The sequence below is a fragment of the Chiloscyllium punctatum genome, chromosome 19 (assembly GCF_047496795.1).
Source record: "Chiloscyllium punctatum isolate Juve2018m chromosome 19, sChiPun1.3, whole genome shotgun sequence".
NCBI classification, from domain to species: Eukaryota; Metazoa; Chordata; class Chondrichthyes; order Orectolobiformes; family Hemiscylliidae; genus Chiloscyllium; species Chiloscyllium punctatum.
In genome coordinates, this window is record NC_092757.1 from 87472993 (window position 1) to 88377992 (window position 905000).

Consider the following 905000-nt stretch of genomic DNA (forward strand, 5'->3'; position numbering starts at 1 on the left):
ATGCAGATTTGCTCGCTGAGCTGGAAGGTTCATTTCCAGACGTTTTGTTACCTTACTAGGTAACATCTTCAGTGGACCTCACGCGAAGCAATGCTGAAAATTCTGGCTTTCTATTTATATGTTTGGGTTTCTTTGGGTTAGCGATGTCACTTCCTGTGGTGAAGTCACTTTCTGTTCCTTTTCTCAGGGGGTGGTAGATGGGGTCTAACTCCATGTGTTTGTTGATAGAGTTCCGGTTGGAATGCCATGCTCCTAGGAATTCTCGTGCGTATCTTTGGAAGGGCACCACTTCGACTGGGACAATACATCCATTCTCGGACAAGCCAAACCAGGGATGGGCAGTAAATGCTGGTCCAGCCATTGAGACCCATGTTCATGAGTGAATAAAAACAAGAAAAAGCTCTCTCTCTCTCTCTCTCCCCTCCCCACCACACTCTCTCCCCCTCCCTTTCTATCTCTCTCCCCCTTCCTTCCACTCCCCCTCCCCTTCCCTCCCTCTCCCCCCCCTCCCCTTCCCTTCTTTCTCTCCTCCCCTCCCCTTCTCTCTCTCCCCCTCCCCTTCTCTCTCCCCTCTCCTTCTCTCTCTCCAACCCCTCCCCTTCTCTCTCTCTGACCCCTCCCCTCCTCACTCTCCGACCCTTCCCCTACTCTCTCCCCTCCCCTTCTCTCTATTCCCCCTCACTCTCCCTCCCCTTCTCTCTATTCCCCCCTCACTCTCCCTCCCCTCCCCTTCTCTCTCCCTCCCCTCCCCTTCTCTCTCTCCCTCCCCTCCCCTTCTCTCTCTCCCTCCCCTCCCCTTCTCTCTCTCCCTCCTCCCCTCCCCTTCTCTCTCTCCCTCCCCTCCCCTTCTCTCTCTCCCTCCCCTCCCCTTCTCTCTCTCCCTCCTCCCCTCCCCTTCTCTCTCTCCCTCCTCCCCTTCTCTCTCTCCAACACTCCCCTTCTCTCTCTCTCCTCCCCTTCCCTTCTCTCTCTCCTCCCCTTCCCTTCTCTCTCTCCTCCCCTCCCGTTCTCTCTCTCCTCCCCCTCTCCTTCTCTCTCTCCTCCCCCTCTCCTTCTCTCTCTCCTCCCCCTCTCCTTCTCTCTCTCCTCCCCCTCTCCTTCTCTCTCTCCTCCCCTTCCCTTCTCCCCTTCTCTCTCCACCCCTCCCTTCACTCTCTCCAACACTCTCCTTCTCTCTATCCACCACTCCCCTTCTCTCTCTCCCTCTCCCCTTCCCTCCCCTTTTCTCTCTCCCCTCCTTTTGTCTCTCTCCTCACCTCCCCTTCTCTCTCCCCTCCCCCCTCCCCTTCTCTCTCTCCTCCCTTTCCTCTTCTCTCTCTCCTCCCCCCTCCCCTTCTCTCTCTCCTCCACTCCACTTCTCTCTCCCCTCCCTTTCTGTCTCTCTCCTCACCTCCCCTTCTCTCTCTCTCCCCTCCCTTCTCTCTCTCTCCTCTTCGCTCTCTCCCCTCCCCTTCTCTCTCTCCCCTCCCCTTCCCCTTCTCTCTCTCCTCCCCTCCACTTCTCTCTCCCCTCCCTTTCTGTCTCTCTCCTCACCTCCCCTTCTCTCTCTCTCCCCTCCCTTCTCTCTCCCCTCCCCTTCTCTCTCTCTCCTCTTTGCTCTCTCCCCTCCCCTTCCCCTTCTCTCTCTCTTCCCCTCCACTTCTCTCTCTCTCTCTCCCTCCCCTTCTCTCTCTCGCTCTCCCCCTCCCCTTCTCTCTCTCTCCCCCTCCCCTTGAGAATTTCAATTATGTTTGTATTAAATGAAATTAATCTTGAATTTGTCAACTGTTGTGAACTGCTTGGCATTTACTATCCCCTTTTAAGAAGGACGGCACGGTGGCACAGTGGTTAGCACTGCTGCCTCACAGCGCCAGAGACCCGGGTTCAGTTCCTGCCTCAGGGCGACTGACTGTGTGGAGTTTGCACGTTCTCCCCGTGTCTGTGTGGGTTTCCTCCGGGTGCTCCAGTTTCCTCACACAGTCCAAAAATGTGCAGGTCAGGTGAATTGGCTGTGCTAAATTGTCCGTAGTGTGGGTAGGGGTAGGGGTAGGGGTATGGGTGGGTGGAGCGGTGTGGACTTGGTGGGCCGAAGGGCCTGTTTCCACACTGTAAGTAATCTAATCTTCTCTCTCTCTATCCCTCCTTTCCCCCCTTCTCTCTCTCTCTATCCCCCACTTCCTTTCTCTCTATCTCTATCCCTATCCCCTCCCCTTCTCTCTTTCCCTCCCTGCTCCGCTTCTTTCTATCCCTCCCCCCTTCCCTTCTATCTATCTCTCCCCCTCCCCTTCTCTCTATCCCACCCCCTCCCCTTCTCACTATCCCACCCCCCTCCCCTTCTCACTATCCCACCCCCCTCCCCTTCTCACTATCCCTCCCCTTCTCTCTATCCCTCCCTCCTCCGCTTCTTTCTATCCCTACTCCCCTCCCTTTCTCTCTATCCCTACTCCCCTCCCCTTCTCTCTATCCCTACTCCCCTCCCCTTCTCTCTATCCCTACTCCCCTCCCCCTTCTCTCTATCTTTCCCCCCTCTCCTTCTCACTATCCTTCCCCCCTCCCCTCCATCCCTCCCCCCTCCCTTTCTCTCTATCCCTACCCCCTCCCCTTCCCTCTATAGCTCCCCCTCACCTTCCCTCTATCCCTTTCCCCTCCACTTCTATCGCTCCCCCTCCCCTTCTCTCTATCCCCACCCCCTCCCCTTCTCTCTATCCCCACCCCTCCCCCTCTCTCTATCCCCACCCCCTCCCCTTCTCTCTATCCCCACCCCTCCCCCTCCCCCCTCCCCTTCACTCTATCCCCACCCCTCCCCCTCCCCTTCACTCTATCCCCACCCCTCCCCCTCCCCCTCCCCTTCACTCTATCCCCACCCCTCCCCCTCCCCTTCTCTCTATCCCCACCCCTCCCCCTCCCCTTCTCTCTATCCCCACCCCTCCCCCTCCCCTTCTCTCTATCCCCACCCCTCCCCTTCTCTCTATCCCCACCCCTCCCCTTCTCTCTATCCCCACCCCTCCCCCTCCCCTTCTCTCTATCCCTCCCCCCTCGCCTTCTCTCTATCCCTCCCCCCTCCCCTTCTCACTATCCCTCCCCCTCCCCTTCTCACTATCCCTCCCCCTCCCCTTCTCTCTATCCCCGCCTATCCTTCTCTATATCCCCACCCCCCCTCCCCTTCTCTCTATCCCCGCCTATCCTTCTCTATATCCCCACCCCCCCTACCCTTCTCTCTATCCCCGTCTATCCTTCTCTATATCCCCACCCCGCTCCCCTTCTCTCTATCCCCCTCCCCTTCTCTCTTTCCCTCCTCCCCTTCTCTCTATCCCTCACGCCCTCCCTGCTCCGCTTCTATCTCTCCCCCTCCCCTTCTCTCTATCTCTCCCCCTCCCCTTCTCTCTATCTCTCCCCCTCCCCTCTCTCTATCTCTCCCCCTCCCCTTCTCTCTATCTCTCCCCCTCCCCTTCTCTCTATCTCTCCCCCTCCCCTTCTCTCTATCTCTCCCCCTCCCCTTCTCTCTATCTCTCCCCCTCCCCTTCTCTCTATCTCTCCCCCTCCCCTTCTCTCTATCTCTCCCCCCTCCCCTTCTCTCTATCTCTGCCCCTCCCCTTCTCTCTATCTCTGCCCCTCCCCTACTCTCTATTCCTCACCCCTCCCCTACTCTCTATTCCTCACCCCTCCCCTACTCTCTATTCCTCACCCCTCCCCTACTCTCTATTCCTCACCCCTCCCCTACTCTCTATTCCTCACCCCTCCCCTACTCTCTATCCCTCCCCCTCCCCTACTCTCTATCCCTCCCCCTCCCCTACTCTCTATCCCTCCCCTACTCTCTATCCCTCCCCTACTCTCTATCCCTCCCCCTCCCCTACTCTCTATCCCTCCCCTACTCTCTATCCCTCCCCCTCCCCTACTCTCTATCCCTCCCCCACTCTCTATCCCTCCCCCTCCCCTACTCTCTATCGCTCCCCACTCCCCTACTCTCTATCGCTCCCCACTCCCCTTCTCTCTATCCCTCCCCCCTCCCCTTCTCACTATCCCCGCCTATCCTTCTCTATATCCCCACCCCCCTCCCCTTCTCTCTTTCCCTCCTCCCCTTCTATCCCTCCCTGCTCCGCTTTTTTCTATCCCTCCCCCTTCCCTTCTATCTATCCCTCCCCCTCCCCTACTCTCTATCCCTCCCCCTCCCCTACTCTCTATCCCTCCCCTCCCCTACTCTCTATCCCTCACCCTCCCCACTTTCTATCGCTCCCCACTCCCCTTCTCTCTATCCCCACCCCCTCCCCTTCTCTCTATCCCTCCCCATCACTCTATCCCTCCCCTTCTCTCTATCCCTCCCTCCTCCGCTTCTTTCTATCCCTCTCCCCTCCCCCTCCCCTTCTCTCTATCCCTACTCCCCTCCCCTTCTCTCTATCCCTACTCCCCTCCCCTTCTCTCTATCCCTACTCCCCTCCCCTTCTCTCTATCCCTACTCCCCTCCCTTCTCTCTATCCCTACTCCCCTCCCCTTCTCTCTATCCCTACTCCCCTCCCCTTCTCTCTATCTCTCCCCCTCCCCTTCTCTCTATCTCTCCCCACACTTCTCTCTATCCCTCCCCCTCACCTTCTTTCTATCCCTCCCCATCACTCTATCCCTCCCCTTCTCTCTATCCCTCCCTCCTCCGCTTCTTTCTATCCCTCTCCCCTCCCCTCCCCTTCTCTCTATCCCTACTCCCCTCCCCTTCTCTCTATCCCTCCCCCACTCTCTATCCCTCCCCCTCCCCTACTCTCTATCGCTCCCCACTTCCCCTACTCTCTATCGCTCCCCACTCCCCTTCTCTCTATCCCACCCCCCTCCCCTTCTCTCTATCCCTCCCCATCACTCTATCCCTCCCCTTCTCTCTATCCCTCCCTCCTCCGCTTCTTTCTATCCCTCTCCCCTCCCCTCCCCTCCCCTTCTCTCTATCCCTACTCCCCTCCCCTTCTCTCTATCCCTACTCCCCTCCCCCTTCTCTCTATCCCTACTCCCCTCCCCTTCTCTCTATCCCTAAACCCCCTCCCCTTTTCTCTATCCCCACCCCCTCCCCTACTCTCTGTCCCCACCCCTCCCCCTCCCCTTCTCTCTATTCCCCACCCCTCCCCCTCCCCTCTATCCCCACCCCTCCCCCTCCCCTTCCCTCTATCCCCACCCCTCCCCCTCCCCTTCCCTCTATCCCTCCCCCTCCCCTCTATCCCTCCCCTTCCCCTTCTCTCTATCCCTCCCCACCCCTTCTCACTATCCCTCCCCCTCCCCTTCTCACTATCCCTCCCCCACCCCTTCTCACTATCCCTCCCCCTTCTCACTATCGCCGCCTATCCTTCTCTATATCCCCACCCCCCCCTCCCCCTTCTCTCTTTCCCTCCTCCCCTTCTCTCTATCCCTCACGCCCTCCCCTTCTCTCTACTCCTCCCTGCTCCGCTTTTTTTCTATCCCTCCCCCCTCCCCTTCTATCTATCCCTCCCCCTCCCCTACTCTCTATCCCTCCCCCTCCCCTACTCTCTATCCCTCCCCCTCCCCTACTCTCTATCCCTCCCCCTCCCCTACTCTCTATCGCTCCCCACTCCCCTTCTCTCTATCCCTCCCCTTCTCTCTATCCCTCCCTCCTGCGTTTCTTTCTATCTCCCTCCTCTCCCCTTCTCTCTATCCCTACCCCCTCCGCTTCTCTCTATCCCTACCCCCTCCCCTTCTCTCTATCCCTACTCCCCTCCCCTTCTCTCTATCCCTACTCCCCTCCCCTTCTCTCTATCCCTACTCCCCTCCCCTTCTCTCTATCCTTCCCCCTCCCCTTCTCTCTATCCTTCCCCCTCCCCTTCTCTCTATCCTTCCCCCCTCTTCTTCTCACTATCCCCCCCTTCCCCCCTCTTCTTCTCACTATCCCCCCCTTCCCCTCCATCCCTCCCCCCTCCCTTTCTCTCTATCCCTTCCTGCCTCCCCTTCTCTCTATCCGTACCCCCTCCCCTTTGCTCTATCCCTACCCCCTCCCCTTCTCTCTATCCCTACCCCCTCCACTTCTCCCTATCCCTACCCCCTCCCCTTCTCCCTATCCCTACCCCCTCCCTTCATCCCTCCCCCTCCCTTTCTCTCTATCCCTACTCCCCTCCCCTTCTCTCTATCCCTACTCCCCTCCCCCTCTCTCTATCCCTACTCCCCTCCCCCTCTCTCTATCCCTACTTCCCTCCCCCTCTCTCTATCTTTCCCCCCTCTCCTTCTCACTATCCTTCCCCCTCCCCTCCATCCCACCCCCCTCCCTTTCTCTCTATCCCTCCCCCCTCATCTTCACTCTATCCCTTTCCCCTCCACTTCTATCGCTCCCCTTCCCCTTCTCTCTATCCCTCCCCCCGCTTCTCTCTATCCCTCCCCCACCCCTTCTCACTATCCCTCCCCCTCCCCTTCTCACTATCCCTCCCCCACCCCTTCTCACTATCCCTCCCCTTCTCACTATCGCCGCCTATCCTTCTCTATATCCCCACCCCCCCTCCCCTTCTCTCTTTCCCTCCTCCCCTTCTCTCTATCCCTCACGCCCTCCCCTTCTCTCTACTCCTCCCTGCTCCGCTTTTTTCCATCCTTCCCCCCTCCCCTTCTATCTATCCCTCCCCCTCCCCTACTCTCTACCCCTCCCCCTCCCCTACTCTCTATCCCTCCCCCTCCCCTACTCTCTATCCCTCCCCCTCCCCTACTCTCTATCCCTCCCCCTCCCCTACTCTCTATCCCTCCCCCTCCCCTACTCTCTATCGCTCCCCACTCCCTTTCTCTCTATCCCTCCCCTTCTCTCTATCCCTCCCTCCTGCGTTTCTTTCTATCTCCCTCCTCTCCCCTTCTCTCTATCCCTACCCCCTCCGCTTCTCTCTATCCCTACCCCCTCCCCTTCTCTCTATCCCTACTCCCCTCCCCTTCTCTCTATCCCTACTCCCCTCCCCTTCTCTCTATCCCTACTCCCCTCCCCTTCTCTCTATCCCTACTCCCCTCCCCTTCTCTCTATCCTTCCCCCTCCCCTTCTCTCTATCCTTCCCCCTCCCCTTCTCTCTATCCTTCCCCCCTCTTCTTCTCACTATCCCCCCCTTCCCCTCCATCCCTCCCCCCTCCCTTTCTCTCTATCCCTTCCCGCCTCCCCTTCTCTCTATCCGTACCCCCTCCCCTTTGCTCTACCCCTACCCCCTCCCCTTCTCTCTATCCCTACCCCCTCCACTTCTCCCTATCCCTACCCCCTCCACTTCTCCCTATCCCTACCCACTCCCCTTCTCCCTATCCCTACCCCCTCCCTTCATCCCTCCCCCTCCCTTTCTCTCTATCCCTACTCCCCTCCCCTTCTCTCTATCCCTACTCCCCTCCCCCTCTCTCTATCCCTACTTCCCTCCCCCTCTCTCTATCTTCCCCCCTCTCCTTCTCACTATCCTTCCCCCTCCCCTCCATCCCACCCCCCTCCCTTTCTCTCTATCCCTCCCCCCTCATCTTCACTCTATCCCTTTCCCCTCCACTTCTATCGCTCCCCTTCCCCTTCTCTCTATCCCTCCCCCCGCTTCTCTCTATCCCTCCCCCTCACCTTCTCTCTATCCCTAAATCCCTCCCCTTTTTCTATCCCCACACCCCTCCCCTTTTATCTATCCCCACCCCCTCACCTTTTCTCTTTCCCCACCCCTCCCCCTCCCCTTCTCTCTATCCCCACCCCTCCCCCCCTTCTCTCTATCCCCACCCCTCCCCCCCCTTCTCTCTATCCCCACCCCTCCCCCCTTCTCTCTATCCCCACCCCTCCCCCTTCTCTCTATCCCCCCTCCACTTCTCTCTATCCCTCCCCCCTCCCCCTCTCTCTATCCCTCCCCCCTCCCCTTCTCTCTATCCCTCCCCCCTCCCCTTCTCTCTATCCCTCCCCCCTCCCCTTCTTCTATCCCTCCCCCCTCCCTTTCTCTCTATCCTTCCCCCCTCTTCTTCTCCCTATCCCACCCCTTCCCCTCCATCCCTCCCCCCTCCCCTTCTCTCTATCCCTTCCCGCCTCCCCTTCTCTCTATCCCTACCCCCTCCCCTTCTCTCTATCCCTACCCCCCTCCCCTTCTCTCTATCCCTACTCCCCTCCCCTTCTCTCTATCCCTACTCCCCTCCCCTTCTCTCTATCCCTACTCCCCTCCCCTTCTATCTTTCCCCCCTCCCTTCCATCCCTCTCCCCTCCCTTTCTCCCCTCCCCCCTCCCTTTCTCTCTATCCCTACCCCCTCCCCTTCTCTCTATCCCTACCCCCTCCCCTTCTCTCTATCCTTCCCCCTCCCCTTCTCTCTATCCCTACTCCCCTCCCATTCTCTCTATCCCTACTCCCCTCCCCTTCTCTCTATCACTACTCCCCTCCCCTTCTCTCTATCTTTCCCCCTCTCCTTCTCACTATTCTTCACCCCTACCCCCTCCCTTTCTCTCTATCGCTACCCCCTCCCCTTCTCTCTATCCCTACTCCCCTCCCCTTCTCTCTATCCCTACTCCCCTCACCTTCTCTCTATCTTTCCCCCTCTCCTTCTCACTATTCTTCACCCCTACCCCCTCCCTTTCTCTCTATCCCTACCCCCTCCCCTTCTCTCTATCCCTACCCCCTCCCCTTCTCTCTATCCCTACCCCCTCCCCTTCTCTCTATCCCTACCCCCTCCCCTTCTCTCTATCCCTACCCCCTCCCCTTCTCTCTATCCCTACCCCCTCCCCTTCTCTCTATCCTCCCTCCTCCCCTTCTCTCTATCCTTCCCCCTCTCCTTCTCTCTATCCTTCCCCCTCCCCTTCTCTCTATCCTTCCCCCCTCTTCTTCTCACTATCCCCACCTTCCCCTCCATCCCTCCCCCCTCCCTTTCTCTCTATCCCTTCCCGCCTCCCCTACTCTCTATCCGTACCCCCTCCCCTTTGCTCTATCCCTACCCCCTCCCCTTCTCTCTATCCCTACCCCCTCCACTTCTCCCTATCCCTACCCCCTTCCCTTCTCCCTATCCCTACCCCCTCCCCTTCTCCCTATCCCTACCCCCTCCCCTTCTCCCTATCCCTACCCCCTCCCTTCATCCCTCCCCCTCCCTTTCTCTCTATCCCTACTTCCCTCCCCCTCTCTCTATCTTTCCCCCCTCTCCTTCTCACTATCCTTCCCCCCTCCCCTCCATCCCACCCCCTCCCTTTCTCTCTATCCCTACACCCTCCCCTTGCCTCTATCCCTCCCCCCTCATCTTCACTCTATCCCTTTCCCCTCCACTTCTATCGCTCCCCTTCCCCTTCTCTCTATCCCTCCCCCCGCTTCTCTCTATCCCTCCCCCTCACCTTCTCTCTATCCCTAAATCCCTCCCCTTTTCTCTATCCCCACACCCCTCCCCTTTTCTCTATCCCCACCCCCTCCCCTTTTCTCTATCCCCACCCCCTCCCCTTCTCTCTATCCCCACCACTCCCCCTCCCCTTCTCTCTATCCCCACCCCTCCCCCCCTTCTCTCTATCCCCCCTCCACTTCTCTCTATCCCTCCCCCCTCCCCTTCTCTCTATCCCTCCCCCCTCCCCTTCTCTCTATCCCTCCCCCCCCTTCTCTCTATCCCTCCCCCCCTTCTCTCTATCCCTCCCCCCCCTTCTCTCTACCCCTCCCCCCTCTTCTTCTCCCTATCCCTCCCCATCCCCTCCATCCCTCCCCACTCCCTTTCTCTCTATCCTTCCCCCCTCTTCTTCTCTCTATCCCTCTCCTTCCCCTCCATCCCTCCCCCCCTCCCTTTCTCTCTATCCCTTCCCACCTCCCCTTCTCTCTATCCCTACCCCCTCCCCTTCTCTCTATCCCTACCCCCCTCCCCTTCTCTCTATCCCTACTCCCCTCCCCTTCTCTCTATCCCTACTCCCCTCCCCTTCTCTCTATCCCTACTCCCCTCCCCTTCTCTCTATCCCTACTCCCCTCCCCTTCTCACTATCCTTCCCCCCTCCCTTCCATCCCTCTCCCCTCCCTTTCTCCCCTCCCCACTCCCTTTCTCTCTATCCTTCCCCCCTCTTCTTCTCCCTATCCCTCCCCTTCCCCTCCATCCCTCCCCCCTCCCTTTCTCTCTATCCCTTCCCGCCTCCCCTTCTCTCTATCCCTACCCCCTCCCCTTCTCTCTATCCCTACTCCCCTCCCCTTCTCTCTATCCCTACTCCCCTCCCCTTCTCTCTATCCCTACTCCCCTCCCCTTCTCTCTATCCCTACTCCCCTCCCCTTCTCACTATCCTTCCCCCCTCCCTTCCATCCCTCCCCCCTCCCTTTCTCTCTATCCTTCCCCCCTCTTCTTCTCCCTATCCCTCCCCTTCCCCTCCATCCCTCCCCCCTCCCTTTCTCTCTATCCCTTCCCGCCTCCCCTTCTCTCTATCCCTACCCCCTCCCCTTCTCTCTATCCCTACCCCCCCTCCCCTTCTCTCTATCCCCACCCCTCCCTCTCCCCCTCCCCTTCTCTCTATCCCCACCCCTCGCCCCCTTCACTCTATCCCCACCCCTCCCCCGCTTCACTCTATCCCCACCCCTCCCCTCCCCCCTTCTCTCTATCCCCACCCCTCCCCCTTCTCTCTATCCCCACCCCTCCCCCTTCTCTCTATCCCCGCTCCACTTCTCTCTATCCCTCCCCCTCCCTTTCTCTGTATCCCTCCCCCCTCCCCTTCTCTCTATCCCTCCCCCCTCCCCTTCTTCTATCCCTCCCCCTCCCCTTCTCTCTATCCCTCCCCCCTCCCCTTCTTCTATCCCTCCCCCCTCCCCTTCTCTCTATCCCTCCCCCCTCCCCTTCTCTCTATCCCTCCCCCTCCCCTTCTCTCTATCCCTCCCCCTCCCCTTCTCTCTATCCCTCCCCCCTCCCCTTCTCTCTATCCCTCCCCCCTCCCCTTCTCTCTATCCCGCCCCCCTCTTCTTCTCCCTATCCCTCCCCCTCCCCTCCATCCCTCCCCACTCCCTTAATCTCTATCCTTCCCCCCTCTTCTTCTCCCTATCCCTCCCCTTCCCCTCCATCCTTCCCCACTCCCTTTCTCTCTATCCTTCCCCCCTCTTCTTCTCCCTATCCCTCCCCTTCCCCTCCATCCCTCCCCCCTCCCTTTCTCTCTATCCCTTCCTGCCTCCCCTTCTCTCTATCCCTACCCCCTCCCCTTCTCTCTATCCCTACCCCCCTCCCCTTCTCTCTATCCCTACTCCCCTCCCCTTCTCTCTATCCCTACTCCCCTCCCCTTCTCTCTATCCCTACTCCCCTCCCCTTCTCTCTATCCCTACTCCCCTTCCCTTCTCTCTATCCCTACTCCCCTCCCCTTCTCACTATCCTTCCCCCCTCCCTTCCATCCCTCTCCCCTCCCTTTCTCCCCTCCCCCTCCCTTTCTCTCTATCCTTCCCCCCTCTTCTTCTCCCTATCCCTCCCCCCTCTTCTTCTCCCTATCCCTCCCCTTCCCCTCCATCCCTCCCCCCTCCCCTCCATCCCTCCCCTCCATCCCTCCCCCCCTCCCCTTCATCCCTCCCCCCCTCCCCTTCATCCCTCCCCCCTCCCCTTCTCTCTATCCCTACCCCCTCCCCCTCCCCTTCTCTCTATCCCTACCCCCCTCCCCTTCTCTCTATCCCTACTCCCCTCCCCTTCTCTCTATCCCTACTCCCCTCCCCTTCTCTCTATCCCTACTCCCCTCCCCTCTATCCCTACTCCCCTCCCCTTCTCTCTATCCCTACTCCCCTCCCCTTCTCACTATCCTTTCCCCCTCCCTTCCATCCCTCTCCCCTCCCTTTCTCCCCTCCCCCCTCCCCTTCTCTCTATCCCTACCCCCTCCCCTTCTCTCTATCCCTACCCCCTCCCCTTCTCTCTATCCTTCCCCTCTTCTTCTCCCTATCCCTCCCCTCTTCTTCTCCCTATCCCTCCCCTCTTCTTCTCCCTATCCCTCCCCTCTTCTTCTCCCTATCCCTCCCCTCTTCTTCTCCCTATCCCTCCCCTCTTCTTCTCCCTATCCCTCCCCTCTTCTTCTCCCTATCCCTCCCCTCCCCTTTTCTCTATCCCTCCCCCCCTCCCCTTTTCTCTATCCCTCCCCCCCTCCCCTTTTCTCTATCCCTCCCCCCTCCCCTTTTCTCTATCCCTCCCCCCTCCCCTTCTCTCTATCCCCACCCGCCCCCCCCCTCCCTCTCCCCCCTCCCTCTCCCCTTCTCTCTATCCCCACCCGCCCCCTCCCCTTCTCTCTATCCCCACCCGCCCCCTCCCCTTCTCTCTATCCCCACCCGCCCCCTCCCCTTCTCTATTCCTCCCCCCCCCTCCCCTTCTCTATTCCTCCCCCCCTTCCCCTTCTCTATTCCTCCCCCCCCCTCCCCTTCTCTATTCCTCCCCCCCCTCCCCTTCTCTATTCCTCCCCCCTTCTCTCCATCCATCCCCCCCTTCTCTCTATCCCCACCCGCCCCCTCCCCTTCTCTCCATCCTTCCCTCCCCTTCTCTCCATCCTTCCCTCCCTCTCTCCCTCTCCCCCCGCTCGCTGTCTCTGGGTGTGATTGTTCGCCCTAGATCGGTTTCTCGGTGAGTGATTGGCGCTCCGCTCGCGCTGCCCACGTGGTCTGTTGTTGTTGGGGAATGGCCGAGCGGAGCGGGATGACGGGCCCTGGGCTCACTCTGACTGAGGCAGTGAGGGCCGCCGGGGAGCACGGCCAGGAGCTGGCGGTACCGAGAGGTGGTCAACCCGGGAGGAGAACCAGAGGTGAGGGAGAGCGGGGACAGAGGAGGAGAGGGGATGGCGAGCCTCTAAACCTTAACCTCTCACCCCACCTCCTAACCTCTAACCCTTAACCCTAGATCCTGCCTATACTAACACTAACCCCTACCCCCAACCCTAACTTCAATCCTACCCTACAATGCTGAGTATCACCCTGCGCTGGGTATCACCCTGCGCTGGGTATCACCCTGCTCTGGGTATCACCCTGCTCTGGGTATCACCCTGCGCTGGGTATCACCCTGCGCTGGGTATCACCCTGCGCTGAGTATCACCCTGCGCTGGGTATCACCCTGCGCTGGGTATCACCCTGCTCTGGGTATCACCCTGCTCTGGGTATCACCCTGCTCTGAGTATCACCCTGCTCTGAGTATCACCCTGCTCTGAGTATCACCCTGCTCTGGGTATCACCCTGCTCTGGGTATCACCCTGCTCTGGGTATCACCCTGCTCTGGGTATCACCCTGCTCTGGGTGTCACCCTGCGCTGGGTTACCCTGCTCTGAGTATCATCTTCCGCTGAGTATCGCCCAGCGCTGGGTGTCACCCTAGGCTGGGTATCATCCTGTGCTGCGTTATCGCCCTGCGCTTCGAATCTCCCTGTGCTCCTTCCCTCTGTCTCGTCCATGCATCCATTCCTCAGTCTCACCCTGTACCCATTTCATCAGGATCAAAGGATACTGATTTGCTGGAAGTGTAGAATTGCAGACATTTCACCCTTGTTCAAAAAGAAAAAAAAAGTCAATAGTTACTGATCAGAGAATTTAAGTTGGCAAAATTTAAAGAAATAGTAACTTTGGAATAGAATTAATAGTTATTTGGTCAATGTGGTTCAATTAGGGAGAGCCAACATGGATTTCTCAAGGGAAAGTTGTGTTTAATATCTTGGAATTCTTCTGGGAGTTTGGAGAGAATTGAATTGAATTAAATTTATTGTCATGTGTACCGAGGCACAGTGAAAAACTTTGTCTTGCGAGCAATACAGGCAGGTCACAGAGTTAAGTAGCAGAGATAAGTAAATAATAGGTAAACAGCAGCAAAAACAAAAACAAGCACAGGTGAATGTTCAGAGTTTGTAAGTCCATTCAGTATTCTAACGACAACAGTAGGGTAGAAACTGTTGCGAAACCAGCTGGTGTGTGTTCAGGCTTCTGTACCTTCTCCCCGATGATAGAGGTTGTAGAAAAACATTGCCGGGGTGGGATGGATCTTTGAGAATGCTGGGGCCTTTCCTTGACAGTGGGCCTGGTAGATGGATTCTGGAGATGGGAGGTTGGCCTTTGTGATTGTCCGGGCCGAGTTCACCACTCTCTGTAACCCGTCTCCGACCTTGAATGGTACAGTTGCCATACCAGGTAGTGATACATACAGACAGAATGCTCTTGATGGCGCACCGATAAAAGTTGACAAGGGTATTCGCTGCCATGCCAAATTTCCTCAGCTGCCTGGGCCTTTGTAACCAGTGCTTGCACATGAAGAATCCAAGAAAACTTGTGGATGACAACTCCCAGGAGCTTGACACTGTCCACTCGTTCCACCTCTGTGCTGTTAATGTGTAGGGAGGGCATGAGTAACATCCCACCCTAAGTCAATAATGAGTTCCTTGGTTTTGCTGGCATTGAGAGCGAGGTGGCTGTCAGTGCACCATTTTTTCAAGTCTTCCACCTCCCATCTGTAGTCTGTTTTGTCACCATTGGAGATTTGCCCGACTATGGTGGTATCATCAGCGAACTTGTAAATGGCCTGGTACGCCATCTGGTCCCATCCAGAGAGGATTGATGGGGGGAATGTTGTGTACATGGACTTCCAAAAGGCATTTGATATAGTGTGTAACCAAAGACTTGTGAGCAAAGTTAAAGCTCATGGAATATATGGACAGCAGCAACATGGATACAGAATTGATTAGGAGATAGGAAGCGGAGAGTATTGGTGAATGGATATTTTTCAGGCAGGAGGAAGGTCTGTATTGGAATTCCCTGGAGCTAACATGGCCTAGTGGTATTATCACTGGACTGTTAATCCAGAGACCCAGGTAGTGTTCTGGGGACCTGGGTTCGAATCCCACTATGGCAGGTGGTAGAATTTGAATTCAATTTTAAAATAAGTCTGGAATTAAAAGTCCAATGACAACTATGAATCCATTGTCCATAGTTGGAAAAACCCATCTGGCTCACTAATGTCCTTTAGGGAAGTAAATGCCATCCTTACCTGGCCTGGCTTACATGTGACTCCAGACCCAGAACAATATGGTTGGTTCTTAACTGTCCTCTGGGTAATTAGGAATGGGCAATATGTGCCAGTGATACCCTCACCCCGCAGAGTCATGCAGTACGGAAATAGACCCTTTGCCTGAACTCAACCATGCTGATCAAGTTTCCTAAACTGAGCTAGTTCCTTTTGCCTGAGTTTGACCTCTGTCACTCTAAACCTTTCCTGATTTGGAGATGCCGGTGTTGGACTGTGATGTACAAAGTTAAAAATCACACAACACCAGGTTATAGTCCAACAGGTTTAATTGGAAGCACACTAGCTTTCCGAGCGACGCTCCTTCGTCAGGTGGTAGTGCTACCACCTGATGAAGGAGCATTACTTCAAAAGCTAGTGTGCTTCCAATTAAACCTGTTGGACTATAACCTGGTGTTGTGTGATTTTTAACTTTAAACCTTTCCTGTCAATGTACCTGTCCAAATGTCACTTAAATATTGTAATTGTATTTGCCTCTATCATTTCCTGTAGCAGCTCATTCTGTATATGCACTACCCTCTGCGTGAAAAAGTTTCCTGTCAGGGCTGTTGTAAACCTTTCCCCTCTCACCTTAAACCCATGCCTCTAGTTTAGGAGACCCCTACCCTGGGAAAAAGACCTTGGTTATTCACCTTACCTATGAACCTCATGATTTTAAAAACCTCTGTAAGCTCACCTCTCAACCTCCTATGCTCAAGGGAAAAAGCGTTTGAGCCTATCCAGCCTCTCCTTATAACTCAAACTCTCCAGTCTTGGGTAACATCCTTGTAAATCTTGTTTGTCTCTTTTACAGTTCAATAACATCCTTCCTATCGGAGGGCAACCAGAATTGTGTGCAGTACTCCAAATGTAGCCTTACCAATATCTTGTAACCACTGTCAATTGTCGTTAAAACCCACCTGTCATCCTCACCTGGTCTGGTCATCAGACTCACAACTTTTAACTGCCCTCTGACATGACCAGGGCAAGTGGAAATAGGAAATAAAATACTGACGTAGTGAGTGATGTTCAAATTCTGGGAACAGATATTTAAAACAAAGTCTAATCTCTACACTGCTGTGAATCTGGCCTCTTATTATGTTCCAGCATTGGCAGCTGTGCCTTCAGCTCCCTGGACTCTAAACTTGAGAATGCCAATCAGAAACCATTCTCTCTCCACTTCTTAAACCTGACCTCTTTGACCAGGCCACACTGCCCTAATATCTTTTTGAATGTTTCAATGTGAAATTTTTGGTAATTCTCCTGCAAGGTGCTTTAAAATGTTTATTTATGTTAGGAACATAGGAACAGCAGTAGGCCATTCAGCCCCTCGAGCCTGTTGCGGCATTCAGAGAGATCGTGGCTGGTCTGTGGCCTAACTGCATATGCCTGCCTTTGGCCCACATTCCTTAATACCTTTGACAAAAATTATCTCAGATTTAAAATTAACAATTGATCCAGCATCCATACCATTTGCGGAAGAGAGTTCCAAACCTCTCCCACGCATCGTGTGTAGAATTGCTTTGTAACATCTCTCCTGGAGGTCTGTCCCTAACTCTCAGACTATGCCTTTTAGTTCTAACATCCCCAATCAGTGGAAATAGTTTATTTTTATCTATCCTATCTTTTCCTGTTAATATCTGGAAGACATGAATCAAATCACCTCTTAACCTTCTAAATTCTAGGGAAAGCAGATCTAATTGGATAATCTTTCGTCATAACTTAACCTCTGAAGTCCAGGTATCATTCATCTCGACCTACGTTGTACTCCCTCCAAGGCCAATCTATCCTTCTTAAGGTGTAGTACCCAGATAGAAATGAATAAGAACAGCAGTAAAGAAAGTCTTGCCATTATCCAGTATCTTTCACGACTGCCAGACTTCTCAAAGTGCTTTAAATCAAGCATATATTTCTCTAGTGTAGTCTCCTGTAATAATGTGAGAATGAGTCATGTAATGAGGTGTTGATGGGCTTTCTAAATATCACTTGTTGTTGTAATCTGCATTACTGAGTGATGAGGGAACTGGGAAGAAGTCCCTGACCCATTCAGAATCATTATGTCTAACTAAGAAACCTGACCGAGTCTTTGTCAAAAGATAGTTCCTCAGTGCTAAATGAGACACCTTCTGTTTTAAGAAAAATAGTTTGCATTTTTCTCATGTTTTATTACCTCTCTCAAAGTTCCCGGAGCACTTAATGGAATTAATTTGAAGTAACTTTTTATGTTTAGATTAGATTAGATTAAATTCCCTATAGTGTGGAAACAGGCCCTTCAGCCCAACAAGTCCACACCGACCCTCCGAAGAGTAACCCACCCAGTCCCATTTCCCTCTGAATGATGCACCTAACACTACGGACAATTTAGCATGGCTAATTCACCTAACCTGCACATCTTTGGACTGTGGGAGGAAACCGGAGCACCCGGAGGAAACCCACGCAGACACGAGGAGAATGTGCAAACTCCACACAGCCTGAGGTGGGAATTGAACCCGGGTCTCTGGTGCTGTGAGGCAGCAGTGCTAACCACTGAGCCAGCGTGCCGCCCACATTTGTGCTTTCAGTAAGATGGAGATCCACAGTCCCTCCACTAACTGGGTAAAGACCCTTTTTTATGATGGTCTTCTATTCAGAACTCTAGTCCAGCTTCCCCCACGTGTGTAAGTATTTTCTCTGTATCTACCCAGTCAAACTCTTTCATTATCTTAAAGCTCCACAACTGGCTTCCCCCATTTTATTGAGGAAAGGAATTTTGGTCTGTTTAGTTTTTCCCAATGAGTACCTTCTCTCAGTTCTGGTACTGCTCTTGTGAGTCTTTGCACCTTGTCCCTCTCCCCCATTTTATGTGGAGTAGAAGTGTGCGCACTCCTGTACAAGTTTAAGATGAATTATGGTGCATGGTTAGCTGTTTAATGTGTTAGTAACTAATCTTTGCAGTCTCCTCTCCTTGAACCCTGAAGGGTCTGTCCCTAGCTCTCAGACAGTACCTCTTAGCTCGAGCATCTCCTGACAGTCATTGGTTCTGTTCGTTGAGCTGGGAATTTGTGTTGTGTTCCCCTGTCTAGGTGACATCTTCAGTGCTTGGGAGCCTCCTGTGAAGCGCTTCTGTGATCTTTCCTCCGGCATTTATAGTGATTTGTATCTGCCGCTTCTGATTGTCAGTTCCAGCTGTCCACTGCAGTACACCAGAACTGCAAAAAGAGGAAGAAGAACACCTATACAATGTATTCACCAAAAACCGATACCCCCGCAATTTCATCAACAGATGCCTAAGGGAAAGACAACGGAACGAGGACATGCCACAACCCAAAGGACTAGCCACACTACCATACATCAAGAGCATTTCCGAACTGACAGCCAGACTACTGCGATCACTAGGACTCATAACAGCGCACAAACCAACAGCCACTCTCAGACAACAACTCACCAGGACGAAGGACCCGATACCCAGCATGAGCAAAACCAATGTAGTGTACAAAATCCCATGCAAGGACTGTACAAAACACTACATAGGACAAACAGGAAGACAGCTAACGATCCACATTCATGAACACCAACTAGCCACGAAACGACACGACCAGCTATCCTTAGTAGCCACACACTCAGATGACAAGCAACATGAGTTCAACTGGGACAACATTACTATTATAGGACAAGCCAAACAGAGAACAGCCAGGGAATTCCTAGAGGCATGGCATTCATCCACAGATTCAATCAATAAGCACATTGACCTGGACCCAATATGCCGACCACTGCAACGGACAGCTGGAACTGACAACCAGAAGCAGCAGAGACAAACCACTATAAATGCCGGAGGAAGCGTCACAGAAGCGCTTCACAGGAGGCTCCCAAGCACTGAGGATGTCACCTAGACAGGGGACGAAACATCTGCAACACACATTCCCAGCTCAGCGAACAGAACCACATCAATGAGCACCCAAGCTGCAAATCTTCTCACAAACTTTGAGTCATTGGCACACTGACCTCGGAAATAGTGTATGTGTTGCATCAGATCTGACTGTGGGACATGAGCGTTCAGGGCTGAGGGAGTGCTACTTTGCTGGTGCTGGAGGAGCTTATAGGCTGTGGCACTGTTTGTCATTTACCCCATCAGGGTCAAGGGAGAAGCTGAATGCTTCTGTTTGCCATCTACCTAGAGCACTGTGACCATTTCTGATCCCCTTATCTAAAGAGCCATATACTGGCATTGCAGGCAGATCAGAGAGGGCTCGCTGGGCAGAAACCAGGAATGGAAGGGCTGTCTTATCAGAAGTTAATAAGGTTGGAATACAGAAAAATGAGAGGCGATCTTATTGAATCAGCAATGTTTAGGGCACTTGACATGGTAGAAGGGGAAATGTTGTTTCCCCTCGTGGGAGAGTCTAGGGCTAAAGGGCACAACCTTAGAATAGGGGATCACACGTTTAAGACAGAAATGAGGAGGAATTTCTTCTGTCAGAGGCTTGTCAATCTGTGGAATGCTTTACCGCAAAAGGTTGTCAAGGCTGGCTCATTAGATACATTCATGGCTGAGATAAACAGAATTTTAGTCAGTAAAAGAATCAAGGCTTATGGGGAGAAGACAGAAAACTGGAGTTGAGAAATATAATATCAGCCAAGATCTCAACCCTTTGCAGACTGAATGGCCTACATCTGCTTCTGTTTCTTATGGTCTTATCTACTTGAGTGGAGAGGCTCTTCCAGCCTTAGACTTATTCTTAACAATGTGCCCCTGAGTTTTATGTTCCCTTTGATTTTGATGTTATGCATGAATCTCCTCTTATCATCAACCATTTACATGGAGCCCTTCTTTATGAGCCAGGAGCTCATACATTCAGCTTCTCCCTTGACCTTGATGGGGTAAATGCCAAATAGTTGTTTCTACTGGTCAGGGAACCTAAAACCCGGGTGCAATCTCAGACGCAGAGGTTGATTGTTTAGGATGGAGATGTGGAGAAATTTCTTCACACATGGCAGAGGAAGTGGTGGAGGCTGGTACAATTACAACATTTAAAAGTGTTGGTGGTAGCCATGATGTGGAGGAGCTGGTGTTGGACAAATCACACAACACCAGGTTTATTTGGAAACACTAGCTTTCGGAATGCTGCTCCTTCATCAGGTGGTTGTGGAGTAGAAGATCATAAGACACAGAATTTATAGCAAAAGGTTACAGTTTCATATAGTGATATATTCAACAAACCTGGATTGTTAAGATTCGATTAGATTTCCTACAGTGTGGAAACAGGCCCTTTGGCCCAACAAGTCAACACCGACCCTCTGAAGAGTAACCCACCCGGACCCATTTCCCTCTGACTAATGCACCTGGCACAATGGGCAATTTAGCATGGCCAACTCACCTACCTGCACATCTTTAGACTGTAGGAGGAACCTGGAGCACCCGGAGAAAACCCACGCGGACACGGGGCGAATGTGTAAACTCCACACAGACTGTTGCCCGAGGCTAGAATCGAACCCGGTACCCTGGTGCTGTGAAGTGGCAGTGCTAACCACTGAGTCACTGTGCCATCCAAGTCTTTCATCTTTTAGAATGCTGGTTTCAGTTCATTTAATATATAAATCCCAGAATTTCTTTTAAGCCCCTTCTCGAAATAACTTCAGGTTTTATAACAAAGGGTGACATTTCAGCTCAGACAATGCATTAAAGTTGGCAGATCAGAGTCTGTCTGTATCCCAGTCTTGAGTCAAACTCGTTCTATTTCCAAAGTGGAATTTACAAAATATTACATGTATTGACTAACATTTAAAAGGCATGTGGATAGGTACATGAATAGGAAGGGTTAAGAGGCATATAGGCCAAATGCTGGCAAATGGGACTATATTAATTTAGTATATTTGGTCAGCATGCTCAAGTTGGACTGAAGGGTCAATTTCCATGCTGTACATCTCCATGTCTCTGTGACTGTAAATGGCATGATGGCTCAGTGGTTAGCACTGCTGTCTTACTGTCCATGGTCCTGGGTTCAATTCCAGCCTCGGGTGACTGTGTGGAGTTTGCACATTCTCCCTGTACCTGCATGAGTTTCCTCTGGGTACTCCTGTTTCCTTCCACAGTCCAAAGATGTGCAGGTTAGGTGGATGGGCCATGCTAAATTGCTCTGTGGTGTCCAGGGATGTGCAGAGTTACAGGGATAGTATAAGGGCTAGGTCTGGATGGGGTGCTCTTTCGAGGGTTGGTGAGGATTTGATAGGCCGAATGGCCTGCTTCCACACTGTAGGGATTCAGTGATTCTAAGTGGATGTGACTGTGGGGGATTCTCTATGCAGAAGGTAGTGGTTGCTCCACTGTTGAATATGTTGAAGACTGGGATAGACAGATTTTTGATCTATCCGGGGGTCATGTGATCTTGGAAGTGGTTGGGAAAATGGAGTTGAAGATCAAGGTCAGCCATGATTGTATAGAATGGCCAGACAGGCTTAATGGGCTGAATGGTCTACTGTTACTTTCTGTGCCTGTTAAGGAGGGTGTAACAGATTGCGTGGCCCTGTTTGCAAAAACAAAAGTGGGGAATTCTTTCTGATTTCTACCTCGTTGTGGGAGCTCACTGTGTCATAGTCATAGAGATGTACAGTATGGAAACAGACCCTTTGGTCCAACCCATCCATGCCAACCAGATATCCCAACCCAATCTAGTCCCACCTACCAGCACCCGGCTCGTATCCCTCCAAACTCTTCCTATTCATATACCCATCCAAAGGCCTCTTAAATGTTGCAATTGTACCAGCCTCCATCACTTTCTCTGGCAGCTTATTCCATACACACACCACCCTCTGTATGAAAAAGTTGCTCCCTAGCTCTCTTTTATATCTTTCCCCTCTCGCCCTAAACCTATGCCTTCTAGTTCTGGACTCCTCGACCCCAGCGAAAAGACCTTGTCTATTTACCCTATCCATGCCCCTCATAATTTTGTAAGCCTCTATAATGTCACCCCTCAGCCTCCGATGCTCCAGGGAAAACAGCCTCTCCTTATAGCTCAAATCCTCCAACACTGGCAACATCCTTGTAAATCTTTTCTGAACCCTTTCACATTTCACAACATCTTTTCAATAGGAAGGAGCCCAGAATTGCATGCAATATTCCAACAGTGGTCTAACCAATGTCCTGTACAGCTGCAACATGACCTCCCAACTCCTGTACTCAATACTCTAACTGATAAAGGAAAGCATACCAAACGCCTTCTTCACTATCCTATCTACCTGCGACTCCACTTTCAAGGAGCTATGAACCTGCACTCCAAGGTCTCTTTGTTCAGCAACACTCTCTAGGACCTTACCATTGAGTGTATAAGTCCTGCTAAGATTTGCTTTCCCAAACAGCACCTTGCATTTATCTGAATTAAACTTCATCTGCCTCTTCTCAGCCCATTGGCCCATCTGGTCAAGATCCTGTTGTAATCTGAGGTAACCTACTTTGCTGTCCACTGCACCTCCAATTTTGGTGTCATCTGCAAACTTACTGAATATACTGCTTATGCTCCCATCCAAATCATTTATATAAATGATGAAATGTAGTGGAGACAGCACTGAACCTTGTAGCACTCCACTGGTCACTGGCCTCCAGTCTGAAAAACAACCCTCCACCACCACCCTCTGTCTTCTACCTTTGAGCCAGTTCTATATTCAAATGGCTAGTTCTCTCTGTATTCCATGAGATCTAACCCTGCTCACCAGTCTCCCATGGGGAACCTTGTCGAACGCCTTACTGAAATCCATATAGATCACATCTACCGTTCTGCCCTCATCAATCTTCTTTGTTACTTCTTCAAAAAACTCAATCGAGTTTGTGAGTCATGATTTCCCATGTTGACTATCCCTAATCAGTCCTTTCCAAATACATGTACATCCTGTCCCTCAAGATTCCCTCCAACAAGTTGCCCACCACCGACGTCAGGCTCACTAGTCTATAGTTCCCTGGCTTGTCCTTGCCACCCTTCTTAAACAGTGGCAACATGTTAGCCAACCTCCAGTCTTCCGGCACTTCACCTGTGACTATCGATGATCTGAGCAAGAGGCCCAGCAGTCACTTCCCTAGCTTCCCACAGAATTCTAGGGTGCAGCTGATCAGGTCCTGGGGATTTATCCACTTTTATATGTTTTGAGACATCCAGCACTTCCTCCTCTGTAATATGGGCATTTTTCAAGATGTCACCATCTATTTCCCTACATTCTATAACTTCCATGTCCTTTTCCACAGTAAATACTGATGCAAAATACTCGTTTAGTATCTCCCCCATTTTCTGCGGCTCCACACAAAGGCCGCCTTGCTGATCTTTGAGGGGCCCTATTCTCTCCCTAGTTACCCTTTTGTCCTTAATGTACTTGTAACAACCCTTGAATTCTCCTTAATCCTATTTGCCAAAGCTATCTCATGTCCCCTTTTTGCCCTCCTGATTTCCCTCTTAAGTATACTCCGACTGCCTTTATACTCTTCTAAGGATTCACTCGATCTATCCTGTCTATACCTGACATATGCTTCTTTTTCTTAACCAAACCCTCAATTTCTTTAAAAATCACACACTAGGCTATAGTCCAACAGGTTTAACTGGAAGCACACTAGCTTTCCATGAGATCTAACCCTGCTCACCAGTCTCCCATGGAGAACCTTGTCGAACGCCTTACTGAAGTCCATATAGATCACATCTACCGTTCTGCCCTCATCAATCCTCTTTGTTTTTTTTCGGTATGTGAAAGGTGAAAAAATGGTTAAGACTAAAATTGGGCCCTTGAAGACAGAAACCGGGGAATATATTACGGGAAACAAAGAAATGGCAGAAGAATTGAATTGATACTTCAGATCTATGTTCACTGGGGAAGACACAAGCAATCTCCTTGAGGTAACAGTGGCTGAAGGACCTGAACTTAAGGGAATTTATATTTGCCAGAAATTGGTGTTGGAGAGACTGTTAGGTCTGAAGGTTGATAAGTCTCCGGGACCTGATGGTCTACATCCCAGGGTACTGAAGGAGATGGCTCGAGAAATCGTGGATGCGTTGGTGATTATTTTCCAGAGTTTGATAAATTCGGGATCAGTTCCTGTGGATTGGAGGGTGGCTAATGTTGTACCACTTTTTAAGAAAGGTGGGAGAGAGAAAGCAGGAAATTATAGACCAGTTAGTCTGACTTCAGTGGTGGGAAAGATGCTGGAGTCTATTATAAAGGATGAAATTACGACACATCTGGATAGTAGTAACAGGATAGGTCAGAGTCAGCATGGATTTATGAAGGGGAATTCATGCTTAACTAATCTTCTGGATTGTTTTGAGGATGTAACTCTGAAGATGGACGAGGGAGATCCAGTAGATGTAGTGTACCTGTACTTTCAGAAAGCTTTTGATAAAGTCCCACATAGGAGGTTAGTGAGCAAAATTAGGGCGCATGGTATTGGGAACAAAGTACTAACTTGGATTGAAAGTTGTTTGGCTGATACGAAACAAAGAGTAGTGATAAACGGCTCCATTTCGGAATGGCAGGCCGTGACCAGTGGGGTACCGCAGGGATCAGTACTCGGACCGCAGCTTTTTACAGTATATGTTAATGACATAGAAGATGGTATTAGTAATAACATTAGCACATTTGCTGATGATACTAAGCTGGGTGGCAGGGTGAAATGTTATGAGGATGTTAGGAGATCACAGGGTGACCTGGACAACTTAGGTGAGTGGTCAGATGCATGGCAGATGCAGTTTAATGTGGATAAATGTATGGTTATCCACTTTGGTGGCAAGAACAGGAAGGCCGATTACTACCTCAATGGAATCAATTTAGGTAAAGGGGCAGTACATGAAGGTAAGCATTCAGGTACAGCAGGTAGTGGAGAATAGCATGCTGGCCTTCATAACAAGAGGGATTGAGTATAGAAGCAAAGAGGTTCTTTTGCAGGGCCCTGGTGAGACCACACCTGGAGTACTGTGTGCAGTTCTGGTCTCCAAATTTGAAGAAAGACATTCTGGCTATTGAGAGAGTGCAGGGTAGGTTCACGAGGTCAATTCCTGGATTGGCGGGATTACCTTACACTGAAAGACTGGAGCGACTGGGCTTGTATACCCTTGAGTTTATTCTGGATTAGTGGTGCTGGAAGAGCACAGCAGTTCAGGCAGCATCCAAGTAGCTTCGAAATCGATGTTTCGGGCAAAAGCCCTTCATCAAGGGCTTTTGCCTGAAACGTCGATTTTGAAGCTACTTGGATGCTGCCTGAACTGCTGTGCTCTTCCAACACCACTAATCCAGAATCTGGTTTCCAGCATCTGCAGTCATTGTTTTTACCCTTGAGTTTAGAAGACTGAGAGGGGATCTGATTGAGACATTTAAGATTATTAAAGGATTAGACACTCTGGAGGCAGGAAACGTGTTTCCGCTGATGGGTGAGTGCCGAACCAGAGGACACAGCTTAAAAATACGGGGTAGTCCATTTAGGACAGAGATGAGGAGAAACTTCTTCACCCAGAGAGTGGTGGCTGTGTGGAATGCTCTGCCCCAGAGGGCAGTAGAGGCCCAGTCTCTGGATTCATTTAAGAAAGAGTTGGATAGAGCTCTCAAGGATTGTGGAATCAAGGGTTATGGAGATAAGGCAGGAACAGGATACTGATTAAGGATGATTAGCCATGATCATATTGAATGGTGGTACAGGCTCAAAGGGCAGAATGGCCTACTCCTACACCTATTGTCTATGGTCTTTCGGAGCGTTGCCTATCAACTGTTTCGGACTATGACTTGATGAAGGAGCGATGCTTCGAAAGCTAGTATGCTTCTAATTAAACCTGTTGGACTCTAACCTGGTGTTGTGTGATTTTTAATTTTGTACACCCCACTCCAACACCGGCATTTCCAAATCATCTCAATTTCTTTAGTCATCCAGCATTCCCTATCCCTACCATGCTTTCCTTTCACCCTAACAGGAATATACTTTCTCTGGATTCACATTATCTAATTTCTGAAGGCTTCCCATTTTCCAGCTGTACCTTTCCCTGCGAAGAGTTGTCCCTGTCGTGATCTTGTTTTCCTGGGTTATTCTGAGAGTCCATAACTGATTCATTGGTTGTGACATCCTTTTGTGGAGCTTTTGATGTTATGGCCACGCTGCAGTAAAACAGTTGAAGAAGAAGGTTGTAAATGGTATTAATTCTCAATGTGCCTGTTACAGTGGGACAAAGCTGAGCCAACCACAGCTGCAGTGGCTCTCCTCTGTCATTTCTCTGTCACTTCTCGATATCTGTTCAAAATCTTCAGCCCCTCAAGCTGGGTGATCCACCAAGACAGCAAAAAGGAAGCTGCACTTCCTTTAACTTTCAAAAGCAGGGAGAAAGAAAGAATTTGAAAAACAAATGATTTTATAAGAACACTGTTTTATTTATGATCCTGTGGATTGGAGGCTGTGCAGAATCTTGGTGTCTCTCGACAGTGAAGGTGTTAAATTGATGTGTTGTGATAAACAATGGCAGGATTTGCATCGGTGAATGTGCACAGTGAGAAAGGGATAAAAATCGGATGGCTGAAAGTCTGTTGTGTACATGAGGTGTAAAAACTGTACTCGGTAAATGACTGTACAGCTTACTGTGCATGTGCTGGAGTTAACTTGTAGTAGAGTCTTCCAAATCTCTCTTTGGTGTGCTCTTGTCCTACTTGCATTTTTTAAAAATCCAGATTATTAGTTAATCCAAGTTTCTGTTTTGAGGGTAATTAAAAAGCAGTCTGCAGGGATTTCCCCATTGGGTTACGGCTCTTGTTCCGATCTTCAAGCCTGTTGTATCATCGCACTTTCTGACTACACGAAGCAGGATGTGGCAGGCTGTTTTCACAGGAATGTGTGTAGGAAGCTGCATTCGCACTGCTGTGCAGTTGAAACTAGAGCTTGGCCTTTCTGATAATGCAGTTCCCTCTCACTCAGACTTTGAATGGATGTCCTCGCTGCATGTTTTACTGGATTACATGAATATTGAAAATCCTCTGGCGCTGGTCAAAGGCAGCACCTAGGGACTCGGCTTTGGTTCCAGCCTTGGGTGAATGTATGGAGTTTGCACGTTCTTCCTGTGTCTGCGTGGGTTTCCTCTGGGTGATCCAGTTTCCTCCCAAAGATGTACAGGTTAGGTAGATGGGCCATGCTAAATTGCCCCGTGGTGTCCGGGGATGTGCAGGGACCTCAGTCCGCTGATTGCCATCCTGGTCACACTCTTGGCTTCAAGTGAATAGGTTGATGTTGTGGGTCTAGGTGGGATGCTCTTTGGAAGGATGGCCTGGACTTGATGGGCCGAATGGTCTGCTCCCACACTGTAGGAATGCTATGAAACTATTTTATGAAAAATAGTGACTAGAAGAAGAGAATTTCATCACCACTGAGGACACCTCTGTACTCTCAGGTGGGCAGAAAAGATCCCATGGGACTGTGTTGAAGAAGAAAAGGGAATTCTTCAAGTTCCTTTGCTGATGTTTATCCCTGAATTCACATCTCAAAATCAGGTCATCTGATTTTCTTACATTGCTGTTTGTGGGACCTTAAGTGTGAAAATTGGTTGCCATGCACACTACATTGCAACAGTGACTACGCTTCAAAATGTAATGTATGGGCTTTGCAAAGAGCTTTTATAAAGGCAAGGTTTTTTTTGTGTTGTCTCCATAATTAATTGCACTATTGAGTAGTCGCTTGTAAAGGAAGAATAAATATTGCTGAGAAAAGACAGTTTCTTGAGGCTTTTTCCCTCCCACTCATTAGGACAGTTTGCAAGAAATTTTTAAAAAGTGCAGGGAAAACAACACTTGGAATATATGAGGGAGAGTGCTGATTGGTTGTCATGTAAACCCCTCTACCAATCACCATCCACTTGCCAAACAATTTCGATATGTTGGGAAACATGGCAGGCAGTCTATTCACAGCAAACTCCCACAAACAGCATGATATAATGACCAGATATTTGTTTTAAGTCATGTTGGTTGAACGATAATTATTGGCCAGCAGACCAGCTTGTTCATCTTCACCTGAGAGGGCAGGCAGGATCTAAGCTTAAGGTCTCACCGAGAAGATGGCACTTCCAGCATTCATTCCTTCAGTGTGTTACCCGCAAGCTGGATTACGTACTCTGGGATCTGGAGTGTGATGTGAACTCACAACCTTCTGACTCAGAGGGAGAGCGCTACCCACTGAGCTAAAACTGGCACTTAAGTGAAGCATAGTGGGAGGTTTCTGAGGGGATGGAATGCAGTGTTATTGTGTGTCAGTCAGTCAGTCAGCAGAACTTGGTTTGCTGCTGTAGTGCAGGGCTTGCTTTACAGAGCGCCAGGAACTTGTTAGCTGGGGTGACAGTGATTGCTGGCCTCAGATACTCTGTGACTTCTGCTGAAGCACTCTGGGACCAAGAGGATCTTGATTCTGCTTTGGTTATTTTTTGATGTTAGGTCATCTTTCAGTAAAACACCACCAACTTGCATGCATTTTCCTATGGGTCATAGGGGCAGATGACTCATGGTACAACATGGGTACAAGGCTGGTTTATAAACGTTTTATAGTAAATGCTTGGGCCTTACAATTGGTTGGTCATCCACAGTCTCAGGCAGGGATAGTGAAAGACACAAAGAAGAATTAAGGACAAGAGAAAGAAACATAGATGTGTTGAGCATTCAATGGGGTACAGACTAAACCTTGACGTTATTGGTCTACATCATTGTTGTGAAACCGTTACAGCATAAAGGATGACTGTGCAAACTGGATTTCATTAATACATGACAAACACTGAGTAATGATTCAGTAGGGGTGATGGGAAGGGCTCATCAACACAATGGTAACTGTCTGTGTTTTTCCTCCTCTCCCACTTTGGGATTAGGTCCTCGTCGTCGGGTGGCAAATCAGATTCCTGAAGAAATCCTAAATAACAGAGAGCTCCAGGAGGCTGCGCAGGTGCTGCCCAGTAACTACAACTTTGAGATCCACAAGACTGTCTGGAGAATAAAGCAAGCAGATGCTAAAAGAGGTACTAGTCCCCCTCACCCTGTTATCGCAGGAAGACGCGTAGACTAGTCTCACCATAAGAAAAGTTACAAAGATGTTAAGTTGGGTCCCTAGCTTGTATTGGATTGTGGGACTCCATTTGGAGTGGAGACAGAGGCCCCAGACCTGGCCTCAGCACCAGGTTTAGAGTGAACCAAGATTCCGGGCACAAGTGGGGATGATGTATGGTTTGGAATCCATCTGTTTGCCGAATGAAGCCTTCCAGTGAGACATCGCTAGAGGACTGAGGCCAGTGACAGGTCAGAAGCCCCCCTTGATCCAAGAGGAGCAAATTAGCTAGAAAGGTGACTGTGGGACTTGGTGGGTGATTGCTATTCCAACATGCTCTACCACTCAGTGCTAGAGTGGGAGTGTGAAGTCGTGCAGTCAGAGGCATTAGTTGTGTGCCTTACGATGGCAAGCTACTGCTCCACAAGTACATGTGGAGCTGATGAGCTTTATATGTAGCTGTTTATTTACTGCTTGTTCATTTTGAACCATGTTGGTGTTGGTGCAGTCATGAAGCTAACTGCAACTAAAGAGAATCTAACTTTCCCTTGATATTCAGTGGCATAACCATCGCTGAGTCCCACATGATCTACATTCTGAGAGTTACCATTAACCAGAAACTAATTATGGGCCAGTCTGATAAATGCCGTGGCATCAACAGCAACCACAGCCTGGAAATATTGTGGCTAGTCATTCACCACCTGACTGTCCAAAGCCTGTCCTTCATCTGTCACACACAAGTCAGGAGCATTATTGCCTGGAAGTGTGCAGCTCCACCAAGACCCAAACTCAACACCATCCAGGCCAAAATAGCTCATTTGATTGGCATCACATTCACCACCTGCAACATTGGCTGTCTTTACCATCAAAGCCTCATTGGCAGCAGTGTGTACCATCTACAAGGTGAGTTGGAACTGTATCACCATTCCTTCACCACGAGAGGGTCAAAATTCTCGACCTTTCTTCCTAACAGCTGTGTGGGTGATCCTACGCACATCAGTGGTTCTTAAAGGCAGCCCACCACTACTTTCTCAAAAGCAACTTGGAATGGACAGCCTTTGATTGTTTCTCTTGATCACATATGAAATAAGACAAGCGTGCATTTGTATAGTAATTCTCCAGTCCTCCAGGATGTCAACCATGTTCAAGGATGCTGCAAAGATATCTGCTAGGGCCCAGCTGTTTCCTTTCTTGCTTTCCTCAATAAACTGGGATAGATCCCATCCGAACCTGGGGACTTGTCCATCTTAATGCTTTCTAGAATACCCAACATTTCCTCCCTCCTTATGCTGACTTGACCTGGAGTAATCAAATATCTATCCCTAACTTCGGTGAGGAAACAGACCCTTCGGTCCAACTTGTCCATATCAACCAAGTTTCCCAAACTAAACGAGTCCCATTTGCCTGCGCTTGGCCCTTATCCCTTTAAACCTTTCCTATTCATGTACCTGTCCAAGTTATTTCTAAATATTATAACTGTACCTGCAACTACCACTTCCTCTGGCAGCTCATCCACATACAAACCACCCCCTGTGTGGAAAAAGTTGCCCCTCAGGTACCTTTCAAATATTTCTCCTCACATCTTAAAAATATGCCTCTAGTTTTGAACTTCCCCACCCTAGGGAAAAGATCTTTGCTTTTCACCTTGCCTATGCACCTCATGATTTTATACACCCCTGAACTATCTCCATCTCAAAACCAACCAGATAATTAGTCATCTTTTAAGAATGCATTAGCACACGTACCCTCATTTTCCCTTGCTGATAATCCATTCCCACATTCCTGGCTCAGTGAGAAATGCAGTGCAAAAAGAAACTAGGCTGGGCAAATATAATTATTGCTGCTGTAGATTGAGCTGATCCCGGTCATCAGGCCTTTCTTTACAGGTTTAATGTGATATATGTAGACATAATAAACACTGTCCCTGGGGTGGGGGAGTCCAGGACCTCAGAACATAGTTTTAGGGTGAGAGGGGAAAGATATAAAAGAGACGTAAGGGGCAACTCTTTCACGCAAAGGGTGGGTGCGTGTATGGAATGAGCTGCCAGAGGAAGTGGTGGAGGCTGGTACAACTGCAACATTTAAAAGGCATCTAGATGGGTATATAAATAGGAAGGATTTGGAGGGATATGGGCCAGGCGCTGGCAAATGGGACTAAATTAGGTTAGGATGTCTGGTCTGCATGGACGAGTGGGACGGAAGGGTCTATTTCCATGCTGTACATCTCTATGCCTCTGACTCTAAACCAACCAAGAAGAAAAGCACATGGCATTTACAGTAACAAGCATTTTCTGCTGGAAGTGGCTTAGGAAGGTTTCTTAAAAACCACAATCTGATAACATGTCCCAGGTCTTCCAATGAGCTGTTGTTCAACCGGTTAGTGTAGATAATGGGTTTGATATCCTTGTTCTTGCACAGGTTTGATCAGATCAGCTAAAATAAATCCAAGTTCACACAACGGGATAAATGACCACTCAATGTACATCAATTTAAATTAAAACCATCGTAGCACTTTAACATATAAAATATTTAAGTATAAAATGATATTAAAAACAGCAAGGACTGACTAAAGGATTAGTAAGAAGGAGAAAATTAGAGCACGAGGGAAAACCAGCTGGAAATATGAAGAAAGAAAGTTTCTGCAACTGTTTGAAAAAGAAGACAGTTACCAACATCACTGAGTATAGTCAAACCTGCAATCCGTAGGCTTTTGGATTCTAGGAGAATCTAGAGGGATTGAGTGGGAAATGGCAGAGAGGTGGAAGATGAGCCATGACCTTATTGAGAGATAGGACAGGCTCATGAGTTCCTATGGCCGATTGCTGTTCCTACCTTGTGTGTACCAAGTCTTTAAATCAAATTCTGTGTTGGAGGCCTGAGTCAAATCAATCATTGTACCAGTTTTCCCCTTGTTTACCCATTGTCCTGGAACTTAAAATATGCTCTCCCGTCTCGACCCGATTATTGTCTTAGAATCATGGAATCCCCACAGTCTAGAAGCTGGCCATTCAGCCCATTGAGTCTACGCTGCCCCTCCAAAGTGCATCTCAGCCACACCCACCCCATCTCTGTAAAGCTACATTTCCCATGACTAACCCAGGAGCCTGTCCATCCCTAGACACAATGGGCAGTTTATCATGCCACATCTTTAGTCTGTGGGAGGAAACCGGAGCACCCGAAGGAAACCCACCCAAATACGGTGAGAATGTGCAAACACCACGAGGATGGAATTGAACCCAGGTCCCTGGTGCTGTGAAGCAGCAGTGCTAAACACTGAACCACCGTGCCTAGATGTACTTATTTGCTTGGATGGTCATTGCTGACCTGGATTGTTTGGCTCAAGATGGCTGACAACTCCTCAGTTAGTGTGACTGGGCCACTGACCATGCTGCACCCCCTCAGTATTGGAATCTATATTTCTGATGCTAGGAATTGAATTCACAACCTTCTGACTCAGAGTTGAGGGCACTACCCAGTAAGCCATCATGTCACAAGACAAATAAATTTACAATTTTTTTTTGGTTTTTATTGCGGGGTTTATGTCAAGGGATTTTGGTTCTCTGACATGACAAGTCTCTCTGTTTTCTTTCCTAATATCCATACGATCAGATAGCCATCTTATGTGTCAACTGTCTGACAAATTTAATGGATTTATCGAGAGCTGTCTGTCTGAAGTGCACAGGTGGGTTGTGTTTGCTGAAGTGATTTTTTTTTTCACACCACAACAAGCTTCAGGGATGGTGGTTCTGATGCATTTTTATTTCTCTACGTGATTACGATAGTTAGGAGAGGAGAAAATTATATCTTTTTTCTTACCAAAGATCAATAGTCGCAATATTTTAGAGTTCCATTAGTTTCTTTATTCTTCATCCATGGTTTAACTGGATTGTTTCTGAGTGAACAAATTGTATCCTATGTTTTTATTAATATCTTTGCTTCTTTTTTCATCCTGTGGAAGGAAGACTTGCATTTATTTAGTGCCATTCATGATTACAGAAGCTCCACAGCCTATTGTGGGTGTCTTGATAATATAGGAAGCGTGTCAGCTGATTGGTGCACAGCAAGCCTCGTGAAATGGTCACATGGCAATAACCAATCTATTTGATGTTGATTTGAGAGATCAGTATTGGGCAGAGCGCCAAGCATAACTTGTCTGTTCTTCTCTGACTTAGTGCGATGGGGTTTTGGTGTCCCCCAGCGAAGGTAGGTGGGGCCTCTGTTTGCTGTGTCATCTCCCAGGCAGCCCCTCCAACTGTGCTGCACTCCTTCAGAGCTGCTGTGTGGTGTCTGTCTTGATTTTCCGATACAAATCTCACATTAGACTTGAATCCACAACAGTGTAACTCAGGCCAGTGTTAGCAGTAGAGGTCTGGCTGACTGTGACTGTGACAGCAGAGAGAGAGAGATCACTGACCTGAAAGTCTGTTTCACTCTTCAAAGATGCTGCCAGACTGACTGAGCATTTCTGACATTTTCTGTTTTGATTAAATTTATTTTTAAGGCAAATCTATTTGCCAGATTGGGGGGGATGGTGGAGTCAGGTGTGGTTGCCTATGTTGCAAGGGACAGAAGAATTCTCAACTTCTTGTCATTCCTTAGTATTCCCAGCTCAAATGTAACACAGAGTGTGGCTCTTTCAGCAATGAACATACCTGTGATTAACAATGGACAGGGTTACGGGGAGAATGCCTGCAATTAAGGTCCAGGCAGCTGAAGGAAGGATAAACATTGGAGATATACACAGGGTTAGAATTGGAGAGAAGTGGGATAGCGGTGTAGCTGGAGATGTTTACAGAGATCGGGAGGGGTTATGCGAGGACATTATTTTACAAGAGAGCCAGTGTGGCTAAAGTACCACATCTTTGAGGCTCACAGAGCAGATTGAGTTGAGTTTTTCTGACATAAATGGAGCTTTTAAAATGTTAAATGCTGGGGATTAATTAATTTAAGGCAATTTCACGAGGTGTGAACATTTTATCAAAGCTGCTTGAAGACTTGCCTGTTACAAATAACCAGAGTTTTTTTTAAAATGGAAGTAAAAGATGCCTTTGTAATTAACATTTGAAATACGAAGCTATTCAGTCTGTCAAGCCCAGAATTCAGTCAGATCATGGCTGATCATCTCCTTAATGCCATTTTCCCACACCATTCCCATATCCTATAAGACTATAAATTGTGAAAGAAAGGCTGGATAGACTGGGATTTTTTTTCCACTGGAGTGTAAGAGGTTGAGAGGTGACTTTATAGAGGTTTTGTAAAATAATGAGGGGTATGGATAGACTTAAAGGTAGGTGTCCTTTTCCTAGGATAGGGGATTTCTAGACTAGGGCCACATTTTTAAGGTGAGAGGAGGAAGATTTTAAAAAGTTAGAAATTTTTACACAGATGATGGTTCGTGTGTGGCATGAACTTCTTGAGGAAGTGGTGGAAATGGTTACAGTTATTACATTTGGATAAGTACATGAATAAGAAAAGTTTTTAGAGGTAAGGGCCAGGAGCAGACAGGTCGGGCTAGTTTAGTTTGGGATTATGTTTGGCATGGACTGGTTGGACAAGTCAGTTTCAGTGCAGTATGATTGTATGACTATGGTGACTTTAATTTCTTTTCACATCCTGCGATTTCTTCCTAAACCTTCCTGTGTATCTCTCTCTCTCTCTCTTTTAAGATCATCCTTAAGACCCAGCCCTTTGACCAAGACCTTGGTGACTTGTGTTCCGTCATGTGGCTCGGTGCCAAACTTTGTCTGATAATAGTTCCTGTCAAGTGCCTTGGGATGTTTAATTGTGTTAAAATGTGTTATCAGAATGCAAGATGATATGAGAGGCAAGACCATGAATGTCAGTGAGCCCATTCTGGGCATTGAGAGGGAAAGTTATTGCTGTCTGATCATTCTATTCCTTGTGTGCCCCTGGGGACAAGCCAACCAGGCATGCAGCTCCACTGCGGCTTAGCTTTAGATTCAGGCCTTTGTAAATACAAGAAAGGAACATTGATTGGCAGGAGAGTGTACTGTATTGCAGATTGTTACACACACATCCTTTGTTCCTTGTGTCTGTATTGCCACAATTTACCCTCTCTGTATCTGTCCTCCCATAATATACCCTCTCTGTATCTGTCCTCCCATAGTATTCCCTTCTCAATTTGTGCTCCCATCTACATGCCCTCTCTCTGTAATTCGGCACTGTGTCTTCTTTATGTATTGTCTCTGTATATTAAGTAATAATGTGTTGAATGCCCTCTGCATACTGTGTTAAACCTCAGCATACAATACACATGTCTGCTCCCTTGCAGGATGCAATTAAAAATCACACAACACCCCCCAGGTTATAGTCCAACAGGTTTATTTGGAAGCACAAGCTTTTGGAGTGCACCTCCTTCATCAGGTAACTAGTGAGGCAGGATCCTGCCCCACTAGCTACCTGACGAATGAATAGTGTTCTGAAAGCATGTACTTCCAAATAAACCTGTTGGACTATAACCTGGAGCTTGTGATTTTGAACTTTGTCCATCCCAGTCCAACACCAGCACCTCCACACCCTTGCAGGCTGGCAGAGGATTGTATCCAGTGTTCTTGCAGGGTTGTATGCTCACTTCTAGTCTGCACTCCAGTTTTCAAAGGCAGGTTCCTGTAGGTGGTTCTGTGTGCTGTGCAGTATTCCTGGTTGCTGGCTGCCAGCATGTCGCACTTGCCAGTCACAGCTGTGACCATTGTCTCTCAATTGGCACTTCTGGGAAGAGAATTAAATTCCAGTCCAGGCATGGGGATGTGAAATCTCAGTGATTGCACAGAGATGGGAAGTAACAGTGAAAAGCCTATAAATAGGTTTGCAGTACCCTATGGATATTTTGTTCAAGCCTTCTAGGTTTATGTAGGTTTATTCCAGTAATAGAGTTAATGCCATTGCTCCAACCTCTTTACCCACTGGATATGTGACCCAGGAGCTAATGCTGACTGAACCAGTGTGTGAATATGTGCCACCAAACCTTTTATTGATATGTTCACAGGATGTGTGTTGGCACTGACGAGGCCAGAATTTATTGCTTAGCCTTGAATGGTTTTGCAAGATGCTGCTGGGCTTTCCCCTGGAGACTGCAGTCATTGTTGTGCATTCAGTGTAAAACAAAGTCCCCAAAATGCTTCACGATCGTGATGCATGTAGGAAGATCTTTGAGCATCTGATCTCTGGGTTAACAAGGTGGAGTTCAGCATGAGAAATGAAGAGGAGGGAGGTGTGTAGGGTGAAAGGGAAAGGCTGAGGTTGGGCAGGCAGGGTGGAGCGTGGCCCGAGCCATATTGCTGTTGCAGAGAGCTGGCATGGATATATTGGGGTGAAGTGACCTCCTCCCCTGTTATGATTGCTCAAGGAGAAGTCAATCAGGGAGAGTTTTGGAGGGAATGCCAGAGCTTAGGGTCTCAGATGGCAGAAGGGTGGTGGTGATGGAGCGATGGAAATCTGGGTGAATTGAGGGCAGCAGAGATCTCACAAAGGGAGAAGAGAATGGCCACTGCCAGTGCTCCTGAGCTTCAGCCACATCCCAATATATCCTAAACCAAACTGTTAATTTTCTGTGGCTTTGCCTTCAGCTGCCCAGACTCTGCAGTCCAGAACCATCTGCCTGAACCTCCCACGGTCCAGAACCATCCTCCTGAAACTCCCGCGGTCCGGAATCCTCCGCCTGAACCTCCCACGGTCCAGAACCATCTGCCTGAACCTCCCACGGTCCAGAACCCTCCGCCTGAACCTCCCGCGGTCCAGAACCATCTGCCTGAACCTCCCACGGTCCAGAACCATCCTCCTGAACCTCCCACGGTCCAGAACCATCCTCCTGCACCTCCCACGGTCCAGAACCATCCTCCTGAACCTCCCGCGGTCCGGAACCATCCACCTGAACCTCCCACGGTCCGGAACCCTCCGCCTGAACCTCCCACGGTCTGGAACCCTCCGCCTGAACCTCCCGCAGTCCAGAACCATCCGCCGGAACCCTCCGCCTGAACCTCCCGCAGTCCAGAACCATCCTCCTGAACCTCCCGCGGTCTGGAACCATGCACCTGAACCTCCCGCAGTCCAGAACCATCCTCCTGAACCTCCCACGGTCCAGAACCATCCACCTGAACCTCCCACGGTCCAGAACCATCCTCCTGAACCTCCCGCAGTCCAGAACCATCCGCCTGAACCTCCCGCAGTCCAGAACCATCCGCCTGAACCTCCCACGGTCCAGAACCATCCTCCTGAACCTCCCACGGTCCAGAACCATGCACCTGAACCTCCCGCAGTCCAGAACCATCCTCCTGAACCTCCCACGGTCCAGAACCATCCACCTGAACCTCCCGCGGTCCAGAACCATCCTCCTGAACCTCCCGCGGTCCGGAACCATGCATCTGAACCTCCCGCAGTCCAGAACCATCCGCCTGAACCTCCCACGGTCCAGAACCCTCCGCCTGAACCTCCCACGGTCTGGAACCCTCCGCCTGAACCTCCCGCAGTCCAGAACCATCCGCCGGAACCCTCCGCCTGAACCTCCCGCAGTCCAGAACCATCCTCCTGAACCTCCCGCGGTCCGGAACCATGCACCTGAACCTCCCGCAGTCCAGAACCATCCGCCTGAACCTCCCACGGTCCAGAACCATCCTCCTGAACCTCCCACGGTCCAGAACCATGCACCTGAACCTCCCGCAGTCCAGAACCATCCTCCTGAACCTCCCACGGTCCAGAACCATCCACCTGAACCTCCCGCAGTCCAGAACCATCCTCCTGAACCTCCCGCGGTCCGGAACCATGCACCTGAACCTCCCGCAGTCCAGAACCATCCGCCTGAACCTCCCACGGTCCAGAACCATCCTCCTGAACCTCCCACGGTCCAGAACCATCCACCTGAACCTCCTGCGGTCCAGAACCATCCTCCTGAACCTCCCACGGTCCAGAACCATCCACCTGAACCTCCCGCAGTCCAGAACCATCCACCTGAACCTCCCGCAGTCCAGAACCATCCGCCTGAACCTCCCGCAGTCCAGAACCATCCTCCTGAACCTCCCACGGTCCAGAACCATCCGCCTGAACCTCCCACGGTCCAGAACCATCTGCCTGAACCTCCCACAGTCCAGAACCATCCGCCTGAACCTCCCGCAGTCCAGAACCATCCTCCTGAACCTCCCACGGCCCGGAACCCTCCGCCTGAACCTCCCACAGTCCAGAACCCTCCTCCTGAACCTCCCACGGCCCGGAACCATCCTCATGGACCTCCCTCAGTCTGGGACCATCCGCCTGAACCTCCCGGGGTCCGGGACGATCCGCCTGAGCCTCCCGGGGTCCGGGACGATCCGCCTGAACCTCCCGGGGTCCGGGACGATCCGCCTGAACCTCCCGGGGTCCGGGACGATCCGCCTGAACCTCCCGGGGTCCGGGACGATCCGCCTGAACCTCCCGGGGTCCGGGACGATCCGCCTGAACCTCCCGGGGTCCGGGACGATCCGCCTGAACCTCCCGGGGTCCGGGACGATCCGCCTGAACCTCCCGGGGTCCGGGACGATCCGCCTGAACCTCCCGGGGTCCGGGACGATCCGCCTGAACCTCCCGGGGTCCGGGACGATCCGCCTGAACCTCCCGGGGTCCGGGACGATCCGCCTGAACCTCCCGGGGTCCGGGACGATCCGCCTGAACCTCCCGGGGTCCGGGACGATCCGCCTGAACCTCCCGGGGTCCGGGACGATCCGCCTGAACCTCCCGGGGTCCGGGACGATCCGCCTGAACCTCCCGGGGTCCGGGACGATCCGCCTGAACCTCCCGGGGTCCGGGACGATCCGCCTGAACCTCCCGGGGTCCGGGACGATCCGCCTGAACCTCCCGGGGTCCGGGACGATCCGCCTGAACCTCCCGGGGTCCGGGACGATCCGCCTGAACCTCCCGGGGTCCGGGACGATCCGCCTGAACCTCCCGGGGTCCGGGACGATCCGCCTGAACCTCCCGGGGTCCGGGACGATCCGCCTGAACCTCCCGGGGTCCGGGACGATCCGCCTGAACCTCCCGGGGTCCGGGACGATCCGCCTGAACCTCCCGGGGTCCGGGACGATCCGCCTGAACCTCCCGGGGTCCGGGACGATCCGCCTGAACCTCCCGGGGTCCGGGACGATCCGCCTGAACCTCCCGGGGTCCGGGACGATCCGCCTGAACCTCCCGGGGTCCGGGACGATCCGCCTGAACCTCCCGGGGTCCGGGACGATCCGCCTGAACCTCCCGGGGTCCGGGACGATCCGCCTGAACCTCCCGGGGTCCGGGACGATCCGCCTGAACCTCCCGGGGTCCGGGACGATCCGCCTGAACCTCCCGGGGTCCGGGACGATCCGCCTGAACCTCCCGGGGTCCGGGACGATCCGCCTGAACCTCCCGGGGTCCGGGACGATCCGCCTGAACCTCCCGGGGTCCGGGACGATCCGCCTGTACCTCCCGGGGTCCGGGACCCTCCGCCTGTACCTCCCGGGGTCTTTATTTGAACTTGAATTCATTGTTTTCTGAGGAAGCTTTGATTGATTGATGTTTGGGAATTGTTACAGTCATTTAATAATGGGCAGAATGGTCTAAATATACAACCAAATGAATTTGGATCACCACAGTTGTGTGGCTTTAAACCTACTGGCCGCAGGGTTGGTGGCAAGGACAAACACTGTCTTCCTGCCAATTGCCCACAAGCCAAACTGGTACAGATATAGATCTCAATAGTCAAATGACTTTGCAGCATTTGTAATCTTGGTTCCGCTTGTTGGGAGGGGGAGCTGAAGGCATAGTGGTTATGTTACAGGACCGGTGTTGCAGATAGCAAAGTTAATGCTCAGGGAACATGGGTTCAAATTCCGCCACTGTAACTGTTGGAAATAGAATTCAAATAATTAATAATTTCAAATTGGTAATCTGGAATTGATGGCTAGTCTCAAAATGGTGACTGTAAAGCTATCATCAGTTGTTGTCAAAGCCTGTCTGGTTCACTGACTTCCTTCAGGGAAGGAAATCCACTGTCCTTACCTGGACTGACCCACGTGTGATTCCAGACTCTCAACAATGTGATCAACTGTTAAACTAGCTAGTGGGAAACTAGCCAGTGATGTCTACATCCGATTGAATGAATATTAAAAAATCCTATGGGAAAAGTAAAAATAACTTCCTCCTCAACTACTTCTGTCTCTGCTGTTTTAAACCCTCTGAAGTTGCCTCTGATGTTGTTGTCAACACCATCTCATATCTCCTTTGAGTTGATGTCCATATTTGATCAAACATCTTGCAATGTTGTTCCATGTTAAATCTGCTACATTAAAGTGTGTTATTGGTTGAGGTGGAAAGAGGAATTGCAGTCCCACAGTTAAACGGGTTGGTGATTGACAAGACAGTGAGTAAAGGTATATTATCATTGCAACCTGTTATCTTTGTCATTGCTTTGTAAACATTGTAACTCAGGTGAGGAATCTTTGCCTCCCCTATAATCTGTGTCATCTCGGCAAATTGAAATTTCAGTGTGAGTGACATATTTTCTCTCTTTGCGATCAATGATGGCAGCATATTATCCCAGATGAATATGGCATAGGTCAGTTGGGCTAACCTTTGAGGAGCTGCATGAGCACTAGTGAGTGTCATGCGAGGATCTTGGAAGGAAAGAGCAATCTTTTGTTCATGCATTGTGTATATTGCAGGTGAGGTCAATATTTATTGCCCCTCCCTAATTGCCTGGGAGAAAGTGGTAGTCAGCTCCCTTTTTGAACCTTAGAAGTGTCGGTAGACCAACAATGCTGTAACAGAGGGGATGAATTCTGAGATTTTAACCGAGCCATGGTAAAGAAATAGCAATTATACCTGCATTCAGGATGGTGTGTGGCTTCCAGAGGAATGTGGAGAGGCGTTGGTGTTCCATATATCTGCTACCCTTGTCCTTCTCACTGGAAGAGTAAACAATTGTTGCTGAAGTGAGACTTGGCAAATTACTGCAGTGCATTTTATAAATGGTACACATTGCTACCACTGAGCACCACTGTTGAAGAGAGTGAATGTTGAAGGTGGGGCAGCCAATCCATATGGAGGCTGCAGCCATGAGGTGTACCAGGAGCCAGTAGGTGTCACGATCTAGGACAGTAATGTGAACTGAGAGAGGAGTCGTCAGTCTGGTTGGACACATTCTAACCCCATCTCCGTGGCATGGACCCTACCATTGTATCACAAGACCTGCAGTTAGTTTGAGTGCAGTGACAATGTGGTGAGGAAGAATCGAGCATTTTCAGCTGGGCCTGTTGCAGACATGTAGCGCACATCGGAAACACAAATAGAAACCCGCAAAACCAAACAGTGGTGTTTTCATCAATATCTCTTTTCCATGTCTTACATAGTTGCCCTGCAGATGCCTGAAGGACTCCTTATGTTTGCCTGCACAATTGCTGATATCATCGAAAGGTAAGACAACAACTCATTAAATTGACAACTTTGAGCACCAAATCCATAGGACCAGCCTGGACTTGTAAGTAATTAGGGGAGATCCGAGTAGACGCAGCACTTGTGTAGAGTATAGGACGTCGGTTGCTTGGTTTTGTGGGTTGTCGATGCTGATGTATTTGGTTGGATGTTTTTTTTCCATCAAATTTGCAGAACAATGGTGGGTCAAGATGTTACAATTCACAGCTTTGTCAATGACTCAATTTGGTTCCTAATTAGCTGAAGGAATTAAAGAGAAGATAATGGGCTACATGTTCAGTGTCATAAACTGCAAGAAAGAAGCTTTGAATGGTTTATATTTGTCATAACAGAACCCTAGGGGACAGATCAGCTTCCTTCAGTTCACTCAGAGGGCACTTAAGTGAACTGCCATTTACAATTGCTTTTGTTGCTGCTGTGCTGTCCTCCTGTTTGATGTGGGGACTTTCCGATGTTGTTTGAAGGCTGGAGCTGTGCTATGTAGGAATGGGCACAGTGGGTCTTTGCTGTCAGTGTCAAGAATTGCAGAATGTTGTCCCTCGAACAACAGAGATGTGCGAGTCTTCAAAGCCAAATTTGACTTGTGGATAACTGAAATTAAAAGTGGAGCACTTGTGGACCTTTGAGCAATATCACTGCACCATGCTTCGTTTGCACAGAAAAATCCAGAATCATAGAAATGTTTTTCATAAGAACATTGGGGGAAAATCCTGAATACCATATAGTTAACAAAAATTAATTTTACTTCTTTTGAACAAACCATTGGCTATATCGGATCACATGACAGTCTCCCTGTATAATGTAGATTATTTTTTCATAACACAGCCTCTAATAAACCAGAGGACACAATATTAATTTCCAAAAGAGCCAGAGGAGACTTCAGGGAAACTGCAAATAGTTGTGATCTGGAATGCTCTGCCTGAAAGGGCGATGGAAGCAGATTCAATAGGAACTTTCAATAGTTAACCGGGTAGCTACTTGAATGGTTTAAAAACAAAATGCAGGCCTGTGGGTTAAGGGCAAGAGAGTGGGACTAACTGGATAACTCTGCCAGAGAGCTAGAATGTGTGTGCTGGGCAGAATGTCCTCCATTTCTGCGGTCTCACTCTGCTAGCATGAGGCCCAAGGTACAGTACAGCCAACACAGTGGAAAGAGAACAGGAGAGGTCACCAGAAGATGCCAGGGCGCAATAACTTAGGGTTTTCATAGGAGTTAAGAAATGTAAAGTGACAGTTAAGAAATGTAAAGTGTTTCAACATGCTGGAATAGGGCTTGGTAACCAATGTCTGATTTCAAAATCAGAGGACAAAAGCTTCATCTCACTTATGAATACTGGAGGATTGTGTCAAATGGTGTGGGAGATTCAAAGGAAAATCACAGAACACTTAGAACACAGAAAGAGGCCATTCCACCCATTATGCCTGCACTACCTCCAAATGAGCAACTCCCATTGTGTCCTTCTCCTGGGAAGCATGCAGAGTATTCCTTTCCAAGTAACAGTCCAATTCTCGTCAGAAAGCCTTGATTAAGCCTGCCTTCACCACACTTTCAGGCAGTGCATTCCAGATCTGCCCCACCCACTGGATGAAAAAGATTTTCCTCATGTCACTTTTATTTCTTTTGTCAGTGGGATGGCTCAGTTGTTAGCAATGCTGCCTTACAGCATCGGGGACCTGTTTTCGATTCCAGCTTCGAGCGACTGTCTGTGTGGAGTTTGCACATCCTCCCCCTGTCTACGTGGGTTTCCTCTGGGGTGCTCTGGTTTCCTCCCACAATCTAAAGATGTGTGGGTTACGTGGATTGGCCATGGGAAATGCAGGTTATGGGATAGGGTGGGATGGGGTTGGTAGAGTTGGTGTGGACATGGTAGACCAAATGGCCTGCATCCATACTATAGGGATTTAATGATACTGTGACTTTCAGTCTGTGCCCTCTTGTTTTCAATCCTTTCATGAGTGGGAACAATTTTTCCTTAACTGCTCTGTTCAGAACTCCCCCTACCCCTGGGATCCCCCCATCGGATCTTCCCTCTGGCTTCTGTTCTCCAAGAAAAGCAGTCCTCACTTCTCCAACCTGTTTTTAATAAATATGTCAATTTCCTCCGTATTGGAAGTATTTTTGTGAATCAGTGACTGATTACAGAGGAGCAGCCTGATACAGTAGCTTAGTAGTTTCCTAGCAGGTATAAAGAAGTTTAAACACATTGTAAGATGTAATAGAGGAGTCTATTCAGCCCCACAAGGCTGTTCCACCATTCAAGCAGATGAAAGCTCATTTGCACCTTAACTTCATCTTCCTTCTTCGGTGTCTAACTCTTAATTAGAGAGAAAAAAAGTCTCACTTTTCAAGTTTTGGAGTGGGAAATTCAGATGCTTGGCTTGGTAATCTTTTGAGGATCAAGCTGAATGGGTGAAATGTGATTGAACTGAGGAGTTTAAGATAATTAATGTCTTTTTAATAGGTTCAGTACAAGTTGGGAGGATCCAGAACAAAAGAACAGAGCCTGAAAATTAGAGTCATTAGCTTCTCTTCACAAACCCTGTCCTCATACCATTGGAAAAAGACTTCTGTTAGACGAGGGAATTTCTAAACTGCGACTTTTTTTTCGGCAAGGTGTGCAACAGGATACAGAATCCAAGTGGGAAAATGCAGTCAAGTCACTGATCCAGCCCTGGCAGGCTTGAGTTGCAGTCAACTCTCAAGGGACAGAATGGCCACCTGTTAGTTTTAATGCCTGAAATACCATGCTGCAACTCTGCTTGCCAGTTAGTCCCTTGTTGGTTTGTAAGATGCACACACTGCAATCTGTCAACAAAATTAAAATGCACCTTTTTCACATCTCTCACCCCTTTGCTGCCATTAGCATTGCCTTTGTCTTTTGCTCTGGCATCCTCACAATCTGTTCCACTCGCTCTTCCTCCCACCTGTCAACAGCATTAAAACCACCAATTCCCTGCCCTTTCTCAGCTCTGAAGAAGCGCCTTATCCGATTCAAAACATTAATGCTGTTTCTGTCTCCACTGATGATGCCAGACCTGCTGAGTTCCTTCAGAATTTTCTGTTTTATCAAACAGGGCTTGGTTGGCTTGCTGTAATGTCAATTTCATAACTTAGAATGTGTTTTCCTGTTTAAAATGAGCTCACTGAGAAGTTAATCAATCCCTGGCGAGCAATTGATGATTAGACCGTAATCATTAACATGATGCAGCACAGAGAATGTGAGCTAGAATGTAAGAGTGTGGGCTGGAATATAGTGTGATTGCTTAACATTTTTTAAAGCAGTCACAACTTTATCTGGAGATCTTAGATTTGGATGGTCAGCATCTGGGATTGCAAAACAATTTTGAATATCATGCAAGTATTCTGTGAGTCAAGCTGTGCAGGTTTATGATAAGACTTTTTGCAGATTGCAGTGATTCTGATAAAGCAAGAAAATGCTGGGGCTGATCAGCAGATCAAGCAGCTTCTGTGGAGAGAGAAAAACACATCCCAGTGAAAGCTCATGGACCTGAAACGTTAATTCTGTTTCTATCTCCCCACTGCTGCCTGGCCTGCTGATGATTTCCGGTTGCCTGCTGTTTGCATTTCAGATCTCAGTATCTACAGCTTCTTGCCTTTGCAGCAACCCCCTTGTTGATTGGATTTGATGCAGCGAAATAACGTACCTTGTGATTTGCTGTAATTGATTACTCCACTGCTTATGGTTCCTCCAAGCGTGCTACCCTGTTTAGCAGGGGTAGCTGAGATAAAGTGTGATTGAGATATCGGTGAACTTTATGATCAAATAGCTGCTGGATGGAAACTGATCCCCGGAGTCATTTTTAAGTGTAGTCATTGTTGTATCCGGAAAAGGTGACAGCTGATTTGTGCAGAGCAACACCCCCACCCCCCAAGCAGCAATAGGATAATGCCTGGATGATCTGTTTTTGTGTTGTTGATTTAGGGCTAAATGCTAAACAGGACACCTGGGATAAAACCCCTGTTCTTTCTTAAAATAGTGCCACAAGATCTTTTACATTCACCTGAGAAAGCAAACAGTGATCTTGGTTGAACAACCCATTTGGAAGGTGGCCCATTTGAGTGCAGTGTTCCTTCAGCACTGGATCAGGAGTGTCAGGGTCAGGTTTCACTCTCCAGCTTCTTGTATGGGACTTGAACCTGTACCCTTCTGATGGAGTGCTGTCTACTGAACTGTGGCAGCCCCTGGGCTGAAAGCTGAAGTTTGTTCAATCTTGTCTCCTGGCTGAGCCATTTTCTCACTTTAAATTGATGTTGTTGCTTTTCTGTGATCAACCTTAAATGTTTCCCTGCTGTCCCCATGTCCAATCCTGGGCCCATTCTGCATGGTATGTCTGGTTGAAAGATTCAATTTTGCTTCTGTTCTCCTGAGAGTTAGTGGACTGTTCCATGGTTTTAACATACTGTGACTTTTCTTTTGTGAAGTAGTTGAATTGCAGGTGAGCAAAACGGCACAGTGCAATCCCACAAGCAGCAACAAGGCAAATAACCAGCACCAATTGTTCTGGATGCATTTCTGAGGGAGGAGTATTGACCTGAAAAGAAAACTCTGTTCCTGCTTGAATGGTGCTTTCGTGTCACCCTGTCTAGATAGAAAGAATATGAGTGCAATGACCCAATCGAACAAGTCAGCACTCCTTCAGCTCCTGCACTGAGTCCTCGGCCTGGAATCTCGACTTGGATCAATATTGAGAATTGAACTGACGGCCTGCTGACTTTGAGGCAACCTGAATATCACTTCGCAAACCGTTGGAATCCAGTCCGATTCCTATCCATATGCTGTGGTATCTTTTCTCTAATACCCTTTAATCTTAATATTTATATAGATGAAGAAGCATTGCAAAAGGCAGGGAGGGAGGATCACTTCCCCACCTCAGCCACCTTGACAACAACCTCCTGAGACTTTGGGTGTGCAGGAAGATCTAACTTTCTCTCCACCAGTCCAATCAAACTTTGGCACGTGTTCAACAATTCTGACGAGGAGACTTGGCACCAGATGCCTTCGGCACTCTGCTCAGGGAGCCATCTGACAGGATCTCCGTTCTCCTGTGGTCTGATCAGATACAACATCTTTATTGTACTTGCTAATGAGCCATGGTTTAATTTTCTTAACTCCTTTCAGAAATAGAATTGGACATGTATTTCAAAAGGTGCAAAAGTATTGTCCAACTGTGGACGAAGAGCAGGGGAGTGGGAATAACTGGGTGGTTCTTTCAAAGAGACATCTTTGATGTGATGGGCTAGATGATGACCTCCTATGCTGCTGCTGTTCTGGTAATCAGTCGATGACAATTTGCATGTCTGGGTCCTTAAATGAGAAGGGAGAGGATCATAAATCCTGTTCTTCGGTGAAGACAAATCTGAAAATGCTGCAAGTCTGGGCCCAAAACAGCAAACAGTACAAAGGAAATTCCATTTGTGCCTCAAAGGAAGTAAAAGACCCTCCAGTTAACCACGAGGATTCTATAAATATCCGATGATAGACTGAATTCAAATACTCAAACTGTTGTGAATTTGGCTTCTGTAGATTGCTAACATGTTCACATAGCAAATACGCTGCTGTATTTGTTTCTGTCAAGCCAGGCTGATTGAGATGTGTCTTTTTTTAGTCTCCAATTTCCTTTCAAATGAAAATTAATTTCACAGATGTTGAAGGCATGAAGTGATCTGTCGTTGTAGGGTGAAGCATGTCTCATCAAAGAGCAGGAGTGCTGTGCTCTGCTTGGTCCTCAGCTTGGAAACCAGGATTTCATGAAACTGCCAGCTGCTTCTCACTTGGGATTTTTCTTGTGAGACTAGAGACAAATCAGAATACATTAGCCAAGGGATCAAAGGCCTTCAGCATTGAGAGGTTTTAAACTTGGACTGAATCAAGGCTTTGTCCATCGTGGGAATTTCTCAAGTGGGAATCACTGCCTCCCCTCCTCCTGCCAGGAGAAAGAAAATAAACCTTTTAGCCTAGATGTTTTTAAGGTCTGCCCAAGGAAAGCTGTCGTAACATGGGAAAAAAAATGGCATCTGATTTATGCATAGCAATCTCCCAGAAGCAGTGAGGTGATAATGGCCAGACAATCTGATTTTGTGTTGTTGTTGAGCGATAAATGTTGGCATGGTCACTGGGGAGCAGCTCCTCATCTCATCTCGGAAATGGAATCTGTTTTGCCCATTCAAAAGGGCAGATGGCATTTCGGTTTAAGTGTCTCATCTGAAAGACAGCAGCCTCGACTCTGTAGAATTCATGCACATGTTGCTTTGGAGGTTTATTGTATCTAATACAAAGACATTAATGGAATATAATGGGATATAAGTCATAATTTGACAATATCTGGCACTGCCAGGGTTTTAAGTGCTGACACCTGATATCGTAGGCAGATGATTCTTCCAATTATTCCTGTGGGGATTGCAATGTCATTTCCATCTTGTAATTTGACAGGTTACACGAAGTTAAGCGGTTTTTATTGGTTTCCATTGTAAGCTATTTTGTTTCCTCTCTCTCCCCAAAGAACAGATCTTTCAACTCCAGATATGATTCAGCTTCACTCAGTTCGTTGCATTGTTGTCTCTCAGTCAGAAATTGTCAGTTCACGACCCAATCTAGGACTTGAGCAAGCAATCTCAGTTGTCATTGAATAATTGCTGTATGGCGCTGCCGATAAGAAGTTAATCTACGGCTCCATCTGTCTTTTCAGATGGACCAGGTGGATTAAAAGATGCCCTTTTAGTAGTTCAGAGAATAGGCATTTTTTTTAGAAAGTTTTTTTTGTCTTGCACATTGACCATTCACAAGAATACCAGTGTGAAGGGGAACAACATTTTTATGTTGCCCAAGTCGAGAGTGCAGATTTGTTTGCAAATAGACTCTGATTGGTAGGGGCGTAGACATCAAGAATGCATCAGTTAGATGATGACTGACAGTTAATTGCCAAGGTTTATTAAAATGTTCTTAAGAGTCTATGCTGGAATGTTTTTTGCCAAATATCTTTTTTTCTGCAGTATTCAAGAAGTTTCATTGCTTGTGAAGAGCTGTCTTCCTTAAATGTTACCACTAAAATAAATGGATTAAGCGGTTACTCATGCCAGTTTTCTTTATGGGACCTTATTGTGCATGAAGTAACAGTTTCTTTGACTACATAAGAATATTGACTGCATTCCAAAACTGTTCGATGTGCACAGCATTTTGTGATACACATGAGGAAACTGATGAGGAACTTGTTGCAATTTCAATCTCGTCTAAAAATATTTAGTTAAGCAATGTTGATCACCCAAGGCAAATAGTGAGAAATATATCCCACACTCCCTTATAGAAAGCTCACCTAAACCATATTGCCACACTGAACTTGAACAAAAATCTGTTGACCCAAAGTACCCACCATATCGTTGTTCCTGTTCTCTGTGGAGGAGAACATCACAGTTGAGCTCTGAAGCTCTCCAGCAGCAATACACCCAGGTTTCTTCAACGGTACCTTCCAAACTATGACCTCTGAATGAACTTCTCAAATTTTATGTTGATCTTGCTCTTTGTGCACCTTCTCGGCAGCCGTACCATTGTATTCCTTGTCCTGTTTTATTATCCTAATGCACTTTTTATGGTATGATCTGCCTGTACTGCACACATAACAAAACCTCTCACTGCATCTACCGCCTAGGAGGACATGAGCAGCAGATACATGGAACCACTACCACGTAGAGGTTCACTGCAATCCACACGCACCATCTTGACTTGAAACTAAATTGCAGTCTCTTAGCTGTCATTGGGTCAAAGTCCTCGGACACTCTTCTCAGTATCACTGAGGCTGTCCCTAAACTCTGAGGACGAGAGCGGTTGAAAGGGCAGCTAACCACCACCTTCGTGCAGTTAGGGATGGAGAATAAATGTTGGCTTGTCCAGTGGCACCCACATCCTATTAATGAATACAGTGAGAAAAAAGGCTTTGCAATGCATGGTGAATCTGCAAACTATTCTATTCTATTTTATTTTATTTTAATCCCAGATTTGGTATAATTTGATGCTCAGAGTGGATGCTACCTTCCTCTGGTATGCTTTGTAGGGGAGTTTGGATAAGGGTAATATGGCATCATAAGGATAGGAGGCAAAGACCCAGGAAAATAGGTTTTCAGTCACTCTGTGGTAAATAAATACCTTTCTTGGTCAAGGTCTAGAGGAAAATATTATAAGTTTTGAGAAATATTTGGAAAGCGTCGAATTTTCCTTCATAACTATAACCATTTAAACTTTGAATATTCTCATTTGGGTAAAGAAACTGAACAGGTCTACATGATACAAGGATGGTGGTGGGAAGAGGATAATCTCATTTGTGTGGAATGTAAAAAATCAACGTGAACCTGGGCTGAATGGCCTTTGCCTCTCAAATTCTTTTCAAGATAAGTCTGATCAGGACATCCATCAAAATGTGGAGTTATCCCCAATCCCTGAGTCCACTCTTTCTTAATCGCCCACCCCCTGACCCCCACATTGCTCCCTCTATGATAATTCCAGTCCACATTCTCACCACTGCCTGTTTGCGGACCATTCAAGGCATGGCTAGATTCACAAGACTGATTCATGGCAGTATCCTGCGAGGGAGAATTTAAGGAAACTGGGCCCATGTTCTTTGGAGTTTAGAAAAATGAGAGTTGATCTCATTGAAACGTGAAATTTTCATGAGTGCTTGGTAGGGTAGTTGCTAAGAGGCTATTTCTCTTGGAACAAAGGGACACTGTCTCAGAATAAGACTGAGATGTTTCCTTACTGAGAGGGATGTGAATCTTAGAATTTCTTGACACACAGTTGCTGAGTATATTAAAGAGAGAGTTGATAGAAATTCTTGTAATCAAAGGGAATTGAGGGGACATAGGGAAAGGACAAGAAAGTGGAGTTGAAGTATAGAATTATCATCTTGAAGAATGGCGCAGCAGTTTCAAGGGGCCGAGTACTCTATTCCTGCGCCTATGTTTTCATGTGCAAATTGCTCAATGCTTGAGCAATCTAAGCAGTGCCTACCTTCTACCAGTTTGTCTCTTCTTCTTTAATTTCAAATGGTGGCTAGGAATAACTTTACTATGTAACTCTGTTCTGTGGCAGGAAAATAGTTAATCTCACCCCTTCTTCACCCTTCCCCAAGGCTGAAGACGGTACCTCGGATCAGGATGAGGCCATTCGCCCCTTCAAGTCTGATTCACCTTAGAGTTAGATCACAACCTTAAATCCATGTACCTGCTGTGGATTGTAATCCTTAACATCTTTGCTTAAAAAAATGCATACCTCTTCATTCTCTCTGGGAATGTTCAATTGTTACTCCCCACCCCCAGCGCAGCCTCGGTATGCCTTCCCAGCCCAATCAACAATGCAAGAAAGGCACAGTCTGTTGCAAAGATAAAATTAAAGGTAGCAATACATAAGTAGCATCCACTAATTTACTGACTCCCCAGAGGTCTAAAGGTAAATCGTTGCAGAAAACATAATTAGCGCAATATTCTTATACACAGCTGTTAATTAGAAATATTCCAGAAACAGACTTTGTTGCTTTATAACAATGGTCTTCATTGTGAGAATCTTTAATTCCTCATAGTCATTATTCTCTGTTGGGATGTAACTCCAAGAGGCAGAGCTTGTTGTGGAGGGAACATAATTGGAACAGATGTAGCTGTGCAATATGAGAATGAAGATCTGAGAGTTTCGTTTGATCTTGGAATGTGAGGGCAACACTGAGTGAAGCTACAATTGATGCACAGTCAATAGTGACCTTCAAAGTGAGGTTGACTACTTGAAAACATGGATTTGTTAAGGGAACATCATGTCTGATTAACCTGATGGAGTTTTTTCGAGATGTAAGAGAGAGAGGCTATTGATGTGGTATATATTGACTTCTGAAAGGCATTTGATACAGTACCACACATTAGACTCATAGAGTCTCTACAGTGTGGAAACAGGCCAATCGGCCCAACGAGTCCACAACGACCCTCCAAAGAGTTACCCACCCAGACCCATTTCTCTACCCTATTATTCTACATTTCCCCTGACTAGTGTACCTAACCTACACATCCCTGAACACTATGGGCAATTTAGCATGGCCAATTCACCTAACCTGCACATCTTTGGACTGTGGGAGGAAACCGGAGCACCCGGAGGAAACCCACACAGACACGGGGCGAATGTGCAAACACCACAGAGACAGTCACCCGAGGCTGGAATTGAACCTGGATCACTGGCGCAGTGAGGCAGCAGGGCTAACCACTGAGCACCATGACTCGAGGAAAGTTGCATGCCATTTAATAAAAGGGACAGTGGCAATGTAGATGCAAAACTGGTTGAGTAATAGGAAACCGAGGATGACAATTGACAGATTTGTTTTTGGTTGGAGGAAGGTTTGTAGTGGAGTTCCCCTTGGGTTGGTGTGGGACACATGCTTTTGCTGTGATAACTGACCCAGATTATGGTATGCAGGAATAATCTCTAAAGTTTATGGACAAGGTACAATTTTGGAAGTATTGTAAACTGAACAGAACAGTGTAAAATGATATTGATATGTTGGCGGAGCGGGTGGTTAGATAGCTGATGATGTTCAAAGTGGAGAATTGGGGAGTAATAACATTTTGGTACAAAGAATGTGGAGAGCAGTATAAAATAAAGGGAAATATTGCAGGACCAGAGAATCTGGTTTGTATGTGTACTTAATTTATGAAATGTGGCAGGACAGGTAAAGAGAGCTGTTAATAAAGCATTTCTGAAGGTAGTGGTTATCCCGTTCACTTCACATGCCAAAACATTTTGAAACGAGTTGCAGCATTTGTGAGAGATATTGTGGTGGTGTCCTTACCTCAGGGCTAGAAGGCCCAAATTCAGATCCCACCTTCTCCAGACGTGTGGTAATGCGTCTGAGTAGGTTGGTTAAAAATATAAGTACTTTAGATTTAACAAGTAGGGATATAGGGTTTGGCTAAAGTAGGAATGATGTTTCAAAGAGAGTATAGAATCAGTGGGTAGAATGGCCTTATTCTATGCTTGTTTTCAAATGAGAAAATAGTTTTTTTTCCAGGAAAATCATAATTGCATGTTCTTGGTGAAGACTTTATCATGTTTCTTTGGTGTTGACAAGTGAGCTTAATGCTTGGGAAATTCGACTTCCCAACTCTGGGCATGGAGATGTTATTGCTCAACGGGTAGTATGCCTGCCTTTGTGGTGGAAGCTCTGGGTTCGATTGGGAGCATTGGAGGATTATTTGGATAGATTTAATGTACAAGGTTATGGGCGTAAAGCAGGAGATTGGTATGAGGTAATGATGTTCACTTAACGGTGGGCCAAATGGCCTCCTTCTGCACTGTAACAATCCTGAGATTCTGTGATGGGAAAGGTTTGTTCACAGTGAGGACAAACCGGGTTGATTATCAATTCATAAATCCTTATAATGCACTCATGTGGGCTGTCAGAGTGACTGTGTCGCCTGGTCAGTCAATGTTCAATGTGCTATGGTCCTCTGGCAAGAAACTGATGACTGGTCCACAACAAATGAATAATGGAACCAGCACACGTTTTGTCATGCCACTAAGTGTGGGAAAAGAAACTAAGTTAATAACATTCAGAAACTCAAGTTGGTACACCTATTATTTTAACTTGAATAAAATAACCTGGTTGATACCTTTCATTGAAATGGCAGGTGAAGGGATTTACAAGAGTGAATTTATGTCACTGCAGAACATTTGAAGAAACCTAACTGCACAATTCCAGTTTTGAGGTGAGGTACCTCAGTCTTTTGGCTTTTCAAGTGCCATGGAGCCCACTGTTGGTTTTTGGTTGTTGATGGGATTTTAGCCATCATTTGCGAGAGGACAGTTGACCAGGAGTTGCCTGGAATTTATTATGAATTGGATGCCTTCTCAGGTGGGTGCTCAAGGCAGGTCAGACAGTAATACAGAAAGATTTAGAAGGACATGAGAGGCAACCTTTTCACACAGCAGGTGGTTTGTATGTGGAACAAGCTGCCAGAGGAGGTGGTAAATGTAGATACGGTTACAACATTTAAAAGTCATTTAGACAGGTACACGAATAGGAAAGTTTTAGTGGGATATGGGCCTAATGCAGGCAAGTTGGGATTAGTTCAGTTTAGGAAACCTGGTAGGCATGGACAAATTGGACCAAAGGGCTTGTTCCGTGCTGTTTGATTAGTTGTCCAAGCCTTTCACGACGTGTTCTGAAGAAGGGCCACTGGACCTGAAACGTTAATTTGGTTTTCTCTCCACGGATGCTGTGAGACCTGTTGAGGTGTTCCAGCACTTTGTTTCTGTTTAACTTAATGACATCAGTGATCTTGAGGTCGTAGCTGGCCGCTTGCAGTGAAATGATTCTTGGGAAGTGTATCCATGTGGAGTCGAGATGAATGACCCGGAATGTGAGGAGTTGAGTTGCAATCTGTGTGTGCTGAGTGTGAGAGAGGGAAGATTCCGTCATTAAGGAGCTACAGGTATGGTCCTTTTGCTTGGCTTGACTGGGAGGTGGAACAACTCCAGTGGCAGCCGGATATTCCTGCTTGCTGGTCTGGAAGGAATGCTGCTTTGCATCTTACTCCACTGGCCCCTGCTGGAAACTAGCCAAGAGGCTGTGACAGTAACCATGGCAACATCTCCAGTGTGGGCAGAGTTTGAATTTCTGCTTCGACAGAGGAGTCTGAAGGCTAGTGGGTAAGTGGATTCAAGGGTTGAGGGGGGGAAATAAATCAGAAGGACCCCATTTTCTGGGGAGCATCCTGGCTTCAGAGTTCTTTTACGCTGTGGGCTATTGCTTTATTGTCTCTGTGATTTGATGTGTGTTCTTCTGATGATGACAGAATAATAACAATTCTCTGATTTTCGTCTTTGCACTGCAATATCCAGGACTCTCAAAACACTGAAGCACAGCAGAACTACTAATGTGTTCAAGAAAGCAAGATTTGCACTTGTGTAGTGCCCATTTGTATAGTGTCAGCTATCCTGAAGTATTTGGTCACCCATGAAGCACTGTTTTAAAGTGCGATCATATTTGCAGGGAATGTGCAAACCAGTTAATGGATAGAAAACTTCCACAATCAGCAATGTAATCTTTGCTAGATGGTCTGCATTTTAATAATGTTGGCCGAGGAATAGATAATTGCAAGGGAGTTATAGCATCATACAGCATAGAAACAGACCCTTCGGTCCAACCAGTCCATGCTGACCATAATCCCAAACTGAACGAGTCCCACCTGCCTGGGTTTAGCCCATATCTGTCCAAATATTTCCTATTCATGTACTTATCCAATGTCTTTTAAACGTTGTAAGTGTACCTTCCTCTCGAAGTTCATTCTACACATGAGCCATTATATTTGAAAAAAATTGCCCCCATGATTTGTAAAAAAAATTTCTCCGCTCACCTTAACAATTTGCTCTGTAGTCTTGAAATCCCCCACCGTGGGGAGAATTCCCCTTCACTTGTGTGACGTAATGCCACGTGATGTTATAGCTTTCAGCTGAGAGGACAGAGGGGGTTTCTGTTCACCTTCTCATCAGAACACAGCAGCTCTGGCTGTGCAGCACTCCCTCAGCAGCTCTCCAGGAGTACCTCGCAATTTGTACTAATGTTGTTGTTATACAGTTAAATAATTTACTCTGAGGTTTTCGTTTGTCGAATAAACTTTCAACTTTAGCTGTTTGTTATATGACTGCAGCTGAATGCAGGCTGCAGATTGTGATGGGTAAAGCTGCTGCTATGGAGAATGCAAGAAGATTGACAGTTAACTGTCAGGCTTTGTTTAAATTTTAAACAGGCTGGTTGGTGCTAACTGATTAAGGCATTGCACTGAGAAATGAACTAGCAAATGGCTCTCAACTGTTTTGTTGAGTTGAAACAAGTGCAGTGTGTATCCGTGCTCCCTTTTCTGTCTTATTGTCATCTCACCCCAGTTTCCTTTGTGACCAAAAATGTATCCATCTCTGTTTTGAGTTCTGTGGTCTGTAGGAGAGGGCATTCTGAAGAATCACAACCCTCTGAGTATGCAATATCTCCTCCTCGCAATCCAAATGCATGTTTATTAGAGCCACCTCATTCTTCTGAAATCCAATTAACGTGGACCCATTCAACTCAGTCTCTCCCGTAAAAGAGGCATGTCACTAATGCTTACAATCATACAATAGTTATAGCATCAAAAGGGGCCACTTGGTCCCAATATATGTGTGCTCAGGAGAAGATATGGGGCCTCTCCAGTCTGTCTAACCTCCCTGCCCCATCTTGAGACTTCACATAGCCAGCATAATCTTCCAGCAGCTCCCAACTTCTTTCATCAACTCCCAGGTTCCACCTGCCTCTTGTCTGTCTTCCAGACCTTGCGGCTTTGGTTAAGTTGGAACCTCACCAAACAGGCCCACGCTTCTTCAAGTAAGACCACTGTCCAGACTTTCAGAGAGGAATGAGATGAAGCAAATCCGAGTGGATAGTGTGCTGTCAGGTTTGGGTGTTAAATCCAAATTGGATTTTTTTTGGGGGTGGGGGGTGTGGGCAGGTGTTTGAGGCAGCGCTCCGAAAGCTAGTGCTTCCAAATAAACCTGCTCAATTATAACCTGGTGTTGTGATTTTTAAGTTTGATTTTGTTCATAAGTCATGCTCACAGCTCTCCAGGGTCATAATGGCTGGAAATCAGGATACTGCGTTGCCATGGCAAATGCAATAAAACTCTCCTACTTCTCTAAGCAGAACTTACTGAAAGTCAAGTGCTTTGGCCAGTAATCCTTCTCCTGTCTAGACTGAAAGGAAAGCTCAAGTGGTTTATTGTCCTGCAAACACTTGGATGAGATTATTTTCATTGTGATCTTTCTCGCCCGCCCATTTTTTTTATATAATAGACATATATCCACAGGAATGCCATTTATAACAATTAAGGCTGACTTCTTGTTACCCAGTGCTAGCTGAAAGGCAATTTCACCTCCCTGACTCTCAGCCAGCGGGTGTGGAGTGTTGACAACGCATTGCATTCAATTGATATGTGATGACTGAAGGATTCAATTTGTGATGTAATCGCTACAAGATTGCTGGAATCCAATCTTCCGTGAATTACAGGGAGTTAACTCATACACTGGAGAGAGGGTCCTGAAGACATTCAAAACTGCGCAACCAAAGCTCAAGTGGTTTACAGCTGCCTTTGCACTCCTAGATTAGATTATTGTATTGAAATCCCTCTAGGGTTATCTCAATTCTTCCTCCCCGCTCTGTAATTCAAGTTTGGAAGTCTGTTTTCATGCCTTGAATATCTTTGTCACTACTGGTGGTGACAGTCTTAGGGGTTTTGTGCCATCGATGTTCACTGACGTATACACTAACCAGTTGTACAGCTCTATCCCATTTTGCTTCATGCGAGGATGTGTCCCCAAGGTTATCGGGCCAGCTAGTTGTTCTGGACTGTGAAAAAGCAGAATCTCATGAAATCAGCGGTGGGGACTGTGGAGATGAATGGGATAACAGAAAACAATTTCACGGCCCTTGCAGTTCCTGAAAACATTTAGCAAACCACAGTGAAAAGTTGATTTATTTTAAAAAATATTTTTGCACATACTTATTTTTACCTTTCTGGAGAATAATAGGTGGAAGGATTCTTGGGTTCATTGTCGACCTGTTGATCAACATTGTGAGCACTCCTTCCATGATGACGTGAGACTCGAACCCAGCTCAGAGGTAGGGATGCTATCCCCTGCAGCTGAAGATCTTCATCCCTGTTGCTTTAGCAAAGGTGGAATAATCCTCTTTGACATTTTCGTGAAAGTGATTATGTTCTGTGTCATCATCCCTTCTGGTCTCTTAACCTCTGCTGAGCCTCTGCTGTCTCAGCTCTCTTCCAGTTCTGCTCTCTTGCACCACCTCTATTTCCATCATGGTGGCTGTCCTTAGCTCTGGAATTCCCACTCAGTCTCTCTACTGATCTCCCCTTCTTTACGACAACCCTTAAAATGTAACTTTTGAACTCCACAATTTTTTTTTGTCCCCCCCCTGTTGTGGCCCAGTTCACATTTTGTTTGTTAACGTTCCTCGGGATGTTTTATTTCATTCAAGGTGTATTAAAGGAGAAGCTTATTATGTGGAGGGCCATTAAAGGTGAGTCGGGTTTCAGTGGTACCATTTTGAGTTCAATCATCTTGTAAGTGTTGTTTTATTTTCTTTTATTATGATGTTAGAAATCTTTACTCCAGCAATAAGTGCCCGGTTTAAGGGTGAAATTGGGCGGCAGCATAAGAAAAGAAAGCAGAGCAGTACAGATGGTGGAGATAATAAATAAATCAACAAATAAATAAAAACAGAGTGCTGGAGACACTCAGCAGGTCTGGCACCATCTATGGAGAAAGAAAAATGGTTAACATTTTAAGTCTAATGTGACTCTTCTTCAGAACTCTGCTTCTTGATCTGTCCATGGATGCTGAGTTCCTCCATTGCCTTTTCCTAAAAAATACATTTGAAACAATTTTGTTTGTTCTTCATCTATTGTTGAGGTTTTCCTGACTGCTTAGTCCTCATTTTTATCATTTTAAAATTGTATCAATCAAATTAATATTGTTTATCTGCTCATTCTGCTTTTTTCATTATTTATAAAACATAAAAATTTGACCAGATGTTGATTAGATAATCTCCTGGAGGTTTTGTCACATGATTTTCTTCTGATTGCCCTACCTCCACACTTTGCTACATCAACACATCACTTTTGGAGCACTTGGAGTCATTAATAGGAATAGGCCATTAGAGCCATTAAGCCTGCTTCACCATTCAGCATGATCATGGCCGATCCTCTGTTTCAACGCCATACTCCTGCTCTCTCCCTATACCTCTTGACACTTTGAGTTTTTGGACTTCTATCTATTTTGGTTCTTCAATACATTCAGTGACCTCACTTCCATAGACTTCCATGATGGTGAATTCTGCAGGCTCACCTCTCTCTGCATGAAGAAATTTCTCTGTCTCCTCCTCAATCTGAAATGGTCTGCCCCCATCCCCTCACTGCCCCAGCCAAGGGAAAATCATCCCTACGCCCAGTCTGTCCAGGTCCTGCCAGAATTACATTTGTTTCAATGAGATCCCCTCCCATTCTTCTCAACTTCAGTGGATACAGTCTGTCTGCCTTACGACAAACCAGTCACCTCAGGAATCAGTCTGGTGAGCCTTCACTCACTCCCTCTGTGGCAATTGCATCTTTTATTTGGTACGGAAAAGAAAACTGAATACAGTGCTTCAGCTCTGGTCTCGTCCTAGGCTCTATACAGCAGCAGTAAGTCTTCCTTGCTCCTTTACTGAATCTTCTTGCTATGAAGACCGACATACCATTGAGCTTTCTATCTGTGTGCTGCCCCTGCGTACTTGTTTTCAGTGACTGGTGTACAAGGACTCGAAGATCCCTTTGTACATCAACATTTCCCAACCTATCATTGTTTCAATAATACCATGTCATTTTGTTTTTTCCTACTCAAGTGGGCAACATCACAGTTATCCACATTATACTGCATCTACCATGTATTGGCCCATTAAATCAACTTGTCTAAATTGTCCTAAGGCCTTTCTATGTTCTCACCATTCACAGTCCCAACCTATTCTTGAGTCATCTGCAAACTTTGAAATATGACATATGATCATCTTGTCTGTTGGTATGAATTGTGAATAGGTTTTGCACAAGCAGCTCCCTGTGGAGGAGGCCATTCACCTGCTTGGGTTCATGCCAACTCCTACTTCCATTCTCTAAGCTCCAACCCCATAGCTTTCATGTCTCTCATAGCCTGCATTCCCTTGTCTCCAATATTTTTAGAATGCAAGTGAAAAGTAACATTTGTACCATGCAAGTGTCAGGCAGTGTCCATTTCCAACATGAGAGAATCTAACCTTGACATTCAATGGCATTACCATCACTGAATCCCCCACTATCAACATTCCGGGAGTTACCATTGACCTGAAACTGAACTGGACTAGCAATATAAATACTGTTCTTCTGAGAGAAGATCAGAGGCCAGGGATTCTGAAGTGAGCAATTCAACTTCTGACTTTCCAAAGCTTGACCTACTATCTACGCGGCACATGTCAGGAGAATGATGGAATAGTTTCCATTTGTTTGGATGGTTGTAACTCCAACAACACATGATGTTTGACATGAACCAGGACAAAGTAATCTGGCTTAATTGGCACCGCATCCATCACCTTCACTCTGTTTACCACCAACACTCTCTGTAGCAGTGGTGTACTCCATCTTCAAGATATACGGCAGTTACTCACCAAGGCTCCTTCAACGACACCTTCCAAACTTGTAACTTGTAAACTAGAAGGGCAAGAGCAGTAGATACATGCAAACACCCACAAGTTCCCTTCCAGGTTACTCACCATCCTGAGATGGGAATATATTGCTGTTCCTTCATTGCCTTCCTAATAACACAGCAAAAATATTTCACAAAAATTGAAATAAAACTTTAAATCTTCTATGATTGTTCCCCCTGGTTTTCTGGCAGGAGTGCCTTTGGAAATTAATCTTTAATTACTGTAAACTCCACTCTCTTTGGGTGTTTGCAGACTGTGTGTGATGTGCATTTTCACAGTTATTCCAGGCAAAATGATTGCTTGTTGCAAGAACCCTTTTTATCCTGGAAGTATTCTCTTCCTGACATCCCCATGGTATTCCTCAAGTGCGCAATGGATGTAAGGAGGTAATATAGAAATGGATGGGATATGGTCGGGCACATCTCCAAATCAATAATTGTAAGAATTCACTTCTGAGATGGTAAAGTATTTGTAAATCAATTTCTTGGAAATAAGGAATGTTTCCCTTATTCGCTTCAGGTAAAGAAATCAATCATAGCATGCGTAGGAGGGATGAGTTGTATTTCTTGTCCATATGGTTAGGATGCGGATTTTGATAGCGAACATTAATAAATAAATAGAAGTTCAAATGAATCTAATTTCTGTTTTCGTTTTAATAAAATTCTGTGCAAATGTACTTGCTATCATCAAAATATTCCATCTAAACAAATATATGTATTTTTGTATTGCTGAAGAGAGGGATGTGTTGTCAAAACCTTTTGTTTTGCACTCATCAGGACAGAATCACAGGAATACTGATTCCAAAGGCAACAACATTTATGTTAAAAATCACTCAACACCAGGTTATAGTCCAACAGGTTTATTTGGAAGCAGTAGCTTTCAGAGCGCTGCTCCTTCATCAAGTGGTTGTGGAGTATACTTATACTTAAGAATATAAGTATACTCCACAACTCCCTGATGAAGGAGCAGCACTCTGAAAGCTACTGCTTCCAAATAAACCTGTTGGACTATAACCTGGTGTTGTGTGATTTTTAACTTTGTACACCCAGTCCAGCATCGGCATCTCCAAAACATTTATGTTGCTTGAGAAGAGGGTATTTGTTGGGTTGGTAAGTAGACTATGAATAGAGAAGCTGTGTTTCTTCCAAACTCTCTCATTTATATTCTAGCACACTCCTCGAAGTATCTCACCTTTTGAGACTGATGATTCCATCTCTCCTCTTGGACTCTTCCACATGACTGATGTCACTGTTACGTGATGAAATGCGTCACTATCTCCATTACCATAAGCATTAACCCATTATTCTACCTTTGACTTCTCATGTTGGTTGATCTGTGTAGGGTATTGCAGGTGTTACAATAGATAAGGTTGCTGTTTTGCATTGCTTACTGCTTCCTCTCTTTGTATGGGAACTGGCCTGCATGTTGTGCCTTTTAAACCCATTGTCATTCTTTCTGAAGCAATAGCTTCGAAGTAATCAATGTTGTATTTCTTTCTTATTACACTGGTCAGAATTTTTATTCCACCTGGATCACAAATAAGATGCAGCAAAGAAAGCTGATGATTATTATTTTGGGATGCTTCTATTTTTCTTACCTCTGATAGTTTGGCTTTGGTGAATATGAATAGGAAAGGTTTAGAGGGCTGTGGGCCAAGTGCTGGCAAATGGAACTAGATTAGGTTTGGATATCTGGTTAGCGTCAATGATTTGGACCGAAGGGTCTCTTTCCATGCTGTACATCTCTCTGACTCTATAGTGATTCAGTTGCCTCTGGGTGGGATGCTCTTTGGAGGATTGGTGTGGACTCGATGGGTTGAATGGTCTGCTTCCATTCTAGGGATTCATAGGGATTCAGTTGGTGAGGTGTTAGCTTATTACAGCATCTCTAGAGCATTACCGCTAGCTGCTGACGTCTTGCTGTGATTTTGTGATGTGTCCAGGATAGCAAAGAGAAAAGCTTACTTTAAACTTTTCCTTGGTCACTGCATGTATCCTGTGTCTCCACAGGATAGTTCTCACACTTCTGAAATGTGCGAAGCATCACAGCTGACCTAGTTTCTGATATTAATGTAAAATTTATTGAACATTAGATGGCAGGTGAATAATTGTAATTGATTTTGAACACTTGTCTTTCTAGTAGATTTAGAGCAGTTTTCACAAGCAGCAAGTCCTGTTGCAGACAGAGAATGGCCATGTCTATTCATCCTTGTTATGTGTCTTAATTATGTTGTGAATGTGGTCTCCAATAATAAGCCCTCAATGGAGGGCAGAGAAAAGACTTTAAAAAATACCTTGAACAATTTGATTTGTTTGCCTTCCCACTTGTGGCTGAGTTTTATTTTCAGTTTGTCAATAGATAATGCAAATATACATGTGTCGTGAATGGGTGAAATCATTCTTTGAAGAAAGCTAATGTCTTTACTGTTACTTGGACATTTGATCCTTTTATGGCCATAGCTTTGCTTTTCCCTATCTTCCCCAAGAGCCCTCCAGGCAAACAAGCCTTCGGGAATGCTAAATTAAACCATCTCACTCACTCATTCTCAATTTCCATCCTACCTTCATTGCTGCTCTGGAATTGCCCACCTACTCTTCTACCTCTCTTTAGGATGCTCGCTAAAACCTATCTTTTCATTACTGTTGGCAACTGTAATTTAATGTATTCCTGAATCCCAAGGGCAGCACAGTGGTTTAGTGGTTAGCACTACTCTCTCGGTGCCAGGGACCCAGGTTCAATTCTAGCTTTGGAGTACTGCCTGCGTAGTTTTTCCTCCAGGTGCTCTGGATTCCTCCCACAGTCCAAAGATGTCTAGTCTAGATGGATTGGCCATGAGAAATGCAGGGTTATCCACAGGGATAGGGTGGGGATGGGTCTGGGTGGGATGCTCTTTGGAGGATTGGTGTGGACTCGATGGGTTGAATGGTCTGCTTCCATTCTAGGGATTCTATCATTCTCTAAAGGTTTCCTCACATGACTTGCTCCCACTCTGTAGCCACACATCCATCCTTGTGATCCACCCATTGAAAAGCAAAGAAACTCGTCGCCCGAAAGGATGATATGAGACCGTCAGCCAAACAGGTGTTCTTTGATCCCCATTTACAACGTTTTAAAATCCAGTAAAGAGAAATGTTCAAATAATCTGATTCATTGGATCTTTTCTACTGTCTCTGTGACTTTTCTTCACTTTGTACATGTTGTGCTGGAGCCTGATCTGATATTGTAATGTTGATAACCAGTTAGGTGTTAGGGTAATCTGTTATGACTTTACTATGCAGTAAGCAGCCATTGTTACTCTTCTGCTGAATCTTCGTGTGGTTACCCTTCTCTACTTAATATTATGAACTCCCTAGACTAGTACTAATGAGAAATTGGGGACAGCACATCTACCTGAAGGATGTATCATACTAAGGTGCATCCTCTACAACAACTTGATTCCTTCCACTAGACTTCACCCACCAAGATAGCCACCATGATGCCCACCACTCTATCTCTCTTTCTCTCCTTTCTAAGTTGCTGCTTAAAATCTTAACTGTTTGTCCAACCTTTTGGTCACCTGGCTTACTGTATCCTGTCTTGGCTCAGTGTTAGTTTGTATGCAATACTTGGGGCTGGTTTCTTTTTAACTGTATCAAAGGCCCCACACAAATGCATGTTGTTGCATCAAACTTGTCTTTGGGTCAATGAGTTCTTGACTTCAACGCTGTCTGTGTAGGATGAGGCATGAGAAATCATGTTTAAAAAAAAACAGCTTTAAACATTCTGCTGTCGGCCATCCAGCCTTTTCGAGAATTACTCCCTGCTCTTTTTGCTTTCATTGTCTGGGCCAGTGTTCGTTTACTGTCACCATTCACTCTTTTTGTGTCAGTGACTCCTGAACTTTGAGCCAGTGGCCCCTGCAGCCTTTTGTCTAACTGTCGGTCTCTGCGGGGAGCCTGGTGATTGTTGCCCCAAGTCGATTGCGTGTTTGTCCATGACATCGTTGTTATTTAAATAGTGTAACTGATGTAATTGTCGGGAGAAAGGGACTTCACAGAGCAACTGCGAACCCGTGATTACATCATTTAACTGATGATAATTAGCAGAAAATGATGCCATGGCAACCAAAGTGGCCTAAATTAGTGAGTGCTGTACACTTGCACCAGAGCAATAAAGACAGATTAAAAAGGTGCACACAGTAATCAACAGTAGACAAGGAGACATAATATGATTAAACGGTTGCACACTGGATAACTTACTTCTATTGTTCCACTATTCCATTTCCTTCTCCCCATAAACGGGGAAGTGGTGGGAAATGTGGGAACACAGCCCTTACTTCTATGTTGCTGTGCCTGGTTATAGCATGGTCCCACTCCATATGGAGACACTGTTGAAATAATCAGTTCCCTCCCTCCCTCCCTCTGTCTCATGTGCCAATTAAATCACAATCACTCGTTCACACGTACAGGTGAAATCTCACTTCCCCATGTTAACGAGGAAAATTGCAGCATGTCAGCAGATGTTACCAGTGAAGTCAGGCTCTTAAAAACCACTCGTATGAGTAAAAATGGGCATGAGTGTAATCATAAGAATCAAACTGCACAGACGGAGGCCACTTGGCCTGTATCTTTTATACTGGCTCCGACTATCCATTCAATTCCACTTACCCCAAGCTGTCACAGTAGTCTTGCAAAGTTGTTTTTTTCTTTATCATGTACATCTCTGACTACCGCAATCGTACAGTACTGAAAAGGCCCTTCGGTCCATCAAGTCTGTACCATCAGAGTTATACTGCTACCTACACTCGTCCCACTTTCCCGCACTAGGCCCATAGCTTTGAATGTTATGACAAAATTTTTCAGGTAGAAGCGTAAACTGGCCACAGTCTCCACTGCCTCCCCCCCCCACCCCATCCCATCCCACCCCACCCACTCTGGTTATTGAGGCTGACAGTGGAAGATGGTGATGTGGTGGTGATGATGCTCTGGAAGTGTGGTGGGAGCATGGGTTCAAATCCCACCACAGCAGCTGGTGGAATTTACATTCATAAGACCTTAAGAAATGGGAGCAGGAGGAGGCCGTTCAGCTCCTTGGGCCTGCTCCACTATTCAATAGGATCATGGCTGATCCAGTATTCCTCGTGTCCACTTTTCTGCATTTTCCCAAGCCTTGATTAGAAATTTGTCTTAGCCTTAAACGTACACAAGGACTCTGCCCCCACAACTCTCTGTGGCCAGGAGTTCCAAACACACTCTTGAGAAAAGGAATTCCTCCTAATCTGAGTCTTAAATTGGCATCCCTTTGATCTGAGACTATGCCCTCTGGTCCTAGATTCTTCCATAAGGAGAAACCTCTCTCACAGCATTTACTCTGTCAGATACCGTAAGAATCTGGAATGTTTCAATGAGATCACCTCTCATTCTTTTAAGCTCCAGTGAGTAGAATCCCACCCTTTTTAGCCTTTGCTCATACGATAATCCCACCATACTAAGGTCACACAAGTGGAATTTCTCTGAACTGCCTCTAGTGAAATGATACCTTTCCTTAAATAAGGGAACCAAATTGCTCGTAGTACTCCACATGTGATCTCACCAGCTCCTTGTACAGTTGCAGGAAGACTTCTACTCTAATCCCCTTGAAACAAGGGCCCACATTCCATCAGCCTTCCTGATTACCTGCTGCATCTGTGTGCTGGCTTTCTATGTTTTGCGCACAAGTACCACGAAGTCCCTTTGTATTGCAACTTTTTGCAGATTTTCCCCATTTAAATAATAATCTGTTCTCCCTTCCAAAAAAACCAGCATTTTCCCACATTATGCACTATTTGCCAATTTTTTGCCCACTTACTTAACCTGTCGATATCTCTCTGTAAACTGTTTGTATCTCTCTGGCAACCTGCCTTTCCATTTCTTTTTGTGTCATCTGCAAATCTGGCTACAGTATATTCACTTCCTTCCTCCAACACATTAATATATGTTGTGAACAGTTGTGGTCCCAGCACTGATCCTTGTGGGACCCCACTGGTTACAGGTTGCCAATCTGAAAAATAAATCACTCACTGTTTCCTGTCCATGAGGCGATTTTCTATTCATCTCTATCCATTCAATTAGTATTAAAATCTAGAATTCAAAAACTGGTCTCAGGGAAAGTAACCATGAGACCATCACTAGCAATGTGGTTTGATGTTAGGTGCCCTTTTGTAATTTCAGGTGGACAGTAAATGCACAGCCAGGCCGGCAAATCCCACATCCCAGAGTGAATAACATAAAATCTTTGATTGTCATTGGTTCACCGATGTCTCTTAGGGAAGGAAAATTGCTGTCCTTCCCCACCTGGCCTACCCATGACTCCAGATCCTCTTGAACTCTTCCCCCTGAAATGGCTGAGTAAGCCGTTCCATTCAAGGCAACCAATGCTGACCCTGCCAGCAACACACACATCCTGTCCCAGTAAAAGGTCAACTGTAACTATAAGACCAGGGAGGTGATGGCCCAGTGTTGTCTTCGCTATACTATTAATCCAGACACCCTGGTAATATTCTGGGGACTGGGTTCAAATCCTGCCATGGCAGACTGTGAAATTTGAATCTGGATTTGGGAATCTAATGATGACCATGAACTCATTGTCAGTTGTCAGAAAAAAGCCAACTTTCATTAATGTTCTTCAGGGAACGAAACTGCAGTCCTTACAACATCTGGTCTACATGTGACTCCAGACTTGAGCAATGTGGTTGACACTTAACGTAATTAGGGTTAGGTAATAAATGTTGGCCTGGCCAATAACACTCTCATCCTTTGAATGAATTTAAAAAAAAACTAATATCTGTATAATGGTGAAGGGCAAGTCTAGGATTTCAGGGGGGTCCCTTCTCCCCTATAGCTTAACACCTAAACTCTTCCCCGCAAGAAAACTCCTTTCTGTTACCGAAGAGCAGTGGAATTAACAGTGCAGCCATGAATCTCAATGTATGTTAATGCAGTGTTAAACCTCAAGTACACCTTGGATTTTAGTTTGTGCTGAAGGGACTGGGTGACATTCTGATAATGTCAAGGACAGCTACTCCTGCAGCTCTTGAGCTGAAGTGTGAGCCTGCTGCTGTGGTTGAAGGGAGCCATTGTTTGCTCAGACCTGGTTTTTCAAAGAGCAAAGAAATTATTTTCCCACCGAAGTGATTTGTTTTCCCCAGTACATTTTGCTGCTTACAACAAAATAACATTTAAGAAGAAATAAATGTATTTTCTCCACATTCCTCCAAACGGGTGATTGGCAACACCGAAAGTGGGCACAATTCCACCACATTGCCTAAGAATGCACAATAATGCCAGCCCTGCCCACAGTCCCAAGGAAGAGTTATAAAGTTGTACAGCATCAAAACAGACCCTTTGGTCCAACCAGTCCATGCTGAGCATAATCCCAAACTAGGCGAAAGGAGATTAGAGTCAAGAGTGTGGTGCTGGAAAAGCACAGCAGGTCAGGCAGCTCGTGCTCCTCGGGTGCTGCCTGATCTGTGCTTTTCCAGCATCATAATCCCAAAATAAACTAGTCCCACCTACCTGCTCCTGGCCCAGATCTCTCCAAACCTTTCCTTTTCATGTACTTATCCAAATGTCTTTTAAATGTTGTGATTGTGCCCATATCCACCACTTCCTCAGGAAGCTCATTCCACATATGAACCACCCTCTGTGTAAACAAACCAAAAATTGCCCCTCCTGTCTTTTTAAAATCACTCTCCTCTCACTTTAAAAATATGCCCCCTAGTCTTGAAATACCCCATCCTAGGAAAAAGACACCTACCGTTAACTCTATCTATACCTGTCATGGTTGTCTCTCAACCTCCTAACCTCCAGTGAAAAAAAAGTCCCAGCCAATCCATCCCTTCTTTATTACTCAAATCTTGCATACATGGGAACATCCTGGTAAATCTCTTCTGAATCCTCTCCAGCTTAATACTATCCTTCCTATAACTGGGTAAAAGGGGTTTATATGTGGTTATTTTGTGAAGTCTTTGGGCCTACTCTAGGCCTCTGCTAAGCCTGTGTTTCAGCCAACTTATGGAAGATGTGTAGGAGAGGTATGGCCTATTGTGATCCTTCTGTCATTTTTTAAATCATTTGTCTGCCTCGCAAAAATTGAGATTGGAAATTTGCTGCAAAGGGCCATTGAGTGGCAAACTTTGGCTTTAACTTTTTTTTGTTAATGGCACTTAGCTTCAAATCCCTGAGTATACAGCTCTTGCTACCTATTACAGCAGTGCCTTGGCTATAGGTATCCAGACACTCGCAGGCGCTTTGTCTGAATGACCGGCCACGTTACTTTGACAACTTTCATGTGTGATTGATTGTTCGGCACTCACTGTCCGTGGATGCACGACTCGGAGAAATGTTATTGATGACCTTTTTTTTACTTTATATTTCTTTAGTCATTAAGCATTTATTTGTGTCTGGCCTAGACATTCCCTTCAGATGCTGAACCGCCAACCTTGAAATATTATCAGAACTGATGACCCTGTCAATGGCTGAATGTTAAGTGCGGAATGGTGAAAGGTCAGTTGGCCATTGAAACTTATTTCTCCTCCTCCGTGGTCTTGTGAACAATTTATGCTGTAAATGAAATAAAGTGTGGGAAGTGTGTAGAAGGTCAACCAACATTTTGAGTGGAGTGGTCAGTAAAGGGTTGTACTTGAAATGTCTTTTATTTTAATTGTTGGCTGACCTGTGCATTTTTGGAATCTTCCATGTGTATTTTTTTGTGCTTTCAGCTGTGGTTGCTCCCCACCCCACGCTCAGACACTTTTACACTGATGAATTTTGCAATTTAGTTCCATTTCCGAAGGAAGCAATTACTACAGATTATCAAATCTCAATGAAAATGCTACAAACTTTCTCCCTGACTTCTGTCTCCAAATGATATTTGATTGAAAACTGCAGGAAATCCGTAAAACATTTCAATTTTTCCATTAAACCCCTGGCCAATTACATTTTGTAGACCACCTGGATTCTGTAGATGATATTCATTGTTTGAATAACAATCCATCCCTTCCACACTCACATTTTCATTAACTTCCATCAATGTAATTTTGCTGATATTTGAGGTGTTTAGAATATCACCTCCTTTTATCCCTCTTTAGTATTCTGCACTGCACAAATCCTCCTCCTCGTTCAAGTGGAACAGTCTTGTGTGATCAAATGACCTACCTTGTTCCTATATTCCACCTAAGTCCTCAGTTGTCCTTTTAGTTCATTCATGGGATGTGGGTGTCATTGGCTAAGCCTGCGTTTATTGCCCTGGAGCGGGTTATGATATGCTGCCACCTTGATCTGCTGGAGTCCATGTGGTGTAGGTACACCCGGTGCTGTTGGGAAGGCAGTTGAGATCATAAGATGTCGAAGCAGAAGCAGCCCATTCATCCCCTCAAGTCTGCTTCTCCAATGAGGTCAATATCGATCTGATAATCCTCAACTCCTCCCTTTTCCCCAGAACCCTCGATTCTCTTTACTGATTAAAAACCTGTCTGTCTCAACCTTGAATATACTTGACAACCCAGCCTCCACAGCAGTAAAAAGAATTCCACAGATTCTGAGAGAAGAAATTGCTCCTCATCTCTGACTTATTCTGAGATGAAAACCTCTGCTCCGAGACTGTGTCCCACAAGGGGAAACAGCCTTTCCACATCTACCTTGTCAAGTCCACTAAGAACTTTGTATGCTTCAATAAGGTCGCTTCTCATTCTTCTATATTCCAATGAGTACTGGCTCAATCAAATCAACCTTTCCCAAGAAGACAGTCCCTCCATACCTAACAGCTAGTGAGTTCCTGGATTGAACAATAATAAAGAAACAGCAGTTTATTTCCAAGACAGGGTGGTGTGTTGTTGGGAGGGAATCATGCAGGTGTGTGATATACTCATGTGTCTACTGTCCTTGTCCTTCTCTATGGTAGAGTTTGCAGATTTGGAAGGTGTTGTCGAAGGAGCTTTAGTGAGGCAGTGCAGCTTGAACCTGATAAATACTGCTACCACCATGTTCCTCTGGTGGATGTGGTGATAATCAAGTGGGTTACTTTGTCCTGGATGGTACTAAGTGTCGTTCGAGCCCCACCCAGCGAGCAAGTAGAGAGTATTCATCATATTCCTGACTTGTAAATGGTGGATGGCTTTGAGGAGGCTGGAGGTGAGTTATTCACCACAGACCTTCTAGCCTCTTTCAGTCACACAGTTTGTTTTATGGTTGTTCACAGGATGAAGGCATCACTGGCTAGACCAGCATTTACTGTTCATCCCTAATTGCCCAGAGAGCAGTTAATCATCCTAGAATCAGAGTTAACTACATTGCTCTAAGTCTGGGGTTGCATGTACATAAGACCAGGAAAAGATGGCAGATTTCATTCTCTAAAGGACATTAGTGGACCAGATGAATTTTTACAATGATGGCTACACAGTTATCTGCTAAGCTTTTATTGAATTCAAATTTGGCCATCTGTCGTGGTGGGATTCGACCCCATGTCCCCAGAACATTAACCTGGGGCTATGGATTACTAGGTCAGTGACACTAACACTGCTCCTGCTTACCCTGAGGGGAGCCTGGGTCTGTTCAGTTTCTCAGAGAAAGTGAGGACTGCAGATGCTGGAGATCACAGTTGAAGAGTGGTGCTGGAAAAGCACAGCCGGTCAGGCAGCATCCGAGGAGCAGGAGAGTCGACGTTTTGATCATAAGCCCTTCATCAGGAATGAGGGGTGGCCTAAAGGGGACTGAGAGATAAATGGAAGGGGGCAGGGGCTGGGGGATGGTAGCTAGGAATGCGGTAGGTAGATGAAGGTGGGAGTGAAGGTGATAGGTCGGGGGGGGCGGGGTGGGAAAGAAGATGGGTGGGCAAGACAGTTCAAGAGGGCGGTACCGAGTTGGAAGGTTGGAACTGGGATAAGGTAGGGCGAGGGGAAATGAGGAAACTGGTGATTCTCCTACTCCTCAGATGTTGCCTGACTGGCTGTGCTTTTCCAGCACCACACTCTTCAACCCAGTTCAGTTTCTAGTCAGTAGGTGTTGGTAATGGGTTCCTGTAGGGTGGAAGGTAAGGAGAAAGATTTGTTTTCATCCCCCTCCTTTGTTTTTCTCATTAACCTTTCACAATTCTGGTTTCTCCAGATAGTAAATTCATGCCCAGTCCAGGAGCTAACCTGCCTGGGCAAGTCAGCGCTTGTTGTGAGTTGGTGATATCTAATGCCCACAGTAATCTAGGACAGTGTGCACTGGGAATATGTTGGTCTTGTTTATTGCCTGTCAGATTTATAGGTATATTTTTATCACATCCTTACCTAACCATAGAAGACAATAGCAAACTTGAAAGACTGCTTACAACTGAATGCACTGCAGCAAGCTCCTTAGTCCAAAGTCCTCAAAAGGCAAGGGCAGCATGTACGTGGATACACCACTCAAATTGCCCCTGCAAGGTGCAATCCATTCTGACTTCGACATGTAGTGGCCTATTTTTCAATGTTAAAAACAAAATCAGAGGTCACTGGATCCAAAATGTTAACTCTGCTTTCTCTCCACAGATGCTGCCAGACCTGCTGAGTTTCTTCAGCAATTTCTGATTTCATTTCTGATTTACAGCAGCTGTAGTTCTTTGGGTTTTTGCCCCTTTCAGTGTCGCTGTGTTAAAATCCTGGGGCTTCCTACCTGGAATTGTTGTGGAAGTCAGAGAATCATAGAGATATACAGCACAGAAACTGAGCTTTTGGTCTAATCTGTCCGTGCCAACCAGATTTCCTAAATTAATCTAGTCCCATTAGCCAGCACTTGACCCATATCCCGCTAAACCTTTCCTATTCATGTTCCTATCCAGATATCTTTTAAATGTTGCAATTGTACCAGCTTCCAACACTTCATTCCATACATGCACCACCTTTTGCAAGAAAAAGTTGTTCCTCTCACCTTAAACCATGCCCTCTAGTTCTGGATTTCCCCACCTCAGAGAAAAGACCTTGACTGTTTACCCTATCCATGCCCATTATGATTTTATAAACCTCTATCAGGCCATCCTTCAGCCCCTGGGAAAAGAGCCCCAGTCTTTTCAGCCTCTCCCTATAACCCAAAACCTCTAACCCTGGCAGCATCTTTGTAAGTCTTTTCTGAACCCTACCTTCACCAACGCAACGTGCAGCACCCCAACAACTTTTTGAGAGCAACTGGGGGCAAGCAGTTAATCTCTGTGCCACCCCCTTTCCTTAAAATTAACTTTTTAAAAGGTGGGTAACAGATTGTTAGAAACAAATTGATTCACAGACAAAACTGGCTTCAGCAAGTGGCTAACAGCAAGTCAATGACATTAGTTGAGGTGAGACAGCTCACATGCACATCAAAAGCTGGACGTGTGTCTAGTGTCCATTCAATCTCTCAATTAATGGCACAGAATCAGGCCATTCAGTCCCACCAGTCCATCCCAGTCTTTGTGCTCCAACCTAGCTACCTCCCATTCTTCTATGTCTGACTATCATCGTAACGCTCAATTCCCTTCTCTCACTCTTTTTCTCTCTCTCTCTCTCTCTCTCTCTCTCTGTCTCTCTCCCTCTTCCCCCCCCTTCCCCTCTACCCCAACCACTCTCCTTCACCCCCCCCCGCCTCTCTCTCTCGCTTGCTCGCTCATGGTTATTTAGCCTCCCCTCAAAAACCTCTATGCTCCTTGTGTTACGCCATGGAGCAGTAATTCCCACGTTCCTGGCATAAAATGTTTCTTTTGAGTTCCTGAGTTGATTTCTTGCTGATAGTTTTGTGACCTTTAATTTTACCCTTATTGCAAATCCTCACTCTCTGTGGATCTATAATTTTGATGGCCTCTCTTTTCAAGAGGAAGGGACCCAGTCTGGTTACCATTTCCTGATCTGTGCATTCTTTGAGGATCTTCCTGGGGGGAAAAAATGATGGGTGCATGTTTCTCGTGAGTGGAGTAGTCACCCAGTCGTTACACACTGGGCCTTTCTCAGAATTACATAGGTGCTGTTCCCACCCACAAAGCTGTTTATATGATCCCGTGTTTGTGATGACTCAGTCAAAGCCAGAACCAAACAGTGTGTTAAAAGCATCTGACTAGTGTGTGTGTAGCAGCAGGTATACATGGACACCCCACTCACAGCCAGGCTCCCTGTGCTTTCTGACCAACATCAGCTCCTGGTCCAGCAAAGCCTCTCTTAAAAGCCTGACCTTTGTTTTCCACCTCCCTCAGCCACACAGCCCTCTGACATCACTGCACTCCTCCAAATCTCATTTCTTGTGAAACCCCACCTTCCAGGATCTTGCTACCATTGCTGGCCATGTCTTCAGCTAATTTCGACTCTAAACTGTGAAATTCCCTCCCTCCACCTTTCCTCCCCATGCTCACTCACTCTCTGACCTGCCTCCTCACCACCTGTCCAGTAAAGAATAATTAACTCTTTCCCCCCCATCATGTTACAACTAATATTTTGCTATGCGATTCAGGTGTGAAAATTTGTTTTGAGTCACTTTACCACATCTAAGGTGCTGTGTAAATCAAATTATATCACACATTGCTGCTGGTTAGATTATGTCATTGAATAATAACCTAGTGATCCGTGTTTTTCTATCACCAGCACTGTGGTGTGCTTGCTTACTGTTCATTAGGCTGTTTGTCCCAACACAAACTGAAAAAGGATGAGAAGCCATTCAGAGTGTGGAAAGTCCATGTTTCTTACTAATGAGTCTGAACTTGGAGTCCATTCTGCAGGAGAATTCACAGGTATCTGATTTGGTATCCAGTCATTGAATTTATTTCTTATCCTTGGAAGAGATAGCTGGGAGACTGGATGTATTTATAGTTAAATCCTTTAAAGTTACAATTGTTACAGTGCAGGAGGAGGCCATTCAGCCCACCATTCTCTGCTAGCTCTCCAATTGATCATCTCACTAGAGTCATCCTTCTACCTTCTCTCTGTGACCCAGCACATCGTTCCTGTTTAAGTAACAGTTTAATTTGGTTTTGCAAGTCTTGGTTGAGCCTGCCTCCAGGCAGTGCATTCCAGACCCTAACCATTTACAGTGTGAACAAGCTTTCTCCTTGTGTCACTTTTACTGCTTTTGCCAATTGCTTCAAACCTCATTTTCAATCCTTTTACAAGTTGGAGCACTTTCTCTATGAACTTTGTCCCTCGTGATTTTGAAGGTGTCTATAAAATCTCCTGACAGCTTTCACTTGGTTCAGGGATTGAGCCCATAACTCTCCAATTTGTCTTTATAACTGAAGTTTCTCACCCCTGGAGCCACTCTCATGAATCTTTCTCGCATTCTCTCTGATGTCTTCATATCCTTTTAAACTGCACTGCCTGGAACTGGACACAGTGCACAACTGTGAGGCCGAAATAGTGTCTTGTACAAGTTCAATGCAATCTCTTTGGTATGAAACTTTGGTATTGCTGGAAAAACTCAGTAGGTCTGGCAGCATCTGTGGAGAGAATGCAGAGTTAGTGTTAATGCTCTGAGTCTAGTGACCCTTTTTCAGAATTGGCAGTTTTTGTTTCTGATTTCCAGCATTCGCAGTTCTTTGGTTTTTGTTTCATAATCTCTTTGGTCTTGTACTCTATGCCTCTATTAATAAAGCTGAGGATGTTATGCGCTTTATTTAACACACTCTCCACCTGTCCTGCTATCTTCAAAGACTTATGCACATATACACCCAGGCAAGAAGCATCTCCAGAAGGTCTGCAGTTATAAGCAGTTTCACTGTACAGTGTCTAACAATGCTGCCACTTCTTGAAGGGAATATATTGCATGTCTTACGGAGGCTGAAGCCTCTGAATTGCCAGTTCTTTAGAGAGAATGCAGAAGGCATTTCCAATAATGGTGCCAGAGGGGCGAGGGACCTCTGTTACATATAGGAGCTGGGATTGTTCTCCTTGGAACAGGAAAGCGTTAGGGGAGATTTCGAAGAGATGTTCAAACTCAGGAAGGGTTTTGATCAGAGTAAATTGAAAAGAGACTTTTCCAGTGGCAGATGGTTCAAGAATTGGATTTATGGTAATCGCCAAAAGAATTGGAGGCATGTCCATAAGCCCTTAAGAAATAGGAACAGGCGTCAGCCATTTGGCCGCTTGAGCTTGCTCTGCCATTCAGTAGAATCATGGCTGATCTGACATTCCTCATATCCACTTTCATACCCTTTCTGTGTAACCCTTGATTCCCGACTGCTTGAGAATCTTGACTATCTCAGCCTTAAGTTTAAACAAGAACTGTGCCCTCACAGCTGTCTGTGGCAAGGAGTTCCAAAGACTTTTAACCCTCTGAGAGAAGCAATTCCTCTTCATCTCAGTCTTAAATTGGTGCCCCTTAATTCTGAGACTATGACTGGGAGAATTTAAACAACATGCAAGTTGTGATCTGGAACGCATTGTCTGAAAGGGGAGTGGAAGCAGTTTCAATCATAATTTTGAGGTGGGTGTCAGATAAATACCTGAATGCTGTCTGTGGGGAAAGTGGAGTGAGATTATTTAGATTAGAGTGGTGCTGTAAAAGCTCAGCAGGTCAGGCAGCATCTGAGGAGCAGGGAAATCGACGTTTCGGGCCAAAGCCCTGATGAAGGGTTTTTGCCCGAAACGTTGATTTTCCTGCTCCTCGGATGCTGCCTGACCCGCTGTGCTTTTCCAGTACCGCTCTAATCTAGACTCTGGTTTCCAGCATCTGCAGCCCTTGTTTCTACCTGAGATTATTTAGATATTTGCTCAAACAATGTAGGTACAGTGAGCCAAATGGCCACCACTTTATCTTTCAATGATTCGACCCGAACAAAAGTCGGAGCAATACAACCTGCTTGTCTTGTCATTTTACCTCCTTTCCTCTTTCTCTGAGAGTTCTGGTCATTATCAATCATATTGCTTACTAAGACAAATGACCCTGCACCCCATCTCAGAATAACTTAGCTTGCAGCTGTGATTTTGGCACGGTAAGGATGGCCCTAACAGCTGAGTATCAATCATTTGATGTGATGCACTTGCCTGTGGGACCCTGTCCTGCCCGATGTCCCTGTGTAGCCAATGTGTACCCAGCCTCTAGTAGAGTGTCACGCAACAGGGCACGTGCAGTATTGTTAATAGATTCTCTGATAGGAACAGAAACGTTAAGGGCCAAGAGAAGCAGGTGAGCGGAAGGAAACAGAGTGCAGTTTGTTAATTTTAAAATCTGGAAGACGTATTTGGCACGGTGCAGATTCACCAGAATTACGACAGAGCTCCAGAGGAGCTAACATATGAGGACAGGTGGCATAAACTTGGCGTGTGTTTTCCTTGCATTTAAAAGGCTGTGGGAATTAAAAACGATCAAAGTATTTGATAAGGTAAATGTTGAGAAGCAGTTTTGAAATCCAGATGAAGGTATACAGTTATGAATGAAAGACACCTCATAGGAGCTAAATCAGGATGGACTTCTTACAAAGTGGAAATGTGCAACACTCGGCCCTTTGCCCTCATCACACCCTCAGCGAAAGGTTGGGGGTCATTTGCAACCTTTCAGGCTCAGTTTGTTCACTGGGAGTTTTGAGGGGAATGAATGGTTGGGGTCATGGTGCCGACCCACCATGATCTAATTGAACACCAGAATGACTTTGACAGGCCGAATGGCTTCCTAATGTTCAGCGATGTTTTTGTTTTAGCTGTGAATATGAAGATATTCATGAAGTCAGTCAGACCTTGCAGCAGGATGGTGTGTGGCAAAGCCAGGATCAGATGTTTAATATGCAGGAATGTAGTTAAGAGTTATTTTGTTTAAATTAAGTGAGACAGCCTGCTCATCTAAGGAAGCGTAGCATGTTCATTATTTTGTGTTACTTGGAGACAACTTGATTGAATTAAATGAGCCCAATCCTTGTGTGTGCTGTGTACGTTCACTGGCAGGGTGTGAAATAAAGTAATATTTCGTTTCATGCCTGCCCTTACTCTGTCAACTGTCATTCCTCATCTGGCAATGTTGAAGAATCACATGTGAGGGTACATGTTCAGTTATCTTTGCTTTATTTTTGCTTTTGACATGGATACTGCTGGTAAGGTGAGCATTTGTTATGTGACGATGCTGTCACTTTAAAAAGCTTATTTTGTCCTTGTTTTTTTTTAAGAGAGGTTGTAAAGGCAGAGGTGCAGAAGAGGCTAGTTTAACTGTGGAAGGGGAGTGGCCAGTTCTCCAAGTTCAGATTTTTTTCCTAGTTCTTGTGATTGCTACAGCTAAAGCGTGTGATTCCAGGAGGGTTGCAAGCTTCAGGAAAGATATCCTCTGTCTTTTCCCTGAAATCTCTGGATGCCAGTCCCTCCTGCCTGGGAGAATTTGTGTTTAAATTTAGCTTTTATCCAAGGGATGTGTTTATGGGATGTTACTGTATTGGAACAGTTAATTAGTAATAATTGCTGTATTGGGTCGGTTAAGTTTTCCAATAGTTAAGTTACTCTAAATTCTGCTTGCTTTTGTTCACGTTTCAACTGTAGTGTTTAATTACATTCTGTTTTGCTTAAAGCTGAGTGGTTTGACCAGCTGCATCACACCTGGAATACCCACTTCACATCGGCTTTTTAAATAAGAAAAAGCTAGGGTCTAGGCTACCTTCTTAAAATATTTTGAGGGGGTCTGGCCTGGTCCATAACAGTTGCCCATTCCTAATTGCTGTTGCACAAGTGGTTTGCCCAGCCATTTTGGAGGACAGTTAAAAGTCATCCACATTTCTGTGGGTCTGGAGTCACACAGACTGGGCAAAAATGGCTGATTTCCCTCCCAGAAGGACATCAGTGAGCCATGTGGGATTTTACAAAAAAAAGGATGGTTAGTCTGAACACTGTGACTGAGACTAATGTTTCTCCAGCTGCTGTTTGGGATTTGACCCCCCCCTCCAGATGTTTAGACTGGGCAAATGGATGTTACTTGTCGGAAAAGTCCTAGCTCCGGATCTGCTCCTGTAGCCACAATCTGAATGTGGCCGGTCCAGTTCAGTTTCTGATTAATGGGAACATTTTGAGTAACTGGCTGAGATGTTAATACTATTGGATTTATGACTGGCAGAGTAGAGACATCAATACAGTTAGTTTATGCCTTCAGGAACAAAAGGTTCAGACTTTTAGTTCAGTAGAACTCAAAGCTCAGTTCAGATGATAGCAGGAGAATTGAGTCTTTAGTTATCTGATTTAGTGTGAAGTTTCCAAGCCAGGAGTGTTTGGGTAGAAGTCTTCAAGCTGTTAGAACCAAAAAAAGGTTTAGCCTGTCAGAACTGAAAGATTGATACTAACACATTTGAAAATGAAAAGACAGCCTAAACAGACTAAGAGGAAAAAACTGGGAAGTGTTAGGCAAAAATTTATAAATCAGAAATCAGAATGACGTTGATTTAGGATTGAATCTCTAACAGATGGTTTTGAGAAACAGTTAAAAAGCCTTTTGATTTTTGTATTAAGACCTTTCTACCTGTGGTATGTGCAAGATCTTTGTTTTTTTCTTCTTTTGTGTAATAAACTTATTCTGTTATTAAAGAGCATCTGCAGCCTTGTAGGAAAATGCTTGTGACTAACTGCCATGGTAACCAACTCTAAAAATTAAATATATGATCTGTCAAGCCAGCTTTGCTTCTGGGATTACCAACATTACTATCAGTAAGACTTGTAACTACAGTTGATTCCACATCCATGTTGCAGACTCAATTGCATATCCTGGAGTGTATGTTGACAGCACTTTGTCAGTCGCTGGAGCTGTACTGTGGCCATTGACTGGGGAATTGATCAATCCTCTCTGTTCCAGCCAGGAGTAATAGTGTCACTTTAACAACCTCTCACTCTAGGGAATTGAAGTGTTTGTGACTTCTGATCAAATGATATGGAGGTGCTGATGTTGGACTGGGTTGGACAAAGGAGAAAGTGAGGACTGCAGATGCTGGAGGTCAGAGCTGAAAAATGAGTTGTTGGAAAAGCGCAGCAGGTCAGGCAGCATCCAAGGAGCAGGTTACAGTCCAACAGGTTTATTTGAAATTACAAGCTTTCAGAGCGCTGCTGCTTCATCAGGTGAAGTGACTTCTGAGGAAGAGTGACTGGGCCTGAAACATTAATGCTGATTTCTCTTCACAGGTAGTGCCAAGCCTGCTGAACTTTCCCAGCAATTTCTGTTGGTCTCTAACCTGAGGTCATGTGACTTCTGACTCTGATCAAATGCAGCTTACACTTTGTGAAGTTTCTATGCAAAATAAGTTTGGACAAGATTTTTTCAGAAGTTCTCTCAACACTGTTGCTCTAAATTGCTAAAACTACAGTTGAAGACATTTGCGAGGCTATATAATGCTATAATACAATTCTCGACAATAGGATCAGGGATACTTTGTAAGTGAACTAGGTTCATTCCTTGTAAGGTGTCTTGGGTTTGTTTCAAGAATGGGGGCATGGCATTAAGTTTGAGGTACTCTGAACCTCAGAACAGCACTCCTCTATATATAAAATTATTGCCACTTCACCCATCTTTGAGCCATACAGAAGAGTTATTTGGACCCTTGCAGTCAGCAGGCAGATTGAGCTCGGTTGAATTTAAATTTTAAGTTCCTGAAAGTGTGTTCCCCAGATCCCCTGTGGCTGCTGCTGAATTTTCAACTGGTGTGAAATCTGCCTTCGTACAAATATGCTATTTTTTCTTGTATGATTGCCAAAGATGTGGGCGGTTGAGTTTTATACTGTCGTTTATAATTAAAATGGAATAATCAGTAGATTCAGGATCTAAAACTCTGTTGCCCTATTCTGACTTGGACCAAGTCCCCTTCACCCATCTGCCTTCAGCTCGTTTAACTACACTGGCTCAAAGTCTGATCCTCATGCATGAACCCTTCCATTACCTGACCCCACCTAACCTTGTCACATCTCTGCCTCCACTTTTGGTCCCTTGCATTTCAAAATTTCAATCAGTCTCCCACTGGGCACTTGCACCTTCAGCTGCTTAGGCCCTAATTCCTGAATTTCTCTCCTTAAACTGTTTGGGTCTTTCTACCTCCCCTTCCCTTTCTCAGACTCTTAATGTCATAGAGATGTTCAGCACGGAAACAGACCCTTCGATCCAAATCCTCCATGCCGACCAGATAGCCTAACCTAACCTGGTCCCATTTGCCAGCACTTGGCTGATATCCCTTGAAACCCTTCCTAGTTATATACCCATCCAGATACCTTTTAAATGTTGTAATTGTACCAGCCTCCACCACTTCCTCTGACAGCTCATTCTATACATGCATCACCCTCTGCGTAAAAAGGTTGCCCCTAGGTTCCTTTTAATTTTTTCCCTTCTCATCCTTAACCCATGCCCTCTAGTTCTGGACTCCCCCAGCCCAGAGAAAAGACTTTGTCTGTTTACCCTATCCATGCCTCTCATGATTTTATAAACCTCTGTAAGCTCACCCCTCAGCCTCCGACATTCCAGGAAAAACAGCCCCAGCCTGTTCAGCCTCTCCCTGTAGCTCAAATCCTCCAACCCTGGCAACATCCTTGTAAATCTTTCATAGAGGTCTCCAGCATGGAAACAGAACCTTTGACCTATCTTGTCTGTGTCTGCTTCTGAAAACCTGCATCTTCAGCTAAGCTGCTGGTTATCCAGTTTTAATACCTCAGTGCCAAAGATTGTCTGGAAAATCTTCCTGTGCAGCCTCAGGTGTTTCATCATGGAGAGTACCAAAATAGGACTCCTTTTGTGACTCAGGTGAAGTCATTACATATGAAAGCATGTAGTCATACCAGCCGATCTGGGGAACTGTGCCCTGTTGAGAAAATGGTGGGGAAGGTGAAAAAGTCTCATAAACATCTGACCCTTGGCTCCTAATGTTTAAGGGCTGCAGGACCCAGGAGCAACCTTGAGATGTCATGAAGCTACATATCACTATGCATAAACAGTACAATGTGGACAGAGTTAGATGAGACTGCAATATGTGAGCCTAGACCACACCACATGGTACTACACAAAACTGCATTATAAACTAAACTGCACCACACTTAAACTAAACTACAGTAAACTAAACTAAACTTGAGAGTTTTAAGAGAAAATAGACATAAACTTACAGAGTGAATTGATTAGTGCCTATAAAGTGCAAAAATAAGACCAGAACCTGGTGTATTTACAATTACCATGTTTATTATTAATGTGTAATACATAATGCTATTTTGAAGTCAAAGCTTCAAGACTGTTGGAGAGACTAATGACTGTCTGGGAGGAATAAATGTTCTGCTCAAGTCTACACTTTGTTCTTGTGACACATATGTGGGTTGTGGGCTGGATTATCTTATCCAAAGGTGCATAGTTTGAAAGAGTGAAGAACTCTGGGCGTTTTGACTGGGAAAATCCACATGTACCCTGCTGTGATGACCCCCTTCACCCCCTGTCAAACTGTGCTGCTATTCTAAACAAATCAGGCCCTTCAGTAATTCTTGCTGTAATTCTTTTTGTGTGTGTCTGTGGCCTGTTCATTTCAATGCCTGGTACCTTTAATGCTTTTTGGTTGACATTGTAAACAAGGGCAGCCCATGTGACATCTTCCAGGTTGTTGCTGGTCCCTGTACATATGTAGTTAAGTGCGGATGCTGCTTGTAACCTGACCTATTGAAAGGCTTGATTCCTGAACTTATCATTTATTTTCTTGATGCCTGTGGATGCAGATGCAGTTTGACGGGCTACTTGCATCTTCATCTTCTACTGTGACAAAAACTCAAAGGTGGGAAATGCTCGGCAGATTAAGGGAAGACAGTGACAGAGTTCAGTGAACTTTTCACCACACGTTGAATGGCAGGAAAATGGGGCATCCTTGGGTGGAGCTGGCTACGGGTTCCTCAGGCAGGCGTGGGTTGTACAAAACAGACAGCATTGACACCATGTGACAGGTCTCCTAGCTCTTGCTTGTGCTTTCACGCTCTCTCACACTCTGTTTCTCACTCACGTGCTGACACTCCTCTGTGACCCTTCCCCTTCTCTCTACATGCCCAGCTTCTTGCAGGGTTCTGACCTCGTTCACTTGCAAACTCTTGACATCTCCCACTTCTGATAGTACATTGTTGACCTGAGGTGCTAGCTTTCTCTGTCTCTCTCTGCAGATGTTACCTGACCCGCTGAGTATTTCCAGCCATTTCCTTCTGTTGTTTCCACTATCCACAATGCTTCCTATTTATTATTCTCTTCTTTCTGTTTCCCCAAATCTCACTATAGAAGAGTGAGTGAGTGTGTGTTTGTGTGTGTGTGTGTGTGAGAGAGAGAGTGAGCGAGCGAGTGTGTGTGTGTGAGAGCGCGAGTGAGTGAGTGTGTGTGTGAGCGAGCAAGGAAGAGGCAGGAGACTTGTCATCATGATGTGCATGCAATCTGTTTTGTGCCACCCTCTTAAATTCACTGTAGCCCACCTGTGACCTCCACATAGTTTTTTGCAGTGTTGGTGAATTCAACCAAATGGCAGTGTTTCTGAAGCTGAAATACTGGAAGGCATAGTCATTTCTCAGAGCTTAGGCTACACGGTGTTAACCTCCTCCTTAATTAATGAGGGATCAATTTTATATCTGTGTGTTCCATTTGACAGTTTACTTTGTATTTGTTGATGAACTGAGTGCAATTTGATGTTAGATACTTGACTGAGGGAATTGAACCTTGAAAGGGCTCGCTCACTCTGACTACAGCTCTCTCAGCCCTACATTTAAGGGTACTGTACTTTATCCCATCCTGGATTGAGGGCAAGGCCTGCAGGTGCTGATTGCTGGTAAAAGTCCAAATAAGAAACTGTCCAAATAAAAGCACCTTCACAGCAGGAGACATGAGGTGACATTTTTGGTTATTATTACGTTGATAATGTATTTATGTGGTGCTTTTCACTACCACTCAAATGAAAGTGCTCTTTGGAATGTAGTTGCAGTTGTAGTCAATTTGTGCACAGCAAGAATCCACAAATAACAGTAATCTGTTTTTTTTGTGATGCTAGTTGAGGGTTTAAGGTTGGCCCAGGATTACTCCTCTGCTCTGCTTTGAAACTGTGCCACGAGATCTTTTATATCTACTTGGGCAGGAACATTCGCCTCATCTGAAAGACAGCACCTCTGACAGTGCAGCACACCTTCAGTGCTACACTGGAGTAGCAGCTTGGATTGTTGTGCTTGAGTCCTGGTATGGGAGTTGAACCTGGAACCCTGTGACTGGGAGGCAAGAGTGCCATCATTGTTTGTCTAATAAATGTCCTAATTCAACAGGCCTGATAAAAATGGAGGCCGATATCTAATCAGGTGGCAATAAGGTTGAGGTAGGTTTAAGTGCCCCCCGTGGACAGACTAGTGCTCCCTCCAAGGATCACTGCATTTGGGATGAGGATGGAAATCTTGGAAAATGTTGGCAGCAGCTGTGAAGATGAATGATTTTTTACTTGTCCTTGTTTTTGTCGTATTACTGGAACCTTATTCAAAAAAAAACCTGATGTCTTCACTATCACCTTGTTGGTTGTGGAAGCTTGCTGTGTACAAATTGGCCACTTTGTTTCCTATATCACAATAATGACAACTGAATGAGCCTCATCTTTTACCGTGTGATTTGATGCTACACTGAGTTTGCGTTTGAAACAGATTGTTAAGGAGAAAGTAAAGAACTGTCTTCAGGCTTGAATTTCAAGCTAACATTCTTTATTCATGTTAGATAGTGCTGGACATGGTGATCGTAGACATAGCACGCTCTGACTTCCAAGTTGCATTAGGGAAGGACGTCTGTGCTTATTCACTTTCATGCGCTCCTGTGAAAGTTCCAGGCTAAGCTAGGGTGGGGCAGTGTACAGGGGGCTGGTTTAATTCCATCCATACTGTGCTGTTAATTCTCAGCTCGGTGACATCATTGCTCTTGAAGCCATTACTAATCTAGAAAACACTTAGGGGTGCCCAGAAGTCATAAGAAGTGCTGTGTAATTTTTTTTGTGCTTCATGTGTTTGATCTGCTTTCCCTGTTGTTGCGCAAGGGTTTCAGAATCCTGGATCAACCTAATGGTGACATCTTGGCCATCACTGGGCCTAAATAACACCTTGTGGGCAGGGTTAAAATAATCTTGGGTGGAAAGATTGAGGGAGCACGAATGCACGCAATGGATAGATTACTCCTAATGCAACTATGAGATCAGAGTCTATTAAATCTGATTATTATGTACAGCAGTATTTCATATTTATGAATAATAAATCATGTTACTTTGAAATCTGGTCAGTTCTTGACTTTGCCTTCTCCTTGACCAGTCTATCTCGAATCCAAACTCAGTGTGGCATCAAGCCACATGATAAAAGGCCGACAAGTGTTGTGTCAGCTTCTTTATTACCATGTCTTTCCAAGCTTCATGCTCACTGTGCGCACTCAAAAACAATAATGGTAACGTTCAGCCACTGTCCGCCAAATACCGACCTTCTCCCATATCTCACTTCAGGCCCAAGGGAAGGGACTGCAGAAGGTGCTATTCACTGGGACCTCAGCTGCAAAGCCCTGTCAGTCAAAACAGACCGAATCCTTAGCAGCCAACCTGGTGTGCTGACCACCCTGTTTTGAACGACTATATTCTTCAGCTTTGTAGGAGATACCAGATTACCCAATCATTCCTTTCTTCCATGCCTCATGCCCTGTGGTGTTTCTCATTGTCGCGTGCTACTGTCTTCACTCTTCACACCTGGCTAGAACACAGGTTGAGAGTGAGGCACCTTGTGCCCCCATATTTACTTTGGTCCCTTGGTCCTTGGCTTCCTCCCTCCTTGCCTCCCTCTGCCAATGGTGTCCGTGATCCTTTTCCTTTCCTCTTCCCCTTCCGGACCTCACCTTGGTCTCACAATGATGCTGCGTCCCTGGCTGTGATGGTGTGCTGATATTGAAAGTTTGAGTTTGCATAACCTACAAATGCCCAGAGGGCAGCAGAGAGAACATCAGGACTTTTGATTATCAATGATGCTTGGAGAGTAATGAAATCTTGCTGCAAGGCTTTAGTAAGACCACACAAGGAGGGCAGAGGGTAACTGATTTTATTTCTGGGAGGATAAGGTTTAACTACCCCAAGAGTGTAGGATAAGCCTTATGGCCTCCCGAGTTTGGAACAACAAAGAGGTGATCAGATGGAAACAAAAAATTCTGAGAGAAGTTGACAGGGAAGACACTCAATGTTCTTTCCTCTTTTGGAGGGGGTGGGTGGGCCTTCATTGTCCTCTAATAAGGGGTTTGTGGGGGGGTTTAGAAATTTCTTCAATCGGCGTGTCAAGCTGTGGAATTCTCTCTTCTAGAGGGCTGTTCTTTAATGATGTTCAAGAGTGACGTGGTCAGTATTTTGGACACTGAAAGGATTGGGGGTAAGGGCATGGTGAGGGTGGGGTTGAATTTGAAGATCAACAGTGATTCTATTGAAGGAGAGAGCAGGCTCAAGGGACTGAGTAGCCTACTCCTGGTCCTATTATGTTCTCAATGCTGCGGTTCTCATGGTTGGCTGAAGAAGGGAGAAATCTACGACCTTTGTGCCTTACGTGTCGCAGAAGCCACTGTGTTTTGTGAGATTGAATGCAGATCGAGAGCCTGTTGGCTGTTCAGCCAATCTGCCTGATCTTGATTGTTTGTGCAGCAGTCAATTAGCTGCCTGTGGTAAAAGACATGTCCAGAGCAGTGTTGAGGGTATTGGAGTCCTTCTGTTTGTGCCATGAATCAAACCTTTGAATTTCTAACACCTGCACTGGCCCACACTCCTCCTCCATCAATTCCCAACCACTGGGACCAAGAGTCACAACAGTTTAATCCCGCCTGAATCAGATAGCAGCAAAGCATAAGGAGGCTTAAAGGAGCAGGATTCCACATTTGTGAGCTAAAGCATCTCATTGCTGGGATTGTCACTGTGCTCGCTTGAGTCAGACTAGGCTGGAGTTGTCCGCTCCTCCTTTCAAGGCAGTGCACTGGGTTTGGGAAGCTGCACAATTGAACAGGGTGAAGGTGAGGAGGTTGGAGGGGGGTTTATTTTACCCTTGTTGAAGTGGGGCACATCTCGGTGAGTTGATCAGAAAGCAAACCCATCTGTCCAGAAATCTCATGCCATAACATTTGAAAAAAAGCAATAATCGTGTGCTGCTCTTCGCCTGTTGATGAAGTGGCTTCGGCAGAGAAGTGGAATGTGTCAGCTGTGGCTCAGTGGGAGGCACACACTTGTTGTTGAGTCAGAAGGTTGTAGCTTGTTGTACCCCAGCCAACATTCATCTCTCAGCCAGCCTTGTTAGAAACGAATTCATTGCCTATTCGTAATGTTTTGTGGGATCTTGCTGTGTGCATAAAATTGCACTGACTCACTTGTAAGTGGTAGCCAGGTGTTTGGAAACGACGAGAGGGGTCCCAAAGGGCAGGATAATTGCAAGACTTTCCTCCTCAGATAGCAGGTCTCCTAGAACATGATAACGACCAGCAAGACTGGCACTTGGTTACAGTGTTGAGCGAGTCCTGTTATCGGGATAAGACATTGTCTTCTGTTTTGGTTGATTGAAAAGATCCCATGACATATTTGAAGAAGAACAAGGGAGACCCAGCCAAGGTAAATCCCTGAATCAACATCACAAAAATATCTGTGTCTTGCAGTGGTCACTACGACCTCATTAGCTGTAGGGTACTGTGAGCTATCCAGTGCTCATGAAAAACACTTTATACATGCAAATCTTTATTTTCTATTTTGCTATTTTTGTTCAGATTTACTCTCTATGTGAGATTGGTTGAGAGATAAGTGTTGACTGGGGGAACCATGAAGAAATCCCCTTTTGTTCTTTAACTTGAAAGAACAATAAGACCATTGCATTGAAAAGAGAGCACCCCAACAGTGTAGCACTCCCTCCGTACTGCACTGGGAGTACCAGCCTTGAGGGAATGTCAATCTAGAACCGTTGCAGTTGATGTAATTACAGACCTATGGACCAAGAGCTGGGATACACTGGACAGCTCTTTTTTTCCCTGGTTGGATGGACAGAATGCCTTCCCGTGCTCAACATTTTAATCACCTCCACCTGAAATGAGAAGGCCAGTCACTGAGCCAGACAGACAGTGATAGTCCTTGCCCTCTTGCCATCCACTGTCTGCATATGGTCTAACTCTGCATCAAGCTTGGGATCTTCCTGTTCCATATGGCTCAGTGCCACGAGAAAAGAGAATGGGATGGGAAAGGAGGAAGATTTCCATGGGAGCAGCTTTGATGTGTAGGCTGGGTGTTTGGAGCCTCTTGCATGCTGTGCCATAAGAGTAGGTTGAACATGGCTTCATGCCCAGTTTTTGTCTCTGTTTTGTTACCAGCCTCTGCGTTGTAGTTGAGCAGCCAGCAGATGCCAGCAGAGAGTCATCCAGGGGTGGGACTCCCACATGATCTGCTCTCGCCAGGTAGATGTTATTGATCCTATAGCCCCATTACATAGAAGGCTGCAGGAGAGCTCCCCATTGTCCTGGATAGCATGAAACCCATCAACCAACACTATCTTAACAAAAGGCACATCATCTGGTCATAATCACTGACTTGCTGGATCTTGCTGTGCATGCAAGTTTATCTTTGATGTTTGTCATGTTGCAATGATGGTAACACTTCCCAAAGCACTTCATTCGCCATTGGGAAAGCACTTTGGGAACTCTTGAGGCTATGAAATAGGCAGAGTGACATCGGAGGAGGTCACAATTAGAACCTTTGAGCATAACATCATTCAGCCCTGGGGTCTGACTTTTTGAAGATCTGCTATCTGTGGGCAGGGGTGAAAATGGAGGAGAACCAATTAGGAGACAGCGTGCAAGGGATTTATTTAACCTTCCTAACTCTTCCCTCCCTCCCTCCTTCACCAATCCAAACCATAAGGCTTCGACACATTAATGTCCTTCATTAACCAGTGATAATTAAGTGCATTGTTACAGCTGAATCAATGAATAAAGTGGAGTTGTGAAACTTGTCACATTTGCTTGTTTGATATTTACCAGATTGGTTACTGGCTGCACATGAATCCTGTGCACTCCATTATAGCCTTTCCTAATTGCTACCACATCCTGCACCTTGACATTTCAGTTCTTCCTCATGAACGTTGTGAACCTTTAAATGCTGAAGCCCCTCTTTCTTTCATACTCTGCTGTAAAGGCTGTCATTTTTCCAGTAATTGATTTTGATTCACCTCCCAACATTGAAGGAAGGTTTTCTGTGTTGCACTATAACCCCCAAATAGTTGGAACAATGGGAAACCTCTGTTTCCTCTCTCGCATGATCTGTACCTTAGTCACTGCTGACTTCACTAAGTTCTCATTCTCTCCCAAGTGCAGTGTGAAATCCATATTAAACAGTTGTTTGACAGCCCTCTGTGATGGGTTAAGCAGTCAATGCTCCTGAATTCCAAGTAAGTAACCTTTCATATTGGATGTAAGAATTTAATCTTTTGTAAGATCAGTATGATGGGGATGGGTGTTAAGTACCAACTGGGCAGAGGGCCGTAGGTTCAGGCATCACTCCACAGCCTAGGCAAATAATCCAAGCTGACACTTCAGGGCAATGCTGAGAATTGAAGTACATAAGATAGATGCCTTTAAAGAAATGCTAGGTAAGTACGTGAGGAAGAATGTAATGGAAGAGCATACAAGTGGAGGGGAGAGCTTTTGTGAGCCAAAATGCCAACAGGTTTGTTGGGCTGAATGGCCAGCTTCTATGCTGTTATTTCTATGTAATTAAGCTACGTGGTAAGATAGAAACTCCAAATTGCATCGCTATTCTTTGTGCAATCAGTTTACTGACGTACTCAATTCTACAGTTCTCACCCAACAACTCCTGTGCCCAAGTTGGTAAATCATTTTGTTACACGCACGCAACCAAATCTGTTCCTCTGAACCTTATCCATGATGTTAACAAGCCATAGCAATGTGATTGGCAAATCAGCAGCAAGAAGATGTGTCTTCTCAGCGAGCCATTGCACGCTTGCCTGTTTCACAGGCACTGTAAAGATCCCACAGCGCAGCTTAAAGATCAAGGCGTTCTGCACACTATCTCCATCAGCCAATGTCACCAAAAGGCACCTTGTCTCATTGTCACTCATCAGATTGCTCCTTGTGAGTTTCTGCCTTCCCCACATAACTGACTGGTGCAAGACATCCTCGGACATTTTGAGATGTTGTCAGGTGCTATTTAATGGAAGTTTGTCTTTAAGCATTGACATATGATAACACTCCCATCATTTGAAGTGCATCTGTGTTAGGTTCCAGAGGAATGAAATTTGAACCATTGAGACATTACTGAGAGAAGCTGATCCGATTTGCTGGTCACTATGGAATGATCAAAGAGAATTGAACCTCAGAATGGAGCTTAGGTTTCCCATAGGCAGTGGTGAAATAGAGAGAGTACAGCCCTGGCATCAACACCACCCCCACCCTCTGTCCGAAAACCCTGTCTACGCTGAATTCAACACCTCACTGGGAGCTGGTGCCACTGATGGCAAGCTCCATTTCTTGTGGTGACGCCCAAGGAGCTGTTTGTGCCCCTCTCTGCTAAGTGTAGGATGGGAGGTCATGGTGTTGATCAACCATGTGAAGAGGGTGGCAGGGGCTAGTCTGTCATGGTCACAGCAATGGAGATTGGCATTTGTAACTAGTTTGAGCCATTTTGGTTTTGTGACAGTGAATGAAGTACTAACTGGAATGACTCAAACATGGAATTGAAAGGACTTGGGAGATGGCATGACATTCAAGGATCCTGGAGTTTGATGATGGGGCACCAGTTTGCAAAGGCCCAAGGAATTCAAGGAGGAGTTTGTTGTTGGCTGTGAGACGGTTGTGAGGTTGGCTAACCATTTATAATGGGCTTTGACTGGGAAAGTGGGTAGGCAACACCTGAGAGGGAAACAGGAGCCCAGCAAGTTGGGTGTCTAGCTTTGGAGCGGTGGTGAGAAGGGTGAAACTGGACTGTGTTCATGTTGGGGCTTATGGACATGGACAGCAGCAAGCTGTAGCCTAGAGAGCTCCTTCCCCTTGTGGCTGTGGAGAAAGGGGTTTGGGGGGAATTGGGAAAGCAGTGGGAGAGGGGTCTGCGGGGACGGTTGGCAGCAGAGGAAAGCAGCCTAGAAAACGTGTTTTCGTATTTATGAAGATTTCCTGCACTTGGATCTGGTGCAAATCTCAGGGAGCAGCTGCTCCCTAATTATAGCAGAAACATTCTCCCAGTCTTCTTTTCACTGGCATGGTTGCAGCCAGGGGTACGTCATTGTTAACTGGCTGACGGCTGACTCTTTCTGGTTTCTGAGAGGAGCTTTTGGCTTTTCTGTTTACTCTCCTCAACAGTGGCAATGACCTGGTGTCCCTACTGTGCAAGACAGTCAGGGGTCCACCTCCCAACCAGATGGCCTGTTGGATGCAATGCTAGGGCTGCCAGTCACCTCGAACCTGCCGCCCACTGCCAACAATCAATTACGTCAATCCTCAGACCGGTTAGGGGGCACATCGCGGTGAGACACCCACTTTCCCTTGTCTAAGGCTGGATAGTGAGGGAGGTGGGGGTGGTATGGAAGTTGTGACTCTAACTACTTCAGCTAACTCTGGGGAATTACTGACTACCTTCTCCAATCACCTTGCTCTTGAGCTTTCTGGACAGTGAGGGTCATCATCAGGTATTCCAGTCAGCACTATACCTGTGCATGTGGAATGGACAGAGCCCATTGCCTGCTGTCTTCTGAAGAATACTGCACAGTTCCATCTCACCCTCCTCTCTAGCCTTGCCACACATATGCAGAGCTAGTGAGGTTGATATTTGTTAACCCCACCCACTTCTCCTGCTTCCAGGCACAGATAAAGTTACACAGCACAGAAACAGACCCTTCAGCACAATTTATTTGTACTGCATTGGAGACTTGTTTCCCGTAACAACTTGCACTTAAATGGCACTTTTAACGTAATAAAATGCCCCAAAACGCATCACAGGAGTGCAACTAGGCAAAAACTGACATTGGTTTTCTGTTAAGCCGGCAAAACCTCAGTCACAGAGGCAGGACTTTCTTCTTTTCAAATTCTCTGCTGGAACACAGGTCTGACCTATAGCATTGTGATCTCCACCATGGGTTGGGGAGGTCAACAATTATTTTCTTTTGTTAGTTTTTGTTAAATTTGCTCCATTGAAACCAGTGTTCCAGATTTAAAAGAGAGTCTGTTTGCCTACTGGTTAATGTTTTCGAGGAGAAAGTGAGGACTGCAGATGCTGGAGATCAGAGCTGAAAATGTGTTGCTGGAAAAGCGCAGCAGGTCAGGCAGCATCCAAGGAACAGGAGAATCGACGTTTCGGGTATCAGCCCTTCTTCAGGAATGAGGAAAGTGTGTCCAGCAGGCTAAGGTAAAAGGTAGGGAGGAGGGACTTGGGGTCTGCCTGGGAGGCAACACGACGGTTGGAGGAAGAGCGCCTCATCTTCCGCCTGGGAACCCTCCAACCACAAGGGATGAACTCAGATTTCTCCAGTTTCCTCATTTCCCCTCCCCCCACCTTGTCTCAGTCAAATCCCTCAAACTCAGCACCGCCTTCCTAACCTGCAATCTTCTTCCTGACCTCTCCGCCCCCACCCCACTCCAGCCTATCACCCTCACCTTGACCTCCCTCCACCTATCACATTCCCAACACCCCTCCCCTAAGTCCCTCCTCCCTACCTTTTATCTTAGCCTGCTGGACGCACTTTCCTCATTCCTGAAGAAGGGTTGATACCCGAAACGTCGATTCTCCTGTTCCTTGGATGCTGCCTGACCTGCTGCGCTTTTCCAGCAACACATTTTCAGTACTGGTTAATGTTACCAACTCCAACTGTAGTTGGGAATCTTTTGTCTTTCTTTAAACAAATGACAATCCCCTTGCTAATGCCAGGCACCTCCATGGGATCTTCTTTCTGTGCTGTCAGGAGCAGTTGAGGCAAGGCTTTGGTGCCCGGTTCTGTTGATGGCTGTGATGACCTTCCCAAAATGCGGTGCCTCAAAGTACAGGTGATGATTCAGCTGGGACTGAGCTAAAGATTTACTAAAGATTTTGCAGCAATCCTGTTTAGAAGGATGCCAAGAGAGTGACCTTTGAAAAGGGACGTTTGTGAGAGATTTTGAGGATTTTAATTTAATGAAATGGTTTATTTAACAAAATACGTGCAAATGGAGTTGAGCATAGCGGATGGAATGCCTGCGGGTCTGTGTCTTGGGTCCATGCTGCCGAGCTGCTCTTTATTCATGTTAATTCTAAGCACTCGTCTTTATGGCACTGACTACATTTGCTTTCATTCACTCCCAGGGAAATCTAATACAAGCATAAAATCCCAAAAAGCAGGACATCAGCAGAAATAAGCCAGTCACGGTCCATTTTTTTTTAACCAGAAGCGAACAATGTGTGCTCAGACTGAGGCAATTTCATTAAAGTCTCTCGAATGGAGAAAATAACTTTAGTGTTTGCCTTTATTGTCTTATTTTGATGGGAGGAAGGCATCTTGGCTTCTTTGATAGACGCTTAGAAAGTACATTCAGCAATGTGCTTTGCACTTAGCCATTCGGTCATGCATATTTTCTTTATTTTATAATGAATTATGTTGCACTATTACTTAAGATAGGTAATAAATTCATATGTGGCACATGTATCAACAACACACTCTGCGCATGTTGCATACACACTGCAAAACAAATACACAATACCCTTCATTCTCACTCACTCTCTCAATTTCACACACTCACTCATTCCCTCACACTTGCGCACACACTCATACTTTTACTCACACTCACTTTCACTCATACTCACTTTCTCACACACACACACACAATCTCTCACACATATGCACACACTCGCTCTCTCACTCATGCACACTCTCACTCAGGCACACATATCCATTTACCATGGGGTCACTAACCTGAAGGAACAGACGTATGCGATGGGCAAAAGAGCCAGCGATAACATGAGGACAAAATATTCTACGTAACAAGGATTTGAAATTCACTGCCCCATAAGGTAGTGAATTCACCATTATCTTCATTGAATAAATTGAAAGAAAACTATTGCAGAAAGCAACCAGGCGATAGGCTTTTATTCTTTCGAGGGATATTGGCATCTCTGGCAAGACCAACATTTGATGCCCATGCTAATTGCATTAACAGTAATGAATTGAGCAGCTTGCTAACTCACTCCAGAGGTCATCTAAGAGGCTGTGACTCTGGAGTCATGCGAAGGCCAGACTAGATAAAGATGGCAGGTTTTCTTTGCTAACGGGCATTACTGGACCAGAAAGGTTTTTATGATGATCAGTGGTCGTTGTCTTGGTCACTAGTACAGAGATCTATTTCAGTTCCAGAATTATCAACTCTTGTATTTAAATTCCTTCAGCAGCTGTGGTGTGATTTGAACCTCTGTCTCTGGAGCCTTTGCCTGCGCCTCTGGATTACTAGTCCAGAGCTACTGTCTACCACAACCTAACTGATCTTCGATAGAGCTGCCACAGTTCTCCTTTACAGTACTATTCTGTGATCTTGGAATGGTGGTGGCATCAAACATCTCTGTTTAAGTGGTGTAGAGTAGTTGGTGGCTTCACAGTAATGTCACTGCGCTGTGGTTCAAAGACCCAGGCTGATGAATACTCTTCAAATAAAGCCATGGATTGTTTGCTTCTACTGCCCAGTGTAGGAGAGGGATGAGGAGTGACCTGAATGGAATTACAGAATGTAGGAATGTCTCCTATATTCATGGATCACTTGGCCTGATGGATGTATGAAGACATTAAAGCTCTCCCTGTCCCCCCCCCTTCAGCTTGTGCCATTGGCATTATGTTATTTCTCAGTCTATTCTGCAGATCTCTGAAAATTCAGCCCAGCTGTGGACCGCATCAACCTTCACAGTTCTGCCTCATTTTTGAGGCGAGTGATGTCAGCGGAGTTAAGATGTTTCACTGAGTGTGAATTAAGGCACTGTTGATCAGACACGATTGTATTGAAGAATAGAGCAGCCCTGAGGTGTCACGTGGCCTGTTCTTGCTTCTTAGCACCAGAAATGTTTTAAAGTTGTGAAAGGCTGGTTCAGAATCAATAGCAGCAGGCTTTTTCCAATTCTTGAGTTAAAGATTATCTAAGATTACAAAGAGGTCTTGATCAATTGGATCAACGGGCTGAAGAGTAGCAGATGAAATTTAATTTCGATAAATGCGAGTGTTGCATTTCAGTAAAACAAACAGTCCATTCAGTCCATTGAGCCTGGAACCATACCAGAATTGAATGAATTTTGGAGAATTAATCTGCCAACACATCAAGTACCTCATTAGCTACCTCTTTTAAGATGCGAAGATGAAGTCCATTAGGACCTGGAGACTTGTCAACCCAGAGCTCCCTTAGTTTTCTTAGAACTACATCCTTCCTGATTGGAGTTTTGTTAAGTTCTTCTTGCCCTTCCACCTCCTGATTTACAGTTACTACTGGAAGGTCCCTAATGTCATCAGTCTCTATTAGCTACTGATTTCTCTTTTGAACTTGCTCCGTGATTGAGCTATCACAGCTGTCTGAGGTAGAGAATTCCCAGCCACTGAGTGAAGAAATTCCTCCTTATCTTGGTTCTAAATGGCCTACACCCTATTTTGAGACTGTCCCTTCATGAACCAGCGAAATGTCAGACTGCATCCACCCTGCATCCACTCTGTCACACCCTGTACATTTTAACGAGATTGGGCCTCTCATTCTTCAAAACTCTGGAGAATATAGTCCCAATCTCCTCATTAAATAATACAGTAGTCCCTGCAATGAATCTGATGTAGCTCCATTGTACTCCCTTTATGGCAAGATATCCTTTCTGAGACCAAAACTGTAAACTAAGCCATACACATCTATGCACAGTGTTGTGGAGATCATATTGAGGTCAGTGATTGAGTCACAGAAGTGTTATGGTGTAGAAGGAGGCCATTTGACCCATCACGTTTGCACCAGCTCTTCAAATGAGCATCATTTCTAAGTGCCAGCTCATGCTTTTTCCCCATATCCTCTCACATTATTTTTATCCAAATAATCATCCAATTTCCTTGTGAATGCTTCAGTTGAACCTGCTTCTACCACACCTGGTGGGAGGTGATAGCCTAATGATATTACCGCTGGACTGTTAATCCAGAGACCCAGGTAATGTTCTGGGGACCTGGGTTCAAATCCCATCATTGCAGATGGTGGAATTTGAATTCAATAAAAAAAATTCTTGAGTTGGGTTCTGACCATGAATCCATTGCTGATTGTCAGAGAAACCTTTAGGCAAGGAGTTGCCGTCCTTACCTGGTCTGGCCTACATGTGACTCCAGATCCCCAACAATGTGTTTGAATCGTAACTGCCCGCTGGGCAATTAGAGATGGGCAATAAATGCCAGCACCACCCTTATCCCATCAATGAATTTTAAAAAAACTTTCAGGCAGTATATTCCATGATCAGTCTGTATGTGAATGCTCAAAGATCGAATTGGATATTGGAATCCAAGAAAAGAACTGAAGGGATATATGACCAGAGTGGGTAAATACAATTCAATAGATTTCTAGAGTGGCAGTTATCCAAGGAGAAGAAATTAAATAGGATGGGTCTGTATTCACTGGATCTCAGAAGAAAGACATATAAAAAATATATAAAAGATATATTATTGAAATATATAAAATTGTCAGCAGTTTTGACAGAGTAGATAGTGAGAGCCTGTCTACCCAAAGCTGAAAAGTCTAGAATTAGGGAGAGATTGTAGTCTCAGAACAAGGGGTTGACTATTTGAGGCTGAGATGAAAAGCATTGTGAATCTTTGAGGATCTTTATTGCAGAGATCTTGGTGGCTCAGTTGTTAAGTGTATTTAAGACTGTGATTGATAGATGTTTGGGTGCTAAGAGATGTGGGGTTCCAAGCAGGACGATGAAGCTAAGATCGAAGCTGGGCGTGATCTGATTGAATAGTAGAGGCAGCTGTATGGCTAAACTCTGCATATTGACAATTCACCTCTAAATGGAACAACGACACAAGTTTGCAGTACCCTATGAATGTGTGCAGTCCTTTTGCGTACTTTGTGTTCTATCGAAAGAGAGAGTATCTCTTAATTCCCCTGCTGCCTCACACCTGACATTTTCTTCCATTTCCTTATTGACATTGGAAGAGAGAAGAAAAAACATCAATTAGCAGCTCGAAAATGGGAACAAACAAACTGCAGAGTTCGATAAAAATCAACCATTTTGAAGAGAGGGCAAATCTATTTTGTAGTGCTGAATGCAGTCGCTGTGACACCAGTCACATCATCAAAGCAAACTTCTTGAAATAGCAGAAGAAAATTAAATTTTATCAGTGAGGAATATTTTCTCTGAAATTGTTTTTGTTCTCATTATTAGTGAAGCTCCTCTGAAGAAGTTGATTGCAAGCAGTGGGGTACGTGTGTCAGAAAAAAATTTATTATCGGAGTCCACACAATGAATAGAGAATCCCATGGAGATCAAATTTACCATGGGTATTGGCTCCCACATGGTCCTAAAGATCTCCACTGCAAAAGGCTTTGATGTATAGAACACTGAAACTGAGTGGTTTTTTTAACTGCTTACTTACGCACATTTGAGAGGAATTAGTCTCAATAGATGTGGCCGTTGTCATAGAAACGCAAGCTTCACGATCCATGGAAGTTGCAAAATATTTTGGCCCATGGTCTCTCTGATGGTTCAACCAGCAAGCAGCACCAATTTGTATTTGTGTAGAGGCTGCCTTTATTGTTGTAAAACCTAAGACACTGTGCAAACATTAGCAAACAGAATTTGACAATGCCACAAAATTGGGACCGAGAGCTCACTCGAAGGGATAGGCTGAATGAAAGAGAGTGAAGGATTTTTGAGAAATTAGGGCCCAGGCAGCTGAAGGCAGCACTGACCATGGTGGAGTATTACATTTAGGGATGCTGAAGAGGCCAGAATTGGAGGAGAGCAGGTATCTTGGAGGTATGCAGGTCTTGGTGGAAATTAGTGAGGTAGAGAGGGCATGCAGAAAACAAGGGTGAAAGTCAACATTGAGGCATTGCCCACCAGAAAGTCACTCTAGGTCAGCGGGCACGGTACTGCTGGATGAATAGCACTGGATTTGGGTGAGGATGTGGTCAGAAGAGTTTTGGATAAACAAAACATGAGGTTCAAACTTGCTGGATGACAATGACTGGTTGTTTCAGCCTGTCAAGGTGGGTTGTGCAGCTGGACCACCCCTCACCTATCCTAGAACCCTCCTTGCCAATCACTCGCACACACCCCTGGGAAAGGTAAATAAAAGGAAGAATTGGACTGATTTAGTGGGGAAAGAAACACCTGATAGTGATTGTTAGGGTCTCACATATTTACCATGAAGCCATGGAATTTTGCTATGCTGAAGGAGTCCCATTGCCTGTGCTGGATCTCTTAAAAGTTTTATGCAAATCCCCTACCCCTTGCCCTGGTGGTCCCCAGGGCACTGTGCTTCTCTGTCCTTCACTATTAATCAAAGTTCCTTGTCCCATTACCTTTAAATCTGTCTCCTCCATCCAGTGGCTATAGTTTATGAGCTACTCTTCAAAATAGTGAATGGATTCAAACAAGGCATGTCCATTCTCCTGAGAACAGTCTGTTTCTCGATAACATGTTACAATCCTGGAATCGGCCACCAGCTTTGTGGTGCTCTGGTATTGACTAGTAATGTTTATTTTTAAAAGTTGACAAAGAGTAAAATCCTGAGAGAATAAACCACAAGATTCCATGGTTGAACAAACAACAAATAACTTTATAATACAACTTTAGCACAGTAATATAATATGATAGATGTAGAATTTATATTCTGACACCTAGAATTAACGTGAGGTAAGTGTGGGCAATAGACTGTGATCAGCCACATCACAGTGCATGTCAAGTAGCACATGTGATTGAGACAGATCCCTTGAGTTTCTCAGCGTCTTCCCCCCCCCCCCCCCCCCCCCAAAATGTTAATGACACAGTGAGTAATTTCATTAATCTTCTCGAGGGATTACAATTCCTAACTTTTGCTGAACCTTTCTCCAACCTTTGCATCATGGATTGCTTCAATGACTGTTCCCATTCGGGTAAATCACTCTCTTCTTCCTGGGTTTATGTTACCCTGGAATCAGAAATTGCACTCCGGTATTTGTTCACAAGTATAACTCCACTGACAGCTAGCTTCACCAAGCTAGCCCTACCATGGGCACATCTTCAGGCTCCAGTCTTGTTCAGTTGCATCAAACACTGCCTGTGAGCTTACTAACCCCACTCTCACAGCTACAATGAAATATTCTTCACACGGACATTTTCTAAGCTCTTCATGACCCTACCCCATCAAACATCTTTTTCAACTCCCCGGTACGACCTCTCATTCTTGACTCCAACACTTACTAATTCCTGGAACTTGTTCCTGAGTTCTGACAGCACACAGCCTTCCAACTGCTCTTGGCTTCTCACTGAGTCCCCTACTCAGAACCCATGTCGTACAGCCACCTGCCCAGTAATGTAGCTTAACATCTGGAGAAAGTGAGGACTGCAGATGCTGGAGATCAGAGCCGAAAAATGTGTTGCTGGAAAAGCGCAGCAGGTCAGGCAGCATCCAAGGAACCGGAGAATCGACGTTTTGGGCATGAGCCCTTCTTCAGGAAATGAAGCCTAACATTGGGCCTACCTCTCTCTGTCTGTCTCATCATCTTGCTTTTTACCTCTGAATTCCTCTCCAATGACCACAATACTGTCTTGAGCAATATAGTGGAAACCCTGGTCAAAATTGAATGTTTCCACCAAGTAACTTTTGTTTGGGAGTGGACTGTATTTTGAAGATCACTTTCTCAAAGAATACTGAAAACAGATTTCGTCGTAAGCTTCTCTGCTCACCTGAAGTCCTTCATCTCGGGCAGCATTCTGTTAAATCCCCTCTGCACTTTCTTCGATGTCCAGGTGCCTTTGATCGAGGGTAATGCCTGAAACTGGGCACTGAACTCTAGTTGAGGCCAAAACAGTGCTTCATAACTGTTTAACTGACATAACTCCTGTGCTTTTATGCTCTTTCCCTTGAGCTTTTTTAAAGCAGTTTTTTTCAACTAGCTCTTCCACCTTTAAAGATTTAAGTGGGTACAGTGTTAGATTTGTTCTGCTTGGCCTCCTTAACGTTGTACCATTTGGTTCATGTTCCTGAAAATTGTTGGAGGAATGAGGAGGTCAGGGAAAGTGGGCAGGAGACCTGGTAGAAGTATACAAAATCTCGAGGTGTCTGGACAGAATGGCAAGGGGAGAGACTGTTCCCACTGGTGGAGGGATTGAGAACAAAAGGCACAGATGTAAGATGATTGGCACAAGAAGCAATGTGGGTAGGAGGAGAGACTTTTTGATGCTGTGAGTGGTTGGGATCTGAATGCACTGCCTGAGTGTGCAGCAAAGGCAGATTCAATCAGGCTATCTAATGGGGATGCCAGAAAATTTGCTGCTTTGTCTCTTTTCCATTATTCAGTGGTCTGCATTAATGTTTCCCATTAATCACTCAAAGCTGATATGTGTTCGAGCCAGCATGCCCTTGCATTCGTGTTAATGAACAGACATCTGGAGGGGAACAAAACCCTTTGTTCCTGTTCCATCTTTCCTGTCTCCTTGTGCTTCTCAGGCACAAGGTTCCCCGCCCGGTTTTGGATCATATCGCTCAGCGTATGGTTACAATAGTTGCATGTTTCAAGCTCGACTTTTCATCATGTCCAACTGTTGCTGCTGTTCGAGAATGAAAAGTCATGTAGGAATCCTGTTTCTTGTGATTAAATGTCTTCAACCAATATCTGACTCTGGGACCAGCATTGCGGTGTAGTATTCCAGATCGGGTCTAACCATGGTTTTAGAGCAAAGGTAGGATTATCATGGAAATACATCCGAAAACACTCATCACTTTTGCAAAGCCTTGCTTCGCAATCCAAAACATACATTCTGTTCGAAAACTGCTGCATGGTGGCAACATGCAGCTCTTACTGGAGTTTCCATTGTGTTGCTCAGGACAGTTTTGGGATCACTGAAGAGGAGTTCAGAGGTCAAAGGCAGAGTGATGAGACAGACAGAGAGAGGTAGGCCACATTACTGGGCAGGTGACTGAATGACATGGGTTCTGAGTAGGGGAACTCGTCAAATTGACGCGAGAATTCTGAGAGAAAAATGGGATCAGTTCAACCCATTCAGCATACTTTGTCATTCAGTAAAATTGTGGCTAATCTTCATTTTCTCACCCACTCCCACCGTCCCTTAATTCACCAAGAGTATTTCACCAGCTTCTTCAATTGGTTAAGTGTTAAATTCATAATCTTGCAAGCCTAGAGCTTAATCCTATAGTACACTTCGAGAGTAATTCACGGTATATTCGATTCCAGCCTCAGGTGACTGTCTGTGTGGAGTTTGTATGTTCTCCCCATGTCTGCATTTCTCTGGAGTTCCGGTTTCCTCCCACAGTTCAGGTGTGTCCAGAGATGTGTAGACTAGGTGGATTGGCCCTGGGAAATGCAGGGTTACAGTGACAGGGTAGAAGGGGTGGGTCTGGGTGGGATGCTCTTTGGAGGGGTAGTGTAGACCCGATGGGCTGAATGGCCTGCGTCCACTCTGTAGGGATTCTATGATTCCAAATTGTCTTCCTGACCTGTCTCCTGATCAAAGTATGTCACTGTTGCAGGGTGTTGGATCGGTTTGGTCATGTTCTTGGGGAGGCTGTTTTGGAAGCTTCAGTAAATTGGAAATGATGGGACCTGGGGAATGGCTGTGTTGTACCACAGCAGAGAGGAGGAGGAGGAGGAGGAGGAGAAAAGGAAAGGTGAAGAAGCTGGGACTTGGTTCCTGAAGGGATTGAGTCTGAAGCACAGGTATTGGGATTAGAGACTGTGGCTCATTGGATCGAATCCTAGAGCACAGGCTTGATGGACTGAAGAATCTGTCTCTCTCCAGGCAGCTCAGAAGTGGGTATTGGGCGATGTCAGGAGTTAGATGGGCTGTTAAACTCCTGACCACATATTATGAGGAATGATTGTCGTCCATTGTAACATTGAGGTACATCAATAGCATCTGCATTTTTATCACAGCTTCATTGTGGTTAAATGCTCCATTATTAAGCATTGTCAAGCTTAAGGGACAGATGACCGAAAGCTTGATGCACCTTAAGGGAGGCATGAGAGAGAGAGGGAACAGGTGAGGTTTAGGGAGAGAATTCCAGAGCTTGGAGCATCAGCAATTGATGGTGTGATTTTCAAGGCTGGATGACTGGGGATGTTCAAAAGGCTGGAATTAGAGGAGCACAGTGATCTTGGAGGGTTACAAACCTGGATGAGGTTGCAGAGATGTGTCAGAGGGATGGTGGATGGACTTGAATACAAGGCTGAGAATTTTAAAATCAATGTCTTGCCAGTGCAAGAGCCAACATTAGCCAAAAACACTCGTTTTATTTGTTTTGTGCCCTTTAGGGCTGTAGAGCTGTTATGATTGTTTTTAGTTTACTTTATTTGACAGTCTCTAAGCTCAAATCTGCTATGATTTGGATTTCATAATTCTTCAGTCACTCCTCACCAAAGGGTGTTTAAAAAATGTTCACAAGATGTTGTTCACAAAATATTATTCATAAAGATGGTGACTGGGGGGCTTGAATTTTGAGAGATGGGCAGGTGTTTGAGTCTACAAGCATATGAATTGGGGCTGGAGGGAGGCCATTTGAAAATTCCACAGACTCCGCACTCTCTGGTTGAAGACATTTCTCCTCATCTCAGTCCTAAATGGTCTACCCCATATCGTTAGAACCATAGGTTCTGGACTCCCTCCCTGACTCGGGAACACCCTTCCTGCATTTACACTGTTTAGTCCTGTTAGAATTTTATAGGGATTCTATGGTTGATACTGCTCATACTCCAGATCTCCACGTGATGGGCTGAATGGCCACCTCCTGCTCTGGTACAGTTATGTAATGTTGTTGGTATTTGGTTCCTGGACCAGTTTTATGTTTATAATTTTCTGGTAGCTGGCATTGTGTGAAGCTTTGGTCTGTGCTGTGTCGGATGCAGGCAATGCAGCATTGCATTAGAATGGTAAACCCAGAGAATGGAGCTTTGCACCTCTGGTATTCTGTGGAGCTGGGACCAGCGCAGGATGGAGGATTGCAAGTAGATCTCCCTCTAGTGTTGGCCAACAAAACTGCTCCATTTCAGCACATTCAGTATCAGACTTCCCACCTGAAAACATGCCCCATTATTGGGCCTCTCCTAGAGCATTTCCCTTGCCCAAATTTCATTCAGACATCATGCTGCGGAAAGGCTGGCAACATCATCAAAGACCCTTCTCACCCCGGTAATGATCTCCTACAACTTCTTCCCTTCTGTCAGGCCGAAGATACAGAAGCCTAAACGCACGCACCAGCAGGTCAGGAACAGCTGCTTCCCCTGGCCATCTCGAGCCCCAGATAATGCTGATCTTGCTAACGTTGATCTCTCTTGTACACCCTGTGCAATGTTACCCGTATGTCTCTGTCTAAATCTTCTGTTCTGTACGTCCTTGCTTGCTATGATCTGCCTGTACTGCTCATAAAGAAAGCTTTTCACTGTACTTCGGTACGTGTGACAATAAATCAATCAATCAATGTCTGGCTCAAACTTGAGAGCCATTTGATGCGTAGGCTGTCAGTGATGACCTGCATATAGATAGCACCTTTACCAGTAGTCCAAAGTCCCAAGGTGTGCAATGGTCAGTCAAGCTGTAACTCTGAGCCACCTAAAAGGATGTTAGGACAGGCAGTCAAAGGCCCTGAACAAGGAGGCTTGCAGCCTGATGTCTATGTGACAACTGAAGCTAAACCTGACAACCTTTGACCCCAAGGTGAGCATCTGGCTAGTTATCCACACTGTAAGACCTTAGCCCTACTCTGTAACAGCACCCCTGTCTGTACCTGCCCTGGCTCACCTGTCGCTAAAACCCTCCTTTGTACCTGTGTTATCGCTACATTTGACTGTTCCAACACACTCCTGGTCAACCTCGCACTACATCAGTAAACCGGAGGTCACCCAAAACTCTGCTGTCTATGCCTCACTCAGGCCGACAAAGGTGGAGAGATTTGGTGAGGGTATTTCAAGAGGATGAAACTGTGATTAGAGTCAGTGGCTGTTGCACTGCCTATACTTCCTTTCATCCTTTTTGTGCTGTTAATGACTCAATTTTTTATCCGGTGAGAGCAAAACGTCAGAATCCTGTTTGGGCGAGACTTTAAGCGAGGATGAGCTTTGATCAAATGAAAGAATGAAATGTCAGAGAATCTGAGCTGGTGGAAAGAGTTGATCAGTATTACCTGCTAATAGACCTGGTTATTCCATTGTTTTGACATGTTAGAACCTGGGATTAAAATTGCTAGAATGCAAACAGAAAGTGCTAGAGAAACTCAGCAGGTCTGGCAGCTTCTGTGCAGAGATACAGAGTTAATGTTTCCGTTCAAAGACCTTTCATCAGTCTAAAATGTTAACCCTGTTTCCCCAGCACTTTCTATTTTTATTCCAGATCTCTGGCATGTGCAGTATTTTGCTTTTGGATCAGAGTTTGATGTTGCTGGGATTTGTTCACACAAATGTTCACACTTACTCACACTTAAGCATGTACACTCACACAGGTGCACGTGTTTATGTGCTCACATGTCCATGCACACTCCCATAGACAGATACACATGCTTTTACACATGCGCGCACACGCACACACACATGCAGACCCATTATGCACAGACATGTAGCTGCTCCGAGGTTCCTCTGATGTTCTCTGGTGCACCAATCAGTGTGACTGGTGTCCTGACACATTGGCTTCTAGTTTTAGGAATCACTGCCGCACACAGACTTCAGAGGCCTGCACACTGAGAGAGAAAAATTCTACAGAGTATTGATGCAATGACGTGTACACACACATAGATATATCTTCATTTCCCTTTTGAGAAATCTCGATGAAATGCCAAGGCTCTCAGTGAAGGGCACAATCAAGATTTAAACGGGTGAATGAGATGAGTTATATCGGGAAACATTGGTGGCAGGCTTGCTATTTAATCAACTCTGAAGATTTTCGAAAGGAGCAAAGGCTGAGGGTTCCACTGTTTTCAGGCTCCAGGAAAGATTGTGTTGGAGGTTGAGACAATGTGATGGTCTCTGTGCAGGAAGGAAGAGGAAGATGTAGCAGGAGGTATTTCAAAATAGGGGGCAACTCTGGTGATGGCTTTACTTTCCAAGAATCTGACACAAGCAAATATCTGCAACATCCCAACCCTCCGAGCTCTCCCAGTCTTGTACATATGTGGCACATTGTGCATCTTTTCTGTTTGCTTTGTTTTCATAGAATTGCCTATGTTATTTGTTGTGTTCCTGGTATATATATATATATACACACACCGGTATCATTTTATGTTTAAAGATTATGTGAAATTTTATGCTTATTTCACTGTTTTCTGCTGCTGTGTACTTGCTGTATCAACCTATCACTGTATATGTTTTAACGACCTAAGCTCCGATGCCTGTCCTTGTACAGTATGTGATTTGGGCTTGGTCTGTACTATTTTGTGAGCAGGAAGGTGTAGGAGGAGACTGTGATGGTAGGGTGCAAGCTCTGTTTAACGAATTTCTATTATCATGATCAGGCAATGACTGAATCCCCCACTATCAACATCCTTGGGGTTGCCCTTGAGAAATGTTTGGGGGCTCTGGCCCAGTAATAAATAGGTTTAATTTGTGGGTTGTGTGTTTTGCCATCATGTTCCATTTGAGAAGATAGCTTCTGGAGTGCAAGTTAGTGCCCTGCCTGACTATTTCAGAGGATAGTTAAGAGTCACTTCACTTTATTGAAGGCCAGCTAGCCAAACCCGGTTATGATAGCAGATCCCCTTCCCTTAAGAGTACAAGTGAATGCAGTGGGTGTTTTTAATGACCTGGCAATTTAATGATCACCGTTAGATCTTCTTATAAAATTACAAATATGCTTAATTAAAATCAAGTTCCACAGCTGGTGTGGTGGGATTTGAACTTCTGCCCAGCTCAGAATTCTGTCTTACTGGTCAAGTAACGTGACCACAGGCAATTCCCGATTTTTCAGTGTCTGATGTACAAACACAAACCCATGCAGGGGCATATTGACATTAATTTTAAAGATCTGATATGCAAATATTTCCACATATTTATGAACAGCTATTTTATATTGTCCTATATTGCATTCCAACTTGCATTCTAATCAAATGTACTCAAGAACAGAACCTATTTGTACTCTGAGGGTTGCCTGTGTGTGAGACCACACCTTGTACAGAAAAGGGTAAAGTGAGCGAGAGATGACATTCTGAGTATAAATGCTGGTCAGTTTTAGTGATGTGCAAGTTCCCTTTGATGTTGAGAGCCTGTTGAGAGCAAAAGGTTAACAGGAGCCTTTAGTTGTGGAGTGGAGCAAGCAATAAATGTCAAGGGTTTGTTGGAATGGCAGCAATCTATGACTTTGTAAATTGTGTTGTTTAATCTGAGTCAATTGACAATTGAGTAATATTCAGATGCCATGAAAACATCAAATACTACAGCATCCTGGCTAATTATGATTTCAATTTCATCAGCATGGTATTGTCATAAGGATTATACTGCACAATGCTCCCATACATCACAGGAAAATCCTTATCCACACCAGTCCAGTCAAACTGGCCAGTACTTTTGTTTTGTGAGACTCCTGACAGACCAGATGGTTATAGTCTGTAGTTTTTTTTTGTTTTGCAAGGTTTGGTATGGGTTATTGGAAATACGGAACAAATTGGGGCATTGTCATATATTCACACCCTGATTCAGACCCTCTCCAGAGATCTGAGCACAAAAGCCTGGGTTAACAACCTAATGCAGTACTGAGGGAGTCTATACTGCCAGAAACTCACCACTGGGGGAGTATCACGGGGTCAGTACTGATGGAGTGCCACACTTCAGGAGGGCCACTACTGAGGCAGTGCGGCACTATCAGGATCAATGCCCATTGAGAGTGCCCATATTGTCAGAGGGTCAGTACTGAGGGAGTGCTGCACTGTTGGAGGGTCAGTACTTAGGGAATACTGCACTGTTGGACGGTCAGTGCTGAGGGAGTGCCGCACTGTCGAAGGGTCAGTGCTGATGGAGTGCTGTACTGTTGGAAGGTCAGTGCTGAGGGAGTGCCGCACTGTTGGAGGGTCGGTGCTGAGGGAGTGCCGCACTGTCGGAGGGTCGGTGCTGAGTGAGTGCCGCACTGTCGGAGGGTCAGTGCTGAGTGAGTGCCGCACTGTCGGAGGGTCGGTGCTGAGGGAGTGCCGCACTGTTGGAAGGTCAGTGCTGAGGGAGTGTTGTACTGTTGGAAGGTCAGTGCTGAGGGAGTGGGCACTATAGGAGGATCAGTGCTGAGGGAATGCCGCACTGTTGGAGGATCAGTGCTGAGGGAGTGCCGTACTGTTGGAGGGTCGGTGCTGAGGGAGTGCTGCACTGTCGGAGGGTCGGTGCTGAGGGAGTGCCACACTGTCGGAGGGTCGGTGCTGAGGGAGTGCCGCACTGTCGGAGGGTCGGTGCTGAGGGAGTGCCGCACTGTCGGAGGGTCGGTGCTGAGGGAGTGCCGCACTGTTGGAAGGTCAGTGCTGAGGGAGTGTTGTACTGTTGGAAGGTCAGTGCTGAGGGAGTGCCACACAGTCGGAGGGTCAGTGCTGAGGGAGTGCTGCACTGTCGGAGGGTCAGTGCTGAGGGAGTGTTGTACTGTTGGAAGGTCAGTGCTGAGGGAGTGGGCACTATAGGAGGATCAGTGCTGAGGGAATGCCGCACTGTCGGAGGATCAGTGCTGAGGGAGTGCCGCACTGTCGGAGGGTCGGTGCTGAGGGAGTGCCGCACTGTCGGAGGGTCGGTGCTGAGTGAGTGCCGCACTGTCGGAGGGTCAGTGCTGAGTGAGTGCCGCACTGTCGGAGGGTCGGTGCTGAGGGAGTGCCGCACTGTTGGAAGGTCAGTGCTGAGGGAGTGTTGTACTGTTGGAAGGTCAGTGCTGAGGGAGTGGGCACTGTAGGAGGATCAGTGCTGAGGGAATGCCGCACTGTTGGAGGATCAGTGCTGAGGGAGTGCCGTACTGTTGGAGGGTCGGTGCTGAGGGAGTGCTGCACTGTCGGAGGGTCGGTGCTGAGGGAGTGCCACACTGTCGGAGGGTCGGTGCTGAGGGAGTGCCGCACTGTCGGAGGGTCGGTGCTGAGGGAGTGCCGCACTGTCGGAGGGTCGGTGCTGAGGGAGTGCCGCACTGTTGGAAGGTCAGTGCTGAGGGAGTGTTGTACTGTTGGAAGGTCAGTGCTGAGGGAGTGCCACACAGTCGGAGGGTCAGTGCTGAGGGAGTGCTGCACTGTCGGAGGGTCAGTGCTGAGGGAGTGTTGTACTGTTGGAAGGTCAGTGCTGAGGGAGTGGGCACTATAGGAGGATCAGTGCTGAGGGAATGCCGCACTGTCGGAGGATCAGTGCTGAGGGAATGCCGCACTGTCGGAGGGTCAGTGCTGAGTGAGCGACACACTGTTGGAAGGTCAGTGCTGAGGGAGTGGGCACTATAGGAGGATCAGTGTTGAGGGAGTGCTGCACTCTCAGAGGGTCAGTGTGAGGGTGTGCCACACTGTCGGAGGGTCAGTGCTGAGTGAGCGCCACACTGTCGGAGGATTGTGCTGAGGGAGTGGTGCACTATCAGAGGGTCAGTATTGAGGGAGCTTTTTTTAACATTATAAGTGAAAACAAAATGCTGGACAAACTCCACAGAACTGTTTTGCTCTATGCATGGATTCTGACAGATGTACTGAATTTCTCTAGCAGTTTCTGTTTTTATTTCTGATTTCCATTGTCCTTAGTTCTTTGTTTTCATGTTTATGTTTTATTTTGGAGAGATGGGGCCATCGATGGCCGGGCCAATGTTTAATGTCTGTTCCTAATGGCGGTGGAGAAGGTGGGATAGCAACTACAGTATTTGGTTGAATGCGATTCTGCTGATATCCTGTACTGCCTGATGAATGGCCATTTTTGAGTTACTAGATTAGTTTGAAGTCATTTCTGATTTCGCACTATCAGAGTGGTTGCATCTGAGGGAGTGCTGTCTCATATGTCATGCTTTGGGACAAAACATTCAATGTAAGGTGAAGCCCCAGTAACTGAGCACTTTGGAAAACATTGGTCAACAGTCTCTGTACCTTTTGTTTTATTCATTCGCGGGATGAGGATGTCACGGGCCAGGCCAGCATTTATTATCCATCCCTAATTTCCCAGAGGGCAGGTAAGAGTCAGCCATATTGCTGTGGGTCTGGAGTCATATGATAGTCCAGACCAGATTAGGATGGCAGTTTCCTTCCCTAAAGGGCATTAATGACCCAGATGGGTTTTTCTGTCAATCGGCAATGGTTTCAGGATCATCATTAGACTCTTAATTCCAGATTTTTATTGAATTCACATTCCATCATCTGCTGTGGCAGGATTTGAAACTCAATCCCCAAAATATTCCCTGGGTCCCTGGATTAACAATCTAACGATAATACCACGAGGCTTTCGCCTCCCCCCAGCCAACTGCCTAGTTTTCCTTTTGAAGGTGTCTTGGTCATGTTCTAAGGGTCCTGAGGCAAAAAACTGGAATCTGCAACTTGCTCAAGATTTAAAAGTTAGAATGTCAGGATCTCCTTGCAGCGAGGAGCTATCCGCAGTGCTTGGGCCCAAGAGGAACATTTGTCAGAATTAGTAATTTTAGCATCTAAAATGTGTCGAGTGTAGCACAAACTTCCTGTGAGTGTCTCATTTATTGCACGCCTGTCACACCTTGATGATTGAACATGAATCCTCCAGCTTGCCATCAGCAAAGCCACATTACCAGGGAATTATCTTCAAATGCCACATGAAATGATCCAATTACATTTTCTCCCTGCGTGTTCTCAGCTGTCCAGCCCATAAATCAGGAACCAAATAATAACTCGGAGGGTTTGTTTTCTGTTAACTGTGATGATCTGTGCAGTCGGTGGTGAAATGGAATCTAAGGGATTGACTCAAACATTTCCAGTCGCCATAGGCAAGAATTGATCAATTATTCAACTTTCTACCACTTGACCACATCGTTGGTGACCCCGAAGGAGTGGGCATCTCACTGAGGTATTTTCTTGTCTCACTGTCCAGTCACACATTTCGAGGCTATCACTGGCCTTGATGGTGTGCTCCAGGAACTTTACCCAAAGGATCTGATTTTGGCATGTTTGGAAGGGGCAGAAGTGTTTGGTGGATAAGGCTTTGCAAATGTCTCAGTGCTCCGTGTCTCTCCATCAGAAGTGGTGTTGATTCACAAGTTGAAGCCTTCACTGATTTGTATTTTTCCCCAGCTGGAACTGAATTATTAATTGCCCATTGATGTTTCTTGAATAGTATTCACAGGATGGGTCCCATTCCTAAAAAGGGTTTCATTTGGAAATTGATGACTTTGGGCAAACAGAGAACAACAAATGTTAGGATGTAAGGTTGTGTAATAGAAACCTCACAAAACGGGAGCTCCATCCACAAACACGCTTCCCGGTGAGAACAGTCAAAGGCTATCACTGATTCCCACACACTGACTCCCAGATGGAGTGTAGCGGCTACACTCTGTGCCCCCAGGATTCAGTCCTGCATCAGTTGAAAGAATCGAGGTCAGTGCCTCTAGGCTTTGTCTGTTTGGTGTTTTGTCGGAGATGGTTGGATAAAATTCAGCCAGGGGGAATGAGGAGGGTTAGTGGCACACAGGGCACTGGCTGTCAAACCAGCCCCAGGAATGCCCAGAATATTAAAGCGAGGCACTGGTGTCTGATGACCCCATCTAACATGGGAAAAGCTAAAGGAGGAAGGCAATAGGGAGGAAATCTGCTGACTAGCTCCCTGCCCTCCTGTGCTCCCTGCCCTCCTGTGCTCCCTGCCCTCCTGTGCCCCCAGTCCTCCTGTGCCCCCAGTCCTCCTGTGCCCCCAGTCCTCCTGTGCCCCCAGTCCTCCTGTGCCCCCAGTCCTCCTGTGCCCCCAGTCCTCCTGTGCCCCCTGACCTCCTGTGCCCCCTGACCTCCTGTGCCCCCAGTCCTCCTGTGCTCCCTGTGCTCCCCGCCCTCCTGTGCCCCCTGACCTCCTGTGCCCCCAGTCCTCCTGCGCTCCCTGCGCTCCCTGCCCTCCTGTGCCCCCTGACCTTCTGTGCTCCCTGCGCTCCCTGCCCTCCTGTGCCCCCAGTCCTCCTGTGCTCCCTCCGCTCCCTGTGCTCCCCGCCCTCCTGTGCTCCCCGCCCTCCTGTGCCCCCAGTCCTCCTGTGCCCCCAGTCCTCCTGTGCCCCCAGCCCTCCTGTGCCCCCTGCCCACCCTGCCCTCCTGTGCCCCCTGCCCTCCTGTGCCCCCTGCCCTCCTGTGCCCCCTGCCCTCCTGTGCCCCCTGCCCTCCTGTGCCCCCGGCCCTCCTGTGCCCCCGGCCCTCCTGTGCCCCCTGCCCTCCTGTGCCCCCTGCCCTCCTGTGCCCCCTGTGCCCCCTGTGCCCCTTGTGCCCCCTGTCCACCTGTGCTCCCTGTCCACCTGTGCTCCCTGTCGAATTGTGCCCCCTTCCCTCCTGCGCCCCCTTCCCTCCTGCGCCCCCTTCCCTCCTGCGCCCCCTTCCCTCCTGCGCCCCCTTCCCTCCTGCGCCCCCTTCCCTCCTGCGCTCCCTTCCCTCCTGCGCTCCCTTCCCTCCTGCGCTCCCTTCCCTCCTGCGCTCCCTTCCCTCCTGCGCTCCTTTCCCTCCGCCGCTCCCTTCCCTCCTGCGCTCCCTTCCCTCCTGCGCTCCCTTCCCTCCTGCGCTCCCTTCCCTCCTGCGCTCCCTTCCCTCCTGCGCTCCCTTCCCTCCTGCGCTCCCTTCCCTCCTGCGCTCCTTTCCCTCCGCCGCTCCCTGCCCTCCTGCGCTCCTTGCCCTCCTGCGCTCCCTTCCCTCCGCTGCTCCCTGCCCTCCTGCGCTCCTTGCCCTCCTGCGCTCCCTGCCCACCTGTGCCCCCTGCCCTCCTGTGCTGCTTGTGCCCCCTGCCCTCCTGTGCCCCCTGCCCTCCTGTGCCCCCTGCCCTCCTGTGCCCCCTGCCCTCCTGTGCCCCCTGCCCTCCTGTGCCCCCTGCCCTCCTGTGCCCCATGCCCTTCTGTGCCCCATGCCCTCCTGTGCTTCCTGCCCTTCTGTGCCCCATGCCCTCCTGTGCTTCCTGCCCTTCTGTGCTTCCTGCCCTCCAGCACTCCTTGCCCTCCTGTGCTCCTTGTGCCCCCTTCCCTCCTGTGTTCCCTTCCCTCCTGTGTTCCCTTCCCTCCTGTGTTCCCTTCCCTCCTGTGTTCCCTTCCCTCCTGTGTTCCCTTCCCTCCTGTGTTCCCTTCCCTCCTGTGTTCCCTTCCCTCCTGTGTTCCCTGTCCACCAGCGCCCCCTGTCCACCAGCGCCCCCTGTCCACCAGCGCCCCCTGTCCACCAGCGCCCCCTGTCCACCAGCGCCCCCTGTCCACCAGCGCCCCCTGTCCACCAGCGCCCCCTGTCCACCAGCGCCCCCTGTCCTCCTGTGCCTCCCCGCCCTCCTGTGCCTCCCCGCCCTCCTGTGCCTCCCCGCCCTCCTGTGCCTCCCCGCCCTCCTGTGCCTCCCCGCCCTCCTGTGCCTCCCTGCCCTCCTGTGCCCGCTGCCCTCCTGTGCCCGCTGCCCTCCTGTGTTCCCTTCCCTCCTGTGTTCCCTGTCCACCAGCGCCCCCTGTCCTCCTGTGCCCCCCCGCCCTCCTGTGCCTCCCCGCCCTCCTGTGCCTCCCCGCCCTCCTGTGCCTCCCCGCCCTCCTGTGCCCCCTGCCCTCCTGTGCCCCCTGCCCTCCTGTGCCCCCTGCCCTCCTGTGCCCCCTGCCCTCCTGTGCCCCCTGCCCTCCAGCACTCCTTGCCCTCCTGTGCCCCCTTCCCTCCTGTGCCCCCTTCCCTCCTGTGCCCCCTTCCCTCCTGTGCCCCCTGCCCTGCTGTGCTCCCTGCCCTGCTGTGCTCCCTGCCCTCCTGTGCCCCCCTCCCTCCTGCGCCTCCTTCCCTCCTGCGCCCCCTTCCCTCCTGTGCCCCATGCCCTCTGTGCTCCTTGTGCCTCCTGCCCTCCTGTGTTCCCTTCCCTCCTGTGTTCCCTTGCCTCCTGTGTTCCCTTGCCTCCTGTGTTCCCTTGCCTCCTGTGTTCCCTTGCCTCCTGTGTTCCCTTGCCTCCTGTGTTCCCTTGCCTCCTGTGTTCCCTTCCCTCCTGTGCTCCCCGCCCTCCTGCGCCCCCTTCCCTCCTGCGCCCCCTTCCCTCCTGCGCTCCTTGCCCTCCTGCGCTCCTTGCCCTCCTCCGCTCCTTGCCCTCCTCCGCTCCTTGCCCTCCTGCGCTCCCTGCCCACCTGCGCCCCCTGCCCACCTGTGCCCCCTGCCCTCCTGTGCTGCTTGTGCCCACTCCCCTCCTGTCTTCCCTGCCCTCCTGTGCCCCCTGCCCTCCTGTGCCCCCTGCCCTCCTGTGCCCCCTGCCCTCCCCGCCCTCCTGTGCCCCCCGCCCTCCTGTGCCCCCCGCCCTCCTGTGCCCCCCGCCCTCCTGTGCCCCCCGCCCTCCTGTGCCCCCCGCCCTCCTGTGCCCCCCGCCCTCCTGTGCCCCCCGCCCCCTGTTCTCCCTTCCTCCAGCGCTCCCTTCCCTCCTGTGCCCCCTTTCCCTCCTGTGCCCCCTTTCCCTCCTGTGCCCCCTTTCCCTCCTGTGCCCCCTTTCCCTCCTGTGCCCCCTTTCCCTCCTGTGCCCCCTTTCCCTTCTGTGCCCCCTTTCCCTCCTGTGCCCCCCCGCCCTCCTGTGCCCCCCCGCCCTCCTGTGCCCCCCCGCCCTCCTGTGCCCCCCGCCCTCCTGTGCCCCCGCCCTCCTGTGCCCCCCGCCCTCCTGTGCCCCCCGCCCTCCTGTGCCCCCCGCCCTCCTGTGCCCCCTGCCCCCTGTTCTCCCTTCCCTCCTGTGCCCCCTTCCCTCCTGTGCCCCCTTCCCTCCTGTGCCTCCTTTCCCTCCTGTGCCCCCTTCCCTCTTGTGCCCCTGCCCTCCTGTGCCCCCTGTGCCCACTGGCCTCCTGTGCCCCCTGCCCTCCCTCCTGTGCTCCCTGCCCTGCTGTGCTCCCTGCCCTCCTGTTCTCCCCCGCCCACCTGTTCTCCCCCGCCCACCTGTTCTCCCCCGCCCACCTGTTCTCCCCCGCCCACCTGTTCTCCCCCGCCCACCTGTTCTCCCCCGCCCACCTGTTCTCCCCCGCCCTCCTGTGCCCCATGCCCTCCTGTGCCCCATGCCCTCCTTCCTGTGCTCCCTACCCTCCTGTGCTCCCTACCCTCCTGTGCTCCCTACCCTCCTGTGCTCCCTTCCCTCCTGTGTTCCCTTCCCTCCTGTGTTCCCTTCCCTCCTGTGTTCCCTTCCCTCCTGTGTTCCCTTCCCTCCTGTGTTCCCTTCCCTCCTGTGTTCCCTTCCCTCCTTTGCCCCCTGCCCTCCTTTGCCCCCTGCCCTCCATTGCCCCCTGCCCTCCTTTGCCCCTGCCCTTCTTTGCCCCTGCCCTCCTTTGCCCCCTGCCCTCCTTTGCCCCCTGCCCTCCTTTGCCCCCTGCCCTCGTGCCCCCTGCCCTCCTGTGCCCCCTGCCCTCCTGTGCCCCCTGCCCTCCTGTGCCCCCTGCCCTCCTGTGCCCCCTGCCCTCCTGTGCCCCCTGCCCTCCTGTGCCCCCTGCCCTCCTGTGCCCCCTGCCCTCCTGTGCCCCCTGCCCTCCTGTGCCCCCTGCCCTCCTGTGCCCCCTGCCCTCCTGTGCCCCCTGCCCTCCTGTGCTCCCTTCCCTCCTGCGTTCCCTTCCCTCCTGCGTTCCCTTCCCTCCTGCGCTCCCTTCCCTCCTGCGCTCCCTTCCCTCCTGCGCTCCCTTCCCTCCTGCGCTCCCTTCCCTCCTGCGCTCCCTTCCCTCCTGCGCTCCCTTCCCACCTGCGCTCCCTTCCCACCTGCGCTCCCTTCCCACCTGCGCTCCCTGCCCACCTGCGCTCCCTTCCCACCTGCGCTCCCTGCCCACCTGCGCTCCCTGCCCACCTGCGCTCCCTGCGCTCCCCGCCCTCGTGCTCTCCCCGCCCTCGTGCGCTCCCCGCCCTCGTGCGCTCCCCGCCCTCGTGCGCTCCCCGCCCTCGTGCGCTCCCCGCCCTCGTGCGCTCCCCGCCCTCCTGTGCCCCGTGCCCTCCTGTGCCCCATGCCCACCTGTGCACCCTGCCCAGCTGCGCTCCATCCCTCCTGTGCTCCTTGTGCCCCCTTCCCACCTGTGCTTCCTGCCATCCTGTGCCCCATGCCCACCTGTGCCCCATGCCCACCTGTGCACCCTGCCCAGCTGCGCTCCATCCCTCCTGTGCTCCTTGTGCCCCCTTCCCACCTGTGCTTCCTGCCATCCTGTGCTCCATGCCCACCTGTGCCCCGTGCCCACCTGTGCTCCCTGCCCTGCTGTGCTTCATGCCCTCGTATGCTTCATGCCTACCTGCGCTCCCTGTCCTCCTGCGCTCCCTGTCCTCCTGCGCTCCGTTGTCCACCTGTGCCCCATGCCCTCCTGTGCCCCCTGCCCTCCTGTTCCCTGTGCTCCCTGTGCTCCATGCCCTCCAGTGCTGCTTGCCCACCTGCCCTCCCTGCCCTCCCTGCCCTCCCGCCTTCCGCCTCCTGTGCTCCTTGCCCACCTGCACTCTATGCCTCCTGCTCTCCCGGCCCACTTGCGCTCCCTCCCCTCTTGCGCTCCCTGCCCACCTGTGCTCATCGCCCACCTGTGTTCCCTGCCTACCTGGTTCCTTAGTTCCTTAACAAACTGGCTGCCCAACCCCACATAGACCTGCATACCTACATTTTCCCATGAGCTGTTAAAGTATCTGACTGTGCTGCTAGACAGTTAAATCTCAGCTGCAGCGTAATGCTATGGAATGGGTCTGGATTGACTTTCCTGAACTGTCCTGCACTCTGGTGGGACTGTTTGATTTGTGCTGTGGCCTGTGTTTCCAAAGGATTGGAATTGCTGGCCAGAAATGTGTGCTTGGTTCTGACAGGAGAAACAGGAGAGGAGTTGCGAATTGCAATGTCTAGGGCACTCTTCTCTCAAGAAATAGTTTGAATTCTTCATCCTAGAAACCATCAAGGTTGAGGAGAAGAGAAAGATGAGGTAAAGAGTAGGGATAGCTGTCAGTCAGACTGTTTCACTGGTGTAATGGTCCATTGAAAAACATGACACATTTCCAGTTGTACCTTCCTTACCTAACCCTCGCATAGCCACTTACTGCCTTGGCCTTTCTTAATTTGATTAGCCCGAAGATGAAGGTCCTGAATAACAGTTAGTACACTGGTCTTTGTCTGGAAGGCATTTTAATGGTCGCAAACAACGAGGCATTTTATCTTGAGCATCAAATGCTGAACGTAATATACTCAACTCTGAACAGTTCAATATTCTCAACTGGATTATTACCCTGTAAATCACCGATGGATGTCCAGTATCGATATAATGTTTTCAAGAATGATAACTGATAGTGTAATTTGAACAGAGTCTCTGATTTCCTGTTAAAGCTGTAAAATCGCAATGTTAATTTTTTGATTTATTTGATAGTACCATCTCAAATCTCCAAGTGGAGAAGCTGGTTTTCCATTCTAAGCTTTCCTTCTACTTGTGTTTCATAAAAAGATAGATATGAACAGATTTGTGCTTTTCAACACTGTCACTGCATGAACGTTATTAAAGTGAGGTGGCGGTCAGAGGGCAGGATCCATGGTAGCCAATACTACACAGCCAGATCCCGCCAAAAATAAAACCATGTGGTCACGATCAGATAGTTTATTTTGAAGATGTCGCCTGAGGGATAAATATTTGCCAGGACCTGGGATAACTCCACCTGAGCGAATGGACAGTGACACGTGGAAACAAAAAAAAGTTGCTGGAAAAACTCAGCAGGTCTGGCATATGTGCAGAGAAAGCAGAACTAATGTATTGGGTCCAGTAACCGTTTTTCAGTTTCTTCTATTCTGAAGAGGGATCACTGGAACCGAAACATTAACTCTGATTTCTCTCCACAGATGCTGCCAGACCTGCTGAGTGTTTCCAGCAATTTCTGTTTTAGTTTCTGATTGCCAGCACCTGCAGTCCTTTGGCCTTTTTTTTATGTTTAGTAATCAACTGGGACCTGTTTCCAGAAATAGCTGAAATCCACTTCACTCAGAGGCCGTTAGACCCATGGCTGAGAGGGTTAGATTTACCAGAATGATCCTTGATTGCACAAACAGCTTAAAGGCTTATTTGCTTGATATTTTCAAGAAATTAAGGGAAGCAGATAGGATAGATTAGGGGATACTATTTTTTAGATTAGATTACTTACAGTGTGGAAACAGGCCCTTCAACCCAACAAGTCCACACCAACCCGCCGAAGCACAACCCACCCATACCCCTAGATTTACCCCTTCACCTAACACTATGGGCAATTTAGCATGGCCAGTTCACCTACCCTGCACATCTTTGGACTGTGGGAGGAAACCGGAGCACCCAGAGGAAACCCATGCAGACACAGGGAGAATGTGCAAACTCCACACAGTCAGTCGCCTGCGGTGGGAATTGAACCCTGGTCTCTGGCGCTGTGAGGCAGCAGTGCTAACCACTGTGCCACCGTGCCGCCCATCGATCTTGCGGATTGGTTGAAATAAAGACTTGGGCCTGCAGTCAAATGATAAAAGCCAAACTAAGGAACAAAATGAGGAACAACTTCTTCACACAAGTGAGAGATATTTTGGAACTCTGGGCCACAAATGGCAGCTGATACCAGACTGGTTTTATTCTGGCATATTCAGTACATATGCAGAGTCCCAGCAAATAAACCTGTGGAAATTCTGTGTCAGAGAAAGAGACTGAGGCCTAATATTGAATGTTTTCAAGAAGGAGACTAATATAACTATTGGGGCTAAAGGGATCATAGGATATGGGGAGAAAGTGGGAACATAATTTGGATGATTGGCCATGATTATATTAAATAGTGGAGCAGGCTTGAAGGACTGAATGGTCTACTTCTGTTCCTGTTTTCTGTGTTTCCGTGTTTCTGTGGCATGAAGGGATATGGGACAAAGGCAGGTGTTGGGTCACACATTGGCTGTGACCTCAGTGAAGATGGTACAGGCTCAACGGATTAAATTTTCTTCAGTTTCTGTGCATCCAGCTTTGTGAAAGGTACCAGTGTTTTACAAGGAAGAGAGGAGATTGTAAGACAGAATCAATTGGGCCTTTAGACTACTGGTTTTCTGCTCGGTTTTCAGAATTCTGCTGGCAGAATATGCGAGAGACCATTCCGAATAGGCTATTTGGTCCCTCAAGCCTTCTCTGCCGTTTCATCAGACAATAGTTGATCCCCAATCCACACTCCCACCTATCCCCAGTAACCTTTCACCCCCTTGTTTAACAAGAATCTATCCTAAGATTATTCAGGCTCTGCTTCCATGCAACTTTTAAGAAGGCAGTTCCAAAGACGTGTTACCCTTTGTAAGAAGAAGTTTGCCTCATTTCTGTTGTAAATGGGCAAGCCCTGATCTTTAAACAGTGACCCTTTGATCTCGAATGTATGCCTTAAATCATCTTTAATGGCCGAGTAAATATTCAGGCAAACCGTTTAACTAATTGTACTTCTTCGTTAGTGTTTATTTATTTTGCTCCAATACTATGTGCCCTTTAATTTTGAAGCATGGAGGAGAAAAGGATTTTAAAAACCTGGTAGAAAACTTTAGGAAAAAGCTGAAAGGCTGTGTACTGCTACCTGGCAGAGCTGATTTAGATTAGGTGTGTGTTTATACCTTTGACACTGCAGTTAGATTTTATTTCTAAGTGATGTTTCAGTTGTAGTGAGGCTGTAAATTTTCTCGATTGTTCTTGGGAAATGATTGCTATTGGTAGGACCAGCACTTATTGTCCATCACTGGTTACCATTGAGAAGATGGCAGTGACCCATTGCCTTAAACCACTGCAAGGCGAAAGTGAGGACTGCAGATGTTGGAGATCACAGTCAAGGTTAGAGTAGCGCTGGAAAAGCACAGCAGGTCAGGCAGCATCCGAGGAGCAGGAGAATTGACGTTTCGGGCAAAAGCCCTTCATCAAGAAGCTTTTCCAGCACGACTGTAATCTTGACTTAAACCACTGCAGTCTGTCCAGTGTTGGGGCTGGCAATTAATATAAGCTTGGCACCATCCATGACGAAGGTGCACAATTGATTGGCATCCCAACCACTATCTACAACATTCAGTCTTTGACCATGTGGTTTGATGCCAAACTGAGTTTATTGAGACAGACTGATCAAGGAGAAAGCAAGGACAGTCTTTAGGCCCAGATGTGAGAGTGATTCTTTTCTTATACTTCCATACAAAATATTGCTATAGAGTCACAGAGATGTATAGGATGGAAACAGACCCTTCGGTCCAACCTGTCCATGCCGACTAGATATCCCAACCCAATCTAGTACCACCTGCCAGCACCCGGCCCATATCCCTCCAAACCCTTCCTATTCATATACCCATCCAAATGCCTTTTAAATGCTGTAATTGTACCAGCCATTTCCTCTGGCAGCTCATTCTATACATGTACCACCCTCTGCGTGAAAAGGTTGTCCCTTAGGTCTTTTTTATATCTTTCCCCTCTCACCCTAAACTATGCCCTCTAGTTCTGGACTTCCCAACCCCAGGGAAAAGACTTTGCCTATTTATCCTATCCATGCCCCTCATGATTTTATAAACCTTTATTAGGTCACCCCTCAGCCTCCGACGCTCCAGGGAAATCAGCCCCAGCCTGTTCAGCCTCTCCCTATAGCTCAAATCCTCCAACCCTGGCAACATTCTTGTAAATAATTTCTGAACCCTTTCAGGTTTCACAACTTCTTTCCGATAGGAAGACCAGAATTGCAATATTCCAACAGTGGCCTAGCCAATGTCCTGTACAGCCGCAACATGACCTCCCAACTCCTGTACTCAATACTCTGACCAACAAAGGGAAGCATACCAAACGCCTTCTTCACTATCTTATCTGCCTGTGATTCCACTTTCAAGGAACTATGAACCTGCACTCCAAGGTCTCTTTGTTCAGCAACACTCCTTAGGACCTTACCATTAAGTGTATAAGTCCTGCTAAGATTTGCTTTCCCAAAATGCAGCACCTCGCATTTATCTAAATTAAACCCCATCTGCCACCCCTCAGCCCATTGGCCCATCTGATCACGATTCTATTGTAATCCGAGGTAACCGTCTTCGCTGTCCACTCCACCTCCAATTTTGATGTCATCTGCAAACTTACTAAGTATACCTCTTAAGCTCAGATCGAAATCATTTATATAAATAACAAAAAGTAGAGGGCCCAGCACGATCCTTGTAGCACTCCACTGGTCACAGGCCTCCAGTCTGAAAACAACCCTCCACCACCACCTTCTGTCTTCTACCTTTGAGCCAGATCTGTATCCAAATTGTTAGTTATGCCTGTATTCCATGAGATCTCACCTTACTAACCAGCCTTTCATGGGAAACCTTGTTGAACGCTTTACTTAAGCCCATATAGATTGTGTCTGATGCTCTGCCCTCTTCAACCCTCTTTGTTACTTCTTCAAAAAACTCAATCAAGTTTGTGAATCATGATTTCCCACGCATAAAGCCATGTTGACTATCCCTCATCAGTCCTTGTTTTTCCAAATACATGTACATCCTGTCCCTCAGGATTCCCTCCAACAACTTGCCCACCACTGACATCAGGCTCACTGGTCTATAGTTCACTGGCTTGTCCTTACCACCCTTCTTAAACAGTGGCACCACGTTAGCCAACCTCCAGTTTTCTGGCACCTTACCTGTGACTATCGATGATACAAATATCTCAGCAAGAGGCCCAGCAATCACTTCTCTAGCTTCCCACAGAGTTCTAGGGCACACCTGATCAGGTCCTGATCAGGATTTATCCACTTTTATGTGTTTCAAGACATCCAGCACTTCCTCCTCTGTAATATGGACATTTTTCAAGATGTCACCATCTATTTCCCTAAATTTTTAAGTCTTCCGTGTCCTTTTCCACAGTAAACACTGATGCAAAATATTCGTTTAGTATCTTCCCCCATCTCCTGTGGCTTCACACAAAGGCCACCTTGCTGATATTTGAGGGGCCCTATTCTCTCCCTAGTTACCCTTTTGTCCTTAGCATATTGTAAAAACTCTTTGGATCCTCCTTAACTCTATTTGCTAAAGCTATCTCATGTCTCCTATACATGGCTTTACTGAAATACCAGGCTCTGACTTGTATTTGTTGCAGGCTAATCTGTTGTCTTCATGTATTCGTGCTCAAGGAAGTCTTAGAGTACAAAGTGTTCTAACTCCGCCCTCACTGTACTATTTATACGTGGTGTTGTGCAGCTGCATGACATCATTGCAAGGTCACTCCATGTTCCTGAAGCCCATATACCACATTCAATATCATTGTCCTTGGTGCATAGTGGTGCCAGTGTGTAACATGTATGTGATATGCTGCAGCAATGCCAAGGACTTACATATGTGGTACAGAGATACTTCAGTATTGATGGTTGATTGAAAAAGTGGGCAATCTGAGCACAATTCCTGATGGAGACTCAGTCACCACTGGTATGGAATGGTGGAGGGAGCTGGGTGCATTGCAGAGACCGAGCATGTGTTGGGCAGGGTTCACAGTGAGAGAGCAAGAATTACGGCCTTCATCCTATTAAAATATGGACTGGACCTGCATGGTCTCTGAAATATTTCCAATCCCGGATCTTCAAGAGAAGGATTCGTTCCATCGAGTTCCCCTCTGGGAAACCGGGAGAGAGGCTGCAGCCAACTTCTTCATCTCTTGCTGCACCAGGCTGAGTGGTTAAAAGCAGCACTTATACATTTTTTATGCAGTTCCCAGTTCCTTATTTCCTTGCTCATTAGAGAAATTCAGAAGCCGGTATTCCCTGGATGCAGATTTTAATGAGTAATTTCAGAAAATGAGAAGTAAATTACTCGAACATTGGTGCATTTGCAGTCCCTGCCTACTACCCAGCACTCGATTCTTTCCAAAACAACAATTAAGGCCGACAAAGCGTGACCTTACTAAGAACTCTGATATCGCACTAAGTTCTTTCAATTTGAATTGCTGTTGCCCTTTGAGAACCATACTGGTGGTTTGGTTCCCGATAATGGTCCGAACTCTGACAAGCTGCTGCATAATTCCCAACTGGAGTGGGACGTTTATATTGATGCATTTCCTATTTCAGCTGAAGATAGAAGCATATGTCGGATGTCCAATCGCTTCATAATATATTTAATCCCCTTCAGCTGTTGAGCTGGTTTCTGTTAGTGAATATTTGCGCCCTCAAGCTGGTGTTTCACTATTTCCCAAAACCTCTTGTGTCCAATCTATCCCCAACCGCCTCATGTCATTTCCAACAATAAAGATCTAGCCATCTTCCCTTGCTATTCAATGTATTACCAATGTTGAAATACCCTATCAATGTCTAGGGGGGTTTACTACTGACCAGAGACTGAATTGGCCTGTACTTACCCTGGGTACAAGGGGCAGAGATGGGAATTTGTGGGAAGTAACTCTCATCCCTTCTCCCCAAAGCCTGTCCACCATCTACAAGGCACCAGTCAGGAGTGTACTGGAATGTTCTCTCGCTGCCTGGATGACTGCACTCAAGAAGCTCAACACCATCCAAGACAATGCAGCCGTCTTGATTGACACCCCAGTCACCACTGTCCCTCCATCACCAATGCACAGTGACACCAGTGTGTACTAGCAACAACTCACTAAAGGTCCTTTAGCAGCCTCTTCCAAATGTGTGAACATCCATCACCAAGAAAGACAAGGTCAGCAAAACTCTCTACTTATCTGTTCCCCCAAAGCACGTGGGATGGTCTGGGTGCACCCTTCGGAGGTGGAGTTTAGTCTTGGTTGACATGTCTGAAGGTGCAGCTAGCTAGCGCTCTCCTAGTTAATATGAACTTACAAATTATGAGCACGTGTAGGCCATTCAGCCCTTTGAATCTGCTTTGTCATTTGATAAGATCATGATGGATCTGATTAACTCGACTTCCTGTCTACCCCCATACCTTTTGACAGCCTCACTAGTCAAAAATCTAATTCACCCTCAAAATATTCCATGATACAGCTTGGGTCTATGGAGAAGGCCATTTGCTAGTCTCACGGCCCTGTGAAAAACACAAAACTTTCCCAATTTTTGTCTAAAGTGGGAGACCACTTATTTTTAAACTATGGCCCCTGATTCCAGTCTCTCCTATCATGGGAAACAACTTGGCAACAGCCACTTTCTCAAACACTCGCAGGATCTTATATTGCCTTGTGTTAATATTTGTCCTTCGGAATTTGAGACACGATTGTGAACAAACACAGCTGCACTGACCTCCCTTGTCTTCCTCCCCCTGTTGCCCCTTTCCAGAAGAGGTTCCAAAGATATCTCGTACCACCACCTATCCCGTTTGAGGTTATGGTGAGACGTAAGTGCATCATCGTGATGATCTGTCTCAGAAAGTGTTGTCTGCTCATTTCTCTATGTCACACAATCTTTCACTTTCCTCTTTGGTTGCTTATAAAAGCCTCCCATTTTCAGCTTCAAGCAACAATCAAGAAAAAGAATATGCAAGATAGTTTCCCTCCTTTGTGTGATTTAAAGAAGCGCAAGTCCTTTTCCTGAAGGATCCTCTGCCTGTTAGCAGCTAGTGTCCCTCAGGAGGCTCCAGCTCTTCTGCCATCACTAGCAAAGCTTTTGCTGGTTCAGTCCTTGGCTATAGTTTATAACTTTGAGCATGAACGTGTACCTTTGTCCAGGGATACTCAAGGTCTCAAGTGATTCTGTTACCTGTGCAATTCATAGCTGCCATGTTTGTTTTCGAACTTTGTACCAGCAGTGATGAATTCATTGCAGCAGTCCTTGATATCTTCAGTGAGCCAGAAACTCTGTCTTATTAATCTTACGATGCACGTTCGGCTCCCATCGCACACAATCAGGAAAGTCTGGAGACAAGAGCGTGGTGAAGTGATTTGAGTGTGACCAGGATTTTGTCGCCAATATAAATTTTGCAAAAATTATCACTGGTTAGCCCTTAGCTGGGGAATTATGTTCAGTTGTGGATGCCACACTTCGGAAGGTTATCAGATTCTTAGAGAAAGGGCGCAAAGGAGAATTATCAGCACAAATCAGAGACTTCAGTTTTTCCGAGAGACTGAACAAAAAAGCTTAAAAAGAGATTTGATGGAGGTGTTCAGATCATGAAGGATTTTGTTAGAGCAAATACAGAAATAAGTGTTTCTAGTGGTGGAGGGACTCATTCAGTGTGATTGCCAAAAGAATCAGAGGTTACATGCAGAGCATTTGTTTAAAGCTGCATTTTGTCATGGTCTGAAAAGCTGGTGAAAGCAGTTCCTAAAAGATAAAGCCGGAGCCAATCATGATAAATCATTATTAGCATTTATTTGCAGAGTAGTACATTATAAGCATCCATCTCTTAATAATGAATACCATTGTTTCTGTTTATGTCAATAAGTAATAGCACAGGTGAATCCCCAGTTAATGGCCACCACCTTTGTACAAATAACCACAATATGCATCTTAACAAAAGTAGATTCAAACAGGCTTTCTAAAGCAGATTGGATATGTTCTTGGAACATGCACAGACCTGTGAGGTGAGTGCGAGAATCAAAATAATTAAGCAGTTCCACCAAAGAGCCAGTAAATGAATGAGAGGTTGAATGGCCTCTTTCTGTACTGGATCATGCTATGATTTTAAACTGTTTGACTATAGCGGCACCACAGGCCAGTTTGAAATTCTCTGTACCTGATGAGACCAGAGTTACAAACTAGATTCACAGGACAATAATCGAGAGAGGGAGATCTGATTGACTTTTGTTTGTCTCTTTGCTTCACCAAAACTAGCCTGTCACCGTTTAGCTAAGGCCAGAGCAGAGACTATAGTTCCTAATTCGTTTAGTTCCACACCACGCTGAGCAGCTCCTGCTCCCAAATGATGTGGGAGTTAGGTGACAGATCAACCATGATCTCACTGAATGATGAAACAGGTTTGAAGGGCTCAATGTCTTACTCCTGTAATATGTTGATGGCATAGTTGTAATGTCGCTCAGCTAGTACCAGAGGTCACGACTTATGCTGTAAAGGACACTAATTCAAATCCTACCTTGGTGGCTGGTGGAATTTGAATTCAGTTACTAAAAGCTGAATTGAAAGCTAGTCTCATTGACAGTAATATGCAATTGTAATCAATTATTGTAAAAACCCATCTTCCATCCTGAAGGAAGGGCAATCTCCTGTTCTTGCCTGGTCTGGTCTATGTGTGATGTGGGAGCTCAATAATATGGTTGGCTTTTAACTGCCCTTTGAAATGGCACAATCTGGAAGAGTACAGCAAGCCAGGTAGCATCAGGAGGTGGCAAAGTCCAACTTTTGGGTATATTTGAAATGGCGCAGCAAGCCATTCAGTTTCAGGGCATTTAGGGATGGGGCAATATATGTTGGCTCTGCCCAGGAAAGAATAGAAAATAAAACTAACCTTGCTGTCCCCTCGGGGTATGTGGAGTGATGTTCGGAAGTTTGGAAATCTGGGTGCTGACAGTCTCGGGGCGATAACTTACAGAATATCGACAGTCAAATGCTGATTGGATTAGCTGCACCTCCTCTGAATGATTAATGGGTCGCTGGACCATTGCAATGATGTCTCTGAACACATACCTCTCTCGCGTTCTCTCTGTGCAATTCACAGCTGCCACTTTTCTCATGACTTTGTACCAGAAGTGATGGTTTCATTGCACCAGTCCTTGATATCTGCAGTGAGCCAGAAATTCTGTCTTATTAATCTTACAAAGCATGGTTCAGTGCAGCTCCCATCACGCACAATCAGGAGAGCCTTGAGTTGAGAGGGTGGTGAAATGATTTGAGCGTGACCAGAATGCTGTTGCTTAGCGTATTTGGTTAGGTCCTCAAGAGACTTACCGTCTAAAAGAAAGAGATTCAAACCTTTGAACTTATATAGTGCCCAGCACAACCGCTGACTGGACCATTCCAAGGTGTCTTATAGCCAGCAGAATACTCTTTGAAATGTCACCGTTCTTGTCTTGGTCAGAAAAACAGCAGTCAGTTTAAGAACAGAAAGATCCAGTAGCTGGGAGTGAAATAATCAGGCAGGTCATCTGTTGTCAGCGCTGGTTGATGATTGGGCAAGGAGAATGCCCCAGTTCTTTGTTGAATAGTGCTGTGGAATCTGAAGGCCTTGGTTTGATGCTACCACTACTGGTAATCCCTCAGTACTCAACTGGATTGTCAGCCCTAGATTTTGCGCTGTGTTCTCTGGATTGGAACTTGAACCCATAACCATCTGTCTACATTGCACATGTTTAGAGAGCCATTGGAAATGACATGGAAATATAGAAAATACGAGCAGGAGTAGGCCATTCGGCCCCTCAAGTCTGTTCCACTATTCAATATGATCGTGGCTGATCATCCTGTTCCTATTTCTGCTTTCTCCCTATACTCTTTGGTCTCTTTAGCCTTAAGAACCTTTTCCAACTCCATGAAAATGTTCTGCATTTTGCCCTGAACTGCTTTCTGTGGCAGAGAATTCCACAGGCTCACCATTTCTCCTCATGTCAGTCCTAAATGGCCCACCCAGTATCCTGAGACTGTGACCCCTGGTTCTGGACTCCCCAGTCAGTCCAGAACCAGTCCAGTCTTTGGGAACATTCCAATGTGATGTCCCAATGTGATAGACATTGCCAAAACGTTTTGGGGCTTTTATGAATGGCTTGACAATAAGTGCTGTCACCATGAGTTTAGCAAAAATGACCTGCTGGGGATTTTGTTCCCAGTCAATTCTAGTTTGTTTCTGTGTTAATGGGCACATGGGAACAAACTGAAGATGCTAGCAAAAACAGAAATTGCTCGTAAAGTTCAGCAGGCCTGGCAGCATTTGTGGGAAAGAAATCAGGGTTAACGTTTCAGGTCCAGGGATCCTTCCTTAGAACAACAGTTCCCATTCAGAGTTCTGAGGAAGGGTCACTTGACTTGAGCTTTTCCAGCAATTTTTGTTTTTGTTTCTGATTTGCAGCATCAAGAGTTCTTTCAGTTTTTATGAAGATTGCTCACTCTGGTTCATATGTTCCTGACAGGTTGATCCCATCTCCTGTCATAACTTACCCAATTGGTTAGTGCACTCTATATGCCTGCAGCCGATGGGAAAGCTGTAAGACCTCCTAGTCACCTTATTCGATGATCTTAGACAGTCAGTTCAACAGCTTCGACAGCCATCTCTACTATGCAAACACAAATGGCACAATTATTTTTGATGTCCTCATACATTTTATCTTCTGCTATTCCCAGCAGTTGTTCTGCAGATTAATCTTCAGTCCTAGAGAATTGGCAACTCCAAGGCATGGCAGAAATCTAACCACGTTTGTATCAGCCGCATGTAGGCTGGGAGCAAGCAGAAAAATACAACAAGAATTGAAGATAAACTGTATTCTCATCTCCAAACTGCACGGGGGGTTGTTCAGGCAGGGGCGTTGGCCATTATTAAGGAGATCCGCACAATGTTTGAATGTTCTGTGATTTCACAGTAAATTAAGCTTCAGGTAATGTAACCAGTTCCAGACAAAGCAGCCTGCACGACAACAGACAAAAAAATGTTACGTTAAGAAAAGGGGCCCTTGCAAATCCTTACAGATTAATACTTTCTCAAGATTTATCTTCACTTTGCTTGCAGAGAAGGTGGGGGAAACACAAAACTGTCGAGTGCAAATGCTTAAAATATGTTTTTGATCAGAACTTTGTAATCAGAGGTCTGAGTGATATTGGTCCTATTCATGACTTGGAAGTGCCGATGTTGGACTGGGGTCTACAAAGTTAAAAATCACACAACACCAGGTTTTGGTTCAACTGATTTATTTGGAAGCACTAGCTTTCTGAGCGCTGCTTCTTCATTGGGGAGCATTCACCAAAACTAATGTTTCCATATAAATCTGTTTGACTATAACCTGTTGAATAATTTTATCTTGGTCTTATTTAAGCAGCCTGGTTTTTGTCTTGAAGTTTCCCAGGGAAAATACTGCTGAGTAATGCTGTCCCCAACAATGTACCAATTCCTGATCTCAGAGGAGTGCTACATTCTGCCTTACGGCAATCTAGTTTTACTCCAAACCAGCCATCGTATTGTCTGGGGGAATGAGAGCAAGTTCAGCACCATTAGTTATCTAGTGTATGTCCAATATAGATTTGAGTCTTACTGTCACACAATATTGAGCCACTGTATTGGAAATCACTGCCAGCTGTCTGTTGACCTGGATGTACTCTGCTGTTGAACCAAAAGATTGTTCGCAGGTCAACATAACCCATGCTGATCAAAGCTGGAGTCTTCATGCTGGCCCTGGAATGCACCAGTTTTGCTAGCCTGTCTCTTGTGGAGGTTTTAGGCATTGATGAATGGTTGCTGGTGCTGCTCAAGCCTTCTGCCATTGTGGTGCTATTTGGAGGCTTAAAAATTGTCACAGTTCCATGGGTGGACATTTTGGAGCATGGAAGGGGGTGACCAGAATGGGGAAGTTTTCTGTGAAAGTGGAGGGGGAAAAGTGCCACGTGCTAGAGTGGAGCACATCAATTTTACTTCAGTCTGCATGCCACAACAGCCATTACTGCCTTGGAACCTGTGACCCCAAAAGTCTAGCGCATGACCCTACTTGTGTCTCAACCAATCAGGAAAATAGTGTCTTGCTGGTTAGGCCTACGTCTATTGACCATCACTTAATTGTCCATGAAAAGGTCTTGATGAGCTGCCTTCTTGAACTGCTATAATCCATAGCATGTAGCTGCTCCCATAATGATGTTAGGAAGGGTGTTCCAGAATTTTGATTCAGTGACAGTGATTTCTCAATACAACATTATCGCTAGGCATCTCTCTTTATACTCACGTTGAATCCATCAGTTGAATGCTTCCCCTGTAGGAGAGTACCTATGCTACTGTGACCACGGTTGAGTTTATGGTGGAAGAGTAAGACTTCCAATTCGATTAAAAGACGGAAAGGAGCTCCAAGTAGAAGGTCTGTGAGAACCAGCCTCAAAATGTAGAAGCCATTAATACAGGGGCTCATTAAACATGTGAGGTGCCAGATCCATGTACCTGGATCTGAATGTACTATGAGATTTGAACACACAGATGGCCCAAGGATCATGAAGTATGATTAATGATGATGCCAGTGGAATAAATAATCTTAATTGCTGTCCATTTTTTTTTGCAAAGAAGTCAAGACTTATATGGAATTAGCCTGTGGTTTATATTTGTTTGAGGAGATCCTTTATCTATTTGGTCTTTCTGTCCATGAGTCCTCTACCCTCAAAGACACCCTCTCCTCCAGAGAGGGTCTATTTGATTACTCTAGCCTGCCTACTTCGTGCTGTCCCTCACTGTCGCCACCTGCTGCTGAGGTCTTGTTCTGTTAAAAAAAAGGCCCCTTGCGAATCCTTACAGATTAATATTTTCTCAAAATTTACCTCCACTCTGTGTGGGACATAAGTGGGTAATAGAAATAAGTTGCTGAAGTTACATTTGAGGGAAATGGAGACTGTACTTTCGGGTGGTTTGGAAACCTTTAGATTGACTGTAGAAAGATTTAACAGAAGAGTTCCAGGGATATAAGACGTCAATTGAATTGGAGAAGCTGGGTTTTCTGTTAGAGAAAAACAAAGTTGAGAAGAATGTAACGATACTTCAAGATCAAGTTTCCACCAGTAACACAAGAACACAACACTAGGGATGCTGAAAATCTGAAATGAAAACAGAACATTCTGGAAAGTTCTGATGACAGATCATTGACTTGAACCATTTGCTATCTCACTGGAAGCTGCCAGCTGTGCTGAGTATTTCCAGCATTTTCTGCTTTTATTTAATTTGGTAAACTGATGATTGAAAGAACTGTTGTTATTAACCTTTCTCTAACAAAGGGCACATTGTCCATTTACAAAGTTTGCAACTTGTGGAGGACAATGTCTGTCTGCTGTGAATCCATTTCATTTTTAAAAAAATACCTCATTAGTAAGAAGAGTTCAGATCAAGCGAAAGAGTCTCTGATAAATGAAATAAAAATCAATTTCTGTTTGACAAATTCCCTTGATATTCTGTGCTATGAGTTCAGCCTGAGTATGTTCTGGGCTGTGTCTTGAGCAGTTGCCCTGTTTCTCATCTTTATTAAGTGTTGAGTTTGCACACTTTTTGCAGTATTTAGGAGTGTTTAATGTGAATATACAGTTAACAAAGGGAAAAGCAGATAAGCCACATGTCACAGTCTCTTCCACCCGTTGTGTATCCTGGCCCCATCAGATCCAGCCTGAATATTTATGAAATGGGGCACTACTGGTTTACGGTATGTCATAGAATCATAGAATCCCTACACTGTGGAAACAGGCCATTTGGCACAAGTCCACACTGATCCTCCGAGGGAGCATCCCACCCAGAATAACCCCCCCACCCTATTACTCAACATTTCCCCTGACTAATGCACTTAACCTGCTCATCCCTGAATACTATGGGCAATTTAGCATGGCCAATTCACTTAATCTGCACATATTTGGACTGTGGGAGGAAACCGGAGCGCTTGGAGGAAACCCACACAGACACGGGAAGAATGTGCAAACTCCTCATAGACAGTTACCCGACGATGGAGTCGTACCCGGGTCCCTGGCGCTGTGAGGCAGCAGTGCTGACCACTGAGCCAATGCCATCATGTCCTACATGATGGGTTTCCAAATTCCCTCCTGCTGAAGTTAGTGAGTGCTCACCAAGTGAACGGAATCCACTTCAGCCCTGTCTTCATGCTGCACTGGCTACGTCTCAGCCCTGTCATCGTACTGCACTGGCTGCATCTCAGCCCTGTCTTCAAGCTGCACTGGCTGCATCTCAGCCCTGTCTTCAAGCTGCACTGGCTGCATCTCAGCCCTGTCTTCAAGCTGCACTGGCTGCATCTCAGCCCTGTCTTCAAGCTGCACTGGCTGCATCTCAGCCCTGTCTTCAAGCTGCACTGGCTGCATCTCAGCCCTGTCTTCAAGCTGCACTGGCTGCATCTCAGCCCTGTCTTCAAGCTGCACTGGCTGCATCTCAGCCCTGTCTTCAAGCTGCACTGGCTATGTCTGAACCCTGTCTTCATGCTGCACTGGCTATGTCTCAGCCCTGTCTTCAAGCTGCACTGGCTACGTCTCAGCCCTGTCTTCAAGCTGCACTAGCTATGTCTGAACCCTGTCATCGTGCTGCACCGGCTACGTCTCAGCCCTGTCTTCATGCTGCACTGGCTACGTCTCAGCCCTGTCATCGTGCTGCACTGGCTGCATCTCAACCCAGTCTTCAAGCTCCACTGGCTATGTCTTAGCCCTGTCTTCATGCTGCACTGGCTATGTCTCAGCCCTGTCTTCGTGCTGCACTGGCTACGTCTCAGCCCCGTCTTCAAGCTCCACTGGCTACGTCTCAACCCTGTCTTCAAGCTCCACTGGCTACGTCTCAACCCTGTCTTCAAGCTCCACTGGCTACGTCTCAACCCTGTCTTCAAGCTTCACTGGCTACGTCTCAGCCCCGTCTTCGTGCTGCACTGGCTACGTCTCAGCCCCGTCTTCGTGCTGCACTGGCTACGTCTCAGCCCCGTCTTCGTGCTGCACTGGCTACGTCTCAGCCCCGTCTTAGTGCTGCACTGGCTACGTCTCAGCCCCGTCTTCGTGCTGCACTGGCTACGTCTCAGCCCCGTCTTCGTGCTGCACTGGCTACGTCTCAGCCCCGTCTTCGTGCTGCACTGGCTACGTCTCAGCCCCGTCATCGTGCTGCACTGGCTACGTCTCAGCCCTGTCTTCGTGCTGCACTGGCTACGTCTCAGGCACATTGACTGTGAACCCATTTGAACACTGATCTCCAGTCCACCCTCAGCTTGATATTTAAGATTTCTTGGAGTGGAATGTACCTCAACATCCTGGCCCAGCATGCAGCTGTTAATCCCCATTGTTAAAATCCCAGGCCGTGACTGAGTTGCCATAGAGCATGAGTTGATGACAAAGCCAATCTGTAACTCCTCTTAACGTGCCTGCGGCAGCTGGTAAGAGCATGGGGTCTTCTGGTCACCCAAAAACATGCGGTAACTACCACACAACAGCTTCCTTGTATAGACCTTTGCTCCCTTGAGTCTGTGCTACTATGAATCTAGAGTTTAGATTAGAGTGGTGCTGGAAAAATACAGCAGGTCAGGCAGCATCCGAGGAGCAGGAAAATCGACGTTTCGGGCAAAAGCCCTTCTTCAGGATGAAGGGCTTTTGCCTGAAACGTTGATTTTCCTGCTCCTCGGATGCTGCCTGACCTGCTGTGCTTTTCCAGCACCACTCTAATCTAAACTCTGGTTTCCCCCATCTGCAGTTGTCAGTTTTGCCTACTCTATTCTGGTCTCACTCTTCAGCACTTGGCCCACAGCTGTGAGTGTAATGAGATTTCAAGTGCTCATCCACATACTTTTCAAAGGTTGTGAGGATCCCCACTTTAAAAGTCATTAAATACTCCCTGCAGATGTTCTTGCTTTGGGCTGTGTGCTGTCCATCGTCTGAGGGACTACTGGAGAGAAATGGATCTTCTTCATTTTTCATTTTTCTTTCTCCTACCTGTCCACCCACTTTTCATGACCATCAACCCATCCCATCATTTGTTTCCATTTTCTCTTGTACCCAGTCACTCATGATCCTGACTTGGAAATATATTGTTGGTTCCTTCAGTATTTCAGGCTCAAAATCCTGAAACTCCCTCCCTAACAATACAGTGGGTCCACCTACACCAAATGGACTGTGCCAGTTCACAAAGGTAGCTCACTGCTGCCTCCTCCAGGGTGATTAGGAACAAGCAATAAATGCTGGTCCAGCCAGTGATGCAAACATCTCATGAGACTGACTAAAACAAAACACACTTTCCAGACAAAGCCTTTCACCTGTGTTCAACCCGAGTTATTATTCCAGCATCTGGTTTTGAGGAGGACCCTGTGGTGAGATTGAATACGGACAAAAGAGCAATGATTGATTTTTCCCAGAGAAGCATGTGTCTGTATAGAAAACTGTATGCCACACAGTTCCACTCACCCTTAATCAATCTCCAGTCTGAGAGAGCTTGCTGCTGAAGTGCCTCTTAGTTCTTTGAACACAATCTTTCCTAACTGTTCTGTCAGAGAATGATCTTTTTGGATATGTGGGAATGGGGTCGTGAAGCAGGCCTCTCCAATCTTTCTGGTATTATTGATAAACTGAAGCAGGCAGCAGGGAAGAAGTTACTCCCCTTGCTTTCCACTCACTGGATCAAAAACCTGGACATGTCATGGCATTGCTTGTGCAGTATGGAAATAGGCTATTCAGCCCAACTGAACCTTGCTCTACAATAGTCTCTTGCCCCTCCCTTTATCCTGCCCTATCAACAGGTTCTTTTCTCTTTCACATTTGTGTATCTTCCCCAATTTGTGCTGTTTACTTTCGGCATCCCTGTGGAATCTGGTGTGTCCCCTAATGCCTTGTGGTTGTTTATATCTTGGGCCTTTCCAGTGTTTAAGGGAAAAGGATACCCTAGTATAGAATACCATAACAAGATAGCAAGAATGGTTAGTGCATAATAGCAGCACGAATGGGCGGCACGGTGGCACAGTGGTTAGCACTGCTGCCTCACAGCGCCAGAGACCCGGGTTCAATTCCCACCTCAGGCGACTCTCTGTGTGGAGTTTGCACATTCTCCCCGTGTCTGCGTGGGTTTCCTCCGGGTGCTCCGGTTTCCTCCCACACTCCAAATATGTGCAGGTCAGGTGAATTGGACATGCTAAATTGCCCGTAGTGTTAGGTAAGGGGTAGATGTAAGGGTATGGGTGGGTTGCGCTTCGGCGGGGTGGTGTGGACTTGTTGGGCCGAAGGGCCTGTTTCCACACTGTAAGTAATCTAATCTAATCTAATCTAGCAGCAGGTTAACTACACTTGTTTAGGCATGTCTAGGAGCTGGGACACATCTCTCTGAAGCTAGAGTAGACCTCCTCGTCTCTACCACAGACTCTGTATGACATCAGTAGAGTGAGTGAATCCAGTGCAATGTAAATGTTATCCCGATCAGAACCACTACTTTATACAACTATGACTCTGAGTAAAATCTCTCTTGAATTTCAGATTGTGACTACCATACATTTATGACCTCAAATTTAGGTCTCCCTCACATTATCTCTCTGTCTGAGCTATCAGACTCCTTTCATGATTTTCAAGATCTCTATCAGGTTGCTCTTGAGCTGACTTGCTCTGAGAGAAAAGAGTATTGGTGTAATCACTGATATAACCTCGCAGTTTGATAACATTCTGGTAAAGTCTTATCTTGCATCTTCTCCAATAACCATTTTTGTATAGCGAGTTTTGAGAAGATTTGTAGCTCAGGTCGAGGTTCTGGATGTAGGTTTGCTCGTTGAGCTGGAAGGTTTGTTTTCAGATGTTTCGTCACCACACCAGATAACATAATCAATGAGCCTCCAGATGAAGCACTGGTCGTATGGCCCACTTTCTATTTATGTGTTTAGGTTTCCTTGGGTTGGCGGTGTCATTTCCTGTGCTGATGCCGTTTCTTGTTCTTTTTCTCAGGGGGTGGTAAATGGATCCAAGTCAATGTGTTTGTTGATAAGGGTTCCGGTTGGAATGCCATGCTTCTAGGAATTCTTGCACGTGTCTCTGTGTGGCTTGGAAACACATTAACTTAGATCCCATTTACAACCACGTTCCTTAGATGAATGTTTAGTATACTTCATTTTTGAGTGCTTTGTTTTTCAGTAACAACTACAAAGCAGGTTTCCCAGTAAGGTTTAAATTAGAAGAAAGAATGATGTTTGTTTACACAGGCATACACACACACAAGTGGCTTCTAGAAACAAGCACAGATTTAAGTTTTTGCTTTATTTATTCATTGACTGTGGTCTTTGCTGGTTAGGCCAACATTTATTACCTGTCCTTCGTTGCCCTTGAGAAGGTGGTGGTGAGCTGCCTTCTTGAATCGCTGCAGTCCATGTGCTGTAGGTTGACCCATAATGCTCTTATGGATGGATTTCCAGGATTTTGACCCAGTGACACTGAAGGAGCGGCAATGTATTTCCAAGTCATGATGGTTAATGGAGGAGGGAAATTTGCAGGGGGTGATATTCCCATGCATGCTGCCTTTGTCCTTCAAGATGGAAATGGCCATGGTTTGGCAGGTGCTGTCTGAGGATCTTTTGTGAATTTCTGCACTGCATTTTGTAGACGGTACACACTGCTACTACTGGGTGCTGGTGGTGGAGGGAGTGGATGTTTGTGGGTGTGGTGCTGATCAAGTGTGGGCTGCTTTGTTCTGGATGATGCCGAGCTGCACCCATCCAAGGAGGTTATTAGCAGAAATACAAATAGTTTTTGAAGTATTAGTTTTCAGTCGTGCACACACTGGTAGACCTGGCTGATATTCCCTCTCCTCACTCCTTGGAGAGGATTGGAAGTTTGGAAGTCTCTGGATTTCCAAGCTATATTATGGCTGGGTTTCTGTCAGGATGAATCTTTTGAATGAAAATGATTTAGTCCCCCTAGCCAGGGTTCTGTTCTTGTGACTGGAGAAATCGTCCCTTTAGTCCTGTTCAGACTGACTGGTTTCTGCTAACTGAAACAACAGAAATTGCTGGAGAAACTCAGTAGATCTGGTGGCATCTGTGGGGAGAGAAACACAATTAATGTTTTGAATTCAGTGACCCTTTGTTAGACCTGCTGAAGCAATTTCTGTTATTGCTTTAGATCTCCAGCATCTGCAGTTGTTATATTTGTCTGCTGTCTGATTTGTTATCAATGTTTCATTTCAGTCAAACAATCAAATCTACAATAATCCATTAGAAATTTTAAATTTAAAGTTATTAATAAACAACAGAGAATGGATGGGGATTCTTCACACTTATGATTTGACGGCTCTTTTGTTAAGCTTCAAACTTGGGAGAAGGTCATTGAGCTTTGGTTAAGTCCACAAATAGAAGGTGCAAGTTCCACAGGTGATTTTCAACGTGGCTCCTTTGTTCAAGGAAGGGTGCCCCACCGTTTACGTTTCTAGATCTTTTCAAAGGCTTGGTCAAACCAGAACTGTTTGTCTCTACTTAAGAAAAAGTGACAGAGGCTCTCATTTCCTTCGGCTATCTTGGATCAGGGTATAATGTTCATGTTCTTTTATTCTTAATGTCAGAAAGGGTCATTGTTTTTATTCACTTGCACATGACCTGAGTGTGACAGAGGTTACTAAACAGAGAAATGCATTGTTATTGTTGAATTTTATTGTTGAAAACTTCACTTTGTTCAGTACACTTTTTGTGGTAATATAATGTGGGAAAGCATGCAAATAAGGTATAATATTGAAAAGACACTTGGTTAGACAGGGATGGTATGGTCAAACATTGACTGGAGATGGTTAGGGTGAGGGAAGGGTTAGCTGGTTAAGAACCAGAATAAAAGGGACCCTGATTTGGTGTGGTAGAGGGATCTGAAGACTAGAGACGAGATTTGTCAAAAGAAGAAGCAACATGCAGAGATAGGCTTGAAGGCCAAAAGATCAAAGATGTGAGAGAAGCCATTTGTGTGCTTGAACATCCTGATCTCGCTGCCTGTACTAAAATCCACATTAAACTGCAGATTGTCATGCAAACAGACATACCAATGTACCGATCAGGAGCAGGGGTAGGCCCCTTGAGCCTGGTCTATCATTCAATAAGATCATTGCTAATCTGATTGTGGCTTTAACCCTTTTTCCTGCATTCCCCCATATTCTCCGATGCCTTTCATGCAAGCATCTATCTGCCTCTGCTTTAGCAATATTCAATGGCCCCAACTTCACCACTATGAGGAAAAGAGTTTCATAGACACACCACCCTGAACTCCACCTTAAATGGGAGACCCTTTATTTCTAAAGCGTGCCCTTTTAGTTCTTACCTCTTTTTACAAAGGGAAACATTCTTTCAGCATCCACCATATTACGTTTTCTTAAAATCTTATTTTTTAGTAAGATGATCTATTGTTTTTCTAAACTCCACTAGATATAAGCCCAGCAAACATTCCTCAGAACACAACCCCTTCATCCCCATGAGTGAAGCTCCTCTGAATTGTTTCTAATGCTGCTATGTCCTTTCTTAAATAAGGAGATCAGAACTGTATGTTGTACTGTGGATAGTGTTCTCACCTATACTCTGTAAACTATAGCAAAACATCGTGACGTTCATATTCTGTTCCCTTTACAATAAACAATGATTCTACATTGGTTAGCAATTTTTTAGAAGATTTGTAGCTCAAGTTGATGATAAGTCTGTAAGTTAGCTCACTGAGTTGGAAGGTTCATTTTCAGATGTTTTGTCACCATGACTAGGTAACATCATTAGTGAGAGTCTTCAGTAAAGCCCTGGTGATGTGTCCTACCTCTCTCTTTATAGGTCTTGTTTTCTTAAGGTTGGTGATGTCATTTTAGGTTCTGTTTTTCAAGGGAAGGTAGATGGGATCTAAATCAATGTGTTTATTGATGGAGTTCTGGTTAGAATGTCATGCCTCTAGGAATCCTCGTGTGTGTCTTTGTTTCGCTTGTCCTAGAATTTGTGTGTTGTCCCAGTCAAAGTGGTGTCCTTCTTTGTCTTTATGTAAGGGAACTAGTGATAGTGGATCATGTCTTTTGGTAGCTAGCTGGTATTCATGTATCCTGGTAGCAAGTTTCTGCTTGTTTGTTCAATGAAGTGTTTTTTTACAGTTCTTGCATGGTATCTTGTAAATGACGTTCATTTTGCTGATAGAATGAGCTACATCACACTGCAGCACCCTAGAACTACAAACAGCAGAAGAAAAATATTTGTACAAGATTTTCCAGAAAAACGGGTATCCAATAAACACAATCCACTGCTTCCTAAGAAATAAACCCAAACAAGCAGACACAATGCGAACAAAACCTACAACCACATTACCTTACATCAAAGACATATCAGAAATGACTTCCAGACTACTCAGACCCCTTGGCAGCGTGCTAGCCCACAAACCTACTAACGTACTTAAACAGCGATCAATGAACCTAAAGAATCCAATAGATACTACCAGCAAAGTGAAATCATTTTCAAGATACCGTGCAAGAACTGTAAAAAACACGACATCGGACAAACAAGCAGGAAACTTGCCACCAGGATACATGAACACCAACTGGCCACCAAAAGACATGACCCACTATCATTAGTTTCCATACATACAAACAAAGAAGGACACCACTTTGACTGGGACAACACATGCATCCTAGGACAAGAGTAACAAAGACATGCACAAGGATTCCTAGCGGCACGGCACTCTAACCAGAACATATCGATTTAGACCCCATCTACCTGCCCTTGAAAAATAGAACTGGAAATGACATCACCCACCTTAAGAAACCAAGACCTATAAATAGAGACATACCACCAGCTCTTCACCAGAAACTCTGACTGATGACGTTACCTAGTCATGGTGATGAAATGTCTGAAAACAAACCTTCCAGCTCAGCGAGCAAACTTACGTACATACTACATGGGGTGGCATGGTGGCTCACAGCGCCAGAGGCCCGGATTCAATTCCCACTCAGGCGACTGACTGTGTGGAATTTGCACCTTCTCCCCGTATCTGCGTGGGTTTCCTCTGGGTGCTCCGGTTTCCTCCCACAGTCCAAAAATAAATGTGCAGGTTAGGTAAAATGGCCATGCTAAAATTGCCCGTAATGTTAGGTGAAGGGGTAAATGTAGGGGAATGGGTCTGGCTGGGTTGCGCTTCGGCGGGTCAGTGTGGACTTTTTGGGCCGAAGGGCCTGTTTCCACACTGTAAGTAAGTAATCTAATCAAAGTAAGTAAAGTACACTAGTCTTCCTGAGCACTTGCTGTATCTGCCAACTAATGTTTTGTGATTCATACACTGGGACACCCAGATCCCTCTGCACTCCAGAGTTCTGCAGACCATTTCCATTTCAATCATATGCTGTTTTTCTATTCTTCCTGCTAAAGCAGACAAGTTCATGTTTTCCTGTATTGGACTCCATCTGCTAGATTTTGTCCGCTGTCTAACCCCTCTGTATTGCTTTGCAATCTCCTTATGTCCACTTACCTATCTATCTTTGTCTCATTGGGAAACTCAGCAACATGCATTCAGACCATTCATGAAGTTTGTTAATATAGATTGTAAATAATTCAGGCTCTAGCACTCCTCTTGTTACTACAGTTTATGGAAATCGTAACAAACCTTTCCTGACTTTGTCTCAATAAAATTGATTCACAACTGAGCTTTGCTGCTAAGTCTGTTCCTGCTCAGGAAGGAAGAAGCCCAAATTCTGACATGCTTTTAGAATCATGTTCTCTATTTTCATGGATCTTCACTTTATTTTAAATTCATTTTATTTTGCTGTATTTTAAATGCATAGTCGATCAGAACCCAAATGTCTATGACTGTGTACAAGGAAAGCTAGCAGACTGCATCGTAGAAAATTTGGTGAGGAACATGGAAGCGTGTTCCAACTCTAACTTGTCAGCTGTGTCCCACTGGGTAGTCCTTCTGGATCTGAAGGTTGTGGGTTTAAGTGTCATTCTAGGCACTTGAACAAAATATTCCACTCATCCGCTCCCAGTTTAGCACCAAGGGAATGCCACACTGTTGGAGATGTCATTTAGAATCATTGAGTCATAAAGCACAGAAACAGACTCTTTGGTCCAATTGCCCATACTGGCCAGATATCCCAAACCAATCTAGCCCCATTTCATGGATGAGGCCTTAAAATGAAGCCTCACATAGACATGAAAGATCCTGGGACACACTTTTGACAATACATTGGAGAACACTCCCTGATCAATAACCACTCCTCAACCAACATCACCTTTTTCTCAATTAGAAAAAAAACATATTATCTCTTATTTTATAGTACGCCTTGTTCCAAAATAGAACTGGTGAACTTCACACATTTACTTTTCTCCATGGATGCTGCTGGACCTGCTGAGTTTTTCCAGCACTTTGTTTTTAATTCAGATCTCCAGCATCTGCAGTATTTTGCTTTTGTTTCAGATTTTCTTCTTTCTGTTTGTGGAATCTTGCTGTGTGGACACCATATCCTGAGGTTGTGAGAAATGCTATCTGAATGAAAGTCTTTATTGCGCACCTTGAAGGCAGTATTCTTGATGAAAGTAGGCGGGTGAGGGAATTTAATTAGATGGAGCAGTTGTCTTGTGAGGAAAGGCTGAGCAGGTTGGGCCTATACCCAGTGAAGTTCAGAAGAATAAGAGATCTTATTGTGGCATCTGAGATCCTGAGGGGACATAACAGGACAGATGCTGAGGGAGTGCGAAACCTTACCACTTGGGGAGTCTCAAAGTAGGCATTACAGTTTAAGAACAAGGGATCTCTCATTTGAAGGGAGGAGATGAGAAGTTTCTTGTCTCAGAGGGTCACTCGTCTTTGGTATTTTGTCCGTGAGAGAGCAACGGAGGTTGTGTCATTAAATGTATCCAGGGTTTAGACAGGGAGTTGGAGGCTCGTGGAGGGAGAAAGCAAGAAGGCAGCGTTAGGATCACACTGAGCCAATTCATGAACTTACTGAATGTTGAGGCAGGCCTGATGGGCTGAATGGCTTCCTCCTGCTCCTATTTCTTCTGAGATCTCATTCAACAGAGGTAATGTTTCTGTGACTGATTGAGATGAATTGAAGTTTGATGCTGTTAATTTATTATAAAGTGGTGGGTTCAGCTGCACATCTTTCCTGATCTGGGCATTCTATTCTTTTCCATGCTTGAAATTTCAAGTTTTATTACTGTGTCTTCAGCTTTCTAACATAAAACAAAGCACATTTACCCTAATATGTACAAACCGCATAGCTTTATGAGCTCTGGAAAGCTTAGCGTATTATTAGCATGAAATAAAGAGGCTAAAGTGAAAGATGCTGATTTCAAATTAAAGATAGAAACAAAAGATGTTCTTCACATGTAAACATGTAGCCCACCACACCTGTGTTGTTTATGTTCCACACAAGGCTCTCCCTTTATCTGAACCCATCGAGGTAGCTTTCTGTTCTTTTCTGTCCGGTCTGTCTGTCCAACGTCCTTCTGAAAGCACCAGTGTTGTAGTGATTGGAATCAGGACCAGGTAGACCTCATTGACTATGAGATGCCTGATTGGGATTGTTAACCTAGGCCAATCAGGGAGCCCTGGCTGACACACAAACAGGAGACAAGGTGGGTTGGTCAGTCCACACGGTGGTCAGAGACTGGGAGGCCGATGACTGTTCTGCAGGAAGGCTAGCCAAGGATGGTCTGATCAGTATGTGGTGGGGACTGGTGTCAGGTGTCTTTTTTATAAGCCACGTTGGGTCTGTGTTCTATGCACTGTTTCTCATTTGATTGCACTGGCTTGTCTGTGTTTGTTGCTGTTATCTTTGTGCTGACTGAAAGTGGGATTTTAGGTTTGTCCTTTTCTCCCTGAAAACTGGTTTGGCTTTGCTGCCCTTTCCCCTGTATATAGTGGGGTTTTTTTGTGAACTGCTGCTTTCTGTTTATTATTAATTGTATTTTTTACTGTTTAATAAAAAAAAATGAACAGGGGATTCAGAAGGTCTCCTCAGTGATTTGAGCTGACTGGTCACAGCCCATGTATTGTGCCTGTGTAAATAAAGAGTGACTTGGTGACAGAATACCCAGCCTCTCTGCAGTTATTTCAGACGTTATTTGTCTTGAGTACCACTTGTGATAGTGAGTTCCACATCTTCACCACTCTCTGGGTAAAGAGATTTCTTCTGCATTTATTAGCAGCTAATTTTTTAAAAATATAAACGACCCCTTGAATTTGATGTCCCCAGAAGTGGAAGCATCTGCTTTACACTCCCAGACATCGCTTCACTCCTTTTTCTCCCACCCATTGGCTCGGCTCAGTGAACAAACCCCTTGTGATTCGGGGTCAGGGACTTGGTGTCCCCTCTCTTGGCTGGTATGTGGGTGTCACACCTGGGTGTGGCCTTTCTTTGTGTGTTCTGTTGGATGTGGCATGTCTCCATGGAGTAACCTAAAGAGCGAAGGAAGTTTTGTGTCCATGTTAACATTCTTCACACCCTGAACCACTTCCCATCCAGTGCCCCTGAAAATAGACTCCCCGGTTTCCCGACTCCTTGAGTGACCTCATATGGTTTGGCCAGTAACCTCTGGTTGGTCACCTTACTGTAACTAGCTTCCCTTTATTTACTCTTATGTAAACCCTTCATGATCTTGAAAATGTCTGTCAAATCTCCCCTTGAAGGAGAATAAACCCAGCTTCTACAGTAGCAGTACATTAACAGCCTGTTCCCATTCCAGTAAATCTCCTCTGCCCTTGTGCTAAGGTCTTTACATTGTGCCTAAAGTGTGACTGTGCATTGAGCAGGACCACTGCCTAATAGTGACATTAGAAGGCAGTGGGTAATGTTGCACCATTGGGATGGAGTAAGAGGGGGGCACTGTGACATTTTTAGTTTTTCAATTGGAGGCTGACAGCTGGTGCTTTGCAAAGGGTCTTGCCTTCACTGCTTCGTTGCCAGGAGTATATTGTTGTTGTGCTTACAAAGTGGGCTTTCAGACTCTTGTGTTCTGAATAGGCCAGAGTTTGCTTCGCTGCCAGATTCATCTCAGTAAAGAGTCACGGGCCTCTCAGCCAGCTGTCATTTGGTGAGATGAGCCACAAGGTGCATTTAGTTCAGAATTGTCTTTTCATCAATGGGTTTATTGGATCGAAGTTAGTATCTATTCAGCTTCCCCTCCACTCTCAACATTGAACCAATGTCCTGCTCTCTGTGTGCTGTTTTTAATTGACTCCTCTTCTCCTACCTGTCTTGCATCCCCTTGCCCACACATTCCCTCACGCTCACGTTCCCTCACACCCCTTCGTCCTGACACCCCATCATACCCTCTCATTCTCACTCCCTATCACCTACACACCTCACCCTCACTCCCCTCACCCTCACTCACCCTCACCCTTAATCACCCTCACCCTTACATTCCCTTGCACCCCCTCGCCCCTACTCCCCTCACACCCCATCACCCTCACTCCCTGTTATACTTACACCACCTCGCCCTCATACTCCCTCGCCCACACACCTTCCACCCTCTCAATCCCTCATCCTCAGACCCCTCACTCTCACTCCCCAACACCCACACACCCGACCGTCACTCACCCTAACCCTCCTTCCCCCCGTCCTCACTCAACCCCCCCCACCCTCAATCATCCTCACTCCACCTCACCTTTGCACCCATCAACCTCACTCCCTGTTACCCTTACACCCCCTTGCTCTCACTCCCTCTCACACTCTGTCATCCTTACTCCCCTCGCCGTCACACCCCCCACCCTCTCACACCCCCCCACTCTCTCACACCCCCCCCACACGCTCACACCCCTCTCGCACACCCCCATCTTCTTACACCCCTGCCCTCTCACACCCCTCTTACAACCCCCTGCCCTCTTACACCCTCCCGCCCTCTTACACCCTCCCGCCCTCTCTCACTCCCCGCCCTCTCTCACTCCCCGCCCTCTCACACCCCCGCCCTCTCACACCCCCGCCCTCTCACACCCCCGCCCTCTCACAACCCCCCGCCCTCAACGAACCCCCTGTCCTCTACACACCCTCTGCCCTTTCTCACCCCCCTGCCCTTTCTCACCCCCCCGCCCTTTCTCACCCCCCCGCCCTTTCTCACCCCCCCGCCCTTTCTCACCCCCCCGCCCTTTCTCACCCCCCCGCCCTTTCTCACCCCCCCGCCCTTTCTCACCCCCCCGCCCTTTCTCACCCCCCCGCCCTTTCTCACCCCCCCGCCCTTTCTCACCCCCCCGCCCTTTCTCACCCCCCCGCCCTTTCTCACCCCCCCGCCCTTTCTCACCCCCCCGCCCTTTCTCACCCCCCGCCCTTTCTCACCCCCCGCCCTTTCTCACCCCTCCGCCCTTTCTCACCCCTCCGCCCTTTCTCACCCCTCCGCCCTTTCTCACCCCTCCGCCCTTTCTCACCCCTCCGCCCTTTCTCACCCCTCCGCCCTTTCTCACCCCTCCGCCCTTTCTCACCCCTCCGCCCTTTCTCACCCCCCGCCCTTTCTCACCCCCCGCCCTTTCTCACCCCCCGCCCTTTCTCCACCCCCCGCCCTCTCTCCACCCCCCGCCCTCTCTCCACCCCCCGCCCTCTCTCCACCCCCCGCCCTCTCTCCACCCCCCGCCCTCTCTCCACCCCCCGCCCTCTCTCCACCCCCCGCCCTCTCTCCACCCCCCGCCCTCTCTCCACCCCCCGCCCTCTCTCCACCCCCCGCCCTCTCTCCACCCCCCGCCCTCTCTCCACCCCCCGCCCTCTCTCCACCCCCCGCCCTCTCTCCACCCCCCGCCCTCTCTCCACCCCCCGCCCTCTCTCCACCCCCCGCCCTCTCTCCACCCCCCGCCCTCTCTCCACCCCCCGCCCTCTCTCCACCCCCCGCCCCCTCTCCACCCCCCGCCCCCTCTCCACCCCCCGCCCCTTTCTCACCCCCCGCCCCTTTCTCACCCCCCGCCCCTTTCTCACCCCCCGCCCCTTTCTCACCCCCCGCCCCTCTCTCACCCCCCCCGCCCTCTCTCACCCCCCCCCGCCCTCTCTCACCCCCCCGCCCTCTCTCACCCCCCCGCCCTCTCTCACCCCCCCGCCCTCTCTCACCCCCCCCGCCCTCTCTCACCCCCCCCGCCCTCTCTCACCCCCCCCCCGCCCTCTCTCACCCCTCGCACTCTCACACCCCCTTGCCCTCAGGCCCTTGTTCCCCCCCATTTCCCTCATTCCCTCCTTGCCGTCGTTCCCCCCTTGCCCTCGTCTCCCACTCGCCTTTAAACCCTCTTACCCTCACACACCATTGCTCTTTCGTGGGTCGATGTAGACTCAGTGAGCCAAGTGGCCTGCTTCCACACTATAGTGAATCTATGCTTCTTTGGATGTGGGGCAAGCGACCTGATATAGTTGGGAAACTGGAGAATTTGAGAGAAGTGGGGCGGAGGTCAAGTGGGTGTTGGAAGCGACCATGAGGTATTGATGGACGGAAGTTGTGTGCTGGCTGAGCCTCTTCCTTAGTGATTCTGCTCAGTTTCCATTGACACTCTGGTAGCCTTTGCAGTTAAGGAAGAATTACAGTGCAAGAGGCAAAGTACCAACAGAGAGAGGTGAAGAAATAAGATCCAATAGATTAGAGTGTGAGTTGTAGTAATTAGGGTTTCTAACTGCCTGCTTAACATCCAGCTTTGGACATTAACTGTGGCCTTACCGTTCTGTAGCACCGACGTTTAGGGAGATGGCTTTCTCAGTGTAGATTTCTGTTTTGACTAATTTGCAAAACATCTTCTGTTAGCTTCTGCCTGCTATCTTGTACCAATTTTTAAATACGATGGTGTTGAGGAAATGTTTCCCTTATGTTTTGTAGCCTTAAATATAAAGTTGTGATGATTACTGAGGATATTGATGAATTTTTCAATGAGAGTCCAAATATCTCATACCTCAACACAAATGCAGCAGGTATTGTTACTCCATGACTTTCTCACCAATTAAAGATTAGATTAGATGACTTACAATGTGGAAACAGGCCCTTTGGCCCAACAAGTCCACACCGACCCAACGAAGCGCAACCCACGCAGACCCATTCCCCTACATTTAACCCTTCATCTAACACTACGGGCAATTTAGCATGGCCACTCCACCTAACCTGCATATCTTTGGACTATGGGAGGAAACCGGAGCACCCGGAGGAAACCCACGCAGACACGGGGAGATTGCGCAAACTCCACACAGACAGTCGCCCAAGGCTGGAATTGAACCTGGAACCCTGGTGCTGTGAGGCAGCAGTGCTAACCACTGTGCCACCGTGTCAGTGAGAATGAAAAAATCGAAATACTGTGCTCCAGAAAAGCTCTAGAGAAAGAAAAAAGTGATTGTGACCCATGTCTCCAGGAGTGAAGTACATTCTCAGGACAGCTGTGGAATGCCTTCCTGGATGTTTCTGCTCACATCAATTCATTTGTAGTGTTGCGATCCAGGCAAGCATTTATTGGCTGTCCCAAGTTGCCTTTGAGAATGTGGTGGTGAGCTGCCTCTTAATCTGCTGCAGTTCACCTGCAGAACCAAAAACCCTCCACACACAAACTGGAGTGGCACCCACTGATCCACAACTTACCCTCCATCCTCCTATCTCCCCCCGAGGTGGAGAGAGTTTGTTCACAGTTGAGGGGCAGACTGCTAGAGCTGTACAGGATTTTCTCCTGTCATTTCTCTCTCTCTCTCTCTCTCTCTCTCTCTCTCTCTCTCTCGGTGCTATGTCACTTGCTGTGTCCCTTAACCCCTTCCTCAAAGAGAGTGTGGGCAATGGACAGCTGTATTTCTCATCAAAACACAACCCCCGCATGGTCCACCACACAATGGGGTTTGTTCAATTCTTTAACTTGTGACCCCGCTTTTAATTCTGTCTTAGGTAAAAATATTATACAAGCCATTCCCATTGGTGCTGCTGTCAGATTTGTGTTAGATTATAAAGCTAAAATAATGCAGTGCATCTCATTTTTTTATTTCATATCAACACATGAGCCCCCCTCCCACTGCCCCTTGGGATGTATTTAATAATCATCTGCCTATATAGCTCTTTGTTCTATTCAGCTCAGCATCACCGATTTACTAATCTGGCTTGCATTTGTATTCTGCTGTTGCAGAGTCTTCTTAAAAGGTCCCTCTCTATCCATCTGTCAGCTCTGAGCTCCCAGCGTTTTGTCTCCCCCTGACCCCACGGTGACCCGCCTGTTATTTTGGCTTCTGGTCCACCACCAGTTTAAATTCAGTCGGTTGGTGATGACTTGTGGCAGCAGATGTGCTCCGAGTGGGGGTGAGTGTGAGACACACATTTAATGGTGATGATAGGTTGGCAATTCCTGGGTCTAAACCCAACACCTGAGGGAAAAAAAGGGCACCTTGCATTTCCGTGGCGCCTGTTTTAATCTCACTCCACAGTGCTTTACAACCGGTGAAGTGTGTTGTTGCAACGCTGTTGGCCGTCTTATAGTGCTGCACTGTCAGAGGGGCCGTCTTTCAATGAAACAGGAAAACGAGAGCACACTTAATGCCCCAGTGAATGCAAGAGGTCCAATGGCACCATTCTGGAAGAAGGGTGGGGACTAAACCTCCGTGTCCTGGCCAGTGCTTTTATTCCCCAATCAGCATTGCAAAAACAGTCTATTTGGTCTCGATTAGTGGAGTGCCACAAGGATCGGTGCTGGGTCCTCTACTTTTTATCATTTATATAAATGATTTGGATGCGAGCATAAGAGGTACAGTTAGTAAGTTTGCAGATGACACCAAAATTGGAGGTGTAGTGGACAGTGAAGAGGGTTACCTCAGATTACATCAGGATCTTGACAAGATGGGCCAGTGGGCTGAGAAGTGGCAGATGGAGTTTAATTCAGATAAATGCGAGGTGCTGCATTTTGGGAAAGCAAATCTTAGCAGGACTTATACACTTAATGGTAAGGTCCGAGGGAGTATGGCTGAACAAAGAGAGTTTGGAGTGCGGGTCCATAGCTCCTTGAAAGTGGAGTCGCAGGTAGATAGGATAGCATACCAAAGCCTTCGTCACTTTCTTTTGTTGTTCAGAGTATTGAGTACAGGAGTTGGGAGGTCATGTTGCGGCTGTACAGGACATTGGTTAGGCCACTGTTGGAATATTGCGTGAACTTCCTATTGGAAAGATGTTGTGAAACTTGAAAGGGTTCGGAAAAGATTTACAAGGATGTTGCCAGGGTTGGAGGATTTGAGCTACAGGGAGAGGCTGGACAGTCTGGGGCTGTTTTCTCTGGAGCGTCGGAGGCTGAGGGGTGACCTTATAGAGGTTTACAAAATTATGAGCGGCATGGATAGGATAAATAGGCAAAGTCTTTTCCCTGGGGTGGGGTTGTCCAGAACTAGAGGGCATAGTTTAGGGTGAGAGGGGAAAGATATAAAAGAGACTTATGGGGCAACTTTTTCAAGCAGAGAGTGGTACGTGTATGGAATGAGCTGCCAGAGGAAGTGGTGGATGCTGATCCAATTGCAACATTTAAGAGGCATTTGGATGGGTATATGAATAGGAATGGTTTGGAGGGATTATGGGCCGGGTGCTGGCTGGTGGGACTAGATTGGGTTGGGATATCTGGTCGGCATGGATGGGTTGGACCAAAGGGTCTGTTTCCATGCTGTACATCTCCATGACTCTAGATTGCTGTTCGTGAGGTCTTCCTGTGAGCGACATGACTCCCGCATTTCCTGCATTACAGCAGTGACTCCACTTTTAAAAAAGCCCTCATTGGATATAATGGGCTTTTGGCGGTCTGTGAAGAAGAGTCAGGGACTCTGAGGTTGTGTAAATGCTATATAAATGCATGTAATACCAATAGGCCTTTGGCTTCCCATCACTTACTGATATTACAACAGTGACTGCATCTCTGAAAAAAAATTGTTTTGCTGTGACCCTCTTCAGGCCTTCCTGAGTTGGTAGGAATTGTGAAACAATGATTAAATAATCATAATTCATTATTCTTTTGAAGCACTTGGAGGTGAGGTTAATTGGCCGACTAGCCTTTAGCCCTGAGTGGAGTGATTGCTCTCGTTATTGTTCCTGGGCTCCACCATTTTGCTGCTTTCCTGATGGCTGCTGGGAGGCGCTGCTGAGCAGAGACTGAACACTCCCCAGGGAGGAAGCAGAAGTGGCATCCCCTTACCAGAACCTGTCCATGAGAGAATCAGCTGGAGGACTCCGAGAAGGCAACTTGCTTGTGTTTCGTTTGAAACCCACAGATCAGGAAAATAACAAAAGGGAGGAAGTGAGAGTTATCTGAGGGGCGTGATGTTTGAAAGATGCATTTTTTTTCTCAGAAATGAACTTTGTACTATCATTGTATCTGTTTATATTGTCTAATGGGGCAGAAGAGAGAAAGAAAGGGTAGGAAAAGTGGGGGACGAGTATAGGGGAGGGGGGGAATGTGACTAGGAGTGGGGGATGGGAGAGGGAAGATGGAAGAAGAAAGGTATGTAGGTGGGAGAGGAATAGGCTGGAGGGAAGGAGAGTAGACAGTAGGGGAGAGGGGTTTGGACAAAAGGAGGAGGGATAATTGTTAGGAAAGATTGGGTGGACTGGGGAGAGGGAAACCAAGGTGGGAGTGTGGCGAGATGTCTGTGAACTGGAAAGGAACATGTGAATGTGTGTAAGGTCTTTTGTCCCTTGAGCCTGTTTCACCATTCAAGTAGAACATGGTTATCTATATCGTACACCATTTAACAACCTTTGATTCAAATTCCCTTTCCTGGAAAAATGTATTTATCCTGTAACCCACTGCTTCAGAAGATTATTAACAGTGAGAGAGCCATTGGAATAGAATGACGGAGTGGGACTGATTAAAATGCTGTGTGGAGAGCCAGCAAGATATTGATGGAGTGAATGGCCTCCTGACATATCTCTGGATTTACAGATGTCAGCTTTGAAAGCTTCAATTGTTTCAGTATCCAGAGCCTTTTGGGAGAGGGAACTTTTACAGCCTTTTATATGAAAAAGTGCTGATTCCCCTGAGTGATCTGGCTGTAATTTGAAGATTATTTTCCCTTTACTTGACTCCTGCTGCAGAGAAAATGGTTTCTACCCTGTCAAATCCTTTAAACGTTTTAAGCACCTTGATGGGACCCGCCCTCTCAATCTTCCGCACTCAAACACTTACTCTTGGATTAATGTTTATTTTTATTTTGATGATTTAAAATTCTTTGTATTTATGTAGCACCTTCTCCATCACACAAACGTATCAAACTGCTTGACAGACTAAATTACTTGTGGAGTGAGGTGACTGTGATGTTGTTGTTTGGGACTTGGTGTGCATGAGCAGCAGTTACCATGGATACTGCCATTTGTTCAGATTGCTTTAATCTTCAGGATTGAAGCAGTGGCCCCTTAACCTACAAGTAACAAGGATCGTGCCACGGGGGAGAGGCCGTCATCTTGAGGTGACCATTCGGCCCCTCAAGCCTGTTCTTCTGTTCCTCGAGATTGTGATGATTGTCTGTCTCAGCTTAGGCCTGTCTTCTCTACCCTTAGAAAATATCTTTTTTAGTAAGTTTGTTTTGTTTTTGGAAGACAGGTGCACTATGGCATGTACGTCGGCACATGTTGAGCTAGAGGTAAGAGAAGGGTCAGTCCCTTTTACCTTCAGATTTCACTGACACCAAAGCTCCCAGCATTGTCTGTTCAGTCATTGTCTGCAAGCTGCTCTGGAGAAATCCCTTGGTCTTGAAAGACACAATACAACTGGAGGGCTTCCTGTCGCCCTTCCCACCCCTCCCACCCAAATGTTGGCGCTAAGAGGTGAAGGATGGGTGGTGGCAGAAGACAGGGTGCTGCATATCACCACCACCCAGTGGGTGAAAGAGCATGAGGAGCTGGGCAAATCCTCCCCTTTGTGTTGGATTGATTCCCAGCGCCTGAGATGAGGAGGTGCAAAGACCTCGCTTGAAATACAGTCATTCCACTCTCTCCCAAAGCGTATGTTACTGCATGTAGTTGATTAGGAGGGTTAAACAATATTTTTGATCAGCTCGAAATTAAATAACCAAGCAATCACAGTGTCAAACAGGCAGCTGGTGCAGGCACAGAATGGTCATGATTACACATCCTTGCTGTGAGAGACAGTTGACACTGCCTCCTGATGAAACAAATACAGATATCTCCTTTTATTAGCTGGGCAAGTGACATATGCATTGACTCGATGGTTCACTCACCACCAGATGGCACCGGCTCTCGGTGATGCCAAAGTGTTGGTTGGCCAACCTCTTAAGTGGCCCACTCGACCAGGAAGGCTGTGTGTTCCTGATGACTGGTACAGCTAAACAGCATTCCTGTATGTGGCTGGACAGACCCCATCAGGGGCAGGTTGGCTTTTGATAGCCCCTCGAAATGTGGGTAGGCCTTGTTGAAATTAAGGTTTGTTCACTTGGAAGTTTTTGAGGTCTTGAGTGTGATTCCTCGCTGTTACTTGCAGGATGTAGAGTGCAGAAGGACAAACTGGTTTGGTTCTCTCCTGCTCTGGGGCAGTTTACCAACTGTCTGTTGGTCCCATGCATGTTTTTTGCAGATGATTACTCAAGATTCCATTCTGTTTCACCCCCTCTCACCTGTCACCCCACCCACTTGTCACCCATCACCCCGCCCTCTGTCACCCGTCACCCCGCCTTCTTGTCACCCGTCACCCCACCCACTTGTCACCTGTCACCCCACCGTCTTGTCACCTGTCACCCCGCCCTCTGTCACCCGTCACCCCGCCCTCTTGTCACCCGTCACCCTGCCCTTTGTCACCTGTCACCCCGCCCTCTTGTCACCCGTCACCCCGCCCTCTTGTCACCCGTCACCCCGCCCTCTTGTCACCCGTCACCCCGCCCTCTTGTCACCCGTCACCCTGCCCTTTGTCACCCGTCACCCTGCCCTTTGTCACCCGTCACCCTGCCCTGTTTCAATTGTCACCCCGACCTCTCTATCACCCATCACCTTATCCTCCCACACCCATCCACACACACTCTCTCACCCAATATCCCAGCCTCCCTCACCCATCACCCCACCCTCTCACCCATTACCACACCCATCACCCTGATCTCTCTCATCCGTTACCCCACCCTCCCCCATCCATCACCCCACCCTCTTTCACACGTCACCCCTCCCTCTCTCACCCATCACCCCACCCTCTTTTACCCATCACCCCTCTCTCTCACCCATCACCCCACTCATCACCCCACCCTCTCACCCATCACCCCACCCTCTCACCTATCACCCCGCCCTCTCCAGCCATCACTCCATCCCCTACAGCCCATTCCCTCTCTCCTCACATCCATTTACCCCATATCCTCCCACCTGTTACCCTTACCTTTCCCACCCGTTCCCCTCACCCCTCCCACCCATTGTCCTGCCTCTTCCCATTCATTTAGCTCATCCCCTCTCACCAATTCCCTGCTCTCCTCACACCTATTTACCCCATACTCTCCCACCCATTCCCCTCTCCCCTCCCACCCATTCCCATCTCTCCTCCCCTGGCTCTCATGTCACCAGTCAGAGGAGACTTTCTATTGTCACAACTCACTGGGGTAAACATATACACAAATAAAAGAAAAGGTGTTATGGGTGGAGTGGATAACTGGGAAAAACCGTTCAATGTCCCCTGTCCACAGGGTTCACTGAGATGATCCTTTAGCTTATCAGAACCTGCTGTTTGTTGATCTCTCTTCTCCAGATGCTTTTCACTTCCTTAAGGAGGCACAGAACAACTGGTTTACAAATTATGAAGTCTCTTAATTGCCGGTTAAAAGTCACAGCTTACAGCAACTGGTGAGGGAAAAATAAACTGGATTTCTTCAGGCTTTTGATGTTTTTCACTGCAGAAAGAAAGAGACCACCTTCTCTATCGGGGTCTGACAACAGCTTGCTATATTGTAAACACCCATAAGCTGTTCAGTTGTCCCGCAGCCAATCATGCAGTTGTTGGAAGGCAAAAGGTCTTTGTCAATGACAGCTGGTCACCTCTGCACAGACCAATTGCCTACTTGTTTCTGGCTGAATCTCACCTTGGATACGCACTTCCAGCTGTCTACAGTAACATTCCCCCATTGCTTTAACAAGCACCAGTGTAAACAGTGCTTAGAGTGAGTGTCAGTAATGCACTTTTTAAAAGGGCAGCAATCCCTTCCATAATTCTTGGTTCTTAAAACAGCCCCTTTCACATTTTAATCCACAAACAAAATGTAACACTCTGAATACTGATGCCAGTATTCACTCTGTCATACGCTACAATTATTTTGTGCATTTCAGTGAAATTGCTTCTTACTTTTTGACTCTCGAGGGAATGCAGGCCCAGTTTCCTCAGTCTTTCCTTGTAGGACAGTCTGATTAGGGATTAGTCTGGTGAACCATCACTGTATGTCCTCTGTGGTGAGTATCACCCCCTTCAGGTAAAGAGATCATAACTGTGCATAATACTCCAGATGAGATCTCAGCAAAGCTCTGAATCGCCTACTCTCGCTCCTAATTTGTCCTTTTGTAATGGGCGACTGCAGTGCACTCCATGAAAAAATAAAAATATTTCTAAACCTCATTGAAAACGTTGGCCTTACATATTGCTCATTATGCAATCCCAAGCATTAGCCATGTCTCATTAGGTAGATTTCTTTCTCTGGCATGGTGACCAGCAATAGTTGTAACATTGGGAAAATCCTGAACTCTGTGTAATAAAAAAAGATTTGTCTTCCTGACTACAAACCTGTGGCAGTTTTGGATCACATGACAATCTCCCCTAGACAAAACACTTCTTTTAATAAGACAAAATCTAGCAAGCGATGATGTTTGTTTCCCGGGACAGGTGGTTTGTTAACCAGAGGGCACAGATTTAAGGTAATTGGTTCAGAGCCAGAGGTGACTTTAGGGAGAACAGTTTTACACAGCGAGTTGTTATGACCTGGAACATGCTGTCGGAGAGGTTGGTTGTAGGGGAGTCATTGAATCCCCACAGTGTGGATGCAGCCCATTTGGCCCATCATGTTCACACTGACGCTATGAAAAGCAGGAGGGGTTTACAAAAATTCAACATCAAGACCTACAAGATAAAGCAGAAGAAGGGATGAAATATTTGGTCAAAAATATTAAGGAGTGTCTTATAGGAAGAGGGAAAGAGGAGAAGAAGTGGAGAATTTTAGGGAGGGGATTAGATCTTAGTGGCCCATCATCTGAAGGTACAGTAATACCAGAGTGATGGAAATCATGGGCATCAAGGAGCCAGAATTGGAGGAACGTGAATCAAAGAACCCCTACAGTGTGGAATAAGACCATTCCCTCCATCGAGTCCACGCTGATCCTCCAAAGAGCATCCCACCCAGACCCTGTAACCCTGCATTTCCCATGGCTAATCCACCTAGCCTGCACATCCCTGGATCTATGGACTGTTTAGCATAGCCAATTCACCTAACCTGCACATCTTTGGACTATGAAAACCCATGCATACACGGGACAATGTGAGGCAGCAGTGCTAACCACTGAGCTGCCGTACCAGAACTTTGAAAATGAAATTATATAAATATTTGAAGAGTAAAATTTACACAGTGTAGGGCATGGGACTGGGTCTGTGCTAAAAAGCTGACAGAGAAGCAATGGGCTAAAGGCCTCTTCTGTAACTCTCTGCATGGTTGTTGTCCCCACAGCTCAGAACAAAAACCTGCCCTCTTTAGAATGGACAATGCACAAGATTCTCTGGGAAGATTTTGTTCAGTTTTCAACTGAGTTTCAGTGGGTCACACTCTCTCACTGGAATGTGTCACAGGAGATAAAAACAGCCCTTCTCAAATCAAGACATTGAAATAATGCCACAGAGGCCAGTATCCCATCACCAAGATATCTTTTATTTACACACTGAGAGCCCCTGACATTAATTCAACTCCCTCAGATCCAGCTCTCAGGGTGAACAGAGCCCCTGATACTTCTCTTTCTATCTGTCAGCCAGGGCTTCCTGATTGGACCAGGTTAACGGCCTCAATCGGGGAACTCCTATTCTATGAGGTCCACCTGGCTGACCTCATTACAATCAGTACAGAGCTAAAGGCTCGGGGGACTTGAACACCAGCTTGGCTGTGGGAGGCACTCCCATAGACCGTGGCTGATCAAGCAGAAGGTCCTAGCGATGCCTTTCTCCAGCATATTGCTGGCTTCACCCGCTGCACCCACGTCCTGAAGGTGAACACAAAAGAGAAATTATTGATAGGTTTCTCACATTCTGAACATTCATCTTTCATGCGCTGTTCCCAATTCAACAAAAAAAATCTCCTTTCATAAGTGAGCAAACTACACCCGAGCAGCATCTAATGTCTTGTCTATCTTTATGTCTCTGCATGATGCGTTAGATATTATCAGTTCATGGTCCATTGAGAGCATCTTTCTCTTTTTTTTCCCTTTCCCCAAAAACATTTGCGCAGCAGAAATCAGAGGTTGCCATGTTTTCCTTATATTGTCTATCCTAGGGGCACTTTGGAAGATTGATATGATTCCCAGCGGAGTCTTCATAGATGAGTGTGTGCACAAGCATGCAATCTGTCTCTGTCATTCTCAGATACACAGGTACACGCGCGCGCACACACACGTGTGTGTGTATATGTGTATATATATATATATTATATATGTATATACAAACACAGAAGCACATACACGGACAAATGCACATATACACAAAATGAACTTTTTGTATTAGCAGTGTCATTGAGATTAATAAAGTTGTACCGCACGGTCCAATGTGGCCATGCCAAACAGAAAACCTAAACTGATCTCAAATCCCATTTGCATTTGGCCCACATCCCTCTAAACCTTTCCAATTCATATACCCATCTAGATGCCTTTTAAATGTCGTGATTGTATCAATCTCCATCACTTCCTCTGGCAGCTCATTCCTTACATCACCAGCCTCTGAATGAAAATGTTGCCCCTTAAGTCTCTTAAATCTTTCCTCTCTCATCTTAAACCTATACCCTCTACTTTTAGACCCCCCCCCCCACCCTGTGAAAGAGATCTTGGCTGTTTGCCTTATTCATGCCCTTCATGATTTAATAAACCTCTATAAGGTCACCCCTCAGCCTCTAATGCTCCAGCAAAAATAGCTGTAGGCTATTCAGCCTCTCCCTATAGCTCAAACCCTCCAACCCTGTTAGCATTCTTGTAAGTATTTTCTGAACCCTTTCAAGTTTCACAACATCTTTCCTATAGCAGGGAGATCAGAACTGGATGCAGTATTCCAAAAGTGGCCTCACCAGTGCCCTGTACAGACTTCCCAATTTCTGTGCTCATCACACTGACTAATAAAGACAAGTGTTTTGAGGAAATAAATCCTGAACGGTGGACTAGGATAGGGGAAGTGGGGGTGCAAAGGTGAAGGGAAGGGGATGGTTATTCAGCACTGTTTCATGGTGGGGGTAGATTTGTGTGTTTGAAGAGAGATCTTGCTGGATTGAAAATTCCTTTAATGAGGGAAGAGGAGCCATCAAATTCAAGTTCCCAATTTTTTTATTTCTTGGAAAACAAATTCTATTTCTTCTGCTGTTGTGCTTTCCCCTAGTGGCTATGATCTGAGATTTGCTTTCAGCAGCACCTACCAGTCTTGCTGTTTACTCTTTTTCAGCATTTCATCACATAAAGGATTTAAATGTTTTTAAAAAGAAAGGCAATGTATTCTTGTCATTCCCGTGGAGAAAAGGTGCTTAATGTGACAAGTTAAGGTGCTTTCTCTGCAAACTGAATGGTCAGAAATACGTTAGCATGCCTGGGTAATCAAAAACCACTTCACACCCATTATGTTGAAAAGTCCTGTGATTTCTATCTTTCTAGTGAACAGAGAAAGCTGAAAAGAGTAGAGGCTGTGCCAGCTTTTGAAACTGCAAGGGGGCTGATTCTTGAACAGCGAGTTGTTAAAATTTTCAGTTAGAAGTCATGGGGGATGGTTAGAAAGCATCTTTAAGATAAGTCGGATAACTCATTGAAATGAGGAAGTGTGGTATACTACACAGTGTTTGTAATGTGTTAACTTACAGATTTGTTGAGCCATCTGCATTTTTTAAAAAATGATTATTTGTGTAAATTTGAGATTTTATAACATTGTGGGTGTTTTCATATGTTTTTTGGTGCCTATTGAGAGACTGCCAGATTTACTATGGTGAGGTTTGAACTCTGAACCTCAAAGATGATAACTGCATCCGTTGGATTTTACCCCTCCTTTGTCTAACTTACCATTTTATTCTCTCATTCCTGTTTCTTTGTCTCTGTCTGCCACTTCCTCCTTGTTTATCTTCATCTCTTCCCATCTTTATTTTCATCTGTTCCCCACCTTCCCTGTTGGTGTCAGAGGTTTGTGAGCTGCTGGGTTAATGGAAGCGATCTTGAGGAACTGCAGCTGCTTTAATGCTGAGATTTTCATTAGTGCATGAGGTACATAACAGAAATTAATTTTATTTAAAAAACTAAATGAGGAAAATGAGATGAGAGCTATAATGAATTGACAATTAATTTCTTCGTATTACGGAAACCAGGAAGATGCTCATCGTGTTCTCCTAAGCAACAGGCAATTTAAAGGCTGAGTTGTTTTAAGTTTAATTAATTCCAGTTACCATCACTGTCTGAAAGTGGGATCTCCATGGCTTACAAAGCTTGTCCACATTAATGTTCTTAATTTGGACTAATATAGTTATCACCATTAGTGCTGTTTAAAAGAGTCGTCGGTTAAGCATGTGGACATTTTGTACCATTATAAAGTAGGAATTTAAAGTTGCAAATGCTAGTCATCTCCCTGTTGCCTATAAGCATTGAATCAGACCCACCTCAGCTCATCTGCTGCTGCAGACTGGATCCTAGTTTTGTTCTCTGGATTTGGCAACTTCACCGGACTGCCTCCCCTATTCTCCTCATAGTCCTACCCTCCCCACTCCTCTTTCTTACCCCTCAGCCCGCCTACCTTACTCTGTCCCCCTCCCCAGCCTCCTCCACACTTTTCCACTCCCCTTCTCCTGTTTCCCAGGTGATGCCAGGGGCATATTAACTGTTCTCCCCAACTCATCAAAAAAAAACTGCCACTTTACAAATGGATTTGTAGGCTCTTGTTCAGGTTATTTTTAGTTTTATTCCTTTCTTTAATGTGCAATAAATTCACCTCTATCTCCATTCTAATTTTATCTCCATCCTCATTTTTGTGCTAAGATGTATCAACATTGTGTGACTTGTATTTAGCTCAGAAATTGTTGTTCTGAAGTCCCATCAGCAGTGAGAATGATCAGGTAATTTATGCAATTATTCTATTGTTAATTTTTCTGATGGGCCATTACCTCATTTGCCTTCTCAGCTGAGTAAAAACGTAGTTGCAATACTGGCAGTATCGACTGTGTGAAAAATTGCCCAGGTATATCCTATCCTGGGTCAATCTAACCTGGACCAAACCTATCAGTCCACTTTTGATCATCAGTAAAATGATGGAAGGGTTTGTCAACGGTGCTATCAAACACCTTCTCATCAATAGTAACCTACTCACGTGACCCCCAGTTTGGATTCTGCTGGGTCCATTCAGTTCCTGACCTCGTTACCTTAGCCCAGTCCAACACGAAAACCAGCCTTTCATCAATTGACTCCCTCTATACTTCGTGCTGCCTCAGGAAAACAAAAAGACCCCTCCCATCCTGATTATTCTCTCTTACACCCCTTTCCATTGGGCAGAAGATACAAGCACTTGAAAACACATACCAAAAGATTTAAGAACTGCTTCTTCCCCCCCCCCGCCCCCCCCCCCCCCCCAAGTATCAGACTTATGAACGGACGTCTCATATATCAGACTTGATCTTTCTCTGCCCCTTCTCAGTGGCTGTAACACTGTATTCTGCTTCCTGTTCTATTACCCTGATTTGTAAGGTATGATTTGTCTGGATAGCATGCAATACAGAATTTTTTACTGTGTCTCAGTACATGTGACAATAATAAATCAAATGAACTCAAAGATATTTGTATCACATGCGCTGGGCATTGACCATCTCCAAAAGAAAGAAACCAAAAGTCATCCCTTGACATTCAATGGCATTGCCTCCATTGCCCCACTGTCAACATCCTGGGGATTAACATTGACCAGAAACTGTACTAGACTAACCACATACATACAGTGGCTATAAGAGCAGGTTGGAGGCTAAGAATTATGCAATGAGTAATTTACCTCCTGACTGCCTGAAGCCTGTCCACCATCTACAAGGCACAAGTCAGGAGTGTGATAGAATACTCCCCACTTGCCTGGATGGATGCAGCCCCAAAAACACTCAAGTTCAACACCATCCAGGCCAAAGCAGCCCGCTTGATTAGTACCATATCCCAACTTTCATTATTCACTCCCTCCATCACTGACAGACAGAGACAGCAGGATTTATCATCTACAAAATGTACTGCAACAACTCACCAAGGCTCTTTTGACAGCACATTCTAAACCTGTAACCTTACCATACAGAAGGACAAGGGCAGCTCATGGGATACATCAGAGGTATCATCACCTGCAAGTTTCCCCTTCAAGCTACTCACCATCCTGATTGAGAAATATATCACCGTTCCTTCAGTGTCACTGGGTTAACATCCTGGAATTCTCTCCCTCAGGGCATTGTGGGTGAACCTACAGCAGGTGGGCTGCAGCAGTTCAAAAGGCAGCTCAGCACCTTCTTAAGGGCAACTAGGGGCAGATAATAAATGCTGGCCAGCCAGCGACACCCACATCCCACAAGTGAATAGTGCAAATGAATTTAAAATAACAATCTAGGAGTGGCTACCTGTTTCATATTTGTAGTAATCAGCAGTATTGATTGAGATTTGGAAAGTCTGTGTATCAAAGTGACTTTGGTTGCTCTGCAGTAGCAAGGCATTCAACTACCCGATTCTGTCATGATATGAAGCATTGACTTGTCTGAGCTTTGTGATCTCAGCATGTGATCCATAGCACTGAAATTATTGAATTCAAGGAAGTTTTTTGTTTTAGTTTGTTAAGCTAGATGGTTGACATGTTTGTAATGTGAAGGGGCTGTCTCTGGAATGGAAACATCGTTTCATTAAATTTGACATCACATGAGGAGGCCATTTGGTCCATTTTGCCTGTTCTGGCTATTGAGTTAATTCCATATCCTCTTCTGCTTTGCTCACGGCGCTGCAGATATTTTCCTTTACAAATGCTTACTCAATTCCCTTTCTCTAAGTTGCTGTCAAACCTGCTTCCATCATCTTTGCAGGCAATGCAGTCCAGATTGTTGTAACTCACTGTGCAAAAGCATTTATCCCCTCCTGTCTGGCTTTCCCTGCACGCATGTTAAATCTGTGTTTGTTGGCTTCTGGACCTTACTGCTATTGAAAAATGTTTCTGTCTTATTGAAAGCCCTCCTACAAATGTGAACACTTCCAGTAAATCTCACCAAACCTTCTGTGCTCTAAGATGGACAATCCCAACTTCTCCTGTCTCCAGATATAACTGAAGTCCCTCACCTCTGATACCTTTCCTGTAAATCTCCTCCACACTTTCTCCAAGACCTTGTCATTCTTTCTGAAATGAGGTGCCTGAATTTTAAAAAAATTCATGGGAAGTAGGTCTCGCTAGCAAAGTCAACATTTTGTGGCCATCCACTTTAGATGGACTTGCCATGCTAAATTGCCCGTAGTATCCATGGATGTGCAGGCGAGGTGGATTAGCCAGGAAATGCAGGGATAGGGTAGGGGATGGGTCAGGTGGGATGCTCTTCAGAGGGTCGGTGTAGACTCATGGCCTGCTTCCATGCTGTAGAGATTCTATGATTCATCCCTAATTACCCTGCAGGAGGGGGTAGTGAGCTGCCTTCTTCAGCGGTTGCAGTCCTTGAAGTGTAGAGAGATCCACAGTGCTGTTAGGAAGAGAGCTCCAGGATCTTGGTCCATTGATGGTGAAGGAAATCCACAGTGATAGATTTCCAAGTCTGGGTGGTGGCTGGCCTGGAAGGGAACTTGATCATGGTAGTCTTCTCATGTTGCTCTTCTAGGTGCAAGTTTGGAAGTTACTGTCAAAGGAGCCTGGTTGAGTTACTGCAATGTATTTTGTAGGTGGTGCACATTGCTGCTACTGTGGTGGAGGGACTGAACATTGAAAGTGATGTAGGGGGTGTTAATCAAAGTGGGCTTCTTTGTCCTGGATGGTGTCAAGCACACTCCTGACTTATGCCTTGTAGGTGGTGGTGCAGGACTCCTACTATCTGACCTGCTGTTGCAGGATGTGGTTGCTCCAGTTTCTGGTCAGTAATAACCCTCAGGATGATATTAGTGAGGGATTCAATGATGGCAGTGGCATTAAATGTGAAGAGGCGATGGTTGAATTCCCACTTGTTGAAGATACTCATTGCCTGCCACTCATGTGGAACGATTATTACTTTGCCATTTGTCAGCCCAATATCTAGCTATACATGATGCCAAGCTATACTCCAGCAGCTTTGTTTTAAATCACAAGCTTTCAGAGCACTGCTCTTCAGGAGAACTTCACCTGATGAAGGAGCAATGCTCCGAAAGCTGATGAGTTCAAATAAACCTGTTTGACTACAACCTGGTGTTGTGTGATTTCTGACTTTGTTACCCCCTCCCGCAAGTCCAGCGCTAGCACCTCCACAACAAAGCAATGATCCAATCAGGTGTAACTTCCTTGACTTTTTTGAACACTCTACTTCCATTTACAGGAACACAGGAGCACGAAGAGGCCATTCAACCTCTGGAGCCTGATCAATTACTCATAAGATCACGGCTGATCATCAACCTCAATGCCATTTTCTTTGTTATTCCCATATCCCATAATATCTTAAAATCTAGAAATGCATTTCCATGTTTGGCAAACTCAGTGAATTGAGACTATGCACCCCTCTGAGGTAGAAAATTCCAAAGCTTAAGTAATTTCCAAGTGAAGAAATTCCTCCTCATCTCAGGCCTAAATGGCTAGACCCTTGTTCTGAATCTGCGTCCCCTGGTTCCTGCTGGGGTAAACGCCTGTCCTATCATGTCCGTGCCAGTCATGTTTCCCATCTGGGAGTTCCACATATGACCAAGCTACAAACGGAACTTGACACCCATGCGAGTGTGCGTCACTGAGGGCGGCAGTGTTTTTTTACAAGTGGGGAGGAGAAGCAGAAGCTGCTGCCAATAATGCTGGAAAGAGACATGAGGCAAGAATTGAAAACAGCACGAATCTAGGGCACCAGTCAGCAGAAGCTTTTCATGTTTAAGTAAATGTGTCTTTTATTGCAAAATGGCTGGAGTTTTTCACTGAAATACAAAATAAAAAGGTCCATGCAAAGATTTACCTGCTATGTGAGAAAAGAATGTGTATTTCTCTGCACGTTTGTGTATACATGCACGTGCGCACATATATATATATATGTGTGTGTGTTTCTTTGACAGCTTTCCATATTGTGAAACAATGACCCGTGCTGTGATGACCCTTTCGACCTTAAATGCTGCCTCGTGTCTCAAGAGTCAAAGGATGTAGGAGTAGACATTGGCCATTCAGCCCATCAAGTTTGCTGTGTCATTCACCAAGATCATGGTTGAGTTGATCATCTTCAATCCCTGCCCCTCCCAATCCCTGGCTTCCTTGACCTCCTTATTGATTAAAGCTCTGTCTATCTCAGCTTTGATTATACTGAAGGACCCAGGCTCTACAGATTCACTACCTTCTTCTGCTGTCCCTCCAAATGAGAGCATGCCCATCAGGGACTGTGTTCTGATTGTCTCTTTTACATACCCTCCCTCAACAACATTTCCAAAGCAGATTAACTAATCAGCCCATTTACGGTTTCTGGAATCTTCTGCAATTGCTGACAGAACAACTGTGACATGAGAACATCAAATAAACAGGAGGAGGCCATTTTACCCCTCACACCTGCCCTGCCATTTAGTAAGAAGTTCGTTGATCTGATCCTGGTTCACCTTAACTTTCCTGTCTGTCATTTTAACTTTTGATTCCTTGCAATACAAAAATTTGTCAAATTCAGCTTCTAACATATTCAATGTCCCAGCCTCCACATCTCTACAGTGTAGGATTCCAAAGATAAATGACCAAGCAAAGAAATTTCTCCTTATCGTTGTCTTAAATTTGAGACAGCTGTATTCTAAAATGATCACTCCCTAGTTCCAGCATGTTCCCTCAGCATTCAGTCTCCCTCAGAATGTTGCACATCTCAAGTGACTGCATTTATTTTTTGACCCTGTGGCACGTGTGAGGTATACATATGCACATGCCTGATTCCTGGCTGATCCTGTCCTCTAGTCCATTACATTTTGAAACAGTGAAAACAGGGAAAGACAATCAATCATATCATAGCAGTTTCTTGTCATCTGGGAATCTGTAACTTCACCTCAGAAATCAAAGTCAGCTTGCCTTGTTTGAATTTAATAATTTGACTGTGACAAGTAACAGTTCCTCACCAAACATAGTCCAACCAATCAGCATGTTCTGCTCAGCTGTGTACACATTATTGTTTAAAAATGTGTTGCTGGAAAAGCGCAGCAGGTCAGGCAGCATACACATTATTGTTACCCTTCTAAAGTTGGTCTTCTTGTGTTTCAGTCCTGATGAATGCCAGACAGAAACCTTCAACATCATGTTTTTTTAAAGGAATTTTTATATTTTAATTAACCTGGAATTAACTTCAGAGTAAGTACAGCAGGAGGCCGTTCATCCCCTCGAGCCTATTCTGCAATTTAGCAAAGTCACAGCTGATCTGTATCTAAACTCTATCCACCTTGAGAGCCTTTAAAGCCTTCACTGGCAAAAATCTATCGACCTGGCTAGATATACAGTTTGGCCTTTACAGGCTTTATGGGGTCAGGCTTAGCTGCAAACATTGTTCCAGTTTGTCCGCAGAATAATACGCTCTGCAATAAATACTGCAACCTACTGAACTTTGGGTATTTGCTGATATCACAGATTTCCAATGAGCTTAGCCTGTGTGAAAAGAGGGACAACGTAGTATTATTCTAAATTTATTGAACTACCTGTTTCCATCTGGCCATGTGCATTGAGGTCCTGTCTGCTTGTATTTAGTGTGAGTCAAGCAGTCACTGCATGGCTTGGGGAACGATTCCTTCCTTGCATATGCTGAAACTATTGCCTTTGATTGTTATAAATACCATCCTGGATGGACCTGTCAGGAAGTCATTTTTAAAACACAGATCGAGCAGCCAGCACCCTTTTAAAGCAAATGGATCTGGAATAAATTCATTCATAAATAAATGATTACCTGACTGAGAGTCGCAAGCAGGTTTCTCTGTACTCCACTCTCCCCAAGGTAGTGACTGCAATCTTTCTGCGGTTTGAATGAGATAAAGAGTGAGCTTCTCTAGAAAGCAAATGTTGGTTTAGGTTAATTGCGGAAAGTAGGGATGATGCTCTGGGATTGTTCCCATGTCTGATAAATGTCTTAAAAGAATTGCCTCCGAATTTACTTATCGCTTTCCTTGTTTCAACCTATTTCCCTGTTGATTGGTGGACGGGTTGACATTGGGTTAGAGTCGTGTAGGAAAATGAGTTGGGGAAACCAAAACTAGAGCTGCTAACGTAGAAACGTAGAAGCATAGCAAATCGAAACAGGAAACGGCCGTTCAGCCCTTTGAGCCTGCTCAGCCATTCAATATGATCATGGCTCATCATCCAATTCTGTTCTGTGGTCCCTATTTCTCCCTTATCCTTGAATCCCTTTAGTCCAAAAAATTATATCTAACTCCTTGAAAACATTCAATGTTTTGGCCTCAACCGCTTTCAGTGGCAGAGAATTCCACAGGCTTCGCACTCTCTGGGTGAGGACATTTCTCCTCACCTCCGTCTGAAGTGGTTTACCCTGTATCCTTAAACTGAAGTATTATGGTCACTAAATAAATTGAATAAGGAGCAGGAGAAACATTTTTACCTGTCCAGTGATGAGAATGTGGAACCTGTTACTACATGGAGTACTTGAGGTATCTTTGTTATCCTGTCATCGGAGGCGGATGTCACTGGCAAACTAAGCATTTGTTGCCCGTCCCTAATTGCCCCTTGAACTGCTCAGCCATTTTAGAGGCCAACTGAGAGTCAATCATGTTGTTGTGGGTCTGGAGTCACATGTAGGCTAGACTGGGTAAGGATAATAGATTTCCTTCCCTGAAGGGTATGAGTGAATTAGACGGGAGCAATGGCTGATAGCTTCCTGGTCACGGTTACTGAGACTAGCATTCAATTTCAGGCTTTCTCATTGTGTTTAAATTCCAACAGGTGCTATGGTGGGATTTGAACCCGTGCCTGTGTAGCAATAGCCTGAGCCTTTGATTCACTTTAGGCCAGTGACGTTATCACGACATTATCCCACCCACCATCTTTTCGATGAGACATCAAAACAAGGTTCTATCTATCCTCTCAGGTGGACATTAACTAAAAACTCCCATGAGACTCCAAAGCAATTGACTCTTAATTACCCTCTGAAATGGCCATAATGAGGCACTCAGTTCAAGGGGCAATTATGAGTGTGTCAAGCTTGCCAATGAGATCCCATAAAAGAATAAAGAAATTGAATTCCACTTCAGTGCCTTGGACTAGGAAACTGAGCCGACCAGTTCTGGTTCCTTCTCCCAGTTTCTGCCCAGTGCCATTGAGATTCTGCTTGAGGTGTGTGTGTGTGTGTGGGCATCTAGCATAAGCATTGTCAAACCTACCTCCCCCTCTTAGTGCAGTCATGTGCTTTATGCCAAGTTGAGCTTTCACACTTGTAGGAGCTGCTGGGTGGCAGCTGCCAAATGTGGAGCATCACTGACAGAGGAGGCTTCTGGAGGAGGCTGAAGGTGGAGGAGTATTTCACCAGTTCACTGTGGGCAATGAGTAGTATTTTCACTTCCAGCAGCAAGTTAAAGTGATTGTATTACATGTAAATGGCTAACTAATTTGAGGTTTGCTGAAATAAAACGAGGTATTTTGTTTAAGCTTTTTATCTTGTACTGATCAGGACAATTCGCAAAATCTCCAAAGTGAAAGGGCGTTTATACAACATGAGAGAAAATGTGGATTGGTTGATGAGTGGACTCTGGTAATCAGAGAACACTTGCCAACCAATCAGCACTTTGCTTTCATGCAGTGTAAGTGTCATTTTCCCTTTACATCTGCTTTTCTTGCGAATTGTCCTGATGAGTGCAAGACGAAAAGCTTCAAGTAAATGTGTGCTTTTCCTCCGCACGGTCTGTCCTGCCAAATTACTTTTTATAATTAGAGGTTATAATTGTTCTGCATTGATTTAGAGCTTAGGAGTGCAATTTTTACGCAACTGAATGCTGTCTGTGAACAGTTACTGGATTGATGTTATTGTGCAAAGGTGCAGGTTGTGAGCACCAATATTACACGCTGCCAGGAAATTACCGGGATAATTATACACAGGAGAAGTGAAACAGAATAACAAGTAATGAGAGACATTACCCTGGGGAAGCGAAAGCACTTAATGATTACATTGCATGCTTACGGAGCAAGACTCTTCAGTCATTGTTGGAATGACACAGTTTGGTTGGTTCACTCTTCACTCTCAAAAGGAGTTAACTGAAGGCACTTCATATAAGGTGCTTGGAAAGGGAAGGGTCAGCTCTAGATCAGTGATAACACCCTTGCCCTCTTAATTTGTGGGCTCAAGTGTCACCTCCAGCCAGAGATCTTGGCAGATGTTCAGTGCAGTGGTTAGGGAGTGCTACATAGGCACTGGCTGAGGCATTAAACAGAGGCCATGCCCACTCTGCCATCATTATTTGAAGATTTTGAAGAAGAACAGGCAGGTTCTGCTGGTGACAGTAAAACTATTTTCCCCTCCTGCCAAAAGTACGAAGACAGACCAGAAGTCAACTTTCTAATTGTTGTTGATGGGATCTTGCAGTTTTCATTTTGACTGCCATGTTTCCCATGATTGAATTTGGAAAAGTATCTTATTGGCTGTAAAGAGCTTTGAGCCAGAGGTGCCACCTGAATGCAATTCTTTATTTATTTTCTTCCCTCTCTCTTGACAAGTTTGCCTCAAGCTTTAAATTGGTGAAGGACAGATTTGGACCAATGTCAGGAAATCTATCTCAGCACAGGTCTTTTTCATGAACTAGCAATCTGAAGGCTTTGAAGACACAGGTTCAAATCCCAGTCTGGTAGCTGCGGTGGAGTTTAAATTCAATTAATAAAAATCTTGGATTCAAAAGCTAGTGTTCATAACATTAACCATAATGTAATCATTTATTGGTGTAAAAATCCATCTGCTTCACACTTGTCCTTCAGGGAACAAGATCTGCGGTCCTCACCCAGTCTGCCTGTACATGACTCCATACTGACAGCAATGTGGTTGACTTTTAATACCCCATGGAAATCTCTGAGCAGAGCATTCCATTCATGGGCAATTAAGGATGGGGAAAAATGCTTGGTAGCCAGTGACACACACATCTCATTGAAAGAATGAAGAAAACTCATTGCCTGGAGTCAGGATATTAAAAAGGAGAGACTAGGGAATGGGACGATGTGACATGACTATACAGTCTGCCTAAGCTGTACTTTTGTGTGCTCAACACCTAATGCTGAGCAAGAGCAGTTTGTTTTGTTTTATTGTCAAAATATTAATTTGTATTTTCTGTCAGTGTTGACTTTTGTAAACAGGATTTGTTAGGCATGATGGGAAGTAATGGTTAGTCGAGGTATAGTCAGACATTTGAGGAGAATTAGTGAGTGTGTGTGTTTGTAGCCTCGATTCCTCACTGCCTGATGCTGACAAAGTATACCAATATGAGCAAGGAAAAGGGGCAAGAAGCAGAAAAGATTGTTTGGTCTGTTTTACTGCTGCTCCTTTGACTCTCCCATTCCAATCTGTTATCCTCACTGTTCTATCAAATCCTATCCCTCTTGTTCCATCGCTCCCACCTCAGTCATACTCTCCTCAACTCCCTGTCACCCTTTCTGCCTTGAAATCCATAACTCATCCTCCTTGAACTCCACCATCCCTCCAGTAGCCTTATCCTCTCACAGAAGTCATTCTCCCTGTAATACACTAACTCTTCCATGGAAGTTTCTCCTCTCTCTAATTCTACTAGCCTAACTATTCTTTGATATATTTATTATGCAGCCTGGAACCTTAATTTAAACCTTATCTAGAGCAGCTTTTATCGACACGGAACAACAAGACATGAATAAGTGCATTTTTGAGCAAAATGGTCTTTCTTCTGTATTATTGTCTTGACTCAGGCCTTCAGAAACATAATCTTGGCTCATTCTTCAGCTGCCGTACTGAGGTGAGTGCGTTTGGGGTGAGGAAGTGGAGTTATCGCTTGTGTCCTGGCCAACGTTTATCTCTCAATCAACGTCACCAAAACAGACGATGTGATCATTAGTTTCTGGGTATTGAGTGACTCCTGGGGAAATGTCTCAATTTTCAACAAAAATCCTGCAAATATTCAACATGTGAAGAAGCATCTATGGAGAGAAAAACAAAGGTGATGTTTACCATTTAAAAAAAAACATGCTCTTCAAAATGCTTGGTTCCTTTATGATGCAGATGTGCAGTGGAGGAACAACCCAATGTCCATTGAGGAGCAACCCAAAACACGGACATCAACAACTTCTAAAAACAAAGCCTGTCCAGAAGTGATTGGGCTACAAAACCTGGTTTATATTTATCCCCAAACCAGTTCTAAAACTGGTCATTTACACATGGCTGATTGTGGGAATTTGTGGCGCGCTCTTAAATTGTTGCATTTCCTACTTGATCAGTAATTTTACTTGGATATAAAATGCTTTAGGACGTCCAAAGGTCAAAAAAAGCTGCCATGAATTTTTCACTTAACTTTCTTTGTGACAAAGTCACCATGGAGTGGAGCAGTTAAGGTCTGAATTAAATCTGAATTGTTCTGTGGCATTTACCCAGCGCTCATTACACCTTAAAAGTCTTCTTTCTAATTCAATTCAAATTAAAAAATGGTTTAAGAACAAGTAGACTCTTCTAGTAATGGCATTCTTCCCAGCAGCTGTCTATATTTGCTTTTGAAATGTAAAATCCCCCTGTGTCTATTCCCAGCACTGACCTGTAATAATTACAGGTTTAATTAGGAAGGAACTTAGAAATGGCTACAGTTACTGATACTCCCCGGTGAGCTTTTCGAGAACTTTCCCCATCTATTTTGTGTTAAGAGCTGAGGCCATCTTTTTCCACCACCCACATTTGATGATCCTTTCCCTAATAAATTCTGTTTTTCAACCTGGAGTTTTAATATTCTTGGTTTGTGGCACCTGAAGGAAACAAGATATAAAATCTTAGTGCAAAATAGAAAGACAAATATAAACTATTTCAAATTGCAAATGCTTCAAATGCTGTGTCAAGTGACTTCTGTAGCACGGTCTTGACTCAGGCCTTCAGAACAATAATCTTGGCTCATTCCCCAGCTGCTGTACTGAGGGGAGTGCGTTTGGAATGAGGAAGTGGAGTTATCACTTGTGGCCTGGCTAACGTTTATGTCTCAAATGACGTCACCAAAACAGACAAGGTGGTCATTAACAAATTGGGAGCTTGCCGTAGACAAATTGGTTTGTCACCCTTCTTACACTAAAATACTGACTACATTTCAAAAATGGTGGATTGGCTCCAAAGCAATTTAGGTTATCCATTGGTTGTGAAAGGTGCTGCATAAATCCAAATGGCCTCTTCTGGTGTGCTGTAGGGTCCCTACCTCTAACCCAGGAGGCCCGAGTTTAAGTGCCACCTGTTCCAGAGGTGTGTAACAAATCTCTGAACAAGTTGGTTAGAATATATCCACAAATCCAACTCTCCCTGTGGGGACTCTTAGGAGAATTAGAAATGCCAGATTCATGCAATAAGAGGCATCTTTTTGAGTTTGCAAATGAGGCAGTTTGATACATTTGACCTCAGTGTGCATATTGTTGTCACCTACAGTTAGAACACGTACTGAGCGATTATTGGTGAGAAATACACTTTTGATTATCGATGAAATTCCTGCACCTGCTTTTGAAAATGGAGGTGTTAGCATGTTCAAAAGAGGTAGCACCTTTGCTGAAAAGGAGACTTTGCAGGGTAATGGGTGGGCAGGGGGAGAGTGGGTGCAGAGGAAATTTGCAAGGATGTTACCAAGATGACCCAATTCAGCAATGAGGAAAGGTCAGATAGACTGGAGTTAAGGCAGAGAAGCTGAGGGGAGATTTGCTTAAGTTGCACAAAATTGTTAGGGACCTGGACAGAGTGGATGGGAAGTTATTGTAGCAGAGAGTTGAGTGGCTAGGGACGGTGTTTAAAGGTGATTAGTAGAAGAGTTTAGAGGAGAGGTGAGGAAAAGTACTTTCATCCAGTGGGTGGTAGGGGCTACAACACACTGACTGAACTGGAGGCTGAAACTTCCAACTTGTTTAAAAGGTATCTGGACATAGACCAAGGTCTATAACCTATAGGGCTGTGAGCCAGATGCCTGCAATTGGGATTAGGCTGGCCTGCTGCCTCAGTTTTCAAATGGTATAGACATGATGTGCTGTGTGGCCTCTTACTATGCTGCAAGATTCTGTCAAATAAGGACAAGAAGACTCTACACAGACATCTATGATCTCTCAGATGAGCCTTTACTATCACAGCGCACAAAGATGAATGGTGATCCATTTTGGTCGGCTCCCCCGTGAAATAACATTGGCATTATTTGCACCAATGTCAAATTCTCATGTTGTCTGCAGAATGCCCTTGCTTGGAAATGAGAAGGGGCCCTGGGCAAGACTGCACTGCTGTGAGTCGAGAGTGTGTTGCTGGGAAAGCACAGCAGGTCAGGCAGCATCTGAGCAGCCGGAGATTCTCCTGCTCCTTGGATGCTGCCTGACCTGCTGTGCTTTCCCAGCAACATACTCTCGACTCTGATCTCCAGCATCTGCAGTCCTCACTTCCTTCTGCACTGCTGTGAGAACAAGGTCACCGTACACCATTATTGAGCTTCACCCGTCGTGGTAATGATTCTTCCCAGCTGCTGGTGGTAGGTATTGTCACTAAATGAATGTCTTGCCTAATCCTAATGCAATACGTATTAATGACATGGATGACAGAAGTGAACATACTGTAGCCAAATTTGTGAATGACACAAAAATAGGTGGGAAGGATGGTGATAATGAATAGAGATAGAGGGATATAGGCAGGTTAATGAGTGGTCACAAACTTAGCCAAAGGAATATCGTGGGAAAATGTGAGGTCATGCACTCTTTCTGGAAGAACAGAGCAGCAGAATATTATTAACGTGCAGAAAGAGGGCAGTGGGGGCCCTTGCCCTTAAGTCACAAAAAGCTAACATCCAAGTTCAGCAGGTAATAGCAAAGGCAAATGGGTTTTTTACCTTTAATTTGAAAGTAATTGAGTATAAAAATGGGAAAGTCTCACTAAAACGATGCAAGGCACAAATCAGCCCTCACCGAGAATATTGTGAACAGTTTTGGGTGCCTTATATAAAGAGAAAAGTAATGGCATTAGAGGCCGTCTAATGGACATTGTCTGGGTTAATCTTGGTTGCGGAGGGATTGTCTTTATAGGAGAGATTGAGTAGGTTGAGACTGCATTTATTGAAGTTCAGAAGGATAGGAAGTGGCCTTATTGAAACATACTGCATACTTAGGTACTTATTAAAGGCAGACACAGAGAGGCTGTCTCCCTTTGTGGGAGAGTCTAGGACCAGAGTCATATAGATGTACAGACCAACTCATCTATGCCAATCAGATATCCTAAATTAATCTAGTCCCATTTCCCAGCACTTGGCCCATATCCCCCTCAACCCTTCCTATTCATATACCAGACGCCTTTTAAATGTTGAACTTGTGCCAGCCTCCTCCACATCCTCTGGCAGCTCATGTTGACCTTTGGATCTCTTTTCAATCTTTCCCATCTCACCCTAAACCTATGCCCTCTAGTTCTGGATTCCGGAGAGCACTTCTTAGAGTAAAGGGTTAACTATTTCAAACAGAGGTGAGGAATGTTTTTTCTCTTTCAGTGTACTGAATCTGTGGAATTCTTTACCACAGTGAGCTTCGAGGCTGGCTATTTAAATATTGTCAAGGATGAGACAGATTTTTAATTTGTAAGGGAATCAAGAGTTATCGCACAAAGAGTGGAGTAGAGGTTTGTCATTGTCTCCTTGAATGATTGGCTGAATGGTCTATTTCTGTTTCTATGTCATATAGTCTTACCTTAATTCAGATATTATAAAGGGACATCTGCCTTTACACGGACTTCCTATCAACATCCCAAGGAGCACCATTGACCAGAAACTGACCCGGACTAGCCATATAAATATTGTGGCTGCAAGAGCAGATTAGAGGTTAGGAACCCTTCTTTGAATAACTCACCTTTTCATTCCTCAAAACCTGTCCAAATTCTCCAAGGTTCAAGTCAGGAGTATGATGTGAAGTCTCCACTTGCTTGGATGTATGCAGCTACCACAACTCTTGAGAAGCTCAACAAAATCTGGGACAAAGTAGCTGCTTGATCGCCACCCCCTTTATCATGTTCGCTCTATTTACCGCTGACACACACAGTGTGTACCATCTACAAGATGCAGTAACTCATCCAGGCTCCTCTGCCAGTATCTTCCAAGCCTGCAACCTCTACCACTTAGAAAAGCAAGAGCAACAGATACATGGGAACACCATTACCTGCAAGTTCCCCTCCACCAGTCACCATCTTGACTTAGAAATATATCAGTGTCGCTGGGCAAAAGTCCTGGAATACTCTCCCTAACAACATTGTAGATGTACCTACAGCACAAGGACTGCAACAGTTTAAGAAGGGAGCTCACCACCACCTTCTCCAGTCCAATCAGGGATGGGCCAGCGATGTCCATATCCTGTGAACTAGTAAAAATAAGCACATGCTGGAACTTTGTGTAATCTAGGTGAGCTAATAGTCACAGGCTCCCACCTCTAACTGACATTAATCAACAACTTTTGTGGCTAAATCCAGCTGAGCTGTGAGTTGCTTTCCATGATAGAATTTGAACTTGTGGGTCTTGCTGGTGAGGTACTAAAACCACCCGATTATTGTAACACTGTAGGGGTCAGTTAGCTACAAGGCTAGAGCATGATGCAGAATGACTAAAATGGCTTGGTTCAACCCATATACTAGCTGTGGTAGTTTATGGATGTCCTACCTCCCCATATTGACTCACTCTTACATGGGATGTGGTTTGCTCTCATGATAATCGTATGTCTCTCTCAGGTGGAATGCAGTGTCTATGGACCTTCATAGTCTATAGTTAATTATCTTAATACATCTTGTATTGCTGTGCACTGTGTGAGACATGAGTACACAGGCTGTTTTGATGCCAAGCCAGTCAGGGAATTATAATACTAGACTTCATACTTTTCTCTTGATACTGAGTTTGTTTGCAGAATGTTGTGTTACATATGTATGTTCCAATCTACAAATCCCAATGTCTCACAGTATTTTTAAAATTTTTTTTGATAAAGTTGAATAAAGAAATAAACCAACTGACAGCCTTTCAAAGGGCAGCATAATCGCAAGATTACATACTCAATTCATGACCAGGACTTGGAAACCTGACCTTCTATTACAGGGACAAGATCACTAACTAATGAGCCACAACTTCCATCCAATATTAATTCACGTTCCACCAAGTGCCGTAATGAGATTCAAATCTGAGTGTTAAGGATACTGGCTTAATGCTCTGGCGAACTGTTCCACTAACTTTACTGTGATGCACCGTCTTTCTCTATTCTCTCTCTCTCTACATTTTTCGAGAAGGATTGGCCAACTTTTTTTAGCTCTTTGTTATCGTTGGCAGGGTCATTATTTGTTCCCAAATCCTGTATTGTCCTTGAACTGAGTGGCTTGCTATGCCATTTCACAGGGCAGTTCTTTTATTCATTTGTGGGATGTGAGTGTTGCTGGCTGGGTCAGCATTTATTGCCCGTCTCCAGTTGCCCTTGAGAAGGTGGTAGTGAGCTGCCTTCTTGATGTTGTGTCTGCCTGTTTGGAGTTGGCAATACCTAAAATGGACAGCAGTGAGCCACATGGCTTTTACAAATAATGGTAGTTGTCACGGTAACATTAAGCAAAGAACTGCAGATGCTGGAGATCTGAAACAGAAAGAGAAATTGCTGGAGAAACTCAGCAGGTCTGGCAGCATCTGTGGGGAGCAAGCAGAGTCAATGTTTTGAGTCTGGTGACTGTTCCATTAGGTTTGGGATGCTGCCAGCCCTGCTGACTGTCCCCAGCAATTTCTGTTTTTGTGCTGGTTGCCACAGTCACAACTTTTAATTCCAGTGAATTTAAATTTCACAAGCAGCTGTAATGGGATTTGAGCCCAGGTTTGAGACTCTAGATCACCAGCCCAGCATCACCATTGCCTCTGCTAGTCTCTATTTACAGTTGTTTCACGTATTCTTAATTAAACTATTCAGACTTGCGATGGCACACATGATGGCAGGTGGGATTTGAACACTCCTGGCCCCGAGTAGGAGCACTACCGCTGTGCTACCTCTTTTCCATTAGAGCAGTTGTTTTAGTCAGCCCTGGTCAGAGATTTCTGGAGCAGGTGGGACAAGAACCCAGATCTCCTGGCACAGAGGTAGGGACACTGCACCACAAGAGCACAAAGTTAAAATTAAACAATGCCCTTCATGTGTATCTTAATTGTATCATTAGCATGCCATTAACACAGGCCTCCAAATGTTGGATTAGGAGGACATAAGCTGTCTTATATTTGCTGGAATCCCAAAGGCAAGGCTGATTTAATTGAGTTTGTGTGAACGTTGATTGGGTATGTGGCTAGAAACATTTTTGCCCTGGGGGTTTCAGTAGTTGCGGACAAGGGGACATAATCTTAGAATCAAGTCCGACCATTCCAGTTGAGAATTTGAGAAAGAGCTGTAAAGGCACAAGATGTGAGAAGTTGGAGACATTCCGCTTGCACAATTCCCCGTCAATAATTTTAACCCAGAGATGGACAGATGTTTGCTGGGCTCTGCTATTTAGAGATTTGTGGGCAAGGCTCCTCGATCAGCATTAAGGGCAGAACAAGCTCAAAGTGCTGAATATCCTAATGCAGCTCCTCCCAGGGAAAGGGGAAAGCAGGAGTGGGGCAAGTGGAAAAGCAGCGAGGTTCTCAGAAGGTTTCTCTAGGGCAGTTTCTTTGTAATTGGAAACTGTTTAGTGAGCGCAGTTCTCTATGTTGATGTCAGGTTGTTTAATGGAAGTATTGAAAGCTATGATCCCACTGATTTGTGCTGATAGCTGGATAGTGTTTTGCTGAATTAAAATTGACTTTGTTTTTAAAGTTAAAAATCACAATATTAGGTTATAGTCCAAAAGGTTTATTTGGAAGCACTAGCTTTCAGAGTGCTGCTCCTTCATAATAAAGGGTGGCACAGTGGCACAGTGGTTAGCACTGCTGCCTCACAGCACCAGAGACCCGGGTTCAATTCCCACCTCGGGCGACTGTCTGTGTGGAGTTTGCATGTTCTCCCTGTGTCTGCGTGGGTTTCCTCCAGGTGCTCCGGTTTCCTCCCACAGTCCAAAGATGTGCAGGTCAGGTGAATTGGCCATGCGAAATTGCCCGTAGTGTTAGGTAAGGGGTAAATGTAGGGGTATGGGTGGGTTGCGCTTCGGCAGGGCGGTGTGGACTTGTTGGGCCGAAGGGCCTGTTTCCACACTGTAAGTAATCTAATCTTAACCTACAATGTGGTTGTGGAGAAAAAGATCATGATCACAGAATTTATAGCCAAAGGAGTCCAGTGTGATGGAGATGTGATTTTTTTTTGTTTTTAAAGAGCAGGTTGCCATTAAGTAGATCAGTCACATGGTATTCAGTCAGATCACATGAGGTAAACCTGAGATGAAGGATGAATTAACAAGATTGGCTTTGAATCCTTCAAGACCCCAATAAACAATGTTTGGTATCCACTCTTTAATTAATACAGTTGAGCATTGATTAAGGATAGGTCATTAAACCTTGCTAGTCACAGAGCAGTTACAGTCTGCTCTGGCTTCTATTCCCAGGTTTCCAGCTTCTGAGGTGTGGCCTTTCTCACTTTTCCTGACAAAATTGCTCCTGCAGCTCCACAATCCCAGACCGATCTGTGCTCCATTGTGTAGCTTCCCAGGTATGGGAGTCTACCATTAATCTGAAGCCACCAACCTGAACCCCTTACGGGGGAAGATTGAGCAGGTTGGGTCTGCACTCATGAGAGTTGAGAAGAATCAAATGTTATTTGCAACAGGAGATTCTGTGGGTGCTTGATTGGGTGGGTTCTGAGAGGAGGTTGGGGAAATGTAGAACAAAGGCTTCTGTTTAAACTCCACTGGAGTCTCCCAGTTTAGGTGGGGGAGACTGAGGAGGAATTTCCCCTCTGAGGTGAGAGCCTTGGAAATCTCTTGCACAGAAAATAGTGGATCTTTTAGCATATTAAAGTTTGAGTTCGGTTGATTTCTAATCAACAAGGGAGTAGAGATTATAAGTGGGGGGGCAATGGGTGAAGTGCTGGTGGGAGTGTGTATAGGCAAGTGTCAGATGGCGTTTAATTTAGCTCAATGTGAGATGCTGCATTTTGGAAAGGCAAATCAGGGCAGGACTTATACATTTAATGATAATGCCCCAGGGAGCGTTGCTGAACAAAGAGACCTTGGAATGCAGCTTCAAAGTTCCTTGAAAGTGGAGTCCCAAGTTGACAGGATGATGAAGAAGATGTTTGCTACGCTTGTTTTTATTGTTTAGTGCACTGATTATAGGAGTTAGGAGGTAAGGTTGCAGCTATACTGGATATTGGTTCAGCCACTTTTGGAATACTGCATGCAATTTTGATCTCCCTGGTTGAGGAAGGATATTGTGAAACTTGAAAGGGTTCAGGAAAGATTTAAAGGATGTTGCCAGGATTGGAGGGTTTGAGCTACAGGGAGAAGCTGAATCGACTGGGGCTGTTTTCCGTGGAGCGTTACGGGCTGAGGAGTGACCTTATAGAGGTTTATAAAATCTTGAGGGGCATTGATAGGGTGAATACCTAAGACCCTTTCCCTGGATTTGGGGATTGCTGAACTAGAGAGCATAGGTTTTGGGTGAGAGGGGAAAATTTTAAAGGGGACCTGAGGGGCAGCTTTTTCACGCAGAGTGGGTGCGTGTATGGAATGAGCTGCCAGAGAAAGTAGTGGAGGCTGGTACAATTACAGCATTTAAAGGCATCTGGATGGGTATATGAATAACTGCCTAGTGCTGGCAAATGGGACTAGATTAATTTAGAATATCTGGTCAGTATGGATGAGTTGGACCGAAGGATCTGTTTCTGTGCTGTACATCTCTATGACTCTTAAGTGGATCAGCCATGGTCTCATTGAATAGTGGAACAGGCTTGATGGGCTGAATGGCCTATTCTAGCTCCTATTTTATATGTTCAAAAGGGAGGTGGCTGGATGAATAATATGTGCTGCCTAGGTGGCTGCTGTGTCTCTGAAGGATGGGTGCTGGAAGTGTGTTGTTGGGAGGGTTCGCTCTTGGTGTGACCTGGATGAACACTAGGCCTGAGCCCAAGACCTAGTTACTTTAAGTAAACAAATAATTAAAAAATGAAAATGATGAGCTAGAATTTGAAATCCGCCAAAACCAAACTGACGTAAACCTTGTTTGTGGCAGTTACAGGCCACCCACATGAAAGCGTTTGTGTTGCTTCAGTCCAGGTCCTAATAGGCCTGAATACAGTGCACAAAATTGCCCATAACTCGGCACTAATTGACACTAAATTGTCCATCAGAGTCAATGGGATCATGGGTACAGCTGGCATGGGAAAAGGAATGTCATTATATTATGGAACATCAGAGCAGCAGGTTATAAACCATGTCAGGAATGCGGTCTAAGATATAACAAGCTCAGCATTTGATGACTCTTTATGCTATTGTTTGATGCCCCTGGGTCTGATATTCTTGACTCTTTGGCAAACAACTAATCTTTGCTACAATATCCGCGAGCATCTTGTAACCTTGGTAAACGAAGTTGTCTGTCTTACTTGTGACACTTCCTACTAAGGTGTGAAGACCATACAAACTTAGAGTGAAACTCCTAGTCACCTTGTGATGCTGATGACAGAACATGGTTAGCTCCATGTCTCCACCAGGAAGGAAGAAAAACATACTTTGCATTGATATAGTACCTTTCACAAACCCCAGGATATTTTATAGCATTGTACAGCTAACAACGTATTTTTGAAGCATAACCAGTTTAGCATTGAAGCCAATTTGTACACAGCAAGCTCCCACAAACAGCAACAAGGTAAAGACTAGATATCCTGCATGGATTTGTTATTGTTAATTGAGGGATAAATATTGACCAGGACACAGGGGAACATAGCCCAGCTGCTTGTGAAAATGCATGGTGGTGCCTTGAATGCCCAGTTGAGAAGGGGGTTGGTTTTGCTCCATTGGCTGCGTTGTTGGTTTGTGAGACCAAATGACACCAACAGTGTGGGTTCAATTCCAATCCTGGCTGCATTTACCATGCCTCAACTTCACCCCTTGTCTGAGGTGTGGTGACCCTCAGGTTAAACCATCACCAGTCATCTCTCTCTTAATGAGAGAGTGACTGTATGGTCCAGTTAGATTATGGAAACTTTACGTAACTTGAGAGGGACCTCAATTTCCCCTTACTGGCTGCCCCTTCGAATCCCTCAGCACCTACACTGGGGGTGTCAGCCTCAGGTTATATTTTCAAGACTCTGAAATGATCCTACAGTCTCCCATTCAGAGGCAAATGTGTAATCACAGAGATCCAGAAAGTGATTTTGAGTCCTTGACAGTGATGATGTGTGTAATTTTTCGAATGGGGAGTTCCTCAGCTTGATGCTCTGGCCTTGTGGGGTGTGTTTCAAGAAAGTTGGACCCTAGCAGCTAGGACTAAAAGGCGATTCACTCTCAGGAGGAGTGTTAGGTTTTTCTGTGTGCACTTATTCAATATTCACTGTGTTTGATTGGTTAAGGCTGGATGTGGATCCAGAGCAAAGTAAACAAGCTTTAGAAATTGCTGTAAGGTCAGAACAAGATCTTTAAAATAAAAGCTCCTTAAATCAAGGCCTTCATATATACCGACTGACATACTGCTTCTGAATTCCAGAATGTACAACATTGGACTAACTCTGCACATACTCCAGGCAGTCTGGTAAAGATGGGTGTGCGAGCAGCAGGGTAAAGATCTGGTGTCCTGGTAATAAAATGGTGTGTGCTGATCCGCATATTGTTACTGAGAATCCTGGCATAAGAATGAGAGGGCTGTCCGGAGGCTCACTGTATGGTGATGAAATGTCTAAAAATGAATGTCTGAAACCTACGTCCAGAACCTCAACCTGAGCTACAATTCTTCTCAAACTTGATTCATTCTGAAATGCTTTTAAAATGTTTCAGTGTGCAAGTTTTGTTAGAAAGATCCGAGGAAATATTAGTGGATCTCTCTTCCTGACCGTTTACTTCTCTCTTTGCTTCTTTTGGTCACCCACTCTGGATATTTGCCCCCTCTCTGGTTATTCCCCCTGAGTATTTGCCCCTCTCTGGGTATTTCCCACCCTCTCTGGGTGTCTCACTGGTTGTGTCTCACCCTGTCATGCTTTTCTCCTGGATTTCTCTCATTTTGTTCTCAGTTTTTCTGTGCCTTCTTCTACTTACAGTTTCTCCTCAGCCTACTGTACATTTCACTCTTGACTTGATCTCTGTTTCTTTCATACTTTTCTGACTGTTTGTCCCGGTCTCTGTACTTTTCTTGCTCTCTTTGGCTTTCTAGTGTTATGATCCAAAACTGGAACCTGTCTTGATAGGTCACATTTTGTTTTGTATTGGTTTTAACAAGGAGGTTTCTCATTGAAATAAGCGTGCGATGCTACAGATTTTCTCTTAACAATAATGTCTCTCTTCTCTGTCTGTTATCACGGTGTAAATTTTCTTGCTTTGTTTTGCTGAATTCAGTTTGTATGGCTTTTTGAGGCTATGGCCATTAATAAATCTCAAATGACTGGATAGAGTGGAGGGGATTTTCATGTTGTAATTAAATATGTGGAAGGGTTCCGGGGATATCTGAAACTACTGAAGTGTAGTTCAAGTGATATTGTGAGCTCAAGGTTAAAGTACAACTTTTTACTTAACTTGGAGAGTTTGACTTAAAGAACGTGTGGCTTAGTGGTTAGCACTGCTACCTCACAGCGTCAGGGACCCAGGTTCGATTCCACTCAACTGTGTGGAGTTTGCACTTTCTCCCCATGTCTATTTGGCTTTGCTCTTGGTGCTCCAGTTTCCTCCCACAGTCCAAAGATGTGCAGGCTGGGTGGATTAGCCATGCTAAACTGACCACAGTGTCCAGAGTATCTAAGTGGATTAGCCATGGGGAATGCAGGGATAGTGTTGGTTCTGGGTGCAAAGCTCTTTGGAGAGTCATTATGGACCTATTGGGTTAAAGAGCCTGCTTCCAAACTGTCGGGATTCTATGATTCGATGAAGAGAGGGGCTTTATATCTGAAAATTAGTCGCTTGTCCGTCCTGATAAAACTGCTGAGGGGATGGCTCAGAATATATATATAAAACAGCAAAACAAGGAGAGAGGGTCCTCCAGAATGAGGAAGAGGCTACCAGCAGTCTGCTGCATGTCTCTCTCGGGCATTGGGGGAGTGGGCGAGCATAGTGATAGCCTGAACCCTTTGAGACAGCGCTAATGCTTTAAACAATCAGATTGGTCTTATTGATGTATTGTCATGAGCACCATCTGATCAGGGACAATGTTGTTATGGTTGTTCCTTCTGGGCTGAGAATGTAGGAAGAGAGTGCATTGTAGATAAGCTCGCCCCTGACGTTATCTGCGTGTGTGCGCACACAGGAACCTATTTATAAAGCAACTGCTATGCAGTCGAACGTCCCAAGGCACTTTGGAGAAATGTTACCAAGCAAAATTTAACATTACGCCTCATCGAGAGGTAGTGGTCAGATGAAGAAAAGTTTGGCGAAACAGCAAGATTTTAAGGAACGTCTTAAAAGGTAGACACACACTGACTACCTGTGTGCATGTACATACACGTGCACAGATTATATTATGCATGTACACATGTGCACAGAGTATGTGAATATGTACAAACACAGGTATATTATTTGCATATACACTCTCATACACTATGTGTATGCCTATACAGGTACACTGTGTGTGCATATACACACATGTGCAAACACTAGACACTGTATAAGGTGCACATGATGAACGGAGGAGCCACCTCATTATGTCCTCGTGTGTTTGGCTCTGTTGCTGGTGGTGAGTGTGCTCCTCCGACTGGATCAGTGCCGGGGTGAGCAGAGGTCTTGGTACACCATTGGAGCACAAGTGCACATGCTCACATACACACACTCACAGAGAGAGAGAGAGAGAGAGAGACGCACGTGTATACACACGCGCACACACACACGCGCGCGCACACTCTCACTGACTCACTCACTCTCTCTCATACACACAGATAGACGTGCACACACAAAGACAGGCACATGCACACAGACACTGCACGACATGAACACGAACTGTTTCCTCTGAAGCATATGAACTGACTTTGCACACACACACACTGCACAACATATACATTAACTGCTCGCACATTAATGATGCACAGTGTGCACATCACAAGAGTGCATGTGAGGACCATCCACACAATTAGCACTTGCAATCAAAGTGGAGCCAAAGCTCCCTGACCTAGGCACTCCCCATTCAGCCCTGAGGCAACCAGCCCAAACCAGGTTCTTGGCTAGTGCACCTCAGTAGCAAGGCCTTCTTGCTGTTAGTGTGATAGGGAAATGACCAGCCAGGGCTAACACTACCTCCCCCCTTCACAATGCAGTGTTTAGAAATAAATCTTTCATTAAGGGCTTACCCCAGCTCTCTCAGCTCAGTAAAACCACACGAGTTGCAATAGTATTCTGGTGCACTGCCTCTCCGGCTCTTTTTCCCCTTTGATCTCGGGAAACCTGCCCTTCTTGGTGATGCTGAGTGCTTATTAAAACAGCACTGTCTGCTGCCTCTCGATGCAGCACAGTTGCTTACTGGGGGAGCCTGTCAGTTTAGATAAATAACGGGCCCAGCAACCCAAAGCAAACCGTCAGTAGTTCCATGTTACGCTACCAATTATTTATATAAACTGACAGGTGGATGTGCCATTGCAAGTACTTCATTCAAACACAGAATGACTTGACTGAAGAAATATAGAATTCCCTCCATGTCAGTGAATGGAGGGTTGGCTACAGTAGCCGATGTCATCTATTCCCTCCAAATATTGGCCCAGCTTTTCATTTTCCTTACAGTTCTCCATCTTCTTCACCACCAGCTCCTCACTCCATCATTTCCCAGCATCCCTCCCTCATCTCCCCATCCATCCATTTCCATCCTTCCCTCCATCATATCCTCCCCCTCCTGCATCACACCCCTCGTCCTCCGTCTCTCCTTCCCTCCATCACATCAATCACATCCTCCAACTCTCCTTCCTGCCAACGTATCCCCACCCCCGTCTCTCTCCCTCCCCTCCACAACATTTCCTCATTACTCCCTCCCGCATATTCCCCCTCCTCCCTGCCAGACCCCTCCCTCCATCTGTCAGCCAGGCTGTCTGTCTGCAGCATTGTGGCTGTATGCAGTCCCTGTTGGTCCCTTTCCTTCCTCTTCCTGTATCACACACACTGTGCTTTGTTCTACTTGCAAACAATTCTGAGGCCTGACCCTTTCGTTAGGGAGCCAGGACAGTGTGTAACATGGAGTGACATTGGACTAGCATTCAATCTTGTGCGCATACACACTTGTCTGTGGCATGTGTACATTGTGGAGTGTGAGTACTGTGTGTAAGTACATGCACTGGTTTGTTTCCTCTAAATACATAGGAGCATAAGAAATAGAAGGAAGAGGAGGCTATTCAGCTCTTCAAGCCTGATTCACTATTCATTAAGATCACATCTGACCATCCAGTTCAGTCCCCTGTTCCCACTTTCCCCTAACCCTTTAGCCCTAAGAACTATATCTAACCCCTTTTTGAAAGCACTCAGTGTTTTTGCCTCAAATACTTTAATTGGCCGAGAATTCCTCAGGTTTACCACTCTCTGGGTCAAGAAATTTCTGCTCATCTCAGTCCTCCAAGACCTACATCATATCCTTAGACAGTGAACCCTGGTTCTGCACTCCCCTTGTCATCAGGAACATCCTTCCTGCATTTACCCTGTCTAAGCCTGTTCGAATTTTATTGGTTGCTATGAGATCACTCCTTATTCTTCCAAACTTCAGTGGATATAGTTCTAACCAATCCAGTCTCTCTTCATGCGTCAGTGCTGCAATTCCAGGAATCAACCTGGTAAACCTTCAAGTGTACTTCTTCCATCACCAGGACATCCTTTTTCAGATAAGGAAACTGTTACTGCACACAATATTCCAGATGTGGTCTCACCAAGACTCTGTACAATCGCAGCAAGATATCACAGCTCCTATACTCAAACCCTCTTGCTATTAAAGTCAACATGCCATTTGCCTTGTTCAGGATCTGCCCCACTTGCATCCTTATCTTCAGTGAGTGCTGTACAGGGACACCCAGGTCTCGTTGCACCTGTTCCTTTCCCAACCCTCTGTTATTCAATCTGCCTTCCTGATTTTGGTACCAAAGTAGAATACCTCTCACATGGCACTCACAGCATGCTTCATCTGCCATGCTTTTACCCACTTACTCAACTTGTCCAAATCACACTGAAGTATCTCAACCACTTCATAGTTCAGCCTCCCACCCAGATTTGTGTTACCTCTAGTCCCTGTACCTAAATCATGCGTATATATTGGGAATAGCTGGGATCCAAGCACTGATCCCAGTGGTACCACACTGCTCAGTGGCTGCTGCTATTTATTCCAACTCTATCTCCTGTCTGCCAACCAATTCTCTATCCATGTTAGTACACTTGTCCAAAATCCCATGTGCTTTAATTTGTGCACGTGCAGGTTCTAATGTTTGTGTGTGCCTCTTTGTTTTCTTTACATGCGCAGTAAATGGGTGCTGCTGACGAGGTCAGCAGTTACTTACCCAGAGGATAGTTAAGAATCACCCACATGGATTTTTTTACACCAATTGGCAATGTTAACATGAAGCCGTTAATCCACCCCATCACACTACGACGTTAGCCTGGGCATTCTGAATGGCTTGTCCGGTGACATTACTACTACTACTACACCAGTGACACTCTGTGAGCTCTGTATCTTGTGAGCATTTGTCCTTCACTCCCCTGCATTTCCTGAGGGCTGAGAATGAGACTCTATCTTCACTCATAATTGTTATTGAAACAGGTTGGCATAGTCCTTTCAAATAATGTCTAAATGTCAGATGTAACAAGGGGAAAAGATAGCTGCTTAATGGCTTTGAAAAAACGATTTTGGCTTTTAGAAGAATAAATTTTATGCATCTCCATTTAAAATCAGCCTGCTTTTTCAGAGCCGCAGGTAAGGGACTTCTCCCTCCATTTACTCTTCTCTTTTCCTGCTATTCCTTCTCTTTGTCAGTACTTGGATTCTTTCTGCTGTTCCTTTTGCTCATGTTGTTTGGCCATTTCTCTTTCCCTTTCTCTTACTCTCTCTCTCTCTGTCTGTCTTCAACGTCTCTTTTGGCCCTCATTGCCATTTTTTAATTCGATGAGGAAAGATCAGAGGAGCTCAGGCTCAAGTCTAGGGAGGATCAAGCACTAAACCCCAAAGGCACTTAGGATTAAGCCAGAGAGCAGGCCCAGAGGATGGCAATGTGTGCTGATAGACAGTACATTTGGAATTAGAATAAGGAAGGATTTCACTCACAAAGACGGAGAAAAGACTGGGAACAGTTGTCAGACACAGGGAATGCAACAAAAGTCAAGGGTGTTCAAGGATGCTAGAGTTTATGTTCAAAGGAGGAAGCTAAATTGGAATGTTGTGGTACCATGGCAGTGAGAGAGGTTTCTGTGGTTTACAGGTGGGTCAGTCAGGAAGGGTCCAAAACTAGAGGAGCGGGTCAGCGAGGGAGGGCGGGGCCTGGAGGAGCAGGTCAGCGAGGGAGGGCGGGGCCTGGAGGAGCAGGTCAGCGAGGGAGGGCGGGGACTGGAGGAGCACGTCGGGGACTGGAGGAGCAGGTCAGCGAGGGAAGGCGGGGCCTGGAGGAGCAGGTCAGCGAGGGAGGGCGGGGCCTGGAGGAGCAGGTCAGCGAGGGAGGGCAGGGACTGGAGGAGTACGTCGGGGACTGGAGGAGCAGGTCAGCGAGGGAGGGCGGGGACTGGAGGAGTATGTCGGGGACTGGAGGAGCAGGTCAGCGAGGGAGGGCGGGGCCTGGAGGAGCAGGTCAGCGAGGGAGAGCGGGGCCTGGAGGAGCAGGTCAGCGAGGGAGGGCGGGGACTGGAGGAGCAGGTCAGCGAGGGAGGGCGGGGACTGGAGGAGCAGGTCAGCGAGGGAGGGCGGGGCCTGGAGGAGCAGGTCAGCGAGGGAGGGCAGGGACTGGAGGAGCAGGTCAGCGAGGGAGGGCAGGGACTGGAGGAGTACGTCGGGGACTGGAGGAGCAGGTCAGCGAGGGAGGGCGGGGCCTGGAGGAGCAGGTCAGCGAGGGAGAGCGGGGCCTGGAGGAGCAGGTCAGCGAGGGAGGGCGGGGCCTGGAGGAGCAGGTCAGCGAGGGAGGGCGGGGACTGGAGGAGCGGGGTCAGTGAGGGAGGGTGGGGCCTGGAGGAGCGGGTCAGCGAGGGAGGGCGGGGACAGTGGAGCGGGTCAGCGAGGGAGGGCGGGGACAGAGGAGCGGGTCAGCGAGGGAGGGCGGGGACACAGGAGCGGGTCAGCGAGGGAGGGTGGGGTCTGGAGGAGCGGGTCAGCGAGGGAGGGTGGGGATAGAGGAGCCGGTCAGCTAGGGAGGGTGGGGACGGGTGGAGCGGGTCAGCAAGGGAGGGTGGGGTCTGGAGGAGCAGGTCAGTGAGTGAGGGCGGGGATAGAGGAGCGGGTCAGCGAGGGAGGGTGGGGTCTGGAGGAGCGGGTCAGCGAGGGAGGGCGGGGCCTGGAGGAGCGGGTCAGCGAGGGAGGGCGGGGCCTGGAGGAGCAGGTCAGCGAGGGAGGGTGGGGTCTGGAGGAGCGGGTCAGCGAGGGAGGGCGGGGACAGTGGAGCAGGTCAGCGAGGGAGGGCGGGGACAGAGGAGCGGGTCAGCGAGGGAGGGCGGGGACACAGGAGCGGGTCAGCGAGGGAGGGTGGGGTCTGGAGGAGCGGGTCAGCGAGGGAGGGTGGGGATAGAGGAGCCGGTCAGCTAGGGAGGGTGGGGACGGGTGGAGCGGGTCAGCAAGGGAGGGTGGGGACGGGTGGAGCGGGTCAGCAAGGGAGGGTGGGGTCTGGAGGAGCGGGTCAGCGAGGGAGGGCGGGGCCTGGAGGAGCGGGTCAGCGAGGGAGGGCGGGGCCTGGAGGAGCGGGTCAGCGAGGGAGGGTGGGGTCTGGAGGAGCGGGTCAGCGAGGGAGGGCGGGGCCTGGAGGAGCGGGTCAGCGAGGGAGGGTGGGGCCTGGAGGAGCAGGTCAGCGAGGGAGGGCGGGGACTGGAGGAGTACGTCGGGGACTGGAGGAGCAGGTCAGCGAGGGAGGGCGGGGCCTGGAGGAGCAGGTCAGCGAGGGAGGGCGGGGCCTGGAGGAGCAGGTCAGCGAGGGAGGGCGGGGACTGGAGGAGCGGGTCAGCGAGGGAGGGTGGGGATAGAGGAGCGGGTCAGTGAGTGAAGGCGGGGATGGAGGAGCGGGTCAGCGAGGGAGGGTGGGGTCTGGAGGAGCGGGTCAGTGAGTGAGGGCGGGGATAGAGGAGCCGGTCAGCGAGGGAGGGCGGGGACAGAGGAGCGGGTCAGCGAGGGAGGGTGGGGTCTGGAGGAGCGGGTCAGCAAGGGAGGGTGGGGACAGAGGAGCGGGTCAGCGAGGGAGGGTGGGGTCTGGAGGAGCGGGTCAGCGAGGGAGGGTGGGGATAGAGGAGCGGGTCAGCGAGGGAGGGTGGGGTCTGGAGGAGCGGGTCAGCGAGGGAGGGTGGGGATAGAGGAGCGGGTCAGCGAGGGAGGGTGGGGTCTGGAGGAGCGGGTCAGCGAGTGAGAGCGGGGACTGGAGGAGCAGGTCAGTGAGTGAGGGCGGGGATAGAGGAGCGGGTCAGCGAGGGAAGGCGGGGACACAGGAGCCGGTCAGCGAGGGAGGGTGGGGACGGGTGGAGCGGGTCAGCGATGGAGGGTGGGGTCTGGAGGAGCGGGTCAGCGAGTGAGGGCGGGGATAGAGGAGCGGGTCAGCGAGGGAGGGTGGGGCCTGGAGCAGCCGGTCAGCGAGGGAGGGTGGGGATAGAGGAGCCGGTCAGCGAGGGAGGACGGGGTTACAGGAGCAGGTCAGCAAGGGCGGGCGGGGACTGGAGGAGTGAGTTCCTGTGGGAGAAGTCTCTGAGGATTGGAGTGAGTTTTGAACGTTGAGTTATGAGTGAAAGATGTTGATAGGAAAATTAAGGTGCTGAGCACTTCGAAAGATTATTTAATCTGATGGAGTCAGTGACTGGGGAGTCTTTAATTAAAAATTATCATTGGCCATGTGGGAGAATCCTGTTTGAGCAGGGGATGCTTTAGACCTCAGAAAGCAATTGAGTGGGGGACAATTATCCTGTCTGGATATTGAAAATGAATTAGGTTCTTCAATCATGTTTTGCAGTTCTTCAACCTGTTGTGGATGGCGATGCACAATCTTACATTTAATGCTTGATGAAAAGGACACTGTATATTTGTGAGTCTTGGAGCTCCCAAATATCCAGTTTAGGGTGGCTCGGTGGTTAGCACTGCAGCCTCACAGCACCAGGACCTGGGTTTGATTCCAGCCTTGGGCGACTGTATGGAGTTTGCAAGTCCTCCCCATGTCTGTGTGGATTTCCTCCAGGTGCTCTGGTTTCCTCCTACAATCCAAAGATGTCTAGATCAGCTGGATTGGCCATGAGAAATTACCTACAGTGTTAGGTGCATTAGGCAGGGGGAAATGGGTCTGGGTGGCTTACTCTTCAGAGGGTCAGTATGCACCTGTTAGACCAAATGGCCTGTTTCCACATGTAGGGAATCTAATCTAATCTAACACACTTTTGAAGGTGAACATGAATAAGCAGTTGTTTCTAATTGCTGTCCTGAGGGGCAGTGACAGAATCGATGGACCAAATTGCCTGTTGTAATTAAATGGAGAGAGAGGCTTTCTGATTCTGTACATTTTATTTCAGCCCAAGCCGAAATAACTCGGCTGATGAGAAACTCCAGGAGTTGTGTGGGAGATGTACAATAATGTTGAATCTTTCAGTGCAGGCTCAGGTTGCTTTGGCTTTGGGTGGGTGGGCAGGGCAGACATTAAGCTGGAAGCTGAGGCTTGTTTCAGGCCAGCCTGAGGATGTCTTCCCTGGAACAGAACATCTCCTGGCATCTCTCCCTGGGCAAGATTCCTTCCAAATCTCAAATGGCTGAAGTTAACCCCTGCCTTCAGACTGGGCTAGGCTGCAAACTGCTTGATTCAGACCATGGAAAGGCACAAAGAGAACGATATTTATTTCACAGGGGACAGTTGAGAATCAGTCACTTTGCTGCGGGTCTGGAGTCACATGTAGGCCAAACCAGGTAAGGATAGACAAAGAAAACTGCAGATGCTGGAATCCAAAGTAGGCAGGCAGGAGGTTGGATGAACACAGCAAGCCAGGCAGCAACAGGAGGTGAAGAAGTCGATGTTTCGGGTGTATCCTTTGTTCAGGACCTGAAGAAGGGTTATACCCAAAACATTAACGTCTCCACCTCCTGATGCTGCCTGGCTTGCTGTGTTCTTCCAGTCTCCGCCAGACCAGGTAAGGATGGTAGATCCTGTTCCCTGAAGGCCATTGGTGAACTAGATGGGTTTTTAGAAAAAACGTCAGCAGTTATATGGTTGTTGCTGGAATATTTCTATTTTAGATGTTTTCTCCCCAGCATTGATTTCATATTTGATCTTCTGCGGTAGTGAGAATTGAACCCAAGGTCTCTGGGTCCAGCAAGGTCTCTGACGTCACTATCCTACTGTTTCTCCTTCCCAGTGACTGAAATTGTCATCCCTGGAATGGATTTGCAAATCTTTTCAACACCTTTGTCAAGGTCTTCACATCCTTTCAGTTTTCCCACGTGAGGGACTACCAGCTTTCTGCTGGTTGAAGAGACCAGAACCAGAAATGTTGCCTAAAATTGGTGCCAGATCTTGCAGGGGTCAAACTAAAAACACATCTAAGTGAATAAGTGTGGTCAAAGTAATCTGTTATATTGTCCAGAACGCCAGGGTGCACCCTCTTCAAAACAGTGCCCATGGGATCTTTTATGTCAGTCTGCAAGAGAAGGCAGGGCCTTGATTTAATGTATTATCTGAAGGTAATTTCAATGACAATGCAGCCCTCCTACAGTACTGCCCTGGCAGTGCCAGCCAAGCTTTGTGGCCAGGGTTCTGGAGTGAACACTCCTGTTTTTGACTCTGAGGTGAGGATACTGTGCACCAAGCAACAGATAAAATCTTTTTTCTCCACTCTATTGATATCTCTCATCCTTTGATCATGATTTGGAGATGCTGGTGTTGGACTGGGGTGTGCAAAGCTACAAATCACACAACGCCAGGTTCTAGTCCAACAAGTTTAATTGGAAGCACTAACTTTCGACAACCACCTGATGAAGAAGCTCCGAGAGGTCGTGCTTCCAATTAAACCTGTTGGACTATAACCTGGTGTTGTGTGTTATGTAACTTCATCCTTTGGGAAATTTGGAGTGTCTCATTGCCAACAGTGGGTGCTGTAAAACCACTTCTCTAATCACACCTGGACATCGTCTTGAGAAAAATAGCCAAGTCTAGAGAAGTCACAGGCCTGACCGTGTTGTAGGTGAAAGGTTCGTTTTGCAGCGGATGCACACAACCTCAGTGATCGGGAACTGTGGGAGTGTAGTTGTCATGGTTGCTGGGAGTTCGACACTTAACTCTTGGTACAAATCTATAGGTGGCTACTCTCAAAATTGAGTGTGAAAAGAGCAAAGTTGAACTTAATATGAAGCTTGCTTTTGAACACCCCAGGAATGAAGTGGTAGCCTTTGGATTTCAATTCAGCAATTGGATAAAAATGTCAAAGCATTTACTGATTTGCTTATAGCTATCCTTAAGAATATGTGCTTCACCATTTTCACTCCTTTGTCATCTCCAACCCATAGCCTATCATCAGTAGGAGAGAGTGCGATCAATACTCTTGATTCTTTATTCATTCAGGGGATGAGGGCCTCACTGGCTTCCTGATTTTAGGGCTGTTGTGACACAGTGGTAGTGTCCATACCTCTGGTCAGAAGGTCCGAGTTCGAATCCCACCTGCCCCAGTGGTGTGTTGTAACATACAAAATCAAAATACTGCGGATGCTGGGAAGCTGAAACAAACAGTGAGAATTCTGGAGAAACTCAGCAGGTCTGGCAGCATCTGAAGAAGAAAGTGAGGACTGCAGATGCTGAAGATCAGAGTTGAGAGTGAGCTGCTGGAAAAGCACAGCAGGTCAGGCAGCATCTAATGTCATCTACCATATCCGTTGCACCCGATGTGGTCTCCTCTACATCGGGGAGACAAAACGCCTACTTGCGGATCGTTTCAGAGAACATCTCTGGGACACCCGCACCCACCAATCTCACTGCCCCGTGGCTGAACACTTCAACTCCCCCTCCCAATCCACCAAGGACATGGAGGCCCTGGGCCGCCTCCATCGCCAAACCCTAACCAACTGATGCTGGGAGGAAGAACGCCTCATATTTTGCTTTGGGACCCTGCAACCACACGGGATCAACGTGGATTTCAACAGTTTCCTCATTTTCCTTCCCCTTCACGTTATTCCCAATTCCAAGCCTCCAACTCGGCACCGCCCTCTTGATCTGTCCATCACCTTTCCCATCTGTCTGCTCCACCTTCCTCTCTGACCTATCACCTTCTCCTCCACCTTCATCCATTTATCGCACTCTCAGCTGCCTGCACTCTCAGCTGCCTGCCTTCCCCACCCCCCCCCCCCCCAAACCTCCCTCCCGTTTATCTCGCAGTTCTCTTGGCCTACAAGCCTCAATCCTGATGAAGGGCTTATCCCTGAAACGTTGTTTCTTCTGCTCCTCAGATGCTGCCTGACCTGCTGTGCTTTCCCAGCACCACACTCTCAACAGCATCTGAAGAAGAGTCATACTAAATACTGGGCCAGAAATGTTAACTCAGTTTCTGTCTCCACAGATGCCACCAGACCTGCTGAGTTTCTGCAGCATATGTCATAGCGTGGTTAAATTGGCTGATTAAAAATATTGACAATGGAAGGATAATTGATAGTGCACATGTGAGCACCGCTGGCAGAATAAGGGCTCAGACACATTTCACCCAACACGAAGATAACATCACCTCCAAGTTCATCAGAAGCAGGACTCCCTTCTCTGTGTCCTGTTTATCCACTAACCATCTCCCTGTCTCCGAAAGGGTGCCCTGTGGCAATGGCATGGGTTCACTGTAGCCTCAGCTCTTCCTGTGTCGGTGGGAAGATTGAATTCCAGCAATTCGGAAAGAAGGGAGGGAAGCTGGTGGAACAGAATATCATAAACCAATGTACCTCCTTGGAACTGCATTGGTTTATGATGTTATACTGTTCCACCAGCTTCCCCCCTTTCTTTCCAAGGCTGCAGTGAACCCATGCCATTGCCTCAGGTCACCCTTTAGGAGACGGGGAGATGACCAATGTGACCCTGTATTCACAAGTAGTTGCCAGTTGAAATAAGAGGCTGTGTTTGGTGTTAGCCATGGGTTAGTGGGCAGATCTCTGAATTAGAACATCATGGATTCATATTTCCTCCCAAAGACTGGAGCGCAGATCATAGAATCGCTACAGTGTGGAAACAGGCCATTTGACCCTCCGAAGAGCATCCTACCCGACACACCCACCCCCAAACCTGTCGCCATAACCTTGCATTTCCCATAGCTAATCCATTTAGCCTGTATATTTTTGGCCTCCAAGGCAGATATACCAATGTACTGATTAGGATTTAAATGAAGCTCTCAGGCCATTGAGCCTGCAATGTTGTTTGATAAGATCCTGATTGATGTGCCTGTGACTTCATACCCTCAACAGCGGTTGACTCCATTATTAGTCAAGAATCTATCTACCTCTACCTGAAAAGATATTCATTGGTCCAGCCGCTGCTGCTCTGTGTTGGAGAGATTTCCACAGACGTGCAACCCTCTGAGAGAAAGACAGTTTGCCTCGTCTATGTTTTAAATGGGAGACCATTTTAAATGCTGCCCCCTAGTTCCAGTACCTATGTCCCACCGCCACCACTACCACCACCAGGGGAAGCATCCTCTCATCGTCACCCGGTCAAGGCCTCTCACAATTTTGTATGGTTCAAAAATCACCTCTCCTTCTAAGCTCCAGCAAATCCCAGGTCCTGCCTTTTCTCGAGAGGTAACCCCAGTGCTCTGGGTATTGGGAGGGGGTGAACAGTTGATAGTGCTGCACTGTCAGAGGGGCAGGCTTTTAGATGAGATCATAGAATCGCAGGATCCCTTCAGTGTAGATAGAGACCACTCAGCCCATTGAGACTGTACTGACCCTCTAAAGTGCATTCCACTCAGACTCACCTCCCTGACCCTATCACTGTAACCCAGTATTTCCCATGGCTAATGTACCTCGCTTGCATCTCCCTGGACACTATCGGCAATTTAACACGGCCAGTCCACCTGACCTGCACATCTTTGGACTGTAGGAGGAACCTGGAGCAGTTGGAGGAAGCTCACACAGACATGGGGAGAATGTGCAAACTCCACACAGACCGTCGCCTGAGGCTGGAATCGAACCCAGGTCCCTGACGTTTTGAGGCAGCAGTGTTAACCATTGTTAAAGATATTAAAGCATAGTCCTGTTTGCTTCTTCAGGGTGCTGCTTCAGAATGGGGTTGCATGATTCTGACCAATATTTGTCCGTCAGCCGATGTTGGCAGCTGTGATACACTTCACACATTGGCAGTGAAGATTCCTGGGGTGCCTGAGATGGTAAAGGGTTCAGTATATAAAAGCCGAATCTTGTTTCTTTATTGCCTTTTGTGAGCAGAACCGAGGCCACTTGTTTCTGCTGTAGTCTTCAGCAGGGTCGACCCCGAGTGATGCAGTCATCAGTTTACCCAGTGGGCCAGAAGTGAGTTGCAATGAGCAACAACACAAGTTCTGTTTGATGTTTAAAGTCTCCTCACCTTGCTTTACTTTGCAGAGGTCACTCTCCTTAATGAGATATAGTTTGAAGTGTAATCGGCTACTGGATTGCAGACTTTCGAATCAATATTATTAATGTGAATATGAACTCCTGATGCCAAGAATTCCTGACAACATCAAGGGATGTTTTCTGTTTCTCTCGCTTGCTCGCTCTCTCTCTCTCTCTCTCTCTCACACACACACACACACACACACACACACACACACACTTTCTCATAGAAAATACCAGTAGAAGTAGGCTATTCAGCCCATACAAGCCTGCTTCACTGTTCGATGGCTGATCATCTAACGCAGTCCTCGGCTCCTGCTTTCTCCTCATACCCTTTAATCCTTCATAATATTAAGGGTATTGGTCTCCATCACTTTCTGTGCAGAAAAGTCCACAGGCTCATCACTCTCTGGGTGAAGAGGTTTCTCTTTGTCTTAGAGCCCTAAATGGCCGACTCTGCATCCTTAAATTGTGACCCCTGATTCCGATTCCCCCCGCCACACTCTCTCTTGCTTCCTTTTTGTCTCTCTGTCTGTCTCCCCTTTCCCCTCCTTCTCCCTCTCTCTTTCTCACCATAAGACATAAAGACATAGGAGCAGAAATTAGGCCATTCAGCCCATTGAGACTGCTCCGCCATTCAATCATGGCTGATAAGTTTCTCAACCCCATTCTCTTTCTTTTTGCCCCTAACTCTTGATACTCAAGAACCTATCTATCTCAGTCTTAAATATACTCAATGACCTGGCCTCCACAGCCTTCTGTGGCAATGAATTTCATAGATTCACCACTCAGATTGAAGAACCATGGTTACCAAGGGAATCATGGGACATGGGCACAGGCTGGGTAAATGGAGACGGTGTGATTATCAGCCATGGATCTTAGAGAATAGCAGAGCAGACTCGAGGGGCTGAATGGCAAGCTGCTCCTGATGTTTCTTATTGGATGCAAATCGTGACAGCAGCATTTCATTTCTTGGAGCTGTAGGCCAGCATTTGTTGCCAATCCCTAACTGCTCTTGAATTGTGCGGCTTATTGGATCACTCAAGAGGGCAGTTAAGAAAGGGCTCTGGTGTCAGGTGTAGGCCAGACCCAGTAAAGATTGCAGATTTCCTTCCCTAAAAACACATTAGACAACCAGATGGGTTTTCTTATGATAATCACTAATAGTTTCATTGTCACCATTACGAGGAGTTGCTTCCAGTCCAAATGTTATCAAATGTATTTCAATTTAGATTCGAACCCATATCTTAAGTGAATTTGCCTGCACCTATGGATTCCTAATCCAGAGACATGATCATTACCCACTGTCTGCCTTTGAAATAACTGTGGCGGCAGGGTGGCTTAGTGGTTAGCACTGCTGCCTCACAGCGCCAGGGACCTGGGTTTGAATCCACCTTTGGGTGACTGCCTCTGTAGAGTTTGCACATTCTCCCCATGTCTGCGTGGTTTTCCTCCAGGTGATCCGGTTTCCTCCCATAGTCCAAAGATGTGCAGTTTAGGTGGAATACCCATGCTAAATTGCTCAAGTGTCCAGGAATGTGCCAGCCTGGTGGGTTAGTCATTGGGAAATGCAAGGGTCAGGGATTGGGTGGCTCTGGGTGGGATGCTCTTTGGAGGGGCAGTACAGACTCGATGGGCCAAATGGCCTGCTTCCACACTGAAGTACAATGGAGCAACCACCGCAGTCATTCATGGAGAAGTCAAAGAGGAGAGTTGATTCAAGGCTTTGGAAATTATAACTGGTTTTGATGAGGTGAATAATGTACATAAGAGTTCATTTATCGCCTGTTGCTTGTCAATGGTGAGACAACCTTCGATTAAAATCCTTGCTCAGAGTGAGGGGATATTCTGTTGCACTGAGAGTGATTGGAGCTTTGGAAACCTCTCCACAAGAAGTAGCTGAGCAAGACAACAGGTCATCTTTAGATGCAAAATTTGTGTGAATATTCAAAGAGGGGGGCATTAGTTTTATAGTCTAGAAAAAAGTTGAAATAACCAATGGCTTCTTTCACAGCTTTAAATGTTGATGGTTCTCCTACAGCTTTTGAGTGAGTTGTTAAAACTGAGACCCTGTCTCTCCCTCTGAAGGAGAAAACCGAACCTGTGGCAATCATTAAAAAAAACATTGGGCAGTGGAAGAAAGTTATGTCTCAGTCCAAGAAGAATATCTAGTCATTAGCAAATTTCTGTTTGGGGGATTTGTGTTTGAGGAGATTGGCTACCGCATTTCCAACATTACAGCAGTGACTGCACTTCAGAATGCCCTTGGCTAGCCTTTAAAGTGCTTTGGAATATCTTGAAGCGGCAAAAGGATTCACGGAAATCCAAATTCTTCCTTTACAATCTATCAGGGGTTTAAATCACCGAATGGCAGCTGGTGGAATTGAAGTTCATTTGTTGCAAATCTAGGATTGAAGCAGGTCTGGGTGACGGTGATGGTGAAACCATTGTCAGTTATCATTAAAAACCCATCTGGTTCATTGATTTCCTCCAGGGGAGGAGATCTACTCTACTCATGCACCCTGGCCAGCCTGTCGGGAGATTTTGTCATTGCTTGCCTTCACGTTAACTATCCATTATCACTCCCACCCCCACTTGTAAAATTTTTACAACAAGAAAAGAGAAATGTTCAAAGGAAACATGAAAAAACTCCCATCTTTTTAAAAGCTCTTGTGGTTTTTCTCCACGGTTGCACATAACAATGTCCTGGAAATTCATCTGGCTCAGTGGATAGCACTGCTGCCTCAGGGCCAGGGAGCCAGGTTGATTCCGGCCTCGGGCTGTGTGGAGTTTGATCATTTTCCCGTGTCTGCGTGGGTTTCCTCCTGGTGCTCCAGTTTCCTCCTACAGCCCAAGGATGTGCAGGTTAGATGGATTGGCCGTGCTAAATTGCTCAGAGTGTCCAGGGATGTGCAGACTTGGTGAATTAACCTTGATTAAAAACAAAACCCATGCGGGGTTACAGTTTGGGTGGATCTGGGTGGGATGCTCTTCAGAGGGTCGGTGCAAATTTGATAGGCTGAATGGCCTCTTTCTGCACTGCAGGGATTCCATAATCGTCTACTCGGAAAGAGTGCAGATCAACCCTGGAGGGTGGGCCTGTCCTATGAACAGAGACGGGACCTGTATTCTCTCAAGTTTTGAAGAATGAGAGATCATCTTATTGCTACTTACAGCATACTTCTAGGAATAGAGAGGGGAGATCAAGGTAAACACCTCCTCTGGCTGGGGAGTCTAGGACCAGTGGCCACAATTTAACAATAAGGGCAATGTCACTAAGATCCGAGATAGGGAGAAATTATTTTATTTGGACGATGGTGAACCTCTTGACCCCAGATGGCTGTGGCTGCTCAGTCTTTGAGCGTGTTTAAGGTAGAGATTGATCGATTTCTGATTACCACTGCAAGGTTATGGGGATGGAATGGGTAAATGGTGTTGAATTGTTCAATCTGCCGTACTAGTATTGAATAGCACAATGGACTGAATGGTTTCCTCCTGTTGCTGCGGTGAGCTGGAATTCCTACTGCAGTCCAAAAGCAATGTGGTTATTTCTTCAATTACCCTCTGAAATAACGGAGCCACTCAATTCAAAGTTAATACGGGACTGGCAACAAATCCTGGCACGCGCATCCTCTAAAAAGAACACACTTGTTTATTAAAAAAAAGATTAAATAAATAGGTGAGGGGAGGCATGATTCTGAGAGAGTCTGCTTTTCAGCAGTAAAATGGACCAGTTCCTACTCTTCCAGTCCCAAGCTCTCTGTTTAGCTCATTCCCCTGGTGACACTAGACAGCACACACTGTGTTTGTGTTGTTCTTGTTGTGCTGTGGATCTTTGGCTGAAGGCAATGTGCTGTACATGAGAGAAATGAGAGTTAGTGCCACTCGAGTGTGTTTCATTTCGGGGGCTGTGAAGTGTTTGAATGCTTCACGGATCCCATGGGGTTGTAGGGTTTTGGCGGGAGGGGAGGTTGTTGGGAAGCAGGTTTGAAAGTATCGTTTTGTTCTGCAATGAATAAAGAACATTCAGCATCATCGCCGTCTGTGTTGTTCACAGCCTGTATCTGTCTGTCCAATCTAGTTGGCCCTTGGGGGGGAGAACAAGAGCTGGACGAAGATATAAACAACATACGCAATCTCTCCTTGTTGGAGCAAAAGAAAAGATTGATTTGCAGTCGGCGAAGGCTTAAAAATAGCTCTGAAAATTCTCTTTGTTGGCAGGATTTGGAAAACTGGATTTGTCTTTTTCTCTGCGGGGAGTTTTGAGATGGTTTCACCCGGTTTCTTTTTATAGCAGTCGGCTGTGACCCATTTCCAGTGTAATAACTTGCATTGTTTCTATAAGGGGCAATTATTTTTGCTGTTCAACTCTCTCGGCATCTTACCCCAAGAGACCTCTTGCTGCTACACCTGTGTAATCAGTCACTGATGTATAAGTGAGAGACCCTGAGCCTCACATTTTCACTGTGAAGGCAATGTGTACCAACTCCCCAGGGCATAGGACTGGGATCTTGGTCTCAGCACGTTGTTGATGGTGGACAGGGCCTGGAGTGCTGTACCATAGAATCGTGGAATTGTACAGCATGGAAACAGACCCTTTAGTCCAACCTGTCCATTCTTACCTGATATTTTAAATTAATCGAGTCCAGTTTGGCCTATGTCCCGCTAAACCCTTCATTCATACACCTGTCCAGATGCCTTCTAAATGTTGTAATTGTACCAGCTTCCACCACTTGTATCTGGCAGTTCATTGCACGCACACCTGCTGCGCATTTCTGACAGAAACCACTTTGACTATGCATTTATGTAGCACCCTTGATGTAGTAAATGTGCTCCAAGATGTTTGACAGCTGCATTATCGATTAAGCTGACCTTTCACTGTTTTGTGATCTATAAAATTTGACAGAGACCTACATCAGGAGGGTTCAGGATAGGAGATCAAGAACCAGGTCAAAGAGGTAGGTTTTAAGAAGGACCTTAAAGTAGGAGAGGGAGTGGTTTTGAGAAGGATTACCGGAACGTTAAATCTTGGTAGCAGGAGGCACTGTGGTCAGTTGGGGAATGATTAGAAAATTGAGGCTGTTAATTGATAATATCCTGATGGACCTGGTCATGAACTGAACTTCACCTTGGTGACTGCCTCACCTGAAACCTTCGACTCCCTGGTTCATCTAAATTCTGTCCAACTCCATCCTGAGAATATTTAACGACAATTTTAAGTTACAAGTACAGTTTTGTCATTTAAGAAACATCTGGAGAGGTACGTGGATGGGATAGGTCTGGAGGGATGCGGACTAAGCACAGGCAAATGGGACTAGATTAATTGTGAGAACTGAGTGGCATGGACAAGTTGGGCTGAAGGGTCTGTTTCTGTGCTGGACACCTCTATGACTATATGAGCTAGTCTTCATATATCTATGGGGAAGAGACTTCAAGAGACTATATGACCCATGCATCCTCCTCCATTCAGTCTTAAATGGTATTTTTTTAAAACTACGCCCTATGGACAAGGATAGTAAAATACAGATAAGAATTTCAAACTGGACGTTTCATAAGACTACGGGGAGGATGAGGGATAATAACCTCAGTTCTGTCCCCCATCACCTCTTCCATCCATCCCTCCCTCCTTTTCATCTGAAGCATTAATGAGCTTTTATTTATAGTATTTATTCATAAGCCTTAAAGCCTTGGCAGTGACAACAGGACAATCAGTTTCTTCTTTCTCGTTCTTGGTTCTGACTCTGAAATGTTTAACCTGTGACTGCAGATGTTGCCCAAATTACAATGCCGCCTAATGATGTGGCAGCATTCGCTGGAGAGGACCACAGCTAATACCACGCCACAGTTTATTTAGAAATAATATCTGTCAAAGAATAATGAATTGACTGAGTTTTGGAATTTTAATCTAGAAACTGTTTTTTTCTAAATTGAGTCGCAAGGCTTGAATAATTTATCGCCTCAAATATTATTAATATTCATGCAGAGATGTTGGGAGATGTGTTTGTAGATCCAGGGAAGAGAGTGGGGTTTTTTTATTGTTGCTTCACCCTCAGCTCAAACGGCAAACTTAGCTCTTACACTGTTTGGGCAGTTTCTGCCCGGTGAGGTAATAAGGAAACATTTGCCTGTGTTCAGAGTTTCCCGCCACCTGAAGCATCCTCCTGAAGCCCGGTGGGCGATTGATTGTCCTTTGAGAACTTTGACAGAGCGAAGTGGCTGCCAAGTATGTACACAGCAGGATCCCATGCACAGCCGTTAAGAGTTTTGAGGGATTGAGGTACATGCAGTTTGTATCAGGAATGATCGGGAGTGGGTGAGGTGATAGTGACATCGTCAAGCTTCCCAAGCAGGGAGCTGGTGGTATAGTGGGAATGTCGTTGGACTAGCAATCCTGGGAAACTCAGACCAGTGTTTTGGGGACATGGGTTCAAATCCCACCAGAGCGGATGGTGAAATTTGAATTTAGTAAATATCTGTCGTTAAAAAGCTGGCCGACTGGCAACCCATGTAACCGCTGTCAATTCATTATGGTTCACTAATGTCCTTTAGAGAAGGAAATCTGCCATTCTTACCCGGTCTGGCCTATTTGTGACTCCAGAGCCACGGCAAGGTGGTTTACTTTTAATTGTCCTCTGGGCAATTAGGGATGGGCAATAAATACTGGCTGAGCCAGTGATGCCCACATCTCGTGAACGAATTAAAAAAGAACACTTGGGTTAAGTAATGTAGATTCTTGGCTGTTCCACAGACTGGAACAGACTGCATGTCAGATGCGGCTGTTCTGGTAATGTGACAGGTCTGGGCATTTCGTTGAGAGGTTTGAACGTGGGACACCTGATGGGATGGCAGAGTATGGTCAGAGACTGGATACCAGGCCGCACAGATAGAAATGGGTCATGTTTGTTGTTGTAAAGGAGGGCCTGGTCCTGTTGCTGAAACCATTTAAACTGTCAGGCAGTGAGGAAGGAGAGGTGGCCAATCAGTGTTTAAGTGTGAATGGAGTCAAATCCTCCAGAAGGTGGCTGTCTTTTGCATCCCCTTGATGATGTAGGGGCTTTAAAACTCTCATACTAATTTTAAACCTCTCATAGCATCACCATTCCCTGTCTCTTTAAACTCCTCTAGCCCCACAATCCTCCAAGATATCAGGCAGCTCAGTGGTTAGCACTGCTGCCTTATAGCACCAGGGACCCAGGTTTAATTCTACCCTCAGGCAGCTGTCTGTGTGGAGTTTGCACATTCTCCCTGTGTCTCTGTGGGTTTCCTCCGTGTTTTCCGGTTTCCTCCCACGGTCCAAAGATGTGCAGGTTAGGGTGGATTGGCCATGGGAAATTACCCATCGTGTCCAGGGATGTACAGACTAGGTGGATTAGGCATGGGAAATGCAAGACTATAGGAATAGGGTAGCAGAGTGGGTCTGGGTGGGATGCTCTTCATAGGGTTGGTTTGGACTCAATGGGCCGGATGGTCTGTGTCCACACTGTGCAAATTCTGTCTTACTGTAATCCATATTCCTCCAATTCTGGCTCCTTGCATGTCGCGAACTCCTATCCCTCCGTCTTTAATTCCTGTACCTTCAGATGACGGGCCATTAAGCTCTATAATACCTTCCCTAAAGCTCTCCACTTCTCCTCCTTTCCCATAAGTCGCTCCTTAATACCAACCTCTTTCACCAAGTGTTTGATCGCCTCTCTTGCTTTACTTTGTGTGAGTTTGTTGTTGAATTTTTGTAATCTTTTCCTGTGAAGTACCTTTAACGACTTTAAGTTGCTATGAAAATGCAAGTTGTTGTGAGATTTGGATGATCCAGTGAGTGCGGAGAAAGAACTGTTGCAGAACTGTGTAAGAAATTGCTGTAAATCGGTGACCTTTAATGTAGCGATCCTAGCAGCACTGAGAGTAGAGTACACTGTCACCGTGCCCTTTATTCTGTTAAGATGCACCATAAGGAGTATTTGCAGCTCCTTATTTCTTGAAGCAACACTGGAGAAGAAAAGTGAGTATTTATAGACTGCTGTCTGTGTAAGCAGAACAGCTGCAACAACAAACAAGTGGACAAAAGCCTTTGGCAGCAGGCTCCTCCACTGAATCCCCTACAGAAGTGAATGTGTAGGATTTACTTTAGCTGTTTCACTGAAAGACTTGATAGAGATTGGGAGATAAGGATAATTTTTTTTCCACACAGTATGTTTTGCTGTGATCTGGCATAAGCTGTGACAGGGCGGAGGATGTAGATTCAATAGTAAGTTAGATAAAGAATCATAGAGTGGGTAGAGCATGGAAGGCGATCTTTCAACCCATCATGTCTCTGCCAGCTTTCTGCAAGAATGACTCAGGTAGTCCTGCTGCCTCACCTCATCTTCATGGAATTGATGTTTTTTTTTTCCTATCCTGTTGCTTATCCCAACTCTCTTTTGAAAGCCATCACTGAATCTGTCTCCTGTCAGGCTGCACATACCAGACCTCTACCATCCATGGTGTGAAGGGGTTTACCTATCACCTCATGGAGTCACTGAGATCTCACAGCCCAGATCGAGGCCTTTCAGCCCATCATGGCTGCACCAGTCACCAACCCTCCATCTACTCTAATCCCATTTGCCAGTACTTGGCTGGTAACCTTGCATGCTGTAGCGTTTCAAGTGTTCATTCAAATAATTCCTCAATGTCTTGAGGGTTCCCACCTCATTCTTCAAGGGGCAACTTTGCAGGGGCATGGGGCAAGAGTGGGAATACCCGAATGAGGGGTTGCTGCGTTGGGGAGCTGATGTGACAGATATGGAAGTAGAAGCTATGATTGGTTCCTTTCCTCCTTTGAACCTTCAATTAAATCATGCCTCATCTGTATCGAAACTCCTTGGTTCCACATCCCACAATACCCAGGATGTGGAGGTGCAAGTGTTGGACCGGTGTGGACAAAGTCAGAGGTTGAACCTGGTGTCATGTGACCTCTGACATAATCTCCCAATGAGGCTGAATATCTTTTTGTGTGGTGCATGTTTCTGTGAGTGGACCGGATATATTGCTTTGCAGCACTTTCCATCTTGTTCATTACTCCTAGTTCCCACTTCCTCTACATTCAGCCCCTGCTCTGCAGCAGAAGGTCACCCTCCAGGGACCTCGCTGCACTCCTGTCATTGGTCTCTGACCCCTGGTCAGAGTTGGTAGATGGGGCCATACCCAGATAAAGGACATGGCCCATCCTGTAGCTTGGCACTTCTGAGCAATGATCCACATGTCTCTTGGCTGCAGGATGAACTGTGATGGTGGCTGGAACAGTTTCAGATTCCCACCATCATCAAGAAGTCCAACAGAATTCAGGAGAAACCTCTCCCAGAGAACAACTTATATTTATAGAGAAACATAGAGTGTAGGAGCAGGAGTAGGCCATTCAGCCCCTCTAAGCTTGCTCTGCCATTCAGTATGATCATGGCTGATCATGCAGTCTGTTCCCTATTCACGCTTTCTCCCCATCTCCTTCGATCCCTTTAGCTCTAAGAACTATATCTAGCTCTTTGAAAACATTTAATGTTTTGGCCTCAACTGCTTTCTATGGTAGAAATTCCACAGGCTTCCCATTCTCTGGGGGGAAGACATTTCTCCTCATCTCAGTCCTAAACGACTCTCCAAATATCCTTAGACTGTTGACCCCAGGTTCTGGACTCCTTGATCATCAGGAACATCCTTCCTGCGTGTACCCTGCCTGGGCCTGTTAGAATTTTATAGGTTTCTGTGAGATTCCCCTCATTCTTCTAAATTCCAGTGAGGATTATCTTAACCAAACCAGTCACTCCTCATATGTCAACCCAGCATCTGTGCTGTTACAGAGAATCTTTTAACACAATGAAACAGGCCGAGGTGTTTTACAAGAATATAATAAAACCAACTGTGACAGTCATTTACTTGGTGAGATGATAAGAATCTCCAAGTTAGGAACAGGAGTAGGGTGTTTTGTCTCTTGGGCCACCTCCACCATTCAGTCAGAACATGACTGAGTATTTACTTCAATGCCAGTTTCCAACATTATCCCAATATCTCTCAACATCTTTAATATCTAGGGATATTGGTCAGATGACTGAAAGCTTTGTCAGACTTAGGGGTTTTTATGTATTGTCTGAAAGGAGGAGAGCACAGTGGGCAATGTAGGGAGGGAATTTCACTTCCATTTAATTGAATCCATCTTGGCTTTCAATTGAACAGTGTTGAAGGACTTGGTCAAAATACGTCCTGCAGATGTTTGTGATCTGAAATAAAAACAATCTCAGCCGGTATGTTCTAACACTGTTCCAACAACGCTGAAGTCAAATCATTAATAAAAACCAAAAGAACTGCGGAATTTGAAAATCAGAAATAGAAATTGCTGGAAAGGCTCCTGAAATATTAACTCTGATTTCTCTCCAAAGATGCTGCCAGAGCTACTGAGCTTTTCCAGCAATTTCTGTTCCTGTTTTGAATCATGAATTCTACTGCTCCCTCCAAAGATGCTGTCAGACCCGCTGAGTTTCTGCAGCCCTTTCTGCTTTTATATCGAAGTACACTGTCCTCTCGGTGGGTTTTGGTTTTGAAACAACGATGAAAATAAGCGTGCGACTTGCTCAACGTGGCTCGGGAATTTGACAGTGTAATCTGAGGTGAGAGGGAGCAGTTCATAAAGTCTCATTAAACTGTGGCTAATTATCAGTCGAACGAGGCAAAGTTGATGTGGTCTGGTAGTGAATGCCCTGAGCCGATAGAGCTCGTTTCCAGTGTGCCTGCTGTCAGCTGGCATTAACCTGGAGCTCATTTTCAACTGATAGAAATCTCTGCTGTCTCCAGGCTCCTGGCTGCAGTTTAGTTTGGAAGAGGAGAGTTAGAGAAATTGTATAAGTTCCAAATGCAATAAAACAAATACTTGGGGTCTCATGATTGTCTGTCGTTCCTAAACAACATGAGACTCCTACTTCTTTTTGTGGTCCTAACTTATTCTGTCTCTGTAAATTGAAAACAAGAAGCAATTCCCTACTTGCCTGTTGGTACCTGGTTCTCCGGCAATGAGCTGGATTGTTTTCCTGCCCTTGGGGTTTCACACAGGACTGAGGGAACCTCGCAGGACCTGGGGCTGACTCCTGAGGAGTACGGAGAGCTGTGTGACCTGTGGAGTGGTTTCAGCAGGTAGCTTGGGGTGGAAGGGGGGGCGGGGTGATGCTCAGCTCGCCCCTTATCCCCGTAGTCAGGATCTCATAAAAATAGTGTTTTCAGGAGGTGGGGGGAGGGTTACTGAGAGTAGATGTGAATGTGCGCTGTTAGCATCAACCATGATCTTGTTCAGTGATGGAACATGATCAAGTGGCCTATTTCGAGTTATAGAGCTATGTAACATGGAAACAGACCCTTCGATCCAACTCGTCCATGCTGACCAGATATCCTAAATTAATCTAGTCCCATTTCCCAGCATTTATCCCATATTCCTCTAAACCCTGTCTTTTCATATACCCATCCAGATGCCTCTTAAATGTTGCAATTGTATCAGCCTCCACCACTTCCTCTGGCAGCTCGTTCCATACATGCACCACCCTCTGCGTGAAGAAGTTGCCCCTTAGGTCCATTTTAAATCTATCCCCTCTCTCCTTAAGCAAATGCTGTCTAGTTTTGGACTCCCCTACCCTGGGGAAAAGACCTTGGCTATTCACCCTATATGTGCCCCTCATGATTTTATAAACTTCTATAAGGTCACTTCTTAGCCTCTGATGTTCCAAGGAAAATGCCCCCTGCCTATTCAGCATCTCCCAAAAGCTCAAATCATCCAACCGTGGCAACATCTTTGTAAATCTTGTCTGAACCCTTTCAAATTTCACAACATCCTTGAGATAGAAAGGAGACTAGAAATGAATGGAGTAGGTTGTGGTTCTGTTCGCCGAGCTGGGAATTTGTGTTGCAGACATTTCGTCCCCTGTCTAGGTGACATCCTCAGTGCTTGGGAGCCTCCTGTGAAGCGCTTCTGTGATCTTTCCTCCGGCATTTGTAGTGATTTGAATCTGCCGTTTCTGGTTGTCAGTTCCAGCTGTCCGCTGCAGTGGTCGGTATATTGGGTCCAGGTCGATGTACTTATTGATTGAGTGCCATGCCGCTAGGAATTCCCTGGCTGTTCTCTGTTTGGCATGTCCTATAATAGTAGTGTTGCCCCAGTCGAATTCATGTTGCTTGTCATCTCTGTGTGTGGCTACTAAGGATAGCTGGTCGTGTCGTTGGTGTTCATGGATACGGATCGTTAGCTATCTTCCTATTTGTCCTATGTAGTGTTTTGTGCAGTCCCTGCATGGGATTTGGTACACTACGTTGGTTTTGCTCATGCTGGGTATTGGGTCCTTCGTCCTGGTGAGTTGTTGTCTGAGAGTGGCTGTTGGTCTGAGAGTGACAACTGGAAGCAGCAGCTTCAAACCACTATAAATGCCGGAGGAAAGATCACAGGAGGCTCCCAAGCACTGAGGATGTCACCTAGACAGGGGACGAAATGTCTGCAAAACAAATTCCTAGCTCGGCGAACAGAACCACAACAATGAGCACCCGAGCTACAAATCTTCTCACAAACTTTGAAATGAATGGAGTATTCCAAAAGTTGACTAACCAATGTCCTGTACTCTGTTCCTACTTTCAATTTTCATGTATCCAATATGTTTGTTTTTCTTCTAATTCTTGCAAGTACTGTGCCTGTCTCTGGACCAGCCAGTCCCTAATTCCCATTACCCTTGCCTTGCTGTGTCATTTCGGAGGGTACTTGAGGGTCACTTACACTCCCGTGGGTCTGGAGTCACCTGTGGGCCAGACCAAATAAGGATGGCAGATTTCTGGACTTTATTCTGGACAGAGCACATCAGATAGTGTGTAGAGACTAGTTTTATATTCCAGATTTATTCATCGAATTTAAATTCCAGTCACTGTCTTGATGGAGTTTAAACCAGGAGCATAAGGCTGGGCCTTTCCATTACTGTTTTAGTGATGTTCCCACTACAGCATCTCCCTCTGAGTTAATGTGTTCAACGGTCTCAACTAAGTCCAGTGTTTCGTAGAATCACACCAAGTAACGTTACAGAAGGAGGCCATTCCATCCATTATGTCTGTGCGGTGTCTTTGATAAGTTCTTAATTCTCACCCTACATTTCGTGTCCCTATCCTCACAAATTCCTCATTCTTATGTTCTGGTCCAACTCCCTTTTAAATTTCATACGGAATCAACATGCACCACCCTTTCAAGTGAAGAGAACGGGGGTTAGAGGCGAAAGGAAATTGGGCAGTTTTCCTGTTCATGGCTGCTACCTTTTATTTAATTGAAACATACAAGATCCTGAGGAGAAACAGGAATTGATGGAAAAACTCAGCAGGTCTGGCAGCATCTGTAGAGAGAGAAAGCAAAGTTAACGTTTTGAGACTAGTGACACTTACCCAAAATGCCGGACCCGAAAAGTTAATTCTGCTTTCTTTCTCCACAGATGCTACTCAAACTGCTGAGTTTCTCCAGCAATTTCAGATTTTTGTTTCAGATCTTCTGTACCTACAGTGCATTGTTTTATTTTGATTCCTGAGGAACTTTGACTGGGTGGATGTATCAACAATGTATCCTCTTGTGCGAGAATCTGAAACAAGGGGTCGCGGTTTAAATAGAAGGCATTGCACGTATAAGACAGAGATGAGAAGTGATAAGTTTTTCTCTGAGGGTGAATAGTCTTTCGAAGTCTCTTTCTCAAAAGACAGTGGAAGCAGACTTTGAGTATTTTAAGGTTGCCTTTATTGGTCAGTGCACTGGCGTATAGGAATCCAGGAGGTCATGATGTGGCTGTACACGACATTGGTTAGACCACTTTTGGAATTCTCAATTCAGTTCTGGTCTCCCTGCTATAGGAAGGATGTTGTGAAATTTGAAAGGGTTCAGAAAAGATTTGCAAGAATGGTGGCAGGGTTGGAGGATTTGATCTACAGGGGGAGGCAGGGCTGTTTTCCCTGGACCATCAGAGGCTGAGGGGTGACCTAGATTAGATTCCCTACAGTGTGGAAACAGGCCCTTCGGCCCAACCAGTCCACACCGACCCTCCGAAGGGTAACCCACCCAGACCCATTTCCCTCTGACTAATACACCTAACTTTATGGGTGTTTATAAAATCATAAGGGTCAGTATTCAGGGTTTTTGCCACTGGATAGGGGAGTTCAAAACTAGAGGGCATAAATTTAAGGGGAGAGGGGAAAGATTTAAAAGGTACCTAAGGGGCAACTTTATCTCACAAGAGGGTGATGTGTGAATGGAATGAGCTGCCAGAAGAGGTGGTGGAGGCTGGTACAATTACAGCATTTAAAAGACACTTGGATGGGTACATGAATACGAAAAGTTTAGAGGGACATGGGCCAAGTGCTGACAAATGGGATTAGATTAATTTCGGATATCTGGTTGGAATAGACGTGTTAGACTGAAAGGATGGTTTCTATACTATGTGACTCTAAGGGAACTGTGGATAGATTCTTGATAAGCAAAGGGGTGAAAGGTCATCAGTATAGGTAGGAATGTGGAGTAATTGGTTCTGTTATGATTTTATTTATGGTCTAGCAGACTGGAGGGGCTGAGTGGCATCCTGCTCCTGATTTTGTGTTCTCAGTATAAAGCGTGCTGTACAGGTGGTTCAGGGCAGAGTTAAACTGTGGCCCGTGAATCTCAGCCACCTAGGTCCATATATGGAGTATGGACACTTGGATGATGTAGTGAGCTGTGTCCTGGGGAACTTATGTGAGTTGTACCCCAGATTGTGTTTGCATCTGTGAGACAACCATAACCTGATCAGTGTGTGAGAGTGAGAACTGTACCCCAGTTACTGCATGGTGTGTATCTGTGCCTTTCCCCAGAGAGAAATAGACAGCATAAAGAGAATTCTGATTGTTCAGCACCAGAGTTACTGTTCATCCATTGAGAGCAATTATTTACCTTCATTTTGAACCAGTGTCCAATCCCTCGACAGACATAAGCACCCAATGTTACATAGCAAGATCGCCATGATTTATTTGGAGTTTTCTATTGCCAAGCGAGCCCACTCCCCAAAGCTAAGGATGATCAGGCAGACCCTGTAGAGTCATCTTTGACTTGTTAAAACCGGGAGACACTTGAGTGACATTTTGTGGAGTACTGAAGGATTGGTTTAAAATCCGATTGAGTTATCTGTGCAGTAGGTCATTTTTCACTGTCCAAAGATGATATGAGTTTGATGATTTATTTCTCAATAACCTGGAATGTCATTTTTTTTTCCCCCGATGGATTTTTTTTATATCCGGTTACTAAATGTTTTGGGGGAGAGGATTTGATCATCTTTCCATGAAGATAAGCTGTATAGAATTTGTGCTCTTTTGTTGACCTTGCCTGCATCACCTACACTTTTCATGGACTGTAAACAATTCAACCTTGGAAATCCTGCCCTAATGTCTCCTGGAGGCTTAAACTTGCTGCTTTGACTTAGCCAGTAACATACTCACTCCCCCTGGCACTTCCCCAAAGGTGTGAGTTCAAATCCCCCTCAGAGGACCAAATCCAGGATAACTGCTCCCAGTGCAATACTAAGGGAGTGCTACATTTATGGAAGTGCTGTCTTCTGGATAAGATGCCAAACCCCTGGCCCTGCGTGTCCCCTCAGGTAGATGTAAATGATCCCATAGCCATTGTTACAAAAAAAAACTTGCATTTATATAGCATCTTTAATGCAGCAGAACTTCCTGTTGCACTTCACAAGAGCATTATTAACCAAAATTTGACGTTAAAGAGGCTATTATCAGGAAAAATATTTGATCAAAGGGGAATGCCTTATAGGAGAACAGAGAGGTGCTGAGATGGAATTCATGTGAAAGAGAGCAGGTGAACTCTCCCCAGTATCCTAGCTGATACTCAGTCCTGAAGCAACATCTCAAACACAGATTATCTGCCCGTCAACAGGTTGCCGTTTGGGGCATCTTGCTACGCAAATTTTTTCAATGGGTTTCTTGCATATATAGCGATTGTTTATTCAGCTCCCATTTGAAAATCAGTATTCAGGCTGTTTCTACTGCTGCTTCTTCAGGCAGGACCTTCTGGATCATTATAATAACTCCCTGGGTAAAAGCAACTCACTAAGGCTCCTTTCACAACATCTCCTGGACCTATTCTACCCTCTTGTAGGACAAGGGCAGCAGATATACTGCAACACCACCACTTGCAAGTTGCCCTCCAAGTCACTCACTATCTTGACTTGGCAACATATTGTTGTTCCTTCACTGTAGCTGTCCAAACTCCTGGACCTCCTTCCCTAACAGCATTCCGGGTCTACTTACACCCCCACGGACTGCAGTGGTTCAAGAATGCAGCTCACCATCGCCTCCTTCAGGGCAATAAGGGATGGGCAGTAAATAGAACATAGAACATAGAAGAATACAGCGCAGTACAGGCCCTTCAGCCCTCGATGTTGCGCCGATCAAAGCCCACCTAACCTACACTAACCCACTATCCTCCATATACCTATCCAATGCCCGCTTAAATACCCATAAAGAGGGAGAGTCCACTACTGCTACTGGCAGGGCATTCCATGAACTTACGACTCGCTGAGTGAAGAACCTACCCCTAACATCAGTCCTATATCTACCCCCCCTTAATTTAAAGCTATGCCCCCTTGTAATAGCTGACTCCATACGTGGAAAAAGGTTCTCACTGTCAACCCTATCTAACCCCCTAATCATCTTGTACACCTCTATCAAATCACCCCTAAACCTTCTTTTCTCCAATGAAAACAACCCCAAGTGCCTCAGCCTTTCCTCATAGGATTTTCCTACCATACCAGGCAACATCCTGGTAAACTTCCTCTGCACCCGTTCCAGTGCCTCCACATCCCTCCTATAGTAGGGCGACCAAAACTGCACACAATATTCCAGATGCGGCCGCACCAGATCATCTTGTTGGCCTTGCCTCTGAAGCTCAGATCCTCACCTCTAATGAACCAGTAAAAATAGTTATTCTTGTTGCAGTGTCAGAGCGTGAGTTTGATTAAACCTTGGTTTAAACTTTTAACCCTCTGTTGTGATTAATTTCTCTGTGTGGTGGTGGGTTTGACTCTGCTGGCTTTGTTGCCACTTTAAGTGAAGGTTGTGAATGTGAGACTAGCTCCACAACACGAGCTGAAGCTAATGTGTGCACCAATCCCTGGTTCCTACTTTCCCTATAAGGTGAAGTATGGGATTTGATTTGGTCAGGCCTCATCCAGTTTCGTGTCAATTTCAGCGGAAGGTGGACTAAGCAGCCCCAGCTCTTGGCTGTGATTTAGAGGCACTGGGCCAGTGCCCATGGGCTGCTCTCTATCACTGCTTGAACTGAATACCACGCAACCATCAGTGGCTGGTTTTGAAGACGGGTTTGCAAATGCAGATTGCGTGTGAAGTTGATCCTGTGCTTTTACTGCTGACCTACTTTACACTGACAGCAGTTGATCCCTCAGCTGCCTGGCACAGTCCCCCAGCCACACACTCCCTGTAATGAGCCTGCTAGAACAACACAAAATCCACTCGATCACACTTCCCCAAAAAAGCCAGAGCATGTCCCATTATACGCACACTCCCCACCACTCACCCTCCCCCACCTTTCTCTGTCTGACCTCACAAAGCAGAGAAAGGCATTGTTACAGAAATTGACGCTGATTAAATTCCAGCCAGGATAAATATTCCAAATTTAATGAATACACAACAAATCCCCATTTAAAGCATTGATTAAAGCAAGATGAAAGACCTACCTTTGTACAAACCCTTTCACAACCTCAGCATGTCCCAAAACATAGCCAATTAAGAGTCTTTTGAAGTGTAACGTAGGAGATATGACCAACAATTTGTACACAGCAAGCTCCTGCAACCAACAGTATGATAATAAAGTCATAGTCATTATGGCACTGATGGAGGCCATTCAACCCACTGAGACTGTGCTACTCTTCCATTCCCTTGTTCTATCCACATAACTCTACAGGTTTATTTTCAAGTGCCTGTCCAATTTGCTTCTGAAATCATTAATCGACACCCTTTTCACCATCCTCCTGGACAGCAAGCTCCATAGAATTTCTATCCACAGCATTAGAAAACTCTTTCTCCCCCACCCCCCCATCCTGCCCTGTCCCGCCCCACCCCACCCTGCCAATCCACTCTATCTCTTTGTCCAATATATTAGGTCTGTGGTTCCCAGTCCTTGTAAAATCAACCAAGGTGAACCCAAGTCATCTGCTTTTGTGATGTTGGTGAGAGATGTAGATTGGCTGGGACACCAAAGAACTGAAATAATGTTGTGGAATCTTTCATACCCAGACCTCAGATCTTTCTTGTTGACATAGCTGCATTTGCGAATTATTTTCTACTTCTGACTTTAGAATGAATAAATGTCCAAATCACCAGTTATCCATTGTTCAGTCTGCAAACCTGTAACCTGCAGTGGTTGAGGATGCAATGGTTTAACCCTCATGCATGAATAATCCTGTAGCAATCTGAAATCTGATGGCAGCCACTTGCATTTGTATAGCATCCTTACCATAGTGAAGTGTCCCATTGCGTTTTCCTAAAACATAATCAAACATGGGGGCAGCACGATGGCTCAGTGGTTAACTCAGTGCTGCATCACAGTGCTAGGGATTTGGGTTCGATTCCACCCTCGGGTGACTGACTGTGTGGAGTTAACATGTTGTCCCTGTGTCTACATGGGTTCCTCCAAGGGCTACAGTTTCCTCCCACAGTCCAAAGAGGTGCAGGTTAAGCGAATTGGCCTTGCTAAGTTGCCCTGTGTTGTCCAGGTATGTGCAGGCTAGGTGGCTGGGCTCTGCTAAGTTGCCCCGTGTTTTCCGTTCATGTGCAGGCTGGGTGGGTTAGGCATGGGAAGGGCCACGTTATGGGGCAGGGGATTGGATCTGGATAGGGTGCTCTTCAGATGATTGGTTTGGCCTTGATGAGGTAACAAGTAGGTTAGACCAGGGGAACCCAGTGGATGTGGTCTATCTGGACTTTCAAAAGGCCTTTGATAAGGTGCCACACGGGAGACTGCTGAGCAAGGTGAGGGCCCATGGTGTTCGAGGTGAGCTGCTGGGATGGATTGAGGATTGGCTATCTAACAGAAGGCAGAGAGTTGGGATAAAAGGTTCTTTTTCAGAATGGCAGCCGGTGACGAGCGGTGTCCCGCAGGGTTCGGTGCTGGGGCCACAGCTGTTCGCATTATATATTAATGATTTGGATGAGGGAACCGGGGGCATTCTAGCGAAGTTTGCCGATGATACAAAGTTAGGTAGACAGGCAGGTAGTACTGAGGAAGTGGGGAGGCTACAGAAGGATCTAGACAGGTTGGGAGAGTGGTCCAGGAAATGGCTGATGGAATTTAACGTGAGCAAGTGCGAGGTCTTGCACTTTGGCAGAAAGAATATAGGAATGGACTACTTTCTAAATGGTGAGAAACTTAATAAAGCCAAAGCACAAAGGGATCTGGGAGTGCTAGTCGAGGATTCTCTAAAGGTAAACATGCAGGTTGAGTCTGTGATTAAGAAAGCGAATGCAATGTTGTCTCTTATCTCAAGAGGGTTGGAATATAAAAGCAGAGATGTACTACTAAGACTTTATAAAGCTCTGGTTAGGCCCCATTTGGAGTACTGTGTCCAGTTTTGGTCCCCACACCTCAGGAAGGACATACTGGCACTGGAACGTGTCCAGCGGAGATTCACACGGATGATCCCTGGAATGACAGGTCTAGCATATGAGGAACGGCTGAGGATACTGGGATTGTATTCGTTGGAGTTTAGAAGATTAAGGGGAGATCTAATAGAGACGTACAAAATAATACATGGCTTTGAAAAGGTGGATGCTAGAAAATTGTTTCTGTTAGGCGAGGAGACTAGGACCCGTGGACACAGCCTTAGAATTAGAGGGGGTCATTTCAGAACGGAAATGCGGAGACATTTCTTCAGCCAGAGAGTGGTGGGCCTGTAGAATTCATTGCCACGGAGTGCAGTGGAAGCCGGGACGCTAAATGTCTTCAAGGCCGAGATTGATAGGTTCTTGTTGTCTAGAGGAATTAAGGGCTACGGGGAGAACGCTGGCAAGTGGAGCTGAAATGCGCATCAGCCATGATTGAATGGCGGAGTGGACTCGATGGGCCGAATGGCCTTACTTCCACTCCTATGTCTTATGGTCTTATGGTCTTATGATGGGCCGAATGGCCTGCTTCCATGTCATAGGGATTCTACGACTCTAAGTGATACAAATTAAATGTTTGGTGAAGACAGGATTTTGAGGGAACATCTTGCACGCGGAGTGAGGGAGAGATTGAGAGAGGGAATCCCAGAGCCCTGAGCCCAGATAGCTGAAGGAACAGTTGCCAATGGTGGTGCAGTGAATGTTGGGCAAGACCAAAGTGACCAAACTGGGGGAGCATGGATATCTCAGTGAGGCTGGAGATGATTACAGAGGTCTGGGCAGGCAAGGCCAAGGAAGGATTTGAAGATAAGGATAAGAGGCTTCGAGTTGGGGCTGCTTAATGCAGGAAGAGAACAAATATAGGCCAAGGTCTGGAGGGGGGAATGTGACTTGGTACAAGTTGCTGCACTTGGAGTATGGTGTTCAATTTCGGTCACCTTGCTAGAAGGATGTTATTGAACTGGAAAGAGTGCAGAACCAATTTACAAGGATGTTGCCAGACTGAAGGGTCTGAGTATTAAGGAGAGATTGGACAGGCTAGGACCTTTTGCTTTAGAGTGTATGAGACAGAGGGGTGATCTTATAGAAGTGTATAAGATCATAAGAGCGTGGATTGGGTGAATGCACTCAGTCTTTTTCCCAGGGTTGAGGAATCATGGACTAGAAGGCATCAATTTAAGGCTAGAAGGGAAAGAATAAAAGGGAACCAGCAGGGCAACTTTTTTGCACAGAGGGTGGTGAGCACATGGAATGAGCTGCCAGTGGAAGCGGTTGAGGCGGGTACATTAACAATATTTAGGCATTTTGGACAAATATATGGATAGGGAAGGTTATGAAGGATATGGGCTAAGTGCAGGGAAATGGGTTAGTGTGGTTGGAAATTTTAGTCGGCATGGATCAGTTTGAGCTGAAGGGCCTGTCTCCTTGCTGTAGGACTCTATGGCTCTTAATTAAACAGTGTTTTGCATGAACGGGTCTTTGTGCTGGTGCATGATGGGAGGTTGAATGGAGAGGCTCTGGGACACCGAATCAATGGAGGACGATTTGGAGATGAAGCAGACTTCTGATTTGCACCTTGCACCTGATAGGCTGACGAGATTTTTTATGAATAATTTCCTATTATCAGTTTGCCTGAATGTCACTTGTCAGTGCTTTTTCTGATGTTGAACTAAATTGTGGGTGAGCCCAGCAGGTGGATATAAAAAACATCCCATGTCACCAATTTCAAAGGTGACTTGTTCCTTGACTGAAATCACAAAGGACAAATGAGCTCGTCATTCTCACAGTGCTTTTTGAGGGAGCTTGCTGTGAGCAAATTTGCTGCTGTGTGTCTTGGGTCACGAGAGCAACTATGTGTCTGAGGAGTATCGACACACAGAGTCAGAGTCAGAGTCATACAGCATGGAAACAGACTCTTTGGTCCAACCAGTCCATGCTGAACATAATCCCAAACTAAAGTAGCCCTATCTACCTACTACTGGCCCAGATTCCTCCTAACCTTTCCTAATCAGAGTTAAAAATCACACAACACCAGGTTATAGTCCAACAGGTTTAATTGGAAGCACACTAGCTTTTGGAGCAACGCTCCTTCATCAGGTGATGATTGACAATCACCTGATGAAGGAGCATTGCTCCAAAAGTTAGTGTGCTTCCAATTAAACCTGTTGGACTATAACCTGGTGTTGTGTGACCTTTTAACTTTGTACACCCCAGTCCAACACCGGCGGCATCTCCAAATCATTTCCTAATCATGTACTTATCCAAATGTCTTTTCAACATTCTAATTTTACCGTAGTGGTAGTGAATGGTGCTATGTAAATGCAAGTTTGGTGTTTGCACCTGTCTGTGAGTTGTATTGTCAATGATGTGAGAGAATGGTCAGGGCTGCTTGAAAGCTGCTGCAGAACCCAAATTTAAAAATAGACGCGTTCCATTTTTTTTCATAAGAGCAAACCAGACTGATTCGGGTCATGGGTGCGGAAGGGAATGCCAAAAATATAGAAGGGCACTGTGTGTCATTCATTGGTGGTTAGTTTGCATCTCCCTCCCTGACCCTGCAGTCTAAGTGATGGATGTCCTGGGAACTCACCTGAATGTGGCTGAGAGCCTTATTATGCTGCCCTCCCTCAAACAGCAGGAGGAGAGAGATACTCTGCCTCAGCAGATAGCACTTGGCCGGATTATAGCTTGACTTAGTCAGAGTGGGCTGGGGACAACTAAGCCAACCAGGAATTTATAGATGTGACTCTGGCCCCTTGCTGGGTAAGTGAGGAGTTGGAGGACATGAGGTTGGATGAGATTCTCAGTCTTGGGGAGAAATCATGAGGATTTCTAAATGCTTGTGTTCTGGGAGTTGGAGGACCAGTGGAGACCCTGGCTGAAGGTGTGAACATTTTTTATTAATTAGGTTGTAAATGTAGGAGGTCGATGAGAGGTTCTGCCAGAGAGAAAGGTAAGGGCAGAGAGAGTCGACTCTTGGGTCAAGCATTAATTTTGGGGAGTTAGTTGAGAAAGCGACCCTGGGTCAGGAGTGCTCTAAACAGATTGACAGCATCTTGGTTTAACCAAGACAACACTTCTCTTAATAGCTCCCAGAAGTTGCAGACCCTGCCTCAGGGTGGCACTGCCTCAGGACTGCACTCCCTTGGGAGTGTATTGGATGTGTCGGTCTGTTTTATCTTTCAGCAGGACTTTAAGCAACATTCAACTGACTAGGGCTGGAATAATGCAAACTAAACAAAGACGGAGCCCAGTTTAACATCTGTGTCAAAATAGAGAGGGTTTGTTGGACTGTGCCATCATTCTGATGCTTAATCACACCCTGAGACCACATAGTGATATTGTTGGTTGAGATGATGAGGGAATAAGTGGACAGTAAACTGACTTTGTTGATGTGACCTTTCAAAACACCGAGTTTGGACCACCTCGATCGCTGTGCTTGGTTCCTGCTATCCATCAATCAGAAGTTTTATCAGTTGTTGTGTTTTTAACAATGCCTTGGGAAACCAGGAGGATTTCCAGCTGTTGCAGTAATGAGAGCTAATCTTTGTGAAAACACTTTGATGCCTTGTTTCCTGGTTTGAAGCTTATTCCCTTCTGGCTGGGCGCAGACTCGGCTGCCTTTCCCTGAGCTTGAATTCCCCACCCACCCACCCACTCTCATGTCTAGTCTCTCTCTGTCCCCCCCTGTCCCCCGCCGTGCTGATAGCTGTGATGAGTGCGTCCAGGTACCTTCCTTTCATCTCAGCTCTGAACGTGCCGTGAGCGTGGCTCCCTATCACTGTGTGAAACCAGGATGTCTCTTTAATTACCACCTTAATTAGAACTCAAGCATTGCCATTGGGATTTCAGTGAAGTACAGATTCTGGGTATATAAAATTTTCATACAATGTCCACTTTTGAAAAAAAAACCAGCAATAAAAATGTAGAGAAATTGTCTTTCCGCAATGGACTTATCTCTGGAGGGACCATTCTGGGCTCTCTAAACACCTGAGTATAACACCATCAGTTACAGCTTGGTCTCTGGCAAGGGAGTATTTGGGAGGTCGTGAATTAATAATGTAGCATATAAAGCTTGATTGTAAATACCCCTCTAGCCTACAGTCTGTTGTCACAGCACCCCTGCCACATTGAGCCTGAGCTCATGTTTTTCAGAGTCTGGAATACCAACTTCTGTAATAATTTGGTGTTGCACTGGGGTGTTCAAAGTTAAAAAAATCTATATGATTCCACTTTCCAAGCTGGTGCTTCTAAATAAACCTGTTGGATTATAACCTGGTGTTGTGTGATTTTTATTTCTTTTATGGCATAGATTCCAGATCACATGGGCTTGCACCTTTAAGACAGTCAGGTGGCATGATGATGTGATGTGTACTCAACTTCAGTCATGCTCCATGAAATGGAGTCAGTACAGCATCTTCAGTCCGTCATGATTTGGGGGAGTCGGTCTTGGACTGGGGTGGACAAAGTTTAAAATCACACAGCACCGGGTTATAGTCCAACAGGTTTATTTGGAAGAACTAGCTTTCGGAGCACCGCTCCTTCAGGTGGTTGTCAACCCCCTGATGAAAAAGCAGTGCTCCGAAAGTTAGTGCTTCCAAATAAGCCTGTTGGACTATAACCTGGTGTTGTGTGATTTTTAACTTCAGTCAGTCAGCTATGTGTGTACATCAGTAAGCACAGAAATGAGTCTGTGTATGCAGGTCTGTGATATTGTAGCTGTCTAAATGGTGTTGCAAATAAACATCAGGACATCTGTCTTAATAAGTACCAGGCTCTTTGTGGTATTGTTATGCAGGCCAACAAATACCAAACCACAAAGCACACCGTTAAAAATCACACAACACCAGGTTATAGTCCAACAGGTTTAATTGGAAGCACACTAGCTTTCAGAGTGACGCAATCACCTGATGAAGGAGCGTTGCTCCGAAAGCTAGTGAGCTTCCAATTAAACCTGTTGGACTATAATCTGGTGTTGTGTGATTTTTAACTTTGTACACCCCAGTCCAACACCGGCATCTCCAAACAAAGCATACCATTAGGGGTAGTGTTAAAAACTAGTGGTTCCAGCTAGTTGGTGGCAGTAAGTCACGTCAATTTCCTGTTGTGACTCCGAAGGGATGAGTGTACAGGTGATCAGGCCCTACCACTCCAAAGGCAATTCCAAACTGTTTTATTTAAACACCAAAATGGTCAATTTCTTCTATTACTGTTATCCAGAATGCAAGAGACTTTCTTAAAACTTAAAAAATATCTGGATGGGTACATGATAGGAAGGGTTTAGAGGAAAAGGGTCAAGTGCTGGTAAATGGGACTACATTAATTTTGGGTGGATATTTGGTCAGCATGGACACATTGAACCAAAGGTTCTGTTTCTGTGCTGTACAACTCTATGATTCTAAACAAAAGAACTATAGATTCTGGAAGTTTGAAACAAAAACAGAAATTATTGGAGACACTCAGCAGATCTGGCAGCACCTGTGGGAAGAAAACAGGGTTAACACTGAGTCCAGTGACTCTTCATCAGGAACCCTGATATTTAAAAGGTTATCAGGTTTCAGTTGTAATTCACTGAGAGATTGCTGGCTTTGTTTTACTGTTTATCTATTACTAACTCGAAGAGAGCTGTTTTCTGCTATAAGTTTCTTTGATAACTTATATCTCAGGTTTGTGAAAATATGTAGCAAATAACTCCAGAGGCTGTTGCTAGGTAACAAACAGCACATTTCCAAGGTTTTTCCAACTCTGTTTCTTCTGCAATCATTTCTTCTTAAAAATCTTTATTGGATTGTTTCTCCCAAACTTGTTTGCTTTTCTAACAGATTGCACTGTCTTCTTTGACCTCTGATTTGATACTTTCAAATTTGACAAAGCCTATTCAGACCAGAAATGTCTAAACAGTTCTATATTATAGTTTCTCACAGTCCATAAATATATATTAATTCCCATCAAACACCCATCAACCTGTCTAGGCTCAAAACTGAAGTCTATTACCACAATTAAACTAAAAGGCACAAACCTATACTAATGCAGAACAAGAAATGTATCTATCTTTTTATAAAAACAATAGTTAAACAAGTCCCAGGACAACTCTAATGTAAAAAAATAGAAACTGGTTAAAAGTTTTGAAGGACAGCTCCATTTCACAAAACAAATCTAAATCAAAATATGACTTCCTACATGAAAAGGATATTGTTTTTTTAATAAAGAGGCCTTATCTGTGTCCAAAGTCCATTTTGTTTTTTTCCTGAAACAGCACAAGACTAATAAACAAAGTGCTCATGAGACCTCACTTTTATATTTTTGGTGCAAATGGCACCTAAAGGTGCATGCATGCAATTTTTACAGGGAGAATAACGTAATAATGGAGTCAAGAGAAGCTAACAACAGTTTTTCAAAAACTGTTCTTTAGGAGAACATATTGCTACGCAAGGAAGTTGGAAATACATAAACTCGCACTGGAAGTAGATCATTTTGTCCCTTCAAACCTGCTCCACCATTCAATATACAAACAGCTCACCACAGATTGGCAAATGATTGACATGCTGTGAGAATTTTAGTTTGTTAAAGAAAGAATCTACCTTTACATGCACTATACATTTAAGACAGTTACATGATATTTCAGCATGTGATATTCTAGTGAAGAGGTACTTGCCTCCAGTCACTTTCTCTGTGTAATGGAGTCAGTGTAGCGGCTGCCGTCAGCTACATGAATGACATCAGCAAACACAGAACTCTGATTGTACAAGTCTGAGATATTGCAACCATGTAAGTAGGTAGTGTTGTAAATGAACTTTAAGGCATTTGTCTCAACATGAACCCACTCTCTGCAGTGTATGTTATACAGAGTAACACATAGAAAGTCACAAAGTGCATCACTTATTAACAGCAAGCTCCTGAGCTGAAGGGAAGGCATCAAGGCCTTATCCAACATCCAGAGGATATTGACTAGAACTGGACTGGTGTGTGATACAACACAGGGTTGATCTCTTTGGAGGGGAGGTGAGGTATTTGAAACTGGGAGGAATTTTGATCCATGCAGAAAGAGGGAAACTAATTCCATTGGCTGATGGATCAATAACCAGAGGATGCAGATTTGTGAAAATCTTGTGGAAATAAACAAATGAGATGAGGATTCTTCATGCGCAGCAAGTTCTGGAATACACTGCCTGAACAAAGTGGTGTTGGTTGATTCAGAAATAATGTTTGCGAAAGACCTGAAGGGCAAAATAAATGGAAAAGAGTGGGGATTGGTGGAGTGGGACAAAATGGACACCTGTTTCAGAGATATTGGACAGGCGTGATGGATCAAGTGGCCTTATTCTATGATTCTGTGCCGGGAGCTGTTAATATGCAACACGTTATTCTGCAAGTTAAAGCTCCATCATAGCCATGAACTCCCTCATCTTTCACAAGTCTGTCTAACTCAGCCCTGAATATGTCAGTGGCCTCCCTTCCTCTGCTCCCTAGGGAATTGAGCTCCTTAGACTAACCTCACCAACATGGTGGATTCTTAAAGGCCCAATAACTTTCCTTCACGAAGAGTAATCACCTGTGGCTTAGTGAGTAGTGCTGTTGCCTCAGTGCAGACATGAGGGGCCGAATGGCCTCTTTCTGTGCTGGAATGATTCTGTGAAGTGATTGAGTAAAACTGCTGAGTCTTGCTGAATGAATGGTCCAGCACCTCCTTCCCCGGGCAGCTCGGAGTGCACAATAAAGACTAGCCTTGCCCTCAACGCCCTTGAGTCTGTGAGAAATGAACAGCACTGCTCACAAATTGTGGCTTACAGTGGCTGCACAGTTGGAGGAATGGCTGGATTGTTTCAGGTTCCCAGCAAGGTTTCGGAGCATGTTTTTTGGAAAGGACTTGTGGTAGTCGAAAGGGTTAATCCGCACTGTTTCACTTCAGTGGCCAAACATTTGCTTTGGGTGTCGGTCTTTTTATTGCTGCATCCTGCCATGTCTGTAAATCTCGTCCCTCAATTACTTTCACCTCAGAATATGAAGCGTGCAGTAATTGCAAGTCGTCAAGTCGTTGTGGAAAGCTGGTCATCTCAAATTAAATCTCTGGCCCCCTGAACAGCCTTAGGCGGATGAAATGGTGGAATTCAAAGATGTGTCAGCAGTCACAGAACAGAGTGGCCAGCGCAGCAGGGCAGAACTCCTTTGTATCATGGCTGTGGGATCTTTTATACCTGTCTCAGAGGGAAGAGAGAGCAGCACTGTCTCTGGGCGTCACCGTCCAGTCACTGGACTGGGAGTTGACGCTCGTGTCCTCCTTAGTCAGGGGGAAGTCCATGGTGCTATCAGCTGCTTTCTACCTCATTCATACTAGGGAAAGGCAGGGCTGCAGTTCACAGGGTTCTGTGATTTGATTGGGCTGACAGTCTCGTGAATACCATCCCCTGCAGGTTTTCCCCTTTATGGTGCTGTGCGATCTTTGGTGCTTTCTACCAATGTGGAATTTCGCAAAAGAGGAAAGTGCTGATCTTTTATACACACACACTCATCCTCACACCCACACATGTGTACACACACATCCACACACATGCACACGCACTCACCCTCACACCCACACATAGTCATCCACACACACCCACACGCACTCACCCTCACACCCACACATAGTCATCCACACACATGCACACGCACTCACCCTCACACCCACACATAGTCATCCACACACACCCACACGCACTCACCCTCACATCCACACGTGCACACAGTCATCCACACACACCCACACCCACATGCAATCACCCTCACATATGCACGCACTCATCCACACTCCCACACACACTTACCCTCACATCCACATGTGTGACACACTCATCCACACGCACCCACACACACTCACCCTCATGCCCACATGTGACACACTCATCCACACACCCACATGCACTTACCCTCACAGCCACATGTGTGCACGCACTCATCCACACACCCACACACATCCATACGCACTCATCCTCACACCCACGTGCAGACACACACCCATGTGAACATGAACTCAATCATACATCCACAACCCCACACGCACACCCACACATACACACATATACAGATACGCACTGACATACCCACATGAATGCACACACAGACACACTTGCCTAACGTGCACACGCACAAGTACACATCCATATGCACAGATGTATATGCATGCACACATACACCCTTTACAGCTTGACAGCTTTCACAGAATTATACCCGAGATACGGCAGTGAGTAGCACAGAAAAAGGACATTCAGCCCAACCAGTCTGTGCTAGTGTTTGTGGTCCACTAGATGCTTCTTCCATTTATCCTTATCTCAATCTGCCATTGTAATCCTCTCTTCCCTACTCCATAAGCTGCTTATCTAACTTCCCCTTAAATACTATCATTAATAATATGGAGACATATAAAATTCACCCCAAATGCTCTCTGTGATAGTGAGTTCCACATTCCCACCACTCTTTGGGTGAACTAGTATTTTTTCTGGAATCCTTGATTTCTTGGTGACTGTATTACATTGACAGCCTCTGGTTATAGTCTTCCTCACAAGAGGAAGCATTCTGTCTGTATCCGTCCTATCATCCTGGGTTCTGAGGAAGAGTCACCAGACCGGAAACATTATCTCTGACTTCTCTTCTCAGGTGCTGCCAGATCTGCTGAGATTTTCCAGCAACTTCTGATTTTGTTTCTGTCAAAATATGTCATTATTTTAAAGTTTTCTATTCGGTCACCCCTCTGCCTTCTTTTCCCACCCAACCTGTGAATCCTTTCCTGATGTGCAAACTCACATGTTTCTAGAGTCTCCGTGTGAGTCTCCTCTGCATCCCTGTTAGTGCCTGTACATCCTTTTTATAATACAGTGACCAGGTCTGCACATAGTATCTGAAGTGTAGTTTAACTGCTGTTCAATATGCAGTTAGCTTAACTTCTCTGTTTTCAACTGTATTCCTCTAAAAATAAACCTGACTGCTTACTTTTCCATTTTAAGACATTGCTAATCCATGAGACAACTTTTAGTGATTGTGTTAATCTGAATTTCTTTTTGTTTTTCTGTCCCCAGCGAGACTTAGCCCATCCAAGTTACACGTGACCCTTCCTGTTGTCAGTGATAGCTTGAAGGACAAGTGTTGATCGGGACATTCGGGTGTAAAAATGAAAGGTTTGCATTCATATAGCTCCTTTTATGACTGCTGGACATTGCAAAGTGCTTCACGACCAATGAAGTGTTTGACATTGCTCCTGCGATGTAGGAAAAGCAGCGGTCAGTTTGTGCACAGCAAGCTAACACAACCAGCAATGAGGATAGTGACCCAGATCATCAGATTTATTGACGTTGATCAAGGGGTAAATGTTGACCAGAATTCTGCTGCCCTTTTGCAAAAGAGGACCAAAAGGGATGGTTACATTGCCCCTGAGAGGACAGCATTCTGCCCAAAGGTCCGTGCCCAGCGATTGGTGTGCCGTCGCGGTGCTCCGGTTTCTCCCGTCATTACTGCACACAGACCTCGGCAGCCGGAGCGATTGGAGGGAACGTTGCAGACAGGCCCTCATGTCTTATGCAAGACTCCTTCTGTCCTGCCCTGGAGTGGCAACTTTGAGCTCTGTTCTCAGGTTTCTGGGATGAGAACTGAACCCAGAAGAGAAGCTGTTAAACTAATCAGATTTTTTTTAAAAATTATTCATTTGTGAAGTGCAGTTATCACTGTCTGGGCCAACATGTATTGCCTGTCCCTAGTTACCCTTGAGAAGGTGGTGGAGAGCTGCCTTCTTTAACTGCTGCAGTCTATGTGTTGCAGGTAGACCCACAATGACATTAAAGAAGGAATTCCAGGACTTTGACCCATATAATCCCACAGAGGGGAACCTGATCCATGCTTTGGTAGGAGGGGATAAGTGTGCGGAGTTGCTCTCACCCCAGATAAATATATCAGTTGTAGGTCTGTTGGATATCTCCGATACATGGCTAGCCTTTCATGATCGTTATCTCACTTGCTGCCATCTTGGCAAAATGGCCACCGTGTGGGAGGGTTCCTCTCCAAAATGTGGTAACTTCTCCCTGGAACTGTCCTCTGTCCAGGGATCCTGCGTCACGGCCCAACACATACAGCAGCATTTTCAGAGAGAGTTCAATAAAGTTTCTGCTTTTGTTGCCTCCATTATAAATCTTGTCAATGTGCTCTCATCGTCAGCGTGGATTAAGACGATAAACACGTTTCTAGCTTCTATTGAAAGATTAGTTCAAGCTGCACACAAAATAATACCCATCGCACGAATGAAAGAGAGACATTTTGCTTCAAGCTGTAAGTAGATGCAGACTTCCCTCATGGTTTCTCATCTGCAATTCTCACTCACTCTCACCTGCACTCACTCAATTTCTTTTCATTATATCCGCTTGTACTCTTTCTTTTAAAAATTCGATTCCCTCTCTTATTTGCACATACAGTCACACACGTTTTTCCTCAAACTCACTCACTTCCTCATTGATTTTACTTTTCCACATTTTCTTGCAACACATTGTGCACCGGAACAAGCTAACATTGAGAAATAAACTGATTTCTCTCTGTGCCCTTCCCCTATCTGGCCTGTTGCACTTACCCTCGCCTCTTTGCACTCACTGTCCATCGCTGTCACTCTCTCTTCCATGTTCTGCCTTGTTCTCCTTTATGCTTTTCCTTCCTCTCTATCCCTCCCTATCTCGGTGTCCCACACTCTCCCAATGTTCTCTCACTCTCTGTCCGCACTTCTCTCTCCCTTTCTTACTCTCTCTTGCATTCTTGCTCCATTTCTCCTTCTGGCTCTGCTCTTTCTCTCTGGCTCCCTCTGGTCTTCCCTTCCTCCCCCCCATTATTTTCTCTCTTTTTCTCCCCATCCCCTTGTCCCTCCCTCACTCAGTCTCTCCCTCCATCCCACTCTCCCTTTGTCCCTCCAACCATTCTCCCTCTCTCTGACGCACCCTCCCCCTCTCTCTCACTCCATTTCTCTCCCTCTCTGACTCCCTTTACCACCCTCCCCCAAACACACTCTGACCTTGCTCTCTGTGCCTCTCTTTGAGTTGGGTCTATAAGGGACTGTTCATTTAATCAGATATTTTCACTGAATCGTCGTGAGGAGGAGACTGTTTGATGCCTGTGCTGTCTGTGTGGTTGTCCCAAAAGGAGCAGCTCCAGAAACTGAAGTGAGCCTCACCCAGCGGTCTCCAGGATCACAAACATAGAATGATCCACCTCTGTAGGAGGTCATTTGGCACATGGAGCCTGTGTCAGCCATTTGGAGGAATATTTCCTATTGATCCCATTTCCCAGATCCTTCTGTTTTCTCTGTCTAGGTCGATGTGTTTTAAGCTGCTGTAAAATCTGTCTGAGCAGCAGCTGGAAGCAGTGCGCTCCAGACTGTAAAACCCACAGTCTGTTTTCTGTTTGAGGCCAGGGTCAGCCCGATTAAATTCAAACACGTAATCAACGCCATGGGGAATGACAGAGAGTGGGGATTATCGTTTTAGAGAGAAGTGTTCGGGTTGGGGAATGAGAGTGTGGAGTTAGGAAGCTGGGTTGATTATTTTTGGCTTTTAGATTTTGTTGTGTTGCCTCTACATTACCAAATAGCATCTGGTGGACTAAATATCCTCCAATCCTGGAATTACATGCGATTACATCCCATTAGTGCAATTGGAGCAACTCCCGCAGCTTTATCCACAGAACAATCAAACCCCCTTCAACTGCTTGTGGTGTCTCAGCCCGGAACTGAAAGTTTCTCTGTTATTTGAAGTGTTTGATCAATCAAGGATTATAGGTTCCTACATAACCCAAGTTGCTAATCTTTGTGGGGTTCACTCTAACCAGCCGTGCTGGCCCCTCTCTGAATTTAAATAACTCTGACGTTGTTAGTTTGTCTAATATAGTTTGAACTTTAAAGAGATTCAGAACGCAGGATTACAGTACCATTCTCTAACTGTGATCAGACTGATCAATGTGAAGAGAGGGAGCTTTTTCTTTTCAGAGGACATGGTGAAGCTAAAATATCAATTCCTGTGCTGTTTTGGCTTTGGGTTGGATATATTACAGAATTGATGATTTTTAATAAGCTTTCAAAATTCAGGAGCTTTTCTTTCTCAGATGCCCATTTTAGGTATAGCCCTCACTCTCATCTGTCCCTGGGTGTACCTCACTCTCACCTCTCTCTGGGTGTACCTCACTCTCACCTGTCCCTGGACATACCTCACTCTCACCCGTCCCTGGGTGTATCTCAGTCTCACCCATCCTTGAGTGTACCTCAGTCTCACCTATCCCTGGGCGTACCTCACTCACACCTGTCCCTGGGTGTATCTCACTCTCACCTGTCCCTGGGTGTATCTCACTCTCACCTGTCCCTGGGTGTATCTCAGTCTCACCCATCCCTGAGTGTACCTCACTCTCACCTGTCCCTGGGCGTACCTCACTCACACCTGTCCCTGGGTGTATCTCAGTCTCACCTATCCCTGGGCGTACTTCACTCACACCTGTCCCTGGGCGTACCTCACTCACACCTGTCCCTGGGCGTACCTCACTCACACCTGTCCCTGGGTGTACCTCACTCACACCTGTCCCTGGGTGTACCTCACTCTCACCCGTCCATGGGTGTACCTCACTCTCACCCGTCCATGGGTGTACCTCACTGTCACCTATCCCTGAGTGTACCTCACTCCCACCTGTCCCTGGCTGTACCTCACTCTCACCCGTCCATGGGTGTACCTCACTGTCACCTATCCCTGAGTGTACCTCACTCACACCTGTCCCTGGGCGTACCTCACTCACACCTGTCCCTGGGCGTACCTCACTCACACCTGTCCCTGGGTGTACCTCACTCACACCTGTCCCTGGGTGTACCTCACTCTCACCCGTCCATGGGTGTACCTCACTGTCACCTATCCCTGAGTGTACCTCACTCCCACCTGTCCCTGGCTGTACCTCACTCTCACCTGTCCATGGGTGTACCTCACTCTCACCTGTCTCTGGGTGTACCTCACTCTCACCTGTCTCTGGGTGTACCTCACTCTCACCTGTCTCTGGGTGTACCTCACTCTCACCTATCCCTGGGTGTACCTCAGTCTCACCTGTCTCTGGGCGTGCCTCACTGTCAACTATCCCTGGGCGTACCTCACTCTCACCTGTCCCTGGGCGTACCTCACTCTCACCTGTCTCTGGGCGTGCCTCACTGTCAACTATCCCTGGGCGTACCTCGCTCTCACCTGTCCCTGGGCGTACCTCGCTCTCACCTGTCCCTGGGCGTGCCTCACTCTCACCTGTCCCTGAGTGTACCTCACTCTCTCCTGCTCCTCTCCCGTGTACCTCACTCTCTCCTGCTCCTTCTGGGGGTACCTCACTCTCTCCTGCTCCTCTCCCGTGTACCTCACTCTCTCCTGCTCCTCTCCCGTGTACCTCACTCTCTCCTGCTCCCTCTGGGGTACCTCACTCTCTCCTGCTCCCTCTGGGGGTACCTCTCTCTCTCCTGCTCCCTCTGGGGTACCTCATTCTCTCCTGCTCCCTCTGGGGTACCTCACTCTCTCCTGCTCCTCTCTAGGGGTACCTCACTCTCTCCTGCTCCCTCTGCGGTACTTCACTCTCTCCTGCTCCTCTCTCGTGTGCCTTACTCTCTCCTGCTCCCCTCTGGGGTACCTCACTCTCTCCTGCTCCCTCTGGGGGTACCTCATTCTCTCCTCTCCTTCTGGCGGTACCTCACTCTCTCCTGCTCCCTCTGGGGGTACCTCACTCTCTCTTGCTCCCTCTGATGTACCTCACCCTCTCGTGGCTCCCTCTGGCGGTGCCTCACTCTCTCCTGCTCCCTCTGGGGGTACCTCACTCTCTCCTGCTCCCTCTGATGTACCTCACCCTCTCGTGGCTCCCTCTGGCGGTACCTCACTCTCTCCTGCTCCCTCTGGGGGTACCTCACTCTCTCCTGCTCCCTCTGATGTACCTCACCCTCTCCTGCTCCCTCTGGCGGTACCTCACTCTCTCCTGCTCCTCTCCCGTGTACCTCACTCTCTCCTGCTCCTCTCCCGTATACCTCACTCTCTCCTGCTCCTTCTGGGGTACCTCACTGTCTCCTGCTCCCTCTGGGGGTACCTCACTCTCTCCTGCTCCTCTCTGAGGGTAACTCACTCACCTGCTCCCTCTCGGGATACCTCACTCTCTCCTCCTCCCTCTGGAGTACCTCACTCTCTCCTGCTCCCTCTGGGGTTCCTCACTCCCTCCTGCTCCCTCTGGGGTACCTCATTCTCTCCTGTTCCTCTCTGGGGGTACCTCACTCTCTCCTGCTCCCTCTGCGGTACCTCACTCTCTCCTGCTCCTCTCTCGTGTACCTCACTCTCTCCTGCTCCCTCTGGGGTACCTCATTCTCTCCTGTTCCTCTCTGGGGGTACCTCACTCTCTCCTGCTCCCTCTGCGGTACCTCACTCTCTCCTGCTCCTCTCTCGTGTACCTCACTCCCTCCTGCTCCCTCTGGGGTACCTCATTCTCTCCTGTTCCTCTCTGGGGGTACCTCACTCTCTCCTGCTCCCTCTGCGGTACCTCACTCTCTCCTGCTCCTCTCTCGTGTACCTCACTCTCTCCTGCTCCCCTCTGGGGTACCTCACTCTCTCCTACTCCCTCTGGGGGGAACTCACTCTCTCCTACTACCTCTGGGGGTACCTCACTCTCTCCTGCTACTCTCTCGTGTACCTCACTTTCTCCTGTTCCTCTCCTGTGTACCTCTCTCTCCTGCTCCCTCTGGGCGTGCCTCACTCTCCTGCCTTCACGTATGCTCTGCTGTTGCTAGCTCTCCTCAGGAGTCCTGCTCTTACTGTCTGATTGTGGGTCTCTCTGGGTGTGCCATGGTTGGTGTGGGTCACTGCTGTAATACTCCAATGCCCACCTCACCTGCTGAGAGAAAGACCTGGGCTCCCTTGCATACCCAGTACCCGATGGCAGTTCACTGTATGTGGTCAAGGTGCCTCGTGGTGTTTAGTTCTCCTGCCAGGTACCTTACCTGCTGTCGATTCTTTCCCTGTCGGAACAAGCTGGACGCTTCAGGGTTTACCCACACGCCTTAAGATGGGCTCCCTGCTGCAGGGAGCAACTCACAGATTGTATAGAGACTGGTGAGCTGTAAGGTGGCTCCTGCAACTCAGCACCACCACAGGAGAAACTGGTGTTGATGACTTTGCTTTGGTGTAAATCACAGTCTGAATCCCTGGGATTCTTTCAATATAATGTGCCTGTGCCCAGTCACCAAAGGGAAAGATTAATCCACAGCATCAGTACCTGTGTCTGTGTCTGTCTGCTTATCATTATCTGTGTCTGTGTCCATGTCTGTGTGCGTGTGTGTGTGTATATATATATCTGTCTTTGTCACTGTTATCACAAGACTCAAGTTTATCAAGAAATAGTTTGTTAAAATAGTGTTCCAATTTCTTTCTTCAACTTCCTTTCAAAAGTAAAATCAGGCATTCATAGTCCTTCAAATTCAAGTCTATCCGAAATTGTTAATCATAAGGGCTCCACAGTAGCAGAAATATTCATAATTGAAACATTCATAATTGATCATTGTGAATTCTGTTATTATTTTATACTTTATTTTTATTTCAACGCTCGGCTATAATTATTTTATGAATTATGATAATTTGTTTTATTTGTGGCATCATTATAATTTGGCATTTGTTGCCCTGATGAATTTTCAATAAACTGTTGATCTAAAACCAATTATCAGTGTGCATGCCTTTCTATCTGTCTGCATGCCTCCATCCTTACACACACAGTCAAAGAGTCATTCAGTACAGAATCAGACCCTTTGGTCCATCTCATCCATGCTGACCAAGTTTCCCATACTCAATAGAGTCATAGAGATGTACAGCACGGAAACAGACCCTTCGGTCCAACCCGTCCATGCCGACCAGATATCCCAACCCAATCTAGTCCCACCTGCCAGCATCCGCCCATATCTCTCCAAATCCTTCCTATTCATATACCCATCCAAATGCCTCTTAAATGTCGCAATTATACTAGCCTCCACCACTTCCTCTGGCAGCTCATTCCATACACTTACCACCCTCTGTGTGAAAATGTTGTCCCTTAGGTCCTTTTTATATATTTCCTTCTCTCACCCTAAACCTATGCCCTCTAGTTCTGGACTCCCCTACCCCAGGGAAAAGACTTTGCCTATTTACCCTATCCATGCCCCTCATAATTTTGTAAACCTCTATAAGTTCACCCCTCAACCTCCGACACTCCAGGGAAAACAGCCCCAGCCTGTTCAGCCTCTCCCTATAGCTCAAATCCTCCAACCCTGGCAACATCCTTGTGAATCTTTTCTGAACCCTTTCAAGTTTCACAACATCTTTCAATCGGAAGGAGACCAGAATTGCACGCAATATTCCAACAGTGGCCTAACCAATGTCCTGTACAGCCGCAACATGACCTTCCAACTCCTGTACTCAATACTCTGACTAATAAAGGAAAGCATACCAAACGCCTTCTTCGCTATCCTATCTACCTGCAACTCCACTTTCAAGGAGCTATGAACCTGCACTCCAAGGTCTCTTTGTTCAGCAACACTCCCTAAGACCTTACCATGAAGTGTATAAGTCCTGCTAAGATTTGCTTTCCCAAAGTGCAGCACCTCGCATTTATCTGAACGAAACTCCACCTGCCACTTTTCAGCCCATTGGCCCATCTGGTCCAGATCCTGTTGTAATCTGAGGTAACCCTCTTCGCTGTCCACTACACCTCCAATTTTGGTGTCATCTGCAAACTTACTAACTGTACTTCTTATGCTTGCATCCAAATCATTTATGTAAATGACAAAAAATAGAGGGCCCAGCACCAATCCTTGTAGCACTCCACTGGTCATAGGCCTCCAGTCTGAAAAACAACCCTCCACCACCACCTTTTACCTTCTACCTTTTAGCCAGTTCCAGTTCTGTATCCAAATGGCTAGTTCTCCCTGTATTCTGTGGGATCCAACCTTGCTAATCAGTCTCCCATGGGGAAACTTGTCAAACGCCTTACTGAAGTCAATATAGATCACATCTACTGCTCTGCCCTCATCAATCCTCTTTGTTACTTCCTCAAAAAACTCAATCAAGTTTGTGAGACATGATTTCCCACACACAAACCCATGTTGACTATCCATAATCAGTCCTTGCCTTTCCAAATATAATGAGTTCTATTTGCCCGCAATTACCCCATATCCCCCTAAACCTTTCCTATTCATGTACCTGTGCAAATGTCTTTCAAATGTTATAACCGTACCTTCACCTACCACTTCCTCTGTCAAGTCATTCCACATCTGAACCACCCTCTTGCCTTAAAATGATTGCCTGTGTCTCTCAGTGCACATTCTACCCTTGTGCACGTTTGTTTTTTTTATTCACTCAAGGGATATGGACATTGCTTGGTGGATGTCCATCCTAAATTGCCATTGTCTGAATGCATGGCTGGAATTTCCCCAAATCAGGGCAGCTTTGGGATTGCCCACCGCCCTCCCTTCCCATTTCCACTTATCGCAGTCCTTACCTTGTTAGCTCCATTGCTGAAGTGGACAGTTTAGCTACCCCACTCATAACTGTCATGGAAACCCCTTCTGTAAGGAAGCCTTTCAGTGAAACTGTGAACCACGAGGGAGCCCTGTCACAAGTAGAGGGAATTACTTTATTCACAAAAACAACAAAAAAAAAATTGCTTGTGAACACTTGGCTGAGTTTCAAAAAGTCAAGAAACACTTAGCTCTGCTAGGGTTGTGTTCACTTATGATGGACAGTTTTGTTTGACTTTTAACCAATTGCATTTCAGTGTGTTTGATGAAAGAGATGTTTAATTTTGAAACTGATTGATCACTCAAGGATTTGCATTTATTATATCAGTTTAATGATTGAGATTTTCAATGTCTGGTGTATTTTAGTAGGAGTTCCGTGAGATAGTTAGAAGTTTGTTTTTCAGCTCCATTTCAAAGACTTAGCACCTGAGGTCTTTGGTAGTGATGCCAAGTAGATGGTTATCAAGGAACAGGTAGAAAACCAGGGGCCTGATCTTCAAGGGTTTAGATGGATATGGGGCAAATGCTGTCAAATGGGACTAAATTAGTTTGGGATATCTAGTTGGCATGGACGAGTTGGACTGGAGCATCTGATTCCGTGCTGTAGAACTGTTTGACTTTATGATTCAACATTTCAATGTGTTTTTGTTAGCATGCGCGTGTCTGTCTCACTGTCTCTTTGTCTCCTGTCAAGTTGGTGCACATACTGATGTGTGTATCCGTGTCTGCGTCTCTCTCTGGTTGTTTCTGCCTCCTTGTCTTTCTGTGTGTTAGTGTCTCCCTGCCTCTACATATTCCAGTTTGTACCTTGTCTCTCTGGCTCTCTCTCTCTCCCTCTCTCTAACTCTCTGTGTATGTCTCTCTCTCTCTCTCTCTCTCTCTCTGTCTCTCTCTCTCCTTCTCTTTCTTCCTATTTCAGTCTAACTGCTTTTGTCTAGTTTTCATTATTTTCAGTTTTACTTTTTAAATCTTATCCTTTCTTTGTTTATGTATTTTGGTTCAATCCAACTAACCTGATTAAAATCACTGTGATTTTGTTGTTCAGTAATACATGGTGTGAATTTTAACTAGTTTCAGATTGCACAGATTATAGCAGGATTTATCCATAATGGTGATCTGATTGATAGAGAGGCAGTGTTGCTTGTGACTGCTCCTTGGGAGGGAGTGAGGGTTGTGGATGGACAGCCGGGGTACTGAATCTAAAGTACAGTTCAGTGTTCCAGCTGCCTCTCGTGAAATGAGTCCTTTGCTAATGAATATGTTCTTGGACTATGCGCATCTCTGGTGAGGCGGTATTGATTATCCAGCTGAAGTGAGGCTGTTGGCCCAGCGCCTTAATGCTTTTGAGTTGCTAGCTAGGTCACTTCCCAAGCTGGTAAAGAACGAACCATGTTGGAATAGGATTGTCTTATGAGCAAAGCTTAAGCAGGTTGGGACTCCTAGAGTTGTACAGCATGGAAACAGACCCTTCCGTCCAGCTAGTCCACACTGACCATGATCACAAACCAAACTAGTCCCACCTATCTGAGCTTGGCCCAAATCCCTCTAAATCTTTTCTGTTCATGTATGTGTCCATATTTCTTTTTAATATTGTAACTGTATATGCATCCACCACTTCCTCTGCGAATTCATTCCATACTTGAACCACACTCTGTGTCAAAAAACCATTGTCCCTGATGTCCTTTTTAAATTTTTCCCCTCGCACCTTAAAAATATGCCCCCTAGCTTTGGACTCCCCCACCCCAGGGAAAATACTCTTGCTATTCACTCTATCTGTGTCCCTCATGATTTTATAAACCTCTCTAAGGTCGCCCCTCAGCCTCCTACACTTCAGTGAAAAAGATCGCTTTATCTTTATAACTCAAACCTTTCATTCCTGGCAACATCCTGGTAAATCTTTTCTGAATCCTGTCCTTGAAGAATGAGAGGTCACGTCACTGAAACATATAGGATTCCTAAGGGACTAAGCTAGATGCTGAGAGACTGTTTCCCATCATGGAGGAGCCTAGGGCCATAGTGTTAGATTAAAGAGGCACAAGTTTAAAACTGAGATGAGAAGGAATTCTTCTAGTGAAGGTTGAGAGTCTTTGAAACTCCTGTGCTTTTTTTAAGGCTGAGATGGATTCTTGATCCGTGGTGGAATCAAGGCTATGGGGAAAGGACAGAAAAGTGGACACAAGGAATGTTGGATCAGCCATGTTCCCATGGAATGGCAAAGCAGGCTTGAGGGGCTGAATGGCCTATGCCTGTTCCTAGTTCTTATGATCCTATGGAGCAGAGCTATAGATACTCATGTTGTAAGAGATGCCCACATCTAGCAGCTGATTCCACTGTGAATTTGCTGCTTGTAAAATTATTTTACAGGCTTACTCTTATTCACTGACGAAGGATTAACCACTAATAGATCATTGACGGAAGAGCTATGTACTTAAGTAACAAGAAGTCATTAATTAGATAGTAGTAAGATATGGGTTATATTAGAATACATTGTTATCTCCTGAGAGATAGCAGCAAGGTCAATGCGACATGGCTATAGAATGTAGCATTACAACTGACCAGCTCTTCCCAGAGACAGCCCTTTATGTATCAGTGATTGGAGCTATTCCAGATCTTCCCACTGCCTTGCATATCGCAATCTGTATTCCATGATCAAGAAAGGTGTGTGGAGATTTACCAGAATGGCCCCAGCGATTAGTTTGGAGCAGAGATCTTTGAGGGGGAGCTGTTCTATGTGTACAACTAATGACAGGTTCACACAAGGGAGTCTGAGGACCAGCAGCAACACATTCAGGGGAAGACGAGAAGGGGGTGTGTGTGAATAGTATTGGGGGTTGGGGTGAAGAATGTGTGGGGAGTGTGAGAAGAATGTGGGAGGAGTGTGGTATGTAAAGAATGCAGGTGGGGAGTGTGAATGTGGGTGGGGGGGATGATTGTGGAGAGTGTGAATGTGGGTAAAGGGGTGTGTGGGGGGGGAGTGTGAATGTGGGTAAGGGGGTGTGTGGAGGATGTGGTGGGGGGGGAGTGTGAATGTGAGTGTGGGGGGGTCGAGATTGTGGAGAGTATGAATGTGGGTAAGGGTGTGTGTGGGGGGGGGGAGTGTGAATGTGGGTAAGGGTGTGTGTGGGGGGGGGGAGTGTGAATGTGGGTAAGGGTGTGTGTGGGGAATGTGGGTGGGGGGGAGTGTGAATGTGGGTAAGGGGGAATGTGGGTGGGGGGGAGTGTGAATGTGGGTAAGGGGGAATGTGGGTGGGGGGGGGAGTGTGAATGTGGGTAAGGGGGGTTGTGGGGGGAGGGAGTGTGGATGTGGGTAAGGGGGTGTGTGTGAATGTGGGTAAGGGGGTGTGTGGGGGAGGGAGTGTGAATGTGGGTAAGGGTGTGTGTGTGGGGGGGGAGTGTGAATGTGGGTAAGGGTGTGTGTGGGGGGGGGGAGTGTGAATGTGGGTAAGGGGGTGTGTGGGGGAGGGAGTGTGAATGTGGGTAAGGGGGTGTGTGGGGGAGGGAGTGTGAATGTGGGTAAGGGTGTGTGTGTGGAGGGGGGGGAGTGTGAATGTGGGTAAGGGTGTGTGTGGGGGGAGTTTGAATGTGCGTAAGGGGGTGTGTGGGGAAGAGAGTGTGAAAGTGGGTAAGGGTGTGTGTGTGGGGAAGAGAGTTGTGATGTGTGTTTGGGAGTGTAATGTGGGTAGATGAGTGAGTGGGTGTTGGAGTGTAGGGTGAGTGTGTGATGTTGGCGTGAGTGTGTGTGAGGGAAGTTTGTGTTTATTGGCGTTTGAGTTGTAGTAGTGATATGTGGGTAGGATGCTGTGGAGTAGGAATTGTGATGGGTGGAGGTATGTGGGTGGGGGTATGGGGAGTGTGATGTGGTGAAGTGGTGATGTGTGGGTGGGTGGAGTGTTATGTGGGTGGGGTATGGGTGAGTATGTATGTGTGGTGTGGTGTGAAGTGTGATGGTTGTTGTTGGTCGGATTGTATGGTGGGGTGGTATTGGTGTGGTAAGGGTGGGGTGTGGGTTGTGGATGTGGAGTGGGGGTGGTGGAGTGTGTGGGGTGGGTGTTGGGTGGGGTATGGGTGGAGGATGTGTGGGGGGGGGAGTGTGAATGTGGGTGGGGGTATGGGTGGAGGATGTGTGGGTGGGGGAGTGTGAATGTGGGTGGGGGTATGGGTGGAGGATGTGTGGGTGGGGAGTGTGAATGTGGGTGGGGGTATGGGTGGAGGATGTGTGGGGGGGAGTGTGAATGTGGGTGGGGGTATGGGTGGAGGATGTGTGGGTGGGGGAGTGTGAATGTGGGTGGGTGGTTGGGTGGAGGATGAGTGGGGGGGGGAGTGTGAATGTGGGTGGGGGAATGGGTCGAGGATGTCTGTGGGGGAGAGTGAATGTGGGTGGAGTATGTTGGGGGGAAGTGTGAATGTGGATAAGGGGGTACGTGTGGGGGGGGAGTGTGAATGTGGGTAAGGGTGTGTGTGTGGGGGGGGAGTGTGAATGTGGGTAAGGGGATGCGTGTGAGGGTGGAGTATGAATGTGGGTAAGGGGGTGGGTGGAGATTGTTGGGGGGAGTGTGAATGTGGGTAAGGGAATGCATGTGAGGGGGGAGTATGAATGTGGGGAAGGGGGTTGGTGGAGAATCTGTGGGAGAGTGTGTATATGGGTAGGGGGTTTGCGAAAGAGCCTTTCTAACATAGCGAGGGGGCATGATCTGGCCACGTGGCTGGGGGTAGAGACAATCTACAAAATCAAAAGGAAATTGGAGGGGCAAACGAATTAGACTTGAAGGACGATGTGGGTGGGGTAAAAGATTGTATTTCTCCACATGGTGCCAGCATGGGCTGAGTGGGCTGAATGGCCTCCTCCTGTGCTGTGCTGAGCACCTCACTTGAGGGCCTGAGGTTTTCAGTATTAATGAACCCGATGCTGTGGTGGTTGTCCAAGAATTGACCCAGTGCTCCGTGTCTAAGCCCCTCCTTAATGTTCTCTGTGAAACGGACTGAGCCACTATATGCCTCTGATTCATACTGTTTCTCACGTGGAAGCCCAGCATTTGTGGTTTGATTTTTTAACTGAGAGTATACATGAGCTGTGTAGTATTTGTGTGTTATATAGGTGTGTGATAGGGCACAGTTTGGAAATGAGAAAGCACCAAGGTGGTATTGATTGAGTGTGAAATTACTCTGAAGCCAGTTGGTACTTTGAATACTCTAAACAATCAGCTAATCACAGCAGCTCCTACCATAATACTGCATTCTGCTGATTATAGCCATCTTGCCTTTGCTGCCCCAGTGTGTTGCTGAGCTGTGATGTCAGTTCACATCAAATTGAGAAACATCTCTGGTGACAGCAGACCCAGCTTTCTGTGGCTGTGGCTGTGGGTGAACCAGGTGCTAAGCTCTCAGAACCAGGTTCCTGAGATTCTTCAGCACTGTCAATGTGTTCCTGAGTGCAGGCAGGTGGTATGACCTGTTCTTAGGGGGTTACCAGCCAGAGTGAACACTGTCACCGACATAGTAACATTGAAAGGGGGTAAATACTTTGGAGATGTGGAGTAATGGGTTGCATATTAGAGGTTTCACAGTTTACTCAGTCCCCATCTCACACACTGTGAGATGTTGCTTTCCGAAGCCTCTGGGCTGTCTGTGTTCCCGTTCAATTTGATTGGTTCTCAGTGTTTGTGTTGCTCATATCTTTTGCTTATTCTATTTCATTTTGTACTTTTCTGTCTCGATTGATCTTTTTGATTTCTCCCTCCTTCTATAACTCTTTAAATTTATTTTTATTTCTAGTTTTCTGTATTTGCTTGTCTCTATAGCTCTCTCTCCCCCTCTCTCTCTCTCCCTCTCCCCCTCTCTCTCTCTCTCTCCCCCTCTCTTTCTCTCCCCCTCTCTTTCTCTCCCCCTCTCTTTCTCTCCCCCTCTCTTTCTCTCCCCCTCTCTTTCTCTCCCTTTCTCTTTCTCTCCCTTTCTCTGCCTGTATTGCTCGCAAGACAAAGATTTTCACTGTGCCTCAGTACAGGTGACAATAAATTCACCTCCATTCAATTCTCTCCCTCTTTCTCTTCCCTTCTCTTTCCTTCCTTAGGTTCCACGATCTCTTAATTTTCCAATGTGATCTCTCCCTTCGTCCACCTGTCAGTCTTTCTTTGTCTGTATCTCCCATTTCTTTGTCTGTATTTCTTTGTCTGTATGTTCCATTTCACAAGGATCCATGCTGGGACCTTTGTTGTTTGTGATGTATATAAATGATTTGGATGAAAATGTAGGTGGTCTGATTTGCAGAGGAAATAGAAATTGGTTGCATTGTGGATAGTGAGGAAGGTTATCAAAGGATAGCATTCAGTTGGAAAGTTGGGCAGAGAAATGGAAGATGGAGTTTAATCCAGTCAAGTGTAAGATTGGGAGGTCAAATGCAAGAGGAAAATACACAGTAAATGGCAGGACCTTTAGGAGCATTGATATACAGAAGGACCTTGGGTTTTAAATTCATAACTTCCTGAAAGTGGCAACACAAGTGAATAAGGTGGTAAAGAAGGCATATGGCATGCTTGCTTGGTTGGAGCATTGAGTAGAAAATGTTGCAGCTGTATAAAGCTTTAGTTAGACTATGTTTAGAGTATTGTATATACTTCTGGTCACCACACTACAGGAAGGATGTGGAGGCTTTGGAGAGGGTACAGGAGAAATTTACCTGGATGTTGCTTGTTTGGCGTGGATTAGTGGTAAGGAAAGGTTGGACAAACTTGGATTGTTTTCACTAGAGCATCAGAGGCAAAGGGGCGACCTGAGAGAAGTATATAACGTTATGAGAGGCTTGAATACCATATGTAGTCAGAGTCTGTTTCCCAGGGTGGAAGTGTGAAATACTAGGGGCATAAGTTTACAGCAAGAGAGGGAACGCTAAAAGGAGATGTGTGAGGAAAGTTTTTTATACACAAAGTGTGGTAGGTGCCTGGAACAACCTGCTGAGGAGGTGATAGAAGCAGATACAATATCAACATCTAAGAGTCATTTAGATAGAAACATGAACAGGCAGGGTATAGAGGGATACAGACCATGTACAGACACATGGGATTAATTTGGAATGGATGATGGTCAGCACAGACATGGTGGGCTGAAGGGCCTGTTCCTGAGCTCAATTGTTCCTCTGTACTGTCTTGTGTCTTTATTTCTCCCTCTCCTTTTCTCCATCCTTCCTTTCTTTCCATCTTTTTCTTCCCATGTGTGTTTCTCTCAGTCATCTGTATCTGCATCTTTATCATACACTTTTCAGCTTTTCTTTTTCTTTTTGTTCACCTCTCTGCCTTTCCATCACTGTCTCACTTTCCTCTAGCTCACTCCCTGTCTGTTTATATCTGTTTCCATATCTCGGTTTCGGTGCCTCTTCTTCCTCTTCGTATCTGCCTCTATTTTTTTTCTCATTGTGTCCTTTCTCACTCTTTGCTGGTCTCCTCATCTCTTCCTCTCTGGTTCTGCCAGTGCTTTTCTCTTCTTCCAACACTGAATTGCTGTGAGGCACTTCTGAAACAGAAAGTTAGCAGCTAGTATGTCTGCCTCAGTTCAGCATTACTGGAGTGGAAAGCTCCTTCAGGCTGTTGGATAATTGTAATCTAACAGCCATTCCAGACACACACACATACACAACCTAGAAAATGCTGCCTATTTGCACTGTAAATGTTTAGCTGGAAAATGCAGAGTTTTGGTAAATACTTTGAAGCGAAGCTGAAAGCAGTTTGCTTTAGGAATTATAACAGGAGTCAGTAATCCGTGCTTAGCAAGGATGAACAAATCTGCTACTCTGGTAAACATTAATATTGAGATCCAGGATGTAGGGCCCGAGGGACATCTCAGATGTAACATGCGGCCCTACAATGGGCAAGGGCGTGAAGGTGAAAGACTCCCATCCAGTCTTGAGTTCTTTCCCCATGCTGCAGTGTTGAGTGGCTGCCACTAGTGGCCCACAGTGAGCTCAGACTTGAGATGGAGAGAAAGCTGGTTTTGTAACAATCACAGGACCAGGAAAAGGCCAGTCAGCCAAAGAGTCTGACAGCTCATTCCATACATGTACCCTTTGAGCTTTTTCCACCATTCATTTAAAATATAGCTGACCTGTTGTTAACTCCATGTATCCATCTTTGTTCTGTAATCCATGGTGTAGTGATAATATCACTAGACGAGTAATCCAGAGACCAGGCTAATCTCTGGAGCACAGGTTCAAGATGGCGAAATTTGAAATTAATAAAGGCCTGGAATTATAGGTTAGTGTAACAGCAACCATGTAATCATTTTTGATTGTCCTGGGGAAAAAAATTCTTTATTTATTAGTGTCCTTTAGGGAGGGAAATACATTGTCCCTACTGGCTGGTATTGATCAGACCAAACCCCCTTCAAACATAACAATAAGTTAGCCTGTTACCCAACTATTTCTTATTTAGAGGCAAGTATAAAGTGCTGTGTTCCAGATGTAATTCAATGGTTTATGCTCCACGGCTTTAAGCAAAACACACTTTATTATCACTCGGCAGTTAAAATACAAAGGAAAGAAAGAAGAATTGTCTAACTTTAAGTTTGTTGTAAAATTTAACAGGATAATAGATTATTTAACTACAAAACAGCAGCAGTTCCAATATAGTAACACCCTTGGCAAAGGCAAATTCAATAAAATAGATTGTATCACATGCAATTCTCCAGTCCAGGAGGAAAGAACATTAAGAGAAAATTCTGGCAGAGGGGGAGAGCTCAAGTGTTTTACTGAAGTAGGAGAGGTGTGTAGCAGCTTTAAAACCCCAAGAACTGCTGAAAACTAAACTAAAACCCTGGTTCAGTGGGAGCCTGACTCCATCCATTCATGCTGCTTCTATTGTTCTGACTTTCAAAAAATAACTCCAAGGTCTGACAAGCTGTTTACTTTGTTGACTTGGAATAGACTGTTCTACACCTCTATCTCAATCTGTCCTCAGAAATAAAAGAACAAAATACACCTCTAAAAGCCATAGTATCATCTCACTGCTCTGGCCTACTTGTGACTCCGGACCTACTCTTAATTGCCCTCTGAAATGGCCCTACTAAACTACTCCGTACAAGAGGCAGTTAGGAACAGGCAATAATAAATGCTTGCCAAACCAGCGACTTCCACATCCCATAGACAAATAAAAGGCTGGGCCTTACCTAATAAAGATACAGACAGTGGGCCAAGAGAAGGCTGGTCCAGTTTGATAATGGGCAGTGGAGTTTTTAGCTGGTTGACCCACTGACCAATACCAGATACCTTTTTATTCAGTATACTAGACCTGAGGTGGAAGATTAATTTAAAGAGGAATGTACAGCGCCAGGGTCCCAGGTTTGATTCCAGCCTCAGGCAACTGTCTATGTGGAGTTTGCACATTCTCCCTGTGTCTGCGTGGGTTTCCTCTCACAGTCCAAAGATGTGTAGGTCAGGTGAATTGGCCATGCTAAACTGCACATAATGTTAGGTGCATTAGTCAGAGGAAAATGAACCTGGGTAGGTTACTCTTCGGAGGGTCGGTGTGGACTGGTTGGGCCAAAGGGCCTGTTTCCACGCTGTAGGGAATCTAATCATAATCAACAGTAATTTTGTAAAATACAGGTGTGTAAAGACAATGATTAACCAAGAATGCAACATGATTTGGTTTGCTGTTCTCATCAATGTTTCAACATACTCTCAAGCACAAATGATTTGGGCCCATTTTTATTTGTAGGTTTGTAGACTGGGGTGGTCTATGTTGATGACAGCATGGAAATAGGTCCTTCAACCCATCGTGTCTGCAGTGATCATCAAGCTTCCATGTATTCTAATCCTATTGTCCGGTACTTGGCCCGTAGCCTTGTGTGCTGTAGACATATACAACATAGTGTACGATAATGTCATCCCTGTGCATGGTGGTGTTACACCCACACTTTGTAGCCACATGCATGCCGGTCAGGTGCCAGGAATTCCTTGCCGACAGTAGTGACCACCGTACGCTCAACGACTTTGAGTGATTGTCTTTTTGGGGCCAGTTTGTGGTGAATGCCAAACCTGCAGGACGTTGCCTTAAATGTCATGAAATGGCCTGACAAGAGCATTGTCAAGTGAAATCTGATGTTGAGCATGATCTGGGAGGTATGTTTCAAACAATGTCGTAAAGGAAGCAGGAGGAGGCGTAGAAAGGAATTGGAGAAGTGAGAGTCCAGTCAGCTAAAGGCACAACCGCCACTCTTAAAATCTGTGATGTGCAAGAGGCCTGAAATATAGAGCAGAACCAATATATCAGAATTTGTGGAGCTGGATGGGATGACAGAGAGAGATAGAGATGTGAGGCTAGGGAACAGGGATGAGGATTACAAACTCCTAGATCTATACCAGTGTCTGATTTTCTTTCCCACCATATATTTCTAAATGGGTCTTCGTGTTTAAAAGTGCACCGATGGAAGAGTCAGCTATTGAAAAAGTGTTCAAAACTTGAAACTGGGTGAAGGAGCTTTTGCTTTATGGATGCAGAGCCTGGTCAGGAGGACACCCTCCCAAGGAACCCATGTTTGAATCAGGCCTAGGCTCCTCTCTCAGGGGAGTGCACCCCTGTGGTTCAGGAAGGGGCATGTTTCGCTGAGGTTATTGAAGGGATGTCTGTTGGAGTTGGGTGGGGTTTCACTCCAGGATTTGTCTGCCACACGTTGGCTGGGCAATGCTCAATGGCCATCCTCAGGATAAACAATGTGCTTCTTTAGCCAGTAGTATCATCCCTTAACAAATACATGGACAAGCAATGCAGCTTCAGAAAGACAGCTCTAACTATTATTTCTGAATTCAGGGCAAGGTCCAGCTGCTAATTAGCTCAATTACCATATGTAAATCACACTCCGCATATTTGGTGTGACCTTCTCAGCATAATAATGACTGTAGCATTTAAACATGGTCAATGTGAAGTAGTTCAGAGTGACCTTGTCTTGCAGCCTCTGTCCTCTCCCAAATTGTTGAGAAAGAAGCTTTTAGAGAGCAATTTGCACTGTCATTCCTGAGCTCCCTTTGCACAATCTCTGGAATGAAAGGCTGAAGAGATCTTGCTGCAGTTGTATCGAGCTTTGGTGGGATTGTCTCGGGAGTATCCCTGATTTTGGGCTCCTGCCCAAAATGTTGATTTTCCTAGTCCTCGGATGCTGCCTGACCTGCTGTGCTTTTCCAACACCACTCTAATCTTGACTCTGATCTCAGCATCTGCAGCCCTCACTTTCACCTCGGGAGTATTGTGTCCAGTTTTCTTGCCTATGGAATGGTGTATTAGCCACAGAAGGGCCCCCCAGACTAAACTCCAGCAGGCTGAGATTATCCTGTGAGGACAGATTGAGGAGACCAAGAGTTCAGAAGAATATATGGTGACCACATGCACAATCATTCTAGAGCTTGACGCAGGAGAGGCAGGAAATCGGGGTGGTGGGTGGAAGGGGAAGGGGCTTTCGTAGATCCAGGGGACACAGTCTCAGTATGAGAGGTAGGAGTTCAGGACTGAGGTGAGAAAGGATTTCTTCGTTCAGGGATTGGGGTGAACTCTGTCACTGGGGTCCATGGAAGCTCAGTTATTGAATAGATTCAAGATGGAGATCTGTGAATTTCTAAGCATTAAAGAGTTTAAGAATATGGGGATAGTATGGAATATTGGCTTGCAATAAATCATCAGCCATGATTTAGTTGAATGGTTGGGGGGGGTGGTTAGTGGGATTGAATGGCGTCTTTGTGCTCCTATATTCCAACGGGTCCTGCTGACTATCCAAGGTCCTACGTCCATATCAACCGATATGGGGTGGTTATCACAAATTTCTAGCAAATATTGATTTGCATCTCAACTTTGTCTTATTTTTGCAGAAAAGAGTAGACCAAAGTTTGGTAGAAGATTTGTAGCTCGGGTGTTTTTAAAGAGGAGGCGTTTTTAAGAGTTCACATGGTGTGACCTTAAAGCTGAACTTGGGAAAGAACCCTTTGATCTGGTTGCAGCCTGTAAATCACACTTGTGTGTTCATTACGTGAAGACAGTCAACCAGTATTCCACCTCATAACACCACCCAATCCATAATACCAATATACCAGAGTTCTGAGGAAGGGTCACTTGACTCAAAACATTAACTCTGATTTCTCTCCACAGATATTGCCAGACCTGCTGAGCTTCTCCAGCAATTTCTGTTTTATTTCTGACTTACAGCATCTGTGGTTCTTTCAGGTTTTCTTTTCCCACAACACCTCTCATCTCTTTGCTGACCTCTGTTGCACCTGCCCTCCGACAATCCCAATTACCTTCAAAATTCTTGCCCTTGTGCACAAGTTGCTGCCTAGTCTGTCCCGTCCCTATATATTTGCTGGAGTATCAGAGCGATACTGGAATATTGAATCAGGGGTGATTCGATTGTGATTTTTAGGATTTTGAAAGTCCTTGGTAGGGTGGATGGAGAGGAACACTTTCCCCTGGTGGAGGAGATGTGGAACAGGGGTGACAGAACTTTAAAATCAGAGTTGTTCGTTCAGGAGAGAAGTTAGCAAACACTTCTTCATGTGAAGGCTGGTTAAGACCATAAGATGTGGGAATGGAAGAAGCAGGCCATTCAGCCCATTGAGTCTGCTCCACCATTTAATGACAGCTTGGCTGATCTGATAATCCTTAACTCCACTTTCCTGCTTTTTCCTTCAAGTGTCAAGCTTTCCCCTACAAGACACAATGGGATGCTGGCTAAATTAATCATTTTAAATCTGTAACCAGTAGCTTTTTGTGGGTCACAATTGCTAACAAAGTCAAGTGGATGGAATTAAGATACAGGTTGGTCATGATTAAATTGAATGGTGGGAGAACATTGAGGTGCTGAATTCCCTCCTCCTGTTCCTCAGACTCTGGGACACTTCAGTTCCACTTCTTACCCCTACATCTCCAACCCTTCATCCAGGTAATACTGTACAGTTGTCTGACTCTAATGCATGCTCTCTCCACACCTCCCTCCTGCTTGTGGCTGTCTGTACCGGTGGTCAACACTCCCCACTCTATTTTAAAACTGTTCCATGATTCACTTCGTGAGTCATCTCCCACCATCAAAGCCCAGTCTCCTGTAATCCTCAAGTTAAAGCTAAACCAGTCGGAGGTGAAGTCAGGAAGTGCTTCTTTACACTTTGGATAGTTGAAATCTCAAACTTCCTTGACCCATAATGAGTCTATGGATGAATAGGAGCCAGCTGTAATCTTAAAGATTCAGATTGGTAATGTTTTGTTGGTTAAGGGAGTTGATGGTTAAGGTGGGAAAATTGAGATTGATGTGCAGATTGGTCATGACCTGCCAATTCAATGACAGAACAGAATTGAGAGGCTGAATGGTCTCTTGACTTGTTCCTGAACTGAATGACCCTGATACTTTGCTCTGAATTAAAACTGCCACATCGGTTCTTGTCCATGATGAAGTATCAGGGATTGAAGCAGTTCCCTGTTGATAAGGATTATAGGGACTTTGAGCAGAAGCTCAGAGAAGTGGCAGTGTGACGTGTAACTCTCTGGCTTGTTTTGCAGGTTCACAGGAGCTGACACCCTGATAATGGGTGATGTAACCTATGGAGCATGCTGCGTGGATGATTTCACAGCCAGAGCCCTTGGAGCTGACTTCCTGGTGCATTATGGCCACAGCTGTCTCGGTCTGTATCTCTTCCTTCTATTTGCCTAGTCACAAGTCATCTCTCAATATGAGTATTGTCCCAGTGTCTTGGTCAACCCCGATCATCCTAAACAGATACCATTAAAAACAAAGGATCTGGTCATTTATCTCATTGCTGCCTGTGGGATCTTGCTGTGTGCTACGTGGTTGCTGTGTGAGCTTACATGGATGTGTCTCAGAAAATGGCTTTAGGGTATCCAGGGAATGAGAAAAATACAATGGATATTTACTTACATATATTGTCTCTCCCTCTCCCTCTCTCTCTCTCTCTCTCTCCCCCCCCCCCCGCCTCTCTCTCTCTCTCTCCCCCCCCCCGCCTCTCTCTCTCTCTCTCTCACTCACGCACACACACTCAATCTCTCTCTTTCTGTCTCTCACTCTCACTGTCTCTCTCTCTCACACACACATTCTCTCTCTCTCTCTCTCTCTCTCTCTCTCTCTCAATAGTGGAATCTTTATAAAATATGCAAGCTCTTTAATTTTCCAGTAGGCACATTGTTGTTTTGGTTCCAATTGATATTTCAATGGGGCTCTACGTGCCGCACAGAAATGCCTTGGGATTCAGAAAGTGCGATCCGCAGTTGGTACGCAGATGTTCTTGCCGGGAAATGTTCAACTTGGTCAAGAATTCATTCCCCCTGACAGAAACAGCCAATTTACAAAGCTTTGCCTCCAAGCTCATTTAATAATTTAGTTAGCAAATTAAACGGAGCACATGTAGCGTGACTGTGTGGTCTTCCCCACCCCATCTAGCAGAAAATGATCTGATTGGTGTTGTGGATCTGCGAGGGATGTGCAGTTGCTCATAGTAACACCTGACGGTGTTGTGGCAAAGTGGAATCTGGGACCAATAACAATTGCACGAGCAACCCAATGCGGTAATATTGCATTGAATAATCCATCCAAATTGGAATTGGAAAGTCATTTAAAGCCAACAGGGATGTAGCTTCTGAGATACTTGCCAATGATTAGTTGGACAGCGCACACAATTGATCAAGAAGTTTTGACGAAAGCGGCACACTGAAGGAACGTTTGCAGGTGCCCACCAAGAGTCAACTATAGTTCTTTAGGCACATGCTTAGGAGAGAGAAGCCAGCGCATCTTGTCGTGTTGGGTAAAATTAAGTTGGTGAGGTAGGGCAAGAAGAAGACAAAGGAGAAACACAATAATGTTTTAAGAAGCAGAGTAGATGCATTCAGCTGCGATCAAGGGCTGTGAAAGTTGAATCATGATGGTTGATGCCACTGGAAGTCATCTTTTCCTCTGTGTGTAAGAGTTGGCAGTCACTGGTTCTGAATAAAAAGATGGTTAGTTTATCAGGTACTCTCTTCATTATCATCATCTGCTTTCAGCTTCATGACAGTGCCTATCTCTGCCACTGTCTCAGCCCAGGTACTGCTAAAACGCTCACCTTCTATACTTTTGTTACTACCAGACTTTGCTATTCCAACGTTCCCCAGGCCATCTTCCATTGTCTGTAAACTTAAGCTCATCTAAACTCCTCTTGCCTGTCTTCTAACCGGGGTCAAGTCCCGATCACCCATCACCCCTCTGCTCATTGCCCTACATTAACTCCTTGTTAAGGATCACTGATGATAAAATCAAATCCATACGTTCAAATTGCTCAATCACCATATGACTCCCCCATCGCTGTAACTTCTTCCATCACCACATCCCTTTGAGGCAGCCTGACCTCTTGTGCATCTGCAAAACTTAATCACTTCACCATTAGTGGCCACACCTTCAGCTGCCTGGACTCTGAGTTCTAAAGTACCATTAACCTTTCTAATGTCTCCTTCTGTGGCTCAGTACTACGTTTTGACAGAAGACACTTCCTTGAAGAGCTCTGGGACATTTTCAAATGTTAATGGCGCTATACAAAGACAAGCTTTGTTATGTACGACACTAGAGACTTCTTTTCTTCTCACTTTCTCAGAAATGTAACAGGCGGCTGATTAGATTTTGGCCGGAGGTTAGGAATGCCAAGTTGCAGATCCTGACTGGACACAGCACCTTCCTGCAGGATCTGGCTCAAGACTGAGGGGTCCCTCAAGCAATGGCTGGGAGAACTGCTCCCCATCCTTTGATCACTATTTACTCATCCTCCTGCTCCCTCCTGTTGTGTCATTGTCAGTAATTCCCAGGTTCCAGGAAGGACAGCAAAACCGTTCGAGGAAATAGTTTTATCCAGAGGATTGTCAGAGCACAGATGAGTAGCCAGAAACTGCTGGAGCACAATCTCTAAAAGCTTTAAGTAGATAAAGTGAAAAGGTTATGGGGAAAGGGCAGCAGTTTGAGACTAAGTGGATGGCTCTTTCAGAGAGAGGTTACACAGATCCGATATGTAATGTATGTGCTGTCTCACTGCACATATCTACTGCAGACATTTTAATCATGGGAATGAGAACAATCTGTGAGATTTTAGGCAAAGGGCAGCAAAGAGTTCGATTAGAGTAGGTCATTCGAGTGGGAGTGGTGGCAAGATGGAACTTAGTGAATCTCTTTGTACTTTTTATGCAAAGTTATAATTTAGATATCTCATATATAGCCAGCCAGGGATATGGAATCGTAAATGATGTTGGGATGCATCAGTCTGTGTGCGTACATCAGTCTGTGTGTGTACGTCGGTCTGTGTGTGTGCACATCAGTCTGTGTGTGTGCACATCAGTCTGTGTGTGTGCATCGGTCTGTGTGTGCACACGAGTCTGTGTGTGTGTGTACATCAGTCTGTGTGTGTACATCAGTCTGTGTGTGTGCACGTCAGTCTTGTGTGTGTGTACATCAGTCTGTGTGTGTGCACATCAGTCTGTGTGTGTGCATCAGTCTGTGTGTGTGTGTACATCAGTCTGTGTGTGTGTACATCAGTGTGTGTACATCAGTCTGTGTGTGTACATCAGTCTGTGTGTGTACATCAGTGTGTGTACATCAGTCTGTGTGTGTACATCAGTCTGTGTGTGCACATCAGTCTCTGTGTGTGTACGTTAGTCTGTGTGTGTGTACGTCAGTCTGTGTGTGTGTGTACGTCAGTCGATGTGTGTGTGTACGTCAGTCGGTGTGTGTGTGTACATCAGTCTGTGTGTGTGTACATCAGTCTGTGTGTGCGCACATCAGTCTGTGTGTGCGCACATCAGTCTGTGTGTGTACATCAGTCTGTTTGTGTGTGTACATCAGTCTGTTTGTGTGTGTACATCAGTCTGTGTGTGTGTACATCAGTCTGTGTGTGTGCACGTCAGTCTGTGTGTGCGTACGTCAGTCTGTGTGTGTACATCAGTCTGTGTGTGTACATCAGTCTGTGTGTGTGTGTACATCAGTCTGTGTGTGTGTACATCAGTCTGTGTGTGTACATCAGTCTGTGTGTGTGTGTACATCAGTCTGTGTGTGTGCACATCAGTCTGTGTGTGTACATCAGTCTCTGTGTGTACATCAGTCTGTGTGTGTGTACATCAGTCTGTGTGTGTGTACATCAGTCTGTGTGTGTGTACATCAGTCTCTGTGTGTGTACATCAGTCTGTTTGTGTGTGTACATCAGTCTGTGTGTGTGTACATCAGTCTGTGTGTACATCAGTCTGTGTGTGTACATCAGTCTGTGTGTGTGTACATCAGTCTGTGTGTGTGTACATCAGTCTGTGTGTGTGTACATCAGTCTGTGTGTGCGCACATCAGTCTGTGTGCGCACATCAGTCTGTGTGTGCACATCAGTCTGTGTGTGTGTACATCAGTCTGTGTGTGTACATCAGTGTGTGTACATCAGTCTGTGTGTGTACATAAGTGTGTGTACATGTGTGTGTGTACATCAGTCTGTGTGTGTGTACATCAGTCTGTGTGTGTACATCAGTCTGTTTGTGTGTGTACATCAGTCTGTTTGTGTGTGTACATCAGTCTGTGTGTGCGCACATCAGTCTGTGTGTGCGCACATCAGTCTGTGTGTGCGCACATCAGTCTGTGTGTGCGCACATCAGTCTGTGTGTGCGCACATCAGTCTGTGTGTGTACATCAGTCTGTGTGTGTGTGTACATCAGTCTCTGTGTGTGTACATCAGTCTCTGTGTGTGTACATCAGTCTGTTTGTGTGTGTGTACATCAGTCTGTGTGTGCGTACATCAGTCTGTGTGTGCGCACATCAGTCTGTGTGTGCACATCAGTCTGTGTGTGTGTACATCAGTCTGTGTGTGTACATCAGTGTGTGTACATCAGTCTGTGTGTGTACATCAGCCTGTGTGTGTACATCTGTGTGTGTACATCAGTCTGTGTGTGTGTACATCAGTCTGTGTGTGTGTACATCAGTCTGTGTGTGTGTACATCAGTCTGTTTGTGTGTGTACATCAGTCTGTGTGTGTGCACATCAGTCTGTGTGTGTACATCAGTCTGTGTCGGTACATCAGTCTGTGTACATCAGTCTGTGTGTGTACATCGGTCTGTCTGTGTGTACATCAGTGTGTGTACATCAGTCTGTGTGTGTACATCAGACTGTGTGTGTGCACATCAGTCTGTGTGTGTACATCGGTCTGTGTGTGTACATCAGTGTGTGTGTGTGTGTGTACATCAGTGTCTGTGTGTGTACATCAGTGTCTGTGTGTGTACATCAGTCTGTGTGTGTACATCAGTCTGTGTGTGTGTACATCAGTCTGTGTGTGTGTACATCGGTCTGTGTGTGTGCACATCAGTCTGTGTGTGTGTACATCAGTCAGTGTGTGTACATCAGTCAGTGTGTGTACATCAGTCTGTGTGTGCACAGCAGTGTGTGTGTGTGTACATCAGTCTGTGTGTGCACAGCAGTGTGTGTGTGTGTACATCAGTCTGTGTGTGTACATCAGTCTGTGTGTGCACAGCAGTGTGTGTGTGTGTACATCAGTCTGTGTGTGCACAGCAGTGTGTGTGTGTGTACATCAGTCTGTGTGTGCACAGCAGTGTGTGTGTGTGTACATCAGTCTGTGTGTGCACAGCAGTGTGTGTGTGTGTACATCAGTCTGTGTGTGTACATCAGTCTGTGTGTGCACAGCAGTGTGTGTGTGTGTACATCAGTCTGTGTGTGCACAGCAGTGTGTGTGTGTGTACATCAGTCTGTGTGTGCACAGCAGTGTGTGTGTGTACATCAGTCTGTGTGTGCACAGCAGTGTGTGTGTGTGTACATCAGTCTGTGTGTGCACAGCAGTGTGTGTGTGTGTACATCAGTCTGTGTGTGCACAGCAGTGTGTGTGTGTGTACATCAGTCTGTGTGTGCACAGCAGTGTGTGTGTACATCAGTCTGTGTGTGCACAGCAGTGTGTGTGTGTGTACATCAGTCTGTGTGTGCACAGCAGTGTGTGTGTGTGTACATCAGTGTGTGTGTGTACATCAGTGTGTGTGTGTACATCAGTCTGTGTGTGCACAGCAGTGTGTGTGTGTGTACATCAGTCTGTGTGTGCACAGCAGTGTGTGTGTGTGTACATCAGTCTTGTACATCAGTCTGTGTGTGCACAGCAGTGTGTGTGTGTGTACATCAGTCTGTGTGTGCACAGCAGTGTGTGTGTGTGTACATCAGTCTGTGTGTGCACAGCAGTGTGTGTGTGTGTACATCAGTCTGTGTGTGCACAGCAGTGTGTGTGTGTGTACATCAGTCTGTGTGTGCACAGCAGTGTGTGTGTGTGTACATCAGTCTGTGTGTGCACAGCAGTGTGTGTGTGTGTACATCAGTCTGTGTGTGCACAGCAGTGTGTGTGTGTGTACATCAGTCTGTGTGTGCACAGCAGTGTGTGTGTGTGTACATCAGTCTGTGTGTGCACAGCAGTGTGTGTGTGTGTACATCAGTCTGTCTGTGCACAGCAGTGTGTGTGTGTGTACATCAGTCTGTGTGTGCACAGCAGTGTGTGTGTGTGTACATCAGTCTGTGTGTGCACAGCAGTGTGTGTGTGTGTACATCAGTCTGTGTGTGCACAGCAGTGTGTGTGTGTGTACATCAGTCTGTGTGTGCACAGCAGTGTGTGTGTGTGTACATCGGTCTGTGTGTGCACAGCAGTGTGTGTGTGTGTACATCGGTCTGTGTGTGCACATCAGTGTGTGTGTGTGTACATCAGTCTGTGTGCACAGCAGTGTGTGTGTGTACATCAGTCTGTGTGTGCACAGCAGTGTGTGTGTGTGTACATCAGTCTGTGTGTGCACAGCAGTGTGTGTGTGTACATCAGTCTGTGTGTGCACAGCAGTGTGTGTGTGTGTACATCAGTCTGTGTGTGCACAGCAGTGTGTGTGTGTGTACATCAGTCTGTGTGTGCACAGCAGTGTGTGTGTGTACATCAGTCTGTGTGTGCACAGCAGTGTGTGTGTGTGTACATCAGTCTGTGTGTGCACAGCAGTGTGTGTGTGTATACATCAGTCTGTGTGTGCACAGCAGTGTGTGTGTACATCAGTCTGTGTGTGCACAGCAGTGTGTGTGTGTGTACATCAGTCTGTGTGTGCACAGCAGTGTGTGTGTGTGCACATCAGTCTGTGTGTGCACAGCAGTGTGTGTGTGTGTACATCAGTCTGTGTGTGCACAGCAGTGTGTGTGTGTGTACATCAGTCTGTGTGTGCACAGCAGTGTGTGTGTGTGTACATCAGTGTGTGTGTGCACATCAGTGTGTGTGTGTACATCAGTCTGTGTGTGCACAGCAGTGTGTGTGTGTGTACATCAGTCTGTGTGTGCACAGCAGTGTGTGTGTGTGTACATCAGTCTGTGTGTGCACATCAGTGTGTGTGTGTGTACATCAGTCTGTGTGTGTACAGCAGTGTGTGTGTGTGTACATCAGTCTGTGTGTGCACAGCAGTGTGTGTGTGTGTACATCAGTCTGTGTGTGCACATCAGTGTGTGTGTGTGTACATCAGTCTGTGTGTGTACAGCAGTGTGTGTGTGTGTACATCAGTCTGTGTGTGCACAGCAGTGTGTGTGTGTGTACATCAGTCTGTGTGTGCACAGCAGTGTGTGTGTGTGTACATCAGTCTGTGTGTGCACAGCAGTGTGTGTGTGTGTACATCAGTCTGTGTGTGCACAGCAGTGTGTGTGTACCAGTGTGTGTGTACATCAGTCTGTGTGTGCACAGCAGTGTGTGTGTGTGTACATCAGTCTGTGTGTGCCACAGCTGTGTGTGCTCAGCTGTGTGTGACATCAGTAGTTGGTGCACAGCAGTGTGGACAGCAGTGTGTGTACATCAGTCTGTGTGTGCACAGCAGTGTGTGTGTGTGTACATCAGTCTGTGTGTGCACAGCAGTGTGTGTGTGTGTACATCAGTCTGTGTGTGCACAGCAGTGTGTGTGTGTGTACATCAGTCTGTGTGTGCACAGCAGTGTGTGTGTGTGTACATCAGTCTGTGTGTGCACAGCAGTGTGTGTGTGTGTACATCAGTCTGTGTGTGCACAGCAGTGTGTGTGTGTGTACATCAGTGTGTGTGTGCACATCAGTGTGTGTGTGTGTACATCAGTCTGTGTGTGCACAGCAGTGTGTGTGTGTACAGCAGTGTGTGTGTGTGTACATCAGTCTGTGTGTGTACAGCAGTGTGTGTGTGTGTACATCAGTCTGTGTGTGCACAGCAGTGTGTGTACATCAGTCTGTGTGTGTACAGCAGTGTGTGTGTACATCAGTCTGTGTGTGTACAGCAGTGTGTGTGTGTGTACATCAGTCTGTGTGTGCACAGCAGTGTGTGTGTGTGTACATCAGTCTGTGTGTGCACAGCAGTGTGTGTGTGTGTACATCAGTCTGTGTGTGCACAGCAGTGTGTGTGTGTGTACATCAGTCTGCGTGTGCACAGCAGTGTGTGTGTGTACATCAGTCTGTGTGTGCACAGCAGTGTGTGTGTGTGTACATCAGTCTGTGTGTGCACAGCAGTGTGTGTGTGTGTACATCAGTCTGTGTGTGCACATCAGTGTGTGTGTGTGTACATCAGTCTGTGTGTGTACAGCAGTGTGTGTGTGTGTACATCAGTCTGTGTGTGCACAGCAGTGTGTGTGTGTGTACATCAGTCTGTGTGTGTGTACAGCAGTGTGTGTGTGTGTACATCAGTCTGTGTGTGTGTACAGCAGTGTGTGTGTGTGTACATCAGTCTGTGTGTGCACAGCAGTGTGTGTGTGTGTACATCAGTCTGTGTGTGCACAGCAGTGTGTGTGTGTGTACATCAGTCTGTGTGTGTGTACAGCAGTGTGTGTGTGTGTACATCAGTCTGTGTGTGCACAGCAGTGTGTGTGTGTGTACATCAGTCTGTGTGTGTGTACAGCAGTGTGTGTGTGTGTACATCAGTCTGTGTGTGTGTACAGCAGTGTGTGTGTGTGTACATCAGTCTGTGTGTGCACAGCAGTGTGTGTGTGTGTACATCAGTCTTTGTGTGTGTACAGCAGTCTGTGTGTGTGTACATCAGTCTGTGTGTGTGTACAGCAGTGTGTGTGTGTGTACATCAGTCTGTGTGTGCACAGCAGTGTGTGTGTGTGTACATCAGTCTGTGTGTGTGTACAGCAGTGTGTGTGTGTGTACATCTGTGTGTGTGTACAGCAGTGTGTGTGTGTGTACATCAGTCTGTGTGTGCACAGCAGTGTGTGTGTGTACATCAGTCTGTGTGTGTGTACAGCAGTGTGTGTGTGTGTACATCAGTCTGTGTGTGTGTACAGCAGTGTGTGTGTGTGTACATCAGTCTGTGTGTGTGTACAGCAGTGTGTGTGTGTGTACATCAGTCTGTGTGTGTGTACAGCAGTGTGTGTGTGTGTACATCAGTCTGTGTGTGTGTACAGCAGTGTGTGTGTGTGTACATCAGTCTGTGTGTGTGTACAGCAGTGTGTGTGTGTGTACATCAGTCTGTGTGTGTGTACAGCAGTGTGTGTGTGTGTACATCAGTCTGTGTGTGTGTACAGCAGTGTGTGTGTGTGTACATCAGTCTGTGTGTGTGTACAGCAGTGTGTGTGTGTGTACATCAGTCTGTGTGTGTGTACATCAGCAGTGTGTGTGTGTGTACATCAGTCTGTGTGTGTGTACAGCAGTGTGTGTGTGTGTACATCAGTCTGTGTGTGTGTACAGCAGTGTGTGTGTGTGTACATCAGTCTGTGTGTGTGTACAGCAGTGTGTGTGTGTGTACATCAGTCTGTGTGTGTGTACAGCAGTGTGTGTGTGTGTACATCAGTGTGTGTGTGTGTACAGCAGTGTGTGTGTGTGTGTACATCAGTCTGTGTGTGTGTACAGCAGTGTGTGTGTGTGCACATCAGTCTGTGTGTGTGTACAGCAGTGTGTGTGTGTGTACATCAGTCTGTGTGTGTGTACAGCAGTGTGTGTGTGTGTACATCAGTCTGTGTGTGTGTACAGCAGTGTGTGTGTGTGTACATCAGTCTGTGTGTGTGTACAGCAGTGTGTGTGTGTGTACATCAGTCTGTGTGTGTGTACAGCAGTGTGTGTGTGTGTACATCAGTCTGTGTGTGTGTACAGCAGTGTGTGTGTGTGCACATCAGTCTGTGTGTGTGTACAGCAGTGTGTGTGTGTGTACATCAGTCTGTGTGTGCACAGCAGTGTGTGTGTGTGTACATCAGTCTGTGTGTGCACAGCAGTGTGTGTGTGTGTACATCAGTCTGTGTGTGCACAGCAGTGTGTGTGTGTGTACATCAGTCTGTGTGTGCACAGCAGTGTGTGTGTGTGTACATCAGTCTGTGTGTGCACAGCAGTGTGTGTACATCAGTCTGTGTGTGCACAGCAGTGTGTGTGTGTGTACATCAGTCTGTGTGTGCACATCAGTGTGTGTGTGTGTACATCAGTCTGTGTGCACAGCAGTCTGTGTGTGTGTACATCAGTCTGTGTGTGTGTACAGCAGTGTGTGTGTGTGTACATCAGTCTGTGTGTGTGTACAGCAGTGTGTGTGTGTGTACGTCAGTCTGTGTGTGCACAGCAGTGTGTGTGTGTGTACAGCAGTGTGTGTGTGTGTACATCAGTCTGTGTGTGTGTACAGCAGTGTGTGTGTGTGTGTGTACATCAGTCTGTGTGTGTGTACAGCAGTGTGTGTGTGTGTACATCAGTCTGTGTGTGCACAGCAGTGTGTGTGTGTGTACATCAGTCTGTGTGTGTGTACAGCAGTGTGTGTGTGTGTACATCAGTCTGTGTGTGTGTACAGCAGTGTGTGTGTGTGTACATCAGTCTGTGTGTGCACAGCAGTGTGTGTGTGTGTACATCAGTCTGTGTGTGTGTACATCAGTCTGTGTGTGTGTACAGCAGTCTGTGTGTGTGTACATCAGTCTGTGTGTGTGTACAGCAGTGTGTGTGTGTGTACATCAGTCTGTGTGTGTGTACAGCAGTGTGTGTGTGTGTACATCAGTCTGTGTGTGTGTACAGCAGTGTGTGTGTGTGTACATCAGTTTGTGTGTGTGTACAGCAGTGTGTGTGTGTGTACATCAGTCTGTGTGTGTGTACAGCAGTGTGTGTGTGTGTACATCAGTCTGTGTGTGTGTACAGCAGTGTGTGTGTGTACATCAGTCTGTGTGTGTGTACATCAGCAGTGTGTGTGTGTACATCAGTCTGTGTGTGTGTACAGCAGTGTGTGTGTGTGTACATCAGTCTGTGTGTGTGTACAGCAGTGTGTGTGTGTGTACATCAGTCTGTGTGTGTGTACAGCAGTGTGTGTGTGTGTACATCAGTCTGTGTGTGTGTACAGCAGTGTGTGTGTGTGTACATCAGTCTGTGTGTGTGTACAGCAGTGTGTGTGTGTGGACAGCAGTGTGTGTGTGTGTACATCAGTCTGTGTGTGCACAGCGGTGTGTGTGTGTGTACATCAGTCTGTGTGTGTGTACAGCAGTGTGTGTGTGTGTACATCAGTCTGTGTGTGCACAGCAGTGTGTGTGTGTGTACATCAGTCTGTGTGTGTGTACAGCAGTGTGTGTGTGTGTACATCAGTCTGTGTGTTTGTACAGCAGTGTGTGTGTGTGTACATCAGTCTGTGTGTGTGTACAGCAGTGTGTGTGTGTGTACATCAGTCTGTGTGTGTGTACAGCAGTGTGTGTGTGTGTACATCAGTCTGTGTGTGTGTACATCAGCAGTGTGTGTGTGTGTACATCAGTCTGTGTGTGTGTACAGCAGTGTGTGTGTGTGTACATCAGTCTGTGTGTGTGTACAGCAGTGTGTGTGTGTGTACATCAGTCTGTGTGTGTGTACAGCAGTGTGTGTGTGTGTACATCAGTCTGTGTGTGTGTACAGCAGTGTGTGTGTGTGTACATCAGTCTGTGTGTGTGTACAGCAGTGTGTGTGTGTGTACATCAGTCTGTGTGTGCACAGCAGTGTGTGTGTGTGTACATCAGTCTGTGTGTGTGTACAGCAGTGTGTGTGTGTGTACATCAGTCTGTGTGTGTGTACAGCAGTGTGTGTGTGTGTACATCAGTCTGTGTGTGTGTACATCAGTCTGTGTGTGTGTACAGCAGTGTGTGTGTGTGTACATCAGTCTGTGTGTGCACAGCAGTGTGTGTGTGTGTACATCAGTCTGTGTGTGTGTACAGCAGTGTGTGTGTGTGTACATCAGTCTGTGTGTGTGTACAGCAGTGTGTGTGTGTGTACATCAGTCTGTGTGTGCACAGCAGTGTGTGTGTGTGTACATCAGTCTGTGTGTGTGTACAGCAGTGTGTGTGTGTGTACAGCAGTCTGTGTGTGTGTACAGCAGTGTGTGTGTGTGTACATCAGTCTGTGTGTGTGTACAGCAGTGTGTGTGTGTGTACATCAGTCTGTGTGTGTGTACATCAGTCTGTGTGTGTGTACAGCAGTCTGTGTGTGTGTACAGCAGTGTGTGTGTGTGTACATCAGTCTGTGTGTGTGTACATCAGTCTGTGTGTGTGTACAGCAGTGTGTGTGTGTGTACATCAGTCTGTGTGTGTGTACAGCAGTGTGTGTGTGTGCACATCAGTCTGTGTGTGTGCACATCAGTCTGTGTGTGTGTACATCAGTCTGTGTGTGTGTACAGCAGTGTGTGTGTGTGTACATCAGTCTGTGTGTGTGTACAGCAGTGTGTGTGTGTGTACATCAGTCTGTGTGTGTGTACAGCAGTGTGTGTGTGTGTACATCAGTCTGTGTGTGTGTACAGCAGTGTGTGTGTGTGCACATCAGTCTGTGTGTGTGTACAGCAGTGTGTGTGTGTGTGTGTACATCAGTCTGTGTGTGCACAGCAGTGTGTGTGTGTGTACATCAGTCTGTGTGCACAGGTGTGTTTGTGTGTACATCAGTCTGTGTGTGCACAGCAGTGTGTGTGTGTGTACATCAGTCTGTGTGTGCACAGCAGTGTGTGTGTGTGTACATCAGTCTGTGTGTGCACAGCAGTGTGTGTGTGTGTACATCAGTCTGTGTGTGCACAGCAGTGTGTGTGTGTGTACATCAGTCTGTGTGTGCACAGCAGTGTGTGTGTGTACATCAGTCTGTGTGTGCACAGCAGTGTGTGTGTGTGTACATCAGTCTGTGTGTGCACAGCAGTGTGTGTGTGTGTACATCAGTCTGTGTGTGCACATCACTGTGTGTGTGTGTACATCAGTCTGTGTGTGCACAGCAGTCTGTGTGTGTGTACATCAGTCTGTGTGTGTGTACAGCAGTGTGTGTGTGTGTACATCAGTCTGTGTGTGTGTGCAGCAGTGTGTGTGTGTGTACATCAGTCTGTGTGTGCACAGCAGTGTGTGTGTGTGTACATCAGTCTGTGTGTGTGTACAGCAGTGTGTGTGTGTGTACATCAGTCTGTGTGTGTGTACAGCAGTGTGTGTGTGTGTGTACATCAGTCTGTGTGTGTGTACAGCAGTGTGTGTGTGTGTACATCAGTCTGTGTGTGCACAGCGGTGTGTGTGTGTGTGTACATCAGTCTGTGTGTGTGTACAGCAGTGTGTGTGTGTGTACATCAGTCTGTGTGTGCACAGCAGTGTGTGTGTGTGTACATCAGTCTGTGTGTGTGTACAGCAGTGTGTGTGTGTGTACATCAGTCTGTGTGTTTGTACAGCAGTGTGTGTGTGTGTACATCAGTCTGTGTGTGCACAGCAGTGTGTGTGTGTGTACATCAGTGTGTGTGTGTGTACATCAGTCTGTGTGTGCACAGCAGTGTGTGTGTGTGTACATCAGTCTGTGTGTGTGTACAGCAGTGTGTGTGTGTGTACATCAGTCTGTGTGTGTGTACAGCAGTGTGTGTGTGTGTACATCAGTCTGTGTGTGTACAGCAGTGTGTGTGTGTGTACAGCAGTGTGTGTGTGTGTACATCAGTCTGTGTGTGTGTACAGCAGTGTGTGTGTGTGTACATCAGTCTGTGTGTGTGTACAGCAGTGTGTGTGTGTGTACATCAGTCTGTGTGTGCACAGCAGTGTGTGTGTGTGTACATCAGTCTGTGTGTGTGTACAGCAGTGTGTGTGTGTGTACATCAGTCTGTGTGTGTGTACAGCAGTCAGTGTGTGTGTACATCAGTCTGTGTGTGCACAGCAGTCTGTGTGTGTGTACATCAGTCTGTGTGTGTGTACAGCAGTGTGTGTGTGTGTACAGCAGTGTGTGTGTGTGTACATCAGTCTGTGTGTGTGTACAGCAGTGTGTGTGTGTGTACATCAGTGTGTGTGTGTGTACAGCAGTGTGTGTGTGTACATCAGTCTGTGTGTGTGTACAGCAGTGTGTGTGTGTGTACATCAGTCTGTGTGTGTGTACAGCAGTGTGTGTGTGTGTACATCAGTCTGTGTGTGTGTACAGCAGTGTGTGTGTGTGTACATCAGTCTGTGTGTGTGTGTGTACAGCAGTCTGTGTGTGTGTACAGCAGTGTGTGTGTGTGTACATCAGTCTGTGTGTGTGTACATCAGCAGTGTGTGTGTGTGTACAGCAGTGTGTGTGTGTGTACATCAGTCTGTGTGTGTGTACAGCAGTGTGTGTGTGTGTACATCAGTCTGTGTGTGTGTACAGCAGTGTGTGTGTGTGTGTACATCAGTCTGTGTGTGTGTACAGCAGTGTGTGTGTGTGTACATCAGTCTGTGTGTGTGTACAGCAGTGTGTGTGTGTGTACATCAGTCTGTGTGTGTGTACAGCAGTGTGTGTGTGTGTACATCAGTCTGTGTGTGTGTACAGCAGTGTGTGTGTGTGTACATCAGTCTGTGTGTGTGTACAGCAGTGTGTGTGTGTGTACATCAGTCTGTGTGTGTGTACAGCAGTGTGTGTGTGTGCACATCAGTCTGTGTGTGTGTACAGCAGTGTGTGTGTGTGTACATCAGTCTGTGTGTGTGTACAGCAGTGTGTGTGTGTGTACATCAAGTCTGTGTGTGTGTACATCAGTCTGTGTGTGTGTACATCAGTCTGTGTGTGTGTATAGCAGTGTGTGTGTGTGTACATCAGTCTGTGTGTGTGTACAGCAGTGTGTGTGTGTGTACATCAGTCTGTGTGTGTGTACATCAGTCTGTGTGTGTGTACAGCAGTGTGTGTGTGTGCACATCAGTCTGTGTGTGTGTACAGCAGTGTGTGTGTGTGTACATCAGTCTGTGTGTGTGTACAGCAGTGTGTGTGTGTGTGTACATCAGTCTGTGTGTGCACAGCAGTGTGTGTGTGTACATCAGTCTGTGTGTGCACAGCAGTGTGTGTGTGTGTACATCAGTCTGTGTGTGCACAGCAGTGTGTGTGTGTGTACATCAGTCTGTGTGTGCACAGCAGTGTGTGTGTGTGTACATCAGTCTGTGTGTGCACAGCAGTGTGTGTGTGTGTACATCAGTCTGTGTGTGCACAGCAGTGTGTGTGTGTGTACATCAGTCTGTGTGTGCACAGCAGTGTGTGTGTGTGTACATCAGTCTGTGTGTGTGTACAGCAGTGTGTGTGTGTGTACATTAGTCTGTGTGTGTGTACAGCAGTGTGTGTGTGTGTACATCAGTCTGTGTGTGCACAGCAGTGTGTGTGTGTGTACATCAGTCTGTGTGTGCACAGCAGTGTGTGTGTGTGTACATCAGTCTGTGTGTGTGTACAGCAGTGTGTGTGTGTGTACATCAGTCTGTGTGTGCACAGCAGTGTGTGTGTGTGTACATCAGTCTGTGTGTGTGTACAGCAGTCTGTGTGTGTGTACAGCAGTGTGTGTGTGTGTACATCAGTCTGTGTGTGCACAGCAGTGTGTGTGTGTGTACATCAGTGTGTGTGTGTACATCACTGTGTGTGTGTGTACAGCAGTGTGTGTGTGTGTACATCAGTCTGTGTGTGTGTACAGCAGTGTGTGTGTGTGTACATCAGTCTGTGTGTGCACAGCAGTGTGTGTGTGTGTACATCAGTCTGTGTGTGTGTACAGCAGTGTGTGTGTGTGTACATCAGTCTGTGTGTGTGTACAGCAGTGTGTGTGTGTGTACATCAGTCTGTGTGTGCACAGCAGTGTGTGTGTGTGTACATCAGTCTGTGTGTGTGTACAGCAGTGTGTGTGTGTGTACATCAGTCTGTGTGTGTACAGCAGTGTGTGTGTGTGTACATCAGTCTGTGTGTGTGTACAGCAGTGTGTGTGTGTGTACATCAGTCTGTGTGTGTGTACATCAGTGTGTGTGTGTGCACAGCAGTGTGTGTGTGTGTACATCAGTGTGTGTGTGTGCACAGCAGTGTGTGTGTGTGTACATCAGTGTGTGTGTGTGTACATCAGTCTGTGTGTGTGTACAGCAGTCTGTGTGTGTGTACATCAGTGTGTGTGTGTGCACAGCAGTGTGTGTGTGTGTACATCAGTGTGTGTGTGTGCACAGCAGTGTGTGTGTGTGTACATCAGTGTGTGTGTGTGCACATCAGTGTGTGTGTGTGTACATCAGTGTGTGTGTGCACATCAGTGTGTGTGTGTGTACATCAGTGTGTGTGTGTGTACATCAGTGTGTGTGTGCACATCAGTGTGTGTGTGTGTACATCAGTGTGTGTGTGTGTACATCAGTGTGTGTGTGTGTACATCAGTGTGTGTGTGCACATCAGTGTGTGTGTGTGCACATCAGTCTGTGTGTGTGTACAGCAGTGTGTGTGTGTGTACATCAGTCTGTGTGTGTGTACATCAGTCTGTGTGTGTGTACAGCAGTGTGTGTGTGTGTACATCAGTGTGTGTGTGTACAGCAGTGTGTGTGTGTGTACATCAGTCTGTGTGTGTGTACAGCAGTGTGTGTGTGTACATCAGTCTGTGTGTGTGTACATCAGTCTGTGTGTGTGTACAGCAGTGTGTGTGTGTGCACAGCAGTGTGTGTGTGTGTACATCAGTCTGTGTGTGTGTACAGCAGTGTGTGTGTGTGTACATCAGTGTGTGTGTGTGCACAGCAGTGTGTGTGTGTGTACATCAGTGTGTGTGTGTGCACAGCAGTGTGTGTGTGTTTACATCAGTGTGTGTGTGTGCACAGCAGTGTGTGTGTGTGTACATCAGTGTGTGTGTGTGTACATCAGTCTGTGTGTGTGTACAGCAGTCTGTGTGTGTGCACAGCAGTGTGTGTGTGTGTACATCAGTGTGTGTGTGTGTACATCAGTGTGTGTGTGTGCACAGCAGTGTGTGTGTGTGTACATCAGTGTGTGTGTGTGCACATCAGTGTGTGTGTGTGTACATCAGTGTGTGTGTGCACATCAGTGTGTGTGTGTGTACATCAGTGTGTGTGTGTGTACATCAGTGTGTGTGTGTACATCAGTGTGTGTGTGCACATCAGTGTGTGTGTGTGTACATCAGTGTGTGTGTGTGTACATCAGTGTGTGTGTGTGTACATCAGTGTGTGTGTGCACATCAGTGTGTGTGTGTGTACATCAGTCTGTGTGTGTGTACAGCAGTGTGTGTGTGTGTACATCAGTCTGTGTGTGTGTACATCAGTCTGTGTGTGTGTACAGCAGTGTGTGTGTGTGTACATCAGTGTGTGTGTGTGTGTACATCAGTGTGTGTGTGTGTACATCAGTGTGTGTGTGCACATCAGTGTGTGTGTGTGTACATCAGTGTGTGTGTGTGTACATCAGTGTGTGTGTGTGTACATCAGTGTGTGTGTGCACATCAGTGTGTGTGTGTGTACATCAGTGTGTGTGTGTGTACATCAGTGTGTGTGTGTGTACATCAGTGTGTGTGTGTGTACATCAGTGTGTGTGTGTGTACATCAGTCTGTGTGTACATCAGTCTGTGTGTGTGTACATCAGTCTCTGTGTGTGTGTACATCAGTGTGTGTGTGTGTACATCAGTCTGTGTGTGTGTACAGCAGTGTGTGTGTGTACAGCAGTGTGTGTGTACAGCAGTGTGTGTGTGTGTACATCAGTCTGTGTGTGTGTACATCAGTCTCTGTGTGTGTGTACATCAGTGTGTGTGTGTGTACATCAGTCTGTGTGTGTGTACATCAGTGTGTGTGTGTGTGTGTGTGTGTGTGTGTACAGCAGTGTGTGTGTGTACAGCAGTGTGTGTGTGTGTGTACAGCAGTGTGTGTGTGTGTACATCAGTCTGTGTGTGTGTACATCAGTCTGTGTGTGTGTACAGCAGTGTGTGTGTGTGTACAGCAGTGTGTGTGTGTACAGCAGTGTGTGTGTGTGTGTGTACAGCAGTGTGTGTGTGTGTACAGCAGTGTGTGTGTGTGTACAGCAGTGTGTGTGTGTACAGCAGTGTGTGTGTGTGTACATCAGTCTGTGTGTGTACATCAGTCTGTGTGTGTACAGCAGTGTGTGTGTGTGTACATCAGTCTGTGTGTGTACAGCAGTGTGTGTGTGTGTACATCAGTCTGTGTGTGTACAGCAGTGTGTGTGTACATCAGTCTGTGTGTGTACAGCAGTGTGTGTGTGTGTACAGCAGTGTGTGTGTGTGTGTACAGCAGTGTGTGTGTGTGTACAGCAGTGTGTGTGTGTGTACAGCAGTGTGTGTGTGTGTACAGCAGTGTGTGTGTGTGTACATCAGTCTGTGTGTGTACAGCAGTGTGTGTGTGTGTACATAACAGTGTATGGGTGCACATCCATCAATGAGTGTGGATGCACATGAGTGTGTGCTTCTGTCGGTGTGTCCAACACATGTTACTCTATGTAGCCCTCGCTGTGTATACGTGCACAAGGCAATTTCCCTGTGCATGTCAATATGTGTTAGCCTATAGATCTGCACTCACACACCAGCATATGTACATGCATTAATGTATGTCTGAGTATACATTAATTAGTGTGCCACTTTGTGTTAATATATATGTCGTTGGCAGTGTGTGTGGATGTTAGTATGTTTTTTTGCATTTGTTCGTGTGTCTGTGTATGTCAGTTTCAATCCATGCGTATATGTCAATGTGTGTGAATATCGGTGTGTAGGTCAGTATGTTGTATGCATTTTTCAGCATGTCAGTGTGTGTCTGTATGTGTGTGTTAGTGTGTTTATGTCAGTGTGTGTTAGTGTGTTAGTGTGTTTATGTCAGTGTGTGTTAGTGTGTGTGTGTTTATGTTAGTGTGTGTATGTCAGTGTGTCTGAATGTGTGTTAGTGTGTTTATGTCAGTGTGTGTTAGTGTGTGTGTGTTTATGTTAGTGTGTGTATGTCAGTGTGTCTGAATGTGTGTTAGTGTGTTTATGTCAATGTGTGTTAGTGTATGTGAATGTCTGTTAGTGTGTGTATGTCAGTGTGTGTATGTGTATGTCAGTGTGTCTGCATGTCAGTGTATGTCTGAGTGTGTGTATGTCAGTGTGTCTGAATGTCTGTGTTAGTGTGTGTATATCAGTGTGTGTGAGTGTGTGAATGTCAGTGTGTCTGAATGTCTGTGTTAGTGCGTGCATGTCAGTGTATGTATGTCAGTGTGTCTGAATGTTAGTGTGTGTATGTCAGTGTGTGTTTGTGTCTGAATGTTAGTGTGTGTATCAGTGTGTGTTAGTGTGTGTATATCAGTGTGGCTGAATGTCTGTGTATGACACTTTGTTAGTGTGTGTATGTCTGTGTGTGTTAGTGTGTTTATGTCAGTGTGTCTGAATGTCTGCGTATGTCAGTGTGTCTGAATGTCTGTATGTGTGTGTGAATGTTTGTGAGTGTGTTAGTGTGTGTATGTCAGTATCACTGTGTGTATATATCAGTCTATGTGGATACACAGGGCATGTAAGTGTGCATTTGCTTTTATAGCAGCTCATCTTATATAAGCCTCAATTGCCTCTGCAAAGCCTCTTTGAATTACCCAGACAGCTATCTGCAGCGTTGAGTACAATATGATCTCTCAAAAATAAATTCCATGTGGTTACAATTGCCAGAATTATTGGGTGAAACATGCTACAGTGACTTTGGCAATACTACACTGCATTAGTTGGCTGGCTCTGAGAGTATTAGACATATGGGCGAGTTAACCTACGAAACAAATTAGCTTTTCACTAGCTTGATTAGCCTCAGCATGAGAACTGTCACAGAAATGTAATCTTTGTATCGGTGAAGTTGTGTAAAGAGCCTTGACAATCCTGTGTATTCTTCATGTGCCTGCATCTTTAGATTTTCTTAGTGCTCCCCACTGCTCATGAATTTACATCGACTCCACTGACAAGTAGCTACTGCTTTGATGGTTATACCAGAAACAAATCAAAAATGAAGGGGAATTAGAGTACGGATCAGACAGTAGACAGTCTAATAACAAAAGGAAAAGCTCTGCATCTGCAATAAAAAAAGAACATTCTGGAAATATACAGCAAAAGTCCCTTGGCATCTGAAAAGAGTGAGGATGATTTAACCGTTCTGGCAAACAGAGCTTCACTGTCGCTGGGTCAAAATCTGAAAAGTTCCTCTGTCAGCACTGTGGGTGTACTTACAGCATCCACACTGTAACAGTTCCAAAAGACAGTTCACCACCAAAAGACAGTTCTCGAAGGCAACTAGGGATGAGTAATGAATGCTGGGCCCAGTCAGCGACACCCACATCCCGCGAATGAAGGAGAGCCTTCATTACCCTGCCCCAGCAGGAGAGCGCAGCCCAAAGTCCCAGGCCCACGATCTAGCTCTCACCCATGATTACAGCTGCCATGTTATTTTGCTGGGGGATCTTCCCATGCATAAATTGATCATGGGTTTTTTTGCTTGCATTGTGACAGTGACCATAGTTCAGAAAGGACCTTGTTAGTTGGAAAAGCCCTGCAGCGAGACACTTTCTTCCTGTCTGCTTTGCTCGGGTGCCTCCGGACTGTTCTAGAACATTCTGCTGTTCTGTTCTGCAATCAGAAACTGGTCCCCAACCTCTCACGCCAAGGTGTATTCCCTTTTCTCTCGATGGATTGAAGTGTAAGCCTGATTGTAACTTCTGGCCTGCTGGGTGAGATTGACTCTGAAGAAGAGGCAGAATGGAAGAGGTACATTCAGATTGAAACAGAGTGTGCAGGTCAGGCAGTCTGTGCAGAGAGTGAGCTAGAGGTAGTCAAGTGGATTTTCGCATGTCTGCGGGGCTGGGACCTGAAGTGGTCTGTTTCGGATTGTGAAAAAGCTGGTGGGTGAAGGGACTCCACTTATTGGCCCATTCAGCTACTTTTAGAGCTTGGTACATTTGGCATCGTGATGTCTAAATCTTGCTTCGGTGAATCCGTCAAGTCCACTGTCCAACTGTTGGATTCACCAAGCTGCCAAAAGGACGGTGCTTTCCTGTGACAGAGAAAGTTATCGGGCTGTTGAGTGACCTGAGCCGGGCTGCACTCACGCCTTAGCCTTGTCAATCATTAATCCTGTGGGGAGCTTCCTGCTTACCCTTTGGAAAGGCAGTGGCAGCAGCTCTCAGCATGGCCGTTGTCTGCCTTTGCCCCATTACAGCAGAGACACTGGTGCCACTCATTAACACAGAACGGGATTCCCGCTCAAGCAGGGGGATAAGTAATGTTGTGAGGATGTGGAGCTTTTTTAAAATTCATTCATGGGATGTGAACGTCAGTGGCCAGTCCAGTATTTATTGCCCATCGCTACTTGCCCAGAGCACATTTGAGAGTCAACCACGTTGCTATAAGGTCTGGAGTCACACGTTGGGCAGTCCAGGTAAGGATGGCAGTTTCTTTCCCGAAAGGACATAATGATTTTTTTCTGACAATCGACAGCAGTTTCATGATCATCGTTAGACAATCCCAGAGTTTTAAAAAATTGGATTCACATTCCACCATCTTCCAAAGCAGGATTTGACCCTGGGTTCCCAGAACATTACCTGGGTCTCTGGATTAATATTTTAGTGATAATACCACTAGGCCATCGCCTCCCCTGGAATTCACCTGGGTTTCAGGGTCCAATCCCCTCTTTGAAAGTCCAGCCTAGTGTTATTGACCTTTTGTCAGTGGAACACTGTTGCCTATACTGGAGCAAGTCCTTTAGTCAACCCACACAGGAAACTATTCACATCAAGCATACATTGATTTAATCGCTCCATTTTATTAAGATCCAGGAATGAATCTGCTCTGTCTCAGTGATTAACATTACGGCAGCGGTTACTTTTCTGCTTCCTGTGTCTCCCTCCCCCACTCTCATCTCTTTTCGAATCCAACTTGAAAAAGTGCATGAGGATGTGAAGGAATAGCAAGTAGTGCCTAAAAACAAGAAAGTTGAAATAAAAATGTTTGGAATAACTGACATTTAAAGGAAAATCCAAACCAGCCAAAAGGTTGCAGATGTAGGAACTGCCTCTCAATTTGAGTGAGGCCCTTCTCATTAAAGATGATAATCAACATCCTGAGGATGCTGAAACAAAAATGGACGGTGCTGGAGAAGCTCAGCAGGTCTGGCAGCATCTGTGGAGAGAGGGACAGAGTTAATGTTCCGAGCCCGGTGTGACTGCACTTCAGAATCTCACCAAACTTGTTTCTCTTTGTTTTGTTCGGTCTCATTGTTGCTGTTAGTGCTCCCTTTCTCTTAACTGTCTTTCTCTTTGTGTATCTCTACATTCTGTACGTTGTGTGTACAACTTGACTGCTATCCTATTACCTCAGTATGAACAAAGGGCCTGGCTGAATTTACTCCATTTTTATCATTTCCAAATGAACTGGGGTGCTCCAGATATTGGATTCTCTGGATCTTGCTTATCCAGAGGCTCCAGATTTTCCATCACCTACTTGTTTTCATCCAGTCCACCTCTCTCTCTGTCGCTCAAGTCATCAGCTGAACCAAAGGTCATGATGTCATATGTAGCCTTGAAACAAGGTCATGAGCAAATATCTATGTCATCATTGAGACCCACCCCCCACCCCACCTCCAGTTCCACAATGCCTGCCTGTGTCTGCCGCATCTCAACTGCTGAAACCCTTGTCCATGGCCTTGTTACCACTAGACTGAACTATTGCACACAGTCTGTGGCAACTTGTTATGGTACAGCCTCCAGAAATCTAAGACCATCCAAAACTATTGCCATGTGCTTGTTAGCCTACATCAGCAGTCCTCAATTTGAAAGTTCTTTTCCTTATAGTCAAATCCCTCCATGACCCCCTATCTTTGGAATCGCTTCCAGACCTTTGAAATATCTGTATTCTGTCAATTCTGGTCTTTTGAACATTCCTGGTTTGCTCTATCATTGGTGATTGTGCCTTCAGCTCCTTGAACCTTGAGTTCTGGAACTCTTTCCCTAAGCCCCACTGCCTTGCTGTCCTCTTAAGATGCTCCTTCAACCCTTGCTCAATGACCAAGTTTTAGCTGATCTGTCCTGATGCCTTCCCCTCAGGTTGGAGTGAGATATCAATCATGTCCACCATCTACAAGGCGCAAGTCAGGACTGTGATGGAATAGTCCTCACTTGCCTGGATGGGTGCAGCTCCAACAATACTCAAAACGCTTGACACCATCCAGGACAAAATTGTTACAACCACAGTGATCCACTCCCTCCACCACCGACACTCAGTAGCAGCAATGTGTCAAAGTGTGGAAAAGCACAGCTGGTCAGGCAGCATCCGAAGAGTGGGAGAGTTGACGTTTTGGGCATAAGCTCTTCATCATCCCTTCATTCCTGATGAAGAGCTTATATTCAAAACTTCAACTCTCCTGCTCCTTGGATGTTACCTAAATGACTGTGCTTTTCCAGCACTACACATTTTGACTCTGATCTCCAGCATCTCCAGTCCGCACTTTCTCCTAGTAGCAGTGTGTACTATCTACAAGATACATCGCAGAAATTCACCAAAGATCCTCAGACAGCACCTTCCAAACCCATGACCACATCCGTCCAGAAGGATAAGAGCAGTAGATACACCACTTGTAGGTTCCTCTCCAAGCCACTCACTATCCTAACTTGGGAGTATATCGCGATTCCTTCACTATCGCTGGGTCAAAATCTTGGAATTCCCTCTCTAACAGCATTGTGGGTGTCCCTACATCACGTGGTCTGCAGACGTTCAGCAAGGCAGCTCACCACCACCTCCTCCAGGACAGTTAGAAATCAGCAACAATGCTGGCCCAGCCAGTGATTCTCTCAGTCCATGATTACATTTAAATAGGCATCTTGAGCGCTGTGGCTATAGTAAAGATACTACATACATGCACATTGTTGTTGTATGTCTGTGGACTGGTTCCCAAAAGGTCGGCTTACCTTTTCCAGTCTCAAAATGTGCTGAAGCCCTCTCAGCCTTCTTTCCAGGAACTTCTGTATGAACATTGTTTATCGCTTAAGCCGCATTCGTTTTGTATCATTCTTAATTCATTACTTCCTGTATATTCCCGTGTGTTCCTCAACTGACCTTTGTCTTCTGTCACGTTTCTGCCCTCTCTCTGACTGCACTGCACTGGAGAGTCTAGAACCAGGAGACATTAGCTAAAAAATCACAAGCAGGCCTTTTAGGAATGAAGTTAGCATGCAAACATCCAAATTAAGACAGAAGTAGGCCATTCAGCCCTTCAAGCCTGCTCTACAAAAGAACACCTCCACTTGCAAAAGATATTAGAAGTTTGGAACATTCTTCCATGATGATCAATTGAGGCAAGATCAATTATTAATTTTAAACCTAATGTTGATCGATTTCTGCTAACTGAAGGTATTAAGGAATACGGGGCATAGGTGGGGAAATGGATTTAAGTCACGGCTGAGTCATGATTTCATTGAAGAACAGAATAGGCTTAAAGGGCTAACTGGTCTCTTCCTATTCCTATAATCTGCATATTTTCTCAATGCTTTCCCAAATAACACGACCTTTGTCTTTATGTTAATGCATAATACAAATCTTCTGCTTTCCACTTCTGCTTTGTCAGTTTGTCTCTGCTAATCTGATTTAGATGTTGCTATAAGGTCAACCTGAGATTGCTTTAAACCTTCCACATAACGAGAGCCCTCCAATATCATAAAACTATATAGAATTTATAACTTGGACTTAGGACTTTCAGTGTTCCAGGCCAACATTGGTCTTTAAGCTTCACGTGAGTCGCTCTCATTCTATTCACTGTCAGTAATTCTGTCCATTCTTTTCCTTCTCATTTACTTGTCAAACTTGTCCTGAAATCTTTCCCTCAACATTTTACTGCGAGATTTGTCACTGCTTAAGTCATTTGCAGGTTGAGGGTGTAGGGAGGTTAATTTGGCTTTTGCTTGAGCAGATACAAAGAGAACATGGAAACTGGGCTGAACTAGAAAAAGTATGACTGTACTGTTTGACTCAAAATCAATGTTCGATTGAATAAAGATTGGCTCCTAATTGTCACCACTGGCTTTCTGGAATGTAGACATTTTATGATTACCCTGTTCAGACATGTTATGAGACATGTACAGAGTTAATAGGACTTGAACCTGGATCTTCTGACCCAGAGGTAGGGACACTACCACTGCGCCACAGGAGTTCTAAACTATTAACTGTCAACATCCCCTTCACTTTGGTCCTGTCACTTTTTCTGTGTGTGTGCGTCACTATATCCATTTTCCTTTTTGTAGTGTCTGTAGGTACTGCTGTCTCTCTCTCTCTCTCTCTCTCTCTCTCTCTCTCTCTCTCTGTCACGGATGGTGTGTGTCTGCTGGGGCTTTATACAATATGTATCTCTCTCTCTCTCTCTCTCTTTCTATATATATATATATCATATATATAATCTTGCTCTCTCTCACCATCTTGCTCGGTTTACGAATGTGCGTTTCTTGTGTGTGCTCGCTCACTCCCTCTATTTATCCGTAAGCATTTCTCTCTCCCTCTCTTGTCAATCCCTCTCTCCCACTTAGTGAAGGTCTTCCTTGATCAGACGTTAAACGATTGAATGCAGCATACACAAAAGAGAAAGAAAAGGTACCGCCTCTCTTTATGAATTTCTTGTGAAATTACAATCCACTTCAGTAAAAAAGACTGAACACTTTGGTCGCCTTGTAGCTCGTCAAGACAATTTTCCTGGGTGATATTTGGCAGCATTAGTGTAAATGCTGTGATTTAAAGTTAATGGCAGGGGTTTGACAGCATGAATGAAGAGGCTTTCTCTGTCTCTTTGAACAGGAATGGAGAATTACCAACCTGTTCCTGCTCTTCGAATCATTTCAGAACAACGACAGCTTTCAACTTGCAGCCTTTTATCAGACGTCTCTGGAAGTATTTTAAAAATTAATAAACAGTGGTCAGGCTCTGATGTGCTATGGAGCAGAATTTTGGAGGAATGGAGTGGAAGGAAGTTGTGCACCAAGTAGTGACGATGGAGCAGATAAAAAGATGTCCAAGTGTGAAAGTGCAGAGACATAGAAACACACGGCATGGAAACAGACCCTTCGGCCCAACTTGTCCGTGCCGACCAGGTTTCCCAAACTGAAATGGTATCCTTTGCCTGCATTTGGCCCATATCCCTCTAAACCATTCCTATTCATTGACCTGTCCAATGACTTTTAAATGTTGTAACTGTATCCCGCCTCCACCACTTCCTCTGGCAGTTTGTTCCATACATACACCACCCTCTAAATGAAAAGTTGCCCCTCAGGTCCCCTTTAACTCTTTTCCCCTCTCACCTTAAATCTATACTGTCTAATTGTGAACTCCCCTACCGTAGGAAAAAGACCTAGCTCTTCACCTTTTCTATGCCCCTCATGATTTCATAAACCTCAGCCTACTATGCTCCAGGGAAAAATATCCCAGCCTGTCCAGCCTCTCATTATAACTCAAGCCCTCCAGTCTTAGTAATATCCTTGTGGACCGTTTTTGCACCATTTCAAGTTTGATAGCAGCCTTCCCATAGCAATGTCTTCAACAGCCGTAACATGGCATTCTAATTCATATGCTCAATGCTCTAACCGATGAAGTTAGGCGTACCAGATGCCTTCTTCACCACCCTGTCTACCTGTGATGCCACTGTCAAGTGTGTGTACCTTGAAAAACTAGGCCACTGTTTTACATAGAACATAGAACACTACAGCGCAGTACAGGCCCTTCGGCCCTCGATGTTGCGCTGCCCTGTCATATTAATCTGAAGCCCATTCCACCTACACTATTCCATGTACGTCCATATGCTTGTCCAATGACAACTTAAATGCACTTAAACTTGGCGAATCTACTACCGTTGCAGGCAAAGCATTCCATACCCTTACTACTCTCTGAGTAAAGAAAATACCTCTGACATCTGTCTTATACCTATCTCCCCTCACTTTAAGCTTGTGCCCCCTTGTGTTTGCCGTCCCCATACTTGGAAAAAGGGGTCTCCCTGTCCACCCTATCTAACCCTCTGATTATCTTTTATGTCTCTATTAAGTCACCTCTCAACCTTCTTCTCTCTAACGAGAACAGCCTCAAGGCCCTCAGCCTTTCCTCGTAAGTCATTCCTTCTATACCACACAACATCCTAGTAAATCTCCTCTGCACCCTTTCCAAAGCTTCCACATCCTCCTTATAATGCAGTGACCAGAACTGTACACAATACTCCAAGTGTGGCTGTACCAGAGCTTTGTACATCAGCAGCATAACCTTCTGGTTCCGGAACTCAATCCCTCTATTAATAAAGGCCATGACACTGAATGCCTTCTTAACAACCCTGTCAACTTGGGTGGCAACTGTCAGGGATCTGTGTACATGGACACCGAGATCGCTCTGCTCATCTGCACTCCCAAGAATCTTACCATTAGCCCAGTACTTTGCATTCTGATTACTCCATCCAAGTGCATCACCTCACATTTGTCCACATTAAACTCCATTTACCACCTCTCAGCCTAGCTCTGCAGCTTATCTATGTCTCTCTGCAACCTACTACATCCTTCGTCACTATCCACAACTCCACTGACCTTAGTGTCATCTGCAAATTTACTAACCCACCCTTCTAAGCCTTTATCCAGGTCATTTATAAAATTGATGAACAGCAGTGGACCCAACACCGACTCTTGCGGTAAGCCGCTAGTAACTGGACACCAAGATGAACATGATTCATCAACTACAACCCTCTGTTTTCTTTCAGCAAGCCAATTACTGATCCATGTGAATATTCTGTTTCCCATAAACTTTGAGGAGCGTGCTTTCTTCCTGGCAACCTGTGAATGCCCTGGAAAGGCACAGACTATTGCTGAGATGTTCTCTCGGTTGACTGGATACCTCATGGTGCTGTGTCCATCTTCCTCCAGCTCTATAGCCTCCAGGACCTAAGCACTCCTTCACTGCTCACCTGTACAGTGTCCCTGACTATGATAATTTCACCAATGATGGCCTCCCCCCCCCTTCACCTACACCCTCCCTAATCCTCACCATCTCTCCAATTCACTTTCCTTCTTTGAGGCAGTCTTTAAAAACTGACCTCTTGGAGCAAAAAGTCTAAAAAACTCACTTCCATATTTTGTTTGGTAATTGCTCTTACGAAGTGTCATGAGAGATTTAATGTATTGAAGATGCTAACTAAATGCAACTTGTTGTTAGAGGCAAGCACTGCTTCTTTGGCAAACCAAATTGTAGGGAGGATTCAGTGAGCCAGTTTGATTCCATTCTTTATGAGAATGCTTTCGGCCTGCCCTGTGTTAGGAGCTCCAGCCTCTGGTGCAAACCTGAGCACATAATTACAAACAGTACCTCAATGAGTGGGTGTCACTGTTTCGATTGAAAGGCTGTGGATGACAATGCCTTTCTGCCCTCTGGAATGGTGCTTCAGGTCTGGCTATGTTTTTTATTCATTCATGGGATGAGGCCTTCGCTGGCTGGGCTGATATTTATTGCCCATTCCTAATTGCCCAGAGGGCATTTAAAAGTCAACTGCATTGCTGTGGGTCTGGAGTCACATGTAAACCAGACCAGGTAAAGATGACAGTTTTGTTCCCTAAAGGACATTAGTGAACCAGGTCTGCCGACAATGGTTTCATGGTTAACATTCGACTCTTAATTCCATATTTTTTATTGACTTCAAATCCTACCATCTGCATCGCAGGATTTGACTCCCAAGTCCCCAGAACATTACTTGGGTCTTTGGATTAACAGTCCAACATAATGCTATAATACCATTAGGCCATCACTTCCTTCAAATATAACAGAACCCTCATTTGTGTCTAACATAGCAATAGGACAAATTTATTACAGTTCTTTCAGAAGGTAACAAGTCAGATAAATAAAAGGGAACTGGTAGGTATAATGTATTTGGATTTCCAAAAGGCATTCAAAAACATATTGTATGTAAGGCTATTTAATAAGATACCAGGCCACATTTTTGGGTGTAGTATATTAGCACAGATAGAGGATTAGCTAAGTAATGTAAGCAGAAGGTTGGAATAAGGTGGGCACTTTCAGGACGGCAATCTATAACTAGTGGAGAGCCACAGGGATCAGTGCTAAGACCACAATTACTGACTACATCTATTGATGATTTAGATGATAGAAGTGATTGTACAATCACCAAGTTTAAGGATGACACTAAAATAGATGGGAAGGCAGTTAGTGAGAATGTTCCAAAGGTCCGTACAGAGGTATAGACTGGTGAAGTGAGTTGGCAAAAATTTGGTAGGTAGAATATGAGAAAAGGTGAGGTTATGCACTTTGGCAGGAAAAGAAACAGAGAAGGTGAATATTATTTAAGTGGAGAAAGACCACAGAAAGCTGCAGTACAGAGTGATTTGGGAGTCCCCATCCATGAATCGCAAAAAGCTGAACTCCAAGTTCAGCAGGTAATAAGAAAGGCAAATAGGGAGATCTTGCTATAAACTATATGAGGAATTATTCTGACCACAGCTGGAATTCAGTGAACATTTTTGGTCCCCTTGTGTCAGGGTAGATGCAGAAAGATTGTTTCCCCTTGTTACAAAGTCTAGGACCAGCGGACATAATCTCAGTAATGGGCACAACTTAAGACAGAGATGAGTAGGAATCTCTTCCACCAGAAGGTAGTGAATCTTTGTTGGCTGAGCCATTGAGTATATTCAAGGCTGAGATAGACAGATTTTTAATCAATAGAGGAATCAAGAGGAATAGGGAAAAGACAGGCAAGTGGAGTTGAGGATTATGAGATGAGCTATGATTTCATCGAATGGCAGAACAGTTTCGATTGGCTGAATTGCCAACTTCTACTCCTGTGACTTATGGACTTTATATAAAGGGAAAGGTAAATTTGCAATCATTTTACTAAACCATAGGGCTGCTCTGAATAGAGGCATGACTGGTGGTGGTTTAACCTGAGACTCAGCATGTCTGAGGTGAGAGGAAAGGTTGAGAAGGAGAGTCCTTCATGATAACCTCAGCTGCTGTGGGAATTGAACCCACGCTGTTGACCTGACTCTGCATTGCAATCAAGCTGTTCCAGCCCAACTGAGCTAACCAGCCCCACTGGTCTTTCTGTTATACAGGGTTAACTGTTCTGAGAAATTGTGATTTGTGACATACGTTCCCAAGTGTTGATGGCCTTGATAGATAGAGCTAAGCAAATCACAACAAACTGATGAGAACAAAGCTGTGTAGTCCTGCCACATCCAGTCTTGAATGGGCAGTGGGCAATTTAACAATTAACAAGAGGAGAGGCTCCACAAACATCTCCATCTTCAATGATGCAGGGTTCAGCACATCAATGCACAAGGCAAGGCTGAAGCATTTGTAATTGTCTTAAATCAGAAATACTGAACAGATGATCCATCGTAGCCTCCTCCTGAAGTCCCCAGTATCTCATAGGTGCCAGTCTCAATTCACTTTCATTCATTTTACATGATATCAAGAAATGGCTGAAGACACTGAATCCTGCAAAGGCTATGGGCCCTGACAATACTGTGGCAATGGTACTGGAACTCCAGAACTAGTGACAACTCAAACCAAGCTGTTACAGAGGCATCTACTGGCAATGTGGAAAAATGGCTCAAATATGTCCTGTCTACAAAAAGCAGGAAGAATCCAACTCAACTAGTTATTGCTGTTTCGGTCCACTCTCAGTCATCGATAATGTGACAAAAGGGGTCATCGATAGTGCTATCAAGTGACACTTGCACAGCAATAACCTGCTCATTGACACACACTTTGTGTTCTACCAGCAGCACTCAGCTCCTGACCTCATAACCTTAGTCCAGACCTGGAAAAGAGAGGTGAACTTCAGTGGGATGGTGACTAATACAGCCCATAATGTCAACGCAGTAATGACCAAATGGAGCATCAAGGACGTATCATAGAATTGGAGTCGATGGGAATTGGGGCAAACTCTCTGCTGGTAGAAGTCAGACCTGGCATATAGGAAGATGGTCATGGTTTTTGGAGGTCAGTCATCTCAGCTCCAGGACATCTCAACAGGAGTACCTCAGGGTAGTGTCCTAGGCCTAACCAACTTCAACTGCACCATCAATGACCTTCCCTCCATTATAAGGTCAGAAGTGAGGATGTTTGCTGATAATTATACATGTTCAGCACAATTTATAACTCCTCAGATACAGAATTGTTCTGTGTCCATATGTAGCATTTAGGGTTTGGGCTGCTAAGTGGTAATATTCATGCTACTCAAGTGCCAGGCAATGACCATTTCTAACAAGAGAGAATCTTCTCTTGATGTTTAATGGCATTACCGTCTGTGAATCACCCACTATCGACAATGGATGTTACCATTGACCAGAAATTGGACTGGACTAGACATATAAGAGTAAATCAAAAGCTAGGAATTCTGCAGCGAATAATTTGCTTCCTGTCTATCCAAAACCATTTACAAATCCCAAATCATGAGTGTGGTGAAACATTTTTTGTGTGTCTGGATAAATGCAGATCTGACAACACTCGAGAAGCATGACACTATCTGGACATGAAGGCCTGTTTAATTTCCAACCCCTTCCACTATTGGTGCCAAGTGGTAACAGTATGTAGCAGGAACATGGCTTCAAGGCATTAGCTCACCATGTCATTCTCCAGAGCAGTGAGGGATGGGCAAGGAACACCTGCATCACATTGCTCAGAGATAAAAACGTTAACAGTTTTGAGATCAATATGTTTTTCAGATTGAATTTTTTTACTACTCATTCACAGGATATTGGGTCATTACTGACAAAACCAATATTTTACTGCTCTCCAGAAGGTGATGTTGTGCTCTCTCTCTCTCTCTCTCTCTCACACTCACACACACACACACACACACACACACACACACACACACACACACACACACGTACGTGCATATGCGTATATGCACACACACACATGCAGGCACACATATATAGACACACTCACTGACGTGCCCAAAGGGTACGCTTGTGCTTGTATTCATTAAAAAAAAAGCTGTTTTTTACCCTTTGGGAGGGCGGGAGCTTGTGTAGATGCTGCTGCCAGAGGAAGGGTAGTTTATTGGAAATCTGGGTTGCTTGTTTGGTTGTGTGTATTTTCTGGCATCTTGTGTCAAATGAGCAAATTTGGAGTGGACTGTGAATAGTATTAGTGAGCACCACTTAATGCAATTACAGGCAGATGAATAAATACACTGGGGAGCACTTGTCTTCAGACAGCGGACAGAGAAATCTCATATAAGTGAATTAAGCACTCATCTGCTACACTTCAGCAGCATCTCTCAGCTTTTGTTACTCACCTCCTGTGTCCTCCTGCAGCCAGGAAATGGGCAGTGATGGGCCGAGGGAACATGGCGAGCCTTAAAGTGGCCAGGGAGGCAAATAAATATTTCAGGTTAAGGTAAAAACAAACTCCCAACTGGATCAATCATGGATCTTTCCTGGAAAGCGTGAAGGTTTACATTGCTCGTAAATAGCTTTGGATTTTTCTGGTCGACAATGATTAACCTTTAATGCTTCATGTGTCTGACAGGGAAATCAGGTGACATGCTATCATTCAGCATTGCATTAGGAAGTGTCCCTGCTGTGCGATTGCTCCCTACAAATATCCCAAATGGAAAATATTAATTTTTAAGTATCTGGAGTCTATTAAAATGTATGGAGGATGGACTGAAAAGCCACCTGGTTGTGGTGATGTTGCGAATGTTTGTGAAGAGGGGAGGAATTGGCTCCCTGTAGGATTGTGCTGGGGGGCTGTACATGTTGGCTATTAGGTTCTCAATTCTGGTCAGATGTATTCTTGGAGGATTTGTCACATGACCACTTGTTTCCCAACTAGCCCCATCCAGCCAAAAGCCTTTTGTTCACCCATATCCACTCCAGTGTTTGTTACTTCAGAGATCAGTTAACTCAGTTGGCTGGGTGACCATTTTATGATGTAGAGTGACGGCAATAGCGTTGTTCAGTTCTCGCACCAGATGAGATTACCATGAAGGACTCTCCTTCCCAACCTCTCCCCTCACCTGAGGCGTGGTGATCCTCAGGTTGAACCACCACCAGTTGTCTGTCTAATGAGAGAGCACACCTATGATCTGGTAGGACTATGGCAAGGAAAAAGAAATGTGATACCGTTGCAACAAAAGTGTTCAAAGAAAGATGATTTTGGGCTAATGTTACTGTGATTTTTCTCCAGGATGTTGTTTGCAGATTCCAGGCAGACCTGGAGGATTGGTAACTATGGGGACAGAAGGGGGCAGCAGGAAGTGAAGCTGCCCTCTGCACACCAAGGTCCAGGTCATTAATATATCAACATCACAAAAACAGATTAACTGGTCATAATCACATTGCTATTCATAGGAGCTTGCTGTGTGCAAATTTGCTACTGTATTTCGTAGCCTATAACAGTGACTTCACTTCAAAAATACTTCATTGGTCTGGATGTAGGTTTGCTCGCTGAGCTGGAAGATTCATTTCCAGACGTTTCTTCACCCTACTAGATAACATCTTCAGTGGGCCTCCAGGCGAAGCACTGTTGATAATTCCTGCTTTCTATTTATATGTTTGGGTTTCTTTGGGTTGGTGATGTCATTTCCTGTGGTAATGTCATTTCCTGTTCTTTTTCTCAGGGGATGGCAGATGGGGTCTAACTCGATGTGTTTGTTGCTAGAGTTCTGGTTAGAATGCCATGCTTCTAGGAATTCTCATGTGTGTCTCTGTTTGGCCAAAAGACATCACCACAGGAAATGACATCATCAACCCAAAGAAACCCAAACATATAAATAGAAAGCAGGAATTATCAACAGTGCTTTGCCTGGAGGCCCACTGAAGATGTTACCTAGTAGGGTGACGAAACGTCTGGAAATGAACCTTTCAGCTCAGCGAGCAAACCTACATCCAGAACCTCAAACTGAGCTACAAATCTTCTCAAAATTCACTTCACTGGTCTCAAAACACTTTGGGAACACCCAGGGTATACTTGTGAAATGTGCTTTTTAACTGAAATAATGTTGTGTACCATCCACATACTGTACATAAGAGAGTTTTTTTTACACTGTAGGTGTGGTTAAGGTTATTGAAACTATTGCTCAGACTTGGTGAGTGTGGTAATCTGCACTATATCTTGAGTTTTGTGCATAGCTAGTTGAATGTGATGATGCTAGGGTGAACGACACCTAGTGAAATGAGATTTTGGTCATGATGTCTCAGAGACATGTGAGATATGCTGGCCATTAACTGCTTGCTTCTTTGTGTTCTGTTGCTGAGACCATGGTCAGCTTGCTACTGGTCAGTTATCGGTGGTGGGAATGTCCATCAACAAGTAGTTCCATCTCATTTCACTAACTGGCTTATAACAAGAAGAGTTCTGAACTACCTCAGGTCTATTATGTGGGTTAGTGACTATGTGTAGATACTGGTCATATGTTAACCAGGCGAAAGTGGGTACTGCAGATGTTGGAGATTAGAATCAAGATTCGGTTCTGTCAGCAGGCACTGAGGAAGGAGATGTGACTGTAGTAAAGAGTCTGTTTCAGGACGTGTTTGAAGACCTTCAAGGCAGAGAAGAGGAGAGAGACTCGCTGAGATCCTTGTAGAGAGAGGAGGAGAACTTCTTCAAGGTAGACATCCTTGGAAGAGGATGATGAAGGGCTTTTGCCAGAAACATCGAATTTCCTGCTTCTCGGATGCTGCCTGACCTAGTATGCTATTCCAGCGCCACTCTAATCTTGACTCTGATGTTAACCAGAGTCAGGTAGTCTCTCACTTCTCTGCTTCTCTTTTGAGGTGAAAGCGATGGTTTTCATCATCTAGAGATTTGGTAGGGCTATGATGAGTACTCTCTATAGGTGATCCAGGTCGGCAAAGTTCATACGGCTGTGAGGCAATAAAAAGGGGAGATGGACCTTGACACAGATTTTGCCAAACATGCCACATTACGTGGATTTCATGATATTTGCTAAATCGTGTTTATAAAGAGGCTTTAAAGACATTTCACAGGAGTGTGTTGAGACACCATTTGACACTGAATCATGTAAACAGATCCAATGATTGGTGTAGGAAGTTGCATTTTCAGGGAGAAGATTCCTTCCTGAAGCCAATGGTTCAGGAAGGGATTTTCAAGCTGACCACCTCAACAGCTGAAGATATGGAGTGGTGGACATAGGGGATGTGCAGAAACCTCAATCTGAAGGACTGTTGAAATTTCTGAGGGTTATCAGGTTGGAACAGGTTACAGAGGGAGTGTCAAGACCAAAGAAGTATTGAAACAGATGGACAACAATTTAAAATTTGCAGCATCGTTGGATTCAGAGGCTGTACAGGTCAGTGAGCTCAGGCGAGATAGGAGAGCAGGGCTCGATGTGAGCTGAGGTACCAGCAGCAAAGATTTGGATCGGTTTGAATTTTAAGGTGGGTTGAAAATAGGACATAGACACAAGGTCCACTGCTCACAGGTTTGATTTGTACTCAGATGCATATTGTACATTACAGCAACTTTTATAAGAGTGGGAACTGCTGAAAGCAGAAACCCAACTTTGTTGTATGCAGAAATATCACTGTACACGGGATTGGGGGTCTTGCCGTATGTGAAAACATATTTATTCGGTTTGGATGTCTTTCATGTTATTAGTCAATGTTGGTTACTTGTCAGTCACATGGTTGTTTAAGTTCAGTAACAAACACTGGGTCAATCCAACTAACAAAACATTCTGACACTGAATTTGATCAGGTGGGAGTGGATGGCTGTCTTGTCGATAGTGACAGCTCCATGATCATTTCATATTGTGTCTGCTTTCAATAATATCACCAAGTCCACGGATTAGTGAGGACTAATGTCAGTGTGAGAAAGTGCACGTTTGAAGACATGTCAAATATCTTGTTCTTCATTATTTTATCTCCTGTAAAATGCACTGAATCTTTCCTGAGAGAGAAAGTGTTACACACTCCAGGATCACAGTATGCATTACAGACAGTTGTCTTTGTAATCTTCTAACTTGATGAATTTACACCATATTCCATCTTGCTCTGATATTAGTTTGACTGTAACTCTTTCAAGCTGACATTGAATCTGTATTCTGTCAATTCAGTTTGTGTCCACTGGGGAATGTTTACAGTTCAGGAGACAGGAACACATTTGTCTTTCAGAATGGCTTTAATATAAAGCATAGACTTAGCCTGGGAGACAGTGCTAAGGTGACCACCAATCACTCTGTTGAGAATGTCAGTCTCAGGAATCAGGATGTCCTTCAAAAAGCTGCTGTTTTTTAAATATGTTTGTCCTATTCAAAATTTCAGGCGAATCTTAACCCAGTGAAAATAGTTGGTCTTTCACTGTCCCTTCAGCCAGAGCAACCCTGGGTGTAATATTAAAGCAAAATGCTGCAGAAAATGAAATCTGGAATCAAAACAGAAAGTGCTGGAAATACTGTGCAGGTCCAGCAGCACCAGTGCAGAGACAAACCAGATCAACAAGTTGACCTGATCTCTGACCAAACTGTCTTGGCATAGATATTCTTCCATGAGTCCGATGCAGAAAATCATAAGAATCCTGGCTTCCTCAACCTGACTTTCCAAACTCTGCCTGGACAGCAGATTATTGGTGCAGGTGGGACGTAGGAATCGACCCCAGCCAACCCTGGAAGAGAACGGAGGATTCCAGGTCTAAAGGCAGGCTGGCCAGAAGGCCTTGCTTAGTACACAGGTGTGGAGGGGAGGGAGGGGGGATATTATCCAAAAAAATTCCCTCCAACACTCACACCTTCTCAGCTGCATCCATTCTCTATCTCCACACCCCTACATGACACTTCTTGCTAAGCTATGTCTCTCTATCCACCAAACATAGTCACTTACTCATCATGCAAACTTTATCATAGAATCCCTCCAGTGTAGAAGCAGGCCATTCAGCCCATCGAGTCCACACCCACTCTCTGCAGTGCGTCCCACCAGACTGACTCCCCTACCCCATTCCCTGTATCCCTACACTTGCCATGGCTAACCCATCTAGCCTACACATCCCTGAACACTATGGGCAGTTTAGCATGGCCAATCCATCTAAGCTGCATTTCTTAAGACTGTGAGAGGAAACCAGAGCACCTGAAGGAAACCCACACAGATGCAGGGAGAATGTGCAAACTCCATACAGACAGTCACCCAAGACTGGATTTGAACCCAGGTCCCTGGTGCTGTGAGGCAGCAGTGCTAACCACCGAGCCACTGTCCCACCCCACTTATGCTCCTCTAGTTGCCCATCCTTCACAGCTTCCATGCTGGCCTATGACCCTGTACCAACTCCCCAATCCTCAGGATGCCTTCAGAGATGAAATTGAATAAGTTTTATTAAATAATGGTCTAACTGTGTATTGTTAACCTCTCTATATTTGAAAAGCACTCTCATTGATAAAGCACGTTTACTACATTTGCACGCCTTTAACCACATAGTGCCTTAGAAGAATAAACTGTTCATTCCAGTACACAATTCCTTATCGCAGCAAGTATTGGCATTCATTTATAGCACCACCCCAATAGACCTACCACCAGTTGGAGCTCTCATTCAAACTGTGAAATTTGCAGGTGCTGCACTGTGATAATGGATGGTTCTGAAATCAGTCACATGGCAGTAATCCAGTGATGGAAATTTAAAAGCTCATATCAGCAAACAGAGTAAAATAACACGCAGTGTTGATTTTAAACATGTCAGCTGTTTTTTTTAAAATAACTTTAAAGATCAGAACTTTTAAATGTCTTGACAATTCACTGTATAAGTTGATGTTGACATATCCTCTTCATACTTTTGAGAATTTTTGAAAGCTGGTTTTGACAGGTCTATTGACTATTCCAGTGAGTTTGTCAGTTAATGGGTTAATGCAAGTTTTATGCACATTTATAACTATTTTAACCATTCCAAACTTACTTCTAGCAAAGACTCCTTGACCAGCCTCAAAGATGTCTTACCTGTCCAAAATTGTACCTCGACTGTCCAAAAAATGCACAATGTGCCGGCCGGCTCTTCCCACACTCAAGGTTTCATACCTCAAGCTGATATAAATCATATAGGATTGAAAGTCATGGCGATTTAAATGGTCAGCTCTCCCCATGGACAGCACATGCACAAAGCCCCAGCCAAAATTCACAATCCTGCCCACAAAAATGAGAAGAGTCATAGTCAAGGCGGGCTTGGGAATTTCTGGGTTCATCTGCCATTTGCTCCCTCATGGACAGTCTCTCTGTCTTGCAAAGAAAAACAGCATCAGTGATGCACAGCTACTCTCCTGTGTGTGTGTGAATTTTTATTCTTTCATATTGCCTGCATTGCTCAGTCCTTTGAGTATAGGCGTTGGGACATCATGTTGAGGTTGTACAGGTGAGGCTTCTTCTGGAATACTATGTCCAGTTCTGGTCGCCCAGTTATTGGAAGAACATTATTCAGGTAGAGAGTGTTCAGAAGAGATTTACAAGGGTGTTACCGAGTATGGAAGCTTTGTGTTATGAAGAAAGGCTGGATAGAGTCATAGAGATGTACAGCATCGTACACACCCTTTGGTCCAACTCGCCCCTGCTGACCAGATATCCTGAATTAATCTAGCTCTATTTGCCAGCACCTGGCCCATATTCCTCTAAACCGTTCCTATTCGTGCAGCCATCTAGATGCCTTTGGAAAATGTATAATGTAACATTTTGTCCAACTGAGACAAAAAACAAATTCAAATTTAGCCAATCAGTGAATTTGGTATTTTGACAATATTAACACTAATGAAACGATTCGATGCTTTGGGGTTTAAATATTAAACAAATTGAACAGTTGGCAAAGAATTGCCAAAAGACCAGCAGATGTAGGCTGCTTGTCAGAAATCTCTGAGAGGCGCCTGCCTAGCAAAGGAGTTTGCACAGAGGAAAAAACATTAACAACGACCTGGAGAGCAAATCTACAAAGGAAGGTACAAAGGGAAGATTCGGCAGCTGGCTGGTTTTGAAATTTAAATTTTTTTGGTAAATCTTAATCTGAGTTTTTATCGGACAAGTATTACAGATGGGGAAGTAAAAGATAGGTTAGAGAAAGGAATTGTAAATAGTTATTTATTCTCTGTTAGACTTTTAAACAAGAATAAAGTTGTTAATCTTTACTTTAAATAGTGACTTTTGGGAAACTTCTTGGCCTCTTGAAATTTCACAGATTACCGCACAGGGTAAATCTTTTCTGTGTTGCTGGTTTAAATTAGCGGGGGGGGGGAGGGGTTTACCCCATGTCGTAACACAGCTCATTCCGCCCTCTGTGTGAAAACGTTGCCCCTTTGATCCCTTTTATATCCTTCCCCTCTTATCTTAAATTTATGCCCTCTAGTTTTGGATACCCACACCCTGGGGAAAAGACCTTGCCTATTTACCCCATGATTTACCCCTCATGATTTTATAAACCTCTATAAAGGTCATCCATCAGCCTCTGATACTCCAGGGAAAATAGCCCCAGCCTAATCAGCCTCTCCCTCTAGCTCAAACCCTCCAGCCCCTAGGAGGAATGCTTAGTAAGTTTGCAGATGACATCAAAATTGGTGGTTTAACGGACAATGAAGAGGATTATCTCAGAGTACAACAGGACCTTGATCGGAAGGGCTGCTGAGCCAAGGAGTGGCAGGTGGAGTTTGATATAGATGAATGTGAGGCTTTGCATTTTGGTAAGGCAAATCTGGGCAGGACTTATACAATTAACAGTAGGGGCCTGGGGAATGCTGCCAAATGTAAAGACCTTGGAGTGCAGGTTCATAGTTCCTCGAAGGTGGATTCATGGGTGGTTAGGGTGGTGAAGAAGGTGTTTGGTATTCTTGCCTTTATTGTTAGTTTGGGACTTTTTTCACTGGAGTGTAGGAGGTTTAGAGGTGGCCTTTGTAGAGGTTTATAAAATCATGAGAGTTGTAGATAAAGTTAATGGCAGATGTCTTTTCCCTTGGATGGGGGATTTCAAGGCTAGGAGGCACATTTTTAAGGTGAAGGAGGAAGATTTAAAAACACACGAGAGGCAAGTATTTTATACAGAGGGTGGTTCATGTGTGGAATGAACTTCCTGAGGAAGTTATGGATGCAGGTTTTAACATTTAGAAGACATTTGAATAAGTTTACGAATAGGAAAGGTTCAGAGGGATATGGGCCAGGAGCAGGCAGATGGGACTAGTTTAGTTTGGGATTAGGGTTGGCATGGACTGGTTGGACCCAAGGGTATGTTCCGTGCTGTGTGACTCCATGACTGTATGAGAGATGGGCATTGCTGGCTGGGCCAGCGTTTATTATCTTCCCTCTGCCACCCAGAATGTGATGAAAAGCTGCCGTCTGAACCTGCTGCAGTCTTTGGGCCTGTTAGGAAGGGAACATCACTCTGTGAATTGCTTGTGTGCACAGTACTCTTCTGGCCTAATCTCATTTGCTCGCCTTAACTTGTATCCTTTGGAGAGGATGCCTTTGTATGTAATGTTATAATGTCTACCTTGAAATCTCCATGTTAGTGCCCCCCCTCCTCCTGGCTGTGTCACTGAAGGCTCACTGTGTTATAAGTGCCACTTTCATGGATTGCTTCAGGGAAGCAGAGAGAGAGGCTGTAAGTCCTAGGTGGTAAGGACAGTCTTTGATCGCTGTGTAAATTGTATTTCGTATAAAACCCTCCTGATTTAATATAATTTAATTGAGTTACTGCATTGCCAAATCCCAGTGTAGCCTCTCCTATAGTACCTGTAGTGACAGCTTAACTCCAGTGCTAAGGCTATGTTTATGATTTATATTCAACCTTTACAGCCTGCCTGCTGTGACTGACGGTCAAATGAGTAGGTTTTGTTTTCACTGTGCATTCATTCCAGTTCTGCTGAAGAGCTCCTCCTGTCTGTTTCTCTATCCCTTTCCCCACTTCTCTGCTGGAGATGCTGAATTCATCATTGTGAACCAAAATCCAGGAAATCTCTTTTTGTTTTCTTTATTCTTTTATGGGATCTAGGCGTCGCTGGCAAGGCCAGCATCGGTTACACATCCCTGATTGCCCTTGAACTGAGTGGCTTGCTCGACCATCTTGAAGGGCAGTTAAGAGTCAAACACATTGCTCTGGGTCTGGAGTTACATGTAGACAGGAGCAGATATGGACAACAGATTTCATTCCCTAAAGGACATGAGTGAACCTGGTGGGTTTTTACCATAATCGCTGATGGTTTAGGTTCACCATTACTGAGGCAGGCACAGAGAATGCTGGAGAAATTCAGCAGGTCTGGCAGCATCCATGGAGAAAGAAATACCGGTAAACATTTCCAGTCTGGTATAACTCTAGACAAAAAAAACCAGAAGAACTCTGGATGCTGGAGTTTTGAAGAAGGGTCACTGGACCTGAAATGTTGACTCTGGTTTCTTTCCACAGATGCTGCCAGATCTGCTGAGATTTTCCAGCAATTTCTGTTTTCCTTTCTGGTATCATTCTATTTCTGTTTTGAAGAACAGTCATACCAGAGTGGAAATGTTTAACTTTCTTTCTGTCTCTCCACAGATGCTGTCAGACCTGCTGAGTTTCTCTAGCATTCTCTGTGTTTGTTTGAGATTTCCAGCATCTGCAGCATTTTGCCTTTATCACAATCACTGAGACTAGCTTTCAATGCCACATTTTTATCAGTTGATTTTATATCAATTTCTTATGAATTTGAGATGTTTGGAGGGGTACGATTGGACAGAAGGGTCTGTTTCCATGCTGTATGATTCTATGACTCTATGAATTTAAATTGCACCAGCTGCCATAGAACATAGAAAGGTACAGCATAGAACAGGCCCTTTGGCTCACGATGTTGTGCCGAGATTTAATCCTAATGAAAATATAGTAACTTAACCTATGCACCCCTCAACTCACTGCTCTCCATCTGCATGTCCAGCAGTCGCTTAAATGTCCCCAATGACTCTGCTTCCACCATCACAGCTGGCAACACATTCCATGCATTCACAACTCTCTGCATAAAGAACCTACCTCTGATGTCTCCTTTATACCTTCCTCCTAATATCTTCAAACTATGACTTCTTGTACCAGTCAGTCCTGCCCTGGGGAAAAGTCTCTGGCTATTGACTCTCTCTATTCCTCTCATTACTTTGTACACCTCGATCAGGTCTCCTCTCTTCCTCCTTCTCTCCAGAGAGAAAAGTCCAAGCTTATTCAACCTTTCTTCATAAGGCAAGCCCTCCAGTCCAGGCAGTATCCTGGTAAACCTTCTTTGCACCCTCTCCAAAGCCTCTGTATCTTTCCTATAGTAGGGCAACCAGAACTGGACACAATATTCCAAGTGTGGTCTCACCAGGGACTTGTAGAGCTGCAGCAAAACCTCGTGGCTCTTAAACTCAATCACCCTGTTAATGAAAGCCAAAATACCATATGCTTTCTTAACAACCCTATCCACTTGGGTGGCAACTTTGAGGGATCTAAGTACTTGCACACCCAGATCCCTCTGTTCCTCCACACTACCAAGAATCTGTCTTTAATCCTCTATTTAGCATTTGAGTTTGACCTTCCAAAATGCATCAAATACAAATACAAAATACAATCAAATTCAGAGGAGAATGTCGTGCCCTGCCCAGCAGAGCTGCTTCTGAATGCCGTGATACAACCTAACCACATTGCAGGAACATCTTTACTTCAGGCTGCAGTGGAAAAGCCAACACAGCCCCACCTCCGCCACCCCCCTCCCTCCCCTGTCTTCTCAAGGGAAACTAGGATTGGCCAATAAAAGCAGGATTTGGCAGAAATGAATAGCGATAGGGATCCAATCTGCAAGGTCAAGTCAGGCATTAACTTCAGCTCCATCTCAGCTGTTGCTAACTTGCAGATTGACCCTACGTGGTGGAGTATTATATTAACCCAAGGTTATGTGAAATTATTATATCCTCAATGTAAATGGTCTGATTCTCTCAGGACTGAACAGTGTGGCCTATGGCCCACTTTGGACACATTCAAAATTCAGAGCTGGGTGAAAGAATCATCAGTGTGTCTAGAGCTCCCAGGATCAAATTCCAGTCTCTAGGCTGACCCTCCCCTTGCATCACCAAACAAGTGCTATATATCCAGAGGTGTATCTCTTAAAGATGTTTTCCCTCATGCCCTTTTTTTTTCCTGTTCTCTTAACTCTATATTGTGTGTTTACTGATCCTCCTCCCAGTATCAGAATTTATCTGTATTTATTCCCTGATGACCCTTCACAATTTTGAAAATCTCTATTAAATCCTCTGTAGTGTTCAGTTGTTCTGTGTTTGTTTATGAGAGTTAGTTCATTGTTGAGGGAAACTGTGCTTGATTAGTAAAGCCTGGATGTGGACCCAAAGAAAAGTAAACAAATCTATATAAAGGGATGGAAGCCAGTGCAGATGCATGGAGCAGTCATCTTAAAGCTGTATGAATAAGCCATGCGTAGAAATTGGTGTCATTGCTGCATAGATCCATGATGTAAAATGTACAGCATAATCTTCCCTACTCAAAGGAAAACATGAAAGCTCCAATTTCTTGACATTCCATTATACCTACTTTGGTGGTGTAGCAATAAAACCACAACTGAGCTGAAAAATGTGTTGCTGGAAAAGCACAGCAGTTCAGCCAGCATCAAAGGAGTAGGAGAATCGACGTTTTGGGCATAAGCCCTTCTTCAGGAATGAGGAGGGTGTGCCAAACAGGCAAAGATAAAAGGTAGGGAGGAGGGACTTGGGGGAGGGGCATTGGGAATGCGATAGGTGGAAGGAGGTTAAGGTGAGGGTGATAGGCCGGAGAGGGGGTGGGGACGGAGAGGTCGGGAAGAAGATTGCAGATCAAGAAGGCGGTGCTGAGTCTGAGGGTTGGGACTGAGATAAGGTGGGGGGAGGGGAAATGAGAAAGCTGGAGAAATCTGCATTCATCCCTTGTGGTTGGAGGGTTCCTAGGCGGAAGATGAGGTGCTCTTCCACCAGGCGTCATATTGCCATGATCTGGCGATGGAGGAGGCCAAGGACCTGCATGTCCTTGGCAGAGTGGGAGGGGGAATTAAAGTGTTCAGCCACGGGGCGTTTGGGTTAGTTTGTGTGGGTGTCCCAGAGGTGTTCTCTGAAATGTTCCGCAAGTTGGCGGCATGTCTCCTCAATGTATAGGAGGCCACATCGAGTGCAGCGGATGCACTAAATGATGTGTGTGGAGGTGCAGGTGAATTTGTGACGGATATGGAAGGATCCCTTGGGGCCTTGGAGGGAAGTAAGGGGGGAGGTGTGGGCGCAAGTTTTGCATTTCTTGCGGTTGCAGGGGAAGGTGCCGGGAGAGGAGGTTAGGTTGGTGGGGGGTGTGGACCTGACGAGGGAGTCGCAGAAGGAGTGGTCTTTCCGGAACGCTGATAGGGGAAGGGAGGGAAATATATCCTTGGTGGTGGGGTCTGTTTGGAGGTGGCGGAAATGACAGAGGATGATACGGTGTATCTGGAGGTTTGTGGGTGGTAGGTGAGGACCAGTGGGGTTCTGTCCTGGTGGTGATTGGAGGGGCGGGGGTTCAAGGGCGGAGGAGCAGGAAGTTGAAAAGATGCGGTAGAGAGCATCGTCGACCACGTTTGAGGGGAAATTGCGGTCTTTGAAGAAGGAGGCCATCTGGGTTGTTCAGTATTGGAATTGGTCCTCCTGGGAGCAGATGCAGCGGAGGTGAAGGAATTGGGAATATGGGATGGCATTTTTACAGGGGTCAGGGTGGGAGGATGTGTAATCTAGGTAGCTTTGGGAGTAGTTGGTTTGTAGTAAATGTCCGTGTTGAATCGGTCAGTTTGTAGTAAACGTCCATGTTGAGTCAGTCGGCTGGAGTAAACGTCCATGACAAGTCTAGAGGACCACTTTATTGGGATATTAGTTCAAATTTGACCATGATGAATTCAAATACAAGTAACAAGCAAAGTCTGGAATTTGAAGCACGTCTTCGTAATGGTGACTGTAAGATCATGATTAACTGTTGTAAAACATCAATCTGGTTCACTAACACCCTGGAGGGAAGGAAAGCTATGAAATTTTCTTGGGAAATCTAGCTTACATATGTGGCCCAGGCTTCAGTTATTAGAGGAGGTTATGAAGGAGAAAATGCACTGAACCAAAAGAAGACTAAAACGTTGTTAGAATGAGAAGAATCCAGGGCGTCAACTGCGAAGCTTCAAAATGCACTGGAAGCCTTTAAAGGACAATAGAATAAATGCCAAGAAAATTTGAACCACTCAAAACAGCTTGAAATATGAGATTAGTCAATAATTAATTTGGTGCAAAACCTCACTAATGTGTCAAGATTAGCAATTTCTGGAAAGCAACTTCATTCTGTGAAAGGAAACTTTAACAGTACAAACAAAAACAGGTAATATCAGCGAGGACTGTGAAAATCAACAGCACCTCCAGACAAAACCTTCAGTATAAAACCTGGCCATATGAACAAATTACCTAAATTTCTTTTCAAGACTCTCAGGCTGACTTGTTATAATAAGTGGTTAAACTTTCATTCAGAGTGGACGGTGATGTGGTATGTGCATCTTACCTTTAAGAGCTTTCACCTTTAACAGTGACTTGTTTTGCTGCCTGTATACAATGCTGCGATTCTGTCTGGCTGTTAATCTGCACACTACACACAGAAATCAGTCCCTTTGCTGTAACTTCTGCTTTATAACTTGTGATGTGTTTTACTGTGTTGAATAAATAACCAGAAATTAATCAAACCCCATTGAGTGATAGATTATTAGACCATTATCATTAACATGATATCTGTCCATTTTACCAGCCTGTTAATATTGTCCTCTAGCCTGATATTATTCTCACCTCTGTTCGCTACATTTCTGTGTTTAGTGTCATTTACAAATCATGCCCCAAAATGCACAAATCTGCCACTTTAATAGCTTGAAAAGAGCAGTGGGTCTCAATACTGAACCCCAGGGACACCATTGTGTACTTCCTTTCCATCTGAAAAGCAATCGCTCAATCTAGCTCTCTCTGCTTTCTGTCTCTTAGCCAATTTTGTTTCCAATTGGCTTATTTGCATATTATTCTTACTTGGCAGATTTAATATAATGGAATCAGTGCAGCTATCTCAAGGGGACCGTTGCAATTCTCCTTCAATTATTTAATGCATTTTGTTATAAACAGTGCAGTACGTGAGTTACCACTTACAAGAGTCAGAGAGCTGCATAACTGCATTTAGTCTGGCATGAGTATGTGTGTGTGTGTGTGAGCTAAAGGTTAAGCAGAATTGTTACAGTGCAGAAAGTGGCCACTCAGTCCATCATAGCTGCTCTCTGAATAAGCAAGTCACCGATGGCCTATTCCCCCACCTTCTCTGAACAGTGCCTGTCCTTTATCAGTGAATGAGATAAATAGGTCTGCAATTGGCAGGCTAGATCAAAGATATGTATGGGCCCTGGCTTGGGGTAAGACTGTTGCCCATGTCACTTGGTTCTGGGTTCAGGTCCTTTCCCAGAGCATCGAATCCAGGCTGACACTCCAGTGCAGGGCTGAGGGAGCACTGCTCTGACTGAGGTGCCATCTCACCGTCAGACTGTGACTCTGTCTGCGCTCGCTGGTGAATGTGAAATACCCCCATTCCCCAACATTATTTCGAAAGTTGAAGGATACGAGGGCCTGGTGTCCAGGTTAATGTCAATCTTCATCCAACCTCAGTAACAGCAGATGAGCTGGTCATTGTCACATGACCATGGTAGCTTGCTGGGCACAAAATGCCTGCTGTGCTTCTTGTATGATGAAAATGACATCACTCCACTTACTCCATTGGCTTCACAGCATGTTGTAATATATATAGAGGCTGTGAAAAGTGCTATATAAATGCAGGTCTTTTACCGATCTTTAGAATTACAATTGCCATCTTAAATTCACAGTTGAGCTTTACAGCAGTGCTGGGTTGCTGAGATACAAATCCAAATTTGGCTGGATCCACAGGACTGCTGAGCTTTCCAGACATAGATTCAGAGGGAGCTGATGTAATCGGGGGCCAAGATGAGCTGTGAGTGTGCGGTAGAAAGAGCTGATAAACAGAGGCATACTTATCTACAGGTTCACTTGGCCAAGTGAGGCTAAAAATGATTCTCACCAAAAAGCACAGGATGCGTGTGCATGCACCTCCCTTGTTTGGCTTTCTGATGGAAGAATTCAAACTCACATGTCTATTCCCTGAAATAAAGGTACCTTTGTCATTCCCAAAGCACTCTGCCATTGGAGGATTTGCTCACCTTATGTCTAACTCTGTTGTAGACAGGTTGATAGAGATTGGTTGCTGTCAATATGACAATGCCAACATTGACAAGCTGCATTGAAGCAGTTGGTGTGATTTCAGCATCTTGGGACAAATGTTTTGTGCCCAAGTTGAGATAATCCACTGAAAAACGTCAAAACGTGCAAAAGCTAATTTACCCTTGGGAAATCCTCATCCACATGGTTTGTATTGCCTTGGACTTTCTCTTTTGCAAACACTGTGTCTACATTTAACCAGTGATATGGTGTTGCAGAACAATCGTTATTGACAAAGTACACCGAACATTGACCCCACACCAAGCTCACTCCCACTGACACACCTGACCCCACACCGAGCTCACTCCCACTGACACACCTGACCCCACACCGAGCTCACTCCCACTGACACACCTGACCCCACACCGAGCTCACTCCCACTAACACACCTGACCCCACACCGAGCTCACTCCCACTGACACACCTGACCCCACACCGAACTCACTCCCACTGACACACCTGACCCTACTCTGAGCTCACTCCCACTGACACATCTCACTCCCACTGACACACCTCACTCCCACTGACACACCTGACCTCACTCCCACTGATACACCTCACTCCCACTGACACACCTGACCCTATTCCGAACTCACTCTTCCTGACACACCTGACCCCACTCTGAGCTCACTCCCACTGACACACCTGACCCTATTCCGAACTCACTCTTACTGACACACCTGACCCCACTCTGAGCTCACTCCCACTGACACACCTGACCCTACTCTGAGCTCATTCCCACTGACACACCTGACCCTACTCTGAGGTCACTCCCAAAGACACACCTGACCCTACTCCGAGCTCACTCCCACTGACACACCTGACCCTACTCTGAGCTCATTCCCACTGACACACCTGACCCTACTCTGAGGTCACTCCCAAAGACACACCTGACCCTACTCTGAGCTCATTCCCACTGACACACCTGACCCTACTCTGAGGTCACTCCCAAAGACACACCTGACCCTACTCCGAGCTCACTCCCACTGATACACCTCACTCCCACTGACACATCTGACCCTATTCCGAACTCACTCTTACTGACACACCTGACCCTGCTCTGAGCTCATTCCCACTGACACACCTGACCCTACTCTGAGGTCACTCCCAAAGACACACCTGACCCTACTCCGAGCTCACTCCAACTGACGCACCCGACCCCACTCCCACTGACACACAAGGGCTTATTCTGATATCTCCAGATCACGGTGTGGATGCCAGCTCTACTGTGCTCCTGAGCCAATCACCCTTGATCTAACAGGGGACCATATTAGGAATGAGTATGTTGTGTCAATCAATGTGGTCTAATTATTAACATCACACTGTGCATTGACACCTACAGCTAATACTCACATCCTCCAGTTGGCCACATCGTATTTGCTGATCACTGCATTTTGGAGTGTCACCAGTTAATTGTGTTTTGTGGCCAGTTTATTGCAGAACTAATAAAGGTTACTCTTTTTATTTATTTCACCAACGCCCTTCTCTCTCTTCCTCTTAATAAACCTCTCCTTGAAAATGCCAGGAAAGCATTTTGGGGAAAGTGCACTTGGCTGTTACCCTCCGGCTACAGATTAACGCACAGTCTGAGTCCATGAATGTTTCATGTGATCACTGCTGCGTGTGATGGTACTCCCGATGTGAAGCAGTCACACGGAGCTGACGGGAGCAGGTGACTCGGAGTTCATGTATTATTCAGTTCAAGCTGGTACTCTTGATTCTTCTTTTATTTTCCTGTTTCTTGAGGTGGGGGTGGGGCGTGCGTTGATTTGACTGACTCAGGTAAAGACAGGCAATTCCTCCCCCCTTCTTCACAGTTTCTCTTGATGATCGATGTGGTGATAATGCTGAGTCAGCGAGGACAGGTGAACTCAGGTCAGGCCCATGTTTGCCTTTGTGCCCCCTCAGTGTGATCCCTCACAGTTTCTATGACACACAGATAGACCTCTGAGTCTAACAGATCCATGTGGACGCTTGCATAACCCTCTTCCAGCTCACTCCAATGACATCTCTTCCTATTCCACCTCCCATCCCATGTGTTTATCCAGCTTCCCCATGAATCCAGCTCTGTTATTCGGACCCGAACGCACCCTCCTCTCTGGGCTCCAGGGGGTTCTTTTGAACTTTTTTTATGTTTTAATGGCATTTGTTATTTTTGCTGATAGGATTGGACAGCATTCTTGTTGGTCGGAACTGCTTCTGAAACAGATTGCTCTCTTCCCAAGACTCTGTGTTGTGAGTGCTTCAGTAACTATGGCAACTAAACCTCCTGTCCTCTGCTCTCAGTCACATTTAAGGTTCATTTCTAGTCACAGCAAATCTAGAGTTGGGGAGAGGGTGAGATTTTTAAAACTTTTTGTGCAGTACTGGCTTCACTTTGGATATTTTAGTTTGGCTGGAGCCCCTCCCCCTCTCATACCAACCTGTTCGAGAATGGAGTACAATGTTGGGCTGGATCAAGGAGGTAGTGAGTTTTGCGATGATTTGTAGCTCAGGTTGAGGTTCTGGATGTAGGTTTGCTCACTGAGCTGCAAGGTTCATTTCCAGACATTTCGTAACTCTACTAGGTAACATCTACCACCCCTTGAGAAAAAGAACGGGAAATGATGTCACCACAGGAAATGACATCACCAATCCAAAGAAACCCAAACATATAATTAGAAATCAGGAATTATCAGCATTGCTTCGCCCGGAGGCCCACTGAAGATGTTACCTAGTAGGGTGACGAAATATCTGAAAATGAACCATCCAGCTCAGCGAGCAAACCTACATCCTGGGTCGAGGAACTGACTCCTGATGTTGGAGAGACCAATGCAGAGTCTTTTGATGCGTTGACTTTGTTTCCCAGCGCTTGATGCAGTTTTGACAAAACCATGAACCCTGAATAAGAGCTGATAGTAAGCAGAATCTTGTTGAGGTGTTGGAGTTCTCACCAGCTGGAGAGCTGATGGGAGACCAAGTCTGCCTCAGTCTACCAGACTGATTCCAGCACTGCGAAGAGACACTGGATCGGTTGGACTATAGAAGAATGAGAGGGGGTCTTACAGAAGCTTGTGAAATTCTAACGGGAAGGATGTTCCCAATGACTGGGGAGTCCAGAGCCGGGGTCATGGTTTAGGGATACAGAGTAGGTCATTTTGGACTGAGATGAGGAGAAATGTCTTCACCCAGAGAGTGGTGAACCTGTGGAATTCTCTGCCCCAGAAAATGGTTGAGGCCAGAATTTTGATTGTTTCAAAATGGTATGGTTCTTAGGTCTAAAGGGATCCAAGGCAATGAGGAGAGAATGGGAACAAGGACTGAGTTAGATGATCAAATTGAATGGTCTACACCTCTTGCAATGGCAACTGGAATATTGGGCTTTATTTCAAAGGGAATGGAATATACAAGTCAGGAGGTTTTGTTATAACTATACAGTTCACTACAGCTGCAATACTGTGAACAGTTGTATCTATAGCAAGGTATATTGGCATTGGAGGCAGACCAGAGGTTCACTGAGTTGATACCAGGTGTGTTGGAACTGCCTGATGAAGAGAGGTTGAGTAGATTGGGCCTGCACTGGATGGAGTAGAGAAGAAAGAGAGATGACCTTAATGAACCAGATAAGACTCTTAGAGGACTTGACAGGGCAGTTGCAGAGAGATTGGTGAAAGAGTCATGGATCAGTGGGCAAAGTCTCAGGATAAGGGATTGAGACATTTAAGACAGATGTGAGGAAGCATTTCTTCACTCCAAGGTTGTGAATCTGTGGAATTTGTCAGGCCTTTGAATGTAGGAGTTGGGAAGTCATGTTGACGTTGTACAGGACATTGGTGAGGCCGCTTCTGGAATATTGTGTCCAGGTCTGGGGGCCCAGTTATAGGAAGGATACTATTCAGCTGGAGAGGGATCAGGGGAATTTTACCAGGATGTTGCCGGATATGGAGGTTTAAGTTATGAAGAAAGGCTGGATAGGCTGGGACTTTTTTTCACTGTAGCGTAGGAGATTGAGAGGCGACTCTATAGAAGTTTATAAAATAATGAGGGGTATAGATAGAGTTAATGGATGTTGTCTTTTCCCTAGGGTAGGGGATTTCAAGACTAGGGGGCACATTTTTAAGGTGAGAGGAGAGAGATTTATAATTTGGGGCAAGGTTTTTACAAAGAGGATGGTTCGTGTGTAGAATGAACTTCCTGAGGAAGTGGTGGGTGCAGGTACAATTACAGCATTTAAAAGACATTTGGATAGATACATGTTTAGGACAGGTTAGGAGGGATATGGGCCAGGGACTGGTTTAGTTTGGGATTATATTTGGCATGAACTGGTTGGACAGAAGATTTCCATGCTGTGTGACTCTATGACTGTCAAGGCTGTATATTCAAGACTGAGGTAGACAGATTTTAATCAGGAAGGGAATCGAGGTTATAGAGAAAAGGCAGGAAAGTGGAGTTGAGGGTTATCAGATCAGCCATGATCTGATTGAATGGTGGAGCAGACACATTGGCCTGAATGACCTACTTGTGCTTTAATGTCTTATCTGAAAAATGTGTTGCTGGAAAAGCGCAGCAGTTCAGGCAGCATCCAAGGAGCAGGAGAATCAACGTTTCGGCCATAAGCCCTTCTTCAGGAATGAGGGGGTGTGCCAAGCAGGCTAAGATAAAAGGCAGGGAGGAGGGACTTGGGGGAGAGGCGTTGGGGATGCGATAGGTAGAAGGAGGTTAAGGTGAGGGTGATAGGCCGGAGAGGGGGTGGGGGCGGAGAGGTTGGGAAGAAGATTGCAGATCAAGAAGGCGGTGCTGAGTCCGAGGTTGGGGCTGAGATGAGGTGGGGGGAGGGGAAATGAGAAAGCTAGAGAAATCTGCATTTAATGTCTTATACAAAGGACAAAGAAAATCTACAGCCCAGGAACAGGCCCTTCGGCCCTTCAAGCCTGAACTGATCCAAATGTACTGATGCCCTGTCCCTCAGTCAGGCACCAGCTGCCTTTGATAGAAAGACCCATCCTACCCACCCCTGTGGTGACACACTGGCTGTGTGTTTTCAGCATTAACATCTCAATCATCATGATTTAAGAGGAGGTGGTGGAGTAGTAGTAGTAATGTCATTGGACAGTAGTCCAAAGCGCCAGGTTAATGTTCTGAAGAAATGAGTTTGAATCCCATCATGGCTGATGGTGAAATCTGAATTAGTAAAAAGTGAGTTTAATGGTGAATTATGTATTACTGCTGATTTTTGTAAAAACTCGTATCGTTCACTAACATTTTTTAAGGAAGGAAATCTGCCATCCTTATCCAGTGTGGCCTGCGTATGATTCTACAGCAATGTGGTTTACTGTTACTGCCCTCTGGACAATTAGCAATGGGCCATAAATGCTGGTCTAGCCAGTAATATCCCAGGAATAAAAATGTTTAAAATGTTGCTGTGAATGGTGATAGGCCCAGATTGCAGCTCAGTTAGTCTCCTCGGTGGAGGGAAGAAACCCTTGAGTAGTCATTCCTTGGCCAATTAAAGGCCTCCATTTCAAGGTCAACCATTGGTCTTCCCATTCACAAGGTAATTCTCGTATAGACAGGAAGCTGGTGGAGTTCAGGTTAAGGCACCACCCTTCCTTAATTAAAGCCCATCCCATCTCCAAGCTCACCATCATGCAGAGCAGAATATTCTGTCCAATATCCAGAGGACCCACTGCAAGCAAGGTAAAGAGCAAATACATGCTAATGTGTAATGCAGCTCACATTCAGAGGTCAGCCTGGCCCTTCGTTCTTTATCAGTGTATGAGAGCAGCCTCACATTCTGTGCATTGCCAGAGTGCTCTCTGCTTCCTACATCCTGATGTACAATAAGGAGCACTTTCTATGTTGTGATTCTCTGTCATTAAGGTGATGGCCCTTGCTATGCAGACTCAAGTGCATTATTCAGTCTGATCTCAGCACTGGGAGTTTAACCTGCTCACTTGTCCTGATCTCTATGAATCTCTTGACCAACTCATGAAGGTGGACCATTTGGTCAGTTGATCTTTGTCGGAGCTTACTGTGCATAAATTGGCTGACACATTTCCCAGACTGACTATGACTCAAAATGTACTTTCTTCGCTTTAAAGGGCTTTAGGAGGTCTTGACTGAGTACGAAAGAGGTGACACAGAGGTCACAATCTGACAGCGATTCCATCTGGGGTGACAAGGCTAGCATGGTGGCTCAGTGATTGGCACCGCTGCCTCTCTACTCCAGGAACCCAGGTTCGATTCCAGCTTTGGGTGACTGTGTGGAGTTTGCACATTCTACCCTTGTGTGTTTGGATTTCCTTTGGATGCTGCTGTTTTGTCCCACAGTTAAAAGATGTACAGGTCCATGCTTATTTGCCCACAGTGTCCTGGAATGTGTAGATGAGGTGGATTCACCATGGGAAATGCAAGGTTACAGGGATAGGGTGGGTTGGTAGCCTGGGTGGAATGCTATTCGATACAGACTCGATGGCCTCTGCACTGTAAGGATTCTGTGATCTAAGATGCAGTGGTGGTGGACTTGACGTACTGTAATGTAAAAACAAACCATGCGTAATGGGGTACTGAAAGATTCAACAAACACTCATTTCGCTTATTGCTGGTATCCACACACGTTTATAGTGACAGTCATGGTCATTGCCATGTCTAGATTAGCCGTGAACAATGTGGTTGGAGCATGTCATGTTCCAAGTAGCCCAGTAGGATGGAGCCTGAGACCTTTATACCATCAGGTAATATGACTTGGCACAGTGCACTATCATGAGTACCTCTTAAAGGTACAATGCATACCTGCTGTGCGATTTAACACAACAGGTGGCATTTAGCAAAGCTAACTGGAATATATTATAATGCAAGCAATGTGAAGAATAGGATAGTTGAGAGGATTTAATTTAATTTGTTTGATTTATTATTGTTACATGTAATGAGATAGTGAAAAGTATTATTTTATGTGCTATCCAGACAACTCATTTTTTTTTCGAAGGATGAGAGGGGATCTGATTGAGACATATAAAATTATTAATGGATTGGACAATCTGGAGGCAGGAAGCATGTTTCCACTGATAGGTGAGTCCAGAACCAGAGGACACAGTTTAAAAATAAGGGGTAGGCCATTTAAAACAGAGTTGAGGAGAAACTTCTTCACCCACAGAGTGGTGGATAGATGGAATGCTCTGCCCCAGAAGTCAGTGGAGGCCAGCTCTCTGGATACTTTCAAGAAGGAGATGGATAGAGCTCTTAGAGGTAGTGGAATCAAGGCTTATGGGGTTAAGGCAGAAACAGGATACTGATTGTGGCTGATCGGCCATGATCAAAATGAATGGTGTTGCTGGCTCGAAGGGCCAACTGGCCTACTCCTGCACCTATTGTCTATTGTTTACACAGTACATGTGACAATACTTGGGGGCGGCACGATGGCTTAGTAGTTAGTACCGCTGCCCCACCAGGGTTCGGTTCTAGCCTTGGGGACTGTCTGTGTGGCATTTGCAGATTCTCACCATGTCTGCGTGGGTTTCCTCCGGTACTCTGAGTTCCACCCACAATTCAAAGATGTGCAGTTTAGGTGAATTGGCTGTGTTAAATTGCCCATTTAATGTTCAGAGATGTGTAGGTTAGGTGCATTTGTCAGGGGTAAATGTAGAGTAATAGGGTAGAGGAAATTATAGTCTAAGCTCAGTGCTAGGGAAGTTATTTAAAATTGTGGGGGATAAAATATATCTGCACTTGGAGAGACGTGGATTAATCAGAGAGTGAGCATGAGTTTGTTGAGGGGAGGTTGTGTTTGACAGATTTGAACAATTTTCTTGAGGAGCTGATCGGGTGTGGTCTATGTGGACTTTTGATAAGGTCCGTCATGGCAGACTGGTCAAGGAGATGACAGTCCATCAGATCCAGGGCAAAGTGATACACTGGATCCACAGAGCAGGAAGCAGAGGCTGGCGGTAGGGGGATGTGCCTGTGACTGAAAATCTGTTTTCAGTGAGGTTTCAGAGGGCCTAGTGCTATTTGTGATGTACATTAATGATTGGATTTAAACGTAGCGGTTTGCAGATGAAACAGAAAGTGGTAAATAATAAACTATCAATTGGCTGGTCAGCAAATGGAATTCAACCTGGAGAGGGGAGAGGTAAAGCACTTAGAGAGAGATACTGGATTAGTGGTGCTGGAAGAGCACAGCAGTTCAGGCAGCATCCAACGAGCAGCGAAATCGACGTTTCGGGCAAAAACCATTCATCAGGAATCCTTTTGCCCGAAACGTCGATTTCGCTGCTCGTTGGATGCTGCCTGAACTGCTGTGCTCTTCCAGCACCACTAATCCAGTATTTGCTTTCCAGCATCTGCAGTCATTGTTTTTACCTCACTTAGAGAGAGAGCTAACCAAGCAAGGGATTACACTGTGAATGGTACGACCCTGGAAAGTATTGAAGATCAGAGGAACCTTAATGTGCATATCCACAGATCCCTGGAGGAAGATCAGGTGATTAAGAAGGCATTTCAGATATTTGCCTTTATTAGCTGAGGCACAGAATACAAGAGCAAGAAGGTTCTGCTGGAACTGTTATAAAATACTGGTTAAGGTGCAACTGGAGAACTGTGTGTAGCTCTGGTTGTCTTTCGAAGAATACTGTTGCTTATAGAGATGGTGCAGAGGGGGTTTCCTAGGATGTTCACTGGGCTGGATGAATGGTTGGATAGGCTAGGGTGGTCTTCCTTAGATCAGCAGAGATTTAGAGGGACCTGATGGAAGTGTATAAGATTTTGAAGCATAGGTAGGTTGGATAGAGAGGCACTTTTTCCGGGAGTAGAGGGGCCAGTAACCAGGGGGCATAGATATAAGGGAGGAAGTGGAAGGCTAAGAGAAGTGTTGAGCATTTTTTTTACTCCGGGAGAGCAGGGAGGTAAGACTAAAAAAATCACTGGCTGAAAGGCTGATCCAGTCAGAAACTCTTGTCACATTTCAGCCGAATTTACATATTCACTTGTGTTGCCAATATCCTCCAGGGCTATAAGCCAAAAAGCTGGAAAATGGGATTAGCATAGTCAGATCTTTGTTAATCAGTGCAGACGCAATGAGCTGAATGGCCTCCTTGTGTGTTGTCAATGCTGTTGTGTGTCTGTGTTTGTTGTATTGCTTTGTGTTCTTCACGATCTTTGCTCACATCAGCTCCGTGTCGGTTCAATCTCAGCTTCTCATTAAGTTGGCCTGGGTGTGCAGCTGACAACACATACACAGGAATCATTTCAGACTGATGGAGCTACACAGGCAGGTAGTGGGGTACAGACCCTGTGTCCTGGCATCACCCCCCCCCCCCCACCATCCGAGATTGTCACCATCCCCTCCCCTCCCCCAGGCCACCTTAACCACGTAGTGTTCTGAATTTCAGATAAGGCTGGGATTTTAGATTCAGGTTTTCCCCATGTGCACTCTGCCGCATCACCCTCTTTGAATATTTTAATAAAATTATCATAATGATCCAAAACATTGTTCACTGAAATGTTTTCATTGGTGACTCTTGCCCATCCCCCCCTTTCCAGTAAAAGACCATCATCTCTCCACTGACCTCCCCACAGCCAACACCATCTGACACCCTTCCCTCGTGTCGAAGGGATTTCTCTGTCAACTTGAAACTGTCCAAACAATACTTCAACATACACAGTGCAGCAGTCAGGAAATCGCACGCAGCCAATAGGCAGATTCTAATTGTGAAACAGTGAGTGCCATTGTGCTGTGTTATGTTAATAATTAGGCCAATGCTGATGCATTATTGATGGGGGTCCATATAATTGGCACAATATGCTAATGCTGTTCATTACACTGCACAGAGGGAGCCTCATTCAATCAGAGCTTAGAAATCGTAGTCAGCTGATGGAGCTTATGCTGCTAATATGGAACCTGCTGCTTTGTAACTGCCTCTCCAGTCAGCCAGTAGCTGAAGTGTATTTACATCTGCTCATCAGGCCAATGGGTCAGTGTTAGACTTGATGCTACAGCTAAATTACCTTAATGTGATCAAAACGCTGGTGCCATCCAATCTTGCTGCACAGGAAAAGCATTTTCTTCCATCCAACAATCACATGTTTCTATTGTTTGCACCTTCCTCAAAATGTTTGAATATCGGAGAAGGTAAAACTCATTTAAGTGTTGTGATGTGATGCAACATCAGTCTGATACAGACTTGGCAATAGTCTCACTGACTGATTGACTGACCTGTGGGATTAGCTCTTTCCTTTTCACTGTAGGATCAATCGAGCTACTCAAGGAAATAAATTACTTTTTTATTCTTTCCATGCGTATCAGTGTTGCTGGCTGGGCCAGCTTTTGTTTCCAGTCCCTAGTTCCCCTCAGAAGCTGGTGGTGGATAGCTTCCTTGAACCACTGCAATCCACGTGTTATAGGTAGATCCAAGATGCCATTACAGAGGGAGTTTCAGGATTTTGACCCAGTGACACTGAAAGAATGGTGATGTATTTCCCAGTCAGGATGGTGAGTTTACTGGAGGAGAACATGCAAGGGGTTGTGTTCCCATGTATCTGCTGCCTTTGTCCTTCTGGATGGTACAGGCTAGTGGAAGTTGACGTTGAATTTGACTTGATGAGTTCCTGCAGTGCACCTTGTGGATGGTACACATCGCTGCTCCAATGTGCCAGTGTAGCATAGTCTGAGAATTAGGGCCAGACTCTTTAGAAGGGATGTTAGGAAGCACTTTTACACAAAAAGTGATAGAGGTGTGGAATTCTCTCTACAAGCTTGATCAGTTGTTAGTTTTAAATCTGAGAGAGATTTAAGCAAAGGTATTAAGGGATATAGGCCAAAAGCAGTTACATGGAGTTGGGCCACAAATCAGCCATGGTGTCATTAAATGGCAGAGCAGGCTTGCTGAGTGGCCTACTTCTCTTCCTATGTTCCTAGGAGAGTAAGTGATAAAGATGGTGGATGGAGTGTCAATCAAGAAGCTGCTTTGTCTCGGATGGTGTTGAGCATCTAGACTTGTCATTGAAGCTGCACTCCATCCATCACTCTCCTGACTTGTAGGTTGTAGATGGTGGACAGGCAGTGGAAAAACAATAGATGAGTTATTCACCGTAGAATTCCCAACCTCTGAACTGAAATTGTAACCACAATATTTGCATGGCTGGTCCAGTTTGGTTTCTGGTCAATGGTAATACTGTAGATGTTGATAGTGGGGGATTCAGTGAAGGTAATGTTGTTGAATCTTAAGGGGTGATGGTTAGCTTCTCTCTTATTGGAGAGGGTCTTGCATTCCATTCCCACTCTCTTTGACCCTGCACCATGGAACTTCTGATTTCCATCTTCTCCCATTCACAGCTCTTTCATTCTGTTTCTCTGACCACAGAGGCTGTGAGAACTCAGGAGGAGTTTTGGCACTTCCTGTTTCTTTTTCCTTGATTAGTTAAAATTCTTATTTTCAATCTCCCCCCCAGCCCCCCACCTCCGCAGATGACTTCAGAACTCTCCCCATCTCAAACTGCTTCTAGCCCTGTAACCCTCTGGGGTATCTGGGCCTGCCCAATTGTTCCACCATTGGCGGCCTTGCTTTCAGTTGCCTGGTCCCCTGCCTCTGGGATAAAGTTCCCTACAATTCACCACCCCCACCCCCTCCCCCCAACCCCACCCCAACCGCACTCTCCTCCTTTGAGACACATTTTAAGAGCCAAGCCTTCAACCAAGTTTTTTGTTATCGGTCCAAATATCCCCTTATACGACTCATTCATCATGTTTATTACTATATTGGAACTGCTACATAAATGTAGGTGGTTGTTGTAGAGATCAGGAGCTGGGAAATACTCTGTTATGAAGTTATATAAACGTCCTGGGTTCTTCTGTTCTGTTGATTGGGAAGGGCTGTCCCAATTTTCTTTCTATCAAGGAACGAGACCATTCCACCCATCGAGCCTGTGCTTGCTTTTTGGAAAAACTACCCAATTAGTTCCCCAGTCAAGGGATGGTTTGGCTTCATACCTCCCATGTTAATTATTGTAAACAAAAGCAAAATGGACTCTCTGCGCCATGGACAGACTGAGGACCAGACATGAAGGGAAAGACGATGAATGCAGGATGAGGTTTAAACGCTTCCTGAGGCTGGTGGATCTGCCCAGGCCCTTCTCCAAGGTTTCCTGCAGTCAACCAAAATACCTCATATGACCCAACTGTCCTGTTGGTAAGACAATACATAGGGAGCAAAATGACAAAAAAAACCTTCTTTAAATAATCTCTGTCTGCCCTCTGACATCTTTCTGGGGTGAGAAGGGGGCAAGATGCTTGTTGAGGTGAGTTATTGTGGAAGGTGAAGCTCATCATGTAGTTCATTCCAGTTTATAAAGGTGGTTCTTCCCTCCATACCTCCCTCTAAATGTAACTCAATCTGTGAAAGATATATTCCCTGTGCCCCTTGTAGCTGGCACCTTGTGAGATGGTGGATTGCCAGCTCATCATTAAGAAATGCCTCCCCCCCCCCCACTTTAATCATCACAGCTGTTAATTATCTGTAATAAGGAGTTTGCATAGTATTCATTGCACTGTCCTGTGCTGAACAGGTTGTCAGTCTGATTATAGCCATGAGTAAATTGAAAGCTGATTTATTGATATGGTCACTGTTTCTGTGCAGGAGAAACTGAACAAAGTCCAGCTATGAAGAGCAATTGGCTAATTCCCTTATGCTGCTCCTTTCTCTGGAAAACCCTCTTGAAAATACTCAAAACTTGCTGCTGATGCTGCAGCGAGGAACCTGCAGTCATTAATTTTGAAATTTGCAATTATATAGTGTTTGAAAGCACTTCGGAATATCCTGAGATGGGTGAAAGGCTCTAAATAAAGCGCAGTCCTTTGTTTACCTTGAACCACTGCATTGCAAGTAGTGAGCATGCAGTTCTGGTACAGTTAAGAACTTGCATTGAACCAGTTCCTTTCATAGTTCACATTATGGGAGCTTGCTGTGTATAAATTGGCTGCTGTATGTCCAATATTACAGCAGTGACTACACTTCAACAAGTGTTTCAATGGTTATGAAGCACATTGGGGTGTCTGATGGTGCTACACAAATACAAATCTTTTCTTTCAAGGGTACAATTGTCCTTCCTTGTTTGTCAATATGTCTTTACTGAGCTGCCAATCAAATAACAAAACAGCCAGTGGTGTAGGAGGAGATGAGACACAGGATACAGGAGAGATGTATAATAGGCCTACAAGTATCTGAAAGGCTTGGTTTGTGTTTTAGCGTCACTCCCTGCTAATAAATTGATCTCCTTTTCAGATTGCACACACCTGCTGTGTGTTTCTGAGTTCCTGGTGGTTTGATTCTGTTGCAGTGTTGCTTTGGAGGATAAAGGATTCAGTGCATGGGAAGGAAGAAATCGAATCATCAGAACAGGTGACAATTGATTTCCATCCAGGGACACATGTCCCTTCGCTGGACAAAGGACTTTCCTCAAAGGGATTGTCAGACGCATTGATATGAGAGAAACCAGTGCTCACTCCAGTGCTACCTGTGATCTGCTAAACAAAGATATGGCACACCCCTCATATCAAACAACAAGTCTGTCACCTCACTTACCATACCCGTGCTATCTCAACATTGACCTTTTCCATCGCCTGGCTTCACCCATGCCTTAAGACTCGACAAATCCCACGTATTTCTGGCAAGATTCACACGTACCGCCCCCCCGTGAACTAAAGACCTTCCAAAACTCTGCTCTCTGGTCCTGTTCCTCTCTCTTACCTGTGTTCGTCGACCTAATTTGGCTCCTGATCAAGCAACCTCTTGATTTTAAAATCTTGCTCTTTGTTTTCAAATCACCCAAGTCCTTGCCCCTTACTGTCTCTATAATTTCTTCCAGCCCCCACATAACCCTTAAGATCTCTGCTCACTGTTAGTTCTGGCCTCCTAAGTATCCCCAATTGTAACTGCTCCACTAATGGTTGTCCCACAGTTAACCAGGCCCCAGTCCCTGGTCTTCCCTCTGTGTATCTCTCTTTCCTCCTTAAAGACACTTTTTATACCTACCTCTTTGGCCAGGCTTTTGGTTATCATCTCTAATATCTCATTCATGAAAACAAAATGCTGCAGATGATAGCAGTAAGGAGGTTGCACTGCATTCATGTAGACACTTGCTGCGAGCACACCTGCAGTACTGCTGCGAGCACACCTGCAGTACTGTATACTCTAACCTATGGAAAGATATACTCACCAAAGAAGGGATATAACACAGATACACCAACTAATTCCTGGAACAGAGTGATTGTCCTGGAAAGTTGGGCAATCATTGTTTAATGTTCCCTTCCTTGAGAGTGCCATTCAACCCTTTCAGCTTTGAAAGCCTTTCGACATGTACCAAGAGATTTATACACATGACCAATCCAAAGATCATGATGTAGGATTCTGTATTCCACTAGCATCAGATCATTACAAATATCAAACAAAATTATGTTATGTAAGGAGGGCATTGTATTAACATGGGATTAGGCCTGTAGTTTATATCTGGCTGAGGCAATCTTTGCCATGTGATCCTTCTGCCTGTAAGGCCTCTTTCCTCCAAGAGACTCTTTCCTCCAGATAGGTTCTGTTTGACTATTCCAATGGCTCTCCTCAGTGTCCTCCCTCACCATTGCCATCTGCTGCTGGAGATCCTGACACAACTGCTCCAGCAGCCATGCTCTGTGAAGCCCATTGCTGCTGCTACCTGCTGGTGCTGCTGGAGGTCCACTTCCTTCAGGATGCAGATGGCTACAGAGAGTGAGTCTGCGTTTCACTCCCCTTCGCAGGTCTCTAACAGAGACGAGTACAGAGATTGGCTGCAGCATGACCTACAGATTCCAGGTCACAGTGCGACCCTTAGAGGGCACTCATCCGAGAGTTCACCAGACCCTGATGATTGATCCAGTCCACTTAAGACTGTGCAGTGAGCATATTGTAAGCAAAATTAATGCATTTTATCTATATTTTTCTATTGACAGCAGAAATAAAACTCTCTGTTCATCATATTTATAATTAGGTTGTGTTTGTTTTGCCCAAATGATGGATGATGGTAGTGTGTTTTGTCAAATCCCACTCACAGCTCAATTCTGAGGGCATTGTGCTCTCTCAGAGACAGAGGATATGGAGTTGGCCGTGGGGAGAACGTGTTGCTTCTGTCTCTCTCTTCATCTTGTGGTGCAGTAGTGGTGTCCCTGCGTCTGAGCTAGGAGGCCTGGGTTCAAGTCCTACCTACCCCAGAGGTGTATAATAACATCTCTGAACAGGTAGATTAGAAAATATCTGTCTCTCCTAATTTTGCATTAGGCAAGCTCAGATTGGTAGCTGGGGGAAAGGCTGGCGGAAGCTGAGGGAGGGAGACATGGTTGAACATAGGGAAAAGGCACAGACTATTTGGCCCCTCCAGCTTCTTCTAGCTGTCAAGTAGATAGACAGGAGGCTAGAAGAACACAATAAACCAAGCAGCATCAGAAGGTGGAGAAGTCCACATTTGGGGTATAACCCTCCTTCAGTAAGATTGTGTCTTATCTACCATGAGTCTGATACCCATAATGCACTTAACAAATAAATGTCCATCACATTTTCATTAAAACTTCTTTACCATGTCCATCTAAATTTCAACAGCCTTTTAGGGAGAGAGTTCAAGATTTCTGCTGTATTTGGTGTGAACATTTAAAATAATTAGTTGAAGCAACAACAACCAAATGAGAAAAAACATTTCAGTTTTTTAAATCCAGTCACAGAATGCAGACATTATTAGCCAGGCCAGCATTTATTGCTCATCGTTAGTTGTCCTGGAGAAGGGGATGGTGAGCCGCTGCATTCCGTGTTCTGAAGTTAGACCCACAAAGCCATTAGGGAGGAAATTCCAGGATTTTGACTCATGACAGTGAAGGAGCGCTGATGTGTTTCAAAGTCATGATGGTGAATGGCTTAGAGGGAAACTAGCATGTGGTGTGTTCCCATGTATCTGCTGCCCTGGTCCTTTTAGATGGAAGTGGTTGTGGGTTTGGAAGGTGCTGTCTGAGGATCTTTGGTGAATTTCTGCAGTGCATCTTGTAGATGGTACACACTGCTGCTACTGAGTGCCGGTGGCAAAGGGAACAAACATTTAATGTGGTACCAATCAAGCGGGCTGCTTTGTCTTGGATGGTGTCAAGCTTCTTGAGTGTTGTTGGAGTTGCACCCATCCAGGGAAGTGGGGAGTATTCCATCTGAGTTGTGCCTTGTAGATGGCGGGCTGGCTCTGGGGAAACAGGAAGTGAGTTACTTGACACAGAATTTCCAGCCTCTAACCTGTTTGCATCCACTGCAGGGAGTAAAATGTAGTGAGGTAAGGTTCCATCAAGGCCTTCAGAAGGAACGCTGGGTTTTTGGGAGAAAATGGTCGTGGGAGTGGGTGTGCTTGGTGACACAAAGCAAATTGTCACTTGGAGGGTTCATGCAGGAATGATGGGCTGAATGGTCCGCTTCTGTGCCACATTGATTCTGTGATATACTACCTGACCCTAGACAGATGTATCTCATGTCAAGATTCTGCACTCCTTTTGCTTAAGGTGAGGGAAGGAGGGAGGTAGATGTTAATATGATGGTAATAGTATGAATCTGGTTTGTAATTGGCATCCTGTTTAACTCATGATGCAGCATGCCTCAGCCTGACTTCTTGTTTTGCTAAGCTGCCCCTCCCTCAGTCAAATTGTCAAATTGTGGGGTGGCACGGTGGTTCAGTGGTTAGCAATGCTACCTCACAGGACCTGGGACCCAGGTTCCATTCCAGCCTCTGGCGACTGTATGGAGTTTGCACATTCTCCCTGTATCTGCGTGAGTTTCCTCCGGGTGCTCCGGTTTCCTCCGACAATGCAGGTTAGGTGAATTGGCCATATTAAATTGCCCATAGCAGGAATGTGTAGGCTTGGTGCATTAGTAAGGAATAAATCTAGAGCAATAGGGTAGTGGAAGGGGTCTGGGTGGGTTGGTGTGGGGCCAAATGGTCTGTTTCTATACTGTAGGGATTCTATGAAATTAGTGTCAATTCTGCAGCATCAGAGAGTGGTTCAGTTCAATCAATTCCTATCTGCTTGCAACTTCCTGCTCCCAGACTCCTTGTGCCCATTCAGTATCACCAGTCCTGAGCTGCTGTCACCAGGCAGAGCTTTCAAGCGCATGGGCTCAGTCTGAGTTGTAAACCAGCCGCACTCCAGAAGGCTGATGCTAACAAACTACTGAGGCATTCATTGCGGAGGCAGCTTCAAGAGGACCATTTAACCCAAACTTGTGCAGTAAGCTGCAGGTCATTAAGCTGGAATTGTAGCAGTAATGACAGCTCAGTGAATGCAGTGTAGTTGTAACAACAAGCATTAGGTGCCTAGGAACCAACAACTAGTGCCCTTTGGTTGGGGCAGAGTGTTGGCCTCAATCCTCCTCCCTGTCCTCATCTGAAGGGCTGTTCACTGGGCTGTGCTGGAGGATGGACAGCTCTCGGCACAAGAGGCTTTTGTCATTGATAATGAGATGCGGCTTATTTTTTGCTTTTATTTTCATCTAGAGATGCTAGAACACACATCCGAACTTTTTCTTCACCACTAGCAAATCAGCTATGTTTCTGGCTAAAAGTGCAGCCCATCACTGGCTGAGATGTGATTGAGATATTTTCTAATTAACCCCTTCAGAGATGTTATTACATAGCTCTCGCGGAGGTGGGACTTGAACCCAAGCCTCCTAGCCCAGATGTGAGGACACTACCATTGCACCACAAATACACTCTTGAAGTGTAGTTTATATTTTTCTAATCAATCTGTTTAGAGATGTTATTACACACCTCTGGGGCAGGTGGGACTTGAACCTGGGTCTCTTGGCTCAAAGGTAAGGACATAGCCACTGTCCCATAATGGCCCTTTGCGGTATAGTTTAGATATTTTCTAATCAACCTGTTCAAAGGTGGAATGATGACTGAAGCAGGTGGAACTTGAGCCCAGGCCTCCTGGCTTAGAGGTAGAGACACCACCACTCACTGTTATAGCCCTTTAAGATGCAAGTTAACCTGTTTTTCTAAAGATGTGGTTAATTACCTGACAGTAATGATATACAGTGACACTAGCTCATCGACTTGTTAAGTATTTACTAACACGTGGTCAGTGAGACACTTGAGGCTGCATCAGGACGCTGGGTTAAAGACCAACTAATTCCCAAACTGCCAAGTCTCTGCTGAGTGGCTGTGTTATATATATCAGACAGGGTGGAGCTTCATAGGGTAGCCCATAAGATTAACTCCTTCATGACCAATACCTTATATAACACTGGTGTCAATGCCTTCCACTCCCTACTTTCACCAACAAGTTTCATATGAAGTTGTCCTTTACTTTGTTCTTCCAGATCAATAATATAGTACAGACAGAGAATGGTGTTTCTATAGTCCCTTTCATGACATCCCAAAGGGACTCACAGCTAACACAGTACTTTTGAAGAGTAGTTGCTGTTGTAGAAACACGGCAGCCAAATCTGATACAGCATGCTCCCACAAACTGGAACGTGACCGTGAATGTTTCGGAGTGTCAGTTTGCATTTTTGTGCTGTCAGTTCTTTTGAGTGGGGCTTGAACCCACACCTTCCAACTGATAGGTGAGAGTATAAGCCATTGAGCTACAGCTTACCCCTAGCTGAGATGTGTAATGATTGGATCAAGTATTTGTTGGCTGAGGGGGGTGAGTTGCAGTTGGTAGCTTTTGCAAGTAAGTCAAGCAGTGGTTCTCTGAGTATACCTTACCATCGACTGCTTTTTAATAGGCAGCCAACTGTGGAATTAGGTAGCAAGCAGTAAGAACTTGGACTGGGCCATTCTGGTCAGGTAGTTTTACTTTCAAAAAGGGATTATTTTCTTCAGCAATCCTCAGCTGTTCGATTTGCACTTTGTCTCTCACTGTTAAGCTTAATATTCCTTTTGGCCACATCAATTTATCATCAACTTATATATGAATATATGCTTTAGGAGTAGGAGCTAGTCACTCACCCCACCCTGGAACCTGATCCATCATTCGATAAGATCATGCCAGGTCTGATTTTTTTTCAATACATCTTTGGGGTGAGAGCATCACTTCCTTGGCCAACATATATTGTCCATCTCTAATTGCCCTTGAGAAGTGGTGGTTAAGTGCCATCTTGAACTATGGTATAGTCCATACGCTGGAGGGACACCCATACAGTGCTGCTAGTGAGACAATTCCAGGATTTTGATCCAGTGACACTAAAGGAATAATAATGTAGTTTCAAATCAGGCAGGCGTGGAATTTTCAGCTGTTGTGTTCTAGGAATCTGCTGCCCTTGTCCTTCTAGGTGTTAGAAGTTGCACATTTTGGAAGGAGCTTTGGTGAGTTGTAGATCGTATAAACTGCTGCTGCTTTGCATCGATGGTGAAGGGAATGAATGATGAAGGTGCTGGATGGGTGTAACTCTTTCCTGCCAAATCATGCTACCTTTCGAATCACTTATTGGTCCAGAATCTATTCAACTCTGACTTAAGACAGTATTCAATGACCCCTGACTCTACCGCTCCAGGAAGAAAATCCAGAGAGTGATGATCCTTCGGAAAAAAAACTACCTATCTTTTTATTAAATGGGATATCCCTATATTAAACTGTCTCCCCTAAATTTTAGTCTCTCTTACAAAGGGAAACATCCTTTCAGCATCCATCCTGTTAACTGTAGAGCCATAGAAAAGTTACAGCACAGCAAGAGGGCCATTCTAATCATTCCAAGTCCATCACCTCGTTCTTAGCCTCCTGGTTATTCCATTTCAGGGCCAGATCCTGGCGTCAGGGTTTCACTCTCAACCACACAGCTGAGCAGGGAGTAAGTGAGGACTGCAGATGCTGGAGATCAGAGTGGGGTGCTGGAAAAGCACAACATCCGAGGAGCAGGAGAATCGACGTTTTGGGCAAGAGACTGAAACCTGATGAAGGGCTTATGCCTGAAATGTCAATTCTCCTGCCCCTCGGATGCTGCCTGACCAGCTGTGCTTTTCCAGCACCCCACTCTCGACACCAAACTGAGCAGTGAATTCCAGACATCCACCACCTGTTCCAGGGAAGGGTTTCTGCCCATTTTCCACTAATCCTTCTCCCAATTGCCTTCCAAGTGTCATCTCTCCATTAGGGGCAACAGCTCTTTTCATCCTAGCCCCTTGTTATTCTGTACACCTCAATTAAATCATTCTTCAGCATCCTCTGTTCTAAGGAAAAAAAAGACCCTGGCCTTTCCACCTTTGAAATTGTGGCAGCACTTTTGCAAGCCTCCTATATGTATCTCTGGAAGAATGATGTCCTTCTTTCACATGGTGACCAGAACTTATACAAAACTCCAGTTGAGACTTAACCAGTGTCTTATAAAGTTCCAGTATCACACCCCTACTCTTGTATTCAATACCTCACCAATGAAATAAAGTATCCCAGATGTCTTTGTTTTAACCTATCTTGCCACCTTCAGGAACCTGAACTCCAAAGTTTCTCACTTGCTCTACCCCTTTCAGTTTGCTCCCATTTATTCTGTACTCCCTTGTTTTGTTTGCCCTCCCCAAATGCATAACCTCTCACTTTTCCAGATTGCATTCCATTTTCCACCTATCCACCCACTCAGCCAAACTGTTGATATCATCCTGCAGTCAACAGCCATCCTCTTCACTATCAACCACCCAGCCAATGTTTATGTGATCTGCAAATCTTCCAAACATACCCCCTACATGTAATTCTACCACAATAGATCACTAGCATATACCACAAACAGCAAGAAGGCCATCTGACTCCTATGCAACACGGCTGGAAACTACAAAAATATTAATTGACCATTACCTTTTGTTTCCTGTCACTGAGCCAATTGTAGATCAAATGCTCGACATTCCACTTACCTACCACCCATGAGCTTTAAATTTTCTTTACAATGCACCATCTGGGGATCTCGTTAAATGCATTACTAAAATCCAGGTAGACAATATCCTCTGCACAACCTTCATGAATCTTTCTTATACTTCCTCAAAATATTCAATGAAGTTAACATGTTTAGTGACCTTCCCTTCACAAAATCAGGCTGACTATTTCTGATAAATCTGTGCTTTTCCAAGGAACAGTTAATCAAGTCCCCTCAGGACCTTGTATGTTTCAAGTTTGTGTCTACGTTATGTTTTTAATGCACAATGAGATTCCTGAGGGCTTTTCATCGACAGCTCTTTCCTGATATTCTCATCAACAGTTCAGAGATATTATTACAAAGCTCTGGAGCAGATGGAAGTTGAACCCAGTTCTCTTATCTCAGAGGGAAGGACATTACCACTGCACCACAAGAACCCTTGTAAGAAAGTCAGTGGAACAAATATTAATTTCTGCAGAATAATTTGTATTTCTTGGTTGGTATGCACAGGAATGAAACTATACCACGTGGATCAGATCCTGTTCCACACATGCCATTGCCCCCTGCTGACTTCGCCCATCGTGAGCAGCAATTTACTGACATACAGGTTAAGATTCCAGAGAATTCTCTACGTGGTTAGGCTGTCCCTCTATTGGTGAATTTGAATGGTCTCTCCAGCTGGGCTCAGTGGAAAGTAGGAGGACTGATTGACTGGCCTCAGACCAATTCCAACAGTACATCCTTAATTATATGTGAGGTAATACACGTAGGAAAGACTAATTCTGGAGTGAATTATACAATGAACAGAAGAGCCTTGGAAAAAGTTGATGGGCAGAGAGATCTGGGAGTGCAGATCCATTGTACCCTGAAGATTGCTGCACAGGTGGATAGAATGGTCAAGAAGGCATATAATACGCTTGCCTTCATTGGATGGGGTATTGAGCATAAGAGCTGGCAAGTCATGTTAAAATTGTACAAGACATTCGTTCGGCCGCATATAGAATGCTGTGTACAGTTCTGGTCGCCACGTTACCAAAAGGATGTGGATGTTTTGGAGAGGGTGCAGAGAAGGTTTACCATGATGTTGCCTGGTATGGAAGGTGCTAGCTATGATGAGAGATTGAGTAGGTTAGGTTTATTTTCATTAGAAAAAAGGAGATTGAGGAGGGACCTGATTGAGGTTTACAGAATCATGAAGGGTATAGACAGGGTAGATAGAGATAAGCTTTTTCCCCAGGTGAAGAATTCAATAACGAGAGGTCATGCTTTCAGGGTGAGAGGTGGAAAGTTTAAGGGGGATACACGTGGCAAGTACTTCCCACAGAGGGTGGGGGGTGTCTGGAACATGTTGCCAGCAGAGGTGGTAGAGGCAGGTATGGTCGATTCATTTAAGATGCATCTGGACAGATGCATGACTAGGTGGGGAGCAGAGGGATACAAATGCTTAGGAATCGGGCAGCAGGTTTAGACAGTAGATTTGGATTGACTGAGGCTTGGAGGGCCGAAGGGCCTGTTTCTGGGCTGTAAATTTTCTTTGTTCTTTGTTCTATATGATGTGCCATCTAGATGGCCAAATGTCTGATTTCCCCAGTGTATTTCTAAGAAGAAACATGGAGTGCAGAAGTACCTTTGTTTGTATAGAACTTGAAGTAAGGGAAATGTTGTTGAAGGTTTTTGTTTTGCGTTCATCAGGACCAATACAAGAATGCCAAATTTCCACCAATCACAACATGTGTGCGACAGATGAAAATGGTGCTGATTGGTTGGCAGGTCAGCTCTAATTGACCTAGGTGTTGCCATTGTGAAAGCAGAGCACCTTTTAGTGCACTCAAAATTGTTTAGCAAATGGTGCTCAATCACAGAATCAACCTAACAGCAGATGTTTTATTATGGTTTTATGAACTTTGGTCTGTTTATTATGGTCTGAACTCTACCTGTTGCTCACAACTGAAAGAAGATGCTGGTGGATTTGATTAGCCAGTTGTTGAATCTTCGAGCCTATGGTCTGCCTACCACAAGGATGTATGTGACTTTCAGTGCCAATGTGATGCCAGGTACATTTGTGATTAAGCCAACTCCTCGCTTTCTGTCTAGATTGCACAGAATTTCCAGTAAGCACTTGTATTTAAGTGGTGCCTTTCATCAGCTCAGAACTTGAAAGCACTTTAGAATTAAGGGAGTTCCTTTGTTGAATGTTAGTCTTTGTTTTTTTTTATTACATCACTTCAAAAAGTGCTTGAATGACTAAAGCTCTTTGTGACGTTCTAAGGTTGTGAAATGGAGAATTAATATCCAGATCCAAATAAATAAATCAAATGATATCTAATTCAAGTTCATTCATGTCAAAACAGTAGGTAACCTGCATACAGTGAGATTCCACAAAGAGCAATCTGATTCATTGACTTACAGTCACAGAGGTTTACAGCATGGAAACAGGCCCTTCGGCCCAACTTGTCCATGCTGCCCAGTTTTCACAATTAAATTAGGCCCATTTGCCTGAGTTTGTAGTGATGCTGATTGTTGGTCAAATATTAATGGACATGTGGGAATCACTCGTCTTGTGCCTGTGATCCTTATGCCCTTGAACCTGTCACATCCACCTGAGGAAGCAGATGGTTTCAAGTTTTCTAAGGGACACCTTCTGATGACTGTGTAGCACTCCTTCAATACTGCAAGACTTGCTTTTAACTCCAAAAGATTGCTCAGGAAGCTCTCACATACCATAAGTAAAAAGGTTGGACCTGCTCCTTGGGCTTTTGCCGTTTCCTCGCCTTCTGGAACAGAATTTGTGAAGATGGATTGAATTTGAGCTGTTTAACAGGCAACCTCCGGCAGCAGCCACTTTGTGTGGCCACAATACCTCATATTTTATGATTACCAGACTAATGACAGAAACAGATGATTCCGTTATCCCAGCCTGGACACTGTACTTAATCACAATTATTATTTCATTACCGCCTCAGTAATTCAGTGGGTTTGGCTCACCTGCCCCTATTTGTAGTGAAGCTGATTGGACTTGCTGTCTGTTATGTCGGTGTGCTTGTGTCTGCTCTCTCTCTCTCTCTCTCTCTCTGTAACATTGATGAGCCTGCAGGTGGCATGGCAGTCACTGACCAGAATTGGTCTCTGCGATTATACTGTCACCCTCGATCAGGGGCTTGTGGGCTGAAACTCTTCCCTGCCCACATCATCCCCCTCTCAACCAACCATCCCCACCTCATCCCACATATGGTCCAGGTGACGCTGTGGTACTAAGGGAAACATTGCTTTGTTACATAGCTACAGGAGTCATTAATCCAAGCTGAGTGCTATTAGATCAAAGGACACATCGTGAGGGAGAAAGCTTATTTCCACCCTTTCAACTACTATCCAGGCCAACATTCATCCCTCAGTTACATGGGTCATCTTTCTCATTGCTGCCTGTGAGACTGTGCTTTATGTAAATTGTCTACTCTGTTTGCCCAGAGCGACTATACAGCAAATTAATATTATGCATGACCTTGGAGGACATGCAAGAGATGCTAAGAAACAATAGATTGTTTCTATTAGAAATTAGACTGGTTCCTGTGAGGAGAGGGTGTCCTTTGAAGTGGGACTGAGGAGGATAGGCTGAAGTTCTGTAGATATTTAAAGAATGAGAGATGACCTCAGAGAAACACCAGAGCACATGACAGGGAGGTGCTGAGCAGGTTTGCGCCCCCATCTTTGGTGTCAAGAACATAGGAACAGGAGGAGGCCATTCAACCCCTCAAGGCCTGTTCTGCCATTCAGTGAGACCATGATTTCAAGAATGAGGTGTTCTTGATACAGCTTCAACCCTTTAATACTTAGATGGGGAGAAATGTCGTAGTTCAGGCGTGAACTTGTGGAATTCTCTTGCCCAAAGGTATGTTCAGACGACATTGTGTTCAAGACTGAAATCCTGTTTGACCACAAACAGAACTGAGGGATTTAGAGATAGGGCAAGAGGGTGGAATTAAGGGACAAGATCACCCGCGATCTCATTGAATGGCAAAGCAGCCATCTCCTCCTCTTATCATTTACAGAGCACTCAATGATTGGAGAGCTGTAGGAAGTGCTTATATTTTAAAAATAACAAAGAACGGCAGTTGCTGAAGATCTGAAACAAACACAGAAGTTGCTGGAGACACTCAGCAGGTCTGGCAGCATCTGTGGGGAAAAAAGCAGAGTTAATATTTCGAATTCAGTAACTCCTGATCAGACTCTTCAGTTTTTCCTCTGTGTTGGCCTGTTCTCTATATTCTCCTTGTATACTTATGTCTTTCATCTCCCCCGCCACCTCTCAAACTTCCCTCCTGGCTCCCCCACTTCGGCTTCACCATAAATACCAGCTTTTATTAGCTCCTAACAGTTATGATGAAGAGTCACTGGAATCAAAATGTCAACTCTGCTGTCTCCACACAGATGCTGCCAGACCAGCTGAATTTCTCCAGCATTTCCTGCTTTTGCTTATATTTTATTCTTCTATGTGGGTGTTGGTGGCAAGGCCAGCATTTGTTGCTCATCCCTCATTCCCCATAAACTGATTGGCTAGCTGGCTTATTAGAAGGGGCAGTTGAGACAATATGGTGTTCCATGTAGGCCAGACTGGGTAAAGATAGCAGAAATTCTTGAAGATTCATTTAATTTACTGAAGTTCTTTCCACAGCTGCCACGGTGAGGTTTGAATCCATTTTGCAGGCCTGTGGATGACTAACCCTGTAACATAACCATATTGTTGGGAATGCCACAAGCAATGCTCTGCATATTGCTGTCAGTGGCTCAGTGATTAGCACTGCTGCCTCACAGCACCAGGGTACCAGGTTTGATTCCAGCCTTGGGTGGCTGTGTGGAATTTGCACATTCTCCCTGTGTCTGCGTGGGTTTCCTCCGGGTGCTCTGGTTTCCTCCCACAGACCAAAAGATGTGAAGATCAGGTGAATTGGCCATGCTAACTTCCCCATAGTGTTAGGTCAATTAGTCAGAGGGAAATGGGTCTGGGTGGGTTACTCTTCGGAGGGTCGGTGTGGACTGGTTGGGCCGAAGGGCCTGTTTCCACACTGTAGGGTATCTAATCTATAGGGGTCTGAGAATGTATTTGTCTATAAATGACCCGGTCCTGTTTTGGTTTTTGATGATGTTGGGATGTTTGGTGAGGGATGAATGTGGGCCAAAACAACAGCTTTGTCACCACATCCACCATAGCCTTCCACCTCTTTGCCACTTGTTCTGTTACAGGCTGTTCTGCTGTAACACACATGTCATTAATGCAAATTCACTGTAATGCAAGTGACAAATTGAGGAAGCTGATTCTAAAATTCGAACTTTTAAGACATGTGTTGGCTGTAATGCGATTACATCACCAACACTTTAATCGCTGTTTCTAAAGCACAATTTTTCTATCACATGGGGTTGCACAAGAACATAACCATCATGTTAGAGAAGAACTGACTGTACTTGCTTCAATTCAATTCAATTCAATTCCCGCCTCAGGCAACTGACTGTGTGGAGTTTGCACATTCTCCCCGTGTCTGCGTGGGTTTCCTCCAGGTGCTCCAGTTTCCTCCCACAGTCCAAAGATGTGCAGGTCAGGTGAATTGGCCATGCTAAATTGCCCGTAGTGTTAGGTAAGGGGTAGATGTAGGGGTATGGGTGGGTTGCGCTTCGGCGGGGCGGTGTAGACTTGTTGGGCCGAAGGGCCTGTTTCCACACTGTAAGTAATCGAATCCAAAAATGTGCATGTTACGTGAATTGGCCATGGGAAATTGCCCGTAGTGTTAGGTGAAGGGGTAAATGTAGGGGTATGGGTTTGGGTGGGTTGCGCTTCAGCAGGTCGGTGTGGACTTGTTGGGCCAAAGGGCCTGTTTCCTCACTGTAAATAATCTAATCTAATCTAATCTAATAAATTTCCACTTTAGAATTAGTGTCCTCAATTCGTCAATCGCGTTACAGCGAATTTGCGTTCACAGAATGTGTTAAAGCAGAATGACCTGTAATAGAACAAGTGGCAAAGAGATGGAAATTACCCCTTAGGTGCCTTTTAAATTTTTCCCCTCTCACCCTAAATCTATGCCCCCTAGTATTGGACTCCACCAAGCCAGCGAAAAGACCTTGGATATCCATGCCCCTCATGATTTTATAAACCTCTATGAGGTCACACCTCAGCCTCCAATGCTCCAGGGAAACAGCCCCAGCCTATTCAGCCTCATCCTATTGCTCAAACCCTCCAATCCTGGCAACATCCTTGTAAATCTTTTCTGAGCCCTTTCAAGTTTCACAACATCTTCTGTTTGGAAGAAGACCAGAATTGCACGCATTGTTCCAGAAGTGGCCTAACCAATGTCCTGTACAGCCTCAATATGATGTCCCAACTCTTTTACTCAATGACTAATAATCTTCAATATCAATCTGTAGCTTCAACATACTCAACAACTGAACATCCACAGTCCTCTGGAGTAGAGAATTTGAAAGGTTTGTCACTCTCTGAGCAAAGAAATTCCCACTTCAATCCTAAATGGCTGACCTAAATGGGGAACATCTTCTCTGCACCTACTGTCTCCAGTAACATTATCCTGACACTTGCAACAATTACTTGCCCAATAGCTTGTCTTCCCTTGTCTGTTATAACAACTTGCAGTCACAAAGCACTCTCAATATATCCATAAACTTTGTCAGACAAGATTTGGCACCGTGCCACATAAGAAGGTATAGGACAGGTGACCAAAGAGAGTGTTTTAAATCATGGGGAGGATTATGAAGGGAAGTGTAGAGCTTAGGGTCCAGGCCAGCAATAGATCAAGCAGAACGGGAGGATGTTGCAGAGATAGCAATAGTGATTCATTGCCGTTTAGCACAGAGGTCTTTGTTTTGTATTTTTGTTGCTTATACTTGGGCACTGAGTTTGTTTGCAGTGGAACTATATCAGTCGATATCAATTGCCATTTATCAGTCCAGTGCTCTATTTTAAGCACCACCATCACCACTGCAGCTGGTTGACAGCAGGACGGTCAGCTACAGTCCAGGGACACTGTTGTGGTGCGGTTACCTCTGGGGTTAGAAACCCACATTCATGTCCCACCTAGTTCAGAAGTGTGTCATAACATCTCTGAGCAGGTTTATTAGAAAATATCTAGTTCAGAGCACTCATTAAGAGAGGGACAGTGGAGGTGGTATGTAGGAAGCAGACAGAAGGAATGCTGTATTCTGTGAATGAACCCATTACCAGCTGCCATCTATTGAGAGCCCTTCAAGGGCAGGTACATCCTACTTCTAGACTTTGGCCAATGACTCTTTTATTCAGTCACAGGATGTAGGTGTCACTGGCTACGCTATGATTTTGTAGCCCTTCCCTACTTACCCTTGAGAAAGAAGAAAAACACATGCATTTATATAGAACCATTTACTATCTCTGATAGTCACATTCTGCTTTATTTTTAGTGTAAAACATATGAGGTGTAGTCACCATTGTAACGTGACAGCCAATTTGCACACAGCATGATCCCACAAAGAACAATGAAATAATCTCTTTCACTGATGTTGGTTCAGGGTCAAATGTTGACCAAGAGCACATGGGATAGGTGCCCTGTTGTCTTTAGAAAGAGCACTGTGTGACCTTTTAAGTCCACCTGAAAGGATGCATTTTACTTGAAACATGCCAGCTATGTCAGTGCAGCAATCCCTTCATGCTGCACTGTGAATGTCAGCTTAGATTGTGTGCTCACCTCTCTGGAGTGGGCTTGAACCCACTGCCTTCTGACTCAGTTATTGAGACATAATCATAAGCAACCACCTTGATGGTGCGGGGATTCAGAGGGCAAAGTGGGATGAGGTGAGGATCTGAGGCTTTTTCTTCGAGAAATCCTGTTTGTTCTGCTATAACGTGCGTTTTGTCAGTTTGAATTAGCTGTAATGTGATTGATGAATTGTGGACATTTGGATGACGCAAGCTTTGCACTGATTGGGTATAGCAACTTTCTATTAGTGATGTTCTATAGCGCAAGGTTGCAGAGAAACACAACTGTCGCGTTATAGCAGAACGACCTGTAGAGAGAATTTTAACTCAGAGTACATTCTTGATAAAATCAAATGGCAGATTCCCTTGGTTGTTTGTGATAAACAGAGTACAGACCCCATACTTCCAAAACCCAAAACATAGTATCTGCTGTTCGATGCGGTTCTGTGATTGGGCAGGACTTGTTGAACAATTCTCAGCACAATAATGGTGCATTACTAACCAATGTAAGATGGTAATTTGAACTCTATATGGAACAAGTATGTTTGCTAGAAATGATAGAAATCCTGTTGCAGAAAACTGCTCTCTGCAAACAAAAGCAATAAACCCGAGCCTTGTACCTTTATAGAATAACCCAGGAGTTTGGGATCCCGACAGTTCCCCATTACTTCCCCCATGCCAGTGCCTCAGCTGTTCAGAGTCAGAATGCCTTTTTCTTCTGTAGTATAAATGATTAGGGATTGTTTGAAACTTGGCATTCCTCCATTTGTCCAACGAGTGCAAGATGAGAAGCTTTGGCAACAAGTCTCTCTTTTCAGCAAAATTAAATCACAAATATTTTGTATAAACATAAACGTTGAGAGTATGGCAGAGGCTATCACTGCTGAAAGGGGAGTGAGTACATCAGTGTTAAAGATGGCAGAAGTCTAAACCCAGAAGTGGTTGGGCGTGATACTCCATCCCACACAACCATTGGCTGCCTAAAACATCCATCTTATGTGATGCCCTGCATTCCTTCAGCCAGTTAGAAGAGTGACAGAATCCTCCTGACCTGATTGTCAGTCAGCCACCCACTTCAGAAAGTGCCCAGAATTTTAATAAAAGGTACAACACCTTCTATTGCCTCCCACTCTACCCCCTTCGAATCGTATTCCCTTAAATTTGCTCAAAGTAGTCTGCTGTTAGTGAGTTTTGTGAAAGTTTGTAGCTCAGGTTGAGGTTCTGGATGTAGGTTTGCTCGCTGAGCTGGAAGGTTAGTTTCACACATTTCATCACCATACTAGGTAATATTAGTTAGCCTCAATATGGCCCGCTTTCCATTTATGAATTTTTTCCAAAACCCAAGGAAACCCAAACATAAATAGAAAGCGGGCTACACCACCAGTGCATCATCCAGACGCTCACTGATGATGTTACCTAATATGGTGATGAAACGTCTGAAAATGAACTTAGCGAGCAAACCTACATCCAGTCTGCTGTGTTAATGGTATGATGTTAAGAAACACAGGTGTAGGGCATTGTTAGTTTCAGTACTGCAAGCATCTACATAGGGCTCTGGTGACACGGTGGTAGTATCCCTACCTTTGAGCCAGCAGATCTGTGTGCACATCCCAGTTGTTACAGAGGTCTGTCACTACATTTGTAAGCAGGTTGATTCAGAAATGTCTAAAGCATTTATGAAGAGTTCTTGTCGTGAACGGGTAGTGTCCCCACCTCTGACCCAGGAGGCCCAGGTTCAATTTTCACTTGTTCTAGAGGTGTATAATAAGATGATTGAGCAGATTAATTAGGAATGAGTGCTTAGGAACTCTTGTGGCACAGTGATAATGTCCCTTCCTCTCAACCAGGAGGCCTAAGTACAAGTCCCGGCTGGAGTTCACCTTTGAACACGTACAAAGGGAAACTAAAAATGCTGTCACATCTCAAAGTCAGAAGTCGCACACACCAAGTTCTAATCCAACAGGTTTATTTAAAATCACAAGCTTTTGGCGTTGTGTGACTTCTGACCTTGTCCACCCCAGTCCAAGCCTGGCACCTCCACATCACATCTCAATTTGGTATTGATTTAAAAAAGCAAAACGAGCTTTTGTAGCACACTGGTAATGTCCCTAGCTCTGGGCCAGAAGGTGTGGTTTGAAGGCCCACTTATTTCAGAGGTGTCTGAACAGGTTGATTTAAAAAAAACACTCTAGAAGAGAGTTGACTGCCTTTCTAATTGGCTGTCATCTGATTTGATTTGGATTATTCGTACTCGAAAGGGTATAAAGAGAGACTGCTGGGACACTGGGGTTGATCGCTGGGAAGCAGACATGTATAATGCTGCGGTAAAAACAATGACTGCAGATGCTGGAAACTAGATTCTGGGATTAGTGGTGCTGGAAGAGCACAGCAGTTCAGGCAGCATCCGAGGAGCAGTAAGATCGATGTTTTGGACAAAAGCCCTTCATCAGGAATAAAGGCAGAGAGCCTGAAGTGTGGAGAGATAAGCTAGAGGAGGGTGGGGGTGGGGAGAAAGTAACATAGAGTACAATAGTTGAGTGGGGGAGGGGATGAAGGTGATAGGTCGGGGGCGGGGGGAGGGGATGAAGGAGATAGGTGGAAAAGAAGATCAGCACGTAGGACAAGTCATGGGGACAGTGATGAGCTGGAAGTTTGGAACTAGGGTGAGGTGGGGGAAGGGGAAATGAGGAAACTGTTGAAGTCCACATTGATGCCCTGGGGTTGAAGTGTTCTGAGGCGGAAGATGAGGCGTGCTTCCTCCAGGCGTCTGGTGGTGAGGGAGCGGCGGTGAAGGAGGCCCAGGACCTCCATGTCCTTGACAGAGTGGGAGGGGGAGTTGAAATGTTGGGCCACAGGGCAGTGTGGTTGATTGGTGCAGGTGTCTCTGAGATGTTCCCTAAAGTGCTCTGCTAGGAGGCGCCCAGTCTCCCCAATGTAGAGGAGACCGCATCGGGTGCAACAGATACAATAAATGATATTAGTGGATGTGCAGGTAAAACTTTGATGGATTTGGAAGGCTCCTTTAGGGCCTTGGATGGAGGTGAGGGAGGAGGTGTGGGTACAGGTTTTGCAGTTCCTGCGGTGGCAGGGGAAGGTGCCAGGATGGGAGGGTGGGTTGTAGGGGGGGCGTGGACCTGACCAGGTAGTCACAGAGGGAACGGTCTTTGCGGAAGCGGAAAGGGGTGGGGAGGGAAATATATCCCTGGTGGTGGGGTCTGTTTGGAGGTGGCAGAAATGTCGTTGGATGATTTGGTTTATGTGAAGGTTGGTAGGGTGGAAGGTGAGCACCAGGGCCGTTCTGTCGTTGTTACGGTTGGAGGGGTGGGGTCTGAGGGCGGAGGTGCGGCTTGTTACAGTTGGAGGGGTGGGGTCCTTGTTACGGTTGGAGGGGTGGGATGTATAATGCTGCATTGTGTGAATAAACCTTGTATCAAGAAAAGTATTAGTGTCTAGCTTTGTACTTCACCACTGTCTTGGGATCGATATAACATACTAGAGATTCCATTTGAAGTTGTGGAAGCTTTAGGCCAGTCCCAGAGGATTGGCAACCTTACAGTGGATGGTAAAATTCTAAATGGTGTGTGTTTTCATCAAAAAGAAGAGTGACTGAATATTAAATACTTCTAACTGGGATGAGTTTAAAAAAAAACAAATCTCCTCCATGGTTAATCCCATTGAAAAGACGTTACATTCCTCAGATACTGTGTGCATCACCAGTTCATTATTTGCCTATGACTTTGAAGCTTGGCAGTGAAATTACTGATGCAGTTTGATGTTGCTGGTAATTTCTGCAAAGTCCTGCGAAATGACAAAGCTTGTTTGATAACTGAGATATTTCTGCCCTTTTCATGTGAGACATTGTTCTTGCAGTTGACGGCTGAGAGGTGAAAGTGGAAGGAGTATTAGATACAAAGAAATTGCCAATCCATAGACACAACTCGCCTCCTTTAATTATTCATCAAATTCCAGTCACAGAGCACTTCTTTCTCAGAGATAATTTTTTTTTATTTGCTGACTGGCTTTGACCTGGAGGCTGAAGACGATTTATTGTTGCTTTGCGGGGATGTCTTATGCATGTTTTAGTTTGTCTTTTTTTTTCATTTTCTCACTGCTTGCTACAAGAGGGCTGCATCTGTGCGGGCTGGATAGTCCAGGTTGTGTAGAAGGAGGTTATCAAACACTTCATGCTTGTTCCAGCTCCCTTTAAGATCCATTCAATTGGTTGCATCCCTACACACCCACTCTTTCCTCATAAATTTTTTATTTTAGTTTTGACTTTTTACCCAATTCCCTGTTGAAAAGTGCTGCTGAATCTGTTTTCTGTTTCAGTTCAGGCAGAGCACTGATTCCAGATCATAGCAAAATCTCTGTGCTTGTTTTAAAGATAGGGTCTTCCTGATTCCCCTGGGGGTTTTTTGCCAGTTATCTTTCAGCGTCGGTGGCCATGCATTGATCTGTCTCGACTCTTAGCTCTGGAACTGTCTTCACTGTCATGATCTGCAAGTGCCCCCCACCTCTCCCACCCCCTCCAAAAGGTTTGGATTCCTCAGCCCCCCCAGCTTCTGTAAAGAGATCAATTGGGCATCAAGGGAATCAGGGGATATGGAGATCAGATTGGAAAGTGGAGCTGAAATAGATGATTGCCTTTGATGTTATTGGATAGCAGAGCAGGCATAGAGATGCCCAGTGACTTGTTCCTGTTTCATGTTTCATCCTCTTCATTCCATACCGGGGTGATGTGGAGATGCCGGACTGGGGTGGACAAAGTCAGAAGTCACACGACACCAGGTTATAATCCAACAGGTTTATTTGAAATCACAAGCTTTCAGAGCACTGCTGCTTCATCAGAAGTGACTTCACCTGAGAAAGGAGCAGTGCTCCGAAAGCTTGTGATTTCAAATAAATCTGTTGAACTGTATCCAGTGACTTCTGACTTGGTTGATACCTCTTTGACCAAGCACACAGTCCCAGGTTTAGTATCTTTATTTGTCTCAAAGGAGTGTTGAGATCTATCCTTAGATATGAGTTGAATGGAGTAAGTCTCGAATCACTGTTGATGAGCCCTGTACCATTAGGCATTGCTGTTTCTGCTTTAATATTGCTCCAGCAAGTGTAGGCAACATTTTTCAGGCATTTGTTGGATTCTTCAGATACCATATTGAGGTGGGCAGGTTGCATTAGTAATGTGGCAACATAGTGAGAGCAAAGTGTGAAAATACAGTCACTGGAAATGTATTTTTAATAGGGAACAAATGTTTTGTATCAAATTTTTGAATATCTGTGGGTTCTGGGATGATTTTCAAGTATTCATTTGCAACAGCAATTTTCAAATAAAGGTCTTCAGTATTTGCAAAACAGAGTGAGGCATAAAGTGCAGGTTCAAATGTCGGGAGGCATTTGGAGTTCCTGCAGAACTTTCTCTAAACATTACAGAGCCACCCTCTCAACCTCATTCTTGGCAAACAGCGAATGCTGCGTGTAGAGTGTACACACACACACACACACACACACACACACACACACACACACACACACACACACACACACACACACACACGGCTATGGTTCCTGACAAACACTTGGCTTTCATTTTTATGCCAATGATTTAAACATTTCAGCACTGTTCTTTTCCCTCCCCTTCATGCATCCTACGCCCACAACCCCTCCCTGAATGCCCATTGGTTACAGTTTAGAAAGGATCAGAAGAAGAGGTCATTCAGCCCCTCAAGTCTAATCTATACCAGAACTTGGTCAGTCTGCCTGTGTTCTGTATCCATTTATACAGTCATACAGCATGGAAACAGATCCTTCATCCAACCAGTCCATACTGACTATAATCCCTAACTAAACTAGTCCCACCTGCCTGTGCAAAGCCCATATCCCTCTAAGGGTTTACTAATGAAATGTAATAACTGTAAGAAATGTAGAAATAAATCTAGAAATAAGCCTCAATCTCAAGAGCAGCTGCATGATCCACACTACTCTCAGTCCACCATTTTAGAATTTATGCTCATACCACAAAAACCTATCAATCTCCCCTCTTAATTCTAAATTGCGTAGGTATCGCCTGCTTTTCGTGGAAAAGATGACTCGCCTTTCACCAGCTTTTGCAGAAAGAAATGTTTTCTTTTCTGCCTTTTCCCCTGAATGGCCTGGTGCTGCTTTGATGTTGGTTCGTCACCATGTACCCCATTAGTCACCAACACTATCAATTCTGTTCAAGATCCTTAAAACCCTTCATTAGATCACTCTTTAACCTTCTGTAGTTCCTGAACACGCAAGTGCAGTTTATGACAGTGCTTCCCATAACTTAACCCTTAGAGTTTTTGTAACATTCTGCTGAGTTACCCCCAGACACCTCTTCAGTGGCTGGGGGTGCCTTGATGATGAGTGCTGCTGGCTCATTAGACAGATTGGTAGAGAATGGGGCATTGACCATTAAAGGTCGAACCTGATCCAACCCTCGTGTCAGGGAAGGGGCACTGTGGCTGGCTGTCAGAGAAGCCTGATGCTGGCTTCTCTCATAGTTAAAACAGATCATTCTGTTTTAACACAACAGTTGCGTTCCTCTACAACCTCAAGCTACACAAAATTGTGCTATGGGAAGCCACTGTAGAAAATCGCGCTGTAGAAGATTGCTATACAAAATCGTGCTGTGGGAAACCACTGTCGAAGATTGCTATCGGAAATCGCTATACCTGTTCAGTCAGTAGAAAGTTCGCGTTAATCCCAACAGCATCTACAATTCATCAGTCGAGTTACAGCCAATTTGTATTGATGAAACACGCGTTATATCAGAACGCACTGTATTGGCGTTTCCACCACTCCCGCTGTGCTCTCCCACTGTGAAATTGGTGATTAGGAATCAGTTGTGGCTGTGCTGGAGACTTTGCGGTTTCACCTATCACCAGGTAAATTAGCTAAGCCATTGGCAGATGTTGCATTTTATTGGAAATTTTCTTCCTTCCCCCAAGATTCTCAACCTAGAAGGATTACTGTGAAAGTGAGGCTCAAATTAACATAGAGATGGCATGAGCAGGAGCTGCACAGTCTGATTGTAAATCGTAGTACTGCTTCAATTCCAGTCTCTTGGCTATCCCCCCATATTCATAACAGCCTAGAGTTTTAAATCTAGACTTCCCTGCCTGAACCCACAGGCATGTGAATAAGGGGACCCCTCATTTTAAAACAGCGAAGTCTAGTTCTGGAGGGAACATCCTTTCCACATCCACCCTGCCACCAGCCCTCAGGACCTTATCTGTTTCAGTCAAGTTGCCTCTTACTCTTCTGAACTCCAGTGGAGACAAGTTCAACCCATCCAACCTCTCCTCCCTCCATTCCAGGTATTAGTCCACTTGTTTGAGTGGTTGCAACACACTTGCATTCTTTCTTCAGTAAGCAAACTTATACTGTGTGCAGTAATCCTGATAATGATCCCACCAATGCCCTGTACAACACAAGCATAGTCTCCCTGCTTTAGTATTTACCTCCCCTTGTGATAAATAAAGGTAATCCATTAGTTCCTTCCTCTCTCTATTTCAATCCCATTGCTTTTACCTTGGTCAATTGTCTGAATATCTCCTCATGTGCTGGGATGTTGAATCTGTCTGGTTACACTGTCACAAAGCACATTAAGGGCATCTCACTCCATTATTCTTCTTTCTTATTCTTCTCATGCTTAGGTCTGTTTCCATCGCTAGATCTTCCTGGAGAGGATCATCAGCCTGTTATGCATAAGCCTGAGGGGCATCATTCCACATTGAGCATGACTGGCCAGGAGATTCTCTCATGCTGACCACTAGCTGTGGGTGGAGATGATGGCATAGTGGCAATCCCACTGAACGGGTAATTCAGGTGGTACTGTGAGGGCATGGCTTCAAATCCTGTCACAATAGCTGATGAAATTTAAAATAAATCTTAAAACTTAATATAAAATCTGAAATTGAAAGCTAAGCTTATTGTTTCTGACAACCGTCATCAGTTGATATGAAGACGCAACTGTTTCACTAATCCCATTATAGGGTCATAGTCATACAGTATGGGAAATGAGAGCCTTCGGACCAACCAGTCTATGCCAACCATAATCCCAAACCAAACTAGTCCCGCCTACCTGTTTTTGGCCCATATCCCTCCAAACATTTATTATTTATGTACTTATCCAAATGTCCTTGAAAAAGAGACCTGTTGTTCACGTTATCCATAGCCATCATTATTTTATAGACCTCTATAAGGTCACCTCTCAACCTCCTACACTCTTGTATAAAGAGTCCCAGCCTATCAAGCCTCTCTTTATAACTTGAACCCTCCATACCCAGCAACATCCTGGTAAATCTCTTTTAAACCCCCTCTAGCTTAATAATATCCTCCCCATAACAGGGAGACCTGAACTATGCACTGTCCTCCATAACAGGCCTCATCAACGTCCTGTATAATCTCAATATAATGTCCCAACTCTTATTCTCAAAGGCCTGAGTAATGAAGGGAAGACCTTACCTGGTCTGTCCTACATGTGACTCCAGACCCACAGCAATATGGTTGATTCTTGTCTGTCCTCTGGGCAATTAGGCATGAGCAATAAATGCTGGTCATTCCAGCAATGTTTACATCCCATGAAAGAATAAAGAAATGTTAGGCTTATCAGAAGGGTAGACATGTTGTGACACACATTTCATTATATTAATGGCAGCTCCAGTTTCCTCCCACAATCCAAAGCTGTGCAGGTTAGGTGAATTGTTCATGCTAAAATTGCCCATAGTGCTCAGTGATGTGTAGGTTAGGTCATTACTTAGCAGTAAATGTGGGGGAATGGGTCTGGGTGGGTGACTCTTTGGAGAATCAGTGTGTAGGGCTGAATGGCCTGTTTCCACACTAAGGATTCTGTGTTCTATGATAAATGCAAACTACAGGCTGCTTTAATTTCTTGATGTTACCCCTGGTGGACAAGCACTTTACAAGGGCTCGTGTACTGCCCTGTTAGTTTGATCAGTGGCATTTTAAGTTTTACACATCTGGTTAACTAAAAGCAGCAAAATACATGTCACCGCAGCAGTAATGATGTCACCGCATGAGCGATCGTGCTGTTTTACGTCAGCACCACCAAGTGTCTTGTTTCCATGCCAACACCCCATCTTTTGAGGAAAGATGGAGCATCAGGTTTTTGCACAATGCGCAGTTGCCTCACACAAAGGTGACGCACTGGAGCTGACATTTATAGTTACAGTTGCAGCTTTAAAAATTGAGTGTGTTTTGTTTATCTTATCAAATGGTACAAGAGAGGGTTAAGGGAGGTATTTATCAGAGACTTTCCGATTCAGAGGCAGTGAAATCTTGTTTCCGCTTGTTGGCAAATTGACACCAAGTTACGACACAGTCTGAAAATTCTCACTGAAAGAATTAAAGCGGAAGTTAGAAGATTTTTTTTTCACTGGTAGAATTATGAGAGCATGAAATTTCAAATTCCCACCTTGTTTCCAAATGCCTCCCTGGCCTTGCCCCTCCCTATTCCCTTCCAGATCTCTATTTCCCCCTACCGCCCCCCACACCCCAATGCCGGTCTCTTGCAATCTCCTTCAATTATTGTGGATTCCCAATTTTAATCTCTCCACCACTAACTGGAATTCCCTCCCTAAGCCTTCCAGCGTTCTGTCCTCATTTAAAACCCTAACCCAAAACCTAACATTTTGACCATCTGACCTTTTATCTCCATCTGACTTTAATTTTATTCTTTCATGGGATATGGGCATTGCGAGCAAGACCAACATTTGTTGCCCATCCCTAATTGCCCCTCAGGCAAAGCAGTTTTATCAGGAGATGGGTTACGCGTTGCTGTGGATCTGAAGTCACATGTAGATCAGGCCAGGAAAGGACAAATTTCCTTCCCTGATGGGTGAAAGGGCTTTCGTGAACCAACTGGGTTTTTTATGATAATCATTGACACAACTACCATCACTGAGGCTAGCCTTTTGTTATGAAGTGAATTTAAGTTCTATCACAGTCACACATTAAGATTTGAAGCCACGATCTCACAGCAATAAAAACAGATGGTAGAAAGGAAAACAGAGTTGTTGTTTCGAGTCCTGTGACCCTTCACCAGAACTGAATGTCAGAACTATTCCAACGAAGGCTTACTGGACTCAAAACTCTGTTTCTCTCTCCACAGATGCTGCCAAAACTGCTGAGTTTCTCCAGCAATTTCTGTGTTTGTTTCAGATCTCCAGCATCCACAATTACAGAGTCGTAGAGTCATACTGTACGGAAATAGACCCTTCAGTGCAACCAGTCCACTCTGACCGTGTTCCCAAACTAAACCAGTCCCACCTGCCTGTATTTAGCCCATATCCCTCCAAACCTTTCCTATTCATGTACTTAGTCGAGAGTGTGGTGCTGGAAAAGCACAGCCAGTCAGGCAGCATCCAAGGAGCAGGAGAATTGATGTTTCAAGCATAAACCCTTCATCAGGAATGGCTCATTCCTAATGACGGGCTTATGCCTTAAACGTTGATTCTCCTGCTCCTCAGATGCTGCCTGACCTGCTGTGCTTTTCCAGCACCACACTCTCGACTCTGATCTCTAGCATCTGCAGTCCTCACTTTCTCCTATTCATGTACTTTTCCAAATGTCATTTAAATGTTGTAACAGTACCTGCATCCATACTTCCTTTGGCAGTTCATTCCACACAATAACTACTCTCTGTAAAAAAAAAAGTTGCCTTTCATGTCCTTTTTTATAATAAAATTCTCCTCTCAGTTTTAAAATATGGCTTGTTATTTTGAACTCCCACTCTAGAGAAAGGACCTTTTGGTATTCACCTTATCCATGACCATCATGATTGTAAAAACCTCTATAAGGTCACCCCTCAGCTTCCCCCACTCCAGGGAAAACAGTGCCAGGCTATTTTTATAACTCAAATCCTCCATTCCTGGCAACATCTTGGTAAATCTTTTTTGAACCCTTTCCACTTTAACGATATCCTTCCTGTAGCAGGGTGACCAGAACTGCTGCCTTGTCTTATTTCCTCAAAGCAATATTCCTGAGCCTGTGGATTACTAGTCCAGTGACATTACCATTAAGCCACACCATTGCTCCCCTTGGTATAGCATTTTCTTTAGTAATGCCCCTATGAAACGCCTGGAGACAAATGATTATGTTTAAGGTGTTTTTGAGGTGTAAGTTATTGTTGCCATGGGGATTATTTGCCACAAGTGCCGATTGAGGCAGAAAGCAAACAACCGATCAAATGGACAAGTGTTTACAAAGGAAGAGTGCAGGAAGGTCCCTGGGAATGCAATTTCAAGTAGGTAACTTCGGTTGAGGAGCTGGCACTGATTGTAATTTTCAAGATTCCTTGGGGGACACAGGACCTTTGAGAGGAATATTTTCTCATAGACAGTCGCAATTTTCTTGTCCAGCAGTCTTTGTCTCTCGCAGGATTTCTGTTTTAATTCCTGTCATAAATCAGCAGAAACATAAGGGGCAGAAAGTGGGATGGGACGGGGGGGAGGGGGGGGGATGAGGAGCTGGCTGCGGGGGAGGGGAGGGACCCCTGTGGCCTGTTAGCTGCTTTTTGTGGTGTCCTTCAGTTCAGCTCAGACAGTTTCCAAGAGTGTTTCTTTAGCTGGCGCCGGCAGGCTGGCAGAGGTGACCAGCTGCCTTGCAATGCTACTGACCTCGTCCAGCCTGCATTCCTGAACTTCATCTCGTTTACACTGGAACACACAGTTTGAAGCTCTTCCTTTTTCTTTCTAACTTAAAATATAAATACGTTGGGGATCTGGGGATGTTCGACTAACTTAGAGTGACCGCTGCTGTATTAGCTTCAGAGTGAGTGCAGGCTGAGGTGGTCAGTGGGGTGGATTATGAATCCTTGTCTCTCTCTCTTGAGCTTTCTCAGCAGCCAAGGTGAAGATGTGTTCAGACAGGGTTTCTGCATATCCTGTTGGAGTTGGGTCCCACAGTGCAAGTGAGTGTCTCAAATCTGACACTCCCTCCCATTGTTGTTCTCCTCCCCGCTCCCGCCGCCTCCCCCAGACTAAACCCTCGAAGCATGAGCAGTTGTCAGGAGCCAGCAGTGCATTTATATAGTGCCTTGCACTACCCTCCTGACAAGCAAACAGTGCATTACAATCAGTTAATTAACTTTGAAACTATAGTCACTGTGCAGTGGCAAGAAGGGCAGCAGCTAATTGATGTGCACCACCATCTCAGTAGCAGTACCAGGGTTTTTCTAAGTGGTGTTGGTTGAGAGATAAATAGCCGCAAGACACTGCGAATACTCTTCTTTGAACTCATGGAGCTGTGTGATCTATGACCTGCAGCTGAGATGAGGTTTAATGTTTCATGTGAAAGTGGCACCTCTGGCAGTGCAGCACCCTCTCTGTACTGCACGTGGACTTGTCAGCCTGGTTGATGTGCTTCGGTTCCTGGAGTAGGATTTGAATCCAAAGCCATACTAATAGCCACTGAGGACACATGATCCTCTGATAATCTTCTCCTCCCCTCCCCCAGTCCGTGGCTACATGGTGTGGGACATGGAGGATACCACAAAACTGAAATGAAGTGGACCAGTCATACCTGTGTAATGTTTTGTATGTACTGTATACTGTGGCTTCAAGAGCTGCAAGTAACTCCCTCCAAAGCCTCTGTGTCATCCACAAGTCAGGAGTGTGATTGATTACTCTCCACATGTCATGATGTTCTCAGCTCCAATGTCTCCAACATGTGAACAGCTTGACATCCAAATCAAAAGCAGTCCCATGCCTGATCAGCACCCCATCGACCAGTTAAATAACCATTCCTTCCTCCATCAGCGCAGAGTGGCAGCACTGTGTACCATCAACAAGATACTGTGCACGACCTCACCAAGGACCCTTCCACAGCACCTGGCAAGCTCATAACCTCTGCCACCTAGAAGGACAAAGGCAGCAAATATGTGGAAACCTGTGAGTTCCCCTCCAAGTCCACATCATTGGGACTTGGAAATTTACCATCATGCCTTCACTGTTGCCAGGTCAAAATCTTGGAATGCCCTTCCTGACAGCCCTGTGAGGGTCTCTATACCACATGGAGTGCAGTGGTTCAGGAAAGCAGCTCACCACCATCTTCTGCAGGGCAATTAGAGATGGGCAGTAAATGCTAATGCAGCCACTGATGCCCACATCCCATGAAAGAACTTTGTTTTAAAAATGCCACTTGGTATACCTCCAACACAAGCTCACAATCCAAATACTCTGGAGCTTCACTGCTGCCAGCGTTAGAATGCATCATCCTTCCATATGAGGTACTTCCAACTCCAAACATTTCTTCAGGCTCATCTCTTTCAACTCTGTACTCGACTTGGGCTCGGCATTGATTTGTATCCTGGCACTATCATGTTGGTTTACTAATGTAGCACTGAGGAGTTAATGGGACCCATGACGTTTTCCAGCATTGATTAGCTGAACCATTAAGTCCCTACATGCAGTTAGAGTTACTTTTCAGCAATGTGTGTACTGTATTAGACCTTGGAGCAAGTCTCACTCACCAGATCGCTCTCCTGCGATGAATGATGTAGCTAAAACCCAGCCCTCTGCAAGATTCATTACCTCGATGAGCTGTTGGGTGACCTTAGTTGAATGTCCAAAGTTTTATTGAGCTGCAATGCTGTGAGCCTGGTTCTGTTCCTGCATCTTGTCCCCTCGCAGTCCCTGGGAGCTATCCTTCCATTGACCAGATCACAGCCAGGGTCGGGGTCCTGGGCCAACTTTTTGGGCCATCAGTTAGGGTCACTGTGGGGAAATATAATCTCGCTTTAGCACAGTACCTTGAGAGCCTTGGCAGCAAGTCGCACAGTGTTCCTAGACATCAGATGACAATGGAATTAAGCTCAGTCTCTCTTTTAAAAGTTACCTGAGCCTTTGGTCACTCATCCTAATAGCCTCTTGTCAAACTACTGATTAGAATATTCCCTTACAATGCTCATGTGAAATGCATTAGGATGGTTAATACATTGAAGGTGTTACATAAAGGCAAGTCTTTGTTGTTTACTCTCTCTCTCCCTCCCTCTGAAGATGTCGACTTTGTTTCCAACTTTTCTTTTCACATGTGCACACCAACATTCCCGCTCATTCTTTAGTTTGTTTCAGGAGTGTGTGATACCCTTTACTTTGTTGGCACAGAAGTTTAACTTGCTCTTGGCTGGTGGCTGAGGACTTTTAGCAGCCCCACAACATACCCAATGTTCTTCACTCTGTATTTGCAGTCATGTTTTCAGCAATTGCCCTCCTCAATCTCTCTGCCTCTTTCTCTCCTCTTTACAAAGGATTCTTTTTTGACCATGTCTTTGTTCACCTGTCCTAACATGTCTTCCTGTGTCTCAGAACAAAATCTATTTTCCAAGGATATGTGTGTGTGTGTGTGTGTGTGTGTGTGTGTGTGAGAGAGAGAGAGTGTGTGTGTGTGTGTTTAATTCTTCATGAATTATGCTACTCGTTCTGTGTGCCTTCAACCAATGGATGCACTTGGCTGAAGTTGTCATTTTTTAAGGTGAATCGAAAACGATTTGTTGGAGTATTTTTTTTGTTCACACTCCATTAGTGTGAAACTTATTGAATTGCAAAGGTCAAATCGACCTAATGTTTATTTAGCCAGAGGATTGAATAATGCTGACTCCTGAGCTGCACTCAGTTTCTGCTCCTGTGACATCTTTGGGCTTCTCCTTAGTTTACAGAATGTTATTAAAGCCCACTCCATCACCAAATTTACACCCCCTCCTCTCATGTAGACGCTAGGGTTCAAGAAAAGCAGGTCAGAGGCTGGGGACCATGCAGCAAATAATTCACTTCCCAACTCCCTGGGGCCTGTTCATAAGGCACAAGTCAGGAGTGTGATGGAATACTCTCCACTTGCCTGGATGGGTGCAGCTCCAACAACATTCAAGAAGCTTGACACCATCCAGGGCAAAAACAGTCTGATTGGCTAGCCCCCTAGTCCACCATCTTTGACGTTGACTCTCTCCACCCACCGGTGCTTAGTAGCAGCAGTCTGTACCATCTACAAGATGCACTGCATCAACTCAACCAGCCTCCTTCGGCAGCACCTTTCAAACCCATAACCACTTCCACCTGGAAGGATAAGGGCAGCAGATATATTGGAACACCACCACCTTCAAGTTCCCTTCCAAGCTACTCACCATCCTGATTTGGAAATGTATCACTTATCCTTCAGTGTTACCGGGTAAAATTCCCAGAATTCCTTCCAGGATATTGTGGGTGTACATACATCAAATGGTCCACAGTGGTCCAAAAAAGGCAGCTCAACACCACCATGTTCAGAACATTCAGGGATGAGCAGGGAATGCTGCTCCAGCAATACTGTGGGATCTTGCTTGGATGGTGTAATATAACACAATGGCAATAGCGTGAGAGGGAGACCGGGTTTGCTGGGAGGTCCTGTGCAGTGTGGGGCAGTAAGTATGGACTGGCAACATAAGGGGGAGAGGAAACCAGTAAACCAAAGGAGAGGGAATGTAGGAGCTGGAGGAGGCCATTCAGCCCCACTGGCCAATTCCTCCATTCATTTGTTCATTTATGTTTAACACCGAGCAACAATCCAGCCATCTCTGGTCTGAAAGTTCCATCTGAGCTAGCTTGAACCTCCTTCTGGGGAGATCTTTAGGGGGTTTCCACTCCCCTCTGTGCACCGTGATTTCAGGCTCCTGTTCCCTCCTCTGAACTCTCCCCAACAGCAGATCTGGTTTCTGTCTCCCACCTCCACCCAACAATGATTAAAGGAATTGACAGCAGTTCAGGCTGGCCATCCTTGTGCCGATCGGAATTGCGACATTCCCTCACTGAGAAGGTGAGGGATGCGTGCTTGTTTGAGTCACTTTGAGCAAGGAGGAAAGGGGGGGCAGCGCTGGTTCCTACCTCAGCTTCCCTGTCACACTGCCTCTGGCAGCAAAGCCTTTGAAGGTAGGCCGGACCTTAAAACAAAGAGCAACAAACCTTGAGTGATGGCCTCTGTGATGGTGCATGTGGCCATCGATTTTTCTTCCAACCTTTCCCACTGGGCTCATCTGTCTTTGTTCTTCTTGCTTTCAGTACCGATTGACTCCACAGCAGGAATAAAGATGCTCTACGTGTTTGTCGATATCAAAATTGACAGTGCGCATTTTGTTGACACAGTTCGATTCAACTTTCCCAAGGGCTCGGCCCTAGCTCTGGTCAGCACCATCCAGTTTGTGGCTGCGCTGCAGGTAAGGAGACAGTGTTGTCACACCACTGTACATGAATTGTTATACCACACCCTGGCTCCCTTAATTTCATCATTTCCAAATGTAATTCCATGACTATGCCACCCTAACCTCATCACAAAACCATCCTAACATCATTGCTGTCCCACTTTAACATCTCAATTGTAACTACATCTTCATTACTGCACAGTAACTCCTGGGTATTAAACAATATCCCTGGCATTGCCTGGTCACTGACCCCCAAGTAAACCAACATTATGCGACTGTGCCCAACCATCGTCTCAACTCCATACCCAGAACACAGATGAGAGCGTGGGAATTAACTGTTAAAGCAGGAGGTCAGCCCCCTACACACACACATTCCCCACCCCCCGCACCAGTGACATTTACACAGCAGCTTTGGCACTAGGCAAAGCTTCCCCCCAGAGCCTGAGCAACAGTCCAGCACTGTCACCTCCAGCCTCAGCTAGAACAAAAAGTCCCTCCAGCTCTAAAATAAATTCAAGTGTCAACATCAATGAGCAAAAGAATTTGTTCTATTTATTGGCTAGGAATCTGACAGCACCTTGTACATCCCACAGGGGAATACAGCTGGAGATGAGTTGATTGAAAGTGTTGAATCCTGGGGTTTCCTCACAGGATTCCAGGTCTCATCTGTTAAGCAAGTTTTGAGTGTCTAAATACTCGATCAGATCTTTGGATAATTGACAGACAGAGTAAATGATTTTCCAGAGCAGTTCTGATGGCTCCCCAACTCCAGCTTGCTGTGCTGCTGTTATATTCAGCCTCTGAAGGTCTCCTGTACTCTGAGCTATCCATTTCATGTGAACACCCTGATTACTACCCACAGTTAGTATCTTCATTGTGTTTTTGGGTTGCTCAGTCAATGACTCTCAAAGACTGCTAACCACAAAGCACTCATGTTTAGCAGAGATCTGAACAAGAGTCACATCAGACTCGAAACATTAACTCTGTTTCTATGCAGATTCTGCCAGACCTGCTGAGTTTCTCCAGCACTTTGTTTGTATTGGATTCATTCATAGAATCCTACAGTGTAGAAAGAGGACATTTGGCCCAACAAGTCCACACCGACCCTCTGAAGAGTATCCCACCCAGACCCATTTCCCATTCCTTTTACTTTACATTTCCCCTGACTAATGCACCTAATCTACACATCCCTGGACAATATGGGCGATTTAGCATGGCCAATTCACCTAACCTGCACACCTTTGGACTGTGGGAGAAAACCCACGCAGACACGGGGAGAATGTGCAAACTCCACACAGACAGTTGCCCAAGGCTGGAATTGAACCTGGGACCCTGGTGCTGTGAGGCGGCAGTGCTAATCACTGAGCCAGTGTGCCGCACTTTTGCTTGATTTTAGTTTGGCAAAGATCGTAATGGTTATAGAACCAGGAAGGGTGGATAGAGTTAGGATTAAATGGTTGAATTGTTTACATATACCCAAATTAGGGGAGGTGCTGGCCTAATGGTATTATCACTGAACTGTTAATCCAAAGACCTGAGTTCGAATCCTGTCATGGCAGATGGTGGAATTTACATTCAATAAAAATCTGGAAATATGAGTCTGATGATGACTATAAATCCATTGTCGATTGTTGGGAAAATTGCATCTGGTTGATGAATGTCCTTTTGGGAAGTAAAGGGCTGTCCTTCCCTGCCATGTAAATGCAGGCCTCGCCAGCAAGTAAATGAAGAAGAAAACCCTTGCCTCTGTTACATTCCCTCCTGCCACACTCCATTGCCAGTGGTTCTGCTTTCCGATGTCTCGGGGGCCCACACTTTGGAATTCCCACCCAAACACCTTGCAACTTTCCACCACCTCCATCTCCTCTGCTTCCTTTAGGGCTCAATTACAATCCAACTCTTTAATTAGGATTTTGGTGCTTTACCCCTTCCCCTCCCTGTCTTTACTTGCTAGTAACATGTCTGTTAAGACTCACTTGAAGGGCTTTGGGTGTTTTGCAATGATGAAGGAGCGGTTTAAAGGCAGGATATTCCTCTCACTGAATTCGACACAGTACGTTTTGGAAGTCTCCTGATACTGGGCCAGCTGTTTCCAGTCAATGGGCAGAATCTGCCCAGTCCCTGAGCAGTGGTGAGAAAGTTGGGAAAACCAGTTGATGTGGCCAGCAAGGAGCTCCGTCACATTGATAACAAAATGGCCCATTCTCCAGCCGAGGGTTGAGCAGTGAGATGGGATTCTCACCAGTGAGCAGTGAGAGGGCCATTATCATGAGTCAACATCGTTATTATGTCACTGGCCTTACTGATGTGGAGCTTCCCATTCTCCCACCCTCCGGGTAGAAGCCAGACAGCAATAATTCCCACCATGAGGGGCACAGCGGCTATCTGGTACCTCCAGCCTACTGCATAGAACATAGAACATTACAGCGCAGTACAGGCCCTTCGGCCCTCAATGTTGCTGCAGCCTGTGAAACCAATCTGAAGCCCATCGAACCTACACTATTCCATTATCATCCATATGTTTATCCACTGCATACTCCTCTGGCCCTCCATCCATCACCAACATTCCAGGACAGGTTCCACGCTGTCCTGAAGGCATCTCACCACCAGCTTCTCAGGAGCAATTAGGGGTGGGCCTGGCACTCTCAATTAGACAATACATTGCAACCAATCAGCATATCCTATAGTGTTCTCACTCAGTTTATCTAGCTTTTCCTTAACTACTGCTTAGTTAATAATCCATAACCATTCCTTGTGATAGCAAGTTCTGCATTTTCATGATTCTCTAGCTAAATGAGTTTCTCCTGAATTCTTCCTTTGATTTATTAGACTGCCTTATACTGAAGGCCTGTAGTTTTGATCCACCCCCATGACTGGAACTACCTTCTCTACATCAGCCCTGTCAACTCTCACTGTATTGTATTAAGATCGCTATCGGGTTCCCTCGTGGTCTTTTTCAGTCATGGAGAATGGAACTCTGCCGTGTTCAGCTTCTTTGACAGTTGTCGCTTTTTTTTCTCTCTCTTGTTTCTCCTACTTATTCCCACTCACTTTTCAGCAGTGTTTCCATCAGGCAAAACTGGGCAACCAATAAAGTGTTCACACTCTGGAATGCATTGCAGGCCAGTTGATAAATCCAGGCTTAAATCTGCTTTCAGAATTGTTAGCAGCGGAGGCACCTGCCTTTGATGAGAAAGCAGTGGCAGTGTGGCAGTGCTATGTGCAATAAAGGTGATCAATTCTCATTCCCCTCGCTCCTGAACTCCTGTGTAAACTTGCAGTGGCAGTCTGACAAGACGACGTCGGCTATGTTATTTGATGCAGCTTTTTTACCTGAATCCAACACTTCACAGAATGACATCCTGATAGATTGCCTTGACTGCTTTCAGCTGACCTTATTGAAAGGAAAGTGGGAGAGATGAATGAATATTTCTCGAAGCTCTTCTGGTGATTTGGGGCATTTATCAGCTTTCTGACTCCAAACTTGATGAAGTCCATTATCGCTGCACATCATTTGACAGGTGATAATTTGGACGTTATTCCCTGATGAAAGGTAGCGCCCAGATTATCAGACAGAATGATTGCTGTGAGCAGAGAGGTTTAGAGAGAGGTTGGTGGGTGCAGGTTCATTTCTGTTCCTATCACCCCCACAATCCATTCTCCTCTGAATGTGGTGGTCTCAGTGTTAGCGGGCAGGTGTAAGGAAGAGGAAGCAACTCTCCGTTTCTCTGAGCACAGTGGGCATGGAGCCCTTTGCAGAAAGGAGTGGGAGACTGCTTAACAGAAATAGTTACCAAGATAGTGTGGATGCTGGAAACCTGAAAAAGATAAACCTCAGATCATCGTGCAGCACCTGCACAAAGAGGAATGAGGTAAACATTTCATCAGAACGAAAGAGCAAATCTGATTGTGTCCTCAATCACAGCCAGATGTAAACAACCTGGTGGGTATGCCCCTCATGCTGCCGCACAGGCACAGCCACACACCCAGCACAGACACCCCAACACACCCAGCACAGACACCCCAACACACCCAGCACAGACACCCCCACATCTCCACACCCAGCACAGACACCCCAACACACCCAGCACAGACACCCCCACATCTCCACACCCAGCACAGACACCCCCACATCTCCACATCCAGCACAGGCACACCCACACCCCAACACACCCAGCACAGACACCCCCACATCTCCACACCCAGCACAGGCACACCCACACCCAGCACAGACACCCCAACACACCCAGCACAGACACCCCAACACACCCAGCACAGACACCCCAACACACCCAGCACAGACACCCCCACATCTCCACATCCAGCACAGACACCCCCACACCCAGCACAGACACCCCCACATCTCCACACCCAGCACAGACACCCCAACACACCCATACCCAGCACAGACACCCCCACATCTCCACATCCAGCACAGACAACCCAACACACCCAGCACAGACACCCCAACACACCCAGCACAGACACCCCAACACACCCAGCACAGACACCCCAACACACCCAGCACAGACACCCCAACACACCCAGCACAGACACCCCCACATCTCCACATCCAGCACAGACACCCCCACACCCAGCACAGACACCCCAACACACCCACACCCAGCACAGACACCCCAACACACCCAGCACAGATATCCCCACACCCAGCACAGACACCCCAACACACCCACACCCAGCACAGACACCCCCACATCTCCACATCCAGCACAGACACCCCCACACCCAGCACAGACACCCCCACATCTCCACACCCAGCACAGACACCCCCACATCTCCACACCCAGCACAGACACCCCCACATCTCCACATCCAGCACAGACACCCCCACACCCAGCACAGACACCCCCACATCTCCACATCCAGCACAGACACCCCCACACCCAGCACAGACACCCCCACATCTCCACATCCAGCACAGGCACACCCACACCCCAACACACCCAGCACAGACACCCCAACACACCCAGCACAGACACCCCAACACACCCAGCACAGACACCCCAACACACCCAGCACAGACACCCCAACACACCCAGCACAGATATCCCCACACCCAGCACAGACACCCCCACACACCCAGCACAGACACCCCCACACACCCACACCCAGCACAGACACCCCAACACGCCCACACCCAGCACAGACACCCCAACACGCCCACACCCAGCACAGACACCCCAACACCCAGCACAGACACCCCAACACCCAGCACAGACACCCCAACACCCAGCAAAGACACCCCAACACCCAGCAAAGACACCCCAACACCCCCACACCCAGCACAGACACCCCCACACCCAGCACAGACAACCCCACACCAAGCACAGACACCCCCACATCTCCACACCCAGCACAGACACACCAATACCCCCACACCCAGCACAGACACTCCAACACCCCCACACCCAGCACAGACACCCCCACATCTCCACACCCAGCACACACCCCCACATCTCCACACCCAGCACAGACACCCCCACATCTCCACACCCAGCACAGACACCCCCACACCCAGCACAGACACCCCCACACCCAGCACAGACACCCCCACACCCAGCACAGACACCCCCACATCTCCACATCCAGCACAGGCACACCCACACCCAGCACAGACAGCCCCACACCCAGCACAGACACCCCCACATCTCCACATCCAGCACAGGCACACCCACACCCCAACACAGCCAGCACAGACACCCCAACACACCCAGCACAGACACCCCAACACACCCAGCACAGACACCCCAACACACCCAGCACAGACACCCCAACACACCCACACCCAGCACAGACACCCCAACACACCCAGCACAGATATCCCCACACCCAGCACAGACACCCCAACACACCCACACCCAGCACAGACACCCCCACATCTCCACACCCAGCACAGACACCCCCACACACCCAGCACAGACACCCCCACACACTCACACCCAGCACAGACACCCCAACACGCCCACACCCAGCACAGACACCCCAACACCCAGCACAGACACCCCAACACCCCTACACCCAGCTCAGACACCCCAACACCCCCACACCCAGCACAGACACCCCCACACCCAGCACAGACAACCCCACACCAAGCACAGACACCCCCACATCTCCACACCTAGCACAGACACCCCAATACCCCCACACCCAGCACAGACACCCCAACACACCCAGCACAGATACCCCCACACCCAGCACAGACACCCCAACACACCCACACCCAGCACAGACACCCCCACATCTCCACACCCAGCACAGACACCCCAACACACCCAGCACAGACACCCCCACACACTCACACCCAGCACAGACACCCCAACACGCCCACACCCAGCACAGACACCCCAACACCCAGCACAGACACCCCAACACCCCCACACCCAGCACAGACACCCCCACACCCAGCACAGACAACCCCACACTAAGCACAGACACCCCCACATCTCCACACCTAGCACAGACACCCCCACATCTCCACATCCAGCACAGGCACAGCCACACCCCCACACCCAGCACTGACACCCCCACACCCAACACAGACACCTCCACACCCAGCACAGGCACCTGCACCACCCAGCACAGACACCTGCACCCCCCGACACCCAGCACAGGCACACCGACACCCCCACACCCAGCACTGACACCCCTACACCCAACACAGGCACCTTCACACCCAGCACAGACACCTGCACCCCCCGACACCCAGCACAGGCACACCGACACCCCCACACCCAGCACTGACACCCCTACACCCAACACAGGCACCTTCACACCCAGCACAGACACCTGCACCCCCCCACACCCAGCACAGGCACACCAACACCCCCACACCCAGCACTGACACCCCTACACCCAACACAGGCACCTTCACACCCAGCACAGGCACCTGCCCTCCCCCCCCCACACACAGCACAGGCACCTGCACCCCCCGACACCCAGCACAGGCACACCGACACCCCCACACCCAGCACTGACACCCCTACACCCAACACAGGCACCTTCACACCCAGCACAGACACCTGCACCCCCCCACACCCAGCACAGGCACACCGACACCCCCACACCCAGCACTGACACCCCTACACCCAACACAGGCACCTTCACACCCAGCACAGACACCTGCAACCCCCGACACCCAGCACAGGCACACCGACACCCCCACACCCAGCACTGACACCCCTACACCCAACACAGGCACCTTCACACCCAGCACAGACACCTGCACCCCCCCACACCCAGCACAGGCACACCAACACCCCCACACCCAGCACTGACACCCCTACACCCAACACAGGCACCTTCACACCCAGCACAGATGCCTCCACACTCCCAAACCCAGCACAGACACTCCCAAACCCCCACACCCAGCACAGGTACCCCCACACCCAGCACTGACACCCCACACCCAGCACAGGTACCCCCACATCCAGCACAGACACCTCTACACCCGCACACCCAGCACAGACACCCCTACAGCCCATACCCAGCACAGGTACCCCCACACCCAGCACAGGTATGCCCACACCCAGCACAGACACCCCTACATCTGCACACCCAGCACAGACACCTCTACACTCCCACACCCAGCACTGACGCCCCCACACTCCCACACCCAGCACAGACACCTCCACATCCCCCCACCCAGCACAGACCCCTCCACACCCCGACACAGGCACAGCCTCACATGCAGCACAGATAACCCCACACACACCCACACAGCCCCATGTGTATGCGCAGACCTGCTTCTCTGCACACCTACTTCCTTGTATGCACACCTCCTTGCACACAGACATGCTTCTACATCCACCACCTTGCATGAACACATCCTTGCATATTCACCTGTTTGCATGCACACGTATTTCAATGCACACACATTTTCGCGCACACAGAACCTTGCAAACACATACACACATCCATGGTTGCATACTTTCTTGTGTGCACACCTACTTACACAGACATCCTTGCACAAGCATCTCTGTCTGCATGCCTCCATGTGCACACATGCTTCATCACAAGGTATTGATCTTGTTTGAGGATAACCTTTAGGATGTTGTGGTTTAGAGTGGGAATGGGCAATTGCTTCTCAGTCTTAGAAAGGCAGGCAGGCAGGTAGTGCAGGAGTTTCTGAAATCCAACTCACCTAATGGCTGGTTTTCTTTTTGGATACAGGTGAGGGCAATGGTTTGTCAGAGAAATGTGGCGAGAGCTAAGCTTGTGGCACCACAAGTGGTTTAATGCCAAGTTGAGGCAGGAGAAGAATAAAAGGGCACTTGTGATCAATGATTCAGTAGATGTGCAAACGGGCAGGGACAGGCATTTCTGAGGCTATAGACATGGCTCCAGTATGTTACCTTCCTGGTCTACAGGCACAGAGTGATAACAGGACAGTTCTTTGAGGCTGGGTAAAGAAGGATTGTGGCCCATGGTGACATCAAAGGTATAGGTAGAAACAGAGATGAGATCCTGAAAGTAAAAATTAGGGAGCTAGGTGGGAGACTGAAATGTAGGCCTCTCAAGGAGAAACCTCAGGATCACTCTTAGTCCCACAGGCTGCTGAGTATAGAAACAGGAAGAATGAGAGAGTGGTCACGTGACTGGATAAATGACTCAGGGGAGAGGGATTTTGATTTCTGGATGGAGCTAAGAAAAAATTCTAGTCAACGACCAACTCTGAAGTTCAGCCTGGAGGTACAGCAAGGAGAAGGTGAGGACTGCAGATGTTGGAGATCCTGGTGGTGATGAAATCAAATGGAATGTTGGCCTTCATAGCGAGAGGATTTGAGTTGTCACAGAGCTAGTCCTTTATTTTTCTAAAAGCTGTTCCTTGGCTCAGGGAGACTCTGTCCTTGATTTTTTTCAGAGGGGTAATAAACCTGGCTGGGCTCCGATCAGACTGATTTGGTACAGAGATGAAAAGGATTTTGAGAGGCCTTTTGTTTATATGTAAACAGATAAGACTTCAGGCCAAAGCGGTCATGTTTTAGAAGTGACCTGTAGAATGAAAGGGAAGTGGTCAGCTCTCTAGCTGAGCAGTTTAATTCAGTCCAGAGAGAGTTGGGAAGTTCAGCAGTGGACTGTGTGAACAGGCTTTTTCTCTTACTGTCCTTCTAACTTCAACCTGTAAGCATCAGTCCCATTTTTTATACTGTTCTTCAAAAGGGTTTACTTATTGGGACTGTTGTGTATATTCGGAACAGCATAATTAGGTCTAGTTTAGATTGGAGAAAGTGAGGACTGCAGATGCTGGAGATCAGAGCTTAAAAATGTTTTGCTGGAACAGGGCAGCGGGTCAGGCAGCATCAAAGAATGGCTTATGCCCGAAACGTCGATTCTCCTGTTCCTTTGATGCTGCCTGACCTGCTGCGCTTTTCCAGCAACACATTTTTAAGCTCTAGTTTAGATAGACTGAGTTCTGTAGGGATTCTTTATTCTGTTCTTTGTGTTTCATTGTGTAATTTTGTGAATAAATTTCTGTCTGTTTTAAAACCTAGTAGCGAACCTAGCTAGCTTACTCCAGTTAATTTTCACTGTTCACTGACCGAAACAATTGCAAAGTTATGGTCTGGGTTGCTTGCTCAGGAATGGTTTGAGTGGTCTGGCCTTGTCCATAACAGAGTACATGAGCAAGAGCGTCTTGCTGCAATTGTACAGGCCTTGGTGAAACCACACCTGGAGTTATTGTGTATAGTTGTAATTTCCTTATGCAAGGAAGGATGTTCTGGCAATGGCGGGAGTGTATTGAAGGTTTTCCATACTGATTCCTGGGTTGGCAGGACTGATGTATGAAGAAAGACTGGATCAGTTCGGTTTATGTTCACTAGTCTTCCAAAGAATGGAAACTCTTCGGAGGGTCACTGTGGACTTCTTGGGCTAAAGGGCCTGATTCCATACTGTAGTGAATCTAAAAATCCAAAATCATATGCCAATTTGCATGTGGCTCAGATAATCATTCAGCACTACTTAATTTTGTGGTTCTGCCTTTTCATTTAGCTCCAACCTGCTCTTAATCCCTCAACAGAATCTCTTTTCTAGCCCTACCTTTGTCATTGGTACCTACGTGTACCACAATAACTGGATCCTTCTCCTCCATTCAAATTCCACTCCAGCCCAGACGTAGTGTCCTTAACTCTGGCACCAGATAGGTAACACAGCCTGTAGGACTCTGTCTTTGCTGCAGAGAACAGAATCAATTTCCATTCCCTGTCACTACGACATTTCTGTCTGCCAACTGAAATGCACTCAGTATCAAGTGCTTCAGTGAATTTGCTTATCCACCCTGCCACTATGTCCTCATTCATAAGCAAGATTCTCGTCCCTCTTAGACAAGGGATTTGGCTGTGGCTCCTCCTCAGCTAAATTCTGGACCTGCCTCACACACAGCCACACCCTCCTGTCCCTGATCATGGATCACATTTGATGTAATTACCCTAAAGGGTGTGTGTGTGACTACCTGCTGAAACACAGTGCCCAGGTATCTCCCCATCTCCTTGATGTGTTGCAGTATCCACAGCTCGGAGACCAGTTCATCAACTCAGAGCCAAACGTTCTTTGAGCAGCCAGCACTTGCTGCAAGACATGGTAGGTCACTGTGGATCACACATGCTTCTATACGCTCCCACAGACTTTAGCTGCAATACATCATTGCCCACCCAACTCTGTTCTGTTTAATTAATTCATTTTGATGTTAAGTATTTTAAAAGTGAATTTCTTAACTGTACTCTTCAGCTATAATAATACCTCCTGTCTAAGCCATTCAGCCAATCGAAAGAGATACAGAAGAGATACCTACGTGTATCTGTTTAACTGTATTATCACACTTAGTTTGTGACGGGTAAAAACAGTTTGAAGGAGCTCCCTGGTTTTTATCTCACACCACTGTTGCCTTTTTCATACAGCTTCACTTTCCTGGTCTGCTTCACAATGATGCTGACCTACTGCACACTCCTCCTAGTTTGGCCACAGTGTTCTGGCCTGTACTGAGGATTGGTTCACACACAGAAAACAGAGAGTCAGGATTAATTAGAACTATTTTTCAGGTTGGAAAGATGTAACCAGTAGAGTGTCACAATGGTGATTGCTGGGGACCCAATTATTTACTATCTGTGACTTGGAGGTGGGGGCAGAATATAATGTATCCACATTTTCTGATGATACAGAAGTGGGTGGCAAAGGGCATGTTGTGTTGAGGTCACAACAATGGGATGTGGATAAATTGAGTGAGTGGGCAAAAAGTTAGGAGATGGAGTTTAAAATGAAGGAAAGTGTAAGGCAGGAAGAATCAAAAGGCAAAGTATTATGTAAATTGGAAAAGACTCCAGAAAAGGTGCAGAACACTGGGACCTGAGTGTTCTTGTGAATAGAACACAAAAGGTTAACATGTGGACGCAACAAGCAGTTCAGCAGGCAACTGAAATTTTGGCCTTTATTGTGAGGGGATGGAGTTTTAAAAACGGAAGGTTTGTAACAACTGTGTTAGTGACGCTATACCTGATGTGCTTTGTACACTTTTGGTCCCTGCATTTAAGAAAAGATGCACTAGTATTGGGGGCAGATCAAGATTCATTCGGCTGACTCCTGGGATGAAGAGATTCACTAATCAAGAGCAGCAAAACATGTTAGGCCTTTATTTAGTAGAGACTAGGAGAACGAGGATGATCTTATTGAAAGAAAATTTTGAGAGGACTGACAGGGTAGATGTTGAGAGGATGTTTCCAACTAGGGGACATAGTTACAGAATAAGGGAACACTCATTTAAAACTGTGATATGAAGGAATTTCTTCTCCCTGAGAGTAGTAAATGTCTGGAATTCTCTACCTAGGGTGGTAATGCAGGTTAAATCACTGAAAGTAGTGAAAAAGGAAATAGATTTCTGAAATATTGGGGAGTTAAAGCTATGATGGGCTAGCACGAAAGAAGAAGCCTGAAGCAGATCAGCCATAATCTTATAGAATGGTGGGGCAGGCTTAAGGGGCTGAATGGCCTATTACCACTCCTATTTCTTATACTCTTATGTCAGTTGTTGTAAAGACCTATCAGGTTCACCAGTGTAGTTCCAGGAAGGGTTTCTGCAGTCCTTACCCAATCTGGCCAACATGTGACTCCAGATCCATAGCAATGTGGTTGACTCTTAAAAATAAACCCAAAAGAGACTGAGTCAGAGCCAGGGTCTTGACCCCATTAGAATCTTGAGCAAGACACAGGATACTCAGCTAAGATTATGTGAGATTGATGGAAGTTTAATGCAATCTCCAACACTGACCGTTCCAGAACCGTTACCATCTCCAACCTTACCAGGCTATTGAAATGATCCAAACACACTGTTTTCCCAAGGGCCACAGGTCTGCATTGCCTCCCTGCTCCAGCCAATAGTTGATTTAATGTGCATACAACAGTTAATGTTTTGGGGTCATGAATCACCATCACTGCAGCTAGTGGAATTTAAATTTGGTTAATACAATCTAGAATTTGAAAGCCTGAATTTAACCCCTTAATCCTCTTTTTCAGATGAGACTCAGGTTTCTTTATTTAAATATTTATTCATTTATGCAAACCTTACAATAAAATAACTTTTTATGCTATTTCTAGAGATAACAAGTTTTCAATCGAAAGGTTACACATTTATTCACCAATATCTCTATCCATCTGTATTCACATTGTCTACATTTCAGGCTAGTAAGCATGATTATAATATCCAATCATATAACATGTTCACATCTTCTACCTGTAAGTGTGTACTTATGATTATTAGAAATCATATATTGTCCCTTGTCCCCCTGTCAAATTGAAAACTAATCTCAGAATTGTGACTTTGAAACTATCATTGATTAGAATAGAATAATATTTTAATGTCACTTGTATTTAGGAAAATGTAGTGAAAAGTGTATAAGTCTCCATACTCTGACATCATTTTAATTACAGAAAATATGTAAAGAAATAATTAAGACAAAGTTCATCAGAAGGCCAACTATTCAAAAATTCAGCAGGAGCTGGGGAGTGTAGATTGGGAACAGCTGTTTGAAGGGAAATCCGTATTCGATATGTGGGAGGCTTTGAAAGAGAGGTTGATTAGAGTTCAGGAGAGTATGTTTTTGTGAAAATGAGAGATAGAAATGGCAAGATTCGGGAACCATGGGTGACAGGTGAAATTGTGAGATTAGCTAAGACTAAAAAGGATGTGTATATAAGGTCTAGGCGACTAAAGACAAACAAAGCTTTGGAAGAATGTCAGGAATGTAGGACCAATCTGAAATGAGGAATTAAAAGGGCTAAAAGGGGTCATGAGATATCCTTCGCGAACAGGGTTAAGGAAAACCCCAAAATCTTTTATACATACACAAGGAACAAGAGGGTAAGAAGGGAAAGGGTTGGCCCACTCAAGGACAAAGGAGAAAAGGTGTGCATGGAGTCAGAGAAAATGGGCGAGATTCTTAATGAGTACTTTACATCGGTATTCACCGAGCAGAGAGACGTGGCCGATATTAAGGTAAGGGATAGATCTTTAATTACTGTAGGTCAAGGCGGCATAAGGAGGGAGGAAGTGTTGTGTATTCTAAAAGGCATGAAGGTGGACAAGTCGCCACGTCTGGATGGGACCTATCCCAAGTTACTGAGGGAAGCGAGAGAGGACATAGTTGGGGCTTTAACAGATATCTTTGAAGCATCCTTGAACACGGGGAATGACCCAGAGGACTGGAGAATTGCTGATGTTGTCCCCTTGTTTAAGAAGGGTAGCAGGGATAATCCAGGTAATTACAGACCTGTGAACCTGACGTCAATGGTAGGGAGGCTACTGGAGAAGATACTAAGGGATAGGATATATACCCATTTGGAAGAAAATGGGCTTATCATGGTTTTGGCAGTATGGTTTTGTTTTACAAACCAATAGAATTCTTTGAAGAGGTGACAAAGTTGATTGCTGAGGGAAGGGATGTAGATGTTATATACATGGACTTTAGTAAGGCATTTGATGAAGTTCCCCATGGTAGGCTGATGAAGAAGGTGAAGTTACATGGGGTCTAAGGTGTTCTAGCTAGATGGATAGAGAACTGACTGATCAACAGGAGACAGAGAGTAGAAGTGGAAGGGAACTTCTCAAAATGGAGACCTGTGACTAGTGGTGTCCCGCAGGGATCCGTGCCTGGGACCACTATTGTTTGTGATATATATAATTGATTTGGAGGAAGGTGTAGGTTGTCTCATTAATAAGTTTGCAGATGTCACTAAAACACTAAGGCGTAGCAGATCATGAAGGGGACTGTCAGAGAATACAGCAGAATATAGATAAATTGGAGAGTTGGACAGAAAAATGGCAGGTGGAGTTCAATCTGGGCAAATGCAAGGTGATGCATTTTGGAAGATGCACTTCAAGAGTGAACTACACAGTAAATGGAAATGTCCTGGAGAAAATTGATGTACAGAGAGATCTGGGTGTTCAGGTCCATTGTTCCCTGAATGTGGCATCGCAGGTCAGTAGAGTGGTCAAGAAGGCATACGGCACGCTTGACTTCATTGGAAAAGTTATCCAGTACAAGAGTTGGCGGGTCATGTTGCAGTTGTATAGGCCTTTGGTTGGGCCACATTTCGAATACTGCGTACATTTCTCGTCACCACATTGTCCAAAGGACGTGGATGCTTTGGAGACTGTGCAGAGGAGGTTCACCAGGATGTTGCCTGGAATGGAGGGTGCTGCCTATGAGGAGAGGGTGCGAAGATTAGGATTATTTTCATTGGAAAGAACGTGGTTGAGGAGGGACCTGATTGAAGCTTGCAAAATCATGAGAGGTATAGACAGGGTAGATAGCAAGAAACTTTTTCCCAGAGTGTGGGACTCAATTACTAGGGGTCATGAGTTCAAAGTGAGAGGGGAAAAGTTCAGGGGAGATATATGTGGAAAGTTCTTCATGCAGACGGTGTAGAGTGCCTGGAGTGAGTTACCAGTGGAGGTGGTAGGGGCCGGAATGATAGCATCATTTAAGATGTATCTAGACAGATACATATCCTTAGAAAATAGGCAGCAGGTTTAGATTAGATTCCCTACAGTGTGGAAACAGGCCCTTCAGCCCAACCAGTCCACACCGACCCTCTGAAGAGTAACCCACCCAGGCTCATTTCCCTCTGACTAACACACGTAACACTATGGACAATTTAGCATGGCTAATTCACCTGATCTGCACATCTTTGGACTGTGGGAGGAAACCGGAGCACCCGGAGGAAACCCACACAGACAGAGGGAGAATGTGCAAACTCCACACAGACAGTCGCCCGAGGCTGGAATTGAACCCTGATGCTGTGAGGCTGCAGGGCGAATCACTGAGCTACTGAGCCACCCCCAAATAGATAGAGGATCTGGATCTGGATCAGCACAGGCTTGGAGGGCCGAAGGGCCTGTTCCTGTGCTGTAAGATACTTTGTTCTTTTGTATGTTCCCTTTATGTCACCTGGGTTTCTGAGGGGACTCTGGGACGCTGCTGCCAAAGCCATTACTGAGGCTGCCATGGCAAGGCGGAACAGACCAAATCAACAATGGCTCCACCTCATCACAGCCACAAGGATTTGTGGGCTGGACCCCGCAGACTACCATCACCAAGCTACCACATTGTCGCCATAATGAGAAGGAACGGACTGGACCCACCAAATCACCATCGCTGAAACCATCACATTGTCACCATAGCGGGGAGGAATGGACTGAATCCATCACACCGCTGCTGTTGCAACAGCCTGCCACAACCGCCTTCATCCACCGTAACCATAGAAAGAAGTTAAGATGAAGTTTGATATGAAACATAAATGAAGAAATAAAACAAAAGAAAGAAGGCTGCAGCTGCCCTGGTGATCGGGAGCAGAGAGGCTCAGAAACCCGAACACTCCTGACCTGCCATTGCAATCTTCAACTCGTCATCATAACCCATCCCTAATTTAGGAAAGGAATCTTCAGGGGAGGAAATCTGCCATCTTTACCTGCTCTGGTCTTTATGTGATTCCAGACTCAACAATGTGATTGACTTTTAACCATCCCCTGAAATGGCCTGACCAAGCTACTCCGTTCAAGGGCGATTAGAGAAGGGCAATAAAAGAAAATCTAAAGTTTTTTTTAGCCCTGTCTGCTGATAGCACCTTAAATATAAAGACATCGTAAAAATGCCCTGCGTCGCTATCAACAGCAGTTTTATTGAAGAAGAATCCTCTCGCACTTTAATGATCATTAAGTGAGGCGTTACTGAAGGGTGACGAGAAAAATAAAGAATTGCTTCCTAATTAGCTGTAAAATTTAGGGAATAACAAGTGCAATGCTGGAAGCAGTCCCTGGGTGTTATGGCAATTGGCATTGATGACCCATTTTCAGCTACTCCCAGCAGGAAAGGGCTAATGAGGTTTGACTGTAACTTGTCTCTCGTTCGATGGCTAATCCCTCACTAGCTCTCAAATCCTGTTTGCCTTCCACTGTCTTTTTTAATGTCTGCCTGACTCTCTCCCTTCTTTCTGTAGTGCACCAGCCAGGAGCTGCGATCGGAATACGATGTCTGTGTCCCACAATGTAAGCCGCTGTCGCCGGGTGAAATTCTGGGATGTACTTCACCACACATTGAGAAGTCCGTCAGGGCCATCATGTGAGTACTGTCTGCGCTGCTTCTGTACCAGGTGTGCAGCAACTTCTAACAGTAAATGTTCACAAGGAGCCAATTTTCAGTTCCTTCAGGTTTCTTCCAGCCCTTATGTGGAAGTGCTAGGAGAGGCTAGGATTGCTCACCTTCTGGGTGAGAAGGTGAATGAGGGGTTTAATCAAGATTCTCAATATGATAAAGGTTTGGATGGTGTAAAGAGGGAGACACTCTTCCTAGCAGAGGGAGAGTCTATAAGCAGTTGATGGAGATTTAAGATGATGTTTCATTTCTGTTTGCGATAGTGTGGCTAGGCCAGCATTTATTGCCCATCTCTAATTTCTCTGGAGGAGGTGTTGTTGAGCTGCCTTATTGAACTGAGCACTCGCACCAGAACAGACCAGGTTCTGAGGAAGAGTCGCTGGACCCGAAATGTTAACTCTGATTTCTCGCCACAGATGCTGCCAGACCTCCTGAGCTTTTCCAGCAATTTCTGTTTGTGTTACAGAATAGACCAGTTGGGCTGAATGGCCTATTTCTGTGTGGAAAAGGCTTTGTGATATCGTGCTAATGACTAGTCTTGGATTTCTTTGGGGAAAGGGTTAAACACACCCATGGAATCAAATGAACGGACGGTGTGTCTGCTGTTGAACATCTCCTCAGTAGCATGAGGGTCATTAAATGATACAATATACAATAATTAATCTTGCTGTCAGTTAGCATAATATTACACGGTGTTTGGCTCTTCAATTATAACCCACAGAGGCTCTTGTACCACAGTACAGAATTCGAACGTTGCAAGGTTTGCTATTTCATTTGATTAATTGTCTGATACTCGATGAGTTTGACTTATTTCTGCTGTTGGTCTCTGAGGATTAATATCAGGCGCCACTGGGAAGATGTGCAAGTATTAATTGGGCATTGTCATCTGTGCGACCAATTTCTGGTCTCGCCACATAAAGTATCAGCAATAGATACTGGAGCATTATTCATTAAGTTTTGGATTCCTCCCTTTGCTAAACCACACTTGTTTGGTCACATTATCCTCGTCAGTGTTGACCACACACCTGCTTTGGCAGTGCTTTGTTATTTCTTCATGAATGTGAGTGTTTTTGGCCAGGCTGGCAGTTTTTTTATTCCCTGACCCTGATGCCCCTTGAGAAGGGTGACCGAGCTTTGTGTCAACTGATTGCCTTCCTTCAGAGAGTAGGAAAGAGACAGTCTTTTGATTTGGTTGGCAGATTCTTTTCTTTAAAGGATATATGATAGTAAGATATAGGAGTAGAATTCGGTCCATCGATTTCACTCTGCCTTTCGATCGTGGCCTATACATTTCTCAACCCCATTCTCCTGACTTCTCCCCATGACCTTTAATCCACTTACCAATTATGAATCTATCTTTCTCTGTCTTAAATACACTCAATGACTTGGCCTCCACAGCCCTATTTGGCAATGAGTTCCACAGAGTCACTATCCTGTGGCTGAAGTAATTCCTCTTCATCTCAGTTCTAAAGAATCATCCTTTCATCAGTGAACTGAATGGGATCCTCCTGCAATTCTGTGATTATAGGGTCACTGCTAGATTTTTGTTCCGGATATATTTCACTTCCTTTGTGGCCATGGTGGGCCCCGAACTCCTGGATTGACTCTCGCCCACTTAGCCATCCCCTGGGAGCAGATAGGATGACTGGTGTGGTGCAGAATTGGGTACCATGCATATTCACTGCTGTCGATTGTATTCAGTAGTGATGAGAAGTGGTGAGCTCGTGGACCAATTGCAGCACCGATTGATGGCTACTTAGCAGCCAGCTCCCACTACTCCTGGGTTTGTACCCGTGGTAGAGAGGGGATTGGGGTGTGAGTGTGTCAACACAGGACGGTGGTGTAGAGGGTGGTTGTGTATCTTCTCTTTCAGTACCCTGTGTCCATCTGCACTCTCTGGCCCCAAGTTAATCCCCAGTCCCCTTGCCTTTTCATTCACCCCGTGCCCCAACATCCCTGTTGTTTCCAGACTTGCGCCCCCCCCTCCCCCCATGAGACCCTAAGTTAACCTTTAGCCCAATTCCTGGCACGTCGTCTTCAAGGACTGGCTGCAGTCCCAGTGGTGGCTACTGCTTCTGGTGGTGCTGCTAGGTCAAGAGCTGTTTTCCTGACCAAAGATAGGCTGTCCCCTCCAATGGGGGCAGAAGACCCATCTTTAGCCAATGAATACTCAAAGGCTGTCTAATGACAATAGGGGTAAGTCAGTCAAGTGTAGGGGAATTGCCCCATACTTCACTCCCTGAATATACCTGTATTTCTCAACCTTGAAAGCAAACAATTAACAGATGATCCTATTCATAATTGTTATAGTTTTTCGAAAACAACAATGGCAGTATATTTAAAATGGCCAAATTGTAATTTAAGATTAATCCCCATGGCATTTTTCACACATGATTAGACCGTGGTAGTGAAATTCAAACCCACTAGATCACAGAAACTGCACAACAAAAGGATCCCACTGGGCCCATCACTGATGTTATAGTGCTAGACATTTCAACTGGACTTGCAAAACCCAAATCAAAACATCTACTTTTAAATGTGATTCCACAGCTTGTCAGCATTTGATGAACAATCAGATTGTGCTAATATTGGCACTAACAACCAACTTAAAATATTCAATTTAGCTTATAAAATTGTTCATTTAAACTTGCTAGCAGCGCCTATATTCATTCACAGGTGCCTGTTCTCTGCAAACAAACAAATAATGATCAAGCCTTGGGTCTTTTGAATTAACTAGGAGCTTAGTGAGGCCCTTTGTTTCCTGTTGTTTTCTCTGTGGCAAAACGTGAACCAATTAGTGTCAGCGTGCGAGTGATTGATATCCTTTTCTTCAATGATATAAATTGTTATGATTGTTTGAAATTTGCCATTCTTGCATTTGTCCTGATGATTGCAAGACGAAAGGTTTTGATAACATGCCTTTGCTTTCGAAAATATTCAGTATTTCGCCTATCAAGCGACTGTTCAACCATTGTAATCTTCAGCACAGACTGATCTGAAGTTTTGGTTACAGTTTGTAATGCTTTTTATCGTGGAGACAGCAAACAGATAGACTGACCTTGAAATCTTTGCTCCATTTTGATTCTCACATCTCTGTATTCGTGAATTGGATTTTCAGGCCATGTTTGGAATGGGCCAAACTATGTCGTATAGAAACCATTCCATGACTCTGGATTTCTGGTGAAACCTCATTGTTTACTGGTGGTTCATTAAAAGTCTAATGTAATTGTGTAACATCCGGCCATGACCCTGAGATTGTGTAAGAAAGAGGAACTTTGTAGGGGAGCTGTTGTTGTGTGGGTTGGTTTGGAAGAATCAGCTTGGATTTGTTGAGGGACAATCAAGTCTCACTAACTGACTGGAGCTTTCTGAAGAGGTAGCAGGGAGGAGAAGGCTTGCATGGACTTCAAAAAGTGCCACACAACAAACCTTTCAGGGTAGGTATAGATCATGATCGAAAGGAATGGTGGCAGTATAAATACTTACAAAAGGAAAGAGCTGTGCATTTTTGAGAAGAGATTGCAATCAGAGCTGCTTCAGAAAAGTAGAGCAGTTCTCCAGTTGTGACAATGAGCAGGGTAAAGAGGGCTATTCCCAGCAGCTGGAAAAGTGGGCTCAGGAGTAGAGTGAGAGATGGAAATGTCAGAAATGGAGAGGGGAGGAGGAATTGAGTCCCGGTAAGTGTCAGGGTCTGGGGAAGTTTAGATAGGGGTGTGTGAGTAATATGTAGGGTCTGTTATTCAGGAATTGGACCATGGATTTTATCATTTAGCATTTCCTAAGTAATAATTTATTTAATTTCATCAGAACTGTCTGAATTTTTTTATTTTAATGGAAATGTTCAGTGTATTCTGGGTGAATGGAGAATAGCCTTGTGGAATCTTCAGTTTCCTGGACAATTCCTTCAGGGCCTGTTGCAATGGTGATTCCACAATGTTCCAAAACACAGCTCCCAGCCACACTGCAATTAAGAGTCGCCATTGTCAAATCTGACTGTGGGATAATCCAGTTAATGAGTCATTTTCAGATTGGAAGAAACTTTTTTATGAAGTTCCCCAGGTGTCGATCAAATCTTTCTTTTCGTGATGTAGATCTTGTTGAGAAGGGGACAATTTTAAAATTTGAGTTTGACACAAAACTTGGGCGAGTTGTAAACCGTGAGGAAAACAGAGTGGAACGCCAAAGGAGATGACAGGTGGGCGGATAGATGGCAGATGAAGTTCAATGTGGAGAAGAATTAGGTGGGGTTTTAGTACAGAGTGCCAGGAGTGTCAGAACAAACTTAATGCTACCATTCTAAATGGTGTGTAGGAGAAGACAGGTCTGGCTGTTTGTGTACATAAGTCATCAAAGCTGATAGGACAGGTAGAAGGAACTGTTAACACAGTATTCTAGCTTCATAAATAGGGTTGTAGAGTACAAGAGCAGAGCAGTTACGATGCACTTGTATAAGACACGGGTTAGACCGTAGCTGGGGCATTGTGTACAGTTTTGGACACCGCACTATAGGAAGGATGTGAGTGTATTGGAGGGAATTCATGAGAGGTTTCTGAGCCTGGTCCCAGGGATGAGGATCGATTGGAGAAGGGGTGATTGTTCTCCTAGGAGAGGAGAAGGCCATGAGAAGATTTGATGGAAATAATAAAATTTTTGAGGGTCTGCACGGAATTGAGAGGAAGAAGCTGTTCCCACTTAGAAAGGGATTTTGGAACATAGGGCACAATTTTAAAGCATTTTGCAAATGAGGCAAATGTGAAGAGAGAAAACACTTTGTCACTCAGTGAGTGTTTAGGATGTGGAATGCACTGCCTGGAATTGTGGTGGAGGCATGTTCCATTGAGGCATTCAGGAGGGCATTAGACAACTATTTAATCAGACTCCGTGTGCTGGGTACAGGAGAATGATACAAAGCTAAAATGCTTAGAAAGCTGGTGCAAACAAGTTGGACCGAGTGGCCTTATTCTCTAATGGTTCTGTGAATCAGAGGGTGGCAAATCTATAGCATTCTGTACCCCAGAAGGCAGTAGAGACTCTGTCATCGAGTATGTTCAAGACAGATATTTATATCTAGAAATTTATCAAAGACATCAAGAGCTAAGGGGATAATGCAGGAAAATGGTATTGAGATAGAAGTTTAACTACAGTCTAATTAAATAGCAGAGCAACCTGGAGGGACTGAATGGCCTGATCCTGCTCCTTATTCTGATGTTCCTTAAGAATGGAGCAGCTATTACTGTTGAGACCACCCGCAGTCTCCCTGTGAATGATTCTGGTTATTTGTGAAAATGCACCATCCCTGTTACTGTACAATAAACTCATTAGAACATTGATTCTTAACGAACCAAAGCCCCTCAGCACCCACACCCATTCACTCCTTGTATAGTATCTCAATGACCAGCTCTCTGTCTGGAATCTCAATGGACTAGACCTGATCCTGTTCATTCCCTAGAAAGAATGCCAATGAATCCATTCACTTCCAATGTGGAGATAGTCGATGCACAAACTCTTTTCCTGTAGAATGTTACCCCGTTTATTTCCAAATGAGCTCCTCCCAACCTGTGTTGTCGAATCCTGTCGACACCATCCTCATCCTTTCTACTTAAATGCATTGGCATTGTTCGCTTCACCGATTTCACTTTATAGTGAGTCCTGGGTGGTGTTGGTGGTGGTGTCGTGGTAAGGCCGGTCATCCAGAGGCTTGGGCTAATGCTCAATGACATTGGTTCAATACCCAACTGGGCCTTAAAATCAGTTAATACATCTGAAACGAAAAGCTGGTCTGAGTAACAGTGACCATGATGTGATCGTTGATTGTGCAAACCCATCTGATTCATTAATATCCTTACCTATCCTGTTCCTCATGACTCCGGACCCACAGCTATGTGCTTGAGTCTTAACTACCCTCAGAAATAGTCTGAATTTAAAGATGGGCGGCACATGATAATGTTGCCAGTGATACCAACATCCCATAAAATTAACATTTTAACCACTTTCTGGGCAAAGAGTTTACTCCCAAATCTCTTGTTAGATTTATTCATAACTGCCTTGAATTTATGCCTTTGCTTTCCTCCAAATACTCTCTTTGAGGCACATCAAGCCTTTTCATTACCTTCAAGGCTGCTGTTCAGTTATGTCTTTCTGTTATTGCAACTTACAGTCACTGTATAGAATTCCAGCTGACAAATCTTGTTCCACCATAAAGAATTCCGATACAGTGCATTCCTTTGGATTCGGACAAAAATGCTAAATGCAGAATGTGATCAGATGATTTATTCTGGCTCCTGTTGCTCAGCACATTATAGATAGTTGATTCATCTCATCAGTCACTTTCTTTGTCACTATCTACTTGTTTTGAGACACACTCCTGCTGCTTTTCGTGTAAGTTGTGCTGTAGTTTGAATGAGTTGCGAACGATATGAAGTAGGTCACTTTATTTTGTCCTCATGCAGTTGACAGAAAATGCGGAGTCGGGTTTAACATTTGTGCTGTGGTCCTGGTAGGTTCCTCATTATCGAAGGGAGGGGATCCAGGAGCAAGTCCCCATGTGCGAGGGATATGGAACATTCCTCGTTGTTGTGCATCAGAAGGGGGAATGTGTGGCGCCAAGTAGAATATATTTCATTTTAATTAACTGGCATGAACAATTTACGAGGCTTCTAATTTAAAAACTGAGCTCATAGTGAATATTACTCCTTTTGTATCACAGGAGCAGTTGGTTTGAATAGCGGCAAATTACATGAATACGAGACCCAAGTGAACATTTCCCAATTCACCACGGACATCCCAACTGGAAAAGAGCTCACTAAAAACTGCTTTCAGCGGATGATGTGCTATTTGTATTTAAATTGCATCCACTCTTGGGCATTATCAACTGTCCCGGTTTCCTCTGTTTGTGAGTTATTGTTTGACTGCTTCAGACAGAAGTGAGAAGAATTTGCTGTCAGAGCATTGAGAGTCTGTAGAACTTTCTTCCTGAAAAGACAGAGGAAACAAAGTCTTTGAATATTTTCAAGGCAGAGGTAGATAGATTCATGGTAATTGATGGGGTAAAAGGTTATCGGAGGGAAGTAGAAATGTGGGGCAGTCTGATCAGTGGTGGAGCAGTGCTCAAGGAGCTGAGTAGTCCTCTCCTGCTCATACTTCACACGCCTGTTTGCTTTTTATTCTGCTTTGAAAGTGCCTCAGTTTGCAGCTCTCTCACTGCTCAGTCAGAAGATAACAGATTCAAAACCCACATCCCAGAACTTGATGACATGATCAGACAATTTCAATATGATATTGAGGGAGTGCTGCATTGCTGGAGGTGCTGCATTTCAAACGAGATCTTAAACCAAGGTCTCTGTTTATACGTTCAAAGACTGCAAGAAATCTTTCAAACAACTGTGGGAAATTTTCAGAGAGTCCTGGACAATATTTACTCTACACTCACCAACATCAAATTCTAAACATCTATTCCGTTGCTATTTACTTGCTTTGCACAGATTCCCACAGAACACTATGCTACACAGATATTTTACCACCATTGCGCAGCAGCAGCCACAGGATGTACTGCCTCAACTCGCCTTGTAAACTCGCGATCCCTACATCTTGGAAGGACAAGAACAGCAGACAGAACATAAGAACTAGGAGCAGGAGTAGGCCATCTGGCCCCATGAGCCTGCTCCACCATTCAATAAAATCATGGCTGATCTTTTTGTGGCCTCAACTCCACTTACTTGCCCTCTCACCATAACCTTAATTCCTTTATTGTTTAAAAAAAAATCTATTTTATCTTTAAAAACATTTACTGAAATAACTTAAACTACTTCACTGGGCAGGGAATTCCATAGTTCCTTCTCTATTCCATCCTAAATCTGCTCCCCCTCATTTTCAGGCTGTGCCCTCTTGTCCCAGTTTCACCTGCCAGTGGAAGCATCCTCTCTATGTCTTTCTTATCTATTCCCTTCATAATTTGATCTGTTCCTTTAAGATCCCCCCTCATTCTTCTAAATTCCAATGACTATCAACCCAGTCTACTCTGTCACTCTTCATAAGCCAACCTCCCTCAACTCTGGAACCTAGTGGACCTCCTCTGCACCCCCTCATGTGCCATACATCCTTTCTCAAATAAGGAGACCAAAACTGTACGCAGTACTCCAAGTGTGGCCTCGCCAGCACCCAATACAGCTGCAGCATAACCTCCCTGCTTTTAAACTCAATCCCTTTACCAATGAAGGACAAAATTCCATTTGCCTTCTTCATTACCCGTTATACCTGCAGACCAACCTTAATGAACAAGGACACGACTATCTCATAGTTTTTGAAGTTATTTGCTACATCCTGAGAATAACAACAACTCAATATCCTCTGTTCTTACTAAATTGTTCAAGTTTAAATTACTCTTAAATCGATACATTTATCTGTGTAGTGCAGTGTTATCCAGGAAATTCAGGTTTTTCTTGGAAAATTATCCATTTGTGTGTTTTTCCAGCATCTCTCCGTCAAATAGCCCATTGAGGGAAATGTCGTCAGTTGTTGAAAAAGGATTTACATTTGAAAGAGACACATCATAAGTTTTGTTCTCTCAGAGGGTTATAAGTCTTTGGAACTGTTTGTCTCAAAAGTGGTTGGAAGCAGAGTTTTGAATATTTTGAATATGTTCTTGCTAAGAAAGGGGGTGAAAGGTTACTGAGCATAAGTGAGTATGGGAACTTGGGATTAGTCGGAATAGCTGATTTTATGAAAAGGCAGGGGAGGCACAAGGGGTCCAATGGCCTATTCATGCTCCTAACCCATATGGACAATGTATATTACACTTTTCGCATTGTTGAAGCAATCCAAAGAGTTTTCCAGAGAATTCCATTGCTTTGAAACACAATTTCTGTTTTACTTTGGGAAGTTCATTAATTGTCGTGCGCCAGTAACACAGTGGAAACCAACTGAATTGAGAAGCCAATTCTTCTGTGGTGTTGACAGAGACATAAAATTGGGCCAGAGTACGTGGCACGACGTTCATCAATGTCTTTGTATTAGTTACCCTCGCTATGGGCAGTGTCCAGCACCTCCAACGCCATGGTACTGCTGACTGTACAGCACTCCCTCAGGATTACACTGAAGTGCCAGGCTAGATTTTGTTGCCAGCTGTTTCCTGGTGCACTTTTCCTTATTTTCCCCTAATTCTGTTAATATTTCCTTTCAGGTTTCCTTCCATTACCACAGTCAGTCTTCCCAATTAAAGGCACATTAATAAGTCTTACACAAACTTGCTTTTATATAGCACCTTTCATCATCTCAGGATGTCCCATGAAATAGCCCATGTAATAACTTTGAAATGTAGTCACTGTTGTAATGTAGAACACACGCCAGCTGTTTCCAGACAGCTCCCACAAATAGCATAGAGGCATACAGGATGGAAAAAGACCCTTCAGTCCAACTTGTCCATGCCGACCAGGTTTCCTGAACTGAACCGGTCCCATTTGGGCAGCCTGATGGCTCAGTGGTTAGCACTGCTGCCTCACAGTATCAGGGACAGGTGTTCAATTCCACGTTCGGGCAACTGTCTGTGTAGAATTTGCACATTCTCCATGTGTCCGTGTGGGTTTCCTCCAAGTGCTTCGGTTTCCTCCCACAGTGCAAAGATGTGCAGGTTAGGTGGGTCAGCCATGCTAAATTGCCGTCTAGTGTCTGGATTAGTCACGGGAAACGCAGGGGTGTGTGTGTGTGTGTGTGTGTGTGTGCGCGCGCACGGGCTGCTGTTTGAAGGGTCAGAGTGGACTTGATGGGCCAAATGGCCTGCTTTCACCCTGTGGCGATTCTATAAAATCCCCTCCTGTGCTCTTCCCTGTGGAAACACTGAGTGATCCAAGTCTCAGTCAAAAAGCAGCATCTCCAAAAGTGCAGCACTCTCTCACTGCTGTGCTAGGAATGTTATCCACGTTCATGCACTCAATGTTATAGAGTCATAGAGGTTTACAGCCTAGAAAAATGCCCTTCAGCCCATCAAATCATGACAAACAAGCACCTAACTATTTAAATCCCAATTTCTAGCCCTTTGCCTATAGCCTTATGAGGCTTGGCATATCAAATGCACATTTAGAGAGTCATAGAGGTATACAGCGTGGAACAGACCCTTCGGTCCAACCATTCCATGCCGACCAGATATCCCAACCCAATCTAGTCCCACCTGACAGCACCCGGCCCATAACCCTCCAAACCCTTCCTATTCATATACCCATCCAAATGCCTCTTAAATGTTGCAGTTGTACCAGCTTCTACCACATCCTCTGGCAGCTCATTCCATACACATACCACCCTCTGCGTGAAAAAGTTGCCCCTTAGGTCTCTTTTATATCTTTCCCCTCTCACCCTAAACCTATGCCGTCTATAAGACCATAAGACAATAGGAGTGGAAGTAAGGCCATTCGGCCCATCGAGTCCACTCTGCCATTCGATCATGGCTGCTGGGCACTTCAACTCCACTTACCCGCATTCTCCCTGTAGCCCTTAATTCCCCGAGATAACAAGAATCTATCAATTTCTGCCTTGAAGACATTTAGCGTCCCGGCCTCCACTGCACTCTGCGGCAATGAATTCCACAGGCCCACCACTCTCTGGCTGAAGAAATGTCTCTGCATTTCTGTTCTGAATTTACCCCCTCTAATTCTAAGGCTGTGTCCACGGGTCCTAGTCTCCTCGTCTAATGGAAACAATTTGCTAGCGTCCACCCTTTCCAAGCCATGTATTATCTTGTATGTCTCTATTAAGTCTCCCCTTAATCTTCTAAACTCCAATGAATACAATCCCAGGATCCTCAGCCATTCCTCATATGTTAGGCCTACTATTCCAGGGATCATCTGTGTGAATCTCCGCTGAACACGTTCCAGTGCCAGTATGTCCTTCCTGAGGTGTGGGGGCCAAAACTGGACACAGTACTCCAAATGGGGCCTAACCAGAGCTTTATAAAGTCTAGTTCTGGACTCCCTGACCCCAGGGAAAAGACTTTGCCAATTTATCCTATCCATGCCCCTCATAATTTTGTAAATCTCTATAAGGCCACCCCTCAGCCTCTGACGCTCCAGGGAATTTAGATTAGAATAGATTCCCTAGTGTGTGGAAACAGGCCCTTCGGCCCAACAAGTCCACACTGACCCTCTTAAGAGTAACCCACCCAGACCCATTTCCCTCTGACTAATGCATTTAATTCTATGGGCAATTTAGCACGGCCAATTCACCTGACCTGCACGTTTTTGGGAGGAAACCCATGCAGACACAGGGAGAATATGCAAACTCTACACAGACAGTCGCCCAAGGCAGGAATCGAATCTGGGTCCCTGGTGCTGTGAGGCAGCAGTGCTAACCACTGAGGCACCATGCTGCCCTTAACATCTAAATGCTCATTTAAAGTAAAGCTCCATAAAATCACGTAGAATCGGGCCCAGTGTCCAAGATAGTATCGTCACTGCCTGTCTTACAGTCGCACTTGCGGTTCATCAGAGTTTTCTGCCTTATGGCTAGAAGAATAAATGGTGAAGAATAACTCTCCAAAGATGTGATCCTGGCCCTGTTAACTGGTGACTGTACCAAACAGCCAACTGTACAGTTACCTTAGATTCTGTACAGGAGTTAAGCATTTGGACTCACTTCAAAGAAGATCTAATTATACATAAGCAATCATGGCAAATATGATAACCTTGATTTTGCAGCATGAGTTCCAGGTTCCATAAGTAAAGGCACAGAATCCAAAAGTAAAGATAGTGAATGAACTGATTTTGCATCAGCTGGAGCACTGTGCCCAGACCTGAATTCCAAATGGATGTGAAGACATTGGACAAACTGTAGGGAAGATTCATGAGGATGGGTACAAAGATGAGGGACTTTAATAATGAGGAGAGGTTCAGCAACGCGAGTCTGTTCTGGGTAACAAGGACACTTGTGTCAGACTTCTATTTATTGACTTTAGCTTTGATTCAACACCATAATTCCAACCAAACTCAGCTTCAGACTCCGAGACATAGTATTCACCTCTCCCCTAGCAATTGGATCTTCGACCTCCTGACCCGTAGACTGCAATCGGTCAGGGATAGGCAACTGCACCTTCTCCACAATAATCCTCAATACCAGCACCCTGCAAGGCTGCGTACCCAGCCCCTTACTACGTCTAACACACTCACGACTGTGTAGCCAATTTCAGCTCCATGTCCATTTACAGGTTTGCTGATGACACCACCGTAGTGGGTCAGATCTCAAACAACAATGAGACAGTGTACAGGAAGGAAATAGAGAGTTTACTGGCATGGTGTAAAGACAACAGTCTCTCCCTCGATGTCAGCCAAACAAAGGAGCTGGCCACTGACTTCAGGAAGCGAGTGGAGGGCACGCCCCTGTCTGTATCAATGGGGCTGATGTGGAGATGGGTGAGAGCTTCAAGTTCCCAGGAGTAAATCTCACCAACGATCTGTCCTTGTCCAACCATGTTGACGCTAGAAAACACACCAACGCCTCTACTTACCCCGAAAGCTAAGAACATTCAGCATGTCACAACAACTCTTACCAACTAGAAAGCATCCTACCTGGGCACATCACAGATTGGTATGGCTACTGCTCTACCCAAGACTGCAAGAAATTGCCTGGAGTTGTGAACGCAGCCCAGTCCATCACAGAAACCAGCCTCCCATCCATTAACTCCATCTGTACTTCCTGCTGCCTTGGGAAAGTAACGACCATAAATATACTCTCTTCTACCCTCCTTCATCAGGCAGAAGATAGAAAACTGTATCAACAGATTCAAGAATACCTTCTTCCCCATTATTATCAGACTTTTGAATGGACCTGTCATATCTTAGAGTTGATCTTTCTCTGCACCTTCCTTGTTGCTGAAACACTATATTCTGCATTCTTTTCTATTACCCTGATGTCCAGAAGGCACCAATTGAAGGTTGTTGATGAAAGACATGACAGTGACACTAGGCAGACCTGTTTGTGCAGTTGGTGGCTGCAACCTGTAATGTGCTGCCTGAATGTGTGATGGAGACCCATTGAACTATGATTTTCACAAAGGGCTTCAGTCATTATCTGAGGAAAAACACTTTGTAGGGCTACAGGAAAAAGTCAGGGGAGTAGGGCAAGATGAGTTGTTCTCACAGAGGCGGACAAAAATAATGTCTCTTTCTGTGCAGTATTTTAATAGGCTTTACTATTATCATTCCAGTTGGCAAACAGAGGCCAGTGACTGATCTGGAAGTGACAGTGATGACTGCAGCAAGGCTGAACCCTCATTCCTCAATCAGCAGCTTCAGTGATTGTGTTAGCCCATTTATCTTAAGCAGATTCGTGTCTCATTCATTTACAGAGAATTAAATGTGATGGAGTGACATTCAGGTGCTAATTTTGCGACTCTGGTTTCGCAGTTAGCTGCCAATTAAGTTTGGCAGTTAACAGAGAGAAGGAAGAGCATGACAAACATGCATGCCAAGGCCTTTGTCCACCTTCACTTTTGTACAGGATGGGCATTCAGTGAGCCTCTAATGGTCGGCCTGGTCTTTCCCTGCCTGTTATTGCTGGATGCCTGTGCAATTGTTCCCTTGGCACAGCCCATTCCTCCCTTAATATACCGCTGTGTCTTTAGCCTGTGTGAGATTGTGCTCAGGATCCAAGCCCATGTGGTTTCATTGCAAGCCACTGAACTATACAATGTCTTAAGTTGGTAAAATCAGAAAGGTGTGGGCCAAATTAATAACCCTAATAATTTGATATGTGTTTTTGCTTGATTAAGTATTGATGAAATAAGTGAGAAATTGCCTGGATGGAAGTGAAAACCTCACAGTTTAAAAAATTGTTACAACTACAGGCTGCAGCTAAAATCTCTAAACAGATACAGAGCTCTGCTTGAGATCAGACAGTTTTGGAGAGCAGAAATTTTGTAAAAAGGACTGATATAAAAAATTTATCCACAGATAAAGAATGAGAAATATTACAGCAGACATGAATCCATATTCAGGTGGCTTGCTCTCAAATTTGATTTTCAGATGCTCTTTCGAAATGCCTCAGAGTGTTTTACAATACTAAAGGTGCAATATCAAGGCACATATTTGATATTATGCGCACATTGTCAAACTCTGAAGAGTTCCAAAGACGAGTCATATACGACTTCATTTCTTTCTTCATAGCTGCTGCCAGATCTGATGGGCTTTTCCAGCATTTTCTGTTCTTAGTTCAGATTTCTGGCATCTGCAGTGTTTTGCTTTCAATTTAGTGTCCAACCTTGAAGAATTGGAAGGCCTTACTGGGCACTATTATGACTAAAATAGGACACCAGCCCATAGTAAACAGGTTCCTGCTAGAGGCAGGTCTTCCTGTTCCTTTGGTAGCAGCAAGTCTGATCCAGTGTGCATTACTGCATCTTGATTGCTGGCTCCTGCATTGACATCAATGGATCACTCCATGGGCTCACTGGCAAAGCCAATGTCTGTTGCCTGATCCTAAATGCCTTTGAAGTCAGACCATTTCAAAGGGCAGTTAAAAGTCAACCACATTACTGTGGGTCTGGAGTCTGGTCTAGGCCAAACCAGGTCAGGACAGCAGATTTCTTCCCTGTAAATCATTTGTGAGTCTTTCTAATATGATCATAGAGCTGTACAGCATGGAAACATGGTCCAACACGTCCATGCAGACCAGATATCCTAAATTAATCCAGTCCTATTTGCCAGAGTTTGGCCCATATCCCTCTAAATCCTTCCTATTTTTATACGCATCCAGATGCCTTTTAAATGTTGTGATTGTACCAGCCCCCACCACTTCCTCTATCAGCTCATTCCATACAGGCACCACCCTCTCTGCTAAAAAGTTGCCCTTCAGGTCCCTTTTAAATCTTTCCCCTCTCACCTTAAACCTATGCCCTCTAGTTTTGGGCTCCACTACATTGGGAATAATACCTTGGCTATTTTTCCTATCCATGCCCCTCATGATTTTATAAACCTCAATTAGGTCACCCCTCAGCCTCTGATGCAGCAGGGAAAACAGCCCCAGCCTATTCAGCCTCTCCCTGACGCTGGCAACATCCTTGTAAACCTGTTCTGAACCTTTCAAGTTTAACAGCCTCCTTCCTAAAGCAGGGAGACCAGAATTGCACACAGTATTCTAAAAGTGGCCTCACCAATGTCCTGTACAGCCACAACATGACATCCCAACTCCTATACTTAATGAACTGACCAAGTAAGGCAAGCATGTCAAATACCTTCTTCACCCTGTCTACCTGTAACTCCACTTTCAAGGGACTATGAACCTGCACCTAGACCAGGTCACTTTGTTTGGCAACACTCCCCAGAGCCTTACCAAAATGCAACACTTCACAGTTATGTAAATTAAACTTCATCTGCCACTCCTCGGCCCATTGGTGCATCTGGTCAATTGTACTCTGAGGTTACCTTCACTATCCACTGCATTACCAATTTTGATGTCATCTGAAAATCTACTAACCATACCTCGTTTATTCACATCCAAATCATTTATATAAATAAATGATTGGTGACAATTTCTAGGTCGCCATTTTGGGTACTAACTTTTAATTGCCGTGGTAAGATTTGAACTCATGTGCCCATAGCATTACCCTGGTCCTCTGGGCCAGTAGGCCAAAAGCATTCCCACTGCCCCACCATTTCTCACTGTGAGTTGAATGGAGTGGTGACTGGAATTACAAGAGTTGAGGTGGGACCCTTTGGGGACTTTGGGTTCAAAGTCATCTGCACAGCCAGTGATCAGGAAGGCAAATGGAGTGTTGGCCTTAAAGAGGGATATATTTCTGTTCAAGGATTTTCTGATAGGGTTCTCCAAGGTGATTCTTGCAATGAAGGGTTGTCTCCTGAGGAAAGATTGAGCAGTTTGGACCTGTATGCGCTGGAGTTCTGAAGGATGTGTGGTGAACAAATTGGAAGTATACAAGATCATGAGGAGGCTGTAGGTAGATGCTGACAATATCTTTCCCCTAAATGGGTGAATCCGTAACTAAAGGACACAATTTCAGAATATGAAGATTCCCATTTAAGTCTGGGGTGAGGAGAACTTTTTCTCTCAGTAGAGCAATAGTCTGTTCAATTGTGTTCCCTGCAGAGCAATGGCGGCTGGGTCATTGAATATATTCACTGCGAGATTAGACTGATTATTGATGGACGAGAGAATCCAGAAGTATGGGGGGGATAGACAGAAAAGTGGAGTTAAGGCACATCTCATCAGCCCATGATCTTACTGAATAGCAGAACAGGCTTGATTGGCTGAATGGCCTATTCCTCCTATTTCTTGATATTGTGTATCCCCAAGCTTTCCACATTTAAAATATATTGACTTATATTTCCACCCATAATCCAGTGGATTGCACTACAGCACAGACCAGCTACACAGGAAGAGTTCAGTTGCTTACAGTCCAAGTTATCAGTGCAGTTTAACTTGTTACCACATGTCATTTCCTTGGCAGCTTTCAGACTGGGGATGTGTGGGAGGGAGTCACCGCTCCTGGGAAGATCTCCCTGATAAGTGGCAGAGGAGCATTGAATGTTAAGCAGCACAATGCCAACTATTACCGAGCGCAGTGCAATCGCACAAGAAAGAACACTCGCAATTCTGTGCACGGCTTTTAGTTCACTGTCTCCTTTGAAAGCCTGGTGTGAGCACTTTACAAATTATCTCACCTCCTGACAATGAGTCTTAATTAAACTGAGCTGTTGAAGCAGCAGATTTATGCTTCATTGTGTATTGAAGTCATTGAAACTCGACTAACTGTTGGGGAGTTGAAGTGGTGGCTTTGAATAGTTTTCTTTGTAGCAATGGTGGCTAATGCAGCCTCCAGGCATGACCATGAGGTGCATAGAGACACAAAGGGCTTAGCATTTAAGGAGAGACTCTTCCATGAGCAGAAGCCTTGGTTACCAGGTCATGCAGATTTATGCTCATCGATGTAACAAGCAGAGGTGAGTTAAGGACACTTCAACACAGCGAGTTGCTACAATCTGGATTTCACTGCCTGAAAGGGCAGGAAGAAATAGATTCAATAGCAAGTTTCAAAAGGAGAGTACTTGGACAGACTTTTGAATATTTCAGGAAAAACTGAGTTTGGAGCAGGGGTTTGAGGCTTGGGAATGTTGTGAGTGTTAGCCTTGAGGTAGCAGTAGCGTTACTGCCTCAGGGTACAAAGTTCTGGGTTCAGATTCCACTCCAGGGAGCTTGAGATCAGATGTCTACACTAGCACTGCAGTAGATATTGAACAGTGGCTCCCATCCACCTGCTTTGGAGGATGTAAAGGATCCACTGGAACTGCTTTGAAGATGAGCTGGGAGAACTCCCTAACTAGTGTCTATTCTTCAGTCAACTGCAGAGAAAAAAATCATCTGGTCATTATCGTGTTTGTATTTGTGGGATCTTGCTGTGTGCAAATTGGCTGCAGTGTTTCTACATTGCAGCAGTGACTGTACACAGAGTCATAGTGATGTTCAGTGCACGAACAACCCTTCAGTCCAACTTGTCCATGCCGACCAGATATCCTAAGTTAGTTTAATCCTATCTGCCAGCATTTGGTCTACATCCCTTCCTATTCATATACCCATCCAGATGCCTTTTAAATGTTGTAATTATACCCGCCTCCACTACTTCCTCTGGCAGCTCATCCCATACACACGCACCACCCTCTGGCAGCTCATCCCATACACACACACACCACCCTCTGGCAGCTCATTCCATACACGCACCACCCTCTGGCAGCTCATCCCATACACACACACCACCCTCTGGCAGCTCATCCCATACACGCACCACCCTCTGGCAGCTCATTCCATACACGCACCACCTTTTGCCAGCTCATCCCATACACACACTACCCTCTGGCAGCTCATTCCATACACGCACCACCCTCTGGCAGCTCATTCCATACACATACCACCCTCTGGCAGCTCATTCCATACACACACCACCCTCTGGCAGCTCATTCCATACACACACACCACCCTCTGGCAGCTCATTCCATACACACACCACCCTCTGGCAGCTCATTCCATACACACACACCACCCTCTGGCAGCTCATTCCATACACACACCACCCTCTGGCAGCTCATTCCATACACACACCACCCTCTGGCAGCTCATTCCATACACAAACACCACCCTCTGGCAGCTCATTCCATACACACACACACCACCCTCTGGCAGCTCATTCCAGAGGACGCGATGGAGGCGGGTAAAATTACAACCATCCAATAAAAAAAATCTCACTGGCTGTAAAAGGGCTTTGAGACAACTGGTGATCACAAAGGGTGCTACAGATTGCAAGCTTTTCAATCTGCTAACACTTTCAGAGAGCTGGCAAGGGGATGATGGGCCGGATGGCAGCCCTTCTGTTTAGTAAAATCCTACAAATACTCTCTCGATCCATCCCACACGGTGGCTCAGTCAGTCAATACGTTCAGTAAAGCGACTCTGAGCCTTCAAGACAATAAGCATATTGCAATAAAAGTGGACGATAGAATTTGAACCTAGTCTTTGCAAACTTTTATTTTCAGAGGCAAACATGCAACTCCAAGTTCAATCGCCAAGGCTTCAGGTTGTTTTAATCAAATGTGTTGGAGGAAGAAGGAGGCTTACATAAGGTTGAGGAAACAGGGTTCAGACAGAGCAGTGGAGGGATACAGGATAGCCAGAAGGGACCTGAAGAAAGGGATCAGGAGAGCTAAGAGAGGGCATGAAAAATCCTTGGCGGATAGGATCAAGGATAACCCCAAGGCATTTTATGCGTATGTGAGAAACCTGAGAATGACGAGAACGAGGGTAGGTCCGATCAAGGACAGTAGTGGGAGACTGTGTATTGAGTCGGAAGAGATAGGAGAGGTCTTGAACAAGTACTTCTCTTCAGTATTTACGAACGAGAGGGACTGTATTGTTGAAGAGGAGAGTGTGAAACGGACTGTTAAGCTAGAAGAGATACCTGTTAGGAAGGAAGATGTGTTGGACATTTTGAACAACTTGAGGATAGACAAGTCCCCCGGGCCTGACGGGATATATCCTAGGATTATGTGGGAAGCAAGAGAGGAAATTGCAGTACCGTTGGCAATGATCTTCTCGTCTTCACTGGCAACGGGGGTGGTACCAGGGGACTGGAGAGTAGCGAATGTTGTGCCCCTGTTCAAAAAAGGGAATAGGGATAACCCCGGGAATTACAGGCCAATTAGTCTTACTTCTGTGGTAGGCAAAGTAATGGAAAGGGTACTGAGGGATAGGATTTACGAGTATCTGGAAAGACACTGCTTGATTAGGGACAGCCAGCACGGATTTGTGAAGGGTAGGTCTTGCCTTACAAGTCTTATTGAATTCTTCGAGGAGGTGACCAAGCATGTGGATGAGGGTAGAGCAGTGGATGTAGTGTACATGGATTTTAGTAAGGCATTTGATAAGGTTCCCCATGGTAGGCTTATGCGGAAAGTCAGGAGGCATGGGATAGAGGGAAATTTGGCCAATTGGATAGAAAACTGGCTAACCGGTCGAAGGCAGAGAGTGGTGGTAGATGGTAAATATTCAGCCTGCAGCCCAGTTACAAGTGGAGTTCCGCAGGGATCAGTTCTGGGTCCTCTGCTGTTTGTAATTTTTATTAATGACTTAGATGAGGGAGTCGAAGGGTGGGTCAGTAAATTTGCAGATGATACGAAGATAGGTGGAGTTGTGGACAGTGAGGAGGGCTGTTGTCGGCTGCAGAGGGACTTAGATATGATGCAGAGCTGGGCTGAGGAGTGGCAGATGGAGTTCAACCCTGCCAAGTGTGAGGTTGTCCATTTTGGAAGAACAAATAAGAATGCGGAATACAGGGTTAATGGTAGGGTTCTTAGTCAGGTGGAGGAACAGAGGGATCTTGGGGTCTATGTACATAGATCTTTGAAGGTTGCCACTCAGGTGGATAGAGTTTGTAAGAAGGCCTATGGAGTATTATCGTTCATTAGCAGAGGGATTGAATTCAAGAGTCGTGAAGTGATGTTGCAGCTGTACAGGACTTTGGTTAGGCCACAGTTGGAGTACTGTGTGCAGTTCTGGTCGCCTCACTTTAGGAAAGATGTGGAAGCTTTGGAGAGGGTGCAGAGAAGATTTACCAGGATGTTGCCTGGAATGGAGAGTAGGTCGTACGAGGATAGGTTGAGAGTTCTCGGCCTTTTCTCGTTGGAACGGCGAAGGATGAGGGGTGACTTGATAGAGGTTTATAAGATGATCAGAGGAATAGATAGAGTAGACAGTCAGAAACTTTTTCCCCGGGTACAACAGAGTGTTACAAGGGGACATAAATTTAAGGTGAAGGGTGGAAGGTATAGGGGAGATGTCAGGGGTGGGTTCTTTACCCAGAGAGTGGTGGGGGCATGGAATGCGCTGCCCGTGGGAGTGGTAGAGTCAGAATCATTGGCGACCTTTAAGCGGCATTTGGATAGGTACATGGATGGGTGCTTAATCTAGGTTAGAAGTTCGGCACAACATCGTGGGCCGAAGGGCCTGTTCTGTGCTGTATTGTTCTATGTTCTATGTTATGACTGAACTCAATGGTCATTACATCCTGAGGTGGGACTTGAACTCCGACCTTCTGGTCCAGAGATACAAACACTGGTACCTCCTCACAAGACCACCTTCTGATTCACTCTTAAAAGATGAAGTTTAACTAACCTATCCAAACCTGTTAATGATATACCTCCAAGGGAGTTGAACCAACATGACCTAGCCATGAGGAAGGGACACTACTGCAGTTCCTCAAGGCCCTCTCCAGTTTGGTCCTAAAAATATTTTTAATCAAACTGTTTGGAAGTGTTGTGGCACACCTCTGGGGCAGTTGGTGGACTTGAATCCAGACACCTTCTTGACCAAGGGTCACTGCCCCTGGGCCATTAGAGCCTTCAAGAATATGGAAGGCTTCACAAATGTGCGTGTCACCCTTACTCACGACCGATGTCTGTCTTCTATGTATCATTCCAGTTTCAGCCCAAAATGAACATAACATCTGCAGCACAATGCCAGGCTGCAGGGCAACAAGGGGCTGTTAATATGTGAAATAATCACTGAGCCAAAGGCAATGCCAATCCTGTTTGCTCCTGTGTGAAGACGGGTGAATCCTGGTTAATGCCCACCACCTGAATGCAATTAAACTCCCAATTAATACGCAATTAATCAAGAATGCCAGTTCCCAGCTCAGTTTAACTGAGACTGTAGCTCTTGGCCTTAGCACTCTCCACTAGGAGGATGGGAAGCCATTCCTGATCTGATTGCAGTGATGTGACCTTCCCCCTCCCCCACACCTGTATGGTCTCAATAGCCTCCTCCTGCACTGTGCCAGCCCATGGTTGGCAGCTTCCTGCAGCTGTTGCAAATATTCACTGGCCCCACAGTTTTACAGAGCCTTCTCCTTAATGTTCAAAAGAGGTATCTGCTTCAGAACTGAGCCACTCAAAGCTTCTGTCGCTATGAGGTTTTAGGACTGACAGGCTGCAAATGGTCACCAAGGACAGGGCCAAGTCACTTGCTGCTTTCTATAATAGCCAGTGTTCATCTGCAGTGGGAAGATTTTAGTTAGAATTCACCTGGTATTTAGAACCTGGTGTAGATATTATGAACCTCTTTTTACAATCTGCCCCTGTGTTCACTTTTTCTTAATGGATCAATGATACAAAGTCAATTTTATGTCACAAATGAATGATTCAAAATTCCCTCATTAACTTTTGGCCTTAAAGATTTTTTTCCCTTAGTGCATTGCTAAACAAAAACATCAAATTGCTGAATTAGTTTTCAGAGTTATTTATGAAATCTCTGCATTCCTTCAATTCTCAGCTCTCCTTCATCTCCAAGTTCCTCCTCCCCCCCACCTCACCATGAGCAATTGTGACTTGTGTCCCTGCTATAAGTAAGATGTTGTTAAGCTCAAAAGGATTCAGAAAAGATGTTGCCAGGGTTGGGGCAGTTTAGTGATTGGGAGAGGCTGAATAGGCTGGGGCTAATTTCCCTGGAGCGTCAGAGGCTGAGGGTGACCTTACAGAAGTTTATAAAATCGGTGAGGGCATGGATAGGGTGAATAGACAAGGTCTTTTCCCTGGGTTGGGGGAATCCAGAACTAAAGGGCATAGATTTAAAGTTAGAGGGGAAAGATATAAAATAGCTTTATGGGACAACTCTCTTTCATGCAGACAGTAATGCATGTATGGAATGAGCTGCCAGAGGAAGTAGTGGAGGCTGGACCAACTACAACATTTAATAGACATCTGGATGGGTATATGAATAGGAAGGGTTTAGAGGGATATGGGCTAAGTGCTGGCAATTGGGACTAGGTTAATTTAGAATATCTGGTCAGACTGGACTGAATAGTCTGTTTCTGTGCTGTGCTTCTCAATGACTTTAGCCATCAGAGCCTCCACTCTGGCATTTCCCTCCTTTCTCTCCTGTTCCTTTTTTTCCTTTCTTTTCCTTTTTTATTTCCTTGAAACGTCGTCTTAAATCCAAGCATTTGATCACCTGTCTGACCATTAGTTTCTGTGACTCAGTGCTGGACATTGTGTCAAATACACTCTTACAAGGAATGTTTCAGTGCATTAACAGCATGGCTGTGTAAATGCAAATTGTTGTTGTTTATTCACTGGGGAGACACCAGCCTTATACTGCGAGGTATCCAGAAAGCCCAGGCAAATCTATTATCCACAACTGATGTTTGCATTTGTTAGTTCAATATAAACTTCAGTCTGCTCTCTCTCCCCATCCTATCCAGTAGCCCCCATGAGGCAAACCAACCCTTGACCTTTTCCAATTACTCTGTTCAAAAACATTAGTATGCACATCTGGAGCAGATGTGAGCATCTGCTGCTGGGTCTGTTATCTCTAGAACTTGAACTGGTTCATTCCAGAGTGCTTCCAATGCAGTGATAGTGACCCTCTGTCTGGACCTAGAAGGCTTCACATCCCCAATGTTGCAGAAGAGTGTAATAACATGGGCTGAACAGATTCATTAAAATATCCTGGTTTATTCTGGGTCTGTTGTGGTGCAGTGCTAGCATCCCCATCTCTGGGTCAGGAGGTTTGGGTCAGGTTCCACATACTCTAGATATATGTCTGAGCAGGTTACTTAAAAATATCGAGGTAAAAATAATGACTGCAGATGCTGAAAACCAAATACTGGATTAGTGGTGCTGGAAGAGCACAGCAGTTCAGGCAACATCCAACGAGCAGCGAAATCGACGTTTCGGGCAAAAGCCCTTCATCAGGAATAAAATGATGAAGGGCTTTTGCCCGAAACATCGATTTCGCTGCTCGTTGGATGCTGCCTGAACTGCTGTGCTCTTCCAGCACCACTAATCCAGTATATACTTAAAAATATCGCCTGGTTCATTCTCAAAGAGACCATCATTCGCAACATTGTCAACCAGTGCAGTGAGCTCTGTCCTGCTGCCAGTCCTTGTAACCTCAGGCCTGTGTTTGATCCATGGTGAACTATGTAACATAGCAGCTATCTAACCGGGTTAGTAAGCCAGACCTGCGTGCAGCTGGGCAATTAAAACTTGAATAATTCAATAAATGTGGGATAAAAAGCTAGTCACAGTAACAGTGACCGTGAAACTACCAGACTGCCAGACCCCATCTGGTTCACTAATGTCCTTACCCAGACTGGCCCAGACCCACAGCAATGTGGCTTACTGTTAACTGCCACCTGAAGTGGCTCTGGTAAGCCACCCAGTTTTACCCATTACTGCCTGCACAGATGTGTGTTTTGACTGTAGGTTGTCGACCAGGTTCTTGGGAGTTCCTTGGGAGTCAACCTGCTACTGTGCTTGATCCCAAGTGGTGACCAATGGTTTTATTTTTACAATTAATTTAACCAACTGCATCCCACACGTTATTGTGTGACAAGTTTGAGAAATGAATCCTTCTGCCAGCATAGGAAACTGTTCACCCTCTCTCTGTCTGACATTTCCGTCAGCGTCCGTCCACTCTGTTTCAACATTTGCTCTCTGCAGCAGCCCCACTACAATTGGGTTTCTCCTTTTGTCTTTCCCTTGCTCCCTCTTTGTGCTCGGTGAATGTTTGGTATGCATATCTGCTGCAGTTGGGGTCCCTTTCGTGTCATCCCACCTCTCTGACTCAACTACAAGCTTTCTGATCAGTGAGGATCCGGATCAGGGCAAAAAATGCTCACCACAAAATGTGATCAGATTATTTATTCTGTTTCCTAATGCTCAGCAAATTGCAGATAGTCGATTCACCGCATCATTCACTTTATTAGCCACTATCAACTTGTTTTGAAAGTCTCTCCTGATGTGCAATGAGCTGCTTTTAATTTACATTCCACTGCAGCTTGAGTGAGGTTCACGTATGACGAAATGGGTCACTTTAATTTGTCGTTCCAGGCAGTTTATAGATAATCCCACGACAGGCATAACATTTGTGCTGAGGTGCTGATGAGTTCCTCAGTGTAGAGGTGCACAGGGAGCAGATCGCAGCTAGTGACGTGAGCAGGATCTGGAAAGTTGCTCCTGTACTTCATGGGGAGGTGGCGTGTGTCAGGAACTAGCTGGGTGTCTTTCATTTTGATCAACTCATCAATATCCGATCTTCCTCATTGTCAAACACTGTATCTCCCACCCCGAAGCCGCACCCAAAAATTCAATATGAGAACAAATCACCCAGTTTACAGCTTAGATTTATTATTGTCAAATGTACCAAGATATAGTGAAAAGTATTGTTTTGCCAATACTTAAGCCGTTTAAAATGACTAAACTGCGTTGGCAATCACAAACGGTTGTGTTTTTAGTGTGGTCAGTCAGCAGCATTGTAGGACATGCCATGCGACCTGGACAATAATCACTCATCTGTCACTGTTGCTGGGTTGAATGTGTGCATTTCCTTACCCTCTGATCTCATAGCTGCTGATTGCAGGTGTTCTGTTTAATAATTGGTTTGTTCTTTGTTAGTTCAGGTGAAGAATCTGTTACTCCGGATTGTAATTGTGACCGGCTGTGCTACAGATCATATCAATTTCCTGAATCCCACGCGCAAATGTTCAACTCATGACACAATGGAGTTACCAATTGCAAACTCAAGTACATTTTTAAAAAAGCTTCATTTTACCTTTGCACTTTTTGGAAGTTATTGCATGAAGGATCTATGTCGTGTCACTGGGTGCAGGGTTTCACTGTCAGTATGTGTTCTGACAGAGGATGCCCCGCTGTCTGTACTGTGCCCGGGTTGCAGTTACTGGTGGGGAAGGGGCTGTGGAATTGGGGAATATGCTGTCTGTGCAATGTGGTTACCTGCATTGTTGGGGATTTCAGTGTCAATGGGTACAGTGTCATTCTGTGCACTGTGTTCGTGCATGAATCCAGTCAGACCACAAGACACCACTGTATAAGACTGCATTTTCCAATCACTGTAAATTCTAGCCAATCATTGTCAGATTGACCTTCACTGTTACTCTTTCTCCATTAAGAAAGAGCTTGGCTATTTTGGCAGGTGATTCTGATCCGGGCTCCTTCAGAAATGAGGAACCAACAGTAAACCTGACAGGTCCCTGTACCACAAGCCACTTCCCATTTTCACAGCAGGAGCTGCCATGTTCTGAGATTGCAGTGTCTAACAGTACAGCCAGTGTGACAGCTCCCGGAACAGCTAAGGGGGTGAGGTAGGGTGACAACTGTGCTAGGAAATAATGGACTGTGTAGGGTCAGTCCAGGAGGGTAGGGATGTTAGTGTTCAGCGGGGGAGAAGTGGAGTGGGGTCTTCCCAGCAAGGGGAATGGAGAATTCCTATCCAGTGGGAAGGGAGGCAGGGTGGTATCAGATCCTGGGGAGGAGGTCAGCTCCCAAGAGAATGGGAGCTGACAGATCCTGGGGAGGTGAGGGGAGGGTGTTGTCAGATCTGTGGTAGGGGGTGGTGTCGGATCCGGGGGATTAGGGTGGTGTCGGACCCAAGGGGAGGGGGAGGTGGGTGGGATCCGTAGGAGGGTGCTGGGGTCAGATCCAGGGGAGGTGGTGGAACCAGGGGGAGGAGGGCTGGTGTCGGACCCGGTGAGGGGGGTTTGGTGTCAGACCCGGGGGAGGGGGCTGGTGTCGGACCCCAGGGAGGGGGGGGTGTTGTCGGACCCGGGGAAGGGGGGGCTGGTGTCGGACCCCGGGGGGAGAATGGTGGTGTCGGACTCCAGAGGAGGGGTTGATTTCGGACCCGGGGGAGGGGGTGGTGTCTGACCCAGTGAGGGGTGATGGTGTCAGACCCGGGGGGGGGGAGGAGGAGGCTGGTGTCGGACCCAGCGGAAGGGGGGTGGTGTCGGACCCCAGGGGGGAGGGGGCTGGTGTCGGACTCCGGGGGTAAAGAGCTGGTGTCGGACCCGGCTGGTGTCGGATTCAGGGGGTGGTGGGGGTTGTGTCGGACGTGTGGGGGGGTGGGGGTGTTGGACCCGGTGGAGGGGGCTGGAATCAAACCCCGGGGTGGGGGGTTGTTGTTGGACCCCCAGGGGGAGGGGCTGGTGTCAGACCCGGGTGGAGGGGGGTGGTGTCAGACCCCGGGAAGGTAGGGTGGTGTCGGAACCAGTTTGGGGTGGGGGGGGGGGGTGTTGTCGGACTCGGGGAGGGGATGGTGTCGAAACCGGTGGGGCAGGGATGGTGTCAGACCTGGGGGAGAGGGTCATGTCGGACCTGGGGAAGGGGGTTAGTGCCAGATACTGGAGAGGGGATGGCGTTGGACCCCAGGGCGGGGGTTATCAGGTCCTAGAGAGGTGGTTGATGTGTCAGGTCCTGGGGAAAGAGGGTTGGGGAGGGAGGGAATGTCGGATCCTTTGTGAGGGGGAGAGTGTCATATCCCAGGGTGGAGGGGGTATTGGGTCCAGGTGAGGGAGTGTGTATTGTGTCTTTGTGGAGGAGGGGGTTGGCGAGTCCCAGTCCATTGGGTCTTGGGTTAAGGAACGTAAAGGGTCTGAGGGAGGTCTAGTTGGAGCAGAATTAAGTTGTGGGGTCAGTTTAATATTTATTTTGTCTCAACTGTTAATTGTGTAAATTTTCCTGGGCTAACTATTGACTGCAGAGCAAGTTTTTGAATGCTTGATTTAAATTGATAGTATGGGAGTGTTCCAGGTGTGCCCATTGGAATCATAATTTCCTGGGAAATCCCATCAATTCCCCTTACGAGCTGCAGGAGCTGCTGTCTGGGCTAGTTTTCATAATGACTAGTCGGATGGGAATTGCTAACAGACACAAGAATAAAAAGGTGAGGATTCCTGTTGGTAAACATCCAGTCTGTGCATTGTTACTCAGTCTGTAATGAAGAGGCAGGAATCAGTGTCGGGGAGTATGAGGATTAAAGTGAATGAGCAGGAAGATTGAGACTGGTCACTAACTCATTCAAACATACGGAACAGTCCTTTCTTATCCGTGGTAAGTTATGTTGTATTAATTCGACTTACATTTTTAAGCCTGACCTGTGAGATCCGATAGGTTAGACAGAAACTTAATCTTCTTGTTCTTAATTGAGTCAAAATAACAACCCAGGTTTCAATTCACTGAAATCGTTATCCAACTCTATGCATTGGCTGAAATAAGGAGGTCTAATACATTCTCTGTGAAGTCAGGATTAAAATAGCAATTAAGCGGCTTTACCATAGATGAGGTAAATTAATTTCGGTGGCTAGGAAGGAGAGTCAGATTGCCCTTTCAACAAGCTGTTACAGACACACTGGGCCAAATGGAATCCTCCCATGCTATATGACTCTAGTTTGATTCCATTTCTCCATGCTGCATTTTCAATGAGTGTTAACCAAGACTCTTTTGGTAACACACTCTCCTCAGAATGAGAGGACCTGAGTTCAAGTCCTATTCCAGGGCCTGAGTACAAAACCCTACGCTGTCAATCCCAGTGCAATGCTGTGGGAATGTTGTCGGCAACACTGTCTCTTGTTGAACCAAGGCTTCATCTACCTGCTCAAGTCAATGTAAACCATCTCATGGAACTTGGGCAGAAAAGAGAAGGGGTGTTTTTCCCTGATGTCCATCTGGTCATTATCATGCAGCTAGTAGTTTAGAACCAGGACATGTAGTTTCAGAATAAGGGGAAGACCATTTAAGACTGAGATGCCGAAGAACATCTTCATTCAGAAACTCGCAGATGGCTGTGGCTGGTTCACAACAGAAACCTATCGTTATCTGGGGACGTTTGATGTCAAGGGACCAGGAGGCAACGCAGGGAAGGGGGCCGAGGTAAATGGTCAGCCACAATCTAGATGGGTCATATAGCCTACTCCTGTTTCTGTACTTGTGAGGGCTTCCTGTGTGCAAATTGGCTGCTGAAGCTCCTACATCACAATCGTCACACTACATCAAAAAGTAAGGCATTGGCTGATATTAAAGACATCAAGGGAGGTAAGGATGGTGTGGGAGCATGGAAGTGAAGTGGAAGATTAGCTGTGTTCTACTTGAATGGTAGAGAAAGCTCAAGGGGCTGAATGTCCTACTCCTGCTTTTATTTCCAGTTAAACATTTGGGATGTCTGGTGCATTGCATAAATGGAAATCATTTCGTCTATGGATTGTGATTGAAAAGGAGAGCTTGTTGTCTATATGCATAGTCTAACAGTTTACAGGGGATCCATGTGAGTCAGTGTTAAAGACTTTGCTTTCATCTCAGGATCTCTCGGTCAAGAGCAGGCCATATTGATAGAGCAGGTCCTTTCTCTTCTGTAGGCAATACAAAGCTCTGTGTACAATAGATCCAGAGGATCAAACACTGTTCTGGCCACTGCACCTTCAAAACAATAAATTGACCTTGAATGGATTTCAATGCAGGCTCGTTAAAATGGTCCCAGGTCTTCAAAGGCTAGAACTGAAGGAGAGATGACATAAGCTAGCTTTGTATTACCTAGTATTCAGAAGGTTACAGGGTGAGGTTTGGGGATTCTCAAAGACATCGGTAACATTGATCGAGAGAACTTTTCTGTGAAAATAAGGGAACTTAGGACAAAGGAGACATAACCTCAAAACCCAGAACCTGGCTCCTCAGGAGAAAGTTTGGGAAACACGTTTTCACTCAAAGGGTGGGATTGTGGAACTGTCCCTCGAAACGTGCTAGATCTTATCTCACATAATAATTTTAAATCTGAGGGTACCAGACAAGGGTATTTGAGGAAATGGTGGCAAAACAGAGGGGCTCTGCTGAAGTCCTGGTCTCTCTGGATGACTCGAGGCTGAATGGTCCTGCTTCTGGTCTTGTATCTCTGGGTTTCTCTGTTCAGGTTCCTGAATGAAATGGGAAAGCACCAAAGGCCAAGGGTACAGCAAGGAGGAAGTGTCTGCTGGTTACTATAGCACTACAGAGACAGTTGGCACAAATGAGTAGTCTAATTCGGGAAGGTAAGGGACTACTGTGGTGGGTATAGGTATTTCCAAGCTCCAGTGAGGGCTTCTCATCTGGCATTAGTGACAGAAATTTAAGGAGATTGGTTGTTGGAGTAAAGGGAGCATTACTGAGCAACCGGTATTATTGAGAATTGGCTGGGCCAGCATTTATTGCCAAGTCCTAATTGCCTTGGATAAGGTGGGGGTGAGCCGCAGTCTTAAACTGCTGCAGGCCATGTGAAATAGGTTGACCTTCAAGAAAGTTCTAGAATTTTGACTCAACGATGGTGAAGGAACAGCAATATATTTCCAAATCAGGATGGCGAATAGCTCGGGAGGAATTTGTAAGTGATGGTGTTTTCATGTATCTTCTGCCCTTGTCCTTCAAGGTGACCTAGGTTACAGTTTTGGAAGGTGCTTCAATGAAGGCCTGATGAGTTACTGGAGATGGTACACCCTGCTGCTACTACTAAACATCAGTGGTGGAGGGAGTGGACGTGGTGCCAATCAAGTGGGCTGCTTTCTCTTGGATGGTGTCAAGGTTCTTGAGTGTTGGTGGAGCTGGACCTATCCAGGCAAGTGTGGAGTATTCTATCAGATTCCTGACTTGCGCCTTGTAGATGATGGAGAGGCTTTGGGGAGTAGGGAAGTGAGTTACTTGCTGAATGTTCCCTAAATGCTGATTTGCTCTTGTAGCCACAATATTTATATCGCTCATCCAATTCAGTTTGTGCACAGCACGATCCTGCATAGATCAATGAAAAAAATAACCACGGCAATATGTTTGAGTTGCTCATTGAGGGATCATCATTCATATTTTTGTGCATTGCCCCTCATCCTAGAGATCAGTCGAATAATAGGTTTGGACAGGAACTCTGTCCAACGGCATCAGATCCATGTTCTTTACAAATGCTTAATTAAATCTGGTCACATCAGGGTTATTCTACCTGTTGTGTTCCGGGCCATTTTACCTGTTGTGTTCAGGGCCATTTTACCTGTTGTGATCGGGGCCATTCTACACTGTTATGTTTGGGTTCATTCTGCCTGTTGTGATCGAGGCCATTCTGCCTGTTGTGTTCAGGGCCATTCTGCCTGTTGTGATCGAGGCCATTCTGTCTGTTGTGATCGAGGCCATTCTGCCTGTTGTGTTCAGAGCCATTCTACCTGTTGTGTTCAGGGCCATTCTGTCTGTTGTGATCGAGGCCATTCTGCCTATTGTGTTCGGGGCTATTCTACCTGTTGTGATCAGGGCGATTATACCTGTTGTGTTCAGGGGTCATTCTACCTGTTGTAATCGGGGCGATTATGCCTGTTGTGTTCGGGGCTGTTCTACCTGTTGTGTTCAGGGTGAATCTACCTGTTGTGTTCAGGGGCCATTCTACTTGTGTTTGGGGCCATTCTACCTGTTCTCTCTAACGAATGGCGTAAATGGGTAGAATGGCCCCTCTTCACAACACTAACGAATTGCCTAACTCTTGCTCCCATGTTCTTGTGGTCTAAGGTTTGTACGGATGGTTTCAGTGGGAATGTGCAGTCCCAGGCTTAATGAGCAACTGTGCCCCTGGAAGCAAAGTTCTGTTCGGGGCAGTTCTGCCTGTTGTGTTCAGGGCCATTCTACCTGTTGTGTGTTCAGGGCCATTCTACCTGTTGTGTGTTCAGGGCCATTCTACCTGCTGTGATATGGGCCAACTCTACCTGTTGTGATTGGGGCCATTCTGCCTGTTGTGTTCAGGGCCATTCTACCCATTGTGTTCAGGACCATTCTGCCTGTTGTGTTCAGGGCCATTCTACCCATTGTGTTCAGGACCATTTTGCCTGTTGTGATCAGGGCCAATCTACCTGTTGTGATCATGGCCATTCTACCTGTTGTGTTTGGGTTCATTCTGCCTGTTGTGATTGGGGCCATTCTGCCTGTTGTGATTGAGGCCATTCTGCCTGTTGTGATTGAGGCCATTCTGCCTGTTGTGATTGAGGCCATTCTACCTGTTGTGATCAGGACCATTCTACCTGTTGTGATCAGGGCGATTATACCTGTTTTGTTCAGGGGCCATTCTACCTGTTGTAATCGGGGCGATTATGCCTGTTGTGTCGGGACCGTTCTACCTGTTGTGTTCAGGGGCCATTCTACTTGTTGTGTTTGGGGCCATTCTACCTGTTCTCTCTAACAAATAGTGCAAATGGGCTGAATGGCCTAACTCTTGCTCCCATGTTCTTGTGGTCTGAGGTTTGTAGGGATGGTTTCAGTGGGAATGTGCAGTCCCAGGCTCAATGAGCAACTGTGCCCACTGGAAGCAAAGTCTGTTCGTGGCAGTTCTGCCTGTTGTGATCAGGGCCGTTCTGCCTGTTGTGTGTTCAGGGCCATTCTACCTGCTGTAATATGGGCCAATTCTACCTGTTGTGATCGGGGCAATTCTGCCTGTTGTGTTCAGGGCCATTCTGCCTGTTGTGTTCAGGGCTATTCTACCCATTGTGTTCAGGACCATTCTGCCTGTTGTGATCAGGGCCAATCTACCTGTCGTGATCATGGCCATTATACCTGTTGTGTTTGGGTTCATTCTGCCTGTTGTGATCGGGGCCGTTCTACCTGTTGTGTTCAGGGCCATTCTGCCTGTTGTGTGTTCAGGGCCATTCTGCCTGTTGTGTGTTCAGGGCCATTCTACCTGCTGTGATGTGGGCCAATTCTACCTGTTGTGTTCGGGGCCTTTCTGCCTGTTGTGTTCGGGGCCATTCTGCCTGTTGTGTTCGGGGCCATTCTGACTGTTGTGAATGGGGTCATTCTGCCTGTTGTGTTCGGGGCCATTCTGCCTGTTGTGTGTGGGGCCATTCTGCCTGTTGTGATCATGGCCATTCTGCCTGTCGTGATCATGGCCATTATACATGTTGTGTTTGGGTTCATTCTGCCTGTTGTGATCGGGGCAATTCTGCCTGTTGTGTTCGGGGCCGTTCTACCTGTTGTGTTCAGGGCCATTCTGCCTGTTGTGTGTTCAGGGCCATTCTACCTGCTGTGATGTGAGCCAATTCTACCTGTTGTGTTCTGGGCCGTTCTGCCTGTTGTGTTCGGGGCTATTCTGCCTGTTGTGAATGGGGCCATTCTGCCTGTTGTGTGCGGGACCATTCTGCCTGTTGTGTGCGGGGCCATTCTGCCTGTTGTGTTTGGGGCCATTCTACCTGTTGTGATCAGAGCCATTCTGCCTGTTGTGATCGTGGTCATTCTGCCTGTTATGTTTGGGACCATTCTGCCTGTTGTGATCGGGACCAATCTACTGGTTGTGTTCAGGACCATTCTGCCTGTTGTGTTTCGGGGCTATTCTGCCTGTTCTGTTTGGGACCATTCTGCCTGTTGTAATCGGGCTATTCTACCTGTTATGTTTGGGACCATTCTGCCTGTTGTGATCGGGACCAGTCTACCGATTGTGTTCTGGACTATTCTACCTGTTGTGTTCAGGCCATTCTACCTGTTGTGTTTGGGTTCATTCTACCTGTTGTGTTCAGGGCCATTCTGCCTGTTGTATTCAGGGGCCATTCTACCTGTTGTAATCGGGGCGATTATGCCTGTTGTGTCGGGGCCATTCTATCTGTTGTGTTCAGGGACCATTCTACTTGTTGTGTTTGGGGCCATTCTACCTGTTCTCTCTAACAAATAGTGCAAATGGGCTGAATGGCCTAACTCTTGCTCCCATGTTCTTGTGGTCTGAGGTTTGTAGGGATGGTTTCAGTGGGAATGTGCAGTCCCAGGCTCAATGAGCAACTGTGCCCACTGGAAGCAAAGTCTGTTCGGGGCAGTTCTGCCTGTTGTGTTCAGGGCCATTCTACCTGCTGTGATATGGGCCAATTCTACCTGTTGTGATCGGGGCAATTCTGCCTGTTGTGTTCAGTGCTATTCTACCCATTGTGTTCAGGACCATTCTGCCAGTTGAGATCAGGGCCAATCTACCTGTTGTGATCATGGCCATTATACCTGTTGTGTTCAGGTTCATTCTGCCTGTTGTGATCGGGGCCATTCTGCCTGTTGTGTTCGGGGCCGTTCTACCTGTTGTGTTCAGGGCCATTCTGCCTGTTGTGTGTTCAGGGCCATTCTACCTGTTGTGATGTGAGCCAATTCTACCTGTTGTGTTCGGGGCCTTTCTGCCTGTTGTGTTCGGGGCCATTCCGCCTGTTGTGAATGGGGCCGTTCTGCCTGTTGTGTGCGGGGCCATTCTGCCTGTTGTGATCGGGGCTGTTCTGCCTGTTGTGTTCGGGGCCATTCTGCCTGTTGTGTTCGGGGCCGTTCTACCTGTTGTGTTCAGGGCCATTCTGCCTGTTGTGTGTTCAGGGCCATTCTACCTGTTGTGATGTGAGCCAATTCTACCTGTTGTGTTCGGGGCCTTTCTGCCTGTTGTGTTCGGGGCCATTCCGCCTGTTGTGAATGGGGCTGTTCTGCCTGTTGTGTTCGGGGCCGTTCTACCTGTTGTGTTCAGGGCCATTCTACCTGCTGTGATGTGAGCCAATTCTACCTGTTGTGTTCCGGGCCTTTATGCCTGTTGTGTTCGGGGCCATTCTGCCTGTTGTGTGCGGGGCCATTCTGCCTGTTGTGTGCGGGGCCATTCTGCCTGTTGTGTGCGGGGCCATCCTGCCTGTTGCGTGCGGGGCCATTCTGTCTGTTGCGTGCGGGGTCATCCTGCCTGTTGCGTGCGGGGCCATCCTGCCTGTTGCGTGCGGGGCCATCCTGCCTGTTGCGTGCGGGGCCATCCTGCCTGTTGCGTGCGGGGCCATCCTGCCTGTTGCGTGCGGGGCCATCCTGCCTGTTGCGTGCGGGGCCATCCTGCCTGTTGCGTGCGGGGCCATCCTGCCTGTTGCGTGCGGGGCCATTCTGCCTCTTGTGTTTGGGGCCATTCTGCCTGTTGTGATCGGAGCCATTCTGCCTGTTGTGATCGTGGTCATTCTACCTGTTATGTTTGGGACCATTCTGCCTGTTGTGATCGTGACCAATCTACTGGTTTTGTTCAGGACCATTCTGCCTGTTGTGTTTCGGGGCTATTCTGCCTGTTCTGTTTGGGACCATTCTGCCTGTTGTAATCGGGGTATTCTACCTGTTATGTTTGGGACCATTCTACCTGTTGTGATCGGGACCAGTCTACCTGTTGTGTTCAGGGCCATTTACCTGTTGTGATCGGGGCCATTCTACCTGTTGTGATTGAGGCAGTTCTGTCTGTTGTGATCAGGGCCATCCTAACCTATTGTGTTCGAGACCATTCTACCTGTTGTGTTCAGGACCATTCTACCTGGTGTGATCGTGGCCATTCTACCTGTTGTGTACTGGTTCATTCTACCTGTTGTGTTTGGGGCTATTCTACCTGTTGTGATTTTGGCCATTCTGCCTGTTGTGTTCGGGGCCATTCTACCTGTTGGGTTTGGGTTCATTCTGCCTGTTGTGATCGGGGCCATTCTGCCTGTTGTGATCGGGGCCATTCTGCCTGTTGTGTTCAGGACCATTCTACCTGTTGTGTTCAGAGCCATTCTGTCTGTTGTGATCGGGACCAGTCTACTGGTTGTGTTCTGAACCATTCTACCTGTTGTGTTCCAGGCCATTCTACCTGTTGTGATCAGGGCAGTTCTGTCTGTTGTGATCGGGGCCATCCTACCTGTTGTGTTCAGGGCAATTCTACCTGTTGTGATTGTGGTCATTCTCCCTGTTGTGATCGGGGCCATTCTATCTGTTGTGTTCAGGACTATTCTACCTGGTGTGATTGTGGCCATTCTACCTGTTGTGTACTGGTTCATCCTACCTGTTGTGTTTGGGGCTATTCTACCTGTTGTGATCGTGGCCATTCTACCTGTTGTGTTTGGGGCCATACTACCTGTTGTGTTCAGGTTCATTCTACCTGTTGTGATTGTGGACATTCTGCCTGTTGTGTTCAGGGCCATTCTGCCTGCTGTGATCGGGGCCATTCTATCTGTTGTGTTTGGGGCCATTCTGCCAGTTGTGATCGGGGCCATTCTGCCAGTTGTGATCGGGGCCATTCTGCCAGTTGTGATCGGGGCCATTCTGCCAGTTGTGATCGGGGCCTTTCTGCCAGTTGTGATCGGGGCCATTCTGCCAGTTGTGATCGGGGCCATTCTGCCAGTTGTGATCGGGGCCATTCTACCTGTTGTGATTGTGGCCATTCTGCCAGTTGTGATCGGGCTGTTGTGTTTGGGACCAATCTACCTGTTGTGATTGTGGCCATTCTACCTGTTGTGATTGTGGCCATTCTGCCAGTTGTGATCGGGCTGTTGTGTTTGGGACCAATCTACCTGTTGTGATTGTGGCCATTCTACCTGTTGTGATTGTGGCCATTCTACCTGTTGTGTTTGGGGCCATTCTACCTGTTGTGTTCGGGTTCATTCTACCTGTTGTGTTCGGGTTCATTCTACCTGTTGTGTTTGGGTTCATTCTGCCTGTTGTGATCGGTGCCATTCTGCCTGTTGTGTTCAGGACCATTCTGCCTGTTGTAATTGGGACCAGTCTACCGGTTCTGTTCTGGACCATTCTGCCTGTTGTGTTCAGAGCCATTCTGCCAGTTGTGATCGGGGCCATTCTACCTGTTGTGTTTGGGATAAGGAGCTTACTTTTTGTTTTTGTGTGAGGGAAGTGTTGAATATGGGAGGGGATGAATGGGCTAGTGTGTAGGGTGAGGTCGGTTGGAGAGAGGCATTGTGTGTTGTGGGAATGGGCCAGACAGTATCTTGTGGTGTGGTGTGGTGTGGGGTAATGGGGAAGTATGGGGGAGGTTTGTGGGCACTTGGAGTAGGTTTATAGTACACAGGGTCCAGGGTCTGATTGTGAGAGGGGCATGGGATGTGAAGTATCTGAAGGGGTACAGGACATGATATGCTTTCAATGAAGGGGCTGGTGCCCTGGGGTGGCAGTGCCATGTGAAGAGGCTGGAACTAGAACACTCTACCCCCTCTGTCTGCATCACCGCATCAAGGAGAGGTTTGTCTACCCCATCACGAAAACATCAAGGCCTTGGATCAGCCACATCGAACACTGCCAACCAACAGCCCCCACTACCTCACAGGCATATGTACAGTATTTTTCCAGCCGCTGTGTGCATTGACAATATTAAATATTTTCGTGAAGCTGTTCCCTCTCGGATATATTTAGCCAAATCGTAAGAACAGAAAATGTTTTATCACTTTGTGCTGCAAGTCACAGAACAGTTTGTCACAACATATTCCAATTGCTGCCATAATCCAACTCTGCAACACTTAGTCTGGGGCAAGAATTCTTCCTTAAAATACCTCCTAGACCCTCTGCTCCAGCACGCAGCATCTCCAATAGTATTAGAAAAATTCACTTACCTTTTCCCAACCTCTTAACAGCTTCCAAGGAGCCTTCAGTCTGTCACTGTGACATTGCAGTGTCTCTCTGGAGCACACTGGCTACCTTGCCCTGGCTCCCCTTGTGATCAGCTCCTGAGATGGTTTCTCAGCCAGCAGTCCAGTATTACCGCCTCTGAGGTCATGCTGCAATCATCCTTTATGGTCTGGGTCTTGTTATTGCCAGAAGGTGCGTGCTGTCCACACAAAGTTTGCTTAATGCACGGCCAAAGACAGACTGCAACCCTGGAAGCAATTCTTAAATGAGTTCTGGCGTGCCAGACAATTGCTGCTGTCAGTTTAGATGAACACTGCTCGAATGGCTTGTTCTTATATTTACTTCAGACAAATGGAGATTTTAAGCTTGGATCCTGCATCTCCCTGCATGGTATTTGTCATATGCTATTGCACTTGTCTAAACTTAAAAAGGTTTGTTTTTGTTTCTGTGCAAGAGCTCAGGAGGGATCTCCTCTTGTCATTGCATTGGATGGTGATAAACCACGAGTTGGCTTTTCCTCTCCTCTCTTGGGTCTCAGAATCACTTGTCCACCTTATCGCACTGAGCAGAGGGTGCACCAATGACTCAGTTTGAGAATTTTTCTTTTAAACATCGTTAATCTTTGACTCCCTGTGTTATCTCAGTTAAAGTATTCTCTTGTCGAGCACAGGATAGTAGTCAGCCAATCTATTGCTTTAAACATTGAAAACTGCTTGTGGAGGGAATAGTTTTTAGATTTGCTACCCTTGAGTAGAAGCAGAATTGTGCCACATGAAATAGGAAAGAGTGGTGAGCCCCCAGACTCTCCCCTATTTTGCATGTCAGCCTTCCTGCAAAGCTTTGATTGGAGGAAAAATGAGGGCGGGTCTAAGTTCCTTGCAATGCTGTCAGGAAAGATTCCACATTGATCCATGCCTTTATTATTTCTCGACGTGCCTTTCCAGCAGGCCTCACCCATTTTACCTCCTGGAAACTCAAGGTTGCTGCTGTTTGTGCCCTAACTCAGCAAATCCCATTCACTCATCACTCCGTGTTCACTCACTGAGATTTATTCCCTTTCAAACCACACACCTCGAAGTTCAGATTCTCGTCCTTGGTTTCAGGTTCTTCCATAGCTTCATCCTCCAAATTCTTTTCTTCTCCACTCCCCGGATCACTGAATTCTGACAGTTCTGGCCTCTTGTGTGTTCCTGGTTTTAATTACTGTCAATGATGGCCGTGCCTTCAACAGCTAAAGCTGGAAAGTCTGGAATTCTCTTCCTGACTTGCTCAGTCTCTCCAGATCTACCTCTTCCTTTAAGATAATCCTTAAAACTTTCATTTTTGACCAAACATTTAGACACCTGCCTCAAACACCTCTTTATATGGCTCATTGTCAAATTTAATTCCCCACGTGAAGCACCTTCTGATGTTTTACCTTTTTAATAATGCAGTGTCAACAGAAGTTGTTCTGGAGTTGAGTTAGTGGACCTGGATTGGGTCAGCACTAGGTGCAGCCACCAATGTTTCCCTGAGCTAGGGAGATTAAGGGAAATAAAAACCTGGAATTTCCCAAACCTGCCTGGTGTCCAGGAATATTCCAATCTGGGAGGAGAGTTACTCAAAAACACGTCAGTGCAATGACACCGAATAAAGAACATGAGACACCCTCAGGTGCAAAAACGGACACAATGGACCTGGTGCTTAGCATCTCTGGGGTTTTGAGAAAGGAAGGCACAATGAGGTGTAAAATTAGAATTAAACTCCTCAGAAATCAGCAGAGTCCTGCCTAAAAGAAGCCCTTGGGAGCATTGGTGAAATTTAAATACAGTGAATAAATCTGGGTATAAAATCTGATCTAACAGTTCCCATGTAACCACTGCTGATTGTTGTATAAACCAATCTGGTTCATGAATGTCCTTTAGGGAGGGAAACCTGCTGTCCTTATCCAGTCTGACCAGACAGAACATGAGGCTCCAAACCCACAGAAATGTGGTTAAATCTTAACTGTCCTCTGAAATGGCTGGACATGTCCGCTAGCTCATGGGCAGTTATGGATGAACAAGTGCTGATCTTGTCAGCAATGTCACATGGCAGTAAAGAATTAAATAGACAGAAACACATACAGAAAGTGCTGTAGAAAAGCAGCAAACCTGGCAGCCTCTGTGGAGAGTGAAACAGAGTTAGCGTTTCAAGTCCGATGTGGAAGTATTTTGCTCTTAATTTTTTAAAAAAGCCAAAATAAAAGACTGAACCTTTCACACTGATTACAGACTCAGTGAAGTGTTTGAGAAGAGAATAGAATCAAGGTGGGTGGTTGTAGATAAAATGGAGCTCAGTTATGGTCGAGTTAAATGGTGGAATATTGCCGAGAAGCTGAATGGCCTACTCTTGTTCCTGCATTACTATCCCTTGGTTAAATAAAGTAAAGGGAATACATGTGGATCTGGACAGAATGGAAATGAAAATAGCTTCAAGGTGGGTCCATTAAGATGAGTTATTGATGAGATGAGACATGATCATGACCTTATCACACTCCAGTCACCTCTTCTCATTTGTTCTCACAAAGGTTTAGAACACACTAATGGAAGTGAGCACCTCAGACATTTCAAGAAGATTCTCAGTCCTGTAATGAAGAAAACTAAGGCTTTGCTTCTAACACAAAAACAAGATCCTGGGGATTCTAGGAATCCAGGCATTACACTGTGCTGTGACAGTATAGTCAGAGGCCATTTAGACCAGTCTGTCAAATGTAAAGTGAAAATGTTGGAAATACTCATCAAGTCTGTGCTGAGAAGCAGCCGGTATTTTGTCTGAACTGGAGAAAGCTAAACATTTCCTAGGTTTTAAGAAGCAGGGAAGCTGTAAAACATAGAGGGCAGTTGAGAATAAAAGGGCCATTATAGGGAATGGGTCAAAGTGAATAAATGATGATTGTACAGATGGTGAAAAGAGATGGTAATAAGAAAAGTAAGGAAACAAATGGTTCACCTGGAGGAAGGCAGAATGGGAAACTTCCTTTAAGGGCAGGCAAGGTGAGAAGAGTTGAGTGAAACTAAAACAGAAATTGCTGGAGAAAGCTCAGCAGTTCTGGCAGAATCTGTGAAGAGAAGGCAGAGTTAACGTTTTGAGTCCAGTGACCCTTCCTCAGGCCTTGCTCCTCATCCCTTGCTGTCCTATCCTGTATAATGCAGCTGCAGATGAGCGTGAAGGTTATGGGTCAGGCGTGCCAATTAGAGATCTCCCACCACTGTCCTGTGGTCACTTTCTCCCAAAGGCCTTAGGGACCTGTGCAATGAACTGGAATTGTGTTTGTCTGAATCACTTTTGCTTGACTGACCACAGGCAACATAATCAACTCGGCGAAAGTGAGGACTGCAGATGCTGGAGATCAGAGCTTAAAAATGTGCTGCTGGAAAAGCGCAGCAGGTCAGGCAGCATCAAAGGAACAGGAGAACAGGAGTCCTGAAGAAGGGCTTATGCCCAAAACGTCGATTCTCCTGTTTCTTTGATGCTTCCTGACCTGCTGCGCTTTTCCAGCAACACATTTTTAAGCACAAGCAACATAATCCCCCTGGAATCCAGATGACCACTTCAATGCAACTTTTAAATAAAAATTTCTTCATGAGTCACGAATGTCACTGACTGGGCCAACAATTCTTGCCCATCCCTAATTACCCTGATAAAGTGATGATGAGTGCTCTTGAATGCTGCAGTATCTGTTCAATAGAGGCACCCAGAGGGAGGGAATTCCATGATTTTGACCCAGTGATAGTGAAGAAATGGCAGTATATTTCCAAACCAGGATGGTGAGTAGTTTGGAGGGGAAGTTGCAGCTGGTAGTGTTCCCATGTATCTGACTACCTTCGTCGTTTGAGATGGAAGTGGTCTTGGGTTTGGAAGGTGTTGTCTAAGGAGCCTTGATGAATTTCTGCAGTGCATCTTGTTGGTAGTACACATTGTTGGTGAGCATTGATTGTAAGTGGGCTGCTTTGTCCTGGATGGTGTCAAGCATGGAGCAATTTCCCACAAATTCACATATGGTGCAACAGTTTCATGGCTCCCAAAAGACTCAAATGTTTATTTAAATTGTCACTTTGTTAGTATAAAATGGTACTTGTTTTGTACTGTTATCCAGCTCTAGCAGGGTCTGATTGGATGGCAATCACACTTTTTGGCCCCTAATATCCACATGGAAGCAAATTCCCAAAGTAGCTTTGTCTCATTTCGACACATCCCACTAGTCACAGAGTCACGGAGATTACAGCACAGAAACAGACCTTTTGGTCCAACTTGTCCATGCCGACCAGATATCCTAGCCTAATCTAGTCTCATTTGCTGGCACTTGGCCCGTATCCCTCTAAACCCTTCCTACTCATATACCCATCCAGATGCCCTTTAAATGTTGCAATTGTACCAGCTTCGTTCCAAACACATACCACCCTCTGCATGAAAAAGTTGTCCCATAGGTCCCTTTTATATCTTTGTCCTCTTACCTTTAACCTATGCCCTCTAGTTTTGGAGGAGAAAGTGAGGACTGCAGATGCTGGAGATCAGAGGTGAAAATGTGTTGCTGGAAAAGCGCAGCAGGTCAGGCAGCATCCAAGGAGCAGAAGAATCGACGTTTCGGGCATGAGCCTGAAGAAGGGCTCATGCCCGAAACGTCAATTCTCCTGCTCCTTGGATGCTGCCTGACCTGCTGCGCTTTTCCAGCAACACATTTTCACCTCTAGTTTTGGACTCATCCACCCTGGGAAAAAGACCTGGGTTACTCACCCTATCCATGCCCTTCATGATTTTATAAACCTCAATAAGTCACCCCTCAGCTTCTGACACTTGAAGGAAAACAGACCCAGCCTATTCAGCCTCTCCCTGTAGTTCAAAACCTGCAAACCTGGCAACGTCCTTGTAAAGCTTCACCGAACCCTTTCAATTTTTACAACATCCTTCCTATAGCAGGGAGACCAGAATTATACACAGTATTCCAACAGTGGCCTAACTAATGTCCTTTGCAGCTGCAAATGACCTCCCAACTCTCATACTCAGTGCACTGACCAATAAACGTAAGCCTACCAAAAGCCGCCTTCACTATCCTGTTTATCTGGGACTCTACTTTCAAGGAACTATGAACATGCACTCCAAGGTCTTTTTTTTCACCAACAGTCCCCAGGACCTTACCATTAAATGTATAGGTCCTGCCCTGGTTTGCCTTTCCAAAATGCAGCACCTTGCATTTCTCTAAATTAAACTCCATCTGCCACTCCTGAGCCCATTGGCCCATCTGATCAAGATTCCATTGTACTCTGAGATAAGCTTCTTTGCTGTAACATATCAATCATCTGGCAACTTACTCACCATATCTCTCACATTCTCATCCAAATCATTGGTATAAATGATGAAAAGCAGTGGACCCAGCACCAATTCTTGTGGCACACTGCTGGTCACAGTCTGAAAAGCACCATCCTCTATCTTCTACCTTCAAGCCAGTTCTGTACCCAAATGGCTAGTTCTCCCTGTATTCCATGTGATCTAATCTTACTAACCAGTCTACCAAGAGGAACCTTATGGAACACCTTTCTGAAGTTCATATAGATCATGTCCACTACTCTGCCGTCATCAATCCTCTTTGTTACTTCAAAAAAATTCACTCAAGTTAGTGAGACCTGATCAGATTAGCGAGGTAAAAACAATGACTGCAGATGCTGGAAACCAAATTCTGGATTAGTGGTGCTGGAAGAGCACAGCAGTTCAGGCAGCATCCAACGAGCAGCGAAATCAACGTTTCGGGCAAAAGCCCTTCATCAGGAATAAAGCCTGATCAGATTAGCCCCCATTCAAGGTTATGCTGGCAGTCAGTAACGAAATGTTGCATTTATGTCACACTTTTCCTTTTGTTAAGTGTCCCAAGGCGCTTGCCAAGTCTGAACAAGGTTTGTTAGTGAGTCACAAATGGAAACATGAGGACAGAGAGCCAAAAACAATGAGTCAAAGAGCTCACTTTCAAGGAGAGACTTAACGTGGAGTGGGGAATGGTGCAGAAGAGGCTTAGGGAGCAGTCCAGAGGTTGGGTCTCAGGCAGTAGAAGACACGGCCACCATTGGTGGAGTGATTAAAACCAGAGAATCTCAAGACCAGAAAATGCAGAAATGCCGAGGTTTTCTGGAGCTGGTGGAGATTACAGAGATGAGAACTGACAGGCTATGGGGGATTTTGTAGACAAAGGTAGGAATTTTAAACTCTAAGCTTTTGCAAGACTTGGATCCAGCATTCGGTCACAGAGAGTAGAAATTTACTCTGTGAGGCTCCGAGAGCTGCAGTTGAACACCAGGATTTATTAGACCAAGCACCTTAGGGGAAAGCGTGTCTTGAGATTTAGTTTCTCCATTATTAAGGCAGCTATAAAATGTGGCTTCTATCAGAGGTCACAGTGAAGGGACTGCTTTATATCGTTTCTGTGTAAAGGGTTTGTGTAAATCACTGGTATGGCTCCCACCCAGGGATGTGTGATTTCACTTTTCTTGCTGATAGACGCATCTGGAAACTGAAAATAAAGTGTTTGTCCCCTATGGGCACCCGTACCTTGGCTTATACAGGCTGATCATTTTCATATTTCACATAACCTGATGGATATTCCTATTAGACTGCTTGTTTGATCCTGGTATCACTTGCTTATTTTAGCTTTTATCTTTCTTTATCTCTGCTTTATCTTTTGGGACTGTCTCTGCATTTCAGCCCATGCCCCATGTAGAAACAAACACACTCATTGTGTGTGTGTCTCTCTCTCTCTCTCTCTCTCTCTCTTAGATAATGTTTCTGAACAACCATCTGACTCCTCAGCCAAGATTGAGAGCTCTCACACAAGAAGTTCCTGAGATGAATCTTTCATCTCCCATATAGGGTGCAAGAACAATTTCTAAGAGGTTTCAGGGTTCAATGACCTCAGTTATTTGGAAATATTGAAGACCGAGGAAGTGTTCTCCCTGCAGAAGAGATGGTTTAAAGAAGGTCTTCAAACTGATGAGGGTTCTGACCCAGTAGACAGGAAGAAACCATTCCCATTGCTGGTCAGGGAGAGAACCAGAGGACAAAAGATTTAAGGTATTTGGCAGAAAAGTGATGACTGGAGGAAAAACCCCTTCATGCAGTGAATGGTTCTGATCTGGAATGCACTACCTGCAAATGTGGACGAGGTAAATTAAATGATGACGTTTAGAAGGGAGTTGGAGAACTATCTGAAGAGAAGAATTTGTAGGGCTGTGTGGGGAAAAGGCAGAATGAGTTGGACTATCTGAGGTGCTCTTGCAGAGATCCAGCCTAAACTTAACAAATTGAATGGCCTCCCTCTATGTTGTAACCACCATTCTAAATCTTTCAACAACAACTTGCACTGGTGCATAAGACAGTGACCCTGGGAGGAAGTGACTGGGATAATGTGCCCCATCTCCCTAGGGCATGGGACAGTGATCAGAATCTCAGCAGGTTCTCGATTGTGTACAAGGCCCAGAATCCTGTGTCAGACCCCATTCCTTTCCTCCTCACTAATTCAAAATCTTACCTGGAGCTTCACCTTCTGGCTGCCTTTGTCATTCTGTCACCAAGATTTTGTTACAATATTGTGCCACACCATTCCCCATGTACTTATAATGGCAAACAACAAAAAGAACATATAATACCCTTATTATTGAGAAACGTCCATTGCAGTTCATTGGAGCAATTATCAAAAGCCAGTTTGACCATAGAACACTTTCCAGCAGTGGGGACCAATACTTGCTGTGATTTTGATATAGAGGTGCCGGTGTTAGATTAGAGTGGACAAAGTCAGAGGCACTCTGAAAGCTTGTGATTTCAAATAAACCTGCTGGATTATAACCTCGTGTCATGTGACCTCTGACTTTTGTGATTTTATCATCATGCACGTCCTATTTATTGCACTGTTTAATCCTGTTTAGATAGCAACACATGTAAAAGGTTTCATTGGTTGTGCATAACCTGCTGATTTCACCATGGATGACATCTTTGCACTCAGACATGTAAAGACTGTATCTTTTTTGTTTATCGGTGTCTTTAATTGTGGATTTAGAAGGGACAAAGTTGGTTTAAAAGGCAAGTGTTGTTGAAGAATTGCTGCACATTCTAAAAGCAAGTTACCTGATACTTATTGTATGTGGTGTTTCCACAGCTGCTTGTTCAAGCATTAGTGGAAGCCTAGTTTGCAGACTAGCTGGAGCTAGAGTCTGAATATGAATAGAGCTTTCGCTGGCAACAATTAGCTGATTAGTCTGTGGACTAGTGACCAGTTAGCTAAGTAAAGAGACCTTGAAGTGCAGGTGCATAGTTCCTTGAAAGTGGAGTCGCAGGTAGATAGGATAGTGAAGAAGGCATTTGGTATGCTTTCCTTTATTGGTCAGTACATTGAGAAAAGGAGTTGAGACATCATGTTGCAGCTTTACAGGACATTGGTTAGGCCACTTGGAATATTGCATGCAATTCTGGTCTCCCTGCTATCGGAAGGATGCTGTGAAACCTGAAAGAGTTCATACAAGATTTACAAGGATGTTGCCAGGGTTGAAGGGTTTGAGCGATAGGGAGCGGTTTATTAGGCAAGGGCAATTTTCCCCAGAGCATCAGAGGCTAAGAGATTACCTTATAGAGGTTTATTAAATCACAAGGGGTGTGGATAGGGTGAATAATCAAGGTATTTTCCCCAGGATAGGGGAGTCCAAAAGGCATAGGTTTAGGGTGAGAGGGGAATGATATGAAAAGTACCTAAGAGGCAACTTTTTCACACAGAGGGTGTTGTGTGTCTGGGATGAGCTGCCAGAGGAAGTGATGGAGGCTGGTACAATTCCAATATTTGAAAGACATCTGGATGGGTATATGAATGGGAAGGGTTTAGAGGGATATGGGCCAAATGCTAGCACATGGGACGAGATTAATTTAGAATAACTGGTCAGCCTGGAGGAGTTGGACTGAAGGCTATATTTCCGTGCTGTACATCTCGATGACTCTAAATGTGATTGGCTTCCAGGTAGCTGAACAGCTTAGGAGTGTGACTATTTGGGAGAAGCCCTTGGATCCGGTTAAGGTTAAACCTGAAGAAAGCTGGTTTATGTTTTCCTCAGTAATTGCTGTAAGCTTTGGCTTTCACCCACTAAACCAGATGCAATCCTGTACCTTATGCAGGCAAGTGAAAGTATTTGGAGAGGGAGAATCAAAGGACAGCACAACGTGACAAGAGCCATCTCAATGAACCCCAGTTACCATCAACCTGTCTCTGCAGTCTCTACCTCTATCAATAACATACATGTTTGTTCAGTATTTGTGTGTAGGGGAGGGTTTTAACGCGGGTTAGAGTTTTAACTAGTTAGGGTATGTATTGACAGTTCACAATTGTTCACCTGTAGTTAATATCTATTCATTTATCATGAACAGTAATTCATATTAAGTACAGGAACTTTCAACATGGGTCTAAAGGGCAGGTAAATGTATACAACCTTTAACACTTGTGGCTGAAATGGTGGAGCATTACTCCAGTGAGGAACAACAGAGGGAACTTGGGTGACCATCCCAGTTCTTACCCCCAATCCAATCTTCCACCTTGTTTGAAGTCATGGTTAAGTCAGTGCAGACTGGAGATTAAACACAGGGCCAACATTTGTATCTCTTTTCCAAAGGCTCAGTGTAGAATACAGTTCCCTGCCCAAAGCATACAGAATTAGTTCAGCTCTTGTTAGCTGCATAATTCGGTGTATAACTTGCCTCAGATGTGTTATAGATTGGTTTGAGCAGAGTGCCTCTGAAATGATATTAACCTGTGATTGCAATAGATTGGAGCCTCTGTATTCCGTCTCTCTCCCAGCATCTTTCTCACATATTGTTTTTTATGGAGAAGATTTTCTCATGATTGATGAATGTAATATGTTTCAAGGCACACTTTATCATCTTTAACTCATAACCTGAAAGTGGGAGAGATAGCAAGGGGTGGATCATTCAGGATATCCCAGGAATCCAACTGATGGGTTGTGAGGCTTACTGGAAGGCTGGCAGAACAGACACATTGTTAATGAGAACTTAACCATTGCGTAAAGACATTATGTGACATGTCCATTACATACCATTACATCTTGATATACAGTGTACAGTCAGGTCAGTTCAAGTTGGTCAAGAAACTGCTGCCCAGAGCTGCTATTGATTGTTGTCAAAATTCTTTAAGGTCCAAGGATAGTGAGGTACTGTTAATGCATACTGCAAAGTTATGGAGTTACAGAGCATAGCACAGTCCAAGCCTGCTCTCTTAAGGAGGTCTCAGAATTACTTAATGTCTCTGTTATAGATTGAAACCATCATAATTTTTTAATTTCCGGAACATCAAGGAGTTTCCATCGGCTGCACTATTGCCCTTGGGTGTTGAGATTCTGAATTTTTTTTTTATTCATTCACAAGACATGGACATTGCTGGCCAAGCTATCATTAACAGCACAGAGACAGTTGAGAGTGAACCACATTACTGTGGGTATGGAATCACATGTAGGCCAGACTGGTTAAGGATGGCAGATTTTCTTCCCTAAAGAGACTTTGGTGAACCAGGTAGGTTTTTCCTGACAGTCAGCAACACTTTCATGGTCATCAACAGACTCGTAATCCTGGATTTTTATTGAATTCCAGTTCCAATTCCACCATCTGCCATTGGTGGGATTTGAATCCAGATCCACAAGACATTACCTGGGTCTCGAGATTAATAGTCCAGTGATAATAGCACTAAGCCATCAATTCCCTTTCGAACACTTCGGCAAGGTGTTTTCCTAGGGCAATTATTTTTAAGAGTATGATGGGTACTTAATTATTTTGCGTTACACTAAACTTTGTGTAGAGGGTAGATCATATAATGGCAACATAGCCATTGTACGCACTGGGATGTCCCAATGTTCTTTACAGCCAACTTAGTTTCTTTTGTAAAAAAGCAAATTACTGCGGATGCTGGAATCTGAAACCAAAAGAGAAAATGCTGGAAAATCTCAGCAGGTCTGGCAGCATCTGTAAGGAGAGTAAAGAACTGACTTTTTGAGTCTAACTGACCCTTTGTCAAAGCTGACAAAGAGTCACTTAGACTCGAAACGTCAGCTCTTTTCTCTCCTTACAGATGCTGCCAGACCTGCTGAGATTTTCCGGCATTTTCTCTTTTAATTCCTTTTGTACTTTAGTTGATTTTTTTTTGTCGGTAGTAATCTCTAAGAGACTTTCCAAACCAGTGACCCTGATTGTAACCACTGGCTGGTTATTAATAGCTGACTAACCTTTTTGGGTGAAACAGGTTAAGGCCTGGAGAACACACCCTGTTATTTATTTGCTTATAAGGTGTGGGTGTCTCTGACTGGGCAAGCATCTATTTATTGCCCATCGCTAATTCCCCTGGAAAAGGTGGTGTTGAGCTGCCTTCTTGAGCTGCTGCAGTCAGTGTAGATGGGACACATCAAAGGTTTTTGTTTGCAGTGGTTTGATGTGACTGAGTGGCTCACTGGGTCACGTTGGAAGGCAGACAGAAGCCAGCTATGTTATGTGGGCCTGGAGTCAGGTGTAGCCCAGACCAGGTAAAAATGGTAAATATCCTTCTGCCAAGGGATATTACTGAACCATATTGTTATTAGAATGACAGAGTCATTTCATAATCATTATTAAGAAAATTAGTGTTTCTTCCAGATTTATTAAGTTGGTGTGGTGAAACTTTAACTTGAATCTCAAGACGATCAGTCCAGATCTCTGAATTACTAACAAATCCAGAAATTTCTGGAAAAGCTCAGTGGATCTGGAAGCATCTCTGGAGAGAAATCAGAGTTAACTTTTTGGGTCGATTGACCCTTCGTCAGAATTCTGAGTTTTGAGGAAGGGTCACTTGATCTAAAACGTTAACTCTGATTTCTCTCCAAAGATGCTGCCAGACCTGTTGAGCTTTGCCAGCAATTTCTGTTTATGTTTCTGATTTACAGTATCCACAGTTCTTTCGGTTTCTCTGAATTACTAGTTTAGCAATATCACCACTCCTCACTGAAGTGCTATTAAGGAGAGAGTTCCAGGATTTTGACCCTGAAACAATGATTTATTTCCATGTCAGGATTGTTGGAGAGTTACTTGCAGGTGATGATGTTCCGATCTGCTCTACAAAGTCTGAGAAAAGGCATCAGTTGCATGCCCCAACATTAAAAACACACACAAAGAGTGAAATGAATGCAGTCCGTGAAGAATTACAATGGCTTAATTAAATATAAGTGGGACAACGCCCTCAGCAAACATTCGCTTCTGAATTCAGCTGCTGTTCAGAGTATTTCCCAGTAATCTGGTTGAAAAAGACTTCTGACCTTCTCCACAGAAATGTAACATGAAAAGTTTTGAGTTTTATGGGGTCTAGGTTGATAACTCCCTCCTTTTACAGTGGCAGTCATTCTACTGTTGTAGACTGTGAGACAAACAGAAAACCAGCTCTATTCCAGCTACGTTCCATTAACTGAAGAGTTATTACCTGTTGGGGATCAGAGGTTAGTGGGATGGTCGACTGGAGCAGGTTTGAATTTGCATGCATTACTCTTTAATGAGGTCCCAATGGCATCAAGGGTGCACATCTACACAGAGACAGCTGCACAGTCACAGAGAGCTGGATGGGCCAGTAAATGAGCACAGATGCTCGAATGTATCTCCTGTGATACAGGGCACTTTGATCAAGCCGCTAGTGTTTGGTGAACTTGTGACCCTCAGCAATGTACGGAGTATAGTTAAAAAAAATAAGTTAAAGAATGGAAGAAGTTACGGTGGTGGGATGAAAGCAGTAACTGCAGCTACAGCTAGATTGCAAAGTGCCTGAGTGAGAGTCGTTCAGTGAGAGCCACTGTGTGCACCAATAACATCCTGCCTCCAAATCTGCCATCACTTCCAGCACAGCACTGAGGGAGTGCTGCACTGTCAGAAGCGCTGTCTTTCAGCTTCACCATTAAACCAGGGCCCTATGGCCAGCTTGCTTAGGTGAATATAAACAATTTCATGGGCCTATTTCAACAAAAAGCAGGGCAGTTATCCCTGGTGACTTCATCATTGTTTGACCTTTGATCAATTTCAAAAAAACAGATTATCTAGACATTATCACATCGCGAGGGAAAAATATAGAATCATAGGATGCCTACAGTGTGGAAACATGCCATTTGGCCCATTGAGTCCACACCAACCCTATGAAGAGCAGCCCACCCACTTTCACCCCCTACCCTATCCCTGTAACCCTGCATTTCCCATGGCTAAGCCACCTAGACAGCACACCCCCAGACACTATGAGCAATTCCCTATGGCTAATCCACCTAGCCTGCATATCTTTGGACTGGAGGAGGAAACCGGAGCACCTGAAGGCAACCCACACAGACACAGGGCGAACATGCAGACTTCACAAAGACAGTCGCCCAAGGCCACTGAACCACTGTGCCAGCCACGTTGTGGAATTTTAAAGCCCTGGAAGGGGCCATTCAGCCCCTAGTAAGACTGCAGTTATATGCCCCTTTGCGCTATACCGACACCTCGTTTTCACCATTGTGTGAAAGCAGCCACCTAGTTACCAACAATTACCAAAACCGGCATATGTAGGGTCTTGGGGAATGGTGGATTTAACTTCAATGATTCACAATGTCAGGATAATTTCATGAGTGGAGGCCACATCGATAGTTTTAGTTTCTCTTTGTGAGGGAAAATTGGCAAAATTTCCAATGCTCCAGGGTTGTGCTGCAGCCTCTAGGATGAGGACGCTGTGACAAGCAAGACCCAAGAGCGTATAACAAGGAATGTTAAAATCAACATTGTGTTTTTTTCTCATCATTTTTGAAGATTTTCATTCATCACATACAAAAACATTGATTGCAAGTTGACAGTCAACAGTTTGACTAACAATTTAATATTAATCCAATTGTGTAAGAAAAATTTTTATCTCTTACCAGTTACCTGTGTAAAGGTGTTGTGCCAAGGGTTTGACCAATAGAAGGGAGGCACTTCATGACTGGAACTTTCATGGTGAATCTCCAGGAATGCGCACAGGCAGAGCGAGCAATCTGAACTGACCAAGAATACCACAGTCTGCTTCCACTGGCTGGTTATGGCACAAGTCAAAATAGCAGCTTTAATTTCTGCTCCCACAACCCATATATTAATTTTTAAAAAAGGACCCTTTCCAGTTTGTCATAATGTTGCTGTGTAGGTAGTCTGCTGACATGGAGGCAGTGTCGTAATGGGAATATCGGGTATTGGTAATCCAGAACTCCAGGGTAATACCTTAGTTCAAATCCCACCACTGCAGCTGGGGGACTTTGATGTGCAGATCTGGAATTGAAAGCTAGTCTCATGGTGACCACCAAAACCCCGCCAATTGTTGTAAAAACCCGTCTGGTTCACTGATATCTGTGAGGGAAGGAAAGCCGTGTTTCTTAACTCGTCAGGCTTACATGTGGCTCTCGACTCTCAGCAATGTGGTCAATTCTTAACTTCCCTTTGAAAAGCCCTGGCAAGCCATGCAGTTGGTGCGAAATGGGATTGGCCAGCCTTGGACATCCCATGAAAGAATAGAGAAAAATGATCTTTTCAGTATCTTCAGTGTCCCCATATATAAAGCCATTAAATCCAAACAATCTGTTTTCTAAGCTTGAATTGCTTATGCAGTTTGTAATTTAAGGTCAAACATATTACCAGAGTTCAATTCATCTATTTCTTCAAAATGGCCTTTTTTAAATTATCTATATATCTATCTCAGCAAGTAAGGCCAGAGGAGAGCCCATTTTGCATCAGTACGCTCATTGTCACACATCAGCAGGGATTTCATCCCCAGCATAATCCTTCAATGTCATTGAAGACCTCTTCTTCAGCATAGCCACCCCAGCCCTCCCCAACAGGCTTCAACAACAGCGCTCTCTACCTTGTACTTATACAGGATCCTTAATGTCACAAAATTTCCCAAGATGTCTCTGAGCAGTGTAGTAAAGCAGAAGTTGAAACTGAACCACCTAATGTGATTTTACTTTTTAAAGAGTGCTCTAAAGGAGGGAAATAGAGACGCTGAGTGATGGAGAGTGAGGACAGTGAGTGCAGGGGTGATCGAACTTGACTCGTGATGTTAGGTTCACTGTGAACAAATGGCTGGGGCTTTTTAAAAAAATATTCCCTGCAAACAGGCAGAAGAACCAGTTCAAAGTCAGCACTTTCTATCCAAAACTCTTAAGTTGCTTGCTGAACCACTAGGACAGCAAGAAGGCAGCTGAGAACAGAGCAATTTAGGACATTTCATTCACTTCCCAGAATTCCCACAGGGGTTATGGTCCATGGTGGTGGGCTTGATTGCTTTGTGAACTGGGTGCCACTTTCAAACAAAATGGAATATCCAGTTTAGACGAGATTTCCAGTTGCTAATGGTTTCTGAGGGAAGGTATTATAGGAGAATGCTGTTCCTCCAGTAGCTGGTTTTATTCTATTTTGAAGTGGGCACGGGAGCCCTGATCGCGTGGGACCCACCTCCTGAGCAGCTCCGAGTGACCTTGTACATGTTGTCTCAGGGACCCCTTCGCTGGCCTCAGTTACAAACCACTGCATTGGTCAATAACACATTAATTCATATCTACAGCAAGAAATAGCAATGTTGCTCAAGAGCAATAAATCTCCGCGCCACCAGCAACACCGATAAAACAAATTGCATATTGAATATTTTATAATATGATCCAATTTAGATGAGGGCATTGTGTTCTGCTGGAGCATAAAAGGCAACAGGGAAGGTTCCTGTGGAGAGTGGGGGATGGAAGATACGCTAGACAACAGAACCCCTGACTGTTTTCTCTCTCTATTTTTAACCTTCTCATGTTCTGCTTGCATCGAGCACCCGTATGATCAGAGGATCGTAGCCCTGACTCCTCCACTGGCTGCCTTGATCTAACCCTGAGTCAGGATGTTAGGATTTCCAGTACCCCGCCCCTCACCTCCTTCAGCACATGATCCAGGCGGATATTCCTAGGGCTAAGAGCAGAGAGCATACGAGTCCATTTGGTGGAGGGTAACACTATCACTCAGAGGAGACGCTGACCCCAGGTCACTCCTACCCTATCATGTTGGATGCAACTAAACACATTCCATGGTACAAACTTTGTAGAAGAGCTCAATGGATCTCCCTCCCTCCTACTGTCCTGGCCAAAATTTATCACTCAATCTGCTGCTTGTGAGAACCTGCTGTGCTCCAACTGGCTGCGTTGTTTCCCTCACTGCTAATAACTTCAAAAGATGTGTAATGGCCATAAAGGTTGCGAAAGCTGCTATATAAATGCAAGTCTTCCTCTGTCTCTCTTTCAGCTACCCGAATGTGAGACTAGGTGAGCTGTCTGAGGTAGCTCTCTCACTGTGACCTGCTGTGACTCCCCTGGGGCAGAATGCAACCTCTGCCCATTCTCACTGCTGCCACCCACCAAACATTATTTCCCTCTGCTCCCAAAGAGAGAGCTGTTCAACTCCTCTGCTTTTATTTTACCAAGACTTCCCAGAGCTGAGTGTCTCAGATTAGCATCACTTTACTCCCTGAATGTTGACTTACCTTTTCCTCTCTTCAGTATTCTGCTGGGTGATTGTCGCAATGGCTCTAGACTTGATTAGTCCAGCCCTCTCTTGACTGCTATAGGGAGACAGTGACATAGTGGTTTTACCACTGGATCAGTAATCCGAAGACCAGGCTAATGTCATGGTGAAGTATAGGCTGGGTTCAAGTTCCAGCCAGTGGAATCTGAATTCAATTAATAATCTGGAATTTATAAACCTAATCTCAATTGTTATGAAAATCCATCTGATTCACTAACGTCCTTTAGGAAAGGAAATCTGTCATCTGTTCTGACATCCATGTTATCACATTGAGGGGGTTGACTCTTAACTTGCAAATCACTCACTTAGGGATGGGCAATCAATACTGATCTTACGAGCGAAGCCCATAAAAGAATAACAACAAGATAATGCTACCCTGAAAAATCCATAACTCTGCTGTCCACGCTTTAACGCACAACAAACTGTGTTCCTGTTTCCATCTAAAAGTATGGAACAGTCTCACTCTTCATTGTAAACTGTGTATCTCTGGCTGGTTAAGTGATGTTTCCTGCCAATCTAGAACTGATAGATTCCCCCATGACAGGGAATTAACAGACAGAAGTTAGTTCTACCGGATGGAATTACTCAGGTAGAAGTAAGAGTTGAAATTTACTCCTGTCAGTTCCTCGATCCTGAAGTTTTGCCAGTTCTTGACTCTCATGCAGCTCACTTGCTAATCTCCTCCTTCCTTCTCCCCGGCTCTGTCCCCCTGAGATAGTTCGCTCATAGACATTCTCAATCCCTTGCTCACTCCACCTCCTCGCCCCTTACTCTCAGCAAGAGTTTGGAAAGATCACCAGGAAGCACGAGGGTAATAGGATGCAAAAACATAATGAACAGGATTAAAAGTAGGCCATTCAGCCCCTCAAGCTTGCTTCGCCATTCGTTAAGATCATAGCCTCAACTGCAGCTCCTTGCCTACCCCAATAATCTTTAATTCCCTTGTTGATCTAAAATCTGTTTAACTCAGCCTTGAATATATTCAATGGCCCGATGATTACTTTCTGGAGTAATTACTCCAAATACAAACAACCCTCTGAGAAAAAAAATTCATCCCTCTCCCTTATTTAGAGTCTGTGTCCCCTAGGTTCTAGATTCATCCACTCCGAAGCCCCCAGAAGTCTTCTGTTTCAATAAAATCTCCACTAATTCTTCTAAACCCCAATGTGTTTGTCCTCAAACTCTTCAACCTTTTCTCCTAAGGCAGTCTGTTCATCCCGGAAATCAACCTCGTGAACTTTCACAGAACCGTGTCCAATACACACAGCTCTCTCTCCCTGACCCTCCTGATCGTTGCCTCTCTCCAACTTGCCACTAACTCTAGAGCACCCTGCCTCTCTCCCTCTCATACCAGCCACATCCCATCTTACTTACCCACAGGTAGGGCGAGTAACTAGGAAGGCAAACTAAATGTTGGCCTTTATTGAACGGAAGCATGGAGTATAAAAATACGGAAGAATTGTTACAATTGTACTGAGCTTTGGTGAGACCAGACTAGACTACTATGTACAGTTCAGGTCAGCTTACTTAAGGAGGGATCATTAAGTCACCACAGTCCTAGGAGACCATAGTGCTGCTCTCTTTGGAGAGAGAGAGGGAGAGAGACAACTGATACTGAGTTTAACTTGAGGGTCATCACACCTCGGCAAGGGCAGAGGTTGAGAAGGAGAGTTCTTTATCGTAACCCCAGCCAGTTCCTCTTCAAGGGCTTAGATCACAGCTAAAGTCAATCAGTGGTCACGTTTGGAATCACCAGTGATAATCCAGGAGGCTGTATGTAGCATTGTGGCTTTAGTAATTGGTAGCTGCATAATGTTTTCACACAGAGCCTGGCTTTCAGCATTTACACTGCCTCTGTGTCATTGTAATCATAATGGGTTCCAATAATATTATGATGTCTAATTACGCTATTAGCAGCATCTGTTAAAGAGCAAAGTTTACCATCAATATGCAAAATAAAAATGTAAGTTTCTTGTCACTTTTCTATTTGGTTTCTTTGTTTCCCTCTCCTAGTGTTGTCTTTGCTTTTTGCATTGTTAATGAGACCATTGGGGTAGAAAATGGCTGGGAGGAGATCCTTGTCGAGTCACTGTAAGGGACCGAACTACTGCGAACATATCAGAAGTGACATGATTGCTGAGTTAGTGGCCACATTTACTGTGACTAATTCAGTTACCTCGGGCTCATTGACATTCTCATATTAATTCAAGGAGCTCTTATGGTAAAGTGGCAGTGTCCCTATCTCTGAGCTTCAAAGCCCTGGATTCAAATCCTAGCTGCAACAGAGGTGTATCTGAGCAGGTTATTTGTAAGCGCTGTTGTGGCACTGTGGTAGTACACCTTTCTCTAAGCCAGGAGATCTGGGTTCAAGTCCCATCTAAACTGTGCAGTCACTGTCCGGGACTGGGCATGAGGCGCCTGAAGGCAGGTCCATGCAGCAGATTAAAAAACAGGGGAATGCTGTTGACGTGAAGTAATGTCATGACTGTGTGTTTTCTGACAATAGTTACAGGGTAATTTTATGTGCAATTTATGCAATCAATAACCATTACAACAGAGTGGGCTAGCTCATTACAGTTTCTGATATTATTTACTGATTTATACCTTGTGTATAGACATGTGGATATATAAATTTGCAAGACTATTACAGAAACAGGATGAAGAATTTGTGAAATTTTGGGAAAGACTGCCATTCTGTCTGTATGGTATAAAGAATGTAGTCAGCAATCTAGGTTTGGGGGTATCTAAATCTATGATTTGCAGAGATGGGCAAAATGGTCTCCTATACCATAATGACTTGGCGCTCTGCATGAAGGTATTTTATTTTTGCCTCCCATTTAATCCTGTCACTCTGTGTGATTGGGGTTTAATAAACATTACACAGTGGACAATTCAGGCTACAAGTTCAGACAGAGAATGGTCATTAAGAGCTAATAAAAGGAGAAGCTGCCCTCTGTATTTGTCTGCATTTGAAGAGAGCTTTTAGCAGAGTGCCTGACTCTGCCTGCAGCAAAGGTCCTTAATTGGAGGTCAGTCATCACTGGATGAACATTGCTTCACCATTTCTGCACCTCATCGCTAGAGATTTATTTTTTAATTATTCATCTCCAGTACCCGCTGCTTGCCATTTTTCTGAAGGGACTCTGTGCCCATGTGCTGCCCTCAGCCATCTGTGACTCATCATGTGTTGATGTGCCAGCTTTAGTAACATTCACAAAGAATTACTTGAGGCGTGCAACTCCATCTAACTGGTCTCTGCCGGCCTTCATACTCCACACATCTCTTACATTTACTTTGTGCCTTCAATGTCATAAAATGGTCAAAAGCGCTCTGCTGGTGTGTTATGAGACAGACTTTGACATCAAGATGCCAAGTCTGGTGACCAATTGCTTGATCAAAGAGGACTACTTTGAAGAATATCTGAAAGGAGGAGAGAGGGTGGTGGAGACATTTGGGGAAGATCTTCCAGATCTTGAGGTTTTGGTCAGTGATTAAAGAGGCCAGAAATGGAGGAGTGCAAAGATCCCATCAAACTTAATATCTCCCTCTCAGTACGTCCTTCCATCCTCTCCTATCCAAACATCAGCTGCGATCGTAAAGCTCCATCTCAGTAATGGTGACCAGGGCACCTATCATCAATTGTAAAACTCCAGCTCATGTCTTTTAGGGAAGGAAATCAGCCGTCTTCACCTGATCTGGCCAGTCCCAAACCCACCGCAGTTTTGTCTTTATTCCTTCATCGAATGTCGGCATCACTGCTAAGAGCAGTGTGTATTGTACATCCCTGAAATACAGGCTTACTGATCCATTTCAGAGGCAGCCACAGTTCTGTGGGTCTGGCATGTAGGCCAGACCAGGTAAGGACGGCAGATTGTCTTTGTGACGTTAGTGAACCAGGTGGGATTTTACAACCGCCCCCCATATTGATGACTGTTTTTCAGTAACGTCAGTGAGACTAGGCTTCAGTTCCAGATTTATTTCACCAGCTGCCACAGTTGACTCTTAACTGCCCCCTGAAATGCTAAGCAAACCACTCACTTCAAGGGCAATTAGGAATGGGCTTGCCAGCAATGTCCACTGTTCCCTGGATGAATAAAAATCACATCTTTCCTTCTTGGCTTAATAAATGCTGTCCTTGGGAGGATAGTCCAAAACCGAGGTGCCACCATTTGCAAAGTCATTGATAGATCCAATCAGAAATCCTGTAAAAACGTGTTTGCCTAAACTGTGATGAGAATGTTGAATTTGTTACCACATCAAGAGGCTGTGGTGAAGGGCATCGATGTATTGAAAGGCATCCTGGATACTGACATGGGAGAGAAAGGAACTGAGGGAGACCCAACCAGAATTAGGTGAAGTAGATGCAAACTTGTGTGGACCATGAAAAGTGGTATAGAATTGTGGGGCTGAATGGCCTGCTTCAGTTCCACATTCTCACCAAGTGAAGATGTTAGGAGTTTCTCCTGAATTCCTGATGAGATCCATTGGTAGCAATCTCCTGTTTATAGCCCCTAGTTCCCACATTAGCTGAGGTTACTGTAAAGGTTCCACTTTCTCAAACTTGTCCCTTGTTTGAGACGTGCTGACCCTTAGGTTAAACTCACCCACCAAATCATCTCCAATGAGAGAGCAGTCCTGTAGGCCTCTGAAATTATGGCAACTTTGCCTTTCGCACCTAGTTTTGGACTCCAGGATCAAGTGGGTAGATCTAATTGAATAGCAGAGAGGGCTTGAGGAGCTGAATGGTCTAATTTGGTCCTTTCCCTATGTTCATACATAAATCTCTTCATAATTTTATAAAGCTCCTTTACATTAATATAAATTCTTCTCTTTTCTAAAGAAGTAGACCTAGTCTGTTTTAACTTTCATTAGTAATAGAACTTCTCAAACCAGTTACCGTTCTTGTTGATTGCCCTAACATCATCCCAAGTATCTTTGTATCATTCTTTTCTGCATTGGAGTCTAAGAATGCACACTTTTCTTCAAACATAGCAGACCCCAGGGAGAGAGGGATAAGAGCTGTGTGCAGACCTCCATAAAGACTGTGGGTCTACTACAGTATGGACTGCAGCAGTTCAAGAAGGTAGTTCAGCACCACCTCCTCATGGGTAACTCGTGGCCGGCAGTAATGACTGGCCTGGCCAGTGACACCCACATCCCAAGAGAACATTTTTAAAACCTGATTGTGTGATCAACAGAGTTTAGTTCCAGTTTTTGGGAACACTGATAGTAATCAGTGAGTTGGAAAACTCAACATGGAGGGAGAAAATTAACACAGATCGCTTACCTTGTGAGACCTTGCTTTCTAGTGTGGGGAGCACAGCAGCCAATTTACAGACAGGAACATATGCAGCAACATGATGAAGAACAGATTATATACATTTATTTTGGTAATTTTAGTTGTGGGACAACTATTGGCCAGGCCAGCTCTCTCACTCATTGAAATGATGCCATGAAATCCACTTCATCCACCTGCAAGAACAGAAAGAAAGGACTTCTATCTGTGACTCTCCCCAGTTACTGCACTGAAGCAGCAGGCTGGATTCTATACTCAGGTCTCTGGAGTGCAGTTTGTGGTGCGGACAGTCTTCTAACTCAGGTGAGAGTGTTACCCACCAAGCCATAGCTGATACCGTTATAATGGACCCCACTTGGAAGCTGGTTCAGGAGTGTCACCAGCACTTATCACGCTCAACAGGAACAAGAAATGTTAAAACAAATGCCCAATATTGCAGATGCTGGAGATGATGTGAATATTGCCATTCCTAGAAGGTCAGGATTGGAAGGATAAATAAATAAGAGAAAAGGAAATGAAAAAGACATCTTCCCATGTGTTTGCATTACAGCTGGGTAGACTAGACATGTTTATAAAATGGGTGTGAACCTGAAAGAGCACAGCAGGTGAGACAGCTTCCGAGGAGCAGGAAAGTCAACGGATGAAGGATTTCGGCCTGAAACATTGGCTTTTCTGCTCCACGGATGCTGTCTGACCTGCTGTGCTCTTCCAGCTTCACATTTATTGATTGTGGCTTCCAGCATCTGCAGTCCTTATTGTACCCATGTTTATAAAGTGTCCTGGTGATGCACTTGCTACTAATAGCGAGTAGAATCCTCAGGGCTGTGTTGGGATGTGAGAGAACTGCAAAAGCCTCATTTCAGCGATTTGCTTGTGAGTTTCAGGTCCATTTCACAAATTCCAACTCTGTCTTCTCCAGATCGGGGCTGATTTCAAAGAGCTGTGATAAATTGATTGCAGCAATACAAACCAGAAAGAATTTCACATTTCTTTTCTTTTCTCTTTCGACCAGATTTCCACCCCCTCCTCCCTCTTTTCTGTTCCTCCATCCCACTCTCTTCAACCCCCTCCCTTTTGTTTCTTTGGCTTTCTTCACCTCTCCTCCCCCATAACCTCCCAACCATTTCTGGAAGGATTGACCCTGGAGGGGGAGGTTTCCTGGCTGTCCCCTCCTAACCTGCTTCTTCCTTGTGTTTGAGGCTAAACAAAGGGCTTATTCTCTCTTTTCTGGAGAGAAAGGGGAACAGGGCGTTATAGGTGACCCTGATTCCAGTTATGCATTCATGCGACAGCAGGGCTCACTACAGAACAGCTCAGTTCAAAACCTTGTAGTGAATCCATTCTTTAGTCCAGTGTCACTACAACCAACTGTCCAGACTATGGACAATGTACAAAGCTAAATGTGGTCATTTGGCTTTTTGGCTGGTGTTTATATACCACATGGGTCTCCTTCCAATCCACTTTCCTCAATTCAACCTTTTAGTCTATCTTTTTATCTGTTTTCCTCTCAAGCACCCCTTTAGATTCCTTCTGAAGGCATCTAAATTATTCACCTCAATCACTTCCCCTAGCACTGAGTTCTATACTCCAGCCACTACCTGAGTAAAGATATTTATCCATCAGAATGATTGTCTGTTTTGGTCCTCAGATTCCAATTCTCCTGAAAATGGTAATACTTTCTCGACACCTTCTCTATCAAACCCATTCAGAGTTTTCCATTGGGTCGCCTCCCAATCCTTTTTTCTAAAATAAAAGTAAAATACTGTGGATGCTGGAAATCTGAAATAAAAACAAAGTGCTGGAAAAGCTGAGCAGGAGTGGAAGCTGTTGTGATATAAGGTGTATGATCTATATATATATTGCAAATACTTATTTTCAAGTTTCGAATTTGAACTAGTGGCATGTGGGTTTTGGTCTGTGTGTATGAGGGGATTTAATGATCAAAATGTCAGTAGTTCTGGATCCATAAGTTTTTAAAATAAGTATGAGGGAGAGTTTTCTGGAGCGTTAATGGGAATTTCTTTGCTTTGCAAGAGTTTATGAGCGGACAGGTCAAACATTGAAATCATTATCTTGCTTTCAGTTGTTTGATCTCGGAATGATTTAATTTTTGCTTAAAAGAAACACCCATAAGTTAGAAAGCTTTTGGTTTTAGTTTGCAAATGTCCTGCTTTGACTGGATGTACAAAACAGTTCTCCTGGAGCAAAGTGTTAGTTCAGAAAAATTTGCAAATAGGTTGCCTCAGTATAAGGGTTTAGTTTGATAGTTCCAGACCAAAAGTGTTCAGTTAGAAACCTGAGGATAGATTATTTGAAACTGAGAAAGTCTAATCTCTGTTGTGTGAATACTCAAGGATGAGACAATCCGACTCCCAAGACCCAGAATTGAAAGTGACAGTTAAGTTAATACTATAAATATGTTGGAGAAGCAAATTCTCTCTGGTGTTTAAGTACTGTAAAGGGATGGTATTGACAAGGATGAAATAATATAGCTTTTACAGTGTGTTTCAAATCATTATATTTGTAAATAGCCTGTCTTTCCTATTTTATTGTATTTTCTTTTGCACTATGAAGTTTTTTTTTATTAAAACCATGTCTGCAGCACTGTGTTTTTGTGAAAGACTACTTTGTCAAATTTTTAAAGAAACAGAATATGATCTATCAAGCCAGATTTCAGTCTTTGATCTGATTTGTTCAGTAATGCTGGGATTAAAACACAGTGAAAAGAGAAACAAAGTTAATATCTTGAATCTAAAATGTCTTTGCTTAGAGTTCTGAAGAGAAGTCACAACAGACTCAAAATGTTAACGTTGTTTCTTTTTCCACAGGAGCTGCCAGGCATCGCTTGGCTTGTCTTTTCTAACCCCAGCCTTTGCCAGTAATGTCTCTAATCTCTCCGTTCTGACTCTTTCAGTTCTGATACTATCTTTGTAAAGAGTTCGTTATTCTGCACTTTCTTTAACCTGTTCTTCTAGGTCCCTCACAAATAGAGTCCAGAACTGTACAGCTTGACCAACCAGGTTTAAAATAACATGAGTGCTTTTGAAATTCTGCATCTCTTGAAAGAAACCTCAGGGGTTTGTTAAAACCTTTAATTGTGTTTCAGACCTGCCATGATAGGTGTACAAGCAAGCACAGTGAGCATTATATACCAACCAGGTGTCTTGAATGACAGAAAGCTGGTTCATTTAGTCTGTTAGCCATAACAACCCCCACCCCCCACCCTGCTCCCCCACCCCAAATCTGCCAGAATAATGTTGTGGATTCTATCTGCTGATGTAGTGGACTGTAAATGCTGAAAGTGTGGAGTGTATATGTGGATATTACAGAGTCTGTACGCACTGATATTGTGGAGCGTATTCATTTACATTGTGGCGTGTTGAGTATAGGAGTTGGGATGTCATAGAACAATACAGCGCAGAACAGGCCCTTCAGCCCTTGCTGTTGCGCCGACCTGTGAACTATTCTCAGCTCGTCCCCCTACACTATCCCAAAATCATCCATGTGCTTATCCAAGGATTGTTTAAATCTCCCTAATGTGGCTGAGTTAACTACATTGGCAGGTAGGGCATTCCACGCCCTTACCACTCCCTGAGTAAAGAACCTGCCTCTGACATCTGTCTTAAATCTATCACCCCTCAATTTGTAGTTATGCCCCCTGACGTCATCATCCCAGGAAAAAGTCTTTCACTATCTACCCTATCTCTATCCTCTGATCATCTTGTATGTCTCTATCAAATCCCCTCTTAGCCTCCTTCTTTCCAATGAGAACAGATCCAAATCTCTCAGCCTTTTCTCATAAGACCTTCCCTCTAGAGCTGGCAACATCCTGATAAATCTCCTCTGCACCTTTTCCAATGCTTCCACATTCTTCCTGAAATATAGCGACCAGAACTGTACACAATATTCCAAGTGTGGCCACACTAGCGTTCTGTATAGTTGCAGCATGATATTGCGGCTCCGGAACGCAATCCCTCTATGAATGAAACCTAACACACCGTATACCTTCTTAACAGCACTATTAACCTGGGTGGCAACTTTCAGGGATCTATGTACATGGACACCAAGATCCCTCTGCACATCCATACTACCAAGAATCTTTCCATTGACCAAGTACTCTGCCTTCCTGTTATTCTTCCCAAAGTGCATCATCTCACATTTAGCTGCATTGAACTCCATTTGCCTCCTCTCAGCCCAATTCTGCAGTTTATCCAAGTCCCCCTGCAACCTGTAACATTCTTCCAAACTGTCCACTACTCCACTGACTTTAGTGTCATCTGCAAATTTGCTAATCCATCCATCTATGCCTGCATCTAAGTAATTTATAAAAATGACAAACAGCAGTGATCCCAAAACAGATCCTTGTGGCACACCACTAGTAACTGAACTCCAGGCTGAATATTTTCCATCAACCGCTGCCTTCTCTCAGAAAGCCAGTTTCTAATCCAAACTGCTAAATCACACTCAATCCCATGCCTCTGCATTTTCTTCAACAGCCTACCATGTGTAACCTTATCAAAGGCTATACTGAACTCAATCTACACCACGTCAACTGCCCTAACCTCATCTACATGCTTGATCACCTTTTCAAAAAAACTCTGTGAGGTTTGTGAGACATGACCTTCCCTTGACGAAACCATGTTGACTCTCTGAAATCAAATTGTTGCTTGCTAGATTATTATAAATCTTATCTCTCATAATCCTTCCCAAAACCCTTCCTACAACAGAAGTAAGGCTCAGTGGTTTATAATTACCTGGGTCATCTCTACATCTCAACTCACCTCTACAAAGACACAACATTTGTAATCCTCCAGTCCTCTGGTACTAAACCTGTAGACAATGATGACTCAAATATCAAAGCCAAAGGCTCCGCTATCTCCTCCCTAGCTTCCCAGAGAATCCTCTGATAAATCCCATCCAGCCCAGAGGACTTGTTTACTTTCACTCCTCATAGAATTACAACACTTGTGCGTAACTAACCTGGATCCTTTCTAGTCTAACATCTCAAACCTCATTCTTCTCCTCTACAATATTCACCTTTTCCTGAGTGAAAACCGATGAGAAATGTTCATTTAGCACCTCTCCGATCTCCACAGGGTCCACACTCAACTTCCCACTTCTCTCTTTGATTGGCCAGATTCCTATCCTAGTCATCCTTTTATTCCTCACATACCTACAGAAAGCTTTAGGGTTCTCCTTTATTCTATTTGCTTAAGACTGCTTGTGTCCTCTTTTTGCTCTTCTTAACTCTTTTTTTAAATCCTTCCTAGCTGATCTGTAACTCTCCATCGCCTTATCTGAACCATCTTGCCTCATCAACACATAAGCCTCCTTCTTCTGCTTAACAAGAGATGCAATATCTGTAGTAAACCACGGTTCCCTTACCTTATCACTTCCTCCCTGCCTGACAGGGACACACCTATCAAGGACACGCAATATCTGTTCCTTAAACCAGCTCCACATTTCTATTGTCTGCATCCCCTGTATTTTGCTACCCCATTCTATGCATCCTAATTCTTGTCTAATCACATTATAATTGCCCTTGCCCCATCAATAACTCTTGACCTGTGGCATGTACCTATCCCTTTCCATCGCTAAACTAAACATAACTGAATTATGGTCACTTTCTCCAAAGTGGTCACCTATAACTAAATCAAACACCTGGCCTGATTCATTACCAAGCACCAGATCCAGTATGGCCTCCCCTCTTGTCGGCCCTTCGACATACTGTGTCAGGAACCCCTCCTGCACACATTGGGCAAAAACTAATCCATCCAACGTACTAGAGTTATAGCATTTCCAGTCAATGTTGGGGAAGTTAAAGGCCCCCATGATGACCACACTGTTCCTTTCACTCCTACCCAGAACAATTTTGCTAATCCTCTCTTCCACCTCCCGGGAGCTCTGTGGAGGCTGATAAAAACACTTGCAGCAGTGTGACCTCTCGTCTCCATTTTCTAACCTCAGCCCACACTACCTCAGTAAACGAGTCCTCGTCAAAAATTCTCTCAGCCACTGTTATACTATCTCTGACTAACAAGGCCACACCTCCCCCTCTTTTACCAACTTGCCTGTTCTTAATGAAAGATCTAAACCCTGGAACCTGCAACATCCATTTCTCACCTATGTCTCATCCATGTCTCCGAAATGGCCACAACATCGAAGTCCCAGGTACCTATCCATGCTGCAAGCTCACCTACCTTATTTCAGATACTTCTGGTGTTGAAGTAGACATACTTCAAACCAGTTTGCTGTCTGCCAGCACGTTCCTGTGACCCTGAAATCCTGTCCCTGTCCTCCCTAATCTCATCCTCCTGTGCACTGCAACTACACCTCAGGTTCCCATCTCCCTGCTGAGCTAGTTTAAACCCACCCAAATAGTATCAGCAAATTTCCCACCCAGGGTTTTAGTAGCCCTCTGGTTCAAGTGAAGACCGTCCTGTTTGTACAAGTCCCACCTTCCCCAGAATGATCCCCAATTATCCAAGTAAGTGAAACCCTCGCTCCTGCACCATCCTTGCAGCCACATGTTCAGCTGATATCTCTCCCTATTCCTTGCCTCGCTATCACGTGGCACGGGTAACAAACAAGAGATAACAACTCTATTTGTTCTAGCTCTCAGCTTCCACCTTAGCTCCCTGAAATCCTGCCTTAAGTCCCTATTCCTCTTTCTACCTTTGTCGTTGGTACCTACGTGGACCACGACTTGAGGCTGGTCACCGTCCCCTTCAGGACCCCACAGATATGATCCGAGACATCATGGACCCTGGCACCTGGGAGGCAACACACCAACCGCGAGTCTCATTCGTTCCCAACAAACCTTCTATCTCAGCCTCTAACTATTGAGTCCCCAAAGACTAACACTCTCCTCCTTCCCTTCTGTGCAACATGGACAGGTTCTGTGCCAGAGACCAGGACCCCATTGCATACCCGTGATAAGTCGTCTCCCTCAACAGTATCCACAACTGTATACATGTTTTTCAGGGGAGCGAGCACAGGGGATCCCTCCACTGACTGTTTTCTCCCCCTTCGAACAGTCACCCAGCTTTCTTTGTGCCTAGGAGTAACTACTTCCCTGTAACTCTTACCTATCACAGCCTCTGCCTCCCAAATGATCCGAAGTTCATCCATCTCCCGCTCCAGTTCCCTAAGACGGTCTTGGAGGAGTGAGATTTGGGTGCACTTCCTGCAGATGTACTTGGATGGCACACTAATGGCGTCCCCCGCCTCAAATATCATGCAAGATGAGCATTCATCTTCCTGCACTGCCATCCCTGCTAGTCCCCTTATTACAAAGTTAAAAAAGAAGAGACGCTTACCTGATGTGTCCCTGGTCTTTAAGGTTAGAAGAGGAGGTTGGGTGGGAGGCCCTACAAAAGTAGGGTCTCGGGTTGAGAAAACACTTGACTTGTATAGCTGGACGGAAATAAAAGTAAGAAGTCCCTCTTTTCCCAGAAACTTCTGCTCTCTGATTTCAAATATAAAAAGCTCAAATCAGTGACTCACCACTCCCGGCAGGCCCCTGGTCCAAGCTCCCGCCCTTCGAGTTGCTGCTGCCGCTGAAAAACAGTAATGTTACAGCTATACAAGATATTGGTGAGAGCATATTTGGAGTACTGCATACAATTCTGCTCACCCTGCGATAGGAAGGATGTTATTAAACTGAAAAGGGAGCAAAAAAGATTGAAAGGGATGTTACCGAAACTGTAAGGTTTGAGACATAACAAGAGGCTGGATAGGCTGAGACTTTTCACCCTGGAGCATCAGAGTCTGAGGGGTAACCTTATAGAGGTTTATAAAATCATGAGAGGCATGGATAAGGTGAATAGCCAGGATGTTTTCCCCAGGATAGGGGAAACTAGAGGGCATAAGTTTAAGGTGACAGGGGAAGAATTTAAAATGGACCGGAGGGGCAACTGTTTCACACAGAAGGTGGTATATGTATGGAATGAACTGCCAGAGGAAGTGGTGGAGGTGGGTACAAATACAGCATTTAAAAAGCTTCTGGATGGGTACACGAATAGGAAAGGTTTAGAAAGATACGGGCCAAGTGCCGGCAAATGGGACTAGTTCAGTTTCGGAGGCCTGGTCAGCATGTAGGAGTTGGGCCAAAGGGCCTGTTCCATGCTGTACGGCTGCATGTATATGTTGATGTGGGGCTTGACCCTTCGACATTCGCGCCAAGTTTCAGGGTGGTAGCAGCTGAGCTAACCTGGAGTTTGCATATTCACTGATGGAGTGTGGGTTCCTGCTCTACATCCAGTGTTCACACTGCTATGATGATGTTTGTGTCTTCTGTTACATTAACCACTCTCTGAGCATGGTTAAAATGATGGGCAGAAAAGCTAAAGCTCGTCAAAATACAAGACGGCTCTGTGTGAGCCAGTGGGACATGAGCTGAAAATAAATCTGCGATAATTAAAAATGATAAACCAGAACTAATCCCCCGGCCTCAATATCTTTTTAGTTTTAAGTGGAGTGAATTATGTGTATTGCTTATTTCCAGAGGCATATTGCGGTTCAACACAGCAGCATATCCCATTCTCCTGTTCCCAGTCCACCATTTGCTTTAGTTTGCACTCATTTTCAGGATGATGATCTCAGTGGCAAGACTGGCATTTATTGCCCATTCCAACCTGCAGTACAATAGAGTGTCTTGCTTTGCTATTTCAAAGGGCAGTAAACAGTCAACCATGTTGATATGGGTCTGAAGTTACGTGGCACGCAGGTTTCTAGCCTTGACATTGTGTAGTTGCAAAACCCAACTGGTTCATCAATGGTTTCATAATCACTTTACATAAGAACATGGGAGCATTAGGAGGCCATTCAGCCCAGCCTCAGTAAGGTCAGGGGCATTCTGGTTGTGGCTTGAACTCCACCCTCTTGTCGTTATATTTCATAGGCTGTTCTATCTCTTTCTGCTGGCTTTCAATCCATGGTCAAACACTGACCAAACCGTAAAGATCCAGCCTGCTGGCAGACCTTGTCATTTGACCGATGAAGGCTGTCTGTGAATGACGCTAGTCTGGAGTTACCTCCCACTGAGGAACTGGCTAAGCAAATGACAACAGTCACAGCTCTGATTCAGAGGCTTGAAGCTGCTTGCGGTTTGAGTGCATCATCCCAGCTGGAGCTGTAGGGCGGCCTAGGGTTGTGCTACTTGCCAGTGTTGCTGTTCTTTGGTGTTGCCAGCTCTGGCTGTCGTCTGAAGATGCCATTACACGACTTGCTGAGTCCAACATGCACACTAATCACAAGTCCATCCCAGCTTGGTGCCAACTTCCTGCCACTTTTCAGAAGGAAAGCACGACATTCCAGCAGTAACCACACTTCAGAAGTACATCATCGCTTCGCAGTATCTTGAGATTGTGAAAGGTGCAATGCAAATACACATAGACACATAGGAATGTACAGCATGGAAACAGACCCTTCGGTCCAACCTGTCCATGCCAACCAGATATCCCAACCCAATCTAGTCCCACCTGCCAGCACCCGGCCCATATTCCTCCAAACCCTTCCTATTCTTTATACCTATCCAAATGCCTCTTAAAAGTTGCAATTGTACCAGCCTCCACCACATCTTCTGGCAGCTCATGTCATACAAGTACCACCCTCTGCGGGAAAAAGTTGCCCCTTAGGTCCCTTTTATATCTTTCCCCCCTCACCCTAAACCTATGCCCTCTCGTTCTGGATTCCCTGATCCCAGGGAAAAGACTTTGTCTATTTATCCTCTCCATGCCCCTCACAATTTTATAATCATCTATAAGGTCACCCCTCAGCCTCTGACGCTCCAGGGAAAACAGCCCCAGCCTGTTCAGCCTTTCCCTATAGCTCAAATCCTCCAACCCTGGCAACATCCTTGTAAATCTTTTCTGAACCCTTTCAAGTTTCACAACATCTTTCTGATAGGAAGGTGACCAGAGTTGCCCATAATATTCCAGCAGTGGCTTAACTAATGTCCTGTACAGCCACAACATGACCTCCCAACTCCTGTACTCAATACTCGGACCAATAAAGGAAAGCATACCAAACACCTTCTTCACTATCCTATTCACCTGCGACTCCACTTTTAAGGAGCTATGAACCTGTACTCCAAGATCTCTTTGTTTAGCAACACTCCCGAGCACCTTACCATTAAGTGTATAAGTCCTGCTAAGGTTTGCTTCCCCAAAATACAGCACCTCGCATTTATCTGAATTAAACTCCATCTGTCACTTCTCAGCCCATTGGCCCATCTGATCAAGATCCTGTTGTAGTCTGAGGTAACCTTCTTCCCTGTCCACTGCACCTACAATTTTGGTGTTATCTGCAAACTTACTAACTGTACCTCTTATGCACGAGTCCAAATCATTTATGTAAATGACAAAAAGTAGAGGGCCCAGCACCGATCCTTGTGATACTCCACTGGTCACAGGCCTCCAGTCTGAAAAACAACCCTCAACCACCACCCTCTGTCTTCTACCTTTGAGCCAGTTCTGTATCCAAATGGCTAGTTCTCCCTGTATTCCGTGAGATCTAACCTTGCTAACCAGTCTCCCATGGGGAACCTTGTCGAACACCTTACTGAAGTCCATATAGATCAATCTACCGCTCTGCCCTCATCAATCCTCTTTGTTAATTGTTCCAAAAACTCAATCAAGTTTGTGAGACATGATTTCCCACGCACAAAGCCATGTTGACTATCCCTAATCAGTCCTTGCCTTTCCAAATACATGTACGTCCTCTCCCTCAGGATTCTCTCCAACAACTTGCCCACCACCGATGTCAGGCTCACTGATCTATAGTTCCCTGGTTTGTCCTTACCACTCTTCTTAAACAGTGGCACCACATTAGCCAACTTCCTGTCTTCCGGCACCTTACCTGTGATTATCGATGATACAAATATCTCAGCAAGAGGCTCAGCAATCACTTCCCTAGCTTCCCACAGAGTTCTCGGGTACACCCTATCAGGTCCTGAGGATTTATCCACCTTTATCCGTTTCAAGACATCCAGCACCACCTCCTCTGTAATATGGATATTTTGCAAGGTGTCACCATCTATTTTACTCCTTTCTATATCTTCCATAACCTTTTCCACAGTAAATACTGATGCAAAATACTCATTTAGTATCTCCCCCAATTTCGGCGGCTCCACACAAAGGCTGCTTTGCTGATCTTTGAGGGGCTGTGTTCTCTCCCTAGTTATCCTTTTATCCTTAATGTATTTGTAAAAACTCTTTGGATTCTTCTTAACTCTATTTGCCAAAACCATTTCATGTCCCCTTTTTGCCCTCCTGATTTCCTTCTTAAGTATACTCCGACTGCCTTTATACTCTAAGGATTCACTCGATCTATCCTATCTATACCTTACATATGCTTCCTTCTTTTTCTTAACCAAACCCTCAATTTCTTTAGTCATCAAGCATTTCCTACACCTACCAGCCTTTCCTTCCCCCCCTAACAGGAATATATTGTCTGTGGACTCTCAGTATCTGATTTCTGAAGGCTTCCCATTTTCCAGCCATCCCTTTACCTGTGAACATCTGCCCCCAATTAGCTTTTGAATGTTCTTGTCTAATACCGCCAAAATGGCCTTTCTCCAATTTAGAACTTCAACTTTTAGATCTGGTCTATCCTTTTCCATCACTATTTTAAATCTAATCGAATTATGGTCGCTGGCCCCAAAGTGCTCCCCCACTGACCCCTCAGTCACCTGCCCTGCCTTATTTCCCAAGAATAGGTCAAGTTTTGCACCTTCTCTAGTAGGTACATCCACATACTGAATCAGAAAATTGTCTTGTACACATTTAACAAATTCCTCTCCATCTAAACCCTTAACACTATGGCAGTCCCAGTCTATGTTCGCAAAGTTAAAATCCCCTACCATAACCACCCTATTATTCTTACAGATAGCTGAGATCTCCTTGCAAGTTTATTTCTCAATTTCCCTCTGACTATTAGGAGGTCTATAATAATCCCAATAAAGTGATCATCCCTTTCTTATTTCTCAGTTCCACCCAAATAACTTCCCTGGATGTATTTCCAGGAATATCCTCCCTCAGCATAGCTGTAATGCTATCCCTTATCAAAAATGCCACTCCCCCGCCTCTCTTTCTATCCTTCCTGTAGCATTTGTATCCTGGAACATTAAGCTGCCAGTCCTGCCGATCCCTGAGCCATGTTTCTGTAATTGCTATGATATCCCAGTCCCATGTTCCTAACCATGCCCTGAGTTCATATGCCTTCCCTGTTAGGCCCCTTGCATTGAAATAAATGCAGTTTAATTTATTAGTCCTACCTTGTCCCTGCTTGCCCTGGCTGTTTGACTCGCTTCTGTTCTCATCTGTACCAGTCTCAGATTGATCTTCTTCCTTGCTATCTCCCTGGGTCCCACCCCACCCATCTTACTAGTTTAAATCCTCCCGAGCAGCTCTAGCAAATCTCCCTGCCAGTATATTAATCCCCTTCCAATTTAGATTAGATTAGATTACTGACAGTGTGGAAACAGGCCCTCCGGCCCAACAAGTCCACACCGACCCGCCGAAGCGCAACCCACCCAGACCCATTCCCCTACATCTAACACTACGGGCAATTTAGCATGGCCAATTCACCTAACCTGCACATCTTTGGACTGTGTGAGGAAACCGGAGCACCCGGAGGAAACCCACGCAGACACGGGGAGAATGTGCAAACTCCACACAGTCAGTCGCCTGAGGCGGGAATTGAACCCGGGTCTCTGGCGCTGTGAGGCAGAAGTGCTAACCACTGTGCCACCGTGCTGCCCACTTCGGTGCAATACGTCCTTCTTGTACCGGTTACTTCTACACCAAAGGAGATTCCAATGGTCCAAAAATGAGAATCCTTCTCCCATACACCAGCTCGTCAGCCATGCATCCATCTTCTCTATCCTCCAATGCCTGCCCTCACCAGCTCGTAGCACTGGGAGTAATTCAGATATTACTATTCTCGAGGGCCTCCTTTTTAAGTCCTCCCTAACTGTCTGTAATCACCCTTCAGAATCTCAACCGTTTCCCTTCCTATGTCATTGGTTCCAATGTGGACAATAACCTCTTGCTGGCCTCTCCCATCTTTCTTGTTAACTTTTACATGGGCTGTTAACCTCAGCTTCACTTAACCATTCTGCTGTGATGATCTTTTACTTTGAATTAGAGGACATCAAATGTTCGCTTCCCCCCACACCTCCTCTTGGTCTCAATGATTGGCCTCTCGTTCTCAAACCATTAAAGGCTCACCCATTTCAGGCAGAATTTTTATTTTCTCCCAGAAGGTTGTGTGTATCTTTCTCAAGAGCGGGGAAACAAAGCCACTGAATATTTTAAAGCAGACTTAAATTCTTGATAAGTAAATGGGAATGGACGTGAAAGGTTATTGGGGAGATGCAGAAATGGAGGGGGGAGTGGTTACCCAGATCAGTAGTGAGGGGCTGAGTGGCCTACTCCTGCTCATAACCCCGATGTTCAGAAGGGTGTTTGAGTTTGACTCCATCATTTAATCGGACACAGTCCATTTCCAGACACCCATCTACAATATTTTAATACCCTGAGTGCAGTCTCTCAAAGTTTTGAGTAGCAAAATAAAACAATATTAATGGATTCCCCTTTTCGGAACGCTGGGAACAGCCATAGTACCAAGCGGAGATCTGTCCACAGTGGGAAAACATTTGCACTGGTTCCGAAATGGTGGTGGTAGCATTGTTTGACCTTTTAAGACATTGGGGCGGCACGGTGGCACAGTGGTTAGCACTGCTGCCTCACAGCGCCAGAGACCCGGGTTCAATTCCTGCCTCAGGCAACTGTCTGTGTGGAGTTTGCACATTCTCCCTGTGCCTGCATGGGTTTCCTCCCATAGTCCAAAGATGTGCAGATTAGGTGAATTGGCCATGCTAAATTGCCTGTAGTGTTAGGTGGATTAGTCAGAGGTAAATATAGGGGGGTGGGTTTCCCTTCGGGGGGTCACTGTGGACTGGTTGAGCCGAAGGGCCTGTTTCCACACTGTAAGTAATCTAATTAAGACATTGTGTGTTCCTTGCGTTTATATAGCATCTTTCTTGACATCAGACTGTCCCAATGCACTTTACAGTCAATTAAACACCTTTTAGTCATTATTATCAAGTAGGATATATGGCACTTTTCCTGCCTCTGAAGCATGGTGTTGTAGGTTGAAGTTTCACTCCAGAGATGTGAACATACAATCTGGACAGATACTCCAAATGCAGCACTGAGGGAGTGCTGCACTGTTCAAGTAGCTGTCACTTGGATGAAATGAGGCCCTGTTAGGTCCATCAAGTGATTCATTTCCAAAGAAAAGCAGTGTTCTCACCAGTGTTATGACCAGCGTTGATCCCTCAACCAGCATCACTTAAAGAAAAACACAGTTAACATCTCATTGCTATTCGTGGGGGCTTACTGTGTGCAAATTGGCTGCCTTGTTTCCTACATGACAACAATGACTAAATGAAATGTACTTCATTTGATGTAAAGTGCTTGGAAGCACCCTGAGTTTATGGGTTGATGTATAAATGAAACTCTTCCTCCCTTTCCCTTCCCTTTATTTGGTGCTTTCTGCCTGTAGCGAGGCAGTAAACTGAAGCCAGTGGCAGTGTCACAGAGGAAACCTGGCCACAGCCAGAACTTTGCTAACCATAACTTTCAGCTTGATCCCCGGTCAGCTTGTGAAGGTTATAATTTTACCAGAACCTTTCCAGCTGCAGTTTCTCTTCCCTGCCATCCATCACATTAATGGCTTTATGTTTCTAAGTGGCTTTGGTGTCACATTAAAATTCCTGAAGGTGCTGATTTGGGACCAGCCCAGTGTTACAGGAGCTAATAATTGCTACATATATCAGGGAAGTTTACACAGAGCTGGAAGGAGGCAGGCTAATTGGTTGTCGGAACATTGGGGACCACGTCTCGAGAAGCATTTGTTTTAATAAAAGGCTTTCAGAATTAATAGAAAACTTTCTTTCTGGTTAATTGTAAGTGGAGAAGTTTATTACGGGAGCAATTCCTGTGGGGAGAAAGACATTTTATAAAGCCCAGCCATTCCAGGACAATGAGACAAAGTTCAACTTAGAGTCACCGAACTGGAAACTGAACTCCGGGCGTGGGGTGGAAGCAAAGATTACCTGGACTCTGTGCACCAGGAGGTGGTCACATCCCGGGATCAGGGACAGGAGTGTGTGTGTGTGTGACACTGTGAGTGACGCAGCTAAGGGAATTGTGAGAGTCCAAGTGAGGGATCCTCTGCCTTTTCAATAGTCCAACAGGTGCTTGCTGCCTGTATGGTTAACAGCTGGGGGAAACTGCAGAGTAGGTAGAGTCAGAGAGCTGTACAGCACGGAAACAGACCCTTCGGTCCAATTCATCAATCAGATATCCCAGTCTGAACTGGTCCCATTTGCCTCTAAACCCTTCTTATTAATTTCCCAATCCAGATGTCTTTTAAATGTCGCAATTGTACCAGCCACCACCACTTCCTCTGACAGTTCATTCCATACACGCACCACCCTCTGTGTGAAAAAGTTACCCCTTAGGTTCCTTTTAAATATTTCCCTTCTCACCTTAAACCGATGCTGTCTAGTTCTGGATTCCCCTACCTTAGGGAGAAGAACAAAACATAAAAACTAAGGAGCAGGATTAGGCCATTTGGCCCCTCGAGCCTGCTCCCTCATTCAGTAAGATCATGGCTGATCTTTTCATGGACTCAGCTCCACTTACCCACAGTCTCACCATACCCCTTAATCATTTTATTATTCAAAAAATTATCTATCTTAGCTTTAAAAGCATTTACTGAGAAAGCCTCAACTATTTCACTGAGCAAGAATTTCCACAGCTTCACAACCCTCTGGGTGAAGAAAGTCCTTCTCAATTCGGTCCGAAATCTGCTCCTCCTAATTTTGAGGCTATGCCATCATGTCCTAGACCTTGTCTATTCACCCTATCCCTGCTCCTCATGACTTTATAAACCTCTATATGGTCACCTCATAAGCTCCAGTGAGAAAAGCCCCGTCCTTTCCAGCCTCTCCCTATAACTTGAACACTCCAGTCCCAGCAACATCCTTGTAAATCTTTTCTGAACATTTTCAAGTTTAACAACATCTTTTCTATAGCAGGATGGCCAGAATTGCCCACACTGTTTTCAATGTAGCTTCACCAATGTCATGTATAGCTGCAACTTGGCATCCCAACTCCTGTACTCAACGTTCTGACCATTGGCAGACACCTTCTTCACCACCTTGTCTGTGGGTGAACTGACTATGAACTGTGCTACAGGAAACATGGAGGAACCAATAGTCGTAGGAGATAGTATTGTCGGGGAATGGATACTGTGCTCTGCAACAAAGAATGAGAATCTGACTCTCCAGAAAGACCCCATAATGTACAGGCATAACAGTGCAAATTCCTCTCTTGGAAAGAGTTGTGTTTGTGTAACACCTTTCAGGACCTCTGGATTTATACAACCAAAGAAATCCTTCAGGAGTACAGTTACTGAGGGGATATAGGGAACACAGCAGCCAATCTACACACAGGATCCCACAGACAGCATGGCGACAGTAATCAGATAATGTGTTTCAGTGACATCCATAGAGGGGTAAACACTGGCCGGATCACTGGGGTGAACTCTCCAACTTGTCCTCGAAATGGTGCAGTGGGATTCTTGTCAGCGATTTTAGAGGCAGGCAGAGACTTGGTGGAAAGGCAGTCTCTCCAGCACTCCCTCCGTGCTGTGCTGTGGAGTGTCAGTCTGGATCTTGTGCTCGAGTCTCGGGGAGTGAACTTCCATCCATCTTTCACTGTGATTGACAAATGAAAACAACTGAAAGACAAATAAAACCTTTGATCCACATCTGTAGCCCTTGAAATGAGGTAAGGTTTGAACTGCTGGTTGTTGGGGAGGTTCGAAGAAGGGGAAAAGAAATGGGAATGGGACTATGTACATATCAAAGAAGTTCTTTGCGATGGAATTCTGCCATCTCTTCAGTCACAGTTTGGGACTCCAATTGTGCTTTCGCACTCTGGAGGCTTTCCGAATCCAACTTCCAGTGGACCAAAGCCTTCAATACATTTGCTGTGCATGTATCAATCGGCTCTGAACTGTTGAGATGAGGAATTGAAATGTTACGGTGCTGGAGCAAGCCTGGTGAGAACTGTACCAGCAGTGTAGAGGTGATCCTTTATCTTAATCCCAGGACAGAGGGGATTGTGTTACTGTCTGCAGTGAAGAGATTCAGTCCCTAGTGCTGTGACTGCCTCCTCAAACAAGCAATGATGCATTTTTTTTATCATTTTCTTTCTGCTGTTTGGGTTTGTATTGGAGATGGAGCTTAGGTGTCTCCTCCTGCTTCCCAACCCAGCACACAACATCCATTTGGTAAGTCCAAAATCCCCTTACAATTCAGCCCAGTTCAACACCACATCCCCCCTTCCCCCCGTCTCACAGCATCCATGTGTTTCTTATAAAACTGTCACTAGCTTCCTCATGTACACCAAGACTGAAGCACTTGCATTCCTGTAGCACCTTCCATGAACTCACAACAACCCAAAGCATCTTCCAACCAGGTCAGCACTCTTTTAAGTGTAATAATTATTGTAATGTAAAAAGTGCAAACTGTACACAGCAAGCTCCCATAAACAGTTGTTAACAACAGGACAATCCGTTTTAGTGACATTAATGTGTCCTTTCCTCCACACTTCTGCCATTGGCCACTTCCCATGCCCATCCTGACTGGACACACCTTTGTCTAAAGTTAATGCTGAATTCGATCATTTTAACCTTCCTTCAATATTTTGCACCACTTAATTCCTTTGAAGATATTTGTTAAATTAGCAGAGGAAGTAGTAGATGCAGGTACAGTCACAACATTTGAAAGACATTTACGCAGGTGCATGAATAGGAAAGATTTAGAGGGATATAGGTCGATAAAAAGTGTGGAGCTGGAAAAAGCACAGCTGGTCAAGCAGCATCAGAGGAATAGGGGAGATGACGTTTCACCTCAGAACCTTCCATCAGTCCTGACAGTTCTGACAATTAGTGGCTAACAATGAGTGGTGTATAATGGCAGATCGTGTGATAATACGGCCTGGTGTGTTGGGGGTTCATGTAAGGACAGGGGGAAGGTGCACAGGCCCTAAAATTGTGTCCAGGAGCCTGTAAAGTCTCCAAGCAGAAAGTGAGGTGCTGTTCTTCCAGTTTGTGCTGAGCTTCTCTGGAGCACTGCAGCAAGCCTGAGGCAGAGATGATGGACTGGGAACAGGGTGGGGTGTTGAAGTGGCTATAGTATTGTGTAACTTCCATCAGTTGTTGCCTATTGTCTAACGCTTCTTACGGAAAGGAATCTGTTATCCTTAACCCAGACTGGCTAAAATATGACTTAAACTCCAATGTGGTTGACTACCTTCTGAAATGGCCTCGCAAACCTTTCAGTTCAAGGGCAAATTAAGCATCAGCAACAAATGGAGATCTTGACAAGCAACACCCACATTCCAGAATGGAATAAAAAATTCTTCTACCACCAATAAACTGTGACCTTCCCTTTTTTTGAAAATATTTGGTTAGTTAAATCATGTTCAACACCCCACAGCTTCTCATTAAATTTTTACGTCATTTGGAAAAGTCACAGAAATGAAACCTGAATTATGGAGCAATGACTGTTTGCTCCAGATAAGTACAATTGAAACAACAATAAGCTGACGGCCTCATCCTTTTCATTGTTTGTTCCTCTACAAAATCTGCATTACATTTGCAAATCAAAAGCTCTTAAAATGTTAATGGAAGCTGCACCTCACAAATAAAGGGCAGCCTGTAATCTTTATGGTCAAGAGCCCACAACCTTGGTTTTGATTTCTCCTGGTCTGTTATAAATCTCACAATAGCCCGAGCTGAGGCAGACTTGAGTAAGGCCTAGATGGGTCATGTCACTGAAAGTGGAGAATCAATATGCAAGAGATAAGTTAGGGTCACTGAGACTTCTGGAATTCAAGGTTAATCTGCAGGGTATTTCTGTGAGCGATCTCACGGAAAAATTATTGAGCACTTTAATTGCTTCTTTAAATTTTCCTTTACTACAAAAATATAGTAAATGCGGAAGAAGGAGAGAGTGGCTGTTTCATTAGCCATCAAGGTTCATCCAATCAGAAAGCAAAGTGCCTTGATTCACCAGTTAGGGAAAGGCTTCACAATGATAGATCTACCAGCTGACCAATGACAGCAATGGGAGGTGGGTGATTGGAGGTGGGATGCCAAGTGTTGAATCTTCCAGGAATACGTGTAGCCAGAGTTGGCAAGTCTACAAGCAACCATATGAACTGTGTCCTTGAAGGGATGAGCAATGTGAGACTGTATGATATAAGGTAGGTTTCTTAGAGACTAACTGGAGAATTCAGTTGGATTGGAATATGGACCTCACTCCTGCATGGCGTGACTGAAGTTCTTCAGAAAGCAATCTTTATCATCCCCATGCTCGCCTCATTGGGTGCTGTAATTAACAATAATACCATAAAAAGGCATCAAAATTTTACCCTCTTGTATATTTTGCCTGCTGAGTTTATAGGTAGTGTTAAAAACAAAATCAGAAATTGCTGGAAAAGCTCACTAGGTCCGGCGCCATCTGTGAAGAGAGAAAGCAGAGTTAACATTTCAGGTCTAGTGACCTTTTTTCAACACGTAGCCAGTATTATTCCTCCACGGTCAGCTAGCAAGACAATCCCCGATGAAATGATTGCAACTTCCTCAGAATGCTCAAAGCTTCTATCTGTAATTTCCATCACCAGAGATAGAAAGGAACAGCAAGAGGCCATTCAGCTCCTCAAGCTGTCATTCAATTAGCTCATGGCTGATCAGCATCTTTTAACTCTATTTACCCACCTTGGTTCTGTCATCCTTAATATCCTTGACTGGCAAAATCTAAATGAGGAGATCTGAAATGGCAGATCTCATTGTAGCAGCAAATCTAACAATGTTTTATAAGATCTGACAGATATTTCTAACAATTTATATTTTTGTGACATCTGCACATATTTCCTGTCTATACAATCTGACTTCTTGTTGTTATTCTTCTTGTGCAAACGTTTCTCCTTTATATATTCTTCTGCCCACACCTGTAGAACTGCAAAACTGTCACACAGAAGACCATTCAACCCATCAAGATTGTACTTGCTCTTTTTGAAGAACTATTCAATTTGTCCCACTCCCCCAAACTTCCTCACATTGTTGCATTTTTTTCTCCTTTGAGTGCTTACCCCAATCCCTTTTGAAGATGAATGTTGCATCTGTTCTCAAAATCAAAAGAACTGCGGATGCTGTAATTCGGACGCAAAAATAAAGATTGCTGGTAAAGCTCAGCAGGTCTGGCAGCTTTTGTGGAGAGAAATCAGAGTGAATGTTTCAGATCAAGTGACCTTTCCTCAGAACTCATTGCGAACTACTCATTGTTTCAAAATATTTTTTCTCTCAGGTTGCTGATGATTGTTTTGCCAGTCTTCATAAACCAGTGCCCTTTAGTTGTTATCCTTTCAGCCAATGGAAACACTGTTGTATAGGATTTTATGCCTGTAGACTACGGTTATGCAACAAATGCTCACAAATTACTCAAAATACTCATTAAATTTTTCTTCTATGTAAGATTTCAAAGTCACAGAAACAGGCTGTTTTATTACACTTAGTTCATGCAGGTGTTCGTGCTCCAGAAAAGAGTTCCCTATTGGATTTCTCAATGATTATCTTAAATTGATGGTCTCTAGTTATACTGTTCACCACTATCCCCGCCTTCCAAAAGAAGAATTGTCTCTGTACCCAATTTACCGAAAGCTTTTAGAGACTCTATCAGGTCACTGTTTGGCCATCATTATTCAAGGGAGGAGAGACCCAGCCTGTCAATCCTTTAGTGATACATGTGCCCACACATTTGTGGTATCATCTTCTTTGCAACTCTCCCTTACATCTGTAACATTTTTATATGATCCACGTCCAGTCTAACCATGTTTCTCAGTAAGTCAAATTCTTAATGTCCAAGATCAAGATTTAATTGTTTCCAACAATGCTATATATTTCAAAGGCAGGGTGATGTTCAAGTAATGAATCAGGCTTTCAAAAATCCCAATTCCAAACGGGTGAAGGTTTAATTCAGTGACGAGCTTAGTGCTGCATCCATTAACATAACATTGCTTTGTGTGTGGCTACAATGCCATTATTTCTGAGACAAACTCTCTTCCTTAAAAGGCAGTGGAAGCAGAGTTGTTGAATAATATTAAGGCAGAGGTAGATAGATTCTTAATAAGGAAGAAGGTAAGTGATTTTTGGGGGTAGATAGGAATGAGGAGGGGCTAAATGGCCCCCACCTCCTCCCAGTTCAGCAGTATATGAATGCTCATATTCCTGGTTGTTTTCACACTGTCAGCAAGACACTGGGTTAGCCACTGTGACAGAGTAGAATAACAAGGGAATTGTATCATGGAATCCCGAGAGAGCCTCAAGTTTCATGACACTACCACTGACAGTGCTGTGCTCCCTCAGTACAGGGCTGAATGGCTAACCCGGATTTTGTGATGGAGTGCCTGAACTGGTGCTCGAAGCCACACCTTCTGGCTCCAAGCTAAGAGAGTGTTAGCTACTGAGCCATGCAATGACATTCCAATTATACAGTGCAGTAAAGATCAAAGGTGTGCAGATTGGACAGTCTGTCAATAGAATCATAAACTAAAAGAAAGGTTAGCACGCTATCGATCGAGTGCTGTATTGATCAGGTGATGTCATTGGCGTATTTAGCAAATCGATCGCTAGCAACCAGTAGCATACTTAATAAATAGTATAATCATATGCATCATCGTTACAATCAAAGAAGTCCGGAGTAGCGCATCATTATGGTGTTGGTTTTTTATTCAGTCTCTGATAGAGTCTGTGATGTAGACGCCAATTAATAACTAGCCATATGCACAGAGCCTTTCTCCCATCACACCATGACTGGTGAGAAATATGGACTTGAACTCACTTGCAAAACAACGACTTACATTGAAATAGTGCCTTTAATGCAGTAAAACATTCAAAGGCACTTTACTCGAGCGTAAGCAGACAGCCCACAGCGCTGATCCAAGAAAGAGCTGCAAGGACAAATGACCAAAATCTTGAAGAAACGAGTAGGTTTCTGGCTGCATCTTAAAGAGGGGGAGACCCCTACACAGACTTGGGGCAGGGAATTCCAGAGGACAGCTGAAGATTCGACAACCAGTGGTTGAGTCGAGTAAGGAGGGGTTAATGTTTTAACACAGTGTGGATCGAGGATTGTTCAACGAACAGAAAACAAAGAATGGGGACAAATGAGTCCAAGAGAACAGAGCTGAGGCCACAACCAGGTCAGCCATGATCTTATCAAATGATGGAGCAGGCTCATGGTGGCGAATGGCCTCCTGCTCCTAACTCATTATAGAAGAAGCCAGAGTTCGATGTCTCAAAGACCTGTTGGACTTAAAGATGTTTAGAGAAGAGGTAGGCACAGCCATGGAGTGATAGAAAGTGTATGTTAAATTGCTGGATGGAGCTTAATGATCATGTGGGACGGAGATAATGAGCAAATGGGACACGCTTGAATTTGGAAAAGGACCCCACGCTGGAAGGATTGCAACTGAAGGTGATGTAGGTTCTTGCAACGGAAGTAGTACCAGGATACCTTAACCCGGGATATGTTTCACACATACAGCCTGCTGCCAGCTCTGCTGGGTGCACTGTATCACAGCAACGACTCTCTCTGTCCCTCACCCACTTGACACAAGGCTGTCTTCCTGTATAGGTAGAATTCATGCACTTACAACAGCTACTTGCATTTATCTAACACTTCAAATAAAATAATATTAACACAATGAAGTGTTCCAGGGCGCTTCAACAGAGCAACAGTCAAATAGCAATTGACACCGAGGTGCAAGGAGCTTGGGATGGATGTTGGTTTTAGGGAGAGAGTCACAGAAAGGCAAAGAGGTTAAGACAGGGAATAGAGTTTGCTCCTTGGAACATTAACATGAGACTTTGAACTATGAGCTTTCAATATCCTGCCTGCAACAGTTTCCTTGCGGAGTGCAGGGGTCCCAAATAAGTTTTGAAACATGCTATGTATTAATGAGTTTCTTTCAAGAACTTCCTTCTGAGGCACATTGCTCCATGAGCATGTGATCATCTGATATCCCAGGCCATTTACCTCTGCATCCCTGTGTTAAGCAGTGCTGATGAGCTGACTGGAGCATTACTAGGTGAAAGAGTAAAGGCCGGTCTTGCAAAGGAGCACATGTTCTGCTTTTTAAACAAGCAGATTCATTTTACGAAAACAGAAATTGCTGGAAAACCTCAGCATGTCTAGCAACATCTGTGGAGAGAAAACAGAGTTAACATTTCAGTTTCAGTGAGCCCTCTTCAGAACTTGAGAACTGTGTTCCAAGTAAAGGTCCCTGGACCTGAAATGTTAACTCTGATTTCTCTCCAGCGATGCTGCCAGACCTGCTGAGCTTTCCCAGCAATTTCTGTTTGTGTTTCTGATTTCCAGCATCCGCAGTTTTTTTTTCTCTTTAGATTCCTGTTGCATTGGCAACCAATGGTGCTGGATTGGAGGGCAGCAATTATACAAAGACCTAAGAACTTGTACGTAGAAGTGGGCTACATCACACACAGTGTGAAGTTGCATAAAACAGCTATGTATAAGGTCCTTCATGGCAGGCTGATAAAGAAGGTGAAGTCACATGGGACCTGCAGTGAGCTTGTAAGGTAGATACAGACCTTAGTCATAGAAGACAGAGAGTAGCAGTGGAGGGGTGTATTTCTGCCTGGAGATCTGTGATATTCCGTAGGGATCAGCGCTGGGACCCCTGCTGTTTGATGTATATATAAGAGAACGTAGGTGGTCGCATTAATAAGTTTGTGGATGACACAAAGGTTGCGGGAGTTGTGTATAGTGAGGAAGATTGCCAGAGGATACAGCAGGATATGGATAGGCAAGAGTCTTGGGCAGGGAAATGCCAGATGGAGTTTAATCTGGACATATGCGAGATTATGCATTTTGGCAGAGCTAATGCAGGAGGGAAGTATATAGTAAACAGCAGAACCCTTAATAGCATCAACATGCAGAGGGATCCTGGCACACAGGTCTATAGTTCCCCTGAAAGTGGTAACCCAAGTGGATAAGATGGTCAAGAAAGCACATGACAAGTTTGCCTTCATTATTGGGGGCACTGAGTATCAACATTGGCAAGTCATGTTGCAGCTGTACATAAATTTATTTTAGGTCACATTTGGAATATTGTGTACAGTTCTGGTCACCACTCTATCAGCAGGATGTGGAGGTTTTAGAGAGGGTACAGAATTGGTTTATCAGAATGTTTCCTGGTTTGGAGGTTATTAGCTATAAGACGAGGTTGGACAAGCTTGGCTTGTTTCACCATGGACATTGAAGGATGAGGAGTGGTCTAATAGAAACATACAAACTTCTGAGAGGCACGGATGGTCAGAACCTTTTTCCCAGGGTGGCAATGTTAATTACTAGGGGAGACAGGTTTAAGATAGCAGGGGTAGGTTTAAAGGAAATGTGAGAGGCACGATTCTTACGCAGAAGGTTGTAAATGTCTAGAATGTGTTGCCAGAGGAGATGGTGGAGGCAGATACAATAGCTGTGTCTAAGAGGTATCTTGACAGATACACGAACAGGCAGGGAATAGAGGGACATTGACTGAAAGAGGCTAAAGTTTTTTGGTTTAGAAAAGCATCCTGTGTCGGTGCAACTTTGGTGGACGAAAGGGCCTGTCCCTCTGCTGTACTGCTCTTTGTAATACAGGGAGTTGTGCTGTGCTGTGGTGCAGTAACATAGTGATTACTTAACAGGACTCGAAATCCATAGACCTAGTTTAATTATGTTTCCCCAACATAGTTTATACACATTGCTGACAAAGCCAGCATTTGTTTCCTATCCTAAATTATCCCTGGACAAGGTGGTTTGCTCTGCCATTTCCGAGGACAGTTAAGAGGCAATTACATTTCTGAGAGTCTGGAATCAAACAAGGTCAGACCATTTATTACCATCTACAAGATGTACTGTACAATTAACCAAGTCTCCTTCGACACTACCTTCCAAACCCATGACACTTCCATCTAGAAGTACAAGGGCAGCAGACACATGGGAACACCACCCCCTGCAAGTTCACCTTCCAGACACCTACCATCCTGACTTGGAAATATATCGCCGTTCCTTCAGTGTCATTGGGTAAAAGTCCTGGAATTCCCTCCCTCAGAACAGTGTGGGTCCAAGGTCTGCAGTGGTTCAAGAAGGTCATCCACCACCACCTCAAGGGAATCTGGTATTGAGTAATAAACATCAATATAGCTACTGACATCCACATTGGATGAATGAATGAATCTAAAGGTAAGGGTGGCAGATTTCTTGCCTGAAAGATGTGAATCAATTGGTGTTCATTTCATGGTCACCATCACACTGTTCAGTCCTGTTTAGATAGCCACACGTGTAAAAGGTTACATTGGTTGTGCATAACCTGGTGATTTCACCATGGATGACATCTCTGCACTCAGACGTGTAAAAACTGTTTCTTTTTATTTATCTGTGTCTTTAATAGTTGCACTTGTTTTAAAAGCAAGTTACCTGATACTCATTGTATGTGGTGTTTACACAGCTGTTTGTTCAAGCATTAGTGGAAGCCTAGTTTGCAGACTAGCTGGAGCCAGAGTCTAAATATGAATAGAGCTTTCGCTGGCAACAATTAGCTGATTAGTCTGTGGACTAGTGATCAGTTATCTGAATAAAGAGACCTTGGAGTGCAGGTGCATAGTTCCTTGAAAGTGGAGTCACAGGTAGATAGGATAGTGAAGAAGGCATTTGGTACACTTGCCTTTATTGGTCAGTGCATTGAGTAAAGGAGTTGGGACATCATGTTGCAGCTTTACAGGACATTGGTTAGGCCACTGATGGAATACTGTGTGCAATTCTGGTCTCCCTGCTATAGGAAGGATATTGTGAAACTTGAAAGGGTTCAGAAAAGATTTACAAAGATGTTGCCGGGGTTAGAGGGTTTGAGCCATAGGGAGAAGCTGAGCAGGCTGGGGCTGTTTTCCTGAGAGCATCAGGCTGAGAGGTGACCTTATAGAAACTTATAAAATCATGAGGGGCATGGATAGGGCAAATAGACAAGATTTTTTCCCTGGCTTGGGGGACTCCAAAACTAGAGGTTTAAAGTGAATAGAGAAAGATATAAAAAGTTACTTAGGGGCAACATTCTTATGCAGTGGGTAATGCGTGTGTGGAATGAGCTGCCAGAGGAAGTGATGGAGGCTGGTACAATTGCAACATTTAAAAGGTGTGTGGATGGGTACATGAATAGGAAGGGTTTAGAGGGATATGGGCCAAATGCTGGCAAATGGGACTAAATGTATTTGAAATATCTGGTCGGCATGGAGGAGTTCGACCAAAGGGTCTGTTTCCATGCATCTCTATGACTATGACTATCACTGAGACTAGCTCTCAACTCCAGACTTTATCCATTGAATTCAAATTTCAGCACCTGCCACGGTGGGTTATACTTTATCACCAGAACATTAACCTGTGCCTCTAATTATTCACGCAGTGACATTACTACACATGGGGTGGCATGGTGGGTCAGAGGTTAGCACTGCTGCCTCACAGCACCAGGGACCCAGGTTCAATTCCACCCTCAGGCAACTGTCTGTGTGGAGTTTGCACATTCTCCCAGTGTCCGCGTGGGGTTTCCTCTGGGTTCCTCCCACAGTCCAAAGATATGCAGGTTAAGTGGATTGGCCATGTGAAATTGCCCTGTGGTGTCCAGGGATGTCAAGCTGGCTGAATTAGCTGTGGGAAATGTGGAGTTATGGGGATAGTGCAGAGTGGTGGGTTTGGGTGGGATGATCTTCAGTGGGTCTTGATGGCCTGTTTCCACATTGTAGGGATTCTAATCTATTCTATTCTACCATGGTGCCTCATCTCCCCTTGAGTTCAAATCTCACCACAGCAAATTACTGGAGATTTTTGATTTTGTTAGTTAAACAGATCTGGAGTAAAAAGTTAACATCAGTAATGGTGACCACCGAACTACTAGATTGTTGTAAAAACCCATTGCGGAAGGAAACTTGCCGTCCTTATCCAGTCTGGTGTACATTGACTCCAGCCCCATCAGAACATGGTTGACTCTTAACTGCCCTCTGAAATAGCTCAGCAAGTCACTCAGTTGTGTTTAAGAAGGTAGCTTACTAGCCCCAACTTCTTGAGGGCAATTAGTGATGGTCAATAAATGAATACTGGCCTATCCACTAACTCCCACAACTTATGAATGAATGATAAAAGAGAATCAAAGAGCTGTGTAATGATACAAGGCTCAGGGCAGCTCAGCAATTATTTTAAAATAAAGAGCTGCCAGCCACTGCCAATAAATTGAAGAGTTGTAGCTGCACCAACTGGATGGTAGTCCAAGCAGAAAGCGGCTGATGTGGTGATGATTTGCCAAGTGGCCACTCGAGTCTTTGTAATGCTGGATTGTCCTAACAGCAACTAGAGCCCTGGTCCATATAGACTGTACTGTGCTGAATAACTCATAATCATCACCTTGAGCTCAAAGGAGGGTCTTTGATCGGAATTGATTCAACATGCCATCCTGACATATGGGAGATATAATCTCATGGTATTGAGATATAATTTGGGATTTTAAATTGGACAGCAGGTTTAAAATGCAATATTTAAATTTGCGGAATTACATGTACATCACACGGATGGTGAACAGCTTACAAGAATCTTAATAGGAAGGTAATAAAGTGTGGAGCAGCCAGTATGTGGTTTGCTGTCTGACCGTGAAGTGAATTGTATATGTCTATATCTTTCTCACTCTCCTCCTCCACACCTTAAAAATGTGTGTGTATGTGTGTTTGTAGCTCACTTTTAATTTGAGTGATTCAATTTAAAAATAACCAGCATCAAATCTTTAGTCTTAGGCAAGAGAAATGTTTGGATTTTCATTTTGCAGAGCTGCTGCTGTATTTATCCGAGTACAAATGATAAGAGTATTAGCTAAAAATACATACAATTTCTGGTTTTTGCAACAAGAATCTGCTTGTTTATAAAGCAGAACATGTGTTCCTTTGCAACACAGTAAAGAGGAAAAAATATGGTGTTATTAGAGAAAGACAGAGAAGTGAGACTGGCTGAATTGTTCTCGCAGGAACCTAACACAGACCTAATGGGCCGAATGGCCTCCTCCTCCTGTGCTGTGACAATACTGTCTTTCCAAGATCGATGAGTGAAAGATTTCACATATCAGGTAGATGAGAAAGAAAGTTTAGAAAGCACCACATCACAATTCATCTTGATTTGTTAATTTCCCCTGACTTTAATCATTTTCACTTTGTCCTCTCTCCTGTGTGGATGTGAAGAGAACTTGTTGGCACACATTGACTAGAGTCACTTGTAAACAATATATGTTGGGCTACCAATGGTTTTCAAAGGCTTATGTCAGCAAGAGTTACCAATGCCACAGGCAGCATGTACTCACTTTGCAACATCCACAGTCACTCCCTCCACCACTGACGCTCAGTAGCAGCAGTGTGTACTACCTACAAGATGCACTGCAAAAATTCACCAAGGTACCTTAGGCAGCACCTTCCAAACAAATGACCTCTACCACCTCAAAGGACAGGGCAGCAGACACATAGTGAGGTGCTGCATTTTGGAAAGGCAAATCAGAGCAGGACTTATACACTTCATGGTAAAGTCCTGGGGAGTGTTGTGTGAACAAAGAGACCTTAAAGTGCAGGTTCTTAGTTCCTTGAAAGTGGAATCACAAATAGATAGAATAATGAAGAAGGCATTTGGTATGCTTTCCTTTATTGGTCAGAGCATTGAGTACAGGAGTTGGGAGGTCATGTTGCAGCTGTGCAGAACAATGGTTAGGTCAGTTTTGGAATATTGTGAGCAATTTTGGTCTCCCTCCTTTCGGAAGGATGTTGTGAAACTTGAAAGGGTTCAGAAAAGATTTACACGGATGTTGCCAGGGCTGGAGGATCTGAGCTACAGGGAGAGACTGAATAGACTGGGGCTGTTTTCCCTGGAGCATCGGAGGCTGAGGGGTGACCTTATAGAGGTTTATAAAGTCATGAGGGGCATGAATAGGATAAATTGACAAAGTCTTTTCCCTGGGGTCAGGGAGTCCAGAACTAGAGGGCATAGGTTTAGGGTGAGAGGGGAAAAATTTAAAAGGGACCTAAGGGGCAACATTCTCATTCTACTCTCATAATTGTGGTTCAGCCAAGGGTTTATTGGTTTTGTTTTATTCATTCAGTCTTGGGATGTGGGTACCCCCAGTGGGCCCAGCTTTAATTGCCTCGTCCCTTGAGAAGGTGGTGAGCTGCCTTCTTGAACCACTGCAGTCCATTTGCTGTAGGTAGACCCACAACACTGTGGAGGGAATTGAAGAAATGTGATCCAGCAACACTGAAGGAATGATGATATATTTCCAAGTCAGGATGCTGAGTGCTTTGGAGGTAGTGTCATAGACTCAAAGAGTCTTAGTGATGTAAAGCACAGAAACAACTCGTTCATGCCGACCGTCCTAAACAAATCTCGTCCCATTTGCTAGCACCCGGCCCATATCCCACCAAACCCTTCCTATTCATATACCCATCCAAATGTCTCTTAAATGTTGCAATTGTACCAGCCTCCACCACATCCTCTGGCAGCTCATTCCATACACATACCACCCTCTGCATGAAAAAGTTGCCCCTTAGGTCTCTTTTATATCTTTCCACTCTCACCCTGAACCTATGCCCTCTAGTTCTGTACTCCTCGACCCCAGGGAAAAGACTTTGTCTATTTATCCTATCCATGCCCCTCATAATTTTGTAAACCTCTATAAGGTCACCCCTCAGCCTCCGACGATCCAGGGAAAACAGCCCCAGCCTGTTCAGCCTCTTCCTGTAGCTCAGATCCTCCAGCCCTGGCAACATCCTTGTAAATCCTTTCTGAACCCTTTCAAGTTTCACAACATCTTTCCGATAGGAAAGAGACCAGAATTGCATGCAATATTCCAACAGTGGCCTAACCAATGTCCTGTACAGCCGCAACATGACCTCCCAACTCCTGTACTCGATACACTGACCAATGAAGGAAAGCATACCAAACGCCTTCTTCACTATCCTATCTACCTGCAACTCCACTTTCAAGGAGCTATGAACCTGCACTCCAGGGTCTCTTCGTTTAACAACGCTCCCTAGGACCTTACCATTAAGTATATAAGTCCTGATAAGAGTTGCTTTCCCAAAATGCAGCACCTTGCATTTATCTGAATTAAACTCAGAAGTGGGATTTGATCCAACTGCTCCTTGGGTGACTGAGACTACTCAGGCCTTAGACCAATTGGCTCAGAGTTATCCCTTAATCTACTCACTCTCCATACCATACAGTGTCTACTCCAATCAGGAAATGGTTTACTAGGCCCTTAAAGATAGTCAGCATTGACCAAACCAGCGGACAGTGTATTCCAGAAGCACACATTCCTCTGAGGGAAGGATTAGGGCTTTATCACTCGTCTGTTCCCCCGGCCCTCCCCCATTCAGTTTTGCTGCTAGTCAGCAGCAGAATCCTGAATGATTCTGTCCAGCCCCTCCCAAAGATACAGAAAGTGGGTGAGGACATTGTCATAGCCGTGATGTCACTAAATCAGTCATCCAGAAACTAATGCTCTGGGGACACTGGTTCAAATCCCATCACAGTATCTGGTGGAATTTACCTTCAATTAACTAATAAAAGCTGAAACTGAAAACTCTTCTCAGTAATGGTGACTGTGAAACTTTATTGATTGTGTTGTGAGTGAGGAGTGGTAGTGGGGGAAGGAGGGTGTGGTCCATTGGGAGAATAGCTGTTTTAACTTGGTTGGAGACCCATATGGTAGCTCTTTGTGCCTCATCATCTGCAATCCCACTAGCAGACCTGCTCCTCAGTCAGTCCAAAGGCAACTAAGAATGGACAAATGGACAATAAGTGATGGTGGCACCCAAATCCCATAAACATGTGAAGACAAAGATCTTGTCCTCAGAGTGATTCCCCCCCCCCGCCCCGACAGAGAGGCCTGAGCTCGGGGCCTGACAGAGAGGCCTGAGCTTGGGGCCTCCGGAGGTGGTTTGTTTTGAAATTGACTGACTTCTCGCAGTGGCAGCAGTAGTGATTAACACGTATGTGTGCTGCCACACTCCCGCACTAATGCAGCACATGTGTCTTTTCTCCTTCCAGTTACCTTGGCGATGGACGGTTCCACCTGGAATCCATCATGATTGCAAACCCTGGTATCCCAGCCTACAGGTGAGTGAGAGTGCACCTGCAAGGACAAATACCTCATAGAAATATGGCTATTCGAAAGAAATGCATGGTTTTTACACTGTGAGCCGGTTTCACAGTGATGGGTTTGAATTGTCTGTACAGATCCTCCTGCTGTTGGCATTGGTCATTAGCTATAAGTTCCCTTCATGTCAGATCAGATTTCCAAGACACGGGTTTGTGTCTTTGACTGTTTTGAATTGTACTCAAAAGGAAAGGCTAGTACTGATATTTATGTTGCTGCACATCACAAAGAATAATATAGCCTCATACTTTGGGGGCAGTATATTTAGTGTTTATAATCCTCCAAAACCAAACTTTTGTCTTCACATTTTGGAATTTTGGGTGATCAGTTGGCTGCTTTGTCTGGAGAGGAACCTCTTCGGTTAGGTGCAGCCTTGGGTGTGAAGTGAATGACTTTGATGACTGTTTATTGGCACCCACTGTTTGGACATGGTAAGATCCCAGTAGCAGTGGTGAAGTGTAGGCCTTGCTTGGCTCTTGGCTGATGTTGTTTGAAGGACCATTTTAAGACCATAAGAATTAGGAACAGCAGTAGGCTATTCAGCCCCTTGAGCCTGCTCTGCCATTCAATAAGATTGTGGCTGATTCAACATTCCTCACATCTCCTTTACGGTGTTTTCCATGTAACCCTTGATTCCCCTGTTGATGAAGAATCTATCTATCTCTGCCTTAAATGCATGCAAGGACTCTGTCCCCAAAGCTCTCTGTGGCAAAGAGTTCCAAAGACTCTCAAACCCCTCACAGAAGCAATTCCTTCCCCATCTCAGTCTAAGTTGGCACCCCTTTATTCTGAGACTGTCATGTGGTCCTACACTGTCCCATGTGGGGAACCGTTCTCTCAACATTTACCCTGTCAAGCCCCATAAGAATCCAAATGTTTCAATGAGATCATCTCTCATTCCTTTAAATTCCAGTTAGCAGAATCCCAGCCAATTCTGTCTTCTGGTTCCTGTAAAGTCAAAATATTTTCATGCTTAGACACAAAATGATGGATCTTCATGGAGTATGTTTCTTGCTTTGCTTCATTTGCTCAATGGATTAATACATTGTTCCATGGCATATGGCTGCAGTGCAGCAGTTCATGTGACAGCCTGGGTCAACATTCCCAAAATAACTAGTTCCTAATTCTTAACATTGTGATATAACAAGGATGAATTACAGGCCAGCCAGTCTAACCTTGGTGGTGGGGAAACTATTGGAATCAATTCTAAGGGACAGAATGAACTTGGAGAGTCAACCTGGTTTTGTTAAGGGCAGCTCCTGTCTGACCAACTTGTTTGAATTTTTTGAAGAGGTGACCAGATGTGTAGATGAGGGAAATGCTTTCAACTTCAGCAAGGCTTTAGATAAGGTCCCACTTGGGAGACTGACAGCAAAGGTAAGAGTTCGCGGACTCCATGTAAATTTGGCAAATTAGATCCACGTTAGCTGAGTGGCAGGAAGGAGAGGGTGAGGGTGTTTTTCTGACTGGAAGATTGTCACCAGTGGGGTTCCACTGGCATCCATTTTGGGACTGTTGCTGTTTGTGGTTTATATAAAGAATTTAGACTTGAATGTAGGTAGGGTTGATTAGGAAGTTCACAGGTGATGTGCACGTTGTTGAGGTGGTAAATAGTGAGGAGGACAGCATTAATTACAGGAGGATATGGACAGGCTGATCTGTGGCAAATGGAATTCAATCGGGATAAGCGTAAGGTGCTGTATTTGGGCAGGACAAACAAGGTAAGGAAATACATGATGACTGGTAGGACCCTGGGAAGCACTGAGGATCCAAGGGACCTTGGTGTGCATGTCCACTGGTGTCTGAAGGTATCAGGTGGATGAAGTTGCTAAGAAGGAATATGGGATACTTACCTTTATTAGTCTAGGTGTTGAGTTTAGAGGCGGGGCATTATGTGGAATCTGTATAAAATGTTGGTGAGCCCACTGCTGGAGTATTATGTGCATTTCTGGAGTCTACATTCTAGGAGGGATGTGGTAGCACTGGAGAAGGTACAGAGGAAGATTTACCAGGATGTTGCTCGGGCTGGAGAGTTTCAGTTATGAAGAGAGACTGGAACTGCTTTCCTTGGAGCAGAGGAGACTGAGAAAGGATGTGATTCAGATGTATAAAAGCATGAGGGGCATAGATAGAAAGATGGAGGGATCAATGACCAGGGAGTATAGATTTAAGGTAAAGGGCAGGAGACTTACAGGGATGTGAGGTAACACTCTTCTACCCAGAGGCTGGTAGAAATGTGGAACTCACCACCTGTTAGGTTGGTTGGGGCAGAAACCCTCAGAGGAATTTAAGAAGTACCTTAGATGTACTCTTGTGATGCCAATGCATGCAAAGCTACCATCCAAGTGCTGGGAATGGGATTCGAATGGTCCGGTGGCAGTTTTTGACTGGCATGGATGCAGTGGGACAAACGGCCTTTTTCTGTGCTGTCGATCTCTTTACTGGGCTGCCTTGCATCTTTGAATAGGAGTCATTGGTGCACTGGCCACTGCCCAGTACAAAGTGTGTGAGAGAGCATGACCTTTCCAGATCCAGTGGCTAAAGCATTTCCATAGCTGGCTCGTCCTGTGTCCTTGGCCAGCAATGGAGGACATGGCCGTCTGTTTCTGTGTGAATTATACTGGGAATGACGCACCTCGGTCTGAAAACCTTACCCTGTTGCTATGCTGAGAGAGTCCTTACAGATCTTTTAGCTGTGCCAACCTCAGTTTAAGCCAAGGAGGAATCCCAGCCCCATGGCTCTGGTTAGGAGTTTCCCCTCCAGGTGAGTGCCTCCTCCTGAGAAACTCTCCCTGTATGCACAGTTGGTGTTTGCACAACAAGCTGATAGTTGTGGCTTGTAATAAACCTGCTGTGCCTGGGAGCTGCTCATTATTCAGAAACACGACAGTGCTGAGGATAATAAGATCAAGGTCAAGGAAACACACCAGGTGAGTTCTGAACAGGGCTGGTGGTGGAGAAAGAGAAGTACACAAACTGGGAATGAGAGAGAGAGAGAGACACACACACAAACAAACGAGGAGAGACACACACACACACACACACACACAGTTGGGGTGAGAGACACAGACCCACATACTCAGAATGGGAGAGGAAGAGGGAGTGAAGCATTCAAACTGGAGGAAGGGAGAGAAATTGAGAGCTAGAAGCATGAATTGAAGCAAAGAAAGAGAGAGACGGTAACACAAACAATGGGGAGGGGGAGCGCGCGAGAGAGAGAAAGACACACACACAGGGAGAAGGTGAACAAAAGATAAACTGTATGGGAGGAAGAGAGAAAAAGCAATTAGTTGAGGAAAACAACAGAAATTGAAAATTGAGGGTGAGTTCATGTCCATTTGTGGTATTTGATGCTGTGTGTGCTTCATTATGTTGTTACCATGGAAACGTCTTCAAACCAGGACAGTAGACATGGTCTCAATATTTTACTGCCACATTGAAAGACAGAATATAAGAACTAGGAGCAGGAGTAGGCCATTCAGCCTCTCAAGTCTGCTCCTATATTTAATTCTATCATGGTTGATCTCATGTCAGCCTCAACACCACTTTCCTGTCCATTTTTCATAACCCTTCAAGCCACTACTGTCACACTTCAGCCTGTCTTATCCTTAAATTTATTCAGTGTCTCAGCATCCACTGCATTCTGAGGTAGTGAATCGCACAACTTCACAACCATCTGCGAAGCAATTTCTCCTCATCCCTGTTTTAAATCTGCTGCCCCTTATTCTAAAACCGTGACCCCTCATTCTAGATTTTCCACAATGAAAGGGATCAGCTTAAACTGCTCAATCTCCTTTCATTTGACAAAACCCCGTCACCTCTGGAGTCAGCTTTCCTGATGAAGGGCTTTTGCCCCGAAACGCCAATTTTCCTGCTCCTTGGATGCTGCCTGACCTGCTGTGCTTTCCCAGCACCACCCTAATCTAAACTCTGGAATCAATGTTGTGAATCTCCTCTGATCTGCTGCCAATACACAAACTGGGAGTTCTCTCAAGTAAGATGACCAAAACTGTACGTAATACTCCAGCTGCAGTCTTAATATGCCTTTTACAGTTGCAGTAATACTTCCCTACTTTAATGTTCCATTCCTTTAACAATAAATGCCAATATTCCAATTGCAGCTCCCTAAAAGTACAGGACTCCCTCCATCAGCATTGTATTTGGGTGTGAGCTTAGATTTTGTGAACAAATTCCTGGATGGGGACCTTTAACTGACACCGACGCTCAGACAAGAGTATGCCGCCCACTTACATTGTGGCTAACGCCTTAAACCAGCAAGGTTAACTTTTTCTTTTGTAATAACCGAAACATTGGTATATCGCAGCATCATGTGTGAAGTGTAATGGTTGCACACTATATGCAAACTGTTAAAATATATCTCTTCCATGACGGAACAACCTCAGTTATCTGAACAAGACAGGCTTTGGATTTTGTTCGGATAATTGATCTGATTATAAACGAAAGAAGCATTTATGGGACCTTGAGATCTTGTTCAGATAATCCAAAATTTGGATAATTGATGTTTGGATAAATTAAGTTGTTCTGTATTTGTTCACGGGGATGTGAGCATTACTGGCCAGACCAGTCTGTGTTGTCCATCCCTGTGGCAGGGGAAGCAATAATAGTATTATTGCTGGATCGGTAATCCAGAGACCCAGAAAATGTTCTGGGGATCCAGGTTCAAATCCCGCCATTGCAGATGGTAGAATTTGAATTCAACAAAAATCTGGAATTAAGAATTTAATGACCACAGATCTGTTGTCAATTGTCATAAAAACCCATCTGGTTCACAAATGTCCTTTAGGGAAAGAATTGCCATCCTTAACTGCTCTGACCTACATGTTACTCCAGACCTACAGCAACGTGGCTGATTCTTAACTGCCTTTTGGGCACTTAGGGATGGGCAATAAATGCTGGCCAAGCTAACAATGCCCTCATCCTGTGATTGATCAAAAAAAAGCATTGCAACAGTCACTTTGTTCCATTGGCTGTACAGTACTTTGGGATGTCTTGGGATCACAAAAGCTATGATATACATGTAGGGCCTTATAGATAAGAAATTTTTATGTGGAAATCTATGGACAGCTAACACAAAACTATCCAATCCACAAAGCAAGAGTCAACCAGTTGATCAGTCATTCACCTAAGATGCTGTCGCCAGTTTTTGCAATCATCACAGCCTCTTGTTTGGCCGAACAAGTTAACAATTCAAACACTATCCATAACCAACTTCCTGAACCACTCATCAAGTAAAGCTGCTCTTTTCATCCCAGGCTAATGATGTCTGCAAAGTTTATTAACCTGCTGTTAAATGAACAAAGCAAACAGAAACATCAAAATTTGTGTGTGAACAGGCAGGCAGCGCCCACAGTGAGTATGTAGTTTTCCAGTGGAAATGAATGATATTGCCAGTTTTAATCCCATTGTTCTCACAGTTAGGATTCTCAGAAACCTCAGCTTCAATCCTCATTGTTTCCTTCGAAGAGGAAGGTTGCGCATGAAGATGCAATGCTGTGGCTGTTGCACCCCACTCATTTGCTTTAGAGGCCTCAGTAAATTTCACAGCTGGACATACAGCAAGGCCACATCCAAATATGAAAACAATTGGCAAGTGAACCAGTGAATGCACAACTAGCCAGCCCTATAACCTCCTTGGGGAAGAAAATAACGCCTGGACACAGCCTTGGTTGGACGGTTTACCCGTCTCTCAGTCGGGAGGTTTGCCTGAGGCCTTGCCAGCCTCTGGCAAAACCACTAGAAAAAGACCAAAGGCCTCTAAGCAACATGGCTCACTCAACCAGCAACGTACGTCGCTGACCATTGTGGAATCTTGCTAGTCTCCAGTTAGCTGCTGTTCTCGTCTGCACAGCATACATGTTTAGAACTGGGGCATTGTCTGAGACTTACGGCCAAACCATTCAGGAGAGATGTTAAGAAGCACTTCAACACATAAAGGCAGTGGAGGTTTGGAACTCTCTTCCACAAATGAGAGTGGGTACTAGATGAGTTTTTAATTTTAAATTTGAGATGAATATATTTATTGTTTAGCAAAGTTATTAAGGGATATGGGCTGAAGGCAGATGCATAAAGTTAGGCCACACAGATCAGTTGTGATCTCATTAAATGACAGAACAAGGGGCTGAATAGCCTATTCCAGTTCCTCTGTCCCTGTTTATAGCTGCATTTTGCTTATAAACAATGGGCTGGCCATTTGCGATGTAATTAAAATTTGAAAGGCAGTGTATCAGTACAAACCCTTGCTATTTTTCCAAATAGTTTCCAATTGTGAGACACCAGCTGAAACTGCAGGGGTATGTACAGATTTCTCTTTCCTTGTCTCAATTTAGAACCTGTTGATTATTTTAATTAGCGATTTTGTTACAGATTCCCAGGTTAACTAGTGTCATTCAGTCACTTAATGTTTTAGACTGGGGCTGAATCATCACATCTGTGTATTTCCCGAATGAGAGAGTAACATGAAGTTGTAATTCTCACATCCCCTCAGGATCAGGATCAGTTAGATGTCTTTTGCAAATACATCTCTTCAATCTCTCTGAAGTTGCATCAAGTTAGTACCGGGAGGAGAAGTTTCATTTTAATTATAAGTTGTTCTCTATAGCAGTTGGCCCATGTTCGCTCTTAGCTGCACAGATGTGCAGCAAACCGTAAATCTCTGTGCAGGCTGCAGGCAAGTCAAACCCTGTTAATTACTTCAGGTATGACCACAAAAAGTATTTAAAGGGGTTGCATTCTTGAAGAAATCACGTGTGCACTTGGAATTAGAAACAGAATGTTGTACTGAGGTGAAATATCGAGCGTTAGGCATGACTGAAGTTGCTTAGCTCACTCAGCACCATTTACTTACATTAAAAGGTACAGAACAAAGAATAATCCACACTATCCCACTCAATGAGTCACCTGTTTAAATTGCAAAAGTAACTCTTCCCTTCCTCCTGTCTTATACAGCCGCCTGTTTCAAAAAGCACATTTATCCTTTCCTCCTGTCTGTGTTCTCTTAAAAAAAAGACATCTCCCATCTGCCTTAAATCTTACCACCTCTCAGATTGACAGGTGATCAAAGGGGCTTTCCAGCACAATGCTAAAAATGTCTATTTGAATGCGCAAACTCTTCCAATTCATCTACGCGCCTTGATTTCTTTTTGTTAAAACTCACCAGGCTGCATGCTGTTTTCAAATATTGCAAAAATTTAATGTAATCCTTACTGCAGCTGGTTCCTGTGGAAGAGTGTTCCAAAAAGCATGAGGAACCTACAAACAGGGTTGAAAACTCCATTACAGTTAGAGAGATGACCCTATTCTGGATTAAAGGGGAGTCTGTGGCAGAATCTTAATCCAGAATGCCAGGCTAGGGCCAAGGGTCCAATTAAATTTATAGAATAGAATCCCAAAAGTATGAAAGAGGCCATTTGGCCCATCAAGTCCACACTAACCCTCTGAAGAGCATCCCACCTAGACCAACCTTGCATTTCCCATGGCTGATCTATCCAACTTGTAATTTCTTTGGATAATGGGAGGAAACTGGAGCACCAGAAGAAACCAAGCAGACACAGGGAGAATGTACAAACTCCAGTCAGATAGTCACCTGAGGGTGGAATCAAACCCATATCCCTGCATGTGAGGTAGCAATGCTAACCACTGAACCACCGTGCCACCCAAATTTGTAAAAATCTGGAATGTAAATATTAAAACTAGTCTCTGTCATGTTGAGCACAAAGACGTTGTAAAAACCATCCCTGATTTGTCCTTTTAGGGAAGGAAATCTGCCAGTCTTATTTAGTCAGGCCTACATGTGACTTCAAACCCACAGCGGTGTGGTTGATTTATAACTGTCCTCTGAAATGACTGAGGTAGACATGCAAGAGGCTGGAAGAACACAGCAAGCCAGGCAGCATCAGGACTTGAGAAGTCAATGTTTCGGGTGTAACCCTTCTTCAGGATTGGGGGTGGGTATAGGGGGAGCTGCAGATAAAGAGGTGGCGGAGACAGGGTGATGAATTGGAGAGAGATGAAGACAGGTAGAGGGTATGACTCAAATGCTCGGTGAGCCTTTCCCTAAGTTTATGTTTGGTCTCCCAGATGTAGAGAATCTCAGATATCTCTCTTCTGGGATTTCCCATCCATTGTGAGAAGGATAGTTACAATAAAGAGGTATCACCAGACAAGCACAGCAGAAAGAAAATCCTGGCGCAAAGGCAACAGCCCTCAACTGGTTCTTGAATCCTACAATGAAATAGTGACTGGATTATAACTGTTGACAGTCACACAGCCAAAGATTTGATTGGGACGATTACATTAACTTTATGATGTGTTCGTACATGCCAGGTGTATTAATAGCCTGTTCACAAGTTGTAGCCATGTGTTTAACTACACCATTGACAGGATATTGATTCTCGTATACCATTCATATACTCATTAACTGGGATTTAGATCCATTCTATTAACCTGCTAATGTGAATTTTAGTGCAGAAACATAACCTGTAAATGGGCTATTTAAACATGTAACTATAATCTATTAATAGGCTTTTTAAGTGGAGGCCTATAACCTGTTATGATGCTGTTTAAACATGGACCGAATGTGTTTAAGGAATATTTTGTGTTTTACCAGCTATCTTTTTCCATCTTCAGCGCACACCGCTTTCTGCCTTGTACATTCTACACTCAGTGCATCAATATTGTCTCTTTCACTGTTCCTGCTTGCCTTCCTTCTCTTGCACACAAAACACAGCCTGTTGAATCCAGCTAAGACATGAAACAAGACAGAGTAATCTGCATTTTATGTGGTGTCACAACCTCAGGATGTCCTGAGTGCTTCAAGGTCAATGAAGAAATTTTTGAAATTAGAATTAAATTTTATTGCCACATGTTCTCAAATATAGGAATACGTAAGTACAGGCAAAAGTGTACAAAGCCCCCACTGTCCAGTGCCATCTTGGTTACAATACCAGAATGTCAAAAAAGAAGCAGAAATAAAAGAAAACAAAAAGGTAGGATAAGCATCCAGATCTCAAAGTCGAAGTTTTATCTCAATAAAGGTGTTCAGAACTACCGATGCAAGCACTCGGGCCGAGCCACGTCCTCAATCTCAGTCAGCCTGTGAGTCTCATATCAGTGTCTGGAAGAAGCCGTATTCTTTCCTCTGATCTCTGGAGGAGCTTTACCACCACTACTGCCGGTGTCAGTCCCGAACGGTAGGAAAACATCCATTACAGTCTCCCGTCACGGGAGGAGCCATGAGTGCCACCTCAGACTGCCAGGAAGCTGCCACCATTTCATACATGGCCCACTCTCACTGCTGTGCCGATGCTGCCGATTAACCTGCCGCAAAACACATTAAAGAAATGAAAAACAGGGGGGAGAAAATGAAAGAAAAGAAGCTGAAGTTAAAAGAGGAAAAAAAGAAAGGCAGCAGATGGGAGCAGACAAGCCCTGAGCTCAAAAGCCAAAGCACAGCCCTGCTACTCAGCCGCCATCTTGTTTGAAATGTAGTCCCTGTAACATAGGATACATAAGCAAACACCCACAATCAATGAGGTGATAAATGATTGGTTAATTTGCTTGGTGGTTATTTGAGGGATAAGCATTGGCCAGTACTTGAGGAATACTCCTGTCTGATCACGGTCGATAGTGGGAAAGTCTTATCCCTTCTTGGGGAAGAGTAAACTGAGCAACAAAGAACAAATGAGAGAAAAAAAGAAAAGGAAACACACTGTTCAGGCCCGGTAGGTTCATGCTGGTGTCCACATTGAGTCTACCCTCACCTTTCTTGCCCTGATCCTACCAACATATTCTTCTATTCTTTTCCCCCTCATCTGATTATTGAGGTAAATGTGGTCAATTTTATTCATCTCAGCTACTACTTGTGATAGGGAGTTTCACGTGTTCTTCTTTTGTAGGTTTTCTTCCTTGGGATATCGCCCTGCTGGAAGTTGTTTTTTTTAAAATGGGCATTGGTTGCCCATTGCTAATTGCCCTTGGACTGAGTAGCTTGTTTGACAATTTCAGAGGGCACTTAAGCCACGCACATTATTGTAAATCTGGAGTCACGTAAAGGCCAGGTCAGTTATCCTTCATGGAAGGATAAAGTGAACCAGAAAGGTTTTTACAACAAGCATAATTGTAGTGATTGCAATGAGGTCAGGCAGGTGGACCTCATAGAATGTGAGATCCCTGATTGGGGCTGTTAATCTGGTCCAATTGGTGAGCCCTGGCTGACAGATATAAACAGGATACTGGATTAGTGGTGCTGGAAGAGCACAGCAGTTCAGGCAGCATCCAACGAACAGCGAAATCAACGTTTCGGGCAAAAGCCCTTCATCAGAAATAAAGGCAGTGAGCCTGAAGCATGGAGAGATAAGCTAGAGGAGGGTGGGGGTGGGGAGAGAGTAGCATAGAGTACAATGGGTGAGTGGGGGAGGAGATGAAGGTGATAAGTCAAGGAGGAGAGGGTGGAGTGGATAGGTGGAAAAGAAGATAGGCAGGTCGGACAAGTCAAGGAGACAGAAACTGAGCTGAAGCAAATGTGGCTGTGGTACCGAGTTTGTTTCACAACATGGTTGAAGAGCTTCAGAGCAGAGGAAATGCCCGAAACGTTGATTTCACTGCTCGTTGGATGCTGCCTGAACTGCTGTGCTCTTCCAGCACCACTAATCCAGTATTTGATTTTCAGCATCTGCAGTCATTGTTTTTACCTTGTTGATTTTAACACTACTGCGAATCCTCTTGTAAGGATGCCTGCCTTGAAGAAGTTTTCCTCCTCTCTCTACAAGAATCTCAGGGAGTCCCTCTCCCACTGCAACTCCCAGGTCATTTCCTCTGCTCTGAAGCTCTTCAACCATGTTGTGAAACAAACTCGGTACCACAGCCACATTTGCTTCAGCTCAGTTACTGTCTCCTTGACTTGTCCGACCTGCCTATCTTCTTTTCCACCTATCCACTCCACCCTCTCCTCCTTGACCTATCACCTTCATCCCCTCCCCCACTCACCCATTGTACTCTATGCTACTCTCTCCCCACCCCCACCCTCCTCTAGCTTATCTCTCCATGCTTCAGGCTCACTGCCTTTATTTCTGATGAAGGGCTTTTGCCCGAAACGTTGATTTCGCTGTTCGTTGGATGCTGCCTGAACTGCTGTGCTCTTCCAGCACCACTAATCCAGTATTTGGTTTTCAGCATCTGCAGTCATTGTTTTTACCCAGATATAAACAGGAGTATCAGCGGGTCTGTTCACTCTGCGAGTTGGCTCAGAGAGAGCTGGATCAGTGTCAAGGACCCTCCACATGGAAATAAAGTGGTGATTTGGTGTTGGACCCTGGCCCCTGTAGAATTATATCAGTGATGATGGTCACCGTTACTGAGACTATCTTTCATTTCCAGAATTCTTATTGATTGAATTTGAATCCCACCAGCTGCTTTGGTGGGATTCGAGCCAGTGTCTCCAAGAGCATGAACCTGGGCCTCTGGATTACAAGTTGAGTGACATTACTGTGGTATGATGTGTTATGGGTAATGGTTGTTTGCGAGAGTTTGTTGCCATCAATCCTCCATTACATTTGCTCCTTCCGGGATCTATCTAGTGATTAATGGGGCAGTGAATGTACCATTGTCAAATATCCACAGAAGGCCCTAGAAAACACAGAAGTACATTGCAAGATAATAATAAATTAAACTGCATTTGAACTGGTGTAATTACGGAGACTCGGGGGAGTTAGAACAGGATTCATCAGTTCCCTTTGAAAGCTAGAGTAGTTCCCACCCACAGATTGTGTGTGACATCAGTAGAATGGATGGATTCAGTGTAACGTGAATAATAACCTCTTCAGAGTCATTGCGTTATCCAACATCTCCTGCCCCATGTTTTGTTTTCACCCAGTGTACAATCATAAATATTACAGTCGTAGAGATATCCAGCACAGAAATGGACCCTTCGGTCCAACTCCTCCATGTCGACCAGATATCCTAAATAAATCTAGTCCCATTTATGCATTATGTGTATTACACATACCATTGCCCCATATCCTGTAAGTCTTTAACTTCACAACTATAGATGGTCTGGACGTTTCACGTGATTTTCAGAATTCACTGTCTTCAAACTTGGAAGGACAGTAAAACACTTCTTTCAGGATCGTCAACTCTAGTCCCGATGTGTGATCATATCTCTGCTGGATTACCTTGTACCTCGTGGATATCCTTCATTTTTGGTAGATGTTGTTGGTCCATTACCTCATGTGGAGGACCCTTAATCTGTGGAATTTCATTCCTGGAAGACAGCTGCCCTGTTCGAGTTTCTCAGACTCGCGGTTGTGTTACTGGAAGATTACAGCACACTCAGTACTACTTCTGTCTGTCACGAGCTTTGAGTGTGTTTTACAAAGGAGAGAGGGTTGAATATTTCCACCTGTCCGGTGAAGCCTGAGACCTCCTTCATGTTGACAATGTTAGACAGCTCTCTTATGTCAGAGTAAGATCTGACTGGGTACTATCTTCTGTTTGGATTCCACATGAGTAGGCTTTCAGGTGTCTCAGCTTCTGTTGTGTCTGAAATGTAAGTTGGCCTTTGGAGCTGGAGTGGACCCCTTCCCTGTATCCTGGTTCACAGTATCCTAGCGTCATTTCTTCATTAGACCTGTCATCTGGCTTCTCCACTTCTCCCTCTTATGTTTCAGACTCAAGAAGCTGAATATCCAGAGTTCACATTGATTTAGTTTTTGTCTGAAGATGTTTATACTCAATTCCCCTGGAGTGCAGGCGAACCTTCTTTCCCAATGAATCATTCCCTTGACTGATGGCTCCTAACAGGAGTTTGTTTCTTTCTCTGGTGCTAATTGACCTCAAAACTGTCGGAGTGGAGGAAACCGCTGTTAAGACAGTTTCTTTTAAGTAAGTTGTTTTAAAAAAAAACAACACAGCTCAGTCAATTTGTAAGCACCCAAGGGGAGATTGATGAGATTGTTGACAGTTCATCTCACCACCATATTGGCAAGAGGAAGAGTCTGCAGGACATGCTGAGCTTTGCCATTACCTTTATTTATTTGATGGTGGGGGTCCAGGTGGAGGAAAAAAACATTTGACTATTCATGAAGGTCCTAACATAATGAGGTGGAGGCCACTCAGCACCTCAAGACAATTCTGCCATTCAACAAGAGATTGTTGCTGATCTGTATCTTCCCTCCCTGGTCTCTCCTTGGATTGAAATCCTTTTATAAAATCTATCCAACTCAAATTGTATACTGATTGAGCCAGAAGTTTGTGAAAGTTCTGCACTTCCACCTGTGAAACGTTGGGGGTCTTGGCAGAGTAGGTGTGGAGAGGATGTTTCCTCTTATGAGTGAACCTAGAGTTAGGAGTCTCTAAATAAAAATCAGGGGCTAATCCAAGACAAAGCGGGCACCATATCCAAACCATTTGCTCCCTCAACCTGCAATGTTCTATAATGGCTTTGTACCATCTTCAAGATGCACTGCCATCTTTTGATGGCATCTTCTAACTGGCAACCCTCTAATGCTTAGAAGGAAAAGGACAGTTTATACACAGGAACACCAGTACCTGCGTACTTCCATCAAGGCCACTCAGCATCCTTCCGTTGGAAATGCATGACTATTCGTTCAGTGTCATTGGTTCAAAATCCTGAAACTCCCTTTATAACAGTGAAATGTCTCTACACCATGTAGACTTCAGCAGTTCAAGAAGGTAACTCGCCAACACCACCTCAGGGACAACTCGGAATCAGTGATAAAAACTGGTCTCGTCCACGATGCCCACATCCATGAATGATTTCTTTAAAAACTCATCAGGCATGATCTCCCTGTTAAATCCCACTGAAAACATGTCAAGATGTTCAGTCACCCTATCCTTCTTTATAGACACTGAGAAATGCTGAGGACATATGTTTGCCTAACTGATCTATAATTCCTTATTTTCTCTCTGTCACCGGTCTTAAACAGAGGTGCAACCCAGGCAATTTCCAGCTGAAGGAATGGTGCCCAAACCAAGAGAACTTTGGAAAATTATAATGAGGGCACCTAAAATCTACAAAGGGGCAAAAACATTGTTTAAACTTGTATTTATATAGCACCTTTAATGATCACAGGACAACGCAAAGTGCTTTACCACCTATGAAGTATTTTTGCAGTGTACTGACTGTTGAGATACAAAGATCAAACTCCCATGCACTCCATTGAGAATAAATTACCTGATGATCTACTCTAGTGGGTCATTGTTGAAGGATGAATGTTGGATAGGACACCAGGGAGAATGCCTCTGCTGTGCTTCGAATAAAGCCATAGGCCTCAGTTTAATGTCTCATCTAAAAGGGTCCAACTCAAATACTACAGCATTCCCTCAGTACTGCACTGGCCTGAGAGCCTGGATTATTGTACTGAAGTTTCTGGAATGAAATTTAAATCCACAATTTTCAGCTTCTTTGACATCCTAGACAATTGCACATCCAAACGATAATTCTGTCAGTAAGAAACACTGATCATTCCTCTCTGTCTGCAGAGCATCTCTGAAATATTTGATTAAACATGTTCAGCTTCAGTTTTGTAGTGTCTTCAGCTTCTAGGGTGCCTTCTAGCTTATTGAATGTACACAGTCATAGAGATTTACAGTTCAGAGAAAAACCCTTCAGTCCATTGCATCCATGCCATTCAAGAGCAAGCACCTAATATTCTAAACCCACTTTCTAGCACTCCGTCTGCAGCCTTGACATTACAAATGCACATTTAAATTCTTCTTAAATGTTATGAGGGTTTCTACCTCTCCCAGCCCAACAGACAATGAGTTCCAGGTTCCTACCAGGGTCTGGGTCAAAAAGCTTTTCCTCACATCTCCTCTAATCCTCCTGGCCCAGATGTTGATCCCTTTATTAAGGAGAGAAGTTTCTTCCTGTCTACTCTGTATATGCCCCTCATAATTTTATACTACTCAATCATGTCCCCTGTCAATCTCCTCTGTGCCACGGAAAGCAATCCCGGTCTATCCAATCTCTCTTCATAACTGTAACTCTGCAGCCCAGGCAACATGGAATGGACATTGTGAAATGACATGGTCCGAGTGTGGGAAATGCTTTCTGGTTAATTCTACATTTGAAAAAAGAGTCAATTAACTTCCTAAACTGAATACTAAACATAACCTGGTACTTTTTGGAAGAGGGACGGGGCAGGGGTTGCGGGTGGTGGTTACAGCCATTTTCCTCTGCTCTTGGGAGCAGATGCCCAGTTCACTGTCCCACAGTGCACTGAGGTTAGTATCCTATAACTTTATTTATTGATGCTAAACTGAAAATCAATATGACTTTCAGTAAAAATGGCACATACTAAGACCAGCTTGACTCCTATGTGAGAGCTTTAGTAGATTGGTCTTATATCCTCTGGAATATAAACAATTGAGGGATGGTATCCTTACAAGGCGTAAAATTCTTAGATGGCTTGACAGGACCTGGTGCTGTTCCCTGGCTGGTGAGTCTAGAACCAGGGCTCATTGTGGTTTTGTTTATGTATGGGCACTGCGGGCAAGGCCAGTATTTATTGCCCGCCTCTAATTGTCCTTGAGAAGCAGTAAATGATGCACCCTTTAGAGCCCATGCAAAGGCAGTTAAGAACTAACCATAAATTTAGAGTCACATGTTGGCCAGACTGGGTAAGGATAGCAGATTTCCTTCCCTAAAAGGCATGAGTGTGCCACATGGATATTTACACCAGTGCAGTAGTTTCATGACCACTGATATCCCTAAATACTTCAAGGTTCATTTCAGTAATGTAAAGACAGCTCCTGCAGCAGTGCAGGGTTCCCTCAGTGAAACATTGGAGTGTAAGCCATGGAGTTTATGCACTCAAAGCCTGGAGTGAGAGAGGAACTGGTGGTTCAGAGGTGAAAATGCTATGACCTGAGCCATAGCGAGGGCAAGTTGGCAATGAGCAAAATATTTTACAGAGCTGGTGTTCATCGAAAGATTACAGAGACGATAGTCATTGTAGTTTCAGTGGAAATAAGGTCATGCCTTCTGCATCTCCTGATTTCTTTGAGGAGGTAATTCAATTAGTGCATGAGAGCAGTCCAATGAAAGTAAATTACTTAGATTTTCAGAAGCCATTTGAAAAAGGTCAGCATTTGACGCTTTCAAAGGAGATTAAAGAATGTGGAATTAATGAGAAATTAGCTAACTGGATTGAAAGCTGATTTAGCAATTGAAATGGAAGGTGATAATAAATACAAAGGGCTTGATTCTGTGGAGAGGTATGTTGGTGTGTGAATGGGGTGGGAGTTGCTGGGTTAGCAGAAAGCAGAAACAGAGCTTCTTAAAGGACTTTTCCAAGCGAGTGAGGAAGAATTGGGGAAAAGATTCTACAAATCCACTGATGACTCCAACCTGAGCAAAAACTGTGAGGAAAAGTGGCAGGATTTAGCAGGAACTGAAGTGAAACCTGAGGAGGGAAAATGAAAGTAACTGCATGGAGTGATACCTTTGTGAAACAAAGAAGTTTATAAAGTAGCCTTTTACAACTTCAGGGCATCTCAAAATGCTTGACAGCTAATGAAGCACTGTTCTGATGTAATCGCAGTTTTAATATGGAAAGTGCAGCAACTAATTTGTACGCAGTAAGCTCCCACTAGCAACAGTGTGGTGGTCGCTAGTAGTATTGCCTCTAATTGTCATACCGGCTGCACAGGCCTTGGAGGTCCGTGTAGAGCAGTGACCTCCAGAACCAAAAGTCAATGCCACAGATGAGCGTGTCGACACCACTCACCATCCACAGAACCTTGGAGAAACCGTGAAACTTGGTGGGAGCATTGATGAGCATAGAATTTTTTCTTTAGTTTTTTTTATTCATTCATGGGATGAGGGTGTCGCTGGCTGGGCCAGCATTTATTGCCCATCCCTAATTGCCCCAGAGGGAAGTTAAGAGTCAACCACATTGCTGTGGGTCTGCAGTCACATGTAGGCCAGACCAGGTAAAGGTGGATAAGTAGGCAGCTGGAAGAACACAACAAGGCTCCTGCTTGTCCACCTTGAATTCCAGCATCTGCCGTTTGCCAATGGCAAAGCAGCTTTGACAAAGGGTCAGTTAGATTCGAAACGTCAGCTCTTTTCTCTCCTTACAGATGCTGACGGGCCTGCTAAGATTATTCCAGCATTTTCTCTTTTAGTTTCAGATTCCAGCATCCACAGCAATTTGCTTTTATTTCTGCCATTTGTTTGTCTCAGACCATGTAAAGATGGCAGTTTCCTAAAAGACATTTGTGAACTAGATGGGGTTTTTCCGACAATTAACAGTGGAGTCATGGTCATCATTAGAATCTCATTTCCAGATACTTATTGAGTTCAAATTCCATCATCCTTGGCAGGATTTGAACCCAGGTCCCCGGAGCCTTTTTCTGGATTCTAGATTAATAGTCCAGCGATATCGCACTAGGCCATTTCCTCCTCCTGGTGAGTGATGAATATTGACCAGGGGATCTCCCCTCTCTTTGTTGAAATAGTCCAGTGAGATGTTTTTACCTTCCACCCAAGAGGGCAGACAGGTCTGGGTTTAATGTTGTATAGAAGGGACTTTATCCAATCAGAATGAGAGTGGCTGTGGCCAGGAAGAGCCTGAAGTGTGGTAAATCTCCTGAACAAAGCTGCTGCAGAGGTGAGGGTTGTTACAGTTGGTGGTCTGAATTACAGATGGGAAAGTCCATCACGGTTCTGGACCTTGTTGGGTACACTCTTTAACAATTGATAGGCAAAGTAGAATAAAGGTACTGCTCATACCCAACTAACCTATATTTACAAAACTCAAACACTGTATCCAGCATTAAATGTGATTCTGTGATGGGAAATCATTTGCTGAATAATCCCGTGTGTTAAAAGAATTACACTAGCAACCGGTTGCATATGCTATATATATATATAGACATGGGGCCAGTTCTTTACAAACAGAAAGAACATGTACACACACTGCATCTGTTTCAACTCGGTAAAAGAGGTGACAGCCACACACTGGTTCATTCCTCAAGACAATGCTATAACCAAACTGAATCAACCTGCTCAGTTCGAACTTAAAGTAAGTTTGGCAGGAATTAGAAGGGCTAACAGGTCAGGAAATGTCTTTGGCAAACAGGATTAGGGAAAATCCCAGGGCAGAGTAGCTAGGAAAAAGAGGGAATTTATGCATGGAGCCAGAGGAAGTGGGTGAGGTCCTTAGTGAATATTTTGCATCGGTATACACAAAGGAAAAGAACATGTCAGATGGTGAGTCTGTAGATGGGTATGTTAATATTTTCAGCGAATGTCAGTATAAAAAAAGGTGGTAGTATTGTGTTTTTAGATGTATTAAGTTAGACAGGTCTCCAGGACCTGATGGGATCTATCTGGGAATGCTGAAGGAGCCAGGTAAGGAAATTGCTGGGGCCTTGTAGGAGATCTTTGTATCCCCTTTGGTCACAGGAGAGGTCCCAGAGGGCTGGATAGGAGCCAATATTGTCCCTTTGTTTAAGAAAGACAACAGCAATAATCCAGGAATTTATTGGCTGGTGAGCCTTTTGTTACTAATAGGGAAATTATTGGAGAAAATCCTTAGGGATAGGATTTACTCACATTTGTAAAAGTATCGACTTCTTAGCTTCGTACAGGGAATGTTGTGTCTTACAAACTTGATTGAGTTTTTTGAGGAAGTGATAAAGATGATTTATGAGAGAAGGGCAGTAAAAGTTGTCTATATGGACCCTAGCCAGGACTTTGACAAGGTCCCTCATGGCAGGCAGATACAAACGGTGAAGTCATAAGGGATCTGCGAAGAACTGGTAAGAACGATGGAGAACTGACTGGGTCACAGAAGACAGAGGATAACAATGGAAGGGTGTTTTTCTGACTGGAGATCTAAGACCAATGGTGTTGCACAAGGATCAGTGCTGGGACCCCTGTTACATTGTTTAAATAGAGTATATACAAATGATGGAATGGGGAATGTAGGTGACCTGATTAGTAGGTTTGTGGACAACACGAAGACTGGAGGAATGGCAGCTAGTGAGGAGAATTACCTGAGGATACAGCTGGATATAGATAGGCTAGATACTTGGGCAGAGAAATGGCAAATGGAATTTGATCTGGGCAGGTGCGAGGTGATGCATTTTAGAAGATCTAATGTGGGAGGGAAGTACATAGTAAATGGCAGAACCCTTAGGAGCATCAGCATACTGAGAGATCTAGGCATACAGGTCTATAGTTCCCTGAAAGTGGTAACACAAATGGATAAGGTGGTCAAGAAGACATATGGCTTGCTTGCCTTCATCAGTCGGGGCATTAAGTGCAAAAATTGGCGAGTCATCTTGCAACTGTATAGAACTTTAGTTAAGCCATATTTGGAATATTGCATATAGTTCTGTGTGCCACACAACCAGAAGGATATGGAGGCTTTGGGCAGGCTACCGAATTGGTTTAGCAGGATGTTGCCCGATTTGGAGGGTATTACCTCGTTTGTTTTCACTTGAATGTTAAAGGCTGAAGAGGTGACCTGATAGAAGTTTGGAAGTTATTTGGGTGGAATTGAGAAATAAGAAAGGGACGATCACTTTTATTGGGATTGTATTATAGACCCCCTAATAGCCAGTGGGAAATTGAGAAACAAATTTTTAAGGGGATTTCAGTTATCTGTAAGGATAATAGGGTGGTTATGGTAGGGGATTTTAACTTTCCAAACATAGACTGGGACTGCCAGAGTGTTAAGGGTTTAGATGGAGAGGAATTTGTTAAGTGTGTACAAGAAAATTTTCTGATTCAGTATGTGGATGTACCTACTAGAGAAGGTGCAAATGTTGACCTATTCTTGGGAAATAAGGCAGGGCAGGTGACTGAGTGGTCAGTGGGGTAGCACTTTGGGGCCAGCGACCATAATTCTATTAGTTTCAAAATAGCAATGGAAAAGCTTAGACCAGATCTAACAGTTGAAGTTCTAAATTGGAGAAAAGCTAATTTTGACAGTATTAGGCAAGAACTTTCAAAAGCTGATTGGGTGCCGTTGTTCACAGGTAAAGGGACAACTGGAAAACGGAAAGCCTTCAGAAATGAGATAACGAAAGTCCAGAGACAGTATATTCCTGTTAGGGTGAAAGGAAAGGCTGGTAGGTATAGGGAATGCTGGATGATTAAAGAAAATTGAGGGTTTGGTTAAGAAAAAGAAGGAAGCATATGTAAGATATAGACAGGATAAATTGAGTGAATCCTAAGAAGTGTATAAAGGCAGTCGGAGTATGCTTAAGAGGGAAATCAGGAAGATAAGAAGGGGACATGAGATAGCTTTGGCAAATAGAGTTAAGGAGAATCCAAAGGGTTTTTATAAATATATTAAGGACAAAAGAGTAATTAGGGAGAGAATAGGGCCCCTCAAAGATCAGCAAGGCAGCCTTTGTATGGAGCCACAGGAGACGGGGGAGATACTAAACAAGTATTTTGCATCAGTGTTTACTGTGGAAAAGGACATGGAAAATATAGAATGTAGGGAAATAGATAGTGACATCTTAAAAAATGTCTGTATTACAGAGGAGGAAATGCTGGATGTCTTGAAACGCATAAAGGTAGATAAATCCCCAGGACCTGATCATGTGGACCCTAGATCTCTGTGGGAAGCTAGAGAAATGATTGTTGGGCCTCTTGCTGAGATACTTGTATCATCAATAGTCACAGGTGAGGTGCCGGAAGACTGGAGGTTGACTAATGTGCTGCCACTGTTTGAGAAAGGTGGTAAGGACAAGCCAGGGAACTATAGACCAGTGAGCCTGACATTGGTGGTGGGCAAGTTGTTGGAGGGACTTGTGAGGAACAGGATTTACACATATTGGGTAAGGCAAGGACTGATTAAAGATAGTCAACGTGGCTTTGTGTGTGGGAAATCATGTCTCACAAACTTGATTGAGTTTTTGAAAAAGTAACAAAGAGGATTGATGAGGGCTGTGCAGTAGATGTGATCTATATGGAATTCAGTAAGGCGTTCGACAAGGTTCCCCATGGGAGACTAGTTAGCAAGATTAGATCTCACGGAATACAGGGAGAACTAGCCATTTGGATACAGAATTAGCTCAAAGGTAGAAGACAGAGGGTGGTGGTGAAAGGTTGTTTTTCGGACTGGAGGCCTGTAACCAGTGGAGTACCACAAGGATCGGTGCTGGGTCCTCTACTTTTTGTCATTTACATAAATGATTTGGATGCGTGCATAAGAGGTACAGTCAGTAAGTTTTCAGATGACACCAAAATTGGACAGCGAAGAGGGTTACCTCAGATTACAACAGGATCTTGATCAGATGGGCCAATGGGCTGAGAAGTGGCAGATGGAGTTTAACTCACATAAATGTGAGGTGCTGCATTTTGGGAAAGTAAATCTTAGCAGGACTTATACACTTAATGGTAAGATCCTAGGGAGTATTGCTGAACAAAGAGACTTTGGAGTGCAGGTTCATAGCTCCTTGAGAGTGGAGTCGCAGGTAAATAGGATAGTGAAGAAGGTGTTTGGTATGCTGTCCTTTATTGGTCAGAGTATTGAGTACAGGAGTTGGGACGTCATGTTGCGGCTGTACAGGACATTGGTTAGGCCACTGTTGGAATATTGCGTGCAATTCTGGTCTCTTTCCTATCGGAAAGATGTTGTGAAACTTGAAAGGGTTCAGAAAGGATCTACAAGGATGTTGCCAGGGTTGGAGAATTTGAGCTATAGGGAGAGGCTGAACAGGCTGGGGCTGTTTTCCCTGGGGTGTCGGAGGCTGAGGGGTGACCTTATAGAGGTTTACAAAATTATGAGGGGCATGGATAGGATAAATAGACAAAGTCTTTTCCCTGGGGTTGGTGAGTCCAGAACGAGAGGGCATAGGTTTAGGGAGAGAGGGGAAAGATATAAAAGAGACCTAAGGGGCAATATTTTCACAGAGGGTGGTACATGTATGGAATGAGCTGCCAAAGGAAGTGGTGGAGGCTGGTACAATTGCAGCATTTAAAAAGCATCTGGATGTGTATATGAATAGGAAGGGTTTGGAGGGATATGGGCTGGGTGCAGCAGGTGTAACTAGATTGTGTTGGGATATCTGGTCGGCGTGGATGGGTTGGACCAAAGGACTGTATCCATGCTGTACATCTCTATGACTCTATGATTGATGAGGGCAGAACAGTTGACGTGATCTTTATGGACTTCAGTAAGTCATTCGACAAGGTTCGCTATGGGAAACTGGTGAGCAAGGTTAGATCTCAGGAATACAGGGAGAACCAGCCATTTGGATACAGACGTGGCTCAAAGGTAGAAGACAGAGGGTGGAGGGTTGTTTTTCAGACAATGGATCAGTGTTAGGTCCACTACTTTTTATTATTTATATAAATGATTTGGATATGAACTTGGGTGGTATAGTTAGTAAATTTGCAGATAACATCAAAATTGGAGGTGTTGTGGACAGCAAAGTGAGGAGTGGCAGATGGAGTTTAATTTAGAAAAATGTAGGAAAGCAAATCTTAGCAGGACTTATACACTTAATAGTAAGGTCCGAGGGAGTGTTCCTCAAGAAAAAGACCTTGGAGTGCAGGTTCATAGCTCCTTGAAAGTGGAGTCGCAGGTAGATAGGATAGTGAAGAAGGCGTTTGGTATGCTTTCCTTTATTGGTCAGAGCAGTGAGTACAGGAGTGGGGAGGTCATGTTGCGGCTGTACAGGATATCGGTTCGGCCACTTTTGGAATATTACGTGCAATTCTGGTCTCCCTCCTATCGAAGGATGTTGCAAAACTTGAAAGGGTTCAGAAAATGGATGTTGCCAGGGTTGGAGAGTTTGAGCTATAGGGAGAGGCTGAATAGACTGGAGCTGTTTTCTCTGGACCATCGGAGGCTGAGGGGTGACCTTATAGAGGTTTGTAAAATCATGAGGGGCATGGATAGGCTAAATAGATAAAGTATTTTCCCTGGGGTGGGGGAGTCCAAAACTAGAGGGCATTGGTTTAGGGTGAGAGGGGAAAGATATAAAAGGGACCTAAGGGGCAATATTTTCACGCAGAGTGGTGCATGTGTGGAATGAACTGCCAGAAGAAGTGGTGGAGGCTGGTACAATTGCATTATTTATAACTTGTCCGAATGGGTATATGAATAGGAAGAGTTTAGCGGGATTTGAGCCAAGTGCTGGCAAAGGGACTAGATTAGGTTGGGATATCTGGTCGGCATGGAGGAGTTGGACCGAAGGCTATGTTTCTGTGCTGTACATCTCTATGACTTTATAACACCACAACTAATCAGAGGCCACTTGCCAACCACATATTACTTCTTTTCGCACAGTATAAAATGTTGATCTCTTTAACATTAGTATTGCTTGTGTATGTCACACCCGGATGATGTTCGCGACCCGTTTCAGGGCTTGAAGCCAGAACCTAGTGCCTCACAGAGGAAAAAATAGCAATGAATAAGGCAGGCCAGTAAGCAAACAGTAAATACAAGCAAATGCACTTCCTTGACTTAAGAAAAAATGTAATAATAGCCACTGCTCTGAAATGGTCTACTTTCTCTCTTGCCTGTCAGAGTTGGCTTCTTCTTGACAGCTTTTCACTTTGTGATGACGTGACGTGACATTGTTCCAGCCTGTCCAACTGTCCAGATCCATCAAAAAGTACGTGAAGTCACATGTAAGAAGCCGTCTCCAGTTTTCACTATTCACTAGGTCCCAAATAGTACAATTCCCTCCCTCACCCTCTGTGTGTTCTCTCTTGAAGACACTTGTTTAAACCTCGCTGTTTGAGCAAGCACTTGCTGACATGTCTTGATGCTTCCTTCTTTGGCTCGATGTCAATGTTCTTTGACCTCAACTTGTTTCTTCACAGTAATCACGTTTGGAACTTCTCAAAAGGTTAAAGGCTTTACCAAACTGCAGTTAATGTTGTCTTTAAGGCTGTGAAGTCTCATTTTTTCTTTCTTTATTGTGTAGGTCTCTGGTACATTCATTTTACCAACAGTGTAAGAGATTTCTCTCTCTTTGACACACACACACGTGTGCATATAGATGCATGTGCGAGCACACAGCATTAGTGAATCAAATGGGTTTTATTGACAATAGACAATATATAGTCGCCATTAGGCTGGCTCTCCATTCCTGACTTCATTAAGTTCAGGTTTTGCCATCTACCCTAGTGGGATCCGAACCCTCTCAGTGACATTGCCACTAAACCACCGCCCACCCTCTAAACAACAGAAATGAGAAACTGTAAACTGAAGGCAGTCAATTCACATTCAACCAGTGTCCAACTGTCAATTAAATATATTTTATTGTGACAGTCATCAGTGACAGATGTATGTGATCAGCAGCAGGGACTTTATACTCATGAATCTCTACTCCATCTGGGAAGTGGGGAAGAAAATAGTAGGAAATCAAACAATGAAGCAAAACATACTGAAGGATTGGAGTTGTTTTCCCTGCTGACTTCATCTATGTATATCAGATCAATGTGGTTCAATCACACCCAGGGATCTGTCCTCTGCAGGCAAAAGCAACATATCCAGGATTTCCTGAATTAAATGAAAGCCATAGCCCATGTTGTATTCTCAGTAGCAATGCCTCGACCAATCAGGACTGACTTTCCAATCAATCAGACCACTTTTCTCATGAAATATAAATGTTGTTCCCATTGAAATTTGGTATTCTTGCATCTGTCCTGATGAGTTTACAATGGATAGCTTCTACACCTGACTCCTCCTTTAGCACTGAGAGTGAGTGGTGAAAGAGGGGTCAGTTCTCCCCAGTCAGTTTTAAGTTTTTATATTGAATTCTGTTAATAATCGCTGTTCAAAGCATTGTATCCATTCCTCTTGACCAGGGTCGAAGTGCTCTGCACTACAGTTATCTCAGCTCCAAGTTTTGACTCCCCTTCATTAGCATGTGGCCCAGAGGTTTGCTTGAAAATATAACCGTGACAGTACATGCACCAGCCCTGTCACAGAGATTGAATTTCCAGCTCAGATAAATCATTACTTTCCTTGACTCAACCTTGTGCGACTGACCTCGGGTGAAACTCACAGGTTGTTAGGGCTGCCCCACACTTGCGATGCCTGGAGCAGCAACAACAATGACTGTTTGCATTTATATAACACCATTGACATCACAAAACGTCCCAATGTACTATAAAGGAGTGTGATCAAGGAACAGGTTTTGGGAGGCAATTTTAGAGTCAGACAGCATAGAAGAGGCCCTTTAGCCCATCACTACTAATCCCATTTTCCGGCACTTCACCCCTAGCCTTGAATGTTATGACATGTCATGTGCTCATCCATGTACATTTTAAAGGTTGTGAGGTTTTCCACTTCTGTTGGTAGTGCATTCCAGATTCCAGCTGCCTTCCTGGTTAAAAAGACTATCCTCAAATCCTCAGTAATCCTCCTACCCTTCTCCTTAAAAGCAGGCAGAGCTTTGGGTTTTGATAGCAGGCTGGATGGTCACCAGTAGTAGCACAATTGAAATGAAGCTTAAGGACATAGAGTCATTTCCTTTAAGCCATTCGACCCCTCATGTCCATGTTGCTTCACATGGAGCGACCCAGTTAGCTGCATTCCCCCGACTCTACCCTGTAACCAATTTACCCAATAACCTTTCACACCGAGCCTTATAACGAGGTGTAAGGACAAATCAGCATGTGCTGGTCAAAGAGGCAGGGACAGATTCTCAAGCAGACCCTTTGCTAGAGTGACCCATTGTTATGCTTTGCTGGCTCAAGGAATACGAGGGACTGAGTGAGGGTCAAACCTGGTCAATGTCACAGCAGTTGGCACACAGTGGCCCCGGGACACCAGGCAGTGGGAGGGCTTGCAATTCTTTTGGGAGCGACAGCACTCTAGATGCTCTTTACATATTCCTCAGTGTTTCATCTAAATTTGTGATGTTATCCAGACCGTACAGGTAATTTTCTCATTGTACTCAGTGCATTTGGAAAAACCCCATGTTCAAGCATGTCTGCATGACAGCATGACTCTGTTACCCTGACAACGCAAAAATATTTAATCGGTTTCCAGCAAACATGATTGTTAACTTCTTCAAGTGATGCTATCTTGGTGTTCAGCCATCAGCAGTGGATGCCCCCCTCCCCCGAGCTCTCTACACCTGCTAAGGAGTTATTAATGGGCCACAATTAAAATCACTCAACTTTAATGATTTGCTATCTGTACAGCACCTTGCCTGAATAATCTCCCTTGAACTCTTCATTTACATCAAGTCTTTTCTCAAAAAGAAAATTGGTTTCATTAACCTGATCTTAGCCTCTCTCCTTGTGCTCCCACCTCCCCTCCCCCAATCTTCTGTTTATTATTCCTTTCTCTTTTTTAACTGCTTTCTTGTTTCTCTTTCTATTGTCTCTGTCTCTCTCTCTCTGTCTCTGCTCTTGTTTCACTCCCTCTCTCACACTTTTGTACCTAACCCTTTCTTCCTCACATGCTCTCTCTCTCTCTCTCTCTTTCTCATTCTCCTCATTTCTCCCAGCCTCTCTCATCAGGTAAAAGTGAGGACTGCAGATGCTGGAGATCAGAGTCAAGATTAGAGTGGTGCTGGAAAAGCACAGCAGGTCAGGCAGCATCCAAGGAGCAGGAAAATCGATGTTTCAGGCAAAAGCCCTTAATCATTGACCATTCCCACTTCTGACCTAACAGTGGAGAGAAGATCATTGATGATGCAGCTGAAGATGGTTGGGCCTTGGACACTACCCTGAGGAACTCCTGTGATGCTGGGACCACTGGAGAGGGCCCTTTCTGTCCCGCATGTTCTCTGAAATCCTATAAGCATTGTGGACAAGTAAAAGGTGCCTGAGCGAATATCGTGCCTGATGCAGAAACGGCAGATCAAGCAATGGAATTCAGGGAGATTTACACCTAGTTTTGCACCAGGAAAAGTCTGGTGAGTTGTGTATCTCAGCGTGAGTTCAGGTCCCAATATCCCTGTATCCTTCTCATTCAGAAATAGCTATGCCAACAACTAGTCAGGAACAAGGCCGATAAAGGAGGAGTAAGATCCAAATTCAACTCAAAACAATGAGATAAATTAACCAGCTCTTAGCCAAGGGGCAGTGAAAGGATTTATTTTGCCTGAAATGCACTGTCTGGCAGTGTTTAAAATCCCAACAGTGTGGAAGTAGGCCATTTGACCCATTGACTCCAAACTGACTCTCCAAAGAGCATCCCACCCAGACTACCCCAACCTGTTCCTGTAACCCTGCATTTCCCATGGCTAATCCATTTAGCACATCACTGGACACTGAGCAATTTAACATGGCCAATCCACCTAACCTGCACACCTTTGGACTGTGGGAAGAAACTGGAGCATCTTTGTCCAATTCTCTCCTGAAAGTCAGCGATACATGAAACACTTTGGGATGTTTTGCAAGGTGAGGATGCTCTATCAGTGCAATGTTCTGAACACGCACATGCCCAGCTGGTTAGTGTGTGGAGATCAGTGGGTCACGAACCCTGGTGTTGCCCTCGGTTACTCGAAGCCAGCAAAACCCAACAAAGAGCCAATCTTTAGTTTTGCGCTGAATCCATTGACAGGTTTGTCTGTTCGTGAATTTGTGAAAACAAACTTATTTTTAACCTGAAATGCTGTTGTTAAAATTAATCTCCCAATGACTGCAGTTCTCTCAGCAACAAAAGTCATAATAACTGTACTTGATATTTTTAACGGGATATTTTTAAGTGGGAAGACTTACTAAACAGTGTAGGTAAAGCCAAGTAAATTGGGCCACTGATAGATAACGGCATTGGAAGGGTTTGAAACTCTAGTTGTCATTAGAGAGTCACTTCATTTCAACAGTGGTTAATCAATTAGGTTTTTAAGAATTTTTTCATGGAATCTGGGTATCTGCAGGGAAGTTGAGAATCAAATGCATTGCTGTGGGTCTGGAGTAATATATAAGCCAGAGCTGGTAAAGATGGCCGATTTCCTTCCCTAAGGAGCATAAATGAACCAGAGAGGTTATTATGGCAAAGTGAAGATAACTGACTAGCTTTCAATTAATTGAAGCGAAATTCCACCAGCTTCCAGGGAGAATTTGAGCCCATGTTTGAGGGGCACTGCTTGACTCCCTTGATTACGAATGCAGTTGCTTTCCCATTTTGCCACCATCTCTCACAAAGCCAGGTGCCCTCTGTTTGTTCCGAGCTGACTGCAGGCTGCAACTCAGTGCAGGCGGAAAGTACTCGTGCTGTTTCAAGCATCATCTGAAGTCTAGATCCAGCTCAGGTGTGACCGACCCCCACTGCGCGCTCTCCACTTTGGCAAAGAAACCAATTATTTGGAGAGCACCAGGAAAGGGATCAAGAGAAGGTGTCAGTCTGTTGGTATTGGTACACAGGAGAAGATGAGCCCTTTGAATTATGACAGTGTAAAAGCTAATACTGTGGATAACGCACCACGTGGTAGTGAACTTAAAAGTGAGGAACGGGGAAGGCCATTTGGCCCTTTGAGCTTGTTACATTTGATGAGATCACAGCTGATCTGATTGTGGCCTCAATTGCCCATCTTCAGCTGTTTTGATTTACTCCAAGTGATATTGAGAAACAGTTGGAGAGGCTATGGCTATGGACAGTGCCAACAATTCGGGAGTGGTACCGAAGGCTTGTGCTCCAGAACTTGCCGCTCCTGTAGCTAAGCTGTTCCAGTACTGTTCCTTGGTATACCAAAAACGTGGAATATTGTCAAGATATGTCCTGTGCACAAAAAGCAGGACAAATCCAACATAAATCCAACAATCCTACATAAATGCCAGGCAATGACCATTCCAATAAAACTCAACCTAATCACTGCCTCTTAACATTCAGTGGTGTTGCCATCACTGAATCCCCCACTGTCCACATCCTGGGGGTTACCATTGACCAGAAACTCAACTCGACTCATCCCATGTAAATGCAGTGGATTCAATAACAAGTACAGGTATCCCCCACTTTTCAAGTGTTCGCTTTACGCAATTTTGCTTTTACGAAAGACCTACATTAGTATCTGTTTTCATGAACCCAAAGAGGATTTTTGCTTTTACGAAAAACGGCGAGACTTTTTCCACATAAATCATGCACTTTGCTTTGCGCCATTTTCGGCTTACAAAAGGTTTCCTGGGAACACTCTACTTTTGGATAGAAGGGAATATTGTGGTGAGTAACTCACCTCCTGACTCCCCAAAGCCTGTCTAGCATGTACAAGGCATAGGCCAGGATTGTGATGGAATACCCCTCACTTGCCTAGATGAGTGCAGCTCCCACAACACTCAAGGAGCTCAACACTGTCTGGGAGAAAGCAGCTCACTTTTTCAGCATCACATCCACCAGCATCCACTCCCTCCACCACTGACACTCCGTAGCAATTGTTTGTACCATCTACAATTTACACTGCAAAAATTCACCAAAGATCCTTAGTCAGCATGTTGCTTTCCAGCATCTGCAGTTATTGTTTTTACCTCTGTTCTAGATCTCTGACCATTTCCATCTAGAAGGATAGGGCAGCACATATGGGGCAGCGCTATCACCTGCAAGTTCCCCTCCAAGCCACTCACCATCGTGTCTTGGAAATATATCACTGTTCCTTCACAGTTGCTGAATCTAAATCCTGGAATTCCCTCCCTAATGACATTGTGGGTCTATCTACAGCACTTGAACTGCAGCTCACCACCACTTTCTCAAGGGCAACCTGGTGTAGACAATAAATGCTGAAAAGCCAACGATACCCATGTCCCACTTTCCTGTCTGCTTCCCTCGGCCTTCCCCCACCACCCATTGATCAAGAATCCATCTCACTCAGCCTTAAAATATTCACAGACCCTGCCTCCTCTGTGCTCTGGCGAAGGGAGTTGCACAGACCGATGTCCCTCTGAGAGAAGAATCGGTGCCCCTGAATTCTGGTCTCTCCCACAAGGGGGAATACCATCTCGGCATCCACACTGCTAATTCACCCGATGAATTTAACCTTGCAAAGTATTCACTGAGTGATGGAGACTCAACAAGCCCAAAGGTGATCTCTTTGTGTTCCATTGGCGAGAGAGCTGGCTGTGGGAAATTGGGATAGCAAGAGACACTGGTGAGGTATTGTAAGACCCAGAATGTGGGCCATTAATGAAATGCTGATCGAGCTGCCACATTTAATTTTCCTTTCTCTCATTTTGGATCTAATTCAGGATTAGAAGCCAACAGAACAATGTGTCTATTTGTCTTTCTCTGCATTTTATGCAAATCCTGCACACACTGTCAAGAAATAAGATTATTTGTACCAATACAACTCTGCAGATTACATCAGGCTCCTGCGAAAGGGGCTTTCAATATAGGAAGGAAATTGAAATCTTTACTTTTGTTATCGCTTTTAACCTCCCAGTCAGGACCACAGCAGAAAAAAGTGTTAATAATAGATTGTATTTCCTCAGGGTAACTGGTGTTGGAAAAGGAAATTACCGTAACAACAACTTGCTGTTTATATAGTACCTTTAATGAAGAAAAACATCCCAAGGCACCTGATGGAGGCTTTTCAACCAGTAAATGGACAGCTCACTAATTAAGGAGACATAAGGGTGGGCTGCTGAAAGAGCAGAGGGATGCGAAATCTCCAGGATAGTCCTGAAATCTGCAGCAACTGAAGATTGATCTGTAGGACACTGCTGTGAACAATCAGAGAGAAAACAATCATTGGGATTTTTAAAACATTGCAATTGGACACATTGCTTATTAACTGTATAAATTAGAAAAGAGGTGAGCTAAGGGCTGTTTGTATTTGAGAATTGTTTGGTCAGGTATGGGTAAATTGTTTGGTCTATCAGTTGTTGGCTGTGGGAATGGGGTCAAAGTGCATGAGGGAGGTCAAGTGGCAAAGCAGTATCAGGAATTGGTGAAACAGAGGCTCTGTATTTTGGTGGGAAAGAGTGAAGGTAGAGAGAGGAGAAGAGTCTTCGGGCTGAGGGTTTTTGGAGCATTGCGAGTAGGTGGCATACCCACCTGTGATGTGATGAAGGAAGGCGATATTTTGTATTCCTTCCTAAGATAGCCAGGCCTGCATTTATTGCCCATCCAGAATTTCCTTTGAGGAGAAGACCAGGAGCTGCCTTTTTGAACATTTACAGTCCATGTGGTGGAGGGACACCCACACAGTGTGTTAGGGAGGGAAGTCCAAGATTTGGACCCAATGACAGCAAAAGAGTGGTAACATATTTCCAGGTCAGGCTGGAGAGTGGCTTGGAGGGAATTTGCAGGTGCTGGTTTTCCCATGTATCTGCTGTCCTTGTCCTTCTAGATGAGAGGGCACAGGTTTGGTCAAAATAAGCTTGGAAAATGCCAGTTTTGGAGGAATGGAGCGATCTCATAGGATTGTTGGTCTGGGCAAGGCTGCAGAGATAGCAAAGCATTGCGGTAATGGAAGTATTTGGAACCTGCAGTGGATATTTTAAATGGGAAGCATTTGCCAGTATTTCCAAACGCCACATAGAATTGAAGAAAGAACATGGCTTACCACCAGCATGGACCTGTTGGACCAAATGGCCTGTTTCTGTAAGTAATTTGACCATAGTGCTTTTTTTTATTGTCATAGAGTGGTATCATAGAATCTCTACTGTGCGGAAGCAGGCCATTCAGCTCAGGGAATCTACACCAATTCTTTGAAGAGCATCCCACCCGGACCCAGACCCACACCCCGTATCCTATCCCTATATCCCTGCATTTCTCATGGCCAGTCCATCTAACCTGCACATCTTTGCACAGCGGTGACCATATTAGTGTGATTCATAATGGGGCTCCCCTAATGCCCAGAGGCAATCCGGGGAGAATGTATAACCTCCACACGGACAGTCACCCAAGGCCATGTCCCAAAGTATTTTGCAGCAGGGAACATGCTGACCAATTTGCACACAGCAAACACCCATAAAGAGTAGGTAATAATGAGCAGGTTATCTGCTTTTAGTAATGTTGGTTGAGGGACATGTGTGGGTTATGATATTGTGGGCTCCAGTACATCAACCCGAGAGGGTGGAAGCGTCCCCAAAATTGTTAACATCCCTAGCATCTCTGACAGTACAGGACTCCCCCAGTCCTGGCAATGCACTGTCAGCTTTGACTGTGTGCAGTTGGATTATGACCCGCATCGTCCACCCTTAGCTGCCAGTGCGACAATTAATGCTAAACTCTCTTCTACTTACTACGTTCTCTATTAAAGTGGCCGTTACCCCATACTGGATACCTTCAGAGTCAATAATTTTACAATGCATACCATCATTGCAGGATAATTTCTTGCCTCACAATAACCAAGATGGTCTGTCTTGGCCCGGTGTAGTGGTCTCTCTCAGCCCAATGTGGCAGTCTATCTTGGTCCAGCGTGATGGTCTGTCTCGGTCCAATGTGATGGTCTGTCTCGGGCTGGTGTGGTGGTCTGTCTCAGCCCAACGTGGTAGTCTCTTGGCCTAATGTAGTGGTCAGTCTCAGCCCGGCGTGGCGGTGTCTCTCGGCCCAGCATGGCAGTCTATCTCTAGGCCTGTCATGGCGGTCTCTCTCAGCTCGGTGTAGTGGTTTCTCTCTCAGCCTGGTGTGGCGGTTTCTCTCAGCCCAGGGTGGCATGCTATCTCAGCCTGTCATAGCAATCTCTTTCAGCCCAGCATGGCAGTCTCTCTTGAACTGTATGGCAGGCTCTCTCTCGGCCTGCAGTGGCGGTCTCTCTCTCTCTCTCAACCCAGTGCAGCTTCAATATGGACTTCCAGCCTCGAAATGATTCCATCGTGGTCTCCTGGCCTTCAGAGCCTCAAGGTGAAGCCTGGTGTGGTCTGGAGTCAAGGCCCCCCCGTCCCTGAGGATGAGTACTGGCATGGACTGCTTTGGAAAGACTGTTATTCTGAACTTTCAAATTTCTTTATCTTTCTAATTTAGTCCTATGATCTGTAATTCTGGGCTTTTTAATTTCTTTATTTTTCTAAATTTTTTCCCTAAGAATTTGTTCTTAAGAATTTGTACATAGGTACCTTTGCACCAAGATGGCACCGTAAGTGATGCCTTGTAGCCTTTTCATTGTACTCATTTGAGTACATGTGACAATAAAACTAATTCTAATTCGGCATCCAAGCTGACTGTGATGAGATGAAATCATTTCACTGAAAGGGTTGTGAATCTTCAGAATTCTCTGTCCCGGGGGTTACAAATGCTCCGTTGTTGAATAGATTTAAGGCTGGGATGGACATGTTTTTCGCCTCAGGAACTGGAAGAATATGAGGAGTAGGTGGGAAAGTGGAATCGAAGATGAAGGTCGGCGGTGACCGTATTAGTGTGATTCATAGTGGGGCTCCCCTAATGCCAGTTAGTGCTTCACATAGTCCAGCCTCATAATAGGAACGAGTTTAAATCAGAGCTGGGAGCTTTCTTCCATGCATTAATAGGAGGATTGGCCTTTTGTGCTAGGTCTTTCTTGATGGAGTGTTTAAAATTGCTTTGTGCGCAGGGTTCTCTCCTAATGTCTCTGATTCAGCAAATGCAGATTGGATAAATTGTGCATCAGATCATCCAGAAATATCTGTGAGAGAAATGGAGCGAAACACAAACCCAAGTTTGATTAATCCGAGACGCGTTGTCCCAGAACTGTTTAAAGATTGTTCAGGAGTCAGTCCCTCAGTTTGGCCGAAATACCTTCGTGAAAATACACTGGTACACTCTTTATTCCTGCAGCACAATAATGGCCAGGCTAACTGGTGGTCATCTGGGGCATCTGTTACTCATTGAAACATGCCTTGCACCATATTCCAATGAGCAGTCAGCCTCTTTCAGCATACTTAGGTCTCAAAATGAAGGAAATAAAGACCTTGCATTTGTTTGTAATACGGACTTGACTGTTACCGAGAAACAAACATGCTGTTGTTTCTTTTTGCCTTGCGCACGTCAGGACAGATGCTAGAATACTATGTTTCGAAAGGAGCAAGAATTTATACTGCAGGAGAATGGGATGCTGATTGGCTGTCAAGACAACTCTGATTAGTCAAGGTGTTACCATGGTGAATATCCTAGAGAATGATTGGTCCCCCAGCTTTTGTTTCATTCAAAAGTTGCAATATTCCATTGACCTGCAGAGACAGGTCCCTATGTATCGGAGTTGAAGTGAGTAAATGTGAACAGTAATGATGGGGTGCCAATCAAGCAGGCTGCTTGATATTAATGTTCTTGCATCTGTCCTGATGAGTGCAAGCCAAAACCCTTTGGCAGTGTCTGTTTTTTCAACAATACTAAAGATCTTGTATTTATATACAGACAGTCCCTGGGTTTGGAATGCGACCCATTCTGGAGTACATTCATAAGTTGATTTGTATGCAAGTCACAATGCAGTATGTCACAATAAAAGAAGTCGGTTTGTAATTAAGAGCAAACTTTACATTTAATATTAATATTTCCCAGTATGAGATTTTGTTTGTGAGTACGAGCGCTTGTAAGTCTGACATTAATACATTGAGGTCCGCTTGTAGTACCTTTCACAACTTTAAGACACCCCAAAGTGAATTACAGCCATAGATCTGGCTGCCAGTCCACACCACACTCCTGGCACCTTTCCCTGCCACAGCAGGAAGTGCAAAACCTGCATCCACAACATTCCCCTCACCTCCATCCACGGCCCCAAGGGATCCTTCCATATCCGTCAGAAATTCACTTGTACCTCTGCCAATATTATCTACTGCATCCGTTGCACCCGGTGTGGTCTCCTCTACATCAGGAAGACAGGACACCTTCTTGCAGATCGTCTCAGAGAACATCTCTGGGACACCTTCACCCACCAGCCCTATCACCCCCCCTAGCTGAACACTTCAACTCCCCCTCCCACTCCATCAAGGACATACAGGTCCTGGGCCTCCTCCACCATCAAACTATTACCACCCGACACCTGGAGGAGGAACACCTCACATGCCGCCTTGGGACCTTGCAACCACATGGGATAAATGTGGATTTCAAATAGCTTCCTCATTTGCCCTCCCCCAACATTATCCCAGTCCCAAGCCTCCAACTTGGCAAAGCCCTCTGGACCTGGCCGTCACAGCCCCCTTTGATCTATCACCTTCTCCCTCACCTTCATCCACCTATCACTTTCTCAGCTATCTTCCCCCTAACCCCACCCCCCTCCCATTTATCTCTCAGCTCCGACCCACAAGCCTCATTCCTGAGAATCGATTCTCCTTCTGCTTGGATGCTGCCTGACCTGCTGTGCTTTTCCAGCACCACACTCTTGACTCTGACCTCTACATCTGCAGTCCTCACTTTCTCCTACAAACAACAGGTTGTTAATAACTGGACAATCTGCTTTCAATGCAGTTGCTTCAAGGATAAATATTGGCCAGGACATTGAGATGAACTCCACTGACCTTTGAGACGATGCCAGAAAATGGGCTGGTGGGGGTGCAGTTTAACATCCTAATGAAGGCAGTACCGCTAACAGTGCAGCACTTAGAAAACTTTGGTTAGACCACACTTGGAATACTGCGTCCAGTTCTGGTCGACCTATTATAGGAAAGGTGCGGATGCTTTGGAGAGGGTTCAGAGGAGGTTTACCAGGATGCTGCCTGGACTGGAGGGCTTATCTTATGAGGAGAGGTTGACTGAGCTCGGACTTTTTTCATTGGAGAAAAGGAGGAGGAGAGAGGACCTAATTGAGGTATACAAGATAATGAGAGGCATAGATAGAGTCGATAGCCAGAGACTATTTCCCAGGGCAGAAATGGCTAACACGAGGGGTCATAGTTTTAAGCTGGTTGGAGGAAAGTATAGAGGGGATGTCAGAGGCGGGTTCTTTACACAGAGAGTTGTGAGAGCATAGAATGCGTTGCCAGCAGCAGTTGTGGAAGCAAGGTCATTGGGGACATTTAAGAGACTGCTGGACATGCATATGGTCATAGAAATTTGAGGGTGCATACATGAGGATCAATGGTCGGCACACCATTGTGGGCTGAAGGGCCTGTTCTGTGCTGTACTGTTCTATGTGATATGTCTACTTCCTCAGTACTGACAACTATGGGATTTCTGTCTTCAAGTGTCTGGAGTGGATCATAACCCCCCAACCTTCTGACCCAGAGACAGCAGCACAGTTCTCACAACAGGCCTGTTGTGATGTTCCACTTTATCAATAATGCAAAGCTGACTTGCAGTAGCTCAGTAATGGGAGGGGTGGAAAATACAGCTGAATGGGGGCGGGACTAGGGGGAAACTTTGCAGTAAATAGTCTGTGCACCAATCCCCCAATCAATCACCTCGAACACTTAATGAAATCTGCTGCACAAATGATTCATTTTCCTGTTTACAACAAAGTGTGAATTAATTGTAATTTCTTTCTTGGTGGTAATTAAAGTGGCTCAGCCCCATGGTTTTATTGGATGTGGAGCTCTGATTCACTGTACACATTCTGCCCTAGGTCTGGTGCAATTTAACTACTTGCCTTATTGACAATATTATGTTTCACAGTCAGGATGATTGCTGTGACCTCCTGAAATGCACGCCACTCCTCGTTGGATTTGCTTCTTGTCCAACTTCTCCGTTCCACTTCTTTCCCCAGTGTCACCATCCTCCAGTCTGAAGGAGGTTTCATTTATAGGTGGACCTCAGTTTACAAATGCCTGACTCACTCGGACTTCTGTGTGACATCCCAGATTAGTAATAGTTTTACAGATCCAATATGTAACCGTTTGCTCGCACGTCCGAGCACCTGCTTTATGTCATACTGTATCGTGTTGGAGAAAGTGAGGACTGCAGATGCTGGAGATCAGAGCTGAAAAATGTGTTGCTGGAAAAGCGCAGCAGGTCAGGCAGCATCCAAGGAGCAGGAGAATCGACGTTTTGGGCATAATGCCCGAAATGTCAATTCTCCTGCTCCTTGGATGCTGCCTGACCTGCTGCGCTTTTCCAGCAACAAATTTTTCAGTACTGTATCGTGTTCCAACTTGAGAACAGATCAACTTACAAAGGTACAGAAGAATGGAGCCCATTGGTAAGCTGAAAACTTCTGTAGATAAAAGAGGAAAAACCAGTACAGAGGGAATTGGTGATCCCCATGCTTCAGTCACCAATAATGAGCATCCAGGTTCAATGGCTGATAGTGAAGGCAAATCATAAAATAGAACCATCGAATCCCTACGCTGTGGAAGCAGGCCATTCAACCCATTGAGTTGGCAAGAGCATTCCACCCACAGCCAACCCCCTACCCTGTCCCTATAACTCTTACATTTCCCATGGCTAACCCACACAGCCTGCGCATCCCTGGATCTTATGGTGGCACGGTGACTCAGTGGTTAGCACTGCTGCCTCACAGCATCAGGGACCCAGGTTTGATTCTCACCTTGGGCAGACTATCTATGTAGAGTTTGCACATTCTCCCTGTGTCTGCATGGGTTTCCTCCGGGTGCTCTGGTTTCCTCCCACAATCACAAAGATGTGCAGGTCAGGTGAATTGGCCATGCGAAATTGTCCATAGTGTTGGAGCATTATGTCAAGGGTAAATGTATTTAGGGGTATGGGTCTGGGTGGGTTACTCTTCGGAGGGTTGGTGTGGACTTGTTGGGCCTGTTTCCATACTGTAGGGAATGTAATCTTTACAGAGCAATTCAGCATGGCCAATCCACCAATGAACATACTTGGACTTTGGGAGGAACCCAGAGCATCTGGAGGAAACCCACTCAGACACAGGGAGAATGTGCACACTCCACACAGACAGTCACCTGAGGCTGGAATCGAACCCGGGTCCCTAGTGATGTGAGACAGCAGTGCTAACCACTGAGCTACCGTGCTGCCCCAAATGGAATTTTGACCTTAATTTCCAAGTGAATAGAGTGTAAAAGTAGGAAGGTCTTGCTAAAAGACATTTGTGCCCAAAACCCTCCCTGGCTTCAGCCCCTTTCTTATTTTTGTAACCTCCTCTAGTTTTTCAACACTAGCTCCAGCTAGTCCTCCCCAGCTCCAGCCGCTAATATCACTTTTGCTACTTGTGCCCTGAATTCTCAAATTCCAACCCTAAACTTCTCTGACTTTCCTCCTTTAAGATGCTCCTTAAAACCCACCTCTTTAACTAATGTTTTGGCCACTCTGTCTCAAAATCGCCATTATTTCCTCACTGTCAACCTTTGTTTGACTTTGCCTCTGTGAAACACCAGGGATGTATTATACATGAAAGGGGCTGGATAAATGAAAGTTGTTGATTTTGTAATTTCTGTTAATTTATATTCACCCCAACCTGTCTCACCAAATTCACTCCCTTAACTGGTTTTAATCTTCTCTTCTCTTAATTCCAAAAAGATCCTTTTTTGTTCTCATCCCCACAGTTTGCATTGGTCCCAAATCATTGAAAAGTTATCCTCGAATGGTGTAACTATAAGATATAGGAGCATAATTTGACCCATCAAGTCTGCTCCACCAATCACGTGTTGCTACAGTCGATGTAGTAATAACATTGGTTAAGGAATTGCAGAGCTTTCATGTAGAGTTCATGAAAAAGATAGATTTGCATTTATGTAGCACCATTTGCAACTTCATGCTGGCCTATTGTGCTTCACAGCCACTGATGTACTTCTGAAGTGTAATCATTTTTGCATTGTAGGAAATAAATACACAGATTTCCTGCAGACAGTGTAGTTTCCTCTTGGAACGCGCAATGTCACACTCCATTCAGTAACATGTCTAAATAAAGCAGCATGTTTTCCATCACTTTATTAAGAAGAAATGGTGTAGAACACATCCATCACACTCCAGACCTCACACTTTCTTCTAGAGTCGGATCACACTTTGAAAAACTGAAAGCCAGCCTTTGGAATTTGCCACACTTAACTGATGTAGAAAAGTTCCAGACAATGCGACAATTAAAATCTGACTGACCTGAAATGCATTTTTAAAATTAATTCTTAGGAATTGGAATGCTGCAGGCTGGCCCAGCATTTGCTGTTGCCACCTCCTTAACAAGCCTTGGGAAAGTGATGGTGAGTCACTGCAGACAGTGCAGTGTAAGGGACACCCACCATGTCTCTAGCAGTTTTGTATACCTGAATGATTGTTTTTAGACCATTTTCAGAGTCAACCATATTGCTGCGCGTCTGAGTTTGTACTTAGGTCAGACCAGGTCAGGACAGCAGATTTCTTTCCCTAAAAACCAATAGTAAAGCAGTTGGGTTTTGACAACAGTCCACTAGAGTCCTCATCATAACTGAGATTAGTTTTTTTAACTCCAGGTTCATTCAGTAATTGAATTTACATTCCCCCAGGAGCCATGGCGGGATTTGAAGTTGTGTCCAGGCCTCTGGAGCAGCTAGTTTAGTCACTTACCACAATGTTGCTATTGATTTGAATGTTGTGGCTTTAAAAGGACTCCGAATATTACATTGTGCATGCCTTGGTTTTCTGCTTACATTGTTTGGAGAAGCCTCCACACTGCAGACAATGCCACAGGAGGTCTGCCAACGGTATGTAAAACCTCTGCGCCAAATGTGATGTTGTTGCATTTTTGCATTCCACTTTATCAGTCTGTTCATATGGAGCTAACTGTTCTCAAACTTCTCCAAAGCCTTCTACAAACCCACATTTGCAAATGTTGGCAAAAGCCGTCTGCCTTCTGCCAGGCCCGAATATCTCAGAATGTTCATTGAGGTCAGAGTCAAGCAAGTTGACAGCTAAGGTCATGGGCATGCTCAGAGGCTACGAGGGAATGAACGAACCCCATAGCCACTCCTGCTCAGTAATTTGGAATTGTTTAATTTTTAGAAAATTATGCAAATCAAAGAAAGTTGGCACTTTTATATTTTGGAGAAAATTAGCCTTGCCTCTGAAAAGCCTTCTGTTGAGAGTTAATTGGTGGAAAAAGACCATCAGCTCTTTATCGTTTCACTGGTGTTTTAATGACTCCCTTCAGTGTTAATATTTTATTGTGAGGAAAGTTTTTTTAAATACTCTTGTTCCTGCCAAAGGGAGAAGAGTTAATGTGCACAGCTGCTAAATTCAGACATGTTTCAGATTTTATCTTCTTGATTCAGGCACACACAAGGGAGATATTCTGAGGTTTGTGATCTCATGTCATAGTTGTTAAGTCTAGTTAGTATTAACTACATTGATGTTAGTCTCCCAGTTAGTTTGGTTCAATTAGTCCTTGGCTCATTATTAGTATTAGTCTTATAGCTACTCAATTCATTCAGTATTAATCTAGATTAATGTTATGTTCACAGTTTCCCAGACCTGTTTGTATTAATCCTGACATTGGCTCAATCCAATTAGTGTTAATCCTGAAGTTGGCTCAGCCTGGTTAGTATTAATCCTGTCATTGACTCAATCTGGTTAGTATTAATCCATTCAGTTATTACAATCCCAGTTTTGTGCAGTACTGCACTTGCAAATAAGTAAAATTGTGTTGATTGACCGCTTCATATGTTTGCTTTGTTAATGACAGAAGAATTGTTGGAAACCTTTGCCTCTTCAGGTATTGTGTAGGATCAGTAAGATTACCTGTAGCAAAGAAACAGACAACCAGGGTCTTGGTTTAGCATCAGAGCTGAAGGACCCATCTTCTGAAATTGCAAAACTCTCTCAGTCCTGCACACCCTCAGTGCTCAAGTCTGACTTAAATCTACTTCTGCCTTGATCCTTGGACTGTTGTTGAAGCCTGCAGCTGAAGTGAAATGGTTCCGACATTCTCTGGCATTCAAAGACAAGATTACCTCATTGAAGCAAACAACCTTGTTAATCTACCAGAGTGAAAGCTGTGGGAGTGTTCACTCTGGCTATAAATATACGGTAAGGAGTCAGACATTTAGGACTGAGAGGAGGAGACATTCCTTCACCCGAAGGGTTGTGTCCTTGCAGGATGTTTGAACTTTGAGTGCATTACAGAGTGACGTCATCACCATCGGCGGTCCCTCGAAGATGAGGATGACTCTCCCACTCTCAGGGTGAGTCTGTACGTGGCTGTCCAGATCGATGCAGCTCCCAGAGGTTCTGTTACACTTGGGCAGGTGGTGGTCTCGGGAAGGGGGTGGGTGGGGCATTAGTGTGGCAGCGTGTTCCTTACGCTGCTCCCCCCCCCCCCAGCTTCTGCTTTTTCCCAATGACAAGTCTGAAGGTGCTCAATGCCTTCCCAGATGCTTCTCCTCTACTTTGGACGTTCTTGGACCAGTAATTGCCAGGTGTTGGTGGGAATGCTGCATTTCACCTGAGTCTTTGAGGGTATCCCTGAGGCGCTTCCTCTGTCCAGCTGGGGCTCACCTGCCATTTCGGAGCTGGGTGTAAAGCACCTGCTTGGGTTCCACTCTCCCCACCAACTCCCCCCCCCCCAAATACCCATGGTACCCTCCCCTGCAATCATAAAAGATGCAAAACCTGCTGGCACACCACTTCCCTCACTTCCAGGGCTCCAAACAGTCCTTCCTGCCTCTCCTCCAACCTAGTTTACTGTATCTGGAGCTCCCGATGTGGTCGTCTCTACTTCAGTGAGATCAAACATGAACTAAGAGTGCATTTCACGCAGCATTTCAGCCAGGCATTTAAGGGCCAGCCTGACCTCCCAGTCACTGCCCATTTTAATTCCCCTTCCCACTCACTCTCCAACATGACAATCCTCAGCCCCCTCCATTGCCACAGGAAATCAGACTGTAAATTGGAGGAATAACATCTCATCTTCCGCCCGGGCAGCCTACAGCCCAGAGGACTTAACATTGAGTTCTCCATTTTCAAATAACCTTCCCATCCATCCCTCGACTCCCTTTCCATGACCTCCCCCTCCCTTCCATCCCTCTAACCGACCCATCCTTCAAGCTACCAACCAGATTTATTCCTCCCATTCAATTACCACAACATACCCACCACCTGTACTCGCTTATCACTACCTCACCATTCTGCCCCTCTCCCCACCCAGCACCCTCCTCCCCACCGTCTTTGCATCTGCAGCTTCCTACCCCCATCTCCAGTCCTGAAGAAGGGTTACACCCAAAATATCGACCCCTCCACCTCCTGATGCTGCCTGCCTTGCTGTGTTCTTCCAACCTCCTGCTTGCCCCCGGGGAGTCTTGTGTCAGACATGAGAATGACGTGCCCCTCCCTTCATAGCTGATTAAGGGTGGTCAGTGCTGGGGATGTTGGCCTGGTTGAGGATCGACACCAAGCTATGGTATACAGAGCTGTGGTAGTTCCCACTCTCCTATATGGCTCCGAGACATGGAATGTCTACAGCAGACACCGAAAAGGCACTGGAGCAGTACCGCCAATACTGCCTGAGCAAGATCCTGGGAATCCGCTGGGAAGAAAGACACACCAACACCAGCAGAGTCCACAACCAGAGTGAAGTGAGCAGGAAAGATAAGGTATTATGGAGAAAAATTGAAGTTGAGATAGAAGTTCAACCTTTTTGCATGGCAGAACAGTCTGGATGGGTCGAATGGAACTCCTCCTGCTCCGATTTCTTGTCTCACATGATTTGAGCTGATCTGCCCACCCTGCAGTTCGTCAGTTGCTAGATTGAATTCTCCCAATGGTGGAGCAATCCCCAGTCTGCTCCTGACCTTCCCGATTGTAACCGAATCTCTTTATTTACCTTTGGCTGTGGCACCGACTCTATTCCCTCACCTTCACTTTCACAACTTTAGCAAAGACCTACTTCAATTGAGAAAGAAAGGTGAAATGAGAAGGAACAAGGATAACTAAGGAAATTAAAAATCGTACCAAGTTGCAGGAGAAGCTGTGCAACATTGCAAAGATTAGCAGTGATCCAGAAGATTAGGAAAATCTTCGAAACCAGCAAAAGATGGCAAAGAAAATGATAGTGGTCTTTTGAGTATTGTGTGTGCGCTAAAAGGAAATAGAAAAAAGACAATAAAAGCTTCTGCAAGTAAATTAGAAAGGAAGACACTAGCTAAAGCGAACATTGATCCCTTAGTAATGGGAAACAGGGAAATTGCAGGAATTTTGAACAAGTATTTTATAACTACCTTCACATTAGAAGGCACAAAAAGCACACAAGAGTAGAAAAAAAATCAAAAAATCAAAAGGAAGGGAGTAACATAAAGCAAGCACAATCACTAGATGTACCGTGAAAACTAATGGGATTAAAAACTATCATGTTCCCTGGACCTGGTGGCAACACAGGGTCTTAAGTATCCTGACTGTAGAGATAGTGGATCCATCATTTGTAAATTGTCAAAAATCCTTAGATTCCAAAAAGCTTCCAGCAGATTGGAAAACCATGAATACAGCACTTTTATTCAAGAAAGGAAGGAGGCAAAAAGCAGGAAATGATAGGCCAGTTACCCTAACAACTTTAATTGAAAATGCTAAAACCCATTACTGAGAAAGTAGTCACAAGACAGTTAGAAAATCACGATGATACAATCAGGCAGAGTAAACATAGTTTTGCAAGAGAGAAATTGTCTTTGACAAAATGATTAGATTTCTTTGAGGATGTAGCTAGCAGGGTGGATAAAGGTGAAGCAGTATATGGTTTGTTGCTTGAATTTTCAAAAGGCGGTTGATAAGGTGCCAAGAAAATGTTACAAAGCACAAGCTTGAGGGTGATATATTAGCATGGTTAGAGGATTGGCTAATGAACACCAAATAAAGAGTTGGGTTAAATTAATCATTTTCAGGATGGCAAAGCAAGTTGTGAGGAGGGTATTAAGATTTAAAGCTAAAGAAAGTGATTATAGGTGGGTTCAGTGAGTGGGTATAAAATGCACATGTGAAGTATAATGTGATAAACTGACATCGTCCACTTTGGCAGCAAGAATAGAAAAGCCGTATATTATTTAAATGAAGAGATATTTTAGTTTGCTACACTGCAGAGGGATCTGGGTGTCTTTCTACATGAATCATAAGGAGTTAGTATGCAGCAAGTAATTGGGAATGGGAAGTGGAATGTTGTCCTTTATTTTACAGGGGCACGGGATGTGGAGTGCGGAGGTGAGATGTCTTATCACAATGTTGTTGATTCTTAACTGCTGTCTGAAATGGTCCTCGCAAGCTCCTCAGTTCAGGCGTAATGAGGGACAGGCAGTAACTACCAATGACACCAACATCCCTGAAGGATGAAAAAAAGCAGAGTTATGACCACAGTTAGAACAGCCTTGCTCTTACTGACTGGAAGAGCAGGGTTGACAGGATGAATGGCCTCCTCCTCATCCTCAAGATCCTTTTCACCCTTTCCTGTTGAAATTCCTCTCACCACTCATCCTGCTTCCTGCATCAAGTCCCTTATACCCATCACCATCCTAGTCCCTGACAAACTCCCTGTTCTTAAGCAAGCTAGTCTGAAGGTTCTTATCATTAGCTCCAAAGTCCCTTCTTGTTTTTCCCTCCAGCTTTTAGATCAAAGGCAGAAGGGCCAGGGAGAGAGTTCAAGAGAGTGCTTTCCTTTTACAGAGGAACCTCAATTATCCAAACAAGATGGGAGGCACTATTTTATTCTGATAATTTAATAATTTTACCTTAAACATACTGATCTAATGTTGTGCTCCACCAGACAATTTGTTTAAATCTATAATTTTAATGAATCTGCCATTTAAACAAACTAATCCTTGCAGTCTGCAAATTACAGGTTAAAATGAGAAGGACTTACTGTCACATAAATACTGTATATCAAATCCCAGCATTAAACAAGGTCCCGAACAGCTTCTACGATCACAAGAGCACTTGTCAGTTTCCGGGAACTCAGTCTTGCGATAGAAAGACAGAAGCATCGCCTCACACGTGTGTGTACTTTCTCTGCCATTATTTTCATGAATGGCCCAGTAAAGTGACGGGAATACTGTAAAACACTTAGTTTTGCAAAGGGCTGTGTAACAACCCGTACCTAAAATAAAAATCCAGTCGCTGATGCTTGAGCTGATTGTGTTTTTGTTTTTGCCAGCGTTTTCACATCTTCTTCAGTCCACGTAAATCAACTACACTTACCTCTTTGATGTAACGTTTTCATGGGGCCTTGAGATCTTCTTCAGATAATCCGGTAATCAGGGTTCCTGTGTAATCAGTGAGTCCTTATGATCTGTGGAATAACTCCCCAAAGGCTGGTACCCTATCACCAAGTCACCCTTTATTTATATGTGGAGAGGACAGGGCACTAATTGACTCTTAATTGCCTCTGAGATAGGTAATGAATGCTGGCCTGGCCAGTGATGCTCACATCCAATAAAGAAAAAACTGCATCAGTCAACCTGATGAACTTGTACAACAATTCTAGCTCTGAGGGTGGACAGAACCCCTGACACTCCTGGTTATATCTGTCAGCCATGGCTCCCTGATTGGACCAGATTAACAGCCCCAATCAGGGAACTCCGATTTTATGAGGTCCATCTGGCTGACCTCATTGCAATCACTACAGTGTAGAATACACAACCTGAGTAGATTGTGGAATCACTTTCTTTCATCATATTCAAAAGGAAGTGTACATAGAATTCATAGCACAGAAACAGGCCATTTGGCCCAACAAGTCTGACTGTGCTGGTGTTTCTCCTTCTATTCCTTTCTCCAGCTTCTTCTTAAGTATATCTGAGGTAATTGAGCACCCACTCCCTGTGCAGCTGGATTCCATATCCTCACATTCTGAAGGTTAAAGCTTCTTCTGAATTTTGTATTAAATTTATGAATGATCTTCCCCATGAGTGGGAACAGGTATACCTTACTTACCCTATCCTACTATTTTAGAGTCCAAATGACCTTCATCAGGTTTCCCCACAGCCTTCTCTTTTCTACAGAAATGTACCCCATACTGTTTGGTCTTTGCTCATGGTTAAACCTCTCAGGTCTGATGTCGCCCAAGTGAATCATTTTAGTATATTTCCCAGTACCTTTCTGACATTTTTATAATATGGAGACCAGAACTGTGCACACGCACTGGAGGACTTTCATTGACATGTGCCTTTTCCCTCGGGTGGACGATTTCAAGTCTTGGGGACATACTTTTAAGGCGAGAGGAGAAAGATTTTAAAAAGAATGAGGTGCGGTTTTTTCACACAGAGAGCAGTTTGTGGGAGGAATGAACTTCCAGAGGAAGTGATAGAAGTGGGATACAGTTACGATGGATAAGTACATGAATAAGAAATATATGGAGGGATATGGGCCAAGCACAGGCAGGTGGGACTAGTTTAGTTTGGGGTTATGTTCAGCATGGACTGGCTGGGCCAAAGAGTCTGTTTCCATGTTGGATGACTCTATGATTGTTTGCTGAATTGCAGTCACTTTTGTAAAGCAAGAAACCCTAAAACCAATAGGTGCACTGCAAGATCCCACATACAGCACTGCAATAATGACCAGATGTTCTGGGTTATTTTAATGTGGCATTGGTCAAGAGGTAAATATTGCCTCGGATTCCAGGGGCTGCTTGCCCATGTTCTTCTTCCAATACTGATCTTCTAGTGGGATGTTTTGCAAACAAAAGTACTGTATGACTCTGGGGATGGAGCAAAGTGCGGCAATTGAACAGCTCTCTTAATGAGCTGGCATGTGAATGATGGACCAAATAGCCTCTTTCTGTGCGATGTGGTTCTGTGGATTTATTTAAACTGTGTACTTCCTTTCTCCTGACATCTGGTTATTGTACGTGTCCCACTCGATCTCCAACCTCTTGAATTCTTCACTGGATCCAGTTTGTTTTGTTCCCCTTTCCTGCATTCAAATGCCTCCAGAAATGCTTCCCACTGGACAACCTCTTCCACCTTTGTGACTTCCTTCACTTTTTTTCCCTTGTTTGTTGAGGGTTCTGATCCTCTCTGTTACACAGGGGGAATAATATCATCACAACTGGATCTGCAATATTGTGACTTTCTGCAAAACCTTTACTTGAGAGATGTATTTTCTTTCTAAATTCAGGTACCTTGCTGTCTCAATGACTGTAACTCTTCTAGTTTGTCAAGACAGATGCACCTAGCTTCAGAATCACCATTGTTTAAATATCAATCAGATACAGGCAGCTGTAAGGTTTGGCAGTTGCACTAGGGGATGTTAGAGAGAGCATATAGTGAGATATAGTGTGGCCCAGTGCGATTAAAGTGTCACCCAGTGTGATAGAATGTGTCACAGTATGATTATAGTGTGACCTCTATATGCAATAGAGTGTAGCCCAGTGCGATACAGCGTGATCCAGTGCAATTATCGTGTAACCCAGTGCAATTATAGTGTGACCCAGTGCAATTATATTGTGGATAGTGCAATAAAGCATATCACTGTGCAATAAGGAATATCAGGGTTTGTAACAAAGCACCCACTTATCAAGGTTACAAAGACAAAAGCTTGGACATTCCTCCATTCTGTCTGGTAGAATCAAGCACAGCTGAAACTCAATGCAGTACATTGTACCGAAAGCACAGAGATCTGTACCCAGTGTCAAAGGGAGAGTATACATTCATTTGAATTGTTGTATGGTCTAAGTGGTGCTGCAACAGATACATGTGCACTTACTGACCTTCCTTTATGGCTTGCTTCATGATTTAAAGCCATTTTTGACCACAGTTAGAGTACTGTGAACACTTCTAAGTGCTCCATTATTGAAAATACATCAAAGCCATAGAGAGCAAACTGTGTAGATTTACCAACATAATCTAGGAATGGAAAACTACTCTGTGAGGAGGAAGTAGAGCTATTGAATAATTCTCAACTGCAAAGTAAAGCTAAGGGAAGTGTTTTCTTCTTATTCTGAAGGTTTTAACTGGAGTGGAGTTGAAGAAGCTAGTTTTTGTGGTTGCAAGAGGTTAGAAATCATTACTTTTTTTTTGGGTTTGTTGCACTGCCATGGAAGTGGATCGATGTGGAGATTGAGTGGTAAGGTGGTGGTGTAGTGGTAATGTCACTAGGCTGGTAATCCAGAATCCCAGGCTAATGTACTGAGCACATGGGTTCAAATCCCACCATGGTAAGCAGTGACATTTCAATTCAATAAATATCTGGAATTAGTAACTGACCTCATGTAGCCATTGTCAATTGTTGTAAAAGTTCATCCGGTTGACTGATGCGTTTTTTTCTTTATTGGATGTGAGCATCACTGGCCAGGCCAGCATTCATTACCCATCCCAGAGGCAATGAAGAGTCAACCACAAGAGCCACATGTAGGCCAGACCAGGTAAGGATAGCAGTTTCCTGCCCTGAAGGACATTAGTAAATGAGATGGGTTTTTTTTCCTGACAATCAGCAATGGATTCATGGCATCATTAGACTCTTAATTCCAGATTTTCTTATCTTGAGTTCAAATTCCTCCATCTGCTGTGGCAGGATTTGAACCTGGATCTCCAGAACATTCCCTGGGTCTCTGGATTAACAGTTCAATGATAATACCACTAGGCCATAAGGAAATCTGGCACCCATGCCCAGTCTGGTTGTATCTTTTGTGACATTATTTTCAGCCTGAGTTTCCTGTTCAAGAGAACAGGATTGAATTGGTGAAACTAAAACCAACAGAAAGATATACTGGGATTGGATCGCTGACACAGCAGGAGAGGGAGTGAGAGGTGCAGGCTGTCTCCGGATTGCAAACAGGTTTCATTCTTGATGCGTAAACAAGTCAGAGCACAGTGCAGTGTAATATAGAATAGCCACTTATGAGGATACTGGAACATTGATATGTCAGATCTTTAAAGGTACACCCCGTAGGGGAGTGCAATCGTTGGCTGGACATTCATAAGGACCCCTTGTAGAGAGAGCGTGTCTGTGAGTGTATATTAGTCACAAGACTTTCACCTCACGTCTGCAGACAGCAATGTAAATTCAGTAACAAATTGATAAGGATGGTCCTCTTCCAAAAATATCCCTTCAGTTCCAATGTAAACTGAGTTCTTGAATGTGGTCAGATGGTGGTCTAGTGGTTATGTCATTGGATAAGTGATCTAGATTTCTACTCTCATGTTATGGGGGTTTGGGTTCAAATCCCACCATGGCATTGTGGAATTTAAATTCAGTGAATAAATCTGAAATTGAAAACTACTCTCAGTAATGGTGGCCGTGACAACTATCATTGAGTAATGTAAAAACTCATCTGGTTCACTTATGTTCTTTAGGGAAGAGAAGTCACTGTCACTGCGCTAGTCAGAGAGAACCCCATCAAATGTTCTGGGAATGTGTTCAAATGGCAGTTGGTGAAATTTGAATTCAATAAAATATTAGACATTCATGATGGCTATTTATTTACATAAGAACCCACTTTTAGGAAAGGAAATCTGCCATTCCTACCCAGTCTGGCTGATTCCAGATCCACAGCAAGGTGTTTTAACTCTTAATTGCTTGCTGAAACAGTCTAGCAGATCACTCCGTTAGAATTGCTACAGTGGAGAGTCTTGGCCATTTGGCCCATTGATTTTGCACCAATCCTCTGAAGATTCTCTTCCACCCAAACCCACCCTATACCTGTGACCATGTATTCCCCCTGGCTAATCCACACCCCTGTACACTATGGGCAATTTAACATGGCCAATCCACCTAACATGCACATATTTGGACTGTGGGAGGAAGCCGGAGCACCCAGACAAAGCCCACAGAGACACAGGGGAGAACATGCAAACTCCACACAGACACTTGCTGAGGGTGGAATCAATTCTAGGCACTGTGAGGCAGCAGTGCTAACCACTGAGTCACAGTGCCACTCTAGTTCAAGAGCAGCTGGGGATAGATAGTAAATGCTGCCTTACTATTGTAATCCATGTCCCATGAAAGAGTGCAGCCAATTGAGAAAAAGATGACCAGGTCACCCGTTTTATTGATATCACACAGCCCAGTGTACTTACTAATTCATTTTGTTGAGCACAGCCCAGGTGATGGACTGAGTGAGCCCGTTATGATTGCTGTGCAGCAATACATGCCTGTATTTTAAAGAGACTGCTGTTTATGCACATTTTGTTCAACACTTGCAAAGCATTTTCCCAATTGTTGCAGGGTTGTGCAGTTATCAACAAGTATTTCTGATGCAGAAACAGGCTATTCAGCCCAACCAATATCTGCTGACCTTGTATGTATAATAAATATTAGACAGAATATTTTGGAGGTAGAGAGTGCGAGACAACAAGAAAGAAAAAAACACACAGAACGAGGGAGAAAAGAAGAGGGAGAGGGATAGAATTAGACAGAAAAGAACAGACCAAAAAAGTCTGGGAGAGCAGAAGAGACCAAGATAAAGAGAGAAATTGAGACAGAGAAAGAAAAAGAGATTATAAAAGACAAAGCATGATATCGGGGAAGATTGAAATAGAGGGAGTTTTGTTTCTGGAAAATATTGGGGGAGAGATTGAGTGAGAGTGAAAGACAGAGTAAGGAGAAAGAAACAGAAAGAGAGATGGTGAGACAGACAGAGATAAAACTTGACAGAAGGGCAGATGGAGATAGGAGGAAGTAAAGAGAGAGAGAGAGAGAGACTGAGTAAGCAACTGTGTCCCAAAGACCTATTAACAACCCATTAATAGCTTTTAGTGATATCAAAACTGCGAGCATGAAATGGAAAGACAGGATATGAATCCTCCCGAGGGATCTGTCCAGATCTCACCGCTCCACTCATTTTAATGCATCGGGCCTATTACTGACGTGCTACTTTCTGCTTAATGAGGTACGGCAGTCTTGACAGATGTAAACATCATGTTCCTTTGGCCATTTAGCAAAATATTTTTTTCAAAATGGCATTGATTTTATACTTTGTTGAACATTTTTCCTCTCTGAGTGATTCTGGACGGGTCGATGGAGTCGAGCTGTTATCCAGCCTTTGGCTGCTTTCCTCACATGATTGGGAAATAGTGGCTGTGAGGCTGCTCAGACTGTGGCAGGATTCACTCTTGGCCTTTGTGTGTGATGTTTCAGGTGGCTGTTGGGTTACAGGAGACATCTCAGCTTCTTGCCGCATATCTATGTTTTCCCAGCAGGCAGTCACTGCTCACTGATCAGGCTGGAAACGCAGCCGGTCACCATGGAGCAAGAAATTGGCACACCACAAGATCCACACACAGCGATGTGGAGTTGCCAAAGTTAGTCTTTTTTCCTGAGATTGTTTCAGGGGGAAATGGGTTAGTCCCAGCCCCCGGACCACTTCCTTACTCTCCATCAGAATAGCACCATGGGATCTCTAACACCAACCTGAGAGGGCAGACTCTTCCCAACATCTCACACCTCTGTCAGTGTGGTACTCTCCCAGTGGGTCATGTCAGCCTGGATGGAGGCCACAAGTCTCTGCAGTCAGACCTGAATCCACAAACTTTCAACTCCATGTCATGATGTCACAGATTGCTCCAAAGCTGGATTATAACTGGGTCCCAGGAATCAATAAAATATTATTTAATGATACAACATAAAGAGGAGTCAACTGTTCCCCACACCTAGTGAACTGCCTAGCTTGACTGAAACAGGATATTCTACATTTCTAACCTCCTAGGGCTGATTATAACTCTAAGTGAATGCTGTTCAATTAGTTAGAATCTTGGCATTAGTCTCTAGCTACAGAGTTCTCTTTAAGAATCTTACGGAACATATGTGATCTTTGTCTCACTTTATTCCTGTCTCCATAGGGAATTAGGATTTGATTCATAATTCTTTTCCCTCGCCACGTATTGCTCAGCGATAATCGAATCTGTAACTGGGTCTGTAGTGATTAGAATGAAACCAGCCAGGTAGATCTCATAGACTATGTGTTCCCTGATTGGGGCTGTTAACCTGGTCCAATCGGGGAGCCCTGGCTGACAGAAACAGGAGTGTCAGGGGTTCTGCTCACCCTAGGATCCGGCTCTAAGCGAGCTGGGTCAGTGTTGTCATGTTAGAAGATTAAATCGGACTATCTCTCTGGACATTAATGTAATATTAAAGGGTTAAACTGCACTGTTTTCCTCCAGAGGATGAACATTCTGCAAGTGGGTGGGGACAGCAGCCATGCAGGAATGTGGATGACTCCCACTTCATTTAGACAGTCATCTACTATTACCCCCTACTATTATCAAAATAAACTCTCATTCAGTCCCTTCCATTTAGAAATACTTTCATAGCCATCCTGCAGCCAATCAGGTTCACTTGCATGATCATCCTTGATGCTGAAGCCTATCACACCTACATTGTCTGCAGAAGTAGCGGAGCCAGAACTCATTTGCAAAGTTGCCCCGAAGCTAGGACATTTCATGTCTACATTGTCTTGAGGAATCTCGGAGTCAGGAAATCATCTGCATAATGATTCCCTAGAAATAGGACGTCTACATTTGCATTATCTCCAAGGCTGATCTCATCCTATCATTGTACCTGGAGTAACATGTGGTTATGAGGGGTGGGGGGAGTGGCCAGAGTACCTGTGAGCATTACCAACTGACCTGTATAAAGGAGATGTGTTTTCTTTGTTCGGGGCCTCTTTTGACTTGACTTTGCATACCTGTGAAGAGGGTCAAAGGGGTCACCTAGCTTTTACAGGCCTTAAACTTTACCGGTTTGCAGAAGTTGGTCTGTGCGAATTGCATCCTGTCCCTGAAACCTCGGCAAAGAACCTAACCGTGTCATGTCTGATGTACATGTAAATAAAGGGTGATTTGCAATGGGATACTGGCCTTCATGGAGTTATTTCAGTGTCCATTCCTCTGTAATGTTAGTTTTGTTTAAAAGCTCAATCGTGAGAGGTGTTCCGTCATCCCCCTGCCCATTCCCCCCACCCCCCTCTCTCTTTCATTTCAGATACCCTACCCTAAAAGGTCACTGGTGATCATGGACCTGTGTATTGGTTCACAGTTTTGCCTGTGAAGACACTGTATTGGTTTGCCACTGCTTTCTGCAGATGGCTGACCAGGAAACTCCCCTGCCGTTACTGCTGGCCACGGGTGTAATGGAAGGATATATCAGTTCAGTTTCAAGCAGCTTGAGCACTCTCCTTCCTGTGGCCACTTCTCCCCTCCAGCAGGAATCCCCTGTGCAAACATATTCCATTTTTCCAGATCAAATTGGTAGAAGTTTTGATGGATAATTTCCAAATGTGGCTCTTGTCTTTCTAATCCTTTACAGATCCATCTCGCTTCAACCCAAGAACTCTTGACCAGACTCACTGAGAAAATAGTCAAGAAAAGTCTGAAACAAATCACATTGTTTAAGTTCTTACCGCTCCATCATTGCACCATTGGTAGCTGCACCCTTCATTAGATTAGATTCCCTACAGTGTGGAAACAGGCTCTTCGGCCCAACCAGTCCACACCGACCCTCTGAAGGGTAACCCACCCAGACACATTTCCCTCTGAATAATGCACCTAACACTATGGACAATTTAGCACGGCCAATTCACCTGAGCGGCACATCTTTGGACTGTGGGAGGAAACCGGAGCTCCCGGAGGAAACCCACACAGACACAGGGAGAATGGGCAAACTCCACACAGTCATCCGAGGCCAGAATCAAACCCGAGGCCCTGGTGCTGTGAGACAGCAGTGCTAACCACTGAGCCACCGTGCTGCCTTCACTCTGGAACTGCCTCCCTAAATCTCTGCCTCTCTCTCCTCCTTTAAGACCACATTTGAACACCCCTCTTTGTCCCATTGCCAGCTTGTATGTGACCCAGTGTCAGGTTTCTGTCATTAGCAACCTTGTGATGCACTTCAGGAAACGGTTTGCTGTGATGAAGTGAATGCGAGGTGTTGTTGTTGGGAGTGGCTCGACCTGTGTTTGCACTGCTTCAAGAAAGATCTCCACAGCCCCCGCTCCTTTTTACATTGTCAGGCTTACCGCCCAAGGGATTTTACAGATCCCTGACCCTTCTGTGGTGGGACAGCCTTATAGGTATTTTTTAATCAACCTGCTCAAGAATGTTATGACACAACTCTGGAACAGGTGGGATCTGAATTTGGGCCTCCTGGCTCAGAGGTGAGGATCACTCCCATTTCGCCACAAGAGGCCCCTAGGGATACCCTTACATCATGAGCCATCTTTATTAAGCCTTTGTGGCTACTGCCCTGAGCTTCAGTGCATTATCCAGTGCTGGACCTTGGAATGTGCCAGTCTGCATCATCCGCTCGTTGAAAGCTCTTTACCCTGGAAGGCCAGTGGCCTTCTGGCTGATCAAAGATTGTCTCTCACCACCTTCATGGTGCTCTAGCCTCAGAGGATTTTTACCTCAGTCTGCATGTCTGGCAGATAACTAGAACGGTGGCACTGGCATTGTACTAATGTCCCTAGAGCAATAATCTCAAGCAATGTTCTCTCTAAGCTGCGCAGCTGTGTGTATGCGCAGTCACTCCGATGTTCACCCACCGTGAGTGTCATTGGCATTCCAATTGTGGCACTGACTTGGGTTCCGTAATCGCTGCAGCACACGGTTCTCAGGGGCCTACAGAGCCAGTCAGAAAATTAGAGGGAAAGCCAATAACAAGTCCCAGGCTAATGTTCTGGGCACATGGTTCAAATCCCATCATTGACAATGCTGAAATTTGAATTGAACATTAAAAAAAAATTTGGTGTTAAAAACTAGTCTAATGGTGACCATGTAACCATTGTTTGATTGTTGAGATAAACCTATTAAATTCACTAATGTCCTTCAGGGAAGAGTATCTCCCATCCTTACCTGGTCTGGTGACTCCAGACCCACAGCCATGTGGTTCGCTCTCGTTATTCTCTGAAACCCACTCAGCTCATGCACTGTTTGAGACATGCCCCATGTGCCTGGATCCCCAGCAAGAATAAAGAAATTAAAGCCCATAGTGCACCAAAATTGGTATCAGGAAACAGCTCAGGCTGAACCTCAACAAAATCCGCTGCATCTCCTTCTCCCTCTCTGCAGACCTTCTTTGCAAAGGCTTGTTTGCAAAGCTATTCAGGACTGAGATGAGGAAGAATTTCTTCACTCAGAGTTGTGAACCTGTGGAATTCTCTACGACAGGAGGCTGTTGGGGCCAGTTCGTTAAGATATATCTGAGAGAACTAGACGCGGCCCTTGTGGCTAAAGGGATCGGTGGTGTGAAGAGAAAGCGGGAGTGAGATACTGAGTTTGCAAGACCTGCCATGCTTATTCCTGCACCTATCTTTTATGTTTCTGTGTTCCAGAGGGAGATGGGCAGTGGTCTCTTCCCCACCATTATCAGCGAGTACTGATAATCCCACATTCTCTGGAATTTCTTGAATTGTTTGTCCCAGCAGTTAGCGTGTGTGCAGAAAGGCAGCTCTCCCGATTCAGATTGTTTGTCTATTTCCCAGAGTTGCACCTTTACATTGTAACGTGGACTGGTTAGCTGCTCATTCATCCTCAGAATGTGGGCGTCACTGGCTCAGGCAGCATTTACTACCAGCCACTATCCGAGCCGAACATTTAACTGGGAGCTTACTCCATTAACCGGAGACTGTTAGCAGCTGTCAGGAGAAAGATAAGAAAATTATTTTTGGGTTTCCAGAAGTTTGAAAAAAAAACAAATTTGAGTTTTCTGTAATCTTTGTAAAATGGTGACAGAGATAACAGTAGTGAGGGGGTAAATTGGCCACAAGATATTATCTGCACTCCTATCACCACTTTCAGTGGAAGTAGATTGTGTATGTTGCTGGAGATTTTGTCACATCACCTCTGAACTTTGAATGCATCAAAAAGCCAAGCCCCCTCCATCAGCTTCACACTCCGATGCTCTTACAACTGAAGAAACTAAATCTTCCACCAAGTGCAAACATCCCTGTCCTGTTTTCTTCCCCAGTCACTCACAGCAATGTCCAGGGTGTTCATCATTCACGAGATGCTCTTCAAGTGTCATTCCTATGGCAGGAGATTCCACAGCCAGATGGTGCACAGCAAGATCCCACACACCAACGAAACAAATGTCCAGATCACCCACTTTGGTTATCAGCTGAGGGACAAGTCTTGGCTGAAGGGTGCTGGGGACAACACCATCCCCCCCAACCCCCCTCTCAGAATTCATGCCATGGTTGGATTTTTTTAAGCCTACCTGAGAAGGTAGCCACAGCCTCAGTTTGATGTGTACAACAATGCAGCACTCCCTCAGTGCCACAGAACCATGTGAAGCTAACAGCAAAATGGTGTACTGTGGAAGTGAAACACTCTTTTACAATGCTTTGGCAATCCCATATATGCTAACAGCTTTGTTTACTGGTGACCTGCTGTGAAATGCAAATTGATAAATCTACAGTAGGATCTGGGGTTGTTACAATGGTAGTGTCCCTACCTCTGAGCCAGGAGTCCTGGGTTCCAGTCCTAGCTGCTCCAGAGGTGTGTCATAACATCTCTGAGCAGGTTGAGTAGAAAATATCTAGAAATCTGCACTGATTGAGTTACATTTGTCTGTGGGTCAGTGTTTGTGCGTGTTGATAGGACTTTGCCAATAACCAATGCCATTTACTGGGCCACACTATAGCTGACCAGGAGAAGGTGGCTGGAAACTGGAGGGACCCATTACATGTAAGTGCACAATATGATCCACACCTCTCTCGGAGAAGGCAGATAAATCGTTTAAAATCCTTCACCTTCTGTCTCAACAAGATTTGACATCCCCATGATCCCATAGGCCAGGTTCGTGCATGGTGTCCCAGATAAACATCTAAAACGCTGCTGCCCATCTTCTGACTCACCAAATCCTGTCCCTTCATCACCCCTGGGCTCGCTAATTTATACTGGCTCCCAGTCCAGCAACTCATCATTTTCTAAAGTCTCTTTTTTTGAAAATGCTTCCAGTGTCTTGCTCCCTCTCATCCCTGTCCCCTCCACCCTTTAATATATGCCTTCAATTCAGATTTCTTTTCCATCTCAATTTTAATTTTCCTAAGCGTCTCGCTCTCTCTCGGGAAGTTTGCACTGAAGGCATCATGTAACTGGACATTATGCTTAACAAATGCCAAAAGAACTACAGATGCTGTACATCAAAAACAAAACCAAATAATGCTGGAAAAGCTCAGCAGGCATGGCAGCATCAAAGAAGAGAAATCAGAATTAACATTTCAAGTCTGGTCACTGGACTTGAAACGTTCACTCTGATTTCTCTTCACAGCTGCTTTCATAGACAGGTAAAGTCACAGCTATTGTGTTTCCATTACAGATGCATAAAGCTGGAAGATTTCAACCAGGCAATTATTACCCTTTTAAATTGCATCTCTGATCTTAAATTTGGATTTTAATTTAACAATTGACTCAGCGTTCATTACAATAACATCCACTCTATATCATCTATATAATATTGCCCAAACATATGCAGCCTTAAGCTAGAGATTCCACATTAATTAAGGAATTCATTATCTCAATGATTTCAAATTGTCCCAGCTTTCACTTAGCATAGTATCTCTTTGTTGTCAGGTTGAAACTGATTCTCTAGCCTTTGCAACTCTGACGACACCCCAACCCCAGTTACAGCTTCCCTTTCCCCACTCCTGTTTTTTGTTAATTATCTGAGAACTTGGGGAACCTGCAGTTTCCCGTTGCTTTCTCCATGGTAACTTCTCAGCCAATCAGACTTCCCAGTCAGTCCCATTTCTTTTGCCTATAATATAAATTGTTAGAGATTTGGCATTCTTGCAATTGTCTTGTCTGACAGAAGGCAAACAGTGGGAGTAAAGGGGTCTTTTTCAATAGTTAGTTTTGGGACCAGAGTCCTCAAGTTATACATTAACGATCCAGATGAAGGAACTGAGGGCTTTGTTGCTAAGTTTCCAGATGACACAAAGATAGGTTGAGGGACAGGGAGGCTACAAAAGGCCTTGGACAGGCTGGGAGAGTGGGCTTAGAAATAGTAGATGGAATACAGTGTGGCTAAGTGCAAGTTTATGCACTTTGGTAGGAAGAATAGAGGCACAGGCTATCTTCTAATTAGGGAAAGACTTTGGAAGTCTGAAATACTAAGGGACTTATTCTGAAATACAAGGGAGTCCCAGTTCAGGATTCTCTTAAGGTTAACATGCATGTTCATGCATGTAGGCATATAGGAAGGTAAATGCAGTGTTAGCATTCATTTCAAGAAGGCTATAATGCAAGATCAGAAATGTACTGTCAAGGCTGTATAAGGCTCTGATCAGGCTGCATTTGGAATATTATGAGCATTTTTGGGCCCCATATCTAAAGGAAGGCTGTGCTGGCGTTGGAAGGGGTTCAAATAAGGTTTACAAGAATGATCCTGGGGATGAAGGACTTGTCATATGAGGAGCAGTTGAGGACTCTGGGTCTGTACTCAGTAGAGTTTAGAAGGATGAGGAGGTCTGATTGAAACCCAGAGAGTAGTGAGAGGCCAGAATAGAGTGGACATGGAGAAGAAGTCTCTCCTCTGAGTGGAAACTAAGACCTGGGGCACAACCTCAGAGTGAAGGGATGAGCCTTTAGAATTGAGATGAGGAGGAATATCTTCAACTAGGAGTAGGGGAATCTGTGGAACTCATTGCTGCAGAGGGCTGTGGAGGCCAAGTCATTGAGTGTATTTAAGACCAAGATAGAAAGGATCTTGATTAGTAAGGGGATCAAGGGTTACACGGATAAGGCAAGAGAATGGTTTTGCAAAACACATCAACTGTGATTAAATAGTGAAGCAGACTTGATGGACCAAATGGCTTAATTCTGCTCCTGTGTCTTACAGTTCTTATGGTTAAGGTCTTATGGTTCTGATGAGTGCAAGGCCAAGAGCTTTGACAACATGCCTCGCATTTCAACAAGATTGAAGGCCAATCCTGAAGCTAGTGGCAGGATGATGTGTAATTGAAAGGTCAAAGGCCAGGTCATTCAGATGGACTCTTTGCTTCTTTCACTTTCTCCATGACATGTGCTCTCTGGTCTTGCAGGTATGACCCTTACAACAAAGTCCTAACACGTGAGCTCTACGACCATGGAGCGATGCAGGCAATCAGAAAGGACGCAATAGCAACGGCTGCAAAGGCAACAATGTGGGGCCTGATTCTCGGTACACTTGGACGGCAAGGATCACCCAAGATCATGGAGGTACAAAGAATGATGAGAAAGCCATGGCATAATCGAAGCCATTTTCCCAGTATTGTAGGGATTGAGATATTGGTGGGATCTACTGGTGGAGTGCTAATATCACTGGACTAGTAATCCAGAGCGCCAGGCTAATATTTTGGGGACAGGGCAAATGTTGAAATTGGAGTTCATTCAACATCAGAAATTAAAAGTGTGTTTAATGGTGACTATAAAGGCACTGTCAATTGTAGTAAAAATCCATCGGATTCACCAGTGGCCTTCAGAAAAGACAATTTGCGTCCATACCCAATCTGGCAAATGCAAACCTAAAGCAATGTGGATGATTCTTAATAATGTTCTTGTTAATTAGGAATGAGCAATAAATGCTGGACTAGCCATTGTCACCCACATCCCTGGCGCAAACAAAATATTTTGCTGGCATGAACCATCCTCTGAACGTGGGAGTTTATTAAACCCTCTAGATTGTGGAATATGTGCTCAGTTTGCCCACTGATTATCCCATTGGACATTGGGTTCTGAGGGTTCAGTGATACGTAGAGCTCATGTGCACCGTATATAAAACCTTCCAAGATTAGGGGGATTTGATTGAGTTTATTTTCAGGATTTTCAGAGGGATTGATGGATAGATAGATTTTTTTTTTACTTTGGTTGGTGAGTCTAGGACAAAGGGGCAGCATTTTAATAATTTCAGGCATGCCATTTACGAGATTAGTTCAGAAGCATTTCTGAGTGGAACATTTACCAGGGGCTGAATGGCTTCCTTCTGGCCCCACCTTGCTAAAATAGTTATAGGACCACACGAAGAAATACGTTTGATCCATTTTGACCGATAGTTTGCCTCAGTGTTCACTGCTGGGTTCAGGAAACTGAATTCCTTCCAGCCTCTGAGATCTAGTGCAAAGCCAGGACTCCTGGAGTCAGTTTGAAGTTGGGATGATCTGAATTCTGATTCCTTTTGAAGTGACAACAGCTGTCCCTTTGACAGTAACAGGTTAACAGTGAGTTACAGCCTGGGTGACAGAGGCCTGCTTTCAAACAATCTTCCATTAAGAATTACATAACAGACTGCAAATTGTAAAATGGTAAACCATTGTTCATGTTTCACTGAGAAGCGATTAAAGAAGCAGGAAAGGAGACCATTTCCTCACTATCAGTTAAATAGATCTCGGAACTGATTGTATAATTGCTTTCAAAAGTCAAAACATGCAGGACTCACGGATTCACAGAATTGTTGCAGCGCACAAGCGCATCTGTTCAACCCATCTCGTCTGTGCTAGCTTTAGATTTGATTGCCGAGGTACGGTGAAAAGTGTTGTCATACATCCTTTACAGGCAGGTCGTACTATACAATTGCATCAGGGTAACAGAACAGAGTGCAGGAGACAGTGTTACAGCTGCTGAGAAGGTGCAGAGAGAGATCAACATTAACATGAAAGAGGAACAAATTACTGCAGATGCTGGAAACTGTACTGAAAATCAAAAATGCTGGAGATCTCAATGGGTCAGATTGCATCCATGGTGAGAGCAAGCTAACATTTCAAGTTTAGACATGAAACATTAGCTTGCTCTCTCTCCATGGATGCTGCCTGAATCAATGAGGTCTCCAGCGTCTTTTGTTTTCCATTAAGATTAAGAGGTCCATTCAAACATCTGATAACAGTGGGGAAGAAGCTGTTCTTAAATCTGTTCATACATTTGTATAAACTTTTATATCTTCTGCCCGACAGAAGAGGGTGGAAGAGAGTATAGCCGGGGTGGAGAGGGGTCTTCAGGTCTGTTGAGCAGTGCCATACTGTGACCCTCCTCCCCTCCCGTAGTACTGCACATTCTTCCTTTTTAAATCACAGTGAAAATAACTCCTGAAAACCCCAATCGAATCAAGTTCAGTTACACTGTCAGGCAGAGTTAAAAATCACACACCACCAGGTTATAGTCTAACAGGTTTAATTGGAAGCACACTAGCCTGACAATCACCTGATGAAGGAGCATCACTCCGAAAGCTAGTGTGCTTCCAATTAAACCTGCTGGACTATAACCTGGTGTTGTGTGATTTTTAACTTTGTACACCCCAGTCCACCCCACGGCATCTCCGAATCATGACTGTCAGGCAGCACATTCCTAACCCTAATCAGATGCCATAGCATCCCTTGAATTCCCTTGAATCTATGCTTTTTTTTGTTCTTGACCCCCACACTATTAGAGAAGATTTCTTTTCCCAATCCATTCTATCCAGAATACCTCAACACATGGACAGTTAAATCAGGAGCAGGCCATTCAGCCCCTCAAGACTGCTCCACCATTCATTAAGGTGACGACTGATCTGAATACAGCACATTCTCACCTCCCTCTGAATACCTTTCACCCCCTTTGCTTATCAAGGCTCGGCTCCCACTGCCTTTTGATGGCTGTCGATTCTCCAAGGAAATCATATCGGTCTCAACATGTCACCTCTGTTCCTCTCCACAGATGCTGCCAGACCTGCTGAGTTCCTCCACCATTTTTTCTGTTTTTATTGCAAATTCTCCAACCTCTGGCTCACCATAGTTCTGCAAGCCTTGTCCTCAATTCTATATTTCACTTCAAGAGTATCTTGTGATATATTTGATTCTAGCCTCAGGCAACTATGTGGAGCTTGCACGTGGTCCCTCTGTCTGCGTAGTCTACCTCCGCGTGCTCCTATTTCCTCTTAAAGTCCAAAGATGTGGAGGTTATGGGATTGACTATGCTACATCATCTACAGTGTCCAGGGAATGTGCAGGCCTGATGGGATAGCCATGGGAAATGCAAGGTTATAGGGATAAGTTGTGGGAGGGGCGAGGTCTGGCTGGGATGCTGTTTGTGTGGTTGAAGTGCACTCGATGGGCTGAATGGCCTGCTGCCACACTAGGGATTCTTTAATTCTATAAAGCAAGTTCTCCAAGTATGATCTTTTGAACTACTTCACCACTCACTGGTGCTTGCCCATGGCCCGTGTAACCCATATATTGTCCAGGCCGGTGTGGGGAGGGCGATACGACTAGCGTGTGGTTTGTGTTTCCCTTCTCTCCCACCCTTCCTGAGGTGCCAGTGTGAGAGCAGGGGCAGGTGAACGGAGACCTTCAACTCCACCTCCCCATCCCATCCAATTGATCCTTCAGGCATCCCAATTGACTCTGCAGTTTTATTTTAGGAGTTTCTCAGTACAGCAGCAGAGCGACTGGGATCCTTTATTCACTTCACGCCTCTCTGACTGGCAGCGTGAGTCCTGGCAGAGGAAACCAGATGCCTGTACACCTGCCGAAAGGTCAGCAAAGAGAAAAGAGTGACTCGAGATCTTGCTTTTCTGCTCGAGAGCCTTTGAGAAAGAGCAAGGATGGAAGTGGTGGAGGGAAAAGGCAAGGCGTGTTTTTTTTTAAATAGTCCTGTAATAGTTGGATCACGACTGAGCCTTGTCTTTCTATGAGTAGGTTTTCACTACAAGCAGATTTGCAGTTTGTACCACACTGCAGCTGATCTCAGGGAAAGGTCAGTCAATGCTGACGAGATTGCTTCACTCTCTGTTTGACTTTGTACTGGTGCCAATATAGAGAGTCCTCCAGGTTAAGCCTTCAGGGTTAAACACCAGGAGATGCACTGAACCATCTGCAGCATCTGTTGTACTTCCCCATTTGCTTTTGAAACACGGCCTTAGAAAGGTCTTATTCTTGTTTTTTTTATTCCAGTCATGCTTTTGTTACCGCTAGCATTGCCTCTTGCAGTGCTGGATTAGTGGTGCTGGAAGAGCACAGCAATTCAGGCATCATCCAAGGAGCTTCGAAATCGACGTTTCGGGCAAAAGCCCTGGGCATCTTCTACTTTCCCTAAACTAGAATTCAATGAAAATCTTACCCAACCATGCACCATTGTGATCGCCTATTACCCCACAACTCACTGGTGTATTGACCCTCAGTCCAACAATGCTTCCGTTTTAAAATTCTCATCCCTGTTCCCAGACCCTCCATGGTTTTTCCTCAATGTAATGTAAGTGTAATTCCTCAGTCCTGGAATCACTGTCATAAACCTCTCGACTTCTCGAAGCCTTTCCTGAAGCATGATGTCCACCTCGGCAGAGGGAGCCTCGAGGTAACATCTCACTCCAAGGAGAACCCCCTCAGGGATTGTAACTCCCTCTCTGGGAAGTGTCAGCTTTGGTCATGTGAAACTCTAACAGTGTTGGGCGGGGAGGTCGCAGTGCTGGGTGAATTTTCTGCTGCTCTGTTCCAACAACCCAACATTCAGAAACTGCCTCTGTGCTAATCAGTGCCGAATTGTAAGGGCAATGTGGATTTGTGTCCTCTGAACCTTCGCCCCAGCAGCTGGTTGGACACCAGGCCCAACACTATCTACCTTCATGGGAAGGGTGATGGTAGTGGTAATCTCACTAGACTAGGAATCCTGTCACTGCAGTGAGTAACTCACATCCGGATTCCCCAAAGCCTGTCCACCATCTACAAGGCACAAGTCAGGAGTGTGATGCAATACTCCCCACTTGCCTGGATGGGTGCAGCCCCAAAAACACTCAAGAAGCTTGGTACCATCCAGGACAAAGCAGCCCATTTGATTGGCACCACACCCACATCATCAAGTTCCATCCGCATATGCACATTAACAACCCTTTTGATCCAACACGTCACTTCTTTTCATTAAGATTTCCCTGAGGGGAAAGAAGGAGTACTTTATTCATTTGCAGGGTGAGCGGGGAGTTAATTAGACAGTTGTTGAAAAAAGCCAACTCAGGCATGATAGGCCAAATGGCCTCCTCGTGTACTGCAGGATAAATTCCTAAAGTCCAACAGGGAAAAAGCACAGGATTGGTTACTGTCTGTAGAAATTGCTGTCCTGTAGCCATGCTGTGGCCCCACGAAAGATCCTATTAACATTTTGTTTAAGAAAAATGTAAACAAAAAAAAACCTGAAACCAGACAATTCAGTTTCACTGTACAATACCATTTGCCAAAAGAAAAATAATAAATTTCCCTAAGCTCTGATTTCTATTACGATATGGGATCCTTGCCCAACCTCCGAGATCCCCCTCCCCTCACCAGCCAAGGGAAACATTTCAAACCATTCATTAGTCTGAGTATAGGCTCGTGGATCTTTAATGGAATTGATATGTCTTTTTTTTAATTCCGGCTACATTCTGCCTGACTAGATTTAATGACTAGTCTCTGCTAGTCTGCATGCCCATTCATTCCAGGCTTCATTTAGCCACTCACCCAGGAGCTAGGAGCAGTCAAACAATTAGCCAAAGCCTAAATGCTTCTATTCAAGAGCTCTTTATTGGTTCGGGTGGGGGGAGAGAAATGATCGAGGTGGGGCAGTGGTGAAGAATCAGTCAGCTTGACTCTCATTAAAGCAGCTCAACAGAGAGATGACTTTCATTTCACGTTGCCGCTTTGATAATTCTGCAATTAATTTTTTTCATTCTTATTTATAAGCTGAGGGTGCATCAAATTGACCTCTTCAAAGTCTCTCTCTTTTTTCTTCTATCTCGCTGTTGACGACGATGCTCTGACAAATGAGTTCCACAACTGTTGATGACCTCTTTTTCTCATTGTCTGTGATTTTCTCTTTTGCACCTCCTCCCCTTGCCCCCTCGTATGAAAGAAAACTTTCTCTGCTTTAATTACTCCGCTGCTTTGAATTTCTCAGAGCAGAGGTTCCTGAAGATACTAGATACTGTAGGGACTAGAGTGTTTGTGATTTGAGAGGCTAAATAGGCTGTAACTTTTTTCACTGGAGCATCAGAGACTGAGGGATGACCTTATACAGGTTTGTAAGATCACGATGAGCTTAGATAGGTTTTATGAAGAGAGATTTAGTAATTTAAACAACTTATACACTTTTCACTGTATTTTCATTCATACAAGTGACACTTTAGGAGAATGCAAGGAGATCTCATCGTGGTGTGTAGGATGCCAAAAAGGGCTAACACAGTTGATGCAGAGAGGAAGTTTCCTCGTGTGGGGAGATCCAGAGTGAGTTTTAGGATAAGGGGTGGCGGATGTAAAACAGAGGAGGAGAAATTACTTCTCTCAACGGGTGGTGTATCTGTGGAATTCACTTCCTCAGAGTACAGTGGATACTGGGGCATTGGGTCAATTTAAAGAGGGGGGGGGAGACATGTTTTTAATGGTGGGGGAATTCAAAACTAGGGGGTATATTTTTACGGTGAAAGATTTAAAGATATGAGGAGCAACTTTTTTCTTTTCACAGTGGTTAGTGCGTAGAATGAAATGCCAACGGAAATGGTGGATGCACGTACAGTTACAACATTTAAAAGACATTTGAATGAGTACATGAGTAGGAAAGGTTTGGAGAGATGTGGGCCAAAAGCAGGCAGGTGGGGCTAGTTTAGTTTGGGAATGTGGTTGTCGTGGAAAAGTTGGACTGAAGGGTCTGTTTCATGTTGTTTGACTACAATTATGACTATGAAAATTAAGAGGAATATTTTAATGCAACAAGTGGTTCAGGCTGTGGAATCCTGTACCTGAGAGTGTGCTGGAGGCAAGTTCAATTGAAGCCTTCAAAATCAGTTTGACTGCTGTCTGAACAGGGAGAATGTGCAGGGTTATGGGCTGAAGGAAGGAGAGTAGGAACAACATGAATTGTTCATTCAGAAAGCAGGTGCAGATATGGACTGAATGGCCTCCTTCTGTGCAGTAATGATTCTGCAATACTCGCAGATCAAGGTTACAGAGAACACAGCATGAATGGGCTCTTTTGGCCAGTCAAGTCCATACTAGCTCCCACATACTCTTTCTGCTGGTGTTTGTTCAAAGACTTAATCACCACTGAGAAAAAAATAATTGTTATCCCTTTTACAAGGCAGTGTTGATATGAGTACTGTGAGACAGAAATTGCCACAGAACCATGTAATGAGTTAAAGAGTACCAAAGTGCTTAACTTCTAAAGGAACAACTGGTGTAGTGGATTGCCAATTTAGAGGAAAAACCCTTGAAGCCATTGTCTAGGTAACTCCAGTTACACAGCTTGATATAATCAATGAAACATTCACATTTAAAAATCAATAATTAAGTTGTTTTCAAATTGGATTTGAAGCGTGGTGATCTATTTGAATGTCAGAATGGACCGAGGGGCTGAATGGTCTCCTCATGTTCCATTGAATGGCATCCCATTGGTTTGAGCTCCAAATTCTGAAGGAGGAAGTTACTTTTTCACTGACCAGAGAAAACAGGTGTATAGCAATGCTCTCTTTATAGGCAGGAAATGGAGTCCATTTGCAAGTCGATTTGTACACAAGTCAAAACACAATGAAATAACAATGCAGGATGAAATAACTGTACAGTGGCCAGTATACCGTCACCAAGTCACCTTATATTTTCACATGTGCACAGCACGTGGGCTCTGACCAGCCAGCTCAGAGCCTAGGTTGAGGAGAAGTTCTGAATCTCCTGTTTATTTTATTAACCAATACAGTTTGCAAAACAGTTAACATCAGCAGCTGTATACAGAGAAATAGCAATTTACAAGGGAAAGGAGCAGCAAAGCCAGGCCCCAAACCCTACCATTCATCCAGTTTTCAGGGAAATGAGGACAAACCTCAAATCCCACTTTCAGTCATCACAAAAGAATCAGTAACAGATACATACAAGAGAGTCCAATTAGATAAGAAACAGTGCATAGAATACAGACCCCTCCAGCAACCCAGCAAGCATCCTGTCCCTCCCACCTTCCAACCACTCAAAAGCAGTCCACCCCCCCCCCCCCCCCCTTCTGGCTCTCGGTCCACCCCATGCCCCTTCCGGCCATCTCTAGGACAGCCCGTCCTGTTTCCCAAAGCTCCCCAAGACAACAGTGATCAGGACGGCATACCTACTTTCTGGCTTCCCTAACCACCCTTCATACCTTCCGGCCACCTTAAGGACAGCCCATTCCCTTTCCTAGGGCAACAGTGCGCAGGGCAGCCCACAAGCCTTCCGAATCTCAGCCTGCCCCTACATACCTTATGGCTCTCGGCCACTGTCACACACCAGCCACCTATAGGACAGCCCGTCCCGATTACCCCTTCTTGGGACAACAGTGCCAGGACAGCCAACCCACCTTCCATCTCTCGGGTTCAGCGGCATTGGGACAGCCTACCCACCCTCATGTTCACAGGATAGCCTACCCATCCTCCGGCTCTCAGGGTTACAGCTTTCAGGATAATCTATGGGCTTCCCAGATCACAGTAAGGCCTGCCAGACCCAGGGACTCAAGATAGTGCAGGTGATAAACCCCACAAGCAGCACAACAGTCAATTATCAACAGAGTCCCTTCTAGTACAGAGTTCATTATCATAAACAGTTCTCTTCAAAATGTAAAGTCCTTTCCCAGGAACAGAGTCCACTCCAGTATACAAAGTGCATTGTCAGAAATTGAATCCACTCTAAACTGCAGAGTCCATTGCCAAAAACAGAGTTCACAACAAAGGGCAGAGCCCACTCCCAAAGGCAGCAAATGTACACCCTGCAGCGCACACACAGGTATTCAGTCTCCATAGAGGCCTGGCCTATCCATAGAGAACCAGATCCACTCATATGCCCACAGTACATTGTAATGGTGCAGTTAACTCACAGGGGTTTGGTCCATTCCCGAACCCCATGATGCAACAAATGCTCACCCCATAGTGCGCACACACAGACGTTCAGTCTTAACAGAGGCCTAGTCCACCAACAAAGGGCCAGGCCTACCCACAGGAACAGCACATCTGGAAAGGTACATTTTCTCACAGGAGCTCAGACCAAACTAAAAGTGAAAACACATTCAAAAAACAAAAAAAAATAATGCAAAGGCTAAGCCCTGCCACAAAATCAACATTGTCCTTTTCTCAAAGTAAAAGGGAAAAGAGTAACACACAGCCTATGACCAGCTAGTGAAACAACAGTTCCTGAATGAGGGCTGAATTACACCTGAAACACATTGACTGTGTAAATCAGGCAGTTTAAAAATTAGTCCTCAATAAAAAAGGAATACCAGTTAGCAAACTGGCAATATAATTCATTCAGTTCAGTCCCCTCTTCCCCCCCCCCCCCCCCCCAACCTTTAGATCTTTAAAGTGACATCCCTGTATAAGATCATCTTCATGAACCAGACAGTCATAAATCACATACCACCTTTATTCTGCCTCAGCTCCCATTCTAGAAGGCTGACCTTATCGAGTATTCTCAATTTATCTACTCTGGACATGATTGACAGTAGCCAGTAGAGTTAGATTTTTTTGGTTACAGAATACAGCAAACAGCATGATTATAGATTTTTGAGGTGAACCAAGGCAGAGATAGTTTTATTGTGACACTCTCAGCTTTCTACCTGTCCTCTCAAACCTACTAAAGGACCTTGGCTCATAAACTAAAGAGAGATACTTATTATATTTTTATGAGCTAATATTCTGTGCTAAACATTTATAGAGCACAAGAAAAACAATGATCAGAAAGAGATGGATGGGACATAATGGGAAAGGGCACATAAAGCAGTGAGGAAATGGCAAATGAATCACAAACGGGAAGACCGAGAACAAGGAGCAATCATTAAACAAGTTGTAGAATAGGTTCTTACTGGTGCAGCTGATGGAGCCACTGGCCAGTGTGATACAGAGTCCAGGGAATTGTCAGAGACCAGCAGTAAGCACATACTCCAGGTATGTTTCCTGGCACTCCTCAACCCATGCTGGTATCAGTCACCTACAACAGGACGTAGATGGGCTGGCAGAATGGTCGAGCTGTGGCAGATGAAATTTAATGCAGAGGAGTGTGAGACAATTCTTTCTAGCAGTAGGGAGAGACTAGATGGAACATATTCTAACAAAATATACAGAAGGTATACTGAATGTCTGAGGATTCGTGGGCTTGGAACCTGAAAGGTCACAGGACACATTGAGGGAGTGGTTAGCAAAGTATGTGGGTATTTAGGGCTTCATAAATGGAGGCATTGAGTACAAAATCAGGAAAATTATTCTTAACAAAAATTGCTACAGACCAGGACTGGCACCATCTGTGGAAGGAAAGCAGAGTTAACATTTTGAGTTCATTGACCGTCCTTCAGAATGTGAAGCTCTGAGTTTCTCCAGCAATTTCTGTTTTTCTTTCAGATTTTTAACATCTGTAACTCTTTGTTTTACTAGAAGTCACACGACACCAGGTTATAGTTGAAATATATTTGAAATCACAAGCTTTCAGAGTGCTGCTTCTTTGTCATATGAAATGCCACTTTTGGGTACAAGCCCTTCAACGAAATTGTTTTACCAAAGAGTTACCCCAGAGAAGTATCAAACCCACACTTTCAAAGGCTGACAGTGAGTGAGTGAGTGAGTGAGATAACTCTCAGTGAGACGATACAAGGATTCGGGTGGAGAACACTATGCTATACTTTGAAAGATGTTCCTACGATCTACAAAATGAGGAAGAAGAAAGAAATTTTACAGGAGGGCCAGCCTGACAGTGAATGTAGAGAGAAGCTCAGCAGCTCCCAGAGGCAGTGAACAAGAGTCCATTTGTGGCCATGAGATTACTTGCTGTCACAGAGATCTTCCTCCGGTTCACCAGGGGTTAAGCTTCTCTGGAACCAGAAATCAATTTCCTCAGCTCCTTGTTCCATTTCCTTCTCAAGTTCAAAATGCTAATGTTTAACCTTTTTTTCTATTTTTTCCATTTTCTTCAATTAATGAAATATAATGAAGTTTGCGGTGTGCAGCAGAATGTGCTGAAAGCTTTTGTTAACCAGCTGCCTGCTCATATGTGTATGGTTAGGACATTAATCAAAAGAAGAACAAATTGTGTGTGTGTGTGTGTGTGTGTGTGTGTGTGTGTGTGTTAGTGTTAGTTAGTTAATTGGCAGTGTAACACTCCCTCAGTTCTGCACTGGGGGCTCCAAAACCCAATTATCCGAATTGAGTGCACCACTACTACTTAATGAGCCTGATGATCATCAGAAGATATAGGAGGATAGAGAGTGTGTGAATCACGTTAAATACACCTAGTCCTGCAAAAGTCCCAAATAGACAGGGGCTCACCACACCGGAGCAGATTTAAGACCTTGATCTCAGCACAGTGACAACAGAGACAGAGTGGGAAGAATATTCAAGGTGATGTTGCGGGGCTGCATGGCATCTTCAATACAACAATCTTCCTTTTCCTCAAAAGAGAATTCCAGAGTATGGTTAGAATGTAGGACTCACCACCTCAAGTAGTCCTTGAAGTGAACATCATGGCTGCATTTGACAGCAGGCTAGATGGTACATCAGGGAGCAAGAAAGGAAATGTTAGCAGTTTGAGAGGTAGAAGATGGGAAGCAGAGACCAGGAGGATCTTAGTGGGACAAGTGGGTTCACTTCAAAACCTCCCTCAAGTTGGACCATCCAAGACACCTTCCACTTCCCATTCTCCTGAGATCATGGATTCTTTGAGACATTCCTTAATCCTTGAGAAAAGAAATTCTTCCTTGTAAATTTCAAAAGTGATTTTTGCACCAATTCTAACTTAGGTGTTTGAGATTCTGAAGGGATTCAACAGGAGACCCCTATGGAAGATTCCTGCACTGGGAATGTCCCTACTGTATCCAACAGAGAATTCAGGAGGAATCTCTTCACCCAGAGATTGTTAGAATGTGGACCTTGCTGTACAACAAGTATTAAAGACAATTAACAGCAATGCATTTAAGAAGAAATTGGATGTAAGCAAATGAGGCAGATATCAATGGAAGAATCTGCTACGAGGGTGAAATGGAGAAAGGAGGAAACTCTGTGTGAAGTGTAAACACCCACCAGTTGAATTGAGGAGTCTGTTTCTGTGCTGTAAATTCCTGAATATAGTTACCGTCTAACAGGATATTCTATTATAATTCTCATAAATTTAATTCACTTGTGAGAGGATGATGAGGGGGTGGGGAATGCGGATAAGACAAAACCAGTTCATTATGCTTGTTCCAGTTAATGTAAACCTCTACATGATTGTAAAACCTTTGCATGGATCTGTAATTAATCACTTCCGTTTGCTTGCAAAGTGCCTATTTAACAGGTATGAGGTTATCAGGATCTGTGATTATTATGCATAACACCACATAATTAGAGGGCTTCTGAATATTTTATCTTCAGGTTGAATCTCGAGGTGCTCCAGATTAACTGCACAGTTGGGTTGATTTTTTTTTATGATCCATAAGATCCCTCAGTAGCTCCCAGGCACTGCTCAATGTCAGCCCTACCTCAGTATTTAGCAGGGTCCCTGCTGAGTGAGAGCACTGGGACTCCACGCCTCAATCCAATGACTAGAGGACAAAATCAAACCTGACTTCTCCCTTCCCTCCACACATGCCCAGCTGCCAGCAGAATGGTGCATTTTCCTGGATGGATGCAGCTCCAGCAACACTCAAGAAACGTGATACCATGCAGGATAAAGCAGCCTACTTGATTGGCACTACATCTACAAGCATCCACTCCTTCCACCATTGACACTCAGTTGCAGCAGTGTGAGCTACCTACAAGATGCACTTCAGAAATTCACCAAAGGTCTTCAGCCAGCACGACAATGACTTCCATCCAGAAGGAGAAGAGCAGCAGATACATTGGAACACCATCACCTTCAAGTTCCCATCCAAGCCACTCACCAGCCTGTCTTGGAAATACATTGTTGTTCCTTCACTGTCACTCTGTCAAATTCCTAGAATTCCCTCCCTAAAGGCATTGTGGGTCTACCTCAGCAGGTAGACTGCAGCAGTTCAAGAAGGCAGCTCACCACCATCTTCTCAAGGGCAACCAGAGATGGGCGATAGATGCTGGCCCAGCCAGTGAGACCCGTCTCCCATGAATGAATAAATAAAGCACCATTGGAGGTGGTGTTTCAGAAATAAGATGTTCAGCTGAGCCTCCCATTGGCCTTCTTGGGTGGTTTCATACGATCCTGTTGCAATATTCCAAAGAAGAGCCTTAGTGTTCTCCTTGATGTCATGGTCAATAATTATTCCTTTGACCAACCAACCTGATTAAAACTAGACTTGCATCCAGGAACCAGGCCACTCACCATCCAGACCTGAAGCTATCATGGCCGTTCCTTCACTGTCACTGGGTCAAAATTCTGGAACTCCCTCCCCAGCTGCACTGTAGATGTCCGTGCACCACATCGACTGCAGCAGTTCAAGAAGGCAACTCACCACTTCCTCAAGGGCTGGTAGAGATGGGCAATAAATGCTAGGTCCAGTCAATGATGCCCACAACCTATGGGGAAATAAACAAATAATTGCATTATCGTTTGTGGGAGCTTACTGTGCCAAATTGATGTTACAATAGTGGTCACGTTTCAAAAATATTTGTTGTCTTGGGGACATTAGGTTGTGAAAACCCGCGGTAGAAAAGCAAGTGCTTGCTTCTTTACTAAACTATACAGAGTAGGCAAGTATCATTGGTCTCTCTGCATTAACCAATAGTCCCCCTTATATGCCCCAAACCTCTTAGGATTGGGTTTGATTGTGATGCCTGCACAGTCGATTAGCCTTTGAGTTCTGAATGGCCACCTAAGTAAACCTGTGAGAAACTAATCAAGTGGATACATTTTCACAGTGCCATTGGACATAAAACTGGCATTGCCAATCGGCATTCATTAGAGAGACTGCCATTCCTTTATCTTCTGTTTCCACTGATTCCTAGTCTGAACACACCTTGAGATTGTGATAGGTGTTATATGAATATAGTTATAGAGACATACAGCACAGAAACAGACCCTTCCATCCAACTTGTTCACACCGACCAGACATCCTAATCTGACCTAGTCCCCTTTGCCAGCACTTGACCAAATCCCTCTAAACCCTTTCTATTCATATGCCCATCCAATAACTTTTAAATGTTGTAATTGTACCAGCCTCTCCCACTTCCTCCGGCAGTTCATTCCATACACACACCACCCTCTGAGTGGAAGGTTGCCCCTTAGGTCCCTTTTATATCTTTCCCCTCTCACCTTAAACCTATGCCCTCTAGTTCTGGACTCCTCACTCCAGGGAAAATACCTCATCTATTTACCCTATCCATGCCCCTCGTGATTTTGCAAACCTCTATAAAGTCACCCCTCAGCCTCCAAGGCTCCAGGGAAACACTTTGTTTCATTCTCTGGTGCTGATGGTTGGTGAGGCGGTGTTCGGACAAGGGTCAATGAGTACACGCTGTGGGAGTTTTGAACTCAGTAGTTTGAGATGACTCTGACATGTCTGAGAACGGCAGAGCTCATGGGGAATAGGGGAAGGACAGGGATCCTGGCTCTGATTTTGTTTCCTGTCGTGATCCCAGAAAATCGCAACTTTGGGATCGCAGAGCTACGTAATCTCAGAGACAAGGCAAGGTTTATAAAGTCACTGCTGTAAAGCTTTGCCATTTCCCACGCCCCTCCCACTGAGTGGACTGAGACATAAACCCACAATTTTCGAAGTCAACAGCGAGTCTGTTACAAAACAAAGAACTGCAGATGCTGGAAATCTGAAACAAAAACAGAAATTGCTGGAGAAACTCAGCAGCGCTGGCAGCACCACTGGCGAGAGAAGAGTTAACGTTTTGGTTCCAGAACAGAGAAGCAAGAATGTTAAATGCTGAGCTCCAACTGGCACTGAGCAGTTCCTGGGAGGAACCATGCAATCTTGTGGATCAGGAATAAATAGTCCGAGATCTCAGCCCTCCAATTTGTGCCTGTTCTGCTTACCTCACTTTATTCACTAGAAGTCTTATGGCAGAGTGGATAGTGTCCCTGCCTCTGAGCCGGACGGTCCTGGTTCAAGTCCCACTCAGAGCCCATTTGGCGACAGAAGAATATTGCTGTAATTCTGATCACCCTGCAATTGGAAAGGTGTTGTCAAACCTGAGAGGGCGCAGAAAAGATTTTCAGGGATGTTGCCAGATTTGGAGGCTTTGAGTTATTGGGAGGCTGGGGCTGTTTTCCCTGGAGTGTTAGAGACTGAGGAGTGACCTTATAGAGGTTTATAAAATCATGAGGGGCACGGATAGGGTGAATAACCAAGGTCTTTTTCTGAGGGTGGAGAAGTCCAAAACTGGAGGGCAGGGGTTTAAGGAAAAAGCGGAAACATATAAAAGGGACCTAAGCAGAAACCTTTTCATTCAGAGGGTGATGAGTGTGTGAAACGAACTGCCAGAGAAAGTGGTGGAGGCTGGTACAGTTACAACATTTAAGAGACATCTGGAAGGGTAATTGAATAGAAAGGGTTTGGAAGGATATGAGCCACATGCTGACAAAGGGGACTAGGTCGGATTGGGATATCTGGTCAGTCTGGACGAATTGGTCCGAAGGGTCTGTTTCTGCACTGTATGACTCTAGAAGGAGTGTTTCTAACATGAATCAGTGAGCGGGCAGTCAGCCTTTTCATTCTTCCACCACTTGCCCAATATTCCCCAAAAGCAACAGAAAAGGCTGTGGAGGTATAAAACAAATTAACAAACTTAATTCACTCATATATTTCTGCCTTTGCCTTCAACTGACTAAGCACTCCAATTTAAAATTCCCTCCCTAAACTCCTCTACCTCTTTCTCAACCTCTCTCCTCCTTTCACTATTTGACCAAGCTTTCCTACTAATTCCTCGTGTGACTGGGTGTTAAATTTCCTAGGAAACTCCTGTTTCACAGGGTCAAAGGCAGTATGTAAATGCAAGTTGTTGGTGTTAATTTGGCCGAATTCTCATTGTACTCCTCATCACCTTGTGAACCTTTCAGTAAAGTAAAGGGGTCAATGGTTATTGATTGGGCTGGGATGGAGCTGATGCCAAACTCAGATAAACCATGACCATGTTAAATGGTACAGCAGGCTTGAGGGGCCGAATGGCTCAAGGAAATGACAAAGAGGGATTTTAGGTTGCTCAGTTTGGGTCATTGTCACTGGAAATATCAGTGTGGGATTGGGGTGGGGGTAGTGGTGGGTGGTGCACAGATAGAGCAAAAGGGAATGAAAATGTTTGATATCTCAGCGTCTCTCAGCATTGCACAAGGATTGTTGAGACTCGGGTAAAAAGAAATATAATCTGGCAAGTATATAGACCAGGGAGAATGGGTTTAAGTCAGTTTCTATCAGCTAGTTGTGCATTCTGTTCTTAATCCTGTATTTCAAGTGTAAATCCGTATGTTTGTATTTATGTTAAAACTGTCTATGTTAACGTCACACTATAATTAACAACCTCCCAATAGTGCCACCTCAGGTGGCAACCTGTAATGACAACATGACAAGCTTTTTATTGGCAATTTCTAGTCACTCTGTGGACACAGGAGTTTATAATGGGAAAATGATGCTCTGTATTTTTGTGTGTGTGTGTGTATTCAGATTTGTTAATCTATTAGCATAACTTTAATAAGAATTTAGATTAGTCGCATAGGTTGAAGATTTATTTTCAGTTTTGATTTGAGTAGATGCTTTATTTGGTTTCAGAAATGAGCTTTTCTTCCTGAGCTAAAGGTATTTAGCTTCTTTGAAACATTTAATTTCATGCCTTAGTACAGAATATGTTTTAATATTATTTTCAGCTGAACCTCTTTTGGTATGCATTCTTTGAATTAAAAATAAACTACTCGAGGGATTGAGTAAAGATGTTCCATACATATTCTCTGTTTTCCCTCCCTTTATATTTCTCACTCCTTCCTTCTTTTGAATTTGACCCCCGTCTCTTTCTTTTGCCTGCTTTTATCCTTTATTTCTCTTTCCCTAACCTTTATCTCACTCTGAGACATTTTCCTTTTTATCAGCTCGCAACTTCTTGCCGTGCACATTTTCCTTGTTCTCTTCCATTATTCCCACTCTCCCATGTTCTCCCTCTTTCCTCTTCCACTCCATTTCTTTAGTTTCCTATTCCCTATGCTCTCACACTATTCCCCTGTCTTTTTGCCCTGAATCCTGCACTATATCTTACCTAGAACAGTGCATTCCTTTCATTTTCTGCCCCTCCTTTACCTCTTCTTCCTCCTTCCCCCTTTCCCTCTTCATCTTCATTCTCTGACCTCTGTAGGCCTTCCTCTGTCTGGAGTTCTCAGCGGAGGGGCTGCATGTTTTTCCTGGGCTGAATGGCCTCCGTCTGTGCCTAATGACTTATGGCTGCTCTCTTTTCTAGCTCGTTCTCTTTCTCTCCTTTTTTTTACTTCATCCTACCTGTCTCTTCCTTCTCTCTTTCCCATTTCTCTCTCTTCCCACCCCTATTTGTCCTCTCTCTCTCTCTCTCTCTCTCCACACTTTATCGCCATCAGACATTTAGAGGTCAGTATGGAGATTTTGATAAAACATGACTCAAACCCTGAGGCAAATGCAGGGAGCAGGATGGCATGTAGTGCCAGTGATGCTGACCAGCTCAGCTCTAACTGGGAAGCGACAAAGCACATTGTACACAAGGTAGTTAGATCATCCGTCATCTTCAGGATCTCAGTAGCTCCAAGCGTCTGCTGTATTTTCTCTGCATTACACTTGCCACAAATCAATTAACAGCCAAGCATTGAAAATTCCCCTGGAAAGATGTTGCCTAAAATGAAAAGGTGAAAACGCAACTTATTTGTTGCTTATGGATTTGCGAGGCGTTTCGTTCGCAGTGTTAGTCATTAGAGTTTAAACAGCATTGCCTCCTGGGATTAGCCTCAAGGAATTTGCAACATATTCGCTGAATTGTGTTTTTATTTTAATTCAGCACCTGGTGCAGAAACCATTAGGCCTGTGTCATTCCACCTGACGTGGATGTCTGGTTGTATATTGTACAGCACCGCATGAAGTCAGGAACTTTAAAAAAACAGCATCAGCTGGCTGTCTTGGATGTGGAAGGGACAGTGATGACATTGCCCCTTGTGCTGTCTAAAATTAAATTCCTCTCTCCACCACTTTAGCCATACGTGTCTGAGGCCTCCAGGTGTAGGTGCCTACTGGTGCTGTACGTTCATCCATCATCTCAACAGAACAGCAGCAGGTCGTTCAACTCCTCGAGTTTGTTTTTTCACTCATGAGCTTAGGGTGGCATCTGTCGCTCCTCCCTAATTGTCCCTCGAGAAGGTGGTGGTGAGCTGTCTTCTAGGGCTGTTTTCTCTAGCGCATCAGAGGCTGAGGGGTGACCTTATAGAGATTTATAAAATCATAAGGAGCATGGATAGGGGTAAATAGACAAAGTCTCTTCCCTGGGGTGGGGGAGTCCAAAACTGGAGGGCAGAGGTTTAAGGTGAGAGGAGAAAGATTTAAAAGGGACGTATGGGGCAGCTTTTTCACACAGAGGGTGGTATGTGTGTGGAATGAGCTGTCAGAGCATATGGTGGAGGTTGGTACAATTACAACATTTCAGAGGGACGTGGATGGATCAATGAATAGGATGTATTTAGAGGGATATGAGACAATTGCTGTCAAATGAGACTAGATTAATTTAGGATATCTAGTTGACATGGACGAGTTGGATCGAAAGGTCTGTTTCTGTGCAGTACATCTCGATGATTCTGTGTGCAGGGTGTTGACCCACAATGTCCTTAGGGAGGCTGTTCTGGGATTGTAACCTAGCGATATGTTTCCATGTCAGGGAACAGTGACATATTTCCAAGTCAGGATGATGAGCGGCTTGGAGGGGAACTTGCAGGTGGTGGCATTCCCATTTATCTGTGTCCTTGTCTTGTAAATGGAAGTGGTTATGGGTTTGGAAGGTGCTGTCTAAGGATCTTTGGTGAATTTCTGCAGTGCATCTTGTAGATAGGTACACACTACTGCTACTGAGCATCGGGGTTGGAGGGGAGTGGGTGTCCGTACCATATTCCATTAGATGTGCAGCTCAAAACCATTTTTCTGCTTTTGTTCCATGTACCTTGACTCATTAAATCCACCAAAGATCTACATAAGTCAGGATTTAGAACTTTAACTGACCTTCCTGGCACCCACTCCCTTTTCGGGGAAGAGAGTTGCGGATTTACATCGCACTTTATTAGAAAAATTCTTCCCTGATTTTGATACTGAGTAGCTCCAATTTTAATCTCACATCCCATCATTCTTGACATGAGCACCAGAGGAAGCACCTTCTCTGTATCTGGCCCACAAAATCCTTTTAAACACTTCTGTGAGATTGTCACCTGAATGTCCCGAACTCAGACAAAGGCAAGTCGTATTTATCCAACTTTATCTGAGCACTGTCTCAGGTCCTGGGAACCGGGCCCGAGGGCTGTGAAGGGTGCTAGGGATGAGGAACTTATAGATTGTGGAAGTTGGAACTGTTCTCCTTGGAGAAAAGCAAATTAAGGGGAGATTTTTTAGAGATGTCCAAAATCATGGGGGAGAGTGGACAGACTAAGCAGAGGGAACCTGTTCCCTGTGGCAGAAAGATTGAGGACCAGAGGGCACTGCTTTAAAGTCATTGGCAAAAGAAGCAACACTGACTTTGTTCTCCACAGGATCTGGATTGTGCTGCCTGAGAATGTAGTGGAGGCAGGTTCAATAGGGAATTGGCTCATTACTTGGATCAGAAATTATTTACAAGGACAAGGGGAACAAGTGTGACTAGAATTTCTTAATTCATTCCCTCATGGGCTGATAGTGTGATTGGCTATGCCAGCATTCGTTATCCATTCCCATAATTACCTTCTCCCCTCACTTCACAATGTATCTCTGGCTGTGTCGCTCTGTGTGGGGAAACTAAGACAAGGAGGAAGATTGGAAGGGCAGGGAGCTGTGGCTAACAGTTTCACACAGAGCAGTATTGTTTTTGTTGAAGCGAAAGTTACTATGACGCAGGCACGTCTTCACAGTGAGACTGAATGGCAAAAAGGGGGCTTGGTGTGCACTATGTCACTGCACTGCACTGAGGAGAAACGAGGAGATTAATGGAGTTGACATTTAGCCTTGTCCTTCATCTCGTCTTGTCTCTCTATGCAGAGTTTCAGAAACACATGGCTGAGGGGTCAGTGTAATATTCATCAGGTTCATCACCAATGAATCAGTTCGCTACTCACCAGTTTATATCCAGCCTGAATTCGCTTATCGGGCGAGTTATACACAAAGGGTCCCTGTTGCACATTCCTCAACTGACCGGGGCAAGTTCACGCTACACTTAATTAGTGAAGGGCTGAGATTACTGACAGCATCAGAAAGTGGTTAAGCAGATATTGTGTGAGTGTCATCTATCCTTAGTTCCCAATTTTCTACAAGCTGGGCATTGTGAAGGTTGGGAGTTAGAGCGTGCGTCTTATAGGTCACAGCTTTTCCAGCATTGGGTTGGTGGGGAGGGAGGGGTTTCCAGTTATCCTCAGTGCTTCCTGACATGGAGATTGGGGGTGGGGGGGGTGTAAGGGGAGGGAGAGATAATTAGCTGGCATTCTGACTTTCTGCTCTCCCGTTTCACTGGAGATAACTATGTTTTTCCATGAAAGGGAACAGGCAGTGACTGTGATACTAACATAAACGGCAAATGAATTACAGATGTAAGTAGGGCATTCAGGCCCTCAGACCGCTTTATCTTTAGATAAGGTCATGTCCTATCTGTGACCTGAAATCTCACTTTCCTGTCTGTCCAGAATGCCCTCTTAATTTCTTGTTAGTCAAGAATCTGCCTTAAGAACATTTACTACCCTGCTTCCATCGCCACCTGCTGGTTACCCCACTCCTAAACCACTCATCATCCTGACTTAGAAATACTCCTTCCATGCTGCTGGGTCAAAACCCTGCAACTCTCTCCCTAACATCGTTGTGGGGATACCCACTGTAAATGGGCTGTGTCAGTTCAAGGATGCGGCTCACCACCACTTTCTCAAGGGCAGCTAGGATAGGAAATCAATGCTGGCCCTCCCAGAGAAACCTACATCCCATGAATGAATGGAAAAGCTCACTGGGGCAGAGAATTCCATAAGCCCATGGCCCTCAGAGAGAAAGGAGGTTTTCCTCATCTCCACCTTACATTGGAGACTGTCTGTTTCTAGTTTCTTCCAACAGAGGAAACAACTTGTGAGTGGCCACCCCATCAGTTTTGCTCAGAATCCTTCAGATTTTAATAAATTACCCACATTCTTCTAAACTTCAATACATTCAGGCCCAACCAATCCAAACTCTCCTTAAACCCAGAAGTCAATCAAGTGAACTTTCTCTGAACTGCGTCTTATGCAGTTATGTCCTTTCTGAAAAAAGGATCTTAAGACTGTACGCACTACTCCAGATGTGGCCTCACCCATACTCTGTACAATTGTAGCGAAACGTCCTGACTGTTATATTCTATTCCCCTTGCAATGCCATTTTATTTGCCTTCCTAATTACTCTGTATCAGAGTTCTTCAATTTCTCTTCATTTAAGTAGTATGCTGCTTTTCTATTCTGGGAAAAAGTGAGGACTGCAGATGCTGGAGATCAGAGTTGAGAGTGTGGTGGTGGGAAAGTACAGCAGGTCAGGCAGCATCTGAGGGGCAGGAGAATGCTTTTCTATTCTCTTTACCAAGTGGATACATTTGCATTTTCCCACAACATACTGCCAATTTTCTACCTGCTCGCTTAACCTATTTATATCCTTCTGCAGTCTCCCTACACAACTGTTTGACTCTTCACAACTTACTTTCCTACTGACGCAGAAATGCTGGAGAAACTCAGCAGTTCTGACAGCATCTGTGGAGAGAGAGACAGAGTTAATGTTTCAAGCCAGTACGTCTATTGTTCAGAATTCTGTTTCCAGTTCCGAAGAGTCACATCAGACTCAAAACGTTAACTCTGCTTCTCTCTCCATAGATGAAGCCAGAATTGCTGAGTTTCTCCAGCACTTTGTGTATTTGTTTCAGATTTGTAGCATCCACAGTATATTTTGCTCTTACGTTCCTACCAACTTTTGTGTCATCGTCAAATTCAGCAATTGTACATTTGGTCCCTCCAGCCAAGATGTTGATATGGATTGTAAACCGTGGATGGTTGAGGCTGCAGCACTGATTCCCTAAGGAACTCCACTCACTACATCTTGTCAACCCAAAATTAACTCAGAATTTGGATGTGAAAGAATCAAAACCAATGTGGTCATTCTAAAAGATGAGAGACTTAACAAACAATCCAAGTCTTTTTCAATATATACTTCAAGTTGTATCATATTGTAAACTTGTGCTATAAATTCTGTGTCTTACGATCTTATATTCCATAACCACCTGATGAAGGAGCAGCGCTCTGAACGCTAGTGGTTCCCAATAAACCTGTTGGACTGTAACCTGATATTGTGTCATTTTTAACAAAAATAACTCATGTAAAATAAATGTCTGCTTCCTTTTAGCTAACCATACTATTATATTACCCCTACACTAGAAAAATGTTACTTTGCATTGTAACTTTGATGTGACACCTTGTCAAATGCCTTCTGGAAGTCCAAGTACATCACATGCAGATCATTGTCTGGTACTTGTGGGGTGTGACTGTTACTTGCCACTTAACGGCCAAGCCTGAATATAATTCCTGATGAAGAGCTTATGCCTGAAACGTCAATACCCCTGCGTGGGTGGCTGTGCTTTTCCAGCACCACATTCTCAACTCTGATCTCCAGACCTGCAGTCCTCACTTTCTCCAAACCTGAATATTGACCAATCCTTGTCGCATATGGACATTGGTTGGTTTAGTGTCTGAAGGGTCATAAATGGTGGTCAACATTGTGCAATCATTATCAAACGTATCCAGTTCTGACCTTATGATGGAGGGAAGGTCATTGGATCAAGGACCCTCCTCTGAGGAACTCCTACAAAGATATCCTGGAGCTGAGATGACTAACCTCCAACAACCACACCATAACCATCTCCTTTTATGCCTTCAACAGCAGAGAGATTTTCTCTCATTCCCATTGTTTCCTGTTTTGCGAGGGCTCCTTGATGCCAAGTGCAGTCTCTCACCTCACCTCTCGAATATGGGTTATTTTCCATGTTTCTGTGCTGGCTATAATGAGGTCAGGAGCTGAATGGACTTGCTGGATCCTATTTTTGTTTCAGATTTTTCCAGTCTCTGCAATATTTTGTTTTTATGTCAGTGAGCACATGGTTGTTTTGCAAGTGCAGGCTTGATAGTACTATTGATGAATACAGCCCAATCCATCACCCAAACCAGCCTCTCATCCATTGACTCTGTCTGTACTTCCTGCTGACTTGGAAAAGCAACCAACATCATCAAAGACACTTCCTACCCCTGTTATACTCTCTTTCACCCTCTTCCATTGGACAGAAGATGTAAAAGTTTGAATGTTTGTACATATAGATTCAGGAATTCAAGAACAGCTTTTTTCCTGGTGTTATCAGACTTTTTAATGGACCTCTCAAATGTTAATAATGATCTTTCTCTCTCTCTCTCTCTCTCTCTCTCTCTCTCTCTCTGTGCACTTCCTCTGTGGCTGTAACATTGAATTCTGCACTCTGTTCGGCTACCTTGATGCACTTTGTATGGTACGATCTGCTTGTAAAGCATGCAAAACTACACTTTTCACCATTTCTCGGTATATGTGACAACAAACAATCATAGCACCGATACTTGACTGATGAGATTTTGATTCATAAGATTGATTTTGTCCTGCTTTATATGGATAGGATATACCTGGGCAATTTTCCATATTGTCAGGTAGATGCCAATGTTGTAGCTCAACTGGAACAGCTTGGCTAGGCATGTGCCCACTCCTGGAGACATCAGTTAAAATGTCAATGGCGTCCGTCTCTGTGTCAAGTCCTCCCAGGTCAGGTTGGATGCAGCGTAAATCTTCCTTCAGATAGTCGGATAGAGAGAGGCTAAAAGAGTGGTCGACCTGGGAAACAGAGACATTGTCCTGATGAAGCAGAGAGGGAGATTTAGACTTAGTCCAACTGTGAGGTAGCTGACTGAGGAGTCTTTGACAGGATGCTGGATTACAGGCTAATCCTTGCAGAGAAACCCTCCTGCCTTCTGGAAATGAGGGTCGAGGGTCAACTCCACTCCAGAATCACCTCACATTCACATCAATACAGTGAGAGGAAGACTCTGATTAAATCTGGATCTCAGAGATAACAGAGTAGCCTGCTTTCCCACAGTCCATGCTCACATATTACCATTTCTGATTCCTCTCTCTGTTTTATCCTGTTAATTCTGATTTATTTCCAACTGTTTTAATTTTGTCGATTGCTTCAGCCTAATCTACTTGATGCTTGTAGTCACTCTGAGCCCTCCAGGTAGAAGGAGAAAAAGCCACACTTTGTTTTAAATAAGTTTTTTCTTGTTGCATTCATCATGCACCGTCACTGCTTATTCCTCAGATCTACCACCTGTGGGGATAAACCTTTTTTACCACTGCTTGTTTGGTTTCAAGCTCCCATCTCCATTGCGATGCTGTCCTGCTTGGTCTATAAATAAGGAGTTTATTTAAACTCCCCCTCTATTCATTCCTCTCTCAGATTTTAATACAATGATTGTGTCATATAAATCACACTGCTCTGAGGAAAATGAGCGTGGTTCCTTAACTGTGTCCTTGCAGCATCTATGAATGAGCAGCAGAATCATCCCTCAGCAATCTTCCTTTGTAATTGTAAACCTCTAAGCATACATTTCATGGGAAGTTCAATAAATTCAGGAAGGAGAAAAGAATGGATGGATAGTCTGATAGTGTGTGATCAAATGAGTTAGGAGGAGACTGATGTGGAGCATAAACGGCAACATGAACCTATCGGGCTAGCATGGTTATCTTGGGCTGAACGGTCTGTTTCTGTGCTGCAAATTCTAAATAATTCCAGAAGAAAATCAGATAGGAATTTCTTTAAAAGACATATATAAATTGTACACATAACCTACGTCAAAATGGCCCAACTGGCTGCCTATAAATGTCATGCAAATCTTATTCTCCTTGCAAGGAAAATCTCTTAATGCCCACTTCCTATTTAAAAATTAACAATAGAAATAGACTACTAGGCCTTGTTCACTGACCTATATACAGTCTTGTTGACGATGTTTAATTGAAATTGCTTAGTGAAAATAAATGAATGACGATTAACTGTCAGTTCCAGTAAAGCAGAGGTGTTGTCTTGACTCTCAGTTCCATTTAGTCTTGAATTTACTTTGCCTCATTGCACCAAGCTGCTTGATTCTTTACAATGTTTCTTCTTCCTCTGTATCTCACAGGTTCTGCCTCCACCCTACACCTGTGTTTGCACCGTGTCAGAGTTAATCAGAAGCTGACACCTCATCCTACTCATCCCAACAGGCACCCTGAGCTCTCCCTTTCAGGCCTGCAGGTCCCCCCCCGAATATACCATCCAGGAAAGATTCCTTTCTCTCTTTCATGCTCTCTTTCACGCTTTGTGTTTTTCTCTCTCTTTCTCACTCTCTCTCTCTCTTTCTTTTGCTCCCTTTCTCTCTGTCTCTCTTGCTCTTTATCTCACCGTCTGTCTCTCTTTCACCCTCTGTCTCCCTCTCACTCTTTCTTTTTCTCTCCCACTCTTTTTCTCTTTCTCTCTCAATTTTGCTGTCTCTATTTCAGTCTTTTGCTCTCTCCCTCTCTCCCTCTCCCTCACTCTCTCCCCCATCTCTCCTCCCCCGTCTCTCTCTCTCTCTCTCTCTCTCTCTCTCTCTCCCACTCTTGATTTTGCTGTCTGTCTGTTTCCGTCTCCTTTGCTCTCTGTCTCTCCCACTCTCCCTATCTTTCTCTCTCTCCTTCCTCTCCATCCTGCCTTCTGCCCTCGATGCTGTGTGATGACTCCAGCTGTTCTCAGGCTTGTGTTTGAGCAGGAGCAGCTGACACCTTGTCCCGGGACACATGAGACAGCCTGAAGTTCCCATGTGGCGCAGCAATTACAAGCCACACGCCTCGGACATGCATGTACGATGGAATAGGAAACTTCTGAGATCCCAGTTACAACGAGAGAGTGCCTCCCAACCTGTGCTTGTTTATTTTAATTTGTTCATGGGATGTGAATGTCACTGGCCAGGCCAACATTTATTATTCCTAATTGCCCAGAGGGTAGTTAAAAGTCAACCACATTTCTGTGGGTCTGGAGTCACACGTAGGCCAGACCCGGTAAAAGACATCAGATTTCCTTCCCTGGGGACATGAATGAACCAAATGGATCTTTACGACAGTCAACTGTGATTACTGGTTGCCATTCTTTATTCTGGATTTTAATGTAATTCTACCTGCCATGGTGGGATTTAACCCATTTCCCCAGTGTATTAGCCTAGAGTTTTGGCATTGATAGTCCAGTGAAACTACCGCTCCATCACCGTCTCTCCCTTCATTTGCTGACTGTTACACCAACCCCTGACTGAATGTTTTCAATTTCCTAAATCTTAATTTCACTCAAATCTCACCAAAAAGGCAGTCCTTCCAGCACTGCAGCACACCACACTGCAATGCAAGAGCCATAATACTGCTGTACTCTCAGTATCATGGTGTGACTTTGAGCTGTACAGTACAGAAAGATCCCTTGTAGTTTGATCCCTGGTCAGTTCTATGTGTTGATCGCTGTAGGGAAATATCACAGTCATTCCCAGAAGCCCTGTTCCTGATCTTGACACTTCAGTCTAGCCCCATTTTAATTCCCTGGAGGTAAGCACGTGGACTTCAGGTCTGTGAACACAACCTTTGCCAGTGTTACGAGCAGCACCCCTCCTAATGGCTCCTACCTTGGTTGCAATCTTGTTAAGTGTCTCCCTTGGTATAGATGTTATATAAATACAGGTTGATGTTGAATGTGCAGTGTAAGCATTGTTGTCCATTTGCTGACTGCTCTTCCCTTCTGTTTGTCAGCATGTGGAATCCCAGCTCCAGACTCTCAAAGTGCCATACATCATTGTCCTGTTATCTGAGATCTTCCCAGACAAACTCCGACTTTTCCAAGAGGTCGATGTGTAAGTACAGCTACAGTTAGCCTCGGGAAACTCATTTGGCAAACTAGGCTGGAGAAAGGACTGCATCAATTTATCCTGTGTGGCTGTAAACTATAAGCCAGACAGTGAGATTAGGCTGGATGGGGAATTGTTAGCCAGCACCAACATGATGGGTCAAATGGTCCCCTTCCATACTGCAAATTTCTATGATTGAGATAATTGGCAAAAAACGCCAGTGGAAAGATGAGGAGACCCTTCCTTGCTCAGTCAATCTAAATGCACTGCCTAAAAAGGATAGCGAGAGCAGATTCAGGAATAACTTTCCGAAAAACGGATAACTATCGGCCAATTCGCTTAACATCTTCTGCTGGAAAAATGTTGGAATCAATTATGAAGGAAGTCCTAGCAGATCATTTGGAAAAGCACAATCTCATGAAGCAGAGTTAACATGGCTTCATGAAAGAAAAAGTTGTGTCCCTCTAATTTATGAGAGTTTTTCGAGGCAGTTTAAGGTGAGAGGAGGAAGATTTAAAAGGGACCTAAGGGGCAATGTTTTTCACACAGAGAGTGGTCCGTGTATGGAATGAGCTGCCAGAGGAAGTGGTGGAAGCTGGTACAATTACAACATTTAAAAGGCATCTTTATGGGTATATGAACAGGAAGAGTTTGGAGGGATATGGGCCAATTGCTGGCAAATGAGACTGGATTGATGCAGAATATCTGGTTGGCATGGACAAATTGGACCAAAAGGTCTTTTTCCGTGCTGTATATCTCTATGACCCTAAGTCTCAACCAGTCTGGATAGAGGGGAACCAGGAGATGTATTTTATTTGGACTTCCAGAAGGCATTCGCAAAAGTATCTCACAAAAGTTAATTAATAAGGTAAGAGCCCATAGGTGTTGGAGCTATCATATTGGTATAGATATAGAATTGGCTCATGGGTAGGAAACAGTGAGTGGGGATAAGGGATTGTTTTTCAGGTTGGCGACCTGTAACCAGTGGGGTTCCACAGAGATCAGCGCTGGGGCTGCAATTGTTTACAATGTGTATTAATGACTTGGAGGAAGGAAGCAAATGTACTGTAGTCAAATTTACAGATGACCCAAAAATAGATGGAAAGGCAGGTTATGAGAGGGACATTGTTTATAGAGAGACGGTGACAGGTGAAGTAAGTGGGCAAAAAGTAGTCAAAAGGAGTATAATGTGGGTAAATGTGAAACTTTCTGGATTTTGGAAAGGAGAACAGAAAAACAGTATATTATTTAAATGAAGAAAATCTGCAGAAAGCTGTAATACAAAGAGACTTGGTGCTATTGGCGCATGAAACATAGAAAGCTAGCACACAGGTGCAGCAGGTAATCAGGAAGGCTAATGGAATGTTGGCCCTTGTCTCAATAAGGTTAGAGTAGAAGAATAGGGAAGTCTTATTCAATTGTACAAGGAGTTAGTGAGACCACATCTGGAGTGCTGTGAGCAGTTTAACGAAAGATGTCATTTCATTGGAGGCAGTTCAGACAAGGTTCACTAGAATGATTCCCAGTATGGAGGGATTGTCTTATGAGCAAAGGCTAAACAAATTGGGATTTTGCTTGTTGGAGTTTAGAAGAATGAGAGTGATCTCATTAAAACATTTGGATTCTTAAGAGACTTTGTTGGAGAGAGATGTCTTGTGTTCTGTGTTGTGCAGCACAATTGAATTTTATTCAAAGCTCTTTTACCACATGGGTGGGAGAGGCCAGAGACTGCTCTGAATCTGGCTTTCACGTAGGACCCAGTTGCCATCTTAATTATGGCTTCTGAGGAGAGTTTAGTGACAGTCTGGCTTCCCCAGCTGAATACAGTATATTTGTACATTTCACATTACAGTAATTACATGCATTACATGGTGTCGTTGTTCCATCCCCATAACCTATACATCCAATCTTATAAAACACCCGATCAATGATTGACACCCCTATGGACAGCCTTAGATTCTCCATTTTTACCAGACATGTTTATCATCAGGCCTTGGGATCTTATAATGTATCCCATTAATTTACATTGCAATATGAGCGGTTATATTCTTTCTTAGACATTTGCCAGATTTGCTTATCTCTAAGGACTGTTCAAATTCTGTTATTCATTGCTATCCTTATCAAATTCTGTTACTCATCTTATAATTCCTACTATTCTAATCACAGGAGATAGAAAAATATGCTAATTCCTACTAATTGCTATAAAATTCACAATATTCACTGTGCCTAGGTACATGTGCCAGTAATAAATCAAACCAAATAAAAAATATATAATGTTAGTTGTGTATACAGTTAATGGTTACAACTAATGTTCAAACTCTTGAGCCTTTGGGTTGTGAACAGCCTCTCCCCAGCTGACTGTGGAAAATTTGGTGAACACTGGCCTTCTGTCTTGCAGCTGCAATTATAACTCCTTCTGTTCACATGCTGCCTATGTATTTTAAATAAGAGATTGCTTCTGAGATGAATTTTACTGACCCTACTCTAAACATTTCTACACTAACTCTTTTACTTAATAAGACAACATCTATTCTATTAATAAGACTGAAACTCAATCACTTTTACAGCTCAGTGAAGTTGTCTGATCTCCTAGGGTTTTACAAGACATAATCGAATTCTCCTTTTACCTTATTATTTGTTTCTGTTATTGCGGCATCATACTTTTCTCTTAATTCTTGCTAAATTCTTGCTTAGAGTAGACAGTCAGAAACTTTTTCCCCGGATACAACAGAGTGTTACAAGGGGACATAAATTTAAGGTGAAGGGTGGAAGGTATAGGGGAGATGTCAGGGGTGGGTTCTTTACCCAGAGAGTGGTGGGGGCATGGAATGCGCTGCCCGAGGGAGTGGTAGAGTCAGATTCATTGGCGACCTTTAAGCGGCATTTGGATAGGTCCATGGATGGGTGCTTAATCTAGGATAGAAGTTCGGCACAACATTGTGGGCCGAAGGGCCTGTTCTGTGCTGTATTGTTCTATGTTCTATGTTCTAAACTACAACTTTAGGCTGTCTGTTCCCAGACATCTCTTATCTGCAGTCATGGGTTTATACAGAACCTTGTTAGATTCTTTGTTCTGCCTGGACCCTGTTACCTTGGATTTATCTTATTCTTAAAGCTACCATTGTCCTAACTTATGATCTCACTTTAATTCTGAACTCGGCAAGCTAATTCTGTGACTGCAGGTAAACATCTTCTCTGTCGTACTTGGTCAAGGGCTTATGCCCAAAACGTTGATGCTCCTCCTCCTCGGATGCTGCCTGACCTGTTGTGCTTTTCCAGCTCCACACTTTTTAACTCTGACTCTCCAGCATCTGCAGTCCTCACTTTCTCACCGTCATATCTACGCCAACTAAAAATCCACAGGCAGCCATCTTGTGCCACCTCTGGCCATGGGCAGCCCCAACAGACTTGACAGGGTAAATACTGAGAGACTGCTTCCCCTTGTGGAAGAGTCTAGGGCTAGAGGGCGCATTCTCAGAATAAAGGGGCACCAATTTCAAACTGAGATGAGGAGTTTCTCCTCTCAGAAGGTTTTGAGTGTATGGAGCTCCTTGTCACAGAGAGATATGGGGGCAGAATCCTTCTGTATATTTAAGGCTGAGATATGCTGAGAAATGACCAAATGGATCACTCAGCACCCACGGTCTACTTCAATCTTTGAAAATTTTATTGTTTTCCACCAATGGGGAGATTTTTCTGTGCAGCCCAGGCACCTTTCCACTGAACAAAGGAGATTATACAGTTTAAATGCAATCGAAAGGTACAAGTACTCAGACCACCTCTGCTGGCGGCTATCCAATCACTCCAGGCCCTCAGCATCACATGGCGGGTGATTGGGGCAGGGTCTGCTGCCTTCTAGGCGTGGGTTCTTGGACCTGTTTTTGAGCAGAGTGCTCCATATCAGCATTCCTCAAGACCGCACCTTGTCTAACCACTTTCTTGCTTTCCTTTATGAGCAGTCACAGCTGCTCATGGTTGACCATGTTCACAGGACCCACTGTGTGTATTATCTTAAACCTGTTTCTGCTGAGATAGCTATTACTTCAGCTGAAGTGCACTTTCTGTTTGAAGTGACCTGCTTCTTTAACTCAGCTGTTCCTCCAGCCATTTTGTTGGTGCTTCTGCTCTGTGTCGCCACAATAGACAGACAGATTCTGATCAGTCGGGGAATCAAAGGTTACAGAGAAAATGCAGGAAAGTGGATGTGAGGGATGTTGCACCAGGCATGATCTTAATGAATGGTGAAGCAGGCTTGAGGGGCTGAATGGCCTACTGCTATTCACATTTCTAATGGTCCAGTTGGACACACATTTGAACAGGAAGTGATTATGAGGCTGTGAGGATAGTGCAGGACTGTAGATCCTTTCATGTCACACACAGTGGGCTGAACGATCTCTGGGCTATGAGCTTCTGTGAGGAGGTGGAGAAACAGAACTTGAGAGTGTGGTGCTGGAAAGGCACAGCAGGTCAGGCAGCATCCGAGGAGCAGGAGAATTGACATTTCAGGCATAAGCCCTTCATCAGGAGGGACTTCCTCATGCTCCTTGGATGTTGCCTGACCTGCTGTGCTTTTCCAGCAACACACACTCAACTCTGATCCCCAGCATCTGCAGTCCTCACTTTCTACTAGAAACAGAACTTGCCTGGAGTACACATCTACTGCACCTCCAGCCGAATGTAAAGGTAAGATTGTGTTTAGGGTTGCATTATAAGAGGGAATTGAAGGGTAAGCCTGATAGTGAAACGTCACAGAATCAGAGAAAGCCAATCAGCTCATAACATCTGCTCATAACATCCAATCCTAACCTCTCCATCCCTAACCTCTCCAACCCTAAACTCTCCATCCCTAACCTTTCCAACCCTAACCTCTCTATCCCTAACCTCTCCATCACTAACCTCTCCAACCCTAACCTCTCCATCCATAACTTCTCCAACCCTAACCCCTCCATCCCTAAACTCTCCAATTCTAACCTCTCCAATTCTAACCTCTCCAACCCTAACCTCTCCAACCCTAACCTCTCCAACCCTAACCTCTCCATCCCTAACCTCTCCAACCCAAACCTCTCCATCCCTAACCTCTCCATCCCTAACCTCTCCATCCCTAACCTCTCCAACCCTAACCTCTCCAACCCTAACCTCTCCAACCCTAACCTCTCCAACCCTAACCTCTCCAACCCTAACCTCTCCAACCCTAACCTCTCCAACCCTAACGCCTCCATCCCTAACCTCTCCATCCCTAACCTCTCCAATCCTAACCTCTCCATCCCTAACCTCTCCAACCCTAACCTCTCCAACCCTAACCTCTCCAACCCTAACGCCTCCATCCCTAACGCCTCCATCCCTAACGCCTCCATCCCTAACGCCTCCATCCCTAACGCCTCCATCCCTAACGCCTCCATCCCTAACGCCTCCAACCCTAACGTCTCCATCCCTAACGTCTCCATCCCCAACCTCTCCCATCCTAACCTCTCCATCCCTAATGTCTCCACCCCTAACCTTTCCACCCCAAACCTGTCCAACACTAACCTCTCCAATTCTAAACTCTTCAATCCTAACCTCTCCAACCCTAACCTCTCCAACCCTAACCTCTCCAACCTTAACCTCTCCAACCTTAACCTCTCCATCCCCAACCTCTCCAACCTTAACCTCTCCATCCCCAACCTCTCCATCCCCAACCTCTCCATCCCCAACCTCTCCATCCCCAGCCTCTCCATCACTAACCTTTCCATCCCTAACCTTTCCATCCCTAACCTCTCCATCCCTAACCTCTCCAACCCTAACCTCTCCAATCCTAACTTTTCCAGTCTATCTTCAAACAAAGTTGCTTAATCCAGGAAACATTGTCTCTGTCCTCTGTCCAGGATATTCACATCCTTCCTGATGTGCGGTGTGTGGTAGTTTACACAATATTCTAATTAAAGTCTTATACTTAAGGCACTATGAAATGTGAAATTTTACAGCTTTTTAGACCTTCTTTTAAAAAAAGATATGAGGCTGTTTGATCAGGAACTATCAGGGAGATGCATGATCGAAGGGGGGTGTTTCCCATCGAGGAATAATGATCGCTTCTTCACTTTGTGCCTTTATAACCAGAACGTCAAACCATTAACCTTGAAATTGACACAGCAGGGGACTTGGAACAACACAGAGACAATCGAATAGTATAGTGTAACACAGAAAGAGGCCATTCAGCCCACTGAATCTGTGCTTGTTCCTTTCAAGAACACTAGTTATTTCACCTCCTGTGCACTTACCCTATATCCCTGTAATTGTTTTTCTCTTGTAAAGACTACTATTGATCCTACAGCCACATTCCTATGAAACAGGGCACTCCAGATTCTCGTTGCTGATTTCAACATGACCTTTCTCCCTACCGGATTGAACAGGTTATTCTGTATAAAGCTGCCATAAACTCTGTGTCAAATGGTCTCCTCAAGACAATAATGACCCTACGGCAATGGATCAAGATTCTTTTGATTGACACTTCCCTGTCCTCTGGTTATTGATATTCTAGTCACTGGAAACTGTTTCTCCTTATTTGCTCTTATTACATTCTTTTATAAAGTTGAATTCCTCTGTTAGGTCTCCTCATAACCTTCTCTGCTTTAAGGAAAACAATACCAGCCTCTCCACTCTCTCCATGTTAACGAAAGTTGCTGGCTTATTTTTGTTCTGGTAAGTGGGCCACAGTTATTTGCAGAAGGGACATGGGGTTGTTCAACACTGCTTGTTCTCCAGGTCAGACACTGTTCATCATTATGGAAATCACAGACATATCCTGTGTCTCACCTCCCTGACGTTGCTTTAATGTTGCGATATTGATTGCAGACTGTCTGAGTTCCATGATAACAGTGTGATGAAAACACTGTAAATCTTCCTTCTAAAACACAACCCGTTTAAGATTGCTTTCCCCCTACCCACCCCGAACACCTGCATACAAATTCATATTGGCACAAAGAGGAGGCCAGTCAGCCCATCTGTGTAAGAGGCATTCAGTCTTCTTAGACAGCACCTCTCACATCCTCCCACTTCCAACACTGGCGCTAATTGCCACACTCTTCTTCAATCTAGTGCTGAGGGCCAACTTACATTCCCTCAAAGGAGCAAACAAGACCTCTGTTTAACTTCTCACCAGACAGCAGCACCTCTGACAGTGCAGCACTCCCTCAGTATCACACTGAATGTGTGAGCCTGAGCTTTAAGCTTTGGGGATTTGAATTACCAACTTTCGGCCACAGAAGCAGGAATGCTACCAACTTAGTTAACTCTGTCTCCTGTGCATAAGATTAAACGACAGACCAAAATGCAATTGATATGGGTACTGTGTTTGGCTGGATGAGGTGCACAGCGTAAGGCTGTTAGAGGCCGGTATGTGGATGGTTAACTATGATATCATGCATTATTGGTGCAATATTACAGAGCAGTCAGTAGCGTTAAGTCAGCACAGTTCTGGTAAAGGGAAACCCTACTGTATTTTTAACCATCTGCTTCTCACCCTTCTATACAGCTTGATATGAAATTGTCAACCCACAGCCCTTCACAGCTTAGGTCCTGTTTGTTCAAGAGAGCGGGTCTACTGAACACTGTCAACATGAGCTAATGGATAGAGAAGGGGAAAGCTCCCCATTGCAGAATGATGTAGGGTTTATGTCACTGAAGCTGAACCTTTCCCAGAGAATGACAAAGGCTCACTGAATTATTACACTACCCAGGGTAACTCAGCATCATGTGTCTGTATGGCTCAGTGCGTTGCATGCTCCCTTCTGAGTCTGAAAGTTGAGGGTTCAAATCTCTCTCCAGCACAAAGGCTCAAGCTGACAATCCAATGCAGCACTGAGGGGGAGCTGCACTGTTAGAGGTCCTGGCTATAATATGCGGCATGTTTGTTCCTTATCAAATTTGTGCACAATGACCTACGCCAGCTCCCACTCAAGCAACTTCTTTATTTTAAAATTGTCACGTAGTCTTTAAATCCCTCCCTGACTGTCTCCCTCCCTTATCTTGGTAATTTCCTTTGCCACGTAACCCTCCAACCTATTTTCCATCCTTCAATTCTCACTTGTTATGAATTCCCATTTTAATCACATCACCAATAGTAGCTGTGCCTTTATTTGCCAATGCTCCAGGATTCTCTCCCTCCACCTCTCTCTCTTTCTTTACGACTCTCTTTAAAACCTACTTATATGATCTTGCTTCTATGATTCCAGCCTCATATTTTCTAATATTGCTCACTTTCACACTTTGCTTGACAGTATTCTTGTGAAGCACCTTGGAATGTTCCATTATGTTCAAAATACTGTATAATATTTCAGTCAGTCAATGACTGGTCAGTCTACAGAACAGTCTCCGTAGCAAGTCAGTGGAGGGAGTTGTGAATGACTTCACTCAGTTAAGTACAAATTTTATAGATTTCTTTCAGAAGAGGACATTTGGTGATAGAGTCACTGAATAATCTTACAGAACAGTCAGCTTGGGAGGAACAGGTGAGTTGGGCTTAGGCCCTGTATTCTGCAACACTGATAACTCTTCCTTCCCTCATGTCTGTAGTCTAATTGATAGTTGGCAACTCCACCATCTTTGTACCAACTGACATGCAAGATGTCAAGCTTGATAGACCTGCGTCTTTTATTGTCTGTCAATTCCTATGTTCCTGAGAGAATAAAACAATTAGAAAGACCTTGCAATTTTACAGTGCCTTTCTTGAGCATTCTGTGTCCACTTGCAATACTTCTAGAAGTCTGTAGTCCAAAGTTGGAAACTACCTGGGATGTGGTGGGATTAGACCACATGTGAATTCATCCTCAGATGTCCCAACAAAGGGATAAAAGAACCCAGGAACACTCAGTCACAGGGTAACTAATGAGAGAAAGGTTAAACCCCCCTCCACCTCCTTCCAGTACACAAAAGTGACCAAGTCTGCTGCTTTTCTTCAGTGCTTATTACTGATTGGCTCACTGGTGTGATGCAATTCAGCCTATCAGCAGGAAATGTGGGAGAGAACCAGACTGATTGGAGGAGCAGTGGGAAAGATGGAAAAGTATAGGCCAATTAGCCTAACCTCGGTTGTTGGTAAAATTCTAGAATCCATCATTAAGGATGAGGTTTCTAAATTCTTAGAAGAGCAGAGTCTGATTAGAACAAGTCAAGAACAAGAACAAGTCAACATGGATTTAGTAAGGGGAGGTCATGCCTGACAAACCTGTTGGTATCCTTTGAAGAGGTGACAAGTAGGTTAGACCAGGGAAACCCAGTGGATGTGATCTATCTAGACTCCAAAAGGCCTTTGATAAGGTGCCACATGGGAGGCTGCTGAGCAAGGTGAGGGCCCATGGTGTTCGAGGAGAGCTACTGGGATGGATTGAGGATTGGCTGTCTGACAGAAGGCAGAGAGTTGGGATAAAAGGTTCTTTTTCGGAATGGCAGCTGGTGACGAGCGGTGTCCCGCAGGGTTCAGTGTTGGGGCCATAGCTGTTCACATTATATATTAATGATCTGGATGAAGGGACTGGGGGAATTCTAGCGAAGTTTGCAGATGATACGAAGTTAGGTGGACAGGCAGGTAGTACTGAGGAAGTGGGGAGGCTGCAGAAGGATCTAGACAGTTTGGGAGAGTGGTCCAGGAAATGGCTGATGGAATTCAACGTGAACAAATGCGAGATCTTGCACTTTGGCAAAAAGAATAAAAGCACAGACTACTTTCTAAACGGTGAGAAAATTCGTAAAGCCAAAGTACAAAGGGATCTGGGAGTGCTAGTCAAGGATTCTCTAAAGGTCAACATGCAGGTTGAGTCCGTGATTAAGAAAGCAAATGCAATGTTGTCACTTATCTCAAGAGGGTTGGAATATAAAAGCACCGTTGTGCTACTGAGACTTTATAAAGCTCTGGTTAGGCCCCTTTTGGAGTACTGTGTCCAGTTTTGGTTCCCACACCTCAGGAAGGACATACTGGCACTGGAACGTGTCCAGCGGAGATTCACACGGATGATCCCAGGAATGGTAGGTCTAACCTAAGAGGAACGGCTGAGGATCCTGGGATTGTATTCATTGGAGTTTAGAAGATTAAGGGGAGACTTAATAGAGACGTACAAGATAATACTTGGCTTGGAAAGGGTGGATGCTAGGAAATTGTTTCCGTTAGGTGAGGAGACTAGGACCCGTGGACACAGCCTTAGAATTAGAGGGGCTAAATTCAGAACAGAAATGCGGAGACATTTCTTCAGCCAGAGAGTGGTGGGCCTGTGGAATTCATTGCCGCAGAGTGCAGTGGAGGCCGGGACGCTAAATGTCTTCAAGGCAGAGATTGATAGATTCTTGTTGTCTCGAGGAATTAAGAGCTACGGGGAAAATGCGGGTAAGTGGAGTTGAAATGCCCATCAGCCATGATTGAATGGCGGAGTGGACTCGATGGGCCGAATGGCCTTACTTCCACTCCTATGTCTTATGGTCTTATGGTAAGTTGCAACACATCAGTCTGAGCACCAGGGTGGTGACAATGAGAGAGAACCTGAGGGGTGGCAGAGAAATTGTAAGGTCTAGCAACTTTGAGTGAACAGAAACTACAGAGTTCAAAGTAAGAAAGGTTTTGAGGGAGCAGAGGCTGCAAGGGAGGGATGAGTTGTAAATGAGAGAGAGCAAGTTTAAATCTGCCAATGAAAGAATACTCAGCTAACTTGAACCAGGAAAACTTGAAGTCACTGAGTTAATGAGTTCATTACAAATGAATGTAGAGCCTGTGTCTTAAAGCTGCATAAGTTTAGGAGGTGTGTGTGTGTGTGTGAGAGAGAGAGAGAGATGTTGTAATGCACACTGTGTTAATCATTTAATACTGAACGGTTTTGTTTAAAAGAAGGATTTGTATCTGTGTTATCACAGCTCAAAGAATTTCCCATACTATGTGAGTTATTTGTGGTGCAATTATTGTGTGAGAGACAAACATGCAAACATTTTGCATCTAATAAGATTCCAAACAGTTCTGAATAATTTGCAATTTTATTCTGCTTTTGCAACCTTACAGTCAATGAAATACTTCAGAAGTTACAGTCCCTGTAATTATCTAGGAAATGCAGTAAGCAATAGTGCACAGCCAGCTCCCACAAACAGTAGTAAACTAATACACCAGGTAATGGTATTTTAATTAAGGACTAAATATTAATTTGGGACAGCTTCAAGAACCCTCCTACTCTTCTCCTCAGTCGTACCACAGGCTTATTTACATCCACTTGAGAGGACAGACAGGGTCTTATCTAATGTATCACCCAAAACACAGCACCTTTGGCAGTGCAGCACTCTCTCAATACTGCACTGTGACTGTCAGCCTGGATTATGTGTTCAAATCTCAGGAGTAGGATTTAAATTTGCAGTTTTCTGACTCAGTTACGAGAGTGCAACCAACACAGTTTGCTATATTGTGATCTAAGATTACAGGACAGATCCTCTGTACACATTGTGATCTAAGATTACAGGACAGTCAGTAATAAATTGGAGGAATTCTAGTAAAGGGAGACCTTGGTTATATTTTTAAGCATCTCCTTCTCTCTATTACATGCGGCTTGACATTAATTGTCAACTTGCAGCTTAAGAGCTCAGATTTTTGAATTATGTATGATGAGCGATCAACAGAATGCATTCAACACTAGCTAATATTTTCAGAAAGGAATTGATCTCAAAGAAGGGGAGTTTTGTGTGTGGCTCATATTTACTAACAATTGGCTGCAATCCCAAAGTCTAGTGACCTGGACAGGCTGATTCTGAATCCAAGGCAGGGTATCTTGGAACCTGTCACTGTATTACTTAGATTTCCCCAAGATGAATATAATTCCTACCGGCATCTGTTACAACAGCTCAGTTTGAGAGGTGCAGAGGAGTTTCCCTGGTAACCTCAGTGGCAGTAGTTTAGGTGGAGCAATGATTTATCTGCCTACCCCTCTGGATTTTTCAACTTGTATTTACGGAGAAAGAAGGCTTCACGTCCACAAAAATCAACTTGTCGGCACACCTCCACCCCAGGGCCCTCTATTATGAAGCCTATTCTGGAAGCATCTAAGTTTTCAGGTCTGAGGGACCCTGAACCACACAATCTGCCAACTACTTCATGGGACGAAAACTGAAATTGCTGGAGAAACTCAGCAGGTCTGTGGAGACAGAAACAGAGGTACCGCTTTGAATCCAGTGATCCTTCTTCAGAATTTGATGGGGATTGGTCATGTACTGTAGTTATATTTCTGTATAAAGTGTGTTAGGGAAGTGGGAATGATCCAACTAGAGGATTGACTTTCATAGGAATAAGGGACCCATCTAATTTAATCACAGTCACCTACAGTCATCTACTGCCTTTTACTGCATCTGAATGATTTCAAACCTCCTGCTCTCACTGCTTATCGTAGCATGCAATCCATCTATTAGTCAGCATCCTGTCAGCTCTCCTGAACTCTCACATTTAGCTCAGTGTCTCCTCATCCTATTGTCTTTATCCAGGACAATCTGAAAGCCAACCATCGAGCTTGATATTTGAATCCCACTACATGAGAAAACCCAACCTTCGATAGACTCAAGTGGAGATGTCTCCATCATCAAGCACTTTGCAATACTTATAAAGAACAGAATCCATTGCCTTCAGGACAAATGAGTGCATCATAAAGTCAGTGCCCCAGTACATCTCTCTGTCACTGACTTCACGTACAATATAAGCAATCAGTTTTGCAGTTGGAGACTTAATCTAATGTTAGACAGTAGGCAATATTAGCCTATACTGACGATGGATCTTTCTTTTTTGTTTACTGTCTGAGGCAAGAGAATCTATCCACATACCCTGCTTCAGGTAGTACTCAGGAAGAATCTATTCAGGGTTATCGGCATCTTCTCTTATACTCAGTGAGACTTCCTCTCACTCCTCTCCTTTCTAATCTGAAGACTTGATCTGTCTGAGCTGGGGTTGAGAGTTGGTTGGGGGGGGGTACGGTCATCTCCTCTCCCATTCCTTCCTTTCTTCCCTCTCCTCTTCTCCATCCTAATCTTTTCTACTTACTCTCTGACCTCCCCTTTCCCTTTTCTCCCCCTCCTGCCTTTCCCACCTCTCCTCTTCCCTCTTGATCCATCCATTTCACCAGTTCCCTTACCCTCCCTTCTCTTTATCTCAATCTCCCCTTACTTTCCCAACCATTCCCCTGCACGCTGCCCTTCCTCTCCTTCATCCCTTTTCCTCACCCTCTGCTCTCCTTTCTCACTATCTTCCTCTCCCCACCTCTTCTCTCCCCCACCCCTCCATTGCTCAGTTGGTGACAGTGATTTTTTTTGTTTTGCCCTGTGTTATTGTTTAGTCTGTTCTTCATATGTCTCCATATTATACTCAAATAAGTTAGGGAAGAGATAATAGAGACGCTATTACGTGTGTATAAAAATCCATTAGAAAAGGGATGGTGCCTGAAAGGTGGCAGAAACTTAATGCTATTGCTGAATAAGAAAGGGAAACTAGAACAACAGTAGAGCTAGTTAAACAGCAGTGGGTGGGAAGGGGAGTGCGATCCTTACTGAAAAATAGAGTAGAAAACTGAATATATGATGTTGAAGAAGCGACAGAAAGGGTTGGAAAAGGAAAGGCAGTTAATGTAATATATTTGGATTTTTGAAATAAGACATAAGACCATTCACTCACCAGGTCTGCCCCACCATTCAATGAGATCATAGCTGATCTGATAAGCATTCTCCTGCCTTTTCCCCATAATCGCAATTCTCTCTCTGATTAAAAATGTATCTTAGCCTTCAATGACCTAATCTCGACAGCTCTGTGTGGTAAAGAATTCCACAGATTCACAACCCTCTGAGGGAGGAAATTCCTCCTCGTCTCTGTCTTAAATGTGCAGTTTATTCTGAGATTATGCCCTCTGATCCTAGACTCTCCCATGAGGAGAAACAACCTTTCCACATCTACCCCATCAGAATCTCAGAATCTTGGATGTTTCAGTAAGGTCGCCTTCATTCTTCAGTATTTCAACAAGAACAGACTCAATGCACTCAATCTCTTAATCAACAACCTCTTACCTGAACGGCAGACCCATGACCGAAGCTGGAGCATGTAAAATCAGGGGCAATTTGCTGAATGGATAGCAATCTGGACATAACATAGAACACAAAGTGAAGGTTAAAAGTCATTATTCCTGGTACAAGACAGGAAATGATGTCCAGAAGGTTTTGTGCTGGGAACAATGTTGTTCATCATTCACCAAAATGATTTAGGCAGGGAATTTGGAAGTGCACTTTATTGATGGCATTAAATTGGGGGAGTTGATTAATATAAAGAAAGATGGTGAAAAACTACAGGATTAATAACACACTGGTAGAATGGACAGGCATTTGACAAATAAATTTTAGTACAAACCACTGTGAGGTGGTGCACTTTGTCAAAAAGAACAAGAAAGCACGTGCTCATTGTAAAATAATTATTTGTTGCAGAGCCAGGACTAAATTATCTCCTTATGGGTTGTAACTATTCTGACTGTAAATGGAGTAGGAGAGGAGTGGGATCTGGGGATACACACGCAAAAATTACTCAAAGGTCCAATGCAAGTTAACAGGGTCATTAAAGAAGACTGACAAAGCACAGAAGTTACTAGCTGGAGGGCTAGAATTGAAAAGACAGGAGGTCTTATGCTGCAATAGGTAGCGTCTCCACCTCTGGGCCAGAGGTTCCAGGGTGAGTGCTGCAGCCGGTGCATTTGCAACGTGGTCATGCAGTCTGACTGTCGGCCTGTGAATGTCGAAAGGCGTTAAGAATGGAGTTAGTCACCCTGAACTAGGCAAAGGTAAATCACTCTAACAGTTTGCCAAAAAGCATGGACCAACCCAAGGGAAATGCCTAGAGGTAAGGATGGGGCAGAGAATTGCAAAGCAGAGACATTATCTTAACCCTGTATTAAAACTTGGTTAGACCACACTTGGACATTTGATTTCTGTATTATTAGAAAGGATACCAGGACATTGAAATAGATGCAGTAAGGTTTTGCAAGGATGCAGAGATCATACTTATCACAAAGATTGAACATGGCACTGCTCGTTTCTCTAGAAAAGAAAACTGAGGGTTTACCCCATTTTTTAAAATTAATGTTGGATAAGGTGGATCTAGAGTAGTAGATGGGAGTTTGTTTGGAGAGTAGGTGCTGGAATGAGCCTTTTGGGCTCAATGGCCTGCTCCTCTGCTGTTAAATGATGTGCAGTACAGCCTAGTCTTGTAAAGTGTAGTATGGGAGGACAGAATACCCAGTATACAGCAGCTCATCACAGACAGAATCCCAGTGATACAGCAGGTGATAATTTCTGAGAACAATTTGTTACGCACAACACACAAAACTTTACCATCTGCTTTCTGGGGATTGTACCAAATTATTAATTTAAAACTATCATTTACGCACTAAAATGCATCTTTGCAGCCTACGCTCACTCGGGTTGCAAGTGCCTGAATCAAAACTCTTACTCTATAGGGTTGCCAGCTCCAGCTGGGTGTATTCCTGGAGGCTCCATCACCTGGCTCTCCACCTCCAACCACCCCATTTAGTCCCCATCTCCAATGTCTTCAGAAGTCATTTGAAAAGAAGAATCATAGAATCCCTACAAGATGGAAGCAGGCCATTCTGCCTATCAAGTCCAAATTGACCCTCCAAACAGAATCCCACCCAGACCCACCCCCTTACACAATCCCTGTAATCCTGCATCTCCCATGGCTAATCTACCCAACCTGCATATTCATGGATACTATGGAACAATTTAGCACAGCCAATCCACCTAAATTGCACATCTTTGAAGCGTGGGAGGAAACCGGAGCACCCGGAGGAAACCCACACAGACACTGGGAGAATGTGCAAACTCCACACAGACTGTCGCTTAGGGTGGAATCAACCCTGGATCCCTGGCAATGTGAGGGATCACAGCACTGACCACTGAGTCACTGTGCCCAAAGAATGGAAAATAAAATCACCTTGTTAAAACTTTGGCGTATTTTCTCCTTCTTTTGCTCACAGCAGAATCCCAGAGGTTAATCTTTAATTCCAGGGCCCTCCAGGGCAATCCTGGCTAGTTGGCAATGGAGCCACTCACTAAGATGTTGACCGTTGCTGGGGGTCTGTCTGCCATCTTAGCCAAGTGGGCAGTTCCCATCTGCCGACCCAGTTGGTGATATAGAGAGAAAAGAAAGATCGACACTTCTATAGCACCTTTCATGTTGTCGGAATGTCCACAAGCTACTTTGCAGCATAGGGACTATATTTGTATTGCAGAAAATTAACTAGTTTTTGTTTACTAGAAAGAAAATTGCAACTGTGTGGTGTTTACTTACTGGTTGCACAATGTCATGGATTTGATACTTTTGTGAAATGAACTAGGTGTATTTGGGTTAAAAACTGCTGAGCAACAGCTTTTCAGGATAAGTTGCAATTTACCATGGAAATCAGAGCAGAGACAAATACATTCATGCTCAGGATAGCCTGCAAGAAAAGAGAGCCATTTCTCTCTCTCTCTCTCTCTCTCTCTCTCTCTCTCCCTCTCTCTCCCTCTTTCTTTCATCATATGTGAGTGGAAAAGAAACAGAACTTGAACAGAAACCGAGGTCCAAATGACCGGTTACCAAGTTGAAGATTACTGCTGTAAATAACATGATATCCCCCCTAGAAATCATAAAAAAAGGAGGAAAAGTCTCCTTATTCCACCCTTGTGGTTCAGATTCTGAATCCAATGAATTTGATCTTTTTGCCCAATGTTTTCCATCCATTGTATTTCTGCCGAAGCATCTGTCTTGTCTTTCCTTTTTTGAAAACGTGTGTGTGGGTGTATATGTGGTTTTAGTGGGGGGTATTGCATGTTTGTAATTAATAATCTATTCTGCCATTTGTTAGAGGTTGTGATTGTTTAAATGAGGTAGTGATCAAAGTCAGGGCAATTAACCATCTTTGTGATTTAGTTGGTCATTTATGGAGTAGTGCAGCTCGACTTTCAGCAGGGTCCTGGCAACAGCCACTGGATACTTTTCAAAGTGTACTCTCAGTTATAATGGAGAGAAGATGGCAGCCAGTTTACACACAGCAGCAATGTAATATTGACCAGATTGTTTCAGGTGACGAGTAAAGATCAGTCAGTTTTGTTCTAATATATGGGCGGCACGGTGGCTCAGTGGTTAGCACTACTGCCTCACTGCACCAGGGACCCAGGTTCGATTCCAGCCTCAGACGACTCTCAGTGTGGAATTTGCACATTCTCCCTGTGTCTGTGTGGGTTTCCTCTGGGTGTTCTGGTTTCCTCCCGCAGTCCAAAGATGTGCAGGTTAGGTGAATTGGCCATGCTAAATTGCCCATTGTGTTCAGGGATTTATAGGCTCGGTGCATTAGTTAGGGAAAATGTGGAATAATAGGGTCGGGAAATGGGTAGGATACTCTTCAGAGGGTCAGTGTGGACTTGTTGGGCCAAATAGCCTGTTACCATTATGTACGGATTCTATGATTCTATAGTTCACCAAAGAGAAATCCTTTGATTATCCTCAAATGAGTGCCAGTGGAATTTTTATGCCCGTCTGAATGGGCATATGGTGCCTCCATTTAACAACATCTCAGCTGAGAAACGGCACTGCAAATAGATTAAATTCCCACCAGTATGGAAACAGGCCCTTTGAACCAACAAGTACCGACCCTCCAAAGAGTACCCACCCAGACCCAGTCCCCTCCATTTACCCCTTACTAAGCCACCTAACACAATGGGCAATTTAGCATATCCAATTCACCTGACCTGTACATCTTAGGATTGTCGTAGTAAACCGGAGCACCCGGAGGAAACCCACACCGACACGGGGAGAATGTGCAAACTCCACACAGACAGTTGACCAAGGTTGGAATCGAACCCTGGTCCCTGGCACTGTGAGGCAGCAGTGCTAGCCACCGTGCAGTGCAGCACTCCCTCAAAGCTGCACTTGAGAATCAGCTGAGATCTCATACTCACTCCTCTGCAGTGGAGCTGAATCCATTACCCTAGATACATTCATGGGCATGTAGGCATTACTGGCTGGGCCAGCATTTGTTGCCCAATTACCCAGTTGTCCTTAAATGTAATGGCAGATTGGGCCATTTCAGAGGTAGTCAAGAGTCAACCACATCGTTAGAGATCTGGAGTCACCTGTAGGCCAGACCAGGTAAGGAGGGCAGATTTCCATCCCGAAAGGACACGAGTGAACCAGACAGGTTTTTATGAGATTTGACAATAGGTACATGGTCACCATGGAGTTTGCACATTCTCCCTGTGTCTGTGTGGGTTTCCTCCCACTATCCAAAAGATGTGCAGGTTAGGTGACTTGGCCATGCTAAATTGCCCATAGTGTTCAGGGATGAGTAGGTTAGATACGTTAGTCAGAAATAAGTGTAGGGGAATTGGTCTGGGTGGCTTACTCTTCGGAGGGTCGGTGTGGACTTGGGCCAAATGGCCTGTTTCCACACTGTAGGGATACTATGATTCTATAATATTCTATAAAATTAGACAACCTTTTAATTCAACTCAAATTTCACCATCTGCAAGGTGTGATTTGAACCCATGGCCTCAAACTTTTAGTCTGAGACTCTGGCTATGAATCCAGTGATATTACCACTCCACAGCACCTCCCTTCTCAGAGGTGAGCTACCCACCGGACCGTGGCTGAGTGAATAAAAACACAAGTCCATATGAAGGAGAGAGAATTTGTGAGAGCCGCTACTGCTGCTGCTTCACATTTAACACGACCTTGGGGAGTACAGATTTCAAAACGACAAAAGGAGAGGGGAAGCTGGAAGATGAATGTGTTGGTGGGGACCAGGCAGAGGCAGTGAATGTGTTCCGAGAACACAGCACACTCAGACTCTTCAGGTTTATCTTGAATCAACAAAATGCTGGCTGTGCCACAGATTATTTAGGCTGGACCTGAATCTGTAAGAGAGCACCTCTCTCTCCCCAGCCTCCATCATCACTCCCTCCCCAAAGCAGGAGTCAAACGAAATGTGAGCGGGCTGATCCTGGCTTCCAGTGCTGTCCATTGTATATATGAATTGATGGATTCCCATTGATTCCGTTTTCACAAGTGAACTCTCTCAAATTGACTCCACTTCTTTAATGGCTGTGAGCTGCTGCCTGCCTAACTGGCCCTTTCTGCTCCTTCTCCCTCATTAGCTGCCTATCTTTAGTCTTGTGTCAGAGCAGTTAAGAAGTGAAGTCGGTCAGTGGGGGGAGGGAGCACGAGATATCAGGCATTGACAGGTGTGAAGTGCACACAGTGCAGAGGGAGCAACCGTAATGGGAGGCTGAAGGACTACAGTGTTTCAGAGTAAAACTTCTAGTTAGTGCAACTCTGAGCACTTTGCCTGATAAATTGTTTGTGAAACGCAGTGGCTGTTCCTTAGACCAATAATACAGCAGCCATTTCATGCTGAAAAATCACAAACAGCAACAAATGACCAGCTAAACTATCCATCAGACAGGCTTGCAATGTGGCTCACAACACTTGCTGGAAGCTGCATACATTCGTGGACAAAGTACTGTCCTCTGCAGGAATAATGAACATCCAGGTATTGCGACCTTTCAAATTAAACAAAACTCCCTAATGCTTTCTCCATAGCAGCACCTCAATCAATCAGAACCAATTTGCCAATCAGCACTCTTCTCATGCATTATAATTGTAGTTCCCTTTAAGATTTTGTATTCTTGTGTGTGTCCTGAAGAGAGCAAGATGGAAACCGTCAACATAATGTCTTTTTTCAGCAATTCTCATTATCCCTCACGAATACATGACAGTACTCTCTCTATAATCTGTTTCGGAAAGTACAATACTGTCAGTGCTGAAATCTGCACTAAAAACAAAAATATTCTGGAAAAAAGCTCATCAGGTTGGCAGCACCTTTATAATGTGGAAGACAGAGTTAATGTTTCAGATCTGTGGCCTTTCATTTGAACTGGACTAAATGAGAGATGTAATAGATTTTCAGCCAGGCTTGAGTAGCGCAAGGACGAAGGAAGGTCTGTAACAAGATGGAACACAGGAGGGATGGAATGACACCATAGCACTCCAGAGGCTCTACCTCCTGCTCCAAAGACAAACTGTTGGCCTGCATTTGAAAACAGTGCAGAGGGGATGCTGCATTACCTTAAGGAGAGCAGTACAGAGGGGGTGCTGCATTACTTTAATGAGAACAGTACAGAGAGGGTGCTGCATTACCTGAATAACAGCAGTTTGGGGTGGTGGGGGGGGGAGGGGCAGTGGCGGTGGGGGGAGTTGGGGGGCGGGGGCGGGGGCGGGGTGGTGCTGCATTACCTTAATGACAGCAGTGCAGATGGGGTGCTACATTATCTTAATGAGAGCAGTACAGAGGGGCTGCTGCATTACCTTTATGAGAGCAGTACAGAGGGGGTGCTGCATTACCTTAATGACAGCAGTGTAGAGGGGGGAGCTACATTACCTTAATGACAGCAGTGTAGAGGGGGGAGCTACATTACCTTAATGACAGCAGTGCAGAGGAGGGGTGCTGCATTACCTTAATGAGAGCAGTACAGAGGGGGTGCTGCATTACCTTAATGAGAGCAGTGCAGAGGGGGTGCTGCATTACCTTAATGAGAGCAGTACAGAGGGGGTGCTGCATTACCTTAATGAGAGCAGTGCAGAGGGGGTGCTGCATTACCTTAATGAGAATAATACAGAGGGGGTGCTGCATTACCTTAATGAGAATAATACAGAGGGGGTGCTGCATTACCTTAATGAGAGCAGTGCAGAGGGGGTGCTGCATTACCTTAATGAGAATAATACAGAGGGGGTGCTGCATTACCTTAATGAGAGCAGTGCAGAGGGGGTGCTGCATTACCATAATGAGAGCAGTACAGAGGGGGTGCTGCATTACCTTAATGACTGTAGTGCAGAGGGGGTGCTGCATTACCTTAATGACAGCAGTGCGGAGGGGGATGCTGCATTACCTTAATGACTGTAGTGCAGAGGGGGGTGCTGCATTACCTTAATGACAGCAGTGCGGAGGGGGGTGCTGCATTACCTGAATGACAGTAGTACAGAGGGGATGCTGCATTACCTTAATGAGAGCAGTACAGAGGGGGTGCTGCATTACCTTAATGACAGCAGTGTGGACGGGGGTGCTGCATTATCTTAATGAGTGCAGTACAGAGGGGGTGCTGCATTACCTGAATGAGAGCAGTACAGACAGGGTGCTGCAGTACCTTAATGAGAATAGTACAGAGGGGATACGGCATTACTTCAATGAGTGCAGTACAGAGGGGATGCTGCATTGTCTCAACAGTACAGTACAATAGTAGGTGCTTGTTTCTAACCAGTTCAGATTTGAAAGGCCGAAGGTCACTTTTCAGTGCTGTAGACCTCTATGACTATGACTCTGACAGCAGTACAGTGGGAGTGCTACATTGTCTCAGTGAGAGCAGTACAGAGGGAGTGCTGCTTTAGCCCCAGCCCCTCCTCAATCAGTGTTTCACACACAGCTCTGCTAGGGTCTGGGGAAAAAATATATTCAGATAGAACATGGCGCATGTAGCAGGTGTGTTGCTGTCCCCATCACCAGTCCTCATCCAGCAGTATAATCACACTGAAAAAACAGGAAACACCAGTCTGCATTCTGCCTCTTGGTGATGTGGCGCTTGTTTCTTTGACACGTTGGAGTGCCTTAGCCTCACTGCTTTGTTCCTATACTGCTGGGAGTCAAAAGCTGGAAACTGACCATTCTGGAGCTCCCCCGCCTCCTCGGCGGTTGGTGGTTTCAGATCAGAGGTACATATGTTTGTGTGTCTGTGCATATGTGTTGTGTGTAACAGGGTTTTCAGCTCTCCCTGTGAGTGAGGGTGAGTGATTGTGTGTGTGTGTAACACAGGGCTTTCATTCCTTACTGCAAGTGAGGTGATCCGAGTCTCACTTTAAAACACGCTCTGTATCAATATCCAGGCAGCCTCATCTGATCCTCTAATCGTATTGATTTCAAGTGACACTGACTTATGTTCCAAAACCAGCTTTTCTATGAAGCTGCCCAAGGACGAGGTGTCCTCCTCTCCAATCTCTGTGTGTTTTAATCACTGTAATGTGGGTTTGATTAACTGTGTTTAATGATTTCCACCAGCTAGCAGTGTGTAGTGCAGGGTTAAGTGAAACAGGTCTTGGGATATTGATCGATTGGTGAGGACCTGAAGCCAAGGAATTGGCTCCATTCTCTTCTCTTCCATTTTATTGCTGTAGAGACTCAGGCATCATAACGCCAAGGCAGGGCCCACCCCTCCTTGTTCCTGTTCCCACTACCTCTGTGAACCTGCCCCAGAGAGTCTGGCGCCAGTTGTGCAACTCTCCCCTCTCATAAATCTGCATCTTTCTGTTGGAGCTATCAGTAGAACACATACCTGAACTGGTGCCTCCTGGTGGAGTGATTGAAATATTTCAATTGGCCTCCTCTGGGTCAATTAACCTTATCAGCTACCTGTCTTATGTAATTGGGTCGGCATTGATACCACTGTTCCCTCACCAACCTACACCCATTTCAATATACACCCCCAACTCACAACCCCTCAACCCATACCCCCCACAACCCACACCCCCCACAACTCACACCCCCCAACCCACACAGGCCCAACCCACACACCCCCAACCCACACCCCCCACAACTCACACTCCCAACCCACACCCCCCTACAATCTCACCCCCAACCCACATCCTCAACCCACACTCACCAACCCAAACCCAACCTATGCCCCCACAACTCACATCCCCCGACCCACACACCGCCAACCCACACACCGCCAACCCACACACCGCCAACCCACACACCGCCAACCCACACACCGCCAACCCACACACCCCACAACCCACACACCCACAACCCACAGCTCCCAACCCACACACCCCAAACCCACACACACCTAACCCACACCTTCCCAAACCACTGAAGTGTAGGTTGTGTGAAATGAGGATTTGAGGAATTAGATGAAGTTAAAACAGGTGGTGAAGTTAAAACAGGAAGATACTTGTGTAGAGAATTTAAATACCATTTGGGCTGAATGGTCTGTTTCTGTCCTGTAAATCCACAGTAATGCACTGTGGAAATGTAAATAAGGTAATCTGCATTCTGTTCAGCATTGCCTTTATCATTCTTTCATTGGGGCGGCATAGTGGCTCAGTGGTTAGCACTGCTGCCTCACTGTACCAGGGTCCCGCATTCCTGAAGAAGGGCTGATGCCCGAAACGTCGATTCTCCTGCTCCTTGGATGCTGCCTGACCTGCTGCGCTTTTCCAGCAGCACATTTTCAGCTCCCGCACTCAATCCCAGCCTCAGGTGACTGTCTGTGTGGAGTTTGCACATTCACACCATATCTGCATGGGTTTCCTCCAGGCATTCCAGTTTTCTCCCACAGTCCAAAGATGTGTAGGTTAGGTGGATTGGCCATGCTAAATTGCCCATTGTGTTCAGAGATTTGCCAATTAGGTGGATTAGCCATGGAAAATGTAGGGGTTACAGGGATGGGGGTGGATGTGGGTGAGCTGCTCTTTGGAGGGTCAGTGTTGACTCAATGGGCCATGTGTCCAGCTTCCACACTGTAGGCATGCTGTGATACTGCTGATCTTGTAAAAGTTGCTATATAAATGCACTCATATGCCTTTTAGAGAGAACAGATACTGGGCAAGCTTTGGCAGGAGAAGGGATCAATAACTGTAAAGTTATTGGGACTGTAACAGCTCTCTATCGAGTGAGAGACATTCAGAAATCAGACAGTGTGAGCTGTAATAACATGGGTCCTTTATTATCTCTTCCTAGTAGAGTCCCTCTGCTGGTGCATGTGTGTACAGTAACCACAAGAAGGCAAAATGCTCAATGCAGTTTTCAATACATTACAGTACACCCAGAAATCCAAAGGTTTGGACTAATAATCCAGAGATACATTCAAATCCCACCATGGTTGTAGATTCATAGAGATGTACAGCACAGAAACGGACCCTTCAGTCCAACTTGTCCATGCCGACCAGATATCACAACCTAATCTAGTCCCACCTGCCAGCACCCAGCCCATATCCCTCCAAACCCTTCCTATTCATTTACCATCCAAATGCCTTTTAAATGTTGGAATTGTACCAGCTGCTACCACTTCCTCTGGCAGCTCATTCCATACATGTACCACTCTCTGCATGAAAGTGTTACCCCTTAGGTCTCATTTATATCTTTCCCCTCTCACCCTAAACCTATACCCTCTAGTTCTTGACTCCCTGACCCTAGGGAAAAGACCTTGTCTATTTATCCTATCCATGCCCCTCATGATTTTGTAAACCTTTATAAGGTCACCCTTCAGCCTCCCACACTCCAGGGAAAATAGCCCCAACCTGTTCAGCCGCACTCTAGAGCTCAAATCCTCCAACCCTGGCTACATCCATGCAAATCTTTTCTGAACCCTTTCAAATTTCACAACATCTTTCCAATAGGTAGGAGACCAGAATTGCACACAATATTCCAACAGTGGCCTAATCAATGTCCTGTACAGCCGCAACATGACCTCCCAACTCCCGTACTCAGTACTCTGACCAATAAAGGAAAGCGTACCAAACGCCTTCTTCACTATCCTATCTACCTGCGACTCCACTTTCAAGGAGCTATGAACCTGCACTCCAAGGTCTCTTTGTTCAGCAACACTCCCTAGGACCTTACCATTAAGTGTATTAGTCCTGCTAAGATTTGCTTTCCCAAAGTGCAGCACCTCGCATTTATCTGAATTAAACTCCATCTGCCACTCCTCAGCCCATTGGCCCATCTGATCAAGATTCTGTTATACTCTGAGGTAGCCTTCTTCGCTTCCACTACACCTCCAATTTTGGTGTCATCAACAAACTTACTAACTATACCTCATGCTCACATCCAAATCATTTATATAAATGGTGAAAAGAAGTGGACCTAGCACCGATCCTTGTGGTACTCCTCTGGTCACAGGCCGCCAGTCTGAAAAACAACCCTCCACCACCACCCTCTGTCTTCTACCTTTGAGCCAGTCCTGTATCCAAATGGCTAGTTCTCCCTGTATTCTGTGAGATCTAACCTTGCTAACCAATCTCCCACGGGGAACTTTCTCGAACACCTTACTGAAGTCCATATAGATCACATCTCCCGCTCTGCCCTTATCAATCCTCTTTGTTACTTCCTGAAAAAACTCAATCATGTTTTTGAGACATGATTTCCCACGCAGAAAGCCATAGTGTTTGGAGAATTTCATTTCAACTAATTAATTAAATCTGGAATGTCCTTCAGGAAGGAAACCTGGGTGCCCACTCAATCTGGCCTTTAAATTTCTCCAGACCAGCAGCATTTCACTTCCCTCTGAAATGGCTACTTAGTTCCAGGGCAATTAAGGCTCAGTAACTAATGCTGGTTTTGTCAGTGATGTCCACATCCCATGAAAAAATAAATGCTTTAAAAAGCTCTGAGCAGTTGCATAGCTATACAACATCGAGGGAACATCAGTGCAGGAAGGGACTTGGGATTTGAGAGCAGGTTTGATGTATGTAGGGGAAGACTGGGAAGTTTGAAGCCATTGACCTTGTGACAGAAAGTGCCGTGGTTTATACTGTAAGGAGTGAGCCTCCTTCTACGTCTCCACACTGAGTGTTAACGGTGACTCAGCGAATAGTGTTCTCACCTCGGAGTCAGAATGTCATGGGTACCATTACCATTACCTGGCCACAGAAATCCTAACTGATGTTTCAGGCCAGTATCGAGGGAGTGCTGCACTGCCAGAGGTGCATGCTGAAGATGAGGTGTTAGACCAAGACCTGATATGCCCTCTCAGGTGAACACAAACAATCTCATGGCACTATCTCAAAGAAGAGTCGAGTAGTTAAGGCATTCCAAAGGTTATTGGATGATTTCTTTGGAGAGAAATATGATGCAGGGTATGGGGCGAAAGCCCAAGATTGGCAGCAGGTATTGATGGTCTTTGAAGAACCAATATAAATACAATGGGTGAATGCCTCAAAAACAGAAATTGCTGGAAAAGCTCATCAGGTCTAGCAGCATCTGTGGAGAGAAATCATTTATGTTAACATTTTAGGTTGAGTGACCCTTCCTCAGGACAGGGTGATTAGCCTCCTTGTGTGATGAATTGCCTTGCTACTATGCCAAAAAATAAACTTCTGTGATTGTTCTCACTAGCCCACATCCAGCCCTCAGTGCTGAAGAGTGTGATGCCAGAAAAGCACAGCAGGTCAGGCAGCATTCGAGGAGCAGGAGAGTCGACATTTCCAGCATAAGCTCTTCCTCAGGATTCCTGCTTGAAATGTTGATTCTCCTGCTCCTCGGATGCTGTCTGACCGGCTGTGCTTTTCCAGCACCACACTCTTTGACTCTGATCTCCAGCATCTGTAGTCCTCACTTCCTCCACATCTAGCCCTCAACCAGTGTCACACAAAAATGACCAGATTATTGTCATAACGCTGTTCACAGGAACTTTCTTTGTACAAATTGGATTCCGTGTTTTCTGTGTTATAGCAGGGACGGAAATTCAAAATGTACTTCATCGGCCACAAAACCCATTGAGATTGTGAAAGGATGCTGCATAAATCTAAGCCCATCTGACTCGTCAACATATCTTGTATTTCTTTCTTGCCCTCCTGCCTGTGCTAATGTAACATCCCCTTCAATGCATCGCAACTAATCACCTCACCTACTCCATTTGATAGCAAAATCCACTTTCCAAGCACTCACTGGGCAAAGAGGAGCATTCTGAGCTCCTTATTGCGTTTATTAGTGACTACCCTCTGTAGTGGCCTTTGGTTTCAGCAGGTTCCGACATAGTCTCCAATGGCCGCAGGAGCTGATTAGGGATAAGGCAGCTACCTGGCTCCTTAATATGTTGAAGGGCTCCACCCTCAGACTGGAACATGCCACAGACAACACTAGAGACATTAGTACAACGTATCACACAGAGCAGCAAATTCCAATTCAAAGCACATTCTTAGAAAGTGCGACCCAGAAAGGTTGGCTGGCACTAACTAACCAATCAGGCCAAGTAAAGTATGTAATCTATCTCACAAAGCCTTTGAAAAAGACTGATCACAAAGAAAACCGACAACATCAATCCATCTTTACTGAGTATAGATTATTGTTGACACTCTGCCCCTGTGAGCTGTGGGCTACTCTTATTATGGTGTTGCCTGAATGGGGCAGGGGGGAAGGGTGCTAGTTACCTGGTGAGCTGTGCAGGGCAACATAAACAGCTTCCTTATCCTGTTAACCTGAGTCCCCATCTGCTGGTCATCTTGTTCTAAGGACAAGCCATGTTTGGGGTGGTCCAGTGTCCTGGCTAGAATCTATTCCTCAGTCAGCATCACCTGAAAAACAAAATGATTCAGATGCCACATGCTCGCACGGTGTGGGATTGTATTGTGCATAAACTGGCTGCTGCAAAACCCCCAAATTGTGACAACGATCTCTTTTCAAATATGTACCATGTTGGCTATCGTACACTCTGGGGTGACCTAGGTCGTGAAAGGTGCTTCATAAATGCACATTGAGTATCTTGCTGATGAAACCAGACCTTACCCCAACATGACACCCAGTGAAACAAGACTTGGGGTTATTCACATTATACATGTATACTACTATTTTGTGAAGGAGGTGTACTAACATAGAACCTCTGCATAACTGCTAGAAGCACTTAAAGATGGTGATTAACTTGATGACTTTTATTTAGGCAGCCTTTTGCCTCAGTCTTGCCTTCCAAACAGGGCAATGCTCCCTCAGTACTACCCCTCAGACAGTTTAGCACTCCATCTGTGCTGCTCCCTGATAATGCAACACTCCCTCAAAGCTGACCCTCCAACAGTGCTGCCCTCCCTCAATGCTGACCCACTGACAGTGCAGCACTTCCTCAATACTGAACCTCTGACAGCGCAACACTTCCTCAGTACTGACCCTCTGACAGTGCAGCACTCCCTCAGTACTGCCTGTTTGACAGGGCCACAGTAACCATCCATCAGTGTGGCCCTCCCTCAATACTGACCCTCTGACAGCACAGCACTTCCTCAATACTGACCCTCTGACAGTGCAGCACACCATCAGTACTGATCCTCCAACAGTGCAATGCTCCCTCATTACTGACACTTCAATAGTGGAGCACTCTCTCAGTAGTGACCCTCCATCAGTGCAGCACTCCCTCAGTACTATTCCTCACAATGCACCACTCCCTCAGTCCTGCCCCTCTGACAGTGCACTCCCTCAGTACTGCACCTCTGACAGTGCACTCCCTCAGTACTGCCCCTCTGACAATGCCACACTCCCTCAGTACTGATCCTCTGAAGGTGCATTGCTCCCTCAGTGCTGACCCTCCAACAATCACTACTGGCTCTCAGACAGTGCAGCACTCCTTCAATACTGACCTTCTGACATTGCACATTCCCTCAGTATTGACCCTCTGACGGTGAAGCACTCCCCTAATGCTGACCCTCCAACATCGTAGCACCCCCTCAGTACTGCTCCCTCACAATGCAGCAATCTCTCAATCCTACCCCTTTGAAAGCATAGCAGTCCCTCAATCACAGTGCTGCACTACCTCAGTACTGTCTGTCCAACAGTGCAGCACTTCGTCAGTACTGACAGTCCAATAGTGCAGCAATCCCTCAGTACTGATCCTCTGACAGTGCAGCACTCCCTCAGTACCGACCCTCCGACAATGCACCATTCCCTCAGTACTGACCGTCCAACAGTACAGCACGCCTTCAGCACTGACCCTCCAACAGTGCACCACTCCCTCAGTACTGACCCTCCAACACTGCAGTGCTCCCTTAGTACTAACCCTGTGACAATACAGCATTCCCTCCGCACTGACCTTCCAACAGTGTAGTATTCCTTCAGTACTGTCCCTCCAACAGTGTAGCACTCGAAGCATCAGTACTGACCCTCCTGCAGAGCAGCACTCACTCAGTATTGACCCTCTGACAGTGCAGCAGTCTCTCAGTACTGACCCTCGACACTGCAGAGTTCCATCAGGACTGACTCTCCCACAGTGCAGCACTCCCTCAGTACTGACACTCCAACAGTGCAGAGTTCCATCAGTACTGACCTTCCGAAAGTGCAGAGTTCCCTCCATACTGACCCTCCAAGTGCAGCATTCCCTAAGTGACCCTCCGACATTGCATCGCTCCGTCATTCTTTGCCCCTAACAGTACAGTTCTCCTTCAGCACTGGCCTTCCGACAGTGCAGCATTCCTTTAGTATTGCCGCACCGACAGTGTGGCAGACTCTCTTACAGTGCAGCAGTCTGTCAGTACTGAGCCTCTGACAGTATAGCACTCCTTCAGCACTGACCCTCTGACAGTGCAGTATTCCTTCAGTACTGACCCTCCTACAGAGCGGCACTCCCTCAGTACTGACTCTCTGATAGTGCAATGCTCCCTCAGTACTGACCCTCCAACAGTGCAGCACTCAAAGCCTCAGTACTGACACTCTACAGAGCATCAATCATTCAGTATTGACCCTCTGACAGTGCAGCATTGCCTCAGTTCTAACCCTCCAAAAATGTGGCGCTCAGTATTGTCCATCTGACAATGCAGCATTCCCTCAGCACTGACCCTCTAACAGTGCAGCACTCCCTCAGTACTGCCCCACCCTCACAATGCAACATTCTCTCAGTCCTACTGCTTTGAAAGCACAGTAGTTACTCAGTATTGCCCCTCCGACAATGCAGTACTCCCTCAGTACTGACCCTCCAACAGTACAGCACTCCCTCAGTACTGACTCTCTGACATTACAGTATTCTGTCAGTACTGACCTTCTGATAAGGCCACATTCCGTTAGTACTGATCCTCTGAAGGTGCATTGCTCCCTCAGTACTGATCCTCCAACAGTGCACCATTCCCTCAGTAGTGCCCCTCCAACATTGCGACACTCCCTCAGTACTGAACCTCCTACAGAGCAGCACTCCTTCAGGACTGACCCTCCGACAGTGCATTACTCCCTCAATACTCAACCTCCGACAGTGCAGTGCACCCTCAGTATTGACGCTTAAACAGTGCGGCACTCCCTCAATATTGACCCTCCAATAATGCATCACTCCCTCATTCTGATCCCCCAACAGTACAGCACTCCTTCAGTACTGCCCCTCCAACAGGGTGGCACTCCCTCAGTACTTCCCCTCTGACAGTGCAGCACCCCCTCAGTACTGACCCTCTGACAGTGCGGCATTTTCTCAGTACTGTCCCTCCGATAGTGCAGCACTCCCTCGTTAATGCCCCTCTGAGAGTGCAGCACAGAATGTCAGCTTGATTTGGGTGCCCGGCTCAGTACATTACGCAGGATGGTCCTCAATCACTGTATGTTTCTGATAGCCTTCAGCTGAATCAGGCAGGCACTTCAGCTGCTATCAAACAGTGTCTGCTGCTGAGCTGGAAGAGAAGCTGTGGATAATAACACTCAGTTTTAACTCTCATTCTCTCCAAATGCAAGGGGTTGATCTTCCTCCTGTTGTGTCAGAAGGTCTGATAATAGCCCACCTCCTCATCCTTTTTTATTCAGCGCATTATGAGATGCATCAAGTGTGTGTATTTAATAAAATTAGACACAGGACATACAGAGGTTATGTTATGGTGGTGTGTTGATAATGTTAACAGACTAGTAATCCAGAGGCCAGGCTAATGCCCTGGTTGTATTTAAATTGAATTAATAAATTTGGATTTGAAGGCTAGATTCAGGGATGGCGGCCAGGAAACTCGCATCCATTGCTGTAAATACCCAGCTAGTTCACAAATGTCTTTTATGGAAGGAAATCTTACCTGGTCTGGCCTACACGTGGCTGCAGACCCACAGCTTTACCTGCTTCCCTTTGAAGTAGCTGAGTATGCTCCTCAGTTCCAGGGGAATTAGGGATGGAAAACAGATGTTGGCCTGTCCAGTGACATCCACATCCCAAGCAAGAATAAAAAATGAAGTCACTTCTTCACCAAAGAGGAGTGGTTTTGGAACTCTCTCTCCCAGGAAAGTTGTTGAGGCTGAGAGGGTTAACCCAGGGTGGCTGGTGATGTGGTTTCTGGATAAAACACCCATTGCCAGTATCATATGGTCTGAGAGTCCCCTATATGATAGTCCTTGTGACATATACCACAAAGATTGGATACTCGTTGAGACAAATGTCTTGAAGTTTATGAACAATGTTCCCTCTTTAAGATCTACTGTAAGATCTCAGACTTGGATCTCAGAATATCGACTTGGTTCTGTGCTCAATACTGTCACTGCAACAACTACAGCAACTGAAGGTGAGGCAGGTATTGTTATACTGAGACATTATATGTCGTGACATCACTTATTGTATAGGTACATGGTCTGTCCACTCTGGAATCCATGCAATAATCCGTCAGATAGAGGGGGAGTTAAGATACACATCACTAATGACTTAGTTGAAGTAGACAATGTCCACTGGTCGAGGAATCTGAAACATGGGGGCTGTGTCTCAGGATATGGGAATGAGATGAAAAGATATTATTTCACTCAAAAAGTTGTGAATCTTTATGATTCTGTACCAGGGAGGGTTGTGGATGCTTGTCAGGGTTTCGGTTTCTCAAGAATTAAGGGATATGGGAGAGCAGGTTGGCAAATGAAGTTGAAGCCGAGGATCAGCCACAATCATGTTGAATTGTGAAGCTGGCTCGATGGGCTGAATGGTCTATTTCTGCTCCTGTTTCCTGTGATATTTAGGAACAGGCTGAGCAGTTTCCTGTGTTTCCACCTCTCGGACTAGATGCTGTGATTAACTGCTCAGGGTGTTAAAGTTGCTATAGGAGCACAGGATTCAACGGAGCACAGTTCACATGAAAGCTGGTGCCACCAAATGTTTTCTGTTGTTGATTACATCTGAATGCTTTGCTGCAGAATCGTAGAACCTTACAGTCTGGGTGGCTGGCCATTTACCCATCACACATGTGCCAGCTACCAAGCTAATTCTGTCTCTTCAAAAGAGGACAAAGATGTTTTGTAGGTGATGAGGCTGCCTCTTGTTTTAATACTTTTCAATATCTGGCTCAGTTTTAATTTGGGAAATTTAGAGGAGCCTGCGGAAAAATCAATGCCGATTTCAGTAGCTGACCTCATCAGTAAATGGAGCTGAAGAGTAAGGAATCCCCAGGGAGGTGAGTGCATACTCTGGAAGTGTTCTGAATGCAGTTAACCCTCTCTACACTGTTACCGAGGGCAAGTCTATTGGTTCTGAGTACAAGAGGCTTGTTTTGACATTTAACCTGGCTGTCATCAGGGCTGTTCAACTGTGTCGAGCATCATGTCTGTCTCACCCTCCATCCCCACCCCCCAAAGCACACAGTTTCTGGTGTAGGGCTGTTGCAAGTTACTGGATAGATGAGAGGACCCCAACCCATCTTCAGCACATTGGCACTGAGGTCAATTCAGTTCACCTAATCAGACACTAGTAAAATTTGCAAAGCCCTTGGGTGAACATCAGTCCAGGGCTGGGCATTTGATGCTCCAGTGATGACCAAGAGGAATGCTATTCCGTCCTCACAATTTCCCATTTCACGAATGGCCCTCTTGGTCATAAGTGCCATGAAGTCCAGGGACAGAGACTCTGAGAGAGAGGAGCCTGTTGCAGTAGCCGGTGCTGCCTGCCAGGTATGAGATAAATGTTCAGAGACCAGTTGTTTGCCATTTTGATCCTCCTGTATGTGCCCAAGTGCTTGTGCTTTTGGTTGTGACCTGCCTCTCCCTATGCAGAATCTTGGAAACGAAACGGACAGTGTATCTGGACCACACACTGATCAAGAGCAAATTCAACCAGGATCACAAGCTAGACAAGCCTCTGCTGTATTTAGGCCAACCCCAATTGTATTTAAAATCCAACTGAACTCAGATTGTAACCATAGCAAACCCATTTAGATTCCAATCAAACCCAGACTATAACCAAACCTGGTCTCAAACCAAACACAGACTATAACCAAACCCAAACCATAACCATAACTAAACCAGTTGGCAATCAAATAAAATGCAGATTGTAATCAAATGAAACCAAAATGAATTCTGATCAAACCCCAGACTGTAAACAAACCAAAATCAGACTATAACCATAACTAAACCAGATTGTAATCCTATCAAAGCCAGGTTGTAATCAGATAAACCCATATAGATCCAGACCAAACACAGTCTGTAGCCAGCACCTACCGTGACCTTAAGACACCCTGAAGCACTTTATCATCAATTAAACACTTCTGAGAGTGTAAAGGTCTCACTGAAGTGTTTGGGCTGGGCCTTGTTCTACAGTGCTCCAGTGAAGCCCCAAGTGGTTAAATAGTTGGTCAGCATCCACAGAGAGGCCTGGTCCGTACAGAACAGCCACTGGATAAATCACTGGAATCTGAACTTCAGGCGCACTTTCAGGAGATGACAGAGAGAAAGAGAAAGAGAAATAAATCTGGTTTGGTATAAATTTGAAAACATTCCTAATAGCGCAGCCTTAAAATAGGCATAAGGCAACATGAACAGAGGTTTGAGAGGGGGAGTCTCACAGCAGGAATCTTCAAAACAAAATCCCAAGTCAAAAATAACTCTGACAAACTGTGACAGAAGCTGGTATTTTTTTGTCTGCTGTTGTCAGTCTGTTTGTCTGAGGAGCTGGTTTTCAGGTGAGACTGGAGGTGATGGTGAGAAGCTGCATCGCTCCACACTCTGCTACTGGATAAACCCCTGAGCTAAAGACTCCGCTTTCCCAGAGTGGTCAGCACAAGTCCGCATGGCCTCCTCCTGTGCAGCGTCATTCTGACTCAGACTTTTCTGTAACGTTTAATGGCCCAATTTCATCACCAACTTTCAACCCCACCATTCTTTTTCACACCTGGGTGAAACTACACCACTACTGCAGCTCCCTGTGCAAAGCCTCTGTGGCATGATCTTGTCATCTCAAGAATGAATGTAACACTGGCCTCTGAGTGTTTTGATAGCCAAAGTGGCTTTATTTGCACACAGATCGTAGAGGAGGGTGATTGCCAGAGTCTGAAGGCCAGTTTGAAGGAGAAAGGGGACAATGTGTTGTCACTCCATGTCACTGGATACTGCAAAAGCAGTGGGCCCTGGCAACATTCCAGCAATAGGGCTGAAGACCGAGCCAAGCTGTTCCAATACAGGTACATCACTGGCATCTACCCGACAATCTGGAGAATTGTCCAGGTATGTCCTCTGTATCGAAAGCAGGACAATTCCAACCCAGTCAAGTCCTGCCTCATCAGTCTACTCTCGATCATCAGTAAAATAATGGAAGGTGTCACCAACAGTGCTATCAAGCAGCAGTGACCTGCTCAGTGATGCCCGGTTTGGGTTCCCCCAGGGCCACTCAGGTCCTGACCTCATTACAGCCTTGGTTTAGACATGGACAAAAGAGTAATGTTTTGCAAGGGTAGATGAGAGGGGATAATAAAAACAAAATTATACATTTTCTTCGTGGGTGATAATGATCAAGGGATTGAAATGTGTAGGTGAAGAAGTGTTAGTAAATTGCTGCAGTGTATCTTGTAGATGGAACGCACTGATGGTAAAGTGTGTTTGTGTCAAAGGCAGTGAATATTTAAGGCTACATCACAACAGTGAGTATTCTTCAAAGAGTACTCACTTGGCTGAAGGAATGGGATTTCACTGAGATCATGAAAGGTGCTACAGAAATGTAATATTTTCTTTGTGGCTATAAGAATTTTTCAGAGTTAGATAAAGCTTCTGGGGGCTTCCCATCTATTTACTGATGTTTATGGCTCTAAACCCTGTGGGATCCACCCACAGGGTTCACATGTGACCACTCAAGCAGCAGGAGGCACTGTGCTGTGAGTGGGGGACGGGAGAGGAGGAGGGTGATGTTGGAGAGAAAGATTCCTAACCCTGACTTCCCTTCTTCCTAATATCCATTAAATAAAAGAAAATACACAAAAACAGAAAAAGTAACAAGAAATAATGATCTGGAGTTATTACAAGTCAATGCAGCAGATGTATTTGAAGGATTTACAGCGCTGTGGGAGATTCTAGCAGATAGTTAAAGTTTTATAGACGTTGAGTGTACTGCGAGGAGATTGTGCTTTTTATGAAGAAGCATCAGTCCACCAGTTGTAAACTAGAATATGAAGCAATCACCTGTAAGTCTTCCAATATCATCGAACAGTAGGGGTCCTTGACTGTGCTTGCAGAGGCTGCAATCTGCACACAGCCTATATATAGAAACCGACCGGCAATGTGAAGGACTCCCTACTGCTCTGCAGTAATGGAGAACATGTCACTGAGTGTTTTAGATCTCAGCACATGCAAGAGGTGTTTTGAAGCCTTATCTTTAAATGCATGATAGCTTTAAAACAAAGAGAAGGAGCCCTCAATTGGGCAGAAAGTGCAGTGTGTGGTGAGAGCTGTATCATTAAAGCAGTAATATCAGAGCATTCCACACAGTTTGGACTTCCCTAACACTGATTAACAGAGAATCTCCTCGGTACTCCATCTCTGAGAGGGAGCAATCAGAAATCTAAAGTAACACCAGTATGAGACAGGGCACAGAGACAGTGAATGAAATGCAGGACAGGTGTGAGATGTAAGACAGTAAATTAAATATGAGATAAGGTGTGAGGTTGTGAGACGAGTGTGACATACATAACACTGTGGAAAATCAAACTGGATGTGGGACAGAGCATGAGATACGGGACAGGTGGTGAGATACAGGATGGGCCGAGAGTTGCAAGACTGGGTGTCAGATATAGAACAGAATGAGAGATAAGGGATGCAGGTGTGTGAGATATGGGATATAGGGATGAGATACAGGACAGGGTATGAGGTACAAAAGGGAGTGCGATATGAGAGACGTAGAATTTTATATCTCAGAGCATCAAGTCTGTGGTGAGTTTTGTGTCAGAATTGGACAAGTAAGGCCCATCTCAACTTTAGGAGCATCCTGCTCCATCTTTTATGCTTTTCCAAGCAGTATAGTGAGTTTCTCACTCGGCACCAGTTATCAGCCAATCAAAGGCAATGATTCCTTATTAACCACCTTGCTGATGGTCCAGCTTGCCTCATTCCATCTCACCAAACTTGCCAAAGACTTCAGGGTGACTCAACATGAAACCAGAGCGGGTACCTGGTGAATTCAGCTCACCACTTGCTCCAAAAGACACTGGGCGCCAACATTCTCAGACCAAAAGAGAAAATGCTGGAAAATCTCAGCAGGTCTGGCAGCATCTGTAAGGAGAGAAAAGAGCTGACGTTTCGAGTCTAACTGACCCTTTGTCAAAGCTCATAATGCTTGACAAAGGGTCAGTTAGACTCGAAACGTCAGCTCTTTTCTCTCCTTACAGATGCTGTCAGACCTGCTGAGATTTTCCAGCATTTTCTCTTTTGGTTTCAGATTCCAGCATCCGCAGTAATTTGCTTTTAGCCAACAATCTCAGGACATGCTCCATGGACACAGGCTACATGCATTCTACATCCATGAACATCGGCATTGGATGTGTGCCAGCCTCAATGACCCCTTAGAGCACATCTCTGACCCACTTACAGGATGCTCCTGCACTTCAGTGCTGCACCAACAACTCTCATTGTCACGCTGCAGTAAGGACACTGTGCACTGAGAGTGACACACCTAGCTTATCGACTGGACCAGGCTGCACCTCCGAGCTTCCAAGAACATCTCCAGGATACCCGCACCAATCAACCCCACCGCCCCATGGCTGAACATTTCAACTCCCCCTCCCACTCTGTCGAGGACATGCAGGTCCTGGGCCTCCTCCATCGCCACTCCCTCACCACCTGGAGGAAGAATGCCTCATCTTCCACCAGTTTCCTCATTTCCGCCCCCCCTCCCCCTGCCTTACCCCAGTTCCAACTTTCCAGTTCAGCACCATCCTCATGACCTGTCCCACCTGCTAAACTTCCTTCCCACCTATCCACTCCACCCTCCTCTCTGACCTATCACCTCCATCCCCACCCCCATTCACCTATTGTACTCTTTGCTACTTGCCCCCCAGCCCCACCCCCCCCCTCCCATTTATCAGTCCACCCCCGAGGCTCCCAGCCTCATTCCTGACAAAGGGCTTTTGCCTGAAACGTCAATTTTCCTGCTCCTCGGATGCTGCCTGACCTGCCATGCTTTTCCAGCATCGCTCAAATCCTGCATCTCCAAGCTCTTCCCTCTCTGTCATTGAGCAAGGAGGCTTGTTATGGTTGTCAGCAGCACTCAGTCCCACCTGTGCACTTCCCCATCCAGCAGAACCCTGCTGGCACGGTGAGGTGCCAATCACCCCTGTTTGCCATACGCAGCGCAAATGGCTGGGTACAGGCAGGGTCAGAAGTCACACGACACAAGGTTAGCTCCAAAAGCTTATGATTTCAGATAAACCTATTGGACTATAACCTGGTGTCATGTGACTTCTGACTTTGTCCACCCCAGGCAGGGTGACTTGGAACATACTCGAGAAAGTACAGGAACCAACCTCTTCACCAATGCCATGGTTTTTTTGATACTACAATTATCTTAGCCATTAATATCTGACAGTTGGTTTTAATTTTCATCACTAATCAGTACTAATTTACTGCTGTGTTCTTCCATTAAATCTAAAACCAAATGTTCCAGAAAGATAAAATTAAACTCAGAGTCCTTTTTTTTTAACAATCTGACAATGGGGACAAGTCTTACTTCTGCTTTATCAACCTTCTTTCCAGTTGTTGACATTTATCATTGAAACTTCCTATGTAAACGTGTCATGATGCGATGACAACCTCCCACCAATGATGATAGTGTAACAGCTCAATTTTTGATTTCCCCACTTCCTCCCACCATAGGTTTTAACAAAAAATGATTAGAACTAATCAGAAAATGTATAAATTGGCACAAGGGTTTGAGTGAGGTCTATGTGCCTCTTTCAATTATTCCCTGCTCTATAACCCTCTTCCACCAAGTCTTGGCTTGCCATGTGGAACAACAGCAGGAGATTGACTGGCATTTGCAATAATTAGAGGGAAAACTGTGTGTGTTAAGAGCAGTACAAAATCAAATTATAGGCATTTAGGAATACTGGTGTCTTAGGGGCTTTTAAAAAATATTTACTTGATCAAATTAAGAGCTTCATAGTAGCTAAGTGGCTGGGTAATGTCCAAGCCATGTCTTAAGTACATGAAATTTTGCACCGACAATAATGAAGTTAATTTTAAAATGATTTATAATACAGCCATTTAATTGCAAGCTGAATCAAGACAGCCTACTACAGATTTTTTAATAACTTTGAGGCAGTCATATTAAAGTCATTGCCAGTGGGTTTACCGTTTAGCCGGTTGGGTTGTAAATTTATTTCAGTACAACCAGAATGTCGGATTTGTCCCTTTTTCATTAGTGAATGATATGGGAGTGACCTCGGTGTAAGGTTTTTCAGGGTGAAGGTGGAGTGCCAGACAGGAAAGAATAAGTTATCCGTAGAACCTATAACCCCACTCATTTCTCAAAAGACAGAGTACATTAGCCGCAACTGGAATTAGTCCTGTCCCATTTTTAAGTGACGCTCGGCAACTAAAGTTAATCCTATCCCAATTCCACATTCCTTCTGAAGCAGAGCAAGCCTGCAATAAGGAGTGCCATTTTACCCCAGAGCCTTAAATTAATAGACTCAACATGCAGTCTCCCCATTGGAATAATTTGCTTGTTGGTGACTGTCAAGTTCCTCTGGTGCAAAGAACAAATTAAATCCTTCAGAAAAATCAAAGGAAAATGGGATTCTGTTGCTAATGTCGAGCATACTGTGTTTTGTGCGTGGTGCTGCACCTTGAGTGTGAGCTGTTGTGTTTCGTAGGTGTTAAGGTGCCACACGCATTGAATGTGAGATGTTGTTCATTGTGGCTGCGAATAATACATTTACCTTGAATCAACATTGAATCAGGAAATATGAAACTTACCCTGTTCCTGGTTTGGCCAGTTCATTGCATTTCCATCTTGTCCGCCCATTTTGCTTTTTACTCCAGAAGTGCAGCTGTTTCAATACAGCTGTTCCTCTTCCTGATACAGCTGAAATTTTCTGTCTTATGGCAGTGACTCCACACCTCTCCCCACTCCAGGTTTGGCCTGTTCTCAACCCCTTGTGATTGTGATGTTCTGCAAAGACCCTGTTTTCTCTTCACCCTCCTCCCCAAACATTGAGATGGGGAGAGTTCTCAGTCACCTTGTCTCAACTCACTTTTGGAGTGCTGTATACAGTTCTGGTCACCCTGCTACAGGAAGCATATTATTAAAGTAAAGGGTGCAAAAAGATGTACAAGAATGTTACCAGGACTGAAGGGTTTGAATTATAAGAATGGGCTGTGACTTTTTTTCCCTGGAGCGCAAGAGGCTAATGGGTGATCTAATGGAGGTTTAGAAAATCATGAGGGCCATAAAAATAGGTGAATAGCCAAAGTCTTTCCCCTAGAGTAGGGGAGTTGAAAAGTAGAGAGTACAGATTTAAGGAGAGAGGGAAAGATTTAAAAGGGACCTAAGGGATAACTTTTTCACACAGAGGGTGATGCGTGTATGGAATGAGATACCAGAGATGGAGGCTGGTACAGTTACAACATTTAAAAGACATTTGGACAGGTACATAGATGGGAAAGGTTTAGTGGGTATGGGCCAAACACAGGCAAATGGAATTAGTTTAGTTTAGGAAACTTGGTCAGCATGGATGAGTTGGACCAAAGGGCCAGTTTCTGTCCTGCATGATTCTATGACTTGAAGCTTTCTGCCCACCAGCAGCTCAACAGCCTCTGTGAACTGTCTGGGAGAGAGCACTGGAGGTGCTATGTAAATGGAGCCACTCTCCAATTTGTTGCCTTCCCACTCCATTAGCCTGCCTGCTCCCCACATCTCTTCACCTGCCCCCCACACACACTCACACATACTCAGACACTCACACATTCACACACACACTCACACATTCACTCACACTCACACACCTACCTGTGCATTCTGCCCCAACAGTCAGCCTCGAGCTCTGACCTGTTGAGTCTCGCTGTCCTCTTTAGGCTTCACCTCCCAGAATAGGGGCTTGATTTCCAAGTGCTGCTATCACAAGGGGATTTCTTTGCTGTGTTCATTATTGGGAGCTGTGCTTTGCTGGAAAGGCTATCCCACAGAAGGTGATGGGGCTGTTAGTGGCTATCCATCATCTAAAGCCGCAGGGGACTTGAGTTGTTCATATGGCTTTATTCTTGTTTGCCTGGTTCATTCTTAAAATTATCTCCAGCCTAAAAGCATCACTGTCAAGGCCAGCACTTATTGCCCATTCCTGATTGGGTGACTGCATGGCTTGCTTGACCAATTTACTCGGCAAATAACCAATAGATACATTGTTGTGGGTGTGAGTCACAGGAAGGCCAGTCCAGATAAGAAAGCCAGGTTTCCTTCCCTGAAGGACAGAGTGTACCAGGTGGGTTTTGATGACAATCACTTGTAGTCTTATGGACATTATTAGTTATATTCCAGATGTATTTAATTAAAATTTCCTCATCTGTTTAGGTGGGATTCGAACTCTTGTCTTTAGGCCTCGGAAGTTCCAGCCAAGTAATGTAACCTCTATGATACCATACCCTTTAAGCTTAGGCCTGAAACTGAAATACTGAGTTCAGTGTTGGACACCGCCCTTAGGAAGGATGTCAAGGCCTTTGAGAAAGAGAAAAGGGATTTACTGGAACAATACCAGGCTTTGTGGAGAGACTGCCAAAGCTTAGATTGTGTTCCCCAACACAGAGAAAGTTAAGAGAAATTAAGGGCAGCACAGTGACTCAGTGGTTAGCACTGCTGCCTCACAGCACCAGGGACCTGGGTTCGATTCCACCCTCAGACAACTGTCTGTGTGGAGTTTGCACTTTTTCCCCATGTCTGCTTGGGTTTCCTCTGGGTGCTCCAGTTTTCTCCCACAGTCCAAAGATGCGCATGTTAGGTGGATTGGCCATGCTAAATTGCCCATTGTGTCCAGAAATGTGCAGGCTAGGTGGATTAGATATGGGAAATGCAGGGTCACAGGGTAGATGTACGTTTGGTCTGAGTGAGATGCTCTTCAGAGGGTCCCTGTGGACTCAATGGGCCAAATGCTATGCTTCCACAGTGTAAGGATTCTATGACTTGATAGAGGCATCCAGATATACGAAGTATTTTTATGGGGTAAATCTGAAGAATCTATTTTCAGTGGCAGAATGGTCAGTAGTCAGCACACAAAACTTTAAGGTGGTCAGAAATAAACATGGGATTTTGAGGAGAAATTTTTTTTCACAACAAGTCATTATGATCTACAATGCACTGCCTGAAAGGGCAATGGAAGCAGATGAATAACTTTCAAAAGGGAGCTGAACTAATTACCAAAGCATGGAAAGACAAGAGCTTGTTAAAGAGCCAGCATGGGGTCTTGGGGGATGAATGGCCTCTTTCCGTACTGCATGATTGTACGGAATTAACAATGCTGAGGATTGGGAGAAATATTGAGTGGGTTGTAGGCACACACAGTTTGCACTGTCACTCACAGGCAAAATCTGTCCCAGACAAGGTGAAGAGCCATCTTCAGTCAAAATGCAGTTAGTGGGCAAGTCTTTTTTAAGTAAAGACAAGTTTGGATGTTGGAAATCTGAAACAAAGTCAGGGAATGATGGAAAAACTTGGCAGATCTGGCAGCATCTGTGGAACGAGAAGCAGGGTTTATTTTTCAAATCTGGTATGACCCTTACTCAGATGAAGATGTATAATTAAGTCCCTGTTTTGAAGAAGCACATTCTATTCAATGCTTATCTTTTCAGTATTAATTCCTATATGTGGATAGCATAATGAAAAGCATCCCTCCTCTATCTGACTCACTAACATTTGAAGAATAGGAATTGGCAGTAAGAAGGAAGATTTTCTGTGCTGCAAACAGTTCCTGGCATGGGGGTATTGTCTGTTTGCCTCTGGGATCAGTGCAAATGGGCTTGAAGGGTTTGATGGTGTATTATTTGCATTGGTTGTGAACGCAGAGGAACAATTAACATTATCTGTGAGTGAAAATAGGGATAAATCTCCTTTATGTACTTACAATAATGTAAATGAATAATGAGAACATCTTGACCCTTTTAAAAATGAACCACTTAACTAGAATATACAGTTATTATGAAATCATGAATGTTGTCAAGATTAGTTCAGTACTTGAAGACATAACAATATTTATTCAGTACATTGAGAGGTATTTGTAATGAATAAAATTGCTTTGGGGAAATTTGTTGCTGAGTGAGTTACGTTCATGGACATGAAACTCTCAGGCTGTGTAGCACACTGTATCAATCATGGGTCAGAGCAGAGCATTGCTAACCCAAATAAAGGTCACCCTTCCACATCCTGATCTCAGTACCAATGTGGAATGCCCCCACCTCCCCCTGCCTCCAGAGACTCTTCCCAAATCCTCCAGTGCTCACTGCTCAACAATCCTTGTCAGTAACCTTTCCTTGTTATCTGGCAAATCAATAAACTTTGACCTATATCAGCACCAGCATTTGAATGCTTTCTGACGCAATCTGTATCTTAAAGGAGCAGTCTGTGTGCTATAGTGCTGTCTACCTTTCCCACCATCTCCAACCCTCACCCTCAACACACACTCACTCTCACATCCCCACTCTCCCGTTTACACATGTAAACTTATACCTACCTCTCACACACTGATGCATTCACCCAGAGTATCAGACACATGTGGAACACCCACTCACTCTCTCCACACACTCACTCAGTCCCACACACTCACTCCCACACACTCACCCCCAGCCACACACTGACTCACATACACTCACCCCCATACACTCATTCCCACAAACTCACCCCCGCATACTCGCTCCCGCACACTCGCTCCCACACACTCACCCCCGCACACTCATACCTGCACACTCACCCACACATTCACTCCCACACACCCACTCCCACATACTTACTCTGACACACTCACACCCGCAAACTCACATCCGCACACCCACTCCCACGCACCCACTCCCATGTACTTACCCCCACACACCCACTCCGGCACACTCATTCCCACACACTCACTCCCACACACTCACTCCCACACACTCACTCCCACACACTCACTCCCACACACTCATTCCCACACACTCATTCCCACACACTCATTCCCACACACTCACTCCCACATACCCAGTCCCACGTACTTACCCCCACTCACTCTCACCCGCACATCCACTCCCCCACACTCACTCCCACACACCCACTCCCACACACACCCCCCCCACACCCACTACCACACACCCACTCCCACACACCCACTCCCACACAAACAACCACACACTCACTCCCACACACACACCCCTACACACCCACTCCCCCACACTCACTCCCCCACACTCACTCCCACACACACACTCCCACGTACTTACCCCCACACACTCACTCCTGAACACTCATTCCTGCACACTGACTCCGGCACACTCATTTCTGCACATTCACTCCCACACACACACAAACCCACACACTCACTCCTGCACACCCACTCCCACATACTTACCCCCACACACTCACCCCCGCACACTCACCCCCGCACACATACCCCCAGACGCTCGCTCCCACACACTCACCCCTGCACACTCAGTGATATTTATTGATGGGAGCTTACAACTGAAATGTGAGGGACCTGAGAGGTGAGTTAAGGAGTGAGTTATCAGAGTGAAATGCTTTGCCAGGAGAGTAGCTGAGACAGAGACCATTATCTTGGGGCAGAGGAAGATAGAAACAGGAGCTGGGGAAGTCCATTCAGCCCTTTGCAGCTGCTCTGCTATCATGGCTGATCATCCATCTCAATACCATTGACCCACACTATCCCTATAACCTTTGATTTAATTAACTTCCAGAAATCTATCAATCTGTCTTAAAATGCTCAATAACCAAGTTTCCTACAGGCCTCCAGGCTAGAAATTTATCCTCACGTCAGTCCAGAATGGCCAAGGTCTTATTCTGAGACAGTGGGCCCTGGATCTAGACACCCCAGAACTGGGGAAAACATCCTTCCTGTTGAGACCATTGGAATTTTGTTATAGTGTGACCAGCAGAGAATATATGGGCAGCTTTGAACCTCAAAAAAACCTATGACAGACAGAGTGAGCCAAGTAACCTTCCTGATCATAGAATCATACAGATATGAAGGAAGCCATTCAGCCCATCCTTGTATGGTAGGTACCTCTAATAAATTGATGCTGATGCCTACAATATCTTCAGTGCTACAGTAGATGTTTTATTGAAAGATTAAGTTGTACATGATAATTCCCAGTGTCACCCTATTTAATTAAAGTCCATTTATCAGTTGTGACAATCAAACATGGCAAGATATATTCACAGGCTATTTTCAGTACTTTTTCTGGTTGCCTTGTCAAATCACTCACATGGGACTAAGTGCCTCCATCATTTAAGACTGTTGAACAATACTGAGTCCTACAAACCAAGGAGAATGGTCACTGACTCCCTGGGCTCTAGAATACTAAGTGGACTCATATTTCCTTGTGATAAATTGAGCTCCTTTTTACAGCTAGAAGGTATTTTTCTAACAAATAGGGCAAGAATGTAAATTTATATAGCACCTTTCCTGATCTCAGGATGTCACAAAGCTCATAATATCCAGTGAAGTACTTCTGAAGTTCTGTCACAATTCTAATTTGAGAAATGCAATAACCAATTTGCACGCAGCAAGCTCTCACAGACAGTGACATGAGAAGGACCAGGGATCTGTTTTTGCCCAAGGGAACAGCATTAAGCACACCACCAGCAAGAAAGCCCCCGGTTCTTTCTCAGAATGCTGCCACGGAATATTTTCCATCCAGCTGAGGGCAGATGGCCATTTGGTTTCACATCCCACCTGAGGGATGGCACCTGCAACAGTGCAGCACTCCTTCAGTATGCCATTGGAGTGTCACCCCCAAGATAATGTGCTCAAGTCTGTTTGGCATTTCAAGCCATAACCTTCTGGCTCAAGAGACTGAAAGAGGTAGACCAGGCTGATCACCCTGTGCAACACTAAGACAACACAGTCCCAGTAATCCCTCACATATCATCACTTCAATAGGAACAGATCATGATTTCATAGTTTGTGAGAGTTTGCTGTGTGAACATTAGCGGCTGTGTTCTTGATGTTGCAGTAGTGACAAAACTTCAGAAAGCACTTCACCAGCAGTAAGGTGCTTTGGGACATCTTGAGGTTGTGAAAGGTACTGTATAAATACAAGTACAGGTACTGTACTTCTGTCCTGACAATGCTGCAACTACATCTGTGCTGCATTGCTGTCGGTCTTGATTAACTGCTCAGACTCAGAGTGGGGATTGAACCCAGAACCTCCAGCGATAATAATAGCAATGGATCCAAGCTGACAGGCTACTTAGGTAGCTCAGGGCTCATATGTAACAGGGCTTCAGTTTCTGTTAGTGTGGTTAATGGGTAAATTACACAGGAGCAAAGCAGACGTGGCTGTGTGCTGTCAAACTGGTACTTGTAATTTTTTTTTGGTCAATTCTTTTATGTTACCCAAAGAGAAAATTCATGTTTCCTGTTAATTAACAGTACAGTTTCAATCAATACACTGTCAACCTACTCAATGACGTTCACCCACTCCCCCTGCCTGTTAGTTCAGAGGGCTTGAAAAGATCCATTTTACCTCTTGTCAACCTGCTTCTCATTCAGAAGACACAAATGACACAGATGTCCAACATAATGCTATAATTAATAGATAATAAATAATATACAAATACTAACAAAATGTTTATTGCTCCCTGGAAACCTCAGCAGTTTACATGTCTCCTCTTTTCGTAATATAGATGTTCAGTCACCAAGTGTCTTCAGTCAGTCCATTATAACCAAATGTCTAATCAGTCTGTTACAATCCAGTGTCTGTTACTACCTTGTCATAATTATAATTGAATATCCACTCATGATGTGATGACCTGCTGTCCACTGAGTTTGTAATTCATATCTTCTCTAGACAAACCTTTGTTTCTTAACTTATCCCATTCCCACTCCCTTTGATGTTGCACGTTGTGTCATCTCATCTCTCCTGCTCCCCACCCTATCATAAACCTTTCTGTCTGTTTTCTTGCTTTATGCTATCATGGGATTCTTTTCTCTGTTTACAGAATGTGGCCATCATGGCTGGGCCAGCATTTGCTACACACCCCCAATTGCCCAGACAGCAGGTCAGAGTCAACCTCAGTGCAGTGGGTCTGGAGTCACATGTAGGCCAGACCACATAAGGATAGCAGTTTTCCCTCCCTAAAGGACAATAGTGAACCAGATGAGTTTTTACAGCAATCAACAATGATCACATATTTGTCAGCAGGGTTACTTTTTTATTAATTCAGGGTTTTCCCTAACTAGATGGTGGGATTTGAACTGATGTCCCTGGAACATTCGTAGTTTGGGGGAAGTTGTCATGTCACTGAACGAATATTCCAGAAACCCAAGCTCATGTGGGAACTTGGTTTCAGATTCCACCACAGTAACTAGTGGAATCTAAACTTGATTAATAAAAATCCAGAACTGAAAACTAGTCTCAGAAAGAGTGACCTTGGAACTATCTTTGATGTTTATAAAAGGTTCTTTAGTGAAGGAAACCCACTGTCCTGACCTGGTCTGGCCTACATGTGACTCTAGACCCACAGCAATGTGGAATGGCCAAGTAACACGCTAAGTTTAGGGTATTTAGGTTTGGTTACAAGTGATGGTTATGTCAGCAACACTCACATCTCATGAAAGAATAGATAAATATTTCTGAAGAGGGGGAGACAGTGAGAGACGTGTTGCCAAAGGTATCCACCTTGCGAGATAAATGCAAGAACGCCAAACTTCAAGCAATCTCAATAATTTAGCAAAAGGACAGAAACTTCACAAACTTCTTTCTTTCCAGCAGAATAATTTACGTTCAAACTCCTCTGAAGCCCATTTATGTTGTGATGAGTGTCCATTAACACTTAACCCTGATGTTGTACCTCCTGGGAATGCAGCACTAACCACTTTGCGTGTTGAAATAATTCTTCCGTTTCAAATCATTTCCTTACTTTGCATCAAAAGACACCTCCAGTGTTCCCTTTTTTGCAGCTGGGCAGGGGATTCAGGAACAATGACCAGTCACCCAGGGACGCCAATGTTAATTGTAGAATCCTGCAACCTAAAGCCTGGGTTGCCAAGGGCAACATTCAAGGTGATACCACATCTTACAGACCAGAGCTATTGTCGCTTTACACTTATGTCTGAGAAAGAATTGTCCTATTTATACAAATCCGGCGAGAAAAATGATCCCAGTGAACCTGGCGTGTGCAGAGTGCAGATTAATGCCAAGCTAAGCCCCTATAATTTCACGCAGCATACTTTCTAGAAATGTGTTGTCTCTGCTGACTTATTTATTCTGGATGATCCTTGTCTGAGAGGCTGTACCAGCCTGGTGTGCGTGACCCTGCATAGATACAGCCTGACACTGTGCCAGGCATAGAAACAGCAAGGAGGCAAAAATAGAAAATGCTGGAAGAAAAGCAACAGGTTGATCGGCTTGTGAAAGGGGCCAAGAGGCCGGGTACAGTCGAATTATTAAAGGCGCTAACAGAGGCACAGGGGACGGTCAGTTAGAGCTCACCAAAAGAAAGGTAGTAAATACAGCAACAACAACCCATCCATAACATTTATTTACAGAGTGCCTTTAATGTGACGAAACATCCCAAGGTGTTTATAGGAACATTGATCATGCAAAAATCAGATGTTGGCACATGTAAGGTCTAATTAGGACAGGTTAGAACAAAGAGATGGATTTAAGAAGGTGTCGGAGGAAGGAGAGAGTTTGAGCAGTCTAAGAGAGAATTTCAGGATGTAAGGTGTGGCCCCTGCCAATGAACCAATGGAAACCCAGGAGGGTTGGTGGAGTTATAAATAACTGGCGTATTTATAATCAGTATGATTTTAATATTCTCCTCATCGAGAATGTGGTGCTGAAAAAGCACAGCAGGTCAGGCAGCATCCAAGGAGCAAGAAAGTCGACATTTCAGGCATAAGCCCTTCACCAGGAATGAGGCTTGTGGGCCAGGGGTACTGAGAGATAAATGGGAGGGGGGGTAGGGCTGGGGGATATGTGGCTGGGAATGCAATAATTAGATGAAGGTGGGGGAGAAGGTGATAGGTCAGAGAGGAGGATGGAACAGACAGATGGGAAAGACGATGGACAGGTCAAAAGGGCCATGCCAAGTTGGAGGCTTGGGACTGGGATAAGCTGGGGAGAGGGAAAATCAGGATACTGGTGAAATCCACATTAATCACATGTGGTTGCAGGGTTCCACGGCAGAAGATGAGGCGTTCTTCCTCCAGGAGTCGGTTGGTTAGCGTTTGGCAATGGAGGAGACCCGGGAGCTGCATGTCCTTGGTGGAGTGGGAGGGGGAGTTGAAGTGTTCAGCCACGGGGCGGTGGGGTTGGTTGGTACAGGTATCCCAGAGATAAAATTTTATATTCTCATCCCTGTTTCAGAACTCCTCACAATCTCACCCTCCTTATCTCTGTAACCTACTCTAGCCCTGAGCCCTCAGATCTCTGCACTGCTCTGAATCTGGACTCTTGAATTTTAATTGCTTTCTCTTGGTTGCTGTGCCTCCAGGCCCCTCACATTCGTCCTCAAAAACCGTCGCAACGCTTTTGATCATCTAATTAGATATCAGTGATTTAGAGTCATATTTCATTTCATAATGATCCTGTGATGTCCATAGGGGTTGTTTTATTACATTAAAGGTGCTACACGAATCTAACTTGATGAGTGCAGCACCATACACAAATGCATCAATGATTGTCACTTGAATCTTCCTCATTCAGTTTTGTTTAAAGAAGGGATTACTGGTATTGATCTTGGCGATGGTAAAGACACCACTTTAAGCCAGACTTATCAGATCAAGCGAGTTCTGTTTCTGAGTCTGTGTTAAGCTTTCTGTCTTGCTGCCGATGAACAGAGGTTGCGATGAGTGAACTGACAAGGGCTAGAACAACATCTGGAAAGTCCTGGTCCTGATTGCAATCCGTGGTGAAAGCCATGTGGAGTGGACAGCAAGCAAGAATGGGGTGGTGATGCCTCTGCAGCTGATCAGCCACTTAGAACCAAGTCTGTGAGGCCCAGGCCCAAATGCTGGTGGAACCCCACCCCAGTCAAGAAAAAGAAGCTTCAAAATTAAAATACTGAAAGGTTCAGATCACCCCCACCCCCTCAACAAACTCGCAGTGGCTGAGATGGATGGTCCAATGCAAGAGTACAGGATTAGCACCACAACTCTTACACTTAACGCTTCCTTGTGGCTCCCATTAATAGGACCAGTGCCCCTACAACTATGATGGAAGGTGTGATTTTTGAACATTTTAATATCATTTATTTTGGAGTTTTGATTTTGGACTTATGCCACATGGGTTTTCCATACATCTGAAAGGTTTAATTATTAATTTATTTTTGTAGTCATGGTAATTTAGTTTAAAATACAGTGTGAGAGAATTCCTGGAGAGTAATAAGTTTTTGTTTAAATTGGGATTACCAGCAAACAATGCAAACAATTGTACATTCAGCTCCAGCTTCAAAAGGCAGAACAATATTTTTTGATCAGGGTAACTTAGGAAAAGAATGGGGGTTTTATTACTTTCAATTTGGGCAGTTCTGTAGGAGTCTTGGCTGAAGGTGTATGTGTAAAGTATTTGCTCCTAAGAAACGGAGAAGATAGTTAGAATTGTTAAAAAAAAGTTACCTCAAATTTAGTATAAATTCCAGACCAGAAGTGTTTAGTTAAAGCCCTGAAGGGATTATTTGAAGCTGAAAATGTATCAGCTGTCTTATATGAAGGCTCCTAGAAGAGCCTGTCAGATTCTAAAGACTGGGAGTTGAAGCCTCCGTTCAATTAAACCTTATAAGAGTGAAGGAGAGAATTCTCTCTGGTGTGAGTGCTGTGAAGGGATGACTTCAGAATTAATTGTATTTTAACCATGTATTTCCCAAATCTTTAAATATATATTCTATGGAAATGGTTTAGTTTATTCTATTTTTCTTAATTTCTTTGTGTAATAAACTTCAGTTTTATTTTTAAAACCAAATTTACACATTGCATGCTTTTGTTTCAATCAGCAACCAGCTTGTTAAAACCAAACAAAAAACAAAATATGATCTATCAAGCCTGATTTCAGTCTGGGATTTGACATGCTCAGTACAGGTGCATAATCCTTTATCCGAAATGCTCGAGACCAACTGGCTTTTGGAATTCAGAAGTTTTCGAATTTCAGAATAAGTGACAGTTTGATGGTGAAATTTTTAAAACTCTTACCTAACAGCAGACTCACTTTGAGTAAAACGGGCCTGAAACAGAGGTGAGGCCTTCCAGTGCTGGGCCACGCCTCCTCTCCCCATCGCATCTGAGTGACGCGCATCGAGTGGGTGTGGATTTGGGTTAACTGTTTGCATACCAAACAACCTCGTTAATGATAAAAAAAACTTAACAAAAAAGCCTTTGGATTTCAGAGCTTTTCAGATTTCAGGATTTCGGATAATGTGAACTGGGATCATAACACATCCACGATATGCCAGACTGGCAAATGTAAGATCAAAGAAACCCAGTGGCTTGGGGAAACCTGGAAGTTGTTGTATCTTACCTCCATGACCAGTAACTTTGCAGACAGTCGGCATGAAATATTCAGGAGCTGTCTTACAGTGGGAATCATTAATTTAGCCTCTGAAATATTTAGTGTCTGCAGGACATTGCTTAGTTCCATGTCTATTTCAGGTGTCCAACTTCATTCACAGCACTTACTCCCCACCTGCACTCATTGCCAGCTGGGAATAAGTTGGGGTTAGACATAGATACCACAAAAATGCACAGCCCTCCCTCCCTCACAGTAACAGGAGGGTTCAAGGAGTTGGGAGAATGGGTGCTGTTTCATGAGACATTGCTGTATCTTGGAGAAGGTGAGAGTGTAGGGAATGCAACATCAAAGTTCAGCCCCTACCTCTTATAGGCAGAGAGGCTCTGCTGTCCATGTAGCTTCCTCCTACCCTGCAGTCCTCCAAGCTGCCTGCCCTCCTCCAGTCTGTCTATCACTAATTTCCTGTATCCCACCAATAGCAGCCATGCCTTCAGCCATCCAAGCTCTGGGATTCCCTGCTTACTGCTTCTTTCACTTCTTTTAAAACTCTTTGCAAAGTCTCTTCTACCAAGCATTTGGTTATGAGTACTAATGCCTCTTCCTTTGCTTTAGTGTCAGTTTTTTATCTGATTCTTACTCCTGTGCAATGGCCTCAGGACATTTTTCTAACTTAAAAGGACTACTGATGCAAGTTGCTAATAGATTGAATTGATTATTCTTCATAAAATTCTTTGTGTTTAAAACTGATAACTCACTCACTTCTTAGAATGTCTTGGGATGTTGGACCATGTTCACAGTTTTATTTGAATGCAAGTTGCGGTTGTTGTTGTCTTTGCGTATTTTGCTGATGAGACCTTCACTCAGAGTGTGTCACTGTGTTCTCTCCCTAGATGGGTCCAGGTCGCCTGTCCAAGACTTTCCATTGACTGGGGAGAGGCATTTTCTAAACCCCTACTCACTCCATATGAGGTAAGTAGCCAGACGGACAGAATAGTTGTGAGGTCAAACTGTTGGTGTTCCTCTCCATAGGAATACGGTGGGATCTCATTATTCTGCTGTGAGTTATCTGCTGGGTGCTATAGATCATGGAATTGTCATCACGTAACCCAGAAGGAGGCTATTAGGCTCATCAGACCTGTACAAGGATTTAAACTGACCAATCCTTACACAGATAGACAGAGTAGTTGCAGGTACAATGGCTGTGGGATCTACAACCAGGAACAGAGTCTCAAAATAATGAAGCAAAATTTCCTTTATGAATGTTTGGAATTCTGTATTCCAAGGTACTGTGGGAGCTCAGTCATTGAGTATGTTCAAGGCAGAAAGTGAGAGATTACTAATTTACATCGACCAACTTAATTGAATTTTTCAAAGGTGTAACCAGGTGTGTGTGGATAACAGCAATGCTTTTGATGTAGTCTGCTTAGACTTCAGCAAGGCTTTTGAGAAAGTCCTGCATGGGATACTCATAGCAAAGATATCCAAGGAAATATGGCAAATTGGATCTAGAATTGGCTGAGTGGCTGGAAAGACAGGGTGATAGTGGAGGAATGTGTTTGTGAGTGGAAGCCTATGTCCTGTGGAGCTCTGTGTCAGTGTTGGGGTCCTTGTTGTTGTCGTATATATAGATGATTTAAACTTGATTGTAAGTTGATTGACTTGATCGGTAAGTTCACAGATGATATGAAAATTAGTGGTAAATAGTGAGGGGGATAGGGTTAGATTACTGCAGAATATGGACAGGCTGGTCAGATAAGCTGATCAGTGGCAAATGGAATTCAATCTGGATAAATGTGAGGTGATGCACTTGGGCAGGACAAACAAGGTAAAGGAATACATGATGAACGGTAGGACCCTGGGAAGCACTCAGGACTAGAGGGACCTTGACAATGAGATATAGTGGTTAACATAGGAACAAGTGTAGGCCATTCAGTCCCTCAAGTCTGCTATTCAATGAGTTTATGGCTGATCTATGGCCTAACTCCATATACCTGCATTTGGCCCAGATCCCATAAGACTCTTGCTTAACAAAAATTCATCTACGTTACACATAAAATTTGCAACTCATTTGGCATAACCGTTGTTTATGGAAGGGGGTTCCAAGCATTTACCACCCTCAGTAATTTGCTCTCAGCTCTGTAGACCTGTACTTTAGTTAACAGACTCTTGTGTGGGACGTCATCAAACACCTTCAGGAAGTCTATATAAATAACATCCGTAGATGTTCCCCTGTCCATTATGTTAGTCACCTCGACAAAAGATTCAATGAGGTTTGACAGACATGACACACCTGTCATGAATCCATGCTGGCTCTTCCAGATTATTTGAAAATTTTCAAAGTATTCAGTTAACCCTATCCTTGTTTACAGACTTCAATAATATCCTCACCGTAGATGTTAGCCTAACAGTCTATAAATTCCTGGTTTTCCTCTTCCGTCCTTCTTAAAAGGTGAAGGGACATGTACAATTTTCCGATTCAGAGGGACAACTCCTGGATCTGTAAGATTATGGATTGGCTGTCTTCATTGTGCTCCCTACTTCCTTTAATACCCTTGGAAGGAAACTGTCAAGTCCTGGGGATTTGTCATTCTTTCATTCCATTAGTTTCCTCTTTACCAATGTTTACTTACATCATCTTTATTCAGTCTATGTTCCTGATGCATTATTAATTTCCTGAGGACTCACCCTCTCCAATTGGAAAATAAATATTCTTCAATTCCTGATTGGATGTTTCTTGATTGTAAATCAATAAGCCTTTTGCCCTTCCACTTTTGACATTTCTATCATGTGAACAAAAGAGTGTGAAGGGTTTTTTATGTGGGTTTTTGTCAGATTAAAGTCTTTGTTCCTGAAGGTTCTGTAGTGATTGTAATGAGATCAGCCAAGTGGACCTCATTGAGTATGAGTTCCCTGTTTAGGGCTGTTAATCTGATCCAATCATGGAGCCCTGGCTGACGGATCCCAGTCTCAGGTGAATATCTAAGTGGAGTTTGCACGTTCCCAAGTGTCTGAGTGGGTTTCCTCCGGGTGCTCCAGTTTTCTCCCATAGTCCAAAGACGTGCAGGTTAGGGTGGCTTGGTCATAGGAAATGCAGGGTTACAGGGACAGGAAATGGGGGTGTGTCAGGGTGGGATGCTCTTTAGAGAGTCGCTGTGGACCTGATGGGCCAAATGGCCTGTGCCACACTGTAGGTATTCTATAAGAACAGGAGTATCAGACATCCTGTTCACTTAGAGAGCTGGCTGTGAGGGAGCTGGATCAGCATCAAGGACTCTGTGTATAAATTAAGGGGACTTAGTGACGGGATACCGGCCTCCTGTGGAGCTACTTCAGGTTCATCTTTAATCCTTGGAGACTCCTGGCAACCCAAATCCGAATGGATTAATCCTTCCCTCCCACCATGGCCTCACTCCCCACTTTCAAATCTTCTCCACCTTCCCTGAGTGGCCTCCAGTGAAGTCAAGCTGACAGCACAACCTGTAAGAATAGGGTCATGGCCCATTCAACAGAGATTTGACCAAGAGAGGAAAAGAATTACAGATTTTTTAAGAAAGTCACTTAGAAGTAAACAAATATAACAAGAAGATCGAGTGCAGTGCAGCTTCAGGACATCAATCAGCAAACAGAACATCGATTGCTAAATAATGTGGGGGAAATAATGCAATTGTAATTTGCAGCAAACAATTGATAATTAAGCTTTAACTGCGCACAGAGAGGAAATGAAATAAAAAGATTAATTATATCAATTATTCAGGATAAGGCTATCTGAGAGAGAGAGAGGGGGAACAGCCACCAGACCAGGTTCATTCATTTTATCTACTGTCTGCACTGCTTAAGAGTAAAGGTCACATAGGGAGTCCTGATCCACTCAGATAAACTGCATAAATCCTGGCACTGACACTAAACTTGCAGTTTCTCATCACTGTCAGCCTCCAGCACAAAGGGCAGCGATTTTTCAACTCGTAACTGAGGCAAGAATATAACAAAAAAAAAGAGACTCCCCCCCCCCCCCCCCCCCCCCCCCAACCCCCATTAGTTCACTGTGTGTGAAAGGAGCTTGAGATGGGCCTGTTAACAATCTGTCCAAGGACTTTGGGGTCAAAACACTCAAGTTCTACATTCTCCTCAGCTTTTAGGAAACCCTGGCAATTCAAAAGAGAACTCGGAGTTCCACTTTGGAAATATACTGCCGTTGTAGCCAGGTAAAAATCCTGCAGATAGCTTCCATACAGCACTCTGGGTGTCCCTACATCACATGGATTGCAACGGTTCAAGAAGGCAACTCACCTACTCACAGCATCACAAAACCCTTCTCCATCACCCCTTCTGCCCCCTCCCCACTGTTGCCAGGGACGTTGGATTGGGCAGTAAATGCCCAATGAAACAAAACCTGTGAAAAGATAAGACAGGGGTTGTCTGGGAGGAGGTAATTATCGATCATCTTACCCGACTAACCCTTCATCCCGGGACAATTAGGGGCAAAATAATGAAACAGCCAAGGGTCAGGCCCTTGTGACACAGTGGTAGTGTCCCTGCCTCTGAGCTAGAAGGCCTGGGTTCAAGTTCACCTGCTCCAGAGGTGTGTAATAACATCTCTGAACAAGTTGATTAGAAAATATTTGAATCAGCCAAGGGGATGGCGTGAATACATTACAGCAGGTTAGCTAGCCTGTGCAGCTAGTTAGAGGAATGTTAAGCCAGTACAGCTAGTTAGATGAGTGATAAACTGCTAGTTTTGTTGCTGTGAGGAAGATGTGACCAAGTGTATCCTACAGTTTCAGAGAGTTCTGGTTTCCTCTATCTGTGTCTAGGCAGCTGTGGCTCTCAAACAGGTCGAGTGGCAACATCACTACCCGATGGATTTCTACGCCAACCAGTCACTCGGTCCGTGGACTGTCAATCATGTGACTCACCAACCCGTAAGGAGGAGCAGGAAGGCTATGGAGGTGAGTGGAGACTCACAGTGAGTCTTATTTCATCTCCTGCTGCTGTCGATGGTCTGTGTGAAAGGGATTCTCTGCCAAGGAAAATCTGGCAAAGAGCAAGTACGGTTGGCATGGTGTGCACCAATCATTCAGGCCTGTGTGTTCGGGGCAGGCTTACATGCCGTCACCTGTTTTATTTGTAAATGCCCTTTGGTGGAGTAGCTTCCAAACTGGCTGAAAGGGAGGAGAGGGCACACAAAAGGAAGCAACTTGCTTTTCAAATTTGATTTGTCCCTGATGCCCAAGAAGAAGGAGTCTGTCAGGAAGTTTGTTTCAGATCCAGACAGGTATCCATGTGAACTTCACCTTCCTGCTGTATTTTAACCTCAGACCTCCTTGTGTGTAATCAGGTTCATGTGACCATAGACCAGGAAGTTACTGAGCACAAAAAGTATTTTCGAAAACTAAGAAAATGGATGCCAGCAAATAGTCAAGCTGTGATTTTAAGGGGAGTATGAATTGGGAGTTGCCATGTTTTGAAAAGTTCCTGTTAAGCCATCAGGTGATCACTTTCACCGGCTGACGCAATATTTTCTGTCATATTGGTGCCAGCTGTCACCTTGATATCATTGAAACATTCAAAAATGACATGAGAAGATTCCTGACTCCCAGCTGAGTGACGAGAGGACAAGTCTAGAATGAGAAAAAAGCCTTCTGTCTGTCGAGTCCATTCCATTTACAGGCCATGTACATTAACCCTTCATAGTCTGAAAGTAGTCACTCTCACATAGAATCTGGATTAGTGGTGCTGGAAGAGCACAGCAGTTCAGGCAGCATCCGAAGCTCCTTGGATGCTGCCTGAACTACTGTGCTCTTCCAGCACCACTAATCCAGAATCTGGTTTCCAGCATCTACAGTCATTGTTTTTACCTCACTCTCACATAGAAGTCAACACCTGACTTTTGGCCAAAACATTCTTTTGTTTATCATATATCTTGCATACAAATTGACCCCAGACCTTCAGCCAAAAAAATGCAAACCCTTTGTGCTTATGTATAAGGCTGAGATAGACAGATTTTTTAATCAGGAAGGGAATCAAGGATTATGGGGAAAAGGCAGGAAAGTGGAGTTGAGAATTATCAGGTCAACCACGATCTTATTGAATGGCAGAGCAGACTTGATAGGCTGAATGGCCTATTCCTGTTCCTAATGGTTTTAACATCCATTCACCACTGGAGTGAAGCACATTCTGGTGCAAACTCACTCATTTGAAGGCAGCTGTTCAGTTCCTTGTGTCTATGCAAATTAACAGCAATACTTTCTAGCTTTATTGTGCTAATTTTTTGATCTGCAATTAGCTAATCAAACCTCATAGCCTGTTATGCAGTAGGAAGAAGAGGGTGGATTTCAACTCCTCTAAAATATGACTCAAATGGAAATCTATCCCCTACTTATTTGGCTAAAAAGGAGGCCTCAGAAACTCAACTTCTACACGAGTACATACAGCGACACCATTCCAAACTCTACCTCACCTATAAAATCTCCTTCCATTTAATATGCTGCCCAAAACAAAGGGCATAATAGCAGTCAATCCATACCCCTTCCACTCCCTCCAACATCAGTGTACAGAGGTAGCAGTTTAACCAGCTACAAGATGCACTACAGCAATTCACCAAGAACCTAAGGTAGACCCTTTACCGTCTAGAAGGACAAGAGCAGTAGGTGCTTGGTACACCGCAAACCAAACAAAATGGGCTACAAATGTTGACTTTGCCAACAATGGATGGTTCAGTTCCACCAAAACTGAAGATGCTTGTCACCATCCAAGACAAAGAAACCTGCATAATTGATACCACATCTACCACGTCCCTTTACCACTGAAACACTGGCAGTAGTGTGTCTTTTGTACAAGACACACTGAAGTAACGCACCAAGACACCGAAAGCACCTTCCAAATTTGCAACCTCTATTACTGAGAGATCAAGGGCAGCAGATACCTGGGAACACCATCACCTACAAGAATCCCTCCCAGTCACTCACCATCCTGACTTGGAAATATATGCCCATTCCTTCAATGTTACTGGGCCAGAATCCTGGGCTTCTCTTCCCAGCAGCACCTGCACGAGAGAGACTCCCAGCAGGTCATGAAGACAACTCACCATCTCTTCTCTAGGGCAGTTAGGTATGGGCAACAAATGATGGTCTACCCCACTATGCTCTCATCCCATGAAATAACAATAAAGGCAGTACAAATCTGATATTTAGAGCAGGTATTCACGACTTAGCTGAATGATTCTGGGCTATGGAAGTTGTTGTAAGAATTAGTGACTTATTCCCATCTAAGAAAATAATGCAGATGGTAGAAATCTGAAATTCAAACAGAAGGTGCTAAAAAAACACTCAGCAGGTAAAGCAGCATCAGTAGAGAGAAAAACAGAGTGAATGATTCGAATTTGGGGTTTTTTGGGGGCTGGGAGTTGTCTGCTTGGTCATAGCCCTGACATATTAATTCTCTTTAAGAGAGAGAAAAAGTTAATATTTACAGCCCAGTACAGAGTCATAGAGTCCTACAGCACAGAGACTGGCCCTTTGGCTCAAACAAACTGTCCATCCACACTAACCCATTTCCTTGCTCATAGCCCATTTCCTTCCAATCCTTCCCTCTCCATGTATTTATCCAAATGCTTTTTAAATGTTGTTAATGTGTTCACCTCAACCACTTCCACTGGCAGCTCATTCCATTTGCGTACCACCCTCTGTGTAAAAAAGTTGTCCCTCAGGTTCCCTTTTATTCTTTCACTTCTAACCTTAAACTAATGCCTTCTAGTCCTTGATTCCCCAACCCTGGGAGAAAGACTGAGTGCATTCACCCTATTCATGCCTCCCATGATCTTATACACTTCAATAAGATCACCCCGCAGTCTCCTATGCTGTAAAGAAAAAAGCCCTCACTTGTCCAACTTCTCCCTATAAATTAGACCCTTGAGTCCTGGCAACATCCTTGTAAATTTCTTCTGCATTCTTTCCAGTTTAATAACATTCTATCTATAACAAGGAGACCAAAGTTGAACACAATACTCCCAAGGGAGCCCTGAAGAAGGGTTTATGGCCAAAACATCAATTCTCCTGCTCCTTGGATGCTGCCTGACCTGCTGTGCTTTTCCACACTCTCGACTCTGATCTCCAGCGTCTGCAGTCCTCACTTTCTCACAATACTCCAAGTACGGCCTCACCAACCTCCTGTACAACTGCAACATAATTTCCCAACTTCTCTACTCAGTGCCCTGACTGATGAAACCCATCCTCTGAATTCAAGAATCATACCAGACTGGAAACGTTACCTCGGCTTTCCTCTGTGCAGATGCTGCAAGAGTTGCTTATTATTTCCAGCTGTTGCCTTTTTAAAAAATTTTCACATTTCCCCAAGAACTTTGTTTGAACGTTCTGTTTCTCTTCATTTTTCATTGATTTCCATTCCCTTTGAATCGCCTCCCACCTCAATGGCTCTGCCCCTCATCGAGATGGAGTCCCTAGTTCTTTTGGAGTCGACCCACTTACGTGTAATTTAGTCTTGAAGCTGCTGGAGAGGCTGTTGTTAAATCTGAGTGTTATCTTTCTCTTTGACTCGGTGGGGGAAGCTTCCAAGTGAACTCACTGCAAACAAGGGCTTGTGTTAAAGAGGCTTCTAGTCACCTGGCATCTCTCAGTCCTCAGTCACAAAAGCTACGTTCAGCTTTGCAGGTATCCCTTCAGTGCAATAAAGCTGCAACACCAACTTGCATTTGTATAGCCCCTCTAACAGCAGTAAAAGGGCCCAAGGAGTTCCAAAAAAGCAGCAGTTGATTGTGAGTGGTTTAGGGCATATTGAGAAAGGTTTCAGCAACATCTTAAAGGATAGGGTGGGGGAAGGAATTTCAGAGCTTAGGCTGAGTAGGCTAAAGATACAGCCTCTAATATTGGAGTGGTGAGGCCCCAGGGATGTGGAAGAGGGTGGAATTTGGGATCTGCAAGAGGTTACAAGGATCGAGAGACACGAGTCCTGAAGTGACTCCAGAATCGACTTTGAACACCCTCCTGAGCACATCATTTTGGCTTTGAATGCACAAAATGACACAGGTAAAATAGCAGTGGTGTTCAGGAAGAAAACAGTGAATTGGTAAACAGAAAAGACGATGTGTGGTGACATTTACCGCTGATCGGGCCATTTAATCATTGTTATGTGAAATTGTGCATTGGAACACATACACTGAGCTCAGATAATAGCTCTGCAATCATGAGGACTTCCATAAATAAGCAATTATCATCCATTAGATTCAGGTACGGACACAGAGTACATCAGACTTTTGCTTGGTATCCATTACACTGTTGCTGTGTCCTTTGGCTACTGTACTGTAACATTATTCAATGTCACAGAAAGCCCTTTGGAATTAAATGGACGAAGCAAAGATCATTTTCAAGTATTTTATTTGGTTTCAATGGGAAGCTTAAACTGATGAACCAGTGCAGATGCACATTCTGATTATATATCTGGTGCTTTGCAATCCTTCATTAATGACCTCCTCAGATTGGGGTTTTAAGGCTCATTTTGAAAATCTAGGCTGATGTTTATGTTTACATCAGGCTTTTAAGCAAAACCTTTCTCCTTGCAGCTAGGCCATTCAGCCCCTCAAGCCTTTCCCACTATTTTACTAGCTTGTAGTTCACCTATTCCATATCCTTCAAGTCCTTATCCAACAAGCATGTTAAATTGGTCCCCAGCATCCACAGCTTCATGGGAGAGGGAATTTCAGTGTTTAATGAAGATATATATCCCGAGTTTACTCTTCCTTTTATTTATGAATGTTTTGGATCGTGCATTCTGATGAAGGATCCCTGAACTTGAAATGTTAACTCTATTTCTCTCACCAGAGATGCTGTCAGACCCGTTGAGTTTCTCCAACAACTTATGTTTTTGTTCCAGATTTTGAGCGTCTGTAGTTCCTTGTTATAGTTTAGTTTTTCATGTTGACTGGACTCCCTATTATCGTGGAAGGGATGGTCCTTATTTGTACATGAAACCAAGACAAGGTGATTTATTTGATGTTGGATGTGAGTTTAAAAGTATCTCTGTAACTTGACCCATCTGCAGGCAGTGTTCCAGTGGGCACAGTCACAGCCTTATTTTTCACTCTTCCGTGGGATGTGGGCATCACTGGCAAAGCCAGAATTTGTTGTCTATCCCTAACTACCCTTGAACTGGACGGCTTGCTCAATCATTTCAGAGGGCATCTAAGAGTTAGCCACACTTTAGATGATCCAGGTCTGGTTTTAAGGTTAAGGTCTTAAACAATGCTTTTGGTAGTGTCATGTGGCCATTTCTCTCTCTGGGTTCAGGTACCACACAAGGGAAAATCTTGTATTTCTGTGGTGCCTTTCTTGACTTCAGGGCATCTAAAATCCTTTGCATCCTCCAAGGCATTTCTGAAATGCAGTCACTGTGGTAACATAGGAAACTGACACAAGTCACCCTGGAAGTACCCCATCCAGTAGTCAAATGTCATGATGGTTCTTCAATGGGGATATGGATTTGGAATCAAAACCCCAACCCAACCTGATCCTGGCCCCTCTCAATATCCAGACTGATGCTTACATTTCCCAACAGGATTCCTTTTATTGTGGTCAAGCTTTGGGAGTCAGGCCATTGAAGCCTATTGTTAATAGCCTAGTTAGCCCTACACCCTCTGGAACACAGAAGAATGAGAGGTGATCTTATTGAAACATACAAGATCCTGAGGTGTCTTGGCAGGTTGGATATTACGAGGACACGCCTTCGCTTGGGGGATATCTCAAACTAGGGACACAGTTTTAAAATTAGGGATCTCCAATTTAAGAGGAGCAAGTTTGTTATTCTGTGGAATTCTCTTCCCTATTGAGCCATGGCAAACATAATCAAAGCTGTTTTAGACAGATTTAGGATTGATAAGGGAGTTAAAGTGAGGCAGACAGGAACATAGAGTTGAAGTAACAATCACTTCAGCCGTGATCTTATTGAATGGTGGAGCAAGCTCAAAGGGACAAAGGATCTACTGCTGCTCCAAATGGTTGTGTTCTTGCAGCAGCAGTGAGTCCTAGAGGCTCATCTCACACTGAGGAAAGAACACCCTCCCAAACCCAGTCCGTTCCTTGTCTTGTAGAGTTTAAGTGCAAACTTTCTTCATTTCTGTAAGTGTTCTACAGGCCGTGGGGTAGGAAATTCCATGTGGGGAGAGCTGCTGACGTTGGCCTCAGATACAGATCCCAATCTCACACCTCACCAGCAGCTGCAACCCATCATTGAATTTCTCTGGACAGGCCAATCAGAGGCCAGAGAGCGTGCTCTCTGCCCACTTGAGCTTAGTGAATGGACTCTCAATGGGCCAATAGGAGGTAGCCAGCACTGAAGGAGCAACAAACTGCTTTCGTGGCGAAGGGTGGGAGATGGCACCCCCACTTCGCAGGCGCTGCTCAGTGCTTCGCCAGTGTTGGAGTGAAGAGCTACTAACCCAACAGTGTGGCCAGGAAGCAGGTCGCTGGTTGGGGGAGTGGAGTGGAGGGAGGTCCATAACACAAAAACAGAAGTATCTGGGGAAATTCACCTGGACTCTTAACCCAGAGACCTAGCTAATGTTCTGGGACCTAGGTTTGAATCCCACCACGATAGAAGGTGGGATTTGAATTCAGTAACAAAATCTGGAATTAAAAGTCTCATGATGACCACAAATCTGTTATCCATTGTCAGAAAAATCCTTCTGGATTCTCTAGTGTCCTTTCAGGGAAGGAAAATGCCATCCTTACCTGGTCTGGCCTACAAGTGACTTCAGACCCACAGCAATGTGGTTGACTCTTAACTGCCCTCTGGGCAATCAGGGATGGGCAATAAATGCTGACCTGGCCAGTGATGCCCTCATCCCATGAATGAATAAAAGGGGAGGAGGGAAAGAATAAATAATGGGTGGAGGTGGAGCCAGAGAGAGAGAAAAACTGTTTTTGTTTCTAATTTCCAACGTTCACAGTTATTTAAAATTTTCTCTGCAAAGAAAGAAGTTTTGGTTTCTCTCTCACTGATTGGCTGGATCCAGATTGACAAGGGTAATTGTGGGTCTCATAGCCCATGGGATCAGCTGGTCAGATCCAGAGCACAGCCTAGTGCAGTGATATCTCTGGACCAGAACTCCTGGGTTCAAGTCCCACCTGCTCCAGAGGTATGTCATAACATATCTGGGCAAAAGTATCTGTACAGACTGAAACTCCGGCCTTCCTAACCTCTGTGACTCAGTACCAAAATCATCAGTGTATTCCCCTCTGACCCCAGTAATCCCTGTCAGCTCCCGCCACCATTCCCCAGCTCTGTTTAGATTAATTCCAGCAGGCTCTGTATTTTCAAGACTTCACTCATGCTTACTGTCCACGTCATTACATGTGACAGATCCCGGCTCTGACTGGGATAGTTGTCATCAGTCCATCTGGTGTGGGGGTGGGACAAGTGCCTGTGACACATTCAGACACGAAGCTATTGACATAAAACAACCACCGAAATACAAGTTTTGCTCCGTTTGACTCTGAGCATCACTGCATTTCTTCCATTACACAACCAGCCACACAATCTTACCAGCCAGACTGCCTTGGTGATAGATTTATGGGTTACTTGAAAGAAAGGGCTTGCTTTTATATAGTGCCTTTCACATCCTTGGGATGCCCCAAAGTGAAGTATGTTTTTAAGTGTAATTCCTAATTTAATGTAGGAAACTCAACATCCAAATTGTGCAAAGCAAGATCCCACAAATAGTATTGAGATTGTGATCAGAATACTCTCTTTCTGAATGAGGGATAGGTATTGTCCAGGATACCAGAGAGAATTTGCCTGCTGTTCTTTGAATAGTCCTGTGAGAATTGGTATGCCTCATCCAAAAGACATCCTCCCCAGGACTGTGCTGTCTGCCCAGCCTTGATTCTGTACGAAAATCTCAGGAGTTGGGCTAGACCATACAATCTTCGCAAAGTTACCAGGGGTGACATGAGAAGCTTTCTGACACAGTTTGTGGTTAGGAGTGGATCCAATAGTCACCTTTAGAATGCAATTGGATAAAAATTATTGAAGGGGAAAGAATTGCAGGGGATGCAGGGAAAGAAGCAGGGAATTTTAACGGCCTAGCATTTCCCCACTCTACTATTACCTCAGGCCATGGGATCAATCTGGATCAACAAGCGTGCAGAGGGGCATACCTAAAAATGAGATGTCAACCTGCTGAAGCTACAAAGCAGTAGTACTTGCACGCCAAACAGCATAAGCAGCAAGTGGTAGACAGAGCTAAGCGATCCCAACGGATCAGATCTAAGCTCCGTAGTCCAGCCACAACCAGTTGTGAATGTTGGTGGACAATTTAAAAACACACTGGAGGAGAAGGCTCCCCAAATATCCCCATCTTCAATGATGGAAGAGCCCAACACATCTGTGCAAGAGATAAGGTTGAAACATTTCGCAGCAATCTTCAGTCAGAAGTGCCAATTAGATGATCCATCTCAGCCTCCTCCAGTAGTCCCAAGCTTCACAGATACCAGCCTTTAGCAGGTTGTCCGGCCCGTCTGGTCCGTACAGGTGTCTATGCTCCACACAAGCCTCCCTCCAATGCCTTCCAGCTCACCCCATCAGCATATCTGTTCCTTTCTCCCTCATGTCTTGACCGAGCTTCTCCCTTCAAAGTATTGACACTGTTAATCTCAACCACTCCCTTTTGTAACGTGTTCCACATTCTCATCACTCTCTGGATAAAAAGATTTCTCCTGAAATTGATATTGGATTTATTGCTGTCTATCTGAGGGTAATTGAGTTTAACACGATGATACTCCTGTCGATTGTTCTTGTTAATAAGGTGTGAGTGAATGTGTAAAGCTTTGGCCTGATGTCCAGGGTGGTGGGCGATCACTTTAAGGTGCTGTAACCAGCAACTTTGACTTTGATGAAACTAAATGAATTGCATCTGAGTCAATGTAAGTGATCTGCTGTTTGAAAAGTGGACCTTTGAGGATGTCATTGAATGAATATTGTGTTAATTTGCTGTGTAGTAGGTTTGATTCTCCCAATTCCCAGTGATTGATAGATTGTAGCATGTCAGCTCCTGCACTATTTCAGAACTTGCTCATCGATAATACCTTTGTTGGGATGATTCCCTTCACATGTTGTTTAGCTGGAGTTGATAGCCTCTAACTACATCCCTTGTGTTTTACAGCATAAGATGCAATGGGCGCTATTGAAAGCAATCAATACCCTTCAGCTATTAAACATTCTTTATTGCTTTGGCATGAACAAGGGCTCTCTTCAACTCTAACCGACAAGCTAACATGCAGTTCTTTGTAAATCCTACTGCTCTCTCTGGCTCCAATCACAGGTTGCTGTCCCTCCACATTGACTGCCCATCATTATTGGACTTCAATTATCACCTTTAAACACAAGCCATTCAATGAGAGGCAGCAACTTAGTGAACGTACAGGGCTGGTAAAAGAAATAGTGCCCTCCAAAAGCTTGGAGAATGGACAGAATGGAGGCTGTTAGCCTTGGATTCTCACTTGAGGTTACTGCCATTTTTGGGGATGATAACTCAAAAGGTCAGAGATTGCTGCCATTTCCTAAAGGGCATCAACTATACGGGTGGCACGGTGGCTCAATGGTTAGCACTGCTGCCTCACAGCGCCAGGGACCCAGGTTTAATTCCAGCCTCGGGCAACTGTCTGTGTGGACTTTGCAAATTCTCCCCATGTCTGCGTGGATTTCCTCCGGGTGCTCTGGTTTCCTCCCACAGTCCAAAGATGCGCCGGTCAGGTGAAGTGGCTATGCCAAATTGCCCGTAGTAGGAGGTGCATTAGTCAGAGGGAAATGGGTCTGGGTGGGTTACTCTTTGGAGGGTCGATGTGGACTTGTTGGGCCAAAGGGCCTGTTTCCACACTGTAGGGAATCTAATCTATACTCTGACCTGCTTCTGTGGCTGCAAATGTGCTGAGGTCACAAAAGGTGCTATAGAAATAGAAAAGGTGCTCTTCTTTGTAAGTCCGGACCTCCCACCATCTGAATAAATCTGTGGTCTTTCGGTTGTTCACGTTTGAGTATTGCAGAAGAAATACACATTTTATCAAAGATGTCCATCTTGTCATCAGGACAATTCAGAAGAAATACTAATATAACAGGAAAGCTGTCACTTTATACTCAATAAGAAGAATTTGCTGACTGATTAGCGATTGGACTCCTGATTGTTAGAGGTATTGTCATGGAGAATGCTCCAGTTAGATTACGACTGATAGTTAATTGCTAAACTTTGTTTAGATTTAAACTAGGCAGGTTGACTCTGATTGGTCAAGGCATTGCCCTGAAAAATGAACCTGGGAATAGTTGTCAACTGTTTTGTCCAGCTGAAACAGACACTGTAGGTAAATGTTATTTCTGCCTGTAAAGGACAAGACCCTGTGTATTAATATAGGTTGCTTCTAGTACACGCATGTGGATAATACTGCAAGCCTGACTGACAATCTTAAATTGGTTAGAGTTTTGCTGGAAAAGCATAGCAGGTCAGGCAGCATCTGAGGAGCAGGAAAATCGATGTTTCGGGCAGGAGCCCTTCAGGAATGAGGCTGGGAGTCTCTGGTGTGGAGAGATAAATGGAAGGGGGGTGCGGCTGGGGAGAAGGTAGTAAAGAGTACAATAGGTGGATGGAAGTGGGGATAAAGGCAATAGGTCGGCGAGGAGGGTGAAGCGGATAGGTGGGAAGGGAGATGGGCAGGTAGGAAGGTCATAGGGACAGCGCTGACCTTGAAGGTTGGAGCTGGGGTGAGGCAGGGGGAGGGGAAATGAGGAAACTGGTGAAGTCCATATTGATGCCCTGGGGTTGAAGTGTTCTGAGGTGGAAGATGAGGCGTCCTTCCTCCAGGCATCGGGTGGTGAGGGAGCGGCGGTGGAGGAGGCCCAGGACCTCCATGTCCTCGGCAGAGTGGGAGGGGAAGTTGAAATGTTCGCCCACGGGGCAGTGGGGTTGATTGGTGAGGGTGTCCCGGAGATGTTCCCTAAGGTGCTCTGCAAGAAGGTGTCAGGTCTCCCCAATGTAGAGGAGACCGCATTGGGAGCAACGGATGCAAGAAATGACACTTGTGGATGTGCAGGTAAAACTTTGATGGATGTGGAAGGCTCCTTTGGGGCCTTCGATGGTGGTGAGGGGGGAGGTGTGGGCATAGGTTTTGCAATTTATGCGGTGGCAGGGGAGGGTGCCAGGAGGGGAGGGTGGGTTGTTGGGGGGTGTGGACCTGACCAGGTAGTCACGGAGGTTACCGTGAAGGACTCTGCTTCTCATTCCTCACCAGAAGCAGGTGACCCTCAGGTTAAACCAGCACCAGTCATCTCTCCCTCTCTGCAATGAGAGAGCAGCCCTATGGTCTTGTAAGACCAAAGTGACTTTTCCTTACCCCTGCATGGAATGTGGGAATTGATGGCTGGGCCAGCATTTATTGCCTATTATTAGTTGCCCTGGGATGCAACTGAGTGGTTTCCTAGGCCATTTCAGAGGGCTGTTAAGAGTCAACCACACTACCTGTTGAGCTTTTCCAGCAATTTCTGTTTTTGTCAACCACACCACTGCAGGTCTGGAGTCACATGTAGGTCAGACCAGGTAAGGACATCAGTTTCCTTCCCTAAGGGACATTATTGAACTTTTATACAATAAATCAGTCACCCAAGAGCTTTTCATGCTAGATGTTTTTTAAAAAATTCAGATTCCACCATCTGATTTAGACTTGCATTCCCAGATCATTACTAGGTCTCAGGATTAATTGGCTAGCAACGCTACCAGTATGCCACTAGGTGAGCGACTGAGAAATGTTACCATTCAGAGGGACCTCATCATTTTTGTACATGAATTATTTGATATTAACATGCAGTAAAGCAAGCAATTGAGAAAGTGATATATTAGCCTCTATTACAAAGGGATTGAAATACTAGAGGAAAGAAGGGCCTTGGTGAGACTGCACCAGGAATATTACATAGAGTTTTGGTCTCTTTGCCCGAGGAAGGATATGCCTACCAGAGAGGGAGTGAAGCAAAGGTTCACCAACCAGATTTCTGTGGCAATGGGATTGTCCTGTGACACGAGATTAAGTATTTCCCAGAGGTGATCTAGTTTAGAAAAAATTTGGGGGTTTTACAATGTTTCCCTTTATTTATTAGAATTAGGAGCAGCAGTCTCAAAATAAGTACAAAGATCAGAAATTTCTTTATTCAGGAGTTGTGAATCTTCGGAGTATTCTAAACACAGAGGGCTATGGTTGCTCAGTTGTTGGCTGTATTCAAGGCAGAGATTGATAAAAGATTTAAGGAAAATGGATTGACAGAGAGATGAGGCAGGAAAGTGGCTTTTGGGTGGAAGATCAGCTGTGATCTAGTTGTTTAGCACAGCAGGCTTGATGGGCTAAATGGCCTAATCCTGCTCCTAATTGCTGTATTTATGTTCTTATTGAGTAGTTTACAGTAAAACTAAACATGTGAAGTGTTAGTAGATTACTGTCTATATATGTATGTGTCTATGTGTGGTTAAGTGTGCGTGTTTGTGGGTAGATATGTCTGTGTGGGTGTAGTTATGTGTGTGTCTGGGTTTGAGTAGATCTGTAAGAGTGTGTGTGTGTAAGAGAGAGATTAGCTGTGTGTTTAGCGATATGTGTGTTTGTAGATGTTTCTGTGTACATGAGAGGGTTTTGGGTACGTCTGTGAGAGTGTGTGTGTATCTATCTGTATAGCGAGGGGTTAGGGGTATGTGTGTTGGGGGAGGATGTGTGTGGGGGGGTGGGAGATAGGTGTCTCTGTGTGGGAGGGGGGAGCAAAGTGTGTGTGTGGCGGGGAGAGGTGGATTACCTGTGTGTGGGGGGAGTAGGTGTGTTTGTGTGTGTATGTATGTGTAGGGGTGTGTGGGGGAGAGACTAGGTGTGTGTGTGTGTGTGTGTGTCTGTGTAGTGGTGTGTATCTGTGTAGGGGAGTGTGTCTGTATGGGTGGGTATGTGTAGGGGCATTTGTGTGTGTATGTGTAGAGGTGTGTGTGCATCTGTGTGTGTGTCTGTGTGTGGGTATGTGTATGGGTGTGTGGGGGGGAGACTAGGTGTGTGTGTCTGTGTGTATCGGTGTTGGGGTGTGTGTGGGTGAGTGGATGTGTGTGTGTAGGGGTGTGTGTGTATGTGTAGGGGTGTGGGTGTGGGTGTAGGTGTATATGTGTAGGGGTGTGTGAGGGGGAGACTAGGTGTGTGTGTGTATGTGCAAGAGAATGTGTAGGGGTGTGTGTGTGTAGTGGTGTGTGTGTGGGTGAGTGGGTGTGTATGTAGGGTTATGTGTGTAGTGGTGTGTATCTCTGTAGGGGTATGTGTGTGTCTGTGTGTGGGTGTGTGTGTATGTGTAGGGGTGTGTGGAGGGGAAGCTAGGTGTGTGTGTAGGAGAATGTGTTGAGGTGTGTGTATCTGTGTAGGGGTGTGTGTCTGTGTCTGTGTGGGTGTGTGTATGTATAGGGGTGTGTGTGTATCTGTCTGTGTATCTGTGTGTAGGGGTGTGTGTGTAGGGATGTATGTAGAACCTGAACTTTTGTTACTATCTCTAATTGTTCCAGCACAGAGACTGGTTAACCTTGCAGGTACAGGGTCCCTAAAGACAGCTGCAATTTCAAAACGAGAAAAACACTGCTCTTAACACAGCTTCTTGTGCTGGTCTTGTCACGATGCAAGATCTCAGCAAAATTGTTAATGAATGTTTCCCCAGGAACCCTGATCAAAGTGTACTTTCTTCTGCAGAAGAGAAAGTACTTGCATTTCTTTAAGGTCTTGCAATCACAGAGCATCCCAAAACACTTTACAGCCAAAGAAGTGATTTTGGAAATGCAGCCTCGATTGTAAGATAGGAAATGCAGCTGCCAATTTGCACACAGCAAGATCCCACAGCAATGGGAGATTGACCAGACCATCTGTTCTTCGTTTATTATTTATTGAGGGGTAAAGATTGGCCAGTACATCAGGAAGAACCTCCATCCCTCTTTCCTTTTTGAAACAGTAGCTGCAAGATCTGTGATGTACCCCAGAAAGGACAATTAATGCCTTGGCTTAATGCCTTGTCCAAATGACCATTCCACTGACAATCCGTCTCTTCATCAACAGAGCACAGTGTGTGCTAGCCTTGCTTTTTGTGCTCAAACCTCTGCACTGGGGGTGGACACCATGAGCTTCAGTCTCAAAGAGGTGAGGGGCTACCTCTCAGTCACCACTGATAATCTAGAAGAAAACCTAGACGTTTTCCCTTCTGCAGTCATCAACTCTCAGGGTTGTCAAATTGGACATTCTTTTTATTTAAGCCACAGCTACTTGACCTTAGGAGCATCACAGTTGAACCTTATTTTTTTTGGGGGGCAGCATTCTTCAACATTAGACAGTGATCAGGAGTCGGTATCCTCCGTAAGTCTCTCTGCATCAGCCCTACAACATACACACACACAAAGCTGACATAAACAGCTCATTGGCGGTGCCATAACTTCAGCTCCAGCTGTAATGAGCTAACTCGGCACAGGATGGAAACACCAATTCAAATATTAACCTGCCTTCCTCTTTTTGCTACCAGTTTGAATAAGCTCACACTTATTCATATTATACTTCACCTCCCATTCATTTGCCCACTCATTCAACTTGTCCAAATCACAGTGAAGCACCTCTGCATCATAGAACCATAGAAAATAGCAACAGGAGTAGGTCACTCGCCCCTTAGAGCCTGCTGTATCATTCAGTATGATTGTGGCTGATCATCCAACTCAATCCCCTGTTCCCATTTTCTCCCCATACCCTTTGATCACTTTAGCTATAAAAAAAAGTATATCTAGTACCTTTTTGAAAACATTCAATGTTTTGACCTGAACTGCTTTCAATGGCAGAGAATCCCACAGGCTCGCCACTCTCTGGTTGAAGACATTTCTCCATATCTCAGTCTTAACTTGCTCACCCAGCGTCCTTAGACTGTTTAGACTGTGACCCTGGTTCTGGGATCTCCTGGGATCATCCGTGGGCAATTGCCCACATGCTGTCTGATTCTGATGTCCAAATTCCTTTAAAAATTCAAACGCTACTGCTTTCTTCCTAATGAGCTACATTTGGATTGCCAACCACACCCTCCCAGATTGTCCTGGAGTCTCTTGGGTGCTGGATTCAGAGAAAACAGCAGAGCTATCGCCTAACTATTCCGTGGATAGGGCTCTTTCTGGAGAGCAGTGGATTATGGGTATTATAGCCGCCATTATGATTCAGTTCCCATGAGGATTGGCATGGGCCGAAACAGAGTTTGTCCATTATCAACTTCGCATCAACCACCACTGGCTAATCCACGCTCCTCAACTTCCTGTGTGATGACCTCTATTTGCTTTCAGTAACCTACAACCTTCCCTCATATCTCCTCCATCCTGACTCATTCTCTCCTATTCTCTACAGAGTTTCATTCTCCATCACACTTTCAAATCATTTCTTTCACACTCAGACTCCCTCTCACTTTCCTCACACACATTCTCCTTGACCCACTCCCTCTCAATATCCTTTTCTCTGTCTTGCCTCCCTTTTTCTCCACTCTACCTTTTCCTCCTCTCTCTGATTCTTTTTTCTTCCTCTTCTCATTTCTCTCTATGCTCCTCTTTTTCTCTCTATCCCCCTCTTTTTCTCTCTATCCCCCCCTCCTACCACTATTCCCTCCCTTCACTCTTTCTCACTCCATCTCCTTCATTCCTCCCCCTCCCTTTCCTTCTGGCGACTGCTCTCTCCTCCTCGCACTCCTCCGCTCCACGTAAGAGTTCGGTTTCTGTCCCTATCGCGTCCAGGGTTTACTTCCTCCTGTAAAATGCGGGAATTCCAACAGATGCTGGAAACTGAGCTTTTCATTCATTAAGATGTTCTTATTGTTTATTTTAAAAAAAAGAAACAGCCACAAAGAAAGAGTATTTTTAATAACCACAAAGTGGAAATGACATTGAGCCAAACAGTGTGAGGACAGTGGACTCAGGCTGAGGTGGGGGAAGGGAAGCCGCCACGATCTCACGTCACTGCCCATACACTCAACATACCTGAGCAGGAACAAAGGAAAGAGACAGTAAAACCAAGGTATTGTCTTCTTTCTCTCTCTCACTCTCTGTACTTTGTGAGATTTTATTTATATTTCCCATTTCGCAGCTGTTGAGTGGGAGCATTTCTGGCATTTAATGATTTATTCGGGTCTCGAGGAGTGTTTGCTTTATTGTTAATTGCTATGAAATAAATCCCAAATTGGCTCGACTCTCTATATTGCTGCCATAACTTACTGTCTCCCCTCCTGCTCTGCCAGGGAGCTGCTGACTTTAAAGCAAGCAGCGCCATCCACAGACAGCATCGAGCATTTCAATCACATTCCGTTGAATTTATGCCAGAAAAAAAACTTGAAAGAACCAAAAGAACTAGCTGCCATCAGTTCTTAAGAGAGGTCACTGGACCCGAAACCTTATTGCTGATTTCTCTCCACAGATGCTGTCAGACTTGCTGAGCTTTTCCAGCAATTTTTTGCTTTTGTTCCAGAAAAACAGATCATTTGACCCAATTGATCTCGACACCATCTCCATATGAGCTTCTACCCACTTCATTTCATCACATTCGATTTGCATAATCTTTGATGCCTTTCCCCTATCTAGCTTCCTCTTCTGACACATTTACACGATTTGCCTTACTCCTGTCTGTGGCTGTGGATTCCACATTTTCAACTTCTGCTGAATTCTTTATTGGATTTGTTAGTGACCTGTCTTCCTTTATACTCTCCAGTTTTGGTCTGCGCAAGTGGGAACTTTTTTGTTTACTTCTGCTCTTCAGTTCCAGAAGGGAACTGGAAGGGAGCTGTGGTAACTCAAAGGGAGTGCCACATGGATTGGTGCTGGCTCCTCTATTTTTCGTCATTTATATAAATGATTTCGATCTAAGCTTAAGAGGTACAGTTGGTAAGTTTGCAGATGACACCAAAATTGGAAAGAGTAGTGGACAGCAAAGAAGGTTTCCTAGGATTACAACAAGATCTTGATCAGATGAGCCAATGGGCTGAGGAATGGCGATGGGGTTTAATTTAGATAAATGCGAGGTGCTGCATTTTGGGAAAGCAAATCTTAGCAGGACTTATACACTTAATGGTAAGGTCCTACGGAGTATTGCTGAACAAAGAGACCTTGGAGTGCAAGTTTATAGTTCCTTGAAAATAGAGTCACAGGTAGATAGGATAGTGAAGAAGGTGTTTGGTATGCTTTCCTTTATTAGTCAGAGTAATAAATACAGGAGTTGGGAGGTCATGTTGTGGCTGTACAGGACATTGGTTAGGCCACTGTTGGAATATTGCATTCAATGTTGGTCTCCTTCCTATCAGAAGGATGTTGTGAAACTTGAAAGGGTTCAGAAAAGATTTACAAGGATATTGCCAGGGTTGGAGGATTTGAGCTATAGGGAGAGGTTGAATAGATTAGGGCTGTTTTCCCTGGAGCGTCGGAGGTTGAGGGGTGACCTTATAGAGGTTTATAAAATTATGAGGGACATGAATAGTATAAATAGATAAGGTCTTTTCCCTGGGGTCGGGGAGTCCAGAACTAGAGGGCATAGGTTTAGGGTGAGAGGGGAAAAATGTAAAAGAGGCATAGGGGGCAACTTTTGCACGCAGACGGTGGTGCATGTATGGAATGAGCTGCCAGAGGAAGTGGTGGAGGCTGGTACAATTACAACATTTAAAAGGTATCTGGATGGGTATATGAATAGAACGGGTATATAGGGATATGCGCTGGGTGCTGGCAGGTGGGACAAGATTGGGTTGGGATATCTGGTCGGCATGGATGGGTGGGACTGAAAGGTCTATTTCCATGCTGTACGTCTCTATGACCCTATGAATTGGATAAAAAAGCAGAGTAGCAATTTAGCTCATAATAGCCAGAGTCTATCAGGAAAGAATGGATAGTGTAAAATTATAAATGTAGATAAGGCCAGAGATTGCCAAGATGTTAAATAAACAATGTTCAAGGCTCTATCTGAATTTGAACAGCCTTCATAACAAATGGATGGAATTGTTAGAATGGATAAAATTAAGTATGTATGACCTGATAACTATGACATACGCTCACAGTTGCAAGATGACCAAGGATGGGACCTGAATATTGAAGGGTTATTTCACATTTCAACGGATAGAAAGTTGGGGGGAGAAAGGTGGGGTCGCTCTGTTAATTAAGATTGTCATTAATACAGTAGTGAGGGAAGACCTTTGCTTCAAGGACATCAAATCAGTTTGGGTAGAGAAACAGGAAAGCTAAGTGGTGATGGCACAGGGCGGTATGGTGGTTCAGTGGTTAACAATGCTGCCTTATGGCCACAGGGACTCGAGTTCAATTCCAGCCTTGGGCGATTGTCCGTATGGAGTTTGCACATTCTCCCTGTGTGTGCAAAGGTTTGCTCCAGTCTCCTCCCACAGGCCAAAACTGCACTGTTATATTCTATGTGCAGGTTAGGTGGATTGGGCGTGCTAAATTGCCCATAGTGTCCAGGGATGTGTAGGTTAGGTCAATTAGCTTTGGGAGGTGCAGAGCTGTAGGGATAGGCTGGGGGTATGCTCTTCGGAAGGTCGGTGTGGGCCTAATGGGCCAAATGGCCTGTTTCCACACTGTAGGGATTCTTTGATGACGGGAGGTGATGTTATCACTCGATTGTTAATCCAGATTAACATTCTTGGGACCCAGGTTTAAATCCCACCATCACAGCAAATGGTGGAATTTGAATTTAAATAAAAAATCTGGAATTAAGAACCTACCGATGACAATGAAACCATTGCCGATTGTTGGAAAAACCCATCTGGTTCAGTAATGTCCTCAGGAAAGGAAATCTGCTGTCCTTATCCGGTCTGGCCTACATGTGACTCTCGACCCACAGCAGTGTGGTTGACTCTTAATTGCTGTCTGAAATGGCCTAACAAGCCACTCAGTTCAGAGGCAGCTAGGGGCAGGCAATAAATGCTAGCCAGACCGTGATACCAACATCCATGAACGAATAAAAGAAGGCTTGACAACTAATCCAGGCTGAGCAAAACTTCCATTAACTGCAAAGTAATAACGATGAAATAATCTAATGTTAATTGTGGAATAAATATTCAGGGCCACAGACTATGAGCAAGAGATACAGAGGAGAGGTAATGAAGAACCTAACTGAATTTATTAGAGGCTGACGGATAAATTTTCAACAGAAAAGGGAGTCCCAAGTTATGGCGTATAGGTATGAATTATAACGGATATATCTCTAGCAGACAGAAAAATGGAGCTGCGACCATAAAGAGATCAGCCAAGATGATAATGAGTGGCGGAGCGGGCACTCCCTCCTGTTCCACTGTTTACATGTTTATCGATGCAAAGGGGAGGCATGCCTGTGTGTCGTGTAGCAGCAGAATTTCAGAAGGAAACTGGGCAGGCACTTGAGGGAAATAAACTTGCTCGGCTAAGGGGTTAGAGCCTGGGAAAGGGGCTGACTATGGCATGCTGTACAGAGAGCTGCCAGGGATTGTTGGAAAACCCCATCTGGTTCACTAATGTCCTGCAGGGAAGGAAATCTGCCATCCTTACCTGGTCTGGCCTACATGTGACTCCAGGCCCACAGACCCTCAACTATCCTCTGAAATGGACTAGCAAGGCACTCAGTTAAAAGACAACTAGGGACAATAAATGCTAGCCAGCCACAAATGAATAAAGTAAAATAAAATAAGTAAAGGTCACCAAGAGAGGTAGTTTATCAGCCCCTTGTAGGGATAGCGTATACAGGAAGAAATAAATGGAGCATGCAAGAAATTTACCACAATAACCATGGGTGACTTCAATGTACATTTGATTGGGAAAATGAGATTAGCAAAGGTAGCCTGGAAAATTAGTTTAGAGAGTACATTTTGGGAAGGTTTCTTAGAACAGTAGATTCTAGAGCCAACCAAGGAGCATGCTTTTCTAGACTTGGTAATGAGGAATGAGACAGGCTTAACAAATAACTTCCTGGTAAAGGAACCTGTAGGTGTCAGTGATCATTACACAATAGAATTTCACATTCAGATTGAAGGGGAGCAGTGCGGGCCTAACACTAATGTTTTAAAGCTGAGTAAAACTATGAAGAGAAAATTAGCTTAAGTGAACTGAGAGACTATATTCTGAAGTCGGAGAGTAGAGATGCAGTGGCAGGCTTTTTAAGGAGCTATGTGATAACTCTCAGCAAAAATAAATCCCAGTGAGAAATGAAGACTGCTTTCCAAAGGATACATGTCAGTGGCTGAATTAAGGATTGTATCAACTTGAAAGAAACATGTACAAATGTGCAAAGATCAGTGATAGGTCAGAAGATTGGCAAAATTGATGGCATAGTAGACAGTGCAGAAGCTTTTTTAATACTACAAAGGAATCTTGATCAAATGGGTCAATGGACTGAAAAATGGCAAAATGGAGTTCAATCTGGATAAATGCAAGGTTTGCATTTTGGTCCAACAGACAGGGCTTTGGGTCGTGTTGTAGAACAAAGGAACCTAGGAGTACACATACATAATTCTTTGAAATTTGTGTCACATATAGACAGGGTGGTTAAAAAGGCATTTGGCACACTTGCCTTCATTGTTCAGTCCTTTGAGTATAAAGTTAGGAAGTCATGTTGAGATTGCACAGGACATTGGTGAGGCCTCTTCTGGAGTACTGTGTCCAGTTCTGGTCACCCATTTGTAGAAGGATATTATTAAGCTGGAGAGAGTTCAGAAGAGATTTGCCAGCATGTTGTCAGGTATGCAAGGTTTACGTTACAAAGAAAGGCTGGATAGGCTGGGACTTCTTTCACTGGTGTTTAGGAGGATGAGACGTGACCTAATAGAAGTTTATAAAATAATGAGAGGTATAGATAAAGTTAATTGTGGTTGTCTTTTCCCTAGGATGGGGGGCTTCAAGGCTAAGGGACACATTTTTAAGGTGGGATGAGAGAAATTAAAAAAGACATAAGAGGCAAATGTTTTACACAGAAGGTAGTTCACATGTGAAATGACCTTTGAGTAAGTGGTGGACGTGGGTACAATTACAACGTTAACATGACATTTGGACAGATACATGAATAGGGAAGGCTTGGAGGGATATGGGCCTGGAGCAGGCAGGTCGGACTAGTTTAGTTTGGGTTATGTTTGGCATGGACTGGTTGGACTGAAGGGTCTATTTCTGTGCTGTATGACTAGCAAAGATTGACAAAAAAAAAGAAAGAAAGCAAGCAGAGTATGAGAGAAAATTAGCCAACAGTGTAAAAACAGATAGTGAGAGTTTCTACAAATATTTTAATGGAAAATATCTGAAGCAAGTGATGGTGTTCAAGAGAAAGAGTGTGGGAATCTGATCATGGAAAACAAGGAAAGAGTGGAGATATTGAGCTGGTATTTTGTGTCTGTCTTCATGTAGATGACTTACAAAACTTCCCAAAGATACTTGAAAATCATGATAAAAATGGAAGGGACAAAGGAATAACAATCACCATCAGCACAGAAAAGAGGTTGGAAAAACTTTTAGACCAAAAGGCTAACAAATTGCCAGGATCAGATGGCTTCCATCTTAGAGTCATAAAAGAAGTGGTTACAGAGACAGAATATTCATTGGTCATAATCTTCTAAAATGCCTTCGATTCTGGAATTAGAATTAGATTAGAAAATAGCAAATACAAGACCTTTTTTCAACAAAGTTAGCCTGTCATCTGTTATTTAGATGATGCTTAGAAATGAATGACATGTTCAGGCAAAGTTGACATGAATGTGTAAGGGAAGTTGAGTTTTAGCAAATTTATTGATGTGTTTTGAGGAAGTAAGAAGAAAGCTGGATAAGGTGGTAGTGGAGGAATCAGATTTGGTGTACAGCGATTTCCAAAAGGCATTTGTTGAGGTGCCTCATCAAAGACAACGACTCATAGTGTAGGGCTCAGCTTATCAGCAGAGGTAAAGGATTGGTTAGCTCTCAGGAAGGAGACGGTGCAGATAAATGGGGAGTATTCGAGTTGGTCGTAATTGGTTCAGTGTCCAAGGATCAGTGCTGGTATCTCAGATAGTTACAATCTACATCAATGATGAAGAGACCCAATGTATAGATGCAAAACTTGCTGATGACATCAAGGTAGGTAGAGAAGTAGGTCATCAAGAGGAAGATGGAGTATTATGTTGGAAAAGGGATTGAAAGTTTAATGGAGATATGCAGGAATGTAGAGTTGAGGTTAAAGTTAGATCAGCCATGATCTTATTGAATGGCAACGTAGACTCGACAGGCCACATAGCTTCCTCTTGTTCCTTGTTCATATGATCAGCCATGATTATACTGAATGACCTGCTCTTGCTCCTATTTTCTACATTTTCTTTGTTTCTAAATGTGAATGATCCATTTTGGCAGAAGGGATAGAAAAACAATATCCTGTTTAAATGGATACATGGATCAGACAAGGTAGTAATGTTAGCATTTATAACAAAGGCAATGGGATGTAAGAGTGGCAACACTTTCCTGCAGCCGTACAAGGCCTTGGTGTGACCCTGTCTGGAGTACTGCGTATTGCTTTGTTGTTTTTATTTGAACAAAAATGTGTAATTGCTTTCAAAGCAGTTCATAAAACCTTCATTTGACTCATTCCTGAGATGAATTGTTTATCTCATAAAGAGAGTATAAGCAGGTTGACAATCTGTATCCATTGGACATGAGATGAACAAGAGGTAATTCAATTGAAACACAAAAGGCCCAGAGGGAACTCAACAGGAAGGATGTTTCCTTTTGTGGGGAACACAGTTTAAGATGAAGAGGTTTTCTCTTTAATTTGGAGGTACTGGTGTTGGACTGGGGTGTATAAAGTTAAAAGTCACACAACACCAGATTATAGGAGAAAGTGAGGACTGCAGATGCTGGAGATCAGAGTTGAGAGTGTGATGCTGGAAAAGCACAGCAGGTCAGGCAGCATCTGAGGAGCAGGAGATTCGATGTTTCGGGCAGAAACCCTTCATCAGCTCTTTCCCTTTCCTGATGAAGAGCTTATGCCCAAAACATTGATTCTCCTGCTCCTTGGATGTTGCCTGACGTGTTGTGCTTTTCCAGCACCACACTGTCAACACCAGGTTGTAGTCCAACAGGTTTATTTGTAAGCACTAGCTTTTGGAACACTGCTGCTTCACAACTACCTGATGAAGGAGCAGCACTCCAAAGCTAGTGCTTCCAAATAAACCTGTTGGACCTGGCATTGTGTGATTTTTATCTTTCCTCTTTAAGACAGAGGTGAAGAGCATTTTTTTTCTGTGAGGGCTGTTAGTCTGTGAAATTTGCTTCAGTAAGCACTGGAAACAGGATCATTGAATTTATTCAAGATGGAGTCAGAGAAATGGACAAGGGAGTCAAAGGTTGGTGGGGGATTGCAGACAGAAAAATGGAGGTGAGACCAAAACCACATCAGCGTCTTACTGAATGGTGCCGCGGGCTTATGGGGCCTATTCCTGTGCCTCATTCCTGTGGAACATTTGAAGCTTTTTATTTAAAATAAGGAACATCAGGCTGTTTAGCCTTTCCTCAGATTGTATTGACAACCTCTCAGTTCTGGTAGCATCCTTATCAATCTGTTTCTGCACCTTCTCTGGTGCCTATCTTTTTACGAAATGTAGTGACTAGTATTGGAGCCATGCACACAGAACTCTAAGTGTGATATCAAAACTATCACAGAGCCAAGAACAAGCAAAAAAGGATTGGAGAAGCTGGGACTGTGTTCTTTGGGGAAGAGAAGATTTCGAAGAGATTTGATAGAAATGTTTGAAATCAGGAGAAGTCTGAGCAGAGGCGACATGGAGAAACAGTTCCCAGCCTTGAAATCGAGGTGCACAGCTTTAAGGTGATTGGAAGAATAAGTGATACAGACACAAGGAGGAAGTTTTTCACACAGTCAATGTTTGGGCCTGAGAGCGTGGTGGAGCCAGGTTCAGTTGATATCTTCAAAAGAGAATTGGATCATCATCTGAAGGGAAATATTTCCAAGAGTATGGGGGAAATGGCAGACGAGTGGCATATGGCGACTTACTCTTCGGTAGAGCCATCACAGACACAATAGGCCGAATGGCCTCCCTTTGTGCTGTGACCATTTTATCATTCTAGAAATTTGCATCTAAGGTGGTGCGTTATCCAGTTTTCAGGATACCACAGTGTTGGTGCTGGGTACGGCACAATCCAAAGCTTTATGTCCACTCAGTCATTTGAGCCCATTCTGGATTAGTGGTGCTGGAAGAGCACAGCAGTTCAGGCAGCATCCAAGGAGCTAGGAAATCGACGTTTCGGGCAAAAGCCCTTCATCAGGAATAAAGGCAGTGAGCCTGAAGCGTGGAGAGATAAGCTAGAGGAGGGTGGGGGTGGGGAGAAAGTAGCATAGAGTACAATGGGTGAGTGGGGGAGGGGATGAAGGTGATAGGTCAGGGAGGGGAGGATGGAGTGGATAGGTGGAAAACGAGATAGGCGGAAAACGAGATAGGCAGGTAGGACAAGTCTGGACAAGTCATGGGGACAGTTACTGAGCTGGAAGTTTAGAACTAGGGTGAGGTGGGGGAAGGGGAAATGAGGAAACTGTTGAAGTCCACATTGATGCCCTGGGGTTGAAGTGTTCCGAGGCGGAAGGTGAGGCGTTCTTCCTCCAGGCATCTGGTGGTGAGGGAGCAGCAGTGAAGGAGGCCCAGGACCTCCATGTCCTCGACAGAGTGGGAGGGGGAGTTGAAATGTTGGGCCACGGGGCGGTTTGGTTGATTGGTGCGGGTGTCTCGGAGATGTTCCCTAAAGCACTCTGCTAGGAGGCGCCCAGTCTCCCCAATATAGAGGAGACCGCATCGGGAGCAACGGATACAATAAATGATATTAGTGGATGTGCAAGTAAAACTTTGATGGATGTGGAAGGCTCCTTTAGGGCCTTGGATAGAGGTGAGGGAGGAGGTGTGGGCGCAGGTTTTACAGTTCCTGCGGTGGCAGGGGAAAGTGCCAGGATTGGAGGGTGGGTTGTAGGGGGGCGTGGACCTGACCAGGTAGTCACGGAGGGAACGGTTTTTGCGAAAGGTGGAAAGGGGTGGGGAGGGAAATATATCCCTGGTAGTGGGGTCTTTTTGGAGGTGGCGGAAATGTCGGCGGATGATTTGGTTTATGCGAAGGTTGGTAGGGTGGAAGGTGAGCACCAGGGGCGTTCTGTCCTTGTTACGGTTTCCAGCATCAGCAGTCATTGTTTTTACCTCTACCATTTGAGCCCATTGCAGACAGAGATGAGAGGGACCTGAACCACAGTGCATTGCTACTTTCTCTTGTTGTTATTCCCGGAGTCACTTCTTTGTTTTAAACGACTTTCCACGGTCTCATGGCCGACAGTGAAAACTGTACATGTGAAAATATTTGTATGCCACCAGCATCATCGAAGGGAAAATAACCGAATCTAAAATCAAATTCGGTGTCGACATTACAGTTTTATCTCGGTGAGGAATTGAAGTGATGTAGAAGCATATCGATGTTCTGGCAATATGGTATGTTCATTTTGGCAAGAGACTAATTGTGGAATTCCCAATCTAATGTTCCATGCAGCCCTGTAACTGATAATATTTAGAGATGGATCATCTCTGAAGCCAGCTCTCTGTGTCATCTCACAGTGTTATATTCCCAATCATCTGTCTATGACACTGTTGGAAGGAGACTTAATTCCAACGATGTGCTTATCACCGGCAGGTCACACTGTGCTCTGCTCCTGTCAAGTGAATCGGTTCAGTGTGAGTTCACACTGTCAACTCCAGGTAAATTGCAGACCAGATTGAAGAGTAGAATTTCATTGTTTCTGATCCCTTTTTCCTGTTCACTGCCATCCTGTGCAATTGCCTGATGCACTCAGACAGAACAAAGCCGCAGCCTGACACTTGCAAAGAAATCAGTTCCAGCAAATACCCCAAAGAGTTGCCTTCATTGGCCCCTTTAGTTATCAGCACTATGGGATGCACACTCCCTGACTGAACACAACTGCCGGTCACACTGAGATAATACAGCTTGCATTTTATCTAATGCACACAACATAACAAAATGGCCGAAATACTTCTCATAGTCAAACCAAAAGGCTGGTAAGAGAGAGATGAAAGGTGCAGGAGAAGATTTAGGACAGAGAGACAATGGGAGCAGGAGAGATGGAGGGAGTGGGAGGAGCAAGGGGAGATGGAGAGAACAGAGGAGTAAGGAGGGATGGAAGGAACGGGAGGAGTAAGGAGAGATGGAGGGAACGGAGGAGTAAAGAGAGATTGAGGGTGTGGAGGATTGATAGACTGGAGATAACAAGGAGTAAGATGAGAGGAAGTGGAGTGAATTCAGGAGATGTAGAGCTTATTTATTGTAGGACATTGAGTTTGAAGCTCGAACTAGGGTTGAACACATTACGATTGGATCGCAGCATTGACACACAGTGGAAAATGTGTTTCAGCCAGGATTCCACCATTCAAGTTCCTCTGGTCTCAGACATGACCCAAGCTCTCTCCATTAAAGACAATATTAATCTGCTCCGACAGCCCTTCTGGAACCTGGATATTCTGTGGGAACAGGAGAGTGTTTTAATGCAGCAGAACTATGGAATCTCTTACATAGCATTGTAAGGAATTTACTGCCTAGCAACAGGGAAACGTCTGTGCTCCATATGTGCCTCCCCTCACTCCTTTTATTTCAAACTCATCTGGCATGTCCTTCTGTTCCTTCCTCCTTCATCTGTTTAACTAGCTTTCCTTAAACACATTGATCTCACCCATTCCCTGTGGTCCAATTTCTCCCAAATTTCCTGTTATATTTATTAGTAACCACACTGTAATTACAGCCTCACCCTATGATCTACCAACGATCATCTACCATCTAACCTGATGAACCATAAAGACCTCAATACAAGTCACCCATTCCTGTGTCTTCCCAGCCTGATCCATCTTTCCTGAAGGGTTCAACTTCTCAGTTCCAGTATCTTAATTGTGAATCTTACTTCAGCACCATCCTCACAGCCTGGACATCATTTGTGTGATATGGAGCCCAAAACAGTGCACTCAGTGCTGACCCTCTGACAGGACAACATTGACCCTCTGACAGTGCAACACCCTCTCAATACCGAATACAAGAACAAAGAAAATTTACAGCCCAGGAACAGGCCCCCCGGCCCTCCAAGCCAGAGCCAATCCAAATCTACTGTCTAAACCTGCTGCCCAATTCCTAAGCATTTGTATCCCTCTGCTCCCCACCTAGTCATGCATCTGTCCAGATGCATCTTAACTGAATCCACTGTGCCTGCCTCTACCACCTCTGCTGGCAACGCATTCCAGACACCCACCACCCTCTGTGTGAAGTACTTTCCGCATGTATCCCCCTTAAACTTTTCACCTCTCACCTTGAAAGCGTGACCTCTCATTATTGAATCCTTCACTCTGGGAAAAAGCTTATCTCTATCCACCCTGTCTATACCCTTCATGATTTTGTAAACCTCAATCAGGTCCCCCCTCAATCTCATTTTTCCTAGTGAAAATAAACCTAACCTACTCAGCTTCTCTTCATAGCTAGCACCTTCCATACCAGGCAGCATCCTTATAAACCTTCTCTGCACCCTCTCCAAAGCGTACACATCCTTTTGGTAATGTGGTGACCAGAACTGTACACAGTATTCTAAATGCGGCCGAACCAATGTCTTGTACAATTTTAACATGACCTGCCAGCTCTTATACTCAATACCCCGTCCAATGAAGGCAAGCGTACTATATACCACGGTGGCACAGTGGTTAGCACTGCTGCCTCACAGCGCCTGAGACCCGGGTTCAATTCCCGCCTCAGGCGACTGACTGTGTGGAGTTTGCACGTTCTCCCCGTGTCTGCGTGGGTTTCCTCCGGGTGCTCCGGTTTCCTCCCACACTCCAAAGATGTGCAGGCCAGGTGAATTGGCCATGCTAAATTGCCCGTAGTGTTAGGTAAGGGGTAAATGTAGATGTAGGGGTATGGGTGGGTTACGCTTCGGCGGGGCGGTGTGGACTTGTTGGGCCGAAGGGCCTGTTTCCACACTGTAAGTAAGCTAAAAAGCTAAAAAAAAAGCTATACCTTCTTGATCACCCTATCCACCTGAGCAGCAACCTTCAGGGTACAATGGACCCGCACTCCCAGATCTCTCTGTCCATCAACTTTTCCCAAGGCTCTTCTGTTCATTGTATAATTCACTCTACAATTAGACTTGCCTAAATGCATCACCTCACATTTGTCTGGATTGAAGTCCATCTGCCACGTCTCCGCACAACTCTCCAGTCTATTGATATTCTCCTATATTCTTTGACAGTCCCTTATGGTTTTTGCTACTCACCACTCACTCTGATCTTGTGACAGAGCTGCACTCCCTCAGTACTGACCCTCTAACAGAGCAGCACACCCTCAGTACTGACCCTATGACAGAGCAGCATTCCCTCAGTAATAATACTGTGACGGTGCAGCGCACCCTCAGTAATGTACCTGGATTCCACTCTAGATTTTGTATTCAAGAAGAAACAGTGGTTTGTGTTTGTACATTCCACAATCTCAGCATGTCCTAATGTGTACTAAAGCAAATGAAGTGTTTTTTTCAATGTAGAATGAATGAAGGAGACAAGGCAACTTGCTTGTACAGCAGTGAGATCAATGATCAGCGATATTGTTTGAAAGTGGATATCCAACTAAGAACACTACACAAAACTCTGATGGTCTTCCAATCTCAGGATCTTTTTTGGCAAAGCTGAGAGAGCAGATGGAGCAGACACAGAGAATGCTGGAGAGATACAGTAACTCTGGCAGCATCTGCACACAGAGAAACTGAGTTTACAGATTTTCAACTCTGGTATGACTCTTAAAGATCAAAAGAATTGTGGATGTCAATCAGAAGCAAAAACAGAAGTTGCTGGAAAATCTCAGCAGGTCTGGCAGCATCTGTGAAAAGAAATCAGAGTTAAATTTTGGGTCCAATGACCCTTCCTCAGAACTAATGGTAGCTAGGAAAATGTTGGTTTATATGCAGGAGAGAGGGTGGGGGAGGGAGTAAGGAATAAACAATAGGGTGGGGGACAGAGGCAAAAGAGAGAGAAGAACAGTTGGACAGACAACGGAGTGGACAGCCACCTGGCTGGGAGGGTGAATAGCTGTTAATGGAGACTGTTAGTGGCTAACAATAGGTAGTAATATAATGGCAGACTGTGATAACAAGGCCTGGTGTGTGTGGTCGGGGGCTGGGACATGGGGTGTTCAGGAATAAAGTTATTGAACCTGATATTGAGTCCAGAGAGCTGCAGGGTTCTCAAGTGGAAAGTGAGATGTTGTTCTTCCAGCTTGTGCTGAGCTTCACTGGTATGACTCTTCTTCAGAAGTGTCCACAGTTTAAGGTCTCATCTGAAAGGCAGCAGCTCAGACAGCGTGGCATTCCGTCAGGATTGGATGGAAGCCAATGTTGGATGGAGCTCTGTATTAGTTTGGAGTCTGAGCTCAGACCTCCGGAATGGGACTTGAGTCTGGCAGCTTCTGACTTGAGATGTCCCAGTTCTGCCAGTCGGGAGCCTTTGTGCTGTGTGGGGTTTGGAGACTGTGCACTCGTTAGTCTGACGTGCTTCTGTTTTCTCATTCAGGGGAAGCTGGTGGAGGTACAGCCCACAGCCACAGGAGGCTCATACACAGACCACAGCTGCCAACAGGAGAGAGTGTGTAAAAGTCACCTGGAGGAATGCTGTCTCCCTCCGAGGCTGTGATGAAGCAACAATGAGCCCGAGATCTGAGGATACATCAGAGGGAGCGAGGCTCTTTCAACAGGAGGAAAGGAGTCAAGATAAACATGGGCTATCCAGTTCAGTTGGGCACGCAGTTTGGCTTGACTTTGACATTTGCTTAGCTCCTGTTTGATGGTGCTGTGCAGGTCAAGCAGTTCCAAGAATTTCAGCATTCCTGTATCAGGGAGTCCACAAACCTGGAAATAACCAAAATCTTTATTTTTAATTTGAGGGGAACTCTGGGCGGGTCAAGACTCAAAATAACTTGCAATAAAATGTGAATAAATCAGTCTAGTCTGGGCTCCTTCTGACTTCACTATTCTTGTTCCGCTGAGGTATCGGGAGCTTTGAGATTGTTTTGTCACAGCAGTTGGCTGAAATACACATGAAACCCTCGAACCCTGGCACCTAAAGGAGAGGCAGTGGTTTAGTTTTCATGTCACTAGATGAGTAATCCAGGACCTGAGGATAATGTTCCAGGGTCAGGTTTTTGAGCCCCATCGTGACATGAATAAAATCAGCAGGAAGAAGCTGGGCTCATGGAGACCACATAACCACGAAAAGAAAACAGAGAACTGTGGATGTTGCACATACTGAGAGAGTTCCTCCAGCAGTTCCTGTTAATTGTTGTCAAAACCCATGTCATCGAGGCTTGAAATGTTAGCTTGCTTCCTCTCCATGGATGCTGCCTGACCCGCTGTGATCTCCAGCATTTCAGTTCATCGACTTCACTTACCTGGTCTGGCCTCGTGTGACTGCAGACTTATGGCAATGTGATTAATATCTTAACTGCCCTCTGGGCAAATTGGGATGGGCAATAATTGCAGGCTGAGCCAGGGACACCGACATCCAGAGTAATAATGAGAAAAGCTACACACACACACACACACACCTCCTGTTTCTTCAAACTCCTTCAGAACTTGCTGTTCAAACTTTGTTCCTCATCTGTTCCTCGAGCCCAACATTTATATATTTCAGAGTTAATGTCTTCAGTAACTGCCTGTAGCTCCTCATTCTCACCACTCCCTGGGAAAGACATTTCCCCTGAATTCCTGATTGGATTTTGTTCGGTGAAAGAGAAACTCTTAATGTTTGAAACTTCAGTCCTGGAGGGAAGTTATATCAAACACGAAATGTTAACTCTGTTTCTATCTTCATTGATATTGCTAGACCTACTGAGTTTCTCACAGTGTTCTTTGCGTTTGTTTCAGATTTCCAGCATCTGCAGGATTTTAGTTTTATTGGGATTATTCCTGACGGTCTTATCTCAATGGATACTAGTTTTTCTCTTGCTCATCATTGTTAGGTCTTCAGCTGCCTCAATCCTATTCTCTGGACATCCTCACTAATCCTCTCCAATTCTATGCCCTCTGAAATAACTGCACAGACACTGTTATCCCGTCATCACATCAGCCTTTATTTACATGTGCACAGTACATAGACTCTGACCAGCCAGCTCAGAGCCAGTCCCTAGAGTGAGGAGACTCCTGTTTATATCTATCAGTCAGGGCTCCCTGATTTGCCCCAGGGTAACAGCCCCAATCAGGGATCTCATACACAATAAGACACACCTGACCAAGCTTGCTCTAATCACTACATCCCTCCTCCCACTGAAATCCCCTCACACCACCCTCCAGCTTCCCCCCCCCCTCATAACATCCCCACCCCAGGAGGCCTGATACAGAAGGAGAGGAGGAATAGGGAGGTATTCATGGATATACTGTTAGGGAAGGGGCTTAAAGAGGTACATTGTATCTGCACTGCAAGGACAGTAGGATAGAGATATACACAGAGGTGTGTACTCTGAGGAGAAGGGGATGGTAATGTCAACAGGTCTATATACTCTTTGGAAGTGGGAATAGAGAGGTATATAGGCTGTGTACCATAAGGAGAAGTGGTTAGAGAGGTATATAGGCTGTGTACCATAAGGAGAGGGGGTTAGAGAGGTTTTTAGGCTGTGTACCATAAGGAGAGGGGGTTAGAGAGGTATATAGGCTGTGTATCTTACAGAAAGGGGGATAGAGAGGTATGTAGAGTGTACCATATGGAGAGGGGGATGGACAGGCAATATAGGGTGAGTACCATAGGAAGAGGGACTTAGAGAGGTATATAGGATGTGTATTGTAAAGCGAGGGGGATAGAGAGGTATATAGGAGAGTAAACGGTATGGGGATGTACATAAGGTTGTTAAAGATTTCAGAGCTGTACAGTCACTGCTAATCTCTTAACAATCCCTCAACGAGTAATAATCAATGGATTAATTTATCCCATCAAGCATGGACTTTGAGAAACTGCAGCCAGTCAGTAAGTGTGAAAATGACCAGCATTCTGATATCAATCTCCCTCTACATGTTCTATCTGTGAAAAATATTCAGATGAGTTGCCATTTAACATCATGTAGTTTGACAGTGATGCTGAATGGTTCTGTCAACACAACAGCAGAAAGCCAATAACAATTGCTTTCTATCTCCAGCCTCTGTCCTTGTGAATCAGGAACATTTTACTGCTTGTTAATTTCCAGAGTTATTGAAGCTTTTCAGGCTGTGAATATCACAAACATGCTTGAAAATGTTTGAGGTCAGGTTTTTAACTCTTTCTACATTAGAGCGTTAGATATCATATACGGTCACAGGATTTTGTGGACCGTGTCACCTGGAATTCAGTGGGGTAGCAATGAAGTCTAAAGGTCATGGGTTCAAGTCCCACACTCGGACCTGAGCACGTTGTGAGGTTGTCTATCCCAGTGCAGCTCCAAGGGAGTGCTACATTGTCAAGGGTGCAATCTCTTGGCTTGAGAGTTTAAATGGAAGCCTTGACTGTAAAAGATTCCATGGCACTATCTCAAAGAAGAGCAGGGGAGTCTACTGTATTGCCCTGGCCAATATTTATCCCTCAATCAACATCACTAAAGTAGATGATCACATTGTAGCTTGTGGGAGCTTGCTGTGTATGTGTTCCCTGCTCTGTTTTCTATTATTAAAGTGATAACTACACTTCAGAACAAAGTACATGATAGTGCTCGGTGCATCCTGAGGTTGTGAAAGGTGACCTAAAGACACCATATTTTTATACCGACTGGATGCTGCGTCCCTCTCAAGGAGAGTACAGTAATTCCTTTAGTAAAGGTGATATATTCCAGTAGATGCTGGAAATCTGAAATAAAAACAGAAAGTGCTGGAGAAACTCAGGTCTGGCAACAGCTGTGCAGAGAGAGAAACAGAGTTAACATTTTGAGTCTAATATAGATTGAAGAAGTTCCAAAGAGTTCGAATCTGACTCGAAACATTGCCTCTGCCTTTCTCTCTGCACGTATACTGCCAGACCTACTGAGTTTCTCCAGCAATTTTTATTTGTTATATCTTTGTTGTCTACGGTGAATTCTGTTTCTTGTAATTCATATAAAATGGCTGATTTTAAATCATTCTTTGCTACTGCAGAAGCGTTTGGTTATGTTTGATTTTCCTTTCTCTTTCTTTTGGTTTTGTATTGATTTGTTTATCATTTTGTCCTTCATTCCTCTGAAGTACAGCAAGCCTCTTCAACACTGGTTGGATCTTTTACACTCAGAACATCCACGATACCTTTCAAACTTGCTCAAATTGCCACAGCCTCAACAAAACAGCACTCACAAAATTTGACACCATCAAGGACAGAGCAGCCTGCTTGATCAGCAATGCATCCACCACCTTCAGCATTCACTCCCTCCATCACCAGCACACAGTGATCAGCCATGTGTACCATCTACAAAGGCACTGCAACAACCCACCAAGGCTCCTTTCAGCAGCACTTACCAATCCCACAAGCTCCACTATTCAGAAGGACAAGGGCAGCAGATGCATTGGAACACCACTGCCAATACTGGCCCAGCCAGTAACACTCATGTCCCATGAATTAACAAGAAAATACACAGAAAGATCATAAAAATGAAACATAATTCTTCTAATTCCTTCATAACTTTTATCTTGAGTTGCTCAAAGTAGTGTCTTGGGCATTAATCTTTAATCACGAGTGACTCCAGGATAATCATTGAGTAATCACAGCCACAGGAGCACGTGTGAGTGTGTAAAGAACACTGCAACAATGATTAATTGTTAATTGCATAAATTTGACATTAAATGTCTACATGTAGATGACTCTTCTTCGATAATGGCATGTACATATAAAATGATGTTCAAAGGGTCTTTGACCAGTGGTGTTTCACAGGAATCGGTGCTTGGTCCACTATTGTTTATTCAGGTGTGGGATGAGGGCATCACCAGCTAAGCCAGCATTAATTGCTCATTCCTGATCATCCAGAGGGCAGTTAAGAGCCAACTATGTTGCTGTGGGTCTGGAGTCACATGTGGCCAGACCAGGCCTTTCCTAAAAGACATTAATGACCAGATGGTTTATTTTCCTGAAAAATTGACACATGGTCATCATTGGATTCTCAATTCTGGATTTTTTAAAAATTCAAATTCCACCATCTGCCTTCACAGGATTCGAACCCAGGTCCCTGGATTAACAATCTAGCAATAATAACACTAGATCATCACCATATTTGCCGGAAGGTGTACAAAGAGACACTTATTGACTCTACTGGTGGATTGTAAATTGTGCGTGTGTGTGTGTGTGTGTGGCTCTGCCAACCCCCACTTGGTTGGGGTAATTTTTTGCCATTGTCCACTTCCTTTGGCTAGCTCAAAGGCAATATTTAGTTTACTGTGGTCAAGGAAAAACAATGAGAAGTGGCTCCTTTTGTTTTAAATTCATACATGGGATGTGGGCCTTATCAGCTGGGCCAGCATTTATTGCCAATCCTAGTTATCCCTGAGAAGGTGGTGATGTGTTGTCAGTGTAGATACACAGTGCTGTTAGGGAGGGAATTCCAGGATATTTTGACCTAACGACACTGAATGAACAGCGATACATTTCCAAGTACAGATAGTGAGTGGAACCTGCAAGCAGTATGTTCCCATGTAAGTGCTGCTTTTGTCCTTCTAGTTGATACACACTGCTGCTTCATTAAATGTTGGTGGTGGAGGAAGTGAATCTTAAACATAGTGGATGCAATGTGAATGAACCGTGCTGCTTTGTCATGGTTGGTGTCAGACAAATTGAGTGTTGTTGGAGCTGCACCCATCCAGGCAAGAGGGGAATATTCCATCATACTCCTAACATGTGCCTTGCAGATAATGGACAGGCTCTGGGGATTCAGGAGGTGAGTTACTTACCCAAGTATTCCTAGACACTTACCTGCTCTTCTAGCCACTGTGTTTATCTCAGGAGTCCAGTTCAGTTCAGTACAGGTCTTAAACAAGATGTAGTTTATTGCATGATAGAAATCATGTCCGAGTTACATTAGTAAGTGAGACGTTGTTGTTCAGACCTGTGTGTTTGGGTCTTCATCTGACAAGATCTTAAGATGTTCTGCCCTTTCCCCACCCAAGTCCTTTTGACATCATCAGGTTCGATAGAGATTAATACAGTCTCCAACGATAACTCCTTCAGATGCAATACAACAGTAGGTCTAGGATCTCGACCTTCTGATGTCTGACTGTGTGAATAAATTTAAAACTGGCTCTTGGTCTTCTTTTTCACTTACAGGCTATAAGATGTAAGAGGCACTGCAATGGCCTTGGTCAAAAGATAAACAGATAGGAATCTCCTTATCTCTCCATTGCCCCTTTTTGGGAAATACATGACTTTAGTTACCTTTGAACCAGGAGACCTGGGATCAAGTCCTATCTAACAACACCTTGGAACAGGTTGGTCAGAAATATGAATAACCAGGGCTAACTCTTTACAGTTTCCCATAACCCCCATTAACCCAATCAATAATTCCACTCGGAGCTGGTGATAGGAGTTAGGGTGGAGGGAGATGGGAGAGAAAGAGGGGAGAGTTTCCACCAATTATGGCAAGTAAACTGGAGCAGTAAGCAGCAAATTAAGCCTCCACCATAGTACAGAGACATATCAGCAATCCCTGCTAACCAGACTCTTTATTCCTATGAAAGTGGGTGTGTGGGGAATTGTCTGTCATGCTTCTATGGGCACACTAACTTCATTAAGAAGCTGGATTGAAAATTGTAAACAGCCAGCATCAACACAAAGATGTGAACTCTCATGACACTTGCTTTTTCTGCAGAAGATGTGGCAGCTGAACTGTCAGGGTTAGTAAGGCTGTCATGTTGTTAGAATTAAAGGAATTCAGATTTGATTTATAACGATGCAACTGTTTTATGAACTTAGGAGTCTGAGAGACTTTAAACCTATTTTTTTCCAAGGCACTAACTCTCATCGCTAGGGATATTTTCTACCCATACGTCTCGCGGCTGCATCATTCATACTACGTTCTTTGCTTGACCTCTTGTACTTATGTGCATCATTTGGGAATTCTGTCTCTGCTGCCTCTCATTTCTCCAGAATTATCAAGCTGAACAAGTGTGAGATGTGTGTGTGGTTTTCTTTTACATATACTAAGGCGACTTTGTGTCAGACACTGTGTTGTCTGTCACACCCATCTGTGGAAATTTGTTGCAACTTTATTTCAAAGGGAGTGCAGTGTAAAAGTAGGGAGGTTTTGCTAAAACTGTACAAGGCACCATTCAGACCACACTGTGAATAGTTTGGGCCCTCTACATTAGAAAAGATATACTGGCATTGAAGGCAGTACAGAGAAGGTTCACTAGGTTGAGACCATGTATGAAGGGACTGTTTTGTGAGGTGAGACCTGTAGGTCTGTACTCATTGGAATATAAAAAAATGAGAGGTGACCTTTTTGAAACACACAAGACTCATAGGGGACTTGATAGAGTAGACATGGTGAGGTTGTTTCCCATTGTGGGAAATTGTAGGACCAGAGGGCATCATCTTAAGAGTAAGGGGTCATCCACTTAAGACAGAGGTGAGGAAGAGTTTCCTCTCTCAGAGGATAGTGAACTTGTGGGATTCTTTACTGCAAAGGGGCTGTTGAGGCTGGGTCATAATGCATGTTCCAGGCTGGGATAGATTTTTAATCAGTAAGGGAATCAAGGGTAATGGGGAAAAGGAGGGAATATGGAATTGAGGATGATCTCACTGAATGACAACGAACTCTACAGGTGGAATGGCCTATTTCTGCTCGTCCATCTTATGGTCTTTAAGAGAAAAATGTTAAAACGAGAGAAAATTAATTGTGGTGTGCAAACTAGAAATAAAACTTTGATTCAGTGAATATGACAGGACTCCCTTGAAACAGCATTTTAACCTCTACACCAGCTGTCTCAATATAAGTCTTCATTTTTATAATGTGCACTCCATGATAAGCATACACTCAGAAGCAAAACATTTCAAATTAAAGATAATAGTACAATAGAAATAAACTCTTTTCTGTACACCATATTTCACTCCGAGGTGTCTCACTGCAATTTCAATTCTCTTGATGCTCACAATGTGCATTCAATGTCAGCATACAACACAAGGGGATCGGTAGTTTCAGGATGTAATTTGGCAGAAAAACCTCAGATAACAACCTTTCCCTACAGCCCCTCCTTGGCGGCTGCTCCCATGTGTCCTTCAACAGTCAATCTTCGTCCTTGGACTGTGCAAGTCTGTAATGCTTGGGCAAGGACAATTCCTTGCAGTGGAAGACCAGCAAATTTCAGGCTGACCAAAGAACATCAATCGCTTTGTTAATGGTCCTCCAACATGGTTGACGCTTATTTTGGTGTGTGTTCCAGGGAACAGCGCATAGTGCGCAGCATCCTGTGACAAGATAAACCATATTAAAAATTACAACTCTCACCAAACTTTCTTTGCAAAGGCACATTCCACAAGGAGATAGACAATGGTCTCTTCCCCACGACAGCTACCTCAAGGCTCAAGGTCCGGAGAGGGGGAGTCTCCGGCCGTGAAGGAAAATTTCTGATGGCCAGCAAAGTCCATTAGCTCTGTTGGAACCTCAACCAGTCTTATAGTACAAACAAGATACTTCAAAATTTGGAAATCTGAAGTAAAAATAAAGTGTTGGAGAAACTCGGCAGGTCTGGCGGCATCCATGGACGGAGGAGAAGAGTTAATGTTCCAAATCCAATGTAATGTTCATTCGGACTCAATATTAACTCTTTCTTCCATCCATGAAAGCTGCCAGAGCTGCTAAGATTCTCTAGCAACTTCTTTGTTTTAATTCTTTGTCAATATTTCTTTCACCTGATCTGATTGCTAACACCAGTGAGTGGTTATCGATATTCTGACTCTCGAGACAGCTGGAGTAGACGTTAAAATGCTGTTTTCGAGAGAGTCTGTTTGAGTCAGAGTTTTATTTCACCACAAGCTCCAACAACACCCAATTTCTTCAGTAAAAGCAAAATACGATGGGTGCTGGAAATCTGGAACAATCACAGGAGAATGCTGGAGAAACTCAACAGATCTAACAGCATCTGTGGAGAGAGACAGAGTTAACATTTCCGGTCCAATATGGCTCTTCTTTTGAAGAAGTAATTGCTCCTTATATTTAACACTCATCTCTCACTCAATTAATCCTTCATTAATATAGGTTCATCAGCTCTGAAGATGGATCTCTGGAATCAAAATGTCAACTGGTTCTTTCTCCACATGTGCTGCAAGCTCTGTTGAGTTACTCCAGCAATTTTTGTTTCTGTTTCAATGTTCTGGTAACCTGGGTTCAAATCCTGCCATGGCAGATGGTGGAATTTGAATACAATAAAAATTTGTAATAATGACCATGAATCCATTACCAGTTGTTAGGAAAAAAAACCCTGGTTCATATAAATGCCTTTTGGAGAAAGAAACTGCCATCTTTACCTCGTCTGACCTACATGTGTCTCCAGGTCCAGAGCAATGTGGTTTACTCTTAACTGCCCTCTGAAATAGGTGGGCAAACCATTCAGTTCAAGGGGCAATTAAGGATGGGCAACAAATGTTGCCATTGCCAGCAACACTTACATCTCATGAATATAAATGAGTTGAGTGTGGACCCTGTAGAGATCGGAGAGGTGCTAAATGAACATATCTCATCTCAGGAAAAGGAGAATATTGTAGAGGAGAAGAATGAGGTACGAGATATTAGACTAGAAAGGATCAATGTTAACTACGCACAGGTATTATCAATTCTAGAAGGAGTGAAAGTAGACAAGTCCCCTGGGCCGGATGGGATTTATCCGAGGATTCTCTGGGAAGCTAGGGAGGAGATAGCAGAGCCTTTGGCTTTGATATTTGAGTCGTCATTGTCTACAGGTTTAGTACCTGAGGACTAGAGGATTGCAAATGTTGTGCCCTTGTTCAAAAAGGGCAGCAGAGATGACCCAGGTAATTATAGACCAGCGAGCCTTACTTCTGTTGTAGGAAAGGTTTTGGAAAGGATTATGAGAGATAAGATTTATAATCATCTAGCAAGCAACAATTTGATTTCAGAGAGTCAACATGGTTTTGTCAAGGGCAGGTCATGTCTCACAAACCTCACTGAAGTTTTTGAGAAGGTGACCAAGCATGTAGATGAGGGTAGGGCAGTTGACATGGTATACTTGGACTTCAGTAAAGTCTTTGATAAGGTTCCACATGGTAGGCTGTTGGAGAAAATGCAGAGGCTTGGAATTGAGGGTGATTTAGCAGTTTAGATTAGAAACTGGCTTTCTGGAAGAAGGCAGCAAGTGGTGTTTGATGGAAAATATTCTGTCTGGAGTCTGTTTACTAGTGGTCTGCCACAAGGATCTGTTTTGGGACCACTGCTGTTTGTCATTTTTATAAATGACTTAGATGCAGGCATAGGTGGATGGGTTAGTAAATTTGCAGATGATACTAAAGTCGGTGGAGTAGTGGACAGTTTGGAAATATGTTACAGGTTGGAGGGGGACTTGGATAAACTGCAGAATTGGGCTGAGAGGTGGCAAATGGAGTTCAATGCAGCTAAATGTGAGGTGATGCACTTTGGGAAGAATAACAGGATGGCAGAGCACTTGGTCAATGGAAAGATTCTTGGTAGTGTGGATGTGCAGAGGGATCTTGGAGGCCATGTGCATAGATCCCTGAAAGTTGCCACCCAGGTGGCTAGTGCTGTTAAGAAGGTATACGGTGTGTTAGGTTTCATTGGTAGAGGGATTGAGTTCCGGAACCGCAATATCATGCTGCAACTATACAAAATGCTGGTGCGGCCACACTTGGAATATTGTGTACAGTTCTGGTCGCCCCTTTACAGGAAGGATGTGGAAGCATTGGAAAAGGTGCAGAGGAGATTTACCACCTTGTTGCTTGGTCTGGAGGGAAGGTCTTTTGAGGAAAGGCTGAGAGACTTGGGTCTGATCTCATTGGAAAGAAGAAGGCTAAGGAGGGATTTGATAGAGACGTACAAGATGATCAGAGGATTAGATAGGGTAGACAGTGAAAGACTTTTTCCTAGGATGATGACGTCAGCTTGTACGAGAGGGCATAACTACAAATTGAGGGGTGATGGATTTAGGACAGATGTCAGAGGCAAGTTCTTTACGCAGAGAGTGGTAAGGGCATGTAATGCCCTACCTGCTAATGTAATCAACTCAGCCACATTAGGGAGATTTAAACAATCCTTAGATAAGCACATGGATGATTTTGGGATAGTGTAGGGGGACGAGCTGAGAATAGTTCACAGGTTGGCACAACATCGAGGGCCAAAGGGCCTATTCTGCGCTGTATTGTTCTATAACTTTGTTTTTAAATGGGAGGGCAAGTAAAGCTTCAATTTAAAGTGTTAGCCCAGTGACAATGTTTCATCAGTACTACGCTGGACTGTCAGCTCAGGTCTTGGACAAGGTTTTTCTGGAGTGGATCTTGAACCTGCAATCTCAGAGCCGCAGGTGCTAAAGTTCCATGTCAAAAAGAAAGACTAAAATGCTTCAGGAAAGCTAGAGGATGGGGGGGCGGGGTGGGGGGAGGGAGGCGGTGGGGTTGGGGTGGGAAAAGAATCACTGGCTGCAAATGAGAGAAGACTTTGTAACTTTGACAGAAGGTGAGCACTCTACCGAGCTCTCATGAGGTGACATGTTTTCCAAATCTCGACAGCAGGCTGGGTACAACAAGCAGACAATGCAGACTGAGCAATCCCAGCTGACAAGGGTAAGACTCACAAAAGTTAGCCCTCCACCATTAAAACTCCCAAACTGCAGAATATCATTGTCAGCGGCTGCAGGCACTTTGGGACAAGGCTAAAAGCAGTGCTGACACGAATCATGGCGTTTAATAACGAGGTTTAAAAATACTGGCAACTTCACCCTGTAAAGCAGCCAAGTCACAGTGTTAGGTTTACACTTTGTAACCACTCTACAATGTGCACAGTGAACATTCTGCTCTGCTGCAAACACACTCAGCTAATTGGACCCAGGACTGAAAGTAAAGTACTTTAATTAGGCTCGGGGTCCCTAGCCCTGTTTAGAGTTCGCTGAATTTGTGATAATACCTGCCTTCAGAAGCAGCCTTTCTCATTTACAGGTACCAATGAAGATCCTTCTGTTGACAGACCGGAACTTTGAGTTTGTTTTTCTCTTTCTCCGAATAGAACTCTACACAAAGATCTGCTGAAACAAAGAAGGAATGTTTGAGAAGCTCAGCAAATCTGGAGAGAGACAAAAAAGAATTAACGCTTTCAGTCTGGTATGATTTCTTCAATTAGTCATAGTCATAGAGATGTACAGCATGGAAACAGACCCTTCGGTCCAACCTGTCCATGCCGACCAGATATCCCAACCTATGTTGTACTCGAACTATTAATGGTGTTTCTGACTCCACAGATGCTGCCAGACCTGTTGAGTTTCTCCAATATTCTCTGTCATTGTTTCAGAATTTCCAGCATCCGCAGTATTTTGCTTTCACTATAGTGACGTGATGTCCTGTTTAGATTAGATCATCCAAGGCCTAGATCTGCCGAGAGAACTTGCATTTTTATAGCACTCTTCATAAAATCCTGAAGTTCGTTCCTCAAGTGCACTCACTATTTTTCACTGAGGAAACATGGCAACCAATTTACACACAGCAAGTTCCCAACAATAATGAGTGAATCTGTCTGAATGAAGTTGATTGAGGGATAATGTTGAGAACTCCCTTGCTGTTTCCAAAGTAGTACCAGAGATTTTCATTTGAAGAGAGATTGGGGAAAGGGGGCTCTGTATTCTCTAGAGGTTTCATGGTGATCTTATTGAAGCTTAGAAATCTCTTACAACCCACGACAGGGTGGGTGTAGGCAGGTTACTTGCTCTGGCTGATGAGTGTGGAACTGGGGTACATAGTCTCAATGTAAGAGACAGGCCACTGAGGTAAGGAGGAAGAATTTCTTCACTCAGACAGTATTACATCATTGGAATTCTCTACCACAGAGGCTCTGTCATTCAGTAGGTTCAAGACTGAAATCATTTCTACATATTGAAGATGTCAAGGGTTATGGAGATAGTTAGGAAAAATGATACTGGGGAGGTGCTCAGCCATGTTTTTTAGCAGAGCAGTTTCAATGGGCTAAATGTCTTGTGTTCCTATGTTTCTATCTTAGTTATACTGGATTACTATTCTTTATGGATAGGTACTGGACTTGAACCACTGGGAAAATTTCTCACTGATAATGCGGGGGAGACATAATGTAAGGTCATTGGGAAGCAGCTGCAGTCAGGGAGATATGGTGTATTACCAAAGGGAGGAGTGGAGACACCCAGAGAAGACTATTGGGAAAGATGGACAAATAATAACTGTACAGCATGAGAAGTTTACAGACTGTTTGGGTACAATCTTCAAGATTGCACACATTTAGATTACATATCTGCAGATTCTGAACAAGTTACAGAAAATAATAAGGAACCAAGTACCTCTCTCAGCCATATGGCACACAGTTCTGAGGATTAGACCATCACTATTGACTGTGTCTAATGACAGACAGCTCAGTTCTGGTCTCCAAATGAGGTCATTAGTCCCAGAGGACAATTGCCAAATGTGAGTACCAATGACCTCTTTTTACCAGAAGGAATTCGTCAATGGAGAATTGTGATTATCATCATTGGAACAGTTAAGGTCACTGGAAAATGATTGCATGTTCAGGACAAGGGAATAAGAAGTTAGGCCCAAGGACTGAGAACATGAAATTTAAAGGTGGAAGACAAGAGAAGGCAGTGTAAACAAATGCTTGCAAGTGTCAGTCAACTGATATTCAAACTGCCTCTCTGCGTGGAAATCAGCTCAGAAGGGTAGTGTTTCTTCATCATCCAAAAGAAGTAAGCAAACACTGCGGGGATATTCCTGAAGTATTTAACAATTTGGGGTGACATGGTGGCTCAGTGGTTAGCACTGCCGCCTCACAGCACCGGTGACCCAGATTCAATTCCAGCCTCAGGTGACTGTCTGTGTGGATTTTGCACATCCTCCTGTCTGCATGGGTTTCCTCCGGGTGCTCCGATTTCCTCCCATGGCCTAAAGATGCGCAAGTTAGGTGGATTGGCCATGCTAAATTGCCTAAAGTGTCCAGGGATGTGCAGGCTGGGTGGATTACTTATGGGACATGTAGAGTTATATGGTAGGGGGTGTGGATCTCAGTGGGATGCTTTTCAGAGGATTGGTTTAGGCTTGATAGGCTGAATGGCTTTCTTCCACACAATGGGGATTTATAATCTTCAAACCCAATTGGGTAGTATGACAGCATAAATAAATGTATATTTGCCAAAATGGTGCCTCTGTGTTAGGTTGTTTTTTTTCCTGAGATTTTTTCACATTGGATGCAACTGCAATATGCCAACTTTTGTGAACAACAACCAAATTTTATTAAGCAAATACAGTACAAGTTGTGGAGAAACTCTTAATACTCTTTGCTATGCTTGCAAAACATGTCAAGAGGTCTCTCTGAACAAAGAAAACAGTCCTTCCTTCCTTTATACCAAATCTTTACATCACAGTTAAGAATGCCCACAAGACAGACCCCACCCCCCACAATCACATGCTGCTCAAGACACAATGCAGTGACCACATCGTCTCCAGAAACATGTAATGTAAATCATTCCTTAATGGCTAAATCTGTTGTGAAGCGCTTTTTAACTGCAAGGAGTAGTCCGAATTCCAACTGCAATGTTCTTACTGATTTCTGAATAGGAGATGATGATGATGTAAATGGCTCTGAATGGCTAGGAAATGGCGATGTAAATGGCTGTGAATAATGGGAGATGATAATGTAAATTCCTTACATTCTACCTGTAAGAGAGAGACATCACACCCCAGCCTCAGGACATCCAATTTCCTGCAGGTCAGCAGAACAAATGAACTGTTTAATATCTCATCTAGACTTTGGTACTTCGCAATAAGGTCTATCTTATTAACATTGGACCATCTCTAATTGAAAACAGATCCTGTCATGTTTTACTGGCGGTTTGCAGGCATCTTTATGATGCACGTAGGTGAGATATTGTGGGCAGGGAGCATTGATTTTGAAAACATTGTCAAAAGTGAGATTAGAGCAGAATTCAAAATTGGAAGCCAGGCTTCAGGGGCTTCTAAATACATTGGGTTAGAAATCAGGCAGAATGGGTCACTTTGCATCAGCAATCCTATTTGGAAAATATTAGCCCCACTAGTCAATTAGTCAAAACAGGGCCTCACAAAAAGATGCAGCAACTCCCAAAACTGAAATGGAGGTTTTTCAAAGTCTGCTGGATGGCTGAATTGGCTGCCACCCAAACAAGTCGAACGCCAGTTTGGAAACATTAGGGTTGAATACTGGATACAGCCATGTCTGTGTGAGCCCTGACATCCCATCCCCACACACACATACGCGCGCACACACATACACAGATATATATGGACAGAGATATACACACCCACAGACCACACACATAAACACTCACAAACCCAGGAACATATACACAAGCACAAACATGCACATGCACACATAGATATATATATATATACACAGAGACATACACATATAAAGAGACACACATAGACAAACACAAAAGCAGACACAAATACATACACAGACACATATACACTAACTCACTTGCTCATTCTTTCTCTCTCTTTTGCCTCCCAGAAGTTAAGGTATGTGAGAATTCCTAGTCAGAATCTGCTAGTGTCACAAATGAAGCTGGTGCTGAAGTCTAGCATTGGTGAACTCAAGGGCTCTAGAAAGGAAATAAAAACAGTGCAGAAACTGTCTTCAAACCTCCCGTTTAATCACTTCCGGTTGTAGCTGAGGTATGCCAGGGCTTTGTGATGGTAATGGCACCTCACACTGATGAGGTGTGACCAGCCAGTCTGGGCACATTGGGCTGAGGGTACTGAGACAGTTCAGCTGTGCCTGGTGCTGCCATTCAGACCAATCCTGAACCAGGCTCCATCTGTTTTTGTTTGACAGGTGATACAAATCACTGCTACAGCACTATTTTGATGAGAACAGTGGAGTTCAGTCTTTGCTGTCCTGGTTGACATTTACCCTACTCCACAACAAAACAATGGGCACCATCATATGGCATGTGGGAGCTTGCTGTGCACAAACTGGCTTCTGTATTACAACACTTTGAGGGTTGGCTGCAAACTGCTTTGAGAAGATGTGAGACTGAGACTATGTACATGCAAAGTTTCTTTTAAACCAAGTGATCCAGGTGGGAGTAGCTGAGTCTTCCAGTTTTCCCTGGAGTCTACACCTAGCGATGGGTAACAACACAGTGAGAAAGAAGGTGTGTGACCGCAGACCTGACCAACTGTTAACACATCTGCCAATGTGGTGAGGAACACACGTCCAAATATCCTGACACATCAGGGCCCATCTGGTGTCCTCCATTGATATCCCTAGGGCGAGAGACAAGTTGAATGTTCATAGTTTACATAATTTATTCAGGTATGTGGACTTAGATTAATTTTCTGCTGTTTTCACAGCCCCAGGCTGTCCCAGGAATAGATTCTTTCACAGCGTTTGAATAAGTATCTATCTCTGTGACTCAATTGGCGCTGTAAATATAAATGTATTTTAAATTAGGCAATTCCGGAAAGAACTGAGGTATGTAGTGCCCCTGTTGCCCATGGTTACCAGTAAGGCCCCATGCCAACAGTGATAGAATACATTCCTCACCTCGTTAAATTTAAAAAGGGCTAAAAGTCAAGTAACTAGAAATAAGTACGCTAATTAATGGAGAGACTTCCACATCTCAAACGAAGTTAACAACAGAAATTATTTCAAATTCCTCGCATGAGCTGGTGATGTAAGGGTAGGACCCAGAGTCTTGCTGAGTGTGACAGGTCAGATCAGCTGTAGGCCCAATCTCCAGGCCTGACTACACTCAATAGATCTCAAGTAAGTTGAAGGTAGATTTCCGAGGCTTTATTGAATGTTAGAAAGATCTGCACCATAGGTGGAAGACATTCAGCCGAGTGACCCTGACAGATGTAAGAAGGGCCATCCTGCCTCAACACACCCTCCACCACCTCCTGGCCTGTTACAGTACACCAAGCACAGAAGCTTTCTGCCTCCACCAGTCTTTCCAGCATAATTTCCAGACACCTCTCAGCCCCACCCGGATGAAGAGAATTATTCTTTCCTGCCTCTCACCCTCGTCCTCATTGCCAAAGTCCTCCTGGCGTAGGTTGGGAGGGGTGCTAGTGGAATAACAGGAAAGTTTCTGGTTCTCGTAGAGAGTGCTGGGAAAAGTGCTGTGGATGTTATGATCAGGTTTGGTTTTTCTGGTGAGAGCCATAGTTCAATATTTCTCCACCATACTCTCAGGCACTGCACTGATCCTCATCACTTCCTGCGGTAAAATGTTTTCTGCTTATTGCCATTAATCCTTTCACCAATCACCTTAGATTGTGTCCTCCAGTTTGCATCCCCTCAGCCAATGGAAAAAACTTTACTCTCTCTACTCTGTACAGACCCCTCATACACTCACTGTTATAATGTAGGAAACTGGGAATCAATTTGTGCACAGCCAGCTCCCCAAATGAAACAAAATGTAGTAACAACCAGCTAAGTCTGTTTTGGTGATGTTAGTTGAAGGATAAAAATTGGTCAGGACACAGGATAACTCCTTTAGGGCCAGACGACATTAACCTGCATTTGACTAGATAATCACAGAGATGTACAGCACGGAAAAAGACCGTTCAGTACAACTAGCCCATGCCGACCAGATATCCTAAACTAATCTAGTCTCATTTACCAGCATTTTGCCCATATCCCTCTAAACCCTTCCTATTCATATAACCATCCAGATGCCTTTTAAGTGTTGTAATTATACCAGTCTCCACCACTTCCTCTGGCAGCTCATTCCATACATGCACCACTCTTTGTGTGAAAATGTTGACCCTTAGGTACTTTTCATATCATTCCCCTCTCACCCTAAACCTACGCCCTCTAGTTTTGGACTCCTGTACCCTGGGAAAAGACTTTGTCTATTTACCCTATCCATGCCCCTCATGATTTTATAAACCTCTGTAAAGTCACCCTCAACCTCTGATGCTTCAGGGAAAATAGCCTCAGCCTGTTCAGCCTCTCCCTGTAGCTCAAAACCTCTAAACCCAGTGACACTCTGGTAAATCTTTTCTGAACCCTTTTAAGTTTAATGACTTCTTTCCTATAGCAAGGAGACCAGAATTGAATGCAGTATGCCAAAGTAATGTCCTGTACGCTGCAACATGACCTCCCAACTCCTGTACTGAATGCTCTGAACAATAAAGGAAAGCATACCAAACACCTTCTTAACTATCCTATCTACCTGCGACTCGACTTTTAAGGAGCTATGAATGTGCACTCCAAGGTCTCTTTGTTCAGCAACACTCCCTCGGACCTTACCATTAAGTGTATGCAAGTCCTGTCCGGATTTGCCTTTCCAAAATGCAGCACCTCACATTTATCTAAATTGAATTCCATCTGCCACTCCTCAGCCCATTAGCCCATCAGATCAAGATCCCATTGTACTCTGAGGGAACTTTCATAACTGTCCACTGTACCACTAATTTTGGTGTAATTGACAAGTTTACTAACCATACCTCCTATGTTCACACCAAGGACATAATTTAACATCTCATCCAAAAGACAGCACCCACTGACATGACAGTACCCACTGACAGGACAGCACTATCTGACAGGACAGCACCCTCTGACAGGACAGCACCCTCTGACAGGACAGCACCCTCTGACAGGATAGCACGGTCTGACAGGAAAACACTCTCTGACAGGACAGCACCAAATGACAGGACAGCACCCTCTGACAGGACCACACCCACTGACAGGACAACACCCACTGACAGGACAGCACCCACTGACAGGACAGACCCACTGACAGGACAGTACCCTCTGACAGGACCACACCCACTGACAGGACAACACCCACTGACAGGACAACACCCATTGACAGGACAGACTCACTGACAGGACAGCACTCACTGACAGGACAGCACCCACTGACAGGACAACACTCTCTGACAGGACAGCACCAAATGACAGAACAGTACCCACTGACAGGACAGCACCCTCTGACAGGACCACACCCACTGACAGGACCACACCCACTGACAGGACAGACCCACTGACAGGACAGCACCCACTGATAGGACCACACCCACTGACAGGACAGCACCCACTGACAGGACAGCACCCACTGACAGGACAGACCCAGTGACAGGACAGCACCCACTGACAGGACCACACCCACTGACAGGACCACACCCACTGACAGGACCATACCCATTGACAGGACAGACCCACTGACAGGGCAGCACCCACTGACAGGGCAGCACCCACTGACAGGACCATACCCATTGACAGGACAGACCCACTGACAGGGCAGCACCCACTGACAGGGCAGCACCTACTGATAGGACAGCACCCACTGACAGGACAGACCCACTGACAGGGCAGCACCCACTAACAGGACAGACCCACTGACAGGACCATACCCATTGACAGGACAGACCCACTGATAGGACAGACCCACTGACAGGGCAGCATCCAATAACAGGACAGACCCACTGACAGGACAGACCAACTGACAAGACAGCACCTATTGACAGGACAGACCCATGACAGGACAGATCCACTGACAGGACCATACCCATTGACAGGACAGCTCCACTGACAGGACAGCACCCACTGACAGGGCAGACCCACTGACAGGACCATACCCATTGACAGGACAGCACTCACTGACAGGGCAGCACCCACTAACAGAACAGACCCACTGATAGGACCATACCCATTGACAGGATAGACCCACTGATAGGACAGCACCCACTGACAGGACCACACCCACTGACAGGACAGCACCCACTGACACGACCACACCCACTGACAGGACAGCACCCACTGACAGGACCACACCCACTGACAGGACAGCACCCACTGACAGGAGAGCACCCACTGACAGGACAGCACCCATTGACAGGACAGACCCACTGATAGGACAGCATCCACTGACAGGACCACACCCATGGACAGGACAGACCCACTGACAGGACAGCACTCTCTGAGTCCTGCACTGACTATCAGCCTGGATTTAATACCCAATGCGACTAGGGCTTGTGTGGACTTGTACTAACAACCTTCTAAACTCGGACAGAAAAACAAACTGGGATTTCAATCCCGGGATATCTTGACGAAAACTAGGTATCTGGACCAACCTTCCACTGGAAAACTGGGGCAAGGCCAGGGATGGGAGAGGCATTTGTGGGGCCGTTGTCCTGTCAGGAAGGAGTGGGGGTGCTTGTAAAATGAGGTAAGTGTGATCTTTCTAGGCTGTGATCAGCCACTGAACAGAAGATACTTTGAAAATATGGGGCTGACAGATTCTAGTCACCATCTCCGTCAGTTTTCATTAGAGTGCAGTTCCACCTGAGAAAGTGCTTTCAAAGAAGGGGAGACTAACAGCTGCGAGCATGTTTAAAATTCATTATCTATTATCTTATTAAATATTAAACATTCTTGCTTGAAAGCATGTTACATTTCAAATAGGTCCCTGGTATGAAAAAAATCTTTCTGGCTTCACATTGCATGGTTAAATGAAACTCATTTAACACTTAACTCACCATCTCCCAGAAAATTCCTGCTAACTCATAAACAAACCCATCAGCTCGGATCCCTCCCTGATTAGACGTGTAACATAGATTAAGCAAAGCGGGGGAAAGGGGACACTCTGCAGCAGCAGTAGTAGTGTTTCTCCCTCTGAGGCAGGAGGTTCAATTCCCATCTGCTCCAGGTTAAAAATCACACAACACCAGCTTTTGTCCAACAGGTTTATTTGGAAGTAGAAGCTTTCGGAGTGCTGTTCCTTGTTCGAAAAGCTAGTGCTTCCAAATAAACCTGTTGGACTATAACCCAATAGGTTTTAACTCGTGTGAGTTTTAACTTTGCCCACCCCTGGTCCAACACCAGCTCCTCCAAATCATCTGCCCCAGAGCAGTGTGTTGCAACATCCCAGAATGGATTGATGGGAAAGTATTTTGAATACAGCAGAGGTCACAACCTGCAATGTTCCCTTACAACCCAGCACCGTTATCATCAACTGATCAATTAGGAACGAGATTAGTGAGCTGGGTGACAATAATGAACTTGGAGAGACCGGATTCTCAGTGAAATGAAATGCAGCCACAGAATACTCAATGAAGAGACAGGTCAGCTCTCAGAGAGATTGCTGCAGAAGGTGTTGCCAGCAGGAGATTGGAGTGAGGAGAGATGTGCAGATGGTTCCAAGAAGCTGTAAATGATGAAACCAAGACACCATCCCTTGCTTCTGGTTGTTGAATCATTTTTATTTTTAAACAATGAAGGCAATATTTCACTGGCACTTAGCGCCAGCCAACACTCAGCCTAATTCTGTAAGTGAATCTATCACTGCACGATAATTAAAGGAGCCTCACCAGCCATTCACACATACCAGCAAACAGTCACAACAAGCCAGATTCACACAGAATTCCCAAAGAATCTGTAAGAGCTGCAAGTATTTTACCAACAGCAACTTACTTTTATGTAGCATCCCTTTCCAATGTAAAGCAAAAGGCAGACCTCGGCCCATCAGAGAAAGAGAGGTCAGGAGGGGGTGATCAAAAGGTGGGCTGAAGAACTGAGTTTGAAGGAGTGGAAGAAGAGGTTCAGGGAAAAGAGGTGTTAATTGCAGAGTCTTGGAGCTGAAACAGTGCTCTGTGGTGGTGGGGCAAAGAGAGGATGATGACTAAAGATGAGACTCAGAAATAATGAAAGTCTCTGTGTGTAGGCTTAGGGGGATGGCGAGGGGGAGGAGGTTGCTGGGGCCAACTGGAGTGTTGTGGACAGTTCCAGAGCTTTGGAGGTGGTGAAGAGAGTTCAAATTGGGTTAAGGTGGGCTGGGTAGGGGACTGGGAGCCAGAGTAGGGTCAGGATGAGGGTGAACAAGATAGGGCACGGTCAGCTATCTTTTGGAAAAGTTAAGATTCATAAAAGTGGCGGATGGGATATTGACCTTGGACTGAACTTGCACAATGCAATAAAGTCCTGGATGGGAGATTCACTGGGCTGAGATGGGGGTGAAAGTGGATGATATGATTGAGGTGAGCAGATGGGGATCAAAGCTGAGGGTCAAAGTTCCAAAACAATTCTTGTTCCATCTGAAACATGGCCTAAGTGGGAATAGACTGGGGGATGAGAGCCCAGAGTGTGTGCAGGAGAAGCAGAGTCAGAACAATGCTTTGGATCTATCTGGTGGAAATCCTGGCTCCGTTATGATGTGGCATCAGTCAAGGCTGAAGCTGTAACAGGTACAGATCAGGGAGGAGTTGAGGGCTATGGGAGCCTATGCTGATGGATGGTTTTACATGAGAGCATAGAAAACACGAGCAGGCGATGCCATTCAACAATACTATCCCACTTTGATCAGAACAGATCTTCTGACCTCAGCTCCATTTTTCCAGTCCAACCCTGTATCCCATCACAACTTCATGTCTAGAATCCTACTGGTCTCTGTCTTGTACTAACAATGTTTGAACTGCCACAACCTAGACAACCCCTTATCCTGGAGATGGTTCCAGTGCAGTGTGTGAATGAGAAAGGGGTGGCAGGGGAGCCAAGGGATGGAGCTCCTGAGGAAGTGGTGCAGAGGTAGGACAGGAGCCCATTGGGGGAGATGTTCCAGTGATGGTTGGTTGGGGATGGAGCTGGATAACAGCTGGGATGGGACAATGTGCAGATCCTGTCCAAAGGTGGTAGAGAGGAAGTGGGAGAAAGCACCACGTTCAAAGTCACAGTGAAAATGTTGTTTGTGATTTTGCTCAGCAACCTTCTGAAGCTGAATGAGAAGCAGAAATCTGCAGCAAATCAAGTGGGGCCTGTGGGAATGCAGGATATGGAACAGAGAATATTTCACAGCACAGGAACAGGCACTTCAGCCCACTCTGTCGTCCTGGCCGTGATGCCATTCCAAACTAAACTGATCGGACTGCACATGGTCTGTACTTCTTTCACAGCTATCTAGAAGTAGGAGTACAAAGAGACCACTCGGCTCTTTGAGCCTATCCCACCGTACAACAACATTGTGGCTCATCTGGTTGTGGTCCCGATCCATTTTTCTGTCTGTCACAACCCCCACCCTCATCTCTGTAATCCTTGAATCTTGCTTATCAAAATTCTGTCCAACTTGTAATTACTTTCTGGTGAAGAGAGACAGAGAGAAAGGACTTAGGATATATTTTTATTATTGTCACATGTACCTAAGTACAGTGAAAAGTTGTGTTTTGCATGCAGTAAAGTCAGATGCTACCATACAAAGATGATGGAGTGAGGAATACAAAGTTACCGCTGCAACGAATGTACACAAAAAGCAAGATCAACACTAGATTTGGAAGTTGAGAGGTCTGTTCAGAAGTCTAATAACAGCGGGGAAGAAGCTATTCTCAAACCTGTTGATGCGTGGGTTTAAATATTTGTATCTTCTGCCTAACGGAAGAGGTTGGAGGAGATTATAACTGGGCTGGGAGGGGTGTTTGATGATATTTGCTGCCTTACCACATCATCGAGTGTCAATGGAATCAGTAGATTGGAGGTCGGCTTGCGTGCTGTGTTCACAACTTTCTGTAGTTCTTTAGCAAAACATTCTCAAATTCGGTGAGGAAGGGGGGTTGGAGATGGGGCAGGGAGTTGCGAGGTCAAAGAGACCAGAAGTGTGTTTCTTGAAGAGTGACAGAAACAAAAGGACAGGAACAGATGTGATAACAGGTTAATGTTATCAGCATGGAGAGCAGCGAGAGGGGTTGGTGGGAATGAGGTGGAAGGGGTAGGGGGTTGGGTCTCATGGATTAGGTTATAAAGAGGGTACAAGGGAAACGGGGTAGGAAATAAAGAGAGGACCTCATGCCCAGGGAAGGCAGATGGAACCACAGGGAGAACTACGTCCTGTTATGGCAGATTTGAGAACTAGAAGTCACTCTTTTCAAAATAAAAAGTCGCCTCCTTAACACAGAGCTGAGGAGAATTTCTTCCTAAAAGAAGGTTTTTGGAACTCTCCTCCTCAAGGACCAGTGGGAACAGAGTCTTTAAATATTTTGAAGGTGGATGTAGACAGTGAAAGATGATCATCAATAAGTGGGAATGTGGAGTAATCAGCTCCACCACCAATGGACTGAAAGGCAGAACATGCTCAAGGAGCCGAATGGCATCAACGGCATCTGGGCGGAAAATCAGTACTTTAACAAAATCCATCGAGTTTCTCACAGAATGACGTTCGAGGCTAAATTGAAGAAGCCAGGCTGATGTTGCAGGAAAGAAACCAGGACCAACTTTTTTGTCTGGGACAATCCTCAAATAGGGTGTGTAATTTTTGATGAGGCAGAGTAAGGTTTGGAAGGACTCAATGCAATCCCGTGTGTTACCAGAGCCAGTGTGTGATACAGATATAACCAAAATGAACACACACTTACAAATGCCCCATTGTGCTGTTATCTGTACGTTAGAGAATGTGTTGTTTTGGGAGGATGAGCTGATATGTTGTATTGCCACACAATTAACACTCCTGTGAAGGTGTTGTGTCCCTGTACAAATACAAAGGCTAATGCTGTTATGTGAAAAACTGTGTCAATTTATTCAGTTTGATTTCCATTCAGGTAAGGAACTGTGTCTGTCCTTGAAATATGAAAAGTGAGGATAGGAGGCTGTAGATATTCTGACTGTTATTAACTGTTCCTGCAGATTCACTTATCACACCACAGAAAAGTGATTGGGTTTCTCTCTGCATTTTATTTCCAAGCATGACACGGAAGGTGGAATGTGATTTGAAATGTTACAAGAAAAGTATGCTGCACATAACATTTATTTATCACACTCCTGACAAATCTATAGTGCAGTCCAGTCATTATTTCAGCATCATTTTAGATGTTCAGGGACATTGGGTCATGTGGAAGAAGAAGTTTGCATTTATTTCTTTCAGGATTTTAAGACACTATAAATGTAGTTTTCCAAATGCTTTGGAGGTGCCGGTGTTGGACTGGGGTGCACAAAGTTAAAAATCAGGTTATACAACACCAGGTTATAGTCCAACAGGTTTATTTGGAAGCACTAGCTTTCAGAGCACTGCTCCTTCATCAGGTGGTAGTGGAGTATGTACGTTTTCAAATGCAAAGTGTGGACATAAACACTCCAAAGTCATAGAGATGTACAGCATGGAAACAGACACTTTGGTCTGACTTATCCATGCTGACCAGAATTAATCTAGTCCCATATCCCTCTAAACCCTTCCCATTCATATACCCATCTAGATGCCTGCTAAATGCTGTGATTGTACCAGCCTCCACCACTTCCTCTGGCAGCTCACTCCATACACACACACCACCCTCTTGTGTGAAAATGTTCCTCCTTTGAGTCCCTTTTAAATCTATTCCCTCTCATCTTAAACCAAGCCCTCTAGTTTTGAATTCACCCACTCCTGTGAAAAGACCTTGTCTATTTACTCTGTTTATGCCCCTCATGATTTTATAAACCTCTATAAGGTCACCCCTCGGGCTCCGATGCTCCAGGGAAAATACCCCAGTCTATTCGGCCTCTCGCTATAGCTCAAACCCTCCAAGCCTGGCAACATCCTTGTAAATCTTTTCTGAACCCTTTCAAGTTTCACAATATCCCTCCTACATGAGAGACACCAGAATTGAACTCAATGGCCTAACCAGTGTCAGCTAGAAAGTCCAATTCCTGTTCCTACTGAGAGGGGTTCAGAAACTGCTACTGAGTGAATTTGTATTGATCTCACTTAAGAAGTTGAAGAAATTCTGGCCCTGGTATTTGTTTTGGAATATTTCAACTGTCCTGTCACATTATGTGGGTAGCTTAGTGGTTAGCACTGCTGCCTCAAGTTTAATCCATCCTTGGGCGACTGTCTGGGTGGAGTTTGCAAGTTCTCCCATGTCTGCATGGGTTTCCTCCGGGTGCTCCAGTTTCCTTCCACAGTGCAAAGATGTGCAGGTTAGGTGGACTGGCCGTGTTAAGTTGTCCCATAGTGTCCAGGGATGTGCAGGGTGAGTGATTAGACATGGGAAATGCAGGGTTACAGGGATGGGGTGGATGGAACATTCTTCAGTGGGTTGGTGTGGACTCGATGGGCCAAATGGCCTGCTTCCATACTGTAGGGATTCTATGATTTTTTTCTTCTTAAAGTGTGATACCAGAGGTCGAGTCCGCCAGATTGGAAATATCACCAGCTATTCCAGCTGGGAATTTTACTTTGGACTTCCCTGATTGGATTAGTGAGCTTTGATCTGGAGAAATCACTGTTATACCACAAAGAGATTTCGACTGACCGCTATCCAATCCGGAGAAACTTAAAGAAATTCCCACTGACCATTTTGATAACAAAATAAATAAATTTGTGATATATATTATCAACTTATATACAGCTAAACGTTTCTGTATTCTCCCGTAACTTTGTGTTACTTTTAATAGAATCCTGACCCACTTCTCGAGGGTTGTTTCAGTAGGTATGTGACGTTTAGCCAAAGGAGTAGTAGTGGTGCTAGAGTTAGCTTAAGTTCCCAAGAATGGGTTGGAGGGGGGAGGAGTTAATCAAGACCAAGCCTCTGAATTTGTATTTACAGACAAACATACAAACTGCGAAGAGTTGCCTATTCAGCACCTTCAAAACATCATGGCTCAATGGTTAGCACTGCTACCTCACAGCACCAGGGACCTTAGTTCAATACCAGCCTCAGGCGACTGTCTGTGTGGAGTTTGCACATTTCTCCCCGTGTCTGCGTGGGTTTCCTCCGATAGTCCAAAGATAGTGCAGGTTAGGGAAATTGGCCATGCTAAATTGCCCCAGTATCAAGGGATGTGCAGTCTAGGTGGATTGGGCACGGAAAATGCAGGGACAGTTTATAGGGGGTGGTTTCTGGGTGGGTTGCTCTTCAGAGGGTCATTGTGTACTCAATGGGCTGATTGGCCTACTTCCACACTGTAGTGATTCTAAGCCCAGTCTGCTATTCGATAAAATTATGGTTGATCGGATTATTCCGCATTCCGGCTTACCCCTGAAAACTTTTCACATCAAGGATCTATTTACCTCTGTCTCAAAATGCTCAAAGCGTCTGCCTTCCACCACCTTCTGAGGGAGAGAGTTCCCACAACCCCCTGTGAGAACGTAGAACATAAAAACGTAAGAACTAGGAATAAGTTATCTGACCCCTTGAGCCTGCTTTGCCATTCAATAAGATCATGGCTGATCTTTTTGTGGACTCAACTCCACTTATCCGCCCTTTCCTTGCTTCTATATTATTGATTTTCTTCATAATTTTATCTGTTTCTATAAGATCCCCCCTCATTCTTCTAAATTCCAATGAGTATAGTCCCAGTCTACTCAATATCTCCTCATAAGCCAACCCTCTCGACTTTGGAATCAACCTAGGAATCAACCTAGTGAACCTTCTCTGCACCCCCTCCTGTGCCATACATCCTTTCTCAAGTAAGGAGACCAGAAGTGTACACAGTACTCCAGGTGTGGCCTCACCAGCACCCAGCACACCTGCAGCATAACCTCCCTGTTTTTAAACTGCATCCCTCTCGTAATGAACGACAATATTCCATGCCTTCTCATTTACCTGCTGCAGCTGCAAGCCAATGTTTTGTGACTCATGCACAAGGACACCTCACTCCCTCTGCCAAGCAGCATGATGCAACTTTTCACCATTTAAAGTCCAGTTTGCTGTTATTCCTACCAAAATGTGACTTCACATTTACCAACAATGTACTCCAACTGCCAGACCCCTGTCCATTCACTTAACCTATCTATATCCCTCTGCGGACTTTCAGTGTCCTCTGCACACTTATCTTAGTTATATGTGTGAACTTTGATACACTACACTTGGTCCCCAACTCTAAATCATCTCTGTAAATTGTAAACAATTGCAGTACCAACACCACTGACCACTGATCTAGTGGGTGGCATGGTGGCACAGTGGTTAGCACTGCTGCCTCACAGCGCCAGAGACCCGGGTTCAATTCCCGCCTCAGGCGACTGACTGTGTGGAGTTTGCACGTTCTCCTCGTGTCTGCGTGGGTTTCCTCCGGGTGCTCCGGTTTCCTCCCACAGTCCAAAGATGTGCAGGTCAGGTGAATTGGCCATGCTAAATTGCCCGTAGTGTTAGGTAAGGGGTAGATGTAGATGTAGATGTAGGGGTATGGGTGGGTTACGCTTCGGCGGGGCGGTGTGGACTTGTTAGGCCGAAGGGCCTGTTTCCACACAGTAAGTAATCTAATCTCCAACCAGAAAAATACCCACTCTTTGCTTCCTGTTAGTTAACCAATCTCCCATCCATGCTAATTCATTGTCCATAATGCCGTGCACTTTTATCTTCTGCAGCAGCCTTTTATGCAGCACCTTGTCAAATGCCTTCTGGAAATCCAGACACACCATATCGACCAGTTCCCCCTTGTCCAGTGCGTTCATAATGTCCTCAAAGAATTTCAGTAAATTAGTTAAACGTGACCTGTCTTTCATGAATCAATGCTGCATTTGCCTGATGAGATAAATTCTATCCAGATGTCTCACTAATTCTTCCTTGATAGTGGATTCAAGCATTTTCCCCACTACAGAAATTAAGCTAACTGGCTGATAGTTATCCACCTTTTGTCTACCTCCATTTGTAAACAATGGCATCACATTTGCTGTTTTCCAATCTGCTGAATCGCCTCAGAATCCGGTGAATTTTAGTAAATTACCATATGCGCATTTGTTATTTACCCCGCTATCTCTTTTAGTGCATTGGGAAGCATTCCATCAGGGCCAGGAGACTTGTCTACTTTTTACCCTTAGCTTGCCCAGCACTACCTATTTTTGTGATAATGATCATTTCTAGGTCCTCGCCCATGTTATTTGTAAAATGTTGTGCTCATCTCTGACTTAAATGAGTGACACCTTATTTTTAAACAGTGACCTCTCAGTCTAGATTTTTCTACAAGAGGAAACATCCTCTCCACATTGACTCTGTCAAGACCCCTCATTGTACCCTGGACCTTCTTTATTTCAATCAAGTTGCCCCTCACTCTTCTAAACTTCAGCAGATAAAGGCCTAGCATATTTTGAAGTAACTGCAAAATTGAAGCCTCAAAACGGGTCGAGAAGACAACAAGTGCCACTCGTCCTCACTCAGAAAAATGATTAAAATTTTCTGATGGTGTAGCCATATCAGTGAATGAGGAAAATTAGCCATGACCTTCAGGAAGGATTCCACTTACATCTCTCACAAAACCTGTAGCAAAAAAAATCATGTCCTTATGGATTCAAGAGTATAATTGCTAATTGGATCGAAAATTGGCCTGACAACAAGAAGCAGAAGGTATCCATTAAAGGAAATTACTTGAGTGGGACAGCTGTGATTGATGGAGTCCCACAGGGATCAATCCTTGGACCTCTGCCTTTCATTATGTAGTTTATGAGACGAATGATTGATTTTCCTGATGGTCGAACACGGTGGAAAAATCAAGATATGTCAACAATTTGGAAATTGTTTGTTCGGGAAAAAGAGGTTGGGGGCCTGAGGGAGATGTTGCAAATGCCCATTCCGTGCTGATAATTGGCAGGCAGACCAAGTAATGACCATCATCAGTGACTGACGGATGGATTTCAGCACATACAGCAGGGAGAAGAAGATTGGGACAATTGACAAAGTCAACAACAGTCCCACCACAACAAGAAGCAGCAGTTGCCAAGGGACACATGTCAAGATATGTAGCTGAGTAAATCAATATATTATGTTTGACTTAATAGTGTTGATGCTCTGTGACACATTTCCATCTGGCTTTGATTTCTGGAAAGAAAGTATTTGCATTTATATAGCACTCCACATGACCTCAGGACACCTCAAAGTCAATGATGTATTTCTGAAGTGTAATCACTGTTATAATGTAGTACACGTGTCAGCTAATTTGAAAACAGTCAAGTCCCACAGATAGCAATGAGATTTTGGTGTTATGAAAAAAAGGAAATAAGAGAAGAGGGGACCATTTAGCCTGTCATAGCTGCTATACCATTCAAACCAATCATGGCGGATTATCTATCCCAATTTACTTGATTTCATAAACATTCAGAAATCTATCAATGACTAATGAACATACTCAATAATGAAGACTTCACAGCAATTCCAAATATTCCCCAACCTCTGAGCAAAGAGATTTCTCCTCAGTTAAACAGTTTGGCTCTTATGACCAAAGTTCCCCTGATATAGATCTACCAGCCAGAGAGATTATCTTACCTACATTCGTCCAGTTACACCTTATAAGAATGTTGTAAGCTTCAATGAGATGCTGGTTAAATACTGACCAGGAGATTTCCCTTTCTTTGATTAGTGCTGCAAATTTTTTTTCTGCCCACCAGAAAGGGCAGGTAGGGCCCCGATCAGTGTCTCACCTGAAGGTCGAGCTACCCTGAGATTTTGACATTGACTTTGGGTCAAGTATCTGAAGTGGAACCTGAATCCCAAACCTTATGACTCACAGCCAAGGCTGCTGCCCAATGAGCCATGACTGATTCAGTGATTATAAAATTAAGTCAGTCCTTTTTCACGTTTCCTTATTTGTCGATCTTCCTAGGAGAGATCTGGTATTATTGGAGGAATTGTGCTGTTATTTCTCATGAAAATATTAACTATACCTCCAAATTAACAGCTGAATGCTGCTAATAAACTCAGAATGTCCTCCTACAGCTGGATGGTAGTTCCTCATCTTCTCAGATGCTTTCTGTTCTGTTTGTGACTAATTCTGCTCCCAACCCCAATCAAGGTCCAAAATACTTCCATTTGGAAGAATCTTTACTCTGAATCAATGTTTACCTTCAGTACAATCTTGTATGGTCACCTCTGACTTCCTGAAGCCTTGGGACTAGATTGGGTTGGGATATCTGGTTGGTATGGACGAGTTGGACCGAAGGGTCTGTTTCCGTGCTGTACAACTTTAAGTCATGAATGTGATAGAAAACTCCTGGATAGATGCACTTCCAACAATAATCAAAAAGTTCAACATCATCCAGGGCAAAAACAAAACTTACTTGACTGGCATGCCCATCACTTACAACATTCACTCCCTCCCAGGGCCAGGGACAGAAATCATGGGCTCTGGTGCTATTCCGCGACCAGGCTTCCAGCCCCTAATCAAGCACAGCAGAAGCTAGAGGACTCTGGGACTTAGTTATTGGGCATTGATGTAACCCCCAGTCCACAGACCCTGCTCCTTTAGCCACCAATGTATCGTGGCAGCAGTGTGTACCATCTCCAAGATGAACTGCAGAAATTCACCCAAGCTCCTTAGTTAACACCTTCCAACCCATGCCCTCTACCACTGAGAAAGTAGATACACAGGAACCACAACCTGTGAGTTTCACAAAGCCACTCATCATCCTGATTTGGAAATGTATCACTATTCCTCTAATGTTACTGGGTCAAAATCCTGGAATTTTTCCTTCCCTAGCAGCATTGTGGGGTCCCTACACTTCATGGGGTGAGGCAGTTCAAGAAAGTGGCTCACCATTACCTTTATAAAAGGGCAATTAAACCAATGTGTGCTGACCTAGGCAATGACACCTTCATCCCTTGAATCACTGAGTTTCATTGGAATTAGATAATATATTCATACAGCATAGAGACAGGCCCTTTGCCCACATATCTATGTCGACCAACAAACACCAAACCACACTAATGCCATTAACCTGCATTTGGTCCATAGCCTCCTGGGCCCTGGCCTTTTAAGTGTATTTAAATATTCAGTCATTGAAATGGAAATCAAACAAAATATTCTTTTTCCTTTGTGAACAGCTTAAAAGGTGTACAACTGAAGTTGGAAGCAGCTGATTGGTGTAATTCTAGATACTTTGTTTGTTGTATCATTTTGGAATGACTCAGTTGGATTGGGGAGTAAATTCGTGTCGGGGGAACAATCTATCGGGCGGGCAGTGTGTACGCGGCTCTTGGTTGTCCAGTCGGATGGGTTTGGGTGACGGGCTCCTGGCGGTTGTAGTTGCCATCGCTGTAATGGCTCCGCCGGTGTTGCGGCTGCTGTGTGTTCATGGTTACCGTCAGGACGGCAGGATTTTCCGAGAGCGGACCGGCTCCCTGCGGAAAGCGCTGCGGAAACGCGCCGAGCTGCTGTACGTGTCGTCGCCGCTCAGGGTGCCCCCTCCTCTGGGGTCTGCGGCTCAGCCTCCTGCAGCCGCCGGAGACGGTGAGTCGGTCAGGCGAGTCCGGGGAGGGAGCTGGGCCTTGTCGGTGAAGGGGCCACAGCATTGAGTTTTCAAACGTGGACTGTTACCTCTGGGGCCTCCGAATCACAAAATCAACCGGGTCACTCATAAAATCGGAAATATTGCAGATGCTGGGAATCTAAAATCAGAATAAAACTGGGTAGTTCCAGCTTTTTGTTTGGTTTTTAAATTCCCAACGAGTTCGAGGCCCTTCCTTTTTGTGACCCAGATTTCCCACCCCCCCCCCCGACTGTGGGGGGACTGGTCCTGATCCTGAGCCCCCCCCCAACCACCAAAGACTGTTGTCTGACCCTGATTCTTACCCCCCACCCCCCGAGACTATGGGGCTGACCCCTGATTCTCCACCCCTAAACTGCAGCTGACCCTGATTATAACCCCCCCCCAGACTGTGAGACTGCACCCGTTTCTCCCCCGTCCCCACAAAGATTGTGGAGCTGACCCTGAATATTATCAGGGTAACTAGCATAAAACAACAACAAAAACAGTAATTGGTGGAAAAACTCCACAGGTCTGGCAGCATCTGTGAGGAGAAATCAGAGTTAACATTTTGGGTCCAATTACCCTACCTCAGAACTCCATTTAACTCGGGAGAAACGTTATCTCTGATTTCTCTCTGCAGATGCTACCAGACCTGTTGAGCTTTTCCAGCCATTTCTGGTTTGGTTTCTGATTTACAGTCAACAGTTCTTTTGATTTTTTTAAATTTAGCATAAAACAATACCTTGCATTTATTTAGCACCTTTAAAGTAGCTCCAAGTCCTAAAGCTGCTCGAGGGAACTGTAATCAGACAAACTTTCGCACTAAGCCACATGAGGAGAGATTCAATTGGATAACCAAAAATTTGGTCAAACAAGTAGGTTTTAAAAACTGCCTGAAGTAAGGGGAGAGAAGGGGGTGGAATGCAGATGCAGCCAATGGTGGAGCAAGCAATTACAGTCAGGGCTTTGTGAGAGGATTGTAGAACTGTACGATATACATAGATGAGAAGAGGCAAGGCTGTGGTCAGATTTGGAAAGAAGGAAGAAATTTTAAAATCAAGTTATTGTTTAACAAGCATAGGCACCATATTTTGAGTGATTCTGCTCCAAAGCCAATTTATCCTGGCAGAGCAGTCGATGTGATCTGTATGGACTTCAGTGAGGCGTTCAACAAGGTTCCCCATGGGAGACTGGTTAGCAAGGTTAGATCTCATGGAATACAGGGAGAACTAGCTATTTGGATACAGAACTGGCTCAAAGGTAGAAGACAGAGGGTGGTGGTGGAGGGTTGTTTTCCAGACTGGAGACCTGTGACCAGTGGAGTGCCACAAGGATCGGTGCTGGGCCCTCTACTTTTTGTCATTTACATGAATGATTTGCATGTGAGCATAAGAGATACAGTTAGTAAGTTTGCAGATGACACCAAAATTGGAAGTGTAGTGGACAGCGAAGAGGGTTACCTCAGATTACAACAGGATCTGGACCAGATGGGCCAATGGGCTGAGAAGTGGCAGATGGAGTTTAATTCAGATAAATGCGAGGTGCTGCATTTTGGGAAAGCAAATCTTAGCAGGACTTATACACTTAATGGTAAGGTCCTAGGGAGTGTTGCTGAACAAAGAGACCTTGGAGTGCAGGTTCATAGCTCCTTGAAAGTGGAGTCGCAGGTAGATAGGATAGTGAAGAAGGTGTTTGGTATGCTTTCCTTTATTGGTCAGAGAACTGAGTACAGGAGTTGGGAGGTCATGTTGTGGCTGTACAGGACATTGGTTAGGCCACTGTTGGAATATTGCATGCAATTCTAGTTTCCTTCCTATCAGAAAGATGTTGTGAAACTTGAAAGGATTCAGAAAAGATTTATGAGGGTGTTGCCAGGGTTGGAGGATCTGAGCTACAGGGAGAAGCTGAACAGGCTGGGGCTGATTTCCCTGGAGCGTCGGAGGCTGAGGGGTGACCTTATAGAGGTTTACAACATTATGAGGGTCATGGATAGGATAAATAGACAATGTCTTTTCCCTGGGTTCAGGGAGTCCAGAACTAGAGGGCATAGGTTTAGGGTGAGAGGGGAAAGATATAAAAGAGACCTAAGAGGCAACCTTTTCACACAGAGGGTGGTACGTGTATGGAATGAGCTGCCAAGGGAAGTGGTGGAGGCTGGTACAATCACAACATTTAAGAGGCTTTTCGATGGGTATATGAATGGGTAGGGTTTGGAGGGATATGGGCCGGGTGCTGGCAGGTGGGACTAGATTGGGTTCGGATATCTGGTCGGCATGGATCAGTTGGACTGAAGGGTCTGTTTCCATGCTGTACATCTCTGACTCTAATAATACTCTCTTACCAAGTTATCCTGCATTCCAGGAATAAATATTTCTTGCACTTTGATCCAACATTTCACACACGGGAAAGTGATAATTCTAGTATGTTTCATTGATTCAGGGACTCAAATGGGGGAAACTGAGGAAGATGGCCGTGGCTGGTGGTTCTCAAACCCGGTTGAGGACAGTTTCAATGCCTTGGATCATGTGGAGACCTGCAAAGGGCTTGAAGAATCGCTGGAGACCATCTCCAAAGCCATGGCTGAATTAGGCCCATTTGATGGTATCATGGGTTTCAGCCAAGGAGCAGCTCTTGTGGCAATGGTCTGTGCCCTCAAGCAGAAGGGAGACCCCAGATTCCAGTTTGACTTTGCAATTCTTGTGGCTGGCTTTAAGAGCAGGTGTAAGCTCCATGAGCATTTCTATCAGGAGCCCATCGCTATTCCGTCTTTGCATGTGTTTGGTGATACTGACCGGGTCATCCCTGGAGAATTGAGCCAGGACCTGTCCAAATCCTTCGTTGATCCTGTGATTCTTACTCACACAGGAGGACATTTTGTTCCCGTCTCTGCTCCTCAGAAGCTGGTTTACTCAGAGTTCTTGGAGAGGTTTCAGAAGAAATAATTCAAGCCTCAACTAGGTTTTATCGTTAAGGCATTTTTTTTACTGGAGATCTTTGAAATGTGATGTATTTCCATTTGCTTTAAAGATGAAGAAATAATCCCAGATTGTTCATCCAGAGGATGGTGATTGTGGACGGGTAGGGAAGAATACCCAAATTAACATAGTCTACCCATTGTAAGAGATCCTGAGAACTTGTCTGAATCCCTCACATAAATTTCTCCTTAATTAATCCGGCCTTGTCCAACACTTGTGGGCATATGATTTCCCAAAGAGTCACTGGACCTTGATCAGGATTGGGAACTCCAGCTCATCTTCCTTAGCACCAACCATGAATGGTTTTTCTGCCTTCTTTGCCATTGTCTCATTGCCATTGTCACATTGAGAGCATCTATCTTGTGCAAATAAAACACGTCATTATTTAGAAAAAAAGGAAAACTAAAGGACCAGACTTGCATTATTTTTTATGTTGAATGTGAGAATCATCGGTAAGCCCAGCATTTTGTTGCTTAACCCTACTCAGCATTTTTTACAACTGCTAGATGTCTCAGTGGGTTTTTCAAATTTCTTCTTTCACGGGTGTGCGCATCACTGGAAGAACCAACATCAGTTCCCCGTCCCTAATCACCTTTGAACTTAATGGCTTGCTCGGCCATTTCAAAGGACAGTTAAGAGTCAATGATGTTGCTGTGGATCTGGAGTCATGTGTCACAGACTGGGAAAGGATGGCAGATTTTGTTTCTTAAAGGACGTCAGTGAACCTGATTGATTTTTAAAACAATTGATGATAATGTCATGGTCACCATCACTGAGACTGGGTTTATGTTTTTGAAAACTTGTTGCCAGTTTTTAGATCTTTTCTAATCAACTTTCTCAGGAAGATGTCTCTGGAGCAGGTAGGCCTTGAATCCTGGTCTCTTGGTCCAGAGGTAGGGACTTTGTCACTGTGTCTGGTTTTTAATTTGTTAGTTCGTTAGCTAATTTGTGATGATACTCTAGAGTAGGTTGGACTTGAACCTGCACCTTCTGACTCAGAGGTGGGTCTACTATTCTGTTCCAGATCTTAGAATTTAAATTCAATTTATTTCAGCTGCCATGATCTGAACCCATGTCACCACAGCATTAGCCTAGGCCTCTCGAGTACTAGTCCAGTGACATTACCACTGCATCACCATCTCCCTGTGAATTTTCCACTCTCTTCTCCTTCGTGCACGTGGTCATCTTGAACTGGGCCGACTTGGACTCAAGGTGGTAGGAAGCAGCTCTAGCATAAAGTAGACCAGCCACGCACCCTGATTCACTTTAGTTCCCATTAAAGTCACTGGCAGATCTATTTCCACCACAGCCAAATACTGTATCTGTGTTTCCAAGATGCTTTGTCCATTGGTGGTTCCCAAATTTTTCCCTTTTGACGCTAGAGAGAAGGAGAGATTGAGAGGGGGAGTCTGTTAGAAGGGGAGAAGGGCTATTATAATTCAGTCAGAGTCATCCATTGCCACCTCCGAATTCACCACCTTGATCCCACTTAAGGTACCCTTAGACTTGGTGCTCCCCAATTCCTACATGCCTGCATACAATTCCCATGTGCTATGTTGTTAACATGCCGCTATTACTCAGTTGCCAGGCAGGAATATGCAGCAAAAAGTGGCCAAAACAGGAGCAGAAGTGCAGCCTTGAGACTCTGAGCCTTTACCATGGCCACCTGTCTGGTTAAGCAAGCCAAATGCATGTTAAACTCCTTCAAGATTCCCTGCCATTTGTGAGTTGAACCTAATCTTGGCAGAAAGGGATGCTGTTTGTGGAGGCTTGAATCACATTCTGTTAAATCTGGAGGTGAAACTCCACCTGAGCCTATGTGCACAACATCCAAAACATTGAGGGAAACATAATCAGACTAGAATGGAGAATAATGCCCCTTTATCCACAATCTTCCATCTTGGTAATTGGTGAAAATAAGTGAAATCCAAGAAAGGGAAGTGAAAATTATTAAGTGTTTTGGTGCCGAAGGAAGATGATACAAGAGACTCATTGGGACAGTCTGATGCCTGAGCATGTTCTGTGGAATGGGAAGACATAGGACCATGTGTGAAGTTGAGTTATTTGGCTTGTCATGCCTGTGTTGGTTCTTTGGTGGAGCTTTCCAGCTGGTTTCCTGTAGTCCTGAATGTTTTCCATTCAAGCGTTTATCCAGCTCACTTCTGAACATTTCTGTAATAACCTGTTTTCAACACCCTTCCGGGCAAAACATTCCAGATCATAATAACCTCATTGTGTAAAATAAAAGTTTCCCAATGTTTCTCTGATTATTTTGCCGATCAGTGTAAGCCTGTTTCCTATTACTACTCAGCCTCTAATACCGCAAACGACTACTTCTTATTCCTTCTAACAAAACCTTTCATAATTTTAAATACCTCTATCAAATCTTCCCTTACCACAGAAACTCAGAATTGCTGTGCTGCAAAGAGGGTCCCATCATAAATGCACTGTCTCTACACATGAGCATCATGAATTTGTGTTATTCTTCTGCTTTTTCCAATTGCCCTGCACATTGTTTCTATTTAAATTATCATCCGTTGCCCTTTTGAATGCCTCAATTGAACTTGCCTTCATTATATTTTCAGGCAGTGTTTCCTGATCCAACCCAGTTGTTGTGAGAAAGTTTTTTTTAAAATTCACCTTACATTTACTTCTTTTGAAAATAGTTTTAAAACTCCCCTTTTGTTTGTGATCCTTTTTAAAAGCAGGAACAGTTTCTCTCTACCTACTCCATGCAGTCCCCTTGATTTTGAAAATCTCTATCAGATCTCCTCGTAGCCACCTTCGCTCCAAGGAGAATTGTGCCAACCTGCTCTCTATCCTCACAATCCTTTCCCTATTAACTTCAACATTGCTCATTTTCCTGCTGGCATGCACAAAAATTCCTTGACAGAAAGTACCATAGCCTCCTCTGGCATTCAATGCCTCCCCTTTCCTCTCTCAATCAGCTCTTCACCCTTCTCTTGGTATTCGGATGCACCCTTCCCCTCTGCATTCGGATGCACCCTTCCCCTCTGCAATCTCCTCCAAAATCCCCTCCTTTAATAGCAGACTTTTCACCTTTCCCAAGACATCAAGGTTGCGTTTTGCTCTCCATCTAACTGGATATGGCAGATTCTAAACTGATCCACTCTGAAGGACAGAAGATGGTAAACTAGTTTAATGAAATCTTGATGTGACTCTGTGCTGTGGAGAGCTATTGAGTAATAATTGCCCCCATACACACCCAACTAAGGAGGTAAATTGTTTGGGGAGGGAGAAGTTTGTGTTCATCTGGTCTCAACAAGGACACCTCATTGAAAGATGACCGAGGCAGAACTGGGGCACAGCCAGCCAATGCCTACTCATTTAGGGTGGCGCATCTGTTGGGTTGAACTGAAGGATGGTCTAAATGGAAGAAGAAACCTCACTTGTCTGCACTGAAACTTAAAACAGGTCGGTAGATAGCTCTTTAAATTATCAAGGTTATTTTGGATCATTGATGGCTAGAAGTTGAGGAACCAGTAAGTTGTGATCTATTTGAATGGCAGGGCACATCGGCGGAGCCTGCTCCTGTTCCTCTTGTTGTGAACTGCTGGTTGATGCGGTTATTCTCACCCATGGCTGGCAAGTTGCACCAGCCGGTTTGCTTGTGGGTACTCTTCCCCATGAACTAACAGATCATCCCTCTTGCTAGGTCCGAGGCTATGTAAGCCAGACACACTGCAGACTCTGAACAGGCACATCGACTCTTCCTTCTGTCTTTGGCTCCATTTATGATGGATTTATTTGGAAATGGAAGATGACAGGAAATAAACAGGGACCCCCAGAGAGATACCTGCTAACAACCTCACAGCAGATGGCTTGATGTATTGAACAATAATTTGATATAAAATCAAATGATTCCTATTAGAGTGACAGTCACTCAACGAGGTCATACCATCAATTGTGGCAGAAGCAGAAACTTGCTCTGTTTGTAAAACACATTCTTTTGCAGTCGTTTGACTTTGGTTTCTCCCTCATTTTAACTCTGTTCAGAACAGTAACAGAAACATCATCTCTGTGTCTACTCCATCAATTTAAAGAGCGCTATCATGTTCAACTGTCGGTCTTCTCTTTTCCAAATCAGAGCGGCAGCTCGATCATATAAACACCTACTGTTCATGTAACACGCTCACAGTGGGGAGACTCCTGTTAGAGAGATTCAGATCAGAGCTCATTGTATAAACAGTTGTACTGTTATAAAAAGTTGTACATTTTCCCCCGTTTCTTATTTCAAACATCATTTGGCAGTAGATGGTTTGGGATGTCCGGATGTGGTGAAAGTCTCTAGTACAGCACCTTTGAGTGCACTACAAAGTCCCAGGATGCTTTACAGAGTCACTATCTAAGAAGAATGGGCGCTGTAAGAAAAGAGGAGCTATTGAGGAGCTGCTTTCTAAGGAGAGCCATAAGGGAGGCCACAGGGACACTGAGGCAGAGCCCTGAGGGAACCAACGGGTCTGAATGGAGTCTTGCTGTTTGGAGTTGCTTGAAGAATTGGTTCTGACTACTTTGTGCTTTTGCAGCTTTTGAGAAATCCTTGTACTCAAATGAAGTGAAGGAGTGGGCGGGAGGAACATTGTCCAGGGCTTGTAAATTTCCCACATAATTACAAAAATAACATGATGATCCTGTCGGTATATTTGTTAGCCCAAAAGCATAAATTATGCTTGTAATTCTCAACAGTGGTGTAACCTGCAATTACATTTTGCAAGTATATTTATTTTCTAAAGTGTGGAATGGATCTAACTCCTCATTCTTCTGATACTGTTGGTACCTGTTGCACAAGTAAAACACAGTCAGATTGTTGTTTCAATACAGTCACTTATTCTGTGTGCAATCTTTTTATTTCCCCATTCACTCTCCTATCAAAACCTTCCAGAATACAAGAAGGAAAACTTGGGCCAACTTGCTGCACACCTTCTGCTGGTTTGATCCTGTCACCAGCTGTAACGAGCTGTTGAAAGGAATCCAGATTTATTTGGACACCTCCTTCTCTTCCCCTTTCTAAATAAAGCACTTTAGTTCTAAGTGCTCGATTCTTTGGCTAAGATTAGAACACCCCATGTTTTAGACTGATTGCCGATACGATGCCCACCACTTATTCCAGGGCAGCCCTAAACCCTGTGCAACAGAAATCTAACATTATAAGCATGGCTCAATAATTAGTGCTGTCATCTGAGTCAGATTGTTAGGAGTTCAGTCGACATCCCAAAGATTTGAGCAGAGCATCTCTCAAACCCACGACTTCTACCATCCAGAGGGCCAAGGGCAAGTTCCTCTCTAAGCCACTCACCATCCTGACTTGGAACAATATCACTTTTTCTTCACTGTCACTTGGCCAAAATCCTGAATACATTTCCTAACAGCATTGTAGGTGTAACTACGTCACATGGACTGCAGTGATTCAAAACAGTTCACAACCATGTTCTCGAGCACAATTAGATGTGTGCAAAAATTCTGGATTTGTCAATGAAACTCTCGACCTGTAAAAGAATTTGAAAAAACATCCAGTTTCAGTGCAGTACTGATTATTGATAGTGCAGTCTCTTGGATCATGCAATACTGAGGTCCTGTCTACCATCTCTGATTGATCCCATAACTAACAGTATGAAAACAACCTATGTGGACATCTATCTCATTGCCATTTGTGGAATCTTGCTGTGGGCTGATTGTTTGCCCGTTTCCTGCCATTACAACAATGACTACCCATCTAAACATAATTTCCTGTGGGTGTGAAAGGTTCCACAGAAATGAAAGGTTCTTTCCTGTAGTGGGTAACTGGATGTTTTGGTATATTGTCAAATGCTGCAATATTTCCTCTTGATGGCCTGGTGGAGCTGGGGAAGTGGTGAGGCGCATGTGCTGAATTCATGGCGTTTCTTAGCAAACTCTGCCCAACTGGCATTCCTGGCATAAGCTCACACAGCGTGGAGGCAATGTCGCTGGTTTATCACTCTCCACACTGGGGAGATTCCCAACTGGGCAGGGCTGAACATTGCAGAGACATTTCATTTTTAGGTGCCACGTGTCAGGCAGTTGGCAGAGGGCCAATACACTGATTTCAGAATTGGGTGGAGATTTGCACTTGTCTCTCATTGAACCCAGGGATGCTGCGCAGTAACGGATGGTAAATCCTCAGGAGTTACACGGGAAAAAACAACTTATTTTATTGCAAAAAAAAACAATCCTCCTGTTAGTCATCTTCCTCCGCTATCAGCACCTGTCATCTGCTGCTTATGGCTGTAAAAGCAGCTGCTTTTTGTGTGAGATCAGCGACTGAACATTCGTTGCTGAATGTTAAAATAATCATCCTGTGAATCCGGTTGTAAAATAAATTGATGCAGAACCTGAACTGTTAACTTTGGCAGAATTTGAGATGTAATTAATTCTAAATTAAATCCGGTCACAGAATGAGCATGTCACGCATGTTTGGGGATATTTTGCTCAGATGAAATTACGTGTTAAATTTTGCAAACATTACTTGACAGTATCCTGGAGGAGAGAATTGGATGCGCTGATGCAGAATCCACCCTTACAGTCCCCCTCCTGATAATTTAAAGTTGTTCTGCTAACAGAAACTTGAATTAAATTACTCCAAAAGTTCATTTGAGCTGCTAAAATAAAAGCAGTATATTAGCTTGAAAACTTTTTTTAATTATCAGATAATACTAATTAAACAGCTACAAATTAGGGATAGAATGTTTTTCTTTTTAGGTTTTAAATAAATTCAACATGGTACGATGCAATGCTGACTCTCCTCCCCTTCTCTTGCTTCACCAGTACCCTCATTGCCTGAGGGTTGCTAATTATGGCATTTGCCATGGTTTCACTCTGGGGCAAGGGAAGAGAGCAGCTCCCAGAACTAGCCCACCTAGTACAGGATATGAATGTAGTTTCCTGGTGTTAATCTGTACCACACTTTAGTCAACAGAATTAACGAGCCCCTGAGCCCTTCCCCAACACCGAATTCATAATACAAAGAGGGAGAAGATGCATGTTTAAAAATAGAATTTGACATAAAGTTTTTTACTTCCCTTCTTCCTGAAAGGTCCCTATCTCTCACTGTTTCTCCCCACTTTGCTGCTTGAGTTACAGTTTTCCTGTTGTTTACACAGTACCTGGGACATTCCTCAGAGTCAGGAGGTTTTGGGTTCAAGTCACAGTCCAGAGGAAATTTTCAGCTGACTGTTCAGGATTGATGAATGTCCTGCATTCAGATGAGTTGTTAAACCAAGTCCTCAAGTGGATATCAAAGATCATATGTGTCACCATCTGAAGATAAAGGGTGTTTATCCTTCAATCAATGTCATACAACCGATTAATTGGTCGTTAGCACATTCTGTTTGCGGGACCTTGCTGTGCACAAATTGCATGCTGCCTTTACTCCATTACGATAATTACGCTTCATTTGGCTGTCATTGGGATGTCCAGAGGTCACAAAAAGCACATTGTCAAGTGAATGCAAGCATTTCTCTCCTATACAGAGCCATCGGATGAATACACAGTCCCGTCTTATTCCAGCACTAAGTGCAATTCATTGCAGCAGTACTCGAACTTTGCTGTCCTCCCCTCTCCCTCAGCACTGTAAGCTGCTGTCAAGCCCATCTAACCTTGATTAGGATGCAAACACCTGGCAACTGGTCTGAAAATCATTTGGATTAACTGATTATCTGAGAGATCTCCTTGAAATGTGAGTGCTTATAATAATACATTCTTAGGTTTCTCTGTTGGCAGAAACTAATACCCACTTTGTCCAAAATCTCCAATTAGACTTTTGATGCTGTACAGTGAGTTCATAAATAATAATCTCCCAATCACAAATATAGTAAATAGCTTCTGAACACTGTAAAGGATCTTGGCTGTTGACAAGTTCTTGGAGCATAAGAGGAGCTAACTATACATGGTCGGTATTTCTCTGCTCCCATATTTAATTCATTAGTCACCTACTAACCAGGTAACAGATGTTCTGTGTGGACTTTTCTCTCCAGTGATCAGGAATGGGGATATTTTGTCATCCAGGAGATGGCATTAAAATGGAGTGCAGCCACCGTCCTATCCATAGTGCTGCTAGAGCATGACTTCACCCTGTTCCTTTTGACACGCTGTTGCTAGGAAACTGCTTCAAAGCAGTTCAGCTGAATGCACTTCTGTCACAGAAACAAAACCCAAGTATTTTACTGCTGCCTGTTGGGGAGGGGATGGGAGTGTGTCCTTCACCCTTCCAGGATTTTCATTGGAGGGGGGAAGAGAGTTTTTTAAAAATCTTGAAATACATGCACAATTCTATGATTTTTCCACCTTATTAATCCGCAAACCCCAATGTTCATATCCAGACTCACACCTAGCCTGGTTCACCCTTCAGTCACTGTACTCACTTGATGTGGATTGGCTCCTGTTTTTGTAATGCTTCAAATTTAAAATTGCTCATCCTTGAATGACCTTGTCCATTCCTTACCCCTGTAATCTCCTCTGACTCCAGAACTCCAACCCAATCTGTTTGCACTTTCCAGATTGTGGATTGATATTAAATTTTGTTCCATAATTACTTATGGAAAACATGTTGAGACGTTATATTAAAGGTGCTTTATGTTATTGAATTGTTGCTGTGCAGAATTAGATCGTTTGGCCCATCATACCTGCAATGGCTCTCTAGAGAGCAGTGCACCTTGTGCCATTCCCTCACCTTTTCCCCTGTAACTCGATGCATTTGTTCTTATCAGATAAGACTGTAATTTCCTTTGATTAAACCTGCTTTCGCTATGCTGTCAGGCAAAGCATTTCAGACCCTAATGACTGGCTGCATGGGAAAGGTTTTTTACTTTGTTCAATTGACAGGTCCTTCTGACCTGCTTTGAAAACTATCTCACCATCCCACATACTTTGCCCTCCAAGGAAGAGTTTCTGCTCACTCCTTGAGGGAGGTGAGTACTGGGGAATGAAGCATTTTTCCACTTTCGATATCCTGTGTTAACATAAATGCACCAATTCGGGTGGAGAACACTCGGATTTTTAAAAATACTGTGGATACAGATCCAAAGAAGAGTTGTATTGGATTCAAAATGTTATATCTGTTTTTCTGTCTCCACAGATGCTGCAGATCTGCTGAGTTTCCCCAGCACTTTGTTTTTATTTCACGTAGATAACAGTTTGACACAGTGTAAAGGTACTTAAATTCTACATTAATAGCGCATATTGGGCCCAATCTCAGAGTATGTAATAGTGCAGCAATATAGTAATTATTTAAATTTCTCATACCGACCATTCCATACCTATCTGAGTGCTTCAAGTTGATGGCTCACTGTAGCTGCATGCTCACCAGAACCTGGATAAACAAACATATTACCCACAGATACAAATGAGACTTCTATCCCAGCTTTTGAACTTTGCCTGGAACAGGAATGCTAATGTCCAGCTTGCACTAAGAAAGGAGGTGAGTTTGGGTAGATTTTTGAAAGTGGGAAGAAAGATGAGTTCAGAGGAAGAATAGCTAAATGCTGTACTTTTATTACAGTGGATGGTCTAATTGGGTCTACATTAGAAGCTCAAGGAAACATTTCCCATGTTATTTACAATATTTACCAGTAACTTGGGTGAAGGAAATACCAAGTTTGTAGATGACACAAAAATACATGGGTAGGCAAGTTGTGAGGATGAAACAAAGTCTGCAGAGGGGTATAAACAGATTAAGTGAGTGGGCAAAATCTTGGCAGATGGAATATAATGTGGGAAAATATTAAGTAATGTACTTTAGCAGGAAGAATAGAGAAGCTGATTGTTATTTAAGTGGAGAAATACTGAAGGAAGCTACGGAGAAGAGAGACATCTGAGAGTCCTTGTGCATCAATCTCAAAAAGTTAGCATATAAATTCACCAGGTAATAACGATGGCAAATGGAATGTTGGCCTTTATTTCAAAGGAAATGGAGTATAAAAATAGGGGGTGGGGGGGAAGGGAATGTCTTGCTAAAATTACACAAGGCACTAGTCAGATCATAGCTGGAATACTGTGAACAGTTTGGTCTCCTCACCTAAGGAAAGATATACTGACATTGGAAGCATCCAGACAATGTTAACTAGATTGATCCCAGGCTGGAGAGGTTTTCTTATGAAGAGAGGTGGAGTAGGTTAGCCATGCACTCATTGAAGTTTAGAGGAATGAGAGGTGACTTTATTGAAACATAAGATTCTTAGGAGGCTTGACAGAGTTGATGCTGAAAGATAATTCTCCTTGCGGGGGACTCGAGAACCAGAGGGCATAATCTCTGAGCAAGGAGTTACCCATTTAAGATGGATATGGAAGAATTTCTTTGAGGCAAGTGAATCTGTGGAATTCTTTACTGGCTAAAGTATATTTAAAGCTGAGACAGATTTTTAATCAGAGAAGATGTGAGGAAAAGGCAGGAAAGTTGAGTTGAGGATTATCAGATCAGACATTGAACAGCAGAACAGAGTTGGCTCAAGAGACCGACTATTGCTTCTATTCTCATGGTGTTATGCTGGGTCGATGGGTGGAAGAACGTCTAAGGGGAAGGGTGGAATGAATGAAGTGATTTGAAAATCAGAATTGCAAAGCTGATAAATAGATCTGGAGAGTTGAGAAAAGAGTGGGATTTTGATGGGACACAGGCCTTTGAGATCTGAATCAGTTGTAGGTTATATGAATTTACCAGTACAAGTATTGGAAAGGTTCAGGTTTAAGGTGATGAAACCATCAATGTGGTGTTCCATAATATAGGAGTTTAGGTTAGTGACTGAACCACTGATGGATGGACGTGATCTTGATGATGGACGTGTTATCTTTGATTCTCATGTCAGACTCTGAAGGTTGTGGGGCTTAAATCCCACTCTGAACATTTGAGCAGAAAACCCTGTTAAGTTTTAAGACAGTGCTGCACTTTAAGAAGCTGTCTTGGAGATGAGAAATTAAACTGACATCCCACCTACCTTCTGAGGTGAACACAAAACATCCCATGGTCATTATTTGAAGAAGAGCTGGAGGTTTATCTCTCAGCCACTTTCACTAAATCAGATTATCTTATCAGATCAAGCCATAATCAATTACCATTAAACCAGACAATAACTCTGGTTGAATGAAGAGTGCAGGAGGGTGTGCCAGGAGCAGCACCCATCATACCTTAAAATAAAATGGCAGCTTGGTGAAGCTACCAAGCAGAACTCAGCTGTGTGTCAAACAGCAGAAGCAGCAAGTGATAGACAGAGCTAAGTGATCCCACAAACAACATATCCAATCTAAGCTCTGTAGTCCTCCCACATCCAGTTGCAAATGGTGGTGGACATCTAAACAACTCGCTGAAGGAGGCGGCTTCACAAATATCCCATCCTCAATAATAGAAGAGCCCAACACATCAGTGCAAAGATAAGGCTGAAGCATTCACAGCACTCTTCAGCTAGAAATGCTGAGTGGGCAATCCATTTTTGCCTCCTCCCAGTGGTCCCCAGCATTACAGGTACCAGTCTTCAACCAATTCAGTCCACTCCACGTGATATCAAGAAATAGTGGAAGCTCTGGACACTATCTATGGGTCCTGACAACATCCTGGCAATAGGACTGAAGACTTATGCTGTAGAACTTGCTGCACTCCTAGCCAAACTGTTTCATTACATCTATAACACTGGCATTTACCTGACAATGTGACTCACCTCCTGATTCCCCAAAGTTTGTCCACCATCACTGGTTAGGAGTGTGTTGGAATGCCTCCCAATTGTCTGGAGGAGTGAAGCTTCAAGAACACTCAAGAAGCTTGACACCATCCAGAACAAAATGGCTCAACTGGCATCATATCCATAAACAACTGTTCTTGCTACCATGGATGCTCAGGAGCAGCAGTGTGTACTACCTACAAGATGCACTGCAGAAATTCACCAAAGATCCTTATCAGATCAAGCCATCATCAATTACCATTAAACCAGACAACAACTCTGGTTGAATGAAGAGTGCAGGAGGGTGTGCCAGGAGCAGCACCCATCATACCTTAAAATAAAATGGCAGCTTGGTGAAGCTACCAAGCAGAACTCAGCTGTGTGTCAAACAGCAGAAGCAGCAAGTGATAGACAGAGCTAAGTGATCCCACAAACACCTTCCAAACCCATAACCACGTAAGTTCATCCTTTTCTTACGTGGGTTCTGAAGCTACTCAGCAGTTTTTGATGGTTTCAGTCCAAACAAGTAGCTGAAGAGGGAAACAGAATCAGCATCTAAGATGTGATATTATATTGTAATTTTATTACCTTTATCATTAATAAGTCCAAAGGCCTGACTACTTTGTGTGATAATGTGCAATATTTTATACTAATTAACCTCAACATTGTAGTTGAGTTAATTAGAAAATAGATTCTCCAGAAGTATAATTCAGATAATCTATTTTCGTACACAAGTTGTCGTATATACATGAAGATGATTTGAAATAAATTAAGCTAATTAGATGCTATGAAAATTGCTTTCAATGTTCATTGTTTATAAATTATTTAACTGCTTGTCCAACATTTAATCTTAGATGAGCAAAATTTCTTCCAACTCAGTCATGTATTGGAAAGTTCAAACCTATTCTCTTCAGTCTCTTTTGCAAAATCTATGCTTGAGCCACATCATTCCTCTTCCTGGCTACTGTCTGAAACCAAACCAGAATATTCACAATCTTGGGTGTTGAATTTGACCCCCTAAGATGAGGTTGCTATAAGGGATTGCCATCACTAGGACTGTCATTTGTACTGCATCCCCATAGTTTCTAAATAGCTGAATTCATCATCCGTGCCTTTCCTTGTAGACTTGACTGTTCCAACCGGCCTCTCAACTTCCATAAACTTAAAGCTAATTGTAAATTTGTTACCTGTATTCTACTTACCCATCACCCCAATGCACTCTGATTTATTGGTTCCCAGTTAAGCAACACCTCAATTTTAAATTCTCATTCTATGATCAAATCCTTCTATGGCTTTTCCTACCCTCCCTATTTGCAATTTTATAAATATCTGTTCTCCAATTCTGCCCTCTTGTGTATCACTGATTTTAATTGCTTCATTATTGTATGCTGTCACATTACCTGCTGTGGAATTCACTCCCTAAACCTCTTCAGTTTTCAGTGTTTCCTTCTTCCTTTAAGATGCTCCTCAAAATCTTTGTCTTTGTTCGAGCTTTTACTGATATCCCCAAATATCGTCTTAAGTGGCAGAATGTGAAGTTCTGTTTGAAAACGCTCCAGTTCTGTGCTTTGTAGGTGTTATGCTATTTTAAAGTTGCTGTATAAATGTAACATTGTTGGTTGCGTTTTTTGACTTCATACAGCCAGATGTTTGCAGTTTAATTGGAACACATTACTTCCTTTTATACTTTATATTAACAATATTAAAAAGCCAGGTTTATGCAAAATTGGAAACTTGGCTTCCACACATGTAGCCTTGATAATAACTTAACTTGAGCTATTCTGATACACTTCTCGAACACTAAATGTTCAGGAAAGAGAAGTTGTACTGAGCACTGAAATCAGGAAGTGTCAGTGTGACAGCTATTGTTGAACACAGAGTGAGCCCTATAAACAACAGTGAAATTAATGATTGGTAAAATAGTTTCTGGTGCTATTAATTGGGGCAATGTTTAAAGAGGAAAGTTTCCCATAAAATTGCACTTTGTTTAGTCTGTCTGATTGTTCAGATAGAGCCTCAGTTTAATATCTCATCAAAACCACATCTTACAATAATGAGACAGTGCTTCAGTTCATACTGTCAACTGTGGATCAGTTGAGGGGAGATCATTGTGTTGTGGTGAATCCACTGAACCAGTAATGCAGAGGCCAGTCTAATACTCATTCAAATTCAGTTAAGAACTATATAGAGTCACAGAGATGTACAGCACAAAAACAGTCTGGGGTTGAGAACTAGTTTCATTGACATTGACCATGATGGTCATCAATTGAAATAAAACCTCATTTGGTTCACTGATACCCTTTGTCTTTACCTGGTCTGGCCGACATGTGACTTCAGAGTCACAGCAATGACTCTTAAATCTAAAATCTCCTCTGAAATGGGACTGCAAGCTGTTCAATTGAAGGGAAGTTAGGAATGGGGCAATAAATGCTGGCCATGTCAGTGATACCCACTTCCATCAAAGAATAGAGAAAAATATTGGTACCATCCTCACCTCTGAGGATTAATTTCCCTTTCTAGAGACCTGAACACAGTTCACACTCCATTCCTGAAGGCATGCTGCATTGTCAGAGGTACTGCATTTCAGATGTGTTGGCAAACCCAGGAACTGTGTGCCCCTCTCAGTTAGATGTAAAACATCCCATGTTGTTAATTGAAGAAAAAGAAGTTATTCCTGTTTTCCTGAGCCAATAAGCACCTATGAACCAACATCACAGAAATGGATTCCCCAGTTGTGAGCCCATTGCTGTTTATAGACAATGTGCAGCTTGCTGCATCACTTACATGACGAGTACATTTCAAAAAAATACTTAATTGGATATAAAGAAATTTGGGATTCCAGAGATCGCCAAGAATGTTTCATTCTTGGGTAGGCTATATACTTAAGTCCAGGAATCTAATTTGAATTCAGAGCTAAGAGTTCTATCAACAAGAGTCCTAACCCATATGGAGACTAGGAAGAATCTAAAGAATTTAAAGCAAAAACAAAAACCCTGAACTAAAACTAAAACCGAAATGTGAAAATCTGAAGTAAAATCAAACTGTTGGAGAAATTCAGTAGGTCTGGCAATATCTGTGAAGATTAGATTCCCTCTAGGGTGGAAACAGGCCCTTCAGCCCAACAAGTTCAAACCGACAATCTGAAGAGTAACCCACCCAGACCCATTCATTTAGCGTAGCCAATTCACCTAACCCGCACATCTTTTTGAATAATGGGAGGAAACCCACGCAGACCCAGGGAGAACTTGCAAACTCCACACAATCGACGGAGGCAGGGATCGAACCTCGTCCCTGGCGCTGTAAGGCAGCAGTGCTAACCCGTGCCGTCCCAAGGAGTTAATATTTCGAGCCTGATAATGACTACATCAGAACCCATATTCTGAAGCTTATTAATAGAGTAAATTAAAACTATTTCGGATTTCCAGCATTGTTGTAGCTTGCTTTTATTACAAAGCTAATAAAATTGATTTACAGTCGAACAAAAAAAATGGAAAAACTCAGCAGCATCTGTGGCGGGGAAAAGACAAAACTTAACACTTTGAGCCCAGTAGGACTCTCCTTTAGACAGTACATTTAGATCGGCTCAGGCTTGAAGGGCCTGTTCCTGGGCTGTAAATTTTCTTTGTTCATGATGGGGAAAAAAGTACATCACTCTCTTTGTAAATTAAGTCTTTGCAAAGTTTGGTTCCTCAAAGTCTCGTTGTAACTTTCACCAACTGGGCTGCACGAACTTCGTTGCTCAGGACTTTCTCCTTTCTGCCCGGAGTCGAAGACACATCGATTATAGTAGCTATGGGAACAGGCTTTAAATTATCGCGATAACTCCTCCGAGTAGGCGGTGCCCAGTAGAGGGTAGTTGCGAGACAGCCTGAGCCATCCACGTTATGATTGGCCAACTCGAAAGAGCAAGCATGGTGGTTGGTTAGGCCGTGTTCAAGCTGCCCCCACGCGGTGTGACGTCTAGCAGGCGGGGCCAGATCTTTGGGGGCGGTGGCGAGCCAGCCTCTTCCTGATTGGCTGCCTCGTCTCCCCGGGTGACCAAACGGTCGCCTGCGCTTTTTGAAGAGGCGCGGGGTTGGGGAGGTATTAAAAAAAATACATTACGAGAGGCGCAAAAAAGAAGTAAAACAGCGATCGGTGAACGAGTAATCCGGTTCAGAGTGAGGGGAGAAAAGTAGTGTGACAGAGCTAGAGAAAAAAAAAACCCAAAAAACGTTGAAGGGAGGGGGGGGGAACCGGATCTGCCGTCAGATGCACCGACGCCGGTCAGTGGTTTCTGCAACCGCTTTAGGCCTCAGGCTGAGGCCTACGCACATCCTCCTACACTCACACACAAACCCCAGGGATAACATTACAGTTCACAGGAGCAATAAAATTCTCTGTGACGCTGAGCGAGGGGCAGCAGCATCATTATTACCCTGGATTGGACGACTACCTGTGAGTTGAACTGCATGTTTAATTGTTTTATACAATTGTGGTGTGGCCGAGGAATGTGGAATTCCAGCCTTTTCTTCCAGTGTAGATCAGTTTCAAAGTCAATAATCGGTTTTCCTTGCTTGTGCACTGGGGCAGACTCTCCCACATAGGAAAGATTGTGTTGCTAAAACAGAAGAAAGAGCATTGTGTTGTGCTTAGTGCCTACCCAGCTCCTATTCTCTGCATCCAGGCTAGCATTAATTCGGGAATTAGTGATAAATCCCCAGTGCACCCAATATGGTGTGATGTGCCGAGGAAATCTGCAGGCACATGAATAAGCACGGAATTGTATAGTATTTTTCTGCCAACTCTGTAAAGGCGCCTCTATCTGCTCTTTTACAACAGCCCTGTAATTCTCGTTTTTGAGTATATAAACCATTTCCTTTTGAAAGCTGTAATTGAATTTCCTGATACCATCAATTCCAATGTTGCATTTCAGATTGGTTTAATGTACCGTGTCACTGTTCCTTTCCTCCCTTTTCATTTTCATTGACTAGTTATCTTAAACTTTATAGTCTGATAATGTAAATAAAATGAAAGAACATAGAATGTAGAAAAGTACAGCACAGAACAGGCCCTTTGGCCCATGACGTTTGTGCTGAGCACTAATCCCAATGTAAAATAAAATAACTTAACCTACGCATCCTTCATAGATTAGATTAGATTCCCTGCAGTGTGGAAACAGGCCCTTCGTCCCAACAAGTCCACACCAACCCTCAAGAGCAACCCACCCAGACCTATTCCCCTACATTTACCCCTGACTAATGCACCTAACACTATGGGCAATTTAGCATGGCCAATTCACCTGGCCTGCACATCTTTGGATTGTGGGAGGAAACCGGAGCACCCGGAGGAAACCCACGCAGACATCGGTAGAATGTGCAAACTCCACACAGACAGGCGGGAATCGAACCCAGGACCCTGGTGCTGTGAGGCAGCAGTGCTAACCACTGAGCACCGCGCTGCCCTCAATTCCTAGCTTTGAAAGCTTCCATCAAATCTCTCCTTAACCTCTGTTCTAATGTTGAGAGCAGATTTTCTGGATTCTAATAAATGTCTTCATTTTCTCTAAGACCTTGGCATCCTACTTCTGGGTGTGCAGTTCAGAATCTGATATTTTGGCTGAAGCTTAACTTGTGACTTATAAAACGTTAGTATATTTTTCATCATTTATTGTCTTGATGCCTAAGGCAGCATTTATTGCCCATCCTTAATTATCCTAGAGAGGATGGTGGTGATTTGCTTTCTTGAAACACTGTAGTTCTTGGGATGGAGCGACATCCATAGAAAAGGAATTCTAGGATATGGACTCTGAAACGTTTTAAAAATGAACGATATAGTTGCAGTTCAGGATAAGGCTGACTTGAAGTAGTAGTGTTCCCATGCATATGTTGCTTTTGTCCTTTTTGTTTAGGAAGAGGTCGTGAGTTTGGAAGGTGCTTTCAGAGGAGCCCTGGTGGGCTAATGCTTTGGATCTTTGTTGCACACTGTGCAACTGTGATTGAGGGAGTAAATGTTGGAGCTTCCAGGCAACTGAGTTGCTTTGTTCAGGATGGTGTCAAGCTTCTTGTATTGTTGGAATTGTACCTATTCAGGCAAGTGGAGGAGATTCCATCAGACTCTTGACTGGTGTGCTTTGATGAGTTTGATTAATTACTGTCTAAACTTCTAACTTTTTTCCTGTGCAGTTTCTGGTCTATGGTAGCCCCTCCCCTCGGATGTTGATATTGGTGGACTTGGAGATTTTAAGGCCATTGACTGTCAAGGAGTGATGGTTAGGTCCTCTTTTGTTGGCACATATGGTGGTGGTCATTGTTTGGCATTTACCACCCCAAAGCTGGATGTTTTCCCATCTTTTTGTGGCAGACTCTAGACTGCTTCAGTATTTGAGTAGTAAATAGTGCTGACCATTGTGCAGTTATCAGTGAACATCTTTTTGGAACAGTTTGTGGTGGACCCAGAACAGGCAATGCTGTATTTAGTGTTGTGCAGTGAGGCAGACTTGAAAGGGGAGCTTAAGGTGAAGGAACCCTTTCGAGACAGTGGCTATAATATGATAGAATTTATTGTGTAATTTGAAAGGGAGAAGGTGGAATCAGATGTAACGTTAGTACAGTTGAATAAAAGTAACTACGGAGGCATGAGGGAGAAGCTGACCGGATTTGACTGAGAGGTGCTTAGCAGTAAAGACAGTGGAACCGCAATGGGGAGTTTGGGAGTAATTCAAGACACAGCAAATTTATTGAGGAAAAAGAAGCGTACAAAAAAGGAGGATGAGCCAACCATGGCTGACCAGGGAAGTCAGGGACAGCATAAAAGCAAAAGAGAAAGCATATAATGTGGGAAGCCAGAGAATTGGGAAGTCTACAAAGACCAACGGAGAACAATGAAGAAAGAACTAAGGAAGAGAGAATTATGTATGAGAGAATTATGTATGAGGGTAAGCTAGCCGATAATATTAGGAAAAATTGCAAGAGTTTCTTTAGATATATAAAGGGTAAAAGAGAGGCACAAGTGGACACTGGGCTGCTGGCAAATGATGCTGGAGAAGTAGTAATAGGGAACAAGGAAAGGCTGAGGAACTGAATCAGTACTTTGCGTCAGTCTTTACGGTGAAAGACATGAGTAATATCCCAAATATTCAAGAGTCGGGGGGCAGAGATTACAATGGCAGCCATACTAAGGAATATGTGCCAGAAAAAACTGAAAAGGCTGAAAGTGGATAAATTGCCTGGATTAGATGGGTTTTACCCTAGAGTTCTGAAGGAAATAGCTGAAGAGATAGTGGTGACTTTAGTAGTGATCTTTCAGATATCACTGGAGTCAAGGAAGGGTCTTAGAGAACTGTAAAATCGCGAATGTAACCCCTCTGTTTAAGATGGGAGCAAGGCAAAAGATAGCAAATTATAGACTGATTAGCCTGACCTCAGTCATTGGTAAGGTTTTAGAGTCCATTGCGAAGGATGACATTTCTGAATACTTGGAACTGCATAATAGGGTAAAGTCAGCATGGGGGTTTCATCAAGGGGAAGTCATACCTGACAAATCTGTTAGAATTCTTTAACAAGGTAATGAGCACATTAGACCAAGGAGGGCCAATGAACGTCATCTATCTGGACTTCCAGGGACCTTTGATAAGGTGCCATACAGGAGGCTGCTGAGTAAGATAAGGGCCCATGGTGTGAGAAGCAAGATCCTACCGTGGATAGAATATTGGCTGTCTGGCAGAAGGTAGAGCGTGGGGATAAAATGATCCTTCTCAGGATGGAATCTGGCAACTAGTAGTGTTTCTCAAGGTTCAGTGTTTGGGTCACAACTTTTCACTTTATACATTAATGATCTTGATGAAGGAACTGAGGGCATTCTAGCTAAGTTTGCAGATGATGCAAAGGTAGGTGGAGGGGCAGGTAGTATTGAGTAATGGAGATTGCAGAGAGCTTTAAACTGGTTAAGAAAGTGGGCAAAGAAGATGAAGTATAATGGGGAAAGGTGTGAGGTTGTGCACTTTAGTAGGAAGAATAGAGGCATGGATTATTTTCTAAATGGGGGGAAAATTCGGAAATCTAAAGTGCAAAGGGACTTGGGAGTCCTTTGGTTTTTCTTAAGGTAAACTTGCAGGTTGATTTGGTAGTTAGGAGGACAAATACAAAGTTATCATTCATCTCTAGGACTAGAATAGAAAAGCAGAGATGTATTTCTATGGCTTTAAGGCTCTGGTCAGAGCAGAGTACTGTGAGCAATTTTTTTCTCTATTCCCTACAGCATGGAAACAGGCCCTTCAGCCCAACAAGTCTGTACTGACCCTCCGAAGAGTAACCCGCCCAGACCCATTCCCCTATCCTATATTTACCATGACTAATGCACCTAACACTGTGGGCAATTTAGTACAGCCAATTCACCTGGCCTGCACGTCTTTGGATTGTAGGAGGAAACCGGAGCACCCAGAGGAAACCCACACTAACACAAGGAGAATGTGCAAATTCCACACAGGCAGTTGCCCAAGACTCAAATTGAACCCATGTCCCTGGTGCTGTGAGGCAACAGTGCTAACCACTGAGCCACCATGCCGCTTTTCTGGGTCCCATACTTCAGGAAAGATATGTTGGCCCTGGAGCAGGTCCAAAGGAGGTTCACAAGAATGATCCCAGACAGGAAAGGCTTAACATATGAGAAATGTTTGAGGTCTCTGGGACTATAGTGGATGGAGTTTAGAAGGATAATGAGGGATCTGATTGAAACTTACAGAATACTGAATGGTCTGGACAAAGTGGACGTTGGGAAGATTTCTCAACAGCAAACCCCACAAAGCTGACAAAACATGTCCAGAAACCCTGGCCACTCTCCCCTACATCAAGAACATCTCTGAAATGACCGTCAGACTACTCAGATCCCTTGGCATCATGGTAACCCACAAATCCACCAAAACAGCAGCTAATGAACTTGCAAGACCCTCTCCAGACAACAAGCAAAACTAATATCATTTACAAAATACCTTGCAAGAAGTGTAACAAACACTACATTGGACAAACAGGCAGAAAACTAGCCACCAGGATGTATGAACATCAACTAGCCACAAAAAGACATGACCCACTCTCACTAGTATACTTACATACAGATGAGGAAGGACACCACTTTGACTGGGAGAATACATCCATCCTAGGACAAGCCAAACAGAGAATTCCTAGAAGCATGGCATTCCAACTGGAACTCTATCAACAAACACATTGACTTGGATCCCATTTACCACCCCCTGAGAAAAAAACAGGAAATGACATCACAAACCCAAGGTAAAATAAATACATAAATATAAAGGGGGCTATGTCACCAGTACTTCATCCAGAGGATCACTGACTATGTTACCTAGAATGGTGATGTAACATCTGAAAACGAACCCTCTAGCTCAGCAAGCAAACCTACATCCAGTTAGGAAGATGTTTCCATTGGCAGGAGAGACGCGGACCCGAGGGAACAGCCTTAGAATGAAGGGAAAACCTTTTAGAACAGAGAAAAGGAGAATCATCTTTAGCTAGAGAGTGGTGAATCTGTGAAATTCATTGCCACAGAATGCTGAGGAGGAGTGGTCATATTTAAAACAGAGATAGATAAGTTCCTGATCATCCAAGGTGATCAAAGGTTACGGGGAGCAAGCGGGAAAATGGGATTGAAGATCCTGTCAGCCATGATTGAATGGCAGAGCAGACTCAATGGGCTGAATAGCCTAATTTCTGCTCCTATATCTTATGGTCTTATTCTCACCTCTGACCTTGCGATCGAGGAAAGTCATTGAAAAAGATGAAAGTGGTTGTGCCTCGGATCCTACCCTGAAATAGTTGTGTGATGATAATCTAGGGCTGAGATGATTGACTGACTGCAATAATATTCCATTGTGCTAGGTATAACTCCAAGCATTGGAGAGTTTTTCCCTTGCTTCCCACTGACACCTGTTAAATGTTATCTTGATGTCTAGAGCAGTAACTCTCACCCAATCATCTGTTGGAGATTTCTATTTGTCAAGATCTATGTCCTGTACACATTTTAACAGCCTTTGTCACTTGTCCGTATTTCAAAGATCTGTGTATCTCTGTTCTTGAACCTTTTTTAAAATATATAATTTGGTTTGTTTGTATTTCTTCCCTTCATTCACTTGCAAAACCCAAACATTCACACTGTCCTGCATTTAAATTGCATCTGCTGTTTATTTGAAATTTCACCAAGCAATCTATATCCTGTGATAGTTTGTATCCTCCTTTTTGTTTATTACATTTTCAGGTTGTTGTGCGTACAAACTTTGAAATTATGCCACCATTCGACCATAAGAGAGAACAGAAGTTGGCTATTTGACACTTTGAGTCTGCTCTGTCATTCATTAGGATCTTGGCTAATTCTACATTCCTCATTTACACTTTTCTACCTTTTCCCTGTAATCCTTGAGTTCCCTTACAAATCAAGAATCTATCTATCCCAGCCTTAAAAGACAGTCAACCCTCTGAGAAGAAATTCCTTCTCATCTCAGTTCTAAATTGAAACCCCTTTGTTTTGAGACTATGCCATCTTGTCCTAGACTCTCACCTAAATAAGGGGATCAGAACTGCTCACACTACTCCTCGATGTGGCCTCATTAGCACTTCATATAGTATCAGTAAGACTTCCCTACTCTTATACTCCAACCCCTTAAAATAAGAGCCAACATTCCATTAGCCTTCCTGAATACTTGCTGCATTCGTGTGCTTGTTTTCTGTGTTTGTGAACATGTATCCCCAATATCCTACAGACCCTAAGACAAAAGCAACATTCTACGAATACTAGAGATTTTCAATACAGGCCGAAAATTGCTTGAAAATTCAGTGTGCCTGGCAGAATTTGTGGAGAGAGAAACCATTAACATTTAGCTCAGTACGATTCTCCATCAGAACCCCTATCCTAAAAGCCCAACGGATTCAATTTTGCCCTTTTAGGGAAGGAAACCTGCTTTCCTTACTCGATTGAACGCTGCACAAGTAAGGTGGACTTAACAAGCCACTTGGTTGTACCTAACTAAGTCTAATTATTGGTTAGGTTGTACCTAACCAATTCTACAAAAGTCTAATTACTGTGTGGGTGTATACACCACAACAAAGAATCTAGTAGTGTTCCTACCTCTGAGCCAGGAGGTCTGTATTGAGGAGTTGTGCTGTGGAGTTGTCAGAACATTACTGAACGGTTTGTTTTGAAATAAATAACAACAACCACAACAACTGCAGTGGTTGAGGATACCATCCCAGCATCAGCTTATCGAGGAAAATTAGGAATGAGTAACAGGCAGCCAGATCCAATGAATTAATAAAAATAAATTTGCTGAGTTTTTTTAAATCCCTGTATCCATTTGCCAGTTATCTTCAATCTATATTCTTTGATTATTGATTAGATTAGATTAGATTACTTACAGTGTGGAAACAGGCCATTCGGCCCCCTTTAGTGGCTAGTTTAATTTATCTATAATGATTCCTTCTGAACACTTCAAACTTCCCTAAACATTTCTACTGAGAAGAAATCCAGCCCCTCTAATCTCTCTGTAGCTGAAATTTTGGTACTATTTTAGTCAATCTCAGTATCTTCTTTTCTAAAGTGTATTGCTTATGGCCAAAAACCCAAATTAAACTATTCATTTACAAATATTTGTGAACTTTGCAGTTTCGTCTAGTTTCTTAAATAAAAACAAACAAAAGAAAATCTTGAGGATACATTTCATTTCCGGTTTCAACTAAAGGTACTGAATGTAACATAGGTTTTTACATTTGCTTTTCAATCAGTTGTAGCAATATTGATGTCTTGTGCAGATGACTAGCACCCAGAATTTAATGCTGTAGTATAAGTTAATTGCTGTACAGTATCCTTTTAAATCTTCCTTTTGTTCAACAACTTCCTGCAATAGTTGCCCTGTTTTGTACACCAAGGTAGAACTGAAAGGTGCATGCTTTTCATCGTGCCCTGTGAAGTGGCCAAAAATGACCTGAGTTGACTGGATACCCAATCTTGCCCACTCCATATGGGTAGCACCTGGAATCTATTAAGTGTGTATGCACAGCAAGATCAGTAGCTTCTAGTGTAAGGGAATCTGAGCCAATTCCTCTTCCCAAGCATTACGGATCACTTTGTTGTCAGGCACAAACAATTTCCTTATAAAAAATTAATTTGTTTCCAGTGATCTGATTGGTCTGAGAGCTTTGTCTGTAGATGTTTCCCCTCCTGGGAGAGTCTAGAACAAGAGGGCATAGTCTCGGAATAAAGGGTTGCCAATTTAAGACTGAGGTGAGTAGGAATTTCTTCTTTGAGGGTTGTGACTTTGGAACTTTTGTATATTTAAGTCTTTGTGTATATTTAAGGCTGGGATAGATTCATGTGTGAAATGTTGGATCAAAGTGCAAGAAATATTTATTCCTGGAATGCAGGATAACTTGGTAAGAGAGTATTATTAGAGTAATAGAGATGTACAGCATGGAAACAGACCCTTCGGTCCAACGTGTCCATGCCGACCAGATATCCCAACCCAATCTAGTTGCACCTGCCAGCACCCAGCCCATATCTCTCCAAACCCTTCCTATTCATATGCCCATCCAAATGCCTCTTAAATGTTGCAATTGTACCAGCCTCCACCACATCCTCTGGTAGCTCATTCCGTACACGTACCAGCCTCTGCGTGAAAAAGTTGCCTCTTGGGTCTCTTTTATATCTTTCCCCTCTCACCCTAAACCTATGCCCTCTAGTATTGGACTCCCCGAACCCAGGGAAAAGACTTTGTCTATTTATTCTATCCATGCCCCTCATAATTTTGTAAACCTCAATAAGGTCACCCCTCAGTCTCCAATGGTCCAGGGAAATCAGCCCCAGCCTGTTCAGCCTCTCCCTGTAGCTCAGATCCTCCAACCCTGGCAAGGTTTACCAGGGTTTACCCTCGAATCTTTTCTGAACCTTTTCAAGTTTCACAACATCTTTCCGATAGGAAGGAGACCAGAATTGAATGCAGTATTCCAACAGTGGCCTAACCAATGTCCTGTACAGCCTCAACATGACCCCTCAACTCCTGTACTCAATACTCTGACCAATAAAGGAAAGCATACCAAACACATTCTTCATTATCCTATCTACCTGTGACTCCACTTTCAAGGAGCTATGAACCTGGACTCCAAGGTCTCTTTGTTCAGCAACACTCCCTAGGACCTTACCATTAAGTGTATAAGTCCTGCTAAGATTTGCTTTCCCAAAATGCAGCACCTCACATTTATCTGAATTAAACTCCATCTGCCACTTCTCTGCCCATCGGCCCATCTGATCAAGATCCTCACTAAATGAGAAGTGCATGATTTTTGTTCTATTAGAAGTTGAGAGGATATTATGCTGGAGAACGTCAGATTTCAATTTAAATATTACAGGATTTGCAAACAAATTCCGCATGTTTGATTGTAACAGTCTTCATGTTCAGCAAAACATTTCAAATGATAACCTATAGTCGGTGTAGTTGATGTAAAGTTCTCCATACAACAGGTCTCACTGAGGTTCGTCAAACCCTTTTTATAGTCTTGATTTACCCTGTATGTTCTTGGTTGGGTGCGAAGAGGGCTATTTGCCAGTCTGTGGGTACACTACAACTGAGAGGCATTAGGAAATGAGCTTTTCACATTGTGTCTCTAGAATGCCTACCTCAAATATTCTTACATCCCTTGGCACATGGACTGGAGTTTTGCAGTTGACATTCAATCAAGCACAACTCCATGTGCAGGAATGCCAGCAAGTTTTGTGCAGACCAAAGAGCGTCTTTCACTGAGTTGATAATGCTCTCTGTTGATGTTTGTCACTCTGCATTCAGGAGAACAGGACGTACAACAGAATCCTGCATCACGGAGCTGTTCGGGTTGAACCTTAACAAAAACTAATGCATCTCTTTCCAGACTTTGTTTGCAAGGGCACATTCTATAAGGAGGTAGAAAATAGTCTCTTCCACACTACGTTCACCTTGAGAGAACATTACTCAAGGTGCAGAGGTGCTGATACTTCAGTTCGACTCCTTTGTATTGCCATAGGCCTCCATTATGTTGCGTGATGACCCATTGCCTGATGGATGTCTGGTCAAAGATGTTTTTCTACATCAACCTCTTCATGATGCTTAGATAATATAGTGTGGTCCGACTTCTTTGAGTGTATTGTGGCAATATGGCCAGACCCATCCTTTGCAATACTGGGGAGAGGTAGAATCTCTGCATGTGGTAGACACTTGATGTTTGCATGATGGGCTGGATGCACCTGTGTAAGAAAGTAGCCATTCGGATGAGGGTGATGTTGGGTACTTTTTTATCTCCGTTATCTATAAGTTTGTACATAGTGTCTGAATGCAGATGGTCCATTCTTCACCTCCAGATCCACCTGCTGTAAATCACCTTTTGAGCTGGTATCATTTTCTTTTTCCATCTGGCAACAATAGAGTTACTGTTCAAGTTACTGCAATTTTAAAATGGTATGTGCAAGGTAATGTGGATCTCACAAGATGACAGCTCTACGTTTGTCACTGTAGCTTTCTCACCTTGTAATACTGTAGTGATTGGCACAACTGAGGAAATGCCAAACCTATGCATAATTTGAGTAAAGGTCATTTTGTTTTTAAAAAGCTGATATTTCTCTTACCTTTTTTTAAACTATGCAGTAATGCCTTCTCAATGAGATAATTTTACACCCTCTCTTCCCCACTCTGAAGATTCATGGATAACCTCATTGTAAGCATTTCGCATTTCAGTAAAAAGTAACCTTCATTGAAATTCATGATGTTTCTTTTTATTATTGCAATGTCAATTATAGTCTTTTTTTAAAATCATTAGTATTGTGGATTGTTATCTGAAACAAATACTTCCTGTTGTCAAGAGGTTATAAATTCACAGTACAGTATTTAATAAATAGCTTGTGTAATCAAAGAATATATTGTATGTATAGTAATTAAAATGCAGAACTTCATACTGGTGAACTTTTGTTTTAGCAATGTGATTGGTTGCAAATTTGTAAGGGGATGCATTGCTCTAGCTTCCCCGGCAATATATACTAAAGACAATGTGGACTATTTTGACTCAAGTGCTAGAGGTTTTCTAAAATGCAATCCTGAGATAGAACTACAGAGAAATTACTACATAATTTAGAAACATTTCTTTTAAAAATAAACTCAGCAGTTTAAGTCTCAGACAATTTGTTTCTCTTTATTCCTTTGGTTCAGCCTCTTTCTATGCTGTCTAGAAATGGTTTCAGCCTACAGCTGAGGAAGGATGTAGCTTCATCTACCATAAAGAGAACAGCCTTTCTAACCAAGGAGCAAGCATGTAAGCTATCCATAATTAAAACTGATACTTTTGACTAACAGCAGTGGAATTGCTTTGTTTGGAATTATGTTTATCCTCTAAAATCTCTGTAGAACTGACTTTGTCCTTGTTTAGTTGTGCAGCAATAGCAGATTCATTCTTCTTCGTTGGTCCCTGGGTATACCTACAAGGTCTGTCGATCTCCGCACAGCGTGAAAATGGATGAGCAAAGTGTTGAAGTAAGGAAAATATTGTGTAATTCCAAAATGTGAATGAAATCACCAGGTAGTCTGATTTCCAAGCTGCTGCTTTTAACTGAGATCACTCAGGCTGCCTTTTATTTTACCTTCTGTAACATCAGCCAGCTCTACCTCTCCTTTTGGCTTATCTGTTGAAGAAACCTTCATCCTTGCCTTTGTTACCTCCTGATTTTACTATTCTGATGACCACCTGGCAGACCCCAAGTTGTATACATTGTGTAAACATTGAGGCCTTCCAAAATTCTACTGTTTGTGCCTTTTTTAAGTGCACTGTCCCCATCACTCATCAACCCTGTACAGACAGCTACAGTAGCTTTTAGTTAAATGGTGACTTGCTTTGAAAGTTTACATTAGATTACTTATAGTGTGGAAACAGGCCCTTCGGCCCAACAAGTCCACACTGACCCTCCGAAGAGCAACCCACCCAGACCCATTCCTCTACATTTACCCCTTTACCTAACACTACAGGCAATTTAGCATGGCCAATTCACCTGACCTGCATATCTTTGGACTGTGGGAGGAAACCGGAACACCCGGAGGAAACCCACGCAGACACTGGGAGAATGTGCAAACTCCACGCAGTCAGTTGCCTGAGGCGGGAATTTAACCCAAGTGTCTGGCGCTGTGAGGCAGCAGTGCTAACCACTGTGCCACCGTGCCGCCCTAATCTTTATTTTGAAGGTCCCTCCATGGCCTCACCCTGTGTAATCTCCTTTTCCACCACAGCCCTCCAAGACACCTGCACTCTTATTTAATTCTAGCCTTTTGTGCATTGCTAATTTTAATCAGTATATCATTGGTCATATCCTTAACTGCCAAAGTCCTAAGCTCCATAGTATCATTCTTAAAACTCTCTGCAACCCCTCTTTTTTTTCCTCAAAGCATCCCTTTTTTTACTTTTTTTTTAACCAAATTGTTAGCCACCTGCCAGAATATTGCCCTATGTGACTTGTGTGAAATTTTGCTTTATAGAGGTTTTGAAGCAGCTTGGAACATTTTATTGCATTATAGGTGTTATTTGAATTATTGTAAATTTTGTGTCTTTGTTCCATGCCTTATCATTCATCTCTTCAATCAAGTGAATTAAATGCACTGGTCCTTTGAAGTAGGGATAATTACATTGCCATTTTGTGATCAGCTAAATGCACGTCCACTGAATGCCTTGACCTCACGCGATTTCAGTTTTTCAACTGCACATTAATGAAAACTGAAAAGACTTCAGCTGTGCCCTACTATAGCACACCTTGATGCTGTATTGATTGGAAGCATTGACCATAGTTTAGCAGGTAAAATACACCAAATGGTGTGCTACTAAGTCTCACAGATCAGGTCATAGATTCAAATTCTGATCAGTTCATAGTTAACTGAAACAAGATCAGAAATTGCTGGGAAAATCTCAGGTCTGGCAGTGTCTGTGGAGAAAAAGCAGAAGGGTCACTGGACATGAAACATTAACTCTGCTTTCTCTCCATAGATGCTGCCTGACCTACTGAGTTTCTCCAGTAATTCTGGTTTTGTTTCTAATTTGCAGCATCTGCAGTTCCATAGCTACATATTTTGGTTCATTTATTTTTTTTTCTAATCATCCTGCTTGGAGATGTTAATTACATACTTCCTGAAGCAGATGAGACTTGAACCTGGGCCTCCCAGGTTAGGGATACTACCACTGTGCCACAAGAAAGCCTGAATTTTTAGGTTTTTTTTTTAGAAAGAACCAAGTTTTCTAATCGAACTGTTCAGAGATGTTATTACGCACCTCTGGAACAGTTGGGACTTGAACCCAGGTCTCCTGGTTCAGAGATAGTGATACTACTGCTGTATCATCAGAGGGCCCTAGTTTTTGGGTTTTTTAAAAATCATTTTCTCTGCTTTATACCTATTTTTCTAATCAACCTATTCAGAGATGTTAAGCCTTAAGAACTTTTTTAACCCCTACATTACCCAAGAGGGCCTCTCAGTAATACTTACATTTTTCTCCAAATTAGTTTTTTTTTGGTAGTTATCTGAGTTCGCCAGGTACAGCTATTGAGCTGTTCTAATTCATCTTGGTTTATCAAAATTCCAAAAAGGAACAATCTGTTCCAATTCTTGTTTTTGATCACTGTCCCTTATGCTTCTTGAAATCACAGTTTTTCAGACGAAGTGCAGACTATGCATGAGATAAGACTGTGTATGTCAATGGACAATAATGTGTGCGCTTCTGTAAAACCTGAAAGTCTTTCTTTAAAAAAATAAAAGTTTGAAGTCTTGTCAGGTATGCAAGGTTTCTCTTTTATAAATGCAAGAGTTCTAATAGGGAGAAATCACATTGTGAACATTAAGTTGAAAATGTTTCTTCTTATCTTATTACCTGAAGTCTGACCTCAAATTGACACCTCTTAGTGGTACAAACCATCTCTGTGAAACAATAGAAGCAATGCTGTCAAAGTTTACATCTTGCAACTATCGGGACACAATCACAGGAATACCACATTTCAAAGGAAATGACACTTTATACTGCAGGGAAAGACAGTACTGATTTTTAGACATTGCCTGGAAAATGCATCAAGGGACATTTAAATACCAAACTTATATTTGAATTCAAACAAGGTAGGACAGCCCTGATCTTGGCATCGCCATAGAGAACACACCAGGGAATAGCTGTTTTCCAAACTTTTGTCTACTTGAAAATGGCACAACGTGTGCCACATTCTGTTTATCAAGGGCTTGGCACAAGTGAACCCCACTACAAGCCCGAATGATCTTGATTGTTTGTGTAATTCCTAGCATAACTGGCATTGTTAATCAGGTGTTGTCAAATCATGGAATCTCATTTAGTGTCCTGAGTTTTGTAAGTTTGGGCTCGTTGTTACAGTCAGTATTCTTTCTTGTTGAGCCAAAGGGGCATGCTATTTGACCTGCCAGTTGTTGTGACATATAACCTGCATACCTAGCATCCTGGCACTGAAATTCATGTGCCACATTACTCATTTTAAACAGGCAGAATTTTTTGGCTTTCATTTCCTGATGTATTCCCAATGGTAATTACCTGACCAACTGGATTTGATTTGCCTGCTTTAAATTTAAACAAAAGCCTGGAAGTTTAATGTTTCCGGCTCCATGGGAACACCCCTTCCAATCAGGGTCCGCTTGCAAACAGATCAGCACTACTTGTACAGCACAAATTGTTGTTTGCTTTCAGATTTAATCTTCCTGCAGCTCTGTCCTGATCAGTGCATTGCAAAAAGCTTTGACAGCACTTTTTTAACAATACTGAAATCCCGTTGGTGTTGCAAGAAAAAATACATTGTAACAGGATTTTGCAAATCTGGATTCTGACAAGAGAAATTTGCATTGTCAAGTGTTAGTAAAACCATAAAAGTCACTGAGGGAATTAAAAATTGGCATTGAGATAATACAATTCATGTTGCATCTGAACTGATGGTTTTAAAAAAAACTATACTAGGAAACAAACCAAAAATATATGTTTTCGAATAATATTGGTACCTGACTGCTGATTAGAAACATAGATTGATATTTCAAACCATTTGAATTGCGTGTTTGTTTTCTTCAAATTTTTCATAGCCCCTCATAGTATTAACATGTAGTGAAGATAACGTGTGTCAGATTACATTGGAGCTTTATCCTTGGAAAATGTCCTGTGCCAGGAAGAAAGGCCTGAATTAGGCATGTAGCTTAGAGTATAGTGTAAAGTAGATGATGCTGCTGACTATGGCAATTTTGAGCTGGGTTTGCAGAAATTCACTGTTGATCATTTGTTTAAATGACCTAATGTTAGTCTCTTTCCAAACAGGTGGAAGACATTTTGAGCATTTCAATTATGGGACTTAATTTACTGATTGCTTGGAGGTTAAAGAATCATGGAATAAGTCTGAATACTTTGAAGTTTACATTGTCTTGTGGAAATTTTGTCTACAAATATATTTAATTTAATTCCCTTAATTGTACACTAACAATTGTTAAAATTGCTAGCAACTTCTGCCCAGTTCTGTTTTATTGCTGCAAAAATAATGCGTAGGTGCTATGAACCTATTTCCAAACATGCTGCTTTGATGCAACAAAAGCTCTGACAAGGAATTTTAGGAAAGGTTCCTGCAGGCAAAGGATTTTGATCTGATGCATGTTTAGTATGCCACACAGTATCCAATTAAGTAATCCTTTTCCACATATTATGTTTTCCCAGAGTATTGCAGAGGTGTTCAGGTGCTTTATTTGTATGGAGAAGTTGCGTGATGCCAGGCTCTGTCCACATTGTTCAAAGCTTTGTTGTTTCAGTTGCATAAGGGTAAGTTCCTAATATATTTCTGAGTTGGATGTTGCTGTCAGCTTCATGTGCATCCATGCAATAAAGATTGGAAATGACTAACTGCTCCATTAAACCTGGCTCAGCCAGACACACTGCCTTGATCTGCAAATACTGCATTTTACAGTGCACACTTTTTTTTTCAGCAGCCTAGGTTATACAATTTCTTGGGGAAAATGTCCTCCTGAAATTTAAAGCTCGAGAGGTATTCTATAGAATGGTTTGACAATTGCAAGTGACCAGTCTGCATGCTTTCGTCAGATAAAACCACGTACCATAGATTTCTCAGTTGCCAGTGATACAGGAGTCCAAATAATCAGGAAGAAAACTTGAATTGTAAGTGAGAAAGATGAGTTGAAGAGGAAGCTACACGTTGACCCCATTGGCTGTGTGCAGTTGTAGTTTCTAGGTCACTGCTTTTAATCTAGTCAGTTTCATTGCCATGCTGTGTGCAGCTGTATAACCTGTTTTAACATGCAATGGAGTTTTTGATTCTCTGACCAATGCACTGAAAGGTTAGAGAGCTGTTATTGGGAAGAGTAAGATTTAATTTACTGAGTGAACAGCAGATGCTGTTTTTAAATGGTACTGGAAATCTGGAAGTGTTATTGGGCTGTTGATATTCTATGTACACTTTCTGTGGTTCATGTGACAATACCATAATTCAGTTTGGGGCAATTGTTATAATTCCAAGAGGATGGGAATGTGCTTGCAAGATCTATATCTGACCTGAATAAATTATTTTCTTTTTAAGAAAACTTGCTGATGTGAATATATCAGCTGATTTTGTAATTTTAAAATAATATTCTGTCTGTGTTGAGCTGTGGTGCTGTAATCCAGGCTCACTGCTTGCACTGCCTTATAGTTGAGATGAATTTGCTTGCTGATAAGAGCATTTTGAAAGTTACATGTGTAAAAATGCATTTTTTATAATTGCTTCAACCCGTACTAAGAAGCTTATTCGCCAGTTTGTTCTCTTTTTTTTAAATTCGTCAGCCTGCCCAATTTTGGGATTCTCACATAAACGTCATAGGAATATACAGCATGCAAACAGACCCTTCGGTCAAACCTGTACGTGCTACCCAGATATTCTAACCTAATCTAGTCCCATATCTCTCCAAACCCTTCCTATTCGTATACCCATCCAGATGCCTTTTTAAATGCTGTAATTGTATCAGCTCCATCATTTCCTCTGGCAGCTCATTCCATAGATGCATCATTCTCTGCATGAAAAAGTTGCCCCTTGGGTCGCTTTTATATCTTTCCCCTCTCAACCTCAAGTTATGCCCTCTAGTTCTGAATTCCCCAACCCCAGGGAAAAGACTGTGTCTATTTATCTTATCCATGCCCATCAAGATATTATAAGCTTCTGTAAGGTCACCCTTCAGCTTCTGACGCTCCAGGGAAAACAGCCCCAGCCTATTCAGCCTCTCCCTATTGCTCAAATCCTCCAAACCTGGCAACATCCTTGTAAATCTTTTCTGAACTCTTTCAAGTTTCACAACATCCTTCCAACAAAAAGGAGACCAGAATTGCCGCTTAACCAGTGTCTTGTACTGTCGCAACTCCCAACTCCGATACTCAGCGCTCTGACCAATAAAGGAAAGCATAATAAATGCCGCCTTCACTATGTTGAGGTCCCGTGTCATTGGATTCCAACTGTTTGATTTCATATTATCTGGGGATTTCTTGAAATGTAAAGTGAAGACCTGGAAATAGTCAAATGATGTGCTTTCATGTTTTCAAGAGTCAGAATTTGACCACTATTGAATTTTTATTTTTAAAAAAAACTTCTTGTCTCCACAGCGCTGGTTAACAGAGCAGAGAGCCCAGTGCCCACATTGCAGGTAAGGGCCCACCTCGAGCAAATCTGGAAATTATTTTGACTTTTCACCAAACTGCAATTTTAAAAAATAGCTGTCTCATTTGAATCTGTCTGATTTCAGTCCAGAATCATAATGTTTGACTAATATGGAAAAGAAAATTGCAGACATTCGGAGCGATGGCTGATAACTATTAATAGGTTACCATTGATTTATATTATTTGGAATTACAAGTTCTCTTTTTCCTTTTACCTCTACCCTATATTGTAACAGCATTATTTCTAGATTCAAGATTTTATTGCAATGTTTTTTTTTAAACATTGAAAAATGAGAAATGTGGTACCTGTTAGAATTACATTGTGCATTTGAAGCTGACATGAACTAATTTGAACATTTTCAAGACATGGATGTTCTAATATGATGCACACTTACTGTTTTCTCTTTTATTTCTGTCATGATACTTCAATCACCTTGACTCTTCCGTTGTGTCCCAAATCAATTTGACACAATGTTAGAATTAAAACTGAAAGAGATGCAGATGTTGGAAACAGATGCTGCAAAAACTCAGCAGATCTGGCAACAGTTGTGGAGACGAAGCAGAGTTAATGTTTCGGGTCCAGTGACCTTTCACAGTACACGTTTTTCCAGCAATTTGTTTTTTTTTGTGACACTGAGAATTATTGTTCAGTTAGTGGAGAGTTTCTCCAGGAGAAGAATCAAGCCACTAAACACATATGAATGGTTTGTCTGATTCATTTGAAAAGTGTGTCATGATAAATTAGTTTGATCTGTAACCTTCAAAGAGGCACTTTTTTGAACAGAAACCTCAGAAGAGAATATAATAAACCAGATAATGTCTTTACTTAGTTTTTTTTTAAAAGCTCCCCTTTCCTCACTAATTTCAACAGAGTGGCTGTTTTAGACGCAGAATTATGAGCCATTTACTATTATACATTATTTGAGGTGTGTGACCATTACTGGAAACATTCTATTTGTTGTTATTCACCTACACTATTAATGTTTTGAAATTCTTGGCAATTAAAGCCTGAAGCAAATGCTAGTCTTCAAAATAGAGTCATCGAGTCAAAAAGATGTACAGAATGGAAACAGACCCTTCGATCCAACCCGTCCATGCTGACCAGATATCCCAACCCAATCTAGTCCCACCTGGCAGCACCCGGTCCATATCCCTCTGCCACTTCTCAGCCCATTGGCCCATCTGGTCCAGATCCTGTTGTAATCTGCGGTAACCCTCTTCACTGTCCAGTACACCTCCAATTTTGGTGTCATCTGCAAACTTACTAACTGTACCTCTTATGCTCACATCCAAATCATTTATGTAAATGACAAAAAGTAGAGGGCCCAGCACCGATCCTTGTGACACTCCACTGGTCACAGGCCTCCAGTCTGAAAAACAACCCTCCACCACCACCCCCTGTCTTCTACCTTTGAGCCAGTTTTGTATCCAAATGGCTAGTTCTCCCTGTATTCCATGAGATCTAACCTTGCTAACCAGTCTCCCATGGGAAACCTTGTCGAACGTCTTGCTGAAGTCCATGTAGATCACATCTACTGCTCTGCCCTCATCAATCTTCTTTGTTACTCCCTCAAAAAAACTCAATCAAGTTTGTGAGACATGGTTTCCCATGCACAAAGCCATGTTGACTATCCAGAATCAGTCCTTGCCTTTCCAAATACATGTACATCCTGTCCCTCAGGATTCCTTCTAACAACCTGCCCACCACCGAGGTAAGGCTCATCAGGCTATAGTTCCCTGGCATGTCTTTACCGCCCTTTTTAAACAGTGGCACCACGTTTGCCAAACTCCACTATTCTGGCACCTCAGACTGTTTAAATACAGGATATAAACAGTAGCTGAATAATGTTTTTTAAACTTCATTATTTATTACTTCAAGCAGGCTACAGATTTTATATAGATTTGTCTGGGAACATGAAAACATTCATAAGTATTAAAAGAGATGTTCTTTATGCTCACCTACAAAATAACAGCATGGGAGCTGAAAACGTCTGACCTTGTAAGAATTTAAACACATAGTAGGGAAAGAGTAACATCTCTGGTGTGCAATGATAGATTTAATTAGAAATGAAAATAAATGGTTTATCTCTATCAAATCATTACTTTTTAATAATCTTTTAAATTTGAATTTTGCTTTGACAAATTAAGTAAACTATTGAGATACCAAATTCAAATGATTCAGAATATTTTGAATTTCAGTGGATGAGGATTCCATCTAGTCTCACAGTATCTGTTCAGGGAATATGTTGTGCTGACATGAATGGGAGCAGTCTGACGCCTGCTAAAAACATTATTCAAATGAAAAGTATTTCAAAATGTTTGTTACCCAGATGAATAAATTACTCAAAATACTGCAGATGCTGGAAATCTTTGTCTATTTAAATTTCAAGTTTCAATATCTGACTTTTGTAGGGCACCTCTTCAGTTACGAGAGCTTGTGAACTGTCGTTGGGCAGAGGAAGTTACACAACAACTGGACACGCTTCAACTGTGTAATCTCAGTAAGCATGAGGAGAATGACAAAGACAAGTCAGTATGTTATTATTACATAAAGATTTGTAATTTTGGCTTAAGTACCTAAACTGTTAAATTTCCCGTTTTTTAAATTCAAACTTCCAATTTTTCCTGGAACTTATGATTCTTCTTGATATGAGCAGAAAAGCATTCATTTGCAGTTGCAATCCAATTCATGACTTTTTGCCATGCAGCCAATAATGATTATGGTACCCGATTTAAATAGACTCATAGATGTACAGTATGGAAACCAACCTCTCGGTCCAACTCCTCAATGCTGACCAGATATCCTAGATAAATCTCATCCCGTTTGCTAGCATTTTTCCCATATCCCTCTAAACTCCTCTTGTTCATATACCCATTCAGATGCTAATTGTACCAGCCTCTGGCAGCACATTCCATTCACACAAGACCCTCTACATGAAAAAGTTGCCCTTTAGGTCCCTTTTAAATCTTTCCTCTCTCACCTTGAACCTATGCTCTCTAGCTTTGGACTCCCCCACCCCAGGGGGAAAAAAAACCTTCGCTATTCACCTTATTCGTGCCCCTCTTGAATTTATAGATCTTTATAAGGTCACCCCTCAGCCTTCAATGTTCCAGGGAAAATAGCCCCAGCCTCTTCAGCCTCTCCCTAAAGCTCAAGCGTTCCAAGTCCGGGAGCATTCCTGTAGAACTTTTCTGAACCCTTTCAAGCTTCACAACATCCTTCCTTAAGCAGGGAGACCAGAATTGCACATGATACTCCAAAAGTGGCCTAACGAATGTCCTATACAGCTGCAACATGACCTCCCAACATCCTGTCCTCAATGAACTGACCAATAAAGGCATTCACTTTGAGAAGATTTGTAGCTCAGGTTGAGGTTCTAGATGTAGGTTTGCTTGCTGAGCTGGAAGGCTCGTTTTCAGACGTTTCGTCACCGTACTAGGTAATGTCTTCAGTGAGCTTCTGGACAAGCACTGCTGATGATTCCTGCTTTCTATTTATATGTTTGGGTTTCCTGTTCTTTTTCTCAGGGGACAGTAAATCGGGTCTAGTCAGAAATGACTGCCAGACTACTCAGACTCTTTGGCATCATGATAGCCCACAAACCCATCAACACACTAAAACAGCAGCTAATGAACTTGAAAGACCGTATACAGACAACAACCCAAACTAATGTCATTTACAAAATACTTTGCAAGGACTGTAACAAACACTACATTGGACAAACAGGCAGAAAACTAGCCATCAGGATACATGAACATCAACTAGCCACAAAAAGACATGACCCTCTCTCACTAGTATCCTTACATACAGATAAGGAAAGACACTACTTCGACTGGGACAAACATCCATCCTAGGTAAGCCAAACAGAGACATACATGAGAATTCCTAGAAGCATGGCATTCCAACCGGAACTCTTATCTACAAGCACATTGAATTGAACCCCATTTACCACCTCCTGAGAAAAAGAACAGGAAATGACATCACCATATGAAATGACATTACCACAGGAAATGTCATCATCAACCCCAAGCATATAAATAGAAAGCAGGGATCATCAGCAATGCTTTGTCCAGAGGCTCACTGAAGATGTTACCTAGTATGGTGACGAAACGTCTGAAAATGAACCTCCCAGCTCAGCGAGCAAACCTACATCCAAAAGTCATTCATATCAAACGTCATCTTCACTATCCTGTCCACTTGGGAATCTACATTTAATGAACTTTGAACTTGTACCCCAAAGTCTCTTTATTCAGCTAAACTGTCCCAGGATCTTATCATTAAGTGTAAAAGTCCTGCCTTGGTGTGTTTTCCAAAATGCAGCACCCTCACATTTATCTAAATTAAACTCTATCTGACATTCACGGGCCAATCTGGTCAAGATCCAATTATACTCTGAGGTAATCTTCTTTGTTGTCCACCACACCTCAAATTTTGGTGTCATCTGCAAACTTACTAACCATACCTCCTACGTTCATATCCAAATCATCTACATAAATGATGAAAAGCAGTTGACCCAGCACCGATACTTGTGGCACACCGCTGTTCACAGGCCTCCAATGTGAAATATAACCCTCCACCACCACCCTCAGTCTTCAACCTTTGAGCCAGTTTTGTATCTAAATAGCTACTTTTCCCTGTATTCCATGTGATATAACCTTGCTAACCAGCCTACCATGAGGAATCTTACCAAAACCCTTACTTAAGTCCATATAGATCGCATCTGCTGCACTGTCTTCATCAATGCTTTTCATTATTACTCCAAAAAAAACTCAATCAAGTTAGTGAGATGCAATTTCCCATGTGTAAAGCCATGTTGACTATTCCTAATCAGTCCTTGCCATTCCAAATGCATGCGAGTCCTGTCCTTCAGGAAGCCTTTCAACAACTTGCCCACTGCTGATGTCATGCTCTCCAGTCTATAGTTCCCTGGCTTTTCCTTACCACCTTTCTTAAATATTGGTATCACGTTAGCCAACCTTCAGTCATCTGCGACCTCACCTGTGGCTATCAATGATACAAATATCTCAGCACGGGGCCCAGCAATCACTTTCCTAGCTTCCCACTGAGTTCTGGGGTACAGCTGATTCGGTGCTGGGGATTTATCCACCTTTTTGCGTTCTAAGACGTCCAGCACCACCATCTATATAAAATGGGCATTCTTCAAGATGTTGCTATTTATTTCCCCAAATCCTCTTTTCCATATCCTTCTCCATAGTAAACATTGATGAAAAATACTCGTTTAGTATCTTCCCCCATATCCTCCAGTTTCACAAATAGGCAGCCTTCTTAATTCTTAAGGGACCCTGTTCTCTCTCTCGTTACTCTTTTGTCCTTCATTATTTGTAGAATTCCTTTGGATTCTCCTTAACCCTGTTTACCAAAGCTACCTCATGTCCTCTTTTTATGCCCTCCTGATTTCCCTCAAATATACTTCTGCCTTTATGCTGTTTTAGGGATTCTCGTTCCCTGATATCTTTACCTGGCATATGGTCTGTTCTTGTTCTTGACTAAAACCTAAATTTCTCTCGTTATCCAGCATTTCCCACACCTACCAGCCTTGCCCTTCATCCTAGCAGTAGCATACTATCTCTGAACAGTTGTTAACTCATTTTTGAAGTTCTAACACTTGGCATCTTGATGGCTGAACAGCCTCTAAAGTAAGATCAGTTTATTCTGCTGAAGACTATCTTGAGAAACTTCACCCTAGATGAACAACAGGGAGGCTAACTAGAATGTTGAACTTGTTTATTTAAATCTGGAATCCAATCTGGTCCTGACTCCAAGGTCTCCAGCAATATAAGTAATGGTCTTGTGCACCTATGATTAAATTATTAACGTACTCTTAATCATTCACAAATAATATGAATTTAATGGGAGCAGAAGTATTCTTGTAGCATCTCTGCAAGAATCACCCAATATCCCGACTTGCAGGATGTTTGTACGAATGACTGTGGTGACCCACTGCTGCTTTGTAGAAACTCTGCAAGCATTTAGAGAAAACTTCAGTCCCTAGCTTTCCTGAGTCATTAATGTAAAAGCAAACTTTTAAAAATGGAATTCAACTTGCAAGTTTGTAGCTTTAGAGCAAGATGGTTATTTTTAAGTGTAATATAATCATGTATTTAAAATACTTCAAATTATTTATTTAACAATAAAGCAACCATATATTTCAGGTGTGACAGTCATCATGAGAAGCTGAGTGTATTCTGTTGGACATGCAAGAAGTGCATCTGCCATCAATGTGCACTTTGGGGCGGAATGGTATGTAGAACAGAAACTCTTCTTTATTACACAAATATTTAAAGAATGGACAATGTTCCTGTAACATGATGTGGAATTGTAAAGAACTGTGAGCTGCCATGTTTTTTGTCTATGGGGAAACCTGCAAATATTGTTAAACTCCTTAGAATTGCCACTATAATTTTCACTGGATTGTGTCAACTGCTACAAGATGGTTTTTTTATTGTGCATCATTAAAAATAAATAGCCAATTATAAAAAATCTGGTATCCTTTTAAAAAATCTGCAGTGAATTGCCCATTATACATATTAATGTCTTCCAGTGGAAATGTTTTTTGCTGGAAGCTACAAAGACATGTCTATTGGACTGTTAACCATGAATGGAATGGTAAAATACTGATTTGTAATATGATTCTGCACTTTGCTAGTTGAATTATAAAGCAACATGAATGCAATATGTTTTCAAGCATATTAGTCCATTTTAAAATACTACAATGAGGGCAACTGCCACAATTCCTTATGTTTGTGCTCCATTGGCAAGTAAGCAGCAACGATCAACATTTCAGTTTTTGCCAGCATGCAAGCCTACTGACATTGAGATTGTGTTTATGATCCCCTCTACATTCCTATTTTCTCTGTCTTTGGCTGATCTGTAACCAAGATCATAGAATCTTACATTTTAATGAATATATGGTTTTACACTAAAGTATTTTGTGTTTTCATTGCAGCATGGGGGCCACACATTCAAACCATTAGCTGAGATTTATGAACAGCACGTTACAAAAGTTAATGATGAAGTGGCAAAGCTACGTCGTCGATTGATGGAACTGATCAGTTTGGTGCAGGAAGTGGTAAGGTCGTAGGGGTCTAAACATTGGGACATGATAGGATATATAGTCAGTTCTACAACAGTCTATTCTAGTCCCTTCCTTTCTTGTTTTTGTCCAGTTGATCTGGCTATTTCAGACAAGAATACTTTTGTCCTTTGTCAAGATATTTACTCCTGTCGAATATATGTAGTTTTTAAGCTATATTTTTAAGCTCATAAAAAATCACCCATGATTACATCATAAAGTTTTATTTTTACTCTTTCTCTATACACTTATTACTCGTGAAAATTTCAATCTGTAGTGAAAAGTAACTTAAAATCCTTATCTTTAGTCTCTCCCCATCTCTGATGTAGCTCCAAACTTTCTGTTGCACTTCTCCTGCCCCAAAAAGTCCCCAGCCTTATTTTCATCCCACAGTTGATATTGTGTTTCCAATCACCCAAGTCCCACTCTCTGGCATTCTTTTTATGTTCGTTCTTCTCCTTTTATGACTCTCTTTTGACTGAACTTTTGGTTGTCTCTTCTAAGTATTCTTTTCCTTTTCCGTAATGCCTGTTTTTCTTGTTCATCTTTCAATTACCTGGAGATTGTAAAGGAGGTGTATAAATGCAAGTTAATTATCACCATCATTGTTCAGATCTTTACTTGTGACACAATTCCAGAATATGGAATACAGGAATACAATCTCTATCTGACTGCTAATAATTCTGTTGTGAGTTGGCTTTGTGAACCAATACACACATCAGCCTTCAAGCATTCTTTGGGCCAGTGATTTCTTAAAAGCTGAGGACAAAGCCTCCAAGCTATTAAATGAAAGAAGGGAGCAATAGTGTGGATTCTTGTAGGCTGTGCATTTCTCATTTGTATGAGCAGACAGATGGGTGTTCTCTTGGTTTGTGAAGACATTGTACCTTTGAACAAGGAAACAGGTGAAGGGCTGGGATATGGTTTGAATACTTTTATCTAATCATGCAATATGCCAGTTCAGACACTTCGAGCTATGGTCCAGAAATAAAAGGCTAGAAAGAAAGGAAAAGCAACTTGGAATTGTATGGTGCCTTTCATGTTCTTGGACTGACGTGAATAAATTCAAAACCAAGGAAATACTTTTGAAAAGTGGATAATGGAGTAGTTAATTTGTGCACAAAATCTCTCAAACTATAATCAGATGCACAAGCAGTCCAGTTGTATTTGGTGATGTTGTTTTGAGAATTGCATGTTGCCCACAACACCATAAGAACTCCCAACTCCTTTTTGAATAAAGTCATAGATTCTTTTATGACTGAGGGGGAAAACGGGGTCCTTGTTTAATGCCACATTCTGGAACTGTGTAAAAGTAAATTGTATACTTAAATTTCAAGTGAAGCTGAACCGATAGCCATTGGCAAGGCTATTATCATGAAGCCAAGGTTAGACCTCTGCATTAGGAGATAGGCTGAGAATAGCTAAATTTATTTTGTACTCTACTTTTTCTGTAGAGATGGTTATTTCTGCCATCGGTGCTAGCTGGACTCTGACCAACAGCCCAGACGTACATGGCTTTGATCTTCACTGTGGCACTTTTGAGGTTTCAGATTGTTATTCTCAAGACATGATAGTTAGTGTTCTTAGACCTGAGGTGCACAATATTTGCACATTTCTAAAGTCAATGCTAAATGGAAGCACAATGCTTTCCAGTTTGGATCTAGGACCTCAGTATTTGAAAATCTGGGAACAAATCCCTTACTTCTTGACTGTGTGACAAAATGAAGGAAGTTGATAGGTGTTTTGTTTAATTCTGCTCTTCACTGATGAAAATGTTTCATTTTACTTAAGGATATCAGAGTTAGTTCTTATTCTTTCACTTTTCTTTTAAAAATTTAAGCTTCAGCTTGTAGGGCAAAGTAAAGCATGTAGGTAGCAATTAATTTAGTTGCAGACTGCTGTGCACAGTCACATGCACATTAGTGCAGAAACAGGGATCTTTGGTGTTTGCAAAATGTAACTTAAAGTTGAGCACATGATTACTCATTTCCTTAGTTTGATTAATTTTGCCTTTTTCAATAACTTAAAATAAATCATTCAAACTGATACTTTCCAAAATGCTTATAAGTGAGAGTAGTTTTACAAATACAATGCCAAATGTAAGTGATAATTTATTAAACATTTTAGATGTAGGTTTGCTTGCTGAGCTGGAAGGTTCGTTTTCGAACGTTTCGTCACCATACTTGGTAACATCTTCAGTGAGCCTCCGGATGAAGCACTGGTGTTATAGCCCACTGTCTATTTGTGTTTGGGTTTCCTTGGATTGGCGATGTCGTTTCCGGTTATTTTTCTCAGGAGGTGGTAAATGGGATCCAAGTCAATGCTTTTGTTGACAAAGTTCAGGTTGGAATGCCATGCTTCTAGGAATTCTCGTGTGTCTCTGTTTGGCTTGTCCTAGGATGGATGTGTTGTCACAGCCGAAGTGATGTCCTTCCTCGTTCATATGTAAGGATACTAGTGAGTGAGGGTCATGTCTATTTGTGGATAGCTGATGTTCATGTATCCTTGTGGCTAGTTTTCTGCCTGTTTGTCCAATGTAGTGATTGTTACAGTCCTTGCAAGGTATTTTGTAAATGACATTAGTTTGGAATGTTGTCTGTATAGGGTCTTTCGAGTTCATTAGCTACTTTTTAGTGTGTTGGTGGGTTTGTGGGCTGCCATGATGTCAAAGAGTCTGAGTAGTCTGGCAGTCATTTCCAAGATGCCCTTCATGTAGGGGAAATTGGCTAGGGATTCTGGACATGTTTTATCTGCTTTTTTGGGTTTATTGCTGAGAAATCAATGGACTGTGTTCATTGGGTACCCATTCTTTTTGAATACACGGTATAGGTGATTTTCCTCTGCTCTCCGTCATTCCTCTGCTGCAGTGTGCGGTGGCTTGTTGAAATAATGTTCTAATGCAGCTTCGTCTGTGGATGTTGTGATGATTGCTCCCATTTTAAACACCCCCTTAACACCCCGCTAGCCCACTCCTGGTTTATGAATTTTGGGTAATCCGTAGAAACGTGATGTGTTGGATCCATCTGGTTTTATTTTTTTTTTGAACGTCGATCTTATTTATTTTTCCAGATTTTTGACTTTTGTTTTGACTCTGGTGATTTGGTTCTCTAATTGTGGGGGTTGGGTCTATCGCCACTTGTTGGTATCTGCAAGTAGTGCATTCGCTTTCTCAATCTAGTCTCTGATTTTAAAATGATTGTCAAGCATCCTTTGTCTGTAGGTAGGATAACAATGTTTTTTTTAGTCTTTCTAGTGCTTTCTTTTGTGTATGGAGTGTGTTTCTTTCCTTCTTTCCTGCTTAATGTTGTTGCGGCTGTCTGTCTGATGGTTTGCTGGGCTTCTTCTGTGAGTTGGTTGTCTTTGTGTTGTTTCTAATGCTGCTAAGAAATATTTCTTGTCCGCATCCTGAAAGGTGTAATTTAATCCTCTTACTAAGATGTTTTTTTTCAGTGTCTGTTAAGGGTCAGTCAGATACGTTTTTTATCCATGCTTCTGTGTTGTTATTTTGTGTAAATTTGTCTAGTTTTTTTCCGCAGGTCTAGTTTTTCATTTTCTGCATTTTTCACTGTCTAATGTCTGTGGCTTGTTGCACTGTGTCTGTCCATTCATGGTCTGTTGCATTAGTGAGTAAAGATTTTTGGCGCAAAATTTCCTGGCTGTTTTACGAAGTCTATTGTGGGCATCATTAATCATTGTTGTGGTTCTGTTCACCGAGCTGGGTATTTGTGTTGCAGACATTTCGTCCCCTGTCTAGGTGACATCCTCAGTGCTTGGGAGCCTCCTGTGAAGCGCTTCTGTGATCTTTCCTCCGGCATTTATAGTGATTTGAATCTGCCGTTTCCGGTTGTCAGTTCCAGCTGTCCGCTGCAGTGGTCGGTATATTGGGTCCAGGTCGATGTACTTATTGATTGAATCTGTGGATGAGTGCCATGCCGCTAGGAATTCCCTGGCTGTTCTCTGTTTGGCTTGTCCTATAATAGTAGTGTTGTCCCAGTCGAACTCGTGTTGCTTGTCATCTGCGTGTGTGGCTACTAAGGATAGCTGGTCGTGTCGTTTTGTGGCTAGTTGGTGTTCATGGATGCAGATCGTTAGCTGTCTTCCTGTTTGTCCTATGTAGTATTTTGTGCAGTCCTTGCATGGGATTTTGTACACTACATTGGTTTTGCTCATGCTGGGTATTTGGTCCTTCGTTCTGGTGAGTTGTTGTCTGAGAGTGGCTGTTGGTTTGTGTGCTGTTATGAGTCCTAGTGGTCGCAGTAGTCTGGCTGTCAGTTCGGAAATGCCCTTGATGTATGGTAGTGTGGCATGTCCTCATTCCGTTGTCTTTCCCTTCGGCATCTGTTGATGAAATTGCACGGGTATCCGTTTTTGGCAAATACATTGTAGAGGTGTTCTTCCTCTTTTTGCAGTTCTGGTGTGCTGCAGTGTGTTGTGGCCCTTTTGAACAGTGTCTTGATGCAACTTCTTTTGTGTGTGTTGGGGTGGTTGCTTTCGTAGTTCAGGACTTGGTCTGTGTGTGTGGCTTTCCTGTATACCTTGGTGGTGAATTCTCCGTTCGAAGTTCTCTGTACCATCACGTCTAGGAATGGGATTGGTTTTCCTATTCTTCCTCTCTAGTGAATCGGATTCCCGTGAGTGTGGCATTGATGATCCGGTGTCTGTTCTCTATTTCTGTGTTTTTAATGATTACAAAGGTGTCATCTACATATCTGACCCAGAGTTTGGGTTGAATTTGTGGTAAGACTGTTTGTTCTAATCTTTGCATTACCGCTTCTGCTATGAGTCCAGAGATGGGTGAGCCCATGGGTGGGCCGTTGATTTGTTCATAAACAAATCTACATCAGAACCTCAACCTGAGCTACAAGTCTTCCAAAACTTGCTATTGAACATTTTCCTAATTTATTTTTCAATGTGGCTTATGATATTATGAAAATTGTTTTTGTAACCAGGAAAGAAACGTGGAAGCAGTACGCAGTGCAAAGGATGAACGTGTCAGAGAGATTAGGAATGCTGTGGAAATGATGATTGCGAGACTGGACACACATCTGAAAAACAAACTTATAACTTTAATGGGTACAGTCTACGTCTTTTGTAGATATACCAATAATTCGAGACTTAATGATTTCAAAATATGTTTTCTTCGTGCGGTGTATCCCCAGTAACTGCTTAACTACATTCCAGGAATGGGAGGTCTGTTTGTTACAGATACAAATGAGATGGGTACAAAGCAGCCAGAATGCCCAGGAGATGAATGGCGCCTTCCAGTGGCCAGCGTTAGACCCACCCATTACCCTATAACCAGACTGAGTGACTACCTGCCATCTGGGGACACAACCCACTACCTTCAGATACTTGAAATATCTTGGTGGTGTTCCTTTTGCTGGGTAGAGATGATCTGTGCTGAGAGCAGAGCCCTTCTCACTCTACTGTACCAGTAGTGTCAGCCTTATTGCATTGTAGGCTCTCTGTTAAGGAAATGTGCATTTCTGGATGAACTCTCTCAAAGTAATCTTGATAAAATCTGTAAATTTCTGCCAAGAGGGTAGACATTTAAATATAATCTATCTATCTCTCTCTCTCTAGGTCAGAAAACATCATTGACTCAGGAGACTGAACTGCTCGAGTCACTGCTACAGGAAGTAGAACATCAGGTAACCAAAGTGGCTGAAGGAAAATGAATTATGGGGCTCTTGGGTTCATAATTACTGAACTTAGCAGTTTTACCAATAACTTATGATAGAGTGACCTTTTGATAATATATCATAAGACTAAAACTAATTATTGTAAAGCCAGCTGGTAAGTGTACCAGCAACAAGATATTGAATGACACAGATTATGAATGTCGGATATTCTGATCCCGGTCTGTCCTGAGTTAACTGCATTAGTATTGGTGGTGCTACAGCTGGCTTTGGCAGCTATTAAGCTTAAGAAATATATGAAGTTAGAACTGTTTGGCTGTTATTGCCACTACGATAATTTAACTTACTGGTACTTGCTTGGTATTTACTTGCAGAATGGTCACCTGAGTGAGGTGCAAAGTGCAACAGAGCTTCCTACACAAATGAGAAGACAGAGTTCGCGGCTCACACCTCATAAGTTTTCTTATTTTAAGCTGATATTTATAAATCTGATTTTAAAATGAAGTCTGGCAGATGTTTTTGTTTCCATACAGCTGCGATCCTGCAGTAAAAGTGAATTAATTCTGAAAAGTCAAGAAATCCTGCTAATGTTCCAACAAGTCCATCGTAAACCCATGGCTTCATTTGTCACAACACCTGTCCCACCAGACTTCACCAGGTATTATAAGACAAAAACGCGGAAGCTGGAAATCTGATGCAAGCAGAAAATGCTAACAATACATAACCAGTCGATAGGCAGCTCGAGCATAAAAACAAAAGGTGTAATACTTTGTGTTTTAACAATGCATTGCTAATAATACACAGCAGATGGAATTTTGTTTCTATCCCACAGTTTGCAGGTAATTTAATCTGCTACTTTGGTGTTATTGTCTATAATTTGATTTTTCTCTCTTCCCCCCCACCCCCCACCCCATATTTATTTAAAATAATTCTGTTTGTTTTCAGTTCTGGCATAAGGTGCGCAGGTTCTGACTGAAGTGTATTTTCAGCAGTTTAGATTTGAGTTTCACAAAGTTTTGCGTTTTACCTTGGTTTGTAGCATGGTTCAGTTTGGTATTTCTGGTTGATTTAATGGGGAAGTTGAGAGAGAAATTTATGGGCTTGAAACACCATGATGTCAACAAATATATTAAGAGCTGTTTTAATTTCTCTTGTCAAATGCAAAGTGGAGAGCAGCAATTATTTCTCAATGGCATTAGGAAATTTGGATAGACTAGTATCCCGTTTTGTTCAGTTCAAGAAACCTTAGAACACCAGTGGCAACACTTGGTATTATTCATGTGCAAGTGCTTGTTCCTTGTTGTTATCTGAATTTTTGAGTGGGCGTCTTTAATCTTCATGTTAATTACTTTTATGCAACTTCTTGGCAGCTGTAACTTTGTATCCTGCGCTCTGTTCTGTTACCCTAATTCACTTGTATCGTATAATCAGCTTGTAAAGCACTTAAAACGACAATTTTCACTGTATCCTTGGTATACACACGTGATAGTAATAAGCAAGAAAAGCAGGCAGATCTGCATAAGATCTAGATTCACTTTATGGATATTTTCAATCATCTTGTTCAGAGATATCATAACAAGCCTTTGGAGTATGTGGGTCTTGAACTCAGACCTTTTTTCCTAGAGGTAGGAACGCAACTACTGTACCACAAAAGACTTTGTATTCACTTTATATGATATACAGTTTCCTTTTGATAATTGATAAATGCTATTTCAAATAGGCAAGTGCTATGTTTAAGAATTAGTTTAGGCCTGTGGTGCCCTTGATGTACAGTGCAGCCTTTGAATGGCTGATAATGGTTCAGATATCTTTTAAAACTTTCTGAAGGCTGTCGCCATATGTTATCACATTTCTTCTCCTGCTGATGCGCTTCCTGCCTAAGTGCAAATCTGCATTTGGAGCTATGCTCATAAATTTAATCTTACTGTGTGGGATAGGGTGCACGGAGGGAAGATAGTATACAGGCACCCCATTTTAATTTGAGATTGTATAAAATCCACTTCTGACCATTTGGGACTAAACTATGCCAATATTGGAAAGAGTTAATTGTTTTGCTGCCCTTTTGGACAGCAAATGTTTCAAACAAATGAAAATGCATTTTTGCTTCAGAAATAATTTATTTGATTGTCATAAAATTTGTAAGAATTTTTCAGCATGTTCCCAGTGCAATGCCAATAATAGTATTGCCTCATGTCTTGTTAAAATCTCTTAAGCCACAAGTTTTTTTCCTCTATCGAGAATATTTGAGAGGTAAGGGGGAAACAGAGGTCTGGTGGTATTTTTGCTAGACTATTAATCCACAGACTCAGGCAATGTTCTTGGGATCTAGGTTCAAATTCTGCCTTTGTAGATGGAATTTGAATTCAATAAAAATCTGAAATTAAGAGTCTAATGATGATCATGAAACTGTTGTCAATTGCTGGAAAAACCAGTCTGGTTCACTAAGGTCCTTTTAGAGAAGGAAACTGTTAACCTTACCTGGTCTGCCCTATATGTGACTGCAGATTGGCAATTAGGCATGGCCAATAAATGTGGCTTAGCCAGCCATGCCCACATGAATTAATTTTTTAAAGTATAGTGAAAAGATCATTAATGTACATATAAAGGCCTGTCAGAATAGTGAGAGAGTTTTACTTTTAGTTTATGTCAGTACAGCTAAGTGCTGGTGAAATTTTTACATCCTCTTGTCAACTCAGCAAACTGGATAACTGCAATTTCGCTTGTAAATTTAATTTTTCTTTTCCTTCTAGTGAACTGGTTCCTGCTTATGACTTCAGTACATTTGTTCTGTCAAATTTCAGGTAATTGTATACTGTACTTTCTATTAAGAATAGTTTGCGGTGATTTGACACCTGTAATATTTTTTGAAAAACTCAGTTTTTTTTGTGGATGGTAGCTGATGCTGTTCATTTGGCTTCTATTTGCTCGTCGTTCTTCAATGGGTTTTTGTGCTGATTTGCTGTGGTTAGAAAGCCATTTTGAAAAATATCCCTGTATAGAGTTTCTGGGACCAGTACAAACAGGAAAGGCGACTGTGTATCTCAACCAGTCCATTTGACGAATCCTTACTGAGGCATGCAGTCTGAACTAGGTAGGGTGAATTTAAAATATTTAATATGAAATCATGTAGCAGACAATATGGAGTGGGGTGAAGAAATGAGTGTCGTAAAACCTTAATAATTAAGTGTTTGGCTAAAGAATATATACAAAATCTAGCTAATTCTAGATGATGATTGAGTAAGGGAAGTTTATAAATATAATAAACTTCCTGCAGATTTTCTGTTTAATTCTAGATCACTAATAGATGCTACCATCTTTTCCCGTGAAATGATGTAATTGATTATTAGAATCATGGAATTTTGCAGTGCTGAAAGAGGCTTTTTGACCCATCGTGTCTGTACTGGCTCCTGAAAGAGCTACCCAGCTAGTTCCATTCTCCAGTCCCAACAACTCTGAGTAACAAGATTTCTCTTCATCTCACTCCTCGTCTCTTGCTGACAGTCTTGAAATTGTGACCCTTAAATACTAACACACCAGCTAGTCAAAACAGAATATCCTTCTTTACTCTGCCAAAACTGTTCATAATTTTGAACACCTCCATAAGGTCACCTGTTAATCTTCTCTCCTCCAAGGACACTAAGGCCAATTTCTCTAATCTTTCCTTGTATCTAAAATCCCTTACGCCTGGGATCATGATCTTGAATCCCCTTTGAATGTCTCTAGGGCTTTGACGTCATTTCTTAAATAAGGTGCTCTGACCTGAAGACAAATGTGGTCTGACCAATGATTTGTAGAGGTGTAGTATAATCTCCTTTTTATATTCTCTCCCTGTATTTATAAATCAAGAATCCTACAAACTTCCTTAACAACAGTTTCAACTTGGTCACCTTCAGAGAATTATGTACGTGACCCCGAGCTCCCTCCGATCCTGTATTGCCCTCAAAGTTGCACCATTGACCCTGTATTATCTCTCTCTGTTTCTTCTCCTAAAATGTATTACCTCACATCTCTGCATTGAAATTCATCTGCTAGGTGACTGTCCATTTAGCCACTTGTCAATGATGTCACTCAGCATCGTCCTCATAATTCACTGTTCTCTGTGGCTCAGTTTCATCTTTTTTTTTTGCTCAGCACCCATTTCCAAATCCTTTTATATAAATCAGAAAAAGCAAGGGTCCCAACCATGATTCCTGGGGAACACCACTTTCAATTTGTCTCTCGTCTGAGAAATCCCCAACTATATCTACCCCTCTGTTTCCTATCCTTTAGCCAACTTCAAAACCATGCTGCCAACGACCCATCAATCATAAACATTTCTAATTTGCTTTTGAAAATCCAGATGTACAATCTCCATAAAACTACCCTTATCGATTGTCTGTGTCACCTCGTCAAAGAGCACAATTAAATTTGCCTGACATGACCTGCCCTTAACAAAGCAATTACTAGATTAACAAAGCAATGTTGACTGTCTAGTATTAACTTAATTTTCTAAGTGCATATTTACCTTTTCCAATATTATGACCTCCATCAATTTTCCCACTATTGATGTCAAACTGACAGGTCTGTAGTTTCCTGATCTATTCTGCATGTTGATATGTAGTTGAACTATATTTAAACTGACTGATGAAGTATATTTTAACGGATTTTAATTGGCAATTTCTCCTCTCCTGTCTTGATCATTGTAATAAACTATTCCTTTTTAATCTCCAATAAACTTCAAAGTGCTGTCTGCAGTTACTGAGATGAGACGCTGGGTGGTGCTTGACACCAGGTGTCGTGCTGCTGGTCCAAATTTTATGGAAATAAACCCTGGTTAAATTTATGAAAAAAATAATTTTATCATAAGAGAGCTATCAGTATTTTAAACTCCTTTGAAACCAGACTTCACATGCTGGTGTATTTGTTTCCATTTTGTAAATTAACAGTCACATTGCAGGCTATCACTATAAGCTTTTGTTAATAGTACACTTTACCTATAATTGTGGCACCTGCGTCCTATCTCTCTTGCCGCATGATGCATGAGCATTAATGATTGGATTGGCTTGGTCTCAGATGCTAAATGCTGCTAAGAGATAATATATTATGTTTAACACAAAGCAGCCTCCTAAGCTATTTATTGAATTAAGCACCAAATAGGACAGAAAAATGCAACTCAGAATAACCCAGTAGTGCAATCAATAAAACATGTACAATGTCTCCTTTTAAAGTACTTTGATATTATTTGGTGGGATACTACATTTTACAACATCTAGATCGGACAGCTGGTCAGTACTCCCTCGCAGGAAGTTGCACCTTTTTCAGGCAGAGAGGAAACGTGCAGATACACATTTTCCCCTTGCTGCCTGTGCTTATGAAGACAAATTTGAGGTAGAAAAATGAAAGTAAAAGCATCAACAGAAGCATATTAACAATCCTGCTTCGCCATTCAATGAGCATGTGCTGATCTATCGTCTAACTCCATAGACCATAATCTTTAGACCATAATCATGTAATACCTTGCTTAACATTAATTTTGCTTAACAGATTTAACAAGTTCTAAACATCTCCCATGTTTAGTGTATGGAAGTGCTTCCGAGCATCTATCTAAATGGTCTGGCCCTACTTTTTAGGCTATGAGCTCTAGTTTTAGAATCCTTATCTAGTGGAAATAGTTTGTCTTTGTTTTTACCTATTTTTTTCCTGTTAATATCTTGAAGAGATGTTATTATTGTTCTTAAATGTTTAAAATTGGAAATAGCTATAAAAATGCTCTGAGGTATACTGTTGTGTTCCCCACTTAAATCGGGTACAAATATTCCTGTTTAAAGCCTCTTCGAATTGCACACTTTCATTTGGGTGTTTGTGTAAGTTTTTGTGTTAGTGTAATTAGTACATATCCACCAAGAACTACTTTCTAACTGCACATGCTCAGTTTGTTTTGCTTTTAAATAATTCTTGCCACTTCTCTTTCCCTTCTCTCTCTCCCTCCTCAGCTGCTCATTGTTTCTTGCTTGCCAATATTTGCCCCCTCATTTTCTGCCCCTCTCCTGAGCCCTCGCTGTGCATCAGGGGATGGCAAGTAGGAATGAATATTGAAAGTTGAGTAGAGAGTGTATTGGCGGGGCGATTGGATTCAAGCAGTCAATCAGTGTTAATTAAGAATGTGTTAATTAACATGTTAAGGATAACCCAACCTTACTACGTGGTTTCCTATGGGAGTGATTTTTGTTGAATGTATTTTAGTTTGATATCTTTTTATTTCAGAAATTATTGGGGTGCTAAGTAAGGGATAGCTGTATTTAATATTCATTTAGTAATGAATCAGTTTTGCAACTTTATTAAAGTTAAGGTGTGTTATTCATTTTAAAATTTGTTTGAACTTTATTTGGCCTTTTGAAAGAAATTTTGAAGTTTTCTGAACTTTGACTGCTTTACAGCCCAGTTTCAAAATGGTTATGTTATAGACACATTTTTAATCTGTTTCAATAGCACTTTGCGTCAGCGTGCAGACCCAGTGTACAGTCCACCTCTGCAAGTGTCTGGACTTTGCTGGAGACTGAAGGTTTACCCGGTGAGTTTGGAAGGCTGGGTTTGACTATTTCAGGGATGGCAGGAGAAGGACAGGGAGGCTTTGATAGAGTAAACTTTGAGCCAAAGTTTTAAGACTTTGTAAGTACAGATCTACAATAATGATATCACAAAAACAATTCTTTGAATTGAATGTTAGGGAAGGGATTGACAGTGGTTGTGTTGAAGCGGCACAGTGGTTAGCACTGTTGTCTCACAGCGCCAGGGACCTGGGTTCAATTCCCGCCTCGGGCAATTGTCTGTGTGGAGTTTGCACATTCTCCCTGTGTCTGCGTGGGTTTCCTCCAGGTGCTCCGGTTTCCTCCCACAGTCACAAAGATGTGCAGGTTAGGTGAATTGGCCAGGCTAAATTGCCGATAGTGTTAGGTGAAGGGGTAAATGTAGGGTTGCTCTTTGGAAGGTCGGTGCAGATTTGTTGGGCTGAAGGGCATGTTTCCACACTGTAAGTAATCTACTCTAATTAATTGGAATGAAAACAAACAGGGCAAGGACAATCCACAAATTAGTGACAAATTTTCAAGTGGATGCTGAAACGGTACTTCTAGATATGACTACAAGTTGAAACTGAGTATAGCTATTGGAGCCTACTGTAGCCCCTAACTGAGAGTGTTATTCTTCATGTGTGTACCTGCAGATTTTAGAAATCTTACACTCCCGCATCTGTTATCCCCCTCTGGCAGATGCAAAACAATACATGCTCAACCAGTGGGATTAGCAAAATTTAGAACGTTGTCCTCCCTGGCAGAGACATTGAGACCTCTTGGCTGAAAAAGCCTTATCCAAACCATCTATGGAATTGTACTACGGATGTAGGCTGGATGACTGTTTCAGCTGAGCTACTGAATGGATAATGGTTTTAAAAGCTATCATTTAGTAAACAAACCTACAGAAAAATGTATAAATAATCAACAAAAGTAGTTTAATCTGGCATAAGGAATGGCTTTTCCAATTTCATTTATAAAAAGTTGCATTGAATATAAATTTTTGTTTCTTTCAAATGCTTATGTGGTGTAACAAAATAGAAGAAAGCCCTGATGTTTGGGTGGACTTGAATTGATTTTGTCTATTTAATTAAAAATATCACTGCAGTTCAGAATGGATTGATTTTAGTTATAGTGTATCTTTCTTGAGTTTATATTGAGTGTGAGAATGAGAGAGAGAATAATATCTGAATGCATGCATCAAAATCTGCAAACATTAAATTCTGTATTCTATCCTAGGATGGAAATGGAGTTGTGCGAGGCAATTACCTGTCAGTGTTTCTGGAACTCTCAGCAGGACTCCCTGAAACATCTAAGTATGCAGATACTAAAATTATTTTGCATATGAAATTGATTGCCCTTCCTTTTTCATACTGTTCAATTCCAGCATTATTTCTGATTTGTTTTTTTAAATGAGTTATTCTTCATTTTTTTTTCTCATCTTCAACTGGAGCATTTTAAAGCAAGTTGTTGAGTTCACTTGGAATTTGTGCAGTTCTTCTCTTCCTTTGTTTTTTCCTCCTCTCTTTCTCACTCACCGCATCCCATCCACCCATTTTGCTGGAAGTGGTAACTGCTGCTCGGGTGTTCCCAAAGTGGCCCTTTCATCTGTGAGCCAACTCGGCCGTGTCAGCTTAATGTTCAAATGCTGACTATCTAAATTTGAACTCTCCAAGCACATTTACCAGCAAAAAAATCATTGGTTTGTGATTGTGAGCGGTAATCCTTCTCACTTCTGTTCATGCAGTAAACATCAGCTAACGTACCTTTCCCAAAGGGTTTCTGGAACATTTTCTGATAGAAAGCGGATAAAAATTTAAAACGCATACTGTTTGTGTAGGATTTGTTTTGTCTTGCTCCAGCAGAGAGGTATGATGAACATAGTACCACATTGTGGTTTCCTGCACTGTAAATTAATCATGGCGCTAATTAAAAATGCAATATTCTGATCTGTTTGGATAGCACATCATACTGCCCAAGCAACTGGAGAGTTACCATCGCATTTATAAGCGGTTTTCAGAATGTTGCCTACTGATCTGAACTCTTCGCATTCTCAAATGTGTGGCAAGGTGGAAGATTCTGCTTCTCTGATTTATTTGAAATTTGACCTATCTTATGCAATGTGCAAGGAAGGAGATTACAATTCGCAGAAATGAACTTTTCTTTGCTCTCTTAAGAGAGAGGGTGAGGTCATGTTATCAAGCTTAGAATGCTCTGGGCATATTGGTAATTGAATGTTACCCTCCACTAACTCCCTGAAGGCTGTCAAGGAAGACTGTCTTCTGAGATAAATAAAAAATACCAAATTCTGAAAATCTTGAGAGTAAAGTAGATCTTGGATTCTGACTAACTTGCTGTAAGTGTACAGTTTTTAAAAAAAATTTGTGCTCTAAATTGTCTGGGATCAGCCATTCGATAAATAACGAGATCTGAACTGTTCCTTTTTGAAATCTTGAGATTAAAAGTCATTTCTGATTCTTTTTATTTCCATGATGTGTCTAGTTTTGTTCATGTAGCCTGAATCTAGTTCTAGTTTATCAACTCTTTCAGGATTTTCTTTTCGCCCTCTGTTTGTATGTTACGATTACAGTTTTAAATTTTCTGGTTTTCATGCTATCTTCCAAAGAATCAAATATAAAAAGTCTTGACTTTACATCTTGCTTTCTTAAGATTCCTCCTCTATGTATTAGAAACCTCACAGCTGTTTTAACCACTGATTGCATATTTACATCTCTCTCCATTTGTGAAGTGAAACTCTAACCCAATCTAAATTGAATACAGCATTGTTAGTAGTCTTCCATAGGCTGTGACAAAGCCAGCATTTGTCGTCCTCCCCTAGGTTCCCTTGAATTGAGTGGTTTCCTAGACAATTTCATCAGACAGGGTAAGGCTGACAGATTTCTGTCCTGAAAAGACAATCGTTAACATTAGATGGAGTTTTACAACAATTAATGGTAGTTTCATGGTCACCATTACGGAGACTAGCATACCCTGCCATAATGCTCCAGCAGTCCTTACGCTAATAAGATTGGGTTTGGTTCAGTTTTGTTTTGACAGCCATTAGATAAACCATATGGAAATCTATAATCTGACACATGGTGAAGCTGCAATCAGCATTCCCTGTAATTTTCTTAGCGGCTGTATGAACCTCCATAGCCTGTGCGCCTCAGCAACTTCAAGAACCAATAATCAGTGAGTCACTGCCGTGATTGGTGTGCAGATTTATTTAGTCATGGAGGCAGGGGACATGACTGAAGTCTTAAACGAATACTTTACAATTGGTCTTTATCAACGAGACTCCTGCTTCTCTCGTCATGGTGACAGGAGGAACCTATTATTGGAAGGTTCAAAATTAATAGGAGGTAGTGTTTGATAGACTGCTGGTACTTAAAGTTGACAGGGTAAAAAAATTGGCTGAGTGGTCAGAAACAATAATATTAATGAATAGATGTTTTATTGGCTAGAGGATGGTTTGTTGTGGAGTTCCCCAGATGTTTGTATTGGGACATTTTGCTTTTTCTGAATATATGTTAATTATTTAGGGAAAATATCATTATTTGTGGATGATTTGAAGCTTGGAATATTGTAAACTGTGAGGAGGGTAGTGTCGAACTTCAGAAGGACAAAGACAAGTTGGTGGAGTAGCAAATAGGTGTCAGATGATGTTCAATGCAGAGATGTGTGAGGTGATGCAGTTTGCTAGGAACACCATCGTCAAAATAGAGGGTACATTTCTAAAATGAATGAAGCAGAGTGCCTTGGGTGTATATGTGCACAGATCATTTGAAGATGACAGGACACGTAGGTAGAGCATATGGTATTCTGGGCTTTATTAAGAATGCAGAGTACACAAGCAAGGAGGTGATCCTGAACTTGTGTTGGAAACTTATTAGATCTCAGCTTAGCATAATGTATACAGTTGTGGCCATCACATTATAGGAAGTTTGTGAACACAATGGATAGAGTGAAGAAGAGTTTTTTTTAACAAGAATGATTCTGGATAAGAAACTTCTTTGGAGGCTAGATTGAAGAAGGTGGGAGTCTTTTTCTTGGAGGGGAGAAGGCTAAGATGAGATTTGATAGTTTTGAAAATCACATGGGAGTAGATGAGTGGAAATGTTCCTGCTCATAAGAATCAAAACTGTGAAGGCAGAGAAATAAAGTGATGTTGAAAAAGAGGTAAATATTGTCTAAGTTAAAAACCTTTTTCACGAGTGGTTTGGGTCTGAAATGCACTGCCTGACGCTGTGGTGGAGACAAGTTCAATTTATGCATTCAGGAGAGCATAAGATAATTATTTAAACAGCAAGGGTATGGGGGAGAGTGGAAGCAGGAGAATGGAACTATTTTATGATGCACATTTGAGCCAGTGCAAACTCAATTGACCAAATAGCCTCCTGTGTTTATGGTATATCTGTCATTCTGTAATTCTATCCCCTATAATTCTGACACAATATCAAAACACTGATACTTCTGTCCTAACTTGTATCAAATACTGTTTGCCCATTGCTCATGTAATTGTTCAATTCCACTGTGATCTGGTTAAACAGGGCCTTAATTTTAACTTGTACTTTTTGAAATCCCAAAGTTCTCCACCCCAGCTTCCACCACCACCATCTCTAATCTCCAGCAGCTATGCACCCCTTTAAATATCTATGCTATTCTAAATGTTGCCTCTTGAGCATCCCCAGTGTCGGATGCTTCACATTTAGTTGTTTCTTCACTCCCCTGGGCACTAAACTCGAGGATACTCTCCTGTAATGATTGTAACAAGGTCAGCCAGGTGAACCTCATGATGTCATGCTGTACAATACTCTGGTGTGGTGGCACTTGGAGTATGGCATACAGTTCTGTTCACCACTTTATGCGAAGGATGTGGAAACTTTGGAAAGGGTTTAGAGGAGATTTGCTAGGATGTGGAGGGAAGGTCTTATGAGGCAAGGCTGAGGGACTTGAGGCTTTTTTTGTTAGAGAGCCAAAGGTTTAGAGGGGACATTTAATCAGAGGGTTAGATAGGGTGGACAGTGAGAGCCTTTTTTCTTGAATAGTGATGGCTAACACAAGGGGACATAGCTTTAAATTGAGGGGTGATAGATATAGCACAGATGTTAGAGGTAGTTTCTTTACTCCGATTAGTAGAGGTGTGGAATAGCCTGCCTGCAATAGTATTAGACTCGCCAACTTTAAGATAATTTAAATGGTCATTGGATAGACATATAGATGAAAATGGAATAGCGTAGGTTAGATGGGCTTCAGGTTGGCGCAAATAGAGGGCCAAAGGGTCTGTACTGGACTGTAATGTTCAATGTAATATGAGTTCCCTGATTGGGCATCAGATTAGCAGTCCCAGTCAGAGTCCAAACTGACAGATAAGAACAGGAATGTCAGACATCCTGTTCACTCAGCTGGCTGAGGGAGCTGGATCAGTGTCAAGGACTCTCGACATGTAAATTGAGGGTGACCAGATACTCGCCTCAGTGGAATTAGTTTAGTGGCACGCTCCTGAAGAAATTCACTCACAACAGTTGTCTTTGAATTAGGGTAAGCATTTCTGGCATCATGTCATTACTTGGGAAGCTTGACCCATTTGATCCTGTGATTGAGGATTGAGCCCAGTATATAATAAGAAAGTGCTTTATTTTCTGGGCAAAAGCCATTGGGGCAGATTAAGAAGCAATGATGAATTCTCCTGATAGCTTGTGGGCCCACAGGTTTTTTTTTCAGTTATTAGGAGCCTAACCATACCTGAGACACCAGATACTAAAACCTTTCAAGAGTTGACAGATTTAGTTAAGAAATATTATGACTGAAGCCGCCTCTAATTCTGAGACGCTATCGGTTTTATTTGGTTGTTCAAGAGTCTGGAGAATCCATATTGGATTTTTGATTAGGTTAAGGTGGCTGGCAGGTGCATGTGACTTTGGTTTAACCCTAAATGAGATGCGGAGAGATTTCATTTGTTGTAGCCACATGTACCTAAGTACAGTGAAAAGCTTTGTTCACAAGCAGTACAGGCAGATTATGGCAAGTAAGGACATAAAAATATTAGGGTGCTTAGACAGAGTAAGATACAGAGGTAACACTGCACAAGAGGTGTGCAAAGCAAGATCAAAATTATTTGAAGTTAGAGAGTCCATTCATCAGTCTAATAATAGCAAGGGAGAAACTTCTTGAACCAGTTGTGTGTGTGTGTGTGTGTGTTTTCAACTTCTGTGTCTTCTGCCTGACAGAAGAGGTTGAAGGGGAGCATTACTGGGGTGGGAGAGGTCTTTGATGCTGGCAGCCTTTCTGTGGCAGTGAGAAGTATAAACAGAGTTCATGAATGGGAGGTTTGCTTCCATGATGGTCTGAGTTATGCTCATAGCCTTCTATGGTTTCTTACAGTCTTGGGCAGAGCAGTTGCCTTACTAAGCCATTAAGCACTCAGTATATTTTCTGTGGCCCATCTGTAAAAGCTGGTGAGGATCCTTATGAACATGCCGAATTTCCTAAGCTGCCTGAGGAAGAAGAGGCATTGTTGTGACTTCTTGACTGTCACATTTACGTGGGAAGTCCAGGACAGGTTCCTGTCACTCCCAGGAACTTGATGCTGTCAACACTGTCAACCTCCACTCCACTCCATTGATGTAGATTGGGGTGTGTTCTCCTCTTTTCTTTGAGGTCAATGATTAGTTCTTTTATTTTGCTGACATTGAGAGAGAGGTTATCATTGAACCATGACACCAAGCCCTCTATCTCCTTTCTATATTCTGACTCATCATTGTTCAGTATCCATTCGACTACAGTCATTTGATATATGCGATTAATGTTGCAACCGTGCAACAGTGCTTACTAGCTTAAACCAAACTAACTGGACTTCAACCACTGCACTTGGCTTTTATCATTGAAAATGTGACAAGCGGAGCATGAGTTGCACAGTATTCTGTTGGAAGTAGACACCCTTATCAGTCCGACTGAGCGTGGGGAATGGCACTTGAGTGAAGGCAATTGCATAGACTGTCTCAGGACATATCCTGAACAAAAGGACTCTGTCAGCTCACAGCAAAACCCCAAAACCAAGCCAATTTGCAGATTAGAGACAGAAAAAGACTTCAACTAGACCTAAGAGAACTCCTCGGCCAATATCCAGGAGAGTGCACACCCTGGAAAGTCCACTGATATCTGGTTTGGAACAGTTAAATTGCTCAGCAGCATCCAAATCAGAACAAATCAAAATAAACGTCTGGTTAAATGGTCACTCGATTCTAATGGAAATCAATACCGGTGCAGCTGTTTCACTGATCGCAGAACCAGTCTTTAACAAAATTCATTCGGAATTTAAGTTTGCGGAAGACCTCTGCTAGACTAAGAATCTATACCAGGTAACCCTTACAGATTATAAGGGTTCAACTTTGGTTTCGGTCTCTTATGAGAAGCACCTGGTTCAGTTACTGCTGATTGTAGTAAAAGGCTTAGCCCAATCTTGTAGGGGTGAAATTGGTTGAGAAAGATTCATCTAGATTGGTTCAACATTTTCCGATTAGAAAATAGCTGCCTGAGTCAAGTCCTATAACCTGGAAGTTTTTCAGGAAGGTCTTAGGGCTGTCAAAGGAGCCAAGGCCACCTTGCATGTTGACCAGGAAGCAATTCTGCAAGGCCAACCCAGTGCCATTTACGTTTGGGGCAAAAGTAGAGGCAGAAATCAGAAGGCTGGAAAGCTTAAGAAGCATCAAATCATTCCAGTTTGCTGAATGGGCAGCACTTGTCGTACTGATTGTGAAGCCCAGTGGGTTGGTTTTTCTTTGTGGAGATTTTAAACAAACAATAAATTGCTTTACGCAACTGGATAAATACTCAATCTCTCACATAGAGGATTTATATGCAAAGCTGGCATGGATCTGTTCTTCATGAAGCCATGTGTACTTGCAATTGTGGTTAGATCAGGATTCCCAGATGTATGCTACAATTCATACCCAGAAGGGTTTGTACCACTATATGAGACTGCCATGAGGGGTGTCATCAATCTGTGCTATTTCTCAGTAGACAATGATGCACATTTACACGATCTGCCCCAGGTTGCCATTTATCGAGATGACGTGCTAATAACAGGGAACATCAATAAGGAACACTTAGAGAATTGGACATAGTCCTTAGGTGTTTTTCCCAAGTGGGTGTGTGCCTTAGGGGGAAAAATATGTTCCAAGTGATCTACTTGGGCTACAGAATTGACAGGACCAGGTTATATCTTTTGGAACATAAAGTGAGGGTGATCAAAGGTGCCCTGGCTCCCATGTGTGTACTGGAGCTTGGGTCTTTCCTTGGGCTGGTGAATTATCACAGCAAGTTCATATATAATGAATGCTCTCCATCCAAGCATTCTTTTGCATCAACTGTTTTAAAATAGGGTCAGCCTTGGAAATGGTTGTGTAGTCTAGCCATATCTATCAGGGAAGTGAAGAACAGCTATCATCCTCTGAGGTAATACACTGTAATCCCAAGCAAGATCTGGTATTCACATGCGATACCTCCTTTATGACAGCAGGTAGTATTAGCTCCTAAGTGGCTCAATGGAGGGGTCTGCCTAAAGGTGTATGTGTCCAGGACTTCGGCTAATGCAGAACGTAAGTACGCCGAAATAGAGAAAGAAGGTTTAGTAATCATATTGAGTGAGTAAGTTCTACCAATAGCTTTACGGACATAAATAATATTAAGACCAGAAACTTTTGCTAGCTCTATATAGAAGACAAGGCAGTGCCACCCATTGCCTCAGGCTGAATTCAGTGGTGGGCTCTAATGCTAAGTGCATATAATCACAAGTTGAAACACCGACCAGAAGGCCACTTCACAAACATGGATGCATTGAACTGCCTCCGGCTGGCAGATACGCCAGCATCGGTACCACTACTGGAAGAGTCTGAAATAGTTTTAAGTTTTCTGGACACAATTACAGTCACAGCTGACAATATCAGACTTTGGACATAGAAAGATCCAGTCCTAGAAAAACTGAAACAGCTGGTGGTGATGGGGCAATACCAAAGGACCATCGTAACCAGTGCCGAAACCTTTTTCGGACCCAGAGAGACCAAATCACGGAGTGCGTTATATTGGGGAGCGAGAGTGATTATTCTGAGCAAAAGTCACTGTCAGATAATAACTGAACTCCACCAGGGTCATGCAGGGGTTTTCAAAATAAAAGTGTTGCCAAGAAGTTATGTCTGTGGCCTAGATTGAATGCAGACTTGGTGTGTTGGTGGGGCAGTACCCAGAGTGCCAACAAGGGCAACAGTTAGCGTCAGCAGTTCCCTCCCATTCATGGAAATGACTGGGTAAACCCTGGACTCAGTTACACATCAACTACGCAGGTCCTTTCATAGGCTTAATGTTCTTTGTCATTGTGGACACCCATTCCACATGGCTGGATGTGCATAGGGTTCATTCTTTGAACATGGGGATAATTTAAAATAAAAGCTGTGTGCCTCTTTTGCAATACATGGACTGGAAATGTTGGCCACAGATAATGGGCCATCATCTACCAGCAGGGAATTTGAGTATTTCCTAAAGTTTAATAAGGATAGCTCCATACCATCCATCATCTAATGGTCTAGCAGAAAGAGCAGTCTAAACCTTGAAGGCAGGCTTAAGAAAACAACCTACAGTTTCACTAGATACCACACTGTCCCAATTCCTATTTGATTTTAGGACCACCAGTCATGCAACTACAGGGATAGTTCCAGCAGAATTGCTAATGGGGAGAAGAGTAGAGAGTGTGGTGCTGGAAAAACACAGCAGGTCAGGTAGCATCCAAGGAGCAGGAAAATCGATGTTTCGGGCATAAGCCCATCATCAGGAATGAGGCTTGTGGGCCGGGAGGGCTGAGAGATAAATGGGAGGGGGTGGGGTTGGGGGGGAAGGTAGCTGAGAAAGTGATACGTAGATGAGGGTGAGGGAGATGGTGGTAGGTCGGATGGGTGGAGCGGATAGGTGGGAAAGGTGATGGACAGGTCAGGAGGGCATTGCCAAGTTGGAGGCTTGGGACTAGGATAGTTTGGGGTAGGAAAATTAGGAAACTGTTGATATCCACATTTTATCCTGTGTGGTTGCAGGGTCCCAAGGCAGAATATGATGCATTCTTCCTCCAGGCGTCGGGTGGTAACGGTTTGGCAGTGGAGGAGGCCCATGACCTGCGTGTCCTTGACGGAGTGGGAGGGGAAGTTGAAGTGTTCAGCCATGGGGCAGTAAGGCTGGTGGGTGCCGGTGATCCAGAGATGTTCTCTGAAACAATCCGCAAGAAGGCGTCCTGTCTGCCCGATGTAGAGGAGACCATATTAGGTGCAACAGATACAGTAGAGTCATAGAGATGTACAGCATGGAAACAGACCCTTCGATCCAACCTGTATGACATTGGTAAAGGTGCAGGTATGTTTCTGTCAAATATGGAAGGATCCTTTTGGGGCCTTGGACGGTGGTGTCGGGAGTGTTGTGAGCACAGGTGGCAGTGGCAGGGGAAGATGCCAGGAGTGGGATATAGGCTGGTGGGGGAGGGGGGGTTCATGGACCTGATGAGGGAGTCGTAGAGGGAATGGTCTCTCCGGAATACTGATAGGGGTGGGGAGGGAAATATATCTCTGGTGGCGGGGTCCATTTGGAGGTGCCAGAGGATGTTATGATGTATGCGGAGGTTGGCACCAATTTCACCTTAGAAAATCTCAGGTGGCGTCCTTTCTCCAAGATCGCAATTTCCCTTCCCACATAGTTGACTATTCCCTCCAGTGCAACTCCTCCAGTTCCCGCACCACCGCCCTGGAACCGCACCCCACCCAACACAACAAGGGCAGAATCCCCCAGACGTTACCTTCCATCCCACCAACCTCCGCATACATCACATCATCCTGCGCCACCTCCACACGGACCAATCACCAGAGATGTATTTCTCTCCCCACCTTTATCAGCATTCCGGAGAGACCATTCCCTCTGAATTACTCATTAGGTCCACGCCCCCCCACCAGCCCACACCCCACTCCTGGCACCTTCCCCTGCCACCACATGAATTGCAAAACCTGAGCTCACACCATTCCCCTCACCTCCATCCAAGGCCCTAAAGGATTCTTCCACATTCGACAGAAATTTTCTGTACCTCTACCAATGTCTTCTACTGTATCCGTTGCACCTGATGTGGTCTCCTCTACAGTGGGCAGAAAGGATGCCTTCTTGCGGATTGTTTCAGAACATCTCTGGGACACCGGCACCCACCAACCACACCATACTGTGGCTGAACGCTTCAACTCCCACTCCATCAAGGACATGCAGCTCCTGGACCTCCTCCATCATCAAACCGTCACTACCCGACACCTGGAGAAAGAATGCTTTATAGTCCACGTTGGGAACCTGCAACCATACCGGATGAATGTGGATTTCAACAGTTTCCTCATTTCCACCCCCCCCCCCCCCCCAAACCTATCACTTTCTCAGCTACATTGCCAGCAACCCCACCTTCCTCCCATTTAGCTTTCAGCATCCCCCAGCCCACAAGCCTCATTCCTGATGTAGGGCTTATGCCCGAAACGTCGATTTTCCTGCTCCTTGGATGCTGCCTGACCTGCTGTGCTTTTCCACCACCACACTCTCAAATCTGATCTTCAGCACCTGCTGTCCTCACTTTCCCCAATGGGGAGACCCCACTGCGGGTTAAATCTGATCTTCCCGGACCTGGGGATTAAGATGAAACAGCATCAGGAATGCTAATGCCTGATACATGTCTCTGCTAAATGAGAGGGGTGATTTAGTCCAGGGTGTAAAGTTTGGTGTAGGAACCACTGGAATGGCCCTGCATGATTACGTGTCATGGTCGACACAATGTCATGTCCAATAATGTATAAAGTTCAGGTATGTGCGGCAGTCCTGAACAAGCACATTGACCATATGAAAGCTGCAAACAGTGCGGAATCAATATGTGTCTGGCTTTTTGACTGACTTTTCAACTGTTCCAGAACCCATGGGTTCTCTGTCTCTGTCAAAGGTTGAAGATACGTTGGAATTTGAGATGGACACAGTAGAAGTTGCCACCTTGCTGCCTTTGCAGCCTTAAGAGAGTAAATTTCTACTGAGGTGCTTTGGGTACAAGAGGCGAGTTACTGTGTGTTACACACCACCCATATCAGACGCAGAAGGAGGAACCTGACCTGGTGCTAAAATGCCCCAGGAGGAGCTACAAAAAAAAAAGAACTGGCCTATGTCCTCTAACTCCAAGGGAGAGGAATGTAGTAATTGTCACAAGATCAGTCAGGTGAACCTCATAGAATAAGTTCCCTGATTGGATCAGATTAACAGCCCCAATCAGGGAACAGTAGCCAACAGGTAAGAACAGGAGTATTGGACATCCTGTTCACTCTGAGAGCTGGCTCTTGGGGAACTGATGTCAAGGACTCCACGTGTGAATAAAGGGTGACTTGGTGACAGGAGTTATTTCACTTCCCTCCATCTCCCTGCTCTCTAAAACCTATCTCTTTAGCCTGTGTTTTGGTCATTTGCTCGAAGACCTGCTTGCATGTCCCAGTGTCAAGTTTTATTTTAACCTATTTTTCTAATCACCCTGTTTAGCGATGTTATTACACTCTGGAGCTGGTGGGATGTGAACTGCACCTCCTGGTCCATGAATGGGGACATTACCACTGTCCTACAATCATGCCTATGGACAAGCAATTACATTTAAAAATGTATAACTTGATTTTTGCAGTCATGTAGCATGAGAATAAATTAATTGTAAGAAGGAAAATGCAAATGTATACTAAATTGCAAATGGTTTTTCTCTCAGAATTGGTTGTGTGATTATAAACAGCTTTTCTTAAAAAACAATTCCTTGCATTATGATTGACTCTGACTCTGAGCCCAAAGATTATACAAGAAACATTCTAACAGTAGAGTGTAGTTGAAGTATTAAAAATTCTGAAGCTTTTTTCTGTTTTTGGAAATGCTTGTAAATATCTAAAGACAAAATATTTATTCAGGCTTTAATTTTGATAGTTGACTAAGGAATAATAAAATGGAGTTTTTTAAATCCTTAATTTTAGAATTATTTCCATTAAACTGCAAAATGTTTGTGCTACACACAAACTTAAGTGCTGTTTGTTCTCTGCTGTCTATTTCTAGGTATGAGTACCGTGTGGAGATGGTTCATCAAGCCTCTAATGATCCAACTAAAAACATTATTCGAGAATTTGCTTCTGATTTTGAGGTTGGAGAATGCTGGGGTTACAATCGTTTCTTCCGATTGGATCTTCTTCCCAGTGAGGGTTACCTGAATATGCAGAATGATACCTTGGTGCTCAGGTAATCAATGTTTTGGGTATTTCATTTTCATCACTTCCTCAATAGTTTTCAACTTATTATAATTTGAGTTGATCAGTCTGTTGAATTCTTGAGTAAGTCCAGCCTCTGGAGGAATTCAGTTTTGATTTGTGTGCAATCCCTAATCAATGCAAGAGCTCTCAACCAATAAGCCAGACTTCTCATAGACATTTGCAGCACAGGAGTGAGTCATTTGGCTTTGATCCTTCAACTAATGGCGGGTGGGACCTATCTTCCCATCCACCCCATCGATGTCCATTTAGAATCTTGTATACTTCCTCTGAAGTCCCTGGTCAACCTTCGTTGCTCCAAGAAAAACAACGCCAGCCTATCCAAACTTTCCTCGTTGCTTAGACCTTCCAGTCCAGTCAGCATCCTGGTAAATCTCCTCTGCAGCTCTCTAGTGCAGTGACGTCCTTACTGTAATGTGGTGGTAAAAACTGTATGTGGTGGTCTAAACAACACTTTGTGCAATTTTAGCAAAACTTCCTTGCTCTTGTTTTCCATGTCTTTGCTAATAAAGACAAGAATACCATCTGCCACCTTAACCACTTCATTTACTTGCTCTGTTACCTTCAGGTGTCTGTGGATATGCACACCAAGGTCCCTCTGACCGTCATTTAAGGGTGGCTGTAATTCAGAAACTCAGCTAATGTTCTGGGACACAAGTTCTGATCCCACCATGGCAGATAGTGGAACTTGAATTTGGTAAAAATCTGGAATTAAGAATCTAGCAATTAGACAAGATTATATTCCCTACAGTGTGGAAACAGGCCCTTCGGCCCAACAAGTCCACACCGACTTGTTAAGGCTAACCCGCCCAGACCCATTCCCCTACCCTATATTTACCCCTGACTAATGTACCTAACACTGTGGGCAATTTAGCATGGCCAATTCATCTAATCTGCACATCTTTGGATTGTGGGAGGAAACCGGAGCACTCAGAGGAAACCCACACAGATGCTGGGTGAATGTGCAAACGCTGCACAGCCAGTCACCCGAGGCGGGAATCGAACCCAGGTCTCTGGTGCTGTGAGGCAGCAGTGCTAACCACTGAGCCACCGTGCCGCCCTGACCGTGAACCACTGTTGATTGTCAGAAAACCCATCTAGCTCACTCCTGTCCTTTAGAAAAGGAAATTGCTGTCCTCACCTGGTCTGACCTATGTGTGACTTCAAACCCACAACAATTTAGTTGACTCTTAACTGCTCTCTTGACAATTAGGGATCAACAATGAATGTTGACATAGCTAGTCCGCATCCAATGAATTAATTTTCTTTTTAAATTCATTGTGTCATCCCTTGACTTTTTTAGCCGTCCCCAAGCATGTTATAAATGTTGCATTCATTCAGATACAGAGCCTTTAGTTTTATCTTTTTGTCCTCTTTGTAATATTCAGTCTTGACAGTTAGCGTACTCTTGGGTTTATTTCTCTCTGTCCTTTCCTATCATTCACTGACTTTTTTTGTTTCTCATTACAAATGTGCTGTCCTGCCTCGACTCTACTCCTTGTTACTACTTAAACTCTAACTTGATTCACCCTCTGATACCACATCACAACCTTTAGTTTAAACTGTTTGTGCTTCAGTAGCACACCAGTCCCAATGGAGATCAGGTGCACATGATCCCAAAAGTACAAATCCCATTTTCACTGGTGATGTACCTGTGCTCTGTGAACCAGAACCCCATTCTCCCATCTGTCTTTCAACCATGGATTCATTTCTCTAATCTTATTTTCCCTGTTAAGGTTTGCAAAAAGATTTGTAGCTCGGGTGCTGGCTGTCATAGTTTTGGGTATGTTTACGAGCTGGGAAGTTGATTTGCATACACTTTGGTCCCTGTCTAGGTTAGAGCATCCTGTGAAGCGCAGCTGTACTCTCTTCTGGAATTTGGTTCCTTTCCTGCTACTTCTGGTTGCTGGTTCCAGCTGTTTGTTGTACTGACCAGTATATTGGGTCTAGGTCTATGTGCTTGTTGATGGAGTTCGTGGATACGTGCCATGTTTCTAGAAATTCTTTAGCTGTCCTCAGTTTGCCTTATCCTATGATAGTTGTGTTGTCCTAGTCGAATTTGCGATCCATGTAATCTATGTGTGGCTACTAGGTACAGCGGGACCATGGTGTTTAGTGGTGAGTTGGTGTTCGTGGATGCAGATTGCTAGTTATCTGCCTGTTAGTCCTATATAGTGTTTCATGCAGTCTTTGCATGGAATCTTGAAAATTATGTTAGTCTTGTACATGATGGGTATTGGGTCGTTTGTCCTGGTGAGTCGTCATCTGAGCGTGGCAGTAGGTTTCTGAGTTGTCATGAATCCCAGTGGTCAGACAAGTTTGGTTGTCAGTTCCAAGACGTTTTTTATGTAGGTAGCGTTGCTAATGAGTTAGGTGGAGGCATGTTCTCGTCACTTTTTGTCCGTTAGGTGTCTGTGGATGGAGTTGCGGAGTATCTGTTCTTGGCGAATACTCTGGAGGTGTTTTTCTTCCCTTCGTAGTTCGGGAGTGCTGCAGTGTGTTGTAGCACTTTTGAACAGGATCCTTGAACAGCTCCTTTTATGTATGTTCGGGTGGTTGCTGTTGTTGTGCAGGACATGGTTGGTGTGTGTGTGTGTGGGGCTTTCCTGTACATTGTTTTTTTTTGTGTGGTGCATTCCCTATGCCAATTTGGTTGTGATTCAGATATTAATGCAGAAATTGTTACCTTTTTGCAGTTTTGCTTTCTAGTTTAGTGTCTAACTTCTCGTAGTCCCTCAGCAGTTCTTTCCTAGTTCTACCTAATGTCAGCATTGTCACAGCCAGTCTGCTCAGTGTTAAAGGGATCGTAGGTTTTTTCGTATTTTCTAACATTTTTGAATATGGATCTGCATGATTTGCCAGCAGTTTGTTTTTAGTCACCACTGTTCTTTGTGTTACCTGTTTTCAATTGAAGATGGCAGTATTTATTTAGATTTGTGTTGTCCTTTCTTAAAATTGATTTTTAAGTAGATTTGAGGCAAATGACAAATCTGTCTTTTTATGAATAAACACTTCCTGGATTTTAGTGCAGAAATTAATCACACAATTTGAACTAAAGTGTATACCTGTAATGGGTTCAAACAAAAGACAGATCCTCAGTAAAGGTCATTGCAATAACTTTGTTTAAAACATCATCAGAAGGGAGATTGCAAATGATACTTGTCTTGAGGATGAGAATGTAAATATGGCCTTGCAATCGAACTGCTGCACAAGAGTTTGTAAGAGGGAGCTTGAAATTGCTGTTCAAATTCACTGATGAAGTGTATTTTTATTTCCTTTTCCTATTTGAAATCAATAATCATGGTTCTGTTGGAAGAGTGGGAAATGGAAATTTGGGGCAGAATTTAACAGGCCCCAATTGAGCAAGTTTGAGACCTCACCAGGGGTGGAGCTGGTAAAATTACTTGGGTATCCTTCCGAATACCCAATCCTGACTTGTTTACAGCTTTACAGGGTGAAGGTGAGATGCAGAGCAGCCCATCTGACTTTATCCCTGCCCCAGTTGGTACCTCTAATGACTAAATAATGGTTGCATCCAGTCCACCCTTAATTTTGAGCAATTATGGCAAAGACTGGCAGGTTACCAACCTGAGATGTGAAAGACTAGGGGAGGTGTGTGTGGTTGTGCCTTTTTTAAAAAAAATTCAGAGAGATGTGGGCTAGGCAGTTGTTAACTCTCAGTGTGCGTCTTCATTATTCTATAGACTGGATTAGTTATGTTTAGAATTGTGTTCATTCTGCAGAGTCTATTAAAATCCCTATCAGTAAAAAATGTCACTAAAACTGAAGTAGCCAGGTTTCTTATAATCAAATTGGAAATGGACACCTGTTAGGTATTTAGTAGCACTGAATCACCTTTCTACTTTCCCCTACTGTGATTAACCAATATTTCATTATTGAACAAGGTTTGAAAGTTGCTTCTGTCTGCCTGTTCAGCTGGATATGAAATATCCTGTGGCATGATTGAATGCAAAGAAAAATATCTTCATTTCAGGCCTATGTTTATTTCAGATGAAGCTATCAAAATGGGATTACTTGGTTGTTAATCTCATTGTTGTTTGTGGATCTTGCTCAATGCAGATTGGTTGGTTGGTTATACTTGCCTACATAACAAATGACTACACATGTGACTGTCACCTAAGTCACTTCAGAATATTCTAAGAATGTAAATGGTGACGTACAAATGCAAGTTATTTACCTCATATACAGTTTTTATTGCAAGATGGCTCATATTTCACAATCATTTACTCCAGAGAAATTGCCTGCAAGTATCACTGAATCTTTGAAGTGATTCAATTTCCTGTTAGACTGGCATTATTACCTTGCTACTAATTTTGGCACTAAACCATGATTAATTGCCTCAGTCTTAGTGAAACTGTGAATATCAGTTTAAATTATGATTTCATTTAACATTTTGTATTGACTTCATACCTCTGATTTCTCTCGACGTCTAAAATCTGTTCATGTTGATCAATATTTCATTTGGCTAACCCATCAATTTTAGAAATGCTAGACTCTATTAATCACTCATCTGTCTCAATATTGCAGGTACCAGGTGCGTGCTCCTACATTCTTCCAGAAGTGCCGCGATCAAAATTGGTACATCAGCCAACTCGAGGTGGCTCAGACAGGTTACATTCAGCAAGTCAACAATCTCAAAGAGGTCAGTATCTATAATCAATCTTCACACTCCAGTCAAATAGGAATTTAAACGATACAGGTTGACATTTTGACTGTTTCAAACCTCTATGACTAACATTTTTCCTGCATATATTGTACACCACCTCCTTATTTAGCTGCTTTCACAGTCCTCAGAAGCATTCAAGTAATAGCCAGCTCCCTGAGTCATTGGTCACAGCACAGAGTAGCTATCATTGTTGATATCAGTATTTTCTCACCTGTCTTCTTATGTGCTTTGTTTCTTTTGATACTGTAGCAATTTTGGGGGAAAAAAAAGTTACAAATGATTTCATGTAATAGCCTGTTTTTTTAATTTAAGTTCAAATGTGGTTTTATAAGGATTTTAAATGACACTTGAGTTATTCGTAGTGTGTTTTACTTGTATTACAATTTCTTTTGACAGTTTGCACCAGCTGTGTTTTCCTCAACCTGGAGGAAACAATGCTGTTAGTTAATTGTTTTTTTTCTGGACGGAAGTGATGGGCCATATTTTGCTGTAGGAGGGAATATAATGGCATCTGTCATTAGTTAGATTTGCTTTTACATTCTTGGATTTTAAAATGATTCAATATGACATATTGCTGGAAGCATGAGCTAATAATGATGCAGTGAGACAAATAGTGCGTCTGACATCTGAGTGAACAGGACTAGCAGCTGTACATACTCACTCACCAGTCTGATTTAAAGAATTGTGAAATTACCAGTTGAGGAATGAGAAGGAACTTCACCAACTCAGTTATATTTTAACATGAAATTGGATACAAAAGGAGAAGTGGAGATAGGGAAAGAACAATTGAATAAGATGGAAGAAAAATGTCTCAGCAAGATGGCAGCAATTCATTAGAACTGCCATGGACAGCTCTGTTTAACACCCAAGGCATATTGGTGTTTTTTGCCATCCCTGGCTAACTCTTATGAGAGAGTTGTTCATTTAATGCCTTGGCAACACATATTTATTAATACTTGGGAGTGGGAAGGATGCCAAAGGGAAAGGGAGCGAGCAAGCAGCACCGGGCATGTCAGAGGATGCAGCTGGGGATGGGCGGAGTTATCCTGACTTTGTCTTCTCTTAGTAGAAAGTGAGGACTGCAGATGCTGGAAATCAGAGTTGAGAGTGTAGTGCTGGAAAAGCACAGCCAGTCAGGCAGTATCCAAGGAGCAGGAGAATCAACGTTTTGGGCATAAGCCCTTCATCAGGAATGAGGCTCGTGGGGGAGGTAGCTGGGCAAGCAATAGGTAAGGTAGAAGGTGATAGGTCAGAGGTGGCAGTGATGGACAGATCAGAAGGGCAGTGCTGAGTTGGAGGCTTGGGACTGGGATAATGTGGAGGGAGGGGAAATGAGGAAGCTGTTTGAAATCCACATTTATCCCTTGTGGTTGCAAGGTCCCAAGGCGGAATATGAGGCCTTCCTTCTCCAGGTGTTGGGTGGTGATGGAGGAGGCCCAGGACTTGCATGTCCTTGACTGAGTGGGAGGGGGAGTTGAAGTGTTCAGCCACAGGGCGGTAGAATTGGTGTGTGCGGGTGTCCCAGAGATGTTCTCTGAAACGATCCACAAGTAGGCATCCGGTCTCCCCGATGTAGAGGAGACCACACCAGATACAACAGATGCATTCAATGACATTGGGAGAGGTGCAGGTGAATTTCTAGAATTACCTAGACTATATCACCTCCCACCCTACCTCCTGTAAAAACACCATCCCTTATTCCCAATTCCTCCGCATCTGTTTCCAGGATGACCAATTCCAATTCAAAGTCCAGATGGCTGCCTCCTTCCACGATCGTAACGTTCCTTCGCACGTGGTTGACGATGCCCTCCACTTCACACACCACCGATCCTCACCTTCCACCCTACCAACCTCTGCATCATCCTCTGTCACTTCCGCCACCTCCAAATGGACCCCACCACCAGAGAGATATTTCCCTCCCCACTCCTATCAGCGTTCCAAAAAGACCATTCCCTCAATCCCCCACTAGCCCACACCACGCTTCTAGCACCTTTCCCTTCCAACGCAGGAATTGCAAAACCTGCACCCACACCACTCCCCTCACTTCCATCCAAGGTCCCAAGGGGCCTTTCCACATCTGTCAGAAATTCACCTGCACCTCTCCCAATGTCATCTCCTGCACCCAGTGTCGTCTCCTCTACGTCCTCCTTGCGGATTGTTTCAGAGAACATCTCTGGGACACCCACACCCACCAACCCCACTGCCCCGTGGCCCAACATTTCAACTCCCCCTCCCACTCCGTCAAGGACATGCAGGTCCTGGACCACTTCCACTGCCAAACCGTTACCACGGAACGCCTCATGTTCCATCTTGGGACCCTGCAACCACATGGGATGAATGTAAATTTCAACAGCTTCCTTATTCCTCACCCCCTCATCCACACAGCACCCCCCCCTGCCAAAAACCTATCCCCTTCTTCCTCACCTTCATCAACCTATCGCTTTCCCAGCTACGTCCCCCAACCCCACCCCCTCCCATTTATCTCTCAGCCCTAATCCACAAGCCTCGTTCCTAATGAAGGACTTATGCCCAAAATGTCGATTCTCCTGCTCCATGGTTGTTTCTTACCCAGCTATGCTTTTCCAGCACCATGCTATCGTCTTTGTCTTCTCTTGGCTTGTAAAATTGGGAACATAGCGATTTCTGATCACGCAGCGGTATATTTGGATTTTTTGACTATCAATTCCAGTATGGCTAATAGTCAAGGCCTTGCAAAATGTGCAGCCTCAGCAACTTTCAGCCGCATCTCGAGTAAATGCTGCTGTTCCCCCTTCTGTCGTTTCCGGCTAGCCAAATACGTAATAGTTAATCCCCTAGACATGGCCTTAGCAGTCTCCCATAGCATTGATTGACTACTAGCCATGCCGGAGTTGATAGTCAAAAACTCCTGAAACTCCCTCAAAAAGTATTCTACAAATTTGGAATCCTTGAGGAGGAAAGGATCCAGTTGAAGTGCCATGAAGCTAACCCCTCACTCTCTTGGCCTTCCTGTTCAAATATATCGCTACATGATCAGAAATAGCTATGTTCCCAATTTTACAACCCATAATTGAATCCAGAAGGGTCGAGGGAGCCAGAAAAAGATTAATCCTCGAGTGACAATAATGTGGGTTTGAAAAAAGGTGAAGTCCCTGCCAATAAGGTGAAGACATCTCCAAATGTTCACCAACCCCAACTCCTTGCATTCGTCAGTCATTTGGGGGCCCACTAGGCATCCTGCCCACTGTCGGATCCAAAAAACAATCGAAATTCCCCGCTATAATAATGTGCCATGTTCCGAAGACACTAATCAAAAATTAGTGAAGGCACTAATCAAAAATTTGAGGGGATGCACCGGGGGCAACAGACATTTAAAATACCGTATTCCTCCCCATGTATCAGGGCCTTAAGTATCACAAACCACTCTTGCTCATCTTTCAGTTGCTCGAATAGTGTGAACGGAAGATTTTTCTGGATAAGTATAGCCGCTTCCCTACTTTTAGTAGGAAAGGACGAAAATAATACCTGGTTATAGCCCCCTTGTTGTAACTTCAGGTGTTGCCTATCATCAAGATGGGTTTCATGCAACAGGGAGATATCAACCCTTTCCCTCTTAAGGCTGGAAAGCATTTTTTTCCTTTTAATAAGCGAATGACTTCCCTTGATGTTCCATGTGCACCATTTAACAAGACACCTAGCCATATCCCCTTTCAGAGATCCTTATACACCCGGGAGGGAGAACACTGCTTGCAATGCGCCAAGTACAAGTAAATGGAGACTCTCAGTGCCGTAAGATTGTGTATACAAAAACTATTCTAACACATCACTCCTATATGCATGAATTCCTACCACCATCTTTGAGAGGAACTAAAATTTCCCGCATTCTTAAGAAGGGGGAGGTTCCTGAGGATTATGTCTCATACACTCCCATCTCTCTATTAAATTCAAATGTTGAAATTCTGTCTAAGATTTTGGCACTAAGATTAGAGAGGTGTTGTCCTATATTGTCAAAGAGAACCAGACAAATTTTTAAGGGGTGGAAGGTCCTCTAATAATATTAGAAGGTTGCTGAATATGATCCTAGTATGTCAGCAACAATCTCCAGAGGTTGGTGATTTCCTTAGATGCAGAGAAAGCATTTGACTGGGTGGAATGGCTGTATCTCTTTGGTCGGTGAAGGTTTTATATCGCCACCCTCTGGCCACGGTCATCACCAACTGGGTGAAGTCTGGGAACTTTAGGATTGGCAGGGGTAGGCGTCAAAGCTGCCCTCTCTCACCGTTGTTGTTTTCGTTGGTGATAAGAGTCACTGGCAGAGGCCATTCATCAGAACGTCCACATAACCACTCCGGAAGAGGGATCGAGAGCACACAAGATTACAGTATATGCAGATAATGACCTTCTGTTTTTATTGGACCTGATGACCTCCCTCCCCATTTGATGCAATGTATTAATTCATTTGGGGCTTTTTCAGGATATAAGATTAATTTTGCAAAGTTGGAGGCTATGCCTTTGGGGGAACTTAAGGAAGTGCCAGAGGTTGAAGGTAACCCTAGGTTCCGCTTTAAATGGTCACAGGTGGATTTCCGATACCTAGGTATTTTTATTAACCCCGTGTTTGATGGGTTATTTCGGACTAACTTTTTGTTCACCTGCTCGACAATATTAGGTGGGACCTCCAGAGATGGGAGGCTCTTCCAATTTTGTGATTGGGCCGAATAGTCCTTTTTAGATGAATGTCCTCCTTCATTTGCTTTATTCCTCTGTGTATGCTCCCTATAATGTTTCCCAGGTCAACGCTGCGGAAACTTATGGATTGGTTTAGTTCTTTAGTTTGGCATCGTAGCGGCCCCTCATCAAACTTTACTTGCCTCAGGGGGTGGGGTGTTGATTTCCCAGACATCAGGAGGTATCAGTTGAGTCCCCTGCTGTCCTTTATGTGCGATTGGGTAGGTAATGATCCAGGCTTAGTATGGCTGGATATCGAGGCCTCCCAGGCAAAGTGCCCTCTTATTAACCTCTTGCTCATGGATAAGATGAGGACAGTTATGGACTACTGCCGGAACCCCATTGCTATTAGTACAGTCAAGGCATGGAAGGCAATGCACCAGGGTGAGGGTTGTTTATCCGAGACTTTGCCACTTACGCCTATAGTTGGTATGCCGGGGTTCCGACCAGGAATGATGGACTCAGGATTCAGACTGTGGGTAGCGAGAGGAGTTTCTAGTTTGGGAGACTTGTTTGAGGAGGAGGTTATGATGTCTTTCGAGCAATTGAGCTGCAAATATGGGCTGCCCAGTAGAGATCTTTTCCATTCTTTTCAGGTTAGGGATTTCATTCAGAAGAAGATTATGCTTCTCGCTAAGCCCTATAAGCCCGATACAGAGAAGTTGTTGCTACGTGCCGCAAGCACCCTTTCGGTTAGTGCCCTCTATCGCCTACTGGTTGGTAGGGCCTGATAGGATATCCAGGATATTTAACCAGAATAGAGAGACAGAGCTGTACAGCACGGAAACAGACCCTTCGGTCCAACCCATCCATGCCGACCAGTTATCCCAACCCAATCTATTCCCACCTGCCAGCACCCAGCCCATATCCCTCCAAACCCTTCCTATTTGTATACCCATCCAAATGTCTTTTAAATGTTGCCAAGATGTGAATTCTGGGAGCAAGAGCTAGGAGTGGAGATATCTTCTGAAACCTGGGGGGACATATGGGAGAACACGCCAAAGATCTCAATCTGTAGTAGTCATACGCTATGCAGTTAAATGTTCTGCACAGGTTTCATTTGGCACATGATCACTTTTTTAAAAAGGGGCACCTCCAAAGTGCCCCAAATGTAAAATAAGTGTAGGTACTCTTACTTGTTGCTTCTGGACATGCCACAGGCTCCGTGTTTATTGGAGCATTGTGGCGGGAGAGATAAGGAGGGTATTGAGGACCGAAGTTACAAATAGACCTGACATCTCTCCTTTTCGGTTTACCGAATTTATCATCTTTAGACTGGCATGAGAAGAAACTATTTAATATTTTTTTTTACTGTGCATAGAAGAATATTCTGATGAATTGGGTGTCCGAGAACCCACTGGGCTTGTTGGGATGGCGGAAATTAATTATGGAGCACATTCCCTTGGATCTTTTCACAAATATGGTGCACACACAACAGACCTTTTTTTAATTAGACATGGCAGCCCTTTTAGAGTTATTTGGACACAGATTTGTCTGCTATCTTAACTAGGGTGTTAATTTAACCAGGATAGAGAGAGACCGAGAGGGATGTACAGCACGGAAACAGACCCTTCGGTCCAACCCATCCATACAGACCAGTTATCCCAACCCAATCTAGTCCCACCTGCCAGCACCCGGCCCATGTTCCTCCCATCCCTCCCTATTCGTTTTCCCCATCCAAATGCCTTTTAAATGTTGCAATTGTACAAGCCTCCACCACTTCCTCTGACAGCTCATTCCATACACGCAGCACCCTCTGCATTAAAACATTGCCCCTTAGATCCCTTTTATATCTCTTCCCCCTCACCCTAAACCTATGCCCTCTCGTTCTGGACTCCCCCAACCCAGGGAAAAGACTTTGTCTATTTATCCTATCCATGCCCCTCATAATCCTGGAAACCTCTAAAAAGTCACCTCTCAGCCTCCCACACTCCAGGGAAAACAACCCCAGCCAGTTCAGCCTCTCCTTTTAGCTCAAATCCTCCAACCCTGGCAACGTCCTTGTAAATCTTTTCTGAACCCTTTCAAGTTTCACAATATCTTTCCGATAGGAAGGAGACCAGATCTGTTCACAACATTCCAACAGTGGCCTAACCAATGTCCTGTATAGCCGCAACATGACCTCCCAACTCCTGTACTCAATACTCTGACCAATAAAGGAAAACATACCAGATGCTTTCTTCACTATCCTACCTGCCTGCGACTCTACATTCAAAGAGCTATGAACCTGCACTCCAAGGTCTCTTTGTTCAGCAACACTCGCTAGGACCTTACCATTAAGTGTATAAGTCCTGCTAAGATTTGCTTTCCCAAAATACAGCACTTCGCATTTTTTCCGAATTAAATTCCATTTGCCACTGCTCAGCCCATTGGCCCATCTGGTCAAGATCCTGTTGTAATCTGAGGTAATCTTCTTCGCTGTCCACTACACCTCCAATTTTGGTGTCATCTGCAAACTTATTAACTGTACCTCTTATGCTCACATCCAAATTATTTATATAAATGACGATGTTGAGCCCTGGGCCATGGAAGGGGGCTTCCTGAGTTAATACAGGTATATATAAGCACTCCTGTTTTTTTTTGTTTAGGAGCTCTGTGCCAAGCATTGTTATTTTGTTTATATTATGCTTTTATGTGTTCATTTGTTTTCTTTTTTTAGTCACTTATTTATTGGTGTTGTTTTGCAGAGTGTTTGGTTCTGTTTTATAGGATAGGTTAGTAGATAGTAGACAGTAGTTGTATTGTAATTTGTGATTTTCTTTTTATTCTACTGGTATTTGTCATATTTTCCATAACTTTATATTTCTGTAAACTCAAAATATCTTTTTTTTTTTGCTAATAAATATGCTTACAAAACAAAGATGGAAAAAAAATAACCAAAGCCAAAAAAATGCATAAAGTTCCCTCTTAAAGTTGTAACTGCATTCTTGAAAATCACAACTTTGATTCTATAGGAATTCATGTCACTTGATGTCGACATGAGTTAGCTTCCCTTGAGCCAACCTTATTGGGGGAAAATATTGAAGCGTTATACCCTGTAAGTTGAAGTACTTTTCATTGTTAAATTTCTACATCGATAAATAATTTTTTTTTGTTTTCAAGTTGATTTTAGTATCCAAGAAAAATATTGTTTACTTCTTGCCACCTTCCATCCTGCTTCCCCTTTCATGACCCACTGCCTTCCTCAACTTCCGAGAATGCAGCTTTAGTCAATGCTGCCAGAGGTCTGTACCAGGACACCTTTACTCCTCAAGTTCCAGACTGCCTGCTTGAGCCACATTGTAGCTGCTGCCTGACAGCATCTTTTTGAGAGGCTGGAGCATCCCTTCTAGCTGGCTGCCCCTATCTAAAAGTTTGAATCATAAGGTAACTACAAACAGTAAATAATTTAAACACTGATTTTGCCCCATTTGATACTGTATACTTAACAGATCATTTAGAAACTTGTCTCCACTTTTTATAGTGGATGCATGAAAGTGGACACATGAAACCATTTTAAAGTCAACAAGACTGGTAGTGAGAAAACTTTAGGTGATTTGGATATTTTTACACTAATTTCTCGGATTGCGATGTTGGCCTTTAATAAATTTGAAAGCATAATCAGGAACCCTTTTTATCAGTGCGTGAGAGATATCAGTTGATCAATCAAATAGTGAAAATTCAAGTTGTCTTCTTTCCACACCACCGCCCTGCTGCCATTCCTGTCCTCCCCTCCTCCTTTTCAAATCTCCTTCTTTTCTGCCCTCTTGTATTTTGCTGCTCTTTAATTTGAATAAAAGTAAACGTTACGCAAGTGAGCAGTTTGGACACTACTATGCCAATCAAAATAACTAGTTAGCTTCATTTTTTTCCACTTTGCATAGATCTCTCATCCCTCTTCTCTCTGTTAGGGGAGGTGGTGAGGTGTGGAGGAACCTGAAGCATCTGTCTTATGCTTTCCTTGCTCTGTAACTGGTTGCAAGGAAATGAGGAATGAATGGTTCATATTATATTGATAGGTAGGAAAACAAGTGTCTAACCTGCACTTTCATATCTGCTAGATTGAATAACTGAGATCAGGAGTGCTTCAAGACATTTGCTGCTGTAAACCTACATTTGCCTTTCTGTGGTACTACTTTGTGACCCATCAGACTTTTGGAAACTTTGAGCTACTGCATTACCACTGTTTCTGTAGCTTAATTTTGATAGTATCCTCTTAGCATTGAACTTTATTTTCCCCACTTTAGTTTTAGTTAATCTACTGTATATTTAGTTTCTGAACTATAATTCGCAGCTGCTAAACTCTTTGTTTCTGCTGTTTCTTAAAATTAAAAGCTTATAAGTCAACAATGTACCCTGATTGGTTGCTTTGGTGCTTGCAAAGTTTTTTTATTCCTTCATGGGAATTATGTTGCTGGCTAGCATCTTTATTGCCAATTTCAAGTTGTCCATGAAAAGGTGGTGGCAAGCTGCCTTCTTGAACCACTCCACTCCATATGGGTGCATCCACAATGCCATTCAAGAAATCGTTCCAGGATTTTGACCCAGGAACAGTAAAGAGGGTGACAATGTTGTTCCAGGTAAGGATATATGGTTTAGAGGGCAATTTGCAGGCATTTATCTTCTGTACAAAGCACTTTTCAATCCAGGACCTATCAAAAGTTAGTGTTGCAGTATATCTTGTATTTGATGCACACAGCATCAGTCTTGGGGGGATTGAAACTTGAAGTTGCCAGATGGGGTGCCAGGTGCCAGTCAAACAAGCTGCTTTGTCCTGGATGATGATGAGTTTCTTGAGTGTTGGGCTAACGTAGTTGAAGCAAGTGAGGAGTATTCTATTACACTTCGACTTGTCCCTTTAGATGGTGAAGACTCAGGCAAATTACTTACTGCAGAGTTCCTAGTCTATGACCTGCTCTTATAGCTAGTCCAGTTTAGTTTCTGGTCAATGGGAATTCCTAGGAGCTAATAATGATGGAATCAATGATGATAATTGAATGTTAAGGGGAGTGTTTGGGTTCTCTCTTCTTGGCAATTGTGGTGTGGCACTCATGTGGTGTGATCAACATAAGCAGCAGTGAAGGAATGGTTTGGTGTCTGAACACCTGAATGTTCTTTTGATGTCAGACCCTTTAGGACATTGCTGTGCCACTGAAACTTGAGGAAAATAGTGCAGGATATGCTTCTTTATCCGAATATAATTCTTATCGTATTTGAATCTGCTCTGGTGATTGTGGCAGGTGCTGGCACTGGACTGTAGGAGATTACCTAATTATCACTGGCAGGATAGATAACTAGTTCAGTTGAGTGATAGAGAAAGAACAGTCGAATTGAGTTGTTTTGGGTTACCAATACCTCCAAATCTGGTTTGAGATTTTGAGAATTGATTGTCAAGTTAAACCAAACTTTACAGCATCTTGAGGCTGAAGGGACAGTTCCCACAGTTGTGGTGTGTTTGTTTTGAACCTCAATTGTATCTTGGAAAGCAGTTCGAAACAATCTTAAGATGTTTAGTTGTCACATGAGAAACTGGATTTACAAACATTAGAATATTTTGGTCCTTGCTTTTTAGAATAAGCTTACTGTAATGGCTTATTGAGTAGATATTTTTAGTTGGCCTGTTCAGTTGTTTTGACACCTGTCTAGAGCAAGTAGGACCTGAACCCTAACCATTTCGCTCTGATACAAAGACAGTATTACAAGAGCTCCTCCTGGTTTATTGAGTTGACTTGATCAAATGATGCAACATCTTCATGACTGGCAGGTTTATAGAAAATGCCCTAAGATAATAGCACTTGAAGTGGGAAAAGAGAAAGCGTTGCAGTTTGGCAGTGTGTGAGCAACTCTTACCTCTGAAATGTCGGCATTTCTCACTTTACACTGCAAAAACAAAAAGTTATTGTGACCTATTTTGTAGACTTGAAATGATTAAACTCCAGACATTTCTAATGAAACTTTTCTCAGGTTAAGTCATTCTGCCAATCAATGCTGGATGAAGGAAGCAAACTCCAGATTAACTGCTTCCTTGTCCTGTTGTTTTAATCTTTGGTCTGTTGCAAAGAAAATCTTAACTATGATGAAATCCCCTTTCTTAAAAGATCAAAATGGGTTGCATGTAAGTTTTGTGTATGTTTAAAAGTAGCAATACTTGACAATTTTGACCCTAATTACTACTTGAATTCTAGACAACATCAAAGATAAAAAGACTTTTATTTTATTGCTAAATGTTGGGTATTTTCTCCTGGATTGCAGGGAACAGTTTCTTCAATATAAATTCACGTAGAATAACTTTGAGAGAACCCTTTTCATCATGATATTTAATCCTATTTGTTCATGGATTAGCATCCTACAAGTAGACACCTCTTATTCATCTGCTTAATAAGATCAATAAAACACTTGGGTTAATAGAATCCAGGTGAGTTTGAATATGAAGTCTGCTTTATTAGAGATTAAAGTAGTGACCTTTGTTTTATTATGGTGATATAATAGACCTAGTTTCTGTATGGTATCATTGAGGAATGAATGAGCTGACTTCATTAGCTTGATTAGAATTCTAGCTTTCTAAACAAGTACAGTAACAGAATTTGCTGGAAAAGCTCAGCCGGTCTGCAGCATCTGTCATCTTCCGAGTTCTGAAGTAGGGTCACTGGACATGAAGCATTAACTTGGCTGCCTCTCCACAGATGCTGCCAACCCTAGCATGGGGGTGGCACTGCTGCCTCACCAGGTCAGGGACCCAGATTTGATTTCACCCTCCGGCGACTCTGTGTAGAGTTTGCACATTCTCCCAGTGTCTGCTGGTTTCCTCTGGGTTGCTCCAGTTTCCTCCCTCAGTCCAAAGATGTGCAAATCAGGTGGATTACTCGTGGGAAATGTGGTGTTGTAGAAGAGGGGTGTGGGTCGATGTGGACTTAATGGGCCGAATAGCCTGCTTTCACACTGTAGGGATTCTATAATTCTATAAGAATCTGAGTTTTTTCCAGAAATTTCTGTTTTTGTTTTCCAGCATCCATAGTTCTTTTGGTTTTTTTTTACCCCAAATACATGATTTGTGATGTTCCTTTTAATGTTCTTTAGTACAGCTCTATGTAAAATAAAAATCTTAACATTTGAAAGAAATCATCCCAAGGTAACAACATTTGTGTATTTAATTGAGAAAGGAAAGCACCTGTTAATTCATTCTGTGCTTTGGAAAATTTTGGTCTTTAAAAACATTTCTTCTTGTCTTTATCTTCTTCCCTGTCCGTATCCTATACTCTTCAGCGATTGGCCATTGAACTTTCACGTAACAGGACAGCACAAAGTTTATCGCCACCCGACACACGCTTGAGTCCACAAACTAATGATTGCTTAGACACAAGGACAAAAAAGCTTGTTCATAATGAAGATTTACCAGCAGAGGGAGCATGTTCGGTATTGCCAAACAACCAGGTGAAAGAGGAGGATGAAGAGGACAAGACCGTGCAAGATGACTCCAATGTAAATGGTTTTATTACGAGTACAGCCTTGTTCTACTTTTCATATCTGTTTTAAAAATAGTGTGTAGAACCTTTCAATCTTAAGTTTTTATTTGTGAAACTTTAAACAGAATTTCAAGAAAATATATTGTGACCTCTTCAAAATCCTAAAAATCTCAAACATTGCCTGCCATTCGCTTCCAGAAGAGTAAGAGTAATTGCCTTAGTCATTTGTGCTGCATCTATTGCATAACTTGCCAATTCTACATTTCTGCACATTTTTAGGACATTGAGAATCTGGCCCATGTATTTTCCTTTTTTTTAATTGTATGGCAAATAAGCATTTGTATTATTTTTAAATAGATGAAATGTGCATAGCTGCAGTAGCTCCTTTTAGGCAGTGTATCAACTGGTTGGTGACATACTTCTGCTCTGCTGCAGTCAGTTTGAAGATGATTGACTGAATCCGTTTCATGATCGGCAGACTCTGCCACATGGAGGACCAGTAGTGCTCAGATGGTTGGATAGGCAGGTTATTTGGAACTTCATGTTATCCCTCAGGCACCACTTCATCTCTGTGTTGCTCTTGAACTCTTTCTCTGGTGCCTTCCTGAATTAATTTTGAACAGCCCCAAACTTGAGTTGGTAGGAATGTTTGATCTCTTCAGAGTTGCTTTGAGCATGACCCTGAATAGTTTGCCCTGTTTTTACCATATTAGAATTCCCCACTGGAAGTTATTTTGGGAGTTTGGTTTTGGGAATGTGAACATTATATCCCACTTGCATGTTTGTTTGAGAGAGGTGGGCCCACCTTTCTTGCCACTGGAATTGAGGGTAGGAGGAAGGGGATTTGTGATGGTGATACTTCTCTAGAGCTTTGGGGATCCCATTTGTAGTTGTCCAAGTCTCCAAAACATGGAGGTACATTGAATTGTTACTGTCCAGAAAACCATGACCTTAGTCTTAGGTTTGAGACGCTGATCTTCGAAAATTCTGTTTCTCAGTCAGCTGAAGTCGATTTGGCACATTAAAGACAATGGTGAATTTTGATACTATGATTGTCTTCCAGGACATGGAAGGTGGTCTATGTTTCCAAGGACCTTCTCATTGAAGTGGATTGATGGAGGGAGGGATTGTGGGGGGGACATGGCTGGAAGAAAATTTAGTGTTCGGTGTATTTAGTGAGAGAGGCCTTTTGATAGTTTTTATGCTTCTGGTATTCTAACAACAGAACATTAGTAGGTTTGCTTTCAGGGAACTATGCACCTTCAAAGTAATGAAGTCCCCTTGAGTTTGGAGTGTCAAGTGGATCAACACAGTGTCGTGGTTCAGTTGATCATGTGTAACAGTTCACTTCTGTTCTCAAGTTCTTTAAGCTTTGCTTTCTCTTCTACTTAAAAAAACTTACTTGGTTCCACAACTAGTGATTGTAGGTGATGTAGGACTGACCACTAAATGGGGTTATTTTGGAGGAATGACCTGCTCAGACAACCCACCTCAATGGAATTCATCCATATACCCTACGTGTCATGAGACCCTTTTTCTGATGAGTGATTGTGAATATCATTTCCATTGCTATGCACATTTCAAAACGTAACTTGTGTCCCTACAGTTAGTGAAACATTAGATACGTAGATGAAATGTTAATTCCTTTTCTAAGTGCTTTTACTTAATGTAACATTTTTCTTTGTTTAGCATGATCTGTCTGATGGTGATTTGGACATAGAATGCCTCACTGTGGACGATGAATTGATCCAACTTGATGGCAGCAGCTCATCTGCTAGTTCCACAGCAACCAGTAATACAGAGGAAAATGACATTGATGAGGAGACTATGTTAGTATTGTCGTGCAATCTCCTACTTATCTATTTTATGTCTACTAATGCTATTTATGCTCAACATATGTTTCAAATTAAAAAAATCATTAATTTAAGTAAAGGAGACTTTGATTTATCAGGCCTCCGTTAGCTGTAACACACAGAAATTCAACTGATTCCATTTCATTGTCCTTTATATTCCTGCAATTTTTTTTCTCCCTCAGTATTTATTCACTTCCCTTTCAAAGTTTGCTACAGAACCAGTTTCCACCATTCTCTTACTGTTTACCAATTCCTAACCAGTCATTACGTAAATCAGAGTTCTTTTTCCCCTCGTTGCCCATCTGCTCTTTTGTCCATTTGTTGTTTATTTACTCTTCAGCTATGGAGATATTTTCTCCTTCTTTGCTGTATAAACCTGCATGATGTTTTTTTTTCAAATTCACTCACTGAATGTTTGCTTCGCTGTCTGGACCAGCATTTATTACCTATCCCTAGTTGCCCGTGAGAAGGTAGTGGTGAATTGCTACAATGCCAATAGGGATGGAGTATCTGGATTTTGACCCAATAACACTGAAGGAACAGTGCATTATTTATATACCTGGATTGTGAGTGGCTTAGAAAGGAACTTGCAAGTGACAGTGTTCTCGTTCTTTTCCTGCCAATGTCTTTTTAAACAGTTGTGTTTGGAAGATGCTGCCTAAGGAGCTTTGACATCTTGTTGATAGTACAAAATCTGCTATTGAGCATCAGTGCTGGAGGGACAGGATGTGGTGCCAATAAAATGGGCTGTTTTGTCCTGGATGGCATCAAACTTTGTGTATATTATCAGAGCTGTGCTCATCCAGGCAAGCGAAGAGTATTCCTTCTCACTCCTAACTTATGGCTTGTCGATGCTAGACAGGTTTTGGAGAGACAGGAGATGAGTTGCTTGCTGCAAGATCCCTAGACTCTGACTTACTTTTCTAGCCACAGTGACTATTATGGTTTGTGTGACTGGGCAAGTTCAGTTTCTGGTCAGTGGTAATGCCCAGGATGATAACTATAAATTCTTCTCTCTTGGAACCCTGCTAGTAAATCTCCTCTTTAACCTCTTGAGTTTGTTTCAGAGCGCGATACCTAGAATTAGGTACAACGTTCAAACTAGGAATGAGCTAATATGTTGCACAAGTTCATTATAACTTACTTTTGGCCAGAGTTCTTGTTCCTAATTTAATTACAGGAACATTACTGGAGAGATTTGGACCCTTCTTTGATGCCTCTTGTGCAGTACAAAGACACACCTTTGTGGTACTTGGACAAGGTGCTTGACAGCTACCACACCTCTCAAATTCACACTCTGCTTGAACCAATCCTTTGAGCAGACTAGAGGAGAATTTTCAACTAGGTCATTAGAGTGGTGATCCCGTACTATGTTCCTGATCTCTGAAGTGGTGTCGTTGATTTACTTCAAAGGGAAATGAATGATGGGAAACTTTGCTCAAACACGCTACACATTCTGATGACCAATTTAAGTAGCAGTCATCCTTCTTGGATTGAATAAATTTTTATGAAAATTATTTTGGTTTTGTTTAATTTACGAGCTGGCAGAGAAGATTCCAAACATAGCCATTGTCACATGCTGACATTACAGTACCTAAAATATTGGATCACATAGTGGTTACTAAGATAAATATTTCTTAAGAACATTTAACCTGAAATTTTGCAAAAATGGCTTCTGAGGAAACCTTTTTACATATTTTGATCATAGATGTGCCTTGGTCCTCTTCCTGCAGGTTATAAGACTAAGGCGTCTCACTTTTAAGATGGAGATGTGGTGAATCTTTTTTTCTGATGGTCATTAGCATGTGGAATTCTCCAACGGTGGAGGCTAAGTTATTGAATTTATTCAAGGCTGATTGGACAGATCTTTGGTTGATGGGCAAGAGGCTAGGGCTCTGGAGGGTGGGGTCAGACAAGAAGGTGAAGTTCACATCACAACCACAGCACCTATTATCTTACTGAATAATGGAATGGGCTCAAATATCAAATGGTCTATTCCTGTTTCTAAGTTGTGTGATCCTATATTGAATTAAGCTCAAATAGTAGCCAAAAGCACCCAAAATTTATCCTGGTTGAATTAGCTTTTTAAGCTTCACTTTTTCAGGTCTGGAGAGAATGATGTTGAATACAGCAATAACATGGATCTGGAGGAAGGAGAGTTGGATGATTCGGCTGGAGCTTCCGGTAAGTCTGTGATTGAGGATATTTGAAATACTTTGTGTTTTGGTTGGAGATGGGGATCAGTTACTCTTTGCCATTGAGTATCTGACTTCATTAAGTATCATTCCCCATTCTCCCATTTTATAGTTCAGCACGGTGGAAAATAATCCTATCGGGAATGAAGCATCAATTATTTTTCATCAAGTCGACCAAGGTTTATATTAGAGATGAATTAAATGTACAGTCCACAGGAACGGAGTGAACCAATTTACTCATCAAACTTGTTCAGCAATTTGGTTAAATCATGTCTGATATTATTAATCTGCCTTGGTTCTTTTGGTCTCGATATTCTTGCTTGTGAGAAATGTTATCAGTCTCCAGTACTAAACTTTTCTGTTGGCCACCTCTTAATTGTAACTGTTATTTTGCAAGGGAGCGTTCACAATTTCCATTAGCCGTTTGAATGAAGAGGTGTTTCCTGACTTGCTTGAATGGGCTAGCTCAAATTTTATGTTTATTCCCATTTTGTTCTGAACTTCCCCCATTGAAAGATATGATTTAACTCTCATGTCTCAGGTTTTTATCCTCATCCTCATCATCTTCCTCCATTGTGAGGAGCAATTACAAAGTAGTCATTTAACAAGACTGCAGTTTCCCTCTCTTGCAAATGGTGATTTAGATCCCCATTCTGTCTCTCCTGTATGATTGATCCTCAAACAGTTAAGTTTGGGTTAAGTAGGATTGACAGCTCCTTCATTTTCTCCTTTGTGGAAGCCTCCTATTTGGTAGCTTAAATGGTGTGGCTTGGCCTCTTCCTAACCCTTCAGTTGAATTCTGAAAGGTTGGAAAAACTAAAAAGGGCTGAATTAATGAATAAGGAGGAAACCTTCTTTCTAAAAACCTCTCATTTGTGTCTGTATTTATCATTTTGACCATTTTTAGCATTTCTACAAATTCTAGCCAGCTCTGCAAATGGGACTTGCCGTGCAGTGATTTTTTAAAAAATATATTGGGGTATCCATGCCCCCCATGTAATTACTAGTGATGCTTTAGTGAGAGGCTTATACAATTTGCTGCCACTTGGCATAGAAGATAACAATCTGTCTTTGGGTGTCTCATCAGAGATAAATAAAAAATGATTAGAGAAGCAAATTTATCTCTTCAGAAAAACAAAAGAAAGTTAATGAGTCCACCAATGATATAATTACATCATTGTTATCCTTGGAATAGAGAGGAAGAAACTGCGCACATTGAAAATGCTGAACTAAAAACTAAACATGGTGTAAACACAAGGCAAGTTCATCACCTTCTGTCAGAAGTTTGGGTTTCGGGTGTGGATCCTTTTCTGAAAATGGGCTCTGAGATGGCTGAGTTCTTTGGTGCAAATAACAAATGAGAAAGGAATACAGGTGGGAATGCCCAAATAAGAATTTTGTCCCAACAACCATACTTCAGCTTCAGAGGCTTTATTGTCAGTCCATCTATATGTGGTTATTTCATATCAGTGTGGTGAAGCATTATACATATAACAAACTCTTGCTGTTGTGAATAGATTGTCATATTGCTTGGATAGTTTTAACAGCTTGAGTTTATCCTGTTTGGTGGAAGTTAGAAGCCGTAACTAATGCTATTGTATTTTCCTTTCAAAAAATCCGATTTCTTTTCTCCCCTCTTTCTATTGTTTCTTGCATATTTTTGCATTAATTATAATTTTGATTTTCTTTGCCACAGGAGGGCTGAGCAACCGCAGCAGGTCCTCAAGAAGGGGCATGGGCAGTCTAGCATCTGCAGCCAGCAGCAGTCTGCTCGACATTGACCCAGTTATTCTCATACAGCTATTGGACCTGAAGGACCGGAGTAGTATGGAAAACTTGTGGGGCCTTCAACCACGCCCGCCAGCTTCCCTCCTGCACTCTGCAGGTATCCTGCTCAATCTGTAATTTATAACGTAGTGCAATGTGTGCAATACTTAAGACGTTTCAGTTAAAACTCTGAAATTAGGGGCCATAAATACAAGATAGTCAACAAGAAATCCAGTTGGGAAATTCAATTGGACCTTTTTTTCTGCTTGAAAATGGTCAGAATTTGGAACAGTAACCCATGTGGATAAGTTCATACAGGAGAAAGGAATGAAAGGTTTTGCTGATGGGATTAGGTGAAGTTGGGAGGGAGAAGCATTAACATAGAACGCATTTGTTGAAACGTCTGTGTCTGTGCTGTCAATTCAGAGTTATACTACTTAATTCCAAAACATGGTCCCACCTCAAGCCCAGAACTGAGGAGTTCAGCTACTTAAAGTCATGAAGAACTTCTCAACACCATGTGAAGATTTATATATTAAAAAAATTCTGCACTTGTGGTGGTTGACAGAAGCTGTAGTATTTGGCACAAAGCCAAATCTTCTGAGGTTCTTGAATTCTGATGATGTAGTTGTTGTATAAGAAATGCATTATTGATGCAATTTAAATTTCCTAAAGGTTTGGCAATGATTAGTAAAGTCTGATTGTTCTTCCATTACCTTTGTCTTCAAAGTACCTGTATTGCTTTGTACTTGGCGTGATCTGCAGCATGGATTTGTAAACTTTAGATTAGTGTGTGCAACTCTTCCTGTAGCTCCTCTGAACCAACTGTTCCCTCTCTAATTTGAGCATGTTATTCCATCTAGCTGCTTAGAGTCCATGGTTCAGATAGTACAATATTCCTTCATGACTCCAAGCATCTCTTTGGCTCTCCATTCATCTACGGGACCAGGCAAAGAGAATACTTCACCAATGCTCCTAAAAAAGCTTGGATTGTCTGTGGTAAAAAGCATTACAGACAGTCCCTGGGATACAAACTGGTTCTGTTCTGGAGTCCATTCACAAGTCAATTTGTGCACAAGTCAAAACAAGGCAGGACAACATAAAGCTGTTCGTAAGTACAGGAGATGTTCGTGTGTTGGGTCTTAAGTTACACCCCTCTATGGGATCGCATTCATAAATCAGATGTTGATAAATTAGGGATCCGTTGTATGAAAGATGTTACAGCACAAGAAGAAGTAATTGCCTATCTTTCCTTACATGCACCTTTGCTATTAACATTTCTACTTCTATTACTATCAAATACTTTCAAAATTTCAAAGATATTCATTTGGTAAAACCTCAGCTGTTTCCTTTAGAGAGAAGGGAGCCATTGCCTGTTCAAGTACTCCTGATAGTCATGTATGTATAGATTATAAACTCAGCACCAGAGAGTTCTCCTTTGATACTTTGGGTCCCAACTTTCTGGGATAATGAGCTGAAGATCAACGATGAGACTGTTCAAACTGATCAATTTCCAATTTCTTTTATTATTTCCATAACACTTAAATTGTCGTGAGTTGATCCAATGAGTTCCTGAGCCATACTGACCAGTAGTTTGACAGGAGGTGTACCTTTAGATTAAAAAATAGAAAAAAGGTAAACTTAGCTGAAAGGATTCTAACAGAAGTAGTATGCTTTAGTGCAGTGGGTCTCCATTTCTGCTTTGGTTAAAGGACTCTTTGAAACTGGATTAATCATCACAGACTCCCAAAATTAACTCAGAACTTTTGAGTATTTTTCATTTTGTTTATTTTTTTCATGGGATGTTGATGGTGTTGGCTAGGTCAACGTTTTATTGCTTATTCCTAATTGCCCTTCAGAGGAGGTGCTGATGAGTGCTACTTTAATCTGCTGTAATCCATGTAGTATTCAAAGTTTGGGAGAAGATTTGTAGCTCGGGTGCTCGTTGTTGTGGTTCTGTTCGACGAGCTGGGAATTTGTGTTGCAAACGTTTCGTCTCCTGTCTAGGTGACATCCTCAGTGCTTGGGAGCCTCCTGTGAAGCACTTCTGTGTACATTTGCAACACAAATTCCCAGCTCGGCGAACAGAACACAACATCCATGTAGTATAGGCACGCCCACAGTGCTGTATCGAAGTTCCAGGATTTTAAAACCAAAAATGGAAACTGAAGTAGGCTGTTCATCCCCGCAAGCCTGTTCCATCATTCAGTAGGATCATGACTGATGTGACTTCCTCTTGTCCGCTTGCCTGCATTTTCCCGTAACCTATCTACCTCACCCTAAAATACATACAAGGGCTCTGCTCCACCAGCTCTCTGTGACAAGGATTCCAAAGACACCCAACCTTCTAAGAAGAAATTCCTGCTCATCTCCGTCTTAGATTGGCATCCCTTTATTCTGAGACAATGCCCTCCAGGACCAGACTCTCCCATGAGGGGAAACCTTCTCTCAGCGTTTACCCTGTTAAGCCCCTTAAGAATCGTGTATGTTTCAATGAGCTCACCACCTCCTTCCAAACTTCAGTGAGTAGGGTCCCAACCTGTTTAACATGTCTCCATAAGATTATCCCTCCATACCAGGGACCATCCTAATTAGCCTTCTCTAAATTGCCTCCTGTGATATCTTGCCGTTAAATAAGGGGACCAGAACTGCTCTCATTATTCCAGACATGGTCTCATCAGCACCATGTACAGTTACAGTAAGATTTCACTACACTTATACTCCAAACCCCCTTGAAATAATGGCCAACATTCCATTCAGATTTGATTTTATAGGATTTTTTGTGATTACCAGCTGCACCTGTGTGTTAGCTTTCTTCGATTCATGCACGAGTATCCCCAAGTCTCCTTGTGCTGCAGCTTTATGCAGATTTTCTGTTTAAATATACACTTTAAATAATAGTGACAGAACAGCGATTATAGTTACAAGTAAACATAGTGTGACTTGGACAGGAGCTTACAAGTGACGGTATTCCAAGGCATCTGCTACCTTGGCCTTTCTGGTGGTAGCTGTCACAGTTTTGGAGCCCAACACCAACTTCTATTTTGTTCGTGATTTACTAAGCCACCCAATTTGTTTTAAAATAACTTTGCATCCATTTTTCTTTTTACATATTAGCTCAATGTCGGAAAGATCGTGAGCAGCGGAGACAGCAGACTGTGCGTCGATCGCCTCCTAATTCCGGGGTTCTGAAGAGATTGAAGGCCCAAATGGCTGAAGTCAGGAGCAAAATGTCTGAAGTCAAAAGCCAAATGTCTGAGGCGCGAAGTAACACAGTATCATGTGCTGATTTGGGGATGAATTGCACCACTTATATAGGAGAACAAGGAACATCAGGGACATGTGGAATTGACAACATTCGGAGAAATGAATCTGGACTAGATCTACTTTCCAATTACATATCATTTGGTGAGTTATGAACAGGAGACTGATATTTGCCCTATGACCAATGTGAAGAATGTAAAAATACCTGGTTTTTGCACAAGTTGCTAAAATTAATTTTGGATTTATTCAAGAAAATGGGTTTAAATTCAAAAACCATATGTTTGTCATAGGTATCTTCAGTGGGTGATGTCTGAGCAGTTCTCAGAAACATTTCTGATTTTAAGAGAAACCCTCATCAGTGTTGATACCACTTGAAGGTTTGTATACTCAAATAAAGTGAAATATAACCTAACCAGGCCACAATTTAAGACAAGATTGTGACATAGTAGTTGTGGCACTGCACAGGTCCCCAGGTTGCAACTCATGGGTTATAAGTTTGAATCCCACCATGGCAGATGGTGAAATTTGAATTCAATAAAATCTAGAACTGAAAAGTTAGTCTAATGGTGATCATGTAAACATTGGCAATTGTCATAAATTGTTCATTAATGTCCTTTTCAGGGAAGGATATCTGTCATTCTTACCTGGTGACTTCAGACCCATTGCAATGTGGTTGACTCTTAACTGCCCTCTGAAATAGCCCTCAAGCCACTTCGTTTAAGGGCAAATAAGGATAGACAACAAATGCTGTCCTTTTCAGCAGTGCTCACATCCCAGAAGAAAAAATGAAAAATATGTGCATGACGTATTGCCAGCTGACCTAACTAACATTAACTGGTTGCCAAGTAGACAAAACTTAGTGGAAGTATACAAACATCTATTGCACATTTGCACTATTGCAGAGTGCAGTAATAATCTGCAATAGTGTGAAGTGCAAGCAGTGGATGAAAAATACCACAGTCAGAAATCCAAACAGTTAGACAGAATTTCAGAACTGTGATTTGCTGAGAATTTAATAGGTGAAAATATAGAATGATTGCACACACACACTAGATTCCTGAGAGATAACCAGAATCAGAAGATGCTTTAATTTGGTTGTACAGGTACACGATCCTTTATCCGAAATCGTTGGGACCAGCTGCTTTTTGGAATTTGGAATTTTTCGGTTTTCAGTGTCCCTGTAGGGTGCAGGATGCATCCCGTAATCAGACATAAATAAAGACTAGAAATACTACCACACTTTATTTATAGAGAAGTGTACTAATAAATGAAATGCATCAACCATATGTATTCAACAACATTTTATTTCCAGAAAAATCATTACAACAAACCATTTGGGAAAACTTAAACATACACAGCTTCAGCACTATTTCAGGCAACATTTTTAAAGGCTTCTTCAAGTGTCATCTGTCTCATTAACATAGGTTTCTGTCGAAGCAATCTCTTTAATTGAATAAATTGCCATAATCTCTTACTCACAGATAAATGAAAGTTGTTCAAGGCCAGCAATTAACTGATCACACATTTTCACCATATTGTCAGTGGGGACTTTTTCAACTGTGTTCACTAACTTGTCATCGTCATCATCCATTTCAGCAATGTTCCCATCACTCAAGGAATGCATGACAGGCACATCATTGTCAATGTTCAGCATTTCTTCGATGTCAGCTTCATGTAATTTATTTACACTTCCATCTGGTAAACTTTGTGCATAAGTAACAAGGCTTGCTATCATTGTTTTCTCTTCAGTGACATGAAGTCCTTCAAACTCTTCATCTGTAGGTTTATTTATAAGAAACATAGTTGTAGGCCAGAGTCTCTGCCAAGCATTTGTTAATGTTGTTTTATCAACAGCATTCCAAGCATTAGCGAATGCGTAAATGGCATCCTTAACACTAAACTCTTTCAGGAAGTCTTGAATTCCTACCTCTCTGCAGCAAGCATACTATTTTAAAAATAGTCTTTATACTTCAAAGTTTGTGAGAAGATTTGTAGCTCGGGTGCTCGTTGTTGTGGTTTTGTTCACCAAGCTGGGAATTTGTATTGCAGACGTTTTGTCCCCTGTCTAGGTGACATCCTCAGTGCTTGGGAGCCTCCTGTGAAGCAATTCTGTGAGTCAATAACCGATATCTCTGGGTCAAATATGTAGATGACACCTTTGCAATCATTAAAAACTCAGAAATAGAAAACACACACCGGATCATCAACGCCACACTCACAGGAATCAGATTCAGTAGACGTGATGGACTAGATTCAACTCCCATTCCTAGACGTGATGGTACAGAGAACCACAAAGGAAATTCACCACAAAGGAAAGCCACACACACAGACCAAGTTCTGAACTATGAAAGCAACCACCCCAACACACACAAAAGAAGTTGCATCAAGGCACTGTTCAAAAGGGCCACAACACACTGCAGCACACCAGAACTGCAAAAAGAGGAAGAAGAACACCTATGCAATGTATTCGCCAAAAACAGATACCCCCGCAATTTCATCATCAGATGCCTAAGGGAAAGACAACGGAATGAGGACATGCACAACCCAAAGGACTAGACACGTTACTATACATCAAGAACATTTCTGAACTGACAGCCAGACTACTACGACCACTAGAAATCATAACAGCACACAAACCAACAGCCACTCTCAGAAAACAACTCACCAGGACCAAGGACCCGATACCCAGCATGAGCAAAACCAATGTAGTGTACAAAATCCCCTGCAAAGACTGCACAAAACACTACATAGGACAAACAGGAAGACAGCTAACGATCCACATCCATGAATACCAACTAGCCACGAAACGACACGACCAGCTATCCTTAATAACCACACACGCAGATGACAAGCAACATGAGTTCGACTGGGACAACACTACTATAGGACAAGCCAAACAGAGAACAGTCAGGGAATTCCTAGAGGCACGGCACTCATCCACAGATTCTATCAACAAACACATCAACCTGGACCCAATATACCGGCCACTGCAGCGGACGCTGGAACTGACAACCGGAAGCGGCAGAGACAAACCACTATAAATGCCGGAGGAAGCGTTTCACAGGAGGCTCCCAAGCACTGAGGATGTCACCTAGACAGGGGACGAAACGTCTGCAACACAAATTCCCAGCTCGGTGAACAGAACCACAACAGTCTTTATACTTGCTCTTCATGGGGTGTTAAATTCCTTGGTCACGAGGTTGTAATACAGATATCACATTAGGGGGCAAGTAAATGCCAAAAACATTACTTTTCACAAGATGTTTGGCAGGGGGATGTGCAGAACAGTTGTCTGGGAGCAATAAAAATTTTACACTATTCTTCCAGTCCAGCTTGCCCGCAATGAGTTCGTGCCACCGGTACGAAGTGTTTACTGAACCAATCGGAAAACATTTCTCTGGTTACCCATGCTTTCCTGTTTGCACAATAATGCACAGGCAAATTGTGTACACCTTTAAGACATCTCGGATGTTTGCTTTTCCCAATCACTGCCAATTTCGCCTTGTGTATGCTTGCAGCATTGGCACACCCAAGCATAGTTAATCTGTCCTTAGTCTCCTTAAAACTTGTTGGTGTTCTCTCATCAGCCGTTGTTAATGTTTTTCTTGGGACGTAGTGTCAGTTGAGAGCCGTTTTAATGAGCATTGTAAATTTGTTCAGGACTAAGGCTTTCATCAGATATCAGCTTGGCAAATTCATCAATATAATTTTCAGCTGCTTCATGGTCAGCAGAAGCATTTTCACCACAGATTTTCAGATATTTCACACCATTAAGCTGCTTGAATTTCTGCAGCCAACTTTCTGAATATTGACATTCACCTTTAATGTTCAGTTCTTTATGACATTTTCTAGCTTGTTTCATGACCATCAAACCAGTCAGTGGCATACGTTCACTTCTTCGTTGTCTGATCCACTCCATCAACACACAGTTAAGATCTTCATTTTAACTTCATTTCCTATTTTCCATTAGTTTATGGTCATCACTGTTACCATAAAACTTCAGTAACTTGCCTTTCTGTTTCTTCAAATCAGTGATAGTTCTGACACCATTTTCTTCAGTAAGACGCCGCACAGCCACACCACGATCAAGCTTCTACAATAACTCTACTTTCTGCATTATTGATAATCTAAGATGCTTTCTTTTCTTTATATTATTGTTACCCGTAGGTGTACCTGCACCTCCTTTTGACATTGTCACTCTGAAAGTAAACAATTAAGTATAGTAAAAACAATACACAACTGACCCCTGCGAGTGCTGGGCCATGCCACCACTTGGGTCGAGTGGGTGTGGCCTTCGCCTGTCAAGAAAATCCTGTTATGTTACGCAAACGTGACTGACTCTCCACACCCTCCTCCCCCACCCCCAACGAAAACATTTGGTTTTCTGAGCTTTTCGGTTTTTGGATGTTCGGATAAAGGGTCTTCTACCTATATTTGTTGCATAGCTATTCTGTTTTATGTCATCCTACGACTGATCCTGGCTACAACCACTCATTAGACTGCCTTGTTAAGTTGACCACTTTTGATAGTCTCTTTCAGCTAGTTAATACTAATATTGTGTATATGTTGCGCACTTGTTATGCAAAGCTGCTATCCTGTTGGGGTTTGAAGTGATAAACTGCAATTTATAATATTAATTGTGTCATGTTCACCATGATCTATATAATCCTGTCCAAGTAACGTGGACATTTCTTAGTATCATTTCTGTGGGGTCATCCTCAACTGAAATATATGTTTCAACTGTGCTGTTAAAGCAGCTTAAACACTTAAGTCTTGGTTAAATACAAGATTGATCCAAATGCTTATGTTCTCTAATGACTATCAGTTTGCATTACAAGTGTTTAGTCTTTCAGGGGTGCACCATGCTTCCATCCATATATACAGTTTAGATTTATTTCAAGAGAATAACAATCTAACCATAGAAACCTTGCTGGATTCTTTAGCTGGCAGAAACCCAGCAATAACAGTTTCATATTTGGATCACTCCAGTTCACTGTTTAGCTAAATCTAGCATCAGTGAAGAACTCTGCCTTGTCTTTTCTCTTTACAAACTTCCAGGCTTGGATGACTGTGAATTTTGCACAGTACAGGCCCTTCGCCCCTTGATATTGCGCTGACCTGTGGAACCAATATGAAACCTGTCTAACCTACACTATTTCATTTTCGTCCATATGCCTATCCAATGACCATTTAAATGCTCTTAAAATTGGCATGTCTACCACTGTTGCAGGCAGTGTGTTCCATGCCCCTATTACTCTGAGTAAAGAAACTTCCTCTGACATCTGACTATAGCTGTCACCTCACAATTTAAAGCTATGTTCCCTCGTGCTCACCATCGCCATCCGAGGGCAAAGGCTCTCACTGCCCACCCTATTTAACCCTCTGATTATCTTATATCTCTCAATTAAGTCACCTCTCAATCAACATTCTCTCTCTAACGGAAAAAACCTCAAGTCCCTCAGCCTTTCCTCGTAAGACCTTCCCTCCATACCAGGCAACATCCTAGTAACTCTCCTCTGAACCCTTTCCAAAGATTCCACATCCTTCCTATAATGCAGTGACCAGATCTGTATGCAATACTCCAAATGTGGCTGCACCAGAGTTTTGTACAGCTGCAGCATGATCCCATGGTTCCGAAACTCAATCCCTCTACCGATAAAAGCTAACAAACCATATGCCTTCGTATCAACCCTCGCAACCTGGGTGGCAACTTCCAAGGATCTATGTACATGGACACAGAGATCTCTCTGCTCATCTACACTACCAAGAATCTTACCATTAGCTCAGTACCCATATCTGTATGGGTTTCCTCCCACAGTCCAAAGATATGCAGGTTAGGTGGATTGGCTATGCTAAATTGCCAACAGTATCTAGGGATGGTCAGACTGGATGGATTAGCATGAGAAGTGCACGGTTATAGGGATGTCGTGGATCTGGGTGGGATGCTCTTTTGGAGGGTTGGTTTGGTCTCAATGGGTCAAAAGGCCTGCTTCCACACTGTAGGGATTCACTGATTTGAGTCACTGAGTGTTACAAGCACAATGTGCTTTTTTCCCCCCAGCCCTTAGTATTCCTTTACCTTTATAATTAGATAACAGAGGTGCAAGCCATTAAATATTTGACAGATGTTGTGTTTCGCTGAATCCAGTCTGGACTAACTAATACTGAAGTAAAGATCACCTGAAAATCTGAAATAAATACTAATGGATCTGCTGTCCACTTCCAGCAGTTTGTTTTTTTTCTGCAGAGGAAAATTTGAATTAGTTGATTAGGTGAAGACTGATAACAGATCTTCACCTACCACACACGGGTCTGTTGAGGGGTATGAATATTAAGTACTGTAAAATGCCAATCATAGCTTTCACACTTTGACACTATTCCCTCCCTCTTCAGTTGGCGTTATGGTAACTGTTAGAGTCAATAGGGGTGGATGGGATCTGATAAACCAGTCAAACCCAACAGCAGCTACTTGTGTTGCTGGTCCTGAGAAGTGATTCAATTCAAAGTCCATTTGAAAAGTTTAGTTGAAATCTGTGGCTTGTAAAGATTTGCTGAGCCATGTTTGGAATGTAGGGCAAACTTGTCACCATCTATCGTGAAGCCCATCCAAAATATAGCAACCAAGTAATAGAAGTGGCATCATTCACCACTTGATCCATTAAGAGGTTAATTTAGAAACTTACCAACAATCCTTACAGAAATTACTTAATGCTATAGCTGGTAAACAGGTACTAGTGTGAATTGCAAAATGCATTGCTATTTCCAGTTATCTTTGTTTTAGTAGAATGAGGGCAATATAAGGTATATTTCTTCAGTTTTCTCCCATTCTTTCCTGTTCTGGCTGTAGATGCGTCATGAGTGTCGTGACTCCTGCACTTCCTCATCCAAGTGACTTTTTTCCAAATGTGTGTGGGAGTCACGAGGTGGCACCATAGCCCAGTCATTGGCAGCCCTCAAACAATAGCATGAATGTGCACTTCCAGTAGAGGGCACTGTTTTTCACTGAATCCATTTTTGGGCTAACTAAGCATTACTTAAACAAAAGATACTAGAAATCTTTTATAACAAAATACAAATGGATCTCCTTTCACAGTTTCTGTTGGTAATGGTATTTATGCTCCTGCTAACCCAAAAACACTGGAGCTCCACAAATGACACCAATCAGGCATCAAACCTCTAAGCATTTGTTGCTCATAATACCTAGCCCATTTGGAATTGACTACACTTTTTTAAAAGTTAAATTCAGACTGTTCAGAGTTAATTGTACTCTTTTGTAGAACAATGTATTAGTGACTCTCTTTCCATTCAGTGCCTGATTGAAATTTTCCTCTTACCCTTCCTCAAAAAAAAATCCACTTTTATGTGCTACAGGCAGTCAAAAATACTCTGAAAGAAAAGCACTAAATATTTAGTGAAATGTTCTTAAATGCTGGAATTTAGTGCTGAGCGATCAGATTGGAGTTGCCTTGGAAACAGGACTGATTCGCTTGAGTGTACATCCTGGTCACCCTGAGCCAGTGCCTTTTGACGTCAGAGCAGTAAATGCCCTGTGAACATGTATTCAATTTGGTGAGCACATTGTGAAAAGGACTTTGCTTTTTAAAAAAAGGGAAAAAATACTCAAGTGAGCAGAGTGCGGATTTGTGGGAAGAATCTAACAAATTTGAACAATGAGGTAAATTGATCTCAATGAAGAGATCTCTCTGTTTCTGTGAAGAAAAGAGAAACTGTAAACACTACCACAATTTTGCCCTGTCATTTACTGTCTTCAGGTTCTCATGGACTTGTTTGTACATGGACTTTTGAATTTAAACATTAAAGTTTCTGAATCCAGAACTGATTATTTGTCAAGTAACAATCCTGCTTTTGCACTCCAATCTATCTTAATGTTTTTTCTTTAAAAAGCAGTAGCATGGTTTCCAAGTATTGCCAATTGAGTTTGTGGGGTACAGCAAAACAGATGAGCTGTGAACTTGTAAATTCACTCCCTTCAATTTTTCCTTTCAGCATCTACAAAGAAGTGTGGATCTCCAAGACATAGTCGCTCAGGTTCAGGGACTAGTTTCTCTCTCCGTCGAGCTCTGGAATGTGGTGATAAAGATCTCCACTGCCAAGAAAATTGTCAATCTAGCACAACAGGTAACTATCTTACTTTGTTTTGGTTTTAGTCATTTTTGTTTAAATTTGATGCTATGTCACAAGGTTGAATATATCCAAAAGCAAAGCCTCACAATTATTGAAGCAGATGATTTTGCGTAGATTTCATAAATTCCGCACTTAAAACATACAGCATGATTTGCTGTTTGAAAATGCACCTTTTACAATAGATGTTCTTTACATCTGACCATCTCAGTAATGATAAATGATTTAACACAACAAAGTTTGTCCTACCCATGATCTGGCCAAGCATCCTCTCTCTCTCCCTCCAAGCCTTGTAGCCATGCTTGTTGAGATGTAATCCAGCTTGATGTTACATATACTCTGTTGCATTCCACTTCTGGCTCCCACTGCTGTCCTTCTGATGTTGTCTGCAATGTGTATTTGCACATAATATCTGATGTGGTAAGCCTGTTTTGCATAAAAAAAGTCCAAGTATTTAGTAGCAATTAATAGGATATAGTCAACAAAATCTTCTCCTGACCTCTTGAATATCAAACTTGGATTACATCTATTGGTGCAAGCAAGAGGTTAATATAGATTCTAGCAAATCATTTGAGATTTCTTTCTAAATTTCTAATGTTCTAATTTTTTTTAATGTAGGACTGTCAAAGCCTAGCAGTAGACGAGGATCACCACATTCTGTAATCAAGGCAAATGACTTGGAAGCTCCATCAACCTGTAAGGCTGAGGACAGAGCTTTTACTGTTACTGCATCTGACCAGTTCAGTAACACTACATTGAATGGATTGGCAGCACTTGAAATTACACGGAAAGTTGCCAGTTTAGGGTGAGCGTGCATGAAGTGTAGATTTAAGCATTTATCTTGTGTTGAATTGCAACCAGCCTCCCCTTTCTGCAGCTGTGCAGTTATCTGTTTTATAATTATTTCCAAACTGAGGGAAATAATTGGGCAACCTGTATTCTCAAGTTTAAAATGCTCCCAAATGGGATAACATGCCAAGGACCCAGGAGAACAGATGCCATTATTTATGAAAGGGCATCATTTGAATTTATCACTATTCATTATAATTCCAAATTACTTTTGAAATGTAGCTCCTGTTGTCAAGTAGACAAACAACAGCCAGTATAAACCCAAAAATCCTGAAAGCAGCAAGTGAGACAAATAGAAGTGAAATGCTGGAAATCTGAAAGAAACAGATGATCTTGGATAAACTCAGTAGGTCTGGCAGCATCTGGAGAAAGAAACAGTTAACACTTCAACTCTAGTATGACTCTTCAAAACAAGTGGGACATGTAGACATTTTAGTGGTAATTCTAGTGAGAATTTCTGTTCAGGACATCAGGAGAACTTCCTGCTCTTTGAACTGTATCATTTGTCTTTTAATATTGACACAAACTGCTTGTGGAGAACAGTGATACAAGGGGATCCGAGTGTCTTGATAATGAATCACTGTTAGTATGGAGATACTGTAAGTGATTAGGAAAGCAAATGGATTGTTGTCCATTACAAGAAGAACAGAATAGATAAGTATGGATGTTTTACTTGAGTTGTACAGAGCATTGGTGAGACCACGCCTGTTATACTGTGTACAGTTTTGTACTCCTTATTTAAGAAAGGATATAAATACATTCACAGTTCAAAGAAGATACAATCAATTGATACCTGGAACGAAAGGGTTACTTTCTGAAGAGAGGTTGGAACAGGTTGGGCCTGTATCCATTGAAGTTCAGAAGAATGTGAGGTGATCTTATTGAAACGTACAAGATCCTGAGGTGACTTGACCAGATGGATACTGAAAGGACTTTTCCTCCTTTCAGAAGTACTGGGATGGTGGGAGGATACTCCTTAAAATAAGGAATTTTCCATTTATGTGAAGATTCTTTTTTCCAGAAGGTTTAGAGATTTTGAAACTTTCTTCCTCAGAGCAATGGATACAGGATCATTGAATACTTTTAAGGTACAGGTAGATTGTTAATCAATAAGATTAGGCAAGAAAGTGGAGTTGAGGCCATAGTCAAATCAGCCACGATCCAACTGAATAGCAGAGCAAGCTTGGTAAACTGAGTCATTTGTACTGTTTTGCTGAATGATTCATTTTAAGTTTTACATGTTAAAAAGGCAGCACATCACTTGTATTGTGGGCCTCAATTACTTGCTCAAGTCCTACCATGGAGTTTAAAACCTTCTTAAAACAAACTGCAAGAATGTCACTGAGGCATGCTGATAGTTTGGTTCTACTGTGTTGTATATATTTAATTATACTTTTGTTTTACTTTCTTTTCCCCTTGCTGTATTTATGATTGTAGACTGTTATGGTTTATAGTCTCCACCATGATAGTCACATTTTGCCAACCAAAAAAAAACTTATTTTTGAAAGGAAATATTAGTGACGTAGTTAATGTTCAGAGTAAAATAAAGATTAAATGTACTCATGATATTGCTTTTAGAGTCAATGGAGTAGTTGAATTATCTGATTCAATTCCAAGTGTGCACCATCAAGCTGAATAAGTACCTTTATTTAATGGGTTAGCAGTCAGATAATGGTTTTAGACAAATTGAGTTGACAAGAATAGCATTTAAGTGAAATTGCTTGTGTGTAATTTGAACTTCTCATATTGACCCCTCATATTCTCTGTTTGCTTTCAGGTCAGTAACCCAATGCAGTTTAACAGATAACCAGCAACGTTCTGATTCAGATAATGCAAGCACTGCAGGAACACATGTTTCACCTCTTGAGGGTACATCGGGTAGGCCAGAAGAAGGTAAAGTCTCATCTCGTAACGCCTTTGAAATTTCTGTTACATTGCTGGGAAGATGCCAAGGCAAATGAGTATGCTATTGCCATGCCTCAATGAGTTCTAATGTTGAATGCTGTGAAAGTGAATGGTTTAGTTTTGCCAGAGAGCAATGGGCGTAATTTTAAAGAAAAAGGTAGGAGGTGCAGAGGGGATTTGAAGAAAAGCTTTTTCATCCAGAGGGTATGGAATTCTGGAATGCACTACCTGAGGCAAGAAACCTTCTAAAAAGTACTTAGATAAACACTTGAAGTGTCAGAACATTTAAAGCTATGGGTCTAGTGCGGGTAAGTGGAGTTAGTGTATTTTGGCGGTAAAGACTTGTTTGGTCGAAGGGCCTCATTTGTACTGCACAGTGAATGTAACTTCACTGCACAACTCCATAGGAAACATGTACGAGGGTAGTGCAAATTTATCTGTGAGATGCTAACCACTGTTTAAATCCAGAGCATCTTTGCTTGTAGGCATGCCTGTCCTTAGGGCTGTTGTTGACTTCAAAACTTCTTGGCTTTGTTTTGCTTGTGTACACTTGCCATATAGTAAGTGTGGTGGTAAAATAATAGTCCTGTTATAGAAATGCCAACCAAAAAGCAGCTTTAGCTATGCTAAATCCATTGATCCAATGAAATGTGGTGAAACTTAGGTCAGATAGTGCCTGTGGAAAGGCAAACAGAGTTAATGTTTTGAGTCTGATTTGACTGCTTCAAAACTGGGCATAGCTGTAAAGAAGTCATATTGCACTCAGTTTCTCTCTAGCATTTTCTGTTTTTATTCCAGATTTTCAGCGTTCACTGTTTTTTGCCTTTATTTGGGAAAGCTCCGAGTTGGATATCCAAAATGAAACACATCAACCACCATGTCTGTCCTTCATCCACACTGTGGTTTTATCTGCCCTTCATGCTAACGAATAGCAGATATAACATACATAGAACTACACATAGTCGAGGGTGTGGTGCTGGAAAAGCGCAGCAGGTCAGGCAGCATCCGAGGAGCAGGAGGATCAACATTTTGGGCATAAACCCTTCATCAGGTCCTTCGTTCCTGACTAAGGGCTTATGCCCGAAACGTCAATTCTCCTGCGCCTAGGACGCTGTCTGACCTGCTGTGCTTTTCCAGCACTACACTCTCAACTCTGATCTTCAGCATCTGCAGTCCTCACTTTCTCATAGAACTATACATAACCATGTTGAAATTTCTATGATGTTATTTGACCCACTCTCAACATGTGTAGTTGTATGCCTATATGAGCAATGGCCCGAACTCTGTCTTGTCCCAGTCCCCACATTCCTTTTTCTTCAATCACCAATTCTTAATTTATTTAATTGAAGTTCCTAATTTAAACATTTGCTTCACAACTTAACTGTTTGGAGAAAGGCTTCTCCTATCTTGTCCTAAGGCAATCATAATCCTGTATTTACATTTTTGGGACGACTCGGGCACTGGAATTAATCTGTTCCTTTTATCTCCTCTTCTTCCTCCCTCCCCCATTTCTCCTCAGTTTAAGGTTCTGAAAAGGCTTGACAAGTTAGATACTGAAATGTTGTTTTCACTGACTGAGGATTCTAGATCACGGGGCATAGTCTTAGGATAAAGGGTCGATTGTTTCGGACTGAGGTGAAATCCCTTTGCTCAAAGGTTGCGAATCTTTGGAATCCTGTACTCGATCTAAAGCTCCTTCGTTGAATGTATTTAAGGCAGATTTTAGGGATCTCTTCAAATGAGGGATCATACAAGAGAGTGGAGTTGAAGCTCAAGCTCAGTTATAATCCTGTTATATGGCTGAAAGGCTCAAAGGGCCATAAGGTGATCTGCTGTTCTAACAAATATAAATGCACTTTGTGAAGTGTTTGTCGTCTTATTTGTAATTCTTCATATCAGGCAGCACCATTGTGAATCACTGCTGCTCTCTCTTTGGTTGCTTCAACATTTTACAACATGGAGCCCAAAGCTGATAATAGATCTCTTACTGTGGCTGTTATATGGATTCATATACATTTAAAATTATGATCCTCCATTTGAATGATTGATTACTTTTAAGGTCTTGTAATTTTGCACACTGAATCCTTGTGCTCTTGTGCATCATCCAACTTTTTTTCTTAATCCTCTCAACTTAATCTTGTTCTTTTTGCAGTTGCATTGCTTCAGAAAAAGGCCCTTCATTTACTTCCTGGTATGAGCAGTGATAGTGAGAGTGAATGTGAAACTGAAATTGAGGAGCAAGAAGGGAACATGGCCACAGAACTTGTGACTCATAACTTCACTACTCAGAATTCTGGAGAAGGTAGGATTCTACGTATTCATTCTTGGATGGGTGCTGGCAATAAATTTTGTTTTAAATTGTCTATGATTGGTAAACTTCTTTAAAAACTTTGACATAATTGGAAAATTTTTGGATGATTTGCATATACATGCAAAGAAATTTGGATTAATGCTGAAACAAAAATACAATGTTGAAAGTGTCCAATTGGTCAACAAGTTGAAAAGAGACAGCAAACTATGGCATTTTTTGTGGTGTGTAATTAGTTTTGATGTAGGATCCAAACACAACAATTCGCCCTGATAAAGCTGACGCTTGGTTTTTATTTACATTTACTTTCTTGTCAATAGGATTGTCTTGTTTGAACTTTTTATTATCCTGGAAGTTTGGAAAGTTTTGCCCTTAATGGTATTTACATTAACAAATAAATCCTAAATTACAATTCAATTCTGATGCCAATAAATTATTTGAACATTGCTTTCAAACTTGTTTATAACATGAAAGTCTCCACAACAAGAATAGATTAACTTTCACAAATTCTCATCAGTTGTACCTTTAGTAATATTGTTTAGTAATATTGTTTCAACAATCCACCGGACTGTTGTAGACAACTTTTCAATTCTGGAAACACCAATTTTGTCAATGGAGATGCAAAAGAGTAGTAAGTGAACAGAAGCTTTTTGTGTTCATTTTGAGCTCAATGTATTGCACCTAAAAGTACACAATGCACTGGATCAAAAGACCAGTATCAACGTTGTTCCACTTACTTTACTCAAGCTGTCATTCCTAATAACCTCTCCTGAAAGCATTTATCCTATTTGCATAAATGTCATAATGTTCTCAAATTTCAGAGTTACTTTTATGATATGTGAACACCACTGGCTCTTTATAAATGCATCTTCAACAATATTACTTGGTTACTTCATCCAGTGAAATTGCAGAGATCGTAGAGGTCTGCCATTTAATCTTAGTTCCTACTGTTTGATCATTTCAGCTGGGAAGGCAAGGGGCCATCAATAGGGGATTCTGTTAGTTGGTCTTGATACTCTAGACCTAGGTTCAAGCTCTAGTGTATTCCTCCACTAGTCTCTGGAAGTGAGAGTGAATACTGGGTAAGGACAGAATTCAGCTAATTTTGTAATACATCCCACACCTTGCACTCAAATAGCTTGTTAATGCTCACTGTGAAGCTTCACATTGATTAGCAGCCAATTGTTCAAAGTCAAAAGGACACTTGATACCTGTAGGATCATAAACACTCAACGCCTTCATGGGTTGAAAGGGGCAAATGAAATTTGAGAGAGTGCTAATAAAAGAAGGGTTCTTTTTTAGAATTTCTGCAGCAGTCTGCTGGGTGATCATCGACAATGCAGTTTACTGTGGAGGGATAGAAGCGAGGAGGAAAAACCCAATTTACTCTGGTAGAGAACGGCTGCTGTGGAAAGCTTGTCGACACAGTGATAGGAGGAGGAGTATGGCTGACTTGAAACACAAAGGGAATTTCTCATTTCATCCTGATCTTTTGAACTAAAAGATGTTACATAAGGGTGAACAGTTTTTTAAATTTCCATTAGTTGAGTAACAGGCAACCCCGCTCCCTGCCATATGTTCTCCAGCCAGTCAACTTAACAGCTTTGCAACCCTCAAACCACAGGAGAGTTTGTGATCCATTTCCCTCACTGTCAACCTGATAAATCATAAATTTAATATGTTCAAAGGAGGAAAATTTGAGATCTATACAATGTGTATTTTCTTTTCAAGCAGGTGATTTGGGCAATTCTGGAAACACCAATTTTGTCAATGGAGATGCAAAAGAGTAGTAAGTGAACAGAAGCTTTTTGTGTTCATTTTGAGCTCAATGTATTGCACCTGAAAGTACACAATGCACTGGATCAAAAGACCAGTATCAACGTTGTCATTTTTTTTAAAAGTGAAAACCCCACTCCGTGCCAGCTTTCCCCCACCATCAACTCAACCGCATCATCTCTCAAACTTCCAGCTTCTTGGCCTACACTCAACAGAAAATCTGGTCTTTGAGCACCATTCACCAGCATACTTCTACTCAATCATACACACACGTCCACCTTTCATGCCTTGTCTCACCATGGTCATTTGACATGATGGAAGGGACACAACATTGCAAAATTGATACACAGTTGATTCACAGCATGATTTGACTAGACCAGCCAAACTCTATTAGGTCCTGCTTTACCAAAACTACCAAAGCTGCTCATTGGTTGTTACACCAGAATCATCATGGAATGCAAAAAAATTAACCCTCACCCCTTCATCCCTTTTCTCCACTATCAACAGTCTCACCTCATTTACATCTCCAGCAAAGCTCATGGACTACTTTGTAACTAAGATTGAGACTCTGTACAGCTGTTACACCCTTGTTGTTAAAACATTGACCACTCATTTTATCTTCCTGCTGCACCATGCTAGCTTCTGCTGTTAACTGTGTTTCTGGTTCTATACATTGTCATCACTCTTTTTAAAAAAAAAGGTCTTTGAGCCTTCTGCCCTTGTAAACTGCTGCTCATCTCAAACCTTCATTTTGTCCAAAGGCCTTGTATGCAGTCACCTCCCAAAATATCCCTGGTTTGAAACTCTCCCAGTATGTCGGTCCTGCCAAAGGACTGAAATGGCCCTACTTAAAGCAACAATGATGCCCTGCCTGCTCTTTATTCTTAATTTGTCTGAAATCTTTACATTGCTGATCACGTCATTCTCCACAAACATCTCCATGCAAATCTGAGTGTGAGTGCTCATACTAGGCATTCACTCCCTCGAGACTTGACATTGCTCTCCTGCTACTCTCCAATCTTTTACATTTGGTACTTAATCTTAATTCACATCAAGTTCTATTCTTACTTGTTCAGTCAGCGAATTTACAGTGTCTTCACTTCCCATCTCTGGAGTTTCCTGAGAGTCTGTCCTTCACCCCCTCTCATTTCGCAGCTACGTACAATGCTACACCAGTCTCATTCAGGAATACATCAGACTACACATGTGCACTGACTGCATCTATCATCCCCTTTCTCAACTCCACTAACTTTGTATTTTCAGACTTCCCAGCATCCAGTACTGGATGAACTGAAACTACCTCCAGTAAAACAGTAGGAAAACCAAAGTCCCTGTCACAGATTTCCATCACTAATCTCTGATACCCCTGTTTCAGACTGAACCAGACTGTTCACAACCTTTGGTTTTCTATTTGACCGTGAACTGAGCTTCCACCCCAGAACCTGTCCGTTACCAAACACTGACTTCACCTTCTGTCTTAACACCCATCTTCTGTGCCTTATTCTGTCTGAATCCTCACTCGCTGTTGGTCTCCTGGTCTGTCTCCCATCTCCAACAGTTTGAGTTCATTCAATGTGTGTTGGTTACATTCTCATCACACTAAACACTATCCACCCTTTGCACTGTGCTTGCTGACCTTTAGCTCCTGGTCCACCAACACTCCCATTGTTTTCACGTGTTTCAATTGCCTCACCCTTTCTCCAGCCCTGCAACCAGTAAATGCTGCATTACTTCAATTCTGGTCTATCGTGCATTCTTTCACCTCACCATTGGCAATATAGTACATGCATGGTACATTGAAGTGTCATCCTACGCTCTGTTCGATCCCTGGGTTGGGATATAACCTACAACCTTTCTGATTTGGGCTGCTTGCAGAGCATTGACATTTGAATATAAATAAACACAGGCACTTCAGAAGACAGGTTTACTTGTTTGTTTGCTGGAGTTTAATTTTTTCCACACACTCCATCCCAACCACTCCCTCAGAGACCAACTGGAACACCCCTATATCTTTTCAAAATAGCTATCTCTGTGTCCTTGGATAGTTGAAAATAGAAGAGGTCACAGAGATAAGACATAGGAGCAGAAATTAGGCCATTCAGCCCATCGCGTCTAATCTGCCATTTGATCATGGCTGATAAATTTCTCAACCCCATTATCCCTGTAACCTTTGATGTCCTTTTACAATCAAGAACCTATCTATCTCCATCTTAAATATACTTAATGATCTGGCCTCCATAGCCTTCTGAGGCAATGAATTACATAGATCCGCCACTCTCTGGATGAAGAAGTTTCTCCTTATTTCTGTTCTAAAATGTCTTATCTTTACTCAAAGGGAATTCAAATTGCCAATAGGGAAAGGTAACGCCATAGAATTTAAACTTTAACTTGTTACTGGGCAAGAATGTATTTCCTTCTAAATATTTAGATCTTTGGTCCAATAAAATGCATGATGGGTGAGAGGGACCTACTGGACTGTTCTTAATGCTGGATATCTAGCTTCTCTTTGGGGAAGATGGTGTGGTGGTAATGTCAGTGGGTGAGTAATCCAGGCACCCAGGGCCATTTGAGGAAGTGATATGGGTTCAAATCTCACCAGGGCTGTTAATAAGTCTGGAATTTAAAAACTGGACTTGGTAATGATGGAGAAAGTGAAGACTGCAGATGCTGGAGATTAGAGCTGAAAATGTGTTGCTGGAAAAGCGCAGCAGGTCAGGCAGCATCCAAGGAGCAGGAGAATCGGCGTTTTGGGCATGAGCCCTTCTTCAGGAAACTTTCCTGATTCCTGAAGAAGGGCTCATGCCCGAAACGTCGATTCTCCTGCTCCTTGGATGCTGCTTGGTATTGATGGCAAAGCAACCTGTTGTAAAAATCCTGCAGGTTTACTAATGGCTTTTAGGGTGGGACATCGACCATCCTTGCACATGATTCCAGACCTACAGCAATGTGATTGATTGTTCTATGCTCTCTAAAATTAAACAATATATCAGCAATTAGCAATGGACAACTGAGGCACACAGTTGGGGAGAATTTAATGTTATCTAGTACGCTCTTTGCAATGATGTAGGAGTATTTCTGAGCATGGGGTTGTGGCTCTGCAGCATATCATTAACTGGGGAGGCTAGTTAATCCTTTGCAGAAGTGTTGAGGAAATTGCAAATTATGTTGTAGCAGCTAGAATTATAACTGGTGGGACTACTTCATTGGAACAGAAAGGAAGAGAAATCTGAGCAACTAAACATTTACCTTTGATTTTTTTTTCCTCCACAGATCATAAGGACCTTGTCCGTGGAAGACATTTTTATCCAAATTTTGGTGAAACTGTGGAAGAGATTGCTAAAGGAATTTGCCCATCTTTAATAAGTAGGATAAAGGAAATAACCTGTAACATCCCATTTGAAGCTAATGCTTGCCTGTTACTCATGCAGTACACCAGCTGTATGTTGCAGCAAGATCCCAGTAAACCTTTGCACTGATGGATTTTCTTTTTCTGTGTTATCATCATTGGGATGGAGTGAGTTACACAACCATTTGATGGACAGCCCAAATTCTTGTTGAATGTTGCCTTCAGAGCTGGTGTGGACTGCACTTTCTATTCACAAGCCTGTCATGCAACATTCCTTCCAGAATGTTTTCCAGGATTTAGGCTGCATCTTCTAGGGAGGTGGGGGGGAGAAAAAAGTTTAATAATAAACGATGATGTATTGGAATGATTTGCTTGCAAGTATAATCACTAAAGTGAAGTGGAAGATGGTGAGGTTCTTTAATTGAAGCCAGTTTACAAACATACTCAGCAACCAGTTGCTGGTTGGGTGCATCTAAAATGCCACTTAAACAAAACTGTTATTTTTGGAGCAGCCCAGCAGGTGAGTCCTGCTATTAATATCCTGTGCACTGGATTATTGGTGTCTCACTGCCGTTGGTTCTAACGTAGCTGAGCTTGTGAGCAGTCCATTCTAAGTATTCTCAAGCAAGTCAGAACACCTTTTCTCAAGCAGCCTACTTGCTAACTTTCATCAAATATATATTTCTTTAACTCTTTCTGAGTGAGAGGGTGAAGGTTTCTTGCAAACAATTGTTTTCTGCTCCTAATTCCCATTATTTGGCCAGAACAACTGGCAGGCAGCGTTATGCTAGTCCTTTGTCTCTTTATTGGCAGAAAATGAGCCCTACTCCCCTGGACACATCTGGTCTTTCCTCAGCAGAGTGCATGACTAAATTGGGGAGGTGCCATGGAGGAGAAGGTGCAATGCTGTAACCCAAAAGTGCCATTGTGCCTCTTGGGGTTATCTTTTATGCAGGGTTGCAGACCACTGCCTAAGCTGATTGTGAGATTGTAAAATATCCCACTTTGGTAGACCAACAAATTAATAATCTAATCGAATAAAGCAGTAAGTAGACATTATTGGCTGATATAAGGTGACTTTGTAATTCCATGCATGCTATGACGCGAAGACCATTTTGGATTCATGAGGGGCATTCACAGTGTAGTGTTGTATTTTCCCTGTCTCTGATGCAGTGACACAGAATAGAGTGATATGTTACATAACAACTACTTAGCTCAACACTTGTAAATTTGATCTATTCATGTCTTTGTACTTTCTTTTAATGTAATGTGCATTTTAGCAAAGTTACCTGAATGTTATGTCCTTGCTGTGATTAATTACTGTTAAGTGCCTGTGTTCTAACTGGCCATGTTTAACTGCTAGTCCATTGCTCCTCTGCACAGTAAAGTTATACTGTAGCTTTGATTGCCGTGAGCAGTGGTTACTTGTTCCATAGTTCTCATTGTTAACACAGTTATGATTGTAGATTTCTGGGCCTGATGCTTAGTGTCTAACATATTTCTGAGCAAAAGTTCTCCTACAGTTTGGCACCATTGTGCCCTGGGTCAGATTGCTGAACACCTCCAAATCTTGTTGTGTAGAAGGAAACTCTGGAGAAAGATTCAGTGGTCTGCTGGTCAGGAGTTTTATGAGTAATGAACTCCAGATGTCTTCAGAATTAAAATTTAACATACTCTATCAAAAGTTGGGAATGCTTTAGTCACGTTGTAAGATTACTTGCATCTGATTGTCTGATTTCTATGTTAAGGATGAAGCTAAGACTCCAACATATGCTTTCAAATGAATTTATTTTCCATCTAAGTACCCTGTTTATTTATTTCTATCTCCTGCTTTGGAGCAGCTATTCTGCATGATCTGCAAATGTACACTTCTCTGCGATTTGCTTTTCTTACAGCAGGCCCAACAGGCAATCATTTTGTAGATTTCCTTTTTGTTATGTAGATGTACCTCAGTAGTGCAAACCACTGTCTTCCTCTGGGAATTCTCAAAGCTGCTGGTTAAAGAGCTGGTTCCTTTCTGTTAAGAGAAGCCTTTACATAAATTCTGAGGCTTTATATGGGTGCTAAATGTCTCCTCTATTCTGAGCTTCTCTTCATAATAGCGTAAGCGTTAGAACCTGATGGTATATTTTCGCCCAGTGTCATTGTCCTCAAATTAATTGTATCAAAATTAAACATTCCATGTTGCTGAAAATGAAATAATAGTTGCTGGAATAAGTAGATATTTCTGGTAGTTTCTATTGGTTTGGTCAACATGTAGACTCTATCCTTTTTCACCGACCCTGCTCATATGTGGAGAGATTTTATTTTTAAATATGTTTTCTACTATTTTCAGTTCTTCTCTTGGATGGCAATAGATAATTTGCCCTGATTGCAAGTGTCTTTGCTGTAATTCTGCTTACGCACCACCATCAGTATTCACCCCCTCTCCCCTGCCCACCCCTCCAAAAAAAGCTAACTTATTCTGCCAGTGCTGTATTTAACTCTGAACATTTCAGGTTTTTTTAAATGCATTTTGGAGTCTTGGTTTCTGTGAATTTATTTTTGTGTTGTGCTTTCTGGGGTGGTTCTTATTGAGGGAACTTACAGTTCGAGCAACAGCTCCTTTGTCAATCATTGCTAGTGGTCTAACCTATATAGTTGGAAGCTGCTTACTGATGTACAGTCCCTGAGTGCTGTTTGTGTGATACATGGTGCAATCCTGTCTGAATGTGATGCACCTTGTACTGTGAAATACTGTTTAGAAAAGCTACGGTTTATCTGTAATGTAATATTGTGTTTGCTTTTTAAATACTGTCTCATGTTTACATGATCACATTTAAGCACTTTTTTAGTTAATAAAACTGAAAACTATTAATCCTTGGTCAGGGTTTGCTTCCTCTGAACAGGAAGGGGTGGATGGTTTAGTGAATCAGTTTTCAGCAAGGAACTATCTTTCTTCAGAGATGTAAAAACAGTAGGATTTTGGCAGTTGATTTTACAGTCTGAGAGAAAGTAGGCAACCAGTATGAATGCTCTTAGCAAAGGAATCTTTGCTATAAAAATGCTTTGTCTCTTGAACTTCTCAAAATGCATGTTGAGTGCATTTGCAAATTAAGTTGCCAAATTGCACAGAGATTCCACAATACCAATGAAGTGTGAATAGTATTTGTCCAGCCCATGATATCTGGGAGTTCTGAAGAAGGGTCATAGGACTCAAAAGATTAACTCTGTTTTCTCTCCATAGATGCTAGTTTCTCTGGCAATTTCTGTTTTTGTAACAGAACCCATCTGTCCTCTCAGGTGGACCGAAGAGATTACTTGGCATTATTTCAACAACAACCAAAGTAATTCCCCCTGTTGTTCACAGCCACTATTGATCCCTTGCATCACTAAGATACAAATTTATCCAGTATTTATCTCATTGCTGCTTTTGGGTGTTTGCTGCACACAGATTGGTTGCCAGGTTTTCCACATTACAACAGTATGCTTCAAAAAGACTTAATTGAAAAATATGCTAATGTGGTCAAGAATAAATATCTGTTCTTTCTTTTAATGTTGGACTTTGTCCTTGAGCCATGATATTTTACAGGATCCTTTTGTAGTATTATAATGGGTGGCTGTTACAAATGTGAATCCATGTTCAACAGTATGAAATGTGGAGAAGCATATATTGCAGGGACTGCTGTTTACTGAGAATCCGTTTGCTACTTACACTCTCAGGTGCCACCTCAACACCCCTGACAAGAGGTCTGGTCTGATAACCAAGAATTAATCGTTTGGCTGACTTTTTTGTGAAAGAAGAAAAGCAGGAGGGGGAAAACACAATACTTGTGCTCATGTGCCAAATTAGGCCAGTAGAGTCTGTCCAAATCTTTGCAAGTAAACCAATTCAGCTTGTCTCCCCTTTCTAGGATTTTGATGGAGACATCTAGAGTCATAGATGTTTACAGCACAGAAATAGGCTCTTTGGCCCAACTTGTCCATTTCAAGCAGGTTTTCTGAATTGAAATGGTCCAATTTTCTTGCATCTGACCCATATCCCTCTAAACCTTTCCTATCCATGTACCTGTCCAAATGCCTTTTAAATGTAGGAATTGTATCTAACTCTACCACTTCCTCTGGCAGCTTGTTCCACATACACACAACCCTCTGAAAAATGTTGTCCATCATGTCCCCTTTTAAATCTTTCCCCTCTCACCTTAGACCTATGCCAACTAGTTTTGGATTCCCCTTTCCTGGGGAAAAGACCTTGGCTATTTACTTTCCCTATGTCCCTCATGATTTTATAAACCTCTATAAAGTCACCCCTCAGCCTCCTGGACTCCAGGGAAAATGTTCCAGCTTCCCCTTATAGCATGGTGCAGAAAAAATAAATTTGTATTTTTTCCATTCTTTGAATGAGTGTGTCACCGACTGCGTTTATTATCCAAGGGCCAGTTTGGTGTCATATGTCAGCTGAACACTTAAAAGTCAGCAGATTTCCTTCTCTGAAAGACATTGTCAAACAACAACCAGCCTTGTGGGCACCATTTAGCAAACTTTCTATTCCTGATTTATTTTAATATTGAATTCAGAATTCACTATCTGCCGTGGTGGGAATTCAAATCCCTAGAGCATTAACCTGGGTGTTCTGGATTACCAATGATGTTACTACGACATCATCTATCTTCACACCATCTTAAAACTATTGAATTGACTTAATTTTTTTTTCTTTGTTGTTATCCAGTCATTTTTGTTGTTGTCATTGTTGTTATCCAGTATCACAAACTGCTAATGATCTGAAACAATCAATAGTTGCTTGCTGAGCACTCATGAAATGTCCTTTTTTGAATCTGTAAACATGAACTTTAGTCATGTTTATTTGCTGTCTTTGGGCTGTGTCTCTCTGTCAATCTTTCTATATCTCTTGGCCTGTACGTCTTTCTAACTCTTGAATGTCTGAGTTTTATCTCTGTCTGCTCTTGTTCTCTGTTGATTTCTTTGACTCTGTCACCATTTCTTTCTGTTGTCTTGTCTCCTTATTTCTGCCTATCTAACAGAGAGAGTCTCTCTGCCTTTCTCCCGCGCGCACGCGCGCGCACACACACACACACACACACACACACACACACACACACACACGCGCCTATAATAAATTTTTAAGTTCATTCATGGGAAGTGGACATTACTGGCTAGGCCATCATTTATTGCCAATTCCTATTTGTCCAGAGGGTTATTACGAGTCAAACCAGGTAAGGATGTCAGTTTCCTTCCCTAAAAGACATTAGTGAACCAGATGGATTTCCAACAATAACAATGATGTCATGGTTAAAAATCACACAAGAAGTTACTGGTTGATTTGGAAGCACTGGCTTTCAGAGCACTGCTCCTTCATCAGATAGCAGGATCATAAGGCACAGAATTTATAGCAAAAGATCACAGTGCAACTGAAATGATATATTGAACAAACCTAGATTGCTGTTAAGTCTTTCAATATTTAGAATGAGTTGCAGGTTTTGGTTCATTAATGTGTGCAAAACAACCTTGATTATCTGAATGAGCTGGGCAGGGAGTATTTTGTTTAGATAACTGAGTGTTTGGATAATGGAGAACGTTTTTACGGGCTCTTGATATCTTGTTCAGATAATCCAAACTCTGGGTAATTGATGTTCAGATGACTGGGGTTCTGTAAATCCCAGAACTACTTTTAAGTCAAGTTCTCAAGATATTGTAAGCTTTTATATTTAAAAAAAAGTGACATCTCAGCTCTGACAGTCTGTTAAAGGTGTGAGGTTTAAGTCTGTCTGTATCCCAATCTTGAGGCAGACTGGTTCTATTTCCAAAGTAGGAATTTATAAAATGTAACATGGATTGACTGCCTGCATATTATATGCTTTTTGAGCAAAGTAAAATGTCTACAAATACATTTCTGCAAAGGCAAATTTACCCCATAGACTTGTCTGTGTGCGTGTGTGTATGAGAGGGAGAGAGAGAGAGTGAGTGTGTAAGTGTGCGTGAGAGTGTGTTTGCATGTATGCTTGCTTGATTGTGTGTGAGAGTGTATAGTGTAGTGGGGTCACCTGTAATGTGACATGAATCCAGGGTCCAAGTTGAGGCCATCCTCATGGTACCAAACTTGGCTATCAGCCTCTGCTCGGCCACTCTGCGTTGTTGTGTATCCCAAAGTCCGTCGTGGAGAATGGTCACCCGAAGATCATGACTGAGGTGTTCCCCAACTGGGAGGGAACATCTCTTTCTGATGATTGTTGCGTGGTGCCCATTCATCTGTTGTCGTAGTTTCTGCTTGGTCTCGCCAGTATACCGTGCCTTGGGGCATCCTTGCCTGTAGCATATGAGAGAGACACCGTTGGCCAAGTCATGTGGTCAAGGATGAAGCAGATGAGTTGTAGGATGGTGCTCAGAGATTGGCAATATGCAGGCAGTCAATCCATGTAACATTTTATAAATTTGTACTTTAGAAATAGAGCCAGTCTGACTCAAGATTGGGATACAGACAGATGAACCTCACATCTTTAATGCATTGTATGAACTGAGATGTCACTTTTTCTTAATAAAACATTTGTTATCTTGAGAATGTGACTTTAAAAAAGTTCTGAGATATACATATTAATGAACTGAAACTTGCAATCCATTCTAAAAAGTGAAAGACTTAACAGCATCCTAGATTTGTTCAACATATTGTTTCAGTTGCATGACACTGTAATCTTTTGCAATAAATTTTGTCTTATGATCCTGTTCCACACATACCTGATGAAGGGGCAGCAATCCAAAAGATAGTGTTTCCAAATAAATTTATTGGACTATAACCTTGTGGTATGTGATTTTTAACTTTGTCCACCCTAGTCCAACACTGGCACCTCCACATAATGATTTCACTGTCATCGATACACTTTCAATTCAAGATATTTTTTAAATTGAATTCAAATTCTACAGTCTGCCAGGGCAGGTCCCCAGAATGTTAGTTGGATCTCTGGATTAATAGTCCAATGATAATATCGCTAGGCCATTACCTCCAACATTGCTCCTATTGCCCTTCCAGACATAATGCACAATGATGCAAAAAGAACAAATATTACTGAATCTGTTTGATAAATAGTGGATAAGGACTGAAATAACTCTCCCTCTCAGATATCATTTCCACAATGTGAATGAATCATTAAACTCTGGGTTTCCACTGTGGGCTCTGAACATTGTGAACATATTTGTATGAAATTCTTTTGTGACTCTTAAATTGATGCCTTTGATAAAACAGATGAAAGCATTTCCCCTGACAAGAAGTATGAATCTGTTCTGAGTTCATTCAGACCGTGCCTGGAGGATGGGATTCCCACTGCCTTTCTTTTGTTGTCCGCCCAGCAATCCTGATGGGAGAGTGATTTGTCCTTTGCGGTGTTAGCAACTGCTGACAATCTTCAACTCCTCTGCTCAAAGTAATCATTCCAAGAAGTGGGTACTGACTGTATGTTCTTTTTTTTAAATCTAATGCTGCAGTCTAGGATCTGCCTCCAAAGCTTGGTGTGAGTCACCCAACTGTGATGACTCACAGATATTCAAAGCAGAAGTGCTATTGAATGTCATTATATATAATTTAATGGGGAGAAATTATATACCACAGATCTTGCTGACAGTTAAGATTGAAAGTAACCATGTATGGGACAAATAGATTCCATTTAAAAGTCATTGAAAGTTACCTGCAATCATTACCTTTTTACTCTTCAAAATTCATTTTAATCTTGGATTTTCAATTGTGTGTGAGATCACATTGTGGAACAGATGGCCCAGTTGGTTCACACTCAAACCTCCCTGACGTTTTAATTTTCACTGGGGGAGGTGAATCGTGCACAGTTCCAGAGAGAAGGGAGAGGCTAAACAACAGGGAGGGCCTTCACCGCATTTTCCTTGAGCTCCAGAAGCCAAAAGGTGTTTGCAAGTCTTTTCCAAAAAGAAAATGTTTAATTTATGAAGAAAATGATTAGTGAGCATCGATGCAGTTTTTACATTAATTGTTGCACTGCAGCATTGAAATCATTTTAAGTGATTTTCTTTTTTAGGGTGAGGAGGCAGGGGTTAGACCCAAAGATAAAGGTCTGGACACTCTGAAACCAATTATTTTCAGAAGTTGAGTCATGTCAGACTGGAAACATTCCCCAGAGATACTGCTAGACCTGCTGAGTTTCTCCAGCACTTTCCAACGTCCAGAGTACCTTACATTTACGATCACTAAACTAGTTCATTTTTTTAAACTTGAACCCATGCCCCTTGGCTGAGAGGCAGGGTCTGACCACAAGAGTCTTTGCTTTTTTTAATATGATAAATGTTTCAGCTGTATTAATAATACTGTAACAATTCAGCACTCCCAAATACATTGTTTTGATGGAAAGCAGGGAAGCATTTAATTAACTGCACCTTGGTTCAGATTCTTGGTGGTGTTCGCTCTCATGGTGGTCGGCCTTTGGGTGTTTGGGTTGCAGATAGTTCAGACCTTTGAATTTAGGAGTTGGGACATCATGATGAGATTGTACAGGATGTTGGTGAGGCTTTTAGAGTCATTGAGATGTACAGCATGGAAACAGATCCTTCGGTTCAACCTGTCCAGGCTGACCAGATATCCCAACCCAATCTCATCCCACCTGCCAGCACCTGGCTCATATCCCTTCCTATTCATATACCCATCCAAATGCCTTTTAAATGTTGCAATTGTACCAGCCTCCACCACTTCTTCTGGCAGCTCATTCCATACACATACCACCCTCTGCGTGAAAAGGTTGTCCCTTAGATCCCTTTTCTATCTTCCCCTCTCACCCTAAACCTATGCCGTCTAGTTCTTGACTCCCCGATCCCAGGGAAAAGACATTGTCTATTTATCCTATCCATGCCCCTCATAATTTTGTAAACCTCTATAAGTTCACCCCTCAGCCTCTGACCCTCCAGGGAAAACAGCCCCAGCCAGTTCAGCCTCTTCCCGTAACTCAAATCCTCCAACCCTTGTAAATCTTTTCTGAACCCTTTCAAGTTTCACATCTTTCCAATAGGAAGGAGATCAGAATTGCATGCAATATTCCAACAGTGGCCTAACCAGTGTCCTGTACAGCCGCAACATGACCTCCCAACTCCTGTACTCAATACTCTGACTAATAAAAGAAAGCATACCAAATGTCGTCTTCACTATCCTATCTACCTGCGACTCCACTTTTAAGGAACTATGAACTTGCACTCCAAGGTCTCTTTGTTCAGCATCACTCTCTCAGACCTTGCCATTAAACGTATAAGTCCTGCTAAGATTTGCTTTCCCAAAATGCAGCACCTCGCATTTATCTGAATTAAACTCCCATCTGCTGCCACTTGGCCCATCTGATCAAGATCCTGTTGTAATCTAAGGTAACCTTCCTCACTGTCCACTACACCTCCAATTTTGGTGTCATCTGCAAACTTACTAACTATATACCTCTTATGCTTGCATCCAAATCATTTATATAAATGACAAAAAGTAGAGGATCCAGCACCGATCCTTGTGGCACTCCACTGGTCTTAGGCCTCCAATCTGAAAAACAACCTCCACCACTCTTCTGGAGTATTATGTGCAGTTCTGGTCACCCTGTAACAGGAAGAATATTATTAAACTGGAGAGGTTTCAGAAAAGGTTTACCAGGATGTTACCAGGAAAGAAGAGTTTGAGATATAAAAATAGACTGTAAAGGCTGGGACTTTCCAGCTCGGGAGATCTAATAGAAACTTACAAGATAATGCATGGCTTAGGAAGGTTGGACGCTGGGAATTTGTTTCCATTAGACAGGGAGACTAGGATCTGTGGGCACAGCCTTAGAATTAGAGGGGTCAATTTAGAACGGAAATGAGAAATTTCTTCAGTCAGAGTGGTGGGCTTATGGAATTCGTTGCCACGGAGCGCTGTAGCAGCCGGGACTTTGAGTGTCTTTAAGGCTGAGGTTGATAAATTCTTGATCTCACAAGGATTTAAGGGCTACAGGGCGAGTGGATTTGAAATGCCCATCAGCCATCAGCGGTGTGGACTCGATGGGCCGAATGGCCTTATTTCCATTCCTATGTCTTATGGTCTTTTTTTCACTGGAGAGTAGGAGGTTGAGGAGTGACGTTTATGGAGGTTTATAAAATCATGAGGGCATAGATAAGGTGTATGACAAGGGCCTTTTCCCTAGTGAATGAGCGTTCAAAACTAGGGAACACGATTTTCAGGTGAGAGGAGAAAGATTTAAAAGGGACCTGAGGGGCAACTTTTTTAAATAGTAGTTAGTGTGTTGAATGAACTGCCAGAGAAAATGTTAGCTGCAGATAGTTACAGTATTTAAAGACATTTAAAAGGAATTTGAGTAAGTACATGAACATGAAAGGTTAGGAGAGATTTAGGCCAAGTACATTAGTTTGGAAAATGGTCTGTGTGGACTGATTGCACAGTGGTGTCCATGTTTTATGATTAATTGGCCAAATGTGTTGTTTCATGGCAGATTTGCAACAAGGGAGTTTTGTTTTAGTGGAATCTGCCTGATCAGTGCAGTTCCAATTTTGGGTGCAATTCTCTGATTATACCCAAAGATGAAGCTCTAGCCCCAAGAGCTCTGCACCTTTAACCAAGAGTTTCTAAACCCAACATCATATGTGAACTTACCAGACAATACACATGTTGCAAATAGTCTTTAGTAAGTGCAATCCCTAAAAAAACTAAGTTTCAAGTCTTTCAAAAAAGCTGCATAAACATTCTACACTACACCTTTTTTTTTAGCTCAAATGCTGGTCACTTTTGTAGATATTTTGTCAAATTTGAACTCAGGCCTTCTGGCTCAGAGATAGGAACATTAAGCAGAGCTAACCCCTGTCACATTTCTATCCTATGAGACTGGTGCAAACCCAAAGTTGGCCTCCAGGGGTGTTAAGGACAGTCTGCTGCATTGGCCCCTATTCTGCATTGGTTTTTTTGAGAATCTTTTGCAAACAATAGCCAGTTGCCTTCAATGCAGAGGTTGAAGCTGCCATTTCCTAGAGAACTAAGTGTTGCTTAAGATTCATTCTCAGCATAGTGCTCTTTTGCTGGCAGTTCCACTTGTGATAGCTCATTGAGCTGGATGAAACTGCTGAAGTCTGTTTATGCAGTGAAGGAGCTTCCATCTTGCAATCAACAGAGTTACAGACCTAGCACCCACTGTTTGTTGAAGGTTATATATCTGTTATTGACTATGTTGACCTACCTTTGAATGAGATACACTTAAGGGGCATTGGAAAAAGACACTAGTGGGCAGGATTAGGGGGAGAACCCCAGGATTTTCTACAAATACATCAAGGGAAAGAGAACAACCAGAGAAAGTAAAGAGCCCATTGCCCCCTTGGTCTCTACCAGTGTCCTCTGGCTCGACACACAGTATTAAACAGGTACTTCATATCTATCTTTGCTCAGGAGGAGGATGTGGGTACAGAATTTGAAGTGGTGGGCTGTGAGATTCCTAAACAGCATGTTGTAGAATGAGACATTGGAGGATTTAGCAAGCTTAAAAGTAGACAAATCCACATGTCCAGATGAATTGTGTCTCAGCCTACTGCTGTGGGAGATGAGGGAGGAAATGATTGGGACCTGACCCAAGTTTTTTTAAGCCTCTGTGGCCACGTACAAGATACCAGACAACTGGAAGTGTGGTAGAGATAAACCAGCAACTTGCAAACTGGTTGCTCTCATGTCAGTAGTCAAATTATTAGAGAAAATTCTGAAGGAGAGAATTAATTTCCACTTGGAGTTAGAAGATTTGATCTGAGACAGTCAGCATGGCTTTGTTAGCTTGAAGTCATAGTGAACAAATCTAATGCTGTCTTTTGAGGGGGACCAGGTGAAGAGATGAGAGTAGTGTAGTCAATGTAGTTTATATGGATTTCAGCACAGCCTTTAACAAGGTCTGATAGGGGAGACTTGTAAAGAAGATAAAACATTCCCATGACAAGTCACTCACTATCCTGATTTGGAAGTATATTACCATTCATTTTGCTGTTGCTGGGTCCAAATCCTGGAATTCCCACTGTATGGGTGTATAGACTGCAGTGGTTCACTACCATCATCTCAAAGATAACAAGGGAGAAGCAATAAATGCTTGCTTGCTTGCTTGCCAGCCAGCCACAGCTGATTTTTTTTTTACAAATAGCTAAGGGGACATAAGAGATGCTTTCCTGATGAAGGCTTTTGCCCAAAACATTGATTTGTTTTTTCCCCTGCTACTCAGATGCTGCCTGACCTGCTGTGCTTTTCCAGCACCACTCTAATCTTGACCTAAACTCCAGCATCTGCAGTACCCACCTCCACTGACTTTTATCAACTATGGCATAGCTTATAACAGCAGGCAGCTGTACACAATGTTAATTAGGCCACAGTTGGAATATTACTGTTCTGATCAGCACACTAGAGGAAGGATATGATTACTCTGGAGGGAATGCTGATGAGATTCTCCAGAATTTTGCCTGGGATGAAACAGATTAGCTATGAAGAGAGGTTGGATTGTTTTCTTTGGAACAGAGAAGATTGAAGAGGACCTAATAGACATCTATAAGGTTTTGAGGAGCAAGCTGAAGAGAAAGTAGCTGAAGGGTCAGTAACAACAGGGTGCACTTCTAGGACAAAAGGTGAGAGATTTAGAAGGGATTGGAGGACAACTCCTTTCATCCAGAGGGTGGTGGGGTCTGGAATTCACTAACTGGGAGGGTCGTTGAGGCATGAAATCTCAACCTTTAAAAAGTACTTGGACAACCAAATGAAGTATAACAATATTCAACATCGCCTAGTGTGGCAAAGTAAGACTCGTGTAGATTTAGCAGAATTTTGGTCGTACAGATATGATGGATTGAAGGGCCTCTTCTATATGCTGATTTGATGAAGATGTCATGTTCGAGGAACTCTGCCTCCTCTGTCAACCTACTAGCCCAGCAAGTAAAGAAGGGCTCATCAAACTGGTGAAGTCCCTTTAATCATTATTAAAGGCTTTGCTTTTAATAATACAAAGTGCTCCACCATTTTCAATACACAAGAGATATTACATAGAACACAAAATGTACACAGACTAAACAGCATTAAAACAGATTATAATTACAATAGTGTTGTCACCTTTTTGGTGTTCAAGTTTTAAGACCTATATATATATATATATAATTTTTACATTATCACCAGAAATACCATCATTAGAAATTACAAGATACTGAACATGTAAATACAGGTACTGGTTGTGGGGGGAGGAGGGGAGGGAGTTTATTATTTATTTAAACAAGAAGCAAATAAGGGCACAGAAATTCAAACTAGGTTAAAGACTACTTGCTACCACCAGCTGCAATTAGTTAAACACTACGTGTTACAAAGCCAGGCTTGTTTTAAAGTGTGTAACCAGTACAGTCAAACTGCTTCAACTGTAGACAGTACCTATACAACTACAGGCATTAGTACAAGTATACAGGCAAAGTGCTACAGTTGTAGTCAGCACCCATAATACTACAGGCACCAGTACATGTGTAGTTAAACTGCTTCAATTGTAGACAGTACCTACACAGGCACCAGTACAGGTGTACGGACAAATTGCTACAATTGTAGGTAGCACCTATACAACTACAGGCACCAGTATTCAAACTGCTTCAATTGCAGACAGTACCTATACAACTACAGGTGTACAGACACATTGTTACATTTGTAAGCAATTCCTGTACAACTGCAGGCATCAGTACAAGTGTACAGTCAAACTGCTACAGTTGTAGTCAGTATCAATACAACTATAGGCACCAGTACAGGTGTACAGTAAGAAGTATTTTCAAACTGATGTACAGTTGACATCTGTGCAGGCAGATATGCAGACTGCTAGAGGCACCAACTCAGATGCACAGTCAGAAGAGTAGTCTCAAACCATCACAGGTACCTGTACAGGTACCAATACAAAATGGGTTACACTAAAACCAGAACACCAGAGATGTACATTGAAACTATGATTACCCTAGGTGAGTGGCTGGATTGCTACCTGTACAGGTGAAGTGATACAGTCAGATCCACTGTAAGCAGTGGCACAGGTTCTAGTGCAGCAGTACAGGGGACCAGCACAGTTTCATAGTCAGACTTTCACAGCTATCAGTACAGGTATATTATCAGACCAAAAACTACTAATGCATCATACATGTCTTACAGAATTACCTTTAGTTCCTTCAGAAGGAAATACATTATAAAGATTAACTAGCTATCAGTGAACTCATGACTGTTACTGCCAGTATTTGGTGGGGAGTGCCCTGAAGAGTGTACTAACGTATATGATTTTTATAATACCAGCCAGGACACCTATTCAATGTGTAACAAATACAAGAGCCTTTAGTTTGAGAAAAGTCATTATCGGAGTAGGAATCATCAGTTTGAGAGCCTTAGCCTCACTAGCTTGATTCCCTATGAATGAATTCCACAGCCAGACACAAACAAATACTTTTAACTATTGATTATCAGAGAAATCACAGTTAATGCAGTTTAATGAGTTCTGTAAACTGAGAGATATTCACTTTCACACACATTCTTCCCACTTCAAATATCCAATCGGAAATGAAACCCTTCTTTAGGATTGGGTTTCAGTTGAGCCCAGCTCTAAACTTTTCCGATTTCTGACTGAGGTAAATCCGGGACCAGGTCAGACATCTCTTCGAGAAGGGGGTTTGCAAATCTTCATAGGCTGCCAATATCTCCGGGCACCATTCAGTCCTAGGAAGGAGGAAGTTGGAGTGGGGCGAGGGAGGTGCATGGACAGTGAAGGAAATGGCTGAGAATCATCCACCAGACTGGCTGAGGACTGACCACGGAGAGGGCTGGGAATGGGGTAGCTGGAGCATTATCTAGAAAGGTCTGCTGGTGTAACATTACCTTTTTTAAAATATATTTTTATTATAACGCTTATGTTTGAAGAGTGTTAAGCCAGAAACCTAGATGAATATATTGAGAAAGTCTGTACAGTTTGAGAATTTGAGTTCAGTTCAGGAAATAAAAGGCAGTAAATGTGCCCACACAGCCTTTGGATTATCCTAAATGCAAAACTGGTCCACAATGAGCTTTAAAGAGGGAAATATGCCAGCACAATTGGTTTGACTATGTGTGACTCCATTCCAACTTCAATGAAATTGGCTCTCAACTGTTTTCTGAAGTGTCTAAGCAAAACATTCAGTTGCTTTCAACTAGTTCTCCCCTCCCCCGACCGAGTATAACTGGCAAAAAAATGACTGGCACTGCCAGCCAGCAATGCTGCTGAAATTGGTTTTTAAAAAAATAAATGCACTCTCACTGGGTGAAAAGGGAGCTGCTTGACCACAAAGGCAAGTCAGAAACTGCAGCAATTGTATGTCACTTGTGGAAGTTGGGGACTAAAGGGATCAACAGGTGCGGCATAGCGGAGAACGCTTGAAAAACTGAATTGCTGACTCCTGCTACGTGTCAGACAAGTGGATCGGAATATGACAAATTTCCTCTCCACCGCCCATGCCCCACTCCTGGCAGCTGGCTCTCGGGCGTCACGAAATGTCCTGGGAAGATTATTAGAGGTAAAATGCCACAGTGATGCTGCTCAGTCTACAGAAACCAGTTTAAGATATGATCTTTCCTGGGCAGCATGGCTTACTGTTTATGGGCTTCAGTTTACTATGCCTAGGCCGGGAATATAAGATAACGTCAAGATTACTGAGTTGAATTATAAATTAGCTAGAGTGAGGTGAGGATTGCCTAGGAACAGGGGGAGTAAACAACTCCAGTCTAGTGACGGGGAGGGAGGTTAGACTGGGAAAGCATTACTACTGCTGCTGCTGAAGTCGACATGAGCTACTTGAGATGACTGGCACCTGCCCACTCCAGCTGTCAGGAGTCACCACTGCCCCGGAGCCGCAGCCACTGCCCGGTTTTCTCTGCCGCGGTGCCCGGTGTACTGAGCCGCTGCGATTCCTCACGGTTTTGCTGCTGGCCCGCCGGCTGAGGCCTCGCTGCCTGGCCGCCAGGGCCCCGGGGAAGCAGGGAGCCGGCCTCTCCGCCCGGCCCTGCCTCCTCGAGCGCCCCGCGGGCCGGCTCTTCCGGTGCCGGACGGCGCCCGACGCCAAGTCCGTGCGTCCCCGCAGGCTCGGGGCCCTACCCGGCTCCTCGGGCCCGCACCGCCCTGCGGGCCTTTCTTTGGCACCGGCTGCCACCGGGAGGACCCCTCCCGTCGGGGGGCCCAGAACCAGGCTAGTTCTGTCGGTGAGTGAGTCCTCCCGTGTGTCCTGCGTCAGCTCTGAGGCGGCGCCATATTGGTGCTGGGCTCGAGAGCCCTGATAGTCACCGCGGTTCTCTTTGTCATCACCGCCGTCTCCCTGCGCGCCGTCGAACGAGTTCCCGGTCCATTTGGAGTGACCGTTGGCCCCGCCCTCTTCCTCCGCCGCCGCGCTCAGGTCGCGCAGGAACACCACGATGACCGTTATGTTGTCGCTCGAGCCCGCGTCCCGTGCGCTCGCCACGAGCTTGTGAGCCACCATGCTGCTGTCGCCGTTGTTCTCCTTGAGGTGATCGGACACCACCCTGACCGCCTCCTCGGGCTCCATGGTGTCGTAGAAGCCATCGCAGGCGAGGATGAGGTAGTCTTCGGTGCCGTCCAGCACGGTGGAGTCGCTGTCCGCCTCGCCGCAGATGTACGGCTTGTGCTCGGCATCGCCTGGGAATGAGGAGGTGCGGGTTTGAGGAGGAGGGTGGGGAAAATAAAAACAAGTTAGACACGAAAACCCGAGAGAGAAATAAAAATTTAGGACTCCTGCCCCTCAGGGTTGACAGGAGAAATGGACCAGAACATCAGAAATAGGACCAGGAGACCATCAGGGATCTCTCAGCCTTCCGACTCTACCACTCAATCAGATTTTGACTGTATGATCCACTTCAGTTCCAGCTTTCCATACTATGGTTACATCCAGCACTAGAGGAGCAGAAATTCAACACTGGGAAGACTGCAACTATTGTTTCCGATCCTTCCCCTCTGTCCAAACTCAGTTCCCTAGTTTCCAACTCCATCCCTCTGACTTCATCTTTACTGCGAGTTCATATTTCCTTCTCAGTCACACTGTCTTGACTTTGCCCCATCCCCCTATTTCCAATCATATGCTACTGAAATCGCTTGGTTACCTCTGGACTAGGAGAAGGTGAGGACTGCACATGCTGGAGATCAGAGTCAAGGGTATGGTGCTGGAAAAGCGCAGCTGGTCAGGCAGCATCGAGGAGCAGGAGAATTGACGTTTCAGGCATAAGTCCTTCATCAGCCCGAAACTTCGATTCTCCTGCTCCTTGGATGCTGCCAGACCAGCTGTGCTTTTCCAACACCACACTCTTATCTCTCAACTTGACTATCTAAATGTTCTTCTGACTGGTTTCCCACTGTTCCACTCTTCATAAACATCAATTTATACAGAATTCACAGCCAGGCCTTAACCATGATCAGTATTGGTTTCTGGTCAAGCAATTCCTTCATTTTAAAATTTTTGTCCTGTTTTATAAATCCTTCTAAGGTCTCACCCCACTTCACTACTGTAATCCTCCAACCCCTGAATCATCTGAGGTATCTGCCTCTTCAGCATTCTTGAATTTAATTTCTCCTCTATTGGTGGCTGTGCCTTTGCCTTGTTCATGAGCTCGGGGACTCTTCCCTCTACCTTTCTCTCTAGGCCTCTCTCTGTTGCTTTGATGCTGTCCCACATCTTTGTCCAAGTTTTGGGTCCTATATCCTAAATCCTAATGGAGAGATTGTCTTATGACCAAAGGTCAAATAGGGTTGGGACTCTATTCGTTGGAGTTTGGAAGAAAGATGATCTCATTGAAACATGTAGCATTCGTAAGGGTAAATGACATGGTAAATGTCAAGAGTATGCTCCCACCTCATGGGAAAGTCTAGGACGAGAAGGCATAGTTTCAGAATAAAGGGGCACCAATTTAAGACAGAGATGAGGAGGAATTTCTTATCTGAGGGTTGTCAGTTTTGCCGTGTTCCTATTGAGTGGCAGAACAGGCTTGAGGGACTGAATCACCTACTTTTTCATATTTTTTATGATCTTATGTCTCCTGCTCGGGAACATTGTGTTTTATATTGTTCTTGCGAAATGCCTTGGGAGACCTTTTATTAAAGTCACTTTTTAAATATGAGTCTCTCAAACCAAAATTCATATTTAAATTTACTTAGTGACTGAATATCACATACCTCTAGGGTACAGAATTTCCAAGATTCACAATCTTTTAATTCAGTGAGTTTCTCCTCGTTTCAGTCCGAAATAACAGAGCGATCCTGCTGCCCATTTCTAGACTTTCCTGCCAGGCAGATCAACCTCTCACCTTTTGACCTGTTGAGGCCTCCCAGGTCATTCTAGATTTTCAATGAGTTCACTTCTAATTCTTCCAAACTCCATAAGCCATCTACCCATTCTGCTCAACAGGATGCAGCAGAGGCAGTGACCACAGTGTCTGAGATACAAAGAGTTGGAGGTGTACACACAACGAGCTTTTATGACCCTTTATGTCCCAAAGTGCTTTACAGCCAATGAAGCTCTTTTTCTGAAATTATAATTGCAGCAAAGCATTGCACAGTAAGCTCCCATAAAGAGCACTATAACTTCTTTAGGTGTAGTCCAATATCTTGTCTTAGTTTAATGTCTCATTTGGGAAAATAACAGCACCTCCAACATTGCAGCCACATTTCAGCTTGGCACTAAGAATGTTGGCCTGAGTAATGGATCCAAATTCACATACTTTCTGGCTCAGTGCTACAGCTGATGCCACATTAATAAATCACAAGTTGATTGAAAAGCAAACTGAGTTTAGGCTTCTAGTCATACTCCGCATATGGTCCACAGACGTGGAAAATTGAGGTGGGCAGGCTGGCAAGGTTTCCTGTCTTAAGTTTAAATTTGGGAATCCCAACTGGACCATGTACGCAACCTGAAAATTCCAAACCGCTACTAGACAGAGCTAGAGTGAATGACTGGGTCATATGAAGCACTGGAAACACTTCTGATTTCTATATTTTTTTACGAATTTGTAGAGACACTGGAGAGAGTGACCATAAGTTTTGAGGATGACTGAAGATCCAAAAGATTATCCTATTAGGGAAGATTGAACAGGCACCTGTTGTGGTTCTGTTTGCCGAGCTGGGAATTTGTCTTGCAACAGAACCACAACAACAAGCATCCGAGCTACAAATCTTCTCCCAAACTTTGAACAGGCACCTTTCTCTCGAATGATCTAAGAGAGATATTTAAAATGTAAGGTGTTTAAGAAGGTATTTGATAGGAGATACCTAAAAAGACAATTCAACTTCTTGGGGAGATCATCACTCAGGGATAGGAGAATTACAGTAGTCATGAATAAATCCAGTTGGGAATTATGGAGTGATTACCAAGAGATGAAAAGAATATAGAACTCGCTCCCACATTTATGTTTTAAGAGAAAGTTGGAAAAACTCATGAGCGTGAAGGGAACAGAGTGCTATGCTGATGTATGAGAGAGGTATGTGTGAAGCATAGACTAGTCGGGTAGATCAGTCTGCTTTTCTGACCTCCAAGGAATTAAAAATCTAGCCGATGTGTCGAACAACGGGCATGAGTCTGAAAATATAACTAGGGCCAGTTTCCTGATTTAAAAACCTCACCGATGGCTCTGGAAACAGAGAGGCTTCCATTAACTCGCCAAGCCCCGAACCACACCACACAGCCTCCGAGCGCTTCAATTCGCTGCTTTTCATCCTGAGGGAGCAAAAGGGAAGAACAAGTCAGAAAACAAAACATACATCAACTCGACTGAGATATTTGGTTTAGACAGACCATCCATCATTGTTAGGTGTAAAGTGCACAATGAGGCATGCACTCAGAAGGAAGCCACCACATTGTATCCAAGTGGGTGATGAAAATTCCATGTCATCTGATCAAATATAACAGCAAATAGGCCAAATATTTTAAAACAAGATTCCTAATGACCAATTTTTAACCTCAAAAAATTTATTACAGTCAGCAGGTCATTCAGCCCACCATGTCTGTCCTAGCTCTCCTTGGGGCAATTCACATGGTGCCATTCTCCTGCCTTTTCAAATAATGATTTTACTTTCTTTTAAATACATTAATTGACCCCGCCTCTATCACACTTCCAGCCTGTGCGTTCCAGACTCTTAACCACACACTGCATGCAAACATTTTTTCTCACCTTGCGTTTGCTTCTTTTGCAAAACACTTTAAACATGTGCCCTCTTGTTCTTGATCTTTTTATGAGCATGAACAATTGCCCCATATCCACTCGGTCCAACGCCTCGTGAAGTTGAAAACTTCTGTCTGACATCCTCTTAGCCTTCTCCAAAGAAAAGAGTTCCAACTTCTCCAGTCTGTCCTCAAAGCTGAAGCTTCTCATCCCTGGTCAATCTGTTCTGCATGCTCTCCAATGCCTTCACATCCTTCCTAAAGTCCAGCACCCAGAACAGGATGCAGTACTCTAGCTGCAGCTGAACTAGTGTCTCATAAAATCACATTTACCTTTCTTGAACTTGTATACTGTGTCCTAGGATCGTGTATGCTTTATGAACTACACTCTCCACCATTCCTGTCACCTTCAATTACTTATTCATCCACGTCTCTCTTTCTCGCAATCCCTTTAGCCTGTCCTTTAACCAAATTCTTCATAAAATATTAAATAAACCTCATGAACCATGTACATCCTAAACACAATTCTTTCTGCTATAAATCCCAGTTGCCTGTTTATAATGGGAGCTGTCAGATCTTGCAGCACCACCACTGACAGAAGGGTCTAATTATGAACATCCCATTAATGCTGAAGAATACAGGGGAGGAAATAAGTCCTATCACTAAAGAAATAGCATTAGACAAACTAATGGGGCTCAAGGCAGATAAGTCCCCTGGCCCTGATGGCTTGCAGCCTAGGATGCTGAAAAGTAAACTACAGAGATCATAAAACCATACAGAGGTGGCCCTTTGGCCTATCAAGCCAAAAATAGGCTACTACTTACTCTCATCCCACTTCCCTGCACCATGCCCATAGCCTTGAATGTAATGACATTTCAAGGGGTTATCCAGTTACTTAAAGGTTGTGAGGTTTCCTGCCTCAATTATCCTCTCAAGTAGTGCATACCAGACATTCTTCACCTGAGTGAGAACATTTTTCTCAAATTCCCTCATAACCTCCTGCCTTTCACTTAATGTCCCCTTATTATTAAGACTTCAACTGAAGGGAACAGCTGTTTTTTTATCAACCCTGTCCATGCCCCTCATAAGCTTATAGACCTCTCAGGTTCCCCCTCTCAATCTTCTCCACAGAAAACATCTCAAACATACACAGCTTTATTTCAGAGCTGAAATGCTCCATCCAAGACAACATCCTAGTGAACCACCTATGCAACCCCATCCAGCACAAACACATCCTTCGTATAGTGCACTGACCAGAACTGCGCACAGTACTCCAGCTGTGGTCTAACTGACATTCTATGCAGCTTCAATAATAATCTCTCTGTTCTTATAATCTATGATATGATTCATAAAGGAAAGCATGCCATATGTCTTCTCAACCACCCTATTAACTTGTCTACCAATTTCAGGGATCTGTGAACAAGCACACCAAGATCTCTCTATTTTCTGAACTTCCTAGTGTCCTGCCATTCATTAAGCACTCTTTATCGTGTTACTTCTTCCAAAGTGCATTATCTCACCTTTTATCAGGTTAAATTCCTTCTGACCAGTCTGACTATATCCTAACACCTTCCTCTTCACTGTCAACCACTCAGCCAATCTCTGCATCTCCAAAAACCTACCACCATCCCTCCCCATATTTTCATTTACATCTATGAATATTACAAACAATAAGGGACCCAGTACTAATCCCTGTGACGCTACACTGCACTCCAGTCATATAAACAGCCTTTACCATCACCCTTTAGCTCATATGTGATGGTGCCAGTATGGACTAGGGTGGGAGAAAGTGAGGACTGCAGATGCTGGAGTACCAGAGTTGAAAAATGTGGTGCTGGAAAAACTCAGCATCCAAGGAGCAGGAGAATCAATGTTTCAGGCATAAGCCCTTCTTCAGGAATGGCCTGAAGAAGGGCTATTGGACTGGGGTGGACAAAGTTAAAAATCACACAACACCAGGTTATAGTCCAACAGGTTTATTTGGAACTACTAGCTTTCAGAGTGCTGCTCCTTCATCAGGTAGCTGTGGAGCAGGATCATATGACAGAATTTATAGCAAAGATCACAGTGTCATGCAACTGGAACGATATATTGAACAAATCTAGAATGCTGTTAAGTCTCCCATCTTTTAGAATGGGTTGCAGGTTTTGGTTCATTAATATGTAAATCCCAGAACTTCTTCTAAGTCACATTCTTGAGATGACTTAAGGTTTTATATTAGAAAAGGTGACATCTCAGACAATGTATTAAAGGTTAGAGGTTAGACTGCAGGCAGTCAATCCATATAACATTTTATAAATTCCTACTTTGAAATTTAATTCCGTCTCCTTCCTTAGCGCCTGTGCACAAAATAAATGACCAACGCTTTGAGATTGCTGACGAGTTACCTCTCTGTCGGGTTTGTGAGGTTTCATCAGTTCCACTGCCTGGCCCTTGCGCACCAACATCACCTGGGAGTCACCCAGCCAGGCTACGTGCAGCATGTTCCCGCGCATAAAAGTCACCACGCCAGTTGTTCCACATCGCAGGTTCTAAAAGTAATGGAATGAGAAGAACATATCTTTCTGTTTGTGCTTTATTCGTACCCTGGCCCAGATCCTCATGTGTATTTCTGACTTTCTCTATGTGTTGGCGGGAATCTGTATTCCTCTCTAGCTTCCACAGAAAGAGATATCTTTAGGCAAACTTCCCCTTCACTGAGCTGACAAAGTATAATTGTGATCTGCATAAAATAATACAGCAGAGAAGGAGCACATCCTGTCGGTATGACCTCTTTGGAAGGTAAAGTCTTACCAGGGTTTTGGACTGCTCTCTCATGAGAGGGATAACTGGTGATGCTTTATTTAAATGGTCACCATGCCTCAGACGAGGGAAGAGAGGATGAGAAAAAGAATCCTTCATGGTAACTTCAATCAGTGCAAGAATTGAACCCATACTGCTGGTGTTGCTTCTACACTACAATTTAGCTGTCTAGCCAACTGAACTAAACAACCCTCTCTGCAAGAGCTGAATAGTTATTCTTATTCTCTTGCTCTCCTCTCCCTCAACCTGCTGCTATGCCAGTGGCAATGAGCAGAAGTCCAGCAGCTGAGGGAAAATTCAAACAAGAAACAAGAGGCAGGGTTTCCTCCTTTATTAATGGAAATCAACAGTGAATATAAAGAGTTCCATTTCTTACCTGCATCTCCCTTTAAGTGAAATAGTAGACTGCAAATTTAGGGGACATCAGTGAAGAGAAGGGGATAATTCTCTATTGAGAAGGACAAGGGCAGCTGATACATGGAACCATCACCTACAAGATCCCCTCTCAGCCATTCACTATCCTGACTTGGAAATGTATCACCATTTCTTCACTGTCGCTGGGCCAAAATCCTGGAACACCCTTGTCAATAGCATCATGGGTGTCCCTACACCCAAGGACTATGGTCGTTCAAGAAAGCAGCTCACTACCACCTTCTCAAGGGGCAATTAGGGATGGCCAGTAAATGATGGCCCAGCCAGTGGCACCTACATCCAGTGAATAATTTTGAAAAAGAAGAAGAGAAAGTCAAAGGGAAGCCTAAAAATCGGTCAAAATGATGAAGGGTTTCAATGAAGAACTAAGCAGTGGTTAAGAGATTTAAAACAATCAAAGTAAGAGTGAAGATTTTGGGGGGGGAAATTTCTTCACAGAGTTGTCAAGCTTCCAATTCTATCATCTGGACTCTGATCCCACAGTAACTTTCAAAAGAAAATGTGCCGTGGAAGAGGATTTATTTGCCTGATAATGGGGGAGAAGCTGGTGGTGTGTGATTAAATCTCTTTCATATAGCCAGTGGAAGTTTTGGGGGATTGCCTCTGAGCTAGACATGCTGAACTCATGTTTCACTCCTGGAATGAACAGCCAAGGAAGGTAGCACGAATAAACTGAATAGGCAGGGGCTATTTTCCCTGGAGCATCAGAGACTGAGAGGTTTATAAACCTTATAGAGGTTTATAAAATCATGAGGGGCATAGATAGATTGAATAGTGAAGGTCTTTTCTCCAGTATAGTGGATTCCAAAACAAGAGGCATAGATTGAAGGTGAGAGGGTTAAGATTTAAAAGGATCCTGAGGGGCAACTTTCTCACATAGAAGGTGACGTATGTATGGAACAAACTACCAAAACAATTGGCGGAGGCTGGTACAATAACAACATATAAAAGACATCTGAATGCGTTAGAGGGAAATGGGCCAAATTCTGGCAAATGGGACTAGATTAATTTAGGATATCTGGTTTGCATGGACGAATTGGATTGAAGGGTCTGTTTCCCATGCTGTACATCTCTATGAACAAATAGATCAAGTATCAATCTTCAAATCATTCGGAAAAGCCAATGGTGAGCAGTTGGAGCAGGAGAGTCACCTAGTTAGACATGACTCCATGTTGAGTAGGGCTCCTGTACATCCTAGTGATAGGTTTACAACCTTTTCAGAAGAAAGCAGCTACAGAAACAGATGTAAATACATGTTTTGCCTGTTTCACAGGTCAGTAAGCACAGGGAACAATGTTTCAAAGAGTCAGTACATGTAGGGCAGGTCATATGTCCTCATATGGTTCTGCAAGATTAACTATAGTCCAGGGAATGTTGTGCAAAATTGTGTGGTTAACCCAGGGGTGGGGTGGGAGGTGATCACTCACCTCCCGGGCGGCCTTTTGAACAAACCGCTCGTCCGTAAGGCGGAAGGCTCGACACAGGGCCTCAGCTGGATCGTGCTGGAAGATCTCCTGTCGGACGAGGTTCACGTGAAGGTGGATGGAGGCATAGATTGCGGCATCCACTCCTCCATGTCCATCGAACACAGCAAAAAATGACTGCTCCTCCTGGTCCTAGTGAGAGAAGAAAGGAAAGGAGAAGGAGCTGGCATTTCAGTAGCTGACCTGCTACCTCGGCCCCACCAAACAATTTACGGCCAATAAAGCACTTCCTCTCTTTTGAACTGTGGTCTCCTGTCAAGTAAGAAACAATCTGAGGACAGCAAGATCCCACAGACAACAACACAACTTGGTAAGCTGAGATCTTAATGAAGACTTAAAGGAGCTGTGTTTTAACAAGAGAGTGGCTCAGTTCTGAATGGGAGCAGAATCATTATCTTAAGTCCTCAAAAAAGGCTCTTTGAAACAGTCCAAAACAACCACCTAACTATTCTAATCCCAATTTCCTGCAAATGGCAATTAACCGTGTGATTGAAGAAGAGTAAATTGCAAGGATAAAAAAAGCGTTGCATTTGTCTGGCATCTTTCTCAACCATTAGATACCTTAAATCAGTTTATATCAATGCCATACCTTCCCAAAGGGAGGATGAGCCATTTAGAAAGATGGATTAGCAATGAAAGACAGACACAGATATGGACCAGTGGGAGAGTGTCACCAAGTAGTGGAGGCTGCGAGGAATCTGACAGGGGGTATTCTGAGGGAGCAGTCAGTAGAGCTGATTCTCAGTCCCTGTCGCTGGGATTCCAGGATTTTGAATAAATGTCAGCAAAGCAAGATGCACCAGGTGTGACTGCCAATGCACACAGCTCAACATAGTCTCTGACTACCAGACTCTTCCCTCATCCTCCTTCCTTCCCTCACTCTGCCTCACCACCAACTGTCTCTCATCTTCCCTCTGCCCTGCCTCCACTTTACATTTTTCATTCTCAACTCAGTTCCTCCCAGTTCCAAACAGTTCTTCTTTATCTCTCCACATTCCCTCATCTTCATGGCTCTTTCTGCTTTCTTCCTTGTTACTCTCTCTTCCCCTCACCATCAGCTAGGCCCACTGACCGCTTCACTGGGGCCTACAATGTTGATTCAGGCTTGTAGCTGTGACTTACCTCTAGATTGAAAAGAGTATTGAAATCTGGCAGACAGACATGTTTGTCCTCCATCTTCCTGCGCATGTTTTTGATGGCATGAATCGATGTTTCAAAATAGGGATGAGTTCTTCGTGTCAATGGCAAGTCTTTCACCCAGCTGCAGCAGATTTCATGGAGTTTGTTGAATACCATACGGGACAGCCTTGTCGAGTCAAACTCTAGAAAAATATAAGATCAATTTCCACATATTAGAAAACAGAAGGGATGTGATCTGATTTATCACCTGAAAACGCCTGTGGAGAGAAGGTGAGAAAATGCAAAAACCTGTGGCCCCAGGCAGGTGAAAAATCTTAGCATTAAATGTTTTGGATTTGAGATTGGAGTTTGAGGGAAATAGTCTTTTGTTAATAATATATTGATGATTTCTTTAAAGATTGCAAAGTTTTTATTAACCAGACTGCAAGATTGACATTGATGCTTTCTTTGGACATTTTAAAGATTCCTATGGCTTTTTTTTTATATGTTATATCATTAATACATTCTGTAGTTTTAACTGCTAAATTTTCTCTTGATAGTTTTAGTCAATACAGTTTCAGCTGATTGTAGCCTCAAATCCAAATTCTTGACTCCCCCATCCCTCCCTGATAATCTTTGACTCCCTTGTTAGTCAAGACTTGGTTGCAATTGAACATTGAGGTAATTGCAGCCTGCTTGAAGATATCACAAGGATCACTGTGGATGGAGAAGCCCATTCACAGTATCTTAACTCAAATATGAAGAAGGTCTTTATGATTATTTTTTAATTAATTCCAGAGATTGTGCTTCCTTCCCTTACTAATACTCCAAGTATTAGTCATTCTGTGTGTGCAACAATGAAATTGAGACATTACAGAAGGAAGCCATTCAGCTTATTTAGCATATTCTACCTCTTTGAGAGAGTTTCCACTCTGCCTCATCTTTAACGTGAGTGATGCCAGTGGAGTTAAAATGTTTCATTGAATGTGAATTAAGGCACTGATGATCAGACACAATCATATTGAAGAGCAGAACAGGCTTAAGGTGTCATGTGGCCTGTTCTTCCTTCTTTGCATCAGAAATGTTTTAATGCTTTGAAAGGCTGGTTCAGAATCAGTAGCCGCAGGCTATTTCCGATTCTTGAGTTAAAGGTTATCTAAGATTACAAAGTGATTTTGATCAGTTGGGTTAACATGCTGAAGAATAGCAGATGAAGTTTAATTTGGATAAATGCGAATATTGCATTTCGGTAAAACAAATAAAAACAAGACTTGTACAATTAAAAGCAGGTTTTGGGGTAATGTAGAACAGAGAGACCTCAGGGTTCAGGTACACAGTTCTTCGAAGTTTGCATCGCATGTAGACAGGGTGGCTAAGAAGGCATTTAGCATGCTTGCCTTCATTGCTCAGATCTTTGAGTGAAGGAGTTGGAATGTCATGTTGAGGTTAAACAGGACATTGGTGAGGCCTCTTCTGGAATACTGTGTCCAGTTCTGGTCTCCTTGTTACAGGAATGATTTTATTAAGCTGGTGATGGTTCAGAAGAGATTTATCAGTATCTTGCTGGGAATGGAAGATTTGAGTTATAAAGAGAGGCTGGATAGGCTGGAACTTTTTTCACTGGAGCAAAGGAGGTGACTGATAGAGGTTTATAAAATAATGAGGGGTATGGATAAGGTGAATGGCAAGTGTATTTTCCCTGGGGTGGGAGATTTCAAGATTAGGCAGCATAATTTATGGTGAGAGGGGAATGATTTTTAAAAAGACATGAGGGGCAGTTCTTTTACAGAGAGCACGATTCATGTGTGGAATGAACTGCCAAAGGAAGTGGTGGATGCGGACACAGTTATAGTGTTTAAAAGATATTTACTTAAGTACATGAATAAGAAATGTTTGGAGGGATATGAGCCACGCCCAGACAGGTGGGACTAGTTTAGTTTGGGATAATGGTCAGCATGGACTTGTTGGACCGAGGGGTCTGTTTCCATGTTGTATGCCACTATGACTGTGGTGTTTCTGTATCGTGATCTTGTCCAAGTATTTGTCCAGTTCCTTTTCCAAAGTTAAAAATCACACGACACCAGGTTATAGTTCAACAGGTTTGTTTGGAAGTACTAGCTTTCAGAGTGCTGCACCTTCATGAAATAGCTGTACAGCAGGACCATAAGACACAGAATTTATGGCAAAAGATTACAATGTCACACAACTGAAATGATATATTGAACAAACTTAGGTTTCTGTTAAGTTTTTCATCTTTTAGAATGGATTGCAGGTTCCAGTTCATTAATGTGTAAATCCCAGAACTTCTTTTATGTCACATTCTTGAGACAACTTAAGGTTTTGAAAAAAAAGGTGACATCTCAGCTCAGACAATGCATTAAAGGTGAGAGGTTAGAGTCTGTCTGTATCCCAGTCTTGAGTCAGACTGGTTCCACTTCCAAAATGGAATTTATAAAATATTACATGACTAAACTGCCTGCATTGACTGCCTGCAGATTGTACACTTTTTGAGCAAAATAGCATGTATCTGCAAATATAATTTTGTAAATGCAAATTCACCCTATAGACTTATCTTTACGTATGCGTGCATGGGACACAGAGCATGTTCAATCCATCTTTAAGTTGCATGACAATGTAATCTTTTGCTATAAACTCTGTGTCTTATGGTCCTGCTCCACAGCTACATGATGAAGGAGCAGCGCTCCAAAAGCTAGTGCTTCCAAATAAACCTGTTGGACTGTTAGCTGGTTTTGTGTGATTTTTAACTTTGTCCACCCCAGTCCAACACTAGCTCCTCCACATCATGACCTTTTCTCAAAGATTATTATTGACTAAGATAGGATAAATAGACAAAGTATTTTCCCTGGGATCAGGGAGTCCAGAACTAGAGGGCATAGGTTTAGGGTGAGGGGGGAAAGATATAAAAGAGACCTAAGGGGCAATTTTTTCACGCAGAGGGTGGTGCAACTCTATGATTCTGAATCAGTAATGTCACATTATACTGGTTTGTATTCTTGAATGGTTTTCAGCCTTCAGGAAGAGAGACTGCAGATTGTTGTGGTACAGAGGAATCTGGGTATCCTTGTAATAAAGCCTATAAGGTATAGGAGCAGAGTCAGGCCATTCAATCATAGATGATATGTTTCTCAACCCCATTCTCCTGGCTTCTCCCTTTTACCCTTAGTCCTCTGACTAATCAAGAACTTATCTATATCAGTCTTAAATATACTCAATGACGTGACCTCCACAGCCTTCTGCAGCAATGAGTTCCATAGATTCCTCACCCTCTGGCTGAAAAAATTCCTCCTCATCTCAATCACAAAAAGTCAGCATGCTGATGTAGCAAGTAATGAGGAAAGGTGCATGCAATGTTGGCCTTTATTGTGAGAAGAAACAAAAGCCTTCCCATGACTGTACAGGACATTGATGAGAGTGCATACAGAGTACTGTGCAACTAAACATGCATAACCCAGGAGAAAAATCACCAGGTCATGAAAGACTGTATTTTTGCATGTTCTTTGAGCACTTCATTACTATATTTATAATAGCATCGGACATGGAAATGTAAAGATGGTTTGACTGACAGTCAGTGATAGTCCAATCTAGTGATGGTGAGTTTGTTTTACTTTCAGATTGATTGGTTTCATGCAGATGTAAATGGTGGACAGCCAAAGGCAGGTGGGCAAGTGTTTTGACAGGAGGTCATTTGACAATATTCCTGAGCAGGGAAAAAAACAGTAAACAATGTTAATGACACAAACTAGTCTGGTTCACCTTGTTATACATTACCTCCAAAATGGTGCTGCAGCATGATACCTACATTCAGTGGCAATAGGGCTAGACAATGGGACTAAGCTGAGTGGCTCTTTCAGGCCGTCATTCCTGATGAAGGGCGTTTGCCTGAAACTTTGATTTTCCTGCTCCTCGGGTGCTACCTGACCTGCAGTGCTTTTCCAGCACCACTCTAACCCTGGCTCTTTCAGGAGCCAGTATAGACATAATGGGCCGATTCTACGTCTAAGTGTTACTGCTTTATCATTCCCGGAATTGTGTAACCAGATTTATAATTGTGTGAGGTCAGAGTCAGGCTGAGCTGTAAGGACTGTCACAGTTGAATAGCTGTAACTGAGGGCCTTGGTTAGGTGCATGTTGTCACGTGAATGAATGAGACGTGACCAAGTATGAGCAAGTGAGTAAGTAGCGAATAAGTGAGTGGTCAGTGAGTGAGAAAGAGGAGTTGGGAAAGGGTGCACACCAGAATTGGTTGTCACTCTGTGAAGAAAGGAAGTAGCTGGGAATATTAACAAGACATAATTAAAATTCCTTTGTCTGTAAGGAATTTAAGCAGCCAAACCTCTCGAGGCAGCATTACAGAGCTCACTTCTCTCAGAGTCAGCTGTCAATGATAATCAAAGGCCGCCCTTCTCAGGGTTTTCCCACACACAGTCAGAAAGCAGGTACTTACACACAGTCACTGCAGTTCTTGGGTCTAGCATGAGGAAAGGGAAAGGGTTGCCTTTCAGACTGGAGGTCTGTGACCAGCGGTGTGCCATAAGGATTGGTGCTGAGTTGACTTGTTTTGTCATTTATATAAATGATTTGGATGTGAATATAGGAGGTATGGTTAGTAAGTTGGAATTGGTTAGTAAGTGGACAGCGAAGGTTACCTCAAAGTACATCTTGATCAGATGGGCCAATGGGCTGAGGGGTGACAGATGGAGTTTAATTGAGATAAATGTGAGATGCTGCATTTTAAAAAAGCAAATCAGGGCAGGGCTTATACATGTAATGAGAAGGCCCTGGGGAGTGTTGCTGAACAGAGACTTTGGTGTACAGAATCATAGTTCCTTGAAAGTGGAGTTGCAGGTAGATGGGATAGTGAAAAGGCATTTGGTATGCTTGCCTTTATTGGTCAGTGAATTGAATATAGGAGTTGGAAGGTCATGTTGTGGCTGTACACAACATTGGTTAGACTACTCTTAGAATACTGTGTGCAATTCTAGTCTCCCTGCTACAAGAAGGATTCTTTTTAAGATTCCCTACAGTATGGAAACAGGCCCTTCGGTCCAACAAGTCCACACCGACCCTCCCAAGAGTAGCCCACCCAGACCCATTCCTCTACCTTACATTTACCCCTGACTAATGTATCTAACACTACGGGCAATTTCGCATGATCAGTTCACCTGAACTGCACATCTTTGGATTGTGGGAGGAAACCGGAGCACCCGGAGGAAACCCACACACACATGAGGAGAATGTGCAAACTACACAGTCACCTGAGGTGGGAATCGAACCTGGGTCCCTGGCGCTGTGAGGCAACAGTGCTAACCACTGAGCCACCATGCCGCCCATGTTGCAAAACTTGAAAGGGTTCAGAAAAAATTTACAAGGATGTTACCAGGGTTGAAGGGTTTGAGCTATAAGGAGAGGCTGAATAGGTTGGGGCTATTTTCCCTGGAGTGTCAGAGGCTGAGGGGTGACCTTATAGCATTTTATAAAATTATGAGGCGCATGGATAGGGCAAATAGACAAGGCATTTTCCCGGATTGGGGAATCCAAAATTAGAGGGCATAGATTTAAGGTGAGAGGGGGAATATTTAAATGGGATCTAAAGGGCAACTTTTTCACACAGAGGGTGATATGTATTGAGCGGCCAGAGGAAGTGGTGGAGACTGGAACAATTACAACATTTAAAAGACATCTGGATGGGTATGTGAATTGGAGGGGTTTAGAGGGATATGGCCCAAATACTGGCAAATGGGATTGGATTCATTTAGGATATCTGGTTGGCATGGACACGTTGAACCAAAGGGTCTGTTTCTGTGCTGTACAACTCTGGTGATTAACACATACTTTCCAATAAAAACTTCCACTCCATGTCCCATTTCTCTCACCCAGCCCAGTATTTACTGAGGAACAGTTTACTTTCCAAAACCAGGAGATGTGAGACATGTTTGTGTGTGTGTGTGTATATCTGTGCATGTATATGTTTATGTAAGTTTGTATCTGTGTGTCTGTATGTATATGTACGAGAGTGTGTGTAAATCTGTCCGAGTATATGTTTATGTGTATGTATATTCATGCAAGTACATGTTTATGTGTATATGTATCTGCTCATGTGTATGTTAATGTGTCTGTGTTAGACAGATTCCTGACTGATGGTGTCCATCGCTTGTGACCAGCTCAGAGGATGAGGAGAGGACAGGGCAGGAGACAGAAAAGTAGGAAAACTGCAAACAAAAGGGGAATGAGTACTTGATTATTTCTCCTGTAGTTTTAGGGACAAATGAAAAGGAGTAGAGATCCTAAGCTGGAAATTCCCATCATGCTGCTCAAAATCTAAGTGTCAGTATGGCTCAGTAGGTAGTGCTCTCACCTCTGATTCAGGAGGGTAAGTCACTCAGACCCCATGCTTAGACCAGAACACAAGATCCAGACAAAAGCTTCAGTGCATGAGTGCTACATAGCTGAAGGAGACAATAAGCTGAGAACCTGTTTGTTGAACCCCTCAAGGGGCAGTTAAAGACAGCATGATTTTGAAGAATGATTCTCCTCAGCATCCTGGTTAATTTTAATCCCTCAATCGACTTTACAGATTATCTGATCACGATCTCTTTGTTGCTTATGCAATTTTACTGTACACAAACTGGTTGCCATAAGTCTCTATTACAATAGCGATGGCTACACTTCAGAAGATTTGGACCATCCTGAAGTTGCAAAAAGCTTTATGTAAAAGACCAGTCTTTTTCGTTTAACAGTCGTTTACCAGAGAGTGGCAGTAAGGGTTACCGGACTGGAATTTAAACTGGAGTACTGAGCGTTTGCTACTCCACCCCCAACAGGTGCTCAATAAAATTTCCATACAGCATAAATAATTACTGGAAGGCCGTGTGGAAAAGATCCCTCTGTCTCGGCCAGGCTGCAGTGTGCAGTATTACTCATCAATCATTCACAGTGGGGTAGGGGGCCTGAGAACACATAGCTGACTCAGCAAGCAGTGACGAGCAATCATGCAGAAATCTATCCCTCCCTCTCAGCAGCAGGCTGTGTCATATCAGTGACTCAGTACAGTACCTATCATGTATCTTTCCGAGTGACTAGTAAACTCAGTCCAGGTCCCTTTATTCTGTGCAGTCAACGTCAAACACTTCACTTCTCCTCAGCTGACTCTCATGAACATGTTATTGTTTGCAAGGGGTTTTCAAACTAATATCTTAAAAAAATGGGTTCAACTTTTCATTTTCAACCTGTTTTGCTAGCACGTTGTCAAGCTCAAGGCACATGTCAGGAGTGTGATGGAGTACTCTCCACTTGCCTGGATAGGTACAGCTCCAACAGCATTCAAGAAATTTGACACCATCCAGGACAAAGCAGCCCGCTTGATTGGCACCACATCCACAGCATCCACTCCCTTCATCACTGACACTCAGTAGCAGTAGTGTGTACTGACTGCAAGATGCACTGTAGAAATTTGCCAAAGATCCTTAGACAGCACCTTCCAAATCCACAATACTTCCAATAAAAAGAACAAGGGCAACAGATACATGGGAACACCACCAACTACAAGTTCCCCTCCAAGTCATTCACCATTCTGACTTGGAGATATATCATTGTTCCTTAAGTGTCACTGGGTCAAAATTCTGGAACTCCCTCCCTAACAGCATTGTGGGTCTACCTAAAGCATAAGGATTGCAATGGTTCAAGAAGGCACTTCACTACCAGCTTCTCAAGGGGTGATCAGAGATGGCTAATAAACCCTGATCTTGCCAACGATGGATACAGCTCATGAATTAATATTTAGAACTTAATTCCAAGCTGATCGAATACCCTAATGTTTTTCAGTTCCATGATGGTTTGCTGGTTGATGTAAGAGACTGGGCCCAGTGGTGCTGAACGGACAGCTCTTTCAGTACTATCTCCCACTCTGTTATGACTGTGTGAAACCAGATTCTGACCATTCTTGATCATAAACTGAGCTTTCTCCTATTCTGCCCATATTACCCAGCATTTCCAACTGAAATGTTCTCAGCAGGTGAGACACCTATCAATCTGTGAGTAGTTTGAGCATTTTGTATCAATCTGGATGCAAGCCAGTTGTTGAAACAATACTCAAGGCCCCTTTTTTTGCGGATAGAGTTTATTGACTACTCAGTCTTACAATTCTTTCCACCACCCTGGTGCTACAAGTGGTCCCAACACAAGATTTTTTTAAAGTCACGAGTAACCTTGTAATCAACCTGTTCAGAGATTTTATTATTCACCTCTGGAGCTGGTGGGACTTGAACTCAGACCTCCTGGCTCAGAAATCGGGACACTACCACTGCACCAAAAGAATATTTCCAGTTCCTACATAATAAATTGGCACATGCCATTTCATCTTAACCTTAAATAAAGACATTAACAATCTCAACAATATGACTAACTAGACACTGGCATCTTGCTGGTGGTGTCATACATCACTGAGAGAGGGCAGTGAATAGTGTCCCTGACTGATCTAGGAGGCACACATTCAAGTCCCACCTGCTCCAGTTGTGTCAATAACAGATCAATTTGAAAATCTCAACATCACACAGACAGTTCCACTTTCTCTGGAAACCTGCTGTTTTCCAGAGTTACCAATAGTGATGGTTGCAGCTCAGATTGTTTTTCTGTCAGATAGTTGACCACAAAATTCTCCCACTATCACCATTTGCCATTGGCATGTATTTAAAGAGTTTACAAATAGCCAAGTTAGCTGTGTTATGAATGTAACTTGCTCAGCCATCCTACAGACTGCACCACAAAACTTCCTCTAGATATTTTATACATCCCTTTAATTGCTTAGACCAAGGAGTCGATTCTGAGCTCATTATTTCAGTCTGTCCCTTCATATTTCTTACGTTCTATTCCAAAGATTGGCTTCAGATTTCTCAAAAGACTGTAAATGAGACTGATTGCCATCTCATGTCTCCTCATGATTAAGCCAGCAGGAGGCATATGCAACAGACGAATTATAAAATGATCAGAGTGTGCAGCAAGGTTCATTCAGGTGTGTAACGTGATCTGCACAGGCCAAGTTAGCATAACTTGTACAGGTATGTAATATGGTGTGTATTGGCATGTAACACAGACTGTACATGTGTATAACGTAATCTGTACAGGTGTTTAACATGACCTGTACAACTGTAACATGGTTTGTATATGTGTAACATGGTTTGAGCTTTTATTTCACAAAATGAATACATACCATGTTGCAATGTTTGAGTTTTTGACAACAAAATGGGGTCTGTGGTAAGGAGGGGTTGTACTGCAAGGTTTGTGAAAAAATCTCCCTCCGCTGACTTTGACGGAGCGTGATCCTGGGCAGAAAAGATTGTCCAGTGGGAAGAGACTTGGATTGGTGCTTTCTGAGTCTCCAACAATGAGCAGAGATCTCAGAATTCTTCAGAGGATGGATAGCCTCAATGGCTGGGACATCTGGAACATGGTTTAGCCACTGAGAGGAGAAATTCCTTCACTCACAGGTTTATCTATCTGTGGAATTCTCTGGAGTACTCAGTGTGTCTAAGACTGAAATTAATCATTTTTTTGGGACTAGGGAACTGAAATGATATGACATGAGTGAGGGAGGTGATGTTGAAATTGAAAATCAGCTGTGATATTGTTGAATGGTAGAGCAGGCGCAAGGGGACGAATGGCCTCTCCAGCTCCTATTTGTTAAGTTGTCCTGAGGAAGATTTCCCTCCTGTATGATGTTGGTGCAGAGTGAGGGGCTGTCCCCATCAGATGGAAGCTCCTTGGCCAACCCCATCACCCCAAAGCAGTCACCCCAGGTTCCTTCTGTGTTCAACCAGCTAATCTTGGATATCTAAGCCCATAAGAAATAGGGACAGGAAGAGGCCATTCAGCTCCTTGAGCCTGCTGTACCATTCAACAGGATCAAGGCTGACCTGACATTCCTCATGTTCACTTTCCTGTCTTTTCTCCGTAACCCTTCATTCCCCAACAGATCAAAAATTTATTTATCTCTTGTCCCCACAAGTCTCTGTGGCAAGAAGTTCCAAAGACACTGAACCCTCCAAGAGAAGTAATTCCTCCTCATCTCAGTCTTACACTGGTGCTCCTTTATTCTGAGACTGTCCCATTCTCTTTGAAACTTACCCTCTGAAGCCCTTTATGAATCTTATATGTTTCAATGGGATCACTTCTCATTCTTCTAAACTCCAGTGAGTAGAGTCTCAACTGGTTTAGCTATTGCTCATAAGATAATACCTCCATACCCAGGATCATCCTAGTCAACTTTCCTGAAAGACCTCCAATGAAATGATATCTTTCCTAAATAAGGAACCAGAACAAGAAAACTTTCTGATTCAGTATATGGATGTACCTACTAGAGAATATGCAAAATGTGACCTATTCTTGAGAAATAAGGCAGGGCAAGTGACTGATGTCAGTGGGGGAGCATTTTAGGACCAGCAATCATAATTCTTAAAATAGTGATGGAAAAGGATAGACTGGATCTAAAAGTTGAAGTTCTAAATTGGAGGAGGGCTTATTTTGATGATATTAGGCAAGAACTTTCAAAAGCTGATTGGGGGCGGATGTTCGCAGGTAAAGGGACGGCTGGGAAATGTGAAGCCTTCAGAAATGAGATAACAGGAGTCCAGAGAAAGTATATTCCTGTTAGGGTGAAAGGAAAGGCTGGTAGGTATAGAGAATGCTGGATGACTAGAGAAACTGAGGTTTTGGTTAAGAAAAGGAAGCATATGTCAAGTATAGACAAGAGAGATCGATTGAATCCTTAGAAGAGGATGTGGGCGGCACGGTGGCACAGTGGTTAGCACTGCTGCCTCACAGCGCCTGAGACCCGGGTTCAATTCCCGCCTCAGGCGACTGACTGTGTGGAGTTTGCACATTCTCCCCGTGTCTGCGTGGGTTTCCTCCGGGTGCTCCGGTTTCCTCCCACAGTCCAAAGATGTGCAGGCCAGGTGAATTGGCCATGCTAAATTGCCCATAGTGTTAGGTAAGGGGTAAATGTAGATGTAGGGGTATGGGTGGGTTACGCTTCGGCGGGGCAGTGTGGACTTGTTGGGCCGAAGGGCCTGTTTCCACACTGTAAGTAATCTAATCTAATCTAATCTAATCTAAAGAGTATAAAGGCAATAGGAGTATACTTAAGAGGGAAATCAGTAGGGCAAAAACGGGATATGAGATAACTTTGGCAAATAGGGTTCAGGAGAATCCAAAGGGTTTTTATAAATACTTTAAGGACAAAAGGGTAACTAGGGAGAGAATAGGGCCCCTCAAAGATCAGCAAGGCGGCCTTTATGTGGAAGCGCAGGAGATTGAAGAGATACTAAATGGGTATCTTACATCAGTGTTTACTGTGGAGAAGGACATGGAAGGTATGGAATGTGGGGAAATAGATGGTGACATCTTGAAAAATGTCCATATTATAGAGGTGCTGGATGTCTTGAAACGCATAATAGTGGATAAATCCCCAGGACCTGATTAGGTGTACCCTAAAACTCTGTGGGAAGCTAGGGAAGTGACTGCTGGGCACCTTGCTGAGATATTTGTATCATCGATAGTCACAGGTGAAGTGCCGGAAAGACTGGAGGTTGGCTAACGTGGTGCCATTATTTAAGAAAGATGGTAAGGAAAAGCCAGGGAACTACAGACCGGTGAGCCTGACATTGGTGGTAGGCATGTTGTTGGAGGGTATCCTGAGGGACAGAATGTACATGTATTTGGAAAGGGAATGACTGATTAGGGACAGTCAACATGGTGTTGTGCGTGGGAAATCATGTCTCACAAACATGATTGAGGTTTTTGAAGAAGTAACAAAGATGGGTCCAGACTGGTAGACATGATCTATATGGACTTCATGAGAACATTAGACAAGGTTCCTCATGGGAGACTGGTTAGCATGGTTAGATCTCATGGAATACAGGGTGAACCAGCCATTTGGAAACAGAAATGGCTCGAAGGTAGAAGACAGAGGGTGGTAGTGGAGGGTTGCTTTTCAGACTGGAGGCCTGTGACCAGTGGAGTACCACAAGGATTGGTGCTGGGTCCGCTACTTCTTGTCATTTATATAAATGATTTGGATGTGAACATAGGAGGTATAGTTAGTAAGTTTGCAGATGAAACCAAAATTGGAGGTGTAGTGGACAGCGAAGAAGGTTACCTCAGACTACAGTGGGATCTTGATCAGATGGGCCAATGGGCTGAGGAGTGGCGGATGGAGTTTAATTTAGATAAATGCGAGGTGCTGCATTTTGGAAAAACAAATCAGAGCAGGACTTATACACTTAATGGTAAGGTCCTGGGCAGTGTTGCTGAACGAAGAGACCTTGGAGTGCAGGTTCATAGCTCCTTGAAAGTAGAGTTGCAGGTAGATAAGATAGTGAAGAAGGTGTTTGGTATACTTTCCTTTAATGGTTGGAGCATTGAGTATAGGAGTTGGGAGGTCACACTGTGGCTATACAGGAAGTTGGTTAGGCCACTTTTGGAATATTGTGTGCAATTCTGGTCTCCTTTCTATCTTGTGAAACTTGAAAGGTTTCAGAAGAGATTTACAAGGATGTTGCCAGGGTTGGAGGATTTGAGCTATATGGAGAGGCTGAATAGGCTGGGGCTGTTTTCCCTGGAGCATCGGAGGCTGAGGGGTGACCTTATAGAGGTTTTTTAAATCATGAGGGGCATGGATAGGATAAATCAGCAAGGTATTTTCCCTGGGGTTGGGGAGTCCAGAACTAGAGGGCATAGGTTTAGGGTGAGAGAGGAAAGATAGAAAAGGGACCTAAGGGGCAACCTTTTCTTGCAGAGGGTGGTGTGTGTATGGAATGAGCTGCCAGAGGAAGTGGTGGAGGCTGGTACAATTACAACAGTTAAAAGGCATCTGGATGAGTATATGAATAGGGTTTTGATGGATATGGGCCAAGTGCTGACAAATGGGACTAGATTAGCTTCGGATATCTGGTCGGCATGGACAAGTTGGACTGAAGGGTCTGTTTCCATGCTATATGTCTCTATGACTCTATAATGGCTCATAGTACTCCAGATGTGATCTCACCAGCTCCTTGTACAGTTGCAGTAAGACTTCCCTACTCTTCCACTCTAACCTCCTTGAAATAAGGGCCAACATTCCATCAGACTTCCTGATTACCTGCTGCACCTGTGTGTTAGCTTTCTGGGTTTCGTGCACAAGTACCACCAAATCCCTTTGTATAGCAGATTACTGTAGTTTTTCTCCATTTAAATAATGTACCCTGAACAATAAGTGGAACGGCACAGAGAGAAGTTTTTAGAGCATCTCTACCTGAAATGAGGACACACCGGTACTGCATTAGATTTGCAATCACAGAGACTGACCTCAGTAGAAATGCAGTCATCTGTCACTGTCTCCTGTTCCAGTCGCCCCCAGACTCAAACTGTCTGTAATAAAGGACATCATCTCTACTGCAGCGTTTCATTGTGATCTTGCCTCCTTTCAAACCTCTCACTCTATTTTAACCTCATTTACAGCAAGCACTGAGCAATTTACCGCATTCGTGTAATTCTCAAAGCGCGGCTTTGCCCTTGAGAAGATCACACAATTGGCATTAATAACTCAAGGAGCATTTCTAATTTCATCCCACACAATCAGCAAAAGCCAACTGATGAACAGTTGCCTGGCAACATGGTTTCAGACTGTTTGACCTGGCTTTGAGATTGTTATTGGCGTTCTGCAACTCTCACCCATCAGCTATTGGATCAGTCAGACTTTGCCCCTGACCTAGCAGAGGCCGGTGCTTGCTGTCCCCCCATCCAGTATGAGAAAGTACGGGTCTGACCGACACTAAATACTGGCACATGTCCACACAGCAGCACATCTCCTCTTGTTTAGGCGTGGTTAAGACATAATTGCAGGCTACAATCTTGTAAGTCCCCAGTTTACAGAATCATTGAATTATTATGGAGCTGAAGGAGGCCATTCATCCCCTCATGCCTGCAACAGCTCTGTTATCTAATGCCACACTCTTGCCTTTACCCCATATCTCCATTTCTATCCAAAAAAAAATCCAACACCCCCTTGAATGCCTCCATTGAACCTGTGTCCACTACATTTCCAGGCAGTGTATTCCATACTGTAACTGCTAAAGTTTTTTTCTCACATCACCTGTGTTTTATTTGCAGATCTCTTTAAATCCATTACCTCTTGTTCTTCTTTCTTTTAAAAGCAGGAACAGTTTCTCCCTATTCTGGCAGTTCACTCATGATTTTGAAAACCTCTATCAGCTCTCATCTCAGCCACATTCTCTCCAAGGAGAACTCTCCCAAATTCTTCATTCTTGTAAATCGCCTCTGCACTATGTCCCATGAATTCACACCTTTCCTGTCATGATTCTGCACTGGCCACCCAGTGGATTCAACTCAGTAGCTCCAGCCTCAGATTAGACATAGTCCTGCTGACTTTAAGCATGTTACAATGTGGAGGAAATGAGGCCAATAAGGATTCCCATAGTAGCAGCGAGGGAGAGGAGAACAGGCCAGCAGTGAATCACCCACTCGTGTATGAGGAGATATTTCTCAGGTTCTCAGGCTTAGGTCCTAGCCTGAACTTGCTAATTCCACCCTTAATAACATTGCATCTTGTTTATTGTTATAAACCATCACACAGAACGCACAGGACAGAAACAGGCCATTCTTCCTGATTGATCCATGCTTGAAAGGGTTCAGAAAAGATTTACAAGGATGTTGCCAAGGGTTGGAGGGTTTGAGCTATAATGAAAGGCTGAATAGGTTGGGGCTATTTTCCCTGGAGCTTCGGAGGCTAAGGGGTGACCTTATAGAGGTTTATAAAGTCAGGAGAGTCATGGAAATGGTCATTAGCCAAAGTCTTCTCCCTGGACTGGGGAGTCCAAAACAAGAGGGTGTAGGTTTAAGGTGAGAGGGGAAAGATTTAAAAGTGACCTAAGGGGCAACTTTTTCACATAGAGGATGCTGCATGTATGGAATGAGCTGCCAGAGGAGGTAGTGGTACAGTTACAACATTTAAAAGACATCTGGATGGGTATATGAATAGGAGGGGTCCAGAGGTATATGGGCCAAATTCTGGCAAATGGGACTAGATTAATTTAGGATATCTGGTCAGCATGGAAGAGTTTGACTGAAGGGTCTGTTTCTCTGCTGTACAACTCTATGACTGGTATCAAGCTTCCCATGTTGTTTTATCTAACTTTATCAGGACATCTTCCTATTCTTCACCCTCCCCAACACCAGTCACCTTCACCACCTTGTATGATATTGAGACCCACATACAGAAATAAATGTACAGTATATTCTGGGACCATACCGTAGATGCATCATATGGTGAAAAATGGGTGCTCATTGCCCCCTACTCTAGGACAATTAGGAATGGGCAATAATTAATACCCAGAGATGTCCATGAATGAATTAAAAACAAATAAAATAGTAGTTAGACCCCTATATTGAGACCTGTGTCAGCTCTGGGCACTATACCTCAGCAAAGTAATGTCAGCCTTGACAGTGCAGATTCACCAGAACCAATCCAGAGCTGAAGGTTAAATGTCAAGGGCAGACTGCATACAGTCGACTCGAATTCTGTTGAATTTAGAAGGTTGATGGGTGATATAATTGAAGGGTTTAATGTGATTGAAGGAGTTTGTCAAATTGATGGAGAGAAACTATTTCCTCTCGTGGCCCAGAACATGTGGGGCATCAACATTCAAGCAAGGCCATTCAGGACTGATGTGCCAAAGCATTTCCTAACCCAAAAGGGGCCTGGAAACCCAGAGCTTCCCACTCACAGCAAACAGTGTTTTAGGTTGGTGTGGGGGTAGGGAAAGAGAGGGTTAAGGGTTAATTTAAATATTTCAAAGTGAGATTGCTTGATTTTTGTCAGACACAGGGTGTTAGGGGTTATGGAACCAAGATGAAGTTAAGATAGACATTAGCTATGCTCCAACTGAATGGTAGAAGTAGCTCAGAGGTTGAATGATCTCTACCTATCTATCTGTAGGTTAGGAATGTTTGGGGAGGGGGGTGATGCATGTGATTGGCACAGGGTTGATGTCAGGTTGGGGATTCCGATTGGTCTCAGTGCAGGTTACGTTGGCTCGGTGGTTGGGTTTGTGATTTACTGTCCCCTACCGGAGACCTGAAACAGACTACAGATGCTTTCCATGGCCAAATAGCCATCAGCACTCCATGGCTCAGACCCTTCTGAAGAATTGGCAAAATCCACTGGAACATACCTATAGAATCTTGGATGGATACAGCACAGAAACACACTCCAAGAAGAGGTTCTGGGGAAGGAGGAAGGGGATATCATTTTAACAAACTGCAACTGTGAGAAACAGAAGATCAAAGAATCAACCACCTACTTCCCACAGTTTCACAGAGAGAGTGGAACAGTGGTAACATCACTACACAAGGAATTCCTAGAAGTCCAGGTTAATGCTCTGGAGAGATTTGAACCTCTGGAGAGGTTCAAATCCCATTACAGCAGTGCTCAGCGGAATTTGAATTCAGTTTTTAAATGTGGAATATAAAGCTATTGTGTAATTGTGACCATGACAACTGTCACCTTTTTATTTCATCTGGTTTGCTAATGTATTTTAGGGAAGGAAATCTGCCATCATCTGCTGGTGAGGCCTATGTCTGACCTCTAATTCACAGCGATGGGGATTGGGTCTGAACTGCCTGATTCAAGGGCAATTAAGATATGAGCAAAAATTCTTCACGCTGTCAGTGTGAATTGTTTAAGCTAACATGAGCAGTGACTTCCTGTTCCCCTCACCAACTCACACCTTCACCCAAAGTCAATCTCCCCTCACTTAACCCTCCCTCCTGCCACTCCCCCAGTAAAGGGGAGAGAAGTCAGAGAATGTGAACCATTGTGACGAGTTGCAGGGGTCATGTCAGAGGCACATATCACTGATGAACAATTTACTACTTGTTGTTGAAGGTGATCAATGTTTAATTAAGTAAATTGAGTGGGCAGATTGCTAAAAGATCAATGGAAGTGGGATATCCATTTGGCACTGGGAGCTGTGGCTGATGGGGAGAACTGGGCAGTGGCTGTGGGTGCAGCAATATTGAGGTGTTGAGGGGGTTAGGCACGCTGCTAATCCAACAGTAATAGGGCAGGACATCACTCACATTTCACCCTGGGCAATCTACCCAGTTTTACCATTTCCCTTCATTCAGCAGTGATACAAAGGCCAGAGATAAATGAATGGGTTTGTGTTTCCAATTCGCTATCTATTTGAATAAATGATAGATTAATAGGTAACTCCACGTACAATGGAGGTTAATAAATACCTCCATTCCTGGCTGAAAGAGACTCTCAGAAGCTGGTATTTTAGCTCCCAGTGACTCATGCCAGCCTCTTCCATGACAGTAGGGGCAGATGGAGGGGGCTCTCAGGTCAGACCCTTGTGGAGTTGTCTCTGGTTACTGAGACAATGCTGTTGGGCACTGCCAGTGCAGATCTAAGGGAGTGCTACACTGTCAGCAGTGCCATCTCTCAGATCAGGTGAGAGGTCCCACTGTCCTCTCAGCTGGGTGTAAAAGTTCCCATGGCCACTATTTTGAAGAAACACAGGGGAGATCTCCCCACCCCCGACTCCTCGCACTTCCCTTCTGGTGACCTGGCCAACCCAACACTCATCAGTATCCCTAGAGAAGAGTATTTTATTTCTCACGGTTGTTTCTGGGATCTTGCTCTGTACAAAGCACCAATTTTTTAAAATATTGAAAATACCATATTACCCTGGGGCCTTCAGGTTTGATGATGATCAATGAATCACTCCTGAAACTGCCCAGGGAGCTTGCTTGTCCCGGTTGCTGCCTTTTTCACAAACTTTGATTGAAAGCCGTTACGCAAGAATCCTAAACTGAGGCTGACTAAACTCTACGAAGGGTGTGCAGTTGAATTCACTGCAAACCACCTGGGCTGTGTATCTGGCACTAAGTCAACAGCAACTGTGCAGTGAATCCCAGCTCACTTAGTCTTAGGGACAGACAGAGAGTGAGCAGAGTGACACTGGATCACTACTGTATTTGATGGTGATTGGAAACCATGGGCAGCACTTTAGCTTCAAGGCCCTGATCCCAACACCAGGCTATATTTCAGGTCCATGAGGAGCAGGAGTAGGCCATTCGGCCCCTTGGGCCTTTGATAATATCATGGCTGGTACCATGAATTCAACTCCACTTCCCAGCTATCCATGATTTCCCTGTCGGTCAAGAATCTTCTGGACTCTGCCTGAAAAATATTCAATAACACAGCCTCCATCATTCTCTAGGAGAGTTCCAGAGACTGACAAAGGCTTGAAAGGAAACGATTCCTCTTCATCTACACCTTAAATTGGGAATCCTTTATTTATAAGCTGTGTGTCCTAGTTCCAGTCTCTCCCACAGGGTGAGAATCTGCCCTGTCAAGCTCCCAAGGATCATATCTGTTTCAATGAGATTGCCTCTCATTCTTCCAAACTCCAGTGCCCAGTCTTACTAACCATTGGACAAAAGGACGAAAGGACTTCAGAGCAAAAGGAACTGAAGAAGGGTTACTGGACCCAGGAGGTGATCTCTGCTTTCTCTCCACAAATGCTGCCAGACCTGCTGAGATTTTCCAGCAATTTTCATTTCCATTTCTAGACAATTGAAATCCCATCAAACACCTTCAAACTTCACTCCCTCTACCACTGACACTCAGTAGCAGCAGTGTGTACCATCTACAAGACGCACAGCAGAAATTCACCAAGGCTCCTCAGACAGCTCCTTTCAACCCATGACTACCATGGGAACACCACCTCCTGCAAGTTCCTCTCCAAACCACTCACTATCCTGACTTGGAAATATATCGCCACTCCTTTACTGTCGCTGGGTCACAATCCTGAATTCTCTCCCTAACAACACTCCAGGTGTTCTACAGCAGGTGGACTGCAGCAGTTCAAGAAGGAAGCTCACCACCACCTTCTTAAGGGCAACTAGGTATTGGCAATAAATACTGGCCCAGACAATGATGCCCATATGCCAGGGCTGATTTAAGAAATACTCACGTGTGACCCCGTCGGTCCCATCCAGAAGTTTCGGCACATAATGGAGAGCAGAAAGGTCACTCTGAAGAATTTCATTTGTTGTTGCCCTTGCCAACGCTGCAGCCAATGAGAAAGGGGCATTACTGGAAAGGAAAAGACACAGAGGTGATGACTGGATGAAAAAATGTCACTTTCCTTGACAGCAGGGCTGTCTTGCCTGTTCCAAAATAGATCTGGAGCCAAGGTTTGGGATAAGCTAGTGCATTGACCTGGTGCACAAATACAAACACTACTTAACAGAATTAAATAAAGCAGCAGGTTCTGGTGAAATCCATGACAGCATCTGTGGAGACAGAGGTAGCATTTCAAGTTCAATATGACTCTTCTTTGGAATTCAGGTCTCTCTCTCTTCCTCTCTCTTTCTCTCTGTCAGACCGGCTGAGTTTCTCCAGCACTTTCTGACTTTCTGTTTTTATTTCAGATCTCCAGCATCCAAATTATTTTGCTTTAATCTTACGGAGGAAACCTTTGAAGGTCAAATGAACGTATTCAATTTTGCAGTGAACACACATCAAAGTGAATGTGATCTCGTAGGCTTGATTTTGACTATCAAGGGTGATCAGAGAGAATTTGCCCAGAACCTACCCCCTTGTTTTTGGTCCCTGGGTTTCTTGTCCTCTTCTAGGAGATTATATGGCCTTTGGAGAGAGTTGCTAAGTGCCTAATCATGATGCTCCAGGCATTAGGCAATGTCAGGCAGGTTTGATGGAACAACCTGTCTTTTCCTGTCTGTCATTAGTGTGTGTAACTGACTAAAGCGGATTAGATACCAAGATAATCTTCAGGCTCACCATACTAAGGAGGATTTTGTTTGAAGCTTTTCAATCTCTGGCTCTGTCTCACATCATCCCTCTCTCTTGACAAACAAACCAGAATCCAGAAGGGTTCTGAAGAACGGTCACTGGACCTGAAATGTTAACTGTTTCTCTCCACAGGTGATGCCAGACCTGCTGAGTTTCTGAAGCAATTTCCGTTCCTGTTTCCTATATTTCCTCCCAGCTGGGACTTCTGGTCCTTTAAGCTTGCATGATTTTGGGAGCTTTGACTCTGGAAACTACAAAGTCCTTTTGGAGCCACTGAAATATTTACTGGAATGGCAGTGGCTTTTGTAAGTAGCGGCCAATTTGCAGACAGCAAGCTATCAAACAGGCAGGCTTTTGGCAATGTTGCCTGAGGGATAAATATTACCCAGGACTCCAGAGAGAACCTGTCTGAGCATCTTCAAACCAGCTTTTCAGGAATGCTTCTATCTCACCTGAAAGGATGATTGGTGTCTCTGTTTAACACAGCCTGACAAGACTGCACTCCCTCAGTACTTTGATTCTGTGAAGGTTGTAGACTAGGACTTGCTAATGTTTAAATGCATAAACATTTTGTTTTCTTCTCATTTGGCATCCAACACCTTCCCAAAGATTCCCAGTTGCAATGAGACAATGGAGCTCCTGACAAAATACAATGACTGGCAATGTGCTGGTCTAAGTGACCCAGTGTTATAGCAGAGAGAGGGACAGCCCCACTACTTGAATCAGCTGCCTCTGTGTAACAGCAGAGTTGGTGGGTTGTAACTGACTGAGAGACAAGTGGTTTCGCCTTACAGAGAACGTGATTGTCTGAACATCAGTAATAGCGATACATTCTTAACTTGCCAAAGTCTACAAGGGCAAATGATCATTCAGGGAAGGGAATGGGAATAACAAATTAATCTAGGACAAGTAGTTCAACAGATCAACTTGTCTGTTCTCTGCTCCTGGGGCTTTTTGCTATTTTTAATCAGCATGGTAAACAGCAACATCCCAAACAGCAGATTAATGTCCCAGTGGCTCATTCCACAATGGGGCATTCATTATTCCAGCAGTAACACTCCAATTCTCCCCCTCCCCGCCTTTTCCCCAACTCTCCCCCTCACCCCAAACACCCCTCACTTCAACACCCCCTCACCCCAACCCCACCTCACCCCAACTCCCCCCTCACTCCAACTTTCCCCTCACTTCAACTGCCCGCTCACCCCAACAACCCCCTCCCCCTCACTTCAACTCCCCCTCACCCGAACTCAGCCCTTACTCTAACTTTCCCCTTCTCCCCAACTCTCTCCCTCACCCCTTACCCCAACTCCCCCCTCACTCCAACTTTCCCCTTCTCCCAACTCTCCCCCACCCCAAATCCCCCTTTGCCCCAATTCCCCCCTCAATCCAACTCTCTCCCCCACCCCAAATCCCCCTTTGCCCCAACTCCCCCCTCAATCCAACTCTCTCCCTCACCCGAACTCACCCTTTATCCTAACACCCCCTCACCCAACTCCCCCCACTTCAACTCCCCCTTCACCTCAACTCCCCCTCACCCCAACTCTCTCCCTCACCCCTTACCCCAACTCCTCCCTCATTCCAACTCTCGCCCTCACCCCAACTCTTCCCTTCACCCCAACTCTCCCCTTTCTGCGCAACTCTCCCCTCACTCCAACTCTTCCCCTTCAACCCAACTCTCCCCTCACCCCAACTCTCTCCTCTCACGACAGCCTGTGTGCGCTCTCTCTCTCACATCCAGCCACACAAACACACCCACACCCACAGCAACATTTCCCACCCACGCTTCCCACACATTCACAATCACATACACACACCCATACTACAGGGTGTAGTCAGGGGTCCAATATCAGGGCTACCAGTACAATGGCAGCAGCACAAATGGCCCAATCTCTGATCAAAATGCAATGAGGTTTGCTCCAAGTGCTCGGCAACAGGCATGATGAGGTGTCCTCGTCGGGAGCGACAGGACAGTGCAGTTATTGCTCACCATTTTAGAGAGTCAGTCACCTTGTTTTCTGTGTGTTCGGTAGAGGATGTAACAGCAAGTGAGACATCCAACTATGTACACAGTTCTCAGTGAGAATCATCTCAGGATTTGAGATTGGTCAAAAAATCAAGCATTCCTAAACATCCTCACCCTCAACTGTTCACACAATTATGGTTACATTCTGCCCATCATTAATCGCTGAGGATTGTGTTCAGCGTTTTCTATAACAGCCCAGCCATTCATAGGAATCTGGGACCTCATTTACACACTTGATCATGTTAAAATACATTTCCCACTGGGTTCTTACGGGATTCCTCCGATATTTCCTCTCTCTCTCTCGGAACTTTCCCTCCTGGTCAGAAAACTCCGGCCTCTCCTCAACATTTCCCTGTGACTGACATCAGAAGCTCCATACAAGCCCTGTTCCTCTGCTGACACATTGAATTTCTGATGCAGTAGAATCCCATTTTCCATACGCAAATTCATCACTTGCCTGTCAGATGGAGATTAACTCCCCACAGCACTGACCGTGAGCTGAGTCAGACATTAAATCTTCACCAATTGTTGAGACGTTGACAGACTGAGAGACACTACATTAAAAAGAATCTCAATCGTTGTCTAAAGATTCCTCTGTCAATAGCTTTTATTAATCTCCAAATGGAATTAGACTCAGGCGAAAGAATTACATTACTCTGTCTTTGTACCTCGTCGTCAATGTCTTTGAAGAAAGGGTTGGATAATGACTTGCATTGAATCGATAAAATATAGTCTTTCAGCAATAAAGCTTGAAACCCCCATTCATTTCCCCTGTTGGCTCTTCACGATGTGAGATTACTGAAAGTGGTTCAGTCTAGGGCAGGTAGCATTGTATGTCAGCATTGTATGGAGGCAGAAACCAGGATTGTCAATTGTCAAGGGGACCTCTCATCAGGCTGGATTAGAGGGAGTGGGAGTTATGTTTCTGGAGGAGGGAGTAGTGGAGAGGGGCTGTCGGAGTTGGGCAATGGTGAGATAGAGGAAGGGGCATTGAGGTGCAGGAAGAGAGGAGTGAGGGCTGGAGTTTGCATTCTGGAAGGGGAGATGGGAAGAGTGTTGGGGGCAAAGAGATGGGATTCTGATGCCAACAATTCAGGGTGGAGGAGGGCAGTTTGGGTTCGGGGCTGAGGAAATAAACAGTTTCCTTATTGGTGTTGTGATTCTGTAGTGTGGTGGTAATCACATGCAAAAGGTTCCCGGTTTGAAGCTGAGCAGAAACAGGTGTTAATCACTCCCACTGTACACTGGGTTAGCTCAGTGTTCCGGGTGTTAGTCGCTCCTGTTATGCAGTGGGTTAGCTCAGTGCTCCGGGTGTTAGTCACTCCCACTATACAGTGGGTTAGCTCAGTCCTCCAGGTGTTAATCGCAGCGGGTTAGCTCCTGCCTTATTTGTATGCTGCATAGAGCCATTTGCCAAGTCCATCAGGAAGGATGCGAGCCTGAGGGGGGTAACTATTCCTGGCAGTGGGGGCCTGCAGATCAAGGCCTCCCTGTATATGGATGATGTCGCCGTTTTCTGCTTGGATCTGCTGTCCATGCACAGACTCATGTGCATATGTCACCATCAGGAATAAAGGCAGTGAGCCTGAAGCGTGGAGAGATAAGCTAGAGGAGGGTGGGGGTGGGGAGAGAGTAGCACAGAGTACAATGGGTGAGTGGGGGAGAGGATGAAGGTGATAGGTCAAGGAGGAGAGGGTGGAGTGGATAGGTGGAAAAGAAGATAGGCAGGTCGGACAAGTCAAGGAGACAGTGCTGAGCTGGAAGTTTGAAACTAGGATGAGGTGGGGTAAGGGGAAATGAGGAAGCTGTTGAAGTCCACATTGATGCCCTGGGGTTGAAGTGTTCCGAGGCGGAAGATGAGGCGTTCTTCCTCCAGGCGTCTGGTGGTGAGGGAGTGGCGGTGAAGGAGGCCCAGGACCTCCATGTCCTCGGCAGAGTGGGAGGGGGAGTTGAAATGTTGGGCCACGGGGCGGTTTGGTTGATTGGTGCGGGTGTCTCGGAGATGTTCCCTAAAGCACTCTGCTAGGAGGCCCCCAGTCTCCCCAATATAGAGGAGACCACATCGGGAGCAACGGATACAATAAATGATATTAGTGGATGTGCAGGTAAAATCCCTGCCCCTTTCCGCCTTCCGCAAAGACCGTTCCCTCCGTGACTACCTGGTCAGGTCCACACCCCCCACGACCCACCCTCCCATTCTGGCACTTTCCCCTGCCACTGCAGGAACTGTAAAACCTGTGCCCACACCTCCTCCCTCACCTCTATCCAAGGCCCTAAAGGAGCCTTCCACATCCATCAAAGTTTTACCTGCACATCCACGAATATCATTTATTGTACCAGCGGCTGGACCAGCCGCTATCTCTGGATGAACTGACCAAGGCCCTCGAGTCCTTCGAAAAGAATAAAACTCCCGGAAGCGACGGCTTACCGGTCGAGGTTTATTCCGCTCTTTGGGACTTGATCGGCCAGGACCTGCTGGAGGTGTATGTCAGTATGCTCCGGGCAGGTACCATGAGTGAATCCATGAGGAAAGGCATCATCACCCTCGTCTACAAGCGGAAGGGGGAGAGGGAGGAAATTAGAAATTGGAGACCGATCTCACTGTTAAATGCAGACTACAAAATCCTGTCAAAGGTCATCGCCAACCGGGTCAGGTCTGCTCTGGGATCGGTGATCCACCCGGACCAAACCTGTGCTGTACCGGGCAGGAAGATCTCTGAGAGTCTCGCACTCCTCAGGGATACGATCGCCTACGTGCAGGACAGGGGGGTGGACACCTGCCTCATCAGCCTGGACCAGGAGAAAGCCTTTGACAGGATATCGCATACATATATGAGGGATGTCCTCTCCAAAATGGGCTTTGGGGAGGGAATCGGAAATTGGATCAGACTGCTCTACACCAACATTGTCAGTGCAGTCTCAATCAATGGGTGGGAATCAGATAGCTTCCCTGTAAGATCTGGAGTCAGGCAGGGATGCCCCCTCTCACCCGCCTTGTTTGTGTGTTGCATAGAGCCATTTGCCGAATCCATCAGGAAGGATGCGAGCCTGAGAGGGGTGACTATTCCTGGCAGCGGGGGCCTGCAGGTTAAGGCCTCCCTGTACATGGATGACGTCGCTGTTTTCTGCTCGGATCCGCTGTCCGTGCACAGACTCGTGTGCATCTGCGACCAGTTCGAACGGGCCTCGGGGGCCAAGGTAAACCGAGGCAAGAGCGAGGCCATGCTCTTCGGGAACTGGGCCGACCAATCCTCTATCCCCTTCACCGTCAGGACTGACCACCTGAAGGTGCTGGGTATTTGGTTCGGGGGGGCTGGGGCGTGCGCCAAGACCTGGGAGGAGCGGATCAGAAAGATGAGACAGAAACTAGGCAGATGGGGGCAACGGTCGCTCTCCATCGCGGGAAAAAACCTGGTCATCAGGTGTGAGGTCCTCTCAGTATTGCTATATGTGGCACAGGTCTGGCCTATCCCCAGGACCTGTGCCGCCGCAGTCACCCGGGCCATCTTCCAATTCATTTGGAGATCAAAGATGGACCGGGTCCGAAGAGACTCAATGTACAAAGACCGGTGCAATGGGGGAAAAAACACGCCCAATGCCACCCTCACCCTGATGGCCACCTTTGTGTGTGGCTGCATCAAGCTGTGCGTGGATCCCCGGTACGCAAACACCAAGTGTCACTACGTACTGAGGTTCTACCTGTCCCCGGTGTTGCGAAGGATGGGCCTGGCCTCGCTGCCGCGGAACGCTCCGAGTAGTTGGACCGTTCCGTATCACCTGTCCTTCGTGGAGAAATTTATGAGGAAAAACACCTTCGACCACAAGTCCATCAGGAAGTGGTCAGCACGTAGCGTCCTTGAGACCCTTCGGGAAAAGGAGAGGGCGGATCCTGTCGAGCGGTTCCCTGAGCAGACTGTCAAAGCCATTTGGCAGAATGCCTCATCGCCAGAACTTTCCAACAAGCACCAAGACGTGGCTTGGCTGGTGGTGAGAAGGGCTCTGCCTGTGAGATCCTTTATGCACGCCCGGACTCTCTGCCGCACCGCACGCTGCCCTCGAAGTGGCTGCGGGGGGGACGAGACTGTCACACACCTCCTTCTGGAATGTGCCTATGCAGAGGAAGTCTGGAGAGGAATGCAGTGGTGCTTGTCGAGGTTCGTCCCGAGCAGCGCCGTGACGCGGGACTCCGTGCTCTACGGCCTGTTCCCCGGGACTCACACCGAGACGAACATTAACTGCGCCTGGAGGATCATCAACTCGGTGAAGGACGCTCTCTGGGCGGTCCGAAACCTGTTGATCTTCCAGCTGAAGGAGTTGACCCCGACCGAGTGTTGCAGACTGGCACATTCCAAGGTCCAAGACTACGTGTTGAGGGACGCGCTGAAGCTTGGGGCAGCTGCCGCCAAGGCGCGGTGGGGAAAGACCACCGTGTAAGATCGGCCTGCCGAAAGAAGAACAGGGGGCCCATACAGACGTTTTTTTTTTGGGCTCTGCTGATGCCTCACCAAATATATGTATATATACAAGATTGAAAAAATGCACAGGATTGTAAAGGACAAGAATAAAGTTGAATCTGTGTTTGTAAATATGGACATATGTATGGCATGATCCAATGTACAGACCATCAAATCATTTATGAATAAAGTATATTTTTGAAATAAAAAAAAAACCTGTCCCCAATGTTGCGAAGGATGGGCCTGGCCTCGCTGCCGCAGAACGCTCCGAGTAGTTGGACCATTCCGTATCACATGTCCTTCGTGGAAAAGTTTATGAAGAAAAACACCTTTGACCACAAGTCCATCAGGAAGTGGTCAGCACGTAGTATCTTTGAAACCCTTCGGGAAAAGGAGAGGGCGGATCCTATCGAGCAGTTCCCTGAGCAGACTGTCAAAGCCATTTGGCAGAATGCCTCATCGCCAGAACTTTCCAACAAGCACCAAGACATGGCTTGGCTAGTGGTGAGAAGGGCTCTGCCTGTGAGATCCTTTATGCATGACCGGACTCAGCCACACCGCACGCTGCCCTTGAAGCGGCTGTGGGGGGGACGAGACTGTCACACACCTACTTCTGGAATGTGCCTACGCAGAAGAAGTTTGGAGAGGAATGCAGTGGTGTTTGTCAAGGTTCATCCCAAACAGCGCCGTGACGCGGGACTCCGTGCTTTACGGTCTGTTCCCTGGGATGCACACCGAGACGAACATCAATTGTGCCTGGAGGATCATAACTCGGTGAAGGACGCTCTCTGGGCGGTCCAAAACCTGTTGATCTTCCAGCTGAAGGAGTTGACCCCGACTGAGCGTTGCAGACTGGCACATTCCAAGGTCCAGGACTACGTGTTGAGGGACGCACTGAAGCTTGGGGCAGCTGCCGCCAAGGCGCGGTGGAGAAAGACCACCGTGTAACATCTGCCTGCCTAAGAAGAACAGGGGGCCCACGCAGTCATTTGGGCTCTGCTGACGCCTCAGCTAAGTATGTAATCACACAAATCTGTATATATGAATGATTACTCTGTCTCTGTATACCAAGAAATGGAATGTTTACCGATGTATGGCATGACCAATTGTACAGATCATCAAAATATTTTACGAATAAAGTATATTTTTGAAATAATAAAAGGTTAGCTCAGTGGGTTAGCTCAGTTCTCTGGGTGGTTAGTCACTCCCACTGTACAATGGGTTAGCTCAGTGCTCTGGGTGTTAATGGCTGCTAGAGATCTTCACTGTTCCTGATCTTAGACCAAACCAAGCTGGTGAGACCAGCTCCCAGGTAAAGGCTAAGATCCAACAGATGACAGAGATGTGGGGAAAGACATTGGGAACCCAATACCAGGGGCTGGTATAAGACAGTTACTAATTCTTAATGAAGAAATTCAGGATGCATCTCTTGAATGTGAATGTGCAGCCTGGCAGGAAGTGCTGGGTATGAACAGCACTGAGGGGAAGCACATCAGGGACAACAGATCAGGAGGATATGTAGAGAAGGTGAGAGGAAATAGGGTAGGGCATGAAGTGGTGGATGGAGGATTGTATGAAGTATGACCACGTGAGCCAAACAGTCTGTTTTTGTGCCTTGAATACTATGGTATTCCAAAGTTAAAGTCCCACAATTATTTTCTCACCAATGCAAAGCATCAGTGTGACAATACATGTACCAACAACTATATACAGCACCCTCTGGACCCTCAGCCACTTTGTGTACAGCAAGATCCCACAGCCAGAAACCAAAAGAATTTCCTACTGCTCTCCTTTTCACAGTACCACGAATGTGTCACCTCCACCGGAGCAGGGTTTGGTTTAACAAAGGAGAATTTGGCATTTCCTGGCAAATTTCTCACAGAGACACATTGTGAGCAAGAAACCTCAGGAAAGCAGTCAGAAACCTTGAGCCCAGCACGATGACATCCTTTGAATTATATCCTTTTAGCTGGCACTGATGGTGGGTATTGGATGTTACACAAACCTGAACCTTACGAACGCCTTCTTTAGTTTTGAGGAATAGGATGTGCACTTTGCAATTTGAAGAGAGTGATGTCAACCCTAATAGACAGACAATGCTGATGAGAAATGATAAGCCATCAGTCTGAAGCACTTTCACTGCTGTGGGGACTCTATGCTGTAAATGTATAGGAGCTTCTGAAAGTGCATTTGTATCTTAGCAGTATTGTTGTTGTCATGGTGCTGCAGTTGTTTAAACAACTCTCTCTCTCTCTCTTTCCTCTTCCTCCCACTCCATTCTTTGTCTGAATACTCATTGCTCATGGGCAGATCCTGCAACATTCCCATGAGAACCCTGATCTTAATCATTCCAGTTGGCACAAAGCTGACACAGACTTTGGTCTGGAGATGGTGCCAGAGCTCAGTGTCACTCTGTTACTGAGCTTGCTTCAGCATCTCACACCACGCATTTGTATAACACCTTTCCCAACCCCAGGACATCTCAATGCACTTTCGTCAATCTTGTGATGTAGGAAACACGGCAGTCAATTTTCACACTGCAAGATCCCAAAAACAGAAATGCAAAGAGTGACCAGTTTTGATTGGGGGATAAATGTTGGCCTGGGACACCAGGGTTAACTCCCCTCTTTAGTTTCCAGTCCAAAGGCAGATCCAACACATAGCGCCATGCTCTGGAGCATAAGCCTATTGCAGAGACTCCAAACTCCAGTCTGTGTGTATGTGAGGGCACATCCTCAGCAAAGCACTGCTGAGAATAACAGGTGAAATAGCAACTTTAACATGGATGGTACAGGATTTTCTATCCAGCTTTATTAAAAATGTGTCTCTTTTTGGTACTGTAATTATTTAACTGTGATGAGGAACTCGCCACTTGGGGAATTGAGAGGTGCAAACTCATTTCCTAACACTCTGCTCTTCAGCACAGTAATTACAAAGAGCCCTGGTTCCACCACAGTGAAGTGTTTCATTAACCTCTCAGTAGCTCTGCTCCACCGTTCCAAAAACTATTACTGAAACTGCAATGTTTATAATCATTAAGCTTTTCCACACTTCCACTAACCACCTTCATTCATTACCTGGAGGGATTGTGCAGCAGATTGGTGACCACCAGGAATTCTAGCCATGGATCTACAGAACAGGAGGAAGCAAGCTTAACTTGCCAATGGGCAGAAGCACTTAAACTTCAGACCTGAGTGACGTGATTGAGTTGGGGCTTAGAGTCTAAAGGAACCAGCAAGGGTCAGGGAATGGACCAGTGTCACCAGTTGGAATGAGTGTTTAGCGGACATGATAAGAAGAGTCACTTCCATGTCCAAGAAACAAAGCTTCAGATGCAGAATGGTTGTAGAGATTAGGAGATGCTAATAAACACAGTGGCTACAACATCAGGTCAGAGACTAGTGATTGTGCAACAAATAACTCACCTCCTGACTCCCCAAAGCCTGCCCACCATCGTCAGGAATGTGATGGAATACTGCCCACTTGCCTGGATGGATGTAATTCCAACAACACTCAAGAAACATCCAGAACAAAGCAATCCGATTGGTACCACATCCACAAGTATCCACTCCCTCCATCCCCCCACCCTGCTCAATAGCAGCAGATTGTACCATCCACAGGATGCACTGCAGCAACTCACCAATACTCTTTAGACAATACCTTCCGAACCTAAGTGACCTAGTGTTGTTATCTCTCGACAATTAATTTAGAAACTCAGCTAATATTCTGGGGACCTGGGTTTGAATCCCACAATGGCAGATGATGAAATTTGAATTCTATAAAAACCTGGAATTAAGAGTCTAATGATTTCTAACCATGAAAACATTGTCAATTGTTAGAAACCCCAATAATGTCCTTTAAGAAAGTAAACTGCCATCCTTACCTGATCTATGCTACATATGACTCTAGGCCCACAGCAAACTGGTTGATTCTCAATGACTCTCTGAAGTGTCCTAGCAAGGCACTCTGTTCAAATGCAATTAGAGATGGGAAGAAAATATTGCTCTTGCCAGTGATACCCATATCCCAGGCATTAATAGAAGAAAAATAGCCACTTCCATCTAGAAGGACAAGGACAGCAGATACATGGGAATATCAGCCTCTACAAGTTCCACTCCAAGCCGTTCACCATTCTGACTTGGAAATATATCATCATTTCTTCACTGTCACAGCGTCAGAATCCTGGAATTCCCTCCCTAAGGGCATTGTGGGTCAACCCACAGCACACTCACTACAGCGGTTCCAGAAGGCAGCTCACCCCACACCAATCCCCATTTGCAACTAGGGATGGGCATAAAATGCTGGTGGCACGCATATCCCATGAATTAATTTTTAATAAGGAATGAGTTAAGGGTGGGCTTCACCTTGTGTATAAAACAGAGAGATCAGTGATTGGAGACAAGCTCTCTTGATCTCTGGGAAATGATCTGCTGAATTCTGAGAGCTGCTGGTGCTCTCACTAATTGAGGAGTTAAATTTTAAGTATGAGGTTCACGTTGTGTGGCAGTGAGTGTGATGGTGACACATCAGACTTGTCACAGAATGTCTCAATCAGAGACTATTCCACCCACACGGCAACCTTTGCAATATGCACTATTTATGCTAATGCACATCCGAGAACACCCCAGAACAAAGTCCCCGTCCCCTCCCCAATTGCTTGCAGCAAACAGTCAATAGATACCAAATATTAATATCTCACAGAGGCTGGAGAGAAAGACAATGCACAACATTGTTTCTGGAAGATGGAGAATGCAACATTAAAGAAATACACATTGCTAGAAGCAGGAACATTTCATTTCTCAGCAGTCTGACGGTCAGTACCTCTCATATCTCAGGACATTTTAATACTTATACCCAGACACAGTAGCCAAAAACAGTACTCATGCACAGTACCCAGACACAGTGTCCAAGCACAATAGCCAGACACAATATCCAGACACAGTATCCAGGCACAGTACCCAAACACAGTACCCAGACACAGTACCCAGACACAGTACCCTGACAAAGTATCCAGAACCAATACCCAGACATAGTACCCAGACAAAGTATACAGACACAGTACCCAGACAAAGTATCCACAGTAGCCATACACAGTACTCAGACACAGTATCCAGACACAGTAGCCAGACACAGTACCCAGAAACAGAATCCAGACACAATATCCAGGCACAGTACCCAGACACAGAACCCAGACACAGTATCCAGGTACAGTATCCAGACACAGTATCCAGACACAGTACCCAGACACAGTACACAGACACAGTACCCAGACACAGTACCCAGACATAGTATCCAGGCACAGTACCCAGACACAGTATCCAGACACATTAGCCAGACATAGTATCCAGGTACAGTACCCAGACATAGTATCCAGGCACAGTACCCAGACACAGTACTCAGACACAGTACTCAGACACAGTATCCAGACACAATATCCAGGTACAGTATCCAGACACAGTATCCAGGTACAGTACCCAGACACAGTATCCAGACACAGTAGCCAAAGTAGCCAGACACAGTACACAGACACAGTACCCAGACACAGTATCCAGAAACAGAATCCAGACACAATATCCAGGCACAGTACCCAGACACAATACCTAGACATAGTATCCAGGCACAGTACCCAGACATAGTATCCAGACAGAGTAGCCAGACACAGTACCCAGACACAGTATCCAGACACAGTACCCAGACACAGTACCCAGACATAGTATCCAGGCACAGTACCCAGACATAGTATCCAGGCACAGTACCCAGACATAGTATCCAGGCAAGTACCCAGACACAGTACCCAGACATAGTATCCAGGCACAGTACCCAGACATAGTATCCAGGCAAGTACCCAGACACAGTACCCAGACACAGTACCCAGACACAGTACCCAGACATAGTATCCAGGCACAGTACCCAGAAACAGTATCCAGACACAACATCCAGACACAATATCCAGATACAATATCCAGGCACAGTACCCAAAGTATCCAGGCACAGTATCTCGATAAAATGCATTTTCTCACAATGGGTTAGAGTCAGGGGCTCAGGGTGGGTCACAGGTTAATAATTAGGTCTGTGGTAGGTTCAGCTTAGGAGCTTGAGGTGGGTTTGGGCTTGGATTTGGTTTCGGATTGGGCTCAAGGTTGGGGTTTGAGTGTTTTATATTCACTCACAGAGTGAGTGTCACCCACACGACCAGCATTTGTCAGCCATTCATAATCACCATGTAGGTTGGAGGAGGGTAGTCAGGCTGGGGTAGATGGGTTCAGACTAGGGGAGGGGGTACAGATTGGGGGAGGGAGACAGGCTGGGGGAAGGGAACAATCTGGTGGAGAGGGTACAGACTGGGGGAGGAAAGTATAGACTGGAAGGGGAGTACAGACGGGGGGTGTGGTGGACAGTCTAGGCGAAGGGGGACAGGTGGGGGAGGGGGTACAGGCTTGGGGAGGAGGGTACAGACTGGGGAAGGGGAGGAAAGGCTGGGGAAGACGGGACAGGGTGGGGGAGGGTAGATAGATGGGGAGCGGTGAACAGGCTGGGGGAGGGTGTACAGGCTGGGGGAGGAGAGTACAGACTGGGGGGGGAGGAAACGCTGGGGAGGAGGGGATAGGCTGGGGGAGGAGGATGGACAGATTGGGGGAAGGGGGAACAGGCTGGGGGAGGTGGGACAGACTGGGGGAAGGGGGGCAGGCCGGTGCAGGACAGGTGGGGGAGGAGAGGAGAGGAGAGGCGAGGGGAGGAGGGGACAACTCGGGGAGAAGGGGACAGATTGGGGGTGTGGGGTACAAGCTGAAGGGAGGGGGACAGACTGGGGTAAGGGGAACAAACTGGGAGAAGGGGGAACAGGCTGGGGGAGAGGTTAACAGGCTGGGGGAGGGGGTAACAGGATGGGGGAGGGGGGAACAGGCTGGGGGAGAGGGGACAGACTGGGGAAGGAGGGACAGACTGGGGAGGGGGAATAGACTGGGGGAGGGGGAAGACTGGGGAAGGGGAACAGACTGGGAGAGGGGGAACAGGCTGGGGGAGGGAGAGACAAGCTGGGGGATGGGGAATAGGCTGGGGAGGGAGTACAGGCTGGGGAAAGGAGGACAGGCTGGGGGAGGGGGAACAGGTGGGGGAAGGAGGGACAGACTGGGGAAGGAGGGACAGATTGGGGGAGGGGGAAGACTGGGGAAGGGGGACAGACAGGGAGAGGGGGAACATACTTGGGGAGGGGGAAGACTGGGGAAGGAGGGACAGACTGAGGAAGGAGGGACAAACTGGGGAAGGAGGGACAGACTGGGGAAGGGGGAACAGGCTGGGGGAGGAAGGGACAGGCTTGGGAGGGGGAATAGGCTGGGGAGGGAGTACAGGCTGGGGAAGGGGGGGACAGGCTGGGGAAGGGGGAACAGGCTAGGGAGGGAGGGACAGACTGGGAAAGGGGGAACAGGCTGGGGGAGGGAGGGACAGGCTGGGGGAGGGGGGACAGACTGGGGAAGGGGGGACAGACTGGGGAAGGAGGGACAAACTGGGGAAGGAGGGACAGACTGGGGAAGGGGGAACAGGCTGGGGGAGGGAGGGACAGGCTGGGGGAGGGAGGGACAGGCTGGGGGAGGGGGGACAGGCTGGGGGAGGTGTAGACAGTTTAGGAGTAGGTACTAGTTTCAGAGTAGGGTGGGGTGTATGTTGGAGGATGAGGCTGGGTTTGGGGTGGGGTCATGGTTTGGAGATAGTTTCTGTATGATGGGAGATGGAGTTGGAGCAGGTACACGTGTGGCTTTCATCCTTTTACAGTCAACATCATAACTGAGCCAAACCCCACCACTCTATCACTTTTCATCCAGCTCTGACCCTCCCCCATGCAGCACCAACCCCACCTGATATACACACACACACACACACTCTCACTCACACACACACACTCAAACACTCACATTCTTATGTACACACACTCTCACATACAGACATAAACAGAGTTTTTCTCTCTCTCTCACACACACATTCTCACAATAGTAACAGAGCTACCTTTTCCCTTACAACATCCTTCACAAAACCTCCCTTCTTTGATTCTTCTCTTCTCACATTTAAAGTTGCCATCATTCAGCACCGCCTCCTCTCAGCTGGTAACACTCTCGCCTCTCGGTCAAAGTCGTGGCTTTGAGTCCAGGCTCGAGTCTCAGCGTTGGTGGGGGGGGGGGGGGGGCACTAGCCTTCTTTTACACCCTCCTGAGAACACATACCAGTCCTCAGTCTAACATCGCCTCTGAAAGATGGCATGGTCCACAGTCAGTGCCCCCTTAGTGCTGTAGTGGAAGTGCCAGGTTGAAATCTGTGGGAGTGGGGAGCTGTGAATTCACACTTTGTGATGAAGAACTGAGAGTGTGAGCCACAGCTGATACCCAGAGCTCAGAATTCACCAGAAAGTGGTACTGGCTTGCGATTGATTTCCTCTTTTGACCTGTGCCCAAGTCAAGTGTGGGAGAAATCGAGGAGTTACAGAGACAATGCAGCAATGAAATAGCAGCCTGGATTGTGAGCTCAGACCTTGTTATTCAGGCTCAAACCACTGCCTTACAACAGAAAGCCACCTGAGTGTGGGAGAGATGGGAGCGGGAGTGCTGGGTCAAGAAAGGCTGTATTTGATACAGAGGATCTCTCTGCCGTACAGCAGAGATTACTCTGCAGTCTCACAGGAAATTCTCAATGCTGACATAGGATTGAAACTGGAGGAATTCTGTCAGGATAATGCAAATTCTGCACCATGTAACACTCACACATTCACTGCTTTATAAAGCTACGTCAGCACTTCTTAATTTACCTGAATTTAGTGGATGATGAGGTGAGATTTTTTTTTGTTTGTTTAATTCCAAGAGGTAGTTTCTGCTGGCTGGTGATTTTAGAATGGGGGCAGGTGGGGGCATGTGTCTCAGGGTAAGGAACCACAGGCACTAAAACTACAGGAACACGAGTAAGCCATTCACCCCTTGGAGTCTAGATTAGAGAGGTGCTGGAAAAGCACAGCAGGTCAGGCAGTATCTGGGGAGCAGGAAAATCAACGTTTCGGGCAGAAGCCCTTCATCAGGGCTGCTTCCTGCTGTGCTTTTCCAGCACCACTCTAATCTAGAGTCTGATTTCCAGCATCTGCAGTGCACACTTTTGCTTCATTCGCCCATTGGAGTCGATCCCACCATTCAGAAAACTCACAGCTTTTGTCTTGTTTTACTCTCCATCCAAACCAGCCCCCTCCCCGTGACTCTCTCAAAGGTCTGTCTTAACTCAGCCCTGAGTAAGCGCCCAGTGACCATTAGCTGCTGGAAAAGGAAATTCCACAGATTAATGATGATTTGAGGCAAATTACTTCCCCTGATCTCCACCTTAAAAGTGAGACCTATCATTCATCTTCGACCTTTGCCTCTTTACCAAGCGGGAATACCCTCTCAGCATCATCCACCACCCACCTCCCACAATGGGATATTATATAGTTCAGTAAGATCACGGCTCCTTCTTCTAACTCCAACAGAAACAGGCTCAACCTGTTCAGGTTCTCTATAAGTGAAGGCTTTCATCCAAGGAATGAGCTGTATGAATCTTCTCTGAACAGTTTCCTACGCAGTTATATCCTCCTTCCAAATGAGGAGACCAAAACCTTTCACGGCACCTGGATTCAGTCAGGCCTACACGTGACTCCAGACACACAGCAAAGTGGTTGACATGTTAGTACCCTCTAAAATGGGCAGGCAATCTCCATTCCAGGGCAATTAGGGATTGGCATTAAACACCCTTGCCACTGCAGCCCACACCCATCAGAAAAACAAAGTGACTGCACTTCAAATATTTTCTATAAGTCATTTGTTGTGAAGGACCTTGGGACATCCTGAAAGGTACTGCGTGAAGACAGGCCTCTCTGCTTTCAAAGAGCTTGCACAAGCATCATGGGCCAAATGGACCCCTTCAGTGAGATAATGTTTTTAAAATTTTGTGTAACTTATCTTTTTCCACATTCCACTGTTTCAGCGCTTAAACCCAGAATGGTTGTGATCCACCATCTCCAAGGCACAAGTCATGAGCTGGTACAATTACAACATTTAAGGGGCACGTGGATGGGCATATGAATAGGAAGGGTTTAGAGGGATATGGGCCAAATGCTGGTAAATGGGACTAGATTAAAAATCACAACACCAGGGTATAGTCCAACAGGTTTAATTGGAAGCACAGTAGCTTTCGGAGCGACGCTCCTTCATCAGGTGATTCATCACAACCACCTGATGAAGGAGCGACACTCCGAAAGCTAGTGTGCTTCCAACTAAACCTGTTGGACTATACCCTGGTGTTGTTTGATTTTTAACTTTGTACACCCCAGTCCAACACCGGCATCTCCAAATCGGGACTAGATTAGGTTGGGATATCTGGTCAGCATGGTCAAGTTAGACTTGACCATGGGGGGCTGTGAGACCAGGCGTGTAGAGCTAAGGCTGGAGCTCCACAATGGCTACTCTCCCTCAGAGTTCATGACCCCACTTGGGTTTCCGTGCTGTACATCTCTATGAGAGCTTTGCTATTCTTCCTGTGCCTGTGTGATAAACCACACCCATTCCCCCCCCCCCCTCCCCCCCCCCGCCCTTTGCCCCTGTTTCCAAACAATAAGTACATCCAGGAGTCAAGGATACCTGCAGGAATTATTCCTAATTGAATACTCTGTAGTTGCCAGGATGGGTACAGCTCCAATAATGAGGAAAAAGCTCTGTGCCATCCAGGACAATTCTTCTGCATCCCATCCACCCCTTCAACATCTACTCCTTCCACCACCAACGCTCACTAACAGCAGTGTGTACTACCTACAAGATGCGCTGCAGAAATTCACCAAAGATCGTCAGACAGCACCTTCTAAATCTACAACCTTGTCTTCCACCTGGAATGACAAGGGCAACATCACCTGGAAGCTCCCCCCAAGCCACTCAGCATCCCGACTTGGAAATATATCGCCCGTTTCTTCTCTTCCTCTGGGTCAAAGTCCTGGAATTTCTCACCCTAAGGACATTGTGGGTCAAGCTGGACATGGGCAGCAGCGGTTCAAGAAGGCAGCTCGCCATCATATTCTCAAGGGCAACTAGGGACGGGCCCAGCCAGTGACACTCACACATAGTGAACAAGCAAATATAAAATGACACACGTTGCTGGATAAATAGAGAGAAATGGTGTCTGCTGATTGGGGAGTCTGAGATAAAGGGGCATCGTATATATCTTGTAGAACAGAATTTCGGCTTGGGACAGATAGGAGCATCCGAGCCCAATGATCTAGTAGAGGATTCCCGGGAGCTGTGGTGCTCTGGTTTGTAAGGCAGGACCACTGGACGTGGGTCGTGGGGCAAGTTCGTAGTGCTCTAATTGAGTTGCTGTTTCATTTGGCTATTTCACCAAAGTAGACCATTCGGCCCATTGCTTCCGGTGTTGGCCCCCTGCAAGAGCATCTCAGCTAGTCCCGCTCTTCTGCTTTCTCTCAATGGTCCTGCAAACCTATTTGCGTTTGATCATCTTCCAATTCTTTTTGAAGGCTTCAAGTGAATTGTCCCCCTCCCACTGTATTCCAGATCCTAAGGCAATACTTCCCAAAGTCTGTGACCCCATTTCAAGGCTTAAAAATGGTCGTGATCCCTCAGCGAGGGGGTTGGGGGAAGAGAGAGATGGGACTTTGAGAGTGTGGGGGGCTGTGAGACCAGGCGTGTAGAGCTAAGGCTGGAGCTCCACAATGGCTACTCTCCCTCAGAGTTCATGACCCCACTTGGGATTCTGATCCCAACACCGGGATGCCCTGACCCTGACCCACTTGCTGCAGGTTTTCCCACATCATCCTCGGTGGATTTCCATTGGACCTAGACCTTTTTGGAATGAATTCAGGAAATACTTCTACACACAAGAGTCTGGAGCTCTCTTCCACAAACATCAATTGATGTGAGATTTATTATTAATTTTAAAATGTTTCAATTTTAAATATGTTTTTGTTATTAGTTATTAAGGGATGTAGAATGATGATGGGTAAATGCAGATGGACAGCAGGTTAGCCATGACCTTACTGAACAGGATAATGGCTTATTGACCTCATCCTGCTCCAACACACCAAAGGGAAAGGCTGGATGACACTGGGCTGAAGGGAACGGGAAACAACATTGTTAAAAATAAAATGACCCATAAAGGAAGGAGTAGTTAAAGATGGCGTCTGACAGTGGTTGACAAACACATGAGAGGCCCGGTTGCCAATATCTGTGCTGGAAAGAACATGGAACCTTCTAGAAAGAGGAGGCGGAAGAGATCGACTTCTAATGGAGCTAGCAATTTCATTTCCTTTTTTAAAGGAGAGAATCCTGATATCTAGCCATTAGTGTCAAAACCCCCACAAGCTGCACCTTGGTGTGGTTTCAAGAGGCATTTGACAAATAAATTTCTTCTTCTCATGAGCTCTTTCTCAGCTTATAATTCAGAGAGAGAGAGAGGTGGATACAGCACGGAAGAGCTAAAAAAAAACACAATGCGCTTGTTTAGCAATTATTAGCTCTTTGGGTTCAAGTGACTAATACATGTAGTGACGCTCAGTGTTTGCGAAAACGTAATTAGCATTCCCTCCAACAGTCTTTTGTTTTCTTTCAAATGTGTTTAATTATTTAGTCCATTCTGTGATGCCTTTCGAAACACAGTGTGAGGAGAGGTTGGATGTCTCAGTGAAAGTCACACACTGGCCCAGTTACTGGAGGGTACTCCTGGTCACCATTTCAACAGCTGGGGGTCTGGCTGAGGTCGGACACACGCAGCAGGATCATTCCAGGGTCAGAATTAACAGCAGGTCCCCTTAAAACTCAAACAGAACAGCTCCAGAGAGTTGACTGAGAGATGGTGGTGTTCAATGGACTTTGTGTTTATGAGCATGGCTCTACATTTAGTTCCCTCACTCCTTACCTTTTTATGCTGACGCATTGCCCAAATTGCATTAGTTAGAAACACGAGCGAATTGATGGTGGAGAAAAAGGCATTCAGAGGTATGTACAAGCATCTCTGGATGGGAAAAGAGCTGAGCTCTCCTGAGTGTTCCTGGAGAGTGAGTGAGTGATATCCAAGAACCCCTTTGAGAGGTGGGCAGCATGAAGATGTGGAAGCCATCATTTCCCCTCCTCCCCATAACTCCATTTTCATTTAAGACATTGGTGTGGCCACATTTGGAGTACCGTTTACAATTCTGGTCACCCTACTATAGGAAGGATGTTATTAAACTGGAAAGGGTGCAAATAAGATTTACAAGGATGTTACTGGGCCTGGAAGGTTTGAGTTATAATGAGAGGCTGGATAAGCAGAGACTTTTTTCCCTGGAGTGTAGGGGGCTGAGGGGTGACCTTGTCGAGGTTTATTAAATCATGAGGGGCACAGGTAAAGTGAGTTGCTAAAGTCTTTCCCAAGGGTAGGGGAATCCAAAACTAGAGGCATAGGTTTAAGACAAGAGGGGAAAGATTTAAAAGGTATCCGATGGGCAGCTTTTTCATGCATGGGGTGGTGCATGTATGGAATGAGACGCCAGGGAAAGTGGTGGAGGCTAGTACAATTACGACATTTAAAAGACATTTGGACAGGTACATGCATAGGAAAGGTATAGGGGGATATGGGCCAAAAACAGGCAAATGGAACTAGCTTAGTTTGGGAAACTTGGTCGGCATGGACGTGTTGGGCCGAAGGGCCTGTTTCCATGTATGATTCTATGACTCCAGCCTCCTCTATATCTATTATTGTTACACTGCCCTTGGTAGGCCTCTGGACAGGGGAAGGGTCCAGAAGGAAAAGATGGAAACAGATGTTTGTGCAAAATTATAGATCTACAATAAAGCCCTTGTAAATCTCTGAGAGCCTTTTGCTGACCCATTTCAACATAACGTTATCGGTCTGTTCAACCTGAATTATGCCCATCACAACCGTCTTTAAATGGTCCCATTCCAGGGGGTGGCAGCTCACAGGGGGTTCCATGTAATTCTGCTATAACTCTACACCACTTTTCCCTTCTCCTCAAACACCATAACAAACATCAACAGCAGCAGGCCATTCAGCCCCTCGAGCCTGCTCCACCATTATGGCCAACACATAGAAACCACTTCCTTCCTTCATGGGTGTCCAATGATAGGACTTTTTCTTCAGAAGCTTCAGGCTTCAGGCCCAGCTCACTCCAGAAACTTCCAGAGGTAACCTCAGTTTGCACTTCCTGGTGCAGGTACAGAGTGGCTGGCTACATTCCGAGAAGCCATCTTTCTGATGGGACGTCAAACCAAGACTCCCACTTGGCCCCAGGGTTTCCTTTACATTGTGTGACCATCTTGTACACACCAATTGTCATGTCGCTGCATGACTGCTTCCTTCCAGAAGCCGCTGCTGTGCACAGAGCTCAGACACAAACTCAGAGGAAGAGGGAACATCACTCTCAGGTGAATGTGACACAGGATCTTATAACCCTGCGAATTGGGGAAAGGGGAGGCATTAACATTCTGAATTTGGATTTGAATCCATCACTTACCTCAATTGTTAAATTGTCACCCCACGTAAGTACTTCAGAAGTATCTTGGGGGCGTTGTGAAAGTGCTATTTGAATGAAGATTTTCTTTCTTTTACCTTAAGGATGATTTAGGAAAAATCATCCAACACAAGCTGCAGATATAATACAACCAGGAATCTTTTATTTCCGCTTGAGATGTGAGCAAGACAAGATTGTTCCCCACCCCTACCTCTCTGAGGGCATTAAATCTAGCATATCATCTAGGACAGGAGTCATGTGTAGGGCAGGGGATGGGGATATTAAGGTCTTTACAATAAATCATCACCATACAATCTATCAAAATTAACTCCCGATTTACACAAAGTGGGATCTGAATTACCAACTGCTGGAATACCACAAGCTATTAAACACTTACTGACCTCTCCTGACCTAACAGATTAGTTTGGACAGTCACTGACACCTGACAGAAATGATCTTTGATTATTGAAAGTAACTTGGTTCTTTGACATTTTTAAAGAAAATAATAGTGGAAGTAATGTACAGAGTTTGCCTGAGATAAACTTTGTAATATTATATTAATTATCTCCGTCCTGCTTAACTGCCCTCTCCGCTGGGTGTCAACATGGAATTAAAAGAAAAAAAACCCTTGTAATTCATCTCACTTAAACTTGGAATCAGTCTTACCCTGACCCATAACATCATTAAAGATGGGAACAGAAGTAGGCCATTCAGCCCACTGGGGTGGCATGGTGGCTCAGTGGTTAGCAATGCTGCCTCACAGCACCAGGGTCCCAGGTTCAATTGCGACTGTCTGTGTGGAGTTTGCACATTCTCCCCAGGTCTGCATGGGTTTTCTCTGGGTGCTCCATTTTCCTCCCACAGTCCAAAGATGTGCAGGTCAGGTGAATTGGCCATGTTAAATTGCCCCATAGTGGAAGGTCAATTAGTCAGAGGGAAATGGGTCTGGGTGAGTTACTCTTCAGAGAGTTGATGTGGACTGGTTGGGCTGAAGGGCCTGTTTAAACACTGTAGGGAATCTAATATAATCTGCTCCACTATTTGATGAGATGATCCTCAGCTCCATTTTTCTGCCTTTTCCCCATCACATTTGATTCTCTTCCTGATTAAAAACCTGTGGATCTCAGCCTGGAATATACTGAATAACCCAGCCTTGACATTGCTCGGAGATAAAGAATCCCACAGATCCACACCCTCATTCCTTCTCATTTTTCTTAAAGGTACACTAGCTTATTCTGAGATGATGCCCACATGGTGGCTCAGTGGTCAGCACTGCTGTCTCATGGTGCCAGGGACCTGGGTTCAATTCTAGCCTCAGGCGACCATCTGAGTGGAGTTTGCACGTTCTCTTTGTGTGGGTTTCCTCCCACAGTCCAAAGATGTGTAAGGTTAGGTGAATTGTCCTCTGCTGTTTGTAATTGTCCTCTGCTGTTTGTAATTTTTATTAATGACTTAGATGAGGAAGTCGAAGGGTGGGTCAGTAAATTTGCAGATGATACAAAGATAGGTGGAGTTGTGGACAGTGAGGAGGGCTGTTGTCGGCTGCAGAGGGACTTAGATATGATGCAGAGCTGGGCTGAGGAGTGGCAGATGGAGTTCAACCCTGCCAAGTGTGAGGTTGTCCATTTTGGAAGAACAAATAAGAAGGCGGAATACAGGGTTAATGGTAGGGTTCTTGGTCAGGTGGAGGAACAGAGGGATCTTGGGGTCTATGTACATAGATCTTTGAAGGTTGCCACTCAGGTGGATAGAGTTTGTAAGAAGGCCTATGGAGTATTATCGTTCATTAGCAGAGGGATTGAATTCAAGAGTCGTGAAGTGATGTTGCAGCTGTACAGGACTTTGGTTAGGCCACAGTTGGAGTACTGTGTGCAGTTCTGGTCGCCTCACTTTAGGAAAGATATGGAAGCTTTGGAGAGGGTGCAGAGAAGATTTACCAGGATGTTGCCTGGAATGGAGAGTAGGTCGTACGAGGATAGGTTGAGAGTTCTCGGCCTTTTCTCGTTGGAACGGCGAAGGATGAGGGGTGACTTGATAGAGGTTTATAAGATGATCAAAGGAATAGATAGAGTAGACAGTCAGAAACTTTTTCCCCGGGTACAACAGAGTGTTACAAGGGGACATAAATTTAAGGTGAAGGGTGGAAGGTATAGGGGAGATGTCAGGGGTGGGTTCTTTACCCAGAGAGTGGTGGGGGCATGGAATGCGCTGCCCGTGGGAGTGGTAGAGTCAGAATCATTGGCGACCTTTAAGCGGTATTTGGATAGGTACATGGATGGGTGCTTAATCTAGGATAGAAGTTCGGCACAACATCGTGGGCCGAAGGGCCTGTTCTGTGCTGTATTGTTCTATGTTCTATGTTCTATGTTCTATGTTCTATGTTCTATGTTCTATGAATTGGCCATGCTAAATTGCCCATAGCGTTCAGGGATGTGTAGTTTAGGTGCATTAGTCAGGGGTAAATGTAAAGTAATAGGGTAGTAGGAGAACGGGTCTGGGTGGGATACTCTTCGGAGGGTTGGTGTGGACTTGTTGGGCCAAATGGCCTGTTTTCACACTTTAGGGATTCCATGATGCCCTCTGTAAGATCTCGCTAGTATTTTGTGCAGGCTTTGGCTAACATTCAATGAAATGCTACAAAATTCTGAAGATGTTGGAAATCTGAAACGGAAACGGAGCATGTTGGCACTGTTTGTGGAGAGAGAAAACAGAGCCAATGTTTCAAGTCCAAAGACTCTTCAATTCCCCTGAAGTAGAGTCATCCTGCACTCAAAATGTTAACTCTGCTTTCTCTCTCCATCGATGCTGCCAGACCTGCTGAGTTTTTCCAGCACTCTTTGTTTTTATTGTAACTGTCTGTACATCTCCCAGTGACCCTACTTTAAATCACTTTGCACCATCCATATGACAAGTTCACTCACAATCTCAGATCTTTTCTCTGAGTCACTCTGTACTAATTTGATTCTATTCTCTTTGCACTTGTGTGTCATTAGATTTTGTGAAAGAAAATTTCTATTAAACAGATGCGCAGACTGAAATTGCCTCTGCTATTGTGTGTGATCCTCTAACTCCTCTCTGAGTCATCTTGAGTGGCATTTGGATTAAAAATATATATTCTTCTCTTTAAATAAACAGATTGTTAGTCAGAGAAAACAGATGACTTTTCAATGTTCTGGGAAATGATTTTTTTCAAGGGCACAAGATTGAGAAGTTGGGAGTTTAGCAAGTAAGTTAAAAGCCTCAGATTCGTGCAGTGACAAACTTTGAATTCTTTCAGTAGGGTGTGGGCATCATTGGCAAAGGCTTCAGCACAGGACTGGAGTCACATATAGAACACAGAATAGAACAGCTCTGGAACGGGCCCTTTGATCCGCAATGTTACATCAAACATGACACCAAATTAAAGTAATCGCTTCTGCCTACACTTGGTCCCTATCCCTCCATTCCTTGCATATTCATGTGCTTATCAAAAACTCCCATAAACAGCCCTAACGTACCTACTTCCAACACCACCCTGGCAGTACACTCCGGACTCCTACTGCTCTCTGAATGAAAAACTTGCCCCTCACATCTCCTTTGAACTTTCCCCCTCTCACCTTAAATACATGTCCCCTAGTCTTAGACATTTCAACTCTGGGAAAAGATTCTGACTGTCAACCCTAATTATGTATATCATAATTTTATAAGCTTCTATCAAGTCTGCCCTCCGCCTCCATTAGCTCGAAACTCTCTCGATGGATGCTAGCTGACCTGCAGTGAATTCACAGCATTTGTTGTTTTCAGTTCAAGTTCCAGCATCTGCAGCAACTTGTTCCTACACTGTATTTTTCCAGCCTCTCCTTGTAGCTCATACCCTCGAATCCAGGCAGCATCCTGGTAAACCTCTTCTGCACCCTCTCCAAAGCCTGCACATCCTTCCTGTGATGTGGGGACCAGAACTGAACATAATGCTTTGGACCAAGTAAAGCCAGCTGGTTTCTTTCCCTCTAAAGGGCAGAAACTAAACAATTTGGAGTTTACAATAATCTGATGGCTTCTTGATCACATGCCACTTAATTTCTAGATTCTTTCCAGATCAAATTCAAACTCTCAGACTGTTTCGGTGGGTTCTGCTGGATTACTGACTCAGTAACATAACCAATACACTGTGTGGCACACAGCCAGATGGGAAACGTGACCAGTCAGGTTGTACCCAGTGATGGGGAGCAGGATTAAGATTGCCTTATTTATATTACAATAGTGACCACATTTCAAAAGCGCTTCATTGTTTGTAACAATATATGCGGGATGTCCAGAGAGTTCCTCACCGGTAAAGGGAGTGATTGAGTGGCACTGATTGACTGCCACCTCCCCCCCCCCCCACCCCCCACCCACCCCATCACCACACAAACCCCACCCACCCCGGGGCATCTCTGTCGCCATCAGCAAACAGAGTACCTCATCACCTGAGACCACACCAATGGATTGAAAGGGCAAAACAGAGGATTGCAGATGCTGGAAACCAGAGTGTAGCTTAGAGTGGTGTTGGAAAAGGGCTTCCTGATGAAGGGCTTTTGCCCGAAACGTCGATTTTCCTGCTCCTTGGATGCTGCCTGGCCTGCAGAGCTTTTCCAGCATCACTGCAATGTAACGATGGATTGAAAGGTAAGGGTTCCTGCAGAACCACACATACTCCCAAGCCAGCCACAAACCAACAAAGATGTCCCAATGCAGCTCCAACACTGAATCCCCAGATCAAAACCCTTTGGGTTAGCATTGACCTGAAAATTACCTGAACCATCCACAGGTAAACTGGGGGCTACAAGATGCTGGGAATTCTGCAGTGAGTAAATCATGCTCTGAAAATCCCATGCTGCCCACCATCTACAAGGCACAAGCCGAGAGTGTGATGGAATATCCTCCAATTGTCATAGAGTCATAGAGTCATAGAGATGTACACCATGGAAACAGACCCTTCAGTCCAATCCATCCATGCCGACCAGATATCCCAACCCAATCTAGGCCCACCTGCCAGCACCCGGCCCATATCCCTCCAAACCCTTCCTATTCATATACCCATCCAAATGCCTTTTAAATGTTGCAATTGTACCAGCATCCACCACTTCCTCTGGCAGCTCATTCTATACATGTACCACCCTCTGTGTGAAACAGTTGCCCCGTTGGTCTCTTTTATATCTTTCCCCTCTCACCCTAAACCTGTGCTCTCTAGTTCTGGACTCCGTAACCGCAGGGAAAAGACTTTGCCTATTTACCCTACCCATGCCCCTCATAATTTTGTACACCTCTATAAGGTCACCCCTCAGCCTCCGACGCTCCAGGGAAAACAGCCCCAACCTGTTCAGCCTCTCCCTATAGCTGAAAGCCTCCAACCCTGGCGACATCCTTGTAAATCTTTTCTGAACCCTTTCAAGTTTCACAACATCTTTCCGATTATGGATGGACACAGCTTCAACCACACTCACCATCGCCTGAAGCAATGCTCCTTCGGCCACTGATGCTCAGTAGCAGCGGTTTATTCCAAGGTTCCTTAAGACAGCGCCTTCCAAACACGTGGCCTCTTACCATCCAGAAGGACAAAGGCAGTAGATTCATGAGAATAGCCTTCTCCTGCAAGCTCCCTTTCAAACTACTCACCATCCTGACTTGGAACCATATCACCATATCTTCACAGTTGCTAGGTCAAAATCTTTGTACTCCATTTGTGACAGCCTTGTGAGTGTCCACATACATAACGGACAAGCAGTGATTCAAGAGGTGACTCCGCACCACCTCCTCCAGGAAAATTAGGGATTGGCAACAAATTGTTTACGCCTCATGAAATACCATCAAAATTAGGTTTAAAATTATTTCTTGGGACCTAGATATCACTGGTAAGGGTGGCATTTCAGACCCATCCCTAATTGCCCTTAAACTGAGCAGTTAGCAGGCCATTTCAGAGGGCAGGTAAGAGTGAACTGCATTGCTCTGGGTCTGGAATCACATGTAGGGAAAGGAAGGCGCTGAAGGCCACGAGTGAACATTATGTAGGTGGAGTGACAGGTAGTACTGAGGATGTGTGGAAGGTGCAGAAGGATGCGGACAGACTGGGAGAGTGGGTAAGAAAGTGGCAGATGGAATACAATGCAGGAACATGGGAGGTTATGCACTTTGGGAGGAAGAACAGAGTCGAAGAGTATTTTCTAAATGGGAAAAGGTTTTGAATATCTGAAACACAAAGGGACTTGGGAGTTCTAGTTCAGGATTCTCTTAAGATTAACGTGCAGGTTCAGTTGGCAGTTAGGAAGGTAAATGCAACATTAGCATTAATTTCAAGAGGGCTATAATACAAGAGCTGACCTGTATCACTGAGGCTGTATTAGGCTCTGGTCAGATTGTATATGGAATATTGTGAGCAGTTTTGGGCACGAATGTAAGGAGTTGGAGGGGGTCCAGATGAGGGTTACAAGAATGATCCCAGGGACAAAAGGCTTGTTGTATGAGATGCAGTTGAGGATTCTGGCTCTGTACACAATAGAGTTTAGAGGGATTGGGTTGTGGGGGGGGGAGTGGAATCTGACTGAAACCTACAGGATACTGAGAGGCCTGGATCAAGTGGACATTGAGAAGATGCTTCTACTAGTAGAAGAGAGTAGGACCCAAGGGCACGGCCTCAGGGTGAAGGGATAAGCCTTTAGAGCTAAGATGAGGAGGAATTTCTTCAGCCAGAGGGTAGTGAATCTGTGGAACTCTGCCCATGAGAGCTGTGTAGGCCAAGTTATTGAGTGAATTTAAGACAGAGATAGATAGGTTCTTAATTGGTAAAGTGATCAAGGAGTGCAGGTTGAAGGCTGGAGAATGGGGTTGAGAAACATATGAGCAATGATGAAATGGCAGAGCAGACTCAATGGACCAAATGACCTTGTTCTGCTCCTATGTTTTAATAGATAGGTTTTTAACAAGAATCAATGCTATTTATTAGGCACCAATAGCGGGACTAGCTTTAACTTCTGGATTTAAACACCACTAGGCTGCTGTCGGATTTGGATCCTTGGCCCCAAAGCTTTAGCCTGGGCCCCACAATGTCCAGTTGTTTGTGACATTAGCACTTTGCCTCATTCTGCCTTCCTGTCAATCAATAATCCCATGTGGTTCAAACTGACCCACCACAGTTCCTTCGTCATCAAGGATCACCTCATAACAACAAGAGGGAACTAAATCAGGAGAACTTCCTTTGCTCATCACTGCAATGTGCAACACACTGACTAAAAGGGTGACAGAAAAAGGACCACTCCGAATGGAATTGGACCAATATTTGAAAAGGAAAAAATTCTCAAGGAAAGGACGGTGGGGTGAGAGTTAATCGCTGAGGTTCTTCAAAGAGCTGGAACCGAGCCAGTGGGCTCCTGTCATACTATGGGATCCACAATGTCGGAATCTCTCAGAAACCCACCACTTTCTGCTACCTCCCATCCACGACACAGAGCTGACAATGGGAAATGATGGGGTGGGATGAGGTTCAGGATCCAGCCCACTTTCTGCTCCCCCTGACATTGAGCTGTGCAGTCAAGAACTGAATAATTCATCAGAAAACATACGCAGCCATGGAAACCCAGGGAACAGCCACTGAACAGCAGGGTAATTGCAGTGCATCGAACTATCCATTAAGAGGTGACGTCTATAGCACTTAATCACAGTGGTTAGAATCTCACTATTCATTTTTTAAAAAAACTATATATAATAAAACGTGTGTAAATATAGATCATTACCATGTTCCCATCTGCAACGCTCAGTCTGTGAGTGAGCAGACATCATCAGAGTGTGCATTTGTATAGTGCTTTTTCACAGCCATGGGACATCCCAAAGCACCTTGGGGAATTTCTTTCTGAAGGGTAGCTGCGAAGTAGGATAGCAACAGCCAATTTGCACACAGCAAGCTCTCGAAAACAGACAAATAGCCAGATTGTCTACTTCAGTGAATACTGGCCACACAGTGGGATGGGGGTGGAAACACCAGGATAGGAGTGGGAGAAAGGGGGAATGGGAATCGGAAACAGCGGGATGGAGAGGGAGACAGCAGGGGACACAGATCAGCAAGGAGGATTCATCCTGCTCTTCTGTGAGATAATGCCTCAGAGGGCAGATGGGACTTCAAGTTAAGTCCTCAGTGCAGAGAAGGGATTCCCAGAGTACAGCAATTCCTCAGCACTGCACTGGAAACATTAGCATCTCCAGGAGAATCCCACTATCCCAAACACTATCCTGGTTAACGTCCACTCAGCTGATTCCAGGCTGACAGAGATATCGGCTCAGTGTTAGATTTGGTATTGATACTCCTGCCCCATCCTTTGGAGTTCATTTCCCCCCCTCCCCATCCCAGAGGATGGGGTCTGACCACTGTGACAGTACCTTCGTACTCACATCCAGGAACATAGAAACAGGCCATTCATCCCACATTAATACAAGGCACCTTTTAAAATCTAACAACCCAAGTATTAGCCTTAACATCAGGGAGAACTCCCCAACTTGAAGTAGTGCAGAAATCCAGTGTTTCCCATCCAAAACAGGGCACCCACAACACTGCAGCACCCGACTCAGTGCTGAATCACAGAAATAGGCCATTTGGCCCATGGCACCAGTTCTGGCTCTCTGAAGGGATAATTAACCCAGTCTCAGTTCCCAGCATTCTCTGGGTCACCCTACACATTCCTCACTTGTAGCTAACGGTCTCATTTCCATCGAAAGTCTTGGTGGATTCTCTTTCCACCACACCATCAGGCAGGGTGGATTGTAATTACTCAGACTGTGTAGGTGTTTCTCCTCCTGTCACCTCTTGCTGTGCTGGAAGGTCAGCCTGGAGGAGTTCAAACCGGCAACTTGGGACTTCAACCCAGAACGTCCTGACTCAGAGTTCACAGGGTGATACACCCTTCCTGGATAGAGTTGATGTTGAGAAGATGTTTCCACTAGTAGAATAGACTAGGACCTGAGTGCGGTCTAACCACAGCTTTATTTTACTCATGACATTGTAGTGGCAATGTCACTGAGTGAACAATCTAAGGTCTAGGCTGATTTGCTGGGGATGTAAGCTCAAAGTCCAGCACTACTGTAGAATTTAAATACACCAATACTTTTGGATTCCTGATGAAGGGCTTATGCGCAAAACGTCGACTCTCCTGTTCCTCAGAGGCTACCTGATCTGCTGTGCTTTTCCAGCACCACACACTCGACTCTGATGTCCAGCATCTGGAGTCCTCACTTTCTCCTAATACTTTCGGAATAGAAAGTTTGTGTCAGTGACAGCTTTCTATCATTGAAAACCCATCAGTTTCACTAAAACCCTTTCGGGAAAGAAACTGCTCTGTTTACCTGGTCCAGCTACATGTGACTCCAGATTCCTGCAAAGGCTATGGATCCTGACAATTTTCCGGCAATAGTACTGAAGAGTTGTGCTCCAGAACTTGCTGCTTCCTTAGTCAAGCTGTTCCAGAACAGTTACAACACTGACATCCATCCAATATTGTGGAATATTGTTCAGGTATGTCCTGTGCACAAAATGCAGGACAAATCCAACCCAGCCAATTCCTGCCTCATTGGTCTACTCTTAGTAGTGATCAGTAAAGTGATAGAAGGTGTCATCAACAGTGCAATCAAACAGCAGCCACTCAGCAATAACCTGCTCAGTGATGCCCAGTTTGGGTTCTGCCAGGGCCAATCAGTTCAGGCTTGAGATGGAAAATGGTGGGTAACAATTGTGCCACACAAGTGCCAGGCAATTACCATCTCTGATACGAGACAATCTACCGTTGACATTCAATGGTACTACCACCACGAAATACCCCACTATCAATATCTTGGGGTTATACCATCGATTAGAAACTCACTTGGACTGGCCACATTAATACAGTGGCTATCAAAGTAGGTCAGAGGCTAGGATACCTGCAATGCATAACTCACCTCCGGACTCCCCAAAGCCTGTCCATCAATTACAAGGCACAAGTCAGGAGTGTTATGGAAAACTCCCCACTTGCCTGGACGGGTACAGCTCCAATAACACTCAAGAAGCTTGGTACCATCCAGAACAAAGCAGTCCACTTGATTAGCACCACATCCATTCCCTACAACTGTGGACACACAGTAGCAGCTGTTTGTACTATCTACAAGAGGCACTGCAGAAATTCATCAAGGCTCCACAGACAGCACCTTCCAAATCGATCACCATTAAGGAGAAGAGTCTGGTGACCACTGTTCACAATCCTTGATTTAACTTTAGTTGTTGATCCTGGGATTTGCAAATTGAATGGCTCTGAAAGAATTTGTACAATGTAGCCAGTTCACTTAGATCATTATTCAGAATTGTCAGTGCAACATGATATTGTGGCTTTGTGAACATTTTCAGGTAATACTGGGTTATTGGATTGTTGAAATCATTCACTTGCAGTAGTTGATCAAGACATCGCAGTTGTGTTTCATGCACTTACTGCAGTGTATTGACTGCCACTTCACTTCATTCAGAGGTCAAAATGTCACTGTACCACACTCTGTTACTTAGGACAATTTTCAGAATTTTCCACTCCTCCCATTTGGCCTGCTGAACATTGTATGCTTGATTATACGTTCTCAGAAGCTTGTCAATATCATGCATAATTGAGACTGCTTCCAAGCATCATCTATTCCAAGATCTTCTGTGAGTAACACAATGCTGTTCTGACAAATACTTGATTTCATTTTTAACATCACCACGATTCCATTTTTCTTTCCAAGGAAAGAAGATCTGTATGATGCAAACATCACCATTTTCTGTAAATCAAGGTTAAGTTAGCACAAAACAGCTGGATTGGCAACTTGTGGAGACACCGTTGCAAACCATCAGTTTCCAAATTCCAGTAGAGATGAAGTTCAGATTTTAGCTGAAAGTTGATGTTCAAAAGCAACATTTTTTACTGGATGTAGGTTTGCTCACTAAGCTGGAAGGTTCGTCGTCAGCGAGCAAACCTACATTCAGAACCTCAACCTGAGTTCCAAATCTTCTCAAACATTTTTTGCATCGAAGCAACTCTGCTTGTGTCTATGGACGAAAATGTGCCATTCACCAACAGCTGTTTCTGTTTGACAAGGTTAATGCACTCCACAAATTCAAAGGTGTCATTCTTGCACTAGCTCTCAGTAATTGCTGTACATTTTGCCCACATGATCTGAATGTCTTGCATGGAAAACACGAATGCATTCATCTTTATTTCAATTAGAGCTTTCACCTTATCAGGATTGGTTGTTTTTGTGCTTTGTACCCTCCACCCTCGTCTCACAATCTCCTGGTGGTTTGGAAAGCATTCATATAATTCCATTTTTGTTGTACAGTGGTTTCATAAAATAATAATGGAATCTACGTGGATTTTTTAAGTTCAAATGCCGCCTTAGAATCCCTATTCCACATCGATCCTCTGAAAAGTAACCCACCCAGACCCATTCCCCTACCCTATATTTACCCCTGACTAATGCACCAAACCTACATATCCCTGAACACTATGGGTAATTTAGCATGGCCAATTCATCTAACATCTTTGGACTGTGAGAGGAAACCAGAGAGCCCAAGAGGAGACATGGGGAGAATGTGCAAACTCCACACAGACCGTCACCCAAGGTTATAATCGAACTCAGGCCCCTGGCACTGTGAGGCAGCAGTGCTAACCACCGAGCCACAGTGCTGCCCAATTTACAAATCCCCCACATTTTTCCAAGTGCTGAGCTCACCATTTGCTCTAGAACAGTGCATAAGGCAAAGAACTGCGGATGCTGGAGATCTGCAACAGGGACAGAGAGATTGCTGGCAAAGCTCAGTGAGTCTGGCAGTATTTGTGTGAAGAGAGCAGAATGAACCTTTCAAGTCCAGCAACTCTTCATCCATAATGTTAGGAGCTAGGAACTGTGGTATTTATTCTGAAGTCAAAGTGGGAGAGGTGGTGGGGGAAGGGGAGAATTGAGCAGACAGGTGGACATGGAGCCCATAGAGAGCAAGTGAGATATGGGAGGGGAAGGTAAACATTGGCTCTGTTTTCTTCCCATAGATGTTGCCAGACGTGTTGAGTTTTTCCAGTAATTTCTGTTTTTGTTTCAGATCTCCAGCATCCACAGTTCTTTGTTTTACTTTAGTGTTTAAGTCACTGACACGTCTCTTCCAGGTAGGCACCCCCCCCCCCTCCCCCCCCCCCCCGAAGAAGCTCTGCTCCTCTCTCCGCCAGGACTTCCATTCTAACTTTTCTCCTGGTTCTCGGTCATTCCTTTCATTTCCTTTCCTAGTATTTGACAAAGTCTTTGCCAAAACCCGCTTCCACAGCTCCATCTCATCCCTCAGTGACTGCCTCTGGCTCAGCATCACCCAGTGTGGATTCTGACTGAAGTTTCATCCTTCATGTTTCGAATCCACTTTGGATCACAGGTATCTCTGTGATGAACGATGCTAGTCAGACAGCTGTTCTCACTGCTTCCTCCACACCCAGTGCTACAGTCTCCATCAGCACCACATTGTACTCTCTCAGAGCTCCCAGTTTCACTCGTTCTCCAGCTCCTTTGTGGTGCTAACAGGCATTAAAGAAGAAAAGCTGAAATAACCCAGGGTTATTCAAACTCCTCTTGAACATTGCTCCCCTCCCTTTCCATCTGACTCCATCCTTTCCCTTGATCCCACCACTTGTTGGGCATTTTCTATCCCTTCTGACCTTCCAATCTCCACCGCTTAATGTTCTGCACTCAGCATAGGTCTTAATCTTATCCCTCTGCCAGCCCCCGCCTCAATGAATTTTGAGCAAGGCATGACAACAAACTCTTCTTCTGTCACCACCATGCCCATTCCCTTGGACAAGTGTCCTCTCCCAATCTCCCAGATCCTTTCACCCATCTCCATCAATCTCTTGCCTTCCTCTGGCATTTTACCTGCAATTGAATTATTTATAGAGAACTGTCAACGTGACACTGGTCGCCTCAATTTCTCTGACCTCTCCCTCACCCATTCCAACCTGTCTCCCTCTGCACCGACTGCGCTCTGTGCTCTCAGATCCAACCCTGCCTTTGTAATGAAGCCCGCCGATGAGGGTGGTGCAGTTATAGTCTGGCGGACTGACTTCTACATTACAGAGGCTGAGTGCCAGCTCTCAGACACCTCCTCCTACCTCCCCCTCGACCATCACCCCACCATAGAACACTAATCCATGATTGTCCCACCTTATCCCATCTGGGATCTCTCCACCCCAGCCTCCGAGCTCATAGTTCCTCATTCGTGTACAGCCCTCTTCTACCTTCTCCTCAAAATTCACAAACGAGAATGCCTGGACAGACCCATTGTCTCTGCCTGTTCCTGACCCACTGATATTCCCCTCGATTCGATTTTTTTCCTCCTCTTTCAATCCCCTTGTTTTTATGTCAATTTCAGAATTCCCAGTTTGTGCGCTCCAGCCACCTCCTCTTCACCATGACTGTGTAATCCCTTTAAACTATTCTCACTATCTTCAGGTCAATGGTGTAGCCATGGGCACCTGAATGGGCCCCTATTATGCCCATCTTTGTAGGGTATATGGAACATTCCTTATTCCAATCCTATTCCGCCACCCCCCACCCACAACTCTTTTGCCGGTATATCGATGACATCATCAGCGCTGCTTCCCTCTCTTGTTGAACAATTTTGCTTGGAACCTCCACTCCTCTCTCACCTTCACCTTCATCTCCAACTCCTCCCTTCCCTTCCTCGACATCTCTGTTTCCATTTCTGGGGATTGGACAGCCACCGATACACATTGCCAACTAACCGACACCTACAGTTCCCTCAACAGTACATCTTCACACCCTGTTTCCTGTAAACACTATTCCATTCTCCCAGTTTGACTGTTGCAGTGAAGAAGGTTATCTAAGATTATGAAAATATCTTGTTCAATTGGGTCAATGGAATGAGGAATGGCAAATGGAGTTTAACTTGGATAAATGTGAGGTAAAACAAACAAGGGCAGGACTTATACAATTAAAAGGGTAGTGTTGCAAAACAGAGAGACCTAGGGATTCAGGTACAGAATTGTTTGAAATTTGCATCACATGTAAGCAAGATGGTTAAGAAGATGTTTAACACACTTGCCTTCATTGCTTAGACCTTTGAGTATAGGAGTTGGGGTGTCATGTTGAGGTTGTACAGGACATTGGTTAGACCTCTTCTGGAGGACTGTGTGCAGTTCTGATCGCCCTGCTATAGCAAGGATCTTATTAAGTTGGAGAGGGCTCAGAAAAGATTTACCAGGATGTTGCCGGGAATGGAGGGTTTGAGTTATAAAGGCTGAGGCATTTTTCACTGGAGCAAACGAAGTTGAGGGCTGACTTTATAGAGGTTTATAAAACCATGAGGAGCATAGCAAGTGAATAGCAAGGATCTTTTCCCTAGGCTGTTGGGAGGTTCAAAACGATGGGCATATTTTTAAGGTGAAAGGAGGAAGATTTAAAAAGGACATGTGAGGCAACATTTTTACAGAGAGTGGATCGTGTGTGGAATGAACTGCCAGAGCAAATGGTGGATACAGTTACAGCTACAACTTCTAAAAAACATTTGGTTAAGAACATGAATAGGAAAGGTTTGGAGTGATATGGGTCAAACACAGGCAAGTTTAGTATGGGAATATGGTTGGTGTAGACTAGTTGGACTGAAGAGTCTGTTTATATGCTGTATGACTCTTCACGTCGCTGGGTCACAATCCCGGAATTCCCTCCCTCAGGGCATTGTGGGTGTCCAAACAGCACTTGGACGGCAGTGGCTCATGCAGGAAGCTCCTCACCACCTTCTCAAGGGCAATTAGGGATGGGCAATAAATACTGGGCCCAGCCAGAGATACCTACATCACAACAGCAATGTGAGGGAATGGCCTAGAGAGCCAATCAGTTCAGAGGCAATTAGGTAGTGAGAAACAGATGTTAGCTATGTCCCATTAAAGGGTAAAAATGCAGCAGATTGCCTTCTTGACAGGTTTCCATAGCAATTGATGATCGTTTCATGGTTGTCACCACTGCTTTCAATTCTAGATTTTATTATTTGAATTTAAATTCCACCAGATGGGATTTGAACCAGCGAAAGCAGAGCATTAGCAATGGGCCCTGGATTACAAGTTCAGTGACAGCGCCAATTCACTACCATCTGTCCAAAGCTGAGCATGCAAACATTTTAGATCTCACAACAAGTTTGTAATTTTTTTTTCCTTTGTGAATTTATTCCTGTTTCCCTTCCCCCACTCTCCTGCGTTCCTGAACATATTGATTCATGCTGGTATAGTAACAACTGCTGTCCACACCTCTCACACATGTCTAACTCTCCACATAAGCTAATTTAGTCAGCTGAAAATTTCCAAACTGATAACGTCGGTGTTACAGAATGAAGGCAGCTGAAGGGCCTAGAGTACCTTGTCAGCCAGGTCTCAGTGGGTAGCACACTCACCTGTGTTCAAAGATCCTGGGTTCAAATCCCACTCCCAAGGCTTGAGCACAGAAATCCAGATGGGTACAGAAATGCAGCATTGAGGGAGTATTGCAGTTTCAGAGGTGCTGTCCCTTGTGTGTGTTAAACCCAGAGCCCATCTGCCCCCTCAGAGAGACAGAGGTTCCTCCCAGTCCAAGCCAATTTGAAGTCTCAACTCAAAGCAAGGTCATTATTCCAGTACTTTCTGTGGGAGCTTGCTACGCACAAGTTAGCTATTGGATTTTCCTGTACACTGTGACAGTGACTACAGCTCAAACACATTAAAGAGATTCCCTGCAACTAACTGTGTTCGCCTTGTTCCATTCTGGGGCATGACTTAATTTGCAAGCGACGCTCAATGCAAATGGAAAAGTGCATTTGGTTCGGTTTGATTTATTCGCTGTTAAAGATGCTGCCAAGCTAGCACTGCCTCCTCCCCCCCATTCTCCAAGGACATCTTTACTCAGAGGCGAGGTGTTACCCTGGAGATATCCAACACTGCACCGCAAATTGAGATTATGTAAAGGGGCTGGTGGAGAGGGAGCAGCCAACACAGGCGTATTATACATTTGCATAAAATATGAATGTTAGCGAGCTCCTTGATTATTCATGCATATTATGTGCATATATTAACACATCTGGAAGTGCCAAGCTACGTATAGGGAACATCCCTGGGGATTCTCCTGTCAAGGTGCCTGATCCATGGGGACTCTGCAGAAATGTGTACTCTGCAAGACATTTCCTAAGTTACCAGAACTAATGCCACTTAATTCATTGAAACTGCAGGTTCTCCCAGGCTTGGCTGAGGATAGTGAGATGCCCTTCCTTTCTGGGATGCTGCAGGTCATCAGAACTCACTTGATGGGGGAAGGTGAAGGAAGGAGACCTCAGGTGCCAACTCTCCTGACCATGCCCTGTAGTCTCTGAGAATCGATGGGTTTAACCTCCCAGGGAAAAGCTCATGGCCCAAGATAATTTGGTTTGTCAGTTAGGAAAACATTGAAGATTGGGAGAGGCATGGGGAAGAAAGGGCTGATGACTGGGTTGGTGCTAAGCCCCCTGGAGAAATACCCCAGCAAACAGCCAGCAACTGTAGGGAGACAGAAGAGAGAAAAACAGTTGAGATTTCAGTGCTGCTGCCCTATCATCAGAACTGGGGTAAGGGGTCAGGTGGGAAGAACAACTCTGTTTCTCTCAGCCACCTTCCAGTTCTGACGCAAAATCCTGTTTCTCTTCCATTGGTCCAGTCTTCCACATATCTCTGCCATCAAGAAGGCATACTGCATAGAACATTACAGCGCAGTATAGGCCCTTCAGCCCTCGATGTTGCACCAACCTGTGAAACCAATCTGAAGCCCATCTAACCACCAATACTCCATTTTCAACTGTAAGTTTATCCAATGATCATTTAAAGGCCCTTAAAGTTGGTGAGTCCATTACTGTTGCAGGCAGGTTATTCCATGCCCCACTATCGCCCCTCAATTTAAAGCTATGCCCCCTTGTGTTAGCCATCACTATCCAAGGAAAAAGGCTCTCATTGTCCACCCTATCTAACCCTCTGATTATCTTTGATTTCTCTATTAAGTCACCTCTCAACCTTCTCTTGAATAAAAACAGCCTCAAGTCCCTCAGCCTTTCCTCATAGGATCTTCCCTCCAAACCAGGCAACATCCGAGTAAATCCTGTTTGCCTTCACTGGTCAGCGCATTGAGTGTCACAGTTGGCACGTCATGTTATAGCTGTATAAAACGTCAGTGTGGCCACATGGAGTATTGTATGCAGTTCTAGTCACCACACTATAGGAAGGATATAGACATTTTGGAGAGAGTGCAAAAGAGGTTGAGTAGGATGTTGCCTGGATTGGAGTCTATTAGCTAGAAGGAGAGATTGGATAAACTTAATTGTTTTCACTACAACATTAGAGGCTGAGGGGCGACCTGACAGAAGTTCATGAAATTATGAGATGCATGGAAAGGATGGATATTCAGAATTTGTTTGTCATAGTAGAAATATCAAATACTAGGTTTAAGGTTCAAGGGGGAAAGTTTTAAGGAGATGTGCGAGGCAAGTTTTTTTTAACACAGAGGGTGGTAGGTTCCTGGAATACACCGCCAGGGTAGGTGATAAAAGTAGGTACAATAGCAACATTTAAGAGACATTCAGACAGGCACATGAACAGGCAAGAGATAGAGGGATATGGTACATGTGCAGGTAGCTGGGATTCGTTTAGAATGGCATCATGGTTGGCATAGACGTGGTGAGCTGAAGGACCTGTTCTGGTTCTATGATACTATCAGACCTGGCTAAGAAGTTCCAGCATTTCCCACCGACGTTCCAGTGTCCGCATTATTTCTCCATGGTTCAGGGTGCCCAGTTCTCACCAAACCATGAGCTCCATTGTCATCTTCTTCAGGTCTGCTCAGGTGGGGGGATATGGTGGAGAAAACACCCCTCCAGCTGTCAGAAAAGGGAGCTGAGAGATTTGGGGGTGGGGGTGGCAATGAGGTCTGGAGGGAGGGGAGCGCAATGGGTCTGCAGGTTTAGGGCTACCAGGCAGAAGGCTAACCCAGGATTGCACCTGTCTGTTCAGATACTTGTAAAAGATTCATGACACCATTCTGAAGAACAGCTTGAGTCCTGGTTTCTATTAGAATATTTATCTCTCAATTAATATCACAAACTTGTGTCTCTGTGTGTGTGTACGTGTGTGCACACGCGCATGACTCTGTGTGTGCATTTGTCTGTGTCTGCATGTGTGTGCATGCGTCTATGTGTGACTGTGTGTGTATAATCACAGATTTTACAGTGATTATTAAATTGCTGTTTGTGGGAGCTTGCTGTGTACAAATTAGGTGCCACATTTTCTCCATTACAACAGTGAGTACACTTCAAGAATTAGCTTTAAAGAGCTCATGCTGCCAAGCAGTTGAGAAAAGCATCATTAACAATGAAGTCTTTCCTTATTTAATCAGGTCACTCCTTAGCAGTTCTGAGGCAGAGTCCCTGGATCCAAAACATTAATTCAGCTTTCTCTCCCCACAGATTCTGCCAGACCTGCTGAGTTTCTCCAGCAATTGCTATTTTTGTTCTTTAATTTTTTTGTTAACTACAGAGGGAAATAAATTGTTGACGACAACAGGAAGGGTTAACATTTACAGGACTGAAGTTGTGAGTAACATAGCCCTGGGAACGGTGAGCTAGCTTCCAGTTAATAGATGTCTCAGTGTGACTCTATCACAGGGGCTCCTAATGTTGCTGAGTAGCATTTGAAGTGAAAATCAATAGGCTCTCTCTTTTGTTTTTCGCTACAATTTTCTAAATTGTGCTGCACAGGGTGAAGAATTCACTCCAAAAGTGGCAGTTTGGGGAAAGCAGGTTTCTATCAGCCGTGGGCAGCCTGGTGCTCGATTTAGCCCTTTCCCCCAGGACCTGACATCGACCACGAGCAGCTGCCTCACTGACGTCACTCCACTCAGTCTGGGATAAAATTAGCCTGAGCCATGGGTCTGTTCAGCCAGGACCTATTGCAGAATTTACAGGGGAGGAGGAATATTAAGGAGACACAGACAGACACACAAACCAGGGCAGAGATACACTGCAGTGTCACTGACAGAGAGAAACACAGGCACATGTACACACACAAACATATACACAGACACGTACATTCACCTGTCAGTCAGTCACACGTACAGACACATACATATGTTCCCACAGTCACACATATACAGACAGGCACACACACCCACACAGGTGCACAGATACACATGCAAACAAATGCTCAAAGACATACTTACAGAAACACAGACTGACACGTGCATAGACAGACAGACAGAAAGGCACAGAGACACCAAAAAGAGACAGAGACACATACACAAGACACAATCACACACATACACACAAACAGACATATGAAGGTCAATGCAGAATCACATATAACCTCCATCAGAGAAATCATAAACTGCAGTGTGGCAGGGATGGAGGTGGAGGGATAGGGTAGGGGGTAAGTGGTGGAGAGCGGGGGTGGGGATGAGTGATGGAGGGTGGTGGGCCAGCTTGTAGGAGGGGGAGGGATAAGTCAGCTCCATTCTGCAAGGACACTTCAAACGTCTAAAAATGGAAAGTACGCCTCGGGTGGTTAATGCATTACTGTCAGAGCTTTCAACACACACACACACAGACACAGACATTCTCTAACCTATCATAACAATGTTTTTTGCCAACGCTATTTGATGCAAAGTTCACGGGGAATGTAGAGCTGAAGATGACAAAGATATGTCACAATCAATGTAGTCTCGCGCCCCTCACAGAAACGGAGAGACCCGAGACTCCCCTCCCAACCCCTGGGGTGTGTCTGCGGCAGTGTCTCCCTTTCCAGGCGGTGACTGGGGAAGCCCCAAGGGCTCTCATTGCATGAGGGACTCAACTGTCTTTCCTTCCATCACCGAGAATTTGTTCCAATGAAAGAGCTGACTAAGAAGAAATACAGTACATGTTTTAAATTATTTTTAGTGTTTGTTCCTGGGTTGTGGGTGCTGCTGGCCAGGCTCAGCAGTTATTGACCATTCCTTATTGCCTCTGGTGGAGCTGCTGCCCAGCATCCGTGAAGTGAGCCCTGTCCCACTGCCAGGAATCCAGCTAACACACGCACCGCTGCATCAGGAAGCCGTGGGCTCAGCTACCGCAGGTTTCTAGCATGAAAACAATCCCGGCTGCAGTGCTGAGGAAGTGCTACAGTGCCATAGGTGCCTTCCAAGTGAACAGGCCTCCCAGTTGTCCTCCTCGATATTTAACTCCTGGGCATTAGCCGATCATGATCACGTTGCTGATTTTGGGAACTGGCTGAGTGCAAACTGATTGCTGGACTGCAATGATGGCCAGAACTCAGGAGGTGGTTCACTGGCTGTCCTGAGTCACACTGAGGGTGCAAAGGGCACTATATAAATGCAAATCTTCATTTTTTTCCTTTTTTCTCCTTTTTTCCTTTTTTCTCCAATGGTCTCTGCCTGTTCTTTTAAGGCCTTGGAGTTAAGCCAATACAGAGCCTGAGAAAAAAGCTCAGGGCTTAAGTAGTATGACCCCCAATCAGTCTCTGAAACTGAATGTGAGCTGCAATACTACTGTCCCTTAAATAAAAGGTGTTACATTTCTGTGGTTCTCTAGCAGAGACAATGAAGAGAGTTAGAATAACATTACTATGATCGGGAATACACTGCCTGAAAGAGAGCATGCGGGAGTGGATCTCATTGCATTAGACAGAGAGATTGTTTCCCCTTGCCCAGTGAACATAACATCAGATTAAGGGCTCACCTGGATAGGACAGAGATGAGGAGGAATTTATCCTGTCAGAGGGGAGTGAATTTGTGGAATGAGGTTGCGTCAGTCAGAAAATGAAAGGCTGAGACAGACAGATTTTTGATCAGTAAGGGAATCAGGGGAACTGCGAAGTTGAAGATTATCAGGCTGAATGGCCTCCTTCAGTGCTGTATCATCCTCTGACAACATCACCTTAAAGTTGGAGCAAAGTCTTTTAGGAGTGACACTGAGAAGCAGGACTTTCTTTTCCCAAAGGCAATGAGTGCTGAGGAGCAAGCTTTCGAAACTGAGATCTTGAGGATATTGGAGATAGATAAATAGGGACAGGGAAATTCTCATTAATACATAGCGGAACAGGAATTATGGATGGCCTCATCTCGTCTGTACATTCCTTCCTGGAAAATGGTCACGTGCTGTGCTGTATTGAGTGAGAAAAAGTGGTCATCCCACTAAAGATGAGAATGAGGAGAATGTATTTTCTCTCAAGTGGGTCGTGAGATTTTGAAACTCTCTTCCTCAGAGAACTGCAAAGTATTTTTTAGCCAATAGGTGATAGATCAGACTCTTGACTCTTGAAAGGGTCAAAGATTATCAGGAGTAGGTGGGTCAGTGGATTTGGGATCAGAACCAGTACAGCCATGGTGCAGCAGGTTGGAGGGGATGAATAGTCTTTAAATGGCTCCTGATTTGGGTGCGTCCATGTAGTTGGTGCTACACATCACTGTAAGTTTGTCTAGGGACTGTCACGACCCAAACACAAGTGAAAGAGGATTAAAGAACTAACCATTGCTGGTGGGACACTGAGTGGGAGAAAACAGAAGGATCCATTTGAGAAGGAATCTCTGAATGGACAAAAACCATGGAACAGAGTCTGAGGGCCAGACAAAGAGACCGCAGGGTGATGAAGGTTGTTCTCCCACCATTAACTTTCATGCTACCTGGAGACTTTAGCTGTGCTGTAAAAATCGAGCTTTAGGATCTTAGGAAAATGGGGAAGAGGCCAAATCAGTGAACAGAAAGAAAGATATGAACCTCCAATTTCTGGAGTCTCCTAGACAACAATGCAGCACTGACTTTTTTTTATTTACTTGTGGGACATGGACATCACTGGCTCGGTCCAGCATTTATTGCCTGTTCCTAGTTGTCCCCTGGAGAAGGTGGGGGCGAGCTGCCTTTTTGAACTGCTGCAGTCCCCCCGCTGTGCGTTGACCCAATGAGGAGGGAATTCCAGGACTTGGACCCAGCGACACTGAAGGAAAGGTGATATATTTCCAAGTCAGGATGTTGAGTGACTCGAAGGGGGCAGTGTTCCCAAGTATCTGCTGCCCTTGTCCTTCTGGATGGAAGTGGCTATGGGTTTGGAAGGTGACCTGACCTCATTGGAAAAACTGGAGCAGTTCGCTCTTGAAGGCAGGGGTCTCCTGTGGTGCTGAGAGGGTGTCCCTACCTTTAGACCAAGAGGCCAGGGTTCAAGTCCCACCTGTTCCAGAGGATGTAATAACATCTCTGCATGGGTTGGTTCAGCAGTGAACCTCTGGGAGGCACAGAGCCAGCACTGACGTTGTAATCCCGAGGCCTAGACTAATGATCTAAGCGATGTCAGTTCAAATCTCATCACTACAACTAGGGAAATTATACTCAGTTAATTAAACAAATTTGGAATAAAAGGCTTCTGATCACATTATCAGAAAGCCCAATGTGGTTCACTAAACTCCCTTGGGGAAGGTAAGCTGCTTATTTTTATATAGTAAAAATATATTTTACTCATAAAAAATTGTTTTTATGCACATACACAGGAACTAAAGCTGTTCTGTACAGTCTCTGCATGATCCAGCCACTCTTTTTCCCACAGGGTCTTGAGGACACTACATGCTGACCTCCTTCCTGATGGGCTTGTGCTCAAAGGTGATTCCTTCACAAATTAGAGTCACAGCATCATAGAGATGTACAGCATGGAAACAGACCCTTCAGTCCAACTCGTCCATGCTAACCAGCTAACCTAATCCAGTCCCACTTGCCAGCACCTGGCCCATATCGCTCTAAACCCTTCCTATTCATATACCCATCCAGATGCCTTTTAAATGTTGCAATTGTACCAGCCTCCACCACTTCCTCTGGCAGCTCATTCCATACACGTACCACCCTCTGCATGAAAAAGTTGCCCCATAGGTCCTTTTTATATCTTTCCCCTCTCACCCTAAACCTATGCCCTCTAGTTCTGCACCCCACCCCACACCCCAGGGAAAAAGACTTTGTCTGTTTACCCTATCCATGCCCCTCATGATTTTATAAATCTCTATAAGGTCACCCTTCAGCCTCTGTACTCCAGGGAAAACAGCCCCAGCCTGTTCAGCATATCCCTATAGCTCAAACCCTCCAACCCTGGCAACATCCTTGTAAATCTTTTCTGAACCCTTTCAAGTTTTGCAACATCCTTCCGATAGGAAGGAAACCAGAATTGCACACAATATTCCAACATTGGCCTAACCAATGTCCTGCACAGCTGCAACATGACCTCCCAAAATTCTTCCACAAGGGACAGGAGATACTGGATGGCCCAACGATTCCAAATCTATCCTTTGTAACATTGGATACACTACTTTGTTTTATTTCAAAAATATACTTTATTCATAAAAATATCTCAGTAAGCTGCTTTCCGGTCTCCAGACCCGAACCAATGCAGTTGACTGTTAGTCACTCTCTGTAATGACCTGGAGCAAACCACTCAGCACCACCTTCACTACATCCTCTGAATAAGTAAACCGACCACTCTAACATGGAAATATTTGCATTTAAGTAGCACCTTTCATGACCATTGGTGGTCATGAAACATTTCACAGCCAAATAAGAATGCTTTGAAATCAAGTTGTTGTTGTAATGTTGGAAATCCAGCTCTTGCTAACAGCAACACAAGGAAGACTAGATTATACCACTTTGTTATGCTGACTGACAGGAATATTGATTGAGATACCTAGGCAGGGCAGAGATTAGTTTAAAGCCTTATTGTAAAATCAGCAACGACATAGTATGGCACTCCCTCAGCACATCCCTCCCTCAGTATGTTGTTATGGCACTCCCTTAGCACATCTGCTGAGGGTGAGCAGACTGTTGAGCAACTGTGACCGATTGGAACTGGCTTCAGGAGCCAAGGGAAATTGAGGCAAGAACGAAGCCATGTTCTTTGGGAACTGGGCCGACTGTTCTGTCATCCCCTTCACTGTCAGGACAGATTACCTGAAGGTGCTAGGAATATGGAGGGGGGGGGGGAAATGTGCACAAAAACCTGGGAGGAGCACACCACCAAAGTAAAACAGAAACTGGTCTTTTGGGAACACTGCTCCCTCTCCATTTCGGGTAAAAACCTGGTCATCACGTGTGAGGTACTCTCCCTGTTGTATGTGGTGCAGGTCTGGGCCATCCCCCCAAAACTGTGCTGTTTCAGTCACCCAGGCCATCTTCCATTTCATCTGGAGGTCTGGGATGGACTGTGTCTGCAGGGATATTACTTACAAAACTCTGGATAAAGGGGGGATGAACATAACCAACACTGCCCTCATCCTGATGGCTGCCTTTGTGTATGGCTGCATCAAGCTGTGCGCTGACCCTCAGTATACAAACACCAAGTGTCACTATGTACTGCGGATCTACCTGTCCCCAGTGTTGCGAAGGATGTGTCTGGCCTAATTTTTGCAGAATGCGCCAGGTAATGGGACTGTTTTGTATCACCTGTCCCATGTGGAGTAATTTGTGAAAAAAAAACACCTTTGACCACCTGTCCATCAGGAAATGCACATGGCATCCTCGAGACCCTGCAGGGAAAGGAGAGGGTGGATCCTGTCAGGTGGTTCCCTGAGCAAGCTGTCAAAGTCATTTGGCAGAACGCCTCATCACCAGAACTCTCCCACAAGCACCAAGACATCGCTTGGCTGGTGTTAAGAAGGGTACAACCTGTGAGATCCTTCATGTACGCCCAGTCGGTCTACATCTCTGCACACTGCCCTTGAAGTGGCTATGGAGGATTACAAACTGTCATACATCTCCTTCTCCTCCCTCAGCACTGACTCTCCAACAGAGCGGCACTCCCCCGGTACAGCACTCCCTTAGCACTAACTCTCTGACAGAGCGGCACTCCCTCAGCACTGACCCTCCAACAGAGCGGCACTCCCTCAGCGCTGACCCTCTGACAGTGCGGCACTCCCTCAGCACTGAGCCTCCGACAGTATGGCATTTCCTCAGCACTGACCATCCGACAGTGCGGCGCTCCCTCAGAACTGACCGTCCAACAGTGCAGCATTCCCTCTGCACCGATCCTCTGACAGTGCGGCACTCCCTCAGCACTGACCCTCTGACAGTGCAGCACTCCCTTAGCACTGACCCTTCTATAGAACTGCGCACCCTCAGTGCTGATCCTCAGACAGAGGGACACTCCCTCAGTACTTCCCCTCCAACAGTACAGCATTCCCTCAGTACTGACTCTCTGACAAAGCGGCACTCCCTCAGAACTGACCATCTGACAGTAAGTATTCCCTCAACACTGACCCTCTTATAGTGCAGCACTCCCTCAGCCCTGACCCTCCAACAGTGCTGCATTCCCTCAGTAATGACCCTCCGACAGTTTGGCACTCCCTCACTACTGATCCTTCAACAGCGCGGCACTCCCTCAGTACTGACCCTCTGACAGAGAGGCACTCCCTCAGCACTGACCCTCCGACAGTGCGGCACTCCCTCAGCACTGACCCTGTGACAGTGTGGCACTCCCTCAGCACTGACCTTCTGAGTGTGGCACTCCTGACTGAGGGGTGGCAGTGAGACTAACAGAACCACAGCTCCTCATGTATTCCAGAGCAGACTAGTATCTAGACTACAGCGTTCATAATTTAACCCCATGGATCCCCATCCCTCCTCCTCACTCTGAAAATTGAAAGAATTAACGGAGTGAGAGAACTGGTTGAATCCCAAAACCCCTGCAGCCTGCAGTCATTCCTGAAGCTCAGCAAGGAGAGCCATCCCCTCGGCTGAACGATCAGTTCTACAGCCAGCACTCAGTTCCTGACAGACCATCCCCTTGTTAGATTTCCTTGTACCCTACCATTACAACACATGATTATCTGAAGATTTGCCTCATTAAAGCTTTCACCAGCTATCCTCATCACAGTCAAACACAGTATTGTTAATTAACACCACAGTGACATAGACTGAAATCACATTTGAAAAGCCCTTCTCAGCCAACCTGATTAGTGTTAGCTCTCTCGGACAGTAAGAGGCTGTGTCTGAGGTAGCTTGCCACTGTGATGGGTGTGTTTGATTTCCTGCACTGACGGTTTCTCCGAGACTGGGATTTCCAGCAACAGACATCAATAGCTCCCGCAATCTGAATCTTAGAATCCCTGCCGTGCATTGGAGGCCATTCAGTCTATCGAGCCTGTACCGACTCTTCAAAGAGGAGCATCCCACCCTATCCCCATAATTCCACATTCACCATTGATAATCTACCTAACCTGCACATAATGGGGCAATTTCCCATGGCCAATCCACCTAACCTGCACATCTTTGGACTGTGGGAGGAAACAGGAGTACCCACAGAAAGTCCACGTAGACATAGGGAGAATGTGCAAACTCCATACAGACAGTCACCTGAGGATGGAAGCAAACCCGGGTCCCTGGTGCTTTAAGGCAGCAGTGCTAACCACTAAGCCACCATAATACCCTGAGACCTAGCTCAGACAGATCACAATATTTTACATGTGGGAAGGGGAAGAGGAAATGACAGAGTGCGAGAGATGTCGAATGGCAATAAGAAAGGGGGGTGTCATGGGGAAGCAGAGTCACACAGTGGTACTGTCACTGGACTAGTCATCCAAAACCCCAGGCTAATGTTCTGGGCACATTGGTTCAAATCCCACCAAGGGGGAAAATGAAACTTGAATTCATTAAGCATGTAAAACCTAGCCTCATGACGAACAGGTTATGATTGCTGTGAAAACCTCAGCGAGTTCACTAGTATCCCTTCAGGCAAGGAAGTCTGCCATTTTTACCAGGTTTGGCCTATGTGTGACTCCTGACCCACAGCAATGTGGTTGATTCTGAACTGCTGCCCTCTGAGGTGGCGTTGTAAGCGAGTCAGTTCAAGAACAGTTAGCGATGTGCAGTGCCAGTGATAGCTACATCCAGAACAAATAAAACAAGTAGGGAGAGAGAAGAGCAGCCAGCAGTGAACAAGTGTGATCAGGGGGTTTTGCAAAACCAGTTGCTCAAGGACAGAACTGGAGCCAATCTTTACACAATTATATATTGATTTACAGAATGTCATACTACAAATGCAAACCTTGTTATGAATAGGTTTTATAGGATTATAAATCAGACAGATTAAAACAAGGTAAAATGGAGTGGTCTGCCCAGCAACAATCCTGGTGACTTGCCAAGAAACTTGGGCAGTGGTACCAACAGTAAATAGGCTTTCAGTCTGTAGATCTTTGGCAGAAGAAAGTGCAAAAAGAAGATTGCAGTGGTGTAGTCTGTAGACAGAAGGAACCGTTCTCTGTAAGTTATAAGAGGTTGACAGGGAATGTGGTCTCTAGTCAAAGCCATCTGAGAATTCAGGCAGTGCATCCTGGTATAGCCAGCCTGGGAGAAGAATCATCAGTGTTTGCTGTCAATTTGGAAACTCTCTAAAAACTAAGAAAGTACCATTAAATGGTTATTTGAAACTACTGTGGAGTATGTGGCATAACATATCACCAAGGTGTTGGCTTTCCTGTCACATTAAAACATTAAAAAGGATTAGCTTTACTGGAAAGAGAATTCAGAGTTAACATTTCAGGTCCAGTGACCTTTCCTTAGTTCTGAGGAAGGGTTACTAGATCTGAAATATTAACTCTGATTTCTCTCCACAGATGCTGCCAGACCTGTTGAGCTTTTCCAGCAATTTTTAGTTTTGTTTCTGATTTCCAACATCCACAGTTCTTTCGGTTTTCATTAGGTTTACTGTACTTTAGAACATAAGTTGCCGATGAAATAGTATTTAGTCAATGTTGTTTTTAGTTTGTTTGTTATATTAAAAGTCTTAAAACGTGACACCTTGGAACGGAAGTATATTTTTCAACAAGGTTACCTATCCCTAATAAACCAACAACCTCAGCGTCAGTCAGTGTCTTCAGGGATTCAAATAAATCCTTCATTAATACACACCATACACAAACAATTAAATATAATTCGTAGAGAATTAGCAGAGGCTCAGAGCTAGAGACACACCCAAGCGCACCACAAGATTTCCCAACACAGTGACAAAGTGGGGCTGCATTAAAATCCAGCACAGCAACATCATTTCCCGTGTGTATTTCATCTGAATAGTAATCATCTTTTGTGAAATACATTTTCACTGGAGGCAGGCATTAGGATAGGGCCAAACTGTTTGGGCAAAGACCCTTTCTGTTCCTCATGTGAGGTTGCATGAAAGTGGAATTTTATTTTTCTTTATTCATTCACATGCTGTGGGTGTCGCTATCTAGGGCAACTTTTCCCTAATTACCAGCCCATCCCTAATTACCCAGAGGGAAGTTAACCACATTTCTAGGCGTCTGGAGTCACATGTAGCCTAGACCAGGTACAGTTTCCTTCCCTAAAGGGCATTAATGAACCAGAGGGGGTTTCCCAACATTTGACAATGGATTCATGGTCACCATTAGACTCTTAATTCCAGAATTGTTTTTTATTAATTTCAAATTCTACCATGTCAGGATTTGAGCCCAGGTCCCCGGAATGTTATCTGGGTCCCTGGATTAACATCTAGTGACAATACCACGAGGCCATTGCTCCCATTGAGAGCAACAAAGCTCATTCGGCTCAACTGAGGGTGGGATTAACTGAGGCAAAGTGTGATGCTCTCAGCTCCACCCCCACCCCCCACCCCCCCCACCCCACCCCCGCCAGGGGACCAGTGCTGGGCGGATGCTGGGCCTGAATATTAACATACTCTTCAGCCATAATTGGCACGGCGGGGGGAGTGGGGGGGAGGCGTTGTCACACTGGAGAATGGTTGTATTCCCAAATTAATTTTGACAGGCCGCAGTTACATGGGAGTTGGCACATTTTGGCAGGAACAACAAGGATTCAGGGTGCATCACCAAATGCCTACAGCACAGCAGGTAGCCATTTGGCCTGCCAGGCCTGTGCTAGCTCTTTGTACAAGCTTTGAAAACTAATTCTAAATTGGGTAGAGAAGCCAAGCGATCCCACAATAAATGGATCAGATCTAAGCTCTGTAGTTCTGTCACATTCAGGCATGTTTGGTGGTGGGCAATGAAGGCCCTGCCAGGCCGTGAGAACCTTCCAGCAACAGTCCTCTAGCTCCGTGCTCCAGAACCAGCCACACCCCAACTGAGCCATTATAGTACAACTGTAAAACAAGTATTTCCTGTTCCGAGAAAGCAAACTAAAACCAAACTCTCAAACCAGTCTCTCATTAGCAAGGCAATGGAAGATGCATTTGACAGTACGATCAAGTGACACTTGCACAGGAAGAACCTGGTCAGTCATGCTCAGTTTGGGTTCTGCCAGGGACACTCAGCTCCTGACCTCATTACAGCCTTGGTTCAAACACGGACAAGTAAGCTTAACTTGAGAGGTGGGGTCAGAGTGTCTGCCTTTGACATCAAGGCTGACATCACTGAGTGAGGCATCAAAGAGCCCCAGCAAAATCAACGGGAACACAATCTGCTGGTTGGAGTCATACCTGGCAGATAGGACAATGGTTGTGGTTGTTGAAGGTCTGCCAATTCAGTTCCAGGACACCTCTGCAGGTGTTCCTTGAACTGAATTCATTCATGTCCTTTCGGGAAGGAAACTGCTGTCCTTACCTGGTCTAGTCTACACGTGACTCCAGACCCACAGCAATGAGTTGAATAGTGTGGCACTTGAAAGGCACAGCAGGTCAGGCAGCATCTGAGAAGCAGGAGAATCAACATTTTGTGTACGCCTGACCTGCTGTGCTTTTCCAGCACCACACATTTTGACTCTGATCTCCAGCATCTACAGTCCTCACTTTTTCCACAGGGATGAGGTTGACTCTCGACTGCTTTCTGGGAAATTAGGGATGGGGCAAGAAATGCTAACCTAGCCAGCAACACCCTCATCCCATCAACTAAAACAAAATGGAATGTTTTGCTAGGATCATTTTGATTTGACTTGATCTGATTTATTATTGTCACATGTACCTACGTACAGTGAAAAGTTTTGTTTTGTGTGCAGACAGCAGATAGAGTCATAGAGATGTACAGCATGGAAACAGACCCTTCAGTCCAACTCGTCCATGCCAACCAAATATCCCAACCTAATCTAGTCCCACCTGCATATCCCTCCAAACCCTTCCTATTCATATACCCATCCAGATGCTTTTTAAATATTGCAACTGTACCAGCCTCCACCACTTCCTCTAGCAGCTCATTCCACACATGTACCACCTTCTGTGTGAAAAAGTTGCCCCTTAGGTCTCTTTTATATCTTTCCCCTCTCACCCTAAACCTATGCCCTCTAGTTCTGGACTCCACCACCCCAGGGACAAGACCTTGTCTATTTATCCTATCCATGCCCCTCATGATTTTATAAACTTCTATAAGGTCACCCCTCAGCCTCCGACATTCCAGGGGAAACAGCCCTGGTCTATTCGACCTCTCCCTATAGCTCAAACCCTTCAATCCTGGTAACATCCTTGTAAATCTTTTCTGAACACTTTCAAATTTCACAACATCCTTCCGATAGGAAGAAGACCAGAATTGCATGCAATATTCCAACAGTGGCCTAACCAATGTCCTGTACAACTGCAACATGACCTCCCAACCCCTGTACTCAACACTCTGACCAATGAAGGAAAGCGTACCAAACGCCTTCTTCACTATCCTATCTACCTATGACTCTACTTTCAAGGAGATATGAACCTGTACTCCAAGATTTCTTTGTTCAGCAACATTCCCTACGACCTTACCATTAAGTGTATAAGTCCTGCTAAGATTTGCTTTCCCAAAATGCAGCACTTCGCTTTTATCTAAATTAAACTCCATCTTCCACTCCTCAGCTCATTGGCCCATCTGATCAAGATCCCATTGTAATCTAAGGTAGCCTTCTTCACTGTCCACTATACCTCCAATTTTGGTCATCGCATACAAAGACACAAAAATGATGGGGTGATTGAACAAAGTGAGGGATACAAAGTTATGGCTGCAAAGAAAGTGTACAAAAAGCAAGATCAACTTTACATTGAAAAGTCAGCCTTATTGCTGTGGGTCTGGAGTCACATGTAGGCCAGGCTGGGTAAAGTTGACAAATTATCTTCCCTGAAGAACATTAGTGAACCAGGTGGGTTTTTTATTACTTGTTTCAGAGTCACTATTAGTGACTTCAATTCCAGATTCTTATTAGCTGAAGTTGAATTCCACTGGTTGCTGTGGTGGGATTTGAACCCACATCCCACATCTCAGGATAACTAGCTAGTGATTTAATCCCAGTGTCCCCCCACCACAGGGAGCAAAGGGGCCAGGAAATGTGAAAGCATCTGAGCTTCCTTCCAGAGGCGAAGCGCAGATATCCAATCAGGTCTCTCCCTCACCTGGGATGGTGGGAATGGTGGGGATAGTGGGGATAGTGGGGGAGGGGTGAAGATTTTAGTCCCTTGTGTTGCCAGAGCACCAAGAAATCCTTTGTTTGCTTTTTTTGGGGAAATTATGAGCTCACTGCACACTTCTGGTTACGAGTGAAGTTACAATTAGAGGAAACCTTCCCATTGATCCTGCAGTGTCATCGGCAACTGAGAGATCCTCCCTCAACGTGATTCGACACCACCTCCCATTGAAAGGCAGTAATTACATCATAACGCAGTGCAGGGTAGAGAGCACACACAGCACTGTCAGAGCTGTCACCTTGCCACTGTCAGCTCAGACCTGGAGTCTCCTACTATCATGGCTGCCCTCAACCAAGACCACTGTTTCGAATGAGGGGTGAGGGGGAGCTCTCTCGTTTCCTGTGCATCCCTCAACCAGCGAAGAATGGCAGCCCGGGGTGTGTCTGGATATTCACAGAGCTGCTGCTCCTGGATCTTGGTCAATAGATGTGAAGCTGGAAAAGCACAGCAGGTCAGACAGCATCCGAGATTGTCAGTATCTACTGACTCTGACTTCCAGCATCTGCAGCTCTTGCTAATGCTTGTGGGATCTTGCTATGCACCAATCGGGCTGCCAACAGTGAAAGGACACCCATTGGCCGTGAAGCCCCTCTGGAATGTCGGGTGGCTGTGAGAAGTGTTAGATAAACACACACACAGGGTCTTCCCTCCAACCGTTCCCTCCCCTCCCCCTGCCAGTAACACCATCATGTCCTCCATCCCTGTCCTGTCTCACCTCGGTGTGAGCCACTGGCGTCTAGTCTGACATTTCAATAGCATCTCAGCCCCTTCACACTGCCGGTCCCCCACATTCCCTGCTGAGGTTTTGAAAGACCTATACCAGTGAGGCCCAGCAGCTCTTCGTAGCTGTGATGGGGTCTGGGGTGGAGAATGGTTGATCCTTGCCCATGTTCCCAGCTGCACTTGCAGAGATGGTCACTGAATGGTGAAGATGGGCTGGGAGAGCCAGGCAGGATTTGCCCATCCCTGACTCAAGGACCTGGCAGCCGCTGCAAAGACCCGCGCATTGAGAAAGGGGCCTTGTGCCTGTGCACACAGGGATGTCCAATAGTCCAAGAGGATGGGACAAGAGGAGGAGACCATATGACCTGTCAAACCTGCTCCATCAAATGTACAGATGCTGACTCACTGCCTTTGCCTTTCGCTCTGAGCTCCCTCACAATCTGTCCCACTCACCTCTCCTCCCCCGCTGTCTCCAGCATTAGAAACCACCACTTTCCAGCTCCTTTCATTCCACAGAACATTGACTGGACTCAAACGGTTTGCCCTGTTCCCCTCTCCACAGCCACTGCTAGACTCACCGAGCTTCTCCAGCGCTTTCTGTTTTTGCCTCAGACACAGGATCTTGCTTTTATTTGAGGGCCTAGAGTTTCAACGGTCTAACAGAAATGGACAGAGGTCTGAAGGAGCTTGACGGAGCAAACGCTGGGAGAACTTTCCTTCCGACGAGGGGGAGTCCAGAACACAAAATCAGTCTCAGGGTAAGGTAAAAACAATGACTGCAGATGCTGGAAATCAGATTCTGGATTAGTGGTGCTGGAAGAGCACAGCAGTTCAGGCAGCATCCAAGGAGCTTCGAAATCGACGTTCCGGGCAAAAGCCCTTCATCAGGAATAAAGGCAGTGAGCCTGAAGCATGGAGAGATAAGCTAGAGGAGGGTGGGGGTGGGGAGAAAGGAGCAGAGAGTACAATAGGTGAGTGGGGGAGGGGATGAAGGTGATAGGTCAGGGAGGAGAGGGTGGAGTGGATAGGTGGAAAAGGAGATAGGCAGGTAGGACAAGTCCGGACAAGTCATGGGGACAGTTACTGAGCTGAAAGTTTGGAACTAGGGTGAGGTGGAGGAGGGGGAAATGAGGAAACTGTTGAGGGCCCAGCCATTTTTGACTGATATGAGAAAATTCTTCAGTCATGGGTTGTGGACTCTTAGAATTATTGACAGAGATTGCAGAGGTTTTTTTAAGGTAGGAAGGGAATTAAGGGACATGAGGATGGAATAGGAAAGTGAAAGTGAAGTTGAAGATGAGCCTTGATCCTGTGGCTGACAGAGCTGGCTCAGAGGCCTGAGCAGCCTCCTCAAGCTCCTAGCCTTGTGCTATATTCCAACTTCCTCAGGCCCCAAACTCTGGGTTCATACCCACCTGCTGGAGTAAAAACACAAGGGGAGGCAATGGCCTAGTGGTAGTATTGCTGAACCTATTAATCCAGAGACACAGGAAACATTCTGGGTACCTGAGTTTGGATCCCACCAAGGCAGATGGTGGAGTTTGAATTCAACTTAAAAGATCTGGAATTAAGGGTCTAACGATAACCATGAAGTCACTGTCTATTGTTGGAAAAACCCATCTGGGTCTCTAATGTCCTTTAGGGAAGGAAACTGCCGTCCTTACCTGGTCTGGCCTACATGTGACTCCAGACCAACAGCAATGTGGTTGACTCTTAACTGCCCTCTGGGCAATTAGGGATGGGCAATAAATGATGGCCTGGCCAGTTACATCCTCATCCTGTGAATGAATAAAAAAAAACTTCAATGTCTTTGTGGATTTGGTCAGGGGCAAAACACCCGTGGTTTGATCTTGCTATGTCAAGTCCACCCAATGTAAGCTTTACCCCTGACAACTATGGGATATTGCACGTATGATGAGCTAATAGTAATTGGTTGCCATTGGATGATTTTGTTTGAAGACAGACATTGTTGTTGAAGACAACAGTGCCCTCAGGAGCCTTCACCAAATTGGTTCACACACACACTATCCGTGGGCGGCACGGTGGCACAGCAGTTATTACTGTTGCCTCACAGCGCCAGAGACTAGGGTTCAATTCCCGCCTCAGGCGACTGACTGTGTGGAGTTTGCACAGTCTCCCCATGTCTGCATGGGTTTCCTCCGGGTGCTCCCGTTTCCTCCCACAGTCCAAAAATGTACAAGTTAAGTGAATTGGCCGTGCTAAATTGCCCGTAGTGAAATGTAGGGGAGTGGGTCTGGGTGGGTTGTGCTTCAGCAGGTCGGTGTGGACTTGTAGGGCTGAAGGGCCTGTTTCCAAACTGTAAGTAATCTAATCTAATATCACTATCCAATGTGTCTTCTTCAATTATTTTACAGGGTGCGGGTGTCCCTGGCTGGGCTAACATTTATTGCCCATCCCTAGTTGCCCTTGAGAAGGTGGGGCTGGGCTGCCTTCCTGAACCGCTGCAGTCCATTTGCTGGAAGTAGGCCCACAAGGTCATCAGGAAGGGAATTCCAGGACTTTGACCCAGCAACAGTGAAGGAACGGCGATATATTTCCAAGTCAGGACGGTAAGTGGTTTGTCAGGGAACTTGCGGGTGGTGTTCCCATATATCTGCTGTCCTTGTCCTCTCTAGATAACAGAGTTCATGGGTTTGGAAGGTGCTGCCAATCAGGGTATCGGAGAGTTGCTGCATCTTGTAGGTAGTACACACTGCTGTGACCATGCGTCGGTGATGGAGGGAGTGGATGTTTACAGTGCAGTTAAGTTGCCAATCAGGATGGATACTTTGAAGATACTTTGTGACAACTGGTGTCCAGGCTAACATTTACCCTTCACCAAATGTCACTGAAACAGGTTATTTTGTCATTTATCTCCTTATTGTTTGCTGTGGAAGCTTGCTGTGTGAAAATGTGGCCGGGGTGTTTCTTATTTTGTCACAGTTCCTAAGCTTGAAAAGATGGAAAAGTATTGTATTTGTTACCATGCACCCTGGGATGTCCTAAGGTCATGGAAAAGTCACAAATTAACAACTCCAAACTGTATTACGTCTCGATTAAACTGCTTCAAACTGTATTGTGTCTCAAATAAACCGTTTAAAATTATATTGCGTGTTGAATAAACTGCTACAAAGTATTTCACGGGGTACTTTCTGTTACTGATAAAATTTTGCCTTGGATTCACTGGTTGCTAACCAATCAGGACCTTCCTCCCATCCAGTAGCAATTGCTGTTTCTTTTGAAATTTGGCATTCTTGCGATTCTGTCCTGATTGATACCGAATGAAAAGTAGGTCAGTGTTTAACAGAACCTCTTACTTGCAGCAGATCCACGTTCGGTACTAATGAGCAACCAAGTGTTGTTGGACAAAATCTGACACTGGAAAAAAAGCAAGTAACTTGGTTTTAAGGAGAGTCTTGATTGTTTGATTGATTGATTGTCATGTGTACCAAAGTAAAAGAAAATCTTTGTTTAAGAGTACAGACAGACCATAACAAGCAAGGATGTACAGATCAGAAAGACTTAGACAGAGGCATACAGGTTACATTGCACAGGCCGTGCCCAAGGTCAGCATTATTTGAGGTAAGAGGGTCCATTCATCAGTCTAATAACAGCTGGGAAGAAGTTGTTCCTGAACCTGCTACAGCATGTGTTCAGGCTTCTGTACCTTCTGCCTGATGGAAGAGATTATAGGAGATCATTAGCGGGGTGGGAAGGGTCTTTGATGATGTAAGCACCCTTTCCATGGCAGCGAACCGTGTAAATGGAGTCCATGGGTAGAAAGTTGGTTTCTGTGATGATCTGGGCTGTGCACACAACCGTCTGTAGTTTCTTACGGTCCTAGACAGAGCAGTTGCCATTCCAAGCCGTTATGCATCCTGACAGTATGCTTTCAATGGTGCAAGTGTAAAGGTTGGTGAGAGTCCTTATGGACATGCCGAATTTCCTGAGCTGCCTGAGGAACAAGTGGCATTGTTATGCTTCTTGACCATTGCATCTACGTGGGAAGTCCGGGACAGGTTGTCGGTTATTGTCACTCCCAGGAACTTGATGCTCTCCACCCTCTCCACCTCAGTTCCATTGATATAGATGGTGGTGGGCGGGGGGTGGGGGGAGGTGGGGTGTTCACCTCCTTTCCTTCTGAAGTTAATGATCAGTTCTTTAGTTTTTCCAACAACGGGAGAAACGTTGTTCCTTATTGCACCGTGTCACCAAGCCCTCTAGCTCTCATCTGTATTTTGACTCATTGTTTGATGTCCATCCAGTCACAGTGGTATCTGTCAGTGACCTTGTAGAGCGTGCTCGTTTGGAATTTGGCAACACAGTCGTGGGTGTCCAGGGAGTACAATGGGAGGCTGACAATGCATCTTTGGGGTGGCTCCAGTGTTGAGTGTTACTGTGGAGGAGGTGCAATTACCCATCCTCAATGATTTCAGTCAGTGAATTTTGAGATCAGTCTGGAGGGGATAGTGTGTTGAAGGCGGAGCTGTAGTCAATGAGTAGGAGTGTGACATTGGTGTCCTTGTTGTCCAGATGTTCCAGAGTTGAGTACAGGGCTAGGGATATGGCTTATGCTGTCAACCTGTTAGGTGAGTAGGCAAATTGTAGGGGACTGAGATAAGCTGGGAAACTGGAGTTGATGTGGGCCAAGACCAGCCTCTTGAAGCATTTCATGATTATTCAGGTCAGAGCCACTGGATTGTATTCACTAAGGCACGTTGCATGAGCTTTCTTAGGTATAGCAATGATGATGGCCTTCTTGGAGTTGGTGGGGACTTTGGGCTGTAGGAAAAAATAGTTGAAGATGTTGGTGAATACCTCCTTGAAGGACAAGGAGAAAGGAATTGTGAGGGAATTTGCATCTTCCAGTGTACAGAGTTGACCCTGACCGAGTGTTGCAGACTGACATGTTCCAAGGCCCAGGTCCATGCGCTGAGGGATGCACTAAATCCTGGGGCAGCTGTTGCCAAGACACAGTGGGGAAAGACCACCTTTCAAGATCTTCCTGCCAAAGTACAATGAGGGTTTGTTCAGTTCCAAGATTCCCTCCTTACCTTAATGTAAACGTAAATAGTTTCCTTGCATCATGTGAATATGCTTTTGTTTGCAATTGGACAGACGATCTGAGGAATATCAAATCCCACTGTATTATTTTTCTGGACAGAACTGTTTGGACCTTTGTACGTGTTACAGTTAATTCATAAATAAAGTATATTTTTGCAATTTACATAAAAATCAAGCAGCTGAAGGCATGACTGTCAATGATGCAGCAAAAACTGAAGATGCAGAGGCCAGAATTGGAGGAATAGCAGTGATCTCAGAGGGTTGAAGGAGATCACAGGCTGATAAGGGAGTACACACTCTATTTCTTCATTGTTCACAACAATTAATAAATAATGACGGAGAACCATTACATTTACACAACTTCTCAGCCATTCATCGAAAAGCTTTGGGTCCAGGAGTGAAACCATTTAAAAATGACACAGTGAACCTGGCATTCAAAAGCAACCTGCAGAGCGCTGAAACCTTTTAAATCATTACCATTTCAGGAAAGGCTGCTTCAAAGTTGGGTCAATCCATGCCACGTTTCCCAGGCAACTGATGGATGAACTCCTTCACCCTCAGGACATTCAGTTTTGTTAACCACCTTCTTGCATTTCCACCAAATCCCCCTCCCACATTGCCTCCCTTTTCCTGCCCTTTTCGGATTTATTGCATCTATTATTTATCGGCCACTTTCGAGGCTTGTTTGCTGTCCAAGCCGTTCCCTATTGAGCTGACTGAACAGTGGTGCCTGCAAGACTGTACTGACCCAGAAAGCTGTCGGAGGAAGATCACCAAGCGCAAATAGCACAGGAAAAGCGGCCACAAAATGAGACCAAATAAAGACAGAGAAAAGCCTTTTGCACTTTGTCATATTCTTTCCAAACACCAGACTACCAAATCCACTTGACAACCAAAGTAGTGTTTTGAAGCAAAAGCAGACTTCACTGGAGAACCAGCGTGTTATGACCTGCTGGTATTATCGCTGGACTGTTAATCTGGGGACCTGGGTTCGAATCCCACCATGGCAGATGGTGGAATTTGAATCCAATAAATAAAATGGATTTAAGAATGTCATGGTAACCATGAATCCATTGCCAATTGTTGGGGAAAATCCCATCTGGTTTATTAATGTCCCTGAGGGAAGGAAACTGCCATCCTGGCCTGGCCTACAGGTGACTCCAAACCCACAGGAATGTGGTTGATTCTTAACTGCCCTTTGGGTAATTAGGGATGGGCAATAAATGCTGGTCCAGCCAGCAACTCCCTCATCCTGTGAATGAATGAAACAAAACCTCAGCACACCTGGCAGCAGCTGTGAAGGAATTGAGTTCATGTTTTGAGTCCAGAGACCCTCTTTCAGAAGGGATTTGATGGGCTGAATGGCCTACTTCAGGAAGAACTTGAAATGTTGACTCTGCTTTCTCCCTCCTAGACCTGCTAAGTTTCTCCTACAATTTCTATTTTTTGTTTCAAATCTTCAGAACCCACAGTTCCAAGTGTTTTTTTTCTCAGAAAAGTGTTTTGAAGTGTTGCTGTGTAGGAAATGCAGCCCACAAGCAACACTGTGATAATGAGCTGATAACCTGCTTTGTGGGACAGCAACACCTGGGAATAGTGATTCGGGATCTTTGTCATCCACCCGTTAGAGCCTCCTCCTAACATGAGAAATTGCACATCCACCAGTGCAGCACTCCCTCAGTACCGTGACATCAGCTGTGATTTCAATGCTCAATTCTCTTGGATGGGACTTTTGAGATCACAACTTCCTGATTCAGAAGTAAGCGTGCTATCCACTGAGACAGGGCTGACACATTAGAAACCTCAGCCATAAATACCAGGCTGTGTTGTCAGCTCAACACCTTGACAAGTGATAAATCCCCTCTCCATCAGTCATCTATCTCAGCAAGACTGTCAAACCTAAACCATTTGGACTTTTTAATCTTCCTGTGCTGAGCATTCTATCAAAAGGACATTTTGAAAAATATTTGTACCAAGATAACAAGTTGTTCGTGATATAATGTTCACTGTCACCCCTCTTAATTCAGGGAAAAAGGAAACATCACTCCATTTAGAAATTACCAATGCATCAGAATTTCTAAAACATTTTTAAAAATGCTTTCATGGGACTTGGGCGTTGATGGCTAAGCCAACATTTGTTGCCCATCGGAGTTGACATTTAGAAGGTGGGGGGTGAGCTGCCTTCTTGAGCCACTGCAGACCATGTTCCAGGATATTGACCCAGCAACAGTAGAGAACCAGCAACATATATCAAGTCATGATGGAGATTAACTTGGAAGGGAACTGGCAGGTGAAGGTGACCTACTGCATCTACTGTCCTAGTCCTTCCAAATGGTAGAGGTTGAGGATTTGGAAGGTGCTGTCTAAGGATCTTTGGCAAATTTCTGCAGCACAACCTGTAGGTACTACAGACTGCTGCCACTGAGCGTCGGTGGTGGAGGGAGTGGATGTTTGCAGATGTAGTGCCAATCAAGCAGGCTGCTTGGTGTCAAGTGTCTCAAGTGTTGTTGGAGCTGCACCCATCCGGGCAAGTGGGGACATTTCCATCACTCTCCTGACAAGTGCCTTGGTGACAGTGGACCACAACCAATCTGGGTTTAAGTGCTGAAACAATGGAACGTGGAATGGAAGGTGCAGGGGACAAGGGCTGCCTTGACCACTGATGGTCATGTTATTCAGGATTACCCTGTATCCCATCCTAACCCATCTGGTTTTCTCCCCTCTGGAAGGAGATTTAGTGTAAGGAAGGAGGTTGAAATGCTGTATCCTCTCAGCAAGGGTTGAATTTCACTCATTTGGATTGGGATATCATCAAATCTGTTCTACTACACCTTCATCTCCCATTGACATGCATGAGCTGAATGAACTTTAAACCGAGGATGAGGCTATTGAGCCCCTCATTCTGATTCTGGGACTCCAATAAAATAGTGATGGAAAAGGATAGACTGGATCTAAAAGTTGAAGTTCTAAATTGGAGGGAGGCTAATTTTGATGGTATTAGGCAAGAACTTTCAAAAGCTGATTGGAGGCAGGTGTTCATAGGTAAAGAGATGGCTGGAAAATGGGAAGTCTTCAGAAATGAGATAACGAGAGTCCAAAGTCATTATATTCGTATTAGGGTGAAAGGAAAGGCTGGTTGGTGCAGGGAATGCTGAATGACTAGAAAATTGAGGTTTTGGTTAAGAAAAGGAAGGAAGCGCATATCAGGAGAGAGTAACTAGGGAGAGAATAGGGCCCCTTAAAGATCAGCAAGGCGGCTGATATGTGGAGGCACAGGAGATTGGAGAGATACTAAATGGGTATCTTGCATTAGGTTTACTGTGGAGAAGGACATGGAAGATATAAAATGTTGGGAAATAGATGGTGACGTCTTGAAAAATGTCCATATTATAGAGGAGGAAGTGCTGAAACGCATAAAAGTAGATAAATCCCCAAGACCTGATCAGGTGTACCCTAGAATTCTGTGGGAAGCTAGGGAAGTGATTGGTGGGCCCCTTGTTGAGATATTTGTATCATCGATAGTCACAGATGAGATGCCGGAAGGCTGGAGTTTGGCTAACATGCTACCACTGTTTGAGAAAGGTGGTAAGGAAAAGCCAGGGAACTACAGACCGGTGAGCCTGACGTTGGTGGTCAGCAAGTTGTTGGAGGGAATCCTGAGGGACAGAATGTACATGTATTTGGAAAGGCAAGGACTGATTACAGATGGTCAGCATGGCTTTGTGTGTGGGAAATCATGTCTCACAAACTTGATTGAGTTTTTTGAAGAAGTAACAAAAAGGATTGATGAGGGCAGAGCAGTGGATGTGATCTATATGGACTTCAGTAAGACGTTCGACAAGGCTCCCCATGGGAGACTGATTAGTAAGGTTAGACCTCATGGAATAGAGGGAGAACTAGCCATTTGGATACAGAACTGGCTCAAAGGTAGAAAACAGAGGATGGTGGTGGAGGGTTGTTTTTCAGACTGGAGGCCTGTGACCAGTGAAGTGCCACAATGATCGGTGCTGGGTCCTCTACTTTTTCTCATTTATATAAATGATTTGGATGTGAACACAGGACTTAGTAAATTTGCAGATGACACCAAAATTGGAGGTGTAGTGGACAGCGAAAAAGATTACCTCAGATTACAATGGGATCTTGATCAGATGGGCCAATGGGCTGAGGAGTGGCAGATGGAGTTTAATTTAGATAAATGTGAGGTGCTGCCTATTGGAAAAGCAAATCAGAGCAGGACTTATACATTTAATGGTCAGGTCCTAGGGAGTGTTGCTGAACAAAGAGACATTGGAGTGCAGGTACATAGCTGCTTGAAAGTAGAGTTGCAGGTCAATAGGATAGTGAAGAAGGCGTTTGGTATGCTTTTCTTTTTGGTCAGAGTATTGAGTACAAGAGTTGGGAGGTCATGTTGCAGCTGTACAGGACATTGGTTAGGTCACTTTTGGAATATTGCATGAACTTCTGGTCTCCTTCCTATCGGAAGGATGTTGTGAAACTTGAAAGGGTTCAGAAAAGATTTACAAGGATGTTGCCAGGGTTGGAGGATTTGAGCTACAGGGAGAGGCTGAACAGGCTGGGGCTGTTTTCCCTGGAGCATCAGAGGCTGAGGGGTGACCTCACAGAGGTGTTTAAAATTGTGAGGGGCATGGATAGGGTAAATAGGCAAAATCTTTTCCCTGGAATGAGGATGCCCAGAACTAGAGGGCATAGGTGTAGGGTGAGAGGGGAAAGATATAAAAGAGACCTAAGGGGCAACGTTTTCACGCAGAGTGTGATGCGTGTATGGAATGAGCTGCCAGAGGAAATGGTGGAGGCTGATACAATTGCAGCATTTAAAAGGCATCTGGATGGGTACATGAATAGGAAGGGCTTAGAGGGATATGGGCCAAGTGCTGGCAGGTGGGACTAGATTAGATTAGGATATCAGGTCAGCATGGACGAGTTGGACTGAAGGGTATTATTTCTGTGCTGTATATCTCTATGACTCTATTAGATCACAGTCTAACAAATGAAAACCCATCCAATCATCCCAGACAGAGTTGGAGATGGCCAGTCTCCTTTGTGGGAAGACATACTTGTTTCACAACTGAATGTGCTGATTTTAATTTTAAGGTGAAGTCCCATCTCTCCCCTTGTTCTGGACTCCTACACCACAGGAAACAGCGTGGCAGCAAGTTCTTGCTTATCACTTTGACCATCTTGAGCTGGCATAGGTTTCAGTGGAAAGAAGAATAATCACTCCCTCTGACTTTTCCCATCCAGTATGACCTCATAAAATGTTCCATTTGCACCAAAACACTTGCTGGCAAAAATATTTCCTGCAGTTATACCTACTCAAAGAAAAGCTGGAGAATGATGTCAGTGCTCTTCCAATGCATTCATTTCTCAGCCCAGCAGCACTAAAACAAAAAGATCTAGTTATTTATTACATTGCTGCTTGAGGAACACTCTGTGTACAAATTGGCTGCTGTGATCCTACAATGCAACAGTGATCTATATATGGTCCCCTCACCACGGGAAAGATATACAGGCATTAGAGACTGTCCAGAGCAGGTTCACTCAGCTGATCCTGGAGAGATTTTCTCATGAGGAGAGATTCAGTACGTTGGCCTTGTCATCATTGGAGTTTAGAAGAATGACAGGTGACCTTATTGAAACATGTCAGATTCTTCGAACACTTGGCAGGGCAGAATGAAGGAAGGTTGTTTCCCCTTGTGGGGAGTGTCAAGGACCAGAGGACATCCTCTCAGAATAAGGGGTCACCCATTTACAACAGAAACAAGGAGGAATTTCTTCTCTCAGAGGATCGTGAAGCTGTGGAATCCTTTACCACAGGTGACTGTTGACAACGGGTCATTAAAGGCTGAGATTGGCAATATTATAATCTGTGAGGGAATCACTAGGTATGGGGAAAAGGCAGGAAAGTGGCGTGGAGGATTATCAGTTCAGCCATGATCTCATTGAATTCAATGGGCTGAATGGCCTACTTCTGCTCCTACCTCTTACTTCAATAGTTGTTAAAAATAAAAACCTCTGGTATTCCCCCAGCAGAGGCAGATTGACATCTCCTTGGAACTTGTAAACCGCAGAGCCAATGCCTTCGTGGGTATAGGAGGGGGAACGAGGGGCAGAATAACTGGGACTGAATCATTTTGTAACACCAAAGGCAGTCTGATGGAAGCTGTTTTGCCACACTGTTTGTGGGGATGGACAGAGAGGCCTGCTCCCCACTCCACTTCCCCTTCCCCACCCCACTCAGGATCCTTGTTAGAGTGGTAGGTGTGTGGAATGCACTGCCAGCAGTGGTAGTAGAGTCAGATACATTAGGGACATTGAAGCAACTCTTGGATAGGCACGTGGAAGTTAGTACAATGAAGGGTATGTGGGTTAGTCTGATCTTAAAGGCTGGCACAACATCGAGGGATGAATGGACGATACTGTGCTGTACTGTTCTATGTTCTAAGTGCCAAACATTGTCTCTGATGATGCAGGAAAAAAGGGGACTTAGGTTCAACCTTTCAAAGTAATATAACTAGAAGGTCTGACATTGAAGAGACACCAGCTCCTTGATCCAGATGATGTCTCCAGTCCCAGACCAGGCAATATATAAAGTCTTAATTATGTTAAATGCACCTTCCACCCCCTCGTTTTCAGAAGCATGTCATTCCTCACAGTCGCTTGCTTTATTCTTCTCCCTGAATCACTGGGTTGGTAATTACTAACATCCCACACAGACAAGTAATTACCCGAACACTTTCAGCGCTGGATCTCTCACAGGCAACTCACCCGCCCACAGCCTACGACAGTGACAAACGAGTAACAAGACGACACAATGCCTTTACCAGCTTCACCAGCAGCTGTCACCGTGCCCCCCCCCCCCCCATCCCCCAGCCCCCAACCTACCCAGCCCACCCTGCTGGACAGATGATGACAAGGCGACTGTGCAAAGTGCTGCTTTTTGGAAAGGTCAGGCGTGGGTGGAGAGGACTAACCAATCTGCGAGGGAGAAGGGTGCGGGTAAAATCAACCAAAGCCAGACCAAGGTTGGAACTTGGACACCTGGGCACCGATTCTCTGGGTCATGCAGTGACTGAGCAGCCCAGCACACGAGCTGCCCACGGCTTGAAGTGAAGAGGGGTTAAAGAGAAAGGAACATGCATTTAGATAGCACCTTTCACAACCTCAGTCCACTCCGAAGCTCAGCCACCATTGTCCAAGCAGACATGAACAATAAGGTGGCACAGACAGGGGTGCTGGCATGGGATTACTATTGGTGGTATCCCAGGAAGAATTGCCCCTCTCTTCCTCATATAACGGAATCTGTTACAGCCCCTGAGCAGGCAAATGGGACATAGGTTAGCATCTCATCCCCAAAATGGAAATATGTACAAAAAATATATATATAGAGTGAGTATATATGTGCAGTGAGTATTTCCATATCACAAGTATATATGTATGGTATATGCTAAGTATATATGTACAGTCAGTATACATATAAAGTCAGGGTGAGTACATATGTATCATAAATACATATGAACCATGAGTCCATACAGTGAGTGTATATGCGGGAGTATTCATGAAGTCCCTGTGCAGTTCTGCTGATACATTAACACTGAAATCTGAGGAGGAAGGATTGTTCTGAGTGAGTCTCATATCCCAAAAAGCACAAACACAAAATTCATTGTGAAGCCACTTCATTCCTGAATGAGCTGTAAAACCTGGAACCTGATGTCTGGACTCTGGCTGTGATTTAACCTTTTGAACAATTCACATTCACCTGCTTTATTATATTTAGAATGGAACAGATCCTTCAGTTTATACACGCTGTCTCTCTAGCTCAGCTTTGTCACACTGTGCTGTGCATTGTTTGTTGAGGGAACAATGAGAGATAACACGCCTTTCTGTAACAGGTTTTACCAGTTCACTGTGTCCAAAAGCGCATTTGTCTTCAGTTTTCTGCCCAGAGGTGGCTCTGACCCACACAGTGTGATCTCCACCATGAGAGGTCAGAGTGGGGATGGAACGTCTTACTGATGGGGCCTATCGGATCCTCACCAAATGTCCAACTGTGACAACATCCACTTTGACCTGCAGCTTGTGGACTGGGAGACGCAGTTCATGATGGTTGACACTCCCATCACACAGCTGACCAAGAGTCTTGGATACCTGGAAGGATTTACAAGTCAATCCTCAACCTGCTTGACTGTAGTAAGAACCCTACCCACCCACCTGTCAAGTCCTGGAGTGGGTCTCACACCCGAAACTTCTGAACTGCTGATCCTCCAACCCAACGTGCTTTATGGACAACTGAGTGATTCCAAAGTGTTGTTGCTGTCACATTGTAGGAAGGTGATGGTCTCCGTGTACAGATCAAGCTCCCACAACCTGCTCATCTTTTCTTAAAAGTAATGCGCTGTGAGAGATAAATATTGGCCATAGAGATTGACTCCTGACAACAAGCAGCCTGTTTGATCACTGGCACCAATCTGACAGCATTTGGACCAAGGAACAGCCACCTGTCCCTCTAACCTCTTTGCTTGAAATTAAATACCCTCCTCTGTGCAGTCACCCCCGGCAACCAAGGGCACTGGACAGGCTCTCACAGAAACACAGGAGCAGAAGTAGGCCATTCCAAGCCCTCGGGTCTGTTCTACCATTCATTGTGGTCATGGCTGATCATCGAGTTTACCACTTAATCCCACCCTCCCCCCCTCATATCCATTGATCACTTCAGTCTCTAGAGCTCTATCTAACTCCTAAAACATTCAACGTTTTGGCCTCAGCCGATTTCTTTGTAAGTGAACTCCAGAGGCTCACCACTCTCTGGATGAATACCTTTCACCACAACTCAGTCCTGAACGGTTTACTCCTTATCCTTAAACGCTGACCCCCGGTTCGGACTCCCCCGGTCATTGGGAACATTCTTCCTGCATCTAAACCCGTTTCGTCTTTAAAAACTAGACCTTCCAACCTTGCAAAACCAATGAGATGTGAAGTTAAATGGTTTTCCAATTCTTCAACTTTAAAATTCATAACCTTTCTTATCAAATCCTCCACAGTCTCTGTTACTCATCGTTACCTCTTTCTCTGTTCTCTTTGTTTCTCTCTGTTACCCTCAGAAATCTCTGTGCTCCTCCAAATCTCTCACATTTGACATGAATCACTCCAGCATCGGTGGTCTTCAGTTGCCTACACTCCAGCCCAAGACCTGGAATGCCCGCTCTGGTTCTCTCTCCCTTGCTTCCCCCTTTTCTCAGGTGATTTACAGTGAGAGATAAAAAGATACATTTCAATCAGCTGATATTGACAAGTTACGAGTTACCTCTGACAGCGGGGGGGTTAAACCAAGGTCACTACCACTGGGCCACAGGGTTCCTGCATTTATAGGGCATTAGTAGCATCACGCTAATGTCACTAAATTCTTTGCTATGAATCCATTATCGAGATTACAGAGTACGTGGAAGTGCACGGCAAAATAGGGCTGAGTCAGCACAGCTTCGTCAAGGGGAGGTCTGACAAATCTGGTAGAATTCTTTGAGGAGGTAGTGAGCAAGTGGAAAGCCAATGGATGTGATCTGTTTGGATTTCTAGAAGGCCTCTAAATAAGATAAGAGCTCATGGTGTTAGGGGCAAGGTACTGTCATGGATAAAGGATTGGCTGATTGGCAAAAGGCTGTAAGTGCAGCTAAATCGGTCTTTTTCAGTATTATAATGTGGGAAAGTGTAAGGTCCTACACTTTGGTGGGAACAACAGAAGCACAGACTCTTTTCTAAGTGGTTAAAGGCTTCAGAAATCTGAAGGACAAAGGGACTTTGGAGTCCTAGTTCAGGATTCTCTTAAGGTTAACCTGTAGGTTCAGTTAGTGGTTAGAAAGGCGAATGCAGTGTAGAAATTTATTTCAAGAGACCTAGAAAACATGAGCAGAGATGTACTGCCAAGGCTATAAAGGCTTTGATCAGACTGCATTTGGAATATTGTGAGCAGTTCTGGGCCCTGCAACTGAGGAAGGAGGGGGTCCAGAGGAGGTTTACAAGAATGAGCCCAGGGGTGAAGGGCTTGTCATGTGAGGAGTGGTTGAGCACTCTGGGTCTGTACTTGATGAAGTTTATAAGGATGAGGGAGGATCTGATTGAAACTTACAGAATACTGAGAAGCCTGGATAGAGTGGATGTGGAGAAGATGTTTCCACCAGTAGGAGAGACTAGGCCCCGAAGGCACAGCCCCAGGAGCAACACTGAGATGAGGGGGAGTTTCTTCAGCCAGAATGTGGGGAGTATGTACAGCTCATTGCTGCAGTGGGGGCTTGGAGGCCACGTCATTTAAGGCAGAGGTAGATGGGTTCTTGATTAGGAAGGGACCAAAGGTTATGGGGAGAAGGCAGGAGAATGGGATCGAGAAACATATCGGCCATGATTGAATAGCAGAGCATGTTTGATGGGCTGAATGGCCTAATTCTGCTCCTATGTCTTATGGTCTAAATTTGATATAACCTTGCATGCCTCATTGGAATCTCAACCAATACCACCACAGGAGGTCCACTGGTCCTTTCTCAGTGCTGTTTGTGGGAAGCTGCTGTGCACCAAGCTGTCCCCTTCACTTCCTGAGTTACCACTGTGGCTAACTTCAAGTTGTACCACCTCAGCTCGGGACACTGGTGGTTTTAAAAGTTGCTAGACGAATCCAGGCCCTCCTTTTTCTCTGTCATTTCGCTTGGCCATTAACCCAACAAAAGCCTCGAACTGGAGGTGGAGAGCCAGTGTTGCAAATCTGTCAAACACTGCCGGTTTCTCTAATCTTAGGAGTCTCAAGGAAAGGGGGAATGCACATTTATATAGCACCTTTCCCATCCTCAGACTGCCCAAAGCATTCTCCAGCTAGTAAAGTATCTTTGTGAAGTGTCGCTGTGGTTGTAAACATCAGGAATATGGCAATCAATCTGTCTTGGGATGTACAAGCTAATGTCAAACACTGCAAATATAAAACAGCAAGATGAAATCCCTCCCTTGCCATGTTCATTTTCTTCAGCAGCCTTGACTCAGTTTGAGAAAGAATCACCAAATTAATTAACTTGAACGGTTAATTAAAATTGTAATAATTTATTTTACAAAGATACATCTGTAATCACTGCTCTCCCGAGCCTATTCTGAAGCAGCTAACAGAATAGTTTTCCAGTAAGAGAACTCGGTAGGATTTCCAGAACAGCGATGGAATACCTTAGCAAAGCTGCTCCCACCTTCGACGCTGTCAGCTTCCCCGCCCAGCCCCATTCTCCAACTCAGTCCCTTAGTCTTTCCCACTTTCCACATTAACTGCTCCTCACTCTCTCTCTCTCGAGTGACATTGGATCTGAAATACAGAGTCTCACATGCACCAGGTTCATCCCTCTGGGAAATCAGATTGAGACTGCCAAAAAAATTACTTTACTTTAAAACAATTACACATTCAGAGACAAAGACAGAGAAAAGAAAACAAAGGGAGATAAAGAGGCAGGGACAGATGTGATAGAGAAAGTCAGAGACAGACAGGGAGTAAGAGAGAGAGAGAGAGACAGAGAGACAGAAGGAAAGATGGACAGACAGAGAGACATGGATAGAGAGAGACACGGACAGGCAGAGAGACACAGACAAAGAGAGAAAGACATGGACAGAAAGATGGGGAGCTAGGGAGAGAAAGAGAAGTGAAGAGAGATAGGGAGAGGGGCGTGTGAGAGAGCAGAAAAAGTTAGAGACAAAGAGAAAGACAGGGCAGAGGGATGGAGAGAGAGAAAGAGACATACACAGAGGAGGGAGAGAGACAGAGAAGGGATGAAAGGAGAGAGGAAGACAGAGAAAGAGAGACAGAGAGTGTGGGGAAATGGTGGGGGAGAGGGATGGGGGAAGAAAGAGTAGAGACAGCGAGATAGAGACAGAGAGAGGGGAATGAGAGACACAGAAGAAGAGACAGAGAGAGAGGGAGCGAGATGCAGAGAGAAAGAGATAGAGACACAGAGAGAGGGGGAGTAAGAGAGAAAAGAGGAAGAGAGGCAGAAAGCGGGGAGACAGAGAGAGAGGCAGAGAGCGAGACAGTCAGAGAGACACAGACAGAGAGAGACAGAGGTGAGATTGGGAAAAGAGAAGAGGGGTGCAGAGAGAGAGGGGACACAGATGGAAGAGACAAAGCAAGAGAGGATACAGATAGAGAAATGGGAGAGGAGAGGGGGCTGAGAGAGAGTGAGAGACAGAGAGAGAGCATGAGAGAGAGAGAGGAGAGTTGGGGTAAGAAAGTGGGTGGGGGTGCAGAAAAAGAGTGAAGCAGTGAGGGAGAAAGGAGTAAAGTGAGGGGGTGACAGAGAGACAGGAGGATAGAGTGGGACTGCAGAGCGTGAGGGGAGCTAGTGAGAGAGGGAGCTGGGAGAGACACAGATAGCTTCCAAATTCAGTAACTTGGGTTCCTCCTCCCCAGTGCCCAAGAGCAGGTCTTGGCTGAGCTTACAGACCTGGCCCAGTTAGTGTAATATCTCCCTCGCTGTGTGGCTGTGGGTTTCAGTGTTGGCTGTCTACTTACCAACTGCTCAGACAGCATTGCCTGAAACCCAATCCAAACATTGGAGGGGCAGCCCAGACCCCCTGCCCAAAACAATCACAACCCCTCCATCTGGCTTAGCCATCTGCTGGAGCCAAGCTGCCACTTGGGAGGGGGCAGGGAAACGGGGGTGGGTGGGGGGCACCAAATGGTACAGCAAGTAATGCCTGTGCCAGCCACTGGGGCACATTCATTCACTTGGCACTTTGTGCAGGAAGCACCTGGCTGGGAAATCTGGCTCGGGCTGTTTGACAAATTGGGGTCAGACCCAACAGTTGGAAGCAGACAGCCTCCCACTGCATGTAAACGGTGTCAATGCACAATGTCTGCTGCTCCTTATCCCAGTCCAACACCAGCCACTCTCACAGTTCCTCCAACTCAATACTGCACAAGGGCAAAGGCACAGTCTGCGGAACCTCCACAGAAACCTCTGCCTCTCAACTGATCCCAGTCCACCACCCCCATCCCCACCCCACCCCACCCCCCACCCCAGTCTTCAGTAGTTTCTCCCTACCTCGGCATGTCCTCTACCCCAAACTGAGCTCCTGATGTTCTTCTCCTCACCAACAGCACTATGACGTCTGGACAGTGTGCAGCCTCTCTATGTTTACTCTGACTGACACATAAATCTCAGCCAACATTTCTATCACAAAATACACCAATCTGGTCCTTTAATACATTGTTGTCTGTGGGACCTTGCTGTTCGCAAATTGGCTAACACGATGCTTATAACAGCATCAACAACTAAGTCTCAAAACAGAAATCCTTCGTTGAATGTAAAATGCTTTGGGATGTCTGTTTATTATCCACTCACGGGATGAGAGTGTCTCTGGCTAGGCCAGCATTTATTGCCCATCTCTAATTACGCAGAGGGCAGTTGAATGCCAATCATATTGCTGTGAGTCTGGAGTCACATGTAGACCTGACCAAGGTAAAGATTGGCAGTTTTCTTCCGAAAAGGACATTAGCGAACCAGGTGGGTTTTTCTGACAATCGACAATGGATTCATGGGCATCTTGAGACTCTTAATTCCAGATTTTTTATTAAATTCAAATTCTACTATCTGCCATGGTGGGATTGAAACCTGGGTCCCCAGAACATGACCTGGGTCTCCGGATGAACAACAATAATACTATGCACCTCTGCATGAAAACGTTGCCCCTCAGATCCTTTTTAAAATCTTTCTCCTCTCAGCCTAAACCTATGTCCTCTAGTTTTGCACTCCTCTACCCTGGGGAAAAAGACCTTGGCTATTTCCCATATGGTAACAAATATCTGTTGACCTGGCCTAATTGCCAGCTTGAATTTGACCATTTATTGTTCATACGAGCTTGCGATCTGTTCGAATGATCACTGAGTGACCTATCTGATTCCTAGTGATTACAATGGATCTCCCTCCTGATTAGAGGGTGGAGAGAGACACTCAGAGTAGGTTTACGGTTGAGATTGATAGATTTCTGAATATCAAAGACATATGGGGTGAGTGAAAGGTTTAGAAGTGTTTAACCAGCGATGATCACAATGAATGGTGGGACAGACTCAGCTGAATAGTCTACTCTTGTTCAGACTCTTTGACTCCTTTGTCACTCAGAATCTGTCTCTACCTTCAATGACCCCCACCTCTACTCTGTCCAGGGCAGAGAGTTCCACAGATTCACAACCCCAGAGAAAATAACTTTCCCCATCTCCATCTTGAAGGGGAGATCATTTGTTTGTAAATTCTGTCGCCTGGTTGCGGTCTCTCCCATGCGGAGAAACATCCTCTCAGCCTCCAGCCTGTCAAATCGCCTCAGCAGCTGATACATTCCCCCGAGATCACCTCTCGTTTCTCTAAACCCCAACGGCCACATGTCCAACCTCTTCCACTGAGAACGTGCAGCATTGTCAGAGAGATGACTAAATCAAAGCTTCCCCATGGAAATATAAAAGCCATCATTTGTTAATGAGGAGGGGGAGGATGGGTGTGGAGTTGGGGGGGGGGGGGTGAAGTTATCTCATGTCCTAGCCAAATTTTGTCTCTCAACAAGGGATCACTAAAACGACCCAGGTCACTTTGTTTGTGCTGTTTGTGGGATCTTGCTGAGCACGCATTGGTCCCTATATGTCACAGCAGCAGTACACCTCAGGTGCACTGCACCTGCTCATGTTGCGCTCAGAAACACCCTGTTCTGTAAACTCCTGGGTTATCACCAGCAAATACACTGCCCAGATTAACAAAACAATGGGAGTCGGTTCATTTCTAACAATTCATCGCAACTTTGCCCAATGTCTTCTGCCGTGAAAGGTCCTGGAACAAAGGATTCCCAAAAGGTTTTGTAGCATTTGATCACAGGAGGTGCCACCAGCACTGAATAATTGTTCAGCTTTGACAGGCAGCCTGGGAGCACAGAGAGGGACAACCTGGAATCAGGCTGAATGGCCACTCAAGCCAGACCGGGGCACAGCCTCCATTATTTACTGAACAACTCGATGACTAGAGCCATGGGCATCTTGTTTAATAGGCCTCCATTTAACCAGGGCAGGCCAAGAGGCTGATGCCAGGGTATCCAGGCAACTGTGAGACTTTTGAAAAATAAAAACTGTGGCTAACACTTGCATTCGCCACATCAATCAACCCATGGGGAAGCTGGCCAAAAAAACCGGATCTACCAGCGAAAGAAAAATCACACAGACAGAGGCAGAGTTGATCTCACACAACGACATAATCTCTCAGTGTCAAGGCCCACGGGGAATCACTAATTAATCTCCTCGGGACTGCATCAAGTCTGAGTTCCTTCAGTGACAGGCAATGGCCTGCCAGCTGGAACTCATCACCTGAACCCCTTAGAAACAGTGGTAGTGTCCCTAGCCCTGAACCAGGAGGTCTGAGTTCAAGTTCCACCTATTCCAGAGATGGGGGTTTAATGAAATCTCTGAACAGGTTGATGAGAAAAATAGGTTAAAAGAAAGGTTAAAATAGGTTAAAAAATTTAAAAGTAAGAAACGCAATGGCAGGGACTGTCCTGGCTGGGACTATCCTGTGTGCACCATGGGTAGTGGCTCTGTTTTAGTGTTCAACAAAGAACAATGTCCCTTTCCAGAGAGGCTTCCTGAGTTATTACATGACGTGGAGGTGCCAGTGTTTCACTGGGTCTGTTTCCATGCTGTACATCTCTATGACTCTATGACTCTCAATCAAAAATCACACAACACCAGGTTATAGTCCAACAGGTTTATTTGTAAACACTAGCTTTCGGAGCGCTAGCACCTAATGAAGGAGCAGATCTCCAGAAACTACTGTTTTCAAATAAACTCACTGGACTATAACCTGGTGTCGTGTGATTTGTGACCTTGCATGAGAGAATGGTCCACACCCCACTCCCCCCCGCCAACACACACACACACACACACACACACACACACACACACCCATACACAATACCTACCCCACACACATAGCATCTCCCCCCCACACACACGGAGCATCTCTCTCACACACACACACACACACCCACAGCATCACACCACACCCACAGCATCTCACACACATACAGAGCATCTCCCCCGCACACACAGACACACAAACACACAGACAGTATCTCTCAGACACACACAGCATCTCCCCTCACACACACACATGCACACACAGTACCTACCACCACACACACAGAGTATCATGCACTCACACAAACACACAGAGTATCACACTCTCTCTCACACACACACACTGATACCATCTCTCACATAGACAGCATCACACACACAGAGCATCTCACACAGGCACACACATAGCATCTTACACACACACACACACACACACACACACACACACACAGTATCACACGCTCTCTCTTACACATACACGGTATCTCACTCACAGACAGACACACAGCATCTCCCGCTGCCCCATTCCACACACTCACACAGACACACGGCATCTCCTGCTCCCCATACCACACACACACAGCATCTCACCACCCCCCCACACACATACAGAGCATCACACACACATACAGCATCTCCCCCCACACACAGACACACACACAGAACATCTCACGCACACCCACACACAGTACCTACCCCCCCCCCCCCCACCACCCCCACACACAGCATCTCCCCCCAACACACACACATGTGGGCATACACACACCCACACACAGTACCTACCCCCCCCACACACAGCATCTCCCCCACTACACACACACACACACACACACAGCATCTCACCGCTTCCCCCCCACGCACACAATCTCACACACACACACTCACGCACATACAGTACCTACCACACACACACAGCATCTCATCGCCCTCACCACACACACACACAGAGCATCTCCAACACGCACACACAGCATCTCCCATACATACAGCATCTCACACACAGACACACAGACACACACACACAGGCACACACAGAGAGCATCTCACACACACAGAGCATCTCTCTCACACATGCATACACTAAGCATCTCTCACACACACACAGCATCACACACACAGACACAGACACCATCTCTCTCTCACACACACACACACACACACACACAGCATCTCGCACATACATAAACACAATATCTCCAATATACTCACACACTCACACACACAGAGTATCACCCTCCCACAAACACACAAATACACACACACAGCATCTCTCACACACACAGTATCACACACTCTCACACTCACACACAGAATATCTCACTCACAGACACACAGACACACACACACACACGGCATCTCCTGCCCCCCCCACCCCACACACACACGCACACACAGCATCTCATCACGCCCCTATCTCCACACACACACATACACACAGAGCATCTCACACACACACATTCTCACATAGTATGTCCCACACACACAAACTGAACCAGTCAGACAGACAACTCCATACACAGATAGAGAGAGGGAGACATGGGGCTGGAGTTGACAAGTCACTGTGCCCCCTGCTAGCTCATGCTGAAAGGCTGATGGTGAACTCCCTCCCCACCCCTCCACAGTGCTGGCTGGCCACTGTTCATGGTTCTGTAACACTGGGAGTGCTGTTAGTCACTGTAAGGTGAGACTACAGACCTTCCCTCAGGAGGACGCCCTGACTGAGAGAACTACCAGCCAATTAGATGACCAGCAGCTCTGTAGGATCGCTAGTGCCACCAGGAGTGGTGGCCATTGATGGGATTGCAGGCAACCCTGATGTTGAGCATTTGACTGACAGTAAGTTTGAGGTCAGGGGTCTTTGCGAGGTGGGTAAGTCTGGGGGGAGCAGGGAGAGCGAGGTTCAGTGAACCCGAGTGGAGGGTCAAAGGGGAGGGGATATCACCTCAAAGGGCAGGCTGTCTCCTATGGATATAGGAGACCCACAAAGGTGTCTTTCTCACCCCCTCATGTGGAGCTAAGTGTCCCCCACAGCGTCTCTCTATCCGGCTGGTGAGATACCAGCTGGGGTGGGAGAATCAACCCTTCAATCCTGTTTGAGTGGGTGAGGGGGAGGCAGTGGGTGAGGGTTGGGGGCGTGGAGGGGCTGTCGGTGTTGGCAGTGAAGTCGGTATGGGGGAGTGAGTGTAGGGGTGTGAGTGTAGAGGGAAGTGGCTGTGGGGGTGAATGTGGGGTAGTGAGGGGGAGGAATTAGTGGGTGTGGGGGAAGTTGGGGGAGAGAGTACAGGGGAGTGGGTGTTGGGGCAAGTGGGTGTTGGGTGAGTGGGTGGGGGTAAAATGGGGGCGTGGGTATAGGGGAGTGGGTGTGGGGGTGAGTGGAGGGGGTAGTACGTGGGGGCATTAGTGGGTGTGGGGGTTGAGGGTGACAGGGAACTGGGGAGGAAGTGTGTATTGGGAGCAAGGTGAGGGTGGAGTTGGTGTTGGTGGAGCAGAATATCTTGGGACATGGGTGTACCAGTGCACATGGGGCACTGCATTGAGACCCTGGGTTTATGTAGAAATAACTGCAGTGATTTTTATCTGAGTAGGGATGGGGGGGTGGGGGGCAATGGTTCCACAATCTCCCCCAATGGAAGCTTTCCCACTTTTTCACATCAGGTGGCAGCATCGAGCTGTGATTCACACATTGAATTGAGAGAGGGAAAACTTGCATTTATGTAGCACCTTTCACAACTTCAGAATGTCCCAAGTGCTTTACAGCCAGTGAAAAATATTAGAACAATGAGTACACCAGATAAATGTTAGAAATGTGACAGCCGGCAAATGCCCACCAATTGAAAGAAGGCAATGACGACATAATCTGTTTTTAGGGATACTGTTTGAGGAATAAATACTGGCCAAAGGTATCGGGGAGATATCTCTTGCCCTTCCAGTGCTATGGAATCTTTTACATCCCTTTTGGAGGGGGAAGGGTGTTGGGAAGAGAAGACAGGGTCTCAGGCTAAAGTTGTATTCAAAACAAGCACCTCCAACAGTTAGACTGGAGTATCGGGCTAGGTTTTGTGGTCCTGAGTGTCTATGGTTAGACTTGAACCCTTAACATGCTGACACAGTTACAAGAACATGACTTGCTGAGGCACACAGCTGCAGAGGGATCAGGAGTGACTAAGTCTGGAATTGGGAGTTAGATAATATACACAGAGAGATGGTCTTTGCTGCTGTGAATTGATGTATCTCCCATAATGGGGTGGCAAGGGAAGATAGAAACTGGCTCTCTCCAGAGGTGAGGACTCTAGAACAGGACAGGTGTAGCTTTAAGGTTAAACGTGAGGACAGCAAGCAGGAAAAACCTTTCATTAAAACACAGAGGGTTGTGATGCTCAGAAATGACACAGCACTTACAACATAGAAACACATCGTTCGGCCCAACAGGAATATGCTAAGTCAAAAGGAGGAGACATGGGTGAAATAGTTAGATCACTGGATGAGTAATCTGGAGGACGTGAATCTGAATCCTATAGCAGCTGGTGGAATTTGAATTGAATGAATAAATCCGGAATACAAAGCGAGCGGTAACTATGACGATGATCATTGCTTGTTGTTTGAAGAAAAACCATCTGGTTCACTAATGCCCTTTAAGGAAGGAAAGCTGCCGTCTGGCCAACATGTCACACCAGACCCAAAGCAAGTGGCTGACTCCAAGATGGCTGAGCAAGTCACCCAGTTCAAGGGCAATTAGTGATAGGCATTAAATGCTGATCCTACATCCAGGAAAGAATGGAGAGGAAAATAATGATGGAGTTTCTGCTCCTTAACAAGTTTTCGGTCTCCATTCTTAACTAACATCCCGTTCCTGTCTCACTCCTGTGTTTACTCTTAAAGGCATCAATATTATCAATCTCCACCACTCCCCGTGATCGTACACTCTACACTTACACCACTCTCAAGATGAAAGAAAATCTGTCCTGAATTCCCAACAGCGTTGAATCCCAACTGGATTCCATATTCCCTGTTTCTGCCTGAAAGTGGTGTGGAGGCAAGTTCAATGGGAATTAGATTGTTACCTGGACAGGGATGATGTGTAGGGTTATCAGGACAACCATAGGAGCTAGGAGCAGGAGTAAGGCGTCTGGCCCCTCGAGCCTGCTCCACCATTCAATAAGATCATGGCTGACCTTTTCTTGGATCTAGCTCCACTTACCCGCCCTCTCACCATACCCCTTCATACCTTTATTGTTCGAAGATCTACCTATCTTTTCCTGAAAAACATTCAATGAGGCAGCCTCAACTCTCCTGCTTCACTGGGCGGGGAATTCCACAGAATCACAACCCTTTTTGGGTGAAGAGGTTGCTCCTCAAGAAACGTGTCTAACCCACGTGGACAGCTAGCACAAACACTATGGGCTGAAAGACCTCTGCTCTGTAACCGTTCTCTCAATCTGCAGGGCTTCCCAAACCTGGATGTCATGACCACCGCCCCTCCCATTGGGTTGGGGGGCTGTAACATAGCAAGGCTTGTGAACTAGTTCTCCACAGCTCCTATGGCCCTTTAAGTGTTGCCACTTCACTCTGTGGGTGTTGTCTGTCAGACAGATCATTGAGGGCCTCATGGCTGCTGTAAGAAAGTTCCTGTGGGAAGGTAAGCGTATTACTTTGTTAAAAAATACAATCCTGTGGTTTAAACACTTCCTACCCCTCCTCACCCCACTCAATAACTCCCAGAATTACCCCACTCCCAGCTTTTTCATTCTGGGCTTATTACAAAATGCGGTCAGACTGGATTCCAAGTTTGGGGAGCTGTGTCCAGTTAGATTTATCAGTGATTATTCTGCTCGCTAACGATCTCTTCACATCTATGTTATAAGACTTCCCCTTCTGCCAGTCCTTAGGCATGTCTATCCCTGTACCCTTCTCCCCCATCTCAACACCAACCCATGTGTTACACAAAGCAGATATCCACACCCAGTCCACCCACGAGATTGTATCTCACTTCAGGCTACACCGAGGCTCCTTTAAGCAAGTTACAGCCCGTTGCTGAGCAACAGACACAAATTCAAAATATGTTGCATCAATGTAACCAAAAAGAAATGCAAAATCTGATCACAAGACAGTGACACAATGACATAAGCAGACACAGGAAGTCACTCTCACACAAACACACACACACACACACACAGACCAGATAACCATCTTCCACTCTGTTCACCAGATCTGGACACCGGCCACCAAGCCCTTCCCCATTCCTCAGTGAGAATCTCTGGCTGACATCTCCATCAGACCCAACCTGCCTCTCTCAATTCTCACCCAAAAGCCACCTCTTTACATTCTCAGGACAGCCTGAGTGTTTTTACAGTCAATACAATGTTTCAAGAAACCAACTCCCCACCATCTTATAAAGGGGCAACTAGGGACGAGGCAATAAATGCTGGGCCCAGCAAGTAACGCCTTTGTTCCACGAGAAAATGTTTTTTTTCAAAAAAGCTCTTCAAAGTGTGGTCATTGTTGTGATGTAATTTAAAAGCAGCCAATGTGTGCACAGCAAGATCTCAGAAGTGTGAATACTGGCCAGATCATCTGTTTTTGGTCCCCCACCCCCACCTGGAGTGTGAACCACTCAGAACATCTCCAATAAAGAGATCCAAGGTGACCTTGGACAAATGTCTCAATCTGAGGGGCAGGACCTCAGAGACAGGCATCCCCTCCACCCCCGCCTTGCACCGACTGGAGTGTTATCATCTCCGAGGTGGGACTTGAACCTATGACCTTCTGCCTCAGGGGCAAGGGCATTACCTACCCAGCCATGGTTTCACACCTGTGCCTGGTTGGAGCTAAGCTGTGCAAAATTGACAGCTGTGTTTGGAGGAAGATCCAAATCCTATGTAAACAAAGCACTCTCTCATCCCTGGAACTGAAACTGATGGAGACAGACTAACCCCATGCCACTCTGCGCCTCTGGGCATTCAGTCAGCGTGAGATCCGCAGCTGAGTGTTGCGGGGAGTAGGCGGTTATAACGGCTTTCACAGTCAGATAACTTGCCTGTGAGGAATGGAAGGGTAGGGCAAGGTACTTGGGGTGGGGGGGTTGTGGGGGGTGGTCCTCATTCAGACTCCCTCATCCAGCAGCACACCGTAACTCAGCAAGTTCTCAGCTGGGACAGCAGAGATGGAGAAACAGAAGAAGGACAGAGATAGAGAGCTGTAGGGAGGGGTGGCGGGTTGGTCACGACCAGCCAGTTTCACATTTCCCTAGCATCTGGGATCTACCAGGTTTACCTCTGATCCACCAAAAGGGAATTGTATCTGATAAAATGATGATAGGTACAGTTCAAGTCCCTCTCAGAAATATCTTTCAGGGTGAATCCATGGCAATGAGTGTTTGACATTACATAAAAATGTGGGGAAATTGGAGCAGGAGGACTTTCAGCCCTTCAATCCTCCTCTGTCATTCCATAGCATCATGGCTGACCTTCTACTTCAAACCCATCTTTCCACACAATCCCCACATCTCTTGACATCCTTAATACCCAAAAATCGTACCAATCTCAGCCTTAAATACACTCAACGACTGAGCATCCACAGCTCTTTCGAGAATTCCGAACATTTAGAATTCTTTGTGTGAATAAATTTCTCCTTATTTCAGTCTTAAATGACTGACCCTTTATCCTGAGACTATTCTCCACATTCTCAAACCCCCAGCCAAGATCGGGGGGGAGGGGGGGGCACCTTCTCAACATCTCTCTTTAAGAGTTCTAAATGTTTCAATGTGACTCTCCCTCATATTCTGCTGAACTCCAGGGAATAATGACCTGATTGCCTCAACTTCTTCTCATGGGACCTTTCCCAGCCCCTTAGCCTCTTCCCAGAGCCTCTGTTGCACTCCCTTCAGGACAGCTTTGTCCTTCCACAGGTCTCAGGCTCAGTACAGCAGGAATGGCCTCAGCAATGTCCTGTATAACTGCAGTAAGAGTTTGTTACTCAGACTACAGGATCCGTTTGTGAGAAAAGCTAGCAGACGATTTCTCTTCCCAAATGCTCGCTGTGACCTACATGCTGTGAGAAAACGCAGGAACCCGCAGGAAGTAATAGCCGTACAATCGGTTTTCAAGTGGCATTGGGACAAATATTGATCTGGTCTTCAAAGTGGGGCAGGAGGGAGCTCCCTATAGGAGAAGCTATTTCTTGCCATCTCCCACTGCCTTGTTTTCCCATTTGCCCCCGACTCTCATTTGTCCTTTTGTGACTGTATCACCATCTGCTACTTTCTCACTTCCTGGTGCTAAGCTGTCTCTCTGGCTCCTTTTCATTTCTAATGGACTCTGCCTTGGCTTTGTGTCAGTTACTCATTCTCTCTCTGTCTTGCTCCAACTCTCTAGCATCTCATCACTTAAAAAAAAATCACAGAATCTTACATTAAATCACAGAATCCTACATTAAATCCCAGAATCCTACGTTAAATTTCAGAATCCTACATTAAATCTCAGAATCCTACGTTGCTAGAGGTGACCATTCACCTTTGTTAGCTCTTTTAAAAAGCAATCCATCTAGTCCTCCCCCTCCCTCAAACATGGAATTAAAAACTACAATCAAACCAAGATTGGTCAAATCACAGGGAGCCTGCCCACAAAGGTGTGATATGCAGGGCTTCAAAAGAATAAGGAAACCCCCATCCAGCCCAGTTTTGTGGACAAGCACAAGCTGTGTCAAAAAAAAAGCAATGACATTAAATATGTGAAAAATGTTTTTATTTTTCAACTTGTTCAGCCTCTTACACTGGCCTTACCTTGTACAGCAAAAGCCACTGAAAAGTTATGGTAATTAGTTCTGGAAAAACTCAAATCATCTTCTCTTTACATCTAGAGAACCAAAGTAAAAGGGTGCAGAAGCTATGTAGCAATTATACAAAAGCCCGGTTAAAACCCACTTGGAGACTGTGAACTGATTTGGCCGCACACCTTAGGAAAGATAGACTGGCCTTGGAGGGAGTACAACATAGGTTTACAAGAATGATTCCAGGACTTAAGGGGTTAATTTATGAGGAGAAATTAAATAATTTGACCTGTTTTCTTAGAAGCTAGAAGGTTAAGGGATGATCCAATCAAAGTCTTCAAGATATTAACAGGAAAAGACAGGGTAGATAAAGGTAAAATATTTCTATTGGTGGGGGATTCTAGAACTAGGGGCATAGTCTGAGGATTAGGGCCAGTTTGTTCAGGAGAGATGATAGGTAGCACTTCAACACTCAAAGGGTGGTGGATGTTTGGAACTCTCTTCCACGAATAGCACTTGGGGGCTAGATCAGTTGTTAATTTTAAATCAGAGATACATAATTTTTATGTTAAACAAGGGACGAAGGAATATGAGCTGAAGGTAAACAGAGTTCAGCCAGAATCAGCCATGATGTCACTGAATGATGGAACAGGCTTGAGGGACTGAATGGCCTTTACTGAGTTGTCATGCTGCAGTGTGAAGTCCTTTATGTAAACAGTGGGCGGGCAGTGCTGGGTCTCCTCAAAGCTATCCACCTCCTTGACCATACTTGCAGTGTGTCACACAGAGATCTCGACACTGAATGATGACTTGCCCATGATTCCTCATTATGGCACGCTCTAACTCAGTTACCAGTCTGCAGCTATGACTTACCATCACTGTCACTTGGCTGAATTTGTTAATGTGCCATCGGCAACAGCTGACACCATCAGAGGCTCTGCTTTTCTGACTTGGACCCAGCGCGATTTCACTCTATTCCCGTTACTGAGAATAGAGCAAATCTGGAGCAAATTTCCATCTGGTTCCCTAATGTCCTGGAGGGGAGGGAAACTTTTGTCCTGACCCAGTCTGGCCAATACGTGACTCCAGACCCACAACAATGTGGCTGAATCTTCACTGCCCTCTGAAATGGCTGAGCTAGCCTCTCAGTTCAAGGACACTTAAGGATGGACATCAAATACTGGCCTGGCCAGTGATACCCACACCTCACAAAATTATTGTAAAATAAAAAAAGTTCCCACTCTTGACTGCTCCCTAGTGATTCCCAAGTGAAGGCGCAGAATTGGGCTCAGTTCCGGAACACCCAATGGTCCAACAGCCTGGCCATACAAAATGTCTTCAGCTCAAATGAAGAACGGGCTTGAATATACATCGTGAGACTGTGTCATGTGGGAAAGCCTTGTGCTCTTTCTCAAGCTGTCGCCAAAGCTTTGTGTCAGTGACTAAGAATTAGCAGCATCTGTCAAGAGTGAGGAACTTGGGCCAACAGCAGTGAAACAAATAATTGAGAAGAGAGGCATGTAGCTAGAGTGTAGATAATGTCTGTCACGACGGAATACACTCAAGGGAATGGATGGCCTGTTTTTTTGTGTGACAAACTATGATAGTGACCTTGAGATTTTGAACTTTCCAATGTTCCAAAGCAGGGGATCGTGCTCCTGCTCAAGACTTGGGTTCCATCCAAAGAGCCCATTCTGAGGATGTCAGAAAATACATTTCCAGGCAAGAAGGACTTTAGCTTCAAGGTACAATTACAGAAGCTGGGGGTGGTTTTTCTAGGAGTAAAGGAGGCTGATGGAAGGTATACATGATGCAGGAGGCGTACAAAATTTGAATAAGATGGACAAAGAAAAGGAGTTCGCAAGCACGAGAGGGTTTAAAATCTTGGGTGTGAGGGCCGTGAGGAAGAACACATTAACACAGCAAGTGATAATGACCCAGAACTCACTGCCTGTACAACAGGCTTGGCACCAAGGCGATGATTTCAAAAGAAATTGGTTAGACACTTGAAGAAAATAAAGCCCAAGGCCACAGGGATACATAAGGAGCCATAAGGAACCAAGCGGTTCTGTATAGCTAGAGGGTAAGGCATGAGGTAAGGTGAATGGCAGAGGGGCCTCAAAGGACATTATGGCCAACTCTTGCTTTTACTCCATACGTTCATAAACAGCCGCTCAGCTTAGTGTTTGCTTTCTGATGATTCACCTCCAATTCCTGAAGACACCACGAATGGACAATCTGCACCGTCAGTCTCCTTTATTCTCCTATTATAGCCTTTCAGTGAAGGAGAAAACAAAATGGTACTTTGAGAGGCTTTTCTGGTGTTTAGCCCCTTAGGATTAGGATTAAGGTTAGGGATAGGGTAAGGTTTAGGGTAGGGATAAGAATTAAGGTGAGGGTAAGGGTTAGGGTTGGGATTAGGTTAGAGTTAGGAATAGGGTTAGGGTAAGGGTTAGGGTTTGGTAAGGCTAAGGTTTAGGAAGGGTAAAAGTAAGGCTAAGGGTTAGTGTTAGGTTAAGGGTTAGCGTTAGGGTTAGGATTAGGATTAGGTTAGGGTAAGGGTAATGGTCAAGGTAAGGATAATGGTCAGGGTTAGGTTTAGGATTAGGGTTAGCGCAAGGGTTAGGATTAGGATTAGGTTAGGGTAAGGGTTAAGATAAGGGTAAGGGTTAGTATAAGGGTTATGGTTAGGTTAAGGTTTAGGGTTATGGTAAGGGTTAGGGTTAGGATAAGGTTAGGGTAAGGATTAAGGTAAGGGTACACGGTGCCTGTGATTGGTAGATCATACACACAGTGCACCATATCTACCACATTGTGCTTGAATGTTTGAGAGGGGTTTGAGGAGGGATTGCCAATTCATCAAAGATAATCCCTGGTGTCTCCAGAAGATTTCAAGCAACAGCCAGCAGAGAGGTCACAGGATGTGTGGTTTCCGCATGTGTCTCAGTCCCTTGGAACAGAATTAATGCTTGTTCACAGGAAGAGCTGGCACAAACATGGGAAGGCGACTGCACTCCATGTTTCTGGCTGAGCAGGACACACTTCCCCAGTCACCACCTACCATGGACCCATCAGAAGGACTTACAACGCGTCAATCAACCTCTTTGGCAACAATAAGATGCTTTTTCTAAAAGAGACGTGAACTTGGAGGTTCTGGTGCAGAGATAGGGACACTACCCACTGCGCTACTAGACCTCCTAATGGTTTCCTCACACACTTGTGTTCATTGGTCACTGAAATGGGGGAAATGATTTGATCGAGGGTTTGAAATCAAGAAGGGGACAGAAGCAGTAATGAAGAGAAATTCCTTCCCAAGGCTGAGGGGTAAATAGTCAGAGGGACACAGATTTGAGGTGAAGTGGCAACAGGATGAGGAATGAGTCGTTGGGATCTCCAATGCACTGTGGTACATATTCAAGTCACCCTCAAATGAGAATTGGATATAAATACTCGAAAGAGCAAAGATTGCATGGGTGGGGGGAGCTGACTGTGGTAAGAAAGAGCTAGCAAAGATCTGATGGGTCAAATGGCCTCATTTGCTACCTTTCTATTCTATGGTTTTAAAAAAGTTGTTTGACTGGTTGGGTCAGAAGGTTGTGTCATAAAAACTCAACAAGTGCACCCAGGAAGAGTTGGCAACACCATGCCCGAGGGCTCTTGGGAATTAGGGAGAACTGGTCCTGAGCCAACAGATTGTGGGCTCAAGCACCTTTTCAGATATTTGAGTACATTGTCATGCATGACACACCCAGGAGAAAAGTAGCAAAGCAAGGCCCTCTCACATGGATCCCGTGGCTGCTGTTTTGAAGAAGCAAGCTTGGGCAGGACTTACTGTCCTTTTCAGCAATTGTCCCTTAACTAATTCTCAAAGCAGATGGTGCACTGATATTTGCTTCTGCCATTTGTGGAAGCTTTCTGCACATAAATCAGCTGTTTGGCTTCCTATGACAGTGACAACATTCTAACCTCTGAGGGCGTGGAGTTTGAAGTTTATTGCTCAGATCATTTTAAACGTGTGATACGTCTAAGAACAGAAACTCCCTCTACCTTTAACCAAGCGATGTTTGCAGACTTATGAACTAATCCACATGAACTAATCCTTATGAATTAATGTCATTAATCACTGAAGTTTGGAATGAAATCCCAAATAATTTGCATCCAATCACTAAATTTCTCAGTGTGTTGGGGCGGGGAGGTTTAACATTGACCAGAAGGCCTATCAGCACAGCCATATAAATACATAGTGGATACAACAGCAGGTTAGAGGCTAGGAATACCTCAGTGAGTAACTTACCTCCTGAATCCCCAAAGCCTGTCCACCATCTGCAAGGTACAAGGCAGGAGTGTTATGGAATACTCCCCACTTGCCTGGATGAGTGCAGCTCCAACAACACTTGAGAAGCTTGACAACATCCAGGGCAAAGCAGCTCGTTTGATTTGCACCGCATTCACTCTCTTCACCATTGATGCCCAGACCACACTACATACCATCTACAGAAATTTCTGTACTGCAGAAATTCACCAAGGTTCCTTCCAGCCTGTGACCTGTGCCATTTGAGGGTCAAAGACAGCAGATACGTGGTAACACCACCACCTGTAAGTTCCCCTCCAAGCCACTCACCATCCTGACTTTGTCATATATCATCGTTCCTTCCTTACCACAGGGTCAAAAACCTGGAACTCCCTCCCTAGCTCTGGCTTCAGCCTTCCCAATATTAAATTGCAGAAATTTCTGTTCTTCCAGTAAAGCATGAAACATGAGCAGAATTATTGAAGGTGCAAATGGAGGAGGCCCAGAGAGGTGAGTTAGGATCTTCCTCTCAGTTTCCCTTCAAGAGACGGCAAACCATTTCTACATGAAGACACGGAACAATCCCAGCACTGATATTCTCCTCATGCTCCTGACTTACTCGAGCCCTTGCTTAGAGTTCAGCCACAGAGATGGGTGAGCAGCTCTGATTCAGTGACAACTACCCAGATAGGTTAACCTCAAATGGATCCATCTGGTTATAGTTGGTAGGTCATAAACCCCCAAAGGCACGGTGCCTGCTCATTCCAGGCAGTGGAGTATCAACCAATGGCCAGTAGCCCTGGTCAGGGAGAGGAACAGATACTATGTTCGGTATCATTCTAGTCTTTCTGTTTTAAAGGCTTTAAAGGTTTTAAAGCTCTGGCCCAGCTCGGTGCAATTCTGGCCAGCCAGTGTTGAGGGAGTGCAGCACTGCCAACGATGCAGCTCTTTACTGAGAAATGCTCTCCACTCTCTTGGGTGGATATAAATTCCTACATGTTACAACAGCGATTACATCCCATCATAATACTTCATTGACTGGAAACCATTCTGGGATGTTTTGAGGGTGCAAAAGGTGCTGTAGAAATGTGAAACTATCTCTCTGACTTGCCTTGAAAAATTACTGGAGTGGGCCCCCTTTGCACATTTTGCCAACAAATTGCAGTTATTAGCCAATTTGTGACAGATTTGTTACAAGATAACAAGCAGGTAATCTATTCTGGAGGACATGTGGCAGAACTCCCTGCTCTCCTTTGAACGAGTACCACAGAATCTTTTCTGTCTCCATGATAAAGGTAGACAGAGCCTCAATTTACCATCTCAACAGTTAGTGTTGCTAACAATGTGACAATCCCTCAGTATTGCACTGGGGGAGGGTCACATTGATCCAAGGCTCATTCCTGTGACTGTCATTTAAAATATGCTAACACTAAGGTGAGAGGAGCAAATTTCCAAGGAGATGTGAGGGGCAAGTTGGGTTGGCAGATACACTAGGGGTACATGAAAATGCAAGGAGTGGAGGGGTTTGGACCAAGGATAGGGATAAGGGATTCATTTAATTTGGTGTCATGTTTGGCACAACATCGTGGGCCCGTTTCTATGCTGTAGTGTTCTAGGATCTATGCACAACACACACACAGGTCACTCTTGTGAACTAAAATGTTAGAAGTCAACATTTCAGCTTCTCATCTAGAAAGAGAAAATCTCGTGTAGATTGCTGAGGGATGGTGCAACAAGTTGTGGGAAATATTGCAACTGAAATGCAACAGGTCTTTCTAAAGACCAATGGGTCAGTCCCTCCCACATCTTGCTGGACAATTAATGAGCTCACACTACCGGCCAGCACTCCTTGTCTGGCTCAGCCCCACACTGCCCCCTAGCACAAAGAAGGGGAGGTGCAGCCTCTGCAAAGGTACAGAGTCGTGAGTTTCCAAATGAAGGTATACACTAAAATAAGATGAGATCTGTTTAATTAATAAAAAAGAAACATGCTGACCAACAGTCCACTAGTGTATTTGAAAGAATAGTACTATCTGATAAATGCATAGAATCCCATCTGACACGAACAAATACAAATTAGTCAAAGCATGAACAGTATGCATGTAAGGCAATTTGCATATCAGACTGAATTAATTGCATAGAACCTAGCCATTTGGCCCAACTAGTCCATGCTAGTGTCTACATTCCACATGAACCTCCTCTCCCCCCTATCAGAAACTCCATCCTTTGCTCCACCCAGTGTTTAGCTAATTTTCCCTTAGGTTAACCTGCAATGTTCTCCTGACTTGTGGGGAGATGGTCCAATCTGGAGAAGAGTCTGCAAAAGTACCAGCTTTTTTGAGCATTGACAGGCCCTGATGGAGGCCCAACAGTGGAAGGAGCCAGTGAGAATCCCAGCATCCAACCAACCAGAACTCATAAAACATCAATGTGCAGAAGGGTGTATGGCACTTGCCTTTGGAGATTGTGGGTCCTGCAGTACTGAGTTCCACGTTCTAATGTCTTTCAGGACAAAGACGTTTCTCCTGAATACACTATGGTACTTATTGTTGACTAGCTTTTATTATTAGTGGCTTGTCTTGGTTTCCACTTACAAGCCCCCATACAGTTTTAAAACCTTCAATCAGGACTCCTCTCAGACTTCTGGTTCTTTGGAAATGAGCCCCAGACTGTTTCACCTTTCCTGAAGGGATCCTTTATGTTCTGGTATCATCCTGAGCTTGATTGCAACATGAACACCAGAGCTGTACTCAGTGGGAAACCCCAGTGTGGTGCTGCACCAATTCGGAACAATCAGGTGCAGTCTAATTGAGAATTACCTTTTCTTTCCAAGTTCCAATCTTACTTTCGGTTTTCCTCTTGTTTTTCTCTGCTTTCCAGGGGAGACAGCTGTTTATTCTTCTGCCATTCGCACCTCCTCTAATTACATCTTTTGTCACTTTTTGCCACCTCTTTTGTCATTAATCTCTCCTGCTTTCAATCCAAAAGGAGACTTTTCTCTTTGCTCTAAGAATCATAGAAAGATTATGGCACCTGAGTCTGCACCAAGTAAGAAACGAGCCTCCCAACCTAATCAATCTCATTTGTCAGCATTTGGTCTGCAGGGAGGGGATGGTCTGATGATATTATCCTTCATCTATTAATTCAGAGACCTAGGTTCAAATTCCACAATAGTGGCATTTCAATTCAATCACTGATGGAACCATTGTCCGGTAAACCCTATCTGGTTCTCTAATGTCCTTTACAAAGGCAAACCTACATGTGACTCCAGACCTACAGCAAACTGGTCTGACCTCTGGGCAATTAGGGACGGGCAATAATTGCTGCCTTGGAAAAGCACAGCATGTAGGCAGCATCCAAGGAGCAGCAGAATCAATGTTTCGAGCGTAAGCCCTTCATTAGAATTCCTGATGAAGGGCTTACACCCAAAACGTCGATTCTCCTGCTTCTTGGGTGCTGCCTGACCTGCTGTGCTTTTTCAGCACCACACTCTCGACTCTAATCTCCAGCATCTGCAGTCCTCACTTTCTCCAATAATTGCTGTCCTGGCCAGTGATACCTACATCCTATGAATGAAGTTTTAAAAACACTCCAGGTTACAGTACACGTACTGACACCTTTTAAATAATTTGGTTCTTATTAAGCCTCTACTACCTTTTCAGGCAGGGGGTTGCAAAAGCCTAACCAGCCACTGGGTGAAAAGTTGTCTCCTCATCTCTATTCTAATTTTTCAACTAAAATATTTCAACTAATCACTTTAAATCCATGCCTCCTAGTCACTGATCTCCCAGTCAAGGTCAACCTGCCCTTCCTATCCACTTTATGCACAACCTTCACAAATTTGCGCATCTCTTTTTGCACCCTCCGTCCTCTCATTGTGCCTGTGTAAAACCTTATACATTTCTAACTTTGCCCCGTTTGGATGAAACCTGAAATGTTAACTCTTGCTTCTCTCTCCATGGATGCTGCCAGGTGTTTGCAATATTTTCTGTGTCTCCTGACCCAGTAATGAGCAGCTTGTCAGACTGCTGCTCAATACAAGCTGGGTGCTCCTCCCCTCATACAGTGCACCCTGCTGATGTTTAACCCCAGCATTAAACCACGCAGACTCCGCACAGCAGGCTGTTCAATCCGAGGATAGTCTCAGAGCTACCAGAACACAAAATACTGTAGACTGAAAGGGAATCTGAAAATACTGGGATTACTAATCAAGTCTGGCAGCATCTGTGGAGAGACAGAGAGAGAGAGAGAAAAAGACAGAGACAGAGAAAAAGACAGTTAAAGTTTCATCTGAACTGACACATGCTCTGATTCTCTTTGTCCACACATGCTACTCAAGACCAGTTGAGTTTCTGTTTCAATAAGAGTTACCATCCTGTTCAGACAGCCAACGATTATTGCAGGGAGACAGGTGGCAGCAAAATGGAATTGAGGCCACAAATGGACCTGGCCTCATCCAATTGTGATTGATTTTACTGAATTGTGGAGCAGGTTTGACAGGCTGAAAGGAATACTCTGTTCCTATTTATTATGCTCTGTTATTCGCTGAGTAGGCAATTTGGACGTACGAAGACTTTCAGGGCTCCTATCATTGCAATACTCGGTGACTAGGATTTTGGAAATTAAATCCACTATGGAGGTAGTGGCAGCACAGTGACAATGTCCCTCCAGCGACCCAGGTTAATGCTCTAGAAACATGGGCTCAAATCTCACCATGGCACAAGAATCTTAAATTCAGTTCCGAAATCTGGAATTAAAACCAGTCACAGTAATGGTGACCACATTGATTGTCATAAAAGTCTCATTTGGTTTAGGGAAATCTGCTTTCTACCTGGTCTAGCCTACACGTGACTCCAGACCCACAATAATGTGATTGATTGCCCTGTTAACAGCCTTCTGGAGTGGCAAAGCAAGCCACTCAGTTGCAGGGCAATTAGGGATGGGAAACAGCCATACCTCACAAAGCTGTACAGAACCAAATCTCTGGTCTGGAGCCACAAAATCCCAGGCTGATAATTCCATAAAGTTTAAGTACACAGCAACTGGATTTGCATATCAGACTGCAAAATCCGAGCTAACTCAGCAGGTGAAACAGCTGTTAAAGAGTATACCTGAAGTAGAAGGAGACACGGTATGGAGATAGAAACAGGAGGAGGCTAATATCCAGGCATAAATACCAGTCCAGACTGTGCCTTACACACAGAGGAGCCGAACACAGCTGTAACTCTCCAATGAGGTTATTTGTCAGTGGGTAAACCACCATTTCCTCACCAATTCTGTTGTCAAGGTGAAAATAACGAGTCTTAAACCTGCTGTCACCTTCGAAATTATTTCTGCGCCTGACATTTCAAAGTTGTTTCTAGTGTGCATTCAAAACTATTCCCCAATGATTTGAATTTTTAAAAATACGAACTCGCCAAAGTGAGCTTAAAATTTGAATAATGGGATCATTGAAATGAAGCAGCTGGAAGAGGCGAGGGCTGGAAGGGATCGTTTTAAATGAAACTCTAAAATAAAAGTTACTGGGTTTACATGTAAAATAAAAACAAGAAATAAAATATACGCTGGCAAAGCAGAGCTACAAAACAGCGGCCAGGAGAAGCGCGTGTATGTGTGCAAGGGGAGACTCGGGGGCGCGCAGGGAGCGCGGCGGCGCGCCTGACAGTCCCTCAGGATAAGCGGGGAAGCACCATCATTTGTTCCCTGTCTCTTTTGGGGTGTGGGGGCAGGTTTCTGAGAGCTAGCTGCTCCCTCAGTGCGCTAGGAGGCTACAGGACCCTCACTCCTCACGGCCGGCCGGGTTCACTGCCCTGGGTAAACCGATACACCCACATTTTCACAACTAAACCCAGGTCATTCCGGGCAAAGCCAGCGAGTTGATGCGAGCATCACTTTTTCATCCCTCTCCGTGAGCATACAGGAAAAGCAGTTTCCTACTACCCGAGACTACCCCCCCCCCCAAAATAAACCCACCAGGCTCAGACCTCAGGCAATGTGCAACCTAATACATGAAGCAAAATGAAACTTAATTGCAATTTCCACAGACAGACAACAATAAAGGGATACCACAGAGAACAAGGGGCGAGCAAATCCAACGCACTCTCTCCGCCCCAGCCCCCGTTATTAAGAAACATGTTCAAATTCTTTCGCAAATCAAAAACATCGCCGCTTCCTCCCCCCAAGCCCCGACTCCAGCAGGTAAAGAGCAGAAAGCAGCTGTAACGTTTACCAGATCGCCCGGAGGAGGTGTCTAACGGTGTACAGCGACAAAAAGAAATCATCGCTTTTTTTTTTGAAAATGTAAGACAAAGGAACAAATTCTGCGATGCAACTTTGACAGTGTCTGGTAACTTCAGCTCCGCTGCCAACCCAACCCCTCGGTTCGCAGCCTGGATATTCAGAAATAGCCCTGGGCTTTCCTGTCTAATAGCTAAAAGCAGATTAATCGGTCACTTCCCCAGCCCAGGTCAAACCTGATCCCATCCGATTTAAGTGTTCCAGATAAGCTTCGGTAAATACAGAGAATGCAGTGTGCCTTTTGTTTAGATATTGCTGCTGCGTTCGCTTATTGTTCTCTTTGCAATTCCTTACATGGGAGTTTACACAGCTACCTCAATTCCTTCGAACCCTTTCTCGGGGTTACTCAGAGGAGCTTTTCAATGTCAAACTCCCGTTTGCCCGTATGACATTTTACTCGTCAGAGCAGCCCTTGTCTCTTGTGCACTCGGCTTGTTTAGCCACCTGGATGCATCCTCTTCCAACTGCACTTCACTCGCAATCGCCAGGACCGTTCTCAGGGTCAATTTCATGCTCTCAGCCACTCTCTCCAAGGAACACCAAACCCTGCCCCCCAAAAAAACCCTGATTCCCAAGAGAAATAAAAGCTTAATGTAATCACATTCGGCCCAATTTCCGCTTCTAGCCTCAAATTCCCAAGTACTTTGTCTCTTTCTCTCCCACTTTGTAGAGTGTCTGCTATTTATTGCACTTACAGGGTGTTGAGGTTGAGATGGGGAAGGGAGGGATGGATGGAGGCAGACACTGGGTCTGGGATGGGGGGGGGGGGAGTGGGGTAGGTGTTAAGTCAGAATAAGATCGGTACTTAACTATCTGCAGAGATGCTGGAGGCAGAGGTCCAAGCACTCGCCCTCCAGCTCCTCCTCGGTGATGTGGTTGGAGACCGGCCGGAGGGGGACAGGGTCTTCCTCGCCGAAGGGGCCCCGGAATTGGCGCAGCAGCAGCTCCAGGAACCTGCGGAAGGCGCTCTCCTCGCTGGCCGACGCTGCCATCGCTTCGCATTCCCGGAGCCCCCGAGCGGATCCGCAGCAGCAGCCGGCTCACCCGGGCAGAGCGGAGCACAGAGACAAGACACAGAGAGAGAGAGAGAGAGAGGCAGGATCGGGGAGGCGTGCGCGCTCCCGACACCCGGCGTGCGCGCCACACCACCTTCTGCCCACCCCCCCCTCGTGCACACATACACGCGCCCCATCCACTGCCGCGCGCCCCATTCTAATTCACGAAAGCACGTGCACGAGCATTCATCGATGCGCGTTCGTGTCTGCGACTCTTTCTCACAGTGCGCGTGCACGATCTAACCCATATACTGTAATATACATATATGCGTGAGCATGTGCATCGCCCTTACATATGTGTGTGCACATGTACAGTGTTGTACAGTCTCGCCCTCAGACACATGTACAGTCTCCAGCATAGTCACTCGTGTACACCTGTACAGTCGTGCGTATACACTCATGTATACATGTCAGTCTCTGCCATAGGCATGGATGTACATCTGTACATTCTCACCCAAAGACACTATTGCATACATGTACACTCTCACCCAAAGACACACACGTGTATAGTCTTGTCCGCAGACACACATGCAAGCATGTACAGTCTCACCTAGAGACACACATGTGCATATGTCGTTTCACCATTGACATTCGTGTGCCCATGTAGGTCTTGCCCACAGATGCACATCTGTGCAGTCTTGCTATTGCCTCACCCATAGGCACAAGGGGCAGATGTACAGTCTGCTACATAGACATTCACTGCATCTGAATATTCTCCCCATGGATATGTGTGGATACAAACACAGTCTCCCCCGTACACACCAGTGTGTATGTGCAGCACCGCCTCCATAGACACATGAACATGGCACCACCTCCACTATAGGTGCACACTTTCACCTCACACAGCTCACTCCCTCGTCACTGGCTCTCATAAAAGCTTGATTTTGAAAATTCAAATTAAAAATCAACTGGTCAGGACACAAGTACAGAGGAATTTGCATATCTGAAATAAAGAAAAACATGTTCTGCAGGTACAACTAGTGATTAGGAAGGCAAATGAAATATTTGCTGTTTATTGCAAGCAGAGTAAAATATAAAAGTCAGGATGTTTTTCTATAATTGTACAGAGCATAGTTGAGGTCACGTCTTGCGTTGTGTACAGTCTCAGACTCCTTATATCAGAAAGGATATAATTGCCTAAGAAGCAGTTCAGAGAAGGTTCACTTGACTGCCTGCTGGGATCAGGGTGTTTTCTTACTAAGAAAGGGTGGACAGTTTGGGCTTGTACCCTTTAGACTTTAGCAGAACAAGAGGTGATCGTACTGAAATATGTAAGAGTCTGAGGTAAATAAACAACATATAAACGCTTGTGAGATACTAATGGAGAAAGTTGGAAATCTCCTTGTCAGTCATGCTTGATATGAAGTTGCACCCTTTCAAGCTACAGACTGGAGACCTGTTCCACCAGGAGGAAAAAGAACCAGCCATGGAAATGGAGAACAGCGAGTGCTTTACCTCTCTCATGCACAGCTAGGGGTGGGAAATGACCAAGGAAGTCTGCACAATTCCTCCCTCCCTCAAGGACATATTAGGTTTCCTTATAAATATATCAATGCTCACAAAAGGGAGAATTAGAGAGGTAACTCCAGAAACAGGCAGCTAACAGATCAAATGATGGAATAACATAGAATAGGAGAAAGTGAGGACTGCAGATGCTAGAGATCAGAGCTGAAAATGTGTTGCTGGAAAAGCGCAGCAGGTCAGGCAGCATCCAAGGAACAGGAGAATTGATGTTTTGGGCATAAGCCCTTCTTCAGGAATCATTCCTGAAGAAGGGCTTATGCCCGAAACGTCGATTCTCCTGTTCCTTGGATGCTGCCTGACCTGCTGCGCTTTTCCAGCAACACATTTTCAGGTCAATAACATAGAATACTCTGTGAAGGAATAAGAGCGAAGATACCTTTATAAAGTGTTTGGCCATAGCTTTAGGACATCACAATCATAAGATTATTCTTCACTATACCTTAGTTTCAGCCTCCACTCTGTTAGTAACACTTGCATTTCTGAGTCAGAAGGCAGTGAGTTAATGGTCCAGTGCTGTCACTCAGCTGAAAGGCATTCATTCCTATAGTACTCTTCACAACCCTGTAATGTGCTAAAACATTTTAATGCAATTTATCCATTTTAGTCATTTATTCACGTTGTCATGCAGTGAATGCAGAACCAATTTGTGCATAGCAAATACCCACAAACTTCAATAAACTTATGAACAAATAAACTCTTTTTCTAGTGTTGGTGGAGATATAAATGTCAGCCAGGACACCAAGGAGGTGCCACCTGCTCTTCTTTCCAGAGAAGTTGGGCTGTTCGACAGACTGTCAGAGTTATAGAGCATGGAAACAGGCCCTTCGGCCCAACTCATCCATGCTGACCAGGTTTCCTAAACTAAACTAGTCCCACTTTCCTGCATTTGGCCCATATTCCCTAAATGTTACCCATCCATGTAGCTGTCCAAGTGTTTAAATACTGCAACTGTTCCTGCTTCTACATCTGCCTGAAGGGGCCAATAATTTAGGTATCAACCTCAGATTTATAACTACAAGTTAACAGGTCTGAGATTGAGGTGGACATTGAAACCTCACTCAAACATATGCAACTTTGTCTTAATATTCTGGACATAAGAATCAGGTTACATTTTGGATCAGATGCTGTATGCAAATATATAAATATATATCCAAGCCATTCTCTGGTTCATTCCTCAAGGCAATGCCTTGACCAATCAGAATCAACCTACCTAGTTTAAATTCAAGCAATGTTTGGCAGTTACCTGTCAGTCATCGTCCAACAGATGCATTCTCCATGACAACATCTGTACCAATCAGATTCCAACAATCACTAACTCTTCAGAGAATCCCTACAGTATGGAAGCAGGCCATTCGGCCCAGCAATAAATGTTGCTCTCCTCTACTGTGGTAATCTTGGGGATGTCCTGATGTGTGCAGAATTAATGTTTCAAGCCCCGTACGACTCTTCTTCAGAAGTACTGTACTACAATATAAAATGACAATTAGATATTAAACCAAGATTCTCCTCTACCATTCTGGTGCTGTTTAAGATTGCTGTTCCTACTGCAACAAGAACACAAAATTCTCCTGGCCAACGTTCTTCCTTCACTCACCAATCTGGAGTAGATTCACTGTGTCTTTCATACACAGGATGTTGGCAACACAGAATACCTGCCTCATTTACCTGCACAGCAATGACAGCCTCTGCGCTTGTAAAGTAATGTGATGCTTTGAGGCATTCCCACATTGAGATTAGACACGATCGAAAAACACTAATCATTGAAATGAGAGACGGGGTCGCTGGTTTTGGACTTGATCCAACTGTATCTCATTGAGATCAGGAGGCACATACCTCCACCTGGGAAAGTGAGAATTGAACGTAAATGTACTTTTGTTAAATCTATTGTGACATTTTTATTTAAATATTTATACTCCATTGTTTGGCCACAGCTAAATGTGAATTCAAATAATGGTAATTTGATCACAGTGAGATAGATTGTGATGTTCAGATGACAGCCTGTTAACCCCAGTATTACTCCCTCATTCAACTAGACAGATTTAAATATAGCCTTTGACTAACAAAAATAAATCTCCTACATTATAACAGTCATTAAACCAGAAAAAAACTGCCTGGGGACATCATGAAAGGTGCTATAAAAATGCTGCATCTTTTGCAATTAGAATACAAAATGCTTGAAACACTTTGCAGGTCAGGCAATATGTTCAGAGAGAGAAACAGAATTTTGCTTACTTACTAAGGGTCTCCAGGGTTTTGGGGATATGTTGGTGGAGTGTTTGCTCAGATCGCATTGAATGATGGGTAGCTCAATGGGCTGAACAGCCTACTCCTGTTCCGATGTCCTTAACAGTTCAGACCCACAATCCTTCATTGGAACATTTTTCAGGGCCACACTGATACTATACTGAACACTGATAACCATGAAATCATTGTTGATTGTCAGAGAAATCCATCTGGCTCACTAATGTCCTTCAGGGAAGGAAATTTGCTGTCCTTGTGACTCCAGACTCACAGCAACATTCTTGACTCTGAATTGCCCTCTGACATGGCCCAGCAAGCCACTCAGTTCAAGGACAATTAGGGATCTGCAATGATTGCCAGCCTTGCCGCCAACAACAACCACATCTCATAAAAGAATAAGTTTTTGAAAATTTTGTATGTGGCCTTTCCAGATATTCTGTAAAGTGACAGATGACAGATTTGTTGGACATTTGTTGGAGCACGGTGCTCAGTTTTGGAATGGAGTGTGTATTCCCAATGCCAAGGCAAAGCATCATCATTTGAAACAGTCATTGTGATTCGACTGACCCCATGATGCAGTTACGAAAGGAACAGAGCTTTGACAGGCAATTTGGATTCAAGACAGCAGTCAAATCTCAATGAATCACATGAGTGGATGAATACATTATTTTCCGTTTCTGAAATTTGATGGGGCTGCATTTTGGTAGTATATGTTTAATAATTGGTAGAAGCCCTTAGTAAATTGCTACAGAACAGTCCTTTCTGAATCTGATCAGGAATGAACAATCACTCCTGAATCCCCTTTTCTTGTGGAAGGTTATTTGTGCATCACACCTGAAAAGCCATTCCAATGCTAGGCATGAGGGAGTGATGTGATAACCAGTGGTGGCGACAAATACAATTACTTTGGACACAGCACTTTAGGAAAGGGCTTTTGCTCAAAATGTTGATTCTCCTGCTCCTTGGATGCTGCCTGACCTGCTATGCTTTTCGAGCACCACACTCTCGACTTTAGGAAAGATGTCTAGGCTTGGGAGAGAATGAGAAGGAGGACACCAGGGACTTCAGTGGGTCAGGTGGTGGCGGGAGGAGATTGGAGAAAATGAGGCTTGTTCTCCTCAAGACCAGGGTGAAGGTAAAACGTAATACGAGATGTTCAAAACAATGAGAAGGATTGATAAGTGTGAATGAGGAGAAACTGTTTCCACTGGTTGTAGGGTCACTAACCAGGGAATGCTGATCTAAGATAGTTGGCAAAAGAAATAAAGAGGGAAGAATATGAATATGTATTTTATGTAGTGAGTGCTCTGGAATGTGCTGTGTGAAAAAGTCATGGAAGCAGAATTAGCATTAACTTTCCAAAGGGAATATGGTAACTTATTGAATAGAAATCTATCGATATAATAGTGGGGAAACCAATTGGGTAACTCATACAAAGGGATAGCAGGAGAATGGGGAGGCCAAATGGCTTTCATTTGTGTTGTCGGATTCTTTTACACAGCAGCACGTACTGCATTCTTCAAGTATATTGATTTCAAATAGCCTTAGGTTTATGACACAGCACAGATGAGTAAGAGAGAGTGTTGCGTTAGCAATGATTAATTTTTTTCTTGATTCTTAAATCCAATTTGTTCAGGGCTGCACAACAGGCAAAGTTTCAAGCAACAACAGACTGCGCTCCAACACTTGTTTTTCTGCCTCGTGTCTCATTTCCTGAAGCAAAGTTCAGGCATTTTTTTTCTCTTCCCACTAACCCCACCAGAACATGGCTAGCACAGATTGTCATTGGCTTTCCACACAGCAGTCCCCAGGTTTGCATCTAACCACTTAACTCCTCACAAGCTCCCACTGTCAACCCAGAGGAAGTGGCAGCTACTGTTGCAGCTGAAGGTCAAGGGATAAAACCCATTTTTAAGCATGTAGTCTAGTGTGGTTTTGAGGGGTATGCATCGGAGGTGTTCATCCAAGGTCTTGCCTGTGATCTCAGGTTAGAGCAGAAGGCAGTGCTGTAATGGCAATGTCAATGGAATTGCAATCCCAAACCCTTGGCTAGTGCTCTGGGGTCAGGGGTTCAAATCCCACTATGGTGGATGGTGAAATTTAAACTCAATAAAACCTGGAATAGAGAGCCAGTCAAATGGCGGCTATGAAATCACTTTCAATTGTTGTTAAAAGCCATCTGGTTCCTTAATATCTTTTAGGGAAGGGAATCTGCCATCTATTACCAGTCTGGCCTACATATGATTCTCCAACTGGCCTCTTTCATCAAAGACCGCAATTTCCCCTCCGACGTTGTCGACGATGCTCTCCACCGCATCTCCTCCACTTCCCGCTCCTCCGCCCTTGAACCCCACCCCTCCAACCACCACCAGGACAGAACCCCACTGGTCCTCACCTTACACCCCACCAACCTCCGGATACATCGTATCATCCTGTCATTTCCGCCACCTCCAAACAGACCCCACCACCAGGGATATATTTCCCTCCCCACCCCTATCAGCGTTCCGGAGAGACCACTCCCTCCACTACTCCCTTGTCAGGTCCACATCCCCCACCAACCCAACCTCCACTCCCGGCACCTTCCCCTGCAACCGCAAGAAATGCAAAACTTGCGCCCACACCTCCCCCCCTCACCTCCCTCCAAGGCCCCAATGGATCCTTCCATATCTGTCACAAATTCACCTGCACCTCCACACACATGATTTACTGTATCCGTTGCACCCGATGTGGTCTCCTCTATATTGGGGAAACAGGCCGCCTACTTGCGGAATGTTTCAGAGAACACCTCTGGGACACCTGCACCAACCAACCCAACTGCCCCGTGGCCGAACACTTTAACTCCCCCTCCGCCAAGGACATGCAGGTCCCTCATTTCCCATACTCCCACCTTATCTCAGTCCCAACCCCCCGATTCAGCACCACCCTCTTGACCTGCAATCTTCTTCTCAACCTCTCCGCCCCCACCCCCTCTCCAGCCTATCACCCTCACCTCCTTCCATCTATCGCATTCCCAGCGCCCCTCCCCCCACCCTTTATTTCAGCCCGCTTGGCACACCAGCCTCATTCCTGAAGAAGGGCTTATGCCCGAAACGTCAATTCTTCTGCTCCTCGGATGCTGCCTAGCATACTGTGTTTTTCCTGCACATTTTTCAACTCTGGTCTCCAGCATCCACAGTCCTCACTTTTCTCCAAATATGAAAGATCCCATTGCATTAATAGTCAGAGCAGAGAAGCTTCCCCAGTGCCCTGAATACTGCTGATCCCTCACCAAGTATCTCTAAAAAACAGATCATTTTATGATATATCACATGGGTTGGTTAGCTAAGTTGGTTGGATGGCTTGTTTGTGATCAAGTGGTACTAACAGTGTGGGTTCAATTCTTGCTCAGGCTGAGGTTACCAGAAAGGACTCTCCTTCCCAACCTCTCCCCTCGCCTGAGGCATGGTGACCCTCAGGTTAAACCATCACCAATCATCTCTCTCTAATGAGAGGGCAGCTTCATAGTTTGGGAGGACTATGGTAACTTTATCATTTTATGCCAATCTGATTGCAGCATTTCATATATTAGTGAAGCGTTACACGACTGTTGTAAAGTACTTTATTGGCTTTGGAATTGTCCAAGATTATAACATAAATCACGCTCTTCTTTAACACTTTCTTCATTTGAACCAGTTGACTCCTCGTTACTATATAACTCACTGAAGACTCTGCTGTGACCTTATATCATTGATGTCTAAACAAGGAGTGCTGTCAGGTACTCTTAGTTTAGAGGCACATAAAGATGGCGATTAGCCATGGAAATGGGTGAAAAGAGGAACTCACTATTGAAAAATGATGCTCTTCCATTACAATACTCACATAAGGTACTGACAGTATGAGAACTAACTTGGATTCACAACCTCAGGATATCTCAGAGCACTTTACAGCCAAGAATTACTCGAGAGTGTAGCACTGGAAAAGCACACAGAAAGGAGCCTGGGCCGGAGTAGGTCTGAGACAAGGCTGGCCAGAGAGAGGGATCTGGGCCGGAGCCCGGAGTGGGAGGCAGTCTGAGACAGGGCTGGCCGAAGAGAGGGGTCCAGGCCGGAGCCCGGAGTGGCAGGTAGTAGGTCCAGCGGGCACAGACTCAGTGAAAAGGACTATAATTCGAGTACTTTTTAAACAAGTTTTTATTCCAGTACTTTTTAAAGCTTTGTATTCTTATTCTAAACTACTTCCTTCTTAACTCTTTCAAGTCTGTTACGGACACAAAGTATCTGTACCTAGGTACCCAGTACCCATGATGGCGTCAAAGCGGTGACATTACAAACATTTCACTGTACTATTCTATCCTGTTCTGACGGTGCAGCACTCCCTCAGTAGTGCACTGGAGTGCCAGCCTGGAGTTTGC

General features: G+C 44.7%; 5 protein-coding genes across 10 annotated transcripts in view; 3 read left to right on the forward strand and 2 right to left on the reverse strand.

Annotated features, from left to right (window-relative positions):
• Nucleotides 1-12348: 12348 nt before the first annotated feature.
• Nucleotides 12349-612812, forward strand: dph1 (diphthamide biosynthesis 1). Of its 2 annotated transcripts, XM_072589987.1 has the most exons (12): nt 12351-12628; nt 28688-28834; nt 41226-41289; nt 243214-243335; nt 334747-334901; nt 351393-351514; nt 441396-441464; nt 500155-500311; nt 527009-527109; nt 578636-578714; nt 582557-582691; nt 612381-612812. In XM_072589987.1, exons 1-12 carry the CDS (start codon nt 12505-12507, stop codon nt 612498-612500), a joined length of 1395 nt encoding a protein of 464 aa, XP_072446088.1. In that variant the 5' UTR covers nt 12351-12504; the 3' UTR covers nt 612501-612812. The 2 variants fall into 2 exon arrangements, with proteins under 2 accessions (XP_072446089.1, XP_072446088.1); XM_072589988.1 differs by lacking the exon at nt 441396-441464 and having other exon boundaries at nt 12349-12628.
• Nucleotides 612813-643883: 31071 nt separating this feature from the next.
• ovca2 (OVCA2 serine hydrolase domain containing) lies at nt 643884-649397 on the forward strand. Its single transcript, XM_072589993.1, has 2 exons — nt 643884-644136; nt 646595-649397. Exons 1-2 carry the CDS (start codon nt 643899-643901, stop codon nt 647095-647097), a joined length of 741 nt encoding a protein of 246 aa, XP_072446094.1. The 5' UTR covers nt 643884-643898; the 3' UTR covers nt 647098-649397.
• A 13445-nt stretch (nt 649398-662842) lies between these two features.
• Nucleotides 662843-760240, forward strand: trim37 (tripartite motif containing 37). 4 transcript variants are annotated; one of them, XM_072589990.1, is made up of 27 exons: nt 662843-663251; nt 674023-674125; nt 674240-674343; nt 678548-678649; nt 680474-680514; nt 682940-683056; nt 686702-686789; nt 687496-687618; nt 692571-692694; nt 693205-693272; nt 693794-693918; nt 696011-696061; nt 699729-699810; nt 701048-701124; nt 712934-713113; nt 717691-717805; nt 729779-729994; nt 731668-731807; nt 733936-734015; nt 735723-735911; nt 738911-739201; nt 747065-747196; nt 747818-748004; nt 749826-749941; nt 752106-752255; nt 753993-754050; nt 757308-757466. In XM_072589990.1, coding segments are annotated over exons 3-27 (2874 nt in total). In that variant the 5' UTR covers nt 662843-663251; nt 674023-674125; nt 674240-674322; the 3' UTR covers nt 757309-757466. The 4 variants fall into 4 exon arrangements, with proteins under 4 accessions (XP_072446091.1, XP_072446093.1, XP_072446090.1 ...); XM_072589992.1 differs by having other exon boundaries at nt 753996-754050; XM_072589989.1 differs by lacking the exon at nt 753993-754050 and having other exon boundaries at nt 757308-760240.
• Nucleotides 760241-770336: 10096 nt separating this feature from the next.
• On the reverse strand, nt 770337-896898 carry ppm1e (protein phosphatase, Mg2+/Mn2+ dependent, 1E). Of its 2 annotated transcripts, none has more exons than XM_072589994.1 (7): nt 896601-896898; nt 802451-802572; nt 783402-783601; nt 782223-782411; nt 779949-780092; nt 777024-777117; nt 770337-774053 (listed from the first exon to the last, which is right to left on the reverse strand). In XM_072589994.1, exons 1-7 carry the CDS (start codon nt 896780-896782, stop codon nt 773167-773169), a joined length of 1818 nt encoding a protein of 605 aa, XP_072446095.1. In that variant the 5' UTR covers nt 896783-896898; the 3' UTR covers nt 770337-773166. The 2 variants fall into 2 exon arrangements, with proteins under 2 accessions (XP_072446095.1, XP_072446096.1); XM_072589995.1 differs by lacking the exon at nt 896601-896898 and adding an exon at nt 839721-839911.
• Nucleotides 896899-904194: 7296 nt separating this feature from the next.
• rad51c (RAD51 paralog C) overlaps nt 904195-905000 on the reverse strand; it is a 36858-nt gene continuing 36052 nt past the window's right edge. The window contains exon 9 of the mRNA XM_072589997.1: nt 904195-905000. This exon is cut by the window's right edge and continues 702 nt beyond it. The gene's annotated coding sequence lies outside the window, so the exon portion shown is untranslated.

Coding starts and splice junctions, on each gene's coding strand:
- dph1 (XM_072589987.1), top strand. CDS start 12,505: ATGGCCGAGCGGAGCGGGATGACGGGCCCTGGGCTCACTCTGACTGAG. Junction 28,835..41,225: donor GCAAGCAGATGCTAAAAGAG/GTACTAGTCCCC, acceptor TGTCTTACATAG/TTGCCCTGCAGATGCCTGAA. Junction 441,465..500,154: donor CCTGGTATCCCAGCCTACAG/GTGAGTGAGAGT, acceptor CTGGTCTTGCAG/GTATGACCCTTACAACAAAG.
- ovca2 (XM_072589993.1), top strand. CDS start 643,899: ATGGGTTTGGGTGACGGGCTCCTGGCGGTTGTAGTTGCCATCGCTGTA. Junction 644,137..646,594: donor TCCTGCAGCCGCCGGAGACG/GTGAGTCGGTCA, acceptor TCATTGATTCAG/GGACTCAAATGGGGGAAACT.
- trim37 (XM_072589989.1), top strand. CDS start 674,323: ATGGATGAGCAAAGTGTTGAA. Junction 686,790..687,495: donor GTGCACTTTGGGGCGGAATG/GTATGTAGAACA, acceptor TTTTCATTGCAG/CATGGGGGCCACACATTCAA. Junction 739,202..747,064: donor TTCCAATTACATATCATTTG/GTGAGTTATGAA, acceptor TTTTCCTTTCAG/CATCTACAAAGAAGTGTGGA.
- ppm1e (XM_072589994.1), bottom strand. CDS start 896,782: ATGGCAGCGTCGGCCAGCGAGGAGAGCGCCTTCCGCAGGTTCCTGGAG. Junction 783,602..802,450: donor TGGGACCGACGGGGTCACAC/GTGAGTATTTCT, acceptor ATATTTTTCTAG/AGTTTGACTCGACAAGGCTG. Junction 780,093..782,222: donor TTCAAAAGGCCGCCCGGGAG/GTGAGTGATCAC, acceptor CATTACTTTTAG/AACCTGCGATGTGGAACAAC.